The sequence below is a fragment of the Taudactylus pleione genome, unplaced genomic scaffold (genome assembly GCF_031769625.1).
Source record: "Taudactylus pleione unplaced genomic scaffold, aTauple2 ptg000149l, whole genome shotgun sequence".
Lineage (NCBI taxonomy): Eukaryota > Metazoa > Chordata > Amphibia > Anura > Myobatrachidae > Taudactylus > Taudactylus pleione.
In genome coordinates, this window is record NW_028284551.1 from 2,054,913 (window position 1) to 3,201,873 (window position 1,146,961).

Consider the following 1,146,961-nt stretch of genomic DNA (forward strand, 5'->3'; position numbering starts at 1 on the left):
TTTGCAAGGGCACTCTTATGACAGATAATTGTTTATATATGGATGATGATGATGGAATGATTAGTGTGAATAAAACTTAACGTTTAATATACACCTTTAAAAGGAAGTTCTCCCCAGAGAGTGATGTGTAGATATAATATAGAAATCTACTAAGGACAGAAAAGAACAATATAAACGTCATTTGAAGTGTAAATGAGTATTATTTATTATTGATAAAATTCAATGAGTAATCAGCTCCTGTTAAGGGTAATGAATATTCTAATTAACTCTAATTCAATCTAAAGGGAGGCACATATAATTACTTCATACAGTACATATCTGGCGAACTATAGTAGTTTTTAATTAGATCTCTGTTGTGATCGACATATACATAAATGATAGTCGGTCAGAAACAATTGTATATTGTAAGAAACCACACTATGATAACTAAGAAAAATGATTTATTAGGATAATCCAGCAGCTTTGAAATCTGTGTCCCCTGTAGATGAGTGAGGGATATATATTGTAATTAAATATCAGGACACATACATAGACATTGCTGATAGTGATAAAGTCTGTGTCCCCATATAACTAAGAGGATTGTGTTTGGGAGGACTTTTATCCCAAGTATGTTAACTCATATTGGTTTTAGAAGATATGCTAGGTAAAGAATAGTACACCTTGGAGTAGTGATAAATGCATATATTAAATTGCCATATAATATCAGCAGTTTGCACTGTGAAAATATGTATGAAAAATAAAAATAAAAACAAAAGAAAAAAATCCAAACAATAATGGTAAGTACACAATGACAGTGTTACATGTACTGAATAATGACACTGTCTTCAGTGCAATAAAGAAAAATAATAACAGAAAAATTATACTTGTACTGAATATCAACCTAAACCATGGACAAATACAACATATTTGTGTACATATGTAATAAGGATGTGCCCTGAAAAAAACAGGGTTATGTGTCACAACACAAGGGTAAGTCAATGCATAAGGTGAATTACAATATATAAAGAAAAAATAATTGATAATAATTCAAAAAATGTTCATGAACAAAAAGTAGTGACACTCGTCAGTAAAAAGAAAAAAATATTTTTTTGCACATGCATTAAATGAAAACATAGAATTTGACATTTATATAGCATAAATATATATATATATATATATATATATATATATATATGAAAGGGTTTAAGCTGAAGGAAGTTAGTCCTGAAATAAAGTAACGTGGAGTCACTTCTACTTTCCCCTGTCTACATCAAACAGGGGATGAGAGAGTGACTACAGCGTTTATTCCAGGGGAAACAACAGACAGCGCTTCTGCTGTCTGAGAATAGAACTAAGTCTCACCCCTGTTACTCTCAGGCATTGCAGGGGGAGTCACAGACTAGGACTCAGATGAGAGAGCGCAGGAGAGCAATAGAAAGATACCTCACAGGGAAAGTCCGTGGGTCAGAGCTGCTGGTGTGGTTATTCAGAGATCAGCATGCTAAATGAGCATAGACAGAGACAGGACACATGTTTCGCCGGGAGGCTTGTTCACCTGATCACCAGACTTTGCTCTTGCTTCCTGCCTTTTACAGAAAATCTGCCCAATCAAAGGGCTGTGTTGCCGAGTGGCTGTACATCCGACCAATGGCCAGGGCATGTCAAACAGCCCATCATGTTACTGTTAGGAAAGGAAGGGGTGTATCCAAAGAACAAAATTACCATATGTAAACAAACTGAGAGATTATGTGTGTCTGACAGCACACAAACGCTGGATAATGCACTATCATAGTGCAAATGAACAAATAACGATAATCTTATGAAATTCATGCATAAACTGTTCATAAAACATAAGTATCAAATAAAAGTAAGTGAGAAAATATTTTTAAAGAGGATATATTAATTATAGTAAAAATATAAACTTATAAATGAAAATAATACGTACAGCACCTGGTATTCCCAGGTGGTCTCCCAACCAAGTACTAACCAGGCCCAATACTGCATAGCTTCCAAGATCAGACAAGATTGGGCATGTCCAGTGTGGTGTGGCTGTAGGTTATATTAATGATAATATATCAATATAATAAAAGTGTGAAGTGATGTGAGTGACTATAATGTAAATATATAAAAGGATGAAGTGATGGACAGATAAATATTAAAGAAGTTAATAAATTTAACATAATATACAGTGTAAAAGATAAACGATGAAAAAATAATAATGTGAGTGCTGGGGTAGTTGGAGAATAAATCATATAGAAAAGTGATATAGGAGTACAGAAGAAGCTCTAAAAAATAAATAGCGCTAATGAAATGGTGTAATTGTAAAAAAAAGGGGGGTGCTTGGTTATGATGGGTGTATTAACCCAAATTATTAATGAATATGTGTAAAAGACAAAAGATATATTGGAAAAATAGAAGTGATTAATTGTATATTATCTGTAGAATCGGTTGGTAAGAATAGGAGTAGATAACATTGCTATAATAAATAAATTAATATTAAAATGTAAACTTCAATGAAAGAAAGTGAAAAAAAAATTATAATATATAAAGGAATAAAAAATATGATGATGAAGACTTATTGAAATATATATCATTAGATATAAACTCTTTTATATATAAAGAAATTATACTAGTATGGACAGTGGGAAAATGTTTGTAGAGATATAACAAGTTAGAAATATTGAGAAAGTAGAGTGATTAGTCAGTCAGGAACACACTATAGTTTATATTTGCATTGAGACCACCAGGTATCAATGTTCCTAAACGAAAGATCCATTCGCTTTCTTTTTTCTGGAGGGCTTTATTCAAATCTCCTCCTCTAAGACCTAGTTTGACTTTTTCTAAACAGAAAACCTTTAGATCTTGTGTCCTTCCAGAGTGTACATGATGAAAGTGCTTCGCCACTGTAGTAAGTTGTTTCATTTTTCTAGTGTCTGCATCAGTGTTCCGCACATTTCCTATATGTTCCAGGATTCTGATTTTATTCATTCTTGATGTCATACCGACATATTTCATATCACATGTACAGGTGATACAGTAAATTACATTCATTGTTCTACAATTGTAGAAATCTCTAATTTTTATTATTTGCCCAAATTTATCTTTTATCATGTTGATATTTTGTATGTGTGGGCATACTTTACAGCCTCCATAGGAATAACTACCTATTTTGGAAGGGTTTTTTTTTTAGGGTTCAGAGTAAAATGACTTCTCACTAGTCAATCTTTAAGATTTGGTGCCCTCCTCCAACTCATGTTAACTCTAGTATCCAAACTTTTGGCTAAATCGGCATCTGATAGTAAAATATGCCAGTGCTTTTGTAGTGTGTTTTGGGCCTCTTTCCAACTATTACAGAAATCCCCTATAAACCTGATGATGTTGGTATTTTCTCTTTGAGATTTATCACTGAAGATGAGGGATTCTCTTTTGGTTTTTGATACTTTATTTTTAGCTCTCTTTATCAATCTTTTACTGTATCCCCTTTCTTGCAATCTTGTGGTGAGGTCTTTGCTCTGGGTCTCAAATGCATTTTCATTTGAGCAGTTCCGTCGCAGTCTCAAAAATTCTCCTTAAGGGATGTTTTTGATAGTGGGGGGGAAGTGAGAACTATCATTGTGGAGTACACTACTGGTAGAGGTCTCTTTCCTATAGATTTCTGTATTGATTTTATTATTTTCTCCTCTAAAGATTCTAAGGTCCAAGAATGCAATACTGGTATTACTGCTTTCACATGTGAGTTTTAGATTGATATCATTGTCATTAAGATTGACAATTAAATTGTCCAGTTCAATCTTTGATCCATCCCAGATCATCAGGATGTCATCGATGTAATGCATCCAAATAATAATATGTTTAGTATGAGACTCATTGTAATCTTGGAACACATGTTCCCTCTCCCACCAGCCTAAAAAAAGGTAGGCGTATGTCAGTGCACAAGCTGCCCCCATCACTGTACCTCTAGTTTGGATATAAAAACAATTATTAAAGGTGAAATAATTATGATGTAGGACAAAATCCATGAGTTCTACAAGGAACTCCTGGAAGTCTCCCAATCCTTCCATTGTAAGAAAGTATTTGACTGCTTGAATCCCTAAATCATGAATAATGGAGGTATAAAGGGATTCCACATCAAGACTAACAAGAAGATGATTGTCATCAAGAATGATGTTGTGTATTTTTCACAGGACATCAGTGGTGTCCTTAGTGTAAGATGGAAGACTAAGGACATGTTGTCTCAGATGGATATCTGAAAAGCAACTGGCTCTCTCTAAGAGTCCTCCATTTCCTGACATTATTGGTCTTCCTGGTGGGTCCACCAGGTTTTTATGGACCTTTGGTAGAAGGTAAAATGTCAGGGTTCTTGGGTGTGATACCCATAGGTAATCGTACTCCATTCTAGTTATAGTGTCTATATAGAAAGCTTTATCTATGATTCTGGAATACCGAGTTTTAAAATTCTCAGTAGGATCGAACAAAGTTGTTTGATTACATGACGCATCCTGTAGCTGTTTGTTAGCTTCCTTTAGTAGAAGTGACTCCACGTTACTTTATTCCAGGTCTTACTTCCTTCAACTTAAACCCTTTCATATATATCTATTTATGCTATATAAATGTCAAATTCTATGTTTTCATTTAGTACATGTGCAAAAATTTTTTATTTTTTTTATTTTTACTGACGAGAGTGTCACTACTCAGTATATATACTATTGCTTCTCTTTGTTCATGAACATTTTTTCAATTATTATCAATGATTTTTTTCTTTATATATTGTAATTCACCTTATGCATTGACTTACCCTTGTGTTGTGACACATAACCCTGTTTTTTTCAGGGCACATCCTTATTACATATGTACACAAATATGTTGTATTTGTCCATGGTTTAGGTTGATATTCAGTACAAGTATAATTTTTCTGTTATTATTTTTCTTTATTGCACTGAAGTACAAGTATAATTTTTCTGTTATTATTTTTCTTTATTGCACTGAAGACAGTGTCATTATTCAGTACATGTAACACTGTCATTGTGTACTTACCATTATTGTTTGGATTTTTTTCTTTTTTTTTCTTTTTCATACATATTTTCTGTTTTGTGATATCACTTTGTTTCTCACAGTGCAAACTGCTGATATTATATGGCAATTTAATATATGCATTTATCACTACTCCAAGGTGTACTATTCTTTACATAGCATATCTGATAAAACCAATATGAGTTAACATACTTGGGATAAAAGTCCTCCCAAACACAATCCTCAGTTATATGGGGACACAGACTTTATCACTATCAGCAATGTCTATGTATGTGTACTGATATTTAATTACAATATATATCCCTCACTCATCTACAGGGGACACAGATTTCAAAACTGCTGGATTGTCCTAATAAATCATCTTTCTTAGTTATCATAGTGTGGTTTCTTACAATATACAATTGTTTCTGACCGACTATCATTTATGTATATGTCGATCACAACAGAGATCTAATTAAAAACTACTATAGTTCGCCAGATATGTACTGTATGAAGTAATCATATGTGCCTCCCTGTAGATTGAATTAGGGTTAATTTGAATATTCATTACACTTAACAGGAGCTGATTACTCATTGAATTTTATCAATAATAAATAATAATACTCATTTACACTTCAAAGGACTTTTTTATTGCTCTTTTCTGTCCTTAGTAGATTTCTATGTTATATCTACACATCACTCTGTGGGAAGAACTTCCTTTTAAAGGTGTATATTAAACGTTAAGTTTTATTCACACTAATCATTCCATCATCGTCCATATATAAACAATTATCTGTCATAAGAGTGCCCCTACAAAGGCATATTTGTCCATTTCCTCTGCTTCTTGCAGAAAGTACTTTTATATATCTTCCAGCATGCCTGGCAGATACTTTAATAATATTGGCAACTCTGAATTCCCTTTTACAACCTTTTGCTCAATGATTGGTGCAGACAATACAAATCAATGTATATTTAATGCTACATACATGCTGAAATAATGCCCCCAACTTTCATTGTTCAAAACTTCAGAAAAGGTTAGCACAGGTTTCATAGGAGGACACAATATAATTAAGATTACAGTATACACATTTTATGATAAAATCCTGTTTTCATTATGAGGGCTTATAAGATCTTAAAATTACTGCAATTAAATCAGGTGATGGATTTTCTTTGTACTTTACCCAAAGGTTCATGAAGCCATTCATATAACCACTTGTATAGAGATAAGGAAATTAATCATTGTTTTCCTGATGTTTTTATGATGTGTGATTCTTATTTAAATGACAGTTTTGGTCTCATCTGTATATTACATGTTGTAAGCAAATAATGGATAAACATAAAAAGTGTGCTTTCAAACATATGGGTATTGTCCTCTGACACTTTATTGTTAATGTAGATTTTAAAATAATTCCATTGATAATATTGTAACACAACATAAACTAGTAAAACGTTTCTGCTTTATGTAGTTTGGAAACTTTTAGTTTCAAATTACCATATGCCCATCTGCTTCATTATAGATATAGTATCATAGGATAACATACAAATGTGTCTGTTGATTGAGTCTATGGATAATTCTTTTTATTGTAATATTTCATATTACCTTGTTAATTATGTAATAATGTTGTTTAAGATGGGCAGTTATATCATGAGTGAAACAGTACCAGAAAATACAATGTGTGTCTGTTTTTGACTTGACTAGGGTCAGGGCACCTTTTTTGTTGTCCATCTTCATGTCCTGCTTATCTGTTTGACCCCTGATTTCAGGAATAGAACAACTAGTAGCCCAAAAGCCTCAAAGTTCACTGTTATAACTTATTTTAACTTATTTAAACTATAGCACTATCGTGATAATAACTTGTATGATGTAAACATTTTGGGACTGATTACCATATGGCTATTTTTATATGTGTGTATGTATATTAGTGTTATACTAAACTAAATCTTAGTACATAACTTTTATAGTGGTCTGCACTTTTTTCAAAAATAGGTATCTTGGGACAGCATATAAAATGAGGAGACCTAGAAACTAGATACAGTCACAGTTCCTCTTTTAAAAGTATCACATTACCTTCACAAGTTAAAGTATCTGGTTATGCCTAAAATCGTGAAATCACTTTTGAAACTGCCAAACCCTGGCAGGGGTGTGGACATGATGATGTATGTTGTACACATCTGCCATTTAGGAAACAGAAATTGTATCAAAAATATTCTATCTTAGGCCCTCATTCAGAGCCACTCGTTAACAGCAGTATGCTCGTTGCGTTCCGATGTTGAGAAACCGCGCATGCGTCGGTGTAACACTGCGCATGTGCGTACGGCAGATTGCGAGCTTTTTGTCACTCGTTTGGCAAATTGCGAACAGGAAGTGACATGTCAAATGTGATTGACAGAACAGGCTGTTTCTGGGCGTTGACGGGGGTAGAGATGGGAAAACGCAGGCGTGGTGAGGCGTTTTTGGGGCGTACATAAATTAGCTCATGCGAACGTCAAATGTGTTCGTACCAAGTCATACGTCACTGGCTGATCCTCTTTCCGTTCAAACTGCTCGCACAGCTTGGGGTCTGGATTACTCGACCACAATGGCGATGGCCTTGTCCTCTGGCCCGAGCCTCCTCGATGTTTCATCGATTTATCACGGCTTGTCAGAAAAGCAATCAACTTTGGATTGCAAACCAGCTTGTAATGTGTTTTTTTTTTTCTTTGGGATAGCACAAAACCATACGCAGCTGAAAATCTCTGCTGCTAATTTCAGGATTACACAATCAATTAGCGTATTTTTGTAGGAATGTATTTTACAATTTTGTTAGTGTTTTTTGATATTGTAACAATATTGTCATCATGTTTGTGTGTATTGTAACCTTTTGCATTGGGCTGGAGTTTTTGGTTTATTTTTAACAAAGTGTTCCTTAAAGTAACATTTTTTTTAACCCTTTATTTTTTGGAAATCAAAAGCTAAGATTTTCGTTTTTTCCTTGTGGTACAGGATTAATTAGAAACCAAATTTCAATTAATGTCACAATAAAGTTGAGAACAATTTGTAGGTTTTATTTTCAACACACATTTTTAAACAAATCATGTGCATTTTGACGTACAAGTTTGGGGTCATTGTTACCCACTAATATTTGGTACATTTGTCTTTTATAAATTATAATTTTTGTTCAGAAAATACAAAAAAAAAAAAACCAATTCACAAGAAAGGAGAGGGAAGTTTTGGCCCTTAAGGAATATGGGGCAAGCACAGAAGGAGTGTGGGAAAAGTAGCCAGTGCTGTCATCGTTTCTTGCCCCGTTTGGCTGGGGTAGGGTGGGCGCCAGACCGGGTCCGGGATGTCCTCTGGCTGGCCTGTCCAGAGACAGATGTTGTGGCCTCTGGACTAGGCACAGGGCTAGGCACATTTGGAGGAATGGCTGTTGTTGTGCCAGAGGTGGAGGATCCTGATGTTCCGGCAGGAAGGGAGGTCGGCTCCACCATGTGCTGGCGAACGAGCTGCTCCAGGGCATTGGCGATTCGGATGTTGGCCCTGGTATTTTCAGCCAGGTCCTGACCAATGGTCACGTTGGCCACAGCAATTTGCTCCAGGGCCTCAGCCTCCCGTAGCAGACTGGCGTCCATCCTCTGCAGAATCTCTGTATGGGAATTCGATTTAAAATTGAGTTCTGTGAGGAGTGCCACTGCCTGCGAGGGGGATCGCCCAGGACTGGCTTTTGCAGGGTCCTCAGCCAGATGTACTGGTTCCTCCCCTGCAGAGCCAGCAGAAATTCTGCGGCCAAGGCTCCCCTCTGGAGCAGACTCATCCGCCTGTGTCTCTGTGAGAAAAAAAGAGAAAAGAGGAACATTACAATCTACATATTGTCACAATAACATTTCTGAGTTGGTTACATCACAACATTTACCTGGGACAACATGAGGAGCCGCAAAGTCTGGCATGTCCGTATCCATGTTGGACACGCCAAACACCTCCACATCCTGCACACACCCCTGTGCCAGCTCTTCCAAATCATTAAACTCCAATGACACAGGGGTGGGACCCCCACCTGTCCCCCTTGCATGCCTAGCCCTGTCAGCCATTTTTGCTTCAGGCGAAATTTGAAGTCTTGCCATCTGTGGGTGAAAAAGTAGGCATTATTCCTGCATTATTTGTACCATTTTTTTTTGGGTGGTCAAGTTTTTACTTACCGCCGTTTGACATCCTGGGCTAGACGGACATAATCACCCACCCTATTGACAGCACTGGCTATCTCCTCCCACATTCTCCACTTCTGGCTTACACCCATATTCCTGTCTGCCTGTGGCAGGATGTCCACACACTTCTGAACCAAAACCTCCATCTCCTTTCTTGTGAATTGTGGCTGCCTTTTCTTTTTCCCAGCTTTGGCCGGAATACTGGGCCCAGCAGCCTCTTCCATGTCATCCACAACACCTATTTACATTAAAATTGTTAAATTGTAGCTGTCAAACTTTCACTATATTCTGGCTCAAAATAATCCTTGAATAGAAATGCGAGAAATACTTACCGGCCGCCTCTTGCCCATTGTTTGGCTGGTCTGTAGCCATTTTTCTGGTCAAAACAAGAAATACACCAGACCGTTTTTTTTTGGTCGTGACGTATTTATACATGCGTCCTTATTATTCGGCCGCATCATTGATTGTGCATTCCTATGATCCATCCTTAATTTGAGCGGGAAAAGAAACACTATTTATGGCTTTGGCCGACTCGAGTCTAGGTGGCGGGTGTTGTTTGTTGGAGGTTACGTTGGTCGGAGTGGATTGTTGGCGGGAGTTGTATTTGGCGGTGTTTTGTGATTTGTTCCCTGCGTTTTTTTTGGTTTAACTTTCCGTTCGCATTTTTTAGTTGTGGTGTATTTTTTGGGTAAGTTTTTTACCGTCATCCTTTTGTAAAATTTGGCTCTCCTTTTTTGTTTTTTGGGTACCAACAATTTTTATTTTTTATCCTTTTGTAGGTTTATTTTGGCTCTGCCCCAACGACCTTTTTGTTCTGTGACTTCTATATCGTGTATTGGTAAGTTTGGATTTTCACTTGTTTGTTAAATGTTCTGGACTTTTTTTACGCATCTTTTGTTGACATTACTGTTTTTTTCTGTTTTTTTGTGGATCATAAATATTTAGCGCATTTTTGTAGGCTTGATTTCTCTAGTTAAATTGCGAACTATTTTGTGCATTTTTGTAGGCTTGATTTCTCTAGTTAAATTGCAAACTATTTAGCGCATTTTTGTAGGCTTGATTTCTCTAGTTAAATTGCAAACTATTTAGCGCATTTTTGTAGGCTTGATTTCTCTAGTTAAATTGCGAACTATTTAGCGCATTTTTGTAGGCTTGATTTCTCTAGTTAAATTGCGAGATATTTACCGTTCACAATCTGGGTTGTTGTTTGGGGCCCAAATTGAGGAAGTCGGCGCAATGTCGGTTTGCTCTTTGTAGAAATGTGTGTATATTCCCTTTTATTTTTTGTCTTTTACAAAATCAAGCTTACAAAATGGACAACCCAAATTTTGTCCTTTTTATGGTCTGTTGAATTTTAGGTTTGGGAAATCATGACAATACCCCGGCATGTAAGCATCTTTCAATTGTATCGTAAAGATAAGTATTTTTCTGTCTTTTTTGGGGGAAACAAACCTTAACTTCAATTCTTGCCATTTCAGGTTGATCTTGGTCGGATTGTTGTGGCCATGCTCCCGGAAGCCGACCAACCTCAATCTCGTCCCAGGCGTAGGCATCGTAGGCGTGCAAGGCCCCAGATATATAGAACACATGTCACCCTTTTTGGAATGCCCGATGATGAGGTGTTAAGGCGATACCGTCTTCCACCCCAAATCATCATAGACACTCTCTCATTAATAGAGAGTTATCTGGAGCGGCAAATTGACAGTCCTACAGCAATATCACCACTTACGCAATTTATGGCAGTGTTACATTTCTGTGCCTCAGGATCCTTTCAAACCACGGTGGGAATAGTTGCGGGAATCTCCCAATCCTCCTTTTCAAGGATCCTGAGGGCAGTGATGAGGCCCTTTTCAAGCACCTCCATCATTTTATTAAAATGCCTATGGATATGGGTTCCCTTAGTGTGGCCAAGGCCAATTTTTACCAAATAGCTGGCTTCCCACACATCATAGGGGTTGTGGATGGTACTCACATACCACTTCAGCCTCCAGCACGGCTGGAGGCCATTTTTAGGAACCGAAAACACTATCACTCACTGAATGTAATGGTGGTATGTGATGCCTCTCTCCAGATCCTGTCCCTGAATGCAAAATTACCCGGGAGTGCACATGACTCATTCGTCATCCGGCAATCAGGGATTTGGCAAAAATTAAACAACCTACAAGCTGGTGATGCATGGCTTCTGGGTAAGTGGAGACCTTTAGTAGATACCAATGCAAAGCTTGATACACAGTGATCCTGATGTTGTCACTTCTTTTTCACAGGAGACAGTGGCTACCCTTGCACGCCCTGGCTGCTCACTCCTTATTTGGCTCCCACACCAGGCCCACAAAGTGATTTTAATTCCACAGTTACAGCCACCAGGCAAGTGGTGGAGTGCTGTATCGGCCTTTTAAAAGGCCGATTCAGATGCCTCCACCGCTCTGGTGGCGAGCTCATGTATTTGCCGGATATGGTTTCGAAAATTGTGGTCCTGTGTGGGATATTTCACAACATCGCCATAAGGAGTGGTGTCCCAATGCAGCCAGAGGATGCCTTGCCTGAGGATGGCCCCCCCGAGGTTGGTCGGAGGTCAATATGTGGGGGGGCCATACGCGATGATATGGTGGCCAGATTCTTTAGGTAATTATTGACACCAAATAAGTTATTTGACACAATGTAGAAAGGAAATTATTTTTCAATCAAATTGATCGTTGTTTTATTTCCCATCTTGTGTTTTATTTCATAATATTTTGGAATGAAACGATGACTACTTCCTGCTCCCAAAAAATGACTTCATGGGGCCACATTGGATATATATTCTGGACCCAATTTGGAAACGCAACATTTGTGGAATCATGTTGGCATTCTCATTTGTCAACCAGTTCTTGATTTTTAGCTTAATTTTTATTATGGTGTTTGCTGGTTTTTTCAGTTTGTTATCACTGTGTGTATTGTTTGTGACCCAACACTTTGTGTTTTTAATTTTTGGTGAATACATTTTTGGTTATTTGAAACAAAACATTTCTTTTCGACATTACAAGCAAGTGTAAGCAGGTTCAACCAAGGAAAAGTTGCTTAATGGCTAATCCTGTAATGTGTCAATTTGCTCATTTTTTAACTATGCTTTGTGGGTAAAAAACAACACCAAAAAGGTATTATGTAGAATCAGTATATTTTTGAATCTTGGCCTAAGCAGGTTTACCTAAAAATTTACAAATTTAAATTAAAACAAAAACCAAAAAAAAAATCTGGTAACTCTCCAAACCTATTGTTAGTGTTAGGTGTTTCATGTGCCTGCTTTTAAAAATCAGCATAACACAATCTTAGTTACATTAGTTTCAAATACTTGCTGCAATAGTCTACTTATGTAAGTTTAAACAATCTAAGATTTTGTCGAAGCTGAATAATTGAGTGAGACAAGTTCAGTTTAAAATTTAATCGCAGCGACGCCATCTTACGAATGGCCGCAAGACTCCATTTTGGAAATGAGATCGCAAGACACCATTTTTGTGGTCAGCATCAATTCAAGTTATAACTCAGGAGCTAAGAACAGATGGCAATATTTTTGTTAACCTACCAAGGGCAACGGGAAAAACCAGCTTTCTGAGTAAAAGTAAATAAGAAGAGACAATGGGTATTTTTACATACAAATTGGGAATCCCTGGATGCAGATAAAGTATAGTTGTGGCAATTGTAATATAATATCTACACAATTGGATTTGCCTGAATCCTAGACAGGATGGCCCCAAATCCCACAGGTTGAGGTGATAATACATTTGCATTTCACACAAGAGTCTGTGAGAACAAAAGAGGTTTTGTTTTTCTTTGAACACACAACAGGTGGGGGCCTGCCGACAGAGGGCATATAGAACTACAACCCTCAGCCATCCACACTGCTGGATGTTCACTTCGTGTATGAGAGATTATGCACTTAAATCTCACCCATTAATAACTAGCGTCCTTATACCAAACCCCGAAAACCCACACACTACATATTCGCACATAAGGTTCCATAAGCATCAAAATGTATGATTCAAGAAGGTTCAGTTAGTTTAAATGCTAAGAAATAAAGATATTTGTTAACTAAGGAGTTATACAAGATAAACATGTCATTCTTGGAGTTGTTCTGATGCATACTCTTTCCACAGTTTCCCGGTGCTATCGGTGAGGAGATCGCATTATGCATTCTCGAGTTATGGACCGCAGAACCTTCAAGCAACCAAAATGTATATTTTAGATTCAACTGTTAGGATGCTAAAGGAGGCACTACCAGAAAGACTCCAGCTGTTAGAGGCAGGGAAAGTCTATTTGAAAAAACCTGTTAAATGTGTCGTTACATATGCTTCTCCTCTGGGAACCAATGAGATCAGCAGGAAGTTCTCCCTTTGTCCTGTTTCAGTCTGGGGGGGAATAAATACATGTGTCCGAACACTGGTCTGCGAGTTCATGCTGAATTTTGGGTGAACTGAGGATATCTAGTCAGAAGTCTATCTTTGGGTCCAGAGGCGCAGCGTATGTATAACCGTACTTGGGTCTGTATTATTTCGCCTAACTTGTGTATGTATAGATTGCATGTAACTGACTGTACTTTTACCTGAATAATACTTGTGCATTGGAAACACAGATTCCACTCCTGTCTTTATTTGCGGTTAAACTGCGTATGCAATTAGCGTTCTGTTTAGAGGTTTTAGGCAGGGTTTTGTCTTAGAGGTTCTAGGCAGGTGAATCTTAGAGGTTTATAGGAAGGAATGTATTAAAAGGTTTATTTACAAATTCAACAGTGGGGGCTCATCGGTTTATCACACTATCTGATACACGATAACACTCGGTCAGTCCTCTCTCAGCAAAAGGGGGCGCCTTTTGAGAGACGCATTAGTCTTTCATTACCACAGTGTTGCTGATAGCGTACTGCCGGTTATTGTGTAGAGGAAGCGCTGATCAGAATCCAGGGACAAGAGAGAAAAAAAAATATTTTTTTTTTCTCTGTTGATAGAACCTTACGTTTAGAGGGGTGCCGCAGTATTGAGTAAGCGGCTGAGATGCATTTTTGCGTATGCAGTTAAAAAGTCATTATACGCTTGTGTGGTAGTCGCATAATTGTGTATGCGGCCGGTCGCACAATAAGCGTATACGCACTTCCGGTTCTGCTGCCACGTGTTTGAACAAAGCCATTAAGGTTTACATTTTTTTTCTATCTACCAATATCTGGGTTAAACGTTTATTTTCTGCGCAGAGAAAAAGTGTATAACAGTGAGTATGTGTTGGACAGTTAAGGGTATCATATGATCCTTAAGGGCTAGGTGCAAGGGTTAGCCTAGCCGCTCGGTAAGCAGCTTACCATTCAGTACACAGAGCAGGTGTATGGTTTGTTATTTTTGTTAGGGACCGGCTCTCAGTGTGACTGCAGTGTTCAATAAAATTTGAGCATTGTAGTTGAGCCGCACTAGGTGTGATTGTGAGCTGAGAGATAATAGGTGAGCGGGCGCATCTAGAAATTTTGTCCGTAGGTGAGCGGGGCGCATCTAGAAATTTCGTCCATAGGTGAGCGGGGCGCATCTAGAAATTTCGTCCGTAGGTAAGTGAAAGTATCTTGATTGTCTTTCACCAGTTAACATTTTTATTGAAAAGCGTAGGAGTTGTCTCAGAATGGGAGCCACGCAAACAGTAGAAATGTTAGGCAATGATGTGCTGCTAATGGAGACTCCGATTGGATCAGCCCGTCGTATTATGCATACTAAGTACGGTACTTATGCAATAAGGTATTGTGATTTATGGTTTAATATGACGAGGAAGAGTGTTAGACCGTTTCCCAGAATTGGTAGTTTTGATAAAAATGTGTTAGATAATGTCCAGGATCACATCAGTATGGTGCGATCCCGAGAGAAAAAGATTAAGTATTTTGAATGTTTAAAAATATGGCAGCATGAAGGGGATGCTTGGCTTAAAAATGTGCAAACGACGCAAACTAGCATTGCGAACGCATTGCCAGAAAATACATCCACGACACTGAGATGCAATACGGGCGAGCCGCAAATTGGCATGCACGTGCGACAATGTAGCGTCGTGGAGAGTATTGCCAGCAGTTCACGCTCACCTCCCCCACCTTATGTGGATGGAGGTGCAAGTACGGTTACCAAAAATACCAATAAAAATGTAACAAGTAATTTGTACCCCCTCTTAAGTAACCATAAAGAAAATGTTTATGATGTAGAAGATGAGCCTATTGTAATGTCTGCCATTTCCCATGCTGTGCAAATGATAGATGCTGCATCACCACAATCACGGGTGGTGCCGCCATCTCCATCGGTAACAGCAAGGGAAGTGTTAATACACTCTGCACCCATTGAGGAAGTTGTTAATATCATACATAGCAGCAGCAGATTAAACCCCCAGCCAGGTAACCAGGTCAGAGGTAGCAACGATGCCGGTCTGCATCCCATTCGGACAATAACTGTTCTGAATGGAAATGCGGATGCAAACGGTGTAGTGCCCACTAGGGAAGTAGTAATGCATTGTCCATGGACAAGAGCAGAACTAAATTCCATCATAAATGATTTCCCCAATCCCAAAAAGGAACTAGCCAAATGTCAAAGATTTTTGAGAAATTTGGGTAGTTCTCATGAGCCCACTAATAAAGATTGGCGTGTGGTGTTAAGGGCCTGTCTACCACGCAATACTGACGTGACAAAATTTATCACAGACTGTGTATTGGATGGCGATGTTCCCTTAACAGACCAAGTAAACCAAGGTAACATTTCCCGCATTGTAACTCAATTGGGTGTATATTTTCGAGTAGTAGTTAACTGGAACAAAATTTTTACAATTAAGCAAAAAGAGAGTGAAACTGCAGAAGAATATTGCGACCGGGCTCTGCAGGCTATCACCCAGTACACTGGGATAGAAGATATTAAAGATAGCACTCACCACAGGGGAATGATAGTCACGGTACTCATGGACGGTCTGAAAGATGATTTAAAGACTCGGGTTCAGACCTCACAGCCTGGCTGGCGGGGACTTACAATAGATAACCTCATAGAGTCTGCCATAGAACATGACAAAAACATCTCAAAAAAGAGGGAGACCCAGAGCGAAAAATTAATGGCTGTCAGTATACAAGCTCTGGAGAGAATGACGTTAACATCACAGCCAACTGACACACCTGCACCCACACACACACCTGCACCTGAACAATTACACGTCCTCACCAATCCCACAACACAGCAAACACATCCTTACCCCACATATCATACACAACCACAGGTCCCATACTCATATCCCCCACAATATCCTTACCCTCCCTATCCTTACCCATACCCACCACCTTTCCCTCTTGCTCAAATCCCACAACAATCTTTTCATCCACCCCGTTCAAAATTATGTTTTAACTGTCACCAAGTGGGACACATAAGTAAGTACTGCAAAGTGAAGAACTCCACACAGGAACACGAGTTTCCCATGGGTTCATAGGTAACCCCAGTATCTTCTCCCAGGCCTTATATGACTGTTTATAATCTTTTCAACCTATCAATGGATCTGTTCTAATGTAAAATGTGGATGATTTATTGTTGTATTTTGGGTCATGTTTAAATGATATTAAACTGTTGTGCTTTATCTCCCACTCATATGACACAAGGTTGCTAAGGATAAACGGCAGCCATGCCAGGCTGAGGTCAACTACTCGGAAAACTATCCAACCCAGCGGCACAGGCATTATTTAGAGCAGTAGCTATTAATAACAAGATTTAATTGCAGGAACCTGCATGCAGATACTATATCCCTAGAATTATTAAAAATGATAGGGGGACTTATTTTATAGGTGACGTTTCCAAGAACATGTGTAAGATGATGGGTAACAACACTGAGATTATCCCAGATTGTCTTTTCCTTTATTTGCCCCCCATTTGAGATACTGTCCAAACAGGCAGCCTCATGTGAAAATATGATAATGAGGTTACTGTGCAGGGTCTCATGAAGATGAATGAGAATAACCGAAATTGGAAGTGTTATTAACTAACATGTCTAATGCAAACTGTCATGATGTCAAATCTGGAAGAATTTGTTATGATCCAAAATTTTTTTTAGCTCAGGTTGTTTGACTGATCGGTGGAAAGGTCCGTATCTGACGATACAGCATCCTCAAAGGGTGGCCAGGGAAGATACGTGGGTCCATTCCGCTCACTATAGGGAGGTTAACCAACCGGTGGAGATAAAAGGCAGAGACAAGGCCGATAACGTGGACCTGTCGATTGCGTGCTTGTGCCGGAAGGATTAAAAAGGTGACGGTGAGATATCTGAGCTAAAAAAATGTGTAGATCAGTGCTTCAAGCAATGGAGTGGTCTGCTGTGGTCATCCTAGTTCTTTTTTTTTTCCAGAGTTTTATTTTTTTTGTCATGATGATCTGTTTGGGGATGCTCGGTGTCTGTGATGGGGGACCGATAAAGGAGATGTGAGCTGATGGTGGAGCTGATGGAGTGGAGTCAGGAGGAGGAGTGCTATACCAAATCAGGGGAGTGCCGGTCCAATTTCAGTACAGTAAATTGTTGTGAAAATGTGAATAACAATAATAAGGAAGAACTGTAATTCAATCCTGAGTTATGACGTAGTGTATAACAATGTAGCCTGAGTTTGAGTGGTCGTGCATGGATATAACATTTATGTTGTTTTAAGTCATCTTAGGTAATGAAGTCCCAACCACTTCCAAGGCTCTCCTTATAGGATAGGTGCATCCCCACATCTTTCCCATGATCCCTTAAGGATCCGCGGTGTGCATATAAGGGCAGTTTTATGTCCCTCCCGGAGATGCATTATCTGAATGGTTCAAATGACCATACTGTGTCATACCATAATAACATTGAACGGTATATTCTCATGCATGGCTAAACAGATTCAAATTAGGTTGTGATAGCATGTTGTTTGCTATCAAAGGGTGGACTGTCGAAGCTGAATAATTGAGTGAGACAAGTTCAGTTTAAAATTTAATCGCAGCGACGCCATCTTGCGAATGGCCGCAAGACTCCATTTTGGAAATGAGATCGCAAGACACCATTTTTGTGGTCAGCATCAATTCAAGTTATAACTCAGGAGCTAAGAACAGATGGCAATGTTTTTGTTAACCTACCAAGGGCAACGGGAAAAACCAGCTTTCTGAGTAAAAGTAAATAAGAAGAGACAATGGGTATTTTTACATACAAATTGGGAATCCCTGGATGCAGATAAAGTATAGTTGTGGCAATTGTAATATAATATCTACACAATTGGATTTGCCTGAATCCTAGACAGGATGGCCCCAAATCCCACAGGTTGAGGTGATAATACATTTGCATTTCACACAAGAGTCTGTGAGAACAAAAGAGGTTTTGTTTTCCTTTGAACACACAACAGGTGGGGGCCTGCTGACAGAGGGCATATAGAACTACAACCCTCAGCCATCCACACTGCTGGATGTTCACTTCGTGTATGAGAGATTATGCACTTAAATCTCACCCATTAATAACTAGCGTCCTTATACCAAACCCCGAAAACCCACACACTACATATTCGCACATAAGGTTCCATAAGCATCAAAATGTATGATTCAAGAAGGTTCAGTTAGTTTAAATGCTAAGAAATAAAGATATTTGTTAACTAAGGAGTTATACAAGATAAACATGTCATTCTTGGAGTTGTTCTGATGCATACTCTTTCCACAGTTTCCCGGTGCTATCGGTCTATTTGAAACAACCTGTTAAATGTGTCGTTACATATGCTTCTCCTCTGGGAACCAATGAGATCAGCAGGAAGTTCTCCCTTTGTCCTGTTTCAGTCTGGGGGGGAATAAATACATGTGTCCGAACACTGGTTTGCGAGTTCATGCTGAATTTTGGGTGAACTGAGGATATCTAGTCAGAAGTCTATCTCTGGGTCCAGAGGCGCAGCGTATGTATAACCGTACTTGGGTCTGTATTTTATCCTTTTACGCCTAACTTGTGTATGTATAGATTGCATGTAACTGACTGTACTTTTACCTGAATAATACTTGTGCGTTGGAAACACAGATTCCACTCCTGTCTTTATTTGCGGTTAAACTGCGTATGCAATTAGCATTCTGTTTAGAGGTTTTAGGCAGGGTTTTGTCTTAGAGGTTCTAGGCAGGTGAATCTTAGAGGTTTATAGGAAGGTTTATTTACAAATTCAACAATTTTCAGACAAGGAATGAGACTGTATTCAAAATTAAAATTTTTATTTTGGAAAAATAATTCTGGTGAAAACAAAAAAAATTAGTGGCGCAGGATCCCCGACATCCTATCCAGGACCACCAGCAGGCCGATCACATGCCCCCGCATCATTTGGACACACCCGGCTAGGTCCGCCAAACGCCTCTGGTCCTCTGTGGGTTATAAAATTGTGGTGCTTACTAAAATGAATCCATAATTTATGAATCTAAAAAACTACTCAAGCAAAATAGACTTAGCAAAAAGTGACAATAGTGTTTCAAAAACCACAATAAAAAAAAACCTTGAACAATATAAAAAAATAAACGAAAAAAAAACCGTAAAAATCTGGCTACCGTAAACAAGAGATACAAGTTTGATTGTTTTGACATGTGGGATATGTGTATGGGGAAATAAGCTGTGAAATGTAAATACAAACAGATATATAACCAACCTTTTAAATTAATAAAAAAAGGAAGAGGCACAGACAAAGGATTACATCAACACATTTTCCTTTTAAAAAAAGGATAAAAGGGAAACATACCGTTGAGAATGACGGCTGGCCCCGAAACCACTCCATCGTCCTCCTCGGAGGTGGGCAAATTTCCATAGGAGGTAGGTGGGTGTAATGACAGACTCGGGAGATGGGGTGGTCAACAGAGGGGTGGGTTGAGGGGAGGAGGAATTTGGATGGAGGGGAAATCTCCAAGAGGGATGGGCGACAGGGTCTGGGCAGGCTGGGGTGGAGGGGGAATTTTGGGAATTTGGGGGAGAGGAGGTTTGGCTGGGGGTTGGGGAGAGGGGACGAGGGCGACGTCTGCGCCGGCGATGACGCCGTAGTCTTCACTCGGCCCCTAAATGATGGGAAACGAATTGAGGTTAGTTTAGAACATCACCTTGCTAAACGCTAATTGTTTAACAAACAAAAGGAAAACATGCACACGCAGATATGAGTGAAAAAAAGAAACAGGCCAAACAAGAAAACATGCACACGCAGATATGAGTGAAAAAAAGAAACAGGCCAAACAAGAAAACATGCACACACAGATATGACTGAAAAAAAGAAACAGGCCAAACAAGAAAACATGCACACGCAGATATGAGTGAAAAAAAGAAACAGGCCAAACAAGAAAACATGCACACGCAGATATGACTGAAAAAAAGAAACAGGCCAAACAAGAAAACATGCACACGCAGATATGAGTGAAAAAAAGAAACAGGCCAAACAAGAAAACATGCACATGCAGATAGGGCCACAAAGATAAACATGAAAAACAAAGAAAACATAACTTACTTTCCGCTATATGCTGGCGAAAACATGCCAGCAAGCGGGGCGTCCGCCGTTGAAGGTCGGACCACCTGCGCTCCAGCTGGCCGATCTGTCGGCGTGAGCCGAAGGAACGCAGGCGGCCGCGAACCTCCGCATTGGCGGCACGCTTCTCCCGATTGCTGATGGGGAGAGGCTGGCTGGTGATACGCCTGTCCATCACCTCTGTAAGAACCAGAAGCTCTCGCTTGGTGAATTGAGAGGCTCTCATGATGGCAATGGTGTATTTTTAATAAATCAGTTTTAATAAAGACCAGAAAATAATTTTGATTGGCTAATGTAGTTGGTAAATTAACAGGAAACATTCTATTGGTTAGTGTATGAGTCATGTGTTCTACAGGCCAAAAAATCAATTGTGAGTTATGATAGGCTTGATGCAGTGACATGCGTAAGCTAATTTAAATAAAGAAATGAACCCAGTAAAATATGCGTGGGTAAAAACACAGAAAACAAATGGATAATTGCCTCAAACATATATTTTGGCAAAAGAAAACCATTGTTTAAACCGTACATATTCTACGGGTAAACAAAAACACGGACAAGAGTAAAGTTTATTGAAAAAAAAAAAAAGGAAAACATGTGAAGAGCAATTAAGCTAATTGATATATTGATTGGCATGATACGATTGAAGGAGGTAGGCAGAATGAACGAGCAGGTAATCGGAATCTGACAGGCCCACTTCCGGTTTGTACTTGTGCGTGCGTTCCCTGCAAGCCACATTGGGGATGTACGCTCGCTATTTGGCTCGCTCGTTAGCTAGAGGAGGGGTCGGTAGACTTTGGGGAGGAAGTTTAGCTGCGTTCGAAATTACGTGCGAGCGCTTAAATTAACATATTTCGGCACGTACGCCGAACGTACGAACGGCCACTTGCGTCCGGGTCTGAATCAGGGCCTTAGTTTCTGCACAGTTAATATTCTAAAACTGAAAACTGTCATGCAAACGTGACAATTTCATACAGCTGATCCCAGCTGATCTGACACAGGAGTGCCAGACTTGTATGTTTACAATTGAACAACCCTAACTGGTCCAGCAGGACTAATAATGGTTTATTCACTCGTCTGTATAGCCATGAGTGTATTATATATTGTTCTTAAATGAAATGTGTCGTACAATGTCTTCTTAATATCTGTCTTACAATTTATGTACATAATTCTATTCTATATTACACTGCCTGGTGCCGTAAGATTAACAGTTCCCAAAAGACACAAGTGTATGAGTTTCTACGCACAGGCAATCCTAAAATGCCCACTTTTTATCTTCTTCCAAAGCTTCATAAAAAATGTTGGAACCTCCTTGAAGACCTGTTGTTTCTGGGATTGGTGGATTATCAGGAAATGTCAGTATCTTTGTAAATGTACATTTAAAATCTTATGCATTCGAACTACCATCTTATGTAACAATCTCTCTTAAACCAGTATTGGACATAATTTGGGACTCACAGTTGTGAAATATGTCTTAAAAATGGAAGTCCTGGGTGACTTTCAAAATTTCATCCTGAAACTTCTGCAATTCATACTTCAAAATAACTACTTCATAGTTGATGATTAATTTTACCTACAACCTCCAAGCAAGAGGCACAGCTAGAGGGGCAGTTTGTGCCACTACATATGCCAACCTCTTCTTGGGGGGTTTGGGAGAGGGAACGTGTTTAAGGTAGAGGCTCTCCATCATATGTTGCAACACATTGTAACATGGCTATGCTATATTGATGATGTTTTCATCATATATGATTTCAAAGATGATGAGCTCATCAATTTCATGGAGAACCTCAATCATAATGAAATTAGGGCATGATTCAGCAAGGATCGCTATTCTACTAATACGCACGCAACGCAGTTGGTAATATCAGTGGTGATATGCAAATTATTGCATTTGCATTGCGATCACAGCCTAAAATAAGGACGCCCACTTCCCCTTACTCACATCAGTATACTTTAGCAACATAGCTAAATAATCGGTAACATCGAGTAACATCAGACCCATATGCGCACTTGCACAAGCCCACACCTTACTAAGAAATTGCTAACTTCCACGCAAGCTACAGGACCTCACACTGAGTATGGCATTGCAGTGGTTAATTTATGCATGACTCTGCAGCAATATTCAGTTCACATGCTGGTCTCCTGTGTCCAAGTATTCAGTTCATATGCTGATCTCCTGTGTTTAAGTATTCAGTTCACGCTGATCTCCTGTGTTCAATTATTCAGCTCATACGCTGATCTCCTGTGTTCAAGTACTCAGTTCATACGCTGATCTCCTGTGGTCAAGTATTCAGCTCACTAGCTGATCCCTTGTGTCCTAGTAATTTAGTTCTTACGCTGGCCTCTAGTGTTATACATTTATTGTCTCTGTGCTGGTTACCTGTGAATTAACTCTCGTAAATATAGTCAAAGGTCTTCCTGCCACTCCCAGGTACCTATCCAGATGGCCGCTACCTGCTCACTTGGTGCAGTGACCTCTCCCAACTGGAGGGGTCACTAGTGAAGACCACCAAGTGAGTTAGACTCTGCGACTCTGGGCAGGTCTAGCCAAACCTGGGTCTGGCCGCAATAGGAAGACCTAGTCACTGTCACTCTCCTAGTTGTTCCCTAGCCACCCCTGGCTTTTTGTCCTCATCTGAAGAACTTCCCATACGGATAGTGACACTCACTTTCCCCCTACCATAAAATATCGAAAGGGGAATTTCTGAGAGTAAAATATACTTGTTCCAATCATCAAACATATAAAGTGAAGGGCATTAATCTTTCTAATTGGAAGAGAGAATGTGGTTACAGCAACAGATTGATTAATAAAGCAAATCAAGAGATATACTACCATGATCTGAGAGAATTGCAAAAAGGAGGATTTCAAGGACATAATATTTGTGGGAGATTTTTGCATTGAATGGAGGGATTTGAAGAGGGCAATACAGAAGCATTGACCCATACTGTTATCTGATGCAGACTTTGCTAAAAGGCTCAATACTCAAGTATCCATGAGCTGGAGAATATCCCCAAATTACCAGACCATTTGGTACATAGCTGTTTCCTTAAAACACCACCCAAATTACCACCCGTCATTAATAATGAAATGTGGGAAATGTCTCCTTCCAATAAAACTGAATTCCCCAAAGGTGATGTGAGGTGTCAAAATCTGAGGCAGTATGTCTATGTAAGACAAAAAGGTCTAATGTAACTGTAGCACCGGCCACATGGGGGCATAACTACCAGAGGTGCAACGGGGCAGCTGCTATGAGGCCCAGAACTTAGGGGGCCCATTTTCCTTATCAAAGTTACATGTATTATATACATTTTTACCATTGGGTGGTACATAGGGGCCCTCACAAATTTTTGCTATGGGGCCTTCAAATACCTACTGTAGGTATGCTCCTGACTGGCCAAATGGTTAGTGAATTGAATTGTTTCACAATACACTCCTCTGTGGTATTGTGAAATACATTTGTTAGGAAACAACTCAAATATATAGGATCGTGTCTTGCAAGGTAATCCTCAGACAAAAAGGCCTAAAGATGGGTACACACAACACAGTGGTGTAAATTCATCCCAGACGCCCGGAGGCAAGTTATAATTTGGTGCCCCCCCGTCACAGCCGCTGACACTGTAATGTAGCAATTTGCATACAGACAGGCTATAGATAGACGAAGGCCGCAGCTGATGGTCTGACATGGAGCTCTCCACTTGTGTAATGGTGGATTCTCAGGTACCGGGAAAGGGTGCCATGTATTGGGCGGCCGTGACAATACACTCAGGGTACATAGTTACAGCCCTAAGTGGGGTGAATATGTTGTGGACAATGAAGGAGGTGCCCCTTCAGAGCTGGAGCCCGGCGGGAGGCACCTCCATTGTCTCCCATAGCTCTACCCCTGATGTGTACTCAGCGCGACATCGCCCGTGACGAGACCCTGCATGTGCCAATTGCATACACACTTGCCAATGCCAGTTCCAAGGGGGGGGGGGGAGCTGCTTGTCATGCTGCATTTGCAGTTGCATTCCATAGTGAATAAGGCCCTCAGTGATAGTTTAAATTAGATCGACCTTCTGATATTCTGGTGTTTTTTTATTTTGAATTTTAGAACCGATTTTTAAATCAAAATGTGTCAGGTTTAATCCTCACTAGGGGGTATATTTACTAAAGTGCAGGTTTTCAGTAATGGAGATGTTGTCTATAGCAACCAATCAGATTCTAGCTATTATCTTCTACAAGGTGCTAGATAAATGTTAAGTAGAATCTGATTGGTTGCTATGGGCAACATCTCCACTTCTAAAATCTTGCATTTTAATAAATTACGGCTAGCACTCAAGAGGTGACGGCAAACAGGAGATATCCTGTGTTTTCAGAGCTTTCAAATTATGGTTGTTACTGCTTCCATTGTGTTTTTTTGCAAATGAGGCTGCAATCCCACATACAGTCAGGTCCATAAATATTGGGACATTGACAGAATTTTCATATTTTGGCCTCTATTCACCACCACAATGGCTTTGAAATTAAACAAACAAGATGTGATTTAACTGCAGACTTTCAGATTTAATTTGAGGGTAATTACATCCAAATCAGGTGAACGGTGTAGGAATTACAGCGGTTTCTGTATGTGCCTCCCACTTTTTAAGGGGCCAAAAGTAATGGGACAAACTAAACAATCCTAAATCTAACTTTCACGTTTTAATACTTTATTGCAAATCCTTTGCAAGCAATTACAGCCTGAAGTCTGGAACGCATAGACATCACCAGACGCTGGGTTTCATCCCTGGTGATGCTCTGCCAGGCCTCTACTGCAAATGTCTTCAGTTCACGCTTGTTCTTGGGGCATTTTCCATTCAGTTTTGTCTTCATCAAGTGAAATGCATGCTCAATCGGATTCAGGTCAGGGGATTGACTTGGCCATTGCATAACATTCCACTTTTTAGCCTTAAAAAACTCTTTGGTTGCTTTTGCAGTATGCTTTGGGTCATTGTCCATCTGCATTGTGAAGCGCCGTCCAATGAGTTCTGAAGCATTTGACTGAATATGAGCATATAATATTGCCCGAAACACTTCAGAATTCATTCTGCTGCTTTTGTCAGCAGTCACGTCATCAATAAATACAAGGGAACCAGTTCCATTGGCAGCCATACAAGCCCACGCCATGATACTACCACCACCATGCTTCACTGATGAGGTGGTATGTTTTGGATCATGAGCAGTTCCTTTCCTTCTCCGTACTCTTCTCTTCCCATCACTCTGGTACAAGTTGATCTTTGTCTCATCTGTCCATAGGATGTTGTTCCAGAACTGTAATGGCTTTTTTAGATTTTGTTTGGCAAACTCTAATCTGGTCTTCCTGTTTTTGTGGCTCACCAATGGTTTGCATCTTGTGGTGAACCCTCTATATTCAGTCTTGTGAAGTCGTCTCTTGATTGTTGACTTTGACACATATACATCTACCTCCTGGAGAGTGTTCTTGATTTGGCCAACTGTTGTGAAGGGGTTTTTCTTCACCAGGGAAATAATTCTTCTGTCATCCACCACAGTTGTTTTCCGTGGTCTTCCGGGTCTTTTGGTGTTGCTGAGCTCTCCGGTGCGTTCTTTCTTTTTAAGAATGTTCCAAACAGTTGATTTGGCCACACCTAATGTTTTTGCTATCTCTCTGATTGGTTTGTTTTGATTTTTCAGCCTAATGATGGCTTGCTTCACTGATAGTGACAGCTGTTTGGATCTCATATTGAGAGTCGACATCAACTGATTCCAAAAGCAAATGTCACACCTAGAATCAACTCCAGACCTTTTACCTGCTTAATTGATAATGAAATAACGAGGGAATAGCCCACACCTATCCATGAAATAGCTTTTGAGTTGATAGTCCCATTACTTTTGGCCCCTTAAAAAGTGGGAGGCGCATATTGAAACCGTTGTAATTCCTACACCGTTCACCCAATTTGGATGTAATTACCCTCAAATTAAATCTGAAAGTCTGCAGTTAAAGCACATCATGTTTATTTAATTTCAAAACCATTGTGGTGGTGAATAGAGGCCAAAATCTGAAAATTCTGTCAATGCCCCAATATTTATGGACCTGACTGTAACTGATTTTGAGAAGCAGTTCCAAATAAAGAATGGGGTATGCAGCTATGAAACTGCCAGACAGACAATTCATCATCATCAATGGTTATTTATATGTACCAACGTTCCACAGCACTGCACAGGCAAGGTAACAAATAAATGTATAACAAATAAATCAAAAGCGACATTGAACATACAAATCATGTGAGAACAGCTGCCCATCAGGACCGGACGTGTTTAAATTCTCACATTCTGTATAATTATTATAGAGCATGTGCAAATCATACAATTCATGTAACAATCATACTGTTAGAGATAGGCGAAACAGGGGCGTATTCATAATGGGTGCAGGATGTGCGGTGCACGCAGGCCTCTGGGTCCAGGGGTGGCCTGCACCGCACACCCTGCACCCATACTTTTTTTTTTATACTTACCTCTCCGATGTAGCGCTATAGAAAACGGCTCGAAAATGGCCACGGCGGCAATATTCCCGGCATTTTGCACATGCGCAGTAGGAACTCACTTGGAAAATGGCTGCCATGCCATTTACCCGGTGATCTGCGCATGCGCAGTAGACTCCGGGCACACTCTAGTACCTGGAGTCTACTGCTGCTGTCGGTTTGCTGACGGCAGACGGGAAGAGAGGAAGGGGCCCCGGACAGTGAGTGAACACGTACCCCCTCCTCTCTTAATACGCCCCTGAGCAGAAAGGATGGACAATGAGAAAAAAAGTAGGGGGAATGATGTGAGACATAAGGGTTAGAGGGAACTGCTTGTGAGAGCTTACATCTTGGAAGGAGGGGGCAGAGGGAGATAGGAGACAATGGTAAAAAAGGGAGTTTTGAGGGACCTCTTGTAGCAAAGAAGGTTGGAGAAGATCTAACACTACATCCTGCCTACTGCTATTACTGCAGCTACCGCCGTTAACTATGTGTACATTGCTGTTACCGAATAAACCCACCGTCCTGGTTAAGAACATCTTTGTGGACTAACATCCAATTCACATTCCGCTGATACCTATTGTAAACACACAGAAACAGAATATATGTATTAAAAGTAGGGATGTGCAGGCTCGGTTCTAGTCGGTTCCGTTCGGTTTTTTTTACCGAATCTTATTGGCTATCCAAAACTCGTGACAGCTGAAACCCAATAAGATTCGGGGAAAAAAAACGAACGGAACCGAGTAGAACCGAGGCTGCACATCCCTAATTAAAAGTCTCAGTAGGTAGCACTTCTCATTACAGTCTAGGGCCCCTTCCCTATATAACCTATTGTAACTAGAGATGTGCACCGACCCCCGTGTTTTGGTTTTGGTTTTGGATCTGGATCTCCCCTGGTTTTGGATCTGGATTGGTTTTGCCAAAACCTCATCTCTGTGTTTTGTTTTCTTGTTTTGGTTTTGGATCTGGATTTTTTCTTAAAACTTAAAAAAACAGCTAAAATCAGATAAAATTGGCCTTTTTTTGTTCCTACAGTATTAATAACCTCAATAACATTTATTTCTACTTGTTTCCAGTCAATTTTGACCACCTCACAGCTCATAATATTGATTTGTTCATCTTGTTTAGGCCCAAAATTTGCACCAAGATAGCTGGCTGACTAAGCTAAGCTGCAGCAGTGGGCGGCACAAACACATGGCAGTTCAACTTCAAACATGGCACATCAGGAAACACTTTTATTATTCAAGAGAGGCCTGAGGGAGTTGGAGTATGTATATAGTTGAAGGTAGGGCAGGGACAGGAAGGGTTGATTGGTAGTAAATTTAATTTCATTTTTTGATTCAAAAGAAAATTTATGAGGAGAAGGGAAGGGGAGGAGGCATTTACAATAAAATGTGATACAGTACATTTACATCAGTCCTTGCCACAGAAGAATCCTTGAGCATGGCTGCTGCTGCTAGGAGTTGATTTTTTCATCCCAGAAGGGGACCAGAAGAGTGCTTTCCAAAAAAAATAAACAATTGATTTAAATAATGCTTTGCAAATCTTCTATAAATCATTTCCCAATCTGTACAGTGACATAAAAAAAACATAGTTAGTGGCCTCAAAGTGCCACTTAACCAGCACAGATATGTGGACAAGTATAAGATCTATGATTTAAGGGCAGGGGTAGCCAACCCTGGTTGTCGAGAGCTACCAACAGTGCATGTTTTCCATGTCTCCTCACAGAATCAAAACTATAATAATTAACTTCACCTGTGGATCTTTCTAAATGTTTTGGTGAGTAATGAATATACCTGTGCATCAGCTAGGTCATCTAGAAAACGTGAGCTCACAAGGACCAAGGTTGTCTACCCCTGATTTAAGGCCTTACTGTTATGTTCTGGGTTGTTTGTGGACCCAGGGTGGTAGCAGGAGCGATCACAGAAGCGGATTTGAATAAGAAACTAGGTTTTTTAATAAGTGCTTGAGAAGACATAAAATATGGCAGTAAATAAAAGTCCAGGAATATATAAATGTGCACAAGAGTTCTGTGGTGGAAGTAATGGGTTAATGTCCAAGTAGAAACAATTAGAGCTGTCCAGGTGTGCAGGTAGTGAGACTGAAAATTATCAACCAGGTATGCAGGTAGTGATGCAGGAAAATAATAGCCAGGTATGTAAGTAGTGAAGGCAATGAGCAGGATGTCAGCAGGCTCAGGCACTCAGGTATGGGCAAGGGTGATGGAGGAAGCGGGGTAGTCCAGCGGGAGCTAGGAGCTGACAGGCAGACTGGCAGACAGCGAATTCACAGGAACAGGATAAGCACAGAGAACTCCCTCTCAGCTAGGCTGAGATACACATTGCACTGGCAAAGAAGGAAGGCACTGACCCTTCCTAAATACCCCATGCCGTGCTGTTACTGGCCGGAGGGAACATGTGACTCACCAGGATTGGCCAGCCGCATCACATGGCCAGAAGGCAAGATGGCGGTGCCCATGCCAAACGGAACGGAGACGCCACCAGGCCTTACCAGCGCAGAGTGACAACAGGCCCGCACAACAACGCGCGCAGCCAAAGCTCTCTGCCAGACACTAGCTCAGCCACCAGACAGCCCACGCCACAATGACCTCACAGGTAACACCCGCCTAGAGTCATGCTGAAATACCCTGGCCGTGACACTTACGTTGTGTCTTTCTTGAAAATCCTGTGCCTGCTTCTGCATGTAGGAGTGGATTTTCATCCCAGAAGGGGACCATGAAGAGTGGTTCCAAAAAACAATTGACTTAAAATATTCTTTGCAAACCTTCTGTTCTGTAAAGGCATTTTCCAACCTGTGCAGGGGCATTAAAAAAAAACAGATTTAGTTAGTGGCCTTTAAACTGCTGTTGTTCCCACTGTCCACTTAACCATATGAGATATGTGAACAAGTGGAACAGAGCAGCAAATGCAACTTTTCAGATTTAAGGTTTAAGTCTTACGTTGTGTCTGTCTTGGGAATTCTTTCTTGAGCACCATGCCTGCTTGCTGGGAGTGGATTATTTTCATCCCAGAAGGGGACCAGGAAGCGTGCTTTCCAAAAATAAATAAACAATTGACTTAAATAATCCTTTGCAAACCTTCTGTTCTGTAACAGAATTTCCCAACCTGTACAGGGACATTAAAAAAACAGAGTTAGTTAATGGCCTTAAAAATGCCATTGTTCCCACTGTCCACTTCTTAGATATGTGAATATGTTAGAATGTAGAAGGCCAAAAATTGGGTTGACCACACATGGCTGATTGATCAACCATGGCGACTGGATTATTGTCATTAGGAAGAGGAGGCTGCAAACTGGGTGTCATGTTATGAGTTTACCATATGGGGTTTGTTGCTGTTAAGGGATCAGGCTGGTTATCAGTGGACACATTATTATAGTCATTGTTATTTTGGGTTGCCATCTCCTGAAGGGTGTTTACGAACAGACAGAAACTACCTACCTATCAGCTCAGGCATAGACACTTCCTGAGGAACAGAGCTCTGTTCTCTGTAGGGAAGCCAAATAGGTAGGAGCCCCTGTTCCAACATCTGAAGCTCTTATCTCTTGACATCATCTATTATAGATGAAAAAAAAATGTAATTGGGGACATCTGGCTCCTCTTTCTGTACCCTGCTCACCCTTTTTGGAAATGAAGTCCAGGATGGATGGTTTGGAAGAAGAAGGCCTAGCAACAGATGGGGATGGTCATTATCAAGACCTGGTCCACCCAGTGGGTGTAGTCTGGGAGGTATTGTTTGGCATGCAGGCAGCGGAATAACAAAGGTCTCCATGTTGTCTGTGCTTACTATTCTGTATTTCAGCTTGCAATTCAGGTAGAAATAAAGTTGGCTACAGAACACAGTGGCAGAATCACTGGATGTCTTAGTGCATTCAGGCCAAATACGATCCATGAATTCCCAGACAGATTCCAGACTAATGAATCCTTTGCTTGTAATAATCTTTGGTAATTCCTGGCAAAGGTGGGTGTTATAGCCAGACACTTTGAAGGCTGTAACTTTGAACTGATTTATAGAAAACATGTGAATGAAACCTTTCCACACTGCAGAACATGATGGAGAAATCCCTTGAAGTTCAGCACCTAGAGCATCTTTTTTCATGTTCTCTGAGGCCTCTCCTGACTTTTGTTTATGTTTTTGAATAGAACAGTTTTAGAATTTAGGATGTCTACTCTATATAGGTTTGTAAATAAATATAGGCTTTAGTTTTTTAGAGCATGTAACTTTATAAGCTGTTAGGATAACATTTCTGCTATGTTTAAGATTAAAATGAAAAACTTTTTGTAACCCAATAACTTAAAAAAAAAGTTTTCATTGTAATATTCATGCAGCCCCTTGACAGACAGTAGCACAGCACCCCTGTGCAGCTACGCTGATGACAGGTGTGGCTAACATGCACACAATAAAAATTGTTTATTTATTATTTTGGGCAGCAGCCCCTCGACAGACAGGAGCACAGCACCCCTGCACACCTACGCCGATGACAGTGACAGCCAGGTGTGGCTGACACGCACACAAATAAAATTTGGCAAAAATAAGATATATTTCTATTTTTTTTCAGCTCCAGAACTTAAGCCCAGAGCACAGATTAATCACGACTGGAGTTGGGCAGCATTAGGTTGCAGGTTGCATTGCTGGCTAGATACACGCACACACACACACACACACACACACACACACACACACACACACACACACACACACACACACACAGTTAAAGTTAAAGAAAAAAAAAACACAATTTATTTTTCTTTTCTTTATGCTCCAGAGCACTGATTAATCACGACTGGAGTCCTACAGCACAAGTTTGCAATTTGCGTTGCTGGCTGGAAACATGCACACACAGACAGTAAAGTTATAGATAAAAATAGACAATTTAAAAAAAAATAATTTATGCTCCAGAACTTGGGCCCAGAGCACCGATTGATCACGACTGGAGTTGGGCAGCACTAGGTTGCAACTTGCGTTGCTGGCTGGATCTTGTGTGGTTATGCCTAACACGCGCGCACACACACAGAAAAATATTACACTAAAAGACAATTTTTTGTTTTTTTATATTTACAATATATATGTACATTTTTTTGGGGGGGGGAGTCCAGAACTTGGGCTCAGATCAGTTGTAAACACAGGATTTCCAGAGCGGGGTTTCCAAATGCTTAATTTTAAAGTGAGTGTGGCCTGTCAATGAAGAGGGCAGAATTAGTACTTAACCAGCTTTAATAAGTGTCATACAAAGGGGCATATTCAATTGTGTGCGAGAATTGCAAAAAAACAGCACCTGCGTGGTTTTTCCTGCAGGTGCGGGTTTTTTGCTATCCTATTAGGTGCATGGTTTTTTAAAAAACACGCACGGGGAGGTTTTTCATCACGCACCTCCTGAGCAAGCGTGATTTTTCCTAAAATCTATGATTTTAGGAAAAATCACCGGGTCTTGCTCTGACCCCTGCGGCACCCCCCTGAGGTCTAATTAAACATTTGGAAGTATCCAATTAGCTTAATTAGTCCTTAATTACTCACCTCCCGAAGCACTGTCTTCTTCATCTTCTACTGCATCCAGCGTCGGGAGACGGCTCTTCAGCAGTAGGGGTGAGTATGTGAGTGTGTGTGCTGTATGCAAGTGTGTATGAGTGAGTGTGTGTGTATGAGTATGTGTGTGAGTGTGTGTGACCCCTGGTGCGGTGTGTGTGGCCCCCCCGGAATGGGTGCTGGGAGAACTACATCTCCCAGCAACCCTTGCTCCTCCTATCAGCCCCCGGGACTCCCAGCAGCCCCCTCTCCAGTAAGAAGAGAGAGGGGAAGCCACTGGGAGCCACAGAGACCCGGGCAGGTAAGTGACTTTTTATTTTTTTTTAATTTACGCGGTGCTGGGTTTTCATTGATGAAAACCCCGCGTCCACTGTTTCTTTAATTGAATCCCGCTGGTATCGGGAGCGCACACCCAGGGGATTCCGAAATTGACTGCGAGGGGCGCGAGGTTTTAGCCTCGCTAAACCTCGTGCCCAATTGAATATACCCCAAAGTGTATTGTGTGTATTAATTCCAGCATATACAGGACCAGTGATCACAATAAGCCACTAGATGCGCCAGTAGGCCATCCTGCCTGAGCTGAATGAATTTATTTTAGATGTGGGCACCATTCCAGACTATTGGAGCAAGTCCGGGAGCCTGGAGTAGCAGCAGAAGAACCTAGCACTGCCCTGGTCATACTGTATATGTACATATTGGGCTCTATAGCAGTGCATCTCTAACAGTGCATGTTTTCCAAATCTTCTAGTTAGTGCACAGGTTATTTATTACTGGCTGATAGATGTTAAAAGGTCCACAGGTGGTGCTAATTATTTCATTTGTGATTCTGAGAAGAACATGCAGCACTAGTAATAATCTATTATATTACTATTTCTATTGTGGTCATGGTGTGGGATAGGGAGGGGTGTTTCCAGGCAGACGGAAACCCCCCCTGCGTTTGCCTATGCAGATGGATGCAGCACCAGCCTAGATGTATTCTGCACCAGCCCAGATGGACACAGCAGACAGAAGAGCACCAGCCCAGAATGGATCAGCACCAGTCGGGGCTGGATCAGCAATGCACCAGCCCAGGATACAGGACACAGCACCACTTTCCCAGCCCTACACTACCCACCCTCCCTGTTCAGTCTCCACAGCCAGAGTGAAATGGCGTCCGCTGCGTGAACCGCGAGATTTCTGACTTTGGTTTTGCCTTGGTTTCGAGATCAGAGTCAGGTGGGAAACTCCAAACCTGCTTGGATCCGACTCGGATCTGCAAAATTCGGGTGGGCTCGGTTCTCTGAGAACCGAACCCGCTCATCTCTAATTGTAACCAAACAGGATCTACCAATAGGTTATACCAATATTTCCTGGTCCAAGATTTATTGATATTCAGAAGTGCAAACGTGTCTGAAAAGCATTTGACAATTTTTTTCTGCTGAGCAAACATGTTAGCGGATTGGCCGACACGTGTATAACAAGTAAACACAGCAAATTAACGTGTTTATCACTTGTACCATAATATGCATCTTTCACTCTAAACATTAGGATAATCTAATGTTCTATTTTCACAGAACACAGAAGAATATTAAATGTCACACCCTATTAATTTAACAATTAATGTAAAATAATAAATCATGACATGAGAGGCATGACAATACAAATAGCCTAAATTTTCTTCTTAGCACAGAACATTTTATTTAAGTGATTTTCAATATGAAATCTTTTGATAAAGGAGCTGCTGTTTCCTAACTATTTTGCTCAAAACAATATAATAAGTAATTTCAGGTCAGTGTAGTCTAACCATTTATATAAAGAGTGACAAATACATTGCAATTAAACATGATGCCACATAATATTCTATGGAGAATAGGATGCAACAAAAAAAAAGCCATGGAGGGTTGCCCCTAAACCATGGGGCGCTGATTGCTACCCCAATCCTCCTTAGAATCACCTCTAATGAGGCATAGGCCCTGATTCAGACCTGCTCGCTACCAGAGGCAGCTCGCAGGTCTGAAGGGCGTTTTTTTTTTGTTTTGTCCGGTCTTCTGGCCGCTCGCTAAGCTGTGGGTGACAACCCACAGCTTTTGCGAGCAGCAAGGTGATGGTTGTTGTAGGGTCTCGTCTGCCGCAAGCCTCGGTGAGCTTCCTGCTCTAATAGAGCAGGAAGCTCTCTACTGACATCACGAGAACATGATGTCAGTAGGGCCGCCCCCAAATGGCAGGCATTCCTTCGTGGGTGGTAACAGGGGAAGGTGCTTGAAAACGGGCTTGTGGATGTGCGAACACAGGCATGCCCGACCGTCCGAACGGCGTTTAATGGATGTGCATAATTAGCAATGTAGCATAATTACACACATGACTAGGTTGTATTTTAGCCTGAACTGCTCGCTATGTTGTGGTGGGAAAAGGATACCACAAGCGCTGCGAGCAGTTCTGATGGCTCTCGATGTTCCCGATTAATCCTACAACTGCTTTAGATGACGTGTGTTGCGAGTGGCAAAGGGGCGTCTTTATACAGGTGCGAGCACATAGTGTGGCCACTCGCTATTACTAAGTGGGCGGCTTTACGCGACGCAGTGCGAGAACATGATTTAAATAGCTGGCCCCTTTTAGCCAGCAAGCGGACGCAAATAGCATCCGGGTCTGAATCAGGCCCTGAGTCCTAGTGATTATTTACAAAGTGCCATATCCTTGTGCAGCAGTGTGATAGAACATCTTTGCCTGTTTGCTATATACATGTCCTTGTACAGCAGTGCGACAGAACACCTTGTCTGTGTGTGCTAATTCATTGGCTGGCGGCCGCCCAGTGCGTGGTGGTGGTGCTTCTAGTGCTGCCAGGACCCGGTAATTTGTCCCGGCTACATGCCAGCGCCTCCGCTACCCCGATCGAGATGTGTCCCCTGCGGGACACATCTCTACACATAGCCGCCGCTGTTCCAGCGCTGGGATACCATACTGGAACCCAGTGCTGGTACATTCTCATCTGCATTTAAAATGAAGTGAGGCCGGGAAGTGGCGGTATGTCATACCGCCGTATACCGCCCCACTTCGACCACTGCTTTGGAATATACATATACTTGTTTTTATAAGGTTGTTGGAAACAAGCATTATTTTAACTTAAAACCCTCCACATATAGCAATAGCAACATTTATGATGCATACACATGGTCAAATTTGTCAGATGACCAATATCGTTTAACGATTTTTCATAAACCATGAACGATGAACGATTTGGTTAATGATTTGAACAATTTTTCATGAACGATGAATGATGAATGATATTGACAAATCTGACAGTATTTAAATGAAGCAGAATTCCAATGACAATGATTGGTCCAAACAATTCTTGAGGGGTGTATACTGGGCAGATGAATGTGATATGGTGGGAGGGGCTTCCAATAAGGGAATAATAAAGGTGGGGGCCATTTTAAAACTTTGCATTTCTTGTTCTGTGGCTAGTTTGGTTTTATTTATACCTGCTAAACGTCGTTACATTGCTAATTTGCTCCGCTTTGTTTTTGGCTTGCCTTTTACAAAGTGTGTCTATTGTGCTATTCTGACATGGAATCCATTCGTCAGCGAATCATGTTGGCGTATGCAGGAGACGCAATATTGTCTGAGAGGGAGAGGGCCGAGCATGGGCGTCGAGTGGGGGGGAGCGAGTACAATTTACCCGGGCTTGCTAGAGGGCCCCCCCATCCCTCACAGCAGCTCAGCACACAGCTTGTGCTGGGCTGCAGTGTGAAACTGCTCACGGCTGCTGCAGCAGCTGGAGCAGTCTCCTATGGCTGTGGGGGGCGGGCGATCACACTGATCGCGCCCCCCACTGCTTAGCACCGGGCTGGGGGGCTTGCAGCGCCACCCTCCCCTGCGCGCAAAAGTGAGATTTTCTTCTTTTTTTTTTCAAGGGGGCGTGGCCACGCCTCCCATGATTAGGCCAAGCCCCCTCCTTTACCTGGGCCCGGCCAGGCTCTCTACAGCCCTGGGGCCGACAGGAGGAGAAGGCCTCGCTCTTGTTGGACAAAGGAGTGGCTGCTGCGGAGGGATACCATGTCCCATATGCCTTTGTTGATGGAAATTTATGAGAATAATGTGGACGACTACTGGTATTTCTTGCAGATGGACGAGGTGATGTTTCAGGAGTTGCTGCGGCTTGTGACCCCTGTTATCCAGAGACAGGATACCAATATGAGGAGGGCGATATCGGCTGGGGAGAGGCCGGTGGCTACCTTACGGTTTTTGGCTACCGGAAGATCCTTGGCAGACCTTAAGTTCGGTTCCCTCATTCACCACAGGCTTTGGGCGTCATCATAACCGAGACGTGTAAGGCCATGTATCAAGTCTGAGTACTTAAATGTAAGATAAATTTGCACTTTATACACTCAGATAAATGCATGCATTGACACACTGTGGGGCATATTTCCAATCAGCTCTGAAAAGTCCATTTTTGTTGAAAACTTTCCCCGGTGACGTTATTTGTCCCAGCGAAAACTTATCCCCGTATTCAATTCTAAAGAGTATTTGCTGGTGTGGAAAATCAATGCATTTAAATTGACCAAATAGATTTGCCTCTGAATGGAGGTTGCAAAAAGTGCAGATTTTGTGTTTTGGGGTGCAAAGTAGTGGGAACCCCCGTGCAGCCTTAGGACAGTCCCCCAAAAGTAAACTGTGCTAATAAAAGTTTATAAAAAAGCTATGAAGACCCCTAAAAATTACTTTGAAATAGGGGGTGGGTGTAAAAGTACAAAGTTGGAGGTCAAACTGAAAAACTTGCAAAATTGACTCCAGGGGGCCCCCAAGTATGCCTCAGGTGTTTTTTAAGTTTGCATGTGCTTTCCGCAGGTTTATTTTCCACGTTTTTTAAAACTTCGCTTCATCAACTTAAAAATTATTATACCACCTATTTGTGTGTAGCCCAAATTTGTTTGGAGTACTTTTTTTTTACTCCAAAAATGCCTAAATGCTATTCTTCACCACTTATTCTAAGATGCTAATTAGTAGCTATTGCCAGCATTTATGTACCCAAAATACCTTCAGCAGGGCTATTTGGGGGAATCAATACTGATCCCCCATGTCAGTACATCTTATGGGGGGTGTCAGCCACCTAATCTGACAGTATTTGTGGCAAATTCCAAATTTGCCAGATTTCGTTTTCGCTGTAAGTGGAGACGAGTGCAATACTATTTAACATGGAAAACCAGCGATGCGAACAAAAAGGACGTGACTTTTCAGAGCTAAGGGGTCTATTTACTAAGCAGTGTTTAGAAGACAGAGTAAAAAGTTATAAGGTGGCAGGCAGCCAATCAGCTCCCAACTGTCATTATTCAAACAGAGCCTGTGTTTTGGCAGTTAGGAGTGGTTTGGCTGGCACTTAATAACTTTTCACTCTGTCTCCTAACACTGTTTAGTAAATAGACCCTTTAATCACTATGTACCTGTTTGTGATATTTGTTTTGATGTACGAACGGCAGAGGCTTTATCAGTGTACGTTAAGTGCACTGACACTATACAATATAGGGGCACTATGCACATTGCATTATCGGCGCTGCTACCTACAAGATAGCATTGGCAATAGTCTGTTGTATGTACTGTCCAGTCGCTGTTGCTATGGCCTTGCAATGCTGTATCTTCAGAGCATGGGACACCTACACTGATGCGGTGAGGTCTATAGCAGGTAGCACCGTAGGGGTCAGTGCTTTTGCAAATTTTAAACACAAACACAAATCATACATGGTGGTGAACCCATATCAGCGCATATAACGTTTGCTGATGCGGCGTCATCTAAAAATACATATACACCTTTGTATAGGATCAGTATCTGACCACCCAGTTTAATTAAATAGACCTTATATGTGATGATGTTTTTATAACTATAAAATGTGGAATTAATTTTTGTAACACTTAATTTATTTTACTAATTTCAGTTTCCTTCTACTGTTGCTGATTGGCAGAGCATTGCTGCTGATTTCGAAAGTAAATGGAACTTTCCGAACTGCGGTGGTGCCATTGATGGCAGGTATATCAGGATAACCCAACCCAGCAACAGTGGCTCCTTGTACCTGAACTACAAGGGCTATTTCAGCATTGTCCTTATGGCGATTGTTTTGGCTAAGTATGAGTTCGTATTTATAGATGTTGGAAAGAACGGTCGAGCTTCTGATGGTGGTTCCTTCAAAAATACCACATTTTACGACAGGATGGTGAAGACCTTAAATATTCCAACAGCTGATGACTGTTCTTATGGCTTGTCATATGTTTTTGTTTCGGATGAGGCATTCGCCTTATAGGAACATGTACTAAAACCATATGCCCAGTGGACACTGACGCCAGAAAGGCGTATATTTAATTACCACTTGTCCAAAGCACGAAGAACAGTGGAGAATGCTTTTGGGATTCTCAGCAATCGGTTTAGAGTGTTCCATACGCCAATCAACCTTTAGATCGATAAGATCAATTGGGTCATCCTGGCATCTTGTGTCCTACATAATTTATTGCTGCACAACAGCCAAGGACAATTGAGTTTGTCCTAGGGAAATTCAACAGAACCTGGGGTTCAAAACTGGCCCGCAGTAAATCGCCCTTCGCTTCCCCAAGGTGGCACAGCAGGGGCAAGGAAATCAGGGAGCGGTACCTTGCAAATTTCAATGCTTAAGGTGCCATTCCTTGGCAGGCAGAGCGTTCCTAATGTTTAAGGTTCTTATAAGCTAAAATGTACAGTTCCTAAAATTAAAAGGAAGTGTTAATTAAAGACATCTTTGGAACATGTTTTCTAGTCTCGGTCTTTAATAAGTGTCTGTAGGTATTTTGTTTTAACCAATTAAATATAGTAAATAACTGTTTAAACAATTGAAATATAAATATGAGCAATACTCTAACCTTAACCTTATGTTAAACTACATGTTCCAGCATGCCTTGCAACAGCTTTATCATGTGCAAATAACAATGCTGTTGAAGGCCATGTTGGTATGTGAGGTTACATAAATAACAGCTGTGGGCTGCTTATTGGACACCACTGCTGTAGGCGTAGCGACAAAACTGGAACAATGCAGAGTCTGACTTCAAGTGGTATGTACCCCTAAACCACCCAAAGCCTACTTCAATGTTGGTCAAATACCCACTCTCAGTGTTTTCCTTTTTCAATAAAGTACACGTAGGTTTGTGATGTTTCACTGCCTCCCCTCCCCCCAACCAAATATTTTCCTAAACCATAATATACCCTGGCGATTGCGGCCTACTATATTGAGTATGTTAATGACAAATACACAGAGATGGCAAAAATACACTATAGTGTGTTTTTTACTAAGGTTTGCAGACAAGGTACTCAGTTTTATAAAGGCCCTGTGGCCCCGGGGACGCGCTGTGTTGTGTACAAATCATTACAAAGTGTGAGGGATTACCTAGAGCACAGGGTGTCACAGCGCTGCAGAGAACCCAAAACACGACACAGTTTAATCGGTGCGCAGCAGAGCAGCAGGGATGATACTGGCTGCAGTGACTGGCTGCTGCAGCGTGCACACAGCAGCCAATCACTGGCGCCGGGTGCACTACAAAATACAGCTGCCTGTGGGTTCCACATCAATTGTGTTCAATTTAGATGTGCGCCATGCAGTTATTGATTCTCTGTGTGTCCTGAGAGAGGTGTGTTGCTGTCTTCCACTGTACTCCTCAAATGCTCAGGGGGAGGGAGACAGGTGCACAGGGCACTTGCACCTACTTTGTGTCTGGGTGTTCAAGTACACAGCAATGTCCTGTTAACAATGGCACATAACCAGTCTCAATTTTTCACAGGGTGTTATTACCGGGAAGGCATCGCAGAACATAAAGCTGATAACAGATGAAAAATACTCAGTAACAAACAAACACTAGGGGTCTATTTATCAAGCAGTGAAAAGTGTGAAGAAGTGGACCAGTGTGGAAGTTGCCCATAGCAACCAATCAGCTACTAACTATTATTTTATAGACTGCACTTGATAAATGCTACCTCAAAGCTGATTGGTTGCTATGGGCAACTTCTCCTGGTTGCTATGGGCAACTTCTCCACACTTTTCACTGCTTTATAAATAGACCCCTTAATATTTAGTTTTCGATAGTGTACCTTTAATTGAGAAAGTAAGGTATGTTTTAGGGTATAAGTTTGGTTTGCCATACAAACCTTATGCTATTAAAACATCTGCTCCTCTGTGTAGTGTCCCTTTTCACCTCTATGCTCCCTTCCTCTCTCCCAATGTTTGGTCCACTTTGCCTCTGCAGTGCCCCCTCTTACCATCTCTCCATCTCTGTAGCCCTTCTGCTCCCCTGTGTATACTCCCCTTTCACCACTGTGCCTTTCTCCCTGTTTAATTGTCTTTTCACATTATGCCTTAGAGCATGTATTAATAAACTACACAGGTAGTGGCCCATATTTTTTTGGTAAACATAAAGAAAAGTTGAAATGGCCAACACATTTTTAGAAACCAGGGGCCCATGGGACTCGCATTGAAAAAACTTCTTCCAGATTACTGATTACAACCATGTAATCGTACAATTGCTCCTCAGTATCTGTACTCCCTACACTATACAATATTATGTACAGATAGAGGGTCATGTTGTGTTGATGAGTGATGTGGTAAATAACCAGCAGGGAGTGTAGATCACCGGTATTTTTGCACATTTCATTTTGTAAATAATGCTTGATTTTAGTGAGCAATTGAATCATTTATAATGATGTTGCTATATGTTTCAATGGGAAGCAGTCGAGAAGCCGACGGACGGAATCCCGAATGTCGGCTTCCCGCCTGTCTAATACCAGCAAGGGGTTAAATGACAGGCATTGAAATCCCGATGCCTGTAATTTTACCTACGCCGGGAGCCCGACATCCGGCTTACCGATCGAAGGTAAGCCGGGTGCTGGGCGCGGACAGCCGCGGGGGGGGAGGGTTAGGCTTAGGGTTCCCAGGGGGGACATAGGGTTAGGCATCCCTCCGGGAGGTTAGGTTTAGGCTAGGGGAAGGGAGGGTTAGGGTTAGGCACCCCCCTGGGGGACTTAGGTTTAAGCGGCAGGGAAGGGGGGGTTAGGTTTAGGCACTTAGAGGGGGGAGTAGGGTTAGGCACTTGTGGGGGAGGTTAGGGTTAGGTACCCCTAAGGGAGGGTTAGGGTGTAGAATAGGGTAGGAAATACTTACCTTAGGATGATCTGGATTTTCACTGTTGCCGGGATGCCGCTGTCGGGATTTGATGGCTGGCTGTCAATCATACTGAATCCGTTTCAATTGCTTATTAATATTGTCAAGGGGTTTCTTGTGATATGGTTTACCTTTTTTTGGGCAAAATTTGAAATTTGAAATAAAAGTTTTGTAAAAAACATTTATAGAAAATATGTACAAAATAAACAGAGACACCCATTTTTGAATGAATAGAATTTTTATACGAATAATGGTTAAGAAATATCAGGGGAATACTGGACAGGATCTTCTGTTTTGTGCCAAGCCAATGAGTGTTTTCAAAATAAAGAGTACTCAGATCGGGGCAACAAGGCACATCAGCTTCTCATGAAGTATTGCAGGGGCCCATATAAAAATGCACACATAACTGCGTAAAGTAGAAGATACAACAGATTTCTGAATACTGGCTGCGGAAGACACAACAAAATATGCCAAACATTCAAAAACAAGGGCAAATGAGGTGAAGAAAGTCCAACTTTATGATACTATTCTCAAGTGAGCCACATCCTGATGAAAGAGCAGGGGAAATTGGGCAAAAACCATTTTGAAAAACATGCTACAAAAAGCGAGTCTAAAAAAAATTAGGTCTCAAAAAATCATCATGGGCAAGGGTGGACAATACACTCCCCAAAGCTGAGTGAATGCCAATCGTAGAAGGCCCAGGGAGGTTGGCTGGTGACGCAGGGGTTCCCGACACAGAAGGTAGATAACATTGCTGAGGAGGATTTTGGGGATTCGGCGCATGGTGGTGACAAGTACTTTTCATGGGTATGTGTGGGGTTAACTTCATGGTTTCGTCCACCTCATCTGCCATACCACGACAGACAACCTCATACATAAGCCTTCTGCAAAGATGCTGGGTTCTGGACTTCATTTTCCTCAATTCATTGCCCATGTTGAGACCAAAAACGGTTAAATCATCCGAATTTGTGTGAAGAACCTCCTCGGCACGTTTTAAAAATGTATCTGCCCGACCCGGTCCGGAACTTGAGGCTTGAGACGCCTTGCCTGCCGACCTCCGCTTCTTGGCAGCTGGCTGGGAAGGTGGTGGTGCCGCCTCGATGATGCTCTCCTCAAGTTCCAATAGCTCACTGGCCGGAGGGCAAGGATCCACTTCCTCCGTCAGAAGAAACTAGGAGAGAAACAAATGTTAATTATTCAATAAAATACAAAAATAAAATGGCCAATCATTACTCCCATGCAGGCAAATAAACTTTAGGAAAGCAATGATCTACATTTCAACTGGTGGCTACATGACTACATCCCATATATAAACTCAAAAGTTAGAAAAAAAATTTCTTTTATAAAATGGTCAATGGGCCTGATTCAGAGCCGGTCGCTATTTGCGGTCGTTCGTTCAGAAAAAGGGGGTGGCTACTCAAATGAACCGTTCGCTCCTTGCGGTCTGTTGCCGCCTCCATGTCTGAACGAGCGATCAAAACATGCGTTCGTTTATTTTAAAAAAACGCCCCCTGGCCGCTCGCATCATACGTCATGTCCGCTATTTAATAGATTAATCGAGTACATCGAACAGCGTATGAACTGCTCGCTATTCTTGTGGTTGGTTTTTCCAACCACTATATTGCGAGCAGTTCTGACTATAAAACAACCAAGTGACGTGGTCAATTACGCTGCTGTATTAATTATGCACTCCCTTAAAACGCCCATTTTGACCTTTAAGCACGCCTGTGTTCTGAATTCCACTCCCCGTTTTCAAGCACCTTCCCCTGTTACCACCCACATACGCCTCCTCCTGTCACTCAAAATAGCAGGCATTCGCTATTTAGCGAACAAACGATTTTCGGCCGCACTGTCTAGTTCGCGCATGCGTATTACAATCCGTACGCATGCGTAGATGTGCGAACATCGGTCAGAACGAACGAGCGGCCGCTTACGAGCGGCTCTGAATCAGGCCCAATGTTCTTACAGAATCCTGACTCTCCGGTACTTCCACATCTCTTCCTCTTCCACGTCCTCATCAAGTGAGCTAAGAAACCATTTTCTATAACAAGCCAGGTTCTTTACAACATGCCAGGTTTTCTATAACAAGCCAGGTTCTCTATAATATCCCAGGTTTTCTATAAAATGCTAGGTTTGCAACACATGCCAGGTTTTCTATAACAAGCTAGGTTCTCTATAACATGCCAGGTTCTCTATAACAAGTCAGGTTTTCTATAACATGCCAGGTTTTCTATAACAAGCCAGGCTCTCTATAACATGCCAGGTTTTCTATAACAAGCCAGGTTTTCTTTAACAAGCCAGGTTCTCTATAACATGCCAGGTTTTCTATAACATGACAGGTTCTCTATAACATGCCAGGTTTTCTATAACATGCTAGGTTTTCTATAAAATGCTAGGTTTGCAACACATGCCAGGTTCTCTATAACATGCCAGGTTCTCTATAACATGTCAGGTTTTCTATAACAAGCCAGGTTCTCTATAACATTCCAGGTTTTCTAAAACAAGCCAGGTTCTCTATAACATGCCAGGTTTTCTATAACATGCCAGGCTTTCTATAACATGCCAGTTTTGATATAACATGCCAGGTTTGCAACACATGCTAGGTGTTTGCTGATTTTTTAGGGCTCCCGTTGGTGCCCCCCCCACTGGTGGCCCCAACACAACAGATGGCCATTTGATTTTTTAAGCCTCCCGCTGTTGACCCCCCACACCCCTGATTAGCCCCGTTTGGACTCGGTGGCTAAAAAAAAAACGTACCTTTTGGGAAGTGTTAACTGGTGCCTGCTGAGCTGCAACTCTTGAAGCTGTGGTCTCAACGTCGCGTCCTTCGCAAAATGGAAGCTGGGGAGTGGACTGGGAGTGGCTACCTATACAAAATCGTTCATCATTGAAATCGTTCAATGTGAACGATTTCAATGATTTGAATGATGAACGATGAATGAAATCTGACAAATCTGACTGCAAACACATCAGATGTCAGATCTCATTATTTGACATACACGAACGCAATGCGTTCATCGTTGCCCACATGTCAGATTTTTCTTTCAGATATGAACGATTGAACGATTTTTAAAATCGTTATCTTCAGATCTGAAGAAAAATCTGACTGTGTATATGCACCATAACTACTGCAAGATATGTGAATGCATTTGACTGCCAAAAAAAAGTTTAAATATTTATTTAAACTTTTTGAATGATGCATCTTTGTAGATTGAATATCCTTAATTAAAATCAGTACAAGTGGCTTACAAATTACAATACATATCATTATTTTTGTAAAGTGATAATTCCTCTGTAAAATATTCATATTTCTTTGCGCAGTCTCTGATATTGGCCCTGATTCACTATGGATCGCTATAGTGATCGTGACTGCGATTATGCACAGGTCTGCTGCGAAAATATGCTAATGAATGCAACCACAAAGCCGTCGCACAGCCAGCATAGAGACGCCCACAACCGCTATCTCACATCCATTATACTTTGCAGTCCTGCGTATACATCGGGAACATCGAGTAACATCGGTCCCTCACGCACAGTTACAACAGGTCTGACCTTACTCAGAAATTGCTAACATCGTCGCACGCAGTGAGTACATAAGCTGTGTATGCCGTCACAGTGGCTAATTTATGCACACCCAAGCAACGGCGTTCAAACAGACAGGCAAAACTGCGTTTCTCCGACCACTCCCGTCACCACCCCCAAACGCTGGCACCCTGTCCCTCGGTCTGCGATGGCTTTGTATCTGCATAGGTGATTGCAGTGCGATCGCAATGGTAACTCACACACGCGCACTGCAATGCATAGGCATGCGCAGTACATACCATCGGCCAATCTGCGTATGCTGTTGCAATTGCGATCCGTAATGAATCAGGCCCATTGTCCCTACCTGCTTTCAGATGGAGAAAGTACATTTCATCAGAAGTTTCATGTCCTGCTGGTGTAGAAGGAATTAAGCTCAGCAGTTTGGTAATCTCATTCAGTAAGTGTGAAATTTTTTTTGGTTATCTGCAGGGCAGTCACGGTCATCTGTTTCTTGATTTTAATACTGGAAAACAGAAAAATTGTTATGTGATACATTTCTTCCTGGAACGATGACCATAGGACGCCTACAGAATAAATATCATTGCTTTTTTAAACTCAAACAAAGTGCACATGTGGGGATCTTTCATATTCATTTTAGTTGCAAACTTATTTAAACTTTAAAATAGAAGTGAGTACACATATACTAAAACACTTTAAACTCTAGGCTAAAAGCCTGTTTCCAGGTCTTTGAAAGAGCTGAACTGATAATACCAACTGAATGCCTCATGTATTAAAAAAACAGAGCGATTCATGAGAAAACTATCTACAATTAGCTATTTAAAAAAAGGGGGCCTATGGGCTAATTGTAATAGGTCTTGAGATTCTCATGCGAGACAAACTGTCACTTCCTTGCAGAGCGTTTGAGTGCAAGTTGAGGGTGTTAGTCTGTCAGAGATGCAAGTCCATGCGAGTGTTTCTGCAGGTAAACTCGCAACTAGTAATATGAGCCTCATTACAAACTGCGAGTTTAACAGAAGCCTTCACAGATCAGTGAGATCCTTGCAGACTTCTGTGTTAATAGTAAAAAAAAGTGTAAAAAAAAAAATGACTCGGGGTCCCCCCTCAAAAGCACAACCAGCACCGGGCTTTTTGAGCCAGTCATGGTTGTAAAAATACAGGGGGAAAAAGATGTAAGGGTCCCCCATATTTTACACAACCAGCACTGAGCTCCTGAGCCAGTCCTGATTGTGAAAAAACGGGGAAAAAGACGTAGGGGTCTCCAGTATTTTACACAGCAAGCACTGGGCTCTTTCTAGCATGAGTATAATGCCACAGCCGGGGGACACGCTTCACTGGGTCCCCCGGCTAAAGCATTCATCACCTCACACTAGTCAGCCGAGGCACCAAATCGCTACAGGGAGTGAACGTAAGTATTTACTGTGAGTGTGTGTGTGAATGTATAATAAAAGCAAACTATGGGCCTGATTCAGACCCACTCGCGAGTGGCTGTCCGCTCGCAAGTGGGTCGATGTTATGCACTGAGCATGCGCACGACGGAGGGAGCTCCGTCGTGCGCATGCGCCAGACGCGACGAGCGAAGGAAAGTCCTTCGCTCGTTGTGTCCGATCAAAGGGGGCGTGCTGTCAATGTTGATTGACAGCACGCCCCCTTTGGTGGGCGTGCCGGGGGCGTGCCTCCCTGACGGGGGCGTTCCCACGGGAACGCCTCCCGTCAGAAGCTGGCCCACTGACATCACTAGTGATGTCAGTGGGAGTGATTTTGGCTCTGATAGAGCCAAAATCACTCCGGAGCTTGCGGTTGAAAACCTCAACCGCAGGCTCCGGCTCGCAATTTCGATGGTCGCGATGGTCTCGACCATCGCGGCCATCACAAAGCACGCTCGTATAGCCTGTGGGTGGTGACCCACAGCTATACGAGCGCCCAGGAGGACGCTCCATGAAAATGGAGCCCGGCCCTCATTCAGAGCGTGCGCTCTGCTCAGAGCGTACGGCTCTGAATGAGGGCCTATATTTGGTGTCTGTGGGGTGTTTTTTTATGACTATTTCTTTTACAGGAGGACTAGAGTTACCAGCAGGCCCTTAATGCCCAAGATTGCCAGTACTTATGGTTCTCCAAGTACTCACAAGCGGAGCAGGCTTGCTGTCCATCTGTAAAATGCTATTTTCATATTTTTTACCTATTATTAACCCCACCACCACCAGGGGAGTGGGGAATAGACCCGGGCTATCAGCCTGGGCCAACGGTGTTCCCAGGGAGGGGGGACCCCTTTATTGGGCGTATCTCCACTTCCCGAGGAATCCCCGGCCTTGGCTTATTAGTGTGGGGTGATGAATGCTTTGGCCGGGTGACACAGTGAAGTACATCCCCCTTCTGTGGCATTACACCCCCGCTAGAAAGAGCCCGGCGTTGGTTGTGTAAAATATGAGGGACCCCTATGTCTTTATTCCCTCATATTTTCACAACCAGAACCGGCTCGGGAGCCCTGTTTTATATGTAAAATAAGGGGGACCTCTACATCTTTTTTCCCCTCATATTTTCACAACCAAGATCGGTTCAAAAAAGCCCGGTGCTGGTTGTGCTTTTTTTATTTTCATTACACTTTTTTTTATTATTAACACACAGATGCCTGCATGGATCTCACTGATCTGTGAAGTTTTTTTTAGACTTTGGTGACAGTTCAGCACTAGCAGGCTATTACATTCTGCGAGTTGAACGTTTTTAACATCCAAACATCTAGATGCAAGTTTGGACGAGGCAAGTAGTGGAAATGCGAGATACATGCGAGTTTGCATGTTCTCACAGCCTATTACATGTGCAATCTCTGAAAATGTGCTAGATTAGTGCTAAATTTGATCATATTTAGAGCTTGCACCTTATTACTGAGAGTATATTGAGCCATATATCCGGACGTTTTCACAAGATTATGGCAATATTAAGTATTGTGGCCTATTTATTACCACTATTATGCCGAAGATATCACAGATATTTCCAGTGGTTACTAAAGTACTCTGTAGACTCAGCAAAAGGGCCCCATCAGCTAACACCATCTAAGGAACCAGGCAGCATAGTAATAATAAACATACTGTAACTATCACAATTACTGTCAAGTTTGTCACAGGGACAGTCTCTGCGGATGTACTGTTCAAGTGTCAGTTTATTATACTTTCAGAACCTCATCTATTATCACTGCAAATAAATGATAATCACCTGTCCAAAACCGGAGTTAATATAACAAGGCCCCTTAGTCTGCTAGTTAAGCTAAAGCCATCCTGAGATGGCTTAGCTTTCTGCCAGTAGATAAATTGAAGCCTATGGAGACGATGGTAAACAGTGAACGTCTCTTCAAAAATGGTGCGAAGAGCTGACAGAGCCATTAAGTTTAGGTTTATCACCCCTTGATAAATAGACCCCTGAACTTTTCTACAGTAACTAGCTGTTTCTACCATGGAGTGGCCCAAGGCTTAGGTTATAGCAATGGTACACTCTTTTAATGAGAGGCCAGTTTACTTTGAACATGGAAGTTACAGAGTTTGCAATCTATATTCCTTACCACATGTACACCTTACTTCCCTACTCTCCCAGAATATACAAGAGACTCTCCTGGAAGAGTAAGCAGCCCTCCCACATCTCCTCCACGAGGTCAATATGATGTGGCTTTGTGAGATTCACATCATTTTAGCCCCACTCCCTCTTCAAAGACCTGCAAATTGTGGCATTACACCACAAAGGGGCATGGTCTATCACTGTGAATTGCCCCATCCCCTCATCAGTCAGCTGCATCTCCCCTCTGGGCTTCTCCTGGAGATGAGAAATTCAAAGTATATGTAAGATGTACACACATATACACACTGGGGTTAATTCTTAAAGCCAGTTATGCTACCAGTAAGTTTTTGAAGTGTGGGAGGAAAGCTGACTACCTGGAGGAACCCAGAAAAAAATGGCAAGAATATACAGTCTCCACATAGAGCCCTGGCTGAAATCGAGCACATCACTGTAGAATCTAAGCATTGTACCACCGTGCAACCCACACACCAATCAATGTTTCCCTGAACTAAAAAGAACTCTACTGAACAGAATCATACGAACCAACAATCCGTCACTTTTTATTCTACTTTCTGCAGGCAGAAGGGGTGGTGTTTATTTATTTGTGGGAATGACCATCCCTAATGACCTGCCATGGGATAATAAGGGCATGCAATATATAAATTGGAGGTGTGACCACTTTATCCCGAGTTTTGGGCTTATGTAAAGTTGGGCATACTGTATGTGTGATTTTTGTGCATAATATTTGCATTAACGTACTGCACATGTGGACAAAACAAACCTTACTTTTTCAAATTCATATACATTTTAAACCTATGACTCCCTATGCTTAGAGAAACTTGTTCACCCAAATGTGACAGAGTTAGACCTGGACACAGATATATATGCACCTGTCATGAGGAATATCTCTTGTGGGTTCTCGACCTTGTGTGCCTACATATATGCTTTACTCCATGCTTTTAAGACCTTACGTTGTATTTACAACAGGGTTCATACATTCATTTGGTGTAATTCCTTGGGACACATAGCTAGCCCATATTCCTATATTTGGAAACAGAAGTCATCACTCATCTGCTGTTCACTGTACCCTGCACACAGCAAGAAACGGCTTTGACCCCCTGATTACACACAGGGCCAGATTAACAATGGGGCGGATGGAGCTACAGCTCCAGGCCTCCACATAAAAATTGGCCCATTGTCATGACAACATGATGTTGACTGGCCATCTGGTCTCCACACAGTCGGCCATAAATCATAAGTATAAAAATTGTATTTCTATTTACCTCACAAATTAAGCATTTTTTTCTTTTACATATTTAGGGAGACATTGGGTCTGAGAGTATAGGGGTGTACACGCCCACATGGCACTGGTCACACCTCCTCTCTTCTCATAATAGGCCCTTGGTCATTTTCAGCTCCAGGCCCATGTGGCCCTCAATCCGGCCCTGATTACACACAGTGATAACTATAAGATTGCCTATTATATAGCCTCATCTGGGGGTCAATACATTTTAGCACATGCATTTTAAAGATGCTCTCATTGGATACCATATTTTATATGTGATTATGCACTGATTCTAACAGGGTCAACCTCACACACTATTCACTGCATATTCAGCACAAAGGCCCTCATTCAGAGCCGTACGCTCTGAGCAGAGTGCACGCTCTGAATGAGGGCCGGCCTCCATGAAAATGGAGCGTCCTTCTGGACGCTCGTATAGCTGTGGGTCACCACCCACAGGCTATACGAGCGTGCATTTTGATGGCCGCGATGGTCGAGACCATCGCGACCATCGAATTTGCGAGCCGGAGCCTGCGGTTGAGGTTTTCAACCGCAAGCTCCGGAGTGATTTTGGCTCTATCAGAGCCAAAATCACTCCCACTGACATCACTAGTGATGTCAGTGGGCCAGCTTCTGACGGGAGGCGTTCCCATGGGAACTCCCCCGTCAGGGAGGCACGCCCCCGGCACGCCTACCAAAGGGGGCGTGCTGTCAATCAACATTGACAGCACGCCCCCTTTGATCGGACACAACGAGCGAAGGACTTTCCTTCGCTCGTCGCGTCTGGCACATGCGCACGACGGAGCTCCCTCCGTCGTGCGCATGCTCAGTCCAGAACATCGACCCACTTGCGAGCGGACAGCCGCTCGCGAGTGGGTCTGAATCAGGCCCAAAGTGTACAGCAGCTGCCCACCCTCTACATAATAAAGGCTTCTTATAGATGACTCTATTGCATGTGGCCAAATATAAGGAATACATTATTTAAAGACTACATCAAAATGTCCGGCAGTTAAGGTAATCGTACAGTGGTAGTGTACTAGCCACAGGACCAGATAAGGTAATGTACATTAATCCAGTAAAACTTAGCAAAGTAACTACATCAAATATAAAAGAGTGCTAGATAAATAAAGCACAGTCATCACTATGTCTGGGTAAACTGTGTAAACAATTAAGATAATACTGGATCAGGGACGGAACTAGCGGCGGTGCAGCTGGTGCATTGCACCAGGGCCCGCTGTGGTGCAGGGGCCCATAGCCACTCCTGCACGCTGCTAGTCCCCCGGGCCCCACAAGTGTAGGGCAGACCGCAGTGAGAGCGTTCCGCCCTACACAGTTTACAAACACACAGCTGCTAGCGGCGGCTGTGTGTTTGTAATAGCAGCCGATGAGAGTCAGATAGACTCTCATTGGCTGCTGTGGGAGCCGGCTGGAGCTCACTCATGAGCTCCGTCTTCCTGCTCCCTCTGCAGTAGGTGATGGGAGAGATGTCACATCATGACGTCTCTCTCATCCCATGGTGCAGAGCGAGAGCGGGCCTGGGAGGAGAGTCCGGACAGCGGCGGTCGTCAGCAGGAGAGGGGATCAGGTAAGTTGTGTTTTTTTTTTTTTTGTTTAACGGGACACTTGCACAGCATAAGGGGAGGGGGTGCTACTATGGGGGCATTGGCACAGCATATGAGCTCCTGGGGGCACTTTATAGGGTGGGGGGGCACTACTATGGCCACTGTATAGGGGGGACTACTACTGGGGGCACTACATAGGGGGCTACTACTGGGGGCTCTGCATAGGGGGCTTACAACTGGGGGCACTGCATAGTGGGGCTACTACTGGGGGCACTGCATAGGGGGGCTACTACTGGGGGCACATCATAGAGGAGACTACTACTGGGGGTACTGCATAGGGGGGACTACTACTGGGGGCACTGCATAGGGGGGACTACTACTGGGGGAACTGCATGGGGGGATTGCTACTGGGGCACTGCATAGAGGGACTACTACTGGGGGCACTGCATAGAGGGGACTACTACTAGGGGCATTGCATATGGGGGACTACTGGAGCACTGCATAGGGGGGATTACTACTGGGGGCACTGCATATGGAGGACTACAACTGGGGGCACTGCATAGGGGGGACTACTACTAGGGGCACTGCATAGGGAGGACTACAACTGGGGGCACTGCATAGGGGGGACTACTACTGGGGGCACTGCATAGGGGGATTACTACTGGGGGCACTGCATAAGGGGGACCACTTCTGGGGACACTGCATACGGGGGACTACTGGAGCACTGCATAGGGGGGATTACTACTGGGGGCACTGCATAGGGGGGACTACAACTGGGGGCACTGCATAGGGGGGACTACTACTAGGGGCACTGCATAGGGGGGACTACAACTGGGGGCACTGCATAGGTGGGACTACTACTGGGGGCACTGCATAGGGGGACTACAACTGGGGGCACTGCATAGGGGGGACTACTACTGGGGTCACTGCATAGGGGGATTACTACTGGGGGCACTGCATAAGGGGGACCACTTCTGGGGACACTGCATGGGGGGCCACTACTGGGAGCACTGCATAGGGGGGGCCCAAAGCATATTCTTGCACCTGGGCCCACCACTCTCTAGGTCCGCCACTGTACTGGATAACTTGAATTCAACAGTGTAGTCATACCTTGATACATTGATAATTAAAGTAAAGCATATTGTAGTTAATTTAAGCAAAACATAATAACAGCATCAATCTAATGTATATCTCTACATCCAGTACATATGATGATAGTCAAAAAGACATATAATAATACCATACAGGAGTAAGATCTACCGGTCAAGAATACTAACTAGTCTAGACCCCTCGGCATCAGACCTCTATTCCCTCACAGCACAGACCCCCCCCTCCCCTCCCCTCCCATCACAGCACAGACCCCCTCCCCTCACAGCACAGACCCCCCTCCCCTCATAGCATAGACCCCTCAGCATCAGACCCCTATTCCCTCACAGCACAGACCCCCCTCCCCTCACAGCACAGACCTCCCTCCCATCTCCTCACAGTACATCTGCTGGCATTAGCAGCACATAGATAGGCAGCATGAGTAGAGGGATGCAGATGAGAAAAGGACAGTAGCTCCCAGATACACACTGAAAATACGTTTAGTAGAAGAGGAAATGCAGGTTATTGGCATAATTTTCAAGGGGGAAATTTTTGGAAACAGCCCTAATTGGGGAGAGTCTGTTGAGGGGGTTGCAGGATACTGCCTTCTCATAGGGCCTGATTTTGAGTAGGAGGCAGCAAAGACCTTCCTTGCATCTTTTGTTGCAGTTGCGTCCAACTTTATGCTAACGCAGCTGCAAAACTGGCATATCAGGGAATGGGTTTGAAACATGCATAAGCTTCCTACCATCGGGGATGTATACAAACCACTGGGTTTGCATACATTTCTGAATGACCCCCAAGTACTTTGCTATTCTCTAGATACCTCCTAACTTTCCAACCCACAGTACAGAGCTGATAGGGACAGGACAGAGGTGAAAGGGACAGGACACTGGGAATAGGGACATGACAGTGGGGACAGGACAGAGGTGAAAGGGCCAGGACACTGGGAATAGGGACATGACAGTGGGGACAGGACAGAGGTGAAAGGGACAGGACACTGGGAATAGGGACATGACAGTGGGGACAGGACAGAGGTGACGGACAGGACAGTGGGAAGAGGACAAAGGTGACAGGAACTGGACAGTGGGGACAGGGGAGACAGGACCAGGATAGAACAGAGGGACAGGAGAGAGGGGTGCAGGTACAGGACAGAGGTGACAGGGCCAGGAGAGAGGGGTGCAGGTACAGGACAGAGGTGATAGGACCAGGACAGAGGGACAGGAGAGAGGGGTGCAGGTACAGGACAGAGGTGAGAGGGACATGAAAGAGGTGACAGGGCCAGGACAGAGGTGACAGGGCTAGGACAGAGGAGATAGGACCAGGACAGAGGGGCAAGACAGATGTGACAGGTCCAGGACAGCATTGACAGGGACAGCATGGGCATAACTACCATAGGGGTACAGCTGCTATGGGGCCCAAAGCTGAGGGGGGCTCATCTTCCTTCTCAAAATTACAGGTGTTATATACATTTTTCACTATTGGGTGGTACATAGGGTCCTCTACAAACTATTGCTATGGGGCCTTTAAATACCTAGTTACGCCCCTAAGGGACAGGATAGAGGTGACAGGGACAGGACAAAGGTGACAGGACCAGGACATAGATGTCAGATCTAGGACAGAGGGGACATGGAAAGGACGGGGGTGACAGGGCCACGATAGAATAGAGGGGACAGGAGATAGTGGTGATTGTTGTACTGTATGTGATTCCTGCACAGAGGGTATGCCTGAGCCTTTGAGACACCCCACACAGGGCACACAGACACTTCCGTGCCAGCTAGTTTTCTGGTTAAGTGCCCTTACCTGTGGTGAACCTAGTGGGACAGTTTAGCATCCAAATTTGGGGTGTGGAGTGACCCAGCGGTGCTTTTTCCTATCAGCTTGTCTGTCTCTCCGGTCTTGTGACCCCGCCGGAGCTTCCCTCAGCTGCTACTGGCTGCAGTCAAATGGCGGGTGGCCCCTGCAACACCCGCTAGTGCTGGGAGGAAAGTGGCTGCCTCTCAGTCCTTCTTCAGGCTGGGTGATGACTCACTGCCATTATTGCTTCTCCGGCCTGGGACTGTGCTCCTCCATGCTCCCTTCACTTCCTGTCTGCCTGACTCCCTATATTCCCCTTCTATTTAACACTGCAGCTCCTGTTCCACCCCGTGCAGCAGCAGCAGCCTCACTTACCATACTCAGGGTCTTCCTGATGCTCCTCTTCCGCGGCTCCTCTTTCCAGGGAAATGTCTAAATCCCCTTCACGGAGAGGACCCTGACGTCATCAGCCAGTGCCCAGCGTCAGTCCCTGCCATCCAAGTGGGCATAGAGGGGGAATATAACCATGCGGCGAGCGTGGCGAGTGCGGCGAGCCCGCAAGGGGGCAACAAACTTGTTTAAGTGGGGACAAAGTACGACAAAGTACTTCATTAGCTGGATGTCATGGGCAGGAACTGCACTTCCACCCTCACTCACGTCACTTCCAGGTCCCTAGCACGAAGGGGAAATACAGCCAACCCTATCTCCAGCAGTTTCTGCAAGGCATCACGGAGTGTGACGTCATGACGTCACACGCGCTGTTCCAATATATATATTTTTTTAAAACAGACCTTTATTAATAGATGTCACAGTGGGCTCCCGCTCCTCTGAACACAGAATGCTTGCCTGTTCGGAGCTAAGCTCCGATCACGGCACCCGGCCCCGCCACAATAGTGTGAGTCCAATTTACTCATACCCTGCCCTGTCCACGAGCCTGTCCACGGCCCCTTGGCACCCGGCCCCGCCACAATAGTGTGAGTCCAATTTACTCATACCCTGCCCTGTCCACGAGCCTGTCCACGGGCCCCTTGAGACCCGCCGGGCCCTAGGCAGCCGCTTAGGTTGCCTAGCGGTAAATACGCCCCTGGCATGACATGTAAATACAGTATCTACCACTCAATGCTATTGTTACATCTAATGTAAAGCAAGAGCATGTGCATAAACCTCAAGATGCATCTGCCCCAGTATACACCCCTAATTCTTTTTTTTTTTTTAAACACAATTTCAACTGCGTTTTTTTTTCCGTGTGTGTTGAGCTATATACACTTGTAATGATTTTTTTAACGATTTAACTATAACTACGTCGTTATCGTTCAATCGTTGAAAAAATCGTTCAGTTTCTGAGTAATAATGATGAACAATTATCGTTCATGCACGTTCCCGTTTGTAGTTTGTAGTTCATTCTGACTGACCAATTGAACGATTTTCATTAAGGGAAGTTACAAAAATCGTTTGTAGTTCAAAAAATCGTTCATTACACTTTAAAAAATCTGACAGATAATCTGATAGAAAATCGTTTATAAAATCGTTGGTAACAAAATCGTTGTGTTTGTATGCAGCTTCTTGGGCTGAAGTCAACAAGAGACCGTTTGTGCTCTCTATGTTGGTCGCAGGTGTGAAAAAGTTATACATTCCAGGAGATAATGACCACAAACATATCATTTACTGCGAATGTAGATTTCTCTTAAAATTTTATTTTGAGCACAGAAATATAAATTTTGGTTGTCAATAGCAGTTAAAGATTAAAATGAAAACATTGTGTTTCTATGTTCAGATGTTTGAAATATACTCTTTTACATAGTAATACACTTTTTGTGACCTACCTACCCATCTAATATTGCTTTAGAGTCATCACTGAACTGTTGACATTAAAAAGTATTGCCATCATTCATTATGTGCTGTATAGGAGGAAAGAAGGTTTATTGAGTTAAGATGAAATTGCTAGGACCAATACCAATTTTGTATATTAACTCTTCTCTCTTACATTCATCTTGCATTATGAGATGTCATATTTTCGCTTTGTTTGCTTCCACTTGAAAGTTTTGTCTTCATACTTCAGATAACAGGCCTAAAAAAGTTAGCTCTTTCTTTTCTTACAAAGTCTATATAGGTTCAAAGAAGATGATTTATATTAAGAATTATTTCTGATATACCAGAGGTATTTTTACTGCAATATTACACTTTCCACTGTTTCACAAATAAATGTATTAAGAACATTGCAACATTTTTGAATAAAAATAAATGTATTTATAAAAAAGGTTTAAACATAAAAGGGGCCCACAAAGTTCATAAACCACCCATTTCTAATGCAGCAAAACTTGTAACCAGCACTATCATGTAAACCAGTGCTGTGCAGTGAAGTCAATGGCTGGGAAGGCACACATGGAGATGGGTCTGAGTGCAGAGAGCCTGACTCACCCCCTACTCACTGTAACTCTCCCCTCACTACATTAAGCTTCAGTGTCCATTGATTCTCCTACCTACATCACTGTGTCTTCTTTTGCTGCTGCAGCTGCTGACTGAATTCCAATCTCTAAACACTGCAGTGCACTTCCTGGTAACATGACACATCCAAGGTGTCCATCGGTGCTCAAGGCACACCACCCATACTCAGAGGCATGCCACTATTAGCTCTCTTTCTATGCAGCTTACTGCCCGTGGTGTGGCCCTGCCTCCAGCGCTGCAAGCAGTGTCTGACTATACAGAAGCGAGGCCGAGCTGTTCCTGCCTCATCTCTCATCTCCCTGCAGTCCCAGGGAGCTCCACAAAGCTGGTGAGTGTTAACTATAAAAATGATTGCAATAAACTAAGAAGATGCTTATAAGTTAAAATATCTTCTTTGTATTATTCAATTTTTATATCAAATCTCAGGAGCTCTGCTTCCACTGACTGCACATCCCTAGTGTAAACCAAGGGTGGCCAGACTTTTGGACTCTGTGATCTACTTTTAAAGCTAACAATCTTCCGTGATCTAGCAAGGATCTACATTTGCTCCAAAAAATGGCGTGTTACATGCTTAAAAGGGCCATGGACTCACAGCAAGGGGAGTGGGAACTGTCCTGGCGAAACCACACATTGGCTTCCACAGTAAAAAATTAAACACATTGGCCCCAAACCTTTTTGGAGCAATCAAGCCTGGCCTGCCCTACAATATACTGAACCCTGTACCTGCTTTAATTAATACACAGGCAACAAAGGCTTAATGTTGCACGACAGACTCATTATAGGTCCAGATATAAAGTGGGAGATGGGCATCTGCATATTACAATGAAAGGGAGGTTATTGACTGTAAATGAGCGATATTAAGGTGGTCCAGTTTTTTTTTTTATAAAAGAAAATAGAAAATGATGGTCAATTAAATTAAAAATTTATTTTTACTGAAATAAACACAAATGTGTTTAACACACTGTTGTGGCCTCAGTTCCAGCATTCAATGATTAATCTTTTAATGATTCTATGCAATTATCAATGCAGTTTATTAATTTTTAATTATTTATTTTTTGTTTCTTCTATAGATAATATTTAATTAATACTCTTGTTTCAATGTCTTTGCTATATACCCTTACCAGACAACATACTAATTATTCTCATATATAAATATGTATAATGTTATAATTAGGGTTGAGCGGGTTCGGATTTCTGAAATCCGAACCCCCCCCAGCCCCCCCCGATCCGAGGCCGATCCGAGTCAGGCTCGACTTTTCCCGCCTGACTCGGATCTGAAATCGAGGCAAAACGTCATCATCCCGCCTTCCGGGTCTCGCGGGTTTTGGATCCTATATAAGGTACCCGCGTCGGCGCCATTTTCTCACTCGGCTGTGGACAGTGAAGAGGGAGGGTGGGAGTTAGGGCTGTCTGGGCTGTGTAGTGTAGTGTACAGGGTAGTGTTGTGCTGTGCTGTGCTGCGCTGTGCTGCTGTTGTCCATAGGGGCTGTGTCCACTACTTCAAAGTCCATAGGGGCTGGCTGGACTGTGTTGTGCAGTCAGTTGTCCATAGGGGCTGTGTCCACTCCAAAGTCCTGTGCAGTGTCCCAGTCCTAAAGGGGTGCTGTAGTGTTGTCCAGGGGGTGCTCTGTCCATCAGGGGTGCTCCCCCCAAGTGCTAAAAAAATAATATTTTTTCTGTGTTTGTGAATTGTGTGCACTGTGGCTGCACGTGCATCAACAAAGGAGCAGCGCCAAGCGTGCGCCTGTGTCCCATAAGTAAAAGGCCGGCTGGATTGACCGCTAAAGGGTGCTGTAACCCCCAAAGGGCACTCCAAACAAAATAAAAAAATATATTTTTTTGTGTTTGTGAATTGTGTGCGCAGTAGCCGCATATGCATCAACAAAGTACTGCCAAGCGTGCGCCTGTGTCCCATAAGTAAAAGGCCGGCTGGCTAGTCCGTTAAAGGGTGCTGTAACCCCCAAAGGGCACTCCAAACAAAATAAAAAAATATATTTTTTTGTGTTTGTGAATTGTGTGCGCTGTAGCCGCATATGCATCAACAAAGTAGTGCCAAGCGTGCGCCTGTGTCATAAGTAAAGGGCCGGCTGGCTTGACCGTTAAAGGGTGCTGTAACCCCCAAAGTACACTCCAAACAAAATAAAAAAATATTTTCTGTGTTTGTGAATTGTGTGCGCAGTAGCCGCACGTGCATCAACAAAGTAGTGCCAAGCGTGCGCCTGTGTCATAAGTAAAGGGCCGGCTGGCTTGACCGTTAAAGGGTGCTGTAACCCCCAAAGTACACTCCAAACCAAATAAAAAAATATTTTCTGTGTTTGTGAATTGTGTGCACAGTAGCCGCACGTGCATCAACAAAGTAGTGCCAAGCGTGCGCCTGTGTCATAAGTAAAGGGCCGGCTGGCTTGACCGTTAAAGGGTGCTGTAACCCCCAAAGTACACTCCAAACAAAATAAAAAAATATTTTCTGTGTTTGTGAATTGTGTGCACTGTGGCTGCACGTGTATCAACAAAGGAGCAGCGCCAAGCATACGCCTGTGTCCCATAAGTAAAGAGCCGGCTGGCTCATTTCTTAAAGGGTGGTGTAACCCACAAAGTACCCTCCTAGTGCTGAAGCTGCTGCCACTAGTCATGACATAGACGATACCATGCCATCAACGTCGTCTGCCAAGGCCGATGCCCAATGTCATAGTAGAGGGCACATTCAATCCCAAATGACAAAGTTCAGGAAAATGACCTTGAAAAAAACATTTAAATCATCTGAAGAGAAACGTAAACTTGCCAATATGCCATTTACGACACGGAGTGGCAAGGAACGGCTAAGGTCTTTCCCTATGTTCATGACTAGTGGTTCAGCTTCACATAACGATGGAAGCCCTCCTCCCGCTAAAAAAATGAAACGAGTTAAGCTGGCAAAAGCACAGCGAAGAACTGTGCGTTCTAAGAAGATATCACAAATCCCCAAGGAGAGTCCAAGTGTGGTGGTGGTTGCGATGCCTGACCTTCCCAGCACTGGACGGGAAGAGGTGGCTCTTTCCACCATTTGCACGCCCCCTGCAAGTGCTGAAAGGAGCACCCACAGTCCACTTGCTGATATGCAAATTGAAGATGTCACTGTTGAAGTACAACAGGATGAGGATACTGGTGTAGCTGGCACTGAGGAGGAAGTTGGCGAGGAGGATTCTGATGGTGATGTGGTTTGTTTAAATCAGGCTCCGGGGGAGACAGTTGTTGTCCGTGGGATGAAAAAGCCCATCACGGTCATGCCAGGGCAGAAGACCAAACATTCCACCTCTTTGGTCTGGCAATATTTCTATCCAAATCCGGACAACAACTGTCTTGCCATATGTACCATATGTAAAGGTGAAATAAGTAGGGGTAGGGACGTTAACCACCTAGGAACATCCTCCCTTATACGGCACCTGCAGCGCGTTCATAAAAAGTTACTGTCAAGTTCAGAAACTTTGGCTAAGGCCGTAAGCAGTCCAGGGACACCTAAATCCCTTTTTCCTGTTTTATCCAAGGAATCGGTGGATGAGGAGGATGAGGACGACATCTTGCCTCCGTAGAGCCAGTTTGTGCAGGGACACATTAATTGCCAGCTTGTTTTGTGGGGGCCCAAACGAACCAATCATTTCAGCCACAGTCATGTGGCAGACCCTGGCGCTGAAATTATTGGTTTGTTAAAGTGTGCATGTCCTATTTATACAACATAAGGGTGGGTGGGAGGGCCCAAGGACAATTCCATCTTGCACCTCTTTTTTTTCTTTGCAGTATGTACTGTTTGGGGCCTAGTTTTTCAAACTGCCATCCTGTCTGCCACTGCAGTGTCACTCCTAGATGGGCCACGTGTTTGTGCCGCCCACTCGTGTATCTTAGCATAGTCATCCAGCTACCTTGGTGCAATCTTTTGGCCATAAAAACAATATTTTGAGGTGTGAGGTGTTCAGAATAGACTGGAAATGAGTGGAAATGAAGGTTATTGAGGTTAATAATTGCATAGGAGCAGAAAAACCCACAAATTCTGTGATTTAAGCTGTTTTCATGCTTTTTTTCAAAAAAATACAGATCCAAAACACAAAACCCAGAACCCAAAACACGGAAGGGTGGTTTTGGCAAAACCAATCCAGATCCAAAACACGAAGAAAGATCCAGATCCAAAACCAAAACACAAAACACGAAAAGTGGCCGGTGCACACCCCTAGTTATAATACCATTTTCCAAATTAATTCTTTGTTAAACAAATGTCTTTATGTTGTTTGTTTATTTGTTTATCTGTGTGTGACTGACAGATTCCAGCATAGGACCGTATTCAATTTGAGGTGAAAAGCCGGAATCGGCGAAAAAGTTTCGCCGATGACGTCATTTCGCCAGGCGGAAAAGTATCGCCGTATTCAATTTGAAAGACTTTCCGGCTAGAATTGGGGTTTTGGGGTGCAACATTGCGGGAACCCCCGTGCAGCCTTCAGTCCCCCAAAGGTAAACTGTGTCAAAAATCTTTAAAAACACTTAAAAACACCCCCAAAAAATCACTTTGAAATTGGGGGGTTAAAAAAAAAATGTTGGGGACAAAGTTAAAAACTAGCAAACCTGACTTTGTGGGGGTCCCCAAGTATGCCCCAGATGTTTTCTTCATTGCAGGAGCTTATGGCAGGTGGATTTTTAAAAAATGTTTAAACTTAACTTTAGCAACTTTAAAATATGCTGGCCCCCATTTTCATGTACCTCAAATTTGCTGGGATAAGTTATTTCTGCCAAAAAAATTTCACAATACTATTCTGCACCACTTATACAAAAACGCTATTTAGCAGCTATTGTGCCCTTTTAAAAACATCAAATACCTTCAGCAAGCCAAATCGGGGGGTACCATAGGGAACCCCCATGTCAGAGCATCTTTTGGGGGGTGTTAGGCTGATTTCCCCAAATCTGACAGTACTTTCCGCTTGTTTAAGTTTCGCCGGGTCCCGTTTTCGCCTACTTTCAAATTGAATACGGGGATACGCGGGCACGTGCGTGATACTTTTCCACCTACAAAACACGCGATGTAGGCAAAAAGTCTGGGAGGCGGAAAAGTATCGCGGGTCCGCTTGAATTGAATACGACTCATAGTCTGTATACTGCTTTGAATATTGATTCATTCTTCACCTGTGTATTCAATTATCGATTAAATATCAATCAACTGCCTATACAGGGATACTTAGTGCAGTCAAGAATTATCCTAACCACAGCCTGATGAAGCCTGCTATGGCAGGTGAAACTCGTTGCATTGTGGGAACCTTAGGACACGGACACTTTCGGATACACCGCATAGTGCAAATCTGCCGGCAGACCACTTTGTCCTACACTTTTACCTCCTGCACTGGCTGCGTCCGAGACGAGTGAACAGCCCACCCTTATTCCGGAGAACAGCAAAGACACAGACGGTCCTCCGCGTTCCCGACAGGAATATCTCCTGCAAGCAGCAGATTTGAATATTTGTATCAGACCTAACAAAGCCTTTCTCCGATACGGAAGATAGCCTCTCGCTCTCAGCCTGGACGGGTGAGTAAAACGCCAATCAGGCGTATCACCTGTTATTACATCTCAGACTGTTGTAATTGTGCCCCATCTTGGCAATACGGATTTACTATCAAGACAGCCTTAAATGACTTTTTGAAGAAATGTCACCCCAAATAGAAGGGGTTACAATTCTATCTCCCATTCTTGTAACCGAAGTTTAAAGAATCTATGTTATATTTAATGTGTATGTTTTGTCCTCTGTGTCCAATTAATGTTGTATATTGGTATTAGGCAATCTATTTACATCACCATCATATACATCTGCCTGCTAGCACTAGTACACCTGAAAGGTGTTATATAATCTAGCTAAGTTGTTACTTCAAATGTCATTATAGCCATAATTTTTTACCATGTATGTCCACTCCTAACCAATTGGTTATAAGCTCTATGTTTAAATTTAAACTTTTTATGAATACAGTATCTTTTATTGAATAAGTACTTTCATATTTACTTCAGTCAGATGATTATTGACTTTGTAATATTGTCAAATTTTATTGTGTCACATTTGGGTGAGCACTGAATAAAGTTATCTTTGTCTCCGCAACCTAACCAAGCAGGTGGGGTGGCCTGCACCTTATTTAGCAGCCCTTTCTCTTAATGTATTTTGATTAAGTTGCAGCGCAGCCTCTTCCCTTTCTATAAATTCTATTGTAAGGTGAAGTGCCAAAAAGTAATGGTATAAATGCCTAGTATCGTGTAGGATCCCCTCTATTCCAGCAAAGTGCAGCAACTCGACATGGCATCGATTCCACAAGTTGACCCATGCCATCTGGATAGCTTCCCACAGCTCCTTGATATTTGTAGGTGCAGGATCTTGGGTGCAAATAGACCTCTCCACCATGTCCCATAAATACTCGATTGGGTTCATGTCGGGGAAAATGCGCTTGCCACACCAATCGTTGGAATGCTCCAAAATGCTCCTCGAACCAATTCTGGACAACTTGGGACCAATGACACGGTGCATTATCCAGCTGGAATATTCCATCTTTGTGGAGTTACATGAAGCCCATGAAGGGGTACAAACAGGGCCATAGCTAGGGTAGTGCAATGGCACAGGGCACCGCAGGGCAGGGGGCACTGTTTGGGTCTGTCAATTATCCTGTTTATTTTCATTCTCACTTGTAGCTTCCTCTTCTTTTATCCTCAGCATCTCCTGGACTCCCCTATCTCTTCCCTGGCCTTTCCCCATGAGGCCATGGCCCTTCTTCAGATGCACTATCTTATGTCCCTATTTAAAAAAAATGGGGGGATGCCAATGCTCTCTCCGGCACAGGGTACCAAAAAGTCTAGCTACGACTCTGGGTACAAATGGTCATCAAGCAATGCAACGTAATGGTTACTGGTCAATGATGTGTTCAGGTGGACCAGTGGACCCAACCCATGTAATGTGAATACACTACACTATTATGGAATCACAACAAGCCTGCATGGTGCCTTGTTGATAACTGGGTCCATGGCCTCATGGGGTTTGTGCCACACACAAACCCTACCATCAGCCCAAAACAAATGGAACATTGACTCATCAGACAGTACCACATGTTGCCATGCCTCCAGGGTTCAGTTAGCAACGTCACAAGCCCAGGTAAGGCGCTGTGTCTGGTGCCGTAGTGTTAACAGGGGCAATCTGGTGGGTCTTCTGCTCCCATATCCCATGGAAGCTAAAGAACGCTGCACTGGCCAGCTGGATATGCATCTAGTACCTCCTGCATTGAATGTGGATATGATTTGAGCCAGTGTCGCTTGTCTGTTTCCACGGACAATTCTGGTCAGAAGCCGCTGGTCATTATATTAAGCATCCCATGGTCAGTCACTGTGCTGTCCATAGTGGGTGGTAATGAGGTATTCTGGTACACATGTGATACTGTAGATCGAGAAATGTTGAATGTTCTCACAAATTCGTTTGAACTCCGATAATTCACGTCGCCTTTGCTGAGCAGCCTAGCCAGTGTTCAAACTGACTCATGAGATGTCAGAATATAACTGATGCAGGTTTGGGCATTTCCAAGATGTCACAGTACGCTGACGCCACCTACCATTAATTACCTTTATATACTGCTATCCCATGACTTTTGGCACTTCAGTGTATAGCCAGCTCCTTGACACTGTAATGTGACTGTCTCTTTTTTGCAGGAGCCATACGTGGTTCCAGAGTCGACACACGGCTTGGTCCAGGAATCTCATAGTCTGTTCCACCGTAGCGCTGAGATGATGCTGAAGGTGCATCGTAAGGAATGGGTGCTGGAGGAGCATTGCGAGCTGTTGCAGCATCAGCATGCTCAAACACAGCGCAGATCTAAGCTTGCTGAGACATTCTGGCACATGGGATGTGCGGCCTGTGAGCATGCAAAGGTTGGCTGTGCAGAAGGAGGAGCCAATGCATTTATAATGAGCCTCTGCTCTAGTCCCTGCCATCATTTGCTAATGCCAATTTTTTAATTTAAGATTACCATATTTCCTTAATTTATTTTATTGAAATTCCAACATCATTAACTTGATTTGTATTTAGAATAAGAAACGTGTTGTCTTTGTACATTGTGTGTTGTATTGGTTATCACAGTGTAGGTTGACCATGTTTTCACATCATTATGATTCCTTTGTACCTTGGTTGTTTGAATTATCTGTTTACACTTTTTTTCAGTTCTATTGTGGTCACTTTAACTTTGCTGATTATTTAAAAAGTATGCGTGCTTTCTTTGTTTTTTTGTTTTGTTTTTTTATATGCCAGTTACAAAAAAAATTACATTTGTTTTACTTATTTGCCAGAGTTGCAATATGCTGCTTAGCATTTATCAGACAATTAGATGGATAAATGTTTGGCTTAAGCATTTCTGTGTATAACCGTGTTCAGCTTGTTTACACTATTTTTAATTTATTTATTTTTTTAACATACAGTATGTAGAATTGGTTGGTCATATTTATATGCTTCGTGAACCATCCTATCCGCCGCCAGCCTAGGGAGTGCATCTACATTACCACCCATGTATTTCGCTCTTTGGAATGCCTGATGATGAAATGGTGCATAAATTTAAACTTTCACCTGATGTCATCTTGGAAACTCTCCACATACTGGAGAGTGACCTTGAGCCATTATTAATTGACATTTCAACAGCAATTCCACCACTGACATAGTCATTGTCAGTGTTAAACTTCTGCGTTTCAGAATCATTCCAAACCATGGTTGCCGTGGCAGCAGTGATTTCCCAGTCTGCGTCCAACAAGATTCTGAAGCACATTTCAAGGACCTTCCTGGTGTGCCTCAGTCAGATATTACATATGCCTTCTGAGGAGGAGTCCCTAGTTGTGCCAAAGTAGCAGTTTTGAACAATTGCTGGCTTTCCACATGTCATAGGATGTTGTGGATGCCCTAGTGCCACCTTATCAGATGAAGCATATATTTTAAAATAGGAAACAATATCAATCCATTAATTTAATTGCTGTATGTAGTGCCTCCCTCCAACTGGAACTAGAGTGGGACTGAATTAAGCAACTGGAGCCGGAGTGGGACCGGACTTTACAACTGGAGCCGAAGTGGACTCAGACTTAGCAACTGGAGCCAGAATGTAATCAGACTTAACAACTGGAGCCGAATTGGGACTGGATTTAACTGGAGCCGGAGTTGAATCAGACTTATTAACTGGAGCCGGTTTGGGACCAATGTTGGCAACTGGAGCCGGAGTGGAATCAGAGTTAGTAACTGGAGCCGGATTGGGACCAGATTTAACATCTGGAGCCGGAGTGGAATCAGACTTAGTAACTGGAGTTGGATTGGGACCGAACTTGGCAACTGGAGCCGAAGTGGAATCAGAGTTAGTTACTGGAGACGGATTGGTATCGAACTTGGCAACTGGAGCTGTAGCGGAATCGGAGTTAGTAACTGGAGCCGGATTGGGACCAGTCTTTAGCAACTAGAGCCAGAGTGGAATCAGGAGTAGGCAAGGAGACTATAGCTAAAAGCCAGGGAGCTGGAGTCTTGGATGTCTAAGCGATGAAGCTCAGGCACTGAGTGCTGTCTGTGGAAGATCTTTATACCCTGGGTCTCATGGGGATTGGCTGGTGCAGTCAGGTGGACACCAGTCTGACTGCAATTGGAGATTACTGGCTAGGCTGCTCAGCAAACATGGATGCACCCAATGTTCAGAGCCAGCGGGAACGCCGCCAGAAACTCCGGGTCCCTGAGAACACTACCACACTGGGAGCTCGACAGCAAGACACTGAGCTGGCTGAGACTGATATGGTGGCGCCCAGTGTCCAGATCTGGTAGGAATGCAATTGGAGATTTAGACCCCTGAGACCACCATGCTGAGAACCCATCAGCAGCGCACTCTGGGAGCCTCTAGGCCGGGACCCCTGCCAGGACAGAGCAGTGCGACTCTGAAGATAAGGATGATTCCTGACAGTAACATCCCCACCTCACCTCTGTAGTAACACATTCCCCCTATTATTTTGGTAATAATACAATGTACCTCATCTCCTCTGCAGTAACACATTCCTCCATCACCTATGTAGTAAAATAACACATACTCCCATCACCTAGGCAGTAACACATTGCACCCATCACCACTGTAGTAAAATATTCACCCATCACCCCTGGAGTAACACATCTCTCATCACCTCTGTAGTAACAAATTCTCCATCACCTCTGTAGTAACACATCCCCATCACCTCTGTAGTAACAAATCCTCCATCACCTTTGTAACACAGTACTCCTATCACTTCTGTAGTAACACATCCTCCATTACCTCTGTAGTAACACATCTCCCATCACCTCTGTAGTAACAAATACTCCATAAAACTGTAGTAACACATCTCCCATCACCTCTGTAGTAACAAATACTCCATAAAACTGTAGTAACACATCTCCCATCACCTCTGTAGTAACAAATACTCCATAACCTCTGTAGTAACACACCCCCATGACCTCTGTAGTAACGAATCCTCCATCACCTCTGTAACACAGTACTCCTATCACTTCTGTAGTAACACATCCTCCATTGCCTCTGTAGTAACACATCTCCCATCACCTCTGTAGTAACAAATACTCCATAACCTCTGTAGTAACACATCTCCCATCACCTCTGTAGTAACAAATACTCCATAACCTCTGTAGTAACACATCTCCCATCACCTCTGCAGTAACACATACTCCATAACCTCTGTAGTAACACATCTCCCATCACCTCTGTAGTAACACATACTCCATAACCTCTGTAGTAACACATCTCCCATCACCTCTGTAGTAACACATACTCCATAACCTCTGTAGTAACACATCTCCCATCACCTCTGTAGTAACACATACTCCATAACCTCTGTAGTAACACATCTCCCATCACCTCTGTAGTAACACATACTCCATAACCTCTGTAGTAACACATCTCCCATCACCTCTGTAGTAACAAATACTCCATAACCTCTGTAGTAACACATCTCCCATCACCTCTGTAGTAACACATACTCCATAACCTCTGTAGTAACACATCTCCCATCACCTCTGTAGTAACAAATCCTCCACCACCTCTGTAACACAGTACTCCTATCACTTCTGTAGTGACATATCCTCCATTACTTCTGTAGTAAAATATTCCCCATCACCTCTCTAGTAACACATTGCCCCCCATCACCATTGTAGTAAAATATTCCCCCATCACCGCTGGAGTAATAAATCTGTTGAACAAATTGGTTGTTAAATAGCTAACATACCAAACTTAATAATCATTTATATAATTTGTTCTTCCAATACAATCATAATTTTGTTTATATTTGAATAGGTGATATCATATTGGTCATACTTAGGGATCAGTAGAGTAGTGTCAGCTACGTTTAAACAATGATAAACTGCCTGCATTACTTTCCCAAGGATCACACAGATGGAAGTACGCTATATAAACTCAGCAAGGAGATATATCTATTGTTATCATAATAAGTTCCTCTGTGTATATTTGTACAAATAATTATGACTGTAGAAAAAATATATGGTTTATTTCTTTTCAGATGAAACACGTGCATTATTGTAATGCTCTAAGTGTAGTTATTCCAAAAACTATTGTGTTATCACAGTAAGATAGACACAGCCAATTGTATTATAGCTTAGGTCCCTTGTGTACGCTCTATGATGCATCAGCAGAAGTTATGGAAATGCCTCTCGATCTCAGGCAGGTGCACTGAAACATGTGAAACAAACCTAGAGACGGTCATCCCTCATTGCAGTCATTTGCATGTCAAGGACTTGAAATTCTCCTCACTGTACATCTGTACGACAGTGTTCATGATCCAGTTTGAGATTACAAATGGCTGCAGATTGTTCCAAAGGTCAATATTATGATTATTTGGTGTTGGAATGTATATCTTGCTTTCTTAGCTGTCCAAAGTTACCATCCACATGCCGTGAACCTTGTCGAGGTAAGTCTCCAACCTCAGTTTTCTTTTTCTAGATTTAACTCAAGCAACAAATGGGGCTGGAGTTGTATTTTCTCAAAGGCTATTAAAAGCTTTTCTTTCTGGTTTATCAAAATTATAAATAATATTCTTAACTATGATTGCATCATGCAGGGCAAACCAGTCTGTAATTATACAATCATGGTCCTTTATCTTCTCTGGGACTTTTATATATTGCTTTGTAATTGGACTTATCTATTAAGGGTCTAAGAGGGCTATTTACTAAGCAGTGTTAAGCTGGCCACACACTAGACCAACTTGCATCCAACCAGCCAACTAGTTGATTGGTTGGAATGAAAATCTGGTAACGCATGGGAGTAACTGATAATCAGCAATTTGCTCCTAAATGCCAGAAAATAGATGAAAATGGACGTTCAGACAAGTTTGTTAAATGTTTGATCTAAACTATTTGTTCAAACAACAGTTTTTGTCCATTTTCCGGCGTTTGGGAGCAAATTGCTGATTGTCATTTGCTTTCATACCTTACCAGATTTTCATTCCAACCAATCAACTAGTTGGCTGGTTGAACAGATAATCTTTAGATGTGTGGCCAGCTTTAGGAGACAGAGTGAAAAGTGATAAGGTGCCAGCCAATCAGCTCCTAACTGTCATCTCACAGGCTGTGTTTGAAAAATGACAGTTGGAGCTGATTGGCTGGCACCTTATCACTTTTCACTCTGTCTCCTAACACTGCTTAGTAAATAGACCCCTAATTCAGAGATGTACGATATTCCAAAGTTTACACAGTTGAGTGATTATGGGCAGTCTGCGCATGCGTCTAAGTCACATGGCACATGCGTCATGGTACATTACTGTAGTCACCTGCAGCGACTATTTACTCACAGAGTGATAGGGAGTGGGGGTAACGGGGAGTGACATCAAAGAACACAGGCGTGTGGCGACCATTTTCAGGGTGTGTCACAGCCTGCAACTGCGCAGTGAAAGTGGCTTCGGCGTCTTAGTACAAGCGCCCATCATGTGCAACCATATGACTACTTCTGATTATCATGGAATCTGCAATCGATGCTGCGTCTTTGTACGCAGATGCCTGGATTTAAGCTGCAAGTGGGCATCTCAACAACTGTGTAAATTGGGTGGAATACCAGCATGGTCTCCGGAGTAGTGTCGTCGTCCACACTACATTGCCAGGCATCTCAGAAGCACATATAATATTTACTTTTGATTCTGTCTATTTTCTTTCAAAATAAAATCAATTAAATTCCATTAAAATACTGATATAAGATAACTAAGTTTATCAGAAGTGAATCAATATTAAATGATGTGCCCACAATGGATATGGTCCTCTGTGCTACTTGCTTTATGCCATCATATAACTGGAATTGGATGGCATTAGATCTACAAGATTTCTTTGTGCTTCATTCACTGAATCTATGTCAGCAATGTTAAATTGACTACTTAGGGCCGTATTCAGTTAGGTGCGAAAAGTCGCGTTTGACGAAAAGTGTTTGCCGATGCAAAGTTTTCACACATATGTGCGTATCGCGTTATCCAATTGTCGGTGTTTGCATGTGTGAAATCTCCATAGCCAGAAACCGGCAAAAAGTTTTCCCCATCTCAGAGCAGGTGATAAAATGTGCAAAATCTATACTTTTGGATAAAAATGTGGGGACTTGGGGCCTGCTACAGCGCTCGCAAGCAGGTCGATGGTACCACACTGCGCATGCCGGAGCCGGCCCCAGCGTGAGCATGCGCGAGACCCGACCAGCGACGGGCGCTCCGTCGCTACGGGTCTCGCACCAAAATAGGGCGGCTGACAATTGCGATTGACAGCTTGCCCCATTTTGGAGGCGGGCAGGGGGGTGGCTGGCCAAACGGAGGCGTTCCCGAAGGAATGCCTGCCATTTGTGGGCGGCCTCAGTAGTGAGCGACCATCCCAACCATCACCTGGCCGCTCACAGAAGCTGTGGGTGGTCACCCACAGCTTAGCGAGCGGCCAAGAGGCCAACACAAAAAAAAATAATGCCGCCGTGATTCTGAAAGAGCGTCCAGCTCTGAATCAGGGCCTTGGTTCAGAACCCTTTGGACAACCCCCCTCCTAATGACTAATCAGGCAAAAAAAAAAATTGCTTAATTCCCCATAATAATGACATGTCATTTTTGGGTTGAAAATGTAAAAAGTGTTGAAAAATGGGTATAAAGTACTGGGTCATGTATTTTGGGGGGGGGGGCTGTATGGATGGGACAGGTGTTTTTAGGATTGCAGGTGCTGCAGCAGGTGTATTTTAAAAAAAAAATTTAAACTGCACTTTATAGACACAAAAATATACTAGCACCCATTTTAACTACAACAATAATTTTTTCCAAAAGAAATTGCTTTATATAATTTTTCCACACTTATGCATATAACAGCCATTTCACTCACTTTAAGAACCCAAAATACTTTTATTAGGGCTATTAATACTCTTCTATATTGATTTCCAGTGTCAGTTAGGCTTTTTATGGGGTACAGACTGATTTCCCCAATATACGCTGTACTTTTCGCTTGTTTCTTCATGCGCAGTTTTCGCAAGTATGCGTTTTCGCATGTTTTGCAACTGGATAGGGCGGAAAGCGGGAGCGCACATTGAGAAAGTACGCGAAAAGAAAACATCAAAACTGGTGAATGCAGCGATAGCTTCGCCTAGCGAACGATTTTCGCCAAACGCAACTTTTCGCACCTAATTGAATATGGCCCTTAGTGGGAGATGTAACAAGCTTTCTAAAATGTGGAGAAGTGGACTACTGGAGAAGTTGCTCATAGCAACCAATCAGCTTCTCCCTATCATTTTATAGAATGTACTTGATAAATGCTACCTCAAAGCTGATTGGTAGCTATGGGCAACTTCTCTACTTGTCCACTTCTTCACTCTTTAGAACAGTGATGGGCGACATGTGGCCCCGGGTATCATGCGGCCATCCGGGCCTTTGCAGGCAACCCATGGCTCCTTCCTGGTTTGTTGTGATATTGTTTGTTATAACTTATAGGCTAGGCCTGTTATTATTATATTATTTCAGTTAGGTGTCACTTTCCTTGATTACATATATGAACTTAATTTGCTATTGAGATTAAGCATAATGTGCTGCCCTTTTGAAGGTTAGAGGGCCACCCATTGCGGACACAGGGCCTGATTCAGAGATGGACGGTAATGTGATCATAGCCGCAATTTGTGCGGAACGCAGCATCGACAATATGCTAATGGTCTCAAAAATCACCCGAGGATAGGGATGCCCACTGCTGCCTTCTTATCTGCGTACAAAGGCCCTCATTCAGAGCCGCTCGCTATTTGCGGTCGTTCGTTCTAAAACAAGGGGTGGCTATTCAAATGAACCGTTCGCTAATTGCGGTCTGTTCACGCCTCTAAGTCTGAACGAGCGAGCAAAACTTGCAGTTGTAATTTTGAAAATACGCCCCCTTGCCGCTCGCACCATACGTCATGTCCGCTATTTATTAGATTAATCGAGTACATCGAACAGTGCATGAACTGCTCGCTATTCTTGTGGCTGGTTTTTTCAACTGCTATTTTGCGAGCAGTTCTGAGTAAAAAAAAAACAAGTGACGTGGTCAACGACGCTGCTGTATTAATTATGCACTCCCTTAAAACGCCCGTTTTGACCTTTAAGCACGCCTGCGTTCGAATTCCACACCCCTGTTTTCAAGCACCTTCCCCTGTTACCACCCACATACGCCTCCTCCTGTCACTCAAAATAGCAGGCATTCGCTATATAGCGAACAAACGATTTTCGGCCGCACTGACTGGTTCGCGCATGCGTATTAAAATCCGTACGCATGCGCAGATGTGCGAACATCGGTCAGAATGAACGAGCGGCCGCTTACGAGGGGCTCTGAATCAGGGCCAAAGTCACTTACCTGCATAAATATCAATAACATCAATGCACATCAAGCGGCTACTGTGCCCTTGCGACAGGTCTGACCAGCTGCAGACTCGGCAGCTCTCCTGACACACAGAGGTCTCTCATGCTGTATATGCAATCGTAGTGGCTAATTTATCTACGCCCATAAAACGGCGTTCAAACAGACAGACACGCCTGCGTTATTCTGCCCACCCCCCTGTTACCATCCCCAACTCTGACAACCTGTCACTCACTTTGCGATGGATTACTCCGTAATCGCAATGCGATCACTGCGCTCGTGCAATGCGGCTTATACGCATGCAGAATTGCATACAATCGCTTGATCGGCGTAAATATCAGCATTGCGTATATCTCTGAATCAGGCCCACAATTTACCCTACACAAACTGGCATAGTACTTACTCTACATTAGGCCCTAAACCAGCTCATTTGATATTGTAATATTTTATATTTGTTATATATATATATTATGTTGTTTAAACTATACTAGAACTTTTTAAACAGAAGGACCATTTTTTTCACTAAAAATATTAATTGTTTAACAAACGTGTTCTGCTGGATCATACCTTACTCTTCAGGTTTAAAATACTTATTAACAGTTGAGAAGTGATTGTCACCAGTCACTTCTAAACTTTTTACTATCATACTTATTTTTAAATTCATCAATATTTTTTTTTACATTTTGTATAGTTTTGTTCTGAAGGTAGAACACAATGAACCTCTTTCAGGAACAGGAGTTGAAAATAAAAACAAAAGCAAAAGTTGAGAACTTAAAAAGCACAAAATATATACGTTTCAGTGGACACTAAGCAGCATCAACCTTTTTCTGGCCACAATTTACACATTTATGTCCACAGTGGATTTAGGGCCTTATTCAGCCTGGAACGCACGGCTGCGTTTGCATGCAGCCGGTAGATGTTTGTGCTCTGCGCATGCATAAGGATCGCAGTGCGCGTGCGTGAACCGGCTGCTGCAATCGGCAAGCGATCGCAGTCAAATAGCATAATGATTGACATGAAGTGACCATTTAGGTGTGGAGAGGGAGGGTGGTCGGTGAAACGCAGTCGTGCCTGTGCGTTTGAATGCCGTTACAGGGGCGTACATATTTAAGCCCCTGTGATTGTATACGTTGGCAGAGGTCTAGATGGTGACATGAAGTTTAGCAGTTTGTGAGGTAGGGTCAGGTCAACCACAACTGTGCGAATGGTTCCGATGTTACTCAATGTTACTGATGTTTTCGCTGACTTGCGGATGCATGTCATGGGAAGTGGGTGGCTTTATACAGTGATGGGCATCTTGGTTTAGTGCTGCGGTTGGCATGCGATTGCATTCATTAGCATATTTTCGCAGCTAGCAGATGCGTGCTAATGCAGCCTTGCGATCCTAGGACCTCATTCAGAGGCGGTCATTAGTTGCAAGCGGTCGCCCTGAATCAGGGCGGCCGCTTGCATCCGGAATGGCCACCTCCTTGTCGATCGTTAAGCTGTGGGTTATCACCAGGTTGATGGTCACGATGGTGATCACCATCGCGACCATCGGGGCTTACGACCAGACCCTAAGGTTGGGTCTGGGCACTCGTAAGCCCCAGGGAGCTTTCTGCTCTGATGGAGTAGGAAGCTCCCCACTGACAACACTGATGATGTCAGTGCGGCCACCCACAAAATGGTAGGCGCTTGTAAAGGAACACCTCCGTTTTGGAAACCACCCCCCCCGGCCCGCCTACCAAACGGGGTCAGCTGTCGATCAACATCGGCAGCCGCCCCTTTGGTAACGAGCTCCGATCGACAGAGTTTCTCTGTCACTCCGGGGCTTGCGCACGCGCAGTGCGGCCGCTTCGCGTGCGCAGGCCAAACCATCGAGTCGGTTACGAGCGCATCGGCACTCGCGACCGACTCTGAATGAGGTCCCTACTTCCAACCAGTGTAGTAATTTTGGCTGCTTACTTTACAATGGTCGTGTGCTGCAAGGCATGACCCCATTCTCAGCTAGCAACCTGAGGTTGCACTAAGTGGTTACATTACCTATAGGCATAAACATGCACATTGAAATTGTTTTCTTTTTGTGTCTGTATATTATGTTTAAAATAAAATCATATTTATTTCATTATACTACGAAAAAAAAATAAATCCAGTTGGTCAGTGTTGAATTTCCCATTAGGCACATGAAGTACGTGACTAGGGGCGCCATTGCTGGGGGTCAGAACTTGATTTATGACTGTCAGTACGAAACGTACCAGCAACAACGAAAAATAGTCACTGTACTGTAACATATGCCATCTTGTGTGAGGTGCAGACAAGTACGACATGTAAAAAATATAGAGACCAATATATCTGGCACTAGTGTATATTCACAGCAACTTGCTGCTGTGCTTATACAGCAGAGCCTAGACCCCTGTAAATGATACCAGAAATATACAGAAAAATATAAGTGCGCTGCCTACTAAGCTGTGTATATTTAAACTAAGGATGTGCAGGCTCGGATTAGTTCCGATTTCCCGCCAAATTCGGGGTTTTCCCACCAAATTAGTTTTTTTTCCCCGCCAAAAATCAGATCTCAGAAAGAGGCAAAACGTCATCTTTCATGGACAAACATCATAGTTCCTGGACAAAAGTCCATGAAAGATGATGTTTGTCCATGAAAGATGACGTTTTGCCCCTTTCTGAGACCCGATTTTTTGTGGGAAAAATCCGAATTTGGTGGGAAAATCCGAACTAATCCGAGCCTGCGCATCCCTAATTTAAACCATGAATTCATTATTACAATAAACAACAAAGAATCAGTAAAATATTAAGTATAAAAGACCAATAAAAGAAAAAAGCCGGGTATCACACATACATCATAAAGCAATATGGTATGTATTATACTTGAAACCTGTGGCCACAGGATATTAATATTCTCAGCATGCTTTATAGATCTCTTCAGCTTATAATGATGTTTTGTAGGGAAAGCACTGGGACTAAAAATATTGTCCTTTTCAGAAAAGAATTTTCATGCAAATTAGCAACAATTTTTGCAGCAATTCAGAGTGCTTATTATGTCAGTGCTTGAATATTGTATGAAAAGTCTTGGTTAGAATCGTTTATCAAAAGCACCAGCAGTCAGGGTATGCATCAGCCAAGCAATATTATTAATGGTATTAATAAACAGTCATTTCTCAGTTGCAAAGATAGTCAAATATAGCCATAACAATATTGCATTCCTATTCTCTTGTGGAACCAGGATATAGGTAGTTATTCACCACTTAACTTCTGTCACCTGTATGTGGAATAGGTTACCTTAACTAGTGGTTGCTGTGTAAGGATATCGGTGCTCCTATATTTGGATTGATTAACCACTGCTGTAACTGTTTCTGTGTCCTCTCCAGAATAGAAAACTGACCGCAACTCTCTATAGTGTCACTTGCGTCCCCACCTCTGTGACCGCGGTGGAGCTGCTTGGTTGCTGCACACATGCACTAAGTCTCTGGTAGCACAGTTTACCAGGGTGTGCTGTGCTGCTGCTCTGAATTCCATGTACTGCTGATAGGCTGCTCTATCTCCCACGTGCTGCCACCAGTGTGTCCTCCAGAATGCGTGTCACTAGGGAATGGGTCTACTGATGCGTTTCTCCACCCCTTAGGTGGCGGTTTCGTCATAGGATATTTTCCCATTTCACCTAGTGAGATATTTATTATTTGCAGAGCCAATCGGGATTTTATGGGGGTTCCCAGTTAAGGTGGGCTACATTTCCTAATTTTTAACAGAATCGTATGTAATGCCAGCTGTCGGGATGTCTCCTGTCAAAATACTGACAGCAACATCCCGATGGTTGGTATCCCGACAGGGGTCGGGTAACTATACTTGGCCTCCCCCCTTCTCCCCCTAACCCTCACGTCTCGTAGCCTAACCCTAACCCTCCCCACCTGGCACCCTAACCCTCCCTGTTAGTGCCTAAACCTAAATCTTCCCCCTTCATTCCTAAACCTAACCCTCCCCCCTTAGTGCCTAACTGTAAACCCACCCCCCAGTGGTGCCTAACCCTCCCCCCTAGTGGTGCCTAACCCTAACATACCCCCCAAAACCTAACCCCCACTACACTGCCTAAACCTATCACCCCCCCCACGCGTGGCTAACACTAGGGCACCCTGGACTTACCTCATTCGGGGTGCTGTCCTTCTGGATTCCAGTGTCGGGATTAAGATAGGCATCAGTATTTCAACGCCTATTTTAAGTCCTGTGTCGGACTTTAAGTGTCGGAATTCAGACTGGCGGCATGCCGTCTTCCGGTCTAATAACTACATCCCTTTTTAATCTCTCATCTGAAGCTTTCCCACCGATATTTTATTTCCAGTGTATGCATTAAAAAATTTTATTTCCATAATAAGAATTAAAATACAAAATACTCTAAAAAATAAATATAATTCATGTTATACCACATATATTTCATATATACACAGTATATATCATATATATATATTTATATATATATATATATATATTAACAATACTGGATCAGAACCTCTATATACCCCTGCCTGTACCTTCTAAAACCCTTCCTATAAACCTCTAAGGATGACGCTAATTTGCGTACGCAGTCATACCATAAATAAAGACTTAGACGTGGAATCTGTGGTTCCAAAGACAAGTGTTATTCAGGTAAAAGTTCAGACAGTTACACGCAATTGATCAAGACACAATTTAGGCGCAAAAGGAAAATTATACAGACCCAAGTACAGTATACATACGCAGGCGCTTCCGGACCCGGAGATAGGCATCAGCAAGAGACCCCTAGCCATACAGCGTCCAGCACGAAGACTGAGAACCAGCATTCGTGCACACATATTTATACCCCCCCAGAATAAACAGGACAATAGTGAAGTTTGTTGCTGGTGTCATTGGTTCCCAGGGGAGAAGCATCTGTTACAGCACATTTAACAGGCTAGTTCAAATAGACTCTCCCTGCCTCTAACAGCTGGGGATCTTCCTCTTCACGCCCCCTGCAACATCCTAACAGTTGTTCCTAAAATATACATTTTGTTGCTTGTAGGCTCTGCGATCCATAACTCGAGAATGCATGATGCGATCTCCCCACCGATAACACCGGAATACTGTAAAAAGAGTACGCATCAGTACAACTCCAAACACGACTTGTTTAGCATGTATAATACCTTAGTTATCAAATATCTTTATTTCTCAGCATTTAAACTAACTGAACCAACTTAAATCATACACTTTAAAGCGTATTGAATCTTATGTGTGAATATGTAATGTGTGGGTATTCAGGGTTTGATATAAGGTCGCTAGTTAACTTGGGGCAGATGCGTGCGCATAAAGCTAATAAAACAGCGGTTTCATACAAAGTCCTATGCATTCGCTAATATGCGACTAGTTAACAGCTCAATTGTGTGTATTAATGTGTGTATGAGAAATGGTGAAATATGCAAACGCATGGTGCTATTAGTATTATCGCCACATGTACTAAAATGTGAGTTTATCTAAAATGGCGCTTAGGCGGCTATTCGCAAAATGGCGTCTTGCGATCTCATTTTCAGGATGGCGTCTTGTGGCCATTCGCAAGATTCGCAAGATTCAATTTTAAACTGAACTTGTCTCAGCCAATTATTCAGCTTTGACAGTCCACCCTTTGATAGCAAACAACATGCTATCGCAATCTGCTATTAGAATTTAATTTAGTCTTACATTTACATATTATTTGGTGTTATTATGGGATGGCACAAGGTGGTTCTTAATCCATCAATAATGTGTCTCTGAGTGGGGACATAAAACTACTATTATACGCACAGCGTGGATCTTGGAAGATCATGTGAAAGGTGTGGGAATGCACCAGTCTTATAATAGCAGTCTTGAAGGGGAGTTGGGAACACACCGGACGCATATGCCAATTATTATGATGACAATCAGTATAAGGATTAAGAATTTGCCTATGCTGGCGATCACTTCCTGGACCCATTCCCCTAGACCTGAGAGCCATTTCACTGGGTTCAGCCATGAAACCCATCCTTCTATCTTCTCCCCTATTTCAGCCACAGAAGTGTAATGGTTTTTGTGAAATTCCCACTTTAGCTGCAGAATTTCATCCATCTTCCGGTCTATCACCTCCTTAGGGTCGCTGGTATCATTGGTGACATAGGTGCAACATTTTACTCCAAATTGGGTGGCCAATGTTATGCAATACCCTCCAGTAACAGCAGTTAAATAATTCAACACTAGCCTGTGTTGCACCAGTTCTTTCTTGTACACTTGCAATTCTCTCCCTGTATACCTGAATGTGTCATCGTACATCTCGGTGATATTATCTATCAATTTGGCAAGTTCCTGGATATATCTAAAACTTAATGTGCCCCGAGCGATCCTGGTGGGGTCCAATGCGACCAGAACTTGAAAGCCAGTTGTCTCACTGATTAACTGAGTGGCTTTATGTATATTACCAGGTACCATATTTCTTTTGTCTCTGTGTTCATATTGTGTGTGAAGATATGGTGACGGTGTGTTTTTATGTATACCCAGCATTTCAACGTGTGTGAGGGTCATAACTTCTGGGACTACTCTTCCCAGGTAACACAAACCTTTGGAACTCGGGGAGAGCCATTTATCCGCTTTCTTCCACAGATGAAATATACATTATCAGGGAGAACATAAGTAATGGTATGCATTATTATCATTAAGCACATTTCCCTTGCAAACAATCCTATTTCTGGTTCTTCCATCTGGTACATGCAAGTCTCTGGCTGTATTATTTAGCACTATAACCATATGGCACCTTACCAATAATTTCTTTGGTGGAACTCAATGTATACCGATACCTAAAATGTTTCCCACCAGACTTAATGGAGCGCAGCAGATCATGGTTTATGGACTCATTATCAGATCTTTGTGAAAAGGTCATCGTCTGATTATTCCCCATCACTTCCCAACTCCCGGGTTTATTGGGGTTGGTTATGTTTAAACACAAAAGTGATCTATCTACTTGGAATTGATAGAGTTTGAAATTAGGTGGTTTGGATGAGAGACATTTTCCATCCAATGTTTTCCCTTTTTGCAATTCTAAAATTTCCATGATATTCAGCGGAAATGGCACCAATCCTACGTTATGCTGTCCCTGTGGCACATGTGAACACACCCAGCAATCAGTTTGATTTAACACTTTGCCCACCATGCTATGATAATCCTCTAGAGGATACCCACCCCAGTACGGATTATATTTAGGTTGGCACCGTTGGATACAGTTCTCATCAACTAGGGACCCACTAAGCTCACAAATACAGGAATCTTCAGACGATAAACCTCCACACCTTCCCCGAGTATCCGGAATGACAGCTCTCTTAACAATAACAGTACTAAGATTGGTCAGACACTCCCCTGATTGGCATTGCACTCCTCCTGATTCCACTCCATCAGCACTGCCATCAGCTCCCGTTTCCTCAATCGGTCCCCCATCACAGACACTGGATATCCCCGGACTGACCAGGATGGTGAACACTCTAAAAGAGAATATGAAAATGAACACAGCAGGCCCGTCCATTGTCACAACAAGACCTGCAAATTTCTCTCAGTTCAGGTATCTTACTACGACCTTATCAATCCTCCCGGAACAAGCTCGCGAGCGACAGGTCCACGCTATCAGCTTTGTCTCCGACTTGTTTCTCCACCGGTTGATTGACCTTTTAGCAGTGAGTGGAATGGACCCAGGTATCTCTCTCGGCCACCTTCAAAGATGTAGTACTCGTCAGCAGCACCTGGTACGGACCTTCCCACCGATCAGTCAAACAACCTGAACGCAAGAAATTTCTGATCATTACATATTCTCCTGGTTCAACATCATGACAGTTCGTTTCAGGCATATCATTAGATAACAATTTCAGTTTCTGCTGCTGTTGCTTTAACTGCTTACTCATTGATATAAGATACTTCACAGTTATCTCGTTGTTACCCTTTAGATATTGCTGTGGACTTATAATCAAATGAGGTTGTCTACCGAACAATATTTCAAATTGGGACAGATTCAGAGGAGGTCTAGGAGTGGTCCTTATGCTATGTAGGACCAAAGGTAATGCTTCTGGCCATCCTAGTCCAGTCTCAGTCATGATTTTAGTTAGCTTATTTTTAATAGTCCCGTTCATCCTCTCTACCTTTGCACTGACTTGCGGTCGGTAGGGGGTGTGAAGTCGGCTATTAATACCCATCAGCTTACACATATTTTGAAAAACATCACCTGTGAAATGGGTACCCCTATCACTCTCGATGATTTTAGGGATACCGTACCTGCATACAAATTCCTGAACTATTTTCTTGGCAGTAAACGCAGCAGTATTAGTGGCCACTGGGTAGGCCTCAACCCAGTTAGAAAATACGTCTGTGCACACTAATACATACTTAAGGTTCCTGCAGGGTGGTAATTGGATGAAATCAATTTGTATCACCTGGAAAGGTCCATCAGTCGGTGGAATGTGGGACGGTTTGGTAGGGATCGCTTTCCCTATGTTCTTTCTCAAGCAGGTCAGACAGGACATTGCTATCTTTTCTGCTTGTGAAGAAAAACCTGGTGCGCATCAGTATGCCCTCACCAACTTGCACATACCCTGTTTACCCAGATGAGTTAGACCATGTGCTGCCTCAGCCAGGCTGGGGTAATACGCCTTGGGGGCTACTGGCTTACCATGTCCGTCCCTCCAGAGCCCAGAGGACTCTTGCCCACATCCCTTGGACTTCCAAATGGATTTTTCCTGAATTGAACACAAATTTTGCATTTCAATTAATTTCAGCATATCAATAGTTTGAAATGACATAACTGTTTCAGTTGGAGGAAACATTTTTAACCCTGCTGCCCATTTTGCAGCTTCATCAGCTCTGTTGTTGCCCAGTGACACCGGATCATCCTCACATGTGTGGGCCTTGCATTTAATTACTGCCACTGACTTGGGTTGGATTGCTTCTAAAAGATGTTTTATGTGTCGGGAATGTGCAACTGGTGTGCCTGCTGCTGTCAAAAAATTTCTCAGACGCCATAGAGCCCCAAAATCGTGCACCACCCCGAACGCGTACCTCGAGTCAGTGTAAATGTTAGCAGATTTGCCTGCTGCCAGTTCACATGCTCTAGTCAGTGCTACTAACTCAGATATGTCATACAATCATGCATATCATTATGTCTGCCGAACTCACCTCCCGCCAGCAACTCCTCTCCTTCCACCCTTTGTACATCATGTTGTACATATGGTAGGTATGTTGCTGGATTCAGCGTACTGCAACGTTTAACAGTAATATTTGCAGGAGCGATTAGAGCTAGTTCCCATTTGGTGAACCTAGCCGAGGAGACGTGTCTGGTTTGAGCTGAGTTCAACAGAGCAGATACAGCATGGGAAGTGTAGACAATCATATCATGGCCCAATACCACGTCCTCACTTTTACTCACCAATAGAGCGGTAGCTGCTACACTTCTCAAACAGGTGGGGAGTGATCTTGCTACCGTGTCCAATTGGGCACTGTAGTATGCTACGGGCCTACTGGCATCACCATGTTTTTGTGTAAGGACACCTGCAGCACAACCATCGGCTTCCGTACAATACAAATCAAAAGGTTTTTCATAATCAGGTATTCCCAATGCAGGAGCTCTTGTCAGACTAGCCTTAAGATTAAGGAAAGCCTGTTCTGATTCCTCTGTGTGTATGACACAATCGGGTTTTGAGGAAGAGACTAATTCCTGCAAAGGTAAGGCCAAAAAAGAAAAACCTGGTATCCACATTCTACAGTATCCACACATTCCCAAGAAGGTACGAATTTGCTGTTGATTCTGCGGCAGTGTCATGTTTTGTATGGCCTGGATTCTATCTGTTGTAAGGTGTCGTAACCCCTGGGTTAGGCAGTGTCCCAAATATTTTACTCTGGATTGGCATGGCTGTAGTTTGTCTTTAGCCACCTTGTGTCCTGTTTGTCAGAGATGAAGTAACAAAAGTTTAGTATCATTCAAACATGACATAAACGAGTCAGAACATAGCAATAAATCGTCCACATATTGAATTAGAACAGATCCATTGGCAGGTTCAAAAGATTGTAAACAGTCATGCAATGCCTGGGAGAAGATACTGGGGCTGTCTATGAAACCTTGGGGTCATCGTGTCCATCTGTATGTAAATGCGAATAGATACTGACAATCAGGATGGAGAGGCACAGAGAAGAAAGCTGAACAGAGGTCAATGACAGTGAAATGGGTTGCATTTGGTGGGATTTGCATCAAAATGACAGCTGGATTCGGCACTATGGGGAATTGGCTCTCTAATACCTTATTAACACCTCTAAGGTCTTGTACCAGCCTATAACCCCTCCCACCACTCTTCTTCACTGGAAAGATGGGACTGTTGGCTACACTAGCTGTACGAACTAAAATTCCCTGTTGCAATAATCGCTCAATTATTGGAAAAACCCCTAATTCTACCTCCTGTTTTAGTGGGTACTGGGGAATTTTTGGAGCTTGCCTTCTGCTTTTTAAATTTACCATTACTGGGCTTACATTTGCCATTAATCCAGTGTCCTGTCCATCTTTAGTCCAAAGGGAATCTGGAATTCGGGACAACATTTCATCTACCTGTGATGGAGTTTCATTTAAAACGGTAGAGTGATACACTATCCTTTGAGGAGTGTCTAACATATCCCGCACCTCGTATACCATTCTCTCTGGGATATCTAAAAATACACCATCAGGGGTGCAATATATAACACATCCCATCTTACATAACAAGTCTCTGCCCAGTAGGTTAGTAGGAGCCGCAGCAGCCAGGAGAAAAGAATGCCTGGTATGCAACGGCCCAATAGTAACCTCTGTGGACTTTGTTAAAGGATAATGTTCCACTTTACCTGTTACACCCATTGTTGGTACTGTCTCGTTGGTCACCTGCAAATTAACGGGAGATTTTATCACCGACCTGGTCGCCCCTGTGTCTACAAGAAAAGGATATTCAGTTCCAGCTACATCAACCATCATGACCGGTTCTTCCCTAGTACTTCCCATTAACCTGACCATCTGTAGACTACAGGTATGACCTGACCCCTAGCGTTGGCTACCATTCTCCAATAAAGCATTTACGGCTACAATTGGAGCTGGTGCCTGCTGAACATTTGCTGGCCTCTGTGCATATCCCTTATGGGGATATCTAGGTCTTCCCTGATGTGGGATCCCTACTCCTTTTACTGTACAGTTTCTACTTAAGTGTCCTGTTTGTTTACAGTTAAAACAGGTTCGTGTTCCGGGTGAAGACATGTGGTGTTGTGAGGTTTGCGCAGAGGGTAAAGGTGGTGGATATTGGTAAGGATAGGGAGGGTAAGGGTATTGTGGGGGATAAGAAGTTGGTGGATAGCCTGGGACCTGTGGTTGCATCGGGTTATTGAGATAGAGTTGTGTTTGTTGTTGAGTGGGGTTAGTGAGAGCACATACTTGTTCAGACGTGAGTTTGTGTGCAAGTGCAAGTGTATCTGTTGGCTGTGATGTTACCGTCATTCCCTCCAGAGCTTGTATACTGACAGCCATTAGTTTTTTGCTCTGGGCTTCTCTCTTTTTGGAGATGTTTTTATCATGTTCAATGGCGGTTTCTATGAGGGTATCTATTGGGAGTCCCTGCCAGCCAGGCTGTGAGGTCTGAACCCGAGTTTTTAAACTCTCTTTCAGACTGTCCACAAGTACTGTGACTATCATCCCCCGGTGGTGAGTGCTATCTTTAATATCCTCTATCCCAGTCTACTGGGTGATAGCCTGCAGAGCCCGATCGCAATAATCTTCTGCAGTCTCACTCTCTTTCTGCTTAATGGTGAAAATTATGTTCCAGTTAACTACTACTGGAAAATATATACCCAATTGAGTTACAATGCAGGAAATGTTACCTTGGTTTACTTGGTCTGTTAAGGGAACGTCACCATCCAATACACAATCCGTGATAAATTTTGTCACGTCGGTATTGCGTGGCAGACAGGCCCTTAACACCACACGCCAATCTTTATTAGTGGGCTCATGTGAACTAACCAAATTTCTCAAAAATCTTTGACATTTGGCTAATTCCTTTTTGGGATCGGGGAAATCATTTATGATGGAATTTAGTTCTGCTCTTGTCCAAGGACAATGCATTACTACTTCCCTCGTGGGCACTATACCATTCGCGTCTGCATTTCCATTTGGAACAGTTATTGTCCGAATGGGATGCAGACCGGTAGCGCTGCTACCTTTGACCTGATTACCTGGCTGGGGGTTTAGTCTGCTGCTGCTACGTATGGTATGAACAACTTCCTCTACGGGTGCAGAGGGCATTAACACTTCCCTTGCTGTTACCGATGGAGATGGCGGCACCACTCGTGATTGTGGTGATGCAGTATCTATCATCTGCACAGCATGGGAAATGGCAGACATTACAATAGGCTCATTATCCGCATCATGAACATTTTCTTTATAGTTGTTTAAGAGAGGGTACAAGTTGCTTGTTACATTTTAATGGGTATTTTTGGTAACTGTACTTGCACCTCCATCCACATAAGGTGGGGGAGGTGAGCGTGAACTACTGGCAATACTCTCCATGACACTACCTTGCCGCACGTGCGCGCCATTTTGCGGCTCGCCCGTATTGCAATTCAGCGTCGCGGATGTATTTTCTGGCAATGTGCTCACGACGCTAGTTTGCGTAGTTTGCACATTGTTAAGCCACGCATCCCCTTCATGCTGCCACAGTTTTAAACATTCAAAATATTTAACCTTTTTCTCTCGGGAGCGCATCAAACTGATGTGATCCTGGACATTGTCTAACACATTTTTATCAAAACTACCAATTCTGGGAAACGGTCTAACACTCTTCCTCGTCATATTATACCATAAATCACAATACCTTATTGCATGAGTACCGTACTTGGTATGCATGATACGACGGGCCGATCCGATTGGCACCTCCATTAGCAGCACATCATTGCATAACATCTCTACTGTTTGCGTGGCTCCCATTCTGAGACAACTCCTACGCTTTTCAATAAAGATTTAAACCGGTGAAAGACAATCAAGACACTTTCACTTACCTGTGGACGATTTAAGTCGGCGGCGCCCACACACCTGCATAAGATTTAATAAGGCAACTTCCACACCTGGATAAGATTTGAAAAAGGCAACTTCCACACCCGGATGAGATTTAGTAAGGCAACTTCCACACCTATGAGAGTTTATATGTCGGCTACTCTCACGCACCTCTCTACAACAAAGACAACATGTACACCTGCTACTGTGTATAGAACCGTAAAGCTGCTTACCGAGTGGCTAGACTAACCCTTGCACCTAGCCCTTAAGGATCATACGATACCCTTAACTTTGTTCAACAAATATTCACTGTTACACACTTTTTCCTGCGCAGAAAAATACACGTTAACCCAGATATTGGTAATAGAAAAAAATGTAAACCTCAATGGCTTTGTTCAAACACGTGGCAGCACAACCGGAAGTACGTATACGCTAATGTGCGACCTGTCGCATACACAATAATGCGACTACCACACAACCGTATAATGGCTTTTTAACTGCGTACGCAAAAGTGCATCTTTGCTATACTCAGTACTGCGACACCCCTTTAAACGTAAGGTTCTATCAACAGAGGAAAACAATCTTTTTCCTCTCTTGTCCCTGGATTCTAGTCAGCTTCCTTGATTCACACGGAGACGGATAGCGATCTTTCAGCACAAAGCGGTTGCAGGCAAACCCTGCATGTGGCCACTCCACCCTTTGCTGAAATATCGATAGACGTATGTACCGTGTGAGCAGGTAAGTGACTTCACTACGAGCCCCCAACTAACGATACTGGATCAGAACCTCTATATACCCTGCCTGTACCTTCTAAAACCCTTCCTATAAACCTCTAAGGATGACGCTAATTTGCATACACAGTCATACCATAAATAAAGACTTAGACGTGGAATCTGTGGTTCCAAAGCACGTGTTATTCAGGTAAAAGTTCAGACAGTTACACGCAATTGATCAAGACACAATTTAGGCGCAAAAGGAAAATAATACAGACCCAAGTACAGTATACATACGCAGGCGCTTCCGGACCCGGAGATAGGCATCAGCAAGAGACCCCTAGTCATACAGCGTTCAGCACGAAGACTGAGAACCAGCATTCATGCACACATATTTATACCCCCCCAGAATAAACAGGACAATAGGGAAGTTTGTTGCTGGTGTCATTGGTTCCCAGGGGAGAAGCATCTGTTACAGCACATTTAACAGGCTAGTTCAAATAGACTCTCCCTGCCTCTAACAGCCGGGGATCTTCCTCTTCCTAACAGTTGTTACTAAAATATACATTTTGTTGCTTGTAGGCTCTGCGATCCATAACTCGAGAATGCATGATGCGATCTCCCCACCGATAACACCGGAATACTGTAAAAAGAGTACGCATCAGTACAACTCCAAACACGACTTGTTTAGCATGTATAATACCTTAGTTATCAAATATCTTTATTTCTCAGCATTTAAACTAACTGAACCAACTTAAATCATACACTTTAAAGCGTATTGAACCTTATGTGTGAATATGTAATGTGTGGGTATTCAGGGTTTGATATAAGGTCGCTAGTTAACTTGGGGCAGATGTGTGCGCATAAAGCTAATAAAACAGCGGTTTCATACAAAGTCCTATGCATTCGCTAATATGCGACGAGTTAACAGAGCAATTGTGTGTATTAATGTGTGTATGAGAAATGGTGAAAGATGCAAATGCATGGTGCTATTAGTATTATCGCCACATGTACTAAAATGTGAGTTTATCTAAAATGGCGCTTAGGCAGCTATTCGCAAAATGGTGTCTTGCGATCTCATTTTCAGGATGGCGTCTTTCGACCATTCGCAAGATGACGTCGCCGCGATTCAATTTTAAACTGAACTTGTCTCAGCCAATTATTCAGCTTCGACAATATATATATTTATTAATAACATCCCAGTTTGCACTTGGTACTTTAAAGAAGCACAGAGCTAAATATCCCCTTTTGAAAGCTTTTTAATGCTATTGCTGCATTACCATAATTGCTGCCTGTGTGCAGCTTTGCAATTCCGTCCTAGGATAAATCAGGCCCCTAGACTGTCAAATCTAATATTAGTCTCTTTATGTAACATAATGATATGCACCAAACAATTTTTAAAAAGTAAAAAATATACAGATCCTATATAAAAAATTAGCCATATAAATCTAATATCGTCAGAATAAATTAATAGTGCCAATAGCTTTGCAAGATTCTCTTATGTGAGTTACAACATTGTTCCATAGATACTGTTTTGCAACAATGTAAAACTTTTTAGATGTGGCAATATGTATTCAAATACTTTATCAAAAAGATACAGCAGCAAGTTAAATCTTAAACAGTATTACGTATTCTCAGTGCTGGAACAGGTCATGAAAGTGCTACAATGCAGCGGCCGCAACTTTTTCTCACAATATGCAATAAACAATTTTGGCACTGGATCAAATAGTAAAAACATTTCCAAAGCAAGATCCATAGTTTATTTAGCTTCATAAAGTCCACAGCAGTACTTGGGTTTTGAATTTGCTACTCTTTCCGGGAGCTCAGGGCCTTATCCCCAGATATCTGGTACAGGCACAGCCACTGCATCTTAGTACATAGCCATTGTATTAAAAAGTGGAAAATTCGCAGGAGACGTCTTAAGTAAAAAGACACCCACTGCTGGCTTCTCTGATCCACTGGTGCATCCAAGAACGCAACAATTGAGTACACCATTATCTTGCACTGGTTTAATTTTATGTCCCCGTGGCCAGTAGGAACTATGAGCTGTGGGCATGCGGGGGGCGGGAAGGTGATTGCCTCTGTCTGGCTCTCACTGCGCATGTCAGGGATAGACATTTTAGTTCATTATAAAATAGATAATACATTACATCCATTCGAAAGCTGCTGTGTTTGGGTATATGAATTAAATATTATCAATTTGTTGCTCCTAGCACCTGATTAACTGTTTCTTCCTTTAAAATAAAAACAATGCTTGACATGTAACATTACTCTTCTGTACTGTTGATGGACACAGACAGTGGGCCTGATTTAGAAATGTACGTTATTCAGATGTTTTTGCAGTTGAGCGATTATCGGCCATCTGCACATGCGTCTATTTAGCACTACGTATGCGTCAAGCTACGTTACCATAGTCGCTCGCAGCAAGTATTCATTTGCTGTGTAATTGACAGTCAGGGAGCATTTGGAGGTGGTAACGGGGAGTGTCGGCAAAAATGCAGGCATGTCACAATTGTTTTGGGGGTATGTCACATCCATACTCCAGAGATTCCCAAACTTGCCCTTTAATGCACCCTGACAGTACAGGTTTTAAGGATACCCTTGCTTGACCACAGGTGACATAATTAGCTCCTCAGTTAATTTGATTAAACACCTGTGCTCAACCATGGATAATTTGACCTTTTGGGGTGCCTTGAGGAACGCGTTTAGAAACCTCTGGCATACACATGGCTCTGGCGTTTCAGTTCCTGCGGCTATGCCACGCAACCATAGACTCACTCAGGACTACTCAATACATATCCTGGCGGCAGTGACATGCATATTTTCGCATAGCAGCTGCATACGGGATTGCAGCTGTGGTGGCATTAGCGTACCTCTCTGAATTAGGCCCAGTGACACAGACAGTGTGCCTTTCTGTGTCTACAGTGATTATTATAGAGATTATAGTATGCACATTACATACATCTCCATTTCTGTACAATTCTATAGGATGTGGGAACTTTTATATATAAATTGATCATTCACACTTCTAGATGACAACTTGGATGTTAGATTTTGAAGTCATTTGTTTTATAAAATAGAAGTTGAAAGCTAATGGCTATAATATTTTTGTTTTTTAAACACTCCTAGCGTAGGGTACAAACGGTATTTAAAAGCTCCTGTTGACATATAGCAAAAAAAGTGCCGCATAATACAGTAGTGCATGTTAGATTTTTACTTTACTATTATTATTTCATATTTTAGAGACACCAAAATACTCACAGGTCCTGCCAACAAGTGTTTTGACTACATATGAAACCAAAGGTAATTAGAAAGATTGAAGCATTTTGGATAGTTCCAAAATGTCTTAGATTGTGGATTTAGATTAGTTGGTTGATGAATAATAAAAAGGGGTGAGGTAATTATAACTGTATTTGAAATTCCCTTAGCTGTGCAGAAGATATAGACATTTGCTTGTAGAGCTGATATTTTCAGTATAATCAATTGCAAACAGAAAAATGTTCTTCTCCCAAGAGTAATTCAAACTTGTGACAGGTTCTCTTTACTGTAATAAGGAGCCCCTAATAAAGGGCAACATCTAACATCCCAATGGTGTCTTCTTAATCCAGTATATAACACTATTGTCCCAGTCAGAGGCAAATGGGAGTATAGTGGATCGTGTCTGCCTCTAGCTTGTAGCTACCAGCAAGCACTCCCAGAAAATCCAATTCTTACTATATAGCAAATTCCTGGACCACCTACTCAAGCTCCCTAGTATGTTCTCTCTGATTACCACCCCTCCACACCAGGGGCTTATTAAGGCCCAAGGCGGCCTGTGTACAGTAGGCTCTCTCCTTTGAGCAGCGGCCCACCCAGCTCCTATACCTTGTGATGACAAGTGGCTCCTACCTCCTCCATGGTGCCATCTTCCCAGTGATATTCGGGTATATGGTACATGTACAGTGCCAGAGTCTTTATTTTCACTGCGCGGCACAATCTTTCTTAAGATGTCACTGGGAAAATGGTGCCACAGAGGAGAAGGGACCTACTTGCCAGCACAAGGTAAGTATACTTTGGGTGCAGGGTGTGCAGTGAGGGACTACCCTGGAACCACAATATGGTGCACCATACACCCTACACTCATAATAATACACTTATACTCTCCAACAAAGGTTCCCAAACTTGGTCCTCAAGGCACCTTAACGGTCCAGGTTTTTAAGGATAACCATGCATGGGCACAGGTTACTTAATTATTACCTCAGTCAATTCGATTTAACCATCTGTGCTCAACCATGGGTATCCTTAAAACCTGGACTGTTAGGGAGCCTTGAGGTCCGAGTTTGTGAACCTCTGGTCTACACCATTCAGTCAAGCTTACATTTATTTTCTTTGTACACGCACACAACCTACTAACCCCCGCCCCTCCAAGAACATTGCTGTGTGATTGGATCATATAGCTCAACTACCCACTTTCTCTATTTCTATCTTGCTTGACAACTACTGTATGCAGTATATGGTACTAGATAAATATAAACATATATAATGTAATACAATAGTAACTGACTCATGTCAATGTATAATAAGGATTTTCTCTCTTTCAGATACTAGCAGCCCAGTGATTGCAAATGACACAACTTACATTTATTGGATGCTGTTGGCTTTGTCTGTTGTGATAATACCAACTATATTAGTTATAACAATTGTGCTGAGAAGAAAACAGAAGATTCATAGAGGTAATGTGTATATAATATAAGGATATGTTTTAAAGAATAAGCTTCTAGCAGTGGTGTCAAACTAGGGCATGCTAAAACTGTGGCAGGGCATGCTGGGATATGTAGCCCCACAGTAGCTGGATGGTCACGAGTTTGACACCCCTGTGAATCAGAATCTGAGTTGTCCACTAGTCTGCTCTGTGGATGCATCTAACCATTTTTAGTCTATGTACTAAACCTTGGATGGAGATAATGTGAACAGAGATAAAGTCCCAGCCAATCAGTTCCTAACTGTCACAGCCTGTAATGTCAGTTAGGAGCTGATTGGCTGGGACTTTATTTCCATTTTCTTTATCTCCATCCAAGGATTAGTAAATAGAGCCCCTAATCATTGTGTCATTTCAAAGTGTAATAATTTCAGCTGCACGGAGCATAGGGCTGACACAACTGTATGATGATAGTGATGACCGCTAATTTCAGATAGATGGGATGGAGCAGCCGAATAGATGCAGCCAACTCTGAATATGGGCAAATATTCCTATTTATTTTCATGCATGCTGTTAGGGGGTTCTTTCTTTTCATCCTTCCTTCTTTATGCTTTGTTTTGTACACTAAGCCAATTGCCAGTTTAAACCTAATATATCTGAAGAAAATATTCTATTATTCATTAAATAACCTCAGGTTATACGTAATATATATATATATATATATATATATATATATATATATGAACTCGCAAAGTGTTTATCCAGAATTATATACCCTTTAAATCATTTGGCTCATTTGGATAATAACATTGCACACAAGATGTGATAAAGTTAAGTGTTTTTATATTCATCAAGTAAATTCTCATATAACAGTATTTAAACTTAACAATACTAGTTAAAATACAATATAAATGATACAGAGATGATAAGAGAGGGAGATTGAGAGAGAGAGTGAGAGAGAAACCAAGAGAAAGGGAGAGAGAAAAGTGTATGGGAATGTGGATGCATGGGGGTGGGATGGTGCTATTGTCCAAACATCATGGCACAAGGATAACCTCCATTTTGAAAACTCCCATAATACACTCAATTTTGAATGTCAGAAAACTCATATAATGTTGTAACTCTGTAAATCATATATCCATTAATGATCATAATTATAATAACTATAACAAACCTATATGTACTATACAACACCAAAACTGGGTAGAATTATAACTATGATCACAAGACTAGTAATTCACAACTTCCATTGAAGCACATGGTTCAATGGGGGGAGGGAAAGCACATGGAGCTCCTTTGTTTACAAGCCTCATGGACCATAGACAAACTCCATTTTGAAAACTCACATTGAAGACTCCCATAATGCCATTGTCTAACTCACATGGTGGCAGCCATATTTAACTAAAACTGCAGACTCCATCTTGGTATGTGGGGGTCATCCTTATCCCATTCAAAGCTGTTATTAATTCAACTTCCATGATATATTACTGATACCAGACTATGATTACATCCATGATACTATACAAACTTATTCAGATTCTATAACATTGTATAATACTAATGACTTGATTCCTCTGCTCTCTATTATGTTCAACCATTCCATTTCTATCAAATCTCTCTAGTAAGCACCATATAATAGCTAAAATACCAGCATACAACACATAGTGCACAATTCTATCATAATACTGAAATAACACCAAAACTATCATAGTATTATAACTATGATCACAATACTAGTAATTCACAACTCCATTGAATCAAGCACATGGTTCAAGGCCCTAACACAGCTCACCATCTGGTATTAAACTGAAATATATATCACAGCCAGCCACAAAACACATGATTTCAACATCTTCTATGTAAGCCATGTGTGGTTAGAGAGATAGATACTTATCCATCAGGTAGGTAAGCGGCTAGCTTCTCCATACCTCCAGGAGATTGAAGTTGCATCTTGGCAGCCATCTGGGGGAAAGCCTGCTCTGCAAGTGTTCCTGCTCCAAGTGTGTCTGCTCTGCAAGTATCTGTGTGTGAATGCCAACCTGTGTCTCTGTAGAACCCATCCTCCCTTACCTGCAAGGCGTCGTGCCCATACAAGGGCATTTCAAACCTTATTGTGTTACAGGAACTAGGCCTTTTGTGTTGAGGCTGGCTATATCTATTCATATGCTAATGTGGACCCTGATAAATTTGTTTCTAAGCTCTCTCTGGTATGACTGATTACATTTAGATATTTTTGATTCTAGTTGTATAAGGATGTAATATTAATTTATATATATTTATTTTAATACTATATGTTGAATTTAATATACACAATCTAACACATGCATAGGCCGAAACCGTGACCACATTAAGTACGACTCTGAATCCGGCCCTTAATCTTCAGGGTTTTTTGCTTTTTTATGAAAGGCTATCATCGGTGGCGGCTATTGCAGATAGCAGTGCTAGCATCCCCATGCTTTATATATATATATATATATATATATATATATATATATATATATATATATATATATATATAGCACATTTACAGGTGCAGCAGTCATAGAATAAAGTAATAAACACTGGCAGCAGAGAAACTTTCCAACATTTCAATGTATTAAAACATTTTAATACATTGAAATGTTAAAGTTTTTCTGCTGCCAGCGTTAATTACTTCATAACATGAGTGCCGCACTTGAAAAATTGGTATAATATCCTGTACTGTGAAGGCACTGAGCTAAGTATATTTTATGGTCTGTGAGTGCCCTACATATATATATATATATATATATATATATATATCACTAATCCACAGCTCTCACCATTTTCATAGATTTAGGGTGTAACAAGGTATGTGACCACATTGTTTAAATAGAAATCACAGGGTCTCTGCACTCACCATTATAACTAACCATAATACATAAATAATGGGATCTTGGTTATTTGGTTCATGAATTGATTGATCAATGCATTAAGCTTGCAGCCCCTATCAAGGGACCCCATTTTACCGCAAGTCCCTACTCTATTGCTCAGAATTATAATATGGAAATAGCTATCACTTTAGTGCTAAACTCAGGGGGGCGATTTAATTGTTTTTTTGGGCGTGATAATTAATGAGCGCCCAGTTTGCTAGTCAATTGTTCAGGGTGCTCATTAATTATAGCCCTCTTTGCCAGCTAAAAGACGAGGTTTAGCCATCTAAAATGGCTAACCCCGTCTTAATTCCTGGTTAGGGAGCGCTATCTGCGGTTAGCATGCCCTAATCAGGGTGTTTCAGAAACATTTCTGCTCGCGCACTCCTGAGTGTGTGCAGAAATGCCGGCACCGGCAGCTATCGCGCCCTGACAGAGCAACAATTTAATTACTATGTCGGGCGTCGTAAAAAAAAAAACGCCAGCAGAACAATTGAATTCACCCCAGGGTATGCTATCTGGTTTAAAGCTCACAGCAACTTTGCTGTTAAAGGTGAGTCAGTCACCAAGCACACCTGTGGGAAAGCACCTAGGAAAACAGCTGACACAAGCTAGATTAAACAGGTTAAAAGGGGTGCATGAGAAAATGTGATCACAAAATGATTGATTAAAAAAAATGACAAAAAGCACTAATACACGGCACTCACCATTCCTAGATTTGGGGTGCAACATGGTATGAGACCACATTGTTTAAATAGAAATCACAGGGGCTCTGCACTCACCTTAATAACTAACAATACTTATAAACAGTGGGGTTTTGGTTCATGAATTGATCAATGCAACGAAGCTTGCAGCCACTATGCTGGTGGCTAAGTCACCAATTTGGCTGAGATTGTTGTTTTAATCTTTGATGTACATAAGCATATATTGAAGTAAAAGTTATCTCTATCTCTATCTCTCTCTCTCTCTCTCTCTCTCTCTCTCTATATATATATATACACATACAATCTGTTTCCTGTGGCCTCGCCCACAAAGAAATCACTTCTGACAAAAAAATTTTGTATTTGAGGTGTCCTAGCTGTATTGCTTTGCATAGGGGCCATGTCGTGGGAGTGGCCCATGTAACCAGCAGCGCCTTCACCCACCACTCACGCCAATGTCACTGTGTGCCCTGTACACAGATTGCTATGTAGCATATCCTATTCAAGAGAACATGGGCCCAAAGCACCTCTCCCCCACCCCTTACCGGCCGCAGGCACGGTACCACACCTATATCTTGCATTGATGATGTCAATAGAAATGGTTTTTGCTCAGTTCTAACTTGACAGATGGAGATGAAACAAAGTGCAGGTTATTTCTAGGAGTTTCCATTACACAATGATGCAGTTTTCCTGAAAATCAGTTCAGTAGTTTTTGCACCAACTTGGAACAAAGAAACAGACACAACGTTCCTGTAATATTAGTATAGATATGTTACAGGCGAAGTGGAAAACCCGGGGATTGTGGACAGTACATGAAGCTAATAGGCAAAGTAGGAAATGTTGCTGTGTACAATACCTAAATGCATTAAGGCAAAGTGGTAAATACTTTCTCCTTCTTCACTTCCTACAATTCGAAAGAATACAATGAGTATGTTATAGTTTTAAACAACTCTCCAAAATACTAAATTACAAGTTTGAGATCTAACAGATTGAAGTTAATCATACTTTGAATAAGATTAATGGCAATGCTACACCCTGACATAACACAATTACACTATTTTCTGTTTCAAACACCCCAAAATAACAAAATTACAATTAAAAAATTAATAATTTTGTTGCCATTGGGGCCAAGAAGGGAAAAGTGGGTAGTAATTACCCGGGTCCTGGGTCTCTGTAAGGGACTGGGATAGCAGGGAGGAGTAATGACATTCTGGTGCTTCGACCCAATAGGTAACGCCATCTTTAGATGGCGTTACCAGGATGTAGTCAAAATACCGACAGCCGAGAAGCCGTCTGACTAAATCTTGACGTCTAGATCCCGACTTGGGACTAAAGATAGGCGTCTAGTAAGTTAGTATGCAATGATTATGGTAGCAGAGCACAGTTAATTCAGATAGTTCATCCGTAAGCAGAAGATTTTAGTGGCAGCAGCATAGTTGTTAATTATGCAGAATGATTTCCAATAGCACAGTTCAGCAGTTTATTAGTAAGCCAATATGTTAATAAGCCTACAGGTGGTAAATAGAAGTTAGGTTCATTGGACAAGTTGATAAGTATGCATGCAAATTGGTAAATTCCTCTACCTGATGTGAGGGAGGATGTATCCATGAGTCCGTATCTTGGCTTTCACATGTATTGTACCGATGCTGTGGCATCTGGGTGCTCGAGCGCCAAACTCTGCGCTGCTCAAATTGGCTGTAATCTGGGCTGTGCACTGCTGGCTAGACTCACTGACTGCTCACCCAGCCACTGGTGGCACCGAGTCTCAGCGCAAAGGGACCTCTGCTCCCGTGGCACGGTCCCTCCACGTCCTGGGCGAGGGGATGCGGGTGATACTCCACCGCTAACCACATGCTGCTAGCCACCGGATGTTGGTACATTCTTCCTGTTTCCACATTCCACCTGCGTGTCACTGACAGCCGACCAACTGACGCATTTCTCTGCCCACAAACACGGCGGTTTCTTCAGAGGGATCTGATGTTACATAAGAGCCAAACGTTTCCCATGAAAGCCATTCTTGTGTTCAAAATAGTTAAAACTGTTAAAACAGTCTGTCCCACCAAACCTTGTTTACATGTAACAGGAGTCTATTGTTGCTTTAAGGAAGATCTTCTTATAAGTCAGTAATGCATCCAGGTTCCAAGTTACATGGGGATTCACAAAACCAAAAAGGACCTGACCAGTAGACACATTAGACACATGGAAAATATAACAACTATAAAATCTATAGGGTCTATTTACTAAGCAATGTTAGAAGACAGAGTGAAAAGTGATAAGGTGCCAGCCAATCAGCTCCCAACTGTCATTTTTCAAACACAGCCTGTGAGATGTCAGTTAGGAGCAGATTGGCTGGCACCTTATCACTTTTCACTCTGTCTCCTAACACTGCTTAGTAAATAGACCCCTTTATAACAAAAGCAAATATGTCCATGTTGTATGTACATTAAAAAAGAATGTCATGGTTTGTGTCCTTATGTTTGCAATAAACTCCTTCCCTAGTCAAACTGTGACTACGGGCACTGGCAATGTACTGTTGCAGCCAAATAAACATACATGGGATACCCACTATTTGGCTAGATGGTAGAATAGAGGGTAACGGTTATTACATAAAAAATGTATAGAGTTATGTATCTATGGCCCCTAAATGGACTTTAATCATCCCTGACCTCATAGGAAGAAAATAGTTTACATCAGCCTCTTTGATAGCCTTTCAAACCAGCAGTCAGGTGTCAGTGAGCATAAAATGCAAACACATGTATGTCATTTTACAGGGCAAAATCAATGTGATTCTTATTAGCAAATATCATAGGTTTACTTGCTCTTGTCTGAGGTAATCCACAGAATTGGTCAGAATATTTTGCAAGCAAAGAAAACAGTCCTGGGTATATTGAGGGAACTCAAAACGAAAGTACTGGGATTTTCTCATATGATAAATCTGTCAATATTTGCATAACCATTACTTCTGTTCTGCAGACAAAGAACCCAAGAGACTACCTTTCACAGTCCACCGATTATGTGATGTATAATTATACTTCCATACCATGATAACATACTGAGGTGTAAATTCCAAAGTTGCCATGCCAGGGACATTTTATATCTATTACTTCTGAGGCTATCATAAGTATGGTTAATATTTGCTCAAGCTGAATATTATTTTACAAATTACAGCATGTTGAATATACTGTATTAATGAGTTTTTGTTTAACTTAAGAAGACTTTTGTCAACTGTCTGTGGTTTGCTGGAAAAGTAAAAAAAATGTAAGGATGTCTCATGAGAATTTTTATCCCTGAACTCCTAGATCACCGGTAATGTCATTATAATGTACTTTTCATTTTAATGGTTTTAAATAAATAAAAAACTATCCAATTTTACAATGCTGTAGCAGACTTTCTCTAGACCTTCAACAGTCTATAAGGAGCATTGCTACTATTTTCAAATGTGAAACGCCATATTTTGTGGTAAATGTAATAGCCTGCGACTTTCAGGTAACTGCGAGTTCCCGGAGAGCCTGCCGAATATTTTAAATAAGAAATTACTTAAAAAGCAAAACCAGGTGGTTTTGCATTTTAAATTATTGCCCCTTTAAAACATCAGGCAGACTCGCCGGAAACTCGCTGATGCCTGCAAGTCGCACATTTACCCCCTTATGTTAGAATACACGTCTGAGAAACAAACATTGAGCACCTCTGTTTTTGCATGAAGGGTTATGCATTACAAAATGTATTTTAGTTTTTACCTGCTTTTATACTATTGATTTTATCTTCTCTAGTTACCTATACCTATTTCTACTTTCTCAATAAGTCCATCCAATCCAAGGACTTGTACACACAAGTGTTATATTCAAGAATATTTATTATTAATTAAGTGGAGAAAAGCACTTTCTCCACCATAGCACCTATTTATGGTTGTTGCCAGTGCCATGTGGGCATATACACTCCCTGCCAGGGGTGGATTAAGAGAGGAGAGGGCCCGTGTACAAACTCCATGTGAGCCCCTTCCTCTCTGACAGCGCAGGAGACTCTGGCTTAGTGCCAAAATCTACTGCGCACAGGGCTCTGGTAAAATGGTGCCTGCGCCTTACTCCCGGGGACACGTCTACTATGCATTTGCTAATCCTCGGGAAATGGCAGCTGCACCATTTTTCCTGATATATTTGTGCTCAGCAGCACCGGGTTACTGGCAGATGCAAGACTCTGGAGAGGTAAGTATAACTATATATGTGTGCAGGGTGTGGGCCCCCCAGGACCCAAGGGCCCGTATGCACCGCACACCCTGCACCCATTATAGACATGCCATTGATCCTTACACTATCTGACGCAATGTCTCCCTTAACATGTTAATTATATGAATACAATTTTAATACTTATGATTAGAGATGTGCAGTTTAGTGTTCCTGAAATGCGAACACACCCAAAGTTAGGAGTTCCAAGTCGAATCGAGTCCCGGTTTAAAATCACTGTGGGGTTCCGAGCCGAACTGAGTCCCGGTTTGGTTCTGTAGTCACATCAGAGCTCGGATTTAAAAGCTGAACTCTGGTTTTAGATTGCATGTAAAGAGGTCTAAATTACATTATTTTAGCTGTTTTATCAATTTATCAATTTTTATTGATTGTTTAATGATTACTAAGGAATCCAAAACCAACCAAAACCAAATCCGAATCAAAACACTTGAGGGTGGTTTTGCCAAAACCAAAACACAATGATGAATTAGAACCAAAACCAACATACTAGAGTCTGGGCACATCTCTAATTATGGTTCATGGCCAGCTTGGTCGCTGGTCATGATGATGGGCTGCTATCATAATGATGGGCCTTTTTATTATATATATGTTAAGTCCCAGAGTTGTAGCTCCATTTGTCCCATTGTTAATCTGGCTCTGCAATATGTTACTGTTACTGTTTGATAAGTGGAGAAAATCATGAACTAAACATTACAATATACAGTACACTGTGGAAATGGGCAGTGGGTCATTTGTAGAGAGCATTTCACCAATTTCTCATGTTTCCTTTTAACTGAAACTCAAATCTAAAAAAAAACAAACAAAAAAAAACACCAGAATCTAAGGGGTGAGACTTTTTAGAAATGGAGATGTTGCCCATAGCAACCAATCAGATTCTACTTAACATTTAACTAGCACCTTCTAGAAGATAATAGCTGGAATCTGATTGGTTGCTATGGGCAACATCTCCACTTCTAAAAACTCACCTTAGTAAATTTATCGTTTCTGTTCAGTGAAAAGTAAAGGTTTGGCAACCTTATATATAACAACACAATTTAATAAAATACACATAAAAAAGTACATATATAAAAAAATTAAATACGAACAATAGTATCAAATGAATATATCCTGGTACAAATTCTGGGCCTGATTCAGACCCGGTCGCAAGCGCTGAGCACTCACAACCGGGTCGATGGTGGTCCACAGCGCATGCGCACGACGGAGCCGGCTGTCAATTTTGAGTAACAGCTCACCCCCTTTGGTGGGCGGGCCGGGGGGGGTGGCTGCTCAAACGGAGGTGTTCCCATGAGAACGCCTGCCATTTGGGGGCGGCCCCACTGACATCACGAGTGATGTCAGTGGAGAAATTCCGGCTCTGTTAGAGCCGAAATCTCTCTGAGGCTTGCGGCCACGAGACCCTACCACAAGGGTCTCGTCGCAAACCCGATGGTTGCTATGGTCTTGACCATTGCGACCATCATCATGGCCACTCGCAATAGCTGTGGGTGGTCACCCACAGCTATGCGAGCGGCCAAGAGGCTGATCCAAAAAAAAAAAGCCCGGTCCTGATACAGAGCGAGCACTCTGTCAGAGCAACCGGGTCTGAATCAGGCCCATTGCACCTACAGTATATCACCATATATATATGTATAGTTATTACACCTGGTGCACCAACTGCATATGATAAGTATTCGGGATGTATTAAAATGTGTAGGGATCCTCTGCTCACACAACCAGGATATTAAATCCTAGAATATGCAACAAAGTATACTTATGATGATTATTTTGAGTTCCTTCAATTGGTTGCAGCTTATTTAGTATATTTAAAAAGCTCTATTGGAAACAACAAATGTTGCAATCACATAAAAAAACGAGCATCAGCAAGTCTTTGTGGGGAAATCCTCAGACAATCATTATTACAGTGTCGCATGTTAGAACTTTATACTTGTTATCAGCTGTATCAAATCAGCTGTATGTTAGAAATAAGGAGCAGAGGGGATTCACATATAGCCAGTAGTATTTGTTGTTTTTCACTCACCCGTCAGTCTGTTTCATAGAGGGCTCCTAGTAATAACTGTCCTTGTAGAATTGCAGCGAGTGCTGGGACTCTCAGCAGCTTATAGCGATCAATGCCCGGGCAGCGGCTGCACAAGATTCACAACGGCCGTTTGTGATCGCAGCAAACGGGCTTACCTCAGGCTAGGACTATGGCCCTCATTCAGAGGCGGTCGCAAGAAGCAAGTGCTCGCTCTGAATGAGGACGGCCGCTTGACTTTTCAAGTGCGGCCTCCTGGTCACTAGCTAAGCTGTGGGTAACCACCCACAGCTTTAGCGACCGACCAGGTTGATGGTCGTGATGGTCAAGACCATCGCGACCATCGCGACCATCGGGGCTTGCGACGAGACGGTAAGGTTGGGTCTCGGCAACCGCAAGCCCCAGGGAGCTTCCTGCTCTGATCGAGCAGGAAGCTCCCCATTGACATCACTGCTGATGTCAGTGCAGTCGCCCACAAAATGGCAGGTGTTCCTTAAGGAATGCCTCAGTTTGTGAAACCACCCCCCCGCCACACCTACAAAACGGGTCGAGCTGTCAATCAACATCGACAGCCGCCCCTTTTGTAGTGAGCTCCGGAGCGAGAGAATTTCTCTCTCGCTCCGGGGCTTGCGCACGCACAGTGCGTCGCTGCGCGTGCACCAGGCCTAAACATCGGCCCGGTTACGAGCGCTCAGTGCTTGTGACCGGGTCTGAATGAGGTCCTATATTCCAAGGTAGGAAGGATTGATTGCAATAGGAGAGTTGCTCTCATCGGCGGGGAGTGCCTTTCCACATAAAGCTGCGGGATACTCCAACGTGCTGCGGCTGCAGAGATGTCAAGTTTTTTTTGCTCTGATGCCGCAACCATATAGCAGTAGATTTCACGGGATACCACTGGACTTCTTTAGACTTTCTAACGCGTTTCTTCGCACCTGCCGATTTCATCAGAGGTGAGTCCTAATTACTCTTCTATGGGATGTGTCATATCCCAGTGAGTGTGGATTTTGAAAGGACAATTACAGCTGGGTATGATAATTGGTTTGTAATCCATGTGTTGGAATAGAAAACTCCTTTTTCTTTTATATTGAGAAGTTGGTTACTCACCAAAGTACTGCATATAGCATACAGATAAATGCATAAATATGTTAGTATAAAAACAATCTTTCATAGCCACTACATTATAATTCTTATGACATTATCAGGTGTAATAACTATACATACATATGATTATATAGGTGCAGAATTTGTACCAGGATATATTCCTTTGATACCATTGTTCGTATTTAATTTTGTTATATATGTACTAGTTTATGTGTATTTTATTAAATTGTGTTTTGATATAATGTTTTATATACCTGTGGTTATCAGTCACATCATTTCTCCATTTGTGGGTAATCATTGTATACTAAGTGCTGCTGTGTTTTTTATTGAGTATCTTTCTTGTTATAGATGGTGGCAACCATCTGATAGTAGCTGATGTTTAATTATCTGTATTTGGTCCGCTGCGCTCTATTTTTCTCAGCGCCAAGGGTAATCCCATATATATTTTCCTATATATAACAACAAAACCACTTGCTGATGTTTGGGAATAGGTTTGAGCGATTATTCTTTTTAGAATAAAAATTTTTTTGAACCTTATGTGATACTGTGATTACAGATTCCTTTTGTGAAGCCGGTGACAAGATTAAGAACAACTCTGTAAACATTTTAAAAGGTGAAGATTTAGAGTCTGCTTCGTGTGATGAAATAAAAATACCAGTGGCGGAAAATGAAGAACATGTAGTTCCAATGTACAGCAATATCTGTGACCAGGCTTTATCTGAGTACTTGTTTCCTTTGCCGGCTGTAGAGGAAGGAGCTGCGATTCTTGTGACCACAAAAACATCTGCTTATTTGAACCTTGGTCCGATGTGAGCGGCAATGCTCTTGTGGAAATATAACATCTGTACAGTATGTGCTTTCTTGGGGGGATCGAGAAACCTACCAAGGACATGGAAAATAAATGCTTGTGTATATGCTACATGTGTTCATGTGACAGTGTGTTGAAATCATGACACAGGGGGAGATGTATCAAACCTTTGAGAGAGATAAAGGGATCTATTTACTAAGCAGTGTTAGGAGACAGAGTGAAAAGTGATAAGGTGCCAGCCAATCAGCTCCCAACTGTCATATTTCAAACAAAGCCTGTGAGATGACAGTTAGGAGCTGATTGGCTGCCACCTTATCACTTTTCACTCTGTCTCCTAACACCGCTTAGTAAATAGACCCCAAAGAGTTGAATTTGCCCATAGTAACCAATCAACGTATAACTGTAATTTTATAGACAAATGATAGCTTGAATCTGATTGGGTGCTGTGGGAATCTTCAACACTTTATCTCTCTTGAAGATTTGATCTATCTCCCCTACAGTCTTTATCAAGGCTGCCATGATGCAGTTCCTGCAATATATTTCCTCAAATTGTGATTAACTGTGTTACTAAATTGTAAGCATTGAAAGCTATAAATTCTCAAAGTAGAAAGTAGAATATTTGGGCTGTAATGCCACCAAGCAAGATGGTTATTATTATTGGATATCTTTCAGCTAAAAACATTTATGAAATGTGATGTGCAATGTATAGATCAGTCATTTGTCCTGGTATATATGTTCTTTATTACCCAGTCTGTTCAACGCAAAAATAACAGCTAACTTTCATCAATGTCCTTTTCAAATTGAATCGTGTAAAGTAATCAATTTAGCTTTTTGTAATTAAAAGGAATCTTATATATAAAAATATTTGATAGTGCAGTTGGAGCAGAATATATTGCAGCAATTTTTTGCAGTCTTTGAAAAGGGTTTAGATTGCACAAAAAAAGTACTGTTTGTCATGACATATTATTCACTGCAATACACTTTTCTCTGTGGGGGAGATGTATCAAACCCTTTACAGAGATAAAATTGAGCACTTGCCCACAGCAACCAATCAGCTTGTAGCTATAAATTATTTAGCACAGTCTATGAAACAACAGTTAGAAGCTGAATGATTTGGGCAAATTATCTCTCTCAAAGGCTTAAAACATCTCTCCTCTATTTATATATGAAAGACAGACATATAGATAGGCACTGTATATGTTCAAACTGCACAGATTCGACCATTTATTCTGGCCATTCAAGTGCATGTCACACTTGCCTACCCTCCCGCATTCCGTGGGAGCCTCCCGCTATAAGCTGGGAGCTCCTGCTACCTCGGAAAGTGAGAGTACTCCATAGTGCCCTTTCAAAACGCTGCACTGCGCATTCGCAAGTCGAATGTGAAGGGGACGGGACACAGGATTTTCATCCACGTGTCAGACTACTGGCTTTTATGATTTGATATCAGTTGATGTATATAGCAGAGTTGTGGTTGGAATCTATTGCATACACAGATACACATTCTCTTTTATGCTTACGACATTAATATTCCTGATGTATAAATTCCATGTTTTCATATATCCTTAGATACTACCCATACACAAATCTGCTCTAGCAACATGCTGCTCATACTACTATAGTTTTCAACTTCCACTGCAGGACAAACCCGAGTAACAAAAGATACACCCACATGTGGAACTAGACACGCTCTTTGGGCAGAGCTGGTCACGCCCCTTCGGTGGCGCTCCTACCACAATCTACAATCTCCCTGAAACTAGATTTCAAAAGCAGACAAGTATGGTGCATGTTCTACTCTAAACTTAGTGAGTCAGTGTTTTGGTTGATCTATTTTACCAAATCAAAAAGAATTATAACAGATTTTTAAATATTTAAAATCATTCTGTTGGGAGCTGCTCAAAAATGAGTCACATGCAAAAGCGCACGCAGCAGCAAGTATTGGAGGTTGCCCGTCTGCAGGTTTATGCATATGGCCTATAAACGCCTTCCTTTGTGTACATTTGTATGGCTGAATGTACAAGGACTGAGTCGCCCACTTTTAGCACCCATGCACGCTGTAATATCAATTGGCCCATCCTCATACGCCACCATCGGCCGCATCATCACAAACTATACCGACTCTATGACAGGTGCAGTTTCTCCACCTGACCATGTTTGCGGCCGTGCGTTTTGGACCCCAGAAGCTTGCATTGACACACCCACAACACTCCAATAATACGCCCACTGACGGATAATTTTTGTCTGCACTAGTAGACACCTCCCAGTCACCACCCAGGAACGCTCAACACTTTTCCTCCATCCTTCTTATACCATCTGAATCGGACACAACAGCACCTTTGTGCGCACACTCTGTGTAAAGCATGTGCCATGGGGGTTATCACAACCTTTTTGCGCATGCACAGTTGCAAATAATCGCTTGACTACATGAACATCGACATTGCATGCAAATTGCGTGCAGCTCTAAATCAGGCCCCTAGTCTAATGTTTGAGTGGTGAATAATATGGCCATAAACATGTAGGACAACTTGCTAAAATCTAGTCATTTGGATGTCAGGAAGATCACTAACGTCACAAAGAGCACCTTCTACAGTTAGGTCAAAGAATGGTGGTCTTTACAAACATGCCAGTGGGAGTCATTGGCCAACCCAATGTTCTGTTCTGTCAGTCAAATTAAATTCAACAACATTTCATTTGTTTGTTTAGTAGGACTGCTTTGTACAACATTGGGACATTTTGAATGAAAATTACAAAAATTACAAACAACTTCTACACATCTATAGCTCAAAAGTACAGCAAGCTTAAGTGCATTAAATTTGTTTTGTTAAAGATCCCTAATTTATCTAAAAAAAATGCAAATGAATTGATGTAATTTGCTTTGTTGCTTTTCAGAGGTAGAAATAGAGAAGTACACAGACCCCAGTGTTTTCAATATGGTTTTAAATCTTTGACATATTTTGGTTTTGGTAAAACCATAATATTAATTTCCAGTCAGTTTTAAATGCCTCACAGCTCACAATATTGTTTTCACCAATATTGGTCAAAGGCTGCAGCGAGCTGACCGGCTATACTAAGCAACAGAGTAGCAGCACAAACACATGCCAGTTTAAAAGAATATAGCACATCTATGAAACATAGTGGCACTGCAGTGGTAGACAGGATGGCAGTTTTATAAACAATATGACCCGATAGAATGTTTTCATTAATCAAGAACTAATAGCATAAAAGAAAAGCCCAGTACAATACAAAATATAATCACAGGCCTCAAGCCAATAGTTGCTAATTGAAGAAAGTAGAAAATGATAATTAATTAATAAGTTAATAACAACCTTATCCAACCAGCAAATCACAGGCACAATTAAACCATTCAGATAGAAGACACGTGATATAGAACATCAACGCCGGTGACAAGTGGCTGTCCAGAAAGAGATGTATGCTACTTGGAAATGAAAAAATAGGACAACAGACCTGGCGCAAAAATAGGGATTCTAAGCTACCAGTTTCTAGTCGAGGTTAACACCTTTTAACCTAAAACACTATTATATGACAAATACCAGGGGTGACAAGAATTCCGGCGCTAATCCCTTCTCAGTCTATAGAACATATAGTATACACAAAAAGAACACTCACTTCTCTGTTTATGATGATCTTCTCTTCCTCGCCCTCTATAGGAAGTTTTCAAGGTTTATATGTTGAAGTGGTTCATATATGCAAAATATAAAATATAAAACGGCAACATAGTGCAATAAAACAATTTACTATAAGCAATGATATATAAAATCGATGAATTTTCAAGCAAATATCAAGCAAATTCCTGACAAACTGAATGGAGATTTTTACCAAAAATTGGTGATATTCAGGCATCTGAGCTGGAGGTTCCGGAGCCTACAACTCTCTTTTTGAATCTATATATGCCTGAATATCACCAATTTCTGATCATCATAAACAGGGAAATGTGTTTTCTTTTTGTGTATACTATATGTTCTGAGAATGGATTAGTGCCAAGATGTATACTATATGTTCTATAGACTGAGAATGGATTAGCGCCAAGATGTATGCTACTGCTATGACCTTTAGAAAAGAGTTGAGAAGCTGGAACAGATATTTCAGCATCTACTAAAAGAGGAAAAGCTGAAATAAGCAACTCAGACAATCTGTACTCATCATAGTTAATTAGGAGCAATAGAAAAGAAAGTGTCATTACCAAAGTATTTCCATAAATTCGATTTGGTAATTCACTGACTTCTTTATTTTCCATAATAGTTTACATGTATTTATACTGTCGCCATAACTATTCACATTCATTATATAGGAACATAGTGGTGATAATCATGTGGAGACTTGTAACCTTATTCTCATGAGGTCAGCATTTTGCTTTCTTTTAATATAATTTAATTTTGGGGCCAAAATCTCCAGTAAATTAAAATAATAATAATGCTTGTCAAACACACATAATCTTTGCAAAGCCCATAATTAAAAGTTGTGCATGATGGAATTGTCTTTGGGCCCTCCCACCCATACTTATGTTGTATACTAAAAAGGTCATGCACTCTCAGGTTAAAGCATTAGTAGATAACACATCTCATCCACCTCTTCAGATACAAGTATTGGCAGATAAATATACCTTACCCAAATCACACACTCTAGATATGTATCAAGCTCAGCATTACGCTAGCTCGATTGTGAGACATCTCTATGCAAATGATTGGTCCAACCCTCTCGACATTGGTCCAACCCTCTCACAATGCCCTGCCTCCTTAGTGATTTGCCTTATTCATCAGAATGGGCAGTTCTGGCATATATACCCCCTACAACCAAAATGGTGCAGAGAAGTAAGAGGTTGATGCTTATAATATCTGCAGTGGCCCGTAAGAGTATTTTGCACCAGTGGATTCACGGGAACCCCCATCCATACAATTGTTCAAAGCAAAAATGTTCCACGTATGTCATATGGACTGGTTAGAGGCCTCAATACACAAGGAAGAGCGTACTGAAATTTTTTTTGACATGTGGGAGGGGTTCATTGATTCTCTATCAGGGGACCTAAAAAATCAATTACATAAATGTTTTCACTCCACAAGTTGGTACAAAACCAGATTGTTATTGGGAGATGTACCAATTACTATGAAAATAACTGTTCTTTAGATTTTATTTGGTTGATGTGCCGGCCGCGCCTATTGACTTTGATTTCGATCTCTGATTTTATTATGTTGCTCTCATTCCTTTTCTGTTTTGAGAAGTACTGTTGGTCTTGATTATATACATTATCTACTTTTTTCTCAATTATATAATGTTAATTGTGACACTGTTGAAGAAAGCATAAAATTTTTGAGTAATTTTCAAATGTTCCTTTCTGAAATAAAAAGAAATAAAACAAAGACATGCACAGTTTAACAATATATGCACTTCAGTAAAAGGGACTGTCACTTTGTGGCTGAAGTGCTTGGGTTGTTTGGACCCCACAAAAGAAAACATCTTGGTGGTTTGGTTAAACCAAGCTACCAATGGGCTTAAGGCTAACAGTGATAATCACCCTCACAGCTGACAATGTCACAATCTTCATCATCACCCTTATCATTGTTATTAATATCATCATCACACAATATTAGCTCATCCCCACTGGAATCCATCATCACACTCTATTTTTGTTGTGATTGGCAGCAAAGGTCTTCTTCATAGAATTTGTAGGTAATATTTATGAACATCAGTTTGACAGAGTGGGTCTCTCCCACATTCTGAGGAAAGGGTTAACCTCCCTGTAGCCAGGGAGGAACCACACCCTTACCTCAATTAAAACCAGCTAAGCTATAAAAACTGGTAAGTTTAGTTAGTCAATGGAAATGTGAGAGAGTGATTGCACTTTCAGCAGCTCTCTCTATGCTGGACAATCTGAACCATGACTGCTGTGAATACCCTGCTCGTTTGAACTGCTGTCTCATGTAAGTTGATTTATTGTTCCTGAACTGTGTTTGCCTTAGGTAAGAAGCCATTGCACTGGTTCTGCCTTTTCAACTCTGGAATAAAAAGCTTACTTGTTTGCAACACCTCAGTCTCCCATTGGTCGTCTGAACTTACCAGCTACAATCAGTTTTTCCACATTTTTTGGAAGTAGCCTCCTATGCCAATCACTTGCAAGGTTTCTCGCTGTACTAAACACTCTTTCCAAGTACACACTGGGCAACTTAAGTAAACTAAAGCTAGTTTGTACATGGGCTCCAAATTGACTTTTTTTGCCTCCCAGTATTCAAAGGAACTATGTGAGATGCTAATTTGTACATTATCATTAAAGTAATCCTCCACCATTCTATTGATGCTTGCTGTATCTGATACAATTTACAGTAGAGGTGTCAATATATGTGGGCAATTCTTATAAGCCTAACCAGATGTTATAATGTTTCACTCTTGTACACTAAGTTGACTCTTTATCATCACCAGTGGGTCTCTTGGAAAAGGTAATATTTTTCCTGGCAGCAGCATTTGCAGGAGAAACTGAAGTAGGAGACATTGTGTCATGCCACTTTAGCTGCCAACTTGCTCGCAAGGAGCTCTTTCTTTCTATTAAGATCTGTGTCAGTTGGAAAGAAAAACATTATATAGGACTTAAACATAGGATCAAGCATGATTGCCAAAATGTACTGATCCAATTGCAAAATGTTACAACCCCTTTGGTCTTGGCAGAGCGAACATAGAACTTGATCTACAAGTCCAAAATGCTTAGCGGAATTGATTAATTTTATTTCCTCCTTCAGCTTCTCTAGCTGCTTTTCTAGTAGTTTAATTAAGTGTATGACATGACTCAGGTTGTCAGTGTCTGAACTCACTTCATTGGTTACAATTTCAAATGGTTTCAGTAGCTTGCATAAAACCCAAGTAGTCTCCAGTGTGCTGCAGTAAGGTCTCCTTATGTCATGGCTTGATGTGTGCGTTTGGATGGCTTATTGCTGTTCATTAAGTAATTAAAGCATATAAAGGATGGAATTCCACCTAGTTGCTACCACTTGCTTCAGCTGGTGGCATGAAAATGTATACTGTTCTTGCAGCTGCTGCAATCTTCTACAGAGCTCTTATGACATGCAAAGCTGCAAAAGCAATCACAGTGGCAAATTTATAGATGCCCTGAAACGGAGTTCAAATGGACAGACCATCCTGCATTTTTCAGACCACCCCCGTCACCACCCCCAAACTCTGACAATCTGTCACTCATTCTGTGATGGATTTTTATGTGTGTCCATAGTCACAATGCAATCACTGCACATGCGCAGTGTGACTTACTTTATATGCATGCGGGATGGCAAACAATCACTTGATCTGTGTGTGTAATTGCTTTTGCGCCCAGCTCTAAATCAGGCACATAGTGCGTAAATACTGTGCAATTCTTCAAATAACCGAACAATATATTTTTATTGTCTAGTGTGTACACAGCCTAATGCTACTGTAGTTAAACTGAACTGTCACACCAAGTGAATGTCAAATTTAGATTGGAAAATGAGGGACTGTTACTTTCAACATGTAGTTTTCTTAAAAGACTTGAGATGGTTTTTGAAACCAGAAAAAAAAACTATTTTCCACTTTAATTATTTTGGGGTGCAGCTGATGGGGACACAACCACACCCAGTAAGTACAGTAATATCTGCTGCCTCTCAAAAATACACAATATTAGCTTGAAATATGTTTTCAATTGAATTATGAAAGGACTTACCTTTTTTTTTAAACACGAAAAGATGTCTTCTTTGGGGTGCAGATCACTCAGTATTTTTTGTACAGAGAAACTTGAAATCACACACTCTCTGCCCTCATGCACAAATTACAATATATACTGCAGTGGAGATAGATGTCTTTGTAGAAAAACAATTCTTAGTTAGTGCAGCTCACTTCAGGATCACTTCTAACATAAATACACAAGAGCTTATTTGCACTGGATTGCAAATGCTACTAGTGTCTGACAAATAAACACACAGTGACTGTGACAGTAGCCTGTTTACATGCAGATTGCAGTTGCTCTTAGCTGGTAATATACAGTGACAAAGATGTCTGCAGTCTAATACACCTGCCCACCCACTCCATCTATAGTACCTACAACTATCTCTAATGGCATCCTAATGGTGTCTATTTGAAGCAGAACTACACTGCATACTGACTATGATGCACCTGACTATGAGGGAGAGACTCTTATATGCAATCCTAGACATGCTAGATCAGAGATTTCTGGGAAAATTATGTTTTGCCTCGTTTTGAGATCCGAACAAGGCAAGTGTTCGGTTTTCTGCAAAACTGATCCGCTCATCCATACATACATACATACACACTATGTAGACAAAAGTGATTGGACACCCCTGCGCAAGGGAAATGCATACCATGCATACCATTGCACATGAGTATGGCCACTAATGCAAAAGGTTTCAACATAAAACACTTTGTAGGGAGGCCCATGCACTTGCAGTTCTATGGAATCAACAAATATTTTTATCAGGATGATAATGCCACATGTCATGTTTCCAGGGTGACGCTGGACTGGTATACAGAAAATTTGGTAACCTTGATGGACTGGCCAGCGCAGAGTCCAGATCTTAACCCCATTGAGAACATTTGGGATGAATTGGAGCTATGGGCACGTTCTAGGCTGACTCAACCTTCTTCAGTGTCACAGTTGGTCACTGTACTAAATGCTGAATGGCAAAACATACCACCTGCTGTTGTCCAGGAACTTGTGGACAGTTTGTCAAGAAGGGTGTCTGCAGTAATCATTGCAGGTGGTGGACCTACAAAGTACTGACGTCAATAAAATCTCATTGATATATTTGCTGAAAGTGTAGAAATTACTTGTATCTACATAGTGAACATAGACCAAATTTTGAATCCATCTGGACCATTTGCCCAGGGTGTGGCATATTTTGTCAACATTATGCAGCATGTCAACAAGCTTGGCAACAATCATTGTCATGTACCAGAAGTTCATATTTAATTTTGAATTTGATTTTCTAAAGGTATTTAGAATGTGTTCAAGCAACTATTAATATAAAGCTGATAGAGCTTTAAAATAATTAAGAGACTTTATTTCTCCTCTGTATCTAGTAAAGGTTAGACCAGATATTATAATTGTCAAAAGTGTTGAATGCATAATCCTGATATTGTTTCATACATTTACATTTGTGGGACAATTAGTTTTTGAATGAAAATATAGGGATGACATACTGTAGTATACTGACTTGGTCAATACACTTTGTTCTCCTAGGCACTATCAGACAGCAGCCCCCTAAGTTCTTCTCCTCTACGTGTCGCTTCTGTACCATCATTCATAGCTCTCCCTATTAGAATGCACGTTCTCATGAGCAAGGCCCTCCTCCTGCTTGTCCCTCCTTGTCCCCATTTGTTTCCTCCCCCAGCCTGTTTTCCGACCTGCCTTCGGCTGTACTTGATATCCTTGTAATTGTTTTTGTAATTCTGCCTGCATTATATTATCCTCTTTGTATTACATATTGTTATACTGCTATTGTCATTTGTATTCCTACTTGTACAGGGAGTTCAGAAAGTCCCTCCGCAGTGACTGTATGCTAAGTGTGTGACAGTCCAAAATTCAAATAGGGGAGTCACACCAACTGCCAGTGAGTCCTGGCCGGCGACGTTTGGCAGCATTTGGGGTGGCAGTGTGTACGACTTCCCTATTTGAATTTTGGACTGTGCTGCAGCCCCACCTCTAGAGCCACCGCTGTCTGTCACACACTTAGCACACAGTCACTGCGCATGGACTTTACAAACTCCCTGTATTATGTTATATTTTATTGAATCATGTATAACCTAGTTTACTACTGTTTTGTAGGACACTGCAGAATATTGTGGTGCCATTATAAATAAACGCTAATAAGTGTAAAATTGGCTTTGACTAGCTTTAATTGAGACCATTATTTTAATTATGTCTCTTAATTTGATCAGTGGCAGAATGTTATCTTTATTGTGTTGTCTTTTTGTATGAGAATTACAAATGTCATCTACTACATTCATTTCTATCCCATAAATAGGGAAAAATGGAAGTGCTTGAAGTGTAAACATGCAACACATAAAAATGTGTGTAAAATGGCGAATGTGTGATGAAGTCCTTAATAAGAAACAGGTAATAATAAACAACAAACATGCGACAATGAATATAACTCTTGAGTTAGAGAAATTGCGTGGAAGCCTCAGTATAATTGGATCGATGGATTCTTACTCTAATCCTGTCATTGTAGCATCTGAGGCTGTGTGTGCGGGCTGTGGTCTCCCTAGCAAAGCTCTTCTCTTTCTTTCTGTTCAGTGACCTTGTCCCTGAGCACTGAACGCAGAAGTGGAGTACTGGGCTTGTGGACAAGAGCCGGCTGTAGTCAAAAGGCGTTTCGTCTTCAGAAAGACTTTGTAAAGAATCCTTCTTAAACACACCAACTAAGAAACCTTTTCAAAGTTTCCACTGCATGAAAGCTCTTCGCACCTCTGTCCACAGCTGTCATTTTCATGCCAATTATAATTTTGCAGCTTGGCTTATAGCTGGGGTAAATGCTAGATAGTATAGAACAATTCTCCTCATATGTGAATTTCATATTGTGGCTAGGTTTCGTCTTGCCAGATGGGGTAACCTGACTCCCTAACTGGGCCCTCCCCCATATCTTCTACCTGCTGTGTTAAGGCAATGAATCCCTCCTCCTCACTACTATGCATGTCTTCACCTCCTTTTCTCCTATTAACCATCCTGCCAAATATAAAAAAAAATAGACGAGACAGAAAACACACGCAAATAAAAAAAAAAACAGTAAACAGACAATATAATGCAGTGGACAAAACACAGGTTCAAGACAAATCATTCACTGTTAAATAGTCAATTTACAACACTGTACTAATTATTACCAATTTAGGGGCCTCTGGGAAGAAATATTAGGGCAGGAGGGGGCTCTGGGCAGGCATATTGGGGATGAAGGAGCTCCAGGTACATTTACAGGGCATGAGGGGGTTCTGGGCATATATACTGGGGCATAATGCTGCTCTGGATAGACATATTGGGATATGAGGGGGCTCTGGGCAGACATATTTGGGCATAAGGGGCTTTTGGGCAGACATACAAGGGCAGGAGGGAGCTCTGGCATGTAAAGGGGCATGAGAAGGCTCTGAGGTATATAAAGGGTCATGAAGGCACTCTGGGCTTTTACATTTGGCATGAGGGGGCTCTGAGGGATATATAGGGGAAAGAAGAGGCTTTGGGCTGGCATATAAAGGGGCACAATGAGACTATTAGAGTGGTAAGAAAATGGCTTAAAATCTGACAAACAAAATGGCTGTAATCCTACTGCAGTTTTAACCACTCGCCTGGCTATACCTCCTGGTCATGCGCCCAATCTGGGAATCTGAAATTGAAAAGATTGTCAATTGTCTTGGTAGCCAGAACAGAAGTAGACTATCTTTAGTGTGGTTCTTTCAACACAAGAACATCCAAATGCAGTATTTGTCTTTTTAAGGAGCCAGTGGCGGAACTCCCGGAGACAATGGAGCCATTTGCCGTGGGGCGCCAGCCCTGAAGGGGGCACCTGGCTCCATTGTCACCCGGAGCTGCATGGAGAAGGAGCGCCGCTGAGCGGCACTCCACCTCCAGTGGCGTAACTACGGAGGGTGCAGGAGGTGCTGTCACACCCCCTGCACCCTGCATTTGCCAGGCGCCCACTGAGTGTGTTACCAGTGGGTGCCCGGCTCCTTCTCTCCCCCCAGCGGTAGCCGGAGGACGGAGCTCACTCCTGAGCTCCGCCTTCTGGGTCCCGCATCATGACGTCACTATCATAATTCCGAGGAGCAGGCGCCGGGGACGGACAGCAGCAGGCACTGGAGCGGGGTTTAAGGTAAGTTTTTTTTTAATGTGTGTGTGCGTGCGCATGCGAGGGGGGGGCACTACAGGGGGCTTATTACATAGGGCTTACTACTGGGGGCATTACAGGGGGCTTACTACTGGGGGAACTTCAGGGGGCTTACTATTTGGGACTTATTACAGGGGGCATTACAGGGGGCTTACTACAGGGGGCATTACAGGGGGCTTACTACTGGGGGCACTTCAGGGGGCTTATTACAGGGGGCTTATTACAGGGGGCATCATATGGGGGCACTACAGCAGTATTACTACTGGGAGCATCATATGGGGGTACTACAGGGGCCTTACTATTGGGGGCACTGCATGGGCCTTACTATTGGGGGCACTACAGGGGCCTTACTACTGGGGGCACTTCAGGGGGCTTATTACAGGGGGCTTACTACTGGGGCACTACAGGGGGCTTATTACAGGGGGCTTACTACTGGGGGCACTACAGGGGGCTTATTACAGGGGGCTTACTACTGGGGACACTACAGGGGGCATTACAGGGAGCTTACTACTGGGGGCACTACAGGGGGCATTACAGGGGCCTTACTACTGGGGGCATCATATGGGGGCACTACAGGGGCCTTACTATTGGGGGCACTACATGGGCCTTACTATTGGGGGCACTACATGGGCCTTACTATTGGGGGCACTACAGGGGCCTTACTACTGGGGGCACTGCATAGGTGGACCACTACTGGGGGCACTGCATAGGGGGACCACTACTGGGGGCATTGCATAGGTGGACCACTACTGGAGGCACTGCATAGGGGAACCATTACTGGGGGGCACTACATAGGCAGGCACTGCATAGGGGGACCCCTACTGAGGGCACTGCATAGGGGGACCACTACTGGGGGCATTGTATAAAAGGAACTGCATAGGGGGGCGGCAGCAGCTGGAGCTGGCATAGGTGCTCGGGGGTGGTATATTTTAATTTGGGGGGGTGGGGGCACCAACATTTATCTTGCTTCCGGGCACTTGGGATGAAGTTACGCCACTGTAAGGAGCATAAACTTATACAATAAAACAAAATTTGCTGCTTAACATAGATAACATTTTTGTGCTTCCATACACTTTCAGTCACGACAAAGTTACAGTATTTATATTTTAATTATTTAACAATGTGATACATTACAACATTTATCTAACATATAAATAAAATAACGTTTGTTTTAACAGACTCTACTTTATGACGTACTAAAGACACATACTTGGAAACTTCTACATTTAAAAAAAATAAATGAAACAGCAGAATTTCCATTAGTAACATTGCTGTTCTGCAGCTAGTGCATTCATACAGCCCCTGCCAAGTTTCACACTCTTTGCATATATTTTCGCTTCAGCAAGTTCTTGGTTTTGCTCAGATTTTGTTTAACACAGAAACAAAAGCGATTTCATTATTCACGTGTGCCAGTTAATGTAGCAGATCTAACTTTGCTAATTTCATTTTGTGCTGGCTATTTTAAGTGTTGCTATATTATTCAATAGACTAGTGATGGCCAATCTGCTACATTTTGGTGGCCTCACATGTAGCCCTTTACTTCTTCAAAGGGCTCTGCACTACATTTTTGCATTTTGTTCCTAAAAGATATACAACAAAAACAAATATTAGTAATATTTTATCTAATCTGAGATCTCATGTGGGGTACTGTACAATGGGTATTCTGTTACTGAGAGGCACTAGCACTGAGGTTTTTAATGGTTAACCATCAGATAGTATAATTTTCACTAATTATGACTATAAATCAGCAGTATTTATTAAAATAGTTTTATTTATATACCACTCTTCTCCAATAGGACTCCGGGAGCTTTACAGAAACCAAGACAAAAAAAAAATTAGAGTTTTAGATTTAGAGAAAATACAGAGACCATGAATACAGTACAATAATAAGTTCAGGCAGCCATTTTGCAATTACATCAATTCTAAGGATTATTAATTTTACCAACTAAGATAACATTTGAGGCAGCAGTTTGGGGAACACTACCGAGGTCACATTGGGTGGATAAGGCAATATCTGGAAAAAAGACACCTAATGGGGAAGCTATAGGATAATAAAGTAAGATATGAGATACACCATCTTTCACAGCATGCCGGAGCACGGTTCACACTAGTCCCACGGGGTTGCAGTACTCCAGTCACGGGCAGCAGGGCCATCTCTTCCATTGGGATTGTTGGGCAGTTTCCCAAGAGCCTGAAGCTTGTAGCGGCCAGTAAACCCACCCCCCCTGCAGCTGCGGGCAGTTGGTAAATTTGTGATATTTTTATAAACCGGCCGGCGGTGCACTGTATTCTGAGCTAACCTCCCCTACCCCATCCCCCCCGGTGATGAGTACTCACCTCAGTCCCAGTTTCACTTCATCCGCTGGCTTCAGACCAGTCAGACAGAGTCTCTCTGCATGTGTGGGAGGTCTGATGGGTATGCAGGAGGGTTTAATTTTATTGACCATTTACATTTTTTTCCCGTGAATGGGTGGGTAGGGGCCCCAGTGCATTGCTTTGCCCAGGGCCCACACTGCTGTTAAGACAACCCTGATGGGCAGGTGCCTACCCTCACTGATGGTGCTCTCTCTCCAAGCCACTGCGGGACCATTGGCATCACCTCTTTTCACGGCATCTGTGGACGGCTTTGATTACACTCTGATTAAAATTTAAAGGGTAAGGCATTCCAAATGTGATGTTACTTTTGGTGCCAAGATTCAAACCTCCTAACTATTAAAGAAAGACTCTAGGCACTATATAGTTCCAGAGTATTAAGCTCACTACCTGATCTACAGCAGCAGATCCTGTTGAACTCCCTGCATACTTACCTGTGTTCTGATCCAGTCCATCAGATGATTCTTCTTGCCTGCTCCCTTGGTACTGCTTCTAGGTTCTTCTTCTTTGAAAGCCTGATTTCATTTCACTTACTACTCCTGACCACTTTGGTTCATTAACAGGAACTCCTGGTATCTCCCCACCATGTTGTATGGGTATTTTACTTGCATTAACGGTGGGGGAGAAGGAGGTGGCCAAACAGTTCAGAGGGCTGTGGTACAGGAAAGCACCTGGCCTGTATGGTATGTTGCCATCTAGCCTGAAGAGCTATGCTGAACAGTTGGCTCCTGTTTTTACAATGATCTTTAATAGATCTTTGTAATTGTGTGACATTCAATCTTGTTTTAAGTGTCCTAAAATTATCCTCTATCATGGGTCTAAATGATTACAGACCAGTTGCTTTGACGTCTGTGATCATGAAAGCTTTGAACTACTGTATTGGTGTTGATCCATCTGAAGAATGCTGCACGCTCCCGTTTGGACCCTATGCAGTTTGCTTATGGACAAATAGCTTGGTGGATGATGCAGTCAACCTGGGGCTGCATTATATCCTACAACATCTTGACTTGCCGGGTACATATGCGAGGGTCCTGTTTGTTGACTCCAGTTCGGCATTCAACACAATTGTTCCAGGACAACCCTACCCTAAACTTGAGGATTCCAGTTCCTACTTGTTACTGGATCATTAATAATCAGAAGAATAGGAATCAGTAGGTGAGGTTGGGGAGGTTTACATCTAGTGGCCGGACAATTAGTATGGGGACTCCTGACAGATGTGTCCTTTCTCCTACACTTTTTTCTTTAGTGCAAATAAATTTTATTAGTTTATAATAAACAAATACAAAAATTTTGGCTGTATATATTAAAGTCTACAGACACATAAAAAATAGAGACATCTAAAGATAAAATATATAGAAAAAATAACAAAATCATACGGTATAGTCTCAAAGTAAATCAAAACAAAACCATAGCAAAAACTCTTAATAATACTAAGAGAGCTAGAAAAGGTACAAAAAACTTGTCAAATTAAAGGAAAGAAAGAGGGACAAATACAGAAAAAAGGAAGAGAAAAGAAAAGAAAACAAGAGGGGAGGGAAGGAAAGAGAGCAGCTTCAAATCCAACAAAAAAAAAAAAAAAGAAAAATGAAATCCGCTAAGTACAAGAGAACCAAATCAGTGCCGAAACCAGGGGGCCAAGGATCCAGAAGGACCCGCAGTCTGTAAGGAGGGATTAGGAGGGCTAAAATGCAATAATATCCCTATAGGTCGTTGTGTCCTTGAAATCCATCCAGCAGAACCAAGTATCCATGAAAACTGCATAGTTCCCTTCCGCAGTAGATAAAATATCTTCCATGTCTATGTAGAAGTCAATTTTAGTAAACCAGTCCCTCATCATTGGAGGAGGGAACATGGAAATGGGGATATTTAATGCCTGTTCTTTTATCTGAACCCATTGCTTTGGTATATCAGTTCTAGACCATTCCAGAATTCTAGTTAGGAAACATGCGTGATAGTACCCCTGAATATTGGGGAGCCGGAGACCACATCTATGCTTTGTCCTTTAGAGCAGATCTAGTTTCAAATGAGGTCTCCACCCTCCCCACACAAAATCCCTAATAAGGGCCAAAATATCCATAAACCATCGCTGGGGTATCCTAATAGGTAAAGTTTGCAGAAGATACAGAATCAGAATCTTTGGGATATAATTCATTTTAAAATACCTAACCTCCCAAACCATAAAAAAGGTCTAGTTCTCCAAGATCGCAAATCTGAACGTATTTTGGCCAAAAGGGGAGTAAAATTAGCTTCGAACAAATGGCCAAGGTCTCTAGTTATGACAACTCTGAGGTATTTCAATTGAGAGGCATGCCAAGCAAAGGGAAAAGCAAATGTAAGTCTTGCTAACATTTGTGGCAGAGCAGTAATATTTAGAACAACCGATTTTGTATACTTAACCTTAAAGTTAGAAAGTTCAGCAAATAACCTAAACTATTCTAGGAGATTGGGCAGGGAAGTAACAAGGAAGTGATAGTGGACAATAAATCATCGGTGAAGAGGGCGAGTTTATATTCCTGATCTTGTAGAACAAAGCCAGAAATATTATGGTTTAGTCTAATAGACCGCGCCAAGGCCTCCATACAGAGGGTAAAGATCAAGGGTGACAACGGTCAGCCCTGTCTAATACCGTTGTTAATAACAAAGGATCCAGAAAGGGAACCATTGACTCTAATCTTGGCTGATGGGGAAAGGGAAAGGATACGTTGAAAGAAGACAGGACCCAGTCCCATATGTCTCAACACTCTGGCCATAAAACCCCAGGCAATATGATCAAACGCCTTCTCGGTATCAGTGGACAGTAAAATCCCTGGGACCTTTGATGTGGAGATATGATGAATAAAGGCCATGATCTTAGATGTGTTGTCCAACCTAGTCACTATGTATGATAGATGGGAAGAAACCTTTTAGTCTATTCACAAGAAGTTTTGCAAAGAGTTTGATATCAACATTGAAAAGGGAAATGGGTCAGTAGCTGGGACAAAGGGAGGGGTCCTTACCTTCTTTAGGGATCACTGTAATATGGGTTTCTAGGGACTGGCTAGAGAATGGGGACTGTAATGAGACCATGTTAAAGGCCTCCAAAAGTAACAGGAGTAGCATATCCTTAAAGGCCTTGTAGTAGTTTATAGTAAAACTATCGGGACTTGGGCTCTTTCCTGAGGGGTAGATTTGATAGCCTCCTCTATTTCAAGCATGGTGAAAGGCCTCTCCAACTCCTCACAATCAAGCTCAGCAAGCCGTGGGAACCCTACTCTAACAAGTTAGTCGTTAATGATCCGCTGTCTCACCAAAGCATCGGGGTAGGATACTGAAGTAGGGAGATTGTAATGGGAAGAGTAAAAGGAACTGAATGCTGCTGCAATCTTCTTGATATTGTGAAGAGCTAGACCCCTCTCATATTTAATAGAGGGTATAAAAGAGAGAGCCCTCTGCGCACGGAGCACTCAAGCTAACATTTTCATGGGTTTGTTGCCCCATTTATAATATCTGCTGCAACATTTCCTGAAAGAATATTTAACTTTATCGAGAAGGAGCTTGTTCAATGCTGAGCGTGCAGCAACCAGCTCCACATAGATATCAGAAGAAAGGGAAGTCTTATGGGAAGACTCCAAATTCTGTATCTTCTGCAACAAATTATCCACCTGGTAAACCCTTTACTTTTTCAAATAGGAGCCCAACTGAATGCACTTCATCCTAATAACACATTTATGTGCTTCCCAGATAGTAAGCCCCGAAACATCAGAGGTTACATAACACTCAATGTACACATCAATAGCCTCTGCAAGTTGGGATTTACAATATGGATCTCTCAGTATGGATTCATTAAAACACCAAGATCTAAAAAACGGATCAGTAACCCCTAGAGAAAGATCCATCAGGACTGGAGCATGGTCTGACCAAGTCATCAGACCTATGGAGGCATTTTGCACCAAATGGAGAGACCTATGGCCTAACAATATATAATCTATCCTGGAATAGGACTGATGTGGGTGTGAGAAGTGAGTAAAGTCTCTATCCATGAAATGAAGGATACGCCAAATATTGGACAGTTGGTGAGTGTGGAGAAGACGTCTTACCTTACGAGACATACGAATTGGGAAGGCAGAAGAACCAGAATACACATCTATTTGGTGATCAAGGGCCCAGTTTAAGTCCCCTCCGACCACCAGGATACCTTCTTGAAGAGTGGCGACCCTATCAAATAACTTTTTGAGGAATGCTGGCTGACCCTGGTTAGGAGCATAGATATTGACAATGGTAAAAGCTTGGGTAAATACAGTGTATTTAACTAGCAAACACCTCCCCTCCTCCAATCCATGGCCCACCACATTAAACACAGGCAGATGTTTAGTGAACAATATCGCCACACCCTTAGATTTAGATTGTGTGTAGTTGCAATAATAAACTATAGGGAAGAATTGGTTGCTAAGGCAAGGGGCTGAGTCAGAGTGGCAGAAATGGGTCTACCAGAATGATATCTGCCCCTTCGGCATGAAAGGAGCGCAGGGCCTGAGCCCGTTTTTCAGGGACATTTAGCTCTCTAGCATTAAGAGAGATTATTCATACATACAAAAAAGGAAGAGAGCAAAAAAAAGCTGTAGGGGATCGGAGCTAAAAAAATAAATGAAACAATAAAAAAATAGAAAGAAAATTCAGATACAAGAAAAAAATAAAAAAGGACAAAAAAAATAGGAGAACAAATCAGAAGAAAAAATATAATTTGAGATACACATAAAAACAGCAGAAACATAGAAAAACCACATCCAGACAAGGAGGGGACCACTGGGGTAGCAATGTCACGGAAAAAAAATTATTTGGTGGGGGCACACTAGGGGGCAATGACTTAATCATTCTAGACAATAAAACAATAACAAATTAACAAAAAGTAAAAACAGTGCTAACTGCTAAATATCTTGAACTAAAAGTAACTCCAGGAGGGGATTATCCTCCACTAGGGAGAGATCATCCTAAAGGGTGAACAAAGGGGCAGCAAGGGCAAAAGGGAAGCTCGGCCGAAACACCGGCGTAGATAGGTGAAAACCCATATGAGGAAACTAGGGAGCAAGGAAATGCAGGACCAAGAAGAGCTGCTATCAGATGTTAATATGGGTAACAGATAGTGGCTCTAACAGCTAGTCCTGGAGATGAACCCACTAGAAAACATATTGACTCACAAAATTTACAGTAAAATATACAAAAATACAAAAATAATTGTAAAGCTATAGAGTGAAAATATAAGGCAAACCATCAGTAGTTGTACAAACTACTGGCAATGGCCAGTGTGGACAACAAATAACTAACTTAATAGCTATACCTAGTAATGATAGACTCAAAGAGAAACATAATGACTCTCAGTGACAACAGAAAGATACATTGAAATAGAAAAAATATATGTATACATATATAATAGAGTCATAAAATGGAGATGTTATAAAGACCAGTTGTAGTTCATGTGGGGTCAGCCACACGAGGGGAATCATCATAGATTTCTTCTTGGGGTTTTGTCTTGTTCCCAGCGGGGTCTCCTCAGAATACTAGGAGGTAATGTGTTTGGGAGAGATAGAGCCTGCCAATCAGGAAGCTTATGGCATCCAGTCCCAATGTTGAGCAGAAATCAGAGAGATCTGTGGGAGCCTGGAGAGTGAGGAATCTGCCGCCATGAGAAACCTGAAGGGACAATGGAAACCCCCATCTGTATTTGATTTCCTTTCTGTGAAGCACTTCTGTAGGGGGCTTCAACAGCCTTCGCTGCTGGAGTGTACGCCACAAAAAGTCCTGGAAAATCTGTAAATGGGCACTGTTAAACTCCATGCCCTCCAAGTTGCGGGCCTTGTGTAGAATAACTTCTTTTTGTGAGAAGTAATAAATCGCCGGAGGGCTCAGTGAGCTCGATCGAATTCAATGGAATCATTTGGGTCCAGAGCCAGAATCTCCCCCAATATTTTTTTAAGAACATCCATAAGGCCCGAAGGAGGGATATCCTCCGGAAGGCCGTGAATTTGAATGTTGTTTCAACGTCCTCTATTGTCCAAATCATCCAACCTATTTTGCATGGCTCTCATATCCAGAGATTGTTGAGTGATGGTCTCATGAATATGGGATAGCTGGGAATGTACAGTACATTGTCTCTGTCCTTCTCCAAAGTAACTACGTGAGACCCCAGGTGGTGACCTCGGTCTGTACCAGGGAAATCTGAGTTTGTAGAGATTCATGAAGTCAAGATTCCAATGCCTGCATATCTTGTTTGGAAGGGAGAGACTTGACATAGGACAAAATCTCTGCAATTTCACCTCTCAGCTGCAATATGAAATCATGAGCACCACTGAAAGGAGGAGCAGCGGCCATAGTAGGAGGGGAGTTGGTAATCACCCCGAGTGGCACCTCAGAAGAGTCTGTAGATTGTGAAATGGACAAATAGGAGTGCAAGCTCTGTTGGGAGGCACTATCACTCGATTTTCAGGGAGTCTTACTCTGAGACCTTTTCCCTGATTTGCCCATTTAGAAAAATAAAATGGTGGAAGTTACATAGAAAATGAACACTGTGAACAAAAAGGGATGATGAAGGTCACATTTCCCTGTTAGTGGAATGGCATAGTCCTCGAACGTTGTCAAGTTGAGGTCACATTGACCTCCCCTCTCTTCAAGAATTATACTTGATAAGCATTAGTAGGCAGGCAAGTAAGGCAGACAAGTAATATTGCTGCAAACACATCCAGGTTATGACCTGTTTCAATTGCTTCCCTCTGGCAGGATTTATAGATTGCAGCTTGTTAAAGCTTTTAGACACTTGAATACTTTTTTCCACAGGGCGTTATTTTGTTAAATAAATTAGATGGGGTTTGGGGTATGGGAGGTATTTGGAACAGTGTTGTAAATTTTTTTTTAAATCTAGGAGGTACTGTGCTGTGGCTATTTATTATTCCCATGTCCAGGTAAATAACATTCTTGATAAAGAATGAAATAGTTTATTCAAAAATCATTAATCAGCAGAGCAGTAACTGTTATGAGTTCTCTATCATACTATACAAATGTAATAGAACATAGAAGGTAAAAAGCACTACATAAAAATATATACTGTACCATTGTCGGGCATCTTCAACCGAATGGGTACATTCCAATAGTTTGCAGCTGCTTGTCTCTTGACTGCCAGAAAAGCAGTGATCTAGAGTTTGGGTAAGCTGGAAATAATGTGCTGTCTAAAAATGGATCCCAGCAGTCCCTGATCTTAAACACAGCCAGTACACAGCCAATATTGATCCCTGTGAATCCCTTTTTATGCCCCTGTGGCATTGAAGAACTCTAGGAGATGGGAAAGTGATGTGAATATCTTTGCAAAGTTGAAGCACTAGTCATTGGCAAAGCGAAGAGTGCAGGAGGGAATGTGGAGTGATATTAGGTCAGTCTTCTCTTTTACAGGACCCATGACCAACAAATAACACACATTATGTTGTGCTATGGCAATATTTCCATCCTACAAATTAATCACGACTGGAACTACAGAACATTCTGTTTCGGTAAAACAACCCACTAATAAAATAGGTAAAGTCAAAACCACTCAGCGGGGACCCAGTGTGGTGAATAACACAGCTGGTAAGCAGACGCTGAGGGCTGGGAGAGAAAATCATTCCTTCCAGTGGTATTGAGGAGTTGCTGAAGTGAAAATAGATGGGTGAGAGGGACAGGAGGAGGTTGCAGTAGTCGAGAGTTAATGAATGTGGATAAAAGTTTTGGCAGGGTTGAGGAAGGATATATCCTTGGCAATCAGTGGGCTAACTAGGGCAAAGCCGCCGGTGCTCGTGCCCTGGGCACCATGGGACTGGCGGCGCGGGGGGCGCCGCCGGCCATGGTACCACCCCATTCTAGTTAGCCTGTGTGGTGCATACCGCAGTGAGGGGCTGATTCAGACCCGCTCGCAAGCGATATGCGCTTGCAAGCGGGTTGATGTTTACCACCTGCGCATGCGCCACCTCCTGCGTGCTCATGCACGAGACCCAGCCAGCGGCGAATGCTCCGCCGCTACGGGTCTTGCACCAAAACGGAGCGGCTGTCAATTGTGATTGACAGCTCGCCCTTTTTGGAGGTGGGCAGGTGGGGTGGCTTGACAAAAAGAGGCATTCCCGAGGGAACACTTTCCATTTGTGGACGGCCCTACTGACATCACTAATGATGTCACTAGTGATGTCAGTAGGTGCATAGGGGTGACCACTACTGGGGCACTGCATAGGGGTGACCGCTACTGGGGGCAATATATAAGGGGCACTGCATAGGGGTGACCACTACTGGGGCACTGCATAGAGGGGACTACTACTGGGGGGCACTACATTAGGGGCTTATTACTGGGGGCACAAGGGGCACTGCACTGGACCACTACTGGGGGCACTAAATAGGGAGGACCACTACAGGGGGCACTGTATAAGGGGCACTGGATAGGGGGGATCACTAAAGGGGGCACTGTATAAGGGGCACTACTGGGAGCACTGCATAGGGGGGACCACTACATGGGGCACTGCATAAGGGGGATCACTACTGGGGACCTGCATAGGGAGGACCAGTACCGGGGGCACTTTATAATGGGCACTACTGGGGGCACTGCATAGGGAGGACCATTACATGGGGTACTGCATAGGGGTGACTACTACTGGGGGCACTATATAAGGGGCTTACTACTGGGGGCACAAGAGGCACTGCACTGGACCACTACTGGGAGCACTGAATAATGAAGACCACTACAGGGGGCACTGTATAAGGGGCACCGGATAAGGGGGTTCACTACTGGGGAACTTCATAGGGGTGGCACTGTATAAGGGGCACTACTGGGGGCACTGCATAGGGGGGACAGCTACATGGGGCACTGCATAAGGGGGATCACAACTGGGGGTCTGCATAAGGGGGACCATTACCGGGGGCACTGTTTAAGGGGAACTAATGGGGGGCTGCATAATGGGGACCACTACTGGTTTACTGTATAAGGGGCACTACTGGGGGCACTGCATAGGGGGGACGACTACATGGGGCACTGCATAAGGGGGATCACAACTGGGGGCCTGAATAAGGGGGACCACTACCTGGGGCACTGTATAAGGGGAACTAATGGGCGGCTTCATAAGGGGGACCACTACTGGTGGTACTGTATAAGGGGCACTACAGGGGGCCTGCATAAGAGGGATCACTACTGGGGACATTGCATACTGGGGGTACTGTATAAGGGGCACTACTGGGTGCCTGCATAAGGGGGACCACTACTGGGGGCACTGTGTAAGGGGCACTGCATTTAGGTGCATATGGAATGGAAAGGAATGTTCAGAGTGACAAGAAAGGGGTGTGTGCCATGTTGACAAGCCCTATTTTTCACAGCGCGTGCTTCCATTTTTCGATTTGCCCTGGGCTCCAAATACCCTAGTTATGCCACTGTTGGCAATGCCTTCAAGGTATTAGCATCAGGCTTGGGAGAAGGACTGGATGAGCAGAGTGAAGGAGAGGGTAGAGTTAAGTATGGCACCCAGGGAGCGGACATGAGCAAAAAAGGAGAGTGTAGTTTTTTTCCATTGCGCCAGTGCACTACATTTTGACAGTTTATTTGTACTCCGAACAATTACTAATAAACCTGTGCACAATACCAAAACCAAACATGGTAACATTTAAGAAACAGCAGAAGTGTCACTGGCATTCACCCTGATGATATTGGGGCTAATGCATGCCTTACACTTATTGAAAAGAAAACACAAAAAAATTACATGTTTACACAATAGTAGCAGTGTGTGCAACTCCACCTGATAGCATGTAAGAATGGTACATAAAATACATACTGTATATACATGGTTAACACAATACAATGCAAGAATTACACTGACAAATACACCTAATGGCTGCATATCCTACAAGAACAGACTATTGGCTGATCTCCTCTGTTATACTTTACAGTGTCAAAGTCGGGCATAGAAAATATCATATGCGGGGTAGCGGCAGCAGCGTTGGTGCAGAGCAGAAGCAGCGGTGCAGAGCAAAGGGGGCATCAGTGGGCGACAAAAGGCTCACTGGTAGTGCGCATGCACCTGAGAAAAAAAACATCGATAAGTCACAGATGCACGAACGCAGCAGTGAGATCCATCTACGCATCTATGTTAAAAATTGAATGTGTAAAATAAAAAAAGGTACCCCACCCCCCAAAACACAACCAGCACAGGGATTTTAACAGCCAGTCCTGGTAGTGTTTAAATACAGGGGGAAAATTACATAGGTGTCCCCTGTACTTAAGAACAACCAGCACAGGGCTGGTCAGAACTAGCCCTGGTTGCCAAAATACAGGGGTCAAATGATGTAGGGGTCCCCCGTACTCAGCACAACCAGCACTGGGCTCTGAGCCAGCCCTGGCTCTGGAAATACAGGGGAGAAAAATGCGTAGGGTCCCCCTGTATTTACGAGAACCAGAACCAGACCCTTTCAAGCAGGGGGGCAATGCCACAGCCAGGGGAGCCCTTTCACTGGGCCTCCCCAGCCAAAGCATCACCCCTGGCCACTAGTCAGACCAGGTCAGGGATCCCTAGGGAGCTGGGGACCTCCCCTCCAAAAAAAGGGGTCCCCCTCTCCAGGGCTTCTCAGGGCCAGGCTGATGCCCGGGGCTATCCCCGTCACTCCTGGGTGGTCTGTGCAGAGTTCATTATGTAAAGTGTGGTGCAAGTAAAGTTTGTATATTGGTATTTCCTGTGGAACTCCAGTTCCCAGCAAGCCTCCACCGCATGCTGGTACTTGGAGAACCACAAGTATCAGCATGCAGGGCATTACGGACCAGCTGGTACCTGTATTTCCACAGAAAAAGCAATATTAAAAAAATACAACACACACCGTAGAAAAGTAACATTTTATCAAAACATACATGCACACACGTGTACTCGCACATGCACACACTATCTCACATACTCACCTATGTATCCCTGTAGCCAATCTGTCCAATGCAGCACCTGTAAATATGAAAAAATCATGCCCCGCTCCCCCCAAAAAAGCAACCAGCACCGGGCTTTGAAGACCCAGTACTGGTTGTGTTAAATACAGGTGACAAATGACATAGGGGTCCCCCGTATGAAGCGCAACCAGCACCAGGCTTTTCAGAACCAGTCCTGGTTGCCAAAATATGAGGGACAAATGACATAGAGGTCCCCCGTATTCAGCGCAACCAGCACTGGGCTCTAAGCAGGCCCTGGTTCTGGAAATCCAGGGTGAAAAAATGTGTAGTGTACCCCTGTATTTACCAGAACCAGAACCGGACTCTTTCTAGCTGGGGGGGTGATGCCACAGCCAGGAAAGCCCTTTCACCAGGCCCCCCAGCCGAAGCATCACCCCTGACTGCTAGTCAGCCCAGGATGGGGATCCCAGGGGAGTTGGGGACCCCACCAATAAAGGGGTCCCCCTCTCCAGGACACCCCAGGCCCAGGCTGATAGCCCGGGGCTATCCCCAGCAGCACTGGGTGGTGGGTGCTGGGTTGATTGTGTTGTGTGGTGCATATGAAAATATAAGTACTGTCTTTTGCAGTAGTACTACCGGTACCAGCAGGCATCCCTGCATACTGGCACTTGGAGAACCACAAGTACCAGCAGGCGGGGCATTAAGGGCCTGCTGGTACCGGTAGTATTTTCAAAATAAATATTGAAATAAAAAAAAAACACAATTTTTATTTTATTTTGCCCCACCTTCACCTGGTGGAGGCAGCCTTAAGCTCTTTTCCATGGCTGCCGCTTCCCCCAGGACTTCTCGGCATCTTCACCTGGAGGGCGGCGGCCTTTAAGCTCTTTTTCCCGGCCCCCGTCCATCCAGGGCTTCTGTGGCGTCATCTGTCTCCGGCAGCTCTTCTCCGCTGCCTCCCGGGCCAATGGACTGTGAGTGGATGGTGCCTCGCACTGGCGGTATATAACATCGCGAGCCGTGATTGGCACAGGGTGGCCGTCTTTGAATTTGAAAAATGGCGCTGAGGCGCCATTTTTGAAAAGGGCATGCTCCGTTCTCACCATTGAAGTCAATGGTGAGAACAGCTCATTGACTGAGAGGCAGAAGGAGATTTATGAACTGAAATACCGTGTGGAGCTGTCATTCAGGTAGTAGTGTCTTTAGAGGACACTACTAATGTCCGTGGGTCCGCGTAATTGTGTTTTGTTTTTTTGCCAAGACCCTGGATTGCCTGAACTGGAAAGATCCACGCATAGGAGGAGGTGAGCATGGAATTTTATTACAGGTACTCTATTGGATTATCTACTGGAGAAGAGGACAGATTAGCTTCAGGGATACTAGGTGAGTATGTGAGATAGTGTGTATGCATGTGTGAGTACATGTGTGTGTGCACGTATGTTTTAAAAAAATTTACTTTTCTACGGTGTGTGTGTTCTGTGGTTTTTTAATATTGCTTTTGCTGTGGAACTACAAGTACCAGCAGACCCGTAATGCCCCGCATGCTGATACTTGTGGTTCTCCAAGTACCAGCATGCGGGGGAGGCTTGCTGGGAACTGTAGTTCCACAGCAAAAGGCAATTTTTTTAACTCTTTACTTGCACCACAATCAACCCAGCACCTACCGCCCAGGGGTGCAGGGGATAGCCCTGGGATATCAGCCTGGGCCTGGTGTGCCCTGGAGAGGGGACCCCTTTATTGGGGGGTCCCCAGCGATCCCTGGCCTGGTCTGACTAGTGGTCAGGGGTGATGCTGCGGCTGGAGGGGCCTCGTGAAAGGTCTTCCCTGGCTGTGGCATCACCGCCCAGCTATAAAGAGTCCTGTGCTAGTTATTGTAAATACAGGGGGACCCTACACATTTTTCCACCTGTATTTCCAGTACCAGGCCTGGCTCAGAGCCCAGTGCTGGTTGCGCTGAATATGGGGGACCAATTCGTAATTTGTCCCCCATATTTTGGCAACCAGGACTGGTTCTGAAAAGCCTGGTGCTGGTTGTGCTTAATATGGGGGCCCCCTATGTCATTTGTCCCCTGTGTTTATCACAACCAGTACTGGGTCTCCAAAGCTCGCTGCTGTTTGTTTTTTGAGGGGTGGGGCCACGCAAATTTTTTTTTTTTTTAAACAGAAGCAGGTATCACAGACTTTTCAGATCTGAGCCGGCATTCTGTGTGCTGCTACTTCCCCCGGTTCCTAATGCCCACCCCACTGCTGACCGCACTGCCGCCGCTAAGGCCCACTACCGTCCCCGGGTTCTGGCCGCAGCTAATGCCGGCTACCCCCCCGTGCCTTTACCCTGGGTCCCGCTGCAGCTAATGGCCGCTTCTTTCCCCCAAACCCACCATCACTAAAGCCCGCAAGGGACGGCCATCTTTGTGCACCCGAGTGAAGCTACAGTGAGTGGAGGAGGCTCCTACTGTGGCTGCACAACAAGTTGAAATTTCCTATCTATTCTATGGCGCATTCTTGAGGTAATAGTTTAAAAACTGTAACTTTCTAATTTACTTGAACCCCAAAAGCACGTACCCTGGCACAATAGCTATTTAATAAAACAAACCACAAGTCTAAATTCGTCCCCTACCCTGAGTTACGCCTTCCCAAAAATCCCCCATAGAGAACAGCAGAAAAGTGGTCCTAATTGAGAAAGTCACAAAAAAGTGACAGTTGGAGGTTTAGATTACTCCCAAATCCTAATTTTTTATGTTTATGCCCTGAAATTTGGCAGGCAGCACAAAGCGACAGTTTTACCCAGCCGTGGCAAATTTCAGCTTGGTACCTCTAACAGCTTTTGAGGTGTAGCCCCTTAAACACCATGCCCCCCCAACGGAATTCGCTACAGAGATATCTGTTTTTTTAGATGCAGCCTTAATATAAGGGCACGACTGTGACCTTATAAAATATTATAAGGGCACAGTCATGCCCTTATATTAAGGCTGCATCTAACAAAACAGATTTGTCCATAGAGAATTCCGGAGGGGGGGCAGGGTGTTCAAGGGGCTACACCTCAAAAGTTATTAGAGGTACGGAACTGAAATCTGGCATGGCCGGGTAGAACTGTCACTGGGTGCTGCTTGCCAAATTTCAGAGCAAAAACATAAAAAATTAGGACATGGGAGTAATCTGAAGCTCACTGTCACTTTTTTCTGACATTCTCAATTATGAAACCTTTTCTGCTATAGACTATGGGGGATTTTTGGGAAGGCATAACTCAGGGTAGGGGTGGAATTTAGACTTGTGGTTTGTTTTATTAGGTAGCTATTGTGTCAGGGTACGTTATTTTGGTGTTCAGGGAAATTAGAAAGTTAGTTTTAAACTATTACCTCAAGAATGCACCATTGTAGAGATAGGACTTTTCAACTTGTTGCGCAGCCTCAGTAGGAGCCTCCAGCAGGTGTAGTCATAGTGGCTTCACTTGGGTGCAGAAAAATGGCTGTCGTTTGCGGGTGGTAGCTGGAAGCTGGCATTTGCTGCGGCCCGGATGTGGGGGAGAGGGAGTAGGGGCTAGCGGGCATAAGCTGCGGCCGGGAACCGGGGATGATAGCGGGCATTAGCGGCAGCGGTGCAGGCGGTGGTGGTGCAGGTGTTAGGACCCAGGGAGGTAGCGGCACACAGATGCAGGCTCGGATCTGAAAATTCCATGATACAGTACCTGCATCTGTGTTTAAAAAAAACAAACACAGAAGCACAACGGGTCAGTGAGACCCGTCTGTGCTTCTGTGTTTAAAAATAAAAACAGTGTAAAAAAAAATTGGCGTGGCCCCCTCCCCAAAAAAACAACCAGCCCCGGGCTATGGAGCCCCAGTACTGGTTGTGCTAAATACAGGGGACAAATTACGTAGGGGTCCCCCGTATGAAGCACAACCAGCACCAGGCTTTTCAGAACCAGTCCTGGTTGCCAAAATACGGGGGACAAATGATGTAGGGGTCCCCTGTAATTAGCGCAACCAGCACTGGGCTCTGAGCCAGTCCTGGTTCCGGAAATATAGGGGCAAAAATGCATAGGGCCCCCCTGTATTTCCCAGAACTAGCACCGGACTCTTTCTAGCGGGGGGGGTGATGCCACAGCTAGGGGAGCCCTTTCACCGGGCTCCCCAGCCGCAGTATCACCCCTGACCACTAGTCAGCCCAGGCCGGGGATCCCAGGGGAGTTGGGGACCCCCCCAATAAAGGGGTCCCCTCTCCAGGGAACCCCAGGCCCAGGCTGGTAGTCCGGGGCTATCCCCGGCACCCCTGGGCAGTGGGTGCCGGGTTGATTATGTAAAGTGTGGTGTTATTACATTTAAAATATTGTCTTTTGCTGTGGAACTACAGTTCCCAGTAAGCCTCCCCGCATGCTGGTACTTGGATAGCCACAAGTATCAGTATGCGGGGCATTACGGGCGTGCTGGTAGCTGTAATTCTACAACAAAAGCAATATTAAAAAAACACACAACACACACATCGTAGAAAAGTATAATTTTATTAATACATACATGCACACACACATGTACTCACACATGCATACACACTATCTCACATACTCACCTATGTATCCCTGCAGCTAATCTGTTCTCTTCTCCAGTAGGTAATCTAATGGTTTACCTGTAATAAAAAATTGCATACTCACCTCCTCCTATGCGTGGATCTGTCCTCTTTGTTCCAAAGTAGGCAAATCCTGGGTCTTGGCAAAAAAAAACCATGAATTACCCGAGCCCACGGACATTAGTAGTGTCCTCTAAGGACACTACTGCCCGAATGACAGCTCTGCCCGGGATTTCAGTACAGAAATCCTGGTGCGGAGCGCTCATTGGCTGAGAGAGGCGAGCCTTCCGCCTATCAGCCAATGATCGGTTCTCACCATGGAATTCAATGGTGAGAACCGAGCGTGTCCTTTTCAAAAATGGTGCCTTAGCGCCATTTTTGAAATTCAAAGATGGCCACCGCAAGCCAATCACGGCTCGCGACATCATCTCCCCGCCCCCTCGGCTGGCTTAAACACTACCAGCGTGAGTTGCCGTGCACTCTGTTGGCGGCGGGAAGGCAGCAGAGAAGAGCTGCTGAAGACAGAAGATAGAAGATGCCGCGGATGCCATGGATGGGCGTCGGCCAGGAAAAAGAGCTTAAAGGCCGTCGCCCTCCAGGTGAAGGCGCCATAGAAGCCCTGGGGGAGCAGCAGCCATGTAAAAGAGCTTAAGGCTGCCGCCCCCCAGGTGAAGGTCCCGCTAAATCAAATATTTAAAAAAACAGTGTCTGTCTGTTTTATTTGAATATTTATTTTGCAGGGGTACTATAGGTACCAGCAGGCCCTTAGTGCCCCGCCTGCTGGTACTTGTGGTTTTCCAAGTGCCAGTATGCGGGAGATGCCTGCTGGGGCCTGTAGTACTACTGCAAAAGACAATATTTAGATATTCATATGCACCACACAACACAATCAACCCAGCACCCACCACCCAGAGGTGCTGGGGATAGCCCCGGGCTATCAGCCTGGGCCTGGGGTGCCCTGGAGAGGGGGTCCCCTTTAATGGGGGGGGACCCCAACTCATTTCGGATCCCTGGTCTAGGCTGATTAGCAGTCAGGGGTGATGCTTTGACTGGTAGGCCCGTTGAAAGGGCTCCCCTGGCTGTAGCATCACTCCCCTGCTAGAACGGGTCTGGTGCTGGTTCTGGGAAATACAGGAGGGCCCTATGAATTCCCCCCCCTGTATTTCCAGAACCAGGACCAACTCAGAACCCAGTGCTGGTTGCACCAAATACGGGGGACCCCTACGTCATTTGCCATCCGTATTTTGGCAACCAGGACTGGTTCTCAAAGCCTGTTGCTGGTTATGCTTCATACGGGGAACACTGACGTCGTTTGTCCCCTGTATGTAGCACAACCAGTACTGAGGCTCCAAAGCCCGATGCTGGTTGTCTTCTAGGGGGTGGGGCTATGCTTTTTTTTTTACACATTCAATTTTTAACATAGATGCATAGATGGATCTCACTGCTGCATTCGTGCATCTGTGATTTATTGATTTGATTTTCTCAGGTGTATACGCACTACCAGTGAGCCTTCTGTCACCCACTGATGCCCCCTTTGCACTGCACTGCTGCCACTGCTCTGCACCACTGCTGCCGCCACTACCCCACATGCCTACAGCCGTCTCGCACTCTGCACCTCCCAAACCAACCTCCTGTTTGCTGTCCCCTCTTCCACCTGCGCTAGTGTACCATTTTGTTGCCCTTCTCCCCTGCAGGTGGCCTGGTTTGCTCATCCAAACCCTGATAGTTAATACATTTTTAAAAAGCTATGAAATTCCATAGACAAAAACCTTACGGTTTCACATGTCCCATTAAGGCTGCTTAGATATGATCTGAAAATTCACAAAACCTATTGATTTTCTGCCACTCAAACTTCAAAAAGCAATGACATTATGATCATTAAGGCTGACACCTTAATGGACGTGTTCCTTGCGCAATACAGATTTGGTATGCCATCACACCCTGTGGTTAACTGCAAATTCAGCACTCTCACAGAATGAGATGATGCAGCACAGCGGAGAAACTGTAGTAATATAACTAAGTTTGATGAACAAGCAGGAGTTTATGAGAGGAGGTTTAGGGAAAGAGGGTACCCTAAAGAAGTAATTGAAACATCAAAATTGAGAGCAAGGGAAAAAATGAAGGTAAGATCTACTGGTGTACAAGGAGAAGTATACAGCAGGTCAGGATTTGAATAAATATGCATGCCCCTTTGTCACCAGCTACAGTGGAGAAGCCAATATCATACAAAATATGTTGAAAAAAAAATTGGCATATTCTAAAGTTAGACCCCATTTTGGAGGGTAAAATACTGAATAATCCCAATGTAGTTCTTAAAAAAGCAAGAAACCTTAAATCTTTCGTATCGAAAAGTAGATTGGAAACGATAATACCAAATAAACCTGGGACTAAAAACTTCTTGACTGAAGTAACAGGATTTTTTGCATGTGGATGCTGCAAGGTCTGTAAACTAGCTGAGAAAGGGGTAAAATCAATTTTTAAAAGGTAGGAACACTGCTAAAAATATTCAGATTAGAAGTTTTATTAATTGCAATTCAACCTGTGTAGTCTATATGATCACATGTCCATGTGGATATAGATACAGTACATAGGGAAAACGAAGAGGATCCTTGAGCACATGAGAAATGTAAAAAACAAGGTAATGAATCACAGTCTGCCTAGCCATTTCAATAAATGCCATAATAGTGATCCAATGGATATGCGCTTCAAAGCGATAGAAACAATAGACAATAACGGTAGAGGGTGAGTTAGAGATAATGAAGTCATTAAAAGATTCTGAATATAGGAAAATTACCCCTGATGGTTTAAACGAAGGATTTGAAATAACACCTTTTATGAATGAGTGGTAACCAATAGTAACCAACTTAGAATCTTGTCTGAATTCTCCCTGATTTTTGAGGACATATTAATCGGGCATATTTTATATGTATAGAACTCAATTGAATGGTTAAAACAGTCTGAAAGGCAACAACTCTTTCTTAAGAAACAACTCTATTAGCAATCCAGGCTAATAGATAATTAAATAGTATAATGGTCTGAATATGCAGCAACCAAATTTTTTTCATTAATGATATGCTTACATTTTGTAACAACCCTCTAGAGAATATCTCGGCTTAAGCATCTTTAATGAATCTATTGCCATATCTTGATTGTTCGCTTTCTCCTTGAATCCAACATGGAGAAAAGATTGTGTTTTTAAGAAAGATTAAGTGATTTCAATGAGCGCTAATGAGAAGCGGTATGTGAGTGAAAATAACAACTGATAATTGTATAAAGAAATACCAAGTAACTTTATGAGGTACAAATGTTGCTTATCTAATTATAATGTATCCATTTTCTGAACATCCAGATAAGTGGAACTGCTTATGTAAATGTGTTTGTATATCATTGATTATAATAGCGGTTAAAACCAGATAATAGACTGAATACCCAGGACAGATTTGAATATTGTAATTTTTAATCAGGTGCATAATGAATGTTTAAAGGACATGTAGCATTGTAAGAAATGAAGGTAACATAATTTCTTTTATATTGTTACATAGGAAAAAAAGGAGAGACCAGATGCCATACAACCATTAATAATTATACATAATATGCAAAGTTTTGGCATAAATTTGGGCAAAATTCTGAGTTTACCCACCAGTGTCAAGGTAATCCTAGCTCTTTATAATGGGATGTGCAGCAGTCATGTGCTGCCTAGCTGAGACAATACTACAACACAGTAAAAAAAAGGGTGTGCAGTCCAGGCCTCCCTCCCCCCGAAAATATATTTTATATTGTTAAAAAGGTTCTTTACAGCACAACTATGTTTTAAATATGATTGGTGGATTGGTACATGTCACGAAAGCCAGCCCTCTGACGAAGTCTCTGACAAAACGCATTAGGCAGGGCTTCGTGACTTGTCTACCCCTTGAAGTCCCCAGTGCTTCATTTGGACTGGTGTGATCCGACCTGAGACAGCTTCCACTGGCGGCTGGGCACTAGAGTCTGAATCATGTGGTAACCAGTCCACACCATTTTTATTTAGGTATAAGCATTGAAATATTATACTTGATGCACGCTGAATACAATTTTATGCAATAAATATGTTTAATGCACTATAGAACACCCTCTTGTCCATTGGATATTTTCAGATCTAAACCCCGCAGGACTATGGGGTTAAAGTGGTGCAGAGGTCCTAATATCACAGAAAGGACACTAGTGTGGAAAACAGATTTTTTAAATCGGGAATGTGTTCCAGAGGAGTGTGAGGCAATTAAAGAACTTATATACACATCAAGGAACAAGCGCTTCACCTGTCTTTTCATCTAATATATATATATATATATATATATATATATATATATATGCTGGGACACTGTGATTTCAACTTCAAGATGATTTGTCCAAAAATGACTGTGCTATGTCTGGGTGAGCTGCACCCAAAACAAAGAAGACCTATCTATTTATTGCCGGTGTTGAAGACATTATTTCAAATCTTTTATTATAATTCAATTAAAATGTTATTTTTTCAAGAGTGCGTGTTTTGAAGAGGCAGCGCATATTACTGTATTTAGTGGGTGTAGATGATTCCCTGTCACCTGCACCCCAAAATAAACTGGAAATTTGTTTATTTTTTGCAGATATTAAAAAAAAACATTTCAAGTGTTTTATTATAATTCAATCAAAATTGTATATTTTTAAGAGTGTGTGTTTTGTAAAGCACATATTACTGTACTTAGTGGGTGTAGACATGTCCCTGTCAGCTGTACTCGGAAAATAGAGTGTAGAAAAAAAAGGCATTTTCAACAATAATCTCCAGTATTGTAATAAAATAGCATGGTCCCTCATTTCCCTATCTCATTGTAGGTTCACTTGGTGTGGGGGCAGTTAAATTCAATTACAGTAGCTTTACTCCTGTCCTGGTGTAAAATATAAAATCAATAATCAATTAGTCGATAGAAGGGTAGGAGCAACCCAGTCACAGTTTTTGTTAACATCAACTAAAGGAGGTCATGGTCACAAACTTAAAGAAAACATATTACTGTATTTTACTGGGGGCATTCATGTTCTTTTGTATCTTGCAAGCCAGCCATCACCACCTTTAATCCAGTCGTATAGGCCTCATTTCCGTCAGCTTTTCCACACATACTACAGAGTAGTATCATCCTCCTTATCATTCTTATTGTGTGTGTTTGACAAACAGCGTATATTACTGTATTTTACTGGGGCATTGATCTTCTTCTGTTTCTTGCAATATATCACCAGCTTCTCATCCAGATGTACAGTATAGGCCTAATTTCCAGCAGCATCTCCACAGATAATATAGAGTAGCATCATCTGCCTTATCATCTTTTATTGTGTGTGTTTGACAGGCAGCATATATTATGTGACAAGAATCACATATACCGGGTAAAATCCAACAGATGTTTATTTTCTCACCAAAAGCAGGAATACAGGACAGTGCAGTGTCCATTGGCAAGATGTTACAGGATGGTTCACAGAATCTTCCAAACAACAACACAGTTCTTTAGTGGACTCACAGGTCCAGGATCCGTAACACTAGTCAACCCTGAGCCTATAACCTGGATGACTACTTCACCGTCAGGAACATCATCCCTGTGCACAAACAAAATATTTAAAGCTAGCTAACAGGTGCTACTAATCAGCCTAGCTGCAGATCATCACTGACCTTACTGGAAAACCTGGACTGGATTGATGTTCAATTGCTGTTCCACATTTAAACCAGTGAAATCCTGCTGTCCCTGCCACACTCCTCTCCCCTTAGCTTCAACCACCTTGGAGAAGCTAAGAATTTCCAGGCAAGCTACTTGCCTCTCCTACATCTATTGGTACCATCCACCCGGAAAGACACCTGTCCACCACCCTCCAGAGTTCCCCTTCTTCCCCCTCCTCTAGCTTCACCACAGAGTTTTGAGGAAGATCGGGACCCACAAACTTTCTGGACAGACATTGGCGATTAGGTGTTGTCTCCCAGGGTGATGCTGCACAACAAATTTAAATGGCTGTAAAGACAAAAACCAACAGGTCACACAAGCATTCACTTCCTTGTTCGTGTGCATCCAATATAATGGTTCATGGTCTGTGACTAGCCGTAATTCTCTCCCCAACAGATAGTATTTCAGTGACACCACTGCCCACTTAATTGCAAAGCACTCCTGTTCCACAGTTGAGTACTTGCGTTCTCTGGGCAGTAATTTCAGGCTAAGATACTGTATGGGTTTCTCCTCCCCGTCTACCTCCTGGGAAAGGATGGCTCCTAAGCCTGTCCCAGAGGCACCAGTCTGCAACACAAACTGATTCTTAAAATCAGGAGCTTGCAAAATAGGCTCTACACACAAAGCTCATCTTAAATCCTGCCAAGCAGCCTCTGCTGGCCTAAACCACATTATCTGATCTGGAGATTGTTTCTGAAGGCACTCAGGGCCTGATTCAGAGCCGGATGCAATTAGCGCTCTCTCATCCTGAAAATAGGGGTGGCTATTCAAATGAACCGTTCGCTGTTTGCGGTCTGTTCACGCCTCTAGGTCTGAATGAGCGTACAAAACTTGCGGTCGCTTTTTGAGAAACTACGCCCCCTGGCCGCTCGCATCCTACATCATGTACGCTATTTATTAGATTAATCGAGTACATCGAACAGGGTATGAACTGCTCGCTATTCTTGTGGTCGGTTTTTGCTACCACAACTTTGCGAGCAGTTCTGGCTATAAAATAACCCAGTGACGTGGTCAATGACGCTGCTGTTTTAATTATGCACACCCATAAAATGCCCGTTTTGACCTTTCAGCACGCCTGCGTTCTGATTTCCACTCCCTGTTTTCAAGCACCTTCCCCTGTTACCACCCACATACGCCTCATTCTGTCACTCAAATTGTCAGGCATTCGCTATTTTGCGAGCACATGAATTTCGGCCGCACTGACTGGTTCGCGCATGCATATAACAATCCGTACGCATGCGCAGTTGACCAAACATCGCTCGGAGCGAACGAGCTGCCGCTTACGAGTGGCTCTGAATCAGGCCCTCAGTCAGTAGAGCCAGCCTAGTGGCAAAATCACGTATGAATCTGCGGTAATAACCCACCAGACCAAGGAATGCTCTGAGTTGTGATTTACATTTAGGTTTAGGCTATGTGTGGATTGCTTCCACCTTACTGGGCTGAGGTTTAACCTTCCCTCTGCCTACGATATATCCCAAGTATTTTGCCTCCATCATTCCAATGGCACATTTCTCAGTGTTAGTGGTAAACCCATGTGCACGTAAAGACTGTAACACTGCCTTTACCCTTAGAAAGTGTGACTCCCAGTCAGAGCAAAATATGCAGCTGCATACTCCATGTGGGGCTGAAGCAACTTATGCATAGTCCTCTGGAAAGTTGTTTGGGCTCCATGCAAACCAAAAGGCAGCATTTTGTACTGGGACAAACCCTCTGGGGTAGAGAAGGCTGTTTTTTGCTTTAGCAGCATCAGTCAAAGGAATATGCCAATACCCTTTTATCAAATTGAGAGTGGTGAGATACTGGCTTTTTGCTAGATTCTGCACCAGCTCGTCAACCCAGGGCATAGGGTATGAGTCAAACTGAGAAACTTTATTTAACTTGCAAAAATCATTACAGAATCTTAAATCCCCCAAAGGCTTAGGCACTATGAGAATGGGGTTATTCCATTCACTCCTCTATGACCCCTAAGTGCAGCATCTCCTCCACCTCTCATTTTACCGCTGCCCGTTTTGCCTCGGGTATGCGATAAGGTCTCTGCTTTATTATAACCCCGGGAGGAGTAACAATATCATGCTGTATGATTTGAGTTTTTCCTGGAATAGCAGAGAATATATCTTGGTTTTGTGCCACTAAACTCACCACTTCCTGTTTTTGGCTAAGACTGAGGGTGACCTCCATGGGTACCTGACAGTCTGGGGATTTCTTTGCTACTAAAGAGGGCTGGCTGGCACTTTCTTTCCAAGTTTTTAATAGATTTACATGATAAATTTATTCCTCCTTCCTTCTACCCTCCTGTCGTACACTGTAGTCACAGGTCCCACCCTAACCCCCCCTTCCCCGCAGCCTGTCTCCTGAGGGGGTGCCTAACCCTAACCTCCCCCCGGGGGTGACTAACCCTAACACCCCCTTCCCCTAGCCTAACCATAACCCTCCCCCTCCCAGGGGAGTTCCCTAACTCTAATTCCCCCTGGGAACCCCTAACCTAACCCCCCCACCGCAGCTGTCTGCGCCCGGCACCCAGCTTACCTTCGATCGGGATTTCAACGCCTGTCATTAGTACCTTGCTAGGTCAGGTACTAATCAGTCAGGAAGTCAGGAAGCTGGCAGTCAGGATTTCATACGTTGGCTTCCAGACTGATTCCCGTCCATATGTTGGTTCAGCAGTGGAGCAATCTGCCTTAACCGTCCATACAATTGGAACACAAACTGAACGATATTAGGATCTTGGCATGGCTGTTGCTCCCTCCCTTCCTTTAACAAATCTAAAATCCCTCTAGGTTGCCTCCCATAGAGGAGTTCAAAGGGACTTAACCCTGTGGAGGATTGGGGCACCTCACGAACTGCCAACATCAAAAAAGGCAGGAGTAGAATCCAATCTCGCTTTTCTTGTGACACTGCAGTCTTTATCATCTTTTTAAGGGTCTGGTTAAAGCATTCCACTAGGCCATCCATTTTTGGGTGATAAACTGAGGTGGTAATCCTATCTACCCTTAACAGCTGGCACAAATTTTTCATCAATTTACACACAAAAGGGGTACCTTGATCTGTCAGAACCTCTTTTGGTATTCCCAGATGGGTATATAGCATCAATAACTCCTGAGCAATAGTGCTAGATTTCGTGTTACATAGCGGGATGGCTTCCGGGTACCTTGCGGCATAATCTACTACCACTAATATGTATTGATGCCCACAAGCAGATTTTTTCACTGGCCCTTTAAGATCCATACCGATTTTCTCAAAAGGTACAGAAATGACAGGGAGGGGAACCAAGGGTGCCCGAAACCCTTGCCAGGATGCTGTCTTCTGACTGAACATTCCTGACAATACTTTTTTACTGCTGCATGAATGTCGAACCAGAAGAATCTTAACTGAATATGCTGGAGATTTTTCTCCTCCCCCAAACGGCCACCCCACAATTGTGTTTGAGCTGCCCTCAACACCAATTTCTCCTGTTTCCGGTGAACCAACAATATGTCCACTCTCTAACCCTGAAAATATGTTACATTATATAACAAATAATTTTTCAATGCAAAGTAGTATGGTACACCTTCTGCTAGTAAAGCCGTGATTACTCTAACATTTATCTCTACAACATTTTCAAATGCAGGTATCAAGTTCCCATCATTCTGCTGGTCTTGGCCAAAGTCCTTCAAAGACACTTCCTTGCCAATGGGACCCCACTGTGCCTCAGTCTCACTCCCCTCCTGCTGCTCACTGGTCAAGGAGGGTGTTACAGCCACCAAACTTTAGGACACAGCAGAGCTTGGTTCTTGGGATACCTCTGACATGGACCATCTGCTGTCATCATACCAAGTAACCACCTTTTGTAATAATGGAAAGTCCTGACCTAGGATCAATGGGTAGGGTGGTCTGGTGTCTACTGCGGCAACCACCTTCAGAGATCGCCCTTTTATAACTATCGGGAGGTGCACTAGGGGGCATTCTTCTACATCCCCATGTACACATATAATATTTACTGGGGGTAGCACCTGATCAGCCTCAGGTGGAACCAGGTTGGCAGAGATGATGGTTAATTCACTGCCAGAATCCATTAAGGCCCACACCTCCCCGGCCACTCGCACCATCAAATAAAACAAGGTGGTTTGTGCCGGAAAAGTGCTTCCAGCAGCCATGCTGACCACTGGTAGAGTTGTTTTTTCAGCACTGCAGTCCATTGGCTCGCAATACTTTGAGCAGACCCGGCGCAAATGATCGGGCTCGCCACAGTCAAAACACACAGCTGTAGGTGGGTTGTTGGCTTTAACGACTGAGACCTGGGTTTTAGGCTTGGGTACTGGCTGTAAACTCTGCTTGGCTTTATTCAACTTCCCAAGAGTCAGGTACTGTTCAATCACCACTGCTAACTCCTCAAACATTTGAGGATCAGTCTGTAGGGCCCACTGTTGCACCAAATGGTCTAGTACTCGCACAGCATGGTCCAAAGCCACCACCTCTACTATACGCTGAGCATAGTTTTATCCGGCTGCAACCATGCCTTACTCAGCCTGGCTAATTTGACCAGCTGGACCCTTGGAGGCTCAGACGAGTTCAGCCACCATTCCTGAAACTCCTGAGCTTTGCTAGGGCCAGTCACTCCAACCCTTCTGAATATGGCCTTTTTCAGGCACAGATAGGATTTTGACTCAGTCAAATTTAAATCAACATATGCTCTCTGAGGCTCCCCATGAGACAGAGAGCAAGTCTAGCAGCCCACTCCTCAGGCCAATTCAAATGTGCAGTAGCATGCTCAAAGGTGCGCAGAAAAGCTTCAATGTCATCAGATGGGGCAAGCTTCTGTAACACCTCTCGCTCATGCCCACCTTTCCTCATTTCTGTTAACTCTGCATGTAATAACTGAATTTCAGTTTGTTGCCAGGCAGCCAGAGCCTGCTGCCCTGCAACCAATTCAGCAAACACTTTCATCATTTCCTCCATATTACTCTGCTTTTCCACTTTGTGGACAGAAATAGCAGGCTTAATTAACTCTCTCTTGCAAGCCAGATTCCCAGCAATCTCTATGAGTTGGCTTCCCTTAAAACTGCAATACATTCCCTGGGCTCCCAGCCTCATAGACAGGAATTAAGCAGTTTTATATTGTGCACAATTTGCATATACACCTGGACAGATTATCACTGTGAACAACTGCCATTTTATGGCTGGCCTGCCACAGTCACCTACCCAGATGCTTGTAATGTGACTCAGACTCACCAAGCTGCTGGGCAGTGGAAAGCATCCTGCAATGCATCTCACTGCTGCTGTGGGTGGATCTTGTCACTGTATCTGGGCTCTTGCTGTGTAGTAGTATCCAGCAAGGTCCCTTTTCTGGAGCCATATGTGACAAGCATCACATAGACTGGGTAAAATCCAACAGATGTTTATTTTCTCACCACAGGCAGGAATACAGGATAGTGCAGTATTCACTGGCAAGTTGTTACAGGATGGTTCACAGAATCTTCCAAACAGCAACACAGTTCTTTGGTGGACTCACAGGTCCAGGATCCATAACACTAGTCACCCCCTGGGCTATAACCTGGGTGACTACTTCACCATCAGGATCATCACCTCTATGCACAAACAACATTTTTAAAGCTAGCTAACAGGTGCTACTAATCATCCTAGCTGCAGAGCATCACTGACCTTATAGAAAACCTGAACTGGATCAATGTTCAACTGCTGTTCCACATTTAAACCAGTGAAATCCTGCTGTCCCTGCCACAATTACTGTACTTTACTGGGGCATTGATGTTCTTCTGTATATTGCAAAAGCTTCCATCACCAGCTTCTTATCATCAAATCATATAATCTACATATAATCTTAAAATCATATAATCAAATCATCATATAATTATCAACTTTGACTAGGCTGTGCTTTGAAGCACCTGTATTGGCCTGAAGCCTGTAATTTAATGTTTGGAATGGATTCAGTTTCCTTTCCATTTTCAAAATGTCATTGGGATTTCAGAAGCTTGTTTCGTAATAATTTCTTCCATGTCTCTAATTTACTTTTCTTTACAGTTATTACTGTTAGTAATCAATCAATGCTTTATATGGCTTCCACTAAATAAATACTACACCTCTATTTACCTGTACTGGTCTTGGGCCTCTGATCTAGATATTGATTGATGAAAAAATTATATAGTATCGTACAATTTATTAAACTCCATCCTACCTGCCACAGCAGTGCCACTATCTTTCATAGATGTGCTATATGTTTTTCTCTGTTCCTTAGTTTAGCCAGGCAGCTCACTGCACCCTTTGGCCAATATTGGTGAAAACAATATTGCGAGCTATGAAGTGGTCAAAATTGATTGAAAAAGCAATGTTAATGATGTTAATAATATTGTCAGAGTGCAGCACCGGCACCGCCAATGGTCCGCTCGCTTTCCCATCCAGGGAGTAGGATGTTGGGGATGGTTGCAGGTCAGCTCAGGAAGATCCTGCATACAGCTGGCAGCCCTTGTCTTGGCTGCGTCCCTGATCGTGGCAGTGCCACTGTTTCTCCTATAGACGCTGCCATATTGGACTGAGTCAGATGACCCAGTTCAGCCAGTCACGGACCCAATTCAGTGCTCCACCAATCCTGAGCCAGCAGGGGGGATAAAAAGGGCCTGGGTGCATGCACCTGGTGCCTGAACAATTAGTTACTTCCTGCTGTGTGACAGGTTATTCTGTTGCATTCTCCTAGTGTGCGAGCTTACTGTTCTAGGCTCCTGCAGTTCCAAGCCTGGTTCTGCAAGTTCTCCTGCTGGTCCCAGTCTGGTTCTGCAAGTTACTCCTGCCAATTCCAGTCCAGTTAAGCAAGTTCTCCTGCCGGTCCCAGTCTGGTTCTGCAAGTTACTCCTGTTGGTCCCAGTCTGGTTCTGCAAGTTCTCCTGCCGGGCCCAGCCCAGTTCTGCAAGTTGCTCCTGCTGATCCCAGTCCAGTTCTGCAAGTTCTCCTGCTGGTCCCAGCCCAGATCTGCAAGTTACTCCTGACGGTCCCAGTCTAGTTCTGCAAGTTCTCCTGCTGGTCCAAGTCTGGTTCTGCAAGTACTCCTGCCAGTCCAGTCCTGTCTAGCAGCATCTATACATCCATTGTTGCTATCCATCACCAAAAGCAGTTACACTATTAAGCTACCTCTGCCGGTCCAAGTCCGGTTCTGCAAGTCACTCCTGCCAGTTCCAGTCCAGTTCTGCAAGTTACTCCAGGCGGACAAGTTAGTTTCCTCCTGGCTGCATCTAATCTATCCATTGCTGCTACCCATCACCAAAGGTAGTTCTCACTACTACCAAAATCTACATGAGAAAGAGCTATATCTTGCCTCCACGGTTTCTGTTGCGCTCATCTGCTGCTGATCCTACACCAACGCCTGAGACAGGTAACTCTGTAACACCAGCCATAAAAAATACTGTAGCAACAAAGCAGGACCAAAATACATGATTTAGCTATTTTTAACAATTTTAAAAGAAATCCAGATCCAAAACCAAAACATCTGTGGGTGGTTTTGCCAAAAACAAAACACAATGTAGATTTAGAACCAGAAGCAAGACCAAAGCACGGGAGTATGCACACATCCCTAATTTTGTTTGTGGACCCTGATTGTGCATCTAGACACTGCAACACTGACCCCTCTACTAAGCTAAAATATGCCAGATCGTCACTATATAACATTTTTGGGTGTGCGGTCGTGCTCTGATATACACACACCTTGGTGTGTGTTGTGAATCACAAGACCAAAGTCTAAGTGCTTTCAACCCCCCCATGATGTGCGGATATCAGAGTGCGACCGCACACAGTAGCGCATGCAGGGGGGGTTTCTGAATACCCCCCTAACAGATGAGAGAGCAGACACTGTGTTTATCAAGCCTCACCCCCATGCTGCAAAATGCAGCAATTCACAGGTCAATGGGGAGGAGGCGGAGTCAGTATTACATGATTCCATTAGATTTGTGTCTTTTTGGCCTTGCCCCTCACAATACCTGGTTGGCCCCTTCTGCTACCTGCAGTTGCTCTAATGTGAGAGAGAGAGAGAGAGTGTACTTGTTTTTGTGCTGTATGTGTAACATATATATGTGTGTGTATAAAAAATGTATGTGTTTGTGCAGTGCCGTCACAACCCTGGCTAGTTTTTACCTTTTGCCTTGAGACTTACCTGTGCCAGCTGCTCCATGGATCTGTGTGTGCAATTCGCCTGGGAGATCTGCTCTAGATCATGCTGGCTGTGACACTTCTGTGATTGCATTTGGACTGGGCTCCTTTCCACATTGATTATTCACCTGGGCTCTCCTCTGTCTGTGAACACTGCTAGGCCTGATTGGAATTGCAGGTGTAGTTCTGACTTTCAGTGCAGCAGATATGTTTGCCCTCCACTACTCTGAATGCTACTGCCAGACCACCTGACTGTTTCCACCAATTCCTGCTAGACCCAGAGTATAAAGATCCTCCTCTGATAGCACTCAGTGCCTGAACATCTCGTTACTTCCAGTGGTGTATAGTTCATGCTACTTCTGAGTACAAGGGTATCCCAGGCTCCTGCTGGTTCCTACACCAGTTAATCCAGAAATCCTGCTTACAGCAATACCTGGTATATCCAGAAATCCTGCTTACAGCAATACTTGGTATATCCAGAAATCCTGCTTACAGCAATACCTGGTAAATCCAGAAATCCTGCTAATTGCAATACTTGGTATATCCAGATATCCTGCTTACAGCAATTCTTGGCATATTCGGAAATCCTGCTAACAGCAATACCGGGCATATCCAGAGGTCCTGCTGCAGCATGACCTGTGTTCCTGAGTTCCTAATGTGAAACCTTTGCTTCTAAGTTACACGTTCATTCCACGCTACTCCAGTGTGGAGTCAGGGCCTGATTCAGAGCCGCTCGTAAGCGGCCGCTCATTCGCTATAAGTGATGTTCGCACAACTGCGCACGTGTATGGGTCGTAATGCACATGCGCAAACCAGTCATTGCGGTTGGAAATCGTGCGCTCGCAAAACAGCGAGGGGCTGCTAATTTGATTGACAGAATGTAACGTTTGTGGGTGGTAACAGGGGAAGGTGCTTGAAAACGGGGGAGTGGAGATCCGAATGCAGGCGTGCCTAATGGTAAAAAGGGTGTTTAATGGGAGTGTATAATTAGTAAAGGAGTGTCATCGACCACATCACTTGGTTGTCTTTTAGCCTGAACTGCTCGCAGTGATAGCGGTAAGAAAAACCTACCACAAGCACTGTGAGCAGTTCAGATGCCTTTTTGATGTACCCGATTAATCCAATAAATACCGGAGATGACGTGTGATGCGAATGGCAAAGGGGCGTCTTTACAAAATAGCGAGTGCATTTTTCATTCTCTCGCTCAGACATAGAGGCGTCAACAAACAGCAAAGCGCGAGCGCTCAATTTAAATAGCCGGCCCCTTTTTTGGAACGACTGTCCACAAATAGCGTCCGGCTCTGAATCAGGCCCTCAGTTCCAAGTTATAAGTTCATTCCACGCTACTCCAGTCCGGAGTCAGTTCCCACTTACAAGTTACAAGTTATCCATTCCACTCTACTCCAGTCCAGAGTCAGATCCAAGTTCCAAATTATCCATTCCACTCTACTCCAGTCCGGAGTCAGATCCAAGTTCCAAGTTACCTATTCTGCTCTACTCCAGTCCGGAGTCAGATCCATGTTTCAAAGTTCCAAGTTATCCATTCCACTTCACTCCAGTCCGGAGTCAGATTCAACTCAAAGTTCCAAGTTCATTCCATATTGCTCCAGTCTGGAGCCAACTCCAAGTTCCAAGTTAATTCCACGATACTCCAGTCCGGAGTGATATTCCAAGTCAATTCACACTACTCCAGTCTGGAGTCAAGTTCCAAGTTCATCAGTTCAATTCACATTACTCCAGTCCGGAGTCAAAGCCCAAGTTCTTCAGTTCAATCCACGTTATTCCAGTCCAGAGTCAAGTTCCAAGATCACCAGTTCAATTCAGCAAGTCTTCCTGCCGGTCCCAGTCCGATTCCCCCAAGTTTTCCACTGGTTCCAAGTTCCTGTCATTTATCATCAAAGGCAGTTCTTACTGCCACATAAGTCTTATGCAATAGAGCTATTTACCTCATCTATGGTTCCAGTCATGCCGGTCTCCGCTGAATCCAGTTCATCACCTGAGTCAGGTAACTCTCAGACACCAACCGTGACAGCAGTAGCTAGCACTCCTGGCGCAGGCCACGCCATCTCCATTTGATGTTCCATGAAGGGGACGTGGTCTGAACCAGACACCGGGAGCGGGTGATTACAGTAATGCCCGCATCATCCTTAATATGCTCCAGCGTGCTGTAAGGGCAGCGCATAATAGTATTTTTTTTTACAAATATCAAGGTCTTTTGGGATAACTATAGGCCCGATTCAGTTGTTTGTTTTTGTAAAACTGCAGCTACTGTGCAAAATATTCTATTGTCTGCTGGAGGCGCCTGGATTGGATCAGCATCGGTCATTTGAGTAAGCCTAAGCTTACTCAGAATGGCGACCACCTGCCCACTTGCGAGGCCAGTAAATCTATTGTACATTGAAAAACGCAGAGACTAGCCTCTGCACTTGCAGGACCCGTTCTGCACATATGCAGGCCTTCCGCCAGTGGAGATGTACGCAAACCATCGGTTTAGCATATTTTCGCCCAGCCACTGCTTCGCAGCTGCAATTGCAGTAGAGTACATATCTGAAGCAGGCCAATGGTCCGACGAATCAAGGTCTGTTTGATGGGGTGTGTATTACATATAGTTACACTTATAAAAACCTTTACTGGTTACTGTTACAGATACCTGTTCCAGACACCTTGAGGAAGACTCTAAGAAGTTGATACATGTTGGTGGACAAAATAACTCGTAGACTGATTCCTATTTGACAACTGGGGGAAGGATTGCACACCAGGAGCATTTGAGTAGTTCCAGGTAGCTTATCCCGGGAGGTATTTGGAGCGTTAGCTCAATGCGAGACAAGGTGTGCATTATGCACTACCCAATCCAGTACGCTGCTTTTAATTTGTTGGTGGAGGATTGTTTTTAGTTTTCTTTGTATTTGTGTGTATTCCGTTGGAACAAATAAACTGTATTACACTATTTTCTGATCCTGTCTTCTCTCTCCTATATATGAGAAATGGAGTGAACTAATGAAGAGACAAGGAAATACATGAAGGAGCTTAGGCCCTGATTCAGAGCCGGACGCTCTGACAGAGCATTCGCTCTGAATCAGGGCAGTGCTAATTTTTATTTTTAGAGCGGCCTCCATCGCGACCATCGGGCTTGCAACGAGACCCTTGTGGTAGGGTCTTGTTGCCGCAAGCCCCAGACAGATTTCGGCTCTAACAGAGCCGAAATCTCTCCCACTGACATCACTCGTGATGTCAGTGGGGCCGGCCCCAAACGGAGGCGTTCACATGGGAACGCCTCCGTTTGGGCAGCCACTCCCCTGGCCTGCCCACCAAAGGGGGCGTGCTGTCACTCAAAATCGACAGCACGCCCCCTTCAGTACGAGACCCGGAGCGACGGCTTGCCCGTCGCTATCTGGGTCTCGCGCATGCACACGACGGAGCCGGCTCCGTCGTGCACATGTGCTCTGGGCCACCATCGACCCGGTTGCGAGTGCTCAGAGCTTGTGACCGGCTCTGAATCAGGCCCTTAATTCATTGGAGGAAGTCTACTTCAGAAAACTGTTATAGAAAAAGAACACTACTTGACTATTTTTTGGGACATACAGTATAAGCCACTTTCCAGGTTATACAGTCAGGTGCATAAATATTGGGACATTGACAGAATTTTCATATTTTGGCCTCTATTCACCACCACAATGGCTTTGAAATGAAACAAACAAGATGTGATTTAACTGCAGACTTTCAGATTTAATTTGAGGTAATTACATCCAAATCAGGTGAACGGTGTAGGAATTACAACGGTTTCTATATGTGCCTCCCACTTTTTAAGGGGCCAAAAGTAATGGGACAAACTAAACAATCCTAAATCTAACTTTCACTTTTTAATATTTTGTTGCAAATCCTTTGCAGGCAATTACAGCCTGAAGTCTGGAACGCATAGACATCACCAGACGCTGGGTTTCATCCCTGGTGATGCTCTGCTAGGCCTCTACTTCAGTTCCTGCTTGTTCTTGGGGCATTTTCCCTTCAGTTTTGTCTTCATCAAGTGAAATGCATGCTCAATCGGATTCAGGTCAGGGGATTGACTTGGCCATTGCATAACATTCCACTTTTTAGCCTTAAAAAACTCTTTGGTTGCTTTTGCAGTATGCTTTGGGTCATTGTCCATCTGCATTGTGAAGCGCCGTCCAATGAGTTCTGAAGCATTTGACTGAATATGAGCATATAATATTGCCCGAAACACTTCAGAATTCATTCTGCTGCTTTTGTCAGCAGTCATATCATCAATAAATACAAGAGAACCAGTTCCATTGGTAGCCATACATGCCCACGCCATAACACTACCACCACCATGCTTCACTTATGAGGTGGTATGTTTTGTATCATGAGCAGTTCCTTTCCTTCTCTTCTCTTCCAATAACTCTGGTACAAGTTGATCTTTGTCTCATCTGTCAATAGGATGTTGTTCCAGAACTGTAGTGGCTTTTTTAGATGTTGTTTGGCAAACTGTAATCTGGTCTTCCTGTTTTTGTGGCTCACCAATGGTTTGCATCTTGTGGTGAAACCTCTATATTCACTCTTGTGAAGTCTTCTCTTGATTGTTGACTTTGACACATCTACCTCCTGGAGAGTGTTCTTGATTTGGCCAACTGTTGTGAAGGGGTTTTTCTTCACCAGGGAAATAATTATTTTGTCATCCTCCACAGTTGTGTTCCGTGGTCTTCTGGCTCTTTTGGTGTTGCTGAGCTCTCCGGTGCATTCTTTCTTTTTAAGAATGTTCCAAACAGTTGATTTGGCCACACCTAATGTTTTTGCTATCTCTCTGATGGGTTTGTTTTGATTTTTCAGCCTAATGATGGCTTGCTTCACTGATAGTGACAGCTTTTTGGATCTCATATTGAGAGTTGACAGCAACTGATTCCAAATGCAAATGTCACACCTAGAATCAACTCCAGACCTTTTACCTGCTTAATTGATAATGAAATAATGAGGGAATAGCCCACACCTGTCCATGAAATAGCTTTTGAGTTGATAGTCCCATTACTTTTGGCCCCTTAAAAAGTGGAAGGCACATATTGAAACTGTTGTAATTCCTACACCGTTCACCCGATTTGGATGTAATTACCCTCAAATTAAATCTATAAGTCTGCAGTTAAATCACATCTTGTTTGTTTCATTTCAAAACCATTGTGGTGGTGAATAGAGGCCAAAATATGAAAATTCTGTCAATGTCCCAATATTTATGGACCTGACTGTATACTGTACTTAAGAAAGTGTATAGAATTCCTAGGAGTCTGCGCCAGGACCCTTGTATATATTTTTTGACCTGTTCCAGCATGCTTGGAGCTAAAAAAAATGTAACATTTCTATCTGGTAGAATATTATTTAAAATTAGATCAATTTGGTAAAGTCCCCAATGTTTATGCAAAATCCTCTATATTTCTCCATTATTCTCATTAAAAGCGATAATAAAATGAATGTCTACACTTCTTTTACTTTTATCTTAAGATTGTATTGTTTTATGTTCCATGTTATTGGTTGTGGTAATGGCCTGCTGTATTAACTCATCAAGGTATTTTCTCTCTAATCTTTCTGCATATATTTGTTCTATGAAAAGTTCTTCTCGACTACAGTTCCGACCGCTTGACTCTATACAACTGAGACAGTGGAATTATTGTCTTCTATTTTTCTGCGTGTCCACTTTTAAAATGCGCGTAACTATAACTATTAGTATCAGCAGATTTAATAAAACTTTTGTTACTTACCATACTGTTTTCACTGAATAAATCCAAATCAAGATATTCTATCTAATTTTTATTAACAAATGATGTGAATGATAAATTATACTCATTGGTTCCAAATTAATATTAGCCATGAACTAATATTAGCCATGATCACATCTCCAAATGCCAGCTCAGCACGTGATGGGGGCGACCCAGCTGAGAGCCCTTTCAGACTGGAGTCCTGGTCGGAATGCCAGTATGAAAGGAGTCTAAGCCTGGTTGCATCCGAGATGGACCCGTGTACGAAATCCCGGGTTCAACACGGCATTGCAATGTGAAAGAGTTAATACTGTACACTGGGCCTGATTCAGAGCCACTCGTAAGCGGCCGCTCGTTTGCTCCGAGCGATGTTCGCACATCTGCGCATGCGTATGGGTCGTAATGCGCATGCGCCAACCAGTCAGTGCGGTCGGAAATCGTGTGTTCACAAAATAGCGAGTGCCTGCTAATTTGAGTGACAGGATGAGGCGTTTGTAGGTAGTAACAGGGGAAGGTGCTTGAAAACGGGGAGTGGAGACCGAACGCAGGCGTGCCAAACGGTCAAAACAGGTGTTTTAAGGGTGTGCATAATTAACAAAGCAGCGTCATCGGCCACGTCACTTGGTTGTCTCTTAGCCTGAACTGTTCGCATGATTGCGGTAGGAAAATCCAACCACAAGCACTGCGAGCAGTTCAGACGCCTTTCGATGTACTCGATTAATCTAAGAAGTAGCGGAGATGACGTATGATGCGAACGGCCAGGGGGCGTCTTTACAAAATAGCGAGCGCATGTTTCATTCGCTCGCTCAGACATAGAGGCGTCAACAGACCGCAAAGAGCGAGCGCTCAATTTAAATAGCCGGCCCTTTTTCTGAACGAGCGAGCGCAAATAGCGTCCGGCTCTGAATCAGGCCCACTGTTCATTATAAACTACATGTTTATGCAATTATAAACTACATACTAATGTAAGATGTATTGGTAACGGGAAATGAACCCACATTATACAATTTACAGTCATTTATATTATTATAGGGTCTAATTTCCTACAAAAGTGTTAAAACACCTAGGGTGGTAATAAATAACTTTTAGATGATCTTGGAATAGTCGTTGGACCGCAACTGAAAAATAAAGAACATAAATGTGAAGAAAGTGACTTTATATGCTGATAGTTTAACCTTCATGTGGATCCTGGGGAAAATAATACTCTTCCAGGCGTACAGTAACAAGATGTTTTCATGCCTCACATGCTGGTTGTCATGGTAGATTTGTAGTGGTCTGCTGGCTGCAAAAACTATTATCACTGACACTTAGAAGTCAGAATGATTTCCCAAACTGTAAAATATATTGGATTTTTGCAGCCACGCATTGCTTTTCTGACAGCTTATCTGGGTGAGGAGTTTTGGGCAGCAACAGTGATTATTCTTTCTCAGAATTATACAATTCACAGACTGACAATTACATAGTTACATAGTTAGTGAAGTTGAAAAAGACCATCATATTCAATCTATTCTAAATGACAGCTGTGTTGATCCAGAGGAAAGGAAACAAAACCACCAGAAAGGCAGCTGCACACAGCCTCTCAGAGGGGAACATCATTTATTCCATATACCGTACAAAGTAAATTAATTCACTGGATCAATCTTATTCCTCCTTTATCCCATGAATTGCAAAATAATTAATTTACCGTACGACTGATGCACTTTGATATGTACTAGCTATAGCTACAGATGTCGTTCTCTGTGAGAACAGCATCGAATTAGAAAAATTACGTATATTGGTGGGAATCCAATTAGCTGCAGGGTTTATCCCACGGCCAATTCAATTAATGGGGTTTACCCTGCTAATTAAACCACAGAGATGCACTTTTCATTGCAGCTTCAAGAGCTTGAGGAAAAGTCTGCAAGGAAAGGCACCCACTGGGATTAAATGATCAGGCAATACCCATTGATTCTGCACTTTACACGGAAAAAATAGGTTAGCGCTCGTTAACTCGGTTTACTGCGCAAGGAAAATGCTATTTCATTGAATAGAATTTCCCCTCTTAGCGTAATCAATTAGCTGGAGGGCATTTCCCACGGCTAACTGAATCCTCCCCATGTTTATATATAGTGTTTGTTTATAGATATTGTGATAACGTGGGGCAATTAGCTCGGTAGATTGGGGTCAGTGGTGCAGTGATTAAGTGCAGAATTAGTGTTCACACATGGCATTCCAGTAAAATAGAGGAAATGGTGCTTTACTTCAGCATGGACATCAGGAAACAAAAATAGAAAATAACAAACAACCTAGCCCTCTCTTAGGGCACTAGCTCACTTCTTGAACCCTCTCTATCAAGGTGCAGGTAGTCTGCCAATAAAGTCTCTGCCTGCTTCTCTGCAGGTCTATTGCCGGCTCCAGCCTGGCTTGGCTTGCACAGCTATACAAATATCATCAGCCTTTGTGGCCTTCCCTGTATCCTCCAGGCAGGGCTGCCATCAGAAATCGTGGGGCCCGGTACAAATGAAAAAGGCAGGGCCCCCCACCCCCTTTGTTCTTCCCCCCAAAGGTCTGGTGGACGCAAAGGGGTGGGGTTGAGCTCTGGTATCTGGAATATATATATATATATATATATTTTTTTTTTTTCTTTCCTTTAAATATTAAAAAAGAATAAACAGATTTTTTGTTTCTTAAATTGAGAAAAGCCTAATGATTTACAACAGAACTGTACTAACCTGCCATCCAGAGGTTCAATTACTGTATGTGGTATGGAACACTGGACTTCATTCAGACCCGCTCTCAAGATGCGCTCGCTCATTGCAAAAAAAAGGGGCGGATATTTAAATTATGTGACCGCACTGCATCGCGTAAGGACGCCCTTTATGTCTTAGCGAGCTACGGCACTGAGCGCTCGCAAGTGTGTTAAGACGCCCCCTTTCCCCTTGCAACACACGTCATCTCCTGGGATTGTTGGATGAATCGGTAACATCAAGAGCCATCGGAGCTGATCGCAGCCCTTGAGGTAGACTTACCCCACCGCAAGCACTGCGATCAGTGCTGGCTGAAATACATGGAGGTGACCTGTACAATGATGCTACTTTGCTAATTATGCACACCCTTTAAACTGCGTTTTGTTGGCCTGACACGCCTGCGTTCGCAACAACACTCCCCGATACAAGCACCGTCCCCTGTTACCACCCACAAATGGCACTGTCACTCAAAGCAGTGGGCAGTCTGTGTGCTACGAGTGCACAATTTCCCATTGCAGAGACTGGCTTGCACACGCGCACTGCGAATTAGACGCATGCGCATTGAGCAACAATCGCCCGGCAGTGAGTGATCGCTCCTTAGCGACAGGGTCTGAATCAGGCCCAGCACGGACATGGCAAGGGGGCAGAGGTGCAAATAGAGAGAGGCACACTTAAGTAAAGGACACAGATGGGATAGGAGCAGAGTCAAAAATGGGAAGCGGGCAGAGGCAGAGATGGAGAGGGGGCAAAGGCACAGCTATGAGAGAACTGGGGCACAGATATGGGCACATATGGGGAGAGTACAGAGATAGAAATTTGGGTAGTGGGGAGACAGAAGCGGGATTCATGAATATTACAGGGGACAGTGGGGCAGATTGTATAGGAGGGGGACAGAGCAGGATTCAGCAATAGTACAGGGGACAGATTGTATAGGTGGGGGAGGGGAGGGCAGAGGCAGGATTTAGGCATAGTACAGGGGACAATGGGGCAGATTGTATAGGAGGGAGGGATGGGGCAGAGGTACCTCTGTGTGTGCACCGCAGTTGCTCTCTCACATTTCCTTCCTCAGTGCAGTGCACACATTATCTGGCCAATGAGAGCAGGGGGAGGAGAGGAGGAGAGCTGAGGGTGGAGCAACTATGGAGGCAGAGGTGATTGAAGTAACTAATTTGATAGGGTCCTGAGAGGGGAACCTGTCTGTGAGGGGGCCCAGTGCTCCTACCTTTATTATATAAGCTGGTCCTCCTGCAGCTGCTCCTGATCACAGTAACAGAAGCAGGACACTGATCATGCAGCGCTGCCCGGAGAGTTCATTAATGAATGAGTCATCACACACTGCTGAGCTGTGAGTGATGACTCATTCATAGAACTCTCCGGCCAGCACTTAGCAGCCTCAGCTGTCCTGTATGAGGGCAATAAATTAGCAATTAACTCTGCCTGCCGACGTCCGGGCCCCTCAGCTGTCCGGGCCCGGTACAGGAGTGCTGGCTGTCCCCCCCTGATGGCGGCCCTGCCTCCAGGTATACAGAAGGCCCTGGCTTCCTCAGCCTGCAGCCCAGCTGCTTTAATGTCACACAGTCTGAGAGGTTTATGGTCCCCCCTTGCCTCCTGAAAAGTCCAGACACAGGCCTCCTGGCCCCCAATGGCTTGCTCAGCTTCTCTGGGCTCTCTGGCTGCCACAGTCCCACATAGACTGTCTCCAACAGCAGCCTGACTGGTCTGCCTCCTTATTAGCCCACACAGTATAAATATATATAGTCACAAATTCAAACCCTTTTCCTGCACAATATAATAACAGCAGGTCTCAGCTACTCCTAAGAGGGCGGTTATCAGGGGCGCAGCAATGGTCCCCGCAGACCCTGCAGTGGCCTGGGGGAGCCTTAAGGAGGGGGAGAAGGACGTTGCTACACCACTGATTTGGGCACCACCAGCTCAGACTCCACCAAGGGTAATAAAATCAGGACTGCTACTAGTAGCAGCAGCAGCAGCGCCTGACAGTCCGCCCACTACCCTCACTCAATTCCATAGCGGCTTTCCAGCCCTGCTCAGTCTCCTCTATCAGTGACTCACCAGAATGGGTGACGTTGGACGATAAAGATGGCCGTGGGGAACAGTAACTACTGGGAGGGTGAGAAACGGGTCATGCCATTGGCTGTCCAGGGGATGGGTGCAGTACAGGCGTCCAGATGCTGTCGGTGTGCTCCCTGTGCTCGGTGGTCCCATTAATAGTGACAGCAAGCATCACTGTAATGAGATGGAAATATATATACAGATGTAGCCACTCTCATCTATCCCGCATGGATGGCACGACTACTGTGCTCGCGTCTATAGCCATACCGTTCATTGGAGTGCACGCCTGTTGCACCTAGTCACAGCCTGGGCGAGAGCTGTGCTATGCCGCGATGCATGTGCCCATGCGCACACATCGGGGCAATGATGTAGATGGCTACATCTGTATCGGGGGGCAGCAAGCATCACTGTAATGAGATAGAAATATATATACAGTATGGGGGGCAGCAAGCATCACTGTAATCATGTAATGAGACAGAAATATATATATATGGAGGGGGGGGCAAAAACTTTTTTGGCGGGGGGAGCAAAATGTACAGTTACGCCACTGGCGCTTATAGCATAATATGTTTGGGAATTATATAATTGAGATAAGATACTCAAGTATTAAGCATACATCAAATATTCTTGCTGTATAGTTTATCTGGATGGTCTTTGTATTATATTTCTCTCATTTGGGGTCTTTCTTCATGTATGAATCCTCAAACTACTGAAGGTATAATTAAATTGAAATTTGTCTCCACAACTCATGATCTCGGCATATAATGATGATGGATATAAATAGAACATCTTCCTTATTAATTAGACAATTACAGTTGAAATAAATTTGAATGTCCACAACAACTGGAGAAAATAACCTATGGCCCGAATTCAATTCAGTGAGATGTTAAATAGCTGCGGGAGGGAGCTCCCGCAGCTATTCAATTCAATGCACTGTTAGCGCTGTCTGGAATGGGTTAAGTCGGAGAATGCTGGTTCTCGCAACTTAACCTGGGCGTTAAAACGTGGTAACCGGCATACTCTGACTAAAGTCCCGGGCGTGTGACTGTTAGCGACCAGGGGCGTATCTACCCATTGGCCAGTATGGCACTCGCCAGGGGCACCGATCAAATGGGGGCGCCATCCGGCAGTGCCACCAGCAGCCAAGTTGTGGACTAACCCTGCTAGTCCCCCGGCTCCACAAGTGTAGGGCAGACCGCAGTGAGAGCGGTCTGCCCTACACAGTTTACAAACACACAGCCGCCAGCGGTGATTTTGTGTTTGTTATAGCAGCCAGCCAATGAGAATCAGCTGCGTCGTCCATGGAGGGAGCCGGCTGGAGCTCACTCATGAGCTCCGTCTTCTGGCTCCCCACAGAAGATGATGGGAGAGATGTCATGATGTCTCTCCCATAGTGCAAGAAGAGCCGGAACTCGGAGCGGACAGCGGCGGTCGCATCAGAAGCGGGGATCAGGTATATTGTATTTTTTTTTCTTCTGTGTGTGTGTGTAAGCCTGGTATAGCAGGGGGGGTGACTGTGTAGGAGGTGGCTGCTACTGGGGGCACTTTATGGGGGGGTGCCCACTACTGGGGGCACTGTATAGGGGGGGACATTTGCTACTGGGGGCACTGTATTAGAGGGGCACTATCGGGGGTACTTTAGGGGGGTGGCCGCTACAGGCACTGTATAGGGAGGACTACTAATGGGGCAATGCAGCATAGGGGGAACTACTACTGGGGGCATTGCAGCATAGGGGGATTATTACTGGGGGCACTGCATAGGGGGAGGAGGGGGACGGCAGTCCATTACATTGCCAGGGGCGCTTGGATCCCTAGATACACCCCTTTTAGTGACTCGCTAAGCCGGAAAACAGCTGCGCTCCCAGCACTTTTGTTGGATTTCTCCTTGCATCCCCAGGGGGGGTGCGAGAAGAAATCCTTTAGCCCGCCCAAAAAGCGCGGTGTATTGAATAGCTGCAGGAGCTCCTACCCGCAGCTATTCATCACCACATTGAATTGAGGGCCTGATTCACAAGCGGGTTGATGGTGGCCCAGTGGGCAAACGAGTGCCTAACCTTAACCTCCCACCCCACAGCCTAACTCTAACCCTAACGCCCACAGTCTAACCCAAATGTTGACATTCTGACAAGGTAGGCATGTCACAGGTTGACATTCTGAGAATGTCGGCAGGTTGCATGTCGACATTTTAACAATGTCGACATAACTATCGACATTGGTGTATCAATATTATGAATGTCATCATTGTAAATGTCGGCCTATTGACTACATCCCCTATAATAAATATACCCCATAGTGTATTATCTTTTCTTACAATCACATAGGCCCCCTGCAGGACTAGAAAAGAATACAGACTGGCTACACACAACCCTAAAAACTGAGAAGTCTCAATTTTCTCTGCTCTTTTACTTTCAAAATAAAAGATTTCTTTATAATGTAGCTTATTATTTTTATCCGTTCCTGGAAAATAAAGTATATACAGATGGGAAAGTCTGTTCAAATATAGGACCGAATTCAGGGCCTGATTCAGAGCCGGACGCTCTGACAGAGCGCTCGCTCTGAATCAGGCCGGCCCTCTGGTTTTTCAGAATGGCCACCTGGCTGCTCGCAAAAGCTGTGGGTGACCACCCACAGCTATAGCGAGCGGCCATGATGATGGTCGCGATGGTCAAGACCGTCGCGACCATCGGGTTTGTGACAAGACCCTTGTGGTAGGGTCTCATTGCAGCAAGCCCCAGAGTGCTTTCGGCTCTAACAGAGCCGAAAGCACTCCCATTGACATCACTTGTGATTTCAGTGTGGCCGGCCCCAGACGGTAGGCGTTCCCATGGGAACGCCTCCGTCTGGGCAGCCACGCCCCCGGCCCGCCCACCAAAGGGGGCGTGCTGTCACTCAACATCGACAGCACTCCCCCTTTGGTACGAGACCCGGAGCGACGGTTTGCCCGTCGCTATCCGGGTCTCGCGCATGCGCACGATGGAGCTGGCTCCGTCGTGCGCATGCGCACTGGGCCACCATCGACCAACTTACGAGCGTTGAGCGCTCACGAGCCGGTCTGAATCAGGCCCTAAGTTTGCAGATCACACATTCCTGCAAACTACAGTTTGCTCTGCAGGAAAGTACCACCTAGCAGGGTCGGACTGGCCCAAAGGGGTACATGGCCCCACCTATACCTCTAAGGGTCAGGTTCCAGACCATGCACTTAAGGTATACATTGTAACTATACTATTAGTGGTTCAGTGGCTTGGTCGAGCAGGATCATGGATGAACTTGGGTGATTGGTTTGTTTCTGTGGCAACAACACCAAGATTCACCCTCCTGTCAATCAAAGTGGGTGGTTCTTATAACAGTCTTGTACCCTCCTTTATAAAGGGGCCTTACTCTTTGCATGTCCTCCCTAATGGCTAGCCTAGTCCATTTATGGCGGCTGTCCACACCTCCTCTGGTGACTGGCCACTCCCCTTCAATTTGGGCCCTGTCCACTACATTCCCTGGTGGGCCCTTCATGCCAGAGTTCGACACTGCCACCTAGCAACAGCTGGTGGTTGCTTTTCCGTATAATGAGCATAATGAGCCTTGAGCATAAATGTTTGCAGGGGAAGAGCTTCTGAGTACCTTCGTTTTGGCGTCTCCACACAAAAAGTGGAATTTAATTGAGTGATATTAAAACTAGAGATGGGCGGGTCCGGTTCTCAGAGAACTGGACCCACCCGAACTTGTTTTTCCACCTGACTCAGGGCCTAATTCAGACCCGCTCGCGAGCGCTGAGCGCTCGCAAGCGGGTCGATGTTAGTCCAGTGCGCATGCGCACGATGGAGGCGGCTCCGTCGTGCGCATGCGCGAGACCCGGATAGCAACGGGCAAGCCATCACTATGGGTCTCACTACAAAGGGGGCGTGCTGTTGATGGTGAGTGACAGCACACCCCCCTTGGTGGGCATGCCGGGGGCGTGGCTGGCCAGACGGAGGCATTCCCATGGGAACGCCTACCGTCTGGGGCCGGCCCCACTGACATCACAAGTGATGTCGGTGGGAGTGCTTTCAGCTCTGATAGAGCCAAAAGCACTCCGGGGCTTCCGGCAACGAGACCCTACCACAAGGGTCTCGTCGCAAACCCGATGGTCGCAATGGTCTTGACCATCTCGACCATCTTCTTGGCCGCTCGCTATAGCTGTGGGTGGTCACCCACAGCTATACGAGTGGCCAGGAGGCCGCTCTAAAAATTCAGAGGGACGGCCCTGATTCAGAGTGAGCGCTCTGTCAGAGCGTCCGGCTCTGTATCAGGGCCTCAGATCTTAAAGCGAGGCAAAACGTCATCATCCCACTGTGTTGATTCTTGCAGGTTTTGGATTGTATAAAAGTCCCTCCCCCAAAGTGATCGGCGCCATTTGCTTGCTGAGTCCCGGGCTGTCAGGGCTGTGCTTCATCCAAGAGGGGCTGCTGTGTCCATCCAGGGGTTGCTGTGTCCATCAAGGGCAGGAGCTTCTGTGTCTATCCAGGGTCTGCTGAGTCCACCTCTGCTGTGTCCATCCAGGGGTTGCTGTTGCGGTGTCCATCCAGGGGCAGTGGCTGCTGTGTACATCCAGTGGCTGCTATGTCCATCCAGGGGTTGCTGTGTCCATATAGGGCAGGGGCTGCTGTGTCTTTCTAGGGTCTGCTGTGTCCATCTCTTCTGTGTCCATCCAGGGGTTGCTGTTGCTGTGCCCATGTGTCCATCCAGGGGCAGTGGCTGCTGTGTACATCAAGGGGCTGCTGTGTCCACCCAGAGGTTGTTGTGTCCATCTAGGGCAGGGGCTGCTGTGTCTATCCAGGGGCAGGGGCTGCAGGGGTGTATTCTTAAAAAATATTGACACTGTTATTGGAAACGCAGTGTATTCGTAAAAAATATTGTCACACTGTAAGTGGAAAATTCAGTGTACCGGTATTCGTAAAAAATATTGACACTGTTAGTGGAAACGCAGTGCATTCATAATAAATATTGTCACACTGTAAATGAAAAACGCAGTGTATTCATAAAAAATATTGTCACACTGTAAGTGGAAAACGCACTGTAATCGTAAAAAATATTGTCACACTGTAAGTGGAATAATGCAGTATATTTGTAAAAAATATTGATGCTGTAAGTGGAAAACGCAGTGTATTTGTAAAAAATATTGTCACACTGTAAGTGGAAAATGCAGTGTATTCATAAAAATATTGTTACACTGTAAGTGGAAAACACAGTATATTCGTAAAAAATATTGTCACACTGTAAGTGGAAAACGCAGTGTATTCATAAAAAATATTGACAGTGGAATCACAGTGTATTCGTTAAAAAATATTGTCACACTGTAAGATGAAAACACAGTATAGTCGTAAAAAATATTGTCACACTGTAAGTGGAAAATGCAGTGTATTTGTTAAAATTATTGACACGGTTAGTGGAAACAGTGTATACATAATAAATATTGTCACACTGTAAATGGAAAACACACTGTATCCATAACAAATATTGTCACACTGTAAGTGAAAAACACAGTGTATTCATAAAAAATATTGTAACACTGTAAGTGGAAAACGCAGTGTATTCGTAAAAAAATATTGTCACACTGTAAGTGGAAAACACAGTGTATTTGTAAAAAATATTGACACTATTAGTAGAAACGCAGTGTATTTGTAAAAAATATTGTCACACTGTAAGTGGAAAACGCAGTGTATTCATAAAAATACTGTTACACTGTAAGTGGAAAACGCAGTATATTCATAAGAAATATTGTCACACTGTAAGTGGAAAACAGTGTATTCATGTAAAATATTGACAGTTAGTGGAAACGCAGTGTATTCGTAAAAAAATATTGTCACACTGTAAGTGGAAAATGCAGTGTATTTGTAAAAAATATTGATACGGTTAGTGGAAACGCAGTGTATTCATAATAAATATTGTCATACTGTAAGTGGAAAATGCAGTGTATTCATAAAAAATATTGTAACACTGTAAGTGGAAAATGCAGTGTATTCGTAAAAAAATATTGTCACACTGTAAGTGGAAAACACAGTGTATTTGTAAAAAATATTGACACTGTCAGTGGAAATGCAGTGTATTCGTAAAAAATATTGTTACACTGTAAGTGGAAAACACAGTATATTCATAAGAAATATTATCACACTGTAAGTGGAAAATAGTGTATTCATGAAAAATATTGACAGTTATTGGAAAGGCAGTGTATTCGTAAAACAATATTGTCACACTGTAAGTGGAAAATGCAGTGTATTTGTAAAAAATATTGACATGGTTAGTGGAAAAGCAGTGTATTCATAATAAATATTGTCACACTGTAAGTGGAAAATGCAGTGTATTCATATAAAATATTGTCACACTATAAGTGTATTCATAAAAAAATATTGTCACACTGTAAGTGGAAAACGCAATGTATTTGTAAAAAATATTGACACTGTTAGTGGAAAATACAGTGTATTCGTAAAAAATATTGACACTGTTAGTTGAAACGCAGTGTATTCATAAAAAATATTGTCACACTGTAAGAGTAAAACGCAGTGTATTCGTAAAAAAATATTGTCACACTGTAAGTGGAAAACACAGTGTATTTGTAAAAAATATTGACACTGTCAGTGGAAATGCAGTGTATTCGTAAAAAATATTGTTACACTGTAAGTGGAAAACACAGTATATTCATAAGAAATATTATCACACTGTAAGTGGAAAATAGTGTATTCATGAAAAATATTGACAGTTAGTGGAAAGGCAGTGTATTCGTAAAACAATATTGTCACACTGTAAGTGGAAAATGCAGTGTATTTGTAAAAAATATTGACATGGTTAGTGGAAAAGCAGTGTATTCATAATAAATATTGTCACACTGTAAATGGAAAATGCAGTGTATTCATATAAAATATTGTCACACTATAAGTGTATTCATAAAAAAATATTGTCACACTGTAAGTGGAAAACGCAATGTATTTGTAAAAAATATTGACACTGTTAGTGGAAAATACAGTGTATTCGTAAAAAATATTGACACTGTTAGTTGAAACGCAGTGTATTCATAAAAAATATTGTCACACTGTAAGTGGAAAATTCAGTGTACCGGTATTCGTAAAAAATATTGACACTGTTAGTGGAAACGCAGTGCATTCATAATAAATATTGTCACACTGTAAATGAAAAACGCAGTGTATTCATAAAAAATATTGTCACACTGTAAGTGGAAAACGCACTGTAATCGTAAAAAATATTGTCACACTGTAAGTGGAATAATGCAGTATATTTGTAAAAAATATTGATGCTGTAAGTGGAAAACGCAGTGTATTTGTAAAAAATATTGTCACACTGTAAGTGGAAAATGCAGTGTATTCATAAAAATAATGTTACACTGTAAGTGGAAAACACAGTATATTCGTAAAAAATATTGTCACACTGTAAGTGGAAAACGCAGTGTATTCATAAAAAATATTGACAGTGGAATCACAGTGTATTCGTTAAAAAATATTGTCACACTGTAAGATGAAAACACAGTATAGTCGTAAAAAATATTGTCACACTGTAAGTGGAAAATGCAGTGTATTTGTTAAAATTATTGACACGGTTAGTGGAAACAGTGTCTACATAATAAATATTGTCACACTGTAAATGGAAAACACACTGTATCCATAACAAATATTGTCACACTGTAAGTGAAAAACACAGTGTATTCATAAAAAATATTGTAACACTGTAAGTGGAAAACGCAGTGTATTCGTAAAAAAATATTGTCACACTGTAAGTGGAAAACACAGTGTATATGTAAAAAATATTGACACTATTAGTAGAAACGCAGTGTATTTGTAAAAAAGATTGTCACACTGTAAGTGGAAAACGCAGTGTATTCATAAAAATACTGTTACACTGTAAGTGGAAAACGCAGTATATTCATAAGAAATATTGTCACACTGTAAGTGGAAAACAGTGTATTCATGTAAAATATTGACAGTTAGTGGAAACGCAGTGTATTCGTAAAAAAATATTGTCACACTGTAAGTGGAAAATGCAGTGTATTTGTAAAAAATATTGATACGGTTAGTGGAAACGCAGTGTATTCATAATAAATATTGTCATACTGTAAGTGGAAAATGCAGTGTATTCATAAAAAATATTGTAACACTGTAAGTGGAAAATGCAGTGTATTCGTAAAAAAATATTGTCACACTGTAAGTGGAAAACACAGTGTATTTGTAAAAAATATTGACACTGTCAGTGGAAATGCAGTGTATTCGTAAAAAATATTGTTACACTGTAAGTGGAAAACACAGTATATTCATAAGAAATATTATCACACTGTAAGTGGAAAATAGTGTATTCATGAAAAATATTGACAGTTAGTGGAAAGGCAGTGTATTCGTAAAACAATATTGTCACACTGTAAGTGGAAAATGCAGTGTATTTGTAAAAAATATTGACATGGTTAGTGGAAAAGCAGTGTATTCATAATAAATATTGTCACACTGTAAGTGGAAAATGCAGTGTATTCATATAAAATATTGTCACACTATAAGTGTATTCATAAAAAAATATTGTCACACTGTAAGTGGAAAACGCAATGTATTTGTAAAAAATATTGACACTGTTAGTGGAAAATACAGTGTATTCGTAAAAAATATTGACACTGTTAGTTGAAACGCAGTGTATTCATAAAAAATATTGTCACACTGTAAGAGTAAAACGCAGTGTATTCGTAAAAAAATATTGTCACACTGTAACTGGAAAACACAGTGTATTTGTAAAAAATATTGACACTGTCAGTGGAAATGCAGTGTATTCGTAAAAAATATTGTTACACTGTAAGTGGAAAACACAGTATATTCATAAGAAATATTATCACACTGTAAGTGGAAAATAGTGTATTCATGAAAAATATTGACAGTTAGTGGAAAGGCAGTGTATTCGTAAAACAATATTGTCACACTGTAAGTGGAAAATGCAGTGTATTTGTAAAAAATATTGACATGGTTAGTGGAAAAGCAGTGTATTCATAATAAATATTGTCACACTGTAAATGGAAAATGCAGTGTATTCATATAAAATATTGTCACACTATAAGTGTATTCATAAAAAAATATTGTCACACTGTAAGTGGAAAACGCAATGTATTTGTAAAAAATATTGACACTGTTAGTGGAAAATACAGTGTATTCGAAAAAATATTGACACTGTTAGTTGAAACGCAGTGTATTCGTAAAAAATATTGTCACACTGTAAGTGGAAAATTCAGTGTACCGGTATTCGTAAAAAATATTGACACTGTTAGTGGAAACGCAGTGCATTCATAATAAATATTGTTACACTGTAAGTGGAAAACACAGTATATTCATAAGAAATATTATCACACTGTAAGTGGAAAATAGTGTATTCATAAAAAATATTGACACTGTTAGTGGAAATGCAGTGCATTCATAATAAATATTGTCACACTGTAAATGAAAAACGCAGTGTATTCATAAAAAATATTGTCACACTGTAAGTGGAAAACGCACTGTAATCGTAAAAAATATTGTCACACTGTAAGTGGAATAAAGCAGTATATTTGTAAAAAATATTGATGCTGTAAGTGGAAAACGCAGTGTATTTGTAAAAAATATTGTCACACTGTAAGTGGAAAATGCAGTGTATTCATAAAAATATTGTTACACTGTAAGTGGAAAACACAGTATATTCGTAAAAAATATTGTCACACTGTAAGTGGAAAACGCAGTGTATTCATAAAAAATATTGACAGTGGAATCACAGTGTATTCGTTAAAAAATATTGTCACACTGTAAGATGAAAACACAGTATAGTCGTAAAAAATATTGTCACACTGTAAGTGGAAAATGCAGTGTATTTGTTAAAATTATTGACACGGTTAGTGGAAACAGTGTATTCATAATAAATATTGTCACACTGTAAATGGAAAACACACTGTATCCATAACAAATATTGTCACACTGTAAGTGAAAAACACAGTGTATTCATAAAAAATATTGTAACACTGTAAGTGGAAAACGCAGTGTATTCGTAAAAAAATATTGTCACACTGTAAGTGGAAAACACAGTGTATTTGTAAAAAATATTGACACTATTAGTAGAAACGCAGTGTATTTGTTAAAAATATTGTCACACTGTAAGTGGAAAACGCAGTGTATTCATAAAAATACTGTTACACTGTAAGTGGAAAACGCAGTATATTCATAAGAAATATTGTCATACTGTAAGTGGAAAATGCAGTGTATTCATAAAAAATATTGTAACACTGTAAGTGGAAAATGCAGTGTATTCGTAAAAAAATATTGTCACACTGTAAGTGGGAAACACAGTGTATTTGTAAAAAATATTGACACTGTCAGTGGAAATGCAGTGTATTCGTAAAAAATATTGTTACACTGTAAGTGGAAAACACAGTATATTCATAAGAAATATTATCACACTGTAAGTGGAAAATAGTGTATTCATGTAAAATATTGACAGTTAGTGGAAACGCAGTGTATTCGTAAAAAAATATTGTCACACTGTAAGTGGAAAATGCAGTGTATTTGTAAAAAATATTGATACGGTTAGTGGAAACGCAGTGTATTCATAATAAATATTGTCATACTGTAAGTGGAAAATGCAGTGTATTCATAAAAAATATTGTAACACTGTAAGTGGAAAATGCAGTGTATTCGTAAAAAAATATTGTCACACTGTAAGTGGGAAACACAGTGTATTTGTAAAAAATATTGACACTGTCAGTGGAAATGCAGTGTATTCGTAAAAAATATTGTTACACTGTAAGTGGAAAGCACAGTATATTCATAAGAAATATTATCACACTGTAAGTGGAAAATAGTGTATTCATGAAAAATATTGACAGTTAGTGGAAAGGCAGTGTATTCGTAAAACAATATTGTCACACTGTAAGTGGAAAATGCAGTGTATTTGTAAAAAAATATTGACATGGTTAGTGGAAAAGCAGTGTATTCATAATAAATATTGTCACACTGTAAGTGGAAAATGCAGTGTATTCATATAAAATATTGTCACACTATAAGTGTATTCATAAAAAAAATATTGTCACACTGTAAGTGGAAAACGCAATGTATTTGTAAAAAATATTGACACTGTTAGTGGAAAATACAGTGTATTCGTAAAAAATATTGACACTGTTAGTTGAAACGCAGTGTATTCATAAAAAAATATTGTCATACTGTAAGAGTAAAACGCAGTGTATTCGTAAAAAAATATTGTCACACTGTAAGTGGAAAACACAGTGTATTTGTAAAAAATATTGACACTGTCAGTGGAAATGCAGTGTATTCGTAAAAAATATTGTTACACTGTAAGTGGAAAACACAGTATATTCATAAGAAATATTATCACACTGTAAGTGGAAAATAGTGTATTCATGAAAAATATTGACAGTTAGTGGAAAGGCAGTGTATTCGTAAAACAATATTGTCACACTGTAAGTGGAAAATGCAGTGTATTTGTAAAAAATATTGACATGGTTAGTGGAAAAGCAGTGTATTCATAATAAATATTGTCACACTGTAAATGGAAAATGCAGTGTATTCATATAAAATATTGTCACACTATAAGTGTATTCATAAAAAAATATTGTCACACTGTAAGTGGAAAACGCAATGTATTTGTAAAAAATATTGACACTGTTAGTGGAAAATACAGTGTATTCGTAAAAAATATTGACACTGTTAGTTGAAACGCAGTGTATTCATAAAAAATATTGTCACACTGTAAGAGTAAAACGCAGTGTATTCGTAAAAAAAATATTGTCACACTGTAAGTGGAAAACACAGTGTATTTGTAAAAAAATATTGACACTGTCAGTGGAAATGCAGTGTATTCGTAAAAAATATTGTTACACTGTAAGTGGAAAACACAGTATATTCATAAGAAATATTATCACACTGTAAGTGGAAAATAGTGTATTCATGAAAAATATTGACAGTTAGTGGAAAGGCAGTGTATTCGTAAAACAATATTGTCACACTGTAAGTGGAAAATGCAGTGTATTTGTAAAAAATATTGACATGGTTAGTGGAAAAGCAGTGTATTCATAATAAATATTGTCACACTGTAAATGGAAAATGCAGTGTATTCATATAAAATATTGTCACACTATAAGTGTATTCATAAAAAAATATTGTCACACTGTAAGTGGAAAACGCAATGTATTTGTAAAAAATATTGACACTGTTAGTGGAAAATACAGTGTATTCGTAAAAAATATTGACACTGTTAGTTGAAACGCAGTGTATTCATAAAAAATATTGTCACACTGTAAGAGTAAAACGCAGTGTATTCGTAAAAAAATATTGTCACACTGTAAGTGGAAAACACAGTGTATTTGTAAAAAATATTGACACTGTCAGTGGAAATGCAGTGTATTCGTAAAAAATATTGTTACACTGTAAGTGGAATACACAGTATATTCATAAGAAATATTATCACACTGTAAGTGGAAAATAGTGTATTCATGAAAAATATTGACAGTTAGTGGAAAGGCAGTGTATTCGTAAAACAATATTGTCACACTGTAAGTGGAAATTGCAGTGTATTTGTAAAAAATATTGACATGGTTAGTGGAAAAGCAGTGTATTCATAATAAATATTGTCACACTGTAAATGGAAAATGCAGTGTATTCATATAAAATATTGTCACACTATAAGTGTATTCATAAAAAAATATTGTCACACTGTAAGTGGAAAACGCAATGTATTTGTAAAAAATATTGACACTGTTAGTGGAAAATACAGTGTATTCGTAAAAAATATTGACACTGTTAGTTGAAACGCAGTGTATTCATAAAAAATATTGTCACACTGTAAGTGGAAAATTCAGTGTACCGGTATTCGTAAAAAATATTGACACTGTTAGTGGAAACGCAGTGCATTCATAATAAATATTGTTACACTGTAAGTGGAAAACACAGTATATTCATAAGAAATATTATCACACTGTAAGTGGAAAATAGTGTATTCATAAAAAATATTGACACTGTTAGTGGAAACGCTGTGCATTCATAATAAATATTGTCACACTGTAAATGAAAAACGCAGTGTATTCATAAAAAATATTGTCACACTGTAAGTGGAAAACGCACTGTAATCGTAAAAAATATTGTCACACTGTAAGTGGAATAAAGCAGTATATTTGTAAAAAATATTGATGCTCTAAGTGGAAAACGCAGTGTATTTGTAAAAAATATTGTCACACTGTAAGTGGAAAATGCAGTGTATTCATAAAAATATTGTTACACTGTAAGTGGAAAACACAGTATATTCGTAAAAAATATTGTCACACTGTAAGTGGAAAACGCAGTGTATTCATAAAAAATATTGACAGTGGAATCACAGTGTATTCGTTAAAAAATATTGTCACACTGTAAGATGAAAACACAGTATAGTCGTAAAAAATATTGTCACACTGTAAGTGGAAAATGCAGTGTATTTGTTAAAATTATTGACACGGTTAGTGGAAACAGTGTATTCATAATAAATATTGTCACACTGTAAATGGAAAACACACTGTATCCATAACAAATATTGTCACACTGTAAGTGAAAAACACAGTGTATTCATAAAAAATATTGTAACACTGTAAGTGGAAAACGCAGTGTATTCGTAAAAAAATATTGTCACACTGTAAGTGGAAAACACAGTGTATTTGTAAAAAATATTGACACTATTAGTAGAAACGCAGTGTATTTGTAAAAAATATTGTCACACTGTAAGTGGAAAACGCAGTGTATTCATAAAAATACTGTTACACTGTAAGTGGAAAACGCAGTATATTCATAAGAAATATTGTCATACTGTAAGTGGGAAAATGCAGTGTATTCATAAAAAATATTGTAACACTGTAAGTGGAAAATGCAGTGTATTCGTAAAAAAATATTGTCACACTGTAAGTGGGAAACACAGTGTATTTGTAAAAAATATTGACACTGTCAGTGGAAATGCAGTGTATTCGTAAAAAATATTGTTACACTGTAAGTGGAAAACACAGTATATTCATAAGAAATATTATCACACTGTAAGTGGAAAATAGTGTATTCATGAAAAATATTGACAGTTAGTGGAAAGGCAGTGTATTCGTAAAACAATATTGTCACACTGTAAGTGGAAAATGCAGTGTATTTGTAAAAAATATTGACATGGTTAGTGGAAAAGCAGTGTATTCATAATAAATATTGTCACACTGTAAATGGAAAATGCAGTGTATTCATATAAAATATTGTCACACTATAAGTGTATTCATAAAAAAATATTGTCACACTGTAAGTGGAAAACGCAATGTATTTGTAAAAAATATTGACACTGTTAGTGGAAAATACAGTGTATTCGTAAAAAATATTGACACTGTTAGTTGAAACGCAGTGTATTCATAAAAAATATTGTCACACTGTAAGTGGAAAATTCAGTGTACCGGTATTCGTAAAAAATATTGACACTGTTAGTGGAAACGCAGTGCATTCATAATAAATATTGTCACACTGTAAATGAAAAACGCAGTGTATTCATAAAAAATATTGTCACACTGTAAGTGGAAAACGCACTGTAATCGTAAAAAATATTGTCACACTGTAAGTGGAATAATGCAGTATATTTGTAAAAAATATTGATGCTGTAAGTGGAAAACGCAGTGTATTTGTAAAAAATATTGTCACACTGTAAGTGGAAAATGCAGTGTATTCATAAAAATAATGTTACACTGTAAGTGGAAAACACAGTATATTCGTAAAAAATATTGTCACACTGTAAGTGGAAAACGCAGTGTATTCATAAAAAATATTGACAGTGGAATCACAGTGTATTCGTTAAAAAATATTGTCACACTGTAAGATGAAAACACAGTATAGTCGTAAAAAATATTGTCACACTGTAAGTGGAAAATGCAGTGTATTTGTTAAAATTATTGACACGGTTAGTGGAAACAGTGTATACATAATAAATATTGTCACACTGTAAATGGAAAACACACTGTATCCATAACAAATATTGTCACACTGTAAGTGAAAAACACAGTGTATTCATAAAAAATATTGTAACACTGTAAGTGGAAAACGCAGTGTATTCGTAAAAAAATATTGTCACACTGTAAGTGGAAAACACAGTGTATTTGTAAAAAATATTGACACTATTAGTAGAAACGCAGTGTATTTGTAAAAAAGATTGTCACACTGTAAGTGGAAAACGCAGTGTATTCATAAAAATACTGTTACACTGTAAGTGGAAAACGCAGTATATTCATAAGAAATATTGTCACACTGTAAGTGGAAAACAGTGTATTCATGTAAAATATTGACAGTTAGTGGAAACGCAGTGTATTCGTAAAAAAATATTGTCACACTGTAAGTGGAAAATGCAGTGTATTTGTAAAAAATATTGATACGGTTAGTGGAAACGCAGTGTATTCATAATAAATATTGTCATACTGTAAGTGGAAAATGCAGTGTATTCATAAAAAATATTGTAACACTGTAAGTGGAAAATGCAGTGTATTCGTAAAAAAATATTGTCACACTGTAAGTGGAAAACACAGTGTATTTGTAAAAAATATTGACACTGTCAGTGGAAATGCAGTGTATTCGTAAAAAATATTGTTACACTGTAAGTGGAAAACACAGTATATTCATAAGAAATATTATCACACTGTAAGTGGAAAATAGTGTATTCATGAAAAATATTGACAGTTAGTGGAAAGGCAGTGTATTCGTAAAACAATATTGTCACACTGTAAGTGGAAAATGCAGTGTATTTGTAAAAAATATTGACATGGTTAGTGGAAAAGCAGTGTATTCATAATAAATATTGTCACACTGTAAGTGGAAAATGCAGTGTATTCATATAAAATATTGTCACACTATAAGTGTATTCATAAAAAAATATTGTCACACTGTAAGTGGAAAACGCAATGTATTTGTAAAAAATATTGACACTGTTAGTGGAAAATACAGTGTATTCGTAAAAAATATTGACACTGTTAGTTGAAACGCAGTGTATTCATAAAAAATATTGTCACACTGTAAGAGTAAAACGCAGTGTATTCGTAAAAAAATATTGTCACACTGTAACTGGAAAACACAGTGTATTTGTAAAAAATATTGACACTGTCAGTGGAAATGCAGTGTATTCGTAAAAAATATTGTTACACTGTAAGTGGAAAACACAGTATATTCATAAGAAATATTATCACACTGTAAGTGGAAAATAGTGTATTCATAAAAAATATTGACACTGTTAGTGGAAATGCAGTGCATTCATAATAAATATTGTCACACTGTAAATGAAAAACGCAGTGTATTCATAAAAAATATTGTCACACTGTAAGTGGAAAACGCACTGTAATCGTAAAAAATATTGTCACACTGTAAGTGGAATAAAGCAGTATATTTGTAAAAAATATTGATGCTGTAAGTGGAAAACGCAGTGTATTTGTAAAAAATATTGTCACACTGTAAGTGGAAAATGCAGTGTATTCATAAAAATATTGTTACACTGTAAGTGGAAAACACAGTATATTCGTAAAAAATATTGTCACACTGTAAGTGGAAAACGCAGTGTATTCATAAAAAATATTGACAGTGGAATCACAGTGTATTCGTTAAAAAATATTGTCACACTGTAAGATGAAAACACAGTATAGTCGTAAAAAATATTGTCACACTGTAAGTGGAAAATGCAGTGTATTTGTTAAAATTATTGACACGGTTAGTGGAAACAGTGTATTCATAATAAATATTGTCACACTGTAAATGGAAAACACACTGTATCCATAACAAATATTGTCACACTGTAAGTGAAAAACACAGTGTATTCATAAAAAATATTGTAACACTGTAAGTGGAAAACGCAGTGTATTCGTAAAAAAATATTGTCACACTGTAAGTGGAAAACACAGTGTATTTGTAAAAAATATTGACACTATTAGTAGAAACGCAGTGTATTTGTAAAAAATATTGTCACACTGTAAGTGGAAAACGCAGTGTATTCATAAAAATACTGTTACACTGTAAGTGGAAAACGCAGTATATTCATAAGAAATATTGTCATACTGTAAGTGGAAAATGCAGTGTATTCATAAAAAATATTGTAACACTGTAAGTGGAAAATGCAGTGTATTCGTAAAAAAATATTGTCACACTGTAAGTGGGAAACACAGTGTATTTGTAAAAAATATTGACACTGTCAGTGGAAATGCAGTGTATTCGTAAAAAATATTGTTACACTGTAAGTGGAAAACACAGTATATTCATAAGAAATATTATCACACTGTAAGTGGAAAATAGTGTATTCATGTAAAATATTGACAGTTAGTGGAAACGCAGTGTATTCGTAAAAAAATATTGTCACACTGTAAGTGGAAAATGCAGTGTATTTGTAAAAAATATTGATACGGTTAGTGGAAACGCAGTGTATTCATAATAAATAATGTCATACTGTAAGTGGAAAATGCAGTGTATTCATAAAAAATATTGTAACACTGTAAGTGGAAAATGCAGTGTATTCGTAAAAAAATATTGTCACACTGTAAGTGGGAAACACAGTGTATTTGTAAAAAATATTGACACTGTCAGTGGAAATGCAGTGTATTCGTAAAAAATATTGTTACACTGTAAGTGGAAAGCACAGTATATTCATAAGAAATATTATCACACTGTAAGTGGAAAATAGTGTATTCATGAAAAATATTGACAGTTAGTGGAAAGGCAGTGTATTCGTAAAACAATATTGTCACACTGTAAGTGGAAAATGCAGTGTATTTGTAAAAAATATTGACATGGTTAGTGGAAAAGCAGTGTATTCATAATAAATATTGTCACACTGTAAGTGGAAAATGCAGTGTATTCATATAAAATATTGTCACACTATAAGTGTATTCATAAAAAAATATTGTCACACTGTAAGTGGAAAACGCAATGTATTTGTAAAAAATATTGACACTGTTAGTGGAAAATACAGTGTATTCGTAAAAAATATTGACACTGTTAGTTGAAACGCAGTGTATTCATAAAAAATATTGTCATACTGTAAGAGTAAAACGCAGTGTATTCGTAAAAAAATATTGTCACACTGTAAGTGGAAAACACAGTGTATTTGTAAAAAATATTGACACTGTCAGTGGAAATGCAGTGTATTCGTAAAAAATATTGTTACACTGTAAGTGGAAAACACAGTATATTCATAAGAAATATTATCACACTGTAAGTGGAAAATAGTGTATTCATGAAAAATATTGACAGTTAGTGGAAAGGCAGTGTATTCGTAAAACAATATTGTCACACTGTAAGTGGAAAATGCAGTGTATTTGTAAAAAATATTGACATGGTTAGTGGAAAAGCAGTGTATTCATAATAAATATTGTCACACTGTAAATGGAAAATGCAGTGTATTCATATAAAATATTGTCACACTATAAGTGTATTCATAAAAAAATATTGTCACACTGTAAGTGGAAAACGCAATGTATTTCTAAAAAATATTGACACTGTTAGTGGAAAATACAGTGTATTCGTAAAAAATATTGACACTGTTAGTTGAAACGCAGTGTATTCATAAAAAATATTGTCACACTGTAAGAGTAAAACGCAGTGTATTCGTAAAAAAATATTGTCACACTGTAAGTGGAAAACACAGTGTATTTGTAAAAAATATTGACACTGTCAGTGGAAATGCAGTGTATTCGTAAAAAATATTGTTACACTGTAAGTGGAATACACAGTATATTCATAAGAAATATTATCACACTGTAAGTGGAAAATAGTGTATTCATGAAAAATATTGACAGTTAGTGGAAAGGCAGTGTATTCGTAAAACAATATTGTCACACTGTAAGTGGAAATTGCAGTGTATTTGTAAAAAATATTGACATGGTTAGTGGAAAAGCAGTGTATTCATAATAAATATTGTCACACTGTAAATGGAAAATGCAGTGTATTCATATAAAATATTGTCACACTATAAGTGTATTCATAAAAAAATATTGTCACACTGTAAGTGGAAAACGCAATGTATTTGTAAAAAATATTGACACTGTTAGTGGAAAATACAGTGTATTCGTAAAAAATATTGACACTGTTAGTTGAAACGCAGTGTATTCATAAAAAATATTGTCACACTGTAAGTGGAAAATTCAGTGTACCGGTATTCGTAAAAAATATTGACACTGTTAGTGGAAACGCAGTGCATTCATAATAAATATTGTTACACTGTAAGTGGAAAACACAGTATATTCATAAGAAATATTATCACACTGTAAGTGGAAAATAGTGTATTCATAAAAAATATTGACACTGTTAGTGGAAACGCTGTGCATTCATAATAAATATTGTCACACTGTAAATGAAAAACGCAGTGTATTCATAAAAAATATTGTCACACTGTAAGTGGAAAACGCACTGTAATCGTAAAAAATATTGTCACACTGTAAGTGGAATAAAGCAGTATATTTGTAAAAAATATTGATGCTCTAAGTGGAAAACGCAGTGTATTTGTAAAAAATATTGTCACACTGTAAGTGGAAAATGCAGTGTATTCATAAAAATATTGTTACACTGTAAGTGGAAAACACAGTATATTCGTAAAAAATATTGTCACACTGTAAGTGGAAAACGCAGTGTATTCATAAAAAATATTGACAGTGGAATCACAGTGTATTCGTTAAAAAATATTGTCACACTGTAAGATGAAAACACAGTATAGTCGTAAAAAATATTGTCACACTGTAAGTGGAAAATGCAGTGTATTTGTTAAAATTATTGACACGGTTAGTGGAAACAGTGTATTCATAATAAATATTGTCACACTGTAAATGGAAAACACACTGTATCCATAACAAATATTGTCACACTGTAAGTGAAAAACACAGTGTATTCATAAAAAATATTGTAACACTGTAAGTGGAAAACGCAGTGTATTCGTAAAAAAATATTGTCACACTGTAAGTGGAAAACACAGTGTATTTGTAAAAAATATTGACACTATTAGTAGAAACGCAGTGTATTTGTAAAAAATATTGTCACACTGTAAGTGGAAAACGCAGTGTATTCATAAAAATACTGTTACACTGTAAGTGGAAAACGCAGTATATTCATAAGAAATATTGTCATACTGTAAGTGGAAAATGCAGTGTATTCATAAAAAATATTGTAACACTGTAAGTGGAAAATGCAGTGTATTCGTAAAAAAATATTGTCACACTGTAAGTGGGAAACACAGTGTATTTGTAAAAAATATTGACACTGTCAGTGGAAATGCAGTGTATTCGTAAAAAATATTGTTACACTGTAAGTGGAAAACACAGTATATTCATAAGAAATATTATCACACTGTAAGTGGAAAATAGTGTATTCATGTAAAATATTGACAGTTAGTGGAAACGCAGTGTATTCGTAAAAAAATATTGTCACACTGTAAGTGGAAAATGCAGTTTATTTGTAAAAAATATTGATACGGTTAGTGGAAACGCAGTGTATTCATAATAAATATTGTCATACTGTAAGTGGAAAATGCAGTGTATTCATAAAAAATATTGTAACACTGTAAGTGGAAAATGCAGTGTATTCGTAAAAAAATATTGTCACACTGTAAGTGGGAAACACAGTGTATTTGTAAAAAATATTGACACTGTCAGTGGAAATGCAGTGTATTCGTAAAAAATATTGTTACACTGTAAGTGGAAAACACAGTATATTCATAAGAAATATTATCACACTGTAAGTGGAAAATAGTGTATTCATGAAAAATATTGACAGTTAGTGGAAAGGCAGTATATTCGTAAAACAATATTGTCACACTGTAAGTGGAAAATGCAGTGTATTTGTAAAAAATATTGACATGGTTAGTGGAAAAGCAGTGTATTCATAATAAATATTGTCACACTGTAAGTGGAAAATGCAGTGTATTCATATAAAATATTGTCACACTATAAGTGTATTCATAAAAAAATATTGTCACACTGTAAGTGGAAAACGCAATGTATTTGTAAAAAATATTGACACTGTTAGTGGAAAATACAGTGTATTCGTAAAAAATATTGACACTGTTAGTTGAAACGCAGTGTATTCATAAAAAATATTGTCATACTGTAAGAGTAAAACGCAGTGTATTCGTAAAAAAATATTGTCACACTGTAAGTGGAAAACACAGTGTATTTGTAAAAAATATTGACACTGTCAGTGGAAATGCAGTGTATTCGTAAAAAATATTGTTACACTGTAAGTGGAAAACACAGTATATTCATAAGAAATATTATCACACTGTAAGTGGAAAATAGTGTATTCATGAAAAATATTGACAGTTAGTGGAAAGGCAGTGTATTCGTAAAACAATATTGTCACACTGTAAGTGGAAAATGCAGTGTATTTGTAAAAAATATTGACATGGTTAGTGGAAAAGCAGTGTATTCATAATAAATATTGTCACACTGTAAATGGAAAATGCAGTGTATTCATATAAAATATTGTCACACAATAAGTGTATTCATAAAAAAATATTGTCACACTGTAAGTGGAAAACGCAATGTATTTGTAAAAAATATTGACACTGTTAGTGGAAAATACAGTGTATTCGTAAAAAATATTGACACTGTTAGTTGAAACGCAGTGTATTCATAAAAAATATTGTCACACTGTAAGTGGAAAATTCAGTGTACCGGTATTCGTAAAAAATATTGACACTGTTAGTGGAAACGCAGTGCATTCATAATAAATATTGTCACACTGTAAATGAAAAACGCAGTGTATTCATAAAAAATATTGTCACACTGTAAGTGGAAAACGCACTGTAATCGTAAAAAATATTGTCACACTGTAAGTGGAATAATGCAGTATATTTGTAAAAAATATTGATGCTGTAAGTGGAAAACGCAGTGTATTTGTAAAAAATATTGTCACACTGCAAGTGGAAAATGCAGTGTATTCATAATAAATATTGTCACACTGTAAATGGAAAATGCAGTGTATTCATATAAAATATTGTCACACTATAAGTGTATTCATAAAAAAATATTGTCACACTGTAAGTGGAAAACGCAATGTATTTGTAAAGATTATTGACACAGTTAGTGGAAACAGTGTATTCATAATAAATATTGTCACACTGTAAATGGAAAACACACTGTATCCATAACAAATATTGTCACACTGTAAGTGAAAAACACAGTGTATTCATAAAAAATATTGTAACACTGTAAGTGGAAAACGCAGTGTATTCGTAAAAAAATATTGTCACACTGTAAGTGGAAAACACAGTGTATTTGTAAAAAATATTGACACTATTAGTAGAAACGCAGTGTATTTGTAAAAAATATTGTCACACTGTAAGTGGAAAACGCAGTGTATTCATAAAAATACTGTTACACTGTAAGTGGAAAACGCAGTATATTCATAAGAAATATTGTCATACTGTAAGTGGAAAATGCAGTGTATTCATAAAAAATATTGTAACACTGTAAGTGGAAAATGCAGTGTATTCGTAAAAAAATATTGTCACACTGTAAGTGGGAAACACAGTGTATTTGTAAAAAATATTGACACTGTCAGTGGAAATGCAGTGTATTCGTAAAAAATATTGTGACAATGTAAGTGGAAAACACAGTATATTCATAAGAAATATTATCACACTGTAAGTGGAAAATAGTGTATTCATGTAAAATATTGACAGTTAGTGGAAACGCAGTGTATTCGTAAAAAAATATTGTCACACTGTAAGTGGAAAATGCAGTTTATTTGTAAAAAATATTGATACGGTTAGTGGAAACGCAGTGTATTCATAATAAATATTGTCATACTGTAAGTGGAAAATGCAGTGTATTCATAAAAAATATTGTAACACTGTAAGTGGAAAATGCAGTGTATTCGTAAAAAAATATTGTCACACTGTAAGTGGGAAACACAGTGTATTTGTAAAAAATATTGACACTGTCAGTGGAAATGCAGTGTATTCGTAAAAAATATTGTTACACTGTAAGTGGAAAACACAGTATATTCATAAGAAATATTATCACACTGTAAGTGGAAAATAGTGTATTCATGAAAAATATTGACAGTTAGTGGAAAGGCAGTGTATTCGTAAAACAATATTGTCACACTGTAAGTGGAAAATGCAGTGTGTTTGTAAAAAATATTGACATGGTTAGTGGAAAAGCAGTGTATTCATAATAAATATTGTCACACTGTAAATGGAAAATGCAGTGTATTCATATAAAATATTGTCACACTATAAGTGTATTCATAAAAAAATATTGTCACACTGTAAGTGGAAAACGCAATGTATTTGTAAAAAATATTGACACTGTTAGTGGAAAATACAGTGTATTCGTAAAAAATATTGACACTGTTAGTTGAAACGCAGTGTATTCATAAAAAATATTGTCACACTGTAAGTGGAAAATTCAGTGTACCGGTATTCGTAAAAAATATTGACACTGTTAGTGGAAACGCAGTGCATTCATAATAAATATTGTCACACTGTAAATGAAAAACGCAGTGTATTCATAAAAAATATTGTCACACTGTAAGTGGAAAACGCACTGTAATCGTAAAAAATATTGTCACACTGTAAGTGGAATAATGCAGTATTTTTGTAAAAAATATTGATGCTGTAAGTGGAAAACGCAGTGTATTTGTAAAAAATATTGTCACACTGCAAGTGGAAAATGCAGTGTATTCATAATAAATATTGTCACACTGTAAATGGAAAATGCAGTGTATTCATATAAAATATTGTCACACTATAAGTGTATTCATAAAAAAATATTGTCACACTGTAAGTGGAAAACGCAATGTATTTGTAAAGATTATTGACACAGTTAGTGGAAACAGTGTATTCATAATAAATATTGTCACACTGTAAATGGAAAACACACTGTATCCATAACAAATATTGTCACACTGTAAGTGAAAAACACAGTGTATTCATAAAAAATATTGTAACACTGTAAGTGGAAAACGCAGTGTATTCGTAAAAAAATATTGTCACACTGTAAGTGGAAAACACAGTGTATTTGTAAAAAATATTGACACTATTAGTAGAAACGCAGTGTATTTGTAAAAAATATTGTCACACTGTAAGTGGAAAACGCAGTGTATTCATAAAAATACTGTTACACTGTAAGTGGAAAACGCAGTATATTCATAAGAAATATTGTCATACTGTAAGTGGAAAATGCAGTGTATTCATAAAAAATATTGTAACACTGTAAGTGGAAAATGCAGTGTATTCGTAAAAAAATAGTGTCACACTGTAAGTGGGAAACACAGTGTATTTGTAAAAAATATTGACACTGTCAGTGGAAATGCAGTGTATTCGTAAAAAATATTGTTACACTGTAAGTGGAAAACACAGTATATTCATAAGAAATATTATCACACTGTAAGTGGAAAATAGTGTATTCATGTAAAATATTGACAGTTAGTGGAAACGCAGTGTATTCGTAAAAAAATATTGTCACACTGTAAGTGGAAAATGCAGTTTATTTGTAAAAAATATTGATACGGTTAGTGGAAACGCAGTGTATTCATAATAAATATTGTCATACTGTAAGTGGAAAATGCAGTGTATTCATAAAAAATATTGTAACACTGTAAGTGGAAAATGCAGTGTATTCGTAAAAAAATATTGTCACACTGTAAGTGGGAAACACAGTGTATTTGTAAAAAATATTGACACTGTCAGTGGAAATGCAGTGTATTCGTAAAAAATATTGTTACACTGTAAGTGGAAAACACAGTATATTCATAAGAAATATTATCACACTGTAAGTGGAAAATAGTGTATTCATGAAAAATATTGACAGTTAGTGGAAAGGCAGTATATTCGTAAAACAATATTGTCACACTGTAAGTGGAAAATGCAGTGTATTTGTAAAAAATATTGACATGGTTAGTGGAAAAGCAGTGTATTCATAATAAATATTGTCACACTGTAAGTGGAAAATGCAGTGTATTCATATAAAATATTGTCACACTATAAGTGTATTCATAAAAAAATATTGTCACACTGTAAGTGGAAAACGCAATGTATTTGTAAAAAATATTGACACTGTTAGTGGAAAATACAGTGTATTCGTAAAAAATATTGACACTGTTAGTTGAAACGCAGTGTATTCATAAAAAATATTGTCATACTGTAAGAGTAAAACGCAGTGTATTCGTAAAAAAATATTGTCACACTGTAAGTGGAAAACACAGTGTATTTGTAAAAAATATTGACACTGTCAGTGGAAATGCAGTGTATTCGTAAAAAATATTGTTACACTGTAAGTGGAAAACACAGTATATTCATAAGAAATATTATCACACTGTAAGTGGAAAATAGTGTATTCATGAAAAATATTGACAGTTAGTGGAAAGGCAGTGTATTCGTAAAACAATATTGTCACACTGTAAGTGGAAAATGCAGTGTATTTGTAAAAAATATTGACATGGTTAGTGGAAAAGCAGTGTATTCATAATAAATATTGTCACACTGTAAATGGAAAATGCAGTGTATTCATATAAAATATTGTCACACTATAAGTGTATTCATAAAAAAATATTGTCACACTGTAAGTGGAAAACGCAATGTATTTGTAAAAAATATTGACACTGTTAGTGGAAAATACAGTGTATTCGTAAAAAATATTGACACTGTTAGTTGAAACGCAGTGTATTCATAAAAAATATTGTCACACTGTAAGTGGAAAATTCAGTGTACCGGTATTCGTAAAAAATATTGACACTGTTAGTGGAAACGCAGTGCATTCATAATAAATATTGTCACACTGTAAATGAAAAACGCAGTGTATTCGTAAAAAAATATTGTCACACTGTAAGTGGAAAACACAGTGTATTTGTAAAAAATATTGACACTATTAGTAGAAACGCAGTGTATTTGTAAAAAATATTGTCACACTGTAAGTGGAAAACGCAGTGTATTCATAAAAATACTGTTACACTGTAAGTGGAAAACGCAGTATATTCATAAGAAATATTGTCATACTGTAAGTGGAAAATGCAGTGTATTCATAAAAAATATTGTAACACTGTAAGTGGAAAATGCAGTGTATTCGTAAAAAAATAGTGTCACACTGTAAGTGGGAAACACAGTGTATTTGTAAAAAATATTGACACTGTCAGTGGAAATGCAGTGTATTCGTAAAAAATATTGTTACACTGTAAGTGGAAAACACAGTATATTCATAAGAAATATTATCACACTGTAAGTGGAAAATAGTGTATTCATGTAAAATATTGACAGTTAGTGGAAACGCAGTGTATTCGTAAAAAAATATTGTCACACTGTAAGTGGAAAATGCAGTTTATTTGTAAAAAATATTGATACGGTTAGTGGAAACGCAGTGTATTCATAATAAATATTGTCATACTGTAAGTGGAAAATGCAGTGTATTCATAAAAAATATTGTAACACTGTAAGTGGAAAATGCAGTGTATTCGTAAAAAAATATTGTCACACTGTAAGTGGGAAACACAGTGTATTTGTAAAAAATATTGACACTGTCAGTGGAAATGCAGTGTATTCGTAAAAAATATTGTTACACTGTAAGTGGAAAACACAGTATATTCATAAGAAATATTATCACACTGTAAGTGGAAAATAGTGTATTCATGAAAAATATTGACAGTTAGTGGAAAGGCAGTATATTCGTAAAACAATATTGTCACACTGTAAGTGGAAAATGCAGTGTATTTGTAAAAAATATTGACATGGTTAGTGGAAAAGCAGTGTATTCATAATAAATATTGTCACACTGTAAGTGGAAAATGCAGTGTATTCATATAAAATATTGTCACACTATAAGTGTATTCATAAAAAAATATTGTCACACTGTAAGTGGAAAACGCAATGTATTTGTAAAAAATATTGACACTGTTAGTGGAAAATACAGTGTATTCGTAAAAAATATTGACACTGTTAGTTGAAACGCAGTGTATTCATAAAAAATATTGTCATACTGTAAGAGTAAAACGCAGTGTATTCGTAAAAAAATATTGTCACACTGTAAGTGGAAAACACAGTGTATTTGTAAAAAATATTGACACTGTCAGTGGAAATGCAGTGTATTCGTAAAAAATATTGTTACACTGTAAGTGGAAAACACAGTATATTCATAAGAAATATTATCACACTGTAAGTGGAAAATAGTGTATTCATGAAAAATATTGACAGTTAGTGGAAAGGCAGTGTATTCGTAAAACAATATTGTCACACTGTAAGTGGAAAATGCAGTGTATTTGTAAAAAATATTGACATGGTTAGTGGAAAAGCAGTGTATTCATAATAAATATTGTCACACTGTAAATGGAAAATGCAGTGTATTCATATAAAATATTGTCACACTATAAGTGTATTCATAAAAAAATATTGTCACACTGTAAGTGGAAAACGCAATGTATTTGTAAAAAATATTGACACTGTTAGTGGAAAATACAGTGTATTCGTAAAAAATATTGACACTGTTAGTTGAAACGCAGTGTATTCATAAAAAATATTGTCACACTGTAAGTGGAAAATTCAGTGTACCGGTATTCGTAAAAAATATTGACACTGTTAGTGGAAACGCAGTGCATTCATAATAAATATTGTCACACTCTAAATGAAAAACGCAGTGTATTCATAAAAAATATTGTCACACTGTAAGTGGAAAACGCACTGTAATCGTAAAAAATATTGTCACACTGTAAGTGGAATAATGCAGTATATTTGTAAAAAATATTGATGCTGTAAGTGGAAAACGCAGTGTATTTGTAAAAAATATTGTCACACTGTAAGTGGAAAATGCAGTGTATTCATAATAAATATTGTCACACTGTAAATGGAAAATGCAGTGTATTCATATAAAATATTGTCACACTATAAGTGTATTCATAAAAAAATATTGTCACACTGTAAGTGGAAAACGCAATGTATTTGTAAAGATTATTGACACAGTTAGTGGAAACAGTGTATTCATAATAAATATTGTCACACTGTAAATGGAAAACACACTGTATCCATAACAAATATTGTCACACTGTAAGTGAAAAACACAGTGTATTCATAAAAAATATTGTAACACTGTAAGTGGAAAACGCAGTGTATTCATAAAAAAATATTGTCACACTGTAAGTGGAAAACACAGTGTATTTGTAAAAAATATTGACACTATTAGTAGAAACGCAGTGTATTTGTAAAAAATATTGTCACACTGTAAGTGGAAAACGCAGTGTATTCATAAAAATACTGTTACACTGTAAGTGGAAAACGCAGTATATTCATAAGAAATATTATCATACTGTAAGTGGAAAACAGTGTATTCATGTAAAATATTGACAGTTAGTGGAAACGCAGTGTATTCGTAAAAAAATATTGTCACACTGTAAGTGGAAAATGCAGTGTATTTGTAAAAAATATTGACATGGTTAGTGGAAAAGCAGTGTATTCATAATAAATATTGTCACACTGTAAGTGGAAAATGCAGTGTATTCACATAAAATATTGTCACACTATAAGTGTATTCATAAAAAAATATTGTCACACTGTAAGTGGAAAACGCAATGTATTTGTAAAAAATATTGACACTGTTAGTGGAAAATACAGTGTATTCGTAAAAAATATTGACACTGTTAGTTGAAACGCAGTGTATTCATAAAAAATATTGTCACACTGTAAGAGTAAAACGCAGTGTATTCGTAAAAAAATATTGTCACACTGTAAGTGGAAAACACAGTGTATTTGTAAAAAATATTGACACTGTCAGTGGAAATGCAGTGTATTCGTAAAAAATATTGTTACACTGTAAGTGGAATACACAGTATATTCATAAGAAATATTATCACACTGTAAGTGGAAAATAGTGTATTCATGAAAAATATTGACAGTTAGTGGAAAGGCAGTGTATTCGTAAAACAATATTGTCACACTGTAAGTGGAAATTGCAGTGTATTTGTAAAAAATATTGACATGGTTAGTGGAAAAGCAGTGTATTCATAATAAATATTGTCACACTGTAAATGGAAAATGCAGTGTATTCATATAAAATATTGTCACACTATAAGTGTATTCATAAAAAAATATTGTCACACTGTAAGTGGAAAACGCAATGTATTTGTAAAAAATATTGACACTGTTAGTGGAAAATACAGTGTATTCGTAAAAAATATTGACACTGTTAGTTGAAACGCAGTGTATTCATAAAAAATATTGTCACACTGTAAGTGGAAAATTCAGTGTACCGGTATTCGTAAAAAATATTGACACTGTTAGTGGAAACGCAGTGCATTCATAATAAATATTGTTACACTGTAAGTGGAAAACACAGTATATTCATAAGAAATATTATCACACTGTAAGTGGAAAATAGTGTATTCATAAAAAATATTGACACTGTTAGTGGAAACGCTGTGCATTCATAATAAATATTGTCACACTGTAAATGAAAAACGCAGTGTATTCATAAAAAATATTGTCACACTGTAAGTGGAAAACACACTGTAATCGTAAAAAATATTGTCACACTGTAAGTGGAATAAAGCAGTATATTTGTAAAAAATATTGATGCTCTAAGTGGAAAACGCAGTGTATTTGTAAAAAATATTGTCACACTGTAAGTGGAAAATGCAGTGTATTCATAAAAATATTGTTACACTGTAAGTGGAAAACACAGTATATTCGTAAAAAATATTGTCACACTGTAAGTGGAAAACGCAGTGTATTCATAAAAAATATTGACAGTGGAATCACAGTGTATTCGTTAAAAAATATTGTCACACTGTAAGATGAAAACACAGTATAGTCGTAAAAAATATTGTCACACTGTAAGTGGAAAATGCAGTGTATTTGTTAAAATTATTGACACGGTTAGTGGAAACAGTGTATTCATAATAAATATTGTCACACTGTAAATGGAAAACACACTGTATCCATAACAAATATTGTCACACTGTAAGTGAAAAACACAGTGTATTCATAAAAAATATTGTAACACTGTAAGTGGAAAACGCAGTGTATTCGTAAAAAAATATTGTCACACTGTAAGTGGAAAACACAGTGTATTTGTAAAAAATATTGACACTATTAGTAGAAACGCAGTGTATTTGTAAAAAATATTGTCACACTGTAAGTGGAAAACGCAGTGTATTCATAAAAATACTGTTACACTGTAAGTGGAAAACGCAGTATATTCATAAGAAATATTGTCATACTGTAAGTGGAAAATGCAGTGTATTCATAAAAAATATTGTAACACTGTAAGTGGAAAATGCAGTGTATTCGTAAAAAAATAGTGTCACACTGTAAGTGGGAAACACAGTGTATTTGTAAAAAATATTGACACTGTCAGTGGAAATGCAGTGTATTCGTAAAAAATATTGTTACACTGTAAGTGGAAAACACAGTATATTCATAAGAAATATTATCACACTGTAAGTGGAAAATAGTGTATTCATGTAAAATATTGACAGTTAGTGGAAACGCAGTGTATTCGTAAAAAAATATTGTCACACTGTAAGTGGAAAATGCAGTTTATTTGTAAAAAATATTGATACGGTTAGTGGAAACGCAGTGTATTCATAATAAATATTGTCATACTGTAAGTGGAAAATGCAGTGTATTCATAAAAAATATTGTAACACTGTAAGTGGAAAATGCAGTGTATTCGTAAAAAAATATTGTCACACTGTAAGTGGGAAACACAGTGTATTTGTAAAAAATATTGACACTGTCAGTGGAAATGCAGTGTATTCGTAAAAAATATTGTTACACTGTAAGTGGAAAACACAGTATATTCATAAGAAATATTATCACACTGTAAGTGGAAAATAGTGTATTCATGAAAAATATTGACAGTTAGTGGAAAGGCAGTATATTCGTAAAACAATATTGTCACACTGTAAGTGGAAAATGCAGTGTATTTGTAAAAAATATTGACATGGTTAGTGGAAAAGCAGTGTATTCATAATAAATATTGTCACACTGTAAGTGGAAAATGCAGTGTATTCATATAAAATATTGTCACACTATAAGTGTATTCATAAAAAAATATTGTCACACTGTAAGTGGAAAACGCAATGTATTTGTAAAAAATATTGACACTGTTAGTGGAAAATACAGTGTATTCGTAAAAAATATTGACACTGTTAGTTGAAACGCAGTGTATTCATAAAAAATATTGTCATACTGTAAGAGTAAAACGCAGTGTATTCGTAAAAAAATATTGTCACACTGTAAGTGGAAAACACAGTGTATTTGTAAAAAATATTGACACTGTCAGTGGAAATGCAGTGTATTCGTAAAAAATATTGTTACACTGTAAGTGGAAAACACAGTATATTCATAAGAAATATTATCACACTGTAAGTGGAAAATAGTGTATTCATGAAAAATATTGACAGTTAGTGGAAAGGCAGTGTATTCGTAAAACAATATTGTCACACTGTAAGTGGAAAATGCAGTGTATTTGTAAAAAATATTGACATGGTTAGTGGAAAAGCAGTGTATTCATAATAAATATTGTCACACTGTAAATGGAAAATGCAGTGTATTCATATAAAATATTGTCACACAATAAGTGTATTCATAAAAAAATATTGTCACACTGTAAGTGGAAAACGCAATGTATTTGTAAAAAATATTGACACTGTTAGTGGAAAATACAGTGTATTCGTAAAAAATATTGACACTGTTAGTTGAAACGCAGTGTATTCATAAAAAATATTGTCACACTGTAAGTGGAAAATTCAGTGTACCGGTATTCGTAAAAAATATTGACACTGTTAGTGGAAACGCAGTGCATTCATAATAAATATTGTCACACTGTAAATGAAAAACGCAGTGTATTCATAAAAAATATTGTCACACTGTAAGTGGAAAACGCACTGTAATCGTAAAAAATATTGTCACACTGTAAGTGGAATAATGCAGTATATTTGTAAAAAATATTGATGCTGTAAGTGGAAAACGCAGTGTATTTGTAAAAAATATTGTCACACTGCAAGTGGAAAATGCAGTGTATTCATAATAAATATTGTCACACTGTAAATGGAAAATGCAGTGTATTCATATAAAATATTGTCACACTATAAGTGTATTCATAAAAAAATATTGTCACACTGTAAGTGGAAAACGCAATGTATTTGTAAAGATTATTGACACAGTTAGTGGAAACAGTGTATTCATAATAAATATTGTCACACTGTAAATGGAAAACACACTGTATCCATAACAAATATTGTCACACTGTAAGTGAAAAACACAGTGTATTCATAAAAAATATTGTAACACTGTAAGTGGAAAACGCAGTGTATTCGTAAAAAAATATTGTCACACTGTAAGTGGAAAACACAGTGTATTTGTAAAAAATATTGACACTATTAGTAGAAACGCAGTGTATTTGTAAAAAATATTGTCACACTGTAAGTGGAAAACGCAGTGTATTCATAAAAATACTGTTACACTGTAAGTGGAAAACGCAGTATATTCATAAGAAATATTGTCATACTGTAAGTGGAAAATGCAGTGTATTCATAAAAAATATTGTAACACTGTAAGTGGAAAATGCAGTGTATTCGTAAAAAAATATTGTCACACTGTAAGTGGGAAACACAGTGTATTTGTAAAAAATATTGACACTGTCAGTGGAAATGCAGTGTATTCGTAAAAAATATTGTTACACTGTAAGTGGAAAACACAGTATATTCATAAGAAATATTATCACACTGTAAGTGGAAAATAGTGTATTCATGTAAAATATTGACAGTTAGTGGAAACGCAGTGTATTCGTAAAAAAATATTGTCACACTGTAAGTGGAAAATGCAGTTTATTTGTAAAAAATATTGATACGGTTAGTGGAAACGCAGTGTATTCATAATAAATATTGTCATACTGTAAGTGGAAAATGCAGTGTATTCATAAAAAATATTGTAACACTGTAAGTGGAAAATGCAGTGTATTCGTAAAAAAATATTGTCACACTGTAAGTGGGAAACACAGTGTATTTGTAAAAAATATTGACACTGTCAGTGGAAATGCAGTGTATTCGTAAAAAATATTGTTACACTGTAAGTGGAAAACACAGTATATTCATAAGAAATATTATCACACTGTAAGTGGAAAATAGTGTATTCATGAAAAATATTGACAGTTAGTGGAAAGGCAGTGTATTCGTAAAACAATATTGTCACACTGTAAGTGGAAAATGCAGTGTATTTGTAAAAAATATTGACATGGTTAGTGGAAAAGCAGTGTATTCATAATAAATATTGTCACACTGTAAATGGAAAATGCAGTGTATTCATATAAAATATTGTCACTCTATAAGTGTATTCATAAAAAAATATTGTCACACTGTAAGTGGAAAACGCAATGTATTTGTAAAAAATATTGACACTGTTAGTGGAAAATACAGTGTATTCGTAAAAAATATTGACACTGTTAGTTGAAACGCAGTGTATTCATAAAAAATATTGTCACACTGTAAGTGGAAAATTCAGTGTACCGGTATTCGTAAAAAATATTGACACTGTTAGTGGAAACGCAGTGCATTCATAATAAATATTGTCACACTGTAAATGAAAAACGCAGTGTATTCATAAAAAATATTGTCACACTGTAAGTGGAAAACGCACTGTAATCGTAAAAAATATTGTCACACTGTAAGTGGAATAATGCAGTATATTTGTAAAAAATATTGATGCTGTAAGTGGAAAACGCAGTGTATTTGTAAAAAATATTGTCACACTGCAAGTGGAAAATGCAGTGTATTCATAATAAATATTGTCACACTGTAAATGGAAAATGCAGTGTATTCATATAAAATATTGTCACACTATAAGTGTATTCATAAAAAAATATTGTCACACTGTAAGTGGAAAACGCAATGTATTTGTAAAGATTATTGACACAGTTAGTGGAAACAGTGTATTCATAATAAATATTGTCACACTGTAAATGGAAAACACACTGTATCCATAACAAATATTGTCACACTGTAAGTGAAAAACACAGTGTATTCATAAAAAATATTGTAACACTGTAAGTGGAAAACGCAGTGTATTCGTAAAAAAATATTGTCACACTGTAAGTGGAAAACACAGTGTATTTGTAAAAAATATTGACACTATTAGTAGAAACGCAGTGTATTTGTAAAAAATATTGTCACACTGTAAGTGGAAAACGCAGTGTATTCATAAAAATACTGTTACACTGTAAGTGGAAAACGCAGTATATTCATAAGAAATATTGTCATACTGTAAGTGGAAAATGCAGTGTATTCATAAAAAATATTGTAACACTGTAAGTGGAAAATGCAGTGTATTCGTAAAAAAATAGTGTCACACTGTAAGTGGGAAACACAGTGTATTTGTAAAAAATATTGACACTGTCAGTGGAAATGCAGTGTATTCGTAAAAAATATTGTTACACTGTAAGTGGAAAACACAGTATATTCATAAGAAATATTATCACACTGTAAGTGGAAAATAGTGTATTCATGTAAAATATTGACAGTTAGTGGAAACGCAGTGTATTCGTAAAAAAATATTGTCACACTGTAAGTGGAAAATGCAGTTTATTTGTAAAAAATATTGATACGGTTAGTGGAAACGCAGTGTATTCATAATAAATATTGTCATACTGTAAGTGGAAAATGCAGTGTATTCATAAAAAATATTGTAACACTGTAAGTGGAAAATGCAGTGTATTCGTAAAAAAATATTGTCACACTGTAAGTGGGAAACACAGTGTATTTGTAAAAAATATTGACACTGTCAGTGGAAATGCAGTGTATTCGTAAAAAATATTGTTACACTGTAAGTGGAAAACGCAGTGTATTCATAAAAAATATTGACAGTGGAATCACAGTGTATTCGTTAAAAAATATTGTCACACTGTAAGATGAAAACACAGTATAGTCGTAAAAAATATTGTCACACTGTAAGTGGAAAATGCAGTGTATTTGTTAAAATTATTGACACGGTTAGTGGAAACAGTGTATACATAATAAATATTGTCACACTGTAAATGGAAAACACACTGTATCCATAACAAATATTGTCACACTGTAAGTGAAAAACACAGTGTATTCATAAAAAATATTGTAACACTGTAAGTGGAAAACGCAGTGTATTCGTAAAAAAATATTGTCACACTGTAAGTGGAAAACACAGTGTATTTGTAAAAAATATTGACACTATTAGTAGAAACGCAGTGTATTTGTAAAAAAGATTGTCACACTGTAAGTGGAAAACGCAGTGTATTCATAAAAATACTGTTACACTGTAAGTGGAAAACGCAGTATATTCATAAGAAATATTGTCACACTGTAAGTGGAAAACAGTGTATTCATGTAAAATATTGACAGTTAGTGGAAACGCAGTGTATTCGTAAAAAAATATTGTCACACTGTAAGTGGAAAATGCAGTGTATTTGTAAAAAATATTGATACGGTTAGTGGAAAACACAGTATATTCATAAGAAATATTATCACACTGTAAGTGGAAAATAGTGTATTCATGAAAAATATTGACAGTTAGTGGAAAGGCAGTGTATTCGTAAAACAATATTGTCACACTGTAAGTGGAAAGTGCAGTGTATTTGTAAAAAATATTGACATGGTTAGTGGAAAAGCAGTGTATTCATAATAAATATTGTCACACTGTAAGTGGAAAATGCAGTGTATTCATATAAAATATTGTCACACTATAAGTGTATTCATAAAAAAATATTGTCACACTGTAAGTGGAAAACGCAATGTATTTGTAAAAAATATTGACACTGTTAGTGGAAAATACAGTGTATTCGTAAAAAATATTGACACTGTTAGTTGAAACGCAGTGTATTCATAAAAAATATTGTCACACTGTAAGAGTAAAACGCAGTGTATTCGTAAAAAAATATTGTCACACTGTAACTGGAAAACACAGTGTATTTGTAAAAAATATTGACACTGTCAGTGGAAATGCAGTGTATTCGTAAAAAATATTGTTACACTGTAAGTGGAAAACACAGTATATTCATAAGAAATATTATCACACTGTAAGTGGAAAATAGTGTATTCATGAAAAATATTGACAGTTAGTGGAAAGGCAGTGTATTCGTAAAACAATATTGTCACACTGTAAGTGGAAAATGCAGTGTATTTGTAAAAAATATTGACATGGTTAGTGGAAAAGCAGTGTATTCATAATAAATATTGTCACACTGTAAATGGAAAATGCAGTGTATTCATATAAAATATTGTCACACTATAAGTGTATTCATAAAAAAATATTGTCACACTGTAAGTGGAAAACGCAATGTATTTGTAAAAAATATTGACACTGTTAGTGGAAAATACAGTGTATTCGAAAAAATATTGACACTGTTAGTTGAAACGCAGTGTATTCGTAAAAAATATTGTCACACTGTAAGTGGAAAATTCAGTGTACCGGTATCCGTAAAAAATATTGACACTGTTAGTGGAAACGCAGTGCATTCATAATAAATATTGTTACACTGTAAGTGGAAAACACAGTATATTCATAAGAAATATTATCACACTGTAAGTGGAAAATAGTGTATTCATAAAAAATATTGACACTGTTAGTGGAAATGCAGTGCATTCATAATAAATATTGTCACACTGTAAATGAAAAACGCAGTGTATTCATAAAAAATATTGTCACACTGTAAGTGGAAAACGCACTGTAATCGTAAAAAATATTGTCACACTGTAAGTGGAATAAAGCAGTATATTTGTAAAAAATATTGATGCTGTAAGTGGAAAACGCAGTGTATTTGTAAAAAATATTGTCACACTGTAAGTGGAAAATGCAGTGTATTCATAAAAATATTGTTACACTGTAAGTGGAAAACACAGTATATTCGTAAAAAATATTGTCACACTGTAAGTGGAAAACGCAGTGTATTCATAAAAAATATTGACAGTGGAATCACAGTGTATTCGTTAAAAAATATTGTCACACTGTAAGATGAAAACACAGTATAGTCGTAAAAAATATTGTCACACTGTAAGTGGAAAATGCAGTGTATTTGTTGAAATTATTGACACGGTTAGTGGAAACAGTGTATTCATAATAAATATTGTCACACTGTAAATGGAAAACACACTGTATCCATAACAAATATTGTCACACTGTAAGTGAAAAACACAGTGTATTCATAAAAAATATTGTAACACTGTAAGTGGAAAACGCAGTGTATTCGTAAAAAAATATTGTCACACTGTAAGTGGAAAACACAGTGTATTTGTAAAAAATATTGACACTATTAGTAGAAACGCAGTGTATTTGTAAAAAATATTGTCACACTGTAAGTGGAAAACGCAGTGTATTCATAAAAATACTGTTACACTGTAAGTGGAAAACGCAGTATATTCATAAGAAATATTGTCATACTGTAAGTGGAAAATGCAGTGTATTCATAAAAAATATTGTAACACTGTAAGTGGAAAATGCAGTGTATTCGTAAAAAAATATTGTCACACTGTAAGTGGGAAACACAGTGTATTTGTAAAAAATATTGACACTGTCAGTGGAAATGCAGTGTATTCGTAAAAAATATTGTTACACTGTAAGTGGAAAACACAGTATATTCATAAGAAATATTATCACACTGTAAGTGGAAAATAGTGTATTCATGTAAAATATTGACAGTTAGTGGAAACGCAGTGTATTCGTAAAAAAATATTGTCACACTGTAAGTGGAAAATGCAGTGTATTTGTAAAAAATATTGATACGGTTAGTGGAAACGCAGTGTATTCATAATAAATAATGTCATACTGTAAGTGGAAAATGCAGTGTATTCATAAAAAATATTGTAACACTGTAAGTGGAAAATGCAGTGTATTCGTAAAAAAATATTGTCACACTGTAAGTGGGAAACACAGTGTATTTGTAAAAAATATTGACACTGTCAGTGGAAATGCAGTGTATTCGTAAAAAATATTGTTACACTGTAAGTGGAAAGCACAGTATATTCATAAGAAATATTATCACACTGTAAGTGGAAAATAGTGTATTCATGAAAAATATTGACAGTTAGTGGAAAGGCAGTGTATTCGTAAAACAATATTGTCACACTGTAAGTGGAAAATGCAGTGTATTTGTAAAAAATATTGACATGGTTAGTGGAAAAGCAGTGTATTCATAATAAATATTGTCACACTGTAAGTGGAAAATGCAGTGTATTCATATAAAATATTGTCACACTATAAGTGTATTCATAAAAAAATATTGTCACACTGTAAGTGGAAAACGCAATGTATTTGTAAAAAATATTGACACTGTTAGTGGAAAATACAGTGTATTCGTAAAAAATATTGACACTGTTAGTTGAAACGCAGTGTATTCATAAAAAATATTGTCATACTGTAAGAGTAAAACGCAGTGTATTCGTAAAAAAATATTGTCACACTGTAAGTGGAAAACACAGTGTATTTGTAAAAAATATTGACACTGTCAGTGGAAATGCAGTGTATTCGTAAAAAATATTGTTACACTGTAAGTGGAAAACACAGTATATTCATAAGAAATATTATCACACTGTAAGTGGAAAATAGTGTATTCATGAAAAATATTGACAGTTAGTGGAAAGGCAGTGTATTCGTAAAACAATATTGTCACACTGTAAGTGGAAAATGCAGTGTATTTGTAAAAAATATTGACATGGTTAGTGGAAAAGCAGTGTATTCATAATAAATATTGTCACACTGTAAATGGAAAATGCAGTGTATTCATATAAAATATTGTCACACTATAAGTGTATTCATAAAAAAATATTGTCACACTGTAAGTGGAAAACGCAATGTATTTGTAAAAAATATTGACACTGTTAGTGGAAAATACAGTGTATTCGTAAAAAATATTGACACTGTTAGTTGAAACGCAGTGTATTCATAAAAAATATTGTCACACTGTAAGAGTAAAACGCAGTGTATTCGTAAAAAAATATTGTCACACTGTAAGTGGAAAACACAGTGTATTTGTAAAAAATATTGACACTGTCAGTGGAAATGCAGTGTATTCGTAAAAAATATTGTTACACTGTAAGTGGAATACACAGTATATTCATAAGAAATATTATCACACTGTAAGTGGAAAATAGTGTATTCATGAAAAATATTGACAGTTAGTGGAAAGGCAGTGTATTCGTAAAACAATATTGTCACACTGTAAGTGGAAATTGCAGTGTATTTGTAAAAAATATTGACATGGTTAGTGGAAAAGCAGTGTATTCATAATAAATATTGTCACACTGTAAATGGAAAATGCAGTGTATTCATATAAAATATTGTCACACTATAAGTGTATTCATAAAAAAATATTGTCACACTGTAAGTGGAAAACGCAATGTATTTGTAAAAAATATTGACACTGTTAGTGGAAAATACAGTGTATTCGTAAAAAATATTGACACTGTTAGTTGAAACGCAGTGTATTCATAAAAAATATTGTCACACTGTAAGTGGAAAATTCAGTGTACCGGTATTCGTAAAAAATATTGACACTGTTAGTGGAAACGCAGTGCATTCATAATAAATATTGTTACACTGTAAGTGGAAAACACAGTATATTCATAAGAAATATTATCACACTGTAAGTGGAAAATAGTGTATTCATAAAAAATATTGACACTGTTAGTGGAAACGCTGTGCATTCATAATAAATATTGTCACACTGTAAATGAAAAACGCAGTGTATTCATAAAAAATATTGTCACACTGTAAGTGGAAAACGCACTGTAATCGTAAAAAATATTGTCACACTGTAAGTGGAATAAAGCAGTATATTTGTAAAAAATATTGATGCTCTAAGTGGAAAACGCAGTGTATTTGTAAAAAATATTGTCACACTGTAAGTGGAAAATGCAGTGTATTCATAAAAATATTGTTACACTGTAAGTGGAAAACACAGTATATTCGTAAAAAATATTGTCACACTGTAAGTGGAAAACGCAGTGTATTCATAAAAAATATTGACAGTGGAATCACAGTGTATTCGTTAAAAAATATTGTCACACTGTAAGATGAAAACACAGTATAGTCGTAAAAAATATTGTCACACTGTAAGTGGAAAATGCAGTGTATTTGTTAAAATTATTGACACGGTTAGTGGAAACAGTGTATTCATAATAAATATTGTCACACTGTAAATGGAAAACACACTGTATCCATAACAAATATTGTCACACTGTAAGTGAAAAACACAGTGTATTCATAAAAAATATTGTAACACTGTAAGTGGAAAACGCAGTGTATTCGTAAAAAAATATTGTCACACTGTAAGTGGAAAACACAGTGTATTTGTAAAAAATATTGACACTATTAGTAGAAACGCAGTGTATTTGTAAAAAATATTGTCACACTGTAAGTGGAAAACGCAGTGTATTCATAAAAATACTGTTACACTGTAAGTGGAAAACGCAGTATATTCATAAGAAATATTGTCATACTGTAAGTGGAAAATGCAGTGTATTCATAAAAAATATTGTAACACTGTAAGTGGAAAATGCAGTGTATTCGTAAAAAAATATTGTCACACTGTAAGTGGGAAACACAGTGTATTTGTAAAAAATATTGACACTGTCAGTGGAAATGCAGTGTATTCGTAAAAAATATTGTTACACTGTAAGTGGAAAACACAGTATATTCATAAGAAATATTATCACACTGTAAGTGGAAAATAGTGTATTCATGTAAAATATTGACAGTTAGTGGAAACGCAGTGTATTCGTAAAAAAATATTGTCACACTGTAAGTGGAAAATGCAGTTTATTTGTAAAAAATATTGATACGGTTAGTGGAAACGCAGTGTATTCATAATAAATATTGTCATACTGTAAGTGGAAAATGCAGTGTATTCATAAAAAATATTGTAACACTGTAAGTGGAAAATGCAGTGTATTCGTAAAAAAATATTGTCACACTGTAAGTGGGAAACACAGTGTATTTGTAAAAAATATTGACACTGTCAGTGGAAATGCAGTGTATTCGTAAAAAATATTGTTACACTGTAAGTGGAAAACACAGTATATTCATAAGAAATATTATCACACTGTAAGTGGAAAATAGTGTATTCATGAAAAATATTGACAGTTAGTGGAAAGGCAGTATATTCGTAAAACAATATTGTCACACTGTAAGTGGAAAATGCAGTGTATTTGTAAAAAATATTGACATGGTTAGTGGAAAAGCAGTGTATTCATAATAAATATTGTCACACTGTAAGTGGAAAATGCAGTGTATTCATATAAAATATTGTCACACTATAAGTGTATTCATAAAAAAATATTGTCACACTGTAAGTGGAAAACGCAATGTATTTGTAAAAAATATTGACACTGTTAGTGGAAAATACAGTGTATTCGTAAAAAATATTGACACTGTTAGTTGAAACGCAGTGTATTCATAAAAAATATTGTCATACTGTAAGAGTAAAACGCAGTGTATTCGTAAAAAAATATTGTCACACTGTAAGTGGAAAACACAGTGTATTTGTAAAAAATATTGACACTGTCAGTGGAAATGCAGTGTATTCGTAAAAAATATTGTTACACTGTAAGTGGAAAACACAGTATATTCATAAGAAATATTATCACACTGTAAGTGGAAAATAGTGTATTCATGAAAAATATTGACAGTTAGTGGAAAGGCAGTGTATTCGTAAAACAATATTGTCACACTGTAAGTGGAAAATGCAGTGTATTTGTAAAAAATATTGACATGGTTAGTGGAAAAGCAGTGTATTCATAATAAATATTGTCACACTGTAAATGGAAAATGCAGTGTATTCATATAAAATATTGTCACACAATAAGTGTATTCATAAAAAAATATTGTCACACTGTAAGTGGAAAACGCAATGTATTTGTAAAAAATATTGACACTGTTAGTGGAAAATACAGTGTATTCGTAAAAAATATTGACACTGTTAGTTGAAACGCAGTGTATTCATAAAAAATATTGTCACACTGTAAGTGGAAAATTCAGTGTACCGGTATTCGTAAAAAATATTGACACTGTTAGTGGAAACGCAGTGCATTCATAATAAATATTGTCACACTGTAAATGAAAAACGCAGTGTATTCATAAAAAATATTGTCACACTGTAAGTGGAAAACGCACTGTAATCGTAAAAAATATTGTCACACTGTAAGTGGAATAATGCAGTATATTTGTAAAAAATATTGATGCTGTAAGTGGAAAACGCAGTGTATTTGTAAAAAATATTGTCACACTGCAAGTGGAAAATGCAGTGTATTCATAATAAATATTGTCACACTGTAAATGGAAAATGCAATGTATTCATATAAAATATTGTCACACTATAAGTGTATTCATAAAAAAATATTGTCACACTGTAAGTGGAAAACGCAATGTATTTGTAAAGATTATTGACACAGTTAGTGGAAACAGTGTATTCATAATAAATATTGTCACACTGTAAATGGAAAACACACTGTATCCATAACAAATATTGTCACACTGTAAGTGAAAAACACAGTGTATTCATAAAAAATATTGTAACACTGTAAGTGGAAAACGCAGTGTATTCGTAAAAAAATATTGTCACACTGTAAGTGGAAAACACAGTGTATTTGTAAAAAATATTGACACTATTAGTAGAAACGCAGTGTATTTGTAAAAAATATTGTCACACTGTAAGTGGAAAACGCAGTGTATTCATAAAAATACTGTTACACTGTAAGTGGAAAACGCAGTATATTCATAAGAAATATTGTCATACTGTAAGTGGAAAATGCAGTGTATTCATAAAAAATATTGTAACACTGTAAGTGGAAAATGCAGTGTATTCGTAAAAAAATATTGTCACACTGTAAGTGGGAAACACAGTGTATTTGTAAAAAATATTGACACTGTCAGTGGAAATGCAGTGTATTCGTAAAAAATATTGTTACACTGTAAGTGGAAAACACAGTATATTCATAAGAAATATTATCACACTGTAAGTGGAAAATAGTGTATTCATGTAAAATATTGACAGTTAGTGGAAACGCAGTGTATTCGTAAAAAAATATTGTCACACTGTAAGTGGAAAATGCAGTTTATTTGTAAAAAATATTGATACGGTTAGTGGAAACGCAGTGTATTCATAATAAATATTGTCATACTGTAAGTGGAAAATGCAGTGTATTCATAAAAAATATTGTAACACTGTAAGTGGAAAATGCAGTGTATTCGTAAAAAAATATTGTCACACTGTAAGTGGGAAACACAGTGTATTTGTAAAAAATATTGACACTGTCAGTGGAAATGCAGTGTATTCGTAAAAAATATTGTTACACTGTAAGTGGAAAACACAGTATATTCATAAGAAATATTATCACACTGTAAGTGGAAAATAGTGTATTCATGAAAAATATTGACAGTTAGTGGAAAGGCAGTGTATTCGTAAAACAATATTGTCACACTGTAAGTGGAAAATGCAGTGTATTTGTAAAAAATATTGACATGGTTAGTGGAAAAGCAGTGTATTCATAATAAATATTGTCACACTGTAAATGGAAAATGCAGTGTATTCATATAAAATATTGTCACACTATAAGTGTATTCATAAAAAAATATTGTCACACTGTAAGTGGAAAACGCAATGTATTTGTAAAAAATATTGACACTGTTAGTGGAAAATACAGTGTATTCGTAAAAAATATTGACACTGTTAGTTGAAACGCAGTGTATTCATAAAAAATATTGTCACACTGTAAGTGGAAAATTCAGTGTACCGGTATTCGTAAAAAATATTGACACTGTTAGTGGAAACGCAGTGCATTCATAATAAATATTGTCACACTGTAAATGAAAAACGCAGTGTATTCATAAAAAATATTGTCACACTGTAAGTGGAAAACGCACTGTAATCGTAAAAAATATTGTCACACTGTAAGTGGAATAATGCAGTATATTTGTAAAAAATATTGATGCTGTAAGTGGAAAACGCAGTGTATTTGTAAAAAATATTGTCACACTGCAAGTGGAAAATGCAGTGTATTCATAATAAATATTGTCACACTGTAAATGGAAAATGCAGTGTATTCATATAAAATATTGTCACACTATAAGTGTATTCATAAAAAAATATTGTCACACTGTAAGTGGAAAACGCAATGTATTTGTAAAGATTATTGACACAGTTAGTGGAAACAGTGTATTCATAATAAATATTGTCACACTGTAAATGGAAAACACACTGTATCCATAACAAATATTGTCACACTGTAAGTGAAAAACACAGTGTATTCATAAAAAATATTGTAACACTGTAAGTGGAAAACGCAGTGTATTCGTAAAAAAATATTGTCACACTGTAAGTGGAAAACACAGTGTATTTGTAAAAAATATTGACACTATTAGTAGAAACGCAGTGTATTTGTAAAAAATATTGTCACACTGTAAGTGGAAAACGCAGTGTATTCATAAAAATACTGTTACACTGTAAGTGGAAAACGCAGTATATTCATAAGAAATATTGTCATACTGTAAGTGGAAAATGCAGTGTATTCATAAAAAATATTGTAACACTGTAAGTGGAAAATGCAGTGTATTCGTAAAAAAATAGTGTCACACTGTAAGTGGGAAACACAGTGTATTTGTAAAAAATATTGACACTGTCAGTGGAAATGCAGTGTATTCGTAAAAAATATTGTTACACTGTAAGTGGAAAACACAGTATATTCATAAGAAATATTATCACACTGTAAGTGGAAAATAGTGTATTCATGTAAAATATTGACAGTTAGTGGAAACGCAGTGTATTCGTAAAAAAATATTGTCACACTGTAAGTGGAAAATGCAGTTTATTTGTAAAAAATATTGATACGGTTAGTGGAAACGCAGTGTATTCATAATAAATATTGTCATACTGTAAGTGGAAAATGCAGTGTATTCATAAAAAATATTGTAACACTGTAAGTGGAAAATGCAGTGTATTCGTAAAAAAATATTGTCACACTGTAAGTGGGAAACACAGTGTATTTGTAAAAAATATTGACACTGTCAGTGGAAATGCAGTGTATTCGTAAAAAATATTGTTACACTGTAAGTGGAAAACACAGTATATTCATAAGAAATATTATCACACTGTAAGTGGAAAATAGTGTATTCATGAAAAATATTGACAGTTAGTGGAAAGGCAGTATATTCGTAAAACAATATTGTCACACTGTAAGTGGAAAATGCAGTGTATTTGTAAAAAATATTGACATGGTTAGTGGAAAAGCAGTGTATTCATAATAAATATTGTCACACTGTAAGTGGAAAATGCAGTGTATTCATATAAAATATTGTCACACTATAAGTGTATTCATAAAAAAATATTGTCACACTGTAAGTGGAAAACGCAATGTATTTGTAAAAAATATTGACACTGTTAGTGGAAAATACAGTGTATTCGTAAAAAATATTGACACTGTTAGTTGAAACGCAGTGTATTCATAAAAAATATTGTCATACTGTAAGAGTAAAACGCAGTGTATTCGTAAAAAAATATTGTCACACTGTAAGTGGAAAACACAGTGTATTTGTAAAAAATATTGACACTGTCAGTGGAAATGCAGTGTATTCGTAAAAAATATTGTTACACTGTAAGTGGAAAACACAGTATATTCATAAGAAATATTATCACACTGTAAGTGGAAAATAGTGTATTCATGAAAAATATTGACAGTTAGTGGAAAGGCAGTGTATTCGTAAAACAATATTGTCACACTGTAAGTGGAAAATGCAGTGTATTTGTAAAAAATATTGACATGGTTAGTGGAAAAGCAGTGTATTCATAATAAATATTGTCACACTGTAAATGGAAAATGCAGTGTATTCATATAAAATATTGTCACACTATAAGTGTATTCATAAAAAAATATTGTCACACTGTAAGTGGAAAACGCAATGTATTTGTAAAAAATATTGACACTGTTAGTGGAAAATACAGTGTATTCGTAAAAAATATTGACACTGTTAGTTGAAACGCAGTGTATTCATAAAAAATATTGTCATACTGTAAGAGTAAAACGCAGTGTATTCGTAAAAAAATATTGTCACACTGTAAGTGGAAAACACAGTGTATTTGTAAAAAATATTGACACTGTCAGTGGAAATGCAGTGTATTCGTAAAAAATATTGTTACACTGTAAGTGGAAAACACAGTATATTCATAAGAAATATTATCACACTGTAAGTGGAAAATAGTGTATTCATGAAAAATATTGACAGTTAGTGGAAAGGCAGTGTATTCGTAAAACAATATTGTCACACTGTAAGTGGAAAATGCAGTGTATTTGTAAAAAATATTGACATGGTTAGTGGAAAAGCAGTGTATTCATAATAAATATTGTCACACTGTAAATGGAAAATGCAGTGTATTCATATAAAATATTGTCACACTATAAGTGTATTCATAAAAAAATATTGTCACACTGTAAGTGGAAAACGCAATGTATTTGTAAAAAATATTGACACTGTTAGTTGAAACGCAGTGTATTCATAAAAAATATTGTCACACTGTAAGTGGAAAATTCAGTGTACCGGTATTCGTAAAAAATATTGACACTGTTAGTGGAAACGCAGTGCATTCATAATAAATATTGTCACACTGTAAATGAAAAACGCAGTGTATTCATAAAAAATATTGTCACACTGTAAGTGGAAAACGCACTGTAATCGTAAAAAATATTGTCACACTGTAAGTGGAATAATGCTGTATATTTGTAAAAAATATTGATGCTGTAAGTGGAAAACGCAGTGTATTTGTAAAAAATATTGTCACACTGTAAATGGAAAATGCAGTGTATTCATAAAAATATTGTTACACTGTAAGTGGAAAACACAGTATATTCGTAAAAAATATTGTCACACTGTAAGTGGAAAATGCAGTGTATTCATAAAAAATATTGACAGTGGAATCACAGTGTATTCTTTAAAAAATATTGTCACACTGTAAGATGAAAACACAGTATAGTCGTAAAAAATATTGTCACACAGTAAGTGGAAAATGCAGTGTATTTGTTAAAATTATTGACACGGTTAGTGGAAACAGTGTATTCATAATAAATATTGTCACACTGTAAATGGAAAACACACTGTATCCATAACAAATATTGTCACACTGTAAGTGAAAAACACAGTGTATTCATAAAAAATATTGTAACACTGTAAGTGGAAAACGCAGTGTATTCGTAAAAAAATATTGTCACACTGTAAGTGGAAAACACAGTGTATTTGTAAAAAATATTGACACTATTAGTAGAAACGCAGTGTATTTGTAAAAAATATTGTCACACTGTAAGTGGAAAACGCAGTGTATTCATAAAAATACTGTTACACTGTAAGTGGAAAACGCAGTATATTCATAAGAAATATTGTCATACTGTAAGTGGAAAATGCAGTGTATTCATAAAAAATATTGTAACACTGTAAGTGGAAAATGCAGTGTATTCGTAAAAAAATATTGTCACACTGTAAGTGGGAAACACAGTGTATTTGTAAAAAATATTGACACTGTCAGTGGAAATGCAGTGTATTCGTAAAAAATATTGTTACACTGTAAGTGGAAAACACAGTATATTCATAAGAAATATTATCACACTATAAGTGGAAAATAGTGTATTCATGAAAAATATTGACAGTTAGTGGAAAGGCAGTGTATTCGTAAAACAATATTGTCACACTGTAAGTGGAAAATGCAGTGTATTTGTAAAAAATATTGACATGGTTAGTGGAAAAGCAGTGTATTCATAATAAATATTGTCACACTGTAAGTGGAAAATGCAGTGTATTCATATAAAATATTGTCACACTATAAGTGTATTCATAAAAAAATATTGTCACACTGTAAGTGGAAAACGCAATGTATTTGTAAAAAATATTGACACTGTTAGTGGAAAATACAGTGTATTCGTAAAAAATATTGACACTGTTAGTTGAAACGCAGTGTATTCATAAAAAATATTGTCATACTGTAAGAGTAAAACGCAGTGTATTCGTAAAAAAATATTGTCACACTGTAAGTGGAAAACACAGTGTATTTGTAAAAAATATTGACACTGTCAGTGGAAATGCAGTGTATTCGTAAAAAATATTGTTACACTGTAAGTGGAAAACACAGTATATTCATAAGAAATATTATCACACTGTAAGTGGAAAATAGTGTATTCATGAAAAATATTGACAGTTAGTGGAAAGGCAGTGTATTCGTAAAACAATATTGTCACACTGTAAGTGGAAAATGCAGTGTATTTGTAAAAAATATTGACATGGTTAGTGGAAAAGCAGTGTATTCATAATAAATATTGTCACACTGTAAATGGAAAATGCAGTGTATTCATATAAAATATTGTCACACTATAAGTGTATTCATAAAAAAATATTGTCACACTGTAAGTGGAAAACGCAATGTATTTGTAAAAAATATTGACACTGTTAGTGGAAAATACAGTGTATTTGTAATAAATATTGACACTGTTAGTTGAAACGCAGTGTATTCATAAAAAATATTGTCACACTGTAAGTGTAAAACGCAGTGTATTTGTAAAAAATATTGTCACACTGTAAGTGGAAAACACAGTGTATTCATAAAAAATATTGACACTGTAAGTGGAAACGCATTGAATTCGTAAAAAATATTGTCATACTGTAAGTGTAAAATGCAGTGTATTCGTAAAAATTTTTGTCACACTGCAAGTGGAAAACGCAGTGTATTTGTAAAATATATTGTCACACAAGTGGAAAACAGTGTATTCGTAAAAAATATTTACACTGTAAATGGAAACGCAGTGTATTCGTAAAAATATTGACACTGTTAGTGGAAACGTAGTGTATTCATAATAAATATTGTCACACTGTAAATAGAAAACGCAGTGTATTCATAAAAAATATTGTCAGACTGTAAGTGGAAAATGCAGTATATTCATAAAAAATATTGTAACACTGTAAGTGGAAAACGCAGTGTATTTGTAAAACATATTGTCACACTGTAAGTGGAAAATGCAGTGTATTCGTAAAAAATATTGTCATACTGTAAGAGGAAAACGCAGTGTATTCGTAAAAAATATTGTCACACTGTAAGTCTAAAATGCAGTGTATTTGTAAGAAATATTGACACTGTTAGTGGAAATGCAATGTATTTATAAAAATTATTGTCACACTGTAAGTGGAAAATGCAGTGTATTCGTAAATAATATTGTCATGATGTAAGTGGAAAACGTAGTGTATTCATAAAAAATATTGTCAGACTGTGTGGAAAACGCAGTATATTCATATAAAATATTGTCACACTGTAAGTGGAAAACGCAGTGTATTCATAAAAAAATATTGTCACACTGTAAGTGGAAAACGCAATGTATTTGTAAAAAATATTGACACTGTTACTGGAAAATACAGTGTATTCGTAAAAAATATTGACACTGTAAGTGGAAACGCATTGAATTCGTAAAAAATATTGTCAAACTGTAAGTGTAAAATGCAGTGTATTCGTAAAATTTTTTGTCACACTGTAAATGGAAATGCAGTGTATTCGTAAAAAATATTGACACTGTTAGTGGAAATGCAGTGTATTCATAATAAATATGGTCACACTGTAAGTGGAAAACGCAGTGTATTTGTAAAAAATATTGTCACATTGTAAGTGGAAAATGCAGTGTATTCGTAAAAAATATTGTCACACTGTAAGTGGAAAACGCAGTGTATTCGTAAAAAACATTGTCACACTGTAAGTCTAAAATGCAGTGTATTTGTAAGAAATATTGACACTGTTAGTGGAAATGCAATGTATTCGTAAAAATTATTGTCACACTGTAAGTGGAAAATGCAGTGTATCCGTAAATAATATTGTCATGATGTAAGTGGAAAACGTAGTGTATTCGTAAAAAATATTGTCACACTGTGTGGAAAACACAGTGTATTCGTAAAAAATATTGTAACACTGTAAGTGGAAAATGCAGTGTATTTGTAAGAAATATTGACACTGTTAGTGGAAATGCAGTGTATTCGTAAAAATTATTGTCACACTGTAAGTGGCAAACGCAGTGTATTCGTAAAAAGTATTGTCACACAGTAAATGGATAATGCAGTGTATTTGTAAGAAATATTGTCAAACTGTAAGTGGAAAACGCAGTGTATTCATAAAAAATATTGACACTATTAGTGGAAACGCACTGTATTCGTAAAAAATATTGTCCCACTGTAGGTCATTGATACTGCAGTGTAATATTTAAAATTGGTACAAAGTGAGGTGTGTGCTCTACCCCACTTCGTTCGTGTTTGTTAATAATATGGAGAATGATCAATTGAGAGGAGAGCAGGAACCACATACTAGTGGTGGAGCTACTGCCCGTGCCACCAGTCATGACGATATTAGACCATCTACATCATCTATTAAAACCAATGCCCAAGGGCATACAGGGCTTAAGTCAAGGCATCTAAAATCAAGTAATCAATGTTTTACAGTGTTAAAGAAAAAAAAATTAAAAGCTAAGTTAGCTGCAGAGAAACAAAAAATTGGCAATATGCCATTTACTACACAAAGTGGCAAGGAGAGGGTAAGGCCTTGGCCTTTATTTATGACTGGTGGTTCTGCATCTTATGATGATGTAAGCCCTTCTCCCTGTAGAAGTGTCAAAAAAAATGAAAATCACTGCTTAGAAAAGTCACCGATCCCCTAGGAGAGTCCAAGTGTGTCCATGTGTGAGCCTGACCTTTCTAATACTGTACTTGAAGAGGATCCTCCTTCCACCATTTGTGTGCCCTTTGCAAATGTGGGACGAGCAGCACACGTCAACATGCTGACATAAAATTCGGGGACGCTTCTGTGGAATTGCACCAGGAGGATGAGCAGGATATTTCTGTAGTTGGCATTAACATGGATGATGAGGATGTTGATGTCGAGGATGTTTGTGTAAAAACTAAATCAGGCAAAAGTTGTTGCCCATGGTGGGAAAAATCCCATTGTTGTCATGCCTGGGTAAAGCACCCAAAACTTCTCATGTGTGGAATAATTTCCACCTAAATCCGGACAACAGCTGTCAAGTCATCTGTAACCATTGCCAAGTAACAGTGAGTAGAGGTAAGGACCTTAACCATCTAGGAACCTCCTCCCTGTTATGTCACTTGCAGCGTATTCATCAAATTGAAAAGTGTTTTCAAATTTAGAAACTTTGGCTAAATACAACATAAAACAACAATCAGTCCAGTGTCACCTAGCTGTTCCCTTTTCTCTGGATCCAAGCACCTGCAATCTCCACCACCAACACCTGCATCATCATCCTCAATCTTGATCGGAAGTAGTCCTGCATCCAATTTCATAAGAATGACTGACTCCTCTCCTATCTGTGGTTCCTCAGAAGGATCCTTGAGTGCTACACCTGATGCTGCTGCAGATGCTGCTGCTGTGAGTGGATTTTCATCCCAGAAGGGGACCAGGAAGAAGACTACTTTTAGCTTAACCAAACAATGGACTGTCAAACAATCCTTTGCAATGGGGAACAAGTATGGCAGCAGACACCCAGTTGCATAGCAGACTACTGACGCCATAACAGCTATGCTGATATTAGATGTTCATTCAGTATCCGCCATTAATGCAGTGGGTTTACAACAGTTAATTGAGGTCCTGTGTCCCTGCTACCATGTCCCTTCTAGATTCCACTTCTCTAGAATAGCAATTAACAATTTGTACAAGGACATTAAAAAAAACCTTATTAATGTCCTCCAAAATGCCGTTGTGCCCACTGTCAACTTAACCACAGATATGTGGGACAGGGCAAACTAAAGATTACATGACTGTGACAGCCCACTGGGTAGGCCAACAGTGCAAACAGCAGCAGCATACCGCTGAGAACCTCTTAGAAAAACTCACGGAAAACATTGCAAAATGGCTTACCCCACTTGGACTCTTTGGGATTTGTGATTTCGGACAATGCCACCAATATTGTGCGAGCATTACATGTGGGTGAATTCGAACACATCCCATGTTTTGCTCACACGATGAATTTGGTGGTGCAACATTTTTTTAAAATGACAGGGGATGCTCTCGGTTTCCCAAAAGATTCCGGGACATTTTCGACATTCAGAAACTGCATGTCAAAGATTGCAGCACCAGCAAGTACTGTTGAATTTGCCCTGCCATCAGCTGAGGCAACAGGTAGTAACTAGGTGGAATTCTACCTTTTATATTCATCTGCTTCAGCAGATGGAGGAGCAGAAAAAGGCCATCCAAGGCTACACTACAGCCGATGACATAGGGAAAGGAGTGGGAATGCACCTTAGTCAAGTGCAGTAGAGAATAATGTCCATGTTGTGCAAGATTCTCAAACCCATTGAACTTGCTACATGTGAAGTTAGGGCCTGATTCAGATCCACTCACAAGCGCATAGTGCTCGCAAGCGGGTCGATGGTAGCCCAGTGCGCACATGTGGCGTGTGCACTGCGTGTGCGCAAGCCCCGGAGCGAGCACAAAAAGCACTCGCTCCGTGGCTCACTACAAAAGGGGTGGCTGTCAATGTTGATTGACAGCTTGCCCCATTTTGTAAGTGTGCCCGGGGAGTGGCTTCACAAACGGAGGCGTTCCCAAGCGAATGCCTATCATTTGTGGGCGGCCCCACTGACATCACCAGTGATTCTATTAGAGCCAGAAGCTCTCTGGGGTTTGTGGCCATGAGACCCTACCACAGCTATGCGAGTTGCCAGGAGGCCGCAACTAAAGAAAACAGCGCCCACCCTAATTCAGAGCGAGCGCTCTCTTTTTGCGAGCGCCTCTGAATCAGACCCTTAGTTCAGACACTGCCAGCTTGAGTCAGGTCATTTCCCTAATCAGACCTTTGCAAAAGTAGCTGGAGAAACTGAAGGAGGAGCTGAAATGGAGTGATTCCACTAAGTATGTCAGACTTGTAGATCAAGCCCTTCATTCGCTTCGCCAGGATCCAAGGGTCATCAATTTCTTGAAATCATATCACTATATTTTGGTGGCCATACTTGATCCTAGGTTTAAGTCATACCTTGTGTCTTTCTTTCCAATGGACATAAATCTGAAAATATGCAAAGAGCTGTTGGTGAAAAAAAATGTCAGCTCAAGTGACACGTGACACAGCAGCATCTCCTCCTTCAGTTTCTGCGGCTGCCATGAAAAAACTAAATTTTCCTAAGAAACCCACTGCTGGTGGTGATGCAGAACATGGCATCTGGTTGGGTCTGAAAGAACTGCTACAATGAGTGATATGTCTACCATGACTTTGTCTGATACAGTCACCATTCAGAGAATGGTGGATGATTATTTTAGGGATAGCATCCAAATAGGCATGTCACACAGTCCATTTCACTACTGGCAGGAAAAAGAGGCAATTTGGAGTCCCTTACACAAACTGTCTTTGCTTTACTTCAGTTGTCCACCCTCCAGTGTGTACTCTAAAATAGTTTTCAGTGCAGCCAGGAACCTTGTCAGTGATCAGTGTAGGAGGTCACTTCCCCAAAACGTGGAAAAGATTATGTTCATCAAAATGAATTACAAATACCATGAGGAAGACCTTTACCAGCACTTAAGTCCAAAAAAAACAGAAGCCTCTGTAATGGTAGATTCCAGCGGGGACAAATTCATATTGTGTGAAGAAGAGGAGGATGCACACACTGATGGGGATGATGATGACAACATCTAATGTAATGTATTGTAAAGCCAGTTTGTGTTTGGGATCACTGCCACCAATGTCCACTGCTCATTGGCAGCTTGTTTTGTGGGAGGTCCAAACAAATCAATCATTTCAGCCGTAAGTGGCAGTTCATGTCGCTGATAGTGATTGGTTTGTTAAACTGTGAATGTCCTGTTTCATATATACAACACAAGGGTGGGTTGGAGGGCCCAAGGACAATTCCATCTTGCACCTCTTTTCTTTGCATTATGTGCTGTTTGGGACATTGCTGCCTGACATTTTTAATTTTATGGTTTACGAATGTCCAGAAATTGTAATGGCCGCAGACAGCATCTCCTGCATGCTCCTTTCATTTTTTTAAAGAAAATTCTGAACCACCAAATTGATGGGGTGGGCAAATATGAGCAGCAGCACAGAGCAACTTCCTGCCATGTTGTGTGCAATAAAGTGCACTGCAAATATGTTTAATACAAAAATTAGTTGTGTATATTGGTCACATACAAATATATTTACATGGTACATACAGTGCGTAAAGCAGGCTGAGGTAACCTGAAGCACGCCACCTGTTGTTGACAAATAACTTCCAGTAGGCCCAGCAAACATCACAGATGCTGGGAGTTCTAATTCAGCCAGAGAACTACAGGCTGCTTTCCTCTGATGTCAACAGCAAGTTTTGGTCCCATTATCCCTAACAACCTCCCAGAGTACAAACTTTTAAATGTCTGTTAACAGTATGTTCTAACAGCACCTCCACAAGGAAGGCCACCTCAATTTTTTATTAGATCGTGATGCATGAAAAATGTAATAACCTTCTCCAGATCAAAGATGTCTTTTAGGAACTGAAGAACTTGATCCTATATGGACCTTCCCTCATATTTTTTTTAAAGATTTAAAACATTAAATTAAATAAATTAAAAAACTAATCAATCCTTCCGTCCTTTCCCTGTCTTCAGTCCGTAAACAGTCCAACTCCATCGGGCTTCTGACCTAGTTAAGGAAAACGTTCTTGGTTTTTAAAATTCCTAGGGGTCGAATAGTTGATTAAACTGCCATCCTGTCTACCCCTGCAATGCCACTCTGTGCCATGTTCGAAGCTGAACTGCCACATGTTAGTGCCGCCCACTGCTGTCGGTTAGCTTAGTCAGCCAGCTAGCTGGATGAAAGCTTTTGGCCCTAAACTAGATGAAAAAAAATCAATATTGTGAACTGTGAGGTAGTCAAAATTGACTGGAAATGACTGGAAATAAATGTTACTGAGGTTAATACTGTAGGAACAAAAACAGGCCCAAATTATGTGATTTTAGCTGTTCTTATGATTTTTTTAGAAAAAATACAGATCCAAAACCAAAAAACAAAACACGGAAGGTCAGTTTTGGCAAAACTAATCCAGATCCAAAACATGAGGAAATATAGATCCAAAACCAAAACCAATACACGGGGGCCGATGCACATCTGTAATTAAAACCTGAATCGCAGTTATCAATTCTCTGAAAGTTGAGAGTACAGTATATCAGAGTGTAAAGTTAAATTCCCTTACAGCTAATTGAAAAGTATAGGAGGTAAGTACAATTATAGTATAATTGCTGTATATCCTCACTAGTGGGGTAAGTGCAAGGTAGGTAGATAAACAGGAGACAATGTAAAGGTTTGGTTCTCATATATTTTACTATGTCTAATTCTACTAAAGAATTCTCAATGAGAAATGTTTTGGTTTGGTCCTAATTTGGTACCGTTTGGGGTTTGACAAACCACGGGAATTCTGTGTAAAACTTTGTGTATGTGCCTGAGCTGGATTTCCTGTTAGGAATTATTTTTAGTAAGAACATCTGTCTCGAACATGTCTATTAGCAGAGTGTAGGGTGACATCAGATAGTAATAGCAGAGTGTACTGTCACAAACATGCGTAGCGGATTGTGCTTGGTGCAGTAGTCCTCCAGATATGGAGTTAAACCCAGATACACTTGTATTGGTCAATATGCTGATGGTCAGGTCCACCATCAGGGGGGGACTGCCGGGACTTGAGTCTCAGGCCCGGACCCTGGCAGAACAGGGGTTGGCCTGCCGTTTTCCTACCACTTGGGCATAGCCAGCAACAGCCCCGCACTAACCCTTGAACAAAAGAAGGAGGCCCAGCAGCTGCTACAGGCTGCCATCGCAGACCTGGTCCTTATTAAGTAAATGGTGGAGCGCCCGCTCAGGCCGCTCCTCCAACCTACAGCTGGACACACAGAGACCAGTTCTGGCCCCTATGTACAATAAAATTTGTTTTGGACTGTAGTCGGTGCTTGTGATGTCATGACATCATGCTGCGCCGCTGAGGTGAGAGGTCGAAGGAGCCGCGGTGAGTGAGGAGCAGCGTCTGCCAGGGGATGCGAAGAGAAGAAGTCAGAAGGAAGTACTCAGAGCCTTCTTCAAGAAAAAAGGTAAGCAAGTCAGAAAATGCTGGGCAGGGCAGAAGGCAGAGCACTGATTTGGTCTGGTCCAGTCATATTTATTAAACCAGGGGAGAAAGAGAATTTAGAAAATGCTGGGCAGGGCTGGTCCGGTTACAGTCCTATTTAATAAACCAGGGGGAAAATATATATACATATGTGTGTGTGTCTTTTTATATATATATATATATATATATATATTTATATTTATATATATATATATATATATATATAAAAAGAAAAAAATACCCTTATCTTGTGCTACAATACAAATGCTGCACCTTACAGTAGATTCCCTGTTAGTAAGAATCAAAAACAAAACATACAAAAAATACTTCAAGGGCGCAATTTCATATGAAACCCTAGAAGGGTCAATGTTGAAGGAAACCTTATCAGTCCGGGCAATTTATGCCAATGTTTAAAGCCAATAGAGCCAGAGTCCTTAATATTACTCCTGTAGCGAACTTGATATTTTTCTCTCCGGATCCTTTGTTCGTTTTGATGTTAATACTGGATTGTTCCAAATAATACTAAAAAAGACCCTCTCACCAAAGATAACACCCAAAAGGGGCCCAAAGGCCAATCATTAGATATATTTTCTTTTGTAGATTTCTTTTTATTAAAAAATATCTATAAATGCTACTTAGCACATAATTTTCAAAAAGAACATTTTTTTTTCTTACAACAATTTCATTCCACATTCCATTGTCACAGATTGGGGGCAAGATGGCTGTACCCTGTTGTTCACTCTTCAGGGTATACAAGTTGTTCAGCAGGTGCCTCCCTGTTAACACATGGATCTTTTAACCAAACTCTAATACCCAACACGTTTCATCCCTATGGACTTCATCAGGGGTGCAAATTCTTTAAAATAAGAACACATACACATAAACATAATAATGGGTGAATAAAAAGGTGAGAGGTCAACACATATATACATATATATGTACATATGTATACAATATTATCGATAGGGTGGTACATACCAGAATTATGTTGTAATAAATCAAAACTAGGTAAGGTGTAATGTAATCGATTATGACCTAAAAAGTCAAATATATTTCTCCTAAATTACCATATAATACAATGTTACACAAAAATTATTTATACTAAGATTGTGCAGAACAAATTTCAAGTGAAAATAGTGCTTCAAGTCTATAACATACTTTAAGTGCATATAGGCTAATACTGCAAAAATCACATAGATCTCAATAAACCATTTGGCTAGTCCTAATTTGCAATCTCATTTATATCAAATTTTAAATATATATATATATATATTTTTAAAAATTTAAATTTTTTTAAAACCACATTCAAATAATATATAAAAACTTTATCTAATAAATTTATTCAGTGCTAACAATAGTCACAGTATAAGACTATTAACAAAAAATATAGTAAAAGATTCCAAAGTACTTACAATAGCACAAACATGTGAACCACCAGCATCCCAGTCTGAAGCTTGAATGAAGGCTCTATCCCTTCATCCATTCTTATACCCATCCACCTATGACATCACTTCCTTTGCTGGATTTTAGCTATCCTAATAAAATTCCACTTTCCAGGCATCTTTAGTATATGACTGACAATCTATGTATAATTAATCCTAATTAGTTTTATCCTTACAGATATATGTATGAAACTACATTGTTGCTAGTTTAAAACACCTTAATTGAAGCCAATAACCACCCTAATTGAATAAAACACCTTAATTGAAGCCAATAAGCTAACAATCAGTGGGAGAGTTTCCTTTGCAGTGTTCTATTAACTCTTCCCTTGCGTTCCATTCCCCTGTGTTCCAAGCCTCTATATGATGTAATAAACCTTCCTCCTTATAGTAAGATATTAATTCTATGTAGCACTCCAAAATATTAAAGGGCATTAAATGATCGTTTGTATAACTTTTATTCTTAAAAACCAATACCAGATTTTGCAAAATATATCGCACCTAGGGATTGTAGCTTATTTCCCACCTTAAGGAATCTTTTAGTATATTTTATTGTTTTTACAAAAACAGGAAGAAAAAAACAAAATGAATTGCCAATAAGATATATTAGTGGAAATCAAAAATATATAAAATAATAAATCCCTTTTGTACTTAATCGTTAAGACCACGGAGGAAAGTTATTGACCTAAAGGAAAGATACCATATCTATATTTTCATTCAAGCCATTTGGAACAAGAGTGTTAAGTGTGTAAATCCAATAAGTTTCTTTTTTGGACAACATCAATTCTCTATTACCACCCCTAGGGTCGTTTTTCACATGTTCTATAATTGTGAATGAGAAATCTTTTACATTGGAATTATGAAACTCTGCAAAATGACGGGGTAAATTATGGGTTTTAATCTGATTTTTAATATTCAGCAAATGCTCTTGAATGCTGATTTTTGCACTCCTTTTAGTTTTCCCAATATAGCTTAGTTTACAACCGCAAGTGATCTTATACACTACAAGCTCGGTGTAGCAAGTAACAATCTCTTATAGAGCATAGGTCGTATTATCCTCTTTTTTTATGCTAAAGGTTCTTTTGTCCACAAACTTGCAACATATACACTGATTACAGGGATAACAACCAGATATTTTACTTAAAAATCCATCTCTAGTTGTTTCATTAGTATTTGCAATTTGACTCGGTTTAAATCTACTGGGCGCCAGTAAATTTTTCAGATTGGTGGCCCTTCTAAACACAAGATTTGGTTTAGTTGAAAGATGTGGCCCTAGAATTGGGTCCTTCCGCAGTATTCCCCAGTGGCATTCTAAAGTCTTTCTAATTAGATGGCTCTCTTTATTAAATTGAGTAATAAAGGGCCTGCTTGGCCACTTGTTGTTATCAGTCGGCTGTTGTTTACATTTGTCCACAAATAACTCCTCCCTGTTTTTAACTGATGCTTTATATCTGGCATCTTCAATTCTTGAGGGGTCATATCCCCTATCTTTAAACCGATCTCTAAGGACAAGGGATTGTTTCCAATATTAATCAATTGTGCTACAGTTTTTGCTTAACCTAAGGAACTGTGCAAATGGTACATTGTTAATCCATAATGGATGATGGCAGCTACCAGAAGGAATGAAACTGCTTGCATCCACTTCTTTAAAAAGCATATAGGTCTTCACAACTTCATTATTATTACCTTCCAGTATCAGATCTAAATAATTGATAGAGTCATTATCAGATTTATGGGTAAATTTAAGATTATAATCATTATTGTGGATAAATCTAATAAATTCTTTAATGCTTGAAACATCCCCCCTCCATATAAAAATCAGATCATCAATATATCACCCATAAAATTTGACTATTATACATTCAAAATCTGTATTAAACACAAAATTCTCAATCCATTCCGTCATCAGCAGGTTGGCATACGATGGGGCAAATTTAGTCCCCATCACAGTTCCCTGCTTCTGGAGGAAGAAAGTGCCATTAAATTCAAAAAAGTTGTGTTCTAAAATGAACTTAATACTCTTAATTATGAAAACTGTCTCTGTTAGTGTCTTATCAGGGTCTGATGTAAGAACTTTTCTAACAGGACTCTAGACCTTTATGGTGGGGAATGGATGAATAAAGAGCCAGAACATCGACAGTTAACCATTTACCCTCAGGAGACCATATATAATCTTTAATGTTTCTAAGAAGATTGGTGGAATCTTTTAAATGAGATTTTTATAATTTCACATAAGGTTGCAACTTTAGGTCAAAAAAGTGAGACAAATTGGCAGTTAGCAACTTTATTCCAGAGATGATTGGTCTCCCTGCAGGACTTTTTTTGTCCTTATGGACTTTAGGGATATGGTAGAAAATTGTTAATACTGGGAACTTAATATACAAATAATTAAATTCCTCACTACAGATTATATTATCCCTCTTTGCTTCATTTAATAAATGAAATAGCTCTTCCTGATATAACATGGTAGGGTTACCAGTTAATTTAACATCCGTAGAATAGTCCTCAAGGATTTTATATGCCTCAAGCAGATAGATTTCCCTATCTTGTAACACAACAGACCCCCCCTTTGTCAGATGTTTTAATGATTATATTTTCATCCTTCCTTAGTTGGTTAATCACTTGTTTCTCACCATTATTAAGATTACAATTGTATTTATCACTTTTGATTTTAATTTCTCTAAAGTAATCCTTGATTGACTGATAAAAATATCTAAATGGCTCCCCCAATATTCAACTGGATAGAATTTGAAGGGTGGTGACACCAATAGTTTTATTTGAAGTGTATAAGCTAATTTCTGTATTGGATTTTTTAAGAAATGTCTCTTGCGGATATATTTATTAAGATCGATAAAGAGATTAAATTTGTCCAAATGTTGGTCTGGCACAAATTTTAGACCTTTCTCTAAAATTGTGACCTGTGCTGTGGATAGTTCCTTCTGTGAATTATTGATGATCCCTGTCTGTAATTCTCTTGTGGCTATAATAGAGGTTTCCTTTTTTGGGGGGATTTTTCTCCCTCCTCTTTTTCCTCTTCTCCTAAATGTAACCCTCTTTTTTATATATGTATGTATATATATATATATATATATATATATATATATATAGAGAGAGAGAGAGAGAGAGAGAGCGAGAGAGAGATGTGTGTAAATATATATATATATAAATATATATACACAAATTTTATGGTTTGGCACTCACAGTTACCACGGGATCAACTTCTGCCGGAGCCCTCAAAAGTGAGTAGGTGTAGGAAGGAGAAGTTGTGGCACTCAAGGCATATATAAACAAAAACTCCAAGTACAGGCTCCGTGTGTCAGTGTGTTATAACAGTACCGATGTTCCTATTAAATTTACCTATAATTTACATAATACAGAAATTAACTTCCTGGATGTAAAAATAATAATTGCAGAAAATAAGATCACTACCACCTTCTTTTCAAAACCTACAGACAGGAATTTATTATTGCAAGCCAACAGTTGTCACCCAAGAAGCCTCATTCGAGGCCTCCCTTACTCACAGATGATTAGGGTGTTACGGATCAATAGTGATAGAGACAAGGCTATATTGCAAATTGATGACTTATTTAATAATTTTCTTTACAGGGGGTATTCCCGTAAGATACTGGAGGAAACATAAATGAAAGTTTTGGCACTTGATAGGAACACTCTTCTTAATAAAAATAAAAATGACAGTGTATAGCTAAGTCCAAGTTCCCTTGGGTTAGCAAATACAATATTGCTTCCCCTGTAATTAATCGAATAACTAAACAATATTGGCCTATTGTGGAATCAGATTCCAGTCTACATTTATCTGATAAACAATTAATGCCATGTTACAAACGGGGACGCAATCTGAGAGATCATTTGGTCAAAACGGATTTATCAAAGTTTAACCAATCTAGTACAGGCACTAGTATGTTCCCTAAAAAGCTAGGCTGCATTAAGTGTTCATGCGTGACCTGCCAATACATAATCACAGGTAACTCTTTCCCCCATCCACATAGTGGTAAAACAATTTATATCAAACACTTACTAACTTGTAATTCAAGTTATGTGATTTACCAGATTATTTGCCCTTGTGGTTGGAGCTATATTGGCAAGACGGAAAGAAAGTTTAAGGAGCGAATGGCGGCTCATAAGTCAGCAATCTGCAATGCACTTAACACAGGTACAAGTGAACAACCTATAGCGTGACATTTCGCGGAATTGAGTCATCCTATGTCCAGTATTCATTACAGAATGATAGACCACATCCCTCCACCGACGAGGGGTGGTAATAGGGGTAAAATACTTCTCCAATGTGAGACGCGCTGGATAATGCACCTCAATACTTTATACCCTAAAGGGTTAAATGAAACTAGTTAATTTTCATGTTTTACATAAATGGGATATTTTAAATTTTTGATAAATTTTAACAATTGTTTTACAATTATTAGTATATTAATGTGGAGGTAAAGTTTTGTCCTAATCTTTAATCTTTAAACATCATCTAAGTATATTCTTATAACATCTAGTATGACATATATATTTTTAATTAACATCCAGTATGATATTTCTTTAATAGTATTTGATATATGAATAAGAGGGGCCATTATTTCGTTTTGACAAGCTTAATACCTGACTATATTATGATACCCTAGTATCTGAGTATATTATGGTAAATTACATTGTGGGGGGTGTGATGTAATGTTTTAACAATTGTTTACTAAGTGCTTAATAACTTTATTGCTAAGACGCTACAATGCTCTTTTTAACAGCGATTGCTGTTTACACATGTTTCTATGGTGATGGGAGTGACGGAGGCACACAAACAGTGTGATGACGGAGGCACGCAAATAGCGCGATGACATCATCAAAACTGGCCGGCGGCCAGGGAGGGCTGTCCCGAGCTCCGGGGAATGGGTCACTTACGGTGAGATGTATATAAGGTATATCACATGTATTTTCTCTGTATCCTGATGGCAGTTTATAAAAACTGAAACCTTGACACACGGAGCCTGTACTTGGAGTTTTTTTTCAGATATGCCTTGAGCGCCGCATCTTCTCCTTCACAATAAATATATATATATATATATATATATAGATATATAGTATTAGTATATATATATATATATATATATATTAGTATGTAAGCCCTCCTCTGGCTCATGGTTTCTGTACTAAAGAAGGAAGGGAAGGGGTGGCCTGCCTATTTTCTAAGTCCCGGGCCCCACAATTTCTGATGGCAGCCCTGTTATTGTATTGCTTGCGTAATGCAGTTAGGGCATGATTCAGCAGTGCACACTAGTTGGGAATCTGCGCATGTTCCAGATCTGTTCTGTGCATGTGCTGAACGGGTCTGCGATCCTGCACGCAGACTGGCAGCAAACTGTCATTGATTGACATGTAATGTAATATGCGGGAGGCGCTTAGTGAAGAAGTTATGTAATGTAGTGAATAATTACATTGGTATGTGTGTTTTGATGCTAAATGGTTGTATATAGTGACTGTAATATATGTGTTCTATGTGTGTAGTAGAATGAAATTAAGACATTCAAACTAAGACCACTAAAACTTAAAATAATAATAAATAATGATTAAGATAAAGCAACAATGAAATGAAAAAATAATAATAAATAATAATGAAAAATAATAATAGCAAATAATGAAATAATAAAAACAAATGAATCAGCAGTGAAATGGTGCACTGTTAAATGTTTAAGCTCTTGTTGTTGGGGTGCCCGCTGCATGGTGCAATGCTGCGGGTGGCTGGCCCTATCTTACACTAATCCTTTGTGGAACTTTAAAGAGCCTTGCCTGGACCTCCGTCAGGTGCCGGTAAATGTAACAATCTTTTGCCGGCGTGCTGTAGATGGAGGACACTTTAGCGCTGTGTTCTGTCCTCTGCACAGGGGTTGCGGTGTGGTTCTAATCTGTTTGCGTTTCCCTTTGGCTGTCTCTTTGGCTTGTAGCTCTGTGAGGTAAGAGCCGTCGATAGATTGTAGTTTGGGCTCCAACACATTTTATCCATATGCTGGACTTTTTTAAGGAAGCCGTGTGGTACCGCAGAATCTGGGAGTACCTTATGTTGTGTATCCTTATATATGTGTTGCTGGACATTTGAATGTATTCATTGGTGACAGTGGACAATATAGCCAGCTTCAGGAGCTGGCGTGCGGCCGGAGAGAATGGACCTCCAATGCAATAGAGAAACAGTGCCCCGTGACCAGAGGGGCTTGTGCTGACAGTTGGGCGGCAGTTGGTGTGTGCAGTTGGTAGGTGAGCTGTGAAGGGGAAGCTGCGCTGTGGAGGACAGGCTGATGGAGCTGCTAGAGAGTGCCGGGAGCTCAGTGAACTGAGTGCTGGCAGCCATTAGAGCCTTCTGAGCCGCCTCCCTTAGTGAGGAGCAGCAGCCTGAGGTGTTCCTGGGTGAAGCCACAGTTTGCTGACAGTGACTGGAGGCTGTACCAGACCCTGCAGGCACAGAAAGGAGTCGTGGTTATCGCGGGGGGTAAGAGGCACACACTCTTCTACAACTACCCACTAACAGTGGCCCGCAGCTAGCTGGCAGCTACAGCCCTATGTATAGTGCCCAGCAATAACCTCCCCAGACACCAGTGCAGAAAAGGAGTTATAATTAATAAGTGTCTACAGCTTGAAACTTTATTACCCGCATAAGCCGCACAGAGCCTTAGACTTGGTCCTTGGGACTTGTGGGCAGGAGAGTCCCTGTAAGGAGCTGCAGGAGTTGCATATAATAAATCCCATCCGAGCAGCTCTGTGTGTAGTAGGAGAGGCAGAGCCATCTAACAAGCTGTCACAGTAGTCTGTTTGTAGCAACAAGGTTGCAGCACTATTGACATTAACATTGTTGCAGAGTCTGTTATTCAGGATTAAAAAGAGAGACAATTGCACTTAGGAGCAACACAGCTTTATATTAACCCACAGTGGAGCTATTTCTGCTTAAGCAGGATACAGAGACCTTCCAGCTAATAACCCGGGCAACGCAGTGTACACCAGCAGGACTTTAAGAGTATAATTATTCCTGAATTATTAGTTTTCTGGCCAGAAAAGCTTGGGAATCGTTAACATATCGATAGAGAATTGAAAGACTGTTGTTTATTGCCATTGTTCTTTGGTTATAGTGTTTAAGGTAAACTGTATTCACCTTGTATTGCATGCAATAATCTTTGAATTAGCAGGAGCAGCGTTATACTGATCAATAGTAAGGAGGCTGTGTTCCGGAATAATAAAACTTAACCATTGTTTATATTTCTTTGTGCATTGTAAATGTAAATAATATTATAATTGTAATTGAACTTGTAATCCTCACTACAAAAGTGCAGTTTCCATAATTTAATTACTTTCACTGCAATAAAATACATAATTTGTTTCCTATAAACTGTTGTATACTTACCTCTTTACCTCTCTGTAAATAGAAATCCAAAGAACCTAGGAACCTAACTCTTATAGTAGGTGTAACTAGTCTTAGGGTGTTACAGCCGTATCATTGGCAGTTGTTCATTCTTTCTTAATAGCCATGAAACTGATCTAATTGGCTGACAGGGTTAGTTTCCCAGCTGATCATTAATTAATTAGTCATTTTGTTCATTTTATTGAAAATAGTTTTTTTTTTTAAAAAAAGAGGTTTTAAAAGGAGTTTTAAAAGGCTCTGCCATTCGGTGTCCATTTGCTTGTGGTGTACCGTGTGTGTCCCAATGGGGGGTGTAAATAAATGATAATAAATATATAGAATGAAAAAATATATATATATTATGAAAAATGTATAAAGATTTGTAAAATGGACAAAATAATATAATGAAAACTCCTTTTAAAACCTCTTTTTTTAAAAAAAACAAAACATTTTTTTCAATAAAATGAACAAAATGACTAATTAATTAATGACCAGCTGGGAAACTATGGGCTATTAAGAGGAACAACTTCTAATGATCCAGCTTCCTTGAAAAATCCAGCATATGGATGAAACGCGTTGGAGGCCACACTACAATCTACCGATGGCTCTTACCTCACAGAGCTACAAGCCAAAGAGACAGCCAAAGGTAAAAGCAAACGGATTAGAACCACGCTGCAACCCCCGTGCAGAGGACGGAACACAGCGGTAAAGTGTCCTCCATCCGCAGCACGCCGGCAAAAGATTGTTACATTTACCGGCACCTGAGGGAGGTCCAAGCAAGGCTCTTTAAAATTCCACAAAGGATTATGGTAAGATAGAATCAGCCACCCACATCATTGCACCATAGCAGCGGGCACCCCAACAACCCGTAAAAGAGCTTAAACATTTAACAGTGCACCATTTCACTGTTGATTCATTTGTTTTTATTATTTCATTATTTGCTATTATTATTTTTCATTATTATTTATTATTATTTTTTGTTTCATTGTTGCTTTATCTTAATCATTATTTATTATTATTTTAAGTTTTAGTGGTCTTATGCTGGGCATACACAGCCAGATAAAATGCCTGTCAGACCGACAGACATTTTATCTGGCCGGCTGCCAGCCGCAGATGTCGCCGGCATACACTGTGAGATTTCTCTCACAGTGTATTAGCCTGATATCTGCGCTCCGCCCCCGGGGGAGGAGACATTTCCCTGTTCCTTCCGTACGAAGGAACAAAGGAAATGTCTGTCTGTCGGCCGCGGCTGGGCATACACTGCCCGATGTGGCCGACAGTTTAACGGGAAATATTGCATCGGACGGGCATGCTTGACAATCCAGCATGCCCGACGGAGCAATATTTAACCCTTGGTCACCCCCCACATGCTACAATGATCGGGACGATCCGCCGATATCAGGCGGATCGCCCCGATAATTGTAGCGTGTATGGCCAGCATTAGTTAGAACGTTTTAATTTCATTCTACTACACACATAGAACACATATATTACAGTCACCATATACAACCATTTAGCATCAAATGCACATGCCAATGTAATTATTCACTACATCACATAACTCCTTCACTAAGCGCTTACCGCATATTACACATCATTCTTCCTATTTGTTAATAAGAATTCATGGAAGCAGCTCCAATAGGTACGTTTACATTATTATTTTATTTGTCATTTATTGACAGTCTGCTGCTGTTTGTGGGTGGGGAGGTGTCGCCTCCGTTGAGGGGGGGGGGGGGAGGCCAGGATCTCCATCGGCTGACGGAGATTTCCTGGCCTCTGTCACTCATCTGTAGCAGCTGGCTTGCATGTCCCCATGGGTCTTTTAGCTGGCTGACAACGCAGGTCATATAAGTAATGCATGCAGGAAGCGTGAGGCCTCCTGCTGTATTACCATAATTGCAAGGATGAAATTGCAAAGCTGCTTGCATGCAGATTTGCAATTCCATCCTAAGCTAAATCAGGCCCTTAGTTGACACGTGGTATGCTGAACCTGTTTAGATTTATTGTAATATGGCAGAAAAGCAAGTAACCTAAGACACAAGGATATCACAGGTGTAGCAGCGGTAGCAATCTGTGTGGAATATAGCAGTCTGGAGTTTAGGGTAATGCTGGGCATTTCAGTGCGCCAGGCAGGGGCTGGCTGGCAAATTTAAGACCGGGGGGCAAGCCCACAGCACTGGACCATGAGCAGCAGCCCGTACAAAGGTGGTTTAACATATCAAGCACATGGGCTTTCTCCGCCAATAAGGACAGTTCTTTTTATTTCCAATTACAGTATTGCAGCAATAAAAAAAAAATATTGGATATTTGCGTGAACATCGAAGTTCTGTAAATTGTTGAATCAGACCCTAAGGTACTATATACCAGCTTCAGGCAGAACTGTTCTGTCAGCTATGTACAGGATATACTTCCATGCTACATGAAGTTCCAGTGAATGATATTATACATTTGCCTTAACAGATGGCCCTGTGAGAAATCCATATTATTTTTATTTATCTATTTTTAATACCAACAAACTTAGGGCCTGATTCAGGTCCGCTCGCAAGTGGGTCGATGTTGTGCACTGCGCATGCGCATGATGGCGGGAGCTCCGTCGTGCGCATGCGCCAGACGCGACTAGCGAAGGAAAGTACTTCGCTCGTTGTGTCTGATCAAAGGGGGCGTGCTGTCGATATTGATTGACAGCACGCCCCCTTTGGTGGGCGTGCCGGGGGCGTGCCTCCCTGACGGGGGCGTTCCCAAGGGAACGCCTACCGTCAGAAGCCGGCCCACTGACATCACTAGTGATGTCAGTGGGAGTGATTTTGGCTCTGATAGAGCCAAAATCACTCCAGGCCTTGCAGTTGAAAACCTCAACCGCAGGCTCCGGCTCGCAGTTTCGATGGTCGCGATGGTCACGACTATCACGGCCATCAAACTGCACGCTCGTATAGGAGGATGCTCCAGAATTATGGAGGGCGGCCCTCATTCAGAGCGTGCGCTCTGCTCAGAGCGTACGGCTCTGAATGAGGGCCTTAATTTTACCTCAGAATCTGATGTAAATTGGTCATCAAGTATTATGGCTGAAGGATTTCTCATTCCCTCAGAAAATTATTTTAAGCCGCCCATACATGGTGCGATATGCACCGTGCGACGCGACGGGGGATCCGGCATCCAACATATCGGGCGGTCCCCACACACGGTGTGATCGGGTGGCCAACCACCCGATATGCCGGCTCCCCCCTCCCCCACCCACATAGCGCTGCATGGGATCACACACCGCATCCCCAAATCGACTGAACCTGCAGCAAGATCTGGGGGTGCGATGTACGACCCCATGGGTGCGCGCACTAGATGATATCATGCCCATACATGGTACGATATAGCAGCGATATCATACCAATCCATAAGATCAGCTGCTTTATCGCACCGTGTATGGGCACCTTTATATAGCTTTTGCAAGGTTATTTTATGTCCATTTTAACAATATATGAAGAACAGTGTGTCAGTCAGAAATATTAAAACTGAAGAAAATGCACCTCTGAATGAGGCCCTCAGTGTCAAACTGCAGCATGAAGAGCATAACAAGAAGCCTTTCTACAGTATACATACCAACCAGTGAGACAGAAATCATATATTACATATAGGAAACATACTGTATGTTTAATGGTTTGACTAGCATGCATACATTTATTCTAGAATTAAAGAAAGGATTTCATGTTAATATTATAGGAATGGGTTTTAAAGATGGTAAAATCCTCTGAAACGTTCTAGTTAATATTGGCCTTAATTACCAGAAGATAACACATCCAGACAAATGGGCGTAACTACCATAGAGGCAAGGTGTGTAGCTGGTATGGGGCCCAGAGCCGAGGGGGCCATCTTCCTCGTCAAAGTCAAATATGTTCTATATATATATCACCATTAAAAGGGGCCCTTACAAACTTTTGCTATGGAAACTTCAACTACCTAGTTACGCCCCTGTCCAGACATCTAGTGTTTTTGCTTTTATTTTAAAAATTTTATTAATTAATTAAATTAATTTGTTTCTGTTGACCTTGTATTGAATAAGGAAGCCATGTCACTTATTAGTTTGGCTCTATAATTAATTTTATGATCTTTTTGTTCATTTAAAATACGTTTTGCCAGGGTGGGTATTTTTTCCAACAATAACTTGGCGTGAGAAGTGGGATGCAAATGGATACATCAAGCAAGAATCCCATTGTGAATGAAACTCAGCATGCATTAAGTATAAGTAACAGAAATGATGTGTGACTCAGGGACCCCCCCTTGTCTCCCTTTTGTTGTCTGACTAATACCGCTTTCATACAGAATGTGTGAAATAACCCGGCATTCAAATGCCGGGTGGGTTTCCCGATTAAAGACTTACCCCCTTTCCCACCGAAAATGAAATTACCAGGTAAAGCACTTATACCCGGTAATTTGCAGAACAACATGGGTTTTGTTTTACTGTGTGAAACGGTCAACCCAGGTCGATAATGCCGGGACTCCGACCCTGCTCTTTACCAGGGTCAGGGACCCAGCATTTTCGACCCGGGTTGACCCTTTCACACAGAAAAAAAACCCATGTTGTTCTGCAAATTATCGGGTAAAAGTGATTTACCTGGTAATTTCATTTTCTGTGTGAAAGGGGTATTAGAGACAGAAGACGCTTTGCTTGTAATAGTGAAGAATTGATAGCTAAAATGTAACTTTTATTGTGAATATTAAACTAGGTAAGATAATTTTAAACAAGCAAACAAACAGTAGGGACTTCAAATGGGAGAAAAATAAGAGACTCTTAATAAAAAAGGGAGTTTACAGTATAAATACCCCTTTAGTGTTTAATATATGATCGTATTGTCATTTTTATATCTAACAATAAAAACACTATCTAGTTTTGTTACTTTAATATTGTCACAAGGATTATGGTCTTGCTATAGTGATTCATCACCATTAAATATTTATACCATGATCAGATTATGGGATAGAGGTCATACACATTAACACAATGTGAAGTATAAAATATATTTCTTAAGCGAAAATACAAAAATGCATCATCTGAAAAAGAGAATTAACATACTAAATTGCATATTATAGAAGTGATGCTAATATGGTTACTAGGTGGAGATCTTGCTAAATTTATGGAAGTTAGGAAACTGCACTTCTAAATCCTATTAGAGAAAACCTGATAAACACCTCTGGTTAAATACCAATGTGACAAAAAAATTCTTAAGATCTATATGATCTACAATAATTGTCCAGACACTAGTATATGCTTCCTCCTTAATTATGAGTTAAGTTTTAGCAACACACAGACATAAACATAGATAGCTCCTAGACAGCAAATGCACATGAGCAGCTGTAAATAAAATACCTATAATGATAATGACACAAATGATCCTCTATCAAGAATTACATAATGGATGATAATTATAGCATGAATAACAGATGCATTTTAGTTTCCAAATAGCATGAGAATATTATCTCATTTAAGCAGCATGCATAACAGTTAACAAGTACATATGTATTCAAACATCTTGGGGCTTATGTAATAGGATGCGAGCTGCATCTGTGGCGGGAACTCCTGCGAGTCTTCCAGTGTTTTTAAAACGGCAATCAATTTAAAGGCAAAACCAAGCTGGTTTTGCTGTTAAAATGATTGCCGCTTTAAAAAAAACTTGCAGTAGTTCCTGCAGCGGCTGCAGCTCACAACCTATTACATAAGACCCTTTGTGTGACAGATGGTTGCACTGAGCGTATGCACAGAGGCATAGAGTGTAGCAGTTGTGCTACTTCTGCTGCCTTATTGTGTGCGACGCAGTGAACAGTGAGGTGAGAGAGCAGACGCAGCTCACCCTATGGAGGAAGGTAGATAGTGTCACCTCTACTGTCAGGCGACAGTCCCAGCTGTGCCCTGATGCAAAAACATTGCAGAGTCACTGAGGGTGGTTGCCCTGATGATAGTGTGACAGAAGAAAGATGTTACCTGTGTGTGGAGTTAGTACTATGGACCTGATTCAGCAAGGAACGCAGTTGCTGACACGTAAGCAATCGGCCGATTGTGGCATACTGTACATGCATCGCAGTGCGCCTGTGCAAACCAGCCACTGCGATATGCAGAACCATCGCAGAGTGATTGACAGGAAGTGCCACTTGTGGGTGATAATGGGGTGGGGGTCAGCTAAATGCAGGCGTGCCAGTGCCTTTTGAACGCCGTAGCAGGTGCGTGCATAAATTATCCACTGCGATGCCCTACGCAGCCTGAGGCCTGATAGTGTGCATGGAAGTTAGCAATTTCTGAGTAAGGTCAGAGCCTGTACAAGTGTGCGTGAGGCTGCGATGGTACTTGATTGTACCAATGGTTTCGCAGTCTTGCTAAACATTACGGATGTGTGTAAGGTAAAGTGGGCGTCCTTATGTAGTACAGCGGCGGCATTGCGATTGCAATGAATTTACATATTATCGCAGTTGAACTGGTGTGTAATCGATATTGCATTCACAATTGCGTTCCGTAGTGAATCAGGCCCTATGTCTGTGCAGCGTGCAGTCTGCTAATTCTCCTGAGTTTTACAGTCCCGTTCTGTGCACTGAGTAGGACCATGTGACCCCCTGCTGACACATGGCATAAGTGGTACAGTGACAAACAGTGTTAATCTTAGTTTACCACTAATAGGAGGACATAACCCCTTTAGCGAGTGCTAATGGGGTTATGTCTTGTTGTTAAATGGGGCCTATAGTGTGGTGAAGGCAGAGCTGTGATGAACAGCCTTAAGTGGATCTCTGTGACTAGCCCTTTCTGAAAAGAAGTTTCACTTAGAATGAAACTGCTTGGCATACACAACTTTTTTTTATTGCATTTCCAGTTTGAGACACTGCTACAATGTAATGGTAATGTGTAAAAATAGGCTATATGGTCTTCATGGCTAGGCTGATTGCTCGGGACACTGCTGTGGCAGGTGAGGTTCAGAAGACAGTTTGTGTGATAGGCAGAGAGTGGGGTGCGAGCTCTGGTTCTCCACACTGGTGTGCCTGTGTCCTGGCATTGCGATTACAGCAGCAACAAAGCTACGGCAACCGAAGTGTGGTTCCAGAGACCACAAAGGGTGTCAAACTAGTTGCAGATAGACAGCAAAGTTCAGTGTCAGATGGAAGCTCCTTTTATAGGGACATAACCCTAATATTCAGCATGGCCACACTCCATGTACAGCACCATGTCTTATTCCCTGGTGTGGTGGCCGGCACACTGTGCAGCTTTGTGTAGGTTAGCATAATGGATATTGCTGTTGCTTGGTTTTATGTTATTGGTTAGATCAGTGACTTGCAACCAGGGCCGTAACTAGGGTTGTGCGACCTGTGCCAGTGCCACCTCACAGGGCGCCCCACAGTCCTTGCTTCTGGCTAGCTGGTTGCATTTGTGCCCTGTTACGACCCTGCTTGCAACTTGCTATAATTTGGATCTAAACAAATATCCTACATCTTCCTAAGTCACCCATTGTTTGAATCTTACATTATGCTAATTAACTAGCTTAACTACTAACTAGAAATAACCACTCAGAAACCTATGTGGAATTAAAGGAGGACACACCCAAATTTTACTGATCAAATTGTAATTAGAAAGATGGTGGCAGTAAGAAAGCAGTTCTCCGAGGCGACGGCCAAACAAATATATTTGCCTAAATAAGAAGAGGCGGATCCCCACCCAGCACAAACTGGCCTGAGGCAGAACCATTCCCCCTTAATTGGCACAGCCTTGACCCCTCCCTAAGATGAAGGCCAGGTCCACCCCCTAAGGAGAATGACCAACTTGCTGCTATCAAAAGGAAAATGCTACCCAGTCACTCTTACGCTATATAATAGGCCACCTAGGAGCTCTGCTTCCCACCAGGCTGCACCTGTACCTGTTTGAAGGAAAACATGAAAATTGCACAGTCCAATGAAAATAAATAAGAATTGCATACAAAACTGCTTCATCGGGTAGGTGGGTGGGGTTCCAAAACTGGAAAAGAGGAAGATGGCTCCTCTTCCAGACTATTTATAAGAATAGTAGTGGCCTTCCCCCTTATTACTGCCATAGGCTATTATTTTTGATGGACAGAATCCTGGCTACGCCCCCTTCTCTCCCTTAACCCCTAGTGAACTAGCAATATTCCATCACTAAACAGAGTGCTTATCTTTCCTCAAACTTATTCAAGTATTTGGATCTATTTATGACAAATGAGACTGATCATCTCAATCTCCAATTTTGATTGGAGTGCTCCCCCTGCTGGTCATTCCTATATAACTGCACTTCAGTGATGCTATTTGGTTATACTTCCAGTATAAGTTAGTGCCACAAAAGAAGTTACACTTCAATGAAGCAGTCATAATTCAAATTACTTACAATGCTTTAAGTTAAAGCCATATCCTAAGAGAAGATGCATGTTATTGAGATTACAAATCTGCATTAACAATGACTAGTCTTCCTATAGAAAATTAACTTTTCGTACCGTGATTCCTGTCAATAAGCTGCATCTGTGACTCTGAACATTAGTTTTATTTTCTGCAAATTTAAAACAAGAAAAAAAATACTTTTACATTGCATTCATTGTGCATTCCATTTATTACAAGCCTGGTTATCCAGCAGAGATGTGTGCAGACCATACTTGCCTACTCTTCCGACTGGGAGGCTCCCAAAAATCAGGTGGTGCTCCCGGGCCACCCGGCAAGTCTTCTGGCTGTTCACCTACCCCCAATCCCCCACATACACACACCGCAGCAAAGTGGGGGAGATGACGCAATTCATGGCAAATCACGTCATCATGGCCCCGCCCCCTGCTTCACAATGTCTGTAATCTCGTGCCCCCCCCTTGCTCCACCCCTAATGCAGGGTAATTTCTCCAGCCACCCCTTATGCCACGCCACGCCCAGCCAGAATGTCGCCAAATATGGTTTAGTCCTTCTTGCATTGGCTTTGGTTTTCTTTCAAATTGATAAAAACAGCTAATATCATGTAATTTGGACCTGTTTGCATGCAATACAAAACCTGAGATTCGTTTTTTCAAATACGAAATCCTAATTTACGGGTAGACCCGAGCCAGGACTCGGTTCTACACACCCAAAATGTGTGTATACTGTGCATTACAACATTTGAAAATATATCCTTATATACTGTATTTAAACTTTATTTTTCCTTTGTAACCTGTTCCATTTGCAATATTTTAGTTGGTCTTTATTGAATGTTATACAGGTTAAAATAAAGGATATTCGCTCAAGCACACTACAGCAATATCAACAAAAATACTTGAATCCTACATCATAATAGAAATTCAGAGGTATTGGTTGCATACATTTGGAAATATATGATTAAGCGCCGGGCCAACGTCAAGGCTCCTCTATACTGGCATCCCTAACATTAAGGGGTTCACGTCCAAGGCGCAAGTCACCCCAAAATAATCCAGCCAATGACCATCCCCTGGGTATCACACGAAAAGGGAAAAAAGGTGATAGTGAAGTATAAGGTATAGATGTGTAAAGATAATCAATAAGTGTTAACAAAATGGGAAAGAATTAAATTACATAAATAATGAACAAACAAAATAGAAAGGTGATGAAAAAGTATCTATGTGAATTAAGTGGTGATGCCCTGAAAAAGGCCCAGACAGAGCAACTCCGGGGGCCCCGCGCCCAAACGCTCACTCCAAAATAATTATTGCTACCTAATAATAGCACCCACTCTGGTTCATATAATTACAAATGAATGTACTGCATAATAACAGCACATGTATAAGCCGAGAGCTGACTCACATAGGAGGTACCCCAGAAACCTCCAAATGGCACTATATGGACCAGCACATCCTCCCAATGCTGGCTCCCTTCATGCCTCTCAGAAATGCAAATAAAAAGTATGGTGGTCGCTCACATCAACTTAATGATATAGCACAGTTGCTTGTAAAGGGATGCCTTGCGCCTCGGACGTGAACCCCTTAATGTTAGGGACGCCAGTATAGAGGAACCTTGACGTTGGCCTGGCGCTTAATCATATATTTGCAAATGTATGCTACTAATACCTCTGAATTTCTATTATCATGTAGGATTCAAGTATTTTTGTTGATATTGCTGCAGTGTGCTGGAGGGAATATCGTTTTTTTCTGTGTTTCAGTGTAAACCCCGCCCTTTACAAGCACCTGTTGTCACAGCTTCCGACACTTGAGACTCCTGGAGGGAGGCAGGCCTACTAGGCACAATAAACTGGGGTGGTCTTAGGAATGACCTTTCCATGAAACTCAGTAGCACAGGATAAAAGTAAAATAGAATTTATTCACAAAAGAATTATAATCAGCAAGGTCTCATTTAAAGTCTCAAACAGCACAGAGGTTCACATATGCAATAATAAGTATAGGAGAGAATCCCCAAAAATATATGCAGTCTTTAACATATAAGAACTAATGCGGTAAAGAACCCAGAGTCCAGTATGAGGCTAACATCTCAGGATGGCATTGAGGACCTTAACCAGGGTAGAACCCTGTAGTAGTGGAAATCCGGAGCAGAGCGAGCCCTGCAGAATAATATAGTTCCGGGACAGGTCCGAGACCTGGAGTGCACTGAGAGATGAAGCAAACTTGAGCCTTGTGGTATAATGAAGACGGAGCAGGGTTAAACCCTGTAAGGCGCTGAAATTCCAGAACAGGGTTGAGCCCTGCAACGTGGCTAGAGTACAGAGCGGGGTTGAGCCCTGTCATGCGGAGAAGATTGTAGCAGGGTTGAGCCCTCTAATGTAGCTAGGGTTCGGAGCGGGGTTGAGCCCCGTGATGCGGAGAAGATTGTAGCATGGTTGAGCCCCGTGGTGCGGCTAGGGTTCAAAGCGAGGTTGAGCTCCGTAATGCAGAGAAGATTGTAGCAGGGTTGGGCCCTGTAGTGTGGCTAGGATTCGGAGTGGGGTTGAGCCCCGTGATGCAGAGATGACACTGTAACGGTGCAGTTGACAACTGTAACAAGGATGAGTTCAATATCCACAGGAACGGAAAAACAACAGGCAAAGTAAATAGTGCAGCAAAATGGTGAAACTGCAGTGATGGAGCAATAAGCAATACTTAGGCAATAGGAATGCTGGGCCCTGTAGTGCAGCGGGTGACTGACATTAGAAGTTCATCTGGAATACAACAAAGTCCACAGCAATCCACAGGCACAGCGGGGATCTGGCAGGAGTCCAAGAAAAGACCTGAAAGCAACGTTGCACAGACACTGAAACACAGTTAGTAACAGGCTTAATACTAGAGGTCTGTGATCCATAGGAAGTTCCAGAACATGTGACCCAAATGGAATCAGGTTTGAAATAATGAGCAATCTAGGAATCCCACAACCTGACACCTGGGAAACAGATGATCACTTTAACACTCTATCCCCTGAATGAGAAGAACGCCAGCAAGCAGGATAGCTTCTCCAATTACCACAATGGAACTTTGGCAAAAGTAGTCTATCTTTATCTACTGAAATAGTCGCAGTCCTGACACCTGTGCTATATCATTAAGCTGATGTGAGCAACCACCGTACTTTTTATTTGCAGTTCTGACAGGCATGAAGGGAGCTAGCAATGGGAGGATGTGCTGGTCCATATAGTGCCATTTGGAGGTTTCTGGGTTACCTCCTAGGTGAGTCAGCTCTCGGCTTATACATGTACTGTTATTATGCAGTACATTCATTTGTAATTATATGACCCAGAGTGGGTGCTTCTATTAGGTAGCAATAATTATTTTGGGATGAGCCTTTGGGCGTGGGGCACCCAGAGTTGTTCTGGCTGGGCCTTTTTCAGGGCATCACCACTTAATTCACATAGATACTTTTTCATCACCTTTCTATTTTGTTTGTTCATTATTTATGTAATTTTAATTCTTTCCCATTATATTAACACTTAATGATTATCTTTACACATCTATACCTTACACTTCACTATCACCTTTTTTCCCTTTTTGTGTGATGCCCTGGGGATGGTCCTTGGCTGGATTATTTTGGGGTGCCTTGCGCCTCGGACGTGAACCCCTTAATGTTAGGGACGCCGGTGTAGAGGAGCCTTGACGTTGGCCCGGCGCTTAATCATATATTGCAAATGTATGCTGCTAATACCTCTGAATTTCTATTATCATGTAGGATTCAAGTATTTTTGTTGATATTGCTGCAGTGTGCTGTAGGGAATATCCTTTTTTTTCTGTGGTTCAGTGTAAACCCCGCCCTTTACAAGCACCTGTGCCATATCATTAAGCTGATGTGAGCGACCACCATACTTTTTATTTGCATGTTATACAGGTTGTAACTGGAGTTTTCATGTAAACCTCCAGGATATTCACCGCTAGTAAAAAAGTAATTTAAGCCTACATGATGTTAGCTAAATTTTAATCTTTCAAATGATCAATTATTGTTACTGAAGTGCCATTTTATTTAAACAATGCAACACCATGGAGTTAACTAAATTATATAAGAAAGAGATTGGACCCCATAGAGATTTTATCAACTACATTTGTTTTTAATTAAATAATTGCTTAATGAATGAACTTAATTTTAATTACCAGGTGTTACAAATCTCGGTGTACAAGGTAGAAACATTTAGGCTGAATAGAAATCACATATTTAAAGCACAATTGGAATGTTCTGTGTATGTTTCTGATGCTTGACAAAGTAGTATTGTACTACTAGTCACATGTTGCATATTTGGATACAGGATCAGGCACACACTTAAGGGAGTTTCCAGCTGCCAGTTGCCCATTAACACCCTTTAGCCCGGGAAAATGATGACAGACTAATACCTCTTTAAATCTGCCAGAAATAACTCGGGTGTCTGCACATGAACGCCCAGCAACTCGGGTTACTGTGCAGTGTGATACCTCTTTCACACTACAAGCAATAACCTGGGTTATTGCAAGTGAACACACAGCAACCTGGGTTACTGTGCAGTGTGAAATAAGCCATGTCAAGAGACCCAGCTTTTCAACCCTGATTACGAGAAAGGTTGAACATGTTTTCAACTCGGCTCGCAGGGCAGTGTGAACAGGTAACCTGGGTCGATGTGACCCAGGTCCCATTCACTGCACAGGGAGAGCTGGCGCTTGAAGATGAGATCACTTCCAAGTGCCGGCTCACCACGTGATGGCGGTGACATCATCGAACCGGCATTGGTGACAGGTCCGGCTGCCAGTCTAAAAGGGGTCTCAGCCGGGTCTCACCTGGGATGGGCGCTTGAACAAAATCCCGGGTGCTACCCGGCATACAGATGTGAAAAGGGTATGAAAGAGCCAGGTTGAAATAACCCAGGTCGAGCAACCTGGCATTTCAACCCTGTTAACACGCAGCATTGAACACAGGTTGGTTCAGCCTGGCTCGCGATGCAGTGTGAATGGGTAACCCGGGTCGATGTAACCCAGATCCTATTCACAGCATAGAAAGAGCCGGCGCTTGGAGAAGATCTCATATCATAAAGATATAGCATAAAGTATGTTCAATATAGGATTTATTTGCCCCTGTGTGTCTGATTTCTCTTTGCACTCATTATCAAAGGTCTCATAACACTGTCAGAGCAAATGAGTTAACTGAAGCTTCTCTGATTGGCTAGCTGGCCCGGCATCATGCTGAGTAGTACGGAGACAGCAACAGATTGTTGGATATGTCAAGTGACCAGTATCATTGGACCTAACATGCACGTTATCCCAGTGTGCAAGAGAGGTAGACAGAAGAGTATGACAGAGAAGCTCCTAGAGGAATTGCGTACTGGATTTTTCTTTAAATTTTGAATCTTAGTCACATTGAAGAAGCAGTGAAAAGCCACTTATACTCCTTTCAGAGAGACTGTGAAATTTTGGTAATTTCCCGGCACAGCAGAAACGTCCCGGGTGTAGCGGTAGTTTGAAAGCTACCAACCCAGGTAGGAAGCCCGGGTCCCCGACCCTGCAATTTACCTGGGTTATTTCCGGGTCTGAGCAGGATGGTCCAGGGATTTATCTAGTGTGAACATGCTGGACCCTGTATTTTAGTTCCGGGTCTGGCCAAAACTGCTCTGACTGGCTGGGTCCGTCGACAGCAGTAGCTCTGCCTCCCACAGTATGTGTGTGCCAGACGCTTGCATGCACACTGCAGTTGTCTGGAGGCAGGCTGGGAGAGTGTCAGGGCAGACAACACTCACTATGTACAGGGCACTTCTGTGAGGTATTAAGGGACACTACTGTGTGGCATATTCTACAGGGGCAGTACTACTGTGCCTATCACTGTCTACTGGGGCACTACTGTGTGTCATAATATACAGCAGCACTACTGTGTGTCATAATATACAGGGGAACTACTGTGTGGCATAATGTACAGGGGTCCTACTGTGTGGCATAATGTACAGGGGTCCTACTGTGTGGCGTTATTTGTAAGGGGTACTACTATGTGGCGTTACATGTATAAACCGCTGTACTGTGTGGCGTGACATGAATAAGTGTCACTACTTTCTTATATGAGAATAAGTTTGTAGAACTGTGTGGCATAATTATATGGAATCTGAGGCTGAGCAAGGACCGTTCGGCACATGTGCATAATGGGCCTTGCAATGTCGCATCAATATATCTTATATTTATAGGACCATCATGGAAACATGCCATCGCCATACCTACAGAGGGAGATGAGGACACCATCTTTAGGGAGGGTACATATGTCATCTGATCCCGCAGATTTCAGCAACATATCATATACATCATCTGATGTGTACGCATTACCACATGCTCCTGCCTGCTGACATCAGGGTAGTGAGACGACCCGGCGGCCGACAGCATACAGCTGAATGCAGCCATGAATGATATAGCGTGAGATCGTGTGCTATATCATTCACTGTGTACAGCTGACCAACATCTCGTCCCGTCGGTGGTGCCTTCGGCCGAGATACACATCATTCTGATGGGAAGCAGTAAATTTACCAGCATCCGGAATGCCGGACGTCAGAATCCCGACGCTGGAAGCCCGACTCTGTACTAAAGATAGACGTCTAAATACAGACGCTTGTCGTTAGCCAGATGCCAAAATCCCGACATCTGGCATCCCGAACGAAGGTAAGCGGGGACTGTTAGCTGCAGGGAGGGGGGGGGGGGGTTAGTTTTAGGCACCCCCCCGGGGAGGGTTAGGCTAGGGGAAGGGGGGGTTAGGTGCCACTAGGGGTAGGTTAGGCACCCTGCCTGGGAGGGTTAGTTTTAGGGTGTGGGAAGGGGGGGTTAGCCATCACCGGGGGGGAGGTTAGGCACCACTCAGGGGCGTTTCTAGAGAGGAGGGGGCCCGTGTGCAGTGTCCGACACGGGCCCCCTCCTCTCCACCCGGCAGCCAGCAGCGCACTGAGCTGTGCGCGGCCAGCGCCGGAGTTATAGACTCTGGGCACTAGAGTGTGCCCAGAGTTTATAGTATATGCACAGGTCACCGAAAAAATGGCCGTAGCAGCCATTTTCCCTGTACTGCGCATACGATGAGAGAATGGCCGCCGTGGCCATTTTCCAGTCGTTTTACAGCGCCGGACCCCCGCGCCGACGTGGGACTCCGGAGAGGTAAGTATTATTATGGGTGCAGGGTGAGCGGTGCGGGGCCCCCCTGGACCCATGTTCCCCGCACCCATTATAGATACGCCCCTGGCACCACTAAGGGAGGGTTAGGGTTGGGGGGGGGTTTGGGTACTTACAAGCCGCGGCCGGGATACTAACTGTTCGGGCCTCCAGCATCGGTATTTAGTCCGCCGGTAATACATACCGATGTGTACCCGACCTTACATTACACTCCATGTTGTCGACATTAATTGAATTCTGCACCACCTGCTGCTGTCGAAAGTCAGACAATCGGCAAGTTCCCCCTGCAGCCACTCATCATAATGGGGCTGCAAACAAGTCTGTGAGAATGGAGGTACCTTAATTATATGCCGAATGAATTGACCCCTTAGTGACCAGGTAATAGAAAATGATCCAAGTCTAACTAACTTTTCCCACTGACAGCATGAGAATTAGCATGTAACGTCCACTTTTTAAAGCGCCTCTGCGTCCTGTTGTTGCATTGATTCAGTATTTCCTGTTTTGGATTTCTTTCCTGGTCAGACAGAATCACCTTTATAGTTTTCAGATTTTTTTTATTTACTGTAGTTTTTATCAGTTCTCTTTTTAAGAAAATAAAAATGTGCCAAGGAATCTTTTACTGGAAAACCAGGACAAAAACTGGTGGAGACCAGGAAATCTGAACATCTGACAGTGGAAACACTGTGCTCATTGCAGCTTGTTGCGGAAACACATTAACCAATCAGGCCCCGCCCACACAGACACAGCACACCTGGCCAGAGAGGCGATTGGCTAAGCCGTCCCCAGGACAACCCGGGGCTTCCCTGACTGTTGTCACATGGCCGGTGTGTCACGTGACACGCCCAGCTCCATCTCTGTCTGTTATGGAAGGTACTATTCTGTCAGGCGGCGTCACGTTATCTCATGTTCATAGTGTATGCGTTTATTTACATAATTACTTTCACCTTGACAGGGATAGGATTATTCTGTGAGATCACATTAATCTGGTTGGGGAAACAAGTGTTTGAAAAGATCTTACTGTTACTAGTTTAGCAGCTTGTTTGTGTAGAACACCCCTATTTGCAGTTGGACTGTTCTGACGGTGCTGTAACCCTGTGCCTGTGTATGGGGTTTACTATCCGGGGCGGAGTTGTACAGTGGAGTCTCCTATTACTGCTGTTTATTTACCTGCGAGTGTCAGGAGCCGGGGACAATGAGCGGTGAGTAGCAGTGAGTGGGCAGGTAGTAGTAGTAGTCACAGCTGCACAGGCTCCTGTCACCTGGGTGTAGGTGCTGGTGGAACTATGTCACTGTACTGCTGGCAGGTGTTGCTAGGCTGACCAGGCTGGCTGTACCCAGTGTGCTGTCATTGGCCCCCACAGTTTGCTGCTTCCTGGGTTCATGGCACTTGATCAGTATTTAGAGGTTAATGTAGATGATTTCACTGCTGACCCACCAGTCATTCTTGGGGGTTAACTGCCTCCTATATTTCCCAAACTCCTTGTGGAAAATGCTCTGCTCCCGATTTTCACACTTCAATTCCTGATTTAGTTACCTTGGCTGAATGAATTCATGTTGAAAACCCTGTCTCAATATCTAGTTCATTCATCTTATGCAAATTATGGAATAGATTTGGAAGTGTGAAGGCAGAGCTATTTAAGGGGTCCTATTGGGTGAGGGATAAACGCAGGGCCGCAATGGCCATCTGGCACTTCTGGTAAATGCCAGAAGGGCTGATGGGCCGGTCCGGATTGAAACCCTGGGCGAGCAGCTCCACCTCCCAGCGCACTGCTCGGCCGGGATACCGAGTGACGTGGGAAAGTGACGAGGCCATGCCCCCATGCAGCCAAACCAAACCGCCTTCCAACCAGCCAACGTTGCCTTTTGCAAGCGCAGGTACTTATGCCTGGGCTGTTTTGCAGTCCTAGTCCATCACTGGATAAACGTGTCAGGTGTGCCTCTTAAAACAGACACCCATGCAGTAGAAATTTGTCAGGTCGCTTATGCGGCTTGGATTTGCAGGTATGCATGTGGATGGTCCATCACACTTTGAGAAGCGTGGTTGGTTACCCTTGGCTCTCAGGGGCTGCCTCTGCCACATAGAAGTGCATCTTGTAGGTTACAGAGAGCTGGAAAGTTCTGAAGTGCTATAAACATCTCAAAGTCCAACTATGTAAATACCATTAGTTTAGTAAATAAACTTTTCCACTTCTTCCTCCTAAAATATGGGTTGGTTTAGCCCTATTTATGGTGTGTAGAGACTGTCTTTATTGTATAGTAAGCATGTGATAGATTTTATTACATTGCTTGGAGTGTATCTAGAAATGTGGTTCTCTTTTGAAGTCCCTTTACAGCGTGGAAATTGTAGGGTTCCCCTCACACCTCCTGTCATTTTAATTGTCTAGTTTCTGCACAGATTCATAAAGAAGGATAGTGCACCTAGGGCCTAATTCAGAGTTGTACGCAAACCCAATTGACAGGCTGCGGCCGATTGGGGGCGGATCGCGTCAGCAGTGTCCCAGAAAACGGGGCAGTCCTGAGTAAGCTGAAGCCTACTCTGAGTCCGATGATTGATGGTCATGCAGAGTTATCCAAATCTGCGTGCTCGGACATAGCAGCAGATCACAGAAGCCGGCAGAAGGCATATATTTACACAAGACTCCTCCTGCGGCATTAGCATATTTTAGCATCACTGCTGCGTCCACAGATGCAGCAGCAATTCTATAAGCTTACAATTCTGAATAAGTACCCTAATCCATATTTTATTAGATATTCATTCTTTCCATCCAACCCTTCCCCTTGGTATGTGCAAATTGCCTTCCCTTATAGCAGAAGATATGGAATGAGATTGAAATGCCAGCGGCTGTTTAGCTGTTCAAATCCCAACAGCAGATTCCCGACAGGATCAAGATCCCGACAGGGGCAGGTTCCCCCCCCCCCCCAACCCTCCCTCCCTAACCCTAACCCCCCCCTTTGTGCCTAACCCTAACTTACCCCCGGGGGTGCCTAACCCTAGCCCCCGCTTACCGCTCCCTAAACCTAACCCTCCCTGGGGGGGTGCTAACCCTAACCTCTCCTTAGGGATGCCTAACCATAACCTTTCCAGGGGGGTGCCTAACCCTAATCTCCCCCCCCCCCCAAACCTAACCCTGCTAGACTCCCTAATCCTAACCCTCCACCCCGCAGCTAACGCTAAAGGCGCCCCGGACTTACCTTCGTTCGGGATGGCGTTTTTGCAGGAGATTTTCCAATGACCACAAAGCATGCATGCTAACAATTCTTGTCCTACCCTCCTAGGAGTATCTGGGAGACAATGGAGTCAGAGTTGTATGCAAATCAGCTATAATCCTGGCCACAGAAATAAATACGGCTCTACACCTGTATTCAGAGTCGACCTACTCTATATGACCACACTGCCTCCATCCATCCACTGGCGAAAGCAGGCGTCATCATCATTAGCACACATATGCTCCAGCCCTATCCCTGGAGCTGGAGATCTGTCTTACGGATCTGTGCAAAAGCTCACCTCTGAACAGCCCTTGATACCGTTGACATGCCCACAGAACACTTATCCTACTTGCCATCAAGTTAAACCCTCTCAATAGCAGGTTGCATACTGTATATAGATCCTGATGCATACACAGTCTGCTAAAAATCTCAAAAGTTGTTTGCAAACGGACTTCCATATAACTCTAAATCAGGAGCAATGAATGAGAGTAGCCCTGCTATTCTGAAAACCAGTCCCAGGCCAGTCAGTGTGAGGTTGGTGCCTCCTAACAGCCTCTTTGCCTTCTGAGTGGAAACGCATGATACTTAGGGTAATTAGCTTAGTAGACTAGTGTCAGTGGTGCAGTGATTAGGTGCAGAATTAGACTCCACACATGGCATTCCAGTAAAACAAATGAAAGTGGTGCTTTACTTCCAGCATAATCAGGAAACAGAAAATAATAAACGCCTAGCCCTTTCTTAGGGCACTAGCTCACTTCTTAAACCCTCTCTACAGAATCAGCTACTCTGCAGGAAAGTCTCTCACAGTCTCTGAGAGTGGTGGTCTTTCCTGCCATATGCAGGACTGGACACTGGCCTGGTATAGCTTCCTTAGCTTGTTGGCTGCCACCTCTCACAGTCTGGCCTGCTTCCTTGCAGGTACCATAGCTCAGTCCCAGAGTTGGATAGCCTTCCCTGTATGTTACAGGTCTAGGCTCAGACCTCCTGGCCCTCACTGGCTTGCTAGCACAGTGAGCTCTGGGGGTCATTCAGACCCGCTCGCGAGCGCAGGACGCTCGCAAGCGGGTCGATGTTCCCCCACTGCGCATGCACACGACGGAGGGAGCCCCGTCGTGCGCATGCGTGAGCGACGGGCTCTCCATCGCTCTGGGTCTCGCACCAAAGGGGGTGTGCTGTCGATGTTGATTGACAGCATGCCCCCTTTGGTGGGCGTGCCGGGGGCGTGCCTGCCAGACGGAGGCGTTCCCATGGGAACACCTACCGTTTGAAGCCGGCCCCACTGACATCACTAGTGATGTCAGTGGGAGTGATTTTGGCTCTGATAGAGCCAAAATCACTCCAGGGCTTGTGGCAGTGAGACCCTACCGCAGGGTCTCCGTCGCAAGCCCGATGGTCAAGACCATCACGACCATCATCATGGACGCTCGCATATGCTGTGGGTGGTCACCCACAGCTATGCGAGCGGCCAGGAGGCCGCTCCATTTTCATGGAGGAGGGCACTGATTCAGAGCGAGCGCTCTGGTCAGAGCGTTCGGCTCTGAATCAGGCCGTCTGTCTGACTGGTCTGCCTCAGTCCTCCCTGGACTGAGTTCACTCGGCAACCCTTACACTTTTTCCCAGAATCCTTTTCTTCTCTGTATGGGCGGATCTCTCCTGCCCCACACAGAATCTGCTACTCACCAGCGCCACCTCTGGTAATACTGCCACACATGCTGGTGCATATTTCAATCACCCTAAACTGTAGGCACCATGGTAAGTAAAAACGTTGGGACCCTGGAGTATACCCAGTTTAATAAACATAGACACCTGCTGTAGCTTCCCTACCCACTATACAAAAAGGGTAAAAAAAAAAAAAACAAACCCCACACCATTTTCAAATAAACACTTACAGAATAAAACTGATATATAAACTGCTGCTGATTAATTCTTTTAAGTGGGTCTTGTTCTTTCCATGCGGCATGTTTTCTTAAAGCAGCAGCAAGGGGAGTAACTAAATTAGTCAAATTGCATCTCATCTTCAAAGTTTATTTTGTTCTTGTAGTATAAAGCCCCTACAATACTGTAATACCTCACAAACAGGTTTATGCAGCAGTTGGCGTAGAATATCTTTGGTGAATTTACACAGCCAATGCCCAGAACAGCGGGTACACAAGCATGCGTCCATGGAGAGTTACCTGATTTTGCTCCTTGCACCTGTCTGTGCATGGATGGGAAATATAGGGGTGTTCTAATATAAGTCTAATACAGCAAGGGCATATTCGCTCAAATGCTAACAGAATCATACAGTACTGGGTAAAAGCCACATATGTGCCTGGGAAGCTGTATTATTTACGGTAGTCGTGTCCAGATTCTAGCCCTGGATGATGATGATGATGCTTACTTTGTTGACTAGCCTATGCTTTTGTTAGCGTAATGAAACCATTTTTATTAAAGATTCAGTAGAATCAGGTATTGTGCACATTATAAACAAACAGTCTTGCAAATTACAGCATCAGCTTCAAGCAAAAAAAAAAGGGGATCTCTTCTTTCAAACAAAGGTGTCACTTTGTTTCCAGGTGCTGGGCTGGGGTGATATGTTCCCCCCTCCATCCCTGCGCTACAGATTTTTTTCGGTATTGAATAACTTGCCTTCTCTTGACAGCGTCACTGTCCGCAGCAATGACATGTCACCTGCGTCCTCCTCCCCAGCTTTCCACTGGTACAGATTACCAGGGGATTCCTTTTCACTTTATTTTACTGCTTGAGTGCCACTTAAGTCCCACTTGTGCACACTGAAGGGGTTATAGAGCCTTTTTAGCACTGCTTTTCTGTGACAAAGCACATTGTTATATGAATAACTACTGCAGACAGTTACATTTTAACAGTAGTGAGTGTATCATTAAAGGTATGCTCTGTTACTTTGCACTATAGACATTTTGTCCCTCCCACTCTTCTCCCCAGTGGTTTCCTCTTACATTTGTTTTCAGGGACAGTATTGTATTGTGGTGTTACATGGTTTTTGTATAATTGTTTTGTCATAATTTCTAGGTTCTAGTTTCCCCACTGTGACTGGAATATGTAAACTGTTATTATGCGCTGATCCTTATTGCTAACTGTTCTGACACCAGTGCAACAATATAGCTCAACCTGTGTACTAGTCCACTGTTTCATCATAGGAACCCTGCTGTATATTGGATCCTACGGAACCTATGCATTAATCATACTTTAATCCCAAAGACTACTGGATTTACCTCTTGAATACAGATCCTGTATAATCTGGTACTTGTCAGGTATAGGTGAATGTCATAACCGTGATATTGCAAAGGAACACTGCATATTGGCATCACTTTGTTGCAGTTCCATAGGATTTCACAATTTGCAAGTCAGGCAAATTAGACAAAAGGATGCCAGACCATAGGCAAGGCTGACAAAGCTGGTGCTAGACCACAGACAAAGAGCCCCCAGCAACGTAGTACCAGCAGCCAGTGATGGAGAAACACATCAGAGTTGATGTCTGTGTTTGGTTTATTAGGTAGACTTTATTAGGAGCAGGCATGGTGGGGGGCAGATTTTGCTCTAGGGACTATAACTAAACACTGCTGTTTTTGTCATCGTGCAAACACTGCTGTTGTTGTCATCGGTGTATAGTAGTTGTAAGATAAGTAGTTATATCCTACAAATACCCAATGTAATCCAGGAAAGGGTGTGGGATAAAAAAATATATAGGTGGACATAGGGGCATAAGTTCATACCAGGTGCCAAGAGGTGAAATAGGTGGTGGTGCCGCCCCTCCCTGGTGGCTCTGGCTTGCACATGTGCCAATGTCTGACGGTGCATGTACAATAGCACAGTTGAGAATGCAAAGTAGTAATGTGATTGCAATGCTATGACATTACTTCTCAGTGTTTACCTGGTTGGGCTCCTGTTGGAGCCTCTGTCCTGGAAACTCACCATTGGTACATCTGGATAAATAAAAATTCCTTATATTCGCAAATTGCGGCAATAAGGAATCTTTATTTTCGGGGGCTGGCCTATAAGTTTTATTTTACACAATTTGTGCACCACCTTAAAACAGCTACTGCTCTCTTTCTTTTATTATGTAAGATATAAATAATAGATAATAATAATAATAATATAATATAATCTAGCATGATTCCTTCTTCCCTGCAGCTGAACGCTGTGGATGCAAAAGCAGCCAGCCCTGCCAGAGATCCACCAAGTGACTGTAGCAAATCACTTATGAAATGTGCAGAGAGAGATAAGTCATTGCTGTTGTTGCTCAGCACTCCCTTAGTGATCTGCCACTACTCTTTCCTCATTCTTCGGAGCCCCCCTGGCAGCTGGTGCCCGGAGGACAATGCTTCCATTGCCTCCAAGGGTTACGCCATTGGGTAGAGAACTACTTAAAACAAATATGTCAGTAGGGTAAGAAGTCTGACCTGCACTCAATAGGACACTTTCGTAGTAATGCTTTTTTTTTTATAAGGAAGTGAAACATGTAAATTAAAAACATATAAGTAAAACAAATAACTGTCTCTCATATTATTATAATAGTATATTACTATGTGCAGACCGTGGATAATAAATCAATCGCAATACATTACCCAGGAGCGTCACATAAGATGCCCAGCTAGTCGGTTACCTTCCCCACATTAAATGGCACTATTGCCCTCACAGTTTACCAATTAGTGACCCTCCCACACTACTAGCCACTGTCAGTGTTCTACTTAGTATTGCAGCTGTTGTCCTTTTGCCCACCACAGTATAGTAGATAAGGTACCACTTTGTTACTATGAACTATGCGTAGCACAAAAGGTATCTGCATGCGGTGTCCTCCATACGCTATCAGTCAGCTGATACATGGATACCATTTTTCATAGCCACAGCCGTCACTTGGCAGCTTTGGTGGGTTACATAGTGACTTTGTCAATGTGACCTGCTGGTGCTGACTAGACAAAGCAAACGTGGTCCCAATTTTGTAAAATGTAACCCTCAGCCCATATTATGTTTTTTGTTTTTTTTGTAGTTTACTGGTTCTTTTGTTTGAATAAAAGAAATAATTAAAGTATTTGCCTTTTTAGGCTTTGCTGACAATAAATTGTGGGGCTTTCGGCACATTATATAAATGGTGACATTATTATGTAATGGATTATACAGTAAAGCTGGCTACACACCTAGGCAATCGCCGGCCCGTTCTTTCGATTTCGAGACGTTCGTTCGATATCGAAAGAGTGTGTAAGCACGTTCCATCCTGTTTTGTCGGATGAAAACTGGTGGAATCGGAGGATCGCATCTTCTGTGCAGTATAACTTTTCATCTGATTTGCCAGGGCCTGCAAGGCTTGGGTTGCTGGGGTGTGTAGTTCCACAACTCGCTGGAGAGCGTAGTAATACAATAGATAGTGGACACAAGCATACGTCCTTTACCTTATAACCTTTACCCCTCCACCTATACTGCAAGGCTTGGGTTGCTGGGGTGTGTAGTTCCACAACTTGCTGGAGTGTGTAGTAATGCAATTGATAGTGGACACAAGCATACGTCCTTTACCTTATAACCTTTACCCCACCACCTATACTGCAAGGCTTGGCTTGCTGGAGTGTGTAGTTCTACAACTTGTTGGGCTGTGTAGTAATGCAATTGATAGTGGACACAAGCATACGTCCTTTACCTTTTAACCTTTACCCCTCCACCTATACTGCAAGGCTTGGGTTGCTGGGGTGTGTAGTTCCACAACTTGCTGGAGTGTGTAGTAATGCAATTGATAGTGGACACAAGCATACGTCCTTTACCTTATAACCTTTACCCCTCCACCTATACTGCAAGGCTTGGGTTGCTGGGGTGTGTAGTTCCACAACTTGCTGGAGTGTGTAGTAATGCAATTGATAGTGGACACAAGCATACGTCCTTTACCTTATAACCTTTACCCCACCACCTATACTGCAAGGCTTGGCTTGCTGGAGTGTGTAGTTCTACAACTTGTTGGGCTGTGTAGTAATGCAATTGATAGTGGACACAAGCATACGTCCTTTACCTTTTAACCTTTACCCCTCCACCTATACTGCAAGGCTTGGGTTGCTGGGGTGTGTAGTTCCACAACTTGCTGGAGTGTGTAGTAATGCAATTGATAGTGGACACAAGCATACGTCCTTTACCTTATAACCTTTACCCCTCCACCTATACTGCAAGGCTTGGGTTGCTGGGGTGTGTAGTTCCACAACTTGCTGGAGTGTGTAGTAATGCAATTGATAGTGGACACAAGCATACGTCCTTTACCTTATAACCTTTACCCCACCACCTATACTGCAAGGCTTGGCTTGCTGGAGTGTGTAGTTCTACAACTTGTTGGGCTGTGTAGTAATGCAATTGATAGTGGACACAAGCATACGTCCTTTACCTTTTAACCTTTACCCCTCCACCTATACTGCAAGGCTTGGGTTGCTGGGGTGTGTAGTTCTACAACTTGCTGGAGAGCGTAGTAATGCAATTGATAGTGGACACAAGCATACGTCCTTTACCTTATAACCTTTACCCCACCACCTATACTGCAAGGCTTGGGTTGCTGGGGTGTGTAGTTCCACAACTTGCTGGAGAGCGTAGTAATGCAATTGATAGTGGACACAAGCATACGTCCTTTACCTTATAACCTTTACCCCACCACCTATACTGCAAGGCTTGGGTTGCTGGGGTGTGTAGTTCCACAACTTGTTGGGCTGTGTAGTAATGCAATTGATAGTGGACACAAGCATTCGTCCTTTACCTTATAACCTTTACCCCACCACCTATACTGCAAGGCTTGGCTTGCTGGAGTGTGTAGTTCTACAACTTGCTGTGCTGGTAGTGGACACAAGCAAACGTCCTTTACCTTAAAACCTCATAATCTCACCCCCTCCCTGCCCATTATGTTAATTTTAGGTACACCCACTGTGAGCGGAGCCTGCAATCGGGAAAATATGTTCGCTGGTACAATCATTTCCTTGCAATATTTCGGCAGTGCAGGATTGAAGGCCGCACATTGGATTGTATATGTGTGTACACGCGTATCAGGACTGTGATCGGCACTTCCGAACGGGAACGTTGTCGTTCGAACAGTCGCCACGAATATGTGACTGTATAGGTGTGTACCCAGCTTAACATAGCCTTTATATTTATGGTAATTATTAGTGTATAATGTTTCTGATGCCGCCGCAATCAGTATTTAGGGAAAACTAAACATTGAGTTCTGATAACAAGCTCCTATCTGTACCTGTGCTTACAGTGGTGTCATCTTACCTTGTTTTCAGCCAATGGTAAAAAAATAACAAAATGTAGCTGTTGGAGCATTCCCTATTTTGAGATATAATGCTGTATCTAGCCCTAGGAGGCATAATTAGCAAGAAATATAACTGACAAGCATAATCCATAACGAGGTGAGAAGTGTATACAGGGAGAATGTTTGCACCTAAAATGACAGTTATATATATTTATAGCCCATCATTGCCATATGATGGTGAGCTGTTAAAGCCATATTTATTTTCCCACATAATTAAAAGTTACAATAAATAGAAACTACTCATTACCATGTTTTTTGAGGGACTGTATAATACCAGGTGCATCACTCGGCTTCCTGAGGGCTGTCTATTACTTTGCTCTTGCAATGAGAATAAGGGGATGGGAGCAGGTCACGTCTGCTGCAACACAATTTATTTGTATTCATATTAGGGGTGAGCGGGTTCGGATTTCTGAAATCCGAACCCCCCCCCCAGCCCCCCCGATCCGAGTCAGGCTCGACTTTTCCCGCCTGACTCGGATCTGAAATCGAGGCAAAACGTCATCATCCCGCCTTCCGGGTCTTGCGGGTTTTGGATCCTATATAAGGTACCCGCGTCGGCGCCATTTTCTCACTCGGCTGTGGACAGTGAAGAGGGAGGGTGGGAGTTAGGGCTGGCTGGGCTGTGTAGTGTAGTGTAGTGCAGAGTAGTGTTGTGCTGTGCTGTGCTGCGCTGTGCTGCTGTTGTCCATAGGGGCTGTGTCCACTACTTCAAAGTCCATAGGGGCTGGCTGTGTTGTGCTGTGCTGCTGTTGTTAATAGGGGCTGTGTCCACTACTTCAAAGTCCATAGGGGCTGGCTGGACTGTGTTGTGCAGTAAGTTGTCCATAGGGGCTGTGTCCACTCCAAAGTCCTGTGCAGTGTCCCAGTCCTAAAGGGGTGCTGTAGTGTTGTCCAGGGGGTGCTCTGTCCGTCAGGGGTGCTCCCCCCAAGTGCTATAAAAAAAAATATTTTTTCTGTGTTTGTGAATTGTGTGCGCAGTAGCCGCACGTGCATCAACAAAGTAGTGCCAAGCGTGCGCCTGTGTCATAAGTAAAGGGCCGGCTGGCTTGACCGTTAAAGGGTGCTGTAACCCCCAAAGTACACTCCAAACCAAATAAAAAAATATTTTCTGTGTTTGTGAATTGTGTGCACTGTGGCTGCACGTGCATCAACAAAGGAGCAGTGCCAAGCATGCGCCTGTGTCCCATAAGTAAAGAGCCAGCTGGCTCATTTCTTAAAGGGTGGTGTAACCCACAAAGTGCACTACTCTCCAGCAAAAATAAAAAAATATTTTCTGTGTTTGTGTGCGCCTTAGCCGCACGTATATATCAATATAACATAAATGGAGGACCAAACTTTCTCCGATAAAAATAAAATAGGGAAAGATCAAGAACCACTTCCTCCTAGTGCTGTTGCTGCTGCTGCTGCTGCTGGGAGTTGTTCACCATCCCAGAGAGGAAGTAGGAACACCACTACTTTTACTAAACAATTGACCCTCCAACAGTCCCTAGCGATGAGGATGAAGTACGGCAGCAGTCATCCTGAAGCAAAACGTATAACTGAGGCCTTGACTGCTATGTTGGTGTTAGACGTGCGTCCGGTATCCTCCATTAGTGCAGTGGGATTTAGACAATTGATGGAGGTAGTGTGTCCCCGGTTCCAAATCCTGTCTAGATTCCACCTGCATCCTCAAAGCAGCAGCGACAAGCGTGCGTCTGTCTGTTAAAGGGTGGTGTAACCCTCAAAGTGCGCTCCACAAACAATAAAAAAATTCTTCTTTTTTTTTCTCTTTGTGAAATGTGTGGGCTGTAGCCGCACCTGCATCCTTAAAGCAGCAGCGACAAGCATGCGTCTGTCTGTTAAAGGGTGGTGTAACCCTCAAAGTGTGCTCCACAAACAATAAAAATATTCTTCTTTTTTTTTCTGTCTTTGTGAAATGTGTGGGCTGTAGCCGCACCTGCATCCTTAAAGCAGCAGCGACAAGCGTGCGTCTGTCTGTTAAAGGGTGGTGTAACCCTCAAAGTGTGCTCCACAAACAATAAAAATATTCTTCTTTTTTTTTCTGTCTTTGTGAATTGTGTGGGCTGTAGCCGCACTTGCATCCTCAAAGCAGCAGCGACAAGCGTGCTTCTGTCTGTTAAAGGGTGGTGTAACCCTCAAAGTGCTCCAAAAAATAAAAAACAATTTTTTTTATGTGTTTGTGACTTGTGTGCGATGTAGCCGCACGTGCATCCTTAAAGCAGCAGTGACAAGCGTGCGTCTGTCTGTTAAAGGATTACATCGGTGACAGCATCCAAGTAGGCATGTCAGACAGTCCGTACCTGTACTGGCAGGAAAAAGAAGCAATTTGGAGGTCCCTGTACAAACTGGCTCTATTTTATCTGAGTTGCCCCCCCCTCCAGTGTGTACTCCGAAAGAGTGTTTAGTGCAGCCGGGAACCTTGTCAGCGAAAGGCGTAGGAGGTTGCTTCCACAAAATGTGGAGAAGATGATGTTCATAAAATGAATTATCAACTCTTCCAGGGAGACCAGCCTCCAGAATGTACAGAGGGACCTGTGGTTGTGGATTCCAGCAGGGACGAATTAATACTCTGTGAGGATGAGGATGTACACAACACTGAAGAGGGTGAGGAATCGGTGGATGAGGACGACATCTTGCCTCCGTAGAGCCAGTTTGTGCAGGGACAGATTAATTGTCAGCTTGTTTTGTGGGGGCCCAAACGAACCAATCATTTCAGCCACAGTCGTGTGGCAGACCCTGGCGCTGAAATGTTTGGTTTGTTAAAGTGTGCATGTCCTGTTTATACAACATAAGGGTGGGTGGGAGGGCCCAAGGACAATTCCATCTTGCACCTCTTTTTTTTCTTTGAATTATGTACTGTTTGGGGCCTAGTTTTTCAAACTGCCATCCTGTCTGCCACTGCAGTGTCACTCCTAGATGGACCACGTGTTTGTGCCGCCCACTCGTATCTCTTAGCATAGTCATCCAGCTACCTCGGTGCAACCTTTTGGATATAAAAACACTATTGTGAGGTGTGAGGTGTTCAGAATAGACTGGAAATGAGTGTAAATTAAGGTTATTGAGGTTAATAATAGCATAGGAGCAGAAAAACACACAAATTCTGTGATTTTCGCTGTTTTTATGCTTTTTTAAAAAAAAATACAGATCCAAAACACAAAACCCAGAACCCAAAACACGGAAGGGTGGTTTTGGCAAAACCAATCGAGATCCAAAACACGAAGAAAGATCCAGATCCAAAACCAAAACACAAAACACGAAAAGTGGCCGGTGCACACCCCTAATTCATATTATATCGAAAGCCTCATAGATTGCAACAGCTTGGAGTAGATGGAGGTTCTACACATGAGCAGCAGTTTTGCCTACGTGGATACTACCTGGAGGAATAGTAGGGGGATAGTCTACACAAGCTAATGGTTATACGAGTATTTGTAGGATTCTTATGCTTTGGGGAAACCTAAAACTTTTATTCTGAGTTTGCTGACAGGCCAGCCAGACAGTGAAACTGAAGGTACTTCTGTGTAGAAAATGACCGCAGACATCCTGTAAAATGAGGTACTGTCACATTCCACTGGGGAAAACTTTTTACCCTACACGGCCTGCTTACACTCAGGAGCGCCCAGTTTCACATATACACCACATTTTTAATGTCATAGTGTGTACCTAGCTTACACATTTACTATACCCTGAGAAAGATGTGTGCACCCATGTAAAAACATCCTATGCTGCTGCAGAATGTGCAGCCTCCCATATGGTGCCGCTAACATTCCGGATTGTAGAAACCAGGATATATTAAGCCACACTCGTGCTCCACCTAAACAAAATGACTCAATCTGTCTAAAATAAATCCTGGCCAATCCACTCAATTTATAACTATTTAATTTGTTTCCATTTGGCTTGTGGTCACACTGCTTTTAGCTGCCAAAAGCTGTGACTGTGTTATGGACACTGGAACTGTGGACAGCTATGCTAAATGGGATGTAGATGCCGCCGGTCTCCATACCTATAGGGGAATCCCGACAAGGGACTTAAGATAGGCGTCGAAATTCCCGCGCCTGTCTTAAACCCGATGCTGGAACGCCGAAGGATGCCAAGCTGAACGAGGTAAGTCTGAGGCGCCGTTAGCCGCGCGCGGGTAGGGGTGTAAGGGTTAGGTTTAGGAAGCGTAGCAGGGTTAGGTTTTGGGGGGGAGGTGAGGGTTAGGCACCACTGGGGGGGGGGGGGCGGTTAGGTTTAGGCAAGAAGGGGGTAGACTTAGGTTTAGGCACTAACGGGGAGGGTTAGGGTGCTGCTACAATGCTACAATAAGAGAGGGTTAGGGGCAGAAGGGGGGAGGGTAAGTATACTTACCCGACACCTGTCGGGTTACCAACCATCAGGATGCCCGCTGTCAATATTCTGACAGGAGGCATCCTGACAGCCGGCGTTACATACGCATTCCACTCTCTGCTGTCTGTTTTAATAATGATTTGTCTGTAATAGCCTGTATCAGTCCTTCTCACTTAGTTTCCCTCTCGGCTAAAACCAGGCCACTATAATCTTAATTTTGAAAATTACATGCCCTAATTACATTGTACTTCTCCTATGCGTGCACACATAAATAAAGGGTGCTGAGCTGGGCTTTGGCACACTTATTCTTCTGGAGGAAACCACTAAATAGGAACTTTCTTTGCAGCCATAAAGGAAAAGAGTTGCTGACTATAAATCTTTTGCACAGCCAGCATTACAGCATTCCTTGCTGCTATTGAAGTGGAACAAAACTATTTTTTTAGAGTGTGCTTTAGGATACCAGAATGACTGCTCAATATAATGTATCAGACTTTACTGGCTACCACTATTTAAATTGGAACATACACTATGTGCTACCTATTGTTATTCCTCTGTACGGAAATAATACAAGCTCTTAGCTGATTACAATGTGTTCCAGTTTCAGGGTTACAGAACAATGACTTGAAAAGACAGTGTCTCATGGAGCGACTATTGGATGCAGTAAAGCAGGTACTATATGCTTTCTGTTCTTTTGAAAGGTGGCAATATACCAATATACATCAAACATATTTTGAAATCTGTATTCCCTCTGTTCTGTGCAATGCTGTATTTCATTAAATATGCACTTAGTACGGGGCTCGACAAATCCCAGGGGCCAGGTCGCCATGGCTACCAGATTTTGCTGCCTGGCTACTAAATTTTGCAATGAGGGAGGAAGCAGATCTTCATCCGCTCCGGTGAAGATAGTACTGCGGTGTTGAGATCATGCACAGAAGTGCATGTGCCAAGTGTTGCCTGCCGTGCCTCTGTCCGTCCCGGCCTGCACTGACGACTCCTCTCCATCCTGGCCTGCTCTGATCCCTGCTGTCTGTCCCAGTCTATGCTGATCCTCCTGTACGTCCCGGCTGTCTCCTATCTTCGGCTGCATAGAGCTCTCCGGTAGTAGGGTCTATGCATGGCCAGGGATTGCGGAGCAGCTTCAGAGGGCTAGTGGTGTGACCACGAGGGGGGTGGGGGGGTTTGTTGTACCTTCTGGCACCATTAATTTATGTGGAATGTGGTCCTTTATTACTGGAGGGTGGGGGGTGGAGCGGGGTAGCTGTGCAGAGCAGGGGAGGGGCCTCCATTTTTACTGTATCAATTCAACTGTGACCATTTTGTGGACTAGTATTGTGTGTAACAGTTGCATAACACACAGAGCTGTGCTCCTCACTCACTCCCAGTGGGGGCTGGACCGGGGGGCAGGGTGCCATGTGCCCCCCGGGCCGCAGTGTCATGCGGGCCGCGGGCATTCTGTGTCACTGTGACACAGGCTGCACCGCTGACCGGACAGAGTTTGGTCAGCGCTACACAGCACAAACACACAGCCGCCGGAGCCGGCAGCTGTGTGTTTGCTTTAGCAGCTGATGAGAGTCAGACAGACTCTCATCGGCTGCTGCTCCCACTGCCAGAGCCGGACATCTTCCGGCTCCCGCAGTGGGTAATGGGAGTGACGCGTCACTCCCATGACGTGTCACTCCCATAATGCAAAGCGGCGGATGGAGGAGCTGATCTCGGCAGCCGGAGCGGGTGTCAGGTAAGTGTTTTTATATTATGTGTGTCTACTGCGGAAGGTCTGGCACTATAAGACCACTACTGGGGGCACTACAAAGGGGGGACTACTACTACTGGGGGTGCTACAAGGGGGGGACTACTACTACTGGGGGAGCTACAAGGGGGGGACTACTACTACTGGGGGCACTACAAGGGGGGGGACTACTTTTGGGGGCACTACAAGGGGGGGACTACTACTACTGGGGGCACTACAAGGGGGGGACTACCACTACTGGGGGCACTACAAGGGGGGGGGACTACTACTACTGGGGCACTACAATGGGGGGACTACTACTACTGGGGGCACTACAAGGGGGGGACTACTACTGGGGGCACTACAAGGAGGTACTACTACTTGGGGGGACTACTACTAGGGGCACTACAAGGGGACTACTACTAGGGGCATTGCATAGGGGGGAGGGGACTACTACTTGGGGCACTACATAGGGGGGAGGGGACTACCACTGGGGGCACTGCATCGAAGGACCACTGCTGGGGGCTCTATATAAAGGGCAATAGTGGGGGTACTGCATAGGGGGAAGACTACAACTGGGGCCACTATTTAAGGGGCACTGCATAAGGGTTACCACTACTGGGGGCACTATATAAGGGGCTTACTACTGGGGGGCACAAGGGGCACTGCATAGGGGGGATCACTACTGGGGACACTACTCGAGGCCTGCATAAGGGTGTCCTCTCCAGAGGGGGGGGGCGCCGTAGCACGCACGTTCTTTCGGGCACCCTGGCTACACGCTACTCCTCTGCCTGGGCCGCCTGCATGCATTTGCCCCCAGGCTAAAAGTTGCCAGCCAGCCCCTGCTCACTCCTGTCATTTTTTGGAGGCACGATGGTCTGGCTCCGAGATTTTAGAATAATTTGTCAAGTCCTGACTTAGTACACCCATAATCAGAATGATCCGTCACTGTTATTAAGCTAGAAATAGCATCAGATGCTAAGAGAAGGTTGGAGATATACATTGGGGTCGGGATCACACACGCACCTCTCTTCTGGCTCCTATTGTTAGCAATTATATTATTTGTTTATGTCACCAAACATGGAAAACACCCAGCATTCCCGATACAGGAGCCTTGCCTTATGCTAAGCTGTGGGGATCTCATTATAGGTAGAGACTGACCTGGCTGTTTATGGCTGCCATATTCCGTAGCTTAGATTAATATTTATCCATTCTGTATATTTGCAATGTATATTTACAATGTGAAATAAAAAAAAAAATGTTAAATCCGCATATTCGGCACTGTTTTTTTTTTTTATTTGCCACCTTCATCTTTTACTTACATTGAATTCATATTAAACTCAATGCAACACTTTTGAACTGTTGCAAAGCAAGTCTTTACTATCACCTCCCACATAATTATTTTCTTTTGATTATAGCACATTGTAAAGTGGTTAATATACTCCACTTATAAATACAGTTTAAATCTCTGTATTGTTTTTTTTTATGATCAATCAGCAACATAGTTACATGTTTGTAATTAATAAGCCAAACAAAATTTGTCTTATGTATTAAGCCAATGACTATAACTAGGGTTCCCATGCCTGAGACCCCTGCTGTACTCTCCTTTGCCTTGTTCAGCAAAGTACATTTTTTGAGAGATCAACACTCTGGAGAACATTTGAGTAAAGCTGGCCATCCACTATACAATTTTCTGTCAGATATCTGTCCAATCTGGCTGGTTGGAATAAAAACCTGGTAATGTATGGGAGCAACTGACAATCGACTTTCATTTGCTCCCATACATTACCAGGTTTCATTCCAACCAGCCAGATTGGACAGATATCTGACAGAAAATTGTATAGTGGATGCCCAGCTTTAGTGTATCAAGAATGCTAATTGGTAGGCCACTTGTCATCCAATCAGCTTTGTGGATACACTTTTTTTCTGCATTCTGTAGTCTAATAAAGGTGCTCTGCTGTGTTGGTCCCCGACCATCACCAATTGATGTAGGGGTGACTAGCAGTGGCGTAACTAGGGCAGGGCGAGCGGGGTTCGTGCCCTGGGCGCCGTTGGACCGGCGGCGCGGGGGGGCGCCGCCGGCCACGGTACCCGCCCACCCTAGATAGCCAGTGTAGCGCCGACCGCAATGAGTGCGGTCAGCACTACACATTTGCACAGGACCGGCGCTAGGCTTCCAGACAGGAGCAGCGTGGAATCAGGTAAGTATATTTTTATATATATTTATTTATTTTTAAACCTATCTGCACAACGGGGGAGGGGTTGGCTACTACTGGGGGGGGACATCTACTGGGGTGGACATCTACTGAGGGTGCCATTGGGATGACCTCTACTGGGGGGGGCTACTCTACTGGGGACTACTACTTGGGGGGGGGACTACCACTGGGGGAATTCTAAAAGGGGCCTAGTATTACTAGAGGCACTGCACTCGGGGGACCACTAATGGGGGCAATAATAGGAAGGGCCACTACAGGGACCACTGGATAGGGTCACTACTGGGAGCCTGCATCAGGGGGACCACTACTGGGGGCACTGCATGGGAGGGGGGGACACTACTGCTGGGGGCACTATATAAGGGGCTTACTGCTAGGGGCACTGCGGGGACCACTACAGGGGGCACTAGATAGGGGGGATCACTACAGGGTGCCTGCATAATGGGACCACTACTGGGAAAACTGCATGAGGGGGGACTACTGTTGGGGGCACTATATAAAAGGGCACTGCATAAGGGGATACCGCTACTGGGCGCACTGCATTGTGGGGACTGCTACTGGGGGCACTGCATAAGGGGGAACACTATGTGGGGCACTGCATTTGGGGGGGCCACTACTGGGGGTACTGAGTAAGGGGAACTAATTGGGGGCTGTATAAGAGGGACCACTACTGGGGATACTGTATAAGGGGCACTACTATGGGCCTGCATGAGAGGGACCGCAACTGCATACTGGGGGTACTACTGTGGTTAAGGTGCATATGGATAGGAATGTTCAGTTTGAAAATAAAGGGGTGTGTCATGTTGACATGCCCCATTTTTAAGTGACCACGCCCATTTTTTGGCGCGCGCGCACATGGGGGGGAGGGGGGCTCCCTTTTCAAATTTGCCCTGGGCTCCAAATACCCTAGTTACGCCACTGGTGACTAGACTAAAATTTGTGGGTCCAGGGCTAGGAAAGCTGGTGCTTTTGGCATTCAGGAGAAATATTGGGCTTGTTTTGCTTTATAAAAACAAACAAACAAAAAATTGTCTTTTGGTGTTTTTCTTTACATGTCAGATATATTTAAATGTCCCCTAATGAACAACCATCATAATTATATTATGTTCTCATTCTGCAAGAAAAGACTGATTATACTCAAATTTAGGTTTGAGGGCATTTATAAAAATAAAAAGGTGCACATGAGAAAGGTGCTGTAGTCCTAGTTGCTTTAATTTCCTAAATGCTAATACAAAAACAACAAGCAGTTTTTGTTACAGTACCTTATTATCTTACACATTTTTATAAATGTCAGCTACTGTTTATACAGTAATTTAATGTTTGCAAATAACTTTTTCCTTATGCTTGTATTGCAGTGTCAGATTAGATTTGGAGGACGCAAGGAAATTGCTTCAGATTCCGATAGCCGGTATTTTCTTTTATTTTCAAGTGTTTGAAATGATTAGAGAAATATTTATCTAAGTAATATTAATCCAAATAAAATAATCATATCTAGGTTTCTGATACTAATAATAATTTCAGTACTGAAGTAAAGGTGCCCACACACATAGCGATCTGCACACGATCAGCCGATGTGTACGATTTACCTTGAAACTCTCCCCGGCAGCTCTGCACACGATCTGCACATGATTTGGTGTCCAATCTTCATACGATCTCTCCTGCATCCAGACTTTGACAGTGCATCGTATCCTAGATTGTCAGATCTGCCCTACTGCACAGCAGATCTGACGATGCGATGTGCGACCAGCGGCATCATGATCGTAGAGTGGGGACTCATGAATTACTCAGGATTTGGCCATATTTTACACGATCTGTCGTTCCAATGTGTCGGAATCGGCCAGATTGGGTAAAATATCGCTATGTCTGTGGGCAGCTTAACACTTTCAATGTTGAAGTTCCACATCCCAAGCATACAAGAATACAATGTATAAACTGTGCATAATGGGCCTGATTCTGAATGGCACACAAAAGTGCATGCAGCAGTGTATATTTGTGTTCTCCTATCTATGAATTTATTCAAATGGCCTGCAAAGTCCTTCTCTTGTGTACATCTGTGAGGGCCAAGACGACCACTTTTTGCACCCATGCATGCTGTAATACAGATTGGTACATTCTTATTAATGTTCATTCTAGCACCTTTCACAATCAGTGCAGTTCCTCTTTCCTGTCTGGGGTGTCTCTCTCTGCTCTGGTGCTTCTAGCACACTCAGCTGATGCAACAAACTCTGAGATACAGACCAGACTTTTGCTAGAAGCACCAGACCAGAGAGCGACACCCGAGGCAGGAAATAGGAACTGCACAGGTTGTGACAGGTGCAGGGTGCTAGAATGAACACCACTTATACACCAGCATCAGTTAGACAATCTAAACTTGCGCTAACCCTATGGCAGGTGCATCTTCTCCATCTGGCTATAGCCTCCTATGCTTGCTCCTAGGAACCTAGCCGCTTGCATGGACACCCCGGCGACACTTCCATAATACGCCCACTGAACAGACCGTTTTTGCGTGCACTACTAGCTACCACCCATCACTTTTCCACCACCTTTCTGATACCTGAATCGATCGCAACAGCACCTTTGTGCGATCACTGTGTAACACATGCGTCATAGGGGTTTTCTGAAAAGTTTGCGCATGAGTAAATAATCGCTCAGCCACATGAACATTGGCATTGTGAGTGGCTCTGAATCGGGCCCAATATGTGGTACTGATATCCACTGTGAGCTCCTACCCACAGTGTCTTCAACACCACTTTAAGGGGTATAATTACTGAAGTGCAGGTTTATAGAAGTGGAGATGTTGCCCATAGCAACCACTCAGATTCTACTTAACATTTATCTAGCACCTTCTAGAAGATAATATCTAGAATCATATATGGGCAACATCACTTCTATAAACCCACACTTTAGTAAATATACCCCTAAGTGCCTAAGACATTTTGAATTCTCCATGATGTGCGGCCGGACATTGTGATAGAATACAGTAGCAAACACTGCCAATTTACCTGTATACCTTTTGGAGTAGGGATGGGAATCATTTGATGGTTCAAATGTTCGATGTTTAACCCTACAATGTTGAGGATCAATGTTTCCTCACCATCGCTAGATTTCTCCACCGATATTTCCCAGATGGTTTCCAATGTTTTTTTTTTGTTGTCGTCGTTGTTGTTTTTTTTGTTTTTTTTACCCTGTGTGGCTGCTGGCAGCTGCAGTTACTGTGTGTGTGATGCTGACATTTCAATACACAGTTTACACACACTGCTGCATTCGTGCATGCTGCTGGGGGCTGTGGCCGACAGAGTGAAAGACACTCTGGACAGCCAATCGGCACTAGCTCATAGAACAGCCCCATCCCCGGCTCACTGCCACTGGTGGCTGCAGGGCTGGGCTAGCTGCATATGTGCTGCTGGGGGCAGTGGCTGACAGTGAAAGACACTCTTGTCAGCCGATCAGCAGCTATTGGTAATTAAGCAATGACTGACAGTGTCATATACGTATGTGTGTGTGTGTGTGTATATGTGTGTATATAATATAATATATATTTTCTATGAATTCGGCGCCAGTACCTATAACTGTAAATTAATCACTAAAGTCTAATGTGATTTCAAATTTGTGAAACACAATGCAAGTAATCCCACAAGATGTTGATCTACATGGGTGTCAGCTCCATGTCATTAGTCTGTAGTATTGGTGAGAGTACTACTTTGTCAATAGAAAAGGGGGTTTATTGACTGTGGGCGACAACACTGCTATTGGTACGGTGGGTAAATAAATTATGAAAAATGCTAAGTGCAAAATGTGCCTATTGATCAAACAATAACTTAAAACAAAAAATTGGTTTAACCAATTGAAAAGTGCTTAGTGCAAGGATAGACCAATAACGTGATAGGCAATTGCCAACATAGTTTAAAAGATACCAATTTAATCTGAACAAGATAAAAACAAGTACAAATAGACACTGTGGTTCTTCAGTGAGGCAATACCACAAAGAATACAATGTTAAAAAAATAATAAATAAAGATCAAACAGTTCGTTTGCAAGATAGAATAAAAGAGGTTAGCTTATCTGAATGTCAGTGTAAGAGAGTCTGCATTTAGATCTCATGGGCAAGCAATTGTATCACAACGCGTTTCGTCTGCTGACTTCTTCCTGGGGATGAAGGTTAGGGAATGGTGATCACCTATTTATACCCCTTTACACCTTCCATTAGGGCCTGATTCAAGCGCTCGCAAGCGGGTCGATGGTGGCCCAGTGCGCATGCGCATGACGGAGCCGGCTCCGTCATGTGCATGCGCAAAACCCGGATAGCGATGGGCAAACCGTCGCTCCGGGTCTCGTACCAAAGGGGGCGTGCTGTCGATGTCAATCGGGCGTTCAGTACCAGACTTCTATATCACGTGTTCTCAGTAATTCCGCCCGAGCTGAAAAATATGTGGTTAACTTCCGCCCTCAGTTTCCAGCCCTTGTTGTATATCGGATTGCAACGCCTTCTAAATAGATTTGGCCAGATCTAAAAATAAACAAAATCAGTCATCAATATTGGTTCTGAAATTATAAACATAAAGTTAGCCACCAGTGGGTAATGATTTCGCTATTCAACTAAACATGATCATAAAGAATGTTGTATATGCAAGTATGAAAGGAATGTTGAATAATCGTTCTCTGTGAACAATGTAAATATAACTAATAAAAACGATTCCTAGTACAGAAGTCGGTATAGCACAGTTCCAGATTATACAAGTTGTTGATTCTGTCCATTCTTCCTTTAGTTAGGATTGGAGAAGAAACTAATGGTGATGAAGTTCCAATTCCAAATGTAAAAGGTTGTTAGTTTTATCCATTAGTCCTATAAGTGAAAGGAGGGACTGATGATAATTAAATTCCAATTGGAATTCTTAGGATTTTAGGATACATTGAACTTTTTGAGCATTTTCATTAGAGGAATGTTCTTTTCCAAGAAGTTCGTTAGGAGAGATTTCTGAGAACTTGTTACTTAATAGGCTTTCTTCATAAGACTGGATATCAATCTTCAGGTGATGCCCTCCTGGGCTAGTGTGAAGAAGACCTGGATTCTGATTAACTACAATACCCGGTATTCCCGGGAGGTCCCCCATCCCAGTACTAACCAGGCCCAGTTGTGTATAGCTTCCAAGATCAGACGAGTTTGGGCACATGCACACTGGTATGATAGTAGATATTCCCAAGGCCCTTCACAATCTCATCACCACTTTAATTTTGATAGTGGTCGTTGGAAGAAAGGCAGATCTACTATACCTGGTATTCTTTGGGGGTCTCCCTCCCAAATACTAGCCAGGCACAACCCAAAATTACCCCAATAGGGCACCCATCAAGAGATGGGAAATTGTTATAATAGTAGAATAACCCATCCTTTTCGTCTCTTCTCTCCTTTTAGAGGAACAGTGCAATTTCATAGTGGTCATTAAATTTTTTGGGGACCATTGTATTGAGTGTAAAGATCCAGTACATTTCACGTTTGGATAGGAGGTTTCCTAGGTCACCCCCTCTTTTGCTCAACATTACGTGTTCAATAGCCTTAAATGTAAGGTCTTCAGGGTTGGACTTGTGTTTCTCAAAGAAGTGTTTAGACGCTGCATGGCCCTCTACTTTATTCTTAATGTTCCTGATGTGCTCTTGAATACGTATTTTTAGAGTTCTTTTGGTTTTTCCAACATACTTTGTTCCGCAGGTGCATTCCAACAGATAGATAACTGACGTAGAATTACAGTTCATGAAGCTTTTAATAGGAAATTCTTTTGAGCCTGCTGAGTTCATAAAAGTTTTTCGTGCGGGATGCAGGTATTTGCATATATTGCACCGTCCACACTTATAGCTACCTTTGCAGCTTAAGATGCCGCCTCCAGTTTCTTTAGTATCTTTTCACATAAGGCTAGGTGTTAAAATGTCTTTTAAATTTCTTGTTTTCCTAAAAACAATCTGTGGTTTAGAGGGTAATACATACGGGATCCATTAAAAGAATGTTCCAATTTTTACTTAAGGATTTTTTAATTTTGTTCTCATGACCATTAAATGTAGTAATAAATGGAACCATGTCTGTCTTTAGATTCTTGTCTTTATATTCCAACAGTTTGTCTGTACCCAGAGATTTAGTTTTGTTCAAAGCTTTTTCCAAGATCCCTTCCGGATATTCCTTTTCCCTGAATCTGTCTGCATATTGTTCATTGCATATTCTTTGGTCACTCCAATTGCATTTTATTATGTAGAATTGAGAATAAGGAATGTTCTTTTTCCATCTACTTAGATGACAACTTTTAAAGTGCAAATAACTATTGGCATCAACATGTTGAATAAAATTCTTTGTAGAGATTTTACCACTATCTCCAATTAAAACCAGGTCTAAAAATTCGACAGACTTATTATTATAATTAGACGTAAATTTTAAATTCATGTTATTATTTGAAACCAAAGATAAAAACTGGTTAAAAACTTCCTCTTACCCATGCCAAATAATTAAAATGTCATCTATCTATCTTTTGTAAAAGATGATATTCGCTTTAAAAGGATTGTTATTATAAATGTAATTTTTTTCCCAGCATCCCATGAACAAATTTGCAAAACTGGGAGCAAAAGTGGTTCCCATTGCTGTACCACAGATTTGTTTATAAAATTGGTCTGAAAAATGTTAATAATTGTGATTTAATATAAAAGACATAATATCGCATAAAATCTCCTTGTGTAGAGGATCCAAATTTACATCCATCTCCAGGAACTCTCTTGTGGCATTAATTCCTTTTGTGTGTTCGATGCAGGTATATAAAGATTGTACATCAATTGTAGCCCAGTTAAATTCTTCTCTCCATTGGATTTCCTTTAAAGACTGTAAAACATTAGTAGTGTCTTTCAAATAAGAGTCCAACTCCTTCACATACTTCTGTAGAAAAATATCAACATATTTTTAAAGGTGTGATGTGAGTGACTCAATCCCGGCTATAATAGGTCTTCCCGGTGGTTTATCCAAAGATTTATGTTAACGATACTGGCTTTGAACCTTATAAATACCCCTGCCTATACCTTCTAATATCCTTCCTATAAACCTCTAAGGATGACGCTATTTTGCGTACACAGTCATACAGTAAATTAAGACTCCAGACCTAGAACCTGTGGTTCCAAAGCACAAAGTATTATTCAAGTAAAAGTACAGCAGTTACACGCTATGATCCTCATATAGTCTTAGCTCAAAGAAATTATACAGACCCAAGTACAGTTATACATACGCAGCACTCTCTGGTCCAGATGTAGGCATCAGCAGGAAACACCGGTCAATCAGCATTCAGCATGAAGACTAGGAACCCAGTGTCAGAGCACACATATTTATACCCCCAGAGATAAACAACACAATAGAGAAGTTTGTTGCTAATACCATTGGTCCTAAAGGAGAGGGCATATGTTACAAGGTTGGTTCAAATAGACACAGTCCAGCCTCTAACAACTGGTGGTCTCTGGTTTCCCGCCTCATGCAAATCCTAACAATTGGTCATATAATGTACATTTTGTTGCTTGAAGTCTCTGCAGTCCATAAGTTGAGAATGCATTTTGCGATCTCTCCATCGATATTACCGGAATACTGTTGAGAGAGTACGCATCAGTACAATACCAAACATGGCTTACTTATCACGTATAAAACCTTAGTTACGAAATAATCTTTATTTCCTAGCAATTATAATAAATGTGCATACTTGAATCTTGCGATCTCATTTCCAAGATGGCGTCTTACGGCCAGTTGCAAGATGGCGTCGCTGCGATCCAATTTTAAACTGATCTTGTCTCAGCCAATTATCCAGCTTCGACAATGTATTTTGGGTAGAAAGTAAAAAATGGGGGTAATGGGGTTATTTTTCATTAAAAACTTTAACTCCTCCTTGTAATGATTTTGTTGTGTAGCCCGTATACCGGGAGTACTCTTAATTCATCCATATATTCCTCTACGGGGTCACTCTCCAGTTTCTCATATGAGTCTACATTATTGAGGAGTCTGCTAGCTTCCTCAATATAATATGATTGGTCCATAATCACTAACCCCCCCCTTTGTCAGCTGATTTTATTACAATATTTCAGTTGTTCTTCTTCAAATCCTTCAGAGCTTTTTTCTCTAGACAGTTCTGGTTTTCTCTACCTCTTGCTCACATAAGTCTTTCTTCATCATCTCATGAAACACGTTTATATGGCTTCCCTTAGATTTTAAGGGATAGTATGTTGATTTTCCCTTTAGCCCGGATTTTGATGCATTCTCATTCCAATTTCTCATTGGTGCATCCTCTTTCCTTAAAAAATTTCTCTTAAGAGTTAAATTCCGAACAGATTTATTGAGGTCAATGAAGACATCAAATTTCTTCATAGTAGTGTTGGGTGCAAAAGTCAATCCTTTACTGAGTAGAGATATTTCAGGCTTCTGTAATATGTGTTGCGAAATGTTAAAAATGCCTTTATCCTTTGGGTCTATTGGAAGGTCCTCCTTTTTAAGCTCCTTCCTCCTGTTGCCCCACTTTCCTCTTCGTACCTTCTTTTGAGCGGAGATGCTGGTTGAGTTGTTTCTCTCAGTATAGTTTTTCTGTTGCTGAAGGTGTTGTCCTGTCCCGGTGATAAAAAAAAAGATCACCATCACTGTTGGAATCTGTGCGTTGGAGTGCAGAAAATCTGTTTTTCATATGGGTAGTTCCTACTGTGGGATGAGTCTTCTCCTCCTGTTCTTTCCTATAACTGTTTCTCCTTCTAGGGGGTACGGTTCTCCAGCAGGGTCCTTCCCGGGAGTCTATTCTTTGTCCATTCCTTTCAATTCTTTCAATTCATCGCATAATCTCTCTTGTCCCTAATGAATTTCTTTTCTTTGCCCTTTTGCCTCTTTTTAATGAGTACTTTTTAATTTTCCTTATACTCCTCTTTATCCTTGACATCTTCCATTTTGATCTCCATTTCTCTTATTTCCTGTTCTAGGGTGTTAAGTGTAGTTTTTTTCTCTTCAATAATGAGTCGCATCAGATCTAGATCTATGTAGAATGTCGTCCCAATTTCTCATAAATTCTGGTTTGTCTAAACCAAAGGTGGGGTTCTTCAATAATCTAAGCCCTCTAGGGATTCTGTTTACTGTAATGTAATGTTCAAGTCCCTTTATATCCCACCATGCCTTAATTTTCTTTGTGATCAGTTTTTCAATGTCCCAAAACATGTTGTCAATATTTTTGGTAGGGATATTCTCACTGGGAGCTACATTTTCATTAGGCACCCTTTGACAGAAATCACTTCTTTTGTTCAATCGATCTCTGTTTCTATACATGTTAGTAAATAAGTAGGTATATTGTGTACGTGTATAGAGATATGTTTCATATATATATATATATATATATATATATATATATATAAAAACAAATATGTAGTATATAAATATACATTGTGTGATAGTACTGTCAGCCGCAATTCAAAACACCAAAACAAGAAATGCAAAATAATCTATGAATTCGGCGCCAGTACCTATAACTGTAAATTAATCACTAATGTGATTTAAAATTTGTGAAACACAATGCAAGTAATCCCACAAGATGTTGATCTACATGGGTTTCAGCTCCATGTCAATAGTCTGTAGTATTGGTGAGAGTACTACTTTGTAAATAGAAAAGGGGGTTTATTGACTGTTGGCGACAATACTGATATTGGTACAGTGGGTAAATAAATTATGCTAAGTGCAAAATCTGCCTATTGATCAAACAATAACTTAAAACAAAAAATTGCATTAACCAATTGAAAAGTGCTCAGTGCAGGGATAGCCCAATAAAGTGATAGGCAATTGCCAACAAAGTTTAAAAGATACCAATTTAATCTAAACAAGATAAAAACAAGTACAAATAGACACTGTGGTTCCTCAGTGAGACAATACCACAAAGAATACAATGTTAAAAAAATAATAAATAAAGATAAAACAGTTCGTTTGCAAGATAGGATAAAAGAGGTTAGCTTATCTGAATGTCAGTGTAAGAGAGTCTGCATTTAGATCTCATGGGCAAGCAATTGTTGTTAATGTTCCAGAATCCAGTCGCCAGATATTATGATCAAATATGGCCAAATAAACGTACTGGATCTTCATTAACAACATTATTATTTATTATCCCATTACTTTTTCACTGCATGCAGTTTTTGGTGTCCCATTTTTGAAGACCTATTGATTTATTCATTACCAGACCTCATATTCACCGGGATACTCTTTTTTTTTTTTTTTTTTCTTTTTTAGGACTATATGCGCATTCATAGTTTTTACCAATTTTGATTATATCTTAATTATTCTATATGCTATTTGATGTTCATTTTACATTTTCTGTCTATGAATAGATTCTATTCTGTCTTTTATATGTTTATTTGCAAGTATTAAATGTGAATTTACAACTAATTAATCCTTATATATATATATATATATATATATATATATTTAATATGTTTTATTAACAAATTGTTAGCGCTCCCACACTTGTGTTTTTTCTTCTCTAACTAGTATTTTGAGGGGTTTTGCCTATCCCTTTAGTGGTGTGCTGCAATTCCATTTGTATTCCTCAGTTTCTCTTTTCTGGAGCGCCCGATTTTTTTCTACGTCACAGTAGTGACTGACAGCATACACACATACCTGATAACTAGGAGGGCAAACACATAACACGCCTCTCCGCTAGCCAGAGTCCCGCTGCGTCCATAGCAACCGGCCAAACAGCACGTGTGGTTCAGCGGAGCCACTTCCGTGTACAAGACCAAACTGGAAGTGTCCGCGCGTGCCGGAACTGAGTCACTGCAGTAGCTAGGCAGCCTGTCTAGCTTGCGGGTCAGGAAGCGGGCATATCCGGGGATATTTTAATTAATGCAGAGCCGTCCCACCGGTCAAGGGAACATTACAAACGAAGTGACTATGTGCCACAGAACCAAAACCACGGACCGCTGTATGAAATTACAATCACAATAGTGTTGATCCCATTAGGGCAAAACAAAGGGGCTCATATAGTGTGTACTTCATATTAACAATATATAATATATTAGCAGAATATATATATAAAAAGGACATGAATATGACATATACAATATTAACAATAAACAAAAAAGAATAGAAAACCAATAAAGACTAGGATAATAAAATAAAAACTAGAAAATAATAATAAACAAAAATATCAATTACCACCAAAGGCATACAAAATATTAATAATAAAATCAACTTAGCAATATTAGCTACGAATACATTATGTTCCATACTAACACTTAGTATATGTTAATAGGGTGAATGACAGTATTGTGGACATTAGGAACAAAAAATCATTGCAGGAATATTTTCAACGGGTTATTCTCATTCAAACCGCAGGGAACTGTCGTATTTAAATTGTAAATCCAGGGGTCGAAACATCGACTACAACTATGGTGATATACAATTGTTCCATTAAATCCCATAGATTTACTATTTGATAATTGCGGCGAGTGCCCTCTTTGGCTATTGGATATTTACATGGAGTACATATATGATTTTTCTCCCTAGTGGAGCACCCTGCTGAATTACAATATCAAGGGATGTGAGTGCTGTATCTTCCTTGCTATATATATATATATATTTATATATATATATATACATATATATATATATATGTGTGTGTGTGTGTGTGTATATATATATATATATATATATATATATATACATACACAGTGCCTTGCAAAAGTATTCACCCCCTTTGCATTTTTCATGTTTTGTTGCCTCACAACCTGGAATTAAAATGGATTGTTTGAAGGTGTGCATCATTTCATTAACAGTACATGCCTACAACTGTTAAGTTGTGTTTTTTTTTATATTGTGAATCAAACAACATTTTGGACAACATAACAGAAAACTTCAGCATGCATAACTATTCACCCCCCTAAAGTCAGTACTTTGTCGAGCCACCTTTTGCTGCAATTACAGCCGCAAGTCACTTTGGATAAGTCTCTATGAGCTTGCCACATCTTGCCCCTGGGATTTTTGCCCATTCCTCAAGGCAAACCTGCTCCAGCTCCTTCATGTTGGATGTTTTCTGCTTGTGAACAGCAATCTTCAAGTCTGACAACAGATTCTCAGTTGGATTGAGATCTGGGCTTTGACTAGGCCATTCCAACACATTTAAATGTTTACCCTTAAACCACTCGAGTGTTGCTTTAGCAGTATGCTTTGGGTCATTGTCCTGCTGGAAGGTGAACCTCCGTCCCAGTCTCAAATCACAGGCAGACTGAAACAGGTTTTGCTCAAGAATATCCCTGTATTTAGCACCATCCATCTTTCCCTCGACTCGAATGAGTTTCCCAGTCCCTGCTGCTGAAAAACATCCCCACAGCATTTTGCTGCCACCATCATGTTTCACTGTGGAGATGGTGTTCTTGGGGTGATGGGATGTGTTAGGTTTGCGCCAGACATAGCATTTTCCTTGGTGGCCGAAAAGTTAAATTTTAGTCTCATCTGACCATACATTTGGGGAGTCGCCCACATGCCTTTTGGCAAACTCAAATCGTGTCTTCTTATTTTTATCACTAAGTAATGGCTTTTTTTTGTCCACTCTTCCATAAACGCCAGCTCTATGGAGTGTACGGCTTATTGTGGTCACATGCACAGATACACCAGTCTCTGCTGTGGAACTCTGCAGCTCCTCAGGGTTACCTTTGGTCTCTGTGCTGCCTCTCTGATTAATGCCCTCCTGGCCCAGTGTGTGAGTTTTGGTGGGCGGCTCTCTCTTGGCAGGTTTGTTGTGGTACCATGTTCTTTCCATTTGATGATGATGGATTTGATAGTGCTCTGGGGGATCATCAAAGATTTGGATATTTTTTATAACCCAACCCAGAATTGTACTTCTCAACAACTTTGTCCCTGACTTGTTTGGAGAGCTCCTTGGTCTTCATGGTGTGATGCCTCTTGCTTAGTGGTGTTGCAGCCTCGGGGGCCTTTCAGAAAAGGTGTGTTTATACTGACAGATCATGTGACATCTAAAGATTCTGTTTTATATATATTTTTCTCATTTCACTTCACCAAATTAGACTATTTTGTGCAGATCCATCACATAAAATTCAGATAAAAAAAATAAAAATAAATTACAGGTTGTAATGTAACAAAAAAGGTAAAAAGCCAAGGGGGGGGAATACTTTTGCAAGGCACTGTGTATCTGTATGTATATATATGTGTGTGTCTGTGTGTGTGTGCGTGTGTATATATATATATATATATAGTGTGTGTGTGTATTTATATATATATATATCTATATATCAATATTACACTATTCTTGTTTTTTTTATTTATTTATTCATATATGAATAACACGGGAGAAGAAGATTCGTAAAGATCCCTGCAGATACAGGGGAAACCCGTAAAGTGTATTGGACTTACTAACTAAGGCTTTGCATATTTGAAAGACAATTTGTACTGAAGGCGTTCACTTTTTTTTTATCACTATCCAATGTTGTTGATTTTTGAATATATCATCGTTGTGGAAGACGGAAGCAGCCACCACGAAGACCAGAGGGAGTGCAACACATTTGACTTCTATGTTTTGATCTAATCGTATGGTTTTTGCGCCATTTACACTTTTGTACATATATATGTGGCGCACACACACACACACGTACAGCACTCCAATAAGTAAGTGTATTTAAACCACCATTAATACATACAGACAGTAGTGTTTTGGTGTATATATAAAGAACGTCCTAAGGACAATAATGTAGCTAAATAAAAAATATGCAGCCACAAATAGATGCTACTTACCCCACTCTAAATAGAGAAGATATTAACCCAGTGAGTGACCGCTGGGACCACGAGGCGCAGACAGCGAGTCGCTAAAAAATTACTTTCTCCAGCAACACTAGCTGTGGCAAGCGCGCTGACACTGCCGTGGTGCTAGATGCCTGCATCCCGGCAGCACATATACCCCATTATGCTGACTAAGAAGTACCAGGTCTTTACAGATCTTATAAAGGAGTTTTGTGCTTTTTAAATCCTCCGAGTGTTGCTGTTTTTTTTAACCACTGGACTGTGTATACTGTAATGGTGCAAACACACGTAGCGATCAGCCAGCAATACGATATCGCTGGCTGGTCGTCAAGCACCCTCCCTGCTGTGCTGGATGATCTATATTGATCACCCAGCACACCATATACTTAGCGACGACTATAGCGATCGCGGGTCCCTATAGTAACCTGGATGGATGATATCGCTATCGTCAATACGTGGCCGGGCATCGCTGGTCGATGATAAGTTGGTTGGGACAATTTAAATGACCGATTTGAACGATAACTGTAACAATATCGTTATCATTCAAATCGATCATTTAAATCGCTACGTGTGTACGCACCATAAGCCTCCATCAAATAAACATAAGTATGATTTCAGAAGTTTATTAGTGTATTATGTTTAAGTAGGCAAGGTACTTATAAAAATAGAAACATTGGATAACATCGATGTTCCAGAAAAAAAAATGTTTAGGACTAAACAATGTTTTGTATCTAATGTTAAAAACATCGGTGCTTCCAGTGTTTTCTTTCAATGTCCCATCCATACTTGGGAGTACGATGGAAAATTGTTTATTTTGGTGGTTCCCAAGTGCCACTGTTACAATGGCATTTCTTTTTCATTGCCTCTAATTAAAGTGGCCCATTTACATTTTATTTTTAGAGTGAAAGATGAGTAGAATACAACTGTTTTAATGCTTTGTCTTTATAACCTAGCTATTGCAGGACTATTCTGTGTGAGTGTAGTGCTACTTGCCTGATTCATATGGTAAGGTGGACCTTAGATACCCCATAACAGAACAGCCAGTAGGAAACAAAAGAGCTTGGCTTTAGTTTTTGTTTACGATAATATGGTTCAGTACAAGAAGGCACAATCTCCATAGCTCAGAAGAGGATCTGCCTGTTACCTATTATTGATAGGATCATTTCAGTACTTGAGGGCAGATGCAATTACCTGCAGGTTGTGTTACACAGTCTCGAAGTGCCTGGAGCTATTCAATTAGATACAGGCAATCATTACACGAGCAGTCCAGAGGCAGCAGTTAATACTGACTGCAAACCCACAAGGAAGTGACAGCTTGTAATAGCCACCACTTCAGAAACTTGCCCCTGGGGAGTTGGAAGTAAATTGGCGTACATTGCTCCAAAGAAGTGTGCAAAGGAAAAAATGCCTATATATACCTATATGCAGAGCACTTTCTCAGTGAACTTTACCTTTGTGGGAACACCCCATTACAACCAATGCCCACCATTCCTGGGGCATGCAAAGTGGTCTCAGAAAAATACATTTGTCCGTCACACAGTTACACTATGGCTCTCATAGTAAAGGGAATACTTTATTTTCTGAGAATTCACTCCTTCCAATTGGGTAAATATGTTCTCTCCCTTCATCACAAATGGTTAAACATAAGTTTGCGTAAACTCTGTTATCATATTTTTATGTGCAGTTTATTCCAGAAATTAGAAAATGATGCATTCTGTACCAAAATGAACATCTAAATAACTATTCATAAGGGTGTGTGTTCCGGCACACTGAGATAATCTTGCTCCTTCCACCTTAGTCATCTGAGGTGAAGACGTGTGTGGGGTTCTCTCTGTGAAGCCTTCTAATTATGCATTTGTTTTGTTGCAGAGTTATTTGTCTGTGCGCTCAGTTTGAAGCTGTGCTTCAGCATGGCTTGAAAAGAAGCAGAGGATTAGCATTAACAGCAGCAGCAATCAAACAGGCAGCAGGATTCTCAAGTAAAACAGAGACAGGTAACCCACTATTATAACCAGTCTGCCTAATTATGTTTTGACAGTTCCTTAGTGTGCACTTTGCAAGGCTTGTTGCAGAAGCATTTTATTTACTTATTTGGCTAACGTATGAATCTGTGGTGGATTAACCTGTTACATAGTCTTGAGTTATACTTAAAGATCAAGGAAATGTTGTTCCTCATTTGGCAGCGAGGATGGCGCACATTGGTGGAAACTGGTCTTCGTGTTCCCAATCATATCCCAACCATACCACACAGCAGGGTATACTATCCATCATTGTTGGACTATAAATTATATGAAACGCTAAGTAACAAAGATCATGTGAAATTGCAACTCAATGGTGAATGTTTAAGTTATTAGAACGTCGCACCTCTCTGAAACTTGCTGCATGGGAAAATGCACCACTGCTTCACTTATCTCTATTAATACTTTAAGTCCTTATTATATTCACTGTTAACTATCTTAAGTTAACCATCATAACTTTTTCAGTATGTAGGTTTATTTTCGAAATAGGGACTGTTGGAAAGTATCTCTCTCTCTCTCTATAACAAAGTCCCTGGTTTATTGGTCTGCCTGGTCGTTCGGGCTAATCTCTTGAACCACTGGATGGACTTTGATGGTGTTTTCACTATTCTATACAGCATGGGGTCAAAAAAGGTTTAGGTGTATGAACCATTCATCTGTGACAAAAGGGAGCCGAGCAGTAATGATTTTAGTGAAACAAGTGACAGAAAATAATTTTGTACCAAGCTGCTGTATAGGAGTTGGCCATGGTGCTGAAACAGCAAGAGAGCATCTGAAACTGATCCAGTTAGAGATAGCAATGTGGAATCGGACTGAGCATGGTCTCTTCTGAGGCAGCCAGAGACAGCCTCCATCGATCCCATGAAGATGCTCTGATGCAGACAAGTAGCCTGGAAGGAAACAGGGGCGGCATAGCTATCAGGAATTTAATAGAAACAAACAACCATTGGAACACCATAAAATGATTTCCATTTGATGATGGCAAACATTGGACCTCCCCCATCAAATGGTAAAAACACTACCATCGGAATAAAAACATCTGATGGTTAGTAACCATCGAATCCCGATGTCCAACCCTACACTGAACCTGCAGGCAGACTCCGACCACCACTCCTCCACTGTGAAGTGCTCCTTGCCGCTCAGCCACACACCCTTGGTGGCATCTCCCATGGAAGTCAGTGCTGTTCTCAGACAGGAGCACAACGGTTAGGAAGCCCAGGAAATACAGGGTACATTATGCAGAGAGGACATTGCTCATCGCCATGTTCGGCAGCTTGGGATGGGTGCGGATGGAGGCTGCACAAGTGCCCCAGCCCCGGGGGCATGCTGCCGATAATGCTTATGGTAGCTGCGATACAAATCTCTCATCCATCATCCTCCTGCCCCGCCCAGCACATCCCAGTGGCCGGGCCCCAGCCAGCTGCAGGGCAGCAGCAGGGGGGGTTGTGGTGACACTGGTGAGATGCAGGGGGCAGGAGTGAGAAGCAGAGGGTTGTGGTGAGATGCACGGGGCTGTGGTAAGAAGCAGGTGTGAGAAGCAGAGGCTTGTAGTGAAATATAGGAGGCTTTTGTGAGATGCAGGGGGCAGTAGTGGGAATCAGGAGACTGTGGTGAGATGCAGGGGTTTGTGGTGAGATGCAGGGGGCTGTGGTGAGATGCAGGGGTTTGTGGTGAGATGCAGGGGGCTGTGGTGAGATGCAGGGGGCTGTGGTGAGATGCAGGGGACTGTGGTGACATGACGTAGGTTGTTAGAAGATTCAGGGGGCTGTGGCAAGATGAATTGCTCCCGTGGGGCAGGTCGCTAGCTTATGATGATGCAGCCTATCAGTTCACTGGGAAACAGCGACATCACAGAGTCACTGGTTGCTAGTAAATAATAGGTGGAGCTTTCTGGACATTTGTTAAGCCCACAGACGTGTGTGTGGGTGTGTGTGTGTTATAAAACTACAAATAGAGACAAAACTTTTCTAGCTCTTTTTTTCTTCTTCTTCCCAAATCTATAGACGTGGTTGCCAATGCCTTACTTAGATTGGCCGACGGAACTGCTCAGCCGGGGCCAGGAAGTCCCTGGCCACATCTACAAAACGGGTGCGACGCCCTCGTTTTGTAGAACTGTACTGGCCACCACCCCCCCAAACACGGCAGCATGTCAATCATGCTCGGCTTGGGGGAACTGCGAGCAGTATCGCAGAGGGAGACCTGAACATGCGCAAGTCTCTCACAATCGGTGTAGTTACGCAAACCATTAGGGTTTGCGTACAATCAAAGGATATATAGGCGCTGGTCAGTATAAAGAAGATTTAATAAAGATATACGAAAGAGACAATGAAAAGAAAAAAGTCTATATACACATTGTATGTATACTGTTTAAAATGTGGTTCTTACTTATATCATCTTTATACAAAGCAATCGTGAAACACAAAAATGTTACTGTATACAGATCTTGGTTATTTTAAAAAAAAAGTGCAAAAATTAAAATGTGCTGTAACCCATAGCAACCAATGGGCTATTAGCGTATGGTTAGTTTTGTACATGTTAGACAATAAAACATCTGGTTGCTAAGGTGCTGGCACTTCTGCCCTCTGTTCGCAAATAGTCCCCTTAGCTTCAGTGGAACAGTTGTCACCAGAGGCTGGTTACCAGGAAATGGGGTAAAAACAATAACTCTAAGGCAATGTATTTTTGATAGATGATATTGGTATATTTCCACCCTACAAACTGAGCTATTCTGTATACATATATTCATATATATTGCCATCTTTATAAGAATTTTAAAACATCTTTGCAAGTGGGGACACTTTATGAAAGTAATGTATATTTTCTTTTTTTATTTTCTCCTAGATCCTGTATTTTGGGTGTATGTGAAAGAAATTCTCAACAAACATGAACTTCAGAGATTCTATTCTTTGAAGAACATCATGACCGATATCGGGAGGGGTCGTGCATGGCTGCGCTGTGCTTTGAATGAACATTCCCTCGAGCGTTATGTACATATGCTGCTTGGAGATCCAAACAGGCTTAGGTAACTTGTGTGTTTTTTTTTTTTTAAATAGACCCATTGTTTGAGATCAAATGAATCAAACAATGCATGTCATAATGTAGTAGTAAAAGGGCACTCTGCTCTATTGAAAGAATCGTATTCACCTAATTACAGACTGTTATTAATTTCAAATCCTAGCATATTAGGAAGTAGCAGACCTTCAGTTGCTTACTTGTCCCCATACACACAATGAGTGTACAGCCATGGCCAAAAGTTTTGAGAATGACACAAGTATTGGTTTTCACAAAGTTTGCTGCTTCAGTGTTTTTAGACCTTTTTGTCAGATGTTACTATGGTATACTGAAGTAAAATTGCAAGCATTTCGTAAGTGTGAAAGGCTTTTATTGACCATTACATTAAGTTTATGCAAAGAGTCAGAATTTGCAGTGTTGACCCTTCTTTTTCAAGACCTCTGCAATTCACCCTGGCATGCTGTCAATCAACTTCTGGGCCACATACTGGGTGATGGCCACCCATTCTTGCCTGATCAATGCTTGGAGTTTGTCAGAATTTGTGGGTTTTTGTTTGTCCATCCGCCTCTTGAGGATTGACCACAAGTTCTCAATGGGATAAAGGTCTGGGGAGTTTCCTGGCCATGGACCCAAAATTTGAATGTTTTGTTCCCCGAGCCACTTTTGCCTTATGGTAGGGTCAGGGCCGAAACTAGGATTTTTGTCACCTGGGGCAAGACAGTAATTTGGCGGCCCCCTGGTAATTCCCCCATAGTAATGCGCCCTTCAGCAGTGCCCCTATAGTAAAGCCCCCTTCAGCAGTGCACCTATAGTAATACCCCCTGAGGTAATGCCCCTGTAGTAGTTCCCATATGGTTTTGCCCCTGTAGTAGTGCCCATAAAGTAATGCCCCTGTAGTGCCTATATGGTAATGCCCATATAGGAATGCCCCTGTAGTAGTGCCCATATGGTAATGCCTTTGTAGTAGTGCCCATATGGTGATGCCCCTTTAGTGCCACTTACAGGAAAAAAAAAAAAAAACATTACTTGCCTTAAACCCCGCTCCAATGTCCGCCGACGTCTGGACTGCCCGGCTGCTCCTCGGAACTATGGGAGAGATGTCATGACGTCTCTCCCATAATGCCTGTGGGGAGAGCCGGAAGCTGGAGTTCAGGAGAGAACTCCGGCTACCGCGGCATTGCAGGGAAGGAGCCAGACGCCCGCTGGTAATAAAATCTCAGCGGGCGTTCGGCAGGCTGGAGGACACTGGCGGCGGGTGCAATGGTGCAAGTGCACCTCCAGCCCCCCTTAGTTGCGGCCCTGGCAAGGTGCTCCATTATGCTGGAAAAGGCATTGTTTATCACCAAACTGTTCTTGGATCGTTGGGAGAATTTGCTCTTGGAGGATGTTTTGGTACCATTCTTTATTCATGGCTGTGTTCTTAGGCAAAATTGTGAGTGAGCCCACTCCGTTGGTTGAGAAGCAACCCCACACATGAATGGTCTCAGGATGCTTTGCTGTTGGCATGACACAGGATGAAGACCTTTCGAGGATGGCCTGGTGTCAAGAAGGGAAGCAAAGAAGCCACTTCTCTCCAGGAAAAACATCAGGGACAGACTTATTTTCTTCAAATGGTACAGGGATTACACTGCTGAGGACTGGGGTAAAGTTATTTTCTCTGATGAATCCCCTTTCAGAATGTTTGGGGTATCTGGAAAAACGCTTGTCTGGAGAAGGAAAGGTGAGCACTACCATCAGTTCTGTGTCATGCCAACAGCAAAGCATCCTGAGACCATTCATGTGTGAGGTTGCTTCTCAGCCATGGGAGTGGGCTCACACACAATTCTACCTAAGAACACAGGCATGAATAAAAAATGGTACCAAAACATCCTCCAAGAGCAATTCCTCACAACTATCCAAGAACAGTTTGCTGACAAACAATGCCTTTTCCAGCATGATGGAGCACCTTGCCATAAGGCAAAAGTGATAACTAAGTGGCTTGGGGAACAAAACATCAAAATTTTGGATCCATGGCCAAGGAACTCCCCAGAACTTAATCCCATTGAGAATCTGTGGTCAATCCTCAAGAGGCGGGTGGACAAACAAAAACACACAAATTCTGACAAACTCCAAGCATTGATTAGGCAAGAATGGGTGGCCATCAGTCAGTATGTGGCCTAGAAGTTGATTGACAGCATGCCAGGGCAAATTGCAGAGGTGTTGATAGGAAGGGTCAACACTGCAAATATTGACTCTTTGCATAAACTTAATGTAATTGTCAATAAAAGCCTTTGCCACTTATGAAATGCTTGTAATGTTACTTCAGTAGTAACATCTGACAAAAAGGTCTAAAAACACTGAAGCAGCAAACTTTGTGAAAACCAATACTTGTCATTCTCAAAACTTTTGGCCAAGGCGGTAATTGATGGTTCAAGAGAGGACAACCTGAAGATACTGCACACAGCAACTCCCATTATTCTCTGCAAGTTACCAACGTTCTTCATTTTCCTGTCATAAAAAGAATATTTATATCAAGTCTACTTTTCTCATAGGAGGTAAAAGAGACAATATTCTTTGTTCTTATCATTATTATTTAGTTATTCATCACACGATTCGCCTCATAAAATAACTATCACTTTTTTTTCTAACAAGGAATAAGAACATTTGAAATTGTCTCATAAACCTGTTAAATTAAATTGCACGCCAAGACGATCATCTGTCTAATTTTACTGTTGTTGCACAGCAGAATCCTTTTTATTGATATAATATCCATGGCAACATCACTTTGGCCCTCATTCAGAGCCGCTCGTTAGCGGCAGTACGCTCGTTCCGAGCGATGTTTGCACATCTGCGCATGCGTACGCTTTTTAGTACGCATGCGCGAACCAGTCAGTGCGGCCGAAAATCCTTTGTACGCTATATAGCGAGTGCCTGCTATTTTGAGTGACAGAAGGAGGCGTATGTGGGTGGTAACAGGGGAAGGTGCTTGAAAATGGGGAGTGGAGATCCGAACGCAGGCGTGCTTAAAGGTCAAAACGGGCGTTTTATGGGTGTGTATATTTAAAACAGCAGCGTCATTGACCACGTCACTGGGTTATTTTATAGCCAGAACTGCACGCAAATTTGTGGTAGCAAACACCAACCACAAGAATAGCGAGCAGTTCATACGCTGGTCGATGTACTCGATTAATCTAATAAATAGCGGACATGACGTAGGATGCGTGCGGCCAGGGGGCGTTTTTAACAAATAAACGAGCGTATGTTTTGCTCGTTCGTTCAGACTTAGAGGTGTGAACACTGCAATGTGCGTACGGATCATTTAAATAGCCACCCCTTGTTTTTAAACGAACGACCGCAAATAGCGTCCGGCTCTGAATGAGGGCCTTTGTTTTCTTTAGAACGTGTCTCTTCTTCGTTCTATTATAGTGGGGATAAAGTGAGCCGGTCATGACTGACTTATGCCTGGCCTCACATCCCCAAACCTACTTCCAGTACGGACACTGATGCTGTTCGTGTGTAACCAATCAAGAAAGATGTATTCTGATGTACAGGAGAGTAAACTTTGTTGTCTTTGCCCTGAATATCAGGGGATGGGGTTAATAGGAGAATTATACAAATGTTGCTAGCTGCATGGTGCTGAGTGCTGGCAGACTTCTGTGAAAGTCAGTGCCATCTCTTAAGTTGCCGTCTATATAATTGAATAGTCAGTCATGGGATCATCAATATTAACTGCAGAAACCTTTGTCTGATTACATATCATACATTTGCAAGAATGGATAGTCTGTCTTTGTTCCCAGTATAGCTATAATAGTCTCATCTACTTTTATAGAGCTCACCGCAGTCATATGAAGCTGAGATTGCAAAACTTATGTAATGCAAACCAGTACAAGTACCTATATATCACCTTAACATGCATGACCACATATAGGGCCAAATGTAATAGGGTGAGAGTTTAGAAAATGTGAGAGTTTAGCAGTAACCTCTCACATTGGTTGAGTTTTATCTTCAAAATGGGAAAACATGTGAAAGATTTTAAATCGTGAGAGTTTTTTAAGTCTAAAAAAACATGCAAGTTCGCTCCGTTACTTTGTTTTTGGACTTTATTACATTGGCAAAGTTTAAAAAGTGTCAGAAACTCTCACTTTTCTAAACTCTCACCCTATTACATTTGGCCCATAGTATCTTATAAATGTGGTCTTTTGTTTTTAGTTTATATCCATATTAAATCCATGATGGTCATAGTATTTCCAAATAATTCCTGCTGATAGATCATGTCACATGCTTTAGTACAAAGTATTTCTGAGCTGTTCTATATACTGCTCATAACTATGTTGCCCACACTCAGATTATTATTATACATTATTATCCGGTAGTAACATCTCAAAAATGCTGGGATATCAGCATTCCTGCCTGGAAATTACGGACCCAGAGCTTTCAGCAATGTATTACACCTGCCAAACAGAGGTGGGAATTGTCATCAAAGTAATTAACAGCATCCAGTGTGGAGATGGGCTTTCTCCTGACAGGTGTGAGATATTTAGTACATCTCACAATAATCTCTTACTCCCATTGGGTGCTGATAATAATCACTGTCACTGTTTGGCAAGTGAAACATATTGCAGAATTTTTCAGGTCAGAAGCTCCAATCTTTGTCAACACCATCATCCTGGTTTTATGAAACACTTTATGAACGCACGGCCTTTGGCATTTCTGATTTATTTTATCACTTTTAGAATGTGCTTTAAATCTTGTTTTATAACACAAGTTGGAACGTGCTGTGAGTTGTGCTTTGATTCTTCTTTTTACCTTTTTGTTGTTTTCTAGTTTCTTCTATGAAGACTGGTCATTCCTATTAGATGAAGAACGCTCCAGCATGCTTCCTACCATGGCCGCTGGTAAGCTTAGCTTCCAAGTGTACGTTTCTGATGGGGGGAGAGAGGCTCTGCAGTATAAATCAGGACTCTCCTGGCTTGTTGCTGGACACGCATCGGCAAACAGACATCTTGGCAGATATCTGGATATAACATAAATTACAGCTTACACTGTTAAACCTTAAATAACTAGAATGGATAGACGTACATAGAATTTAGGAGCCATATGTGCCTGAATCACTTCCATAAAGCCTATCAGAGCATTTGGTAATTATAATAAATCAGCCAGACCATAGAGACGACCATTCTTTTCATCCTTGGCACCTAATGGGGGACAGGAAACTTTGCAGAAGCAGCAAAGTGAAAATTAGGTGCTCCTGTCTCTTTGTATAATAAGTGTCATATCACCATGCATGTGGATACTTCTAATACCATCTCTGATACAAAATGCTTCTGTCTTTTAGACCTGGCAAATATCTGATAAGTATGACTGCCTTTTACATGTAATTAACAGTGTTGCTGAATTTCATCATAAGATGACCATATTGATATGATCAAGCCTTCTGTCAGTTTTTTATGCACTTTAATATTGTGCCAAATCATCCCTTAGGGATGGGATCCTTTTGCCAGGGCCCTCACTATTTATTGTAGTTAGTCGGGACACTCAGATCTGGCCAGTACTTCTGCCGATCATCTTCAGTGCTGCTTGTGTCTTTCTGGTACAGGAGAGATCTATCTCAGAGCGGCCTGTGAGTGAATTGTATAAGGGATCTAGAAGCAGTGTACAAATGTAGTACAGTATGTGTCTTTTTGCGGGAACACATTACATCAGGTCAAGTGTGTTTACCATAGTGTAATATTTAAATTCCTGCAATACATATCTCACCAAATTACACTTTCAGGGAATCATCCTATGCATGTAAGATGAATGAAAAGTGTGTAGCGTATGCATACTGTGCTTTGTAAATCTTGGCTTAAATTAATAAATCAGCAGCATCTGTGAGTGATGGGAACACACACGAAACTGCAAGTAATAGACCGTTACCTCCATTAATACTATAGTTTAGTGTTCCCGCCAGGCTATTACAGCGGGGCGCAGTGTCCTGCCCAAATTGTAATCACTGAAATGTGCCCTACCCTGATGGCGGCGGCCCGCTGAAACAGCCGTCCCCACCTGTGGGCCGCAGTGTCCCGCAGGGCGGAAAAGTTCCGGTGAAATAATCGCCAGCGAATGAATAGATGCCTTGTGTGTGCCCACGCCATCTATTCACACTGCGGGGAGAGCTTGGGGGCAGCCCAGCATCTCCATGAGTACTGAGCACACCCTTTACAGTGACGAAAAGGGGGTGCGTCTCAAGGACATGCCTCCTATTCTAGTGACCCCACCCCTTGACTAGAATTAACACTATAGTTAGTTATTTTGCGCATTTAAAACTAAAAATATTTTACTTATTATCAGCAGCATTTGTCATTCTATGTAAGTTCACCATGACTTACATACCTACATACATACAGACTTACTGTACGTACAATGATTCAACCGGAACCCGTGCAACTAGCCATTTTATTGCGAGTAATACCAATGTTCCCTCATACACTGTAGCTTCAGTCGCGCAAACAAGCCCTTCTCATGCGACAAGTCCCAGACGACTTGGCCGAGAATCTTGTTTGCTCATAATGCACGTCTTGTTCACACTAATACAACAACTGGAAGCGACAAAACTATTTTGTACCGATCATTTTGATGTGTGACATTTGGACAGCTGTGTGCGAATGAGTCTGAATCTGTATACAAAGGGCTACAATGCAGCAGCCAAGTTCCGTTGTGTTTCATCTGCGACTTTGTATGTGTTTAAAACTAATCCCTGTGTGGTTAAAAGTCGCTGCCCAGCATTTCTAGTTCACTTTGAGCGGTGTTTTGCTGCATCTGAGATGCGAAATAAGATGCAAAATTGAAAGAAAAAAGTTGCTACGCTTACACCACTTGGAGCGACCATGATGCTTATTAAGGCTAGGTGTATGGGGACACATCTAATGTAAAAATACCATATTGGGAAATCGTACTGCTGGGCTGCAGCAGAGTCACTCACTGTTAAGGCAGTTTCACATATGCTCTGTCTGTATTTTGAGGGGAAAAAAGTTGCCACATGAAAAGATACTTACATATGTACGATGCTGCAGCAGGGTTTTGTTTCCTAACTGACTGAATTATTCTAGTATTTGTGTATTTTTAACATTGGTTTTCTGCATACAGTTTTGATATTGGGGTGTGTGTATGGATAAATGTCCGTGTTGTGTTATGCTTTTGTACCCAAAGGTCTGAACTCCATCCTTTTTGCAATCAACATTGATAACAAAGACCTGAATGGACAAGCAAAATCAGGTCCTACGGTTTCTCATCTTCTAAAGGAGTCTACACAGAATGTCACCTCTTTACTTAAGGAATCTACGCAAGGCGTCAGCAGTCTCCTTCGAGAGATCACTTCATCCTCTGCTGTCTCTATTTTAATCAAACCAGAGCAGGACTCTGACCCCCTTCCTGTGCTGTCTAGAAGTCTTGCTTCAGGTGGGCCATCTAACAACTACTAAATGTTATTACCAGGGCCACCAGCAGATCTTTAAGGCCAAGTACTAGGAGGGAGACAGGTATACTGTGTGTTGGTGTGGCCACACCCCATTGTGAGCGCTGGGTCCCTCCTTACATGCAGCTTGCTGCTGAAGGAGGTGTGGCCACACCATCTTTGGGGTTTGGCTGTGCCTTCCCATTAAGCCCAGTCACGACTAGGTACATTGTACCCCCTCCCTCCTTGATCAAAATGTATGTATTCTCTTAGTTAATGCAAAATATCTAATTACTTTAGGAGGCATTACAATCCTCCACCTAACAGTTTATAGCAGGGGTTCTCATCTACAACCCTCAAGCTTTCCCAGCAGGTCATGTTTTCAGGATTTTTGTCTGTGGAAGCAGGTGGGATCATTTCTGACCCAGCAAAATAGATGAACTCACCTGTGCATGATTAAAGACCTCCACAAAACATGACCAGTTAGTGGTATTTGAGGACTGGAGTTGAGAACCACTGGTTTAGAGATATTCTTTCTGTCCAGGGACGTAATTATAAGTTGTCACTCTCGTAACAAAGCAATTTTTCTGGGTATGAGCTGTGGCCGGCTGCTGTTCAGGGGAACTACATTTAGGTTTTTAGTAGAGGAGCATTCGGTTTTATTCTTTTCTTTCACCAAATTAGCGCAAGTTTGGGTTTATCTTATTGGCTATCCAAAACACATTATAGCGGGATATCCAATAAGATTCTGTTTTCAGATCTGAACTTAACTCCCAATCATATACAGATTAGGAATGTTTCCTAAATTGTTAATTGTGTTAGTACAGTTTTTTCTTATTAATGTAGTTTGTGGCCTATTTTTTCTGCATTGCATTGTTGTTTTTTTTCGAATGTAAATATAAAATTAGATAAATGCAATAATTACATAAATATAGCTTCTATAGCACAGCATTTAGGGCCTGATTCAGACCCACTCGCGAGCGGCTGTCCGCTCGCAAGTGGGTCGATGTTGTGCACTGCGCATGCGCACGACGGCGGGAGCTACGTCGTGGGCATGCGCCAGACGCGACGAGCGAAGGACTTTCCTTCGCTCGTTGTGTCTGATCAAAGGGGACGTGCTGTCGATGTTGATTGACATCACGCCCCCTTTGGTGGGCGTGCCGGGGGCATGCCTCCCTGACGGGGGCGTTCCCAAGGGAACGCCTACTGTCAGAAGCCGGCCCACTGACATCACTAGTGATGTCAGTGGGAGTGATTTTGGCTCTGATAGAGCCAAAATCACTCCGGGCCTTGCGGTTGAAAACCTCAACCGCAGGCTCCGGCTCGCAGTGGCGATGGTCACGACCATCGCGGCCATCAAACTGCACGCTCGTATAGGCTGTGGGTGGTGACCCACAGCTATACGAGCATCCAGTAGGACGCTCCATAATTATGGAGGGCGGCCCTCATTCAGAGCGTGCGCTCTGCTCAGAGCGTACGGCTCTGAATGAGGGCCTTAGTCCTGTATGCGGATTAACACAGCGGCAATTCTGATCATTCTGTTATTATCGGTGTCGTTTCAAACAAACTCTTTGCTGAAACTGAAATATAAGCCGCTTATCTATCTATCTATCTATCTATCTATCTATCTATCTATCTACAGTATGTGCTTGACGTACAGTATGTGATTTCTGAAAATATGCCAGGAAAAATATTCAGTTTTTTTTTTTTTCTTTCCCTGTAGACGGCAAATCTAAAAGAGATCGAAAAAAGAAGAAAAAAGTGTCGACTATCATCTCGTTTGATGATGATGGGAATGTGGAAGAGCCACATCTGGTGGAGATTTCAAAGTTCCCGAAGAGTGGTGTTGAGAGTTCACAAGAGCAGTCTGACATGTCCTCTGCAGAACTGCCTCTCTTTGAAGCGCAGTTTGAATTAAACTTGCATGACAAGGAAAACACAGACTGCTCTTGGAAAAATGATTCTCCATGTGTTAATGGGGATTTCGGCTATCGAAAGCTGGACGTAAAAAGCATTGATGATGAAGAACTAGATGACTATGACACATACCAGCCAGAACCTGTCAGCAAGTCGGAAGTTAGAGCTGAGAATGCTTCTACTGAACAGTAAGTTTATCATAATCACACAGCGTCTTTTTCTGGGTGTCACGTTTCTAGAGCGGTGTCACATCTTTGGAAATCTTGGTTGAGCTAAGCTTACAGTCAAATATTCTTTCGTCTGCATCTTTGACAGTGAGGCATCACTCTCAGTACCCCAAGAATGTTTTTAGGTCTAGGACTGAGATATTTTATTATTTATAATACATGAGGGTAACCTATAGCTATGCAAGCAGAAAAAGAGAAATAATGCAAGTGCACACTCTAACCATGCTAAACCTAATAATAATACTGCTATATTGCATCAAAGAGGTTCTTAGCATAATAATGGCCATAATTATGGGCCTGCCCACCGTATCCGGGTGACCTCTATCACTCCTCTAACACTCCTATGGCACAAATACAGGGCACAGGACCCCCCAGGCCAACCCAGCAGAACCACCCTACGGCATCACACTAGTGCGAGATTACAAGTGATGGTTAAAGAATTATAAAGAAACTCCTATGTGTTAAGTCTTACATTAGTAAGAAGTTATAATTAAAAGTGTATGAAGTGCTACATACTGTATATAGAAAACAAACTAAATAAGTGAAAAAGTGTACATTATGATGCCATGAAACAGTCCAGCCACACCAGCCCAGAGAGCCCCGCGCCCCAATACCAGTTCCAAAACTAACACACAGCATACTGTGTGTGTGTGTGTGTGTGTGTGTGTGTGTGTATATGTATATATATATATATATATATATATATATATATATATTTATTAAATCTTACCCTCACTGTGCCTTATTAAATGTGCAGTCTTGGAGTGCAAGGACTCCTTGCTAATTAAAAACACCCGGGAACAGGTGGGAGGGGTGGTAATCAAGGTAGAAGGAGTCTCGTCCTTCCAGTGTACATACATACACATAGTACAGAATGCATAGGGCGAGGGGCCCTAGATTGCACACGCTAAGCACAATGTGAGGTGCTACCTGTTGAGACTAGTAGTGCTGCAAGCAGAAAAAGAGAAAAAATGCAAGTGCACACTCTAACCATGCTAAACCTAATAATAATACTGCTATATTGCATCAAAGAGGTTCTTAGCTTAATAATGGCCATAATTATGGGCCTGCCCATCGTGGGACGGTTCTGCTGGCTTGGCCTGGGGGGTCCCGTGCCCTGTATTTGTTCCATAGGAGGTTTAGGGACCTGCCTGATGGGCCTGCCCACCGCATCCAGGTGACCTATCAGGCAGGTCCCTAAACCTCCTATGGATCAAATACAGGGCACGGGACCCCCCAGGCCAAGCCAGCAGAACCGTCCCACGATGGGCAGGCCCATAATTATGGCCATTATTATGCTAAGAACCTTGATTAACACCCCTCCCACCTGTCGGTATTTCAACGCCTATCTTAAGTCTCTTGTCGGGATTCCCCTGTCAGTATTGGGACCGGCGGTGTCATAACTACATCCCAACTATCACAAAGAGATTGCTAGCCAAACTTTGGGGGAAACAAAGAGGAAGAGAAGGAAAACAGTAGAGTTGTACAAAATTTTTTTTTTTTCTTACAAAGGTCCATCATAGCAACTATGTGAAGTACTAAAACAAGAATATATTTATTTTTATTCATTTATCTTTTAACATTCAAAGATTATTTTATTTTTACCTCTTGAGGAATTAAGTATTTCTTCTTCGGGGTCCATGGGGTCCACAGCCATTACGTTGGGGTATGAATCCCGGTCACCAAACAGTTAATAAAAACGAGCTCTCTGCTCCCAGGATGCACCGGGTTTCCTCCTCATATACCCCACCTCCTGCCTCAGGTAGCCAGTTCTTCCTGTTTGGTGTGTTCACCACATAGACAGTGGGACTGCTGGAGCAGTCCTGCAGACGAGTACAAAAAAAAAAAAAAAAAAGAGTTTTACTCTCTATCTCAGCGGGTGGTCTGAGCTGTCCTGGAAGCAGCCTCGTGCCTGATTGGAGGCGCACCGGCCACGCGCTGCAACTACCTCCTCCGGCGCCGCACCGCTAGCCTCGGCAGGTCCTTGGCAGGGGATTCGGCAGGGGCTTTCTGGCCCTGGACCGCAACCGGATCAAGGGGATGGCAGGTAAGCAGGTGGTCGCGGCGACCGCTGACGCCGGGACCACGTGGCGGTCCGGCCTTCGGAGGTGAGACTGGCCGGAGGCGCGCTGCAGTCAGGAGGCATACGGCTTGTTCTCCTAGCCTAGACCGCCGGGATTTGATGTTCCTGACCAGCCGGGGCTTGTGGCGGCGGCCAGGTCAGTTTACCGGGCAGGTCCAAGCAGCATAGGGGAGGTACGCTTCCCCGGCGGCCCCTCCCCCAATCCACACGCTAGTTCAGTCCTCTGGCACAGCCAGAGTGTATGTCAGTTGCTCTCTGAACGCTGCTCCTACAAGAGGGACGCTGGGCAGTCTCCCTGTATACCTTGCCTACTGCTGGGCTAGGTTTTTACAGGGCTCTATCCTACCTAAGCTGAGGCTGATTATGGTAGTGAGAGCTTATATGCATATGGCTCGCAGAGTATTTATGCATGACATGTGATTGTTGTTTATGGATACTGTAATTCCTGTATACTGTCACTGTATCTCCCCTTCCCTTGCTACAGGTGTGTGGGTTGAGAGTAGAAAGCAGCACATATACGCTCAGAACCTGTGGCATAGTGTTATGTCTAAGGAGTCTGAGGGTCAGGTGGCGGGAGCCCCGTTGCTGATATCCTGTGTAGCCTGCAAGGCAGGTTTGTCTCCACAGGACTTTCTACAAAATGGGCTATGTGGGAACTGTTTCAGACAGCCACTACACCAATTAAGTTTGCCTGTTTCAGGCCCTGAGCCTCCTTGGGCATCATTCTCTCAGGTTATGGCTCAGGTGGTGGAACGGCTGGCTGCCCCGGTACCACCGGTTTGGGGTTTGCCTCAGCAGATGCATCCTATGCCCATGATGTGGCCGCCTTGGATGGACCCTGGTGCTGGTAAGGTTATGGCATCATCCTCAGGGGTTTTTCAGCCTCAGGCTGTCAAGCCAAAGCAGCCTAAATCTTGGCGCCATGTACCGCCTTACATGGGTGAGTACTCGAGTGCCTCCTCCGAGGAGGAACAGGCACAGGACTTTTTGCAGGAGTCTAGCTCCGAGGAGGGGGATGATCATTTCCCAGTAGCCGATGTCCCTTTTCTGATAAGGGCTGTAAAATCAGTGTTAAATATCGAGGAAGGGGATCTTCCGCTTAGGAAAGCCCCCCTGTTCAAGCGCCAAAAAGTGGTTAAGGCAGAATTTCCAAAGTCTGAACATTTATCAGAACTTATGGAGGAAGCCTGGGTCCGTCCGGATAAGATAAGCCATTCTTCTAAAAGAATGGCGCTTCTATATCCTTTTCCAGCAGAGGACTGTGTCAAGTGGGAGAATCCACCATCATGTGGCACAGCTGATTAAACGTACCACTTTGCTAATCCCAGCAGTTTCGCTGAAGGAAACCACGGATAGGAGACTGGAGTCTTGTCTCAAATCAATTTTATCGCTGGCAGGAACGGCCACCCGCCCAGCTATGGCCACTGCCTGGGTAGCAAGAGCTATTGAGGAGTGGGCCAAAACTCTAACGGAGTCTTTACCAGATGCCTCTAAGGAGCAACTGGATATGATCTCCTTTTTTAGAGAAGGGGCCTCTTTTTTGGGTGATGCCGCCTTGGATGCAGGGATCCTTTCCTCTAAAGTTTCAGCTGAGTCCGTGATGGCACTTAGGATCCTCTCGTTGAAAGATTGGAGGGCAGATGTCGGGTCCAAAAGGCCCTAGAATTCCTTCCATTCACAGGAGGTGTGCTCTTTGGTCCAGAACTGGACAAAATTGTATCCTCCATGGCAGCCTCAAAGACGGCAGGTTTTCCATCAGCAACCTTGTCTAAATTGAGGAGGGCGTCCTTTCGGGGGTTTCGGCCGCAGGGCAAGGCCAAAGGTCAGCCCTCAGCGAGATTTCCATCAAGAAAGGCAGGACCCAGGAAGCCCTGGCAGAACAAACGTCCAGGAGCTAGGGTCCAGGATAAACCAGTGGCCTGATGGGACGGGCCTCCCCCTGGGGGATCCCAGGGTGGGGGGCTGACTGCTTCGGTTCTCAGAGCCCTGGCACCTCACGACGGAGGATGCCTGGGTTCGGGGAGTTGTTTCCCGAGGGTACGCCCTGACGTTTTGGAGGACTCCTCCTCAAAGGTTCTTTTGTGTAAATCCGCAGGTGGTTTCAGAAAGAGCTTTGGCCTTTCAGAAGGCTATTCTTGCCTTACTAGCATCAGAAGTAGTGATTCCGGTGCCAGAGAACCAGTTCCGAGAGGGGTTTTACTCCAATCTGTTCTTGGTTCTGAAACCGAATGGGTCATACCGGCCTTTTCTAAAACTGAGAGCTCAACAAATTTGTTCGAGCCCCCGGGTTCAGGATGGAAACATTGCGATCGATTGTGTTGGCAATGGAACAGGGGGACTATATGGTGTCCCTAGACATGCAAGATGCCTACCTTCACATCCCAATCACACAGGCTCATCAAAAATTTCGTCGTTTTGCAGTAGGGGAGGAACATTTTCAGTTCCAGGCCCTGCCGTTTGGCCTGTCCACAGCCCCTCGGGTATTCACCAAGGTGATGGCAGTGATGATGGCATGCCTCAGGCGCCAAGGCGTCAGGATTTTGCCTTACTTGGACGACCTCCTGTTGCTGGGGCAGTCCCCACAGCAGTTACAGGATCATTTGAGGCTGACAGTATCATGTCTGTACAGTCACGGCTGGATCATAAACTGGCAAAAGTCGTCACCCTGTCCGGTACAACAGATGTGTCATTTGGGAGCGAGATTGGACTCCGTGGTGCAGAGAATATATCTGCTGGAGGAGAAGATCCTTGCTCTACAATCACGAATACGCAGGTTGCTTCGCAACAGGCAAATATCCATTCTAGTAGCCATGCAGGTCCTGGGGTCGATGGTGGCAGACGGTTCTGCTTCAGTTCTGTTGGAGTTTAGTCTGTGTAGTTGTGTGACTGTTTATGTTACTGCAGCCTGTTTGTGTTCCTGCAGTGTGTTGGTCCGATTGGACTGAGTGTTCTTATTCCTATTCTCCTTCTCTGTCGTTCTGTCTTTCCTCCGTCTCTTCTCGGGCTCAGTTCTTAAAACTGGGGCTGATGGGGCATAGAGGGGGAGGAGCCAGTCACACTTTTCGATACTTAGAGGTCTATTTATCAAGCAGTGAAAAGTGTGGAGAAGTTGCCCATAGAAACCAATCATCTCCTACTTATTATTTTATAGACTGTACTTGATAAATGCTACTTCAAAGCTGATTGGTTGCAATGGGCAACTTCTCCACTGGTCCACTTCTCCACACTTTTCACTTCTTGATAAATAGACCCCTTAAAGTGCCAGGCTCTACTCAACCCACCGTCTATACCCCACTGTTAGAAGCTCCAGTGTCCCCTGTGGAATCGGAAAAATGGATTTAACGGTAAGTACCAAAATCCTGTTATCTCCCTCTGCCCCCTTGTTACTAGTTGAAACTTTTGCATTGATGAATATTTAATACTGATAACACGATGTGTTCTAGATTACTTATAAACCTTACCCGTCACAAAGAGAAATTAAATAATTCACACAAATACAAATTCTAAAATAAATTCTTTTACTTAAAGACAGCTTAATTATACATGTATTTTGCCAATGCAGAGTTACAACAAAGACACTTAGGTTTTATCAGCAGCAGTAGGGAATACTTGGAAAATAAATTTGTGACACTCAGTGCAGAAATACCAGTCAGCCAATTTCATACATACATACGGCAGCACCCCCACACCCTCGTTGTGTGCTCTCTTTCCTTTTTCTCCGACTGCTCCCCCTCCCTCTCTCTCTGCTAAGTTTTATACTATCATTTTGGCTATACCTCCAGTTAACCCAATGGGGAATATTAATTTATTTAATATTCGTACGTGCTAGGCCTTAATTGGTTATGGGTATCTTAACCATAATATTGACACTATTCAGTGTTATCTTTCTGTTCCCATGTAGAATTCTAACATAATTGCTCATCTAGCATTCATCTCTGAATTGCATTGCAGACAAATACTATCTTGATTGAACTTTTTGTTTATAGAAACTGAGACTTGCTGTGTGCCATTCTGCACGTTAAAACCAATACACGTTAAATCCATAATTCCTATTGCTAAAAAACAGTTTTTAACCTATACATATCTCCACAGTTAATCATAACTGCATGGAAATAAACACTAATCTCTATATACTTATTAATACATAATTTAATATACCTTTAGCTAAAATATTAAACAACATGGCTGCTGCATCAGAGACACACTTGTTTACTTTAGAAAGGAGAGAGAAGGCCTTATCCTCTCTAGGCCTGAGGCCATTCGACAAATGCGGCCCTCTGCAACTCACACAACTATACTGATACTGAATATAATCTCAAACATTTCTATACAATCTTAATTGCAATAAAAGTAATAGTGAAATACATAAGCATGCATATATTCGTGAGTTGCTGAAGGAATGTGTACAGTCCACATATTCCTGTGTTATCAATACTGTATATCATGCTATTAATTAGTAATTAGTTTGTAGCTACTAGGGGTGTAGGGAAGTAAGAGTTAAGCTGCATACACACACAACGATTTTGTTACCAACGATTTTCTGAACGATTATCTGTCAGATTTTTTAAAGTGTAATGAACGATTATTTTGAACTACAAACTATTTTTGCATATTAACTTAATGAAAATCGTTGAGTTGGCCAGTCTGACTGAACTACAAACGTGAACGCGCATGAACGATAATCGTTAATCATTTTAGCTCAGAAAGTGAATGATTTTTTCAACGATTGAACGATAAACGATATCGTTAATCGTTCAAAAAATCGTTGTGTGTGTATGCACCTTTAGTCCTATTATTGGGTACTCCAATTTTGATCATATTGTTTCTGTTTGACATTTTATACTGATTCAGTCTGATATTTGCTCAGCCATCTATAGCCACTACTCCCACCAACCATCTTACCTGCTCCTCTAAGACCAAACATCGCTCATTATCAACATACAAAGTTACATTCTTAGATCTGTCCACATCTCAATAGAGCGCTGAGTGATTTTCCAAAGCTTGGGTCATCACACCTCTGACTAAGGTTGTGGTTTCCTTGAGCAGAGGTATACACCTCTATATCATGTGTAGCTACTGTAGAGTTGTAGGACACCAAGCTTCCCCTTCTGATCATTTAGAAATTGGGTGTAGGACGTTGGCTGTGCTAATAAATTACTTTATTTATCTATTTATTACCAGTTATTTATATAGTGCACACAGAGGGCCTGTTTCAGACCCGCTCGCGAGTGCTATGCGCTAGCAAGCGGGTCGATGGTGGCCCAGTGCACATGCGTGAGACCCGGATAGCGACGGGCAAACCGTCGCTCCGGGTCTCTTACCAAAGGGGGCGTGCTGTCGATGTTGAGTGATGTCAGTGGGAGTGCTTTCGGCTCTGTTTGAGCCGAAAGCACTCTGGGGCTTGCGGCAACGAGACCCTACCACAAGGGTCTCGTCGCAAGCCCGATGGTCGCGATTGTCTTGACCATCGCAACCACCTTCCTGGCCACATGCTATAGCTGTGGGTGGTCACCTACAGCTATGCGAGCGGCCAGGAGGCCGCTCTAACAAAAACAGAAGGCCGGCCCTGATTCAGAGCGAGCGCTCTGTCAGAGCGTCCGGCTCTAAATCAGGCCCATATTCCGCAGTGCCTTACAGAGAATATTTGTCCATTCACATCAGTCCCTGCCGCAGTGGAGCTTACATTCTATGGGCCTGATTCAGAGCCGGACGCTATTTGCGCTCGCTCATTCAGAGAAAAGGGGTGGCTCTTCAAATGAACCGTTCGCTCTTTGCGGTTCTGTTCACGCCTCTAGGTCTGAACGAGCGAACAAAACTTGCGGTCGTTTTTTGGGAAACTACGCCCCCTGGCCGCTCGCATCCTACGTCATGTCCGCTATTTATTAGATTAATCGAGTACATCGACCAGCGTATGAACTGCTCGCTGTTCTTGTGATTGGTTTTTCCTACCGCAATCTTGCGAGCAGTTCTGACTATAAAATAACCCAGTGACGTGGTCAATGACGCTGCTGTATTAATTATGCACACCCATAAAACGCCCGTTTTGACCTTTAAGCATGTCTGCGTTCGGATCTCCACTCCCCGTTTTCAAGCACCTTCCCCTGTTACCACCCACATACGCCTCCTCCTGTCACTCAAAATAGCAGGCATTCGCTATTTAGCGAACAAACGATTTTTGGCCGCACTGACTGGTTCACGCATGCGTATTACGATCCATACGCATGCGCAGTTGTGCAAACATCGCTCGGAACGAACGAGAGGCCGCTTACGAGCGGCTCTGAATCAGGCCCTATGTTCCCTACACATTAGGGTTATTTTTTGTTGGGAGCCAATTAACCTACCAGTATATTTTTAGAGTGTGGGAGGAGACGGAGTACCTAGAGGAAACCCTCGCAAGCACAGGGAGAGTATACAAACTCCACACAGGTAGGGCCGTGTATAAATATATGCCCCTACTGTATCTCCCTTTCTTACTACAAGAAGGACATCCTTTTTACCAATGGCATTAGTAAACTCTCAGGGTGAACTTGCCTTTATTGCGTTGTAATCATTAGTTTAGTCTGACTTGGTCCTAAAATAACGCAGTATAAAAGACTAGGTTGTCCATGTTTATATTACTTTTTATGTATTCAAGTGAAACATTCCTTGTTACATGTGGAAGTTTCATTCATTAGGTTTCTTTGTATTTGCTGTTCTTTAAGCTGTGTTTGTAACGTTTAAGGTTGAAAGTCTGTGTCTTTGCATTGCTCTACATGTTTCACTTTCTGAACCATCATTAGCTGCTTATGTTTTGCGATCAGTTATCTGTTACAGTCCAGTGCAGAAGCAGTGTGAGTGAGGAAAGCGGGTCGTCAAGGGTCACTGAAGGGCTCTAGACTATTATGAGTTTAATGTATAACAGAGAATGTCAGACATAAGCAGCAGATAAACCTGGACTCACAATTTATTATGTAAAACATTTTCTAATTTCCTCAAATGCAGCTATGTATCCTCTTACCATGCAAAACATTTTATACCTTCCAGGTGCACATTGGCAGAGAAACATGTTTCTTAACACCTTTTGCAAATGTAAACACAAAGTTAAAGTTCGTTAAATTTACAGTTAACAGGGAATTACTTTCAGGGTGACATGAGCAATTCAGCTCCAAAACTGATTAATGTTGGAAAAGCATGGCATATACAACCAAAAGGGACTGTACACCGATGCATTAGGGGATTATTTTGTAACTTTCCATGAAACCATTTTATTTTGTTATCCTCCTGCTGATTGGTCCTGATGCATTTAAAATGATATATTATAGGTGTCTGATTGGAACTCAGATCTGTCACATTTTATGAATACTACATATCACTGATAATGCAGGGTATGGTCATTCTGACAGAAGTAAATAGGTCTTCTGTAAATGTAGAGGCACTCTAGCAATAATTACTTATCTGTTTACTTAAAATTTTTGAAAGACGCTGGCAAAAGTACGGGATCCAACCCCTGCAGTTTTCTCAGCCCCCCATGCACTTACTCAGGAATTTAGGATAGAGGTGAGTATTGCATGCAGCAGGTGCCGCATACAGTGAGTAGCTAAAGATCCATTTGCCTGCCAAGCAGGACTGACCGCTTTCTCTCTGCAAGTAAAACAACAGGCAGTAGATTGCAGGAGTTTTCCAAAAGTAGATAGCCCCTTTTACTGATTACTTAATATCTGCTTCACATTTGACAGTTCTCTTCCTGAGCACAAGAGGGGGGTACAAAGTATCTGTCTGGAAGCCCGAACTGCTGAGGAAGGTCAGCCACACCCTATAATGGCATGACTACACACCCTTTTGCAAGAGAACCCTGGTATTCACAATGTGGTGGTCACATTGTTCTCCTCACGGCCCTGGTTATATTTAAGAATTCTGTAAGGGATGTCACATTGTCTGTTTTTTGATTGGAAAATATATACTGTACTTGCATAAAGTACACAAAAAACAGACCTAACCCAGTTCTTGTAAGGTAAAGTCTAAAAATGTAAAGAGATGAAGTCGGTCTGTCAGAACAATGTATGCCTAGCATAAGTCATAGATGATCTGTGCCATGCGACTGTTCATGATTTTATGGATGGGGTATAACTAATGTCTGTTTTCTAGTAATTGCAGGACACCTGTAGGAGGCTCAGAAAACCCACAGGTCTGCTGCTGGACATCATTACAGGTGCTAAACAATGAAGCTGAGGTCTTGTTTCCTGTCAGTGCTGCTGGTTCCTATTCCCACTTAGGTAATTTAATGCAATTGTTCACGTATTATGGAAAGAAGTGCTTTAAATCAGTCATTGCCGTTCAGGACAGCACTACACATGTTTCTCATGGGCCAGGATGCAGATCTTTATGAGAACAAGATTGTGGGCTAGACAATATTCTAACACATTTTCATAATAATGGCTAATGGGGTTCAATTAGTGATTCGCAGTATAGATGTTTTTTTTTATATATTCACTGGTTGTGTCACATAGGTATAAGAGGTGATACTGCTGTTTGTGTTTGCTGGTTTCACCCAATTATCCTTTAGGTAAATCAATATTTTGGGGAGGTTAAGGGTCTACTAACCACCAAATTAAAAACAGCATTACATATAGGGAGTAATAAAATAATATTAACCAATAAACAGGCAAAAAAAAGTCAAATTCATTTTAGGGATCTACATTATCTGTCCTATATGGTAATACAACCCTATAAACAACATAGCAGGGAAAGATCGTCCACTTATCTGGGAAAGTGGGTGCATCCGACAGCCTGGTCTACCCTTTTGGGAGTCCAAAAGAGCTCCCCGAAATTTGTGAGTCTTCCGGATAGTCTAGGAGAGTGTGCAATTTGCTATGCACTTGTTCTGTATCAGGTCTGACCTGGCATTATGAAGTGCCTTAATAAAGCTGTTTTTCCTCTCAGTTACTGTTGAGCAGTTATAAAGGTTGTACCGCAGTCCAAACGAGAAGTTTTGCACATACTTGTCAAAGCTCTGCCCACTTATAAATCAAGAGGGTCAATAACATTGCGGGCAGTGCCCACGATGTGCCATTGCAACATCGATGCAGCACCAGCAACTGTACACCAAATTGCCCCAATTTCACCCCAAAGGGGTGCGTATTAAAATACGTGATCTCAGGTAAGTGCGACACGTGCTTACTAAATCGCAGGCATCGAAAACTCTGACTGCGCTTGACTTGATCCCAAGCACTGAGTACATGATTTAAAATCTTATAGCTACTTTATTATTCACTTGGTAAGTGTGTTTCTGAAAAACTGATCTAGTGATCTAATTAATGGTACAAATTGTTAACGTGAATGATTGCAAACTTCAAATTAATTTTCATATGATGTTCAAAACGACCATGACTTTCCAGTACACACTCCCTCCTTAACAGGCTGCTGAAGCTGCATACCCACATCTTTGCCCTATCCTAAAAGGATCTTGCTTAGAACAAGAAATTAAAACTACAAATTTACCATTCTGTAGCCTGCACAGAGCCTTTTATATAGCAGTTGGACATGTCTGTGAGCAGTTCCAAAAATCTCCTAATGCAAGACTATAAATAAACATACTTCTTTTGTTTGGGGTATTATTGTGTGCTTGATCATTTAAGTAATTATTATTTTTGTTTTGCGAAAAACATGTAATTTTAAATGTGATTTACTGTAGTTTACAATTATATTATTATACGTGACTTTTAGTTAAATCATTATTAACGATCTGTGACTGCCCAGTTATTAGGTGAACTACAATAGGTGATTTAATTAATTTATACCTTAAGAGTCACAGACCTTCTAAGCCTGCCATTGATAGTGCTGTTGTGTATACTTTAGACATACATTTTGTGCAATGCACGTACTGGATGGCTTATGCTAATTTGTCATTTATTACCTGCATGTTGGTTTTAATTCAAATTGATTGGATAACCTTTACTTCATAATTAATTGTTGTTGTAAAGGGGAAAACACGCTTCCTAATCATGACATATTACATCCATAGTACTTCTCGGCACATATTCACCATATGATATGTATGTAAGCAGTAAGGAAAACTCTGATGAAGTCTGGTACTATGTTAGGTAACCTTGAACAGTTGGCATAAATTGTGTACAGAGTATTTATTTAGTTATCTATATAGCTAGTAAATAAAAGTGATTATGTATACGTGTGTGATTACTGTCAACAAAAATGATAACTGACTAGACTTTAAAGGGATTGTTACCCCCTGGCCACAGTGCTACCTTTTCTATCTTTTTACTATCAGGCTTTGCTTTCTTTTTTTGGGAGCCGACCCAAAGGTATACAAGAATTATATCTCACCCCCTCTGCAATTGTTTAGGCAAACGGCACCACACTGGACATTCCAAATACCAGAAGTGACACCAAGCAAGCGTGCCCAATTTCCCCTCTGATTTTTGTCATTGGTTATTTACTGTAGCTCCTAGCACTGTAGATCAGACTGTCTGCTGTTCTCTAAGGAGTAGCAATAGGTACAACACACATAAAATGTTCCTGTTTACCAAGGAGGTTTTGTTGTCACTGAAAATGTATGCAAAATATCTAGGCATGAATCAAACCCCCCTCCCCCAACTCAGTAGTCTCTTAAGAGACCGCTATAATTTTTCTTCGAAGGCCAACAAGTTGATATAAATCTCTGTATATTTGGAACTTTATTAAGGGTAATCATCTTCCAAACCTTGCCAAAATGTGTGCCAAACCCAATGTACCACTTAATTATCAATTAGTTGTAAAGTTTTTATGGTTGAGCAATCTTCTTATACAGGATTCCCATCCCTTCTATGCCTGTCCACCAATAGGGGAGAGGTTTCTGTGTATTAAATGCAATTACTGGATATCACATTTGAGCTAGTTTTGGTATTCCCTGCAAAACTTTCTGAGATGAATGGGGCTAGAATCATCACTTTGTTTAGTAACCTCTAATTCCTCTGACCCTGGCATATAATGGAAAGCCTGAGGAGTAGGCACTAAAAAGGTTATCCAGCTGACACTTCTCACTCCCTTATATACCATCCCCTTCCCCTAGATCCTCCGTTAATTTACTAACAAAGCCAAAGGAGGAAAATAGAGAAGAAGAAAAACAACCTATTAATCACATCACACATTAGGGAGGTAACTCAGTGTTCCCCAGAATGGACTCAGAGGAGTTGATTTTACTGAAAGAAAATACTCTTTAATCCAAATCTGGGGGGACACTGGCACTGGGACTTACCAAAGCATTTCTCAAGAGGAAGGGGCTCATGCACAGGCCCGGCTGTACGCAAAATCTTACAAGCAAAACTCGCATCCTTGGCCACAAAATTGTGGAACCAATAACATTTAGTAACGTGTGCACTGAGGACCAGGTGGCCGCCCTGCACAGTTCAACTGAGGCACCCTGCCGAACCTCTCAAGAAGCACTCACAGCTGGAGTTAAGTGCCCGAATGGGAACCGCAAAAGACTCGTCCACATCTATATAAAGCCTGCTTGATGGTTTCAGTAATCCAACGAGCAATGGAATGCTTTGACGCTGGCCAGCCTCTTATGAGCGTTATAAAGCACTAAGAAACAGTCCGTCTTACACAAAGCAGCAGTCCTATTCACATATATACTGGGTGCTCGTACCACATCCAGAAATCGGAGGGGATTCTCTAGATCAGATGGATGCAGGACTGGAACAACAATTTCCTGATTCAGCTGAATATGTAAAACCAGGACAGCTGAGTACGGAGAACCGTCCGGTCCACATGAAAAATCAAAAGGAGGAGCTAGCTGCTAACTCTGAAACCCTGCGAGCTGTGGAAATTGGCAAAAGAAAAAGCTACCTTCCAAGGTAACCAGCTTAATTCCACCGTCTCTAGTGGCTAAAAACACCCGCTGAAGAGCAACCAAAAAAAAATTAGGGTCCCATGGTGGGACGGGTGAAACATAAGGTGGCTGGACATGCAATACCGCTTGCATGAAATTTCTAACTTCTGGTGAAGATGCCTCTGAAAAGTATAGACAAAGCCGAAATCTGACCCCTCAAGGAAGAGAGGTGAAGGCCATTGGACAATCCGTCCCGTAAAAAAGAAAGTAGACGTGGTAAACGGAACCTAGAAGCAGAAACTCTTAGCTGTGCACCACACTCTATGATAAATAATTTAAGTGAATGAGCTACAGTGCATCTGGAAAGTATTCACAGCGCTTCATTTTTTCCACATTTTATTATGTTACAGCCTTATTCCAAAATGGAATAAATTCATTTTTGGCCTCAAAATTCTACACGCAATACCCCATAATGACAACGTGTAAACATTTTGAGCTTCATGGCAAAGGCTGTGAATACTTATGTACATGTGATTTCTTAGGTTTTGTTTTTTAATTAAATTTGCAAAAATCTCAAAAAAACTTTTTACACGTTGTCATTATGGGGTATTGTGTTTAGAATTTTGAGGACAAAAATGAATTTATTCCATTTTGGAATAAGGCTGTAACATAACAGAATGTGGAAAAAATGAAGCGCTGTGAATACTTTCCGGATGCACTGTACATGCGTTTAACATCTTGTCGCACTTCTTCGCATGTGCGACAAATGTGTACACAAATTATACAAAATAAGCTGCTCACAGGCTACATCTGGATCCAATTCAGAGATTACAGTATTGTATTCTAGAGCAACAGAAATAAATCTGCCTACTTATATAAATGTATGGCTGAAAATCACAGAGACAGTCAGAAAAAAGTAATGCATTTAATAAAGCTGCCGACTTATTTTATATGAAACCATGAAAATGAAATACAATTATCAAAGCACCCCTAAACTGTTCTGTTTTAAGCATATCTCAGTTAGCCCATAACCCTGTATAGTACATCTCTCTTGTCTACAGGCCATGTAATACATTTCAGCGTTGTGATAACCATAACTTAAATTATATAGTTTATTGGTATTGATTTTAAGCCTTTCTTGCCGTAGATTCCGCCATGGATAATTTACAGTATGCTGATGAGAATGAGAGTGCTGCTCTTGCTGTAGAGTTGGCCCAGAGAGGATCAGACACCCAGTTCTGGTACATAACAGAGCAATGTGTATATGCATTTTTATTTCATGTAATTTATTACAGTGTTTCTCCAATATGATCATTTGCTGCTGTGACCTTTTTGTTAGCTCTTATTGGTTGTGCAGTTATGGTTGTGTTTGCAAAAACCGCAAATGCCAATGACAACCAATCATAAATGTGGTTCTTTAGCCTAACAAATGAAACCAATCCAAGTTTTGGGAAGCCGTGTCAGATTCCAGTGCTTAATCCTAGGTCTAAAGGTGATGCAAATGCAGCTATCAGATATATGGAAGGATGTGCAATTCCCCATAAAAAATATATTAAATGGGAATATTGCTTGACTGCGCATATGCACACCATAAATCAGTCTCAAATATTCAGTTTATTATATTTACTATAACGAAAACATTTAAATAACTATATTACAATATATTCACATCAATTAGAGATTTATGCTGATTGATGTATATGGTATTTGGATTTTTGTACTATGTTAGTAAATCACTACAAAGTATCTTGCTAAACACCAGTGTTTTATGAATTACCAAATTTCCATTATTACACATTGTTGTACCCCACTTTTGAGTCATTTTAGATAGATATCATTCTGTGTAACTTCATATGTTTGCAAGTGCTTTAAACGCATTCAGTGCTAAGGACGAGTGGGACTCATCATCAGCACTTGCAATGGAAGTAATTGAGAGGGAAACTTACATTAACCCCCCTCCCCCCATAATAGTTGCTCACTGAAATCCGTAATTGGGCAAAGTTTGGTGACGAAATCATGCTGGGGACATTGATATTTATAAGTTTCATCCCCTCCAGGCACTACACTACATATTTTCAAAATGCCGGGAATGAGGAGAGCGCATTAAGGGTCTCTCTCTCCCCTATTCTGGCACCCATCAAATGACTTATTCACAGAGAAGTTATTCTCTGATGATCATTTGTGCTCACCAGAGCATTGCAGAAGTCGTTATGAAGTCCAAGGATAGATTAATATTTCCCCCATCCTCTCATCATTAATTGCCAACTCTATTGAAATAAAGGAGTCCTCTTTTTCAAATGATGTAGCCCCTTAGTGATTATGAATTGTGATCACAAGGCCAGAAATACTAGTAGATGGAGTGTAATAGGGCACTAGTACACTAAATTAATGGTAAGGGTACAACGATCTCCCTCATCCTGTACCCTACACACTCGGGGGCGCCCTCTCTTTAAAGAGAGGAGAATTACTGTATGAAAACTTTTATACTTATATTATCTGAACATTTAGAGTCCTCTGAAGAATAAAAATAAGGTATAATTTGATTTGGTACTGCATAAATAATTACTGGTGGCAAAATAATCATATCATCAAAGCAGTTAAGGGTTAAACATAGCTTAATAATTATCTATATATATAGATATATATATATATATAATTATCTATATCTGTTCCTCTCAAGCAGAACACAACTTATAAAATCAACTGTGTAGTGTGCCTAATAGGAAACCATGTAATGACCTGGAAAAAATGGTTGTATATACACTAGGGGGTATATTTACTAAAGTGCTGGATTTTAGAAGTGGAGATGTTACCCATAGCAATTAATCAGATTCTAGCTATCGTTTTCTAGAAGGTGCCAGATAAATGTTACGTAAAATCTGATTGGTAGCAATCTCCACTTCTAAAAACTCTCACTTCAGTAAATATATTCCCTAGGCACGTACATTGGAGCACAATGTATTACTCTTTTTATCCAAAATACTGTATGGTGGAAACTTCAGATTATCTTTTAAAAATGCTACTAATGCAACATCAGGTTGGGTTTATTATCAATTTATACTTGTTATGGCATTGTCACGGTCAAATGCAACTAGGTAGCACAAAAGTAGTTGCAAAAATACAAATTCTGTGTGTAAAAGTCCACTCATTCTGAGCAACTAATAAGGTCCTATTGTAAAGAGGGAGCTCTTACAGAAATGAAAAATCTCGCCTGTTAAAATTTGTAAGAATATCTCACACTGCAAAATTAAGTCTAGTTTTTAAGTGCATTTGACTATGGTGAAAGCATTTTTGAACCAAGCCAGACTGGGCTTTCCCTAACATGCTTTGCATCCTTGTATCCTCTGATGGTGTCTGCTGTGCAGTCGATCACTGCTGATCGGGCAGCCCGCGCCCCCCCCACCCAGCGGCTGCAGAGGGGATCAACTGCCGGGGAAATGTAAATCAAGCATACCCTCAGCACCCAAGTCTATACCCGGTGGCTGCAGAGAGGAGTAGTCGCCAGGGAAATGTAAAGTCGCGATGCCGTGATGTTATGCTTATCGATGTCTTGATATATTTGTTACTCAGTGTTTTGTTTTTTTAAATATTGATTATATTAAGGTTATGTGTTAATTATAAAAATAATAATTTTCTTTTTTATAGTGTTGCATATGTTTTAAATAGATGTTTTTTTTACCAAACTCAATCATAAAAAAACCTGATAATTTCTGAGTGGTTTTTGGAAAAATATTACCCAGTTAAGGCCTGTATTCAATCTGAAGCTTCAAGTCCAGATCCGTGTTAAGTTTCCGCCAATGACGTCATTATCACCTGTTTTGGTTTTACTCCGTATTCAATTTGAAGCACTTTCTGCCTAGGCGGAAAGTCAATGCAATGTAATAGGCAGTAAAGTATCGCCTATGAATGGCAGGCGGAAAAAAGTGCAGAATTGTGGTTTTGGGGTGCAACGTTGCGGGAACCCCCGTGCAGCAAGGACACCCCAAAAATGTACTTTGAAAAAGGGGGCGAAAAAGAAAAATGTTGGGGTACAAACTTAAAAACTGGCGAACTTGACTCTGGGGGGGTCCCCAAGTATGCCCCAGGTGTTTTTTTGATTGCAGGTGTTTGCGGCAGGTGGAATTTTCAAGTTTTTTTCAAATTCACTTTTTCACTTTTGCTGACCCCCATTTTCAAGTACCCCAAATTTTCTGGGATAACTTATTTTCTGGAAAAAATACTCCTAAATACTATTCTTCATCAGGTATAGAAACACGCTATTTAGCAGCTATTAAGCCCATTTAAAAACACCAAATACCTTCAGCAAGCCAAATCGATGGGTACCATAGAGGACCCCCATGTCAGAGCATCATCTGGGGGGGTGTCAGGCTGATTTACCCAAAACTGACAGTACTTTCCGCTTGTTAAAGTATTGCCGGGTGCCGTTTACGCGTACTTTCAAATTGAATACGGGGTAAAGCGTGCACGCGCTCAATACTTTTCCGCCTCCAAAACAGGCAAAGTCGGCGTTAAGTCCAGGCCGCGTTAACTTAACGCAGCTCGGCTCAAATTGAATATGGCTCTAAGTCGTTTATTTAGAACAACGTGTAGCCAATTGGAGATTGAATTTGGTAGATGCACGTGCAGATATGTACCTCCTCGTTTTTCATCCCTGTGTTATGAGTCACGTTACACAGGGTACGAGAGAGCTGCGATTTGGCTGTGCCGTGCATCTTTTTTGCCGCAACTGTGTCTTATTCGCAATGCAATGTGATGCGAATAAATGCATAAGCAGACCTTGCTAATTAAAATATGCGATGTGCATGTTCTGTGTGCGGCCCGGTCTGTAACATCATCCCGAAACGTGGTGCGGAAAAGAGCCGCTGACACTGTAACGTAGCAATTTCCTATACAGATACAGCTGCAGTCACACACAGAACATACACATGCCGCATATCATATTATTAATCAGCAAAGTCTGCGTGTGCTTAGAATTTACATCGCATTGCAATAAGATGAATAAGAAATATTTGTGGCGATAAAGACGCACGAAAAGACGCGTGAGTAAACTCGCACAGGACTATGCACGACTAGAAGGGCTGTATAACGTGACTGCAGTCAGTCTGAGGTTCTATAGTACATTAACAGCAATGCAGCACAGGGCCTGATTCAGATGTAGACACTACTTCGATGTTCACGCAGTTGTGCGATTATCGTTGGACTGTGCATGCGTCTTAGCCTCAATACATACGCACAGTGATTGAATTGCGATCAAATGGGACTGCTGTTGTGGTGAGGATTTATTCGCAAGTGATTGACAGATGGGAAGTTTTGTGGGACGTAACGGAGTGGCGGCAAACACGCGGGTGTGTCGTGACCATTATAGGGATGTATATCTGCCTACATGTGCGATCCCGTACACAGAAAATATGTCGCGACCGTCTCAGCCCTTTGGTCATTCTGCACGACCATAGGGTTACTCAGATGGTCGATTATCGAAGGATCTGCGACCAACGCTGCATATTTGTACTCAGTTACTTGGACCTGCGACGCCACCGGTGGGCGACTCAATACATTCCCAGGATGTAGCATTAACGTAATTTCACACAGCAGGTGCGTACAAAATCGCAGCTACCATTGTATTAGCTTGCACATCTCAATCAGGCCCACAGTCACTACATTGATAAGAATTGAGAAGTGTTTTTCATCATGAGAACACTGTGATGTTATAACAATGGCTATGTCAGCTTTCATGTATTCTACATTGAAACTCCATCTTTCCCATACAGCATGGAAGCCAGCCCTCCCGCTCCTGTAACTCCGATGAGTAGCACACTGCCTGCAGCACAAGAGCCAGACTCCATGACAGTTAGTAAGTATTGGGGATCTTTGTCCCATCTCCCCCCACCCACCACCACCTCTCCCCCTTTTTAATGTCTCTTGTTAGCATGAATTAAATTATGTACTTCAAATCAGTTCTGTTCAATTGCTATTTTAAAGGGAAATATTGAATTCTAAATTGTTACTTTTCTGATTGAAGAAAATAAAGTATTTGTAACACACACAAATAATTCCCAGGGGGTAAATTTACTAAAGTGAGAGCTTTTAGAAGTGGAGATGTTGCCCATAGCAACCAATCAAATTCTAGCTATTATCTCGTAGAAGGTGCTAGTTAAGTGTTAAGTAGAATCTGAATGGTTGCTATGGGCAACATCTCTACTTTTAAAAACTCTCACCTTAGTAAATTTACCCCCCAGTCTCTCTGTAGTGGGAAGATTCAAATAGATAAACCTTGTTTTGTCTTCATTATAGACCAAGTTTAATGTAATAGGCTGCAGTTTTGGGACATCGGCAAGTCACATGCGAGACTGCCTGATGTTTTAAAGTAGTAGTTTTTTAGTAGGCAAAATCTGTTTTACCTTCTATTAGACTGCTACTTTAAAAAAAAACAGGCAATCTCGCACAAGACTCGCTGAAGCCTCAAAGCCGCAGCCTATTACATTTACCCCCTGGTTAGGGGACTAATACAAAGATACTTACAGCTACATCTCTTTATTTTTTTTCACAAAAGATTTACTATGACAACTTAATTTGACATTAAAGATAAAAAAGAGAAACAGGTAGGGGTAATATCCAGTGAAAGTGCATAGTAAAAAGTAGGTGCTGCAACCACTTTGGGTATACTGCAATAATCCCAGTAATAAAGCAAAACAAGGAAGAAATTAGCAGTGCTTGCACAGAATGATGACAAATAAGTTTGGGTCTTAAGAAATAGTAACAGAGGCCCTGATTCAGAGCCGGACGCTCTGACAGAGCGCTCGCTCTGAATCAGGGCCGTCCCTGCTCCTTTTTGAAGCGGCCTCCTGGCCGCTCGCATAGCTGTGGGTGACCACCCACAGCAGTAGCGAGCGGCCATCGGGCTTGCGACGAGACCCTGCGGTAGGGTCTCGCTGCCTCAAGCCCAGGAGTGCTTTTGGCTCTACAAAAAATGCCTGGCGCTAAAAGAGTCTCACAGGACCTGGCGCGCCAAGGTGGCTTTTTAGCGCGACTGCGGCAAAGATGTGTAAGGACACATCTGTACTTCTACAGCCTCGATGCCCTGTTCGTTGATGATAGGTGATCCTCTGGTGGATCAGGAAAAAAATCCACGATTCGCTGACTCCAACCATTTTTGGGTCGGGATTGGGGAATTATATCAATAAAGAAATTAGCAGTGTTTGCACAGAATAATGACAAATAAGCTTGAGTCTTAGAAATAAGTGCAACAATATAACTTTTTTTGAAATGTTGACTATTGTTAATAACGGAGATATAGAGTTACCATGTGGTTCAAAATCTCAGTTTTTTTAAATTTGCCAATAAACAAGCCAAAGGATCGGGCAAAAGTGAGATAGATAATATAGTTTTTATATAATTTAGAATTTTGTTCCAAAATCTTCGGATTTTTCCACAAGACCAAAGACAGTGGAAGAATGTTGCATATGATTGGTGACATTTGGGACATTGTCCCAAACAGATAGGATCCATGTGCTTATACTGGGTTGGGGAAATGTACGCCCTCTGGATTGTGCGCGCGTGCACCTCCTGTAAGTAGGCTGAACCTAAAGCCTTAATGGTTGTATCATAGTGCTTCGTCAAGTCTGTCAGAGAGGTAATGTCAGGAATATCTTTTTGCCACAGCTGGGTCAGGTTTTCCCAGTGGGATGTATTGGAGGATTGAATTATGTCTGAATAGATGAGTTTAGTTTTGTATGGAAGCTGACTGCATAAAGTTAAAGCTTTCAAAAGAGGATCTGGAGTAGATGAGAGTTTAATGTCTGGTAATAAAGAGGAGATATAGTGACGAGTCTGAAGGAACATAAAAAAGTGGTGTTGTGGTAAGCTATATTTATCTCGCAAAGTTGTAAATTGTGTAATGTTGCCTCCTGGGTCAAACACTTTCGAGGCAACTTTTAATCCTTTATCCTTCCATGCGTAGAAAAGTTTGTTAGAGAGTGAAGGTGTAAAGGATGGGTTTCCCCACAGGGGTACATATGGGGAAGCGTGTGGATTTCTTTTAAATTTCTTATTAAGTGAAATCCATGTTTGATAAGTGTCATGGAAAATGATATGATTGAGGATGTGATTGGGGATATATTTTGATTTAGCATGAAGGAGGGCACCGGGAGAAAAGGGGGCAAATTAGGCTTTATCAAGAGGGTAGTCCACATAGCACGATTTTTCGAGAAGCCAGTCTGCAATATATCTTAAAAAAACGGACAAGGAGTATGCCGTAAAGTCGGGTACTCCAAGTCCCCCCCATGGGGCGAGTAGATTGTAATCTGCTTAATGCAATTTTTTTTTTTTTTTTTTACTGCCACATAAAGCGTGTCATCACTTTGTTAATACGTTTAAGATCTGTAGGCTTTAAGCTGATGGGTAGGATTTGCATCAGGTAAAATATTTTTGGAAAAATTATACTTTTCAAGATTGCTATGGGACCCAAGAGAGAGAGGGGGAGAAAACTCCAATTGTCTAACATCGTAGTGATTTTGGAAATGATGGGAGTGAAGTTTAAATTGTAGAGATTGGTGGGGTTATAGGGGATATTAACCCCAAGATAGGTTATCTTTGTTGTGTTTACATGGAAGGGAGAATTTGTTTGGGTGTGAGAAAGATAGGATTGAGAGTCTCCCAGAGGCATCAATTCCGATTTGGAGATATTGATTTTGTAACCGGAAACTGTGCCGAAAGAAGAAATAATTTCCATCACTGCAGGGATGGAGGAGGAGGGATCCAAGATGAAAAGGAGCATGTTGTCTGCAAACACTACCTTTAATTCAACATCTCCAATCTGAATGCCCCTAAAAATTGATGAGGATCTCAATGCTATTGCCAATGGTTCTAGTGCGATGGCGAATAGTAGAGGGGATAAAGGGCAACCCTGTCTGGTGCCCTTTGAATAATGAATGGGGGTGAGAGGTGGCCGTTACATGATACTTGTGTTTGGGGGTGGTGATATAGGAATTTTAGTATTTGAATAAATGGGGCTGGATAACTGAATTTGCATAGGGTGTTAAATAGATGATGCCAGGATATAAGGTCGAAAGCCTTCTCTGCGTCTAGGGAGAGGATAAGACTGTTAGAGGTTGTAGAGGCATTTGTAGAAGCAGAGATAGCTGTTAACACTTTTCTGACATTAACCACTGAATGCCTTCCCCATATGAAAGCGGTTTGGTCCGGGTGAATGATGTGTGGAAGAGTTAATTTTAAGCGATCTGCTAATATTTTTGCTAAATGTTTGTAATCCAGGTTTAGTAAGGAAATAGGTCGGTATGAGCTTGGGGATGAAAGGTCTTTAACTGGTTTTGGGATTAGTTTTAGAATAGCGGAATTAAAGTGGGGTGGGGGAGCTTTTTCAGCGAGCATTGCATTAAATACCTTTAGTAAAGTATCATCTATTTGTGGGAGCAAAATTTTATAGAACTCACTACTATACCCATCAGGGCCTGGGGCTTTGTTAGGTTGTAAGTGTTGAATGGTTTTACGTATTTCATCTAATGTTATTGGGGTAATTAACGATTGTGCCATTTCTGTCGTGATGACTGGAACAGACTGAGAATCCCAATAATTGGGGTTGGAGAGTAGGGGGAGGGATAGAAAGGAAGGTCAGTTGTTGGGGGGGACATAGGAGTTTGCAGGGAGGAATATAGGTTGTTAAAGAATAATCTCATTACTTCGGCAATTTCTTTATTGGAAGTGGTTAGTGACCCAGATGAGGTCTGCAAAGGATGAATGATCATTGGTGGTCTAGTACCACTGAGCAAGTTAGATAGGAGTCGGCCTGAGTTGTTGCCGAATTTATGTTGTAGTGAAAATAGGTTTGTCTCTCCCATTGTTCGCATAAACTCCTCAAAATGAGTCTTTGCCAATAAGTATAGTTCTCTGTTTTGAGGTGTTTGTGTAAGCTTATATTGCTGAAAGGCTTCAGTAAGTGATTCATGAAGAGAAAGGTATTGAGCTGCGTATTTTTTGTTGTATTCTGAGGTAAAAGAAATGATTTCTCCTCGAATTACAACTTTGGCTGCTTGCCAGAATAAAATAGGGTTATTGTCAAGATGTGTGGAGTTATCTTTTTTGTAATTTTCCCAGGCTAATAACAAGCGATCTCGGAATTTGGGGGATTGGAAAAGATAAGAAGGGAATTTCCAGAGTCTAACCAGGCCAGGTTCATCTGAAAAATGAAGGGTAGCCGCTACTAGTGCATGATCGGATAGGGAAATCGGACCTATTGTGGCTTCTGTGACTTTCGGGAATAAACTATGCGAGAAGAGAATGTAGTCAATTCTTGATAGAGTGCCATGTGCGGCAGAGAGGCATGTGAAGTCCTTCTCAATAGGGTGAAAGGCTCTTCAAATATCTATTAGTCGTAGTCTTTTTGCAAATAATGGAATACCAAGTTTAGGGGGGTGGATGAGCCGTGTGGGTTGTGGAGAACAGTCTAATATATGGGATGAGACTAAATTAAAATCACTGCATATTATGAGAGGTTCATTGGATAGTGGGGACAGTAATGATGTGAGAGATTGGAAAAAACGTTTTGAATAGTTGTTCGGTGCATAAACACTACAAAGGATGTATCTCACATCTGAGAGTAGAATTGTCGTAAGGACATATCTACCCTCTGGGTCTGATGTGGAAGATACTACTTTGATTGGGAGTTGCTTTCTTGCTAAAATTACAACGCCACGGGCCTTTGAGGTAAATGGTGCCGAAGCTAGAACTGACCAACCCAAAATATTTAGTTTTAGGACTCTGAATTAGGGCTACATCAATTTTTTGTTTGTTTAAAGAGATTAATATTTTTCTCCTCTTTACTGGGGAGTTGAAGCCCCCAACGTTGCAGGAACCTATTTTGATGTCAGGCATTTATTAGTCTTGACTAAGCGTTTTGAACATCTTATTTGAGGGCGGTCAGAGGTACACCATTTTTGCCAATTTGCCAGATTATGTATAATGGAGGGAGTAGGGAGAAGACAGGATAGACAGGAAGGGGAAATCAAAATAAAAAAATCATATGCTAGCAATTTAAGGAGTATCCTCCAAAGTACGGTATTGAATTTTTTACTTATTACAAGTTTGTTAAGAACATTTAACTTCCAGGAGGTGCAAGTGTAATACTTGTATGCCATAAACATAATGAATCGTTTGAACTACCGGGAGTTAATGGAAAACTCTGCACCTTGTCCCAGCAAGATATCTTCTTAAAGTTAATAATTATAATTATTATTATTATACACCCCTGTATATTATTGCTGAGCTAATGAGGTAGGGATTAATGAAGATGATGATAAGTTTTAATACAAATGGAACAAACTGCAGTTAAAGAAAACTTATTACCGTAACCGGCACATGAGAAAAGAAAAGTAACCATAACATATTGAGTTATTGTAATTATAACTGCCGTTTAAAGGAATAGTAACCAACAGCTAGAAAAGAAGATAACATGGTGAGAATTGCCTTGCAGGTAACTAATGGAGTAGTTAGGAATGAATCACTGAGTAGGTAAATAGTAGGTCTGTCTTGTTTTACCCGTCACCCTGGGTTAGAGGAGGGGGTTTCCATATCATGTACGGAGGCCAGCGAAAGTTCCCGTAAGTATTCGGAGGCATCGTCTGGCGTGGAAAAGTCTTTGAATTCTTTGCCATCGTAGATACGAAGCCTAGCGGGGTATAGCAACCCAAACTTACGGCCTTCCGATATTAGGCGAGAGCAGAGTGGGGAAAAGGCTTTTCGCGCCCTAGTCAGCTCTGCGGAATAGTCTTGGAATATATAAAGGTTGTTATTTTCCCACTTTAGTCCTTTTATTTTCCTGGATGCTGACCAGATGATCATCTTATGTAGGTAATTGAGGCACTTGAATAGGACCACCCGGGGGCGAGGTTTGGTTTGTGTGGGAATGTGTCCAATTCTATGGATTCGTTCGATAACTATGTCCCTGCACTCAGTCTCAATTGCCAGGAGAGAAGGTAGTGTGTTGCGGACAAAGTGATCTAGTGCTGCTCCTTTAACAGATTCAGGCACCCCCACCAGTCTAATATTGTTTCTTCTAGATCTGTTCTCAAGGTCGTCGACCTTATTCCATAATTGATAGTTTTCCTTATGGAGGGAAGAGATAGAATCCTGCAAGTTACCTATCTCATGCTGTGCTGCGACCAATTGTTGTTCTGAGTCTGACACCCTCTGAGTGAGTCTGCTGAGCTGATCTGTGATGTCTGCTACCGCTTGTGTGAGCAGTGGGGTCATTGTACTTTTTATCGACTCCACTATGTCTCCGTAAGTAGCTGGGGCATCCGGTGCTCGACATACCTTGTAGGGAGAGGAGCCCTTACCATCTGCGGCCGCTTTCTTAGATGCCGGGGAAAGCGCCTCTGTCTCCAAGTCCGCGCCATATTGGGTGTGGCGCGGCGTTTCTCCTGCCGTGGTAGCTGCACTGCCGGGTGTATTTGAGGCTAAAATAGCCTTGTAAAAGGGTCTCGTTGGGATGCGTTACGGGAGCTCAGATTTGGAGCTGCCTCACTCCATCAACCCGGAACCGGAAGTCCGGTTACTTATTTTGTTATCTTATGGCAGATGTTTATCTCGATACAAAAATACGGACTGAAGCTAAGCATCTAATAATGTAATAATTAGATTTAGGTCAAGGATTGAAGCAAATAAGCTTTTTCGTGGCATATTTATTAAAGGGTACCCTAAGTAATGGTGAAGCTAGAATCACCCTATTGTCTGTAAAATGGTTATTTTCTGAGAAATAGCTCCCCATATTTTTAAAAGTCAGAAATAGTTGACAGTGGTCATGCCCACCAGATCTGTATATACACTATACTGTATATTCAGTGAAATTCAAATTTACAAATGCAATGTGTAATGGCAGAGAAAATGTGGATCTCAATGATTGAATCTCTGGAATTTCACACCATTGATTTGTAGTACAGTAAATACACCCCTACTGTTAAATATAAGGATATTAGAAGTCAACACAGAGCAAAGTACAAGCTACATATAGGGATATGGCATGACTGTATTAACCTTTACAATGTACACTGTAGCAAAACATATAGTAGTCATTGTCACTAGCAATGTCATAAGATGGAAGAGGAGGAATAAGCAGTTTGTAAATTTAATTCTGTCATATATTCATATTTTGGAGACAGACTTATGCAAAGGGGCTCTCTACCACAGTTCCAGCTCCCCCTCTTCCAATATGGTAATGTGCAAAGGAAAGCACACAGTGTTGTTTTACTGGAACTTTTGGTTACAGTATCATTTTCAATATATAAAAGAACCCCTTTAGGACATTAATGTGTTTTGGCAAATATTTCAGTAGTAGGATTTTCTACACAAGCAGTAACTTCTATATCCCAAATCTACAGTATACAAAGATTTATTGCTGCACCCATACTGTGCAAAACATTCCCTTTTCTCACTGGTATAAATTATGCAGCACAACACTTGTTAATTTGAGTTGAAAAGTTATTTGAGGTGATTGGTCAATCTAATGCTTTAGAAGCAATAAGCACACCCTTCATTTTGATGTGACAACATAATTTCTGCTTTCTACATCATTTGAACAGAGCAAAGTTGGGAAGTATGTTGCCAGGATAGGCACTGGGAACTTTCCAGCCATATTTGTGTGCAGGGCACCCATATGTGTACATTTGTTGCCACCATCATGAGAGCCTTATATACTAAGGGTGGCCTTGTTTAGACTTGAAAATTATACTTGTTTTCATCTATCAAATAGGCAGTTCTGTACAAAATAAAATGAAAGCCAGGGTAATAATTATATTATTAGTTGGCAGTGCAGAAAAGGAGATTTTCATTTTTCAAGATCTGACCCACAAGTGAAGATCCTCAGCTGTCAAGTGCACAACGAAAATGTAAACGATGGTCTGATATCACCCTGTTCATCATAAAAAGTTAGTGCTCGTTCGGAATGAAAGGATAAGCCAATTAATATTTTAATTGCTCAGCCTAAAGTATTTCAGTGTAACAAGTAACTGCATGCATATTTTGGATGTGGTCCTGATTTTCTGTATGTAATTATTCCATCAGGCCGGCATGTAAATTTGAAATGAAAGTCATCACCCTCATTAACATAGAAAGAACCTGTGAATAATTGTCATTTTTCAGAATATTTAAATGATAAAGGGATGCTTAAACCTCTGAAAGTGTACATGCACATCTGACATCAATACAATAAGCTGTATTGAGATTTTATTTCTATGGGCCATATTCAATATGGGGCAAAAAGTCAGTTATCGGATATAATTTATCGCCGATGACATCATTTTCGCCAGTTTCACTTATCCCCATGTTCAATTTCAAAGGTGCGAAAAGTCTTTGTTAAAAAAACGGGGATAAGTTTTCACCACTGAAAAGAGTGCAGAATTGGAGTTTAAGGGTGCAGAATAAAAGAAATAAATAGCCTGTAGCCTTTGGAATGTACCCTTAATGAAATGTATGACAAAAAGTAAAAATAAAAATTCTTGGGACACCCCAAAAAATATACCTTCATTTTGGGGGCGAAAAAAAAAATTGTGGGGGGGAGGGGCAAACTTTCAAACTAGCAAAATTGACTCGGGTGGGGGTCCCCAAGTATGCGGTAGGTGTTTTCTAGAATGCGGGTGGTAGTAGCAGGTGGATTTTTTGAAGAATTGTAAAAAAAAATGACTTTAGGGGCTTAAAAATATGCTTGCACCCATTTTCATGTACCCCAAATTTGATGGGACAAGTTATTTAAAAAAAAAAAAAAACACCTAAGTGCTATTCTTTACCACTTCTTCTAAAGCCGCATTTATGCACCTGCCGCGGCTATTTAAAAACCCAGACTACCTTCAGCAGGCCAAATCGGGGGTACCCATAGTGATCCCCCACATCTTTTGGGGAGTGACAGCATGAGTTCCCCAAAAACTGACAGGACTTTTCGATAATTACCTTTCCGCCGGGTCCTGTTTTCGCCAGATCCTAATTGAATACGGGAATAAGCGGGCACGCGCCCGATACTTTATCCCTGAAAAAAACGTTGATGATGACGAAAAGTCCAAACTCTGACTTTTCGCCTCAAATTAAATATGGCCCTAAATGTTTTAAGCACAACCAAGAAGGAGAGATTTAACATGAGAGTAATTTGAAGCTGCCTAGTCCTAACTGAATCTTGTGTTGCAGTATTCGTTATTCTGACAATAGGGGAAATGTTAGTAATATGGACTGTGTACTGAGTCAGAACGGTCTCACTCTTACAAAGCATGTACTCCAACAGCAAATGTACAGGCAGGGCAGCATAGTTCATGTTTCATAATTCTTAAAACAATGGCTAATTGTAGTCTTTAACAGCATGACATAAATTAATTATACCCCTTTATGGGCCTAATCAGAGATGTACGTAAATTTGATCATTATGTACATCTTCGATGTTGGCAGATCTGTGCTTGCGCAGGAGCCGCACTGCACATCTGTTTCTGCGGTATCGACTGCAGTGCGCCAGATTTTCAGCATGACTGCCATGCTGCTGGCATTTGGGGGTGGTGATAGAGAGTGTTCCAGAAAACGGGGGCATGTCGGCCCTGTTCACTGATGAAGCCAATGTCTGCGTCCTTGGACACAGCTTCACTGTCCCCGGCTGCATGATTTAACCAGACATCCTGAGTAACCTGAGGGTTATTCAGATGTCCGATATGCACACAGTTGATCCGATGCCGCGTCTTTGGATGCTGCAGCAGATCACAGTAGCCGGCAGTGGGCGTTGTTTTTATGCCTAAGACGCCTCCTGCGGCTTTTGCATATTTTAGCACAGCCACTATGTAGAAAGCTGCACTGGCTGTGCTACAGTGTCCATCTCTGAATCAGGCCCTATGGCTGTAGACATTGCAGTCTGAGATCCACAGTGGACAGTATAAGAGATAGAGGTGGAATCTGATTTGCCATGTTTGGAAGGGGTCTTCATAACTTAGATGTAAAATCAACCTTAAGGGTTACTTATAATGTTATATATATAGTACATGAATGGTGTGAAGAACTGTATTAACAGACAGGAAACACACCCTTTGTCAATTCCTAACATTACTAGTCATCAAAAATAATAAAATCATTTTCTACAGCGACCATGTTCGAGTATGTGTCATGCTGGAGATTGGGAAACCTAATATCTTTCACATTGGTTCATGCAATGGGCTTGTAATTGCGGTTGGCCCTGGAAGCATCATTTTCTACCTTATTCTTATGCGAGGATCTGTAGAGCTAATGTAGGGTATCATGCGTCTGTAAACGGAAACCCGCGCCGCCCATTGATGTTACACCAGCCACTGCAATTGTCATCATCAGCCCCATGCTAGGTGCAGGAGATCCGGCATCATTAGTATCTGTGTATGCACCAGCTCCATGCTAGGTGCAGGAGATCCGTCTTCATTAGTATCTGCACTTGCATCAGCCCCATGCTAGGTGCAGGAGATCCGTCATCATTAGTATCTGCTCTTGCATCAGCCCCATGCTAGGTGCAGGAGATCCGTCATCCTTAGTATCTGCACTTGCATCAGCCCCATGCTAGGTGCAGGAGATCCGGCATCATTAGTATCTGTGTATGCACCAGCTCCATGCTAGGTGCAGGAGATCCGTCTTCATTAGTATCTGCACTTGCATCAGCCCCATGCTAGGTGCAGGAGATCCGTCATCATTAGTACCTGCACTTGCATCAGCCCCATGCTAGGTGCAGGAGATCCGTCATCCTTAGTATCTGCACTTACATCAGCCCCATGCTAGGTGCAGGAGATATGTCATCATTAGTATCTGTGTATGCACCAGCTCCATGCTAGGTGCAGGAGATCCGTCATCATTAGTATCTGTGTATGCACCAGCCCCATGCTAGGTGCAGGAGATATGTCATCATTAGTATCTGTGTATGCACCAGCTCCATGCTAGGTGCAGGAGATCCGTCATCATTAATATCTGCTCTTGCATCAGCCCCATGCTAGGTGCAGGAGATCCGTCATCATTAGTACCTGCACTTGCATCAGCCCCATGCTAGGTGCAGGAGATCCGGCATCATTAGTATCTGTGTATGCATCAGCCCCATGCTAGGTGCAGGAGATATGTCATCATTAGTATCTGTGTATGCACCAGCTCCATGCTAGGTGCAGGAGATCCGTCATCATTAGTATCTGTGTATGCACCAGCCCCATGCTAGGTGCAGGAGATATGTCATCATTAGTATCTGTGTATGTACCAGCTCCATGCTAGGTGCAGGAGATCCGTCATCATTAGTATCTGCACTTGCATCAGTCCCATGCTAGGTGCAGGAGATATGTCATCATTAGTATCTGTGTATGCACCAGCTCCATGCTAGGTGCAGGAGATCCGTCATCATTAGTACCTGCACTTGCATCAGCCCCATGCTAGGTGCAGGAGATCCGTCATCCTTAGTATCTGCACTTGCATCAGCCCCATGCTAGGTGCAGGAGATATGTCATCATTAGTATCTGTGTATGCACCAGCTCCATGCTAGGTGCATGAGATCCGTCATCATTAGTATCTGCACTTGCATCAGCCCCATGCTAGGTGCAGGAGACATGTCATCATTCGTATCTGTGTATGCACCAGCCCCATGCTAGGTGCAGGAGATCCATCATCCTTAGTATCTGCACTTGCATCAGCCCAATGCTAGGTGCAGGAGACCTGTCAGAGACAGGCTTCCATTTCCGTATGCACAACTTAGGGCCATATCCAATTAGCCCCGAACACTGTTCGGGCGCTAATTGATCCCCGCGATCGGCGAAAAACGAGTATTTTTCGCCGATAATCCCTGATCTTTGCCGATATTTTTTCCCTCCCTATCCTATTAATTCGGGCGAATTAATAGGATAGTTCGCCCGCTAACGCATAGGAGCCGCGATAAGCTCGCGGCCCTATGTGTTCTCGCCTTATTTTGGGCGAACAAACGGCACTTATCGTAGATTATTTTTTGAGACACATCAGGTCCCGAAAAAAAGACCCTGTTAAGTGCCATTGTCAGGCCGACTTCGGGGCTAATTGGATAGCCCCAAGCGAGCAGTGGGCGAGCTAATTAGCCGCTGTAATTTACAGCGGCTAATTGAATATAGCCCATAGAATAAAAATCCAATTTTCCCACCCTGTAATGCCTTATTCCACGTAAAGACAGATCTGGTTAGTTTGTCTGTCTCTGAATAGGCTGGAGAGATGCGAAATTATGTAAATTAGCATCTGTGCATGTGCTGTATGCAAAAACTCACTGTTTGCGTCTGTGCACAGAGATCCATCTGATTCACGCCCATTGTGTGTGACCATTACTCTGATTCAGACCTACAGTACAATACATTTACCTGATCCAGACATTCCTCTGGTCACAATGCACTCAGTATCACGATCAGACTTGCCCCAGTTTAACACCATGCAGCAATTTGTCACTGAATCTTTGCAGCTATAGGATATGCAGACAGCTTCTAATTTTTTTTAAAAAGTACATAATAAAAATAAGACACATAATGAAAATACTAAAGTATTATATATTCATTGTCAAAAACCACTGCTGTTAAAATGATTAATACATGACCTACTTTAAAATATAAGACTGTAAGTAATTGGCTTTCTGTTATGTGTATAATTTAATATATATAATGATGACAACACTAATAATCTCTCCACGTTTCCATTGTTTAAATCAAAGAAGCAGCAACAATTGGGCATTCTTGTTAAGACTAAACTATTACTCTCATTAACATTCATGGGTCTAGTTTTGTGAGTGTGGATGATGACACACGTAATCTATCCGTATATAGCTGGAGTGTTGAAAGCTTCCCGTTGCTATTTAACACCCTTGCTGAGAAATCTTGTGTCCTTTTCAAAATGCTATTTAACATTGCAACCACCAGGGGGAGAAATTGATCTTTTCTTTATTTCTCCCTTGTATTGTTTCTTATTTATCATGCAACTAGCTAAATCCCTGCATCCACATTTCCGATTCCCCAGAGAAGTAAACAAAAAGTAATGTTTGTAAGTGAAATGCTGTCCATGGTGAATGTATAAAAACATTTTAAGAGATTCATAGGAAAAAATAACAAAAAAAAAAAACCCTCATATACTTGTCTGGAAACCTTCCCTATAAAAATGTGACTAATGAAATGAATCTGCCGTGTACAGTAATATTCCGATGACCTGCTCTGCATGAGTGTGTGTGTGTGTCCAGCTTATTTTGTGTATTTATGCTGTCTGATTGCTAGGGAAATCTTGTGTGTAAAATGGCTATCCCTTGGCCATTAGTGTGGATTCTAAATAACAGAGAGGCTTCTTGCTTGTTGCATAGCAACCACATTTTAAATGGATGGCAGGTATAAAATATGGAACAGGATCGTACAATAACAAAAGCATAGAATAAAAGAAGTACACCATCATTTTTTGTCTATATTGATGGCATAAAGGAAACTATTGAAAATGTCAAATTTTTTTTTACATTTTATTTCAGTGTGTCACCTAGCACTGTATTAAGAAAAGTTCAGATTGCAGAGAGCTTATTTGCAGTATGCCCAGAAAACTATTGCAGTTGTATTGCCAGTAAGCCACTTTTACTCTTGTAGGTAGAAAAATGTTGTGTAACCTACAAATGCCAACACTTGCTGAAGCCAACAGTGACCATGTAGTTCCACAGCTGGAGAACCATTCATTGCCTAAACCTGCTCTACACAATACAGTACAAGTAAAACATAGGCAAGATGAGATTGCTTGCCATGTTTGTATTTGTAGTACTATAGAAGGCACAAGTTGTCTGGTTAGTGGTAAGACCCTACTTAATGGGAAGCATGTGTTAACATGCTTTACATGCACATACGGAATCTGAGAATATATGTTAATAATTATTTCCACATATCTGTCATGTTCGGTATTTCCAACATAGCTAATTATTCTGCTGATTTCTCTCACCTGCTCAGCCTTGGATACATTGTAATTATGCCCAGCAGACCCTAACAGCTGAAGATCAGCATCTAATTGATGCCAAGATCAGTCAGGCATAGCAACAGTGCCACCAGGGTGATGAGAAATTGTCAGATTATCGAGCTTTATCTTAAAACAGTAGCTGGATAATAAATGGATTTAGCCTGATACAGGGATGGACCCAATGCCGATATTTACATAGTTGAGTGATTATCGGTGATCCACGTCGGAGTCACACTGTGCATGCGTCAAATTTCATTATCGTTGATGCTCGCAGTGAGGAGTTATTCGCAAAGTGGTTGGCAGGCAGGGACCATTTGTGGGCGGTAACGGAGAGGTTGTCAGCCTAACGCAGGCATGTGTCAGCCTGAAATGCCATCCCATACTCTGTAAACATGGCTCCGGAGTACCAATAGGGTTGCTCAGAACACTGATAACAGCCTAATCTACAACGGTTGCTGGTCTTTGTATGCAGTCACTTGGATTTGGGAAGCCACCTGTGGGCATTTATATACAAATCCCAGTGGCTGCTACATTTGTATATGTTTAAAGGCTGCTACGTACCAGTTTGCAGCAGTGGTGGCATTAGCGGCCATCTCGGAATCAGGCCCTAAGTCACAAAGGGGAGAATTCAATTCAGTGTCATGTAGAATACTCCTGCAGCTATTCAATTCAATGCGCTGTTTGGGTGGGCAAAGGATTTCTTCTCGCACCTCCCTGTGGATGCGAGGAGAAATCCGACAAAAGTGCCGGGCACACAGCTGTGTCCCCGGCACTTTAGTTGGAGAATGCCAGTTACCGCGAGTTAACACCCAGGTTAAGTCGCAAGAACCGGCATTCTCACTTACCTGCTTCCCGACAAGGCACACAGCGCATTTAATTAATTAGCTGCGGGAGCTCCCTCCCGCGGCTATTCATCATCGCGCTGAATTGAAATCCCTGCAAAGCTGCTTTAAATCATGAAAACGTTTTTGTTTTTTTAAGCAGAAATGAATTTATAAAGTGCAGCCACAGCCTCTGGTGTTCTAAACTAATACTAAGCAAGGTTGCACCACTTTGTCCATAATGTGCTGCACTGTTTATAAAAGCCCTACTTCCACCATGTATGTAAAGCAGGGAAATCATAAGGAGGTGCACTGTGTAACTGTGATATCAACACTCATCTCCCTCTCCTTTCAATGAGATGACAATGCTCAGTTAGGGCATTATTTATTGCTTTAAGAAATTTAGTGCTGGTCGTTAGGTAGACAGTTGAAATGTTGCTAGGTTACAGGTTGGGTTAGTGTGGTGTCGACATTTGAATGTCAGCATTCCCACTGTCAATCTATATTGAACCATACACAAGAAATCCTGAGCGTGTGTGGGAGGTGGGGGACGACATTGGAGCTATTTTCATTACATGTCATTCTTGTGTCTGTGTAGTTTTTGCTTACATTGGGGCATGTAACGCCCTCAAATCCTTACTCAGCACCAATACTAGACAGCTTATGTGTATGTCTGGTATACTACTGGTCATCATCATCAGCAGCAGCATGTACTTGCATCTGCTCTATATTAGGTGCAAAAGTGACACACTGTTTCGCTTACATCAATACACCTCATTACAGCACAGTTCCGCCTCTTGGGTTGTACAGTAATGTGTGCGACTCTGCATTGCTTGTACTCGTACTTATGTGCACCCTTTTTGAAACATGCACATTGTGAATTGCGAGACTGCCCGTTGTTTTAAAGTAGCGATCATTATAAGGGCAACATCAACCTGGTTTTGCCTTTTAAATGACTGCTTCTTTAAAACATGGTGCAGTCTCGCATGGGACTCGCTGATGTCTGCAATCCGCAGGTTCTTACATTTATCTCCTGGTTTGCAAACAGGAACACATTCAGCTCTACATCTGCACCGAAAGGTTCATTTCTTACAAAATTATGCATGTTCATTAACCCGTGTATTTGGTAAGATACCAGCAAATCAATAAATTGCATAGAATAGTTACATTTATGTGATATTGGGGGAGTTGTAAGAAGAAGTGTTAAGTGCCAAATGTGCTATAGCCAGCACTATTTACTAAAGTGCAGGTTTTTAGAAGTGGAGATGTTGCCCTTAGCAACCAATCAGATTCTACTTATCATTGATCTAACACCTTCTAAAAGATAATAGCTAGAATCTGATTGGTTGCCATGGGCAACATCTCCACTTCTAAAAACCCACACGTAGTAAATATAACCCTTACATTGAATCTTAGTATGTATGAAAGCAGGTAACGTAGAGATTAATCACTTTTCTCTACGTAATATGCAAACATCGAACGATTTCGCCGTTGCCATATTATTGTATGGCCACAGAATATCATTCAGATTTAGTAAAAAATAAGAGCACTTTTGTGGCTGTTATGTGTACAATCCTGCAACGGCAAGATATTGTACTGCTACATACCATACTCAAGAGTGAAACAGTGCTGAGAAATATTTTTTTTATTTCATATATGATTTTTATTTATTTTTCAACCTGGTTCCGTCCACCTTACTACCTCCTATTGTCATTGTTGTACAGTGATGTGCCTACAACACTGCATGTGTATTTCTGTGTCACCAAGCCACAGGTGTTACATTGCTTCAAATATTACAGAGGCACTGTTAGCCTATTAGCTATCCTCATAACTGTACAAAGTAATGAATTATGTTAAATTATAGCTGCCACTTAGTTGACGTCACCACGAGTTATATATGGCAGGGGTGCTGGAATAAATAAAGTTACGTGTCTTTAAATGACACTATTTAGAAAGAAGGCTTCCTGTTATTTTATTATACAGATGAGCACACTGTTCCATTTTGAGAGATCGATGACAGGCAAGCAAGGGAGAAACAGGTTTGTTTTAGCATAACTGCACATAGCACAGGCTGGCAGCCAGACAAAAAATGAGTGCAATGTGAACTGATTATTTTTAACTTTTCAGTGAAATCAAAGCCAGAAATAGGATTTTCATGTTATGACATATGATATTAGAAATGAAGCCTATATTTGGAAATGGGATTATTTAGTGACGCTGATGAAGATTTACATATGAACGAGGATAGAATTCATTTATTCATGCAAGCCAGAAACATTGCCTTAACAGAACTTTATTTTCCCTTGTATCTATCATAAAACATAAAGGGCCTAATTTATAGATTGAAGTAAATTCAGCTCAAAGGTGCCATTTTGAACCATGGTTAAATGCTGCAAGAAGGGTTGGTGGATGAACTTAAAATGTTTGGAAGGACTTAAGCTGGCCACACACTAGACCAACTTTCATCCAACCAGCCAACTAGTTGAATGGGAGCAAATTGCTGATTGTCATTTGCTTTCATACCTTACCAAGTTTTCATTCCAACCAAACGCCGGAAAATGGACAAAAACTGTTGTTTGAACAAATCGTTTAGATCAAACATTTAACAAACTTGTTTGGCGCCCATTTTCATCTGTGTTCTGGCAGTTAGGAGCAAATTGCTGATCATCATTTGCTCCCATTCCTTACCAGATTTTCATTCCAACCAATCAACTAGTTGGATGGTTGGATGAAAGTTGCACTAGTGTGTGGCCAGCTTTAGAGTTGGGAGGTATGAGACCTAGCTCAACTCTAATGTGCAGTGTAAAATGAAGCAGTTCAGTATTTGGGATCTATTTGCATAAGCAGCCAGTATTTTTCCTGCATTAAAAAATAAAATGCATTACACCCCTTACATCGCAACATGATTTTCTAGGTGCAAAATTGCAGCTTTTAACTACAGTATTTCTGATGGGGCGATTCAATTGTTTTGCGCGCGCCCTGCTGGGCGTCTATACGAATAGATGCCCAACAGAGCATTTCAATTATTTATCCGTTCAGGCGCCCATTACTATATAACATGCCTGAAAGCACCGGCTTTAGCCATGAAAGGTGACTAAACCCAGCTAAAGAAATTGGTTAGGGCGCCTGTGACCGGATGACCTTGCTCCCTCCAAGCGGACACAGATTAGTTTTTGATCCCACTGGATCTTGGGGTATTAGGGATTCCCTCTTTTTGTTGGTAACCGCCTGTTGCTGACTCCGCCCACTGCACCATGGGTGTGTAACATCACTGCCACCACCAAGCTCCTACACCGGCACTTGGAACTGCTTATTTCCACCCAGGCTCCTACCACCGGCACCTGGAACCACTACTGCTGTGTATGCGTAAACAAGCTGCGGCCACACCTTCCTTATAAGTGTATAGGCTGTACATGTAAAAATTCATCTCCACAACTGTGCATAGTGCATTAAATATAACATGTTAAAACACATTCTTACAAATACATCTACAGTACATGGCGCCCTAAATATGTCACTGCCAAACGAAGGTTAACCTTTTCAGTGCCACAGCAGCCATTTTAGCCACATTCAATCGGCTCCGGCCACAGTGCCCAAACAACGGATTTGCATGCAAACCTCTCTTCTTGCTCCTCAGGAGGCTGCAAGAAGAAATGTGTCCCCCTGCGGCTTTAGGTGTCCAAATGGAGCAACCATTGAATTGACTTACATTGCTCCGATGGGCACCCAATCGTATAGATGCTCAGCGGGAGGGGGCACCCAAAATAATGTAACCTTTCAATAAATGAGGCTGAACATTTGTGTACGTTTCTTGCTGGTCAGTGATTTATATTATGCTACTTTTTAATCGTAGATGTATAAGATATTTATTTTGTTCTACGTTTTTATCTCTTTAGGTGAACTTCATCAAGCTTGTGTGCTCATGATGAATAGAAAAGACGAACTTGAACAGCAGAATACGTAAGTTTTTAGTACCATTGCTAATTGGCCTAGACCAGAGGTTCCCAAATGCAGTCCTCAAGGCTCCCCAACAGTTCAAGTTTTAGAAATATCCATGGTTGAGCACAGATGGTTAAATCAAATTCACTGAGGTACTAATTTAGTCACCTGTGCTCAACCAAGGATTATCTCTAAAACTGAACTGTTGGGGGAGCCTTGAAGACCGCGTTTGGGAACCTCTGCCCTAGACCATTTGAAAGGAAACCTTTAATGCTTTTACCTGTACTAATTGTTGATTCACTGATGCATGGAGCAGAACCTCACAGTGGCGGCTGTTGCATGTACCTGTTCCATGTACCTGTCGCATGGAACGCATGGTTATGAACGGTGTTGGGGACGGGAGCATGGGACAACCTAGCAGTTTGAAAAGGCACCAGGCATGCCTCCGTCGTGATGTAAACACACAATCGGCGTGTGAGCATGTTCCCTGGTGAAGTGTAGAGACACATCCAGTCCCCATTCACGTAACAGAAATTTACAGCAATATGCCTAATTCCATTTTTAATTGCTATTTATGGGTAATGTTTCAAAATATATGATTGCAAGTGAGAAATGATCTCTGTTTACCTATGAATAGGTCCTTTAAATAGAAATTATATTTCTCACTGTTCTAACAGAAATGTTATCTAATATATACATTATTTTATAGCTTCTTCACATACTTGAAATAATAGCTTTTAATTTGGCTTCAAAGTCCTTGCATCACAAAAATCTGTGTGTCACCAGTGATGTCAGAACTAAAAATGAAAAGCAATCGCAATATTATGCTTTTTAACAAGTGATTTGTAGCTGACAGGCATGGAATTGAGGGCTATCCAAATTTGTATTAATTATTACACTGAATAGTTGACAGAATATAATAATTTTATCAGTTGTACCAATACTCTCGAGGGTGAAGCCTTTCAATTCAAAAGGAACCAGCGAAAGCAATGAGACACATGGGCAGACTCGCTCCAAAGCTGGGTACACATTATACGAATCTGATCAGAAATATTTATCGAACACAACGTGTGTACGCCCGATCCGTCGTTTCCCTACGGTTGTTCATTGATCCGTCCCCCCTGCTGTCCTGCACAGCAGATGTAATAATGCAATAAATGACGTGGTGCAGTTACATGTAGCATGTAACAATACATTGCACCGTCATATGCCAGATTGTGCAGTATGTACAGCGTGTGCAGTGTATCGTTACATCACATCGCTAGGTTGCATCATTGTATGGTGTGTATCCAGCTTGATGCTCATCGTTTTTCTTGGCAATTGGGTTGCCGTTAGAGTTATGATTCTCTCTGTTTATAATAATCAACGTTAATATGGTTTAAGGAGCGTGCACTTTTTAAGGTAAGAGTATAGCACTCAGCCGATATGTTTTTTTTTATTGGACTTGGAAGGTATGAAATGTTTACAATGAATCTCCAGTAAAGAGGGCTCCAAGCATGGTGGTGTTTTGGTGTATTTTGATGAGATTCAGACCCTGACATAAAAAAATAAATACATTTTATTACTTGTCTACATACAGTACATACATTTAGTTAACGGGTGTGTAATGTGATGCTCACACACATAATATTACACATGCATATACAGGTTGAGTCTCCCATATCCAAAATGCATGGGACCAGGGGTATATTGCATATCGGAATAGTCCGTATTATGGAATATTTGTATTACCATATTGAAATGTCTTAGGAATAGGGACCAAATCTAAACACAGAATGCATTTATGATTCATATACACCTTATACACAGCCTGAAAGTAATTGTATACAAAATTTTCAATCATTTTGTGGTTCAAACAAAGTTTGTGTACATATAAGAAATTAATTTGTTTCATATACACATTATGCACAAAGCCTATAGGTCATGTTATACTTTATTTTTAATAATGTTGTGCCTTAAACAAAGTTTGTGTTCATACATGAAATTTATTTATGTTTCATATACACATTATGCACAAAGCCTATAGGTCATGTTATACTTTATTTTTAATAATGTTGTGCCTTAAACAAAGTTTGTGTACATACATGAAATTTATTTATGTTTCATATACACATTATGCACAAAGCCTATAGGTCATGTTATACTTTATTTTTAATAATGTTGTGCCTTAAACAAAGTTTGTGTACATTGAACCATCAAAAAGCAAAGATTTCACTATCTCAGTCATGCTGAAAATATTCCGTATTTCGGAATATTCGTATTTCAGAATATTTGAATATGGGAGACTCAACCTGTATATGTTTTACACCCACACATATATATCACACAGACATCCACATATATTACACAGATATGTGTACATACACTTTAAATACACACAGACACACACCTCCCCCCCACACACACACACATATTTATTACACCCTGTTTGAGACCTGAATTACACTCAACCATTTTTTGATCTCTCTAATTTAAACATTTTGGAAGAAGGCAGTGTTTGAGGGACGTGGCAGATGGTTTTCTCTCGTTTTTTCCAGATCACTGAGAAACCTGCTTGATTCGGAGATGGAACATTCTTCAGCACTCAGGCTGGAAATTGACAACCTGAGGAGGAAAGTGGCAGAACAGGAGGAGCGACATGCAGCGAAAATCCAGGCTTTGGCAAGGTAAGAGACTTCAGCCAGGGAACTGTTCCAGCACATTTCAAAAGTATTTTAGGCCCTTGAGTTAATGACTGATCTGCTGAGAGCAACTTCATTCGCTTAATTGCAGAAAGATTTAAACTTTGTTATACTGGGGCAATAATCCCTGAAGAAATGTTATTGCTTGGCTTAAAGCATAGTTTCTTAGATAGTTTGCTGAGGTAGAATGATCCTCAGAGGTCATATGTCTCCCAAGTATTTCCATTTATGCCATGCAGTTCTTTTGAAATCCCATAGATGGCAAGTTTGCTATTGTTTTTTTGGATAGGCCTAAAATTGCATATTGACTCTACCCACACTTTGTAAGTAAATGGATTAGGATGTGCGGTAAATTGGCAAAATGCAATTCTTTTGCATTTCCGTATTTCTAGAGCACAAATGACGGTACTCACAATATAAAGCACGGCAGTCTGTTTTCTTGGGTGTGTTGCAGCACTTCACACACTTTGTGTATTGATATATTTATAAATAGTCATTTTTTTTCCTAATGTGTCTTTTAATTGGGGCACGTCGCATTCTATGGGCCTGATTCAGAGCCGCTCGTAAGCGGCCGCTCGTTCGCTCCGAGCGATGTTTGCCCAACTGCGCATGCGTACGGATCGTAATACGCATGCGCGAACCAGTCAATGCGGCCGAAAATCGTGTGCTCGCAAAATAGCGAATGCCTGCTATTTTGAGTGACAGAATGAGGCGTATGTGGGTGGTAACAGGGGAAGGTGCTTGAAAACGGGGAGTGGAGATCCGAACGCAGGCGTGCTTAAAGGTCAAAACGGGCGTTTTAAGGGTATGCAGAATTAATACAGCAGCGTCATTGACCACGTCACTGGGTTATTTTATAGCCAGAACTGCTCGCAAAATTGTGGTAGCAAAAACCAACCACAAGAATAGCGAGCAGTTCATACCCTGGTCGATGTACTCGATTAATCTAATAAATAGCGGACATGACGTAGGATGCGAGACATAGAGGTGTGAACAGACCGCAAAGAGCGAACGGTTCATTTGAATAGCCACCCCTATTTTCTGAATGAGCGAGCGCAAATAGCGTCCGGCTCTGAATCAGGCCCAATGTCTTTTCATATTTGCATTTCTTTTGATGCTTAGTCAGTGCCGAGCCATTTAAATCTATGGACAAGTAGCACAAAGGAGGTTTTTGCATGCAGGGTGCACAACTGCAAAGTGCTTCATAATTAAGTCAAACAGCCCAGGTTTTAGTCCACTACATGTCGTAGCTTAATAATCGGGTACTTTTCTTTTATTCCAACTCTTTTTAAACTTTTTTGGCAGGTTAGAGCTAAAAATTTAAAAGTCATGAACTTTAAGTATAAATGTTACAAAATTCAGGATAGAGCCGCAAAGGAATGGTTCCAGTCTTAGCATGCAACTGTTCAGGTCAGCTGCTGGATGGGAAAGGTTAGAGTTTTGACATCTACTAGTTCCATTCACTAGGTGAATATATCATGTATTTTTTCATGGATAATGTACATAGGGCCTGATTCAGAGCCGGTCGCTATTTGCGCTCGCTCGTCCCGAAAATAGGGGTGGCTATTCAAATGACCTTTAAGCACGCCTGCGATCGGATCTCCACTCCCCGTTTTCAAGCACCTTCCCCTGTTACCACCCACATACGCCTCATTCTGTCACTCAAATTAGCAGGCATTCGCTATTTTGCGAGCACATGAATTTCGGCCGCACTGACTGGTTCGCGCATGCGTATTACGATCCGTACGCATGCGCAGTTGGGCAAACATCGCTCGGAGCGAACGAGCAGCCACTTGCGTCCGGCTCTGAATCAGGCCCATAGTCCACAGTACAGAGCACTTCGTATAGAATTCCAAGAATTTGTTACTTTGCATTGGGAGATATTTTAATTTATTAAGTTTACACAACATAATGTATTTAAAGTCAAGATAGTGTTACCCCTGAATAAATAATAAATGGTAACTCCAATTAAAGGCTGGATTTATACCTGGCCCATTGCCTGTTATATAATTGTCTTCACACAGTATGATTATCTATCCGCCATTTTCAGTGTAAGACATGATGTATAAGAACAATGGACAATACTGGACTTGATGCTGTCATGTATATAATAACAATATGACATAGAATGTCCCAGATAGGGTTTTTTGTGAATCTGGACGTGACAGGGACTCTGTGGATTCTGTAATAAAGGTTGCTGGGCGGATGTAACTTTTGCTCATGTGTGGGACTGGGTTCTGAAACTAATACTGAGTATTGGCAGAGACCCAGACCAGAGGCGTGGAATCTAACCCGCCGGGGTGTTCACCAGGGACCCCTGCAAGGAGATATGGACTTTGCGGCATCCGACGGGCAGGTCACGGCCCCCTGTTTGGGTCACTCAGTACTAGCACTGGAACTGGGAAAATGGACAGGATCTGTGGTTATCAGTAGGAACCGATGGTTTGAGGTTATCGGTAGGAACCTATGTTCTGTGGTTGTCGGTAGGAACCGATGGTCCGTGGTTATCAATGAGAATCGATAAGTTGTAGTTTTTAGGAAGAGCCGTTGAGTTGTACTTATCGGTGAGAACCGATGTGTGGTGACTGTCGGTATGGACCGATGAGCTGTAGTTATCGGTAAGGACTGATGAGCGATGGTTGTTGACAAAGACCAATGAACTGTGGTTATCTGATAAGAACCGATAAGCTGCGGTTTTTGGTACGAATTGATGAACTGTGGTTACTGGTAAGAACCGAGGCACTATGAGTATCAGCTGGGACCAATTGGACTGTGAGCATCAGCTGGTACTGATAGACTGCGGGTATCAGCAGCGTCAGTGGAGCCAGACGTACTAGGTGAAGATACAGTAGCACAGGAATCACTCTGAAGAATAACACAGTAGCGCTCTCTCCTCATGCAGCAAGAGCTGTGAATACAGTGGCAACTTGAGACTTCCTGGGCTGCTCCTTTTATCCCCGCCAGATGGGATTGGATGCAGCAATCAGCTGACAGTGGGCCTGATTCAGACCCACTCGCGAGCGGCTGTACGCTCGCAAGTGGGTCGATGGTCTGCACTGAGCATGCGCACGACGGAGGGAGCTCCGTCGTGCGCATGCGCCAGACACGACGAGCGAAGGACTTTCCTTCGCTCGTTGTGTCCGATCAAAGGGGGCGTGCTGTCAATGTTGATTGACAGCACGCCCCCTTTGGTGGGCGTGCCGGGGGCGTGCCTCCCTGACGGGGGCGTTCCCACGGGAACGCCTCCCGTCAGAAGCCGGCCCACTGACATCACTAGTGATGTCAGTGGGAGTGATTTTGGCTCTGATAGAGCCAAAATCACTCCGGAGCTTGCGGTTGAAAACCTCAACCGCAGGCTCCGGCTCGCAATTTCGATGGTCGCGATGGTCACGACCATCGCGGCCATCAAAATGCACGCTCGTATAGCCTGTGGGTGGTGACCCACAGCTATACGAGCGTCCAGGAGGACGCTCCATGAAAAAGGAGCCCGGCCCTCATGCAGAGCGTGCGCTCTGCTCAGAGCGTACGGCTCTGAATGAGGGCCTGTGTTCCGATCAACTGATCCTGGGGAAGATAGTGGCTCCCTGTCTCTTGTACACATGTAGAATGCCAGCCACCGGCTTTTCAGAGAAGGCCCTGTTTCCTGCAGTAACGCTGCACACTGGACCCTAGGCAGAGCCGCTGACCTGCGGGAGGCTGCAGGCCTGTTAAAGAGACCGAGGCGAAGTGCACGGTGTGGCCCCGCTTGATTCGACCGTGGTTTGTGGCATGGAATAGCACACTATAGTATAATACAGTATGTAAGTCTCCAGATGCATCTAAATGGTTGGGTACGGGATCCCGGCGGTCAGGATGCCGACATTCAGAATACCAACAGCAGCATCCTTACAGTCTGAATCCTGAAGTAACCCTTACCCTAACCTTCCCCCTAGCCCACCTTTCCCGCAGCCAAACCCTAACCCTCCCCTCCCACAGCTTAACCCTAATCCTCCCCTTCCGCAGTCTAACACTAACCCTCCCCCTAGTGCCTAACCCTAAACCTAACCCTAATACTCACCGACAGGATGTCAGCGTTCGGGATTCTGGAGCCGACATTCAGACTGCTTACGGGAAACCATGTTGCACACATTTTGGAATCTCACAATCCACTATGAGGCATAAATACATATCAATCTAAACAATAAGTGTTTTAATTATTATTCTCTTGAGTTATGGTTTTAACTAGAAGTAACTGAAGCTGGTTTGACCTGACCTTACATTATAGCCAACAAGACTGCAACACATTACAGTACCTTGAAAATGTATTCACCCCCTTGGCTTTTTACCTTTTTTGTTACATTACAACCTGTAATTTTTTTTTTTTATCTGAATTTTATGTGATGGATCTGCACAAAATAGTCTAATTTGGTGAAGTGAAATGAGAAAAATATATATAAAGAAAGAATCTTTATAAATAAAATTCTGAAAATTTGCATGTGCATATTTAATCACCCCCTTTGCTATGAAGCCCCCTCAAAAGTTCTAGTGCAACCAATTATCTTCAGAAGACACATAATTAGTGAAATGAAGTCCACCTGTGTGAAATCTAAGTGTCACATGATCTGTCAGTATAAATACACCTTGTCTGAAATGCCCCAGAGGCTGCAACACCACTAAGCAAGAGGCATCACACCATGAAGACCAAGGAGCTCTCCAAACAAGTCAGGGACAAAGTTGTTGAGAAGTACAATTCTGGGTTGGGTTATAAAAACATATTCAAATCTTTGAGGATCCCCTGGAGCACCATCAAATCCATCATCATCAAATGGAAAAAACATGGTACCACAACAACCCTGCCAAGAGAGGGACGCCCACCAAAACTCACAGACCGGGCAAGGAGGGCATTAATCAGAGAGCTAGCACAGAGACCAAAGGTAACCCTGAAGAAGCTGCAGAGTTCCACAGTAGAGACTGGTATATCTGTGCATGTGGCCACAATAAGCCATACACTCCATAGAGCTGGGCTTAGTGATAAAAATAAGAAGACACGACTTGAGTTTGCCAAAAAGCATATGGGTGACTCCCCAAAGTATGGAGGAAGGTGCTCTGGTCAGATGAGACTAAAATTTAACTTTTCGGCCACCAAGGAAAATGCTATGTCTGGCGCAAACCCAACACATCTTATCACCCCAAGAACACCATCCCCACAGTGAAACATGGTGGTGGCAGCATCATGCTGTGGGGATGTTTTTCAGCAGCAGGGACTGGGAAACTGATTTGAGTCAAGGGAAAGATGGATGGTGTGAAATACAGGGATATTCTTGAGCAAAACCTGTTTTAGTCTGCCTGTGATTTGAAACTGGGATGGAGGTTCACCTCCAATGACCCGAAGCATACTGCTAAAGCAACACTCGAGTGGTTTAAGGGGAAACATTTAAATGTGTTGGAATGGCCTAGTCAAAGCTCAGATCTCAATCCAATTGAGAATCTGTGGTCAGTCCTGAAGATTGCTGTTCACAAGCGGAAACCATCCAACATCAAGGAACTGGAGCAGTTTTGCCTTGAGGAATGGGCAAAAATCCCAGGGGCAAGATGTGGCAAGCTCATCGAGACTTATCCAAAGCGACTTGCAGCTGTAATTGCCTCAAAAGGTGGCTCGACAAAGTACTGACTTTAGGGGGCGAATAGTTATGCATGCTGAAGTTTTCTGTTATGTTGTCCTAAATGTTGTTTGATTCACAATATAAGAAAAAACACAACTTCACAGTTGTAGGCATGTTCTGTGAAATTAAATGATGCACACCTTCAAACAATCCATTTTTATTCCAGGTTGTGAGGCAATATAACATGAAAAATGCAAAGGGGTGTGAATACTTTTGCAAGGCACTGTAATTACATCACTCACAGTTACATATATGTAACACATTCTTCTTCGCTTTTAGTCTACAATTACTGATTATTTTTCTTCAATGTTGTAGACACTTCAGTAGTATCAGCACGTCTCTGATACAAACTTGTCCCATTTAGTTCTAATGCTAGATATGTGACTGTCAGTGCACTGTAGCCAATCAGGAAAGGTAGATAATTGCATGCATTGTGTTTATTGATTATCTTTAGCAACCTGTCACACTTTAGCATTTCTGATTGGATGACATTTTTGCTGTTTTCATCACGTTATTGGATAGGGGTTGTGACTTTAATCCACACAAAGTAACATGCTCCAAAACCATTATACCATCTCATCATTATTTATTACTTATTATTTATTTTATTGTCATTGACTTATCTGTCTTGGAAGAAAGGTGTATTTGCCCCAAATGGAGTCTGTACAGAGAGGTCAGACAGCAGTCACCCATGTTTTTATGTTACGGCATGGCTCTTTCCTGACGGAATAGTGATTAATGTCGAAAATTTTCTTCTGCTTTTTCATTGCCCCATTTCTAAGACTTGTATTAAATTCAATAAAAGTAATCCTAACGCAGAATTTTTGTACAGAGTAAGGTATAGGTGGTTCATTGCTAATCTCCCAGTGACATTCCCTGTAATTGTTTTCCTGCAACCTGACCATGCCATGGAGATAGTCTGCTCATTGAAAAACATTGCTTGGCTTGCTCACACAAAACCAGCAGTCACCACAACGGAGCTTCACTTAATGAATCCGGATTCCATTTCCTCTGGATGCCTGGTGCATTTGTAAATAGAGAGTTACTGTGACAATTTTGCACTGATCTTGGTGATTAAAAATGTACATGTCAGTGCTGCATATCTTGTAGTAATGATGCCGCTATATATACAGAGTCAGGATTTTCAAGCAGTAGGTATAGGCACATCCAAAGTATGTTAACCATGACAACATTATTTTTCTACTTTTATAGTCTATAATTACTTAAGCCCAAGTGGCAAAGTATGTCAGTGCCTGTTCCTATAAAAGTTAAAGGAGAATCTAGAAGTTCTGGAAGTCATTTATGAAGCTTTGATGTTACATTGCTGCACCCCAGCATACCCCAAGGTTCAGACTTCCTCTGCACTCTTTTGATCCACCTCCACAAACTAAAAACTGCACATTAATCTGAAGAGGCACATTTTGCAGAACCGTAAATCTCATACAAAGTTACTACCACTAACTGTGTTTGTTTTATTTATTTATTACCAGATATTTATATAGCGCATACATATTCCGCAGCGCTTTACAGAGAATATTTTACCATTCACATCAGTCCCTGCCCCAGTGGAGCTTACACTCTATATTCCCTATGATATCAAATTTAAAATTTTATTTAAAAACATTCAGTGTCTGCTGATAAATTTGAGCAAATATAATAGGATGCCCCCAAAAATGTTAATAAATAAATAAAGTAAAATAAAATAAAAAATAAAAAATAAATAAGCCATAAAAATAATGATAATAATAGAAATGGACTAAAAATAGAAGGAAAAAAATGTGTGTGTGGCCTTCAAGGTTGGTAAAATTAGAAAAAGTACATTAAATTGTAATGGATAAAAAGAACACAGACTGGACCCCGTTGATGTGTGATTAAGACATGGGTAATAGATGTAGGTGCTCCTCTTGTTGGTAAACAAGTGATATATGTTAATGTTAAGTCTTTTTAAAAAAATAATTCAATTCAAAGTCTAAATTCAGACCACCAGGATGTAGAGTTTTCATCTCATAGATCCACTTGGTTTCTTTTCTGGATATCAATTGTATGTAATCTCCACCTCTCCAGTCTTGTTGTATTTTTTGTATGGCCATGAATTTTAGTCCCTTGGGGTTGTTCCTGTGATGTACATGAAAATGATCTGAGATGCTATGGGTTCTCAGTCCCTTTTTGATGTTATTGATATGTTCATATATACGAATTTTTAGTTTCCTCTTGGTCCTCCCCACATATTGTATTTATTTTATTTTACTTTATTTATTTATTCACATTTTTGGGGGCATCCTATTATATTTGCTCAAATTTATCAGCAGACACTGAATGTTTTTAAATAAAATTTTAAATATATTTCCTTTTAATTGATTCGTTTAAAGTGACAGGTTCACCTAATTAATTAACTATCAGCTGAGGTCCAGCCCAATTAACCAATTGAGAGGAGATCTAAGGGTTCAAATATGGAGAACCAACAGCAACTCGGTTTCCTTGACAAACTTCAGAACGGATGAAACGCGTTGGCGCCTACCTTTTGTTTTTCCCCGACGGCTCTCAAAAATTGAAGCAACAAGCCAGAGAAGCCGCCGGAGGCATCTGCTAATATAACAACAGCGCGCCATCACCTGCACACAGAAGACGGGACGGAGCGCTAGTCTCCCTGCAAGGCAAAGCCGGCAAGCGACCAGTAAAGTCACCGGAGCCTGAGGGTGAAATAAGCAGATTTCTTCAACACCCAACATCCTGAAAGGACTAGGGTAAGACAGGGACAGCTACCCGTAGCATTGCACACCCGCAGCGGGCACTCAATATCCCGTCAAAGAGAGCTATAAACAGTCCATGTGTTCCCTATAGATTGTAAGCTTGCAAGCAGGGCCCTCTTACCTCTATGTCTGTCTATTACCCTGTTTTGTTCTATAAATGTTTCCAATTGTAAAGCGCAACGGAATATGCTGCGCTATATAGGCAACTGCTAATAATACTGCTGATTTAATTTGATTTATTTTACACATCTCACTTTATTTTATTTTTACTTATTTCACTTATATTTTTTCATTTCTATTTTCTCATTTTGTTTTTTCCCAACCCATTCTTTTTACCTCATTGCGTCCTAAAACCTGGACTCCAAACACTTTATACATACTTATACAATTTCATTTATCACAACATACTTTTGTAAAGTTCTCATCCATTCCAAGCGCTTCCTTTTTTCATACAGGGAGAATATACAAACTCCGCACAGGTAGGGCCGTGGTGGGAATCGAACCCACGACCTCAGTGCTATGAGGCAGTAATGCTAACCATTACACCATTTGTGCTGCCCTATATGCAGTATATTAAATATAAGTGTGTGAGGTCATTATGACAGGTGGCAGTTTGTGTATATAAAATGTTTTATTACATTGCATGAATTGCACCTTGAAATATACTTTGACTCTGAATTGCAAAATGGGATCCCATTAAAAGAACAGAATGAGATCCATAGGCCAAGAACCCTGAGCTTGAAATTTAATTGATTTTATACAGTGGAGATGGCCATGTGCCTCTTCACATTAGGGGTGAGCGGGTTCGGTTTTACTCGGATCTTTAAACGGCATTTTATTGGCTATCGCCTATCATGTGTTTTGGATAGCCAATATAATAAATCCGAATTTGCGGTAAAGTGGCGATAAGAACCGAATAAATCAGAGTAAAACTGAGCCTGCACATCCCTACTTCACATGGCTGCAAAGGCGCTTGAAAATGCACCCTCCTTTATAGCTCTCTATCACAGTTCAGTAATATCACTCCACAAGCTGATATCTTTAAGTTAATATTGGTGGGTTACTCCTGTGATTTCAGTCCACCCCTCCATCTCTCCATGCACCTATGGTCCAGCTGAAATCTAGGCACACTTGCGCAAATCAGGTGTACATGTCACAAGCTGCATCTTGTTGGACAACAGTTCTCCGAGCAGCTCTCTTAGGACCGTTGCTAGGAGACGTGGACGACGCGCTACTATTCTGTGAAGTCCTCCTAACTGGCTGCTCCGTCATCTCTGCCTCGACCGGATTGGTTCATTCTCCTTTTTCTTTCCCGCTTGCTGGTTGCTCAGATGCCAGTGATAGCGTTCAGTACAGTTTGCGCTTTCCAGTTCCTGGGTGTGGAATTCTTGCTCCTGTGTGTTCCAGCTTCTCAGGTCCAGCGTGCATTACAGTCTCAGTTGCATTCCAGCATCTGAGTGGACAATCTGCGTCAAACATTACAGCAGTCTCAGCCGCATTGCGGCGTCTGAGTGGACTCTTGTTATTGGACATTGTTGCAACTTGGCCCCAAGGCCGCACCTCAGCCAAGTTCACAACAGCCCCCAAGTTTGCAACTTGGCACCAAGGCCGCATCTCAGCCAAGTTCACAACAGCCCCCAAGGCCGCACCTCAGCCAAGTTCACAACATCCCCCAAGGCTGCAGCTTGGCCAAGTTCACAACAGCCCCCAAGGCTGCAACTTGGCCCCAATGCCGTACCTCAGCCAAGTTCACATCAGCCCGCAAGGCTGCGACGTGATCACCAGACCATCACCCCGCGCCAAGTATCAATCAGCCCTCAAGGCTGCAACTTGGTTGCCAGATCACAACCTTACCAAAGATCAATCAGCCCTCAAGGCTGCAACTGGGCTACCAGCTTCACTCCTGACAAGGACTATCTTCTCCATTGTCCCCATCGCTTCATATAATCCTCAGCACTATTGCCTTAAGTCAAAGGTGAATCTTCTCCTAGATTCATAACATTATCACCGGCCCTAAATATTTCCACTATTGTGTTTGAGGATCCTCGGACCATATCATGGAGCCCACTCAAAATCCGGACCAAGTCCTTGCTGCACAGTTTCAGGCTCTCACCCAAAAGGTCCAGGAACTTTCTCTTCGGGTCGAGGATTCATGAGCTACGTCTGCTCAGGCTGCTATTTGTGAACCAAATTGAATTTGCCTGATCGTTTCTCTGGTAAACGCAAAGACTTTTTGAACTTTAAGGAAAGCTGAGGTTCTGAAGCCCAACGAGTGGGTATTGTTATATCTCCACTCATGTTGTGCTTCAATCTGTGGATTCTTTCTTCTCTGCACTTGGAGTTCTTTATGACGATCCTGACAAGGCAGCTATCGTTGAAGCTAGTCTTCGATCCTTAACACAGGAGCAGAGAGCAGCAGAAGACTATTGCACAGAGTTCCGCAAATGGTCAGTTGACTATGGGTGGAACGATCCCGCACTCCGGAGTCAATTTCGTTTGGGTCTCTCTGACCAAATACAGGACATTCTTGTTCAGTACCCTGCTCCTGAGACTCTGGATGATCTTATGCACCTGGCCATTTGTATTGACCGACGACTTTGGGAGTGAAGATTTGAGAAAGAACTGCCTATGTCCACTCCACGATCGCCAGTCTTGGTGACACCTCCTGATCAAGAGGAGCCCATGCAGCTAGGGGCTTTTCATCTCTCCTCTGAGGAGAAACGCAGAAGACTGTCACAAGGCTTATGTTTGTACTGTGGAGGGAAAGGACATACCGCCTTAGTTTGTCCAGTCAACGTCTAGATGTTTAGGGAGAGCTACATCTAGGCCTTGCATCAGTATCTCCCAATAATTCAGTCCTTATTCCCACAGTAATCCAGGTTCATGATGAACTATTTCCCAAGTCTGCCTTCTTGGACAGTGGTGCAGCAGATAATTTCATCGACATTTATTTTATTAACACGTTAGGGTTAGTTTCTTACTTCAACTGCCATGGCTCAGGAAACATAACCCTGTTATCAACTGGCAGACAGGTTAAGTTCTTCAATGGGGGTCCACCTGCTATTCACGATGTCTTATCCTTCCAGTTCGACTTGCTGCCACCATTCAGCCTGATTCGTCACCTGCTATTCCTGCTCCCTATCGTGACTTAGCTGAAGTATTTTCTAAGAAGAAAGCGGATTCTCTTCCTCCACATAGCTCCTATGACACTGTGGTTGACTTGCTACCCGGATCAAGACATCCCAAAGACGGTTGTACGCCTTGTCCATTCCCGAGAACAAGACTATGCAGGAATATATTCAAGATGCTTTGGGAAAGGGTTTTATTCGACCATCCAAATCACCAGTTGGAGCTGGTTTCTTTTTCGTGCAGAAGTATGGATCGCAGCTGAGCAGAGTCCGCCAAAATTCGATGTCAGAGTAAAGAAGTTTTTTTTTGCTTATTAATTAAAGCCTTTGCCCTAACTTCTTTTGGGGGATGCTGCGTTACCACCATTCATGGATTTATATTTACTTAAGTGTTACGGTGCATACACACACAACGATTTTTTTAACTATTATCGATAACGATATAATTTATCGCTCACTTGTTGAAAAAAATCGTCACTTTCTGAGTTAAAACGATGAACGATTATCGTTCATGCGTGTTCACATTTGTAGTTCAGTTAGACTGACCAACTCAACGATTTTCAGTAAGGGAATATGCAAAAATCGTTTGTAGTTCAAAAAAATCGTTCATTACATTTAGTAAATGAACGTTTTTAGTAAATGATTTTCGTTCATTTTTCCCTTTACTGTTTGATTCTTTCCTTCAGTCCTTTCCTGAGTTTTTTAGCTACTTTACATGGTGGTGCTGTAGAGGGGGAGGAGCTTAATTACTAGTTAAATAGTTAAAGTGCCAATTCCTACGCAGCTTACTCTATACCCCAAGGTGAGCAATGCTCCACAAATAGGTTTAAAGAAAAGGATTTAATGGTAAGTACAAAAATCTTATTTTCTCTCCTGGTTTACTCTGCTGCTGTGATAAAGTGCTCACATGTTCCTCATCAAGGTGATGTACAGTAATTATTTCTTGAGGGCTATATGTAAGGCTTTTGGAAAATATTATTGGTCACCACTGATATAAAATACTCTGAACTTACTGCTCACCACTAACACACTGGGAGTCCTTAGGGAACACATGCCTGAAAACATGCCATGTATATATCATCAATCCTGTTCTCTTTCTGTGACACAAGTCTAAAGACATGACAAGAGTCTGTACTTTTAGTAAGAGATCTATTTGGTTAGAACAACTAAATGATGCCATCTAAGATGACATTTATTGCGAGACAGCAATTTTCCAAGCTTTTGTTTTTCAAAGGCAATATAACAGGTGTTTCTGTCTGCAGAACTGACAGTATTGATGTCACCGGGTAAAATTTATAGACAAAGTAATCTTGTAAGACTTAAAGGCATATATATTCAAAATAGTCACTTACTGTAAGTACTGGAACTATTTATCTCTCTGTGTTTGTGTGTGTGTGTGTGTATATATATATATATATATATATATACATATATATATATATATTGTGTGTGTGTGTGCATGTGACAGGGCAGGGACATATGTGAATGGCCAAGTATGCTTTGTAAAGCGCTGCGGAATATGTGTGTGTTATATAAATAACTGGTAATAATAATGTGTCTGTATATGTGTGTATGTATATACAGCGGGTAAAATAAGTATTGAACTTTTCTCAGTAAATATATTTGTAAAGGGGCTACTGTAATGGAATTTTCACCAAATGTCAGCAACAACCCATTCAATTCACACATGCAAAGAAATCAAACCATAGATGTCCAGAAATTAAGTTATGTGTAATAATGTGAAATGACACAGGGAAAAAGTATTGAACACACTTACTGAAACTTATTTAATACTTCGTACTAATGCCCTTGTTGGTAATGACAGCTTCAAGATGCCTCCTGTATGGAGAACTAGTCGCATGCATTGCTCAGGTGTGATTTTGGCCCATTCTTCCACACAGTCTTCAAGTCTTGAAGGTTCCATGGGCCTCTTCTATGAACTCTTAATATTTAGCTCTTTCCATTGATTTTCAATTGGATTCAAGTCAGGTGATTGGCAGGGCCATTCTAGCAGCTTTATTTTCATTCTCTGAAACAAATTGAGAGTGTCCTTGGCTGTGTGTTTGGGATCATTATTTTGCTGAATTGTCCACCCTCGTTTCATCTTCAGCATCCTGGTAGATGACAGCAGATTTTTATCAAGAATGTCTTGGTACCGTATGCTGAAAAACAGCCCCACACCATGCTGTTCCCACCTCCAAACTTCACTCTTGGTATGGTGTTTTTGGGGTGATGTGCAGTGCCATTTCTCCTCCAAAGAGGAGAGTATTATGACATCCAAAGACTTCAATTTTGGTCTCATCTAACCAAACTATATTCTCACAGTTGAAAAAAAGGGGGAGTTAGGGGAGATACTAGGGCGCTGTACTCTAAAAGGCTTCAGCCCGTCCACTCTAAAATTTACCTTACCCTCTAGGTCTACTAAGTATATATACGACAGAAAGTGAGGTGTGGAGAACCGGCGATGTCTTTCGTATAGCAAGGGAAGTACAAAGAATAATACTTATCTTAGATGGTAATAAATCGTATTTTTCTTTGTGCCATGAATGTTCTGAAAAGTGCTTCTCTTTGTATTCAATGGACCAAGATTTTACATACATACATGAAGATACAAATAACATGCAAAGTGTAGTATTTTCTGCAATAGAAACTCTGAACATATGAATCAAAAGATAAGAAAATCCTATGTTTGAATTCAATGGGTATTTCACAGGCTTGTCCAAATGTTGTGCAGCAAACTTTAAGCAAGCTTCAGCATGCTTTTTATTCAGCAATGGAGTCTTGCGTGGTGAGCGTGCATACAAGCCATGGCGGTTGAGTGCATTACTTATTGTTTTCTTTGAAACAATTGTACCTGCTAATTCCAGGTCTTTCAAAGGCTCTGCTTGGCTCTTGAACAACTCTTCTGATAATTATTTTCACTTCTCTGTCAGAAATCTTGCGAGAAGCACCTGGTTGTGGCTGGTTTATGGTGAAATTATGTTCTTTCCACTTTCGGATTATGGCGCCAACAGTGCTCACTGGAACATTCAGAAGTTTAGAAATCCTTCTGTAACCAATGCTATCAGTATGTTTTGCAACAATAAGGTGAAGGTCTTGAGAGAGCTCTTTTACCCATCATGAGATGTTTCTTGTGTGACACCTTGGTAATGAGCCAACTTTTTATAGGCCATCAGTTGGGACTGAACCAGCTTCTATTAATTTGCACTGACAAGGGGCAGTGTTGCTTTCTAATTACTGATAGATTTCAGCTGGTGTCTTGGCTTTCCATGCCTTTTTTCCCTGTGTCATTTCACATTATTGCACACAACTTAATTTATGGACATCTATGGTTTGATTTCATTGCATGTGTGGAATGCATGGGTTGTTGCTGACATTTGGTGAAAATTACCTTACAGTAGCCCCATTACAAATATATTTACTGAGAAAAATGTTGATGTGTTCAATACTTATTTTACCCGCTGTATATATATGTGTGTGTGTGTATATATATATATATATATATATATATATGTATATGTGTGTATGTGTATATATATATATATATATATATATATATATATATATATATATGTATGTATGTGTATGTTCATATATATATATATATATATATATATATATATATAAGAGATGAGCGGTTTGGGTTTACTCAGGTTTTTTTCACCAAATTCAGATTTATTTTATTGTACAGATGTGTCCTGCTACATCTTTGCTCCATATGCCAAGTAGCGCGTCATGCTAGTCACACCCTGCCATGGAGATGTATCTTGCAGCATGTTGCAGTAAGGCGCAACGTAATGTACTGAAGCGCTGGAAAAGCCGGAGTGTGTAATACTGTTTTCTCTCCACCAGAAGTTGCTCTTCCTAAACTGCACAGCGTATGCGTGAAATGGCTTATAAAGCTTTTGTAGCGTCGTCTGCTGATTGGCTGGCGGAACCTGTCATTCATTCTGTACAGTAGAAGTGGACTGTGTTTTGTCATGAATGGATATCAGTATTTTTGTTTTTCCTTTTAAATCTTCATTACAGGATTAAAAATAAATCATTTGGTGTGTGAGTTATGTCATTTATAAAAATACATATCTGTGTTGACCAGATGACGCACAACCAGCCTTAAATAAAGTTAGAGTGATTGAGGTTCAGTATTCTTAAGGAACTCTACTGAACGCAATACATTGCTCCCAACTTTCCACCACCTGGAACTTGTATGCTACTGTATGCCACCCAACTGCACTTTACGCTAAACTATTATACAGTATTGTACACTTTACCTGTAAAGTTGTGCACGTCACATTACATACACGACAGGTCTGGGTCTCGATATGGTTGTCGTGTGTGGGTGATTAAGGTGAGCACCTTACAGAGTGGGAGCCTCTGGTTCGAGACCCGAAAAGGGACAATGTAATTTTGGACATCAGTATTTTCTTTATTTTTTGTATTATAAATCTTCACTACAGGATTAAATATAAATCACTTGGTTTGTGAGTTCTATCATTTATAAAAATACATATCTGCGTTGGCCAGAACAGTTCATCCAGCAGTAAATAAAGACGTGTGTGTATGTATGTACATATATATAGAACATGAAATCGCGGCACTCAGGGTACTTGAAAAAAGGCAAATTTAATGCGACATCATTAAAAGCAGCAACGTTTCTGTGCCCACAACCGGCACTGTCCTCAGGCACTGTGCCGGTTGTGGGCACAGAAACGTTGCTGCTTTTAATGATGTCGCATTAAATTTGCCTTTTTTCAAGTACCCTGAGTGCCGCGATTTCATGTTCAATACCTACATCCTCCTCGCGGGCACCGGGCCAAGTTACCTAACACCAGGGAGAGCCGGACTTATGGTGTTTACATATATATATATATATATATATATATATATATATATATACACATATGTGTGTATGAGAGATTATAGCACCAGTGAGAAACGAGATCCCTTCACGGTTTAAAATTAACCTGTACTTCAGGTAATCAATATATTAAATCATTAAAACAAAGCACTCCTGATTGGTATGGGTATCAGCTTATCAGTAGATTATTAACAATGGTGATTTGTTAAAAGAAAAAATGTGTGAATAGCGGAACTGATATGAAGCGCACTGTGCTATGTGAATACAAATTTTGTAAAAGTGCAAGCAGTAAACTGGATGGTAATATATAATTATATATATATATATATATATATATATACGTGAGTTCAGAATTTATATAAATGTGCAAATTTCACAATGTAAAGGGTATAGCGTGCATGTGCAACAAGTACAGTTATGGTAAAATATTCAAAATAAGTTGAATACTCCTGATTCCACCTTCCATGAACTTACCTTTTAAAACACTCCCTTTTTATTCCTCTTTTTTTTTTATGCTAACTGTTTTTTAACATCTGTTAGTGGCATATTTGTTTTATGCATTATATGTTGTTGCCCTGTATGTTCAGGGTATTTTTGTAATTAAATTTATATATTTTTTATGAACTCACTATTTATTTTGAATATTTTACCATAACTGTACTTGTTACACATGCACGTTATACACTCTACATTGTGAAATTTGCACATTTATCTAAATTCTGAAATCACGTGTGTATGTATATATATATATATATATATATATATATATAATTATATATTACCATCCAGTTTACTGCTTGTACTTTTACGAAGTTTGTATTCACGTAGCACAGTGCGCTTCATATCCGTTCTGCTATTCTCATATATATATATATATATATATATATATATATATATATATATATATTACTACAATGACCTAAACATATATAGACAATTTTTTTGACAAGCACTCAACGACTGTACAACACTGATTGGTGATGACATTGTTAAATAGACCTTACATCCTCATTAAATAACTAAATGCAAAAGCAGCATCAAGTGTGTCAATTAAACGAATTACACACAAAGTAATATTCTGCACATAGACATCAGAATTAAACCACAATAAAGGTAAATGATAGGAAGTTACTGAATTTAAATTCCATTTCTGTTCCACTTTTGATCCTTTTTCAACCAATTAGCCAACTCTGTGACACTGTTGTCTAATATTCCCTCTTAGCAATCTAGAACAGGAAATGTCAAGTGGTTAAATTAATGACGACTCTACCCAGAAAGGTTCCAGTCACAGTCATCAGGAGTTTTCTAGCAAGTTCACTTTTTAACACTATCATTTCCAAGTTGCTCAGTTTAGGTGGAACATTGGTGATGACTGTAGGAGTGAGACAATACACGTCTGTTTCTTTTTCACACTCTAATCTTACAAGGCTGGACTATGAATCACTCAAATCTCTTATAAAATAAGACAATATATAATCCACCCACCAATAAGGTAGTTGCATTTCTCATACGGAAATGTATAGCTTACAGACAATATATTGTCCCAACTCAATGGCTATAGCACTTATTGTCAATATGTTTTCAAAAACAATTTAAATTATTTCTGGAGATTGCAATTTCTACCTTGGGTTTATGGGCTGATATTGCCAAGTTTCTTCGTATCACTTATCCTATTATTCTTGTTGAGTACAGCTTGATAAATAGTTTTTATTTTCAACAAAGAAAACAGTAAAATAGTACAATTATGTTCTAGCAATAACAATGATAGTGTAGAAGTGGAATAAGCACCATAATCAGTCCATCACAGTCCACATAGTAGATGGGTAACTTAACCAAACAAAATATGAATTGCATCTATTATTCTGTTAAGTATCAGTGGATTAAATATTTGTTTGGTATGTGCACTTGAATAATCTTGAAGGGTAACAAAACAAGGGTTCCAATGAAAGTGATCAGGAATAACACTGCACCAGTTATCAGATCCAACTTTTATTAAGACAGCTAGCAAGGGTGATAAACATGACTATTTTTTTTTTTTTTTTCAGACATAAAGACTGGTCCAAAAACATCACATAATACCAATTATTGTACTACTACTTACTCTAAAGGCAATCATTTTTGGCCATCATTAGTATGAAAACATTGGAAATCGGATTAATCAGTTTACACACTGTTGTAAAAAAACAGGGGGTGCAAGTAATGAGCAGTGATATAAATATATATAGATGGTTTAGATAAATAATTATATATTGATTAGAGATGAGCGGTTTGGATTCTGTGGAATCCGAACATAGGGGATCCGAGTCCACCCGAACCCTGTTCGGGTGTTCCCCGCCTGACTCGGATCCACGTTCGGGGCTGAACGGCGGCCTCCTGATGTCAGATTCTCGCGAGAGAATCTGACGTCCGGGCTCCTCTAGTGTAGGCCAGACCGCAGTGATAGCGGTCTGCCCTACACAGAACAAACACACAGCTGCCAGCGGCAGCTGTGTGTTTGTAATAGCAGCCAATGAGAGTCAGGCAGACTCTCATTGGCTGCTGCACGGAGGGAGCCGGTTGGAGCTCACTCATTAGCTCCGTCTTCCGGCTCCCTCCACGCGTAATAGAGCAGCAGAGCAGGACGGAAGGTGGCCGTTGCGGGGATTCAGGTAAGTTTTTCTTTTTTATTTGTGTGTTTTTAAGGGGGCGCTACTGGGGGGCATGCTACTGGGGGCACTGCTACTGGGGGGCATACTTCTGGGGGGCATGCTAATGGGGGCACTGCTACTGGGGGGCATACTACTGGCTGCATGCTAATGGGGGCACTGCTACTGGGGGCATACTACTGGGCACATGTTACTGGGGGGCATACTAATGGGGGCACTACTACTGGGGGGCACTGCAACTGAGGGGCATGCTAATGGAGGCACTACTACTGGGGGCACTGCTAATGGGGGGTATACTACTGGGGGGCATGCTAATGGGGGCACTGCTACTGGGGGAACTTCTGGGGGCATACTACTGGGGGGCATACTACTACTGGGGCCACTGCATAGGGGGCCCTACTACTAAGGGTACTGCATAGGGGGCACCACTACTGGGGGCATTGTGTAAGGGACACCACTGCTGGGGGCATTGTATAAGTGGCACTACTACTGTGGGCATTGTTTAAGGGGCCTTACTACTGTGGGCTTTGTGTATAAGGGTCACTACTGTGGGCATTGTGTAAAAGGGGCACTACTGTGTGTCGTAACATAAATAAGAGACACTACTTTATGGTGTAATGTGAATCAGGGACACTATGGAGCTCATTCAGAGCCACTCGTAAGCGGCCGTACGCTCGTTCCAAGCGATGTTCGCCCATCTGCGCATGCGTATGGTTTGTAATACGCATGCGCGAACCAGTCAGTGCGGCCGAAAATCGTTTGTTCGCTATATAGCGAATGCCTGCTATTTTGAGTGACAGGAGGAGGCGTATGTGGGTGGTAACAGGGGAAGGTGCTTGAAAACAGGGAGTGGAAATCAGAACGCAGGCGTGCTTAAAGGTCAAAATGGGCGTTTTGTGGGTGTGCATAATTAATACAGCAGCGTCATTGACCACGTCACTTGGTTGTTTTATAGTCAGAACTGCTCGCAATATAGCGGTAGGAAAAACCAGCCACAAGAATAGCGAGCAGTTCATACGCTGGTCGATGTACTCGATTAATCTATTAAATAGCGGACATGATGTATGATGCGAGCGGCCAGGGGGCGTATTTTTCAAATAATTGACCGCATGTTTTGTTCGCTCGTTCAGACATAGAGGCGTGAACAGACCACAAAGAACGAACGGTTCATTTGAATAGCCACCCCCTTTTTCTATGGCCCTGATTCAGAGCCGGACGCTATTAGCGCTCGCTCGTTCAGAAAAAGGGGGTGGGTATTCAAATGAACCGTTCGCTCTTTGCGGTCTGTTCACGCCTCTATGTCTGAACGAGCGAACAAAACATGCGGTCGTTTATTTGAAAAATAAGCCCCCTGGCCGCTCGCATCATACGTCATGTCCGCTATTTAATAGATTAATCGAGTACATAGACCAGCGTATGAACTGCTCGCTATTCTTGTGGCTGGTTTTTCCTACCGCTATATTGCGAGCAGTTCTGACCATAAAACAACCAAGTGACGCGGTCAATGACGCTGCTGTATTAATTATGCACACCCATAAAATGCCCGTTTTGACCTTTAAGCACGCCTGCGTTCTGATTTCCACTCCCCGCTTTCAAGCACCTTCCCCTGTGTCACGGCCAGGGTATTTCAGCATGGCGCTAGGCGGGTGTTACCTGTGAGGTCGTTGTGGCGCGGGCTGTCTGGTGGCGGAGCTGGTGTCTGGCGGGGGGATTTGGCTGCGCGCGTTGTTGTGCGACCCTGTTGTCACTCTGCGCTGGTGAGGCCTGGCAGCGTCTCCGTTCCGTTTGGCATGGGCGCCGCCATCTTGCCTTCTGGCCATGTGATGCGGCTGGCCAATCCTGGTGAGTCACATGTTCCCTCCGGCCAGTAACAGCACGGCATGGGGTATTTAGGAAGGGTCAGTGCCGTCCTTCTTTGCCAGTGCAACGTGTATCTCAGCCTAGCTGAGAGGGAGTTCTCTGTGCTTTCCTGTTCCTGTGAATTCGCTGTCTGTCAGTCTGCCTGTCAGCTCCTAGTTCCCACTGGACTACCCTGCTACCTCCACCACCCTTGCCCATACCTGAGTGCCTGAGCCTGCTGACATCCTGCGCTTCAGTTCACTACCTGCAAACCTGGCTTGATTATTTTCAGTTTCACTACCTGCACACCTGGACAGTTCTAATTGTTTCTACCTGGACATTAACCCTTTTGCTCCCACCACAGAACTCTTGTGCACATTTATATTTTCCTGGACTTTTATTTACTGCCACATTATATGTCTACTCAAGCACTTATTAAAAATCCTAGTTTTATTTTCAAATCTACTTCTGTGATCGCTCCTGCTACCACCCCGGGTCCACAAGCAACCCAGAACATAACAGTTTGCACTGGCCAAATGGAGCCGGCCACGGATCAGGAGTCAGGAGTGGATTTGTTCAGGTGCATTTCTGGTCGTTTAGAAAATCTGGAAAACATGCAGCATCAGATGGCTAAATTTCTCCAAGAGATGTCCAAGCGATAGGATAGTTTGCAAACTTCCTTTTCAACCCCTGAAGTACCAGCATTTACATCCGCATCAGCGTCTGGGAATACAGGAGGCAGATCATCTCCCCGCTTACGTCTTCCTTTACCAAATAAATTTGATGGCAATCCTAAACTCTGCCGAGGATTCCTAAATCAGTGTGACATACATTTTACCCTGCAGCCTGACAACTTTCTAACTGCAAGAACTAAAGTGGCTTATATAATCTCTCTGTTATCCGGCCAGGCCTTGGAATGGGCTTCCCCACTCTGGGAGCGCTCAGATCCGCTGCTGGATATTTACGCAGGCTTTGTGTCATCCTTCAGGAGGATTTTCGATGAACCTGGGCATACTGTATCAGCATCATCAAACATCATGACACTGAGACAAGGGGTCCGTCCTGTCAGTCAATATGCCGTGCACTTTCAAATTTTAGCATCAGAGCTCAAATGGAATGAGGAAGCCCTCACCTCGACCTTCTGGCATGGGTTGTCAGACCGACTAAAGGATTATCTAGTCACTCGAGAGCTTCCTACTAATCTGAACGACATGATTTTGTTGTGTATCAAAGTTGACCTACGCTTCAGGGAACGTCAGGCTGAAAAAAACAGAACTGACCGGCAAAGGTCATTTACCCCCTCCATTTCTACCCATCCCATTCCTTCCCCTACTGAAGAGGAGCCTATGCAGGTGAATCATACAAACCTCTCTAAAGAAGAACGTCAGAGAAGAATGCAAAAGAACCTCTGTCTGTACTGCGGAGAGTCCGGTCACCTGCTGATCTCCTGCCCCCGTAAACCGGGAAATGCCAAATCCTAACTGACCCTGGAGACATCAAGTTAGGAGTTATGAACCCGTCTCCAAAAATTAAAGATTTCACGATTACCCTAGCCTTGGATCTTAAACCCAAACCTGTCTTTGCTACTGCTCTACTCGACTCGGGAGCAGCCGGAAATTTCATAACGTCTAGTTTCATAGATAAATTTCAGATTCCTTGTTTGTTTCTCAACCATGCCATCTCTCTGACCTCTATAGACGAACGCCCTCTAACTAACGGGATAGTCTCCAAAGAGACTTAACCAGTATTGGTCCGAATTGGGGCACTTCATTCTGAGTCCTTAAAATTCCTGGTGATATCAGAGGCCTCTCAAGAAATTGTTCTTGGTCTACCCTGGTTACGTCAACATAATCCCAGGATTGATTGGAGTTCTATGCAGATTCTGTCATGGGGTATGGACTGTCAGAAATCCTATCTTCCAAAAATTCGACCTGTGAGAAAGACAGTTCCATTAGTTTCTTCTGCCATTCCCAAGGAATATCAGATGTTCGCCGACGTTTTCTCTGAACAACAAGCAAATATCTTACCCCCTCATAGGGAATGGGACTGTCCAATTGAATTGATACCTGATATGATACCACCTCGTGGTCGTACCTATCCGCTGTCCTTGCCTGAGACTCAAGCCATGACCGAATACATCCGGGACAACCTGGCAAAGGGGTTCATTCGCCCCTCTACTTCACCTGCCAGAGCTGGGTTTTTCTTCGTTGGCAAGAAGGACGGTGGTCTAAGACCATGTATCGATTATCGAGGCCTTAATGACATTACTGTAAAGAATCGATACCCTCTTCCCCTGATTACTGAGTTGTTTGATAGGGTCAAGGGCTCTGTCATTTTTTCGAAATTAGATCTAAGAGGGGCTTACAACCTCATTTGTATATGAGCTGGCGATGAATGGAAGACCGCTTTTAATACCAGAGATGGACATTTCGAGTATTTAGTAATGCCTTTTGGATTGTGTAACGCCCCTGCTGTCTTTCAAAGTTTCGTTAATGAGATTTTCCGGGATCTGTTATATGTTTCGGTTGTTGTCTATCTGGATGACATACTGATTTTTTCACCCTCTGTGGCTAAACATCAAGAACATGTTAAAGAAGTTTTGACCCGTTTGAGAGAAAACCACCTTTACTGCAAACTGGAGAAGTGCGTCTTTGGAGTGCCCAGTGTACCTTTTCTCGGCTATGTAATATCTGGCTCCAGTTTAGAAATCGACCCCAAGAAGGTACAGGCAATTCTGGATTGGACCCGACCTCAGACACTGAAGGCCATCCAGAGATTGTTGGGCTTCGCAAATTATTATAGACGCTTCTTTAAGGGATTTTCTACACTGCTGGCTCCCATTACAGCCTTGACCCGCAAAGGTGCTAATCCTGCCCAATGGTCACCTGAGGCAGAGTCTGACTTTCATCTTCTAAAACAGGCATTTATCTCAGCACCAGTTCTTCGACAACCCGATCTGGACAGGCCTTTTTTGTTGGAAGTAGACGCATCATCTGAAGCTGTGGGAGCAGTCTTGTCTCAACGTTATGAGGACAACCGAGTCCATCCGTGTGGGTTCTTTTCTAAAAATTCTCTCCTGCCGAAAGGAACTACGCCATAGGTGAGCAAGAACTACTAGCTGTAAAGTTGGCGTTGAAGGAATGGAGATATTTGCTAGAAGGCGCCAAGTTTCCATTTACTGTATTTACGGACCATAGAAATCTCCTATTTCTCAAAAACCTCCAATGTGTGAGTCCTCGTTTGGCCCGCTGGGCAATATTCTTTGCCAGGTTTCAGTTCACCCTGACCTTCCGGTCTGGAGCACTTAATCAGAAGGCTGATGCCCTATCGAGATCTCTCCTCTGTGACGATCAATCTGAAAATCAAAGCAATACCCCTGTCTTGGAATCAAGAGTTTTTCGCCGCATTACAACTTCAGCCTCCTACGGGAAAATCATTTGTGGCCCCGGAATTAAGGAAGCAGCTTCTCACTTGGGCACATTCCTCTCGCTTCGCAGGGCACTCAGGCACTCGGAAGACCTTGGAGTTCCTGAAAAGACACTATTGGTGGCCTTCTATGAAGGCAGATATAATGGCGTTTATCTCTTCCTGCTCCTCCTGTGCCCAGCATAAATCATCACGACAAGCTCCAGCTGGGGAATTGCTTCCATTACCTACTCCATCACGTCCATGGACGCATCTCTCCATGGATTTCGTCACAGACCTGCCAGTCTCTCAAGGTTTCAACACTATCTGGGTTGTAATAGACCGATTTTCTAAGATGGTCCACTATATACCGTTGAAGAAGTTACCTTCTGCCCCTGACCTGGCTCAGTTGTTTGTCCAACACATATTTCGTTTACATGGCCTTCCTGCTGAAATTGTCTCTGACCGTGGTGTGCAGTTTACTGCAAAATTCTGGAGGGCTTTGTGTTCTGTTCTTCAGGTGAAGTTAAACTTTTCCACGGCCTACCATCCGCAAAGCAACGGCTCCACCGAGAGAGTTAATCAAGATTTAGAGACTTTCTTAAGAATTTTTATGTCATCTTCCCAGGACAATTGGGCTGCCTTGCTGTCGTGGGCTGAGTTTGCACATAATGCTTCCTACCACTTGTCAACTAACCAAACGCCATTTCAGGTTGTATATGGCCTTCATCCTCGTGTTCCCGAATTCCGAAGCCTTCCTGTTTTCGATGTTCCGGCCGTGGAGGACACGGTGCGGAATTTTGCTGCCATCTGGACTCAAGTACGGTCTGATTTGTTGAAGGCATCCTCTCGCTATAAGACCCAGGCCGATAAGAAGCGTAGAATAGTTCCACGCATGCAAGTAGGAAACCAGGTCTGGTTGTCTACTCGGAACCTTCGTCTAAGAGTTCCGTCTATGAAATTCGCACCCCGCTTCATCGGTCCCTTCACCATAACAGAAGTCATTAATCCAGTGGCCTACCATTTACAGTTACCCCCATACCTAAAAATTCCCAATTCCTTCCATGTTTCCTTATTAAAGCCCCTAGTCCTGAATAAGTTCCATAATGCTCTACCTGCTTCTCCTCGAGTCCAGACGGAGAGAGGAGTTGAGTTTGAAGTCGCCCAGATCTTGGACTCTCGTCTGCGCAGAGGTCATCTTCAGTATTTGTTGGACTGGAAAGGTTACGGTCCAGAGGAACATTGCTGGACCGATGCTCGTGATGTCCACGCTCCCACGCTCATCAGGAGATTCCATTCTGCCCATCCGGAGAAGCCTGGTGAGTGTCCTGAGGCCACCCCAAAAGGGGGGGGGTACTGTCACGGCCAGGGTATTTCAGCATGGCGCTAGGCGGGTGTTACCTGTGAGGTCATTGTGGTGCGGGCTGTCTGGTGGCGGAGCTGGTGTCTGGCGGGGGGCTTTGGCTGTGCGCGTTGTTGTGCGGCCCTGTTGTCACTCTGCGCTGGTGAGGCCTGGCAGCGTCTCCGTTCCGTTTGGCATGGGCGCCGCCATCTTGCCTTCTGGCCATGTGATGCGGCTGGCCAATCCTGGTGAGTCACATGTTCCCTCCGGCCATTAACAGCACGGCATGAGGTATTTAGGAAGGGTCAGTGCCTTCCTTCTTTGCCAGTGCAACGTGTATCTCAGCCTAGCTGAGAGGGAGTTCTCTGTGCTTTCCTGTTCCTGTGAATTCGCTGTCTGCCAGTCTGCCTGTCAGCTCCTAGTTCCCACTGGACTACCCCGCTACCTCCACCACCCTTGCCCATACCTGAGTGCCTGAGCCTGCTGACATCCTGCGCTTCAGTTCACTACCTGCAAACCTGGCTTGATTATTTTCAGTTCACTACCTGCTAACCTGGCTTGATTATTTTCAGTTTCACTACCTGCACACCTGGACAGTTCTAATTGTTTCTACCTGGACATTAACCCTTTTGCTCCCACCACAGAACTCTTGTGCACATTTATATTTTCCTGGACTTTTATTTACTGCCACATTATATGTCTACTCAAGCACTTATTAAAAATCCTAGTTTTATTTTCAAATCTGCTTCTGTGATCGCTCCTGCTACCACCCCGGGTCCACAAGCAACCCAGAACATAACACCCTGTTACCACCCACATACGCCTCCTCCTGTCACTCAAAATAGCAGGCATTCGCTATATAGCGAACAAACGATTTTCGGCCGCACTGACTGGTTCGCGCATGCGTATTACAAACCGTACGCATGCGCAGATGGGCGAACATCGCTCGGAACGAGCGTACGGCCGCTTACGAGCGGCTCTGAATGAGCTCCTATGTGCGGTGTAATGTGAATAAGATTGTGCACTGTGACTCCTAGGGCGGTAGCCCACTTTGTAAACAAGTACTGTGATTCTGCTGGCCGTACCCCACTAGGTAGGTGCACTACTTTTTAATTTCTGCCACTGCTGTGTGGCAATGTGTCATTGATGTGCTTTAAACTGTGGTGTCTGTGCCGCTGCTCTGTCGCTTGGTAACCAGTCAGCTCACTCCAACCTTTGGCCAATAATGGTGAAAACTATAATTTAAACTGTGAGGTGGTCTATATTGACTGTAAATGACTGGAAATTAAGGTTATTGGTGTTAATAATACTCTAGGAAGAATAAAAAAGCCCAATTTATGTGATTTTAGCTTTTTTTTGTTAATTTTTGTAAAAAAATCCAAATCCAAAACCAGTCACCGCAGTTTGGCAAATCCAAAGCCGGACGACGACTTAGATCCAAATCCGGCAAAAATGGTTCGGCGCACATCCCTAATATTGAAATTAGTCATTAAGGTGCTTTGTTTTTCTGATTTATAGTTGATTCAAGCGATCAATATTGAGTAAAACTTTTTTTGTAAGTCTTTTTCTTAAAGTTTTCATCAAGTATCACCCCTTTATGCGGTTGTGCACACTCTGATTTGAAGGGCTTCATCCATTATAATACATTTTGTCCTAATGAACAGTGTATGAAGCGATGACATCAGAACTCAATATTTATAAATGTGATTTAAACATTCTATTGATCTATATATATTATAATCTTCTACTGGGTCAGTCTAGCACAGAAGCCGTAAGAGCTAGAGGGAGGCCCTGCCCCTCCCTTGCCTCAAAGCTCTCACTGGCTGCCTGTCCCGTGGACACAGCCCTGTACAGATGAATTGTTTCCACCTTCCAGCGCCCGGAGTTCAACCCCCCTCATCTGCACACACCCCCTCCTCCGGAGCACTCCCCCCTCACACTCTAAAGCTGGTTACATACCATATGATGTTGCGGCGACCAATGTTATGATACATAGCACGCGCCTTACACACTGCATGACCCGGGGGAAGACCGCATGATGTATCGTTACATGCTGCATGTAACTATACCTCGACATTCATGTAATTATCCCATCAGCCATGCAGGACAGAAAATGGGACTATGCAATGAAAGACAGATCGGGTGTACACATTATACGATGGGTACGCTATACCATTCCAATCCACATTGGAACGATTTATCCTAAAATACATCGTATAGTGGGTACTCAGGGCCTAATTCAGACCCGGTCGCGAGCGCTGAGTGCTCGCAAGCGGGTCTATGGTGCCCTAATGCGCATGCGCACAACGGAGGGAGCTCCGTCGTGCGCATGCGCGAGACCCGCATAGCGACAGCCAAGCTGTCGCTCCGGGTCTCACACCAAAGGGGGCGTGCTGTCGATGGTGAGTGACAGCACGCCCCCTTTGGTGGGCGTGCCGTGGGCGTGGCTGCCACACGGAGGCGTTCCCATGGGAACGCCTACCGTCTGGATTTGGCCCCACTGACATCACTAGTGATGTCAGTGGGAGTGATTTTGGCTCTGATAGAGCCAAAATCACTCCAGGGCTTGCGGCCACGAGACCCTACCGCAGGGTCTCGTCGCAAGCCCGATGGTCGCGATGGTCTTGACCATCGCGACCATCATAATGGACACTCGCATAAGCTGTGGGTGGTAACCCACAGCTATGCGAGCGTCCAAGAGGCCGCTCCATTTTTAGGTAGGAGGGCCCTGATTCAAAGCGAGCGCTCTGGTCAGAGCATCCGGCTTTGAATCAGGCCCTCAGTTTTAGAAATGGAAGCCTATTGGATTTTTTTTATAAATTCTTCAAAGTCTCAACTTCTGCTAGTGGATATCTATAGTAGGCATTAATCATTTACTAAAATCCTGAAAGTAACCTCTAGAAAGAGACTGCTAAAGGATGAGATGGTGAAATACTTTTAGTAATTGAATGCTTTATGATGAAAATAAGTCTGCTAGGGTCAGAGTAAATTTAAGATGTTCAGTTGCATTGGGAAAAAAGAACATTGTTTCTATAAAGTTTCTGTAAAAGAAAAACCTCCCTTGCTAGGTTTTTCCAATGAAACATTGATTGTTAAGTGCCATATGGCATGAGAAGCAAATCTAACAAGACAGACTGGATATTGTTTGTAAAATAATCACAAGACGTGACCTCTGCCATTTCATGATTTTCATCTGTCTTTTATTTGCGCAGAATGAAATTACACAATAGATTGATGATTCTGTACAGACTCAAGCAAATTAGTTTGTACCAAACAACATTATAAGTAGGTTCCTCTCTTATTGCATTGCCAATACCTGTGTGTGATGCATCTGCTTATATGAAGACGAAGACTAAAGCTCAAGGGAAATACACAGTAGAACAAGAAGAATCAAAATAAACCTTATTTTAGATCTGTTAGGTCCATAAAATTGATAATATCATTCGCATAAGTATTATTGTTTTGCAATGTTTGTGGCTGTGTATACAGTAAGCAGTGCGGTTATAATTTCTACTTAGACGAATTTTTGAAGGAAGTGTCCATTATTATTAGTTTACATTATGCCCACATATCAGACCGCAATGTACTTTCAGATCAGGCTTACTTATTCACATTGGCCCTTACAATTTTATTTCCTGCACCGACACAGAAAGCTAAACATACTCTAGGACTAATTATTTTTAAATCAAATATTTGTATTGCTTTTTACATAAAAGAAAAATAAACCCCAAACGAGAAACCGTGATAAGATACAATATAGTCCATGCCTTTACAGTCGAGGGTAATACAGAAATGTATTGCCCATAGGGGCAATTCTGGATCCAAACCCCCACCCCCAACCAAGACAAAAGCCTGTGTCCGGAGTGTAAGAGTCTGTGTGACCAACGGTATTCTCCTCCTGAGGCAGCCACTGTCTAGTAAAAATTGCAATGGGCAATGTACTTTGGATATACTGCATACCAGTAACTCATGCAGTTACCAGCCTCTGCCGCCCTCCAACCCCAAAAACAAGATGAAATAATCCACTCCCTGACATGCACTCTTATCTGCCCAAATGAAGAAGGAGAGGTAGCTATCAATCAAGCAAAAAATACAAGGTTTAATATAAACGGGCCTGCTTAAAGGCCCAGAAATTTAGGAAGAACCATTTTGATCAAATTGACCCAATAAGTAATTATCAAAGTCAGCTTGTTGCAAATGTGTATCTTAGATTTGAGGTAAGCAATCTGAGGCTGGACAGTAATCGGGACAAAATTTGAAATAGAAGTTGTAATCCAAATATCCATATATTTAAATTTAGCAGAGGAGGGGTAGGACCATGTACAGGAAGAATACAAGATTTATTCCAATGAATGCGCTGCCTTTAGAATCTGTCAAAGGAGTACAATACAGAGAGAAGGGTGGCAAGGGACTTCAACGCATCAGACACCCTCTGCTGAATTTCGATCACTCGTATTCCCGAATGGTTCCAAATGATGCATGCTAAAGGCTCCATAGTGAGGACAAAAGGACTCGAGAAGAGAGGAGAGTTCTGTCTTGTACCTCTAAAGAGGTGAACAGGATGAGAGATATAGCCAGTAAATACAGACCCTCCCCAAGTGACAATAATATAATAGCTTGTCCCTGGAGTTAAATTTAGTGTCCATTCAAAATATAAACAAAACACCCATCGATAAAGCCACTCTGACACACAAAGGGGTATTTTATCCTTAATTATCCTATCTGGCAGAATTATATTTCCTGCAATTCTACCGGCCACCAGCAGCATACCTGAGCATCAGCATCTCCTTTGTTTGCAAACTTTTTAAGTGCCTGGGCACAGCCATATTGGATTCCGTCAAGCGAACACTCCTTTCAAGTCATCTCTCAGAAGTTGCACTCATATGATTTTTTGCTACCAATTGAGGGAGAGGGCACCCTATTTAAACCAGCCTCTGTGAGTTACCCATTGCCAGAACAACTCGCTTCTTAGGAAGGGGATTCTCCGTGGCTTCGGGCTTCAGCTGCATATGTTCTGTTCCTGTATTCACATGCAAGAGCTCCCGTTTACCTACAAATTACTCTTTTGTCCTGCGACTGCTCCTGTCACATGCAAGTACTTGTGTGCACCCGGAAGAGCTTCCGTTAACCTACAAATACGTTTGTGTTCCTGCAAGCACTCCTTACACCTGCAAGTGCCCTTGCCTACTTGCAAGCGTATCCTGCACTCCTGTCATCTGTAATTTCTCCTGGGACTCCACTGGTGCTTCAACAAATCCACCTGCTGCTGCTGCAAAGGATTCCTCATTCTGTTCTGGTATTCTTCTCCAGCGAGGACTTTGCTTAACCATCCAGCATCTGTTCCCAGCAGTACTCTTCCTCAATCTAGCCAGTCTCTCTACTTACCTTCATATCAGTCCACCTGTTAACACACCATAGGTGTAGGTGTTTGGCTTCTGGTAATCTGGCAGCTGGGGTTAGTGCTGAGTCTCAAGTTCCAGTTCTGTGCTATTGTTTGGGTTCCGGATCTGGGTATCTTCGGATGCACAGGTCTGAGCTCTCATCTCTAATTTTAGTTCTGAGTTCTTGTTTCCAGTCTATTTCTGTTTGGTTCTGAGTCTAAATTTGTATGTTTCCTGAGTTCCCAGTAGTGGGTGGCAGCCTTTAGTTCCTGTGGTTCAGGTGCTGAGGCTGAGTTCACCACAATCTGTTCCAGCGCCTCATTCTGGTAGATTCCAGTCCCTGTTTCCAGACCAGTATCATTCTCTATGCCAGCTGCTACTCTGGCCTCCAGGTCCTTGCGGTAGGAGTACCCTCAATCAGATACTGCTGCTCAAGCATCTTACACTGATTTTTCAGGTCATCCTCCTTTTGTTTATGGAAAGCTTTGATATTTATAACCCTCCTGATCAAGGAGCCATGTAGGACAGACTTAAAAGGCATTCCACAAATCATTGAGAGACTGAATCTGTATTTTTGAAGAAGATATCCTCATATTGGGCTTCCAATTCTGAGCCAGAACCAATTAGAGTGAGCCAGAAAGGATTTCGCTTTCAAAGGAGGCATGGTCCTACATCCACAACCCTGCACACACTCCACATACACTCCACTCCCACAACCATAGATGCCAACCTTTTGGATATTAAAACAAGGTGACCGGCTGAGAAGCATTAGTACTGCGCCAAGTTAGGATTGCACACTCACCACACAACCACCGGCCACGTTCCTCTACTAACTTAACAAAGGTGTGAGGTGAATGACCACAGACAGCAGGTGTCTTGCCACCTATCCAGTGTGTGTTGTAACACATTACTGATATCACTTACACATATTACAGGGGTATCAGGAGACAGGGACACAAATTCACTACATATTTTCAGGACCTCTCTAGTCTATGGATGGAGAATATAAACTCAAGAATCCTAAATGGCAAGGAATAAAGAGACTCACATACAAATACATAGCGCCCCAGGGGATTGATCTGAGCTTCCTCCAGGACACAACTAAGGGACCTACAAATTAAGTCCGATACTCCCCTGAAATATGAAGAATATGTGGAGTGATAGGCTTAGCTCACCCAGCGTTTATGCATGGCCAATACATTCCCTCCCACTAAATACTTTTCAAACAGGCAAATTATATCAGCATTAGACTTTTTCACCTGATTCAAAACCAGGGAAAACTTCACCCTATCATTGGGTCTCCGGACATTTTAAGAGACTGAATGGGGGCATCAGGACTATTTAACCTTGCAGGGGTAGCACAATACCAGGAGCAACAGTTGGTGAGTTGCCAAATATAGCATAATGGAGGCACCTAACAAGTACCTTACAGAGCATCAAGAATAGGGTACAGTAAACAATAGCAGTTTAAAGACAAAGGCATGAAAACTCTCAGTAATACTGCGCAAATGGCATACATAGTATAACAGAAAAACCACCCGCAAAACATTTCCAGAAACACCCCCATCTCCCACCTTGTGTACACATCCCAAACTGGTATACCTGAATCCTAAACTTATGAACAACAGTACAAACCCCAGATAACTATCTAACAATCAAATTCTATAGGGATAAGAGGGGGAGCAGGTCTTACTTTTAGACATGTCTAATGTCCCTCTAGCCCCAGGTAAAAGTGCCCATCTCGGGACGCTGGATGATGTCCCAGAAGACCATTATAAATATACACCTCAAAATATAGGAAAATAGTATATAACGTTAAACAGAAGACAGTTATAGGGCAATGATGAAAAACACACTAAAACTCTACAAACCAGAAAAGATGCATGATAATAAATACAAACCGTGTTAATAAGAACGCTAGAATTGCAAGACATCACCCTGAGATCAGCACAGTCCACCTATAAGCAACCCAAATCAGTCAGTAGTAGTGTCTCTGCCAGAGCCGCTAAGCTCCAGCCACGAGGTAGCTTCCCTAGGTGAGTCAAAGAAATTAGATAGACCATCCTCCACTACACACAGTCAGGCAGGGAATAACATGACGTAAATGAGGCCCAGTTCACGGAGATGCCTTTTCATTTGTACATTTTCGGACCGGTATGTAGTTATGTCACAATCCCGACCACAGAATGCTGGCTAGGGATTAATGATAGGCGTCGAGATACCGACGTCTATCATAATCCTGACGCTGGAATCCAGGATGTGGTAAGTCCGGGGCACCACTCCTCTTAGCCATGTGGGGATACTTAGGTTTAGGGCACCCAGGGAGGACTTGGGGATAGGCATCCCCCGGGGAGGCTTAGGGTTAGGCTTGGGGAAGGGGGAGGTTAGGGCTAGGCACCCCCGCAGGAGGGTTAGGTTTAGGGTACAGGTTAGGCCGGTATTTCAATCCCATTCCATTGGGACCTGGCCTTCTGGACATCCATACAGGAATACGGATATACAGCCATCCTATTTCCATTGTACTCTAGAAGACCATGCAGAAGGGCTAAACAGAGGATAGCATCCCTGTCTTTAAATGCAAATTATTTGCTATGAAAGTACAAGGAGGGAGAACCCTAGTAGCAATACAACATGCCCTATCCACCTGCAAATTGGACAGTGAAGCCATCATGGACAAAGGAGTCGACCTGACTCTTTTCCAGAAACTCCTCCGGAGGGGAACCTTCTACCTTCTTGGACAGATCAACAAAATGGATATTTTGTTAATAGATATTGTCCCTCAATATCTAAGATTTTGGAACGGCAGGCCTCCATCTGAGATTCCAAAACAGAAAGCATCCGGCAATAGAAGCAGAAGCATCCAACAGCATGGCCAGGAGACCCCATGACCGCAGTAACATCTCAACCTGCCAGCATTCTCAATACTGCTAATTTCACTATATATAATGTGTGTGTATGTATATATATATATATATATATATATATATATATATATATATATATATTAGGGATGTGCAGGCTCGGATAGGTTCGAGTTTGCATGTGGTGTTTGGATTTTTCCCTCCAAAAAAACGAAACTTAGAAAGAGGCAAAACGTCATCTTGCATGGACGAACATCATCATTCCTGGACTTTTGTCCAGGAATGATGATGTTCGTCCGTGCAAGATGACGTTTTGCCTCTTTCTGAGTTCCGTTTTTTTGGAGGGAAAATCCGAACTCCACGTGCAAACTCGAACCTATCCGAGCCTATATATATATATTTATACACTGCAAGTAATCCGGCACTCATCCAAACCATTGTTATTGTGTACCCAGGTGCCCTCAGGTGTAAGGAGGCATAGGAGAAAAAATACTGTGGCACTCCGGGTTTTAGAAGTATTAACTTAGTTTATATTTCAAATCCTGTAAATAAAGACCAATGTTTTGGGGTCACTAGGCCCCTTTGTCAAGGTGTACAACAATGTATAAACCGTAGGGCTTACCTTAAATAGGTGAGAGATCCCGCGAAAGTCATGAAGGAGGAAGGTACCTGGAAAGAGATCTGACACGCAGAGCTGACCTAACGGCGCCGACGGTCAACCGGAGTCCATGGTAACCAGGGAAGCCTAGCGGCGTTGCAAGTGATCACTGCAAGGCAAAGCATAGGCAGAATAGTACCCGAAATGAATAATAATTCCGTGACCTCACCAAGAACTAGCTAGAGAGAAACAAAACATGTGAATAGAAGACCCAAACATCCCTAAGTAAAAGTGATGATTAAACATTCATGTAGCATATGACGTAAAAGTGTAAAGCAAAACGCTAAACAAATCACATCTGTAAATTGACAATAAGAAACTAATTCATATGGGAAACCTGCAAAGGAAAATTAACACAAAAGTAGTGTCGGCCTATCTTGAAACAGTAGATAAACCAAGACGGGTCATAGAGGAGACTATGGCCCTCATTCAGAGCCGTACGCTCTGAGCAGAGCACACGCTCTGAATGAGGGCCGCCCTCCATAATTATGGAGCGTCCTCCTGGACGCTCGTATAGCTGTGGGTCACCACCCACAGCCTATACGAACGTGCAGTTTGATGGCCGCGATGGCCGTGACCATCGCGACCATCGCCACTGCGAGCCGGAGCCTGCGGTTGAGGTTTTCAACCGCAAGGCCCGGAGTGATTTTGGCTCTATCAGAGCCAAAATCACTCCCACTGACATCACTAGTGATGTCAGTGGGCCGGCTTCTGACGGTAGGCGTTCCCTTGGGAACGCCCCCGTCAGGGAGGCACGCCCCCGGCACTCCCACCAAAGGGGGCGTGCTGTCAATCAACATCGACAGCACGCCCCCTTTGATCAGACACAACGAGCGAAGGAAAGTCCTTCGCTCGTCGCGTCTGGCGCATGCGCACGACGGAGCTCCCGCCGTCGTGCGCATGCTCAGTGCAGACCATCGACCCACTTGCGAGCGGACAGCCGCTCGCGAGTGGGTCTGAATCAGGGCCTATATGTACTGAAAGGCTATGGTTACATAGTGAATGCCAGGGAGTCAATGATCCTAATGTATAACGCTAGATCACGGAAATAACAATAATAAGGGGTCTAATTGAACATGCTCCAGACGATTTATTCATTAAGACCATCCGGATTGATGGCTTTTAGCCTGTAGGTCCATCTTGCCTCTAGTTGTAACAAACTGTTGCCCCTGTCACCTCCTCTAAGGGATTTAGAAATGTGATCGATGGCAATATGTTTGAGGGTGGATAATTCCTGTTCTTTCTCCGCAAAGTGACTGGCCACTGGTTGTTCCGAGGTCTTGCCGGACAGTGCGGCTCTAATGGCTGACCGATGGAGTGCCATCCTTTCCCTCATTGTATGCGTGGTCTTCCCCACATAATAGAGTCCGCAAGGACAAATGATTATATATTTAATATTTGAGGAAGTGCAAGACAAAACATATCTTATTTGGAATATCTGGTCTGAATGGGGGTGTTTAAAGGATGTGCCTGTTTGCATGTTGCCGCAGGTGGTGCAGCAAAGGCATTTATAGCAGCCTGGTGCTTTGGTTAAAAAGTTAGGAATAGAGGCTGAAGGACCCGTGAAGTTGGTAATGCCCGTGTGCACTACGATGTCTTTGGTGTTCCTGCCTCTGGTGAAGCATGTCATAGGGTGTTTATTTCTAAAGCACTTGTGATCTTGATCAGTGGAAACAATTGGCCATAAGGCTCTGGTGGCTCTAGATAATACCGGACTGGACGTGTTGAACTTGCTGACCCACGGAATCAGTTGGTCCTGGGTTTTAGTAAATGGGACCTGGGAATGTCCAACACCTCCTGTTTTTGTTTCATCAAAGGTTGAGATCGTAACCTCTGACAATGAATTTTTGAACTACTTTATTCAATTCTGTGTTCAGTTTAGAGTGATCACTTGTAATGCGAGCCACTCAAATCATCTGTGACTTTGGAAATCCAGATTTCAACGAACAAGGGTGGTGGCTGCTTGCGCAGAGTAAGGTTTTTTTGTCAGTAGGTTTCGCATACACTCCCCTAAAATCCCAGTCCACCAGGACTGGGATTTACTTTGCACCCGAGGCACCAGGACTGGGATTTACTTTGCACCCGAGGCACCAGGACTGGGATTTACTTTGCACTCCAGCCACCAGGACTGGTATTTACTTTGCATCTGATCCACCAGGACTGGGATTTATTTTGCACCCCAGCCACCGGGACTGGGATTTACTTTGCATCCGAGTTGCGATTTGCTTTGCACCCTAGCCACTAGGACTGGGATTTACTTTGCACCCAAGCCACCAGGACTGGATTTACTTTGCATCCCAGGAACCAGTACTGGTATTTGCTTACCTCACCAGCCACTAGGACTAGGGTTTACTTTCCACACAAGCCACTAGGACTAGGATTTACTGTTTTAACAAGCCTTCTGGATTGGCATTGATTTTTTTTTTTCAGTAACCGCAAGGACTGAGATCTACTTTCTACCTAACCAACATGAGAGGGGTCATTGTTTTATAGTAGGCAGTAGAAATAAATTTTTACATTGGGGTACTGCACATAAAAATATTGCCTAGAAACATATATGTAGTCATATTGTAAAGGATTGGGTACAATATCCCGGCGGTCACCATCCTGATGATCACAATACCGGCAGTGGAATCCCAAAGGTCAAATTCCCAATGGATTTTAGCTAGTATTCTAACCTTAACTGACCCATACCTACAGCATAACCTGGGGACGAGCTGTCGCAAAGTATCTGGCGTTGCAGGGAAACATCACAGACCCTATACCAGCCATGACAAAATTCCATTTAGGAAGAAGGAATAAGTGAGGGATAAGGAGAAGAAGGGGAAACTATAATGACTTAAAAGAAACCTTTATGTACATGTTGCTGCACGGCTAATTGTGATTAAGGTACGCTTTGCTATATTCTATACACGGGTGTGATTGTACCTTCCCCATAGTGTGATCAGAGGACTGTAGTTAATGATACCTTAATGTGAGGATAACTCTGTGATTCAGAGTAAGTATGGTACGATAATTCTTGCTTTTTCAAGGTGACGGGGATAGCTATTCATCTTTATCAGAGTCTTTTGAAGACATTAGTTTAGACATACTACACTATTGGGTTCCTCCCAATTTTCTTGTAGCCCTTTCTGAGGAACTGAATGAAAGGAAATCATTTTTTTCTTGGAATTACCAATTGGAATAGACATCAGACTACATTAAGAATAGATTGTGAAACTGCAGGAATCAAGAACAGTTGTAACTACTTTTGGACTGGTTTGTTTACTGATTATACATTGGGAATCCTATTAGTTTTTATGGTGTGATATGTGGTAGAGCGCAATAAGAGGATATCTCCCTTTTTTTCTAACCATCCCCTTTGGCAGCCTAACTCTAACTGACACCGATCTGCATCATAACCGTCACCTACCGCTGTCTGTGTCTAACCCTAATACCATCAGGATTCATCTGTATTTTGACAGTCAGGATTCTGTTGCCAGTATTGTGACCGTTGGGATGGTCACTGCCGGAATCCTGACTACATCTTGTAGTGTGTGCGCAGAGTGAGTTGCTAAGAAATGATAGCCATACATGCATTTTTTCCCCGCATTTTGTAAGTCTCTTTGCATTTCTGTTGATTTAATTGTCAGTTTGCTTTGTCCTTGGCTTCTGATTTTCTGCTGGTTGACTGTTATATTTTTCTTGACTTGGCTTCTACATTTGTTCAGGTTATTATGCTGATTTTGACCTGTCCTGACTGACTATTTTATTTAATCTACCAGAGCTCTGGCTGTCCACATGTCCCCTATTCACCTGGAGTGGTTCTGTAATTAGCTTGCCATCTTCCACTTCCTTAAATTGTACAGTCAGGTCCTGGTGGCTGCAGAATAGCCCAAGGTATTTTCTGAGGAGGAGCAGGGGTTACTATAAGTGTAATGTACCTGAGATATGCTTAGCATTACTGTGGTCACGCGGTCACTATGGAGCTTAAGGCCTTATACGGCCTCAGTGCATTGAGGGCAGAATGTCATTCTTTTGTGAGATATTGCTGCTCTGTGGCTCAATACATTTTATATATCCATGAATGTACATATGTACAGTATATATGTTTTTAGTTACTGCTATTATTCATCTGAATTATTGTGGCTGTCTGTACTTCTTTTTTGACATAAATAATTTTGACTGTCTTAAATATATTAATATAGTTTAGTAGTACTAATAAGGTGTGATCTAATTGCTTAACTGAAAGGCGAATACAAAATTAGGTTTTAGGATGAATTCCATAGGTGTGACTTTAATGCAGAATAAATCTTATTTAGGACTGGCTTTTCAACCTGTTTGGTTCTTCCCCCAACACCTACCATGGCCACTGCTGTATTGATAAAAGCCGCAGTATATACAGTATATCTAATAAGGTACGCTATCAACAGAAGCTAGTAAGATTGTTGACAATCCACTAATCAGAAAAACGTATTAAATATGAATACTAGCAAACATCTATGCTTGGGGATTTTACTACAATGCCTGGTAAACCTTGCTGCTAATATTACCTAGAGAAGGTCCTTATTCACCAAGAGATTTGGGAGCCTAAAAAAGTGGCCTATATTATATTAATTTATTATTATTGTGCACATAGATGTTTGATTTTATGATTAACAGTTTTTTTTATACATGAACAAATAAATGTTATATAGTAAATTTTTATAAACAACCGTCCTGCTTATATATTATTATACATTTATATTTCCTAATTTACAGCTAGCGCTGGTATTCCTATTTAATAAATTGATAAAAGCCAGCCTGAGGAAGAGCTACAACCACAGGCTATGGTAGACATTGGGTGTTATACTGGTAACCTATGGAACTCAACTTAAAACTACAGTTTTGAGTGGAATTATCTTTTGACTTGACAAATATAACCTTTCTGGGATCTAAGTTTGATACATCATAAGACAGATTTGCATTAATACTCAACCTTGACATACACAACACACATGATATGTCCAGCTCTTTTAATGTATATACAGGTTGAGTCTCCCATATCCAAATATTCTGAAATACGCAAGTTTTTGAGCGCGACTGAAATAGTGACACCTTTGCTTTCTGATGGTTCCATGTACACAAGCTGTTTAATGCACAAAAAAATTTACTTTATTGTATTTAATTTTGTGTATGTAAACAAACTTTTTGTGTGATGAACAAAATAATAAAAAAATATTGAATAAAATTACCTTTAGGCTGTGTATAAGATGTATATACAGGTTGAGTCTCCCATATCCAAATATTCAGAAATACGGACTATTTTTAGCATGACTGAGATAGTGAAAACTTTGATTTTTGATGGTTCAATGCACACAAACTTTGCTTAAGGCACACAATTATTAAAAATAAAGTATAAAATGACCTATAGGCTGTGTGTATAAGGTGTTTATGACACATAAATGAATTTCATGTTTGTACACAAACTTTGAGCCACAAAATTATTGAAAATATTGTATAAAATTACCTTCAGGCTGTGTGTATAAGGTGTATATAAATCATAAATACATTCTGTGTTTAGATTTGGGCCCTATTTCTAAGACATTTTAATATGGTTTGCAAATATTCGAAAAAACGGAATATTCCGATATCCAAAATACCCCTGATCCCAAGCATTTTGGATATGGGAGACTCAACCTGTATAACATAAATGCATTCTGTGTTTTAGATTTCGGTCCTATCCCCAAAATGCCTCATTATGGTATGCATATATTCCAAAATACGGAAAATTCCGTTATCCAAAATACTTCTTGTCCCAAGTATTTTGAATATGGGAGACTCAACCTGTACTGCAATTCTGAATCACAAACACTATTTTTAACATTAAATGTCCTGTCATCTAGCATTTGTGGAGGCAGCCATAATTCGAATGGTCATGACAATGCAGCCTATCAATTCAATAGCAGCAGAATCCTTGCTGAAGCCTTTAGTAATTAATAGGCTCCATTGCTTTAAATATTGGTACAGTTAATAAAGTGCCTACCTCTCTGTGTGTACAGAATGGCTTTAAAAAGTGGAATCTTCCCTTAAACATTTCAGAAATGTTAGTGGAACATACTTGTCTAATCTCCCTGAATGTCTGGCAGACTCACATATTTTGAGGACTTCTCCTGGGCCCCAAAAGAGTCTTCCTGAGAAGACGCCATCACTACATGATGGTGGCATTACACAGCGGGGGGTGAAGCCATGATGATGCTCATTACAACATCACCCTCCCCTTACTTGCTGCTTGGATCTACCCACTGGGGAGGTCCATAAAGTGTCAAGTATAGATATTATGAAGAAAACATTGTTTCGAAAGCATTAAATAATTTTGTACACTTGGGTGACCCATCTTTCTATTTTGTTTGGATAGGGAAAATGAAGTGCTCAAAGTTCAGCTGAAGAAATATGTTGGTGCAGTGCAGATGCTGAAGAGGGAGGGGCACAATGACAGTAAGTACAATTGTACTTTAATGTACATTTATAAATAGAATATACCATATTTTATTTTGCAGACACTGAAGCGTTTACATGTTTAAAAAGTATTTGTAAAAAAAAAAAAAAAAAGCAGGAGTCTCCTCTTCTCTGTGCTTCTGCTTTCCTGCTCCCCCTGTACCTTCTTACAGTGACCTCTGCCCTGTGTTCCTGCTCCCCCTGTACCTTCTTACAGTGACCTCTGCCCTGTGTTCCTGCTCCCCCTGTACCTTCTTACAGTGACCTCTGCCCTGTGTTCCTGCTCCCCCTGTACCTTCTTACAGTGACCTCTGCCCTGTGTACCTGCTCCCCCTGTACCTTCTTACAGTGACCTCTGCCCTGTGTTCCTGCTCCCCCTGTACCTTCTTACAGTGACCTCTGCCCTGTGTTCCTGCTCCCCCTGTACCTTCTTACAGTGACCTCTGCCCTGTGTTCCTGCTCCCCCTGTACCTTCTTACAGTGACCTCTGCCCTGTGTTCCTGCTCCCCCTGTACCTTCTTACAGTGACCTCTGCCCTGTGTTCCTTCTCCCCCTGTACCTTCTTACAGTGACCTCTGCCCTGTGTTCCTGCTCCCCCTGTACCTTCTTACAGTGACCTCTGCCCTGTGTTCCTGCTCCCCCTGTACCTTCTTACAGTGACCTCTGCCCTGTGTTCCTGCTCCCCCTGTACCTTCTTACAGTGACCTCTGCCCTGTGTTCCTGCTCCCCCTGTACCTTCTTACAGTGACCTCTGCCCTGTGTTCCTGCTCCCCCTGTACCTTCTTACAGTGACCTCTGCCCTGTGTTCCTGCTCCCCCTGTACCTTCTTACAGTGACCTCTGCCCTGTGTTCCTGCTCCCCCTGTACCTTCTTACAGTGACCTCTGCCCTGTGTTCCTGCTCCCCCTGTACCCGCTAACAATAACCTCTGCCTTGTTCTCCTGCATTCCTTCTCCGTGTGTTCAAGCTCACAGTGGCATTTATGGAGCTGCATGTTTAGGGGTATGGCGTTTACGATGGGTGTGGCGCTTCTAGTAATGTGTTATTTTTTTTTTTGCTCTATATTTTGGTGGCTTTTCTTGAGTCATTTAAGCTAGAAAATATGGTACTTGTCAAAATATTCTACAAACTTTTCTTAGTACTTTAGGAAAAAGCATAAACAATTTTGTCACTTTACTGTACTGGTAACTTATTGATATAATTTCTGTGAATGTATACGTTGTACATTCCTATGCTCAAAACACACCATATACTTGTCTCAAATTCTAACAAAGTAGATTCTATAGTCAAATTTCATAACTGAGACAGCTCGGAATGAGTGCTCTTTATATAATCTGCTTAGTCAGAAATCTTAATATACTGAAGGTTTCTATATTATAACTCTGTGATTTATATTGTTTATCTTCCATTTGTGATATTAAATGATCACAGAATTAAAAAAAAGTGTTCTAAGAATTCTGTTATTATGGTTTTATCCTTTAATTCCAGGAAAGTTCCCCTTTAAAAAGGAAACTGTGATAAACAATTAGTTTTTTTGTTTACTTTCCTTCATTTTATAACAGTGAGCTCTGTTGCGGCAGACAATTTTGCAATGTTTTCACCTACTGTAGGTTTTTTTGGATTACCATGATTAGATTTGTTGACGTGGTAGACGGCAAATTGGTCAGATGAAGGCAAATTATGCTTTTGAAATGTTAATGCTTTATTAGCAACTTTATAAGACTCATTTCATAGGAAACTAGTATGACTAAGTGCTATGTATTAAGGTGTACCTGATTTCTCTTTTCTTCTTACTGGGTTTGTTCATGTATCTGAATGTCATATGTTGGGTGGCTGGGATGCTGCTGTGAGTAGTGTTGCCAAAATGCAAAGCTCCTATGTTGCCATTTATCATGCCTGCTGACATTGGAATCTTTCTGTTGTATAAGAAAGTATTTGGTTGCTAGTAATGGTTTAAAACCATGAACTACTCAATGCATTTAGTTTTGTGTGAAATATTTGGTGCCTTGTATAAAGTGACATCTTTATAGACCCCTGAACTTGCACATTGTTCTGCTGGCCTTTTTCTGCCTAAAGGGGCCCATGCATCAGCAATCACGAAAAAAATATTCACTGATTTTGTGATTTCCCCCCCAATTTAAAGATTACCCAATCCACATCCACCAATCGGTGCCCATACATTACAGATATTTTTTCAGTGATTTGCAGGAAAGACAGATCTGATAATCTTGAAAGGTTCATCAATTTAATGGCCCGCAATCCACCAATTCCTTGACCCGATCGGATCCGCCGGTCAGAAGTGCTGTCGGGGAATCTGTGAAAATCAACATGTCAGAAAAACTCAGTTTGCTGATCACGATCATAGTTTGATTGTGTTTGGCAAATTAATGAAATCCAAAATATTGGATTTCACTGAAGCCCCAGTCCCAACATATGTGGATCGAGGTATTGCGGAAATCTGTCGCTAGTGTATTGCGGGCCTTTACTGGTAACGGTCTGCAAATCGGCTGATTGTTACCAAACACTAGCAATCTACAGCCCCAATTGGTCTGTGAAATCCAACATGTACCAATTTCAATCACTTTTTGGTCGGAATCTGTGATCTGTAAACCCCATACATGGAAGATTTGTTTCTTTTTCACAATCATCTGCAAAATGCAGAGTTGCCCCAATTGATTGCTGGTGTATGGTTGCCTTTGGTTGTTATTATTGCAGTTTGCAGAGTATTTTAATAACTGACTTATGTGTCAGGGTTATTCTCACCGAAGAAGAAAATTCATAGTTTTTGCTTAACATAAACTGTCTCTATGTTCAGTAGTTGTATTGTTTGTTTTTTATTGAGAGAGGGGGTAGTAATCCCATATTTATTAAGATATATTGATATATATTCTTGAAGAGAACATTTGGTGAATAGTGAACACAAGTTCCACACAGTCGTTAAAGTGCCACTGGTTCCGATACCACGTTTCAGCACTTAATGAAGGTGAGACTCTGTATGTGAAGACTAAGGTCAGCTCTGTCAGAATGGTAACATATAGTTAAAGGATTGTACATTGTAAATAAATTGTGTTCCCTAGCTGCTGCTCAATTAATTACATTGTGGTGCTGTGTTAGTCTTATCTTGAAAAATGGTAATAGCAAGATAGTGGTCTTAATTATTAATGGCTACAAGTTCAGGAGCTTATTTTTTCTCTAGGTAATTGGAAACTGTTATAAATAAGACCTTGTACAACTAAAGTCAGCAATTTGGCTTTAATTTTTCATTTTCACCGTGTTACTCATTGTACTGTAGCCCAGCCATTCAATTTAGAGCTTGAAAACATTATTTGTTAAAGTATCAAAAAAGACAGTGTACTTCATCCACCTTCTAAAAGTAATTTAAACAGATTACCCAGACTGTCTGAACTTTTCATTTTGTGTCATTTGTATATAAAAAATAAGCAAAACAAAATAAGAACATTACTATAAGCATCCTTATTTTATTTTACAGTATCAGCGGCTTAAAATGACCTTTTCAGCCTATCATTTTTTCAGTTTAAATGTGAAATATGTAAAACACAAGTCATATTAGAGCCTGGCGAGATGAACACCTCACCTTTTCAGAGGGGAATTAAGGAGAATTCCAGAATTAGAACATCTTTGTGCATGTCAATTATTGTACTGTGGTTGCCTTTAGAATATAATAGAAATGTTGCAGTAGATAATGATGAATGTTGTTAATGTGTTCTCTAAGCCAGGGTTTCTCAACTCTTTTTGACATGTACAATGAGCGAAGCTAAATGTTTACCATGCAACCTTTAAAGTGTCTTTATTTATAATGTAACCCCTTATCCACACTTGCGTACTCTATTCCCGAAATTCTCCACTACTCTTGGGAGAATGGACTAGCCTCCTGTGTCCTGACCACTTATCCAATGAAGGGTCCAAGCCCCCCGCTGCACGATGCCACACATTGGCAGCATTACACAATGGGGGAACAAATGGGGCTGGAGTGAAGTGATTTGCAGCACCAAGCTTCCTGCACCTTCCACTTCTCCCATGTTATAAGTAGGCAAGTATGTTCATATCTGAGTAAAGGTATAGCATCCATTCCTTTTACATTCAAATGTAAAAATATCTACCCTGATTTTGTTTTTATATGTTTTATTATATACTAACATCCTTAATGTGCTCTGGAGCCTTGAATCTGACTGAAGTACCCCAGATTACAGCAGTGTGACATTCCATCTCTGGGCCCCATTTCAAATTTTTAGGGGCCCAAATGGTGCTCCAGTGCCTATGTGCTGGCCTTGGCATAGCAAGGGCATCCACAGTGGTGTCAGACTCCACTAACTGTTGTGCCCCATAGCCGTTACATGAATTACTCTGGTGGTACAGGTTGAGTCTCCCATATCCAAATATTCCGAAATACGGAATATTTTTAGCATGACTGAGAAAGTAAAACATTTGCTTTCTGATGGTTAAATGTACACAAACTTTGTTTAAAGCACAAATTATTAAAATATATAGTATATAATAACCTTCAGGCTGTGTGTATAAGGTATGTATGAAACATAAATGAATTTCATGTATGTACACAAACTTTTTTTGATGCACAAAATTATAAAAAATATAGTATAAAATGACCTGCAGGCTGTATGTTAAGGTGTATATAGAACATAAATGCATTCAGTGTTTAGATTTGGGTCCCATTCCCAAGATATTTCATTATAGTATGCAAATATTCCAAAATACAGAATATTCCTTATCCAAAATACCCCTGGTCCCAAGCATTTTGGATATGGGAGACTCAACCTGTAGTTCTATAAGTGCCAGGCTCTAAAGCAGCCATTCAGCCAGGTCACCAAGCAGATACTGTATTAGTAGAATATTGCCACATCGCAAGCAGCAACAACAATACTTTTGTATAGTAATGTTTATTGTGATTTCACTATTGTTGCAGTCGTGCCAAACTGCCCTTCTCGGCGTGCAGTGTCCCAAGCAACGTGGCTTTTGCATTTTTTTTGCCCGGAATTTCGTCTTAGTCACAATTGGATGCGATAAACACCAAACTTCACTGATTAATTTGTATATCTGTGTTCTACTGAGTCTGTATACGATGTGCTACATTGCAGCGGCTGCAGCTTTCTTCCGCGTTAAGTTCCATTGTGCTTTTTATACAGACTGAGTCGCTAACAGATATACAAGTGTTGCATATCAAATTAATTAATGCAATCTCTCATTTGTCGCATCCAATTACAACGAAGATGCATTTTGGGGGGAAAAAAGTAGTGAAAAAGATGCTTGGCCGAATCGCAAGGGACTCGCGCCAGGTGTCTTGCGCCGCATGGTGTACTGAGGTATGTAAGCACACATCTGTAGGTGACAGGTGCACAAGAAAGTGTGCAGGAGACCTAGTTTTACAGTTTAATCAGAGTTTAAATGACGTCACCATGTAGCAGAACTCAGAATTATCTGCGTTTCTATGACTACTAATATTATTATTTTTTTATTTATAAATCTCCAATATATTACTCTGCACTGTACATTGAATGGATCGTCAGACAAACAAATAACTGACAAATACAGGAAACAGGTGGTAAAGATGGTGTGACTATAAAGCAATCTCATGAAATATAAATGCAACTATTAGACAATCCTCAAAACAGTTCAATTCAGCAAAAAGAAAAAAAAATCTACCAAGACATAGCTACTTCAGTTCAAACCATCAGTATGTGTTAGAATGCAAAATTAACCAAGTTCATATAACAATAGAACATCACTATGTGACTTGAAAAATAGTCCAGGTGCAAGTTTCCATAGATGGGGACTAATTACTGTGAATGCAAGTACAGGTAGAGACTGTGGCCCTCATTCAGAGGCGCTCACAATAAGCGAGCGCTCGTTCTGAATGAGGGCGGCAGCTTCATTTTTGAAGTGCAGCCTCCTGGCCGTTGGGTAAGCTGTGGGTTACCACCCACAGCTTAACAACCGACCAGGTTGATGGTCGCGATGGTGAACACCATCGCGACCATCGGGGCTTGCGACGAGCCCCTAAGGTTGGGTCTCGGCAGTCGCAAGCCCCAGGGTGCTTCCTGCTCTGCCTACAAAACGGGGCGATCTGTCGATCAACATCGACAGCCGCCCCTTTTGTAGAGAGCTCCGGAGCGAGAGAGTTTCTCTCTCGCTCCGGGGCTTGCACAAGCGCTGTGCGGCCGCTGCACGTGCGCAGGGCTAACTATCGACCCCGGTTGTGAGCACATCGGTGCTTGCGACCGGGTCTGAATGAGACCCTGTGTGTACTCCTGTATACTGTAGGTTAAAATAACAATGACTAGGAACCAGTCATTCAAATGTAGGTAGAATCTGTACCCATTGATCAGTGGCTATGGCTTCTGGAGATAACACACCAGAAGCAAATTTAAAAGCTGTAATGTTATGCCAACATGTGCAAAAAATGATATATCTACCTATCTAGGACATAGGATAATCCCGTGTTTCTTCCTATCCGTCTAAAGAATTACTAAGGCGGGTACACACTATATGATGGAACAATATATTGCGCTAGCCGTACACACTGCACGATCCGGTGTACGGCCATCGCGATATATCATTCCATCTGCATGTAGCAGTATGGCGTCGTTCACCACATCATCCCATCTGCTGTAAGCCGATGCCATGCAATATATCGTTCCAATTCGCATCGGAATGATATATTGCAGGATATATCTTATAGTGTGTACCCAGCTTTAGGGACATTGCTGCTTTAAAGATTTTATTTATCTTTTTCTTTCCCTAGTTTAAGCTCATTAATAAATCGTACATGAAGACTTATTTTTAGTTGGAATTCTTGTATACATTGCAGTCAGATGTTCAGTTATATTAGGATAGCAGGTGGTGAGCTTTGCATTGCACAATCAGAGTGCTATTCAGCGCTATGTCTTGGCACGTTTTGTGATACGTATATGTCGTAGAAAATAGAAACTCAGGCAGCTGTCCGAATCCTCATCACGTCTCATATCCTACAGTATATTACTTTAAAACCATAATGATATATTTTTTATATAAAGCAGAATTTGTGGGAATGGTTACTAGAAAATAAATCACAATCATTTTTCTAACTGCCTAGTGGGATTTGGATTCTGTGCATTAGCAATACATTAAATTCTAATCTGTAAATAAAAAATATTTCCTGCCGTAATAATGTTTTAATTTAACTACCACTTTACTCAGTATGTTACTGTTTTTCATCCTATATATTTTGAGTATTACCACATGGATAAAGAATATGTTCTTATGGTATGCCAGTAGTTTATCAGAACACAGAGAGTGGCAACTGGTATATTCTGCATGGTAACGATAAAAAAAATATCCTGAATGAAAATATACTTTATTCATGTTCTATATAATAATGCCAGTATTGGGGGTGATTCAGTTGATATAGACACCCCCTGCTATACAAATAGGTGCCCGAAGGAGAAATTCAGTTGTTGCCTAAAGCTGTGAGGAGACACATTTCTTCTCGCAGCCTTCTGAGGTGCAAGAAGAAATGTGTCCACAGCCCAGTTTTTTGGGTGCCATGACGGTGGTTTGGGCGCCCTAGCCACTAGACTGTGTGTGCGGCTAAACCCGGCACTTGCGGCCGTGATAACTGCCAATGGGCGCCCGAACGTAGAAACAATTGAATTGCTCGGTCAGGCGCCTATTAGTATAGACGCCTAGCAGGGGACGTCTGTAACATTTGAATCGCGACCTTAGAGCTAAGAGTAAATCCAATGAGAAGGTGCAGTTTCATCTATGTGGAAGGGGCAAACTTAAAATGTGTGGAATATTTTAAAGCTAGGAGACGTCATACATGTAGTAATCTCTGTGTTGCAGAGTGAAAGTAATACTGACCAGTACAGATGAATCCTCTCCTCATACACTATTGCTGTAGTCAGGCCAAACAGCCCCTCTTGGCACGCCAGGTCTCGCACGACTCTGCTTGCTTCAAGCCTCTTTTTGTTTTAGTATTTTTCGCCTGAAAGTGCCTCTTAGGTGCAATGAATATGTGACACATGTGTATCTGTGTGCAACTGAGTCTGTATCTGTATATGAAGTGCTACGATGTACAATTCCATTGTGCTTAGTTTACAGACTCAGTAGCACACAGACATGGGCGCCGAGAGGGGGGGGGCGGGTACAGTTTGCCTGGGCTTGCTAGAGGGGCCCGGCGAGGCCTGGGTCCGGCGTCGCCCACCCCCTCCCTCACAGCAGCTCAGCACACAGCTTGTGCGTCTTGCACCGCACGGCATATTGCGGCTAGCTGTATGAGGATACATCTGTATTCCTATACTACATGCACAAGCAGGCATTATTTTCCCCTGCATGCAAAAAGCAAAATTGCATTTGCAACCCTTGCATTGCAGCAGTTTTTCCAGCTGCTACATTTTTATCTTTATCTGGTCTTACTCCTTACTGTAAATGAGGCCAAATATGTCATTTGTCATTATTCAAAAAGGATCTTTGTCAAGAAATAAAATTTGCTTATATCTTCAAGATTAGGGGCTTACAATGGAATTGGGTAGTCCATGTAATTCTTTTACCTTGTCCAGAAATCCTAGTCCTCCTGGATCAGATTTCAGAGACACAATCCCCTGCGATCCGGAAGGGAAGGATCAATGTCAGCCACATGTCCTGGCTGCGCTGAGGCTGCCCGCTGCATTACAGAAAAAAGGAGAGAGCAACTGGACTAGAGAAAAGTGACAGAAGGAACTGAGAGTAAATTAAGTAATAGAGTGGGGATCAAGAGATACGGGAGTGGGAGAAATGGGCTAAAAGAGGAGGCTAATAGAATAGAACAGGGATGGGGAACCTCAGGCCCAGGGGCCGTATAAGGCCCCCAGAATCATTTGGTCTGGCCCTCAGAGCTTTTTTCTGCTAGCCTCATCTGGCTAGTACAGAATCTATGCAGCAGTGCTGCCTGGAGCGTCCTTAGGATGCTTCAGATGGTCACACTGCTGCCTTACAGCTCACCAGAGCATCCCCAGGATGCCCCGCGCATTGCTGTAATCACCGGTGATTCTAGCCCTGCCCCCGTGTGACATCATACGGAGGGGCATGTCCTGCACCAGGCCCGCAAATAATATATATATCAAAATGGCTCTCAGCAGAAAAAAGGTTCCCCACCCCTGCAATAGAAGATGGAAGGGAGAAATTAGAGAAAAGGACAGCCCCCTTTCTCTGCAACATGGGCCATGCATTGCCTCTTACCTTAGAGACAGCCAGGCCCGGTTAACATGGGGTGTGGCCTAATCGCAGAAGGCATAGCCATGCCCCCTTCGGGGAAAAACAAAACAAAAGATTATCAGCGCCGCTGGCGAGGGGAGCGCTCTGAGCCCCCTCAGCCCGGTGCAAAACCAGGGGGGGCGCGATCAGTGTGATCGCTCCCCCCCACAGGCATAGGAGACTGTTGTGGCTGCTGCTCAGCAACCATGAGCAGTCTTCCACTGCAGCTCAGCACAAGCTGTGTGCTGGGCTGCTGTGAGGGAGGGGGGCGGCGTCGGACCCGGGCCCCCGCCGGGCCTCCCAGGAAGCCCGGACCCGGGTAATTTGTACCCACTCCCCCCCCTCTCCCTGGAGACAGCAGCATGACGTAATTTAGTTTGAATAGCTTTTCTCTACCTTCATTCATTGAAAATTGCTTTTTTCAAAGAAGTAGCATTTTTCAAGAGACAGCAATTTGATATTGCTATCGTGAGATGACAACTACAGTACAGATATTATAGCCATTATACTTGTTAAATCGGTTTCCCAGTGCATACATTTGAAATGCCCCTGCATCCTGTAAATTGTCTACAGATAACACAGCCTGCTTCATTTTGTATTTATAGCCTTTTCGCTGGTAACTGGATGGTTAATATTGAGGCAAAGCTGTCATGGAAGTATTAGGACATAGGAGGTAACACTGATACATTGTCCCCGTCTGAGAGACTAATATTGCGTTTGATCATTTTTATGGCCATTATTTATTAAACATTTTTACCTATTTATAGCTGAAATTTTCTATATTTGGCAGGCTGAAATATTTTCATTGACAACTGCTGAGTTAAAGTTGCCTTGGCAAATGAAATTGACTGAGCTAATAAGCCATAATTAAAGTTTAACCCTTATTAAAATTTTAAGTCTTATCGCCTTGAAGTAGCAGGCACAAGAATGGGGAATTAGGAGACAGAAGATATGTTAGGATTTTCCTGTGCCATCCTGTCAGTCTGAGAGGCTTCGCAATAATAATAATGTTATCAAGTTTAACTTGGACATTTAAAACCATTTTATGTTTTATAGCATCCTATAAAACGTAATTTTAATGGGTTAATTAAGAGGCGCTATCCTGAAAATCCAGATTACCAATAAAGTTTAGCTATCCACTGAAAATTTAAATTTTATTGCATATTAAAAAAACCCATTCATAGATTTTATTGAGAAATAAATATTTAACCTCTATGTGAAACTCATGCAGGTAATTGCTCATTCCATCATGGAATAGTATAAAAGACCCCACCTTTTCTCTATATTTTTATAGCGCTGAATGTATAATTCTAATGCTGAGGCAGATATGCTAATTTGACCAGTTAATAACTAATCATAAATGAATAACTAATATTATAATAAACTTCTTATTACTAAATCTTTGGTAACCAACTTGCAAAGTTCTAAACAAAACCAGGCATGGACTGGGGCTAAATACTGAGATTGTTTTCATGTGTGCGCACAAGGGAAAGGGGGCGTGGTCACCATTTAAACATACTGTATCGTCCAAGAATGGATTTGCCAATCAGGACATCGACCCTTCTGGCATTTGCCAGAATTGCCAGATGGCCGATCCACCTATGCCCAGGACACATACTGTAACTGTCAAATGTCGTAAGGATTAATTACATTAATATATAGACAGATTGCGCACAAGAATTAATTTTGATTAAAAGTTAAGTGTGTAGTTTTGTAACAATCAATATTCAACAATGTTTACATATATAATACATGATATTTAAATATGGGATTATCACATCATCAAATACAATGCAATAATATAACATAAATATGTCTGTATGTTTTATAAAGCTATATATGTGTGTAGCGTGTGATGGGGTGACAGGGACAGGAATGGACAACATGATTTCTATTGTCTAACCAGATCGCCATTCTGTGCCATGTATAAATTTCATCTAAATTAATATAGTATCCGTATGGTCCAATAACAACCTCTAACTTGCTAATCATTCAGTTATTAGACCCAATATCGCCACTCCATTACTTATATAATGCTAACTCCCTTATTATCACAATCTATTAATTACTCATTAACCAGCCAATAACATGCATACAACTTCCTATCAATGCATATCTATAAACATTAATGCTTCCTAATCTAAATGCAAACACAAAGGGGGTCATTCAGACCCGGTCGCGAGCGCAGGACGCTCGCAAGCGGGTCGATGTTCCCCCACTGTGCATGCGCACGACGGAGGGAGCTCCGTAGTGCGCTTGCACGAGACCCGGCGAGCGACGGGCTCTCCATCGCTCCGGGTCTTGCACCAAAGGGGGCGTTGACAGCACGCCCCCTTTGGTGGGCGTGCCGGGGGCGTGCCTGCCAGACGGAGGCGTTCCCATGGGAATGCATACCGTCTGAAGCCGGCCCCACTGACATCACTAGTGATGTCAGTGGGAGTGATTTTGGCTCTGATAAAGCCAAAATCACTCCAGGCCTTGCGGCAGCGAGACCCTACTGCAGGGTCTCCATCGCAAGCCCGATGGTCGCAATGGTCAAGACCATCGCGACCATCATAATGGACGCTCGCAGATGCTGTGGGTGGTCACCCACAGCTATGCGAGCGGCCAGGAGGCTGCTCCATTTTCATGGAGGAGGGCCCTGATTCAGAGCGAGCGCTCTGGTCAGAGCGTTCGGCTCTGAATCAGGCCCAAAGTCCCCTTTAATCCTTCATATGTGAGCATTGCTCTGTCTATTATTGTAGTATCCTATTCAGAACCGTAACATAGAAAGCACAATGTATATGGTCAGACTAGTCCAGTGGTTCCCAAACTGCCTCAGGACACTTGCAGGGCTGCTTTAGGTTGGTGGACCAGCACCAATTCAAATTATTTAATGTCAATGTAATGTAAATATGTGGACAAATAGAAGTGCAAACCTGTCCACCACCACATAACTGAACCTAAGGATGACACGTAAGCACAGTTTACTTCACTTTACTACATTTTATTTTTTTAATTTCTCAATAACAAACTTTTGGCTTAGGGGTGCTGTAAAAACAATGCTGACACTCTAGGGCGCCATGATTCAAAAATGTTTGGGGACCACTGGACTAGTCACTAAGTGGTGGTAGAAGGGCAGGGCCCCTATTGTCCTGCCAGCATTGCCGCAACCATTTTGGGTTTATACACTGTAGCCAGATTTGTATCTATTGCCATCTGGTGTTATGAAATATACCTTTGCAAATGATACAGTATATAACTTTGTGATATATTTCAGGCAGAAAAACTATGCAGTTTATTCTTCCATGATAGCACAGTATATTCGTACTTGCCTTCTTTGGGAGTCAAGGATCGTGTCATTGTGGCCCTAGACCCCACGACTTTTTACCATGAGGGCGCAGCCGCAATGATGCAATTCAAAGCGAATTGCATCATCAGACCCCCTACCCACTTTACCTGAGAAGAGACAGCACTGGCGCAATAAGGGAAAATTACTAAATTTCCTGGGAGCCAGGAAACTCTTCCACCAAATCCGAGTGAGTGGACAAGTACTGTATATCTATACTCTCTCTCATATACAACAAATCTATCTAATCCAGGCATTAATCTCTAACTATAGTTCGCTAATTTATTAACCAAAAAGACAACTTAAAGCCTAATAAACACCGTAAAAGTAATAGATTACATTATCACAGACTGGGGACTACAAAACAACATAAATACTTTAGGTTATCATGTTCACTATCCGGCATTGTGTTTAACACCATGTCTTCCCCCCCATTGGGAGTAGAACCAAGTAAATCCATGATAAGATAGAGAGGTAGAGATATAGGGGGTCATTCAGACCCACTCGCGAGCGGCAGTACGCTCGCAAGTGGATCGATGTTCCCCACTGCGCATGCGCACAACGGAGGGAGCTCCGTCGTGCACATGCGCGAGACCCGGCGAGCGACGGGCTTCCCATCGCTCCGGGTCTCGCACCAAAGGGGGCGTGCTGTCGATGTTGATTGACAGCACGCCCCCTTTGGTGGGCGTGCCGGGGGCGTGCCTGCCAGACGGAGGCGTTCCCATGGGAAAGCCTACAGTCTGAAGCCGGCCCCACTGACATCACTAGTGATGTCAGTGGGAGTGATTTTGGCTCTGATAGAGCCAAAATCACTCCAGGGCTTGTGGCTGGGAAACCCGACCGCAGGGTTTCCTTCGCAAGTCCGATGGTCGCGATGGTCAAGACCATCGCGACCATCTTGTTGGACGCTCGTATATGCTGTGGGTGGTGACCCACAGCTATACGAGCATCCAGGAGGACGCTCCATTTTAATGGAGGAGGGCCCTGATTCAGAGCGAGCGCTCTGGTCAGACCGTCCAGCTCTGAATCAGGCCCATACTTCCTTTATGGTTGACTGCTACAAGTGTAGCAAATGGATTTCCTTTGTGCAAATTGATTTTTATCCTTAGAGATTTGGGGTGGGATTTAGATCACAGGAAGTGGTCAGTGTGTGAACTAACGAGCAAAACTGTTTTTAGCAGTGTATCTGTATGGCTATTCAGACTCAGCTATGTGATTCAGCTCATGTGCATTGTTAACTAGTCTAAATGTTGTGATCCTGTTATAAAAACATATAGTCTATTAGAGATTCCAGAAGTAGGCTGCCATAGTCAGAGACTCGAGTAGAGGGCTCAGTTCGTCAGTGGATAGGGATGGAGGAAGAGCTCTCAAAGAATGAAGTAACCACAACTAATAAGCGAAGAAGTGCCGTGGGCAAGACAGAAGAAAGTATGTCATGAATAAAAGACAATAAAGTCCTGGCGGCAAGGGAGCATTTTGCAAAAGTGTTCACACTTGCCCCCTTGCTGACCAGGTAAAGACCAGAGAGAGGCAAGATCAACAAGAGGAGGAAGCCCTTGGCTAGAAGTGGACTCTTTGCTAAAAGAGCTCACTTTGTCCTGGACTGCCTAGGAGAAGACGTAGAGACTCGAGGACAAGCAGACTTAACTTAAGAAGAAGACAACTCCAGCATCGGGAACAGGTAGGGTCACTATGGTGCTCCTGTATTATCTTCTGGGCTCCTCTGCCACCAATTTCTCCAGGTCTCTTCCACTGCCATCCTGTGGCGGGTAAATGCTAGGTCTACCTCCCCACCTTCAGTGCCCACTATAAAGTTAGACATTAGGCATAACTACATTGCCCCCAATCTTTGGGTATTAGGCCTTGATCTTTGTACCACCTATTCATACACCCTCTACAGTGCCTCATTACCAGGCCCATGCCCCATCATTTTTGGCAGAAGGCCCATGCCTCACATTACTGTGATACTAATGATTTGACTGTGTAGCCACCACAGGAGTAAGTCAGAGCCACTACTCTACTAAAGATTTTGTGTACAGTTAGGAGGTTGACTTTCATTTTTTGGTTGCAACAGGCATTAGGTCCAAGTGCCCCACTAGCCACCAGAGCCTTAGAGCCCATATGCAATGCCTGTTGTCCCACCAAAATGCCAGATTTTTTTGCCAAAACCGGTATCTGTAAGAATTCATAGAGGTTTAAAGGAATTGTTCCCTTTCAAGTTTGTGAGTCAGAATCGCTGTGCAGAATTTTGCTGTACATGAACTTAAGAATCTTCTCTGCACATGTACATCTCCCCCCATTCCTGTGCTTGATGCCATGCAGAGTGGGGGGCTCAGAATTTGAAGCAGCAGCCGTCAACCTGCACTCACTGGATAAAAAAAAAATGTATGCTTGTGTGGCGCCCTGGAGGTAGAGCAACCTCCTACCAGGCATGTTCTGACAGCAATGCTGTAAAGGAAGAAGAAAGGGTATGTGGCCATTTGGTTAACATTGAAACCAGAGTGAGATCATGTAAAGTGAACAAACCATACGTACACAGGACTGTGATGTATAATTACCTAGAGGGACATAAAATACATTAAGACCAGGGTTGCTGTCTGGTTAGCCAGGAAGGCAGGTAGTGTGAGTTGATTGGTTTATAATGCGTGTAGCGGCTGTTATTAACTGTGGCATCTATTTTGGGTCCAGTCACTTTCTTTCTAATAAAGTTTTGAAAAACACTTTTATTGCTGTATTTTACTGTCTATACTGACACAGGCTAACAGTGTAGCATTTGACTTCCAGGCCTGATTCAGCAAGGAACCCAACTGCGAATGCAATAGCGATTACCTACACAGTTCAACTGCGATAGTATGCTAATCCATTGCGATCGCAATGCCGCCGCTGCACTACACAAGGACGCCCACTTTACTTAGCACACATTCGTAATGTTTAGCAAGACTGCAAAACCATCGGTACAATCGAGTACCATTGCAGCCTCATGCACACTTGCACAAGCCTTGACCTTACTTAGATCTAGCTAACCTCCACGAATGCTATGAGTCCTCAGGCTGCGTAGGGCATTGCAGTGACTAATTTACGCACGCAACTGCAACACGCACACATTTGTAATGTTTAGCAGTACAATCGAGTACCATCGCAGCCTCATGCACACTTGCACAAGCCTTGACCTTACTTAGATCTAGCTAACCTCCACGAATGCTATGAGTCCTCAGGCTGCGTAGGGTATAGCAGTGGCTAATTTATGCACGCCCCTGCAACGCCGTTGAAACGCACTGGTACGCCTGCGTTTCCCCGACCACCCCCCTGTCACCACCCACAAACTACACTTCCTGTCTATCACTCTGCGATGGGTCTGTGTAGACACTGCAATCACAGTCCCGACCACAGTAGCTAGTCCACGCATGCGCACTTTGTTGCATGCGCAGTACACAACAATAGGCCGATTGCGTATTAGTAACTGTGTTCCTTGCTGAATCAGGTCCTCTGTCCCTGAGAAGAGGACAAGGTAGCACCCACAAAAGTGGGTGAATGCTTTAGCATCTCGTAACTCATTGAAATGTCAAATATATATTCTTCAGCGTGCTCTGTTTTGTGACTAGAACAGCTGTTCCAAATATCAAACATTTTGATAACCATTTTAATATTTAATGTGTATGAATCATAATCATATGCTTAGGTTGAGTGATCCTGTTTCTTGGTGAATACATATTTATGTATGATGCCTTTTAATAATACTGTTTTGTGCCATGGTGAGTAAAGTAATATCAATCTTTATATTCTGGCACCTAGCTCAGCAGCTTTTGAAGTGTTCACCAGTACGGGCTTAATCTACTATGTATATTATTGCTTAAATATATACAAATATGTGGCTTTCAATTTTCTATTCGACTGTGATTTTTTTTTTTCTCATAAAATAATTATGAAAAAAAACCCTGTATATTTTCCATGTAAAATATGAAGATTACGCTCTGGAAATTACTGCTAACATACAGCACTACAATAAAGATACATCATAATAACTTCTGGCGACTACATTAGAACAGTGAGCCAGGCAAACATACTGTCTGAAAAAAGTGGATTGGTGTGTAGAGCATGTCACGTTAATAAAAGTGTTTGCTATTTTTTTACTTGGCGCTAATACATAAAATAAATTCAGCTAGCAAAAAAAAAATGCTACAGTGCATGATGATGTCACGCCTAGGTGGCGGGGCTGCCGGATCCAGTAAGAAGAGCACTTACCACCATACTTACCTACCCTCCCGGAATGGCTGGGAGGCTCCCAAAAATCGTGTGGCACTCCTGGCCGCCTGGAAAAGAGGGCAAGTTTCCCGCACCCCCCTCTCTAGCTGCTCGCAGTCCCCTCCGCCAGCTGCTCACAATGCCCCGCCAGCTGCCTACTTACAGAACACAAGTGGGCGGTTCGGGGGGGGGGAGATGACGCAATACGTGCTGAATTGCATCATCGTAGCCCAGCCCTTGGCTATACAATGCCTGTGATCTTGGTACTGTATAGCGGAGGGCGGGGCCATGGTGACGCATCACCACATCCCCTGCACAGCCCACCTATGCAGCCGCCGACCTGGCCGACCCCTCCTAGAGGTGGGTGTAGAGAAGTCGGCTAGTATGCTTACCACTCTGTGTGCTGGCATAAGATGGATCCCTGCATACGCACAACTCTGATTAGCCCACAAGTCTGCCTACACATCCATGGCACATTTACACTATGCCGAGTTACTGACCAGTTACACTCACTCAGCCCCAAATGGTGCTGTGACTGAGATGCGTACCCCTCTGGATCATCCGTAATTGGTCAAAGTTGCGTTTGCAGGCTCCGAGCCATGCATAATTACTACTACTTACAAGATCCAACTGCAGGCGAACTTGCGTGCAAGTCTGAATCCGACACTGTGTCCCTACATCACCATGACCATCTTAGTACATTAGTAGGGAACGAGTACAATAACACCACACAATGCTGCAGCTGACAATGTTTTCTTTAAAGCAGGGCTTGGAGGCTAAGGGGCTGATTCTGAGTTGCATGCAAATTGGCTGTATTTGTGTGCAGCCGCTTAAGCCTGATTTACAACCTTATGTGAATGCAGGATTCCGTTCAGCCGTCCCTCGCTTTCATTTAACCCCAGCCGCCGCAACCATTATCATTATTGTTTGCACTCTCACCAGCCCCATGCTAGGTACAAGAGATCTGTCAGAAACAGGCTTCCCTTCCCTGTACAAACATCTTGACACTCCCAAAAGTCAGGGTTGTTCCATGCAATTGCATTGTCATCGCCCAATTCCCAGACAGAAATATCCATTTTAACATAAAGACCGTCCTGGCCAGGAATACCTCTGATTAGGTCGGCCGTGTGTAAAAATGTGTAAATTCAGCCAATCAGCCATTAAAGGAGACTGCTTTGGAGACCTGACTAGCCCACTAATTTTCTAAGGCAAACCAGCTTGCCAGTATAAATTTTCATGTCATGTAGAAGACAGAAGGATCTAATGTATAACGATACCTATACAATTACATCTGTTTCTTCACCGGCTGCATACAAGTGCAGTCAGCATTTGCCAAAGTGTAAAGCTGGGTACACACTAGACGATTTTTTGGAGCGATTTGCCCGATTCCAACGGATCGGAACGACAAATTCTCAAAAACATCTAGTGTATACCCACTATGTCAGGCTGTGCGCTCCCATGGGGTCGTCAGACGCATGGTCAGGTTAGCCTTACATGCAGCCCAATCCGACGATGCGGCTGGCGACCCCATTTAGCGGGATGCAGTAGGAGCCAACATATCGGGCGGTCGGGCACCGAATCGTCTGTGTGCCGCACCCCCAATATTTTGGTCCGTTGGCGGGGGGGTCGTTCGTCGGATCACTGTGTACACACGTCGTTTAGTGTGTACCCAGCTTTAGTCTATACTGACACTGCGTTTACCAGACAGATCAGTGTTCCCTGTTTTTACATCCATACAAGGATCCTTTACCAAGTGATGAGCATCCAGAGGAGAACCTTAGAAATGATGCCACTGTGCACATTACCTGTACATATCTAGTTTATATGTTTTGTTTTGCTTTATTTGATTTCATTAGAAGATGTCCAAAACAACAAATGTAAAAAGTGCTAACAGTTTAATAGAAGTGTATCTGTTGTGTAAATTCATTGAACACAACCATTACTTGGTATGAAGCTATCATCATGTTTATACAGTCTATCAAGTCACTATCTAGTTGTCTATCTAACCTTTTTGTAGGAAAGACAATTCCCAAACCAAATAGTGTAATGATGATCAAAAGCTTTTTACTCCATTTATGAGCCATATAACCATGAAAAAAATGTCCAATTAGTGGTATTTCAGGTTTGAAATTAGAAAATGTATTTATGATTTACTATATACTCCTATTCAGTACTGCCTGATAAAGTACTAGTCGTGAAACATGTTGCAAATCTATGTGAGACACTCTTAATTTAATTTTATATTTTATTTTACTGGGGGTTTTTTTACACTTTTTTTTTTTTTAATCTGAAAAAAGTAATTCATTGTCAATTTCAAAATAGTTATTAATTTTCCAGAATAGGAGTATAGTCCAGAAAACTCCAGGACATTTGTAACAGTGTGTTTCTTTACAAGGGTAGAAACCAGGAATACATTTGTTTTTGTTTTAAACCTGGCAAAACCATTGATTGGACAATCCATCATTGTTTATATAGCTCAGAAATTGAGTAAGATTTTTTTTGACCATCCAGACATTATTTTTATATATATATATATATATATATATATATATATATATATTGTGATAGGATCACTGATAAAGTGGTCTGTGCCAGGTACATTTGTCCCAGATTCCTGTCTTTTGTGTTTTAAATCCCCAGGATTTGGGACCTGGGGGTTGTGGGTGAGAGGAGAGGGAGGGCTCCACCCACGGCCACTCCAGGTTTTGGTTCTCGCAGCCTGGTAACAGGCTTGATTGGGTTCCTACCTGAGGGTGGCCAATATAAGCCTAGTGTGTTGAGGGCTGATTGTCTCACCTGGGAGAGCAGACAGGGAGTTTGCTCAGAGACACTTGGATACCTAACTGTGAGTGTTGTGCTGTGCTTTTGTTGCTGGCGAGGGCATTAGGCCCTGCCAGGTTCTGGTAGTGAGGGAACTACCTGTGAAGTTAGTGCCCCGACAGGGCTAGGATTTATATTTATGTTTTCTTTATGTTTCTGACATTGTACAATAAAGACTGGCGCCGACCAGCTTGTACTTGCATCCAGACTGGTGTGCTGCTTCCCTGCTGCTGTGTGTGTGTGTAAGGAAGGAGCCCTCTACCCAGGAGAGGGACCCCCTAACCTAACTGTGTCACAATATATATATATATATATATATATATATATATATATATATATATATATACTGTATTGGTCCTAGATGGAACAAAAGATCTGTTTTGTATATACTGTACACTACAATACTATACAGTGCACATACCTAAGCCTATCCAATATAAACATAATATTCTGAGGATGGACTGCCCCTTTCAGCTTCAGACCTATCCATCGCTTCCCCATTGGTGACAGAACCAGATTTCTGTCCTGCATTTGGGAGCCATCCTTATGTAAAACATTTTGCTACCTCCCATTGTGATGCTTACTCAGAAGCATACCGTCACTCTCCTTCTCATCTTTAAAATGTGCTGATAAGTATAAATTTGGAATCATCATTCTGATTTAATCTCTTCAGTCAGTCACTGCCATTCTTTCATGTAAAGGATTCCTTTATCTTTTAAAAATAGGACTTTATTCATTGTGAAAAGCTGAAAATTCTTTTTCTGAAGCCATTTCTATTCCCAGTAGACCTTAACATAATGAATAACACTTCTAAATTTTCCGGTGGTGACAGCACCCATATGAGACGCCAAATAGTCTGTTCTTTTTTTCTACTGAGTGTTGAATTGATTCCCCGATATGTGTAGTTTTGCAATATAACACTTTTTTGACCTTGGATCTAGTGACATCATCTGCTGAGAAGAAACCATTCACACAAACCTTAGGAATCAGCAGGACAGTGCTAGATTTATTTTCTACCAGAGCAGCAGTTTAGGGAGAGCTTTCAGCTTCCACATGCCTTGATTTAAGAGGGAAAGCAAGGGTAGAACATGCAGACAGGACAGTTTTATTGGAAGTTTACCAAGTATAGATGTAGTTTTCCTTCATTTCAGTTGTTTTGGTACTGGCTGCTTCATGTAGTCTTACTTCCTTACATATACTTCATTTTTATTCTGGATTAGCCTTTTTGTGTGTGTGCTTTTTTTTGTAAGTATGTATAGATAATGTACCTAGCACTGTAAGCAGGGGTTTCTCCAGTTGTTTATAGCTCCCTACATATATACACTGTAATTTTTGGACGATAGTGAAAGACTGCTTTAGACTTAATTAGTCACATATGACTGTGTATATGGTCATCATTGGGCAGCTGTTCGAATTGGTTATACAGAACTCTTGTACGTCAAATTACTTATGTGTATGTAGATGTAGGTCCATGTCTCACATGTATTGGTACCTTTATTTTGGGTACATGTCTTAAAGTGAGATGCACATTGTTACAAACTTTCACTGAGATTTTAACTAAGGTCTTAATCAGGTTTCTTTGTGCAATTAATTAACAATTGTTTTAAAGTACTGTAGTACTGTTACACATTTATAATATGCTGTTAATAATAGTAGCTGCTCCAGCATGGGTGATCATACTCTGAGTAGCAACAGATACAGATTAAGCAGTACCTATTGGCATTGCAGTTCCTCTAACACAAAAATAAATAAAGGACCAAGAAAAAAATTTGCTTAATATGTTAATGATCACACTGAAAGAAAAAATGTGGGTCCCACAAAAATTGGGTACTACACTGTTTCAGGGTCCCATCACAATTTATTTTTTCAAGTGTCCCATATACCATCAGACCACCCCACACACCAAGCTCATACTGTACACTATGGGAAGTCACTCTGACATTTTCAGTACTTATAATACTTATACATTGCCTTGATCTCACCTGGCCAACAGGTGCAGTGCTGGGCTGAGAGGGGGGTAAGGGCAGGCAGCAGTTAGGACAATGCTGGGGATGGGATAGGTGGCAGATTGGGAAGTGCTGGGGGCAGGCAGCAGTAGATATAAAGTGGGGGGTAGAGGCAGGCAGCAGTTGGGGGTAGAGTTGGTGATTGAGGCAGGGAGTAGTTGAGGCAGAGAGGGAATAGAGAGGGGAAAGGGCAGGCAGCAGTTGGGACAATGCTGTGGATCGGGCAGGTGGCAGATTGGGCAATGCTGGGGGTTGAGGCAGGCAACAGTTCTGGTAGAGCTGGTGGTTGAGGCAGGTGGCAGTTTTGGCAGGGAGGGGAATGAGGGGGATAATGGCAAACAGTGCTGGGGCAGGAGGGGAATGAGTGGGATAATAGCAAACAGTGCTGGGGTAGGGTGGTGGGTAAAGGCAGGCAGAAATTGGGACAGGCAATATTTTGAACAGTGCTGTGGGTAGGCAGCAGTTTGGGTAGAGGGTGAATATAAGGGTATGTGACAGTTGGGATAGGGAAGGAGTAAGGGTAGATAGTATCTGTCACAGACATAGGGATTTGAGGCTGTTTTCCCAGGCTGGGTCCTGGGTCTGGATTTATAGAAACAGCTCTACGCTGGAAACTACTAGGTTGAATGTAGTTTCTGCGCATAGATTTGGGTACTAGGTAAAGATATGGCAAGGAGACGAAGCACAAACAAGTAGATGTTTAAACTTATACAGGAGGATGACTGGACTCCTGGTATTTTGCAGAAAGATTGGGTGACGGGATTGGTCCGGTGAGTAACTGGACTCCAAGGGTACATTGGAGGACGGCTGGGCACCGCATAGGACCGGAGGGTAACTGGACTCCAAGGGTATATTGGAGGACGGCTGGGCACCGGATAGGACCGGAGGGTAACTGGACTCCAAGGGTATATTGGAGGATGGCTGGGCACCGCATAGGACCGGAGGGTAACTGGACTCCAAGGGTATATTGGAGGACGCTGGTCACCGGATAGGACCGGAGGGTAACTGGACTCCAAGGGTATATTGGAGGACGGCTGGTCACCGGATAGGACCGGAAGTTAACTGGACTCCAAGGGTATATTGGAGGATGGCTGGACACTCACAGCAGCAGCTCACTGAAGAAACAGCAGATACACTTTGAGGGAGCACAGTAAGGAAGCTCACTGACTAGGCTATGAGTACTGTTGCACTGGCAACTTGATACTGCAGCAGGAATCCCTTTATAGAGGCTGCAGGATGCTGATTGGTTGAGAACTGTGAAGGAGCTATTCCATTGGTGGATGAGGCATCACATGAGTAAATCCAAGATAGCTGCACCCATCTACCCGGAAAGCGGTAGTCTAATGATGTGGAATGCCAAAGCAGTTGCACAGAGAAGACTGGGGGTGCCTGAGAGGAGAGAGAATGCTGAAGTGCCAGCCGGAGAGGACAGAGCCGCTGCAGCATCACATGAGAGCTGGAAGACGCCGCGGGTCAGCGCCCGCAATGGTAAGTAACAGATTCTGATTCTGGGGTCTCTATGGAGGGTTGTGACAGTTTCTAGGGCAGTACTGGGGGCAAGGTGGGGGTGAGTGAAATGCGGTACTGGGGGTAGGGAGGGGGTAAGGGTAGATATCAGTTAGGGCAGTACTGCGGGCACAAAGGGGGTTAGGGGCAGGCTGTACTGCTGGGAGGCTCCTGCTGGGAGCCCCCAGCTGTATCACCAGAGCTCATCCAGTACCACCACTATGTCCTCCAGAAAAGCGGCATCTGGGATACTGTTGTCCACATGTAGTTTGATGAACTACAGCCCCAACTTGTCCCTCAGCACCCAGGTGTAGAGCTCCACATCCCTCCTGGCCCAAGCTGTGTCCACCTCCCCGTCATCCTGCTGCAGCCGGGAGAGTCACAGGGTGGCTGCCGGGGAAGGTGTGCAGACCCTTGTGAGAGCATGATCTGGATTCCGAACTCGGGAAGGAGGATGTAGAGACTGGTGAGCTGGATTGAATTTGCAGAGCAGCGCACTGGGCGCTGGTGGGCAGGGAGGTCTCGGGTCGCAATTGGATGGGGAAACCCTGCAGGCGGCGATTTAATGGGGAGACACTGCAGGATTGCTATTGGCTGCGGCACACACAGATCGTATACATCATCAGTCACAGCGTGTCCTGCAGGGCCCACTCATTATTCAAAACTTAGTCCCTCACTGCCTGTAGCGCACACAATACGCGCTATAGTGCAAAAGTGCGATCCCTGCATTATTTGTTCAATATGGACTTTGGTGTTTTACTTGCTGGACAGGAAATTACATCATATTTATAAAATATATTATTTTTTGGTCATTAGCTGTTTTCTGCATTGTTCATCTAAATTTATTTATACCCCTTTCACATCGCAAACCTGGCTCTGACCCGGGATTTTTTACACGGGTCCAACCTGGCTGCAACCCTGATCAGACCCCTTTCACACTGCACCTTCGACCAGGGTTATTCCCGGGTTGGCCCTGTTCACACTGAACCCGGGTCAGCCCTGTAAAGCCCTATGGATGTCATTACAAATTGACTTTTTCAGGCTCACAAAGATAAGATCACAAAAGGAAACACAGGGGAGGGGTGGGGACTGCTCACAGCATTGCAGGAATCACTGTGTAGTCTTGAGTTCATGAGTGTTTGTGCATTACTGCTATTTGATTCAGCCAGAAAAAGCATGATGCAGCTTCTGGCAGCATAGTGTACAGTTCACTTCTTCATCACTCCAAATAGCCATCACTGTAATGACAGTAGTAGTATTAACCCCCTTCAGGCTCCCGGAATGCTGCCTCTGCTGTGTGCTGCCTGTGTGTCTGGCTGCTGACATCATCAAGTGAGACACAGGAACATCCAATCAGTAGTGTTTGCTGAGTCCTGGGTTGGATAACCCTGGTTGGACCCATTCACACTACACTTCAACCCGGCTTGGTCCCAAGTTCAACTCTGGTCGATTGCAGGGTTGAAATGCAGAGTCGCCAGACCTGGCAATTTTTCTCTTGGCGCATTCACTGCACCTCGACCCAGGTCGACCTGGCAATATACCGGGTTACTTTTGGGAAAGGGGTATTTATTTTCCTGTATTATTACACAAAACCCCTTTAATAAATCCCTCTAATAACCAGTCTGGACTGTCAAAATGTCCCTATCAGAACACAAATTATTACATTGTGAATACCTTTGGTAGTGTCTACTATGAAATGTCCTTGCAGTCAGTCTCTAGGGTGTAATGGTGTTTTTCATTGTGTAAGACTTAAATGGGTGCTTAAAATCATTTTCCTTGTTACAGGAGAGCTGTTGATACCTCATATCTTATTAAATCTAGTGTGACATCTAAAGACCAAAACTGTCTCTGACTAACATGACAACTATGTTTAAAAACTGAAAGAAGTCAGTGTAGCACAAAGCTCAAGGGAGAGAACACGATGAAGTTTGTACGCATACATCCTGGCATCGCTTTCAGAGAATGACTAGTACTGTGGAACATGGCGCTAGTGAATACTGATAGTATAGACCTGTGACTCATTTTTAACCTTCATGATTCAAAAATATGCGATGACATAACCTGCATCAGAGATGCTAATCTTTTATATCCTTGTTTAATCGCATTTTGTCTTATTTCCTTTTTTATGGTCTTTGTAACCTGTATAGAAGAAGTCTTAAGGCGGGTATCCACTTGCCGATTAAAATGAGCGATATCGTTATCGTTCAATCACTCATTAATCGGGCACAAATCGGGCATTAAAATGTCAAAAACGACCAGCAATGTGCGCTCCCGCTGGTCGTTTTTGACATCTATCATCACCTGAACATGCCGGTCAATCTGCTGATAACGACAGAATGACCATGGTCAGGGATGAGGGAGGGTGCCTACACTGAACTTCATATCATTCAGTGTAGGCACTGCAGGGGAAGAGCAACGACTGTACGATGACAATGTTGTAATCGTACTGTCGTTCCACTATCTGCAAGTGGATACGCACCTTTAGACAAATTGAATCGTATATCTGCACAGAATACCATGGAAGTGATAATGCAGTTAGTGGAAGTAGTCCTTAATAGCAAGACCTTTGTGGATTAAAGGGGTTTCGGCACCTGCAATGATAACATTGGTACATGTTGCTGTAGAAAACTTGATTGTTGCCTAAGGGTTTATACTTAATTAGATATGTGATTGTATGTTTAAAATATAAAGCAAAACATATTTGTATTGAGCAAACATTTTATGCTAATGTCAAATGATCATGTTGAAAAGAGCCTACATTACATATAAGAGATGTGGCGATACCCATGATTGATAAGCTAGAGCAGCATTAAGTGTGGAACTGTGGGTGGAAGTGGCTAGTTTTGGTAGAGTGGGGTTAAACAGATTTAAAGAAAAGTGGGAAAGTTAATAGACTTATTTTAAGAATGGGTCTTATAGGGGATATTTACAGATTGCGAATGTTGTGGGGAGTCTAAAATGGGTTAGATATTTCCTTGAATGGGGAGCTGGTGGCGAGAAGTCTTGCAGCCTTGCAAGGGGAAAGGTTATTGCATAGGGTGACATTAGAAGGTCACTAGAGGAGCACAAAGGTGATTGGGGGAGTGTTTATGGATTAGCCTTTTTAACCTAATTATTGGGCTAAACATATAGGTTAAGTAGTTGTGTACAAATTTGTATGCAACGGTGAACACTTATAACTTTATTGTAGAAGTTACAATGATTGATTGAGAAGAGTAACAGGTGTTGAATGGCAGATGTTTAAGTCAGTCTTCCAGCACCATGATCAATTGGAAAGGTGATAGTCTTGCCATTGGGAATTATAATAGAAGTAAATTAAAATAATCAAGATGAGAAATGATATAGGCAAGGCTCAGGAGCTTGGTAGTATCTGGTCTAAGGAAGAGATGTATTCTGGAAATGTTATGCAAGTGGAAACTGCATGAATTGGAGATTGAATATGTAGACTTAAGGAGTGTGGAATCATAGGTAAACCAGAGTCAATCTGCTTGAGAAGTGAGAATAGTGATACCTAAGCCTGTTAGAGATACATTGGTTGAAGCTTTGAAGATAGTGGTGGAAATAGTATTCAGTTGTATCTATGTATTATGTTTGGTGCCTTTATGATATTCAAGAGTGGATGCCTGAAGTACAGAGATTTTGACTAATACAGGTGGAGTAGTGATGTCCATCGAAGACTGTACAGTTGATGGCTTCAAACCATCGGTTGAAAACCATAGATTGTTTAGCCAGTGCCGTGGCATTGATGGAAAAAAAAAGACCATCAGTGGTTGCAAAACCATTGATGGTCCACGATCATCCCCAAGGTAGAGTGAGTTTAAAAGTAGTGCTTACAAGTAATTTTGGAGCTTTTCTGACAATATAGCTTACCAAATGTTATATAGGCAGAGAAGAAACGAAGTATGAGCCTTGAAGTACACCATATAGAGACAGTCTGTGAAGATAACATTCTTTTTCATGAAACCCTGAATGTGTGGCTAGACAATTATGCAGTTACCCAGGAGGAGGGTATCTCTGAGAAGGTGATAACCATTGCTTAGCCGCAATTTGCTCCTTAGCTACTATTGTAGTTTTACTGCCTTGTGTGGATGTTAATTATATTGAAGAGTACCCAGTGGGGAGTTATAGGTGAAAAAGCGCAATTAGCCAGTAGCAGGATAGGATGTGTCACGTGTCACGTGTGGAATTCTTGAGAAAAGAGATGAGTACTGCACATTTAAAGGCAGAAAAGAAGTTCTGGCAAGACAAAGGGGGTCATTCAGACCCGTTCGCGAGCAAAGGACACTCGCAAACGGGTCGATGTTCCCCCACTGCGCATGCGCACGACGGAGGGAGCTCCGTCGTACGCGTGCGCGAGACCCGGACTGCGACAGCCAAGCTGCGACAGCCGGGTCTCGCACCAAAGGGGGCGTGCTGTCGATGTTGATTGACAGCACGCCCCCTATGGTGGGCGTGCCGGGGGCGTGCCTGCCAGATGGAAGCGTTCCCATGGGAACGCCTACCGTCTGGAGCCGGCCCCACTGACATCACTAGTGATGTCAGTGGGAGTGATTTTGGCTCTGACAGAGCGAAAATCGCTCCTGGGCTTGCGGCAGCGAGACCCTACCACAGGGTCTCCGTCGGAAGCCCGATGGTCGTGATGGTCAAGACCATCGCGACCATCATCATGGACGCTCGCATATGCTGTGGGTGGTCACCCACAGCTGTGCGGGCGTCCAAGAGGACGCTCCATTTTCAGGGAGGAGGGCCCTGATTCAGAGCGAACGCTCTGGTCAGAGCGTTCAGCTCTGAATCAGGCCCAAAGGTAGAATATTTAATTCTAGACTTTGCTATGGACGTGTATCAGAAAAGATGTGTGTCAAAAATGTAGGTTTTTTTTGTTGCTTCCTTGCCTCAAAATTTAGAAATTGCTAGTTTTTATACTTGTTGCATTTCTGGCATTATCTGCTTGGAGCATTCTGACATTGTGTGATTGCCACTTCTTGTCTAGAGGTGTGATGGCACAGCTGGCATAATGTGAAGAGACATGGTATAATGTGTGGAGGTAATCAGTGGGTGTTGCATATGGGATAATACTGTCACAAATTTATTCTGGCACTGCAATAAGCAGGTAAATAATAGACATATGGAGTTTTAAGGAGTGTTGGAAGTTTGTAATTTATGCACTCTGATTCAGCACGGATCGCAACTGCAACAGCGTACGCAGATCGGCCGATGGTGTGTATGCACTGAAGTGCTTGTGCGCCAGCCAGTATTGCAATCACATACACAGGTACAAAGCCACTGCAGAGTGAATGACGGGACGTCAGCATTTGGGGGTGGTGACGGGGGAGTGGTTGGAGAAACGCAGGTGTGCCTGTCCGTTTGAACACCCTTTCCTGGGCGTGCATACATTAGCCACTGTGACGGCATATGCAGCTTGTGTACTCACTGTGTGTGACGAGAGTTGCAATTTCTAAGACAGGTCAGACCTGCTGTAATTCCGATGTTACTCGATGTTACCATTGGTATACGCAGGATTGCAAGGTCTTACGGATGTGTGAAAGTGGTAGTGGGCATCTCTATGCTGGCTGAGCAGTTGCAGACATTAGCATTTTTCGCAGCAGAACTGCGTGCGTAATCACAGCTGCGATCGCAATAGTGATCTGTAGTGAATCAGGCCCTCTCTCCTATCTGCATCCAGCACTGGAAAGACATGGACACCACTGCTTTATTCCAGAACATTATAAGATGCATTTATTCATCCAAAGATCAGTGTAGCCAACCAGTCTTTTTCTGATTGGCGCTGGTGTTTCTAGACAAAATAATATAAAGCTGTGTTTTGTATTTGATATTTGGATCATATACTGTGATATAATTACAGTAGTATTCATTCCTGTATTGTAGTTTTTTGTAGCCTTGCATACTCATTTAGCCTTTTTATGACATCTTTAATTGCAAGTGAAAATTTTGAATTTAATAAAGTATTCTAGAAATCTTGTAAAAATCAAGTTGCAATTATAGCCGTAATCTAGAAATAGTTAGTAGGATCATAGATGGCATAATCAAAGCAGATAATAACATATTTTGCCTTACAATGCGGGAAAGGCATTTAATGTGTTTGTCAGTGTTGATGCTTTAATGATCTATTATTATGATTTGTGGTAAGTACATAATGTATGATTTCTGTTCAGCTGGAGGTCACACTTTAGCGCATAAATAAATGAATCAAAGTATTGATTAAAATGGAGATTTACATGTTGCAGAGTCGTTTCTATTCATTTTCAACACACAAACACCAGACTCCTGCTGTTCCTGCTGTTCTCTCCAGCAGAAGTTTTCACTATATTAATGAAAAGAAATATTTGAAAGTTTACTCACATTTTCTGTCGCCTGTCAGGCATATAAGGTTTATTATTCAGGCTGCAGTAATCAAGAAAATTGTAGATTAAGTAAATACAAGAATAAACATAAAATCAGTTAGGATTTATGGATGTGACCAGATAAATTAAGTATATACAGGTCCAACTCTATAAATGCACTTATCCAGGTACACCTCGTAAATGTTCTTATACATGTAGGATTATATAATTGCACCTGCCTGGGAAAGCACTGTTGCTTGTGAAGTAGGAGAAGTTGGGAAACCCAGACTGGGGTGTAACTCCTCCTCCTTCTAATACGGTTTAAGGGGGGACACATGTTTAAAGGTTGTCTAGCTGTACTAGTTTAGGTGATGAGGTTTTAATAGCACTGTTTGGGATGCAGTTATTATGCCGGCGGACGGGTTGCCAGCAGTCAAAATACCGACGCCGCAATCCTGCTGCGCGGGCATAATGCCGATATCCAGATGGACATAAGGATATCGGCGTCGGCATCCTGACCACTGAAATCCTGAACGTCCAGACGGCGGGTAAGTATGAAGGTAAGCCGGGATGGGCGTGGTTAGGATTAGGCACCCCCGGGGGGGCTTAGGGTTAGACACCCCCCCAGGAGACTTAGGTTTAGGGTGCTGGAAGGGTACTTAGGGTTAGGCAACCCCCGGGAAGGTTAGGTTTAGGCACCACTAAGGGTGGGTTAGGGGGCAGAGTGTGTTTAGATTACTTATCTAGTCTCGTCGGGATCTCCTGCTATCGGGGTTCCGGAGGTGGTATTTGAACTGGCGGCTAAAGAGCCATCGGTATTTCAATACCATTCCCACTGTTTTTGTTTTTCTTTTCAATTTTACTCCATAATATACATTAAAAGGCTGATTCTGAATTGGGAGCAAATCAAAAAAAGCAAGTAACTTTGCACCTACTGTAGACAAACCATGTAGCAATACAAAATGTGCAACTACATTTTTTTTCATGCAGGGTAAATACTGGTTGTTTTTGCATGTAGCCTACAAATACCGGACAGCATTATTTGTACACTGCAATTTAGAATAGTTTGGACACGCCCCTCTGCTCCATCTGTAGTGCAACATAAATTTGCCAATCTGCAAAGTGCAGAGTTGAGTCTGTTGTTATTGCTCCCGCATTGTGTGCACAGACTGGGTTGTACGCATCTCCACGGTTGTATCATCCCCATCTTACATTTTGTTTGTTGTCCGCCACAATCTGCAAATAAGAGACATGAATATCATTAAAATAGATAATGTGGGGCCTATTCATCAACACTAAAATAACGTTTTTAAGGACGTTTTCCTTAGTTAACGTTATTTTTGTATTCATGAACACACTTAGCACAGGAGATATCACTGATATCTCCTTGCTAAGTCCCCCTGCGTTAATTTCCACACTCCCCATACATTCATACTATTCATCAAATTCCGAATACTATATATTTTCGGAATTTGATGGAGTTACTATTCGCCACTGTGATGTGGCGAATAGCAGGTGACACTTACGTGCTTCCAGCTGGTGAGGTCCCCCAGCGTCTTCCTCCGGCACTCTGGTCCGTCCTCTGGCTCCTGGGGCTGTGCAGACGCGTGTTCTCCCAGCAGAACACAATAAAGTTTAGAAAAATTTTTTTTTCTTTTTTCTAAACTGTATTGATGGCTGCTGGGAGAACACGTGACAGCACAGCCGCCGGAAGCGCTGCAGCGGGCAGGTAAGCGCGGGTACGGGGGGGAGGTGAGCGGGGGAGGGGGTGGGGGGGACACAAACTTACCGCCGCTGTAGGCAGTGCTGCGCATGCGCTGGCTTTACGAATGTAACAGCGCATGCGCAGCACTGATTCCAGCTGCGGTAAGTTAGAGTAGATAGAGATAACTATCTATTTCCCGAAAAGCTGTCATCGCAAAAATGACAGCTTTTTGAAATAGATAGTTATGGGGAGGAGGAATGATGAATTCCTGTGGTAATTAGGTAGAACTCCATGCGAGTTCTAAACCTATTTACCTCCAGAGAGTTTTAAGGTATGATGAATAGGCCCCTGTATCATGTAATCTACAGTCTCTGTTCTAGTTGGCATCTACGTGTTCAAAGCACCACCAGCAGGTGGTAGTAAAAGTGCCTAAAATAAGTTTTATTGGTCAATTTATTGGCAAAACAGGTTAAAATATAGGAAGCCTGTATTAATAATTTGGCATTAAGTAATAGCAGTGAATACATTACTTTTGTGTATATTTTCAGACTTGGCAATATAATATAAATACATTTGTTGTGACAAAAATATGTATATCAGGATTTTTATATTTGAAAAATATATCTTCTAAGGTCCAATTGTTCATGATACGTACATGTAATATTGATACTATTGGAGGAGAGTATCATAACTGATAGATAAACCAGCCGGCCACCGCAGTTTAGACGGAGATCCTGGCTTCTTCCCTTCCCCGCAACGGCGGCGACACGCCTCCGTTTCGGGGAACTGAGGGCATTGCCTCCCCGCCCACAAATGGCAGCAGACTGGCAATCACTGCCAGTCAGCGAGCGTTAAAATGAATTATCTTGCACTCCCAGTTAGGTTTTAAGCAGCTGTCTATTATTTTATTAGGTCAGAAAAACTGGCTAATCTGTAATATTTAAGGGCTGATGGACGCGCTTGTTATTATGAAGTTGCAGTATGTTATATAATGTTGCCTCTGAAAAAAACAATGGCCCTCATTCAGAGCCGTACGCTCTGAGCAGAGCGCACGCTCTGAATGAGGGCCGCCCTCCATAATTATGGAGCGTCCTCCTGGACGCTCGTATAGCTGTGGGTCACCACCCACAGCCTATACGAGCGTGCAGTTTGATGGCCGCGATGGTCTTGACCATCGCGACCATCGCCACTGCGAGCCGGAGCCTGCGGTTGAGGTTTTCAACCGCAAGGCCCGGAGTGATTTTGGCTCTATCAGAGCCAAAATCACTCCCACTGACATCACCAGTGGGCCGGCTCCTGACGGGAGGCGTTCCCTTGGGAACGCCCCCGTCAGGGAGGCACGCCCCCGGCACGCCCACCAAAGGGGGCGTGCTGTCAATCAACATCGACAGCACGCCCCCTTTGATCAGACACAACGAGCGAAGGAAAGTCCTTCGCTCGTCGCGTCTGGCGCATGCGCACGACGGAGCTCCCGCCGTCGTGCGCATGCGCAGTGCACAACATCGACCCACTTGCGAGCGGACAGCCGCTCGCGAGTGGGTCTGAATCAGGCCCAATGTTATCTATATGGACCGATTTTATTTGAAATACAACGCACTCAATACATAAACACAAAGACAAAATGTTTATAGCGCTTTCTGTGACAATTTTATGGCTTGTGTTAAAAAGGTACCCAATCACTGATAGTGTGTAAAGTTCAATAGTAACAGCGTATGAATACTTGCCCTACCTTTCCCTAGAGGCGGTGTTCTCCTTTAGAAGTTTTCCGTCCTGTAGAGCAGCTGTTGCTGGATTTGTTAGCTGTGATATGGCCGGCTGGTACCGGATCTGTCAGCTGTGGGAGGCTTCCATCCGTCTGACAACTGCTTGTATTGTTACCGAAACAGCGTCCTTTCCTCGGCTCTTAGCAGAGAGCCGCTGTGTGTCTCACACTCCGGTGGTTGCTGTCTCGCGCTTCTTCGGTGACGTCAGTGGGGGGTCCGTATGCACCAACGCGTTTTGTCGCAACTTACTTTTTCAATGTGCCTGAGACATGAGCACTGTCTCCTTTTATTCTTAAGGAGATGGTTTAATTGGCTGATACATTCAATCGGTTTTAATTGCTTCTCTATCCCACTTAGCTTGTATGCCGCTTGGTTAGAAGCATCAGAACTAAAAATAAATGGTTTATAAAAATCGGGTATGTTTAATTTTAATAAGGAGGCAAAAATAAAAATTCAAATTTAAAAATAGCAATAAAAAGATGAGCAATAAAGTTAATCGGTGTAATAACTTTTAATGAAAGCGCTCCATCTGTTATGTTATGTGTACACAGATTGCTACAAACTCGCAGAATGGGTCCTGCGCCTGAGCAGATTCCTGAACATCGGCAATCTGCGTGCACTACTGAATCAGGCCCTTAGTTCATTATCTTGCTTACTATCCTGCCAGTACTCTAAGCATTTCTCTGGGATAAGTTTTTCAGTTGATGATTACCAGCAATTGCTCTCTAAGTGCAAAACATCATTAAAATTATCAACTTCCGTCCTTGTGACGTGTTGAATAAAAGTGCAAGGTGAAAGATTAAAAACCAATAATTATATGATGGCACTGTGACAGATTCATCATTCATTGTTTGCACCTTCTTATGTCCATTTATGTCTTTCCCCTCTGGTGTAATAATACATGCTTTTACTAACTTTTTTTTTTTTTTTTCAAAGGTAATTAAAGTATGTAAAACAGTGGTTCCCAGCCTGTGCGCCGTGGCTCCCTGGGGTGTCGCGACGGCCGGTGTTCTAAAGAGGCCGGCCAGTGCATTGTTTCTTGTTTTTTTTGTGGGGGGTAGAGCTGTCACTTAAAGCAACAGACAGGAAATCTTGAGGCTGCTTGTTGCTAAAAGAGGTCCTACAACGCAGTGTGTTGTAGGAGATCAGACAAGAAGTATCCTGAGCTAAGGAGCGAAAAAACAGACTGCTTGGTAATTATTTTGGCTTAGGGGTGACTTCAAAAAATTATGGAGACCCTAAGGGGGCCTCCAACTGAGAAAGTTTGGGAACCACTGAGGTAAAGTGATATGGGACTGGAACCCATTGGTTTTAATGACCATACCTACCAGTTTTAGCACTTGCTGCATTTTTGTTTGTCACCAATCTCTCCTATCCCTTCAACCACAAGTCACCCAATGTCGTTTCACATGAGACGTTTTATTAACAACAATCGACCTTAAAAGCATTAATCCATTCTTTAGGGGGGCTGTGTCAAGCCTTGGAGAGAGATAAGGTGGCCAATTTGCCAAAAGCAACCAACTAGCTTCTAACTGTCATTCAAAGATTGTGCTAAATTAATGACAGGGCAGTATTCAATTGTTCCACCCCCCCTATGTGCCCGGCAGGAGCTATTCAATTGTTGCTCCTGTTGGGCGCGATCAGCTGCCGGCGCGCAATTTCAGCTCGCTCCTCCCAGGGGGTGCCAGCTGAAATGGGCGAAAAGTAGACATGTGCAGGCTCGGATTAGTTTGGATTTTCCCGCCAAATTCAGATTTTTCCCGCCAAGAATACGGTCTCGGAAAGAGGCAAAATGTCATCTTTCATGGTCAAACATCATCTTTCATGGACTTTTGTCTAGGAATGATGATGTTTGTCCATGAAAGATGACGTTTTGTTCCCAACCTGGAGGCTAAGTGGCCTTGTACGGTACATAATGTGGGTATAAAATAAACATCGGAAGCATTGGCATTTCACCTTTCCCCTTCAGCTTCCAAATTATTGGAACTTAATTTTGGGTACCTCTTACTTATCTTGGTATCCAGATAACAAATCTGTATGATCAGTTGTTTGCAGCTAACTATACCCCTCTTTTGCAATCTATTAAAACGGACTTGACCAGATGGGCTCCCCTCTGTATTTCCTGGACTGGACATATCAGTTCTATCAAAATGAATATTTTGCCCAGACTACTTTATTTGTTTCAAACGATCCCAATTGCTATCCCGATTATGTTTTTGCGCACTATTCAGTCGCTATGTGGTACTTTCATATGGCAGGGTAAAAGACCTCGAACTAGCAGAAATTGTTTAGCTAAATCCTCTATTAACTGTGGTTTAGGCCTCCCTATCTTTGAACATTATTATTTTGTTGCGCTGCTTAACCACATTATGTCTTGGCATTTAAACCCTGGACTTAAAAAATGGGTGGATATTGAAAGCGATTTGATTGGGGATCAGAGGGTGGGTTTTCTCCCATGGCTCCCTCCACATTTGAGACCAGCCTCGGTACATACGGTTCCATGTGTTAAGGCCACTTTAGGTATTTGGGATAAAGTGGATAAACGTTTAGACTTAGCCTCGTACCCATCCCCCTTGATACCCCTTTGGAGGCACTCTTGTTTCCCTTTGGAGTGTGTGGGTTCTTACTCGCGTCCCTGGGTAGCGGTGGGTAACACTAGGGTCTCACATGTTGTTGGGGATTTTGCCCCTCGAACCTTTGAGGAGTTGTGCGAAAACTATGGTCTGCAACCGAAATACCATTTTGTATATTTACAAATAACTAATTTTATCAATTCCCTCAGTAAGTCACGACCCCTCAGGGAACTCCGCTCCTTTGAGCTCCTTTGTACTTATAACCCTGGTCGTAAAGGTGCTATTTCCATTCTATATTCCCTATTAGCTGGGTCCCCCCCTGAACTCAAAGAGCCATTTGAACTTGCATGGGAGAATGACCTTGGTAGGAATCTAGATGAAGAAGAATGGTCGGACATTCGTCAGTTGGTCTCTAAGACATCTATTAACAACAACCTTAAAGAGACTGCTTACAAACTTTATACCAGATGGTATATGGTTCCTGAAAAACTTCATTCCATCTACCCACTGACATCAGATTTTTGTTGTGGTCAATGTGGACATAGAGGCTCCTACTTCCACATATGGTGGGAATGTCCACTGATTTCAACGTACTGGGATGAAGTCTTATCGCTGTTAGGCAATATCTTGAACTCTGCACCTATTAAGGATCCATTACATGTCTTGCTATGTAAACCAATTCCAGACACCTCCAAACCCTATAATAGACTATGTGGTCATGTATTTAACGCTGCTAAAATCTTGATTGCTATTAACTGGAAAAAAACATATTCAACCGACATTCCTGCATTAATCAATAGAATCTGGTACACTGCTTCAATGGACTATATCACTGCCCTCCTCCATGACAAAATGCAGAAATTTCATGAAGTATCGACCCTCTGGTATTCTTACTATAATAGAACCCCCCCAGGTCTGGTTTGACATCCATTTTGAACTTTTTGTACTATGTAATTTATTTATTATTATAATTTTTTTTTTTTTTTTCATTTTATTTATTTTTTTTCTCTTTCTTTTTTCGACTCTGCTGCCTGGTGTCCCCCCTCCTCCTCCTCCTTTTTATCAGTTTTTTATTATTTTAAATGAAATATTTTTGTGTGTATTTTCTAGATGTTATTTTTTTTTTTTTCTTCTCTCAATGCGAGAATGGAAGAGAGAAAGAGAAAAAGAAAGAAAAACAAGGTAGTATGAGGTCTCTGATTGCTTTGTTCTTTTTTATTTTTTTCTTGTTGTTGCATATTACTTTTCTCTTTTTAATGACCTGTTAACTATCTTTAATAAATAAAGAGATTTGAAAGATGACTTTTTGCCTCTTTGTGATACCCGATTTTTGGCGAGAAAATCCGAACTAATCCGAGCCTGCACATCCATAGCAAAAAGTGACCGTTTTGGGTACCCAAACGGTACTTTTTTCGCGATCCCGCCCCGGCACTTTGGTTGCTTTGGCCAACTTCACTTTCCAAGGCTTGACGCAGCTCCCTCTTTCCAGCACTGTTATTTCTCTATTGCTCCCAAGCTGTACTCTTAAAATTGATTTACCAACTACAGAATCTCATAAAAGCAAAATGCATGTAATTGGTTTCCAATATTTACCTTTTACAATTGTTCCATAAGAATTATTCATGAAAATTATACTGTACACTTATTATAATAGCAGAAATTATTTAAATAATTTTCATTATCTGCTGACAGTTGTGTGTGTGATGAGTATAATTATGGGTTGGCTATATTCGGCAGCAGTTTAACTACACAAATTAAGCCCAGATAAGAATAGAAATGAGTAGGAGGGTCAGATTTATGCAAGTGGTGGGAGTGAGGCTAAAAAAAACAAAACAAGGAAACTGGCAATATTTGTGTTGTTGAAAAATGTATGTGCTCAGCTGGAAACGGATAATTGTTGAATGTCTTTATTTTTTTAACCATTTAATGCACAGTTGCTGCTTGTAGGCAAAATAAAATAGATTAAAAACTATAATTGTGAGTGCTATTGGGTTGAATGATTTATGATGGAAGCAGGTAGCATCGCGATGTACTACATACCACAATCTGCTTATAGTTATCATGCCTGCAGAGCGTAGAACATTTAGTTACATGTTTCTTTCTGCTGACCAGCAAGCTCTTATTTTATCCACAGTTTTTTAAATATATTATTTTTTTATATATTTCTGTTCTCCATGTCTATGTATAAGTTAAACTTGCTCTCATCCATTTTCAAAGGATTATTGCATTTTATAGAATCGCGGCAATTTAACTGTCCCTCTATTTTTTTCCGCTAAAGTCGTCCCCACAATGGTCACATTTACTAAAATCTGAAACGATTGGCCCCCATTAGCCATTAATGACTATAGGCTAAATATTTTCCCTCCTGTAGCCCACACTTGCATATGCGCAGCCCAATGGTTGGAACTTCTTGCCAGCAATGTTAGGTTGCCGATGACACTGAGAGAACCATGACAGAAATAGTTTTGTACTTTTAATGACACAAACACATACACGCACGCACAAGCACACACACACACACCGTCCTTGCCGACCCTCCCAATTCGACTGGGAGACTCCCGAAATCGGGTACCACTCCCGGCCCCCCGGAAAGGCAGAGGCAAGCCCAGCCCCCCCGCAGTAACCCGAGTCCCCCTAGTGGGGAAGAGGGGGGAATCAGTGATGCAATTCATGCTGAATTGTGTAATTTTGGCCCCGCCCCCTGCTTCACAATGCCTGTAATATTGGCGTTGTGTAGCGGGGGCAGGGCCAATATGACGCAATTGGGTAGCCTCGCCCCCCTCCGCATAAAAATGACAGTAAGCTGTCTGGCCCTGCCCCCTTGTGCCGGCTACGCCCTCCTGCCATGCCGATCTGGCTGCTCCCTCCTGGAAAGGGCAGCCAGAATATCGGCAACCAAGACACACGCACATTATATTATAGATCACACTATCTAGGTAAGTACATTTTCACTTACCTAAACTGTATCAATAGTGTCCTTATAAGTTCCTTATTCTGTGCATAATATTACATTTGAGGTGGAGAGGAGAGGTGAAGAGGGCTGAGACTTAATAAGGACACCCATCCAACAGAACTTGTGAACCAAAGACAAAAGTTACATCAGTTTGTTCTGGGATTTATATGAACACCCTACCTACAGATATTTGAGGACATTTAAGGATTGATCGCTCAGTGTAGGCACCATCAATCATCCCCGAACATGGTCAGTCTGTCATTATTGGCAGATTGACCAGCATGTTCGGGCGATGATTGATGTTGGAAACCACCAGCGGGAGCGCGCATCGCTGGTCGTTTCCGACATTTACATCCCCGATGTGTGCCCGATTACTGAACGATTGCATGAATACGATGTCGTAATTGTGCAATCGTTCTGTGTAATCATTTAGTGGATACCCGGCATAAGGCCCAGAACAGGCTTCCCGGGTTAAAGTTCTACCCACCATCCTTCTGCCAAGCGTACACCAACGGGAGGTCCGACCGGGACCTCAACCCCCTAGTATGTCTTCTGGGATTCAATTTTACCACTCTGAAGTTTTTGTCCAAATCCATCCAGTGGAATGTTCAGAACAGTGTCCCCAGGACAATATTCTGAGGTCTGACCTGGACCCCAACCCCCCCCCCCCCCTAAAACCTGGCCAGAATCCAACTGACTGGACCACCTCGCATTGGTTTTACTCAAATCGCTGCAGGGGTGTCAGAAAGCATATATATATATATATTATATATAAATATAGCCCTATGTTCAGTCCACTCTGCCGGGTCTGGCTCTCCTTAGTGACGCTGGGAGGAGGCGTGGTCTCTGCAAGCCAGACGCATCGGAACGTCCTATCTTTCAAATCATCCAGTGTGTACGCACTATGGGCCTGATTCTGTAAGGAACGTCATTGCAAAGCTGCACTCAGGCAGCTTTGCAATTGCGATCCTTTGCATATATGCTAATGCACAGGAGGCATCACAGCTGCATTGTTCAATGCAGCATCGGTTAATATGCGTACCATTGGCCGGTTGCGGTGACCCATAGGGGTCCCACAGCCAGCCGCCGCAGTTTACAGGAAGAGGCCAGGAAATCTCTGTCACCTGATCCCCCAACGGCGGTGACGGAATGTAACGGAGGCTGTCGCCGCCCCCTCCCCACCCCCAAACGGCAGCAGACTGTCAATCACTGACAGTCTGCTGGCAGTTTGCAAGCAGACTCGCAGAACAGGTCTGGCACCTGCGCATATTCCCAAACATCGGGGATCTGCATTCAACAGTGCACTGCTGAATCATACCCTATGAGTGCTCCAGCCGCGTCCTTCGTCGCATCTTCAGCTTTTTTCGTACATGCAGGAAGATCTGTCAATCTCATTAGTGCCGCAGATTGTGCAGTGTGTATGGTCTACCAAAGGACCAGGCGATATGGTTACATTATATAGTTAACGATCTAACCACCAAACGATGCAAGATATATCGTTTGGTCTTTTGTTAGACTGCACAGTGGCCCTGATTCAGAGCCGGATGCTCTGACAGAGCGCTCGCTCTGAATAAGGGTGTCTTTTTTTTTTTTTTCAATGGAGCGGCCTCTTGGCCACTCGCATTGCTGTGGTTTACCACCTACAGCTAATGTGAGCGGCCAGGATGATGGTCAAGACCATCGCGACCATCGGCCTTGCGACTAGACCCTTGTGGTAGGGTCTTGTGGCCGCAAGCCCCAGAGAGCTTTCGGCTCAAACAGAGCCTAAAGCTCTCCGGGGCCGCCCCCAGACGGTAGGCGTTCTCATGGGAACGCCTCCGTCTGGGCAGCCACCCCCCCGGCCCGCCCACCAAAGGGGGCGTGCTGTCACTCAACATCAACAGCACGCCCCCTTTGGTGCGAGACCCGGAGCGACGGATTGCCCGTCGCTATCCGGGTCTCGTGCATGCGCATGACGGAGCCGGCTCCGTCGTGCGCATGCGCTCTGGGCCACCATCGACCCGGTTGCGAGCGCTCAGTGCTTGCGACCGGGTCTGAATCAGGCCCTGTGTGTATGCACTAGATAGTTTCCTGGGAGTTCAGAGGAAATCGTTGACATCGCATCATTGGCAAGTCATCTAATATGTACCTAGGCAGGCAGCACAGGACAGGTTTGGCCCTGCATTAAAGCCTGCACCCTCTGCACCTACGATAGCCGGCCGGGCAGTAAGCAGAGAATATAGCCTGGACACTCTAGCAGTGCACCAGAGCTGAGTCGGAGCTGCTCCGGCTGGGGGGGCCCACAAGAGAGGGGCCCAGGGGTACTCGCCCCCTGCACCCCTCCCCTTTAATCCGGACCTGAGCAGTGGCTTACCTTTGGAAGAGCTCCCTGCTAATCACAGCCGGACAGGCAGTCTCAGTAGAAGGTGTTTTATCCCCCTGGGACTGCCAGTCCTGGCTTCAATTAGCAGAGAGAGCGCTTCCAGTGGGAAGTCACTCCCCTGCTATAAGGTCAACCGTTGCAGTCCCTAGAAGTCTGGGCTGCCTGTCGATGTGTGGGTATGTGCTGGACCGTGATTATGTGCCTGCGCACAAGCCGGCTGCACAGACTGGCAGAGCCGCCACTGAAAATGAATGACCTGCATTGAAAAACAAAGCCACTACAGGCGTGAAATGACAGATGTGTCCTTGCACATCTTTGCTACTGTCGCGCCAAAAAGCCCCTCTCAGTGCGGCAGGTCCAGTGAGTGTGCGCCGGGCGTCTTTTTTGCACGTATTTTGACAAACATGCATCTAAGTCGCAAGGTGTTGCAACTAGGACGTACCAGCAGACCGTGCTGATTAATTTGATATGCGACCGTTGAATATCTGTGTGTGACTGAGGGCCTGATTCAGCTTTGGGCATAGAGTGAGAATTAGCACTTAACTGTGTACCTGGACAAACCATGTTGCAATGTAAGGGGTGTAAATACATACATTTTTTTTGCATGTTGTGTAAATACTGGCTGCTTTTGTATGTAGCCCACAAATACTACACAGCTTTATTATTACACTGCAGTCAGTTTGGACACCTGCCTCCCAAATCTAAATCTCTCTGCACATTGTAAATCTGCCCCACCTGCAGTGCAACATGGTTTCACCAAGATGATCAGTTAAGTGCTTAATCTCACTCTATTTCCAAAGCTGAATCAGTCACTGAGTCTCTGTATACGAAGTGCTACAATGTAGCGCTTGCAGCTTTCTTCATTTCAAGTTCCATTGTGCTTCATATACAGGCTCAGATGCACACAGATATACAAGTGTCACCTATCAAATTAATCAGCAAAGTCTGCTGGTGTATTCTAGTCGTATTGCGACTTAGTCACATTTTGGCCAAATAAAAATTCCCCCGACGTTAGCAGTTGCACGGAAACGTGGCCACACCCAACTGTGCTAGACTACTACTTACTGCAAACACCTGTTCAATCTTGTCACTGGTTCATCTCCTGACTGTCCCTGTGCTAAACAAAGTTGTTTTGTTTGGGAAGGCTGAACATATATAAAAAATCAGGGTTGTCCTGCATAATCATGACAGTTGGGAGGTATGATTTAGCAGGAGGAAGATCATGGGAGACTTATCCATCATATCTAGAGTAATTTTGTTGCTTGGTTATCGGCAGAGTTGCCATCATTTTTCCAGGAAAATTAAAAATATTGCTTTAATTTCCTGCCATGCTATACAGCCTGTGGTGGCATGCTACATACATTATTATAGGTTCCACCTGGTCCCGGCATTAGAACGACCATGGGTAGAGCTAGACTCGTCCACTGGGCTGAGGAACACACGCCTCCTTCAGCAGATCTTAGCTGTACTTGTGCAATCTCACTGAAATTAATGTTCAAAAGTAGTCAAGTATGGGACACTGTGTTATTCAGTTCATAGGCCTAAAGAAGTGTCCGTGTCTATCTGCTATTTCCACAGGTACGCCATTACTACGTAAAGCTCAACAGTCAGGGCCAACACTACCTTCGGAGTGCCCTAAGTAGTGGCCCTTCTCACTGGAAGTAGTCCCCCATAGCTGGTGTATCCCTACCTGCTGATTCTTACCTTGGCATGGCGGAAGTGGCATCTGCTCAGACTGTGGGCAGGATGTACTTATGATAATATGCGGTCAAAACTCGGAGACTGCAGTTTTCGGAGGTGTGGCCCAATTCCTCATTTATTTAAAGCTCCGGAGAGCAACATTTTATGGAGCATGTACCCAATAGGCATCACCATCTATAGATGGTAAGCCTATTAAAACCTATTGGCTTCTTTTCGCAGTATTCCTCTGACCCTCTGCGCATGGGTATAGCTAAATTGGGTGCAGAGAGTGCCATTGCCCTTAGGGGGCCCATCTCTGGGGCTGGACTCAACAGCACACAAGTCAGAAAAATATCTACCAGGTCCTGGATTCGCCCACTAAGCACTGTATGGCATAATGTGAACTGAGGGCACTGTGTGACATGTGTACTGGTAGTAGTACAATATGGCTATTGTACACTTGGGACACTACAATGTGACCTAATATGAGCTGGGGGCACTGTGTAGTATAATGTGAACTAGGGCACTACTATTGGGTATAACATTACCTAGGGCACCACTATAGTTCATAAAATGAACTAGGGCACTACTATGGAGAAAAAAATTAAAAACTGATATGGAGAGAGTTATCTCTCTAGAGGGGTGAAGGGGCTCCTTCAAAATGTCATTATGGGGCCCACAAAGTTCTGGCTGTGCTCCTGCGTCTTGCACATGTGCAGTCTGACGGTTGCGCATGCACAGTAAGACTCCGGGTCATAAACCCAGAAGTCCTCACAACACAAAGTACAGCTCTTACAGGATGTATCGCATGCAATATGAGATACATGATACATCCACCCTGAGAGGAGCGCAGCATTGGCTGTGACATTAGAGCCAAGCCCATCACTCCCAGTCCATCAGACAAGTTTTACAAAACGGCACAATCTACTTCTCATGGGTTATAGCACACTGTGGCTTGATTGTAATGGTAATATGCCATGATTGTAATGGTAATATCCCAATGCAAGAAAAACATGCGTTAAGAATTATTATAATGCATCCAAAGTGCTGAACATTTGAAATGCAAAGGACTTTTGGTCTTGTATGCAAATGACCCTCCACTACATGAGATTGAGGGATTAGCACCTTGCATCGTATGGTCCAATAAATCCTGCGCTATCTTCTACCGTGGTTTATAATAACCCTATATATTTCTCATTTTAGTCAGTTTGTACAAATGTAACAAGGGCTCTCCTCAGATTTGGTCTAGATGCTGTAATATTGTTCAATTCTAAAACCAACACTGTAAACACATTGAGCGTTTCCCATCACAGCATCAAGTTTAAAACTTCTAATAACTGTAGTCATGAATGTTTTCGAATTATATTGAGTATTGATTTTTATTTTTTAATTCCTAATCAAATGTACTTTTTATCTGAATAAGGTAATTTGATTAAAATTCTGCTTCAATATTTTGGAAAAATAATAATTACCTCTTCTTCGTAGTTTTTCTGTGAGTTAATTTCCTACAGAATAGAAATGTAAAAACATCTGTGTCGGTGAGTTAGGCATTTAAGAACAACGTTTGTTACAGTTCTGCATGAACTGTTTCTTTGATATTCATTTTAACACACGCCAGTACAACTGTCAAGACAAAATATACTTTTTCAACTAACATGCGTTACTGAACACAGCTCATAGAAAAACCTAAGATACCAGCAAAACCAGGTTATGGCATTTTGTTAATATCTTGAATGTTAAATTACCAATTGATTTAATACAATAATGTAGTTAATGGTCTTTTGTTAGCATGGTATAGCTAATTTCCTTTCCAATATTTCCTATCCAATGTGGAATTTGCAATGTGGTGCAAAGGAAAAAATGTGGTGTTGCCAGTATCAGCCAATCAACTTATAAGGTCATTTTTCTAGTTCAGTTTAGGTAGTAAATGTAACACTGTACAACAAATGAATACTTTTAATTTGTTTCCTTTCTAAAAAATAGTCATACATTACTAATTTGAGGTCAAGAAAAACTAAAATGATTTCAGAATGTTTTTACTAGCTCTATTTTTTGAGCTACACTACTTGCACTATACTGTATGTACATTAGTAATATAGTCATAGTGAAAAGCTTTTGTAAAATAATCTGATATTTTCTTGATAGAAAGTAAATAACAGTTGTTTTAATTCAATCAATCATAAATAAGAACACAAAACGAAACAAACATACAGTATAGCATACGAAACAAACATACAGCATACGAAAGTACTATCTAATATAGTGGCCTATTCATGGGGGTGCTTTCTCTTTGCTTGTAGCTTGTACTCCTCTTCTGGGGCATCTCTTGTCACTGTCCAACAGTAGTGATTCACCTGCCCTGATATCTTTGTTCCATTGCTGAAATGTCTTGGTGGAATCGCTCACTATGCTTGTCACTCAGTGCACCACAGTTATCTTGTGTGGGTAATCCCGTGAAACGCATATATTTGAATAGGGGAGGGGACAAATAACTGATTATGCCCCGCCCCCTCTGCGCGGAGCGCAGATTGCTGGTAAGATTCTCACCATGCTGCCCACTTCACTAGGAATACCCCTACATCGTCATAAATGGGTTATATCTCGGAACTCAGAGCTAACAGAGAGTTTTAAATGTCATATTCATTCTTTGCATGCTGAAATCAATTAGAAGTAACTATTTTCACATCGGAAACATTTTCATTCTTGTGCAGTGTAATCAGCTGATCAGTTGCCCAAGTTGTATTAAATGCAGTGGCAGTTCCTACCTTTACCAGTCTGGGGGGGGCTGCAGCTTAGGTCATCGCTGACCTGGACTCCAGAGTCCCTAGTATTGCGCATGCGCAGAAGCTGTGCTCGGGGAAGAAATAGAGGAGAATTAAAAAAGCTGGAGTATAGCAGCTTCAAGGGCGGCACAGTGTGCAGCCCCTAGAAGCATATTACAGCCAGCGATTAGCACAGTGCAGGCTTCCTGCTGGAAGCTCTTACTGTGCTATCACACTCCGGACTGGCTGTCCCACAGTTTCCTCCCCTGAGACTGCCAGCCCTGTGTGAGATTAGCAGGTAGGGCTTCCAATAGGAAGCCACTACACTGCCAACACATGCAGGGCAGGTCTACACAGGGAGACTGTCTCCAGCTCCCTGCTGTGCGTGCCCTGCTAAGGATGATTGCACTAATGCCTGTGAGTGCCTGAGTGGGGGGTTCCAGAGCCAGTGCAGTCCCCAGGACCGGAGCTCACTGGGGACTCAAAGTGGCAGAGTTTTGCTTGGGAGGGCTGCAGTTCCTAGGTAGAATCCACCACTGATTAATCCCAGGGCAGCAGTCAGAATCCCGGGTCCAGAATCTCGGTGGCTGCGATTCTGAGGGTGAGTATTAGGTTAGGTTGTGGGAGGAGACAGTTAGGCTGCGCAGGGGGGGAGGGTAAGGCTTTTGGAGGGAAGCAGGGGCATATCTATAATGGGTGCAGGGTGTGCGAGCATACTTGTCCAGGGGGCCCACACCGCACACCCTGCACCCATATTTTTAATACTTACCTCTCCAGGAACCCACATCAGGGCTATAAGCGCTGCAAAAATTGCCTGGAAAATAGACGCCATGGCCATTTTCTCGGTGTTTTGCGCATGCGCAGTAGGAAAATCGCCAGGAAAATGGCTCCAGTGCCACCTGTGCATGCTAGACTGTGGGCATAGATTAGTGCTGCGGCGCTGCTGGCCACCGAAGAGAGAGGAGGGAGCTCCGGACGGAGAGTGCACAAGGGTCCCTTCCTCTCTTAATATGCCCCTGAGAGGACGGTTAGGGTTAGGCTGTGGGAAAGATGTGTTAGGGGTAGAGTTAGGGTTAGAATACTTTTTTGCATGCATAGGGATTTCCACTGTCATCAGTGCCGGGATATTGTACCCAACCCAATCCCTCTGAGGAAGGCTTGGCACTTTGGGCTTGATTCAGACCCACTTGCTAGATGCGTTCGCACGCAGAGAAAGTATGCCAATCCGCGATTGCAAGGCATTAGCACGCCCACTATGTCTTGGCGTGCGATCGCTCTGTGTTTGCAGATGCCCACCAGCCTCTCTTAAGATGCCCACTATTGCACGTCATCTTCAGGAAGTGTATGCAACCATCGGTAACATCGAGTACCATCGGATACATACGCAGCACTTGTAGTTGACCCTACCCTACCGCAAGCACTGCGAGCACTTCAGTGTAAAATTCAGCCAAGTGACGTGTACTATGACGCTGCGTCTTAATTATGCACAGCTCTGGAACGGCGTTAAGACACTCGGGCACGCCCATGTTCGCACCACCACTCCCCCGTTTTCATTGACCAACTCCTATCACCACTCACAAATGGCTTGTCATGTCACTCATTCAGCTGGGCTGTCTATGCGCAGCGAGCGAACGCTTCCCGATAGCAAGGACTGGTTCGCGCACGAGCACTGTGATGCATGCGCCCGTGCACAATGCAAACATCGGCAGTCTGCGTGCGAATGCTTCCTAGCGAGCGGGTCTGAATCAAGCCCTTTGTACCTGCACCATTTTTCTCTTGATGCCTTTGGTTGGGATGCAGTCAGGAAGCCGACGGTCGAAATGCTGACCGCCGGCTTCCCGACTGTCTAATCCGGTAGAGGTCTAATGACAGGCGTCGAGTTCCCGACGCCTGTCATCTTACCTACTCAGGGAGCCCGATGTCCGGGATACCGCGAGGGAGAGGAGGGTTAGGTTAGGGGCTCCAGGGGGGTACTTAGGGTTAGGCACCCCCTCACCCCCCCGGAGGGTTCGGATTAGGCTCGGGGAAGGGGGGGTTAGGGTTAGGCACCCCCGGGGGGGGGAGGTGTTAGGGTTAGGCACCCCCCCCCGGGAGACTTAGGTTTAGGCTGCGGGGAAGGGGGGGTTAGGTTTTAGGCACTTACAGGGGCGGTTAGGGTTAGGCACTTGAGGGAGGGTTAGGGTTGGGGGGGAGGTTAATAAATAGAGAAAATACTTACCTGTCAGGATCTTCACTGCCGGTGTTCCAGCGTCTGGAATCGAACCGCCGGACGCATTTCGTACCAATGCCCTTTGGTTTATGTACATTGGGGGTGATGTAAGATGGTAAGTGTCTAATTGTAGTGCAATTTGACACTTACGACGACCATTGCTATGCATGAAAGCAGATACCATAACAATCTAAATTCATTCAGATGTTATTAAAAAACGATAAGCGCACTCTTGTGGCTTATCATTTTTTTCACATATCAGCAGGGTGTCTTAAGGAAGCCAAGTTTGATACCCCCTGCACTAGGTTAAAAAAAAAACAACAGTTGTTGGACCTCTGCCATTGTTGATGAAGAACCCTCTGATCTCCATTATCGATAGCTAAAGCATCGACTTTCGGTGGCAAACCATTGATGGTCAGTGGCCATCCCTAATGCTGAACATGCACTGTCAGACCAAGAGACATTTTATCTGACAGCCTGAAACCCTGCAGATATTGTTGCCATATACTGTGAGATATTTCGCCAATGATCGGATCAGTCTGGCATGTTGGATGATTTTTCATGCCTGACTTTCTGATTGTCTCTGATCGGTCGCAGCAATACACTATACAATTATCTGCCCAATCTGCCGATAATCAGTGGATCGGGACAATAATTGCTTAATGTATACCCGGATTTACTTACATCTGGCTCAATGCTGCTCAAATAGGAAGCACACTCTTCCTATCTGACCATGTACTGTATGACTCACATGCTAGAATGACAGTGCATGCACACTGCATCCTGGGGCATCAGTTTAACTGTAATCATAAACCACTTTCTGCTGCTCATCACAACAACATTGTGTAATATTTCTTCAAAGCGCTGAGCGCACTGTTGCCAGTTAGCCTCACAGTTTTTATATTCTCTCTCAGAACAGTCTATGGCAGAGGTTCCCAAACTCAGTCCTCAAGGCACTCTAACGGTCCAGGTTTTAAGGATAACCATGCTTGGGCACAGGTGACTTAAGTAGTACCTCCGTCTTTTGATTAAACCATCTGTGCTCAACCATGGATATCTTTAAAACCTGGACCGTTAGGGTGCCTTGAGGATCGAGTCCTTTATATGCTCATTGTTATATTTGTGGACTTTTTAGACCTACCATGTCCACAACTGTCATACCCAATCACCAGCCAGCCTTTGTCACTGTACTACATTACAAGCTATTATATCATTAGGAGATGTTGGCATAAGATGATGGAATTATTGGGTGTCTTTTGAGCGCAGTATACTTGATCATTTGGGAGTATGTACAATACATAGATATATAGGGATATATTTGGCGATTTGTCAAAGATGCCAATGACTGGCGGCTTATCGGTGGTAGTAAATAAGTTGCATACCCTAAATGGATCACACTCAGCAGGGAATATGTGAGTAGCATTGACAGTACATGCTTGCTGACGTGGATTGGAACTGTCAGTCTCTCATGTCTTTATGAATTTTGGGGGTTTATTTACTAAGCGGCTGCTTGCTTCTCAGCGTGATTAACATGGAAACCCAACATGGCAAAGATATTAAAAGTTAATAATATCATTACCATTTTACATTTACAGGTTAAACACGCCGAGAAGTGATGACTTACAAGAGCCGCAGCCAAGTATATTTACCCATTTGCAAAGAGTTTTGCAGTAAATGTTTTGTGGACTTTTATGATATAGCAAAAAGTTAATTATAACAGTAAGTTGCTAATGATTTTATTGTATAAGGACAAAAGCTGGAAAATCCCCGACCTTTCTAGAAAATACCAATTCTTTATGTTAGTAACACACTGATGCAGTAGAAATCTGATCTATGTAATTATGACCAGTAATATTGACTTCTATGCATTCTGCAACTGTATAGCAGGAATGTCTCATACAGTAAATCACTTATTACGTTACTCCTTAGTAATCAGTGCTTAAATGAGAATACCAAATATAAATCCTGCCCCGGCGGCCTTATCCATTGCACTGGATGGGAATTTCATCCGACAAAGCAATAGGATGTTGATTGTCAGCACTCCGGGTTGAAATATTGCCATAGATATTGAACATTGCATTAAAGATTGCTGTAGCTAAGGTTCCTCAGACAAGATTTTTTTTCTTGGAAGCTTTATAATACGGCTTTATTGTTCTATGATATATTTTCACGGATTAATGGTTTTGTTCTTTACTTGGATAATGCATGTGTCTATCCTTGTCATGCTTGAAGTCACCGTTACATGTTGAATATACTGTACAGTCTTCACATAGCCTGCATTGTCAGTTGTTAGCTGAACTAACAGTTGGTCCTCTCTGTATTTTATTGACAAATCAATGATATTTCTTATTATAAATTGATTAAAAGTTCCTGGCTAGTGGGCAGCAGTTTATAAGGCAAATAAAAAGTTCTGACTCTCTTTTTGGCTATGAATACACTGGCATTTGCAATATGCATTTTATTGCATACAAACTGCATTTTGTAGGGTTAGGTACAGGATCCCGACGGTAAGAATACCAACAGCTGCATCCCGATGGTCAAAATCCTGACGGATTTTGGTAAGTATTTTATCCCAAATCTTACTCAAACCCTAACCCACCGTTCGGACAGCCTAACCGTAACTTTCCCATCCGGCAGCCTAACCGTAACCATCCCATCCCGCAGCCTAACTGTCCCATCCCGCAACCTTACCCTAACCCTGGTTCTTTCTGCTATTGCCTAAGGAGGTATTCTATAGGAACAGGCATTTACTTATTTTTTTCTACATGTGTGGACTCAATGTTGGTGAAGTAATTTGCTTGTTTTTTATGAAGATATGTTAAATTGTGCTATTTATTATATATTAAAATGTATTGTTCTTTCATTCCATCTATAGCTATATGTAATTGTTTTTCAAATTTGCTACATGCACTTTATTTAATAGCACTACTATTTTTATTGTTTTATTTTGTATATTATTTTAGGGACTGACTATCCCTTTTTAAAGTAGCTGCTTGGTTCAACGGAACATAGCGCCTGTACACAGCCTTTATTGGTATCTATACCTTATAACCCTAACCATCCCCCTAGTGCTTAACACTAACCCTTCCCCTAGTGCAGACGTGGCCAACCAGTCAGAGGCAAAGAACCCAAAAAGAGCCAAGATCATGCACTCGCTGAAGGTGTGCATGCACAAGAGTAATATAGAAAACAGATCTGCATAAAATGCACTGAAAAAGCCACATCCACAAAGATACACTGAAAAAGCCACATCCACAAATATACATTGAAAAATAATAAAAAAACATTTTCACATAATACAATCCAGCCCCTGATGTGTCACTCCAGTTCCCCTGATGTGTCACTCCAGTCCCCTGATGTGTCACTCCAGTTCCCCTGATGTGTCACTCCAGTTCCCCTGATGTGTCACTCCAGTTCCCCTCATGTGTCACTCCAGTTCCCCTCATGTGTCACTCCAGTTCCCCTCATGTGTCACTCCAGTTCCCCTCATGTGTCACTCCAGTTCCCCTCATGTGTCACTCCAGTTCCCCTCATGTGTCACTCCAGTTCCCCTCATGTGTCACTCCAGTTCCCCTCATGTGTCACTCCAGTTCCCCTCATGTGTCACTCCAGTTCCCCTCATGTGTCACTCCAGTTCCCCTCATGTGTCACTCCAGTTCCCCTCATGTGTCACTCCAGTTCCCCTCATGTGTCACTCCAGTTCCCCTCATGTGTCACTCCAGTTCCCCTCATGTGTCACTCCAGTTCCCCTCATGTGTCACTCCAGTTCCCCTCATGTGTCACTCCAGTTCCCCTCATGTGTCACTCCAGTTCCCCTCATGTGTCACTCCAGTTCCCCTCATGTGTCACTCCAGTTCCCCTCATGTCACTCCAGCAGCCCCCCATTTGTCACTCCAGCAGCCCCTCCATATGTCACTTCAGCAACCCCCCATGTGTGACTTCCGCAGACCTTTATGTGTCATTCCGGCCCCCAATTTGTTACTCCAGCAGACCCTCATGTGCCACTCCAGCCCCCACTCTCTCTCTCTTCCCAGACCACTCCAGTTCAGCAACCCTTCCCCACACTCCCTCCCATTCCACGGGCCACTCCAGACCCCCCATATGTCACAAATAAAAAAAATAAAAAAAACCCACAGCTCTTACCTTGCTGTGCATCACGTAGGTAGGCTCTGGCGTCTGCGCCCGCGTCCTCCTTGTAGCTGCAGGTTTAGTTACAAATTGAGCTCTGCCTCCTGTTTGCGGCGTGATGTCATAACATAGCCCACTAATTCCTTCGGAGCAGAGCAGACTTACTGTCTTAATACTTACTGTCAGAATCTGTTGGGATTGTGACTGTTGGGATGCCGTTGTCGAGATTGTGACCATCTGCATTCTGACGGTCGGGATCATGAATACATCCCATTGTGTCTGAATGCATTAATTCATGTGCTTTATTAGTAAATATTTCATGTGCTTTTTTTTTTTTTAAACATGCAAACACAAAATAGGATACAGAAAAGAAAAGAGAGTCGTGGAAAAAAATATAACCAAAGATGAGCGGCTCCGTTCTACTTGTTTTTTTATTACCAAATTAGTGCAATTTCAGATTTATCTAATTGGCTATCTAAAACCATACAAACTCCCGGGAGTCGCTGGAGGCTCCCGATTTTTTGGGTAGTCCCCCGCACCTAAGAAACGTAGGCAGATCTCCCGCATTCTGCTCACTTCCTAGTGAAGTGGGCAGGAAGGGGGGATGTTATGGGGAATCTGCTGGTCTGTAGGGAAAGGGGCAGATGGCACATGCGTGGTCACACTCTCAGGGTATCTTTTGCAAAAATGACCTCCCTCACAGGGACAGAGCTTTCTCACGAGCTCTGTCCCTGCATGCAATATTTGATACATCCTTGCGATGTATTCAAATATTGCATTGCGTTTTGGGCAAATTTATCCCATCTGCACCTGAGATGTGAATAGTGATAAACATGCCCCTTAGTGTGAAAACCCTTTATAGGACCCTGGCCCTGTACATGGTAAGCAGTATTCTCTGGGATATTTGTTCAGCCGGGATGCAGTCAGGAAGCCGACGGTCGCAATGCTGACCGCCGGCTTCCCGAATGTCAAATCCCGGCAAGGTACTAATGACAGGCGTCGAAATCCTGACCCCTGTCATTTTAACTACGTCGGGAGCCCGACGTCCGGCATCCCGAACGAAGGTAAGCTGGGCGCCGACAGCCGCGGTGGGGGATGGTTAGGTTAGGGTTAAGCTAGGGGAAGGGGGTTTAGGGTTAGGCACCCCCAGGGGGGAGGTTAGGATTAGGCACCCCCCCAGGAGACTTAGGTTTAGGCTGCGGGGAAAGGAGGGGCTAGGTTTAGGCACTTGGGGGGAGGTTAGGGTTAGGCACTTGGTAGGAGGTTAGGGTTAGGCACCCCTAAAGGAGGGTTAGGGTTAGGGGGTAGAATAGGGTTAGTTGTACTTCCTTTTTTTTTAGCTTCGGGATCTTCACCCCTGCCTGGCTTCCGCTGTCGGGATTTGAACCGCCAGCCAGCATATTTCCTGCATTCATTGTTTGTGGGCTTAAAAAAATATATGGCACAGAGGCTATAGAAAAACAAAGAAATATGTGTAATATTATGTGAAATTAAATTACATATTACACATCCAATTCTCCTTTTTATTGTCATACCCCGTATATGAGTATATGGGCACATTGCTGTGTTTTCACAGTGCTTTGATAGCAAATGTTTTAATTTATTTTATTGTAAAATGATCTGTAATACAATAAAATATGCCTATCAGAATTTAATTACAGCGATCTGTCATATTGCTTTTTCCAGACTCTTTAAAAATGATTAATTACCTAGTGCGTTCTTGGAAGCTGCATTTGCAGGTAGATTAAATAATACACAAAAAGATAACAAGCATAAAAGTCGATATATTTTTGACAGATGGACAGAATTTCATTGAATCAGAAATAGACAATGCTCATTGCACCTGTGCTTCTTACCTCTATCCACAGTGCACACAATAACTCGCAGTTTCCAACTGGCTCCAACAATTGCAGCAGTGGTTAGAAAGAATCGTGTTATGTGTGGGTAGAAGATCGAGGGTTGAATACAGAGTTGCTTCCATTAGAATTGGCTTGAACTCACATGACTGGGGAGCAATTCTGTAGAGTCACAATTAAGCCTTGAAAACAAGATTGAATCTTTAAGCAGTTTGATCTCCAGAGTGCTCACATGTTGCCTTGAATGTGAAATAAACAACATTGGCTGTAGGAAAATACGATGTACTCACAATACTTGCGGCTATTATTTTATTTGTACGAGCCGGGTGTGTAAGGTCCTGTAAACTAAATTTAATATTTTGCTCACATTAAATTTTGAACCCTGCATATTTACAAAAACCATGCAGGTGAGCAGGGGCGGATTGGGATGGAAAACCAGCCCAGGTAATTTTTGGAAGCAGCCCTAATGGAGGAGGGGTCTGTAGAGAGGGCAGGGTTTGTCGATGGGTAGGTGGAGGGATACTCCCTCTTCAGATGGATGTTTTCTGTGTTGGATGCAGTGGTGGCTTTCCTGGCATCTTTTGCTGCAGTTGCGTAGGCGACTTAGGGCCTGATTCACTACGGATCGCAACTGTGATCACGGCTACAATTACGCACGCAGTCTGACTGCGATGATATGCTAATCCATTGCGATCGCTATGCCGTTGCAGCACTACATAGGGATGCCCCTCTTACCTTGCACACATCCGTAATGTTTAGCAAGACTGTAAAACCATTGGGAACATCGAGTACAATCGCAACCTCACGCACACTGGCACAAGGTCTGACCTTACTCCGGAATTCCTTACCTCAGCGCACGAGTACTTGAGCTGCATACAGCATTGCAGTGGATAATTTTTACACGCCCCTGCAACAGCGTTCGAATGCACTGATTCGCCTGCATTTTGACATCCAACCCCCATCACCTCCTACAAACGGCACTTCCTGTCAATCACTCTGCGATGGGTCTGTGTAATCTCTGTGATTGCAGTCTGAATCGCAGTGGCTGGTTTGCGCACACGCAATGCAATGCTTACGCATGCGTAGAACACAACAATCGGCAAATTGTATGCGTAATTGCAGTTGCGATCCTTGCTGAATCAGGCCCTTAATGCTTAATGCGTCTGAATGTGAAATACTGAGACGACCACTTTTAATGTCTACAGATGCTGCAATCATGCTTTGTGTGTCTTAAGACCCCACCATCAGTCGCACTGTTGACGTATGTTACTGCGTCATTCATGTCTCTGTACACAACCACTATCAACAACATGCCTGTGTCACTCTAATAACATCCTCATTCTATGTTACATCTGCATCTGATTAGCCAGCCCCCTGTAACCACCCAGGTACAGATGGGCCCAGCTAGTTTGTTGCTCCATATGCTATGTAGCGCGTCATGCATCTCGCGCCACACAGTGCGCTTTGTGTCACGCCACACAGAATGTTCCGTAAGGGAACGTAGCGTGTGCGAGTCCTGTACTTTTTTATAAAAATATTTTGCACGTACGCACAGCTTTTAATGAGGTGGGATAAATATTCACTAATGCTCCCCAACCATCATTCGCTTCTATTCAATGCCGCCGAACTCAGTACATTGTCCACAACTTCATACCAACTGGCATTTCTACGCTGCTTTATGCCACTGTACTGCTGATGCACTGTTGCTCAAGAGAGTGGTGTGCGGCACTCCATACAGTACACTACGTAGCGCCCTGCTAGTCGCACTATGCTGTGGTGTATGGAGTCTCATACTGTAGTACTGAGCATGCCCATTGGAGCCTGTAGGGAGTCACAGTGCATCCAAGACTTACAGTAGATACTATGGTGATTTCATGACTTAGAAACTAGTAGTGGGCTCTGTTTGAAAGAGGGGTCTCTGTATTGCGTCACTGTCTGCATTGTCGGCGCTGTCCCAGACTTAGATACTGGATTACAAACTAACTGTGCGTTTTAAGCCGCACACTTGCAGCACTGTCGGCACATCAGCGCTGTGGTGGCTACTAGCTCCGGGAGTTGCACATGGGATCTCCGGCGCATGCCCAGTGGAGCCGCACCATACGCCATTTAGCGCCCTGCTAGTAGTGCTAAGCTGTGGCATATGGAGTCTCATAGTACTGCGCATGCCTAGTGGAGCCGTTCGGGAGTCACCCACAGTGCCTCAGCTGTACACGACAGGTTCGGCTTTCTACATGGCTGGCGTGTGTAGGCTAGAGGTTTGGGTGAGCTCCTTACCCAGAGTGGGCATCCCGGGTTTAAGACCTGGTAAGGGACATTTTTTTTTATTTTTTTTTTAATCTTCATCTACAGGATTAAAAAGAAATCATTTGGTGGTGTGTGAGTTCTGTCATTTATACAGGAATCTGTGTTGACCAAAAAGAGGCACTCCCAGCATTGCATGAAGACCGAGCAATTGAAGTTCAGTATTCTTATCATACCCTACTGAACTCAATACATTGTCCACAGCTTCCCACCACCTGGCATTTCTCTACTACTTTATGCCACTGTACTGTTGATGCACTGTGTCAAGAAAGTGGTGTGCGGCGCTGCATACGTCATGTAGCGCCCTGCTAGTTGCGCTATGCTGTGGTGTATGGAGTCTCCATGCCCAGTGGAGCCGGTCGAGAGTCACACACAGTGCATCCCAGACTTAGATACTATAGTAATTTCATGACTTAGAAACTAGTAGTGGGCTCTGTTTGAAAGAGGGGTCTCTGTATAACAAACTGTGCATTTTAAGGCGCACAATGGCGGCTCTGTTGGCACTGTGGTGGCTGCCAGCTCAAGGAGTTGCACATGAAGTGCAACATCTCTTCTAAAACACTTCTAAAAACTCTCACTTTAGTAAATTTACCCCTAAGGCTCAGGAATACCTGCCACAGTGGTAACTGTGTTAGACGTTGCACTGGCAATTTGCTAGAACCAGTGGATGGAACTTATACCCCTGGGTTAGCTGTGAGAGGCTGAGCAGAATCAGGTGGTTCAGGGAGGTACAGTCTGGTATAGGATTGGATGGACCGTGGTCAGGTGATTGGGACCTATCACAGCAGTACTCCAGCCTAGGCTCTGTTTCCAGCCTGCGGCCTAGCAGGCTGGAAACAAATTAAGCCTGCATCTCACAGGCATCATCTGCAAGCCTGCATCTCATCTTATAACTGTGGATGCACAAACAAGTCCAGGGAGTGAGCCGGCTGGCCACAGGAGCAGTAAGTCACCCAGCGGCACAGAAAAAATGACCAGACCGTGACAGTACCCCCTCCTTGAGGAGTGGCCACTGGACACTCTTATACTATTGGGGTATCTGGAGTGAAAATTCTTCAAAGGAAATAACAAGATCTTCGTTGATTCTTCTTTTTCTTGCGAGAATGTCTTGAACCAACTAAAGGACACGGAATCTCCTGTAAGGAAAAAACTTTGTCAGGAAACATGGGACCTCCAAGGAAGGGAGTAGCATCATGATCAGGATCATAATCAGAGTCAGAGTTAAAGTCTAGCATCCAAATTTAATCCTTCTTCGTGTTGGAACAGAGAATCACTATAATAACATGAAGCAGAGGATCCTACACATATTGTAAGACTCGAAGGACCAGATGGCTTATATGATGAATCTAGAAGTCGGTGCTTTGAGAGAAACTGCTGCAAGGAGGAGACCGGGAAATGTACTCAATTCTCATGTCCATGGATGCAGATTCTGTAGTGCTGCTCTTCTTGGAGGCTTGGAAGTCAGAAAGCTGGTCCTTAATGCTTGATTTTGCTTAAATTTCAGAAGAGTGGAGGACTGAGCAATAGTTGGATTCTTGGCAGATCATGTAGATTGCTTGAAGGAAGGCACAGAACTGGAAACTTCCTTAGAGAATGTGTTTTTAGATGATTTTGATCTCAAATTCTTTGAACAAAATTTTTTGATTACGGCATCACTGAAAGACAGTACATTTTGGCGCATAGGATCATTAGGCTGTATGAGCGGATTAGCCCATTCTAAAGCTTTACCTCTGAAGGACAGGAAAAGGTGTCTAACAACGTTGGTAGGAGTAATACTAGATGACACATCAGACTCCATGATGGTAAGGTATTGATTAACTAATGCATTATATTGTGCCAAGTCTCCATCAAAGTAAATGGGCACTGGAGCACCAGACGAGTTCTGGAAGATTGAAGCTTGTGAAGCACACTCAGGAACAGGATTGAAGTTGACCTGTGGAACTTCAGACTGGTGAGAAATTATCATGACTGGAACTGACTGGTGTCCTTTACTTGAACCAACATATGGGACCGGATAAAGTCCAAAGGAACTGAAGTCAGCTATAATCAAAGAAGCCCTTGAACAGCCTGACAGAGCCGGATTGAGTTTAGGAACATTTAAATCTGTAGCAGTCGAACAGGACTGAACAAAATTGGAATCAGAGTTTCTTTGACTGGCTAGAAGCAGAGGTGACCCCGTACTGAGGTATGGAACTGAATATAATCCAGAGAAACTTGGATCAGTAGAACCCGAAGGAGGCTGATCTGGACATATGGATGGAACCGGATTGGGTCTGGAGGAACTTGAGTCAGTTGGAACCGATTGGAGACTGTACCGAACATACGGGAGGAACCGGATTGAGTCCAGATAAACTTGAATCGGCTGGAACCAAAGGAAGCAGAATCTTGCTAGAACCGTAATAGGCAGAATCCAGATGTTCAGATGGCCCTTCTTGGACCTGAACCATGCTGGTATTAAATATGGTGGCACTCTCAGGAAGTGTCTGACAGGAGTCCATAACTGCCTCCATGGCACTATGAATCCCACTTGGAATATTGGCACTGAGCACCCCTTGCTGGGGCTGATAACTCAGATACCCCTCCTGGGGTTGGCAACACAGACACCCCTCCTGGGGTTGGCAGATCAGATTTTTCTCCTGAAGCTAAAGGCTTGAGTGCTTCTTCTGGAGCTAGAACATTGGATAACCCACCTGGGGTAACAACATAAGATTCCTCTTCCAAGGTTAACAAAATTGATGCCCTTCCTGGGGCTGCAGACTAGTGTCCTTTACTGGGACAAGCCGGCAGAAGTCCTTTACTGGGACAAGCCGGCAGAAGTCCTTTACTGGGACAAGCAGGCAGAAGTCCTTTACTGGGACTAGCAGAATCCGGGCTGGGACCGGAACATACAGAATCCGGGCTGGGACCGGAACAGGCAGCATCCAGGCTGGGACCGGAACAGGCACCGAAAACCCCTCTTGAGGCTGGAAAAATAGATTTTTTTTTCGACCTACTGTAAATAATCTTCTTTGGTCCCCAAACCTGGCATAGGGACTTCTTGTCACAGGGCCCCAATCAAGAATTGGTGTCTTTCTAGGTACCCTTTTTGACACCCCTATCAAGAGTAGCAGGATTGGAGATTTCAGAAGGCACACAGGATAGCTTGGAGACACGAATACTATGACACTGACCATCTCTTGGCTTACGAAGGGTACAATCTTTAATGAAGTGATCAGAACTTCCACAGTAAAGGCAATGGTGCAACTCTTTGCGTCGCTGGCGATCGGCTTTGGAAAGCTTGGGCCGTGAATAGCTCCAATGTATAATTTTTCTCTGCATAGTAAAAGAGACTTTGGCCCTCATTCAGAGCCGTTCGCTATTTGCGGTCGTTCGTTTAAAAACAAGGGGTGGCTATTCAAATGATCCGTACGCACATTGCAGTCTGTTCACACCTCTAAGTCTGAACGAGCGAGCAAAACATACGCTCGTTTATTTGTTAAAAACGCCCCCTGGCCGCTCACACCATACGTCATGTCCGCTATTTATTTGATTAATCGAGTACATCGACCAGCGTATGAACTGCTCGCTATTCTTGTGGTTGGTGTTTGCTACCACAAATTTGCGAGCAGTTCTGGCTATAAAATAACCCAGTGACGTGGACAATGACGCTGCTGTTTTAAATATACACACCCATAAAACGCCCGTTTTGACCTTTAAGCACGCCTGCGTTCGGATCTCCACTCCCCATTTTCAAGCACCTTCCCCTGTTACCACCCACATACGCCTCATTCTGTCACTCAAAATAGCAGGCACTCGCTATATAGCGTACAAACGATTTTCGGCCGCACTGACTGGTTCGCGCATGCGTACTAAAAACCGTACGCATGCGCAGATGTGCAAACATCGCTCGGAACGAGCGTACTGCCGCTAACGAGCGGCTCTGAATGAGGGCCTTTGGTTCCAAAGGAGCCTAAATCAGAGAACTTTTTAGTCACTGGTATATAGCGGCAGTCTTTACTGTGTCTGAAGTATCTCCCAAGGAATTCAGATATTACAGGGATAATACTGATCAGAAGGCTTTGTAGCTGTGCTAGCATTTGATAAAGAATCCTCAGTTGATCAGGATTTTACTGCACTGGGAGTCTGAGAACACCCAAGGCAGGAGTTTAACCATTCAGGGGGTGTGACCTTAGCAGATTTGTCAAAAAATTCCTCAGAAGGAAGCCAATGTAAATAGAGGTTAATTTGTTTTGAAACAGCTTGTAGAGGCTGAGAAGCCAGAGTTCCATTAACAGATTGTCAGGATGGGATGGAGCCCCAGGTTGTCAGAGTAACTTGGAAGTTATCTTGTCTGGCAGAAATTTCTTGTAAGCACTGGGCCAGCTGACTGACATTCCCAGATGACTTGCCAATTCCTGCAGGTGCCAGTCCACATTGGCCGGATCCATGTGGCCAGTCAGGGCCGGCTCGAATCATGATTGACCAGTGTGGTCGAACAGGGATGCCACTCCCTAGAGGGTGCACCCTTCCCAGCCATTCCAGATTTCAGCGGGACAGTCCCATTTTTCGGGCACTGCCGCGCTGTTCCACACGCGGGATGAAGTGTCCCGCAGGCGGTCGGGATGTTGGGCACCACTATATCGTTGCAAAATATAGTGGTGGCAGTTCTCAGTGTAAACTGAGTGGTGCCCTAGCTGAGGAAGGGAAATAAGGGCTGAGAGTCAGCAGAGTTTATATGCAATACCTTACACCAAGATTGTTGACCTATACAGAAATTAACAGCACCCAAAATAAATGTCAACCATAAGAAATTTTCTTATGGTTGACATTTATTTTGGGTGCTGTTAATAGTGGTGGCACTGAGAAGTGCCACCACTATATTTTGCACAGTCTTCTTTCCTGGGTATGGTGAGAATAACATATTCTGTTAGATCCACAAAGATCTTTGGCACCACATGAATGCAGAGATTGTTTTGTATATATAGGCGTTAGGTAATACGGTCTCCCTTCCTTTACGTTTTTGACAGATAAGTAGAGGTGAGAGAATCTCACATGGGCTCCATTGATCTCTGTGAAGCGGTGATGAATACTGTGCATAAGGCTGTTTTAACAAAGGAACATGACAGTGCAAGGTGCAAGGACCAGGGAAAGTAGAGGGAACTAATATATTTTATTCCTAGGTTTTGAATCACAGTTGGATTCAAAATGCGGTATATCCTAGTGGTTGCAATGCAAGGGGATTTTACAATCCAGAACTTAAGGTGCTTATACACGGTGCAATAAAGCAGCCAATCCGACGGATGGGTACGATATCGCTACTATATCGTACCGTGTATGGGCATGATATCGGACAGAGCGCGCTCCTGTGAGGTCGTACATCGCACCTCCATATCTTACTGCAGGTTCATTTGATCTGGGGATGCGATGTGCGATCCCGTGCAGCGCTATGCGGATGGGGGAGGGGGCAGATGGCATATCGGGCGATCGGCCACCCGATCGCACCGTGTGTGGGGACCGCCTGATATGTCGGCCGTCGAATCCCTCGTCGCGTTGCAAGGTGCATATTGCACCTTGTATGGGCGGCTTAAAAATGGTTTGTAATCTTAAAGATTCCTGGAATTATATATTTTGGGTAACGTATTTCAACACCACTGCCAGAAAAAATACTATTTAAAGTTATACAGCTTGCAGCATTTTAAGTTACTAAACACGGCAATGTTTAAGTAAGACAACCTAAATTTGTCTCCATTTGCTTAGGTATCAACACATATAATCCTGCCCCTATTTTGGCTGTTGTATTGCAGTAATTTCAAAGCAGATAAAGAAAATTCGCCCCAGGTTTTCAGCTGAAGAACAGGGAAACAAGCTTTTTCTTAGAAGAGCATCTGGCACTTTGGCAGCACAGGCAGTTGCGTTGGCAGCTTTGGAAGATCTCCCAGCTCAGTGCAGTTTGCAAGGGCTGTCTGGTCTTCTTGGATACTGTTACCACTTAACACCTTCACTCCCAAGATTCAATTCTGTACTGAGATTTCCCTATGATATGATTAATGTGGGCATCACATACAGACACATCCTTTTTGACAGTTAAACTGTATGGCACATACATACTTCAGTTACTACCAGCTTGATCCTTCTGGTTGGTAGCAGTGCCATTTCTATGCTGGCTAAGAGAGGCCTTTTTTTTCTGCCCACCCTGTGTCAATGAAAAGTTATTCTCATTAAGAAATATTTCATAAATTATGTTTAAAAAAGAAAACTTGCCTACTTGTTTATTTTCAGAAATGTTGAAGATAGCCAGGGCTAGTCAGAAAAAAGCAAGCCTTGCTTTCAGAACTGCCATCAGGTATTGAGGCCCAGTACTAGGAATGGCCATCAACCATCGATGGCTTTGAAACCATCAACGGTCTATGGCCGATGGCAAGATGGCCATTGATGGCGGCGCCCGATATTGAGAAAACATCAGCGGCTCGGTCCAGTGGCAGAGGTCTCCGCTTGCGCAACATTCAGCCATTGATGGCTAAGTCACCGATGGTTTTGTATTGATGATTTAAAACCATCGGCCATCCATGGTAGAGCCATCGATGGCCATCACTACCCAGTACAAATAACATGCAGAGCCCTCTAATTTTCTGTGTTCCCAGCTTCTCCCACAAACAATCATGGAATACAGACATAAACACTGATATGCAGAAACACATAGAACAGAGACTAAAAATGCAGTAAAATCCAGTATCCAGGTATATCAGTAAAGTGGCATATATGTAGGTACAGTAGAACTCCAGGCTTGCTCAGTCTGCTGAGGGGTAGTTGCTAAATAAAGTTTTAAGCACACCAGAGTCGGGTACTTCCACCTTACAATGTGTCTCTATTACTGACTGAGTTATACAAGCAACAGACTTGCACTGAGATGTATGTAAATAACTCGGTACCTATGGCTTCAGTATAGGAGACAAACTGATGGTAAAATTAATTCCCAAGTGGTGAGCGAGGGAAAAAACTTTGTAAAAATTTCAAAGGGATCATCGATGGCGGGCCCCACGGGGCCACTTACAAGTGTATCCCCTGATGGTGGCGCTACAATGGTACAGTTTACATGCACATCTACAAATAGGTACATATTCACCTAATGATTGTTCATGACTTCATACAGTATCATTTAACAGATGATCCATCTCATAGTTTTTTCCAAAGTATTTAGCTGTTTAACAAATGCTTCAGTAGGACTGAAACCTTAATGATACTTGCATACTAATTTTTTGATCTTGCTTCCTGAAGAATGAATGTAAATAGGGCAGAAGGAAAGTGCTGGTGTTTACGTGATGCCGTGGAAGCCAGATTTATTATCTTATGCTGATGCGAGTATCCGTGCGGCTTCAAGCAGGATGCTACTCCGCCCACTATTTATTAATCCACAGCCGCAACGCCATCATCCGTATTGGCACTTTCACCTGCCCAATGCTAGATGCGAGAGATTGATCAGAAACAGGTTTCCCTTCTCCGTATGCACAACTTAGTATAGCTACACGCACAAGAAACTCCCTTGACACTCCTACAAGACAGAACAGTTCAGTGCGATCACATTATATCTGCCCAGTTCCCATCCCAAATGCCCATTTCATGTAAAATGAAATCCTGCAAAGATCCAACCATATCTGCTGAAGATTTGCAAAAATGTGCAAATTCCATTCTGCTCTGTAAAACTCGCTTTTTGAGTCCATGAAAGTTGATGCGTCCGACTCACAGTCAGCACCAAAGCGGCAGGGCCATAATGATGTAATTTATCTTATCCACGACCCTGCCACTTGGTGTATAGTGAGGTGGGTGGGCTTCAATGAGGCAATTTCCATCATGTCTTTGCTCCTACTGGGAGACTTGATTACTCTCTCTGAATTCCAGGAGATCTCTCTGTGTGCACTGCTGTTCATAAATCTCCTTCAGAATATTTTATTGCACATCTTTTAATCATACATTTTGGCTTGAGAATTTGGGACAACAGTGACATGAACACTATAAGAGGGCTTGACCAGTGCTTCTGACCCTTCTCTTGAGTGTTGCGCACACTATGGTAGGTGCGCCTGGCAACTGTCCACCGATCTGCTATGCATAACAGCGTTTTTATAGCCATTTTAGACTAAAATATGTGTTCATCTACTCACTGCAAAATTTATGCTATGTAAAGAAAATCCTTTTCCCAGCACAGTGTGGTCAAATACTACTCTGTATGCATGGTAAACAAACTACAAAAGAGATGAGTTATACTAAGAGACTGAGGGGTCTATTTACTAAGCAGTGCTAGGAGACAGAGTGAAAAGTGATAAGGTGCCAGCCATTCAGCTCCCAACTGCCATCTCACAAGCTGTTTGAAAAATGACAGTTGGGAGCTGATTGGCTGACACCTTATCACTTTCTTATCACTTTTCACTCTGTCTCCTAACACTGCTTAGTAAATAGACCCCTGAGGCAGTACTGTAAATGTTTCCTGCAGTGAAACATCTCTCTCGAGAATATGTCATCACACTGTGCTGTGTTACGCTTGCAACGCTTGTTCAGTCCACAAACAGCAGTCCTGGGTTTCCATTCCCGACAACAGAACACGCTTGAGACCGAAACCTGCAAATCACAAAATTTTTGTTGTTGGCTGTTTTGGAAGGAAGTCAAGTACAAAGGACTGTGTCATTCAGCTGGAGTCTGATGGTCCTTGCATTCATTTACCGTCACTTTTGGTACGACATTTAAATACATGCAATCATTTAATTAAGCAATGGTGTCTAAACATATTTTGTGATTTTGTAAAAATACAGGAGACTTTAATGCTTACAATACTTTCTGGAATTGTAATTCTGTTCCCATTGGGATGTAGCCTTATAGCGTGAATGTTGATTGTTAGAGTTGTTTTCATTTGAACTGTAAAGTTTCTGAGTGTCTTTGAGTGTACTAGGATTAATTACTTGCTATATTTCACAAAATGACTCCTCCTACCTTCCTAATGATGATTGATGCTATTGCAGTGACATCTGCACATGGTGCATGATATTTAGGGGTGTGATGGTCAGGTGTCAACGGTAACCTCAACATTAAGCCTTCCATGTCTCAACTAGAGTAAAGGTGCGTATACACTAGGCGACAAAATGAGCGATTGAATGATAATGACATCACAAATCATTCACTAAAATGTCGAAAACAACCAGCGATGCGCGCTCCCGCTGGTCGTTTTTGACATCAATCATCGCCTGAACATGCTGGTCAATCTGCCGATAATGACAGATTGTGGATGTAGGGATGAGGGACGGTGCCTGCAATGAACAACATACAGTATCATTCAGTGTAGGCACTATACAGGATGAGGAACGACTGTTACGATTACAATATTGTAATCGTACTGTCGTTCCTCTGTCAGCAAGTGGATATGCACCTTTAGAGGAGAGATACCCAGGGGTATATTTACTAAAGTGTGTTTAGAACTGGAGTTGCCCATAGCAACCAATCAGATTCTATTAGCTATTATCTTCTAGAACAGGGGGAGATGGGGAACCTCAGGCCTGGGGGCCGTATCGGAAACATCATTTGGTCTGGCCCTCGGAGCTTTTTTCTGCTAGCCTCATCTGGATAGCAGGGTGCCTAGAATGGCACCCTGCAGCCAAAATCTATGCAGCAGTGCCACCTGGTCCGGGGCACCCTTAGGATGCTTCAGACGGTCACACAGCTGCCCTTACAGCTCCCCGGAGCATCCTCAGGATGCCCTGGACATTGCTGTACTCACCGGCGATTGTGGCCCGCCCCATGTGACATTACAAGAAGGGGGCGTGGCCTGCACCAGGCCCGCGAATAATATATATATCAAAATTGCCTTTGGCAGAAAAAAGTTTCCCCACCCCTGTTCTAGAAGGTGCTAGATAAATAAGTAGAATCTCCACTTTGAAAAACGCGCACTTTAGTAAATATACCACACAGTAGAAGCAAGGGAAAGGTGATTCATCATCCATGTCAGGCATCACTATTTGACTCATAAAAGATTGTATTTTATTTTTTTTATAAGTAATTGGCTTGTCGGATCAGGTACGCATTACATCTGTTATTGCTAGTATTACATATACACTTCTGCGAGGTCTCCAATTCTTTTTTTTTTTTTAAAGTAAAAATATTAAGTAAAATAAAGTGGGGTAAAAAAGTATAAGGAAGAGGGTGGCATGCTCATAAAGAAAGTTGCAGGGAATTTGAAAGATGCCCACCATCAAAATTTGCATTGTGGCCCTTGGGTCTCTGATTACACCACTGTAAATATTAACACTTGCATCATTAAAATCTCTTGCATGCTGACTGTTATTACCTAACAGCAGTGCAGGTCCTATTAATATTACAATAATGCATCATTATAAAACATGCAAGATGACAGTCTGGCTTAATTACAGAAAGGACAAAAAAATGTGACCTGAAAATCAGTATAGAATATAGTTCTGTTGAATATAGTGAATGGTTTATCTAATTAATATTGATTTCAGCCTTACAAAAATGAGCAGTTGCTCTCCACTTATTACTGGAATTCTTTGTTGCAGAAAACCTACTATTTCTACTCCAGGACTTTATTTTCATCTTCTGCAGGAGTCACCCCTGTCGCCAGTTTACTCTTGAACCACTTACTATACCAACACAGTTTATCGATCGCTTTTTGATTCTTTCATTGTTAAGATGCACTTCTGTGATTATTGCGAGCTCCAGCTGTAACTTGCTACAGGACATCATCTAAATACATGTAAAGGCCCCCATACATCAGCTGATTGCAGCAATCGTACAATTTGCAATCGATTGTGTTTAAAAATCTTTCCCTTTTTCAATCAATTGTGGCAATTCTGCAATCGATTGTGTATAAAAATCTTTCCCTTTTTCAATCAATTGTGGCAATTCTGCAATCGATTGTGTATAAAAATCTTTCCCTTTTTCAATCGATTGCAAATTGCATGATTGCTGCAATCAATTGCTGATGTACGGAGGCCTTAAGCTTCAGGCTTCCATACTAAACAAATATAATTTGTGCAATCACTTTAATCTCCCAATTATGCTCAGAATTTAAACCATAGAACCGAAACTGCAAACTATGTAGAAAATTAGTTTTTCAGATATTATTATATTATTTTATTATCATCATCCTTTATTTATAGGGTGATCAGCACTCTTTATAATAAACGATAAAGCATGTCTGTCTGTTTCTCTTTATGCACGGCCAGAGTTTTGGACCCAGCTCCATCAAATTTGGCATGGTGGTGTAGTTCACCCAGAATTATGTTTTTTCCTAGGTTTGAACTTTGTCAGGGCCACACACTGTCACACAATCCCTAAAAATGAGGTCACTCTTAAATTACACAGGTTTCTGGGCTGGCGCCAGTGGAAATTGGCACTCTGCCAAAAACTTGTGTGAAAGCTACAAAAGTATCCTTTTAACCTCACAGTCTGAGCAAGTGCCAAACTTTATGACTTATACCCCTTTCAGACATAAGACCCGGGAAATTTCCTGCTCAGACCCGGGAATTTATCCTGTACAAAATCCTGGGTATTTGGTTGAGACCCCCCTTTCACACTACAGCGTCTACCCGGGAAATTCCAAGGTAGACCCCTTTCAGACATAAACCGGGATTTTTAGATTACCTACCCCTCCTCTGCCGTCTGCCCCTCTTAACCTATCCACTCTCTGGCTGCTGCTGATGAGGTAATCAAAATGCAGCAGGCATCAAGGGGCTCTATTAGGAGAGGAGGACCATTTTCCAATTTTAGGGCGGTCAAAACTGTGTTAAACATAGATAGTGAGGAGCCAGAGCTTAGGAGGGCTCCGGTGTTTAAACACCAGAAGGTTGTGAAGGCTGAGTTTCCCAAATCTGAGAGGTCTCCTATCCATAAACATCCTGGAACGGTATACAATCGGGAAGCCGGCTGCCTTAATACCGGCGAGGTATGAAATGCCGGGCGTCTAGATGTAGACGCCTGACATTTCCCAGACGTCGGGACACCGGCGCCCGGCATCCCGATCAAAGGGTTGCCAGGCGCCGTGAACGGACAGCCGGGGGGGGGAGGGTTAGGTTAAGGGCACCCGGGGGGGACTTAGGGTTAGGCACCCCCTCGGGTTGGTTAGGGTTAGGCTAGGGGGTGGGAGGGCACCCCCAGGGGGGACTTAGGGTTAGGCAGCGGGGAAGGGGGGGTTAGGGTTAGGCACTTGGGGGGGAGATTAGGGTTCGGCACCCCTAAGGAGGGTTAGGGGGTTAGGTTAGTTAGTACCTACCTTTCCATGATCGGGATTTCCAGCGCTGTTGGGCTTCCGCTGCCGGGAACTCTGCTCATGTCGGCCAGGCTTCCGCTGCCGGGAATCGAACCGCCGGCGGTATTTCATACCGATTCCCCTGGAACTGCGCACTCGTTCAGGCACAGGATATACTGAAGGGCAGGCCTGTCCAGGTACAGTCCGACAACGCCACCGTAGTAGCCTACCTCAACCATCAGGGAGGCACGCGAAGTCGGGCTGCCAAGTGTCAAACATTTTGGTCTGGGCAGAATGTAATTTTCCAGCAATCTCGTCAGTATTCATACCAGGAGTCTTCAATTGAGAAGCAGACTTCCTAAGTCGGCAGGATATACACGCCGGGGAGTGGGCTCTTCATCCACAGGTATTTCAAAGCCTAATGGACGCTCTAGCAGTAAAGTGAAACTTCAAGCTAGTGTATCTGTTTCCTCCGCTTTCCCTTCTCCCAAGGGTCATCAGGAAATTCAAGCAGGAGGACGGAACAGTAATACTGATAGCCCTTGCTTGGCCCAAACGTCATTGGTTCACTGACCTTCAGAGTCTCTCCATAGACACTCCATGGCCTCTTCCTCTAAGGCCAAACCTGTTAACGCAGGGTCCCTGCCTGTATCTGGACCTTCCCCATCTGTCTTTAACTGCATGGATCTTGAATCTTCCATCTTAAGAGCCAAGGGTTTTACCACATTTTTTTTTTTTTGTTAATGCAATTTTTATTGATTTTGAAATTAATTAAAACATAATACAATAATATAAAATTACATGGATCACACAGCAGATTTGAATAAACAGACACAATACACTGTATAAAGTAGCGTAAGACATGTTACACAAGCGACTGGCATTATATACATAAAAAACAGGATATACATCATAGTCTTCACCATATATGTACAAAAAACTATGAAGAGCCTGAAGGCGCTTTTCGGGCTCATATATCCGGATATATACATATAGAGAAATTAGCCACTACTATATATATTCATTGCACATATAACATTGTAAAGTGTCAAATATAAGAGAAAAAAAAGGGGGGATGGACTCCCAGATCTGCCCGGATATCAAAACTAAACACAATAAAATAAATTTAAATAAAACTACCACAACAACCCATCCCATAATCCCCCACCCTGTATAACCTACCCACAACCTAGGTATACCTGGATCCCTTTTTCCCTTCCCCATCCCTATACTAACTACCTAAACCCCCCTCCATCCACAGAAATACAGGATAACAGAAACCCTCGTATCTGATGAGAGCAATAGACTAATGACCCTAAAATTGGTTCGGCCCAGCTCTCCCACATTTTAAAGAAATGGTGTTTCTTCTATGTAAAGTACATAACATTATTCTTGTATATATGAAAACCAAATAAGCAAAGTAATTAAAGTATTCAAACAACTGGATAAATAATAACAAAAATAAAATATCCAAAGACATTACAACAAAATATTAGGTTTCAAAATATTAATCTTAATCTGGCCAGGCCTCAGCCTCTTGTAAGATTATAGAAATAGTCCCGTCTCCATCTCCCCAAGCACACACTATGGAAGCAATAAATACTGTAAACTTTCTGCCATCTGAGAGTAAATAAAAAGGGTCATGGAGTACTTTAAGAATAAATCCCAGGACTTTAACTTGTCTGTTGGAAGTGAAGAACGGATCTCTGTAAGAACCTCTTCCATCAACTGAGAGGGTATCAGAATCAGAGGTAAACTCAGACCTCGGATAGGATACATTCAAATGTTGCACTGTTGAAGGAGACATGTGGTCAGCAGCTGCAGAACTCACAGACATGATCATCACAACCTCAAGCTTGGTAAGCAGCCCTAAAGCAAGGGCATTAATAGCCTGGATAATTTGCTGCATAGAGCTAGCCATCTTTGAGGTATGTAGCCACCGGTATAATAGTCACAGCAAGACAGGTTAATCTGAGCAGCAGCCAGGAGGGAAATCGATGGCAAGATGTTGGTGGCTAGCACACCACCAGAGTTTACCAGCACACAGCCACAATGAGATTGACAGCTGGGAGGTAGCAGGTATATAGGAGAAATCCCAGGAGAAATCCTCAGATGACCGCTGAACCCGGGAACAACAGGACAGATAAACCGCAGCAGCAGAGATGTTGGTGCGCAGGAGGACTCACAGCCACCTCCAAGACGACAAGATGGCTGACGTCCGCATCCAATACTCCCCAACCGATACAAATAAGAACCGGCAGGAGACACACATCGGATCCTGCAGGACGCAGTCAGGCACCAGGATAGAGTTCACAGGTAAGTATAATGACAGGAGTCAGCCCCGGGAGCCGGAGACAGGAAAAACAGACCCCAGTAAGAGAGGACCTGACCGCTGCAGACTCCTGTAAATAAACTGGGAGACACTGAGTGCAAACTTCCACCTTGGAGTCCAGTTACTCTGGAAAGGGTAGCGCACTGGAATATCCAGTTTGGAGAAGAAACAACTAGGAAAAACAGGATAATTGAAGGATATATGCAGGAGAGCTGGCAAACTGCTTCCTTCTCCTAGCTACTCCAGGCCACGCCCACATGGGTTTTACCAGTTCTGTAATTCAGACAATGCTTAGGGCGCGGAAACATAGAAAATATTATCCTGAAGTTTTTCTTGCTTACCTTCAGGCTGGGTTAGACCGGGGTCTCCACCTGGCCACCCTGAGAGTTCAGGTAACTGCACTCTCAGTTTGGTTTCAGCGAAGGATCGCCCCACTGCCTGATGTTAGGAAATTTTTTCAGGGTGTACCGAGTGTTCAGCCTCCCTTTGTCCCTCTGGTAGCTCTGTGGGATTTGTCTTTGGTTCTCAGGGCTCTACAGGCTTCCCCATTCGAACACCTGACATCAGTAGACCTTAAGTGGTTGACAGCAAAGACAGTTTTTCTTCTTGCTATCTCCTCTGTCCGTAGGGTCTCTGATTTGGCAGCCCTTTCTTGCCGCTCTCCTTTTTTGATTTTTCATCAGGATAGAGCTGTTCTTCTTACCAGGGCGGGTTACCTTCCTAAGGTAGTATCCCGTTTTCATATAAATTTAAGAAAGTGTGGTTCCGGCCTTCCAGTCTTCAGGCCTCTCTGTAGGGGAGGCTTAGCTGGATGTGGTGCGCGCCCTACGTATTTATGTGGATCGCACCAACCCCATTAGGAAATCGGATTCTCTTTTTGTGTTGTATGGCTGCCATAAGCAAGGCTGGCCAGCTAACAAATAGACTCTGGCTAGGTGGCTCCGTATGACAATTTCTCAAGCTTACTCACAAGCTGATCTCTCTGTTCCAAACACAGTGACAGCACATTCTACTCGATCCGTGAGACCATCGTGGGCGTTTCGGCGTGGTGCCTCTGCTGAACAATTGTACAAAGCAGCCATGTGGTCTTCCATCCACACTTTTGTCAAAATTTACGCATTTGATACATTTGCCTCTCAGGATGCTTCCTTTGGGCGTCAGATTCTCCTTTCTACGAAACAGGATCGTCCCCACCCTTAAGGGAACTGCTTTGGGACTTCCCCAAGGTAATTCCTGTGCACCCTATGGACCCTGGACACCGCACACTGATTCCATATTCTTAAATTCTGAGGTGGCCATCTCAGAAGAAACCTCCAGCGCTCTTATTCTATAAATATGCGCAGTTGAAGAATTGCAGTGAAAATGGTGCGACCAGAGTCTGCACTGCACCTGCGAGAGAGGGGGGGGGGGGGTGCTTACACAAAGCACACAGGCCAACTTTCATCATAAGATGCCTCTGTATCCAAGTCATATCACTGAGGCATGAGCAGACCCGTCCAAGTCACATGATTCGACACATCACTGAGACAAGAATAAACCTGTCCACGTCACATGATGCTGCACATTACTGAGGCATGAGCAGACCTGTCCAAGACGCATGATTCCACGCATCACTTAGGCATGAGCTGAACTGTCCAAATCACATGATTTCATACATCGCTGAGGCATGAGCAGTCCTGTCTAGTCCCATTATTCAGACGTGAGGCATGGGCAGACCACTGTGTAACACACAGTTTTTATAACTGTGTAATGCTCTGAACTTTGTCGGCAACATATTTATATTATAATTATAAGTTTATTAAAGTACATTGTGCATTTTTAGAAAAAAAATTGGAATTCGGGATGTCTCAGACTAATCTCCCTAATGCATTTTACTGATTTTCAAGTAATGGTTTACATTTGCTTAATTTCACGTTTTTTACTTGCTACATTTTTTTTTTTAAAACTGGCGTTGAGTGCCGTGCCAGCAAGTTCTGGTTCTTGTAATTGAGCAAACTACAAAGTTGCCTTGGGGCTAACTCTTAGCTAGGGATCCTCCGTTTCTCTATTTTGAATGTTATATAACATATTTTTCCCACCACGCTAACAATGAGACATGCATGAGTATTTAGCATAAAGGTGAGAGTTTGGTGAGGAGAACCACTGATAGCGTATAAGGCACTTGTGTATTAGTACAGGGTGATGATCGCTTTTCTTCGGTTGTCTACATGCTGATTAATGAGATACGATAAATTAGTATCCACAGAGAAATAGGTAAATTTTACTGATGCGTGTGTAATCCCAGGTGTAAAATGTCACAGGAATCCTACTGTATATATCTGCTGAACTGTTTTCTGCTCCACACTTAGCTTTCTGAGCCTTATTTCTCAGATAAATGTGAAAGATGCCATTAGCATGAAAGGTTACTTCGAACAGTTTTATTACTTTCTTTGTGACCTTTCAATTTTTTATGCACCCATCTTTTCACACGTCTGGGTGTTCATACGGTCATCTGTAGAGAATGTGGAATCTGCACTTTTATTATTCCTATTATTTATGGATTGTTGTAGCAACAGGATTGTCTGAAAACAGTGGTGATGTTCTCTCTATGTGCAGAAGTTATTGTCAGGTGTCCTTGGAAATGCAGTTATAAAGTTACAATTCCTGAGACTTTTCTTATATTTTCTAAAACTACTCTATAAAGTGACAGTTGGAAAGTTTGGTTGCTTAGGGCAACAACACATATTTTTTTTCATTTGTACGAGTTGTAATCCAGTATTGTGGGTTTTTTTTTAATGATTATTTTATGTTACAGGTGAAACAATCACTAAAATAAAAATACAGATAGTCAGGATAAACATAAGTTATTTAATTTTAACTACATAGATTGTGTGTGGAAATTATATCATACTTTATTATGCCTTATTATTATTACCAGTTATTTATATAGCGCACACACATTTGGCGCTTTACAGAGAATATTTGACCATTCACATCAGTCCCTGCCCCAGTGAAGCTTACAATATATATTCCCTACCACATGCTCACACACATACACACTAGGGTTAATTTTTGTCCGGGGCCAATTAACCTACCAGTATATTTTTTATATAATCTATATACCCTACCACATGCTCACACACATACACACTAAGGTAAATTGGCCCCCAACAAAAATTAACCAATCAGTATATTTTTGGAGTACTCAGAGGAAACCCACGGAAGCACAGGGCAAACAATCCCTGCCTCCCACAATGTCCATGAGACTCCTGAATTTCAGTGCTTTCTCCTGCACTTCCCAGATAATAGACCATCCTCCTAGATTCTGCCCATTCAGTGATTAAAAAGGCCTATCCATTTAACAACATGAAAGTCTGAACGTCCAGCGTTCAGACTTTCATGTCATTGAGGTGCGGGCACCGCACTGAAAGACATTCCCTGAACGTCTTCAGTGCAGGAGCCCAACCTCCCTATCTATTAAGATGCCGAACCTGACGACCGTTGTCAGGTTGACCAGCATGTTTGATAGTCGGGGTTGGCAAGGACCCAGCGTGCACACGCATCGCTGGTCCTTGCCGGCTATCCACTTGCAGACTTTCTGCATGTTCCGACCAAAACCTCCTTGTTTTGGTCGCATCGTGCAGAAAGTCGGCAAATGGATAGGCCCTTTAACGCTATTATGGCCTTGTCTCCCCACTATCTGATGCAGCATTGCATATTAATGTGATTTGTGGTGCCACGTCCCCTGCACCTTCCACCTCTACCTCCCCTCTCCAGAGGGCAGGTTTACAAATTAGGCACGTATGCATACAATGCATGGCTAAACAGAAATTGCTAGCTAGCTAAATTGCTAAAGGAGTTGGAGGAGCCTAAAAAGCATTAATCTAGCAAATTAACATCAGTCAGCCTGGTACATGTCCACATACCTCTACAGTTACACACAGGTGTGTGTGCATTTCACCCTAAGCTGGGCACATCACCTCAGTCTGAATGAAGCTTTCAGTATAAAATGTGACAACTGTGAAAAGCAATCCCTTGTGCCAGTTGGTTTTGGATTACTGAAACATACAAAAAGCTATAGCTGATCCTTACATAATTGTATCATTCCAGTGTAGAGGATGGTACTGATAAGGAACCTGACTGATGTATGCCATTATATGTCAAGGAAACTGCCAGTTTGTAAGACATGTGGTTGTATAAATATTCACTTTTTTTTTTTTTTTTTGCCTCCAGTGTCTTCAACAAATTGTCAAATTCTATAGAGACTTTACAGCATCGTCATATTTTCATCCACTTGTCTTGAATGTGGCTTCTGTAATTTGTGAAATACAAAATTCTCTGAGATTCTTTCCCTTAAGCTCCACATTAATTGAAACAACTGTAGAGCTAAAATATAACCTAGCCTCAAGTCAAATACAAGATAGTAGTTCATTTACCCTACCAGTTGCTATTACAGTTTAGATATATGGGTTTTTTTCTGGGAATTCTAGCTATAATTTGAATCCTGTTGAATAAGAGTAAAAGCTATAAATAATGATAGGCACGTGCAGATGGTACATCAACTTTTCAATAGAAGGGAGATTGTACTGTCTATAATTGGCAATGATGGGAATATACGGTCAGGGCCACCATTTCTCAGTAAAAGAGAGGTTTTACAGGATACAGAGAACATTTAACTGTCATTAAGTAATCATTTAATTCCCCTTGTAAAAATAAAAATGTAATATATATACAATATACATAAATGTGAGGTTCGGTATTAGTCTGTTGTGTTTGTATCTCAAAAACGGCATCTTGTTGGCCATATTATTGACAGCCAGTAACATAAATCTGGACTTATGCCAATTCAGCTAAAAGAACAGAGTCAAATCCGAATCGATCATCTCCCGCCGGTCTAAATCTCGACGCAGGAAACCCGACACGGGACTTAAGATAGGCGTTGAAATTCTGTATATGTGTGTGTGTATATATATATATATATATATATTATACACTAGTAGCAAGCAACCCATCCCAGCTTCGCTGGAGAGCAGTTGGGGGTATACATGATTATACAGGGTGTATATAAAACCCAAAAGCACATCCTAACATAGTAACAATAATGATGATGAGGGTGGTGGGGGATGCTTCAGCACTTGCACCGGGTCACCAACCGGAGGGCAGGGTGAGAAGTAGCAGCAGGAGAGAGAGAGGGGCCGCCATGTCTTGGGGGTGGCAATGAGTACAAAAAATATGGAGTAAGGATGAGGCATCATGCACACGTTGACACAGCCCCCAGGACACAGCGGGCGCCGTTTGGCCTATCCTTCCAGTCACTTGCCCCAGGGAGGGAGCTCAGTGTCCGCACTGTGGGGCTGATTCAGAGCAGGACTCTCTGACAAGAGCGCTCGCTCTGAATCAGGGCCCTCCTACCTAAAATTGGAGCGGCCTCCTGGCCGCTCGCATAGCTGTGGTTGACCGTGCGATTGTTTTTGTTTTCTCGCCTCATCCACCACGACTACAGGCAGGATGGGGCCAGGCGGTACGGTGCTAGCGGTGATCGACAGGAGCAGCAGCCAATTGGAATCAAGCTGGGCTGGGCTGTAAGCGAAGAACTTGGGATGGAAGTGAACAGGAGAAGGGTTCACTGGGAGGGCGGTGAAGTGACGTGGTATAAGGGCGTTTTATCTCTGATAGGGAGGAGGAGAGAGAGAGCAGTAATGTGTGTGAGAGGGAGATAGGCATACATCGGGAATGGGTATGAAATGCGGCCGGCGGTTCGATTCCCGTCAGCGGCAGCCCGACATGAGCATAGTTCGAAGCAGCAGAAGCCTGACAGCGCTGGAAATCCCAATCGTGGATAGGTGAGTATCTACTAACCTAACCCCCCTAACCCTCCTTAGGGGTGCCTAGCCCTAACTTCCCCCCCAAGTGCCTAACCCTAATCCCCCCCTCTAAGTGCCTAACCCTAACCACCCCCTTCCCTGCTGCCTAAACCTAAGTCCCTCGGGGGGGTGCCTACCCCTAAGTCCCCCCCGGGGGTGCCTAACCCTAACCCTCCCTCCCCTAGCCTAACCCTAACCCTCCCGGGGGGGTGCCTAACCCTCCCCCCCGCGGGTGTCCGCTCATGGCGCCCGGCATCACTACGATCGGGATGCCGGGCGCCGGTCTCCCGGCGTCGGGGAAATGCGGTCGTCTACATCTAGACGGGATATGACAGTCGGGAAGCCGGCTGCCGGTATTTAGGCAGTCGGCTTCCCGATTGCATACCATACATCGATATCTATAAATCGTGTGTGTGTTTAGCCTGTTACTCGGAGGATCTCAAGGAACATTTCAGTGAAAACCCTATCAAAATCTGTTCACTAGTTCTCAAGTTTATGGGGAACATACATACAAAAAATTATTTATATATATATATATACTGTGTGTGTGTGTGTTTGTGTATATATATATACACACATATACATATATAATATAGATGTGTGTATATTTGTGGTGTTTATATATATATATATATATATGTGTGCTGTGTAGGTATATGTATGTAGCCAATAGCGAGATGATTTATAGCCTTTGTTACTTGGAGAATCTCAAGGAACATTTCAGTGAAAACCCAATCAAAATCGGCGAGTTTATCGGGAAAATACATACACATTAACAATTATATATATATATATATATATATATATATACATGCCGACTATCTGGCTGCTCCTTCCGGGAGGGAGCAGCCAGATCGGCAGAACAGGGGGCGTGGCCGGCAAAAGGGGCGTGGCTGGGCGGGCTGAAGGTCGTTTTCGGGTGTGACGGGGCGGGGCCACGCGGTCGCGTCATTTTGGCCCCGCCCCCGCTACACAATGCCGAAATACAGGCATTGTGAAGCAGGGGGCGGGGCCAAAATGACGCGAATCGCGTCAGCGGCCCCCCGCTGAAGGGGGTTTATCAGGTACTGATGGGGGGGAGACGGGGGATCGGCGGCATGTGGGAGGCTTGCCTGCCTTTCCGGGGGGGCGGGAGCTGCACCCGTTTATCGGGAGGCTCCCGTCCGAATCGGGAGGGTAGGCAACCCTGTATATATATATATAGTATGCATTTATTGACATGTCCATTTTAAATGTCACATAAATCTATTTTATTTCACATTTTATTCACAGTCAAGTCACATTATTATGACCACCAGCAAATAGCCAGAGTAGCCGTCGTGTGCAGCACGGACAGCAGCTCGATGAGCTGGGAGTGACTCAATAAGATGCCAATAGGTTGGCACAGGTATCTGGAGCCATGCTGACTGCAGTGCATCCCACAGCTGCTGGAGGGTGTGTGGTGGAGTATCCCCCATACGCAGCAGGGTTTGCTGAACTGTCATTTTAGACACACTTCTGGGGGCCCCCAGGTTCATTTTGACGGTGAGCTGCTCCACTGTAGCGTGTCAGTCGGCCCTCGTGCACCTTCGTAGTCGATGTTCACCTCTCATTTCAGTGGCTCCGCAGCTTCCACGTTATTCGCAGTGGTGCCATTTGTCCAGTCACGATACACTTTCACCACAGGAGCGTGCAAACAGTTCACAAACTGCGCAGTTTCAGACCTACTGCCAATAATCATTCCTTTTTGCAATTCGGATAAATCGCCCCTTTTACCCATGACCGCAATGAGTGATATGTGTGCAGATATCCTATCGCACACCTTATATATTATATTTTATATATCCACCAAGCCAGCACACAGCACGTGACGAACTTCATGGTCTACGCCCTACCGATGTCAAACGTAGGAGAGGGTCATAATGTGGCTCGACTGTGTATTAAACCAATACTCTGTCTATCCATCTGTACATCAATCTGTCCAACCAAGTTTATGAACCCTCACCTGTATTCAATCTGATCTAAATAATGTTATCTGAGTCTTTAAATATTAGGAAACATATATAATTGAATAAATATCACTTGGTATTTATAACGAGCATGTATGTGGTCTCATACTAATCTGATGAATACTTGTTTGTTTGTAATTAAACAGTATAAAAAAACTTACCTGTGTATTTATATAGTCCTAAATTAGAATGTAAGCTCTCACGAGCAGGGCCCTCTTCCCTCATGTGCTTCTCCTTCCCTTACTCATCATCTACTCCTAACTCCCCACTAGGGCAACCAACATTAGGTTGCTTACACACTGCTGCTTGTTAAGTGTTATGATCGCTAATGCAGCAATCTTTATAAACCATGTCCTTGTCCTACATTGTTTCGTACTGTATGTCATTTAATGTTTTCTTTTTCGCTCACTTGTTCATGTACTTTGTAAGGTGCTGCGGAACGCTTGTGGAACCATATAGATAAGGATAATAATAATAAATGCTGTTAGTTGGACATCTTCTTTATACATATTCTCGTCTCTTTAATAGCAATCCCAAACCTTCGCAATATTGATGGAGAAATTATCCCGGAAGTAAAACCAATGGTGGATCATGACGAATTAGCCAGTTCATACGAACGAAAACTAATAGAGGTAACTCCTAACAGCATGTTTTTAGGTATACCATATATTATATATATGCATGTCCCATATTGTTCCTTAAGATTTCATGTATGTATCATATCATATGCTGTAGAACAGTTGCACACAGTTCAACTTACGTACAGATGTGTCCTCATACATTGTTGCTGCAGTCGCGCCAAACAGTCCTTCATGGCGTGTCAGGTCCCGTATCACTCTTCTGCGTCTTTTGCTCGAAAATGCATCTTAGTAGCAATGCAGTGCGGCTAAAACGGGCCAGGAGACTTCATTGATTAAATTTATATGCAACACTTTTTTGTCTGTCGCATACAAGTGTCGCTTCAAATTAATCAATGTGGTATACTTATGTGTTTTAGTCGCATCGGATTGCGACTAAGATGCATTTTCAGGAAAAAGAAGCTTGGCGATAGCATAGGTGAACGTAAACTGGTGGCTCTCTCATGCCATGGGCATGGCGTATTCAGGCCCGCTGAGATCTGCGGCGGGCCCGGGTAATAGGGGGTGTGGCCTAATCGCTGGAGGCGTGACCACGCCCCCTTCCCGGGGGGAACAAAAAGATATGCAGCTGCGCGCTGGGGAGAGGGGGCGCTCTGAGTCCCCTTAGCCCGGCGCAAAGCCAGGGGGGCGCGATCAGTGTGATCGCTCCCCCCACAGGCTTAGGAGACTGCTGTGGCTGCTGCTCAGCAACCACGAGCAGTCTCCACTGCAGCTCAGCACACGCTGTATGCTGGGCTGCTGTGAGGGAGGGGGAGCGGCGCCGGACCCGGGCCCCCGCCGGGCCCCTCAGGAATCCCGGGCCCGGGTAATCTGTACCCGCTGCCCCCCCTCTCGGCGCCCCTGGGCGTATTGAGGCTTGATGTATGAGGACACATCTGTATATGAAAGTTTTCAGAATTGCCCAAGCACAATAATTTTACCTGAATCCACTGAATTTAAGCACATTGTGTTGTGTTGTGATGTCACTGGTTCCTAGTGAATTTTTCACACATGAATATTAACCCAAAAATGGCTGCCTCCACTGGCTATTACCAAGACAGATATTTTTATATATTGTATTATTTCCAATGTATTCAGACTTTGTGATGTATTTCATTGTGGAAAGTGTTTATATTATTGTCTTTCATATGGGTTGAGCAATATATTTTTGTAGTCTGTAGGTATGCTACGGGGTCAATCCAATTAGGTGCGAAGTGCGAGTAGTGAGTTTGTGTCCTGAAACTCGCAGACCGCATCAAAGCACGCTCCGGAGAATTCTCCAATCCAATTAAAAATGCCTATTCGCACTACTCGCAACGGAGGGTGCAAATTGACTGCCAAATGAGATTTGATAGAAGTGCATGAAAAAGTAGGGAGACCATCCTGGACCCCCCAAAATGGATAATTTCGCTAGCAGGACAGCATAGAAGGCTGTTTATGGACATTAGGAAGGTACTGTAGGTGTCCAAGGGTTCAGCACAGTGTCCTGACATTTTAACTTTCAAATAAAGATTTTCCTTCCCATCTCTCACCCTCAGGGAGGTGCGAATGGAAAGATGCGAATTCAGTCTGACTGATTCAGTGTGAGTTGCTAATTGGATTGCAAAATGGTTTCGCTATGCGAATTCAAAGATAAAATAGCAACTCGCACCTCACCATTCACACCTAATTGGATTGACTCCTATTACTGTTGTTTTTTCAAAGATTTTTTTTTTTTTCATTAGCAAAACTTTATCCAAGACAGATCTTAAATTGCATTGCATAGCCAGGCAACATTAACACAACTGCTATATTTCATAGCAGTCAACAGAGGAGACTCTTCAAAGTGGGTGATGATAAGCAAGTGAAAATTAGTCTTCTCTACACTTTGTGTCAATGAACAGCTTTCTTCTTACAAAGTGGTCACACACAGATGAGTACAGTCGATGTCCTGCCGGAATCGGTATGAAATACCGCTGGCAGCGCCTGGCCGACCACAGCAGAGTTCCCAGCAGCGGAAGGCCGACAGCGCTGGAAATCCCGATCGTCGATAGGTAAGTATGTTCTAACCTAACCTAACACCCTAACCTTCCTTAGGGGTGCCTAACCCTAACCTCCCCCCCAAGAGCCTAACCCTAATCCCCCCTCTAAGTGCCTAACCCTAACCTAACCCTAACCCCCCCTTCCCCGCTGCCTACACCTAAGTCCCCCGGGGGGGTGCCTAACCCTAAGTCTCCTCCAGGGGTGCCTAACCCTAACCCTCCCTCCCCCCACCCTAACCCTTACCTTCACGGGGGGGTGCCTAACACTAAGTCCCCCTGGTTGCCCAACATCTAATGTAGCTGTTTGAGGAGTGACCCTGGGTTTGTAGGCGTGTGTGTGCTATAGGTGGGAGGCCTTATGCATCACACATAGCTAGAACACAATTTTCTGCATGTATATAGTAATGTTTGTTTATATTTCTGCAGCACTGTTGAATGTGTAAACTGTATTCATATTTTATATTTTTCAAGAGAATAAAATTGTTTAACAGCCTAAAGGGGCCCATATATGTACGACAACATCGGGGTCGGGGAATCAGGGATATTCAACATGTTGCAAAAAAACCTTTTTGAAAGTCCTGGTGTTGATGTTTATATTCAACTTTCTTAGATCTAGAATAATGCTAACATTTATGTTGTTTTTCTGCACAGTTATTTAGTCTTGTTCTTTGAAATGTTGGCAATTTACATATTACTAATTGATTCTAGCATATTTTCAATAGGGGTGTGCACCGGCCACTTTTCGTGTTTTGTGTTTTGGTTTTGGATCTGGATCTTTCTTCGTGTTTTGGATCTGGATTGGTTTTGCCAAAACCACCCTTCCGTGTTTTGGGTTCTGGGTTTTGTGTTTTGGATCTGTATTTTTTTGAAAAAAAGCATAAAAACAGCTAAAATCACAGAATTTGTAGGTTTTTCTGCTCCTATGCTATTATTAACCTCAATAACCTTAATTTCCACTCATTTCCAGTCTATTCTGAACACCTCACAATAGTGTTTTTATGTCCAAAAGGTTGCACCGAGGTAGCTGGATGACTATGCTAAGCGACACGAGTGGGCGGCACAAACACGTGACCCATCTAGGCGTGAAACTGCAGCGGCAGACAGGATGGCAGTTTGAAAAACTAGGCCCCAAACTGTACATAATGCAAAGAAAAAAAAGAGGTGCAAGATGGAATTGTCCTTGGGCCCTCCCACCCACCCTTATGTTGTATAAACAGGACATGCACACTTTAACAAACCAATCATTTCAGCGCCAGGGTCTGCCACACAACTGTGGCTGAAATGATTGGTTCGTTTGGGCCCTCACAAAACAAGCTGGCAATTAATGTGTCCCTGCACAAACTGGCTCTACGGAGGCAAGATGTCATCCTCATCCTCCTCATCCACCGATTCCTCACCCTCTTCAGTGTGTACATCCTCATCCTCACAAAGTATTAACTCGTCCCCACTTGAATCCACCACCACAGGTCCCTCTGTACCTTCTGGAGGCTGGTCTCCCTGGAAGAGCTGATAATTCATTTTGATGAACATCATCTTCTCCACATTCTGTGGAAGCAACCTCCTACGCCTTTCGCTGACAAGGTTCCCGGCTGCACTAAACACTCTTTCGGAGTACACACTGGAGGGGGGGCAACTCAGGTAAAATAGAGCCAGTTTGTACAGGGGCCTCCAAATTGCCTCTTTTTCCTGCCAGTACAGGTATGGACTGTCTGACATGCCTACTTGGATGCTGTCACCGATGTAATCCTCCACCATTCTGTCAATGGTGACAGTATCATATGCAGTGACAGTAGACATGTCAGAAATTGTTGCCAGGTCCTTCAGTCCGGACCAGATGTCCAAACTTGGTCCTGCCTGCCCTGCATCACCGCCAGCGGGTTGCTTAGGATACCTAAGTTTTTTCCTGGCAGCCCCAGTTGCGGGAGAAAATGAAGAAGGAGCCATTGACGTGTCACGTTCCGCTTCAGCTGACAGTGTGTTCACCAGCAGGTCTTTGCACCTCTGCAGGCTTGTGTCGGCCGGAAAGAGAGACACCACATAGGCTTTAAACCTAGGATCGAGCACGGTGGCCAAAATGTATTGTTCTGATTTCAACAGATTGACCACCCTGGAATCCTGGCAAAGCGAATGAAGGGCTTCATCCACAAGTCCCACATGCCGAGCGGAATCGCTCCGTCTTAGCTCCTCCTTCACTTTCTCCAGCTGCTTCTGCAAAAGCCTGATGAGGGGAATGACCTGACTCAAGCTGGCAGTGTCTGAACTGACTTCACGTGTGGCAAGTTCGAAGGGCTGAAGAACCTTGCACAACACGGAAATCATTCTCCACTGCGCTTGAGTCAGGTGCATACCCCCTCCTTTGCCTATGTCATAGGTGGATGTATAGGCTTGTATGGCCTTTTGCTGCTCCTCCATCCTCTGAAGCATATAGAGGGTTGAGTTCCACTGCGTCACAACCTCTTGCTTCAGGTGATGGCGGGGCAGGTTCAAGAGTGTTTGCTGGCGCTCCAGTCTTCGGCATGCAGTCGCTGAATGGCGAAAGTGGCCAGAAATTTTTCGGGCCACCCAAAGCGTCTCCTGCACGCCCCTGTCGCTTTTCAGAAAATTCTGCACCACCAAGTTTATTGTGTGAGCAAAACATGGGACGTGCTGGAATTTGCCCAGATGTAATGCCCGCACAATATTGGTGGCGTTGTCAGATATCACAAATCCCCAGGAGAGTCTAAGTGGGGTAAGCCACTGGGCGATGATTTCCCTCAGTTTCTCTAAGAGGTTGTCGGCGGTGTGCCTCTTACTGAAACCGGTGATACACAGCGTAGCCTGCCTTGTAACGAGCTGGCGTTTCTGAGATGCTGCTACTGGTGACGCTGCTGCTGTTGCTGCGTAAGGTGATACATCTACCCAGTGGGCTGTCACAGTCATATAGTCCTTAGTCTGCCCTGTTCCACTTGTCCACATGTCCGTGGTTAAGTGGACATTGTGTACAACGGCATTTTTCAGGACACTGAGGACACTTTTTCTGACGTTTCTGTACAGTCTCGGTATCGCCTGCCTATTGAAGTGGAATCTAGACGGGATTTGGAACCGGGGACACACTACCTCCATCAATTGTCTAAATCCCACTGCACAAATGGCGGATACCGGACGCACGTCTATCACCAACATAGCAGTCAAGGCCTCAGTTATACGTTTTGCTTCAGGATGACTGCTGTCGTACTTCATCCTCCTCGCTAAGGACTGTTGGAGGGTCAATTGTTTAGTAAAAGTAGTGGTGTTCCTACTTCCTCTCTGGGATGATGAACGACTCCCAGCAGCAGCAACAGCAGCAGCAGCAGCGGCAGCAGTAGGCGTAGCAATGCAGGATCCTCCGGAGGAATCCCGGATAGGAGAGTCAGTCATGCCAGTGACATGGCCTGCAGGACTACTTCCGATCCTGACTAAGGAGGAAATTGACGAGGAGGGAGTTGACGGTGTGGTTTGCAGGCGCTTGGATACAACAGGATTTAGGTGTCCCTGGACTGCTTACGGTCTTAGCCAAAGTTTCTGAACTTGACAGTAACTTTTTATGAACGTGCTGCAGGTGCCGTATAAGGGAGGATGTTCCTAGGTGGTTGACGTCCCTACCCCTACTTATTTCACCTTTACATATGGTACATATGGCAAGACAGTTGTTGTCCGGATTTGGATAGAAATATTGCCAGACCAAAGAGGTGGAATGTTTGGTCTTCTGCCCAGGCATGACCGTGATGGGCTTTTTCATCCCACGGACAACAACTGTCTCCCCCGGAGCCTGATTTAAACAAACCACATCACCATCAGAATCCTCCTCGCCAACTTCCTCCTCAGCGCCAGCTACACCAGTATCCTCATCCTGTTGTACTTCAACAGTGACATCTTCAATTTGCATATCAGCAAGTGGACTGTGGGTGCTCCTTTCAGCACTTGCAGGGGGCGTGCAAATGGTGGAAAGAGCTACCTCTTCCCGTCCAGTGCTGGGAAGGTCAGGCATCGCAACCACCACCACACTTGGACTCTCCTTGGGGATTTGTGATATCTTCTTAGAAAGCACAGTTCTTCGCTGTGCTTTTGCCAGCTTAACTCTTTTGATTTTTTTAGTGGGAGGAGGGCTTCCATCGTCATGTGAAGCTGAACCACTAGTCATGAACATACTAGGGATTGACCTTAGCCGTTCCTTGCCACTCCGTGTCGTAAATGGCATATTGGCAAGTTTACGTTTCTCTTCAGCTGATTTAAATGTCTTTTTCAAGGTCATTTTCCTGAACTTTGCCATTTGGGATTGTATGTGCCCTCTACTATGACATTGGGCATCGGCCTTGGCAGACGACGTTGATGGCATGTTATTGTCTATGTCATAACTAGTGGCAGCAGCTTCAGCACTAGGAGGAAGTGGTTCTTGATCTTTCTCTATTTTATTTTTATCGGAGAAAGTTTGGTCCTCCATTTATGTTATATCAATTTGATATATACGTGCGGCTAAACACAGAAAATAATTTTTTTTTTGGTCTGGAGTGTACTTTCGGGGGTTACAGCACCCTTAACGGTCAAGCCAGCCGGCCCTTTACTTATGACACAGGCGCACGCTTGGCACTACTTTGTTGATGCACGTGCGGCTACTGCGCACACAATTCACAAACACAGAAAATAATTTTTTTTTTGGTTTGGACTGGAGTGTACTTTCGGGGGTTACAGCACCCTTAACGGTCAAGCCAGCCGGCCCTTTACTTATGACACAGGCGCACGCTTGGCACTACTTTGTTGATGCACGTGCGGCTACTGCGCACACAATTCACAAACACAGAAAATTATTTTTTTTTTGGTTTGGACTGGAGTGTACTTTGGGGGTTACAGCACCCTTTAACGGTCAAGCCAGCCGGCCCTTTACTTATGACACAGGCGCACGCTTGGCACTACTTTGTTGATGCACGTGCGGCTACTGCGCACACAATTCACAAACACAGAAAATATTTTTTTTTTGGTTTGGACTGGAGTGTACTTTGGGGGTTACAGCACCCTTTAATGGTCAAGCCAGCCGGCCCTTTACTTATGACACAGGCGCACGCTTGGCACTACTTTGTTGATGCACGTGCGGCTACTGCGCACACAATTCACAAACACAGAAAATATATTATTTTTTTAGCACTTGGGGGGAGCACCCCTGATGGACAGAGCAACCCCTGGACAACACTACAGCACCCCTTTAGGACTGGGACACTGCACAGGACTTTGGAGTGGACACAGCCCCTATGGAGAACTGACTGCACAACACAGTCCAGCCAGCCCCTATGGACTTTGAAGTAGTGGACACAGCCCCTATTAACAACAGCAGCACAGCACAACACAGCCAGCCCCTATGGACTTTGAAGTAGTGATCAACAGCAGCACTACACTACACTACACAGCCCTAACTCCCACCCTCCCTCTTCACTGTCCACAGCCGAGTGAGAAAATGGCGCCGACGCGGGTACCTTATATAGGATCCAAAACCCGCGAGACTCGGAAGGCGGGATGATGACGTTTTGCCTCGATTTCAGATCCGAGTCAGGCGGGAAAAGTCGAGCCTGACTCGGATCGGACTCGGATCGGGGGGGTTCGGATTTCAGAAATCCGAACCGCTCACCCCTAATTTTCAAGTATTCTTTCATGGCTGCTACCCCTTTCTTGGATCCAGCATATATATTTTTCTTATTAGTGCTAATATTCATTTGTCGGAAGTAGTTGAGGACTATTCTAGGAATTTTGAAAGTCAAGTTTACAGTATTCCTAGATTGGGTGTCCACAATCCAGTGGCATAACCATAATTCTCTTCAGAATGTGCTATGACGATTCTGAAGGAAAGTGTGATTGTATCCAAAGAAGCCTCACAACTATATTCTATAGAAACTTGCATATCTTGCACAATCTTGAGAAGCTCACTTATTTTAATTCCATTGTGAATACATCTTTCTAGATTATTACACTATATCCTCAGGGCTCTTGCAGTCGCCTCTACATGCCTCAAATCTGCTCCAGCAGCTGAATATAAGTATATTGTTCCTATTAAAAGAATTTGCAGGGGAATAAACTGGATAGTTTAGTTATTGCTGTATTCACTTTTGTCCCCGTACCCCAGATATTGGTCTACACAGATGAGGGGTACATACAGTTTAGCATGTTCATGCTGCAGAAGCATTTGTCAGGGCTTGTTTTCAATAATGTCAATAATTTTCTTTTGAAAAAAATGGTGGGAGTTATTCATTGTGCAGTGCTTCCTGCATAGACTGTGTTACTTTAGATTTATCAATATCCATTACTTTACATATACTGTATATCTCCGAATCGTTTTTATATTAAATCCATATTACAATTAGCCCCTTTTTAGCAGAAACATATAAGAACTGGGGGGGGGGGCTCTTGTACAGCAACCCTCTCCATGAAGCTCACTGCCTGTACCTGATGAAATGTGCCTCCCGTGCGGTACGCCGGCTCCATATTCTTTTCCAGCGGCATCATATTTCTGGTCATAAATTCAGAAAGAAGGCGCATGCACAGAAGAGAGCAAAGGCTCTTTGCTTGCTCCTGTTCGGCGCCATCTTTCTGAATACATCACTGACAAGATGGCGCCATGTGAGAAACAAAGTGAACTGGAGGCAAGGTGGTCGGTCCTGGGTGCAGGGTGTGCAGTTGGGGGCTCCCCTGTGCACTGAACACCCTGCATCCATGATAGATATGCCACTGCTTCTTAGGCTGAAACCATTTCATAATGTCTACCATGTGGCTGCTTCCTATCTCCCTCAGGGTTTGGCATATACCACACTCTATATCCTACCATCTCCCTCTGGGGGCCAGTCAGTTGATTCAGAGTCCATATTGCTGTGGCAAATGTGAGTATGTATGCATTGTATGTGACTATAAACGCTACCTGCTATGTGTACACTGCCTGTTTGCCAAACTGTCAGGTATATTATCACTGTGTTTCTCCTCATCACTTTGAAGGTGTGTGGGGTGTTTCATGAACGTCACATTGCATTTATACTGTATGCATTATACCATTTATACATTTATAGATGTATAAAGGTACAGGTAAGAAGGAGCATGTAAGTCCTGTGCTGCAGGATTGTCTGAGCAGGTTGTTAACTAGGATGGATTGTGTAGTACTGTTGTAACAGCTACTTAATGTCTCCGGTACACCTGCATTGGCACTAGAGCCACCTAAGTGGCTGCAGGGTCTTAGATTTTGTTGCACTTAGTCTACAAAAGCCGCAGAAAGCACAGGCTCTGGCTGCAATACCTCATGCTGCGAGGTGTTCACAGCATGTGTCCTATGTATATGCTCCACATGAATTCCTGTTGTGTTTATTCTACTGCTCACTCTAGTCAGAGTATGCCGTTGTCTACAGCCTCTCAGCAGGCAGTTAGATCGGTAGCGGCGGGCCTCCTCCTGAATGGAAGCCGACTTTTGCAGTTCACGCAGGCCTGGTGCCACAGATGCCTGGGTATAAGAGCTGGCTATCTGGGTTATACCATCTAGTTCCGGAGGCTTCTTCCTCAGAGGTCGTGTGTACTTCCAAGATAATGGCAGTCATGACAGTTCATTTAAGAAGAGTCAGAATACTGCCATATCTAGATGACCTCCTGATATTGGCACAATCTCAGGAGAGGCTACAATGGCATCTACGGATGACCATTGCCTGTTTACAGGAGCACGGCTGGGTAGTCAATTGGGAAAATAAGTTGTCACTTTTTCCAACTCAGCAGATGGTGCACTTGGAGGCACTGCTGGACTCTCTGGGACAGAGGATTCATCTACCAGAGGACAAGATTATAGCGCTGTGGTGGTGAACCCTGGCACTCCAGCTGCTGTTGGACTACATATCCCAGCATGCCCTGCCACAGTTTTAGCATTTCCTAATAGCAAAACTCTGGCAGTGCATGCTGGAATATGTAGTCCCACAGCAGCTGGAGTGCCAGGGTTCGCCACCACTGTTATAGCACTACAGACTCATGTGCACAATCTACTTTGCAAGCAAACCGTGTCAGTTCACTTGGCTATGCAGATGCTGGGCTCTATGGTAACCACATTCGACATGGTGACTTATACCCAGTCCCTCTCCAGGTCCCTGCAGCTGTTGATCCTGGACCAGTGGGGTGGTCAGTATCATCGGATAAAATCCCAGATGGGTTGCATCTCACCAGAGATTCGCCTCTCCCTAGCCTGGTGGCTGGAGATGACTCATTTGAACAAGGGTCGTCCACTATGGATACCGGAGTGGATACTCTTCACCACAGACGCAGGTCTGCGAGCTTGGGGAGCAGTGACAGGTCATCGCACCTTCTAAGGCGATACAGGAAAGTCTCCATCCAATAAATATATTGCAACTTCGGGCAGTGCTCAAGGCACTCATACTGGACAGGGGCAGGACTGTCCAGGTTCAGTCCCACAGTGTGACAGCAGTGGCCTATATGATCATGGAGACACAAGAAGTCCGGCAGCCATGGAAGAAGTGGCAAGGATTCTGCTGTGGGCAGAATACAATCTTTCAGCATTCTCTGCAATATTCTTCCGAGGGGTTCTCAGCTGGGAAGCGGACTTCCTAGGTCGCCAGGACATACACGCTGGAGAATGGGCTCTTCATCCAGAGGTGTGTCAACTCCTGGTGAACAGGTGGAGACGTAGACCTCATGGCATCACGTCTCAACCACAGGGTCCCCAGGTATGGGTCCAGGACAAGGGACCCCTCAGCCCCCTTCGTGGACGCTCTGGTGGAGATATAGAACTTCAGGTTGGCATACCTGATTCCTCCAAATATTTCTCCTCTCAACAGTCAGAAAATTCAAGCAGGATGGCGGCAGGATCATACTAAATGCCCCTGCCTGGGCCAGGTGGCATTGGTTCTCAGATCCGACTTGTCTGTCCGTAGACAGTCCATTTCCACTGCCTCTACGGCAGCTTCTGCTAATACAGGGTCCCTGCCTATACCAGAGTTTACCTCGGCTGGCTTTGATGGCATGGCTTTTGAGTCTTCCATCTTAAAAGCCAAGGGGTTTTCTCCTCCAGTGATCAAGATGATGCTGAGGGCAAGGAAGCCTGCTTCTGATCGCATCTATCACAGGGTTTGTCAGTTATTTTTTCTTTGGTGTTCCCATAGGAAATATGACCCTAAGATGTTCAAGGTATCAAGGGTACTTGGTTTTTCCAGGCTGAATTGAACTTATGTCTTCGCCTGGCTACCTTGAGAATCCAAGTTTCGGCTTTGACTGTTTTGGTTTCAGCGCAAGATGCTCCTCTGCCGGATGTTAGAACATTCTTACAGGGGGTTCTGCGACTGCAACCTCCATTTCTCCCACCGGTGGCACCGTGGGATTTGTCTTTGGTTCTCAGGGCACTGCAGTCGCATCCCTTTTAACCGTTGGTGGACTTGGGATGGCTGACGTCGAAGGTGTGTTTTCTCCTGGCCATCTCTTCAGCTCGCAGAGTGTCTGACTCGGCAGCATTGTCATGTTGCTCTCCAGATTTGGTGTTTCATCAAAATAGAACTGTCCTCCGTACCAAGGCGGGCTACCTCCCAAGGGTTGTTTCCCGTTTTCATATAAATGAGGAAATTGAAGCTTCCCTGGATAAAGCACAACATACAGAGTAACAATTTTAATTCATTTATCATATGTTTCATTTATCAGAATAAAATACAATCCATATAACCCACGTATTCCTCTCTTATTAAACTCCCTTAACATACCCAACATCTAGAGTATATTGGCTTATTTTTATATCCGTATAGAAGCACATTATATATTTGCGCCACCAAAATTACAAACCTTTCTCTATAAGTAATAGAACTAGTTGAAACATCGGAAACCATCGGTGTTCCCCAACCAATGTTTAGGACTTAATAATATTTTATGACTAATGTTAAAAACAGTGGTACCTCCAATGTCTTTTTCGATGTCCCATGCCTAAATAAAAAAAAAAAGAGACAGATGTGGCCCTATATATCCTATAGATGTCTCTTCTTACATATCCTGGCTCTAGAGGAAGGATGGATTGACCCCATAGTGTATACTGCCATGCAGGAGGAAGTGGAAATGTTAATTTTTATGTAGTATAAGCTTTGTAATCATGGTTTCTATACTGTACATAGTGCTGAAGGTCAGTAGCTTAAGCAGATGTCGGATAATGATATTCTTGAGATATAAATTGAATGTGTTAAGTTGCCTCAGGAAATGATAATTTGCTATTTCATTTAAATATAAATATAGAATATATAGAAGAGGTACATCATTTGTATTGTATGGCACTGTCGGCATTATAGTATTTCAAAGGAGAATTCAAAGTTAAAAAAATATATGTTGAGCTTTTTTTCATTAAATTGTTTAAATAATAAGTAATATTTTCATACAAATATGCTGATTTGTTAATAAAATTTTACTGAATGAAGTTTAAATAGCTAATGTTTATGCAATTAGTTTTACAAAAAAAATATTTTGAGCACATTTAAAAAAAAAAAAAAAAACCTTTGTGCGCACTTGTATGTGTATGTATTTATATAAAATCCACAAACCCTCAATGTGCTTGTTAAGAATTACAATTAATAACGCAACAAATGATAAATGAAAAACAGCAGCTCCTTCTGTAAAGTTCTAGCCAGCCGTGGATCTATAAAATGAACACAAGACAACAAAACAGGAAGGTGCTTATAGTGTAGTAGTTATAATTCCAATTCATGGTAAACGTGAGGTAAAAATACAGTCAGGTGCATAAATATTGGGGCATTGACAGAATTTTTATATTTTGGCCTCTATTCACCACCACAATGGCTTTGAAATGAAACAAACAAGATGTGCATTAACTGCAGACTTTCAGATTTAATTTGAGGGTAATTACATCCAAATCAGGTGAATGGTGTAGGAATTACAACGGTTTCTATATGTGCCTCAGTTTGGGTTTTTGCGTTGATCAGTTTGAGTTCTGTGGAGGGGGGGCCTTCCGCCGCTGCACTGAGCTCCTAATGCTCAGGCTGCAGAAGATTGCTGCCTGGGAGAGGAGGGAGGCATGGCTGTGCGGCAGAGCCCTGGCCTGCAGACTGTCACTGTTGGCGCCAATCAGTCTGGGTAGCAGTGGACGGAGCTGCACTGAGCTACAAGATTGCCTTTCTGCAGCTGTAGGTAACGTGGCCGGCTAGGAAGAGGTTGCTGCGGCAACCGAAGGGCCAGCTGGTTTTGGCTGAACCCAGCAACTGCTGAAAGATCAGCTTCCAGTTAGTTAAAACGTACATGACTAAAAACTTTTTAAGGGGCTGGTTCAACAATTGAGAGCCGTCTTCTATCATTGATGAAGGGTTACTAGACTACAAAAAGACCTACATTCAACAAATACTGTAGTAGCAAACATTCAAAATATTAATATAAGAAAAGCAAGCCATTAATGACATCTAACACATTTATACACATATAAACACACGTTCTTATCATATAAATAGGAGAAACATAATACACTCCACTGTTGAGAATCAGTAAATGGAGCAGTCCAGTGTTGCCCAAACTACAAATGTACCATTGCCACAATTGCAAAATACCATTCAGCTCTTGCATGCTGCCAAGCAGTCCTACTTCTATAGTTGGCAACATTTTAACATAACTTCCAGGAATACTTAATGTTTGGAAGGTGCATCTAAGCACACCTTTTGTGTAATGTTTAGGTGGACATTGCTGTGCTATAATCCTCATTATAACTTGGTTTGTGAATCTAGGCACCCCTTTTGTGTAATGTTTAGGTGGTCGTTGGAAATGGCGTAACTAGACTTTTTGGTATCCTGGGCCAGAAAGAGCATTGGCGCGCCTCCCCACCATTTTTCAAACAAGGACATAAGACGCATGCCAGAAAAAGAGGTGTGGCCTCATGGGGAAGGGCCATCGCAAATCTGATTTGTCCTGTATGATGATGAAGGGGTACCGATCCCACTGTAACACTGTTATCCAGGTATCACGGCCAAATACAGTGTGAATTCAATGGCTGATCACGACTGACGGTATAGAAAAAGTGCTACTAGTGAATGTGTAGCAAATTTTAGAGACGGGAATATATGTGTAAGTACCCTGCAGTGGCAGCTGAACTCACCAGGTATGCTAGTAACCAGGGGCGCCAAGAGGGGGGTTCGGGTACAAACTACCCTGGCCCGGGCTTCCTGAGGGGCCCAGCGGGGCCCGGGTCCCACGCCACCGCCCCCTCCCTCACAGCAGCCCAGCACACAGCGGGCTTGATTTAGATGTGGACTGGGTGAACATAGCTGCTGTATATCTGGATGCGGCAGCGATGCTAACATATTTAAAAGCAGTAGTAGAAAGAAGCCTTCTGCATGCTTCAGTGATCCGCAGCTACGTCCAAGGATGCAGCCATCGGATCACTTGAACACTGGCCGTTTGTGTAACCCTAAGGTTATGCAGGACGGCCGTGGTCTTGCACTGCTGGAGCTAGGAAATCTGCGTTGGAAGACGCAAACTCTAGCCTCGGCACTCCCAAAAAAAGGGGGCGAGACACCTCTGTTTTGTTGAATGGGACCCGGTTGCTGCCCTCGCCCCGTCCCCAAAATGCTGCAGCCTGTCAACTGACAGGCTGAGGCTTAAGGGGCACTGCATGCAATCACGCAGGACCCATTTTGCACAGACACAAAATGAGTCTTGCACATTCGCAGACACCCCACCATCGGGTTTGCGTAAAAAACTGAATCAGGCCCTACATATGTTATTACAGCAAGAGATTTAGAATAAACAGTGAGAATTGCATAAAAATCACTATAAACAATAGGAATTGTACTGTGCGGGATGCGGTCAAAATGCAGACGGCCGGTAAGCCGCCTGACTAAATCCCGGCGTCTAAATCCCGACGCGGGACTAAAGACAGGCGTCGAAATCCTGACGCCCGTCTAGATCCCGATGTCTAAATCTAGACAGACTGCTTTCCGAATGAAGGTAAGCCTGGCAGTGTTAGTGCTTAGCCGCAGTGGGGGGGATGGATAGGTTAGGAAAGTTAGGGTTTAGGGTGCGGGGAGGGGGGTGGTTAGGTTTAGGCATCACCAGGGGGAGGTTAGGGGGGAGATGGGAGAGTTACCATCCTGGCAGTTCGAGCTTCTAGCTACTGTATTTAGTCCGCTGGCATGACACACCGATTCCGTCCTGTGCATTGGCCATACCCCATTACATAGAGACATTTCCATCAACATAACTTTAGACCTGGTACTTTCTCTGGATCTAAGTGATAACTGGCAATAATGTCCCTGTCAAACAAGTCATCTATTCAGAGTGAATTATGCCAGTTTCTCAGACTAATATAGCTTTTTCAATTTGGCGTAAAGATTTTTATATACATTATCACTAAACAATCTTATTATATTGCTATTTTGAAAGACAACTTTGCTTTCAAATGAAGTCTGTATCAATATGAGAGCAGAACAAGGGCAGAAATTTGTTTTTCTATTTTTTTTTTGTTTATTTTGTTTGTGTAGGATCTTTTTTTTTTTTTTACCTTTCAGAATTAATTTACTTTGACTTTTTTCAGGCAAATGTTTATACAGGTGTTTTGCAGTGAAAAAATACTCATAAAGAAGTTTGCCTAGAGCTGCTGCCACCGGCTCCTTAGCATTTAATTTCACTCAAACATTTGAAGCAAATTTGTTGTCAGTTGCGGTGAAAAGTAATAACAGGCAACAAACTAAATCAACTTTCCTGCAATGAATCCAGATGGTGCTGTGTGGGTAAATGGATTTTTTTCCCTGTTAAAAATAGATGAAGTCAGTAGATTATAGTGTATGAAGCTGGGGCAGAATAATACGCTGGGGTGTAAACTGATCCTCACAGATGTGAACATGCATTGGCTTCATATTGCCAGTCACAGTGCGAAATGCTACCAATGTAAAGTATACAAATGTAAAAGCTTTGTTAGACATATATAAAAATGTATACACAATGTTGAAGTTTTTGCCAGGTTTAGTGTTTGTTGTAAGTGATGCGTTGTGCTTTCTTAAAGTGACCTACATGATCAGACCTTAACCACTGCCGCAAATGGGCAAATTAGTCTCCACATTTTCATAACACACACTAAACACAATTACGCATGCTTGCCAACATTCTGGCTGCCAGATTGGCATAGCAGGGGTAGGGTCGCGGATGGAACATATATGCTTTATTGGGAGCGTGACCCCATCATCGAGACTCCGCCCCTGCTACAAAATACTGAGATTACTGGCATTGTGAAGCAGGAGGGCGGGGCCATGATGATGTGATTCAGCGCGAATCACGTTGTCAGCCCCCCCGGTGCTACTATCTTTGTGTGATGATTGGGGGGGGGGGGCTGGGACAAGGCAGCTGTCCGTGAGACTTGTCCACCTTTCCGGGGGGCCGGGAGTGCCACATGATTTTGAGGAGCCTCCCGGCCTGGGTGTTGGGAATTAAGGCTCCAGACTTGCACATTTCACACCTAGTTATAGGGCTCTTAAAAAGACCTAATGCTATATGCCTTATGAGGACATAAACATTTTCATAAGTATTAACAATAGGGGGCAGCATTGCCTCAAATATGGTTATTGGCAACGTATTATAACAAGTGACATTGACATTTATATATTAAAGGCTCGTTACTAAAAGCAGACACTGGCACAAAATCTTAGATGCAATTAGTCAAACTATGTAACAAAAGCACATACCTTTGAGAATCAGATCAAAGGACACACTCTAATAAAATAGTAAAATATTTGGTTAACACATAGCTGAATATTAGTATCAAACAGCGTAGCTAATCTAGTAGAAAAACATTCTAATAATATTAATACACTCACTAATATATACATTAAAACTACTCTGAACAGTTTAACATCAAAATGGCGCAGCAGCTATTTTGTTTTATATCACCTGTCACAAATGCCCATCACAACTTTTTCGTACTGCACATGCGCTGCCTTGTTCGGAAACTATGTCCTGGCGTCTGTGTATGTGGTAATACAGAATGTTACTTTTCAGGAACATATGGAAAGTCTAAAAATAATAAATATGCCCCTGAAGGAGAAATGCAGTAATAAGACAGCCACACCAATCCAGCTTCAGTCTCAACATCTCATAAATCCTGAGCAAAGGTTGTGCTGGATACCCGGCGTGCAGGATACCGAGTGTCTGTATACCGGCACCGAAATCATGACAGGTCGGGATCCCGACACCAGTATCCTGACCATTGGCATCCCGAAGGTAAGTATAGGGGTGTTAGGGGAAGGTTGGGGTTAGGTAGCGGGGTTAGGGCTAGGCATTAGGGGGAGGGTTAGGGTTAGGCATCGGGGAGGGGGTGTTAGGATTAAGGTACGGGGAAGGGGAGGTTAGGTTTAGGCACTAGGGGGGTGGTTAGGTTTAGGCACAGGGGAAGGGGGTCTTAGGTTTAGGGTACAGGGAGGGGGAGGTTAGGCTTAGGCACTGGGGGGAGGTTAGGGTTAGGCACCAGGGAGGGAGGGTTAGGGTAGGGATTAGCAAAATATTTACGTACGTTCCTATGGGTGTCGGGATTCTGGCTGTCTGGCTGTCAGGATATCACTGTCGGTATTCAGCCGGGATTCCATACCTAACCCATGCTGGATTGTTGTTGGCTGTTCAAATAGTGTGAATGGTCAACTTAAACTATTTAAGTTGGCTGTTTGAACCAAATATTTATTTTATTCTGTTCAAGTTCCAGATGAATTTACTGAACAATACAATACATTTAACTTTATTACTGACAGTAACAGGATACTTTGAGGGTTGATTTCAATTTCTGATATCTGCTTTAAGCTAAGCATAAAAACAACACTTTACACGTTAAAAGTATCACAATTCAGACACTTTACACAGTCCTAATAATGCAGGATACAAACCACAACAGCAAATGCAGTATTGTAAATATACAATGTGCAGTCATTTACCATAATTGATGTAGAACAAACTTTATATGAAAACTAATAGTACAGCCTTTGTGGAAGCCTAATTGTGCAATTTAGTCATTAATATATAAATTAATTTAGGAAAAAATCATCATTAAACTGTGACACTTTCTGTGTTTTGTATTTTCTGCTTTATAGCCAGAGACATTATCTAAATTGGCAAACTTCATTCCAGCCTGTAAGGAGGGACTATATAAGGTTTTCTTTTTTTCTCTCATGTGTTCTATTTAGATATTTGTTTATTGTATAATTGTATTAATGGTTGTCTTGATTACAGTTTTTTAAGTGAATGGAAGGGCAGTATAATAAGTGTAATAATACTGTGTGTTTGTGGCTTGTGTATGTGCGCTGTCATCTTGGCTCATGTGTACCTTCATCTATTATTTGGTGACCACCTGTAGCAGTGTCTGGTGCTGCACAAGAGCATATATAGGTTCCAGCTGCCTCTAATTCCCACCTATGTGAACAATATTTTTTTTTATTGACAAGACCAGCATTTGTACACAGAAACAGAGAATAGAGGAATATATATTAACTGGACAGAATGATGAAAGCAAAGCAGCCAACACGTGTGGGAGCTTCGGCAACAGTGTTTGGAAGAACTCTCCAAACAATATTTGATTTCCACTGTGGAAAGTATGCCATGAGTGTTCATCGTTATATCTGCAAAAGGTGGATACTTTGATCTGTCAAAAATTTAGTTTCAATTTTTGTAGAAAAAAAATATAAATTATTTAAATTCTTAATTTTACTTTGTTGAGTCTATTTTGAAACGTAAGAAAAAGTGACTTTGTATGTTGGAATAACAGGAGACCGAAAGCCTTATACATTACATACCTATAGTAGAGTACAATAAAAAGACAAATAATTAAATGCATTTTGACATGCTTTTACCTATTCATACGACACAAACTGTCTTCTGACATAAACAAAGCAAAAAAGCCAGAGCAGTAATGTTTCTTTAATTTTCCCCTTTGGAGTTTGCACTCCTGCTTCAAATCATATCTTTAAAATTGTACCCCTGGTTTTCCTAGGTCACCAGATTCATCTTCATATTTCTGTTGTTGAAATTTGCAAAAGTAAACTAATCAAGATACATTTTTTGTTTGGTTAAAATAATTAAGTTTAATTGAACTTCGGAAGTTTTTCAATGATGTTTTTTTTTTTAACTTGATAAAAATGATCTCCACGTTCAACTATTTTTGGACAGTTTATTTTTTACCGCTAAACATTTGGTATTGTTTGAAATTACTTGCTTTATTTAAAAAGTGGCTGAAAACACTCTGTTCTCCTATGCTAGTTCTGAAGGCACACTGTAAAACCGTTTGTTAGTTTGAACTGCAAGAATCTAGAGCAGTGATTCCCAACCATGGTCCTCAAGGCACACTAACAGTCCTGATTTTAGTGATATCCATGCTTAAGCACAGCTGGTTAAATCAAAATAACTGAGGTACTAATTAAGTCACCTGTGCCCAGCTTTGGCTAGCCTTAAAACCTGGACTGTTAGTGTGCCTTGAGGACCGTGGTTGGGAACCCCTGATCTAGAGGAATATGGAGAGACCTTGTAGGCAGGCTTGGACTGGGCTGCCGGGAATTCGGGGTATTCCCCGGTGGGACCCAGTGATTTATAGCCAAGCCCACTATTGCGGGAGGGCGTGGCTTAACCCCTGTAATCAGCACTGTGTTTATTTTTTTTGTCAGCGTGGGAGGTGATCGGTGGGTGGTCAGGGGCCCGCGGGTGATGTGCTTCGGCGGGCTATGTGCAGCAGGCGGTGGGCAGTGCATTGTAAACTGGGGCCAGCCTCTAACACCACTGACTCCTTCATCCGGAATCAGTGGTGATGTCACGGGGGCGGAGCTTAAGCTCCGCTGTTACTGTCTCTGGATGCGGTGGCGGCGGCTGGAGGAGGGGAGGGTAGAGGGAGGGGGCGGGCCGCGGGCATCTCTCGATGGCTTACCTTCCACTAGCTGCTGCTGCTAAGGCTCAGCTACATGATGCCAGCGGTGGTGACATCAGGGGGAGGGGCGAGGAGAAGCGGGCTGAACCTTCAGTGATTGACAGCAGCTGAACACTGCTTCAAGTGATTACATCAGCAGGGGGAGGAGCACAGGCAGAGGAGCCTGGGACACAGCACTGACCACAGTCACACCCAAGCTCAGCAGACTGGAAGGCATACTAAACTAAGCCAATAAGGTAATTATTGGAATTACTGGAAATATTTGATTTTATATTTACAGTACTTGGCTGGTTATGAATAATGCAAGCAGCCAGTGCCACATACAGGCAACATCAGATCACACTCTGGGCCTGATTCAGAGCCGGACGCTCTTTGAGAGCGCTCGCTCTGAATCAGGGCGTCCCTTTTTTTTTTTTTCGCATAGCTGTTTATGCGAGCGACCAGGTAATGGTCTCGATGGTCAAGACCATCGTGACCAACGGGCTCCGGCATGCGCAGTGGGGGACCATCGACCCGCTTGCGAGTGCTGTGCGCTCGCGAGCGGGTCTGAATCAGGCCCTCTTATCACACTTTGTCTATGCTTGCTGACATGCACTTTCAATGTGTCTCCCTAAATTATAATAAGATAAAAAGAATTAACAAAACAGTAATGTAAAAGTTTGTGTCAGCAAGCATAGACAGGGCCTAGTTAGGGCTTGTGTGGGCCCTGGGGCAACTTGGTTGTGGGGGCCCCCACCAACAAAATTGATTATGCAATCTTATTTTATAGCTTTATTACTTATAAATACAAGTGGACCAATTGGTGTATTATTAAGTTGTGCACAGGGTATTGCAAACAGTCAATGTGTCAGCAATAATATCTATTTATTATTTACATACTGCACACATAGAGCCTGATTCAGCAAGGATCGCTATTCTGCTAATACGCACGCTGCGCAGTTGCTAATATCATCGGGGATATGTAAATGTTTGCAATCACATTGTGATCACAGCTCAACATAAGGACGCCCACTTCCCCTTACTCACATCCGTATACTTGACCTACATAGCAAAACAATCAGTAACATCGAGTAACATCGGACCCAAACATACAGTTAAGGCAGGTCAGACCTCACTCAGGAATTGCTAATTCAGCGTACGCTATCAGGCCTCAGGCTGCATATGGTATTGTAGTGGATAATTTATGCGCGCCCCTGCTACGGTGTTGCAACGCACTGGCACACCTGCATTCGTCCGACCACCCTCCCTGTCACCACCCACAAACGACACTTCCTGTCAATCACTCTGCTCTGGGTCTGCGTAGCCTCTGCAGACGCAGTTCCCATTGCAATTGCTAGTTCGCGCGCTGCGATGCATATGCAGTGTGGAAACATTGGCAGAGTGCGTGCGTTCTCTCCTTTGCATTCCTTGCTGAATCAGGCCCATATGCCACAGCGCTTTACAGAGAATATTTGGCCTTTCACGTCAGTCCCTGTCCCAGTGGATCTTAAAATCTATATTCCCTACCACATGTACATGCACACTAGGGTTAATTGTTTGGATTGCAGGAGGAAATCGGAGGACACACACACAAGCAAGGGGACAACATGCAAATTCCACCAGTTAGGGCCATGGAGGGGATTAAACCCAGAGGTGTAGCGTGTAGTGTCCGGAGCATGCCTATGTAACAGCCCCCCCCACCTCCTTTGAACTGTATTTCACCAAAGAGGGCATGGCTAGCATGTTAGGCTAATTTGAGGTGTAAGAATAAACTATAGTCTACCCTCTTCTGCTATATAATACACAAACATAATATTGTTTAATCAGATTATAATTTATACATGTTATGAGTGAGACAAATCCATATGTTATGATATTATGATAAATGCACTTTTACATAGGACATTGCAAAATAAAGAAAAGTTCTAAGGATGGTTGTTGCCAGATCCAAGTTGGAGAAAAGACCATTCTGTAGTATTCTCTGTGCCTCCCCATTTTGTATTATGTAGCATTTTGCCCTTGTCTCCATTTTGTTTTATGTAGTACCCCCTCCCCTCTCATTTAGTATTATGTATTGAACTGTATTTACCCCCTTCTACCCACCCATATATATTTTCCAAACAGGTTAAGGGTCTCATTCAGACCCGGTCGCAAGCGCCAATGCGCTCGCAACCGGGTCGATGGTCCCCACAGAGCATGCGCACGACGGAGCCAGCTCCGTCGTGCGCATGCGTGAGACCCGGCTAGCGACGGGCACTCCGTCGCTAGGGGTCTTGTTGCAGACGGGGCGAGCTGTCAATGTTGAGTGACAGCTCGCCCCGTTTACTGGGAGGGCCGGGGCATGCCTGGCCAAACGGAGGCATTCCAGTCGGAACGCTTGCCGTTTGGGGGCGGGCCCACTGACATCATTGATGATGTCAGTGGGGAACTTCCTGCTCAATCAGAGCAGGAAGTTCCCTGGGGCTTACGAGAGCCCAGACCCAACCTTAGGTTCTGGTCATAAGCCCCGATGGTCGCGATGGTGATGACCATCACAACCATCACCCTGGTCGGTCGCTAGAGCTGTGGGCGGTAACCCACAGCCTAGCGATCGACCAGAAGGCGGCACTTAAAAAAGTAAGTGTCCGCCCTCATTCAGAGCGATCGCTTGCAGCAAGCGATCGACTCTGAATGAGGTCCTAAGTCCACTTATATCTATATCTATATTTGGGATGCACGCACCAAGCCCTATATGCATCACTGTCCACTCCTATGGGTGGGCAGGTAGTACACACTGCTTTCATCATGAAGGTCCAGAGCAGATGCTACCTCTCTTCCAACTCTGCCTCCCAGTCCTCCTCAGCTCACTGTGACAGGCGCTGCTCCCTCTGTCCTTCCTCGACTCATCTCATTGTGACATTCGGCTGCTCCCTCTGTCCAAGCTCCGCCTCCTCACTGTGACAGATGGCTCCCCCCATCCAAGCTCTGCCTCGATGGCTCTCTGTAAATGGCGGTGGTGTCATTACAATACGCCCACATTACTTGAATGACAGCTGCAGGGGCAGCGTGTAGGAAAGGTGCCGGGGCCGAGCACTGCAACCATCCTTTGCGGCTCCCTCTGTACCTGCGGGTGCCTGGAGCTCACGCTCCACTCGAACCGCCCTCGCTACGCCCCTGATTAAACCCAGTGCTGTGAGGCAGTAATGCTAACCATTACACTGACCATGCTGCCCCTATCCATACTTGCTTACCCTCCCGATTTGGTCGGGAGCCTCCCGAAAATCGGGTGCTGCTCTCGGCCTCCTGGGAAGGCAGGCAAGTCTCCCGCACACTGCCGACCCCTCCTGTCCCAACCTGCGATCAGTGAGAATCCCCAGGAAGCAGGTGGCCTGTGAAGCGATTTATGCCGAATCGCGTCATTTTGTCCCTGCCCCCTGCTTCACAATGCCGGGCCATGCCCCCCACCCACAACACCTGGCCATGCCCTCCGATTTTGCCGATCTGCCTGCCCTCCTCCCGGAAGGGGCAGCCAGAATGTCGGCATGTCTGCCCCTATCTGATAGATGGCAAAAAATAAAGTCACATAAAAGTGTGATTGGAGTGGTGAGATGTTGCAGCGGGCGGCATCTTGCAACTGTGCTGCACACTGTTGTTACCTGATGATATTTTAAATCAGGAGTATCTATGATAAGCTTTCAGGGTAGCAGCATTATTTCTCACCCAGACTCCATGAGTGCAGTTACAGTCATCTGGCTTGTTGGAGACTAGACTAGGCCCTGGTTCCTTGTCTTCTTCACGGTATTTGCATTCCGGTGTGTGTGGACTACACAGACTGGGATGGTGTTGTAATGACTGCTGGTTGTCTGTGAGGCTTGTGGGTCCTTAGTCTCGTGAGACAACATATTATATTATTGTGTGTACTAAATTTCCAGATAAGTAGTACTGGCACATGTAGTTTAGTCCGAGACACATGTGGGCCGATTAAGTTACCCACGAAAGCGGCGTCCTAACTTCTGAAGGCAGATTCTGCCTGCACCATATGGAGGTGCGAGCAGAATCTACCTATCATTATGTGTGGAAAAAATGTGCAACACGAGCTGCCAATGGCTAATTAAATCGGCCCTATGGTGTTAATATTCCAATAAACACACATGGGCGTAGCTAAAGTGGGTGCAGGGAGTGCCATTGATAAAGGCTTAGGGGCCCACATCTGGGGCTCAACTAAACTGCACCCAGGTCATAAAGTTATCTACCACATTCCCAGTAATTCCCACTAAGCACTGTGTGGCATAATGTGAAATGAGGGTACTGTGGGCCTAATTTACTACGGATCACTATTTTGATCATGTGCATTGCGATCACAGCCTCACATAAGGACGCCCACTTTTCCTTGTCTCATATCTGTAATACTTAGCAATATAGCGAAACAATTGGTAACACGAGTAACATCGGACCCATACACACAATTGCACAAGCCCTGACCTTACTCAAGAATTGCTAACAGCCAAGCACACTCTCAGTGCTATGGCTGCGTATGGCCATGCAGTGGATAATTTATGCATGCTGGGGTTTACTAGTGTAAAAGGTTACACTAGTAAACCCCAGCAACATAATACCCTTAAAATGGAATTTCCATCATTGAAAGGAATACCATGTTGGCAGTGATATAATGTGTATTATTAATGTTTTATAGGATGGTTTTCTTTTATGAGCTATGATTGTGTGGTCATTATAATAGTTTCTCTGTGGTCATCATATGGGATGGCTGCATTATATGGAGGTATATGCTGTTTCATTTTCTGTTATTTATATTTTTCTAGTCATTCATGCATAAGTTTATCAGTATAAATAAAGTTTTTTATGGTGATTGATACACATTTTATCTCTGTAGTTCTTTTAAATACAGTAGAATAAGTGATACTGGACTTATTTAAAAGGTAATTTTTTTTTCTTTATATACTATAAAATGCCGCTCCTATAATGACTCCTCTCTTGTTGGGTGGCCACACCCCTTCCAGCAACTGGCCATGCCTCTTGGTGGGTCTCTGAGATTGTATTTCCCTGGTGGGCCCTTTATGCCCCAGTCCGACACTGCTTGTAGGGTTATCAAACACTGTCTGGTAGACAATGGCATCCCTCCACCTGGTGACACCCAGTTCGGTAGAGGATTGCAGTGGCCTCGTGTGCAGGGGTGGGTTGGCGTGGCCTCGCAGGCAGGGGCGTGGCCTCACAGGACGAACCCCCGTTTTAGTCACTCCAGGGGTCCCGGAGGTGCGGACTGCCCCCAGGGACCACTCTGTGTGCAATGCTGGCTCCCTTACAGTCAGCGATTTCTGTCATATGTGAGATCAGTCGTCTTGCCCCGTTTACAGTAAACTCTGATGACAAATCAAATCAAAGCAAATATTCGTGGACAGTCCATGTTCAGTATGATCTGTGCAGGCTTTGGTGTTTAAAGGATTAAATAAAGGTTCATTTGTTTAATAATAAATTGTGTGGGGTCACCCCCAAAAAGCATAACCAGCCCCGGACCTCTGAAGCCGGTCTGGTACTGGAAAATCGGGGGGAAAACCGGCATGGGGTCCCCCTGCCATAATGTAATTCCAGCCCCAAACTGGTCAGTCCAGGTCTGGATGCCTCGGTAAGTGGGGACCCCAAACAAAAATGGGGTTCCCCCTCCCGAGGATCAGCCAGCCCTGGTGGAGTTGGATGCAGGGTTATTTGTGTAAAATATAGATTTAATATTGTTTTTTACAGTGGAACTACAGGTCCCAGCAAACCTGCCCCGGCATACAAGGCACTTGGAAAACCACAAGTACCAGCATGCCTGGACATTAAGGATCCACTTGCACCTATGTTCCACTGTAAAAACAACAGGACACAAACAGCGAATGTTGTAACACTTTTACATATACTCACACTTCATATTTATCTCGTCTTTGGATGTGCTCTGTCCCCTTGTCCATGTAGAAGTCCAGGGTCTTGGAAAACAAAAAAATGTAAACATTTAAACACCCGGGCCAACAGACACGCTGTACATGCCTCATGTTCCTTCCTGTCAGTTCTGCCGGTGGAGCATAGGTACGGCGATCTTGTATTTGTATTACTATCTTCTAACCGGATTCCAGCAGCTGCGCTCACGTGACCTGCTCAGCCAATAGGCGCTGGGAGTGCCCTATTTTAAGGCGTCTTCTGTGTCAAGCTCATTCTGAGAACAACTCTATTCTCCCTGAGAACAGGCTCCTCGCTGCAGTGGCCCCCTGCTATGTACCAGTATCTGCAACTCCCCGTATCCTGTGCTTACAAAGTACAATTACATCTGTCAGTGTCCTGCATTATAGTACATACTAGGGCAGTGCGACCTGTGACAGGGCACCACAGGACAAGGGGCGCTGTTCGGGCCTGTTAATTTTCTGTTATCATTCTCACTTGTAGCTTCCTCTTACTTTATCTCCAGCATCTCTTGGCCTCCCCTATCTCTTCACTGACCCTTCCTCATGAGGCCATGCCCCTTTTTCAGGTGCATTATGTCTCTATTTGAAAAATAGAGGGGGCACCAAGCTCTTTCTGGCACAGGGCACCAAAAAGTCTAGTTTTGGCTCTACTTACTCTAGCATCATCTACCTGTGTGTAAGTGTCTCCTGCATCCATCCATTCATTTAAAGCATCTACCATCTGAGCAGTTCGGCACTTTGCACCCAATCCAGCAGGTGTCCCACTACAGGCTGGTGTATCCATCTATCAGTATTGTGCTGCACTCCAGTATCACCATCACCTGCAGGCTGATACCAGTACTAAATACCTCCCAACTGTCCCGCATTTAGCGGGACAGTCACTTTTTTCTGTCCCGCTGTCCCACCCGTGGGCTGCAGTGTCCCGTTGGGGGGAGCACACACCAATGCACAGCATAGAGCAGAGGGTAAGCAGAGGGAGAATACATCTTTTCACAGTGTAGGGGGATCCTGGGGGCAGCCCGGCATCTCAGAGAGTGCTGGGCACACCCCCACAGTGAGGTAAACAAGGGCTGCCACGAGGCTCCGTTCTCTTTCATTGAGACTCCATCCCCGTTTCAGGCGCACGAGCAACGTCACTCCTCCAAGATCTTCAAAGTTAAGAGGTATGGGACTACAGGCACTTTGTTGTGGTCATCTGCTGCTTGTTGTTGCTCACAACAGTATCTTCAAGAGACTGTACATGTCGTGCTTTGGCAATCTATCTAATATTGTCCCAAAGACTGTATTATATCTGTTTGTTCAAGCATCCATTCAAAGCCTCCTAGTAGTGGTCTGATGAGAAGGAGTATTATCAAGGTCTCAAGCCTCCACTACTCTCTTACATAAAAACTTCTCCCAAGGGTCCTGATCCCATTCTACGAAACCCCAGTGATGTGACACTGGCATAGTGCTCACTCTGCATCATCCCCTAATACGCCAACCTTTTGTACCCACTGTATGTAGTACACTGGTCATTAGATTATATATACCAGATATGGAATCTAAAAATTGTGTTTTGTATTTGGCTCCTGTATTATGATACACACTGTACATTTGCTATGATAAAATAGATTGTGACAGCAGGATTAAAACCGTTTATGCCTTTAGGGAGTCTGGAGTAGTGTGTTGTATGCGTCCGGTCACATATTACATGTGGACTTCCCAGAACCCATGGAGCTTATGCACTTCTCCCTCTTATAGATCCTGCACTGTACAAATAAAAAAAAACACTATATAAAGCAGGAGATGCATGTCCCAATATAACTCTTTAAATCAAAATTGTGTTTTTCTAATAATATAAATAATATTTCTCAATTATTTTCCAGGTATAACATATATTATTGTATATTGATGATCATTGACATTAGACTTTGCACTGCCAATGATAGTCTGTCCTACATGTATTGAGCACATAATGTATGTTACATGGTGTATACACCCATGGGTCATAGCAGGGCCGAAACTAGGATATCTGTCACCTGGATTTTGTCCTTGCTCCACCATAAGGCAGTGCACTAGTCAAATGTCCCTGGTATAGTGACTTACATTATTCCACACACATTATGCCACACACTGTAATGCCTATTACCAAAGTGTCACTTACATATTTGCCGACACCATTTTATGCCCCACAGTAAGGCTTCTAATTAATTTAAAATTACCTGCTTATTATCAGGGGCTTTATGCTCATTACCAGGAGTTCCATGCTCGTTTCCAGGGGGTTTCACTTCCCCGCACAGTTCAAGAGGCCTCCACTCTAGAATCCTTCAAAAATAGACTGAAGACTTACCTCTTCACCCAAGCATTTCACTAATGTCCCTTGTTTAAGCTTATTTTGTGTTTTGTAGTGTAAAGGCAAATGTAAAGCACTTTGAGTCCTTTAGAAGAAAAGCGCTATATAAATAAAATTATTATTATTATTATTTCATGCTCGTTGCCAGGAGGTTTCATGCTCATTGCTATGGGGTTTATGCACGTTGCCAGGGGTTACATGCTCGTTGTCATGGGGTATATGCTCGTTGCCAGGGGGTTTCATGCTCCTTGCCTGGGCTTTCATGCTCCTTGCCAGAGGGTTTCATGCTCCTTGCCTGGGCCTTCATGCTCATTGCCAGGGGGTTTCATGTTCATTGCCAGGGGATTTCATGCTCTTTGCTAGGGGGTTTCATGCTCATTGCTATGGGGTTTATGCTCGTTGCCTGGGGGTTTCACCGGAGAAGATGCAGCTTTCAGCATCTTCTCCCGGCACTTACGCTGGCCTAACAGACACTAGAGGTCCAGTAGGACCTCTAGTGTCTGTCTCCTCCTCAGCGGCGGTCATTTTTGGATGGCCATTTTCAGCAAAGTCCTTGTGGGCGGCTAGTCCGCATGGAATCTGCTGAAAATGGTCATCCAAAAATGGCCGCCACCAAGGAGGACACTAGAGGTCCAGTAAGGACCTCTAGCATCTGTCTCCTCCTTGGCGGCGGCGGCCATTTTTGGCTGCCCGTTTTCTGAATCTGCAGCCCTTTTTCACCCCCTGCATTCCGGCACCTGGTGCACGTGCACCTCTAGCCCCCCCCTAGTTGCGGCCCTGGTCATAGTGTGGTTTGTATACTCTGAGGCACTTGCATTAAATGTTATTTTCAGAGCATATAATGCATGTTTTTGGAACTGGGCATGTTCCTCAATCAAGCATATGCAAGTACGATGCAGGGTCCTACTCATTTTAGTTGCATATCCACTTGTGCTGTAGTTCAGGGAGGGTGTCAACGGAAGTGCGGATTCCGCAAGTTATCTGGAAGCATGAATATTCTGGCTTAATATTTTGCACCAAAAATAAGGCTGATTATGATAGCAAATCAAGCATATAGATAGGGGCAGTCTGCTTGCAGAGATACCTACAACTCTGATTATCGGCAAATTATATGCATTAGTTCTGTGGACGCAATGAAGGAGCAATTGCACCCAGTTTGTTTTCAACTCTCCTATTTATACAGAAAGGACCTGATTCAGAAATGGACGCAATGCCGATGATTGCTGGGTTAAGCACTTTTTTTGTAGTACGCATGTGCCCCGATTGAATTCCGACGGCGATCACAGTGAAAATTTGTACACAGAATGAGTGACAGTCAGTGAGTGTTTATGGGAGGTAATGGGGGGGTGTCGCTAGTCAAATGCAGGCATGTCACGAGCGTTTCATGGGCGTGTCTTGGCCAGCGACTGCGTCAGTTGCAATGACGGCTTACAAATCCCAGCGGCATTTGCATATTTTCGTAGTCCCCCTCAGTACGGATAGACAGTCACAACGGGATTAGCGTCCGCCTCTGAATCAGGCCCCCAAACACAGATTGAAGCAATTGAGAAAATATGCTCCTAGGGATTGTCCCAAATCCAATAATGTACACACAAACTTTGCAGAAAAATATAATCTGTAACTATAAATATTATGGGTTGAACTACAAAGTAGCCTACGGGAAGCATCATGGAAGCTTTCTTTTAATACTTTATTTACTATTTTCTCAGCTGTCATTGTAAAAGCATCAAAACATTAATTTGACCATGTTGCACAAAAAATGTCCTATGTGTCTTAAAACACAATATCATATTCAAGTAGAAAAAAAGTTATCTGGCAAAGCCAACTTAGGGCTGTATTCAATTAGTTTCGCACCCGCGACAAAGTTTCGCCTACCGGACTTTTTGCCTACATCGCATATTTTGGCAGCGGAAATGTATCGTGCACGTACCCGCTATTTGCCCTATTCGCTTCCAAAAGAGTGTGAAAACGGCGACACACAAAGTCAGAACAGGCGGAAAGTGGTGTCAGAATCAGGAAATCAGACTGAACCCCCCCAAAAAGATGCAGAAACGTTGGGGATCAATGTAGTAGTGCCCGATTAGCCCTAATAAAACTGTTTGGGGTAAATAAGTTCGCACCATTGCCTCTAATTCGCGTCTTTTGCATAAGTGGTGAAGAATGGCATCAAGCAGTATTTTTTGGTGAAAATAAATAGTCCTGACAAATTTGGGGTACCTGAAAATGGGTACAAACATATTTAATGTCTCTAAAGTGCAGTTTTAATAAAAGTGAAATTCCTCCCTCATAAAAGCACCTGCAATCCCAAAAACACTTGACCCCTTCTTAGAGCACCCCCAGAACCTTATTTAGCTAGTTTGCAAACTTGTACTCCCCACTTTGTGCTTTTTCGCCCCCAGATTCAAAGTACTTTTTTGGGGTGTGCTTTGCTTTTTTTCCTGAAATTTTTTGGCGCAGTTGTCCTTTGGGGGGGCTGTCCCAAGGTTATTGAGTGTTTTCCCCAAAATAAAAATGTTGCACTTCTTTTCTCCTGCTACTCAGAGGCGAATCTTTTTCGCCTATTACATTGCATTGACATTCCGCGTACACGAAAAGCGGATGGACTTGAATACGGAGATAAGTTTTCGACAGGCAAAAAGACGCAATTGGCGATACTTTTTCGCGGATTAGGCTTTTCGCTTCTAATTGAATACGGCCCTTAGTGCAGGATAGTATATAACTCTATGCAGACACTCATGTGAAGTGTAATCTATAATGCCCATCCTGCCTCAAGTCAGATACGGCCGAGATGCGCACTACTCAGAGTCACTCCTAAGTACTGTAAGTTGCATATACAGCCCACAACGCATTAAAAAAAAAACTCTTGATGCGCCCGCATTCAGCATTGCAAATCTGGCATGGACCCTGGCAGTGTAAGGGTTAAATGGTGTTCTCTCTGGTGTACGTAGCTCTCTGTATCCCTACCAATTAACCACCATGTATAATAAATGACTGATTTGCAATAGAGCAATTGCAAGAAAATAGTTTTTTAAATGTTTGCAAACTTTGGTTTTATAACTTTCTCAGTAGTCTGCAAAGAAATATAAATCTACTTTAAAGGTTTATTTTCTCAAGCATAATAAGAAAGAACAGATAAAATATGCAGTCCTAAATAATTCAGCATGCATTGGGAAAATGATGAATTCTAAATACCTTCTCAGAAATCTTTATGACCTGAGTCACAGCTAAAGTAGAAAGTCGTAGGATTCATATCACTTTCTTGTGTGCATAAATGCCCTGGGGTTAAAATTAAAGATTTTTTTTTTTTTATTTGCAGTCTAATGCTGAAGACTGTTTGATATTCTTCAGCTGATAATGACATAATGGCAAGTGAAACATTTTGCCAACAGGGATTGAGCCACTAATTTTGATTTCATCTATATGACAGTTTTTTTGTCTTCTTATTTGACAGCAAAGGGCGAATGATGGCGAAATAAATTAAAAATGCTCCATTAATTTAATTTTATTTTTGTTGAGTCAAAATATCTGGCCTCTTTTTTTTTTTTTTTATTCAGAGCCTCACTCTTATTTTTTCTAGTTTGGTAGAATATTATTTATGAATAGATTATCTACAGAGATTAGATATTATAACAAGTTCTCAAGCTCATTTATTTCCCTTACAATAGAATTCTAAAACACGTCACAATCTACAACCATTGCCGTTCAGTGGTAAAGATGTGATAATCTAGTTGGTGAACACTGCTCACTAAATCCTACAGGAAGGACTGATCCATCTGTAACATTACTGAAGTTATTAATTTTTCATGTATTTGTTGGGGGTAGGCACTTGCAGTCCATCCTTGTTGAGAATATGTTGTGAATGTGGTAGAGTTATTTCTATATCATTTTACATAGGTGGCTCCAATATGTTCTGTAGTGCAGAAGAACAGTATTAAACAGATGCAGTGGCTGCTGTTAAATACATTTTTCAATTTAAATATGTCTTTATTGAAGCACAACAAAAAACAACAAAAAATATAAGAGATACACAGACACAGTCACAATTAATATTAATAATTATATCTCGAGATTAACACATTAATTTATCAGTAAATATCTTCATCAATATTCGATTACTGCGATCCGTTGACGAAGGACTATTAACAGTACCTAGAATCTCACGGAATTCGTCTGGGGGTCGAGCTTTCAGTTTTGTGGCTCCAACCTTATGGAACTCACTTCCCCGCACAGTTCGAGAGGCCTCCACTCTAGAATCCTTCAAAAATAGACTCAAGACTCACCTATTCACCCAAGCATTTCACTAATGTCCCTTGTTTAAGCTTGTTTTCTATTTTGTACTGTAAATGTAAAGCACTTTGAGTCCTTTAGGAGAAAAGCGCTATATAAATAAAATTATTATTATTATTATTATAATATATCACTGTGATACAGTAAATAAAACAATATAATATTGACAAACATACAAAAGAAAAAATACAAAAGAAAATTTACAATGTAATACAGTTTGATATAGTATAAAATAGCTTGAGCCCGGGTTCTTGATATCCCCTCACAATTCTTATTAGAATAATCAGATACATTAAGACAGGGTTTCCCAACCATGGTCCTCAAGGCACACTAACAGTCCAGGTATTTAGTATAGCTATACTTGAGCACATGTGACTTAATTAGTACCTCAGTTGTTTTGATTTAACCAACTGTCTGTAAGCATGGATATCACTAAAACCAGGACTGTTAGTGTGCCTTGAGGACCGAGGTTGGGAATCACTGCATTAAGACAAACAAATCGGGGCGTCATTCCCACAAATACATGTTTCGTACCACAGTGTGGTCCTAAAACATTTTGTTAATTGTTCTTTCAATGATTGGGACAATGTTGCAATGTAACTTTCCCAAGTGGAGAAAAATTGTTCTGTAAACTTTTCTTGCTGTAGTGTGGCTTCCGGCCACTCCATTCAAAAGATGTGAAAAAGTTTTCCCTGAAACATTGTTAGTGAGGGTGCAGTAGTTTGTAACCACACTTGCAAAATGCATTTCTTTACTACCGTTGAAACGATAATTAGCAATTTTTTAACCCCTCTAGGTACTTTAGTCTCCTTAGGTGTGATGCCAAATATGGCCCATTCGGGCGTTAACGGCAAACAATCCACCAGATATCTATTCACATAATTTCTCACCATAATCCAAAATCCCCATATAATTGGGCAGCTCCATAAGTAATGCATCAATTCTGCATCTTGCGCTCCACAACGGAGGCACCTCGAATTCTCCAACAACCCCATTATATGTCTACGGTGGGGAGGGGGTAAGTTCTGTGTAATATGTTTAAAAAAAGTTCTGTGTAAGACATCGCCGGTACCAGTTTAACCGATAGTTCAAATGAATGTAATAAATGGTCTACAGATAAGGATGGAAAATATATTTTCCTCTGTGCCAAACCTGTATGTTGGGTACCATAATCTAAAGAGTCATGTAAGAACAAATAATGTTGTGGTATTGCTTTATTTTGGGGATTCTCTGTCATGAGTAAGGTATCTAGTTTGTTAATATGATCATTTGGTGCTAACTTTCTAGAGAGTTGAGCTATGTAATGTTGTGCTTGAAGGTAAAATAGGGGTGATGTACTTACAATTGGGTGCATGTCTATAGCTTTATTTAATGTTAAGGGTTTTCTTGAGTTGCTATCCATAAAATGCCGGATAACAGTGATTCCGCTTCTATGCTATAAAGTGAAGGGGTGTCCAGCATTTCCATGTAGGAAATAAGTATTATGTATAAATGGGAGATGTAAAGAGAAATATGGATATAGTGTATATCTGCGGCATAAAACATGCCATAATTTTCTAGTTGTCCTCAAAAGGGGATTGGTTTGGATTGATTCTGGTATTTCTTCATCATGTAAGTGCAGAAAGGATATGATATTAATATTCCCCAGAAATGCTGCTTCTAATGTTGTATGAGCATATTGATTCACATTGTGAATCCAATCCCTTAAGTAGCAAAGATGTTCAGCATAAGTATACATAGTGGTATTCGGCATATTGATACCCCCATTTAATTTCTGTTGTTGGGGTGTCACAATACCAGTTCAGGCCTTTCCACCCTTTCATATGAAGTTATATACATTTTGTATCTTTATTTTGTATTTTGCTGTTTAATTACAAAGTTTACTTTCCACCATTGTTACTTTCACAAAACTAGATCTTATTCTCATTTGTTGGCAGAACGCAAAATATGATATATATGTGTGTGTGTGTGTGTGTGTGTGTTCAGGTGTAGTGAGACATCAGCGCCATCAAGTGTAAACTCTTCAGTAGTGACTTATAATATTTAGTCCAATCAGGAGAGCTCTATCCACAGCTCCCAGAATCGTGTATCATAGCATTAAATGAAAGAAAAAAAAAATTATATATTAATTCCGTGATAAATGTACAATGTGTCAAAACAAGACTGTAAGTGCCACTGGACAATCTAATTGCACCATATATCCAAAAAAAAAGTGCAAATTAGCAAGCGGTATCCAAAAGATTACAAAAGTGCTTCACCACAATTATAAATACAAAGTGCTCAGTGCAACTCTTGGCAAAAAGTACCAATAACCAACAATCAAAATAAAGTGCATGTATGCATACCAGAGGACTTTCAAAGCTTTGTCCTGTTAATCGCCATGTCACTCATATGGATTTGTGGGTATAATTGAAAACAGAAGTACCAATGAGTAATAAAATCTGAGATCACATTTAATAAAAAATCAAAATAACATACATCTAAGAACAGTTTATCTGGTTGAGACCATCGATAAGAAGGTATGGACCACCAACACCAGAGATATTTCAACGCATTTCATCAAGACGCCAAATGGCCAGACTTCTTCAGGAGGATGTCTAAATGCCACCTGTAGCCCCCTTATATACCTGTCAATTACCTTAATTGGAGAGAATATTGTCAATTACCTTAATTGGAGAGAATCCAGCGTCTTCTCCACTCCATTGCGCATGTGCCACAGAATCAAGGATCATGGGAAGAAGGTCATTCTATTACTAAAATAAACTATAGCGCTTGCGCCCATCTAAAGGGTCACAGGGATCTGTGACTTCTGTGCAGGCGCAGCGTGTGGGAATGCAGTGGAAGCACGTAGGCCTCCACACTGGCTCTCAGGGTTCATAACGGTACCATTCACTTCCGGGGAAAACAGCTCTTTCCGACGGCCGTGCATCTCTGACGTTACCGTCATATTTAGCTCTAGCGCCCGTCTCATGGTCTGCTAGGAAAAATACACAAGTAACGCGATCTCATACTGATTGCGGAATCCAAGAATGAGAACTTTATATAGCGGGGAATATTCCCGTCTCTTACCTAAAAGTCTCAAAAGGCAAAATAAATTTATCTATATTAACTAAATATAGGAAAGAAGGATCTCAGCCATTTAATAGGAGTCCTATATAGTGTATGGAAGTGGGCATTTTGCGTGCGATTACTTTTCATATTCATTGGCTGTAGTTCCTATATCATAGCAGACCTGTTATTTGGCACACATACTGTATATAATGGGCTAAAAAGGCATCTAGTTACAATAAATACATAATGATAACATAATATATAAAAACATATATAAATTAACAGCCTAAAAAGAGATATATAATTCTAACCCCCCGATACAGATAAAATAACAAGTTTTTATAAAAATGGAGTAATTTCATAATGTTCATTTAAACCATTGGGGATCAGAGTGTTCAAATTGTAGATCCAGAACATTTCCCTTCTGGATAACTTATTATCCAGGTCCCCACCTCTATTCCCCATTTTCACATGTTCAATTGCACAGAACCTCAGGCTACTAGGATCTGCATTGTGATTATTCAAAAAATTCCTGGGCACCGCATGATTATCCTGTTTATTCCTAATGCTCCTAACATGCTCTTGAATGCGGACGCTTAGTTTTTCCCACATATTTTTGTCCGCAACCGCATTCTAGAAGATATATAACATATGTGGTATTGCAATTCATAAAATCTTGAATTTTAAACATTTTCGAATTGCCTGAACTAGAAAAAGTGATTGAAGACAAATGTGCAAATGTACAAATAATGCAATGGCCACATTTATGAAAACTTCAAATTTTTGCACCACAAATTCCTTTATTATCTATACTTCTCACAGGTAAGTAGCTAGGTGCTAAAATGTCTTTAAGGTTGCAAGCCCTTCTAAAAGCCACCTGAGGTTTATCTGTTATGACCCCTGAAAGGATGGGATCATCCTTCAGAAGGCCCCAATGTTTATGAATAACCTTTTCTCCTGGTCATTAAAATCTTTATAAAGAGAACCTGATCCTTGTTGGATTCATTTCTATTTTTATATTCTAACAATGTCTCTCTTTTCAAATTCTGAGTTTTTTTCCATGGCCCGCTTAGTAATTTCTTCAGGGTAACCTCTATCTGAAAATCTATTTTTATAAATATCCAACTGACTAGTACACATATCTTCATTATTGCAGTTACGCTTTACACTACATGGCTGAAATTTTTCTTTCCTATATTTAGTTAATATTGTGTTAAACTTATTTTACCTTTTGAGACTTTTGGATAAGAGAGGGGGATATCCCCCGCTATATAAAGTTCTCATTGTTGGATTCCGCGATCAGTATGGGATCGCGTTACTTGTGTATTTTTCCGAGCAGACCATGAGACGGGCGCTAGAGCTTAATATGACGGTGACGTCAGAGACGCACGGCCGTTGGAGAGAGCTGTTCTCCCTGGAAGTGAGTGGTGTCCCGTTATGAACCCTGACCACCAGTAGGGAAGGCTACGTGCTTCCACTCCATTCCCACATGCAGCACCCGCATGGAAGTCACAGATTCAATGTGAGAATTTAGATGGGCACACGCACTATAGTTTATTTTAGTAGTAGAATGACCTTCTTCCCATGATCCTTGATTCTGTGGCACATGCGCAATGGAGTGGAGAAGACGCTGGATTCTCTCCAATTAAGGTAATTGACACTATTTGGACAGGTATATAAGGGGTAAGCAGGCTACAGTTGGCATTTAGACATCCTCCTGAAGAAGTCTGGCCATTTGGCGTCTTGACAAAACGTGTTGAAATATCTCTGGTGTTGGTGGTCCATACCTTCTTATTTGATGGTCTCAACCAGATAAGCTGTTCTTAGATGTATGTTATTTTGATTTTTTATTAAATGTGATCTCAGATTGGTACTCATTGGTACTTCCGTTTTCAATTATACCCGCAAATCCATATGAGTGACATGGCGATTAACAGGACAAAGCTTTGAAAGTCCTCTGGTATGCATACATGCACTTTATTTTGATTGTTGGTTATTGGTACTTTTTGCCAAGAGTTGCACTGAGCACTTTGTATTTATAATTGTGGTGAAGCACTTTTGTACTCTTTTGGATGCCGCTTGCTAATTTGCACTTTTTTGGATATATGGTGCAATTAGATTGTTCAGTGGCACTTACAGTCTTGTTTTGACACATTGTACATTTATCACGGAATTGATATATAATTTTTTTTTCTTTCATTTAATGCCACGATACACGATTCTGAGAGCTGTGGATAGAGCTCTCCTGATTGGACTAAATATTATAAGTCACTCCTGAAGAGTTTACACTTGATGGTGCTCATGTCTCGCTACACCTGAACATTAATTTATTGTAAATTATTTATGCAACGGTCCTACTTTGGAGACCTTAATAGCAGCCACTCTAAGAAAAGAGGAGTGTAACCTTATCTCCCACTCATTTGTGTGGGTTTAAGGCAAGGACAGTGGCCCTCATTCAGAGCCGCTCGCAAAAAGCGAGCGCTCGCTCTGAATTAGGGCGGCCACTTTTGTTTTAAAAGCCGGCCTCCTGGCCGCTCGCTAAGCTCTGGGTGACCACCCACAGCTTTAGCGAGTGACCAGTTGATGGTTGCAATGGTCGAGACCATCGGGGCTTGCGATGAGGCCCTTGCGGTAGGGTCTCGTCTACCGCAAGCCCCAGGTAGCTTCCTGCTCTAACAGAGCAGGAAGCTCCCTACTGACATCACTGGTGATGTCAGTAGGGCCGCCTACAGATGGCAGGTGTTCCTTCAGGAATGCCTCCGTTTGTCCGGCCATCCCCTCACCCCGCCTACAAAACGGGGCGAGCTGTCGATCAACATCGACAGCCGCCAGGTTTGTAGTTTGTGAGTAATGAATTTGTCACTCGCTCCGGGGCTTGCGCACGACCCGCTTGTGAGCGCAAGGGCCCATATCCAGTCGTATCTGTTTACATATACCTATTTAGCGCCGGACACCACTATTTTTTGTGATATATATATATAATACACTTGAGTGCCAAAACTCATGGGATAGCTGCCTAGTATAGTGTAGGACCCCCTCTAGCCCAGCGAAGTGCAGCAATTCATCTTGGCATAAGTGGATGGAAGACCTTTGAAGAGATGTTGACCCATGGATAGTTTTCCACAGCTCCCTGATATTTGTAGGTGCAGGATATTGGGTGTGAATAGTACTCTCCATCACATCCCATATATGCTCGACTGGGTTCATGTTGGGTGAACGTGATGGCCACACCATTCCTTTCGAAACTCTCCAGAATACACATAAAACTAATTCTGGACAACTTGGGACCAATGACGCAGTGCATTATCCTGCTGAAATGTTCCATCATTATGGGGGTACATGAAGTCCATGAAGGTCTGCAAATTGTCATCAAGCTATACAACATAACTGTTACTGGTCAATGACGTGTTCAGACGCACTAACAGACTTAACCCATGCCAAGTGAACACATTCCGCACCATTATGGAACCATCACCAACCTGCACGGTGCCTTGTTGACAACTGAGGTCCATGACCTCATGGGGTCTGTGCCACACCCGAACCCTACCATAAGCCAGAAACAACTGGAACTGTGACTCATCGGACCAAGCCACATGTTACGAGTCCTCCAAGGTCTAATTAGCGGCATCACGATCCCAGGTCGGGCGCTGTGTCTGGTGTCATAGTATTTACAGGGGCACTCTGGTGGGTCTTCTGCTCCCCTATCCCATGGAAGCTAAAGAACGTTGAACTGACTTGCTGGATATGCATCTAGTACCTCCTGCATTGAATGTGGATGTGATTTTAGCCAGTGTCGCTTGTCTGTTACAACAGACAATTCTGTCCAGACACCTCTGCAGGGGCATTTCAAGAGAGGAGGGGGCGCGTGTGCAGTCTCCATCACGGGCCCCCTCCTCTCATTCTGGCGGCTGGCAGCGCACTGAGCATAGCATGGCCAGTGCCGTACTGATAGATTCTGGGCATTAGAGTGTGCCCGGAGTCTATTGCGCATGCGCAGGTCACCGAGTAAATAGCTGCAGCTGCCATTTTTCCTGTACTGCGCATGTGCACAACTACCGGAAAATGGCTGTGGCGGCCGTTTTCCAGGCGTTTTTACTGCGCTGAAACCGGCGCAGTCGTGGAACTTGCACCGCACACCCTTTACCCATTATATGAGCACCTCTGGTCACGATCTTTAAGCACCGGTGATCGACCATTGTGCTGTCCATGGTGTGCGGTAATGCCTACTATGAGGTATTTACAGTACACGTGACACCGTAGATCGAGGAACATTGACTTATGAGGTGTCAGATTACAACTGATGCAGGTGTGAGCATTTCCAAGATGTCACAGAATGGTGACACCATCTACCATTACCTTTGCATACTACTATCCTATGACTTTATTTAAATAATATTTATTAAAGGCCCATATTTTTATTAATATTACTTTTCTATTATTAGCCCCATGCCGAAATCCTGATGCCTGGCATACCGAATTTAGGTAAGCCGGGCGTCGGGAACTCATAGCAGTGGGGGGGGGGGAGGGAGGATTAGGTTTAGGGACTCCAAGGGGGATTTAGGGTTAGGCATCCCTAGGGGGAGATTGGGGCTAGGCAACCCCCAGGGAGGGCAGCAAAAAACATTGAATAATAAAAAAAACACATAACAACTTAAGATATGTAGCTGTAATCAGTAAAGTCGTAATAGTGTGCGGACGATGCAGCCTATATTGATAGAGGAACAGTCATTTAAAAGGTCCTGGATATGAATCACTGACAACCGGACAGTATTAAAATGTTCCTTATTGGGAAACAAACTCCAACTGGAAATGGTTGAATAGCTGTACACAAATTGATCAGCAGTGTTTCATTATGACGCGCACATGATGAACAATTGATAGCGGTGTAAATTTTACCTGTAGCCTGGGTAGAATAGTCCAATTGTATACTGGAAAAATGCAGTGATGGCAGACCGCGTCCACGGATGGCTGGCTTTGGTGCTCAATCCGACCAGCGGGGAGCATGCTGATAAAAATGTAAGGAGCCGCTCTAGGAGTTCCGTGCAGTTGGATGGATCCTGGAAAGTCTCTTGATTTTTTGTAGCTTACAGATGTATTGTAGAGCTGATATGGGCTATGAGTAGCACCGTATAGGGCCGTGCAGGTATCAAGGTGCTCGGAACAAAACAAGTCCTTCCCAATCTCTTTAGTGAAGAATGCCGCTTGCAGTGAATGTCAAGGTGGAGGGTTAGGTTTAGGGTGCAGGGAGGGGGGTTAGGTATAGGCATCCCTGGGGGGAGGTTAGTGTTAGGCACTAGGGGGGGAGGTTAGGGTTAGGCACCCCCAAGGGCGGGTTAGGGGGGAAAGGGGTGGGTTAAGGGACTTACTCACCTTAGTCGGGATCTTCATCTGCCGGCCTTCCGGCGCCTGGATTTCATCCACCGGGTGGCTCTTTAGGATGAATAATCACCCATAAATATGCTTCACTTCACCTTCTATTTTAGGGGAAAAAAGGCACTCTCCAGACTGTTTTCAAAGTTTATAAATTTTTCTTTTATTCACGACTTATATGCCATAAGTGCTTGCGCCAATGTTTCGATTAATTTTTAATCTTTGTCAAGGCATTAGCAACTGCGTCACTGCTTACTATAATTAACAAATACAGTATTGTGAACAAACAATGTCTGTCAGGTCCCTCCGATATAATCAATTAAGAAGTATAATAATCATTAATAGGCAAAGCCTAATAGCGAACAGCATATCATATAAACTATACAGAATTATTGTTGTCATAATCCCATTAGTGAACGACGATAATAATAGATACTGGCTTCAACAGTTAAATTGATGGCATACAGTCATATTAATATATACTCGCCAACTGTCCCTGATTGTCAAGGAGACTCCCTGAAACAGTAGCAATCTCCCTGACTCCCTGAAGAGCCTAGCAGTCTCCCTGATTCTACCTTCAGGGCTGTAACTAGGGTGGTACCACCTGTGCCATGGCACAGGGCACCGCAGGACAGGGGGTGCAGTTTGGACCTGTCAATTTTCTGTTTATTATCATTCTCACTGGTAGCTGCCTCTTTTTTTTATCCCAGGCATATTCTGGCCTCCCTTATATCTTCCCTGGCCCTTCCCCATAAGGCCATGGCCCTTTTTTTGGGTGCATTATGTCCCTATTTAAAATATAAGGGGGCTGCCAATGCTCTTTCTGGCACAGGGCACCAAAATGTCTAGTTACGGCTCTGTCTACCTTACCCCCATTATGAAGCTGTTATATATAAAAATAAACAGATATTTACATTCAAATGGGGTCATTAGTATCATTTCCCTGCTTTGATTCTAAGGCACAATGATCCCTATGGCTGCATGCATTTTCTTTAATGTATCAGTGTGTTTTCATCAACAAATAGATCTTACTAACTGCTTTTGGGCTCGTTTACATGTAAGTCAGGTTTATGACACGCCTCTCTGATGTAGCAGTACATGCCCACTATAACTCGAGCTCGTAGCTGTTGCTTTCACAATCTCCTTGAAATGCTTTATCAAAAGTAGGCAAGTATGTATTAATACATATTTATACAGTATTTGCGAAACATCTGATTAATCCGATACATAAACATATTTAAAACGATCATGTCTCATGACTAAATATTAATGAACAACATAATAATGTTATATTCATGTATCAGATCTTACCTAGCCATCAGCTGTATGTCTCACTGGCACCATAATCTCAGCTAAGAATCTATAAAAGAAGAACACGAAAATGTGTTTAATTAGTTTGTCGACAGTCAAAAATTAATCAGAAAATTATGTTTGAAATGTTTTTTTGCAAGAGATCCGATAACCAGAATAGCAAAAGGACCACTATTAAAATATCAACATACCCCTTACAAGCCTAATTCTACATTCTATCCGACACACATCAAGGGTTCACATATTGATACATTTCAAAAATTAATGGAAAAGGAAATTGAAAACCTACCAAATGAAATGAAACCAAAATGTAATCTCACAACATCAGAGAAAAAAGCCTTGCAAGAACTAAAAGAAGATAAATCCATTGTAATAAAACCGTCCGATAAGGGGCGGGGGCTAGTGATCATGGATAAAGAAAAGTATACTGAAGAACTAGACAGACTCCTATCAGACACCACCACATAAAACAAATTAATAGGTGACCCCAGAAAAAAGTACCAGAATGAACAGTTAGAAGAATGCCTAGAATTGGAAATATTAACAAAAAAAGAATTTGACTTTCTTAATGAAAACACCCCAAGAATTCTGGTGTTCTACCACCTACCAAAATTGCATAAGGACAAAAATAACCCATGTGGTAGACCCTTAGTATCTGGGATTGGATCTCTAACTTCCAAATTATCCACCTATATAGATTTTTTTCCTGCAAAAAATAGTACATCAACAAAACAGCTACCTGTAGTATTAAAATTTTTAGAATAATTAGAGTGGAAAGAAGGCTATACGTTTTGTACAAGCGATGTTAAATCGCTGTACAACATGTATCGAACATGAACTAGAAAGCAACAATACTAGGCATTACTTAACAAAAAGCAGGTCAATTTTATTATGAGTAGCACTGAGTTTATACTCCATCATAACTATTTTTGGTACTACAGAGATTATTACAGACAAATTAAAGGCACAGCAATGGGCACGACCTTTGCACCAAGCTACGCCAATTTGTTTGTAGCAAAATGGGAAAATGACAACATTTGGAATGAAAACATATACACAGACCATCTAATATGTTGGAAACATATTATTGATAATGTCCTTTTCATTTGGAATGGACCAAAAGAGAAATTGAAAGAATTCATCAGCTATATAAATTCAAATCAAATCGGTCTAGAATTCACCACGAAGTATAGCAAGGAGGGAATTACCTTTCTAGACTTGGAAATCTATGTGAAAAAGAACACACTCCAAATGAGAACATATATAAAAGAAGTTGATCGAAATAATATCTTTGGAACAACAATTAACCACCACAAGAAATGGATTAAAAACATACCAGGAGGTCAAATAAAAAGATTCTTCAGGAACTGTACAGAAAAGGAAGAATTTCTGAAACAAAGTGAGACATTAAAAAATAAATTTGTGGAGAAAGAATATAAAGACCAAGACCTACAGAGAGAAATCAAACAAAAACTGAATCTAGATAGAAAAGATGCCATCCAGTACAAACAGAAAACAAAAGAGAATCCCGAACTCGCATTAATAATACGATATAACAGCAACTATAAAACAATTGAAGACATATATCAATGGCATTGGCAGATTCTACATCTCGATGAAGATCTCAAATCCGTAATTGGAGAAAGACCAAAGATTATACAAAAGTGAAGAACTATATACCATTAGAGGAGAAAAAAGAAACAAAAAATATTTTTTTTCCGATGTCTAACATGCACTGATGCAAAAATCATGCTCAACATTCTACAAAGAGAGTAGAAGATTTCCAAGCCAACCAAAATTTGAAGAAGTTTAAAATACAAGAACAAATAACCTGCAAAACAGAGGGGGTTATACATTTATTAGAGTGCCCCTGTGGCCAACAATACAATGGGCAAACTAAAAGAAGATTAAAGGTCAGAATAGCCGAGCATGTATATAAAATTTTAAAATGACTCACTACGCATTGTGTATCACAGCACTTTTTAGACAAACATAATAAAAACCCCAGTGGATTGAGATTCATAGGGATTCAAAAAGTTATTCCCCATTGGAGAGAATGAGACATAGTGACCGCTCTCAAAAATGTGAAACAAAATGGATGCACACCCTGAGGACTTTAACCCCTAAGGGATTAAATATCGACTTCGATCTTAATTTTTTTTTAAGTAGGATATCAGTTTTTGAGAGCTATGTTTCAACTTGCTCTCTCCACATCTCCTTCTGTCCACTTTCCTTCCTTTAATATTAAGAATATAAATTTTATAATACTTTTTAAAGTATCCCATATAAATTAATAATAATCTCGTATAATATAATTTTTAATCTAGAAATAATTTTCTATAGTTTTTATATATATATACTGTATATTCCTAATATTCTCCTAAAATCTTTATGTGCATCTTTTCTCCTTAATAAAATACATTTTAGACATACAGTATATACTTTCATAACTTCTAAACAAATTTCTCATATATACAGATATAAATAATTTAAGCTCCTGAGAACATGTTATTTTTATAACATTTATATCTTTATTCACTCACATCACAAAGCAATGCATGCAACTATAAGTATAACCATGAGGTTACCACCATTGTTAATTCAATTTCCGGACCTGGGTGTCCATTTTTTTATCAAGGACAATAAAGTTTTTTGTCATTTGATTTTAAATAAATATGGCCTCCTTTGATCATTACAACATCCTTGAAAAAGTATCCAGTGTGATATGAAACGCGTTTGAAACTGGAGTGCTTCCCCATGCCTCTGAAAAGATCCCACAGTGACGTCATCCATAGCCGCGAGTGAACAACATCAGCCGGGCTCATGTCGGGAAGATCGCAGCGGCAGTGCTATTGAGAAGACCCGCTACACAGCTTCGGATGCCAGGAGGTAAGATAGGGCCAGCTTACTAGGGATAGTTAGAGGGATAGTAGAAGTACCATCATTCCAATATCCTGTACAAACACAAATATGCCGTATAAACACAAATATGAAACTTGTGCAGTTTCTTTGGAAAAAAAAATATTTGCTTTGAAGTTTTTATTCTATTTATCCTTTATTTTTATTTATATTTTGTGTTTAATCATATATTTTTTTTTCTTTTAAGTGCATGCATTGCGATCACTAAACATACCTACACATATCAATTAGCACTCGTTCATATACAAAATCTAACAACTATCCTAACTGAGCTGCTATACGCATACAACGAGTGCGGATAATTTAATTAATTTTGTATCTATATACCATGTGGAGTGTGTCTGCGAATGTTGGTGTCCGGCTTCAAATAGCCCGAAACTGGAAGTGCATCGTCACCCGCAGCCGGTAGTGGCCGCTCTACTCGTGGAACCGCTTTTAAAACACTGTTTTTGCTAAATAGAGAAATCTCACACATTAGTGTCGGTGGCTCTTCCTCATAGGTCCAGTTTGGGAGATCGGTTTATATCATAAAGGTCTAGAACAATATTTAGTTAAATCATTATATCCTGGGCCGGAAGTAACCTCACCAAGCTGGAAAAATGGGGCACATTCGGACACGTGGAACTATAGAGAGGACCAAAAGTGTGGGCATGTGTTACATTTAGCCTACCAACAGCTCTAAGGTTATATGGAGCTGTCTATATACAGAGAAAACGTATGTAGCTAGAGAAAAAAAGACATATATATATATATATATATATATATATATTGTCTGTGTCCTAACATTTCAGGTATCTGTGCCCTTATAATTGTACACATAGATGTTTCCATCTAGCCCAAATTTATTGAACATCTGGGGGGACCAAGCGGACATTGGGCAACAACAGCCTTCCAAAAGCATATTTAGAAAACTATTAATTTATTATTAATAAATACCACTTGTTTCAAGATTAAGGCATAAAAAAGAGAAGAAAAGAGATCATGGGTACAATAACCAAAGAGGTATTATCGACCAGAAAACTGGTTTGGATGATTGTATGCCATCAGTTTAATTGTTTGAAGCCAAACAATGTTCTTTCATAGATTTGATGTCTTCAGTATTAATCTACTATGTTGAAAATAATTTAAATCAACAAAAACCATGGAATGAGAAGGTGTGTCCAAACTTTTGACTGGGATGTGCAGGCTCGGATAGGTTCGAGTTTGCACGTTGAGTTCGGATTTTTCCCTCCAAAAAAACTGAACTCAGAAAGAGGCAAAACGTCATCTTGCATGGACGAACATCATCATTCCTGGTCACGTGTCAGCGCTTACCTTTTTCAAAATAAAATAACACCGTAGACCTCAATTTTACTGCCCTTCATTGGTAGCTTTAGCATTTGGAGCTTGTTCTTCAGCCACTTTTTATTTTCAAAATGTGTTGTCCAAGGTGTGGAAAATGAAAAAATAAATGTGGCACTACGGTTCTCCGTATTCAGCAAACTCAGGCCCTGATTCAGAGCCGGACGCTCTGACCAGAGCGCTCGCTCTGAATCAGGGCCCACCTCCATTAATATGGAGCGTCCTCCTGGACGCTCGTATAGCTGTGGGTCACCACCCACAGCATATACGAGCGTGCAGGATGATGGTCGCGATGGTCTTGACCATCGCCACTGCGAGCAAAAGCCTGCGGTTGAGTTTTTCAACCGCAAGGCCAGGAGTGATTTTGGCTCTATCAGAGCCAAAATCACTCCCACTGACATCACTAGTGATGTCAGTGGGGCCGGCTTCAAACAATAGGCGTTCCCATGGGAACGCCTCCGTCTGGCAGGCACGCCCCCGGCACGCCCACCAAAGGGGGCGTGCTGTCAGTCAACATCGACAGCACGCCCCCTTTGATGAGACACTACGAGCGAAGGAAAGTCCTTCGCTCGTCGCGTCTCGCGCATGCGCACGACGGAGCTCCCTCCGTTGTGCGCATGCGCAGTGCAGACCATCGACCCACTTGCGAGCGGACAGCCGCTCGCGAGTGGGTCTGAATGAGGGCCTCAGTGTTTAGTGGAAATGTTGTGGGTATTCACTTGTCTTATTTCAGATGTTTATCCACATTAGACATTCATTTCTAAAGTCTATCGGTCTTCAATACCAGGTATTGCCATCCAGAATACTTAGTACGCGTATATAAGACAGACAGACACTGAGCTTTAGAAATGTCTAATGCAGATAAACATAATAAGGTTAGTGAATACCCGCTAGTTTTTCACAAAACACTGAATTTGCTGAAATGGAGAACACTGTTGCCACCTTTATATTTTCATATTCCACTGTGGATGACATCATGGACACTAAATTGAGAAGCAAAAGCTGCTGGAGAACGAGCACCAGTTTTGCTAAGCAACCACTGAAGGATAGCGATGAGATACTGTCCACTGCATCATTTTCTTTTGAATAAGGTGAGCGCAAACACATGAGCACTACATCTTAGCAGTTACGTTTAAGGCAGATCACCTAACTAAAACTTTGGAATCCGTTAAATGTGACCTGCTTGGTTCCACATGTGTAGCCATATAGTCCAACTGCTGGATGTGGATTTGGGTAGTATTAATTAAAGACAACTTTTTCTGATGCAAGTCTTTACAACAATTCCTGCTGTGGGTACCTGAGAACACATTTGAGAAGACTATTTAGCATTTGTTTGGATAGTGTTATTGGGATCTATTTACTAAGCCTTGGATGGAGGTACAGTCCCAGACAATCAGCTCCCAACTGCCATGTCGCAGGCTGTGTTTGAAAAATGACAGTTAGGAGCTGGTTGGTTGGTACTTTATCTCCGTACACTTTAGCTCTGTCCAAGGCTTAGTAAATAGACCCCATAGTAAGGGACCTTACTTGAATCGATCCAGTGGGCAATCTCTATCACACACAAGTCATTTATCAAGCATTTATCTGGGTGTAGGGTTTCCCAAACTCGATCCTCAAGGCACTCGAACAGTCCAAGTTTTAAGAATATCAATACTAGTGTACAGATGGTACAGTATAATCAGATTGACGAAGATACTAATTAAGCATGGATATACAGCACCTAAAACCCAGACCGTTAGGGTGCATTGAGGACAGAGCTTGGGAACCACTGATCTAGTGAGTCGTGACCACTTGGTAATGAGGAATTATTGGCAAACTACCAGCAGGTTTGTCAAAGAACTTATAATGACATTTGTGTTACTGCTGTAGGGAGCATAAAGAGTTCTTGACTATGGCTTGTATCACACAGATAATCTAAGTTTGAATACAGTATAGTCAGTCAAGATCTGAAAATGTTTTAATATATTTTTAGATGTTCACATTATGGGTATAATAGCTCATCTCTTGAGCCCTTTTGTCCAGAAACTTCTGAAACCCTTAATTACTACTGATCAGCGATACTGTCGGACATGTACATGATTACCCACTAGTTCTCTTACTATGTGAAGGCCTGCTCTACACATTAATTAGATTAATTAGAGGGGAGGCAGAGGTAGTGTGGGGGAAAGTAGGGTTATAGTTTAGTATATTTTAAGTATGGTGCTCCTTGTTACAGAAAATACTGAGTGCCTGTCGCGGAGTTAAAAGTATGCCTGTGTAAGGAGCACTGCACTGCTCATGTTCCGTAACCATGCGTGTGCATGCATACAGGCATATAGTCATATGCATTTCAGTTGCATCTACTTAAGACCGGAGAGGTCTAACTGAGCTGCAGCAGGGTGTTCTCATGTCCTCAAAATAATAATTAATTTACAATTTAATAATGATTTGAGGGAGACTAAAATAAAAAACAACTTCACTCTTATTCCAAGGCGAATCACATTATACATATTTAGCACTGTTTTAATTCCGTATAGCAAGCATTATTAAACTAGGTTGAGAGAGTACTTAATGTTGCAATATTATTTTATGTTCAGCAATGTTTGATTACTTTTGAATATTTAATAAAGGAACGCTAAAAAAAGTAAAATCAGGGCAAACCGCTCAGGTGATAATTTAAATCAAATTGGATTCTTAATTTGCAGGAAATTGCCAAATTAAACTTCATTCCTATTTGTGTTTTTGCTATTTTTAGTTCATTAAGTGATTTAGACTAGCAGTTTATTTTGCCTACCAATGACAGAGTATTTGTAAGGGCAATCAAGGACATTGCATATCTTTTATATAAAAGGAATATTATTCATAAAAATGTATATTCCTTGTTTTTGTTGCCATGCAAACAAAGGATTGTAATTAGTTACACTCTTTTGTTTTTCAAACAATTTTGAAGGCAAGAAAAATGGAAGTGCACATTAAGAGGAATACACACCTAGGAGGCAGCAGCCATCTTGTGTCCTGAGAAAACAGCCTATCAGGCCAGTAAGAACCATTGACAGACAGTGACTGCATGAAAGGGAAAATATTATTCTTATTATTATTAAATATGTACAAAGTCACAGAAGCACAATGGAAAAAACGTGGCAGCTGCATTGTAGCACTTCATATACAGATTCAGACTCATTTGCACTGAGATGTAATAAATGTTAAGCAGTTTTGTTGCATAGAAACTAAGACGCATTTTCAGACAAAAAATACGCTTGATGCATATCGATTCGCATGAGACCTGCCTTGCCGAGAAGGACTGAGTGGCGCAACTGTGACAATGGTGTAGGATGACACATATGTAGTCTGTACTAAATTAATAATGGCCATTCAATTAAGACTTGGGGATAACACTCAGACACACCCAATGACCAATGTCAGCCCTGAAGTTCATGAACAGCAGGAATATGAGCATGGCCGTAGCTAGGGTAGTGCGGCCGGTGCCATCACACAGGGCACCACAGGTCAGGGGGCACTGTCAAATTTCTGTTTATTATCATTCTTGCTTGTAGCTTCCTCTCATGTCATCCCCAGCATCTCCTGGCCTCTCCTATTTCTTCCCTGGCCCTTCCCCATGAAGCCATGGCAGTTTTTTGGGTGCATTATGTTCATTTGAAAAATGAGGGTGCGCCAATGCTCTTTCTGGCACAGGGCACCAAAAAGTCTAGTTACAGCTCTGAATATGAGTATGACTAGTGCTACACCATCATCCCTGTCTGACTTTCTAAGCATTTTACCAAATGGGAACAACGTCATTTGACTATAGGGGTCATTGTATTTCTTAAGACTGGTAAATTTCAAAAAAATACATCCAAGTCCAAGACAAATGCAACAACATATATTCTGACATATACATTTTTAAAATCAGAACATGGTGAGAAGGTGGTGTGGCCACATTATGATGAGGCGTGCATAGTGCTAGTCCGCTGTCATCCCTACGCCTTATCATTTTAAATTGGCAATGCTGCGCGCGCGCCTATGTCTTTGAGCAGGGCACCTTCCAACATTGCAGACTGCTTTTTATCATCTGTTAAAGAGTATTCCAATCTTTCTGTGCATGAATGGTCTGACTGTAGAGACTGAAGAGGATGAAAGCTTAGGGTTGTGATATCCATCTTATATGTTATGTTCATACTTCCTTAGGGTGTGTGGGATGCAAATTACATACTGTACTGTATCAATGAATGTATCTACTTACTGTAGCAAAGTATCTAACTACCTGCACACCTGAACCAAAGCATACCTCCCAACATTCACGTTTTCAGAAGCTGGAGTTTCTAAGGAAAGAAGCTCCCCAGGAGGATACTTTTACTTTGCTTAACCTAACACATACTCTGCAGGCAATATTAGTCAATATGCATGTCTGCCTTCTGAAGAAACAGATGTCCTATTCAGAAAAATGCATCAAGGGTTTCTCAGCTACCAATCACAATTATGTTTCACAGCCTTTTTTGTCTTCATCAATGCATTCGGACTGAGGAACATCATATTTGGGTGCTCCTCCTCTATTCCTCATCCTCATCTATTGGCCAAATGGTGTAATACATTACTACACAAATACAAAACAAATGCTGCTCGACTAGTTTTGGCACAAGAAAGGTGCCAAGAGAAAACTGGCACTGGGAGTTAAGCTAGGTACACACTATTCGATCTGTCTTACGATATATTGTTCCGATGCGGATCAGGACGATATATCTTGCAGATCATATAATATGTACGCCTGATTGCGCGTGCCCTCGGGTCGTTTATCACAAAGTCATGTAACGACAACTCGCGCCATCAAACACTACATCATGCAGTATGTGGATGGCGTGAGGTATTGTGTCATAGTGTCTTACCATCTGCTGGGTACACAATCGTATAATGTGTACCCAGCATTACTTACCCACAAACAATATATTTAACGTAAGGTGGAGAAACCTATTTAGATAGTGTTAGCAATATAGCCGTTGCAGGGAGTGCAGCATCTATTGAACCCAGAGGTGAGGGGGGCCCTGTAGCCACTGCACACGTTGCAATGGTACTAGCTGTACCCATTATCATCTCAGAGCATGTACCGTGACTCACATTCTCCTGCACTTGCCTCAGTTCTGAGTATCTCTCTCAGAGCCCTCTCTGCCCTCTGGAAGACAGCGGCTGCTAAAAGTGAAGAGCACAAGAAGCCTCATTTTTGGGGGGGCATTTATTTATTCTAGGTTATTGTTTTTTTTTTTTAAATCATATTTTATTGCAAGACTGCAATAAACGTTACAAAATAATATCGCGGTCAAAAATGACAAAAAAAATTAGACAGAAATAACCTAAAACAAAAAAGCCATGGAGAACGTAGACTTACAAAATCACAAACGAGGCACGGAGGTTATTGTGTTTTGACATCACACCATCCCCACATTTTTATGTGCATGTATAATCATTGTAATAAATATTATGAGGAGGCATGCTTTTTTTTTTCATCTTTGTACAAGCAATCCATACAAAAATGACAGAACTCTGTAAAATAAATTTGTTTATGGAGGCAGAAACCATTATTATCACTGTACATGGTTTTCTTTAGAAACACGCGCAGATATTGTACATTATTAATTATTAGTTTGAAACTAGTGAAGACAACCACACCTTTGTTCCAAAATATATTTTACTATTTTTTGGTTTTGTTTATTTTCTAATAAAAGACATCAGCATTTAGTTTCCCCCACAATGCGTTTTAAATGAACATAATACAAGTACAGTACACTATAATTGAGTCTGTAAGATGCCAGCGGGGTCTGTAGTGCAATTGAAAGCAGTGCGTGACTGGTTTAGCTTCATAATAATACCTTGACATTTGCACAGAAATAAATATTCATTTCATAATATCTATTGGAACTTGCGTTTTTGAAATATAAAAGTGCATATAGATAGTCATTAGCATAAAATATTTGCAGTGTTAACTATATTATTAATATAATCTACCTTTATTATATTTCATATATAATAGAATCCACTATTATTTGAGAACAATGAAAAGCAAAACAGGAGCTGTTCTGCCGTAGTGTGGGACTGCCTGAATTTAATAAAGAGATTATAATATGGAATAACAAATGCTGAAGGCAGTGTAGAATAGGCCACACAGAGGTTGTGTTCCAGTACATCAGCATGCAGGTTTGCACTGTTTAGTAAGTAGTGAACCTGTTTACTGAATTATATACCTAGGCCAAGAAATTTTAGAGGTGATCTCATAGATATTGAGAGAGAGCCAACAGACCAATTGAAGTCTTGCAAAACTCGTATATTGGCTCTGTGAACTTTTTGGCTTTGAACTGCCATGTAAGGTGATATAGGGGTTTGTTATATATGTGTGTGTGTGTGTTCTTTTGTAATCTGGGTGCATGTATCTCCTTTTCTGAAACGTCTAGAGACTCTTGAATATCTAGAACTATAACACATACAGGGGCGTTTTAAAATATGAGGTGGCCATGTGCCCCTCCCCCATATAAATATTGCACATGTGCCAGAGTCTTAGCTACATTTTGCGCATGCGACATATTTCTGGTCAATCACTGGAAACATGGCATAGGTGGCACTGGGGGAAACAATACAACGGGTGCAGGTTCGGTGTTGCGACCCCCCCCCCATGTGAACTGCATACCTTGCACCCATTATAGATACATCCATGTACTGCTTTAATGGCAACATAGGAATTATTTGATGGTATTTGAAGGGATATTTGCATCTGATATGGTATATCTGTTACTATATTCTGCAACCCATTAAATATTTATATTTACACTTGATATAATTTTTGCCTTAGTTTCATGTTAAATATTAATTTCCATGCTGCATGAAGTATACATGACGTTCTATTTGTGACACAATATCTTTACCTCTTACTCTGAGGACCTGCAGCATTGTTCTTAAATACCTCACTGTAAAATGTTATTTAATTCCTCTGAAACTTGCTCTCTAAGGTTCCTCCCGTCTGTGACCACATTGTAATGTGACACTCCATAGAACCGCCTTTTATAGTATGAGATTCAGAGCTGTTAGTCCTGATCAGCCCATTACATAACAGACATCAGGTTTACTGATTACATAAAATAATAACTTTATATTATCAATATTGGACCTTTCTTAGGTGAATTTACTAACCATACTTCTGTTTGAGGAAGAAATAATCCTACATCACAAGCTTAGACGTAAAGTCCTAAATATGTGGAACCAATTTATTAGTTAAAAGGGATCTATACAATTAATTTGCGAGTAATACCCTACCCAACCCTAAATTAATAGTTTCTTAAATAATTTGCCAATGCTTAGGGAGATGACTAAAGTAAAGGTTTTCTTTCCTGTACACTGTGCATTTTATATCCCACGTAAATTTGGCTGACATCCCAAAACAGTTTCTGCTTTATTTCACCCCAGAGAATAAAGAGTCATACTAGTAATGTAATGAAATTTCTGCAGTGACCTAGTTTGGTATGATTCCCATAGCAAAATAGATTTTTTTTGTTGACTTTTGCAGAGTGTGTTACCTCAGTAAATTGTTGTTCTCATTTTGAGAATTTAGGCTGATTTACTAATTTAATAGTGGTTTAACTTTCTAAAAGTGATGTGATTGTAAATAAAGTATACTTGATGCCTATAGTACAGATTAGCATTTTGAGGACTGTACCACTGGCTACATGTGATTTCCAGAACTATTTTTTTATTTATTTATTCATGTATATGGATGTTCTTTTCTACAATAAATGTTTTTGAATGAAAAGAGGATTCGTCAATAAAGATCGTTTGGTTTCCTACTGTGCAAAACTTCTGATTGAAGGATTGAGGGACATAAAGAAACCTTTTGGGGAATATCAATACCTGATCCCAGGTGAGTTAAACCCCTAAGGGGAGGATTTGTATGCCATACAGCGGAGTGTTTGCTGGTGGTAGGGGAGAAAAGAAAGTTTTACATGAATATAGGGCACCTGTAATAGGTGAGTCCCTGTATAATTTTTCTGATATATGACAATATTTCATCAATTTGAAGCTTAATTATATTTTCCATTTTCTTCCTGTTTGAGAAATAATACATCAAGAAAATGACAGTGGAGTTTGAATATTGTGACAGCGCCTGTGGAACGCTTATTATTCTTTTATCTGAAAATGAGAGATGTTCCTCCCTACTCTAGGAGACAACAGGAGCAGATGAGTCAGGGGGATGTAGTCAGCATCAGCGAATGCATCCTGATTGTTACCGCATGGAGACATAGCAAAGATTTGGATGCAGGGTCTGTGGATTTTAGTGATGATGATTTAAGCAGACGTAGGTGTGTTGCTGTAAGCTACTGCATCCAAAGACGCACAGCCGCTCATACAGGAAGCCATACTCAGACAGAGAAACCGCAGCTGCTGTAGGGCTGGCTGCAAGATTCCATTTGTATTCTAAAGACGCACCGTGACTGAAATGCGCCCCAATGCACGATGCTGCAAGTGGGCATCTCAGTAATAAGAAAATGGGCTGCGCCATTAGCATAAGGAGATGCATATGCAGCGACGGCAAGAGACGTAGCCGAGGCCGCGTCTGTGTGTGACTCTGAGTCAGGTCCGTTATCTGATGAGCACTGAATAATATATTGGTGTCTATATAAAATAAAGGTCATTCAATGTATTTTAGATGTAACCCACTGGATGAAATTGCAACAATCTATTCCTATGCAAGTTACAAAATAACACACAATAAATATTTGTTACTAGCTTGAATCAGATAAGTTGTTTTCATGTTTTTTACTGTAGAAGCAAAGTGATATTTATTAGGTATCAGTGACTGGGTTATGTTATTTATATCCTGAGACAAAACTTCTGAGTTGATAACAGGTTTTGTCACACAGTATTCTTTATCACACAGCAGCTTCTATTCTAAACTCAAAGATCTGTATCTCAGAACATTAATAAAGTCAGTGTGTCTGTAGAGCTGACGTTCTCTTTTACAGCGTGCAAACTGTCTGGGGTACACTGCGTCCTAAATAAAATGTTGCATTATTAAATTCTAGATATAGAACATTTATGTCTGTCATCCCAGACAGATCAGGCTTCACTGGTCAAGATTGGTCGTTTACCTTTCCAAATGAAGAAAAACTGCTTATGTACCATTAAGGAAAAAAAAGAATTCTTCATCCTAAAAAAAAAAAAAATTCAAAACTTTGACGCATAAGGGTCTCTTTATATGGTAGAAAGCAGTGCTGTACACATAGTAAATCATACAAGTGTCGTTGGCACAAGGTCAGAACCATTAAGCCTATATCAGTTCTCCCCTTCCAGTCAGATTCGTACAGAGATGCCCACCAGTCGCGGCACTAATCCGCCACAGTGCTCAATAAGACGCACCGTCATTGCCCTATGGAGGTGCAGAATCTCCATCTGAACATGGGCGACGATGTCCGTGCAACTGCAGCATATGAGGCCATCGCTGACTGCGACATGCTCATATCTGGCTAGCATCCCACTCTTAACTCCAAGGAAGTCCCACTGAAATTGCCTCTATCTGCATGCAAATTCTTTCTGCAGCTCCCGAGGGTAAACAACAGAATGCATGCACAGTGCGGTACAGACGCGTGTGCAGACTGAAAACATTGTCCGCTTGCGTGCGGTATTGACCCTGCGTCCACCACTGAATCAGACCCTGAGTCTCTTAGTCCCTTTACCCAATGACGCTAAAAATCATATTTGTACTGTTTATTTATATAGCAGCCACATGCTGCCAGAAGTTTTTCAGATATTCACATCACTCCCTGCCCTAGTGGGCATCTGTATTCCCTATCACATGGACGCACATACAGTACACATTTAGGTTGATTATTTTTTTCTGAGAAGCTTATTAATCTACCGCTTTGTTTTGGAGAGTGGAAGAAACCCATGCAAACATGGGAGAACATACAAACTCCACACATATAGATAGTGCCTTGGTCGGCAATTTATCTCATAACCTATGGGCTGTGATGTAATAATGTTACTAAACCACGTCATTCATGCTGCCAAGTTTTTACTAGTGTTTTTTTCTAATTAATGCTGGTTAAAGCATTTGAATACTGTAGGTTTGGGAATGGAACCTATTGAATCCATACCCACTTTCGCCTGTGGCCATGGCCGGGACAGGGTGGAAGTATATTTTGGAAACTACCTGCTCAAATTACACTGTGTACTGCATGTAAGTCAGAGGTCAAAGGAGTATGCTCCACAGCATGTCAGGCACCATCACAGTTTTCAGACTTTCCGCATCCTGTTAGTATTAAAGTTTAAATTCGGAAAGTTTGATAATTTTTACATTTCTGTATTACCTGCCAGCTACTGAGCTGTAATTTCTATGGAGACGTGATCTATTTCCATATTAAATGCTCCTGTACGGAAGTTTGGGGATTGCTAGTTTTCTTAGGTTTTTCTTTAAAAAATAAATAAAATTATTTGGTTACAGATTTAATGGGAAAGATATACTGTATGTATATATATATATATATATAATCACAAACCCTTAATGCGCTAATAATAATACAGATATTTATACATATCAATCAAGCACAATTCACCCAAGCCCGGGGTCCAGAGTATTCAAGCTGAATGGTACCGAATTCAGGAAATCTCCGTAGTGTCGCCTCAGGGGTGTAGATTTGAAAGGTAGTGGACCGGAACCTACAACGCGTTTAGTTTGTAGCCAAACTTCCTCGTTCCTGGATTCCGGGCTTGGGTGAATTGTGTTTGATTGATATGCTATAAACCTAGTTATTATCTTGTACGTGTTCTTAATCTCATGTTTTAATCATAAAGTTTGGATATCAGCTGCCAGGATGATGAACATATACCTCTTCTCACAATCGGTCATCTTTCCACACATCCACATACTCTATGATTACTCTCGATAAAGTCAATGTGTTCATAGAGAACTGTAACCCCCCAGTTGTCTCAAATTATTTTAATGCCTTTTAATTGCAGTACAATTCTGCCACTAGGTATAATGCATTCTATTGTAAAACTTGTATAGCCTAGTTTCTGAAGCTATTCATGTAATCATGTTTTTTGCTAAAATGAGAACACAAGGACCATCAGGGTCTTCAGATCCACAGCTGTTAGCTTATGTACATACAAATTGGCAACACGTGTTTTTATGTTGACAGTAGTTAGATTTGGACAGGAGCCATTGCATATATTCCAAACTGCATAGAAATTAATATTTCAGGAAACATGGTACAGTAGAACACTGATTATCCAAACTAATTGGGACCAAGGGTAGTTCGGACAATGAGTTTTTCGGATAATGTGATGTATACTGTATTAAACTTAATATCTATTATAGGTTTTTTGTGAATTTTGCGATACAATTAAATTTTTATGGGTGAACATACCATCAAATATCATATTGGTTTACGTAGATTGTGTTTGGATAATTGGCGTATCAGAAACTTGATGTTCAGATAATAGGTTTTCTACTGTATTAATAAAACATCGACATATCCTACCATATGTAATATGACAGTAAAGAACAGTTTTGGGTACAACAACATATCTATGTATGGTTCAGAGAAGGAATCGGTATGTAATCCCGACAGTCGGGATGCCTCCTGTCAAAATACTGACAGCTGCATCCCAATGGTATACTCCCATACTCCCTACTCACCCTAACCCTCCCTTCTTGTAGCCTAACCCTAAACCTCCCCGTTAGTGCCTAAATCTAAGTCTCCTGCCTTTGTGCCTAAACCTAACCCTCTCCCCTTAGTGCCTAACCCTAACCCCCAAGTGGTGCCTAACCCTCCCCCCTAGGGGTACCTAACCCCACTAGGCTGCCTAAACCTAACACTCCCAACCCGTGGATAACAGCTAAAACACCCCAGATTTGCCTTGTTTGGGGTGGTGTCATGTTGGATTCCAGCACCAGGATTAAGATAGGCATCGGTATTTCAACCCCTTATCTTAAGTCCTGTGTCGGGCTTCCCCCGACGGAATTTAGTCCGACGGTATATGTCTCCTTACTACATCCCTCAGAGAATACTAGTTTATAAACCATGTTCAAAGATGCGGACACGTGGAGCACAGCTACATTTAGATCTTGTGAGGATCCCCCTGCACCTATGGTGCCAGGCCAGCCGTGGTCACGTTCTCCAGCAGTGTGCTGCGCAAGACTGGCACGTCTGCTGTCCCTGTCGGCTCCGCCTCCAGCTCTCCTCATTGACTGATACTGAGAGGAGGCAGTCAAATAGTGTTACTACACATGTGCGACCTTAGGTCAGGCATGCGCACTTTAAGGGCTGGAAGAGGCCCTCTGGACCCACTTCCTATAGGTCAGTGCAAGTTATCTCTGCAAATGTGTGGTGTGCAGAACTTTATTAATAGCACGATCTAGAGGCCGCCATACAGTACATGGGGAGCACAGCATGTTCCATTACTCATGGGAATGCAAGAGACATCTGTAAAATCTCCTACATTAGAAGCTTAAAAAATAACCTTGAACAGTAGCTGACGCATTATTAACGGGGCATTTAGGTTTGGCACATAGGTCCCTTTATTTGATATACTGTTTCCTCCTATTTAACAAGAGGGCTACCACAGTGAAGTCACTATCTATTTTTGTCGATTACCGTGTCCCTATAGCATACAATGGAGACTGTAGTGTCTGACAATTTATCAAACATTTCCTCCAGAGAGGCTTAGCAAGATCATGAATTAAATGTACAAAAGTTGGCCGCACAAGTACATATTGCTCACAATTTTAGATGGCTGGTGAAGGAGAGAAAACCCTGGATTAATAAATTGTTCCTAAAATGTGTTACATATCACTGCGCAATGCAGCAATACGGAACAAACTCACTGCCGTCTGCTGCACCAAAGTTAAATAGACCCCTTGGTTTTGTAACTAGCACGGATGAATAAAATGGACTAGTAGTATATCATCATTTTCCTGTTGCAGTGTTTGCAGATTATTATAGCAACACATATTCTATCTTGCTGGAAGACACTAGTGTGCTGTGAACAATGATGACTTCACTGTTTTGTTTTTCATATAAACATGTTTCATAAATATTGTTGACCAACATTTAGATGAGATTTGAGACATTGGGCTGGCTGCCTAGAAGCTGCACTAGCCAACAATAAGAATTCCAGGTTTGGTCTTCACTACAGTTAAATCAAAAGGTCAACATTTTTCTAGGGAGCCTATCGTTCTCATTATATTTGTAGTGTGCATTTTGCCATCTGTTCCTTATTAAGTCTATCAAGTAAAATAATTTACATTAAAATTATTGGTGCTTGATTGATTAGCTAAAAAGAAATACTTGAATACACAAATGTTTGTGTGTGTTTTTATCTAATAAAAAAAAAATAGAAATATATAATTTACCTTCACAAGTTACTAAAGATAAATCAAATTACTGTATACCAGCACACAAATCATGTATGTCTATAGGGTTATTATGGAAAGGCAACTGTATGTAACTGACACATCATGTTAAGAGATGTGACACCAGCTGCTTGTCTCATCAGGACTCTGAGAACAGGTGCAGTATGAAGTGTGCGCTGACTATATAGCATACTTATCTACTCTCCCAGAATGCTTAAGAGACTCCCAAATTTGGGTCACTTCTCTTGTGCTCCTGAGAAAGTAGACAACTATCCCCAGATTCCACCCACTTTCCCAGTGCAGTGGGTAGTGTGGCATCATACCATGTTAACATGGCCAATCTCTGTGCTGTTATGCTGCAAATAACAGCATATTCCACACTCTTCATACCTCCCATTTAGAGCTCACACTCTCCAAATTTCTCCTAGGTCATAATAAAAATCATAGGTAAGAATGGTTTGCAAAGTCTGACAACTTTGCAGCTGCCAGCTGGTGTTCTAAGTTTTTGTTGGTGCTTGGAAAGTTTGAGCTTGTCTGGAAAAGTTACAGGTAATAAATAATTGCATTTTAATAGCGCCAATTAGTTTGATTCCCTGTGTCCGTCACCCCCCCTTCTTTCCCAGCCCCTGTGTCTGTCACACACCCCCTTCTTTCCCAGCCCCTGTGTCTCACTCCCCCCTCTTCCCCAGTCCGTGTCTGACACACACCCCCTCTCCCTCAGCATCTGACAGAAACACCCCCTGTGTCTGTCACCCCCCCCTTCCTTCATCTGAAGCTCCTCACCACCTGCCCCGTGTTTCTCTAGCCTAGCCCAGCCCCAGACAACACTTGCTCTGCCTATTTTACTGCTCTTCCCTGGTGGCTCAGACTCGGCTGGCAGCTCCTCCCTGATTCAGCGGCGCAACGTCATGATGTCACACACACTGCGACATCTGCTGTCCTCTTGACAGCACCGCGGTAGTGGATAGATGTACCCCTGCGCCGCCCCCAGTGGATCTAGCCGGGTGCCTCTGCCATCTGCTGTGTAAGCTTACACAGCAGGTGGCAGAGGCAAGGGGGACACATGGACTGGGCTCCCAAAATTCCTGAGGGACGGGGCCCCTTGGAATCTCAGGGCCCGGTACAAGTGTCCCCTTTGTAGCCCCCTGTCGCCGGGCCTGCCTGAATCTGCAACTACCAGCCAACATAAAGCATTAACATTTCTGGGTTTCTCTCATTGCTCCCTCCCTCAATATTTCTCACTGCCCTTTTATATGTTTCTCACTTACCCATATTTATTTGATTGCCCCCTCCATAACTCTCACTGCAGTCCCCCTCCATTGACTACCCCTCCATAGCTGTCTTATCTCCTTTTAATTGCATAGCCTTCTGATTACCCTCTCCATAGCTCTTTCACTGCCAGTTCCTTTCATATCACACTGATCTCCTTACAGCACTCACTGACCCCCCTCACAGCTCACTCACTGACCCCATCACTGTACACACTGCTTTCCTCACAGTTCACTCACTGATCCCCTCATTGCCTCCTCACAGCACACAATGACCCCCTCATTGTTCACCTCACAGCACTCACTGCCCCCCCCCCCTCCTGGCACACACACAGACCCCCATTCTACCCCCCGCCCCGCTCATGGCACTCACAAGCACACACTGCTCCCTTACTAGCTGTCTCACAGTTCCCCTCCCAACATTGGCTGACCCCTCACAGCACAAACAGCACACACTGAACCCCTCAATGTCCACCTGATAGTACTCACAGCTCTCTCACAGCACACGCTGACCCCCTTACAGCACTCATTGACTCCTCACAGCACACACTGTTCCCTTCACAACACTTACCGCCCAGCTCACTAACTGTCCCCTCACAGCACACACGCTGACCCCCTTACAGCACTCCCTGACTACTCACAGCACACACACTGACCCCCTTACAGCACTCACTGACTACTCACAGCACACACACTGACCCCCTTACAGCACTCACTGTCTCCCACACAGCACACACGCTGACATCCTTTCACTGACTCCTCACAGCACACACTCACAACACTTACCGCCCAGCTCCCTAATTGTCCCCTCACAGCACACACAGACTTCAATGCATTCCTTTGCTCTCTTCACCTGTCACTCTGATTTATTGAAAGGCTGCTGGCTCCCCTGCAGTGGCCTTTCAAAGCCTGTCGATAGGAGCAGTAAGTGAGCTGGTCGGCCTCCGGAACATACAGTGGTCAGAAAAAAAAATTCAAAAAAATCCAGTGGGGGTTGGGGGGCTAAGGGGCACGTTCCCCGAAGGACCTCCTCCCTTGAATCTGCCACTGGTAATACAAGTGGTAAGGCTGTAATAGAAATGAATCCATGTTAACTGGAATGGAAGCACCTTACATAGTCCATGTTAAAACATGGAACTTATTAGGTAAACAAAATTCATTTTATGTAGAAAAAATATAATAGCAGACATCTTATCTGTGAGCTTCCAGAGGATATTGCTGCTGTCTATATCCTAGCATTTCTATGAGATTGTCCTGCTGTAATAGCTATTAATGCAATGTTTACATCTTGTCTAATACAGAATATAGGAAGGCTTTTTTTTTTTTGTCCCAGGTACCACGCGATTTTTGTGTCCTGACTTGAAAGTTTTTTAGTTAAAAGTAAAAGCATATATTTTGTTCATGGCCTACAAGTGATTTTGATCCTAGATACATTTACATATAGAAAAAGGGTCAGCTTCTGAAATTTTAGAGGTATAACCCACCCGAGAAAATGGGCTGATCATTAACTCTCTTCGTATTTTTTGGAGTAGCTGCTAACAATTCCCTACTGTAACCATGACCTGTCCATCTACTAGACAGGTTGGTCTGGTAATCACAGTGTTAGCAGTGAATGCCGAAAGTGGCGAGTAGTAAAAAAAATCAATAAGCATTCCGAAAAAAAAACCACAACAATCAATGAAAGGTATAATTTTTTATTTTTTTTATGGTCTGAACTGGTAATAAAAAAATAGATTTTTCCCAAAAGCTCCCAATCCAGACATTCATTAAATGTGATTTTTGCTGTAATGTGACAGTGTTACGTTCTTTGATTTGAAATACTGGAGTAACGCATCCTGTAATTGATCTCCACTTTCAGGGCTGATGTTCATTTCTGGAGACTGTTGTCACATAAAAGCTCAGAGAAAACCAACAAATAATAGAGTACATGTTTTTTTAACAAGTGCTGTTTAGTCAATATGCTTCCAGAAACTGGTTTGACTATTTCAGTGTATATTTTGCTTAAAAGAGACAAGAATAAACATCAGGTTCTTTTGCTTTGTATCTTGCTTCCCCTTTTCATTGAAATAATTATTGCAGCAATAGTTTGTGCACAAATATATTGTAATAAAAGTTATTTTTTTTTCATTTCTAGGTTGCTGAAATGCATGGAGAGTTGATGGAGTTCAACGAAAGGCTTCACCGTACTCTAATTGCAAAAGAAGCACTTGTGTCTCAGATGAGACAAGAACTTATTGATCTGAGAGGGCCGGTAAGCATTCTTTATATTGTGCTTCTGTATGTACAGATGTAAAAATTTTAATTGAAACATTGAGATGCAATGTTAATGATATGGCAGGGAGTCCTCCACTCAGACATGCTGAGTACACAGTATACTTGCCAACTGTCCCTGAAATGGGGGTGATTTCTGACTCCCGGGAGAATGTCCAGCAATCGCCCTGAGTTGGCACAGCACAGACCTGATGTCATCACTCTCAGTCCACCATGGAGGAAAACACTGTTGAGTAGAATAAGAAGGATGTGTACTACAAGAAAATGGCCGCTGCTCTCCAGCATGCTGATGGCTTCATAACATTCTTGCCTACGGTACTTTTGAAAAAGCATTTCAGGAAGATTATGAAAACAACACCTATGAGTGCACGTTACAGTGGACGTGTTCTGCCACATCTGAGAGGCACATCATAAAATTGATTTATGGTGGGTACACACTATACAGATATATCTGCAGATGATGGTTTTTCCTACAGACTGAACAACCTTCATCTGTGTCTGCCCGCAGGTCCCAGTGACCAGGGGGCGTGTCCCGGCGGGCGGGGGCATGTCCCGCCCCCTCCTCATGGCTGCCGCTGTGTGTCTGCAGACATATCTGTCCATCGGCTGTGCAGCACAGCCAATGCGATATGTCGGTGAACACCGACGTTCACCGACATATCGGGGGTACACACTGCCCGACAGGCAGCAGATACTTTGGCCGATCAATTGATCGGCCAATGTATCTGTCAGTGTGTACCCAGCTTTACAGTATATCCAAATGGTAAACAAGCCCAAAAGCAGTCAGTAAGATCTATTTGTTAATGAAAACACACTGATACTTTTCCGAAAATATATGTAGCCATAGGGATCATTGTGCCTTATATCCAATGCAGGAAAATTATACTAATTATCCCATTTGAATGCTTATATCTCTGGGATTTTTTTTATATAACAGCTTCATAAGGAGGGTAAGGCACAATCAGGGAGATTGCTAGACTCTTCAGGGAGTCTAGATGAAAACCTCAGCGCCTGTTTTAGCTACTGGCTGAGCCCACTCTAAGTACACCAGCTGCAGAGTAATAAGAGGTGTTGCCCACCTCACAAACAATAAGCAAAAACATACACACTCTGCGCTGGAGTACTTAGATCAATTCGCAAAATGTATTAATCATACCAAAAAATAAAATAAACAAAGGGTAAAAATCATAAATACACAATAAATAAAGATACATTTACAAAACACTAAGTTCACATGGATACATACACAGATCCCTCAATCAAAAGCAACAATGTATAAACTTAATATTTTTATCAGCTGGTACCCGGACCCAGAGTAAACAGGCGCCTACAGCGATTCAGCGCCTTCTGTGAATTGTCGGGGTTTGGCAGCGGTGGTGTATTGGCATAATACCCGCCTACCAAGCCATCCAAAACCAGTTATACATCAGTGAGCATAGAGGCAGGTAACGGGACCTGTGGGGAGGATGCTCCCATCCGCCGATAGAGACCTGTGGACAGACTACCTAGGGTCTCTCGGCACTCTTGCTCTGGACACTCAGCCAACACCGGAGGTAACAGAACGGCAAAATGGCCTAAATTGAAGCACTTCTATTAATAATAATATTATTATTAGTGTATAGTACCTTCTTCAGCACTTAAGATAACTTGAATATTCTTTAGTGTTAGAGTATACGGGAGTGTATTGTACAAGCTGATAATATTTATTCTGCTATGTAGCTTTTTAAGTTTATACATTGTTGCTCTTGATTGAGGACTCTTCAGGGAGACAGGGAGATTGCTACTATTACAGGGAGTCTCCATGACAATGAGGGAGAGTTGGCAAGTATGCTACATAAGTGCCTGTGTGTCCAAAGATGTGTGCAGAATTAGAGATGATTTATGCCCAAGGAAGTAAACTGATTTACTGGAAGTGTTTGCGCCATTACAGAGCATGCGTTTTGCATTACTGTGCGCATGTGCTTCACTACAGGCCGGGATGTGTGATGAAATTATAAATATATATATATATATGCACAGAACTATGTAACTGCTTTGTTTCTCATTTAATAAATAAATCAATTTACAGTTGGACGTAAGTACATTTTTTGACACGCCTCTCAAACAGAGCAGTTTTTTATTTTATTTACTGTGTACCATCTTCTTATGCATACATTCAGCTAGTGCCCCACCTTAAAATGCTGATCACTAGTGCCCTACCTTAAAATGCTTACTGGCAGATTAATCAAATGGGCGAAGTAATTATTCGTGACTGTTCGGTCCAAAACAATGGCCCTCATTCAGAGCCGTTCGCTATTTGCGGTCGTTCGTTCAAAAACAAGGGGTGGCTATTCAAATGATCCGTTCGCAAATTGCAGTCTGTTCACACCTCTAAGTCTGAACGAGCGAGCAAAACATACGCTCGTTTATTTGTTAAAAACGCCCCCTGGCCGCTCGCACCATACGTCATGTCCGCTATTTATTAGATTAATCGAGTACATCGACCAGCGTATGAACTGCTCGCTATTCTTGTGGTTGGTGTTTGCTACCACAAATTTGCGAGCAGTTCTGGCTATAAAATAACCCAGTGACGTGGTCAATGACGCTGCTGTATTAATTATGCACACCCATAATACGCCCGTTTTGACCTTTAAGCACGCCTGCGTTCGGATCTCCACTCCCCATTTTCAAGCACCTTCCCCTGTTACCACCCACATACGCCTCATTCTGTCACTCAAAATAGCAGGCACTCGCTATATAGCGTACAAACGATTTTTGGCCGCACTGACTGGTTCGCGCATGCGTACTAAAAACCGTACGCATGCGCAGATGTGCAAACATCGCTCGGAACGAGCGTACTGCCGCTAACGAGCGGCTCTGAATGAGGGACAATACTCCTGAGTCTGGTGGTACTCCCCAGAGTGTATAATCATAGTAACTAAAAGGGGAGAGAAAGTAACTCTGCTGTGGGAGCACTCTTATGTAAATAATATTAATATATACCTTTAATTTATCATTCATTAAAAGCAATGCTCACAAAAAAATCAATGACAAACAGATCTAACACAAATTTTGCACCAAAATATTCTTATTAATTCATTAACAGTTCACGTGTTTTTTTTTTTTTTTTTAAATAAATTCGAAGTCTCCATTCTGGTTCATTAATATAGCCATTTTTGCAAAATGTTTTAATTCTTTTTTTATCTGCTAATTCTTAATATACATGTAGAAAGCACAAAGACATTAGAAGAATATTGAATATTAAACAGATTGGTAACACCCGGTTACAGATAGGGTGGTGTGTGAGTCATATCTCTGTAAAAGCTGGACAGTATGTCCTATGATAAAATCAGTACATCTTATGTGGCTTGCTGCTGGTCTTGTTACTAATAACTTTTTTTTTTTTGGTATCTTATAGTGGAGCAAAAAAAAAGTGTTTGTGTGCAATTTTTTTTTCTCTTTATAATTCTTTATTTTAAATGGTCAACCACAATGCAAATGAATACAGAAAAAAGGGGGGCAACAAGAGACCAATACAGACCAGATTTTAAGAACAGTAATGAACAGAGAAAAAAATGGTCAAATGCTTGATAGAAGGGAGAGGGGCAAGCAGTGGGTAGGTGGGGGAACACGACACATCATCATAAGGGCATCTAAAAATAACAAGGTATAGCAACCTAGAGGGAAAACATCAGATGTCGCCCATGGGTCCATGCATAGAATTAGCGGAAGGGAGAGGGGGACTGCGCTCAGCAATCAACCAGGGAGCCCAAACTTGAGTGAAAACATGCCCTCAGTCATGGAGGTAGGAAGTTAGCTCATGGTCGCAATATGCCAAATCTGGCTCTTGAGTACAGAGAGAAGTGGTGGGGAGGTTTTTTCCCATTTGGAGCGATAAGGCATTTCACCGCTGCCAGGATGTCTGCAGCTAGTTTCTTAGAATATTTGCCAATGTCCAGGAGTGGGTAGCACAATAAGAATGTCCAGGGATCTTTTGAGATGGAGAAGGGAATTCAGGAGGCCATGAACTGAGTCCCAGAAGGGAACAATAATTGGACAGGTCCACCAAATATGGATCATAGTACCCCTGCAGCCACAACCCCGCTAATAATCGGGTGAAAAACACGGGAACATAATTCCCTCAGGGATATAATACCACCAATAATACATTTTGTATGCAGTCTCTTTTATTTTGGTTACAATAGAACTTTTGGCTATCCCCAGTCTCATGTCGTCCCAGGCCTCCTCAACCAGAGGATCTCGTTCCCACAATTTTTTTTTATTGTTAGTATGATGTCCCTGTATATACTACTGCACTAAAAGTGTATGAACATAAATGTGATGTTTGGACTGTGTTTTTGCATTTTTGTACTTTAAATCTTTCCTTCATTTAAATTCAGCACAGATTCTGCACGCCTTTCCCTGCCTGATCTATATAGTAACATTTAAATATTCTGCATTTTGAGTCATAAAAATTGAACGTGTTCTCTGTAGATTACAAATAAATCCATGTAGATTTGTAGCATGTGAGAGTTATTCCGCATTTCCTGACATCGATTTCCTACCAGAGTACAGTTAATGCTTGCTTACTTTTTTAGGAAGAGCATTATTCATCATCCTTATGGGCAGATTGCAGAGTTTTGCATATAACTGCGAGATAAACACATAGTACTCTTGCATTTTTTAAAAGTGCGATTGTTTCACAGTGAAGAAAATGAGAGCGAACAGCCGTGGAGATGTGCACTTGTTACACCATGGGAACATATTATACAGTGGGAACAACAGTTCAGGAACTGACGATGTAGTTTTTAGAATATTTTATGTAGAGAACAATTTCAAACTCAGTTTAGTGCAGCACGATTTAATAGTAGTTGACATAATGGCTACCATTACATCCAGCTCACACAACCTCTAGATGATGGGATTGCTCGGGATTAGGCTCTCCATTGCATATCAATCCTAGTGTAGCCTGGATGTCTTCTGCTAATAGTTGCTAATAGTTGCTTTGCACTGAATCTGTTTTATTACATTTATACATTTAATTTACGCAAGACAGCGAAATAAGTAAATATAATAAAAACACAAGTCACAGTAGTTATAATTTATAACTCATCTTCCATGATAGGAAAAACAGAAATTTAAACAAGGTACTGCGTATTTGTTTTAAATGAACTACAGAGGATCATGTAAAGCCTAATAGACAACACGCATACTGTAGGTCCACAAATAAAGTGGAGGGAATGTAACAAAAATCAAAGATTGAATGAAAAAGGGAAGAAAGGAAATGGACAAATCAAAAAAAGGGGAGACAAAAAGTTGTTCATTATGTCCTTTCTCAACTGTTGGGATCATATTTAATTAGAGAAGTCGCATATGGAGTTGAGTGTTTCAGTCTCTAAGCAGGATCACGAGAGGAACTTTTTTGCTAGAATTGTGTTGACCCTTAGGAGTCAATTTAGTTATGTCCTGCAAGGTGTTGTCACTAGAGCTCGCATTGTGAATTACATTTGCAATCCCATTTCCAAACTCGCATTAATTTTTCAGAGATTTGCATCTTTTCTTTTTTAACAGCCCCCTGAGCAGGAGAAAAGGTAGGAAAATCTTTATTTTATGGGAAAAATGTCAGGATAAAGTACAGAATCTCTGACACACCTCCCAAATGAATAATCATGCACTTAGAGGAGTTTAAACAAAATATTTTGGCCAATAAAGACATTTCCATTTTCTGGTGAATTTTCTAAAAGCTCAATAATGGGTTAAATTATGGGGGACATGTATGTGGAGATGTAAATGATGTGGGATAGGTATGTGGAGGTGTAAATGATGTGGGAGAGGTATGTGGAGGTGTAAATGATGGAAGACAGGTATGTGGAGTTGTAAATGATGGAAGACAGATATGTGGAGGTGTAAATGATGTGGGACAGGTATGTGGAGGTGTAAATGATGTGGGACAGGTGTGTAGAGGTGTAAATGATGTGTGACAGGTAAGTGGAGGTGTAAATGATGTGGGACAGGTATGTATAGGTGTAAATGATGTGGGGCAGGTATATGGAGGTGTAAATGATGTAGGACAGGTAAGTGGAGGTGTAAATGATGTGGGACAGGTACGTGGAGGTGTAAATGATGTGGGACAGGCAAGTGGAGGTGTAAATGATGTGGGACAGTTACGTGGAGGTGTAAATGATATAGGACAGGTTAGTGGATGTGTAAATGATGTGGGACAGGTATGTGGAGGTGTAAATGATGTGGGAACAGGTATGTGGAGGTCTAAATGATGTGGGACAGGTATATGGAGGTATGAAGATGGGCGGTAGAACTGCGCTCTCGTTGACCAGGGGGTGGTGTGTTGTGGTTTCGGGGTGCTGCACCTTTGTGTGGGGGTACCTTTCCCGCAGTGAAAACGTATGGGGGTAGGGGGGGTAAGGTGCGCTCTTCCTGCTAGTAATGGTGATGGTGATGACTTGTGTGTGTTTGTTAGTGGTGTTAATTAGAATGTTTCTTCTGGTGGTGGTGATGTTTTGGGAGTGAGGAGGGTGTTATTGAATATGGAGTGTAGTTTGGAGCAATGTGAAAAGGGGAATGGAATAGGATCAAAATGAGGCCAACGAGACACAGTAATTTTGGGCAAAATCTTTTATTGAGTAGACGCAATGCTGCTCTGTTAAGATCCCGGGCAGGTGGGTGGGGTTCAGTGATGAGTGGTGATGAGACTGGGGAGGTAGGTGGACCCTTTTAGAGGGCTCCTTCCCGTGCGGTTCAGTGACCTTGCACGTCACCCCTGCTGGACCTATGGTCGACAGTCTAGGAAGTCTCGGGGGTGTGGGGGGATTTGCAGAGTGGGTTGGAACACCTGTGCGGCGTCCCGCGTGTTGGTGTGAGTCTTGGCAGTACTTATGTGGAGGTGTAAATGATGTGGGATAGGTGTGTAGAGGTGTAAATGATGTGGGACAGGTATGTGGAGGTGTAAATGATGTGGGACAGGTATGTAGAGGTGTAAATGATGTGGGGCAGGTATATGGAGGTGTAAATGATGTGGGACAGTTACGTGGAGGTGTAAATGATATGGGACAGTTACGTGGAGGTGTAAATGATATAGGACAGGTTAGTGGATGTGTAAATTATGTGGGACAGGTATGTGGAGGTGTAAATGATGGGGGAACAGGTATGTGGAGGTGTAAATGATGTAGGACAGGTATATGGAGGTGTAAATGATGTAGGACAGGTAAGTGGAGGTGTAAATGATGTAGGACAGGTAAGTGGAGGTGTAAATGATGTGGGACAGGTATGTAGAGGTGTAAATGAATGTGGGGCAGGTATGTGGAGGTGTAAATGATGTGGGGCACGCATGTGGAGGTGTTATTGATGTATGGCAGCAGGTATATTGGGTATTGTATTGATGAGAGAGGTGTATTTGAATTTGCAGATGAGTGGTAAAAGTGTTTGTTCCAACTTTGTAAAAACTGGTATGAAAATACAGAAAAATTATTATACAGATATTTTTCTGTACCCCAACATGCTGGAAAGACTATAATTTGCAGAAAAACACTGGCTCGCTATCATTTTTCAACCATTAATAAAAAGTGCAAAAATCAGCCATTTGACACCATTTAAGATCTTTGTTAATATGGTCCCACTGTCTCAGTTGCCACTTTTTTTTGGGGGGGGGGGGGTGGGGGGCAGGATGATTTCCCCATTTTTTCATGCACTTCTCACAGATCACTTTTTGTAGAAAAGTCATGCAACCTTGCCACGAGCTCTGCGAGTAGGCATTTGTAATGGAATCTAACATTTCTCGGTTGTGATGTGTGCGAGTTTCATAAAACAAACTTGCTCCAAATTGAATTGACCCCTTGGAATGAAGTTACCGGTTAAATTGTTGAATTAGGAATTTACACAGGAGTTTGTTTTTATTTATCACTATTATTATTTAACAGATTACAAATAGCTTGGGTAAAAGAGGTAAAACCAGGGGTATTCAACATACCCCTGTCCACACATCCCACCATGCCCTGCCACAGTTTTAGAATGCCCTAATCGCAAAATTGTGACAGAGCATGCTGGGATGTGTTGTTGCACAGCAGCTGCGGGGCCACATGTTAAAAAAGATGCACGAAAGAGAAAGGGGGTCATATGAGGAGTGGGAAAAGAGATATGAGTCTATACACATAGGCCCAAATGAGCAAGTGCAGGCTTACTTTACTATGTATGCAAATGTGTGCTAATGTATCAAAGCATATTTATATATTACCAGTTATTTATATAGTGCACACATGTTCCGAGGCACTTTTACAGAGAATATTTGGCAATGCACATCAGTCCCTGCACCACTGGAGCTTACAATATTTATTCCCTACCACATGTACTTGGAGGAGACCCATGTAAGTACGGTGAGAATATACAAACTCCACACAGTTAGGGCCATGGTAGGAATCGAACCCAAGGCCTCAGTGCTGTGAGGTGTAATGCTAACCATTATACCATCCATGCTGCATAAACATTTACTGATACAATGACATCTATATCTGTACAATTGTTTTATAACTCCACGTTAGCTTTACAGGTCCAGCATTCTCTGAAGAGTGCAAGAGTGAAGGCCTCCTGCCATCAGTATGAAGGATTAGGAGTTTGTGAGAACAGTTATTTGGATTTAGGGTATATGTATCAAAGCTTGATGTGAGATAAAATTATGATATATATATATATATATATATATATATATATATATATATCACCAACCAATTAACTCCAAACTATCTTTTCTTAAACACAGTCTGCAAAATGTAAGTTAGAAGCTGATTGGGTGCTGATATATATCTCGCAATTTTATTTCAATCAAGCTTTGATACATATGCCCCTTAAATTGTAAAGGTGGGTGGAAATGCCCTTTAAAGTATTCATATTTGGGTGATCTAATGACAATCACAGATGAAGCAAGTAGAGCCCAAGGATGTTTACATTTCTATGTGCTTAAACCATTTGTTTCCATATCGCTGAAGCTGGAAATGCAACAAAATAGGTCACCCATGGACAAGAGGTGGCTTGGAAAGAAGCAGAAACTTTATGGAGTATACACGTAATAGACTCCATTAAATTCACATGCTGTATACATTTTACATGTTTCGTAACTGCTGTGAATTGGGGCGGTGTCTTTCCATGCGGACGCCAAATGACAATAGCAGAATTCATTCCTTCCTTCCTTTTTCTGAATGATGTTCTCTCATTATCTCATAGATTTAATTACTGTTTTTCTCAAAGTTCTTTCATGTTTTAACATCTTTTTGTGTATTTGGTTCTCTTAATTGTTGAACTGGTTTCTGAGGATTTACACATTGTTCTAAAACAGGGTGACATCCATGAATCATTCTGCCATTTGTTATATGTTATATGATGCACAGTAACATGTTTTCCTCCCTTGTCATTCCAGGTCCCTGGAGATTTAAGTCAAACATCTGAGGACCAGAGTTTGTCAGATTTTGAAATGTACGTCTATAACGTATGACATTGTGACTTTCCTGGGACTTAGCTGCTAAACAACATACCTGGTTGTCTTTAGACCTAATAAAAGATATACAAATAGTGTTACTAGTTAGAAACATAAAAAGCTGTGCTTTGTTCACACATGGATATATTAATCTTCTTATTCTAAAATAAATACAAGTATGAAGTTTAGCATTCTTACGCATTTTATGTTGGTTTCCACTTGGTCTGTCCATTAATCCTTTCACTTTTATGGTCCCTAAAAGAGTAACCCAATTAGAACAGTATGGGTTTTTTTTTTGCCTCATATGACCAAACTGATTTTCACGATTTCCACATATGACGGCAATAATAAATGTAAATGCTTTGAATCAATAATAAATGTAATTATTGATGCAAAGCATTAAAGAAAACACATGCAGGGACACAGGTTTTGATAAGAGCCCATCCCTCCGAAGGATGTAAGTTAAAGTTACCTCTTACATGATCACCTTAATTCCAGAATCGGACCCCACATTCTTACTGCTCTTGTGCGGCCATCGGACCTTGCATGTGCAACCAGCCATTGACAGAGAGGAATCGAAACATCATGTGCAAAGCTGTAGCCCATCTAAAGATGGCTTAAGCTATTGGGCCGAGCTCCTGTAAGTGTTGTTTTTGGAGCTTGGTACTGTACATTTCATAATTTAGCAGTCAAACCTCTGGGGACTGCTTTTGCAATTAAAAATGGAGGGGCTGCGGCCACCTCTTCAAACATTGTGGGAATACTTCATTTTTGCTGGAACCTTCCAAAAACATGTTTTGGAGGATTTCCCACAAAAAAGTGTTCACACAATTTTTGTTTGGTTTTTAAAAATTGTATTTTAGTATTTATTACATTTAGAGTAATGCTAGAAATATATTGTCAAATTTGGGGTCTGACTAGTGTTCTTAGGGATACCTAGTATATGTAGATTATTAGAAGTTGTGTTATTTTTTTTAGGTTTTACTTTACATTTCCACGTTTTAATTCTCTAACCTCTGAAGAGGATTCTTTCTAATTAGAATTGTATGTGTTTACGTGCAATAACATAAGCCCATATGTTCAAGACCTGTAAGCTAATAATTGATGATAATATATAAGCTATCAGTATGGGCAGGCTCTTTCAAAGTCGTTCTCTCCTCGGCCCCCATACATCTGCGATGTAGTGATGGGATCGGAAACGCCAGTCGGAAATGCCGATCGGCAGCCATTGATGTTCCGCGATCCATCTCAGGATCGGTGAAATTCTACATGTTAAATTTCACCGACCTGCCAATCACGATAATTTTTTGATCATGATCGGCATATCTGTGAAATCCAACGTGTTGGATTTCGGTGTTCCTGCAATGCCGGGTTGAAGGATCGCTACATCGCGACGATCCATCACAGATATATGGGGGCCTTTTGAAAACACTGGTATTGGCGAGAAGGAAGAATTTGAGCTACCACCTGGCCCTGATACACAGGAACAAGGGACTGGTACTGATAACTTGGCTCCTGTGTGGGTGATAATCTGAGCTGTGTGACATCCATTGTAGCAAAGCTCAGCTTGATGTACAGTTATGTCCCAATGGGTTATACAAATGTGTCCTCTTGCATCCTTACCGTTCGCGCTGCAAATGTGCGCACACATCGTGCCATGCGTTTTGCCGTGGCTGCGTGCGCCTCGTGAAGGCGCGTATTGCCGCACAAGCTGCAAAGATGCAAGTGGACATATCTGTATATGTTGCTTATAATAACATAGACAAAACAAAGAATTTCTGTGTAGTTTTAAATAGTAATTGTTCCATCTGTTCTTTTAATGCACTGGTTTAATGAACACAATGGAGCTTTACAGGAAAAACCTGGTTCAAATTAATGATTGTAATACCGATGGTAAAAACAGAGTAAACAGCAGACTGATATCTTTGATATCAAACAACAGTATAATCTCTGTATCTTTTCCACCTGTCCGGTTCACCTGAACATTAAGGTTTTGTGATTACCTGTTGACCTTTCCGGACACAGTTTAGATTTCAGTGATGATGATAAATGGACAAACAGTTAAGCTGGCCACACACTAGACCAACTTACATCCAACCAGCCAACTTGTTGATTGGTTGGAATGAAAATCTGGTAACGTATGGGAGTAAACGATTATCAGCAATTTGCTCCTAAATGCCAGAAAACAGATGAAGATGGTCGTTCAGACATTTTTTTTTAAATGTTTGATCTAAACTATTTGTTCAAACAACAGAGTTGGTCCATTTTCCAGCGTTTGTGAGCAAATTGCTGATTATATACCATACCAGATTTTCATTCCAACCAATCAACTAGTTGGCTGGTTGGACAGATAATCTTTAGATGTGTGACCAGCTTAAGAGTAAATGTAAGCTCTTTTGAGCTGTAGATTGTGTCTGGGAGCATGGGCAGCATTTATGAGCTTCTGCAAGTAAAATCTTGTGGGAATGCTTTGGAATTGTCACTCTAGTGTTGTCAGCTGAGAATTCCATTTTCTTCCACCTGGTACTTACACACACACACACACTTCAGTGTTATTTACTTCTGGAGGAATCGAAGAGGGTAAAGTGTTTTTTAAACATGAAATTGTGCTTCAAGTATTTTTCACTTGATTGTCAAACGTAGTTGAAAAGTAGTCATGTTCCGGAATAAAAAACTATTTCAGCAGAGAAAGAAACACTTCACATTGGAAGAGGCCACTGAGAACATAATAACCAGCACTTCCTGTGTCACTTAATGAGAGTACGGAATTATTACTCCTCTTTAGCTGGCCTCCTCCTAACCTTTAATTGACTAATATCTGCATAATACATAGTTTAGTGGTACCACTTGCGTTTATTTTCAGTAGAGAAAATATCAATAGTTTTGAACTCTCCTGTTTTCTGAAAATGTCAGCGAGCTTTACATCTTTGTCTCTTTTACAGATCACACTGTGCCCTTATAAATGTTTGGATACCCTCCGTTTTCCTGCGAGGTAAATCTAGCCACGCCTTTCATGTCTACCAGGTAAGATCTTGTCCATTAGATACAATGTAACAGGTCATCTGTCAGCACTGATATGCTATTGAGTTAATATTTTAAATGTCATATACTTTCTCTGAAGATCAGATCTTAAATGTATTTTTAGTAGGAAACTTTTTAAACAAACTGGTCCTGATTTGCTGGTTCTGGTGCACTTCCTACAATGCAAATGTCACAGCTAATCCTTATTCACATAATGGAAAAGGTGAGATCAACCAATGTAACTTGTGCTTAGTGCTTCAATATTCACTACAGTACTGCATGCAATATTTTATATCCATCTATCTGCAAATTTTTTCTTTGATTCAAAAACAGTGATAAAGTACCTTCAGTGTAAGTACAGTATTACGCACATCAGGAACAAATATCCAATATGCAGCAAAATTAAATAAGCAGTATGTTCCAAAATGGTGTTGGATAAAAAATAAGTGATAAATATGGTGTTGTCACAAACCGATTTGTTTGTGAATCTGGACTTGGGTTGTGAACTGGACTGGGGTCTGAGTGAGTGAAGTTGGCTGACTTGAGCTGTGATCTGCACAAGTGCAAGAGTCTCTGGGAACAGAGCAACAGGGAGAAAGGATATGCTGGTGTGCTCAGTGTATACTGGTTGCTGGTAGGTAGAGGGCACTGGAGATGCAACCAGGATGGAAGTCTGACCTTAATGAATGATGATGAGCTTGTCAGTGGATTGTAACCTGGCTGGAAAGTGGAGAGCACTGAGACCTAACCCGAAGGACCCGTAGAAGCTTTGGCAACTGGAAGCTGAAGACCTGGCTAGTACCGGCAGTGTTGGACGCTGTAGTGACAGTGGTACTGTGGTTGAACACCGGGTTGTAACCGGCTGTGCAGTCAAGTGGAGGATTCGCAAAGGGTATGGTGCAGAATAAAGTTCAATGTTGAGTTCAGATAGCATGACTCAGTAGGAACTGAGCTATACACACTACAGGTGGTAAGACTGTGTTGCTGGATGCTGATACCTTGGCAGTAAGCAGAAGTAAAGTTTACACTGAAACTATGCAGGGAATTCAGAGGTTAATAGCACTGCAGTAATCCAGGATCTCTGTAGTGCCTTGGAGAGCACAGGTGAGCCACATGGATGAATGATTAGGCTCTATGCAGACAAACATCAAGGTGCGTACACATGGCACAATATCTATGAACGATAACATTATCGTTCAACGATGTATTGTTCATTTTTATGCAGTGAACAACCAACGTTGCGCCTTCCCACATGAACGATAATGATATCTATGATCGTTCGTGCATGCAAGCCAATCTGGACGATATTGTCAACTTTGCCCTTTTCTGAGATGTGGCAGGATGACTTCACTGAAAGATATCTTTGAAAGAGATCTTTCAAGTCGTTGGCGCTACAGATCGTACCGTGTATATGTAGTTTAAGTCTCTTTGCAAATACTGGAATCCTGCAGATGTGTAACCAATTAGTTCTGAAAGTTACTGGACTCAAAACAGGACTGCATTGATACAGGGAATGCAGAGGCTAATAGACAGGATACAAGTAACACTCTGAGGTCTTCTATATTTAGAAATTGTAATGACAAAGATAACAGCAACCTGGATACTGGATTCAGTAGGGCAGTCAGATGGTACTGCTGCACTGATGATCAGGAAAAGCTGTAGCAGGAAACTAGATATTAAACTTCAGGAATACCTGCCACAGTGGTAACTGTGTTAGATGTTGCACTGGCCATTTGCTAGAGCCAGTGGATGGAACTTATACCAGTGGCAAACGCTGGATTTCTAGAGGGGGGTTTCCAATTACTTGATTTTAAAGCACTTAACCAGATACATAATATACATCATACAACGGTACGTAATAATTCTGACATATACAGGACCAGCAAACACAGTATCCCATTATATGCGGAAGTAGCGCCATTCTGCCTGAGTTGAATTTTTTAAATCCAGATGTGGGCTCCATTCCAGATCCTTCGAGCAAGTTTGGGAATCTGTGTTGTATTGGGGGGGGGGGTAGGTGACTCAAAAGAGAACCTTGCCCTGCCCTGGACAGATACAGTATGTAAAGATTGGACTCCTTATGTACTGGATAGTGTAGTATTATATAGTATTAATAATTGAACCTATAGATGGTATATTTCCGTGTAGTCCTAACAGTGCATGTTTACCTGATCTCCTAGTTGGTGCACAAGTATATTCATTACTGGCTGGCACATTTTAAAAGTTCAACAGGAGGTGCTAATTATTTTATTTGTGACACTGAGGAGATCTTAAAAACTTGCAAATTTAGTATTATATGCTATTTCTATTGTGGTCATCATGGTGTGGGCTAGGGAGGGGGGTTTCCAGGCAACCGGAAACCCCCTCTGCGTTTGCCTATGTATACCCCTGGGTTAGCTGAGAGAGGCTGAGCATAATCAGGTGGTTCAGGGAAGCGCAGTCTGGCATAGGATTGGATAGACAGTGGTTAGGTGATCAGAACATGTCACAGCAGTACTCCAGGCTAGTCTCTGAATTATGGCCTAGCAGGCCGAGAAAACTGAAGCCTATGCATTCCAGAATGGACAAAGGACGCTGGCACCTTGCCATGAGACTGGATCACAGCGTGACACGAGCGGTAAGTGACCCAGCGGCACAGAAAACATGACCATGCCGTGACAGGTGTGAACCTGGCTTCATGTCAACTACTTTCCCTTCATCCATGTTTAAGCAAAAAAAAAGTTTGCCAAGGCATAGATCAACCATGACATAGTCATCAGTGAGAGAAATGGGGGGGTCTTGAGAACATACTCTCGTACCATAGCGTATTCCTAAAACTCTTCCAAATCTGCTCCTTACAGTGAATCCGGAAAGTATTCACAGCGCTTCACATTTTCCACATTTTGTTAAGTTACAGCCTTATTCCAAAATGGAATAAATTCATTTTTGTCCTCAAAATTCTACACACAATACCCAGTAATGACAACGTGTAAAAAGTTTTTTTGAGATTTTTGATCATTTTATTAAAAAAAAAAAAGAAAAGAAATCACATGTACATAAGTATTCACAGCCTTTGCCATGAAGCACAAAATTGAGCTCAGGTGCATCCTGTTTCCACTGATCGTCCTTGAGATGTTCCTGCAGCTTAATTGGAGTCTACCTGTGGTAAATTCAGTTGTTTGGATATGATTTTGAAGTGCATGCACCTGTCTATATAAGGTCCTACACTTGACAGTGCATGTCAGAGCACAAACCAAGCATGAAGTCAAAGGAATTGTCTGTAGACCTCCGAGACAGGATTGTCTCGAGGCACAAATCTGGGGAAGGGTACAGAAAAATATCTGCTGCTTTGAAGGTCACAATGAGCACAGTGGCCTCCATCATCCGTAAATAGAAGAAGTTCGGAACTACCAGGACTCTTCCTAGAGTTGGCCGGCCATCTAAACTGAGCAATTGTGGGAGAGTCACGGAGTTGACCAAGAACCCGATGGTCACTCTGTCAGAGCTACAGCATTCCTCTGTGGAGAGAGGAGAACCTTCCAGAAGGACAACCATCTCTGCAGCAATCCACCAATCAGACCTGTATGGTAGAGTGGCCAGATGGAAGCCACTCCTTAGTAAAAAGCACATGGCAGCCCACCTGGAGTTTGCCAAAATGCACCTGAAGGACTCTCAGGCCACGAGAAACAACAGATTGAATTGTTTTGCGTCAATGCTAGGCGTTATGTTTGGAGGAAACCAGGTACCACTCATCACCAGGCCAATACTGTGGGGATGTTTTTCAGTGGCAGGAACTGGGAGACTAGTCAGGATATAGGGAAATATGAATGCAGCAATGTACAGAGACATCCTGGATGAAAACCTGCTCCAGAGCACTCTTGACCTCAGACTGGGACGACGGTTCATCTTTCAGCAGGACAACGACCCTAAACACACAGCCAAGATATCAAATGAGTGGACAAAAATGAATTTATTCCATTTTGGAATAAGGCTTTAACATAACAAAATGTGGAAAAAGTGAAGCGCTGTGAATACTTTCCGGATGAACTGTAAGTGAGTGGAAGAGGGTATCTTTATAACTCTCCCATGTTTCAAAAATTCTTTCAGTAAACCTTTCCTTATGTAGTGAGGTCTCCAACTATTCCATTCTAAAAACATGGAAAAGTTTTTCTAAAAAGAGGGAAAATGTAAGGGGGGTAGATTGTATCCACATTTGCAGAATACACTTTTTATCTGTAATTGAGATGGTGGCTACCAATAATTTCTGTGCTATTCAAGTGGCTTCGGACAAGATGAAACAAAGTGCCCATTCAGAAGTTAACGGGAGTCCATTAACTAAATGACGATTGACATAACCTCATACTTGACTCCAAATTCTCTGTATTACTGGACACTCCCATAAACTGTGCATTAGTTCAACCCTGTCGCAGTCTAGCCGTACCCTTTGCTCTTTCACCGGGTCCTGCAGCACTGGGGTCCAGGCTGGCGAATGACAGCAGGCAGGAGATCACCGGTGCCCGCTATCAGCTGCTCTCTCTCCTCCGGCGGCCGTGGCCCCCATAGGGACACGCGCGCCGCTCTATTAAAGACTTAAAGATATGTATACGTGGGATTAGGAAATAGCTGATTGGGCCTGGTTTGAACCCTGACCTATATAAGGAATTTCCTGGGAGCACTCCAGTGCCAGAGTATAGGCTCCATTAGCTTACTCCAGCGTTCCTGTGTATATCTCGTTACTTGTAACTGACCTTGGCTTGTTTATGACTACGATTTCGTCTGACCCCTGGTACTGCATTGAATATCTGGTTTCGACCTTTGCTATCCTCCATGATCTGCATATGTTTGCTCCCTGGTACCGTCCTGTCCGTTTGCTTCTGACCTGGCCTATTGACTATGTTGAAAGTATTTACCGCTCCATCCAGAGTTCACCAGCACCTGTATAGGGAACCTATACTGAGGGCCGCGACCTGTGTGTCGGACGCAGCCAAGTCCATACCTTCTTGCGAGGGTCCCTGGTGAATACCGCCGACACATTAGACTCCGCGCCTCAGAAATCGGTCTCGCCAATTCCAAAATACGGGTTGCATCCATAACCATCCGTGAGTTGTGATAAACCCATTGAGAGACGCATCTAGGGTATGAATGATCTTCCTTCATCCCCATGAGGTGTGTACCATAAGGGCAAAGATATGTCCTATGACATATGTTCAAGAATAATTCTACATAGGATGCTGCAGGGTTTAGTTTAATTGATGTCTCAAGTGTTCACAGCAGCTTATCTGTAGTTAGAGATGGGAATTGGTCTCTCCATTGTGCCAACCTAGTTTTCTGTGTATCATACTGTAAAGTAGTATTAAGAAGAGAATAATGTAGGAAGATTGCTTTATAGGAGGGGTTCTCCATTATTAACAAGTCATCTAAAGAGATGTTGCAATCATCCGGTGAGAACACCCTGGGCAGATCAGCCATATAATGGTGGGCCTGTAAGTAAGTTAGAAGAAAAAACCTAACCATCGCATATTGTTCCACCACCTGTTCAAACAATTCATAAGTTGTCGAACACAAGTAATACCCTGCCTGTCCCATAAAGTAAAAGAATAACCTGCATTCCCTTTTTGAAAATTTGGATTATGTATTAGTGAAAGAAATGGGGATACATATGGGTTCAAGAAGCGCTTGTGCCGCAATATATGCCATGCTTTACGCACACGCGCACGCAGGGGGGGTTCCGAGTACCTAGAAACCCCCCCTGCCCGTTGCTCCATTCGCCGCTGGCCCGAGCAGCTGAGCAATTTTTTTTTATTGTTTTTTTTCAAGAGTCCCGACTGCCTGGGCTGGCTGTAGGGGGAGCTCAGCGCGCAAGCCCCTCCCAGTCAGTTCCCGCATAGGGGCACCATCGTGACCGGCATCTGAGGATGAGCGCGCCTGCTGCCGGGTGACACAGTGTAATCCACTGGTGCCAGCGATGTCGAGTCCCGTAGCCGCACGCCGTGGGTGGAGGTGCGTGGGGAGGGGGGGTTGAGTGGGCGGGCGGGGGTGGTGCCAGACAGTATTTATTTGGCTAAGTCTGTATTCATGTTCTTAGGTAAGCGCACAGGCTGCGCTGCAGTGTGTGTCTGTGTTAGTGTATGTGTTTATGAGTGTGTCTGTCAGTGTGTGTATGTGTGTGAGTGTGTGTGTAGGCTAAGGGAGGGGAGTGAGAAAAGCATGGCAAGAGATTCAGATCAGGACTTGTAGGAGTATGTACACTGTAGAGCAATTTATTATAAAAGTGTTAGTATTAGGGACTACTACTACATTATATAAGGGGCACTACTGGGGGCACTGCATAGGGGGGACTATATAAGGGGCACTGCATAGGGGCATGACTATTGCGGGAACTACATAGAGGGGTACTATATAAGGGGCACTACTGGAGGGCACTGTATAAGGGGCACTACTGGGAGCACTGCATAGGCGGGGCTACTACTGGAGGCACTGTATAAGGGGCACTACTGGGGCACTGCATAGGGGCATCACTACTGTGGGCACTACATAGAGGGCACTGTATAAGGGGCATTACTGGGGGCATCTATATATTTATTGTGGCTAGATGTTTTTCAGTAACCAAGAATTTGGAAACCCCCCTTTCAAAATCCTGCGTTTGCCACTGTTACGGGTAGACATTAATGATGGGTGAGCTTGAACCAATATGGGTATCTCACTGTCAATTAGGTGCAAAAACAAGGTTAAGCTAATGCCATTCAAGAAATCAGCATCTAATGTAGTATTGGTATACATATCTTTGTCATTAAGCCAATCTCTCAAATGGCCAAGAAGGGTTGCGTGACTGTAAGCACTAATTTTAGGTAAATTAATACCACCATTGGATCTACTTTGTTGAAGCTTAACAAAGCCAATCCTAGCTCTCTTACCATTCCAAATAAAAGTGCATATTATTCTTTCAATCTCTAGTGTCACGTCTAGACTATATAATAGGAAGAGACTGAAGAGGGTAAAGGATTCTTAGGAATAAAATCATCTTCACCAAGTTAGCTCGGCCTGTGGGCCTGATTCAGAGCCGAACGCTCTGACCAGAGCGCTCACTCTGAATCAGGGCCCTCCTCCCTCAACTTGGAGCGGCCTCATGGACGCTCACATAGCTGTGGATTACCACCCACAGCTATAGCGAGCATCCATGATGATGGTCAAGACCATCGTGACCATCGGGCTTGCGACAGAGACCCTGCGGTAGGGTCCCTGGAGTGATTTTGGCTCTATCAGAGCCAAAATCACTCCCACTGACATCACTACTGATGTCAGTGGGGCCGGCTTCATGGGAACGCCTCCGTCTGGCAGCCACGACCCCGGCACGCCCACCAAAGGGGGCGTGCTGTCAATCAACATCGACAGCACGCCCCCTTTGGTGCGGCGAGACCCGGAGTGACGGCTATCCTGTCGCTAGCCGGGTCTCGCGCATGCGCACGATGGAGCTCCCTCCGTTGTGCGCATGCGCAGTAGGGCACCATCGACCCGCTTGCGAGCGTCCTGCGCTCGCGAGCGGGTCTGAATGACCCCCTAAGTACGAGAGGTTAAGATGTCATAATTTCTCTGAATCTTCCTTATCACTACGCACAATAGAGTTCAAATAGATTAGTGAGTTTTTGGGAATTTGCACCCCTAAATATGTAATGGATTTGGTGGCCCATTCGATGGCAATTTTCCTAAATCATGCCAGACGTGCATGACCCGGCCTTAGGTATAATGCGTTAGACTTTTCAAAATTAACCTCAAATCCTGACACTGATCCAAATTCTTAGATTCGCTACATCAACGGTCAAAGGGCCCCCTCTGGTCCGAAACAAATAAAAGAACATCGTCCACAAAGGCCAATATCTTCACAACCTCTTGTTCCACTGGACATCACAAGGCCTTCTCCCACCGTTCCATTAACTAACAATAAAGTGATAGGAGGCATGTAAAAAGGTAATTAAAGCTTAAAAACTAGGCCCAAATAACCGTCTAAATTTCATAAAGATTGGGCCACAATACAATATCATATGCCTTTGTGGCGACTCAAAAGAATAGTCCGATTGGAGACTATCCGGCATCACCGCCACAATGGTTGTACAGCAATATTATATTTTCTTGAACTTGTGGTTCTAAAATAAGAATTATAGTATGCAATCATTAAAATTATTGAATAAAATGACATTGACATACAATTTGTGTTTTTGTTTTATGTACTAAAACCAACAGCTGCCCATTATTGTAAAACATAAAATAAGTAAAGGCCCCCATGCATCAGCAATTGATTGCCGCAGTAGTGCAATTTGCAATTGATTGTGTATAAAAATCTTTCCCTTTTTCAGTCGATTGTAGCAATTCTGCAATCTGCAATCGATTGAAAATGGGAAAGATTTTTATACACAATCGATTGCAAATTGCACGATTGCTGGAATCAATTGCTGATGTATGGGGGCCTTAACACTATGGTCTTATTCCCAATGAGGTTTGTAATATCTTTATCAGTGGGAATCTGCCACAGCTTGTGAACTACCTGAAAACCGCAACTGAACATCATCTCAATTATCAGTGATCCCTGTGTCAACTGCTCCTGCACCTTTACAATAAAGGAGTCTATTTACTAAGCAGTGTTAGGAGACAGAGTGAAAAGTGATAAGGTGCCAGCCAATCAGCTCCCAACTGTCATTTTTCAAACACAGCCTGTGAGATGCAGTTATCACTTTTCACTCTGTTTCCTAACACTGCTTAGTAAATAGACCCCAAAGTATTGTGATCCTGACACTCAGGGCCTGATTCAGACTCGGTCGCAAGCGCTGAGCGCTCGCAACCAGGTGAATGGTGGCCCACAGCGCATGCGCACGATGGAGCCGGCTCCATCGTGCGCATGTGCGAGACCCGGCTAGCGACGGGCACTCCGTCGCTCTGGGTGTCGCACCAAAGGGGGCGAGCTGTCGATGTTGAGTGACAGCTCTCCCCGTTTGGTGGGGTGGCTGCCCAAACGGAGGCATTCCCATGAGAACGCCTGTCGTTTGGGGGCGGCCCCACTGACATCACAAGTGATGTCAGTTGAGAGCTTCCGGCTCTGTTAGAGCCGAAAGTTCTCTGGGGCTTGCGATGAACGAGACCCTACCACAAGGGTCTCGTCACAAGCCCGATGGTCGCAATGGTCTTGACCATCGAGACCATCATCATGGCCGCTCGCTATAGCTGTGGGTGGTCACCCACAGCTATGCGAGCGGCTAAGAGGCCGCTCCGAAAAAAAAAAGCCCGGCCCTGATTCAGAGCGAGCTCTCTGTCAGAGCGAGCGACTCTGAATCAGGCCCTCAGTCCAATGCCATCTGTAAGCTACATGGGTGGTGAACTTGGATAAGATCTGGAAATAAAGACTAATGGTAGTTATAGGGGTGTTTTAAGAGAGGAGGGGGCCCGTATGCAGACTGGCCCCCTCCTCTCACCGGTGGTACCGTGGCGGCCGCGGGTGCAGTCGATTCTGGCTAAGTGCCCGAATCTATTGCCCATGCGCGGGTCTCTAAGAAAATGGCACCCCCACCGTTTTCCCGGGGACAGCAGTACTGCGCATGCGCGAGTCACCGAGATAATGGATGCCAAAATTTTTCTCAGCACCCTGGAGACAATGGCCAGGTATGGGTGCAGGGTGCGCGATGTGAGACCACCTGGACCCAGGGGCCCGTGTGCACCACATACCTTGCACCCATTATTGATACGTCCCTGGGTAGTTACATACGAATGCATAGTTATCTGGCGTTTCCAGTTTCTTAATATATGGGGACATGTATGATACGTTGAATGATAGGGGGAGAATTGCCCATAGCACCCAAGTAGCTTCTAGCTATTATTTTATTTTTTATTTTTATAGTTTATTTTAGTATATTTATGTACTTGATAAATGATAGCTAGAAGCTTTGGGTAACTTCTTTATTTGTCATCTGGAGACTGTTTGATACATCTCCTCTTTAATCTGTGACATTGCAGTATTTGTGGGCAGCGATAGCCAACGTTAGATTCTCTAAGATAACAAAACCTACATGCAGGACCGTAACTAGGGTACTGCGCCCAGTGCCGTGGCACAGGGCACCGTAGGGCAGGGGGTGCTGTTCGGGCCTGTCAATTTTCCTGTTTATTATCATTCTCACTTGTAGCTTCCTCTCCTTTTATCCCCAGCATCTCCTGGCCTCCCCTATCTCTTCCCTGTCCCTTCCCCATGAGACCATGGCCCTTTTTCTGGTGCACTATCTTATGTCCTTATTAAAAAAAATGGGGGGGAGGGGCCAATGCTCTCTCTGGCACATGGCGCCACAAAGTCTAGTTACGGCTCTGCCTACATGCACACGTGCCAGCTTATACATAACAACGTACAACATGTTGCATTTTGGTATTTTGTTTTATTATGAAATTACAGCCCTCTCCACAGTGCTCAGTTGGTGTGTTCTTAATCTTGCTCTCCCCATTGACACTCAGTACTCACCAATAAGGACTCAAAAGCAATTTGAACTCTCCTCAGAGGCTTTCACATAAGCATTGAAGGCTATGGGCCACCCATTGTTCCATGCTGGTGTTGTAACGGTTTTAAACCTCTGGTACAATCCTTCCTATACCTTCTAAAACCTGCCTAAACCTTCTAAAATTTACGCTATTTACGTACGCAGTCGTACAGTAAAATAAAAGCCTTCAGACCTTGAAAATGTGTTTCCAAAGCACAAAGTATATTATTTAACATAAAAACAATAGGTTACATGCTGTGATCTAAAGACAATTTAGCGCAAAGAAATTATACAGACCCAAGGTACAGTTATACATACGCACACGCACTGGGACCAGTTACCGGCATCCATAAGAAACCTCCATCAACAGCATCAGCATGAAGACTCCAGATTGGAGTCTGTAAGCACATTTATACCCTTACAGGGATAAGCAATACAATAGAAAAGTTTGGCATGGTTTCATTGGTTCCCAGTGCGGGTGCATCTGTTACAGGATATTTAACAGGTTGATTCAAATGGACACAGGTCAGCCTCCGACAGCCTATTGTCTCCTTATTCCCCCTGCATGCAACTGCTAACATTACAAAGTACATTTTGGTGTTTTAACTCTCTACAGTCCATAAGTTGAGAATGCATGTTGCGATCTTCTGACCGATGACACCGGAAAGCTGTTGAGACAGAGTAGATCAGTACGCTACCAAACATGGTTGGCTTATCATGTGCTAAACCTTAGATATCAAATAATCTTTATTTCACAACATTAATAATCACTGAGTAAATCTTGAATATTACACTTTAATATTAGGGAATCTTTCATGTAATTTGTGTAAGTGTAACAGAATATTGCGTAAAGTTGCTAATATGCGTGGTGCGTTTATTTGTAGAGTGAAACAGCGCAACTGTGCTTAATGTGCAGTGTTTATGCATGTGAGTCTATTTATGATGGAGTTAATCTCTCTCTCTCTATATATATATATATATATATATATGTGTGTGTATATATATATATATATATATATATATACACACATACATCATCCCTTACTAAAATTTTTAAACTGCAATGCAATGTGTTATTAGTAATGCGTTTCACACCCAAACAGGGTGGAGACCCCCAGCTGTTTGCTGGTGCCAGCCTGTCTGACAGTGAAACTAAAGGTTTTTTTCTGCCTATTTAAAAATTCAATTGTGCAGATCATTGTCTGGGTTATATTTCAATTGCCATAGCTATACCTGCCTACATGTAAGGTTTATTAATTTACATGCAAAAACACCCACAGTTACTGGTGTATTGTTTTTTTCTAATTACTTTTCTCAGGAAGCTGTTTTTCTAGTTACTAACTGATACTGTGTTTGTTATGGTATTTTTCTACACAAGGTTGTCCCCAGAATGGGCTTGTCATTGCTTCTAAACAGATTACCAAAAACATTGCCATCTGTACTTAGCTTGTGAGTTGTAACTTAAAATGGCGCTGGGAGATCAGTCGCAAAATGGCTTCTTGCAGATTCCGATTGTAAACAGATTCAGCCTCAGCCAATCATCCAGCTTCGACACTGGAATAAGGCACATACCACTCACTGGCCCCTTAGCAGTGAAATTATAAGTACATACTGTACATTCTTGCTTCTCTGAAATATTTCTATCTATACTAGATACTGCTCTGTTATGTCAGACAGGAGAAATATGATGCCTATTTAAATGTTTCCTTTGGTAATAGTCAGGGCCGCAACTAGGGGGGGGCCCAGAGGTGCACGTGCACCGGGTGCTGGAATGCAGGGGGTGAAAAAGGGATGACTCACGGTGGCTTGGGGGCTGGAGAGTCAAAAAACGGCCATCCAATAATGGAGGAGACAGATGCTAGAGGTCCTTACTGGACCTCTAGTGTCTATTAGACCAGCGCAAGTGCCGGGAGAAGATGCTGAAAGCTGCATCTTCCGTGAAACCCCCTGGCAACGAGCATAAACCCCGTGGCAACGAGCATGTAACCCCTGGCAACGAGCATAAACCCATGGCAAAGAGCATGTAACCCCTGGCAACGAGCATAAACTCCATAGCAATGAGCATAAACCCCATAGCAATGAACATGTAACCCCTGGCAATGAGCATGAAACCCCCTGGCAACGAGCATGAAACCCCCTGGCAATGAGCATAAAACCCCTGACAACGAGCAGGTAATTTTAAATTAATTAGAAGCCTTACTGTGGGGCATAAAATGGTGTCGGGCAAATATGTAAGTGGCACTTTGGTAATAGGCATTACAGTGTGTGGCATAATGTGTAATGGGCATTATTGTGTGTGGAATAATGTAAGTCACTATACCAGGGAAGTTTGACTAGTGCACTGCCTTATGGAGGAGCAAGGATAAAAGCCAGGTACGGGAAGGGAGGGGGCGCAAAATTGCTACCTTGCACCGGGTGACAAATATCCTAGTTTCGGCCCTGTAATAGCCCAGTACTCATGTTAAATGTCCGCTTTAGCTGAAATACTGTATATACTCGTACGCTGTGGGGAAACAACATGTTTTACACTACAGTATGTAGAAATACAGGATGAAATCTCACCAAGTGGGCGACCTTTAGAAGACAGGAGAAGGTGCTATGTACTCACTACACATTTCACATTATGGGGGTCTATTCAGCAACAGTGACGATGTTGCCCAGAATATTTATCGAGCAACATCGTCACGATTTTATTTATCAATTATTACATTTTCTGTAAGCTATTCAGCATTTTTTAGTACAGGAACAAACAGCGGTTGCGATGGTGCAGAAGGTATTGTTTTCGGGATTCCGAAAACAATACCTTCTGTTTCTGCTTCTGCGCATGTTCAGTCATGTGCTCGGGAACAGTCTCCATCCCTGCTTTGTGTTGACCACCGACGTGTAAGTCACTGTAGAGCCTGTCAAAACTGTCCAAATTGATTTATGTGCTGTCCAAATTTATTTATGTGCTATTTCTATTTAAAATTTATATATAAATTATAAATATAATAGCACATACAGATATATGTATACAGGCTAATATAAAGCCGTGTACACATGTCAATCAATTTAGGCAGTTTTGACAGGCTGAAGATGTTCTTACCCTCGGCGGTCACCGCAAAGCAGGGACGGAGACTGGGCGGAGTTCAAGATGCTGCAGGGACTTACGGGAAAATTTCCCTCTGCAGTTTTCGGGAAATTACATGTTTCTTCATATAATGCCATTCTGAGATGGCGTTATATCAAGTAAATATGTTTAGAGTAATTTAACACTTTTTGCTATGCTGAATATCAAAAAGCGTTAAAGCACTGTACAGATCAATGGCTGATCCCTCCAGTGCGGTACTCTGCGAGATGGGAATTAATGGAGAAGATAATTGCGTTATCTTCTCCATTAACCCATTGCTGAATAGTGGATTTACTTAAAAAAGTGGAAATGATAATTTCCCCATTTTTAATGTACAAAAAACTTTGCTGAGTAGACCCCTATGTCATCATTGCAGTGAAGCAGATGTAAATATATTCTGCTGATGAAACTATGTAAAGGCTGACTACGTATATGAGAGAATAAAAAACTATGGAGAAAAAACAAACGCTTGTCCTGGGCAGAAGCTGTGCCCACACTACATGCCATCAAATGTTTGCTATGTTGCTCTTAACTTTGCAGTTGTTTAGAGCCAGCTGCAGATTTATTTAGCTGTTGGACCTTGGGATTGTGCTGTTGAATGGCATCCAGCTGTGACTTGTGTCCTGCCATGATAAAATGCATTTAAGAAGAATATTTAGTTATGCCGTTTATCTCCGTACACAAGGGCATTAGATCTGGTAATGCTAAAAGTCTCTTGTAGACTGTGGTATCTTCCCCAGAAGGGAATAAAACAATTTTATTATAAAGTGGCACAGCAATTCATGGAAATCTCTCTGATGTTTACTTGGATTATGTTTTACGTTGTTTACTTTCCACTTGTGTTTTTATATAGCATATTACAATGTCACATATGTTTTCAGCCTGATAGAATAGTAGCAGCACATCAATTGCAGGCAGAAATCTCCGACAGAGCTAAGATAGACAGAGCACAAATAATGTTCCAGACAGCTATACGATATTACGTTCTAGACAGCCACACTAGCACTTATCTAGACTTTCCATGCTGCTCCCTCTCTCATGAAAGAGACAGAGCATCTAAGATCCTAAACTCACCTAGACTGAGTGACGTTAACAAGATACCCATGTGTCACTTGAATAGACATATTTGAAAAGCATCACTGATCCATGGGGAGGATGACGTTGTAAAAAGTAATGTTTGAGGGAAGAGCAAACAGCAGATAAGAGGATCCTATTCTTTGGGTGACATGGTTGTTCCAATAGGAAGCATGATTTTATTGGGGTGGTTGTTTGCACCTCACCCCCATTATGTAGCTGTTATATTAAAAAAACAACAACAGAGATATATACAATCAAATGGGATCATTAGTATAATTTCCCTGCATTGGGTATAAGGCACAATGATCCCTATGGCTACATGCATTTTCTGAAAAGTATCAGTGTGTTTTCATCAACTAATAGATCTTACTAACTGCTTTGGGGCTCATTTACATGTGGATGTCAGTCAGTATTATGACACGCCTCTAAGATGTAGCAGTACACGCCCACTTTACCTCCGCGTTCTTAGGTGCTGCTTTCACAATCTCCCTGAAATGCTTTTTCAAAAGTAGGCAAGTATGAATATTATTGATAATGAAGTTGGAATGTGATGAACCCAAAATGAGCAAATGCCAGATTTCGTGAAGATGATTTCCAAATGCTTGATTTTAGAGCAAGTGTGGTCAGCCCATGAAGAGGGCATAGCTAGCATCATACAGAGTGCAGTGTATGTAATACATCAGACATTTACAGGGCCAGCGATCACAGTAATCTATTGGATGCAGCAGTAGGGCCAGCCGATCCAAGCTGAATTTTATAGTATTTATTCTAGAGATTGGCACTATTCCGCAATCCAGGTTCCCTGCTTTGCAGAGCATTGGACTCACAATGGAGCATTGGGAGTCTTGGAGAGGAAGAACCTAGCATAGGCCTTGGACATACAGTATATAATACATTGTTCTCTAGGTGCCATGTTGATGAGCCTATTTGTATGTGGAGGCCTGGAGCTCAATCCGCCCCATTGTTGATCTGGCCCTGGATTGATCACTCAGAATAACACAAAAAACAGGTTTAGTAGGAGAAGCTATTGCCACTAGGGGCCATATCCAATTAGCCGATTTAAATTACCGCAGCTAATTAGCTGGCCCGGGGCTCGCTCGTGGCTATCCAATTAGCCCCGAAGTTGGCCTGACAACGGCACTTATTAGGGTTGTTTGTTTGGGACCTGATGTGTCATGAAAAATAATCTGAGATAAGTGCTGTTTTTTTGCCCAAAAAAGGGCTGCGAGCTTATCGCGGCTCCTATCTGTTAATGGGCGAACTATCCTATTATTTCGCCCAAAATAATAGGATAGGGAGAAAAAAAAAATCTGCAAAAAACTGGGCATTTTCGCCGATCGCGGGGATCAATTAGCGCCCAAACAGTGTTCGAGGCTAATTGGATATGGCCCTAGGGATGCACAGCAGCTCTGTTTTGTACCTTATACTGCATGTTGTGACCATAGCAATAGCAAAAACATATCATATACTATTGCTATTGTGACCATGCTTTGATCCATTGAAGAGTTGTATCCGAGCAACTGGAACCCCACCATGCATTTGCCTTGCAAAAGTAACAAAATATGCTCAACCAGTTAAGGGGACAAAAAGCCTTTGCAGCAAAGGGGTTAAATTAAATTCCTGTTTTTATCATAAATGCTAAAACATAGAAATACTACTGCTATGTGCATTTCCACATAGCAGCAGTATTTCTACTCTGAAATATTCAGGTTCAGAAGCAATACATTACTTGGAAAAAGAACTTGGTAGTATAAAAATGTAATTCCCTTTACTCTGCTATTTAGTATGGGTACATTGAAAACTGTATTTCTCTGGTAAACATTTTAAAAATGTAATGCTAGAACAAGAGAATATGTCCTGAATTGGGAGAGTTGCAATCCCAGGCAAAAGTATATAATTTCTTATTTAATGGCTGCAATACAAGGTAAAAGCACGGGTAGAACTTCCAGCTTGCAATATATGTGTGCTAGGTAAAGCAATAATTTTTAAAAATCTGCTATATATATATATATATATATATATATATACAAATGTCTACTTTTTGCATAATATACACATATATATACTGTGTGTGTGCGTATATATATATATATATATATATATATATATGTGTATATATATATATATATAAATTTATTTTTTTCTTTTAAACTTAAGTTCTAGATGTGTTTATATTGCAGATTTAAGCATTTTCTCAACAAACTCTATGGTAGATTGTTGCAAGTTGAAATCGAACCAGCATGCTGTTAAGTGGAACAATGGTAAGTATCGGGTAAAACTCATTTGTCATTTCTCTTTCCTTGTATTTTTTTTATTTTATTATCTGTTGAAACAAGATTTTAAATTAGTCAGCTGACTATAGAATTCTGACTGCAAATGACCAAAGTTCTGTCAGCGCTCAAATATAACCTTCTGTTTTCTTCTCTCAGTTATTGTAGCCAGAACTTAATTTTACAGCAGTTCCTGCCTCTCCCATAGGGACACGAAGAGTGACAGACAGCCTGAAAGATTTATCTCTGACATGTGTAGTTCCTGGGGCAGTAGTACAATAATTGGATGTTGTTTCATCTGCATGTTTGCCTTTTTTTATATAGAGCAGCACAACTTTCAGCTTGCATTAAATATGAAAGGAACATTTTATAAATCTGTCTTATCTATATGGCCACTTTATAAGGTACACCTTTCTTGTACTGGGAAAGCCACCCCTTTGCCCCCAGTACAGCCCCTATGCCCCGAAAACAACCTGAATTCTTAATGGCGCATGGATTCCGCAAGGTGCTAGAAACATTCCTTAGAGATTCTGGTCCATGTTGCCATGATGGCAATGGCATCACACAGTTGTTGCACATTCATGCGGCAAATCTCCTGTTCACTATTGATTTTTCCCTCGTCTACTCCCTGACCATAGATATCTGTGACCCAGACCTAAACCCTGTATCATCTGTAGTAAAGGAATACAATATAGAATATAATGTTTTCTACCAGTAATCTTAAATGATAATAGCAGGTGGTCAGGATGTGGACAATACAAGGAATGCTATTAGCATGATCTGCGCAGCAAAGAATGTGGATACACCTGCGTGGGTAGTGAGCTTGGACACTGAGAAGACCTTCAACAGAGTATTTTGTTCTTTCATATTACAAAGACTGTGCAAAATGGCTTTTGGAGGACCGTTCCTCCATGGTATCACAGCTTTATGTTACAATCCTTAAGCAGTGTTCTTGGCAAATGGCTTTGATCCATCACCTTTTCAAATTAAGAGCAATACTCACCAGGGTAGCCAGGGCCGGATTAACGATGGGGCGGGTGGAGCTACAGCTCCAGGCCCCCTATTCAAAATAGGCCCACGGCAATTGTTTAAACAGGATTTTTTCTCCTTGCCACCCCACTGACAGCGGGCGCCGTCTGAAGCCCCGCCTATTGAAACCCTGGCGGGCCGCTCTCATCCCCTCTCCGGCCACCCGCAGCCAGTTCAGAAAACACCAGACAAATGGCAGCTTGCGCAACTTCCGGCTTTTACTTTTCCTCCCTGCCTGCACTGAATAGTGGTGCTTCGGCGCATCCTACGCGCCGCGTAATGATGATGTCACATATGTCCTACCCCACAAGCTGCTGCAGGAGATCGGCTCCGTGAAGGCTGGTTAGCTCGCCTGGTGAGTTGTGCTGGCTGCTGCTCATGATCACTGAGACTAAGGTAGCCCTCCTGTAAAGCACTGTCAGAACTGATTTTTTTTTTAGTTATATTTGACAATATTGTGGTTTGCAAAAGCAGTGTTTAGATAGAGAGACAGACATTTATGTATGTGTGTGTATGTATGTATATATATATATATATATCTAGCGTAACAGACGAGCTAGCTCAGTTTCCACCTGGATCTGCCCCTTCTCTGGCTGCCCCCATTCTTTCGGCTGTCCTCCTACCCGCATCACGGCTCTGCCCTGCCCCCATCCCATCACAGCTCTGCTCCTATACTTACCCTGGCGGCCGGTCCTCTCCTCCGAAAGCTATCCTGTCTCCCTTGCCTTGGGACCCGTCTGGACTTATGCATTGAGGAGACGTGACAGCATTACACAAAATTTTATTTGTGAGTAATATATGTGTATATGTGTGTGTATGTATATATATATATATATTGTACACATCAGTCCAGATGTGCAGCACTCCCTTTGAAAGGAACTGTATAATAAAGTCCCGGTGCCCTCCTGGATATCCTGAAACTCAGGATCCAAAATACACCAAACAGATAGGCAGTACTCGTAAATATAGTTCCACCATAGCATGTATTATATGCTATATATGGAGGTACGGACTTTTTTTTTCAAAATGAGCAGGTCCTATAGGAAGCGCTGCAGCCAATAAGATCTGGCTGTGTCAGTCACCCCAAACCTTGGCTGTCTCCTCCCAGCTTCAGCATCCCCCAGCTTCCTCCGCCCCCAACAGTAATCGCACTGTAAGCACTCCCAGAAATGATGGTGCTCTGCTAGCAGTGTGACTCCCAATAAGCCCCACTGACACAGAGCAGGAGTAAGCCTGTTGGACGAATAGTTGCCTATCCCTGCCATATTCAGTAGGGGTGGAAGACTCTCAAATCCCCGCCGCTTGCTTTGTCCCCCTTTTTTGCTCCTCACTTGCTCCCCAGTGGTAAACGTTCTTGGGCACTCAAAGTAAGTACAAGGAGTGTAGTACCCTCAGGGGCACATATTTGTATCCTCCATAACCCCCCCTGCCTCCCCACACAAATACACACAGCTGTCAGTGACTGAGATGTGTTACACATGCTAGAGGTTCTAACTTGGACTGAAAAAGCAAATACCCTGATAAAGTTGCAATGCGTATCACAGGCACTACAAAGTGGCATAATGTGTATTGGGGGTACTATAATGTGACATAATGTGTATTGGGGCACTATAATGGGGCATAAAGTGTATTGGCGTCACTACAATGTGGCATAATGTGTATCGGGACTATAATGTGGCATAATGTGTCAGGGAGCACTACGATGTGGTATAGTGTGTTCCATGGGCACTACAATATGGCAAACTGTTCAGGGGCACTACAAAGTGGCATAATGTGATTGGGGGAACTACAAAGTGGCATAATGTGCGTCTATTAACAGTTGCCCATCTGGGACTTTATGCAAATGCAGCTACAAACATCTTCCCATGTGTACATCAGTGCGGCCAAAAGTGCAAGGACTGAGACGTCCACTTTCAGTGTCCGTACACACTGTTATACCGATTTATTGCATTTTTATATGCCACTATCGGTTGCACCATCGAAACTTGCCAGCTCTATGGCAGGTACAGTGTCTCCTGCTGGCTATGGCCTCCCTATGTCTGCACCTGTGCGTCTCTGTATGTACTGGCTTTCATTGACAGGCCCCCGGCACTCCTGCTTAACAGACCATGGTCCTCATTCATACCCGGTCACAAGCGCTGAGCGCTCGCAACCGGGTCGATGTTTAGGCTGCACTGCGCGTGCGCAAGCCCCGGAGCGAGAGCGAAACTCTCTCGCTCCGGAGCTCACTACAAAAGGGCCGGCTGTCGATGTTGATCGACAGCTCGGCCCGTTTTGTAGGCGGGGCGGTGGGGTTGTTCCACAAACGGAGGCGTTCCTTAAGGAACGCATGCCGTTTTGTGAGCGGCCGCACTGACATCAGCAGTGATGTCAGTGGGGAGCTTCCTGCTCGATCAGAGCAGGAAGCTCCCTGGGGCTTGCGGCTGCCGAGACCCAACCATAGGGTCTTGTCGCAAGCTCCGATGGTCGCGATGGTCTTGACCATCGCGACCATCAACCTGGTCGGTCGCTAAAGCTGTGGGTGGTAACCCAGAGTTTAGCTAGCGACAAGGACGCCGCACTTAAAATTAGAAGTGGCCGCCCTCATTCAGAACGAGCGCTCGCTTCTTGCGAGTGCCTCTGAATGAGGTCCCATGGCTGCACCTGGCCTCCCTATGTCTACACCTGTGCGTCTCTGTATGTACTGGCTTTCATTGACAGGCCTCCCATAACATGCCTGCTTAACAGACCATTTTTGCATGCCTTATAGCCACCTCCCAATCATCACCCAGGAACGCCCATCACTACGTGAACATTGGCATTGCCTGTGGCTCTAATTCAGGTCCATGATGTGTACTGGGGGCTCTATGATGTGGCACAGTGTGTATTGGGGGCACTACTATGTGGCATAATATGCATCAGCACTATTATTAAAAAAACTGATGGTGATCATTTTAGCATCTTCAGTGTGTTGCGAGTTGAATGGGGAAAAGTGAGTTTTGGTGGAGGCTGGACCGTTGTATGTATATAGATTTGGAGCTTCTGTTTTGCCTTTAGAAGGTTATATAGACAGAAATTTAAGCTCGTATGTCTTAACTCCCAGTCAGGGCCATTTAATCTCCCCCCTAACTGTCCTATGCCCTCCAACTATGATGCAGGCAGTCTGTGTATATAATATTCTACTCCCCTTGTGTCCTAAGATACAGTACACTGCAAATATTTAGGGTTATAGCTCCGGAATGTTTGTATAAAGTTTGTGTACTAATTAAATAAAGCTTAAGCTTTGTGCCCTACAGAAATGTTGGTTACACTGTTTCGTTATTTCTCTCAAACTGTTTTTAATTATAATGGGACCCTGAAACCGTGAGGTATGGCCTCAAATTGTATACATTATGGGTCCCTGGGACTCACATACTGTCATTTTTGTGGAGGATCGATCACTGTATAGATAGAATGAATGAATGTGTTAGTATTGTGACTAACCATTAATGTTAATAATATATCTTTTATATAAAATTATGTAAATTACTTTATTTAAAAATGAGATTGAGGTGGTAGATGGTAGGCATAGCTATGGCCTCAATGGTGCTAGCCACACCTCACTGCACAGACCACACCCTCTGTGTAGACCAAACCCCCAACAACAGTAGCCAGATCCCTGCCGTGCCGGGTACACCCCCTGCGCAGGCCCACAATAGGCCCTTCATAAATGTCAGCTCCAGGCCCTTGTGGAGCTTAATCTGGCACTGAGGGTAGCCCATTGTAACCTTCCTTTTTTGCCCTACTTATGGGGAGCCTCTGGCAAGACTGACGTATCTCTAATCTGTGTGGGCACCTAAAAGCATAAATCGATTTTGTATGTTGCTGGGGTGATGTTGAAGCTCCTCACCATGCCTCACACTACTAATCCCTTGCTCTTTAGAGAGCTGCATTTATATGGGCTCTATTAACCACATAACTAGCTAATATTTTTCCCAAAATTCACTCAGAAATTGTTTCATTTTTTATTATTTAATTTAACTTAAAAAAATATATATTTAAATATTTTAGTGAATGATTAGTGATATCTAGCACTCACCAGACTCCATATACGCACAATATTACATTATCCCCATCCCTTTTTGGACTAAGTGGTGCAGCGATGGGATGTCCGGTATGTGCGGTCTGGATCGAGGATGCTCCTCCCTGGCGGGAGTGAGGATATCCCTAACTGACCCTACCTGTGGATGCCACTCCTCTTCTTGCCGCGATTCCCGGCGGTGTGCGGCAGAGACCCGGTCGGTATGGCCGCGGCGGTGTGTGTTGATGTCAGATGCCGGCTTTGTTCCTAATGGGGTTTTCCCTCCTCTAGCTAGTACTCACTCGACGCTTCTCTTTTAACCCAATGCGTTTCACATCAAACAATGTGTATTTGTCTTTATTCACTTTTTAAAATAGGGAATCTTTATTGAGGTAATGGCAACCGCATGTTCCTTTAAGCCACTATTAAAAACTATATGTTTCTGTGCTTAGATTGAAAAAAATCTAAAAAGATATATATTAGAAAAATAATAATAATAATAATAATAATAATAATAATAATAATAAATAGAAGTAAAATAATAAAAGAAATAAGAATAAGTAAAAAATTTAAATAAAATAGAATAATTAAAATATATAAAATATTTAAAATATATATATATATATATATATATATATATAATAATTACAAATTCAGGGAGGTGTTCATGTTATGATTTGAGCTTCATGTTAGAAAGGCTTTAAGTTCAATGTCTATAGTGAGTCCTTTAGGTTTGTAAGTTTGTAACTGGTATATACATTTAGTTTCGTTATTCTTTAATGTATTAACTAAATCTCCTCCTCACCAGTGGGGTTTTACTTTCTGTATACCGACAAACTTCAGCCCTCTTGGATCTTTATTATCTTTCTCATCAAAGTGTGCTGAAAGGCTATGGGTTTTCAGACCTCTTCGTATATTATACAGATGTTCAGCTATTTATTTATTTTTTTGTCTGTCCCACATATTGGACAAAAATAAAAATAAAAACCAGAGAAGCTGAACATCTGTGCCACTGGGGTGCGATACAACCCAGTGGCACACCCAAATGGTATCCTCTGACCTTCATCCAGTCCCCAAATGCAGAGTGCGGCAAAGTGGGTCACAGGGGGGACTTAACATGATCATTTATTGTCATTGTAATACTTTGTCATTAACAGCACAGGTGATGTCAACGAAAAACTAAGCAGCACTATACCGCATAATAAGACAGGCAGCAATTACACTACTATTAAAATAATAAAAGAAAGAAAAGAAACATAATAATAGCAGTAATCGATCAGAATTATTAGAGTCATTTAATATACGCACTGTAGTAGGAAAAAACTGTTGTGCCACCGTTTTGTACGAGGACGCACAGCTCTAAACGCCTATTTGATGGCAATTTCTCAAAGAGAGCATGGTTATGATGGTTGGGATCCACTAAAATAGATCTAGATTTCTTCAGGAGCCTCTTTTCATATATCTCCTGAGTGCGTGGTATCACAACACCAATATTCTACTAGCTGTCTCAACTACCAGATCCAACGCCCTACGTTCAGCCGCAGTACAGTTCCCGTACCAAACGACAATCCCATAAGTCAGGATACTTTCCACAATACTGCAATAAAAATTTAAAAGGGTCCCCTTACTCACACATGCTGATCTTAAGACTTTGATGTGCCTTCTTAGCCAAAAAGGCTGATTTCAAGGACCATGTCAGAGTATCTGAAATTAAAAAAAAAAAACAATTTAAAAGAAGACACTAACTCGATAGTCAGGTCACCCAAGGAAACAGGGGCCTTTATAGGAACACTATGTTTCCTGAATACAACAATCATTTCCTGTGTTTTTATCGTGTTTAAGAGTAGGCAATTTTCATTGCTCCACTCATTCTAGCAACCTCAGCTCTATAATACCACTTTCAGACAGAAAATGGCAAAAAACCTAGCTTTTACCCGGCATTTGCATGCCAGGTTTTTCCATTTTGTCTGATACCCCTTTCACACTGAAAATTAAATTACCGGGTAATTCACTTTTACACAGTAATTTGCTAAACAATCAGGGATTTTTCCCTATGTGAAAGGGTCACCCCGGGACTAAATTCCCGGGTCTCCGGCCTTGCAAAAAACCAGGGACAGAGTTCCGGGAATTTAGTCCCGGTTTTACCGGTAAAAGTGAATTACCCAGTAATTTCATCTTCAGTGTGAAAGAGGAATAAGCAAGTTCATTCTCTGTAGTTATCATACCAACGATGGTGATATCATCTGCGAATTTAACAATCTTAACAGACCGAGATTCATACGCACAGTCATGGGGGAACATTGTATATAGAGCTGGGCTCAGGGCACACCCCTGCGGAACTCCTACAATCAGCACCATCTCTGGAACTAAATTTCCACAGCTTGACCACCTGAGGTCTATCAGATAAAATGTTTAACAGCCATCTACAAGTAAAGCCATTTAAACCCAGCCCAAAAAGCTTAGCAATCAGAGCACTAGGTACAATAGTGTTAAATGCTGAGCTAAAGTATACAAATAAAATTCTTGCATAGGTATCCCTAGCTTCTAGAATTAGAGGGTTTAAGTGCTGCGCACAACCTATATCTATTTGACAACTGGGAGGGCTAAAGATATAATAAATGTATACGTAGCCAAAAGTTCTACCCAACCTTTATGATACTCATACACAATGTGTAGATTAATTAGGAAGTGATGCTAGACACAATAAATATAGATATGATGTTTTACTTAAACTCTGAAAATACATGCAATATTGTGGAACAATATATATAAAAATTTCAATAGCAACTGTGAAACATCACAATATGGTAGGTGCACAATCCACCGTGTACCTGACTGTACACCCTGTGGTGGTCTGTGCAGTACTAATATGAGAGATCACCAGTTGATCTTATGATACAGTAGGAATTGAAGGGGTTAATCCTATTGTGCCAACCTGATACCTGTAACACACCTCTGAGTATATAGATGTATAAGCGTCTATGGAATATGAGGATGAGAAACAGCGGCGCCCCGCTATTCTCAATGGGAGATACCTCAATAGAGCGTCCAAACGTCCTGTGTGTTGATGGTGTGCATTGCCCGGGGTGATGCTGTGATGGTGCGGCGGTGGCTGGCTTCGGCTGCCAGCGGGGATCACTCTGTGCTGCGGTGCTCTGGACAATGCAAACACGGACACTATCCCTGTTTCCAGAGTTAGGTCCGTGCGCGTGTCTGAGTGTGCCGGCAGGCAGTGAGAGGAGGTGAACAGCGGTCCTAGCTCTGGAGAGCCGGGGGCCGCGGACACTCCTCTCAACAGAGGATACTTACCCGGATGTGCTCTCAGCTCTCTGCCTTGTTGATCTTCCTGTCGGCTGCGTGGGTGCGTTGGCGCGCTTGCTGCGGTCTCCTTTCAGCTGCGTTCTCGCGATGAAATATTCAATTTAACAGGTGGATACAGGTCCCGGGGCACTTTCAGTAAATTGATAAGTTCTGGGTGTTCTGTCTCCAACGCGTTTCGACCTAGTTGGTCTTCCTCTGGGAGTATAAGATATCACTAGCATGTCACTGTTGGATCTTTTATACGGTCCCACTCCTTGTGATTGGCAAGTCTGATGACGTCATCGTCTTACTTGATAGGTCTGTGGTTGTCATGGTGATTGTTACCATGGCTGTGTTTACAAACAAGTTCTGCTTTGTCCTTACTAATAAAAGGCGTGTATTGCAACCTTATATATTTTTATGAAAAAAATAAATATATAGAACCACCATAATTGTTAATAGATGTTTTGATATACATAGGGATCCATATTGTAGATTGATGATACAAAAAATATAATATATATTATTAGATGATCATATTAAAGAAGTATTCTGATCAGATCCAGATTTACTTGAAACTGTATAGCTAATGTTTGTACATCTCATAAAGACTCATTATGAAGAGCTAGTGTCTAGACCTCATCTTCATTGTTTTCGGTTAATAGCTAGGAGGGTATTTATTATGTGATCAAAATTAAAAATAATGATAATAATCATAATAAAAAAAATAAAAAAAAAGAACTTGAAATGAGGTATGATCATGGCATACACTATGTTGAGATATTAATAAAGATATAATTCTAGTGGTTTCTCTAGTGATGAGATCGTTGGTTTGCCAGAATCCGATTGTGGTATTGTTTTGTCAAACTAACTGAACTAAAATGGGCCTTGATTCATTCTTTGCAAATTATGGATTTCATTTCATTATCTCTGTTCAGACCTTTAGGGTGGAATGTTTGTAACTTGTACATCCATTCCAGTTCATGTTTATTGATGTAGTAGTCGAAATCTCCCCCCCCTCCAATTAGGTTTCACAGTTTGAATTGCCATAAAACTAAGATCTTTGGGGTTGCTATTATGATGATCACAGAAATATTTGGATAGATTGTGGCTATCCAATGTCTTTCTAATATTTCTGATATGTTCTGCAATCCTAGTTTTCAAAGGTCTCGTGGTTCTCCCCACATATTGTTTTGGGCAAGTACATTGTAATAGATATCTTCACAGCTGATTATAGTAGAACCAACAGATTTTCTCAAACAAAGTGAAGAATTATCCAAACAATTCATGGAGAAAAACTATGCACCAACGTTATGGGGGGCATCCACTAGACGATTTTATCCCTGTCCAACCTCTTAACGATTTTCCCTTGAAGTTTCCCTTGAAATATGATCTTCCACTCTGAACAATTTGCAAAGGATTTGCAAAAGATTTGCAAAGGATTTGCAAAAGATCTAACAATAAACTATGTTGTTTTAATCTGTAATTGAGAGCTTTCAGCTATAGTGGGCAGACAGTGGTTCATCGTTTGATCGTTCAGCATGAACGATGTGTAAACGATGTGTAAACGATGTGTAAACGATTTGTAAGCAATCAAGTGAAATTGACCTGCATGTTCAGTCGATGGAGGAGACGATCAAACGACCAGCGGGAGCGTGCATCGTACATCGTTAGAAACAATTACTGCACGATTTGCAAACGATGTTCAAACGATGTTTGAACGATTATCGAACGATTTTGTTATTATCGTTCAATCGTTCAACTTTATCGTCTAGTGGATACCCCCCTTTAGTTAAACAATCATTGGAACAGCACATATCTGCAACAGAGAGGATATATTGGTAAACAAAGAGGAGAAATCAAATACAAATGATAAAGTCGCTTTAATCACACAGTATTCTAAACTAAGTAAACAATTAGAGAAAATTCTGAGAAGACATTGCAAGAAGATGACGCTTTGGTTAATTCTTTACCCACTAAACCAAGAGTGATATATGGGAAGGCACCAGACAGCAGGTCTAAATTGGTAAAAAACCATATCCCTCCGAGTAAAGTGCAACAAACCACGCTAAGTACATTATCCAAGGGTTTTTACCACTGCAATTCATGTTCTGGATGCACTGGTACTAGGACCATCAGCACAAAGCCCAATAATACATTTAGATCGTGCAGTACAGGGGAGACATACAAGATTAAAGAAACACTCACATGTAACCACAATAATGTCATATATCTATTACAATGTACTTGCCCAAAACAATATGTGGGGAGAACCAAGGGACCTTTGAAAACTAGGATTGCAGAACATATCAGAAATATTAGAAAGAAATTGGATAGCCACAATCTATCCAAACATTTCTGTGATCATCATAATAGCAACCCCAAAGATCTTAGTTTTATGGCAATTCAAACTGTGAAACCTAATTGGAGGGGGGGAGATTTCGACTACTACATCAATAAACATGAACTGGAATGGATGTACAAGTTACAAACATTCCACCCTAAAGGTCTGAACAGAGATAATGAAATGAAATCCATAATTTGCAAAAAATTAATCAAGGCCCATTTTAGTTCAGTTAGTTTGACAAAACAATACCACAATCGGATGCTGGCAAACCAACGATCCCAACACTAGAGAAACCACTAGAATTATATCTTTATTAATATCTCAACATAGTGTATGCCATGATCATACCTCATTTCAAGTTCTTTTTTATTTTATTTTTTTTATTATCATTATTTTTAATTTTGATCACATAATAAATACCCTCCTAGCTATTAACCGAAAACAATGAAGATGAGGTCTAGACACTAGCTCTTCATAATGAGTCTTTATAAGATGTACAAACATTAGCTATACAGTTTCAAGTAAATCTGGATCTGATCAGAATACTTCTTTAATATGATCATATAATATATATTATATTTTTTGTATCATCAATCTACAATATGGATCCCTATGTATATCAATACATCTATTAACAATTATGGTGGTTCTATATATATATTTTTTCCATAAAAATATATAAGGTTGCAATACACGCCTTTTATTAGTAAGGACAAAGCAGAACTTGTTTGTAAACACATCCATGGTAACAATCACCATGACAACCACAGACCTATCAAGTAAGACGATGACGTCATCAGACTTGCCAATCACAAGGAGCGGGACCGTATAAAAGATCCAACAGTGACATGCTAGTGATATCTTATACTCCCAGAGGAAGACCAACTAGGTCGAAACGCGTTGGTGACAGAACACCCAGAACTTATCCATTTACTGAAAGTGCCCCGGGACCTGTATCCACCTGTTAAATTGAATATTTCATCGCGAGAGAACGCAGCTGAAAGGAGACCGCAGCAAGCGCGCCAACGCACCCACGCAGCCGACAGGAAGATCAACAAGGCAGAGAGCTGAGAGCACATCCGGGTAAGTATCCTCTGTTGAGAGGAGTGTCCGCGGCCCCCGGCTCTCCAGAGCTAGGACCGCTGTTCACCTCCTCTCACTGCCTGCCGGCACACTCAGACATGCGCACGGACCTAACTCTGGAAACAGGGATAGTGTCCGTGTTTGCATTGTCCAGAGCACCACAGCACAGAGTGATCCCCGCTGCCAGCCGAAGCCACCATCACAGCATCACCCCGCAACGCACACCATCAACACACAGGACGTTTGGACGCTCTATTGAGGTATCTCCTATTGAGAATAGCGGGACGCCACTGTTTCTCATCCTCATATTCCATAGATGCTTATACATCTATATACTCAGAGGTGTGTTACGGGTATCAGGTTGGCACATGGGATTAACCCCTTCAATTCCTACTGTATCATAAGATCAACTGGTGATCTCTCATATTGGGACTGCACAGACCACCACAGGGTGTACAGTCAGGTACACGGTGGATTGTGCACCTACCATATTGTGATGTTTCACAGTTACTATTGAAATTTTTATATATATTGTTGCACAATATTGCATGTATTTTCAGAGTTTAAGTAAAACATCATATCTATATTTATTGTGTCTAGCATCACTTCCTAATTAATCTACACATTGTGTATGAGTATCATAAAGGTTGGGTAGAACTTTTGGCTACGTATACATTTATTATATCTTTAGCCCTCCCAGTTGTCAAATAGATATAGGTTGTGCGCAGCACTTAAACCCTCTAATTCTATACACACAACGGATGAAGTCAGACATCCATAAGTGCAGCAGCACACCAATTAGTAGCCCTTACCATTTACACTGAGTGCGCAGGTCCACTGCAAAACTATTATCCCTAGCTTCTAGATGAGACTGCACCTGGTGAAAAACAGTTAAGACTGCATCCTTGGTCGATTGGTTAGCCCTAAATCAAGGAGGGGGGAACCTTTTTTCTGCCAAGGGCCATTTTGATATATATAACATTAGTCGCGGGCCTGGTGCAGGCCACGTCCCCTCCGTGTGATGTCACATGGAAACAATGCCAAAATCGCCAGTGATTACAGCAATGTCCGGAGCATCCTGAGGATGTTCTAGGGAGCTGTAAGGGCAACTGTGTGACCGTATGAAGCGTCCTAAGGATACTCCAGGCGGCACTGCAGCATAAATTCTGGCTGCAGTGTGCAATTCTAGGAACCCTGCTAGCCAGATGAGGTTAGCAGAAAAAATCTCCAAGGGCCAGACCAAATGATTCCGAGGGCCTTATACGGCCCATGGGCCTGAGGTTCCCTATCCCTGCCCTAAAGGCTTGCCTCGGGTAGCCATGCACAGATCCTCAGAAAGTGGCCGCTATTATTGATCAGGGTGGGAGCACCACATGTGGCTAATCATGCTGCTGCATATGTCAGTACAATTAAGGACTTTACATTTATGCCAGTTGATTATATTCCTATTCTCCATAGGGGTGGAGATAGGCACAACTTACTTTTACAATGTGAGTTTTAACGGATTTATAAATTAAATAATATCTATCCTCATGGGTAGAATGAGGAATTCATCTTGGGCCTGATTCAGCAAGGATCGCAACTGCGATCTCCGCTGCGATTACACAAGTAGTCTCACTGCGATGATATGCTAATCTATTGCGATCGCTATGCTGTCGCAGCACAACATAAGGACGCTAACCTTAGCTTACACACATCCGTAATACTTAGCAAGACTACGAAACCATCGGTAACATCGAGTACCACCATCGCAGCCTCACGCACACTTGCACAAGCTCTGACCTTATTCATGAATTGTTAACCTCGTCGCACACTGTGAGTACACAAGCTGCGTATGGCATTGCAGTGGATATTTTATGCACGCCCCTGTAACAGCGTTCAAATGCACTGGCACGTCTGTGTTTCGCCGACCGCCCCCCACAAACGGCACTTCCTGTCATTCATCCTGCGATGGGTCCACGTAGTATCTGAGATCACAGTCCCGATCGCAGTTACTAGTTTATGCATGCGCTCTGCGATACATACGCAGAATGCAACAATCAGCCGATTGCGTGCGCAATCGCAGTTGCGATCCTTGCTGAATCAGGCCCCTTGTCCCATTTTCTTTTTATGAAATTGTGTTTAAAGGGCTGCCTGCAAGCTGATATAGTATGTTGGATGCATTGTTCAAAAAAATTACCATTTTTTTTTTTGCTACAAATCTGTTATGTCTTTCTACTATGTGGATCCATTCTCTTGCCCAGGGCTGAATCCATCTAATATGTGTTATCTTTAAGTGTTTGATCAAGCTTTATATATAATACGTTTTATGTTATTGTTTTTGTATAACTAGGTTACTATGTCCAGGCTGGGTCCAGGCAGTTGGGATGCTAGTGGTCAGAATACGGACAGTGACACCCAGACAGTCAGAATCCCGACACCTGAACATAAGTACCCTAACCCCTAACCCTACCCCACCTTTCCCACATCCTAACCCTTCCCCATGCAGCCTTACCCTCCCCCCACAGCCTAACCCTCCCCCCCGCAGCCTAACCCTCCCCTAGTGCCTAACCCCCAAATCTAATGCTTACTGTCGGAATGCCGGCAGTCGGGATTCTGGAGCCAGGTTTCTGACTGCTGTCGGGATTCCGGCGCTGGTATTCTGAGCACTGGCATCTCACCCGCCGGGATAGTAACTACATCCCACTAAAGCTACATTGGCTTATTTTTACAATAAGTGTGTATGATTGGTATCAGATCTGCTCTGCACATTTGACTGTCTAAAGGCCATCATACATCAGAGATTGATTGCAGCAATCGTGCAATTTGCAATCGATTGTGTATAAAAATCTTTCCCTTTTTCAATCAATTGTGGCATCTCTGCTATCAGCAATCGATTGAAAAAGGGAAAGATTTTTATACACAATCGATTGCAAATTGCACGATTGCTGCAATCAGTCTCTGATGTATGGGGGCCTTTAGATGTATGGGGGCCTTTAGTTGCACATGGATTACAGTCATCATTTTATCTAATATGATTAGATTTTGTTGTGGAGGGTTATATTACGGAATTGGATAAAAGGGAATTCAACGTAAGAATTTTAAATGAATCACTGGGGCAATAGCTAGATAAGGATTTATCTAGGAATAACATACGCAGCAGAAGCAAATTAGGAAAATGTTTGAGAGAAACACTTTATTCTTGTTGTTTCACAATGTACCCATAGCCATGGTCTCCAGATGCAACTAACCACAATCCACCATTTTGCTGTTTACTTATAAAATGAATGTAGAACTGTTGAGTAAGCACCTGGCTGTTATGTTCTGGGTTGTTTGTGGACCCGGGGTGGTAGCAGGAGCGATCACAGAAGCAGATTTTTAAATAAAACTAGGATTTTTAATAAGTGCTGGAGTAGACATATAATGTGGCAGTAAATAAAAGTCCAGGAAAATATAAATGTGCACAAGAGTTCTGTGGTGGGAGCAAAAGGGTTAATGTCCAGGTAGAAACAATTAGAGCTGTCCAGGTGTGCAGGTAGTGAAACTGAAAATAATCAAGCCAGGTTTGCAGGTAGTGAACTGAAGCGCAGGATGTCAGCAGGCTTAGGCACTCAGGTATGGGCAAGGGTGGTGGAGGTAGCGGGGTAGTCCAGTGGGAACTAGGAGCTGACAGGCAGACTGGCAGACAGCGAATTCACAGGAACAGGAAACACAGAGAACTCCCTCTCAGCTAGGCTGAGATACACGTTGCACTGGCAAAGAAGGAAGGCACTGACCCTTTCTAAATACCCCATGCCGTGCTGTTACTGGCCGGAGGGAACATGTGACTCACCAGGATTGGCCAGCCGCATCACATGGCCAGAAGGCAAGATGGCGGCGCCCATGCCTAATGGAACGGAGATGCCGCCAGGCCTCACCAGCGCAGAGTGACAACAGGGCCGCACAACAACGCGCGCAGCCAAAGCCCCCTGCCAGGCACCAGCTCAGCCACCAGACAGCCCGCGCCACAATGACCTCACAGGTAACACCCGCCTAGCGCCATGCTGAAATACCCTGGCCATGACACTGGCATAGTCAAGAACATTGTGATAATTATGGACGTAAATAATATATATTCACTAATATGGTATCAAAGTGACAAAAGTATAATCATATGATTTATTCTACGTAAGTTGGACTATATAATATATGGAGCCCATGTTGGGGACAGGCATTTCTGCGCTGAAGATGCCCCACATGCATATGTATGTAATCAAGGTAAGTTTGAAATAAATAACTTGCTTTGCACTGACTTCTCGTGAGTGGACATTCAAGAATTTCCTTATCGATTTTATATAGGTTAAGGTGGCTTTTCACATTATCTGTGTTTAGCGACGTCCCTTCTGGTATTAAATTTCCTTTAATACGCTAGCCATTTATTATGTGTTTTTTAATGCTATATATACTGTATATTTTGCTAATTGATTTAAGAACTTTTATTTTCCAATGTATACACCTAGTTGGATTATATAAAGTGCCACAACTCAGGGCTGTCAGCTGTGGGGCCCTCTGTTACCCCTGGCTTCTTCTGTGCTAACAAGCCCTGCTTTCCATCCACCCTGCTGCTTAGGGTGGCAATGGTTAGAGGCACCTTAATGCTCCAGCTATGCCCTCACACAGACCACCGGCCACACAGATTAACCGGTGAAGCTGCTAGCTGCTTCTTCTCCATATATATAACTGCTGGGAGTGTGTTATTAGACTATCATGTCACAACCAAGCAGCACATGCCCAGCCACAGCTGTCATTCTTGATTACCAAGTTATGAAGCGTTGGGGGTTTGCATCTTCTAAGAAGGAAGGGTGGTGGGTGTTGCCACCTACAAAATCCTTAGGACTTCTATCTGGCCCCAACAACAGCCAATTGATATGGACAAAAACATACGACTGATAAAATAATAAGCACATGATGACATGTGCCGCTGCCTACAATAATTGCCCTGTTTATTACTGTAGTAAAGATATACAGTATATATATATATATATAAATAAACACAATACAGGAAACAATGATGGGTAATATTTCAAGTAAACAAACACTAAGCATACTTGCCTACTTTTGAAAAAGCATGTCAGGGAGATTATGAAAGCAACACCTATGAGCGTGATGGTAAAGTGGGCGTGTCCTGCTACATCTGAGAGGCGTGTCATAAAATTTACTTACATCCACATGTAAATGAGCCTCAAAGCAGTTAGTAAGATATACTTGTTGATGAAAACACACTGATACTTTTTAGAAAACGTATGTAGCCTTAGGGATCATTGTGCCTTATTTCCAATGCAGGGAAATTATACTAATGATCCCATTTGAATGTATATATCTCTGTTTTTTCTTTTATATAACAGCTACATAATGGGTTAAGGTGCAATCAGAGCGATTGGTAGACTCTTCAGGGAGATTGCTACTATTGCAGGGAGTCTCCCTGACAATGAAGGAGAGTTGGCAAGTATGTATTGTAGTAATGCTGATAGTTATTTTTTGAGCCAAAAGTTTTCTCCTTTTGATTTTCAGTATAAGGATTAACAAATATTCTCTGCAAGGGTTTGAAAGTTTGGTCACGATTGAGTTTTGATATTAGGGGAAGTTAGTGTTGTGTTGTGTGTTTTGGCTTCTCTATTAGACAGCAGATCAGCTTTGATGTTTGAAGCTTCCATATAGCTAGAGGGTTTCGATATATTATTAATTATTTTCCAGAATGTAGAAGCATTTGATCTTGTTATATGATGATGATGTTGTACTTGTTGTGGTAGTAGATTTTGTATTTTTTGGATATTTGATCTTATAGTCCTATTCATGCAACGTTTAAGAGACTATTAAAATTGGGAAGAATACCAAGTCAGAACTAGAGGACATGCAGTTCCAACAATATAATTTTACAGTTTTGCTTTTGTTCCACCTTTCAATGAAATACCATCCTGCAATTTGTAAATTATTTTTTTGTATATTTTATAATCTATGACGACGGCATTTAATTCTGCTATGTGTTGAGGTTGGGGCAGAAAACTAACAACTGAATTCTCCAGATAAAATGTGTAGATACAAAATAAAGTACAGTATTAAAAGTTCCAGTCTAGCCTTAGTTTTATGAGGGTGGGGAGGTTCTGGATGTTTCTTTTCACATTTCATTTTTTTAACTTTTATTGGCATAACCATTGTAGTTTTATTTCAATATATTTTTCAAAGTTTTAGGAGATAACAAAAGAAAAAAGGCAGACTATTATTTATTAGTTTTAAATGAGCAAAGAAAATCTAAAATGCATTGGACAGAGATATATGTAATTAGGGTGTGGGATTCTGAAAAATCCTGAGATTTTGGCAAATTAGCAGATTAATTTAAAGTGGCAATGTTTAGTAAGACAAATCAACTAAACAATCAAAGAAAGGAAAAGTTAAGAAACTGAAATATTCATCAGCCCTAATGAAAGAATTGTAATAAATTCTGAAACGTTGGTAAAAACTTTCTGCTAGTTCTAATTTTACTTGAACTTGAGTGCCGTTACCCAATGCTTGTGTTAAAAATTTCTTTTGGAGAGCATCGGCCAAAGTAACTGCATAGAAACATGAGTTGCAATCACAGTTTTTTTTTTTTTTTTTTTAGTACCATAGGCTGTATCAGCAGTTTTCAACCACTGCGCCATGGAACACCAGTTGTGAGGCGTGCCTTGGCACAGTCAGGAGCGGCAGTCAGAGCCGCCGGTCAAATTACAGAACTGCAGACGGGGCAGAGCTGCCGCTAAGCTCCTCTGGGAGGCTTAGGCGCGCCCAGGCCATGACCTGCCTAGACACAGGTCACGCACGCCGCATTGCCGGCCAGCCTGCCCGCCCACCATGCCCGCTCCGCAAGACAGCCATACTGTTCTCCAGCCCGCCCGCCTGCATGCCCGCACGCTCACACACTGCTGACAGCTCTGCACTGTCTGTGAGGGACAAGTAGGTTTGTGGGAATCAATATGGTTGATATTTTTCTGTGAGGGCAGACAATAGTTTTATATATTTGTGGGAGGCAATATGGTTTATATTTTTCTGTGGGGGCTATCCAATGTTTTTTTTGTTTGTTTGTTTTTTGTGGGGAGCAATTTGGTTTATATTTATTTTGTGTGGCCAGCCAATGTGATTGTTTTTCGTGATGGGAGCAATGTGTTTTTTATTGTTTTATTTTTTTTCTGTGGAGGCCAGCCAATGTTATTTTTTTCTGTAGGAGCCAATGTATGTGCACTTTATTTTTGTGGGGGCCAATGTATGTGCATGTTATACCTGTGGGGGCCAATGTAGTGTGTTATATTCCTGTGGGGGCCAATGTAGTGTGTTTTATACCTGTGGAGGCCAATGTATGTGTGTTTTATTCCTGTGGAGGCCAATGTATGTGTGTTTTATTCCTGTGGGGGCCAATGTATGTGTGTTTTATTCATGTGGGGGCCAATGTAGTGTGTTTTATTCTTGTGGAGGTTAATGTAGTGCGTTTTATTCCTGTGGAGGTCCATGTGTGTGTTTTTTTTTTATGTGGGAGCCAATGTGTATGTTTTTTCATAGATCGCACACGCTGCATTACCAAAAGGCGTGCCTTGGCAATTTTAAAATCTTGCGCAGTGTGCCTCGAGTTGAAAAAGGTTGAAAATCACTGGGCTATATATACATACCGTATTTACTGTATATAAAAAATAAAATTAAGAATGTATTGCTTATCTTGTTTGAGTATTATAACATTTGCTTTTATAGCTTTTTGTTATATTATTTTTTGCTCTCATATGCATCTCAGAATGGAGCCTACATTCTGGCAGGCTTTGGCTAGCATAGACTGAGATTGCAGAACTGCAAAGTCAGTATACAAATTATCAGATTAAAAGGCACAAAATGCTTTCCACTTTTTGGGGTCCAGTGGTATATCTATAATGGGTGCAGTTTATGCAGTGCACACAGGTCCTTCGGTCAGATGGTAGCTACACAACACACACCTTGCACCATACTTGCCAACTCTCCCTGATTGCTGCTATTTCAGGGAGTCTTCCTGACTCCCTTAATAGTCTACCAATCTCACTGATCGCTCATTGTCCCCACTATGTAGATGTTATATACTTGGGGAAGAAAATTAATCAGAGATATAGACATTCAAATAGGATCTTCAGTGCCATTTCCCTACATTGTTTATAAGCAGTGGCGGATCCTACCTAGGGGCTGCGAGGCTGCAGGCTCCTCAGTAAAATCCACCACTTCAGTGAGCCAGTGCAGTCCGTGACTGCACTGGCTTCACTGTGACTGGAGGTGGCTTCCCATTGAAGTGCCAGCTGCCAGTCACGCTGAAGGCAGACAGCCAGGGGGAGGTGTCTCCTCCCCCTGGGACTGCCAGTCCGGGCTGCGATTAGCAGAGAGCGGCTTCCAGTGGAAGCCGCTGCTCTGCCTTTCGGGCAGCCCTACGGAGAAGCTGGTTTTAAGCGTGTGAATGCGCCGATCCCGACGCCTGCCATATTCTTTGAGCAGGTGCCGGAACCCAAAGCGGTAGCAGCAGCAGACCCCTCAGGTAAAAGGGCAGGAGCTGCTGCTGGTTTTAAGGCTACATGCATTTTCTGAGTTTTCATCAACAAGTAGGTCTTACTTACTGCTTTGGGGCTAATTTATATGTGGATGAAAGCAAATTTTATGACACGCCTCTTAGATGTAGCAGTACACGCCCACTTTATCGCCGCGCTAATAGGCATTGCTTTCACAATCTCCCTGAAAAGCTTTTTCAAAAGTAGGCAAGCATGCCTTGCACCCAAAACATACATCACTGGTGCGTTGCTGTGGGTGTCCCCCTGCCCTTCCTTGTGATCCATATTTCGGGTGATGTATTCTGGAAATATGGCACCAGCACAGGTGATAGCAGAGACTCTAGTACTGTGCCAGAACACTTGCTATCTTCTGCTCTTGCAACGTATTACCAAAAATATAACTGGAAGAGGCACAGAAGGTAGGACGGCTGCTCGTGGCTTCCCCAGACAGTAATATGCTCCAATGTAAGCAGGACTGTCCTGATCTGAGGGCTTTCCTCAGGTCAGAAAGTGGTGTCTACTCTCCCGTTTACTTTTGCAATGCATAGCGGTCAAGCGGTATATGGGTGTCGCTAAAACCTGCCACTGGTGCATAGTGAAATAGGTCTAATGCTGCATAAACACGGTGCAACCTGCACAACCAAAGATATCGCTGGTAGATTTCCCTCTACCTTTCTGTACTGCAGGGCAAACGATTTTGGGTGTACACACTGACAGATATCTATGATAGATATTTCAGTGAAGTCATGTCTTTACAGGCAAATCTTTAGAAAATCATTCAAGTTGGCCTGCATGTACGGTCGACCATAGATATCGTTATCGTTTATGCGGGAACTCGCATCGTTGGTCGATCGTTCACTGCATAAAAATTAACAATATGAACGATTTATCATTGAACGATATCGTTATCGTTCAGGAAAATCGTCCCGTGTGTATGAAGCATTAGGGGAGTGAACAGATAAGAAATTGGAAGGCATGCATTAGTTAGCATTGTTTTATTGATAATGTTCTAATGGATAATTTATCCTAATCAGAGTAATCAATAAAGAGATATTAATCAAAAATATGTACTGGAAAGTAAAATAATCTCTGTGCAAAATAAGTTTTACCAAGCATTGTTACATATGGAAGATTAAAGCCAAGTCTACTTTTAATTAGAGAATATTTTACATTTAAAACAGCCATTTGGGTAAAGTAATTCAGGAATGGCAGCAAGCCAGAAGTGTTGCTGGAAATACATTTTAGAAATGTCTATTTTGAGCTCCATTGTTGTCTCTTAAACACCATAGAACAATTCTTTGAATATTAATAGACTATTAATCTTTTCAGAAATACTTTTACTGCTTTTTGTTCAATTACTGATGTATGAATATGTTGTGTTATAATTATTATTTATTTTGTTCCACTGTTAAATTATGAAACATTGATGGAATAATGAGCATCAAGAAAGACTATAACATGTAAACCTACTTACCCCATGTATGAACGAACCACGGGTGCTCTATATGCTGTGTTTTTTAATATATATATAATAGTTTTTTTGGAAATTTCCACAAAAATTCAGCAGTTAATTTTTGGCACACACCATGGACTAGAGATGTGCGCCGACCCTAAGTGTTTTGGTTTTGGATTTAGATTCATGTTCGTGTTTTTGTTTTGCAAAACCACCCTCACGTGTTTTGGTTTTGGATCTGTATTTAAAAAAATAAAATAAAAAAACAGCTAAAATGATGTCATTTTGACCCGTTAGCAGACCATCCAAAACCCAAGTTCGTTTTTTAAATCCGAGTTCCGAACCGTGGAAAGATCCGAATCGGGACTCTGTTCAACTCGGTACCCCAGCGTGATTCTGAACTCGGACTCAGAATCCCTGAATTTGATCGTTGTTGGTTCTCTGAGAACCAGACCCGCACATCTCTACCATGGACAATTGCACAATCCATTTCTCCTGTATTACATATATCCTCTTGTAATGTATTCCCTATTGAAATCAGGCACTCCCAAGTTTTCCATCCGTGGTATTCTAAAAATGGCTTATATTTATTGTTTTGTTCTTGCATTAAAAAATATATATATTTACCATTACTGTACAGATATCTGCTCTGGCATTCCAAAGTGAGACATTTATAATGGATAGATCATGGCAAAATATGTTTTACAACTTCTAATCGCTCATTTTATTAGAGGCTTTTGACTATATTGTATGATGGTAAAATAAAGAGAATGTGAAATACTGATGCTTGGTGCAAAACTTGTATTTAGTGAAAGCAGTTTATTTAGCTTTTTTTTTTTTTTAATACAACAATTGGTTAAGATAGATACTCTTAGCAAAATATTGAAGGTGAATGTGGTAGGCTTGGTAGTGCTACCGAAGTAGCTGCATTACTTACCTCCTCTCCGTCGGCACAGCTACCCTAGGTCACGCATGCGCACAGCTGCCGGGGAGGTAGTGAGAAGGCCGATCCCTCTACACATCTCTGGACTCCTTCCCATAGGAAGGAGCGGGCGATCAGAGAACAAGCGCCGTCTGAAGATGGCGCTTGTTCTCACAAGCTTCGTAGTTTGCTGAATATCAGCAAACTAGCGTTTTCCACATGGTTACCGGCCCTTCCGCATGGTTACCGGCCATTCCGCATGGTTACCGGGCCATTTAGTGTTGATGAATAGGCCCCTGAGTATTATCATTGGTTTAGCCACTGCTGGTGGCATATTGACCCCTATCTTTAGCTTATTTCTGTCCGTTTCAACCATAGCTTTATATCTTCAGACAAGGTTGTTTGTTTGGTTGCCCTGGGCTGTACCGAAAAGTTGCTTTCTAGAGGCAACTTCCTGCAGAATAAAGAAATAGCTCTAAAGCACTGATAGGAGCCAGGAAGACAAAGCTCTATACTTGGTACAAGTAACTACAGGACATGCCAGTAGTTCTAAGACATCTGCCATCTCTAGCATTTAGTTATTTCTATCAACGGGCTATGTGTTAAGGGGGAGGTAGTTGGAATCCCGACAGTAGGGATGCAGGCGCTCCCGGCGCCAGCATCCCGCCTGGTTATTGGGAGGGTTAGGGTTAGGCACTAGGGGGAGGGTTAAGGTTAGGCATGAGGGACTGGGGTTACGGTTAGGCACTTGGGGGGAGGTTAGGTTTAGGGTGCGGGGAGGGAGGGGTAGTGTTAGGGTACTTATCGACAGGTGTCTGTGTCCTAACCCTGTCTAGATGCCGGCATTGGGGTTCCGACCGTCGGGATACTGAGCACCAGCATCCCGTACCCAACCTGTTTTGAGGGTTCCCTTAATGATACCATGTGATTTACAATGTTTTACTGGGTCAGTGATTATTTCACCCACGAAGGGTACTCCTGCCAGGGAACTTTAGAACTGTAAACCCCGAGCAGAGCTATTCACTGCAAAGTGTTAATGGTACAGTATTAAGGGGCTTATTTATCAAAGAGTTTTACCATACGAGTTTTAAAACGTCGTCTGTTTGATAATGACGGTTGGGAGCTGATTGGCTTGAGCACCATTTATCATACGCAGCAAGTTTTAAAACTCATTGCGTATGATAAATCTTGTTGATAACTGGGCCCCTAAGAGAGCTTTTAGCACCAAGGGCTTTATTCTAAGGAATGTTGCCATATTTGCTTTGGCCCTTTAATGCCAATGCCATGTCGGATTTTCAAACAACTCAAATGCCCACTTACAGCGTCTGATGAAAGTGCATTTCCATCACTGTGTGTATCTAGAAGCACCAACAGTCGCTCCATCAATACTTGCAGCAGCCCTATGGCAGGTGAAGTTTCTCTGTCCAGTATGGCGTCCAGTGTGAGCATTTGTGTGTCTTTGAATGCAGCAGCTTACAGCAACAGACACACGCCAGCTTTGCCCAGCCCCTGTTACTTCCCAGGAACTCCCACTAAAATTCTCAGACCGTGCATCCGATTCCGTGCTGCGTCTATGCGCAGACAGTCGAGACACATGTACTGTGCAACTAAGAAGCATGTGCAGACTTAATAGATTGGCTGTTTGTGTGCATCATTGACACTGCATTCACCTCTGAATCAGACCCCAAATGTACAGCATAGAACTTTATGAAAGTTAGTGTAAAGTGCAATTAGGTTACATGCTGCCTGGTCATTACATTTTTATTATCATGTACTTTACATGTGTTTCTCTACATATATGACAAAGCATGCCAGCACTCCACTCGTGTTCTTGATAAAAGTAATTTGGACTGAAACGTCAAACAAAAGACAGACACAGTTGTCAGTTTGATTCTTTCTCGACAAGACCCATGAGTGCCGCCGTTTATTATATATATATATATATATATGTGTGTGTGTGTATATATATATATATATATATTTATATATACGCGCACACACACACACACACACACTGTGGTTGGGCCAGAGAGAGGGGGAGATGGAGATAGAGAATGGGCCTATTCATCATGTTAGTTATCTGGGGCCCCCGATAATTAAGTATCCAACTTGCTGCAAGTAGCAGCGGTTGATATAACATCACTGTAGCAATTCACCGATGCCTATCACCGCTACTTTGATAGTGGTGAAACGTAGCACTGCCTAGTCTGACTCAGCATTGCTTGTGCACATGCATGAACAGGGGTACACAAACGTGCACAAGAACCCTGTGTCCAACAGAAGGAACTGAACAGAGGTGGATCATATCCCTCGCAACCTCGGACTTTCTTCCCATATGATGGAGTGGGGTTGTGGGACAAATGCCATCTGAAGATGGCGAAGGTTGCCACTGTCAAGCCCCAAAAATGTTGTATTTTCACAGCTTGATCAATTAAGGTTCCCATATGATTGTATGGGGATATCGGGATTGAAAGGTAAGCAAGAGATGTATCCGTGATATCTCCTGCGTTTCCTTTATAGTGACTGGCCCCATTACTTAATTTCTATAAAAGCAGGTGAAAATTTTCATTTTCACCTACTTTTGTAGAAATGAAAAGATGATGAATAGACCCCAGAGATAGAAGGTTAATAGATTGGGAAAGACAGAGGGAACGCAAGTAGAGATAGAGAATGGGGAGACAATTAGAGAAGAAAGAGAAAATAAGAGGGGTTAGAGAAAGAGAAGGGGAGATGAGAGAAGGGGGGCAGAGAGAGAATAGAAGGAGACAGGGGGCGACAGGGAGACAGAATGAGGAAGAGACGGGGTGAGAAACAGAATAGGTGGAGACAGAATGAGAGATGATAGTGGGAAAGACAGAGGGAAGGCAGGTAGAGATAGAGAATGGGGAGACAAGGAGAGAAGAGAGATATAGGGGTTAGAGAGAAAGAAGGGGAGAAGGGGGCAGAGAGAATAGAAGGAGGTGGGGGCGACGGAGAGAGAATTAGGAAGAGATGGGGTGAGAAACCTAATAGGTGAGACAGAAAGAGAGATAATAGGGGGAAGGCAGGTAGAGATATGGGAGAGAAAGTGAATAGAAGGAGGCTGGGGGAGACAGGGAGAGAGAAAACACATGTAGTCTGAAGAGAGACAATAGGGGGAGATGGTGAGAGAGCAAAATAATAGGGGGAGATGGTGAGAGAGCAAAATAATAGGGGGAGATGGGGGAGAGAATTGGGGAAGGTGGAGGGAAAAAAGGCCCTGCACAATAGCTAGGTAGAATGACGGGTCCAAAATACTAGCCAAATTCTGTGAAACTGAATTGACAAAAAAAATTACAGACTTATGGGAATAGTTTCTAATTAATGATGCTTCAAGTTTTTACTGTATTTATTTACTTATTTTATAGAAAAGCTGGGTGTTTGATCTAAATGGATTCATAAAAAATTATTCATTTAAAATCAAAGGTGATTAGTCCTGAATATGTAAATATGAAACATGAAAATATCAAACAAGTTCTCGTTTCCTTTTAGAAAATTTATAATTTAATTAACTTGATGAACAGGGCTACTTTGATGATGGCTTTGTAAATGTGTTTCTGCTTGGTTTTTTTTTAGATTGGAAACAGAAATAATTGAAAATCTTTATTCATGATAACGTTATAGTTCTTACAGTAATCTTACTTGCACATGGCACCGTTTCTGAAAATGCTTTATATTTTTCTTTATCTCCTTTCAACATACAGTCTGCTATGTGTATTGAGTTCAAAGATTTATAATACCATATTGGGGTGTCAGTGGTACAGTAAATAAGTGCAATTCATTTTATACTGTAGGTTTGTTTGATCTACACCATACTTGCCTAATTCTGAAAAGCATTTCAGGGAGATTGTGAAAGCAACACCTATGAGCGAGGCGCTGAAGAGGACATGTCCTGCGCAGCCTAAGAGGCTTGTAATAAAATTTACTTACCTCCAAGACAGCTGATTTTGTTATTTTCCAAGTTCTATAACAGCTAGATAATTGGGGGTATGTGGTGCAGTGGGGTTGAGTACGGGATGCCGGTGTTTGGGATTCCGGCGGTTAGACTCTTGATGCCAGCATTTCAACAGGGTTAACTTACCAACATGTGTTGGTCGGTATCCCAACGCTCCCCCTCTCCCTACCCTAACCCTACTCCTCCCGGTACCTAACCCTAACTTCCCCCTAGTGCCTAAAACTAACCTCTCCCTTCCTGCACCCTAAACCTAACCCTCTCCCCTTAGTTCCTAAAGCTAACCCCTCGCTTCCTGCACCTTAAACCTAACCATCCCCCTTAGCGCCTAACCCTCCCCCCTTAGTGCCTAACCCTCCCCCTAGTGCCTAACCTTAAGTTTTGGAAACCATGCCCAGTTGTCACTCTGAAAAAAATAAAAAATTCTGAAATGGTCACAGAAATAATTAGCTGTTTAGCCTATTAACCCACTATTGCAAGATGTCTTACCACAGGAGTGACTTTGCATTAAATATATGCTGCACTCTACAACTGACTAGCATCTTAAATTACCCCATCTACAATTTGTCACACCTCCTTGGACGCAGGTCCCCTGTGATGCAATACACATGCGCTTTAATGGAGCACACAGTTGAAAGTGCATGTGTAGTTTACACATTATCGCAATATGAACTCTGGAGGCAGAGACCCATTATTACAGGCTAATGTGAGCGATAGATATTATGTCACCCTGGTTGGGTACATATTGCCGGCGCTCGGGATCCCGGTGGTCAGACTACCCTAACCCTCCCTCCACCCTAAAACTAACCCTTCTCCCTTAGTGCCTAACCCTATCCATCCCCCTAGTGCCTAACCCTAACCAATAACCATCCCCATAACAGCAGTACTTACCGCCGGCGCTGGGATTCTGCCAGGTGTCGGGAACTCTGCGTCGGCATTCTATGCTATATATGACTGAATCCCTGTTAGTCACCTGTCAGAAGATGAGTAAAAGATCTCATAGTCAGACAGTTATGCTGGGTACACACTGACAGATATATCGCCCATTCCATTGGACATGAGATATATCTGTAGTGCATCGACGGGTGAGTTCCAAAGATAGTCTGTGAACAACGTCATCCATAGACCTATTGCATCTGCCCTGCAGCACAGCTGACGCCGATATATCTTTCAGATATGTAGATACATCTGGCTATGTGTACGTGTGACCCGCCTACCACCCGTACCACTAACTGACATCTCAACAGGATGGACAAATTTAAATGCCCGCCCAGTTGTGATGTCAGAGCAGACAAACTGAGCGCGAGATTGGTAAGTGTGTATTGTCTTACCAATCAGCCGCTTGTTCTGCAGATCCCTGGGTTGGCGGAGAAGTTGCCCAGGTGTGTAGCCAGCATTTTTTTAAAGGAGCGTGGCAGTGCCGGATACCATGTTCAGATTGTGACATACAAGTACAGTAAGTCAGTGCACTTCTATAATGCATCACACATCTTTGGGCACACAGTCACTGACGTAGCCATCAGTGTGCTGGAGAGCGGTGGCCATTTTGTTTTTGTCACACCCATCCTCCTTATTCCCCCTAAATGTTTTCTCAGTGTTGGGAGGAGATTGATGACATCATCACTGTGATGTGTACACCCAGCTCAACCTCAGAGAGATTTCTAGACTCTTCAGGGAGTCAAGGGTATCACCACTATGTCAGAGAGTCTCTTTGACATTATTATTATTATCCTTTATTTATATGGCGCAACAAAGGTTCTGCAGTGCTTTACAAAGTACATAAATGAGCACACAAGAAAAGCAGTTATTAGCCGTACAATACAATGCAGGACAAGGACATGGTTTATAAACATAGCTGCATAACACAAGAAGCAGGGTGTCAGCAACCAAGTGTTAGGTGCCAATTGCTGAGTTAATGATAGTATAAGTAGGGGAAGGAGAAGTACGCGAGGGATGAGGGCCCTGCTCGTGAGAGCTTACATTATAAAGGGAAGGGGCAGACAGACAGGGGCGACACAGAGGGGGTAGATATTGAGGAAGGAGCATGAAGCAGTGGGTTAGGATATATGCTATGGAATGTGTCTGTTTTAAGATGACCTTAAGTTATGTCAAAATTAAGTTCTTTGTTCATCTATCTCTATAACAAAAAATAGATTTTATTTATGTGTTATGGTGACAGAGTGGGTCTCTCCCACATTCTGAGGAAAGGGTTAACCTCCCTGTAGCCAAGGAGGAACGACACCATTACCTCAATTAAGGCCAGCTAAGGTATAAAAACCTGGTAAGTTTAGTTAATCAGTGGAAGTGTGAGAGAGAGGCTCTCCCTATGCTGGACAATCTGAACCATGACTGTGCTGGGACTACTCTGCATGTTTGAACTGCTGTCCCATGTAAGCTGTATAATTGTTACCGAACTGTGTTTGCCTTATGCAATAAGTCATTAAACTGGCTCTGCCTTTTCAAGCCTGGAATAGAAAGCTTACCTGTTTGCATTATCTCAGTCTCCCAATGATCGTCTGAATTTACCCACTACATTGTGGTGTCAAAAGTGGGATAATGTGCCAAGGATCATGAAGAGACCACTATGGAAGCAGTTTTCAACAAATGTTGGGCCTCTTTAAACAGCAGCAAGCAGTGGTGTCACGGCCAGGGTATTTCAGCATGGCACTAGGCGGGTGTTACCTGTGAGGTTGTTGTGGCGCGGGCTGTCTGGTGGCGGAGCTGGTGTCTGGTGGGGGGCTTTGGCTGCGCACGTTGTTGTGCGGCCCTGTTGTCACTCTGCGCTGGTGAGGCCTGGCGGCGTCTCCGTTCTGTTTGGCATGGGCGCCGCCATCTTGCCTTCTGGCCATGTGATGCGGCTTGCCAATCCTGGTGAGTCACATGTTCCCTCCGGCCAGTAACAGCACGGCATGGGGTATTTAGGAAGGGCCTTCCTTCTTTGCCAGTGCAACATGTATCTCAGCCTAGCTGAGAGGGAGTTCTCTGTGCTTTCCTGTTCCTGTGAATTCGCTGTCTGCCAGTCAGCCTGTCAGCTCCTAGTTCCCACTGGAGTACACCGCTACCTCCACCACCCTTGCCCATACCTGAGTGCCTGAGCCTGCTGACATCCTGCGCTTCAGTTCACTACCTGTAAACCTGGCTTGATTATTTTCAGTTCACTACCTGCAAACCTGGCTTGATTATTTTCAGTTTCACTACCTGCACACCTGGATAGCTCTAATTGTTTCTACCTGGACATTAACCCTTTTGCTCCCACCACAGAACTCTTGTGCACATTTATATTTTCCTGGACTTTTATTTACTGCCACATTATATGTCTACTCAAGCACTTATTAAAAATCCTAGTTTTTTTTCACAAATCTGCTTCTGTGATTGCTCCTGCTACCACCCCGGGTCCACAAACAACCCAGAATATAACAAGTGGTAACTGCTCAAGTACTTCTCAAAATGCAGGCCTCAGATGCTGTGGAAGCCTTTCTTACCACTTTTGGAAGGGTTGCTACCTTGCAAGCATGGCCCAAAGATCCCTGGGCCATATGGATTGCCCCTCTGCTAACAGGGGAGGACCAAGCTGCATATGCCGCCCTCTCCCTGGGAGATGCAAAACTATATGACCGAATGAAGGCTGCCATAGCGGATCGGTTTGGCCTCTATCCAGAAGTGTACCAGAGGAAATTCGGGTCTGTGTCCTATGATCCTGATGGAAGCCCACGCGTCCTGGCCCAGAATGTGTCTGACCTTGCAGTTAAATGGCTGCAGCTTGACCTACATAATTCCGCCTGGTGGAGTCGGTCACTCTCGAATAGTTTGTTGTACTTCTCCCTGAACAGAAGGCGTTATATCGACTACACAAGCAGAAACAAACGGGGGAATTGATACAACAGTTGGTGGTCCCGGGCCCTTTCAGAAAGCAGGTTCTGGTTTTGGCCCATGCAGTTCCTTGGGCTGGTCATTTGGGACGGCATAAGATGGTAGAGAGAATAACCTATTGGCCAGTTGTTTATGCTGAGGTCTCAAAGTTCTGTTCTGCTTGTTCAGAGTGTCAAAAGACAACAGTAAACCGACCATCTCCTGCCCCACTGATCCCTCTCCCAATTGTAGGGGTTCCCTTTGAAAAAATAGGGTTTGATTTAGTGGGTCCGATTGAACCACTGTCTAAAGGCCATAAACTCATTTTAGTTGTGGTTGACTATGTCACCCATTATCTGGAGGTGTCGCTACAGCCAAACAGGTAGCTGTTTTCGAGGGTTGGATTACTTAAAGAAATTCTTACCGACCAAGGGACAACCTTTATGTCTAAGTTAATGCAGGGAGTGTTAAAGTTGTTAAAACTTAAATCTGTCAGAACCTCAGTACATTATCCCCAAACGGATGGCTTAGTCGAAAGATTCAACCGTACACTAAAGTCTATGCTAAAGAAGTTTATAGAGACAGAAAAAAGGTGGAATGAGCTTCTACCCTATTTGTTGTTTGCAATCAGAGAAGTGCCCCAGGCTTCTACTGGCTTTGCCCCTTTTGAGCTTCTTTATGGGAGGAAGCCATGGGGTGTTCTCGACCTTCTGCTGGAAGCATGGGAAGAACAACCAATAGAGGGCTGAAGCATCCTTCAATATGTGGTCCAGATGCTTAATCGCATAGACCTACTAGGTCAATTGGCCAGGTAAAATTTGGTAAATGCCCAGGAGGCTCAAAACTTCTCTATAACCGTAATGCCTGAACTCAAGTTTTTTCACCTGGGGATAAAGTCCTTTTGTTGTTACCTACTCAGGGAAGTAGATTACTAGCAAAGTGGAAAAACACCATTGGAAGTAATTAGAAATGTTTTCACAGTAAATTATGAAGCCTCTCAACCTGACTCCCGTAGAGGTAGGCAGATTTACCATGTTAACCTGTTGAAAGCATGGAAGGATCAAGAGGTGTTTTTTGACCCTGGTAATGGCCATAATGACCTTGGTCCACAGATTCCTCTCTCCACCCCTCGAACCTTTGAATTCAGACAAGCTGAAGCCTCTCTTGGGGAACCTTGTTAATTAATTATCAGATGTTTTTTTTCTGATAAATCAGGGAGGACCAATTTAGTCTTAAATTACATTGTAACCCCAATTGGAGTAGTAGTTCGACAAAGACCCTATAGGTTTCCAAGGGAGAAACAAGCGCAGGTAATCAAGGAAATACAAGAAATGTTGAAGTTAGGGGTAATTGAAGAGTCATCTAGCGACTGGTGTAGCCCCATTGTCTTAGTCCCCAAACCAGATGGTTCTACAAGATTCTGCATAGACTTCCACAAAGTTACTACAGTTCCAAATTTGATGCCTACCCAATGCCAAGGGTCGATGACCTGCTTGATAGGTTAGGTTTGGCCAGATACATTTCTACACTTGATCTTATGAAGGGATATTGACAAATTGAGCTGACAGAGGTAGCTAGGAAGAAAACTGCTTTTTCTACTCCATTGGGTCTCTTACAGTGGAAAACAATGCCTTTTGGCTTGCATGGTGCCCCGGCCTCTTTTCAGAGGCTGATGGACCGGGTACTTCATCCTCATCAGAATTATGTTGCAGCATACTTGGACGATATTGTCATATATAGTCAGCATTGGAATGCTCATGTTAATAGGCTTAGGGCTGTTCTTCAGTCTTTGAGAGAGGCAGGTTTAACTGCTAATTTGAAGAAATGTATTCTAGGTAAAAATTAAACCAAGTACTTAGGGTATGTGGTGGGCAGTGGGTGTCTGAAGCCCCTTGTGAGTAAGGTACAGGCACTAGCTAATGCCCCAGTTCTAACTACCAAGAAAGAGTTAAGGTCCTTCTTGGGTTTAGTAGGCTATTACAGGAGGTTTTTGCCTCAATTTTCTATCTTAGCGACTCCTTTAACAGATCGTTTGAAAATTCTACTCCAAATAAACTTGAGGGGTCTAGGGACTGTCAGTCTGCGTTCACCAAAATTGAACATCTTTTGTGTAAAAGCACGGTTTTAAAGTCTCCAGATTTTACCAAGCCTTTTGTCGTACAGACAGACGCCTCATATATGGGCTTGTGGGCAGGGTTTGATGGCATTGAACACCCTATTCTATATCTTAGTAGAAAATTGTTCCCACGAGAGACTAGGTATTCTGTAATAGAAAAATAATGCCTCACTATAAAATGGGCTCTTGTGTAATTGAAATATTATCTTTGTGGGGCCAGGTTTACTATGGTTACTGATCGTGCACCGTTAAAATGGTTACAGTCTATGAAAAATTCTAACACACGACTGACAAGCTGGTGCCTCGCTCTCCAGCCAGTTTCTTTGAAGTCCGGCACAAACCGGGATGTTTACATATGAATGCAGATTTTTTATCCCGAACTGGCCTGGAGAGACGAGCTTCCGCCTCAGGCGATTTAGGTTTGCCCTTTAACCGGGGAGGTATGTGACATAGTGGGTCTCTCCCACATTCTGAGGAAAGGGTTAACCTCCCTGTAGCCAAGGAGGAACCACACCCTTTCCTCAATTAAGACCAGCTAAGTGATAAAAACCTGGTAAGTTTAGTTAGTCAGTGGTAATGTGAGGGAGAGGTTGCACCTTTAGCAGCTCTCCCTATGCTGGACAATCTGAACCATGACTGTGCTGGAAATACTCTGCTTGTTTGAACTGCTTTCCCATGTAAGCTGTGTACTTGTTCCTGAACTGTGTTTGTTTTATGTAAGAAGTCATTACACTGTCTCTGCCTTTTCAAGCCTGTAATAAAAAGCTTACCTGTTTGCAGTCTTCCATTGGTCGTCTGAACTTACTCGCTACAGTTATTTACATGAGAAATGTACTAAATAAAGTTGTTGCACTTTAATTTTTTGTCACTTTCATTATAGCATCTAAATACATCCAGCTAAAAACGCAGATATTACGGGACTGTCCCACCATCCTAATAGTGAATACTTTTGTCCCAGCTGCTGGGTGCTATGCCATGCTCCTGTGAGTGGGTGCTTCTTACATGCTAGACACACCCACAAAGAGGTGCAGCCATGCCCAACATGCTGTGGCCATACCCCCATCAGGAGAGTTGGCAAATTTGGTCTAAAGTACCTGCATAGAGTGAAATATATTTTTTATTTTTTATAATTTATATCCCATTATTTTACAAATATTGTTGCTACAATCTTTCAAGGTTTGTTTGTATTACACTCAGCAGCCAGAATTCATCTTGAATGTATTGATGACATCTATTACACACCTTCTAGCATTTTCATTATACAAATTATTCAGGATAGATCTTTACAACCAAAAAGGTACTGTCAGGTTGCGGCATATGATCGGCCATTACTCACCTCAGCGCCGGCTTCCCCTGATCTCTAGAGCGGTCAGACACCAGGAGTGGCGGCAAGTGACACGCTGAGGATTATACCTGGGGTCTGCTAGGACATCCATGTGCTCGCTCCATGATGTGGTTTCTGCGGTTACCATCATGAATGCAGCCATGACCGTCTGTTTTTACAATGGTAGCGTTGGTTGCTGTCAGCTGACAGTGTCCTCCAATGGACTGCTACCTTAGGGTATATAACCGGGCTCTGGACAACATGAAGTTGCCTGTACAACACTGTTACTTCCAGTGTTAACTTGCTGTTACAGCGTTCCAGGTTCCAAGCTCCGTTCCTTCTAGTGACTGTTTCCTAGTGTTTTCCACAGTGTGTGTAGTCAGAACGTCTCCTGAGTACAATTTATTAAGTCATCCTCTGTGCTAGCTCCACGGCTGAATCCTCAGCGTGTGTACTGAGTTCATCATTCAAGTACCATCTCGTGATACCATTCTCCTGTGCTTCGTCTGAGGCCACAGTGTGTGTACTTAGTACATCATTCAAGTACCATCTCGTGATACCATTCTCCTGTGTCAGTGTTGCGTCTAAAGCCACAGTGTGTGTACTTAGTACATCATCCAAGTGCCCGCTCATTATACCATTTCCTGTGCCAGCATTGCGATTGAAACCACTAAGTGTGTTCTCTGTCCATCACTTCAGTACAATCCTCCAATATATTTATCCTGTGCTTGCCCTGTGGTGTTCTTCCATTTTTTCCAACTTGTGCTGGCTAACTGACCAAAGGGCCGCAACCTGCCTACTGGGTGCAATTTAAGCCCAAATCCCGCTTGGAGGGGTCACTGGTGAACACCTCCCAGTAGGTTAGACTCCGCGCCTTTGGTCAGGTCTCACCAACATCCGTTACTAGTAGATGAGGAAGACACTAATCCAGGGCCCTCGCCTCCTGAGCCCTCCTCAACCTGGGTCCACGTCTTCTAATCTCGTGGAGGAGAATCATCTTAGCCAGAGCGTGACAGGTACAAGGTGCATCCCAGAGAGGAATGTATAGATCTTCTGCAGTTCCTTTCCTTACACCTAAACCCTGTATCTCTGAGCACACCAATAGCACACAGTGAGATTGAGAACTATTGATCTCCAAGTGGTTGCTCCTGGAAATCTGTTGGGAAACTTCTAGTAAGCAGTGTCTGTAAAAAGGATCATTAATTACTGTTACATCCACTTTTGCCAGTTCATACCGTATAGATGTCAAAATAGCTATAACACTGCTATAGCAGTTACAAAGGCATTTAAATTTTCCACGATGTGCCTCCTGAAAAGTCGTAAAAGCACCTTGTGGTGCCCCCATTGGATTTTATTCCTGATACTGTATATTCAGTGTAGCCTAATTTATGGCTTACAAGTATAAGGGGACATCGGACCAACCTTTAATAAACGTGGTATTTGTGAGTATGAAACTTCCGCTTTCTTTTTTTTCTTCTTTAAATATCCACTGAAGTGCAACAGAAAGTTGTAACGTACAGTACACTCGATTACATTGTAAGACAAGACCCAGTGTCCACTCACTGAGGTCTGGTCACAATTCAGGTGTTCTTACATAATGAAATAGGCTGTGCAGCTATCTGCAAAGCAAGGAACCACCACTTTATTGCATTTCAATATATTCACTCCTCCAATTAAATTTGTGTTTTTTCACTGGTCTTCTTAATAAGACAGGAACAGAGGGCCTGTATACCATACTGAGTAAGGAATTCCCTCAAGCCGCCCAACTCCTTGATGCAAACTACTTCTGTTCCGCTCACACCACCATCTTGGTCCTTTCACCAGTGCACTATGGCTGAAATCTAGGCACATGTTACCAAAGATGACAACGTCATCAGGCTCCTACTATGTGTTGGCTACAATCCAATTTAAAATATAATCTCTATTTATTGTTTTCTATATGCTCAAAAGTGTAAGTGTTATGTTGTATTAAGTGGAGCCAAAAGGTGATGACATTTAGCAAAGACTTGAGATAGTTTGTGTTGTGTTTTGCATCCTAAAGCTGTTTCTATAGCATTTCTCTTTTGGGATTCTAAAATAGCAATTGCGTATTATCAATATGCTGTTATTGTTTTATCTTTTCAATAAAATGGGAAATTCACCAACTTCTTTAAGAGATTTGCTAAAAATGTATATATATGTTAATGTTAGCACCCTTATCTCTGGCTTGCAGCAGTAAGGATTAGTGTCTAATGGGCCTCCCTATACAGATGTGATGATGGTTCTTTGGGTTTAGAAATCCCAGACCATTTAGCAGAATGATTTATAGCTTTTTAAGTGTCTAAGCAGCATGTCCTTACTAATAAGAGACAGGGTACCCAAATGGTTGTCCAGTCTCCATAAATGAATTGATTCAATAGCCAAAAGAAAAAAAAAAAAAAAAATTGTTGCAAGTTATTTGTTTAAATAGGTTTTGTTCATTTGTTTTCTCAATTTACTATAAATATACTTTCCATGTTTCTGAGTTTGGGTCTGCCTTACACCCAGTGGCTTCCCCATAATAACTTAGTAAGGGGGGACTGTGCTTCAGTAGAGAAGCGTATCATGCTCTCTCAAGAGGGAAGATCTATTTTTTTTTATTTAGTGTATGCTACAGATTACACTGTAAGGGTTTCGAACACATTTAGAACATCTGACTCTTAAAATTTGGGAATATTTTTAAACTTCAGTTAGACTTAAGCTGCATACTGCACACATGTAAAGATGTTCTGTCCAACCATCCAACTAGTTTAGTGGTTGGAATGAAAATCTGGTAAGGTATGAAAGCAAATGACAATCAGCAATTTGCTCCCAAACCCCGGAAAATAGACAAAAACTCTTGTTTGAACAAATTGTTCAGATCAGACATTTAACAAACTTGTCTGACGACCATTTTCATATGTTTTCTGGCATTTAGGAGCAAATTGTTGATCATCATTTACTCCCATACGTAACCACATTTTCATTCCAACCAATCAACTAGTTGGATGGTTGGATAAAAAATCTTTACGGGTGTATGCACCTTAACAGTTCTATGTAGGCATGGTAAACAGTAAAACAATTAAATTTTTATTAAAATCAGTATGTTTTGTGATTTAATGTTTTAGTCAAACATTCACTTCAAAGAATCACCCTCTCTTGGCTTACTAAGACCGCAGGGAGCTGGGGTACATGAACATTTCATAACTTTCCTATACATACTACATTATAGATAAATCTAATGCAGTGTCAGATAAACAATGAGACAGATGGGATACAGCCTCAGGCCTCCGTATAATAATAACTGGTCCATTGTTATAACTGCATGAAGAATGACCAGTTGGCCACGTGGTCGGCTTTGAATCATAATTATTAAAATTGTATTTCTATTTTCCGCAAAAAATTATGTAAGTTTCTACTTTTCTGTATTTATGGAGACATTGCACTGGTGCACACATCTCTATATTTAAGCTACAGTACTTCCGGTTTTCATTCCAGCCTTGGGTGCATATACCAGAATGCCCATAAGTAGCTATATCCGCTTGTTGTGCTACAACCAAACCTCCATCCAGTGTTCGCTCCAACAGGGAACACACCACCAGATGTGAGTGATATAACAAGGGACAGTGAACAGGCACCATTCTTAAAGTTATAAGCACCCATTAGGAGGTGGCTAACTAAAGTCCCACATTTAATAGAAAACCAGCATGATGAGTTATTAACACAACAAATGTAATGCCATCTTAAAGGTACAGGTGCCCATTTCCATGGAAAATATCCGAATAATACTCTAAAATCTACACATTACATAACCCTTTATGTAGCAGTGCCACTAGATAGATATATATATATATCTAACAACAACCGCCATCATAAACTTGGCCACTACACTAGCAGAATGTTGTGAGCAAAAAGAAGGTACAACCTTATAGATCTTAAGTGCTGCCATTGCCAACACATAATGAACAAATGTCACAAATAAAAAAGAAAACAAGTGAGATATAATCTGCTAAAAAAAGTGAAACCACAAGCCTAAAAAGTCAAATATATTTTCCTTAACAAGAGCATCATGTCACAGAAATCAATCTATAAATCTGGAGAGTATCATTAAATAGAGTTCACCACACACAACTGGAGAGAGTGGGAAAAAAAAAAATATATATATATATAAAAGTTATTGTAAAAAAATGTTCAACTTGTTATACTCATTCAGTGTGTGTGTGTGTATGTATGTATGTATATATATATATATATATATATATATATATATATACTCAGTAGGACCTGATTGCCACCTCTTCTCTGTGGCAGTATCCAGCCTATTATCATGTATATTAATGTTGTAATCATGTTTTTCGGCAAAACAGTAAGTGGCCACTGGTTTATCAGTTTCTCCCATTGCTTTATGCTAGGCGTATCGACTACCGATGCTGGGCCATTCACTCTCTGAAGGTTTGTATGGTCTTGCCAGCATACATAAGCCCAAATGGGCATATTAGGAAATATATCACATGATCAAGTTTGCATGTGAGCTAATCTACTGTTAAATAGCTCATCATTCCGGTTTTCTATTAACTGTGGGACTTTAGTTAGGCATCCCCTATTGGGTGCTTGTGAATGGTGCCTGGTCACTGCTACTTGTTATATCACTCGCATTTGGTGGTGCATTCCAACTTAGTGCACACACTGGGTGATGGTTTGGCTCTAGCACAATGAGAGGATATACAGTAGCTGCTCATGGGCACTCTGGTTTTTGCGTTCCAGATTGGAACGCATACTTGAAGTAGCTTAACATAGCGGTCCCGTGGGCAGTAGGACACTAGTACTTTTGCTGAAGTGTTCTTAAGTAATAGTGAGCCTTGTCTCTGGTAGTGTATCCCACGTTGAAGTGCACACCGGAGGGTACTTTGGCCTCATTCTTCTTTGGAATTGGTGGAGATGGCTATTCACTGACTCTTCCGGTTTTGTGTTCCAGGCTGGAACGCAAATCGGAAGCAGTCCAGTGCAGAGATACCATGTTTATTTATGAGCATTCTTTGTGTGTTGGACTTAATGGGGTTGTTTCTAGAGGGCAGTGAGTCTAGCTTTGGTTATAGTCGTAGTTTGTTGATATGACCTCCATCAATGTAGGAGAGTTTTGAAATTGCTTAATACCGGAAATGCGTCCAATTACATTAATTCCAGTGGCGTTACACGTGATGTGAGTTGGGTACTTGTATGTTTATAGATTCACAATGGTTGGGTTTTGTACATTTCAGCTGGAGTTCCAATATTGACAAAGATTTCTGAGCAGGCAGGGAACAAATTGTTGATTGTCATTTGATCCCATGCATTACCAGATTTTCATTCCAACCAACCAACTAGTTGGACGTTTGGAGGAAAGTTGGACTGGTGTATGGCCAGCCTTACTGATAGCTTTTTATCCTGGATGTCCTGAATTATAGGTGAAACTACTTACCTGTGTGTGTGTATATGTATATATATATAATATATATATATATATATATTATATATATATTATACAGATTGAGTCTCCCATATCCAAAATGCTTGGGACCAGGGTTATTTTGGATATCGGAATATTCCGTATTTTGGAATATTTGCATACCATAATGAAATATCTTGGGAATGGAACCCAAATCTAAACACAGAATGCATGTATGTGTTATATCCTCCTTATACACATGGCCTGCAGGTAACTTTATACAATATTTTCAATAATTTTGTGGCTCAAACAAAGTTTGTGTACATACATATAATTCATCTATGTTTCATATACACCTTATACACAGAGCCTGAAGGTAATTTTATACAATATTCTTAATAGTTTTGTGCCTTAAATGAAGTTTGTGTACATTTAACCATCAAAAATCAGAGGTTTCATTATCTCAGTCATGCAAAAAAATTCTGTATTTCATATATATGTAATGGTTGTAGGTGTTTGGTGAGATGTGTATGCTGCTCATCAGTGAGGCCGAAAACGTTTGAGGAAAATACAGCACTCTGTTATGTGACATGCAACAAGTAAGATATAAATGTCAGCTTTTTACGTGTCTGGTGAGTGCCCTATTTTTCTGAACTTTCTATATATGGCATCCGCTTGGTTGGATGTGGGAGACACCCCTGTTGATAATCCGATTTAGATGTGAGTGCGACCTATTTACGCATGTGTGTGTGTGTGTGTATATATATATATATATATATAGATAGATATGTGTGTGTATGTATGTGTGTATATATATATATATATATATATATATATATATATATATATGTAGTCTGCATAGAACAAAAGTCTAGCGCATAGGTAAGATCACCTATAAATCAGGACATTCAGCATAAGTAGCTATTAGTAACACTCCTCACTTTATAGGTGAGTTGCAGCTCTTCACAATAATTATGTGATGGTAAGTCACACATAAGGGAATACACACATTATATATATATATATGGAATGGGTATGATATACCACCGGCTGCATACCCGTCAGCGGCAGCCCAACAGGAGCAGAGTGCGATGCAGCGGAAGCCCGACAGCACTGGAAATCCCGAACGTGGATAGGTAAGTATCCACTAACCTAACCTAGCCCCCCTAACCCTCCTTAGGGGTGCCTAACCCTAACTTCCCCCCCAAGTGCCAAACCCTAATCCCCCCTCTAAGTGCCTAACCCTAACCACCCCCTTCCCCGCTACCTAAACCTAAGTCCCCCAGGGGGTGCCTAACCCTAAGTCCCCCCCGGGGGTGCCTAACCCTAACCCTCCCTCCCCCTAGCCTAACCCTCCCGGGAGGGTGCCTAACCCTAAGTCCCCCCCGGGAGCCCTAAACCTAACCCTCCCCCCCGTGGCTGTCCGCTCGCGGCGCCCGGCATCACTACGATCGTCTACATCTAGATGATAAGTCGGGAAGCCGGCAGCCGGTATATAGGCAGTCGGCTTCCCGATTGCTTCCCATATATATATATATATATATATATATAATGGTTCAGTGTCTCACCCCAATAATGAATCACAACAAAGTCTCTCCAGAAGTTGAGGTTGGTGATAATAGGCTGCAACTTATTGCTCAACCCAGCACCAAACAGAAGTACAGATTCTTTAGGAAAGAGGACATGTTGGCACACATAGAGTGATACCATATACAACTTTATACTGACTCCTATCTCATAGATAATGCACCTACTTCAATTATATAATAAACAAGCAAATCAGTTTACTCATATCTCCTATGTAGGGTCAAACGGTCTTTCACTGTATTGTAGTCATCTCCATAGGACCTTGTATCCTCCTTTTTCACACCCATGGTCAGTGACTGCTATATTAGCCATACTTGCCTACTTTTGAAAACTAGTTTCAGGGAGATTTTAGATGGTGGTTGGAGCGCCATCAAGGGCTACACCTATGGGCGTATCTATTGCCACTCAGGGATTTGTCCTGCAGTGGAAGTTGAAAACTATAGTACTATGAGCAGCTTGCTGCCAGAGCAAGTCTGTGTATGGGTAGTAATTAAGGACATATGAAATAATGGAATTTATACATCAAAAATATTAAAATCATAAGCATAAAAAAATGTGTATCTGTGTATGCAATAGATTCAACCACAACTCTGCTATATCCATCAACTATATCAAATCATATAAGCCTATATTCTGACATTTACATGAAAAGCCTGTGTCGCCAATTGCAAATTCCTATAGACAAATTCTCCCATTGACTACACCAAAATGTCTGTTTAGCTTGGCTCCTATATAATTATCAGCACCGAATCTACTTAATCCAGAGTTCCACTCCCTACCAAGGGCTGTCTGGCAAGTTTTAGCCTTGTGGAAAAATGCAAGCAAGTGGCCCTGGTTTTCTACAAGTGCTCAACAGTAAAAAAACACCTGCAAGCTAACAGCAGCCTATACAGCCAGGAACTCGGGTGTACTGTATACATAACCAAAGTCAGCAGGATAGCAGCATATGAAAAAGGGGTTCTAGAAAATGGAAGCCCCCCTAAATCACTGAAAGTGTAGTAATCTCAAGTCTGACAAACGCCCCTCCCCTCATTAAAAATTATTTTACAGGTCTGATAACACCCTTCCTCCATAGTTTAAAATCTGACCCCACATCAGTCTCTTTCAATTCTGATCATATGGTACCCCACACTTGACAAACCCTGTCCCTCAATTGGAAACATACCCCAGTCCTGATTATCTTTCCGTCCTTTCTCAATGTACTCTATAATCAGTCTCAATCCTGACAACTCCCTCAATTAAAATCACATCCCAGAACTGCCCCCCAGACCTAACAACCTATCCCCCCTTAATAACATATTTTAGAAGTGTTCCTACTCATACCTGACAACCCCCCTTATCCCTCAATTAACAGCATGTTCCAGAAGTGCCCCCCCCATACCTGACAACCCCCCCTTCTCCTTTAATAGCATGCCCAAAACTGTTCTTCCCTTCCCTGCCACCCCTCCCCCTTCACCTTCAATAAAAATAATTTACCAACTGCCTTAAATCTGATAAAAGAAAATGCATTTTAAAAATAAGACCTCAAAACAATGGGGGAAGCCCAATACTCACCATTCTCCTGCTGCTGTTGTCCGTCCTATCGCCGGCTCTCTCTCAAAGTCTGCATGGCCGTTTGCAGCCTTCCACTGCACTTTCCGCTAATTGGTGGATAGCTCTAGCCATCCGCCAATCAGCGTTCAGATACTCCTATCACTGTGATTGGTGGATGGCCAGCGCCATCCACCAATGAGGCTGCAGACAATGCTACTTGGCTTCTGCGATCGCGGCTGTGGACTCAAATCCTTTACAGTGTACCGGGCCGGCCCGGGGGAAGATGCCTTCCTGCACAGCTAACCCTCTCCTTATATTTTTTTTTACTAACGAGGTGAGCAGACTTGGGACAGCAGCCGGGGAGGAGAAGAGGATGATGCAGCAGCCGCCGCCAGTCCCGCTCCCTACCATCAGAGAGCAGATAGACTCGGGAGGCAGTGACACCTAGGCGGCCAACGTTACTCACAACGCCGCAGTAGCTGGCCTATCATATTACACTAAATTACGTTACGTGAAGTCCTCAAACTAGGCCCCTCCCCTTTCACATCCGACTCGCGCATGCGCAGTGCGGCGCTTTGACAGGGCCGTGGGGAATACCGGGAGATTCTCTATACTTTCCGGGTTATAGCGGGAGGCTCCCGCAGAATGCAGGAGGGTAGGCAAGTCTGATATTAGCACAGCTGTACATGGGAGTATGACTCACCCCTTCCATATATTTTACCCCGACCTGTCTACCCTGCATTCAAAACCACTTAATGTGATTTCCTGTTTGCCGGGGTCTTCTCTTGTGATTTATTGTTATCAGAAAAAAAGGTTATAACCGCACAGAGCAACACTGATCAAAAATGACCAACCTAAATATACTCAATAACATTAAATATAAAAATAATGCCTGGACAAAATGGTCAGGAGGTGCTCCTGGAATAGTATATGACCCACAGATAGTTGGAGTGTAAAGAGTTCCAAACTAAAAGAAAGAAATTTCCCTATCGGACATTCTCTGGCAGAATTAATATATAAGTAGATGTTGATTGGTTAAAAATATGCTTTATGGGGTATACTTTAAAACTGATAAACTCTTGTCACTGACATTAAATACAAACAATAAAACAAAGGCGAAATATAAAGAAGAAAGAATGGTAATGGTAATAAATACCACCAAAGGGCACATAAAACAATTAACAATGTTAAAATAAATTTCAAAATGTATTTATTCACTAAATCATAGAAACCTCACAATAATAAAAATCACAATTGGCAATTGGGGAGAGGACAACAAGCTGCTGTTAAACAATAAGAAAACTAAAGAGATGGTAGATTTTAGGAGGTCCAGGAAAAGTGATCCCCGTCCCTTATTCTTGAATGGTTGAAAGGGTTGGAGGTTTTAAGTTTCTTGGTATTAATTTTTCTGAGGATTTGTCATGGTCTTCGCATATCTCTTCAGTGGTGGGAAAGGCTCAGCAACGCCTCTATTTTCTTAGGAAATTAAAAGCAAGTGGATTATCTAGGCCATTTTTGTAAATTTTTTATTGTGGTATAATTGAGAGCCTTTTGACTTATTCTATCACTGTTTGGTATGGGAACTCCAAGTGTTTGGATCATAGATCATTGGATAGGGTGATTAAAGCAGCTGAGAGAATTATTGGTCAATCTTTACCTAGACTTGAAGATATTTATATTAAAAGGTGTGCTTCGAAACCAAATAAGATTGTCGCCGATTACAGCCACCCATGCCATTCTCTGTTCTCTCTTTTGCCTTCTGGTAAACGTTTAAGATGTCTTAGGTGTCGCACTAGCAGGATGTGGAATAGTTTCTTCCCCGCTGCAATTATTAGTTTACATTTTTAATTGTTTTATGTAATTTATTGACTGTGACTATTTTGCATTACATTTTCGCTGACGCATTGTATGTGGATGTGACAATAAATTGATTTGATTTAAACCTAAACGACATAGGTAAAAACGAGAGGGAAATATCCCATAAAAAAATTCTGCTCCAATAATAACCAGTGTTTGTAGTAATAATTATTCCTTGGTTGATAAACAGATTAATTATGCAGAATATCTCTCTCTTCTGGATCCTTATTAACAGTCCCTTTAGAATGGCTGTTGTAACTGAAATGCCAGAGCAATTTTTACTGCGTATGGGATCGCAGGCGCAGGCTGATATGCACCGAAAACGGTCTGACATGCCTGCATTTTAGTCTCCACTCCCCCATTGCCACCCACAAACGTAGTAGTGGCGACACTTCCTCACTGGCGAATTAAATCAACTGCATATAATAATCTATTTATTGTGTATTAGTAATTTTTTTGTTGTGGAATTGATTGATTTTTATGGTATAACTGATAACCGACTTATAAAAGTATGCAGGAAATCTACAGTCCTTCTATAGCAGTGATTTTCAACCTTTTTCAACTCGAGGCACACTAAACAACATTTTAAAATTGCCAAGGCACACTATCTGGCGATGCGGTGTGCGCGGACTATGAAAAAACACACTACGTTGGTTCCCACAGGAACAAAACACACGCATTTGCCCCCACAAGAATAAAACATTCCCATTGGCCCCCACAAGAATAAAACATTCCCATTGGCTGGCTTCCACAAAAAAAAACCCACATTGTTCCCCACAAAAAAAACAAGCATACCACTTTGCACCCCACAGAAATAAAACAACCATACCACATTGCGCCCCACAGAATTGCTCCCCACAGAAAACAACTGCCACATTGCTCCCCGCAGAAAAAGAAACCCATGGCTGGCCCCACAGAAACAAAAAAAAAAACAAAACACATTGTTCCCCACTAAATAGGCAAATATATGGCTGGATAACTTATGGCTGGTCCTCACTAAAAAAAATGACATGACTGGTCCCCACTAAAAAATAAACTATGGCTGGTACCCACAAAGAAGAAAAAAATATGTCTGGGCCCCAACTTAGAGAAAAAAATATGGCTGGTCCCCACCGACACAAACAAAACCCACATTTCTTCCCCCCTTGTCACACTGCAGCAGGATTGCGTGCGGGCGGGCTCCCAGTCAGGCTGCCGGGCAGGAGATAAAGAGAGAGTATGGGCTGGCTGATTGGCGTCGGACAGAAGGTAATGAGAGACAGAGTGCGGGCTTGCTGATTGGTGCAGGGCGTTGGCTGGCGGAGCGGGCTGGAGGGCAGTGAACAACGCGGCGTGCGTGACCTGTGATGTCACGCCGCCGTGTCTTTGCAGGTCACTGCCCGGGCGCACCTGATTCTCCCAGAGGAGCTCAGTGGCCCGGGATGCTGAAGTACGGTAAAATGTGCCCGGTGGCTCTGACAGCCCCGCGGCACACTTCACAACTGGCACACCGGTTGAAAACTGCTGTTCTATAGTCATATGTTTAGCCTTTTAAACATGGAGCATTGATTTAAAATGTGTCCTTAAAAATCATCCGTCATTTGCGATAACAAAGTGGTTGTTGCTTTTAAACTCAATTTTTAGCTTATTATAATGTATTTTGTGCCAGCAGCAACTGTTATGCCTAAAATATCACTATTAAGCTCCACATTCTAAAAACATAAATGATTGCAGAGTGGGAGATTGTTTCCAGAGATATATTTGGGGAAAACGTGATGAGTGAGTCATGTGCATAATTTTGTTCCTCTTTGATATTCAGACGAATGTACTTCACAATATTCAACTATTTATGAAAGCATAGCAGCTTTTGACATAGTTGGAATGTTTTGTATATAGTAAAATGTAAAGAGGATAATGGCTACTATTTGTTTCAGAACACCTATTTTCTAATATCATCTGACAGAAACTACTAACAATAATTATGTTCCTAGAGATTCATAAATACAGTACATGAATAACATTTGAAAGGTGTTACATTTCCATAATTATAGGTATATAGAACAGAGCTGCTTATGTACTTACATGTTGTGGGAGGAACGATTCAGTTAAGTGTGAGACTCCACGGGTATTCCAGGCTACTGTAGGCAGTGGCAGGCTGGGCCGGGGGGCAGGGTGCCATGTGCCCCACGGGCCGCAGCGTCATGCGGACCGCGGGCCGGGACAGTCTGTGTCACTGTGACACAGACTGCTCCGCGTGTGTAGCGCTGACCGGACGGAGTTCAGTCAGCGCTACACTGACAAACACACAGCCGCCGGCTCCGGCAGCTGTGTGTTTGATCAGCAGCCAATGAGAGTCTGTCAGACTCTCATTAGCTGCTGCTGCGCCCACTGCGGGAGCCGCTCCATCTTCCGGCTCCCGCAGTGGGCAATGGGAGAAACGTCATGATGTCATATGACGTCTCTCCCATAATGCAGAGCGGCCCGGCCTGGGAGGACAGACGGAGGAGCAGATGGCGGCTTCGGGAGCGGGATTCAGGTGTTTTCTTTTTATTTTGTTTTTTATATTACGTGTGTCTGATGGGGGGGGTGTCTGGCACTACTGGGGGCACTACAAAGGGGGGACTACTACTGGGGGCATTACAAGGGGGGTGGGGGACTACAATTACTGGGGGCACTACAAGGGGGGGACTACTACTACTGGCGGCACTACAAGTGGGGACTACTGTTGGGGGCACTACAAGGGGGAGGGGACTACTATACTGGGGACTACTACTACTGGGGGCACTATAAGGGGACTACTACTACCACTACTGAGGGCACTACAAGGGGGTTGGGGGACTACTACTACTGGGGACACTACAAGGGGGAGGGGACTACTACTACTGGGGACTACTACTACTGGGGCACTATAAGGGGGCTACTACTACTACTACTGGGGGCACTACAAGGGGGGTGGGGGAGAACTACTACTGGGGACTACTACTACTGGGGACACTACAAGGGGGGGACTACTACTACTGGGGACACTACAAGGGGGGGACTACTACTACTGGGGGCACTACAAGGGGGGGACTACTACTAATGGGGGCACTACAAAGGGGTGGACTACTACTACTGGGGGCACTGCAAATGGGGGGACTACTACTACTGGGGGCACTACAAAGGGGGGGGACTACTACTACTGGGGGCACTACAAGGGGGGGACTACTATTGGGGGCACTACTGGAGGTCTGCATAAGGGTGTTCTCTCCTGTGGCACACGTGGGCACTGCATATGGGCACTACGACAGGGGGCTGCCCTAATCTTTATTTTTACCTTACATTAATTCCTTATGGACCCGCCTCCTCCCTGGAACACTGGAGGGGGGGGGCACCGTAGCACGCATATTCTTCGGACACACACGCTACTCCCCTGCCAGGGCCGCCTGCATGAATTTGCCCCCCAGGCTAAAATATGCCAGCCAGCCCCTGACTGTAGGAACACTACTTATTTTTGCTCACGCTCCATAGGGTCCAGGCAAATCTAAGAGATGTTTTACTTACCGTAATATTGTGTGAGAGATTGTGGCTAATAGAATCTGCCCTGCTAAATTATTAGCCAAATACATTAGAAGTACAGCAGGATTATTTGTGTTTGTAATGGGTGTAAATTACTTTCCTTTGCTCCCCACCAACCTTTTAGTGTATATGCTTCTCAAATAGACAAAATGTAAATAAAAATAAATGTGTAATTTAATAATAGTATTCCTATCAATAAATTTATATTTAGATAGAAGCTGTGGATTGAACACACACACACACACACACACACACACACATATATATATATATATATATATATAATTTTTTTATCAATAAAGTCACTTAACAGTATGTAGAGAGGCCGGCTCACATATAGGGCTCTATTCAGCCAGAGTGATGATGTTGCCCCGAATATTATCGGGCAAAATCGTCACGATTTTTAATCAATTAGTAAATCTTATGGCTGCTATTCAGCATTTTGTAGAGACAGCGGTTGCGATGTTGCAGAAGGCAAGACTGGGTCTGAGACTGCGGCGGACTTCAAGATCCTGCAGGGACTTATGGGAAAATGTCCCTCTGCCCCTGCAGTTTTCGGGATATTTAAGCATTTGCTTCATATAACGTCATTCTGAGAATTAGATAACTACTTTAATGATAAAAAATATAAACAAAAGTGAATCATAATAATATAATCTCTTAAAAATGTTAAATCTCTTGATATTGTAATTGTTTGTAATTTATAGTCGTGGATGTCTTCGGAGGTCATGATAATATGGGAGGGTGTATTTCACGGCTATGAATATCCACAGAAGTGTATAATTATTGTCTCAAATATCCTGCTGAAATATAGCAGGAACTGAAAGTTTATGATTGTAAAGTTCCACTCAGATGGTCTTATGGCCAAGATGTAGATTCCACAGCTACAGGTATTAGTGGTCAGCGGATTTAAACAGCACAATAAATCCTCTCCACTGGACCTTACCTCACAGGCAAGTCAGTATAATCCAGGACTCTGGGAGGCTTCTAGTTTCCTGCTGTAATAACAAGTCGAGACTGTTGTTTGTCCAGCTTCAATATACAGGTTGAGTCTCCCATATCCAAAATGCTTGGGACCAGGGGTATTTTGGATATCGGAATATTCCGTATTTTGGAATATTTGCATACCATAATGAAATGTCTTAGGAATAGGGCCCAAATCTAAACACATAATGCATTTATGTTTCATATACACCTTATACACACATCCTATAAATCATTTTATACTTTATTTTTAATAATTTTGTGCCTTAGACAAAGTTTGTGTACATTGAACCATCAAAAAGCAAAGGTTTCACTATCCCGGTCATGCTAAAAATATTCTGTATTTCGGAATATTCCGCATTTTGGAATATTTGGATATGGGAGACTAATCTGTATACCATAATTGTTGCGATGTTTAAAAACACTTGTAAATAGTGACTGAAAAGATCCGGCTCTTATAATGCTGTATCTCTGTTAAATACACTCTCCCATATTATCGTGACCTCCGGACACACACGCAACATAAATTACAGACATGTACATGTCATAGCTGCATAAGGGAGATGTATAGTACTCTGGACTTTATTCACTGTGCTTAGGGGAGGATTTGATTATCCTACAAATTTACAGCTACAGTCTCTCTCCGTTTGGATCATAGATCTAAACAGATTTCTAATAGCATTACAGCTCCTTACATTTCACATGGAAAGAAGGTCTTGATTGTGCTGCTAGTGTGTAGCCGCCTTTTTGATTGAATCAAATCACTGATATCGGGCCTCAGGAGCCGCTCTGCGCACTATGCAGCAGCACTGACTGTGCTGCTGCATTCACAACACAGAACCAGAAGGTAAGTAATCAGGGGGGTGGCGGTGGGGGTATGTTCTGTGTGGCGGGGCGGTAGGCCCCCACAACATAGTTGCCCCAGGGCCCCAACAAGCCTTAATCTCGTCCTTTTTATACACACCAGGACGATATCGGCACGATTTGACCAAATCGGAACAACAAATCGGACATATCGTGCAGTGTGTATGCCCGTGGTTGCATGCAATATCGTGTGATTGGCCGTGCTGCACTGCCAATCACACGATTTCGCTTGTGAGGCTGTACATATTAATGAAGGACGGAACAGTGGTCATTCCATCTTTCATTACATCTTTTAAGTGTGTACCGGCAATTATGCGATGTCCAGGGTGAAGGCAAATCGCCATGAACATCGGCACAATTGCCGGTCGTTTAGGTGTGTACCCAGCCTGAGGCTCTGGTTCCCCTAAGTATTGACGACATACATGAGCTCAATTTGACTATAATGATCAGGAGAGGATACCTACTGTGGCATTTGAGCAAATTATGTTTTTTTTTTTTTACTATAATGTTTTATGATTTAAGGGCCTGATTCAGACCCACTCGCGAGCGGCTGTCCGCTCGCAAGTGGGTCGATGTTATGGACTGAGCATGCGCACGACGGAGGGAGCTCCGTCGTGCGCATGCGCCAGACGCGACGAGCGAAGGACAGTCCTTCGCTCGTTGTGTCCGATCAAAGGGGGCGTGCTGTCAATGTTGATTGACAGCACGCCCCCTTTGGTGGGCGTGCCGGGGGCGTGCCTCCCTGACGGGGGCGTTCCCACGGGAACGCCTCCCGTCAGAAGCCGGCCTACTGACATCACTAGTGATGTCAGTGAGAGTGATTTTGGCTCTGATAGAGCCAAAATCACTCCGGAGCTTGCGGTTGAAAACCTCAACCGCAGGCTCCGGCTCGCAATTTCGATGGTCGCGATGGTCTCGACCATCGCGGCCATCACAAAGCACGCTCGTATAGCCTGTGGGTGGTGACCCACAGCTATACGAGCGTCCAGGAGGACGCTCCATGAAAATGGAGCCCGGCCCTCATTCAGAGCGTGCGCTCTGCTCAGAGCGTACGGCTCTGAATGAGGGCCTAAGTTTTCTATTTCTAACATTAAACATAGTTATTTTATACTATATGTGAGTTTGCCATTCTCTCTGCTGAGTGACTTTATTGCTAAAAAGTTATTAGCGCTGCTCAAACTGTGTATGGGAATGTTTTTCAAATTCAGTCTGTTGTATTTGTTTCTCTGTTTGAAGTTTACTACAATTAATATATAATTCCTTAAATAAAAATGACTATAAATTTATACCATCATTAATACCAAATGTTCAGCAGAAAGTTATTCCCTGGAAAAGGCTGTGATGGAGTGGATTGTCACTGTATCACCGTAAAACCTGTTTGTCTGTCGTAATGATATGCAATGTTTGCAGGGTAGCACTGTTGCCATACTCTATAGGACATCCCCTCTTACTAAGCATGCTATGACTAGTGTCACTATCTGTCGTAATGATATGCAATGTTTGCAGGGTAGCACTGTTGCCATACTCTATAGGACATCCCCTCTTACTAAGCATGCTATGACTAGTGTCACTATCTGTCGTAATGATATGCAATGTTTGCAGGGTAGCACTGTTGCCATACTCTATAGGACATCCCCTCTTACTAAGCATGCTATGACTAGTGTCACTATCTGTCGTAATGATATGCAATGTTTGCAGGGTAGCACTGTTGCCATACTCTATAGGACATCCCCTCTTACTAAGCATGCTATGACTAGTGTCACTATCTGTCGTAATGATATGCAATGTTTGCAGGGTAGCACTGTTGCCATACTCTATAGGACATCCCCTCTTACTAAGCATGCTATGACTAGTGTCACTATCTGTCGTAATGATATGCAATGTTTGCAGGGTAGCACTGTTGCCATACTCTATAGGACATCCCCTCTTACTAAGCATGCTATGACTAGTGTCACTATCTGTCGTAATGATATGCAATGTTTGCAGGGTAGCACTGTTGCCATACTCTATAGGACATCCCCTCTTACTAAGCATGCTATGACTAGTGTCACTATCTGTCGTAATGATATGCAATGTTTGCAGGGTAGCACTGTTGCCATACTCTATAGGACATCCCCTCTTACTAAGCATGCTATGACTAGTGTCACTATCTGTCGTAATGATATGCAATGTTTGCAGGGTAGCACTGTTGCCATACTCTATAGGACATCCCCTCTTACTAAGCATGCTATGACTAGTGTCACTATCTGTCGTAATGATATGCAATGTTTGCAGGGTAGCACTGTTGCCATACTCTATAGGACATCCCCTCTTACTAAGCATGCTATGACTAGTGTCACTATATGTCATAATGATATGCAATGTTTGCAGGGTAGCACTGTTGCCATACTCTATAGGACATCCCCTCTTACTAAGCATGCTATGACTAGTGTCACTATCTGTCGTAATGATATGCAATGTTTGCAGGGTAGCACTGTTGCCATACTCTATAGGACATCCCCTCTTACTAAGCATGCTATGACTAGTGTCACTATCTGTCGTAATGATATGCAATGTTTGCAGGGTAGCACTGTTGCCATACTCTATAGGACATCCCCTCTTACTAAGCATGCTATGACTAGTGTCACTATCTGTCGTAATGATATGCAATGTTTGCAGGGTAGCACTGTTGCCATACTCTATAGGACATCCCCTCTTACTAAGCATGCTATGACTAGTGTCACTATCTGTCGTAATGATATGCAATGTTTGCAGGGTAGCACTGTTGCCATACTCTATAGGACATCCCCTCTTACTAAGCATGCTATGACTAGTGTCACTATCTGTCGTAATGATATGCAATGTTTGCAGGGTAGCACTGTTGCCATACTCTATAGGACATCCCCTCTTACTAAGCATGCTATGACTAGTGTCACTATCTGTCGTAATGATATGCAATGTTTGCAGGGTAGCACTGTTGCCATACTCTATAGGACATCCCCTCTTACTAAGCATGCTATGACTAGTGTCACTATCTATCGTAATGATATGCAATGTTTGCAGGGTAGCACTGTTGCCATACTCTATAGGACATCCCCTCTTACTAAGCATGCTATGACTAGTGTCACTATCTGTCGTAATGATATGCAATGTTTGCAGGGTAGCACTGTTGCCATACTCTATAGGACATCCCCTCTTACTAAGCATGCTATGACTAGTGTCACTATCTGTCGTAATGATATGCAATGTTTGCAGGGTAGCACTGTTGCCATACTCTATAGGACATCCCCTCTTACTAAGCATGCTATGACTAGTGTCACTATCTGTCGTAATGATATGCAATGTTTGCAGGGTAGCACTGTTGCCATACTCTATAGGACATCCCCTCTTACTAAGCATGCTATGACTAGTGTCACTATCTGTCATAATGATATGCAATGTTTGCAGGGTAGCACTGTTGCCATACTCTATAGGACATCCCCTCTTACTAAGCATGCTATGACTAGTGTCACTATCTGTCATAATGATATGCAATGTTTGCAGGGTAGCACTGTTGCCATACTCTATAGGACATCCCCTCTTACTAAGCATGCTATGACTAGTGTCACTATCTGTCGTAATGATATGCAATGTTTGCAGGGTAGCACTGTTGCCATACTCTATAGGACATCCCCTCTTACTAAGCATGCTATGACTAGTGTCACTATCTGTCGTAATGATATGCAATGTTTGCAGGGTAGCACTGTTGCCATACTCTATAGGACATCCCCTCTTACTAAGCATGCTATGACTAGTGTCACTATCTGTCGTAATGATATGCAATGTTTGCAGGGTAGCACTGTTGCCATACTCTATAGGACATCCCCTCTTACTAAGCATGCTATGACTAGTGTCAGTATCTGTCGTAATGATATGCAATGTTTGCAGGGTAGCACTGTTGCCATACTCTATAGGACATCCCCTCTTACTAAGCATGCTATGACTAGTGTCAGTATCTGTCGTAATGATATGCAATGTTTGCAGGGTAGCACTGTTGCCATACTCTATAGGACATCCCCTCTTACTAAGCATGCTATGACTAGTGTCACGTAATGATATGCAATGTTTGCAGGGTAGCACTGTTGCCATACTCTATAGGACATCCCCTCTTACTAAGCATGCTATGACTAGTGTCACTATCTGTCGTAATGATATGCAATGTTTGCAGGGTAGCACTGTTGCCATACTCTATAGGACATCCCTTCTTACTAAGCATGCTATGACTAGTGTCACTATCTGTCGTAATGATATGCAATGTTTGCAGGGTAGCACTGTTGCCATACTCTATAGGACATCCCTTCTTACTAAGCATGCTATGACTAGTGTCACTATCTGTCGTAATGATATGCAATGTTTGCAGGGTAGCACTGTTGCCATACTCTATAGGACATCCCCTCTTACTAAGCATGCTATGACTAGTGTCACTATCTGTCGTAATGATATGCAATGTTTGCAGGGTAGCACTGTTGCCATACTCTATAGGACATCCCCTCTTACTAAGCATGCTATGACTAGTGTCAGTATCTGTCGCTAAAACACAGCAGCTTCATATCACTGAATAAACCTTGCCATTTCTTAGATGACAAGTGTCATTATTTCTAATGAGAAAGTAGGGATATCTTCAGTAATGATGCTTTACAGGGGATGTGAGAAGGACCCCAGAGAGCTCTGCCTTCTTCAAGGTTTATAATTATGTGCCTACCGTACACCAGTATGGGGGCAGATAAGATTCCCAAGATAATTTGGGGTGGTGTATTATCCCCTATCTCAGAGTATTTGGAGGGGGGTGTTTGCTATTACCATGGTTCATACAATAGCAGTTGAGAGGACTCTGTATTTCTTCATTCAGGTATACGACCCAGTAAAGGGCCAAAATAACCCCCCCCCATACGATATACAGCGCAAGACGCCTAACACGACTGAGCCACTCCGAGACTAGTAGCGTACCATAGTTTTTCTTTTTTTGCTCCTTATTCGCAGTCGCAGCGAAACTTCACTTACCGAGTACTAGAGATGCCGGGATGTAATTTAAATTACACAGAGATTAGGTTTAAACACGTACAAAGTCGCAGATGAAGCACAACAGAACTTGGTGAAAGAATAAGCCACGGACGCTGCATCATAGCACTTTGTATACAGATTCATCCTCACTAGCACACAGATATACAAATGGCGCACATAAAATTAATTGGTGTAATCTAGCAAAGTAGTTTTGTCGCCTCCAGTTAATTTATTTGTGCAAATATATTCACTGATACAATACAAAGAATATAAACAATCGCGATCCACGTTAAATAGGGCTGCTTAAGAGTAAGGGTAACTTTCACAGGTTACCAAGGTCAATACAATAAATGAAAAAAGATACTCTCCAGCGCACCTAATGGGAAATAGCAATAATCAGTTCTCTGCGGACAATGTAGCTTCTATGTGTGGTAGTATAACACCACTAGAAACAAATAGTCCGGTATAGTATGTCAGTATAACTCTGTCCCGAAAACAATGTAGCTTCTATGTGTGGTTGTATAACACCACTAGAAACAAATAATCCAGTGTAGTATATCAGTATAACTCTGTCCCGAAAATGAAGTTTATATATACTCAATAGTTCATCATGGCTCCGGTAATATTAGGTCCTCACTCCACAATAAAATTAATGTCCTTCTTCTGCGCTCAGACTCCTCTATGCCAGTTTTCCAAATATGTGCATATGTAAGACAAAAGAGGGTTGCCGCAATAGTATAAAATCCTTAACAATTTATTTAGAATATAAAACATGAATAATAAAATGCGTACCACAAAGGACCTTTCAAGCAAGGCCAACTGTTCTGCATATAGGGGTATTAGTCTGCTCCCCCTACAGAGCGTTACCTTCCTTATCTGGGTACTTCCAGTGTGGTTACCACAAAACCAATGCGTTTCTACCTCTCACTTAGGTCTTTATCAAGGTGTATGGTAACATGGTGAAATAGCCTAATATATGTAGCCATGTGGGCAGAGTTAGCCCGTTAATTGATTGTAAATTGCACACACTTACTTACAAGAAAGAAGTATAGGTGCTGTCTCCGTGTCCTAGGTTCTGAAGCGCCCACAATACCATGTGAGCGCTACTCGGGACCCGGAAGTGCGGCGCTTCATTTTGCTGTCACGTGATGCGGTTCAATTCACAGAGCACATCACGTGGTACGCTTTACTCCCGCGCCGTCTTTCCCTGCGGTTCTTTTGGCTACCACGTGATGCGGTTCAGCCAACAGGGCGTATCACATGGTACGCTCACCTCCTACGCTGTGTTCCACTGCTTGGAACGCAGCGTCCATGTATTTACTACTGTGGGCGCTGATTGTAGTCTCTAGCATCTCGTGTTAGGTAGCATGTGACCGGCTGTAATATGGATGGGAAATATCTGAAGTGCCCGATATTCTTATTAATTAACATCTCAGACATGGTGTAGAAGTAAACTCAACTATACCATATTCTCATTATGTATGTATAATGAAACATCCAGGGTGTATGATGTGCATTATCCTGCATACTTATAAAGTGCGATGTGACTGTAATATACAATGGGTACACTGTTATATAAGTGAAACAACATAAATTATAGCAGCAGAATATAAAATACACATCTAAAAATGTCACAATAAAAAGTACAGAAATATTGTATACCCTAAATCTCCAACCAGAATATATATCTTAAAATAGATAAGACATATAAAACAATAAAAGCAATAAAATTAATCATAAAAACCATTTCAATTCAAAATCAGCGTTCAATCCATGTGGTTCCAACGTTTTAACATCATAAATATACTTCATTTCTGCTTTGGCTAAAAAAGTGTCAATACCCTTAGTACGCCAATTGCCTTCCACTTTTTTCACACCTACAATGTATTTAATACCATTGGTTGAACTTTGATGTTTCTCCTTGAAGTGTTTAGCCAGTACATGATTAATTATTCCTCTTTTGATATTACGTAGGTGCTCTGCCCATCTAATTTTAAGTTTTCTGGAGGTTTTACCTATGTACTGTAACCCACATGTACATGCGATCATATAGATGCAATAATTGCTATTACATGTCATGAATTCCTTTATGGCGAATTCTTTTAAATTTGATTTTGAATCGAAAGTTTCTCTTTTAGAAACTTGATTAGTGTGTGTAGTACATACTAAACATGATCCACAACGGTGAAAACCTTTTGTTTTTATCCTACCAGTTCTTTTCTCAGGTACAGCGCTTTTCACCAGTCTATTATTGATATTAGGGGCCCTTCTATACGTAAATGTAGGTTTATGTGGGATAATTTCCCTTAGAATAGGATCCTGTTGTAGAAGAAACCAATTACTTTTAATGATTTTTTCCACTTTTCTATACTTCCCATTGCAGTCCCTTTTCTCTGTATATAGTATTGGCCATTAAACCAGAAATAATTATTATTCAAAATGAAACCTAGGGACTCTTTGATAAAATTAATTTTGTAGACTTAATCATTTACACTATGGATGAAGGCATTGCCACCAGAAACTATACCAAACCTACAGATAGCAACTCATATGTGAATATTAAAAGTCATCACCATCCAAGATGGTTTAAAAACATCCCGAGAGGCCAAATTCAAAGAATACGTAGAAATTGTACTAAGGATGAGAATTTCACAGAACAAGTTGAAGGATTACGTCAGAAATTCGCAGCCAAAGGGTATGACAATGACAATATGCAGAAAATAATTGCTGATATGAGTAATATTCCACAAAATGACCTTTTAGTATATAAGGATAGAAGTAGACAGGACAGCAAACCGAAAATGGCATTTATTACCACATTTCATAACCAGTATAGAAAAGTGGAAAAAATCATTAAAAGTAATTGGTTTCTTCTACAACAGGATCCTATTCTAAGGGAAATTATCCCACATAAACCTACATTTACATATAGAAGGGCCAATAATATCAATAATAGACTGGTGAAAAGCGCTGTACCTGAGAAAAGAACTGGTAGGATAAAAACAAAAGGTTTTCACCGTTGTGGATCATGTTTAGTATGTACTACACACACTAATCAAGTTTCTAAAATAGAAACTTTCGATTCAAAATCAAATTTTAAAGAATTCGCCATAAAGGAATTCATGACATGTAACAGCAATTATTGCATCTATATGATCGAATGTACATGTGGGTTACAGTACATAGGTAAAACCTCCAGAAAACTTAAAATTAGATGGGCAGAGCACCTACGTAATATCAAAAGAGGAATAATTAATCATGTACTGGCTAAACACTTCAAGGAGAAACATCAAAGTTCAACCAATGGTATTAAATACATTGTAGGTGTGAAAAAAGTGGAAGGCAATTGGCGTACTAAGGGTATTGACACTTTTTTAGCCAAAGCAGAAATGAAGTATATTTATGATGTTAAAACGTTGGAACCACATGGATTGAACGCTGATTTTGAATTGAAATGGTTTTTATGATTAATTTTATTGCTTTTATTGTTTTATATGTCTTATCTATTTTAAGATATATATTCTGGTTGGAGATTTAGGGTATACAATATTTCTGTACTTTTTATTGTGACATTTTTAGATGTGTATTTTATATTCTGCTGCTATAATTTATGTTGTTTCACTTATATAACAGTGTACCCATTGTATATTACAGTCACATCGCACTTTATAAGTATGCAGGATAATGCACATCATACACCCTGGATGTTTCATTATACATACATAATGAGAATATGGTATAGTTGAGTTTACTTCTACACCATGTCTGAGATGTTAATTAATAAGAATATCGGGCACTTCAGATATTTCCCATCCATATTACAGCCGGTCACATGCTACCTAACACGAGATGCTAGAGACTACAATCAGCGCCCACAGTAGTAAATACATGGACGCTGCGTTCCAAGCAGTGGAACACAGCGTAGGAGGTGAGCGTACCATGTGATACGCCCTGTTGGCTGAACCGCATCACGTGGTAGCCAAAAGAACCGCAGGGAAAGACGGCGCGGGAGTAAAGCGTACCACGTGATGTGCTGTGAATTGAACCGCATCACGTGACAGCAAAATGAAGCGCCGCACTTCCGGGTCCCGAGTAGCGCTCACATGGTATTGTGGGCGCTTCAGAACCTAGGACACGGAGACAGCACCTATACTTCTTTCTTGTAAGTAAGTGTGTGCAATTTACAATCAATTAACGGGCTAACTCTGCCCACATGGCTACATATATTAGGCTATTTCACCATGTTACCATACACCTTGATAAAGACCTAAGTGAGAGGTAGAAACGCATTGGTTTTGTGGTAACCACACTGGAAGTACCCAGATAAGGAAGGTAACGCTCTGTAGGGGGAGCAGACTAATACCCCTATATGCAGAACAGTTGGCCTTGCTTGAAAGGTCCTTTGTGGTACGCATTTTATTATTCATGTTTTATATTCTAAATAAATTGTTAAGGATTTTATACTATTGCGGCAACCCTCTTTTGTCTTACATATGCACATATTTGGAAAACTGGCATAGAGGAGTCTGAGCGCAGAAGAAGGACATTAATTTTATTGTGGAGTGAGGACCTAATATTACCGGAGCCATGATGAACTATTGAGTATATATAAACTTCATTTTCGGGACAGAGTTATACTGATATACTACACTGGATTATTTGTTTCTAGTGGTGTTATACAACCACACATAGAAGCTACATTGTTTTCGGGACAGAGTTATACTGACATACTATACGCTGAGTTGTATATAACACTGCACCGGACTGTCCCTATCCGTACACTTGGTTTCACCATGATTAGTGTGCACTGGCACTAGCCTTATGGCTGGTGCAAAAGATCAGTCTGAAAACGGGCTACGAGTGGGGATGCAATTGAGCTACTTACATCTCTACATTACCCGTACATGCGTGCGCTCCACATTGGAGCTTGCACAGTAGGAAAACACACAGGACATGTCCGCAAAACTGACTTGCGTTCACCTCTGCATTGACCCCACAGTGTGTATATTTTTACATAGACCTACACTTGTAGGTAGGGCATTAACAAAGCTTTACTGCAGTCTGTGCCGGCCACGTCCCTCAACCACGTGACATCATGCCAGGGAGCGTGGCCGTGAGTGGCAAGAAGAACAGCAGCACTGAGGGAGCATCCTCAGGATGCTCCGGGGTGCTGTACAGGCTGCGCACGCATGTACGGGGTGTATGTCTAGAGTGTCTAAAGAATGCTCCGGAGGAACTGCAACAGTGACACTGGCTGCAGGATGCCATTCCTGGTACCCTGCTAGTCAGGTGCAGGGACCGTGGGACAGTGATCAGGCCTCCCATAGAGCCCTGCGCTCTGTACGGCACCATTGCTCGCGCACCTGTCTTTACGGCATTAATGTAAGTCAATACCCACTGTATGTATTGCTGAGCTGTACTTGAACCACCAAAAGTATATTTATATTTTTCCTGTTTCTTTCAGTAATAGTATGTAATAATTTACAGCTATTTATGTCATTTGTCTGATTTGTTGTGTGTGTAGACTTTTTTTATATACAGGACAGTCATTTAACTAGTCTTATATGAATAACAAATAGAAGATTGCAGTGTTTGGCAAATATAAGGCATTTATAGTGCTAACATCAGTGGAAAACGCAGAATTTCTAGAGGGGGGTTTCCAAATGCTTGATTTTAGAGTGAGTGTGGCCAGTCCATGAAGAGGTAGAATACCAGCTTTAATATGCATCATACAAAGTGTATTGTGTGTCATAATTCCAGCATACACAGGACCAGTGATCACAGTAAGCTATTAAATGCGGCAGTAGGGCCATCCTGCCTGAGCTGAATGGTTTTTTTTAGATGTGGCCACCATTCCAGAGTATTAGAGCAAGTCCGGGATTCTGGGGGAGCAGCAGAATAACCTAGCACTGCCCTGGATATATATGTACATATTGGGCTCTATAGCAGCACATTCTTAACAGTGAATGTTTTCCAGATCGCCTAGTTGGTGCACAGGTTATTTATTACTGACTGATACATGTTAAAAGATCCACAAGTGGTGCTAATTATTTCATTTGTGATACTGAGAAGAACATGCAGCGCTAGTAAAATTCTATTACATTGCTATTGCTATTGTGGTCATGGTGTGGGCTGGAGAGGGGGGTTTCCAGGCAGACGGAACCCCCCCCTGCGTTTGCCTATGAACATAGCGTATAATGTTTACATCTTCATGGGGCCCTGATAATTTATTCTGTTCATAAAGGTTTTATGTAATTTATTAGTAATACCCTACTGAAGACAAGATATAATTGTATTTCAACAATGTAAATGTGAGAGACAAATGCATTTATATTTCACATTTCACTGACTTTCCAAATAATCAGCCAGTTTTGGTAATGAACCATTTGAACTCCCTTGAAGATTCATTAACATTAAATATATGATTTTGCTACAATTTAAAATAAATAATGTAGCATGACATATATTACAATTGTAGGAAAGAAACACTCAGTATATTTGCTGCATAAAGATGTCAGCCTTAGTTTGAAGATCAGTGCAATGTCTGTAAGATGAAATTGTCATTCATGCATCATTTGCCAACAGAAATGTTCAGTAGTGTAACACTTAAGTTACAAATCTTTAATTGGCAAAGATTTTGATTTAAAAACATGAATGTCCAAAGCAAATTATTTATATTTCGGGCCTCGGACAAAGACCTCAGAGCTTTATTAACAAGGTAAGGACCTTAATATGAGGCGCTACCAGGCTATATACTGTATTATATATGTACTATGTATAGACATACAGTAAGAAGAGCTCAGATTAGTTTAGTCCTTGCTAAGGAGAAGTGCTAATGTATGTGAAGTATATAGAGAAATATAGAAACACATAGAATATGCGTAACATCCACTTTCTGCTATACGTCTTTACTTTCACATAAAGGATGGATATAGATAATTTTGTTGAGCAGAACATTATGTATGTGACTTGCTTTTAGAAGAACTGATTTAAAGACCATTTTCCTATATTAAGAGACTCGTTCATTCCCAGGAATGGGTAGAAAATTACATAAATGCTATGCTATTTTTCCGTAAATGATCCACTGATGTACTAAGCTAGGCTGACAGCTATGAGCGAGCCTTCCGCCTGCCATTTCAGAACGTGGGATATGTTTTGTGCTTGCTGAAGTGTATACCGAGACTTTGGCACCTTGTCCCATTCTCTCTTTTTAGTGAAAGTTCTTCTGTCACATCTTATTATATGCTGATGACTCAACTTTATAAAACTCGTACAATCTTTAGTTTTAGATATTCTATTGCAGCAAATCGAGTATTTACCTCTATGGTATATTATTCTGTGAAGCTAACATTGGCTAATCGCCTGCCTGGCAGGTTTTCCAATAGGCTGTGTTTTTAATTCAGTAAGTTTTCATCAGATTTTTCAAAATTTTTAGATAACACAATAAATGAACACCTTGAATAACTACACAAATAGCTGATGCAGAATGGGAATAAATTACTTTAGGAAAAAAAGGGCACAGAAAAATAACAGAGGTGAAGCAAAAACATAAAAGAGAATAGAAAAAGGAAATAAAAAGGGCAAATGGGATGACGAACTGAAGTTGGGAGACATTGAAGACCTAAGGCTACTATAGGTTTAACACCATCTTCAGATTCAGCTTTGCAATTCAGAGCTTGGTAAATCTGAATTGTGATTGCTGCTTAGTTTGCAAAACATCCTCAGCAATTATATCGTGCTGGTGAATTACACCTACTTTAACTTGTAATGTTTACTATGATATTTTCAGTACTTGGTTTTGACGTGCCCATAATGTTTGTCACTGCTCTATTTACAACTTTATTGCGACTTTTTGCAAAAGTGCTATTCGTTACATTTGAAAGTCTGTATTACAGCACTATTTGCAATTTACAAACACAAAATAAATGCAGAGGATTGCTCCTAATGCTGGGTACACACTGCAGCGACAGATCAGCTAGCAGACCGATCTGCCGTCCAAGCAGCCGGTTGGTAACCTATACACATTTACCCCAATCTGCTGCTCAATATGTCTGGCCTGACATCACAACTGGTAGAGACATTTAAATTTGTTAGTGTCAGCGGTCCCTGCAGCAAGTGTACAGGCGGTCGTCTAGTTGCCCGTACATGCATCAGCTGTATCATTGGAACTTCTGGGGATACATTACACCTGTGTGGTACTTTTCATCAATAGACTTTCACCCATCTTACTGTATTCCAATAAGGAGCGGGTGTCCTTTGTGTTTATTTTATGTTCTATTTTAGGTATTGGTGATACAATTTGGACGATTGCTGCTTCTGTATATTGTGCAAAGGAGACACCTCTTTCTGTTATAGTTGACATAATGGCTTTTCCACTTAAACTAAACTTGACATCAAATGATAGTCCCGAAATAGCGTATACAAAGGACATTTATGTAATCATTTATTGATCATTTTACAAGATTGCTGGTCTGACTTTAACAGAACTGATATTAAAAGTATTGGTCAAATTTAAGAGCTACATAGAATGCTTTCTGATTTTTATAGAGGTCATCAGAATTCTCTCTTTATTGTATGTTGTTGACTAGAAAGATTTTTATATTATATAATGGTCAATGGGATGGTCTCTTTTTATTGTATTTTGGACAGTAGTGTACTATGTGTTCATACCACCCAACATTCATACATATTATAAGTTAAAACCCTGCTCCTGATCTGCAAAGGGTTGCCCACTTTAAGCAGCATCCTGCTCGTTTTCTAAGAAGTCTTCCCCCTTTTGAGTTCTGGGACTGTCCACCTGAAATCTGTATTGTATATAATTTATTATTATACTCTGTATTGTATTTTATTAAAGCTCCCTAGAGTGCTCCCTGTATTCTTTGTGTATCACAGGATGTGGTCTGTGTTTTATGAAGTCTAAAATGTTCTCTGTATTTGAAATATGTCACTAAAATGCTCTGTGTATTGTAAATCAATCAATACAATACTGTATGTTGTATCTTGAGACATTGGGCGTGCACTGCTGATTGCAGATTCCCGATTATCGGGAATCTGCGCGTGCGCAGGACCCATTCTGCGAGTGTGCAGAAAGGGTCCTGCGTAGTCGCACGCAGACCCTTGAATGCCTCTCCTGATTGACAGGCAGAAGCATTTAGTGTCCGCACCATTTTCCGGGAGTGGCCAGTCCAGGATCCCTGCGTTGATCAACTCAGTGTCCTGGGCTCGCAAGCCAGTCAGCTGGCCGGAGGCCCGGCACCGTCCACCATAGTGACCATTGACCACCGATGGTCGCGATGGTGATCTCAGCCTGCGACCGCAAATGCAGCAGGGGGTGTAATACACCTAATCAGGCTTGCCTACCCTCCCGATTTTCGGGTGCCGCTCCCGGCCCCCCGGAAAGGCAGACAAGCCTCCCGGAAGTCTCACACCCTCCCCACCTCCCCCCTGAAAAAAACAGAAATCCCTGCAGCGGGGTGCCCGGTGACGCGATTCGCGCAGAATCGCGTCATCGTGGCCCCGCCCCCTGCTTCACAATACCGAATATCACGGCATTGTGAAGAGGGGGCGGAGTCACGATGACCCGATCGTGCGGCACCGCCCCCTGTGTGACCCAAAATGGTTGCCCCGCCCCCCGCTATTAGCCGATAATCGGCTCCCTCCCGGAAGGCTGGAGCTGATTGTCGGCAAGTATGCACCTAATACTTCATTTGCATAATAGCAAGGATGGAATTGCAAAGCTGAATCAGGCCCATTGTTACTAGAATGCTCCCTGTTTTGCTTATTGGCCACTAGAATGCTGTGTGTGTTGTATATAGATCATTAAAATTATCTTGTGTAAACTTCATTAGGGGAGTGTTAGGTTTACCATAAAAATGACAGTTTTCATTATATAATAAATATAGCACAGATGAATCTGTAATATCAATATTCAGAATGGATAGATGTCACTGCATCTAACAACAATGAATTTAGGCCCTCATTCAGAGGCGGTCGCAAGAAGCGAGCGCTTGCTCCGAATGAGGGCGGCCGCTTGACTGTTCATGTGCGGCCTCCTGGTCGCTAGTTAAGCTGTGGGTTACCACCCACAGCTATAGCGGCCGACCAGGCTGATGGACGCGATGGTCAAGACCATCGCGACCATCGGGGCTTGCGACGAGACCCTAAGGTTGGGTCTCGGCAACCACGAGCCCCAGGGAGCTTCCTGCTCTGATCGAGCAGGAAGCTCCCCACTGACATCACTGCTGATGTCAGTGTTGCCCGCCACAAAATGGCAACACGTTTGTGAAACCACCCCCCTGCCACGCCTACAAAACGGGTCGAGCTGTCGATCAAAATCGACAGCCGCACCTTTTGTAGTGAGCTCCGGAGCGAGAGAATTTCTCTCTCTCTCTGGGGCTTGCGCACACGCAGTGCGGCCGCTGCGCGTGCGCAGGGCCAAAACATCGACCCGGTTGCGAGCGCTCAGCACTTGCAACCGGGTCTGAATGAGGGTCATCGTCCAGTAATAATCAGATAGCTGAGACGTAACCAGATTTACCTCAGCAGCATACCGTATTAATACATTACTGTTTAGGCAAACATAGAAAAGGGTCAATGTTTAGTCACGGCATGTACACAGCAATGAACAGAGTCCAGAATACATCGGTAATGGAGACGGATCCAGAGCTCCTTACCATAACCGGCAAATGACTGTAACACCTGGTAAAGTAAGCACAAGTTCTTCCCACACTTGGTGGATTGCATGGAGCTGAGATGTATGCAGATGGTGGTCATGATGAAGCAAGACTGGATGTGAATTTGCCTGAATACCGAAAGTCAGGTACTGCAGGATATCCCACCAGAAGTCAGGCAATGGAGTGAGTAGCAAGGGAGTTGATCAATCTGTAGACAAGGCAATACGGACTGGTTGCAGGAACACGAATGGCCGGCCTGGAGCTGGACTGAAATCCCGGCTACACCCTGTCAGGGATCAGAACCAGAGTTTGTAGTAGCATGAAGCCAGGAACTGAGTCAGGAATAGTAGCATACAGGGGGCAAAAAAGTATTTGGACAGCCACCGATGAAAAAATGAGAGAGGTCTTTAGTTTCCATCATAGGTACACTTTAACTGTGAGAGACAGAATCAGAACAAAAAATTCTGGAAATCACATTGTATGATTTTTAAACAATTTATTTGTATATTCTTGCGGAAAATAAATATGGGGTAACGACAGTACGATTACAACATTGTAATTGTACAGTCGTTCAGTGCAGGCACCCTCCCTCATCCCTGATCATGGCCAATCTGATCGGCAGATTGACCGGCATGTTCAGGCGATGATTGATGTCGGAAACGGCCTGTGGGAGCTTGCATCGCTGGTCGTTTCCGATATTTTACTGCACGATTAATGAACGACTGAACGATAATGATGTCATTATCGTTCAGTTGTCGATTAATATTGGCATGTGGTTATGTGCCTTTACTGTATGTTGTTCCCCAGGCCTCCCCCCAGGTGAGGACCAATATCCTTGTAATAAGGCGTTTCTGAACCTTCTAGTGTAGTGTCTCTAATTTCATGGAACAGTCGCATGTTTTTAAAATTTGGAGGTCCTAAGCAGGGTGCAATAATATTGGCAAACAACCAGTTATTGGCTGTGTGGTCCCATTATTGCACAGTGTGTACACAGGATTCGGGACGGATGGTCATTACAAAACCAGTCGGAACTGCTCCCGACATCTGGACGTGAAGTTTGTCTATCCCGATAAGCCGATATAATGCAGAAAATGTAGTGTGTACAGAGATTGTCCAACATATTGCATTTCAAACCTAACCCCCATGATCTTTAGGGAAATTGGAAATCAAATGTTCATAGGATTGCTTCAGCTCTCAGAATAAAAATAATCATGGAGTGTTACTGTACTTTAATCTGTTAGGTGTGTATCTAGCATTAGTCTCTGGAAATGTAAATATTTTTCAGTATTGACCAACTGCACAATGCAATATACAAATACTTACCATCAGTTCCATAAGGCCTTATAAGGTAATACATATTGTAATGAAGCAATAAAATTCATGCTATGATGGGATTTGTAGCGCCCCATGATCTGCTAAAACATTGCATGTTACGTGCTGAGTGTCTCAGGAAGTAAGCAGCTGTGCTCTAGCAAGCATGAGGTTAAGCGAATTTCCGATTCTAAGCATGAAACCAGCTGTAGCATGTATGAGATAATCCATATCTACTCTGCAAACATCATATACTGTACATCAATAATGGAGGAGAAAAAGAAAAGCCAAGGGCTGGAAGAAACAAAACCCATGCTGGATATTCAGCCAGACACTGAACTTCATACAGAGAGAGACCAGGGAGAGCGTCACACTGCAGGGACTTTCTGGTTGTTGGCTGAATTACGCTCTTACATTTGCTTTTGTTCAGTAGAAAACATAAATTGCAGTGTGAAGTGTAGTGTTCCTCCTGCACAATATTAAATTATTTACACTATAAAGAAAAACGTGGGCCATTGTTCTGAACAACTCCTAGTGATACACTTGGGAACCAATGCATAATGGAGCATACGTCTGTTTGGACAGTGGGCCTGATTCAGACCCGGTCACTAAGCTGCGCTCGCTGCTAAAAGGGGCCATGTATGCAAATCCCGAGATCGCACTGTCTGGCTTAAGGACGCCCTCTATGTCTTAGAGGGCGACGGCAGTGAGCGTACGCAGGAGTATAAAGCCGCCCACCTTTCTCTCTTAGCACACATCATCTCCAGGAAGTGTCTGATTAGTCGGGAACATCGAGACCCATCGGAGCTGCACGCAGCACTTGAGGTAGCCCCTACCCCACCGCAAGCACTGCGATCGGTTAGGGCTAAAAAACAACCAAGTGACGTGTACAATGACTCTACTTTGCTAATTATATACACCCATAAAACTCCATTTTGAAGCTCAGACACGCCTGCATTCGCACATCCACTCCCCCCGTTCACAAGCACCTTCCCCTGTCACCACCCACAAACGGCGCAATCTGTCACTCAAAGTAGTGTCCAGTCTGTGTACTATGAGCGCACGATGCCCGGCCGCAGTAACTGGTTCGCGTATGTGTACTTTGACACATACGCATGCGCAGATGAGCGATAATCGCCTCTAGCGAGCGTCCGCAGCTTAACGACCAGGTCTGAATCAGGCCCTGTATATTTGGCATGGTGCATAATTTGGAACCAAGCATACGCAAGTACGGGTGATGCAAAATCATATGTATTTCAGTCGTATATCAACTTGCAACTGAAGGTGCTTAAATGGGCCGTTAAGGGACATTGGGGGAGATGTATCAAAGAGAGAGGTAAAATGGGTTACAGGCTGTGTTTGAAAAAAATTACAGCTAGGAGCTGATTGGTTGATATTTATCTCTCTCCACTGTCGTGATGGTGATCCCAGTCTGCGACCTCGCAGATGCTGACAGGAGGCGTCACTTCTTTTCAGACGCCTCGTGCAGCATTAGTATTTTAGTTGGGTGGTATTGTACAGCTGCTTGTGTGAATCAGGCACCGAGTCCACTGGCGACCTCGACTTCTAGCAGGAGGAGCTGTGGATAAATCCACTATTCATTTGCTAATTACTAAGTGTGAAAAGGTTGATATTAAAGGGCGGCGTTTGTGCTTTCGGAGAAGAGGTTAGGAGGGCTGTTTGTTATGTAAGAGAGACTGAGAGTATACCTGCTTTTTCCATTGTTAGGCTGCGGAACTACAAGCATCATAATGATCTGTGATTGCTGATTGATAACGGTCATCTGCACTTTGAGGACTTTGAAGATTAATAACGCTCCAACTTATACCCAGAGACTGGGGGATTTCTGATGTTTAGTTCATGTCTATAGATTGTAAGCTTGCGAGCAGGGCCTTCCTACCTATATATCTGTCTGTTATTACCCAGTTTTGTTCTATTAATGTTTACAATTGTAAACCGCAACGGAATATGCTGCGCTATATAAGAAACTGTTAATAAATAAATAAATAAATGTTGGTTTGGAGTGTGATACTGAGAAGCCATGGCACATTTGTGTTTTTATCATATTGTTTGAGGTTAGAGATACCTCAAGTAATTTGATGACTTATTGAGGGTAAAATCAAAGGATGTTGAGTACTACTTATATTGCCAATTGTGTTGGTAGGTAAATTGCAATTACTGCATAAGAAAATATGCTAGCGTACATATACATTTAATTACTTGGCTGTATTCGCTATATGACGAGTACACACTTGAACAATGTCGGCCCGATATGTCATTTCCGGCCATATGTGAACGGCATCTCTGCCTGATCGTCCAGTGTGCATGGACTATTTGCGCGCTCCCGCGGTCACATGCAATATCGCCTGGTCGGCCATGCTGCACAGCCCACCGGACGATACCGCGTGCGGCGCCGTTGCAGGTAATGAAGGACGGAACGAGGGATCATTTTGTCCTTCATTACATTGCTCAATGTGTACCCGCGGTACGTTATGTCGGCCCATCGTAAGTGTGTACCCAGCTTTAGTCTCTTTATTATACATGGTCACATTTCTGTTCTTTAATTCTGTTTTCTTACAGTTAAAGCATTTATTTATACAAAGTTAACATATAAAAAGTCCTGCAGTCCACTTTGTCCAGGGTGGTTTCTGCAACTAATACTTGTCATAGCTAATGTGTGTGTGGTCCAGTTACGTAGTGGGCAAGGGTTTCCTTGTATCTCTTGCTGAGGATCTTGATTTCGAACTCTTCCCCAGAAGCATTTCAACTTGTTGAGATTTGGGTGGAGGCATTCTCTAATATTCCTTCTTATATCACACCTTTCTTCTTCATACCGCTATTCCTATTGAAGGAGTGTTACATGCATATGGGCAAATTTATACTATTTTTTTCAGTGCGTACGATGTGGAAGCATCTGCAGCACATTTTGCACATACAGGACCTCATTCAGAGTCGGTCGTTGCGGCTGCATGGTTGTACGCCACCGATGTTCGCTAAACTGTGCATGCGTAAAGTTCGCAATGCGCGTGCGCAAACTAGCTGCTACGATCAGAAATTTCTCTCTACTTGAACACAGCCAGGTCGGTAGTTTGAGTGACAGAATGAGGCGTTTGTGGGTGGTAACAGGGGAAGGTGCTTGAAAACGGGGGAGTGGAGATCCGAACGCAGGCGTGCCTAATTATGCGAACGGCGTTTTATGGGAGTGCATAATTAACAAAGTAGTGTCATGGCACACGTGACATGGGTGGTTTGTACACTGACCTGATCGTAGTGCTTAAGAGAGGGTATGGTCAACCTTAAGCTCTATGACCAGTTCCCATGATCTCGATTAATCCTTATATGGCCGGCGATGACGTGTAATGCGTACGAGAAGGGGGCGTATTTTTTGTCTTACGGCCGCATCCTCCCCTTGGTCGGTCAGCTAACGATCCCATCTTAAGGACGCAACTTGCGAGTGGATCATTTGCATATCCGGCCCCTTTTCCCTTACGACCATGCTGCCGCAACGACCGACTCTGAATGAGGTCCACAGAGTGGGAAGGCAAAGATGGAACTAATATCCGGAACTTTGTAAGACTTGTTCCCACCGTCAAAATTGGCTTTGTGTAACATTCGCTGCAAATTTGCTCATCTGTACTAAGCTACTATTGGAATCCATCTGAGAAGTCAGATGTGAAATGAATGCACTGCCATTTGGACATACATTTAAGATTAATTTGCTTTTGAGCATTCTGTTTTGTATACAATCCGAAATATAAATAGACACAACGTAGTCTCAATAATCATAATTGGGCCAAAATTACTAGGAGTAATTGGCCTTACTCTTCAGAGACATCATTATGTGCTGTAGATCTGTGTATAAGGCAAGAAAGTACGGCATTGTACAAGCATGCACTGGAATACAGAAAGGGAATAGAAATCATATTGATCGTGGATAGTCTACAGTCAAATCAAGATGTGTTTTCATCTCTAAAATTCCTCTGGTGACAAAGGGAGATACTGAATTTTTCTCTTTGCGGAATATTAGCTGAAATATTGAGTAGATGAAGAACATGAATAAAATATTAAATAAGATCAATGTTGTTCCATATCAGGGATTCACCATTTATAAACATATAACAATGCTAAGAAAAACATAAAAAATCTATGTCACTGTTCTCTCGTCACGTGATTAATCCCTGGGGAGTAGGGGGGAGCTGTACTGGTATTCCCCTCGGGAGGTGCACCTCACTGAGTGACCACCTAATCAAGATGAGCTGCTAGAATACATAAATACATAGTAATAATACGCAGGGACTGATTATGCTCGTCTGTAGCCTCCACCGCTATCAGCACCTCTCCAAGTAGCAGTGTGACAGCTGGGTCAGAACTGTTGATTTTTATAGCCTGTTGGGATGGCGGTCACAATAGGGTGCACAGCGTATGTGAAAGTGACTGTTAGGCAACACTGAGCGTTCTTAACCTGGGTACTGGGTTTATCCAGTAAACAACAAGTACAGGGTTAATGCAGGAACACAGTAATGGTAATGTACGGGTCAACACATTAGTAACTGCAGTACAGATTAAAAATCTATGTCACTGTTCTCTGGGGAGTTGGGGGGAGCTGTACTGGTATTCCCCACGGGAGGTGTATCTCACCGAGTGACCACCTAATCAAGATGAACTGCTAGCACCAGATTTATCCATCTTCTCAAAGCTTCCCCGTTAAATATAATTTCTTTCGCTGTATATGGCGGCAGTGAGATACTGTAGGTCTTAAATTTACAAATTATTAAAATTGTCTTGCCAGGACAGTGGGACAGATAGGAGCATGTCCCAGTGAAGAGTAAATGGTAAAGTAATAATATCCTTCTGGCCAGACATACACATGGCTTGATGATACATTATTAGATGTCTAGCATATCACATGCTGCGCAATAGAGTTCTATAGAACAAAAGCTAGTGACACCTTTATAATCAGTTCTATCATTTCACCCCTCTCTGACTAAGTTATATCCAGCTAGTAGGATAATTAAGTGAGGCCATCAGCCACACATGTGCAAGCATAGGCTGCCTGAGAGAGATCCAAAAAAAAAGTTAAGCTTTTTGGAGCTGGTAAATGGGGCATTTCCACAGTCACCATAACAAGCTACGGGCACTGCTTTTGTGAATGAAAACAGCGGGACTGCAGCAGATATCTCTGATAATATCTCTGATACTTGCTGCATCACCCCCTTACTACAAAATGTTTTTTTCTTTTTAATTCTTCATTTTGAATGGTCAGTCAGAATTGAAGTAAACACAAAAAAGGGGCAACAAAACCCCAAATCAGTCCACATTTTAAATACAATAGTAAGCAAAATGAAAATAACAAAAGTCAGGTAACTAAAGGAAGGGAGAGGGGAATACAGGGGGGGGGGGGGCAAGAGAAGGAGATGAGGGGGGCAGGACACCATATCGTTAGAGTAAATACACAAAAAGCATCCACAAATAAGAGAAAACAACAGTATTTGGGGGTGGAAATGAAGAAGTAAAAAAGGACACGTAATTTGCTGCCCATGAGACCTACCTTGAGGATAACACTGAAAAGAAAGGGGATGTGTGTCTACGTTCAGCATGCAGCCATGGAGCCGAAACTTGGGTAAAAACATGTCCTCGATCATGAAGGTAATAAGTTGTCTTCTCCATGGCCGCAACATGCCAAATCTGGGTCTTAAGTGCAGAGAGAGTCGGGGGAGAGGTATATTTCCAATTTAAAGTAATCAAGGATTTTACTGCCGCCAAAATGTGCGCTGCTAAGTTTTTGGAAAATGTGCTGAGGTTTTTTTTTATTTGGAGGTGGGGGGCAGGTCCACCACATATGGATTGGATCTTAGTACCCCTGCAAGCACAAACCCACCAACAATTGGGTGAGGAGAGCAGGAACATTTTATGAAGTCTCTCGATAGAGCTTTAGGCTATCCCCTATCTTATGTCATCCCAGGCCTCATTGTATGAAGGAGGGCAAAGGTCTCGCTCCCAAGTAATTTCATGTGACCTCAAAGGGGGGAGGAGTCAGGATTCAGCTTGGGATCTGCTGTTACTTACCGCAGCGCCGGCTTCCCCTGACTAGCAAGTGCGGTTAGACATCAGGTGCGGCGGTGGGTGACATGCTGAGTATTCGCCCCGGGTGACTTCCACGCGATCCTCCATATCGGAGTTCCCGTGGCGGTGGTCATGGGTGCAGCCATGTTGTCTGTATCACCTGACTGGTCTCTCATCCAGTGGTAGCCTGGTCAGATCTCAGTTGACTCTCTCCTCCAATGGACAGCTACCTAAGGGTATAAAGCAGGACTCCAGGAAGCAGGAATTGGCCTGAACAACTCTTCACTATTCTAGTGACTGTTGGCTGTAACATAATTCCAGGCTCCAAGCTGTGTACCTTTCCAGTGACATTCTTCAGTGTATCCTCTACGTGATACTTCCAGTGTATTCTCTACGTGTTACTTTCTAGTGCGTTCTCTACGAGTTATTCTCCAGTGTATCCTCTACGTGACACTTCCAGTGTATTCTCCAGTGCAAGTAGTTATTCTTTTCAACCCTGCCACCTTGTCAGTTGCTAATTCCTGGGTCCCTGGCCAGGGGACCTCGACCTGCTGGTTGGGCGCAGCTAAGATCACATTCTGTTTGGAGGGGCCACTGGTGAAAACTACCAACCAGTTAGACTCCGCGCCCTTAGTCTGGTCTCGCCAACACCCGGGGTTTAGCCGAGGAGGAGATCTATTTTACTTCCTCCTCGTCAACTGCTGTCTCCCTGTCTAGTCCCTCCGGCTCCCCATCTTTGGACTAAAAACCTCTACAGCCAGGTCGTGACAGGAGGGTGATGTCTTGGAAGAGATCATAAAGCTGGGAGATCAAACCCTTGGACAAAGGGCAGTTTTTACACAGACTCTACAAAAGGAGTAAGGGCTCGGAGAACAGAGAGTGAGGGTAGGGAGTGTAAAAAATTGCAAATTTGAATTAATTGAATTAAGTATATGGGATGGGGTTTTCTGTTGTAGTTCAGGCAGAGATAACCATTCACTCTGGTCGGAAAAATCAGCAGGGAATTTAATTCCTACTCCAGACCAATTATGAAACCTCGTGGTATTGTACATTACTGTAGTGTCTAGAATTCTCTCTGTATTGAGAACTAGTCAGATGAGCCATGTAAGTGTTGTATTTGATTATAGATCCTTGACATAAGGATGTTTCATATTTAATTTGCTGTAAAGCCACACCCACATTACTCTTAACCACATATGCACGGTTTTTATCATGCTCGTTTTTTCATTGCTAGCACATTGATAGAAGAGCCCCAGCCATTTGCTTCTCTCCAGTTATGCTTTGCCAGTCAACCAGCAACCACAGATATTCTCTGTAAACTTATACAGAATGTAATAAATGTATATTTTATTAAAAACTGTGTATTATATATTGTGGTATGGGGTATTTATGGTCTGATTTTATATTGTGTGCAATGAGCAGTATTAGGCAACCTGATAAATACCTCTCAATATTGGGGAGGTTGGGAACGGTTTTGTCACACTGTGGGCTTCCCCCTATCCCTATCCATAGTGTATGGATGATTGCACACTGCATCCATTCACCACTGCAGGTTGGACAGTGACTGAAAAGCGGGATTGTTTCACCAAAATCTGCACGTTGGGAGGTATGCCTGATGGACTCCTTGGGGCACCCAATAATTATCCTTAATTTCATGAATAACTTTAAACTAATAATAAAAAAAATAAAAAATAAAACCTTTTACAAGGTATAACAAACAAATATGGCAATAAAGCAGGAGGGGTTGAGTCAGGGCTAGATTAAGCCTTTGGGGGGGGCCAGGGCACTTAAGACAGGGGGACCTTCTCCCCTCTTGTCATCTCCGCCCCCTGGCTATACCTACTGTGTGTGCGCGCCTACTCATAAGGCAGCAGTGCAGGTCCTACCTGCACTCCTGCACTGCAGCGGGGCAAACTCCAGAGCCAGTTACCACAGGGACTGATTATGCTCGTCTGTAGCCTCCTCCACCGCCAGCAGCACCTCTCCAAGCAGCAGTGTGGCAGCTGGGTCAGAACTGTTGATTTTTATAGCCTGTTGGGATGGCGGTCACAATAGGGTGCACAGCGTATGTGAAAGTGACTGTTAGGCAACACAGAGCGTCATTAACCTGGGTACTGGGTTTATTCGGTAAACAATAAGTACAGGGTTAATGCAGGAACACAGTAATAGTAATGTACGGGTTAACACAATAGTTACAGCAGTAGCCACACAGCAGTATTTGAAGTATCTCACCCGCAGTATTGCAGTGACAGTCTGGAGCATACAGGGGTTGCTGTCATTGCAGTGCGCCTGCTGCGGAATGCACCAACAAGCTCTGTAGTTGGTGTGGAGCCAGCGGGGTACTTGTGCACCTAAGCAGTGGTGGTATAGTGCAGTTCGACAGCCCTTTGGGCTGCAACAGATTCTGGGGAGCCTGGCGTGCGTCCATACATGTGGGGGTGCCGAATGCATGCAACAGCGCATTTCGGAGGAGAGACCTCCAGAAGGAGCCATCGAGGGTTCTAGTGCCCGCCTGCTCCAGGCTAGCTGATAGTGCAGAGTGGCACTGATCTCTCAACTGGAGAGGCTTCGACAGGGGGGCCCCCTAAGAGATGGGGGCCTGGGAGTACTCATCCCCTGTGCCCCCCCCCCATTTCTGTCTGTAGGTTAAGGCTCATGTGGCTCTTAGACCACCTGTTGACCAACTCTGATATAGAGTGTGTCACTGATATAGAGTGTGATAGCTATTATATACTTTTTAACTTCTATTTCATAAGAGGTAATACTTCTATAGGCACAAATGCATTTGCATCAATTTTCTAAAGTGCACTATGTGGATTCAGCATGTGTACTTACATTGCACCAGGGCCGGACTGGCCTTATGGCACTTCTGGCAAAATGCCAGAAGGGCTGGTCCAGTGTTAAACCCTGGCCGAGCAGCTCTGCCTCCCGGCTCTCTGCTCGGCCGGGCTACTGAAAGATGGGGACCGTGCCTCGAGACACGCCCCCATGAGATGTAACCATGCCCCTTTTGTGTCAAGGACACACCCCATAGGACTTCCAGGGCTGATCTGGAGTCCCAGTCCATCCCTGCATTGCACAATGTTAAATAATGTCACATATTTTGTATACAGTATGCATTAAGTCACAATACACAGGTTTCCTTGCTATTCACAACTGTGATGCAACCTACAGAACAAACAAAAATTCACAAATTACTCAGTGTTTCTTTATGCTTTGTCTGCTTTTTCAGTGTCAGATCCAGATCTTACTATGGCTGGTGAAATAAGCATGTACAACTGTATAATTATCTTAGCTTGTTACATAGGAGTATTTTTGTTTTATTTTCAGAAATAAATGATTTATTTCATTGTTGAGACTATTTTTTTTACAGGTGGTTCAGCACAGTTCTATTTAAAACTGTGTTGTTTTTTTTTCTTTGAAAGCCATTCTTACCACTGTATTATGTATAGAGGGCATTGGTCGGAATCAGTGGCTTATCCATAATGGGTGCAGGATGTGCCTTGCACACGAGCCCTGGGGTACAAGGGAGCCCACACTGCACACACCCTGAACCCATATTTATACTTACTGTACCTCTCCAAAGTTCCACATCAGCATTGCAGAAATCGTCAGGAAAACGGCTTGACAGACATCTTCCCAGAGATTTGCGCATGTGCAGTACATTCTGGCACAGTGCCAGAGTCAACTTACTGGCACCACCCGCGAGAGGTGAGGGTGGGGATGCATAGAGACTGCACAATCCCCCTCCTCTCTTAAGCCATGCCACTCTGGGACAACCTGAGGCGGGCACCTTCAGTGTGATTTGATTTTGAAACTGCTAGGGATAATTACGTTCTTGGTAGGTAAGCTAGTAAATGGACTACAGTAAAAGGTCTCCATGTACATAGGCTATTTGGATGGTGGGGGTAAGGGCACTTTTTAGGGGGGGTGGGGTTTGATGGGGTACACACTTACCCCCCCCTCGGTCCCCCTGGGCATGCCCATTATCATGGACCACGCTGAAGTTATGGATACTAGGCAATGCAATGTGATTTACATTTTTATATCATGCATACTTGCCTACTTTTGAAATAGCCAGGGAGATTGTAAAAACTACACCTATGAGCACAGTGTTAAAATGGATGTGTACTGCTACATCTTATGATGCATACACACTAGACGATATGAGTAACGATATCGTTATTGTTCATTGCGTTCAATATCGTCCATTGTGTATGCAAGACATCGTTAACAACGCATGCTCCCGTGGATTGTTAACGATGGGCACTCCTGTACTTGCAGGGCAACCTGACGATATCATCAGGTTCTGCAAGTACGGGTATGAGGGAGGGTGCCGTCACTGAATGATATCGTTAATTACATTGAGCCCGGCAGTGCAGGGGAAACACTTAACGGTATCGCTCATGGAGCATATAGGTGTGTATGAGCCTTTAGAGGTTTGTCATAAAGTTGACTTACATCCAAATGTAAACGAGCCCCAAAGCAGCACTTGTTGCTCAGTAAGATCTACTTTTTGATGAAAACACACTGATACATCATTGTATCTTATAAGCAACGCAGGAAAATGGCACGGATGTTCCCATTTGAGTCTAAAGTGTGTGTGTGTGTGTGTGTGTGTGTGTGTATATATATATATATATATATATATATACATACACATATGTGTATATATATATATATATATGGATGCAGTCAGGAAGCCGACGGCCGCAAAGCTCGACACCCGGCATATCGATCAAAGGTAAGCCGGGTGCGGACAGATGCGGGGGGGGGGTTAGGTTATGGGCTCCTGGGGGGACTTAGGGTTAGGCAGCCCCCCGGGAGGGTTAGGTTTAGGCTAGGGGAAGGGGGGGGTGTGTTAGGCACTTTTTTGGGGGGGTTTAGGGTTAGGCACTTGGGGGGGAGGTTAGGCACCCCTAAAGGAGGGTTAGTGTTAGGGGGTAGAATAGGGTTAGTGCAGCCGGCGGTATATCATACTGATTCCTATATATTTACAGGGTCGCAACTAGGGGGTAGGCTAGAGGTGCACGTGCACCGGGCGCCGGATTTGAGTGGGTGCTAAAGGGCTGACTCAGCCCCTGCAGACCCCGCGGTGGCTTGGGGGTGCGGTGGCTGCATATTGGAATCTGCTGAAAACGGTCCTCCAAAAATGGCCGCCGCCAAGGACGAGACAGATGCTAGAGGTCCTACTGGATAGCACATAGTGGTGGCGCTGCAGGGAGAAGATGCAGGAAGCTGCATCTTCTAACGTGAAACCCCTGGCAACGAGCGTGAAACCCCTGGCAACGAGCATGTAATACCTGACAAGCATGAAACCCCTGGCAACGAGCATGAAACCCCTGGCAACGAGCACGTAATACCTGACAAGCATGAAACCCATGGCAATGAATATGAAATCCCTGGCAACGAGCATTAAACCCAAAGCATGAGACCCCTGACAATGAGCATGACACACCTGACAATGAACATGAGACACCTGGCAACGAGCATGAGACCCCTGGCAACTAGCATGAAACCCATGACAACGAGCAGGTAATTTAAAAGTAATTAGAAGCCTTACTGTGGGGCATAAAATGGTGTCAGGGGCAAATATGTAAGTGGCACTTTGATAATATGTATTACAGTGTGTGGAATAATATGTAATGGGCATTATGGTGTGTGGAATAATGTAAGTCATTATATCAGGGACGTCTGACTACTGTACTGCCTTATGGAGGAGGAAGGACAAAATCCAGGTATGGGAAGGGAGGGGGCGCAAAATTACTGCCTTGCCCCAGGTGACAGATATCCTAGTTTCGGCCCTGATATATATATACATGTTATTTATTTTTTTCCAAGTATATAACAGCTACATAATGGGGGTAAGGTGCAATCAGGGAGATTGCCAGGCTCTTCAGGGAGTCCGCTACTATTTCAGGGAGTCTCCCTGACAATCAGGGAGAGATGGCAGGTATGCTTTTATGTGGATATAGTGGAACATTGATAGTAGATGAGACCCCAGTAAGAATTATGTATTTTACATTCTGGACTTCATGCAGCAGCAAGGAATTCCGAGACTCATATAGTATCTCTGAAACACTCGGGGGGAATGTACTGTAATGGCTTGAAAATTGTACAGTGAGTTCTAATTCATTGCAAAATACAGCAAATTAAAGGCTGTTTTGCCTTTCAAATCGATGGATGTTATAATCAGTGATTAGGAGAGTGAAATCCCAAACTACCAGCAATGTGCGGGAGGTTTAAAATCCACACGTTACCTACAGATTGGGCTGTGTCATTGTGATGAAGAAAATAAAGATTAGCACAAACCCTTCTATAATAGGCCCGTTGTATTCAGTATTGGGTCTGGTCCTCCGAGGGGTAGGACTGAATGAATGTACCACTTCCCTAGCTAGAGATAACTTTTTATTTATATATATATATATATATATATATATATAAAAATATTATTATTATATGGAAGCACATCGGCCTGTCAATTACAGAAGGCTCTGACCTGTCTCATAAATTGCAAGTCTTGTCGCATGCAGTGTGAACACAAGCTGCTTATGCCGTCGCAGTGTCTAATTTATGCACTCCCACGCAACGGCGTTCAAAAGGACTGGCTCACCTGCGTTTCTCCCACCGCACCCCCGTCACCACCCCCAAATGCTGACGTCCCGTCACTCACTCTGCGATGGCTTTCTGTGTGCGTGCATGATCGCAATGCTGTCGCTGCATACGCGCGCTGTGGTGCATGCGCAGTACGCACCACCGGCCGATCTGCGTACGCTGTTGCAATTGCAATCCATGCTGAATCAGGCCCGCAGTCTGATAGAATATGAGATTATGATGACACTGTGACTGCCTGCCTAAACGTTATAAGAGGCAGAGATTATACAGAAATTCCATCAACGGGCCGTATTCAATTAGACGTGAAAAGCCGTTTTCCGTGAAAAAATATCGCCGGTGTTGTCATTTCGCCAGGCGGAAACTTTTTGCCGTATTCCATTCCAAATAGTTTTCGTGTACGCGAAAATGCAATGTAATAGGCGAAAAAGATTCACCTATGAATAGGTGGTGAAAAAAGTGCAGCATTGCGGTTTTGGGGTGCAAACATCGGGAAACTCAGCACCCTTCGGACAGCCCCCCAAAGCATAACTGCGTAAAAAAAAACCTTAAAAAAAAGAGGAACACCCCAAAAAATAACTTTGAAAAAGGGGGCGAAAAAATACAAAGTTGGGGTACAAATTTAAAAACTAAAAAATATAAGCTTTTGGGGGGTCTGCAAGTATGGGGGAGGTGTTTTTTTTGATCGCAGGTGCTTGCTGAAGGTGCATTTTTCACGTATTTTAAACCGTCACTTTTGCGTTTTTTAACCATCCTAGCACCCGTTTTCATGTACCCCAAATTTGCTGGGACTACTTATTTTCTCAAAAAAAAATACTAAATGCTATTCTTCACCACTTGTGCAAAGACGCTAATTAGCAGCTATTGAGAGCATTTAAGTACCCCAAATAGCTTCAGTAGGGCTATGTGGGGGCAACTACATTGATCCCTGATGTTAGTGCATCTTTTGGGGGGTGTCAGGCTGATTTCCCCCAATCTGACAGCACTTTTTGCCTGTTTGCGTTTCGCTGGGTCCCGTTTTCTCGTCCTTTGGAATTGAATAGGGCGAATAGTGGGGGGCTCGCCCGATACGTTTCAGTGTCCAAAACACGCGATGTAGGCGTAAAGTAGATTCAGCCGATGGTGGCGACATTATCGCGGCTAATTGAATACGACCATTAGGGTAAAAATAAATTTCCATTTGAGAATACTAAATCGTTATGTCATACTCTGCAGCTGAGTAAAGATACCTGTGACTAGGCAGCCTAATTGTCATTGGATGTGGCTGCTGGAAATCATAGGTTTGTATAACATACTTGTATAGTGACTATTTGGAACTGTATATGGAGAATAGGTGAATAAGCAAACACCTGACTACCGCTGAAACATTTATATCACACTATTGTAATCAAAGTGAATATTTACCATATATATATTTGACCTGCAGTAAAAGAAACATTATTAAAACACATTTTGTCAATTCTTACACATCTATTCTACAATCTACTATTTATTTTTCAATATTTATTTTGCCCTATTTTAAGAATCCCTGAACAGTTTGGTTTTTTTTCAACAAAGGTTTATGAATTTTTAACAATATACAGTATACTTTGTAACATTTACAAGTGAAACTTATGGTCTCATAAGTGCACCACACATTACACTCTTTTTGTTCTTCCTGTTGTATATTCTAATAGCGTATGTGGTAGCACCTTAGTAGAATATAAGATATTGTGCAATAATCACAATCAAGTATTAAATCGTATATATACTGGGCGAGGGCCATTGAATATTACTATAGCCAACACTTGGAAATGAATATATTATAATACTGGTGTGGGGTTACAATGAGTTAAGAAGCGGTGCAGTGCTTAGTCTACCGGTGTGTTATGGTTCACACTATACGATTTGTGTACCCAGTGATGGCAAATCCTGATGGAATTATATAATTATATATTGTGCCACCATTTGGTGTACGGCAGATGATGCTAAACGACCACACTGTATGATCCGCGCGATATATCATTCCGATCCCCATCGGAACAATATATCATAAGACAGATGCTATAATGTGTACCCAGCTTTAGTCTGCATACTTCCACAGACTTCACCAGCTGTTGCTGTAACTCTGTCTACCATTGCATGATGTACTGGCCCTGTGTACCAATGGTGTGCTAATTCTACTTTTGTCTCAGCCTCACCTAAAGTTGATTTGTCCCGGTCTACATGAGGCCACATTTTATATTTTTTCTAGGGGAACGTGACTTTTCCAATCTGTCCCTGATTACAGTTGTTTGTTATGTGTATATAAATGTTGGAGTGACATTTGTGAAACTATGGAATAGGGACCTCATTCAGAGCTGCTCGCTATTTGCGGTCGTTCGTTCAAAAAAAAGGGGTGGCTATTCAAATGAACCATTCGCTCTTTGCGGTCTGTTTATGCCTCTATGTCTGAACGAGCGAGCAAAACTTGCTATCAAAATTTTAAAAAATACGCCCCCTTGCCGCTCGCACCATACGTCATGTCCGCTATTTATTTGATTAATCGAGTACATCGAACAGCGTATGAACTGCTCGCTATTCTTGTGGTTGGTTTTTCCTACCACTATATTGCGAGCAGTTCTGACTATAAAACAACCAGGTGACGTGGTCGAAGACGCTGCTGTATTAATTATGCACACCCTTAAAACGCCCGTTTTGACCTTTAAGCACGCCTGCGTTCTGAATTCCACTCCCCGTTTTCAAGCACCTTCCCCTGTTACCACCCACATACGCCTTATCCTGTCTCTCAAAATAGCAGGCATTCGCTATTTAGCGAACTAACGATTTTCGGCCGCACTGACTGGTTCGCGCATGCGTATTACAAACCGTACGCATGCGCAGATGTGCGAACATCGCTCGGAAGAACGAGCGGCCGCTTACGAGCGGCTCTGAATCAGGCCCTAAAAGTAGATTAGCACCCCTGAACATCCTGTGATTGCACTTGTGATACTTTCTGTTCAAGTATTTCTTCACATTCAAAATTCCTTTGCAAAATCATTCACATGCCATTGCTGATGATTCAATAGCTAAAGACTGCAACCAAACTTATCAACGTTCAGCTGTAACCATAGAATGAATTTTTAAGGTCACCAGTGAGCATTCTCTAATTGTTTTACTCATAATTACACTACAAAATCTATTATTTAAAGTATGTCCTTTCCCTTTTAAATTTCAAGCAACTCCACAGACTGTAGATCCCTACTGCTTGGCCGACTTAATTCCACGATCACTGCACAGTGAGCCAAATTGGATGTGACAGCATTAACTACAGCTGAATTTGGTGGCAATGCTTGTGTTTGCCACAAAATGCCTCTTGCCATTAGAGAAAGGCTCAATACATGTTGCTCATTGCAGAAGAGCACATCAATAAATCAATTTCCCACTTTGATGCCAATTCTATTCAAGTAAAAAGAATTAGATTGCCTTTTCTAGTCACAGACAGGAGGCAAACTGGAATCCGTAAGCAAAAGAAAGAGAGAACACTCTATGGAGATGAGTACTGCATGTTTCTGAATTCCAAGGTCAAACCTTTGACCTTGAGATGTTAGACATAGACAGTAAATCATTTTTGTTTTGTTTTTAATTCTGTTTTTTTTATGGTCAATTAAAAAGAAAACTGTGTGTTTTCATTAGAAAGAGAAAGAAATGGTTTGGCAACACAACTGCAGATGGTCTTGCATATCTTATCTGATTTTTAGGTATACATGCATTGTAATGTTTTGCTTCCTGTAAGACTGCATGTTTTATATGTTATTTTGTCTTAAGTTTTATTGAGGGGTGATAAAAGTTTGTAGATAACCCTGACAATGCCACAGAGCAATGAGTGTCCAAAACCCATGTGTGCACCCATGTCAAGCAACTGTATGTAGTGATTTGTAAGTAATATTGTTTTTATCTTTAATCAAATATTTTACTTTAAGCCGTATGGTATGGACAGAAATCTACATCTTAATATTATAAAGGTGACCACAAAGTCGAACTGTCATTTTCAATATTAATTTGAAAGTGTCAGTTTACTATTCATACTTAAAACAAAACTTCTTAATGTGAAGGGTCCATGTATGTCTTATTACAAAATAGTCTTTTGTATCTGTAGTTGCTGATATATATTCCAAAACTCCCACCTTGGTGATGTCCATAATATGTCACAGATGGTGTGTAGTATGATATATGACAGCCATAATGTCGACATGAGCACATTTATCATGTAGACTCTGATGAAATTTCGACATATTAAAATGTTGACATATAGGGCCTCATTCAGAGGCAGTCGGAGGATGCAAGCGGTCACTCAGAAACTGGGCGGCCGCTTGCATCCTGACCGCCCGCCTCTGTTTCGGTCGTTAGGCTGTGGGTTTACACCCACAGCTCTAATGACCGCTAGGGTGATGGTCGCGATGGTCAGAGACCATCACGACCATCGGGGTTTACGACGAGACCCTAGGGTAGGGTCTCCCTTGTCGTAAGCCCCGGAGAGCTTCTGGCTCTGTCAGAGCCGGAAGCTCTCCACTGACATCACTAGTGATGTCAGTGGGGCCTCCCCCAAACTTTAGGCGTTCCCATGGGAACGCCTCAGTTTGGGCTGCCACCCCCCCGGCCCGCCTTCCAAACGGGGCGAGCTGTCAATCAACATCGACAACTCGCCCCCTTTGGAAAGAGACCCGCTACGACCGGCGCTGTCGGTCGTAGCGGGTCTCATGCATGCGCACGAAGGAGCCGGCTCCCTCGTGCGCATGCGCACTTGACAAACATCGAGGCGGCTGTGCGGTCGTAGACCATACGGCCGCCTCTGAATGAAGGCCATAGTCCCTGGTGGCCCGGCTGCTGCTGCTCCAGCACAGGTTCTGGGTCATGGCGGTCATGTAATCCTTCAGCTTACTTATTCTTCTGATGTTACCAACCCTAATCCCTACCCCTAACCCTTCCTCTAGTGCCTAAACTCCCAAACGTGCAGCCTAGCTCTAACCCTCCCGATCGCAGCCCTTCCCTAATGTCGACATATTGTCAATGTCGATGTTTCAAATGGTGACATGTTGCCTGTCAACATTTTAACAATGTCGACATAAATGTTAAGATGGTGGTGTCCACATTATGAATGTTGACCTAATGATTACTTCCCACAGATAAACATGCAGGGCCGGATTAAGGTCTGTGGGGGCCCCTGTGCAGGGCCGCAACTAGGGGGGGGCTGGAGGTGCACGTGCACCGGGTGAGCCGCTGTACCTGGTGCCAGTGACCTCCAGCCCGGCGCTGCAGAGAGGCTCCAAGCCGGACGTCCGCTGGTAATATTTATTACCAGCGGGCGCCCGGCTCCTTCTCTGCAGCGACGCGGTGTAGCCGGAGCCGGAGGCTGGAGTTCTCACCCGAACTCCAGCTTCCGGCTCTCCCCACGGGCACTATGGGGGAGACGTCATGACATCTCCCCCATAGTTCCAAGGAGCAGCCGGCGGACCGGACGCGACGCTGGATGCAGGAGCGGGGTTCAAGGTAAGTATTTTTTTTTTTTAATAAGTTGCACTACAGGGGCATTATTATGGGGACAGGGGCATTACCACAGGGGCATTACTATGGGGGCATAGGCAATAAGGGGCATTACTAATGGGGCATGAGCACTACAGGGGCATTACTATTGGGGCATGGGCACTACAGGGGCATTACCACAGGGGCATTACTGTGGGGGCATGAGCACTACAGGGGCATTACTGTAAGGGCACTACAGGGATATTACTATGGGGCATGGGCAATACAGGGGCATTACTATGAAAGCATGGGCACTACAGGGGCATTAATATGGGAGCATGGGCACTACAGGGGCATTACTGTATGGTGGGCACTACAGGTGCATTACTATGGGGGTATTAACATATGGGCATTACTATGGGGGCATTACAATATGGGCACTACTGCAGGGGGAATTACATGGGGGGCGCCAAATTACTGTCTTGCCCCTGGTGACAAAAATCCTAGTTTCGGCCCTGCCCTGTGCAACAAACTTGTGGGGGCCCCTATACACCACAGTTTCTCATCACCCTAGGAACATTTTTTTTTTATTCACCTCCGTAGTACTGCCCCTCTTGCAATGCCCACTGTAGTAGTTTATGCAATGTCCCCATATGCAGTGCCCCCAGTAATGTTCCCCCATATGCAGTGCCCACTGTAGTAGTCCCCCATATGCAGTGCCATCTGTAGTAATGCCCCTTATGCAGTGCAGCCAGTAGTAGTCCCCCTATGCAGTGCCCCTTATGTAATGCCCCCAGTAGTGGTCCCCCTATAGAGTCCCCCAGTATTGTCCCTTATATAGTGGTCCCCCAATGTAGTGCCCCTTATATAATGCCCCCAGTAGTGGTTCCCCTATACAGTCCCCCAGTGGTGTCCCTTATATAGTACCCCCAGACCCAGTAGTGGTCCCCCGCCAATGCAGTGTCCCTTATGTAGTGCCCCCAGTAGTAGTTCCCCCCTATGCATTGCCCCCAGTAGTAGTCCCCCTATGCACTGACCCTAGTAGCGCTCCCCCCCCAGCGCCCCCATGAAGTGCCCCCCCCATGCAGTGTCCTCTGTAGCGGCCCCCTCTATGCAGTGCCCTCTGCAGCGGCCCCCCTATACAGTGCCCTCTGTAGTGGCCCCCTTACTCGCACACACAAAAAAAAAAAATCACAACTTACCTGAATCGCCGCTCCTGAAGCGACCGCCACAGTCAGCTCATCAAGTTTGCGTACAATGCTGAATTAGGCCCAAAGTTCATAACTGTCACCCAGTTCTGTTTTTTAAAGGCCATAACCATAAATAGAGAGAGACTAGACCTCAGAGAGTACAACAGTGAGGGGAATGGGGGTAGGGTGCAAATGAGGAAATAAGACAAGGGTAAAACCCAGGGTCCCTAGATTTTATTGTTACCACTAAGGGCCTGATTCACAATTATCACGCAGATCAAGCTATTATTTGCCATGCACATGTGTATAAGCCGCACTGCGCACACACAGCAATCGCATCGCGATTGCGAACGCACAATGGATCCCATCACAAAGTTACTGTCACGTTGTCATAGTTTAGGGGTGGTATTGCGGAGTGGTCAGAAAAACGCAGGCGTGCCTGTCCGTGTAAACGCTGTTACATGGGCTGCAAAAATTAGCCACTGCTATTACATATACGCAGCTCTGCATATCAGAAGAGCTCCCAAGGCTGCCGCAGGTCAGACCTGCTGCAAAGGTAAAATGCTGCTGATGTGCGTCGATGTTACAGATATTTACGTAGGTATGCGTTGTCGCACGGAGGTAGAAAGGCAGCAAAGGGCGTCTTTATGCTCGGGCGATCTTTGCCAACATTTACGTATTTTCACTGCTGCGTTGCTTATGTAATCACAACTGCGATCGCATTAGCGTCCATCTCTGAATCCGTCCCTCAGCACGGTTACCAGATCTCGCATTCCCTAATAATTTGAAAACAAAAATAGAAAGCCGGATATAAAACAATTTCCATATTCATGGTCTCAGAGCATGTTAGTATGAGATGTGTTCTCTGTAACCAGAATGTCTCCTATAATTATGATACCTCTGCTGAAAAGAGACTCTGAAACATAATTGTATTATAGTTACATACTTTCATGGTCATGTTTTCTTTTCACTACAGTGGAATTACTACTGGATATTTTTTTAATTTGGCTATTTTCAAATGGCAAAACTAAAGAGCTGTGACTAATATAGCAAGGACATTATTATATGGGTTATTACAGAAGATGTTCTCACACAATGTCAGTTAGCTAATTAAGTGCTCAACACAGCTAATGTCCACTGTTCATCTAAATACAGTAACTCCAATTTATTTCTCCATTATTTATACGAAACAACTTTCAATTTTAGGCAAAACTACTGCTGTCCATCTAGTTAGTTGCCATTGAATATTGTGGAAGTAAGAACATTATAACTAAGGGCGTAGCTAAAGTAGTTCCAGCGAGTGCAGCTGCTACAGGACCCAGGCTGCCTCTGGGGCACCAGCCCTCTCCCTGCACCGAATTACACTGCCATCTTCTGAATCCCAGCTTTTCTATTCTCACCAGAGTGCTGCATCAGGGCATCTGGGCCCAGCTCTGAGCTAAGCTACAGCCATCTCCAGCTGCTGCCTGCATGCATTGTGATGTCACAATGCAGGTCACAGCCCTATATAAGGGATGCCCAGCTACTGGTAGCCATTTTGTGGTGACATTTTGGCCTACAAACTATCTTTCTGAGTAGTTCAGGCTTTATTTAAGCGACTTTGGATAATGACTACTGATATGGATTTTGGATTACATCTTCTAATAGGTCCTGAACAGCAACATCTTCAGAAAAATTATCTGAATTAGCATCTTCAGGTAAGGACTATATAGCAACGTTTGGCCTGTCATCCTTTCCTTTTCAGACACCTCCTTCCATTTTATTTGCAGTTTTTTGATTTAGAAACAATGGATAAAGCAAATTACACACTTGTCCAATCCCTTGATACAACGGCAGACCTGAGTGTTGACACAATCCTACTAGAGATGTGGACACAGACTCAACACCCAATATATGCCTACACACCTGTCCAATTTTGCAGATTTCAGACAGTAGGTACAAAGAATGGGGCTGCTAAGGTGCCCAAGCCACCTCTAAGTTCTGCTGCAGGTCATCTGCAGTCACTGGCCCAGCTGGCTCCACCTCAGTCTCCCCTCATTAACTGATTTATTAGTGAATCATAGCCTTCTTATATATCACTTTGGGGTCTATTTACTAAGCAGTGTTAGGAGACAGAGTGAAAAGTGATAAGGTGCCAGCCAATCAGCTCCCAACTGTCATCTCACTGGCTGTGTTTGAAAAATGACAGTTGGGAGCTGATTGGCTGGCAATTTATCACTTTCGTATCACTTTTCACTCTGTCTCCTAACACTGCTTAGTAAATAGACCCCTTTATATCACAAACATTTATGATTAAGGAGACATATATATATATATATATATTTTTTTTTAGAATACCATATATTAATTACCATTCATTTAATACTGCATGTCAGCTAAGTAGGCATATTGTAAATGGTCCAATATATGCACTATCAATATGGATAAACTGCAAAATAATTTGCACAGAGGGGGGACCCTGTGGAAATTTTACTATGGTGCACCCATAGGTCTTGCTACACCCCTAATTATAACAGTACAAAAAGTGCAAAAAAATAATTACGACTGATGGATGGACCTTGTTTTATAGAATAACTATCAGCTCAATGAAAGTAGAGAATTGTGGGTGTGACTCATTTTTATCTCTATGGTAGTCACAACAGTTTTGCTATTACAGTTGTATGAGGAGATCACAGGTTACCAGTTGTTAAATTGGGTGGCAAATAAACGCTGTGAGCATGTTTTAAATATCTTTTAATAGCTAGACACATCCACATGGTATATATGCTATCTCTAAAGAGCCAGAGGATCCAGACCTGTCCAAACATATTGTGAAGATAATACAGATGGAGCTGTGTCCATCATTGCTGCGATGCGCGCGCACAGCGTCGCGGCATAGCGGAGCTCTCACTAGGCCACAACTAGGGACTACTACTGGGGGCACATAGCCCCTGCAGCCAACAGCGCCACTGCACCCACTGCCAGTGTCCCCCAGGCCCCACAATGTAGTGCCGGCCGCAGTGAGTGCGGTCTGCACTACACAACAAACACCGCCGCCGTCCGTAGGTAGTACACTCGTACTACCCTGCAGAGTTGTGTTTGTTTTGGCATCCAAAGAGAGTCAGACAGACTCTCATTGGCTGCTGCTTCTACAGAGGGAGCCATGCTGGAGCTCACTCACTGGCTCCCGCAGTGGGTGATGGGAGAGACGTCATGACGTCTCTTCCATAGTGTCGAACGAGAGCAGGTCGGGAGGATGGAGGAGCAGACAGCGGCAGGCGCAAGAGCAGGGATTCAAGCAAGTGTTTTTTTGTGTGTGTGTTTATTCAATAGGCGGACTACCACTGGGGGCACTATATAAGGGGCATTGCATATGGGTACCACTACGTGGGGCACTGCATAGGGTGGCCCAAAGCATTCTCTTGCACTTGGGCCCACGACTGTCTAGTTCCGCCACTGTAGTCACACCTATTGTTTACAGGTGCATATAGCCATGCAATCTCCGTAGTAAAACATTACCAATAGAATAGGTCATATAGAACGGTATACAATCGGGTAACCGGCTGCCTTAATACCGACAGCCGGCTTCCCGACTGTCATATCCCGGCGAGGGTGAAATGCCGGGCGTCTAGATGTAGACGCCTGACATTTCCCAGGGACGGGAGACTGGCAACCGGCATCCCGATCAAAGGGATGCCGGGCGCCGCGAGCGGACAGCCACGGGGGGGGACTTAGGGTTAGGCACCCCCCGGAGAGGGTTAGGCTAGGGGGAGGGAGGGTTAGGGTTAGGCACCCCCGGGGGGGGGGGACTTAGGCACCCCCACGGGTGACAGGTTTAGGCAGCGGGGAAAGGGGGGGTTAATGTTAGGCACTTAGAGGGGGGATTAGGTTAGGCACTTGGGGGGAGGTTAAGGTTAGGCACCCCTAAGGAGGGTTAGGGGGTTAGGTTAGGTTAGTTTACACTTACCTTTGCGACGATCGGGATTTCCAGCGCTGTCGGGCTTCTGCTGCCGGGCTCTGCTCATCTGTTGGCCAGGTGCTGCCGGGAATCGAACCGCGGCCGGCGGTGTTTCATACCGATTCCTATAGAACAGCTCAGTGACTTTCAGCTTGGCATTGTCCTAGGATGCCAACATTACAACAACTCTGTTTCTCAAATTTTTCCCTTCTAGAGCTGCCCTGGTCAGTTGTAAGTGCTGTCTTTTTTCTAGTGGAAACACTTAAGAGCTGCAACAGCTCACCCATGAAGTAGTAAGCCACACACAGGGGTGTTTCTAGAGAGGAGGGGGCCCGTGTGCAGTCTCCGTCATGGGCCCCCTCCTCTCAGTCTGGCGGCCGGCAGCGCACTCAGTGCAGCGCTGCCAGCGCCACACTGATAGACTCTGGGCACTAGTGTACCCATAGTCTATAGCGTATGCGCAGGTCACCAGGACCGCGGCCATTTTCCCTGTACTGCACATGTGCACAAATACCACGGTGGCCATTTTCCAGACGTTTTACAGCGCTGACACCAGTGCCGACGTGGGCCTACGGAGAGGTAAGTATAATATGGGTGCAAGGTGTGGACCCAGGAGCCTGTGTGCACTGCACACCCTGCACCCTTTATGAATAAGCCCCATACAGTTGTGCATCTTGACACATCTTAGCTGCAGTCACACTAAAAAGCCCTTCTCGGAGCACCAGGTCCCTTGAGAATCTGCTAGCGACAGGTGTCTCTTTTGCATATTTTTTGCCGGAAATGTGTCTAAGTCGTAATGTGATTCGACTAGGACACACCAGCAGACTGTGCTGATTAATTTGATATGGGACAATTGTATCTGTGTGCAACTGAGTCTCTGAATCTGTATACAAAGTGCTACAATGTAGTGGCCGCAGCTTTTCTTGTCCCAAGTTCCGCTGTGGGTCGTATACAGACTCAGGTGCACACAGATTTAGAATTGTTGTATATTAAATTAATTAGCACAGTCTACTAGAGCGTCCAAGTTGCATCGTATTGCGACTAAGACGTATTTTCGGCAAATAAACGCCCTACGCTAGTAGCACAGGACCTGGCGGCTCACTCACTCATGCCAGGCTAGTTGCGCTGCATGATGTATTGAGGCTGGATATATGAGGACACATCTGTATAATGGGACCATCGAGTGCAGAAGCATGGAAAACAAATGTAACCAATTTTACCATCAGAAAATATATTGATGATTACAAACTGATTTAGAGCATATGACAGTGGCCTGAATTTACATACTAGTCAGACTGTTTAGCATTTAAATTGCTATTATTATTTACGGATAAGTACATCGTTTTAGTAAATATATATTGTATGCTGTTACAGTTTTCATGATAATACCTTCATTATAATATCTGTTTTGGCCTGCAGGTACTGGCTGTATGAGAATAGAGACCTATATATTGTATATATACTCATACATATATTTAAGCTACAAAGTGTTTTTTTTGACACAACATTATAATTCACAACAATCTGTTTCCCAAAAAGTTTAACGTTTACTTCAAAAACTTTTAAGTAAATTTAAAGTTTTTACAATTATATTGTAGCCAGGATTAGGTTGATTAAGTATGGATTTAGTTGTACATCTGTTACTGACACATTTACCAGATTTTAAAAGAATTCAGATATTTTTGTATCATTGCAGAATAAGAACTGATATAGATGCAGTGGTTCTAATTTATATTAAACTACAAGGACATTCTATGTTCTGGCATTTACAAAGGCAAAAAAGCAGTTCCTTGATTTGCCAATTTATTATTATTTATTAATTATTATTATTTATTATTATTATTATTTAAAAGTAAGACTTGCATGGCTGTTGCATTACCATGTCTAGTCAGTTGGTGGCACTTTTGCTCAGGGCACTGTGCTGCTATGTGTACTAATACAGGGCAGGATTAATATACAGGGAGTATACTGTATATTAATCCTGACCTGTATTAGTACACATGTATATTTTCTGTTTGTGAATAAATCATATGTACAGAAATCAATATATAACAAATACTCATTGGCATAGTAGATGTCTCATTTTTTTAGGTATTTTTTTCCATATATTAAATGGAGTTGGCAGTTTATTTAACTGTGTTACTGCTTAAGAGAATACACTTTTCTTTACAGTACGATTAGTGCAATTCTATCACTGTTCACCATGCTATATAATTGATCGTTTTCAAATGGGGTTATAGCAAATAAAAGTACAATTGTTTTGCTCTTTTGTACTGGTCTTGTCACATTAGAATGTGTATTGTACCATGCCTTATGCAATTATGTAAGTGTAGTCAGTGGTAATCTTTGAAATATTTTAAAAGTATTCCAAGACTTTATGGTATATTTGTCAATTGGAAATAGGGCTCTTTTTTGTTTTTTAAAATCACCACTCATCGTGGCTATAAAAAAAGAATTTATCTCTGCAATTTATCAATAAGGTATCATTGGGGCAGCTGATTTACACGTAGCAGACTGGCGATACTGGCCTGGAGTGGTAAGGGTTAACTTACAGCTTTGTTGCCACATATCTGCTCATGCACTGTGAAACTGAAAGCTGGGATATGGGTTTTTAGTTACACTAATCAAAATAATTAAATAAAAGTTAATATGCTAATAAATTACTGTATATGGGATTTAACACGGGTTGGATTCAGGAGGTCAACACTTACTATGTGTATAGTGAGTATGTGGACATCACAAAGCCAGCGCTGGGCTCCCATCGTGGGTGTAATGCAGCATTTTACCTGTGTGGGTGTCATTATAACTTTAAACATTCTGCTTACTGGCGTATTTCCAGTTACAACACCAGCATGGTTTTGTATGTCAACCTCATGACCACATAATTGTTAACACTAGTAATAGTAGTGCTAACAATGGAGACTTCGCCTGTCTATAGGGCGAAGTGAGAAAAGGCTCTTTCGTTGGCAAAAACACCCATTTTCAGTAACAAATGGGATTTTCCCCTAAATTAATTTCATATCTTTCTTCTCCTCTTTGTAAATCCTTGTCAGCACTCGTCACAGTTCTTTTTTCATATGATGATCCCATATGTATTGTCTTCATTTCAGTGGTTTCTGACTGTCATTGTCTCCTGCTGTCTTACCCATAACTACTGGACAAGCTACACTTATCTATGCAATTACTGAAACAAACAGCTGGACTCATTTTAAAAGCCAGGTAGCTACGGCCATTGCTGTTTCTAGGGTCTGAGGCTCCCAGTGCGAATGGTCAAAATACGCCCCCCCCCACAAGAAGCAGTAATATCGGAAGGGGCGTGGCCTCATCGTGAGGGGTGTGGTCTCACAGTAAGGGGGCGTGGTCTCAAAATACCACAGAATGTCAGCCGCTGTGACTGCTGAGCCCAGGGGTGGCTAACCAGTCAGAGGCAAAGAGCCCAAAAATATTTGTAGTTAAAGTAAAGAGCTGACAGCATGCGCGGCAGAGGCGCGTACTCAAAAAAGGGGTGTGGTCTAGCTGTCACAAGGCCACGCTGCATATTTGTGTGCACGCCTTTGGTATGACATTTGCAGGAGCATGACCTTATGTCACACCCCTGTTTTTAGTGACGCTGGAGGCGAGCCCAGCACATTGAAAATACAAGCCAGGTCCACATAAAATACACTGAAACAAGCCACTTCCACATAAAATATATTGAAAAAGCCAGAGCCACATAAAATTTGTTTTAAAAACCACATCCATATAAAATACATTTTGAAATCTAGAACCACATAAAATACATTGAAAACACAAGATTCACTTAATAGACACTTCAGCTCCTCCATGTGTCATTCAAGCCCCCTCCCTTACCATTGCAGCCCGACAGGTCTCAGGCTGCTGCCCCAATGGCTCTCAGGCAAAAGTGCCCATTATGCAGTGCCCCCTGTATTTGTGCCTGTTATGCAGTGCCCCATGTAGTTGTCCCCATATGCAGTGCCCACTGTATTTGTGCCTGTTATGCAGTGCCCCCTGAAGTTTTGTTGGGGGTGAGAGCAGGGACACTGAGGTGAAGTTACAGGGAGGGTGAGGGCTGGGACACTGAGGGGGAGTTACAGGGAGGGTGAGGGCAGGGACACTGAGGGGGAGTTACAGGGAGGTCCGGCACTCCCAACAACCATAAATCCAAAACGCCCGGTGCCCTCACATTCTAGTAGTAGATATGCATCCAGAGCAGGTGCGGCACTCGTAGCAGAAGAAAACTCTTTTACACAATTAGAGCATGCTCTAATTGTGTAAAGGAGTGTTCTTCTGCTACGAATGCAGCACCTGCTGTGGATGAATATCTATCTATCTAGATATAAAAAGAGGAAGGGTTGTTCCACTGGGACCTTACCTGCTCTTCCGACCTTGGTGGGCACAGAAGGGTACCCTCTCTGCACCAGCCCTTCCCTGCAGGGGTCAGTGCCACTACTCAGCTTGCCAAGCGCTGGATCCTCAACTTGCCTCTCGATGGTAGCTTGACTGCGCCGGCTACTTGACTCCCGACAGACTTAACTTGAACAACAAAGAAGCCATTATAAGATCTCTCTCTCTCTCTCTATCTATACACACAGTATCTATACACACAGTATATATATATATATATATATATATATATATATATATATATATATGCACACACATAGTTATACACATGTAAAAATAATATATTATGATTGCATTAGTATGTTAGTATAATGTATATCAATCACCATTTTTCTTCTCAATAAGATATTTTGAGGTTTATATATATATCCTTTATACATTACTATTGCCATCATAAAATATATTATTTTTTCATTGTTTCCCTTTTTTTTTTTTTGCTTGTCCTGTCCTTTCATATATCTGTATGTATGTGCCTCCCCCTATGTTCTGCATTGCCCCCTATCTGTTCTCTATTCTTCCTCGCTTCTCTGTATCTCCACATCATGCAATATGCTTCTTTCCCTGTCCCACACTGTGCTCCCCAGCCCTCATCTCGCCCACACCATGCCCTCCTTCCCTCATCACACCCACACCATGCCCTCCTTCCCTCATCACACCCATACCATGCCCTCCTTCCCTCATCACACCCACACTGTGCCCTCCTTCCCTCATCACGACCACACTGTGGTCATCTCATCCACACTTGCTCCCCCTTCTCTCATCTCACCCATACTGTGCTCCCCCCTTTCCTCATCCCACCCACACTGTGCCCCCTTCCCTCATCACCCCCACACTATGCCCTCTCCAACACTTACTGTACCAGGCTGTAACAACACTCCACAAAGGCAAAATCGTCTAGGTCCAACTTCATTCTTGTTAGTCCTGCTCTTCTGAGCCTGCTGCAGCTTCCTGCCTGACGCTGGCTGCCAGGTTCCTCCATGGAGAGGGCTGAAGATCGCACTGACTGGGACGGGGGCGGAGCTTCCTGATGACTCATCTCCCTCAGCCAGTGGTCAGAGGAGTCTGAAGCAGACAGCTCAGCTTATTTCAGACTCCTCAGGACACTGGCTTAAATATCCGATGTGTCATCAGGCAGCTAGGCCCTGCCCCCACCCCAGTGATGCTCTGCTCAGCACTCCAGGCCACACGAGATGCTGCTGACACTAACGGGGCCAGCCTCTAGGGGTAGTAGTGGGCGGGCGCAGGACCCCCGAGTGTCCGGCCACCAGTGTAGGTAGGAGAGCGGGAGGGCGTCCCCTCAAGTGTCTGGCTCGGGACTCCAGTCCTGGAAGTCACCCCCCCATGACGGCTCTGAGTGGCTAAGAGATCGCGCACTGCCTGACGTCATGACGTCACTGCGTGCTTATGCATCAGCAGGAACAGATGACTGATCCTATTGGTGCTGATGCAGGGGAGGCGAAGCTGCTGCTGGAAAAGGTCCTCCAGGCTCCCAGTCTGGCGCGGAGATAACGCAATCCTGACTGGACGCCCAGTAATTATATACTCTAAATAAAAATGTAAAATCGGTGACAGCAGGGATCGGAGGCGGAGCGCCCCGTGCGATTGCACGGGTCGCCCGCCCCTAGAAACGGCCCTGGCTACGGCAACCACACATTTTCTGCTGGCACCTAAAGTTTTGGAGATAACTTCTATAAATTTCAGCGGTTGTACAGTTTCACTGTCTCGTTAAGCAGTCCAGCTAACACCTAGGCTATTCTAATTAATAGCTTCTGTGCCATTTTGTCCACAGCTGTTAGTAAATAGGTCAGTAGGTAAGCATGTCACTTAAGAATTCATGGGTGGATCAGTGCAATAGTGGCTACTTCAGGGGAGGCTGGAAAGGAAAGGTCACTATGTGTAGCATCATTAAACATGTGCATATCTAATGAAAATTTTATTTCCTTAACTCCTACTAACATTCCTGTTTAAGCTTTCAGTTTACTTCAAATAACAATATTGCTATATGATAATTCAAATAAATGTAAAGTACAATAATCTATTACAGTTTTCTATCCTTAATGGAGCCAAATGTTTTTTGGCTGAACATTGTTGACGTTTGAGTGGTGTCTTCTGGGAAAGCCCAGAGCGGATCGGGGCAAACACAGGATTTGTGAGGATTTTTTTTCCAGATCCAGTATGTGGTTTATATATATATATATATATATATGTATACACGTGTATATTTGGAGTGTACTGTAGTTCAGCCAACTGGCCGCTGGTCCTGCTGCTGCCAAGTGCCAGCAGCTCCCCTCGGCCATCTCCTGAGACTCCTGTGCATTGCAAAGCACGACAGCTCCGATTGTGGCTGCAGCAGTCACTGTAGAGACTAATACAGAGCTGTGTCTGTCAAAAAAAAAAAAGCCCATCAGGGGGATTTTACGCTACACCCAAACTCTCCCTAAGTGCACCACTGGGAATGGACCTGTTGGGAGATGTGTGGAGTGTGGCGCAGTGAACTGCAAGATTGCAGCACTGCACTGTGCCATAATTCACAGCATTGTGCAACAGGATTCAGGGCCATAATTACCACGGATTGTGAATCAAGCACCAGTACCGCCCACCAGGCCGGGGAAGTTGAGTGTATTCGGGGGCTGGTCTACACTCCAAAAAGACTTGGAGAGCAGCCCGAAATTTGTGAGTCTCACAGACATTCTTGAAGTGTAGACAAGTATGATATTCATATGAATGTAAATTTAGTAGAGAAGTGACATCACTGAGACAACATCAGTATCATTACTAGATCCCATCCCATTGAATTGATAGATTGAATATTAGGTCATCCCACAAAATGTCTGCATCCACTCTATAGAGGCTACAGGTGCACTTTCAACAAATATTTAATCTACTAGAATTCTATGAGACAATCGTGTTGCTTGTTTTCATTTTTATAAAACCAGCATTTTACTACTGTTTTTATAGGAAAGAAGTATTACTGCACTGGAATAAAAATTCTAATCTTCCTGTAATTGTTTCTGAGATGCAAGCCATCAGATACCATGATCATTGTTGCTCCATATGTAGGTCGATCATTTTAGAGAATCTCATTTCAAGTCTAGGCACATGAAGCACTGACATATCAGAGCCAAATGAATACGGACTGGTGGCCAATTGCAATTAGCGATTAACATCCATCATTACAGTTTATTTTGAGAACTTTTTCCATTCATGGTTAATTTCCTGCTAGTTGAGAAGCGGAGTGACAGAGAAATGTGCAGTTACTCTCAAGAATACAGCTGCAACTGTATCATTACAGTGCTCTGAACTCTAATTCAGAAAGTGATTGTGGGCAGTCTTCCAGAAAAACATCTAATGCAGCTTCAAAGGGAAATTGTTTATTTAAATAGTGAAACTATGTCATTGGAATATACTGTACACTGGGAAATGCATTATGTGTAGAGACTTTTTAATATATTAATTACTGAATATTTTGATATTGTACCACCCTTTGGGGTCTATTTAAAGTGAGAAAACTAATTTCTTCGGGAAACTGTGTGACACTGTACAGGTCTCTCTAGGAAAGGCATGCCTATTTAATAGTGTGAATTCCTATAGCTGAACCTCAGTACAGGAAAATAATGCTTTATCATTTATTTCCCTGTTTTCTTTGTAGAAAGTGTACCTGGAAGCACAAATCTGGGTCACACATGTGCAAAGACTTCCAGGATTGGCTGGCGAAACAGGAAGGGGACTCTGCTTAAATACCGAGAGCTGAGTATCTCCCAGCTGCCTTGGTTAATACACCTTTCAGACCAACGACCCAGAAATAACATGGGTTTATCAACCTGTGAATTTCCCGGGTCTCAATCCCCGACCTTGGTACAGAGCAGGGTTGTGGACCCAGGACTTCCCTTTCACACACAGGGGGGTATTCAATCACAGGCGAAAAGTCAGAGGTCTGACTTTTCGCCATTATCTCTGCTTTTCCTGGGATAAAGTATCGGACGCGTGCCTGCTTTATCCCAGTATTCAATTAGGATCCGGCGAAAACGGGAAAGGTAAGTATCGAAAAGTCCAATCAATTTTCGGGAAATCTTCCTGTCACCCCCTAAAGATGTCCTGACATGGGGGATCACTATGGGTACCCCCGATTTGGGCTGATGAAGGTAGTCAGGATTTTTAATAGCCGCGGCAGGTGCATAAATGCGGCTTTAGAAGAAGGGGTGAAGAATAGCACTTGTTTTTTTTGTTTTTTTGTAAATAACTAGTCCCATCAAATTTGGGATACATGAAAATGGGTGCAAGCATATTTTCCTCTTCGGGGTCCATGGGGTCCACAGCCATTACGTTGGGTATGAATCCCGGTCACCAAACAGTTAACACAAATGAGCTCTCTACTTCCAGGATGCACCGGGTTTCCTCCTCATATACCCCGCCCCCTGCCTCAGGTTGCCAGTTCTTCCTGTTTGGTGTGTTCACCACATAGACAGTGGGACTGCGGGAGCAGTCCTGCAGACGAGTAACAAAAAAAAAAAAGAGTTTTACTCTCTATCTCAGCGGGTGGTCTGAGCTGTCCTGGAAGCAGCCTCGCGCCTAATTGGAGGCGCACCGGCCACGCGCTGCAACTACCTCCTCCGGCGCCGCACCGCTAGCCTTGGCAGGTCCATGGCTGTGGATTCGGCAGGGGCTCTCATGCCCTGGACCGCAACCGGATCAAGGGGATGGCAGGTAAGCAGGTGGTTGCGGCGGCTGCTGACGCCGGGACCACGTGGCGGTCCGGCCTCCGGCGGTGAGACTGCCCGGAGGCGCGCTGCAGTCAGGAGGCATACAGCTTGTTCTCCTAGCCTAGACCGCTGGGATTTGATGTTCCTGACCAGCCGGGGCTTGTGGCGGCGGCCAGGTCAGTTTACCGGGCAGATCCAAGCAGCATAGGGGCAGGTTCCGGGTGGCCCTTCCCCCAATCCACACGCTAGTTCAGTCCTCTGGCACAGTTGATTGTGGATTGTTCCTCCCAGCCTCCATATAGGGCAGCCAGCGTGTATGTCAGTTGCTCTCTGAACGCTGCTCCTACAAGAGAGGACGCCGGGCAGTCTCTCTGTATACCTTGCCTACTGCTGGTCTAGGTTTTTACAGGGCTCTATCCTACCTAAGCTTGGGCTGATTGTGGTAGTGAGAGCCTATATGCATATGGCTTGCAGAGTATTTATGCATGACATGTGATTGTTGTTTATGGATACTGTTTCTTCTGTAAAAGAACTGTAATTCCAGTATACTGTCACTGTCTCTCCCCTTCCCTTGCTACAGGTGTGTGGGTTGAGAGTAGAAAGCGGCACATATACGCTCAGAACCAGTGGCATAATTGATATGTCTAAGGAGTCTGAGGGTCAGGTGGCGGGAGCCTCGTTGCTGATATCCTGTGTAGCCTGCAAGGCAGGTTTGTCCCCACAGGACTTTCTACAAAATGGGCTTTGTGGGAACTGTTTCAGACAGCCACCACACCAATTAAGTTTGCCTGTTTCAGGCCCTGAGCCTCCTTGGGCATCATTTTCTCAGGTTATGGCTCAGGTGGCGGAATGGCTGGCTGCCCCAATACCACTGAGTTGGGGTTTGCCTCAGCAGATGCATCCTATGCCCATGATGTGGCAGCCTTGGATGGACCCTGCTGCTGGTAAGGTTATGGCATCATCCTCGGGGGGTTTTCAGCCTCAGGCTGTCAAGCCAAAGCAGCCTAAATCTAGGCGCCATGTACTGCCTTACATGGGTGAGTACTCCAGTGCCTCCACAGAGGAGGAACAAGCGCAGGACTATTCGCAGGAGTCTAGCTCCGAGGGGGGTGATGATCATTTCCCAGTAGCCGATGTCCCTTTTCTGATAAGGGCTGTAAAATCGGTGTTAAATATTGAGGAAGGGGATCTTCCGCTTAGGAAAGCCACCCTGTTCAAGTGCCAGAAGGTGGTTAAGGCAGAATTACCAAAGTCTGAACATTTATCAGAACTTATGGAGGAAGCCTGGATCCGTCCGGATAAGATAAGCCATTCTTCTAAAAGAATGGCGCTTCTATATCCTTTTCCAGCAGAGGACTGTGCCAAGTGGGAGAATCCACCATCAGTTGATGCACATGTGGCACCGCTGATTAAACGTACCACTTTGCTAATCCCAGCATTTTCGCTGAAGGAAACCACGGATAGGAGACTGGAGACTTGTCTCAAATCTATTTTTTGCTGGCAGGAATGGCCACCCGCCCACCTATGGCCACTGCCTGGGTAGCAAGAGCTATTGAGGAGTGGGCCAAAACTCTAACGGAGTCTTTACCAGATGCCTCTAAGGAGCAACTGGATATGATATCCTTTATTAGAGAAGGGGCCTCTTATTTGGGGGACGCCGCCTTGGATGCAGGGATCCTTTCCTCTAAAGTTTCAACTGAGTCCGTGGTGGCACTTAGGATCCTCTGGTTGAAAGATTGGAGGGCAGATGCCGGGTCCAAAAAGGCCCTAGAATTCCTTCCATTCACAGGAGGTGTTCTCTTTGGTCCAGAACTGGACAAAATTGTATCTTCCATGGCAGCCTCAAAGACGGCAGGTTTGCCATCAGCAACCTCGTCCAAATTGAGGAGGGCATCCTTTCGGGGGTTTCGGCCGCAGGGCAAGGCCAAAGGTCAGCCCTCAGCGAGATTTCCACCAAGAAAGGTAGGACCCAGGAAGCCCTGGCAGAACAAACGTCCAGGAGCTAGGGTCCATGCTAAACCAGTGGCCTGATGGGACGGGCCTCCCCCTGGGGGATCCCAGGGTGGGGGGCCGACTGCTTCGGTTCTCAGAGCTCTGGCACCTCACGACGGAGGATGCCTGGGTTCGGGGAGTTATTTCCCGAGGGTACGCTCTGACGTTTTGGAGGACTCCTCCTCAAAGGTTCTTTTGTGTAAACCCACGAGTGGGTTCAGAAAGAGCTTTGGCCCTTCAGAAGGCTATTCTTGCCTTACCAGCATCAGAAGTAGTGATTCCGGTGCCAGAGAACCAGTTCCGAGAGGGGTTTTACTCCAATCTGTTCCTGGTTCAGAAACCGAATGGGTCATACCGGCCTATTCTGAATCTGAGAGAGCTCAACAAATTCTTTCGAGCCCCCGGGTTCAGGATGGAAACATTGCGATCGATTGTGTTGGCAATGGAGCAGGGGGACTATATGGTGTCCTTAGATATACAGGATGCCTACCTTCACATCCCAATCACACAGGCTCATCAAAAATGTCTTCGTTTTGCGGTAGGGGAGGAACATTTTCAGTTCCAGGCCCTGCCGTTTGGCCTGTCCACAGTCCCTCGGGTATTCACCAAGGTGATGGCAGTGATGATGGCATGCCTCAGACACCAATGCATCAGGATTTTGCCTTACTTGGATGACCTCCTGTTGCTGGGGCAGTCCCCACAGCAGTTACAGGATCATTTGAGGCTGACAGTATCATGTCTGTACAGTCACGGCTGGATCATAAACTGGCAAAAGTCGTCATCCTGTCTGGTACAACAGATGTGCCATTTGGGAGCGAGATTGGACTCCGTGGTGCAGAAAATATATCTGCCGGAGGAGAAGATCCTTGCCTTACAATCACGAATACGCAGGTTGCTTCGCAACAGGCAGATATCTGTTCTAGTAGCCATGCAGGTCCTGCGTTCGATGGTGGCCACCTTCAGGATGGTGGAATACGCTCAATTCCACTCCAGACCACTGCAGCAATTCATTCTGTCTCACTGGAACAAGGATCATCGCACGATCAGGTCTCAGCTGCTGCGTCTCTCTCCAGAGGTTTGGTTGTCCCTCACCTGGTGGTTGTAGACAAAGCATCTCAGGCAGGGTCGCCCCTTTTGGGTGTTGGATTGGACATTGGTCTAAACCGACGCCAGTCTTCAAGGTTGGGGGGCGATGACAGGGTCACACACTTTCCAAGGAAAGTGGTCAGTGACGGAAAGCTGGCTACCGATAAACATCCTGGAATTAAGAGCTATATTCAAAGCTTTAGTGCAGGCTCAGGAAATCTTAAAGGGCAGGTCGGTGCAGATACAGTCGGACAATCACACCGCGGTCACCTACTTAAATCATCAAGGGGGCACGAGGAGTCGGGCCACCTTGGCAGAGGTATCAAGAATCGTGGTATGGGCAGAGACTCATCTGCCCACGATATCTGTCGTGTTCATTCCAGGAATCCTGAATTGGGAAGCCGATTTTCTCAGTCGGCAAGAGATAAATGCAGGGGAATGGGCCCTACATCCACAGGTTTTTCGGAACCTTGTGGACTGGTGGGGTCTACCAGAAATAGATCTGATGATATCAAGAAGGAACAACAAGGTTCCCAGGTACGGATCCTGGACAAGAGATCCGAGGGCCGAGTTTGTAGATGCACTGACAGTAAAGTGGCGTTACAAACTGGTATACCTGTTTCCCCCATTTGCTCTTCTGCCCAGAGTGGTCAGAAAGATCAAACAAGAGGGCAGCACCGTCATATTAATAGCTCCGGCATGGCCGAGACGGCACTGGTTCACAGATCTACGGTCTCTCTCCATAGACACTCCATGGCCTCTCCCATTGAGACCGGATCTGTTACTACAGGGTCCCTGCTGGTACCCGGATCTTCATCGGCTATCTTTGATGGCATGGCTCTTGAGGCCTCCGTCTTGAGGAAAAAGGGGTTTTCCGAGTCTGTTATACGGACGATTCTGAAGGCACGGAAACCATCCTCAGCCCGTTTATATTATAGGGTTTGGCATACTTTCTTTCAGTGGTGTGAACTGAAAGGGTATGATCCACATAAATTCCTGATTTCCAGAGTGCTTGATTTTCTTCAAAGCGGTCTGGAAAAAGGGCTCCGCCTGGCTTCTTTAAGGGTACAGGTGTCAGCTCTGTCAATCTGGTTCCAACATAAAATTGCTCTGAGACCGGATATAAAGACCTTTTTTCAGGGGGCGTTGAGGATTCAACCTCCCTTCATTTCCCCGGGTGTTCCGTGGGACCTGACTCTAGTTCTGAAGGTTTTACAGGCTGCTCCGTAGAGCCTTTAAATTCAATAGACATTCCTATTAATAGGTATTCCTCCTTGCTATGGCACCTGCACGTAGAGTGTCGGATTTGGCTGCGCTTTCCTTCCGGGAGCCGTTCTTGATATTTCAACAAGATAGAGCAGTACTACGTACTAGGGAGGGTTATCTTCCGAAAGTGGTGTCTAAATTTCATATTAATGAAGAAATAGTAGTTCCAGCTTTTCAGGGCACAAGTCTCTCATAAGGTGAGGCTTCCCTGGATGTGGTCCGTGCGTTGAGAATTTATGTTAAACGCACAAGCAAATGGAGGAAGTCCGATTCACTTTTTGTGCTTTCTGGTCGTCATAAGCGTGGCTGGCCAGCCAATAAACAGACACTGGCCAGGTGGATTCGCATGGCAATTTCATTGGCTTATACACAGGCTGGATTCAGTGACGGCACATTTTACTAGGGCGGTAGGTCCATCATGGGCGGCCCGCCGGGGTGCTTCTGCTGAGCAATTATGTAAAGCAGCCACATGGTCTTCCATCCATACCTTTGTCAAATTTTATGCCTTTGACACTTTTGCCTCTCAGGATGCCTCCTGCGGGCGTAAGATTTTGCCTAAGAACACAGCCATGAATAAAGCATGGTACCAAAACTTCCTCCAGGAGCTACTTCTCCAACCATCCAGCAACAGTTTGGTGACAAACAATGCCTTTTCCAGCACGATGGAGCACCTTGCCATAAGGCAAAAGTCATAAGTAAATGGCTTGGGGAACAAAATATCGAAATTTTAAGTCCATAGCCAGGAAACTCCCCAGACCTTAATCCCATTGAGAACTTGTGGTCAATCCTCAAGAGGCGGGGGTGGACAAACAAAAACCCACAAATTCTGACAAACTCCAAGCATTGATTAGGCAAGAATGGCGGCCATCAGTCAGTATGTGGCCCAGAATTTGATTGACAGCATACCAGGGCGAATTGAAGAGGTCTTGAAAAAGAAGGGTCAATACTGCAAAATATTGACTCTTTGCATAAACTTAATGTAATTCTCAATAAAAGCCTTTGACACTTATGAAATTCTTGTAATTTTACTTCAGTATTCCATAGTAACATCTGACAAAAAGGTCTAAAAACACTGAAGCAGCAAACTTTGTGAAAACCAATACTTGTTCTAATCTAAAAACTTTTGGCCATGGCTGTACATAAATGAGCACACAAGAAAAACAGTTGATAGCAGAACAAAACAATGCAGGACATGGTTTAACGACAAAGCTGCTTAACACTAGCAGCAGGGCATCAGAAACCAGGTGTTAGGTGCCAATTGGGGAGTTAGGAGTACACGATAGTAGAAGTAGGGGAAGGAGAAGCACATGAGGGACGAGGGCCATGCTCATGAGAGCTTACATTCTAAAGGGGAGGGGCAGATAGACAGGGGTGACACAGATCGAGTAGATAGTGAGGAAGGAGCATGGAGCAGTGGGTGAGGATATAAGCAGCGGAATGTGTGTGTTTTAAGATGACCTTCTGTTATGTCAAACTTAAGTTCTTCGTTCATGTATCTCTATAACTAAAAATAGATTTTATGTGTGTGTTATTTACTTGAGAAATGTACAAAAAAAAGTTGTTGCACTTTAATTTTTGAGGTTACATTTTAGCATCTAAATACATCCAGCTAAAAACGCAGCTATTATGGGACTGTCCCTCCATCCTAATAGTGACTATTTAGTCCCAGCTGCTGGGTGCTATGCCATGCTCCTGTGATTGGGTGCTTCTCACATGCTAGACCCACCAAAGAAGAGGTTATTTTTGCCAACACCCTTTATTTTGGGCACAGTGGCGACACATAAATAAAGCGGTTTTGTCTAATTCACAATGGGTGTGTCTTGGGGAGATCTAACCTAATATCACAGGTTCTCACACTCGGGCCTCAGGACCCCAAACAGTGCATGTTTTCTAGGTCTCATCACAGAATCACAAGTGAAATAATTAGCTCCACCTGTGGATCTTATTAAATGTGTCAGTGAGTAATGAGTACACCTGTGCATCTGCTGGGTGACCTGGAAAACACGACCTGTGTGGGGTCCCGAGAACTGTGTTTGAGAACGACTACCTTATATCTTCAGAATCTGTTGTTTCTCTTAAGCTGGGCACACACTGAGCAATGTAATGAGTGATTGAAACGATCATTCGCAACGTCCTTCATCACACTGCATGGCGCCGCATGCGATATCGTCAGGTTTGATGTGCCGCACATCAAACCTGACCATGTTGCATGCGACTGCGGGAGCGTGCATATATCGTGTATACACACTGCAGATTACTCTAAAATAATTATTTACATTTGAAGGTGGTAATTATATGGTAGCATTGACCAGACTTAATTTTTAGTTTGTCGTATGTTACGCAAATAGAATTATTTCAGTCTCAAAAGATTTGAATTTCTCATGTGTAAAATGACAGGGTTACTAAACAGGAAACCAAGTCGTAAATATGCTTTAAAAACAAATATTAGATTTCTTTTTATCATACTGTAGCTGTGGCTGCTGAGCTCCTGCCATTAATACAATTGGGTTTTTCCCTGTCTGATTTCAGTGGAGGGCAGAAATCATATCAGTCTTTACATTTCAATTGTACATTTCCCAAAGCTCTCTTATATTGATAACCCAGTGTTACTGTAACTAATAGATACTGCCAGTTGGCAATAAATGCCTCTTATAGAAATGAGGGAAGTGACGGCAACATTTAGGTCAAATTTAATTTGTCTGTTATTTCACAAAGTTAATATTATTTAGAAAGCGCAGACATATTATGCAGCGCTGCATTGAAGGGATCATGGTGTAGCACGGCTGGTGTTGTGGTTAGCATTACTGCCTCACAGCACTGAGGCTCTGAGTTCAGTTTTCACAAGGCTCTATCTGTGTGGTGTTTGCACATTCTCCAAGTGTTTGTGAGGATTTCCTCCAGGTGCTCTAATAACATACTGGTAGGTTAATTGAATTCTGACTAAACAATAACCTAAGTGTGTATGTGTGTGTGTACATGTGCTAGAGAATATATACATACTTTCCTACTCTACTGGAACGGCCGGGAGGCTCCCGAAAATCGAGTGGCGCTCCCAGCCGCCTTGAAGAGTGGGCAAGTCTCCCGGCCAATATAAATATAGGTGGGGTTAGCAAACCATTAGCCCTAGCCACAATACAATACATACAGTAGAGCATTGTCATGGCCAGGGTATTTCAGCATTGCGCTAGGCGGGTGTTACCTGTGAGGTCGTTTTGGCGCCGGCTGTCTGGTGGCGGAGCTGGTGTCTGGCGGGGGGCTTTGGCTGCGCGCATTGTTGTGCAGGCCTGTTGTCACTCTGCGCTGGTAAGGCCTGGCGGCTTCTCCGTTCCGTTTGGCATGGGCGCCGCCATTTTGCCTTCTGGCCATGTGATGCGGCTGGCCAATCCTGGTGAGTCACATGTTCCCTCCGGCCAGTAACAGCACGGCATGGAGTATTTAGGAAGGTTCAGTGCCTTCCTTCATTGCCAGTGCAACGTGTATCTCAGCCTAGCTGAGAGGGAGTTCCCTGTGCTTATCCTGTTCCTGTGAATTCACTGTCTGCCTGTCAGCTCCTAGCTTCTGCTGGACTACCCCGCTTCCTCCACCACCCTTGCCCATAGCTGAGTGCCTGAGCCTGCTGACATCCTGCTCATTTGCCTTAGTTCACTACCTGCATACCTGGCTTATTATTTTCCTGCATCACTACCTGCATACCTGGTTGATTATTCCAGTCTCACTACCTGCACACCTGGACAGTTCTAATTGTTTCTACTTGGACATTAACCCATTACTCCCACCACAGAACTCTAGTGCACGTTTATATATACCTGGACTTTTATTTACTGCCATATTTTATGTCTACTCAAGCACCTATTAAAAAACCTAGTTTTATATTCAAACCCGCTTCTGTGATCGGTCCTGCTACCACCCCGGGTCCACAAACAACCCAGAACATAACAAGCATTCTACTTCTAGCTGTATGAACAGCCATACAATGCATTTATGTTACCACCGTAAAATGCATAGAGCCCCTGGGCCATTGACCAACCTGGAAAACAATCGGTAAAGCCTGTGGCCAATCTGCCTCTGTCTTTGCTTTGTGAAAATTTACTATCATTAAAGATGATTAAGTTGGATGTAGTGCATTGAGCTCATCTTACGCACAACCATTGCTAACTGCCGTCCACATGGCACAGTGTTCAGGCTAACCAATCCGCTTTTACTTCACGTTTCATAATGTGTTTGTGAGTTCTGCATTATTAATAGTCTATATAGAGACGGCAAGAAACAATTATTACATTTCGAGGGAGAAACATATAAGATATTCCATTAAATAATTTTGAAAACTTTGGTCATCCCTAGTGCCTGGGGAAGCAATTCAGTTTCCGATGTGGAGCGGCTGTGCACATCTCGTATAGTTGCTGGAGAGCAACATCACTGATTTTACTGCAAACCCCTATTTGGTGAGAGGTAAAATGAGCGATGATGTACCGCAATTCCCAGTGTTCCCACACTATTCCAACTACACATTGCTACATACTTGCCTACTAATTGGGTGGCACTCTCGGCTGCCTGGAAGAGTCGGCAAGTCTCCCGGCTGATGCCACCCGCACACACATTGCCCACTTTCCACCGGTGTCCCCTATGCCCGTGCAGCTGTCTTATCTTATACAAGTCAGCGGTCCAGGGGAGATGTTGACGCGATTTACGCTGAATCGCGTCATCGTGGCCCAGCCCCTGCTGCACAATGTTGGTAATCTCTGCATTGTGTAGCCGGGGCCGCGATGACGTGATCGCACAGTGACACTCCCTGCTCCACCCCCAATCTCGCATCATGCGCCTCACTTTGGCCCCCACTGTGCCGTCCTGACTGTCTCCTCCCGGAGGAGGCAGCCTGATTGTCGGCAAGTATGCATTACTTGCATCACAATCAGCTGAATTGCCCCCTTAGTGTGTAGACACTGGATTGTACAGAACCTAGATGTGTGATAGCAGGACTTATGACAACAGGAGACATGGGTATATAGTGACAACAGTTTAGGGTAGGAGAAAGCAAGGAGCTTATAAAAACATATTAATGCTGCATCCTTCTGGCAGAATGTACACTTCATCACAATATTATTTCCAGACATGTGAGTGGGATTTTATTTAATCTCTCTGGTTGTAAAGAGGAAACACAGCCACTTTGGGGGAAGGAATGAAAATGTATCTACAAAAAGTCCATTTCATTTTTAAAGTCCCTTCCTGTCAGACTAGACAAATCCTTACATCAATGCAGTTTTATGTGGTGGTGATGATGGAGTCACTTTGGGCAATCAATATTGTACAAAGCACTGGTATTTTGTGTTTTATATTTTTTTCATCACTGTTGATACTGTACAAAGTGTACCCTTTTTAGGAGTCACCGTGTAACACATTATGTAGGTATGTTATTGAGGTTCAAAAATGTTATATTTTTAACCTATTTAAGATCAGAAACAGCTTTAACCTCTCACTCATTAGTATTTGATGTGCTGAATGAGGGGTACAAAGCACATGGTATTTATGTGAGAAGAACTCTGCTGACACACTGGCATTGCAATTTGAAGTATTACTAAGTAACAGCTATATTGGGAACAGCTACCTATGACAGTCATTTTGCATTTATTAGTCTGTGGCCTATTACAGATCATCACTGTTAATGTTCTATATAAAGACTTTTCACCATATGTTAATGTTACCTCTGTTTTATTTCATGGATCATATGCCTGTCAGTAAAAAAGGGTTGTCGGGGATACTTTTTGCAGCGCAAATGAAGGAGAGCAGCTCTTTCTCCGATTTTTTGTCTACCCAAGACTTGAAAACAATGAGATAAAAATATGTAAAATCTGGTAAGAGCGCTGCCTTCAATGATGGTGATGAATCATAATGCCGATAACAGAAATATGACCAATAGGTGAATGTTTGAATGTGATGATATCTATGTTAGTATGTCTGGTATCTTAAACATGGATTTTCAATCGTTCAAGTATACACTATTCAATAGACATATAACATATAGATACAATTAAACACATAACACATATGAAAAAGCATACAAAAAAGCATGTAGAAAATTCATCTCGGTGACTATGGTGTCAGATGGCTATATTACCAGAAGGCTGAAGATAATGGGCAAAGATGTCAACGACAGAGAGGTAATCTGGATCCCTCAGATCTGTGAGTCCATTCCCATCAGCAAACTGGTTCCACAGCAATGATCCACCCTCCTGCCAACGCGTTGCGGAACCCTGTGTTCCTTTATCAAGGCATGGAGATATGAGTGGTATGGGCTTCCTTAAATATCCTTATTGGCGGCAACTTCCGGTTCCGGTCATTCGCAGACCGGAAGTGACCGTACATCCTCAAAATGTGTCCCCCCTTTAAAATGTTTCCCACATCCTCTCAGGGTTAGTATACCCGTTGGCAGTTCTCCTGCCGCTTCGGAGCCTCCCGTGAGCCACACAGTGAAGCTGTGAGCTTCTTGCGCCAAACCAGAAGTCGAACTCCGTCCAACCGGAAGTGACATCCCGCGGTGTTCTGGGGAAATTTAGTACATCTCATCTCGTTCCACGTAGTTTTCTCTGGGGGGCTGATCTTTGAAATTAAGTAATGTGCCAATGAGTAGCATTTGTAAAGCATTTGTTGAATTTAAAGGATAGTGATTACTGTCCGAACAATAAACACATTATGGCGTGTGTAACGTATAAAATATGGATATATGTTTCTATAAATGTTGGATATGGATCAAAAGTCCATAGCAGCCAACATATAGACATTTATAAAACACTTAGTAAATTCAAAGATAAAACATCAATTCTTAATAAAAAACAGTAAAATACAACATATAATGTAAAGTGTATATATGATTAAAGATGAGAATGTTAGATATAGACCAGTGAGGTCTATAGCAGCTAACATATAAGCCAAAAACAGTAATATGATGACAACTGGCACCCAGGTATGAGGAAAGAACACTATGGAAAAACTGCATTTAACAATAAAGAAAGAATCCTACATCAGTCAAGAAGATCACGTTTTCCTACTAACAGTGAAAAGTGGAATAGAACTCCGTTATTCAGTAGAGAAGGAACTCCTCATCATGTAAGAAGACAATATCAATACAATAACAGAAGAGATCAATATATTTCCAACCCTTTTTTAGGAAAAAGAATAGGTGGAAAAAACATCTGGCATACTCCCCCAAGAGAACAACGAGGTTTTTGGCATACACCAGAAGTAGAAAAACAAAGACATTTCCGATAGACAAGGACATTGAGGGGCAACTCAATGAAGAGACACAACATCTGCCCCTCCAAATCCCAAAATTAAGAAAAAGGGGTTGCCAAGGGGGGAATAAAAAGAGTGAAATCAGACGATTGAAGAGAAAAGAAAACAACAAAAAGAAAAAAGCACAGAGATCAGAGCAAAGGAACGAACTGGCTCCACCGGATAAAATGTTCAATCTAAGTAAAAGGAATCTTACGGAGGTTGAACTTAACATACTATGAAAAGGACTAAAATTTGCCCCGACGTCATTGGCTGATGATTTCGGAAAGTTCATAGACACACATAAATTCACCCAAAAAATAGCCCTTAAAAAATTCTTTAAGCTAAAACAAAAAGAAGGTACAGAAGAAAATACGGAATTAACATCATCCATTCCAAAATTTTGAAAAAAATCACAATTCTATCCGGTCCATGTCAAAGGGAACTATATAGACACCTTCAATAAACTTGTTCTAAGTGATTTGGAAGATATGGAAGAAAGAAGAAACAGATCAAGCATAATCTTACCAGAAAAGAAAAGGAGGCTCTTAAATTCCTAAATCAGGATCAAGATGATAAAGCTGTGCGATAAAGGTGGAGGTGTGGCCATACTCAATAAGGAGGATAATAAAAAGAAGTTTATCGGCAACTGGCCGATCAGTCCACCTACAAGAAATTAAGGACAGACCCGACATTGAAGATCAGAGAAAATTATGAGAAACTTCTAAAGAAACATCTGGACACAGGGGGAATGACCAAAGAGGAATTTGACTATGCAACACCAAATAACACCATGGTCCCCGCAATATATATCCTCCCAAAAGGTACACAAGGATCCAATTAACCCTCCAGGAAGACCAATAATTGCGGGTACCAACAGCCTCACATCCAATTTATTGACAATTATTGACAAATTATTACAGCAATAGTTAAGAAAAATCCCTCCTATTTGAAAGATACGGGGGATACTCTGGAGAAATTGAAGGATATTGCTTGGAAATCAAATATGATCTTTACAACAGGTGACATCACGTCAGTATATACATGCATTAAGCATGAAATAGGACTAACAGCAGTGGAGTGGTTCTTAGGGATGACAGATTTCTCCTCAGCCCGAAAGAATTTTATTATTGAGGCCATTCATTTTATATTGCATAATAATAATTTTTATTTCGAAGGAGAATACTTCATACAACAATCCGGTACTGCAATGGGAACCAAATTTGCCCCAAGCTACGCTAACTTATTTATGGTGTATTGGGAACTACAGAACATCTATAGTAGCGTAGCTTGGGGTGAAAAATTAGAAGATAAATTATTATTTTGGTTCCGTTACATTGATGAAATTGTTTGGTTCCGTTACATTGTTATATTCATTTGGAAAGGCCCGGAGGAGGGACTAAAGAATTTTTAAGTAGATTAAATGAGAACAACATGAATATAGCCTTCACATTTGAAAGCAGCAAAGAATGAATTAATTTCCTCACAATTTACATCACTGAGAATAGTGAATGGGCATTCATCACTAACTATGATGCGGAGTATAAGACAATTGAACGCATAGTCTCGAACCACTGGCACCTACTATGCAGTGATCCAGTACTGAGGAACACTATACCTACAAAACCAAAGTTCATATACCGCAAGGCAAAAAATATAAAAGACCATCTAGTAAAAAGTGCACTCCCTTCAACTTCCAAAAATTTAGTATGAACGAAGTGCTTCCACAGATGTGGTTTGTGTTTGGGATGTAAGCAAATTAAGGCTGAATCCTCTAAATATACGGATATTCAAGTTAATGGCATAACATTTAAAATAGAAGATTTCATAACATGCCACACAGCTAATGTTCTATATTTAGTAGAATGCAAGTGCGGGTTGGTTTACATTGGCAGAACTTCAAGATCCCTAAAGATTGCGGAACATTTGAGGACTATAAAAAATGGTCTTCAAAGCCACCACCTCTCAGAACATTTCCACACAACACATAACTGCTCGGTGGAACACACAAAATATTTCACAGGATTGAAACATGTGAAATATAATTGGAAAGACAGGAATGTGGAAAAAAATCTGGCAATGGCCGAAATGAAATTAATTTATAAATTAAAAACCCTAACTCCACTGGGCCTGAACCATGATTTTGAACTAAAATGGTTCCTTTAGACTTGAACTGCAGGAATATCTATTTTTGATCATTGATTCTTTACTGGTTTTGGCTTATATGTTATCTGCTATAGACCTCATTGCCCCCCCCAGAGAAAACTACGTGGAACAAAATGAGATGTACTAAGTTACCCCAGAACACCGCGGGATGTCACGTCCGGTTGGACGGAGTTCGACTTACGGTTTGGCGCAAGAAGCTCACAGCTTCACTGTGTGACTCGCGGGAGGCTCCGGAGCGGCAGGAGAACTGCCAAGGGGTATACTAACCCTGAGAGGATGTGGGAAACATTTAAAAGGGGGGACACATTTTGAGGATGTACGGTCACTTCTGGTCCGCGAATGACCGGAACCGAAAGTTGCCGCCAATAAGGATATTTAAGGAAGCCCATACCACTCATATCTCCATGCCTTGATAAAGGAACACAGGGTTCCGCAACGCGTTGGCAGGAGGGTGTATCATTGCTGTGGAACCAGTTTGCTGATGGGAATGGACTCACAGATCTGAGGGATCCGGATTACCTTTCTGTCATTGACATCTTTGCCCATTATCTTCAGCCTTCTGGTAATATAGCCATCTGACACCATAGTCACCGAGCTGAATTTTCTACATGCTTTTTTGTATGCTTTTTCATATGTGTTATGTGTTTAATTGTATCTATATGTTATATGTCTATTGAATAGTGTATACTTGAACGTCACATTCAAACATTCACCTATTGGTCATATTTCTGTTGTTATTATGATTCATCACCATTATTGAAGGCAGCGCTCTTACCAGATTTTACATATTTTTATCTCATATAGTATACCTGTCAGAGTCTGGTAATTCATACCCAAAATGGTTAATACATTCAAAATATTTAAAGGTGTTTGAGTACTGTAAGAAACCATCCATAACCAGGCCCGGCGACAGGGGGGTACAAAGGGGACACTTGTACAGGGCCCCGAAACCCTGAGAGGCCCTGTTCACATGTCCCCCCATCCCTTGCCTCTGCCGCTGGCCAACTGCTGTAGGCGGGCACATGTAGAATTAAGCCGGGGCCAGCAGCCCGACGCAGAGTTGAGAAGCCGGGGCCGACTGGCAGGGCAGCCCGGCGCACGTGACATCATAACCTCACGCCGCTGGAACAGAGAGGAGCCGGGTCTGAGCTGAATGCTGAGAAGAACAGCACAGCAGGTAAATGTGGGCTGGGCTGGGCTAGAGAAACACCAGTGGGCGGTGGAGGCCTGCAGATGAAGGGGGCAGATGGAGCTGAGGCTAAGACACACAGGGACTGGGGTAACACACAGGTTGGGGAATAGGCCTGGGGAGACACACAGGGACTGAGATGATTCAACTGAGAGACAGAGGAGGCTGGGGGTTGATTAAACTGAGAGACGGGGCTGGGGGATGATCACACTGAGAGACAGAAGGGGCTGAGTTGATGATTACACTGAGAGATGGGCTGGGGGATGAGAGACAGAGGGGGCTGGGGAATGATTAAACTGAGAGACAGGGCTGGGGGATGGATACACTGAGAGACCGGGGCTGGGGCATGATTACACTGAGAGACAGAGGGGGCGGGGGGATGATTACACTGAGAGACAGGGGGCGGGGGGATGATTACACTGAGAGACAGAGGGGCTGGGAGATGATTAAGCTGAGAGGTGGAGGTGCTGGGGGATGATTAAGCTGAGCGAGAGAGGGGAGATGAGTGTATGACTGGAGATGGAGAGACATAGGGTTGAGGCTGGAGACATGGATGGTGCTGTAGCAACACCAGCTAGGATGAGGCTAAGAGACACTGGGGATGAGCCAATGACCGATCTGCATATATGTACTGGGAGGAGATAGGGGGCCACCAAAAAATGAGTCTGCCTTGCCCCAGGATTTATGTTGCCGGCCCTGTTCATAACTATAAACATTATAGAATGTCAAACAAGTGGCTCATCCCGTCCTGTAGTCCTGGTTGTTGCTAGGCGACCGAGACGTCATTACTAATCCAGCCAGTGGCTTCCCTTCGGTCGCTAGGTAGCGGGGACACCTTGCGGCCGCAGTGGGTTCTGAGCTGGCAGGTACTGTACGTGCAGCGCTCCAGCTGCAGGAGATTTTCATCAAAGGGGGCTTGTCTGATTAGCTGGCCTCGGATTGGTGCCTCTTCCTTTTATCTGGCAATCAGTACTGCCGGTTATAGCTCTTGCTTGCTGCGTGAGCCCTGGTCCTTGTTTCTGGTACCTCTGTTCCTCTGCTTGCCAGTAGTCCTGTTGGTTCCTGTGCCTGCATCCTGAGTATCTGGCCTGCTACAGTTCCGATTCATATCCTGCTTTGCTGGTTCTGCCATCCACCAGCTAGAATCCTGAGTAGCTGGCCTGCTACTATCCTGATTCATATCTTGTGATGTCAGTGGGGCCTCCCCCAAACGGTAGGCGTTCCCATGGGAACGCCTCCGTTTGGGCTGCCACCCCCCCGGCCCGCCTTCCAAACGGGGCGAGCTGTCAATCAACATCGACAGCTCGCCCCCTTTGGAAAGAGACCCGCTACGACCGGCGCTGTCGGTCGTAGCGGGTCTCACGCATGCGCACGAGGGAGCCGGCTCCCTCGTGCGCATGCGCACTGGCCAAACATCGAGGTGGCCGTGCGGTCGTAGACCGTACGGCCGCCTCTTAATAAGGTCCATAGTGCCTGATTCTGAGTCAGATGCAGCCATGTTTGTGTCTCTTGTTTTGCCGCGGTTGCGTCTGCGACTTTAAGCGAATGCTGCTACAGAGCCCTTACCTGGTGTACATCCATGGGTTCCAATGTGCAAGGACTGAGACGCCCACTGTAGCACCCATAGATGCTAAAATCCCGCTCTGCGTGTCTCACCATCAAAACTTGCACCAGAACTTTGGTATTTGCAGATTATCCATCTGATTGTGACCTCCTATGTGAGTGGCTCTGCGTCTGGAATGCAACCACTATCAGCGACACACCAGCAACACTTCCATAAGACACAACATCTCTGTGCGTCTTCTTAGCCCACCACGCTGTTACCTCCCAGTCACCGCCCAGGAACGCCCCAAACATATCTGCTACTGAGCGTCTAAATTTGTACTGCAACTCTGTATGAATAAAATCGGGGGTGCATGTGCAGACAAAATACATCGCTCCACTGCATCCTCTTGTATGTGTGGGGGTGTTCGTCCCCCTTTTTATTGCGCTGATGATAGCGTAACACTTGGTGTTTACATACTGTACAATAATGCTGGTGGTAGCTCTGTCACCAGCTTTCAGAGAAAACACATTCATTTCAGACAGGTTACGAGACCAAGCTGCCTCTTAATCCATATTACATCTGCTGGGTGGTCAATAGCACTGGTTAGATGCAGTGGCACAACCAGGGGTGTATCGAGGGTGGCTGCGGTGGAGCATGAGCTCCAGGTGCCAGAATGGACAGGGGGCGCCGTCTTGGATACCGGAATTCATTACCTCCCCTCTGTAAACCTCCACTATACTGGCTGATTACATTCACTACTTTGATTCCCTCCCCTCTCTACCCTGTGATTGACTATTTGCCCCTCCCCTCTCCTTTCTTATTGGCTTCTGTGACCACACCTCTCTGATCGGCTCTCTGCCCCTATCCTTTCTTATTGGCTTCTGTCACCTCCCCTCTCTGATGGCACTTTCCTCTCCCCTCTCCTCTTTGATCCCCTCCCTCCTTCTCCCCTCATTCATTCATTGTGCGTCAATGGACTTAGAAGTGACATATTTGAGGTAAAGTCCTAAACTATATGAAAACTTCAATTATAATTATTATTTTATTATTATTATTATTATTATTATCATCCTTTATTTATATGGTGCCACAAGGGTTCCGCAGAACGTCACAAAGTACATAAACAAATGAGCAAACACAAAAACAGCGACTTACATTACAAAACAATGTAGACAAGGACATAGTTTATAAACATAGTTTATAAACATTGCTGCAATAGCGATCATAACACCCAGAAAAAGCAGCAGGGCGTCAGCTACCAAGTGTTAGCTGCCCTTATGGGGAGTTTGGAGCAGATGATCGTATGAGTAAGGGAAGGAAAAGCACATGAGGGAAGAGGGCCCTGCTCGTGAGAGCTTACATTCTAAAAGGGAGCGGATATTATAAGTAGGGATGTGCAGGCTCGGATAGGTTCGAGTTTGCACGTTGAGTTCGGATTTTTCCCTCAAAAAAAAGGAACTCAGAAAGAGGCTAAACGTCTTCTTACATGGACGAACATCATCATTCCTGGACAAAAGTCCAGGAATGATGATGTTCGTCCATGTAAGATGACGTTTAGCCTCTTTCTGAGTTCCTTTTTTTTGGAGGGAAAAATCCGAACTCAACGTGCAAACTCGAACCTATCCGAGCCTGCACATCCCTACTTATAAGGTATGAGATTTAAAGAAAAGTCACTGCTTTGCTATTTAAAGTAATGAGGTGCTCCCAGGCTTGACCACAATGTGTTATTTGAAAGGTCTTTTACATAAATATTAGGAGACCTGAAATAATAATAATGGTGGTAGACAGAACATGATTAGTAGTACTCACATTAATATAGGTGCAATGTATATTTGCAAAGTAGAAGGAAGCTTCCCATAGGTGTTCACACTCCAGTGAAAGCTGCTTGGGGCAGTAATTACAGTAATAAGCTGTACACCCTGTGGCATTTCACTCTTGCACATTTATTCTGTCAATTTCAGCAAAATGATTAGAATATATATTACAATCTGCTCTATTGACTAATAACAATGATTCAAAGGAGCAAAAGTCAGAAAATAAATAAATAAAGTAGTGCCAAAGGAGCTACCCCTTATTGTCAGTTCATCAATGAAGCATTCCATTCCCCCAAAAGGACCTCCATGCCCCAGTATAATATTGTTTGCTGTGTATTCTCATCCCTTCAATATTCCCCCACAGCTGCCATACCCCACTAGAATAGTTCAGTACAGGGAGCATGTAGGGGGGGTGGGGGGCATGGTTCCACACTACTCCTCTCGGCGAAATTATAAATTTTGCTCCCTCCTGCCAAAAAATTTCTGGTGCCCCCCATTTGAGGGAATGGAATGAGTGGCAACAGGGACCAGTCCCCAAAACCGAGGCGTGTTGCCTCCATTTTGTTGGAGTGCCGAGACCAGGGTATGCGTCATCTGACGCAGTTTTCCTAGCCCCCAGCAGAGGAGTTCCTTGGCCCATTCTCTTCTCTGCTGCCTCTACGGATGCAATGGCGAGAGAAGGCTCCTTTTTTCTTCAGATGTCTTCTGAGATATTAGCATATGTTAGCATCGCTGATGCGTCCAAAGACACAGCAGCGATGCTATTAGCAGCATGCAGCTCTGAATAAGGCCCATAGATTAATGCACTGTACTATTAATTGAGGCACTGGTGCCTTTTACACAGGACTGGATTAAGTTTACTTGGGCCTGGGGCTGAAAATTATGAAAGGCTTATATTGAGAATGGGAGGAGTTGTGACCAGTGCTGTGTGGGTGCGGCCAGTGCCACGTGTGCATGTGCACCACCCAGGGCCGGATTATAGGGAGGGCGACAGGGGCGGTCATCCCTGGCCCCCACATATAGGGGGCCCCCACATCCTGTCCCCAGCCGGCCTGCCCCTTCCCCATGATTAACCTTTTGTTTTTCTTTTATCGGAGCCGCCTGTCGTGGCCCGCAATTAAACTCGGCCCCCTCCCAGTATTTGGCCCCGCCCCATTCTGCTGCTGCTGCTTTTGAAGTAAGCAATGTTTATGTGTATCTGTGTCTGTCTATACGTATATATGTGTGTGTCATACTGTGTGTGTGTATCATATATATATATATATATATATATATATCTATATCCTGTGTGCGTTTATATATATATATAGATACACACACACACACACATCAGACAGGCAGCTCGATGTATGTGTGTTTTATATATATATATATATATATATATATATACAGTCAGGTCCATAAATATCGGGACATTGACAGAATTTTCAGATTTTGGCCTCTATTCACCACCACAATGGTTTTGAAATGAAACAAACAAGATGTGATTTAACTGCAGACTTTCAGATTTAATTTGAGGGTAATTACATCCAAATCAGGTGAATGGTGTAGGAATTACAACGGTTTCTATATGTGTCTCCCACTTTTTAAGGGGCCAAAAGTAATGGGACAAACTAAACAATCCTAAATCTAACTTTCACTTTTTAATAATTTGTTGCAGGCAATTACAGCCTGAAGTCTGGAACGCATAGACATCACCAAACGATGGGTTTCATCCCTGGTGATGCTCTGCCAGGCCTCTACTGCAAATGTCTTCAGTTCCTGCTTGTTTTTGGGGCATTTTCCCTGCAGTTTTGTCTTCATCAAGTGAAATGCATGCTCAATCGGATTCAGGTCAGGGGATTGACTTGGCCATTGCATAACATTCCACTTTTTAGCCTTAAAAAACTCTTTGGTTGCTTTTGCAGTATGCTTCGGGTCATTGTCCATCTGCACTGTGAAGCGCCGTCCAATGAGTTCTGAAGCATTTGACTGAATATGAGCATATAATATTGCCCGAAACACTTCAGAATTCATTCTGCTGCTTTTGTCAGCAGTCACATCATCAATAAATACAAGGGAACTAGTTCCATTGGCAGCCATACATGCTCACGCCATGAGGTGGTACTGTATGTTTTGGATCATGAGCAGTTCCTTCCCTTCTCTTCTCTTCCCATCACTCTGGTACAAGTTGATCTTTGTCTCATCTGTCCATAGTATGTTGTTCCAGAACTGTAATGGCTTTTTTAGATGTTGTTTGGCAAACTCTAATCTGGTCTTCCTGTTTTTGTGGCTCACCAATGGTTTACATCTTGTGGTGCACCCCCTATATTCACTCTTGTGAAGTCTTCTCTTGATTGTTGACTCTGACACATATACACCTACCTCCTGGAGAGTGTTCTTGATTTGGCCAACTGTTGTGAAGGGGTTTTTCTTCACCAGGGAAATAATTCTTTTGTCATCCACCAAAGTTGTTTTCCGTGGTCTTCCGGGTCTTTTGGTGTTGCTGAGCTCTACGGTGCGTTCTTTCTTTTTAAGAATGTTCCAGTTGATTTGGCCATACCTAATGTTTTTGCTATCTCTCTGATGGGTTTGTTTTGATTTTTCAGCCTAATGATGGCTTGCTTCACTTATAGTGACAGCTCTTTGGATCTCATATTGAGAGTTGACAGCAACTGATTCCAAAAGCAAATGTCACACCTAGAATCAACTCCAGACCTTTTACCTGCTTAATTGACAATGAAATAACGAGGGAATAGCCCACACCTGTCCATGAAATAGCTTTTGAGTTGATAGTCCCGTTACTTTTGGCCCCTTAAAAAGTGGGAGGCGCATATTGAAACTGTTGTAATTCCTATACCGTTCACCCGATTTGGATGTAATTACCCTCAAATTAAATGTGAAAGTCTGCAGTTAAAGCACATCTTGTTTGTTTAATTTCACAACCATTGTGGTGGTGAATAGAGGCCAAAATCTGAAAATGTTGTCAATGTCCCAATATTTATGGACCTGACTGTGTATATATATATATATATATATATAGCGTCCAAAGGGAGAGATCGGCACTCACAGGATCAAATCATCCAAAAAGCAAAATTTATTGCATATACATGCGGTCTACGTCACGTTTCAGGGCCCTAGCCTCTTCGTCAGGACCCACTTGCAATAAGACAAACACAGACTAAACTTACCCACCATAAATACCCGCTTCCAGCCTGACTGCTCACGCTGCTCACTTCCGGCCGCGGGTGCACCAGCGTCTTCAGTCGCCTTACTTCCGGGACCAACAAGCCTCTGTTGCCTAGCAACCACATGGCTTGCGTCACAGATAGATCGGGCAGCCAACAGACGCCCCCACACCACATCAGCACGGGCGAACAGAGAGCACAGTCAGAACAAATATATGGAACAAAACAATCCCCACACATATTACATAAGAATTATACATCAATACAAAAAATGGAAAAGAAACAAAAACATAATTAAGAAAAAAATTGTTTATTTGTATTTTTTTCTTAATTATGTTTTGTGACTACGCAATATCAATTAGAACTCAAGACTATTTTGGATCAAGCGGTCTCTCAACATAAATTGTCACCAAAGTTGATGAAAGCAATCTTTAATGAACATCCCAAGGTGCCGGTGCTGTATACGCTGCCTAAATTACACAAGGATAGTATTAAACCGCCTGGTAGACCGATCATATCGGCCAGAGACTCACTGTTACAACCTGTGGCGAAATTTCTGGATTTTTTATTTCAACCTTTATTACCTCTACAAGCCTCTTTTCTTAAAGATACCACTAGCTTTTTGAAGCTCTTGTTGGAGATCAAAGAAGTCCCTGATGGTACTTTATTATGTTGCCTGGATATTTGTAGTCTCTATACTTCCATTCCGCATGCAGAGGGCTTGGATGCCATGAATAAATTTTTGATACAGTGGCTAGATCCTAACTTATTGGACATAGAGTTATTTATGTCCTTGCTTGAACTTATTCTGTTTAAAAATTATTTTCTTTACGATGGTGACTATTATTTGCAATTGAGCGGATGCGCTATGGGGTCATCGGTGGCCCCCTCATATGCGAACATCTTCATGTTCGATCAGGAGAATAAGATGTTTTTGGATAGACCGGATGTGAAATGTTACATTCCTGTTTATACTAGATATATAGATGATGTGTTTTTGTTGTGGACGGGTGGTGTTGAACGATTTGTCTCACTGCTTAATGAGATTAATGGCCTGGATTCCCCTATAAAATTCACATATGTCTATAGTACTGATATAGCATCTTTTTTAGATGTGCAACTTAAGATTGTTAACGGTACTATTATTACGTATGTTTTTTTGTAAGGATGGTGATCGTAACACCTTTCTTATAGCCGGGAGTCACCATCCACCTGCTCTTAAGAAAGGCCTTCCACTCTCTCAGATGATGAGAATATCTAGGATTGTAAGTGATAGATCTAAGATTCATCTAAACTAGATGAGTTGATTGCTAAATTAATAGCGAGGGGTTATGACTATGACACATTGCAAGAACAGAAAAAGAAGGTGTTATCTATCCCTATAGATGAATTGTTACAGCCTAAAATTAGGGATAGTGATAGGATTATCCCGTGGTCTAGTGACTTTTCTGTGGCTAGTCCGATCATCAGACATGCCACTAAAGCACTTTGGCCTATAGTGTCTTCTGACCCTGAGCTACCTGTGTTCAAGAATGCGAGACCAGTGGCTGCCTTTCGTAGAGGATGTAATCTTAAGGATCGACTTATGTTTACAGACATAACAGGTAGAGGAGTTCCCTCCCCCCCTAATATTTATGTGAAACCTCCTGGATGCTATTCTTGTTATAACTGCACGACTTGCAGGTATCTGGTGACAGCTCGAAGTTTTAAGCATCCTCATCTTGACAAGTACTTTGACATTCGTTATGTGCTAACGTGTATGTCAGCTTTTGTTGTGTATATTATTTGGTGTCCATGTGGCTTATACTATGTGGGCCAGACGTCACGGAAATTCCGTGACAGGATGGCGTTACATAGATCAGCCATTAGTCTGGCTACGACAGGAAGAGATATTGATCAGCCTGTAGCAAAACACTTTAAGAATAGTCATCATCCGTTGTCTGATCTTAAGTATCAAATTATTGATCACATTCCTGAGTCATGCAGAGGGGGTGACAGAATAAAAAAATTGCTTATTTTAGAAGCTCGCTGGATCTTTCGGCTTGATACTGTGTGGCCCAGGGGGCTAAATGAAAAAATTAATTGGAACAGTTTGATGTAATTTGTTGTTGATCTATAGCCAGATACTGTCTGCTAGGTATTGCTGGTAATATTGGCTGTCTCTTGTTATTTTGGTTAATTGTTTATTTGTATTTTTTTCTTAATTATGTTTTTGTTTCTTTTCCATTTTTTGTATTGATGTATAATTCTTATGTAATATGTGTGGGGATTGTTTTGTTCCATATATTTGTTCTGACTGTGCTCTCTGTCCGCCCGTGCTGATGTGGTGTGGGGGCGTCTGTTGCCTGCCCGATCTATCTGTGACGCAAGCCATGTGGTTGCTAGGCAACAGAGGCTTGTTGGTCCCGGAAGTAAGGCGACTGAAGACGCTGGTGCACCCGCGGCCGGAAGTGAGCAGTCAGGCTGGAAGCGGGTATTTATGGTGGGTAAGTTTAGTCTGTGTTTGTTTGTCTTATTGCAAGTGGGTCCTGACGAAGGGGCTAAGGCCCTGAAACGTGACGTAGACCGCATGTATATGCAATAAATTTTGCTTTTTGGATGATTTGATCCTGTGAGTGCCGATCTCTCCCTTTGGACGCTATTTGTTATATGCTGATATGGCACCTGGATAAGTTGGACTATTTGTACTATTTTTGAGTGCCGGCAGTTTTGGACATATATACATATATATATATACACATATATATATATATATATATATATGTGTGTGTGTTAATATACATACATACACACATGCGTATATATATATATATATATATGTGTGTATATATATATATTTTATTGATAGGGACCCCAACACAGTTGTTGCCCAGGGGCCTCCACAGACCTTAATCCGGTATACAATCGGTAAGCCGGCTGCCTTAATACCGACAGCCGGCTTCCCGACTGTCATTTCCTGGCGAGGGTGAAATGCCGGGCATCTAGATGTAGGCGCCTGATCTTTCCCCGATGCCGGGAGACAGGCGCCTGGCATCCCGATCGAAGGGATGCCGGGCGCCGCGAGCGGACAGCCACGAGGAGGGGGGACTTAGGGTTAGGCACCCCCCTGGGAGAGTTAGGCTAGGGGGAGGGCGGGTTAGGGTTAGGCACCCCCGGGGGGGACTTAGGGTTAGGCACCCCCCCAGGGGACTTAGGCTTAGGCAGCGGGGAAGGGGGGGGTTAGGGTTAGGCACTTAGAGGGGGAATTAGGGTTAGGCACAGGGGTGGAGGTTAGGGTTGGCACCCCTAAGGAGGGTTAGGGTTAGGGGGTTAGGTTAGTAAGTACTTACCTATTGACGATCGGGATTTCCAGCGCTCTTGGGCTTCCGCTGCTGGGAACTCTGCTTTTGTTGGCCAGGCGCTGCCGGGAATCGAACCGGCCGGCGGTATTTCATACCGATTCCTTCAATCCAGCCCTGGCACCACCTACACTATCAGTCCCAATGTCTACCTATACATAAACATAGAAAAATTGCATAATTTTGTGAGGAAACCAGAAATACTAGTTTAATATGTGTGATTTATGGCTGACCGTGTGGCCAACTAGGCGGCTAGTCATCATTATCCTGTCATGATGACAAGCCTATTTTTATATGGAGGCATATGGAGCTGTAGCTCCATGTCCCTGGCCCTGATTTTACAGTAAATTGATTTAATGTATTCATTCAGCTATATATATAAGATTAAAAAGTGTGAGAAAGAAGGAAACATGGACAAATGTATTTTAGTCCAAAATATGTATATGCAATATATTGTATTTGCTTCTGATCTATATATGGAATATGCAATTATGTCCTTTATATTATTAAATATTAAATTATGCAGCTGTGCGTGTTCTGATGTGTATCTAATTTCCCTATGAGCACAGATCTATCTACAGTGCTACATTTACTTGTTAGAGCAGTTGAAATGTTTTAACAATCATTCGGTATAAAACCCTCTCATTTATGTATTTACAGTGAAACTTACCTGTATTAATGAGAGAATTGCAGTGCATGTTTATGCAAAACTTTATTTTTTAGAGTATTGAATTGTGTCACATTGGTTTGTATAAAGAGCACTTAGTAAGTCCAATTGGGTGCTAATAGAAGTAAGTCATCTGATATTCTGCTGGAGGGACCTACGATGCATTGCATGGAAAGCCCAAGGCTGTAGAGAGATTATTGACAGCACTGTGCTATGACAGCTTAAGTAGGTATCCCAAAATAATACAATTGTGTGCTGACTAGCGTTAATAAGGTAATTTATTTATAGAATCAAAGGCAGTTATACAGCTTATCTGTCTTAGATGAAAAGTTGATTACAACTCTGCATTCTTGATAAATATGCATATACATTGTTATAAATTATATCCTTTTTCTTAGTACAGTATATATGTCTTATAATAATTACCATAGCAGTGGCTGCTACAAAAATGTCTGCTTTACATCCTTTAAGTAGATCTCTTCCACACTTCTGAATGTTCCTCTATGGGTAAAGCTGCCTAATGGTATTGTACAGTATAAAAATAACCAGAATGGCACCCATAATAACTATTCAATAAGTGGAATAGGTAGATGCAGGAGGCCTCTTTATTCTTTGTGCAAAAAGGATACAAAATACTTTAGCATTTAGCAGTAGAACTCCCAATTGAAGACCCTAAATAGGAATGTGTCTAACATAATAGTGGGAAGAGTTTTGTATTACAGGATGCAAGATGGGGCTTATTTACACCCAATTTTGATAGTCTAAATGTTGGGGGTTATGCACCAGGAAAAGCAAATGCATAATGACCAACTTTTAAGGGTTGATCTCCAGGAGGTACGGGGAGAGGGTGGTTCAACTTGGCAGCGTGAGGCGTGGTGCAGTGAATTGTATCATTATGGCTCCAAACCCTGCACTGGTTTGCCGCAGTACCAAAATGATGATATAGAGGACAGGGCACTATGACGAGATTCATAGTTAATCGCATCATCATGGCCTGCCGCCCATCTCACCTGTGAACTGGCGGTATGCTGGTGGGTTGTCTACACTCCCTGGAGCCAGGAGGTAATTCTAGGAGAGTTTACAAGTATGGGCAAATGTTTCCATCATTAGCTCTACCATCAAAGTAGAAAACAATGTTAGGTATTTGAAAACAGAAAATTATCTCTTTTTTTTTATTTTTCTCTGTCTTGCGATCATATATGATTGCAAGACTGCAAACATACTGCTTTGCATGCCATACTGTAGTCATCAAGTGAAAAAAGTGTCACAATATTGATAAAAAACAAAACAAAATTAAATTACATTGAATCAATATTGTGTCCATGCTGCTATAAATTCTTCTAAAATCATGTGCTAATAATACCAATTCTTCTGTGACAACTGATCCTCATGAATTCATTATAATTGTCATATAACTATAAGTTGATACATAACATTGAAACTCCTTCTTAGTCAAAAAAGGGTAAAGTTGTTGAAGAATTGTCAACAGGGCCGGATTAAGGTCTGCGGGGGCCCCTGGGCAACAAACCTGTGGGGGCCCCTATCAATAGAAGTTGAATATATACTCAGCGTCTTCATAGAAAAGTTATAATTTTATATCCTACGTTTCGGGTCTCCACTCGTTATCAAGAATAACTTTTCTATGAAGACGCTCAGTGCCTCCAGTTGGTGCTGATATATTGTCTATATACTGTGCATATATATATATACACACACACACGTGTTTGTATGTAAATACATACTTTAACACATATATATGTATATTCTACATATATGTATATATATATATATATATATATACACACACACATATATATAGATGTATATATATATGTGTGTTTGTGTATATAGAGTAAATATGTATAATTAAATATATATATATAATAAAAAGTAATACATATCATATGATTATATATATATATATATATATATATATTATATGTATATATTATATGTATGAGGTATCTGAGTATAGGGAGGGAGAAGGGGAGAGAGGGGGCTCACAGAACTCACCGGTGGACGCTGGCAGCCTTGCACTGTGCTGCATCTGCTGACTGGTTGAACTTGTGACGTCGGAGGAGGCTGGGGACTGGCTGCGGAGAAACTGCAGGCGGAGCCGTCAGTGGTGACGGCTCCGGGCTCTGCAAAGGCTCACGGGAGGAGCTGATGCGGCAGCTCCCCCGTCGGCCAGTTTTTTTTCTGTGTAAGCTGCCCGATCGGAGCTTAAAGTTCCGATCGCGGCAGCAGAAGCCTGGGGAGGGGGGTGAGTGAAGGGCTGGCTGTGCGGTCGCCGACCTCCAAAGGCACCAGCCCAGTGGGACCTTGCCCGGAGTCCTGGCGGCAGCTGGCCGGGGTTCAATAGGAGAATGTGGCTGGGGATAGTGTGTGGGGGCCCTTTATGCGTGGGGCCCCGCTTATAATCCGGCCCTGATTGTCAATAACTCAGACACATTTATTTATTGAATTTTGATTTATTGAAATCTGTGTTCTTGTGACACTTGATTGATACGTTGCCCAAGATCCGGATGAAAGGTCGACAATGAATAGGTCGACAATTGGTTGAAGGTGCAAAAGGTAAAAAGGGTTAAAAGGTCGACAGGTTCAAATGGTCGACAAAATGGTTGACACATTTTTTTATGTTATTTTCTCAACATTTTTAAGCTTAATGTGATGGTTAGGCACTTAGGGGAGGGTTAAGGTTAGGCTGCTGGAGGGGACGGTTTGGGTTAGGCACTAGGGGGAGGGTTAGGGTTAGACTACTGTTAGGTTTATGCACTAGAGGAACGTTTAGGGTTAGGCACCAGGGAGAGGGTTAGGGTTAGGTACTACTGGGAAAGTGGCAAACGCAGGATTTCTAGAGGGGGGTTTCCAAATTCTTGATTTTAGAGCGAGTGTGGCTAGTCTATGAAGAGGGCATAATTAGCACTTATCCAGCTTTAATATGCTACATACAAAGTATGTGTTGCATATTTCCAGTATATACAGGACCAGCGATCACAGTAAGCCATTAGATGTGGCAGTAGGTCCATCCTGTCTGAGCTGAAGGTTTTATTTCAGATGTGGGCATCATTCCAGAGCATTGGAGCAAGTCCAGGGGTCTGTGGGAGCATCAGAAAAACCTAGCACTGCCCTGGACATATATGTACATATTGTCTCCTTGTATACACTGGATAGTGTATTATTATACAGTATTAATAATTAACCCTATTGATGGTCTATAGCAGTGCACCCCTAACAGTGCTTGTTTTCCGCAAATCCTAGTTGGTGCACAGGTGTATTTATTACTGGCTGACACAGTTTAAAAGATCCACAGGTGGTGCTAATAATTTCATTTGTGATACTGAGTAGAACATGCAGCACTAGTAACATTGTATTATATTACTATTTCTATTGTGGTCATGTTGTGTGCTGGTAAGGGGAGTTTCCAGGCAGATGGAAACCTCCCCTGCGTTTGCCTATGGGGGAGGGTTAGTGTTAGGGTTAAAATATAAATAAAAGCATGTGTCAACCATTGGCCAACGCTTTGCACTGTCGACCTTTTGACTGTCAACGCTTAGTACCTGTTGACCTATTGTGTGTCGACCCATTGACTGTCGGCCTTTTATACAGTGCCACACCCACATTGCCAACTGTATTACAATTAATTAGGGGCACCATTGTCTATTTCATTTATAATATTTGTATTTTTAAATATTTGGAGAAACATGGAAACCTAGGGATAGGCAGGCAACATCCACTTAGGAGTTCTAAGGGAGTACATTATAATGGTGTTGTCCATATATCCCATGGAATGTGCTTACATATACAAATGTAATTGTTATCTTTTCCAAAACTGAATTAATACTTGAATAATTTTCAGATCCTTCTTCTATTACTTTTAGCCAAGATACCTGGTAATATAAGGTTAATGTAGCTGTACTAGCCTAAGCAAAAACTGTAAAGACTAGCTGTATTAAAAGAAAACCAGACCCCAAACTTTCTGATATAAACCATGCTGGTTATATACTGTACATTGTTGAACGTTAAGCTGACATTCCACTGTAGCTCTGTTGAACATTAATGTGTTGCCTTTTCACTCCATTAGCAACAGCTGAAGACCCACCTACCTCTTTAGGGTAGGGTACTCACTGGACTATTTATTAATATGCAGCGATAATACATCATTTCTATCACTGCTTATCGCTGCGTTAGATAATCAAATCATTTATCACACCAATTCATTGTTAAAATCAGGCATCTGAAAGTTAGTTTACCTCTTTCCCGGGTCACTCTCATGGGATAGGTTCATGTGTGACCCCAGGCCCAGCGACAGGGGGGGGGAGCAAAGGGGGACACTTGTACCGGAACCCGAGATTCTGAGGGGCCCCAAACCCTCAGGAATTCGGGAGTCCAGATCATGCGTCCCCTTTGCCTATGCAGACAGCTACCTGCTGTGTAAGCAGGGCACCCGGCACGATGATTGCGGCTAGATAACTCCCGACTAGTCCCAGGCCTCGGCAAACACAGGAAGCATAGCCCGGCGCAGTGTGCGTGATGATGTCGTGCTGCTGAATCAGAACGAGGAGCCACCGGGTGTGAGAGCCGCCAGAGAAGACAGAAAAATACAGGCAAGCGCAGCAGGTAAGTGTTGGTCAAGGCCGGGCTGGGCTAGAGAGTCACGGGTCGGGTGGTGGGGAGCTACAGATGAAGGGCATGGCAGACACAGGGGCTGGGGAAGAAGGGGACATGTGATGGGCTGGGGAAGAGGGGCACATGTGCCAGGGGCTGGGGAATAGGGGGACATGTGACGGGCTGGGGCTGTGTGTGACACGGGCTTTGGGAAGAGGGGTGTGTGACACGGGCTGGGGAAGAGGGGTGTGTGACACGGGCTGGGGAAGAGGGGTGTGTGACACGGGCTGGGGAATAGAGGTGTGTGACACGGGCTGGGGAAGAGTGGTGTGTGACACGGGCTGGGGAAGAGGGTGTGTGTGACTGACACAGGGGTTGGGGAAACAGGGGTTTGTGACAGACACAGGGGCTGAGAAGAGGGGTGTGTGTGATGGGCTTGGATAAAGACTAGGAGAGGGTATAGTGGGGCCCAAAAACATGAGTGTACCAGGGCCCAAGATTTCCGTTGCCGGCCCTGTGTGACCCAGCTAGCTGGATCACATAAGAGCTGTGGAACTGGTGGACATGACTAGACCAGTGATTTTCAACTCGAGGCACACTACACAAGAATTTAAAATTGCCAAGGCACAATATTAGGTGATGCGGTGTAAAAACCAAAAACATTGGCTCCCACATAAAAAAATACACAAACTATGGCCTCCACAGGAATAAAACACACTACATTGGCCTCCACAGGCAGGGCTGCCATCGTAAATTGTGGTGCCCGGGACTGACAAAATAGACAGGCCCCCATTATATAGAGAACCTCTAGAAAATGGAGGCATATAAAAAATAGCTGGAGCCAGTGGACCATGTTACAGTAATCACATCATGGCACCCCCTCTTCAGTAATCAGCTCAAAGAAATTCCTCCCCCATCATTGTTCACCTCACAGCTCCCCCTCTTTAGTAATCACCTTATAGCACCCCCTCCTTCAGTAATTACCTCACAGAAAGTCCTCCCCCATCAATAATAACCTCACAGCTCCCCCTCTTTAGTAATCACCTCATAGCATCCTCCTTCTCCAGAAATCACCTCATAGCACCCTCCTCCTTCAGTAATCACCTCATAGCATCCTCCTCCTTCAGTAACTACCTCACAGAAAGTCCTATTATTTAATAATCACCTTACAGAACCCCCCCCCTCAGTAATCTCACAGCAAGTCCCCTCTTTAAAAATCACACTAGAGCTCCCTCCTTTAATAATCACCAGTATCAAATCCCCCTTCTCTTTACCCAGCAAACTTACCACCTTTTCTTTGGTCTCTGCTCTACCATTTTTTACTTAGCTGGCTCTCATGCTTTAATGGAGGCTTTCTCCAATGCAGCGGCCGGCGCGCAGCAGAGCAGCCTGCCCTGATGTGTCACGATGCATGCGCACCTGCCGATAGTGCTAAGTCGAGCAGCCGGACAGCTCAGCTACTCTGAGCAACTCTAGCACTGCTAAGAGGTGCTCAGAGAAGTGAAGCTGTCCGGCTGCTCGACTGTGTTAAAGACAGAGCAGCCGGGGAGCATCCTGAACACGGTGGTGGTGGGGGTTTATGGATGGGAGGAGAGATAGGGGACAGTGACCGCAGCGAGCTGGTAGGAGCGGGCCCCAGCCGGACCTGTAAGTGACAGTTACTTACTTTTATTGTGGCAGAGGGGGAAGGGAAGTAGCAGACGGGCCCCTCAAATGTCCGGGCCCGGGATTCCAGTCCTGGCATTCCCCCCCTGATGGCGGCCGTGACCACAGAAATAAAACACACTACAGTACAAGTGCGCTGAGCTGACCGGTGCGGCACACTTGACAACCGCTCAGTGGTTGAAAAACGCTGCACTAGACGATAAGTTGGACAATTTGAACAATAACAATATCGTTATTGTTCATCGCGTCCAATATCGTCCAGTGTTTACACGGAGAACGACCAACGATGCGTGCTATGCAGGCCAACCTGACGATTTTGTCAGGTTGTGCATGTTCAGGGATGAGGGAGGGTCCTAGCACTGAACCATATCGTTAACGATATCGTTCAGTGTGTGCGCTCAATGTCGTTAACGACATTGAGCCAGGCACTGCAGGGGATAAACTTGGCGATATCGTCTAATGTGTACACGGTATTAGGCTTCTACTTCCACTTGGAAGAAATAACAAATAAATGAAATAATAGTGCAAATAGATTTAAAATGTATTAATAAAAAAGAAATAAACTCAATTAAAAAACTGCTTATTTAAATAATGAAGTGGCAATAACAGCTCCTTAATCCTGCTATTCCTCTTGACTAATTTTAAAGCAACAGGACTTGTACAGGACCTTCTGTTTTCTGAGCTATAACTTTCTGTATTATTGTGTAATGACCCCGTATGTTTTGTCCACTTTTAGCGGTTTTCCATTTAATTTAATAATATTTAATAAATTATTTGGTTTAATTTATGTATAGGTGTAGCTTCTGTTTTTGAATGATTAACATACTACTATGCATTTTATTTATCCTGTCATTGATGCTAACACTACTGACAAAAATAAATACCAAAATACTGAACACAAACTTTCACCCAGTACACATGGGTTATGCATAATCCAGCATTGAGTTACTAAACTGCTTCTGCTGCTGAATTTTACTTTTTATTATGCTACAAATCTCTACTTGAAGGGGTTTATGTATTCATAGCAACAAATCTTTCTTCCCATAAAAGCACCATTTTTAGGACTGTTGTTTTGGAAAATATTGATTTCAGCATTGTATTGTCATTGTAAAGAAAGAAGACTGATTCTAAAGCCCTGAGGCGTACTGCTCTTATTGACATACATATAATAGAGTTTAAAAGGGCATGTTATGTACCTTACATTAGCACTAACATAAAATGTGTTGTTAACTTGGTATAAACGGTGCGGCTAGTAAGCATTAAGGTTGGATGGCAATAACATAAATCAATTAGTACATAAAATAATGGGTATTGACTAACCTGATCAATAGTTTAACAGCCTCAGCTATCGCAGACTTTAGTTTAGGAAAAAAACATCATATGAGCTATCTGTAAATTGTATTTTAATCGGGTGCACTTTCCATTTGAGTCATGTGGTTTTAATTAGCTTGTTTAAAGGGGAGGCAGTTATTAGACCGGCGGAATAAATGCCTCTGGTCTAAATACCGACGCCTAAAGCCCGACAAGAGACTTAATATAGGCGTCGACTACCGAAGCCTATCTTAATCCCAACGCTGGAAGACAGACAGACGCCGTTCTGATCGAGGTAAGCCCGGCGCATCTCAACTGTTAGCCACTGGGCGGATGGGGTTGGATTTAGGTACCCCTGGGGGACAGAGTTAGGAGCCCACGGGGAGGGTTAGGCTAGGGGAAGGGGTTAGGGTTAGGCGCCACTGGGGGGAGGTTAGGGTATGGCATCCCCCCCCCCCTGGGAGGGTTAGGCTAGGGGAAGGAGCTAGGGTTAGGCGCCACTGGGGGGAGGTTAGGGTATGAAGGGTTAGGTTTAGGGTGCAGGAAAGGCGGGTTAGGATTAGGCACCACTAGGGGGATTTAGGGTTAGGCACTCAGGGAGTTTTAGGGTTTTGGCACCACCAAGGGAGGGTTAGAATACTTACCAGCGCCAATTGGGATATCTTCCTGACGGGCTTGTGCAGTTGGGATTTGAACCGGCGGCTAAACAGCCACCGGTATTTCAGTCCCATTCCATTTGACATACACTAACAAAATAGAGCACTGATCGGCAACCTGCTATAGTTCAAGGGCCGCATGTGGGGCCTTCCAATTTCCAAAAGGGTTGCACATTATCATTAATGTGAAGCATAAAACTACTGCCCCAAAACAACCTTGGAACCCCTGCATCATTATAACAAGATGCACCCACATTCCTTTTGCTCTCTCCAAACTTCCACTACATGACTCTAAGGCCTGCCATTTTCTCCACAGTAACCCAATATGCCCTCAGACCTCACATCTCCTTAGAATCCCACATGTACTCCAAAACACCCTAAATGCACCTCAGACCTCTCTCACATGTCCCTCACAGCTCCCCTTCATGCCACACATTCCTCCAAACATCTGAGAACACCTCACAGACAGACCGCAGGGGAACGAGGGAGACACATTGTGCAGAATGCACTGCATTCCCTCCTCCTCCTCCTCCTCCTCCTCTAACCCTGCTTCTGTTTAGTTTCATCCCCTGCTCTATAAAACAGCAGAGAATAAATCAGAACGGGGGCACAGAGCTGGGGACTGTATGTAAAGGATCGGCAGGCCGCTGGCTTTTGCCCACCACCATTCTGACAGAAAGATGGCAATGTGTTTCTGGAGCATTCATCCCTATGGGAGAAGTTCAGGATGGAGGTATGGAACTCATGACACCATGAATTGTACTATCACAGCCACACCCCTGCTACAGTGCCATGATTTACAGTCTCTGGTAGTGTGGTGCAGGACCATGATGACGTGGTTTGCTGCATATCCAGTCTCTGGAGCGGGAGGATAGCCTAATGTCCCGGGAGTGTTAGAGAATGCCTTTTGTCAGTCTCCAAGATATTTCAGGAGAGTAGGCAAGTATGCTATAGTACAGCATCGGAGACACATGGAAATACATTCACTTGTTCTAGGTCTCAAGAATTTTGAATTTATTTATTTTGAAACATTATTTCATTAACAAAAATGCTTTATTCTTAGAATAAACATTTTTTTAGATAGCTTTAACAGAATGCTTGCCTACCTTTCATTTTGGAAAAGTAGATTGATGACGATAAAGGCGGGGCCTGACGGTTTGTGTCCTTAAGCCCCGCTACCTCTGTGTAAGTTGATGTGAATGGCGCATATTTAAATAGGAGGTGGGGCCAAATGCTACAAATCTTGTAGATTTGCATCATTAAGCCCCACCCCCTACTCGGCAACTCCTGATTTCTGTGAAAATTCTCCCCATTCTGCCCAATTCACTAGGATTGCGGGAGAAGTGCTGACTCTACCGTTGGTGCGGGGAGTTACCTGAAAAATTGGGAGCCTCCCGCGACTTCCGGGAGAGTAGGCATATATGACTTAACCCTGGCACGAAAATTCAGCTGTGGTATTTGTGACATTACAAGGCGTGCCATTGCTATTTCATGTTACTGCCCTGGTCATCACAATTGGTAACATCACTAATGATATTCCAGAGAGTGATCTCACAGGCATCAGCTGGAAACATGCAAACATGACAGACAATCCAGTAACAGGAAGGGCTTGTCATCTATCACACTCAGGAACACAAATGCTGACATCACATTATCATGTATACTAATATTATAAGAACGTTGTGTCTGTTTGTTTGTTCCAAGTTGGTGCAAACACTACTGAACCGATTTTCATGAAAACTGCATCATTGTGTAGTGGAATCTCATAGAAATAACCTGCACTTTGTTTCATCTCCATCCGTCAAGTTAAAGATGAGCAATAACCAAAACATAATTTATTGACATTATCAATGAATGAGATAGGTGTGGCACCATACGCGCGCCTGGTAAGGGGTGAGGGTTTTTGGGCCAACCTTCATTTGAATAGGATATACTACATAGCAGTCTGTGCACAGGGCACACAGTGACATTGGGGTGAGTGGTGGGTGAATAAGGATATGCTACATAGCAGTCTGTGCACAGGGCACACAGTGACACTGGGGTGTGTGGTGGGTGAATAGGATAGGTTACATAGCAGTCTGTGCACAGAGCACACAGTGACATTGGGGTGAGTGGTGGATGAATAGGATAGGCTACATAGCAGTCTGTGCACAGGGCACACAGTGACACTGGGGTGTGTGGTGGGTGAATAGGATAGGCTACATAGCAGTCTGTGCACAGGGCACACAGTGACATTGGTGTGAGTGGTGGATAAATAGGATAGGCTACATATCAGTCTGTGCACAGAGCACACAGTGACATTGGTGTGAGTGGTGGATGAATAGGATAGGCTTCATAGCAGTCTGTGCACATTGCACACAGTGACACTGGGGTGTGTGGTGGGTGAATAGGATAGGCTACATAGCAGTCTATGCACAGGGCACACAGTGACACTGGGGTGTGTGGTGGGTGAATAGGATAGGCTACATAACAGTCTGTGCACAGGGCACACAGTGACAATGGTGTGAGTGAATAGGATAGGCTACATAGCAGTCTGTGCACAGAGCACACAGTGACATTGGTGTGAGTGATGGGTGAAGGGCTGCTGCTACCAGTCAGTATAGCGCTGCTGGCGCCACTCCTGTAATATGGCCTCTATGCAAAGCAATACAGCTAGAACACCTCAAATAAAAAAAATGTTGGCAGTAGCAATTTCAACATGGGCGAAGCTGTAGGCAACAGCTAGTCACATATTTGACCGGTGCAAAGTTTTGTAGCTGTTTTTTCTCAATAACAGTCGTGCCGCAGTCCTGCTATCGGGATCAGATCCAACTGGTTTTGGACTGACTGCTGGCGCCGGGTCCTCCGTACACACAATTCTCGGGCGAATGGTCATAATTCGGCTTTTTGCCCAAATTATTGCATATTGTGTACCCAGCTTTAGGCTCTCACTCTGGCTGTACAAAATAGGTTACATTTTTCAACAACTGATAAGCAATTCGCTTTGATCAATTTACGTTGTTTGACTACAAAAGGCAGAATGTGATAATTTTATCATGTCACAGCAATTTCAGATTTACAGGAAGTATCATTTTCTATATAGTGGACTCACAAATACTGAGAGACTTGTTCATACCTAGGCATTATCACAGGATTCATAGTGATGATTGGGAATACCATGGATGTTGTTATTACTTTTTCCTGGCAAGAGTAAAATTGGTTGTGAATTTTCTTTTTAATTTGTGCCTGTTATTACAAAGGGTCCATCAGACTCACATTACATCCAATTTGATGTGATTATTGCAAAGGTTGAAGTCCTTTTTTTTCTTGAGCGTGCACGATACTATACTCAGGTAATAACACAGATGATGAAATGGATAAAAGCACTCCTATATATGTGTTCTGTACACAATATCCATGCACCTTTTTTACTTTTTGAAATAAATATATCAAACAGCATTCTAACATGTCCAACATATTTATTAATTATATGGTATATCAAATGTATCATTAAAATTTTCATTGTTTAGGATTTTGTATAGGTACTACTGTTCTCCATACTAAATCTGAACAGTGGAGACTGAGCTTGGATGGAGGACACAATGATAGCAAGTCCTTACCAGTTAGATGTAATTACAGGCTGATGACACTAACTAAAGATAGTAAATACTGCCGTTTTCTTTTAATTAGTTCAGAAGAAGTTAAACTATATTTAGTTTTATACAATATACTGAATCCACTTTGAAGCCACAGTGTTTGCCTTAAATTTGCTTCCATGAAGAAACCCTTTGCATACTGTATGTACTCTGTACTTAGGGCCTGATTCAGAGCCGGATGCTATTTGCGCTCGCTCGTTCAGAAAAAGGGGCCGGCTATTTAAATTGAGCGCTCGCTCTTTGCGGTCTGTTGACGCCTCTATGTCTGAGCGAGCGAACGAAACATGCGCTCGCTATTTTGTAAATACGCCCCCTGGCCGCTCGCATCCTACGTCATCTCCGCTATTTATTTGATTAATCGAGAACATCGATAGGCATCTGAACTGCTCGCAGTGCTTGTGGTAGGATTTTCCTACCGCAATCATGCGAACAGTTCAGGCTAAGAAACAACCAAGTGACGTGGTCGATGACGCTGCTTTGTTAATTATGCACACCCTTAAAACGCCCGTTTTGACCTTTTGGCACTCCTGCGTTCGGATCACCACTCCCCGTTTTCAAGCACCTTCCCCTGTTACCACCCACAAACGCCTCATCCTGTCACTCAAATTAGCAGGCACTCGCTATTTTGCGAGCGCTCGATTTCTGACCGCAATGACTGGTTGGCGCATGCGCATTATGACACATACGCAGATGTGCGAACATCGCTCGGAGCGAACGATCGCCCGCTTACGAGCGGCTCTGAATCAGGCCCTTAATTCATTCTTCTATAAAATGTGATGACTATAAAAGTTGCTCTGCTTCTTCTTCTTTAAGGTTTACATCAGGATTAAAGATGAGGAATGGAACATTTATCGGAGATATGCAGAGTTCCGCAGTTTACATCACAAGTTGCAAAGCAAATATCCTCATATTAGGACCTTCCACTTTCCACCTAAAAAGGCTATTGGGAACAAGGTATTTACTAAAATTGAAAGGATACATGCAACCAAAATAATACCATTGTAACACGAACCTACTTCACAGCTCTTATGTATATTGCTTTATTTGATTGTAGAGTTCATTGGATAGAACAGTTTTTATCCACATAATCCTTGCAGAAAGTTATCTATAAGATGTCTCCTTATCTCACTATAAACACTTTCTAGCGTTCTTCACCAGAGGTCACTTAGGAGCACTGCTGTAAGTCAGACAATTCATATACCACTTCCCTTTCTTGAGCTTTTAGCTCTGCTGGATATGACATCTAATGGCAATAAGTAGCTGGTCAGAGTGAAGAAAAGCTTGCTAAACCAGTGAAATAATAAAAGCAGTGGGCAGCAATGATTAGCTTGCTGTCTCACAGCATTGAGAACTTGGGCTCAACTCACACGGTGGCCCTATCTGTGTGGAGTTTGTGTGTTTCCCTTTGCTTTTGTGGGTTTCCTCCAGATGCTCTGGGTTTCCTTCCCCAATCCAAAACCATACAGTTAGGTTAATTGGCTTCTGACAATATGGAGGGTAAGCCTCACTGGGACAGGGACTGACTAAGCGTTTTCTGTAAAAGATTGCGGAATATATTAATAACTGTTAATAAATAAGGATAACCCCCCCCATCCCCAAAGTTTTGCATACATACAAAACCTAGGCCCACAAATGTTGCTTGTTGTATGTAGAACTGGATAGACAGGTACTGGACATGAAAAAAATAACAACACAGAACAGGGGTGTAACTAGGCATTTGAAGGCCATATAGCAGTAGTATGTAAGGGCCACTATGTAACACCCAAAGGTGAAAAATGTATATAACACATGTAACTTTGACAAGGAAGATGGGCCCCTCTCATCTCTGGGCCCCAGAGCAGCTGCAGCCTTTGCACCTATGGTAGTTACACCCATGACACAGAATATTATTCAAAAGTAATGGAATCTTTTAGAATTTCCATAGTTTTACCAGATTAAACAATACATCCATCATTTCCAATGTAGAGGGCCCATACTTATCCAGAATCAATAATTAGAGATGTGCTGTTTTTTAAACAAAATACCTCAATTGTCTATTACATTTAAATATATAAAATAACAATATTAGGAAGGACATATCCTTAAAATACTACATACAGAACAAAAGCAACAAAACAAAATTAGAGGTACAGTGTCACTTGCAGAGCTACAGGGCACCATGTACCTTGTTTAATTGTACATTCGTACAGGAATTTTAAAATATTATGCTTTTAGCCTCTATGCAGCAAATCATATTATGTAATGTAATAAATTACTGTATTACTTATTGCCCTGAATTTTTAGCTTCATACTGTAGATCTGTTTTTCCCTAAATAGTGATAAAGTAGCAAGTTTGCTCCTGTTCTCCTATGATGTATTACTATTATGTCAGGATCTGAGTAAGGAATTCAGATTTCACAATTATTCTACAATTAATGGGAGCTAACAATTAAGTGCTAAAGTAATTGTTATACTTGTACAATAGGATAAAATAGACACAGACACTCACAAATACTTACGCACACTCGCACATACTACACACACTCGCAAATACTTACACACACACACTCACACAACATACTTACACACACCGCTGCTGCAGAAGACCGGATCCCAACTCTGGAGGAAGAAGAAACCGCTTTGTGTGTGTAATTACTGACTAATTAATTAAGCTAGTTCAAAACTTCTAATTGCTTAATTAGTCATTGGGAGGGAGGGCACGCAGGAGTCCCAGAGCACTCTCTGACCATTTTTCCTAAAAATATGGATTTTAGGAAAAATTGGTCGTTTTCAGGGGGAAAAAAAACCTCGGACCAGCTGGTGTGGGATTTTTGCTATTCTCGCACCTAATTGAATATTCCCCATTGAGTGCAGTTTTCCAAAGTTTTTTGAATTGCGCATGCGTCCAGTGGCGTCTTTACCTAAGATCGCACCCGGTGCGGGCCGGGACCGGGATCCTTCACTGCGGAAAATAAGGGGGCGTGGCTTTGTGGGTGGGGGACGTGGCCCCGCGGGCCGAACACCCGTTTTTTGTAAAACCGGGGGTGCTGGAGATGCAGGCCGCCCCCGGGAACCAGCCTGTTTGAAGTGCCGGCTCCCTCTCTGTGCTAGGAGCCAAGTGCTACACGTAATGCAGCACACGGCTCCTGTCACTGAGGGGGAGCCCGCACTTTGGTGTCACCCCTCGGCTGATGACACCTGGTGTGGCCCGCACCCCCCTTGTGATGCCAGTGCATGCGTCCCAATGTTTACTGCTGGTGCAGGCTGAATGAATTTGGACGCACAGTGAGACCATTTCAGTGGGCGTTTTTGGGTAGTAATAGGGGGGTGTCTAGCTATATGTGAGCACGTCACTGTCAACGACTACATCTTTTTTCACATTTGCACTGGTACAGCGGCCATGTTCCGTTTTTAACAACCACAGGCTTGCTCTTATGTCCGATGGTGCGACCCATGTGCCTCCAGTGGTGCTACTTTTTATGCAAAGCAGCGGATTAGCAATGCTGCAGGTTGGCATCTTTATATGAATCCCATTGGCTGCAAAATTAGCATAAAGACGCAGTTGCTCATTAGCGTTCACCTCAGATTCAGGCCCAGTATGGTCTGCAAAATAAGTTTTTGGGAGCTTTTTGTACACTTGCATAATAGAACTTTGTTTCTACTTATAAATCATAACTGAATAATTTTTATGTAACTGAAATTCTTTTACGCACATACAAGTAACATACCTCCCAAAATGAATGAGATAGGCAGTGGGACTCTGCATGCGCGTGAAACGGAGTGTGGTCACCCATTATGGGGATGTGGTTGCGCATTACTCCTTTTTCCATCACACTGGGGGCATGACCAGCACTTCCCGAACTGAAAACCTCTGCGACACAGAGCTGGATTAACGTAGGGGCACAGAGGGGCATATGTTTCAGGCCTCCCTCTCTCATATGACCCCCCAGACCAGTAAGCTTAGCCAACTGCACTACCACACATCATGATAGCCCCCTCACACAGCACAAGCCGACCGTCTCTCCACTGCTGTAACCCACCCGCCACTTGGCAAAATTCTGTGTAGTACTTGACCTGGGCCATGAGAGGCAAGACAGACAGTGTACTGCACATTGTGTGCTCCTTCATTGATGGCCACGTTCTGCATGGGTCTTCTTGATGGAGATCATGAGCATTCCATGCTAGAGAACCATGGTAGCATAATATGATCTAGGGGCACTGGCATGTTATGAACCGTGGACACTTCAATGTGTAATAATGTGAACTGGCGGGCACTACAATGTGACATAATATAAACAGGAGACATTATGTGGCATAATGTGAACTGGGGGCACCACATTAAGGCATATTATAACTCAGAGCACTGTGTGGCATAATGTGAACTGGAAGGACTACAATATATTTATGTGAATTAGGGAGCACTACAATGTGACAGAATGTAAACTGACGGTACTGTGTTGCATAATGTGAACTGGAGCTTTACAATATGGCATAATGTGAACTGGATTCAGAAAATTAACAACTGCTTCAGAGAGAGGTGTCTCTATAAGCATTGGAGCGGGTGTCTCTTCAAAATTTTGCTATGGGCACCTCAAAGTTTTAGTTACAACCCTCAATGTGAAATATTATGGAACCTGGTATTATGGAAATGAAGCTATCAGCTTCAGACATGCAAACATAATAGACAATCATCTAAGTCATGCACCCACAGCTCTAACCCAGATGGCATAATAATACAATTGATGGTTGAAGTGAGATCTGATATTTGCAGCTTGTCCCTTATGCCATACAGAAAAGAATTTGATTGACAGCTTAGGTTTTTCTGAGGCCTGTAATTGCCAACTCTGCCCAGTTTTCATGACTGCATCTTACCTATGGTATAAACACAAGTGTAAAGGTGCATACACACGTAAAGATTTTCTGTCCAACCATCCAACTAGTTGATTGGTTGGAATGAAAATCTGGTAATGTATGGAAGTAACTGATGATCAGCAATTTGCTCCTAAATGCCAGAAAACAGATGAAAATGGTTGTCAGACAAGTTTGATAAATGTTGCTCTAAACAGTTTGTTCAAACAACAGTTTTTGTCCATTTTCCGGCATTTGGGAGCAAATTGCTGATTGTCATTTGCTTTCATACCTTACCAGATTTTCATTCCAACCAATCAACTGGTTGGATGGTTGGACAGAAAATCTTTACGTGTGTATGCAGCTTAAGACTTATTCTTTGTTGGCCAGTTTTATCAAACTACAGGATTCCGTTATCAAAATTGGTAGAGAAGTGTGGAACGATCAGCTACTATTTACTTAAGAGCACATTTAGCTTGAGTACTCACTGAGGCTTTCCTGAGTAACCATTCTCAGGCTCAGTTCTATTAACTAATGGAAGTCTATGGGCCAGGAGGATGTTTGTTAAAAAATGGATTTAGTTGCACAATGCCAACCAACAAAATGTATGAAAACAGAGCAATTTATTGAAAACAATTTACTTACTGGCACACTTGATCCAAAAATACTTGAGCAAAGTTGTGAGTGCTGTTTTTTTTATTGTTTTTGTTGGGAAGTGTAGACACTTGTAGCTGGGACCTATCTTAATGTTTCCACTCCAGACCAGTTCACTGTCTTTAGTTTATCTATTGGATTGCTATACATTCCATTGAGATGCAGCCTATCTGGAAACATAGCTACTATACAAACTAGTGCATATCAAACCAACGGCTATGGTATTGCAAGCTATGGAGAGACAGGTCACACACAGCTCTTAAAGCTGGAGGTATGATATAACAGTAACAAGTAGGGGAAGGCGGGGCTAGTTACAAAAAAAACAGACAATTAAAATATCTAAAAAAATCTTAATTATAACCAAACAGACAAATTTACTAACAAAACAGTATTCTTTCTTCTATTTATATTGGGTGTAAGTTACTTCCAATAATTATTATTAACAATGAAAAACATCGACCGTGGTAAGTAGTTACAGAGTTGGGGAAAATTGTTACCAATAAAATAATTATACAAAATCTTAATATAAAAAGTGTTCCTTAGAAAACTTTGTACATTTATCACAAAATCACATTTGGCATATAATTGGTATATAGGGCCTGATTCAGCAAGGAACACAGCTGCTAATATGCACGCAATCGGCCGATTAATTTGCACTGCGCATGCGCGAACTACCAATTGCGATTCAAACTGCGATTGCAGAGGGTACGCAGACCCATGGCAGAGTGATTGACAGGAAGTGCCGTTTGTGGGTGGTAATTGGGGGTGCTTGGGCGAACGAAGGCGTGCCAGTGTGTCTCAAAGCCGTTGCAGAGGCGTGTATAAATTAGCCACTGCGATACCAGATCCAGCCTGAGGTCTCATAGCGTGCGCAGAAGTTAGCAATTTCTGAGTGAGGTCTGACCTGTCTTAACTGTGCGTATGGGTCCGATGTTACCGATTATTTTGCTATGTTGCCCAAGTACACGGATGTGTGTAAGGGGAAGTGGGCGTCCTTATGTTAGGCTGTGATCGCAATGCAGTTGCAAACATTTGCATTTCACTGCTGATATTAGCAACTACGTTGCGTGCGTATTAGCAGAATAGCAATCCATGCTGGATCAGGCCCATAGTCTGATGACAATGACAGACATCACTCATCGTCTTCATTGACGATTTCTGAATTGCAATTGGAAATGCTACTGCATCGCTGCTTACACAAACAATATGAACCCACCCTTTACATGCAATACACTTGGCCCACTCCTGCCCAGGTTTCCACAGATTGTGGAGTCTATTTATCAAGCAGTGAAAAGTGTGGAGAAGTGGACCAGTGGAGAAGTTGCTCATAGCAACAAATCAGCTCCTACCTATTATTTTATAGACTGTACTTGATAAATACTACTTGAAAGCTGATTGGTTGCTATGGGCAACTTCTCCACTGGTTCACTTCTCCACACTTTTCACTGCTTGATAAATAGAACCCACAAACTCTTAGCACACATTATACAGAAACACTTATCTTCAGAACTCAAAGTTTCTTTGTAACAACTTGCCTCCGATATTGTGTAACAACTTGCCCCAAATAACGGCAGATAACCAAGATGGCTATAGTTCTATTTCCTTGCTTCAATTCACAATTATAACAATAATAAATACACTAATGGTCTGTGATTCGAACAAAATGAATGATAAACCTCTTCCCTTTACCAGTCCAGCCAAGATACGACTTCAAGTCTAGGTGAGAAATATTACTTTGGAACAAGTTTGTTTAGGTACCTATTACATAAACACGTCTGCGCTAGCGTTGTTTGGTTGAGTACTGACGGTAACATGTTCAAACGTGTTCCCAATTGCATGAGCTGCGACGTGGGTGTGGTTTAAGATACATTGTAACAACTTGCCTCTGTAACTACTAGCCCCGCCTTCCCATACAATACAGTTATTAAGTTATTAAACAGATACACCATACATTACAATTACATATGTTTGTTTTAAGGGAGAGGAACCCTTTAAGAGTTGTAAACTTTAATTTATTAAGTAATGCAGATTACAGCTGTACAGCGACCTGATCGCTAGGAAACCGTTTTGGAAAGGCTGCTGTAGATTGAGCTGTCACTATGACCCTTATAGTATTCTGCTGGATGAGTAAGAGATAATTACTCCTTTATAGCCTCACTTTGGCTGCTGCCCATAGTACACAGAGAAATGGTGCCCACTTTGCATCATCATTAAAGAAGTAACGAAAATAAGAGGCTAAAGGGTAAGGAATAATGATTTTCTGAATGCTCAGATGAAGGCAGACTGGTTTTATAGTTTATTATGTCTCTGTTATGAAGTGTGCATAGATGCAGTGGTAAATATTGATGCATGTATGCCATCTCCGAGTGTGACAATATATTTCAGGTTCTGTGTGTCTTAAGGTGCCCACACACATACCGATTTTTTATCCCGATCTGGCCGATTCCGACACATTGGAACGTCAGATCGGGTAAAAAAATGCCCAAATCGTGAGAACCTGTCTATTGTAAAGTTAGGTTTTTGGTCGTTTTGCAAAACCGACGAAAAAATGACCAAAAACCCCAAATCGACCTTTAGTACATGTACCCCTTAGAGCAAGGGTTCCCAACCACGATCCTCAAGGCACATTAACCGTCCAGGTTTTAAGGATAGCCATACTTGAGCACAGGTGTGTTAATTAGTAACTAAGTTATTTTGATTTATCCATCTGTGCTCAAGCATAGCTATTACTAAAACCTGGACTGTTAGTGTGCCTTGAGGACAGATGTTGGGAAACATTGCCTTAGAGGTTAATTAATAAGTATGAGACATATAAACTAAAAATCAAATCAGACTTTTGTCCTACATGGTACAAAGGTCCCTTTATTTTCATTTACTTTGGAAGACAATGGGGGTACTGTCAGGCCCTGGTGTTGATTGACCTCGGTTGCGGGTGCAGTGGCCAGTGGGCTTGGGTGAGTTGATAGTATATAGTTGAGGAGGAGGCAATATGGAAGTCTTCCTCATAGGCTACTCTCAGATGTTGACGAGACCTACTCTGAGACGTGGAGTCTAATCCACTTGATAGTATTCACCAGTGACCCTCCAAGCGGGATATTGGTTTCTCTACACCAAGTGAACAGGTCGTGGCCCCCAGAGTAGGTATCTGAAAGAAGTGAGAAGACATGGGCAGAACTAGGAATGTACTGGAGGAGTATCTGCTACGATGAATCAGACACTAATTAACGATGGGGACAACTCCAGAGATCCAGATACTGTTTGTCATGAGTAGTTGTACTGGGAATCTAGACGCTGAATAGCCATGGGTAACAGCTCTGCTGATCCTGACGCTGTATAGCTAAGCATAAATGACCAGGGAAGGGGGGAATAGGGGGATATAGTTTGAGCACAGGATATAATATATTGGATATAATTAGTCAAAAGAATAATGAAAATCCACAATTATAAATATCAAACCCTAGTATAGGTGTCAAGCAAAAATATTGTAAAGTGTGGAGGTGCTCCCCATGAGAGTATAGATAAACGTAGTATGGGGAAGAAGAAGAAAACTCTCTTGTTGGGGGCACTCGAATGTAAAGGTTATAATAATAAGAATAATATATAAAAAATAACTTTTATTAGATATATTTTAAAATACCAAAAACAAGTCTGAGCCTGTTACTTATTGGCATTACTGTTGGAATAACAGCTATAAATTATCACAAGCAGAACACGAACATACATAGAACATAAGACAACATATAATACAATACTTATCACAATTATGTGAAGCTAAGTGAAATATTACAAATAGGTCTATAATTCTCTGTCTCATACAATATTGAGACCTATATAAAACATATACTAGTTCAATGACCTCATAATGTCGTCATAGCACAATGGCTAATCAGAATTACGGCAGAAGCATACAAGCAAATCTTCTAGAAAAGAATGTGATAATAACCATACAATATTCAATATAGGTTACGTGAGATATCACAGCACAATAACACTGAACAGTAATCAGAGAAATACAATGATAAGGGGGTCAGATGAAATAATAGCTGACCCTGCAAATATCAAAATGAATATAAGTAAATCACAGGTTGTAATGAGAGGCAGTTCACACGTAGGTTGCCTGTGATGCCACCCAGGTACTTGTAGACAGTAAGGTTATAGGAAAAAGTAAAGCTACTCCTTTATGTGGAGTTTACAAAATATCCGCTGCTGCATGCCATTGTATAATCATTGAATGGCATGTGAGCGTACTATAAAGGTACTCCCAGGGTAGGGAATAAGTACAATGAGTATCTGCTGTTGGACTGCGTTAAAAAGAAGGTCCTGGTGTAAACATTGCAGGAACCTCTAATAGGCGCACCCCAATGAGAGTACTCAGAGACAATAGTTATCGTAATGAAATAACACAGCATAGGTTTGCGATCTGTGCTGCTGCCAGTCATATACCAAAGGTAGTGGTGAGTGGTGGGAAACCCAGATTGCATATGCAGTGATAGGAAGAAAGAGTATGAGGGTAGCTGCACTATGGCTAGTACAGGACAAGTGGAGCTCTGTTGCCCTAAAGGTATTGCAGGGTCACAAACTTGTCTCTGTTAAATAAAGCCACTCAGTGCGCTAAAGAAAGTGTAGTATGAAAAGTACCTGAGCGCTCACCTCCAGGGAGCCGGTGTGTAGTATAGAAAATCTGCCACTAGAAGAGCCTGTCAGTATGCTGCCATGACGAATCCCGCCTGTACACAGCCGGATTCGCGGGTCTGAGACACGCGTTTCACTGTCGCTTCCTCAGTCAGATGCATGTGGACTGTGATACACAGGTGATCTTTAACCTGCGTTGTGACCAATGGGAGAGCAGGTGCTGTGTGTTGCAGATGCAATACCCTTGTCAATAGGTCCAAGTGTTAACTCCCTCTATTGGTCCACAGCAACAGGAGGGAGTGAGTCATAGGAGGGGGGAGTGTTTGGGTTAGATGAAGCTCATAACGATCAGGCTAACAGGCTAAGGTGGAAAACCTGACTAGTAGCTAAAGTGTCTGTCTTGCAGCAAAAATAGTTATGCAAAAATGCTAATACCAACCATACAGATATATAAATAGTAGATATAAATAAGTGTGTATAAAGTGATTAGAATAAAGAAAATGTCACTTCCTCAGTCAGATGCATGTGGACTGTGATACACAGGTGATCTTTAACCTGCGTTATGACCAATGGGAGAGCAGCTGCTGTGTGTTGCAGATGCAATACCCTTGTCAATAGGTCCAAGTGTTAACTCCCTCTATTGGTCCACAGCAACAGGAGGGAGTGAGTCATAGGAGGGGGGAGTGTTTGGGTTAGATGAAGCTCATAACGATCAGGCTAACAGGCTAAGGTGGAAAACCTGACTAGTAGCTAAAGTGTCTGTCTTGCAGCAAAAATAGTTATGCAAAAATGCTAATACCAAACATACAGATATATAAATAGTAGATATAAATAAGTGTGTATAAAGTGATTAGAATAAAGAGAATGATACCAAAATAAAAAAAAAAATATAAAAAATAAAAAATTTTTAAAAATATTAAAGATAAAAATAAAAATAAATATAAAGATAATAAAAAAATATATAAAAATATTAACAATAATAATAATAATAACAATAATAATAATAATGAGTAGATAATAAATAATTAATAAATATATGAATATGAATGGTGATGTGACGACAGTGATATATTCTAGAAAAGTGTATACAAATGTGAATACAGATTGTGTGCAGAAATACCTTGACATAAGTTGACATGAAGTATAAGGTAAATACCAAAAGGATATGTTGGATGTATAGAGTGATCAGGAATTAAGGTTATAAAATTGATGAAACATCAAAGTGATGAGAACATGGCTAAGATAAACAAATGAGAAGCCAAATGAAAACAGTGTGGGGTAATGAGTATTCAATAATAATGCTGAGATATGTATTTATGCATAGAGAATAAGTGTATGTGGAGATGGTGGGAGAGAAAAAAGTGTAAAAAAATGTAAAAAAATATATATTAAGAAATATGTGAAATATCAAGTTTAAGAATTGGTCACTAAAATACTAAAATGATGTCTGTGTTGGAGTTAAGCTTCCAATGATCGTCCATTGCTGCTTGCTATAAAAATTAGTCAGACATGACATAAGTTTTAATGAAAAAAGACCTCTCAGAGAAAGATACTGTAGTTGATCATTTCATTGAGTCTATTAGGGCTCACAGTATTGAGTCTAAAGGTCCAGTTGCTTTCCCTCTGTAGTAATATTTTTGTCAGGTTGCCACCTCTTATGCCCAATCTAATATGTTCTAGCCCAAAGGCTTTCAGATCTTGTGTTGTTCCATTGTGGTATTTGCAACCTTAGGTACATAGGCATGACAAGTCGCATCTTTAAACAGAGAATCTTAGAACACGTGGGGAATATCAAAAATGCAAGAAGCGACCTCACTAAAATGAAGAAACTGACATCTGTCGCCAGACACTTCTTAAAATACCACAATGGAACAACACAAGATCTGAAAGCCTTTGGGCTAGAACATATTAGATTGGGCATAAGAGGTGGCAACCTGACAAAAATATTACTACAGAGGGAAAGCAACTGGACCTTTAGACTCAATACTGTATAATGGACTCAAAGAAATGATCAACTACAGTATCTTTCTCTGAGAGGTCTTTTTTCATTAAAACTTATGTCATGTCTGACTAATTTTTATATGCAAGCAGCAATGGACGATCATTGGAAGCTTAACTCCAACACAGACATCATTTAGTATTCTTAAACTTGATATTTCACATATTTCTTAATATATATTTTTTTACATTTTTTTACACTTTTTTCTCTCCCACCATCTCCACATACACTTATTCTCTATGTATAAATACATATCTCAGCATGATTATTGAATACTCATTACCCCACACTGTTTTCATTTGGCTTCTCATTTGTTTATCTTAGCCATGTTCTCATCACTTTGATGTTTCATCAATTTTATAACCTTAATTCCTGATCACTCTATACATCCAACATATCCTTTTGGTATTTACCTTATACTTCATGTCAACTTATGTCAAGGTATTTCTGCACACAATCTGTATTCACATTTGTATACACTTTTCTAGAATATATCACTGTCGTCACATCACCATTCATATTCATATATTTATTAATTATTTATTATCTACTCATTATTATTATTATTGTTATTATTGTTGTTACTATTATTATTATTATTGTTAATATTTTTATATCTTTTTTTATTATCTTTATATTTAGATTTATTTTTATATTTAATATTTTTAATTTTTTTTTTTTTTTTTATATTTTTATTTTTATTTTGGTATCATTCTCTTTATTCTAATCACTTTATACACACTTATTTATATCTACTATTTATATATCTGTATGTTTGGTATTAGCATTTTTGCATAACTATTTTTGCTGCAAGACAGACACTTCAGCTACTAGTCAGGTTTTCCACCTTAGCCTGTTAGCCTGATCGTTATGAGCTTCATCTAACCCAAACACTCCCCCCTCCTATGACTCACTCCCTCCTGTTGCTGTAGACCAATAGAGGGAGTTAACACTTGGACCTATTGACAAGGGTATTGCATCTGCAACACACAGCACCTGCTCTCCCATTGGTCATAACGCAGGTTAAAGATCACCTGTGTATCACAGTCCACATGCATCTGACTGAGGAAGTGACATTTTCTTTATTCTAATCACTTTATACACACTTATTTATATCTACTATTTATATATCTGTATGGTTGGTATTAGCATTTTTGCATAACTATTTTTGCTGCAAGACAGACACTTTAGCTACTAGTCAGGTTTTCCACCTTAGCCTGTTAGCCTTATCGTTATGAGCTTCATCTAACCCAAACACTCCCCCCTCCTATGACTCACTCCCTCCTGTTGCTGTGGACCAATAGAGGGAGTTAACACTTGGACCTATTGACAAGGGTATTGCATCTGCAACACACAGCACCTGCTCTCCCATTGGTCACAACGCAGGTTAAAGATCACCTGTGTATCACAGTCCACATGCATCTGACTGAGGAAGCGACAGTGAAACGCGCGTCTCAGACCCGCGAATCCGGCTGTGTACAGGCGGGATTCGTCATGGCAGCATACTGACAGGCTCTTCTAGTGGCAGATTTTCTATACTACACACCGGCTCCCTGGAGGTGAGCGCTCAGGTACTTTTCATACTACACTTTCTTTAGCGCACTGAGTGGCTTTATTTAACAGAGACAAGTTTGTGACCCTGCAATACCTTTAGGGCAACAGAGCTCCACTTGTCCTGTACTAGCCATAGTGCAGCTACCCTCATACTCTTTCTTCCTATCACTGCATATGCGATCTGGGTTTCCCACCACTCACCACTACCTTTGGTATATGACTGGCAGCAGCACAGATCGCAAACCTATGCTGTGTTATTTCATTACGATAACTATTGTCTCTGAGTACTCTCATTGGGGTGCGCCTATTAGAGGTTCCTGCAATGTTTACACCAGGACCTTCTTTTTAACGCAGTCCAACAGCAGATACTCATTGTACTTATTCCCTACCCTGGGAGTACCTTTATAGTACGCTCACATGCCATTCAATGATTATACAATGGCATGCAGCAGCTGCTATTTTGTAAACTCCACATAAAGGAGTAGCTTTACTTTTTCCTATAACCTTACTGTCTACAAGTACCTGGGTGGCATCACAGGCGACCTACGTGTGATCTGCCTCTCATTACAACCTGTGATTTACTTATATTCATTTTGATATTTGCAGGGTCAGCTATTATTTCATCTGACCCCCTTATCATTGTATTTCTCTGATTACTGTTCAGTGTTATTGTGCTGTGATATCTCACGTAACCTATATTGAATATTGTATGGTTATTATCACATTCTTTTCTAGAAGATTTGCTTGTATGCTTCTGCCGTAATTCTGATTAGCCATTGTGCTATGACGACATTATGAGGTCATTGAACTAGTATATGTTTTATATAGGTCTCAATATTGTATGAGACAGAGAATTATAGACCTATTTGTAATATTTCACTTAGCTTCACATAATTGTGATAAGTATTGTATTATATGTTGTCTTATGTTCTATGTATGTTCGTGTTCTGCTTGTGATAATTTATAGCTGTATAGCTAAGGACAGGTAACTGGGTATCCAGACACTGAATAGTGATGGGTAACAGCTTCGGTTATCCTGACGGTGTGTAGCAAAGGATAAGTAACTGGTTATCCAGACACTGAATAGTGATGGGTAACCGCTTCGGTGATCCTGACGCTGTATAGCAAAGGATAAGTAACTGGTTATCCAGACACTGAATAGTGATGGGTAACAGCTTCGGTGATCCTGAGGCTGTATAGCAAAGGATAGGTAACTTGGTATCCAGATGCTGAATAGCGATGGGTAGCAGCTCCAGTGATCCTAATGCTGTATAGCAAAGGATAGGTAACTGGGTATCCAGATGCTGAATGGCGATGTGTAACACAAGGAATGATTTCTTGATAGAGGACACTAGAAATATACTAGAGAACACTAGAGAATAGTGTGGAGCCTTGGACACAGTCTCAGCAAATAGTCACTAAAGAAGCAAGGTTGTACAGGCAATTTCCTGTTCACGAAGCCGGACTTAAATACCTTTAGGTAGCTGGTCATTGGATGTAGAGATCAGCTGAGTGACCGCAAGACTACCATTGGAGGGGTCAGATCAGATGGCACAGACCAACATGGCTGCGCCCATGAATGCTGTCGCGACACGGAGACGCAGCATGGAAGTCCTAGCAGACCCTGGGAAGTAAACTCAGTCCATTACTCACGCACGCACATGGCGCCTGACCACCTCAGAGATCGAAGACGCTGGTACATAGGTGAGAGGCGGCCAATCCCAGGCCGCAACCTGACAGGTACTTCATAACATTGTGTACTTGTAATCACACCAAAGTAATTATAAAAAGGAACTAAATTACATTAGATCACAGGTTCTCAAACTCGGTCCTCAGGACCCCAAACAGTGCATGTTTTCCAGGTCTCCTCACAGAATTGCAAGTGAAATCATAATCTCCACCTGTGGTTCTTTTAAAATGTGTCAGCGAGTAATGACTACACCTGTGCACCTGCTGGGTGACCTGCAAAACGTGACCTGTGTGGTGTCCTGAGGACCGAGTTTGAGAACCACTCCATTAGAAAACTTAGCTTAATACTCAAAAGTGGTGCAAGAAAGTTTGTGAACCCTTTAGAATTTTCTGACTCTCTAGAGAAATGTGACCTTAAATGTATTGAGATTTTCATTTAAGGAATAAAAATAATATTTAAATAACACATGGAAGGATTCTCTTTTTCTTTCAACTTATTCTTTTTAACTCATTTATTAATCAAAATGGTCCAATATTACATTTCTTTGTATAGGAAAGTATGTAAACTCTAGGCTTCGGTTACTGGCGAGAAGTCTTTGAGCAGCAATAACATCACTTAAATGTTTACTGTAATTGTTGGTCAGTCCCACAAATAAGCTACAGCTGGCTACACACTGGAGCGTGCATATTGTGCAGTGTGTGCTCCCGCATTCGCATGTGACATCGTCAGGTTTGATGTGTTGCATATCAAACCTGACGATATCGCATGCGGCGCCATGCATGTTAGTGAGGGATGGAACGAGCACTCATTTCGTCCTTCATTAATCGCTGCAGTGTGTATCAGCAATCATGCTATGTCCAGGGTGTCCCTGGAAATCGTCATGGTTGCCAGTCGCACAATGTGTACCCGCCATTAGAGGAAGTTTGGCCCATTCCTCCTCACAGAACTGCGTGAACTCGTGGATGTTGTTGGGTTTTTTTGCGCTTCAGACCATGCCATAACATTTCTATTGGCTTTAGGTTGAAGACTGACTAATCCATTCCTCAATTCAGAATTTCTTCTGCTTCAGCCATATTTTTGAGCACTGTCTTGTATGTTCAAAGTTGTCTTGCTGCAAGACTGCTTCTGCCTATAAAAAAATCTCAGCTCTAAATCCTACAGTAAAATCATCACATAATCAGCACTTTTGGTAATTTGGAACCTACAGTATTACATTCTGGCTTTAGACGCTGCCATTTTTTCCTTCCTTGTATTCTATTTGTTCACAGCACTTGGGCTTTGCTGCTGGGATGGGGAAACATTGTAATATACTATTGATGTTATACAGATACTTTTATATTCTTTGCATCCTAATACACTTGGTTTAAATATTAGACTGATTTAGAGTGCCTAGTTTTTCCAGTGTCTTCTCAATAAAACTCCTGTTTACTAGTAATTATTATTTTTATATATATATATATATATATATATATAAATTATCCTCCCTCTCTTGCTTGAAAATATTAACTAATATTTGCCAATGTCAGGGAGGAGACAATAGTAGCAGCCGTTTTAACAGTTTACTGAAATGTCCCCCTGCTGCTGTTACCTGAATAAAACTTTGTAATGTTAGATGATACAATTTGTATAATCGTGCACACATAATAATGCAAAGGGCACTTTTATTTAATAGTGAGTCTATTTATACACAGATCCAAGACATGCGTGTATTAACAGATGCGCACATTAGAATTTGTAAACATTGAAAGGGATACTCTTTGCTGCCTTTCAGGCCAATTTAACAGTAAGATGAAAAATCCAAAGTTGAAATAAAAGCAGTTTAAGGGCCGTATTCAATTGCCAGCAAAAAAAAATTCTTGCCGGTGATGACATTTCGCCAGGCGAGAACTTTTTCCCGTATTCAGTTCCATCGACTTTCCGCCAGTGCGAAAAGTCTGCGCCTTGTAACCAGCGGGAAAGATTTGTCTCTCACAGGAGGCGGAAAATAGTGCAGAATTGGGGGTTTGGGTGCAAAGTTGCGGCAACACCCCTGCAGCCTTGGGACAGCCCCCCAAAGGTAATCTGCATCAAAAAATTTAAAAAATACTTTAGGTCACCCCAAAAAAGTATTTTCGTTTTGGGGCGAAAAAAAAACAAAGTTGGGTGACAAACTTAAAAACTAGCAAAATCGACTCCAGGGTGTCCCCCAAGTATGCCCATGCTTTGTTTTGGATTGCAGGTGTTTGCTGAAGCTGCGTTTTGTACGTTTTTAAAAACCCACTTTAGCGATATTTAATCATGCTTGCACCCATTTTCATGTACCCCAAATTTGCTGGGACTACTTATTTTAGCCCCCAAAAACTCCTAAATGCTATTCTTCAACACTTGTGCAAAGACGCTAATTAGCAGCAATTGAGCATTTCAGCACCCCAAATACCTTGCCAGCATGCCTATTCGGGGGTATACATAGTGATCCCCCATGTCAGTGCATCTTTTGGGGGGTGTCAGGCTGATTTCCCCAAATCTGACAACACTTTTCGTCTATTTGAGGTTCGCTGGGACTCATTTTGGCGTCCTTTGCAATTGAATAGGGTGAGTAGCGGTGACTAGCGCGATACTTTTCCGGAGGCAAAACTAGCAATGACGGAGGAAAGTCCGGCAGGCGAAAAAAGTCCGGGACTTTTCGCCGGCAATTGAATACGGCTCTATATTGTAAGACTTCTGACGCGAAAGGTTTTACCTATTGCTTATTTTTCTCTCTGCATCTGTTTTTTTCTCCTTGTACATGCCTATGTTAAGTATGTATCTTTTCTTCGCTATGGTATACTTCAGAGCACTATGGTGCTTTACAAATCAACAACAGTAATAATCAGTGGTGGATTTTACCTAGGGGCTGCAGGGCTCCAGTAAAATCCACCACCGCAGTGTGACTACACTGGCTAAATTGTGACTGGCAGTGGCTTCATGGCTACTAGGGGCTGCAGCGCCCCTAGTGATATGCGCATGCGCGGCACCCCGCCGCTAGTGCAGATGCGCAGGTCCAGGCGCCTGTCCAATCTATTACGCAGGCGCCGGCGACCCAACTGGGAGGTGAGTATCTCCCCAGTCCCCCTCTCACAGCAGTGGCAGCCCCCTCGTCCAAGAGGGTAGGAGCCGCCGCTGGTAATAATAATGGACATACTCAATGTGAGCTGCTGCCTATTTAAATATCTACAGAAGGACAGTACATTGCCAGAGCAAAGTTTTCTTTTTTTGGTCCACAGGCTTCAGTCATTTCCTCTTTATTTCTCACCCTCTAAATCTTCTCGCTATCACCAAAACTTGGCTTTCCTCTTCTGACACCGCCTCCCCTGCTGCCCTCTCCTATGGGGGCCTCTCCTTCACCCTCTCTGTCAGATCTGACAACCACTAAGGCGGAGGAGTGGGCATGCTCTTATCCCCCAACTGCACCTTTCGCATCATCCCACCTGAGCCCTCCCCTTCTTTCTTCATCTTTGAGGTCCACTCTATCTGTCTCTTCTTCCATATTCATCTCTTTGTTGCGGTTATCTACTGTCCTTCAGGCTCCCCCACCCAATTCCTTGACAACTTCGCTGCCTGGGTTCCCCACTTCCTCTCTGCTGACCTCCCTTCTATCATCCTTGGCGACTTTAACATTCCTACTGACATCACTAATCCCTAATCCACCAATCTTCTTGCCCTCTCCTTCTCTTTAGGACTTTCTCAATGGACCGCCATCGCCACCCACTGTCTTGACCTCTTCCTTGACCTTGTCTTTAGCCAGCTGTGTGCTTTCTCTGACTTCTTCAACGCTTCCTTCTCCCTCTCTGACCACCATCTACTCTCCTTCACTCTCTCAACTCCTTCACTCCTTCCCTCACCCAAAGCCACCGTCACCAGGCGCAACCTTGAGACTCTTGACCCTGCTGTCCTGTCCTCCTCACTTGATACTCTCCTCTATCAACCATAGCCTGCCCCAACCAGGTGGCCTAATTCTACAACATCACCCTCACCTCTGCATTTGACTCTGTTGCCCCCATTTTCTCTGTCCCTGTCTGTCGTTCCAAACCCCAACCCTGGCACTCCAAGCTGACCCAGTTTTTCTAAAAATGCTTGCGCACCGCCGAGCGCCTCTGGAGGAAATCTCACCCTCTGGTGGAATCCCTCCACTTCAAGTTTGTTCTCTCTTCCTACAGCTCAGCCCTCTCCCTCGCCAAGCAATCCTTCTTCCAGTCGCTCATCTCGTCTCAGTCCTCCAATCCATGCCACCTGTTTGGTAGTTTCAACACTCTCCTTCGCCCTCCCCTCCCATCCTCCGTCACTGCAACTGACTTTGCCTCAAATTTGGAAGAGAAGAAGGAGGCAATCTGTCACAAAATCTCCTCTGGTCTCCCTGCTGCAGCCCCACCTTCCCCACCTTGTGCTCCTTCTGCCCCACCACAGGTGATGATGTCTTGTCCTCTCCCCCTCCACCTGCCCCCTTGACCCCATCCCTTCTCACCTTCTCCACTCCCTCTCCGCCTCTGCCTGCTCCCACCTTGCTCACCTCTTCAAGTTATCTCTCTCCACCAGCATCTTTCCCTCACCATTCAAACATGCTCTTGTCACACCTATTCTTAAAATACAAACCTCGACCTGTCCTCATACACTAACTACTTCCCCTTTTCTCTCCTCCTTTTTGCCTCCAAATTGCTTGAGCGGCTTGTCTACAGCCGCCTCACCAGCTACCTTTCTGACAACTCCATCCTTGATCCTTTCCAATCTGACTTTCTCCTACTTCACTCCACTGAAACTGCCCTGGTCAAAGTCACCAATGACCTGCTTGCAGCCAAATCCAGGGGCCACTTCTCCCTGCTCATCCTCCTGGGCCTCTCTGCAGCCTTTGACACAGTGGATCATCCTCTTGTCCTCCGCACCCTTCAGATCTTTGGCTTCTCTAACACCATCCATGCCTGGTTCACCTCTTACCTCACCAATTGCTCCTTTTCTGTGTCTGCCTCCGGCTCCACCCCCCCCTTCAATCCTTTCCATTTGTGTCCCACAGGGTTCTGTCCTGGGCCCCCTGCTCTTCTCGCTGTAAACCTCTTCACTAGGAGAACTCATCAGATCCTTTGGCCTCCAATACCACCTCTATTTCGATGACACACAACTGTACCTCTCCTCTCCTGAGCTCTCCCCTTCTGTCCTCCCTCGGTATTCAGTTGCTTATCCGCCATCTCTTCCTGGATGTCCGAGCGCTCTCTGAAGCTCAACATTGACAAAACTAACTCATCATCTTCCCCCCTAATAGAGTCTCCACCCCCACCAATCTCTATATCACTGTTGACAACACCATCATCTCCCCTGTTCCCCATCTTTGCTGTTTGGGTATCACCCTTGACTCCACCCTCTCCTTCGCCCCCCCATATTCTATCTCTGGCTCAATCCTGTCGGTTCCAGCTACAGAACATCTTTTGCATTAGGCCATTCCTCTCCCAGAATGCTACCAATCTGAATATTCATTCACTAATCATTTCTCGGCTTGACTACTGCAACCTTCTCCTCACTGGCCTCCCACGTTGCCATCTTGCTTCCCTGCAATCTGTTCTCAATGTTGCAGCTAGACTTAGCTTCCTTCCCCGCCGTTCCACCACCGCTCCCCTCCTGCGAAACCTGCATTGGCTCCCTTTCCTCTACAGAATCCTCTTCAAATTACTCACCTTCACATGCAAGGCCTTCTCTTACTCCACTGCTCCCTACATATTCAACCTCATCTCCTTACAAACTCCCTCCCGCCCACTCCAGTCTGCCAATGACTATTGCCTCTCCTTTACCTTGGTTACTTCATCTCATGCTCGTATCCAAGATTTTGGCCGTGCAGACCCCCTTCACTGGAATGAGCTCCCTTGCTTGATCAGGCTCTCCCCAAACTTGCAGAGCTTCAAACGTGCACTGAAAACCCACCTGTTCATCAAAGCATACCCTTCCACCATATAACCATGTCACCCACCCTTCTGCCTCAGCCATCTCTGCTTTGCCTACTTCCTGCCCTCAGGTCCCCATCTACATACTCATGCCTCATGTCACCTGTCTGTCTCCCCTAGATTGTAAGCTTCTAGGAGCAGGATCCTCCTCCCTACTGTCTCACAGCCCTCTTTTCTAGCACAGCTGTATTGTGTACTGAGAATTGTGGTACTAATTGTTACTTGTACTCTGTTTATTTTCTGGTTACTGTATTGTAATGTAATGTGTACCCTGTACTGTCCTACTGTTGACGTATGTTCGGTGCTGCGGACCACTTGTGGCGCTCTATAAATAAAATGTAATAATAATAATAATTTCTGTGCTGTTCCTAATTGCTATAGTGCTTCTGTGTCTGACCATCTACAGTTTTTCCACCTCTGATCTGTATCCTGCTAAGTGGACTCCTGTTATCTACCAGCAATGCTGTGTTTGCAGTCATCAGCAGTCTATTGCTATCCTGTCTTCCTGGTCTACACCTGCTGTTACCATCTGTTGCGTTTTTTTGAGGAGGTTCCTTAAACATCAGTATATCTGGACTCTCACTCCATCCCTCTGGCTTCTAACCATAGATTGGTACTGGGGTTTGGTTTCTCCTGTTTTGAGTTTCTGGGGCTGTTCGGGAGTGTCGCGGTCTGGCTCCAGAGCTGAGGTGAGCTGCGGCTTCCACGTTCGTCCGGCTGGTTCAGTCGGGGGTCTGGGGTGCTGTATCTCCACTTAATAGTTTTTTTATTTCTGGATTCTGATTCCAGGCTCAGGCCTGTGAATCGGAGTGTGTGTTCCAGGGCATTTCGACCCTTGTGGTTGTTCAATTTGAGGGCCTGATTCAACATGGGTCGCTATTGCGTTCGCAGCTCCGTAAACTCACGGAGGTCTTCTGCGGAAAAACATATTAAATGCAATCGCAAAGCTGTTGCACAGCCAGCATAGAAACGCCCACTACCGCTATCTCACATCCGTAATACCTCTCAGTCCTGCGTATACATCGGTAACATTGAGTAACATCGGCCTCTCACGCAGAATTACAGCAGGACTGACCTGCCGCAGAAAATTCAAGTCTTGTTGAACCAGAGAAATACTGCAATGGCACTATACCAACTAGAGCAAAATATCAGACCAAATTGAAAAGTAGTAATACAATATTTATTAAAATAAAAAAGTTTCATAAGTATATAACAATTACTCCCCGGAGCAAGAAAGTGCATATAATACATGAAAACAGCGCTGTGCAAAATAGGCATAAATGAATAAAATAAAGTCTAAATAAAAAGTCAAAAAAATTCCAATCCATGTAGCGAACGGTGGAAGAAGAGATCACAATTGCAATAAAGTGTCCAATGTTTGTTGGAATAAAAATAGGACTCCACAGTGGTATATAGAGATCCGCAAGTAAGATGTAATAGTGAGTGATGATAGGTGAGCAATGTGCTCTAAATACTCACTCCGCTAGTGTCCACTACCAGACTCCAGTCTGTAGCAGGTAAGGAGACTGTGGGGTAATCCTCAGTGTTTAAGCTCCAAGGTAAGGTAGGGATAGCGCGGGTCCTGCGGCTCCTGTAGTAATGAGCTGGCTCAGCTGCAAATGTGTTGCCCCTGGAAGTCGGCTCCACGCTGTGGTGCTCCCCTGACTGCTGTGGGTGAGTCCGCTCACAAACTGTGTTCACCGGATGGATGCGTGGATAAAGACTTGCTCCAGCAAGATGTTAAGTGTGCGGAAAATGATGAATAGCCTCCGAATGGAGAAACACCTAGCACTCCGATGCATTTCCCCGTGCTGCACGGCTTCATCAAGAAGCAGGTGTAAGTCTTGTTGAACGCAATGAGTACTCAAGCTGCGTATGCCGTCTCAGTCGCTAATTTATGCACGCCCAGGAAACAGCGTTCAAACGGACAGACTGTGTTTCTCTTACCTGTCAGCCGCTCAGCACACTGAGCAGCAGCAGCAGTCTCCTCTCCTCTGCCTGTGCAGGGGTAGGGGGGGGAGCGATTTACCCCTGGCTGAGAGGTTCACAGCAGCCCCCCACCTCAGCGTGCAGCACTGCAAATAGTTATTTTTTTCCCCGTCTAATGGGGGCAGTGTTAAGTCTGTGACTTATACTTCAATAAGGGTTTCTTAATAACTTGGACACAGTGAGTGAGCATGGTTCTTTACTATAAAACAGCAGGAAAACCAAAGATGCAGAATAGAGATTCATACGCCAACTAATACAAACAAATCATAAGATCTGTTGTAACCTTCCACCAGAATACATACAAAGCAATGAGAACTATATACACCACAGGCATGACCATGCCTTCCACAATTAGGCCACACCCCTTAAGAGTAACTGTGCCATGGTCGGCTCTCTACGGCCCTGCCCATGTGAGCAGGTACATACAAATTCAGTTTACATCATTTTTGATATTTATACTTTTATAGGTGTTGTTGCTGTAGAGTGAAAAATGTAAGTTAATATGTCTCTAAACTGGCAAATGTGTGTATTGTGACTACAGTATGTACATAATTGCAAAAAAAAAAAAAAGACCACGTGTATTTCTTATCAAAATTGTATTTGTCCCACTTTAAAGTAATGAAATATTGAGAAAAATGCTGCTGGGTGCCCATCTTGATGGATTATTAGGACACCTACGCTTAAGTCTGCTAGGAAAATTATTTGTATTTCCGTAATATAACCTGCAGTTTTTAAAGCAGAACAGGCAAGGTTGAGTGTGGGAGTGCAATAAGCATGAATTGTGTTACAATGCGTTCAGTACTAGGTTGGGCAATTTTGGCTCGGGGGCAACTTAACAAGTTTTAGTAAACACTTGAGAGCCGCACAGAAGATGCTGTATTTTGTATTTATAATGCCTAGCAATCAAATTATGTGTATTTATTATAAGATCAATTCCTGTATATTAAACACATACGCTGGTAAATAAATTAAAAACAAATTATTTAATTTAGTTAAACTACTAATAAAAGAAAAATATAAAAAAAATATAGCTCTTAATCCTTTGGTAATTAAACTAAATATATATGTCAGACATATACTGATGGACTACAGTCTATTAAAAAGTGACAATAAGGTATGGTGCGCAAAACCTGCTGCCCCCAGTTCAACACAACAAATGGAGGCTCACCCGACTCCAATACATATAATCCAACAAGGCAAAATTATTGTGTCATCCAGTGGCGCTGGATATAAAATGTTGCAAAACACAAAGTATTGGGATAGTACTTAATTCTTATCAGAAATTTGAAATCCTGCTGGTCATCCTTTTGTATCTGGAGTTCTCAAAATCTTCATACTTTGTCCATATGATACATGTAACAAAAATAGTAAAGGAATGTCTTAATAGTCTGATGTAATTTTCCTATTAATGTTCATATGCAGAATGACGTTGTTCTTATCAAATGGGCACGTATGGTTGATGCGTACCCCACTCACATTAGAAAGTGTGGTTTAACTCCTAAAAAGGTTTCTTTACTCTTCCTTCCTAATTGTTATTCCAAACAAGTCTTTTTATATCGTGACACACAAATGTTTGAGGGGTGAAGTGATGCGTACCCTACTCACATGGTGTAAATGCTGTAACCTGCATATAATGGTTTTTTTTCGGATATCCTCCTGGAGTATCCTCGGGGTTAATTCCCATATGATGTTTCCTCATAAAGAAGGAAATGGTATATGTTTGCTAAAAGCTTTTAATAACATATAAAATAAACTCAAACATACATAAAAGTGAAAAATAAAAAATAAGTATATGTTGACCTGATAGTAGCAAAATAATCCTCCATCTCGTCAGAGAGGAAACAGCCAAAGTTGTCCAATAGTTAAAAAATCCCTGTAGCCAACGCGTTTCGACCTGTCCCTGCAGGTCTTTTTCAAGGTATAGGGATTCATGTATACACTAGTGTCTTAAATACCCTGTGTAATCAATTAGTCTCAATTGTCACTTAATTGGTGTATAGACTACACGTTTCTGTAGAGATCTACCTTCTAGAGGTGGAAATACATATTCCGGGGTTGGTGGTTACTTAATGTCTCCCAACCAGATTTCCTCCGGAAATGGTTAAGCACGTTCGTCTCCTATTGAGTTCCCCCAAGGCTCGCTACCCACGTGTATGAGCGTTGAACTTCCTCCACGTGGGTAGCGTGCGCCCGTGCTCCTAAGTCCACAGCACATAACGTTGAAGCCGGCCCCGGCGTCCGACCGGAAGCCGCGTCATTGGGCCATGACGCACGTCCGGCGACAGACATGCTGGGGCACAGCATACGGAGGGAATGTCTCACATTAGCGGCGGCCATATTGTAGCCTCATGGTTTCAAAGGGGGTGTTTAAATACATAAACTTGGTGTAAAGCACAATAAATAAATAAATAAAAACATGTAAATATGTGACATATAAAAAAATATTATACAAAAGGAATATAAAAGATTTCTCATCCCATATGTGACCAGAATATATATACAATACGCATGAATTCATTACATAAATAAGAATGAGTGGGGATACAAGAGAAGATAACAGCAAATAATCTTATTAAAAATATATTAAAAACTGAATCTAATATGTCCTAATAAAAATAGCTATTAGAGGAACCATTTTATCTCAAAGTCTTGATTTAGACCGCAGGGGACCAGTGTCTTAAATTTATAGATCAATCTCATCTCTTCCCTTGCGATGGCCCTCATATTATCTTTATTGCGTACGGACCCTTTAATGATCTTAAGTCCCCAGAAATTTTTTATTCCATCTGTGGAACATTGATGTATGTTCTTGAAATGGGCCGATAATGAGTGCGTTTCCAAGCCTTTTTTAATATTTCGGAGGTGTTCCCCTATACGAGTTTTAAGATTTCTCGTTGTCCTCCCAATATAAAACAGACCACACTTACATTCAATGGCGTATATGACATTTTTGGAGTTACATGTTATAAACTCTAATATATTCATATCTTGGCCATTTATGTTAACAGATGTGAACTTTCTTTCATTTCCGTTTTTTTTTATATTTCTACACCCTAAACATAGGCCACATCTATGGAAACCAATAGTTCTGTTCGTACTCAGGGTATCATGGGATAGGTGTGCACTCTTTACCAATTTTGTGGCAAGATTCGCTGCCTTTCTGTATATGTGCACTGGTCTTCGAGGGATAACTCTACCCAGGATGGGATCCCTTTCTAGTATGGACTAGTGTTTCTTAAATACCCTTTCTATTTCCCTATGTTGGGAATTAAAATCTGAAATAAAAGCCCACTGGAATTTTTCCTCCCTCATTTTTTTGGGTTTAGTAACCAATAGGTCCTTCCGGTCCAACTCCATTACTGTTTTCATTTTCTCTGTTATGGAATCTTCTTTGTATCCACTGGCTACAAACGCTTCTTTCATTCTGTTTGCTTGTTCCTTAAAATCCTCTGTTTTTGAACAATTCCTTTTTAACCTCTTGAGTTGTCCTCCTGGTATGGAGGTAAGCCATTGATGATGATGGCAACTATTCATTTGTATATATGTTGAAGAGTCCGTTGGTTTCTGGTAGGATTTCGTCTGGATCTTTCCATCTTCCAAAAAGACTGTCACATCCAAAAAATTAATGTGTTCCACCTGGATGTCAAACGTTAGTTTGATGTTTCGATCATTAAAATTTAATTTAACACAGAAATCATCTAAAAGGCTTCTCTCCCCTTTCCAGATAAAAAATATATCGTCTATATATCGGCATCAGAGTACCAGGTTCGCACTATATGGGTTGTGGTTCCAGATATTTAAATCTTCCCATACTCCCATAAAGATATTTGCATAACTCGGTGCGAACCTGGTACCCATTGCGGTGCCGACTTCTTGCAGATAAAAAGTGTCTTTGAAAAGGTAATAGTTGTGCCTTAAAATAAAATGAATCCCCTGAATTAAAAATTCTTGCAGATTTCTATCAATGTCCGATCCTTGTAGTGTTAATCTCACATCTTCAATTCCTTGATCATGTTTAATAATAGTATACAGGGAGCTGACGTCTGCACTCACCATCGTATAGTCTGATTCCCATTCAACATTTGATAGTTTGTTGAGGAAATCACGTGTGTCTTTTAGATGAGATTTATTGAGGAGAACCAACGGTTGTAAATGAAAGTCTATATATTCTGATAAATTTGTTGTTATTGAGTCAATTCCTGACACAATGGGTCTGCCTGGGGGATGTATTGGATCCTTATGTATTTTTGGTAATACATATATTACTGGTATGACCGGCTTTTCTTTAGTCAGGAATTTAGATTCCATATCTGTCAGAATGCCCATATTCATATACCTGGCTATCATGTATTTTAGTTCCTCCTGGAATGCCTCCGTGGGGTCTCTTCTTAATTTCTTGTATGTATTAATATCGTTAAGTTGCCTCAAAACCTCTTCCTCATAGTCTGAGGTGTTCATCACAACAATAGCCCCCCCCTTATCGGCAGGTTTTATAATCAAATCCTTCTTCTTAGCTAACTCTTTTAATGCGTTCCTCTCCCCATATGTTAAATTATATTTAATTTTCTTCGATGTTATTTCTTTTAAGTCCTCCAATACTTGGGCTGCAAAGGTGTCGATAAAGCTGCCCTTTAAATGGGAAGGGAAAAATGTTGATTTTGGCCGAAAAGTAGACTTAATTTCTGGTTCTACTTCAGTTCGTGTATTTGGATCTGTATTCTCTTTCATTAAGAAGAACTTTTTTACTGTGAGTTTTCTCACATATTTTTGCACATCAATATATAAGGCGAAATCATTAATTTTAGTCGAAGGGGCATATTTGAGTCCTTTGCTCAACACAGCTTCCTCATTGTGATTTAGAATATAGGTACTCAAGTTGAAAATCTTAACTTTTCCACTTGTAGTAGTCCTAAAGTTCGTATTATGCTCAAGGTTGTTTGGTCCTTGACCTTTTGTTATTCTTCTGTGGACTTTTCTTTTCCTTTTCTTATATTTCTTGCCCCCTCGTTTCCCTCTTTTATTTTTATTTTTATTTATGTCCTGTGGTCCCTCCTTCCCCGTCTCTCCCCTAAAAAATGTCTCCTCCGAGTAGAGCTGGGTGCTTCCAATATTGGGTCGGACCTTTGGTGATTAATGGGGGTGAAACTCTGGTCTCTATGGGCCTGTTCCTCCCATTTATTCCTCCACCAGTTGTCTTTGTTATAACTCATTTGGTGGGTCTTCCTATATCCTAAATCGTGAGGCCTCACTTGGTTCCAATTATACCCCCTATTATATTTCTGTGGCATTTTATGATGGTCTCCTAAGTCCTTGTCCCTATAATTTCGATATTCCCTTGGTCTATACTTTCGACTCGTGCCAGGGGAATGTGTATTCCTCTGTGGTACCTCATCTTCTAAACCCTCTCTCTCTGTTTCATTTTCTAGGGGATTTTCCACATTCACTTGATTCTTATCCCTATTGAATTTTTTGAATTTTTTTAGTCTAAGATCTTTCTCAATTTTCATTACTCTCTGCTCCGTTCTTTCTATTAATCTTTTACATTCATGTGAGTTAATGAATGGTTGTACAAGAGATTTATTCGTTTCAATTGAGTTTTTCAATTCCTCAAATTCAATTTGACGTTCTTCTATAATTAAGTTAATTAACGAGAAAGAGCATTTGTTAATGATAGAGTCCCATTTATTTTTAAAAGCTTCTGATGTTGTGGAAAAAGAAGCCTTTTTGTCTATTTTCAAACCCTTTGGTATAATCTGGTGGGCTACATATTTTTCTAGGGTAGCTATTTCCCACCAGATCCTACTTTCCTTAATGAGATCCTTTTCTAAATCACTCATAATAGTTTCAAGATCATCGTCTCGGATTTCTACATCATCCGAGTTTTCCTCAAACAGGCTGTCGAATCTATCGATCCTCGTTTCTCTAAATGAGAACATTTTACCCAAACAAAAACAAACAATTGCAGCAACCCTTAATAGTCTGGAGTGAAGATAAAGGAATACAGTCTATTAAAAAGTGACTATAAGGTATGGTGCGCAAAACCTGCTGCCCCCAGTTCAACACAACAAATGGAGGCTCACCCGACTCCAATACATATAATCCAACAAGGCAAAATTATTGTGTCATCCAGTGGCGCTGGATATAAAATGTTGCAAAACACAAAGTATTGGGATAGTACTTAATCCTTATCAGAAATTTGAAATCCTGCTGGTCATCCTTTTGTATCTGGAGTTCTCAAAATCTTCATACTTTGTCCATATGATACATGTAACAAAAATAGTAAAGGAATGTCTTAATAGTCTGATGTAATTTTCCTATTAAGCAAACAGAATGAAAGAAGCGTTTATAGCCAGTGGATACAAAGAAGATTCCATAACAGAGAAAATGAAAACAGTAATGGAGTTGGACCGGAAGGACCTATTGGTTACTAAACCCAAAAAAATGAGGGAGGAAAAATTCCAGTGGGCTTTTATTTCAGATTTTAATTCCCAACATAGGGAAATAGAAAGGGTATTTAAGAAACACTGGTCCATACTAGAAAGGGATCCCATCCTGGGTAGAGTTATCCCTCGAAGACCAGTGCACATATACAGAAAGAGCGAATCTTGCCACAAAATTGGTAAAGAGTGCACACCTATCCGATAATACCCTGAGTACGAACAGAACTATTGGTTTCCATAGATGTGGCCTATGTTTAGGGTGTAGAAATATAAAAAAAACCGGAAATGAAAGAAAGTTCACATCTGTTAACATAAATGGCCAAGATCTGAATATATTAGAGTTTATAACATGTATATAACATGTAACATGTTGCGCCACTGGATGACACAATAAATTTGCCTTGTTGGAATATACTGATGGACCCCTAACAGTAACCAAATTATTAGTTATTATTTTCAGGGAGTTGCTGTTTGTAAACTCACAGAACCTCTATTATGATTATTAATGACCATGAATGGCAAGGCTTTTACTATCCTGTTTAAATAAATGGTGTGATTTTTTTTTTACTAATATGTAAGTGACCTCATTCAAAAACTGATATTTTTCTCCTCCTAAGGCTATACAGGCTGTGTAAGCACTTTTATGCACTTCTATGCACACTATACAGTATAAACACCTGTTAACTTAAAAGTTTACCTACAGTATTGCTGGGAATTTATAGGTCCTCTAAGCAATTTATCTGTTACATGCACTTTTTTGTGTTATTTTCACACACTGCAGGAAATCCAATTGCGGGCGGGCTATACAATTAACAAAACAATGTATAGAAACACTTCAATGCGTTTTGTGATAGAATGAAATAAAAAGCATGTATACTCTCCTTATGGTTTAGAGTTTTCAGTAAGATAGATGTCCTTCCAATCACATCTATCTCACTGAAAACATCTAAAGGCCCCCATACACGGTGCGATTCAAAGTTGGTAAGATGAGTTGTACGACTGCCCTTTAAATTCTTCCTTTGAAACTTTTCATAAGATGTGGTCAAATGGTGTACGATTGATTGTTACGATCATAGGATAAGATGCATAGAAGTGTATCACATTGTACTCAAAAGATCGTAGATCTCTCTGCAAAACCATCTGATCTGCGATCCAACTAGAGCACAGGTTCTCAAACTCAGTCCTCAGGACCCCAAACAGTGCATATTTTCCAGGTCTCCTCACAGAATCACAAGTGAAATAATTACTCCACCTGTGGATCTTTTAAAATGTGTCAGTGAGTAATGAATACACCTGTGCAGCTGCTGAGTGACTTGAAAAATGTGACCTGTGTGGGGTCCTGAGAACCGAGTTTGAGAACCTCTGAACTAGAGGACGGCTGGGACGCGCATCGGGGTCGCAGAACACACAAAATACACCTATTTTCACACGATTGGTCTGTCCAACCTGTCGTAACTGGCCATATCGTGTAAAAAATCGTCCCGTGTATGGGCACCTTTCCTGAAAGCTCTAAACCATACGGAGAGTATACATGCTTTTTATTTCATTCTATAACAAAGCTCATTGAAGTGTTTCTATACATTGTTTATTGGTACAGTATCTACTGTTGGTTATTAGGGTGTAACCTTTTAGCAACATTTTAGTGCTGCATTGTGTTTTTGTAGCACCTATTTGTCTCCAGAAACTACTTTTATCTGGGCTATACAATTAGGTGACTGAAAATGGGGCGCAGTGATTTATATAGAAATCACTGCATCTTTTTTCTCGCACCTCGTGATGTCTGATTTTTCCGAAAATCCAAAATTTTTGGAAAAATCAGCAGGACTTGCTCTGGGACCCCAGTGACACCCCCTGAGGACTAATTAAGCATTTGGAAGTTTCCAATTAGCCCTCTGAAGCCGTGTCTCCTGCATCCAGTGTAGGGAGCCGGGTCTTCTGCAGCAGGGTGAGTGTTTGTGAGTGTGTATGAGTGAGTGTGTGTGTGACCCCCCCGCCACCTTGTGAGTGTATACCCCCCCATTGCTGGCGCTGGGAGAACTACATCTCCCAGCAGCCCCCGGACTCCGAGCAGCCTCCTCCCCAGTGACAAGATGGAGGGGAGGTCACTGGGAGCCGCGGAGACCACGAGTATTATTTTTATTCACACGCTGCAGGGTTTTCAGCTCTAAAAAAACCCTACAACCACTTTCTTTTCAATTGGATACCACGGGTATCAGGACCACGCATGCCCGCAGTAACCCAAAATTGAGCACAAGGGGTGCAAGTTTTTTTACCTCGCTAACCTCACACCCAGTTGAATATGCCCCAGTGTGTATACTTGAAACAGCACTATCAATTGTTTATTCATATTGTGACAAGGATCACATAGTCAGGGTAAAATCCATCAGTAGCTTCTATTGCTCACCACAGGCAGGTACACAGGATATGGCAGTTCACAGGCAAGATGTCAAAGTCTTCCAATACAGCAATATTCTTCAGTGGACTCACAGGTCCAGGACCCCTAATACTAGTCACCCCCAGGCCTATAAGCTGGGCAACTATTTCACCGTCAGGCTCCGTTTCCCCTGTGTCTCTGCAGTTCTTAAACCAGCTTCTCACAGGTGTCTGTAATCAGCTGCCTTTCCAGGCTCTGATTGATGCAACACCTGAACTGGACATTTACACAATCCTAATGCCTTTGCTCTGCCAAACCTGGGATATCTGGATATTCCACATTTACTTCATGTGGAATTATGCTGACCCTGTCACAATATATATACACTGAAGTTCCAAAAGTCATGGGATAGCAGTATGTAAAGGTAATGGAAGGTGGCATCACTGTACTGTGACATCTTGCAAATGCCCAGACCTGCATCAGTTGCAATCTGGCATCTCTTGAGTCAGTTTGAACACTGGCTAGGCTGCTCATGGCAAGGCAAAGTGAATTATCAGAGGTTGAATGGGGCATGATAGTGGGTGTCTGATGGACGAGACATTCCATTTCTGACGTTGTGCGGACATTCAATGTTCCTCGATCTATGGTGTCACATGTGTACCGGGAATACCTCATAGAAGGCATTACCACCCACCCTGGACAGCACACTGGCGCTGACACTGCCTCTTTGGGTCTCCTCCTCATACACAGAGGGCAGCTGAACATCCAGCTCTGGGTATTCTGTGAAATGTAGTAGATAGCTTTATTTGAATCTCCCCACAGGAAGCTCAGCTTGGGACTTACTACAAGTGGTTGGACGTCCGCTCCATCCCTTGCTGTAGCCAGATTAACCCTTCATGTCCAGAGGTTCCTGCAGTGACTCAATGCTGATAATCATTGAAAGACTGACAATGGGGTAGATGTATTAAGCCTTGGAGAAAGATAAAGTACCAACCCATCAGCTCCTGTCTATTTTTAAACACAGCCTGTAAACTGACATTTAGGAGCTGATGGGTTGGTACTTTATCTCTCTCCACTTTTTCTCTCTCCAATGCTTAGTACATCTACCCCAATGTCACTAGAACTGCTGGTGGTGGTGTGGCAGATGTGCAGGGAAGGAATTAGGTAGACAGCTCTATTGGAAGAGACTAGCTGCTCAGTAAAAGACCAGTCCATGAAGTGCGGTCCAGCCCCAATCACCATAACTAACAGTCTAGTTTACCCCTCCTGGAGCCGCATAGATAGGAGGCGGAACTAATCACATTGTTCTCTTGCAGTCGAACTCATTGTTGCCAATCAGCAACAGAGCGATGTTCCATAGAACACTATTGCTCTGTATAGAATTCTAAAGCGGCATTCAAACAGTGAACACTAACTAAGAAAGCAGAATGGAGTACTCATAGAAACCACCACTGTCCAATATAGACCGAGTGGTGTTCTTACAGTGAACACCACTGCTGCCACTAAATATATATATATGTAACTGGTGCTGAGCTGTGAGCCCATCTATATGAGTGGAGTTGTCAGCCCCCAGTCCAGCAGCTCTGAGGCGAGGCAGTCTAGCCGGAAAAGGGCCACAGTCAGATTATGGAGAGGCAGGCCGGAGACAATAGGCAGACGGGCTGCATACACTATAGTAGATAACTGCTGTTTATGACTAATGCATATTAAGCGGGAGGTGTATTATTTGAGCACATACAGTGGTGTAGCTGGGGTGGTGATCGCTGTGTGGGAGCACACCCTACCTTAAAAGGTGTATGAATCCCAGCAGCATCGTGGATGTGATGTAATGACATTGCGACGCTGCTGGTCAGTGACTGGAAGTGTATCAGTACTGAAGAGGGCTGGAGGGAGCTGTGGAGCAGAGGCAGATTGGACTGGAGGAGCATGAGAAGTTGGCATGCATGAGGTAAGCTAGCATTTGTGTGTGTGTGGGGGTGGGGGGCTGGTGATGAGAGCACAGTACACACTATTGATCCTGGAGAAATGATTCCTACAACTATTGTTGTCTACAATAGTAAATCCGATTTTGATTATCCATGACAATAGCGAGCTGTATTGTGATGCCATTAATCTAGCTAATAACTTATTTGTTTATCTCTCTTTTGTTGGGTCATCCCTTATTTGCCAATTTCAGCCCCTTTTTCATGTTTGGGTAAGAGGGTGTTTGACCACTTATATGTTAACTGCTGACACTACGTGTAACAGTCCGATGTTGCTTGCTCCCATTTATGGAGATTAAGGGACTAGGTTTGCATAGCGGAAGTGTCACAATGAAGTTTTGATCTATAAATTATTACCCGTCTCAGCACCAGGGATACTCTCCTGTTTTCAATTCTATTCTCTTTGGGTTAAATTGGGAAACCCACTAGTTCTCCTTAGGTCGCAGAATTGGGCACCCGTTGGCGTGCCCCTACATTCATTTTAACACTATGGAACAACCTCTTCAGGAGCAAGCACTGGATCAGAGAAGGGCAGCCGTCAAGAGGCATGTGCAGTCACCGTAATCCAGGAGAGCAGGATCTTTCCTCCAGCAGGTGAGCATTGCGCCGCAGACTCTGGGCTGAAGACAGGAGCAGTCATCCCCACAGCCGGGTGTCCCGGTGGGGTATGGAAGAGTCCATGGAGTTCAGGGGTACAGCAGACAATCCCCGATGCAGTGGTCGGCCAGATGATATAAGTGTAGAAAAGCTGACCACCTCTGCTCCATTGGCATGCTGGGCCCGGATGTCAGCGGCCATAGCAGTGTTTAGACCTGTCTGAGAGCTCAGTTAGAACCCCAAAGGAGGCGATTTTTAACGAGTCTCCAATGGTGCGGCACTAGGAGATATCCACCATCTTTAGCTGACAAGCCACTCCCCCAAAAACATAATTTTATTATCTGTAGTCGATTTTATTGTATGAATTGAACAAAGTATTCATGATAAAAAAATGATTACAATTTGACAATTTGTGTTACTATCCAGATCTACAGTAAGTGATTTTGGACTAAAATCTCGTAATACCCTTTAGACTGCATTATTTAAATTAATGGTTTTATAGCTTATGATCTAATGTCCACTAGATGACAGGGTGGAGGTGACCTTTGGAAGTAAATGTTATAGTGAAAGATTAGTTTATTCCAATAAATACAGCAAGGAATTACATCCATAATTGATTTAAACTTGTGTCACATAACTTTGTTCTAATTACTGTGAACAATATTTAAGGTAATGAGTTTTAAGGTAATGAGCATTCATAGAAATATGCTTCTTAATTAAGTAAAACATTCATAAAAACTGTAGAAAGTAGAAGTCCTCGTGTATTAGTTGAAATACTATTGTAATCAATAGGCATCTAAACACACACATTCACTTTTTAAATATTTCCTTTGCACCTTTAGATTAGCTGGTGCTTTGGTAATAATTATAAGAAATATTTTATAAGGTTCTCCTTCCAATGTTTGACAGAGTCAGGGGTGTATCTATAACATACATGCCTACCCTCCCGGAATTTGCGGGAGGCTCTGATTTTTCGGGTAACCCCTGGAAGGGGAAGCAATCGGGAAGCCGGCTGCCTAAATACCGGCAGCCGGCTTCCCGACTGTCATATCCCGGCAAGGGTGAAATGCCGGGCGTCTAGATGTAGACGCCCGCATTTCCCCGACGCTGGGAGACCGGCGCCCGGCATCCCGATCGTAGTGATGCCGGGCGCCCGCGAGTGGACAGCCGCGGGGGGGGGAAGGGTTAGGTTTAGGGCTCCCGGGTGGGATTTAGGATTAGGCACCCCCCCGGGAGGGTTAGGGTTAGGCTAGGGGGAGGGAGGGTTAGGGTTAGGCACCCCCGGGGGGGATTTAGGGTTAGGCACCCCCCCCGGGGGACAGGTTTAGGCAGCGGGGAAGGGGGTGGTTAGGGTTAGGCACTTAGAGGGGGGATTAGGGTTAGGCACTTGGGGGGAAGTTAGGGTTAGGCACCCCTAAGGAGGGTTAGGGGGGTTAGGTTAGTAGATACTCACCTATCCACGATCGGGATTTCCAGCGCTGTCGGGCTTCCGCTGCTCGGAACTCTGCTGATGTCGGCCTGCAGCTGCCGGGAATCGAACCCGTTCCCCCGGAACGGTAGGCACTTCTCCCGCATTCTGCCCCAGTGAAGTGGGCAGAATGGGGAGAATTTCAGCGGCGATCGCGGGTCCCCATGTAGGGGGCGGGGCTTAGTGACGCGATTCTCCATAAATTGTGTAATTTAGCCACGCCCCCTATTAATATTATCGCCAATCATGGTAATTTACCATGGATGAGGCGGGGCTTAATGACGCGACACGTCGGGCCCCGTCCCTGTCGCAACCCACCTGCCTCTCCTCCCCAGGCATCTCCCGGGGAAGAGACAACAAAGGTAGGCAAGTATGCTCTATAATGGGTGCAGGCTGTGTGGTGCACATGGGCCCCTGGGTACAGGAGGGGCCCACACCATATGCACAGTGCACCCATTTATTTAATACTTACCTCTCCAGAGTCCTGCGTCAGTGGTAGAATGGCTGTACAAATCACCTGGAAAATCATAGGGAAACGCAGGAGGGGTTTCCGTCTTCCTGGAAACCCCCCTCCCCAAGCCACACCATGACCACAATAGAAATAGTAATATAATAGAATGTTACTAGTGCTGCATGTTCTTCTCAATATCACAAATGAAATAATTAGCACCACCTCTGGAACTTTTAACATGTATTAGCCAGTAACAAATAACCTGTGCACCAACTGAGAGATCTGGAAGACATTCACTGTTAGAGCCCAATATGCACCTAATTGTCCAGGGCAGTGCTAGGTTATTCTGAGGCTCCCCCAGACTCCCGGACTTGCTCTAATACTCAAGAATAGTGCCCACATCTAAAATAAAAACATTCAGCAGGTTGGCCCTACTGCCGCATTTAATGGCTTACTGTGATCACTGGTCTAATATATATGCTGGAATTATGACACACAATATACTTTGTATGACGCATATTGAAGCTGGTTAAGTGCTAATTCTACCCTCCTTATGGACTGGCCACACTCACTCTAATATCAAGCATTTGGAAACCCCCCTCTAGAAATCCTGCGTTTGCCACTGAAAATGGCCACCACAACCATTTTTTCCGGCGCAGTAGGGAAATCACCGTGAAAATGGCTGCCGTGCCATTTCACTGGTGACATGTGCAGTAGACTCTGGCACAAACTAGTGCCCAGAGACTACTGCTGCAGTCAGTGCACTGCTGGCCGACGGGGAGAGAGGAGGGGACCTCGGATGGTGACTGCACATGGCCCCCCTCTCTTAATATGCCCTTGGACAAAGTAATAATGTAATTTGCTTGTTTCTAATGCACTTTATAATTAGGTGCTAAAAGACTATGTGGAAGCGTCCTAATGTATAGGAAAAGACAAGTATAGCTACACTTGTCTATTATGTTGTTCTCTATAGCCACATGTTGATCTATTGTATGCTGGGGTGCAACGAGAACTTTGTGGGCCCCATAGCAAAATTTTGCAAGCCTCTCCCCATTTTTTAAACTTTTGACACACTAAACTAAATTTTTAAATGGACAATGCACACCATCAGTTTTTTAATCAAATATATAGTAACAAATATCAACATATATTTATTATGAGTGTGTGTGAGGACAGCGAACAAAATGGTTTCCCTCAAAATACTTAATGCTATATACAATAAATATATAATAAAGATCTACACAGATATGTAAATAATAAAGTGGAATATAGTAATTTGATAAATAAAGTCACTAATCCTTAAAGTGAAAGGCAGCAGCAGTCTTTTCTAGGTTCCGTTGGACGAGCGGATGAGGTAGTTTTATGAAAATAGATTAAAAAGACATGCGCCTAATAGTTAAGTAGTGTTAATAAAAAGGCCAAAAGGTGCACAAATCAAATGTGCGTACCAAAGGTAAATTCTCTAATGCTTATCTGAATTCCATTTGAGGGTTTCTCACTAGATGGAGTAGGATCTGGATCCTGTCAGCTGGAGAACCTTAGAAGGGCTCACAAGGGCCTATGAGAGGAGAAAGTAATATGGTGTAGTACTGTTCACGGAGGTATTGTGGCAATAGAAAAAATAGAAAACACAGGATAAAGATCACACGCACATACCATTATCGACACTGATGACCAAATCTGCACATGCACATTTTAGCGCTACCAGGCTGCGGCTGATGTCACAAGATGGCCACCGCCATTACCTAGTAGGACTATTTAGGTTCAGAAACTGTGGGTAGAGCTACTGGGGATGGAGCTATAGAAAAACAATTCTATATATAATCATATAAACATTTATATTAAATATACATATATTGTATTTTGAAAAGAAGGCACTCAAAAGGGACTTTAAATTCAAACTTATCTTATGGAAAATACATTTTGACCCAGGACATTACGTCATAAATAATGAGAGGTTCAGGAACTTAGTTCCTGTTTGTTCCTGCTGAAAAAACCCCACTGGTGCCTACAGTCAGTAATTGTGAAGGCGCTCGATTTTCCTCTCGCTCTCTGAGGAGCGCAATTTTATGCAGCAGGAGTCTGTCTCTCTCTGTCATGGCGCAGGTAGCAGCACTGGGCGGGCAGGTGGGAAGGTGACCTGGGAGTCATAGGTCACAGGCCAGGCCGTGCCTTGGCCACCCCGAAGAGCCCAGCGCTGCCCGATATTGCGATGATGATCTGTGGGCATCTCTGGCGGCATATTTCAGACCCGCTTACAGCACACTAGTGTGCCGTGGCACAGCGTTTGAAAAAGTTGCGCTAGGGTCATGCTTGGGCAGTGTCCGGGCCACCTGGAAGTGCAGAGTGTTGCCCGGGCAACAGCTGATCATGGTGGGTATTCTAAAGCCGTGGCCGTGCCCCCTCCCTACGACACTCCCCTCCATCCTTAGTACAGTCACCGCGGCTAGTGTTAGACACTGAGCCTGTGTGAGGCAAATCTGAGCTGGCCCAGCGTGTCCCTTATTCCTTGCGGTCCAATCCATGTGTGACTGGGTGCAGGAGGAGAGACGGGGCCCTGGAGGCAGCCCAGCCCCATAGCAGCTAAACCCCTTGCACCTATGGTAATTACGCCTCTGATTGTATGCCATAAGTAGAACATATGGCTAGTATTCTTTGTTTGGTCCTTACATGAGAAAATGAGGATGTTAATATTAACCAAATGGTATGTTGTTTGGTCATCTTGCTTATGTTAACTACATTTACTCTTTTGTTAAACTTTTTTTTCCATCTATGTGACAAAGTACGGAATACATAGTAATTAGGGGTGTGCACCGGCCACTTTTCGTGTTTTGGATCTGGATCTTTCTTCGTGTTTTGGATCTGGATTGGTTTTGCCAAAACCACCCTTCCGTGTTTTGGGTTCTGGGTTTTGTGTTTTGGATCTGTATTTCTTTGAAAAAAAACATAAAAACAGCTAAAATCACAGAATTTGTAGGTTTTTCTGCTCCTATGCTATTATTAACCTCAATAACCTTAATTTCCACTCATTTCCAGTCTATTCTGAACACCTCACACCTCACAATAGTGTTTTTATGTCCAAAAGGTTGCACCAAGGTAGCTGGATGACTATGCTAAGCGACACGAGTGGGCGGCACAAACACGTGACCCATCTAGGCGTGAAACTGCAGTGGCAGACAGGATGGCAGTTTGAAAAACTAGGCCCCAAACTGTACATAATGCAAAGAAAAAAAAGAGGTGCAAGATGGAATTGTCCTTGGGCCCTCCCACCCACCCTTATGTTGTATAAACAGGACATGCACACTTTAACAAACCAATCATTTCAGCGCCAGGGTCTGCCACACAACTGTGGCTGAAATGATTGGTTCATTTGGGCCCCCACAAAACAAGCTGGCAATTAATCTGTCCCTGCACAAACTGGCTCTACGGAGGCAAGATGTCATCCTCATCCTCCTCATCCACCGATTCCTCACCCTCTTCAGTGTGTACATCCTCATCCTCACAGAGTATTAATTCGTCCCTGCTGGAACCACAGGTCCCTCTGTACGTTCTGGAGGCTGGTCTCCCTGGAAGAGTTGATAATTCATTTTATGAACATCATCTTCTCCACATTTTGTGGAAGCAACCTCCTACGCCTTTCGCTGACAAGGTTCCCGGCTGCACTAAACACTCTTTCGGAGTACACACTGGAGGGGGGGCAACTCAGGTAAAATAGAGCCAGTTTGTACAGGGACCTCCAAATTGCTTCTTTTTCCTGCCAGTACAGGTACGGACTGTCTGACATGCCTACTTGGATGCTGTCACCGATGTAATCCTTTAACATACAGATGCACGCTTGTCGCTGCTGCTTTGAGGATGCAAGTGCGGCTACAGCCCACACAATTCACAAAGACAGAAAAAAGAAGAAGAATATTTTTATTGTTTGTGTAGCACACTTTGAGGGTGTCACCACCCTTTAACAGACAGACGCACGCTTGTCGCTGCTGCTTTAAGGATGCAAGTGCGGCTACAGCCCACACAATTCACAAAGACAGAAAAAAGAAGAAGAATATTTTTATTGTTTGTGTAGCACACTTTGAGGGTGTCACCACCCTTTAACAGACAGACGCACGCTTGTTGCTGCTGCTTTAAGGATGCAAGTGCGGCTACATCGCACACAAGTCACAAACACATTAAAAAAATAGTTTTTTATTTTTTGGAGCACTTTGAGAGTTACACCACCCTTTAACAGACAGACGCACGCTTGTCGCTGCTGTTTTAAGGATGCAGGTGCGGCTACAGCCCACACATTTCACAAAGACCGAAAAAAAAAGAACAATATTTTAATTGTTTGTGTAGCACACTTTGAGGGTGTCACCACCCTTTAACAGACAGACGCACAATTGTCGCTGCTGCTTTAAGGATGCAAGTGCGGCTACATCGCACACAAGTCACAAACACATTAAAAATTTTTTTTTATTTTTTGGAGCACTTGGAGAGTTACAACACCCTTTAACAGACAGACGCACGCTTGTCGCTGCTGCTTTGAGGATGCAAGTGCGGCTACAGCCCACACAATTCACAAAGACCGAAAAAAAAGAACAATATTTTAATTGTTTGTGTAGCACACTTTGAGGGTGTCACCACCCTTTAACAGACAGACGCACGCTTGTCGCTGCTGCTTTGAGGATGCAGGTGGAATCTAGACGGGATTTGGAACCGAGGACACACTACCTCCATCAATTGTCTAAATCCCACTGCACTAATGGCGGATACCGAACGCACGTCTAACACCAATATAGCAGTCAAGGCCTCAGTTATACGTTTTGCTTCAGGATGACTGCTGTCGTACTTCATCCTCATCGCTAGGGACTGTTGGAGGGTCAATTGTTTAGTAAAAGTAGTGATGTTCCTACTTCCTCTCTGGGATGATGAACAACTCCCAGCAGCAGCAACAGCACTAGGAGGAAGTGGTTCTTGTTCTTTCCCTATTTTATTTTTATCGGAGAAAGTTTGGTCCTCCATTTGTTATATTGATATATACGTGCGGCTAAAGCGCACACAAACACAGAAAATATTTTTTTATTTTTGCTGGAGAGTAGTGCACTTTGTGGGTTACACCACCCTTTAAGAAATGAGCCTGCCGGCTCTTTACTTATGGGACACAGGCGCACGCTTGGCGCTGCTCCTTTGTTGATGCACGTGCAGCCACAGTGCACACAAGTCACAAACACAGAAAATATATATTTTTTTGGTTTGGAGTGTACTTTGGGGGTTACAGAACCCTTTAACGGTCAAGCCAGCCGGCCCTTTACTTATGACACAGGCGCACGCTTGGCACTACTTTGTTGATGCACGTGCGGCTACTGCGCACACAATTCACAAACACAGAAAATAATTTTTTTTTTGGTTTGGACTGGAGTGTACTTTGGGGGTTACAGCACCCTTTAACGGTCAAGCCAGCTGGCCCTTTACTTATGACACAGGTGCACGCTTGGCACTACTTTGTTGATGCACGTGCGGCTACTGCGCACACAATTCACAAACACAGAAAATAATTATTTTTTTGGTTTGGACTGGAGTGTACTTTCGGGGGTTACAGCACCCTTTAACGGTCAAGCCAGCCGGCCCTTTACTTATGACACAGGCGCACGCTTGGCACTACTTTGTTGATGCACGTGCGGCTACTGCGCACACAATTCACAAACACAGAAAATAATTTTTTTTTGGGTTTGGACTGGAGTGTACTTTCGGGGGTTACAGCTCCCTTTAACGGTCAAGCCAGCCGGCCCTTTACTTATGACACAGGCGCACGCTTGGCACTACTTTGTTGATGCACGTGCGGCTACTGCGCACACAATTCACAAACACAGAAAATAATTTTTTTTTTGGTTTGGACTGGAGTGTACTTTCGGGGGTTACAGCACCCTTTAACGGTCAAGCCAGCCGGCCCTTTACTTATGACACAGGTGCACGCTTGGCACTACTTTGTTGATGCACGTGCGGCTACTGCGCACACAATTCACAAACACAGAAAATAATTTTTTTTTTGGTTTGGACTGGAGTGTACTTTCGGGGGTTACAGCACCCTTTAACGGTCAAGCCAGCCGGCCCTTTACTTATGACACAGGCGCACGCTTGGCACTACTTTGTTGATGCACGTGCGGCTACTGCGCACACAATTCACAAACACAGAAAATATTTTTTTTTTTTGGTTTGGACTGGAGTGTACTTTCGGGGGTTACAGCACCCTTTAACGGTCAAGCCAGCCGGCCCTTTACTTATGACACAGGCGCACGCTTAGCACTACTTTGTTGATGCACGTGCGGCTACTGCGCACACAATTCACAAACACAGAAAATAATTATTTTTTTGGTTTGGACTGGAGTGTACTTTCGGGGGTTACAGCACCCTTTAACGGTCAAGCCAGCCGGCCCTTTACTTATGACACAGGCGCACGCTTGGCACTACTTTGTTGATGCACGTGCGGCTACTGCGCACACAATTCACAAACACAGAAAATATATTAATTTTTTAGCACTTGGGGGGAGCACCCCCTGGACAACACTACAGCACCCCTTTAGGACTGGGACACTGCACAGGACTTTGGAGTGGACACAGCCCCTATGGAGAACTGACTGCACAACACAGTCCAGCCAGCCCCTATGGACTTTGAAGTAGTGGACAACAGCAGCACTACACTACACTACACAGCCCTAACTCCCACCCTCCCTCTTCACTGTCCACAGCCGAGTGAGAAAATGGCGCCGATGCGGGTACCTTATATAGGATCCAAAACCCGCGAGACTCGGAAGGCGGGATGATGACGTTTTGCCTCGATTTCAGATCCGAGTCAGGCGGGAAAAGTCGAGCCTGACTCGGATCGGACTCGGATCGGGGGGGCTCGGGGGGGGTTCGGATTTCAGAAATCCGAACCCGCTCACCCCTAATAGTAATGCTTATTTTTCTATCTTTAAGTATATGTATGCTCCTGGACCTTAATCTCTGAAGGAACGTGCTGCAAGTATAAATGAGAGCAATTTGAATCTGCATGAAGCAAGACTGAAATTGTTGTGTAAAGGCATAGAAAGTGTAGCAGAGCTTTAATCGTGACTGCAATTTTATTTCTATAAACAATGTGATTTTAGGGTAGTCCTGTATATGATATATTAAAAAGTCTAAATCTATATGTGTGTGTATGTATGTGTGTATGTATATATATATATATATATATATATACAGACAGGGCGCACTCAAAGACTCATCATAGATCTGAATAAGTATTGTTTAATTTACATCAACTGTATATCATCAGGTCTCCCCGTCGTTATATATATACAGTGTCGGATTGGGGCATGAAGGGCCCACAAGGGGATTACTATAGTAGGGGCCTGCTGAAGGGGTGTACTCAGTGAATATTAAGGCATGGAATTAATATGTGCAAATAGATGAAGGAGACGTTAATTAGCGATAGACCTCTAAAAAGCCAGAGAAAGGTTTGTCCTGTGGGAGCGTGACCAGTGCTGTGTGGGTGTGGTCAGCACAGGGTGTGTGGTTTGTGCCATGAGGTGCATAGCTAGCACCTACCTTCAACTACTTTAATTTACTGGGGCAGATTCAATTACACACAATCTGAGATGCAGATTGTAGTAAATATGCCCATTGTAGTCTTATACTATGGTTGTACCAAACCTTGGACATTGACACTGACATAGAATCAGCATATGATGCAGGCAGCCACGCCCCTCGTCCTGCCCTCTAAATCACGTTACGTCCCCCTTTCCCCACACCGCTGTGCCGAGCTGGCTGCCTCCATCCGGAAGAAGCAGCCAGATTATCAGCAAGCCTGAGCTGAAGACCGCAGACAGAGCAGAAGTCAAAGTCAAGGGGTTTCAGGACACTAAGCTTAAAGCACAGCACAGATATTAACCCCTTAACAGGCGACGTTGCATGTAATGCGACTGCAGCCAGCAGTGCTTCAGCTGGCAAGCTTGCATCTCATCTAAAGCTGACTGCTGGTCCTTTTTCACTTTTTTCATTGCTGGGAAAGTGAGTGTGCATATATATATATATATATATATATATAATATATATAAAATATATAAATATATTGTTAAAAATGATATTAAACATTTAAACTTTATTAAATAATGGGAAAACTTTATTAAAAAATAGCAAATTGTCAGATAAGTGGTTAGGGGGCCTATTTATCAAATAGTATTTGTGGAATATGCCCTGAAAACACACACTATCAGCCGTATGTAAAAAGGTGGGACAGCAGCAGATATTTCAAGAACCCGCAGCCCCCATAGGTTTCTATGGGGGCTGCAAAACTGACAGGTTTACCAATCCAGAGTTTGGTCCCGGCAGCTAAGTCTATTTGTTACGATGGCATTAGCTGCTGTAATCTTTGGGCTACAATTTGTAAAATTAACTGGGAGAGGATACCTCACCGCGCATGTGCAGTAGCGTGCCGGGGGTCCCAATATAGTAGTGAGTTGACCGCTAATCACTAACCTAACCTGAGCCCCGCTACGCTCCCTAAACCTAACCTTCCCCCCCCACAGCTAACTAAAAGGGTGCCCTGGACTTACCTCGTTCGGGCTGGCATCCTTCACATCGGGATTAAGATAGGTGTCGGTATTTCGATGCCTATCTTAAGTCCCTTGTCGGTTTCTTTTTTTTTTTATACATTCAGGCGGTAAATAATTTCTTATTACCACAAATAGCAATGATAGTAAATTTAAATCAGGTCTAAAACCCAATAATTGATAAATATGTCCCTAAATATTCAAAAGTGCTAATGTAGGTGTTAAAATATGTTATTTGAATAAAGTAAAGCAATTTGTAATAAAAATATATATTGTCAATATTAAAATGAATCTAATACAAATCAGTATTTCTCAGCATATGTTCCAAATAGATGTACATAATAATAATAATAATAATAATAATAATAATAAATACAGCAGAATTGCACACCATGGCATTAAAATGCCGGCAACGGCACGGCATCTTGCACCCCTGGTGGCCCGCTCAAGCCCGAATTTGCATAAATTTGCTAAGAGCCCTGAGGGGCTGCGAGCACTTTTATGCAAATCCAGGATGCCGTCAAGTGCGGCAATTGTCACGATGACACACACCAGCGAGTACATCGCGTATAATTGGATTAACCCTATAGACTTCTGAACTGCCACCTTGGAATCACAAGGAAAGAGTTTCTATACGTAATAAATTGCAAAATAGCCCAAAATGATACATTGTGTTGTCAATTCTTATTTTAATAATAATAACAATGAGGAAATTTGAAAGTGGAATATTTGTATGTGCCAGGCAGTCTTAAAAATATCCTCAGTCCCCAACTCTAATTAAACTTCTGCTAAACCATCGCAGCCTCTCGCACACTTGCACAAGGTCAGACCTTACTTAGAAATTACTAACCTCATCGCACACAGTGATACTGTAGATCAAGATGCATATGCCATCACAATGACTAATTTATGCACGCCCCTGTAACGGCGTTCAAACGCACTGATAAGCCTGCGTTTTACCGACTACCCCTCCTGTCAACACCCCCAAACGCTCACTTCCTGTATATCACTGCGCGATAGGTCTGCGTGGTCTCTGCGATCGCAGTGATTCTTTCACGCACGTACACTGTGATGCATACGCATGCACAGTACACAACAATCGGCCGTCTGTATGCATAATCGCAGTTGTGATCTGTAATGAATCAGGTCCTCTACCCACAAGCGTCCCATGATGCTGCTGTGTGGAATCATTTATTGAAAATATGCACTGTAGTAAGACACAAGTCATGAACTTTCAGCAGTTCAGAGGCAGCGCTTGCTGCCACTGGTTCTGTGCTTGGTGTAGCACAAATTCATACTTTGTGTACAGTGGACAGGTGGTCAGTGTTGGTGCCCTGTGCTCTGAAATAGCGTGGCCCACATCAGCCACCAACTGTGCCCATCTGACCCTGTATGTGTGTCTGAACATGTGTGTATATACACATACATATAGACAGATATACATATATATTAGGGGTGAGCGGGTTCGGATTTCTGAAATCCGAACCCCCCCGATCCGAGGCCGATCCGAGTCAGGCTCGACTTTTCCCGCCTGACTCGGATCTGAAATCGAGGCAAAACGTCATCATCCTGCCTTCCGGGTCTCGCGGATTTTGGATTCTATATAAGGTACCCGCGTCGGCGCCATTTTCTCACTCGGCTGTGGACAGTGAAGAGGGAGGGTGGGAGTTAGGGCTGGCTGGGCTGTGTAGTGTAGTGCAGTGTAGTGCTGCGCTGTGCTGTGCTGCTGTTGTCCATAGGGGCTGTGTCCACTCCTCCAAAGTCCATAGGGGCTGGCTGTGTTGTGCTGTGCTGCTGTTGTCCATAGGGGCTGTCTACACTCCTCCAAAGTCCATAGGGGCTGGCTGTGTTGTGATGTGCTGGTATTGTCCATAGGGGCTGTGTCCACTCCTCCAAAGTCCATAGGGACTGGCTGGACTGTGTTGTGCAGTCAGTTGTCCATAAGGGCTGTGTCCACTCCAAAGTCCTGTGCAGTGTTCCAGTCCTAAAGGGGTGCTGTAGTGTTGTCCAGGGGGTGCTCTGTTCATCAGGGGTGCTCCCCCCAAGTGCAAAAAAATAAATATTTTTTCTGTGTTTGTGAATTGTGTGCGCAGTAGCCGCACGTGCATCAACAAAGTAGCGCCAAGTGTGCGCCTGTGTCATAAGTAAAGGGCCGGCTGGCTTGACTGTTAAAGGGTGCTGTAATCTCCAGGGTCTCGTCGCAAGCCCGATGGTCGCGATGGTCTTGACCATCGCGACCATCTTTTTGGCCGCTCGCATATGCTGTGGGTGGTCACCCACAGCTATGCGAGCGGCTAGGAGGCCACTTCATTTTTAGGTAGGAGGGCATTGATTCAGAGCGAGCGCTCTGGTCAGAGCGTCCGGCTCTGAATCAGGCCCTGTGTGCACTGTGGCTGCACGTGCATCAACAAAGGAGCAGCGCCAAGCATGCGCCTGTGTCATAAGTAAAGGGCTGGCTGGCTTGACCGTTAAAGGGTGCTGTAACCCCCAAAGTGCACTCCAAACCAAATAAAAAAATATTTTCTGTGTTTGTGAATTGTGTGCACTGTGGCTGCACGTGCATCAACAAAGGAGCAGCGCCAAGCGTGCGCCTGTGTCCCATAAGTAAAGGGCCAGCTGGCTTGTCCATTAAAGGGTGCTGTAACCCCCAAATTGCACTCCAAAAAAAAAAATATATATTTTTGTGTTTGTGAATTGTGTGCGCAGTAGCCGCACGTGCATCAACAAAGTAGCGCCAAGCGTGCGCCTGTGTCATAAGTAAAGGGCCGGCTGGCTTGACCGTTAAAGCGTGCTGTAACCCCCAAAGTGCACTCCAAACCAAATAAAAAATATTTTCTGTGTTTGTGACTTGTGTGTGATGTAGCCGCACGTGCATCAACACAGTAGCAGCGCCAAGCGTGCGCCTATGTCATAAGTCAAGGGCCGGTTTGGACATCTGGTCCGGACTGAAGGACGTGCCAACAATTTCTGACAAGTCTACTGTTACTGCATATGATACTGTCCTCAAAGCAGCAGCGACAAGCGTGCGTCTGTCTGTTAAAGGGTGGTGTTACCCCCAAAGTGCGCTCCACAAACAATAAAAAAATTCTTCTTTTTTTTCTGTCTTTGTGAATTGTGTGGGCTGTAGCCGCACCTGCATCCTCAAAGCAGCAGCGACAAGCATGCATCTGTCTGTTAAAGGATTACATCGGTGACAGCATCCAAGTAGGCATGTCAGACAGTCCGTACCTGTACTGGCAGGAAAAAGATGCAATTTGGAGGCCCCTGTACAAAGTGGCTCTATTTTACTTGAGTTGCCCCCCCTCCTGTGTGTACTCCGAAAGAGTGTTTAGTGCAGCCGGGAACCTTGTCAGCAAAAGGCGTAGGAGGTTGCTTCCACAAAATGTGGAGAAGATGATGTTCATAAATCTGAATTATCAACTCTTCCAGGGAGACCAGCCTCCAGAACGTACAGAGGGACCTGTGGTTGTGGATTCCAGCGGGGAAGAATTAATACTCTGTGAGGATGAGGATGTACACAACACTGAAGAGGGTGAGGAATCGGTGGATGAGGAGGATGAGGACGACATCTTGCCTCCGTAGAGCCAGTTTGTGCAGGGACAGATTAATTGCAAGCTTGGTTTGTGGGGGCCCAAACGAACCAATCATTTCAGCCACAGTCGTGTGGCAGACCCTGGCGCTGAAATGATTGGTTTGTTAAAGTGTGCATGTCCTGTTTATACAACATAAGGGTGGGTGGGAGGGCCCAAGGACAATTCCATCTTGCACCTCTTTTTTTTCTTTGCATTATGTACTGTTTTGGGGCCTAGTTTTTCAAACTGCCATCCTGTCTGCCACTGCAGTATCACTCCTAGATGGACCACGTGTTTGTGCCGCCCACTCGTGTCGCTTAGCATAGTCATGCAGCTACCTCGGTGCAACCTTTTGGACATAAAAACACTATTGTGAGGTGTGAGGTGTTCAGAATAGACTGGAAATGAGTGGAAATTAAGGTTATTGAGGTTAATAATAGCACAGGAGCAGAAAAACCCACAAATTCTGTGATTTTAGCTGTTTTTATGCTTTTAAAAAAAAAATACAGATCCAAAACACAAAACCCAGAACCCAAAACACGGAAGGGTGGTTTTGGCAAAACCAATCCAGATCCAAAACACGAAGAAAGATCCAGATCCAAAACCAAAACACAAAACACGAAAGTGGCCGGTGCACAGCCCTAATATATATTCACATGAATATACACATAAACACACACTTGTGTGTGTGTGTATATATATATATACTAAAACATACACACACAGCCAGGCCCAGAGAAAGCTCACAAAGAGGAGGCAGAGCAGCACCAGATATTACACATACCTGTGGGGATGCATGTGGAATTCCTCTGCTCGGTATGTCCCTTGTCCATACTTCTGTAGGCAGCTTAGTCTCTGCTGCTCCACTTTTTTTTAATAATTTTAGTGTCCACTGCAGTCTCAAACTGTCAGCTCATTTGCTGATGGATTACTGTGGGGGGTAAATGGAGCTTCGGGCTACCGCGAGTTTACAGAGCTTTGTGCGCTTGCGAGTGGGCGGGGATTCATGTCTCCGCGAGTGGGCAAGACTTTATGCCTCCGCGAGTGGGCGGAGCTTCATTGGCCATGAGCGTCGCTTTAGACGGCCAGGGGCTGATGTGGCAGGGGTCTGGTGTAGTGGAGCTCCAGCTTCATTGTTGTTAATCCGACAGCAGTATACACCCCCGTTCGCGGCCCGCTAAGCCTAGCCCCCTCACAGAAAGGGGCATGGTCACAAGATAGTGGGGCCCACCGAGGAAATACCCGATTCCCCAGCAGCCCAGTCTGAGCATATATATATATGTGTGTGTGTGTGTGTGTGTGTGCGTGTGTGTGTGTGTGTGTGTGTATATATATATATATATATATATATATATATATGACAAAAACACTGGACAAATTGTCAAGGGGAGATATATATACTCCCCAGACAGAAGGCTGATTATCAGTCTTGATTTGCCAGACCCACCTATGAGAGTGAGAGGCTGGTAAAGGGTGTGTCAGTTTCATTAGTCAGTCTCTCACTGCACTACATACTGTAAATAATAAAATAACATACTGTAATATGTAAATGCACTCTCCAGGTGGAGCTGTAACACAGTGTAATAACACTTGGTCAAAAAGCCCTGTTGTTATATATATATTTAACTTGTAGTACTTTAAAATCATATAGTGGCTCAATAATAAAAATGGACTTATCTTAGAGATTTCACTATTTCCTATTGAACATCCTATTATATATATCATGCAAGATGGCTGCTATTATACAGTTACAAGTGTATATGATATATGATGCAGGACTGTATATGTTAACCAGAGGAACAGAACAAGCATATTACCATAACTACAGTACAGTAGAGTCACAGAACAACTGCATGACCTATAAATGTGTAGTATGCAGTGATGTCACCTCTGTGAAAGAATAGGAAGAAATGCAGCACTCGGTACAATGAATCTAGAATATTAATGTAGTTTGTCAGGTTTTGGGTAATTTAGCACAGACATTACATTTTATGAACAATTGCTGTTTTAAAGAGAAAGATAAAGCACAGCACAGCTCATGTGATAATAACTAATATACAATGCAAAACCTCATCTGGTGACCAGAACAATATGCAGAGCTTTATGTAATGACCAGTATATAATGCAAAACCTGATGACCAGATTACAATTCAGAGCCTAATCTGAGGACAAGCCTTGCAGAAACCTGCCAGGTGATCACTATGAAATGCAGAGCCTCTTGTGTGTACCAGTATGCCAAGCAAAGCTCTCTATCCAAGAAGCAATGTATAATAAATCCAGAGCTTCACAGTCACATAAAAATCACTGTGACTACAATGTGTCTGCCTATTGCTCCACTAAATAAACTCCCCATCCTACTTCATGTGGCCCCTGCTAGACTCCACTGCATAATTCTGTACTGTGCACTAAAGTGGTAGGCAGATGAAAGCCTGGTCAGTACACAGGATGAGCAGATGGAGAATAGTCAGAGACACGCTGGGCAGAAGAAGACTGGTTATATATGTTAATTCTGTTGAGCTGGTTAGCATTGGTGCTGAGCATATGAACAGAGCTTATGAATGGGCAAACAAGAGATTTAACTTGGGCCCACCAGTGCTAAGAGGCCCATCATTTCATTTCCTTTCTATGTAAATTGCTGATTGTCTTTGTAATCCTGTGTCAAATGGGCCTATTCATCAACACTAAAATAAAGTTTTTAAGAACATTTTTCTTGATTACCGTTATTTTAGTATTCATGGAGACACTTAACACAGGAGATATCACTGATATCTCCTTGCTAAGTCCCCTTGCATTAATTTCCACACTCCCCATACATTAGTATGGGGATATGGAAATTAGGCTATTCATCAAATTCCGAAATTTATGTATTTTCAGAATTTGATGGAGTTACTATACGCCACTGTGAGGTGGCGAATAGCAGGTAACGCTTACCTGTGTCAGCGTGGACAGGTCCCCCGGCGTCTCCCTCCGTCGCTTAGGTCTCTACTCTGGCTCCAGTGGCTGCTCTGACACATGTTCTCCAGGCAGAACACAGTAAAGTTTAGAAAAAAAAAATGGACGGGGGGAGGTGAGAAGAGGGACACACACAAAATTACCGCAGCTGTAGGCAGTGCTGCGCATGCGCTGGTTTTATGGATGTAACAGCGCATGCGCAGCACTGATTACAGCTGCGATAAGTTAGTGTAGACAGAGATAACTATCTATTTCCCGAAAACTGTCATTGCAAAAATGACAGCTTTTCAGAATAGATAGTTATGGAGAGGAGGAATGATGAATTCCTGCTGTAATTAGGTAGAACTCCTTGCGAGTTCTAAACCTAATTACCTCCAGAGAAAGTTAAGTTATGATGAATAGGCCCCAAAAGCTGTTACATTTCACCTATATCAGTCACATTTCTAACAGGCCTAGTAGTTATTAAATGAATAAAAGTCATATGTATGAAAATGGTGGGTGCCGAAGAAAAGATTTGCCGCGTCTTACTCGCAAAAGTTTACCCATGCTTAACGTGAATGGCCTATTTAACAAGAATCACTTTGGTTTCAGTATTACTGTAATCCTCGTTTGGCTATCACACAGCTGAAAAATGAATGTAAAATGCTTTAATATCTAAACAAACACTTTTTTTAAACACTCTCTGTCTGCGACTGAGTCTGTACATGGAATATAACAGAACTTGGCATGAGAAAAGCCACGGCCTCTGCTTTGTAACGCTTTGTATTCGTAAACACAAAAAAGACGTTTGCTAATTGTTTGAATGTTGAAGTTTATTTAGCAAGTATCACAGCAGTAATTACCACAATACCTACTCTGTTATATACAGTCAGGTGCATAAATATTGGGACATTGACAGAATTTTCATATTTTGGCCTCTATTCACCAAGATGAGCTTTAACTGCAGACTTTCAGATTTAATTTGAGGGTAATTACATCCAAATCAGGTGAACGGTGTAGGAATTACAACGGTTTCTATATTCTGTCAATGTCCCAATATTTATGCACCTGACTGTATTTATATCATGGCTGTAAATATATATCCAAGATATGGGGCCTATTCATCATCACTTTAGTAAAAAATAAGTGTCAAGGCTATTTGTCAAGTTCCATAAAAGCATTTTTTTTGGAACTTGAAGGTGTTACTGAACGCCACCCTAAGATGGCGTTCAGCACCCGATAATCTTCACAGACTGCTGTTTACACGGAAGCTTGTGAAGATTAACATGGCAGCCACAGCAGAGGGATCTATTCAGGTCTCACTGCCGAGCTCTGGAGCTGAGAGCACCGGTACATTGCAGGCGTGGCCCGGCTTACCAATAGAAGACAGGTGAGCCGGGGGGAGGGAAGGGGATGTGGCAGCGGGGCTGACCAGACACCCGCGGGGGGGGGGGGGTTGTGAATTGGACACTTGCGGGTGGTGGTGGGGGTTCACTCTGGACTGGCTGCCGGTAGTTGAGTACAGGGAGATTGAACACCGGGGGCGAGGATAAAGGCACTGTGGGCTGGGAGCTGCAGCTCCCTCCCTCCTCCCCTCCACAGCATTGTCACTGCTCCTGCCTCCATCTACAACACTGCCAGCAGCTCTCCACTGACTCCGGAAACAGGCTCCAGTGATGGCAGGGGAGCACAGGGAGAGGGGGACACGGGACAGGCAGCGGGCAGGAGAGCGCAGGAATAGAACAAAACAGAGGAGAGGATAGAGGCAGAGGCTGTGGGTAGGGAGCGGGTACACACGGGGCAGAGGATGCCGGCTAGGAGGGAGACAGCATAGATAAAGGTGAAAAGTATCACAATTCCGAAAAGCTGCTCCGCAAAAAGAGCAGCTTTTCAGAAGTGATACTTGTAGTTAATGAGACATGATGAATGCCTCCTAACGGGACTTTGAACTAGCAGCAAGTTCAAAACATAATTATCACTAATGATAATTATGTAATGATGAATGGGCCCCATATTAAAATCTGCCTCTCCTATGTCCACTTATGTCTCTCGTGTCCCTATTCTTCTCCCTGTTTTTCTGTGCTATTTCATCTCCCTTAGGGCTCTATTTACTACAATCCGCATATTGAATGCGGATTGTAGTGTGATATTACCGAGTGAATTCGCATTGCGAATTCAGGCAATATCACAGGGATTTACTATAAATCCCTTGCAGGGACAGAGCTTGCGATAAAGCTCTGTCCCTGCGGATCCCATCCGCACTGTAGTCGCGGTATTTTCGGAAAAAATACCGCGACTAAGAGCCCGCGCATGCGCCGACCCACTGTCGCTGCTACCCCCACCGACGTTAAGCCCCTCCCCCGCGATCACGGACCCCTGCAACCCCCCCCCCTCCTCCTCCCGCGACCCCCCCCTCCCTTCATTACACCTACCTGCATCCTCCTGGCCTCCGGTAATCTTCTCCGGGCTTAACGATTAGGTGATCTCCCATACTGCACTGGGGCCCGATCACCTGATGACCGGGCCCCAGTGCACTGTGGGAGACCAGCTGACCGGAGAGGAGCCATCACCGGAGGCCCGATCACCGGTCCCTGGATTCAGGTAAGGAAAATTTAAAATATTTACATTTTTTTTTTCTTTTTTTTACAGCAATCAACTTGCGGTCTGTTTAGACTACATAGCTGATTACTGGTACCGGCTCCCGCCTCTGCTCTCCCCGTTAGAGCAGAGTGGGAGCCCGGTAACCGGGGGAGACCCTGGATAACGCCACCTCCAGGTGGCGTTATTATCACAGGGCTTCCCCCGGTATTTTTTTACAATTTATTTTTAGTAACTATGGTCGGATCACATTTCCCATTACAATTATGGGAAATGCGATCTGCTTTACTAAAAATAAGTGATAATTAGGGGTTGGAGTAGAATTTTACTAATTCTATTCCAATTGCCCTGTAATAACTACAGGTGAAACTAAAATAATGTGAAAAGGGTGTGAAAACACCCTTTTTCACTTTATTTTAGTAAAAATAATGTTAATAAATAGAGCCCTTAGGGGCTTATTTATCAAATAATATGTGCAAAATACTGTATCCCCCGCAAGTGTCTTAAAAAAATAAAAATTAATTTGGTCTGGGGGGTTTCTGGGTACTCAGACACATCCCGAGTGCGCCACTGAGAAATACACAAATAGATGTGATCCTGAGTCCTATGCTGATTGTTTTGATCATTCTATCGGAACTACTGAAATTAAGGGATATCTACCAACTTTAGGCTAGGAGAGCGAGTGATGGGAAAAGGTCCTTCAAATGGCAGATCAGTATTATATGCTAACCACATACATGTTGATCAGGATCGGTTTCCAGAGTGACAACATAATTTTTGTAATTAAATTGAGCCTATTAGTTTTGACATAAGACAAATGTACACACAGGCAATCATCTGCTTACTGTATTTAGAGCTACAGTATCTGATTTTGATTGTTTTGGAGCCATTACTTTTATTTTGGCATTGATATTTACTCAATAAACTATGAAAGTGATAAATTAAGACCTAGATAACTTCGCATATCCCCCACCTAACTAGATTTAAAAGACATAAAATATCTTATATTAAGATAAGATACAATCCTTAATACAACCCAATAGAGACAATTTTATATGCATATAGAATGGGAACAGATCATGAGATTTGCAGAGCAAGTGATGTTACACATTGCTCTTACAGAGCAAGAAGTCAACCCAGTGGGGGTCAGTGGGGCGTTCCCATGGGAACGCCTCAGTCTGGGCAGCCACGACCCTGACACGCCCACCAAAGGGGGCGTGCTGTCACTCAAAATCGACAGCACGCCCCCTTTGTAGCGAGACTCGGAGCGACGGCTTGCGCATGCACACGACGGAGCCGCCTCCGTCGTGCGCATGCGCACTGGGCCAACATCGACCCGCATGCGAGCGCTCAGCTCGCCCCCAGATCACAGTACGCCAGACAGTGCCCCAGATTACAGAACGCTTCACAGTGCCCCTAGATTATAGTATGCTACACAGTGCCCCCAGATTACACTATGCCACACAGTGCCCCCAGATTACAGGACACCACACACTGCCCCCATATTACAGGATGCCACACAGTACCCCCAGATTACAGTACGCCACACAATGGCTCCAGGACACAGTATGCCAAACAGTGCCCCCAGATCACAGTACGCCAGACAGTGCCCCAGATTACAGTACGCTTCACAGTGCCCCTAGATTATAGTATGCTACACAGTGCCCCCAGATTATAGTATGCCACACAGTGCCACCAGATTACAGTATGCCACACAATGTCCCCAGATCGCAGTATGCCACACAGTGCCCCAAGATGTCAGTATGACACAGTGTCCCCAGATCACAGTATGCCACAGTGTCCCCAGATCACAATATACCACACAGTGCTGCCACATCACAGTATACCACACAGTGCCCCCACATCACAGTATACCACACAGTGCCCCAACATCACAGTATGCCATACAGTGCTCCGAGATTACACTATGCTACACAGTGTTACTGCTGCTGTTCTCCTCAGAATGTGTTTAGCTCCTTGATATCATGCATGCTGCATAAGATCCACTGCAAGGTAGGGATGGATATCAGAAACAGAAACAATTGGCCGGCAACATTGATGTTCCCGGCTCAATAGAAATGTTTTTTTACATTCAATGCTGGGACTGCGATGGTTGGCACCATGACATGCTTGTTTTACGATGCTTTTCAGAGAATCTGTCCCAGCACCAGAGCATTAGTAAATTGCTCCGGTAGTTAATTATCCACTGCCGCAACTTGCGACCAGTTGGATACTGGGCCCCCGATAATGAATAGGCCCCTATATATTTTTAGTTCATATACTGTATACAAGGGGGAGTCAAAAATGATCCGCATTCTGGCTTTAGAACTTATTTTAATCAACTTTCAGAAAAGACAAATTCATTATTTTTCGATATAATCTCCCTGCTTTTCAATACACTTTGTCCATCTGTCAACAAGCTTTCGTATTCCCGCATTAATAAATGTTTTAAGCCGAGCGGCAAGCCACACATATACTGCTGTCTTCACCTCATAATCAGACGTGAATCTTCGTCATCTTAGGGCTTCTTTTCAGGGGGCCAAACAGGTGATAGTCCAATGGGGCAAGATCAGGACTATAGGGAGAACGCTTTAACACCTCCAAACGAAGTCATGGACAGGCTAACACTTGTGCGACCTTCTTTGAACGTCTCTATCCATTCATACACACTTCTTCGTGACAAAACACTTTCTCCACACTGTGCACAAAGTCTTCGATAAATATCGGCACCAGACACACCCTCAGACCACAAAAAACTAATCTCTGCACGCTGCTCTTCACGTGCAAATCACAAGTGGGGCCGCCATTTTTTCATGCACTGCAGTCACAAATTAACTGACGTAACACAATCAAACCTGCACAGCAGTGACTGGGGAGACAGCGACCTAGTACGGAAAAACGTTGATAAGACAGTGCGGCCAACAGAAGTTTTAATATAACTGGAGTGCGGATAATTTTTGACTCATGCTCGTTGTATGCCATTGGTTAATTAAATACAATACAGTCTACTTTGTGTCATTTGCTGCAGTAACATTTTTATCTCCTCGTAGACCTAACTACTTCACACCGCACATGTATGGACGGGTCCGAACACAGACTTAAGTAATCATTTTAATTTCTCTTTGCCAGGACACCCCTATATCATATATCCCAGCGTCAGCCCCATGGTAACTATGCCCCCCCAAAAATGTTCCTTATCGCTGTGCTATGTGCCGATAAAGAATGTTGATTTTCGGGAGTGTAGTACATTTTTACGTAAATAAGCCCCTTAGTTTTTTTGCTTCCTCTGCAATCCTTATTAAATAAGCAAAACACAGAAAATCTTTTCTCTGCCAGATGTTATCTCAGATAATAGATTAGATAGAGCCTAAAGTCCTGACAATGGGGCCTATTCATGATTTTAATTATCGAAGGTCCAAACGGACCAACATTCTAACTCGTTGCGGAATCCGGAGCAATTAATCATGCAAAATCAGCTGTCCCTGCAAGCACCTTCACTGCTCCTTTTCAGAGCAGTGACGGGACTGCGCATGCGTTACCTTTCGGATCCCTGAGCCTCCGGCGGAAGGACCCAGACAGGGACGAAGGGATCAGAAAGGATCTCTCTTCGCAACCCGGACCTCCTTACGAAATATATTTTCATGTCTTGATGAATTCTGTCCCCATCAGTGGCGGAACTAGAGACTGGTGGGCCCAGGTGCAAGAATAGGCTTTGGGACCCCATATGCAGTGCCCCACATAGTGGTACCCCTATGCAGTGCCCCCAGTAGTGCCCCTTATATAGTGCCCCCAGTAGTAGTTCCCCATTATGCAGTGACCACAGTAGTAGTCCCCCCTATGTGCAGTGCCCCCAGTAGTAGTCCCTCATATGTGCAGTGCCCCTGTAGTAGTTCCCGCTATGTGCAGTGTCCCCAGTAGTATTCCCCTAGGTGCAGTGCCCCCAGTAGTAGTCCCCGCTATATGCACTGCCCCAGTAGTAGTCCCCACTATGTGCAGTGCCCCCAGTAGTAGTCCTCCCCCTTTGTGCAGTGCCCCCAGTAAGTAGCCCCCCCCTTTGTGCAGGTCCCCCAGTAGTAGTCCGCCTATCAAACAAAGACACAAAAAAAACTCCACTTAATTGAATCCCCGCTCCTGCGCCCGCAGCTGTCTGCTTCTCCATCCTCCCGACCCGCTCTCGCTTTGCACTATGGGAGAGACGTTATGGCGTCTCTCCCATCACCCACATCGGAAGCCCGGAAGGCAGGGCTCATGAGTGAGCTCCAGCCTGGCTCCCTCCATGGACGCAGCAGCCAATGAGAGTCTGTCTGACTCTCATTGGCTGCCAAAACAAACACAACGCCGCCGGGTAGTACGAGTGTACTACCCGGGGCCGGCAGCGGTGTTTGTTGTGTAGTGGACAGCACTCACTGCAGTCCGCACTACACTGTGGGGCCTGGGGGACCCTGGTGGCGGGTGCAGCAGCACCACAGCCGGGCCCCGGTGCAAGCCACTGGCTGCCCCGCTGTTAGTTCCTCCACTGGTCCCCATACTAGTGTATGGGGACAGCTGGCCATTCCATAACTGAAGGTAAGCAGGAGATATCACAGATATCTCCTGCTTTACCTTCTTGATGAATGGCCCGAAAACTTAATTTTTACAATTGCAGGTGAAAATGTGCAAATTCTCCTGCTTTGGTAAAAATTAAGTGATGATGAATAGGCCCCCAAGGATCTACGTACACCGTTTAACATTGATATCTAAATTCTGAAACATGATTAAGGGCCTGATTTGCGTGCACTGCTGAACGCAGATTCCCGATGTTTGGGAATCTGCGCAGGCGCAGGTCCCACTCTGCGAGTGTGCAGAATGGGTCCTGCTAACGCGCTCGCAGACTGTCAGTGATTGTCAGTCTGCTTCCGTTTGTGGGGGGGGAGAGGGCAGGGATGTCCTCCATTTCCCGAAATGGAGGCGTGTCTCCACTGTTGCGAGGGAGGGAAAAAGCCAGGATCTCCGTCGGCTGACGGAGATTTCCTGGCCTCTTCCTCTAAACTGCATGGGTCACCGCAGCCAGCCGATGTTACGCAGGATATCCGATGCTGTGTTGGACGATGCTCGGGTCAGTCAGGCAGACAGCATATTGCAAGATAACACTGTATACTTAGTCTGCTTTAGATTTCCTTCTACATATCGCAGCTGCTCCTGGACATGGGCAATTATTAATTAACAGATCCATTGAAGAGATACAAGTCTGCTTGATCATTTGTGGAGGATTAGACCATTTTAGGGCCGTATCTTCTACTCTTGTGTATAATAACCAGAGACCAAAATGGTATCTCCTGAAGTGTCTTTGCAATATTTTGATAGTGCCATTTACCGAATTCAGCCTGTGAGCACGAAGATAACTCTAAATCTCTCTTGCTGTCTAGACAGACTTCTTTCTGCTGAAAACAAGTCTAATGAAATTCCACTACCAAATCAATAAAATGCTCTCTCATTTTTTCTTTTTCTATTTCCCTGGCTCAGTCAGAAACCAAAGTTACAAATGTGGCATAGAGAGACTGTGCATTGATTTTTCTGTACAGGTAATGCTGCCATAAAGTATTGGTTCAAAAATTGTTGTTTGGTACGGTTAGGGATGGCATCAGTAATCTAGTGGTTATAAACTACATTGTATTGATTTAGAAGAGACATGCAATTGTGTTCCATGTAGGAAATGAGCAACTATAGGTTAATTGAGCAGTCTTTCTGCTTCCGAAGCAAGCTAGGGAATAGTATTATTTGTAGTCGTCAGATGATTTTGTACTATACATATATTGCTTCTGAAACAAGGCATCCGGTGTTGTGAAATATGTTTTTCTCTCTTAGATGAAGCAATTTATTTCTGAGTGCGCCAGGAGGAGGAAATGGCCTCTAAGAAGTGCGACCAGGTCACTGAAAGACAATATTCTTAATAGCTTGATAATAAAACATAGCTATTTCTGAAAGGGTTTGCTATCAGCTATTAAATTCCCTCTGGATTTTATTCATTAGAGAACCAGTGCAAAAACTGTACAAAAACCTTTCAACATCACTATTTTAACTAAAAAAGCTTTTCCACCCTACAAAACATGCCTAATTCTATGAGAACTGCAGGTAACCATATTTTTCCCGCCAACAATCTCCCTTTCCTCTCACTAGTTAGAACATGGAGTCATGTAAATATTAAGTGTTCCCTGAATGTTCCATTGAGGGACCGCAGCAAATATCGGAGATATCTGCTGCGGTCCCTCCATTTATGACAGCAGCCACAGCCTCCATAGGTTTTTATGAGGGCTGTGAAGCTGTCAGATATACCAAGATGGCATTATCCTATAGTAGGGTATAGGCTACATTTGCAAAACTTACCAGGCTAGGGTTCCTCTGGGACCCTCCCTGGCAATGGGCAATAGAGGAGTGAAGAGCCTGCTGGTGTGGTCACTTCATTCTGAACTGATCGCAGGGACGGGCTCATTTCTGATCCTTGTCCCTCCAGGTGTATATTGATACATTATGTGGTATTGGGATCGGCAGCCCGACATGGGTGGAAATCCGGAACAGTGATTGAGGTAAGTAACCTTAATCTCATCCCCCTAACCCTAACCCTCCCTTAGGGGTGCTTAACCATAACCTACCCCCAGTACCTAACCCTAATCCCCCCTCTAAGTGCCTAAACCTAACCCCCCCCTTCCCCGCTGCCTAAACCTAAGTCTCCCGGGGGGGTGCCTAACCCTAACCTCCCCCGGGGGTGCCTAACCCTAACCCCCCCTTCCCCTAGCCTAACCCTAACCTCCCAGAGGGGTGCCTAACCAACCCTAAGTCTCCCCCGGGAGCCCCTAACCTAACCCTCCCCCCCCCGGCTGTCCGCACCTGGCACCCGGCTTACCTTCAATCGGAATGCCAGGCGTCGGGCTCCCGACGTAGGTAAAATGACAGGCGTCGGGATTTCGATGCCTGTCATTTTACCCTTGCCGGGATTAGACAGTCGGGAAGCCAGCGGTCGGGATTCCGTCTGTTGGCTTCCCAACTGCTTCCCGTGGTATTTAGATTCTTATTGCTGGGAATAGCGGCAATTATCATGTTTTAGACCTGATAATTGATAAATTTACCCCTATGGGAGAATAGGCAAGTATTCTGCAAGAAATCATTGTTGCAGCTGAGCAGACAAGTGATAGTATAAGTGTAATTAGCTTAATTAACTGTGTTCATTTCAAATGCATGTGCATATTTCACACTTACTGTAATTGTCCTGGTCGTTCAAGACTTAAAAAAAGAAAACAACTGAAATACGAAAAAAGAGAAAGGAGAAACATTTGAATGTTTGATAATAGAGATATTTTCGTAAACTTATTCTGTCTTTTTGGAAAGTCTGTAATAAAAATGGTGTTAATTACTTCTTCCCATTAGTAGTCTGTGGGTCACTTCATCAGTATCGGACTCTGACACTTAACATTTACTGAGCGGACAGCATGTTCTCACTGTGACAGCTGTGTGTAGAATATCAAGGACGCTGTTAGTTCATTTGGTTTCCATATCCCTTAATACCAGAAAATGTTTTATTTTCAGCACGTCTTTTGTATATTGTTTTCTTTTGAAGAGCCCTGTTTTTTAACTTTGTCAAACTTTACAACTTTATGCTGGTATTGGACCTTTTATGCAAAATGTTTGGGGCTTTGAGTTGTCTGGATGTTGAGCTATTCTACTGTGCAGTGCAATATAATGCCTAAAGTCAGCTAAAATATGGAATACAAACTATCATTATTAACATATTAATTGCAAAACAGCACTGCAGTTTCTGCTAATATCAAAAATATAAATAAACCTAAGAAAGTTAATTATACAGTGCAGTACCAGGACAATTCAGCTCCTCAGGCAGGGCCCCGTCGCCCCATCCACTCCAATGCACGTAAGTAATATCACATATGCTGCAATAAATATTACGGAAACAGCAGGATTGACATTTGGACGCACCTCTGTCTGTCACCGCCCAAGACACTACACAAGTGCCACTAGGAAAGCAACTGTGCTGCTCCCCTGACTTTGTGCCCTATTCGCAGTGGCATACTAACGGACGAGGAAAGGGGGGTCCGCACCAGATACCACTACTGAGGAGGTACCATGCAGTCAAGTCTGTCTGACCATCTGTGTCACTACAAGACAGTCACGGGCTCTCTGTCTGGATTGCGGAGGTTGTCACTGAGTGAGATTGGTGGGAGATTGGTAGTCCCTCTCACAGTGCTAAGCGGCCGCTGCATCACGTCATGACGGGACTGAGTGAGATTGGTGGGAGATTGGTAGTCCCTCTCACAGTGCTAAGCGGCCGCTGCATCACGTCATGACGGGACTGAGTGAGATTGGTGGGAGATTGGTAGTCCCTCTCACAGTGCTAAGCGGCCGCTGCATCACGTCATGACATCGACACTGCAGCCACTCAGCACTGTGGGAGTGACTCGTGACTGAGTGTGTTGTTGTGGGAGCCGCTGCCTCCGGCGACACAGTTGTGAGGCCACGCCCTTTTCCCCACAAGGCCACGCACCTTTTTTGGGCACACAAGTATTCCATATGTTAAAATCCCATAAGGGATGGTGTGTAAGTGCAGTGGCGTAAATTCATCTGAGACGCCCGGAGGCAAGTTATAATTTGGTGCCCCTCCCGTCACAGCCGCTGACATTGTAATGTAGCAATTTGCGTGCAGACAGGCTATAGATGAAGGCAGCAGCTGATGGTCTGACATGGAGCTCTCTACTAGTGTATGGTGGCTTCTCAGGTGCCGGGAAGTGGTGCCATGTATTGTGCGGCAGTGACGGTACACACTGGGTACATAGTTACAGCCCTAAGTGGGATGAATATGTTGTGGACAATGGAGGAGGTGCCCCTTCAGTGCTAGAGCCTGGTAGCAGGCGCCTCCATTGTCTCCCGTAGTTCTGCCCCTGTGTAGGTGCCAAATGAAGGACCCGTCCCAGGTGCAAAATATGTAAGGTACGCCACTGCTAGACAGTGCTAAATTTAATGGCTCACACCGTTTCCTTCCCTTTCCAAGGATTTTAAAGTCATATTTGATCATACATGTTTGGTGGGGAAAATTGTTCCTGGGAATGTTGTCTCACTGACCACACGCTTTTCCAGTGCACCTCCCGTGGGCCAGGCAGGTGAATCAGTACTATTTAGTCTATGATATTCTACATTTACATAGATTGCATTCAGCGCTGTTTTACTGATCAATCTACCTTCACTTTGCACTGGACATTGATTAATGGGTGTAGACATTTATATGGAATTCTTGACATCCAAATAAAAAGTTACAAGTTATTGATTGTGTCTAGGGAATCTAATAAAAAATAAAGCACGTGCACAAATGATAAATGTTCCACAGTAGACTGCAGCAGCACCGTCTTTTTATTTTCTGCCTAAATAAATTTACATTTATATTCAGTGCAAATAAGATATTTAACATGGTGTGTTCCTTACATTGGGGCTGAGACAGTAGTGGGTAGCAAAATGGACAGAAATTATTGAAAGACAAGACAAGAACAAATCAGTATACGCAAAACTTGTGCATGTGCATGTCCGCACATATCCAGAGCCATACACATCATGAGGTGTCTCCGGATCTGCACGGTCATTATTATCAGAGTGTATTTACATCTGCACTTTAGCAAAGGACACACCTCCTAGCAGGTATATACAGATGTCTTCATACACTATGCTCTGTACTGCAGTTGCGCCATACAGATCCTCTCTGTGCGCCAGGTTTGGCGCGCCAAGTGTTTTTATCGCATCTTTTTTGCCTGAAAATCTACCTAATGCACAATGTGATGCAAGGAAGACGCACCAGGAGACTACACTGATTCATTTGATATGTGACACTTGTATATCTGTGTGCGACTGAGTCTGAATCTGTATGCAGAGTGCTACATTGCAGCGGCTGTTTTCCACGCTAAGTTCCGTTGTGCTTCGTAATATACAAATTCATTCTCCACAGATATATAAGTGTCACATATCAAATTAATCAGTGCAGTCTCCTGGTGTGTCTTATTTGGATCACATTGCGACTAAGATGCATATACTGGTGGAAAAGCTTGGTGCAAGCAGAGTTGAACGGGAACTGGCGGCTCACTCAAGCCAGAAATCTTGCGCCGCATGGTGCATTGAGGCTAAGTGTATGAGGACACATCATTATGCGCATAATTGCATGTCAGAAATATACGCATTTGTGGGAAAACAGCCTTCCTGAACTTTGGCTGTGAGAATACCCTTACCATCCTGTTCTGCCTCTCTGTTCATCAGACTTAATGCGTCTACAGTGCGTCCCAATCTGCAATTGTGCTTTTGCTGCTTTTACTTTCTGGCATCAACCCCTTTAGTTTATTTTTTTTGCTGCATTTTCTTTTGAGTTATACAGTAGTCTTTATTTTATTTGGAACAGTGGCCCTGATTCAGATCTGGACGCTCTGAATCAAGGCCGTCCTTCTTAATTTTTAGAGTGGCCTCCTGGTCGCTCGTATAGCTGTGGGTGACCACCCACAGCTATAGCGAGCGGCCAGGAAGATGGTCGCGATGGTCAAGACCATCGCGACCATCAGGCTTGTGACGAGACCCTTGTGGTAGGGTCTCGTTGCCGCAAGCCCTGGAGTGCTTTCGGCTCTATTAGAGCCTAAATCACTCCCACTGACATCACTTGTGACATCACTTGTGATGTCAGTGGGGTCGGCCCCAGACGGTAGGCGTTCCCGTGGGAATGCCTTCGTCTGGGCAGCCACGCCCCCGGTACGCCCACCAAAGGGGGCATGCTATCACTCACCATCGACAGCACGCCCCCTTTGGAACGAGACCCGGATCGACGGCTTGCCTGTCACTATCCGGGTCTCGCGCATGCGCACGACGGAGCCTGCTCCGTCGTGCGCATGCGCACTGGGCCAACATCGACCCGCTTGCGAGCACTCAGCGCTCGCGAGCGGGTCTGAATCAGGCCCAGTGTTGCAGACAGATCTTAAGATATCCATTGTTCTTATCTATAACTTTTTCTCATATACTGTAGGTTGGATTTTGGATCATTTAAATGAAGGCATTTTAGTGTTCCATGCAAAAAAAAAAAAAAAAAAGTTCATTATTTGTCAGAGACACAAGTAAGGTGCCTGTATATTGTGATCAAAGTTAATCTTTTTAGCTTCAATTTTCTTTGAAGGAGTAATTTCTATTTGAATTAATTTGATTTTATCATGTAACGTTAGAGAGAGATACAAGCAGCATACTCAACTCTGCACACGTTTCTATTATAGTCATGCTTGAATTCAACTATTTAGCAATGTTTTCAAGTCTTCAGATTGCACAAAAATGACTAGCTTTTCATTTTATGTTGATGCTTCCTTTGAGAGCATTAAAGTGTCAATAAAAAGAGAGCCAATTTTCTGTTCGCAATTAGCAATTACACACAAGTCTTTCTAGAGACAAATGGAAAAATGGCATGTTCCTCTTTCAACTTGATGTACAATTGACACTGAACAGCTGCAATATTTTTTTTCCTTTGTGGATAAAAAAAAAAAGATAATAGGGGGTGTAATATACTGTATATATTTTTTTAAAATGTCAGTATTAAGGCGATAAGCACACTCATTAAATTACCCATGTGCCTTCTTTGGAAGCTGACAGGCTATCCATGTGTTTGACTCCACTAACCATCACATTTCTGTAGAGCAAGTCTGTCACTCCTACTCTGCTGGCTCAGGTATAGAGGTACCTCACTCCATTGCAATCTGCTGTAGAGGGGTGATAGGGGGCCTGCTGGTTATATTTAATCTCTCTCTCTCTCTCTCTCTCTCTCTCTCTCTGTATATACTGTGTAAATATATATATATGTATATATATATATATATATATATATATATATATATATTATAAAATAAAGTCACCAGTTTAAGGGTCGGTCTGTTCATTTAAGCTAATCTCTTGAAACACTGGACGGATTTTTGAGGGGTTTTCATTATTCTATACAAAACCATTCATCTGTGACAAAAAGGAGCCAAGCAGTGATGATTTTAGTGGTGCAAGTGACAAAAAAAAATCTTGCACCAAGCTGCTGTATCGGAGCTGGCCAGTATGCTGAAACAGCAAGAGAGCATCTGAAACTGAGGCTTGGAGCAAGTCACAGAAAAAACTGTTGTGCTGTGTAACTGACTGCTGCTGCAGGGCCGAGGGCTGCGCTCTGATTGGCTCTCTAAAACAGTGAGAGCCAATCAGAGATAGCAATGTGCCCTGTTACTTAGGAGCAGCCTAGAGATGGGAGGAAGTCAGGAACTGAGCAAGGTCACGTCTGAGGCAGACAGAGTGAGAGAGCCTCTAACGAACACATGAAGATGCCCTGATGCAGACACAGTAGCCAGGAAGGAGCCAGAGGGGGCATAGCTATCAGGAATGTAAAAACAAGCAAACATCAGGCCACCACCATCAAATGGTAAAAACACTACCAACTAAACAAATACATAGATGGTTAATAACCATCAGATCTTGATGTCCACCCCTGCAGGTGGACTCTGGCCACCACTCCTCCACTGTGAAGTGATCCCTCTCCAATGTGATGTTCCCGCTCAGCCACACATCCTTGGAGAACAGGAGGCACCTCCCATGGAAGTCAGTGCTGTTCTCAGACAGGGGCACCACAGCGAAGAAGCTCATCAGGAAGACCAGGAATTACAGGGTACATTGTGCAAAGAGGACATTACTCATTGTTATGTTCGGCAGCCAGGGAGGGGTGCGCATGGAGGCTGCATAATTATGTACAGGTGCCCCAGCCCCAGGTACATGCTGCTGATAATGCTTACAGTAGCTTCAATACAAATCTACTCATCCATGTTCCTCCTGCCTTTCCCAATACATCCCAGTGGCCGGTCTCCAGCCAGTTGCAGGGCAGCAGTAGGGGGGGTTGTGGTGACACTGGTGAGATGCAGGGGGCAGGAGTGAGAAGAAGGGGGTTGTGCTGAGATGCAGAGGTCTGTGGTGTGATGTAGGGGGCTATGATGAAATATAGGATGCTGTTGTGAAAAGCAAGTGGCAGTAGTGAGATGCAGGAAGCTGTGGTGAGATGCAGGGGACTGGTGACTTGGAGTAGGTTGTTATGAGATGCAGGGGGCTGTGGCGAGATGAAATTGCTTCAGTGCAAAGCCAGGATGGGTCACTAGTTGAGTATAAACCTTTGAGTTGTTTTATGTACATTCTTCAGTACAGCAAATCACAGCTTATCATATACAACCATGGCCAAAAGTTTTGAGAATGACACAAGTATTGGTTTTCACAAAGTTTGCTGCTTCAGTGTTTTTAGACCTTTTTGTCAGATGTTACTATGGTATACTGAAATAACATTACAAGCATTTCATAAGTGTCAAAGGCTTTTATTGACAATTACATTACTTTTATGCAAAGAGTCAATATTTGCAGTGTTGACCCTTCCTTTTCAAGACCTCTGCAATTCACCCTGGCATGCTGTCAATCAAATTCTGGGTCAGATACTGACTGATGGCTGCCTGTTCTTGACTAATCAATGCTCAGAGTTTATCAGAATTTGTGGGTTTCTGTTTGTCCACCCGCCTATTGAGGATTAACCACAAGTTCTCAATGGGATTAAGGTCTGGGGAGTTTCCTGGCCATGAACCCAAAATTTCAAAGTTTTGTTCCCCGAGCCACTTAGTTATCACTTTTGCCTTATGGCAAGGTGCTCCATCATGCTGGAAAAAGCATTGATTGTCACCAAACTGTTCTTGGATGGTTGGGAGAAGTTGCTCTTGGAGGATGTTTTGGTAACATTCTTTATTCAAGGCTGTGTTCTTAGGCAAAATTGGGAGTGATCCTACTCCCTTGGCTGAGAAGTAACCCCACACATGAATGGTCTTAGGATGCTTTACTGTTGGCTGCCAGGGCATGCTAGCAGTGCATCTGTAAAAAAATATTAAAACACAGAATATTGTAGTACTTTATTGAAATAGACTCCCCCAGACTATCCACTTTTACCCATTTGTTACATAAATCCACTGGGAAGGTCCTGTTCGGTCCATGTAGTATCCATATTCTGGCTTGGCAAAAAAATAATAAATACCCATGCAGAAGTTGTCCTTAAAGGATGCCACACAAATTACGGGCATAGGGCCTGTTGTTCCCGTGAGAGCAGCCATTATGATTGGTTAATACTAAAACGCCAGTGTAGCCTACTAACCAATCAGAAAAATATATTTTCTGACACTATATATGAGACAGCTCATGGATGTTGGGAAGAGCCCTAGTGCAATGCACATGAGCCTGGTTTCTCCAGGGTGAGGGTGGGGATTATTTTTTGGCTGTCGTGATTCCCTAGATCTCCATGCAGAATAGCCTACGGCTGGTTGGCCTTATGGTGAAGGACCCATGTTGTGTGTCCCTCTGCTGTAATGGCTGGTAATGCCTATTGCTGGTAGTGGAAAATTTGGGAGACCCCATACCTGACGTTTCCACTACCAGCCTAGGCTGAAGTGCTAAATGTGGTTTAAATTTTTTTTCCACATGTTTAACCTCCAGATTACAGGGCTGCACAAATTCAGGGGATCTGTGCAGCAATAAAAAAAAAACTGATTTTGCAGCAGGAGCAGTCACTTGGTTTTGATCTGGAATCCGCCAATGATCTGCAGCTGATTACAGTGGGTTATTTCATTTTGTACTTAGTCTCATCTACCTGTCTACCTCCCTGCCTCACTAATTGCATTCAGACAGTTGCTTACAGCCATTGGCCAAGCTGCTAACAGCCTTCTTCTTTGAGCCCAATGCATGGTTGCATCTGTAAAGCATCTACAGGTCTGGGTGACTCTGACAAAATTAAAGACTTGACTAACTAAAATTAAACTCAGCTGCATTGCGATGTGATGACCTTGCACTTGCTGAATTTCTGGGCATGACATCATGGAGCCAGGATCTCAGCTCAAAGATACAGCAGGTCAGTGTGTACGGGGTACACACTAGTCATATAATTATTCTGAGGATCGGAGCTTTTATCTCATCTGCAGAGTGATCTCCACAGTATGTACCCAGCTTTACTTTAAAAGCCCTCTTCAAGCTTTTAAAGCTTCCTTCCTCCGAAACCACCAGCTACCTCATGTACATCTTTTAGCCTGCAGTTGCCTGCCTAACAACCACAGCTGCTCAAGCTATCTCTCTACATCATTATGCTATAATTGTTTCCACAATTTGTCCCACATTACAGTGCATCCGGATGGTATTCACAACGCTTCACTTTTTCCACATTTTGTTATGTTACAGCCTTATTCCAAAATGGAATAAATTCATTTTTGTCCTCAAAATTCTACACACAATACCCCATGACAATGTGTAAAAAGTTTTTTTGAGGTTTTTGCAAATTTAATAAAAAAAAACACTAAGAAATCACATGTACATAAGTATTCACGCCCTTTGCCATGAAGATCAAAATTAAGCTCAGGTGCATCCTGTTTCCACTGATCATCCTTGAGATGTTCCTACAGCTTAATTGGAGTCCACCTGTGGTAAATTCAATTGATTGGACATGATTTTGAAAGGCATACACCTGTCTATCTAAGGTCCCACACTTGACAGTGCATTTCAGAGCACAAACAAGCATGAAGTCCAATGAAATGTCTATAGCCCACCAAGACAGGATTGTCTTGAGGCACAAATCTGGGTAAGGGTACAGAAAAAATCTGCTGCTTTGAAGGTCCCAATGAGCACAGTGGCCTCCATCATCCGTAAATGGAAGAAGTTCGGAACCACCAAGACACTTCCTAGAGATGGCCGGCCGTCTAAACTGAGCAATCAGGGGAGAAGAGCCCTAGTCAGGGAGGTGACCAAGAACCCGATAGTCACTCTGTCAGAGCTACAGCATTCCTCTGTGGAGAGAGGAGAACCTTCCAGAAGGACAACCATCTCTGCAGCAATCCACCAATTAGGCCTGTATGGTAGAGTGGCCAGACGGAAGCCACTCCTTAGTAAAAAGAGACTCATGGCAGCCCGCCAATATGCTCCTGAAGGACTCTCAGACCATGATGAGAAATAGATTGAACTCTTTGGCATGAATGCCAGGCGTTATGTTTGGAGGAAACCAGGCACCGCTAATCACCAGCCCAATACCATCCCTACAATGAAGCATGGTGGTGACAGCATCATGCTGTGGGGATGTTTTTCAGTGGTAGGAACTGGGAAACTAGTCAGAATAGAGGGAAAGATGAATGCAGCAATGTACAGAGACATCCTGGATAAAAACCTGCTCCAGACCGCTCTTGACCTCAGACAGGACAACGACCGTAAGCACACAGCCAATATATCAAAGGAGTGGCTTCAGGACAACTCTGTGAATGTCCTTGAGTGGCCCAGCCAGAGCCCAGACTTGAATCCAATTGAACATCTCTGGAGAGATCTGAAAATGGCTGTACACCGACACTTCCCATCCAACCTGATGGAGCTTGAGAGGTGCTGCAAAGAGGAATGGGCGAAACTGCCCAAAGATAGATGTGCCAAGCTTGTGGCATCATATACAAAAAGACTTGAGGCTGTAATTGCTGCCAAAGGTGCATCAACAAAGTATTGAGCAAATGTTGTGAATACTTATGTACATGTGATTTCTTCGTTTTTTTTTTATTTATTACATTTGCAAAAATCTCAAAAAAACTTTTTACACGTTGTCATTATGGGGTATTGTGTGTAGAATTTTGAGGACAAAAATGAATTTATTCCATTTTGGAATAAGGCTGTAACATAACAAAATGTGGAAAAAGTGAAGCGTTGTGAATACTTTCCGGATGCACTGTATATATGCTTGGCACTCTTAAAGCAGATGGTTTTAAAATATGTTATCGTTGTAATGCAGTCAGCTTAGTGTTTGAACAACTGTTGTACACTTGCTACATTATAGCTCCTTAGCATCAACCTTTATTTGCAAGTAAGAGATTTAACAACCGATGAGCCATATCATTAAACCAACCTGCCTAATATTGTGTAGGGCCCCACTGTGCCGCTAAAATAGCTCTGACCCATTGAGGGATAAACTCCACAACTCATCTAAAGGTGTCCTGTGGCATCTGGCACCAAGACGTCAGCAGCATGTACTTTTAGTCCTGTAAGTTGCGAGGTGGAGCCTACTTGTTTTTCCAACACGTGCCTCATTGGATTGTGATTTAGGGAATTTGGAGGCCAAGTCAACACCTAAAACTCCTGGTCATATTCATCAAACCATTCTTGAACAATATTTGCAGTGTGGCAGGATGCATAAACTTGCTGAAAGAGGCCACTGCCATCAGGGAATACCGTTGCCTTGAAGGGGTGTACTGTTATGATATCCAATGCTTACTCCATGTGAAAAGTCTAGAACCCGGCTAGCGAGATCTTCTGCCAATAACAACCGCCCGTTGTTCCCTTAGAACTGGGATACGTTCACCGGTACTTAGGCGGCCGCCTAAACTTATAGCTCGAGGTAGTAGCAATTTACATGGAGGAGGATTTAATGGTGAGAGCAACAGTAGGAATGGAGTATGGTTATAAGAGTAGAAAAGGTGGCCTGAGGCCCGTGCTGAAGAGTTAATTGATTTGGCTTTGAGAGCCGTTGTTGTGGCTTGGAGCCCGTACTGAGGAGAGGTAAATATTTGAGTTGGCTTTGATAGCCGATGGTGTGGCTTGGAGCCAGTGCTGAAGAGTTTGACAATTGATTTGGCTTTGAGAGCTGATCTTGTGGCCTGGGCAGTGAACCAGATACAATGTCCTGATAATTAGTACACAGATTTGAGTACTGGTTTGTGTACAAATTGGCATCCAAGTCCTGACGGACAGTACATACAGTAGATTTGAGTGCAAGTTTGTGTACAGGTTTGTGTACAAAGTAGCATCCACAGTTCTGACGGAATATACATAGGTTTGAGTACAGGTTTGTGTAGAGGTTGGTACAAATTAGCATCCAAAGTCCTGATGGACAATACATAAGTTAGAGTACCGGTTTGTGTACAAGTTGCACAAGTTTGTGTACAAATTAGCGTCCACTGACCTGCCGAGAATGCCAATTCGGCGTGGAGGAAGCCACAGGTGGGATAAGGAAGCTGGTGCACAGTACAGAAGTTGATGGTTCGGCTAGGGAGCCGTAGGAGAGGCCACAAGAGCCGGAAGCAGCTGGGTGACAGAACTGAGGAGACTGAGATCCTTCCAACAGAGTCGACAGGATACTGGTCGTGCCGCTGAGCAAGTGAACCCTCAGGAACGCTATAGTCGGTGAGGTGGCAACAGTCCAGTGTGTACAAATGGGAGGACGGACCAATCATGCTGCACTGAGGATGATACATCACTTCCTGAAGCGTGCCGATTGCCTAGCAAGAGAAGAAACTGGAGTAACCCCGTCCTGACTGGGTAATCTGTTTGAAGGAGACAAGTCGTGACAGCGACTTGTAGCATGTACTTCGTCTGCAACAACATTTAAGTAGGTGGTAAGTGTCAAAGTAACATCCACATGAATGGCAGGACCCAAGGTTTTCCAGAATAACATTGCCATTCTTACCATAGTGCATCCTTGTGCCATCTCTTCCCCAGGTAAATGACACACATGCAGCCGGCCATTCACATGATGAAAAAGAAAACGTTATGCTTCAGACCAGGCCACCTTCTTTCATTACTCCATGGTTCAGCTCTGATGCTGACGTATCTATTGTAGGCGTTTGTGGTGGTGGACAGGGGTCAGCATAGGCACTCAGCCCCATATGCAGTAAGCTGTGATACACTGTGTTCTCACACTTTTCTATCAAAGCCAGCATTAACTTTTTCAGCAATTTGTGCTACATTAGATCTTCTGTGGGATTGGACTAGACAGATTAGCCTTCGCTCCCCACACGCATCAATGAGCCTTGGGCACCCATGACCCTGTTGCCTGTACACCGATTGTTCTTCCATGGACCACTTTTGGTTGGTAATAACCACTGCATACCGGGAACACCCCATAATACCTGATGTTTTGGAGACGTTCTGACCCAGTCGTCTAGCCATCACAATTTGACCCCTGCCAAAGTGGCTCAGATCCTTACGCTTGCCTATTTTTCCTGCTTCCAACACATCAAATTCAAGAACTGAGTGTTCACTTGTTGCTTAATATTTCCCACCCCTTGGCAGATGCAATTGTAATGAGATGATCAATGTTATTCACTTCACCTGTCAGTGGTTTTAATGTTATGGGTAATTGCTGTATGGTTCTAATGTATTCAGTTCACAACAATTTTAAATGTATATTTAAAACAACGCTGATCATTCTAATGAACTTGAATGTTCTTTTTTAACAAGGTAATAACTCTTATTGTATTTAATGATTTATACATTTATGGCAACTGTGGTATGATAGAATGCTGTAGCTGAGAAACAGTGCTATCACAAGCTGTTGGATCTCATTAAAGTGAGTAGCAAAGCATTTTTGGCAGCTTTTCCAGACTGGGCTCCAATCCAGACTTGTAACTTCTCATTCTGTGGTTGACTGGGGGCCCTGAGAGCTAAGCTAAAGACTTCCAAATAAGTTACGCTTGCTTAGTGTTCTGCTACTTGCACAGAGAAACACTGTGCTTATTTGGGTGACTACATTTATACAAAGATAAAGAGAAGCCAGTCCAACTCAATTTAGTGAAAACCGAACCATGAAGACACACACATTGTGTATGGTTATGTTCATTTGCATGACTTTGTATGCTACACAGTTTCATAGTATTGCAAATTACAGTGCACTAACCAATGGGGATTGAGTCACATAAGCAAACACTGGTTATTTGTGGGTTGGATAGCCACCAGAGCCATTACCATAAGCATCTCACAGGTTAATTGCCTGGCCAAATTTTAATGTTATACTAGATACATCAGAGGGTCTCTTAAGGGTAAATTGTAATAAATGTGATTTAATGTATATATAGTATTTTGGGAAGATTTACTAAAGCTTCTAAAACAGAGAAGTGGTGATGTTGCCCATCGCAACCAATCAGATCCTAGCTATAATCTCTATTATATTCTGTAAAACAATGTGTCTAACAAACCGTAATGCGTGGACATATAATTTGTTATGTAGCCAATCCCAATAAGGAAAACAAAGAGAAATATAACTTTTTTCATAGGGCTATGCAGACTTGCTTTCTAACCCCACTGATGAGCATAGGCGAAACTGGGGGGTGGTCCGGGGGTGCACAGGCCCACCCATTAGCCCAGGTCGCCGAACCACCACTGTCCATCCACCGCCGTCCAGGGGAGTGGCCGGCAGCCGCCCTACATCACACCCGCTGCTACAATCGGAGCTGAGCTACGATAGGGCAGCTCTAGTCTACAGCTTCTGCGCATGCGCAGAAGCTTACCTAAAAAATGAAAAAATGGCCGTCGGGGGAGCTGCTACGCATGCCCAGCAGCAGCTCTTCCCACAAACAGCAGAGCAGCCAAACGACAGAGCAGCACGGAGCAGGTAAGTGCTAGCGGCGGCGACTGCAGGGAGGTGGGAGGGGGGGGGGAACTGGAGCTGACTGCACAGGGGGCTTTGGCGGGGGGTAAGGTTGGTGCTGACTGCACAGATGGCTGGGGGGTGATTAGAGGAGACTGCACAGGGGCCTGGGAGGGGGAAGGTTAGGGGCTGACTGCACAGGGGACTGGGTTGGAGCTGACCGCACAGGGGGCTGGGGGGGAAGGTTGTAGCTGACTGCCCAGGGCTGGGGTGACATGGGCTGGGGAATGACGATGACGCATACTGGGGCAGGGGGAATGGGGCTGAGAGACGTACACTGGGGCTGGGGGAATGAGGCTGAGAGACGCACATGGGGGCCGGGGGAATTTACCTGAGAGATGCACACTGGGGCAGGGGGAACGGGGCTGAGAGCCACAGGTGGGCCTGAGGATGGAAAGATGCAGGGGGTCCTGGGGATGGAGAGGCCCAGCGGGTCCTGGTGAGAGACATGGAGGCCTGGAGAACCACAGGGGGGCCTAGGGATGGAGACATTGGGGGTCTGGAGTAACACAGGGGAGCCTGGAGAGACACAGAAGTTTGATCAGGGAAATTCACATTTTCCCTGCACAAAAGTTTCTGTTACTACAGTATATATTATCTGGTTATGATGGTGACATGGGTTATATTTCGATGTAAACAGGCAACTTCCAGACAATGTGATCTCCTACATGAATATTGAATACCGGCTGAAGACGCTGCCCAGTGAGGCTCAAATTCCTCAGAGGTTCCCCATTGCATAGAAACCACCATATAGGTAAGAAAAGACTTTCAAACTGACTGGGGCCCCAAAAACCCGCTGAGGGGTGACACCAGAATGACAGGAGCCGGGTGCTGTACTGTAGCATTAAGTGCAGCACTCGGCTCCTTACAGTGTGAGGGAGCCGGCACTGCACAGTGCTCACTCGTACTAATGGCACCCCCCACCACACCGGATCACTGTGGTTCGGGCGGCAAGGCCATACCCCTTCCCAAGTGACCATTCCCCCTGTCCATAAGGGCATGCCCCCTTTTCGGCTGCGCTGCTCACACAACGTTCCTCCCCACACAGGGTAACACCGTAGGATGGACGCCACTGGTGTGTATGTGATACAATTTTTTTTTTCAAGAAACGCTAACACAATATCCGATGTGCTAAAACTGGGACCACCCATTACCAGATCTCGCCTATGCTGATGAGTCCTTTATCATTTACAATTACTCATAATAGTTATTAGACAACTGTTTACTGGCCCAGGACTAACCACGATTAGATTACAATAAAAATTGATTTTATAGATGGGGCAATCTTGCTTCTCGTTTATTAGCTTTCTTGACTAAAACTTACTGTCGTAGAAATCATATAGTGGGCCTGATTCAGTAAGGATTGCACTAGCGATTACACACTCAGTCTCACTGGGACAATATGCTAATCCATTGCGATCGCTATGCTGTCTCAGCATAACATAAGGATGCACACTTTACCATGCACACATCCGCGAACATTGAGTCGCAGCCTCAGGTACACTTGCACAAGCTCTGACCCTACTCAGGAATTGCTAACTTCATCGCACACTATGAGTACTCAAGCTGCGTATGGCATCGCAGTGGATAATTTATACATGCCCCTGTAACGGCGTTCAAACGCGCTGGTGCGCCTGTGTTTCGCCGACCCCCCTCATCACCTCCTACAAATGGCATTTCCTGTCAATCATTCTGTGATGGGTCTGCGCAGTACTGATCGCAGTAGCCGGTTCGTGCACTGTGATGCATACACATCCATAGGACGCAAAAATCGTCCGATTGCGATCGGTGATGAATCAGGGCCAGTATCTATTAAAATGAGCAATGACACCCTTCCTTTGACTAAGACCTCGGATATTTCCAAGGCTTCTCATGAGTACTATTGTACCCTTTACTCAGCTGTGCCCATGCAGCCAGTCCAACTGCAAACTTTGATGAGAAATGCTAAACTTCCTTGCCTGTCTTCAGACCAGATTGAGTACTTGAATTCAGAGATCAAGGCTGAGGAAATAACTGTTGCAATCTCTTCTCTCCACACTTGTAAAACGTCTGGACCTGATGGATTCTTGGAAGAATGCTTTAAAATCCTCCAACCAGACCTCTATCCTACTTTGTTAGAATTATACCATACAATACATACCGTAAAACATGCCCTCCATATCCTTCTTATAATGAAGCCTTTACTACCCTGATCTGATCCTGCCTTTTTAGATTCCTATCGTCTAATCACACTATTGATTGTGGATTTTAAGATACTCTCTAAAATTAACCAGGTTTCAATCCTTTATTTTCCTCTATAATTTATTCACACCAGTTAGGATTTGTAAGTAGAAAACATTCCGTCAAGGGTATACGCATGGCGATAGCATCAATAGTGACTGCGAATCTTAAGCTGGGCATCCGCTATACAATTATCTGTCAGATATCTGTCGAATCTGGCTCGTTGGAATGAAAACCTGGTAATGTATGGGAGCAAATGACAAACACTGGAAAATAGCCAAAAATGGTTGTTCAGACAAATTGGTTAAAACACACAAACTTAACTAATTTGAATGATTTTTTTTGTCCTTTTTTCAGTGTTTAAAACCATATGATCGACTGTCATTTGCTCCAATACATTTCTAGGTTTTCATTCCAACCAGCCAGATTGGACAGATATCTGACAGAAAATTGTATAGTAGATACCCAGCTTTAGGCCTTCTACCCCTCTCATGCTTTTAATTCTAAATGCCCATAAGGTCTTCGATATGGTCTCCTGCCCTTTTTGACGTCTTATCTACTCATGCTTTTGGGCCAATCTTTTTTAATTTGCTAAAATTCTTTTACACAACCCCCTCCACTTCTCTTTCAATAAATGACACCAGAAGGAACTCTATAGTTATGACACAATGTACTCGTCAAGGGTGCCCTCTTTAATTGACTCTTGGCCCACATTACAGGGTATTTGTATTTGCAACATTGAAACAAAAATTACTGCGTTTGCAGATGATGTACTTATTTATCTATGAAACCCTAGATTATCATTAAGGCCCTTCCTGGATATATTAGGCAGTTTTGGGTCAATTTCGGGATTTTTTTATCAATTGTGAGAAATCGGTAGCCTTATATCTAAAACGTGGGTTTATTCGCCCCACTTGGGCAGTACAATTACCACTTAAATGGTCAAAAGGGCAAATTTTATACTTGGGTATTGTATTTCTCAAAAATATTCACAGTCTCTACAGACACAATATTGGGAAGATGTCAACTACACTCAATACTGAATTGTGGGAATTGAGCCATCTCTTGCAATATTTTTTGTATAGGACAAATCTTTGAAGAATGGTGTATTTCCCAAAGCTCTTATACCCCCTTAAAGTACTCCCACTTTTTTAACCCAAAAAGATTATCTCTCCATTACTCGTCTATTTCGCAATTTCATTTGGAACAATAAACGTGCAAGGATATTGATGGTCAAGTTATGCCAACCTAAACATAATGGTGGTATTAATTTTCCTGATATATTGACACATAATTATGCTGCTTATGACTACAGGTAAAATTTGGTTGATATTAAGACAGAAATCTGAACTAAACACTAACTATCCTGTTAACTTATCCTTCATACTACCCTTCTTATAGAACCCACATTTTTCAAAATGGTGAGGCTTCACATAATGTTTTATTTTGCGCAGAGAGAGGGCTTAGTACAGTGGGTCAACTCATTGATCCTTGGTCTCGCAAACCATTGTCACACTCTGAAGCTCTAACTAAATATCCTTTTATAGGTACCTTTGGCTTTTCCTACCTTCAGGCTCAATATAACATGAGCAAAATATCTAAACTAATTCCGATTGGGCACTGGGACACCTTTCTGGACACTTTATTATTGCCGCCCCTCTTAGTTAAGGGAGCTATTTCTTAATATTATGGATTCCACAGAACCTCTTTGGAACACTACATTTTAAGAAAGGGAATGGCCCAATGGTTGGGACATTTTCCTCATTGACTACTTAATAACCTCCTTGCCATGTTATTATATTCAATTAATACTTTTCCGGAAGATCATGAAATGTATTTTAATATCTTTCGTCGGTCCTATATTTCTCCTCACTGGGATTTTTAATGGGTATATTTGACAGCTCTATTTGTCCCAAATGTAGTCAACACTTTGCTGACCTTTATCATTGTTTGTGGGCCTGCCCCTTAGTTAGGCTGTGTTAGTTAAGGGTATGGCATTCTACTACTAATCATTCAGTTAATTACTTACCTCGGAATGGGTGATTTTTGGTCTTCTACTACCAGATATTATAGTTCCTAGATATGTTAGGAAATTACTATTAGCAATTTAATTGGCTGCTCAGATAACTATTCAGCATTTATGGATTCAGAACTCTCCACCAACCATTGAGTAAATTAAGGAGAAACTCTTTTTTTATCTTCCACATGGATTGGATGGAGGCGTCTCTCCAGAAAGAAGCCCTTGTTAAAAACACTTTTCCTGCTTGGGAGAGTTTCATAGAGGTTCTTCCCCTTTCCACTAAAATGGCTGTATCTCAATGTTTTTGTAATATCCTGTGGTACGAAGCCCATATTTATTTAGGTGACCCTCCTCTAATGATTATGTGTTGTTCGGCTCGGTTCCAAACAATGTATGTATTATCTGATAATGTGAATTTGTCATTACTCTTGTATCAAATGTTTGCTATTGTTACGGACACTGACATTTCTGTTTACATTTTGTCTTGTCAATAGTTGGATAAGGGCAGGCTATTGTATTGTGCTTCAATAAAGGAAATTATTAAAGAAAAAAGACACATTTGACAACTGTTTAGGCCATTGTTGCATACCACAATTATTGTTTGTGTGTGTGCTCGACAGCACTTTTTATGTGCCAGTAGTCAATCAGGGTAAAGTGGAAGTGGCATGGACCGCTTCTGTATGCCTGCTTGAATCAGGCAGGTGGATTTTACGGAAACATGGTTGCAGCCAATACAAACTTGGACGTGGTGTTGGACACAACCCAACAAACAGCGCACTCATGCCCTGTAGGGAGTCACCACAGAGTCCAGCGCTCTGTACATACAGAAGTGTCCAAATACATCTAGCCTCCTTAATGCTGTACAGGTTGAGTCTCCAATATCCGTTATTCCAAAAACCGGAATATTTTGGTGCATATCTGATGTCACGACGTGACCTGACGTCACTAGTATCAGCGGCCAATGACTAGCCAACCCCCGCATCACCTGCCGGACCCCCAGCGGTAGCTGCAGCACCCGCCAGACCCCTCGTGACAGCCGCAGCACCCGCCGGACCCTTCCGCCTCAGTCGCCGGACCCCTCACGACACCCGCCGGACACCTGTAGCACCCGCTGGACCACCACGACACCCCCGCCGGACACCTGTAGCACACGCGCGACACCTTCCGGACCCATCCGCAGCACACGCCGGGGCCTCCCGTAACACCCGCCAGACCCCCCCCTAGGTATTCCAAAAACCGGAATAATCCAAAATCCAAAATGCTGATTCCGAGCATTTCGGATAAGAGAGACTCAACCTGTATCTGCATAGGAAATGCTACACAGCCAGTGACACTGTAACGTAGCATTTCAATTCACATGCAGATAAGCCGCAGATGCACACAGAATATAGACATGCCACATATAATTTTAATTAGCATAAGCTGCATGTGCGTCTTATTTACATCACTTTGCACATATTCATGCTCAGTCGCACACAGATATACAAGTGTTGCACATCAAATTAATCAATGCAGTCTCGTGAAGTGGTTTTGTCGTATAGGATTGTGAAAATTACACATTTGAGCAAAAAAGATGCTACAACACTCGGGGAGGCTTACATGCGCCAGGTTTCTCACGCTGCATGGCATATTGAGACTAGGGGCTATATTTTCTAAAGTTAGAGTTTAGAGTGGATATGTTGATCATAGCAACCAATCATATTCAACTTAACATTTATCTAGCACCTTCTACAAGTTAATAGCATACTTGCCTACTTTTGAAAAAGCATTTCAGGGAGATTGTGAAAGCAACACCTATGATCGCGGTGGTAAAGTAGGCGTGTACTGCTATATCTGAGAGGCGTGTCATAAAATTAATTTACATCCACATGTAAATGAGCCCCAAAGCAGTTAGTAAGATCTACTTGTTGATGAAAACACACTGATACTTCTCAGAAAGTACATGTAGCCATAGGGATCCTTGTGCCTTATACCCAATGCAGGGAAATTGTACTAATGATCCCATTTGAATGTATATATCTCTGTTTTTTCTTTTATATAACAGTGTCATAATGGGGGTAAGGTGAAATGAGGGAGATTGGTAGACTCTTCAGGGAGACAGGGAGATTGCTGCTATTTCAGGGAGTCTCCCTGACAATGAGGGAGAGTTGGCAAGTATGGTTAATAGCTAGAATCTGATTGGTTCTCACATCCTTTTCACATAATTGTAGTATCACAGTAATGTGTGAATGGGCAATTAGAGCAGTTTTTATTAAAAAAAACTCCTCCAAGCCCTTAATATCGCATTTTTTTTTGTAGGCAGATGACATCTCCCATACATGTAATGGGAAATGTGATTTGCTCAAATGTACTAAAGTAAAATAATGCGGGGAGAAAAGGAGACACCGATCACAGAATTTTTTTTTTCCTAAAAATACCCTGAGAAGTGCTTGGAGAGGATTCATGTGATATTTGATACTTCTCTGCAAAGTATTCAAATATCGCATTGCAAATTTGGGTGAATTTATCACATCCCACCTGCATCTGAGGTGTGGATTGTTATAAATATGCTAATCATATGTGCTCAGCAACCAAAAAGTGAATTATAGAATTCTCAATCAAATGGATCAGATCCCAAGGTATGTACACAAAATGTGGCCTTCCACCAACAATATAATCTGCGTAACAGAATTATATTTGGTTATGTGCCCATAAATAATAACTGCCACTGGTCTCCCTCAAATCATTTCCAAAGCTCCAAATATAAGGAAACATATAATAAAAGCATATACTGTAGTATGTTAAAAAATTACATACAATCACAACAATAAATATGCTTACATTTTAGAAAAAATAAAACCGCTTATCTGATGGGAAATCTCCTGAGAGGACAGAGGAGAATAAGTCCCATATAGAACAGCCCCAATGCATTTCATCCTGAGCTTCAGCTAGAAAATACACAGTATGTTGCTAAGGACCATTAAGGAAAGTTTCCTCTTGACATGCTACATGGGTGTATTAAGAGAGTAGGGGGCCCGTGTTCACTCCCTGTCCAGGGTCTCATCTCTCCCCAGCTGCCGTCAGTGAACAGACAGCAGCAGTAGACTCCGGGCACTAGTCTGTGCCCGGAGTCAACTGCGCATGTGCAGGTCACAGAAAAAATGGCACGGCAGCCATTTTCCCGGTGATTTCCTACTGCACATGCGCAAAACAGCAGGAAAATGGGCGCGGTACACCTATCAAACCGTAATGCAGGTGTCCTAAGGCGAGCTCAGGGAGCACAGAAACCTCCAGCGGAGCAGAAGGGCGCGGCTGCCATTTTCCAGGCATTTTGTGTAGTGCTACTCTGTGAGACTTCGGAGAGGTAAGTATGCACAAAAAAAGAGATGGGTGCAGGGTGTGTGGTGCAGACCTCCCCTGGACCCAGGGGCCCGTGTACATCGCACACCCTGCACCCATTATAAATAACGCCCCTGACATGTTAAGATCCAGGAGTGCCACCTGCTGTTTGTGATGTTGCATGTTGTTTCCACAAGTGGATACAGAGATTGCACCCGTGAAGTTGCATTTTAATTGGAGTTGCGGCTGTATGAACTATATATAAGTATGTGTATGTATATATATTTTTATATATTGGAGATGTGCGGTTCGGATTCTGTGGAATCCGAACTGCTCCGAACGGCGGGGATCAGAGTCCACCTGAGTCGCGGCTCAGGTGTTCCCGTCTGACTCGGACGAGGCCGAACGTCTTCCTCCTGACGTCGGATTCTCGTGAAAGTTCGCCTCCACATAAGGCGCAGAGACAGGGACTTGGAGCCATTTCACTCCCACGCTCCGCACGCTGCACATTTCTCTGCTGATAGTGATACTGGCTGTGTACAGGGACTCCTTGGGCACTAGCCCTCTGTGTATAAAAGCACCGTGATTTCTTGTGCCTTAGCCCTATATGTATACAAGCACCGTGACTCCTTGGACCTTAGCCCTTTGTGAATAAAAGCACCGTGACTCCTTGGGCGGTAGCCCTCAGTGTGTGTACGCACCGTGAATTGGGCAGTAGCCCTCAGTGTGTGTAAGCACCGTGAATTGGGCAGAAGCCCTCAGTGTGTGTAAGCACTGTGAATAATTGGGCAGTAGCCCTCATTGTGTGTAAGCACCGTGAATTGGGCAGAAGCCCTCAGTGTGTGTAAGCACCATGCATTGTGCAGAAGCCCTCAGTGTGTGTAAGCACTGTTAATAATTGGCCAGATGCCCTCAGTGTGTGTAAGCACTGTGAATAATTGGGCAGTAGCCCTCAGTGTGTGTAAGCACCGTGAATTGGGCAGTAGCCCTCAGTGTGTGTAAGCACCGTGAATTGGGCAGAAGCCCTCAGTGTGTGTAAGCTGCTGGAACCACTCATGATGACGATACTAGTCATTCACTATCATCTAAAGTTGATGCTCCAGGGCATAGAGGCTTTAAAAATTAGGGTATCTGAAATAAAAAAATCGAGATTTCACATGGGTAAACACAAAAACCCTCTAAAGGTTAGTGCGGAAAAACAGAAAATTAGCAATATGCCATTCACCACACGCAGTGGCTAGGAAAGGCTCAGGCCTTGGCCTTTATTACTTAGTGGTGGTTTTGCACCTGTCAGTGAGACATCTTCTGCCTGTCATGATGACAATGAAAAACCTTTTAGATGAAGTATAAAAAAATGAAAACCACTAAGGCAGTAGTTCGAACTGTGTGTTCAGAAACACAAATGTCAGAAATCCCTGAGGAGAGTCTGTCCATGAGTGCTATGTGTGAGCCTGACCTTTCAGAGGAGCCGCCTTCCACAGTTCCACAGTTTCTGCTCCCTCTGTATTTGTGGGGATGAGCAGCATAAGTATTGCTGATGACATAGAAATTGAGGATGCCATCGTGGATTGCAAGAGGATGAGGGGGATATTTCTATAGCTGACGCTGGCACTAATGAGGATATTGAGGATGAGGATGTTGTTTGTGTAAGTCAGACACCGGTGGAAGCAGCTCTTAGTCATGCTAAGAGGAAGGCCATTGTCATGCCTGGGCATAGACACCAACAAATCCACCTCTTATGTCTGGAATTATTTTTACCCAAATCCTGTCAACATTTGTGAACCATTTGTAGCCATTGTTGAACCACAGTAAGTAGAGGTAGGGACTTTAAGCATCTAGGAACCTCCACGCTATTACGTCATCTGCAGCGAGCTCATGACAAGTATTTTAGAACATCAGAGACTGGTGCTAAAAAAATAACAATAAGCAGTCCAGCATCAGCTAGCTCCCTGCTCTCTACTAGATCCAAGCAACTGCAATTTCCAACGCCCACACCCTCATCCACAATATCCTCAGTAATGATCAGAGGTAGTCCAGCATCTAATTTGCTAGGTGACTCATCCCCTTTCCAGGACTCCTCAGAAGAATCCTTGAGCGCTAGGCCTGCTGCTGCTTGGGGTGGATCTTCATCCCAGAAGTGGACCAAGAAGACTACTAGTAGTAGTTTAAAAAAACAATTGACTGTTAAGAATCTCTTGCAAGGGGAAGCAAGTATGACAGCTCTCACCCAGTCGCACAGCGGATCACTGACGCCATGACAGCTATGCTGGTATTAGATCTGCATCCAATATCCGCAATTAATGCAGTGGGTTTTAGAAAGTTAATTGAGGTCCTGTGTCCCTGGTACCAAATTCCATCTCCGTTTCATTTTACCCGAAAGCTATTCCTCGGCTGTCCCAGGACATTAAAAAGAACCTAATTATTGCCCTACAAAATGCCATTGTAACAACTGTCCACTTAACCACATATATGTGGACAAGCGGTAGTGGGCAAACTAAAGATTACATGACTGTGACAACCCACTGGGTGAGTGAATCGCCTTCAGCAGAAGCAGTATCTAACAAACAACGCCAGCTCATTCTGAAGCAGGCTACTCTGTGTATCACCGGATTCAATAAAAGGCATACCACTGACAACCTCTTAGAAAATCTAAGAGATGTCATAGAAATATGGTTTACCCCACTTGGACTCTCCTCAGGATTTGTGATTTCTGATAATGCCACAAATATTGTGAAAGCATTACAGCTGGGTGAATTTCAACACATCTCCTGTTTTGCTCACACAATCAACTTCGTGGTGCAGGGTTTTTTAAAAAGTGACGGGCTTGCAGGAGATGTTGACTGTGGCTTGAAAAATGTTGGGACATTTTTGCCATTCATCAACAGTATGCAGGAGATTGCAGCACCTGCAAGAACAGTTTCATTTACCCTGCCATCAGCTGAAGCAAGAGGTGGTAACAAGGTGGAACTCCACCCTTTATATGCTTCAGCAGATGGAGGAACAGCAGAAAGCAATCCATAGCTATACAACAAGCCATGACATTGGGAGAGGAGGGGGAATGTACCTTAGCCCAACACAGTGGAGAGTACTTTCTGTCTTGTGCAAGGTGCTCAAACCATTTGAAGTAGCCACATGTGAAGTGATTGCTGACCCTGCTAGCTTGAGTAAGGTGATTCCACTAATTAGGCTTTTGGAAAATCAGCTGGAGAAATTGAAGGAGGAGATTAAACAAAGTCAATCCGCAAAGTATGCCGGACTTGTAAATCATGATCTTGAAATCAGATCACTACATTTTAGCAACCGTGCTTGATCCTAGTTTCAATTCGTATGCTGTGTCTTTCTTTCCAACTGACCCAGATCTTAAAAGATGCAAAAAGTTACTGGTGAGCAAGTTGGCAAGTGCCATAAGCACTACGACATCTCCTCCTTCAATTTCTTCATCAGCAGCCAGAAAAAAAAAATTACTTTCCCAAAAGACTCAGTGGTGATGCAGATAAGTCAACCCATCATTTTGACATCTGGTCGGGTCTAAAAGAATTGCCCAACATTAGTAACACCTCTGCCGTAACTCCATCTGATACGATCACCATCCAAAGAATGGTGGAGGATTATTTTCATGACACCATAAAAATAGGCATGTCACAGAGTCCCTTCGAGTAATGTAAGGAAAAAAAAGGCAATTTGGAGGCCCTTGCATGAACTGGCTTTGCATTACTTAAGCTGCCCACCCTACAGTGTGTACTCAGAGAGAGTTTTCAGCACAGCAGGGAACCTTGTGAGCGAACGTCATAGGAGGCTACTTCCTCAAAATGTGGAAAAGATGATGTTCATCAAAATGAACTGGAAATTCCATGAGGAAGACCTTTCTCTGCAATTATGTCACAGTACAAAGTATTCTGTAATGGTGGATTCCAGCAGGGATGAATTAATATTGTGTTAGGATGATGTGCACACTGATGAGGGTGAGGATGGCAATGACTATGACATCTTGCCACTGTAGAGCTGTTGCCTTAAGCCGTTTGTGGGGTCCCAAACAAATCAAGCACTTCAGCCACAAAAGTGGCAGTCCATGTCGCTGAAGTGGTTGGTTTGTTAAAGTGTGCATGTCCTTTTTAATATCCAACATAAGGGTGGGTGGGAGGGCCCAATGACAATTCCATCTTGCACTACCTTTCATTTCTGCCACTGCTGTGTGACAATGTTTCATAGATGTGCTTTAAACTGTGGTGTCTGTGCCGCTGCTCTGTCGCTTAGTAACCAGTCAGCTCATTGCAACCTTTGTCCAATAATGGTGAAAACAATATTATAAGCTGTGAGGTGGTCTAAATTGACTGTAAATGACTGGAAATTAAAGTTATTGAGGTTAATAATACTCTAGGAACAAAAAAAACACCTAAATTATGTGATTTTAGCTTTTTTTGTAAATCTTTGTATAAAATCAAAATCCAAAGACAAAGCCAGTCACGGCAGGTTTGGCAAATCCAAAGTCGGACGACGAATCGGAGCCAAATACAAATCCAGCAAAAATGGTCCGGTGCAGCGTAAGTTGATGATACACACAGATGTTGCATAGCCCAACAAGCAAAGTTTGTTATCTTGTATTAACTGTAATTGAGTCCCACTGCAAATTGAGGCCCTGATTCAGAGCCGGACGCTCTGACCAGAGTGCTCGCTCTGAATCAGGGCCGTCTTAGTAAAATTTGGAGCGTCCTCCTGCACGCTCGCATAGCTGTGGGTTACCACCCACAGCTTATGCGAGCGTCCATGATGATGGTCGCGATGATCAAGACCATCGCGACCATCGGGCTTGCGACGGAGACCCTGCGGTAGAGTCTTGCTGCCGCAAGCCCTGGAGTGATTTTGGCTCTATCAGAGCCAAAATCACTCCCACTGACATCACTAGCGATGTCAGTGGGGCCGGCTTCAGACGGTAGGCGTTCCCATGGGAACGCCTCCGTCTGGCAGCCACGCCCCCGGCATGCCCACCAAAGGGGGCGTACTGTCAGTCACCATCGACAGCACGCACCCTTTGGTGAGAGACCCGGAGCGACAGCTTGGCTGTCGTTGTCCGGGTCTCGCGCATGCGCAGTGGGGGAACATCGACCCGCTTGTGAGCGTCCTGCGCTCGCGAGCGGGTCTGAATGACCCCCTGACTGCATAAAAAAATTAACACTATATGAAAGGGTTTACTGTTTTAATATGTTGGTCATATTTCAGGCAAAAATAAACCCCTACAAGAGCATCAATAAAAGTTATTGTAGCCTGGGGCTACTCAAGTCATAGTGACACATGACTGAGGACCCTAAACAATTATATTTATATTTTTGATGTCCAGTTTTGTAGGCAATCGATCAAATCACCAGGGAATGTGTTAAAAATCCATTATATATTTCCTCAGGCGCTGCATTCATTTACCACCCTCCTGTTACAGCTGTACATTACAGCATTTTGAAATAAGATTTTATTGTTTTTTTTTTCTTTAAAAAGATTGCAAATTAGCACACTTGTGAGTTACTGACAGTTTTCCACCATAGGCATCACCTAGTAAAGCTCAATAAAGATCAGATTAAGTCCTTGCTCTTATGGAACTCTGTAAATATTTAATATATTTGTATATATTTAAATTGCCAAGTACTGTAATGATCCTTCATAGGCACAATAGTTTTTTTTTTGTTTGCTGACATACATCACAGATACTTTTCAGAAAATGTATACAGCCATAGGGAATATAGTGCTTTATAACCAATGCAGAAAAATTATACTAATGATATATATACTGTACTGTGTATATGTGTGTGTATATATATATATATACATATATATATATGTATATATATAAGCTTCATAGTGGGGGTAAAGTGCAATCAGGGAGATTGCTAAGGGTATATTTACTAAAGTGCAGGTTTTTAGAAATGGAGATGTAGATGTTGCTCATATCTCAGAGATCCGAACCCACACGAATTTCCGGGATCCATCAGTGACCATCACACTGCCGACACTCCCACAATGAGGACAGCACCAGCACCCCTTCACTGTCGGCACACATGCACTGAGGACACAGCTGGCACCCCCGCTCTGCCGAGACCGCTGGCACCCCCACTCGGCCGACACTGCTGGCACCCTGCATTGAGAACACCCCTGCACTGCCGACACAGTCAGCAAACCTGCACTGAGGACACCGCTGGCACCCCCGCTCTGCCGACACCTCTGGCACACCCACTCTGCCGACACCGCTCGCACCCTGCATTGAGAACACCCCTGCACTGCTGACACAGTCAGCAAACCTGCACTGAGGACACCGCTGGCACCCCCACTCTGCCGACACAGCCAGCAAACCTGCACTAAAGGCACCGCTGGCACCCCTGCACTGCCGTCATCACCGGTACCCTTCACTGAGGACACTGCCAGCACCACAGCACTGCCATTCCATGTACTGAGGACACCGTCAGCAACCCCGCTCTGCCGACACTGCTGTCACAGTGAATGCACTATTGGTGTATCCAACCCACACCGTATAACACACTGTATCCGTGTTGGAAATTAGAAGCTGAACTGCCACATGTTAGTGCTGCCCACTGTGTCACTTAGCTTAGTCAGCCAGCTAGCTGGATGCAACCTTTTGGCCTTAACTAGATGATGCAAATAATATTGTGAGGTGGTCAAAATTGATTGGAAATTACTGGAAATAAATGTTATTGAGGTTAATTATACTGTAGGAACAAAAACAGGCCCAAATTATGTGATTTTAGCTGTTTTTATGGTTTTTTAAGAAAAAAATCCAGATGCAAAACAAAAACACGAAAACAAAACACGGAGGTGAGGTTTTGGCAAAACCAATCCAGAGCCAAAACCAGGGGGGATCCAGATCCAAAACCAAAACACGAGGGTCGGTGCACATCTCTATAAATAATATCAGCTAATACTAATATCAGCCAGTATTTCTAATAGAAGTGACTTTTTGGTATACACATACTTAATGATGGTGTATGTCAGATACACACAAATCAGTGATTAAATTATAACTTCTGTATGAGTGAAGCTAGATATTTGAGATCTACCAGTCTGTCAACCTGGTACTGTTTTTGAATGATTAATGTAGAATTCAGATTTGTTCTATTTTTCTTGTATTTCCTACATTCATTACTATAACGTGCTTGCTAATTGCCATTTTTAATGTGTTCAGTTTTTCATTTGTATTTGTATATGTGTATTTTTTAAAATATATGTCCATGACATAGTGGGTTGCTAGGCAACCACACACAGCCGCCTCACGGCCACTCAGATTGGAGACGCCGAGTGGTGACGTTACTGCAATGCGGTGCATGTTCCCAGCGCGCACCGGAGGGCATCAGGCACCGGCGTTGTTCAGGTGTGTGTTATCATGCACTAATGAGCTTGAACTGTGATGCTATATATATATGTTTGTTGTCACATTGGGGGCGATTCAATTCAGTCCCTCCCGTCACTATTCAATTGCGCATTGAATTGAATCCCCCCCCATTGTATGTATCTTGTCTCTGATGACGGGGTGACTCCCGAAACGTCGGCACACTTTTATTAGTATTTTAAATACATACTCCAGAGTGCCGCCTATATTGGCAGGGCCGGAATATAGGGAGGGCGACAGGGACGGTCGTACCGGGGCCCCCACCCAGTGTCCCCGGCCCCAATCCCCAAGATGAACTGTTTTTTTTTCCCTTTAATCTGAGCCGCCTGCCGGTGCCCGCGATTAAGCCCGCCCTGATATTTGGCTCCGCCTCCTGCTACTGCTGGCCAATATGCCTTTCCCTGCATCTGCAGCAGTAAGTAATGCATATATGTATATGTGTACTGTGTCTGTCTCTGTGTGTGTCTATATATATATATATATATATATACACGTGTGAGTGTCTATATATATATATATATATATATGCATGTGTGTCTATATATATATATGTATATATATATATAGGCCCCCACACGTTTGTTGCCCAGGGGCCGCCACAGACCTTAATCCAGCCCTGTATATTGGTATCATGTGGATGGGCTAATTAACCCTAGGAGGGCACCGGAGCATATACACCTTCTCAAAGAGTGTCGGGTACAGTTTACCATATATATATATATATATATATATATATAATATATATATACTGGTTGAGTCTCCCATATCCAAATATTCCGAAATATGGAATATTCCGAAATATGGAATATTCCGAAATATGGAATTTTTTTGCCATGACTGAGATAATGAAACTTTTTAGATTTTTGATGGTTCAATGTACACAAATTATTAAAAATATTGTATAAAATTAAAAGGCTGTATGTATCAGGTGTATATGAAGCATAAATTAATTTCATTTCTGTACACAAACTTTCTTTGAGAAACAAAATTATTGATAATATTGTATAAAATGACCTGCAGGCTGTGTGTATAAGGTGAATATAACACATAAATGCATTCTGTGTGTATATTTGGGTCCTATTCCCAAGATATTTCATTATGGTATGCAATTATTCCAAAATACAGAATATTCCGTTATCCAGAATACCCCTAGTCCCAAGCATTTTGGATATGGGAGACTCAACCTGTGTGTATATATATATATCAGCTTCATAAGGGGGGTAAGGTGCAATCAGGGAGATTGCTAGGGGTATATTTACTAAATTTCAGGTTTTTAGAAGTGGAGAGTTGCCCATAGCGACCAATCAGATTCTAGCTGTTATCTTTTAGAAGGTGCTAGAAAAATGTGAAGTTGAAGGTGATTGGTTGCTTTGGGCAATATCTCCACTTCTAAAAACCTGCACTTTAGTAAATATACCCCCTAGACTAGTCAGGGAGATTCCTACTATTTCAGGGAGTCTCCCTGACAATCATGGAGAGTCAGCAAGTATGTTCCACTGTTCGAACAAACTGGGAACAGACATTTATTGATATAATGCAGAGCATCTCATATGCATTGCATTTATATTTTTCTTGCACTATTGTGTATACAGTGTAAGTGGTTTGCAGCCACTTTGTCAGAACAGACTTTGATGAGAACTTAAATATAGTGTCTTTGGGGCCTATTCATCATCACAGGCCGTATGGCCCCAGATGATTAAGTAATGAATGATCTCGCTGCGAGGGATACTTAAATATTGAACTCGCAGCGGGAGAAACTTTGCACCGGAGCAATTCATCACTGATCCGCTGCGGGGACAGCAGCTCCGAAAAGCAGCTGTCCCCTAGGTTAGTATTGCGGCTACAGAAGTAGCGTTAACTATCTAATCCCTGTCGGCGTGGCCATGCATGCGTGACCCGAGGTCACGCGTGTTTAAAGCTGCCGGGGAGGTACTGAGAAGGCGGTGGAGGGATCCACATAGGAAGGAGTGGGGATCAGAGACCAAGCGCCACTTGAAGATGAATATCAGGTGGTCCATTTGGGACCCGTGATGATGAATGGACTGATAACTAAAATATGTGGAAACTAACATTCCCATATGGTTACCGGGCCATTTATCAATGATGAATAGTCCCCTCTGTCCGGTTTGTACTAAAAACAGGATGCAGATTAAGATCTATCTTGAAAAATCAATCACAGCGACTGTATGTTACACTGATCTAAGGCTGTGAATAAAAACTGGGACCATCTAGGAGAACAGGTCCTACAGGCATAAAGCAACAAGGAACTGTCAGCAACCTGTTACCAGTTACTGGTGTATAATTATTGATACCCTATACCTGGTAAATTATTTAAAATGCTGTATACTGTAGATATCTTTACCCTCTACTCTTAAATGAATCAAAACAGCTGAGCTGTCTATGTATTTTTCTGCTGTTAGAAATCCCTGAGAACTTGTAAGAAACTTGTTCACGCAACACTTGAACCATACTTGCCACCTCTCACTTAGGGGGGCTTTATCAAATCTTGGAGATAGATAAATTGGAGAGAGATAAAGTACCAACAAGTCAGCTTTTAACTGGCTGTTTTACAGGCTGTACTAGAAAAATGCTAGTTAGAACTTGAAGCTGATTGGTTGGAATTGTCTCACTCCACTTTATTTCAATCCAAGATTTGATAAATCTCCCCATTATTGTCTGAGACTCATGAGTTTTGGGGATTTCTTCCTGATTACAGGGTGAGAAGCCTGCTCCCCTCTCTCCTGCCTTTTTCAATTGTGAAATGGATGGACTGAGCTTTTATGGCATAATTTGCTGCACAGTTTAAAGGGAGCATGGGAATACATATACAGATGTGTCCTCATACACCTATCCATATGGCTTGACCCACGGGTAGTGTTTCCCATGCTGTGTACTGTTGCCTCAATTTTGTTACTTTTTCATCAATTGTGTGTCTTAGGGACTGATTAAGATATGTACATAAACCCAATTGCTTACATACATATTACATACATACATATTTGATGGTTCTGGGTCTGCGCAGACGAGCATGTGCAGAACAAGTCCTGCATGATCCCTCGCAGCCCCCCTGTAGTTGCAGCATGGTTGATATGCTGTGGAATTTCAGGATGGAGCGGGGTGGTGACTAACATGTTGCCCACGTTTTGCAGGCGTGCCGAGCCCAGGGTCTGCATCAGCAGATGCAGACTTCCTTGGCCCTGCAAAGGGCTTCCAACGGCCAGGATGAGTAAGCTTCAGCTTATGTAGACTGGCCGAGGGCAGCGATGGTCGCCATGGTGATCTAAAGCAGCGTCTATGGATGCATGCAGAAGGTGTCTATTTCCTAGATACTCCTCCTGCTGCATTTGCATTTTACTTGTACTTCTCTGCAGGAATCAGGCCCTCAGTATGCATATAGTGTACTACGTAATTAGGATTGCAAATTAAGTGGGAGTGTGGGATTTGTTGCAAATTAATTGGTATAAAGTCGCTGATGAAGCATATCGTTGCATGGCACGTGTCACATCCTTCTTTTGAGCTAGATTTACGATTCTCAGTTTTGCTACCTTTTCCTGCATTGTGCTACTTTTAAAATTAATATTATTATTTATTACCAGTTATTTATATAGCACGCAGATATTCCGCAGCGCTTTACAGAGAATATTTGTCCATTCACATCAGTCCCTGCCCCAGTAGAGCTTACAATCTATATTCCTTACCACATGTACACCCACATACGTACACACTAGGGTTCATTTTTGTTGGGAGCCAATTAACCTATTAGTATATTTTTGGATTGTGGAGGACACCCACGCTAGCACAGGGAGAATATACAAACTCCTCACAGTTAGGGCCGTAGTGGGAATCGAATCCACGATCTCAGTGCTGTGAGGCAGTAACGCTAACCATTACACCATCTGTGCTGTTTTCACTCGCTTATAGTGTACTAGGTACTTAGGATTACTGGTTTGGCGCAACTAAGTTGCAAAATTCATGGCACACTAATTGGGGCTATTTGGCATGATTTCAGAATAGGTGTATGTGGACATATATGTATATGCTATTTCCACCTCTTATAAAATATCTATTGTGTGAGTGATAATCATGTTCATAGAGACAATGTACTTATTTCGTATCTGTGAGTAATAGTTTCTTTCTACCTAGGGATTGCTTACTTGTTTAAAGCCCAATTGTCATGTACAGTATATATCCTCTCCTCCCAATCTTTCCCCTTTTTTCCCACACGCTTACTCTACCCCCTCTTATAGATTGTAAGCTCTCTCAAGCAGGACCCTCCTCCCCTGTATATGCTTTTTTTCCTTACCTTCACCCCCATCTCCTACCCCATTGTATCCTTTTTGCTATCAGTAGCAATGACCCTGTCCACTGCATCCATTAACTTGGGTAGTGATTCAGCCAGATCTTCTTTTCGAACAGCTACCATGTATATGGTGTTCTTTTGGTACTACTATGCCTGTATTGTACTTTTGTATGGTTGGGTACGTTATCCTGGTGGTGACTATCCCAACAGTCACAACAGTGACAGCAGAATTCCGATGGTCAAAATCCCAACAGTTTTTGTGAGCATTACCCAAACCATAACCCACCCCTCCTGCAGCCTAACCCTAACCATCCCCTTTGGCACCTGAACTCTCCCCTTTGGCAGCCTAACCCTAACCGTCCCCTACCACAGCCTAACCCTAATCCTCCCCGTAGTGCTTAACCCTCCCCGTAGTGCCTAACCCTAAACCTAACACTAATACTAATCTTTGGGATTCGCCTGTATTTTCATCCCTCGAGATTCCACTGACGGTATTGTGACTGTCGTGATAGTCACCGCCGGGATCCTGACTACATCTCCTTCTGTATGCACGTTATGTCCTGCAATGCTTGTTTTGTACTTTTGTATGCACTGTGGACCCCTTGGATAATATCTGGCTGCTGCTAAATTACATTATGACAAATTTTATCCATAGTGCCAAGCATAGTGTGACAAAACAGAGGATACTTCATTTGAGTGGTGAGATAAAAAAAAAAGCCACATACATAATTCTCCAAAAAACGAAATGCTTAGCATGACTGGTATAGTAAAATAAAAATATTCTGCATAGCAAACCCAGTTGTTCAAAAGTTGGCTTCACTTTTCCAAATAAAAAAATATAATAATAATATAGAAAAAAAGGTGAATAGCTATGTCCTCAGCCATGCACAGGAAATGGTGCCTATATTGAACTTCTGTAACCCTATATTGCTTTTATTGAGGGGATTTATCATTTATTGCTTAAGATTTACTATCATTTTATATATAGAACATAAATAATGGACATGTGATTAGCTGCTGACTGTTTCTTATTAGCTATAACAGTATATCCTTATCGCATGCTTCCAAGTTCTTCCCCCACGTGTGTGAGTGGTCCACTAGAAAACTTCTGTATGTGGGTTTTAAAACGAGCGCTAAAATTGGCCAGGCATCAGCTAAAATTCACGTATTCAAAGCCAAACCTATTTTACTAAAGCTGTAATGCCTAAGGGCCCCATCCAGTAAAATACAGATTACTTTCCTTTTATGTGGGAAGTTGTGGGAATTATAGTATATGAAAAAGAGTATCGTGTGCCAAAACATTCTCCTCTGTATTAGCCTTATTTTCTCAACAGGAGCAACTGTGTCACGCAGCATTACATCGTGCACAAGAGTGTCTGTGTGTAACTCACAGACAACAATGACTATCAGATTTTCTCCCTTCTGTATGCATTTAAAGAGCTTACTTAGATAAGCTGATATTTTGTATTTTCCTTGCATGAGATTTTATTCTTTAAGTCTGTTGCTAATTGTTCATTTACTTGTGAAGTTTGCCACCTAGCAACAGTCTTCTGAATGTCGTTACATCTTCCACAGAACAATACAGTACTGTTGCATCCAAATATTCTTAAAAGTTACTGTAGAATGGATTGATTCACACAAGCTAGATCAGAATAAGATTAGTTGATACAGAAGTGTTAATGTAACCCCACACTGTTTTGCACACTTGTTTCCTGTATTGCATTAGTAAAAAAAAACCTCCCACAATCCTTATGTGGCGACATGGCAGTACTCCCATTTGCTAGGTTACACCAGTTATTTCCTTATTTCTAAATTTTAGCCATGCACACACATTATTGCGGTCTCCATTCCACACATTGTTTTATGGAACCTGTTCATCTTACACAAACCCTTACTTGGCAAAGTTGGCACCAATGTGAGACACCCACAGGGGCCTATTCATTAAACCTAAAAATTCTCTAGAGATAATTAGGTTTAGAACTCGCATGGAGTTCTACCTAATTATAGGTGGAATTCATCATTCCACCTCTCCATAAGTATCTATTCCGAAAAGCTGTCATTTTTGCGATGACAGCTTTTCGGGAAATAGATACTTTTCCCTGCCTACACTACCTTATCGCATCTGGAAACAGTGCTGCGCATGCGCTGTTACATCTGTAAAACCAGCGCATGCGCAGCACTGCCTACAGATGCGTTAAGTTTGTGTACCCCCCCCCCCCCCCCCCCGACTTACCTGTCCGCGCAGCAGCCTCCGGCTCCGTCCTGCTGGTCTGTCATGTGGTTTCCCAGCAGACCACATGACAGATTAGAAAAAAAAATAAAAAAATTTATTTTTTCTAAACTTTCTTGTGCTCTGCTGGGGAGCACACATGTCCGACCAGCCTCCGGAGCCTGAGGACGGAGCAGAGCGCCGGAGGGACTCGTCGGGGGACCAGCACACGCGGATACAGGTAAGTCGATTCTGCTATTCGCCACCTCACAGTGGCGAATAGTAACTGCATCAAATTCCGAAAATTCATAATTTTCGGAACTTGATGAATACCACAATTTCCACATCCCCATACTAATGTATGGGGAGTGTGGAAATTAACGCAGGGGAACTTAGCAAGGAGATATCTGTGATATCTCCTGTGCTAAGTCTGTTCATGAATACCAAAATAACGTTATTTAAGGAAAATGTCCTTAAAAACGTTATTTTAGTGTTGATGAATAGGCCCCAAAATCATTTAATCAACACTCCCAGAAGCCTTTTATGGCATGTGATAAACACCTCTCACATCATTACTGTTTGTGGCACTAGTTAGAGTAGACACTCCTCACACCAATGTGTGCTATTGGTTCAGCTGTGTTCACAATGTTTTGTAGCGCAAGGTTTGGCATTTTCTCTTGTTGCACCAGTTCAGTACCCTATATTTAATGTAATCATGTTGTTCCAGTTCAGTTTTTATTTTTCCATCTTTGTGGCATTGAGTGGCCCCTATGCCCAGTCCAGTATGATGGAGGAACAAAATCTAGTAGTCTGTTTAAGACCCTTAATTTTTCCCAGGTAATGAATATCTCTTATTGCCGTTATTCACAGCCACAAGATTTCTCATGCAGGGACAGCTGCTTCAAAAAGAAACTACCATGCGAATGGTAAAAAATACTTTGGCATTGATTGCAGCAGCGAAAGATTACTCTTACGGTGTTCTTACTTGGCCAGCCATGTGTGCAGAATAGGCTGCAGGAGAGGGATCTGAAAATGTCTGTTTACATTGTAGGCTGCAATGCCTAATAACATCTTAAGATGGCGTAAAGTCCGGTACACACTAGACATCGTCAGCGACGGGACCTGGTGGTGGTGCCGGCAAGTGTGTATGCACTTACAGGCAGCAACGGTGGGGGACATGCTGCATTCAGCAGTATGGCCCCCGCTAATGATATCTCCTGTCGGACCTGCATGCAGGGCCGACGGAGGATGAGGCTGATGACGTGCGGCAGCGTGCATCGTCAGCGACATAGTGGGCACACACTAGACAATGTGCCCGATATGTCGGTCCATTCTGCTGGATCGGACGAGATATCATCTAGTGCAGGGGTTCCCAACCACGGTCCTCAAGGCACACTAACAGTCCAGGTTTTGAGGATATCCATACTGGAGCACAGGTGACTTAATTAGTACCTCAGTTATTTTGATTTAACCATCTGTGCTCAAGCATGGATATCACCAAAACCAGGACGACTGTTAGTGTGCCTTGAGGACCGAGGTTGGGAATCACTGATCTAGTGTTTACCCAGCATTAGCTATCAGGGCCATGTTCCAATAAGATCCGTTTTTCAGAGCTTGATAAATTGGCCATTACCATAGTCCCCATTGTGAATAATGGAGATTGGGGTCTGCAGTGTTAGTTTGTCTAATGCAGATTAGATCTCTGATCTCTCCTAAGGGTATGCAGTCAGGAAGCCGACGGTCGAAATGCAGACTGCCAGCTTCCTGACTGTGCAATCCTGACAGGACTAATAATTGGCGTCGAAATCCCGACGCCTATCATTATCCCTACGCTGGTAGCCCGAAGCCCAGCATACCGAACAAAGGTAAGCCGGGCAGCGGGCGTGGACAGCCGCGGGGGGGTGAGGTTTAGGTTAGGGCAGAGGTTCCCAAACGCGGTCCTCAAGGCTCCCCAACAGTTCAGGTTTTAGAGATATCCACAATTGACCACAGGTGGCTTAATTAGTACCTCAGTCAATTTGATTTAAACCACCTGTGCTCAACCATGGATGTCTCTAAAACCTAAACTGTTAGGGAGCCTTAAGGACCGTGTTTGGGAACCTCTGGGTTAGGGGCACCCCCCCGGGAGGGTTAGGGTTAGGCTACGGGAAGGGGGGTTAGGTTTAGGCACCCCCCGGGGGGAGGTTAGGGCTAGGGACCCCCCGGGAGGGTTAGGTTTAGGCTGCGGAAACTGGGGGGTTAGGTTTAGGCACCTACAGGGCAGGGTTAGGGTTAGGCACTAGGGGGGGAGGCTAGGGTTAGGCACCCCTAAGGAAGGTTAGGGGGGAGAGAGGGTTAGTTATACTTACCTTAATTACTTGTCAGGATCTTCACTGTTGCCGGTCTTCCGGCATCGGGTTTTGAAGTGCCGGACATAGGTCCAGGGGTCATTTATACCGATCCCCTCCTAAGATAGGCATTTCTTGAATAGCAGGGATTCTTAAAATTGTCTAAATCTTATTTTTAGGCTTCATAGGTAGTTCCGCTGTCCTGTCAAGAGGACATCACTTAGTGACAATAACAGTTGAAACTTATTGGGGAAAATGGCATTTAGTCAGAAATAGACCCCAAATTACTTTATAATGAAGCATTTTTTCCCACAAGCTTGCAATATATGTTGTGGGCTTTCACTGCTTTCTACAATAAAACTCCTTCTGCATATATCCATTTTACCTTACTGTTTTGTATATGTAGGGTACATAACATTTTCATAAGCAAGCGATCTGGTTCAGCGATCATATTGTTTTGTTTTGTTGTGTATGTGAATTTTTATAGTATGTCTGTTCTTTAGTGTGCAGTTTCTTATTACCTCTCAAGCTTTGGTTGCTCAGGTTATTAGGTGCAAAACCTGTGCACCGAACCTGGTTAGAGAACAAAGAAATGGTGATCATAGCATGATATCATGTAAGGAGACACATTTTACCACTGAGTCTCTGGATGATGTACTATAGAAGGATGAAAGGACAGCCCACCACCTGGGTATTCCTTTTTTGATTCTTCATACAGGAAGAAAAATGCAATCTCTGTGCTAATTTCTCTATGCATACGTTGTTCTTTGGGAGAACCTAGTAACAGCTATAGAATCCTGTATCTCCGCTAGAAGGGGAGTGAAATCACTAATCTGCTGACAATAACAGTGAACCTGCACCTGCCCAGCGCGCCAGGTTGTGCACAGGTCACATGCACACTAGCAGCTGGGTGGTTGTATTGCTCACTGAATCACATTCTTCTTTGGCACTGAAATAGGGCGGAAGGTGTAATCTCGAATTTGGGTAAATTTGCAAGCAGCATCTTTTTCATGAAAGTACTTCCGAGTTTGCTCAACGGTGTATTTGATTCGAGTTTGCGATCTCACCCGAGTTTTACAAATGAGATTAAAGAACTCTCTCCCAAACTCAGCAGAGTTTGCCTTTATTAAATTTGCGAGATGAAAAACACGCCTAAACTCACCCGAGATTGCAATCTCGACCAAACTCAATTCTTATTAAATTTACCTGATAGACTTGGAATCTTCAACCTGAGACAAGTCTTAGAAGGGAGTGGTTACCGCGCTCAACCCCTGGATGGTGTATTTGATGCTTGTGTGTCTATAGATCAAACTGGTATGTGGGTTATAATGTAATTTATTAATAGAATACGATATGGACTTTTATGTGTCAAAGAATAAAGTCACAGTATTACACACAAATATACAAACATACAAGTGAATACATTCTGAATGGTACAGTTGCAGTAGGTCAGAATAAAGTATTAACACAAGAATATAAATGCCTGACCGGCAGTAGACGGCAGAGTGCGGCGTCCCGCAGTGCTGTTATAGTTAGTTGGCATGCGTATAGAATAATGAAGTCGGTGGTTAGTGGTGTGGATCAAGTACCTTTGCAGATAGCCTCAGTTCCGGTATGCCTTATTCGGATGGGGCGCTGGATGGTTGTCAGCTGGGGTGGTATGCCGGCTTCCCTGCAGTGTGGGCTGCAAACGACGTGCCTGATGCGGCTGGATCGTTGGGCACACTGGAGGAAGGCCAACCCGGCCGAAACGCGTTGGAACACACCCACAATCTCCGAACATACGAGCAGGATACGACTAGTACCATCCAGCAGCCCCAGCTCCCGGCGTCACGTGACCGGGATTTCCGGACGCCTACCCGGAAGCGAAGGAGGAACGCAGACCAGCGGTCCCCAGCATCACCAGCTAGGAGGAAGGAACGGTCCCCCCCCCGCGACTAACCCACAGAAGGAAAGCTGTGGCCAGACTGAACCAGCCGACATCCAGGCATCCCAGTGTGCCCAACGATCCAGCCGCATCAGGCACGTCGTTTGCAGCCCACACTGCAGGGAAGCCGGCATACCACCCCAGCTGACAACCATCCAGCGCCCCATCCGAATAAGGCATACCGGAACTGAGGCTATCTGCAAAGGTACTTGATCCACTTCTGCCGAGACTGATTCACACTCTGTCCTCCCCCCTGTTCTGTTTCTACCTCACTCTCCAAGCTATCCAAATAATTGTGCATTAACAGCCACTACCATCATCTACAGTAACTCTTCCTGGCCACGTTTCTTCAACCTTTTAACAATTTTTTTCTATATCCGATCTGTGCACCTTATTGGACCGTGCATATCCCTTGTTTTTCACCACTAACCACCGACTTCATTATTCTATACGCATGCCAACTAACTATAACAGCACTGCGGGACGCCGCACTCTGCCGTCTACTGCCGGTCAGGCATTTATATTCTTGTGTTAATACTTTATTCTGACCTACTGCAACTGTACCATTCAGAATGTATTCACTTGTATGTTTGTATATTTGTGTGTAATACTGTGACTTTATTCTTTGACACATAAAAGTCCATATCGTATTCTATTAATAAATTACATTATAACCCACATACCAGTTTGATCTATAGACACACAAGCATCAAATACACCATCCAGGGGTTGAGCGCGGTAACCACTCCCTTCTATTTGCAAACCTAAGAGGACGAGGCACCTCTGTTCTACTCGCAGCACTCCCCGCAACAACTAGTGTCAGTTATCCAGTGCGCAAGGGACCCATTACTCGTTGAGCCAAATCTTAAACTGGCAGGAAAAGTCATGGCATACAGAAGTTGTACTGTACATCCCGCAAGCATTTTTTGACTTGGACAAACATTGCTGTGGACTTTTGCACTCCGGGGGGGAAATCCTGAAATATGACAATCCCTTGCCCAGTCAATTCCAGAGGGCCTCTTGTCCTGGCAAGACGAAGAACAGTGTCCCAGTCTTTATAATGCAGAATTTTTGCCTCGGTGGTGCCCCTGGAGAAATGCCCTTGTAGGGATCAGGTGGGCTCTTGCAAAAGCAAATTGAGGAGTGAATGCAAACTGTCCAAAGGTGGTTATTAACCATGATTCTAAGAAGTGCTCCAGCTCAGAGCCCTCTGTCTGCTACAGCAAACCAAACAGACAAATATTATTACCGCGGAGTTGTCCTTAATTGTCCACTAGCTTTTGCTGACAGGCCGCCATTTGAAACTCCAAGGTCTTTACATACCTTGGGACAGGAGAAATAGTATCCTCTAATGTGGAAATCTTGTTTTCGGTTTCTTCTATATGATACCTCATATTTTGCAAATCTTGTCTCATCAGTGATATATTAATATGGACCTTGGCAGTACAGTCCATCATCCACTTCTAAGAATCTGTAATGGGCCGCAACAGCTGCTACATTTGTATTTCAGGAGACTCTGGGCCTGATTCAGCCAGGATCGCTGATGCAATCGTGGCAGCAAGCGCGTACGCAGTTCTGCTGCGAAATGATGCAATTGACTGTGATCGCAATGCCACCGCAGCACAACCTAAAGACGCCCGCTTCCCTTTACTCACATCCGTAATACCTTGCAAGTCTGCAAAAACATTGGTACCATCGAGTACCATTGGAGCCTCACGCACAACTAAGGCAGGTCAGACCTTACCCAGAAACTGCTAAACTTCCTGTACGCAGCTAGAGCTCATGCTGTGTATGCCGACGCTGTGGCTAATTTATGAACGCCCCTGTAACTGCGTTGAAACGCACTGGAACACCTGTGTTTCTCAGACCACTCCCCCATCACCATCCCCAAACAGTACTTCCTGTCAATCACTCTGAAATAGGTCTGCATAGTCCCTGGTTCGCACAGGCGCACTGCGATGCATACGTATGAGCAGAAGGCAACAATCGACCGGGGTGCATGCGTTTTTGCACTTGCAATCCTTGCTGAATCAGGCCCTCAGACTCAGGGCCTGATTCAGAGCCGGACGCTATTTGCGGACGGTCGTTCCAAAAAAGGGGCCGGCTATTTAAAGTGAGCGCTCGCTCTTTGCGGTTTGTTGACGCCTCTGAGCGAGCGAACGAAAAATGCGCTCGCTATTTTGTAAAGACGCCCCTTTGCCGTTCGCATCACACGTCATCTCCGGTATTTATTAGATTAATCGGGTACATCGAAAGGCATCTGAACTGCTCGCAGTGCTTGTGATAGGTTTTTCTTACCACTATCACTGCGAGCAGTTCAGGCTAAAAGACAACCAAGTGACGTGGTCGATGACGCTCCTTTACTAATTATGCACTCCCATTAAACGCCCTTTTGACCATTAGGCACGCCTGCGTTCGGATCTCCACTCCCCCGTTTTCAAGCACCTTCCCCTGTGCACCCACAAACGGTACATTCTGTCAATCAAATTAGCAGCCCCTCGCTGTTCATAAAGACAACAGGTAGAGAGTACAAATAGTAACACTGCTGCCTCTATGCCTGGTAACTACCCCACAGTGAAAAAGAGATAGTAGGGAGTACTGAGAGTAGCCGAATAGATATGAGATGCACTCCAAAATGTCAGCTGACAAAAGCCCCAGGAGATGCTGATGCAAAATGGCGGCCTATGCTGTTGCAAAGATGGATGCCCACAATGCTAGATCACCCAAAGGAGACTGCATTGGGGCAAACAGAGGAAGAAGAGGAAAACAGAGAGGCCAATGGAGTGTGCTGTCCCAAGGCAATGTCTTCAGATGTGTTGGGTACAGGATCCCGGCAGGCCGGGATGCCGGCGGTCACAATACTGACAGCGGTATCCTGACAGCCAGAATCCTGACCCAACTAGGTAAGTACCCTATCCCCCCACAGCCTAACCCTCCCCCTAGTGCCAGACCCTAACCATAATACTTACCGTCGGAATGCCGGTGCTGGGATTCAGACTGGTGATTGGGATTCCGGCACCGGTATTCTTAGCGCCGCCATCCCGGCTGCCAGGATCATAACTACAACCCCTTCAAATAGGTAAACAGGATACATAGAGTGGAGAGCACAGGGACTTGTGTCCTACTCCATACCTGCCCAGCCCATGCCCCAGAATGGGGGAAATCTTTTAATGTTCCTTTGCATGGTGGAAGCTTTGGACATTTGGCCGTAGACCATGGAAAGAAACAAAATTCTAAAAGCAATAAACCTGCCAGGAAATATTTACTGGCAGATTCTGCAGCAAACCGAACACTATGTTCACATAGCTAAGTGATTATTTGCTACTGCGCATAACATTTTGAAAACTCTGACGGAGCATACGGTACCCTAAGTGTACGCACAAAGGTGCTATTGCGATCGGCTCAGGCAGTATCAGAAATTGAGCTGCAAACTGATGGGCGTTCTTGGGCGGTGACCAGCCATATGGCTGGTACAAGTGTCATTGGTCAGACCGATGGTGCGGCTGATGGTGGCATGACAAGTGGGTGTCTCAGTGCTTGCACATTCAGACGTGCACCAGTACACAAGGGGAAGGCATATTATCACTCCTGCGACTCCACCAATAATGTTAGACTATATTATTCATTATCTGTAGAAACCCTTACTAAACAGCTAAACCCTTTACCTTTAGAGGATGCATTGTTTGCTGCATTATAGAGGGGGTTTTCATATTCATAAATTAAGGACCTGTCTTTACTGGGTGACACTGCATCTAAAGCATCCTCAAAGTCTTACCTCTTCATATTGTAAAACATGCATCAAGCTGGTCATCTGCAAGTACTTATGGAGTTTGGTAATCAGGAGCCTTATTGCCTATACCCTCCAATTATCTGGAACATAATTTTTACTGACATTATTATTATTATTATCCTTTATTTATATGGTGCCACAAGAGGTCCGCAGCTCCTTACATAGTACATAAATGAGCACACAAGAAAAACAGTTAATAGTAATACAAAACAATGCAGGACAAGGACATGGTTTATAAAAATTGCTGCATAACACAAGCAGCAGGGCGGGGATGTAGTCAGGAAGCCGACGGTAAATGCCGACCGCTGGCTTCCCGACTGTTTAATCCCGGCAAGGTACTACTGACAGCTGGGAGCCCGACCCCCGGCATACCAAACGAAGGTAAGCCGGGCGTGGACAGCGGGGTTAGGCACCCCCGGGGGGAGGTTAGGGTTAGGCACCACCCCGGTAGACTTAGGTTTAGGCTGCGGGGAAGGGGGGGTTAGGTTTAGGCACTTGGGGGGGAGGTTAGGGTTAGGCACCCCTAAAGGAGGGTTAGGATAGGGAATTAGGTTAGCAGTACTTACCTTAATTAGCTATTGGGATCTTCACCCCTGCCGGACTTCCGCTGTCTGGATTTGAACTACACGCGCAGGGCGTCAGCAACCAAGTGTTAGGTGCCAATTGGGGAGTTATTGAAATTATAGTATAAGTAGGGGGAGGAAAAGCATGTGAAGGACGAGGGCCCTGCTCGTGAGAGCTTACACAATTTTTTTGGGGGGGCAATTTATCATTAGGCCAAAAATAGTGATTTTGCTTTTTTTCTCGCCTGGTCTGGAATGGAGAAAACTTTTCTCCAGTTTTTTTTCGCCAATTGCATTTTTGCTTGTTTTTTGGCAAAAATATCGCAGTTTTTTGGCAAAAATATTGCCGTTTTTGGCAAAAACACTCCCGTTTTCGCCGCTAATTGAATACGGCCCATAGTGACTGAAGTACAGGTTTTGACACTAGTGTGGATATTATTTGCTCATTTTCCAAGAAACACAATGTTTACCGTATGGAGTTCTAGTTATTAGTTTTGCTACAGGTTAACTTCTGAAAATCTGATTCAGGCACATATGCTACCCTTACCGAGTCGGTAAGGACTGCCATTATAGGGAGAGGGGGGGTCATTTTGCTTAGTTTGCACATATGGCCTTATCACAAGAAGGTGCAGCTTCTTGTGATAAAGGCCATTTGTGCAAACTAAGCAAAATGCCCCCCCTCCCCCTATCATGGCAGTCCTTACCGACTTCTAAGGGCAGTCCCTAGAAGTCACCCGCTTGTTAATTGGTGCGCATGTGCAGGATCACAATCCTGTGCCTGTTAACATTTACAGGCAGGGCCGGTGCTACCATTAGGCAGCTGCCTAAGGGTGCCGCCCACTGGAGGGCACCACTGAGCCATCTATACAAGAAATATCCTTGATATTACATGGTGCAGGCGGCGGCTGCGGCCCGCTGGACTTTTTATCTCTGGCCCGCCCCTCTAGACCACCTGACCTCCCTCGCACCCTGGCAGTGTCGGAAGGACGAACTGGGGTGGATTGGGCTGCTGCCGGGACATCGGGCAGTTCCCGCTGTGCCGCCCTAGATGTGTCTCGCCCCCTTCTCTCCCAGGGCAAGGGGGTCCCAGTGCCTCCTCTGAGTGAAAGCCAGCACAGGCTCAGTGTCTAACACTGGCCACGCTAGCTGTTGGGATGGAGGGGAGCACTTCTGCGGACTGTGGAGGGCAGCTGTCATTAACGAGGATGCCGGCAGGGGAGGAGACAACACACACACACGCGCCACCGGTCCTATGGCACCCAGGGCACGTGCCCCGCTTGCCCTGCCCTAGTTACGCCACTGGGGAGCAGTGAGATGTGAGTGGAGGCATTGTGAGGGGCGTTAGTGTGGGCTTTGAGGGTGGACATTCATAGCAATGAGTGGGGATAGAATAAAGGGGCTGTGAGCTCTGAGGGGGGCACTTTGTTCTGGAGGGGGCAGTGACGTTTGAGGGGGAGGCAGTTTGATCTAGAGGGGGCATTAATCCGGGGAGGGGGGGCAGTGTATGGAGGGCAGTAAGCTGTGATGGGTCCGGTAGGAACGTCTGGATCTAGGAACGTGGGGGGAGTAGGCTGACATTTTGCCTAGGCTGCCAGGCACCCTTGCACCGGCCCTGTTTACAGGCCCCCTGGCTGTCAAAGGCAGGAGCCACGGCTGGTTATATTAATTTCTCCAAGAGTAAAAGATCAGTTATTGTGGTTTGACAAACCTACAAATACAGTACACTATTTGGGCTGGACTGTTAAGCAATTGTTTGTCCCACCATCTGTCATTGGATTGATCTTATGTGACTAATTAATTGATGACAATCTAATTACTTACCACACATAGCAAACTCAGCCAAATCCCCAACACTTTTTTCTTTAGACACCCAATTAAACTACACTTTAGACTATTAGTATAGTAAGAACAATATGTTATTTTCTCTGGCAATTAACTCGTTGACCTGTTTATTTTCTTTTTCTTTTTTTTTCTTTTTCTTTTATGTTTTCTTCAATATCACTTCTAGCAGGAATATAGTAAATGTAACAATGTTACATCATTAGAACCTTTCTAATATTGATCTATCCAAACTCACAGATCACTGGATATATAAATCTTACAGGCTCCACGACAGCACTGCAAAGGCTTTATTCTAAAGATATTGCCAGTGGCAGTGCTTAGACTATTCAGGAAACTCTTATTTTATATGATTGTTCATATAAATCCACATAAATAACAATTAGGTGAGGTATCATTGCTTAAGAATGGAATGGATAATGTAATCAGTGAAGATGATAAATACCAGATTACAAAGTAATAATTCATTGTCCATCTTTTTATTACTACCTGTATAGATGTCAGTAGACTGTGTATAGTAAATGGCTAAAGAACAATGCCATCACATACATGAATTCTTGGTACAGGGATGGAAGATCTACAGAGTCTAGATACAGTCAATAGGACGACACCAGATGGTCAACAGATAAAAGGCCAACATGAACTTAGATCTATGGGGTCAACTGGTCGACATGGTCAAACGGTCGTCACACAAATGGTCAACACGTGGTTTTTCATTATATTTAGGATGAGGGTTAGGCACTGAGCAGATGGTTAGGCTGCGCAAGTGGACGGTTAGATACTACAGGAAAGGTTGGGGAAGATTAGGGTTGAAATATCAAAAAAGCATGTGTCAACCTTTTGACCATTTGACCCTGTCGACCACATAACAGTCGACCATTTAAACCTGTGGACCTTTTGGCCCTTTGGTGTCGACCTATTGACTGTCCATCTAAATACTGTAGATCTTTCAGTCCACACCCTGAATTCCTCATTCTATCTGGTTAAATTAATTATAAAGACTTTTTTTTTCCATCTCTACTACAGCAGATATCAGAGTGAAGTCTGCAAAAAAAAAATCCTACAGTTATTTGTATTATTTGCAAAATGTTTGTACATTAACTGGTCCTTTATTGCTGAGAGACACTTAAAATTATCAACATGCAGTATTAAGGATTAACAGTTTTGCAGAGAGCAATATAAACGTGAAACTCAATTGATACTGTATGTTGGCTGAAGTCTACATCTCAAGTATATATGTTAAGAACTATCTTAAATAAATGCTTATTTTTATATTATAAGGTACAGTAGCATAACAATTAGAGCAACATCCCAATGTAAAAATGAGTTGTTACATATAACATATTATAGTGTCCAACTGTTCTTTGTACTTCCCTTTTTTGATCACGCACCTAAATTTAAAACCGAATATAACCTTTGTATTTTTGAGAGCTATGGTGCTTGTAACTGTGTATAGATGGCTGTGTTTTTGAATTGAGAATTTCTGGTATATAGTATGAGGTACTGTATTGTTGCTACCTGTGGTATTCATTATGCTACCTGTAATTTTGTATCTGATTGGTAAGGTTTGGCAAGTCTTGTTCATTCAAGTGGCTTCACATTTTCCTAAACAGGAAAATGCAGTGTATACCTGCCCAAACCATTCTTAGTGTTCATTCTAGGGCAGGGCACTGGTCACTAGAGAGGCCACATCTGTGTGCACAAGAAAGTGGAGGAGCATGGTCTTGTGTCATGCCCCCATTTCCATCCTGCATGCTTTACCAGCTGATCTGTGGGAGAGTATGCTGGAACTTGTAGTTTCATAACAGCTGGAGAGCCACAGGTTGGCCAAGCCTGCTCTTTGGGGTGTGCCCAGCACTCATGGAGATGTTGGGCTACCCCCAAACCCTTCCTGCACCGTGAACAGATGCCGTGTGCATGGCATCTATTCACCCGACATGAGAGTGTTCAGCCACAACTCCCCCCTCCCCGATGAAACACTTCGGCCCATGAGGAAGACAGCAGGACAGGGAGAGGTGCACCAAACCCCGCATCCCAGGCACATGCAGCAACAGTACAGCAAGAGGCAAGGCGCCTTGAGCCTGCCGAGCTTAGCGGGAAGCCTCCATAAGGGCAGGGTGCATTTTAGTACTTAAAAATCATTCAGGCCATGGCATCCCACTGAAACAGGCTAGCATGAATGATATGCTACATTCTCACAAATATTGGGATTTTGTCTACCAATTTATACTAAAATCACAGTACCTGTGAGCCAAGACCATTTTTGTTCAAAAATATTCTGATTGTGATATGATATCAAACAGTAATTGTCTTGAATCATTTCAGTGCTAAGAATGAGGGTGACTCATCCTCAGCATGTACATCAAAAGTGCTAAGCTCGAGTCACATTCATCCTCAGCACTGCAGGAGATCAAGTTGGGGAGAAGCATATTTATATGTCAGTATGGTAGTAATTGTCGGTGGGACAAGGAAAACACTGGAGACCATTTAAAAGGCAGGGAGTGTGTTAGAGCTTTAAATTTGCTCTATGCCCCTAATCCTGGCACCTAGAGACTTGGGGGCACACACTTTCAAACTATGTGCCCCCTAAGTAGTGTTATAAATAGATTAGAAAACAGAAATCAATATGAAGCCCAGTAATGGGTGAGCACATCCTTCAACCTGGCTTTAATAAACTCATGGGCGCCATAATTGGAATCATGTTGGCCCTTAGTGCTTATGACTGGACAATATCACACAGCTTTGTGGAAACTCTAGTAAATCGACAGGATGTGGAAGGCACTAAATGTACCAGATCTCTCCCATCCTAGTATCTACATGCTCGGTGACACCCTCATTTGAAAGAATTGAGTGCCTTCTTTTAAGAAATGTGTCCCCTTAGTAGTTATTGTATTGTGATAACACTGTATGCTACAGTAACCATTGATGGGAGCGTTCTAATTGCCCAACATTGCCCATCTTGGCTTCAGTAAATGTGAGTGCACCCTCATATTATGCAGTTGTTTGAGTAGATTTTCTTTACCTTGTGAAGAACTATAAACAAGCTATTTTTTATTCTCTGAAAATTCATATTCTTCTGTAAAGAAAAAAAACAAAGTATAATGTTTGTAGGTACATTAAATTACTGCTATTTATGTTGGTAAGTGACTAGCCTGAAATAGTTATATACGTATCTATAAAATTATTACTTAAATTACATCTAGGCTTTTATTTGCAAAACTAGAAAGATTGGCCACAGTGACATAAAAGGATCACAACAGGTTTCAAGTTCAAAGACATCTCTTGACCATTTGGAAAAAAATTGTCAGTTTGCTCTGTGCTTGCACTAAAGCAGAGATTCGCTCAGTAACTGCATTTTTTAGTTCATTTAAATACGGTATCACAGACTTGCCGTTTGGAGTTGAATGTTTGTGCAGCATTATGCAGAACAATCGAAGAGCATGACCTAGCCAAGCCCAGTGACCCCTTTCAGATGCATTCAAACTGTACTGTACGTGGCAATCTTGAGTGCAACTGACCTCATCTTCAGGTTCAGTTAGTAAATGTACTGTTTTTAGGCATGGGTAATCACTGTACTTTTCACGGCTACACATGACTAGCATGTATTTGAAACTAACTTTAAAATATACTAGCTGGAGTACCCGGCGTTGCCCGTGATTTTAAGAATGTTTGTTTACACATCATCCTCCAACAAACCTCTCCTTAGGCAGGCCTCACGAAAAGTGTGACAAACTTCCCCATCCACAGTCCTAAGGTCTTTGAAGGAAGTAGGACCTGTAACGGTGTAAAGCAAACTTCGGAGATAGAAGCATTCAAAATTGTCGGATGTACAGTGTAAACACGGCCAAGAGCTTCTGTTGCTCTGATACCAGGATGACTGTGTACTTCCTGGTTGCTGGATCGCACTATGAAATGCACTGCAACTACTTCCAGTTCCTTGTGCAGCTGTTTCCGGCATTCAGGGTCTCCACGGTGTATAATATTCATCCAGTCGGTTTTACCCTTCAGGGGCTGACAAAGGAATGAACCGGAAGTAGCCTCTTTGCGTTCCATAGTGCGGTACAGCAACCAAGGAGGTAGACAAAAACGTTTGGTCACCACTGTTGACACCATCTAGTTGTGTAAGCTGATGCATGAGCAAGTATAAATAAAAATTTGTGCTGCAGAGCTGCGTTTTTGCATCCCAGTATAGTTGCCATCTTTATGGGCCTTACTGTAAATCAGATGGATATATTCTCATGGATGCAGATATGAATTTTGACCATATTCAGACTCATAATAAGCCTGGCTTAATATCAATAGTGCAGGTTTGCTGACTGTGTCGGCAGTGCAGGGGTGTTCTCAATGCAGGATGTCGGGGGTGCCAGCGGTGCCCTCAGTGCAGGTTTGCTGACTGTTGGCAGTGCAAGGGTGTTCTCAATGCAGGGTGCTGGCGGTGTCGGCAGAGCGGGGGTGCCAGCGGTGTCCTCAGTGCATGTGTGCTGACACTGTCGGCAGTGCAGGGGTGCTAGTGGTGTCCTCAGTGTGGGAGTGTTGGCAGTGTGGTGGTCGCTAAGGGTGTCCTGAGTATGTGGGGCAGCATTGCAGGGGTGCCGTCAGTGTCGGCAGCGGTGGTGTCGGCAGCGGGGGATGCTGCCGGTGGAGGTGCCGGCGGTGTCAGCAGTGAGGGATGGCGGGCGCCATCTTATATTGCTTCCTATGTGCATAATAAATGGCCTTAACGCTGACTGACTGAGAGCCGTGACAGACGGTTCTCTCAGCCAATCAGCATTATGCCCACTTAATACAAATCCTCGCGACCCGACAGCGGCATCACAACATTTTGCCTCTGGTGAGGGATCCGGGGCAGGCAGGGAGATCCGAGCTTGGTGGGTTCGGTTCTCTGAGAACCGAACCCGCTCATCTCTAATAAATTCATACAGCATTTAAAAGGTACTGTAAACTCCATGTGAGAGCCATAGTAAATGATGTTCAGAGACTTAGATTATATGCTACAGAATAACATTCCATAATTCCTTAGTACCGTATATACTGGAGTATAAATCGACCCGAATATAAGCCGAGGTACCTACTTTTACCACAAAAAACTGGGAAAACTTATTGACTCGAGTATAAGCCTAGGGTGGGAAATGGCAGCAGCTGGTAGGGCCCCCAGTAGTAATTCCCCCTGGTTGTGCCCCCAGTAGTAATCCCTCCTGGTAGTGCTCCCAGTGGTAATCCCCCCTTTCAGTGCCTCCAGTAGTAATCCCCCCCTGGTAGTGCCCCCAGTGGTAATCCCTCCCTTTTAGTGCCCCCAGTAGTGATCCCCCCTGGTAGTACCCCCAGTGGTAATCCCCCCTTCTAGTGCCCCCTGGTAGTACCCCAGTGGTAATCCCCCCTTTTAGTGCCCCCTGTAGTAATCCCCCCCTGGTAGTGCCCCCTGTAGTAATCCCCCCCTGGTAGTTCCCCCAGTGGTAATCCCCCCTTTTAGTGCCCCCTGTAGTAATCGCCCCCTGGTAGTGCCCCCTGTAGTAATCGCCCTCCGGTAGTGCCCCCAGTAGTCCCCCCCCCCAGTAGAGAGAGACGTAATAAGAATTTAAAAAAAAAATCACTTACCTGAAACTCCCGCTCCTGGTCCCGCCGCTAACAGCTCCTCCGGCCGCTTTGCATGGGAGAGACGTCTCTCCCATTACCCACTGTGGGAGCCGGAAGATGGCTCCCGCAGTGGGAGCAGCAGCAGCCGCTGAGAGTCTGACAGACTCTCAGCGGCTGCTGATTACAGCAAACACACAGCTGCCGGCTCCGGCGGCTGTGTGTTTGTGCTGTGTAGCGCTGACCGAACTCCGTCCGGTCAGCGCTACACTTCACTCGAGTATAAACCGAGGGGGTACTTTTTCAGCACAAAAAATGTGCTGAAAAACTCGGCTTATACTCGAGTATATACGGTATGCAGCAAAATGCATGTTATAAAATCAAATTATGAAATTAAACAAATAAAATTTTTATATTTTTATTATTGACCTTGCAGATGGCCCAAGAAGAATGGTGTCCAAATCTGCATCTAACAATAAACCAAACGGGACAATGCATTTATTCTTCTTTGGTGTTTTAGGTGTAGAACCATGAGAGATCTTGGCTTGTAAACTGTGGGCTAAATCCTTTTCTAATTCCTGACTTGACCTGTAGAGGGCGAATGCTATGCAAAAATTTTGTTTTTTAATTAATTAAAAATTAACAGTAATTAATTTCAATTTAAAAAAATTTTAGTTGCCTCTGCAGTGTTTTAATACACTCATATGTAAAATTTCACGATATTGGCTTGTAAACTGTGGGTTTGTATAGAAAGACAGAATGACAGAAGGACAAATTTCCATGTTTATGTAGTAGATATGCAGTATATACATATATATATTTTTTTATTCTCCAGGATGCAAAGTTTGTTGAGGAGCGACGGAAACAACTTCAGAATTACTTAAGAAATGTCATGAACAAAGTCATACAGATGGTGCCAGATTTTGCTGCCAAACCTAACAAAGAAGGCTTAACACAGCTAATGCCGTTTTTTATGTAAGTTGCTTCAGTTTTTTTTCCTATTGCCTTTAAAGTTCACTTGTCGCTAATACACATTGAAAGCAGCCATTTTGTTAGGGGTTATAATATTTATGACCGTGCTCCTTATCAATGATGTCACTCACTGATATTGATTAAGCTCACAAAATGGCTGCAATACTGCATACTGTGTATAAATGACAGGCACACTTTAAGATGGTAATTTTCTCTCGGTGACGCAGAGGTTTTAGAAATACTGTAGATTTCTAACATGCGATGTTATTACCACAAATACTTGATATGCATTAGCTTACAGTAGATAGCATCTTTGACTTATGAATTATTACTTGCAGCATGATTATATGCTCTTTGCAGTGTTTCATGTCCTTAATGTAATGTATGTATTTGTTATCTTTGGGTAACAAAAAGTTACAGGATCTATTTTCAAAACGAGTAACCATTACCTGCTAATGTATGACATACTGTAAGGGTTCATATACTTATAGTCCATTTAGGGTCACAGTTTGTACTAAACCATAGTAAACAATTAGGGCCGGATTCAATTTTCCCCCGTACTTACAAACCCTTTTTCTCTTCTGGTAAGCCCACGGCTAACGGCTAATAAATTCCAGGTTGAGTGCCTGGTGCGAACAGAAATCCGCAGTAAGTGCATTTATAATGATTGCTCAACATAATAATGCAGAATTTAATGTGTACTGGTTGTTAAATGAAGGTGTAAATTATGAATGCCATACTTTAAATATAACCTGTAGCAACCAATCAGATCCTCACTGGTTTTTATTTTCAAGTAGAGATTAGACAATTAAAACTAGTTGCTAAAGTTTGCAACACGTGTACATAGCACTGTGCGAGCATTATCTTATTGATGTACATACGTGTATATATATATATATATATATATATATATACTGTATGTAAACAGTACATTACTTCTTTGTTTTGGGTTTTCTTTTTTACATTGTACCAAACCTGATTATCAATTGTCTCTTAACAGATGTACATTGATAGTAATTTCAATATAACGACCACAAAGCTAAGTCAGAGTTGCCGACATTCTGGCTGCCCCTCTCGGGAGGGGGCAGCCAGATCAGCAATAGCAGGGGGCGTCGCCGGCATTGAGGTGTGGCACAGGGACGTGGCCACGCGATTATGTCATTTAGGCCCCACCCCCGCTACACAATACCGAGATTGCCGGCATTGTGAAGCAGGGGACGGGACCAAAATGCCGCGATTCAGCGTAAATTACGTCACCGGAGGGGTCTGCGGCCACCGGGAGGCTTGCATAACTTTCCAGGGGGCCAGGAGCGGCACCCGATTTTCGGGAGGCTCCCAGCCGAATCGGGAAGGTAGGCAAGTATGAGCCTAGTTGTAGCTTGAAATGTCACATTTTTCATTTCTGTTGAACTTACCCTGAAGTCTATGGGAAACAGCAGATGAGACACAATTTTTGATCACTGTTTGTTAGTTTCAGCCTGAAACGTACAATACTGTACATATGTCCATTTCAGCTCGAAGTGGATTTATTTACGTAAAGCACTGTGTAGCATTAGATGAAAATACAGCGTAAGAAATACAGTAGTTACACTCACAGCTAAATTAAGACTTTGAGGGGCACGTAAGACAGGGCCCTGATATGGTCTAAAATTAAGGGCATTGAGTCATCAAGCATGAGAGAAAGAGAATTAAAAAGTAGGCAGGCAATATTGCAGTTAGACAAATTCCATCATATACAGAATATTTATCTAGTATTTACCTAAATGCAATAGTGCAAAATATTGTAATTTTGCAGAGCTTGTAGCATATAACATAACATTCACCTGCTCCCACAAGATGGAAACATATCAGTATCCTAAGGTCAAACTGCATTGCAGTCCATATCAAATTAAGATAACCTATACAGACCATTCCTACCCTGATTCCATTCCCCCAAGGTGACACTGATTTCTTTCCACAATCCCCCCATTCTGCAGTTGCAATATGTCTAAACCCAGGAAGTGTACTGTAGCCCTTATTCACACCAATACAAAAAGGTGCTGTTTTACATAAAGTCACAGGGGCAGAAAAGTATTTTTCTGTCTATACTAGCGACCTGCCCCAGCTTTGTACAGGAGCAATTTAATCTTGCCACAGCCCCTCCATCTCATTACAACCTATGCCATATCCTGACAGTCCCCTGCATCTCATAACAACCTATGCCATATCACCACAGCCCCCTGCATCTCATAACAGCCTCCTGCTTCTCACTCCTGCCCCCTGCATTTCACCACAGCATCCTATATTTCACAACAACTCCTTGCATCTTTCCACAACCCCCTGCTTCTCATACCTGCCCTCTACATTTTACCAGTGTCACCACAACCCCTCCTGCTGCTGGCTGGGGCCTGGCCACTGAGATGTTCTGGAAAGGTCAGAAGGATCATGGATGAGAGACTTGTAATGCAGCTATCGTAAGCATTATTAGCAGCATCGACCCTGGGCTGGAGCACCTGTGCATATTTCCTCAGCCTCCATGCACACCCCTCCCCGGCTGCGAACATGGTGATGAGCAATGTCCTCTTTGCACAATGTACCCTGTATTTCCTGCTCTTCCTGTTGAGCTTCTTCACTGTGATACCCCTGATCGAGAACAGTGCTGAGTTCCATGGACGGTGCCTCCTGTTCATCGAGGGCTTATGGCTGAGAAGGAACATCAGGCTAAAGAGGGAGCACTTCACGGTGGAGGAGTGGTGGACGGAGTCCACCTGCAGGTTCCATGTAGAGATGGACATCAGAATCTGATGGTTAGATTACTAACCATCAATGTTTTTGTTTCGATGGTAGTGCTTTTACCATTCCATGGTGGTGGTCCAATGTTTGCCACCATTGAATGATAATCATTCAATGGTTTTCTGATGGTTGTTTGTTTCTTAAAATCCTGATAGCTATGCCTCCCCTGGCACCTTCCTGGCTACTGGGTCTGCATCAGGGCATCTTCATGAGTTCATTGGAGGCTGTTTCTAACTCTCTGTCTGCCTCAGACATGACCCTGCTCATTCCCGGACTCACTCCCCTCTAGGCTGCTGCTAAGCAACAGGGCACATTGCTAGCTCTGATTGTCTCTCACTGTCTCAGACAGCCAATCAGAGCGCAGCCCTCGCCCCTCCAGCAGCAGCCAGTCACTCACACAGCCCAACAATTTTTTCTGTGACTTGCTTCAGAAAAATTGTCACTGCTCGGATGAATGGTTCATAAACTGAAACCTTCCATGCCTAATACTGTGTAGATTACTGAAAACCCCATCAAAATCTGTCCAGCGGTTCAAGAGATTAGCCCAAATGAACAGACAGACCCCTGAACGGGGACTTTATTATATATATATATATATATATATATATATAGTAAAAAGGAAATGTCAAGCACCCAATAGTGTGGTATCTCGTGATACAATAGGATAATGTAGAGAACAATTGGCTGTTGCCTGTACCCTATTTACGCTTGTTATATAATGGCTACTGCCATTATATTCATATATGTCTCCTTTACAATCAGCGCCATTTTGTTGGTTAGATAAGGGGGACTATACATACTATGAATATTTATATGTAAATATATAGGGGGATATTACTTTAAATCCACATTGAGACTATCTGCAGCATAAATCTATATTCTATTAATGTCCATTTGTGGAAATCAACAAGAAGATGCTTGTCTAATATACAATTAGATCAGGGCTAATAATTGTGTTTCACATTTATATGAATAACACTGGATGCTAATTACATCACGTTGTGGACACCATTCACTCATAAGGCTGCTGTCCAAGGGTACATGTGGGGCGTTCTGGAGTCTGAGGGTTCCCCGAGGCCGCTTCATCACTCTGAACTGTGTTTGGATGATGGTATTCTGCATTATACACTTCTATAACAAGCGTACATAGGGTACGGGCAATAGCCGATTGTTCTTTATCCTTTCTTTTTTACTGTATCCCTAGATGATACCGCCTAACCTAACGGTGACTAGGACTGAGCTGCCACTTCTGATAAGAAGGATTCTAGTGTGAAATACTAATTGTATTGGAATATGAAACCGGAATTAGGATCAAGCGCCACAGTTCAGTCTTCTATCAAAATATATATATATATATATATATATTATATATATATATATATATATATATATATTATATATATATATATACACACACACATACAGTATATGGAGATGATCACCTTAATGTAAATGTTGTTATACTTAATGTAGCATGACATAATGTGGGAGACAAGATGTAAAGATTAATAATAAGAATAATAGTAATATTACACCTTTCATTGTTTTTCTGTCCCTTCTTGTCTAGTGAGATTTATTTCCTTGTTACAGCCACTCACCTCAAGGCTCTCCTCATTTCATGTATGTGATGTATGTGATGCTGGCTCTACTTGTCTGTCACATTTACACTTTTCTTCAAGTTCAGACTAAGCTGTAGTCTACACGATCAGAATTTATATTTTTTTGTTGGAGGGGGAAGAGATGAGCTGCTGATGTGAGGAGGCAGGTAAGGTACAAGCGGCTAATTATTGGGTCTTGCTGATCACCCACCAAGCAGTGCGACCCGGCTACTCAACTGGTGATGGTCCTGACAGTGACATTTTGTTCCTGGGTTTGGGGGGCCCCCTGTGAGAGTGGGGCCTAGGGCACCTGTCCCTTGTGCCTGCACCTTAATCCCACTGTGGTTGCACTTAGTAATGAGAATCCCATGGGCTAAATCATTTGTGGTCATTAGACAATGTAAAACTGTCTATTTTGTAAAAGGATTGTTGAGGTATAGGAAATGTATTTTGTTGTATATACTCTATCAAACACAAGGGGGTAAAAGCAATACTGTCATGCAACCTTGGTGTGTCTCAGGAGAAACACAACAGCAGGAGTCTTCTTGAAGAAACAAACATGCTGCAGAAAAGCATTATGTATAAAAGTATAATTTCTCTTTATTACACCATGCAAAAGAAAACAATTATAGAAACTGCTTTTGTGATTCATCACCACTGTCTGAAATTCGGCATATGCTAAAACCTGCCATCATCGAAAAATATATTTATTTATTTTACATGGCTTAATAAAACCATCCTATTTTTATACATATATTTTTCAACATGGTGGTTGTTTTTTTTTTTTTTTTTAACAAGTCTGCAACATGTGTAGGTGTTTCTCAGGCACAAGTTGTCTGCCCTGACTCCTGTGTGTGTAGTGCGGCAGCAGTCTGAATGAGAGATCCTTTTGTGATTTTTAAGTATGAAAATACTTTGAAGAAAGCAGTGCAAAAAAACAAACAATACGTACATACTGGGGTAATTTCTCTACATGCATACTGAGGTAATTTCTCTACGTGCATACTGAGGTAATATCTCTACGTGCATACTGAGGTAATTTCTCTACGTGCATACTGAGGTAATTTCTCTACGTGCATACTGAGGTAATTTCTCTACGTTCATACTGAGGTCATTTCTCTACGTGCATACTGAGGTAATTGCTCTACGTGCTGTATTTCCCAGACACTTGCACTCAGAGCCGCATAAACCTTATCACTCATTCGGGCATGTTGTTGAGAGATTCATTGGCTTTTCCCATTTGCCTTTGCATGTGGATGCCTGTTTTGCAGCGGTACATGTTCTTTAAGTGACCTCTCAGGACGGCTAGAACAGAAGAAAATGATTGAAATTATGCTTTATTTCTTCTTCGGATTCCATAGGGTCCACAGGAATTACCTTGGGATATATAGTTGTACGACGTCCATTGCACCAAACAGCAAAGCTTTGGAGCTCCCAGCATGCACTGGTCCTCCTCCCTATATCCCCCAGCCACAGGCATTCAGTTGTTTCGTTTGGTACGCGGCAAGACGCACCTGTTATACAGTGGGAGTGCTATCCTAAGCTTTTTTATTTTTTCTTACCTTAAAGTTATGAAACTTTATGAGTTTAGCGGTACTGGCGCCAGGATGGACGCTCTACTGAGATTCCATCTACCTCCGTCGACGGCCGATACACCAGATCGCTGTGTGCCCTGGGTGTTTTCGGCCGGCCTCAGCATGGCTTAGCTGGCAGCTGGAAGACGCTGAGGTCCGGGACTGTGGTCAGGGAAATGGAGATGTCAGGTAAGGATTCCCTTCGGGGAATCATGCGCAAGCAGTCCCCAGCCTCTGGTGTTGAGATGCATTAGAGGCTGCTGCGTGTGAAAGACGTTCTAAAATAAGATTCCTCACTACGGTGGTCGGGGCCTTATCGTCTGTTGCCGGGGATGGGTGGCAAGAAGCACTAGTGCGCACTGGTCGACGTCTTGCCACTTTGTAGTGCAGCGTACCCGGCCGTCAATAGACGCAGCTTAGGGGAGACGCTAACTTCCAGCTAGGATTCCAGCGTCTGGTATAAAGGACCTCCTCGTGCATGAGAAGTGCACAGTTTAGCGTTTTCCCGGCAACTGTAGCGGAGTTCTCAGAGGTTTGGGTCAGTCTCTCTGTATACCCTCTCCCTTGGGTTTGGTATATAGCATACTCTATATCCTCATATATTGTTAAACCTCCGTGCTTCCTCAATGTGTTGGGCAGCAACTCAATCCAAGGATACCCAAATCCTTAACAGACATAGACTAAAATACAGTAAGTTGACGAGTTGCGCCTGACATTAGTTAGCGCAATTGGGTTAAATATGTTAACTCACAAATATGTTAATCCACTCTAACTTAAATGCAATATTGTGACATATAAACCATGAGGAGATAGTAATAATAATATCTTTTTACTGGTATAAGATGCAAAACTGAATAGGGTAACAATACAACAAACAACAGATATACTGCGTACAAGACAAATTACATATATTGTGTGCCTTTAAAAATAATTGTATTATCCTTAATAATCGATATATGAAAAAGATGTAAAAGTCTGTAGAGGTGTGGCATCCCACACTTCTGACCTGATGATGGAAGAAATTCCTATATATGAATAAATGATCTTAGTCCAGATAAATCTTCTAATCAGTGATCAAATAGTGTTGCCGTTGGCATGCATACGTCTTCACACTGGTGTTGACAGTATGGTACCTATGCGTGTATGATAGAGATCTGGGATTGCGGAAAAATGGGGAAAGGAAAAAATAGACTCCGGACTGTGCTGCCCAAACTAGCTGGACGTACGGCTGTTCACCTCTTCCAAGGATCTGTCCGTGGTCCTGCCAATGTTGCAGCTATAGTCTGGGAGGAGACAACCTCGCCTAAGGACTCCTAAAGGAATAACTCAGCCGGGTGCCCCCTCCTCTCACGGAGTATTACCTTACTCCTCTGAATTCACGCATCCCGTACTCGCATCTAGCTGCGTCGTCTCCTCACTGTGCAGGCGTCTCTAGGTTGCTGGTTCTCCTTACCCCTCCGTCCGTCCTTCTCCATCCTGTCCGGGGGTATAGCAGCCCGATGGTCCTCGCTCCTATCTGGTTTGTCCTCCACGCGTGCTTCGGACCATGTGCGTCCTCCGCCTTCCGGGTCCCATGTCAGTCTCGTAACAGCCGGCAAAGATAGTTGCACTGCGAAAGTGAAGTTGATATACTGTGCTGCTAGCTCCTACGCGTATCGACCCTCCTGGGTCTTCGTCAGGGAGTATATGGATTAATATTGCAGTAGATTAACAATCTGTGTAAACACTAATCATTTTTATGTAGAAGTTTGTAAATGTTTGTGCATACAATTTATTATGGAATACTGTTAAATTATCTTAATTAGTTAACATCTTCAATTGGACAAGCCTGATTGAGGATTCTCTTTTGCCACTATTGTATTCAATTATGATGTGATAGAGACAAGGTATTTAAGAGACAACACATTAAGAGATCCATATACTCTCTGACGAAGACCCAGGAGGGTCGATACGTGTAGGAGCTAGCAGCACAGTATATCCACTTCACTTTCGCAGTGCAACTATCTTTGCCGGCTGTTACGAGACTGACACGGGACCCAGAAGGCAGAGGACGTACATGGTCCGGAGCGCGCGTGGAGGACAAACCGGATAGGAGCGAGGACCACCGGGCTGCTATACCCCCGGACGGGACAGAGAAGGACGGACGGAGGGGTAAAGAGAACCAGCAACCTAGAGACGTCTGCACGGTGAGGAGACGACGCGGCTAGATGCGAGTACGGGATGCGTGAATTCAGAGGAGTAAGCTAAGACTCCGTGAGAGGAGGGGGCACCCGGCTGAGTTATTCCTTTAGGAGTCCTTAGGTGAGGAGGTCTCCTCCCCAGGCTATAGCTGCAACATTGGCAGCACCACGGTCAGATCCTTGGAAGAGGTGAACAGCCGTACGTCCAGCTAGTTTGGGCAGCACAGTCCGGAGTCTATTTTTTCCTTTCCCCATTTTTCCGCAATCCCAGATCTCTATCATGCCTGCACAGGTACCATACTGTCACCACTAGTGTGAAGACGTATGCATGCCAACGGCAACACTATTTTATCACTGATTAGAAGATTGATCTGGACTAAGATAATTTATTCATATAGGAATTTCTTCCATCATCAGGTCAGAAGTGTGGGATGCCACACCTCTACAGACTTTAACATCTTTTTCATATATCGATTATTAAGGATAATACAATTATTTTTAAAGGCACACAATATATGTAATTTGTCTTGTATGCATTATATCTGTTATTTGTTGTATTGTTACCCTATTCAGTTTTGCATCTTATACCAGTAAAAAGATATTATTATTACTATTTCCTCATGGTTTATATGTCACAATATTGCATTTAAGTTAGAGTGGATTAACATATTTAACCCAATTGCACTAACTAATGTCAGGCGCGACTCGTCAACTTACTGTATTTTATACTGGTTTAGTTGACTGAGTACACATTGCGTATGCAGTTGCGTGTCTTTATGCATTAATTGTGTGCCAGGTGCTGTATGTACACTGCCTATATTTCACAAACTGTCAGGTATTATTCCTGTGTTTCCCCTTGTCCTTTTGAAGGTAGGGTGTGTCACTGATAGTAAAAAGTCACATTACTTTGTATTGCAATTATGTCAGTTGATAAAGAACTAAGTTCATCACTACTGGTGTTTTGTAAGTCCTGTGCTACAGGCTTATCAGAACAGGATGTGAATCTGGAAGGGTTCTGTAAAAATTGCAGTAAACAGGTGGCGTGTCTGTTACTACTGCGAATCCTGTATGAGCTACGGGCCTTCTTGGGTGGCTGTCACTCCAGAGGTACTGTCTTTCCTAATAAACAAGGTCACAGAGGGGCGGACTCCAGCTATGGAGTTACCTCAGGCTATGGCATTCCCACGGTGGGCTCTCCCTATGGGGGTACCCCCTATGAATGTTGGTTGGCCTGGGGTGGGCGGCCCAAGTCAAGGGGTTTGGTCCTCTCCTAAGGGGCCTAGGATAAGAGGGCATAAGAGTCGTCATATGTCTCCTCCAGAGTCAGACCCGGTTGATTCATCAGAAGAGGAGTCTCAGGTTTCTGAGTCAGGCTCGTTGAACGATAATTACCAATCCCTGGTGGATGTTCAAGCCTTGGTAAGGGCAGTGAGGTCTGTCCTCAATATCCAGGAGGAGGAGGTCCTACCGGCCTCTAAGGAAGTGGTCTTTAGACGTCAGGCTGTGGCGAAAGATTATTTTCCGCACTCAGAGCAATTAACAAATCTTTTTTCTGAGGCATGGGAGACCCCTTGCAAGTCTTTTTCGTCTACTAAAAAGATTGCAGCTAGTTACCCATTTACGCAGAGAGCGTGTAGCAAATGGGAGGTTTCCCCCACAATAGACGCTCATATTACTGGAATGGTCAGGAGTGCTACATTGCCTATCCCAATGGCATCTTCCTTAAAGGACAGTGTGGATAGGAGGCTGGACAATTATCTGAAGACAATTTTTTCCTTATCAGGGGCAATTACCAGACCAGCCACGGCGATAGCCTGGGTGGCTAAGGCAATGGAAGATGGGACCAAATCTGTGGCTGAAACGATTGTAGACCCAACAAGAGAACAGAAGTTTTTGCTGGGTCAGATACAGGAACTTCTGTATACTTGGGTGTAGCAGGCATCGTTGCAGGTATAATGGCATCGAGGGTGTCTGCTAACTCAGTGGCAGCCCATAGGACCATATGGTTGAAACCCTGGAGAGCGGATCCAGGGTCTAAAAAAGCGCTAGAGTCCTTGCCATTCACAGGTAACTTGCTCTTTGGTCCAGGATTAGATGAGATTATGACATCACTGGCTACACCAAGATCGGCAGAATTACCGACTACCTCTACGTCCAGAAGACAGTGGCCGTCCTGGTCCTTTCGGTCACAAGAGACAAAGAAACAGTCCTCAGCTAAGAGACAGCAGTTTCAGAGAAAGGGACCGCCCAGAAAGTCCTGGGCAAGCAAGCATCCAACATCTAAACCAGCTGGTAAGTCTGCTGGCTGATGGGGCGGGCCTCCACCTGGAGGATGTCAGGGATGGAGGCCAACTGCTACGGTTCTCCCGGGCCTGGCATCGGACGACCCTGGGGAAGTTCATGGTTGCTGATTTACTGGACGACCCAGTCTGAGTTCGGGCCTACCAGGATTCGGTGGAGGCCCTTCTGAAGGAAGGGGTTGTCGTCCCAGTCCCTGTGATGGAACAGGGAATGGGTTACTATTCAACCTTATTTTAGATCCAAAAGCCTAATGGGTCGTATAGACCTTTTCTAAATCTGAAAACTTTCAACAAGTTTGTCAGGACACCAGAATTTTGCATGGAGACTTTACGGTCAATCATGCTGGCAATGTAACCAGGGGACCTCATGGTTTCATTGGATATTCAGGATGCATACCTGCATGTACCAATCACAAAACCACACCAGAGGTTTCTCAGGTTTGCAGTAAATCAACAGCATTTGCAGTTCCACGCTCTACCTTTCGGGCTGGCCACAGCTCCAAGAGTGTTCCGAAACTAATGTCGGTCATGATGGCCTGTCTCAGGTGTCAGGGAATCGGAATCCTGCCATACCTGGGCGACCTTCTGATACTTGCTCAGTCGCAGGAGACATTACTGAGTCATCTACGAAAGGCAGTAGCTTGCCTACAAGAGCACGGATGGGTGATCAACTGAAAGAAATCTTCTCTATCACCAACCCAGCGGATGGTGCACCTGGGGGCGATACTGGACTCTCGGCAACAAAGGGTCTTTCTGCCGGAGGACAAAATTGTGATGCTACAGGCACAAGTACTCGGTCTACTGAGCAACCAGTTAGTATCTGTTAGTATCTGTCTACCTGGCCATGCACTTGCTGGGCTCCATAGTAGCCACGTTCGACATGGTGGCTTATGCTCAGTTCCACTCCCGAGTACTACAACGGTGGATCTTGGCACAGTGGGATGGTCAGCATCATCAGATAAAACGACAGATGATTCTGATCTTGCCAGAGATTTGTCTCTCCTTAGCCTGGTGGCAGGAAGTGACTCATTTAAACAGGGGTCGTCCATTGTGGATCCCGGATTGGGTACTCCTCACCACAAATGCAAGTCTCAGAGGGTGGGGAGAAGTCATAGGTCAGCACACTTTCCAGGGAAGGTGGACAGACCTAGAAAGCCATCTGCCAATAAATGTATTAGAGCTCTGGGCGGTGCACAGGGCACTTCTTCAGGTGCAGGACCTTCTTTGGAGCAGACATGTCCAGATTCAGTCCGACAACGCGACGACAGTGGCCTATATAAACCATCAGGGAGGCACACGAAGTCCAGCGGCTATGAGAGGGGTGGCAGGGATTCTGCTGTGGGCAGAGTCATCTTCCAGCGATAACAGCTGTGTTCCTCCCAGGAATACTCAACTGGGAAGCAGACTTCCTAAGTCGCCAGGATATACACGCCGGAGAATGGACTCTTCATCTGGAGGTGTTTCAAACCCTGGTGGACAAATGGGGTCTACCAGAGGTAGACCTGATGGCGTCAAGTCACAATTACAAGGTCTTCCGTGAGTACCGTATTGATATATATGAAATTATTCATTGAAGGGACAAGTGTTCAAAAAGCCATGTGACTGAATACCTATGAAAGACCAATATATTGAAAGCACAGGCATGTAGACTGGACATTAGCCAAGAACCAGTTTATAAAGTTCTATGCTTTTGATACGTACACCTCCCAGGATGCTTCCTTTGGGTGGCGGATTCTCCTATCCTCTCAGGAGCGTCCCCACCCCTAAGGACTGCTTTAAGATGTCCCAAGGTAATTCCTGTGGACCCTATGGAACCCGAAGAAGAAATACAGAATTATGGTATGAACATACCTGTTGATAATTCTTTTTCTTTGAGGTCCATAGGATCCACAGCGCACCCTCCCTGACACACCTGGCCTCAGAGGGACACTATTCTTAACACTATATATCATAAGATTCCCTCTTCATATGTAGAGTGTTTCTGGTGAAATGTTTCTTCCTTCTCCATTCTCTGTCTCCTTGCCGAAAGGCTTAGTCACGAACTGAATGCCTGTGGCCGGGGGCGGGGATATAGGGAGGAGGACCAGTGCATGCTGGGAGCTCCAAAGCTTTGCTGTTTGGTGCAATGGATGTCATCCTACTATATATCCCAAGGTAATTCCTGTGGACCCTATAGACCTCGAAGAAGAAGTATCAACAGCTATGTTCATACCATAATTCTGTATTTTTGTATAAAGCATATTTTTAATGTGTAATTGTTTTAAAACAATTTTATGTATTCTGTACAACTTTTTTTTAATTGTTTGTTTTGTACTTTTATCAAGAATCCCAAATCTTGTTTTTCAGTTCTGCTACCCATACACAAGTCAACATGCTGACCGTTAACACTTTACCGCTTCAGGACAGTATTGCCATTGGTGCTATGTATCTTGAAGATGTCCCAGCATGTTCAGTATATACAATATGTTTAATATTCACAATGTTAACATTCATGATGTCGACATGAGAATGTCATCATGGTTGTAATGTCAACATTGAACGTGTGAACATGTTTAGAATGTCAATATTGACCGTGTTGGCAATGATAATATGTCGACTTTGTTAGAATGATGACATACAATGTTTCCTGTCATTCTGGCCCTAACCCTAAGCTTCATGGGAGTGTTGACAATTACAGTGTTGACATTCTGTCAAGGTTGATGTTTTGAAAGTGTCTACATCGACATTTTTATTTTTACCATGTTGACAAACAATGCCGACCTTCTGATGTCGACATCGTCAATGGCGCATGGTGACTGCATACTGCCCCAGTGATACTTAAAGTAAGTGCTACTTCCAAATAGGCCCATTGTCTCCCAGGTACTCGCACTCACCTCACATAAACACTTCCTCATTCTTATTTACTCAATGCCATGCAAACACTCAGAGGCACTATTATATAGAATACAATGGCAGATATCAGTTCAATAATAATTAGGGGTGAGCGGGTTCGGATTTCTGAAATCCGAACCCCCCCGAGCCCCCCCGATCCGAGTCCGATCCGAGTCAGGCTCGACTTTTCCCGCCTGACTCGGATCTGAAATCGAGGCAAAACGTCATCTTCCCGCCTTCCGAGTCTCGCGGGTTTTGGATCCTATATAAGGTACACACGTCGGCGCCATTTTCTCACTCGGCTGTGGACAGTGAAGAGGGAGGGTGGGAGTTAGGGCTGTGTAGTGTAGTGTAGTGTAGTGCTGCTGTTGTCCACTACTTCAAAGTCCATAGGGGCTGGCTGTGTTGTGCTGTGCTGCTGTTGTTAATAGGGGCTGTGTCCACTACTTCAAAGTCCATAGGGGCTGGCTGGACTGTGTTGTGCAGTCAGTTCTCCATAGGGGCTGTGTCCACTCCAAAGTCCTGTGCAGTGTCCCAGTCCTAAAGGAGTGCTGTAGTGTTGTCCAGGGGGTGCTCTGTCCATCAGGGGTGCTCCCCCCAAGTGCTAAAAAAATAATATATTTTCTGTGTTTGTGAATTGTGTGCGCAGTAGCCGCACGTGCATCAACAAAGTAGTGCCAAGCGTGCGCCTGTGTCATAAGTAAAGGGCCGGCTGGCTTGACCGTTAAGGGTGCTGTAACCCCCGAAAGTACACTCCAGTCCAAACCAAAAAAAAATTATTTTCTGTGTTTGTGAATTGTGTGCGCAGTAGCCGCACGTGCATCAACAAAGTAGTGCCAAGCGTGCGCCTGTGTCATAAGTAAAGGGCCGGCTGGCTTGACCGTTAAGGGTGCTGTAACCCCCGAAAGTACACTCCAGTCCAAACCAAAAAAAAAATTATTTTCTGTGTTTGTGAATTGTGTGCGCAGTAGCCGCACGTGCATCAACAAAGTAGTGCCAAGCGTGCGCCTGTGTCATAAGTAAAGGGCCGGCTGGCTTGACCGTTAAGGGTGCTGTAACCCCCGAAAGTACACTCCAGTCCAAACCTAAAAAAAAATTATTTTCTGTGTTTGTGAATTGTGTGCGCAGTAGCCGCACGTGCATCAACAAAGTAGTGCCAAGCGTGCGCCTGTGTCATAAGTAAAGGGCCGGCTGGCTTGACCGTTAAGGGTGCTGTAACCCCCGAAAGTACACTCCAGTCCAAACCAAAAAAAATATTATTTTCTGTGTTTGTGAATTGTGTGCGCAGTAGTCGCACGTGCATCAACAAAGTAGTGCCAAGCGTGCGCCTGTGTCATAAGTAAAGGGCCGGCTGGCTTGACCGTTAAAGGGTGCTGTAACCCCCGAAAGTACACTCCAGTCCTAACCAAAAAAAAATTATTTTCTGTGTTTGTGAATTGTGTGCGCAGTAGCCGCACGTGCATCAACAAAGTAGTGCCAAGAGTGCGCCTGTGTCATAAGTAAAGGGCCGGCTGGCTTGACCGTTAAGGGTGCTGTAACCCCCGAAAGTACACTCCAGTCCAAACCAAAAAAAAAATTATTTTCTGTGTTTGTGAATTGTGTGCGCAGTAGCCGCACGTGCATCAACAAAGTAGTGCCAAGCGTGCGCCTGTGTCATAAGTAAAGGGCCGGCTGGCTTGACCGTTAAGGGTGCTGTAACCCCCGAAAGTACACTCCAGTCCAAACCAAAAAAAAAATTATTTTCTGTGTTTGTGAATTGTGTGCGCAGTAGCCGCACGTGCATCAACAAAGTAGTGCCAAGCGTGCGCCTGTGTCATAAGTAAAGGGCCGGCTGGCTTGACCGTTAAGGGTGCTGTAACCCCCGAAAGTACACTCCAGTCCAAACCAAAAAAAAAATTATTTTCTGTGTTTGTGAATTGTGTGCGCAGTAGCCGCACGTGCATCAACAAAGTAGTGCCAAGCGTGCGCCTGTGTCATAAGTAAAGGGCCGGCTGGCTTGACCGTTAAGGGTGCTGTAACCCCCGAAAGTACACTCCAGTCCAAACCTAAAAAAAAATTATTTTCTGTGTTTGTGAATTGTGTGCGCAGTAGCCGCACGTGCATCAACAAAGTAGTGCCAAGCGTGCGCCTGTGTCATAAGTAAAGGGCCGGCTGGCTTGACCGTTAAAGGGTGCTGTAACCCCCGAAAGTACACTCCAGTCCAAACCAAAAAAAAATTATTTTCTGTGTTTGTGAATTGTGTGCGCAGTAGCCGCACGTGCATCAACAAAGTAGTGCCAAGCGTGCGCCTGTGTCATAAGTAAAGGGCCGGCTGGCTTGACCGTTAAGGGTGCTGTAACCCCCGAAAGTACACTCCAGTCCAAACCAAAAAAAAATTATTTTCTGTGTTTGTGAATTGTGTGCGCAGTAGCCGCACGTGCATCAACAAAGTAGTGCCAAGAGTGCGCCTGTGTCATAAGTAAAGGGCCGGCTGGCTTGACCGTTAAAGGGTGCTGTAACCCCCGAAAGTACACTCCAGTCCAAAGCCAAACCAAAAAAAAATTATTTTCTGTGTTTGTGAATTGTGTGCGCAGTAGCCGCACGTGCATCAACAAAGTAGTGCCAAGAGTGCGCCTGTGTCATAAGTAAAGGGCCGGCTGGCTTGACCGTTAAAGGGTGCTGTAACCCACAAAGTACACTCCAGTCCGAACCAAAAAAAAATTTATTTTCTGTGTTTAGCCGCACGTATATATCAAATCGATATAACATAAATGGAGGACCAAACTTTCTCCGATAAAAATAAAATAGAGAAAGATCAAGAACCACTTCCTCCTAGTGCTGAAGCTGCTGCCACTAGTCATGACATAGACGATAACATGCCATCAACGTCGTCTGCCAAGGCCGATGCCCAATGTCATAGTAGAGGGCACATACAATCCCAAATGGCAAAGTTCAGGAAAATGACCTTGAAAAAGACATTTAAATCAGCTGAAGAGAAACGTAAACTTGCCAATATGCCATTTACGACACGGAGTGGCAAGGAACGGCTAAGGTCGATCCCTAGTATGTTCATGACTAGTGGTTCAGCTTCACATGACGATGGAAGCCCTCCTCCCACTAAAAAAATCAAAAGAGTTAAGCTGGCAAAAGCACAGCGAAGAACTGTGCTTTCTAAGAAGATATCACAAATCCCCAAAGAGAGTCCAAGTGTGGTGGTGGTTGCGATGCCTGACCTTCCCAGCACTGGACGGGAAGAGGTGGCTCTTTCCACCATTTGCACGCCCCCTGCAAGTGCTGAAAGGAGCACCCACAGTCCACTTGCTGATATGCAAATTGAAGATGTCACTGTTGAAGTACAACAGGATGAGGATACTGGTGTAGCTGGCGCTGAGGAGGAAGTTGGCGAGGAGGATTCTGATGGTGATGTGGTTTGTTTAAATCAGGCTCCGGGGGAGACAGTTGTTGTCCGTGGGATGAAAAAGCCCATCACGGTCATGCCTGGGCAGAAGACCAAACATTCCACCTCTTTGGTCTGGCAATATTTCTATCCAAATCCGGACAACAACTGTCTTGCCATATGTACCATATGTAAAGGTGAAATAAGTAGGGGTAGGGACGTCAACCACCTAGGAACATCCTCCCTTATACGGCACCTGCAGCGCGTTCATAAAAAGTTACTGTCAAGTTCAGAAACTTTGGCTCAGACCGTAAGCAGTCCAGGGACACCTAAATCCCGTTGTCCTGTTGTATCCAAGCGCCTGCAAACCACACCGTCAACTCCCTCCTCGTCAATTTCCTCCTTAGTCAGGATCGGAAGTAGTCCTGCAGGCCATATCACTGGCATGACTGACTCTCCTATCCGGGATTCCTCCGGAGGATCCTGCATTGCTACGCCTACTGCTGCCGCTGCTGCTGTTGCTGCTGCTGCTGGTAGTCGTTCATCATCCCAGAGAGGAAGTAGGAACACCACTACTTTTACTAAACAATTGACCCTCCAACAGTCCTTAGCGAGGAGGATGAAGTACGACAGCAGTCATCCTGAAGCAAAACGTATAACTGAGGCCTTGACTGCTATGTTGGTGTTAGACGTGCGTCCGGTATCCGCCATTAGTGCAGTGGGATTTAGACAATTGATGGAGGTAGTGTGTCCCCGGTTCCAAATCCCGTCTAGATTCCACTTCACTAGGCAGGCGATACCGAGACTGTACAGAAACGTCAGAAAAAGTGTCCTCAGTGTCCTGAAAAATGCTGTTGTACACAATGTCCACTTAACCACGGACATGTGGACAAGTGGAACAGGGCAGACTAAGGACTATATGACTGTGACAGCCCACTGGGTAGATGTATCACCTTACGCAGCAACAGCAGCAGCGTCACCAGTAGCAGCATCTCAGAAACGCCAGCTCGTTACAAGGCAGGCTACGCTGTGTATCACCGGTTTCAGTAAGAGGCACACCGCCGACAACCTCTTAGAGAAACTGAGGGAAATCATCGCCCAGTGGCTTACCCCACTTAGACTCTCCTGGGGATTTGTGATATCTGACAACGCCACCAATATTGTGCGGGCATTACATCTGGGCAAATTCCAGCACGTCCCATGTTTTGCTCACACAATAAACTTGGTGGTGCAGAATTTTCTGAAAAGCGACAGGGGCGTGCAGGAGACGCTTTGGGTGGCCCGAAAAATTTCTGGCCACTTTCGCCATTCAGCGACTGCGTGCCGAAGACTGGAGCGCCAGCAAACACTCTTGAACCTGCCCCGCCATCACCTGAAGCAAGAGGTTGTGACGCGGTGGAACTCAACCCTCTATATGCTTCAGAGGATGGAGGAGCAGCAAAAGGCCATACAAGCCTATACATCCACCTATGACATAGGCAAAGGAGGGGGTATGCACCTGACTCAAGCGCAGTGGAGAATGATTTCCGTGTTGTGCAAGGTTCTTCAGCCCTTCGAACTTGCCACACGTGAAGTCAGTTCAGACACTGCCAGCTTGAGTCAGGTCATTCCCCTCATCAGGCTTTTGCAGAAGCAGCTGGAGAAAGTGAAGGAGGAGCTAAGACGGAGCGATTCCGCTCGGCATGTGGGACTTGTGGATGAAGCCCTTCATTCGCTTTGCCAGGATTCCAGGGTGGTCAATCTGTTGAAATCAGACCACTACATTTTGGCCACCGTGCTCGATCCTAGGTTTAAAGCCTATGTGGTGTCTCTCTTTCCGGCCGACACAAGCCTGCAGAGGTGCAAAGACCTGCTGGTGAACACACTGTCAGCTGAAGCGGAACGTGACACGTCAACGGCTCCTTCTTCATTTTCTCCCGCAACTGGGGCTGCCAGGAAAAAACTTAGGTATCCTAAGCAACCCGCTGGCGGTGATGCAGGGCAGGCAGGACCAAGTTTGGACATCTGGTCCGGACTGAAGGACCTGGCAACAATTTCTGACATGTCTACTGTCACTGCATATGATACTGTCACCATTGACAGAATGGTGGAGGATTACATCGGTGACAGCATCCAAGTAGGCATGTCAGACAGTCCATACCTGTACTGGCAGGAAAAAGAGGCAATTTGGAGGCCCCTGTACAAACTGGCTCTATTTTACCTGAGTTGCCCCCCCTCCAGTGTGTACTCCGAAAGAGTGTTTAGTGCAGCCGGGAACCTTGTCAGCGAAAGGCGTAGGAGGTTGCTTCCACAGAATGTGGAGAAGATGATGTTCATCAAAATGAATTATCAGCTCTTCCAGGGAGACCAGCCTCCAGAAGGTACAGAGGGACCTGTGGTGGTGGATTCAAGTGGGGACGAGTTAATACTTTGTGAGGATGAGGATGTACACACTGAAGAGGGTGAGGAATCGGTGGATGAGGAGGATGAGGATGACATCTTGCCTCCGTAGAGCCAGTTTGTGCAGGGACACATTAATTGCCAGCTTGTTTTGTGGGGGCCCAAACGAACCAATCATTTCAGCCACAGTTGTGTGGCAGACCCTGGCGCTGAAATGATTGATTTGTTAAAGTGTGCATGTCCTGTTTATACAACATAAGGGTGGGTGGGAGGGCCCAAGGACAATTCCATCTTGCACCTCTTTTTTTCTTTGCATTATGTACAGTTTGGGGCCTAGTTTTTCTAACTGCCATCCTGCCTGCCACTGCAGTGTCACTCCTAGATGGGTCACGTGTTTGTGCCGCCCACTCGTGTCGCTTAGCATAGTCATCCAGCTACCTCGGTGCAACCTTTTGGACATAAAAACACTATTGTGAGGTGTGAGGTGTTCAGAATAGACTGGAAATGAGTGGAAATTAAGGTTATTGAGGTTAATAATAGCATAGGAGCAGAAAAACCTACAAATTCTGTGATTTTAGCTGTTTTTATGCTTTTTTTCAAAAAAATACAGATCCAAAACACAAAACCCAGAACCCAAAACACGGAAGGGTGGTTTTGGCAAAACCAATCCAGATCCAAAACACGAAGAAAGATCCAGATCCAAAACCAAAACACGAAAAGTGGCCGGTGCACACCCCTAATAATAATACAAATTTACAACCAGTGTAGATGTAAAAGTCCAATCAGTAAATCCCATAGGCAAGATGGGTATTCACCGCCATGTAGTTCTACAGTATATCCTTATCATAACATCTTCCAGGCTGTGTAGAACATAAGGGGTTAGAAAAAGGATGCAAAACAATGGGCCTGATTCAGATGCGGACACAATGCCGTTGTTTGTGCAGCTGAGCGATAATCGGCAATCTGTGTATGCGCCTGAGTCGCATGGCGCATGCAGTGTGATTGATGGTCAGGGAGTGTTTGTATGAGGTAACGGGGAGTGATGGTAAAGAACAGAGGGGTGTCGCAGCCATTTTCGGTAAGTGTTACAATGGGCCTGTTTCAGAGATGGACGCAATGCGTCTGTGTTTCCGTACGCAGTGAAATTGACTGCGACTTCTCAGTACATGAGGCCATACTGCACGACCATAGAGCCACTCAGAGCTTCTGATCTGTGACCGATGCTGCGTCTTTGTACACAGATGCTTGGATTTGCAAAGCCGCAGATGGGTGTCTCAATGCAAATCCCAACGGCTGAGACGTTTGCATGTTTTCGCATAGCAGCTCTGTACACAGACGCAGCAGCAGTGGCATTAGTGTACAAATAATTATAATGAGTCTGCGCTTAGCGTAAGTGTTAGCCCCTTGTTGAATGCTAATGCTAAGCGCAGACTCATTCATTTATAGATACTATAAGAGATCTGGATCATCTCTGGTGTCAGCAGCTAGCAAGCACATACTCAAGAGGAAGCGCAGGTTCTCACTCAAGCTAGCATTAGTGTACAAGTCTGCATCAGGCCCTTAGTGCAAACCGTTGGCATGTTTAGGCCAAAATGGATGGAGCTTGCAGGTGAAGCAAAGGTGGGTGCTAAGAAAGTGGTGAGTAGTTTTCTAAAAGTCTCCCAGACTTCCCATATAGCCCCATGGATGATCACCAGATAATGACACCTGCACTACAGAAAGTGCTAAGAGGAGGTCCACAGATGGTATGGTTGTAATGCCCAGATCTCCCCCAATTAAACTCATGGGTAACCTCATTTGATGTGGTATTTTGCCTGGCTGGTATATGTTTAATTAAAACTAGTAGAAAAAATGTACAGTATAATCATTTTTCAAGTGCAGATTTTTGAAGACCTATATGTAAAATCCTGGCTCTTGCTTTGGAATGGTGGATTAATTGCCTAAACAAGAACCACAAGGTATTTTTTGGTAGAGTTTATACTTTGCACTAGTGGGGGGGAGGGGGGGATGTAAATTCGACTATAGTAACTAAAGTAAAATTTACACAAGCCCCCCCCCCAGTGTTATTAAGTAAAATCTACCTCAAATGGACAAAAAATATATTTTATAATGAACTATTTTGCTGTTTCAGTAGAAATATATATTTTTTTCAGTTTGAGGTAGGTTTTATTTATCATGTCAGGAATGAGCAAACTAATGCTATTCTCAGAAGTCTTTGGAAAATAACAAGGTACAGTATAATGTGTGTTGGTATTTCATAGACAAATGACTAATATTGAGGTTGGAATGTAAACAGCCCGAAAAGATCCAAACTAGTCTCAGCATAGGGATGAGAAAATCCACAGTGGCGAAGGGGTTAAATACCTGTCCTTTAGTCAGCAAAGCAGCATAAAGGGCAGATCTTTCAAAAGAAGAGCCAGGGTAATTAGTAATGAATATTAATGTAACTTTGCTATCTTGTGTCAGATGTGTGAGCATGAATCAAAGATGCCTTATTTTTCAGTTGGAAAATGCTTTATAGGGCTTAGCACAGGGAGATTTGGCATTCCCACTGGGACTACTTTTAAACTATAATTAAACTGTATGAAAAGTTCAAGGCAAAGATTTTATTGAAACATAAATCAATATCATCTTGTTGAGGTGAGCTGGTTAAAAATAACATGTATGGCATATATTCAGATGATCGTCTATTAAATGCACTGGTGTATCTATAAGTAGTGCAGGGTGTACAATGCACATGGGTCCATGAGCCAAGGCTGTGCACCCAGAACCATGACAGCTGGCACATTAATTACTGACTCTCTTCAGTGGCGGTAATGGGAGCTCCCGCATCGTAAAAGATCACCGTAAATATGTCACTGGTGTCTGCACATCTCTGCTATCATCTGCATAGAAAACCTTGAACATGGGTCCATTAATTCTTAATACACTTAAGGTTATTAGTACCTGCTAGGGAAACCAATGCTGTGATACGCTAATAGCTTTTTACAGATTGTGTTTGATATGTTACAGCTTTTTACAATGGAAACACTACATAAAACATGTATGAACATTGACAATATGAGAGAGACGTTGCATCCACAAAGAGCAGATAACATAGTCTTAATGATATGCGGATGTGTAATTAGCAGTGGCTGGATCACATAGCATTGGGTGGGTAGGTTCACCCACTCTACTTTTGTGAGCATGGGAATGGGAAGCGCAAGTAGGGACCCACTGTGCAGACATCTCCTACTGTACGTGATCATAATAGCAGAGCTGGTGCTTGGTACATCACGGCCTCATCACCACCAGCCACTGGATGGGCTGTCATGTGCAGACACCACCTGTTGTACATGATCACAAGAGCAGAGCTGATGCTCGGTACATCACGGCCTCATCACCACCAGCCACTGGATGGGCTGTCATGTGCAGACATTGCCCACTGGTTATATGGATTAATGACCTTAAGTGAAACTGCTTTAATCCATTCTTTACCTTGATGGGATTTCTAAGACTTCATTATTTGAGCAGACATGCAGTCCCCATAACAGACTATTATACTGAAGAGTGAGTGACAACTAGATGAATCGAAGACATTTAACTAGTGTTTTTTTATTTGCCTTGTTATGTTTTTGCAGTTAAGCGGCCCAGGTAATTTATGTTAACAATTATTTTATGGCTTCTAACGCTTAGAAGCTTCTACATGTGAATGCCTTATAGAGATGCTAGATACCTAGTTATTTCATTTTCTATGGAGTTGAGTGAACCACCTCATGTTTTGCTTTTCACTCCAAACCTATTCTTGCAGTTTTGTGTTGGTTTTTGTTTTAGTAAATCCATGCCAGTGTTTTGTTTTTGGTTTAACATAACATAACATTTAATTTTAAATATGTTTTTGGTTCTAAATTATTATTTATTTTATTTGCAGTTTATTTTACAATAACACCTCAAAATTAGAAACTTTAACATCTGAAATTTAGTAACACATCATACTTGCTGACTAAAATTATTAGCTAAACCACATTTTAAATGTATTGATGGAATTGTTTTCTCCATTTCACATATTGATCTGTACAATGTATTTCTCTTACTAGGAGATGTCATTCTGTGCAAAGAAAAGACTGGTAGAGTAGGTAGGTAGTAGGATAATGATTTACTAAAGCGATCATGAAGGGGTGTAACTACCATAGGTGCAAGGGGTTCAGCTGCTATGGGGTTGAGAGTTTAGGGGGGCCCATCCTCCTTGTCAATGTTACACGTGTTATAGACATCTTTCACCATTGGGTAGTACTGTACATAGGGGTCCTTACAAACTTTTGCTATGGGGCCTTCAAATACCTAGTTACGCCCCTGTGATCATGTCTGTAAAGTCATTGCCTAACAGTAGCACAAGAAGGTGGCATTAGATGCAAATAAAACAGACAGAACAAGCAGCCTCAGGTAATGTAGATAGAAAGATGACAGCTAAATAATATATACAGGCATGCAATGCCCAACTTTTCATGATAGTACAAGAAGATGTAATTTGATATAAATGAAACAGACAGGCAGAGCAGCCCCAACTAGATAGTAGGATGGCAGTTTAAGAAAAGATACATTTAGTCAAAGCCCATCATGTCCTACTAATAGTAAAAGATGAGAGCATTGTCCTTGGTGTCTCCCATCCTTTCTTTGTAAATTAAACAGGGTATGTACTTAGTTTTACATACCAGGCATTTCAGGGACAAGGAATATTACTTTTGTGCTTTGTTGCCTTAAACCCCCACAAAACAATATGTTATGTATTCTGGGCTATGAATTAGGGGACTACTTAGGGAAGATATCTTTCTCAATTTGCTCACCATCCTTCTGCTTATCTGTGCTAGCACGGATGTCAAAACGATCTTCACCCACTAAGTAAAAATGGGTGTTTCACCTGTGCACTAATGATGCTATTGTATGAGCGAGCTGCTGCACTACTAGGTGACCCCATTTATATATAATGCAAGACAAGTATAAAAGTGCTGTGCTCAGCCTCTTGGGTGATGTTGTGTCATGAATTGTCGGTAATGTGAAGAGATCCAAAAATCATAATATATAACTATCTAGGTATGATATGAATATAAATTTGAATAAAAATGCAATTCTGGATAACCCCTGTAAGTCAGCAGCTATGTAAACGTAACAAAAAACTTTACTTATCAAGGGTTAAAACAATGCTTGGCATACAATGTATCAGAATAGTAATATGGTAATGAATTACAGACACAATACATGACACACAGGTATGTGTGTCTGAGGATAGTCACTGTATATCGCTATGTGTAAACAACTGCCGTTGTTGGTAATACGGTGATGCACTGGTACCAAATGGTGGAACCCATACTGATGTGCAGTGGTTGTCCGGTGATTGATGCCAATAAAAAGTGTCAATAAGGATCCTAAATGGTTGCAGACAGCAGCGTCCAATTATTCTACAAAGAACTGCAGAAATTCCCAGGCACCTGCATTGCAGCTGGGATTACCTGTCTTCACAGTCTTCTTACCGGGACTGGTGACAGGAGCTGGGCTGCTGGGTGACAACAGGGACTCCGGACTGACTGTCCTCTCTTCCGTGCTAGCAACCAGTGATGTGTCCATGAACAGACGTCTCCTGGAGTGCGGGTACCGCAGAGTCTCTACCATGATCTGGGGAGGTGATGTTGCCAGCTTTGGCTCTTGAGAAACAACCCCCGAACACCCCCTCCACTACAGAGACTCACCTGTTGATCTGCCTTTCGCCACTTGCTCTGTCTCCATACCGGCTTCCTTCGGCAACGTTTGTACCCCGACAATTCTGGTTTGTTTTCCAAACTACAGGGTTGGTGTGACCACTGATGCCATGCATTGTTTTAACACTTCATAAGTAAATGTTTTTACATTTACATAGCTGCTGACTTTTCATTGACTTAAAAGGGTTATCCAGAATTGCATAACTTTCACATCATGTCTAGATAGTTATATATTGTGATTTTTGTATTTCTTCACATTACTGTCAATTCATGACACAACATCACCCAAGAGGCTGAGCGCAGCACTTTTCTACTCATCTTCACCCACTAGAATAGCGTTAGACTAAAATGTCAACACTATGGACACCCTTACTCTCTCCTCTGGATTGCATGAAGGCCCAGTCAGTTCATCCTAAGGGGCATATCTATTTAAACCCCACAGCTAGTTGTAAGCCTGGACCTATTCAGTTATGTCCTGCATTCCCGTGCGTAATGTTGATTTTTTATCCTCGCAGCCTGAGGAGCTGCAAAGAAAAAATTGCTTTAAATGCAGCCTATGGAGTTTCGTGCACAAGAAAACCCATAGATTCCAGCATTTTACGTGGAATTTATGGGTTATCACGCGTTACCACAGGGTTTATCGCACTGGGAAAATGCAGAATAATTGAATAGCTCTGGGCGTGAAACCCAGAGTAAGGGATACATTTACTAAGCTGAGAGTCTGGGAGAGTTTGCAAACTCTGGAGAGTTTGGGCATTATTTCCCACTCTCAAATTTACTAATGTCAAACTCAGGAGAGAGATCTCCTTTGCTATGGGAAAATACTGGAGAGTTAGCGTACTCTCTTCAATTCACTGTCAGCTAAACTCGAGAACCTTTTCACTAGTGAAGATAGGATTCTGGAATTTACCAAGCAGAGAGTTTCTAAACTCTCATGAGATGGGAAAACTGTCCTGTAAAAACTTGTGAAAAGAATACACCTGTCTGTGATCTGAGAGTTTGGCAGAAACATACACAGATCGCTGTGATCCATGTATGTTTCTGCCTGTAAATATAGGAAAGAAAATTTAAATATCTGAAAAAAATCACATAGGGTTCCCCCCCCCAAAAAAAAGCCTAACCAGCCCCAGGCTTGCCAGCCATTCCTGGCTTCTAAAACTTTGGGGAACAAAATGTGTAGGGTTCCACTATAATTTAGAAACCAACACCAGGCTGCAGGGCCAGTCCTGGTTTTAAATATAGGGGGAAAAATTTGCGTAGGGTCCCCCCTATATTTAAAACCAGCTCCAGATCCAAAACGGCCGGGCTGTAATGCCACAGCCCAGAGACCCTTTCCCTGGGGCTCCGGGACCAAAGCATTATCAGCCCAAGCCGGGGGTCCCCCCCCCGAAAACCCCAGGCTTGGACTGAAGCCCGGGGCTCTTCCACCCACACCCCTGGAGTGTTGGGTACGGGGGTAATAAGGTGGAGAAATAGAAGTAAACTATTGTATTTTACAGTGGGACTACAGGTGCCAGCATGCCTGCCCTTTGGCACTTGTGGAACTACAAGTACCAGCAGATGGGAAGCACCTGTACCCCCAGTGTAAAATACACCTACCCATTCACACATACTTATCTATACCAGATGTTTCTGTCCCCTTCTCCAGTAGAATCCTTAATAACTGGCCCTGCAAAAAAGATTTCATAGTCACCTATATCCTGGCGCTGGTCTTCGCAGCATCCCCGGGACTTGACAAAACAATAAACGACTTAGCCGACCAGACGGACCCACTATCTGTATGGGCCGCTAACTGTAGAGCAGCCACTGATTGGCTCCGGCTACTGACAGTTCCCACGTGGGAACTGTCAGTATCTGGAGCCAATCAGTGGTGGCTTAACATTAGCGGCCACTCATTGGCTGGGACCCACATGGAGGGGCCGCTCATTGGCTAAGTCCACGTGAGTCCCAGTCAATGAGCAACCGCTAATGTTAAGCCGCCGCTGATTGGCTCACGCCTCAGCACTAATGATAGCTCAAAGCCTGAGCTGTCATTAGCGTTACTGAAACAGCAGGCTGGAGCGTGTTGTTGTTACAGTGTATCCGGGGCCCTATTTGGATTACTGCGGAGAACATTGTGGGACAAAAGGTGAGTATTGGATCTTTTTTTCAGGTACTTCCAATGGATACTTTATGTTGAGAAGGGGACGTGAACATCTGGCAGCAGTTAAGTTTGTGTGAGTATGTATGGATGTAATAAATCTTTATTTTCACGGTGTGTGTCTTTTTTTTTTTACACATTTCTTTACAGGTGAACTACACATACCAACAGACCCTTAATGCCTTGCATGCTGGTACTTGTGGTTCTCCAAGTACCAGCATGTGGGGGAGGCTTGCTGGGACCTGTAGTTCAACTGTAAAGACAATGTGAATTATTCTAATTTTTACACACTACACCTACACTATCAACCCGCCACCCACCGCCCAGGGGTGGCAGGCATAGCCCTGGGCTATCAGCCTAGGCCAGGGGTGCCCTGGAGAGGGGGCCCCCTTTATTGAGGGGGTCCCCAACTCCCCAGGGATCCCTGGCCTGGGCTGACTAGCGGTCAGGGCTGATGCTGCCGCTGGGGGGCCCGGTGAAAGGGCTCCCCTGGCTGTGGCATCAGCCCACAGCTAGAAAGGGCCCAGAGCTGGTTTTAAATATAAAAAAAATGTTATCCCTATATTTAAAACCAGCTCTGTTGCTGCTGCCTGGTGCTGGTTCTTAAATTACAGTGGAACCATACACATTTTGTTCCCTGTAATTTTAAGAACCAGTACTGGCTGGCAAGTCCAGGGCTGGTTAGTCTTTTTTTTGGGGGGGGGCAAATGTCATTTTATATTTTAAACTTTTAGCCCATTTTTTACAGGCTAGTATACAAGCAGCTTACACATATCTCACTGATATGTGCAGGCGGCTTGCTCGGGAGAGTTTTGCAGAGAAAAGACACTGCAATCTTTGGTGAGTCATCTCCTGCAAAATCTGCTACTCGGGAGAGAAATCTCGTTCTGCTTCACCATCGGCCATCTCACTCTCAGCTAAACTCACTTCTTTGTAAATTTGCGAGTCTCAGGAGCTTCAAATCACCCGAGTTTAGGTGAAGCTAATTGAGTTGAAAAAAAAGCAAACTCTCCCAGACTCAATTCTTAGTAAATTTACTCCTAAGTGTTGTTCCTATGATTATTTTATGTTGCTTTTTTGGGGCTAGCAGACTTCTTAGATCTAGAATGTGATGCATGACCACAGTGGCCACTTTCTGCACTGTACTTTCTAGTACAACCAGCAGTAGGACCAGATGGTGACCTTCATCTGAGTCTTGTTTTGCCACTGTATGTGATATTAGGTTTTTCTTTCATCATTTTATTAATTTTTTTTTCCTTTGCTTCGTAAAAGAGCATTTGTTTTGGGCGAGATCACCAGGCATTTTCTGGAAGGCCCTGTCTGAGACTTCCTTCTTATATGCTCTTTAGTAGTAGTAAGTAGTATTTCTCCCAGTGGTAGTACAGAGATGCTCCTGTTAATCCCTGCCAGCCACAGTAAAGCTATCTAATTAGGTGTCACTGGAAAATAGATCAAATGATAAAATTCTCTTGTTTTAGCTGCCCCTGATAATTAAGAATCCAACTCGCTGTGAGTAGCAGCAGTGGATACTAAAACACTGGAGCAATTCAACATTCGTTCCAGTCAGAGATTGTCCTAACGTTGCACAAAGAACTCATTGTCTAGTGGAAGGAGCCAAACAGAAGCAGAGGGATCCAATCGGATCCCTCTTTGCAACACTGGACCTTCTTCCCACAGATGAAGACTGTGAAGGTTCCTGCTGTCAAGCTCCAAAAATGTATTTTCGGAGCTTGATGAATTTGGTCCTCATACTATTATATTGGGCAGTGGGCCAGATCGGGACTGAAAGGTAAGCAGGAGATATCTGCAATAAAGAGTGGCCCCGATATTGATTTAATTTTCACCTACTTTTGTAAAAATTAAGGGTAATGAATAGACCCCTAATTAAAAACAATTACACATTATTTACACTGCAGCTAAAACCAGGGTTATTGCCGGGTTAACCAGAGTTGCTGCTTGGTGTAAAAGGGGCCAGGGTTGAATTCACAGGTCGTGTGACCCGGCAATCCAACCCAGGTATCATGCAGAGTTTAACACTGGAACGACCAGTGTAACCCTGCAGTGTAAATGGGTAACCCGGGTCGTCCAGCCCAGGTCCAGTTTACAGCATGGGGAGATCCGGATTTCCCGGCACTTGGAGATGATGTCATCTCCAAGCACTGACAGAAGTGTTCCAGTGCACACGGGTGCAGTGTGAACGGCATCGATCCGGGAATAACCTGGGTTGGCGCCACAATGTGAAAGAGGTCTGACCCAGTTTGGAACCATGTTCAAAATCCCAGGTCAGACCCAGGACTTAGGTGTAAATATGGTATAACTCAGGCAGCCCATGAAAAGGGCTCAATGTATACTGGATACCATCATCTATAGTTGCCACTGTTCTGTTCTTCGGGTGTGGTATAAAAGATTGACAGGAATTAGAAAAACAATGTCTAGATAGACAGCAGATGTTAAACAGGCAACATGTCGACATGGGTGAAAGGTCAACAGGGTCAAAAGGTTGACACTAAAAATGATTGACACAAAAATGGTCAACGCATGTTTTTATTTTTCCTAACCCTCCCCTTGGTGCCTAACCCTAATCGTCCCTTCATGTGTCCTAACCCTACCCTCTGATAACTGCCTAACCCTAAAAAATAAAATAAAAAATGTGTCAACCATTTTTGTATCGACCTTTGACCCTGTCAAACTTTTGTACCTGTCTGCCTTCACCCATGTCGACCTTTTCTGTGTCGACCTTTTGTCCCTGTCGACCTATTGCTTGTCTAACATATGTTATCTATCTAGACGTTGTCAACCTTTTTGCTGTCTATCTATTGACTGGAACCCCTGTTCTTCTAGGCATGTTTTGACTATGTGCTGTTTCCTATAGAATATATAACACTTATCACAAACCTGCATTGTTCGCTGTATATAAATGATTGGAAGTACGTCATTAGGGGAAAATGGCATAAACGTTATTGTGGAGAATACCCTTTAGACAGACTTAGAATCCTGAAGGTTGTGGGCTGTATGTTTTACTGGGGAGATAAGTAGCAATGTTTAATAGCTCAATTTCATTTATTTCTGGCATTCTTTTAAGTGTTTTTCTGATAAACCAGCTGTAAAACTGCCAAGATCTTTGTCTGTCTGATTGCTAAATGAAAAGTACTTAAAACCTTGAAAAGAACTTTGAACATGTGGAGATACCATTCAGTAGTGTTACAGGAAATAACCTTGCAGTTCTACTAGATTTGATGGTATGGGGTATAACAATTACTTTTGCCCCACACTATTGTAGGAATGCCTCCATAAGTGCACTCCACCACCCCTAAAGGCTCATTATTAGAGAAGAGCGGGTTCGGATTCCAGAGTTCCGAACCCACCCAAATTTAGCATAACCGAGTCGGATCCAAGTAGGCTCGGAGTTTCCCGCCTTACTCGGATCTCGAAACCGAGGCAAAATGATAGAGTCTGAAATCTTGCGCTTCGCGAGCTTTCATCTCTATGATCAATGTAGTAAGGGACCACGCGACAGACGCCATTTCTCTTCGGCTGTGGAGACTGAACAGGGAGGGTGGGTAGTGTAGGGCTGGGAGAGGTGCTAGTGCTATCTGCTGTGTCCTGGGCTGGTGCTGATCCATTCTGGTCTCTGGTCATGGTACTGTCACTGTGCTGTCTGCTGATCCATTCTGGTCTCTGGTCACGGTGCTGTCACTGTGCTGTCTGCTGATCCATTCTGGTCTCTGGTCATGGTGCTGTCACTGTGCTGTCTGCTGATCCATCTGGGCAGTCTGGTGTGTCCTGGGCTTGTGCTGTGTCCATCTCTGGGCCCAAGTTCTGGACTCCAAAAAAAAAATCAAAATGTCTTTTATATTTTTCTGTGTTAGGCTTAACCGCAGTGGCGCACAAGAGCCAGCCAGCAATGCACGTTGTAACAACCTTGTGCTGCCCGACTACAGTCGTGGTCCAAAAAAAATAACAATAAAAGTGCCTTATATTTATTTCTTCTGTGCGTGCGTGTTAGGCTTAACCGCAGTAGCGCACAAGAGCCAGCCAGCAATGCAAGTTGCAACCTTGTGCTGCCCGACTCCAGTCGTGATCAATCGGTGCTCTGGGCCCAAGTTCTTCTGGTGCTGACAAAAAATAAAAATCATCATTTGTCTTTTTTTCTAATATTTTTGTGTGTGCGCACGACTGCACGTGTGTGAATTTTGTAACCGCACCTTGGCTACACTATTGGTGATTGTGACACTGCTTCAAGACTGCAGAAAATATGGAGGGCTGTCACATGACAGGAGAGCAAGGCCAAGAACCACATATTGTAGCTGCCGCCAGCAGTGCAAGGCCGTCAACTTCCGTGTCCTCTATGAAGGCCTATGCCCCAGGGCTTAAGTCACGCCTTCGATATGGTAAAGCAAGTTTTACTGAAGTTAAGAAAAAAAAATTGAAAGGATATTTGTCTTTAGATAAACAAAAAATTGGCAATATGCCATTCACTACACGAAGTGGCAAGGAAAGGATAAGGCCTTGGCCTTTCTTTATGAAGACTGCTGATAGCCCTTCTGCTTGTAGTAGTAGTGGTGGTGGACCAATTAAAATGTGAAAGTTGTTAAGATAGCTCCGGGAAAACCAATTGTGTGCCCTGAGAAATCGAAATCGCAAATCCCCGAGGAGAGTGCAAGTGTGTCCGCGGCTGCCATGTGTGAACCCGACCTAAATACTAGTGTACTGGAGGGTCCTCCAAGTTCCAACATTTGTGTGCCCTCTGTAAATATGGGGAAAGGCAGTCAACATCTTGCACACGTAGTCATTGAGGATGCTGCCCATTGCCATACAAGAGTGAGTAGAGGGAGGGACCTAAACCACCTAGGAACCTCCTCCTTGTTACGTCACTTGGAGCGCATTCATCAAATATCAAAGTGTACGTTGCCAAGTTCCAAAACTCAAAACGTAGCAAGTCCAATGTCACCTACCTGCTCCTTCTTTGTGAGATCCAAGTGCCTTCGATCTCCAACACCTGCATCATCATCTACATCCTCATTTGTAATCGGAAGTAATTTAAAAATACAATTCACTATTAAACAGTCCTTTGATAGAGGAAGTAAGTATAACAGCTGTCACCCAGTTTCACAGGGGATCACTGACACCATGACAGCTGTGCTAGTATTAGATGGTGAAATAATAAAAAATGAGGATGATAGTGTGGAGGAAGTGCAAAAGGAGGATGAGGGGGAAATTTGTGTCCTATCTGACGCTAATGTGGATGTTGATGATAAGGATGTGGTTTGCGTAAATCAGCCACCAGTGGCAGCGCTAATGATAAAAAGAAAGCCAGAAAAGCAACAACTTGGGTGTGTAATTATTTTAATCTAAATTCTGATAACAGTTGTGAAGGCATCTGTTCCATTTGTAAAGCCAAAGTTAGCAGAGGGGACCTAGGCACTTCCTCCCTGTTACGTCATTTGCAGCAAGTTCATGCAATTTGTTTAACAAAATTATAATTTGTAAATTAATAACAAGCAGTCCAGTATCAGCTACCAGCAGTTTGGACCATAACATGCAATCTCCACCACCAACACCCTCATCATCAACGTCCTCCTTAATAATTGAAGGTCCTTCCAAAAAATGTTTTGTGGGGCCCAAACAAACCAAAGAGTTCAGCCACAAAAGTGTCAGTCGTAGTCGCTAAAGTGCATTGTTATTAAGGTTAATAATACTGTAGGAACAAAAACAGGCCCAAATTATGTGGTTTTAGCTGTTTTTATGATTTTTTAAGAAAAAATCCAGATCCAAAACCAATAACCGAAATCAAAACACGGAGGAAAAAAATCCAAAACCAGATTCAGATCCAAAACCAGCGGAGATCCAGATCCAAAACCGAAACCATAACATGGGGGTCGGCGCACATCTCTACTCATTATACACTATGTAGACAAAAGTGATTTGACACCCCCGTGCAAGCGAAATGGTGTGCTCCTGCAGCAGAGACGTGTTCGTGAAGGTGTAAAACGAGAAGTATAGAGATGTTCTCGATAACACTGTGTATCCTACATTGTGGCAGTTTTACAGAAACAACAAATGTATTTATCAGGACGACAGTGCCACCAGTCATGTTTCCAGGGCGACGCTGCACTGGTATACAAAAAATTTGGTAGCCCGGATGAACTGGCCAGCTCAGAGTCCAGCTCTTAAACCCATTGAGAACCTCTGGGATGAATTAAATCAATGGGTGCGTTCAAGGCCGTCTCGACTTCTTCATTGTCACAGTTCGTCACTGTATTTAAGGCAGAATGGCAAAACATACCACCTGCCGTTTTCAATGAACTTGTGGACAGTTTGCCAAGAAGAATGTCTGCAGTAATCATTGCACGTAGTGGTAGAGTTGCCTACCCTCCCGAATTTCACGGGAGTCTCCCGAATAAAGGTGGGAGCTCCCGCTACCCCCTAAAGTAGGTTGAATCCCCCGCATTCCCTGCGTGAGTCCGGAGGTAAAGGGGGCGAGGCCTGAGCTTAAGACGCAGGGTCGTACTCACTGGGTGCAGGGAGACAGGAGTGTGGCTGCTGCTGGCCCGGAGGTCTCTTGTGCACGCCTTCCCCTGCTCACACACTGCTGCTGGTAGAGACTGATGCTCCCAGCATTCCCTTGCCAGCCTGTGATAACAGAGGACGGAGGGGGGAGGAGCCAACGCCGGAGGACACCGAAGACAGAGGAGCTCACTGCAGCTCCTGCCAAATGTATAACTCATGTCAGTGCCGTGGGGGAGGGAGATCTATTACTGTGTGTTTGTATGCATGTGTGTAGTAATGTGATGTATATGTGTGTGTGTATTAATGTGATGTATGACTGTGTGTGTGGGGGGGTGAAATCTTCATATGATGTGTGTTACTGACTGGGTGTCTGTGTGTGAGAGACTGTGTGTGTGAATCTATTCATGGGATGTGTGTGAGACTGTCTGTGTGTATGAGACTGTGTGTGTGACTGTGTGTGAATCTATTCATAGGATGTGTGTGTGAGACTGTATGTGTGTGTGAATCTATTCATGGGATGTGTGTGAGACTGTGTGTGTGACTGTGTGTATGAATCTATTCATGGGATGTGTGTGCGACTGTGTGTGTGTATGAATCTATTCATGTGATGTGTGTGTGTGAATCTATTCATATAAATGACTGTGTGTGTGTGACTGTGTGTATGAATCTATTCATGGGATGTGTGTGCGACTGTGTGTGTGTATGAATCTATTCATGTGATGTGTGTGTGTGAATCTATTCATATAAATGACTGTGTGTGTGTGACTGTGTGTATGAATCTATTCATGGGATGTGTGTGTGTGCGACTGTGTGTGTGTGTGAATCTATTCATGGGATGTGTGTGTACGACTGTGTGTGTATGAATCTATTCATGTGATGTGTGTGTGTGAATCTATTCATATAAATGAATGTGTGTGTCTGGGGGGGGAATCTATGAATGTCAATATGGCAGGGTAGAGATGTATTAATGTCAGTGGGGGAGCTAGGGCGTCAGCTTATAGGAATATATACGCCCATAGGTGGAGTTAGACACGCCCTTTGGGTGGAGCAGACCACGCTCCCACAACGGCGCGTCGCATTCTGCAGCCATCTACAATCTCCCTCAAAGTCATTTTCAAAAGTAGGCAAGTATGCATAGTGGACGTACAAAGTACTTACGTCAATAAAATCTTGTTGATCTATTTGCTGTCAGTGACATGCACTGCTTGGGGCCCTGAGGACCAAGTTTGAGAGCCTGTGCAATAAACCAGTGATAAATAATCAGGGGTTACCCTTTAAAAAATACTGTCCTAAACTGAACTTTCTGATTGTATTAAACAGAGATTGCACACAGCACCCATATCACCATATTAGAACATTTATTGAATATTGTTCATTATGACCTTTTGACCTTTCTCTGTAGGAGTTTTCTTTCTATATTCCACAAAGACAAATCTGCAATTTCTTTAATCAATGGATTAATTAAATACATTTATAAATATCCTATATACAGTTCAGAAAGGTTAATAACAACATAGTTTAACTACCAAAATGCAAAATTACAACAGTATTGACAGAATGAAATATGGGTTATTGAAACGCACTTTCTAACAATCAATAGCTACTGATGAATAGTGGAGGTTGTGTAGTATTTCTACTGAATAGATTATGACAAATAAGTTACTTACTCTCATCCATCTTAAAAAGCATGAAATGATTGCAAAGATAACCTGTTCAGGCCGCAGAATGTTATTTCTTTCCGTTTCTCTATATGATGAGTAATATGCTTGATATTGCAATTTTTTTCCCAAAAATTCTTGTTCATCTAAATAAAATAATATAAATATAATTGTACAAGTAAATTGTCAATTATTTTAACAACTGTAGTATGCTTGTTATAAGCAGAAATCACGGCACTCACTACATAGCCAAAAAAAAATAATATTTAGTTACCAAGGATATTTGAACAAATTTAGGGTATTTTGGAGTTGCTGAATTCAAAAATTAAAGTAGTTTTGTTTTTCGTAATTGGCTATAGTTCTCGAGATAATGTATACTCTCAAGTAATAGGAAACTTCGCTATAACCGGGGCGGATTTCCCGCTAGGCATCAAAGGCACCTGCCTAGGGCTCGGCGGGTCCCAGGGGGCCCATGGCTAGGGTTGTACGGAGACTATTGCCAGCGGATTGCTAACTCCGCCAAATGTGTAAGACGCACAGCGTGCTGCGCTGGCTGGAGACTATGGCAGGTGACATCTGTCTAATCGCTGCACTAACAGCAGCCTGCCGGGTGCCGGCTCCAGGACCAGGGGCTCATTCTAGTTCTGCTGTGTTTTGTTGTGCATGTTATGTATAGGCGGCGTGACATTATACGACACGCTGCCCCACCCACTCACATAGTGCAAATGCAGCTACTGACTAATCACTGAAGCTGCTGCTGCATGCCGGTGCCATAGCAGGCTGACTATAAAGGCAAATGAGGGACCGGATCACTGGTCACTATGGAGCTCCTCCTGCAACCTTCCCTGCAATCCTGTAAGGTGAGGTGAGGTCACTCAGTTTTCAGGGAGGGGTGGGGTGCAATTAATATATGTTTTTTATATTTTTCCTGTGGGGGTAATGAACTAAAGTATGTTTTATATATTTTTTCTGTGGCGGACAATGGGCCTGATTCAGAGCCGGACGCAATTTGCGGACGGTCGTTCAGGAAAGGGGGGTGGCTATTCAAATGAACCGTTCGCTCTTTGCGGTCTGTTCACGCCTCTATGTCTTAACGAGCGAACACAAAACTTGCTGTCGTTTTATGGATAACTATGCCCCCTGGCCGCTCGCATCCTACGTCATGTCTGCTATTTATTAGATTAATCGAGTACATCGACCAGCGTATGAACTGCTCGCTATTCTTGTGGTTGGTTTTTCCTACCACAATCTTGCGAGCAGTTCTGACTATAAAATAACCCAGTGACGTGGTCAATGACGCTGCTGTATTAATTATGCACACCCATAAAACGCCCGTTTTGACCTTTAAGCATGCCTGCGTTCGGATCTCCACTCTCCGTTTACAAGCACCTTCCCCTGTTACCACCCACATACGCCTCCTCCTGTCACTCATATTAGCAGGCATTCGCTATTTAGCGAACAAACGATTTTCGGCCACACTGACTGGTTCGCGCATACGTATTATGATCCGTACGCATGCGCAGTTGGCCAAACATCACTCGGAACGAACGAGCGGCCGCTTACGAGCGGCTCTGAATCAGGCCCAATCGTCCTTATTCAGCAGTGCATGTAAGGCGCCGGACCCGTACTGCGCATGTGCCAGGGTCCTGCATTTTCGCACGCAATCCGGCAACGGACTGTCAGTGATTGACAGTCTGCTGCCATTTGTCGGCGGGAGGAGGTGACGACAGCCTCCGTTTCTCCACGGGTCACTTAGCCGGCTGGTGTTGTCGCAGATTATCTGACTGTATTGTGAAGTGGTTCCGGCGCTTCCTGTGATCTAATGAAAGTCTTTTCCTTTTGGTATTTTTCGGCAAAAAATATATGAAAAAGAAAGAACATATATAGTGTAAAACCGTAACAATGTTTTATAAATCGTGAAAGATTGATATACACTCACCCTTTAGAAGTGAGTTGTAGACGTTGGACCCAATTTTCACCGTGGTCCTGCGGTGGTTGCAAAATGCAATGCTGGCCTTTAAGGTGAGGTCTTCATTTCCTCCCATATGTAATGTTGTAAATGGGGAAATAAATACAACAAGCCTCCGTGGTACAGATCAATTTACCCAATCCAAGATTTTACACAATATGCAGTGTACTCACCTTGAATGGGATATATTATACGCCTTGGACATTCATTTGCTCATCCCGATGTCCGTCGGTATATTACTGTGGGTCCTTATACCCAGTCCAAAAATAATTTTGGATGTACAGTAGACTAATTTCTTTATAAAACAGTAATTTTATGTCTTAATCTGTATATGATAAAAAAAAAGGTCTTAGTGGTATGTTGTTAATTTCACCAGACCTCAAAAAACATACAATTTCTGTTTAAAAAATTAAAAATATATAAGATGCAAAAATCAAAAAATAAAGATAATTCCAAATCTTCCTCAAGCAGACATAGGATCTGAGAAACATGTTGCTAGGTATTCATTATTAGAATCCTCAACTCATTCATTTCTCCTTTTTCTGCTTTTAAGATTTGGAATTATCTTTGCTTTATTTATTTCTTTTTTGATTTTTGCATTTTATATATTTACATTTTTTTAAATAGAAATTGTATGTTTTTTTAGGTCAATGTGATCTGTGCATGCTTCTGAGTGTAAAACCGGTATTAATTGGTTAAAATTAAAAGAAATTGACATGCCCGCCCACCCTCCAAAAGCATAACCAGCATCGGGCTATTTGAGCCAGCCCTGGTCCTAAAAACATGGGGAAAATTTGCATAGGGGTTTCCCATATTTAAAGAACCAGCATCTGTCACTTTGAGCCTGCACTGGTCCTAAAAATATGAGGAAAACATTTTGATAGGGGTCCGCATAATGCCACAGCCTGAGGACATACTTGACAGGGTTCCCCCGGCCAAAGCATACATGACAGGGTCCCCCCTCCACCCAACTAGTCAGCCTAGGCAGAAGAGTCCTCTGAAAGTGTTGGAGACACTCCAATAAAGGGCTCCCCTCTCCCGAATATACCCCTGGTCTGGGCTGAAGCCAGGGGCTATCCCCTGCACCCCTGATGGGGTCAACAATAGATTTAAACTAATATTGTCCTTTACAGTAGGACTACAGGTTCCAGCAAGGCTGTCCCACTTGCTAGTACTTGGAGAACCACAAGTGCAAGCAAGCCCGGTCTTTAAGGGCACCGTTGGTACCTATAGTCCAACTGTAAATTAAATAAGGACCCTAGTCATTTTTTTTATTTTAACCCATTAATGCCTGATTTGCACTCAGAAACATGCACAGATCACACTGATCTGTGCATGCTTCTGTTAAACACGCTGCTGACTTTCTATTGTGTTTGGTCCAAATACGACTGAACACACACACTTGCAAACACGATTTAATCAAACACGATTCTTAGTAAATTTGTGAGTTCATTTTAAACAAACTCACTTGTGTCCCTGCGATGCCTAGCGTGCTTAATACTTGGATAGACACGATTCTTAGTAAATTTACCCATATGTCTCTCCGGTCTATAGAAGCAACCTATCAGCATTAGAAGTGATTTAACTTTACTGAGGGACAGGGGAGATATTAATCAAATCCCTCTTCCATCTCTGTGATCCACAGGGCAAAAAAAAGTTTAAAAGTATAAAAAATAAAAATAATTATAATAGATGTCATTATAATTTAAGTACATTTTTAAGTTAATTTTGAAAAACATAAATGTGAAAAAAATAAATTCCTGTTATCCATCCTTTGCCAGCCTATCAAAATTCATCTTGCGATTTGGGGTGCATTTCTCATAGGTGTCATTCAGATGGGGATGTAGTTATGATGCGGCCGCCAGTCTCAATCCCAACAAAGAAATCCTGACAAGGGATTTAACATAGGCATCGAAATACCGACGCCTATGTTAATCCCGACGCCGGAACCCCGAGAGGATGCAGGACCGATCGTCCTCAGCTGGGGTAAATATACACTTAGCCGGGGATGGAGGGATTATGTTTAGGGACCCCCGGGGGGACGTAGGGTTAGGCACCCCCAGGGCCAGTGCAAGGTGTCTGGGTGTCCTAGGAAACATTTCATCCACCGCCCCTGCTCCCTCCAATACTATGCCACACAGTGGTGTCCTAAATTCATAATATACTATATAGAAATGCCTCAACTTATATGCCACACAGCAGAGCCCCAAAATCATATTGTGTCTCATAACACTGCATCCACATCACAATATTCCATACATATGTGCCATAAATTCATTATATGCTACACAGCTGTATCCTCAGTTCATAATTTTACTATACATCAATGCCTACAATACATATGCTACACAGCTGTGCACAAAATATATTGTATGCCAAATAGCTGTGAATTATGCTATACAGTGCCCCTAATACATATGCCTAACATGTGCCCCAAATTCTTTATCTGTCATACAGCTGTGCCCCCAAAACATTATGCCACACATCCATGCCCCAATATACTGTATATTTATGCCACACATCTGTGCCCATTTATATGTTAGCACCCATTAACCCCCCTCACACACACACCTCACCCTGCCTAAACCTACACACACATACTGTACACTAACCCTGTCAGCACTCAATGAAACCACCTCCATCCCTACACGCACACTAAGTCTGTCTGCACTCATTAACACAGACACCTGCATCAGCCTTGGTCATCAGTAGGTCACCCAGCCTGGACTGAAAGAGGTGTTTTTCTTTTTTTTGTGGACTCAGTGGCGCCCTCCAGTGGCTGGCACCCCTAGGCAGCCGCCTAGACCTGCCTAATGGTAGCACCGACCCTGGGCACCCTCCGGGGAATGTTAGGGTTAGGCTAGGGGAAGGGGGAGTTAGGTTTAGGCACTAGGGGGGAGGTCAGGGTTAGGCACCCCCCCCTGGGAGGGTTAGGTTTAGGGTGCGGGGAGGGGGGATTAGGTTTAGTCACTAACTTTGGGAGGGTAGGGTTAGGCAGTAGGGGGGAAGGTTAGGGTTAGGCACCTCTAATGGAGGGTTAGGGTTAAGGGGGGGAGAGGGGTAGGGATAGTGGACACCTTCGCTGTCTGGATTTCAAACCATCGGGCTGCGGCAGTCGGGATTTGAACCGCCAGGCTACAGTCCGGTGGTCATTCATACTGATTCCTTCAGGTGCATGCAGAAATGTATAAATGTCAAACTGAATCACAATCAATTCTCAGTCCTTTCTGCCATTACTATTCCTCTTACTTTTTTTTTCATTAACACCTTTAATTTTCCTTTTGCTCTGTTTGTTTTTGTTATGTACATGCTTTTTATGCCACCTACATATTTTAATCAAAAGTTTGTTTCATTAGTGAAACTTGCATTCATAGTTTTATCTCTCCTGTAGTATTTAATTAGAAGTTCTTGGATATTGCAGATTCTCACCTTACGAGATTGTGTCAGCTGCCATGTGTTAAAAACAGTGTCTATCTCAGGAAAGCAGCTCACCATAGAGATGTGACCAAATGTACTACATAATTAATGTAATTACATTAGCATCACTTTTGTATGGCGCTTTGTGCATTATCTCCTTCTAACTTCAGCTGACAACACCGAGGTGTGTTATACAGTTCTGAAAGTCGTGGATAAAAGAAAAATATTTAAACTTGAATTTGCATGTGTAATTGTGTACCCAAGTGCAAATTTGTTAATAAGTCACCTCATTAATTTTATGTATGTGTGTGTGTATATATATAAAACAAATTGTTGCCTTTAACTTGCGCTTCACAGTAAGCCAAATTCCAACCTAGAAGCCTCAATTTTTTACATAAGCTGCTCCTCTCTTCAAAACTCCCTGTTAGAAGAGTTACCTCAAAACACCAACAAATTTGAGAGCGGGCACTAGCAATATCTATAAAACCTTAATTTAATATACATATCTTAATTCATTCAATAAATGACATTCAGTCCTTTTCAAAAAGAAGGCTAAAGTTCTATCTGGAACTGAATTGATGACATGTATTGGTATCTTCTCAATTTCTTCTTTATAGCAAAGCTTGGAACAACCTTCACAAAACTATTTTCTTATGAAGAAGACCCTCTGGATCCAAGAGCACGTTCAATTCGTAAAATACTGGAGATTCAATGGTATCAGATACAGTGCATCCGGAAAGTATTCACAACGCTTCATTTTTTCCACATTTTGTTATGTCACAGCCTTATTCCACAATGGAATAAATTCATTTTTTTCCTCAAATTTCTACATACAATACCCCATAATGACAACGTGTAAAAAGTTTTTTTGCGTTTTTGCAAATTTAATAAGAAAAAAAATAAGAAATCACACGTACATAAGTATTCACAACTTTTGCTCAATACTTTGTTGATGCACCTTTGGCAGTACTTACAGCCTCAAGTCTTTTTGAATATGATGCCACAAGCTTGGCACACCTATCTTTGGGCAATTTCGCCCATTCCTCTTTGCAGCTCCTCTCAAGCTCCATCAGGTTGGATGGGAAGCGTCGGTGCACAGCCATATTAAGATCTCTCCAGAGATGTTCAATAGGATTCAAGTCTGGGCTCTGGCTGGGCCACTCAAGGACATTCACAGAGTTGTCCTGAAGCCACTCCTTTGATATCTTGGCTGTGTGCTGAAAGATGAACCGTCGCCCCAGTCTGAGGTCAAGAGCACTCTGGAGCAGGTTTTCATCCAGGATATCTCTGTACATTGCTGCATTCATCTTTCCCCCTATCCTGACTAGTCTCCCAGTTCCTGCCGCTGAAAAACATCCCCACAGCATTATGCTGTCACCACCATGCTTCACTGTAGGGATGGTATTGGCCTGATGATGAGCGGTGCCTGGTTTGCTCCAAATATAATGCCTGACATTCACGCCAAAGAGTTCAATCTTTGTCTCATCAGACCAGAGAGTCCTTCAGGTGCATTTTGGCAAACTCCAGGTGGGCTGCCATGTGCTTTTTACTAAGGAGTGGCTTCCATCTGTCCACTCTAATATACAGGCCTGATTGGTGGATTGCTGCAGAGATGGTTGTCCTTCTGGAAGGTTCTCCTCTCTCCACAGAGGAATGCTGTAGCTCTGACAGAGTGACTATTGGGTTCTTGGTCACCTCCCTGACTAGAGCCCTTCTCCTCCAATTGATCAGTTTAGACGGTCTGCCAACTTTAGGAAGAGTCCTGGTGGTTCCGAACTTCTTCCATTTACGGATGATGGTGGCCACTGTGCTCATTGGGACCTTCAAAGCAGCAGATATTTTTCTGTACCCTTCCCCAGATTTGTGCCTCGAGACAATCCTGTCTCGGAAGTCTACAGACAATTTCTTGCACTTCATCCTTGTTTTGTGCTCTGACATGCACTGTCAAGTGTGGGACCTTATATAGACAGGTGTATGCCTTTCATAATCATGTCCAATCAACTGAATTTACCACAGGTGGACTCAAATTAAGCTGTAGAACATCTCAAGGATGATCAGTGGAAACAGGATGCATCGGAGCTCAACTTTGAGCTTCATGGCAAAGGCCATGAATACTTATGTATATGTGATTTCTTAGTGTTTTTTTTTTTTTTTCAAATTAAATTTGCAAAAATCTCAAAAAACTTTTTACACTTTGTCATTATGGGGTACTATGTGTAGAAGTTTGAGGACAAAAAATAATTTATTCCATTTTGGAATAAGGCTGTAACATAACAAAATGTGGAAAAAGTGAAGCGTTGTGAATACTTTCCGGATGCACTGTATGTAGATCAATAGGATATTCCTTCTATTTTAATGGTTTTCCTTTTGGATTTTCACTGTGAACAAACCCTCACACCAAGAGTCACCTGAAAAAAAAACAAATCAATATACCATTACTTGTATTAATATTTTATTATGACATAAATTCCATAAAATATATTAAAAAAAAGTAGGTATATACCATACATTTACAATGATGAAGTTACAGAGATGAGCAACGTTTGTGAGTAAGAAACAAATAATGCCCCACCTTACACTTCAGTGGTTCACATCAGTGGGGACCCCAACAAACGTGTTTAATTTAAGTAACCCAACATGTTTTGTCCTGATAAGGACTTCTTCAGGGGTAACACTTGAAATTGCACCACACCGAGCAAATGGTAAGGATTCACTGAAATCCACACAACTTTTCTCTCTAAAACCATAAAATCAGTCCTCCAGATCACACTTGATGAAGCTGGAGGACTGAATTTATGGTCCAGTTATTGGTTTTAGAGAGAAAAGTTGTGTGGATTTTAGTGAATTCTTACCATTTGCTCGGTGTGGTGCAATTTCAAGTGTTACCCCTGAAGAAGTCCTTATCAGGACGAAACGTGTTGTTATTGAATGAATTAATATATGTTTAATTAAATTAAGGTTTTATAGATATTGCTAGCGTCCTCTCTCAAATTTGTTGATATATATATATATATATATCTGTATTAGCATTTGCCCACAGCTTCACTTGCGTGTATGTCTGTTATTGCTCAGTGGAACTAATTTAACAAGACAGTAGTGGCATCTAATCTTGTAATGTATATTTTATATTGTAGACATTCATCACAAAATGTCTTTGTAAACAATATTTGCAGGTTTTCTTGCAAGTAACATGAGTAGCAACTCTATATATGTAGTATTTGTCTTAGTGCGCCATCTACTGGATTGACATGTGAACTGCAACTTCATGAGTCAAGATAAGCCGTCTCATTAGTGCTTAATATATAGTTGGTTTTCCTGCGAAATAGATCTTGAGATATACACAGTTGAGTCACATTATTATGACCACCTCCTACATTTGACATCGGCAGTGCGTAGCCCATGAAGTATGTCACGTGCCGTATGCTGGCTTGGTGGATATACAAGGTGTGCGATAGGCCGTCTGCTCACATAACCCTCATTGCTGTCATGGGTAAAAGGGGCGATTTATCTAAGTTGCAAAAAGGGATGATTATTGGCTCTTGGGCCAAGGGTGGCAGTATTTCTAAAACAGCGCAGTTTGTGAACTGTTCATGTGCTGCTGTGGTGAAGGTGTATCGTGACTGGACAAATGGCACCATTGTGAATAACCGATGTGGAAACTGCAGAGCACCATGTGCCATTGATGGGAGAGGTGAACATTGGCTACGAAGGTGCATGAGGGCCGACCGACACACTACAGTGGAGCAGCTCACCGTCATAATGAAGCTGGGGGCCACCAAATGTGTGTCTAAAATAACAGGTCAGCGAACCCTGCTGTGTATGGGGCTCTGAAGCAAACTGATGGTCACTGCACCTATGCTAACGAAGGTGCATAGGTGGAAATGGCTTACATTTTCACTAGGAGAAGATGTTAGTATGGGCCTGCTATAATCCACCCTAAGGTCCACCCCCTCTGGCCAATTGCTGCTAAAAAAAAGTTGACGCTCTACAGCAGGCATGTAAAACGCGGCCCAAATAAACATTTTATGCGGCCCGACTGTGTGTACCCAAATACAAATATCATGCGGACCAAACCTCTTTCGAGATCGGAGCTCCGCTCCGATCGGGCAGTGTATACTGTATTTAAAACTGGGAATGCTGGTCTCAGAAGCTATCAGAGACTAAAGAAGCCTCTGATCACTTCAGAGGCCAGCGTTTTCAGTGATGCAGTTCGCAGGTGCGCGTGTGACGTCATGACGTCACTCTCAATAAGCGGAGCCTGCGCCTGCTGGATCTAGTTAGATCCAGTCAGCGGCAGCGATGCCCAGCGGCCAGCGTGAAGAGAGGTAAGTAAAAGAGAGGTAAGTACTGCAGTGGGGCCTGTTCTACACTGGGAGGAGACACAGCATAAGCGGCACTATTATGGGCAATACTGGGGGCACAACATAAGGGTCTCTAATACAGGGGACATTGCATAATGGGCACAACTACAGTGGCATTGCATATGAAGCTCTTATACAGGGGCATTCCATAATGGGCACAACTACAGTGGCATTGCATAGGAAGCTCTTATACAGGGGCATTCCATAATGGTCACAACTACAGTGGCATTGCATAATTTACTCTAATACAGGGGGCATTGCATAATGGGCATAACTTCAGGGGGCATTGCATAAGGGGCTCTAATAAAGGGGGACTTTGCACATGGGGCACTATTACAGTGGGCACTGCATTCGTTTTTATTAATAATAAACCTTTCAAAATTGCATGTAAGACTTTTTTTTTTTCTTGCGGTCCACACACTCTGAAGGGGCATATACACTAGACGATTTGCTCCATGAGCGACATTGTTTAGGGGTGTGCTCAATGTCGTTAAATGACTTTGAGCACACACACTGAACGATATCATGAATGATATCGTTCAGTGCCAGGACCCTCCCTCATCCCCGAACATGCAACAACCTGACTATATCGTCAGGTTGTTCTGCATGTTAGGGAGATGAACGACAAAGACCATCGACCTGCTGGAGCGCGCATCATTGGTCGTTATCGTTCATTGTTTTTGCGTACACACTGGCCGATATAGTGATCGACTGAACGATATCGTTATCGTTCAGTCGTCCAAAATATCGGCAAGAGTGTACGCACCTTTAGACCTTGAATATTCGGCCCGGTTGGTATTTTGAGTTTTACATGCCTGCTCTACAGGCTCCACAAAGAGAAAGATATAAATATGCAAAATATTTCAGTACACACTAAGGACCTGATTCAGACCCGTTCGCTAGCAAGTGGCCGTTCGTTGCAGACGATGTTCGCTAATGTGCGCATGCATATAGTTCGCAGTGCCCAAACTAGTATGAGCGATCGGAATGTGCTTGCTTGCCTTGCCAGGACAACCCAGTGGAATGAGTGACAGGAGAGGCGGGTGGTAACAGGGGCAGGGCAGTAGTAATGGGGGAGTGGAGTTGCTGATGCAGGCATGCCAGAGTGTTTCAACGCCGTTTCAGAGGCGTGCATAATTTACAGGCAGCGTTATAGTACATGTCACCTGAACTGCTCGCAGTGCTTGTGGTAGGGTACAGTCAACCGCAAGCGCTGCTGTCTGAGCCGATGGTTCCCGATGTACCAATGGTTGTATATACTTCCTGGAGATGACATATGCTAGGTGGCGACTAAAGACAGGCTGGTGGGCGTCTATAAACACAAAGTGATCGCTCGCCAAGACATAGTGGGCGTGATTATGTCTTGCTGTGATGCCTTGATGTCACTTAGCTGAATTTCCATATGCTGGGAGCAAGCGGCCGTAACTAGCGAACAGGTCTGAATCAGGGCCTAAGTCAGAGATCATTGGGTGTATAATTAGTACATAATACAGATATACAGTATATGAATAAAAACTTGATTTATTAATAATAATGGAGTTACGTATACTCAATTAATTTTAAGGTATAAGAAGGACTTAATCATATGATGTTACAATCTAATACTGGTATACAACAATTAATTAAAAAAAGTCCCTTCACCACATGAAACAATACAACACATCAAAATGTAAATATCCAAAGAGACGATAGGGGTAGTAGTAAATAAAAGATCCTGTTAGGATAAGCTCCCTTTGCTTAAGTCTCTGGCCCTCATTCAGAGGCTCTCGCAAGAAGCAAGCGCTCGTTCTGAATGAGGGCGGCCGCTTAATTTTTGAAGTGCGGCCTCCTGGTCATTAGGTAAGCAGTGGGTTACCACCCACAGCTTAACGACTGACCAGGTTATCGCGACCATTGGGGCTTGCGACGAGACTCTAAGGTTGGGTCTCGGCAGCCGCAAGCCCCAGGGAGCTTCCTGCTCTGAAAGAGCAGGAAACTCCCCACTGACATCACTGATGATATCAGTGCGGCCGCCGCCCACAAAACGCCTCCGTTTTGGAAACCACCCCCCCGGCCCGCCTACAAAATGGGGCGAGCTGTCGATCAACATCGACAGCCGCCCCTTTTGTAGAGAGCTCCAGAGCGAAAGAGTTTATCTCTTGCTCCGGGGCTTGCGCACGCGCAGTGCGGCCGCTGCGCGTGTGCAGGGTTAACTATCGACCCGGTTGTGAGAACATCGGTGCTTGCGACCGGGTCTGAATGAGACCCTCTGTGTGGTCAAACATCGGCCGGAGGTATAAGGAAATTCATACCTCTTATCACAATTCCAATTGGGCAAATAAATAAATCACAAGTTCCAAGATTTCATATGACTGTTCCGTCTCTATAACAGATGACGTAGTATATTGGTAGGATTAGCAGTGTGAGTATCCCCAAATGACAGCTAATTGGTTTCTATTAAGGGAATAGTATACCTCTTTCTCCACCGCGGAGTGTAAGATATCACGTATCAATCTCTTACCTTCCTCCGGTGGCTTTGGTGGGTGGGTATCCTAATAGTCCAGGCACTCTGTCTGTGGTCACTGTGCTGTGACGGTGAGAAGAGGGTCTGCCAGCTGACTACCATTCGGTCCGCATGCACTTGCTGTGCAATGTTCTGCGGGCACTGATGGGATCGATACTCTCCACGCACTTCAATTTTCACTCCTCCTGTATTGGAATTGGACCTCCATTGATTGGCAAAGGGTTGCCTTTTCTGATGAGCCCCATGTTTTGCTTCATCGAACGGATGGACTTTGGCCTGTCAGACGAGAAACATCGGAGAACAAACATCATGCAACCTGTACTGGGAGAACACTAGCTGGTGGTGGCAGCGTTATGGTCTGGGGAATGTTTTCATGGCATTCTCTGGGCCTTTTCATCCATGTTGAATGCACCCTCAACCGATATGGTTATGAATCCATCCTTGCAGAACACGAACCTCCATACATGCTGATTGTCTTCCCTGAGGCGGATGGGATCTTCCAGCAAGACAATGCATCATGTCACACGGCTAGAAATATTCGACAGTGGTTGGATGAGCACGACCAAGACTTTCAAGTAGTTGCCTGGCCCCATAATTCCCTGGACTTGAACCCAATTAAGCATCTGTGGGACCACCTCGATTGTTGTGGCTACTCTACCACACACCCTCCAGCAGCTGTGGGATGAACTGTAATCAGCATGGCTCCAGATACCTGTGCCAACCTACCAGCACTTTATTGAGTTACTCCCAGCCCGTCTGTCCGTGCTGTACACGTTGGTTACTCTGGCTATTAGCTGGTGGTCATAATAATGTGGCTTGACTGTGTATGTATGTATAATATATGTATTATTGAGATATACTTCCAACAGGAGGCACTCCGGGACTTGAACAATAAATCACAGCAACAGGGGGTCTGCAATGTTTTGGTTTAATCTACAAAACCATCATCAGGCCTGATGACTGTTTTGTAGATTAAACTGAAATGTTGCAGACCCCCTGTTGCTGTGATTTATGGAAGTATATATACTTATCGTTTTTGGTTGTTGCACCTGGGCAACTTCGTTGTTTCTGGAGTGGGTGCCGGGAGCTTGGTGGAAGTATATATACATATATATATATATATATATATATATATGCAAACAGTTATATATGTATGCATATATAAATACATATATATTTATATATGCATACATATATAACTGTTTGCGTTCGGGGTGTGCAATATATGTATATATATATGTATATATTGAGTCATTTTGGACTTGAGGAGCCTGTGCAAATTCTGCTAAAAAATTTTTTGTCTTTATAGTTCATAAACTTTCACTAAAAGTATATTTGTCCCACAAAAATTATATTTATGTACATCTAGTAATTTTTGGCTGGAGAAGCCTGCACACTTCACGTGTCAAGCTTCTGTGTTTTTTCTTTATTGCTCCTCTCCCTGATGTCACATTGAGATACTGTAATACAGAACATACCTTAGTTTCTTTCTAGGTGCCTAAGCTATACAATATTGAAAACGCAATTCAAATTAATCTCGTAGTTTTTACGTGGAGCCGAAACAGACAGACAAACATTCAGAAAAAAATTGTTTTTGTCTCCATAGTTCATACATAGTCCCAAGGAGTACATTTCTCAAAAGAAATTCTGTGTACAGACAGAACCATGTTTGGCTCTTTGCCCCTGTCCACACCTTTCTCATTGGTTTCTGTCACCACCCCTCTCCTTTTCTTATTGGCTTCTGTTACCTCCCCTCTCTGATCTGCATTTTCATCTCCCCCTTCTCCTATTTCCTCTCCTCCTTCTCTCCTCATTCATTCATTGTGCTTCAATGGACTTAAAAGTGACACATCTGAGGTAAAGTCCTAAACTTCAATTATAAGGTATTAGATTAAGAAAAGTCACTGCTTTGTTATTTAAAGTAATGAGGTGTTCCCATGCATAACCACAAAGTATTATTTGAAAGGTCTTTTAAAAAATAATAGGAGACCTGAAATAATAATAATGGTGGTAGACAGAAAATGATTAGTAGTACTCACATTAATATAGGTGCAATGTATATTTGTGAAGTAGGAGCATAGCTGAGAAGGGAGCTTCCCATAGGTGTTCCCACTCCAGTGACAGCTGCTTGGGGCAGTAATTGCAGTAATTCACTCTTGCACATATATTTTGTAAATTTAAGTTAAATGGTCAGTATATATAATACAATCTCCTCTATTGACTAATAACAATGATTAAAAGGAGATAATAGTCAGATCCTAGGAGCTATACATAAATAAAGCAGTGCCAAAGGTCAGACAGTGTCAGACAGTGCCTCACCGAAGCATTCCATTCCCCCAATGGCACCTCAGTGCCAAGTGTCATCCTTTCACTGTTTGCTGTTTTTCTCTTCACTTCAGTATTCCCCCGCAGGCTGGCGAAAACCCACTGGCACAGTTTACTACAGGGAGGGGGGACGGGATGGGGCGGTATGACATTCACTTTATCTGGGCGCCATGGTTCCTCGTTACTCCTCTGATTGTGATGTCTATATTATGAATGTCGATATTGTCAATGTCAACCTTTTGACTACATTTCTTTAAAATTACATCTAGAAAGTAAAAACAACATGAAAGTCAAACTATTGATTACCTAACAAGCAACATTTATAGAAGGGCTTACCTAGAACATGTGTTCTTATGCTTCTTGGGGGGCAGGGTTTGCCTCCATACTGCAGGTTGTAGTAATACCCAGCTATGGATTAAGATCAACCTTTCTCCAGCTTCGCTCACTTGTGCATTACACATGCTCCACACTGCCGGTACCATGTTTACTATCTTTGGTAATAGAGAACGGTCCCTGGGAGCCACCTCTTTTTCCGATATGCAAGTGGTTGTCAAATTTTACTCCTCATCAGGGCAGACAGAAGGAAAGTGTGTTTTCAGATGTCTTCAATTTGTCTCCTTCAACATATCCACACTGTTCAGTTTTTAGGTTTTTAGCTTTACTATTTGTCCCTATTTTTTCACTAATACATTTTTTGTCTGTAATTTTTTTCACTTTAATATTTTCTTCTGTTTGTGCTCTAGCACATTTTATTGTGTGATTGGGTCTTATGTGTTTTATGAAGATAAAGGAACAGCAGTATTATCGCTGGGTATATTAAACACTTGGGAAATGTTTCTTCATGTTAACAATGCTTTAGTCACGTAATTCCATAGCTGAGTGTGAAGCTGGGCTGACAGGTTGACCGGCTGCCAACTTGTTTCATACTGGTTAAAGTACTCCATCAGAGGGTTGTCTATTTAACCCTACAAGATTTGTGACTTATATACAATTGTTTTCACTAAAGTTTGAAAACAATAGTTGTTGCTCCCAAAAAAATGGGTAGAATAATCAAGTGAAAGGTATTCTATGTAGCCAAACAGCAGTTTTAAATAAGCATTAATATATTTATTTATTTGGATGTTATTAAAATATAAATGTGTTAAAATGAATATAATTAAGTATAATCAAATAAATGAATATGTATAAATTTAAGGGAAAAAGTTAATCATTTTATTATCAACAAGGTAAGTAACCAATAATCATCTAAATAATGTAATTCAAAATCTAGATTAATTGTAATACATATAGCAATAGCTTCCTTATTTCACACAATTTTAAATGTTTTTGTTAAATCAGAAGAGGAATACTATTGTAATTCTGACTTAAATCAGTAGGGAATGTATATAATTTATAAAATATACATCATCAATCAATAAAAATAAGCATATTTTTATAAGAAAAAGAGGAACAATTTGATCCTGAAACCATCCTGTGAGAAAGGAGATTTCATAAATTGTTTCACAAAGAGGGGTTTTCTATTGTGAATTGTTTTCCGGTTGGATAGCAATTATGTATACATTTATAATGTTTAAATATCAGATTGTTCTTATCAACTTTTTGATTAACCCAAAAGTGTACTCTAACAGTTTTGTGTTGTTTGTCCCAAATAACTTTTTTTTTACATGGGCAAGAAAAAAGATTCATCCTATTCTGGCTATCAAAAGTCTTACAAAGACTTACTGTTTCACATAGGCACAACACATACAACACTTTGGCAAGTAACACTAGTCCCATTTTATTAATTTTTTTAATAACTGTAAGTTATAAGGTCAGTTGATCTTACCATCATAAGCATGTTTCCAGAATGAGTCAAAGTAGACACTTTCAGAGAATCTGGCCCAAAGTTTCTTTGTCAGAGAGTTTGGAGCAGTATGTCTCACTGCATTTTAGTTATTTTAATATGGGAACTATGGATGAACAACAGTAAAACTTAATTACAATCATGACATTTGTCAACCCTGAATTGTTAAACTGGTAGACCCAGAGCTAAACTACTTGGATGCCAACTTTCAGTTCTTAATAAAGAGTTGCCTGTGTTCATTTGTTTTGAAAATATCTGAATGAATCAAACTGAAACTGTATCTGGAAGTTGATGTGCGTTTCGCAGTGGGGCTTGCTCACAAGTCCTGAGCCAGACCCATGGCAAAACGCGTGTCAACTTCAAGCTGAGGATCCTGCTGTGCACAGCGGGTAATCTCCAGTTGATTATCAAATAGTGTTATATTTATTTCTTACTCTTCTCTCATAGAATTTCTAGCCCACATAATATAACATTATATATATATATATATATATATATGATATAGGTATTATTACTGCCTTAGCCAGCAATAATAGCAGCAGAAGCAGCATTATTTGTATCAATTCAAATTGCAGAAACAGTCCTCACTCTCTCATTGCTTGTCAAATGATACTGCAAACAAGTGACCGCAGTAGTGAGACTTCTTTCTCACTGTAATGTATTACTATTTGACCTCACAGCAATATATAATACTTACCATTGCATCTTGCAACTATTTGAATCCTCAGGAATTTGCTTGTATTTTGCCTTTGCCTCTCTATTATTTGAAGCTGTATTTGATTTTTACTGTATTTATAGCATACTTGCCTACTTTAAGAAACTCCTCTCCGGGAGAAGCCCGATGAGGAAATGTAGGTGTCAATTGTGTGAGTGATACCAGACTAGTTGTGTCATTAGGCCCCACCGCACTGCTGTTAAAAGCATAGCGGCTCTATGAAGATAGGGAGGGGCCAAACTGACGAGATTAGCATAAAATCTTGTCATTCATGGCCCGCTTCCTCCCCCACGGACAGTGATTCCCACAATTATCCTTCCCATCTTGCACACTTCACTAGGAAGTGGGCAGTATGCAGGAGGACTGCCTACTCTTCTGGGAGCCCGGTGGACTCCACAAACAATCGGGAGTCTCCTGTAGGTTCCAGGAAATTTAGTAAGCATGATTCACAGTTGATAAGCAGTTACACCCAAGACCCGCTGTTTTCTATCTATGCCAAATTTTGCATGCAGTTTGAGCAACCTTGTCAGTGTGGTGTTTTGGCGATTTGTGAGCTCTCAGCTTATTACATCCAGCCATTTACACTCAGAACACTTAAATATGGGAATGGTGAGTTGCCATGAGTTGTGCTTGTAAATCACAATCTTCTGGATATTTTCCATTAATACATTTATCGTCCAGAAAACAAGCCATTTGAACAAATCGCACTCCATTACATTTCTGCCTATGTCTTCATTTTTGGGAACTAGGACTGCTTCCTTGTGTGTTGGTTCTATAACTAATTGCATGAGAGCCCCATGCAGGCAATGCTTAATGTCACTTCTGATGGCTAATTTAGCAATTGGCAGATTCTGGTCTCCAACAGGTATATTGATATCTACCATAATTTTCACTTAACCTTTTGTTAATTAAAAGAGAAATGTATGGAGTCATTATAATTCCAAAATAATGCTTTAGCAGTGTTCACTCCAGAACTGTATGTGGCCATAATATAATCAGATGTGACCATTACTTTTAGGGGCCAATTCAATTAGATTCAAGCTCTGCTAATGCAGGTTACCGTGGGTAAAAAATACACATGACTGCAACTTTTTGCTGATCAGTTAGCAATCTGCCTTAAGTTCACTCTGGTCTCCATGACAGTTAATGCAGCTTATAGTTCTCAGCCCCCTGAGGTGAAAAGTAGGGGAATTTTAAGGTAAAAATATTGGGACAGTGCAGAACTTCTGACACACCCCTCCCAAATAAATAATCATGCACTTGTCTTGCAGGCATTTAAGTAGCATAATTTATGTAAAAAGCTGTAAACTGGGTTCAATTATGTGGGATATGTATTTTGGGGTCTAGATGGTAGTTACATGTGTTTTTTCCCCAATATTTTAAAACTTGCTTAAAAACCACAGTATGGACATTTTAGATGTTAATTTGATGAACAAAAAAAAAACATTTTTACTATCATTATTCCACTGATAATAAAAAAGGTACAAATCTATAATTTTACATCTTTTAAGAACATCAAATGCTCTTCTTATGGCCACTAATAGCTTTCTTTACAGTTATCCAATGTTACTTCAGTGGTTCAGGGCGCCTTCCCCATTTTTTCATGCACTTCTCCCCCAGATCGCTCACTGTAGAATTACCACATGGGTGCAGCAATAAGCACTTTCTATTTCAATGGCGCGGGTTGTTGGAGTGCACATGCTGAAAATAGCCCACAAAGTGTGCATTAAGTTTACCCATAGAAAAAGCTCAACGCCACTGGTGTCACAAAGGGGGTGTGGGCCGCACCTGGGTGTCACCTGCTGCACTGTACCATTATGTGCAGCACTAGGCTCCGGACAGAGTGAAGGGCCGATACAGCACATAGAGTGGTCCCCGGGGATAGTCCACACCTCCGGCACCACCTCAGTGATTAAAATGGGGGTTCAGCCCATGAGGCCAAAACCTTTTCCCGCCGCCCGCTTCACCGCGCGCACTACAAACCTAACCAGGTGACACAGCGGGAAGGGACGCTACTGCTCAACGCTAATTGAATTGGTCCTTAGTATTTATCAGGAATAGCTAACTTCATAGTACTCCACGGCAACTTGTAATATTATTATAATGCACTGTGACGGGAGAAGTAGCTTCTTTCTTGCAAACATTTCTATAAGGCGATGTGCTAAGTAACTAAGGGCATGCAATATCATGGCCGCAACTAGGGGGGGGGGCTGGAGGTGTGCGTGCACCTGATGCTGGATTAGGGGCCCATAGCCCCTGCATCCGACAGTGCCGCTGCACCCGTCACCAGTGTTCCCCAGGCCACCTCGGCCCGGCGCAGCAGGGAGGCTCCATTTCCAGGGGGCATTACTATAGGGGCACTGCTGCAGGGGGCATTACTATAGGGGCACTGCTGCAGGGGGCATTACTATAGGGGCACTGCTGCAGGGGGCATTACTATAGGGACACTACTACAGGGGGCATTACTATAGGGGGACTGCTGCAGGGGGGCATTATGTGTAAATGCCATTATTTGTAAAGGGCATTACAATATGTGGCGTTATGTGCAAAGGACATTACAATATGTGGCACATGTAAAGCATAGTTGCCTACCCTCCCGATTTTAGCGGGAGGCTCCCGGTTTTTAATGAAGCCTCCCGCTCCCCCGCAAAGTGTACTTCAACTCCCAGTTTGGGGGCGGGGCCTGCGAGGGGACATCATGATGGCACGTCATTTTACTTAAAAGACGGCCACTGCGGGGTTGTGGGTAGCGGTGGCCGGCGCTAGTGAGCAGTGCGCACACAGAGTGTGCTTGGGTGCGACAGCGGTGGCAGGCGGAGCCTGGTAGCGCAGGTGTCGGGCATCTGTGAGCAGCCGCATGGAGACTCAGACCACACACCAGTGTCTGGCTCCAGTGGCAGTGGCGTAGCAGCGGATCCCTCCCACTCTCCTAGTCCTACCTGCACATGGGAGCCGCCGCAACTGAGACATGGTGGAGGAGTCCTGTTGGAGCTGCAGAGAGGAGCTCTGGTCTGGCGGAGACAGTGCTGTGCTGTTCGGTGGAGAGGCTGGAGAAGTGCCCGGTCCTAAGGTGAGTGCACTAACCTGTGTGTGAGTGTGTTTGTGTGTGTGTGTGTGTGTATGTATGTGTGTGAATGTTTGTGTGTTTGGAATGTATGTGTGTGAATGTATGTGTGTGTGTGAATGTATGTATGTATATGTGAATATGTGTAGGGCATCTAGTAATATGAATGTGGTAGGGCAGAGCTATATTAATGTCTGTGGGGGAGCTAGGGTCTCAGTTTATAGGACTATATACCCCCATAGGTTGAGCTAGACACACCCTTTGGGGCAGGCCACACCCCTGAATGGCGCGTCGCATTCTGCTGCAATCTCCCTGAAAGTATATTTCAAAAGTAGGCAAGTATGGTGTACAGGGCAGTACAATATGTGGCATTATGTGTAAAGGGTATTACAATATGTAGCATTATGTGTAAAGGGCATTACTATATGTGGCATTGGGGCAGATGTATGAAGATCTGGGAGGTGATAAAGTGCAGAGTGATAAACAACCTACCAATCAGCTCCCAACTGTCATGTTTTAAACACAGCCTGTAACATGATAGTTGGGAGCTGATTGGTTGGTCGTTTATCACTCTGTACTTTATCACTTTCCAGAGCTTCATATATCTGCCCCATTATGTGTAAAGGGCATTACAATATGTGGCATTATGTGTAATATGTTTGTTCTGTCGATATTTGTAATTTTAATAAAATAATTTGGACATTTGATGGTTTTATTTAAAAAACCGTAACCAACATTTTTAAGGGATGGATATTAAATTTGTCAGTAAAAGCGATCTTATGATGGTCGGGGGGGGCGCCAAATTACTGTCTTACACCGGGTGACAAAAATCCTAGTTTCGATCCTGGCAAAATAGCCTAATATTTCATTACCGTTTAAGAAGTATTCATATAAATATAATGAAGAAAACCAATTTCAAACATAGGAGGAAAGTTGAAATGTGGTTATGTAGGCTGCGTTGCTTATAAAGAGCAGCTCTTATAGATTTTGATAATTGTGAGTATATAAAAAAAGAGCGCTTGTGTAATGGGTAAAATGTACAAATATGGATCTGAATTAAATGTTTTTTATTCAGATCCATATTTGTACATTTTACCAATTACGTAAGCGCTCTTTTTTTATATACGTACAATAGGAGGAAAGTTGACTGTGTCCTTTAATGTCCGATTATAACTGAACTGAGAATTTGCTTTACTAAACAAAATGCAAAATTAGAATACAATGTGAACCATGTCATGGTCATTTGCCTAAGCCTCTAGGAAACAATTACCCTTCTTGCACACCTATACACACGGTGCCCTCCCTCTAATGTTCTTCTGTTTTGAAGTACTTGCAGCTTTACTGAGTTTACCTAACATTTTTTATATTTTGCTTATAAAATGATATACACATCAATTTTGGTAATTACTTTATTAACAAATCATGTTAAGAAACTAAAAATAAAGAGCACAACCCTAGAGAATAGATCATTTAATCATGGAACAGCTTTATTGGAGACTGACAAATCTTCAGGAAACAATTACAGAATAAAGAAGCGCTACCATACAGTATAAGATTGTTACCCAAAAAAGGTTCAAAACACCAGTAATAGTAAAATACACACAATGTATTGTACTTGAAAACAAACTAAAATCATGGAGGGAATTGTATTATTATAGCGAGATGGCAAATTCATTTAAAATGCCTATTAGTAATACAGTCACATATATCAAATATACAGACAGCAAGTGATATAATAAGCAATGGTCCAAAGGATCATCCACTTAGAATTACACAGGGGGTGGAATGAGTACCTCAAATAATATTGTAAAGGTTTTTTATCTTTTAAACAGGGCAATCCATTCAAGATTCATAACCTTTGGAAGAGTCCATATGGATATAAATAACTGTGAGGGGATTCTCCATAAATAGATGAAAACAAATAAAGAAAAAATTAAAGAATATTAAAAAAAAGTACTCCCATAAGAAAACTTCCTAGTTTTCTTTCATTAAACTTATCATTATTATTTTGCCACTACGATATCTACAAATTTATGTCCAGCAAACTAGGACATTTGCTGGCGTTGATCAAATGTAACTATGCCTGAACAAAATAGTTTCAGTATTATGAACTATACTTGTAAGTTTTCTGAGAATGCCAGCACAACGCTGCTCAGTCATCACATCATTCAGAAATTGCTTTATACATTCGGACACATGCGGCACTGTCCCAGACTTAGACACTGTAGTGGATTCTGTTTAAAAGTGAGGTCTCTGTATTACAAACTGTGCATTTTAAAACGCAAACTTGCAGCACTGTCAGCACTTTGGTGGCTGTCATCTCCGGGGGGTTACAATGGGATCTCTGGCACATGCCCAGTGTTGCCGCTCCATACACCAGTCACTCTATGCCATGGTGTATGGAGGATCATAGCACTGCGCATGCCCAGTGGGTCAGTAGTCACACACAGTGCATCCCAGACTTAGACACTATAGTGATTTCATGACTTTAGAAACTAATAGTGGGCTCTGTTTGAAAGTGGGGTCTCAGTATTACAAACTGTGCATTTTAAAGCTCACAATTGCGGCACGGTCATCACATCTGCACTGTGGTGACTGACAGCTCCGGGCCTTGCACATGGGATCTCCAGCGCATGCCCAGTAGAGCCGCTCCATATGCCATGTAGCTCCATGCTAGTCGTGCTATGCTGTTATGTATTGAGTCTCATAGTACTGCGCATGCCTAGTGGAGCTGATCTGGAATGACACAGTGCAATCAGCACTACACTGATGTACTGCTAGCTGTATACAACAGGTGCGACTGTGGGTTAGTGGTTTGGTGATCGGCTTGCAAGAGTGGCCGTCACGGGTTTGAGACCTGGTAAGGGACATTTTTATTTTTTTTAATAAATCTTCACTACAGGACTTAGTGGCGCGCTATTCCATGGTGTATGGAGGATCATAGTACTGTGCATGGCCAGTGTGTCGGGACTCGCACACAGTGCATCCCAGACTTAAAGTAAACACTATAGTGATTTCATGACTTTAGGAACTACTGTAGTAGCGGGCTGTTTGAAAGAGGGATCTCTGTATTACAAACTGACTGTGCGGTTGAAGTTGCAATGTTGGCGCTGTCCCAAACTTAGACACTATAGCAGAAACTGGTAGTGGGCTCTGTTTGAAAGAGGGGTCTCTGTATTACAAACGCACAATCAGTTTGTAATACAGAGACCTCACTTTTAAACAGAGCCCACTACTAGTTTCTAAAGTCATGACATCACTACAGTGTCTAAGTCTGGGACAGCGCCGCAAGTATGCAACTTCAACTGCACCGTCAGTTTCTAATACCCACTTTCACTGTGTGTGACTCCCAACCCACTGGGCATGCGCAATGCTATGATCCTCCATACGCCATGCTCCACTGGGCATGTGCCAGAGATCCCATTGTAACCTCCCAGACCTGACAGCCACCACAGCGCCGACATTTCCGCAAGTGTGTGCCTTAAAATACACACTCAGTTTGTAATACAGAGACCCCTCTTTTAAACAGAGCCCGCTACTAAAGTCATGAAATCAGTAGTATGAGACAGTGCCGACATTGACGCAAGTGTGCAGCTTCAAACACACAGTCAGTGTGTAATACAGATGCATGTGCTGTGTAGTTGAGGAAAAGTGACACCTGGTGGACAGAAATTGTATTCCGTTATGAAACTTTGTGTGGCGCGACTCATGGCGTAGTGTATGGCGCGAGATGCATGGCGCGCTACATGGCGTATGGAGCAACAAACTAGCTGGGCACATCTGTACACATCTGAGAAAATCAACAAAACTATTTTTTTCCCAGTTCTCTTCATTAGAGGAATGCACGTTAAACTTCAGGTGTGTTTTTTGGATGAGATTCTACAGACGGCGCCTACTCTAACTCCAGCCACCTGCAGCTGATGCCGGGACAATGAAAACAGCCGTGACGACTAAGCACCTGCACTACATCCTGCACTCTGATTAAGCAACCAGCACTGTCACCATAGTCCCATAGCTGTCTATGATAACAAATGGTGGCTCGCCTTTATTCTGAAGAAAGATGAAACATTGATGAAGTGTAAGTGACATACCTCCATACGTGCTGAGATGGCTATAACAGAAGAAGGACTGAGGTAGTTGTAACAGAAGAAGGACTGTGGCAGTACTTGCTGTGACTATAATGAAAGAAGGATTGTGACAAAAGATGCTAAGATGGCTGTAACAGAAGAAGGATTGTGGCAGTACTTGCTGGGGTGGCTATAATAGAACTGAAGGACTGTGGCAGTACTTGCTGAGGTGGCTATAATAGAACAGAAGGATTGTGGCAGTACTTGCTGAGGTGGCTATAATAGTACTGAAGGACTGTGGCAGTACTTGCTGAGGTGGCTAAAATAGAACAGAAGGACTGTGGCAGTATTTGCTGAGGTGGCTATAATAGAACTGAAGGATTGTGGCAGTACTTGCTGAGGTGGCTATAATAGAACAGAAGGATTGTGGCAGTACTTGCTGGGGTGGCTATAATAGAACTGAAGGACTGTGGCAGTACTTGCTGAGGTGGCTATAATAGAACAGAAGGACTGTGGCAGTACTTGCTGAGGTGGCTATAACAGAAAAAAGACTCTGGCAGTACTTGTTGATGCAGCTATAACAAGAAGGATTGTGGCAATAGCTGCTGAGATGGTTATAACAGAAGAAGGATTGTGCCAATAGTTGCTGAGATGGTTGTAACAGAAGAAGGACTGTGGCAGTACTTGCTATGATGGCTATAACAGAAGAAGGATTGTGCCAATACTTGCTGATATGGCATTAACAGAAAAAGGATTGTGGCAGTACTTGCTGATATTGTATTAACAGAAGAAGGATTGTGGCAGTACTTGCTAAGATGGCTATAACAGAAGAAATACTGTGGAGATACCTGCTGAGAGGACAAATACTGAAGAAGGATTGTGGCAGTCTTTGTTGAGGTTGCTATAGCAAAAGAAGGATTCTGGTAGTACATGTTGAGATGGCTATAACAGAAGAAAGATTGTGGCAGCACTTGCTGAGACGGTGATAGCAGAAAAAAGGTTGAGACGGCATATGTACCACTGCAGTTCTTGGTAAATTGCCAATATCCAGTGAACATTTCCTCCAATGGAGTTACAACAATTACTTTTTGATGGGTAGGGAAAAGCATTCTTGATAAATAGAGCAGCCGCACCAATATGACTCACTGCGAATTTCTGCATTGGATGCCATATTACCGGAGCTAATCAATATGGGATACGTTCAGCGGTTGGGATGCTGATGCTTACCTTACGATGACGGTATCCTGACTTCCGGGATACCGAAGGTAAGTAGCGGGGTTGGGGGGAGGGTTAGAGTTAGGCCCTAGGGAGAGGGGATGGTTAGGTTTAGGCACTAGACAGCGAGGTTAGGATTAGGCACTGGGGAGGGACCGTTAGGGTAGGGAGAGTGTGGGTTAGTATACTGACCAACCACTTGAGAGATATCTATAGGCACTTGGGAGTTAATTCTACAAAAGGGATTATTGCCTGGGGGCGGGGATTCCACTGGCTGAGGCAGTTTTCTGCCACTGGGATAGAAGCTCTTCAATGCAGACCTATGGATATGAGGGGAGGGATAGTGCATCTTTTGTATCAGGTACCACTGGGTATGTGGGGGTAATGGGGACATGCCGCAGGTGTGGGTGGTACCAAGGGCTATTTTCTTTCACTATAATATTAAAGATTGTTTTTAAAAATATAAATACTAAAATAAGTTTTAAAGAAATTTACAAATTTTGAGGTCACTTTTGAAAAAATAATTATCACTGTGCATGTTGAATCACTACAAACTAAACAGAATGTTATTTGCGCCCTAATATTCTGTATGATAAAATATACTTAATGCTTAATTCATTGTTTAATGGAGTTTTAATATCCTTAAAAGCTCCTACTAAAAAAAGAAAAAAAAAAGATCAGTACACTATATCACAGACTACTCTGACACTGGAATGGTTTAACTATAATTTCCACAACCCTGGACTGGTGCAGAGACCTATGAATTCCATGGAGTTTTTACAGTCATTACATCCGTAAAAACCTATTTATGTTTAAAAGGAATCTGTTGCTCAGCATGTGGCACATATATTCCATGGTTATTCTGAAGGGTTTGCCTGTGTGATTACAGTGCCTTTAAAGAAATTGCATTTTTTGTTATCACATTGTGGGGAAAAAAAAATCATTCCCTGCTTAAGATGATTAATAATCTTTCGTATTGCTTCATCCAACAAAAAAATTGGTTCAAGTTCAACAATGCTACTGTTCAGATTTTCTTTCAGGCTGAAAATAAGAATCCATGATGACTTAGACTTGAAATGACATTTGTCTTCACGTGTGAGAAAACTGATAATTCTCAAAGTGTTCCACTAGCAGTTTGTTGTCAGGTATCATCTTATTGATTGAAATTAAATTGCCTTAGATTAGGCCCAACTGTAGAAACACTGTTCCAATGTTAATAAAATAAATGTTTATAGCTGGGATTAAAGATGGTGTTATATTAATGGCGACATGTATTAAATTAGTTTTTGAAGCATGTATAATAACCATTATAAAACATAATTTGCAGAAAAACATTATTAACTTGCATTTTTAGAATGTAGCAATTGTGTTTTTTTGTTTTCATGTCTATATAACGGAATCAATAGTTGCCAATGTTTCATATGATTTTCCGAGAAACTTTGCTGATGCGACATCCTGGAGGACTTCGGAGCACTACAATCCCCATTGTATCGTGTTTACTGATTTTGATTATAACACTTTCAGTACTTGTCAACTTTTAACCACTTAACTGGCTAATATTTTTTTTTTCAAAAATGTCACCAAAATTGTCGAGTTTTTTAATTATCAAATTATGTAAATGATAGTTATTTTAAAATGATTCAATATAATTTTTTTTAAATGCAAAATCAAGTTTTTAAATAGCTATTGTTTTCATGATTTTGGGGACATTGTTGGAAAAAACAGAGCAGTGGGCGTGGCCAGAGAGAACAGATGACAAGGACAGAGACTCAGGTGTGTGTGTGTGTGTATACAGTCAGGTCCATAAATATTGGGACATTAACAGAATTTTCAGATTTTGGCCTCTATTCACCACCACAATGGTTTTGAAATGAAACAAACAAGATGTGCTTTAACTGCAGACTTTCAGATTTAATTTGAGGGTAATTACATCCAAATCGGGTGAACGGTGTAGGAATTACAACAGATTAAATATGTGCCTCCCACTTTTTAAGGTGCCAAAAGTAATGGGACTATCAACTCAAAAGCTATTTCATGGACAGGTGTGGGCTATTCCCTCGTTATTTCATTATCAATTAAGCAGGTAAAAGGTCTGGAGTTGATTCTAGGTGTGACATTTGCATTTGGAATCAGTTGCTGTCAACTCTCAATATGAAATCCAAAGAGCTGTCACTATCAGTGAAGCAAGCCATCATTAGGCTGAAAAATCAAAACAAACCCATCAGAGAGATAGCAACAACATAAGGTGTGGCCAAATCAACTGTTTGGAACATTCTTAAAAAGAAAGAACGCACCAGAGAGCTCAGCAACACCAAAAGACCCGGAAGACCACGGAAAACTACTGTGGTGGATGACAAAAGAAATATTTCCCTGGTGAAGAAAAACCCCTTCACAACAGTTGGCCAAATCAAGAACACTCTCCAGGAGGTAGATGTATATGTGTCAAAGTCAACAATCAAGAGAAGACTTCACAAGAGTGAATATAGAGGGTTCACCACAAGATGCAAACCATTGGTGAGCCACAAAAACAGGAAGACCAGATTACAGTTTGCCAAACAACATCCAAAAAAGCCATTACAGTTCTGGAACAACATCCAATGGACAGATGAGACAAAGATCAACTTGAACCAGAGTGATGAGAAGAGAAGGAAAGGAACTGCTCATGATCCAAAACATACCACCTCATCAGTGAAGCATGGTCGTGGTAGTGTCATGGCGTGGGCATGTATGGCTGCCAATGGAACTGGTTCCCTTGTATTTATTGATGATGTGACTGCTGACAAAAGCAGCAGAATGAATTCTGAAGTGTTTCGGGCAATATTATATGCTCATATTCAGTCAAATGCTTCAGAACTCATTGGACGGCGCTTCACAGTGCAGATGGACAATGACCCGAAGCATACTGCAAAAGCAACAAAAGAGTTTTTTAAGGCTAAAAAGTGGAATGTTATGCAATGACCAAGTCAATCCCCTGACCTGAATCCGATTGAGCATGCATTTCACTTGATGAAGACAAAACTTAAGGGAAAATGCCGCAAGAACAAGCAGGAACTGAAGACATTTGCAGTAGAGGCCTGGCAGAGCATCACCAGGGATGAAACCCAGCATCTGGTGATGTCTGTGCATTCCAGACTTCAGGCTGTAATTGCCTGCAAAGGATTTGCAACAAAGTATTAAAAAGTGAAAGTTAGATTTAGGATTGTTTAGTTTGTCCCATTACTTTTGGCCCCTTAAAAAGTGGCAGGCACATGTAGAAACCGTTGTAATTCCTACACCATTCACCTGATTTGGATGTAATTACCCTCAAATTAAATCTGAAAGTCTGCAGTTAAATCACATCTTGTTTGTTTCATTTCAAAGCCATTGTGGTGGTGAATAGAGACCAAAATATGAAAATTCTGTCAATGTCCCAATATTTATGGACCTGACCAGTGCTCGAAGTGTGCCGGTATACAACGGTATGGTATAGTGCACTTCAAGCACTAAGCAAATTTTTTTTTTCCAAGCTGCAGGGACAGGGCGCGTGCCTCCGCCCGCTACTATCAGTCACTGACACACTGCTCACAGGATGTCACAGACAGGAGGACAGCCCCTAAAGCCAGCCGCACATACACACAACTGTGGCTGGCTTTAGGGGCTGTCCTCCTGTGAAAGCCCTGTGAGCAGTGTCAGTCACTGTAAATGCTGGAGTCCGGCAGTGTACTGCCGCCCGCCCACCCGCTCCTGTACTCCTGCACATACGCCGGTTCACATCCCCCGCACAGACCATCTGTATGACGGGCGCCATCCCCCTACCTTGTTGCTGCGGCCGGTAATAGCCGTCACTCTCCGGCCCTTGTAACGTGCACTGCAGCCACGGCCGGAAACAGCCACAACCCCCTGTCGCTGGCCAGCCGCTACCTTTCCCGGACCCCCAGAGCGTGCTTTGCGGCTGCTGGTTGATGACAGATGCCACCTCCCCCACGGGCCACTACACCATGCACTGCAGCCAGTGGCGGATCCAGGGTGGGGGCGATCAGGGGGATCGCAAACCCGAAACACACCACTAAATAGCTGCTGCAGGTCAGAGCACTGGAGGTAATGCTCGTCCTGCAGCGCAACTTGTGTTATGTGCGGCGCCAAATAAAGGTGGAGGAGTCACGTGTCCCCGGTCCTCCACCCCGCAAGCGCACATTTATTATCCCAGCCGCATAATTGGGGCAGGCGGCGGGCCAGAGGCGCAGTGGTGTCGGGCCAGTTGTGGTTGGCCAAAGCCACTCTATGTACATTAAGTGAGAATTTAGAAATCAGTTTGAGGGTAGACAGGGACTGCAGGGGGGAGGGGCAGGTGAGGAGGGAGCATTAGACAGAACAGAGAGGGTGTTAGAGGTGGGAGGAGAGGGGAAATATAACAATAAGAGGGAAAATGAGGGAAAGCTAGGAGAGAACAGACAGCTAAGGAAAGAGCAGGAGATAAAGCTGAAGCATGGAGGAGAGAGCACATGGGATATAGGAGAGTGGGGGGTATTTCTGTTTGGTTCGGGGCTCTGGAATGAGAGTCCTGGATGAATATACATGCAGCCGCTGGCGTAATAATACCGAGTTCAGCAAAAGACGGAATTGGATCAGCCAACAGCACCGAAACCCCTGCAGCCAACTGTTTTGAAGTTAGTGTTTGTATGAGTGTATTCAGTTAGTTGACATTTTTTATTTGATTTCACAGTGTATGTGTGTATGTTTGTGTGTATATGAGAGAAGTCAGGATTCATTCGTAAACCGCCACCCCAAAAAGAAAAGTCTAGATACGCCCCTGACTGCAGCCGAAGCCTCCTCGCGCGCAATTACGCCCGGCAGGGTGATGTGCTGCTCTTCCCCATCAGTACTGACTCCTGATAGAAGCAGCGGTAAGGTGGCACTTGCCGCAGCCTGATATTATGTATTATTGCTTTATACCGGATAATGTGTACAGTGGGCCTGATTCAGCACGACTCGCAACAGCGCACGCACACAGCCGATTTTTGCATACTGTGCATGCACCTTCGGAAAAGGAATCACAGAGTGAGTGACAGGTAGTCAGCGTTTGGGGGTGGCGACAGGGTGGTGGGCATTGCTAGTCCGTTTAAAAACCGTTGCACGGGCATTCATAGTATAGCAACTGCGACAGCATACGTAGCTAGAGTACTTACTGTGTGCAACGAGGTTAGCAATTCTGAGTAAGGTCAGACCTGCTGTAATTGTGCGTGAGGGGCCAATGTTCCTGATGTATAGGCAGGACTGCAAGGTATTACGGATGTGAGATAGCGGTAGTGGGTGTCTCTATGCTGGCTGTGCGACGGCTTTGCGATTGCAATAACAATCCGTAATGATTCAGGCCCAGTGCAGGTGCAAACGGTGAGAGACGAAAGGAAGGAATGAGAGATGGATGCATCACACACCCCCATTTTGAGTTGTCACACCCCTCATGACACATAGCCACACCCCTCATTATGCGTGGCCATACCCATTTCTGCTGCGCCCGCACAGAGTGCATCCCCATACCCCCACTTCAAATTTCCCACTTCTACCACTGGACCTGACTGTATATACACTATATACAAAAGTGATTGGACACTGATAGGAAATAGATCAACAGGATTTTATTGACGTCATTACTCTGTAGGTTCACCAAGTGCAGTGATTACTGCAGACACCACAAGTTCCTGGACAACAGCAGGCGGTATATTTTGCCATTCTGCCTTAAGTACAGTGACCAACTGTGATACTGAAGAAGGTCGGGTCGGCCTAGAACGCATCCGTTGCTCCAATTCATCCCAGAGGTTCTCAGTGGAGTTCAGATGTGGACTCTGAGCTGGCCAGTCCATCCAGGTTACCAAATTTTCTGTATACCAGTCCACTGTTGCCCTGGAAACATGACAGGTGGCATTGTCATCCTTGATAAAAACATTTGTTAACTACAAGTGCATAGGCCTCCCTACAAAGTGTTCTTTTCAAAACCACTACAATAGTGTTCATTTGAAACTTGTGTACAGTGGTATGCAGGGCATGCATCTTGCTTGTGGGGCGTCCAATCACTTTTGTCTACATAGTGTGTGTATGTATGTGTGTGTATATATATATATAGAAATAAGGACTCATGACAGGCAGGTACTCAGTAAAGCAGTGTCTTTAATGGCAGCAGACACTGCACTTTAGCATACATAGGCTTAGGCCTGGACACACAGGCACATAATGTAAATAAACAAGTGAAAGCAAATGTCCCAGCACTCCCAGCGCTTAATGGTCAGTCTGCTGAAATGGCTTGCAGCCACAATCTGCCATGCTCTAGCACAGCCGATCTCATCAGTCCCTGGCACTAAGGAAACTTTGGCCTTCTAAACTGGATGCTAGCCAGCGTCAGTGTGTGGAAGACTAGGTGAATGAGTGTTTTAAACTCTTCTTCTGCTGCTGATTTCCTGCTGGCTCTGGGCAACCTGGAAAACCTGAAATTACATATTTCCACTTTGAGCTGTGCAGCCAAGAAAAGCCGGAGTTCCTAACTTCTACTGCAGCTGCATAATGTGCCGGTCTTGTTTTCCTCTACCTTGGAGAAAGCTAATCCCACCAGAATGTGAGCAATTCAGGTGAGAGCACCCCTCTCACCACACATCCCCCCCCCCCTTTTGCTTTTACAGGCTTGGGGAAGCGCACTTTTCACTTCGCGAAAGCTGAGACCATTCAGCTGGTTTCAAACTGTCGGGACAACGCATCCGCATTTTTATGCTGAATCTCAGGCCAATGCTGTACAAAAAACTTGTATTGTTGGATGGTCAAGAACCAACGTGTAACCCTGGGATTGACCTCTTTGTTAAGGTGCATCCATCTCAATGGTGCGTGATCTGTCACTAGGATAAACTCCCTGCCCAGGAGATAATACATCAGGGCTTCGACTGTCCACTTTATCGCCAAACATTCCAGCTCGACTATAGCATACTTTGTTTCATGTGGCAACATTTTTCTACTTAAGTAGAGGATCGGCTTTTCTTCTCCCGTGATGGACTGTAACAAACCATTCCCAAGCCTGTCGTGGATGCGTCGATTTATAGGACAAAGGGTATTTTTAAATCAGGTGCCTGCAGAACCGGTTTGGAACTCAGAGCCGTCCTCAATTCTTTCTCTCCGGTTGAGCCTTCTTAAGGATCTCTGTCAGGGGTAATGCTCTGGATGCAAAATTTTAAATGAATCGGTGGTAATAGCCTTTCAACCCAAGGAAAGCTCTCATTTGTTTCTTGGTGGAGGGTCTTGGCTTGAATGGCTTCCACTTTCCGTAGTTCGGGCTTCACTTGTCCATTGCCAGTCACATACTCTAAATAATTGGCCTCTGAAAGTGCAATGGTACATTGGCTGGATTAGTTGTAAACCCGTGCTGTCTTAAGCTGTTTAGCACTTCTTGGACTTTGGGCAAGTGTTCTTCCCAATTTTCTGTATAGATGAAAAGATAGGCTATAGCGTACCCCTGGTGTGGCCTCAGCAGGCAATCTATGACATGCTGAAATGTTGCTGGTGCCCCATGAAGGCCAAAGGGGGCATTTTATATTGATACAGGCCATCAGGCATCGAGAAGGCAGTCTTCTCCTTTGCGGTCTCACTTAGGGGAATTTTCCAATATCACTTTGTGAGGTCCAGGTTCATAAAATACTGGCTACTCGACAAATTTTTTACTAATTCATCCACCCATGGTAGCGGGTATGCGTCAAACCTGGAAACTTGATTCATTTGCCTAAAGTCGTTGCAAAAACATATGGTTCCTGATGGCTTGGGGACCAGCACAATAGGACTTGACCAGTTACTTCTGGACTCCTCAGTGACCCTAAGTTGGAGCATCTCTTTCACCTCTTGCTGGACTGCTTGCTGCCGCGCCTCAGGGATGCGATACAGTTGCTGCATTACAATTACTCCTTCAGGTGTATTTATCTCGTGTTCTACTAAGGCAGTGCACCCTGGCAGGGAAGAAAATACATCCTGATTATTGCGAACCATAGCTCCGCTTCTTTTCGCTGTTCTGCTGACAAGGTGTCCGCCAGTGGAAACTCTGTAGGGCCAGGCGAACTACAGCAGCCCCCATGGGTGGCGATTTCCAGCACACCCATGGTAACATCTGTATTGGGTATAACATCTTTACAAATATTTTTGTATGGTTGTAACCGGGCAGAGTGTTGCAGATTTCTTTCCTCTGATATTAATTGCACAGGGGTTCCCTCTCCAAAGAGGACTGGCCATGCTTTTCCACTGTTCTCCCTTTTACAAGGTATGGCCTTGGAGACTATACAGCGGCTTGGTGTCTGTGGTTCCTTTAAGACCTCAACAAATCTAGAGAAATTGCATCCCAATAAGAGAGGATAGGGGAGCTTAGGACCAACCACAGCGACCACATCATAAGTGCACCCCTCTATGCTGAGGCTCACTCTCACCCGAGAGAAGTTTTCTGTGGATCCGTGAACACAGAGTACTTCAACTAACCCTGGCACCTTTTCCACTGGCCTGGTCAGAACAATCTCTGAGATCAGGGTTAGCTCGCTCCCTGAGTCTATAATAGCTGGGAGTTCTCAGCCATTCAGTAACACAGTTTCCCACATTAATGGGGGTCTGGAATCCAGGGGTACCATAGTGCAAAAAGTGTGGTACTTAGCACCCATACTAGCAACCCCACACTCCATATGCTCTGTTTTTTTGGGACAGTCCCGCCTTACATGACCTGACTCTCCGCGCTCATATCAAACGACCCTGGCATCTCCAGCTGTGTTTTCATGGTCTTATCCCATTCCAATAATGTAATTAATTCCTCTAAATTTTAAGGATCAGCGTTGCATATTCCACCCTAGGGTTCTTATACACTGGTCAATAACCACCGTCTCTACAATCTGAGTGGCAGTGCAGTCTTCTGGCTGGAGCCAACTTTGCTCCTGTCTGGCGAGTTCTGCCAGCTGCTTCTGAATTGGGACCCCTGGTAATAGGGCCCATTCGTGGAAGCACTGCGCTTTCCCAGAAGGAGTGAGACCTGACTGGGCCAGAATAGCACTTTTAACTAAGTCATATTTCTCTGCATCAGCATTTGTTTTCTGAGCCTCACCAGTAAGATAGGGGGCAAGCCTATCAACCCAAGTACAATATCAACATTTTAAGCACTGTGCCACCCTCTCAAATTTTGACAAATATGCCTCTGGGTCATCTGAAGCTGACATTTTCTTTAGATGCCCTGCAGCAGTTGTTGTGCCCATTGATTGGGTCACTAGTTATAACATTTGCTCCTCTGTCTTTTGATGGGACTCTAGCAATATGGAAAACTTCCTCCATTTTTACAGTGAGAGGTGTATGTAACAACTTAGGGGCTTTTAAATAAGAAGCTAGTTTATACAGGTAAATATATAATTAGCAATGCACAGTCCACTAAGCACAACAGAGGCATGTCTTAAGCACCTCAGTAGAAAAAAAAGAAAGTAACTTTTTTTGTTTTCTCTCAGTACACACACAAGTTACACAGTGTCCTTAATATAACTGCGTTTTTTCTGGGTCGCCACCCATACTCAGTATACCTAACGTTCTGCCTTATAGCTTCCTTTGCCACGCCTGGAGGAGTCTGGTATTTGCGCTGCAACACACCAGTGCAGTTGCCCGTATGGGCCACCAAATGTAACACGGGCTGTAGAAATAAGAACTCACGACAGGCAGGTACTCGGTACAGCAGTTTCTTTAATGGCAGCAGACACTTTAGCATACATAGACTTAGGCCTGGACACACAGGCACATAACATAAATAAATTAAAGTTAACGTCCCAGCACTCCCAGTGCTGCCTAAAGCCACAATCTGCCATGCTCCTCTAGCACAGCCAATCTTATCAGTCCCTGGCACTAAGGAAATTTGGCTTACTAAACTGGACGCTAGCCAGCATCAGTTCATAGAAGACTAGGTGAATGAGTGTTTTAAACTCTTCCTCTGCTGCTGATTTCCTGCTGGCTCTGGGCGACCTGCAAAACTTGGAATTCCATATTTCCACTTTGACCTGTGCAGCCCAGAAAACACGGAGTTCCAAGCTTTTACTGCAGCTGCAGAAAGTGCCGGTCTTGTTTTCCTCTCCCTTGAAGAGAGCTGATCCCACCAGAATGTGGGCAATTCAGGTGAGAGACCACCCCCTATTACAACTATATATATATATATATATATATATATATAGAATAATAATAATAATAATAATAATAATTTTATTTATATAGCGCTTTTCTCCTAAAGGACTCAAAGTGCTTTACATTTACAGTACAAAATACAAAACAAGCTTAAACAAGGGACATTAGTGAAATGCTTGGGTGAATAGGTGAGTCTTGAGTCTATTTTTGAAGGATTCTAGAGTGGAGGCCTCTCGAACTGTGCGGGGAAGTGAGTTCCATAAGGTTGGAGCCACAAAACTGAAAGCTCGACCCCCAGACGAATTCCGTGAGATTCTAGGTACTGTTAATAGTCCTTCGTCAACGGATCGCAGTAATCGAGTGGGACAGTAGGGAATCAGAAGCTGCTTCAGGTACCCTGGGCCATGGTCATGAAGGGCTTTGTAAGTTATTAATCCAATCTTGAAAGCAATTCACCATCTGACAGGCAGCCAGTGAAGGGAGTAGAGAATGGGTGTTATGTGGCTGGAACGGGGCTGGTTGGTTAATAGCCTGGCAGCTGCGTTTTGTACCATCTGCAAGCGGTGTAATTCTTTTGCTGGGAGACCGAGGTAGAGGGCGTTGCAGTAGTCTAGGCGTGATGATATAAATGCATGTCTGACTTTAGGCAGATCTTCTGAGGGAATTAAGTGCTTGATTCTGGCTATGTTCCTCAGATGAAAGAATGAGGATTTGATTGTGGCTGATACCTGATGTTTAAGTGTCAAGCCACTATCCAGGACAACACCAAGATTCCGCACGTTTAGTGTTTTGTAATTCTGAACCCCCAAGCGTAAGTCCTGTTGGTTGGCTATGCTGTAGCCCTGTCCAGGGACCTATCATTAGAACCTCTGTTTTATCAGGGTTCATTCGCAGCCAACTGGCACTCATCCACTCCTGAAGCTCAGCTAGGCAGCCATTTAGGGTTGTTATTGGGTCATTTGTACCTGGAGCAAAGGACAGGTACAGCTGTGTATCATCTGCATAGCAGTGGTACACCAGGCCATGATGTCTGATTATTTCACCCAGTGGCAGCATGTATACTGCAAAAAGCATGGGAGATAGTATAGAACCCTGGGGGACACCACATGGAAGTGACACTGGTGATGAAGAGTTTACTCCAGAAGAAACTCTCTGTGACCTGCCAGTGAGAAATGATTTGAACCATCTAAGGACTGTGCCATCCAGTCCACAGAAATTTTTCAGGCACTCAATTAGAATCCCATGGTCCACAGTATCAAATGCTGCTGAGAGATCCAGAAGGATTAAGATTGAACAATCACCTCTGTCTCTTGCCATCAGAAGATCATTAAGCACACATACCAGGGCTGTTTCAGTGCTATGTCTTCTCCTGAATCCTGACTGGAATGGATCATAAATATCATGGGTAGACAGGTGGGTTTCCAGTTGCATTGCCACCATTTTCTCAATGACCTTTCCTAGAAAAGGAAGGTTTGATACTGGTCTATAGTTGGTCATGCAGTCGGGGTCTAAATTATATATATATACTTGCATCGGTCCGGCACTCTCCAATCCACGCTGCAACTTGCCTCCGTGCCCTCCTTAGTAAGATACCATATTAGAAATTCGAGGCGGCACTGAAGGTCTTTTTCTGCTTTTATTCCATAAACGATACCAACGTTTCAGGGCATGAGCCCTTTTGTCAAGGTTATATATAGATAGAGGGTGGGAGAGAGGAAAAAGTGTAATATTTTACGTAATTTACGGTAGATACACAACAGGTATCCCTCTTGTATGCATACCAGATGGTTTCTTGATAAAGACAGGTAAGTATAATCCAAATTGTCAGTGTTCTGGTGTCATTCGAAAAAATATATAGAAAATATATAAAAGATATAAAAAATATCCAGTGATGTGTCTATAGTGATAAAAACTAATTCAACAGGGGATTTAACAGTCGCCTCCTCTTATAAAAAGTGTTTAGATAATAGGCTAAAAAACATTCTCATATATTTTTGAAAAAGTATTGGGGTACATTTATTTATTTAAAAATACAGGAGGATAAAGGGGGTAGACAAAAATTCACTTAATAATCCAAACACAAAAACTTAAAAAGCAAAAAATGGATAGAAATTCATAAAAAAGGAATATACTATATATGAATAAATATATCTAAAGAATAAAAATTAATGTGACTTAGCTGAGTATATTAATAGTCCTATGGAGGTGCACGTGTGAAGGCAGTGTGCGTATCTGCTCGCGTGCGCACACCTCGCGCTATGCATAGCATGATTTGCTGCGTACTCAGCAAAGTGTAGCAGGACACATCTGTATGTTGTTTTTATGATACAAAGTGACAATCTAGTATTGTTTACAGTTAATTTTAGGAAATATATACATTTGGAAACCTTTTTTATTTTTATATAAAACTTCCATGTGCTATTTTGTGATTGAGCAAAGTCATTTTGGTGTAATTCTGTTTTTTTTGGGTGCATCCTTTATTATACTTTTTGGGCTATGTCCTTACAATTAGCATCGTCTTACAGCAGGATATGTTCGGTTTCATTATACAGTTTCCTGCTAATGTGCTGTCAATTAACAACATCTCTATCGATCCACATGTACAAATATTGACATTTGAGGACACTAAATAGCACACAATATTTAGTGGTACTTCAGTTTAATGAAGTCTTATATTGATTCTAAACTCTGAATTACTGTGCTGATCCTGTGTAACTCCCATGGTACTGTGTGTGCGTATATAACGTGTATATAGAGAAAAAAGAGAAAGGTAAATACAGGTAGAAATCCATGTTTCAAGACCAAAGCTCTTATATAGAATAATTCAGAATAAAAAAGAAAGCTTCACAATTACTTGACCAGTCTAAGAATCCTGGTATAAAGCTGGCCAATCACTCCATAGTTATAATAGTACCACTGATTTGACTATTTTGAAAATGTTTGAAGAAAAATAAGTGACTAAAGCTGGTGACATGCCTTCACTGATCCTTACCTACATGACAATGTCCCATAACAGCCCAGTTTCGTCTCCTCAGTCGTAAATAGAGATGCAACTGAAATGCGTAAGGCTCTGTATCACCCGTACTTGTGGACAGAGGGCCTGATTTAGAGCCGCTCGTAAGCGGCCGCAAGTTCGCTCTGAGCGATGTTCGCACAACTGCGCATGCGTATGGGCCGTAATGCGCATGCGCAAAACAGTCTTGTGGTCGGAAATCGTGCGCTCGTAAAACAGCTTGGGGCTGCTAATTTGATTGACAGAATGTACCCTTTGTGGGTGGTAACAGGGGAAGGTGCTTGAAAACGGGGGAGTGGAGGTCCGAACGCAGGCGTGCCTAACGGTCAAAAGGGCGTTTAATGGCAGTGCATAATTAGTAAAGGAGCGTCATCGACCACGTCACTTGGTTGTCTTTTATCCTGAACTGCTCGCAGTGATAGCGGGAAGAAAATCCTACCACAAGCACTGCGAGCAGTTCAGATGCCTTTCGATGTTCCCTATTAATCTAATAAATACCGGAGATTACGTGTGATGCGAACGGCAAAGGGGCGTCTTTACAAGATAGCGAGTGCATTTTTCGGACGCTCGCTCAGACATAGAGGCGTCAACAAACCGCAAAGAGCGAGCGCTCAATTTAAATAGCTGGCCCCTTTTTAGAACGAGCGTCCGCAAACAGCGTCCGGCTCTGAATCAGGCCCTGAATGTTTTGTGCAGGATGGAAACTAGGATTTGAGATTGAAGATGGTAAAACTATTTAAAAGTTAGTCTCTACCTCATCTCACTGCATCGTGAATGTTTTTATATACAGTACTGTATAGCACTTGAGCCCATGCACACTAAATCATCTTTATCACTGTTCTAACAATCGTTCTCCCAGGACCCATCAGCCACTCATTAGATTCGCTAAGACTCTTGTCTTCACCTCATAGCAGACTGTGAATTCTCAGTAATGGCTGTGACATCTTCACCTCGATGTCGTCAGCTCTAGAGAGATTTCTAGCTTCACTTTATAATTACACCTACATGGACAATTAAACAATTGCTTTGCACATGAGCAGATTTGAAATGTAACTTCTTGGAATTTAAGTATGTAAAACAGGGTGATTCCGCTCAAGATCTCAAATAAATTCTGATGGAATTAGTTCTGCATTTAGGAGAAACCAACAATTTGTGGGTAGTAGGTCCTTTAGAATAGGAACAAAACACATTCCTAGCTTTGGCAGTGCACCCAGGGACAAATGTAATGTACAAGTAAGTCCTAGAGGGAAAAAAGAAAGACTCTTGTAATATAAATAATACTTATAATTACAATTAACAATATCCCAAAGTGTCAAACATGATTGAATCCCATTTATTGTCCATTTATCCACACATTCATATGGACAGGGAACGGTCCTATAATCTATATGGTTGTAGCCAAGTAGTGGGATTCTAAATAATATACAGTATAAACAACATTCTAGATGGAACAAAAGCTAGTGCTTCCATTTTTTTAGTCCATTTTAAGCTGGGTACACAGTTAACAACGTGTGTACCCAGCAATGTGGCACATGGCCCGGCTGCCGATCGGCCGACATACCGGGCGATCCGGTACCCGACCGCCCGATACGCTGCCCCCGCATATCACTGCATGTGATCGTCAGCCGCATTGCCTGATCTTACTGCATGTACATACGATCAGGCGATGAGGCGGATGACCCCATGAGAGCGCGCACTACACGATGTAGTGCATACACACTACACATTTGTAACGATTTGTCCTTCTGGTGTGTCGGAATCGGCCAAATCATTAAAAATATTGTGTAGTGTTAAGGGGCTTTTAGTGTTTAAAATAAGAAAAGGCAAAATATTTACTTTATTACACAGCAATCTTAGATGTAAATATAAAATTGGCGATAGCTAGTTACGCGCCTTATATGTATTGTGCCTGCTTTAATTTTACCCTGGAAAGGTAAAAGGCAGGGAGACTAAGCCCCCCTGCCTTATACTGTACCTTCCCAGGGACCAATCAGGCTGCACATTGGAACAAGCCCCCTAGTTAGGAAGATGGTGGCAGCTGCTGCGGCAGTAGTGCCGGTGACAAGCGTCCAAGCTGTCGTTGCAACCACTGGGACCATAACACCTAGTAAATAGTAATAGTAAATACTATTGTAAACAGACAACGTATATAGTAATAGTAAATACTATTGCAAACGGACAACATAAATAGTAGTAGTAAATAGTAATAATAAATCTTACTGTAAACAGGCTACATAAATAGTAATAGTAAATACTATTGTAAATAGAGATGTGGACGCTCAGATCGGTTCGGATATTCCCACCAAATCCGCATTTTTCCTGCCAAATTTCGGGTCTCAGAAAGAGGCAAAACTAGTGGCGTAACTACCGTAGGTGCAGGGGGTGCGGCTCCTATGGGGCCCGGACCGACCTGGGGCCCAGCCCTCCCCTTGCAACAGTGCCAGGCCTCGGTCCGCAGCCCCCCTCCGCACATTCCTCACTCCCCTCACCTCGACTTGCCTGCTCCGTGGTCGCACCCCCCCTCCGTGGTTGCGCCCTTCCCTCTTAGGGCGCACCCCCATTCCCTCCGTGGTCGTGTCCTCCTCCTCCGTGGTCGTGTCCTCCTCCTCCGTGGTTATGTCCTCCCCCTCCGTGGTCACGTCCTCCCCCTAAGCTATGCCTCCTGATATTGTGAGGAGTCGTGTACGCATCCCCCAAGCATCAATCAGTGAGGAGAGATGGAGCTGACACTGGGAGAGGTGGTGTGTCTGCTCTGCGCAGCACGACCATGGAGCAGGCAAATCGAGGAATGGGGAGTTAGGAGGGTGTGGGGGTGCGGGGGGCAGTGCAAAGGAAGGGCCGGGGTCCTAGGGGGGCCCATGAAAATTTTGCTATGGGGTCTCCTTAGGTCTAGTTATGCCCCTGGGCAAAACGTCATCTTTCATGGACTTTTGGAATAAATACTACTGAAAACGGACAACGTAGATAGTAATAGTAAATACAATTATAAACAGGCAACTAGCAAAATTTGTGATACACCTTCAGTGCTAAGGTGCGCATCCACTAGCAGATAGTGCAACGACAGTACAATTACAACATTGTAATCGTACAGTCGTTCCTCATCCCCTGTAGTGTCTACACTGAACGATATGTCGTTCAGTGCAGACATCCTCCTCATCCCCAAACATGCTCAATCTGTCGTCATCGGCAGCTTGCCCGGCATGTTCAGGTGATGATTGATGTCGAAAACGACATCGCTGGTCGTTTTCGACATTTTCATGCCCGATTTGTGAACGTTTAATGAGCGATTGAACGATAACGATGTCGTTATCGCTCAATTTATTCGCCTAGTGGATATGCGTCATTACACTATTTTGATAAGGGGAAGCACACTATGCAGATGTTACTCTTATATTTACAAAGAGAGAGAGATCTCAGCTAGGAAAGGCACAAAGATGAGTTCTCTAAATAATAATTTGTTCGGTATATTAGACGATTTAAAAAGCAAATGTACGTTTACTACATACCACAGATAGCCTAGGATCTTATTATAGATTTGTCTTCCTACAAATCCAATTACAACAGGCACAATACAAAAAAGGGGGTCAATGCCATTAGCCACGACAGCTGCACTTTACGGCAGCCCGAACTTGCTCAGAAGTGCAAAATTGAGCAAATTCGAGGTGAGGGAGAGCCGTGAGGGGTGCAAGATGAGGTACCATTGCCGGCGGTTTAGTGCCATGGCAACGGCAACTCGCACCCATCGCAGCTAATTGGATTGGCCCTAAGGTGCGTTAGAAGCGATCTCCAATTTTGGTTTATATTTACATATATGACTGGTTTTATAAGATAAATATTTTGCCTTTTCTTATTTTGAATACTAAGATGGACTAAAGAAGTAAAGTACGATCTTTCTATCCATCTATAATGTTGTTTATATATTAGAATTTCACTACTTGGTGACAACCTTATATAATGTAGATCCTAGGACGGTTCCCTGTCCATATGAATGTGTGGATAAATGGCCAATAAATAGGATTCAATCATGTTTGACACTTTGGGACATTGTTAATATATTTTAACAAATGAAATATAAAAGTTACATTTTGAAAGTTTTTCATATTGTAAGAGTGCCCCAAAAAGGTGTCTTTCTTTCTTTTCTCTTGGACATTCTTGGAATTACATGAAATATAATTTAAATATTTTCAGTAATTGGCATATAATATTAACTGCTATATTATTTGCACAGTGGTGCAATGATTAGTTTGCTTCCTCACAGCACTGAGGCCTTGGGTACAATTCCCACCAAGGCCTTAACTGTGTGGAGTTAGTATGTTCTCCCTGTGCTCACGTGAGTTTGCTCCGGCTTTTCCGTTTTTCCTTCCACAATCCAAAAACATACTGTAGGTTGATTGGCTATAAATTATCGCTAGTGTGTATGTGTGTGTTGTGTATAGGATGTAGGGAATACAGATTGTAAGCTCCACTGGGACAGGGACTGGTGTGAATGATGAAATATTCTCTGCACAATATGTATGCACTATAAATAACAATAAATAAGTAATATTTCTTTAATCTTACACTGACACTTTAAGCTGTTATGATTTCATAAGTATTAGCTTCCACTCTTAGCATATACACCAGTAAGAGAGGAGCAAGCAAAACAAAACTGACTTTCCATGAGAACGTTTTTGCCTGTAACATCCATAAAAAAGTAAAAACGCTTTTTAATAATGATTCTATTTTATCGTAGTTTTTTTACTATACAGGTGAGTCTCCCATATCCAAAATGCTTGGGACCAAGGATAGTTTGGATATCGGAATATTCCGTATTTTGGAATAATTGCATACCATATTGAAATGTCTTAAGAATAGGGCCCAAATCTAAACACAGAATGCATTTATGAATCACATACACCTTATATACACAGCCTGAAGGTAATTTTATACAATATTTTTAATCATTTTGTGGCTCAAACAAAGTTTGTGTACATACATGAAATTCATTTATGTTTCATATACACCTTATACACACAGCCTATAAGTAATTTTATACTTTATTTTTAATAATTGTGTGCCTTAATAAAGTTTGTGTACATTGATCCATCAAAAATCAAAAGTTTCACTATCTCAGTCATGCTAAAAATATTCCGTATTTCGGAATATTCCGTATTTCGGAATATTTGGATATAGGAGACTCAACCTGTACTATATATCAATATGCATTTGGAAGTAGATTATTGAAACTAGTCACTGATTATTAAAATGAATGTTCAGTATGCTAGGAACTATGAAGTTCTTGATATTACAAATGTAAAGGCACTTAATAAGAGAAATGTATTTAAAACGTCAAAACATCCTAGATTTTTATACTTGCTGTATTTTTAAAAATTATATCTTTGTTTAAATAACTCCAATATTGTTTTACAGTATATAAAAAGTAAGCTGAGCTAGCTTTATTTGTGTATAAAATCTGATTACGCTAAAGAATCCAATGGATTGAGTTTAGACTACAAAGGAACTACTGTAACATTTATGTACACCACATAAGCAGTACTTTCGGCGGTGTTAATGAAGTTTAATTGTAGCATTAGGGGGAGATGTACTAAGCTCTGGAAAGTGATAAATTGGAGAGTGATAAACTACCAGCCACTCAGATCCTAACTGTCATTTTTCAAACTCAGCCTGTAAGATGACAGTTAGGAGCTGAATGGCTGGTAGTTTATCAGTCATCTTACAGGCTGTGTTTGAAAAATGTCTGTTAGGAGCTGAGTGGTTGGTAGTTTGTCACTTTCCAATTTATCACTTTCCAGATCTTAGTAATCACATAATGTTTGGGCAGGCCTCTAAATATGGTCGCCAATGACCATAGTCTACTTATGTTCCATCAGGTTTCTCAACCTGATCACTGATCAGCCAGATCTGTCTGACTTAACCATGGACATATGTAGATAGTTTGTAAACAGTCTAGCCTGTAATTAGGCCAGATTTAGGCGTTTTATGCTAGGGTTAAAATTATTAATTTATTTTACTTCTTTGCTACAAACACTGGACAGCAAATATTATTTGAATGCGTATTCAACCTTGTTATCTTGTTAATGTTTTTTTAATACATATATTGCTAGAGTCCCTGGTCACTAATGACAACCTAATGTGGTCATTGCAGAGACAGATTAGGACAGCAATAATCTTTAAATTCATGTTTATAGTTTTCTTTGGGCAAAAGCTTGCTAGGGATGTAAGTGTGTTACATCATTACGTCTGTGCCAGATTCGCTCGTTCCAGCCCATGCCCCACTATGGCTCTCTGAGTTCCCTGCAGTAAAGTCGCTTATGTCCAAATCAGGCTGCTTACTTTCCCACTGCGCATTTCTATCCAGAAACACTTCCAAGAGCCTGGGGCGGTGGATAATGAGATAGCATCATTGTCCCTGCTTATAATTTACATTATAAATTATGCCAGTAATCCTTTGCTTGGCCTTCATTGGATAAATGAGTGCATTAGCGGTAAAGGATGTGGCTGGAATACAAATGATGGAAATGTTTGTGCACTAGCAGAAATCAATTTGAAAATGGTAAATACTGTACTTTTCCTGCTTGATTTCTGGCATTTAAAGGACAGAATATTAGAGTTTGGTTGATTAAAAGGTTTAAAACAGATCTTGGGTTTTAGTATAGCATGGAACAAATAATACTGTTTTATATGTATTTATGAAATCTTTATTTCAGTTGGTACAAAGTTTCATGTAATGTACGTGTGTCCATTTTAATTTTTACTAAAGTAAATTATAACTAATATATGATTTTTTTCTGTTATGTTAGATAGCACTTTGTAAGTCACATAACGAATTTAAAGTGGTCTTTTATCTCAGCCTATATAACTTCATTGTTCTTTTCTTTTTTTACAATCAATAAAATATGTAATTACTTTTTTATTCCGTCCCCAAAGCTACAGTGGCAAGCAAAAGTTTTATTTTTGACCTGCCAGAATACCTGCTTATTCTGTCGTGTACAATGATATATTCATGTTTTTTGTACCACTCACTGTAACTTGGTGTCAGAGACGCCAATCTCTTATTTTGAAAGGTGCTATAGCAAAATGAAGGGAATTATCAGAAAATTGTGGGTGTGATTTTGCACAGATAGTGAAAGGTATAGAAAGTGAATATGTCAAAGAACTATAATCAGGTTCAATACAGCACCATCTGACCAGTAGACCAGTCTAGATTCTAGTGTCCATTATACAATGCAAATGACTGTCTAGGAATTAGTATACAATACAGAAGCATTCTAGTGACTAGTATAGAAAGCATCTGCCATTTTGGTGACTACTAATCAATTCAGAATTGAGCATTTGATAGCAACTATATTTGTACACAGTGAAATGTCCAGACCATTTGTATCCTGAAGAGTAGGTGAGAGCCAGATTAAGGTTGTGTGTGTGTAGAGTGGGGAAAGGGGTGTGTGGGGCAGAGGGGGACACATGCCCCAGGCCCTCCTCTCTCAGGGGGCCCCAGCCTTTCGATACAGCTGTAGAAATTGAAAAGGAGAGTGAGAGAGTCAGAGCAGGGGTACAGGGCTACACGGCTCTGTACAGTAGGGATGGCCATCGGTGGGTTAAACATTGATGGTACAATAGGTCGTTAACCTTGATGGTATAAAATCATCAATGGTTTTGCCCACCAATAGTTATCCCTTCTCTATTACTCACAATCAGAGGTGGGGGGGGGCATCATGGGTTGTGTCAGTGGGGGATGGATCTAGGACCTGTAACGTTGTGCCAGGGAGATTTAAAAAAAAAAACAGTGGTCAAATTGTGTAGACACAGCGTGTCCCAATTTTTTTTTTAAATGTAGCATGGGACTTAATGCAGGAATTTCACAGGTTTGGACACCTCTCAATTATGGCAAGTCCACTGCCCTTAATATCTCTGCTATTGCAGGGGTCATCTCTGCTCTCAGTTCAGCATTCCCTTTTCAATTGCATCCATCTCATATTAAATATTTGGGAATTCTTCTCCCCAGGTGCCTTAGCGATATGTTCTCTCTAAACCATGCTCCTCTACTCCGTATGCTTCGCAAAGTTTAAGATAAGTGGCTATTGCAGCGTTTTTCTTGGTTGGGGCGCATTAAGATTGTAAAAATGAATGTCCTTCCCGGCTTTTGTACCTGTTGCAAATACCCCCGATAGGGCTCCCCCCTAGTTTTTTTTCTGAAGTCTACGCCCTTATATATATAATTTTGCTTGGGGGGGACGAGGCCCCGGTTTAAACATGAGGTGCTTTGTAGACGAAGTGGTCGGGGAGATAAACAATTACTCATGATATCTACATATTATCAGGCTATCACCTTGACCAGAATTTTGGAATGGACATGTAAATCTGGGGGGAAGCAATGGGTGGAATAGAGTCCCTGTCATCTAATCTTCAATTAACCACACTTCCTTGGTGCTCTAAAATAGTTCGCTCCTCTCACCCGACTGTTGGCCCTACACTGGAGATATGAAAACGTTTGCGCACTAGAAGCGAGGTGTCCTCTGTGATTTCTCCACTTACACCCATCTTGTAAAATCCTCTTTTCCCTCCTGGGATATTGAAGAGGGTGGCTTCAATTTTGTCATTGGCTGGGATCACGAGAGTAGGCCAACTATTTTTGGATGGTTGACTCATGTCCTTCCAAGAACTTAGTGTTAATGCTCCCATCATGAATCAACATTTATGGTCACTTGTACAAGTTATAAATTTTGTTTTGTCTCTCAGGAGGACCCTCGTTATTTACTAGAAACTTGACCCTCTTTGAGCATGTGTACTCATCAAGCTGCTCCTATACATACTGGCTCTGGGATCTTTCAAATTTTGTTACATGGCATGTTTACTGCTGATCCGCTATTTGTAGTAACCTGGGTTAAGGATTTCTTAGCCAGAGGTCTTCGAGTTAACTGGGAAAAAGTTTTTCAGGTCACTAGTGCTTGCTCTTCTAGTCTAGAGATAATGGAGACTTAATATAAAGTACTCCCCAGATGGTATCGATGCCCGGTAATGCTCCATATACGTATTTCCCCCTTGTGTCCCCTCTCTGCTGAAGATATCATAGTGAAATAGGTACGATAGTTCATATCTGGTGGGATTGCACTCTGATCACTCCATTTTGGTGTAATATAATAGCCTTGGCCTCAGAGATTTTGGGTTACTCTGTTCCTCATAGCCCTGATTTTTGGTTGCTTTCTCACACATCTATCCCAATTTCTAAATACAAAAAATCCCTATTAAAACATTTAAACAATGCTGCTAGGGCAGTTTTGCCTGTCCGCTGGCGCTCACAGATACCCCCTTTAACATGGAATTGGTGCCAACGCCTGGACTTTTATATGGCCATGGACGATATATTTTATTCTACCCCTGAGAATCATTCAGAGTTTGTGGACATGTGGTTTAGTTGGATAGATTTTAAATCCTCTGACTCATATAAGGCCCTAATTTATGATTTTTCGATTCTGTTTGTTAAGAGGGTACTCTGTACTTTCTTATTGGAAGTTGATAGAAGCTCACTCCCCTTTTTTGACCTGGTATCTGCACAATTTCTCTTCATACTTTCTCTCCCCCCTTCCGTGTTTCTGATTCTTTTTCTTTGTTTATCTTTTTGTGTTTGTGTTTTTTCTTTTTTCTTTCTCTGTTTGTAGATTTGGGTTATATGATTGTATAGATAAATATAGGTACGACATTCTTAACTGGATTCAAATTGGCGGTTTCTATATATTTGGTGGACACTGTTTTCCAGTTCTGGGCCATTATCTGTGATTTATTTGTGCTCAGTTTACTGTGTTCAGTTTATTGTAGGTCTTCTTTGTACTCTTTACTGTACAATTTGTTATATGTGACAACTAAATATTTTTCTGTACAAATAAAGAATCTATTAAAAAAAATGTAGCAGGGGAAAGGGGTCTGATTTGTCTCCCTTGACTGGGGGGCAGATCAGTGCGATCATCCCTCCCCTGTAACTTACAGTGTGATCATCCCTCCCCTGTAACTTGCAGAAAGCAGCAGTCTCCCTGGACCCTCCACAGCCCATCACATAGCAGCGTGTGTTTGGCTGGGGAGAGGGACCGATTCCACTGGGCAGCAGCTGTCTCCTCTCTCTCCATGCCCAATGTGCTACTGACACAGGCACCTGCTGGACCGCTGCAGCCAGCCCAGGTAAGTAGTACCCCCCCCCCCTCTTGGGGCCACTGTATGTATGTGTGTATATATATATATATATATATATATATATATATGTGACTGTGTTCCCACTCTGCCGGCCATCTAAAGCGCAGAGATAGTCTCATTGCCAGTTATGTCTTATACATTGAAAATCCCCTTGCCAGTTATATTTTACACAAGTATAACTCCGTTACCAAATTGCTATTCATAAATTACATAGTGATCCTCTCTGCCAGTCATACAGTATATCACCCAATTGCTAGTCATATGTTGTACAGGTACTCCCTTCTTGCCATAGCCACAATTTGATGTCCACCTGAAGCACCCGACTATTGGAAGGTTTTGGAGATCCTCATGCATATGAGTACATGAATTACACATTTTCTGTAAAAAAAATTAATTTAAACCTAAAAGCAAATGTGTTTTTTTCATCATCGAAATAAATGTTATAAAGAAACTTGTGCTCATGACCTGGCTGAGTGTAAACAAGTTGGTGTTGGCATGTGGGTGTACATACGGGTTGGGTATGAAATGCCGACGGACGGGAATCCGTCTGACTCAATCCCGACGCCACAAGCCCGAACGCTGAAGATCCCGACTGGGGCTGGTAAGTACCCTGACCCTCCCCTCTCCCTGCTAATACTAATCCTCCCTTAGTGGTGCCTAACCCTAAACTCCCTCCGGTGGTGCCTAACCCTAACCTCACTCCCCGCACCCTAAACCTAACACTCCCGGAGTGGTGCCTAACCCTAACCTCCCCCAAGGGGTGCCTAAACCTAACCCCCCTCCCCGCACCCTAAACCTAACCCTCCCGGGGTGGTGCCTAATCCTAAGTCCCCCCGCGGGTCCCTAAACCTAACCCTTTCCCCCCGCTAACACTGCCCGGCTTACCATCGTTTGGGAAGCCGTCTGTCTAGATTCTGGCATCGGGATATAGACGGGCATCGGGATTTAGTTCCGTGTCAGTATTTAGACGCTGGGATTTAGTCAGACAGCTTCCCGAACGTCAGCATTTTGGCCGTATCTTTACGTGCTGCTTTTTAAACTTTACTTTTTTGGATGAATATGTGTCCAACTTAGCAAGTGGCCCCTTTATGTCTTTTTGCTGCAATACATATACCAATAAATACATTTTGCAAAGATATGTTACTATCTTTTCCCTGAGTGTATATCCAAATGGCAACAAAGCATCCATTCTGTACTATGAAGCACATTACTCATAATAACATTGGCAGAAGAATTACAGCAATGGTGCAGAAGCAACTCTGATATTTGATTGAAATACATTAATACATTTACAGTTTGTTTTCTAAATCCAAATTGCCACTAGAATGTCATCACCAATATACTCATTTTACATAAAGTGCAATAACTGTGGATAAAGTGAGAGTATAAAGCAATACATCAGTCCACATTGATTAGTTTTGTCTCATGTGCATTATTAGTTATTTTCGGATTACCAATAAAAGCAACTTACTTATCTGCTTATATAACCATTTATATTAATTTATTTCCTTATCCCAGACTCCTAATTTAATTCTACAATATCCATAGTATTACAAATCTCATCTGTCAGAGGGATTTATAACCTGTGTGTGTGGATGTGTATATATATATATGTTATGTCTCCTTGAGAGTGTAGTAAAAGGACACAAGTTGAAATGGGTACTCCAGAACAGTACTTGCTCTAATCGCTCAGAGTTTTAGGTCATTACATCCTGCAATAGAAAGCTGACATGCAATCTCTACTTTCATATAGAAATCCTGGCCAGTCATTCATTCTTTGCTTCAGCAGGAGTTTGGATCACTTGAATTACCTTTGGAACCACAATCTTTTTTTATTGCCTTAAAAAGAAGGTGCAATTTCCAGCAGAGAAGTAAAGAGCAGCCTTTATTTTTCAATAATGAGACAATAACAAAATGTTGGATGTTCAGCAACTGTACAGACTTTGGTATTGTAAGGCTGGCAGTAATTGGCAATATCTTCCCTCTGTACTATGTGTATGGGTGGCAAGGTCTTTTGAGGGTCACAGGGTATTTCATTAAACTGCAGAAGTACTGTGCGTATTTTTGTTGACTTCACGTTCTTACACATAGCACATTAAAAGCAATTTCTATTGTGCACTTTGTGTGTTTCTATTGGAGTCGTGTTATCTTGTGTATATACTGTATAGCATATTTTTCATGCTTATTCACTTTTAATGCATTAAAGGAAATCTTCCACCATGCCCATTATATACGTCACAAGCACTGCTCTCATGTCTACAGCAGTTTTAATATATTACTTAATTATTTCATGTTTAACCAAGGTAAGACCTTGAAGAACCATATTAAACTGTAATAGGTCTTCAGTGCATACTGGACCTGTTAGTAATTGATGAGCCAGCTCCTGCTTGATTCAGGTTACATCAGAATCAGCTCTTCCTTGTTTCTCTCTTGTTGTCCTTTCTAATAGTGTATGCCAGGATGAACATGCAATATCACAGAATTCTCCCAAGCATCATCCAGCCCACAGCGTTCAGTGGGCGGGGGCCTGATTCAGCTTTGGAAATAGAGATATTGCAAGTAAATGAGCATCTTGGTAAAACCATGCTACACTGCAGGTGGGGCAGATTTAAAATGTGCAGAGAGATTTAGATTTTGGAGGGGTGTGTCCAAACTGACATCTAAATTGCAGTTTAACAATAAAGCTGTCCAGCATTTGTGGGCTACATGAAAAGGGAGCCAGTATTTACCCCACATGCAAATTTTTATTTATGTATTTGCACCATACTTGCCGACATTCAGCTCCCTTCTTCTGGGAGGGAGCTGAATGTCTGCGCACAGTGGCAGACAGTGGCAGTGCGATTGTGGCATTGTAAAGCAGGAGGCGGGGGTTTCGATTTGTAGTCTGGGAGGAGCAGGTGGCAGCCGGGAGGCTTGCCTGCCTCTCCGGGGGTCTGGGAGCGGAACCCGATATTCGGGAGGCTCCCGGCCAGTTCAGGAGGGTAGGCAAGCCTGTTTTGCTCCCCTTGCATTGCAACATGGTTTGTCCAGAAGCACAGATATTTGCTATATTTTACTCTATTCCCAGAGCTAAATCAGGTCCAGTATGCAGATAATCCAGTGAGAGCATACCTCCCAAAATGCTAAACTAAAGAGAGATAACACACCTTCCCTGGCCCATTCTGACCATTTAGCTGTGGTCCCATTCTGCTCTGTCTCACTCACCTTTAGCTAGTAGAAACACTGGTTTGTTAAGATTAGCAGGGGGTTGTCTATCATTGTTTATCTTTAAAGCACCACAGAGCTCCACAGCATAGAACACTCAAAAGGACAAATTATACAGAATACAAAAATATAAATAAAAACAGAACAAGTACATTGAGATTGATGTAGGAGGTGTAAATATTAGACAGAGGTTATAGAGGAAATACAGTTTTGAGCAGTGTTTTATAAATCAAGTCCTCAGGACACCCTAACACAGGGCTGGATTAAATGGGGGGGGGGGGGGGCAACAGGGCGGTTGTCCTGGGGCCCCCACACAGGTGCGATGTGACCCCGCCCAGAATAGGTGTCCAGCGGCACCTGTTTTCGGATGGTGCCGGGCTCAGAACCCGCGGCTGTTCTATTGCATGCAGCAAAGACTCGGGGCGGCTCCCGAGTCCCCTCAACAGCGTCATGTGACACATGTCCGTGACGCTGATAAGGGAACCAAGAAGCAGCTCTGCCGGCTGGGATAGATCAGGTAAGAGAGGCTCCGTATGGTGCTAGAGGGGGAACAGGACGTGGGCACAGGCCTCTTTGCGGGGGGGGGGGGGGTAGGCACAGGCGCCGTGTGTACTTAATCCGGCTTTGTCCTATCAGTACATGTTGCTACTCCAGGGTCCTTAGGGATCCACAGGGATACCTTGGGGTATAGGCATGGACACCACACAGTTAAAGCTGTCATCAAAGGATGCACCCGGCTCCCTCCTATACCCCGCCCCCAGGCCAAGGCACCTCAGGTTCAGTAGCTACCCGGCCGGAGTCGGGTCACACCGCACAGGTGGGCTGTGTTTCACAGCCCCTGAAGAGCTTTAAGAACATTAAGAGCGGCAGCACGGACAGTCCAGTGGACGTCCATGCTACCTCTCCAACACCCCTGCCGGCGCCGACCACCGGTAGTGATCCGATACTCGGCAGGCTCTTGGGGGTTCCAGGTGGGAGGCCGACTTCTGCAATACGCTCAGTGCTGGTACCAGACCACAACAGACACTTGGGTAAGGGAGGTGGTATCTCAGGGATATACTCTCTCCTTCCGCAGACGGCCTCCTCATCAGTTCTTTGCAGCAGGCCTTCCTTCAGATCCAGCGAAGGCTCTAGCGATCCAGGAGGTGGTGCACTCTATGCTCTATACGGGAGTCATAGTGCCTGTTCCGTTACCCCTAAGGGGGACAGGTTATTACGCCAACCTCTTTCTGGTTCAAAAACCAAATCGATCATACCGACCTATCCTCAAACTCAAGTTCCTGAACAAGTTTTTAAGGGTCCCTGGGTTCCGAATGGAGACTCTGCATTCTATTATTTTAGCTATGGAACTTGGGGATTTTATGGTGTCTCTGGATATTCAGGATGCCTGAATTTGCAATGTTGGATCACCATTACCAGTTTCAAGCTCTGCCGTTTGGCCTTTCCACAGCCCCTCGGGTGTTCACAAAGGTAATGGCGGTCATGGCAGAACACCTGCGGTTGCAGGGGCTTTGCCTGTTACCTTACTTGGACGACCTTCTGTTGTTGGCGGGGTCGCTGCAAGTCCTTTGCAACCATCTGCAACTGACAATATTGGTGTTGCAGGCTCACGGCTGGCTAGTGAACTGGAAGAAATCCTCTCTAATTCCTTTTCAGAGGATGGTCCATCTGGCAGCATTGTTGGACTCTCAGCAGCAGCAGAGGATCTTCTTGATGGAAGAAAAGATAGCCATGTTGCAGTCCAGGATATGCAATTGTCTACAGAGTTGCCAAGTGTCTCTTCACTCGGCAATGAGGTTACTGGGTTCCATGGTGTCGACGTTCAACATGGTGGAGTATGCCCAGTTCTATTCCAGGCCACTGCAGCTGTTGATCTTCTCCAGATGGGACGGAATTCCACATCGGATAAAGACACAGCTGATCATACTCTCTCCGGAGGTATGCCTGTCCCTGACTTGGTGGTTACAGAAGTCTCATCTCAACAGGGGACATCTGTTTTGGATTTCGGATTGGGTCATTCTAGCAACGGATGCCTGCCTTCATGGCTGGGGAGCTGTGATGGGCCCACGCGTCTTCCAGGGGCGGTAGATGTCAGAGGAATCGGTCCTGCCGATCAGTGTATTGGAACTTCGACAAGTGTTCAGAGCACTGCAACAAGCAAGACTCATCCTGCAGGGGAAACCTGAGCAAATTCAGTCAGACAACACCACCACGGTGGCTTACATAAACCGTCAAGGAGGTACTCGAAGTCAGGCTTCTCTAAAGGAAGTATCCCGCATTCTGACTTGGGCGGAAGGCAATTTCCCAGCCATCTCAGCAGTGTTCGTTCCGAGAGTACTCAACTGGTAAGCGGACTTCCTCAGCCGTCACGATGTACATCTGGGGGAATCGTCTCTTCACCAGGAGGTATTTCAACTGCTAGTGGAGAAGTGGGGCCTTCCCGGAATAGATCTCATGGCCTCCAGACATAACCGCAAGCTGCGGGTGTACGGATCCCGAACAAGAGATGCAGAGGCTCTCTTGGTAGATGCTCTGTCAGTACGGTGGACCTTCCAGTTTGCATACCTGTTTCCTCCGTTCTCCCTTCTTCCTCGAGTACATCGGAAGTTCAAGCTAGAAGGAGGCAAGATCCTGCTAGTGGCTCTTGCGTGGCCCAGAAGGCATTGGTACTCAGATCTTCAGTGTCTCCTCATTGACACTCCGTTGCTGTTGCCTCAACGTCCGGACCTGTTGTCTCAGGGTCCTTGCCTTTACTCGGACCTGAGTCATCTGTCTTTGACAGCATGGCTCTTAAGGTTTAAAGGTTTCTCCAGATCTGTGGTGAATACAATGCTCCGAGCTCGGAAGCCTGCTTCGGCTAGAATTTACCACAGGGTGTGACATACTTATTTTGAGTGGTGTCGCCCTAGAGGGTACGATCCTCAGGTGTTTCGGATATCCAGAGTTCTGGCTTTCCTACAGGCGGGCTTGGATCTAGGTCTGCGCCTCGCCTCACTAAAGGTGATGTGTCTGCCCTGTCAGTGTGGTTTCAGCGTAGGAGTGCTCCTCCTCCTGTTTTCCGCACCTTTATGCAGGGTGTCCTTTGCATCCAGCCTTTTTTTGTCTTTCCGGTGGCTCCTTGGGATTTGGCTGTGGTTCTGAGGGTGCTCCAAGGTCCTCCATTTGAACCTTTGAGTTCTGTGGATTTGAAAGACAGAGTTTTACTTCTGGCTATTGCTTCAGCCAGAAGAGTGTCAGATTTGGGGGCTCTCTCCTGTCGCGCCCCCCCCCTTTATGATTTTTCATTCGGACAGGGCGGTACTTTGGACCCGCCCTGGTTTCCTTCCTAAGGTGGTGTCTAGTTTCCACATTAATGAGGAATTTGTGGTCCCGGCCTTTAATTCATCGGATCTCTCGGCTGGTGAGGCCTCTTTGGATGTGGTACGGGCTCTGCTGATTTATGTGGACCGTACCAGTTCTTTACGAATATCAGACTCTTTGTTTGTTCTGTATGGATTTCACAAGAGGGGTTGGCCTGCCAATAAGCAGACTTTGGCCTGGTGGATTTGCCTGGCAATTTCTGAGGCTTACGCTCATGAGGGTCTTCCGGTCCACCCTCTGTGAAGGCTCATTCTACGAGGTCTGTGGGTCCTTCGGGTGGCGGGTTCTCCTTTCTGCACAGGAGCGTCCCCTCCCTTGAAGGATACTGCTTTGGGACATCCCCGAGGTATCCCTGTGGATCCCTAAGGACCCTGGAGTAGAAAACAAGAGATATGGTAAGAACTTACCTTTGTTATCTCTGTTTTTACAAAGTCCTTAGAGTCCACAGGGCGCCCTTCCTGACCTCCTGTGCTTCTGTAGGTTGTTGTTCTGGTCGCCAGTTTCTGTCTCCTCTTCTGGGAGAATGTAAATCTTGTGTGTTCCAGACTTTCTTCTTCCTTTTTCTCCTCCTCCGGCCTATGGCTTGCTACTAAAACTGAGGTGCCTTAACCCGGGGGCGGGGTATAGGAGGGGGCCCGGTGCATCCTGGGATGACAGCTTTAACTATGTGGTGCCCATGGACAAGCCCATGCCTATACCCCAAGGTATCCCTGTGGACCCTAAGGACTTCGTAGAAACAGATATAACAAAGGTAAGTTCTTGTTTTTTTTTAATAAATCCTGACTGGAGCATACGTAAATTCATTACTGACTGACACATTTTAAAAAGACCCACAAGTGGCTCTAATTATTTAACTTGTGGTTCTATTAGGATTCCTGGAAAACATGCACTATTAGTGTGTCCCAAGCATTTGAGAAGTACTGGTTTAGAGCACAGGTTCTCAAACTCTGTCCTTGTGATCCCAAACAGTGCATGTTTTCCTTGTCTCCTCACAGAATCACAAGTGAAATAATTAGCTCCACGTGTTGATTTTTTTAAACTGTGTCAGTGAGTGATGAATACACCTGTGCACCTGCTGGGTGACCTGGAAAATGTGACCTGTGTGGGGTCCTGAGGACCGAGTTTTAGAACCACTAGTTTAGAGGTAGATTGCAATGCTGAGACAATGATGCTCATTTATTAATCATCTGGTCCTATTCATGGCAATAAGAAGTTCTGTGCCACAGTGATGTATTATGAAATACATTCAGAGACAGAAGCTCTGATATTAGCCTATCCTTGCAGTACGTAAAGTGATTCCATCAGTTGCCGCTGAAACGCAGAGAGTAGACACAGGAGAACCACACTGTTCACTGGCAACCAGGGCCAGATTAACAATGGGGCGGATGGAGCTCCAGCTCCAGGCCTCCACATAAAAATAGGCCCATCAACATGACAGCATGATTACTAGCTGCCTAACTAGCCATAAATAGTTTTTCTAGTTATCCCCCTAAAAAAAATTATGCAAGTTTTGTATTTCTATGTAGTTAGGGAGACATTGTACCTCATAGTGTAGGGGTATACACACCAAGGTGACTTGAACAACACCCACACAGCACCGATCACAGCTCTTCCCCTTCTCAGTATAGGCCCTTGAACATTTTCAGCTCCAGTCCCATGTGGGCCTTAAACCGGCCCTGCTGGCAACTACGCCCTTTCTTGTTATGCAAGTGTAGAGATCTACTCTGCCCCCCAGTCTGACGCTGCCTGGCACCGTGACGCAGCTGAAAGTCACACTGTGCTGACATTTCCATATAAACATCAGTGCAATATGACTTTTGCCCACGTCACAGTACAGGGGCGTCGGGTCAGTGCAGCACGACATTTGGCCACATCACAGTGCTTGGCGGGTAGGGGATTTTTTCCAGGTGGACCACCCAGCAAATAAAGTGTTGGAAGAATACTGTTTCTATTTATTGGTAGGTTTATGGGTAATTCTAGGCTCTACATCAGTGATTCCCAACCTCAGTCCTCAAGGCACACTAACAGTCCTGGTTTTGGTGATATCCGTGCTAAAGCACAGATGGTTTAATTAAAATAACTGAGGTACTAATTAAGTTGCCTGTGCTCAAGTATGGCTATCCTTAAAACCTGGACTGTTAGTGTGCCTTGAGGACCGTGGTTGGGAACCCCTGCTCTACATGTTTAGATGGCCGCACATGTGGAGTAAACATGTTGCCATCACTGACTGTAATTTTAGATGCATATCCATTTTATTCTTGTTTCTTGCAATATTTTTGTTTGTTTTATGATTAATGGCAATATCCAAAGAAACATTTTAACATTCTGGCAAATTGATTACTGATGCATTAGGCATATAAAATACAAAATATACAGTATATGCTACTAGAAACTTAAAAGTTTAAATGTTTTCTGGGCCTATTCATCATAACTAAAAATTATCTGGAGGTAATTAGGTTTAGAACTAGCATGGAGTACTACCTAATTACCGCAGGAATTCATCATTCCTCCTCCCCATAACTATCTATTTAGAAAAGCTGTCATTTTTGCGATGACAGCTTTTCGGGAAATAGATACTTCTCCCTCTCTACACTAACTTACCGCAGCTGTAACACGTGTTACATCCGTAAAAGCAGCACATGCGCAGCACTGCCTACAGCTGCGGTAATTTTAAGGACACTGCATTCCTCATATTATTAACCTTTATTTATATAGCACTTATAAAGGTCAGCTTTGTATGTTTTGTGTTCCATCATCTTCCTTATAAAGCACAAACTCCTGTCTGAAGGAGCCTAAAAAAAGCCTATTGATTAACCACAATTTCCACTACCACCAGCATAATATGAGACAAGTGCAGAAGGTTAATGTCTATAGCAAGACGCTAAAAATGACTACACAAGTACTTCATATATTATATTATTGTGATAATTGATTTTCTCATCATTATATAGTTGTCTGGCGGTGATGTACTGGAATTTCATGTAAGCAGCACCTGTGTTACACTCAGGGTCAGAACTACTATGGTAGCAGGGGGTGCAACTTCTGACGGCCTACCCCCCTTGTCAAAGCCCCATGTCACAGCAGCCCTCAAATACTCCAAGCTCCAAATCATTGAAGCCCCTCTCTCTTTATTTGGCAAAAGTGTCCTGGCAAGGAGTTGGCCATGTTCCTTGTGGACAGTCCCTCCTGGATTCACTGAGGGCCGCCTAAGTCTTAAAATAATAGGAATTTACATTCCTGCTTAAAAACCTCATACATTACCTTATTTTCAACAAGTGATCTGCTGCAGTTCTCTTAGGAGTCTATTCATTATGTTAATTATCGGCGTCTGATCGTACCCCGATGATTAACATACTAACTCGCCGCGAGCACTGGAGCAATCCACTATTTCTCCGGTACAGAGACAGCTGATACGAAAACAGCTGTCTCTGCGAGCGGCTTCACTGCTTTTTTTGGAGCAATGAGACAAGTGGGCATGCATGACCTACAAGGTCATGCATGCGCACAAGAGCCCCGACTTCCGATGGAAGGAGCCGGACTGGGATGGAGGGATCCCTTTTCACAACCCGTGATTCCTTTCCATAGGGAAGAACGGGTAGCTGGTGCACTCGCCATCTGAAAATGGCGAATGCTCCTGCAATCAAGCTCTGGAAATATTGTATTTTCGGAGCTTGATGAATTCTGTTCCCATACTAGAGTACTAGTGTTTGGGGAGAGCAGACCATTCCGCAAGAGAAAGGTAAGCAGGAGATATGTATGATATTTCCTGCTTGACTTTCTTGATGAATGGCCCGATAGCTTAATTTCTACAATGGCAGGTGAAAATGTTAATTTTCATGAGATAAGCCAGGATCAGTTGCAACCACCACATGCCAACCAATTCAAGGTGTGAATTTACATGCCCGCTCTGGCTTCATAGAGTAAGCTAGCTTCTGAAAAGTGATTATTTTTTGGCTACTGGGGTAAGTGCAGCTGAAAACATAACAAGGACTAGACTAAAGGTGCCTACACACTAAGCGATGTGCTCACGATGCAATTTCGTGAGCAATGTCCCTTGAGCTCTCTGCTGGCAGCTCCCAGGCTCTCAAGGACACAATATGGTGCTAAAAAGTGTCCACTCTGACACAAAATCTATCTATTGCACCAAATCGTGTATGAGATTGACAAATTTTACCTGCAGCAGGCAAGATCTGAAGATGCGATGTATGACCAGTGGGTACGAGCATCGACATCGTGATCGTGCGTGGACACTCACAATTTGGACATATTTTACACGATTTGTTGTTCCGATGCATTGAAAATTGGGCGAATCGTGTAAAATATCATCTAGTGTGTAGGCACCTTAAGGGAGCCACGATGGCGGCTGCTGGGGGGAGTGGAATGTAAAGCGTACAATGTCCCCAACCGACCTAATGGCCATACTGTACCCATCAGCAAAATACACTACTGAATTGTAATTGACATCACTTTCATTAACTTAAAATTTATTTTTTTTTAAAAATCACAGATTGGACATTACAGTATATTGTAGCTAAGTTCAACAAACTGCACTTTTCCTTTTCTAACAAAACAAAAAATCTCAGAAATAGAAAAAAATGCAAAGCTCTTTACATGCTTTAATTGATAGAAGACACCGCAGCTGAATAACCTCTCACCTGCATTAGGCAAAATTATGCAAAAATACTGCAGTCCTCATAATTCTCAATGGACATTGGGCAATGCTGCGACCTTTATCTGACAAGGGTGTTAGCAGTTCTAGCCTTCTGTATGGCTACAGTATCACCAGAGAGGTATAGTCAGACTCTTTCTGAGAAAGCTGGATTAGAAACACCAGGTCAGAACCAAGAAGTTAATTTTTCGCAGCAACGATGCTGGAACTTTGATGTCACTGAGGCAACCTCTTATCAGATGAGCTATCCTGACATGATGTTAATGATAGATTGGTCCCTTAATTCATCTCTTATCGCTGTGAATAGACAAACTGCAGCTAACGATAAATAGGCCTCTGAGACTTGATCCTGGAACACAGAATTTAGAATGTGTTTATCTGCAATAGAACATTGGGAGTTTTTGTATGTTTGGTTACACTAGCCGTGTTCTCAGGGACACGCATTGTGTCAAGACTTCTTTGAAATCCCTTAACCTATGTATGTTGTACAGCTCAGACCCTGGACAATGTCTTGTTGGTTTTTTTGTTTGCTTTTTTTGTTTGTTCTCGTACATTTCCTAACTGTTTGATAAAAAAAGGACATCTGTTTCTTATCCCTTCACAAAGCCTTCATGAGATTCTTCTTGGCAGCAGTCAGTTTTCCTTAACAAAACTATAGGCATTTACCTGCAGGCGGCCAATTACAATCAAAACACTGCAGCACAAGGAAGCCCACTGGCCTTTTTAATGTAATTGTTTTAGACTGAAACCTGTGAATGTTAGTTTCACTAGATTTGTAAGGAACAACATTAGAGTCTGATCTTTTAGCCTTAGCTGAAGCAAATATACATAATCTAGCCACATATATTTGTGCAGATTCACCTAATTACTATGTTGCAGTTGTGTAGATTGTGCCTGTAATGAAGAATGATGAATGCACACATTTCTTAGAAGAACTTGGATGTCCTATAAGACTGCAATCGGTAGAAATGAGCATTTGTTTTTATACTTTAGTACAGCCTTGATCACTTTTCTAATGTCCCAAGTGATCCTGTTCATCATGGTGTTGACATCCCAAGGCATGATATATAGGCACCTATTTACTACAATACTAGGCGGATTGTAGTGTGATAATTTCACCTAAATTTGCTTTGCGAATTTAGGATTTATCACTAGAATGTATCAACATTCTCAAGCAGGGACAGAGCTTGCAAGTAAGCTCTGACCCTGCGAATCATCAGCGCACAATTTTCACTGTATTTCTCGCAAAAAATACAGTGCGCCTTCATGCATGTGCCGCCACCGGCTAGCGCTACCCCAGTGCAGGAGCCCCAGCTGACCAGAGGAGAGAGCTCACCGATCAGCGGACCCTGGTGTGCAGGTGTTTGCTTTTTTTTTCTATTTAGACCACAAAGCTGACCACAGGGGACCAGCTCCCAGCTCTGCTCTGCCAAAGCACAACAGGAGCCGGGGAACCCTTAATGCCATCTCCCGATGTCATTGTTATAGCCCATTGTGAGCTGTGAAATGCTAGTGTGCTGTAATAAGGGGCATACAGCAAGTCTAATTCTTTCAGTAGTTTGATCACTGGGCTGCTGTGCAGATGATCTGCATAGGACCATTTGTAGCCATCAATTCTTTCTACTGTCACTTTTGAGCCACCCTTTCCAGTGATTTAAACTTTTTAATTTTAATCTAAACTACAGCTTACTTGTTTTTAATGTGTTTATTGCATTGGTAAAAACACACTTATAAATCCTCTCTCTATCCATCTCATATAATCAGGCATCACATTGACGGCTGACACCTTTTATTTTGCAATCCCGAGGAGAAGATCAGGTATATTTTTGGGAAGGCTCTTCTGCCACCTGCCAAACTTATCTGACCCATCAACATGCGCTGATCTTCTCAACCATGACATGCTTAAGCTGGGTACACCTTGATCGGTACATCGGCTATTCAATCGAATGGCCGATATATCGTGGGGTGCGTAACCCCAATATGTCTGTTCTTTTGTATGCAATTGGTTCAAATAGTGTAATATTATCTGTTAATCCAGGTATTACAGGGGATAAAATATGTTTGTACCAGAAGTACATTCTTTATCGCTTAAATTTTGGATGATTATCAATCACCAGGTGTTTGCATCCAACCAGGACTCACAAATGGATCATGTAAATATAAAGAGACACCTCCATAGTGCAGTATGTACGTTTAAAAATGGTAACATTTATTAATCACCACACATTAAGATGTACACAGATCTAGCTCATCTGTTCCAAAAGGATGTGGATGCAGTTTCAGAGTCCAAGCACTGAATGTAATATAGAGTGAGCTGGCGCCTCTGCGGGAATACATGCGAGTATTGCCGTTTTTCTAAAACAACAAGCATGTTATAGGCAAAACCAAGCTGCTTTACCGGAATACTCGCATGTATTCCACAGCGGGGCCAGCTCGCACTCCATTACATTTATCCCCAAGAGGGGATAATTCCTCTGGAAATGCCTCATTGATAAATAATTATTATAATTATGATAAGTTGTTCATTAAGCCAACATATAAAGGTAGTGGAGTGATCCTTATGGATTATGAAAATGATCTATTTGAGGATTTTTATGGGGCGATGAAAATATAAAAAGGACATTTAGGGTAAAAAATCCTTTATTCCAATATCAATACAGTTTTCGAATAATCTGAGACGGCGATAACAGAACAGGTTTTGGGGCTGTACAACTATTGCCCCAATACTTGTTATATAAGCTTTCCCATGAAAATGTCTAAGAAGAATGACAGTGATTAATTAGACTGGCTATGACTATCTTTACATATTACTAGGATTATTACACTAGTATGCACCCCCTATTCCTCTTTACAGAGACAGTCACCCATTGAGGATGGGCTATTTTAAAGTGAGCATAAGAGTGTAATTAACATAACTATTACATTTCAGCTCTAGGATTTGAATTCTGCTAAAGAGTATTAACACTAGAAATTAATGTCTTACTTTTAATATAAGGAGTTAAATGTATGATGTCATCTTGTCTGAATTTGCATGTTGTTATCCTAAATGTTGAAACGCAGTTAGCGGCTCTATATTCTTAGACACTAGTTTCCAGCAGTGTACTGTACATTACTCTGTGCAATATCATCTCCATGGGATTTGCAGAAAATGGCCTCTTTTTTTTTTTTCTTAACCAGCAAAGAGTGAACATCTGAAAGTATCAGATAAACAATCTGTGTGATTGGATTAGAAGGAATTACATGTCCAAACGTAGCCAATTGACAAATTTTATTGTTTATTCTATAAGTGCTGGAGAGGTATATCTGATATGAGCTATCGGGCAAATTCATATTTTAGGCTCTCTACATTCTGCAATTGCTAATGTGATAATATTAGAGCAGCAATCCCATGACAATTATTGTTGTTTTTTTGCTTTGTTGTATTTGAACATCACTGGCAGGGGACAAGAAGAATCTTTGTAATTACCATTTTTCCTTGGTTTGTTTTTTTTCAGGCTGCTACTAAAGATTTATAAGTCTGCAGGGTTTTCAAAGTGTCACGTGACTAGCATGGCAACCACAGCCGCATGGCACATGATGTAGTGAGCAGAGAAGCTTGGGAATGCCACTCTTAGCTCAGTGAAAGAAAAAAGGCCCTATGGGGTTGCTGCTTTAAGATGGTTTATTCCTAATTCTATGAATAGTTACGTGGATTCAGATAGACAGTTCATGCTATAAGTCTTTGCAAATTAACAAATGTATAGTGTCACCTATAGTGTCAGCGGTACCAATGTAAGATCAAACCCAGGGCCTCAGCATTATAACATTTTCTACACACACACATCTATCCACCTTTCTAGGTGCTGTTCAAACCTCCGTTCTTGTCTGTTGTCAGTGCTCTTCATGTATTCCCTCCTTTGTCTCCTATCTGTCCCATCTTGGTGGTTCTTATTGGATTACATTTTGTAAAATGTTCGACAAAAATAGAATATGTCATTAAAGGCAGAACACTATGGAGTCTATTTACTAAGTCTTGGATGTAGATAAAGTGAACGGAGATAAGGGGCCAGCCAACCAATCTCTGACTGCCATTTTTCAAACACAGCCTGTGACATGGCAGTTAGGAGCTGATTGGTTGGTACCTTATCTCCTTCACTTTATCTCCATCCAAGGCTTAGTAAATAGACCCCTTTAAGACATAAGTATAATCATTTGGATGCTTCCATCTATCTCATTTATGAATACTTGCATAAAACCCCGGTAAGTATAGTTATTGCCCCATATCTCTGCAAAAGGAAATTAATTATCAGTGCAATGTATGAAGAAATTCCTGAATGGACACGGACTGCCAAGTACAAAAAGTAAAGTCGGCCATTACTGGGGAGGGATCTGAGTTTTACATCTCAAAAAAATAAAATGGAAAGTTGTAGCCTATAAGCTCCAGTGGCTAACACCATCAAAACATGGCATCTAACGATACTGCCTTTGAACCTTATAAATACCCCTGCCTATACCTTCTAATATCCTTCCTATAAACCTCTAAGGATGACGCTATTTTGCGTACGCAGTCATACAGTAAATAAAGACTCCAGACCTAGAACCTGTGGTTCCAAAGCACAAAGTATTATTCAAGTAAAATGTACAGCAGTTACACGCTATGATCCTCATATAATCTTAGCGCAAAGAAATTATACAGAACCAAGTACAGTTATACATACGCAGCGCTCTCTGGTCCAGATGTAGGCATCAGCAAGAAACCCCTCGTCAATCAGCATTCAGCACGAAGACTAGGAACCCAGGATCAGAGCACACATATTTATATCCTCCAGGAATAAACAACACAATAAAGAAGTTTGTTGCTAATACCATTGGTCCTAAAGGAGAGGGCATATGTTACAAGGCATTTAACAGGTTGGTTCAAATAGACACAATCCAGCCTCTAACAACTGGTGGTCTCTGGTTTCCCACCTCATGCAAATCCTAACAGTTGTTCACATAATGTACATTTTGTTGCTTGAAGTCTCTGCGGTCCATAAGTTGAGAATGCATGTTGCGATCTCTCCATCGATATTACCGGAATACTGTTGAGAGAGTACGCATCAGTACAATACCAAACATGGCTTACTTATCACGTATAAAACCTTAGTTACGAAATAACCTTTATTTCCTAGCAATGATAATAAATGTGCGTATACTCGAATCTTATACCTTAAAGCTTATGGAACCTTGTATGTGAATATGTAATGTGTGAGTATGTGGGGTTTGATGTAAAGACGCTAGTTAACTTGGGGCAGATGCGTGTGCATGGAGCTAATATTCAGCGTTTTCATACAAGGTCTTATGCATTCGCTAATATGTTAACAGCGCAATTGTGCGTATTAATGTGTGTATGAGAAATGGTGAAAGGTGCAATCGCATGATGCTAATAGTAATATCGCCACATGTACTAAAGTGTGAGTTTATCTAAAATGGCGCTTAGGCGGCCATTCGCAAAATGGCATCTTGCGATCTAATTTCCAAGATGTCGTCTTGCGGCCAGTCGCAAGATGGCGTTGCTGCAATCCAATTTTAAACTGATCTTGTCTCAGCCAATTATCCAGCTTCGACAAATCAAAAGATGGTGTTAGCCATTGGGAAACCAGGTCTGAAAAGCTCGGCTTCTCTGAGTTTGAATCATTTGGCAGTATTGCAATCCCAAGAAGCCTATGGGGACTACTCCAGAGAAAGAAAATAGAGGGACCACAGTAGATATCTGAGGTATCTGCTGCGGTACCCTGTTAATCAGGGGCGTAGCCAGAACTTTGCGGACCTCATAGCAAATTTTGATGGTGCCCGCATTCTAATGGTTCTAGTCTGTATCAGTTGTTCATTTTATTCCCCATAGTAATGTCCTAATTCATTGTATACCCTATAGTACTATCCTAGTTAATGGTATGCACCATAGTAGATCCCTAGTTCACAATATGCCACATTGTAGTGCTATCATACAGTGTCCCCAGTTGATATTATGCCACAATGTAGTGGCCCCAGTTCATTTTATGCCACATTGTAGTTCCCCATTTCATATTATGCCACACTGTAGTGCCCACAGTTCATACAGTTCAGTGCCTGCAATTTAGATTATGCCACATCAGTGCCCCCAGTTCATATTATGCCATACTATATTGCCTCCAGTTCATATTGTGCCATAGTTCATATTATGTAACATTACAGTACCCTCCAGTTCATATTATACCATATTACACTAGGGCCTGATTCAGACTTGGGAATAGAGAGAGATATCTCTCTCAACTGATCATCTTGCTGAAACCATGCTGCACTGCAGGTGTGGCAGATTTAAAATGTGCAGAGAGATTTAGATTTGGGAGGGAGGTGTCCAAACTGACATCTAAATTGTAGAGTAATAGTAAAGTTGTGCATTATTTGTGGGCTACATGCAAAAGCAGCCAGTATTTACCCCACATGCAAAAAAATTTATGTATTTACACCCCTTGCATTGCAACATGGTTTGTCCAGGTTCACAGTTAAGTGCTATCTCTCTCTCTCTATTCCCAACTCTGAATCAGGCCCCTAGTTCAGATTATACAACCTTACCTGGCCCCTTTTACCATTATAACATCCACTACACACATCATTCATTGAAATGGAATGTCACCCCATTTAGGCCTGGCAACAGTTAAAGACCCAGTTGCTGCTCAGGCAATTCTGGGAACTTGGTGGACAACTATACTGTATGACCAGTATCTGGGGCCCCCTAAGCCTCTGGGCCCCAATGCAGTGGCACTCCCTGCAACCACTATAGCTACGGCCATGCTTTTAATACATAAAGGGGATATCTAATTAAATTGGAAATTTTTGAAAACAGCTATGTTCTGAGAATTTTTCTGAAAAAGACCTTAAGAAATATGCCCCTAAGGAACATCACTTGTATCTCATTAACACAATGTAAAATCTGCATGCAGTTTCACAGTCTCCATAGTCACTACTGACATATTATGTTAATTGTTCTCAACTCTACAGTAAATTTAATTTGTATTCTGGCTCATTCACAGACTTCAAGTGCAAACCTATGCCAAATCATATGCTTGCTTTCTACATTACTTCTGTCCAGACAAATGTATTATACTGTAGGTTATCGCAACCTGTGTTTGGCAATTAGGTTACTATCTTTTACAGTATATTTCAGGCTGTAATTAGCTCAACACAGTTATTGGCACTTGGAGTTTTCTAGTCGTCATAGATGAATGCTTGTTAGTAACTCATCTTTAATATCCTTAAAATAGGATAAGTAGGATGTCTCATTACACACAGATTGGGATTAGCATGGTTTGTTCTTTAGCATTTGTAGATATTTCTATATTACGATTATTAATTTAATGGTAAACATACAGTACATCTTTTGTACACAGTATTACCTGTTGGCTATATCGGCTGATTTTAGTATGCTTGAAACTCAATGAGAAGTGGAGAGAAATATGTACTTTATACAAGCTGGAATTACACTTTGCCAAGTGCATACTCTGAGCACAGAACTTGAGTGTGACTCCATTGTGTCATACTGCCAACTCTCCCTCATTGTCAGGGAGACTCCCTGAAATAGTAGCAATCTCCCTGAAGAGTATATCAATCTGAAATGGGATTGTATAGCCGCCGGTTCAAACCCCGTCAGCGGAGATAAGTACAGCTAACCCTCTGCTCTCCTCTCCTAACCCTAACCTTCCTTTAGGGGTGCCCAACCCTAACCTCCCCCCCTAGTACCTAACCATAACCTCCCCCCGTTAGTGCCTAAACTTAACCCTCCTCTCCCCGCACCCTAAACCTAACCTCCCCCCGGGGGTGCCTAACCCCTCCTTCCCCTAGCCTAACCCTTCCCGGGGGGTGCCTAACCCCAATGCCCCCCCCACAGTGCCCTAAACCTACCCCCCCCCACCCGGCGGATAAGAGGACGGGCACCCGTATTACCTCGGTCAGGCCCGCGTTGTTCTACTTTTCGGCGTTGGGATTATGACAGGCGACAGTATCTTGACGCCTGTCATAAATCCCTAGCCGGCATTCCGGCATCGGGATTGTGACCGGCGGCCGCAATAACTACATCCCTATCAATCTCCCTGATTGCACCTTACCCCCATTATGTAGCTGTTATATTAATAAAAACAGAGATATATACATTCAAATGGTATCATTAGTATAATTTCCCTGCATCGGTTATAAGGTACAATGATCCCTATGGCTACATGTATAGTCTAAAAAGTATCAGTGTGTTTTCAATAACAAACAGATCTTTCTGACTGCTTTGGGTCTCGTTTACATTTGAATATAAATCACTTTTATAACACGCCTCTCGTATGTAGAAGTACACGTCCACTTTATCGTGAACTCATAGGTGTTGTTTTCACAATCTCCCTGAAATGCTTTTTCAAAAGTAGGCAAGTATGCTTTGTGTTGATCACCACTCAGCTTAATACTCTCTAATTACCCTGTCTTAGAAAACTAGTCAAATCTCACAACCAAACTGTTTATAATTACTTGTCACTGCCAGCACAAAGGGGTTCATTTAAGCCTTAAATATGCCTCCTAATGGCAAACTCTGCTTTAAAAAAGAAAAATAGTATTGAATGCAGATATGCAACCTAGCACACTGTTATGCAGAAGTCAAGAGGTTAGCACTTTGGTGTCTGGCAACACAAGGGTTGAAGGAACCAAGCACTAGTTCTTTGGTAGACAAAGGCTTATAATATAGAAAATCCTCACGGAGATAACTACATGCATGCAGAGTATTTTTGTTTACTTTATGGAAGTAAGATTTCATACGTGTGCAGTTGAATGACATACATTGCTTTCATTTCATGGGATGTATTCGAATATGTGTATGTACCTTTGTAACAGGAATATACTGTATGTGAATGTTGATATATCCATTAGGGTCAGCTTATCCCCATAAAATAACCCATTACACCCTGTACCCAAATAATAATCTGTCTCTACCTCTGTGTTCTGGCTGAAATGGACAAGTTTAAAATTTGAATTTATGCTATTAAGTATTCCAACACTGAAGGTTGTTTACATAGATTGGAGAAATGCTGCTTTAAATAGACTTGAGGCGAGCTTGTGCCAGGTAATGGTATGAAAGAATGCAGGTCCTTCCCCACTCATGCATAACAAACAAGACACAGCACGATGGGCTGCAATAAGATTGCTAATTCGCATGAATTGTACAGATTTATCTCTGCTACCAAAATACCTAAATCAGGCCCATAAAGTAGTAATAGCAGGGGTGTATTTATAATGGGTGCAGGGTGTGCTGGGCCCAGGGGGGGCCCGCACCGCACATAAAACTTACCTCTCCGGTTCTCACGTCGGCTCTGGTGTCTGCGCCTCTAAAAAAAAATGGCTGTCCACCATGGCCATTTTCCCGACGTTTGCGCATTCGCAGTACAGGGTAAATAGCCGTCGCGGCCGTTTTCCCGGTGACCTGTGTATGTGCTATAGACTCTGGGCACACTCTAGTGCCCAGAGTCTATAAGTGCAGCGCTGGGCGCGCACCACTCAGTATGCAGCCGGCCGCTGGACGGAGAGGAAGGGGCTCGTGTCGGAGTCTGAGTCAGACATATAGGTGGACCAGTAGGTAGGAGCATACTTTGCCATGTTACGCAGGACGTGCGAGAATGCAGCCTACATTCTGTGGCTGGAGCCATGTCTATGCATTGAATTTACAATTATGGAAGGCGAGGAACCACATGGTGATTTTATCATTTCTCTGTGTTGTATGAGACACACTGTATCATGAGGCAGATAGTTTAAATGAAACAAATAGCAGCATACAGATAAACAGATCTTTGTGCTGCCCGACTTCCCTGGTGGTTTTCTCAAGTTACATTACTTTTACAATGAGAAACAAAATCTTTTGTGGATGACTCCATAACTGTGACTGGGTAAGGAAAATAGGAAACTCATAGAATAAAACAAAGGCTCCAGTTTTCAGCATTCATTTACTACAGCCTTCAAATGATTATCTAATGGTACCTGTATAATACATAATAGATAGTCAGTGGAACCATATTGAGCCATATTACTTACAGATGGAGCCAAAACTATCCCTAAAGGTAATTATTTTATCTTCAGCCATCATACTCTAATTACATCTAGGATGCAGCTAAGCAAATGGTTGCAGAGCTAATTATAGGGGTAAGCCTTGCATACTACTTTGGCATAACACTGGCAACATCTGTGTGAGTGTTAATTACATGAAAATAAATATGTATTCAACTACCAAAAGAAAGCCTTATCTGCTTAAATTATTTTTTTTGTAAGATGGTTCAAGAAACAAGACAACTGACCTATTTTTTAGGTTTAAATTTTGTAAAAAAAAATATGATTGACCATCTTTGCCTTACAAATGTCGCTTGCACTGGCACTTACAGCACAGGTATAACAACACATATATAGTGTTTGAGAAGTACATTTACTGACATACATGTTATGCATTGCTCTAATACTGACTTCTGAGCCCCAGCACTCCACATCCCATTAATGTTACAAAAATGCTTATATTTCAAGGAGACTATTGTAGTAAAATGAGTAGCATGTATGTCCTGCTCCACCCAAGGATCATCTATGGGGCGTGTCTAGCACGTCAGGCAACTATGGACTAGAGATGGCCATCAAATGGATTAACCTTTGATGGTGCCTTGGTTAACATTAATGGAATAAAAGCATTGATGGAGAGCCACCAATGGTTTGCACTATTGACGGTCATCCCTGCTGTGGGATAAGGTGGGCCAATCAGGTGCAGGGGGAGGGGTTTGGTGAGTGGAATTGATCTTAACCCTCAATATCCTCATACACAACTGAAAATAACCCTCAATATCCTCATACATAGGACTGATAATAACCCTCATTATCATTATACACAGGACTGATCATAACCCTCATTATTCTCATACACAGCACTGATAATAACCCTCATTATCCTCATGCACAGGATTGATTGTAACCCTCATTCAGGGCCGGCGCTTCCATTAGGCAGCTAAAGCAATTCTGTGAATTAGTAGCTCCACCATTTTGTGAGTGACAGCAATCTCATTCTGTGAGAGTGCTGAAACTGCAGTTAACCACAGGGTGTGATGGCATACCATATCTGTATTGCGCAAGGAACATGTCCATTAAGGCATCAGCCTTAATGATCGTAATTTCATTGCTTATTTTAGTTTGAGTGGCACAAATTCAGTAGGTTTTGTGAAATTTCAGATCATGGCTAAGAAGCCTTAATGGGACTTGTAAAACCGTAAGGTTTTTTGTCTATGGAATTTCACTTCTTTTTTATAATTTATTAACCATCATGGTTTTGACGAGCAAACCGGGCCACCTGCAGGGCAGAAGGACAACAAATAGGTACACTAACACGGGTGGCGTGGCAGACCTGTGGACAGGGCTGGACTGGTCACCTGGCCGTTCTGGCAATTGCCAGTAGGGCTGATGTAAAGTTGGGCCGGGTCAGCCGAGCAGCAGCATTTTTGTTTTGAAGGAAAAGCGGTGATATGTGTTAAGCCATGCCCCTTTTGTGACGTCATCGGCCCAGTTCTCTACCAGCTCGGCCCACCTCACAGTGAAATGGATACTTCTGCATGAGCTTTTCCACCCCCACGCAGCCCTACACTCAAAGCAGACACCTCTGCCAGCAACTTTTGATTGGAGCACAGCATGTGAGGTGACTTCCATCTGAGCACAGAGAGAGATAACAAGACTGGAGGTAATAAAACACACACTTGCAGAGTGTTGTTATGTTAACTCCTGCAGTACCTTTCAACTGTGTACTTTAGCTGTCTATCTTTGAGCTCTTAAAGGAACTTACAAATATCATTGCTTGATAGGAGACAGGGAGGTTTAATTTGCGAGTCCTAACCTTCTCCATTTGTATTCCATGTAATAAGGGGCAATACTATTGTGTGGCATACTATGAATGGGGGGGGTCTATTGTGTGGCATACTATGAATGGGGGGGTCTATTGTGTGGCATACTATGAATGGGGGGGCCTAATGTGTCTCATACTATGAATGGGGGGCCTAATGTGTGGCATACTATGAATGGGGGGCCTAATGTGTGGCATACTATGAATGGGGCGCCCTAATGTATGGCATACTATGAATGGGGGGCCCTCCTCTTTGTCTTACTTTGAATTGGAAGCCCTGCTGTGTGCTATGCTTTGAATTGGGAACCCTGCTGTGTGCCATACTTTGAATCGGGAGCCCTGCTGTGTGCCATGCCTTGAATTGGGAGCTCTGCTGTGTGCCATACTTTGAATCGGGAGCCCTGCTGTGTGCCATGCTTTGAATCGGGACCCTGCTGTGTGCCATGCTTTGAATCAGTGGCCCTGTTTGCCATGCTTTGAATAGGTGGCCCTGCTGTGTGCCATGCTTTGAATCGGTGGCCCTGCTGTGTGCCATGCTTTGAATCGGGGGCCCTGCTGTGTAGTATAGTCTTGTTTGGGGGAGAGGTGGGCAGTGATATCGCTTCAGTATCAGGCAGGCTGTCACTATGAGAAACCAGGCTCAGTGTCGATTGCCGCAGCCCCCCTCACATAAGTGCAGGTGTGACTGTCATGTCTGGGTGAGGAGGAAACTGCGGTACCTTCCTACATGTCGCTGATCAGACAATATGTTCCCTGTGAAGTCTAACGATAGACCCAGAATGCAGCCAGGAACAGCAGGAACTTTCAACAAGGCCCTCATAAGGATAATTGTATTGTGAAGTGGTTCTGGCGCTTCCTGTGATCTAATGAAAATCCTTTCTTTTTGGTATTTTTCTCCAAAAAATATTTGAAAAAGAAAATATATATAGTGTAAAACCGTAACAATGTTTTACAAATCGTGAAAGGTTGATATACACTCACCCTTTAGAAGTAAGTTGTAGACGTTGGACCCAATTTTCACCGTGGTCCTGTGGTGGTTGCAAAATGCAATGCCGGCCTTTAAGGTGAGGTCTTCAATTCCTCCTTGGAATAGAAGCCTGGCAGGTCCCAAGGGGTCAGTGACCAGGCCCCACAAAATCTGGCCCATCCATCACAAGGGCTGGCTTCTAGTTGTACAGGTAAATGTTTTACAGAGGCTCAGTAATGGGGCTTAGAACAGTATTTATATCGCTAATACTGACTCTGGGCACCGTTACTGTAAATCTGCAAAACTTATTGCACGACCATCATGACGTCACGCAGGTGCGCCCCAAGCTCCTGCACTCCCAGAGACCCACTGTCTGTACTGCACTAGTGAGGGCCGCTGCCCAACCACAGCCCACCCCAGCCCTGTAGCTGCGTGCTGGCAGTAAGTGAAGTGAGAGGAGCAGAGGGATGGAGAGAGGCTCACAGAGAGGTGATCAGAGGACTGGTGAGGTGACAAGGAAGGCAGCAGAAGTACTGTAGCAAGGTAAACTATATATATATTTATTACAATATAATGATGAATAATTTAACAATTATTTTTTTATGTTATTGTAGTCATCCCCAGATACTTGTAATATACTTGTAATACAAGGCAGTCCTGTCCACTCTCCACCTGCCATAGAAAAAAATCCTATAGTGTACCTTTAAAAAAAACTAACTAAGGGTTTGTTTATTGGGTTTAGTTTAAGAGTTTGGGTAAGGGTATTATGGATAGGCTACTAGGTGGTTTGGGTTAGGGTCACTTTATGGGTTTCAGTTAGGGTGATAGGGTTGGTGTAGTGCAGTGGTTCCCAATCTGTGTGCCGTGGCTCCCTGGGGGCTGCAGCGCTGTAAGAGGGGTGCCATGGCTGGTGGCTGCCCAGAAGCTTACTTTTTTTTTTTTTGTAATGCATGGCTGGAGAGGGCCATGATTTGTGAGCGAAGCGGAAATGGGGTGGGGAGCTAGCTGCGATCACACGGGAGTTGTCAGCGCCTGGTATGCAACAGGCTGTGGGCTGGGCACCCTGATAATGCAACCGACTGTGGCACTGGAAGACCTGATCTGAGGAGCTGAGGGAACGGCCGCAATCTCTAGTAAAGGTAAGTAAGGGGCGCGGCACTGGAAACTATAGGAAGGAGCGGATAGCTATGAGTGGTATACATATACTATAGGGAGGGGGCCCACATAGAGAACTATAGGGGGGGTAGCTGCAATGAGAAACATTGAGGAGTGGGCTGCATTGTGGAGACACATGTGCATAGGGAAACACAAGGGTCTCGATTAAATTAAAAAAACAATGCTGAATAGCCCCAGGAGGGAGCTGCCAGAGTTATTCAATTCAGTGCGATGTTTGGTCCGACTAAAGGATTTCTTCTTGCACCCTCCTGAGGGTGCGAGGAGAAATCCGACTAAAGTGTCGGCTGTGTATCCATTTGCCAGCTCAGCAAACAGCCTGGCTGCTGGCAATTTAGTTAGAGAATGCCGGTTCTCGCGATTAAACACCCAGGTTAAGTTGCAAGAACCTGCATTCTCGGATTTAAAAGCTTCCTTGATTGAATAGCTTCAGGAGCTCCCTCCCAGAGCTATTCAGCATCGCTTTGAATTGCGGCTATGGAGGGGGCTTGTATAAAGAGAATGGGAGACATGCAGGGGCTGCAAAGGAAACATGGAGGGGGCTTGTAAAGGGAGACACATTTAGGAAGCTGCAAAGGGAGACACATTTAGGAGGCTGCAAAGGAAGACACATTTAGGAGGCTGCTGCAAAGGGAGACGATTGGAGGGGGCTGCAAAGGGAGACGCTTGGAGGGGGCTGCAGAGGGAGACGCTTGGAGGGGGCTGCAGAGGGAGACGCTTGGAGGGGGCTGCAGAGGGAGACGCTTGGAGGGGGCTGCAGAGGGAGATGCATGGAGGGGGCTGCAGAGGGAGACGCTTGGAGGGGGCTGCAGACGGAGAGAGGGAGACACAAAAATATTATTTTTCCTTGGATTTATGTGTATTATTTTTACAAACAAGTTAATTAGTATTTCTGTCCTGACCTAAATATTTATTATGTAATTTTGAACCAACTGCTTGGATCAAAAAGGGACCGCTTGGTAATTAATTTAGATTAGGGGTGCCTTGACAAAAATCAATGAGACCCTCAAGCTGGCCACACATCTAAAGATTATCTGTCCAACCAGCCAACTAGTTGATTGGTTGGAATGAAAATCTGGTAAGGTATGTAAGCAAATGAAAATCAGCAATTTGCTCCCAAACGCCGGAAAATGGACAAAAACTGTTGTTTGAACAAGTTATTTATATCAAACATTTAGCAAACTTGTCTGATGACCATTTTTATCTGTTTTCTGGCATTTAGGAGCAAATTGCTGATCATCAGTTACTCCCATACCTTACCAGATTTTCATTCCAACCAATCAACTAGTTGGCTGGTTGGATGTAAGTTGGTCTAGTGTGTGGCCAGCTTAAGGGTGCTTTGAGCGAATAAAGTTTGGGAACCACTGGTTTGGGATACTAGGGTTAGTTTACGGGTTTGGTTTGGGGTATTAGCGGTAGGATATTAGGGTTGGTAAAGTGTTATTACATTATTGTACATGCGTTACGGTGACTACATTGCTACTTGCATTTATTAGACTGTGCTATTTGTTTAACTATTATTTGTGACAGTTTTTTATCTTATACTCTCCGTGTACTGCATTCTAGATTGATTTTTCACACCAGATGCAGAAACTCTGTACAGATTGAGTCTCCCATATCCAAATATTCCGAAATACAGAATTTTATTAGCATGACTGAGATAGTGAAACCTTTGTTTTTTGATGGTTCAATGTACACAAACTTTGTTTAAGTCACAAAATGATTAAAAATATTGTATAAAATTACCCTCAGGCTTTGTGTATAAGGTGTATATGAAACATAAATGAATTTCATGTATGTACACAAACTTTGTTTGAGTCACAAAATTATTGAAAATATTGTATAAAATGACCTGCAGGCTGTGTGATAAGGTGAATATGAAACATAAATGTATTCTGTGTTTAGATTTGTGTCCCATTCCCAAGATTTCTCATGATGGTGTGCATTTATTCCAAAATACGGAATATTCCGATAACCAAAATACCCCTGGTCCCAAGCATTTTGGATATGGGAGACTCAACCTGTAATATGTCTACACTGTCACTTTGTTGATTTTTTCAAACTTGTGGTTCATTGTTTATGTGAGCTTCTCCAGTCTTATGGCGGGATGCACGATGCATTGCATTGGGGATGCGATTTATCCCGCCACACCTTTGCATTAATGCTGGCATTAGTAACGCTGGTATGCATGCTGAACACTACAAAGGACCGCTCTCTCTGTAAGAGTGGCCCTTTGGGATGGAGAAACTTTCGGGTCTATGACCCAGAAGCCCCTCTGGCGTCAATCTGTGCATGTTGAGGTTGAGGGGTGTGTTGGAATACTTATGCAATGGGGGGCTGTAGTTATTTTTATCTTGGCGGGGAGGGGGGTGTTTTAATACTGTCGGTGCTGGAGGTGATGTAATAATGTGTGTGAATGTGGGGGGGTATTATTATTGTGTGTGAGGGCTACTGTATATTCATAATACCTGTGTTATATGTGGGTCACTGATGATTACTGCGTTATTTGGCAGCCATTACAACGCTCCCTGATCAAGTAGTCACTGTGAACCTCTCTGCATTATATGGCAGGCACTACGACGCTCCTTGATCTGATGGTTACTGCAAACCTCTCTGCATTATATGGCACATCACTGCGACTCTCCCTGATCTGACGTTACTGCAAACCTCTCTGCATTATATGGCACATGACTGCGACCTCTCTGCATTATAATGTCACTGCGACACTCCCTGATCTGTTGGTACCTGCGACCCTCTCTGCATTATATGACACATCACTGCGACTCTCCCTGATCTGACGCTCACTGCGACACTCCCTGATCTGATGGTTCCTGCGACCCTCTCTGCATTATATGGCAGTCACTGCGATGCTCCCTAATCTGGCTGTAACTGCAAACCTCTCTACATTATTTAAAGCACACCCACATTAGGCACACCTTACTTACAGAGGCTATTATCATGTGTCTTTTCTCCATTGCAAGGCGCTGGTGGAGAAATCGGACCACTTACTTATGTCTGCCCCCCAGGCCAAAAGTTGCCAGTCAGCCCCTGGATACAGCCACTTGAGACTCAGGTGTCTCCCGAACGTTCATGGAGAGTAGGCAAGTATGGCATTACTCCTCAACAGAATTCCTATAACAAAGAGCTGTGGAATAGAGAAAGTAGAAACCCAAACACTAAACTGCTAACCCTGTAATGCAGCCATTTCATCTGGAAAATGAGTCACATGACGTGTAATGAGATGGCTGACTCTTACTGCCAGCTGAGTGTAGCCGGAAGTATGTCGTAGAGATTAGAGAGTGCACAGGGTCCACACCAAATCTCCCACATTGCTTGCCGGCAGAAGGTAAGCATAGTATGGGTGCAGTGCACCCTGCACTCATTATAGATCCAGCTATGATACACACATGTATAAAGAGATCCTTGGGCCATACGGTCTCATCCTCCTTTGAGTAAATAGGTAACATATGATATCAACTAGCAACTGCAATATACCATCACCACATATGCTCTTTTTTGGGGGGAACACCTAAATCTTTATTTGTGCTGTCATTTTTAATTCACTGATGTCCACTAAATGAAGCAGAAAATGGAAGTTAGCCCCTGTGTTAGGATCTTCTTACTGGTTTTTGTGGCTTGTATATATTTGCTACAGTTACTGGTACACATCTGTACCTGCAAATAGAATGGTTAGTAGACAGAGGTTGTATTAAAGAGAATATTATAGTTATAGGAATAACATTGGAACATTTTACAACTAGGGGTAGGAGTAACTACTCATTACATAGAAACACAAGGCCAATCAAAATGAATTTGATATATTTTTCATGCAGTTTTGCTACAAAATACTTAAAGACCAAAAGGTAGTGTTTTTGTAATTTTAAAAGGTCAGTAGAAAGTATAATTTGATTTTAAGGGAAGGGGTAGAAGGAGAAGGCTTTCAAGTGTAATATTTTAATATCTTCATTCTATGGGTATTATCTAGGATACAAAAAAAAAAGAGATTTGCCCCCCAGCACACTGCAGCAAAAACAATACTTAAATCCTACATGATAATAGAGATTTAGAGGTATCAGTTACATACATTTGCAAATATATGAATAAGCGCCAGGCCAATCGTCAAGGCTCCTCTATACTGGTGTCCCTAACATTAAAGGGTTCACGTCCGAGAAGCAAGGCACCCCAAAAAAATTCCAGCCCAGGGCATCACACGAAAAAAGGAAAAAGGTGATAGTGAAGTGTAAAGAAAAGATGTGTAAGGATAAATCAATAAGTGTTAAGGAAATGAGAAAGAATTAAAATTACATAAATAATATACAAACAAATAGAGAAGGGATAAAAGTATTCTATGTGAATGTGAGCATTTGGGAGTGGGGCCCCCGGGGGTGTTCTGACTGGACCTTTCTCATGGCATCACCACTTAATTCACATAGAATACTTTTATCACTTCTCTATTTGTTTGTATATTATTTATGTCATTTTAATTTTTTCTCATTTCATTAACACTTATTGATTTATACTTACACATCTTTTCTTTACACTTCACTATCACCTTTTTCCTTTTTTCGTGTGATGCCCTGGGGATGGCCCTTGGCTGGAATTTTTTTGGGGTGCCTTGCTTCTCGGACGTGAACCCCTTAATGTTAGGGACGCCAATATAGAGGAGCCTGGATGATTGGCCTGGCGCTTATTCATATATTTGCAAATGTATGTAACTGATACCTCTAAATCTCTATTATCATGTAGGATTTAAGTATTGTTTTTGCTGCAGTGTGCTGGGGGCAAATCTCTTTTTTTCTATTATCTAGGATAATAAGATGTTTCCATGTGCTATTTCTACACCACTAAACCAATGTAAAACATAGGGCCTGATTCAGACAAGTACGCTAATGCCGTCGCTGCAGTGTATGCAGCGGCTGTGTGAAATGTTGCAGATGTCGCTGCCGCCGGGATTTGTATTGATATGCCCATCGGCGCCGTCACAAATCCAAGCGAACGAGTACAAAGACAGCTGTGGTCACAGATCTTACGATATTCGGATTCTTGAGTAAACCTCATGGTCATGCAGATTGGCCATGAGAACTGAGATACCAGAGCCATACTATCTATGTATGGGATCGCAGACGCAGGCTATAATACACCCCAAAAACTGTCACAAAATGCCTGCGTTTATTGCTGCCACTTCCCCATTGCCAACCTCAAATGGTGCCCAACTGTTAATCACACTGTGCAATAAAAGTCGCTGCTAATGACTACGGTAGTGGACCTTGTACAGTCTGACTCAGGCGCATACGCGTATAGCCGATAATCCCTCTCCTGCTTAAACATTGGCATAGTGTGCTTCTTTATATCAGGCGCATACAGATGGGTCCACATACATCTAGTCTCCTTGCACGTTAAATAACCCTTCTAGTCGCGCCATTCTGTGGCGTGACTCAGTAGCTTCGAGCGTCTTTTTGTGCAACTTTTTATCTTCAAATACATCTTATTCACAAAGTGTTGTGAATAGAACGCACAAGCAGCATCTGTGTGCAACTGCGGGTGTATCTGCATGCAAAATGCTACAGTACACTATAACAGCCACTGACATTGTTACGTAGCATTTCGCATACACATGCACCTGCAGTCACACACAGATCATAGGAATGCTGCATATCATTTTAATCAGCAGAAGCTGATTGTGCAAATAGGACGCATGTTAAGGTAAAATGTCGCACGAAAAGACGCTCTGCGCTACCAAGTCACACGGCACTCGCGTTATTGTGTAATGCGACTTGTAGCGACACGGAGAATAGATGTTTGTGGACACATCTGTAGATCCTGTATGGATTTGATCATTTTTATAGGGATACCAAGTATATGTATTTTGCTAAAGGTTTGGTCTAGATATTGATAATAATTACTGCTTGCACTGCCCAGCTGTATCCCTGAGCTAAGTATCATTTGATACATGACTACTGTAGTCTTTAGTGAGTTGGAAGTACATGTGACTGCACATATACACATTTAAATGTACTTCTGTGTAGGACACTTAAAGGAAGTATGATTTGTTACACCTCCAACATTTTTAATGGTTCACACATGTGCAGTGCGCTGGGTGCCCAGACTTGGGTTTCTTCATTAAAAGATGAAAATAGAAATAAAGGTATAAAAATATATTAATTTATTTAAATGTAAAAAAAAAATCGGATTTTGAACATCTGATTGGGAAGCATCGGCATCCGCGCGTGCATCTTTTGCTGGTCTAAAACTTTATATTAATACCGCTGCAAGCATCTGTGCATATGAATGTGCAAGGACTGAGATGCCTACTGTGAGCATTATTAGATGCTGAAAAGGTGCTTGGTGCGTGTTTAGACGCCACCATTGTCCGCACCATGGAAAAAACCTACATCAGCCCAATGCTAGGTACAGAATATCCAGCTGAGTATGGCCTCATCACACAACTATGTCTGACATAGCATGCGACTCAGTATCAGGCCCTAGGACTTATAAGCTTATTTATAATGGGCTCAGGGTTTGCAGTGCACACAGGTCCCTGAGTCCAGGGGGGCGCACACCACATTTATACCTACATCTCCATTGGCACTGAAGATATCGCTGGGAAAGTGGCGCAGGTTCCCTGAGACCTACATATGCACAGTAGACTTTGGTATAGTGCCAGAGTCTACTTGCCATCTGCGCCAGCGAGAGAGGGGAGGACCAGCATGGAGGCTGCACATGGGCCACTTCCTCTCTTGAGCCGCCCGTTTCTAGGTCTACAGGAAGTACTTGAACTGCCACGATTTTGTTTAATAGTCTTTCCCATGCTGTGCACAGCCTTGGCCTAGGAACCTCTGCAAAACCTCCCAGGGGACTTTTAAATATGGAGAAGCCCTATCTCTAACAAAACACCTGTCACAAGAGAAAAGGTTTTTCTCCCTTTCATAAATAGGGCCCTTGGACTGCAGTGACTGATATGAGAGAACAACAATGTAGATTGAACTCGGCTTCACAACAAATGTAAATAGTGTCAGACATCAGTAGTTCTGCCAAGGCATGGTGGCAGTAATACATATAATATATTTGTTATCTCTTTGCTTGACAGAACAGTGTCTCCAATGGTAGAACACCTACACAACATTACCACACAGTGGCATCTCCCCATTATGTTGTGTTCTTGTCGTCCTGCTAGAAAGAGACACACACACTATATGGTTTTCAATTTTTATTTATCTTCACAATGGATTCATGAAACACTGCACTCCAACACTGTACGAAAATGTATTACTCTAATTGCTATTATGGGAGCTTGTTTAATTCCCGTTTGCAGCTGTACTGATTTTATCATATTAAACCCTGGTTCTGTAATATGATAAATTCATTTCAAATACAAGCACTTGAATGATAAATCATTTGCCCTCATTCATTCACCCTTTAATGAATCGGCTGCCTGACTGTATAGCTGGTAGCAAGTTGAAAGGATTTAGAGGTGTATGTTATACGGAGAATGCTGCCAGAACTGTAGCCTTAGGTTAAAAATTCTCCTTTCTGGCCATTTCCATTTCAAGCCGTCAGTGCGGCTAGCTTAGAGCACAGAGTGTACACCCCTCAGGAATTCTGCACTCACAGCTACTGATGTGAAAAGACATTCCTATACCCGCATGTGGACAGGAGTGACTCCCAGTCAGCGTGACATGTATCATTGTTTGCTTATTGCATTCGTAGAATAGGGTTTCCCAGCTGTCACATCTAGAAAATCAGAGAATGTGAGTTAACTATGTACTGTGTATATGTATAACTAAGCAATTGTAGCAATAAAAAATATGTTTCTGTAGTTTAGTATATTTTCATATGTTCATATTGCCATACTATACCTAGCAAGCAGTAATAAATTGATTGTATACTACTGCTTACTAGGTAAGGGGAGACATTATAGTAGGTAATAAGAATAAATGAAATGATACAAAATTACAGAAACATAATTTTTTTTATTGTTGTGTATTCTGTAATAGTACGCTATTATACGATTGTTGTGTATTCTGTAATAGTACGCTATTATACGATTGTAGTGTATTCTGTAATAGTACACTATTATACGATTGTTGTGTATTCTGTAATAGTACGCTATTATACGATTGTTGTGTATTCTGTAATAGTACGCTATTATACGATTGTTGTGTATTCTGTAATAGTACGCTATTATACGATTGTTGTGTATTCTGTAATAGTACGCTATTATACGATTGTTGTGTATTCTGTAATAGTACGCTATTATACGATTGTTGTGTATTCTGTAATAGTACGCTATTATACGATTGTTGTGTATTCTGTAATAGTACGCTATTATACGATTGTTGTGTATTCTGTAATAGGGCCTGATTCACCATGGATTGTTATTGCAACCGCGTATGCAGGTCTGCTGATGGTGCGTACTGCACATGCGTATGTACCACAGTGCGGAGGACAGCATTGCGATCGCACTACACTATTCTGTAATAGTATAGCTATAATACAATTGCTGTGTATTCTGTAATAGTATAGCTATAATACAATTGCTGTGTATTCTGTAATAGTATAGCTATAATACAACTGCTGTGTATTTTGTAATAGTATAGATATAATACAATTGCTGATTATTCTGTAATAGTATAGCTATAATACAATTGCTGATTATTCTGTAATAGTATAGATATAATACAATTGCTGTGTATTCTGTAATAGTATAGCTATAATACAATTGCTGTGTATTCTGTAATAGTATAGCTATAATACAATTGCTGATTATTCTGTAATAGTATAGCTATAATACAATTGCTGTGTATTCTGTAATAGTATAGCTATAATACAACTGCTGTGTATTCTGTAATAGTATAGCTATAATACAATTGCGGTGTATTCTGTAATAGTATAGCTATAATACTATTGCTGTGTATTCTGTAATAGTATAGCTATAATACAATTGCTGTGTATTCTGTAATAGTATAGCTATAATACAATTGCGGTGTATTCTGTAATAGTATAGCTATAATACAATTGCTGTGTATTCTGTAATAGTATAGCTATAATACAATTGCTGTGTATTCTGTAATAGTATAGCTATAATATAACTGCTGTGTATTCTGTAATAGTATAGCTATAATACAATTGCTGTGTATTCTGTAATAGTATAGCTATAATACAATTGCGGTGTATTCTGTAATAGTATAGCTATAATACAATTGCTGTGTATTCTGTAATAGTATAGCTATAATACAATTGCTGTGTATTCTGTAATAGTATAGCTATAATACAATTGCTGTGTATTCTGTAATAGTATAGCTATAATATAACTGCTGTGTATTCTGTAATAGTATAGCTATAATACAATTGCTGTGTATTCTGTAATAGTATAGCTATAATACAATTGCTGTGTATTTTGTAATAGTATAGCTATAATACAATTGCTGATTATTCTGTAATAGTATAGCTATAATACAATTGCGGTGTATTCTGTAATAGTATAGCTATAATACAATTGCGGTGTATTCTGTAATAGTATAGCTACAGGCAGTGGCGTAACTTCATCCCAGATGCCCGGAGGCAAGTTATAATTTGGTGCCTCCCCCATCACAGCTACTTATACTGTAATGTAGCAATTTGCATGCAGACAGGCTACAGATAGACGAAGGTGGCAGCTGATGGTCTGACATGGAGCTCTCCTCTAATGTATGGTGGCTTCTCAGACGCTGGGAATGGGTGCCATGTATTGGGCGGCCGTGACAGTACACTCCGGGTACATAGTTACAGCCCTAAGTGGGGTGAATATGTTGTGGACAATGGAGGAGGTGCCCCTTCAGAGCTGGAGCCCGGTGGCAGGCGCCTCCATTGTCTCCCACAGTTCTGCCCCTGGCTACAGGAGAATACAATTTCTCTCTCTTCCTTTCATGCATGTCCTGCTTAGCAAAGTAGATTTCTGTATTGTGGTCTGAAATATTGCGAGAATTTAAAAACATTTAGTAAATGTCTTGAATGTATCAACAGGAACAAATGTATTTATTATAATGTGAAAATGAAATACAATTCTATAATATAATTTTTTGTAGGTAGGGTGCTGGTCTGCTCTATGACAGTCCAAGCCTTCTGTTACCGGCACCCGAGTAGAAGGAAAACTTGTCTAATCTTCTGGAAGCTCTGCAAGTTCTCTGGGGCTTCCAGGATAATAGACGATCCTCCTATATCCTGCCCTCTTCACTACAGGGGCTGTGATGGCGCAATTAGCTGTAAACTGCATCATCGAATCCCCCGCTGTGTAAGGCCGTGATAATGAGAATCCCATTGCCGTGTCCCACGTCCTACCTCCCACATAAACATACCCATTCCCATCACTCTCCCCCAGAGGACAACATAAGGCAATTTGTAAGTATGCTGAAGGAACACTCCTAACATCAGTACATTGATTTAATAGTGCAACTTGTTTGTAGGGTAGAAGTCAAACAACAAAAATAACCCAACCCCTTCTGACTTTCCCATAACAACCCAATTTCAGCCATTGCATGTATTTTGGAGGAAATTTTTGCTTATCTCAGTGCCTCACTGGCTGATTGGTTGTGTGACATGAAATCATTGTCCCCCATATGATTTGCCTAGAAGTTTTACTAGTCTTATTTTTATTTATTTTTTTATTTCACATTGTTCTTCTATACCAGGGATGGGGAACCTCAGGCCTGGGGGCCGTATAAGGCCCCCGGAATCATTTTGTCTGGCCATCTGAGCTTTTATCTGCTAGCCTCATTTGGCTAGCAGGGTGCCTGGAATAGCATCCTGCAGCCAAAATCTATGCAGCAGTGCCGCCTGGAGTGTGCTTAGGATGCTGCAGATGGTCACACCGCTGCCCTTACAGCTCATGGAGCATCCTGAGGATGCTCCGGGCGTTGCTGTAATCACCGAGTGATTGTGGCCCAGCCCCTATGTGACATCACACGGAGAGGGTGTGGCCTGCACCAGGCCCGCAAATAATGTTATATATATCAAAATGGTCCTCGGCATAAAAAAAGATTCCCCACCCCTGATCTATAGCAGTATATTCTGTATTCAACTTCCTCAATGATATTTGTATTCTTACTGTAATTGAAATAAATAAATATGAGATGAATCTCTTCATCTTTCACTCTGGATTTTCGTAATTCCAAAACCAATAATTCTAATAAAGAAATGAGCAGCTACAATTAGTAACCTCCCACACTGATCTCCGACACTTTCCTCATTGTTAGAAATCTGCCGTATAAATTGGTCATGCACCAGACATACTCCTATATTGCCGGCTATCTATACAGTGCAGAGTCTTTGTATCCAAGCTATGTATTTGTAACATCCATGAAATGACACAAAATGAGTACTGTCTGCACAGACACGATAGAATATTTTTTAATGCCTGCAACTACAGATGTAATTATACAGACACAGCTTTAAAAAGTGCAATAAACATCATTTGGGAAGTCAACAGTGAAAGGGAGGGAAACTGTATTCTAAAGATTAACTACAAAAAACACACATTATGGGGAAATCAATTTACATGAATCTGTATTCAGAATAGTACATCCGGACAGAGATTCCTGGAAATCAAAATAACAATTACTCTGAGAGAAGCTATCTCACAGCATGGACTCTACGTCTGCCTGGCATGCATGAGAAATACAGTTTGCTGGTTAAGAGCTCTCTTTCATGTCTAGAGAAAGACGAGGCCGAGGTTAATCATCTGAGTTCAAGTGGATTCATCATTATTAACATATTTGCAACTGGAGAAGCAATACATATTTACATACTGTAGGTGATATCTGAAAGGACAGTGTAATTCCCCAACTTTTGTAATAAAAAACATAAATATTTCACATATATTCAATATATAAGAAACAACATACTGTACTGTATTTGCTGCAGCTTTGAGTTTATCAATATCTATAATTGTGCAGATAGTATATAGCCCTGTTCTTCCAATAGAAAGTCACTGATGCCCGATTGACGGTATTGGAAACCTCTCAGATGTCATGGCTGAGTATCCCATAAATCCTCAATGGGGTTCACTCATCCTGAATTTTTAATTTTCCCTGTGGCGCTCTCTACAGGATGTCAGCCACTTTCATCAAAGAGAAGCAGCCAGTAACTTTCTATATGTAAAGCTGCGGTTAGCTACTGCTTCACCAGGCTGAAGGTGAGGCGCATGGCTGTGATGTCATAGTGACGCGGCACACTCCTAATCCAAGGAGGAGAGAATGTTGCATTGGACTTGCTGGCTTTATCATCTCAGGAGACACCCCTCCTCAGCATTTCTCCATTGAAGTGAGAAATGCTGCAACATGGGAGTAAAGATCACTCAGTGCCAAATAATAGTTAGCAATAGCATTGATCTTGCCTTCTAAGTGAATGACATTTCACTAATCATGCCAGGAGAATGCACCCTACAAAATTACAGAACCACCCATAGAGACTTGTACTCAGGACTGTAGTGCTCCTTAGACTGACTACAGGCGTACAGTCATCAGTTTATCAAAAACATGATAAAAGATAAATATTCTGATCCTATCATCTTTCTCCACTTTCAGCAAACCATTGCCTGTGCACTTCACCATGGAACTGAACTTTTAAATAATACATGTGTAGTATTAGCAGGCAGAATTATGCTCTTCTGCTACTGTAGCTATTTGCTAATTATGTTTTCTGCTGGTGTTCTGTGATCTCACCTTAGACACCTCTGCTTATGAAACAATAGCAAGTTGGTCCCTGAAGCTTATGTAAAACACTCCCCATATTTCCCTCTTTAACACTGGCTGTAGTCTCCTCTTGCAGTCATTCTTTGTACATGACTGACCATGCTTGAATACTATTAGCCTAATTAGCGCTACAGCAAAAGAAGCTAGGCACTACCGATTTGTGCCACGCCATGGCGCAACCAGGGCTGGCAACAGAAATCATGGGGCCCGGTACGCCAATTATTTTAGGGGCCCCCATTCCAGGGTCCCTGGCAGAAACAGGCCAGTTGCTTGAGTCTGCCCTCCCTGCACAGTGAAGAGATGCCATGCACATGGCATCTATTCACCCACTACTCTGCGCAGCGGTGAAATTGATTTCGCCCAACTTCTCCCACCACAGGACTCTGCGACCTGTAGGTGGGACAGTACCTGAATAGCAGGACTGTCCCGCCAGAAGCGGGACAGTTGGGGGGTATGCCTATATGTGGTTTTTATGGGGAACCTCTGAGCCCCCACAGTTTTCCTTCATGCCCCACACTTACCTTATTCTATATATGCCTGCCGCAGTGACTCTGCTTGTGATGCTTTTCCTCAGCTCGCCATGCGCCGGATTCTCTCATCTCTCGGTGCTTGCTTGACTCTGCCGGCTACTTGATTCTCGAAGGACTTAAGCTAAGCAGCATGGGGGCTGGTAAAGTCCAAATATATTTATATGATATATTAATTTTTTTTTACACATAAGCTCCCCATCCCACACTGTGCTTTAATATCGCACTGTGCTCCCCCATCTGACACTATACTCTCTCATACCTCATCCCACAATGTGCTCTCCTATTCACCATTGTGATCCCCATCCCACACTGTGCCCTCCCATCTCTCACTATGCTATCCCATACTGTGGTCTCCCATCCCCCACTATGTGACCTCCCACCTCACACTGTGCTATCCCATACTGTGCTCTCCCATCCCCCACTATGTGCCCTCCCACCCCACACTGTGCTATCCCATACTGTGCCCTCCCATCCCCACTGTGTGCTCTCCCATCCCTCACTGTGCTATCCCATACTGTGCCCTCCAATCCTACCCTGTGCTCTCCCATCTCCCATCCCACACTGTGCTCTCCCATCCCCCTCTGTGCTTTCCCATTCCCTCTCACACTGTGCTCTCCCATCCCCCACTGTGCTCTCCCATCCCCCTCTCACACTGTGCACTCCTATCCCACACTGTGCACTCCCATCCCCCATCCCACACTGTGCTCTCCCATCTCACACTGTGCTCTCATCCCATTCCCCACTGTGTGCTCTCCCATCCCCCACTGTGTGCTCTCCCATCCCCCACTGTGTGCTCTCCCATCCCCATCACACACTTTGCTCTCTCATTCCCCCTTTCACACTGCTCACCCATCCCCCCACACACTGCTCTCCCATCCACTACTGTGCTTCCCAATCCTATCCCTAATTTTGTATCCTTCCCTCTCCCAGGCTGCACTTACCTCTCCTGCTTGAGCTTTCTGGGCAGCTTCTTCTGGAGTCCTCCTTCTCTGTCCAGCTGCTGCTGGGTGGGACCAGAGAGAGGCAGAGCACTGGGGTGGGGGTGGTGCTACTGTATAATGACTCCTATCTCTCAGCCAGTGATCTGAGAGGACAGTTCCACTTACATCAGACTCCTCGGATCACTGGCTGAGACATCGAGGAGTCATCAGGCAACAGATCCACCCCCACCCCAGTGCTGAGCTTCTGCAAGAGCCCCAGCAGCAGACAGTAGTAAGTGTCAGGACCTTGCCCCCCCCACCACCACCACCACTGGACTTGCTGCTGCGGTGATCAGCAGGGGCCCCGTACATGCCTGCACCCTGCTGATTACTGTAGCAGCACAGGCAGCAGTACACTCCAGGGCCCCCCTAGGACCTTGAGGCCTGGTACAGTTGTACCCCTGTCGCTGGGCCTGGGCGAGACTAGAAGGGCTGTTTAACATGCAAAGAGGCTAGATGTATGTGGATTAACAGTGTTATGGCCGCTACTTGCATGAGCCTACAGCAGCAAAGTCTTCCTATAAGGTTCTCTATTTTCATTACAGAATGTTTCATCCACTCCACTTTTTACACACCTAGGGCTGATCCTAACTTGAATTTTAAAGTCTTTCATTTGACTGTATGTATACATGGAATACACATACGTGTGTGTGTGTGTTACATGTGATGGATTCATATTACTCATATTATTACGTCACACACGTAATTGTTGGCAACTGAATGTTTTCATGAAGCCATATAACTGTATGTACTGAGCAATCATTCTAATGTTCCACAAAACTGTATATTATTTTGCCAGAATGAATGATGATATTTTTTTCCAGCAGACATAGAGGGAAATCATTCATTCATGTAGGATCAGAGCACGTGAAGAGTGCCCAGCAGGGATGGATTGCTAATGTACTTCATTTAATGAAACGCCCTTAATTAGGAGACAGCTAACTAGAGCATCATTGCAGAGCTCTCTCTATGCTACTAGTACAAAACAAAGCCCCCACATAGGCTGCACTGCCATTTGTGTCCTTCTCCTTGAAGCTACATAGGACAATGTTATTTACCCCTATGTGTGTGCTGCAGCAAAGCCTGTGAGTCTGATTCATACAGTAGGTGGACACAATGCCGATGTTTGCGGTGTTGTACAATTATCTTCATACTGCGCATGTGTATGAGTCGCACTGCGCATGAATAATTACCAATGCCGGTCACAGTGAGGACTTAGACCAAGAGTGATTGACAGCTGGAGCGTCTGCGACTGCAATTTGTATGCAGTGGTTAATGCTCTGGCGGCTTACTTCCAGCAGACCATAGGGTTCCTCAGAACACCGATGCTGTGACCTATGAGCACCCGAGGGTGCGTCTATATTAGGGATGTGCAGGCTCGGATAGGTTCGAGTTTGCACGTGGAGTTCGGATTTTTCCCTCCAAAAAAACGGAACTCAGAACGAGGCAAAACGTCATCTTACATGGACGAACATCATCATTCCTGGTCTTTTGTCCAGGAATGATGATGTTCGTCCATGTAAGATGACGTTTTGCCTCGTTCTGAGTTCCGTTTTTTTGGAGGGAAAAATCCGAACTCCACGTGCAAACTCGAACCTATCCGAGCCTGCACATCCCTAGTCTATATGTGCTAGCAGTGTACTTGAGACACAGCTGTGTATGGCATCGCAGCTGCAACGGGATTTGCGTCCACCTCTGATTCAGGCCCTGTGTCTCTTTGTGTTCCTTTAAAGGACCACCAAGTCTTTAACGTATCATACTTTATATAAAAAAGTAGGGGCTTAGCTAGGACTGTGTGGACCCCATTGCAAATTGCTGCAGCATCACATACCTTATTAGAGGCAGGAAGTCTGAAATGCACCAAATAAAGTTCCAGCAGTTTCAATTTCAGGACTTCTGCTGCCAGTCAGTTGGGTTGTATTTCCCTGGTGCATGTGGCAGTGAAAGGATGGAAGGCAGACACTGGACAGGCATACAGCAAACCTGGTGCTTCTCAGTGCTAGACACGCCTCCGGGGTTGTGACCCTGCCTCCTTGCAAGGAGAAATAAGCTTTAACTGCATCCTCAGGCCTGCTAGCGGGTTGATTGCAGGTCTCTAATTGAATAGCTCTGGTCACTTTACCTGGGAGAAGAGACCACGTGACACAACCCCGGGGTAAATAAATCTGCCCCCCAGTCTGCTCCATCAACAGTTAGTCAGATTACTACTGTAATTGCATTTGTAGAAATGTGGTTTGTTAAAGCTTGGTTTAAAGTAGTATTAAGTTTATAATGTATCGTTATGCCAGGGATCGGGTTAAAGCATACTTGCTGATATTTTACTAAAGTCCCTCTAGATCCAGGTGGGCAGGCATAATGGGAGGTGTAGTGCAGTGAATCACATTATGCTGGCCTTGTCCCGGGGCCATCTCTTCCATTGGGCTTGTTGGGCAGTTGCCCAAGGGCCCGAAGCTTGTAGGACCCCACCAACCCACTCCCCTGCAGCCACGGCCAGATGGTAAATTTGTGATATTTTTATAAGCCAGCCGCCGGTGCACTGTATTCACCGGAGTAAGGGCATGTATTTGGTGTAGCCAGACATGCAGAGAGGCAGTGAGGGCATGTATTTGGTGTAGTCAGACATGCAGAGAAGCAGTGAGGGCATGTATTTGGTGTAGTCAGACATGCAAAGAGTGAGTGAGGGCATGTATTTGGTGTAGTCAGACATGCAGAGAGGGAGTGAGGGCATGTATTTGGTGCAGTCAGACATGCAGAGAGGGAGTGAGGGCATGTATTTGGTGTATAGACATGCAGGGAGTGAGTGAGGGCATGTATTTGGTGTAGTCAGACATGCAGAGAGGGAGTGAGGGCATGTATTTGGTGTAGTCAGACATGCAGAGAGGCAGTGAGGGCATGTACTTGGTGTAGTCAGACATGCAGAGAGGGAGTGAGGGCATGTATTTGGTGTAGTCAGACATGCAGAGAGGTAGTGAGGGCATGTATTTGGTGTATAGACATGCAGAGAGGGAGTGAGGGCATGTATTAGGTGTATAGACATGCAGAGAGGGAGTGAGGGCATGTATTTGGTGTAGTCAGACATGCAGAGAGGGAGTGAGGGCATGTATTTGGTGTATAGACATGCAGAGAGGGAGTGAGGGCATGTATTTGGTGTAGTCAGACATGCAGAGAGGGAGTGAGGGCATGTATTTGTTGTACAGACATGCAGAGAGGGAGTGAGGGTATGTATTTGGTGTATAGACATGCAGAGAGGGAGTGAGGGCATGTATTTGGTGTATAGACATGCAGAGAGGGAGTGAGGGCATGTATTTGGTGTATAGACATGCAGAGAGGGAGTGAGGGCATGTATTTGGTGTAGTCAGACATGCAGAGAGGGAGTGAGAACATGTATTTGGTGTAGTCAGACATGCAGAGAGGGAGTGAGGGCATGTATTTGGTGTAGTCAGACATGCAGAGAGTGAGTGAGGACATGTATTTGCTGTAGTCAGACACGCAGAGAGGGAGTGAGGGCATGTATTTGGTGAAGTCAGACATGCAGAGTGGGAGTGAGGGCATGTATTTGGTGAAGTCAGACATGCAGAGAGGGAGTGAGGGCATTTATTTGGTGTATAGACATGCAGAGCGGGAGTGAGGGCATGTATTTGGTGAAGTCAGACATGCAGAGAGGGAGTGAGGGCATGTATTTGGTGTATAGACATGCAGAGCGGGAGTGAGGGCATGTATTTGGTGAAGTCAGACATGCAGAGAGGGAGTGAGGGCATGTATTTGGTGTAGTCAGACATGCAGAGCGGGAGTGAGGGCATGTATTTGGTGAAGTCAGACATGCAGAGTGGGAGTGAGGGCATGATTTGGTGTAGTCAGACATGCAGAGAGGGAGTGAGGGCATGTATTTGGTGTAGTCAGACATGCAGAGCGGGAGTGAGGGCATGTATTTGGTGAAGTCAGACATGCAGAGCGGGAGTGAGGGCATGATTTGGTGTAGTCAGACATGCAGAGCGGGAGTGAGGGCATGTATTTGGTGTAGTCAGACATGCAGAGCGGGAGTGAGGGTATGTATTTGGTGAAGTCAAACATGCAGAGAGGGAGTGAGGGCATGTATTTGGTGTATAGACATGCAGAGAGGGAGTGAGGGTATGTATTTGGTGTAGTCAGACATGCAGAGAGGGAGTGAGGGCATGTATTTGGTATATAGACATGCAGAGAGGGAGTGAGGGCATGTATTTGGTGTATAGACATGCAGAGAGGGAGTGAGGGCATGTATTTGGTGTAGTCAGACATGCAGAGAGGGAGTGAGGACATATATTTGGTGTAGTCAGACATGCAGAGAGGGAGTGAGGGCAAGTATTAGGTGTATAGACATGCAGAGAGGGAGTGAGGGCATGTATTTGGTGTAGTCAGACATGCAGAGAGGGAGTGAGGGCATGTATTTGGTGTATAGACATGCAGAGAGGGAGTGAGGGCATGCATTTGGTGTAGTCAGACATGCAGAGAGGGAGTGAGGGCATGTATTTGGTGTATAGACATGCAGAGAGGGAGTGAGGGCATGTATTTGGTGTATAGACATGCAGAGAGGGAGTGAGGGCATGTATTTGGTGTAGTCAGACATGCAGAGAGGTAGTGAGGGCATGTATTTGGTGTATACAGACATGCAGAGAGGGAGTGAGGGTATGTATTTGGTGTAGTCAGACATGCAGAGAGGGAGTGAGGGCATGTATTTGGTGTAGTCAGACATGCAGAGAGGGAGTGAGGGCATGTATTTGGTATATAGACATGCAGAGAGGGAGTGAGGGCATGTATTGGTGTATAGACATGCAGAGAGGGAGTGAGGGTATGTATTTGGTGTAGACAGACATGCAGAGAGGGAGTGAGGGCATGAATTTGGTGTATAGACATGCAGAGAGGGAGTGAGGGCATGTATTTGGTGTATAGACATGCAGAGAGGGAGTGAGGGCATGTATTTGTTGTAGTCAGACATGCAGAGAGGGAGTGAGGGCATGTATTTGGTGTAGTCAGACATGCAGAGAGGGAGTGAGGGCATGTATTTGGTGTAGTCAGACATGCAGAGAGGGTGTGAGGGCATGTATTTGGTGTAGTCAGACATGCATAGAGGGAGTGAGGGCATGTATTTGGTGTAGTAAAACATGCAGAGAGGGAGTGAGGGCATGTATTTGCTGTAGTCAGACATGCAGAGAGGGAGTGAGGGCATGTATTTGCTGTAGTCAGACATGCAGAGAGGGAGTGAGGGTATGTATTTGGTGTAGTCAGACATGCAGAGAGGGAGTGAGGGCATGTATTTGGTATATAGACATGCAGAGAGGGAGTGAGGGCATGTATTTGGTGTAGTCAGACATGCAGAGCGGGAGTGAGGGTATGTATTTGGTGTAGTCAGAGATGCAGAGAGGGAGTGAGGGCATGTATTTGGTGTATAGACATGCAGAGAGGGAGTGAGGGCATGTATTTGGTGTATAGACATGCAGAGAGGGAGTGAGGGCATGTATTTGGTGTAGTCAGACATGCAGAGAGGGAGTGAGGGCATGTATTTGGTGTAGTCAGACATGCAGAGGGGGAGTGAGGGCATGTATTTGGTGTAGTCAGACATGCAGAGAGGGAGTGAGGGCATGTCTTTGGTGTAGTCAGACATGCAGAGATGGAGTGAGGGCATGTATTTGGTATATAGACATGCAGAGAGGGAGTGAGGGCATGTCTTTGGTGTAGTCAGACATGCAGAGTGGGAGTGAGGGCATGTATTTGGTATATAGACATGCAGAGAGGGAGTGAGGGCATGTATTTGGTGTATGCAGACATGCAGAGAGGGAGTGAGGGCTTGTCTTTGGTGTAGTCAGACATGCAGAGAGGAAGTGAGGGCATGTATTTGGTGTAGTCAGACATGCAGAGAGGGAGTGAGGGCATGTTTTAGGTGTATAGACATGCAGAGACGGAGTGAGGGCATGTATTTGGTGTATAGACATGCAGAGAGGGAGTGAGGGCATGTGTTAGGTGTATAGACATGCAGAGAGGGAGTGAGGGCATGTATTTGGTGTAGTCAGACATGCAGAGAGTGAGTGAGGACATGTATTTGCTGTAGTCAGACATGCAGAGAGGGAGTGAGGGCATGTATTAGGTGTATAGACATGCAGAGAGGGAGTGAGGGCATGTATTTGGTGTATAGACATGCAGAGAGGGAGTGAGGGCATGTATTTGGTGTAGTCAGACATGCAGAGAGGGAGTGAGGGCATGTATTTGGTGTAGTCAGACATGCAGAGAGGGAGTGAGGGCATGTATTAGGTGTATAGACATGCAGAGAGGGAGTGAGGGCATGTATTTGGTGTATAGACATGCAGAGAGAGAGTGAGGGCATGTATTAGGTGTATAGACATGCAGAGAGGGAGTGAGGGCATGTATTTGGTGTATAGACATGCAGAGAGGGAGTGAGGGCATGTATTTGGTGTAGTCAGACATGCAGAGAGCGAGTGAGGGCATGTATTTGGTGTAGTCAGACATGCAGAGAGGGAGTGAGGGCATGTATTTGGTGTAGTCAAAACATGCAGAGAGGGAGTGAGGGCATGTATTTGCTGTAGTCAGACATGCAGAGAGGGAGTGAGGGCATGTATTTGCTGTAGTCAGACATGCAGAGAGGGAGTGAGGGTATGTATTTGGTGTAGTCAGACATGCAGAGAGGGAGTGAGGGCATGTATTTGGTATATAGACATGCAGAGAGGGAGTGAGGGCATGTATTTGGTGTAGTCAGACATGCAGAGCGTGAGTGAGGGTATGTATTTGGTGTAGTCAGACATGCAGAGAGGGAGTGAGAGCATGTATTTGGTGTATAGACATGCAGAGAGGGAGTGAGGGCATGTATTTGGTGTATAGACATGCAGAGAGGGAGTGAGGGCATGTATTTGGTGTAGTCAGACATGCAGAGAGGGAGTGAGGGCATGTATTTGGTGTAGTCAGACATGCAGAGAGGGAGTTAGGGCATGTATTTGGTGTAGTCAGACATGCAGAGAAGGGGTGAGGGCATGTATTTGCTGTAGTCAGACATGCAGAGAGGGAGTGGGGGCATGTATTTGGTGTAGTCAAACATGCAGAGAGGGAGTGAGGGCATGTATTTGGTGTAGTCAGACATGCAGAGAGGCAGTGAGGGCATATATTTGGTGTATTGACATGCAGAGAGGGAGTGGGGGCATGTATTTGGTGTAGTCAAACATGCAGAGAGGGAGTGAGGGCATGTATTTGGTGTATAGACATGCAGAGAGGGAGTGAGGGTATTTATTTGGTGTAGTCAGACATGCAGAGAGGGAGTGAGGGCATTTATTTGGTGTAGTCAGACATGCAGAGAGGGAGTGAGGGCATGTATTTTGTGTAGTCAAACATGCAGAGAGGGAGTGAGGGCATGTATTTGGTGTATAGACATGCAGAGAGGGAGTGAGGGCATGTATTTGGTGTATAGACATGCAGAGAGGGAGTGAGGGCATGTATTTGGTGTATAGACATGCAGAGAGGGAGTGAGGGCATGTATTTGGTGTAGAGACATGCAGAGTGGGAGTGTGGGCATGTATTTGGTGTATAGACATGCAGAGAGGGAGTGAGGGCATGTATTTGGTGTATAGACATGCAGAGAGGGAGTGAGGGTATTTATTTGGTGTATAGACATGCAGAGAGGGAGTGAGGGTATTTATTTGGTGTATTCAGACTTCATGCTAATAATGAGATACAAAACAAGCACTGCACAAAATGTGGAAAACCAGCCACGCCACCAGAGGGACAAAGTGGGCAGAAGACTTTACCTTTCGTGTATAGGGATTTTTACATACTTGTACGTACATTTGTAAATTGCACATTTTTATTTCAGATCACCTTGTATTTTAAGTTTTGTAGCTCTTATTTAAGTTATACATGAATAGGGTTTATATCCATCTTCCACTGACAGTCAGATTGATATAATTGCTGGAAATAGCATGTTCTAGGGTCAGTGATGGTGAAATACAGCTGACATATTTGTGTGGGACAATTTCTTGCCTATGTCATAGTTATTTTGTGAATAATATGTAGCTATTATGTGTTTATGTGTCATCTATTCTGTCTTTCAGTGACATCCAAGGCTATCCAGAGCAAGGCAGCAAAAGCAGCCGGTCAAAAGTGGCATCCCGCTTTCCGAAATTGTCTCGCAGTCACCAGAGAGAGTCACGGAACCCTGAGCCTCAGAGCGGGGACCTCTGACCCGTTATTCTGTAATAACATTATATTAGTAATATCACTAGTTGGACATAGAAAACTGCTCTCAGCAAAATGACTGTCCTGAAATAGGTCACCTCTCTGCTTATGGATCCTGGTTCTAGAGGAAGACAGTGGCCACCTCTGAACATTTTTTTTGTCTCCTCCACCATATTTTTTAGGCTTTTCTTTAATGTCCACAATAATCACTAACATCACGGGGTCACTTGGAGAATGGGGATTTAAAATCCTTTTCATATTAGGCATAATAATCATGGTGGGATACAGATCTATAAAATGTTCTCCGTCTTCTTTACTATTATTTTTCTAGGAACCAGTATTATTCTAGTTCCATTGAGTATTAGGAACTCTGTTGCATTACAATAGCAGCCTATGGATAAAGGCTACACACTGCCCATAGTAGAGTGATGACTGTAGAGTGTTACAGCCCTTTACATTTAATTTAATCTGCTTATTTTAGTACAATACAGTAGGTGAAAAATATAAAGTATTTTCCAATGACTGAGCTTTACTTGAGCTTACATAACAAATGTATATATATTATATATACAGGTTAAGTATGGAACAGCCTGAAATAATTACTTGGGTCTCCTAGCTATTATATGGATTATATTGCGGAAGTTGGTTAATATATTTCACTATTTAAAAAAAAAAATTGTTATGAAGATATTGATTGTAAAGGCCAAATTCACTAAAGGACATTCATTCAAAAAGATTGATTTTGCAGATATATATTCAATTTACCACTAAGATCAATATTTACTAAGTAGCACTTACTATAAAGCACTTTATGCCTTTGAAATGGGTCTCATATTGCAAAGAATCACTTTTAACATGGCCAAAATTAAATTAATTAAAGGACTAATAATATGTATACAGTAACATTGATCTGTAAAAATGGTCTGTGTATGTAAAATGTCTGAGTTTTTTATGGTTTATTTTTTGCACATTGGTGTGGCTTTATAGCATACAAGGAAAGTGTGATTGCACTGCATACAGTGAATTTTGCTGTATTGCATATACAGTATATATTGAGTGTAGTTTTCCCACATACGGGCAGTGTTGTTGTACTGCCTATGATGAGTGCGTGGTTGCACTGCATGCAATGAGTGTGTGGCTCTACTACATACGACAAGTGTGTGAATCTACTGCATGCGACCAGTGTGTGGCTACTGCATGCTACGAGTGTGCAGACCTACTGCATGTGATGAGTTGCAGCTATTATGCATGTAACGAGTATGTGGCTATACTGCATACGATGAGTGTGAGACTTTACTGCATGCGGCAAGTGTGTGACTATACTGCATACGATGAGTGTGAGACTTTACTGCATGCAACGAGTGTGGGACTGTACTGCAGACGAGTGTGAGACTATACTGCATGCAAGGAGCATGAGACTGTAGGGTTCCGGACTGTAGATAGACAGTAATTAGATAGACAATGTCTAGATAGACACCAGATGTTAGACAGTCAATAGTTCGACAGGAACAAAAGGTCGACATGTAAGAAGGTCAACTGGGTCAAAAGGTCGACCTGAAAATGGCTGACACAAAAATAATCGACATGTTTTTTTTTTTTTTAGGGTTAGGCACTTACTGGAGGGTTAGGTACTTACCCAGACGGTTAGGGTTAGGCACTTACCGGAGGGCTAACATTAGGCACTAGAAGGGATGGTTACAGTAGGTTCAGGCACCTACCCCAACGGTTTTAGAGTTAGGCACCAGGAGGAAGGGTTAGGGTGAAGATTAGGGATAATTTGTTTTTTTAAATCAGGTGTCGACCATTTTCATGTCGACCTTTTGACCACGTCGACCACTTGTACCTCTCGACCTTTAGTGTGTCGACCTTTTGTCCCTGTCGACCTATTGTCTGTCTAACATCTGGTGTCTACCTTGACATTGTCTATCTAATTACTGTCTATCTCTTATACCACACCCGAGACACTACTGCAGACGAGTGTGAGACTACTACATATAAGGAGTGTGAGACTATACTGAATGCAAGAAGTGTGAGACTATACTGCATGCAAGAAGAAGGAGACTGTACTGCATGCGACGAGTGTGAGACTATACACTGATTACAATGAGTGTGAGACTACCACATACAATGAGTGTGATACTACACTGATTACAATGAGTGTGAGACTGACACTCATTGTATGTGGTAAATAGTATACCGATTACAATGAGTGTGAGGCTGTACTGCATACAATGAGTGTGATACTATACTGATTATAACGAGTGAGAGTGTACTGCATACAGCGAGTGTGAGACTGTACTGCATGCAAGGAATGTGAGACTGTACTGCATGTGTTGAGAGTGAGACTGTACCACATGCGACGAGTGCGAGACTGTACCGCATGCAATGAGTGTGAGACTGTTCTGATTACAATGAGTGTGAGACTGTACTGATTACAATGAGCGTGAGACTGTACTGATTACAATGAGTGTGAGACTGTACCGCATACAATGAGTGTGACACACTGATTACAATGAGTGTGAGACTGTACCGCATACAATGAGTGTGATACTATACCGATTACAACGAGTGTGAGACTATACTGCATACAACGAGTGTGCGACTGTACTGCATATGACAAGCATATAGCTGTACTTCATATGACAAGAGCGGTTGTCCTGCAGTGACTTTGTAGCTGTACTGTGTCCAGTCTACGGCTATACATTACAGTGTGTCAGCATGCTCCAAGCAGTGTAACATGTCACTATCAAAGTATAAAGGTAAGTGGTGATACCATAGACCTAAGTTACAAGAAAATAATAAGTATTTATAAATAGGCTTACAAAGAATGAGAGCTAGTTTAACTCTTTTAATATTAAGTACATAATTGTGCTCCTGTTTTTTCAAAGCATAATTTAATTTTAGCACAATAATAAGATTGATTAAATATGGTTTATACTTTTTTAAATATATCTTTTAACTTGATTTCACTTATGTAACAAGATGCATTATGCTTGTGATCCCACTTACTGTATTATATGTCAATTATGAAGTTTAATTTGTACCAGTGGCACCAATCATTCATTTTGTAGCAAATCATTGTAAAAGAAGCAAATGCATAACCTCTTTATATAGAGGTACATTATTTTATCATAATTGGATTTATAAGCAGTGACCGGAGGGAAGGAACTGGAAATTACAAATGTCAGCTGCTTTACTTTTTGAATCTTACACACAATTGTGTACAGTATAACGGTTATGAAGACTACCCACAAATTATCTGATATAAAATGTAAATTTGTGTTTCATCTAAAAAAGAAAAACCTAAGCATTGTGACCTACTTACTGCAGCAGGATGGACAACAAATAGATGGAATGATAGAATGATTATCTTTACACACCGGGCATTTCTGGGTTTGTACAGTACATACAGGCATACAAACATAATGCATTTACACAGACCTGCAACTTGTATCCATCATGGTGTCTTACATTTAATACGTTTACCAATTGCATATCAAACAGATACAAATAGACTAGCAACAATAACTGTAAATGTGCCTGCAAATGCCTGCATGTATCCCAAGGGGGCACTGTGTTCTATAATTCAGTTTGAGATAAAGAGCTTGATCTAAAAATCCTTTATTATGATGTAATGTGCAAAGATGTAAAACTAAAAATATAGGTTTCCCATGCTGTGCAGAGCAATATTTAATTCATTTTTCTTTAGAACGACCAATATTTTTTACACAGTTATTCAACTACTTAGTAACTCTTTTGTTACGTTTCAGTATTACCTAAAGTTATTAGCAAAACTGATACCCAGATCTAAATCCAGAGTTAAGTTTGTCGGAAAAATAAAGTAAAATATCACTAAGTAATCACTCGCAAAAACAAAGCATCTTAATTACAGTCGCCAACCATGTACAAGCCAGTTTAGTGATCATATAAAGTCACATACTAAAGTATTACAATTGTTTATGATTAGTAACCTGACTTTTCCTGATACTAGCAATGTCTGCTGTGTGCTCTTTATTATCCAAAACCTCATCTTATTTTTATGCCCTACAGTCTTACTGCATTTTTTACTGTCCCAAAGGGAACCCCACTACACACTACACACTACACACTACACACTACACACTACACACTACACACGTACTGTTTGGCTATGAAAGCAAAACATTTGAACAAAAATAAAAAAATACAGTGTACCACAAAAATGTCATTTTTTAAATTGTGCATAAAGTAATCCAGTTTGAGTTACAGAAATGGTTTTCTAACACACTTAGGGAAGTTTTGAACTTGTATATATACAGAATGTAATGAAATTCTGAAATAAAGACATTGCAAGAAAGAGACATCTAAATGATGTAGGTGCTTGTAAAATAATACTGATGTAATGTATTGTTTAATGTGCCTATCACTTGCTAATGTCAAAAATACATGTAATTTGCCATACATATTCTCTGAGTGATGTTTTAGAAATTTATGTTATCTATTTTCTATAATTCTGCAGCTACTTATGAAAAAGAAAATCTTACATTGTTCTGAAGTCATACTGTACCAAGGGGTGTCATATTCAGTGGGGTGTAATTAACATCTAAATTCCAAGCCAAAACGTGTCCTGGAAAATGTCACATTAGCTTAGGTAACAGAGCCGTAACTAGGGGTGTGAGAGGTGCTGCTGCCCAGACCACAGGGCTCCGAGGGTCAGGGCCGTAACTAGGTGCACTGTCTTATGACCTTATTTAAAAAAAGGTGTGTGGGGGGGGTGCCAATGCTCTCTCTGGCACAGGGCACCAAAAAGTCTGGTTACGGCACTGCTGAGGGTGCAACTGTCACTTCCCCACAGCACCTGCTGCAGAGCTGCCCCCACTGTGCCCTGCTCTGCGCAGTGCTCCTCTTCCTGCTGCCGGCAGCCCGCCCACTCAGCGTGGCATCATAGCATCACATGTTCCAGAGGCAGGGCCGTAGTGAGCCTTGTTATTCCCTGGTAATTCTACCCCAGAACACAGAGGTGTGTGCTGGACAGGGGAGACACAGGCTGCTGCAGCTGACAGGTAAGAGAGGAGGGGTGGACCATCAAGCCCAGGCTATACTCCTCCTCTCAGCGCCCCTGGTGAGTGGTGAAAGTGGTGGATAAAGGCACTACTTCAGAGCTACATATTCACTTCTCTTTTTTCTTTACTCCTGGGGAGAACAGTATTATATCTGCCTGTTTACGCCAGGAGGTGTGGCTTCACAGGTGTAGCACTAAATGCTGAAACTACAGTACACAATATAGTACATGGCTGGACGGTGTTATTAATAGCTATTAGAATAAGATGCAAGACAAAATAAAATTTAAGTAAGTTCAAATCAATACACATCCTTGCATTTACCATTTTAAAGAGCAAATTTGAATTTGCTTTATTGCTGCAGACAAATTGCAGATATCACTGCAAATAGTAGCAGCCAAATTACTGTAGCATTTGCATAAGTGGGAAGGATTCAATCTCATTCAACCAATCAGAAATGGGCCCTGGTTGTCATCACCATCACAAGTGATCTGCCTCCTAATAGATGCATATGCGTCTTTCTTGTGATTAACATGGGGTGCATTTTGCATTAGCATGCCCATACTGTACTGCACTTTGGCCACACTTACACAGCCCGTCCAATGCCTATTCCGCCTTACTAAGTGCTTGGGAAAGGATGCATAATATGTATTACTGTACAGGCACAGTTGAAGAAAAGCCAATCTGCAGGGGGAAAAACACTACGTGTCAAAATTCTATATGAGCCCCTTGAAACTCCTTTACCTATTAGGGGGCCTATTTATCAAATCGGATTTGTGTTTTCGGAGGGTACCCACAAATATTAAGTATCCATTGAATGACCACAGAAGATATCGAAGTTCTCTATGGGGGCTGCTTAAATATTGAATTTGGGATGGTATTAGCCACTGTAGCCTATGTTCTACTCATCACAAGTTTCTTAGAGAGAGGAATCAGGAAGATCCTGTCCCGGTGGCTCAGTGATGGTACTTTCCAGCGATCAACTATTTGCAACATGTAAAAAAATATATATTTTTGCCAATTGAAACTTATGTATATTTACAGTCCTGGCAAAAACGTCCTATATCACTTCACGGGAACACGTTTTTTGTGTTTGAATACAATTTTGTTAATGTTGTCATGCCACTAAAAGGTGTTATCTATCATTTTGTTCAGATTTTAAATGCCTCATTTTTTAATAATGTTAATCAGTTAAAACGTTACAGTATACTTCAAAACCTCCCCTGAAAGAAGCATAATGTCAATGCAATTTGAGCATGGCTAATGGATCAGATGTTGCTGTTTGTTGACCAAATAGCATTCAGCATTTGATATTAATAACTTGAGTGTGCTGTTCTTTGACATTTGAAAGTAACTTTATCATGTATGCATCAAAAATGAAGCCATCTCTCAAGTCTGACAAGGAAAATCGCCTTCACAACATTTTCTAGGCATGCCTCACAGGAATATAGCAACGAAAGTGAACTGTGATCAATCTGCAGTGTCAAGAATGATCACAAAACACAAATAAACACTTTCTACCAGCGATCTTCCGTGATCAGACAATGGAACATCAAGATCGAGTTCTTCTGCTTTCTGTCTTGCAGATAGGCACCTCATGTCTCCTGAACTTTTGTCACAATGAACAGCAATGTCTGCATGAATACTGTCCAAAGCTATTTGCAAGCAGTTGGTCTGAGAGGCTGTAAAGAAAAAACAAAACCCTACTGCTAAAATCCCAAACAATGCTCCCACTCACCTGGGCTAATGAGCTTTAGTTGTGGACCATTACAAAGTGGTGAAGTTATTTTCTCTTATAGAAGTAATTTTTGTTTATTTGGAAACCAAGTAAGCCCTTAAATTAGACCTTTTTAACTTGAAGAATATCACCTTGAGTGCCTCAATCTGACTGTCATACATTTTGTGAAAATTATGGTTCAGGGCTGCATGTCAGCAGCTGGTGTCGGTCTTCTTTCATTTTTTTGACAGAATGATGAAAGGGCAAAAATATTGGGAAGTTCTTGGTCACAGGATCTTAAAGAAATGTTTCTGGAAGGAGAATTAATTTTCAAGACAACAATGCCCCGTCATTGTGCAAATATTGCGGAAAATTGGTTTGAGAACCATCATATTAAGCAAATTCAATGGCCAGGGCAATCACCAGACCCCAATCAGACTGAGAACTTGTGTCATGATATTGGCTAAGAGATCTCTAAAATCAAACCAGTACCCAAAAGAAAGCTGTTTGAAGCTCTTATAGTTTCATGGAATCAGATCAAATCAAATCTGCACCACATGTTACCAGTTCTGCAGGGTCTAATTAGCGATGTCATGAGCTCAGGTGAGGAGCTGTGTCCTCTGTCTTAGTGTTAACAGGGGCAGTCTGGTGGGTCTTTTGCTCCCATATCCCATGGAAGCTAAATAATGCTGCACTGACCTGCCGGATATGCGTCTGGTACCTCCAGCATTGAATGTGGATGTGATTTGAGCCAGTGTCGCTTATCTGTTACCATGGACAATTCTGCCCAAATGCCGCTGGTCACAATCATTAAGCACTTGCAGTCGGCCACTGCCCTGTCCACAGTGGGTGGTAATGCCTTTCATGAGGTATTCCAAGTACAAACATGATACCATAGATTGAGGAATGTTGAATGTCTACACAACTTTAGAAATGTAATGTCCCATCCATCGGGCACACACGATCATGTCCTGTTTAAACTCCAATAATTCACATCACCTTGCTGTGAGTAGACTAGCTGGTGTTCATACTGACTCACAAGATGTCAGATTACAACTGATGCAGGTTTATTTATTTTCAAGGCGTCACAGTATGGTGACGCTACCAACCATCACCTTTACATACTGCTATTCTTTTGGCACTTCAGTGTATATATATATATATATATATATTGTGATAAGATCAAGTTAGGGGTGCCCTTTCCTGGGGAGATGAGCACTTCCATACACACAGCATCCAGGAAATAGCACATCAGTCCAGAGTTTCAGTGAAAGTAGCTGAAGCTAGTTTATTGTGCAGAAAAAGAAAAACATACAATAACATCCTAACCTGTCTGAGCTCTAACTAAACATAAGAGGTAGGACCTAATGCCCCTACCACAAACATACACATATGCACAGTACTCACGGTCATTAAATCACAATGTCTCTTAGCAGGCCTGCTGCCTCTTTTCCCAGGTAGTTAGACACTAAGTAAAACCCCTGACACAGTTTTATCAGCCTCTTACAGATTCAAGTATTAATTAGCCTGTTCTCAGGTTAAGACCTGAAGACCCGAAATGGGCCTAATGGATGGAGCCTGCCCTCCAGTGGCGTAACTAAGGGGGGTTGAGCAGGGCTTGTGCCCTGGGCACCATCGTACTGGCGGTGCGGTGGCGCCACCGGCCGCGGTCCAGGACACTGGTCAGTGTAGTGCTGACCGGGCAGAGTTCGGTCAGCAATACACAGTAACAAACACACAGCTGGCAGCTGTGTGTTTGTTTTAATTAGCAGCCAATGAGAGTCAGATAGACTCATTGATTGCTGCACCCACTGCCGGAGCCCGGCTGGAGCTCACTCATGAGCTCCATCTTCCGGGTCCCGCAGTGGATGATGAATGGGAGAGACGTCACGACATCTCTCCTATAATACAGAGTGGGCTGGCCCGGGAGGACGGAGGAATGGACGGCGGTGCGAGCAGTAGCCAGAATGGGGATTCAGGTTAGTGTGGTTTTTTTTTTACGTGTGTGTCTTTGTCTGCACTGCTGGGGGGGGATCACTACTGGAGGCACTGCTTTGGGGGGGACTACTACTGGGGGCACTATATAAGGGGCACTGCATTGGGGGACTACTACTGGGGGCACTGTATCGGGGGGACTACTACTGAGGGCAGGACCACTACAGGGGGCACTGCATCGGGGGGACAACTACTGGGGGCACTGTATTGGGGGGGACAACTATTGGGGCACTATATAAAGGGCACTACTGGGGACACTGCATGGGGGGACCACTACTGGGAGAACTGCATAGGGGGGGACTACTACTGGGGGCACTGTATCGGGGGGACCACTACTGGGGGTGGGACCATTACTGGTGGCACTGCATTGGGGGACCACTACTGGGGGCACTGCATAGGGGGGGACTACTACTGGGGGCACTATATAAGGGGCACTGCATAGGGGGGACCACTACTGGGGGAACTGCATAGAGGGGGACTACTACTGGGGGCACTATTTAAGGGGCACTGCATAGAGGGGGGCCACTACTGGGGGCACTGCATGGGGGAGTACTACTGGGGCACTATATAATGGGCTTACTACTGGGGGTACAAGGGGCACTGCAGAGGGGAGACCACTACTGGGGACACTGCATAAGGGGGACCACTACTGGGGGCCTGCATAAGGGGGACCACTCCTGGGGGCACTGTATAGGGGGCACTGCATAGGAGGGATCACTACTGAGGGCCTGCATAAGGGGGACCACTACTGGGGGCACTGTATAAGGGGGACCACTACAGGGGGCACTGCAAAGGGGGGATCACTACTGGGGGTCCCTTTATAAGGGGCACTACTACTGGGAGCACTGCATAGGGGGGACTGTATAAGGGGCACTGCATTAAGGTGCATATGGAATGGAAAGGAATGTTCCCAGAGTGACAGGAAAAGAGGTGTGTGTCATGTTCACATGCCCCATTTTTCAGTGGCCACACCCCTTGTGGTCACGCCCATATTTTGGCACGCATGCCTGCAGTGCGTGCACATGGGGGGGGCCTCCATTTTTCAATTTGGTGTTCAAGCTCTTTTGAAGAAGCATACAGAAACGGGACTGTAGACGCAGTGGTCGGCCACGGATACTTGCATCAGATGAAAAACACATCATGATTAGTTCCCTTCTAAATCGGAAGCTGCCCAGCAGTGCCATCAGCTCAGAACTGGCAAAAACCAGTGGGACTCAGGTACACCCATCTACTGTTAGGAGTAGTCTGGCCAAAAGTGGTCTTCATGGAAGAATTGCGACAAAAATGCCATACCTTAGACATGGAAACAATGTATAGCGACTCAACTATGCACAAAAACATAGGAATTGGGGTGCAGAAAAATGGCAGCAGATGCTCTGTACTGATTAGTCAAAATTTTAAATATTTGACTGTGACAGAAGGCAGTTCAGTATCTGCTGAAGGGCTGTAGAGCGGTACAATAATGAGTGTTTGCAGGCAACAGTAAAGAATGGTGGAGGTTCCTTGCAAGTTTGGGGCTGCATTTCAGCAAATAGAGTTGGGGATTTGGTCAGGATTAATGGTGTCCTCAATGCAGAGAAATACAGTACAGGCAGGTACTTATCCATCACAAAATATCATGAGGGAGGCGTCTGATTGGCTCTATGCGGCCGGCGGTATTTCATACCGATTCCGTCACACCAAATATTGCTTTGATTTAAATTTATCTTCTGTTCATTCACTTTGCATTTTGTTAGCTGATAAAAATAAACTAACACTTCTATTTTTGAAAGCATTCTTACGTTGCAGCATTTTTTCCACACCTGCCTAAAACTTTTGCACAGTACTGTATTTGTTAACATGTGCATATAGATGTGCCCTCATCAGGGCCGTAGTGAGACTTGCCGAGCCCAGTTGTTGTTTTTTTTAGGAGTGTGGCCTAATATCAGTAGGTTTGGCCACACTCTCTTTAAAAAAGTAAAAAGTTTAACAAATTAGTTTTTGCTGCGCCGTAGAGGGCTCCACAGGGGCAAACCCAGGGAGGGGAACGATCAGCGTGATCTCTCCCACCCCTTACCCCCGCCTGCCCCACAGATCTGTGGCGGTAGTCTCCCTAGTCCAATGCAGCTCAGCATACAGGGTTTTTAGTACCCGCTTCTTTCTTGGTGCCCTAGCTCCTCATACACCTAGCCTCAATACGCCATGCAGTGCGAGATGCCTGGTTCAAATGAGCCCTGTGCAACTCGGATTCCACTGTGCATCTTTCTCACCCAAAAATACATCTTACTCGGATTTGTGACAAACCGCTTCACAAGACGCACTGATTAATTAGACATGGGACACTTGTATATCTGTGTGCAACTGAATCTCTATATGAAGCACAACAGAACTTGGCATGGAAAAAAGCTGCGTCTGCGGCATCGTAGCACTACGTATACAGATTCGGAAACGGTTTGTCGCTTCTGATTGCAACTAAGTCACATTTTCAGATTTAAAAACGCATGAAAGATGCTCTGGGCAAACAGAGTTACATGGGACTTGGCACACCGAGAAGGGCATGACTGCAGCAATAGTGTATGAGAGGACACATCTGAGATTGTTTAGTTTTAGGAAGAAAGACAGAACCTCATCTAACACTTTATATACACTTTTATGTGACAGGGAGTTATAATAAAGGAAATGCTATTGTCATAAACTTGATCTTATTGCTAATACATGCAGCAGTTAGGGAATTTTAGCAGAATACACTGAATTCACAGCCTAAACATAGACTGTCTCATTTACATGTGAATACCAAGATGTTCTAATCTGGGTTAATAGCTGATATGATTAAACAGATGTAGAAGATGAGCGAGATTTAATGCATTTTATAAAAATATTAAAGTTTCAGCTATTATTGGAAATCTATTGGAACAAATACTTTGTCTTACAAAGTGCAGTCATCTGAACAGCGCATGATTGGCCTGAACTTTGCGCAGGCCTAGGAATGGAAATAGGCCGAGTGAAGGTGTTTCATATTGCAGGGAGATAGATGGGCATTAGATAAAGGAATGGAGAGGATCAGCGGCAGCTCCTTCCCTCTTGGATGAGGGGGGCTGCCTCTGCTGAGAGGGATAGGGGGACTGGGGAGATACTCACCTCCCAGTCGGGAACCCGGCGTCTGCGTAATAGATCGGATAGGCACGTGCACTAGTGGCGGGGAGCCGCACTTCCACATATCACCAGTTAGTAGGGGCTGCATCTGCTGCAGCCCCTAGTAGCCAGGTAGGGTTGGCTAAAATGCAGAGGAGCGGAAGCTGCTCTCTGCTAATAGCAGCCGGAAGGGGAGTAGCGAGGGAGGTTCCAGTGGAGCACCTGGTCTGGCCAGGGTGCCAGAGATCAGCATCTGACGAAGAGCAGAGAACCTGCTGAGCTGAGCCTGAAGCACATAAATAGATCAGTACCTCCAGACATGGGGCACGGTATGGGCAGAGCGGTGCGCCCATACCACATCCCCAGTATGGATGGAAAGATCTCCTTATGTGCTTCAGGCTCAGCTCATCAGCAGGGGAGGCTGAATGAGGGTGGAGCGCTGTGTAAGGGGAGGTGAGCTGTGCTTGGGTCTGAATGATGGTGGATTGGGGGGAACACTGAGTGTGTGAGGGGAGGCTGAGTGGGGGGAACGCTGAGTGTGTGAGGGGAGGCTGAGTGAGGGAGGAATGCTGTGTAAGGGGCGGTGAGCTGTGTAAGGGGGTGAGCTGTGGTTGGGTCTGAATGAAAGTGGATTGTTGTGTGTGAGGGGAGAAGATATGTGTGTGAGAAGGGGGAAGATCTGAGTGAGGGGGGAGCGCTGTGTGTGTGAGGGGAGGCTGAGTGAGGGTGGAGCGCTGTGTGTGTGAGGGGAGACTTAGTGGGGGGAACGCTGTGTGTGTGTGAGGGGAGGAGATCTGAGTGAGGGGGGAGCGCTGTGTGTGAAGGGAGGCTAAGTGAGGGTGGAGCGCTGTGTGTGTGAGGGGAGGCTGAGTGGGGGGAACGCTGAGTGTGTGAGGGGAGGCTGAGTGAGGGAGGAATGCTGTGTAAGGGGAGGTGAGCTGTGTAAGGGGGAGAGCTGTGGTTGGGTCTGAATGAAAGTGGATTGTTGTGTGTGAGGGGAGAAGATATGTGTGTGAGAAGGGGGAAGATCTGAGTGAGGGGGGAGCGCTGTGTGTGAAGGGAGGCTAAGTGAGGGTGGAGCGCTGTGTGTGTGAGGGGAGGCTGAGTGGGGGGAACGCTGAGTGTGTGAGGGGAGGCTGAGTGAGGGAGGAATGCTGTGTAAGGGGGAGGTGAGCTGTGTAAGGGGGAGAGCTGTGGTTGGGTCTGAATGAAGGTGGATTGTTGTGTGTGAGGGGAGAAGATACAGTCAGGTGCATAAATATTGGGACATTGACAGAATTTTCATATTTTGGCCTCTATTCACCACCACAATGGCTTTGAAATGAAACAAACAAAATGTACTTTAACTGCAGACTTTCAGATTTAATTTGAGTGTAATTACATCCAAATCAGGTGAATGGTGTAGGAATTACAACGGTTTCTATATGTGCCTCCCACTTTTTAAGGGGCCAAAAGTAATGGGACTATCAAACTCAAAAACTATTTCATGGACAGGTGTGGGCTATTCCCTCGTTATTTCATTATCAATTAAGCAGGTGAAAGGTCTGGAGTTGATTCTAGGTGTGACATTTGCATTTGGAATCAGTTGCTGTCGACTCTCAATATGAGATCCAAAGAGCTGTCACTATCAGTGAAGCAAGCCATCATTAGGCTGAAAAATCAAAACAAACCCATCAGAGAGATAGCAAAAACATTAGGTGTGGCCAAATCAACTGTTTGGAACATTCTTAAAAAGAAAGAATGCATCGGAGAGCTCAGCAACACCAAAAGACCCGAAAGACCACGGAAAACAACTGTGGTGGATGACAGAAGAATTATTTCCCGGGTGAAGAAAAACCCCTTCACAACAGTTGGCCAAATCAAGAACACTCTCAAGGAGGTAGGTGTATATGTGTCAAAGTCAACAATCAAGAGAGGACTTCACAAGAGTGAATATAGAGGGTTCACCATAAGATGTAAACCATTGGTGAGCCACAAAAACAGGAAGACCAGATTAGAGTTTGTCAAACAACATCTAAAAAAGCCATTACAGTTCTGGAACAACATCCTATGGACAGATGAGACAAAGATCAACTTGTACCAGAGAGATGGGAAGAGAAGAGTATGGAGAAGGAAAGGAACTGCTCATGATCCAAAACATACCACCTCATCAGTGAAACATGGTGGTGGTAGTGTCATGGCGTGGGCATGTATGGCTGCCAATGGAACTGGTTCCCTTGTATTTATTGATGATGTGACTGCTGACAAAAGCAGCAGAATGAATTCTGAAGTGTTTTGGGCAATATTATATGGTCATCTTCAGAACTCATTGGACGGCGCTTCACAGTGCAGATGGACAATGACCCGAAGCATACTGCAAAAGCAACCAAAGAGTATTAAAAAGTGAAAGTTAGATTTAGGATTGTTTAGTTTGTCCCATTACTTTTGGCCCCTTAAAAAGTGTGAGGCACATATAGAAACCGTTGTAATTCCTACACCGTTTACCTGATTTGGATGTAATTACCCTCAAATAAAATCTGAAAGTCTGCAGTTAAAGCACATCTTGTTTGTTTAATTTCAAAGCCATTGTGGTGGTGAATAGAGGCCAAAATATGAAAATTCTGTCAATGTCCCAATATTTATGCACCTGACTGTATGTGTGTGAGAAGGGGAAAGATCTGAGCGAGGGGAGGCTGAGTGAGGGTGGAGCGCTGTGTGTGTGAGGGGAGGCTGAGTGAGGGGGAATGCTGTGTGTGAGGGGAGGAGATCTGAGTGAGGGGGGAGCGCTGTGTGTGTGAAGGGAGGCTATGTGAGGGTGGAGCGCTGTGTGTGTGAGGGGAGGCTGAGTGGGGGGAACGCTGAGTGTGTGAGGGGAGGCTGAGTGAAGGGGGAATGCTGTGTAAGGGGAGGTGAGCTGTGCTTGGGTCTGAATGAAGGTGGATTGTTGTGTATGAGGGGAGAAGATATGTGTGTGAGAAGGGGGAAGATCTGAGTGAGGGGGGAGCGCTGTGTGTGAGGGGAGGCTGAGTGAGGGTGGAGCGCTGTGTGTGTGAGGGGAGGCTGAGTGAGGGGGAACGCTGTGTGTGTGTGAGGGGAGGCTGAGTGAGGGGGGAATGCTGTGTGTGTGAGGGGAGGCTGTGTAAAGGGAAGTGAGCTGTGTAAGGGGGAGAGCTGTGGAAGGGTCTAAATGAGGTGGGATTGTTGTATGTGTGTGAGGGGAAAAGATATGGGTTAGAAGGGGGAAGATCTAAGTGAGTGGGGAGAGCTGAGTGAGAAATTTATACACTGTATGTATTTATATATACATTAATATGTAGCCCCAATGTGGAGATTTGCATAGGGCACTGTGTGATCTTAATCCGGCTCTGGGACGGAACGGAAGGGAGGAAGGGTGGAGCCACAGGCAATAATGAATAGGGAAGAGGGGGCGGTCACCTCCCATCATCACCCCCGGCTTCTCCTCTTTTCCACTTCTGAGGTGGGTACACTAACCACCCTGGCCCTGATGTCAGCCGGCCTGGTTTGCTTGGAGGAGAGAACATGTCTCTGCTGCTGAGGGGAGGCCTATTCTAGGGGTTTTCCGGCAGCTAAGAGCCAGGGTTGCAGCACCCGTGACTTTAATGGACACTAATGTGTGGCATAACATGCATTGTGGCCATATTGTGCAACATAATGTGAATAAGGGGAACTACTGTGGCGTATCATGAATAAAAGACACTACTGTGTGGCGTAATGTGAATAAAGGGCACTACTGTGTGGCAAAATGTGAATTGTGGGCACTACTGTGTGGCATAATGTGAATTGTAGGCACTACTGTGTGGCTTATTTTAAATTGGAGGAATTTTTTTAGTGGGTTAGAATATATTTAGCCCTTCATGTTCCAGTTTGATACTGCCCTTAATATTTATTTATATTTCCCTTTAATTTGCCCCTACATGCTGGACATGCTCTATACCTGGCATACTTGGGCGGTGGGGGCACGGTAGGACACACATGCTCCGGGCACCATGGCTACACGCTACACCCCTGGAAGCCCGGACTGGCTCATCCCCCTGAGACTGCCTGTTGTGTATGTGACTGGCAGGCAGAGCTTCCAATGGGAATCTGCTGCCAGTTACAGTGTAGCCAGTGCAGTCATGGACAATGAGGTGGTGAATTTTACTGGGGGGGCTGCAGCCCGGCAGCCCCTTGGTAAAATCCGCCACTAGAGTGGACACATTTTTAGGGGAACTCCTTGCTACTGTATGTGGAGATGTAGAAGGCTATTTACACTCCACAAAAGGACTTTGCACAATGCACCCCAATACATTTTCTGTACACCGAGGAACAGCTTTAGTTTTCTATAGAGTCTCCATGAAGCAGAGAAGAGATGTGCACCGTGTGTACTGGGCAGCCATAAAAATGTACTGGTGCAAGACCAGTGTGTTAATTTACTCCATTGTAAGCATTCTCCATTGTAAGAACTTTCTTCAGTATTTCTTTATTTAACAATACACTGTGGCTTCAATTTGCCTCTATAGTTACTGTATGTCGTTTTTTGGACCTCCTTTAGCTTTCATGGCATTTTGCACCTAGACAATCTATGTTGTCATGCATGGGGCACATGTAACATGTTCTGCATTTCCTGAAATTACTACCTGCTGTTGCAGGAAGCACTCTAGTACTGGGATGTGGGTGCATCTGCAGATATGTCTTGTGAGTGCTTTGGGACGGCATATTAATAGATCTAAAATGACATCTAAAATTCTAAAATTATTAACCTATCAAGTATCTTAAAGTTTCTGGGGCTAGGTCTGAAAGGGATGTAGTCAAAAGGTCGACAGTTATTATGTCGACATTATTAAAATGTAAATAGGCAACATGTCAACATTCCAAGGATGTCGACAGATGAAATGTCAACATTGTCATAATGGCAACAGAGTTAGACTGCAGGCAGCAGGGTTAGGGATAGGTTGTGGGGGGAGATAGGGTTAGGCACTTTAGAGAGAGGTTATGGGAGAAATAATTACCTGAACGCTGGAGGTTCAGAGGTCTGACCCAGATGTCTTGTGAGTGCTTTGGGACGGCATATTAATAGATCTAAAATGACATCTAAAATTCTAAAATTATTAACCTATCAAGTATCTTAAAGTTTCTGGGGCTAGGTCTGAAAAGGATGTAGTCAAAAGGTCGACAGTTATTATGTCGACATTATTAAAATGTAAATAGGCAACATGTCAACATTCCAAGGATGTCGACAGATGAAATGTCAACATTGTCATAATGGCAACAGAGTTAGACTGCAGGCAGCAGGGTTAGGGATAGGTTGTGGGGCGAGATAGGGTTAGGCACTTTAGAGAGAGGTTATGGGAGAAATAATTACCTGAACGCTGGAGGTTCAGAGGTCTGACCCAGAAGTCTCTGTATTACCAATAAAACTGCAGTCCTGGTTAAGTACTCTTTGTGTGGGCTAACTTCCATTTCACATTCCCATGTTACCCTGTTAACTTAAAACTACCCATGTTTCACCAATCATTTACATGGTATCAATAAGTATTCGCATCGTGAAAATTAATATTTTACCAAACAGTTTGTGTCTCCTACAAAACTCTGGACCTCATTCAGAGTCAGTCGTAAGCAGCTGCTCGGTCGTACGCATCCGATGTTTCCAAACCACGCATGCGTACGGTTAGTTGTGCGCATGTGCGTACGAGACCTTGCGATCCAAAATGCTGTAGATCGTACGGCTTATGAGCAGGAAGTGGCTTCCGAGAGTTAATTGACATGAAAGGCCGTTTGTGGGTGTTGAAGGGGGTGGTGGTCTAAAAACGCAGGCGTTCCTCACTGTTTTCAGGGCATATCAGGGGCGTACATAAATTTACTGCTGCGACCGACATAGAAGGCCGGAAGCAGCAAAACGACACTCTGCGAGCAGGTTAGAGGCCTGGCTGATCATACAGCTTGAGATTGGGTATGTGCTCTCTCAAGCCCCAGAGTACAATCGATACTATCGAATGTGACTGATGTTATGTTTGATATTTCTATTTTGTGCCACACAATGCAAGCAGCTAATAATCGATTGTTGAAGCTAATAACACTGCTAATTGGCTTGTAATTGATTCAGTTGCGTTAACATTAGCGAATAATAAGAATAAATAAATTTCATGGGGATGGCTTATTCTATGTGTTTTTTTGTAAATTTTTGGTGTAATTTGCACACAACACAAGCGGCCACAACCATAAGAAGACAATTAACATACAGCGACTGACAACGATTGACTCGATCGCTAACTGCTATCACTCACTAGCTAGAGGAGGTGCTTTGTTCATGTATGGGCATCACTTTGGTTGCGATCGCCCGGCCGTGCGATTGTTTTTTTTCTGATTCTCGATCGTTAGGTGTACGATTGAGCGGCCGCTTACGACCGACTCTGACTGAGGTCCTCTGTCCTATTTGATTACTATAGGCACAGAGACAGTTTAGGGAATCTATTTGGAGAGAGAGAACGTCTCTCCGGAAGTCATGCACGCGGGACGGGACGCGACCGATGGGACCCGACGCGAGTCTAAGGAGGACAACGGGTATTTAAGGTAAGAATGTGCACTTATTTGGTTTATGTATGTGCAGCCTGATGACAGGCAATAAAGCCCGAAACGTTGCAGCAATGACTTCGTGATTTGATTATTTATTTTTGAGACCGTCGAGTGCAGCACCTGGTTGAATATATATATATATATATATATATATATATATATATAGTACAAAGTCAAAAATCCACTGCACTCGCCACTCCCAGATTTGGGGTGCAAACCTGCACTCGCCATTCCCAGGCATTGGGTGCACGTGGATTGTGACCACATTGCTTAAATAAATAAAAACAGAAAACTCAGCACTCACCATTTTTAAATCACTCACAATAATACATAAATAATAGGGTTTTGGTTCATGGATTGATCGATGCATTTAAGCCTGCAGCCCACATCACGGGACCCCTATTTATACAGTATATATGCCTTAAGTAATATATATTTGTACTGCAAGTCAACAACATTCAAAAAGCCTAAAGTTCTTAGGAATCAATATAAACATGTTTAGTAACTGATTCTCCTAGGGTATCTACTCTAGAAAACATATAGAAGATAGACACCAAAAAAAAGAAGGTGCTGATAGCATAGAGGCAGCCTATATGCAGTGCTGTGCAAAATGATGCAAATGTCGCAGCCGCCGGCATTAGTACTGAAACGCCCACCAGATGCTTCGCAAATCCAAGTGACTGCATACAAGAGCGCAGCTCGGTCGCCGATCAGTTGATTATTGGATTTCTGAGTAACCCTATGGTCACATAGAATGGGCGCCAAAACTGAGATGCTGGAGCCATTTTTACTGTGCCCAGAATTATAGTCGCAAGCCCCACAAACTGTTAGAGTCATGCCTGCGTTTGTGTCGCTATCCCCCGTTGCCACCCACAAACGGTCCCTGCCACTCAGTCACTTTGCACACAAATCCTCACTGCGAGCATCATTGTTAATGAAAGTTGATGCAGACACAGTGTGACTCATACTGTACGCAGATTACCGATAATCGCTGAACTGCGCAAACATCAGCACTGCGGCCATCTCTGTGTCAGACCTTGAATCCTGTTGACTTGGTGATTGATGATCTGTTGGAACTCCAAAGTGAAAAATGATGGAACTTGGTGATCACATTGAAATCCATTGCAATGACATGCTGTCTCTAGCACTTTATTCAATAATAACCAAATTCATACTTTCTTTTTAAGTTGTATGAATCATTAAATCCATCAAGTAGGAAATATCATTTATTCCTACATTTTGCATAAATAAAATAGACAATATTTAAATTAATTTATCTAATTTTATTGTCCACAAAACATGTTATCCAAGGCCACAGCTCCAAGTTGCTCAATATAGTCCTATACCAAACAGATCTACATTATGGGGCTGATTTAGTCTATTTTGAGGACGGATCTTGTGATTTTGGCACAGCGTATGCTCCTCTGCCAAGCATGTGCAACTTCCAGCGACTGTGGGCGGTTCAGAGTAGTGAACATCTCAGCTGCATACGCAGGGCCGTTTCTAGGGGCGGGCGACCCGTGCAATCGCACGGGGCGCTCCACCCTGTCACTGATCTCAACATACGCGGCCAACGTCCAATCACCGCCTCCCTACTCTCGTCATGGGTGGCACTGTCACATGACAGGAAGCCGCTCTTCCCGCTCGGCGTTCACAGCAGCCGCACTGACACTCTGGGCGCTGGCTAAGAGGGAGAGACCTCCGTCCTCCGCTCCACCACTCCCCCCGGGTCGCAGCCGGACTCTGAGTCCTGAAGGAGGGTCCGCTTCCCTGCCCTGTCTGGCTTCTGCCTCCGCTCCGTCTGCTGCCACCTGCCGCTTCAGATTGACTCCCGCGGCGGGCGCGGCCGCCGCCTCATTCAGGTCTCAGCGCCCTACACAGTGACTGAGTCACATGGTGGTAGCAGGGGCCCCGGCTGTCCGACCGCTCCCATCTGCCGCAGTGCCGCACTCCGGAGTCCGGACTGGCTGGCCTGGGACAAGCAGCTACACCAGGTAAGGTAACCTCCGCGAAGGGGGAGGGGGTGTAGGCTGCTTGTGTGTGCGCACTGCGCAATATCAGTGGGGGGGGGGTGCAGGCTGTCTGCAAAATCACACAACAGAGGTTTTAGTGAAAATATTATAATGGGGGGGGGTGCATTTTGAATGCTCGCACTGGGAGCCAAATGGGCCAGAAACTGCCCTGTGCATACGCCACTAGTGGCTGAATTGCTGTAGCTGGGCGACAACAGTGTTCAGACATAGGATGTGTCCTGGGGCCACGTCCTGAGTGTGAGTTGTAGGCTATGCCGTGTTCAGTGTATGCAGAGATCCATCTGATTTCAGGCAGATCTCTTGCACCTATGAAAGGGCTGGTGTAAATGCGCACTGGCTACTTTGACAAGAGAATGGATAGGAGCGGTGCAGCCACCTACTGCACATATGGCCAACTGTGAATACACATGTGTATTTCCAAGCACACAATGCGGCCACATCTGCGATTGAACCAGAACCTATACGTTCAGCTACTGAGCTATTTATAGTTTTTGGTTTGCAGAATTACCCATTTATTTTCTGACCCCATTCTTATTAAGTAACAGATCTAAGTTAATTTAAGTTAAATCATTTGAAGCCAAATCCACAATGTTATTGGAAAGAAGTACTAAAAGATGGCATGGAACGAGGGCAGTGTAAATAACCTAATGTGCTTGTCCCCCATGTCTTGGCACCAGTTTAGAAGAGATAATCTTTGTCGTTGCAGTGTGAGTTGACGACCAAAACATATGTTGATCTCTGTCACAACATCTGGTACTTTATCTGCTGTTGTCAATGGGTTTGCTAGTAAAACTGAATACTGAGCTCCTGCAGTGGTTACATAAGCAGAATGGGTCAGACACTTGTGGTATGGCTACCAATTAATTATGTGTGGAGGATCCCTTAGGGGTCCTTCAATATGCTGTAATCAAAGAAGCTGGAGCAGAAACAAAAATACAAATGAAATAGACTGTTTGGACCAGAGCATAGTCTATTGGATGACACTCACTGTATACAGGATTTTATAGTATTTACAAATACATTCAGCCTAAGTTAACCCCTTAACTTCATTTAATATAATCCAAAAGTTATATTAAATGACCTGTCAGATGCTCTGAGGTTACACAGATTGTCCGCTACATAACAATAATAATAAATGTAAAAAATGCCTATGAGTTTGTAGAATGTTGTGTTCAGTCTTTTGGTTGCTATATAATATGCAACTATTTAGAATAACTAGTATAAAGTACATGCCCAGTATCTTATCTTACATTCATTGGTGGCTATTATACGATACAGTGCCCAATCTCTACTGGCTACTGTGTGATAAAGATACAACTTTCTGGTTCCTTGTATGCAAAGTATGTGTGTCCCATTTTCTCATGCCTAGTGTATAGTAAAGACCGTAATCTGTAGTGGCTATTGCATAATTCAGACTCAACTTTGTGGGGGCTATAAACAATGGAGACCCTTTTTTCAGTGATTAGTATTTAATACAGATTTCATGGAGGCTAGTAAGCAATGCATACCACATTCTCTGTTGGCTAATATATAAAAATAGTATATACTGTAGCAAAAATGCAAACCTCAATGCCCATTACTGGCAGTCTTTCCTCAGCCCAGTGCAGAGTCTCTTGCAACCTTTGTGATCATTGGTGAAAAAAAAAACACCCACACACATTGGCCCACACATGAAAACACGCCCACACATGGAAAAAAACAAAAAACACACACATTGACCCCAACATACAAAAAACACACCCACAGGATAAAAATAAAACACATTTGATTCAATAATTTACCCTACAGGACAAAAAATAAGACACAGTGATTCATTGAGCTTACCTGCTGGACTGTCACAAACAGCTGGAGAGCTACAGTAGTTGCAGGAGACCAGTCTCCAGACCAGTGAGTGCCTCCAGTTGCTCCAGAAAGTCCACACCAATGAGTGCCTACCTCCAGAGAATCCAGACCAGTGAGTGCCTCTCTACAGAGAGTCCAATCCAGTGAGTGTCTTCCCTCCTGATAGTGCAGACCAGACGGGTGGGTTGGAATGGTATGCAGTCGGGATGCCGACGGTCTAAATGCTGACAAGGGTCTAATGACAGGCGTAGAAATCCCGACACCTGTCATTTTACCTGCGCCGGGAGCCCGACGCCCTGCATCCCGATCGAAGGTAAGCCGAGCGCAGACAGCTGCGAGGGACGGGGAGGGTTAGGTTAGGGGCTCCTGGGGGGGACTTAGGGTTAGGCACCCCAAAGGAGGGTTAGGCTAGAGGAAGGGGGGATTAGGGTTAGGCCCCCCTCTGGTAGACTTAGGTTTAGGCTGTGGGGAAGGGGGGGTTAGGGTTAGCCACTTGGGGGAGAGGTTAGGGTTAGGCACCCCTAAGGTAGGGTTAGGGTGGGTTAGGTTAGTTAGTACTTACCTTAGCTGCTGTCAGGATCTTCACTGGTGCCGGTCTACCGGCGTCGGGATTTGAACCGCCGGAACTCGGTTCCACTCCGGTTTCGCCCCTCAGCACCGCAGCCGCATTGACGTCTGTATGGCCGTAACTGGGCCGCATCTGAGCCAGCTGGAAGAGCCCAGCGCTGCCTGGGCCAGGTTACAATTACGTGGATGAGTTATTCATCACTATCACAAGTGATAATAAAGTTTGAAAGTGTAAACCTCATACACACCTGTCACTGACAGCACATCTGTACAGAGTAGTTGAAGGGTTGTAATAGCAACCAATAATCATTGAAGGGGAAAGGAAGCTAAACACAATTGTGTGTGCAGCCATTGCTATATGCTGATGAGTCAGGTCACTGTAAGAGGAGGAGGAATGAGGCAAGTGCATGAGTACTGTCACTCTTACTAGCACCTGACTAAACATTAATGATTAATCTGATCATTATTATTTGATACCCATAAGAACCTAACAATGCACTTCTGCCCCATATGTGCACTTGAGTGGGCATTACTGGTGCTTATGTGCAACCTAGTAGGCATTACTGCTACTAATGGTGCATGTTATTGGGCATAAATAATGGGCATGTTATTGAACATTACTATGTACAACTTGGCATTATCAATGGCATAATTAATCTTACTGGTTTGAAATTAAGTGGCATATCATTATCATACCTTAAAGTATCTTGTCACTGGAATATTACACCATGCTAGATATTAAATTTAGCATATAAGAATTTGGTGTGGATTATCACTAGTGTATTAGATTTTACTTTTGACCTATAAAGTCATTACAATTAACGACCTATCTCACACTACATATATATATATATTTTGTAATCGTTTATTGGATAAATTTGAGAGTACATTGAAACAATGCAATAAGCAGTAATATAAAATCATTATAAAACAATTCAAATTAGCGAAAGAGCTATAAACAGTTGTATACAATAGAGTTAGAATTGGCTTATAGAATTAACCGGAGTGGGTAAAATTTAAAATAGGGGTGAGGAAGGTGAAAGGGAAAAAAGGTAAAGGGGAAATAAAAGATGAGAGAGCTAAAGTAGAATAAAGGAAAAAGTGAGGGGGGAGCGAGTCGGGGGGGAATTTGGAATTAAGGAATTGCAGTGAAAGTGATCACCACGGCACTAACCAAGACTGGGGAGGGGTACATTTTGATAAGAATACCAAGGGCTCCATGTGGATTGGAACTTCTGGACACTATTGTTCCGCAAACTAGTAATGTATTCCATTTTTGCTACGAACCAAATTCTCTTCACAAGTTACACTACATATATATTTTATAACAGAATATAATAATGAATTGACAACCTCAAACCTACTATTCTATTAATACTAGCATATATTACATATTGTAAATTCACTTATTCAATATAATACTCAATCATATTAAATATGTAGAAACAAACATGAGGTAAATTCTAATTACCCTTAGAACTTAACCTTGCTCACATTAGAAACCAATGTATAAGACACACTAACTATATATATATATATATTGGACTCATATATATATATATATATATATATATATATTTATATACAAAGGACCGCAAATTTGGTGATCAATGTTTCAATGCTCATCAGAATGAAAATGCTGTGAGCATTGAAACGTCGCTAACCAAATTTGCGTTCCGTGTGTTTATTTACAAGTCGTCCTGAGTGCCGCCTGATGTTATATGACATATTTTCTCTCCCTCTGTTTGGGAGTCAAAACAGAGGGCACCGGACGCAAAGTTCCTTTTAGTAGGACGGGAGTGCCGACTTCCTGGAAAATATATATATAGGGATTTGGATGGTTTAATGCTGTTATATTAAGGACACTGTCTTGACAAAGGACCTCAGGGACCGAGACATCAATTTTGTATGATGTTCTGTAAGTCAGTAAACCTTTTGTTGGCTTTATGAAGAAGTTTTGGCGAGTACCCATTCTGGTGATTTTTATACATTGGACTTTTGGTTTTTAGTGGTGCACCCCACATGAATAAGTACTGGAGCAGTGAGTGCAGTCTTGACAATATATATATATATATATATATATATATTATAGCCATGGATTTACTCGGCACTCAGTTGTTTAGCTTAGTAATAATACAGGGTGCCTTCCGAAAAATATATACAGCAAACTCAGTCCAACCGGCGGCACATTCTTCACGAAGGTTGGATAAACCAAAATTTGGATATATATGAGGTCTCAGTGATTCTTCTTTATTGTCCGTGAGTGCCGGCGGTTGGACCACATACAGTGAAATCCACAGACCAAGCGGCTTCTACTACATAATATTGTTTTTTTTTTTTAATAGTTTATTTTTTTTTATTAAAATTCATAAGACATACATAACATAAGCCTTCAGATGAAAAAAAGGGAAAACATTGTGAGTCAAAATAGACAGCCAAAGGATATATTAATCATAGAAGATTGTATATGATATAACAAAATATTGTAATCAATTGTATATCATTATCTGCAAAGGAGAAGAAAAAAGACACAAGAGAGAAGAGAAGAAAAGAGGGAGAAGGGGTGGAGGGTGGGATCTTATCTGCTCCAAGAGATCTTGAATGCGCTTAGTCCTGGCTTTGGTAGCATGGGTGGATGCTCTAATTAGGTAACCTCGCATAACCGCCTTATGAGCGTCCCAAAGGATCATAGGGGTAATAGTTGGTCTTATTGCAGTCACAGTAATGTGTTAATTCCTCTGCTAGTTGGGCCCTGAGCAAGGGGTTAAGAAGGAGTTTATCATTCAAGCTCCATGAGGGCTGGTGGTTGAGCATTTGGGGACAAGGGGACGTCTACTGTAACGGGCCCATGGTCAGACCATATACTGGGATGGATGGTAGTGCCCAAAATACATTGGGCCGGTTCAGTGCTCAAAAAAATCATGTCCAATCTTGTATATACATCATGCATGGTAGAGTAATATGTATAGTCTCAGGCAGTGGGTTCTTTTACTCTCCAAGCATCAAAAAGTAGATGCTGTGATAAGAGGGTATTTAGGGCGGCAGAGTTACGAGTGTGAGATTGTTGAAGGGACGTAGGGAGGGGTTTGGACCTGTCCAGGTGGCAATTAAGGGTCACATTGAAGTCCTCACCCATAACCAATTTGCCCCATCTATGAAGAGCCAGTAAGCTATTGAGGGAGTTGAAAAAGGGAGCTTGAGATTGGTTGGGTGCGTATACATTCACAAATGTGTATGGGTTCCCATTCAAAGTCCCAACTAAAATCAGGTATCAGCCTTCGGGGTCTTTAATTATTTCCGAGGGCGTAAAGGTAAGGTGTCTCGCAAATAGAATAGACACCCCTTTCTTTCTGTGAGTGGGATCACAAGCATAAAAAGTGTTAGGGAATTGTTTAGAGCTGAGTTCAGGGTGGTGCTTACCAGTGAAGTGAGTTTCCTGCAGTAGTATCACGTCACCCCTCAGTTGCTGGAGAGTGCGGAACAGGATAGAACATTTGTGGGTGCTATTTAGACCCTTTGTGTTCATAGAAAAAATCCTAAGTACCATCTATAGATATAAAGAAATCAGACACATACAGTGAAATACCAGCAGGGCCTCCAGGTGAGAAGAGAGGACATAAAGGGGTGAACAAGAAAAAGAAGAAGAAAAAAGGGGAGGAGAAAGTAGTGAAAGAGCAGATTAGTAATCGAAGTCTGCCCATCAAATTGGACCCAGGGAGAAAGTAGGCCAAGAGGCCAAATATGTCCGATGCCGGCCATGCAGACCGCATGGGGGGAGTGGTCATAGCCATCTGGAGAAAGGACGAAAGTAAAGAAAATAGAGTTTAAATACCATGTGCAGATGGAGTTAAGCAATAGAAAAAACAACCTTGATATATAAACATAATAACAAAATGGGGATGTTGGAGGGGGAGATAGGGAGACGTCCCAGGAAGGGCACAAAAAAAAACATTCAGCATTGATACAAATAAAATGTAACATGTCAATTAAGGCAGAGCATCAACAGGGTGAATAATAAACAGGAGACTGAAAGGTATAGGGCATATAAGGAAACAGCGTGTCCTAAGCCGTATACCGCATATATGTAAGTAAACACCCTGCAAAGAACTGATAATAACCATATTAGAGGACAATAGATATGCAACAAAAATAATGATTACGAACTTTGTAGAGGTGCACAAAAACCTTGTGTCCCACAAAATCCAGGTTCTTCTACAGGAACCCCTGCGTTGACAACGAAGTAATGAGCCACCTCAATATCAATGGGGAAACTGCAAATGATATTCCACATGTAAATAGAACATTCAAAGGAGGGAGTGAGATCAAGTCTCATGAAGGGTGCCCGGGGATACCCCAACTGTGTGCCATTCCTGGGATGGGGCTCTTCGTGGTGGGGAGGTGTTGACAGGTGGAGAGCATTGCAGAGGAGTTGAAGAGCTCAAGATGTTTAAGCGTCAAAGCAATTGTAGGGCTTCATCGGGTGTTTTGGCAGGAAGAAGCTTACCATCCGACCATACTTGGAGGGCAAAGGGGAAACTCCAACGATATTTGATGTTATTGTCTCTCAGTGTCTTGGTAATATCCTTCATCTCACGATGTCTTGCCAGAGTAATGGAGGAGCGATCTTGAAAGATAAGGTGCGTGGATCTCATAAAAGAGATAGCAATGATAATCTGGCTTTTGTATAGATCTGATACTTCGCCGAATAGTAATGCAGCCTCAGAATTACATCTCTCGGGGTGTTTGGAGAAAGGGACCTATGGCGAAGAGCTCAATGGGCCCTGTCCAAGAGCAACATATCATCCGAGATAGTGGGGGCAAGGACCCAGAAGAGGCGGAGAAGTTAGTCAATTAGATGAGCCGATTCCACAGTTTCAGGAATGTTGCGAATCCGGAGATTGTTACGGTGGCCTCTATTGTCTAAAGCTTCTTGTTTATCAGCTAAGAGCATCACATCTGTGCGTATTTGTGCTACTTCCTGTTCGGACTCTTGTTGAAAGGCAATAAGTTCTTGCTTTCTCACAATTGCGTCAACTCTAGAACCCAAAGAGGCCACTTCTGTTTTAATACCAGCCAGGGCATCCTGGACTTCCTTGCGAATTGTCTTCTTAATAGTTTTCATTTCAGTGAGGAGCATCGCGATGTCAGCTTTAGTAGCTGGATTTGAAGAGGAATCCTCATCAGAGTCCTTTTCGGAAATCTTGTCGGTAGGTGAGGCGGCAACAGATCTCTGCAAAGATTATAGTGTAGAGTTCTTGAAGTAGCCAACAAGATTGTGGGATCCTGACTTTTTCCCTCCTTTAGGCATGGTGACGAAGGAAGGGGAGAATGTGTGGCTGTCAACACCAATTGGGGAAGAGGGATATCTTTAAAGCAACATTAGTATGCACAGGACTAGACTCTTAATATAGTGGTATCACATATCCAGTTGTAGCAAGGCTGTGTACAAAGGATTTTGTGTCACATACTGTATGAGTAATGTAATTATAAGAAAACACCACTAGGTGGAGCTGTAGCTCCAGGAAGGGGTTATCCCCTTATATGGATGGCAAGAATCCCCACAGAAAGGAAAGTGAGTAGCGAACATGTGCAGGGGGAATCAGTTGGTGTAAGTAGGTCCAGGGGTGCCAAACAGGGGGCACATCCAAGAGGGGCTGCACTAGGAGACCCACAAAGTGCTGTGAGAAACCCCACTAGTGCCTGTTATCTTTATCCCCCTGGAGCAGTGCACTGCTGTGAGACAGCATCAGGAGGGGGCGACAGGGCACTAGGAGGGACCGACAGCGAACCCCCGGGGGTGGGAAGCAGCCACATCAGCACCGGAGGCCACAGCGTTCATCTCCATGACAGTCAGAGCGGACGCGGGAGAAGAGAGAACAGCCGGCTGGGTAGATTGCGGGCAGCATAGGCAGCCAGATGACAGCATCCATGTAAGTGCAGCCGCATCAGACACGAGGAGACCAGTCGGTCAACGGCCCCTGGAGTTCTGGGTTAAGTCAGTGGCCGGGGGCTGTAGGTGTGCCGGTGGAGCCGGGACAGATGGCTCAGTCGGGTGTGTAGGTAGCCGCAAATCAGGCGCGGAGTAGACCGCAGACAGCTCCCGCGTGTTTTACACTCACCAGGTGTAGAGAGGTGGTGAAAAAAGGATTCCCGGGCACTCCATGGATTAAGTAGGAGGCTGTGCTGGGTTTGGCAGACAGGGGTAACTCCAATATCGTCGTCCCAAGTTCACACAACGCAGGAGCAGGAGAGCATGTCTGCTGCGTTAGGCAGTCAAGCCACTCCCCCCTGTTTTGTTATTTTTAATTATTTTATATAAAACTATTTTTCCCATAAATATTAAATTTTATCTACTAATATCTAATTATTTCCAGAGCTAATAGTTAAGACTACGTACTAATTATTAAACATTAAAATCACTAGAAAATGGACTGATGGACTTAAAGGGGCATAAGCATTCGTGTCCAAATTGGAGATCAAGCAGTAAACTCCCCTACTGGTCCTAAATGTTACTCTTAGGTATTATCCTCCAAGTCATTTTGATAAGTTTATTTCAAAGGGGTTATATTTATTTAATCCTCTTGGTGCCATGGTATCTAATTTATTTATCCAGTGGCTCTCCCTTTCGAGTACATGCAGAAATCTAAGTTGGATCTACTGCACTCTGATTGGATGGATAGATAGTTTGATATGTGGCAGCACTTCAAAATTTAAAGAGGGGTCCGTCTTTCATGTCAATAATACTTTAAAGAGAGAAGTGCGCTCAACTGATCAGCCTTGTTGTGTATGTATTTAATAAAAATGACCTTCACCTTGATACTGCGATTTAAAACGAATATCAGTATTTACTGATAAAAATTGTCAATCAAGTTAAACTTCTTATTTTAATGATGACCTCTGTCCCTATTCCACTGCAGGGGGTCAGCTTCTCCTTCAGGGATAGCTCTCTGTATGATTTGTGCTCTTGGCACTTATCATACGTTCCCCAGGAGACTGCTGTGCAGCCGTCAGTGATGGATGGGTAAATTATAAGAGGTGAGTAGTACACTTTTAGGGGGGCATCCTGCACGTGTATACTCACCAGAATCTTCTGATGGATCACTAATTTCTGTTTAATAACGCACCGGAGAGCTCAGCAACACCAAAAGACTCGGAAGACCACGGAAAATAACTGTGGTGGATGACAAAAGAATTATTTCCCTGGTGAAGAAAAACTCCTTCACAACAGTTGGCCAAATCAAGAACAATCTCCAGGAGGTAGATGTATATGTGTCAAAGTCAACAATCAAGAGAAGACTTCACAAGAGTGAATATAGAGGGTTCACCACAAGATGTAAACAATTGGTGAGCCACAAAAACAAGAAGACCAGATTAGAGTTTGCCAAACAACATCTAAAAAAGCCATTACAGTTCTGGAACAACATCCTATGGACAGATGAGACAAAGATCAACTTGTACCAGAGTGATGGGAAGAGAAGAGAAGGAAAGGAACTGCATATGATCCTAAACATACCACCTCATCAGTGAAGCATGGTGGTGGTAGTGTCATGGCGTGGGCATGTATGGCTGCCAATGGAACTGGTTCCCTTGTATTTATTGATGATGTGACTGCTGACAAAAGCAGCAGAATGAATTCTGAAGTGTTGCGGGCAATATTATATGCTCATATTCAGTCAAATGCTTCAGAACTCATTAGACGGCACTTCACAGTGCAGATGGACAATGACCCGAAGCATACTGCAAAAGCAACCAAAGAGTTTTTTAAGGCTAGAAAGTGGAATGTTATGCAATGGCCAAGTCAATCCCCTGACCTGAATCCGATTGAGCATGCATTTCACTTGATGAAGACAAAACTGAAGGGGAAATGCCCCAAGAACAAGTAGGAACTTAAGACATTTGCAGTAGAGGCCTGGCAGAGCATCACCAGGGATGAAACCCAGCGTCTGGTGATGTCTATGCGTTCCAGACTTCAGGCTGTAATTGCCTGCAAAGGATTTGCAACAAAGTATTAAAAAGTGAAAGTTAGATTTAGGATTGTTTAGTTTGTCCCATTACTTTTGGCCCCTTAAAAAGTGGGAGGCACATATAGAAACCGTTGTAATTCCTACACCGTTCACCTGATTTGGATGTAATTACCCTCAAATAAAATCTGAAAGTCTGCAGTTAAAGCACATCCTGTTTGTTTCATTTCAAAACCATTGTGGTGGTGAATAGAGGCCAAAATATGAAAATTCTGTCAATGTCCCAATATTTATGCACCTGACTGTATATCAGCCATACAGGAAGGCTTAATGTTCGCCCCAAAGAGGTCACTGAACAAAGTTGACACTTCCTTAGACCTTCACAAATTCATATGAAATTTAACACTTAAAAAATGTAGCTAACAACCACCTGTGGGGATCTGATATCCAAGTCCCCTGCTCCACTCAGCTGTTGTCGGCAGTCTGTGGTCACGTGGTCCCGCTTCCTGTTGTGGTCATGTACTGCTGCGGCCTTGTTGGTATAGCGGGGACTCAAGGGCTCTAATAGAATACGGCTGTGGTGAAGTCCTACGGAAGACCACACAGCCTTCTGCAGGGGTAACATGTTCTGGGCTCCGTCTGTGAGTAAGCCACTCTTGGCACGTGCAGCCGGCGCTCGCTGTTACATCTCGTACAGAAACTTCCAGATTTGTCAGTTGTGGGAGGTGCGGGATTCCCAACCTGTATCGACCTCTGATTGGTCTCTCTTGGGGGTGGGAGGGGGGTAGGGTGTATTCATGGGTCGGTGGTCTGTCTATCTGTATATGCTGAAGTCTGTGTCCCTATTGGTTAATAGGGGACATTGTGTATGCGGAGGCTAATAATACCCTATTGTAATGTTCATATGAACAAGAGTGTCAGACACTTGAAAAAGTGGGTAATACTAAACTCTGTGGGAAGTTCATCTGTTGACTAAAATTCTACAACGTTATGTCCCTCCCTGACCGTTGTCTTGATGTCCATAGTCATATTGGACTAGGTTGCTGTGGTGATGATATGTAAACAAATCAATAATGTAATGGGTGTTCATTCCCTAGATAGATGCATTTAATGTTAATGTGAACCTATTCAATATAGCTGAGAGTATTTTACTGTTTTAATAACTGCATAGCTATATTGGCATGGAAACTATGTGTAATCAATATTTAGTAAAGCCCTTGTTGTGAGTCTAAATAAGATTACACAGTAGCCATGATTGTTATTAAGTTTTGTAAATGTCTATATATGGTTTCCCAATTGTTATCTCAGTACTCTCTATTTTTGTGTAGATCTAACTAATGTTTAATCTGGTTGACTTTTGATGTGAGCCAAGTTTTTGTTTTCCACTAATGTTAGTACTTTGTTTTAGCCTCATAGCCTGGGTGTTTATAGGGTATTAGGCTGTAATAACAGAGTTGATTTTGCTGTCAATATTTAACAATCATGGTGTCATAGATTTTATGGTATAAACCCATTTAAATTCTTCTCTATTAATTTTGCTGATGAAATTGCCTCCTCGCCAGTTTCTTTGTACTAGTTGGATGTTTCCTGAGCTGTTTTTGATATATGTCTGTGGGGTCAACTGTGAGGGTTTCATAGGTGTTCTGATCATTTAGTATATTCAGCACTTCCCTGTTATAATCGATCATGGTCAGTATTACGAACCCTCCTTCCTTGTCAGCTGTTTTCTCTATAATAGTATCATTCTCCCTGAGTTCTATAAGGGCCCGTACTTCTGCTTTACTGATGTTGTTATGTTTTGTAGTCTGTAGTTCAAGTTTCTGAAAATCATTGGTCACTAGTGTTTCAAACGTGGGAATGAAATTGTCTTTCATATGATTCGGATACAATTGTGATTCTGACTCTAGTGTTGTATGTTTAAACTCTTTGTTGTCTATTTCTGGTTTGTACTGTGGAAGGTGGTTGTTAGCTAAATATTTTTTAAGTGTTAAATTTCGTGTAAGGCCTAAGTAAGTGTCAAATTTCCTCAGTGACCTCATTGGGATGAACATTAAGCCTTTCTGTAGGGCTGATATATGTTTACCTGTAAGATGAATGTCACTTAGATTGAAGACTGTAGCTTTTTCGACAGTGTTTATTGTTCTATCCTCGCTATTTTGTGTGTTTCTGGTTTTTCCTCTCTTACATCCTCCTCTGCATCCTCTTCTAGTCTGTGTAGTTTTCTTTTATTTGAGGTCTGGTGTTTCACGTGACTGCAGACAGCTTACAACAACTGAGCGGAGCAGGAGACTTAGATATCAGATCCCCACATACTGTGAGAGAACCTGAACAAATAACAAGGTGATTAAAAATTGTGAAAGTACCCTAAGGACAAGCAAGCCACAGGAGGATTGCAGTGTACGGACTACAAACTGCACATGACAACTAGCATCAATAGGACTGAAAGTCAGGATCTGGCCTGGGATAGGCCTTTACTCACTGCTGAACTGGTGTCTTTAGGCTCCAAGGTGTTCAGACATCAGTGGTAGCAGTGGGTTATGACTGAGGAATTTCCCCGGGGTCCGTTTGGACTTCCATGCATGCATCCTGACTCCTGTGTTAGCAGGCATGGGCACAGCCATTTTGTTTCATCTCACCTGATCAGTCTCTTCCAATGGCAGCACTGCTAGTATCCCAACTGATTTCATGATCCAGCTGCCTAGGGGTATTTAGGTCCGACTCCTGCAACAGGAAGTTGCTGTTCAACATCGCTGTATGACTGCACATAGTCTTTCCCTGTGACAACCATCTCATGTTCCAGAGGCCGTATTTCTTTCCTCAGTGTTCCTTGTTTCCTGTGTGTCTTCAATCACAACTCTGTGTATCCAGTCCCTGTGTTTCGTACAAGTTCCCGGCTTTCTGTGTGTCTCCAGTCCCATCTCTGTGTTTTCAGTTCCTGCATTCTGTACAAGTCTATTCTGTGTGTCTCAAGTCACCCCACTGTGTATGCTTTCCAGTCCTGTGCTGGTGTTTCCAGAGTTGCACCTTTGGGTACAAAATACACACCACTGTTTACACTTTCAAGTCATCTGCTGGTGCGTACCATAGTGTACAAAGTACGCACCATTTTATACTTTTTCCCTGTGCTTCAGTACGAGTTCATCCAGTGTCTCAAGTCACACATTTGTGTACTAAATACACACCATAATGTACAAAGTACGCACCATCATGTACTTTATCCCTGTGCTTCAGTACGAGTTCATCCCAAGTGTCTCAAGTCGCACCTCTGCGTATTCAGTCTCCAACTTCAATACAAGTTCACCCTGAGTGTCTCCAGCTACACCTCCAGTAGCCCCCAAGTGGCATCTTCGTGTACCTTGTTCCTGTCTCAGTATAATTTCATCACCGCACATTCAGTACGTCTCTGGAACATCTTAGAGTATCCAGTCCCAGTGTTTCAGTACTAGCCATTCCTCTGTGTGACAGTATTCTTAGTGTTCTAGTTATATATATATATATATATATATATATATATCAGTCTTCTGTCGGTCCCAAGTACCTGTCCAGAGGGCCGTGACCTGCTCACTTGTTACAGCGTAAAACCAAATCCCAATTGGAGGGGTCACTAGGGAAAACCACCAAGTGAGTTAGGCTACGCCTCTGGGCATGTTGAGTCAAACCTGGGTTTGACCGCAACTAGGAGAATGATGGTGCGTACACACATAACGATTTTTTTAATGATTTAACTATAACGACATCATTATCGTTAAATCGTTTAAAAATCTTTCATTTTTTTAGGGTGACTGATGAATGATAATCGTCGAAGCTCGCTCCCGTTTGTATTTTGTAGTTTGTAGTTCATTGTCCGTTCTGACTGTCCAACATAACTATTTTCGTTCAGTAAATCGTTCATGTTGTACAAAATGAACGATGAACGATGTCCATTCACTCTATGCAAGTTTAAAAAATCGCTCATGAAAATCGTTGACAAAATCGTTCATTAATTTAGCAACCAACGATTTTTGTAAACGATTTTCGTTCACTTTTTCAAGGGAAAATCTGAATGAAAATCGTTAATGAAAATCGTTGGTTACTAAAGTCGTTACCTGTGTATGCAGCTTTAGCCTGTCATCCCCATCTTTTCCCACAACTATCCTAAACCCCCCAGTCCCCTCATCAGAGGTTTTCCCAGAGCCCGGTTGTGACAGTTTGATCAGCCCAACATACATGCAAGCCGCTGGGTTTCAGGATCGAGCAAGTTGTCAGGAATTACTTTCTTGAATTAAAGCTCATGAGATCAGTCTGCAACTCATGAGTCAGCAACTGCAAAAAAATTTTGCCCAATGAAATATTTTTTTTTCCGTTCTCACTACATTATCTCCAGTTGATGTACAATTTAATTCAGTGAAGTCTCCTGTGCCTGGTTCTTTCAAGTCTCAAGTTTCATCTACACCTATGGCAGAAAATTCTTCTAAATACTCTAATCCACCTTCACAGTGTCTTCCGACCTTGCAGTTGCCTGATGCTGGTGTTACCAAACATTTCACAAGTTTCCTCTATCTGTTAGAACAACTACAATTTCTTCGCCCTGAAATTTTCCAAGGTCTTTCTAAAGTTTCTAGTGCCACTGCTGGTTCTGTTACTATCTCTACTACCCAAGATAGAGTGAAGCATCAAAGTTTCCTGCGTCCTAGACTTACTGAGCTTGAATGCCAGCAATGCAGAGAATTACACTTTTGCCTATATTGTGGTCATGAAGATCATTTTATTAGAGATTGTATTCTTTGTCCACGAAGAAATGGTGAAAAAAGAAAGAGCACTCATGCCTGTACTCATGCCTGTACTTTTGGTTCTGGCCATCTGCCATTGGAGTGTTCAGTATCCCTCAGTCCAGGCAAGGAAGGAAAGTCCACCCAAGATGAGAAAATTTAAATTTTCAATTGGGGTCCAGCTACAAGATATTGCTGTTCATGTGTGGGAAATTTGGGGAGAATAGCTTTCTCTATGAAGCTCACAGAGACACGAGTTTCTGGTAGATCCGGTCTTGAACCAAATGAACCCTACACTAGGAACTCTTGTGATCTAGTAGGTTCTGGAGGGGCAACTATGTCGCTACCGACTGAGAGAGTCTGAAGTCACCATGCCAGAAGCGGGTGTATAACCACCTTCAGAGGAGCAATTTGCCTCACCAAAAACCAGTGCCTCACCTGAGTTTTCAGTACCAACAAGGGTACACTGTATTAAAATTTCTAGGAGAGCTTTCGATAATCCAAAATTAGTTCCGAGTATGGTTCAGGAGGGTCTTCAGAACAACCTATTCCTATTTCTTCAAGTCGCGCACCCCAGGAGGGGGTTTCAAGTCTCATACCAAAGGAGGAGGGGTTTACAGGTGCTTCTCCCCAGGAGGGGTTTCTGTTTTGAGTTTTAAACCCGAGGGGAGGGGTTCAAATTTCATTCCCCAGGAGGGGTCTTCTGGTGCTATACCCCAGGAGGGGTTTTTGAGTATTATACCCCAAAAAGGGGCTTGGGTCTCTCACCCCAGGAGGGAGTGTCTGGTCCTGTATCTCAAGGGAAGGTTTCATGTTCCGTACCCCAAGAGGAAAAGTCAAGTCAGCTTCACCAGGAGGGGGTTTTAAGTACCATACTCCAGCAGGGGATTACAAGTCCTGCACCCCAGGAGGGGCCTTTTTGTGTTACACCTCAGGAGGGGTTTTTGAGTATCGTACCCCAGGAGGGGGTTTCAAGTTTCTCACCCCAGTAGGGGGTTTCAAGTCTCGCACCCCAGGAGGGGGTTTCAAGTTTCTCACCCCAGTAGGGGGTTTCAAGTCTCGCACCCCAAGAGGGGGTTTCAAGTCTTGCACCCCAGGAGGGTTCAAGTCTCATACCCCAGGAGGGTATTTCAAGTCTCATACCCCAGGAAGTTGTTTCAAGTCTCTCACCACACAAGGGTTTTTTAAGTTGAATCCATCCAGAGGGGGCTTCCAATTTTCACCCCAGGATGGGGTCTCAAATATCTCATTCCAAGAGCGGATTCCAAGTTCGGTATCCCACGAGCGGGTCTCCGATTCTAGTTTCACACCTCAGGCAGAGCCTTCGAGAGTGGTTTCTGAGGAGAGGTCTTCAAGTGTCTTTCCCCAGGAAAAGAGTTCTAAATTAAAAACCAAGAACATTTTTTGTTCTTTGTCAGATCTTTCTCCCGAAAACAAAATTAATTCTACAGCATTCAACACCAAGCAGAGTTCCCTAGTACAAATAAATGCCTGGAAGGTCTCACTTTCGTGTTTTCAGGAGTTTTAGAGTCCATAACTATATATGGGGTGAAGACATTAATAGAAGGATATGGAGGCAAAGTCTTCGAGAATATTAGTATTAAGATCAATTACCTAAACATGGGACGTGATGGAGGAGTGTCCAAGCAAAAGAAAGCAAAGGGCTTAGGGACTAAAATGATTGATGAAGGCGGCCTTTTTGAATTAATAAATATCAACTCCAATTCTCCTGAATTCCTTTCTGGTTCTTCTGTTGATTTGAGTGAGGAGCTCCAATCAGGTTTAGTTGAATCTCCAAGTGATATTGTCTCCAAGGAAACTTCTGTTTCTCAGGACTCGTCTGATGCATTGGTGCCTATAGTCATTGATGGAGAAGTGTCCCAATACTCCGCGCTGCTTAAATATTATGACACACTAATGAGAACCGATCCATCTTGTGGTATCACTTCCACCAATCTCGTCAAATTTCTCTTCATGAACTTCAGAGGAAGAGCTTTGGAGTAGGCTAACTTAATTATCGAGTCCAAGGATCCAATCCTACAAGATGTGATGGCTTTCAGTATGGCCCTAATTAAGGAATTTACTCCTGTGGATCCATCTTCGATTACCTTTTCTGATAAAGGTTTTAGTTTCATTTCACCACCTTCAGATATCAAACTCAGATGTACCACGTTACTCCCGTTTCAAGACAATATGGTACAGGAATTATCAGTCCGGAAGAAGAGAACATCATTCCATACTAAATATCAGCTCAAAATTGGTAAATCTACAAAGTCCTCATATTGAGTTGTTGATTTGTTTTTCATAGTTGTGGAAGTCTAATTTTTTCTTATGTCTTTAAACAAGATTTTTTCCAAGTCAAATTTTTTGATTTTCCTGTGTTTCCTGTGTCAGGATCCGGCATGGGTTCGGCCTTTACTCACTGCTGAACTGGTACCTTTAGGCTCCAAGGCATTCAGACGTCAGTGGTAGTGGTGGGTTATGGCTGAGTATTTTCCCCAAGGTCCATTTGGACTTCCATGCATGCGTCCAGACTCCTGGGTTAGCAGGCATAGGTGCTGCCATGTTGGTTTATCTCACCTGATCAGTCTCTTCCAATGGCAGCGCTGCTAGTCTCCCAGCAGATCTCATGATCCAATGACCAGCTGCCTAGGGTACTAATTATCACTAACATTTTATATTTGAACGGTACACACATGTTGAGGAGTATGTTATTTTTCCCTCCTTGTGCTTATTCTGTTTTGTTCTGCCTACAGGCAATTGCCAATTTAAACCCAATATATCTGAAGCACATATTCTATTATTCATTAAATAACTAAAATCAGGTTATAAGTAAAGATGAGCGGGTTCGGATTTCAGAGATCCAATCCCACCAGAATTTAGCGGATCCAAGCAGGCTCGATTTTTCCCGCCTGACTCGGATATCAAACCGAGGCAAAACTATAGAGTCTGAAATCTTGCGGTTCACGAGCTTTCGTCTCTATGATCAATGTAGTATATAAGATACCACGCGACAGATGCCATTTCACTCTGGCTGTGGAGACTGAACAGGGAGGGTGATTAGTGTAGGACTGGGAGAGGTGCTGGTGCTGTCTGTCTGCTGTGTCCAGGGCTGGTGCTGATCCACTCTGGGCCAGTGCTGTCACTGTGCTGTCTGCTGTGTCCATCTGGGCCCAAGTTCTGGATTAAAAAATAAATAAATAAAATAATAGAGTAAAAAAAAAATCAATCAAAGTGCCTTTTATATTTTTGTGTGTGTGTGTGAGTGCATGTTAGGCTTAACTGAAGTACCGCACAAGATCCATCCAGCAAGGCAAGTTGCAACCTAGTGCTGCCCGACTCCAGTCGTGCTAAAAATAAATCAATAGTTTCTTTTATATTTTTCTGTGTGTATGTGCGTGTGTGTTAGGCTTAACTGCAGTAAATTTTCTATTCAAAAATGTAAACAAAAGTCAGGAGAGGCCTCAGAGAACATGGAAATAGATGCTCTAGGTCAGTGTTGGCTAACCTTGACACTCCAGTTGTTATGGAACTACATAACCCAGCATGCACTGCTACAGTTTTGCTATTAGGGCATGCTAAAACTGTGGCAGGGCATGCTGGGATATATAGTTCCACAACAGCTGGAGTGTCAAGGTTAGCCAACACTGCTCTAGGTGCTGAACTTCAAGGGATTTCTCCATCATGTTCTGCAGTGTGGAAAGGTTTCATTCACATGTTTTCTATAAAGCAGTTCAAAGTTACAGCCTTCAAAGTGTCTGGCTATAACACCCACGTTTGCCAGGAATTACCAAAGATTATTACAAGCAAAGGATTCATCTTTCTGGAATCTGTCTGGGAATTCATGGATCGTATTTAACCTGAATGCACTAAGACATCCAGTGATTCTGTCACTGTGTTCTGAAGCCGACTTTATTCCTACCTGAATCGCAAACTGAAATACGGAATAGTAAGCACAGACAGCATGGAGGCCTTTGTTATTCTGCTGCCTGCATGCCAAATAATACCTCCCAGACTACACCCACTGGGGGAACCAAGTCTTTATAATGACCATCCCATCTGTTGCTAGGCCTTCTTCTTCCAAACCATCCATCCTGGACTTCCTGCCCAAAAAGGGTGAGCAGGGTACAGAAAGAGGAGCTAGATGTCCCCGATGACATTTTTTTTCATCTATAATAGATGATGTGGAGAGATAAGAGCTTCAGATGTTGGAACAGGGGCTCTACCTATTTGTTTTCCTTCCAGAGAACAGAGCTCTGTTCCTCAGGAAGTGTCTATGCCTGAGCTGATAGGTAGGTAGTCTCTATCTGTTGGTAAACACCCTTCAGGAGATGGCAACCCAGAATAACAACAACTATATTAATAATGAGTCCACTGATAACCAGCCTGATCCCTTAACAGCAACATACCCCATATGGCCAGCTCATAACATAACACCCAGTTTGCAGCCTCCTCTTCCTTATGACACTAATCCAGTCGCCATGGTTGATCAATCAGCCATGTGTGGTCCTCCCAATTTTTGGCCTTCTACATTAATTTCTAATATATTCACATATCTAAGAAGTGGACAGTGGGAACAATGGCAATTTGAAGGCCACTAACTAACTGTTTTATTTATGTCCCTGTACAGTTTGGGAAATTCAGTTACAGAACAGAAGGTTTGCAAAGGATTATTTAAGTCAATTGTTTATTTTTTTTGGAAAGCACTCTTCCTGGTCCCCTTTTGGGATGAGGAAATCAACTCCCAGCAGCAGCAGCCATGCTCAAGGATTTTTCTGTGGCAAGGACCGATGTAAGTGTACTGTATCACTTTTTTTGTAAATCTCTCCTCCCCTCCCCTTCTCCCTCATAAATTTTCTTTTGAATCAAAAAACAAAATTAATTTTACTACCCTTCTTGTCCCTGCCCTACCTTCAACTACTTACATTCTCCAACTCCCTCAGGCCTCTCTTGAATAATAGAAGTGTTTCCTGATGTGCCATGTTTGAAGTTGAACTGCCATGTGTTTGTGCCACCCTCTGCTTAGCTTAGTCAGCCAGCTATCTTGGTGCAAATTTTGGGCCTAAACAAGATGAACAAATCAATATTGTGAGGTGGTCAAAATTCACTGGAAACGAGAGGAAATAAATGTTATTGAGGTTATTAATACTGTAGGAACAAAAAAAAGGCACATTTTATGTGATTTTAGCTGTTTTTTTATTTTTTAGAAAAAATCCAGATACAAAACCAAAACGCGAAAACAAAACACAGAGGTGAGGTTTTGGCAAAAACAATCCAGATCCAAAACCAAAACCAAAACACGGGGGTTGGCGCACATCTCTAGTTATAAGTAATATATATATATATATATATATATATATATATGAACTCGCAAAGTGTTAACCAGAATTATATAGCTTTTAAATCATTTGGATCATTAGAATAATAACATTGCACACAAAATGTAGTAAAGCAAAAATGTATTTATATAATCACAGTATTTAAACTTCACAATGCTAGTTAAAATACAATCAGCGATGAGAGAGAGAATGAGAGAGAATTGAAGATGGTTTCTAAGAAAGAATGGTGAGAGTTATGTACGTTGTGCTTTGATTATGCGTGTTTATAGGGGATAAGAATTGTTCTTGCAATATGCAGATACTATACCTATTAGTGAGATGCAGAGCTCATTGCACCTAAATAATACTTAAGGGTGTGTGTGTGTAGATATGCAGAGAAATGTAAGGGGGATTGTAAGGCTGCATGGATCCTATTGTTTACTGACCTCATGGTGGCAGCCATATTTAACAAAACTGCAGACTCCATCTTGGTATGTGGGGGTCATCCTTATCCCATTCAAAGCTGTTATTATTTCAACTTCCATGATATAACACTGATACCAGCCTATGATTATATCCATGATACTATACAAACTTATTCAGATACTATAACATTGTAAAATACATATGAGCTGATTCATCTATCCTCTATTATGTTTAACTATTCCATTTCCATCAAATCTCTCTAGTAAGCACCATATAATAGCTAAAATACCAGCATACAACACATACCAAACCTATCTCTCCCAGGCATTGCTATTGTTCAAGCACATGGGAAGGGGAAGCACATGGATCACATGTTTCAAGGCCCATATCACAAAAGGGAACAACACATGAAACCGAACCTATTGTTTAAATCACATGGTGGCTGCTATAATAATAAACTACAGCAGACAGTATATATGTATATCCCAGCCAGTCATCCATATAATAGACAAATTAGATCACACTATATCATCCATTGTATGCTAACACCAATCATTACAAATACTATGGTCCTGTTTCACAGAATATTACAAAAACTCCATTACAAATCTTTCCTGCATGTTGCCCAAAAAACAATACTTTCTTTACCAAATACAACAAATATAGACAGACTAAATCACACTACAGCATAGTGCATGCTACATCACAGACTTACCCCTAAGCTCACTACTGTTACAAATCACTACATTAATACATGTTAACACAGACTTACACCTATTTAACCAAAGCTTAATTAACCATAACCCTTAAAACACGATTTCAACATCTTCCGTGTAAGCCATGTGTGGTTGGAAAGACAGTTACTTATCCACCAGGTAGGTAAGAGGCCAGCTTCTCCATTGAGGAGTGTTGGAATTTCATCCTCCTCGTCTGGTTTCCACAGTCTGAATGAACATGTCCTTCAGTTAGTATCATTGAGCTCTGGGCTCTGTTTGTGAAGCCAACCCCTCCTTGTTCCCACCTGATAGGTCTGTTCAAAAGGGAATATCTTATTGGGGGGATAGTTCTGTGAACATCTTATTGTGTTACTATAGGAACCAGGCCTTTTGTGTTCAGGCTGGCTATGTCTATTCATATGCTAATGTGGACCCTGATAAACAGGTTATGGGACAAGCAATTCATATTATCTATATAGCTGTAATAAGAATGTAATATTAATTTATATATATTGATTTTAATACATACACTGTTACAACACACTATATACAGTTGATTGCAGTATTTGCATCCCTAAAAGTAAACTAATCTTTTTGTATTACAAATGACACACAGATTGTCCCAGGCAGTATTTGTATTGCAAACCAGTAAATTCTTAAAATAAATGTTGAAACTTAAAATTCATTATTAGTGTAATTTTGTCTCATCTGTCTACAAAACCTTATTCCACTTGTTAGTTGGGTCACTCTGATGTGTTCTGTCTATCTCCAGATGTGATTTTTCTTCACTGATCACCTCTTTCTAGGCACCCTCCCATACAGGCCATTTGTACCGAGCTTTTTATGTGACTAGTGCACTTTCACTCCAGTGTCAGCTACTGAACGCTGATTTCTTCAGTGTAAACTCTTTTATAAATGTCCCAAAACAGCAAAAAGCCTATTTTATGGTTGTTTCTCCAGAAAATTTTTTTGTTCCTTCATAGTTAGAGAGCATAGTGATTAAATCACAATTGCATCCACCCCTAGCAGTAGCATTCCCCTACATTGTCTTTAATAAGATGGTGTAATGGTTATTAGAGGTCATGGGTTCGATTCCCACTATGGCCCTAATTGTGTGATAGGGAATATAGATTGTAAGCTCTACTGGGGCAGGGACTGATGTGAATGGACATATATTCTCTGTAAAGCGCTGCAGAATATGTGTGTATAAATAACTGGTAATAAATAAATAATTACTGAAACCAGGCCAACATGTTTGCAAAACCACATTTCCCACAACTAAGGTGTCTCTGTAATTTATTTTCCCATTGTTGGCAAATATGGTGGATGTACATAAAAGTGTATTATACAATTGGGAGAAAAGCTTTTAATTGATTACTTTTAATGGAAATATATGAATCGTAGGTGTAAACATAATGTCACAAGTCGCTGCACTGCGAATGCAGGACGATATGAACACCGGGCTAGCGTTCACTGAAACTCCTCCTATCTCCTGTCCTTCATTCCGAGATCTGGATTGGCTCCTGCATCTATTTCCTTCTGGTGTGAACGTTGCTCCGATGCCAGTGATACCGTTTCACGTGTTTCCAGTTTTGGTGTTGTCTCCTGTAATCCAGTCGAGTACCCAGTCCTCCTGTTTGCATCTGTAACCTGCCGTTTGTGTCATCCAGGCGGCACGGTCAGCATATCTACCTGCCGCTTGTGTCATCTAGGCGGCACGGTCTGCAAATCCACTCTCTGACGTTTGTGTCATCCAGGCGGCACAGACTGCACTCAGTGCGCAGTTCAACATCCAGCTGCTCGTGTCAACCCGGCTGCACAGGCCACACTCCAGCATCTTAAGTACACAATCCAGCGTACCACTGCTTGTGTCACCCCGGCAGCACAGGCGGCACAGGCCACACTCCAGCATCCAAAGTACACAATCAAGAGTACCACCGCTTGTGTCAACCCTGCGGCATAGGCCGCAATCCAGCATCCAAAGTACGCAATCCAGCGTAACACCGCTTGTGTCAACCCAGTGGCACAGGCCACAATCCAGCGCCCAAAGTACACAATCCAGCATACCACCGCTTGTGTCAACTCGGCGGCACAGGTCCATCTTCAGACCACCACAGCCTGCCAAGGCTGCTACATGGTCCAAGGCCGCATCTTGTTCTACGGCCCACTGGCCACAGCCTGCCAAGGCTGCTACATGGCCTAAAGGCCGCATCTTGTTCTACGGCCCACAGGCCACAGCCTGCCAAGACTGCTACACATCCCAAAGGCTGCATCTTGTTCTATGGCCCACTGGCCACAGCCTGCCAAGGCTGCTACATGGCTCAAAGGCCGCATCTTGAACTACGGCCCCCTGGCCACAACAAGACAAGGCTTACCAGCCCTCAAGGCTTCTGCACAGCCCACAGGCCACATCTTACCTCACAACCCTCAGGTCCTGTCTAAACAAAGACTTTCCAGCTCTCAAGGCTGCTCCATGGACGCAGCTAGCCAAGCATACAAGCCCCCAAGGCTGTTGCGGGACTAACTATTCTCATTAAATACCTCAGTTCCTAACACATAACCAACAATGCACTGCTCTGTCTGTCCTCTTCCTGTCCACTTTTTCATCTGGGGCACACTTGTGAGTACTACTCCTGTATGGGTATTGGCCATTAATTTTCACAGTGAGTTGTATATGTGCTTCGCGTAGGTGCTGATCGTGAGAATGGCCTACGCAACCAGCAGCATTACAGATTACTTCAACCATCACACACCCAAGGTCATACAGCCCTGCGCACACAGATTGTGGCCAGCCACACCTTCCCCAGCCACTTTCCTTGAGGCCACATAGCCTAGTGCACAATTTGTTTTTTGTTTACTACTTACCCCCCTTGAGTATAGACGCAATGACATATAGCCTATACTATTCCCTGATGTATACAAAGTAGAATAGAATTTTTTTTAATCAAAATAAGTTCAGTAGTTTTTTGAGTTAACTTGGAACAAACAAACCGACCGAAATGGCGAATTTAGTCTAGGTACCCTATAAACTACATATAAGTTGAAATCTCCTAAAAATTGTACAATTATAGACCAAATTACACTTTTATTTATATGTTTTGATATAAATATACAAATACAGAATAAACATACTGTGGTCAGGCAAGCACACAATTACTTTTTATAACCATAGGTATGGATAAGGACAGACCTTCCACAAAAGTGTGTTCATCTCCACCTATGGGTGAATATACTGTACACATTTTTTTCATACATGCAAATTGTGACACTATGGGGCATATTCAATTATAAGTGAAAAGCCATTTTTGGCGGAAAAGTATCGCTGATGACGTAATTTTGCTAGGCGAAAAACTTATCCCCGTATTCAATTCCAAAGACTTTTCGCATACGCGTACGCGGAAAGTCAATGCAATGGCATAGGTGAAAAAGAATTACCTATGAAAGCAGGCGGAAAAAAGTGCCAAATTGCAGTTTTGGGGAGCAAAGGTGGGGAAACCACCCTGCACCCTTGGTACAGGTGCCCAAAGGTTAACTGAGACAAAAAAATCCTTAAAAAAATTAAAGAACACCCCAAAAAATGATTTTGAAAAAGGGGGTTAAAAAGTACAAAGTTGGGGTACAAACTTAAAAACTAGCAAAATAAGCTTATGGGGGGTCTGCAAGTATGGGGGAGGTGTTTTTTTGATTGCAGGTGCTTGCTTTACATTTTATAATACTTCACTTTTGTGATTTTCAACCACGCTTGCACCCATTTTCATGTACCCCAAATTTGCGGGCATTAGTTATTTTCTCCAAAAAAACCCTGCTAAATGCTATTCTTCACCACTTGTGCAAAGACGCGAATTAGCAGCTTTGAGAGCATTTAAGTACCCCCAAATAGCTTCAGCAGGGCTATTCGGGGGCATCTACATTAATACCCTATGTAAGTGTATCTTTTGGGGGGTGTCAGGCTGATTTTCCCAAATCTGACAGCACTTTTTCGCCTGTTTGCGTTTTGCCGGGTACCGTTTTCGCGTCCTTTGGCATTGAATAGGGCAAAAAAGTTTTCGCCACCAAAACACGCAGAGTCGGCGAAAAGTACGGCAGGCGAAACCTTTCTGACTTTTTGCTTCTAATTGAATATGCCCCTATATGTCCGATTTGCGTTAGACTCTATATTGTTTTCTTAGTTTTAAAAAAAAAAAGCGAAGCGTGTTAGAGAGGGAGCTATGACCTTGTCTAGTACCCAGTTACTGCTTCACTTAGCTGCAAATACGGAGCTACACATATTTCTCTCTTTCTATCTCTCTCTATATATATTATATATGTATATATATTATATACATATATTTTAAGGGCAGGGTCGTGCCCTTATATTAAGGCTGAATCGGGAAAAAAATTGGAATTCTCCCATAGAGAATTTTTGAGAGGGGGGCATGGTGTTTAAGGGGCTACACCTCAAAATCTATTGGATGTACCAAGCTGAAATTTGGCATGGATGGGCAGACCTGTCGCTCGGTGCTGCATGCTAAATTTCAGGGCAAAACAAATTAAAAAGTAGGATTTCAGAACAATCTAAAGTTCCAATGGTCAGTTTTTTTGGCCACTTTCAGTTAGGACCACTTTTCTGCAGTAGTCTATGGGATATTTGGGAAGGCATAACTCAGTGAAGAGGGCAAATTTAGACTTAGGGTTTGTTTTATTAGGTAGCTCTTGTTCCAGTGTAGGGCCTTTTGGGGTTCAAGTAATTGAGAAAGTTATCGTTTTTAAACTATTATCTCAAAATGCCCCATTATATAGATAGGGAGCTTCAACTTGTTACGCAGCCTCAGTAGGTGGACTCCAGCAGGGGGTGTACTCTGGCTTCACAAAGATGGCTGTCTTTTGCAGGCGTTAGTGGCAGCTGGGACCCGGGAGAAGGTAGCAGGCATTAGCAGTGGCTGGGACCTAGGGAGGGTAGCGGGCATCTGCGGCAGCAGAGACCCATCTTAGGTGCTGGCATTAGCGGCGGCAGTGTGGGCCTTAGTGGCAGTAGGACACGGCAGCAGTGCAGGCTGTTGGCTGCAGGACTCAGCGGTGGTGCTGTGTTGGTGGCAGGCCTGGATTTGAAAGGATCCGATCCTGCCAGCCATTCTGCAGAGTTCGGCAATGGTGCCCATTTCAAAAATGGTGAATCAGCGCCATTTTTTTAAATTCACAAATGGCTGCCATGAGCCAATCACGGCTCGCTCGCGATGTCATTGCAGAGTTCGACAGCGGTGCCCATTTCAAAAATGGCACCTAAGCGCCATTTTTGAAATTCAAAGATGGCCACCATGAGCCAATCACAGCTCATGATGTCACTGCCCCGCTCCTTCGGCTGGCTTATATAAGCCAGCTCGAGGCAGCGGCATGGCAGTCCGGTGGGGAGGGAGTGTGCAGAGCTCTTGAGGAAAGAAGATGACCGAAGTCCTAGTGGGCAGCGGCAATACAAAAGAGCTCAAAGGCTGCTGCCCACTAAGTGAAGAGGACACTAGAAGCCGTGGGGAGGTGGCAGCCATGCAAAAGAGCTAACTGGCTGCCACCCATCAGGGATAAGAGTGGGGTGGGTGGGGAGGAGTCAGACCGGTGTGGATGGGGGAGATAGAAAAGCATGGAGAGGGGAGAAGATTAAGCAGTACAGATGGGGGTAGCCAAAGTGATGCAGATGGGTGGAAAACAGTGGTGCAGATGGGGGGGAACAAAGTTATGCAGATGGGTGGAAAACATTGGTGCGAATGGGGGGGAGACAGCAGTGTGAATGCGGAGGAGACAGAGTGGCACGGTTTGGGGGGACAGAGCATCGTGGATGGGGATACAGAGTGGCATGGGTACGGGAAGACAGAGGAGCACAGATGGGTAAAGTCATTTTGGGGCAGATGAGGGAATACAGACTTTCACAAATGGGAGAACACAACAGTAGGGATTGGGGAAGACAGATTGGTAAAGAAACTGACAGAGTATGATAGTTTTAGCAATTAGGGAGCTAAATGTGTATTCTGAATGAGATGGATGTATGGAGTGACAAATATGTTGGAACTCAGTGGGATTGTTGAGGTGACCGAATGGGAAGATTGTGGACACTGAGTGGGATGTGTGTGCCACATAACTGCACAGACCTCAGTTGCATAGACTGCATGTGTGTATTCTAATGAGCACACAATTCTGTGAATTAGCAACTCCACCATTTTATGAGTGACAGCAATCTCACTCTGTGAGAGTTCTGAATCTGCAGTTAACCACAGGGTGTGATAGCATACCATATCTGGAACACGTCCATTAAGGCGTCAGCCTTAATGAACGGAATTTCATTGCTTTTTTTAGTTTGAGAGGCAGAAATTCAGAAGGTTTTGTGAAATTTCAGATCATGGCTAAGAAGCCCTAATGGGATATGTGAAACCGTAAGGTTTTTTGTCTATGGAAAATCTTGATATATGCAAAATGTGTATAATTTAATATATATATATATATATATATATATCTATAAAATATATCTACCACAGACAAAAGGCGGCACTCCAAGGCTTTAAATAGTGAACAAAGATGTCTCTTTATTGCATCAACGTTTCGGGGACCACTACCCCGTCATCAGGACAGATATAAGTGAACTATGTGATAAACAACATGCTTATATACTTACATATCAGACTGCTCACCCTCCTCTGGTCAGGCGCCATCCCACACCTGAGAACTTCATTACGGAAGACACTCAGGCAATTCTAAGTGAATAACGTATATCCTGGGGGCCGTATCTGAGTTGAGACAGAAAACTACAGTGAAGCATGGTAGTGGCAGCATCATGCTGTGGGGATGTTTTTCAGTGGCAAGAACTGGGAGACTAGACAGGATAGAGGGAAAGATGAATGCAGCAATGTACAGAGACATCCTGGATGAAAACCTGCTCCAGAGTGCTCTTGACCTCAGACTGGGGCGACGGTTCATCTTTCAACAGGACAATGACCCTAAGCACACAGCCAAGATATCAAAGGAGTGGCTTCAGGACAACTTTGTGAATGTCCTTGAGTGGCCCAGCCAGAGCCCAGACTTGAATTTGATTGAACATCTCTGGAGAGATCTGCAAATGGCTGTGCACCGATGCTTCCCATCCAACCTGATGGAGCTTGAGAGGTGCTGCAAAGAGGAATGGACGAAAGTGCCCAAAGATAGGTGTGCCAAGCTTGTGGCATCATATTCAAAAAGACTTGAGGTTGTAATTGCTGCCAAAGGTGCATCAACAAAGTATTGAGCAAAGTTTGTGAATACTTATGTATATGTGATTTCTTTTTTTTTTTTATTAAATTTGCAAAAATCCCCAAAAACCTTTTTACACATTGTCATTATGGGGTATTGTGTGTAGAATTTTGAGGACAAAAATGAATTTATTCCATTTTGGAATAAGGCTGTAATATAACAAAATGTGGAAAAAGTGAAGCGCTGTGAATACTTTCTGGATGCACTGTATACTATAAATGATACAAAGAAAATTATACCACAATAGCCTGCGCTCCTGGACTGAGCCCTAGTCCACACTCAATCGCACTACCTCTTAACACATACAGAAAAAAATTATGAATGGTCCAATGGGCACTGTCCTTGTGTTCTGTCACCTGTATTAGGTGAGTTAATCACAAATTAATTTTGAACATCATCCACAATACATTGGATTAATCCATAGACTTTGTTCTTGTTTCTCTTTCTTTTCCGAGAGGGAGAAATCCTATTATATCTTGGATTAAAACACAAGGACAGCGCCCATTGAACCATTCATAAATTTTTTTCTGCACTGTATACTATATAGTATTTTATTATTGTTTATTGAGTATTGTTTATTGTCCTATTGTGGTGACAATTCCTTTTTATTTTATTATTAGTCTTATATATATTTCATTATGATTTTATATTTGTTGCACAGCAGCGCATGTCACTGTATCAATATTTGTACACGTTATTTATCGCAGTGGAGTGCTTTATTTTGCATTTTACACCATTATGCATGTTTTATTGGATTAAGTCTGAGCCTGCATGATTTATATTCCCACAGTGTATGTATCCGTCATATTTGTAATGTCCTTTGTATAGTTGTTTACTGTTTGCTTTAGCAACGGCTGTGTGGTTTCCTGTCTCCAATCAAACGCGGCCCCCAGGATATATGTCATTCACTTAGCTTTGCCTGTGTGTCTTCCGTAATGAAATTCTCAGCTGTGGGACGGCGCCTGACCAGAGGAGGGTGAGCAGTCTGATATGTAAGTTTATAAGCATGTTGTTTATCACATAGTTCACTTATGTCTGTCCTGATGATGGGGTAGTAGTCTCCGAAACGTTGATGCAATAAAGAGACATCTTTGTTCACTATTTAAAGCCTTGGAGTGCCGCCTTTTGTCTGTGGTATATGGAGGGTTTAAGCACCCGTTCGGAAGGCACCCAAGCAATTTAACATGAGGCTTACAGCAGCCTAGAGTGCTGGATTTGCTGGTATATATGTATATATATATATATATATATATATATATATATATATATATATTTTTTTTTTTTTATTAATTATAGTATAACATACCATGGAAGAGGTGGCACTCCATGGGCTTGCTGTAGTCAAATAAGTGTATTAAACACAATTACTCTAAATGACTCTATTAGAGCCATAAGCTGACCTTTCCAGACCCTAATGTCTTTTCACCAGGGTGTGTAAGACATATATATATAGCATATCATGGCCATGTGAAGCAGTGATTCATTGGACATTCTATTTTAGACTCCCAATTCATTTTATTTATTTTTATAGTCTTTTATTTATCATCAACAATTAACACATGCTGTAGCTTTATTCCAAAAGTTTTGATGACACTGCTCAATTGACTTTCCTCATCTTGTTCGCCAAACTGCTGCACAGTCTGCTAGCTCATTTGCATATTCAGCCAATCAAAGTCACAGCCCAGATTTACAGCTACTCTAGAATTATCCATATGTTTTCTGGTCTACCAGTCTATCCGTCAGATATATGTGTCACTGTAACATTTATCTCATGTAGATCAGTTAGCTTGATGCATAGAAATCCCAGTTTATTCCTAGTCCTTTCCATAATGCTGAATATCAGTGCTTATATTCCTAGCACTGGATCAGTTATTTTTATTATATCAAACAATCATCCTCCTTTCCACCATCTGCCTTATAGGTACAGTAACACCGATCACAGAATATCACCCATGGTTAGGCATCTCTATGGGCCGTAAGCTTATGAGCAGGGCTCTCTCACCATATTGTCTTTTTCTTAAAACACTCTCTCTTTATTACAGGTTTTGTCCCCAATGATATGCCTGTACTAGCACTTAAAGGAATAAGTACAATATAAACATTTTAAAGGAGCCCTTTAACCTCCATTAATAAGTTCTTTAAACCATTTATATAACAACAATCATACATTTTTAACATTTACTTATATAGCCCATGTTATTTAAGCAACTATTTGAGCAACCACAGTAATAAAACAAGATTAAATAAAACTGGGAAATAACAAGCATACAATGAAGAGAGCACTGCTTGCAATGTAATTTATATTAAAATAGGAGTTGGATAGAGGTCGAGATTGCTTGTGGCTACAACAAAGTCTTGTTGTATGAGGGAATTCCACAGAGTTTGTGCAGCATGAAAAAAAGTAAAAATAATAAAAAATCAGAACAAACATCAATCTAATCATTATCCATAGTGATGATTCACTGATAACCCAGGTCTGCTATGAAAAAGCTTTATTAATTAATTTATGTGATACTTATAGAGTTTTGGCTTCTGAACACGAAAATGACTCCCGATTTTGCATATCACATCACATTTTTCTGCAAAATGTGTATTTATGAATTAGTCATTTTGTTTCATATTCTTTAAATTATAATATGTATTCTGCCTACATTTATTATAAAACATTGACTTAAATTAATTCAGTCGGTAGTATAGAATGTGGCAATTCAGTTCTCATCATAAAACTTTCCCCCGCCCAGTGCCAGATTAAGGTCCACATGGGCCTGGAGCTGAAATTTACAAAAGGCCTAAACCCCATACTGTCTAAAGCAGTGTTTCCCAACCTCAGTCCTCAAGGCACACTAATAGTCCCGGTTTTAGTGATATCCAGGGTTGAGCACAGATGGTTAAATCAAAATAACTGAGGTACTATTTAAGAAACCTATGCTTAAGTATGGCTATCCTTAAAACCTGGACTGTTAGTGTGCCTTTAGGACCGTGGCGGGGAACCCCTGGTCTAAAGGAACATTGCACACAAACAACAACTACAACTACAAGGTGAGCTGGCGAAGGTGGAACCAAATACAACAGATGCAACACAGTTTTGACCTGTGCCAGCTGATTTTAACCCCTGACTACCACTACATACATAAGTCTAGAAATTGGAAAAATAATGTCATCAAATCCAGTTTAGTAGATGCAAATAAAGTTTTACTTCCACATCTACATAGAAAATTAGGACTGATGAAACAATTTGTAAAAGCACTGCCTAAAGATGGAGAAATTTTCAAATATCTTTGCACCAAATTCCCTAACCTATCCGATGCTAAACTAAAGGAAGGCATTTTTACAGGCCTTGACAGTAGAAAGTTAATAAAAGATTAACATTTTGGGAATGTAATGAATATTGTGGAACTTTGGGCTTGGACTTCATTCAAACAAGCGATTTCAAAATTTTTAGGCAATGTTAAGGATCCAAACTACAAAGAAATTGTCAGGGAAATGCTTAATAGTTACAGTAACCTTGGCTGCAGTACATTTTTTTGAATTCCAATATTGAACATTTCCTGAATAATCTCGGAGACTACAGTGAAGAACAGAGTGAACTGTTCCACCAAGATGTTAAAGATGTAGAAAGAAGATACCAGGGTCGTTGGGACATCACCATGATGGCTGACTACTGCTGGATGATACACAGAGATGACACAGAAAAAGCTTATAAACGAAAAGCGAAAAAACAAGGTTTGAAGACAAACCAAGATATTAATGATTTTTTCAATAATTATGGTTTTGTTTCTATTATTGTTCGATTTTATTGTTATTTTATTATGTAATTAAGACAAAAACACAGTGATATCATTTACACTTCTTCGTATTTCACAATAAATATGTAAAAAACTATTAAACTTCTTGTTTTTTCTTAAAAATGTATGTAACCCCCCTCATAGGTAAATGTCATGTGGTAATTTTTTTAATATGCTATTTCTTGATGTACACAGGAGTATAATTAAGAATATAAAAGTATTATTAAAAAGGCTTTCAATACCTTAAATTTCGCCTTCTATGCATATGCTTATCTCCAACCAAGCTTCAAAGACTCATCTACCATGAGATGACTGGTACTAAAGCTGTTTATTTCCAGAGGATAAAAACTGGTTTATAGTTCTGCATTTTTATAAATTACCTTCTTTTAAAGTTTATTAGTACTTTAGTGTATTAAATATATAATTTTTCTGTCACTTTTAATACAATTGGAGTTATTAGATGAGAATGACACACTAACTTAAAGTATTAGTGACTTTTAAAAGTGACTTTAGCTGTTAAAATGGACAGTAATGAGTTAAACTTGGATTTTTTTTATAGAGTTGCCAACCTTTTAAATAAAAAAGTGAAACTTCAAATGAACAAAAGATTTTATTTGTCCAGTTTCTTTTACTATTTTGTGTGGGGAAATTCTTCAAAAAGATTTAAAAAAATAATTTTAAAACTATTCCCCGCTTTTTAAAATGCCAGTATATTTTTACATACTACAATACATATTAAGAACAACTAACTTTGATAAAAATAAGGTTTAAATCTTACTTCCTGAAAGTGTACACCTTGTTTTAGCTCATTTATTTTAAATATAAAATAACCCCATGGACTTTAAAGACCATGTTAAGATTATCCATTTAACGCATTTTTGTTTCACAATAGATGAATTTTCAGTGCAGTAGATTGTTTCACTGCATAATTACCCAGCTTCTACCTTATACTTTTAAAATGTAAGTTGAACTTTAATGTATTCAGCTATAATATATCTTTTCTTTAGGTCTGATAGCAATGATGACACCAAGAACATCAGTGTCACTAATGTATCAAGACTAGTTTGCTTCAAAATATGTGGCTCACATTTCAATCTAGGTCATTTTGAAAAAAGCTGGGAATCTATGAATATAACAAGCCACAATCTTTGCTCTTTACATTATTTGGAATATAAAGACCAAAAAATGTGCTTTACACAGGCCAAAAATACAGTAAGCTTTGGATACGCGCATGAATATTTAATACAGACCTAAATTCACCAGTGGGAGATACAGATGTCAGGCATTTTTTAGTTTTATCTCATGCTATAAAATACACTCTATTTTATTATATCTTCAACATAAAACAGCAGCCATGAAGTATAATTCTGTGAAGTATAATGCTCTTATTCCGTTATAAAACGTTTAATTTTACATGCAGCATAAAATATTGAAGAAAATGATCTGTTTTATAATACACAAGTGACGTTACTCTTGTACAAGTTGTAAATGCCTTTAAATAAAATCTGCATAAATGGTGAGTGCTGATGTCATTGCTTATAATCAGTGACTTTGCTCTCAGTGTTAGGAATAGTGCACCCCATACTGTTACCAATATTGTATCTTGTTACCCCATATTGTAACCGGTTACCGATATTGGTCACAGAACTTATCAGTTAATTAAGTGGGAACATATGAGTAACACCTTAGTATATTAAACTCAATGTATTATCTATAAAAAAGATATTAAAATAATGATAGGACACACATATAAATTACATATGAACACATAATAATCACATAAAATCAGCTAAGGAAGCTGTATAGATTGTGAACAATAAAGGATAATTAAGATTGTGAATACAGATAAAGGACATGATCAGGCTCCAATATTAGTAACTCAATCCTTAACTAATTGCTATAGATATATTATGACAATCTGTGCCAGAAGGTAAAGCTGCAGCTAAATAGCCAAATTCAGGTGTAATCAGCAATGCATGTAAAATGAGAACATTGACACAGTCTAGCTAGTGGTAGCTCTCCCCTTTAGAAAAAACAGAAGCCTTTGGTATTATGTCCAACACATGTATCAAAGTCCTGGATACAGTGGGTTATCCCCAATAAATTGTAAACATGAAGAACCACAAGTAAGTCTGTATCAGGAAATAATTATAAATTCCTGAAATGTGTTGCAGGACACAAATGTAGGTACCTGAGAGTTTATACAATGATGGAGGCCAAAGGTTTACCTGTGAAGACTGCTATCACAATCTCTGAGTGTTAAAAACACAGGACCTAGTGTGGCTTAGCGTGGATCAGCACCGCCAGCCAGAGAGTGACGACGGCAGAGGTAGATGTACTGCAGTGCACTGCGTGTTGTTGGATAATACCAATCTCCGTCTGTGTGCTGACGTCCACCGGGACCTTCAACTGGCAGAGATAGCGTCTTGGGTGCCTGTGCTCTGATAGCACAGTGTGGTCAGTGGACAAGGATCCGGTGTGCACCCGCACTGTCTCAGGAGAAATTGTGGATTACCGCTTCTGGTACAGCCGCACTTAGGTAGTGGTAACAAGTCTCATGAAAAAATGTGTGAGCGGCTGGCAGACATTAACTGCAGGTATCTTGATCAGGGAGCAGCTACAATTAGCTAAATAGAGAACACAGCAACGCGTTTTGGCTACCACTGTAGCCTTTTTCAAGCTGCACACCAGATCCTTGTCCACTGACCACACTGTGCTATCAGAGCACAGGCACCCAAGACGCTATCTCTGCCAGTTGAAGGTCCCGGTGGACGTCAGCACACAGACGGAGATTGAGTAGAAGGAGTGTATATCTGCAAATCTTGTAATTCCTTCCCTGTCAGTGTATATAGCAGGAGAGTTTTTAAGAGGTTATTAGGAGCGATATTCTTCCTTATGGAAGCATGATGTTGCCACTATGCAGGTGTAAAAGTCTGAGGGGTCTATGTATCAAGCAGAGAAAAGCATGGAGAAGTGGACCAGTGTAGAAGTTGCCCATAGCAACCCATCAGCTACTACCTATTATTTTATAGACTACTTGATAAATGCTACTTCAAAGTTAATAGTTGCTATGGGCAACTTCTCCACTGGTCCACTTCTCCATGCTTTTCACTGCTTGATACATAAACCGCTGAGTGCAGATAATTACAGGGAAGTTCCTCAGTCTTTCGATACATTCACAAATGTCTCTCCAGCATGGGTGCATACAATTCATCAGAGAAAACATTGACGCGTTTCTTCACTCTAAGGAGACTTTTTCAAAAATCTCGGACACACAGGGGCAGATGTATGAAGCTCTGGAAAGTGATAAAGTGCAGAGTGATAAACAACCAACCAATCAGCTCCTAACTGTCATGTTACAGGCTGTGTTTGAAAAATGACAGTTGGGAGCTGATTAGTTGGTCGTTTATCACTCTGCACTTTATCACTTTCCAGAGCTTCATAAATCTATACAAATTATCTTCCAAACTAAATCTTTTTTGTTGTAAGTTTATTTTTAGTTTTAAATTGTTTTGTGTAGGTGTGTTGTTCTTTTATCTATGCATCCTAACTGCTTAAAAGGTGCAGTACTAGTTGGACCTCAGTTAACCACAAATTACTCACCAAAAACTGGGTAGTATTTTATACAATTATAGTATTCAGGGGCGTTTTAAGAGAGGAGGGGGTCCGAGTGCATTCCCCATCAGGGCCCCCCTCCTCTCTCTCTGGCAGCTAACAGCAGGTTGATGGCTGACTGCAGTAGCAGTAGACTCTGGGCACTAGTCTGTGCCCAGTGTCTACTGTGCATGCGCAGGTTCCCGTGAAAAGGCACGCTGCCATTTCCCCAGCAATTTCCTCAATACGCATGTGCAGAACGCTGGGAAAATGGCCACTGTGGCCATTTTCCGGGCGTTTTGTGCATGTCTGAAACACCATACGCGGGACCTCGGAGAGGTAAGTATTAGAGAATATGGGTGCAGGGTGTGGCCCCCCCTGGACCCAGGGACCCATCTGCACCGCACACCCTGCACCCATTATAGATACGGCCCTGACAGTATTATTAGTACAGGGCAGACATGCAATGATATTACACCACTGCTAGCTGAGCCACCCCCCCACTTGTCTACTAGCTGCAGGCAAATGATGTAACACACTTTTTGGCTTCCAGGCAGGTCTGTGAAGATTTGTGGAAAATACAATTTCACTTTCAGGCCCATATGTAATAGGCTGCGTGTAGCAGGAACTGGCGTGAGTTTGGCAGTAAAATAAAATGGCCGTGAAGCCCATGTGTGATCTTGCAGTCCATTACATATGGGCAATCACTGGTCTTTCAGCTGTTTATCTAGTGTTCATGTACACTTCAGCATCATCTCACCTCTTTTCACTCCCCCTGGGACAGGAAGCTGAAAGTAATGGGAATATGACGAGGTGAGAGATATCGTTTTGCACTGTCAGTAATCAGTGTTACGGATACAGCTGTTCAGGGAATATTGGGTAGTATCAATCTGCATTTGCCTTTTTTGCATACTAGCTGTTGTATTTGCTTAGTATTGATGTTGCATTTATTCAGTAAATATTATATATGCTCTGAAGTGATGCCAACCACATTTCTTTGAATGGGTGCCCCCCTATTGCTTTAATGTACTGGTTAGTCCTCAGAATTATGGAAATTACTTCAGAGTTTGAGGAGAATATTGAAAAAAGTGTGCTTTTAACATTGGAGGTATTAAAGTAAATGGAATGGATCCTGCAATAAGTATAATAAGTAGGGGTGTGCACCGGCCACTTTTCGTGTTTTGTGTTTTGGTTTTGGATCTGGATCTTTCTTCGTGTTTTGGATCTGGATTGGTTTTGCCAAAACCACCCTTCCGTGTTTTGGGTTCTGGGTTTTGTGTTTTGGATCTGTATTTTTTTGAAAAAAAGCATAAAAACAGCAAAAATCACAGAATTTGTGGGGTTTTCTGCTCCTATGCAATTATTAACCTCAATAACCTTAATTTCCACTCATTTCCAGTCTATTCTGAACACCTCACACCTCACAATATTGTTTTTATGGCCAAAAGATTGCTCCGAGGTAGCTGGATGACTATGCTAAGCGACACGAGTGGGCGGCACAAACACGTGGCCCATCTAGGAGTGACACTGCAGTGGCAGACAGGATGGCAGTTTGAAAAACTAGGCCCCAAACAGTACATACTGCAAAGAAAAAAAAGAGCTGCAAGATGGAATTGTCCTTGATCCCTCCCACCCACCCTTATGTTGTATAACTAGGACATGCACACTTTAACAAACCAATCATTTCAGCGCCAGGGTCTGCCACATGACTGTGGCTGAAATGATTGGTTCGTTTGGGCCCCCACAAAACAAGCTGGCAATTAATGTGTCCCTGCACAAACTGGCTCTACGGAGGCAAGATGTCGTCCTCATCCTCCTCATCCACCGATTCCTTGGAAAAAACAGGAAAATGGGATTTAGGTGTCCCTGGACTGCTTACGGTCTTAGCCAAAGTTTCTGAACTTGACAGTAACTTTTTATGAACGCGCTGCAGGTGCCGTATAAGGGAGGATGTTCCTAGGTGGTTAACGTCCCTACCCCTACTTATTTCACCTTTACATATGGTACATATGGCAAGACAGTTGTTGTCCGGATTTGGATAGAAATATTGCCAGACCAAAGAGGTGGAATGTTTGGTCTTCTGCCCAGGCATGACCGTGATGGGCTTTTTCATCCCACGGACAACAACTGTCTCACCCGGAGCCTGATTTAAACAAACCACATCACCATCAGAATCCTCCTCGCCAACTTCCTCCTCAGTGCCAGCTACACCAGTATCCTCATCCTGTTGTACTTCAACAGTGACATCTTCAATTTGCATATCAGCAAGTGGACTGTGGGTGCTCCTTTCAGCACTTGCAGGGGGCGTGCAAATGGTGGAAAGAGCCACCTCTTCCCATCCAGTGCTGGGAAGGTCAGGCATCGCAACCGCCACCACACTTGGACTCTCCTTGGGGATTTGTGATATCTTCTTAGAACGCACAGTTCTTTGCTGTGCTTTTGCCAGCTTAACTCGTTTGATTTTTTTAGCGGGAGGAGGGCTTCCATCATCATGTGAAGCTGAACCACTAGTCATGAACATAGGGAAAGACCTTAGCCGTTCCTTGCCACTCCGTGTCGTAAATGGCATATTGGCAAGTTTACGTTTCTCTTCAGATGATTTAAATGTTTTTTTCAAGGTCATTTTCCTGAACTTTGTCATTTGGGATTGTATGTGGCCTCTACTATGACATTGGGCATCGGCCTTGGCAGACGACGTTGATGGCATGTTATCGTCTATGTCATGACTAGTGGCAGCAGCTTCAGCACTAGGAGGAAGTGGTTCTTGATCTTTCCCTATTTTATTTTTATCGGAGAAAGTTTGGTCCTCCATTTATGTTATATTGATATATACGTGCGGCTAAGGCGCACACGAACACAGAAAATAATTTTTTATTTTTGTTGGAGACTAGTGCACTTTGTGGGTTACACCACCCTTTAAGAAATGAGCCAGCCGGCCCTTTACTTATGGGACACAGGCGCACGCTTGGCGCTGCTCTTTTGTTGATGCACGTGCAGCTACAGCCCACACAATTCACAAACACAGAAAATATTTTTTTATTTTGTTTGGAGTGCCCTTTGGGGGTCACAGCACCCTTTAACGGACAAGCCAGCTGGCCTTTTACTTATGGGACACAGTCGCACGCGTGCCGCTGCTCCTTTGTTGATGCACGTGCAGCCACAGTGCACACAATTCACAAACACAGAATTTTTTTTTTTATTTTGTTTGGAGTGCCCTTTGGGGGTTACAGCACCCTTTAGCGGTCAATCCAGCCGGCCCTTTATTTATGGGACACAGGCGCACACTTGGCACTACTTTGTTGATGCACGTGCGGCTACTGCGCACACAATTCACAAACACAGAAAATCTTTTTTTATTTTGTTTGGAGTGTACTTTGGGGGTTACAGCACCCTTTAACGGACAAGCCAGCTGGCCCTTTACTTATGACACAGGCGCACGCTTGGCGCTGCTCCTTTGTTGATGCACGTGCAGCCACAGTGCACACAATTCACAAACACAGAAAAAATATTTTTGTTTTAGCACTTGGGAGGAGCACCCCTGACGGACAGAGCACCCCCTGGACAACACTAAAGCACACCTTTAGGACTGGGACACTGCACAGGACTTTGGAGTGGACACAGCCCCTATGGAGAACTGACTGCACAACACAGTCCAGCCAGCCCCTATGGACTTTGAAGTAGTGGACACAGCCCCTATGGACAACAGCAGCACAGCACAACACTACACTGCACTACACTACAACACTACACTACACTACACAGCCCAGCCAGCCCTAACTCCCACCCTCCCTCTTCACTGTCCACAGCCGAGTGAGAAAATGGCGCTGACGCAGGTACCTTATATAGGATCCAAAACCCGCGAGACCCTGAAGGCGGGATGATGACGTTTTGCCTCGATTTCAGATCCGAGTCAGGCGGGAAAAGTCGAGCCTGACTCGGATCGGCCTCGGATCGGGGGGGCTCGGGTTTCAGAAATCCGAACCCGCTCACCCCTAATAATAAGCTGTGGGTATTGGGCATCACTATCCTAGTTTAATTGTGTGTTTTTTTATTGCTTAATATGTTTACATTCTAAGTGACATTTCTTAGCTCATTGTTAAAATAATTTTTGATCGTTCATGACTGTGGTAGTTAAATACAGCACTTAAGCCATCCAAAATGTAAAATGACTCCTCAGTGGCAACTGGAGACCAGAGCTAATTTCACTTCAGAATACATTTGGCTGTTGTACACTGGTATGTGAATGACATAATTATGCTTCTGTTTTATTCCCGCTGGAGAAACTTTTGTACTTACATATAAAATATTTATCCTTTTAAGACTCTGACATGGAAAAAAAATCTGACTAGACTCAAAACTTAAAAGGTCGCTGTGATTGTTTTCTTGCCTAGGCTGTGCCAGCAATACAAGACCGTGCAATTAGCAAAGAGGACTCTTTTATTCACACGGGGGAAGATGTGAAGCATTGTTGACTATTACTGTCATTAGGCAAGTTTGATGCATCGTTAATTGTGACATATTGAGGTAAAATAGAAGAAAAGTCTTAAAGCCGCTTTACTTTCAGACTGTGTATCTCTTACCCCATACTGCTAGACATAAAATATACACAATGTAATGGTATGGAATTAAGGCCCTCATTCAGAGCCATTCGCTATTTGCGTTCGTTCGTTCAAAAACAAGGGGTGGCTATGCAAATGATCCGTTCGCACATTGCAGTCTGTTTACACCTCTAAGTCTGAACGAGCGAGCAAAACATACGCTCGTTTATTTGATAAAAACGCCCCCTGGCCGCTCGCACCATACGTCATGTCCGCTATTTATTAGATTAATCGAGTACATCGAACAGGATATGAACTGCTCGCTATTCTTGTGGTTGGTTTTTTCAACTGCTATTTTGCGAGCAGTTCTGAGTTAAAAAAAACCAAGTGACGTTGTCAATGACGCTGCTGTATTAATTATGCACACCCATAAAACGCCCGTTTTGACCTTTAAGCACGCCTGCAATCGGATCTCCACTCCCCGTTTTCAAGCACCTTCCCCTGTTACCACCCACATACGCCTCATTCTGTCACTCAAAATAGCAGGCACTCGCTATATTGCGTACAAATGATTTTCGGACGCACTGACTGGTTCGCGCATGCGTACTAAAAACCGTACGCATGCGCAGATGTGCGAACATCGCTCGGAACGAGCGTACTGCCGCTAGCGAGTGGCTCTGAATGAGGGCTTAAATCTCCCCACATTCAAGACTCTGTGAAAGGTTTGCATGACTTTTGATTTAACTATCAGATAAGTACTGATTTGAAGTTGTTTAATATCAGAAGCAACAGTTTAATAAAACAAGAAGTGAATTAGAAAATAATGCTACTTATCAGTACAAGGTAAGACCATGCCTGCAGCTTCTGTACTCTGGTGAGAAACTGCTAAGGGTGTACAACCTGAAGAAGTGGAGTGATAATCCCGGAGAGGTCTACAGCGCGTTTGTTGCAATACCTTTTATACTCACTTACCCCCTAATTAGTACATCTAATCACTTACCTACAGCCGCTAAATGCAAGTGTTATATATTTTATTGCTAAGAATGCAAGAAGCTAAGTCCTCCATTTAGTGTAAATATCAACACCACATGGGTAATATGGCATACTCAATTTAATTCATATTTTGTTTAGCTGGTTGAAATATGTGACCATAAGTATACTAAAGAGTAACTATAAAACAGGTGCATTAATACATAGTACTCATTTTACCGGACTGAAGTAAAACTTAACTTAAACATGTAAAATATGTGTGCCACCAGAGTGGGTCTGGCGACAGTGGGTTTGGTCACATCCAATATGGAGCAAGTCATAGCTCTCCCTTGTAACACAATTGTCCTCCCTCACTTCTGTAGTAACATATTGCTAACCACTCAACTCTGCAGTGACACATTGCTAACCACTCAACTCTGTAGTAACACATTGCTAACCACTCACCTCTGTAGTAACACATTGCTAACCACTCACCTCTGTAGTAACACATTGCTAACCACTAACCTCTGTAGTATCACTTTGCTAACCACATAACCTCTGTAGTAACATATTGCTAACCCCTCAACTCTGCAGTGACACATTGCTAACCACTCACCTCTGTAGTATCACATTGCTAAACACTCACCTCTGTAGTAACAAATTGCTAACCACTCACCTCTGTAGTAACACATTGCTAACCACTCAACTCTGTAGTAACACATTGCTAACCACTCACCTCTGTAGTAACACATTGCTAAACACTCACCTCTGCAGTAACACATTGCTAACCACTCACCTCTGTAGTAACACATTGCTAACCACTCACCTCTGTAGTAACACATTGTAACCGCTTACCTCTGTAGTAATGGGATGTAGTCAGGAAGCCGATGGTCGAAATGCCGACTGCCCGCTTCCCGACACTGAAAGCCCGGCATGGGACTAATGATAGGCGTCTAAATACTGATGCCTATCATTTAGGTAGGTAAGCCGGGCATCAGGAGCTCATAGCCGCAGAGGGGAGGGTAAGGTTTAGGGACTCTATGGGTTACTTAGGGTTAGGAACCCCCCGGGAGGTTTAGGCTAGGGGAATGGGGGGTTAGGATCAGGCACCACCGGGGGGAGGTTAGGTTTAGGGTGAGGGGAGGGGGAGTTAGGTTTAGGCAATCGCAATCCTGGGGGGAGGTTAGGGTTAGGCACCCCTAAGGGAGGGTTAGGGTAGTTACTCACCTCAGTTGGGATCTTCATCTGCAGGCCTTCTGGCATCGGGATTTCATCCGCCGGGCTTAGGTCCAGTGGTTATACACACTTCTCCCTGACCTCTGTAATAGCACATCCCCGAACCTGTAACAACACATTTCTCCTCATCCTTCCATTGCAACACAATTCTTACTCTTCTCCGTAAAACATTCCCACCATCATTTCTGTAATAACAGATCTCCCAAACAACTCTGTAGTTACACATTCCCCTCATCACATCTGTAGAAACAAATCCCCTCATCACTTCTGTAGTAACACATTCCCTCTATCACCTCTGTAGTAACACATTTACTCCATTACCTTTGTAATAGCACATCCCCATCACTTCTGTAGTAGTACATTCCCTCCATCACCTCTGTAGTAGCACATCCCCTCATCACCTCTGTTGTAACAAATTCCCCTCCATCACTTCTGTAGTAACACATTCCATCCATCATCTCTGTAGTAACACTTTCACGCCATCACTCAGGGCCGGCTCTAACATTAGGCAACTTAAAGCAGCTGCCAGGGTGCTGGGATCTGGGGGATCACAAAATGAAAGATGTCTCTGATAGAGACATTCCTCTATCACATCTGTAGTAACACATCCCCCCGTCACTTCTGTAGTAACACATTACCCCATCACTGATGTAGTAACACATCCCCCCAAGCTGTATGCAGTGACATTCAATATGCAGAAACTACTATACACAATAACACATTTTAGTTTGTACAAGTTACTTGAATCTTCTTCCAGCTAGCCCATGGCCTTTGGGCTACATAGAGATATACAGGACTGCCCATAAGAATGTTAGGTCTCCTGACAAATTTTGATCCGGTGCCCCCCTCTCCTTGAGAAAAAAGTTTGAAAAAATGTACACAGTATCGCACAACTATTTTGTACATATATGGTAATTAAATAATATTTTATAAATCAGAGCAATTTGTATGAGTCCCTCTTTGTTCCTGATTATCAAAACAACTTCAGAACTTATATTTTATGTAGAGTAAACTTACTGACTCACTCGAATAAGGCAAACTAAGTCTCAGTCGCTCCTTTTTGCTCTTTTCTGGAAACTGCAGGGGGCCAGGCCCATGATGATGTAATGAAGTAGTTCAACTGTGGTACCACAGCAGAGTAGACAGCACTCCCCAAGGCCTGGTGCCCACAACTGCAGTCTGATTAGCATAATGAGTGATCAGGTGCTGGTTGGGTGGCTTTGGGACCTGGGGCATTTGCCTGCTATGCCCCCTACCCCTACACACACTTTCTGGCTCTACAGTGTCCTCTAGGTCCTAGGTATGAGCCTTCTGTTGCTGAAAAGATGATCTGGCTCTGGGATGGATATAGAGAATGCCCATAAGTATAAATCTACCACAGGTGGGGGAGGAAAAATGGGAGAAACAATCTCACTGGGACAGATCTTCCAAGCAGTAGAGAAAAGAGGCCTGTAAATTGTGATTTAAAGTAAGTAGTCCATCTGATAGTAATGAGAGGCAAGTCGCTTTAGTTTTACATATATGGGTAGAATTACTAATTAGAAGGTTTAAAGCAATACATTTCATCATAACACTCATGCAAAATAAAGGGCCCAAAACTTAATTTCCTTTGTATACAAGCTAACTATACATTTTTTAACACCAGACCTTAAAACAAATGTTACAGAAGGACCAGACATGCTAATTTCATTATCGCAGGCCCTTCTCTTCTTAGGAGTAGAGTTTAAACATTTTTAATATAGCTCATTAATGAAATAAAGTTTAGATGACATCTCCAGAGTCCCACCTCTATAGCAGATTTAGATACACCCAGTAGCAACAAGCCTACACACAGGGCCTGATTCAGACGGGAATAGAGTGAGTGTCAGGGCTCTGCTGGGGATCAGCGCGGCCTTACCTCCTCGCCGGCTTCCTTTGATCTCCTGGGCGGTCGGGCAGCTGGCGCGGCGGCTGAGAGGACGCTGAGCATTCTCCCCGGGCGTAGGGGACTGCGGGCGGTCCGGTGTCTGGACTCGGGGTTCCCGGCATGGGCGCCGCCATGTCAGTCGGCCCATGTGACTGTACTTCTGGCCTGGGATAGGTGAGCGTCGGCTGATCGCTGTGCACCTATCAAAGGGTTCTGTGGGGTATATAGCCTGCTTCCACCTTTCTGCAAACTGCCTGAACAACGGTTGTCTCCTAGTCCCTAGTTGAGTTCCGGTCCAGGTCCCTGGCGTTCTATTTCCTCTACAGTGTGTTCCATCTCTGCCTGTGTGCCAAGACGTTACTGTGATCCCTGTGCAACAGTGAGTTACCATCTGCCTGTGTGCTAAAATGTGTCTCTAGTGAACCTTGTGCAACAGTGAATTACCATCTGCCTGTGTGCTAAACGTGTCTCTAGTGAACTTCATGCAACAGTGTATTACCATCTGCCTGTGTGCTAAACAAGTCTCTAGTGAACCAGGTGCAACAGTTAATTACCATCTGCCTGTGTGCTAAATGAGCCTCTAGTGAACTTCATACAACAGTGAATTACCATATCTGCCTGTGTGTTAAACGTGTCACTAGTGAACTTTGTGCTACAGTATTGCCAGACTTCTTTATGTTGTTTGTGGATCACTCCACAGTGCCTTAAACCTTAGGCATCTCTTATTAGGGCCACGGTTATTTGTGTCTCCAATTCCCACTGAGCTCGGGTACCTGGTCAAAGGACCACGACCTGCTCACAGGGTGCAGCTAAGCCCAAATCCCGATTGGAGGGGTCACTGGCGAACACCATCCTGTGGGTTAGACTCCGCACCATTGCCCAGGTCTCGTCAACACTCGAGAGCTGTGGATGAGGAGAACATATATCCAGGCCCCTCACCTTCGTTTCCTCCCGCAACCCGGACCCAGAGTTTCCACTCCCCCAGCGCCAAGCGTGACAGTTTGTTCAGGCCGCACAATGGAAGCCGCTGGGTCCCAACATACATGGTCCCTTCAGGACCTGGCCTTCTCGGATGGATAACCAGGAGGCAGCCCAACAGCAAGTGGCCCAGTACCCGCAGGAGCTCTCTAGACAGCTGGTCTCGATCCAAACTACATTGGCATCTATTCTCCCGGTTCCACCAGCTGCAGCCGCTGCACCCCCTCCACCTGTTTTGGCTCAAGGGGCTTCGGGATCCAAATTTCGTCTCCAGTTGGCAACCCCGGAAAGATTTGATGGTAATCCCAGGCGGTGCCGAGGGTTTATTAACCAATGCGAGATCCAATTTGAATGTCTCCCCCAGAATTTCCCCACCTCTCGAGCAAAAGTGGCATATGTTATTTCCCTGTTGACCGGGGCTGCTCTGGACTGGGTCTCTCCCCTGTGGGAACGAGCTGACCCCATTGTGTCAAATTATGAAGGATTTGTTTCAGCATTTAAAAGGATTTTTGACGAACCAGGCCACTCCGCTTCAGCCTCATCCGATTTGCTTCGTGTGCGCCAGGGGACCCGATCTGTTGGTTAGTATGTAGTTCAGTTTCAAACCCTGGCATCTGAGCTAAAGTGGAATGAGGAAGCTCTCAAGGCATCCTTCCTCCATGGACTATCAGAAAGGATGAAGGACGAGTTGGCCTCCAGAGATTTACCGGAGTCCTTTGCTGATATCATCTCCCTCTGCATCAAGATCGACCTTCGCCATCGGGAACACTGGGCTAGTAGAGGCAGGGGGGAACGCTTTGAGGTCCATACTCCTCCTGTGAACCAGTCTTCTCTCTCTCCTAGTAGTGAAGAAGAACCCATGCAGGTCAATAAGTCCAAGCTTACAGCTGTAGAACGCAACAGGCATTTCCAAAATAAATTATGTACTTATTGTGCTGCTCCCGACCACATTTTGAAGGATTGTTCTCTGCTTGCGGGAAATGCGAGACCCTGACTGAAGTAGGGAGCATTCAGTTAGGGGTTATGTCCAAGTCATCCCAAATAACAGACAGTCTTCTACCAGTGTCGCTTTCCCATGGGTCCAGGACAAAGAGGGTTAAAGCTCTAATTGATTCCGGAGCAGCAGGCAATTTCATTTCAGATACTCTCGTTCGGACTCTAGGTATTCCTGTCGTTCCATTGCCCAATAAACTAGTACTCTCCGGCTTAGATGGTAAAACAGTGCTAGGAGAATCTCTTTCTTCGCTCTCCCATCCAGTATCCATCAAGATTGGATGTCTTCATCAGGAATGGCTGGAATTATTTGTGTTACCTAAATCTGGTGAGCTGGTGTTGGGGCTACCCTGGTTAAAAAAGTACAACCCTGTGTTCAATTGGAATAAGATGCAAATTTTGTCCTGGGGATCAAGTTGTTTACAGAAGTGTTTGACCAAGGTGGTTCCTTTGCGTAAGTTAACCACAGTTACCTGTCCATCCAAGATGTTCTCTCCACCCTCTATCTCTGTGGGTCCCTCTCAGTCCAATTTACCAGAACCCTACCAGGATTTCGCTGATGTATTCTGCGAACAAGCGGGAGATAAACTCCCTCTGCATCGACCATGGGATTGTGCTATTGACCTGCTTCCGGGGAAGACCCCTCCTTGTGGCCGTGTTTATCCATTATCTGTTCCTGAGACTACCGCTATGGCAGAGTACATTAAGGACAACCTTGCTAAAGGATTTATCCGGCCGTCATCCTCTCCTGCTGGAGCAGGGTTCTTCTTCGTAGGAAAAAAGGTCGGAGGGCTCCGCCCTTGTATAGATTATCGGGGCCTAAACCAAATTACGATAAAGAATCGGTATCCACTACCCTTGATTTCCGAACTTTTCGACAAGGTCCGAGGAGCTCAGTTTTTCACCAAACTAGACTTACGCGGGGCCTACAATTTAATTCGAATAAAGGCAGGGGATGAGTGGAAAACTGCTTTTAATACTAGGGATGGACACTTCGAGTACCTGGTAATGCCTTTTGGACTCTGTAACGCGCCAGCTGTATTTCAAGGCTACGTCAACGAGATTTTTCGGGACATTTTCTATAAATTTGTGGTAGTTTATCTCGATGATATTTTAATTTTTTATACAAACTTACAAGACCATCATCGGCATGTACTAGAAGTGTTGTCTCGTCTCCGAAATCATCGTCTCTTTGGAAAGTTGTCAAAATGCCTCTTTAATCAGACCTCGGTACCCTTCCTGGGGCATATAATCTCTGGAAAAATTCTTCAAATGGACCCTGATAAGCAGAAAGCTATTGCCGATTGGCCTCAGCCTACTTCGTTGAAAGCTACTCAACGTTTCTTGGGTTTTGCAAATTATTATAGGAGGTTCATTCCACATTTCTCCACATTGGTCTCTCCTATCACTTCTCTCACAAGGAAGGGAGCCAGCCCATCCTCTTGGCCTGATCCAGCAATACAAGCTTTTAAAAAATTAAAAATTGCATTTTCCACAGCCCCAATTCTCCGCCAGCCTCAGCTGGATCAACCATTTACGGTAGAAGTGGACGCATCCTCTGTTGGAATTGGGGCCGTATTGTCTCAGATCGCTGAAGATGGGAAGATCCACCCCTGCGGATTCTTCTCCCGGAAATTCTCTCCCGCAGAGAAAAATGATATTATTGGAGATAAGGAACTATTAGCTATACGCTTGGCACTAGAGGAATGGCGTTATCTTCTGGAAGGAGCTAGATTTCCAGTTACGGTCATTACAGACCATAAGAACCTAACTTATCTACAAACTGCTCATAGATTGAATGCCAGGCAGGCCCGATGGTCTCTTTTTTTTTCCAGGTTCAATCTAAGGCTTCAATTTCGCCCAGGCATTTTAAACAAAAAGCGGATGCTCTCTCCCGTTCTTTTATGACTATGGTAGAGGAAGAGGACCATCCGCAGATACGTCCAATTCTTGATCCAATTGTTTTCGCTCCTACACAGATATCCTCTCCGCCTCCGGGAAAAATTTTTGTTATTCCCAGTTTACGTAAAAACTGTTGACATGGGCTCACGCTTCGTTATTTGCTGGTCATACAGGAATCATTAAAACTTACCAATTCCTACTACGTTCCTACTGGTGGCCCACCATGAAGGGAGATGTCAGAGAATTTGTCCTGTCCTGTATTAAATGTGCCCAGCATAAGACACCTCGCAGGAGGGTGATGGGTCCATTACGCCCATTACCGGTTCCAGTTGCCCCATGGACTCATATCTCTATGGACTTCATTTCCGAGCTACCTCGATGCAAGGGACACAATACGGTATGGGTGGTCGAGGATCGCTTCTCAAAAATGGCACATTTTGTTCCTCTGGTTGGTCTTCCATCGGCTCCTCAATTGGCTAAAATATTCATCCGGGATATCTTCAGATTACACGGTCTCCCTAAGGAGATAATCTCTGATCGTGGGGTCCAATTTGTGGCCAAATTTTGGAGAGCCCTGTGCAATACATGTGGAGTTAAATTAAAATTTTCTTCAGCATACCACCCTCAGACGAATGGTCAAACCGAAAGGGTTAATCAAGAACTTGAGACCTTCATCAGGCTTTTTGTATCATCTTCTCAGGATGCTTGGGTGGACCTTCTACCATGGGCAGAATTTTCTCACAATTTTAAGTATCATTCGTCATCCAAGTCCACACCCTTCTTCACTGTCTTCGGTAGACATCCCCGAGTCCCTGACTTCGAACATCTTCCAGCGGTAGAAGTTCCGGCAGCAGTCAAGGAGATTGAGTCATTTTCAACCCTGTGGAATAAGATTCACCATTCCTTGGTACAATCCTCAAAGAATTACAAGAGATTTGCCGATAGGAAACGTTTGGCTGTTCCCTTTTTAAAAGTTGGGGATAGGGTTTGGTTATCTTCCAAGAACATTCGTTTGAAGGTACCCACGATGAAACTTGCTCCACGCTTTATTGGCCCCTATCGCATCATTAAGATAATCAATCCAGTAGTGTATAAGTTGGAACTTCCTCCACAAATGAAAATCTGCAATACATTCCATATTTCTCTTTTACGTCCTCTGGTGCTCAATCGATTTCAAATTGTTCCTCCCAAATTGCCTCAAGTACAGACTTTACAGGGTACTGAGTTTGAAGTGGAGAAGATCTTGGATTCACGCCTTAAGTTTAATACTCTTCAATACCTCATCGATTGGAGGGGCTATGGTCCCGAAGAAAGGGCTTGGGTCAAGGCTTCCGATGTGCATGCTCCACGGTTGGTCCGAGACTTCCATAGGAAATTTCCAAATAGGCCTATGGGGTGTTCGGTGCCCACCCTGAAAGGGGGGGGTACTGTCAGGGCTCTGCCGGGGTTCAGCGCGGCCTTACCTCCTCGCCGGCTTCCTTTGATCTCCCGGGTGGTCGGGCAGCTGGCGCGGCAGCTGAGAGGACGCTGAGCAGTCTCCCCTGGCGTAGGGGACTGCGGGCGGTCCGGTGTCTGGACTCGGGGTTCCCGGCATGGGCGCCGCCATGTCAGTCGGCCCATGTGACTGTACTTCTGGCCTGGGATAGGTGAGCATCAGCTGATCGCTGTGCACCTATCAAAGGGTTCTGTGGGGTATATAGCCTGCTTCCACCTTTCTGCAAACTGCCTGAACAACGGTTGTCTCCTAGTCCCTAGTTGAGTTCCGGTCCAGGTTCCTGGCGTTCTATTTCCTCTACAGTGTGTTCCATCTCTGCCTGTGTGCCAAGACGTTACTGTGATCCCTGTGCAACAGTGAGTTACCATCTGCCTGTGTGCTAATCGTGTCTCTAGTGAACTTCTTGCAACAGTGTACTACCATCTGCCTGTGTGCTAAACGTGTCTCTATTGAACCTTGTGCAACAGTGAATTACCTTCTGCCTGTGTGCTAAAACGTGTCTCTAGTGAACCTTGTGCAACAGTGAATTACCATCTGCCTGTGTGCTAAACGTGTCTCTAGTGAACTTCATGCAACAGTGTATTACCATCTGCCTGTGTGCTAAACAAGTCTCTAGTGAACCAGGTGCAACAGTTAATTACCATCTGCCTGTGTGCTAAACGAGCCTCTAGTGAACTTCATACAACAGTGAATTACCATATCTGCCTGTGTGTTAAACGTGTCACTAGTGAACTTTGTGCTACAGTATTGCCAGACTTCTTTACGTTGTTTGTGGATCACTCCACAGTGCCTTAAACCTTAGGCATCTCTTATTAGGGCCACGGTTATTTGTGTCTCCAATTCCTACTGAGCTCGGGTACCTGGTCAAAGGACCGCGACCTGCTCACAGTGTGCAGCTAAGCCCAAATCCCGATTGGAGGGGTCACTGGCGAACACCATCCTGTGGGTTAGACTCCACACCATTGCCCAGGTCTCGTCAACACTCGAGAGCTGTGGATGAGGAGAACATATATCCAGGCCCCTCGCCTTCGTTTCCTCCCGCAACCCGGACCCAGAGTTTCCAGTCCCCCAGCGCCAAGCGTGACAGTGAGATATCTCTCTCATCTGATCATCTTGGTGAAACCATGCTGCACTGCAGGTGGGGCAGATTTAAAATGTGCAGAGAGATTTAGATTTGGGAGGAGTGTTTCCAAACTGACATCTAAATTGTAGAATAATAATAAAGCTGTGCAGTATTTGTGGGCTACATGCAAAATCAGACAGTATTTACCCCACATGTAAAAAATGCATGTATTTACACCCCTTGCATTGCAATATGGTTTGTTCAGGTTCACATTTGAGAGAGATATCTCACTCTATTCCCAACTCTGAATCAGACCCACAGTCCAGAGAGGAGATGGGTCCGTACATTACACTGTCTAATACTGAAGTAGTTATATCCTTACCATAGACACTGATGAGCTCCAATCATTCGATACTGTCCCATTCTGTGCCACCCCTCTGCAGTATGAGCCTTTGGAGTTGTGTTTTATATACAGTAGATGCTTGTCAGGAAGCTGGTGCTGGTGTCTTCATGCTGTGGATATCCTCCTGACCTGTAGGGCTTCCAGACATGTGTCCCACCCCTGTACAACCTTTGGGCAGTACTGGATATATGGATTGATATAAATATTGTTTCTAAAATTCTAATAATCAATCTTTGAATATTCATTGTTGCAGATTAAAGTGCTCATGGGAGACGTCAACAATTGTTGAACAATTTGTGTGAAATGTAATGTATGTGTGATAGGTGCATCCTATGACATTTGTAGTAGTGCACACAGTGGTTGTCCTAACTATGCATTGGCAATGGCCACACTTTAAATCAGTAGTTATTAAAAACAGCTGTAATAGTTTAACCCATAAGAGGAGGTTATTGGTCTCAGCAATGGATCTGGAATTTATTGCACATAAAAGAACAGTATTTGCCCATCCATCCCCCTTTATCAAAATTATGCAAGGTCTTACAGAATGGTCTGTAATGACACAGGCAAATATAGTATTCCAGCACAGCTTAAAGTAAGTAAGTACATTTGATCATTATTTCAAATGCAGAATGTGTGAGTGTTGCTTTTGGTGCAACATAAAAATTTAACTGTACTTTCTGTTTGCCTTTAATGATGTAATTTATCTTGGTTTTAGGGTTAACATCAATATTTAACAATGTTAATGAGTGCAATAAACACTGCTGTTTTATGTTTCAGAATAGTTAATGTTTGTATTTTATAACCACATTCATATTTATATTGTTAGCAGTCTTTCTCTACACTACATAATCTTTGTCTCTAAGCTGTAACCTTTCTATACATTACAGCACTAGGCAAAACTTTAAAATTTGACAGCTTGGAGGCATTTTAAAAGTGATTATAATTTAAAAATTTTCATACCTTTTGATTTTAGCAGGAAATCTGAAAACTCATCTTCCAAGTCAGCCCATACTGTGTGTTGGGCTCTAGGTAATAATATATCACAAAGAATAGCCTTGCTTTTTGGCGTAGCTTGAATTTTTCATCTATTAGTAAAAAATAAAGTTTAAGATAACAGATTATTGTTATGCTGCCAACGAATAGGAAAATATATTATACTCTGAGGAAGATGATACCGATTTAATCTTCTGGCTATCATAATTTTCCTTTAGAATGTTTACTAAAATATAAATATTTAAATGTACTGTAATATAACTATAGATCTTAAATAGGTATCACCCTACTTTAAAACTATTATTTTAGAGATGGTATGCAGTCATGATGTCAACATTCACTTCAGAATATAGAATGTTATGATGTTGACATGTTTGAAATGTCAACATCTAACATGTCTATAACCATTAGGGTTAATGGTAGTTGTTTTGTCACCCCTGTTCCACATTTATCTGCTGATGTAAACTTTGTGGATGGTTTTGTTTTTATACAAAGGCTATCCTGTTTGTAGATCATGTTGTTGTAAATATGTACTGATCAAGTAGTGACCTGTGCAGATGAGTTGTTATTGAGCTTAACAAAATCATAATAATAAACACTGTCCAGTGGCCTTGACATTTCATGTAGGTAAACATATCAAGGTAATATGTATTATTCATAATTAAGGCAATACTGCCCTCTGCTGCTAATAAAAATAGAGTATTAACATGTATTCTAGGGAAACACCTCCCCTAATTTCAAAGGGAGAAAAGGTGAAATTTATGCAACACATGTTACCCTAACTTAAGACCATGTTGATTGATGGGGCCCCATCTACTGGCATCTCGATCTGGGTAGAGCTACCCAGGCCAGGACTCTTTGCTGAATGAATACAATGGAGAGCTGTTATACATACATTTATATCTATTATACATTGTAAAATACCTATTGGTTATCAATAAACTGCTGTTTGTTTATTTAATCATATTAACCTGATTCTGTGTATCTTCATTCAATTACTTCTTATTTTTACTGATAAATGTAATAACCCAGGGTGAAAAACTCCCAACTGAGAACAATGTCAACATCTTAAAAATATTGCCACTGACAAAATTTTAACATATGACATATTGACAGTGAAAATATCGATATTACTGCAAGGGTTAACTGAAAAATGCCTTGTCAACATTGCGACCATGTCGACATAAAATCAGTATCAACATGCTGAATGTTGACATGGTGAAGGTCAATATAATATCCCAAACCATTAGAGATGAAACCCCCACTCCCTTTGTGACAAACCAATAAGTGGTTATCATGTGTGGGTCCCATTCTGGCATTGGTAATGGTCCATTCTCCAAGTTTAAATAAATACAACAATTAGAGGTGTGTGCTAACTATGCTAATTATATGGCCACTGTATCCAACCACAGGGATTGGGTTGTTATTGTCAGAGTTACATTTGGAACTACAGGGCATTCCTCAATTCTTGGTTCCTTGCTAGAATAATAGTTTTTAACTCTTTGATTAGTTTTCTTTTCAAAACATATCACATGCTCATATGTTGAATATCATGTTTCCTTATATTCTATAAATATTCACATATTTCCTTGGCAGCTACAAGTCATAAGTGGAACCTAGTGAAGTACAAAGCTGGAAGGGTGAGCTATTTCTTTATTAGTGTTGTATTTTAATGTTACTTCCATCTTCCCAATAAGAAATGTATGCTGTGAGAGGAACATGATGATATTGCTAACATTATATTCCATTATAGCATAACACAATTGACTGGAACAAGCTGTTTCATATAAGGTAGCATCTGTTATAGTACAATAGGAGAAAAGCATTTCACAAAGATTTATAATTAAGTGTAAAGCTGCAGAAAAAGTAAGATTCTCTCTTTAGAGTTTCATTTTTACTAATCTTTATCTTTTACAATAGTCCTACCACCTATCCCTGTACCTGTGAATATTGGGTAGATATTCGATAAGCCAAACAGCATTAATGTCTAGTCCTTTCTCATTTAAAGAACAGATGCAAGAAAGTAAAAACAAACATCAGCAAAAAGATACAAAAAAGTAATCTCTTCTAAGAGAAAGTTAATTGCTTCTCAAGTCTCTTTGACCAAGACAGCTTCATTTGTTTTCTGTATTTCTTTATAGACTGAGGAGCCTATTAATCAACACTAAAATGGCCTGCTACACACATGGAAAGGCTAGTGTCTGCATATTTAAGGTAACGGGCCATTCATCATCAGGGATTCGAAAGGACCACCTAATATTCAGCAAACTCTGAAAACTAAAAGTTTTTGAAGTTTGCCTGCAAGAACAAATGCCATCTTCAGATGGCGCTTGTTCTAGTAGCCCTGCTCTTTCCAGCAGGATGGCCATCAGGGGGGACAGCCAGTACTCCTGTACCGGGCACGGACAGCTGAGGGAGCTCGGCTCCCGGCAGAGCTAATTGATAAACTTTTGCACATGTTCGTGCTGGCCAGAGATTTATATGAATGACTCATCACACAGCTAAGCTGTGTGTGATGCGTCATTCATTAATTAACTCTCCAGTCAGCACTAGCAGCACAAGAGCTAGTGTTGTCACATGCTGGATTTTCCTGCAGACCTGTGATCAGCGCTGGAGCCTGGAGGTTAGGTGTTTTGTCAGGCCACACAGCCCAGGATGAATGCTCCAGACATAGCACAGTAAGTACAGGGATCTCACTTCTTGTGTCTGCAGCTCTATTCCCTCTCTACCACTTTGATGTCTGTCCCTGTCTCTCTCCCATCTGTACTTTATATTTTTCTCTACACTATGTAGCTTAGTATGTGTGCTTCTGCCTCCTTTCCCTCCTTCTCTCCCCACCAGAGCTGGTTAGAGGCACATTCGACCAGTGTGGTCAAACCGGAGAGAGTGCACTGCTCCCAACCATCCTGATTTTCAGTGGGACAGTCCCGTTTTTTGGGCACTACCCCGCTGTTCCACCGACGGGCCGAAGTGTCCCATTGGGAGGTTGGGAACACCCACCAGTGCAGCTGTGCTGCGGTGCCAGCCCTGGAGTAGAGGAATGGATGATGTGAGCGGCAACCATTCAATGTAGGGAGGGGACTGGGGGCAGCCCAGCTACTGAAGGAGTGCTGGGCACCCCCAGCCTGATGTTAAATGGGAGGTATGCCATATGGGTACACCCCCAATTTGCATAATTTAGGGGCATGATCTATGATAATTAGGCCACACCCCCTTTCTGGCATTGGAGTACCTCTCTGCACAGGGTGCGGTTCCTCCTGGAGCAGGCCCTGCTCCTCACCCCCTCACATCTCCTTGAGTGCCTCTACCCCCTCCACTCCCCATGAGTGCCACTGCCTCCCACTCCACATCCCATGTGTGCCATAGCCCCTTTTACCACTTCCCATGTGTGCCTCTGCCCCCTTCTACCCTCATGTGTGTCTCTGCCTCCTTCCACCCCATGTGTGTTTCTGCCCCCTTCTACCCTCATGTGTGTCTCTGCCCTCTTCTACCCTCATGTGTGTCTCTGCCCCTTCTACCCTCATATGTGTCTCTGCCTCCTTCTACCCTCATGTGTGTCTCTGCCCTCTTCTACCTTCATGTGTCTCTGCCTGAAACTTCACTCCCCATGTGTGCCTATTCACCTCCTTTCCTCCCTAAGAGTGCCTCTGCCCCTCATTCACTCCACTTATGTGCCTATGCACTCCTTCCATCCCTTCCCCTCATCCACTTCACTTGTGTGACTCTGACCCCTGTCACTTGCTTTCCTTATCTGTGTCACATTCCAGGCCTGGCCAATTTGTGGCTCTCCAGCTGTTGTAAAACTACAAGTCCCAGCATACCTTCCCATGGACCAGCTGGTAAAGCATGTAAGGTTATCCATGCCTACATTATCCCATCTTTCTCCCCATCCCATCTGTTCTCCCACCTTTTTCTATCTTCCCTCACTATTCACTTTCCTTTTATGTCTCACCTTTCTACCCCCTCATCTTCCACTTCCCCACTCTTTACGTGATTCCATTCTCATCTTCTGAATGTACTACATAGAACCATGGCCATTGGCTAGCGCTCAGAAGAGACATGGATGAAGAGAAGCGCAACCAAGTTCAATTAAAAAATATATAGAAAAAACACTAGCGCTTAAAAAATTATTCAGGCAGCAAGGAACTACATAGGAGAAGTCTCTATTCCTCCAAAAAATCACATACACATATAGAGATATAATTCTTGCACCACTAAATGGGGTCAACAAGTTTTCCTTTATATAATATCAAGAATAAGTCCGATAAAATCAGTCACCAATGTTCCTTATATAATTCTCATTGAGAATGAGAAGGTGGATTTTTTAATTGAAGGTATACAGTTTATACTTAATAATAATTTTTTCTGGCATGGTGGGAAATTTTATGAACAATGTAAAGGTACTGCCATGGGTACTTGGTTTGCCCCATCATATGCAAACCTTTTCATGGGGTACTAGGAGAACCAGAAAATTTGGAATAATAATAGTTCTGCCCCCAATATTGTGAGATGGTATCGTTATATAGACGATATTTTATTTATATGGAGAGGTAATGAGTCGGAGTTGGATGCCTTTTTTAGCTACCTGAATGATAATACTTTTAATATTGTTCTCACTTTTAATAGTAGTCCATCGAGTGTTAATTTTTTAGATCTAGTCCTATATGTAGAAGAAAAAGTCCTAAAAACGAAAACATTCAATAAACCAACAGATAGTAATTCTTACATTGACTGGAGTAGCAACCATCACCCTTTATGGTTGAAGAATATTCCGAGAGGACAAATAAGAAAGGTCCATCGGAATTGCACAGATTTACAAGTTTTTAAAGAACAATCGGAAACCTTAAAAAACAAATTCCTCTCTAAAGGTTATAAAAGTGCTGATATAGAAGGCCCTATCAAAGAGATGATAGAGGTCAATAGAGAAGATTTATTACCGATTAGGGAAAGAGATAAAAAGCCAGGAAAGAACAGTGATCTACCATTTATCACCACATTTAGTAGTCAGTACAAGGAAGTGGAGAAAATAATTAAGAGACATTGGCACCTTTTGGGGAAAGATGTCCTGTTAAGATCCATTATAACAGAGAAGCCAAAATTTGTGTATAGAAGGGCACCCACTATAAGAAACAAGTTGGTTAAGAGTGCGGTGCCACCCAAGAGAGAGGGTAGAATTAGAACAATAGGGTTCCACAGATGTGGACTGTGTCTGATGTGCAAAAATCATAGGGCACAACCTAGTAAAGTTGAAACCTTTATTTCTAATGTGACCATGATCAGGTATAAGATCAAAGATATCATTACATGTAACAGTAAGAACTGTGTATACCTTCTGGAGTGCCAGTGCGGACTCCAATATGTGGGCTGTACTTCAAGACCTCTAAGAGAACCTTGGGCAGAACATCTAAGAAATATAAAGAAAGGGTTTGAGAAACATTCGGTTTCTAACCACTTTAAAGAATCGCATGTATGTTCAGCCAAAAGTCTGAAATTGGTTATGGGTATTGGTCAGGTCACTAATCATTGGTGAAAGAAAGATATAGGTGACAATCTGGCCAAGGTTGAAATGAAATGGATCAATGACCTATGTACCCTGTCTCCTAATGGATTAAATACTGACTTTGAGCTTAAGTGGTTCCTTTAATATATTTTATTATTGTTTTTCTTTTTCAAGTATTATCTTTTTATCTACTCCACTGTAGGGATTTTATTTGTATTTTATTTGTATTTATGATTTTATATGTATTTATTATATATGCACTTTGGACCTATTATGCATTGTTAGTGAAGATCACCCTTTTGGTTAAGCTGCTGGGTCTCTTATGGGATTGTAATTGTTTTTAAATATTTTTAATAGTATTTTTATTTATTTATTTATTCTGTGTTTTGCACATTAAGGCTGCCCACAAGTGCATTGATCCTATTACCTACTCCGCTTGTGGAACGCAATTATTTGTATTTGCATTCCAAGGAAGTGGGTAGAGGTCAACAGTTAGTACATCCGGGATGCTGGATGGGCTGTATTACCACTGTGTAGAGGGTGCGACTAGCATCACGTGGAGGGCGCAACTAGCGCTATGGATAGTTACCTCTGACAGTTACAATAGGAGAGGAGGTGGGGCGGCGTCAGGATGTTGATGCCGCAACTATGGTTACCTGAAAGTGACTACACGTTATGATCTCACATGACGTCCGGACCGGAAGTCAGTGAACGATGGGGAATTAGGAAACAGGAAGTACGTGGAACGCAATTAGGCATATTTGCGGATTATACATCAAATGATGTGTTTTATCATGTTTAAATGAATACATATAGGTTTACTAATAAAGGATCTAGTGGATAAAGGAAAAGGATTGGCTTGATATATTGGATTTAGAGAGTAACTGAAATGTTATTGTCCTACCAATAAGAAGCCAGTAAGGGGGATATAAGGAGGGGACATACATTACACACATACCCTGAGGAAGACTCTTATCATTGGTGAGTTGAAACACGTTGGTGTGTGACTGGTACCGTGGTGGGACATCTCCAAGACTGAAGCAAGTCCACGAGTTATTCCCGGGAGACAAGTGGGGTTTTACCATCTTATGCTTGCTTGGGTGTTAGGAGACTACACCCCTACAACACGGTACACGGCTATTTTTTACCCTATCCTGTGGATTGTGTTTCTATATGTTTTTATATGTTGATGTTGTAATAAAGCTTTTTTGGAAGTACTTCACCATATAGAAATTCTATTTCTTCTCGTTCACATGGTCTTTGGAAATATTCATGAAAGTTGGTTCCTGGGGCTGAAGAAGATCTGAGAAAGTAGAATTATATAAGGAACATTGGTGACTGATTTTATCGGACTTATTCTTGATATTATATAAAGGAACACTCGTTGACCCCATTTAGCAACCAAGTTCAATGCCACATAGTTGAATCTAAGGATTGCAGGTAAGTACAATTCTAATTTATTAAATCACTCAGCACTCTACACCTTTGCACCCTCTGGACTTTGGGAGGGGGGTCCTGCATGATCCACTAGTACTGGGCCCCATGATTCCAGATGGTAGCCCTGCTTCCAGGGGATGTGAAGAGGAATCTGGGCAGATTCCTCTCCTGCCTCCTCACTGCCTACCTGGTGGTTTTGTGCATGTGTGACCTCAGGTCACACATTCACAGTAGCTGGTGACGGGGACAGGTAAGTAATGTTGCTACTTCTGTAGCAGTGCTACTAATGACAGGTACAGCCATTAGTAAATCCAGCCATAGGCATAGATCCTGCCCTAGGCATTATAGGCAAATGCTGCCTAGGGCATCTGGAATGCCTTAGGGGCATCTAGTTTCCCAAACCTAGGGGCCAGCGGGGCAGTAATGGCAGCAGCTACAGGCCACTGCGATAGCTCAGTTCCGATTTGGCAGCAGTCAGAATGAGCTTCTGCAGATAGCCAGCCACAGCCACTCATTCCATGGGCCTTTGTGGCACTCCTGAGTCACACCTCATGCCCAGCACCTGCCACCCACCAAGACCAAGGACAGTCCAGGTACTTGAGAAAACAAGCAGGGGAGGCCATGACTGCCTGTTTGGCTGGCCCTGATTTAAGTGTCTAAATACAGTGATGACTGAGCAATGCTGGGTGTTGACTCTGCTGGGAAAGGGGTGCATAGAGGCCCGTCTGGCCAGGGGGTGTGCTGGGAAAGGGGTGCATAATTATTGAGGCCAGGGGTGCTGTGCTGGTTGAGGGGTGCTAACTGTGCTGGGAAAGGGCTGCATAATTAATGAGACCAGTGGTGCTGTGCTGGATGAGGGGTGCTGACTGTGTTGGAAAGGGGTGCATAATGATGCCAGAGGTGCTGTGCTGAATGTGGGGTGCTGACTGTGCTGGGGAATTGGTGCATAATTATGCCAGAGGTGCTCTGCTGGATGACGGGTGCTGTTCTAAGAAAGGGGTGCTGGATGAGGCCCAGAGTTCTGTGCTGAATGAGGGGTGCAAGAGAGGGGTGCTGTCCTGAGAAAGGGTTGCTGGGTGAGGTGTGCAGTGCTGTGAGGAGGGTCAGTGAGTGCTGTGAGATGTGTACAGTATATATATAATTTATATATATATATATATATATATATATGTGTGTGTGTGTGTGTACATACTGTATGTAGCTACAGTATATACCTATATATGTCAATATTTATTTATATTTTATATGTGTGTGTGTAAAGAGAGAAATGTAATAGGGATTTTAAACTGGGGGCAAATAAATTCCAATTTTGTGTCCTGTGCCAGACTACTAAAAGAAGAAATAAGAGGAAGAAAGAAAATGGAGGAACGCCTAAGAGGTAAGTGAAAATTGAGTATCACATTTGAAGAGGTATAAGAAGCATATAAACACTAAGGGGTATATTTACTAAAGTGCAGGTTTTAGAATCAACATCTCCACATACCCCCAAAGGCCCTATTTATCAATGATAGATAACATACATAACCCGTTTAGCACTCGCTAAAGGGATTATGTCATCATTTCAATATTTAACAAACAATGGTAATCTAAGATTACCACTGTTTGTCACTGCATCGCACTCACCATCTTTAAATGGTGAGATGCAATGGGGACCCGGCAGCTGCCTTTCCAACTTCAGCAAAGCCTTCCAGGCACTGCCGGTTCCCCCACGGGTGAACAGTCATGCATTTGCACAGAATGATCATCGCGCCTGTTAGCAACAGAGCAGAAGATGGCACTGAAGAGGGAGATTGGCGCTTGACCTCGCTGGAGAGGTAAATAATGCTGAATACCAGTGGCATATTCATTAGTATCATTGCGATACTAAACAAAATTTGTCACTGGTAATAAATTACATTAATAAATGGAGCCCTAAACTTGGTGGTAGGATTATCTGCTAGGGGGCGTCAGCCAAAATCTTGCCTAGGGCACCAAATTGGTTAGGGCCAGCTCTGCCCGCAATGGAGCAATGATGAATTGCTCCAGTGATCAGTATCCCCCATGGCGATGTGGATACTTAAGTATCACCCGCGGTGAAGTGGATAATCAATCATCGGGGGCCGTATGATCTGTGCAGTGCTTCTATTTGGGCAGGTTTGCCATCATTTTTTAACTTCTATTTGCTGTCGGTTTTGAACTGACGGAGTTTAGAGCTGCAAAAAATGACTGACATTGGCGTCGAGTTTCAATTGAAACTGAAACCTGACAATTAATAAATAGTATTTTTTTTAGATAGCTAAACGCCATTGATGTCAGTTGGTCACCGTCGGGTTAGTATATTTAGCCCATGATTTTTTTGTATAAGCTTCCTCAACAATATAAATTTTCATGGCATACAAGGCAAAGCTTATGCATTTTAAAATTAGTGTAGATCAGGTTAGGCCCAGTCAAATTGTGACCTAGACTAAAAAGTACTGTTGAGAGGTAACTTAGATGACTTTCCAGAATTAAGAATAGCATTTATTCTAATACTGAGATGTCGCTAAAGATTAGATATGCTTACATTTTGAACCAGCTCACAAATCAATCAAATTTTATTGGTTCAAACATCCAGAAATTTTCAGCTCGCATTCGCTGTTTTTTGTTTGCTAGCATTCAAAGTTTCCTTTTCTCTGTTCATATTTGAGAATCACCATCCAAGTGGGGTTTATTTTCATGGTTTTATCTCACTGTTCGCATTGCAATTAGTATTTTAAAATATATATTTTTTTAAATATTTCAATATTATTGTTAAATATTTAAAATATTACTATAATTTCCTTTTTAAGCTCTAGTTAGTTCAAGTTCAAGGTTTTCTTGCACTGTCCATGTGTGAAATTCATTGCTTGTAAAAATCATTTTAAATATATGTCACTTAAAGCTTCATCGCATACTCGCTGTTTCCCACATGCTTGAACTGGCTCAGTCATCTGGAAGCTGGCTCGTACATGGTCAAACCTGTTTGACTTTTTCTAATCCTTTAATAATCTGGAATTATTTGTTTTATTGCATCAAAAAAGTTTTATAATCGACCCCCGGGTATTTAATCATATCCACTAAATACTGTAGATACAGAAGACATTTTGTCTAAAAGTGCATTGTTTAATTTTTATCCAGAAAGTCCTATGCAGTTATGCTTCTCTACTTGTTCAGTTGTACATTTGTAATTAAAACCTTCCTATACATGTCTTGTCTGATACACAAGATAGTGTCTATGAGATCTCCACCATAATATCCCTGAGTGGCACGCATGATTGTAATGCAGCTGAACTCATCTTAATTTAATCCATGCATAAATATATACAGAAAAACCAGAGCTTGTTGACGAAATTTTTATGAAAAGTGGTGCAAAGAAAAAAAGGCAGTGTTGAGCATAACAAACAGACGTTTGCTTTCATGTCCTAAAAATCAATCACAAATGTCATGGCGCTCGTTCCCAGATACTCCAGTCTGAAATCATTGTCCATAACTTTTGTCAAGTCAGCACTTGCTTGAGCATGCATGACATAGGTCTAATACAAAGTTAATCAAAAATAATCAGCTGGTCTGTTACACTCTCACAGTATATATCCCACTCACTATTAATTGATCAATATAAAATTTCCACCACTAAGGGTTTGTCAGGAGTGACCCACTCCAACTAGGAAGCTTTGAGTTCTCCCTATGATTACAGTTATGACCCAGTTACAATTACCCAAATAATAACCTATATCACATTTATGTATCATTTAATAGCCATCTATATGGGCACAATGGACTTGATTATAATCAACAGAAACCAATTTTACTAAATTAATTAAAATGTGAGAAACATTATCATAATGCCTAACATATACAATATTGAATAAATAAATTAAATACAGATAATCTTAGGCAAAATAAATTTTATAAAATAAAATGGTTGAAGAAAAGAACAGATTCACTTACATCAGGTATCAATATGAATTTGCTTTGTGGGCATGTAAGTTAGTTTCAGGAACAACCCTCCATGTAGCCAGGATTTAACAATGTATAGAACTTTCCATTGCATTGTATGCTTGTAAAGGGCTGTCACAGCTCCCTTTCCTCTTACGTGGCTTTTCTGTGTTAATGAAAATGACCCAATTCTGCTAGTTACACAAATTCCTCTTGTGCTAGGGAGAGGGTTTGAGGTTTCACATAGCTTCATGGTAGTTTTAGAGGTAACTTACCATGTCAGGAAGAGATCTGAAACACTCTTTAGACCTGCTCATACACTGTTTATCTGGATCTGCACCTTGATGTTTCTGTGGAGACTTTCTGGCTCCAAAAAGGTCACAGAACAGAGACCATAAACTTTTGAAGACAAATAATTAACTTGCATCTGGACAACAAGGTCACCAGGCTTGATAATTACAGTACATATACATAATATGCACAAGATTATAGGGAATTTAATAATTCGTAATTGATTCAGCACATACTGTAATAATAAACCTTTCAATAACCTTGATATTTGAAGGTGAAAGAGGTCGGGTCCTGTGGACAAATATGGGCTGATCCTGAGTTACATGCAGTTGTATTTGTGGATGGATTTTGGAATGTCTAGTACTGTGCATGCTCTGTGGCCAAGTATACATTAATATAATGAACTATGGATTCAGAGCCATATGCATCTCATTCACATTTACACATGTGGCTGAATGCGTTTAATGGGGTGACAACTAAGCATTGGCATGTAGGCTTGTTACAGTTCTCACACAGTTGTGTGAGACCTTTAGAGCCAACAAGAGGATCTTCAACCAATAACAGCTACTTGTTGCTCCCTTAGTGATTTATGCTCACAGTAGAAGCTTACACACCCCATGGGAAATCAAAGGATTGTTGACTACATACACTGCAGAACTGAGGAGTGGCAGTCCTTCCACTACTGGAACTAGCTGGAGTGAGGCTGCAGGTAGATGATTACTACTACAAATGTAAAGGACAATGTACACAAGCAGTGACAGATGGTGATGATCTCAGATACGTCTTGGGACCTTTGTGCAGCTAGGTCACCAGGCAAGGACCGGCTAGACAATGAATACAACCTGCAGAGCAGGAGTGACCTGGACTGTGATACTGCAGGAGTTACAATGACAGAACCAGTGGCAGATTTTACCTAGGGACTGAGAGCTGAGGTACAACAAGCCACTGAGCAGATAGGTGAACACAGGTGCAGCTGGAACACAGGTTGGAGGCAGCAAGGTAGAGAACACTGCTGACTTGAATCAGCTGGACACAGACTGACACAGCTAGACTGGACTGAGGTATGGAAATGCCATGGGCTGCAGAGAGATAGGTCATGGCTGCAGAAGTCACTGCTCCAGGAAGTCCCAACAGCGAAGATGTGAGCAGATGGAACCACAGCAGATGGCACACAGGCGACTTCTGATTAGACAGACAGGCACAGGAGAAATAATCTCAGCATGCAGGAACTGCAGAACAAGATGAGACTGGCTAGAACTCAGGCTTCTGAGCACAGGACAAACACATACTTTGGAAGTCAGACAATATCCATGGCAGGAAGTGTAGGGCTGGCTGTAATTTATCAGAAACAGGGACCAATGAGAGCAATCCCTGCAGAAAGCATCCCTAATCACAGAATAGTATGCAGCTGATCTCTCCACACAAACTGACAGGCAGGAATGCAGCAATAAGCTGCACACAGACACAGACAAAGGTCCAGCTACCTGCAAGAGCCAGATCTGGAATCAAGGCATGATGCAGTGTCCCAGTCGCCTAATATGGCTGGGACATGTCACCAAGATGATCTGCTGCTGTGGATCATAACAGTTCTGAGGGAGTTTTGTGGACATTTATGTGGAATTGTGAGTTGTTCAGAGCTGAGCGTACACAGTAATCCATCTGATTTGGGATGAATTTCATACAACCAGGGAAAGGACTGGTACAAATGTGCCCTGATAACGATGGTGGCTACTTCAGCAAGTGGATGGATGCAGGGAGGGATGGACTGGGGCTGTAGATCAGCCCTGGCAGTCCACCCTGTGCATGCACCTTAGGCACGCGTGCTTCAAAAGGGGCCATGGCTAAGTTTCAAGGGGGCGTGCTGCGAGTCACGGGGGTCTGGCCTCACGTCACATACCCACCTGTTGCCGGCTGAACAGAGCGCATCGGCCCATCACTGCCACCAGGCCACCCCTTCCGTCTGAGCTCACATAGTGAATCCGGCAGCGAGGGTGGATGTCGGGGACTCTTTTGCCCTCCTCGAGCTAGCCCTGAGGCCATTGGCCCTTCTGGCATTTGCCAGAAGTGCCATATGGTCAATCCATCCCTGGATGCAGGTGGTTGTTTCAGCTGCATAGATGCCTGCAAATCTGCATGTAGGTGAATACGGGCAGGTATTTGACTGCACACAATGCAGCCAGATTTGCAGCCGACTTGAGTGCCACTCCAAATCAGTCCCATAGTGATCTAACTGAAAATGGGTGGGGTGCTGGTTGATCAGAGCAGGATCAGTCAATGGTCAGACAATGGGCGTAAGCTGATGGGTCTTGTTTTTATGATTAGGAATGTTATGAAGTATGTAGTTAAAATGGATTGCCAGCTATTCAACCTTACCTTTTTCCTTTGTGCCAGTTTTATACTACAGTAAATATTTTATTTTCATATACAGAAAAGCTGTTCACCAAAGTGACACATCACTCATTATGTTAAATATGGTGATGAGCTTAGAACCTATTTGTCTTCCTTATGGAACAAGTTTGCAGACTAAAGCGGTTCCACAAGCATACAAGGAACAGAATACTATAAACCCCTCAAGGTCTAATATTGTGCTAACACATTACTCTGAATAGGGTTAGAAAAGGTTAATAAGAGAAAAAAAAGCGACCCTAATGACTGATCTGCTCCAGGTCTCTTAACAAAGTAAAATATCCTTGTTAGCTGTCAGACATTTGCATACCCCAGAGGGCATTTTAGAATCAGTATCTGCTAAAGCAGGTCAAGTGATTTTTTTATATTGTCTCTTATAAAATTCTCAGATGTGCAATGTCAAAGATTTACAAGATGAGGCACCAGTGCTTGTATTTATTACACTTTCACAAGTGATATATGAAGCAACAATCTATCACAGTTATGTAATAAGTGGTGTTTTCTTTTTTAAATGAGTTCTTGTAAAAATTTTAATGTATATTCTGTGATAATGTAAGTAAAGAATAGGAAATCTGTCTATTTTGTTCCATAACATGAATTTTATATAAAATCATGACGTGATTTTTTTTTAAAAGACAATAGTTTTTTTTTCTAAGTTGTTGCTTTATTTTTAATATGTGGTTTCACTATTATCTATAAAGTGATGTATATACAGGATAATCTACTAATGCCCATAAAAACCGTTATACCAAAAGTTAAAATGAGTTGTGGTAAATTAAGTGTAATTATCACATGAACAAGCTGGGTTTCTAAAAGAATAATCAAAATGACTGCTCCCTGCAGAGCTAATGCAGTGACTTTTTGAATAGATGCACAAATGTTGAAGCTTTCTAACACTATGACAAGGAAATGTGGAGTTGTGATTTAAAAGTCAAAGACCATTATTTAGTTTCTTGATAGCAGACGTTTAATGTTATAGGTACTGTAGATCCGGCAGGCCCAGGAGTAGTCTTCTAATACCACTCCACTCCGGCCCAGCTATGGATGTTCTCTGACTGTTACATATCTAGTTAACCAACATAAAAGAGAACTAGCAAAATATTTTTTATTACCTGAGGGTAGTTAAGCCATACTTGCCAACTCTCCCTGATTGTCAGGGAGACTCCGTGAAATAGTAGCAATCTCCCTGACTCCCTGAAGAGCCTAGCAATCTCCCTGACTCCCCTGAAAAATCTATCAATCTCCCTGATTGCATCCTACCCCTATTATGTAGCTGTTCTACAACCCCCCCCACCAGAGATATATACATTCAAATGGGATCATTAATATAAGTTCCCTGCAATGGTTATAAGGTACTGTACAATGATCCCTATAGCTACATGCATTTTCTGAAAAGTATTGGTGTGTTTTCATCAACAATTAGATTTTACCAACTGCTTTAGGGCTCGTTTACATTTGGATGTAAGTAAATTTTATGACACGCCTCTCAGATGTAGCAGTACATGCCCACTTTACCGATAGGCTCATAGGTGGTGCTTTTACAATCTCGCTGAAATTCTTTTTCAAAAGTAGGCAAGTATGAGTTAAGCATATTTGAATACTGACCAGCATTTACTAGACATGTAAGAAAAAAAGGGGTATAAGGTGTGCCAATCAACCAAAATTGCAATGCTTCCAAACTGGCAGTTCCTAACAAGCAGGATCTGCTACCTGCTAAAAATGAAACAGCAAAGAAAAAAAGAGATGTAGGAGCGCTTGTTTGTGAAGATAAACAATACAATGAATGATAAACAGATATTTAATATCAATAAATAAAATGTAAAACAACAATATGGAAAAATTACACATGGGCTCTGTGCAGTATACAGACTATCCTAGACTGGATGCTAGATAGCCAAGGTGAAAATAGATGTAAATTTCCTTTTCATAAGGTAACACTGTTCCAAAAGATAAAATGAAATCCTGACATGGGCATGAATAGAATAACAAAGTATCTTCCTAATATGAAAAAAAGTATCAAATTGTATCAGCACCAGTACTAATGGAGTGACTGCCGCAGGGAGCCACAGGCCAGACAGAAAACAAATGAACTGTCCCATGGATATGCAATCCAACTGTGATGAAAATTTCATCTCTTGTTGGCGGGAGTGTAACTAGCGTAAGGGTAATTATATTTCACCTGTGTCCAGAAGCCCACATGTAACAGTGCTGTAGTGGGATCTTCGGAGAGTGGTAGCTCTACCGCTCGTCAGTGGGAGCGTAGATGCTAAGTGGCTGGGAGCTGGAGGCTCTGTGTTCCGTAGCTGGCTGTGTGTGCTGTCTGTGATGTAGTATGGGACAACAGCGGGAACTCGTGGCAAGCTTCCTGCGGGAGATACGAACCCGACGGGTACTCCAGTGGATAAGGCAGTCAGATGAGAACAAGAACAGGATGTCCCTTGATGCATTTCTCCGGGCTAGAAGAATCCCGGTTTCCTCAGAAGGTGTAACATCCGCCATTCCACATGGGATTTAAATAGCTGTGCTCATTAGAAGATATTTCTCAACTGTTTTAATTTGATTCAGCTGTTTAATCCCTGTCTTAAAATTGCTGGATACTTATAGACATTGAAGAAAAGGTATTTCACAGAGCATCAGCCCATGATCATATACTTTATAGTCTGCACATTATTTATACATAAAAATCAAATAAAACTATTAAAAGGGAAAGTCTATGTGTCACTCAATTTAATATACCAATTTTAACACTTGTTTCTAATAGGCATAATATGGAATCAGAAAAATTATATAAATGTATCTATATATATATATATATATATATATATATATATATATATATAAATAAAAGAGAATGGGGAATCTGTAAAAATAAATGTAAAAGTAAAAGTAAATATACATAAAAATGAACAATAGAAATAAAAAATAAAAATAAAGATGAAAAATATAAAAGAAGAGATGATCATGAAATGGTAAATAATCAGAATATACAATACATATTATAGTATATTAATATACAGCAAAAAATTGAGGTTGATCCAAAGTTTAATTAAATTTCATGTAAAGAACATATGACATTGAACGCACAGAGAAGAATACCAACAATAGAGGCATTCTGGAATACACTTAACATATGTAACTAATCAAAGGGGTATAGATGCTTAATGCATAATAGTATACCCAACAAATGTGGACTCCAATTAGAGGGATGATATAAAACTGAACTCAAAAGGATCAGTCAGACCTGGATAAAAATATTTGTGATGTACTATTATATATGATAACGGAAAAATTCAATATGAATGCAATAGGCATAGTAATTTATAACCGTATGATGAGTGAATCTATGATCTCACCAATATACTCTTGTCCTTACAGATCGTGTCTCTCTTAACTGGTGGACACAATGGGGGACTAACCACACACAATACATAATATATATAGTTGATATGTGTCAGAAATCGGAAATAATCCAAAGTTTGACTAAGATTAGCATTCATATAAGCAACATGTGACATAAACACACAGAAAATCATACAAATAAAATTTAACACTCTAAGATTTACTTAAGGTCAAAACATTTTTTGGCAATGAAAGGTGATATTCCCAGAAAAATATGAACTTCAATCAAATGGATAATGAGACAAGCCTCAGAGACTAACAATCGATATAGATTGAGATATTATACACTGATGTGTATGATAACAAAATGTTCAGTTTGGAACATATAATGAAGGTAACTATTAACCTTGTGATGGATGAAACTATAATCACCTTAAATGAACTCTTATGCTCGCAGGACATGTCTCTCAAAACTGATTGATGGTTTGAGGAACCGGCCCAACAGTTTTCCCCTATGTAACCTATAAGATGTATAAGCCAAAAACTGATTCCTGGCAACGCAGTGGGACCACTAATCCTGACTGAAATCAAATTATGCCAATGGAGATGGGAAAACAACAGATTTGAAATCCGTAAAAGGGATTTTTAACCTCTCCAATAAACAACTTACTGAGGCACAAATAAATGTATTATCTAAAGGACTTAAATTTGCTCCTTCTTCTGGCCCCAACCTGTTCGATCTTTTTGTAGAATTAAATAGGTTCATTAGGAACCTTTGTTGTAAGCATTATTTTGCTATTAATGATCTAAAGAAACATAAAATAGAGGGATTCCCTATAATTATTGATGATGCCACGTCTCTCTCATTGTCATCTAACAGAAGATGACAATATCCCACTAAATGATCTGATTTTCTTCTTAGAAGAAAATGATGATCATGTTGAGAATCAGATCAACCCTTTTTATTCCAGTGTATGATGCCTCCAGTTCTAATCATAATCCTTAAATAAAAGACTGTAAATTCAAATCACAATTTTTTCCACTTCAATACAATAGTGCTCCAATTGAAACCTTTTATCAAAATTTTGAAGGAATTTGAATTCCTGTGTACTAAAGCACATACTGATCTGAAATATTGTCATAACGTGACACAACAACAAAGATGTGCCCTAAGGGAATTACAGAAAGATACATCAATAACTGTCAAACCAGCTAACAAGGGTGGAGGAATAGTGGTGCAGAAGACTCTAGATTATTAATCTGAGGCAAATAGACAACTTTCTGATATTAAATTCTACACCATGATTGAAAAAGATCCCACCACATATTTTCAATCTGAACTGTTTGATTTGTTGCAGAGTGCTCTAAGGAAAGGCATTATTACCAAAGATTTGTTTTCATTTCTTTATCCAGCACATCCCATCACTCCCACTTACTATCACCTCCCTAAGATACATAAGTCACAACACAATCCCCCTGGTCGTCCCATAAGTTCTGGTTTAGGTTCCCTCACTGCAAACCTTTCACATTACGTTGATCAATTTTTACAACCTTGTGCGAGTTCACTTGAGTCTCATCTCAGAGACACAACACATTTTTTGGAGAAAATATTAGAGATAAGATGGGAAGAAGATTACCATTTTATCACATGCGATGTATCATCACTATACACTAACATACCACACAGTCTAAAGGAAGTCGTAGGGATGTCAGTGGAACAACTTGAGTTAATTCTGCATGCTATTCACTTTGTTTTAAATCACAATTATTTTTATTTAATCACGTTTTTTATCTGCAAATAATTGGCATAGCAATGGGGACCAGGTTTGTGCCGAGTTATGCTAATATCTATATGGGTGCATTTGAAAAGGAATACATTTGGGGTGACCCCTTCGATGCGAACCTGGTCCTCTATACATGCTATATTTATGATTTAACCTTTATTTGGAAAGGGGATCCTTTGTCTATTTATTTTGTTCAACATCTTAATCACAATCACTTTAATCTCACTTTCACTAGCATTCATCACCATTCCACTATTAATTTTTTAGATATCACGTTAAATATTGTAGATAATCAAATTATCACATCAATTTTCCAAAAAGAGGTAGATTGCAATAATTATATCCGTTACAATAGTAACCACCAAAAAAGCTGGCTCAAAAATATTCCTAAATGGCAATTACGTAGATTTAGGAGAAATTGTTCAGAGAAAGACACGTGTATAGAACAAGCTACACCTCTAATCAATTCCTTCAAAGAAAAAGCATACCCTCAGGATTTACTCGATAAAGCCCTGAATGAAATCCTAACAATGGATAGGTCCTCCTTACTATCTAAAAAAGATAAGACATTAGAAAAGAAGGGAGAAGTGGATAAATCTCTTGTATTTGTGTCCATTCAGAACAGTTTGTCACACAGGATCAAGAATATCATAACCAGTAATTTTTCAATTTTGAAATTAGATCCCATCTTGAAAAATGGACTGGATAATAAACCTATTGTGATTTTTAAAAAGGCTGATAACCTTCATAGATAATTAGTGTCAAGCCATTTTAGTCTAGGGAATACACACACAAATTGCTCTAACACCTTAGCATGGGCCCCAAAACCCACTGGTTGCTTTAGGTGCAACCATGCCAGATGCATTATGTGCAAACATATCCAACTGAGAAAAAATCTTTTATTCAGCCACCACAAGACAACTGTTCACAATAGGTATGTTTGTGAACTGTGAGACCAAGTATGTCATCTATGTTTTGTCATGCCCTTGTACTAAACAATATGCGGTCGTACCACTCGAAAATTTTAAATCCATCTTTTAGAACATAGACGGAACATCATCAATCACATGACAAAACATGGTATAGGCCAAAATTTCGCACAAAAACATGAGGCAAACCCAGAGCTATTGAGAGCAGTTATCATAGAACAAGTACCCCCCACCCAAAGGGGAGGAGATTGCTATAAAAGGTTATGCATGAAAGAGGCTTTTTGGATCCATACACTCCACACACTACTTCCAGATGGACTCAATGAGTCCATCGAATTTGATTTTTGATCCCTCCTCATTATTCTGGGTTTGTTCCTTCATGATTCCTTTCTGACTCTCTATCACATAGGTTACATAGGGGAAAACTGTTGGGCCGGTTCCTCAAACCATCAATCAGTTTTGAGAGACACATCCTGCAAGGATAAGAGTTAATTTAAGGTGATTATAGATTCATCCATCACAAGGTTAATAGTTGCCTTCATTATATGTTCCAAACCGAACATTTTGTTATCATGCACGTCAGTGTATAATATCTCAATCTATATCGATTGTTAGTCTCTGAGGCTAGTCTCATTATCCTTTTGATTGAAGTTCATATTTTTCTGGGTATATCACCTTTCATTGCCAAAATTTTTTTTGACCTTAAGTAGATCTTAGAGTGTTAAATTTTATTTGTATGATTTTCTGTGTGTTTATGTCACATGTTGCTTATATGAATGTTAATCTTAGTCAAACTTTGGATTATTTCCGATTTCTGACACATATCAACTATATATATTATGTATTGTGTGAGGTTAGTCCTCCATTGTGTCCACCAGTTAAGAGAGACACGATCTGTAAGGACAAGAGTATATTGGTGAGATCATAGATTCACTCATCATACGGTTATAAATTACTATGCCTATTGCATTCATATTGAATTTTTCCGTTATCATATATAATAGTACATCACAAATATTTTTATCCAGGTCTGACTGATCCTTTTGAGTTCAGTTTTATATCATCCCTCTAATTGGAGTCCACATTTGTTGGGTATACTATTATGCATTAAGCATCTATACCCCTCCGATTAGTTACGTTAAGTGTATTCCAGAATGCCTTTATTGTTGGTATTCTTCTCTGTGCGTTCAATGTCATATGTTCTTTACATGAAATTTAGTTAAACTTTGGATCAACCTCAATTGACTGCTGTATATTAATATACTATAATATGTATTGTATATTCTGATTATTTACCATTTCTTGATCATCTCTTCTTTTATTTTTTTCATCTTTATTTTTATTTCTTATTTCTATTTTTCATTTTTATGTATATTTATATTTACTTTTACATTTATTTTTACCGATTCCCCATTCTCCTTTTTTCATATATATACATAATTATTCTATAAAACATATGCAGGGTTGAACATACGAGTTTATAGTTAGGTGTTCTAGCCTGTATGGGTATAATGTGTTACTATAGGTGTTTACACGAGGGGCTTTTGAATATGAGACGCCGTGGAGTAGCCATGGCAACATAGACAGTGTCGGGGATAGACTTTCTGGATGCACTTAGACGATCCTGCGGGTGTTTCACGACACCGGGGACATATATCTCTGGTGCACATTGATAACCCTGCTGGTGCTTTACGGCGCCGGGGTCACATATTCCGGATGTCCGCCGGAAGTACAACGGGTGCTTGTTGATGGAGTCCAGGTGATCCCGGCGTCTCATTATGTTTCTCTGGGGTATATAAGGTAAGACTAGGTTATGTTTTGTTATTCTTGACAAAGGGTTGAAATAAACCCGAAACGTTGAAAACACTTGCTGTATCCTCATTTTCCTTATGGTTTGGAAGTCTGACGAGTGCCGCTACCTTATGGATGTCTGTCTGAAATTTTCTATTGCTGGCACCCCGGTTGTCTTAGTATATGGAGAGAGTGCCAACCTTATGGACTATATATATATATATATATATATATATATATATATATATATATTTCTTCTTATTCCATATTATGCCTATTAGAAACAAGTATTAAAATTGGTATATTATATTGAGTGACACATAGACTTTCCTCTTTAATATTTTTATTTGATTTTTATGTATAAATAATGTGCAGACTATAAAGTATATGATCATGGGCTGATGCTCTGTGAAATACCTTTTCTTCCTTGTCTATAAGTATCCAGCAATTTTAAGACAAGGATTAAACAGCTGAATCAAATTAAAACAGCTGAGAAATAGCTTCTAATGAAAATTAATGAGCACAGCTATTTAAATCCCATGTGGAATGGCGGATGTTACACCTTCTGAGGAAACCGGGATTCTTCTAGCCCGGAGAAACACGTCAAGAGACATCCTGTTCTTGTTTTCATCAGACTGCCTTATCCACTGGAGTACCCACTGGATTCGTCCCTCCCTCAGGAAGCTTGCCGCGAGTTCCCGCTGCTGTCCCATACTACATCACAGACGGCCCGCACAGCCAGCTATGGCCAGCCAGCTATGGAACACAGCGCCTCCAGCTCCCAGTCACTTAGCATCTACGCTCCCACTGACGAGCGGTAGAGCTACCACTCTCCGAAGATCCCACTACAGCACCGTTACATGTGGACTTCTGGACACAGGAGAGTGAGACGGCAAATATAATTACCCTTATGCTAGTTACACTCTCGCCAACAAGCGGTGAAATTTTCATCACATTTGGATTGCATATCCACGGGACAGTTCATTTGTTTTCTGTCTGGCCAGTGGCTCCCTGTGACAGTAACTCCATTAGTACTGGTGCTAATACAATTTGATACTTTTTTCCATATTAGGAAGATACTTTGTTATTCCATTCATGTCCATGTCAGGATTTCATTTTATCTTTTGGAACAGTGTTACCTTATGAAAAGGAAATTTACATCTATTTTCACCTTGGCTATCTAGCATCCAGTCTAGGACAGTCTGTATACTGCACAGAGCCCATGCGCTCATTTTTCCATATTGTTGTTTTACATTTTATTGATATTAAATATCTGTTTATCATACATTGTATTTACTAGACATGATGATGGGAGCCCAGAACTGATAACTTTCTATCCTCAGAGACCAATTAGTTTTAATGTAGAAAAATATATATTTTATTTCAGAGTGCAAAATACTCAGCCGTATTGGAACTAGAATTTCAAATGAAACACCCAAACAAGTATCACTTTATATTTAAGTGCTTACCAGTGCAGCTAGGTGGAATCTTTCTATAAGGTCCCAATCCATGAAAAAATACAGCCGTGATTCAAGCTCCAAGCTCAATAATAATGGTTACATCATGCTCTTCACACTGCAACTGAAGCTGTTGTTACTCACAGCTCTGCATCACACGGCGAAGCGGCTTGTGCTACTTGCTTATATAACATATGCAAATTAGACCTGCGATTGATCTGGCAGAAAGTCTCCAATATGTATTGTAATTCATCATCTTTATGTCAGCAGAGATGCAGAAAGTTGATGGCAATGAGGAGTAATGAGAAGGATTTAACAACCAAGAACTCATTTTAAATAGGTTTTACACAAATTGAAATCTATCCTGTTCTTTGACCTAATTTTCAGCCTGATTTGCTTGACAAAAGTAGGAAAGTCAGATGCACACACATATTCTGTGCAATGACTACTCTAACACAAATTGGGTTATAAATCCATGAATCTGTACAACTTAAATCTCAAATATTAGAGAGATCAGTGGAAATTATTGATGAGAGAGAGGAGTCTTATATGGTAATATTTATCCTAATTTCTGTGTATATTTTTCCTGCATAAAAATATATCTTGTAATATTCAGGATGTTACAAGAATCTGTTTATAAAGTTAGTTATTTGTGCTTTTCTATAATACTGTACAAGAGTATACAACTTCACTTGCACAGTTAGGTGAATTTGTTGTACTTGCTTGGAACCAGTGGTGGCTCCAGGGGTGGGGCTGCAGCGCAGTCCAAAATTCAAATAGCAGAACAATACCAACTGCCACCCCAAACACTGCCAAACATCAATGGCCGGGACTCACTGGCAGTTGGTGTAGCTTCCCTATTTGAATCTTGGACTGTGCTGCAGCCCCACCTCTGGAGCCTTCACTGCTTGGAACTATTGACTGTGACTTGGGATATTGGATGGGTTGTTACAGAAATATTGCACATGGCAGATATTCAATGTAAGCATAGATTTTTTCCACAATATATCGATATGTCTTGTATTGTACTTTTACTTATGTACAGTTAAACCATCTGTCTAAAAAATGTGATATACTGTAATAGGTAAGATTACACTAGCGCCCAATGATGTAAACGGTCTGGAGCTATTTTATTTAGGTCTGCCTGGGTGATTATAAGCAGCAAGATACCAATCTGTGCAAACATTTTGTGGCAATTTTATAAACGGTAAAAACAAATGACTGAGAAGTGATTTAAATTACTCTTGAAACACATCGAAAAGTGAGAACATTATCATCTAGAGAAAAAAGGGGTTGTGGGACTGAAAATAGAGACCACATAAAAATAGTAAGACACATACCATTGTTGTGGTAAGGATCATATGTTATTAAGTACAACTTATAATATACTAACAGCTGGCAACCACTCAAAATATTGTTACTTAAGAAAGAGGAACAAACAATACTACTCCTCCATCTAACAAAACCACACCCAATTTGCATAAACCACTCCCATTTTGTATAAAGTCATGCTCAATGCCCTGTATGCCACACCACTTAACAGTGCTGAAAATACTATTGGCAGGCATGCTCTGTGGGCCTGATTCAGACCTGCTCGCAAGCGGGTAGATTGTGGACCAGTGCGCACGTGCGAGCCCCGGAGCGAGCACAAAAAGCACTCGCAGCTGTCGATGGTGCTCGACAGCTTGCCCCGTTTTGGAGGCGGGCAGGGGGGGTGGCTGGCCAAGTGGAGGCGTTCCTGAAGGAACGCCTGCCATTTGGGGGCGGACCCACTGACATCACGAGTGATGTCAGTGGGTGAGCTTCTGGCTCTGTTAGAGCTGAAAGCTCACTTGGGCTTGCGGGAACGAGACCCTACCACATGGGTCTTTTCGCAAGCCCGATGGTCGCGACCATCACCAGGCCACTCGCATAAACTGTGGATGGTCACCCATAGCTATGCGAGCGGCCAGAAGGCCGTATTTTAAAAAATAAGCTGATTCAGAGCGAGTGCACGCTTTTTGCGTGAGGCTCTGAATCAGGCCCAGTGTTCCATCCTCCCTTGGACAGGGATTACATATTATATTGTGGGTAAGAAAGGGAAAAACTCTTCTGCAAGTATAATCTTTGCTAAAGTCTTCACAGTCCAGATCAGTTTTATTTGAATTCAAGTAAACTACAAACATTTTTCATTGGTTAGGACATTTATTACTGATTTCCAGGAACTGACATTACATGATTTTGGGATTTTGTGCTTCTCTTGGATTGTGCATATGCCAGTGATGAGTTTACCACAGTAATACTTATTTTTTATTTGTTCAGGTCCCAAAGCCCTTATGTGAAATAATATATGTATATGCATCAGTTTTACTTATTGTGAAACTGCATCCACCTTTGCTTGCTCTAAAGCACGGAGCATAAAAATGAAGTTAGATGGCTGATACCTGGGGAAAGAAAAGGTGTATGGAGCTCACCCTTTTTGAGCCTCAATGACTATGGGACTTGGCTGTCAACAGATCTTTGAGGCCATTAATTAGACAATAAGAAACAAAGACTGCATCACTGGTTTTGAATCACTTCTTGCCATAGAAGTGTTAGAAGGTATGTCTGGGCAATTGGAAATCCCCCTATGTATCTGCCTGTCTTAGATTAAAAAAATAGTCTGCATATATAATTTCAGGGACAGTGGATTTACCATTGTTTCAGGGTAAGATGGACATATTTTTTTAGGAGTCTATTTGGAAAGACTGAACTGAAAACCGAATTTCAATAAAAGTAACTGAAAACTATTCCAGGTCCAAATGTTTTGAAGGTTTCTTTAAATTACTATTTTCAGATTGTGTTTGTGGGTGAATATATGCAGTTGGCATAATGTTTATATATATCTTCAAGGGCAATGGAAGGGTTTTATGTTATACTGTAATTTATTATGCTTTAGTTCACATTCAAATTTTTTATTTTTGAAAAACAATTTTATTTTGAGCAATACACAATATGTAAACATAAAGTAATATACATGGTTGTTTACAAAAATAAACAAGAAAGCAGAAATACAAAAATAGAAGAGCAACATAGTCAAACCGTGTCTGGCATTGTGAAATCAGTCAGGTGACTTTACAGTATGTCAAACAATGCGTGAGAAATAACAATGCAAAGTATTTAGTAAGAAAAGATAACAAAAATCAATGATTTAGTTGTGAATTAGAACTGCAAGTTTGGCATAATTAGTTTTTCATTTTCATGAGAAGTGATAGAGCCATAGTTAGAGTGGGGGTAGAATAGCAAAAGAGTACGGAAGAGGGGTGGGAGAATAATTGTGCTCAATGTTATCACAAAAAAGAAAGACAGGCTATCCTTAAAACCTGGACTGTTAGTGTGCCTTGAGGACCGTGGTTGGGATCCCCTGTCATAGAGTATAGATGCAGAAGGAAAGTATGGGTATAATATGACATTGGCTTCAGGTGAGATTGTGTAATAAAGATCAGGAAGTATTCTCAAAAACCTGCATTATTTGTTCAGAGGTGGTAGTGGGTAAATAGCCAAGATATATGCACCATTTCTGTGTAATCTGGCCACACCTTTCTCAATATCGAGTAGTGACTGAAAGTAATTCGGTCTTAACCATTTCCAGCAAAGGAGGATATGGTGAGGACGATTTCTGCAGTAGAACTTTCCTGGCTTAGGTAATTAATACAGTCAGGGAGGGTGAATAAGTAACAGGTAGAAGATTATGTGGCTATAAAGTGAGATCACATTCACATTTTCCTGCCTTTCTTGCTTGCTATGTAGTATAACATTATGCAAGAATGGAAAACTAATACCTTTAGAGTAAAATAGCTGGTACGTGTTACCCAAACATAGCTTATATACATGCCAAATCTTGCACATAAATACCTTTGTAATTAATGTGGGAAAGGGAAAACAGGGGAGAAATATTCTTGCACATAAGATAAAAAATCTCTAATAGTTTATAGTTTGGGTAAATGCATCCAAGTAGCATATCAGAAAATGAGGTGCACCCAGAGCCATACACATTTGAACAAAAAACAGACAGGAAAAGAAGTTCTGGATATACGATAGGTTATACTAAAATGTAACTTTGATTTAGGTAATTAAAAAAAGGATGCTATTAATTATCAAATACAGTCTGAACATGAGAAAAACCGAAAATATATATAGGGGCCTATTCATCATACTTAAGTTTTCGGACCATTCATCAAGAATCACAGATATCTCCTGCTTACCTTCCTCTGGCGGAATGGCCTTCTGTCCCCATACACTAGTATCACAGATACCTCCTGCTTACTTTCCTCTGGCGGAATGGCCCGCTGTCCCCATACACTAGTATCACAGTTATCTCCTGCTTACCTTCCTCTGGCGGAATGGCCTGCTGTCTCCATACACTAGTATCACAGATATCTCCTGCTTACCTTCCTCTGGCGGAATGGCCCGCTGTCCCCATACACTAGTATCACATATCTCCTGCTCACCTTCCTCTGGCGGAATGGCCTGCTGTCCCCATACACTAGAATCACAGATATCTCCTGCTCACCTTCCTCTGGCGGAATGGCCCGCTGTCCCCATACACTAGAATCACAGATATCTCCTGCTCACCTTCCTGTGGCGGAATGTGGCCCGCTGTCCCCGTACACTAGCATCACAGATATCTCCTGCTCACCTTCCTCTGGCAGAATGGCCCGCTGTCCCCATACACTAGCATCACAGATATCTCCTGCCCACCTTCCTCTGGCGGAATGACCCGCTGTCCCCGTACACTAGCTTGGTTACATAATTCATCAAGCTCTGAAAATAAAAAAATTTGGAGCTTGAGTGTGGGAGCACACCTTGATGCAAACTATTGCAGGGTGTCCTTGTGCGTGGATCCAGATGAGTGCTGCTGACAATAATGGTTATTAAAGACAGAAAAAGTGCCTGCTGCTATGTGCCCATGGTGCTCACAGTACATGGTGCAGGGGGATCCTTTGTGGACACAGAGGGATTCCCAGGGACTTGACATGTGTTTTGCCAGGGGTTTCACGTCATGAACAAGCCCCTGGTGAAAAACATGTCAAGTACTCTACAAAAACTAGGCATCTATCCCATGACTTTTGGCACACAAAACACAATTTCAACTCAATGGTGTGCCCAGCTTTTCCCAACTCCCCTGGCATGTACAGTAAGTGTCTGGGTAATTAGGAAGATTGGCTTCACCTCAGTGGTGCCAACTTTTTCTATCTAACAGTGACTATATGGGAGACATATTAATATATATATATATATATATATATATATATATTCCCTAATGCTCAATATGTTAAATAAAAATATGGGGAAGCAGATGGAGGCTTTGGGCCTGATTCAGACCCACTCGCGAGCGGCTGTCCGTTGGCTGCCTCACTGCCGCACTCTCAGGTCCCAGCGCTCTAGGCAGCTGCCTAAAGCTGCCTAATGGAAGCACAGAGCATGGCCTTATGCCACTGTATTATAAGCTTGACATCTCCAAAACTGATTTATTGTCTTCCCTCATTCTTTAATTTCACCTACTTTTGTAGATATTAAGTTACTGAGCCATTCATCATTCATGTAAAGCATAGCTCCTGTTTACAATTGTTCCATGATAATTTCCGCAGCCCCCATGCCTTAGTATGGGGATGTAGAAATTTTTTGTCACTCATAAACTTCAGAAAAAGCATTTTTTTGGAACTTGTGAGTGTTCCTGTTCCCGAGATGGCGTACAGCACCCGAATCTCTTCACAATCTGCCTTTTGCTGAATGATCTTTTCAAATCCCTACCTGCTGTGTCATTGGAGAACACATACTGGGAGGCTGCAGAAACTGTTGAGAAGCTAACACTGCCATTCGTACTTAAGCACCATAGACACTGGATCCCACACACTGACTTCACCCACCTCCTTCAGTTCCCATACATCTGGGAGCACAGAGACATGGCACACAGTGTGAAGAGGACACTGCAAGTGTGTTACAAATCCCAAAGACTTCTCCAAGTAATCCCCCTAGAACTCGGCCTGACGAGATCTTCCACTGCTAACAGCCACCCATTGTTCCCTTAGAACTATAGACGTTCACCGGTACTTAGGTGGCTGTCTGGACTTAAAACTCTGGGTATTAGTGGCTTACACAGGTGTCAGATGGGTCCAATGGTGAGGAGAGGAGTTATGAACAGGAAGTGTCAAATGAGGCAACTAGAGACTCGATGGTGTGGTTGGAGAGCCGGTGATGTGGCTTAGGAGCCAATGGTGCAGCTTTGAGCCAGTAGCAGAAATGAGTGAATTGATGGTGCAGCTTTGTGGGTCAATAGTGTGGCTAAAGTGCAGATAGAGCAGCTTTGAGCAGGTAGTAGGAGTAAAGGATTAAATGTTGTGGCTTTGGGAGCCGATGGTGTGACTGAGGTGCAGATGGTGCAGCTTGGGAGCTGGTAAACAAGTTGGTATACTTGAGATGTGGCTTTGTGAGCTGATGGTGCAGCTTGGGAGCCTGTAAACAAGTTGGTGTATTTTGAAATGTGGCTTTGAGAGCCAATGGTGCGGCTAGGGAGATGGTATACAAAATGGTGTACTTGAGATGTGGCTTTGAGAGCCAATGGTGTGGCTTGGGAGCCGGTAAACAAGTTGGTGTATTTTGAGATGCGGCTTTGAGAGCCGACGGTGTGGCTTGGGAGCCAGTACACAAGTTGGTGTACTTGAGATGCGGCTTTGAGAGCCAATGGTGTGGCTTGGGAACTGGTACACAAGATGGTGTACTTGAGATGCGGTGGTTGGTGAGTCAGTGGCAGCACGGAAGCCGCTGGTATGGCTGGGAAGCCGATGCAGTGGCTGGTGAGCCGGTGGAAGCACAGAAACTGCTGGAGCGGCTGGGAAGCTGATGTAGTGGTTGGTGAGCCAGTGGCAGCACGGAAGCTGATGCGGTTGTTACTGAGCCAGTGGCAGCATGGAAACTGCTGGTGCAGCTGGGAGGCCGATAACCGGTGGCTAGGCAATACTGCTGGAGAACCAGGACACAATGTATCAAGAAAGCACAGAATGCTGAAAATGCAGCAGAGCCGAGAGAACCAAAAGGAAGCTATAGTCGGCAAGGCAGCAAAAGGCCAGTGTGCACAAATAGGGGAAGGCACCAATCACACCATGCTGTGGAAAACACGTGACTTCCTGTGATGTGCAGATCGTTTAGCAACTGACGGAACAGGAACAACAGCGCCAGGAGAAGGTAAACTGCTAGGGGGAGACAAGTCGTGCCCACGACTTGTAACACAGTGCTTGTAAGAAAACCGGAGGAAAGTGACAGGAAGAGTGTAGGGTAAGAGAGATTGCCAGCATGTTACTTTTATTTACAGCACAAACTAAAACACATTTTAATTAAGATTTATGAGTGTATTTAGCTAGTGTGACCTGCAGTCACTGGTGGAGACAGCACATATAAAGGGGAAAAGTATCACAATTCTGAAAAGCTGACTCCGCAGAAAGAGCTGCCGTCCTTCTGGATTGTGGCTTCAGGATTAAGATACATGTCGGTATTTCGATGCCTGTCTTAAATCCCAGTTGCACCACTCTGCATATCCTTGCGGTGGCTACCCATATCCTCCACAATCTAATTAAATGTATTTATTCATATTTACAAAGCTCTCAACAATACCACCTCACCGTTCATCAAACTACCCCCCTTTCATAATGCTGCCTACTTATGGTAGTACCGTATTATGCCCGGTCAGACACTCCTGCAGCCATAAAATAGTCTGTCAGTCATTCACATCAGTCCCTATCCTAGTGGAGCTAACACTCTATATTCCCTATCACATTGACACTTACAGTACACACACTATGATTACAGTTTGTCAGAAGCCAATTAACTTGTATGTTTTTGAAGTGTTTGAGAAAACCAGAGCACCCAGAGGAAACCCATGCAAATACTTGGATAACTCCTCGCAATTTGTATGTTTCAAGTCAGTACCACACCTTCACAATTATCCCAATGTCGGCTCTTCTCCTTTTATTTCACATCTGCATTTATATATATATATATTCTTGCTTTAGGATACCATGTTTTCCCACTGTCTAGCAATGCAGAGCACTGTAGCACCTTACAAATCAGCAACAATCATAAAAATAATTTCCAGCATGCAGCTGATAGTCACCAAGCAATTTATCAGTTTTCACAGCCCTGGCTCCATGATCTGGCCTGTTCAGATCAAGGTGTACTGTACATCTCCTCTACAATCTAGGAAGCTGCTACTTCAAATTGAAAGAGTCATGAAATGCAGACAAGTAGAAAAACCTTTAGAGCTGCACTGTTTAAAAATGGAGACTTCACATCAAAATGCAATCTCTTAAATATTTAGTACCACCCCTTTCAATGCATTAAATGTAGGGTCTGTTGAACACTTTGCCATATGCTATTGATGTATCTCTCAGCAAATATCTATGAGGATGATAAATCACTCCAGACATTGCCAGATTCGCACCAACCCATAACTACATTAGTAAAGGATGGAGCAATACAAGCCCCCATGGCCATACAAGTCAGGAGGTAATGAGTCTCATCAAATAAAAATGTGTTTAAGAATAAAACACATGGGATCTAAAATATTTTCTTGTGATATTGAAACTAGTTACTAGGGTTAAGGTAGTGAGACATCACTTCCCATCCTACCTTGTGAGTGATTATAGTGTATAATGATTATACAATGTGTATAAGTGTCTATCATGAAGATTATTGTGTAACAAGTGGTTGTAATAATATATAACCTATATGGGATAATCATGTAAAGTGTGCCTGTTTGGTGGCTAGGGAAACCCTCCATACTTTTAAAATTTTTCAGTAAATGATAAAATATAGGAACCACTGCACACTACCCAATGCATATATATTGCGTATATAATTCATTTTAGCTTCAGATTGTCACAAGTCCATAGGGATGTAATGGTTCTGGTATGGTTAGTGTTGGTTTGCTGCTACTCACTGTGGAAGCATTTTATTTATTATTTATTTATTACCAGTTATTTATATAGCGCACACATATTCTGCAGCGCTTTACAGAGAATATTTGCCCATTCACATCAGTCCCTGCCCCAGTGGAGTTTGCAAGCTATGTTCCCTATCACATGTACACACACATAAACACTAGGGTTAATTTGTGTTGGGAGCCAATTAACCTACCAGTATATTTTTGGAGTGTGGGAGGAAACCGGAGTACCCGGAGGAAACCCACGCAAGCACAGGGAGAATATACAAACTCCACACAGGTAGGGCCGTGGTGGGAATCAAACCCATGACCTCAGTGCTGTGAGGCAGTAATGCTAACCATTACAACGTCTGTGCTGCCCACAGCATGGGGGCAGTTTCTGTGTTGGGAGCAAAGCAATAAAACTGGAGTAATGTTGTACTAGACAAACCATGTTGCAATGTAAGGGGCACAAATACGTGCATTCATATTTGCATGTGGGGTAAATAATGGCTACTTTAGCATGCAACCCACAAATGCGGGCCAGCTTTATTTTTACACTACAATTTATATTTGATTTTGAACACTCCCCTCCCAAATCTAAATCTCTCTACACATTTTAAATCTGCTCCACCTGCAGTGCCACATGGGTTTGCTTTATTTGCTTTACTCCCAACTCATAATCAGCCCCAAGGGGGGCTATTTAATAGTTTTTTTTGGGTGCCCAAAGTAACTGGCGCCCATTGAAGCAACGGGTTGAGTCGCACAAAGTGGCTGAACCTGCTTAGGGCGGCCAAAGTGAGTAATGCTTAGGGCGGCCAAAGTGCTGACTTATTGCACTTCATCTTGCTACCTTGAGAGGCTGCGAGCAGAACTTTGTGCAGCCGTGGCTATTTGCCCCCGCACAGAGGAACGATTGAATTGTTCCGTTGGGGACCCCAAAGAAATAGCCATGGTAAAAATAATTTAATCGCCCCCATGAAGTCTAGCTTAGTGCAAGAATTCTGCATGGACTATTACAAGGAAGTATGGACATTGCTGCAGAGACCAGGTCACGGCTCCCTTGAGTGAGAAACAGATGTGATAGGCAGGAATGGAATGACAGCGAAGAGGCACAGGCACTAAACTAATGGAAGCAAATTTGATCTTTAAGACACAAGACAAAGGAGATTTTGGAATCATGACTTATGGATGGCAGAGAGGTGCTAGGCACCAGAAGACGGTATTTACAAACATAAAAGTGATAGGGGTACTTCTACGCACAAAGCACTGCAGCTACCTGAAAAACAAATGTTGAATACTGTAACAGCAAAATATATACACACAATACATACAATATATACACACAATGCAAACATGGTATTACCATTGTATAAGTCATTATTGGGAAAACAGCTGTAAGAAGAACTAGAGAGAGTGCAGAGGTGAGCAATTCATTAATAAAGGGCATAGAAGGTTTAATTATGAACATAAATTAGAAAAACCTGGTCTGCTTACATATTACAGATGAACTTTGAGACTGATTCAGAGGCGCTCGCTCTGAATCAGGGCCGGGCTTTCTTTTTTGGAGCGGACTCCTGGCCACTCCAAAAAAAAAAAAAAGCTGTGGGTAACCACCCACAGCTATAGCAAGCGACCATGATGATGATCGCGATGGTCAAGACCATCACGACCATCGGCTTGCGATGAGACCCTTGTGGTAGGGTCTCGTGGCCGCAAGCCCCAGAGAGCTTCTGGCTCAAATCAAGCCGGAATCTCTCCCACTGACATCACTGGTGATGTCAGTGGGGCCGCCCCCAAACGGCAGGCGTTCTCATGGGAATGCCTCCTTTTGGGCAGCCACCCCCCCGGCCCGCCCACCAAACGGGGCGAGCTGTCACTCAACATCGACAGCTCGCCCCCTTTGGTGCGATACCCAGATCGACGGAGTGCCTGTTGTTTGCCGGGTCTCGCGCATGCGCACGACGGAGCCGGCCCCATCGTGCGCATGCACTGTGGGCCACCATCGACCCGGCTGCGAGCGCTCAGCGCTTGCGACCGGGTTCTGAATCAGGCCCTTTGTGTATAAATATACTACAGGTCAATACAAAGATTTTTTTAAAAACCTTTCACAATCACTTATCACTGCTTTGTACAATTTCATGCAGTCCTACAGCTACCGAAGCTTTCCACATGTCCATAGATAGTAAAAGGGGATCACAGAGAGACATCAGTTCAGGGATCTGTGATAAGCTAAGCTTATCTTTATGTTCCCTCCTCCACCAGGATGTCAGTACAGCTAGATGTCCAATGAGCGCACAGGATCACAGTGCTGCTATCTTAACACCTAACCACTGCGCATTCACACTGCTTCTTTACTAAGGCAATCTGGAAAAACTTACACAAACCCCAATGCCAGAGCATGACACTATCGGTGGGGGATTTAGCGAGCAGGCTCAGTTACCGCAGTAGCTCTATTATCCTTTTCTAAATTGCAGTGGTAACTCCTTTTATACTGTTGTACAAAACGTTAGTTACCACTGCACTTTGGTGATGTACATACATATACTCCCATGAACCATACAGCACAAGGGGTCATGATTACATGAAATACATTAGCGTAGTACTGGGTGAGATTTTTGCCTAGCAGAGAGAACCGATGATGACACATCTTACAAACAATACTTCTATATTACAGATGGCATTCATAACTTTTTAGGACTAGATTGTGTTGAGTCCCCTTTCTTGTATATGTTTTTCTGTAAATGCTACTTTAACGTTTAATACATTTAGAACTACTGTAAAATGTATTTAGATATACATAGTTTGGCAGCCTGTTAGCTAATGTTGATCTCAATGGTGCACCACTTACTTTGCTGAAGAAATATTGCAGATGAAGGTTTTGTTATAAATGTCTAAACTTCTCAAATCAATGGGGATAATTTAAAATTCAACCTCTTCAATAGCCAATTGACACACTGTGACTTCATAAAACATCTGTTCTGCCCAGTGTGACTGACTCCCTTTGTAACCTATTTACATTTTGAGTCTCTGTTTGCAGATATGTAATCTCAGCCGGGGGGAGGCTTTTAATCCATTCAGTAGGAGTGCTGCAAACTGATAGTTCATTGAGAACATTAAAGTAATTAGTGTATGTTCAAAGGAAAGTTCGAAACATTATTTTGTCTGTCCCCCACTGGGACACAAATGGTACCACAGTATGAAGTCAGTGAATTTTAACTCCATAATACCACTGAGAGGCCAAAATCTCATATACACCTTACTTGATACGCCTCTATAGTACGTATCATTTTACACTAACTACTGTATCCTACTGATGCTTTATTGTTTGTTTCTCAGCTTCAGGAAGCCTTGCAATTTGCTGTCTGGAGAACTGTACAGATCTTGACACTACAATCACCAGTTTTGCCCTTCAGTTTGCTGCCTTGATTGTGAAATTAGCATATGATAAGAACTACACTAGCTTTGGATGTGCCTTTCATAAGTTGTTCTTACAATGCCACTTTATGTTGTTAAAGAATGCTGAGTTCTAACAGCTAAACTACTGTATATAAATAATCAGACTGTCCAGTTAAGTAAATTAATCTATAAAAAAATCCTCCAGAAGAATAGTATTCACATAGAGAAATAAAATAAAATTATATTACAATTTTTATATGCAAAAGGAGATTTACGTTCAGTCACACTGATACAAAGCTAACATGTATGTATGTATGTATGATCTTCATTTCATTCTACAGTAGATGAGCAAATTTGGTCAGATTTCACAGATTCAATGATCACTGCTAAGGTGCATGGTGCGTAAAAGTCGCCAACACTCTGCTGATTCCATAGCTGAAGAGTTGCAAGCTTCCACTTTGTGTATGCAGAAAGACTGTGCGGAGGGAGGTTAATGGAATGGGTTTCCATGGCCGAGCAGCTGCATGCAAGCCTCACATCACCAAGTCCAATGCCAAGCACCGGATGGAGTGGTGTAAAGCACACCGACACTAAACTGTGGAACAGTGGAAATATGTTCTGTGGAGTGACGAATCAGGCTTCTCTGTTTGTCAGTCAGATGGGCAAATCTGGGTTTGGCAGATACCGGTAGAACGTTACCTGCCTGACTGCATTGTGCCAACTGTGAAGTTTAGTAGAGGAGAGATAATGGTATGGGGCTTTTTTTCAGGGTTTGGGCTAGGCCCCTTATCTCCAGTGAAGGGCAACGTTAATGCTTCAGCATACCAAGACATTTTGGACAATGCTATGCTTCCAACTTTGTGGCAACAGTTTTGGGAAATGCCTTTTTATTAATCCAACATGACTGTGCACAGTGCACACAGCAAGGACTATAAAGACATGGTTTGATGTGGAAGAACTTGACTGGCCCGCACAGAGCCCTGACCTCAACCCCATCAAGCACCTTTGGGATGAACTGGAATGGAGAATGCGAGCCAGGCCTTCTCATACAACATCAGTGCCTGACCTCATAAATGCTCTACAGAATGCATGGGCACAAATTCCCACAGAAACCCTCCAAAATCTTGTGGAAAACCTTCCAAGAAAAGCGGAAGCTGTTATAGCTACAAAAGGGGGACCAACTCCATATTAAAGTATTTGAATACAATGTCATTGCAGTCCCTGTTGGTGTAATGGTCAGGCGTCTGAATATTTTTATCCATATAGTGTTTATATATATATATATATATATATATATATATATATTTATTTTAGTTAATAGATGCAATAGCACTAATAGTATTGTAAGCTGTGTTCATTTCAAGCAGCAATCACCAGTGCAATGGACGTACACAATGTTTTTACATATGTAGCTCTAATTCTGGTGCTAAAGAGACCTGTCTCATTCTCCAGGGCCTGCAATTCTTCTTCTATAACATAAGACACAAACTAGTCAGGAGTGGGAGCTTCAGTAAGTTGGAGAAGGTGAAACATTGTCAGATTCATGTACATGGAGGAACCTTACAACCTTTTGCTTTGGGTTCATTAATGCCTATTTTAGTAGTTCTCTTTACACTAAAATAAATATACTGACTAATGATTCCTATGAAATTTGTTGCGATAAAAAAAAACAAAAATAGAAGTGTCGTAATAATATTCTGTATGCTGATGAAGTAAATAAATGTATCCCAGTGGTAAGATAAGTTAATTCAATGAAATCATCAAGTAATAGTAAACTGCTCAGGTTCTTTTTATTAAGATGGTTCACAAACAAATACAGGTGAATGCTGGATCAGCAGTACAGTGCAATTTCATGGATCCCCAGCCAGCAAAACTGCACAGTCCTTATTGCACAAGCCAACTGAAAGTCACATTGCACAGTCCTTATTGCACAAGCCAACTGAAAGTCACATTGCACAGAATTGCATTGCACAAACACCCTTGCTTAAACAACCCCAGCCTCAGACTTTCATCTTTTTAGGCTTCATTCAAAAAAAATGGTTAGAAACTACTACTGCTGAGCTGATCATAGCTGCAAGATTGCCTCAGTACCTGTCTTGATTTATGGTTACTAACACCAGGGCTAACTGGATATTTCTGCACAGTTGCTTCTGTTCAGCAAGTAGCTACAGTAGATAGGCTGTGATATGCACTTACAGTATGAGGGTGCTGGGATACAGCAATATGAAGTGCATTAAGGGAATAGAGGGTCAGCAATAGAATAGATTTTTTTTAATGGGAGTCTTTTCAATAAGTGCTGTAATGTTTAGTAAGTGATGTAATATTGTATTAGAGGCCCTGGGCAATGTTCCCATCAACCTGTGGAGAAATTAGAGGGGGTTTCCCAAGGCCCTTCCAACAGCCTCCAAATCACGTGATCTGCTGGTTGCTCATTCTATCATTCACATAATTTAATATTATTGGCTGTGACATATAATCATGTGATGCTCACAATAGCCAGTTATATACCATCTTATTCATGCAGGAATCACCTCTTCCCAGTATTGTCCTGCAAGCTGATGATACCAATATATGATATGTAACAACTTATAAGCTCCTAGTGTTCTTATAGATTTTAAGGTGCGTGATGCATCCTATATTACTGGACTATTACAAGAGAAAACATGATTTTTTTAAATAAAAACTGAGCTCCAGGTCCTCATAGAGTTTCCGGGAAATAGAGACTTCCTGGAGCTCAGGTATAAAACCACATTAGATGATAGGAAATATGTTATGAGGGAATTATGTTTGGAGCCAGGGGTGTATCTAGACCTAGGAGGGTCCATAGCAAAACTTTTCAAAATGTTTGTGGGTCCACTAGAGATCTCCTGTTAGTATAATGTGATCTGATGGCGACCAGTTGTGTAGGTCACACATCATATCACATATTATACATGATATATCCATGATATACACCTTGCACAAAAGATCACAGACATCTGCTATATCATTGATGCCAGTCTTCTTTCTAATGAATCCAGTGCTGCTATCTTCCCAGTTTGGTTACCTGAATTCTTTTGACAGGTTCATATTTCACACCATCTACCTGTCCAGTCTGGACTCCTGCCATCCTCTGGAAGTAATATACAACAGCCTCTGTGCCTGTTACATCTTGCAGTTCAGTACCTGTTACAAATGAGTGAACATCCTGACAGGTGCCGGTAAGTACCCTATTCCTCCCCTCTCCCCCTCTAACCCTAACCCTCACTCAGTGGTGCCTAACCCTAACCTCCCTGGGGGGTGCCTAACCCATACCCTCCCCCCTGGTGGCACCTAACCCTAACCCCCCCTTCCCGAACCCTAAACCTAACCCTCCTGGGGGGTGCCTATCCCTAACCTGCCCCCCGGTGGTGCCTAAGCCTAACCCCCCCTCCCTGCAGCCTAGCCCTAACCCTACCCAGGTGGGGGTGCCTAACCCTAATGTCACACTGGGGGTCCTTACACCTAAACCCCATCCCGGGCTAATGCTGATACTTACCTGGATCCTATGTTCGGGATTCCGGTATCCTGATCCTCTTCAGGATAGCAGTGTCAGCATTTTGCCGGGTGGCATGATTCTGGCATCGGTATATCAGCAGCCAGCATCCCATTCACCGGCATAGTAACTGCATCCCTTTACAAACATATCCTGTAATAAAATCTTATAGTCAGACTTGTACACAAACCCGATGGTTCCCGTACAAGTCCGATTGTTGCATATGTGCAGGTACCTATTTGCGTGTGCGCTCTAACCTGCAGTGTGATTGACATGCTGCAGCTGTTTGGGGCGGGGCCAGCCATTGTTCATGAAAATTGGTGTGTGCTGCTAATGTTTTCTGGGTGTGGCAAAGCCAGGCTCTGCATCTTCCGACACAGATTTCCTGGCCCCGGCTGACCAGTTCCGGTGCCCAGCCTGTGTAAGCTTAGGCTTACTCAAATGGCCACTGGCTACGACCATCGGACTGATGGCCGCGATAGTGATCCAATAATGTGCCTTCGGATGCAGTACTTGGATCTGCGATGCTGTCAGGGGAAGAATATTTTCTCATCGTTGCTGCGTCCATCAATGCAGCAGCAATGAGAATAGCCTACAATCCTGAATCAGGCTCATAGTGCCAGACTAGCTTTTTCCTTCTATATATGTATCCAATAAAGTGATTTTATTCTGCAGCAACAGCATTTCCCATCCCTATTCACTGTCATGGTCGGCAGTATAACCTATACTTCCACTTACACTATACAGTGGTAAGAAAGCATCCTAGAAATTGAATAAAATATTTTATAATTAAATATTAATACATTAATAGTTAAGCTAAAACAACCACAAGGGTAGTTATTATTAAAGCAAATAACACAAGGAAGGCTCGAGCCTTTGTATATGATCAACCCTCTATTTAGAAAGCAATTACAAATTACGCAACACTTTACTTTGATTGGATCATACAGTATAACTTAAATTACATACAATGGGCTCTATTTATTAACATTATTTTTACTAAAATAAAGTGAAAAGGGGTGTTTTCCACCCTTTTCACATTATTTTAGTATCACCTATAGTTATTACAGGGCAATTGGAGTAGAATTCGTAAAATTCTACTCCAACCCCTAAGTATCACTTATTTTTAGTAAAGCAGATCGCATTTCCAATAATTGTAATGGGAAATGTGATCCGACCAGAGTTACTAAAAATAAATTGTAAAAAAATATCGGGGAAAGCCCTGTGATAATAAAGTCACCAGGAGGTGGCGTTATCCAGGGTCTCCCCCAGTTACCGGACTCCTACTCTGCTCTAACGGTGAGAGCAGAGCCGGGAGTTGGTCCCAGTAATCAGCTGTGTAGTCTAAACAGACTGCAAGCTGATTACTGTAAAAAAAAGAAAAAAAATTGTCAAAAAATGTTTTTACTTACCTGACTCCAGGGACTGGTGATCGGGCCTCCGGTGATGTCTCCCCTCCGGTCAGCTGGTCTCCCATAGTGCACGGCGGCCCGGTCATCAGGTGATCTGGTCCCAGTGCTGTATGGGAGATCACCTGATCGGAGGCATTGAGAACATCACCAGAGGCCCGGAGCATGCAGGTAAGTGTAATTAAGGGAGAGGGGGGGTCGTGGGGGGAGGAGAGGGGGTCGCGGGGGGTCCGCGTTCATGGGGGGCGGGGCTCAGTGCCAGGGGGTGGAGCTTAGCGCCGGGGGGGGTAGCAGCGATGGTCGGTTGGTGCATGCGCGGGGCACTTTGTCACAGTATTTTTTGCGAAAATACAGTGACTAGTGCGTGGAGGGGATTCGCAGGGACAGAGGGCCTGATTCAGAGCCGGACGCTCTGACCAGTGCGCTCACTCTGAATCAGGGCCCTCCTCCATGAAAATGGAGCGTCCTCCTGGACGCTCGCATAGCTGTGGGTGACCACCCACAGCTTATGCGAGCATCCATGATGATGGTCGCGATGGTCAAGACCATCGCGACCATCGGGCTTGCGACAGAGCCAAAATCACTTCCAGTGACATCACTAGTGATGTCAGTGGGGCCGGCTTCAGACAGTAGGTGTTCCCATGGGAACGCCTCAGTCTGGCAGCCACGCCCCCGGGACGCCCACCAAAGGGGGCGTGCTGTCAATCAACATCGACAGCACTCCCCCTTTGGTGCGAGACCCAGAGCGACGAAGAGCCCGTCACTATCCGGGTCTCGCGCATGCACACGAAGGAGCTCCCTCCGTCGTGCGCATGCGCAGTGGGGCAACATCGGCCCGCTTGCGAGCGTCCTGTGCTCGCGAGCGGGTCTGAATGACCCCCAGAGCTTTATGCAAGCTCTGTCCCTGCAAGGGATTTGTAGTAAATCCCTGTGATATTGCCACACTACAATCTGCATTCAATATGCGGATTGTAGTAAATAGAGCCCAATGACACAAAACAGGAGGTAAAAATGGTCCTGCCCATATAAGTTTACAATCTAAGCGGTATGGAAAACATATGAAACAGAAAATAGTGGAATAATAATTGGTGGGGAAAATGCAGACGACTGTTGTTATCCAGCCTTTCGATTATTATTAATTATTATTATTATTATTGCATTCACCTTAATAAAGCAGGTACTGGCAATTGTCATTCTATGCAGCCACTGGTGAACTAGTATGGCTGGAAAGAGGAGACAAGGCAGATGGCTCAGATCCAAAATATGACCTAGTCAGAAAGTAGAAATCTAAACAGTATGTTCCTGGCAACCATAACTGTCCTATACTATTTATAATAATTGATAGCCTTTCCTCTGTTGCTCTTGTGGTTATCTGTCCGTTTGCATTACTTATGTGTGGCTTAGTGTTATTTTTTTGTATGATGCTGGCTTCTGGAAAAACAGCCAGGACAATTGTCTCTTATGATCAGCAGCAGGACAGTGGAGATCACCAAAGAAGGAACAGAGAATGACACTAGGGGGTCTATTTACTAAGCAGTGTTAGGAGACAGAGTGAAAAGTGATAAGGTGCCAGCCAATCAGCTTCCAACTGTCATTTTTCAAACACAGCCTGTGAGATGACAGTTGGGAGTTGATTGGCTGGTACCTTATTACTTTCTTATCACTTTTCACTTTGTCTCCTAACACTGCTTAGTAAATAGACCCCTGTATCCTGCAACTGAACAGAGATTGTATCCTGTAGATCCTCTAATCAATTTTGTCCTTGTTACCACCTTGGCACCAAAGTAATAATTTCTAATTGAATTCACAAATGTATAGCTGTTTCATAGTTGTGAGACGATGATTATGTGGCAGGTAGGGCACACAGCTGATCTATAGTGCAGCCACTACTAACTGTCACCTGCATGTCACACTCACATATGTATGTGTATGTAAATAGATGTCAATAGCCAGTCTTTCATTAATTAAAAAGATTCATATAACAGTGATGATGACATCACTTCTCTAAGGGCTAATGCATCTCGGATATGTTCATTTGTGTGTAAAAAATAGACTTGGCCTATTATATTCAGTATCGGCAAGTCCATACTTGCTGAATCTCCCTGAAATTGTGGTGATCTCCCATACTCCCTAAGAGTCTAGCAATCTCTGTAATCTCAAGATAGGTGACTGCACATAGTCATGGCATCAACACTCTATGTTCACCATTGAGAAAACTGTTACAGTGTATATATTAAAATCAATAATAATAATTCCTTATACAATTAGAATCAAATATATATATATATATATATATATATATATATGTGTAATTCACATATTCCAGAGATAGTCAGGTCCCAAACAAGTTTACACAGAACTGGTTATTCCAGCATATCAATAGAGATGGCTAAATGATACTACGATCTAATTAACATTTGTTAAGGAGTTCACACTCCACAGCATACCCCCGGCAAGAGGCTTTTTCCTCTTGAAGCTTCCTCACAGGTGATTGGACATGAGTTTCAAAGTAAAAGATTGAAACACCCCCTTTTTGAACACACCTATCAGGTAATAGGATTCTCACAGAGACACAGAAAGGGTCTATCACAGATGCAGGCACACACAGTTGGAGAAACACACATTCTGGCAAGGACACACCAGGGAGACACAGGCAGAGCAGACTCCCCCCCAGAAGGCCAAAATGCAGCTTCATTCCCCAGGAGGCCAGAAGATATCTACTCATAATGGCTAAGTAAACTGTACATTAGATAGCCTATATGGGTATTTGTAACAAGTTTGTATTAATCTGTTTATAGCTTATATAGTTTGTAGTGATTTATGTAGTAATCAATCTGTAGTAGACTATATGTGTAACACGTTTGATTTGTAGTTTCGGAAAAGGCTGAGTTAACATTCAATAGTGAAGTGAATTACTAATAGCAAGCTATATGGGTGACTCTGTAATGTAGAATATGTAGCAATGCATACAGTGGATGACATGGTGTAAGTCTTTGTCTAATCACATGTGTTTAATGGAGACTGTAGTTCGTTCATGTGATCCACCATGTGCTTTAACAATAGCATAGTCTGAGAAAGATAGGTTTAATGTGTGTTGTATTCTTGTGGGCAGACTGTATCATTGTGTAGTTAAGATTAAGATGGAAATTGGGTAAAATATTGCAATCTGTAGATATATAATTGTTTGATATCAGCTAGTGATTGTGGTCCCATGGGAGTTGCGGATTGCTAGCCATATTGTGATAGTATTGTGAAGTTATGTATTATCATAGTTTGGGGATTTAAAGATGGCTACCTCCATGTGGTGTGAACAAAGGAAGTTCCATGTGCTCCACGTTTCCCCATTGAATCATGTGCTTGATTCAATGGAAGTTGTGAATTACTAGTCTTGTGATCATAGTTATAATTCTACCCAGTTTTGGTGTTGTATAGTACAAATAGGTTGTTATAGATATTATAATTATGATCATTAATGGATATATGATTTACAGAAGTTACAACACTATGCAAGTTTTCTTACTTTCAAAATGCAGTTTGCCTAGGGATCATGAGGCTTGCAAACAAAGGAAGAGCATGTGCTTCGGCCCTTCCCCCTCCCCACGGTCTAGTGGGTACTGGATGAGGTCTTTTGTAGGATGGTATTGTTGTATATTGGAATCAGCTTGTGTTGTACATGTTGGAATATTAAATGGTGCAGTGTTTGCCTGATGTGTTGGCATATGATATTTAGCTTGCATATTTAATTAACTATGGCATTATGGGAGTCTTCAATAGGATATGAGCCCTAACAACCCCACACACACATTCTCACTCAGCAACCATTTCTCTTTCTCTCTCTCTCTCTCTCTCTCTCTCTCTCTCTCTCTCTCTCTCTCTCTCTCTCTCATCTTTGTATCGTCTATATTGTATTTTAACAAGCATTGATTTTATGAAGATTGATTTGAAGAATATAAAAAGATTTTACTTATAACATTTTGTGTGCATCGTTATCTTTATGAAAGGAAATTATCCAAATGATTTTAAAGGTATATAATTCTGGTTAACACTTTGCGAAGTTCATATATTTATGTTACTTATAACCTGATAGTTATTATATGAAAAATAGAATAATTTGCTTCAGATATATTGGGATTAAACAGGCTGGCAATGGCCTGTATGTACAAAAAGAAAGAAGGAAAACACACCCCTCAACAGAAACAATGGGGAGAAGATTAAAGAGGATGTGTGCTACAAGAAAATGGCTGCTGCTCTCCAGCACATTCCTGGCTATGGATGTGTGCTGATTTACATGTGATATGTGCCCAAGGACGTTATTTACTGGAGGTGTGTGCTCCATTGCAGGGCATGTGTGTCGCATTACTTGGCATGTGCTTCACTATAAGGGATGTGTGATGAAAAATATAAATATATGTGACTATCTATGGAACTGCTTTTGGGACCCATTTACAGTTGGACGTAATTTAATTTTATGACATTTCTGAGGCGCAGAACATGCCTAGGTGTCACTTTCACAATCTCCCTGAAATGCTTTTTTAAAAATAGGCAAGTATGATTAAGTTCAACCCTGATATACAAGAATTGTTAGCGTTCCATGAAGAAAGAATTTTGTACTGATAAGAGAATGGTTTTCTTATCAAATGTTATTTAGTACTTTTGTACCATATTTTTTATTATTTTTTTTCTTTCATTGGTTTAAGCTATAAATACAAGTGCAAATCCATATGGGGAGAGAGTTTCCTGTAAGTTGCATGGAGAATCTTTGCTAGTGTGAACAAGTATTCGATTTCTAAAAGAACATGGCTCTAGTCTAGACAATATCACTTTATTGAAGCCTTTTAGTCTTTATTTCTTACTTATGTTACATTGTTTTGTTATTGAATGTTTTTAATGTTAACTGTTTAAATTTGCTTTATAATAAGATACTGCAAGCAAAACAAGGATACAACACTATTAAAGGAGCACACATCCTGCTCATTTCCATTAAACTGAGAATAAATCTGAACCCTGCCTTTATAGTGGTTGTATTTATGGAGGGGTGCAGACCTATTAGATTTTCTCACTGGGAGAGAGGAGCTGGAGTCTTATATATTCCTTTTGGAAATCAGCATGTGTCTTAATAATGTTCCAGTCATTTACCCTGCAGCCTATTCATATCTGCGACTCTTTGAAACTAGGACAATTACAACCTACAGTAAAACTGCAAGATTTAACTTTCAAAATGGAATAAGTACAAAAAAGGCCTTTGAAACTGTGTATTTTTAACCTTACAGACTAAATGTCTCCATCAGTTGTAGCTCTGATTGTGTTTATATAAGCATATGTGGGTTGTTTACTGGCACACGGACATTAAAGCAACAGAGGTTGCATAGTAGCCAAATTCTTTGTTTAAAAGATAAACAGGGATATTTCTGAAAACTGATGTGATGAGAGAATAGCAGTGCAATGCACAGCAACCAATCAGTTATTTGCTTTTATGGCCCGTACACACGGGGCCATCAGATATCGTTGCCTGATCGTCCTGTATGTGCTGGATGTTCGATATCGAACATCCAGCAACATGCGGCAACAACCAAACGCCGATCGCGGGTCCCTATAGCAAACAGGCTAACAGTGGCATAACTAGGGCAGGGCGGGCGGGGTTCGTGCCTCGGGTGCCGTTGGACCGGCGGCGCGGGGGGCGCCGCCGGCCACGGTACCGGCCCGCCCACCCGCCCTAGTTAGCCAGTGTATCGCTGACCGCAGTGAGTGCGGTCAGCGCTACACATTTACACAGCGCCGGTCCTGTACTGCACGCCTGAGCCCGTTCCCTCCCCCTGAGCACTTGCCCAATAGCGCCAGGAGGCGCTGGCGGCAATGCGTGTGTTAAACAGCAGCCAATGAGAGTCAGATAGTCAGATAGACTCTCATTGACTGCTGCAGCACCCACTGCAAGAGCCGGACTTCCGTCCGGCTCCTGCAGTAGGTAATGGGACTGACGTCATGACGTCTGTCCCATAATGCTGAGTGCGCCCGCCCGGGCGGGAGCGGCGTCGAGAGCAGGAGCAGGACCAGGACCAGGAGCAGAGATTCAGGTAAGTATATTTTTATATATATATATATATATATATATATATATGATAAAAAAGTACTAGTCCCAGCGCTTAACCTATCAGACGTTTCTGTATGTACTTTTCAAAATAGTTCAAAGAAATATTCAGCTATGGTTCTGGTCTCCCAGTGGCAGCTCAAGTCCTCCAAAATGGATCCTCGTTGTGTGGTCCCGGAGTATTATGAAAAACAAAATGTGAAAGACAAGTGCCTCATAGCGTATTATGTTTTATCACGGAATACCCACACCATATGTGGCCAATATGCGTACCGTTAAGTGCTCATCCAATAGCTTATATGAGATCTTTACATCACGCCTGAACCTTTAGAATGGTGCTTTAGCTCCTCCAGCGTAGATATATGCCAGAAGGAAAATATTCACATAGTGTATTACCATAGATAATTTTATTCACATACAATAACACATATCCAAAAATTGCGTAATTACATTAAAGAACAACAAAAAAGGCTTATCTGAAAGAATCACTGGGTCAAACAACAGAGGTCCCCACTTCCTCAACGCGTTTCGTCGCTTACACCATTAAGGTTGGACTTCGTCAGGAGGATCACATTTAGAAGGAACATATACCACCTTATATACCCCACTTCATTATCCCATATGACCATAACAGTCCTCAACCGGATTTCCGATTACGGGCGCCATTTTGGGCATCATCGCGCATGCGCGGGATTCCCCACGCATCGCGAGTGTATACACTGATGTCTAATTTAGTAAGCGCCATTTTGGACGCTATCGCGCATGCGCAGGACTCTCCGCGCATCGCGAGTGCACAAGCAGGCACTGGACTGTGGGCGCCATACTCGTCACCCTCGCGCATGCGCAGAGGTCGGCGCACACCACAAATATTTTGACAGGGCTTAACTCTGTCGCCGCTAGATATTAGCATTAACAATACATAGTCCCTTGCCCTTCCCAATCACATAAGCCCTAACTTATTTACTATAGCTCCGATGTGATTCCTGTTACTAGGGGGAGAAAAATAACCGCGGCCATTTTGGTGTAGTCCATATTAGTAAGTGTATGGGTGCCATTTTGTCTGAGTATTTGTACTAACTCTATAGAATGGACACAAGGGACCCAAATTACGTGTGGTTACTCACAAATCCACCATAAATAAATACACAGAAAATAACAATACGATTAACTATAAAAGCTCTTATAATATATTAAATAAATTACTAACAATAGCCCTCGAAAAATTGTCAATAGACAATAAACCTGTTTGTGTCTTACAGATTCAATATATAAATAGTAATAATATTAAGGGATTAAAAATGTTTTTGTAAAAAATTTTTTAAAAGGTCTTTTATAAAAATCTTTTAAAAACAGAAGAGAGATGAAAAATTATTAATATGCGGTCATGTTAAAGGATTCACTATAAAAATGGTGCAATTTCATAAGACTCATTCAACCTGTATGGTATTAGGGTGTTCAAAGTAAATATCCAAAACATCTCCCTTTGCGATAATTTCTTCTCTCTATCGCCACCCCTATCAGATAGTGATACTAGTTCAATAGCTTTGAATTTCAGCCCTGATGGGTCAGCGTTATGATGCTTAGAAAAGTGCTTGGGTATGGAATGATTCTCAACTCTATTCCTAATGCCCCTAAGAGGAGCATATTTGAACACCCTAATACCATACGGGTTGAATGAGCTCTCATATAAGCTATTGGATGAGCACTTAACGGTACGCATATTGGCCACGTATGGTGTGGGTATTCCATGGTAAAACATAATACGCTATGAGGCGCTTGTCTTTCACATTTTGTTTTTCATATATATATATATATATTAACCTATCTGCACAACGGGGGAGGGGGTGGCTACTACTGGGGGGACCTCTACTGGGGGAGGGGTGGCTACTACTGGGGGGACCTCTACTGGGGGAGGGGTGGCTACTACTGGGGGGACCTCTACTGGGGGAGGGGTGGCTACTACTGGGGGGACCTCTACTGGGGGAGGGGTGGCTAATACTGGGGGCACCATTGGGAGGACCTACTCTACTGGGGACTACTACTTGGGAGGGAACGACCACTGGGGGCATTATAAAAGGGGCCTACTAGAGGCACTGCACTCGGGGGACCACTACTGGGGGAAATTATAGGAAGGGCCACTACAGGGGGCACTGGATAGGGGGGATCACTACAGGGTGCCTGCATAAGGGGACCACTACTGGGAAAACTGCATGGGGGGGACTACTGCTGGATCACTATATAAAGGGCACTGCATAGGGGGGGCCTACTACTGGGGGCACCATATAAAGGGCACTGCATAAGGGGATACTGCTACTGGGCGCACTGCATTGTGGGGACTGCTACTGGGGCACTGCATAAGGGGGAACACTACGTGGGGCACTGCATTTGGGGGGCCACTACTGGGGGTACTGAGTAAGGGGAACTAATTGGAGGCTGTATAAGCGGGACCAGTATGTTCCTGGCAACCATAACTGTCCTATACTATTTATAATAATTGATAGCCTTTCCTCTGTTGCTCTTGTGGTTATCTGTCCGTTTGCATTACTTATGTGTGGCTTAGTGTTATTTTTTTGTATGATGCTGGCTTCTGGAAAAACAGCCAGGACAATTGTCTCTTATGATCAGCAGCAGGACAGTGGAGATCACCAAAGAAGGAGCAGTGAGTGCGGTCAGCGCTACACATTTACACAGCGCCGGTCCTGTACTGCACGCCTGAGCCCGTTCCCTCCCCCTGAGCACTTGCCCAATAGCGCCAGGAGGCGCTGGCGGCAATGCGTGTGTTAAACAGCAGCCAATGAGAGTCAGATAGTCAGATAGACTCTCATTGACTGCTGCAGCACCCACTGCAAGAGCCGGACTTCCGTCCGGCTCCTGCAGTAGGTAATGGGACTGACGTCATGACGTCTGTCCCATAATGCTGAGTGCGCCCGCCCGGGCGGGAGCAGCGTCGAGAGCAGGAGCAGGACCAGGACCAGGAGCAGAGATTCAGGTAAGTATATTTTTATATATATATATATATATATATATATATATATATATGATAAAAAAGTACTAATCCCAGCGCTTAACCTATCAGACGTTTCTGTATGTACTTTTCAAAATAGTTCAAAGAAATATTCAGCTATGGTTCTGGTCTCCCAGTGGCAGCTCAAGTCCTCCAAAATGGATCCTCGTTGTGTGGTCCCGGAGTATTATGAAAAACAAAATGTGAAAGACAAGCGCCTCATAGCGTATTATGTTTTATCACGGAATACCCACACCATATGTGGCCAATATGCGTACCGTTAAGTGCTCATCCAATAGCTTATATGAGATCTTTACATCACGCCTGAACCTTTAGAATGGTGCTTTAGCTCCTCCAGCGTAGATATATGCCAGAAGGAAAATATTCACATAGTGTATTACCATAGATAATTTTATTCACATACAATAACACATATCCAAAAATTGCATAATTACATTAAAGAACAACAAAAAAGGCTTATCTGAAAGAATCACTGGGTCAAACAACAGAGGTCCCCACTTCCTCAACGCGTTTCGTCGCTTACACCATTAAGGTTGGACTTCGTCAGGAGGATCACATTTAGAAGGAACATATACCACCTTATATACCCCACTTCATTATCCCATATGACCATAACAGTCCTCAACCGGATTTCCGATTACGGGCGCCATTTTGGGCATCATCGCGCATGCGCGGGATTCCCCACGCATCGCGAGTGTATACACTGATGTCTAATTTAGTAAGCGCCATTTTGGATGCTATCGCGATGCGCAGGACTCTCCACGCATCGCGAGTGCACAAGCAGGCACTGGACTGTGGGCGCCATACTCGTCACCCTCGCGCATGCGCAGAGGTCGGCGCACACCACAAATATTTTGACAGGGCTTAACTCTGTCGCCGCTAGATATTAGCATTAACAATACATAGTCCCTTGCCCTTCCCAATCACATAAGCCCTAACTTATTTACTATAGCTCCGATGTGATTCCTGTTACTAGGGGGAGAAAAATAACCGCGGCCATTTTGGTGTAGTCCATATTAGTAAGTGTATGGGTGCCATTTTGTCTGAGTATTTGTACTAACTCTATAGAATGGACACAAGGGACCCAAATTACGTGTGGTTACTCACAAATCCACCATAAATAAATACACAGAAAATAACAATACGATTAACTATAAAAGCTCTTATAATATATTAAATAAATTACTAACAATAGCCCTCGAAAAATTGTCAATAGACAATAAACCTGTTTGTGTCTTACAGATTCAATATATAAATAGTAATAATATTAAGGGATTAAAAATGTTTTTGTAAAAAATTTTTTAAAAGGTCTTTTCTAAAAATCTTTTAAAAACAGAAGAGAGATGAAAAATTATTAATATGCGGTCATGTTAAAGGATTCACTATAAAAATGGTGCAATTTCATAAGACTCATTCAACCTGTATGGTATTAGGGTGTTCAAAGTAAATATCCAAAACATCTCCCTTTGCGATAATTTCTTCTCTCTATCGCCACCCCTATCAGATAGTGATACTAGTTCAATAGCTTTGAATTTCAGCCCTGATGGGTCAGCGTTATGATGCTTAGAAAAGTGCTTGGGTATGGAATGATTCTCAACTCTATTCCTAATGCCCCTAAGAGGAGCATATTTGAACACCCTAATACCATACGGGTTGAATGAGATCTCATATAAGCTATTGGATGAGCACTTAACGGTACGCATATTGGCCACGTATGGTGTGGGTATTCCATGGTAAAACATAATACGCTATGAGGCGCTTGTCTTTCACATTTTGTTTTTCATATATATATATATATATTAACCTATCTGCACAACGGGGGAGGGGGTGGCTACTACTGGGGGGACCTCTACTGGGGGAGGGGTGGCTACTACTGGGGGGACCTCTACTGGGGGAGGGGTGGCTACTACTGGGGGGACCTCTACTGGGGGAGGGGTGGCTACTACTGGGGGGACCTCTACTGGGGGAGGGGTGGCTACTACTGGGGGGACCTTTACTGGGGGAGGGGTGGCTACTACTGGGGGGACCTCTACTGGGGGAGGGGTGGCTACTACTGGGGGCACCATTGGGAGGACCTACTCTACTGGGGACTACTACTTGGGAGGGAACGACCACTGGGGGCATTATAAAAGGGGCCTACTAGAGGCACTGCACTCGGGGGACCACTACTGGGGGAAATTATAGGAAGGGCCACTACAGGGGGCACTGGATAGGGGGGATCACTACAGGGTGCCTGCATAAGGGGACCACTACTGGGAAAACTGCATGGGGGGGGACTACTGCTGGATCACTATATAAAGGGCACTGCATAGGGGGGCCTACTACTGGGGGCACCATATAAAGGGCACTGCATAAGGGGATACTGCTACTGGGCGCACTGCATTGTGGGGACTGCTACTGGGGCACTGCATAAGGGGGAACACTACGTGGGGCACTGCATTTGGGGGGCCACTACTGGGGGTACTGAGTAAGGGGAACTAATTGGAGGCTGTATAAGCGGGACCACTACTGGGGATACTGTATAAGGGGCACTACTATGGGCCTGCATAAGAGGGACCACAACTGCATACTGGGGGTACTGTATAAGGGGTACTACTGGGGTTAAGGTGCATATGGTGCATATGGATAGGAATGTTCAGCGTGAAAATAAAGGGGTGTGTCATGTTGACACGCCCCATTTTTAAGTGACCACGCACATTTTTTTCCGCCTTCGGCGCGCGCACATATCGGTATGTTAGTGGGGGGGGGGAGCTCCGTTTTCAAATTTGCCCTGGGCTCCTAATACCCTAGTTATGCCATTGCAGGCTAACCTGATCGATATCGACCAGGTTGGCCTGCATGCACGGGCGATTGTTGATATCGACCATCTGTGCCCGCGCATCGACCATCGTGTGGTCGTTTGAGGAGGTTAAAAAAACCCTGATATAAATGATCAAACGATAAACGATATCGTTATCATTCATATTGTTCTTTTTATCTGACCGTGTGTATACACCATTAGAGTGCAACCTGTACTAGAAAAATGACAGCATGTGATTGGTTGTTGTTACAGCTTATGACACATAGGGCTCTATTTATAAAACATTATTTTTACTAAAATAAAGTGAAAAAGGGTGTTTTCACACCCTTTTCATATTATTTTAGTTTCACTTACAGTTACTATAGGACAATTGGAGTAGAATTCGTAAAATTCTACTCCAACCTCTAAGTATCACTTATTTTTAGTAAGCAGATTGCATTTCCCATATTTGTAATGGGAAATGTGATTCGACCAAAGTTACTAAAATAAATTGTAAAAAAATATCGGGGAAAGCCCTGTGATAATAACGCCACCTGGAGGTGGCGTTATCCAGGGTCTCCCCCTGTTACCGGACACCTGCTCTGCTCTAAAAGGCAGAGCAGAGATGGGAGCTGGCCCCAGTGATCAGCTGTGTAGTCTAAGCAGACCACACGCTGATACACTGTAAAAAAAAGTAAAAAAAAAATTAACTTACTTGACTCCATGGACCGGTGGTCGGGGCTCCAGTGATGTCTCCCCTCCGGTCAGCTGGTCTCCCATGCTGCACTGTGGCTCGGTCATCAGGTGATCGGGTCCCAGTGCAGTATGGGATATCACCTGACCAGAGGACATGGAAGACATCACCGGAGCCCGGATCATGCAGGTAAGTGGGGGGCGGGGCTTGGTGACAGGGGCGGGGCTTTGTGCCGGGGGGGTAGCAGCGGCGGCCGGTCAGCGCATGCACGGGGCACTGGTCACGGTATATTTTTGCAAAAATACCATCACTAGTGTGCGGATGGGATTCGCAGGGACAGAGCTTTCTTGCAAGCTCTGTCTCTGCAATGGATTTGTAGTAAAGCCCTGTGATATTGCTTGAATTCACAATGCGAATTCAGTCGGTAATATCACACTACAATCTGCATTACCAATGCGGATTGTAGTAAATTGAGCCCATAAACATTAAATTAGAGTTGTCATAAATAATCATATTATTTTCTAATATCCTGAGAAGCAATCATCTTATTTGATAACTTAGCCATTGTGGACAAACTAGAACATTGGTAATACACATTAAATTATTACAAATAGAAAACAAAGGTGATGACCACATATATGACAAAAACCAAATACATTAAGTTTATTAGTATTTTTATAATTAGCAAGAGGTTCAAACATGGTACAGAACAAATCCTTAAGTAAAAGTCTCACAGAAATGAAAATACTACTGATGAAATAAAACCTTAATCATAAACAGATAGAAGAAACATGTTGATTTAAGTTTAGAAACACACTTAAAAGCCCAAAATGTATTGCATAGCTAATTCAAATAATTTGTAGTCTTGTCTGAAACTTAAAACACGAGGTTATTATATTCTCCAATGTACTTCATAACAATGCAAACACTGTACTCTCCATCTTGTTTATTTGATTTCTTTTGTTCAAATAAATGTTTATTAGCTATTTCCTGAGTAATCAGCTCTATGTTATGAAGTCCTAAATACATTCTTTTACGGCTTAGCAAAATTAAGTGATCATTTTATACAGACATATTTCCAGAGACACAATGGGCTTTATTTACAAAGCTGCTGGTTAGAGGTGAAAATGTATAAATGGCACTCACAGTCCGTGTAAAGCACGCCCACCATTACACTAACTGCAAGTGCCGTTTTACATTTTCATGTCGGAAAACAGAAGCTTACAAAAGCCGCCACTTTGTAATAAAGCTCAATGCATTTATTTAAGTGCAAATCCGCCTATTAGCTATCTTAGGAACGTGACCATGCAAACGTCAGTGCATACAACCATTAGTGGGACTAAAAAGAAGAAGTAATTTCAAAGTCCTTCTTATGATTATTTATGGCTCCTTTTTTTTTGTTCCCTAAAGTACTGCTTATTTGTTCTTCATTTGGGACTGATGTACATATAGAAAGGAAACATCTGGATATTTTGTATGTGTCATATTTGTACATATGATTGATTTTTATTGGTGCTGTGCTTTCCTGTATATTGTGACCCTGGTTGGTGCAAAAAGTGCACAATTTCTGCCACCTCCAAGGACATGTAAATATCAAGTCTTTATTGAAGGGGAGAGTTGCTCTATGGCTGTTCAGGAACACCTTATAAATCCCAACTCTCCATCTCAAAGATCAATTATTTATCTTAGCCCGCAAGGCAAAATGTCATTGCTGCATGTAGATGTAATGTGAGATGTCCAGATGCAACTAAAATTTCACTAGGCCAGGTGCTTTCAGCAAAAGGACTAATATTGTCCACCACCGCAGTCACTGTTATGTCCTACTTAGCCTGTATATATAGGGAAGTTACTATGTTAAAGGTTTAGAGGCACTTAAAGCTCCCGGCCCAGACGGATACTCGGGGGAATTCTTTAAAATCCTTTCCTCCCATGTATGCTCTCACTTGGTATCATTTTATAATGCTATTCTTTCTGAAGCCTCTATACCTTTACATTTTAACTCTGCTATACTTAGGGTTCTACCCAAGCCTGGTAGAGATTTCACACTGCCTGCTTCCTATAGGCCTATATCCTTGCTAGATGTGGATTATAAACTATTCATGAAAATTATCTCTAATAGGATGAAACTTTTATTACCTGATGTTATTGGTTCAGATCAGACCGGATTTATCTGAGGTTGCCACTCCACTGTAAATATTCGCAAAGTGGTTTCTGTCCTGCAGTCGACTGTGGTCTCATCTTGCCCACAGGTTATTTCCATGGATGCGGAGAAAGCATTTGACTTAGTCACCTGGGATCACCTGTACTATACTTTGATGAAATGTGGTTTCCCTACTAAATTTATTTCCTTAGTGAAAGCTTTATATTTTGCCCCTTCCAACCAGGTATCCAGCAATGGCTTCCTATCTGCTTCCTTCTATGTACACAGAGGCACTCGTCAGGGTTGTCCTAAGTCTCACCTTTTATTTGTGATAGCAGTGGAACCCCTGGCTGTAGCGCTACGTCAGTCACATAGCTTTACAGGTATAGGTATTGGTTCGGCCGAGCTTAAATTGTCACTATTTGCAGACGACATGCTCCTGTTTGTTTCCAACCCCGCTTAGTCTATACCAAGTATTATTTCTCTGTTAGCCCAGTTTGGATCATTTGCAGAGTATAAATCAATTTACACAAATCAGAATTGATGCCTCTTGAGAATATCACAGCAGCGGATTTGAGGGATCCTGCCTATCAAAATTTTTGTGTTACAGCCACCGATTTCAAATACTTACATATTAATATTCCTGTGGTTATCTCCTCCCTATATTGTCTTAATTATACTTCCATTTTCGCCCAAATGACTAAATTGCTGGATGCCTGGAAGATACTTCCCCTGTCCCTACTTGGTAGAATCACATTACTTAAAAGTGTAGCTTTTCCCAAATTATCTTACTCCATACAAATGCTCCCGATTAGCATGTCACTAGCAGACATAAAGACCTGCACCAAGCTCTTTACCAAATTTCTGTGGAGAGATGGCAGACCCCGGTTGGCAGTGAACAAGTTACTACTTCCTAGGTTTCATGGAGGGCTGGGGCTCTCCGATATTCTCACATTTACTAGGGCGGTGCATTTTAGATATATTGGTGATTGGTTGTTGAACAGGGAAACATATACCCATGCGCCTACTGAGGTAGCTATGTTTTCACCTTACTCAGCTGCTGCTTTGTTGCATACACCTAGAAAATCTATCCCAACTCACATATTTCATAATGTCTTATTTCATGATACCTATTTGGCCTGGAGAGCTATTTTCACCAAACTATCTAGACCCTATACCACCTCAAAGTATATCCCTTTTACTGGTAAGCCTATGTTCCCACCAGGACTAGATAACTCTGGCTTTTGCCAGTGGAAACAGAAGGGTGTTTAAAGACATTTTTGACCCAGGTGGAGTTATTCTCCCTTTCTCTACCCTCCATACTGATGCCCATATTCTAAACAGACAATTCTATATGTACCTTCAAACCACTCATTATGCTCGTTCTCTTAAATTCCCGGTTCATTCCAAATTCGCCTGATCCTCTGCACAGTCTCCTATCCCTTATCGTGCTACACCCCTATAAGACTAAGGGCTCTATTTATTATCATTATGTTTACTAAAATAAAGTGAAAAAGGGTGTTTTCACACCCTTTTCACATTATTTTAGTTTCACCTAAAGTTACTAAAGGGCAATTGGAGTAGGATCCGTAAAATTCTACTCCAAGCCCCAATTATCACTTATTTTTAGTAATTATATCGCATTTCCCATAATTGTAATGGGAAATGCAATCTGCCTGGTAGTTACTAAAAGTAATTGTGAAAAAAATACTGGGGGGAAGCCCTGTGATAATAACGCCACCTGGAGTTGGCATTATCCAGGGTCTCCCCCAGTTACTGGACTCCTGCTCCTCTCTAACAGGCAGAGCAGAGCCCGGAGCTGGTCCCAGTGATCAGCTGTGTGGTCTAAACAGACCACAAGATGATTGCTGCTAAAAAAAAAAAAAATAGTAAAAAAAAATAACTTACCTGAGTCCAGGGACCGGAGATCAGTGCTCTGGTGATGTCCTCCCTCCAGTCAGCTGGTCTTCCATCCTGCACTAGGCCCTGGTCATCAGGTGACTGGGTCCCATTGCAGGATGGGAGATCAGCTAACTAGAGCCATGGAAGACATCACCGGAGCCCGATCACTGGAGGTAAGTGCAATTAAGTGAGGTGGATCACGGGGAAGTGGTGGTCAGGGGGGTGCGATCATGGGGGCGGGGCTTCACGGCGGCCGGTCGGTGCATGCGCGGGTACTTGTCACTGTATTATTTGTGAAAATACCATGATAAGTGTGCGGAGGGGATTTGCAGGGACAGAGCTTTATCGCAAGCTCTGTCCCTGCAAGGGATTTTTAGTAAATCTCTGTGAAATTGGCTGAATTCGCAATGCGAATTCAGTCGGTAATATCAATATCACACTACAATCTGCATTCAAAATGTGGATTGTAGTAAATAGAGCCCTAAGTATTTTACCACAGATCTGGTGCGGAGTTCGCATGACAAGGTATGGAAACATACATTTTTATCATGGAGCAGAGACCTGACTACTGTCACTTCCATGGACTGCTTGTTGCATACTTATGATGCTACTCTTACATTTTTGTGCTGTTCCTGGCTACACGAGGTTCACATCAAATCTATTAATAAAGCATATAACTCGCAGGCTCGCAGGAGCTTTATGGTACAAGGGGAGATGGGTGATTGCTTAAAATGTAGATGCCCGAATGCTATGTTTGTTCATAATGCCCTAAGATCGCAAAGTTCTGGGGTAAGGTAATGATCTTTATTAACTCTATTTTTCACCTAAAACTTTATAGTGATCCACTGGCCTTCTTATGTGCTAATTTCACAAACTGGGATTTGGGCCCTGATAAATCTTACATAGTCCCATTACTGACTGTCATTGTCACCATAGCTAAAAAAAAGTCATTTTATGTGCTTGGACCTCCCCATCTCCTCCCTTTTAGGGAACGGTTAAGTCTATTATGCTCCAGACCCTGTATTATGATAGACAAGCAGTTTTCCCTGTGCTGGAAGCAGGGGTTACATCCTTTTATAAAAAATATATTGAATCAGTCGACTCCCCTACACAAGCTCAGATTTTGAAGGTGTTTTAGACTACCTCATGGTATTTACTTGATATGGAAATTCTTATGTATTGTATTTCCTTTTGATCAATTGTAAACCTGGATGTTCCTATATATAGTATGTATACTCAGGGGACATGCTCTGTACATCACCCTGATATTGACCACATATTCTCTCTTCATTGATTCTACTGCAACGCTGCCTTTCTTTCTTTCTTCCTCCAACCTCCTCTATTTTTCTAATATTTGTATTTTTTCCTTTTATCTTTGTGTTTTGATCCAGATATCCATATGTATTGTTTTACTTTTCTTTGGACATTATAATATTGTTCATGGGCTATTTTTGTAGTGTTATACAAGTTTTATTCGAACTGGGACTAATTTCTACTTCCCTAATGTATGTTTAGCGGCTAAATCTACTGTATACACCAGTTTTCTTTTTCCATGTTACCTTTGTATAACTATTGCACATTGTGATTTACTGTTATTGATATCTGCCTGTAACATTTTCTAATTTTTCTGTCACTTGATTTTTGAAAATCCAAAATAAACAGATCTTTAAAAAAGAAGTTACTATGTGCTCAGCACAGGGGGTGGCTCCAAGGGAGGGCACGGGGAGGACGATCAGTGCGAACGCTCCGCCAATTTCATTTCTACTCTGCCCACTACCACTGGCCACATCTGTATAGCAGCACATTGGGCAGTGAGATTAGACTGCTGTAGCGGCAGTCTTTGCTCTCTCACTGCACAATGTGCTACTACACAGATGTGGGCAGAGCAGTGGGGGCGAACGCTGACCCAGGCCCCTCTATCTGGTCCGGGCCAGAGTAAGTAGTACCGACAATACCCCACTCCTCTCAGCGCCCCTGCACATGACAGCATTTACTTAACATAGGTCTGCTTTATAATGACTCAAATAAATAGTGTTACTATAGGTGTAAAACTAATTATTCTCTTTTTCAGCTTGTCATCTACCAGACGTTTACAGGTTTGATCATCATAGTGGACAGTAAAAGAATGAAAATACTTCAGTAGGAGAAATTCAGGCAGTGTACAGTCAATCTCTCTCTCTGGGATGCGGAATGGTTTTGTGAAGCCTATTTATAGGCATAAATTGTGCTTTTTGTACTGCACATGAGCACAAACAATTCTTGTGCATCCATCTCTATATAGAATCAGGTGCACTGCATTTTGCACTTATACAAATGATTCCCATAGCACAACAAAGACGCATATGCTCCTGTCCGGAGGTATATCACTTCTGGGTGCTCGACCCCTAGTTCAAAATACACCAAGATGATAATGACAATTGGCAGAGCGCGTATTGGTACATTTCTCTGATACTATAGACAGGGTGGCTGCTGTGATCTAGTCATATTATTTATTGATATTTGCCATAGGTCTTTGCAAATCTTATTTGTATTTGAAAGCAGAAGACAATGGATTGTTGCATTTAATTGAAAGTAATTGGTACTTTAATGTTATATTTAAATATGTATTTAAATGTGATTTAGTATTTATTACCACTGTCCCATGTATAAGATACAGTACTTCATTGAAGTACTACAATGCATACCTTAACTTTAGAATTTACCACTATCAATGCCAAGCTGCTGTTACATCTCTTAGGGCTCTATCTATTAACATTATTTTTACTAATATAAAGTGAAAAAGGGTGTTTTCACACCCTTTTCACATTATTTTAGTATCACCTAAAGTTATTAAAGTACAATTGGAGTAGAATTCGTAAAATTCTACTCCAACCCCTAGGTATCACTTATTTTTAGTAAGCAGATCGCATTTCCCATAATTGTAATGGGAAATGTGATCTGGCCAAAGTTACTAAAAATAAATATATATTGAAAAAATACATGGGAAAGCCCTGTGATAATAACGCCACCTGGAGTTGGCGCTATCCTGGGTCTTCCCTGGTTAACAGACTCCTGCTCCGCTCTAATGGGCAGAGCAGAGCAGAGCCCAGAGCCGGCCTCAGTGATCAACTGTGTGGTCTAAACAGACCACAAGCTGATCACTGCTAAAAAAAAAAAAAAAAAAACTTACCTGAGTCAAGGGACCGGAGATCAGTGCTCTGGTGATGTCCTCCATCCGGTCAGCTGGTCTCCCAGCCTGCACAGGCTCATCAGGTGACTGGGTCCCATTGCAGGATGGGAGATCAGCTGACTGGAGCCATGGAGGACATCACCGAAGCCCGATCACCGAAGGTAAGTGCAATTAAGTATTGGGGGTCACGGGGGGAGGGGTGTGGTGGTCAGGAGGGGGGCGCAATCGCTGGGTCCCAGTGCAGGATGGGATGTCAGCTGACCGGAGCCACGCCGGACATCACCGGAGCACCGATCACTGCAGGTAAGTGTAATTTAGGAAGGAGGGGTCACAGAGGGTGGATAGGGGTGGGGCTTAGCGACGGTTGGTCGGTGCATGCATCGGCGCATGTCACAATATTTTTTGCGAAAATACAGTGATAAGGGTGCGGAGGGGATTCGCAGGGACAGAGTTTTATCGCAAGCTCTGTCCCGGCAAGGGATTTTTAGTAAATCCCTGTGATATTGCCTGAATTCGCAATGCGAATGTCTTTACTCTGTTTTGTTCAGTTATATATTTAGTCTATGACATAGGCCCTCATTCAGAGCCACCCGCTAGCGGCAGTACGCTCGTTCCGAGCGATGTTCGCACATCTGCGCATGCGTACGGATCGTTATACGCATGCGCGAACCAGTCAGTGCGGCCGAAATTCATGTGCTCGCAAAATAACGAATGCCTGATAATTTGAGTGACAGGATGAGGCGTATGTGGGTGGTAACAGGGGAAGGTGCTTGAAAACGGGGAGTGGAAATCAGAACGCAGGCGTGCTTAAAGGTCAAAACGGGCGTTTTATGGGTGTGCATATTTAAAACAGCAGCGTCATTGACCACGTCACTGGGTTTTTTTTAAGCCAGAACTGTTCGCAAAATTGTGGTAGCAAAAACCAACCACAAGAATAGCGAGCAGTTCATATGCTGGTCGATGTACTCGATTAATCTAATAAATAGCGGACATGACGTATGGTGCGAGCGGCCAGGGGGCGTTTTTAACAAATAAACGAGCGTATGTTTTGCTCGCTCGTTCAGACTTAGAGGTGTGAACAGACTGCAATTTGCGAACGGATCATTTGAATAGCCACCCCTTGTTTTTGAACGAACGACCGCAAATAGCGAACGGCTCTGAATCAGGCCCATAGTTGTAAACATTAGTTTTCTGAGAAATAGTAGCACCTTAGCACAGTTGTCGGGTTACCCTTGCATCCACAATATCTTTCTACATCATTTGGTGATGTACATTCCATTTACATGTTTTCAAATTTGTTATATATTTTTCACTTTTATTCCCTATATTCATTTTTTTTATCACATATTCACTTATTAGATATTGTCTGTACATGGACATTCTATAAAGTTTTAATATTTTATATAGATTAAAAAGGATGTTTTTTTATATGTTTTATGATATTATCTAAATAATGTATATTTTTTGCTATGTGTGTCACTTGTTATATCATGCAATACACTGGAGCTAACACATTTGCACGTTGCACTTTAATGCTTAGACGTCTTTTCAACACAGTTTGCTGCAATGTCTTTTTTTCATGGTATGTTAGGTTGCCATGGCACCGGGCCTCTGCCGGGTGACGTCACTTCCGGTTTCAGCTGAGCTGACGCGACCGGAAGTGGGGCTGCTAGACGGAGACCAGGTGGACATGGTCACCGAGGGGGGTAAGTGTTCTGTTATTACCTATTTATACACTGTTCATGTGCACTGTTTTCTCACATGTTGTCCTGAGGTAGGGGTACAATACCCCGAAACATTGACCACTGAATAAATTCCCTCTGGAGAGGGTTCTGTTTACACCAGCCTCCGAGTGCCACCTGATACTGTTTGCCTATATATATATATATATATATATATATATAAAAACACCCCAACCCAGAAATTTTTATATTTGCCCCTGCCCACACAGGGTCGGTGTGACCCTGCCAAGAACAGGTGTCCAGTGGCACATGTTCCCAGAAGGGGGCTGAGCTGCCGTGGTTCTGTGATCTGAATGAAGCAGCACAGACAGCTCTGCTGCATAGAGCTGGACAAGATATTTTATTATCCAGGACCACTGGAACAGTTGTAGATCCTCAAAACAGTTTACAATTAAATTAATTTCACTTAACAGGTGTTAGAATTCAGCAACGTAAGTACAACAGTAATATTTTACAAATACAAATACATTAAACCATTTACCACATAGAGGTTAAACTCAATTCACTTTTGATGAATTCCCCAAGGTACTAGCTGCATGCCTGCCAATGATTGTTTTACGCCCTCCAGTTGCGCTCTTTGAAGGTGGTGCACTTGCGGTAAATATATTCCCATTTCTGATCTGGAATTGCAGTTATTATATTTTTCGATACAATGCTTATAAATCGTTACCCAGGATAATAGTGGAAATTGCAGCTCCAGGAACACTGGCTCCTTGTCCGTTAAAGCTTGCTGCATCTGTGTAACAGGTTGTGTAACACTTTTTCATTTGGTTATATAAACAAGCAGTGTTAGAAGGGTATAAAAGTTGGCAACAAAATTGCTCTAATACTTCTTAAGAGTTCAATTGTTAGCCGTAGCTTTGTCTTCTTTCCTCTCTCCCTTGCAAATATTTAGCTACAGATGCGCCATAAATACTGTGGAAATTGTCCCTGCCTCTGAGGAGATTTTGCTGCAGTTATTTACAATGACTGACTGCAGTGATGAGAGCCCTGCCTGTTAGTCTCTGGCTATCTGAGGTTTAAAATGGCTATTACTTGCAAGGGCTTTCCTGAGGGAACTATAGTCTTTAGTTGCTTAACTGCTGAAGTGGGTTCTAGTCACTTAAACAATAGTTTCTTTTTTTATGTTTACTCCCTTCAGCTGAGGTTTGTGATGGCAGAATGTGCGACTGTGCCCCGAGTGAATTACGAACCTCTCCTGACATCTGCACTGGGTAATCTGCAGGGGCTGGTTGTGTCACTAGTTCTACTACCTTGTAGCTGCTCCCCTGGGACGAGCCTGCCTCTCTGGTCGCCACCCACTACCTCTAATGGGGTAGGAGTAAGTGCCCCCCTTACCCCCAGCCAGGGGAGTAACCAGAGGTATGGAGACCCCATAGCAAAATTTCCATGGGGGACCCCCCTAGCCCATAATATTTACCTCCTCCTGAGCCCGGCGTGCTATTCCATCTCTCTTCACTGAAGCTGGGAGGAGGTGTGGCCATGGTCCAGGGATGTCATCATAGCCACGCCTCCTCCCAGCTTCTAAGAGAGCTGATGTCACTTTGAATCAGGTGTCATTCACGAGCCAGTCGGAACTTGTGGTCCAGCAGCTGCTGATTGACTGCTGGTCCACGAGTTCCTATTGGCTTGTGACCAGCTGCTCAATAAAAAAAGACATCAGTGCTGGCTGTACTTGGCAGGGTGTTGCTTGCTGGGCAGACAGGTCCCCTAAACCCCTAAATATAACTATATATTTGTGATCTATTGACACAGATATAACTTGGGTTCCTGTGAAGGTTTACTTTCTCTAGTTATGGGCCTCCTAAACTGCCTGGACCCACAGCAAGTGCATACCCCATGCACCCTCTATAGTTACGCCAGTGCCCCAGCCTCTCAGGATGAGAGGCTGGGGCAGCCACCTCCAGCTGGTTCCAGCAGGTTCTGAGTCATATGTCTTGCTGCTGACTCACCAATGGCCTTGCAGCTGGGCTTTTTATAACCTTCCTCCAGTCCCTTGGTTCTTTTTCTTGGTGCATGGTATGTGCACACCTATGAAAAGTGTGAAATATTCAACCATCTCGCTAAAATACTATACATAGAAGGCACCATTTGTCTCCATTTCTCCTAGATTCTCCACCTGTTAAGACTAAAGAATCATTGACTATAAGGACTAAGGGCCTCATTTATCAATGCATTTTATCATTCCCTAGCAGTGATAAAACTTGTTGCATATGATAATGGTTCTCCAGCCAATCAGCTTCCAGCTGTCATCTGTTTGAAAAATTACAGTTGGGAGCTGATTGGCTTGAGCACCATTTATTAGTTGAGTTTTCAATTAGTTCTATCACTCGTTGTGAATGGTAAAACTCATTGATAAATGAGGCCCTAAATACTGAACCAACAGACACATTTAACTCCTGTGTTGTAATTATCTAGGTAATGAGCAGCCTTGATTGCCAGACCACGTGTGAGAGGCTGTTTAAAGATTTGTCAGTGTCTCTGGGTAGTCTTTCACTACCTGGGGAGCAGGCTGGCAGATTTGTTGAGAGATACTGTTATGGCTCAGGGCCTGATTCAGACCGGGACGCAAGTGGCCGTTCGTTCTTTCGGCGTATGAGCGAAAAAATGTAAATTCAAATGCTCGCTCGTATGTTCGCTCGCAGCTAATCTTCCGCCCCATAGTCTCCCAACCCCTCCTCTAGCTAGCGAACGTTCAAAATAGCGACCGTCCGTCTCCTCTTTGGTTGCAGGGAATGCTCGCACAAGTCAAATCCGGAAGTGGGCCTGTCAGTTTTCGATTGCCTGCTATTTCATTCTGGAAACATACTTGAATCGATTAATAGCAATCAGTATATTCATTAGCTTAATTGGTATTCACATCTTTGCAATCCGTTTTTTTTTACAATGTCAATAAACCTTATTATTGTTCGTGTGTTTCATTCCTTCCGCAGAATACGTACGTTTGTACCAAGGGGATGGTTTTTCAAATTTTAAAGTTTGTTTGAATGCTACTATTGTTTTGCGTTAGTTTATATGCAGATTTTTCATCTTTATTAATAATATTTAAATTAGCTTACGCATGTCACTGCATCAAGCCTATCATAACTCACATTATATTTGTGAGGGTGTAGGTCACATGACTCATACAATAACCAATAGAATGCTTTCTGTTAATTTAAAGTACATTAGCCAATCAAATTTTTTCTGGGACCTTTATTAAAACTGTTTTGTGTTGAAAAAATCATTGCCATCATGAGAGCCGCAGCATTTTGTCGTCGCGAACTCCTGGTCCTAACATATGTGATGGACCGGAGAATAACAGAGCATCGGCCCCCATCACTAACCGCCGCAAGCGGCAAGCCTATGAGGAGGTGCGGCGCCGGCTGCTTACGTTGGGCTACCGCCGCAATATCGGTCAGATCTACACCGCAGATCCCCACGCCTTTTGGCCAATTTGCGTCAGCAAATTCTGGAAAGTAAGTGTATTTTTTTTACATTTTAAATGTAAGCATACCTGCATGTGCATGTTTTCCATCTAGCCCTGTTTCTTTATTTTGGACATACCTGCGTGTGCATGTTTTCCATATAGACCTGTTTCTTTATTTTGGTCAGACCTGCGTGTGCATGTTTTCCGTATCGCGCTTTTTTTTTATTTTTTTTGGGGTGTAAATTTAGATTTAAAAATATTAAATATGTAATAATATAAATTTTTCAACCTCATTTAGGGGCTGAGCGCAGACTTTGACGTCAACAAACTCGACGACGTCGGGCTCGTCCCCTATCCCCCACTCCCTCCCAAACATCCTCTCCCCAACCTTCCGCAAATTCCCCCTCTACCCCAGTCCTGGCAGACAGTGATGCCCCTCCCTCTCATCACATTCCCATCCCTCCAAATTCAGACTCCCCTCCACCCCCCCTATCTTTTCATCACCCTCCCCTCCACCCACCCCTCTCTTTTCCTCACCCTCAACCTCCTCCCAAATCACCCCTCCTCCATCCGACCAGCACTGGCCCACCTCTGAGGAGGAAGATTTTGGGGCTCCTGGCCCAGTCAGCATAATGACCGGTATGTTTCCCTTTTAAACTATGGTTGCTTTTGAAATGTTTAGTATTTTGATGATGTTGTCCTTTTGCCTGTGCTGTTCAAAATTGTCAAGTTTTTCTAATGTTTTGGATATATATCTTTGTGAAACAATGTCTAGGATGTTTTACCCTTACACATATGACACATGTCCAAACACTCACACTTATGTCTTTCTTGTTTACGGTGCCAACAAATGTAGGATATTTGCGTAGTTGTCCCTATTTTTTTTTCTTTTGTTTTTGTATAGTCTGATTTTTAAGTTGTTTGGTAACATATAAATTAAGGTGTCATTTTAGTAATCCACACATTTTTTTAACCCACAGAGGACCAGAGGCGGATGCAAGAAATGTTTGCTGGCTTGCAGGGGTTGAGGGGCCATGTAGTAGGCATGCTAGTGGTCCTGGATCATATGTTGGTGCTCCTGCGCCACAAATTTTTTGTTTTTCCCCCAAAAAAGTGTTTACAAAAATAAAATATATTTTGATTTATTAAAGTCTCATTCCTTGTCTGGAAATATTAGATTGTTGAACCTTACATTAGTCGACTATTGTAGCATGAGTTTTTAAGTAATGTAAATAAGATTGTAGAAAGCTCAAGTAAGTATGTAAGCTGGCACATTAAACACCTAACAATATCAATAGGTTTGTAGAATTAACTGCAAATGTTTTTTGAATTTTTTTGTGGGTAATGTAAAAATTAAATAAAACCTGCTTAGGGCTAGATTAGAAAACATACTGATTCACCATAATACCTTTGGGGTTTGTTTTTAGCCACAAAGCAGGGTAAAATACTTTACAACTTAACACATTACAGGATTAGCCATTAAGCAAGTTTGCCTTTTTTAGACCAGGTTACACTTGCTTGTAATTTAACAAGGAAATGTTTGTTTAACGTTAAAAATAAATTTAATGCACACAAATAATAAACACAAAGTGAATTGACACAATCATTTCACACAGTGAAAACACACACAAAAATCCAAACAACACCAAAAAGAACAAAATAACAACAACAATCAAGAACTGTTTGAAGAAGTAGCATGCCAACATGAATCCACAAATGAGGCGAAGAAATCATTGTTCCCGAAGTTATGTCCAATGTGTCCACATGAAGTACATTTTTTGGATCAGGTAGTAGGCATCGTTTTTTAGGTTAATTTTATGGAATAAAAGACAAAAAAATATAAAACACAATTAAATTTGGCCATTAAAATCTTACATGTCTACATTGTGTCAATTAACTTAATTTTTGAAAATAATTACCTAAAAAATCTGGCCACAATGTCATCGCGTATGGCCCCTCCACATACTGACCTCCGACCAACCTCGGGGGGGCCATCCTCTGGCTGCATTGGGACACCACTCCTTATGGCGATGTTGTGAAATATCCCACACAGGACCACAATTTTAGAAACCATAGCCGGCAAATACATGAGCTCGCCACCAGAGCGGTGGCTGCATCTGAATCGGCCATTTAAAAGGCCGATACAGTGCTCCACCACCTGCCTGGTGGCTGTAAGTGTGGAATTATACTCACTTTGTGGCCCTGGTGTGGGAACCAAATAAGGACTGAGCAGCCAGGGCAACCACTGTCTCCTGTGAAAAAACGAAAACAAACATCAGGACCATTGTGTAACAAGCTTTGCATTGGTTGCAACAGAAGGTGTCAACTTACCCAGAAGTCACGCATCACCAGCTTGTAGGTTGTTTAATTTGTGATAAAATCCCTGATTGCCGGATGACGAAGGAATCATGTGCACTGCCGGGGAATTTGGCATTCAGGGACAGGATCTGGAGGGAGGATTCACATACCATCATTACATTCAGTGAATGAAAGTGCTTGCAATTCCTAAAAATAGCCTCCAGCCTTGCTAGAGGCTGAAGTGGTATGTGAGTGCCATCCACAACCCCTATGATGTGTGGGAAGCCAGCTATTTGGTAAAAATTGGCCTTCACCACATTAAGGGTACCCATATGCAATGGCATTTGAATAAAATGATGGAGGTGTTTGAAAAGGGCCTCCATCACTGCCCTCAGGATCCTTGAAAAGGAGGATTGGGATATTCCTGCAACTATTCCCACAGTGGTTTGAAAGGATCCTGAGGCACAAAAATGTAACACCGACATTAATTGAGTAAGTGGTGGTATTTCTGTAGGACTGTCAATTTGCCGTTCAAGATCACTCTCTATTAATGAGAGAGTGTCTATGATGATTTGGGGCGGCAGATGGTATCGCCTTAATACTTCATCAATGGTAAGCCAGGTAGTTATTGTTTTAGACAAATGTGTTAAGAAAAATATACTTATCTTTTCTAAGAAATCCAAAGATGCTTACAGGCCTGGGCCGTGTCATGTGCAGAACAACCTACATTTCCAAAGTAGAAAATATGTTTTAGATTAATTTTATAAAATAGGATTGTAAACAAATTATTTTTTCAAAAAAATAGAGAAGGGAGCACATATTAGTGAAGAAACTTGTACACTACATTTAGTGGTAAGAGATGATTTTACAAGGAAAAATTCAAAAATCATTCCTGCGCAAAATAGTACACAACTTTTACAGTTAAATCAAGACACATTAGTTCGCAAAATAGTACGCTACTTTTACAGTTAAATCAAGACACATTCCTGCGCAAAATAGTACGCTACTTTTACAGTTAAATCAAGACACATTAGTTCGCAAATTAGTACGCTACTTTTACAGTTAAATCAAGACACATTCCTGCGCAAAATAGTACGCTACTTTTACAGTTAAATCAAGACACATTAGTTCGCAAAATAGTACGCTACTTTTACATTTAAATCAAGACACATTCCTGCGCAAAATAGTACGCTACTTTTACAGTTAAATCAAGACACATTAGTTTGCAAAATAGTACGCTACTTTTACAGTTAAATCAAGACACATTAGTTCGCAAAATAGTACGCTACATTTACTGGTAAGACATGATTGTTCCCAGAAAAAAAACAACATTACTTTGCAAAACATATGCTAAGAACAACACATCTAATTTGTAAAATCCTGAAAACCAAAACACTTACCAAAAACAGACAAATATCCCAAAGTTCAAAAACTTCACTGGGGCAATGCCAAAATAACTGTAAACCAAAAAAAAAAATATTAAAAACATTTGTAAACTATTTACTATGAATTTTTACGGTGGTTTTTAAAAATACTTACTCAACAAAACACAAAAAAATAGCCAAACAATCCTAAAAATAACCAACGGGAAAGAAAGAAGCTAGAAAAAAAACAAAAAAGCGCTCCGAAAATGTCCTCCTTCTACTCACTAAACCTCAAAACCACTCCAACGCCAAACCTCCAACAAACAACATGCCACATCGACTCGTCACATCAAGCAATAAATAGTCTTTATTTTCCTGCTCAAATTAAGGACGGACAATAGGAGCGCACAGTCAATGATGCGGACGAATAATGCTGACGCATGTATAAAAACGTCACTGAAAACCCAAATCGGTCTGCTGTAGTGAGACCTGAAAGTCCAAAATGACTACAGTGCAGCAAAGCACTGGCCAAGAGGCGCCAGGTAAGTATTTCTCTTTTTTGGGCAAAAGGATTATGTTTAACAATAATTTTGGGAACATTTTACATTATAAATGTTAATCCCATTTTTAAAAAAGGTGTTGAGGATGCCATGGAAGAGGCTGCTGGGCCTAGTAGGCCAACTAAACCCCCCAAAAAAGGCATCCACAATTCACAAGAAAGGAGATGGAGGTTTTGGTGCAACTGTGCAATGACAACCTGCCACAGGCAGCAAGGAATATGGGTGCAAGACAGAAATGGAAAATGTGGGATGACGTAGCCAGTGGAGTCAATAAGGTGGGTGAGTTGGAACGTTCAACCCGGGAGGTCAAACGCCGGTACGTAAAAACTACATTTTAGTAAAAAGTGTTTACAGGTCCAAATACTGCAGGAATAATGCCAACTTTTTACCACACAGATGGAGCGACTTCAAATATCGTCTTAAGCAAAAAATGGCTGATAGGGCTAGGCATGCAGGGGGGACAGGTGGGGGTCCCACCACTGTGTCACTGGAGCTCTCAGATTTGGAGGAGATGGCCCAGGAGTGTGTGCAGGATGAGGAGGTTATTGGCGTGTCGAACATGGATACCGACATGCCAGACTTTGCGGCTCCTCATGTTGCCCCAGGTAAATGATGTAATGTTAACAACTCAGAAATGTGTTTGGGACAATATCTAGATTATAATGTTACTCTTTTCTCTTTTTTCTCACAGAGACACAGGCGGATAAGTCTGCTCCAGAGGGGAGCTTTGGCCGCAGAATTTCTGCTGGCTCTGCAGGGGAGGAAGCAGTAGATCCGGCTGGGGACCCTGTGGCAGACAGTCCAGGGAATTCCGCCTCGCAGGCAGTGGGCCTCCTCAGTGTTCTCAATATTAAAACGGATCAGCAGACCGAGATTCTGCTGAGGATGGACGCCAATCTGCTACGGGTGGCGGACGCCCTGGAGCAAAGTGCTGTGGCCAACGTGACCATTGCTAAGGCCCTGGCGGAAAATACTGGGGCCAACGTGCGAATAGCAAATGCCCTGGAGCAGCTCATTCGCCAGCACATGTTGGAGCCGGCCTCCCTTCCTGCCGGAACATCAGGACCCTCCACCTCTGGCACAACAACAGCCATCCCTCCAAATGTGCCTAGCCTTATGTCTAGTCCAGAGGCCACAACATCTGCCTCGGGCCAGGCCAGCAGAAGGACATCCCGGACCCGTTCAGGTTCCCTCCCTACCCCGGCCAAACGGGCCAAAAGGCGATGACAGCACTGGCTAATTTTCCCACAATCCTTCTCTGTGTTTGCCCCATATTCCTTAATGCCCAAAACCTCAATCTCCTTTCCTGTGAATTTTTTATTAATTGTGTTTGTTTGTGTATTTCAAATGCCACTTATTTTGTTTGCGTGTTTCTAAAATCATTTGTTATTTGTTTTTACGTTATCAAGTTTTTATTATTTCCCAAAATTTAAAAAAACAAAAAACAAAACACAAAATAAAATCATGTTGAAAATATACACAATTCTATTGTTAATTTAATCCAAAACTGGTTAAAAGGTAATCCCGCAAACAAAATTACAAGCAATACAACGGAAATGTAAACATTATTTTTGCAAAAAAAAACCAAGGGTTAAAAACAATGGCCCTCATTCAGAGCCGTACGCTCTGAGCAGAGCGCACGCTCTGAATGAGGGCCGGGCTCCATTTTCATGGAGCGTCCTCCTGGACGCTCGTATAGCTGTCGGTCACCACCCACAGGCTATACGAGCGTGCATTGTGATGGTCGCGATGGTCGAGACCATCGCGACCATCGAATTTGCGAGCCGGAGCCTGCAGTTGAGGTTTTCAACCGCAAGCTCCGGAGTGATTTTGGCTCTATCAGAGCCCAAATCACTCCCACTGACATCACTAGTGATGTCAGTGGGCCGGCTTCTGACGGGAGGCGTTCCCGTGGGAACGCCCCCGTCAGGGAGGCACGCCCCCAGCATGCCCACCAAAGGGTGCGTGCTGTCAATCAACATTGACAGCACGCCCCCTTTGATCGGACACAACGAGCGAAGGACTTTCCTTCGCTCGTCGCGTCTGGCGCATGCGCACGACGGAGCTCCCTCCATCGTGCGCATGCTCAGTCCATAACATCGATCCACTTGCGAGCGGACAGCCGCTCGCGAGTGGGTCTGAATCAGGCCCAATGTATGAGTTTTAATTAACACTTAGTAAAAAAACCAAAGGACGATTGTTTTCTTGGCCCCTAAAAAATGAAGAAAAACAACAAACATGCGTACAATATTTTTGCCCTACAAAAAGAAGAAAACAAATTTGGCAAAAACACGCAAATTGAAAAGAAATTTGTAAACTAATTGATTGTCTAACCCAGAAATTAGCAGCTGAGTAGTTCACCTGCGTACGGTGTTTTGCTACTAAAAAAAGCCTATTTGCTAAACACCTTACAAGCATTTTTGCAATTCAAAACTGATTGTTTTTGAGGCCTCATTGATAAATCGGGAAACCATCGATGAGCCACGGGAAGAACGAAGAGACCATCGTCATTGCGGTAGAGAATACCAGACCACAAGCTGAGCGAGCACTTTTAATGGAAAGTGGATCAGACAGTGACGTAACACTTTTTCTGTTCACATTGGCCGTTCGCACCAAAAAACGCCTCGACACGCCTGCGTTTTCCCATCTCCACCCCCGTCACCGCCCCAAAATGGACAGTTCTGTCAATCACATTTGACATGTCACTTCCTGTTCGCTATTCGACGAACGACTGAAAAATGATCGCAATCAGCCGTACGCACATGCGCACTGTTACACCGACGCATGCGTGGTTTAACAACATCGGATGACTACGAGCATACGGCCGCTTACGAGCGGCTCTGAATGAGGGCCTCAGTGCTGTATTTAAATGCTGTTTTGTGTGATTTGGACATTAGATCCTTCCACCATTAGGGGTAAATTTAGTAGAATTGTGTCTGGTCCGAGTTGAAACACTCACAGCATTGCTGAAACACGTGAGACTTTTGACTGCTGAAACACTCAAATTTACCAAGAATCGTGTTTTGCCGAATTGTGTTTTTTGATGGTGTACATGTTCGTGTTACTCCTCGAGTTCCCTGTGTCTGACTGCAGTCCAAACACACCCGAACATGCAGCCTGCATATATAAGTAAGATATGTGCAGGCTGCATGTGTGTATTCTGTTAAAATTAAAAAAAAAGAAAAAGAAAAAAATTACATGGGTTCCCCCCCAAAAGCATATCCAGCACCATGCTCTGTGAGCCAGTCATGGTTCTAAAAACAGAAGGGACAAAATGTGTCGGGGTCCCCTGTATTTTATGAACCAGCACTGGGCTCTGTGAGCCGGTCCTGGCTTTAAAAGAAAAAAAATTGTGTGAGGTTTCCCATATTTCTAAAACCAGCACTGGGCTCAAACTAGTTGGAGTGTAATGCCACAGCCAGGGGACCCTTTCACTGGGTCCCCTGGCAAAAGCATTAACACCCCAAACTAGTCAGCCTAGGCTGGGGATCCCAGGGGAGGAGATTCAATATAGGGGTCCCCCCTCTACTGAGCACCACAGACCTGGGCAGAAGACCGATATATACACCAGTGGCGTAACTAGGGCAGGGCGAGCGGGGTGCGTGCCCTGGGTGCCGTTGGACCGGCAGCGTGGGGGGGGCGCCGCCTGCCACGGTACCGGCCCGCCCGCCCTAGTTAGCCAGTGTAGCGCCGACTGCAATGAGTGCGGTCAGTGCTACACATTTACACAGGACCGGTGCTAGGCTTCCAGCGCCGGTCCTGTGCTGCACAGCTGAGCCAGTTCCCTCCCCTTGAGCGCTTGCCCAATATCACTAGGAGGCGGGCTCAGGCTGTGCATAACACACGCATCACCGCCAGCACTGGCGGCGATGCGTGTGTTAAACAGCAGCCAATAGGAGTCAGATAGACTCTTATTGACTGCTGCAGCACCCACTGCAAGAGCCGGGCTTCCGTCCAGCTCCTGCAGTGGGTAATGAGACATGAGACGTCTGTCCCATAATGCTGAGCACCCCAGCCCGGGAGGACTGGCGGGCGGCGGGAGCGGCGTCGCGGACCGGAGCAGCAGCAGCGTGGATTCAGGTAAGTATATTTATATATATATATGTATATTTTTAACCTATCTGCACTACTGGGGGGCACAATGGGGGAGGGGTGTGGCTACCACTGGGGGGTGGGGGCACAATGGGGGAGGGGGTGGCTACTACTGGGGGTGGTGGCACAATGGGGGAGGTGTGGCTACTATTGGGGGCACCATTATTGGGAGGACCTCTACTGGGGGGGCTACTACTGTGGGCACTTAATCGGGAGGGGGAACCTCTACTGGGGACCACTACTTGGGGGGGGACTACCACTGGGGGCATTATAAAAGGGGCCTACTACTAGAGGCACTGCACTCGGGGGACCACTACTGGGGGCAATAATAGGAAGGGCCACTACAGGGGGCACTGGATAGGGGGGACCACTACTGGGTGCCTGCATAAGGGGGCCACTACTGGGAAAACTGCATGGGGGGGACTACTGCTGGGGGCACTATATAAAGGGCACTGCATAGGGGGGGGACTACTACTGAGGGCACCATATAAAGGGCACTGCATAAGGGGATACCGCTACTGGGCGCCCTGCATTGTGGAGATTGCAACTGGGGGCACTGCATAAGGGGGAATACTACATGGGGCACTGCATTTGGGGGGCCACTACTGGGGGTACTGAATAAGGGGAACTAATTGGGGGCTGTATAAGGGGGACCACTACTGGGGATACTGTATAAGGGGCACTACTATGGGCCTGCATAAGAGGGACCACAACTGCATACTGGGGGTACTGTATAAGGGGTACTACTGGGGTTAAGATGCATATGGATAGGAATGTTCAGTGTGAAAATAAAGGGGTGTGTCATGTTGACACGCCCCATTTTTAAGTGACCACGCCCATCTTTTTTCCGCGCGCGCCTTGGGCGCGCGGGGGGGGGGGCTCCCTTTTCAAATGTGCCCTGGGCTCCAAATATCCTAGTTACGCCACTGATATACACACACACACACTCTTTAAATGCATAACACAGATAATTAATCCTATGTGATCCTATCCCTGCAGTTGTTTTATGTAAGTGGTTTTGGAGGAACATTTACAGCAAATCGCTTCCTAGATAATTCTCCCAATGTTGCTATGCGAGAAAAGCAATTCCTCAAAAGACTAAAGATGTGAGAACTTCTAAAACAAATGTTTGTTCTTTTTTATCTAGGTACAGTATAGCAGCAGAATACTTTACAGAGAAAGTCCTGTAATGCTGAGATAAAACTGAGATTCACACAGGAACCTTTGACACCTTCATACAAACATATCCAGATAGTTCCCTTTATACACAAAGATAAAATAAAGACACATTGAGAATTTGAGATGAATATTGCTTAAGAAATTAAATGTTAAATAGAGGATAATGTCACAATGCAATAAATCTGATTACGCCATTGGCGGCCGGGATAACTCAATAAAACATTTAATGGGGCAGAACATCAATGGTTCATTATAATATTAAAGTTTGCATATCTTTGAAAAGGTTAATAACTGATGCTTGTGTAAGTGTTAAAAACAGATTCAGGTGTAATTTATATGAGAAGAGCTTTATGTGAATCCTCCAGGCATGATTTAATGTTGTTAAAGTGGAAGTTATATCCATTTTTGACGGCATAAACTGTAGAATCAGATTAATATTAAATGAAGGGAGTGGTGAGATTCAAGTGTACTTTTAGGTGCACTTGGTAATTGCCCTTTAAATGATTCACATCAATACATTTTTGTATGGTTATAATTCTTAGTCAAGAGGTGGGAAAAATTGTGACAACACGCAAACATTTTTTTGATAATTCGTTTTTTTGTTTAGTTTCAATCCAAAAAAAAGGTGGATACAGAAGAAAGCAAACAACATTTTTGATTTATTTTTATTTACTTGTATTTACTACATCATTCTTACAAGCTTGTCAGTATTTGGTTCTCAACAATAACTAAATGGTAACTCCATTTAATAATGATAATAAATGGTATACACTCATTATATCCACAGTGCTACTCAAACATTTTAAAGATGATTAATTACGGCTTAGTCGTGGCAATATACCTCGGCCAGACCTGCAGACCTGCTGCTTATTGGCTGATCGGGCCGATAATTAGCTATACATTTAATAGGAACCAGTAATGTTCCTGTGGTACTTTGAAAGAAGCTGGAGTATCCAGCACTAATAAAAGAAGGCCAGAAAGACAAAAGCCCCCAAGGCTGGCCACAACCGCTTGTGAAATCGTTTCAGTGTGTGCTGGCTATGCTTAGTAGTAACTCCAGTATTATTCCAGCAACATTTGTCTGTTAGAAGAATCAGCAATAAGAATAGAGCAAGGAAATGTCAGGATGCCGATTAACCTGTCAGCTTACTATGGTTCCTGCTACACATTTATTACTATGACTGCAATGCGGCCGATTTGCTTGAAAATCTGAATCCGGCCCTAACTGACATTAGCAAATATTTTAATTGTATTTTTGAAAAACATTTCAATGAGCGTTGAAATACATGTACATGTACAAGCATGCTCTGCTAAAGAAGGCCTGATGAGACTTGTATTACCACTGCAGAACTGTAGCATATGCAGACATATACCATAACTGAGTTAGCTTAGCCACAGCCATGTTCCTTTTTTCATTTATAATACTCATGGCTTCAACAAAGTAAGTTTCATTTAATAATATTAAATTATATTTCATCAACTTAGTGAGAAAAGTGAGATGGGAATATGCTTGCTATTAAATCTGGCTGCATAGAAGTTGTATGTCCATATTCAGCGACATTGTAGAATGACTTGTTCTATAATGCAAGTTAGTTTGCAGAATTCCAGGTTAATGGGGCTCTAATGCTCATCTGGTCCCTTAAAGCACAGACAGTAATACACTACAGCACAATTGCTGAGGACGACATTGTAAATCAGTAGGGATGTTTTATTAACATAGATCATGTGAATTAACTTATGTGGTGAAAAGTACTGTTTAATGCAATTTCTTCACAATACTCTGCTATAAAGGCATATTGGGATCATATAGACACCAAATCCCTTTGCTGCTCATTTATTTCTGCAGGGTAGAAAAATATTTTATCCTGAGCAATACAATGTTTGTTTTGTGTCTCTCTAATTGGGAACCGAAAAACAGCATTGAATAACTAGTTCACCGTATTTAAAGACACATTTAACTTTCTAAGGGCTCTACTTACTACAATCCGCATTTTGAATGCAGATTGTAGTGTGATATTACCGACTGAATTCGCATTGAGAATTCAGGCAATATCACAGGGATTTAGTAAAAATCCCTTGCAGGGACAGAGCTTGCGATAAAGCTCTGTCCCTGCGAATCCCTCCGCACACTGCGAAAATACCGTGACAAGTGCCGACGTATGCGCCGACCGATTGTTGCTAAGCCACACCCTAGCAAACCCCCCACGACCCCCACTCCCTTAATTACACTTACCTGCAGTGATTGGTGCTCCGGTGATGTCCTCCGTGGCTCCGGTCAGCTGACATCCCATCCTGCACTGGTCAGTTTAGACCACACAGCTGATCACCGGGGCTGGCTCCGGGCTCTGCTCTGCCCATTAGAGCAGAGCAGGAGTCCGGTAACTGGGGAAGACCCTGGATAACGCCAACCTCCAGGTGGCGTTATTATCACAGGGCTTTCCCCCGCATTTTTTTTACAATTTATTTATTTTTAATTATGGGAAATGCGATCTGCTTACTAAAAATAAGTGATAATTAGGGCTTGGAATAGAATTTTACGAATTCTACTCCAATTGCCCTTTTAGTAACTTTAGGTGATACTAAATGAATGTAAAAAGGGTGTGAAAACACCCTTTTTCACTTTATTTTAGTAAAAATAATATTAATAAATAGAGCCCTAAAAGTGTAAACTTTGCTTTACTAGTTGGAACACAAATTGTGTTCTGGGAGGAACTGAAGGCATATAATAATCCTGGTTGTGACGCGTTTCTAACTGAGGTTTTTATAAGCCGGTTATCAGTTTATTTGTAGCGGTGCTACCACTAGGCGAACTTAGGCGAGCGATTGGGTGCTGTGCTATAACGATGGCCTAAAACACTAATAAAAGTCACAATGTCAATCATTCAGGGTTTTACCCATAGTTTCCTAAATCTGGATCCAGATTTTATTTTATAATTTATATTGGTTTCTTCCCTCAATTTCTACCGGCTGAATGGTTGAGAAGGAAGGGTGACCATAACTTTTTGCCACTGACTTCCAATTGACTACTGACTGTGTCAATTAAAGTTAGTGATGATGCATTTTAGATCAGCTCTGCCGTTCCTTCCACAAATGCAAAAGTAAAAAAATCTGTGAAGGCAATTAGAAAATACATGATAAGTCCAAGGAGTGTCATCACACCAGGGTTGTTTAGAGGATCTCATAGATACCATTTCACTTCGGTTGCCATATCCAGTAATGGAAGGAGGTTCAGTTAAAATAAAAGATGTTGGTCAGATGTTGGACTGCAGGTTACTATCTACTATTTCTGCAGTGGTTGCTTTATGTTTCATACTGTACCTCAAAATGGGATGTAGTGAATTTACCGACGGCCAGGATGCCCGACTCGGGATTAAAGATAGGCGTCAAAATACAGACGCCCATCTTTAGCCTGACACCAAAATCTCGACAGCTGGCATGCCGAACAAAGTTAAGCGGGGACATGTTAGCGTTAGCTGCGGGGGGGAGGGTTAGGTTAATGCACCCCTGTGGGGAAATTAGGGTTAGGTACCACCCTGGGAGGGTTAGGTTTAGGGCGCGGGCAGGGGGGGTTAGGGTTAGGCACCACTGGGGAGAGGGTTAGGGTAAGGAGAGGGTAGGGTTAATATACTTACGAGCACCTGTTGGGATGTTGAGCCTTCGGGATGCCACTGTCGGGATATGAACCAGCGGCTACTCAGCTGCCGGTATTTCATACCCATTCCCTCAAAATTCCACTGCCTCTCCTCATTCCAACTGTGCCGTCTCACAAGTAACTGGAGAAATACCAGTTGAGTATGACTGCCTTATTACTGGCAACTAACAATCTATGTCAAAGTATAGATGTGTCCCTGCACAGGCTAAAAATGATATCTGGAACCAGGGTTTATACAAACAAACTAATCCTATGGGTAGATGACCCTCAGTATGGGGTACAGATATTTTACTTCTATATTTTTTGTTTTGTTTAGTGTTTGTGGGTCAAGTTTTTAGCTACTATTGAATAAAAGTTAAGTTTTAAACTACAGAAGAGTACTCTCACAAAGTGTTTCTTTTTCTATCCCTTTGTTGCTAATTTCAAACCCTAGAGGAGCACCACCAGGAGATAAAATATACAAAAATAAATCATGCACCTGAGAAGTGGGCCTTTTCCAACATTATGTGAGGAGTACTGTACCTTTTCTGATTTATGTTGCTCTCTTACTGCTACTGTGTGTACGAAGTTCACAGACATATCAGGTCGGCCCTGCAACACAGCCGATGCAGATATATCTGAAAGAAACATTGGTGCATCTGGCTGTGTGTATGGGCGACTCGCCGACCGCCCGTACACTTGCTGCAGGAACCACTGACATCTCAACTTTGCAGGCAAATTTAAATGCCCAGCCAGTTGTGATGTCAGCCCAGACACATCGAGTAGCCAATTGATAAGTGTGTATAGCTTACCAATCTGCCATTTTGAGAGAAAGGATGTGCAAGTGGGAAGAGGTGAAATGGACCCCATGTTCATCACATTAGTCATAAAAAACTATAATGCCGCAGTCAATGTGCTACTTAACGTACTGAGGTGTTACTGACTCCTGCTCTAATACACTGTGGTGCGTTGAAAGTCACACCATCGGACATTAGAGCTGCCGGTGCCAGTAGAACTGCAGCACGCCCCTGAAATGCCCGTTGACAAAAGTCCGCACTCAGTCACATCTATCAAAACTGCATGGATCTCCATGCATTTCAGATATGAGTCTGCTGTCACATGCGCAGATTTAAAACATTGGGTGCTTTCACCCAATGTTCTAAATCCATCCATCTCTGAATCAGGCCCAGTATGCTGGTATCCCCTTTGTGGAGTCATCAACCAGAGTCTATATTAAGCACAGCATGTCTGTTCCAGTATATACATTTGCTAGGTTCTATATGCAACGTACACAGTAAATAGACTAAATCCCATTGCAGTAGTTATTTAACCCAATATATACACTTAAAAACTCCACAATACATTCATATCAACCCCATGCATACTCACTATTACTTACATTTGTATCACATACAATCATCATAATATTATTGCACTAACACCATATGCTTCGAGCTCAAATGCAGTCATTCAACACCAAATGTCAGGGATTCCCAAACTTGGTCCTCAAGGCACCCTAACAGTCCAGGTTTTAAGGATATACATCCTTGTGCATATATGGTATAATCTCACCTATGCTTAATTATGGATATCCTGAAAACCTGGAATTTCAGAATACTTTGATGACCGAGTTTTGGAACCACTACTATATGCAACTACACTTATGTACCAGAAAAACCGAGACACCTGTCTAGTAATGCATAGGTTCTCCTTTTGATCAGTTTACAACAGAAACACGATGGGGTATAGACTCTGCAACCTCTTTGAAGTATTATAATGGTTCACAATACCCTAATATTTGCTGGTGGCGGAATCCTCCATTGATGGCACGTTGAACTGCATTCCACATGTGTTCTATTGGGTTCAAATCCAGCAAATGAGGGGGTCAACTCATGATGCCAAACTCAGAGGAATGTATCTCCAACCATAATCTGGTGGCTACAGACCTGTGTGGTAACGAATTGTTGTTCTGAAAGAGCCGGTCCCGTTTGAGTGAATGCATGACATGAATGGGTGCAAGTGATCTGCAAGGATGGTTATGTATTGTCTGTTGGTGAGTGATGTCTGCAGATATATCAGAGGTCCTACTGCATGCCAGCTGAAAACACCCCATCCTGGACTGTCCCTTGTTGGCATGCCTGGTTTATTTCATGATTTTTTTTTTATCAACACCCGTAATTGTTTATCTGCCAGAAACAGTTGGAACCCCAACTTGTCGGACCAGACTACAAGTTTCCAGTCATCTTGTATACAGTGACAGTGTTCACAAGACCAGGTGATGCATAGAGCTCTGGGATCCGAGTGGGCTGTTGAAGGAAGGTCAGGTTGCACTGTTGATGTTACTTGTGGATCAAGTATTACATTTTACTGTTATCTGCGGCACTGACACATTTTAAAAGATCCACAGGTGGAGCTCATTAGTTCAGAAGACCTGGAAAACATGCACTGTTTGGGGTCCTGAGGGCAGAGTTTGAGTTTGTGCACTATTGCTATCTTGTTTCATTATAAACCTTAGTTGTTGGCACCAACTTTGTGTAAACTAGTACTACCTGTATAAGAGTTCTGCATTAAACTGAGCACACATCACTATATAGGAAAGTGACTGCTGTAGGTCAAAACTGGTTAATTGTCCCACAGCTTTATGCAGAAAACTGTAGTCATTATACTTGTTCTATGATTTTTTTTCAGGCAATAAATAAAATTAGGCTTTGTGGCATCTCAATCTATTGTTAGAAGCTCTAACGTCTGACCCCTTTGAGCCTTTCCAAGATGTTCTTCGCAGTTGGCTTGTAAGGTGTTCCTTTTAGCAATTACATCTTCCAATTTAGGGCCGTATTCAATTAGAGGCGAAAGTCCACGATTGGTGAAAAGCGTGCGCTGATGCAATGTTTTTGCTACATTCCAAAGTATTGCCCTATTCAATTCCAGCACATTTTCAATTGTGCGAAAAATCAATAGGCAAACACAGGCGAAAAAGTTTCTCCACCCAAAGGCAGGAGAAAAGATGTGTAAAATCCCTATTTTTGTCTACAAATGTGGGGACTTGGTTCAGAACCCTTTGGACACCCCCCCCCTAATGACTAATCAGCAAGGTCAATAATCACAACATAGGCAGGGGTTATGCCTATGTTGTGATTATTGACCTTGAGTGCCGCCGATCAAGTACATATGTTTGTGGCCGTGTTTGGCTACCCTCGGAGGGCACCATTTGACTGTGAGTGCCATCCTTAACGTGGTTGCTATATATATATATATATATATATATATATATTAGGGGTGAGCGGGTTCGGATTTCTGAAATCCGAACCCCCCCGAGCCCCCCCGATCCGACTCCGATACGAGTCAGGCTCGACTTTTCCCGCCTGACTCGGATCTGAAATCGAGGCAAAACGTCATCATCCCGCCTTCCGAGTCTCGCGGGTTTTGGATCCTACATAAGGTACCCGCGTCGGCGCCATTTTCTCACTCGGCTGTGGACAGTGAAGAGGGAGGGTGGGAGTTAGGGCTGTGTAGTGTAGTGTAGTGCTGCTGTTGTCCACTACTTCAAAGTCCATAGGGGCTGGCTGTGTTGTGCTGTGCTGCTGTTGTTAATAGGGGCTGTGTCCACTACTTCAAAGTCCATAGGGGCTGGCTGGACTGTGTTGTGCAGTCAGTTCTCCATAGGGGCTGTGTCCACTCCAAAGTCCTGTGCAGTGTCCCAGTCCTAAAGGGGTGCTGTAGTGTTGTCCAGGGGGTGCTCTGTCCATCAGGGGTGCTCCCCCCAAGTGCTAAAAAAATCATCTATTTTCTGTGTTTGTGAATTGTGTGCGCAGTAGCCGCACGTGCATCAACAAAGTAGTGCCAAGCGTGCGCCTGTGTCATAAGTAAAGGGCCGGCTGGCTTGACCGTTAAAGGGTGCTGTAACCCCCGAAAGTACACTCCAGTCCAAACCAAAAAAAAAATTATTTTCTGTGTTTGTGAATTGTGTGCGCAGTAGCCGCACGTGCATCAACAAAGTAGTGCCAAGCGTGCGCCTGTGTCATAAGTAAAGGGCCGGCTGGCTTGACCGTTAAAGGGTGCTGTAACCCCCGAAAGTACACTCCAGTCCAAACCAAAAAAAAAATTATTTTCTGTGTTTGTGAATTGTGTGCGCAGTAGCCGCACGTGCATCAACAAAGTAGTGCCAAGCGTGCGCCTGTGTCATAAGTAAAGGGCCGGCTGGCTTGACCGTTAAAGGGTGCTGTAACCCCCGAAAGTACACTCCAGTCCAAACCAAAAAAAAAATTATTTTCTGTGTTTGTGAATTGTGTGCGCAGTAGCCGCACGTGCATCAACAAAGTAGTGCCAAGCGTGCGCCTGTGTCATAAGTAAAGGGCCGGCTGGCTTGACCGTTAAAGGGTGCTGTAACCCCCGAAAGTACACTCCAGTCCAAACCAAAAAAAAAATTATTTTCTGTGTTTGTGAATTGTGTGCGCAGTAGCCGCACGTGCATCAACAAAGTAGTGCCAAGCGTGCGCCTGTGTCATAAGTAAAGGGCCGGCTGGCTTGACCGTTAAAGGGTGCTGTAACCCCCGAAAGTACACTCCAAACCAAAAAAATATATATTTTCTGTGTTTGTGACTTGTGTGCACTGTGGCTGCACGTGCATCAACAAAGGAGCAGCGCCAAGCGTGCGCCTGTGTCCCATAAGTAAAGAGCCGGCTGGCTCATTTCTTAAAGGGTGGTGTAACCCACAAAGTGCACTACTCTCCAGCAAAAATAAAAAAATATTTTCTGTGTTTGTGTGCGCTTTAGCCGCACGTATATATCAATATAACATAAATGGAGGACTAAACTTTCTCCGATAAAAATAAAATAGGGAAAGATCAAGAACCACTTCCTCCTAGTGCTGTTGCTGCTGCTGGGAGTTGTTCATCATCCCAGAGAGGAAGTAGGAACATCACTACTTTTACTAAACAATTGACCCTCCAACAGTCCCTAGCGATGAGGATGAAGTACGACAGCAGTCATCCTGAAGCAAAACGTATAACTGAGGCCTCTATGTTGGTGTTAGACGTGCATCCGGTATCCGCCATTAGTGCAGTGGGATTTAGACAATTGATGGAGGTAGTGTGTCCTCGGTTCCAAATCCCATCTAGATTCCACCTGCATCCTCAAAGCAGCAGCGACAAGCGTGCGTCTGTCTGTTAAAGGGTGTTGTAACTCTCAAAGTGCTCCAAAAAATAATTTTTTTTTTAAATGTGTTTGTGACTTGTGTGCGATGTAGCCGCACTTGCATCCTCAAAGCAGCAGCGACAAGCGTGCGTCTGTCTGTTAAAGGGTGGTGACACCCTCAAAGTGTGCTACACAAACAATAAAAATATTCTTCTTCTTTTTTCTGTCTTTGTGAATTGTGTGGGCTGTAGCCGCACCTGCATCCTTAAAGCAGCAGCGACAAGCGTGCGTCTGTCTGTTAAAGGGTGGTGACACCCTCAAAGTGTGCTACACAAACAATTAAAATATTGTTCTTTTTTTTTCGGTCTTTGTGAAATGTGTGGGCTGTAGCCGCACCTGCATCCTTAAAGCAGCAGTGACAAGCGTGCGTCTGTCTGTTAAAGGGTGGTGTAACTCTCAAAGTGCTCCAAAAAATAAAAAACTATTTTTTTAATGTGTTTGTGACTTGTGTGCGATGTAGCCGCACTTGCATCCTCAAAGCAGCAGCGACAAGCGTGCATCTGTCTGTTAAAGGGTGGTGACACCCTCAAAGTGTGCAATACAAACAATAAAAATATTCTTCTTTTTTCTGTCTTTGTGAATTGTGTGGGCTGTAGCCGCACCTGCATCCTTAAAGCAGCAGCGACAAGCGTGCGTCTGTCTGTTAAAGGGTGGTGACACCCTCAAAGTGTGCTACACAAACAATTAAAATATTGTTCTTTTTTTTTCGGTCTTTGTGAAATGTGTGGGCTGTAGCCGCACCTGCATCCTTAAAGCAGCAGTGACAAGCGTGCGTCTGTCTGTTAAAGGGTGGTGACACCCTCAAAGTGTGCTACACAAACAATAAAAATATTCTTCTTATTTTTTCTGTCTTTGTGAATTGTGTGGGCTGTAGCCGCACCTGCATCCTTAAAGCAGCAGCGACAAGCGTGCGTCTGTCTGTTAAAGGGTGGTGACACCCTCAAAGTGTGCTACACAAACAATTAAAATATTGTTCTTTTTTTTTCGGTCTTTGTGAAATGTGTGGGCTGTAGCCGCACCTGCATCCTTAAAGCAGCAGTGACAAGCGTGCGTCTGTCTGTTAAAGGGTGGTGACACCCTCAAAGTGTGCTACACAAACAATAAAAATATTCTTCTTATTTTTTCTGTCTTTGTGAATTGTGTGGGCTGTAGCCGCACTTGCATCCTCAAAGCAGCAGCGACAAGCGTGCGTCTGTCTGTTAAAGGGTGGTGTAACTCTCAAAGTGCTCCAAAAAATAAAAAACTATTTTTTTAATGTGTTTGTGACTTGTGTGCGATGTAGCCGCACTTGCATCCTCAAAGCAGCAGCGACAAGCGTGCATCTGTCTGTTAAAGGGTGGTGACACCCTCAAAGTGTGCAACACAAACAATAAAAATATTCTTCTTTTTTCTGTCTTTGTGAATTGTGTGGGCTGTAGCCGCACCTGCATCCTTAAAGCAGCAGCGACAAGCGTGCGTCTGTCTGTTAAAGGGTGGTGACACCCTCAAAGTGTGCTACACAAACAATTAAAATATTGTTCTTTTTTTTTCGGTCTTTGTGAAATGTGTGGGCTGTAGCCGCACCTGCATCCTTAAAGCAGCAGTGACAAGCGTGCGTCTGTCTGTTAAAGGGTGGTGACACCCTCAAAGTGTGCTACACAAACAATAAAAATATTCTTCTTATTTTTTCTGTCTTTGTGAATTGTGTGGGCTGTAGCCGCACTTGCATCCTCAAAGCAGCAGCGACAAGCGTGCGTCTGTCTGTTAAAGGGTGGTGTAACCCTCAAAGTGCGCTCCACAAACAATAAAAATATTCTTTTTTTTTTTCTGTCTTTGTGAATTGTGTGGGCTGTAGCCGCACTTGCATCCTCAAAGCAGCAGCGACAAGCGTGCGTCTGTCTGTTAAAGGATTACATCGGTGACAGCATCCAAGTAGGCATGTCAGACAGTCCGTACATGTACTGGCAGGAAAAAGAAGCAATTTGGAGGTCCCTGTACAAACTGTCTCTATTTTACCTGAGTTGCCCCCCCTCCAGTGTGTACTCCGAAAGAGTGTTTAGTGCAGCCGGGAACCTTGTCAGCGAAAGGCGTAGGAGGTTGCTTCCACAAAATGTGGAGAAGATGATATTCATAAAATGAATTATCAACTCTTCCAGGGAGACCAGCCTCCAGAACGTACAGAGGGACCTGTTGTTCCAGCAGGGACGAATTAATACTCTGTGAGGACGAGGATGTACACACTGAAGAGGGTGAGGAATCGGTGGATGAGGAGGATGAGGATGACATCTTGCCTCCGTAGAGCCAGTTTGTGCAGGGACAGATTAATTGCCAGCTTGTTTTGTGGGGGCCCAAACGAACCAATCATTTCAGCCACAGTTGTGTGGCAGACCCTGGCGCTGAAATGATTGGTTTGTTAAAGTGTGCATGTCCTGTTTATACAACATAAGGGTGGGTGGGAGGGCCCAAGGACAATTCCATCTTGCACCTCTTTTTTTTCTTTGCATTATGTACAGTTTGGGGCCTAGTTTTTCAAACTGCCATCCTGTCTGCCACTGCAGTTTCACGCCTAGATGGGTCACGTGTTTGTGCCGCCCACTCGTGTCGCTTAGCATAGTCATCCAGCTACCTCGGTGCAACCTTTTGGACATAAAAACACTATTGTGAGGTGTTCAGAATAGACTGGAAATGAGTGGAAATTAAGGTTATTGAGGTTAATAATAGTATAGGAGCAGAAAAACCTACAAATTCTGTGATTTTAGCTGTTTTTATGCTTTTTTTCAAAAAAATACAGATCCAAAACACAAAACCCAGAACCCAAAACACGGAAGGGTGGTTTTGGCAAAACCAATCCAGATCCAAAACACGAAGAAAGATCCAGATCCAAAACCAAAACACAAAACACAAAAAGTGGCCGGTGCACACCCCTAATATATATATATATATATATATATATATATATATATATATATATATATATATATATATATATATATATTCACCCTAAAAAAGTTATGTCATGTTTGGGGCAAAAAGGAAAAAGTGTTTGAAATTGGTATAAAGTACTGAGTCTTGTATTTTGGGGGCCTGTATGGATTTTTAAAACTTTTTTATACTGCACTTTATAGATACAAAAATATACTAGTACCTATTTAAATGAACCCCCAATCTAACTACAATTATTTTTCACAAAAGAAATAGCTTTTTATCATTTATCCACACTTATGGAAATAACAGCCCTTTGACTCAATTTAAGAAGCTAAAATATTTTTATTAGATCTATTAATACACTTCTATATTGATTTCCAGGGTCAGTTAGGTTTTTTTTTATGGGGTACTGACTGTTTTCCCCATTAAGCTGTCCTTTTTGCTACTTTCGCCATTCGTACCTCTCCGTTTTCACCTGTTTTGGAATTGAATAGGATGAAAAACGGGTAAGCGCATTGTGAAAGTACGCCTTAGCTTCGCGTACAAACAGGCGAACAAGGCAAAAAGATTTCAGCTGCAAATGCATTTCACCAGCCACGACTTTTACCTCTAATCGAATCTGGCCCTAAGTGTGAGATCTATATACTCTGTGGTGTAAAAAAGCTTCCTTAAACATTATAATTATATACTTATATATATCACAGTAGTTCCCAAACATTCTTTAATCACGGCACCCTAGAATATCAAATTTTTTTCACGGCACCCCTAAGCCAAAAGTTTGTTATTGAGACATTCAGAAAAAAATTTATTCAGTTGTGCTTACCATTCATTCTTAGGGTCAGTTATGCGGTGGTGGATAGGGTTGCGCTTCTGTTTGTCCACAAATTTTATGTTTTTGCCTCTTACACTGACAATAAATAGTTTGATTTGGTGCTGGACCACCAACCTGAGGCACCCCTTAGAGCAGGGGTCTTCATACTTGGCCCTCCAGCTGCTGTGGAACTACACATCCCAGCATGCACTGCCATAGTTTTAGCATGCTGTTATATCAAGAAGGTGGTAGTGCATGCTGGGATGTGTAGTTCCACAGCAGCTGGAGAGCCAAGTTTGAAGACCTATGCCGTAGAGTGTCTCGAGGCACCCCATGGTGCCATGAAACACAGTTTGGGAACCACTGATATAGTTCAATCATCGACCAAAGCACTGTGTGGCGTTTGTACATTCCCCTCATGTTTGCTTGGGTTGCCTCCAGATTCCTCCTGCACTACAAAAACATCCTGGCAGGTGTCTAGTGTGTACAGTATGTGTGTCCATGTGGTAGGAATATAGGGCCTGATTCAGAGCCGGACGCAAGTGGCTGCTCGTTCGCTCCGAGCGATGTTTGCCCAACTGCGCATGCATACGGAACGTAATATGCATGCGCGAACCAGTCAGTGCGGCTGAAAATCGTGTGCTCGCAAAATAGCGAATGCCTGCTATTTTGAGTGACAGAATGAGGCGTATGTGGGTGGTAACAGGGGAAGGTGCATGAAAACGGGGAGTGGAGATCCGATCGCAGGCGTGCTTAAAGGTCAAAACGGGCGTTTTATGGGTGTGCATAATTAAAACATCAGCGTCATTGACAACGTCACTGGGTCGTAGGATGCGAGCGGCCAGGGGGTGTTGTTTCCCAAAAAACAACCGCAAGTTTTGTTCGCTCGTTCAGACCTAGAGGCGTGAACAGACCGCAAACAGCGACCGGTTCATTTGAATAGCCACCCCTATTTTCTTGACGAGCGAGCGCAAATAGCGACCGGCTCTGAATCAGGCCCATAGATTGCAAGCTCCAGAGGGACTGATTAGAATGACTAAATATTCACTGTAAAGTGCTTTGTAATGTGTGTGCAATATAAATAACTTGTAATACGCAATGAAATAAAGAAGTGTTGAAAATGACAGGTTGAAAATGATTGCTTGCTATGGGCAACTTCTTCACTCTTCAGGAGGTTTGATACTAATGTGGATGGAAAAGGGGGCTCTATAAGGGAGTTGATAAAGGAATTTCTAGGAACATTCGTATGTATCATTTGATTAGCTTCTCAAGATTGGTAGAAAGCATTAGCACTATAAGGGGTAAACTTACTAAGATGGGAGTTCTATTAAGAAGCGATGTTGCCCATAGCAACCAATCAGATTCTACGTCTCATTTATGTAGCACCTTCTAGAAGATAATACCTGGAGTCTGATTGGTTGCTATGGGCAACATCACTTCTTAATAGAACTCCCGTCTTAGTAAATTTACACCTAACAGTTTGTCAGACATTGTAATGAAAGATAAATAAATGGGGTAAAGCAAAAGGGAATAATGAAAGGGAATACTGCTTCACAATGTACCCTGTGGCAATTTCCAAGAAGCTACTAACCACACCTACGCCCAATCCACTGTTTTGTTGTTTACTTATAATAACTAACCACTACGCAAGCACCTGGCATTCCCATATTGTATGTTGTGTTGTAATCTAATAACCTTTTAATAAACAACTTGCTTTGCACTGAAATATTAGAGTGAACATACATTTGTGGCTTAAAGAATATTTATACATCAGTTGGTGCCGTGACTCGTATATGCACACGTCAGCCAGTAACGGAGAAGGACAATTGTGCGTCTCCCGCCTTGGGGGTCTTCTAGTGGCCACAGGTAAGAATACTTTTACTTACCTTTGGTGGTGGAATATGTGTGATTGACTTTGTTTTTCGCTGTGGTGACGGGTATGCACAAAACCTGTTTTTCAGGTAATAATAAAAGGCAAGATATTATCTTGAGAAATGCATATTTGCATTCATTTAATGAAAAAGGTGAATATTGTTTCTGCACAGAACATGGCAAGGAACAGCCTCGATCCATCCAACCCCAATGCAAACTATTGTATGTACTCTCGCAGTCACTACAATCAAGGGCTGGCTGGCAACTTTTAGCCTGGGGGCAAATGCATGCAAGTGGCCCTGGCTTTTCTACCTGTGCACGACAATGGAAATTGGGAGATTTCACACTGGGCCGGTCCCCTCTCCCCTCTGATGGGCCATCTGACACTTACTGGTGGCTCTGACGGCCGCTCCGATCGGGCAATGCAAATGAGCTTCTACGCACATGCGCAGAAGCTCACCTAGAAGACAAATGGAAAATGGCTGTGGGAGGGATGCTGGGCATGCCCAGCCGCATCAGCTCCTCCCACCTCACAGCTCTGCCTCCCAGATTAAACAGTACTCGGCCGGGTGCCCGCACATAATAACTTACAAATGGCAGTGGAGGGTGCAGATCTCCTGGTTCTTCATAAACGACACGAATGCGGTATACAATGTAAAGCAACGTTTCAGTGCCCTTTTATTAAAGCACTGTCATCAGGCCTGATGACAGTGCTTTAATAAAAGGGCACTGAAACGTTGCTTTATGTTGAATACCGCATTTGTGTGGTTTATGAAGAACCAGGAGATCTGCACCCTCCACTGCCATTTATATATATATATATATATATATATACTGTGTATATATATATATATATATATAATTACAGGGGCTCTGCACTCACCATAATAACTAACAATAATAATAATAATACACATAATAAACAGTGGGGTTTTGGTTCATGAATTGATCAATGCTCCCAACATCTAGCCTGTGTGCAAACAAGCACCATCTCTCTTTGCAACAGTGCGCTCTATTCCCACGGTATCAGACACCAGTTCAAAGGACCGCGACCTGCCAGTTGGGTGCAGCTTAAACCCATATCCTGGTTGGTGGGGTCAGTGGAGAACACCTCCCAGCTGGTTAGACTCCGCACCTTTGGACTGGTCTCATCAACGTCCCCACGCCTTCGATTCCTCCCTCAACCCGTGTCCTCAGCTTTCACCCCATCAACAGGGGAATTCTCCATGGCGACCGTGACAGAAATGTTCACCAAATGTCAGCAACAACCCATGCAATGCACACATGCAAAGAATTCAAACCATAGATGTCCATAAATTAAGTTAAGTTATGTGTAATAATGTGAAATGACACAGGGAAAAAGTATCGAAGAAAGGGAGGTGCAAAAAGGCATGGAAAGCAAGACACCAGCTGAAATCTATCAGTAATTAGAAAGCAATCCTGCCCCTTGTCAGTGCAAATTAATATAAGCTGGTTCAGTCCCAACTAATGGCCTATAAAAAGGTGTCTCATTACCAAGAAACATCTCATGATGGGTAAAAGCAAAGAGCTCTCTCAAGACCTTCGCAACTTTATTGTTACAAAACATACTGATGGCATTGGTTACAGAAGGATTTCTAAACTTCTGAATGTTTCAATGAGCACTGTTGGGCCCATAATCCGGAAGTGGAAAGAACATCATTTCACCATAAACCGGCCACGACCAGGTGCTCCTCGCAAGATTTCTGACAGAGGAGTGAAAAGAATTATCAGAAGAGTTGTCCAAGAGCCAAGGGACACTTGTAGAGAGCTTCAGAAAGATGAGAGTTGTGGTCCCACAAGAGATGCAGATGAAAAAGATGCCTGAGCTCGGTTTCAATATGTAATTGAATATATACAGGGGTGGTTTGGGCCACCAATAAAGTGAGAAAATTCCTGCTGGGTCAGTCCCATGCTCCCCTCTGCCAGGCCGGCTCACATTGCTTGCTAGACCAGACGCCGGTTTCTGCAGAGTTTAGCTCAGATCGGACAGCAGTCTTAAAATGTTGCGCATTCGGGTTAATAGCTGGTGCCTGTGTGCTTAACTGTGTATGGCCTGGTGTAGGAGTCTGACATACAGTAAATTTGCAGGGCTCCTGGCTATGAATAGATTAAGAAGGCTGGTGTAATGATGCTGAGGTGGTCTGGCTACTCCCTGTATACTGTGTACTGCTATTTAGTCTCATGCTTTTTGCAGTGAAGAGGTTATTATTATTATTACTACTATTTTGGTTGTGAACAGAGATGCTGAATTGCTCACATTGGAGACCATACTGAGACGAATGATCTGCACCTAGCATAGGGCTGGTAAAAGTTTCAATGATGCGACCTATGGTGGCGTCTAAAGATGCACAAAGCATGATTGCATCCATTGTTGCCACTGACAATGGGCATCTTAGTCCTTGCACATTCTTACACATGATGGAAGGGCTTTGTAGCAGCATTAGCAAAAAGGTCGCAGGCGCAACTGGAGCAAAAGATGCAAGGAAGTCCACAACTGTGTCCAACTCAGAATCAAGCCCTATGAGGAGGGATCCCGCCCCCTCGATAGACTCCACCCCCTCAACAGACCCCGCCTTCATTTGGGCTGCTTCCAGAAATTTCCCTAGCTGGTTTTCCATCCCAATCCGCACCTGGCTTGAACCAAGTGTACTCAAATACAAGAGATGCAGAGTCGTGCACATTTCAGACACATCTCCATTTATGACTGAAGGGGAATAACTGGGCTGTAATTGCCAGTCTCATGTAGATAAAGTTCAGTGAGGGTGTGTTCACGGAACCTATATAGAACTCATTAGGTCCCTTCCAGAACGTTGTGCATAATTACATATATGTAGATGAAAACATGAGCGTGGACCAGGCAGTGACCTGCAAATACCCTTAAATGTAATAAATGATGGGCACTTAGGCGAAAGCGGCAGAACATGTATGTACTTACCTGTTTAGTTTGAGGGCAAATGCCCTCCTCTCTGCGCTGGACAATGAGTTCATGATGTGTCTGCAGGGAATAATGCAGCAAGGCTGGCCGGGCACCGAGCTCCCTCATGCCCTGACCACTGTTGCTGTCAGGTATCTGTCACTTCACACTTCCCCTCCCTGACCGCTGCCACTCTGCCTACTTGCTGCGACCAATGCTGTTCAACCAACTGCTCTTCCAATGCAGACTTTACATATTAATCTCCAGCTTTTGCCCAAGGTTGTCAACAGGATGAGCTCCATTCCAATTTTAAATTATACTTATTTTGCGATCATTACAGTAACAAATATCCAAAGGTCAGTTGTTCTCAGCAAACTTCATTCTCCAAATAATGTCCCAGAACTGACCCACGATAATCCCCCTGTAATAAAAGAGCCATTTAAAAGGAGACCTCAGATCTATGGGGCGGCCCAATTTATCTACTCACCCTCTTCCAGTGCTGCGGCACCCTGTTCCCTCCATCTCTGGCAGCGGCTCCCTGCAAGCGCACTTACAATATAGTCTAACCTGATTGGTGGATAACAGCCATCCACCAATCCGTGTTTAGATACTCCTATGACTGAGTTTTGTGGATGGCCAGCTCCATCCACCAATTAACAATTAAGTGCAGCCGTAGCGTCACTTTGGACACTGACACAGTTAGCACCTGGGCTGGCAGAAAAATGGATTATTGAACTATAGCTATCGGCCGGGAGGAAGGCAGAATTGCTGGCAAGCCACCGCGATTGTGGCCATAGAGCATCTTCTGAATGCCTCCTGGTTGCGACCCCTAATGCCTAAAAGTATACCAGCCTGCCTCCCCCGTCCCAGCCCGCCTCTGACTACAATCTTGTCCTGAAAATTCATAGGTTCCCAACTAAAACCAGGTGAAACTGCGCAAAAGTGAATGTGTCACAAGAAAGCATTTGCGCAGTGGTTTCACTCTTTTGTGGGTTCATAAATGACACTTTACTGACTGTCCCTAGAAATGAAGGATGTGCGTAAATCTTACTATACACCTTGGATGCCACCATTATGTGATCTGTATCATTATTTCTGAAAATACAGATGATCAATTTACTAGCAAAGTGTAGCATTAGTGCTGAATGAGGAACACATATAATGACATAAGGCAGAGGTGGACAAACCGGTCCTCAAAGGCCCCTAACAGTTCATGTTTTCCAGACCACCTGTGGATCTGTAGAATGTGTCAGTAGGAATGAAGACATTGCATCTTTTGTAATGACTACACCTGTGTACTAGCTAAGTGGTCTGGAAAATGTGAACTGTTAGGGGCTCTCGAGGAGGGTTGGCCACTCCTGACATAAGGAATATAAAATCAATGTTACCAATCATGCTATGATTCTTGAAATATTACAGAATCTACAGACTTTACGTTTCGTGTCTTACATTTGAGAGAGTACAATATGGTCTTTGTGTTGTATTTGCATAAAACACTACATAACAAAAGTGAATACATTTGCTCGTCACTATTGTATATAATAGTAAATAGTCTGGGGGCGATTCAATTGTTTTGTGGGCGGCGATAGTTAATAATTCAATTGTTCTGGGTGCCCAATAATTATCCCAGTCTTCATGCCCTATTAGACCGGGTTTAGCTTTGTAAAACGGCTAAACCCGTCTAAAGTCCTGGTTAGGGCACCCAAAATACTGTTTGGGTGCCCTAACCACGGGGTTATTGCACCTTTTTGCTCGCAGGTTTGAGCAGATATGCTGGCGCCAGTGGCTGTCACACCCAAATGGAATAACAATTGAATTGCTCCATAAGGCGCAAAAAACAGATAGCTGCCTTAAAAATAATTAAATCGCCCCTCTGTGCTTATACAAACTAAAACTAAGTTAAGTAATTTAAGTTTTCAAAAACATTCAGTTTATGCACACATTCAAAAGAAAAAGACCCAGCGACACTCACACAGACATATCTGTGTGGAATAGCACAGAATTGTTTCCATCACATCAAAGGAAAATTTTCCTAAGTAATGAGTGAATTTCACCTAGGGGTGCGTTGTTTAATAATCTAGCTCAGTAGGATATTTTTTGTTCGGCACATATAAGCAACATGAGACTTTGTGTCCGTAAGGAATAATACTGTGACTAATTGGAAAATGCATTTATATTAAGATTGTGGGTCAGCAAACTAATTTTAATTGAAATAGTATTGTGTGTTTTATTAGGTATCAGAAGATCTATTTAAAGATGAATTTCCTAATAGTTAAATGTTGCTAAGCTACTCATTCTCCTCCCTGGAGCCCCGTCGGCCACGTTACATGCTGTTGTTTTCTCCAGTGTTTCTCTGGTTCTGCATTAGAACTAATAGCATTTAATTTTGCTACTTTAATATGGCTGTGGAAGAGGAGATGTGAGTGAGAAGGACCAACCAGACGTCACAATCTCTGTTATTGTAGCAAATGATTGGTCCTCCCGCTCACAAGCTCACTCCATACAACTGAATACTTTGGCTGAGGCTGTGGGACAAATCATGGTTGCATGGAGCAGTCTAGGGTCCAAGGGAGGGTAAGGAGCAAATTACCATTAAAGATTATGTGGTCGTGCAGCTTTAAAGAACGTTGGCACAGATATAACAATTAGTGCTGCTGAAAGCCCCCTTACATCTGCTGGCCATTTCCACGAATCGGACTGGAAATCGATGTTCGCCGATTTGTTAGGGAATCAGTAATATTCTTCAAGTTAAAAATCCCCGATTAGCTGAACCCCATCATATTTTGCTTGGGATTGGCAAATTGGGGAAATCCAACATGTTGGATTTCACTAATGCCCCGACCTGGCGTCTGGGGGTCGGGGAATTGCCCTAATTCATTGCAGATGTTATGGGGATCTTAAGGAACATTATCAATTTACTGCAGTAGCGTGTACTCCCATATAATGAGCAGACCACAGCTATTCCAGAAGAACGGGGATATGTATCAATAAAATTTGAAATTGCACATATTCTCTACTAAAATATTTTTAGTACATCAGAGTTAAATCCATTTTATGAAATAAATTTCTACTGGCTCTCCCTGGCCACAGTACACTGTGAAACTGTAGCCATCACTATTATTTGAAGACTTATTTGATGTCAACATCAAAAGTGCATTTTTTTTTCTATATGCAAGACTACTGTCGGCTGCACCTCTCTCTAAGCAGAGAGACCTTTGTCTAAATTCCCAAAGACACTGAATGATAAAATACCATCACAATGTTTATCAAAGTGAATTCTGTATGTATCTGGTCATCTTTGAAGTTTTTTTTCCCCAAGCAAATCACAGAAAGGCAATGCATGATACAATCTGAGGCTGCTGCAATTTATAGCATGTAACAGCAAATAACCATATACATGAATCTAAAGCAACTATCTGCATAGATTTTGACCTGTAGTATGTGATATAAGCAAAATGTGTATGTAGCAATGGAGGGGATGCAATCAGGAAACCGGCTGTCTTAATCCCGACAGCCGGCTTCCCGACTGCTTTATCCCGGCGGGGGTTAAATGACAGGGGTCTATATCTAGACGCCTGTCATTTTCCCGATGCCGGGAGACAGGCGCCCGGCATCCCGATCGAAGGGATACCGGGCGACGTGAGCGGACAGCCGCGGGGGGGAGGGGTAGGTTTAGGGCACCGGGGGGGGGACTTAGGGTTAGGCACCCCCCCGGGAGGGTTAGGCTAGGGGGAGGGAGGGTTAGGCACCCCCGGGGGGGAATTAGGGTTAGGCACCCCCCCGGGGGACTTAGGTTTAGGCAGCGGGGAAGGGGGGGTTAGGGTTAGGCACTTACAGGGGGGATTAGATTTAGGCACTTGGGGGGGAGGTTAGGGTTAGGCACCCCTAAGGAGGTTAGTTTTTACTTATCTGCGGACAATCTGGATTTCCAGCGCTGTCGGGCTTCCGCTGCCGGGATCTCTGCTTCTGTCGGCCCGCCGCGGCCGGGATTTGAACTGCCGTCCAGAGGGACAGCGGTATTTCATACCAATTCCGATAGAGAATATAAAATGCTATAGACGACTAAATATGTAATGTGAGTATTAGGAAAGAACTATATAGTAATATTCATGTTGCAGGAGTGTTCTAACGTCTATAAATGCTATAATATGTATGACCAATATCAGTGACAGAACTGGCGCATACAAAGAGCCTGATTCTGAGTTGGAAGGAAATCCGAATGCGGATGTATCTAGCGATTTTTAACAAACTGCACATGTGCCACACCGAGCATATATATGCATCTTCACAGAGGCTCCATGTGCAGCTGGCTCACTCTGCCCCTGAAGTGGGCATCTTGGGGTGTGAACTGGTTGGCCACTTGCAAACTCAAGCAAGACATCATGGCAGTGTCATTGAGGTGTAGCCTGACTTCCGTGCTATTATGACGAAGTAACACCTGTTTCTGACATGGGGCTGGCGTAAGTACCGATACTGATGGCTGTGGACGCAATAACACTAGACAGTGCAACTATTCACAAGAAGCCGTACTGATAGTCACATTAGCATTAGGTAGTAAATCTGGCTGCCATGGCCGTCCACACTTTCTACCGCTTTGCGTACGACTCAGAATCAATCTCAGTATATCAGGGATACAACAGATAATCCAGATGATTGCCGGTTATTTTTATGATCCCTCTAAGGCCCGTATTCAATTTGAAGCAAAAATCCGTTTTTGCGTATTTTTGGAGAAAACTTTTCGGCGATCACGTCATTTTCGCCTGTTTGGATTTTACTCTGTATTCAATTTGAAAGACTTTCCACATAGGCGGAAAGTCAATGCAATGTAATAGGCGAAAAAGTTTTGCCTATGAATAGCAGGCGGAAAAAGTGCAGAATTGGGGTTTTGGGGTGCAACGTTTCGGGAACCCCAGTGCAGCCTTCAGACAGTCCTCCAAAGGTAAACTGTGTCAAAAATTAAGAAAAAACACTTATGGACACCCCAAAAAAATCACTTTGAATTTGGGGGCGAAAAAAAAAATGTTGGGGGACAAAGTTAAAAACTAGAGAACTTGACTCTGGGGAGGTCCCCAAGTATGCCCCAGGTGTTTTTTAGATTGCAGGTGCTTGCGGCAGGTGGATTTTTAACGATTTTTTCAACTTAACTTTAGCAATTTTTAAATATGCTGACCCCCATTTTCAAGTACCCCAAATTTGCTGGCATAACTTATTTTCTGGAAAAAATACTCCTGAATAATATTCTGCACCACGTATAGAGAAACGCTATTTTGCAGCTATTGAGCCCGTTTAAAAACACCAAATACCTTCAGCAAGCCAAATCGGGGGGTACCATAGCTAACCCCCATGTCAGAGCATCTTTTGGAGCGTGTCAGGCTCATTTCCCCAATTCTGACAGTACTTTCCGCCTGTTCAAGTTTTGCCAGGTCTCGTAGTTCCATATTGAATACGGGGTAATGCGGGCATGGGCGTGATAATTTTTCGCCTACAAAAGATGTGATGTAGGCGAAAAGTTTGGGAGGCGGAAAAGTTTTGTGGATCCGCTCTAATTGAATACGGCTCCAACTCTGATAAGCCATTCATAAGAGAATGTGCCAGCAGCAGAGCCCCCTTGTGGCTCTAAGTAATGCTGGGTACACACTGGCTGACATATCAGCTATCGATATATCATAGGCGTGTTGGCTGGGGTGTACCAGCGATATGTCTGTGAACAACATATCGTATTGGCTATGCTGCACAGCCGATACCCAATATATCTGCAGATATACAGTATTGGTGCATCGTGCTGTGTGTGTACGGGCAGTCAGCTGACTGTCCGTACACTTGCTGCAGAGGCCACTGGTGACTGACAGCTGAAACAGGGCAGGCACATGGAAATGCCTGCCCAGTTGTAACGTCAATCACAGTGCATCGGGCCGACAATTGGTAAGTGTGTATGCACTAACCAATCATCAGACAGGAAGGCAGATTGGCCACCCGACCTAGTGTGTACCCAGCTTAAAATATGCTTTGGCGTTCCTTCCCTCCTCTGATTGTAAAAAAGAAACAAACTCACATAAAAATTGGTTAGAGTAATACTGGTCTATTGGGTCCTAGGTGGAAGCTTAAGATGAATAATGACTAGCAGTCTACTAACTCATGCCTGCCTCTATTCGGGATACGTTTAGGAAGCCGGCGGCCGCAATCCCGACCGCCGGCTTCCCGAATCCTCTATCCCGCCTAGGGATAAATGACCGGCGTCTAAAATCTAGACGCCTGTCATTTTCCCGACGCCGGGAGACAGGCGCCCGGCATCCCGATCGAACGGATGCCTGGCGCCGCGAGCGGACAGCCGCGGGGGGGAGGGTTAGGTTTAGGGCACCCGGGGGGGAATTAGGGTTAGGCACCCCCCCGAGAGGGTTAGGGTTAGGCACCCCCGGGGGGAACTTAGGGTTAGGCACCCCCCCGGGGGACTGAGGTTTAGGCAGCGGGGAAGGGGGGGTTAGGCACTTAGAGGGGGGAGGTTAGGGTTAGGCACTTGGGGGGAGGTTAGGGTTAAGCACAACTAAGGAGGGTTAGGGTTAGGGGGGTTGGTTAGGTTAGTGAGTACTTACCTTAGGGACGATCGGGATTTCCAGCGCTGTCGGACTTCCTCTGCTGGGCTCTGCTGTTTTGTCGGGCTCCCGCAGCCGGGAATCGAACTGCCGGTCATGCGGCAGCTGGCTATTCATACCGAATGCCTCTATTTTACCTATCTACAGTCATTCTATACTATCTCCATTGTATGATACAGAAGTATATTGTATTCCTGCACTCAAATCTGCTAAAGCCTAAGGTTAGAGCAGCGGAGGTGCTCCCTAGAATTGTGCCTTAAATGAATCATCCAGCACAATAATAGAGCGTGGACATCTTAAGGATGTACTGTAGTTTTGTGGATTGTGAAATAGCTGTGAAAAACGTATGCGTAGGTCTGATTGGCTAATCTACTGGTTGCATCAGTAAGAGTATCAAATGGAAACAGTATTCCTGCTGTGGTAGGTTGTTTATACTAACTAAAGGCCCCATACATCTGCGATGGATTTGGACAATTCCCCGTTTTGCAGAAGATTGGGGAAAACGAAAATGTATGGGGTTCACCAATCGCCAATTCTAACCAAAAAGTGATCAGAATTGGTAAATCAGGTTGTTCAACATGTTGGATTTCACCAGCCTATCGGGGCAGTAGATTGCTAGTGTATGGAACTGGTCAGCAGATTTGCTAACCGTTACTAGTAAAATGAGGAGCCTACCACAATTGGCAGATCCGTCTTTCCTGAAAAAGATCTGCAAATCACTGAAACATATCTGTAATATATACGGGTACAGATTGGGGAAAAAAAAGAATCCTTTGATTGTTCTTTTGTGATGGTTGATGTATGGGCCCCATTAAACAGCATTTTATTATTGAATCACTGTCCTAGCCATTTTGGTGTGTCATTTCTTACTTTTACCTTTTTTCTTCTCATGTTCAATATTTACCCATTTTTGTTTTATCCTTTGTCATTTCATTCACCGCTGTTCTACTCGGCGCAACCCCCAGTGGCAGGGAGCATGCAATATTTTCATTAAATTGTCTGAGGTCTATCTTTGTATTTACTTTTACCATTTTTTTATTTTTCTCATCTCATTAAACTTAGCAAATATGCATAGTACATTTTAACTTTTGGCTGTATTTGTTCTGTGAGAAAGCAAATAGAAAAACAAACAAACAAACCCAGTTAGGTGTGATCTTCAGTGCTCTACTGCATATGACGCTGCCTCAGTTATTTCTACAACTTTGTTAGTGCAGCAGCCATAACTCAAGTCTTATGGTGCATACACACGGTCAGATTTGTTGTCAGATATGAACGATAACGATTTTAAAAATCGTTCCTATCTGGAAGAAAATCTGACATGTGGGCCTGAATGATGCGCTTTCCCGCATGTCAGATAACGATATCTGACATCTGATGTGTTTGCAGTCAGATTTTGACGATTTCATTCATTTCAATACTGTCTGAAATCGTTCAATCATTGGTAAAATCGTTCATCTTACAGATCTGACCGTGTGTATGCACCTTTATACCTAGTCTTGCCAGATCATCTCTTTAATTTGGGACACGTGAATTACAGTGGTTCTGTGGCTGATCAGAACCAGGTGAAATGGAGACTTAGGGGGTGATTCAGTAGTGGATGGAGTTGCAAAGCCGTACGCAAGCAGCTTTGTAATTCCGTCCTTGCAATTATGATTGTTAATGCAACAGTTAACTGCTACCGCTGTGCATGCGAATACACAGGTCTCGTACTGCACATGTACAGATCCGGCACCTGCACAGATTCCTGACCATCGGGAATCTGCATTTAGCACTAGCATCATACTTGCCTACTTTTGAAAAAGCATTTCAGGGAGATTGTGAAAGCAACATCTACAAGCGTGCGTTAAACTGGGCGTGTACTGCTACATCTGAGAGGCGTGTCATAAAATTGATTTTTACATCCACATGTAAATGAGCCCCAAAGCAGTTAGTAAGATCTACTTGTTGATGAAATCACACTGATACTTTTCAGAAACTGCATGTAGCCATAGGGATCATTGTGCCTTATAACCAATGCAGGGAAATGATACTAATTATCCCATTTGAATGTATATATCTCTGTTTTTTCTTTTATAGAATAGTATCATAATGGGGATAAGGTGAAATGAGGGAGATTGGTAGACTCTTCAGGGAGTCAGGGAGATTGCTGCTATTTCAGGGAGTCTCCCTGACAATGAGGGAGGGTTGGCAAGTATGACTAGCATGCACTGCTGAATAAGGCCCTTAAAATCAGCCGGCCACAGAATCTGACAAGCCTACTTGCACCCAATGCTTAGGACCAGAAGGTACTGTATATTTATCAGCATGGATCATTACTATGGTTGCATGTGCATTCTATCAACATGTACAGTATATCTTATCTGTAAAGTGTATAAATTGCTCTTCATTAAAATAAAAACACAACTGAAGGACAAAAGTTAGCCTAGATCAGGCCTGGTCATCTTGTAGCTCTTCAGCTAAAGTGAAACTACAAGTCCCAGCATGCTTTACCAACTGATTGATGGGAGGGTACTGTAGTTTCACAACAGCTGGAGAGACATAGGCCCTCATTCAGAGCCGCTCGTAAGCGGCAGTACGCTCGTTCGACGAACGAGCAAGAAAATGTAAATTCCAGCGCTCGCTCGAAAGTTCGCTCGTAGTTAATCTTCCGCCTCAAAGTCTCCCAACCGCTCCTATAGCTAACGAGCGAGCAAAATTGCGACCGTCCATCTCCCAATTTGGTTGCAGAGAACGCTCGCACAAGTCCAAACCGGAAGTGGGCCTGTCAGATTTCGATTACCTGCTCGTTCATTCTGCATACATACTTTAATCGTTTCATGCCAATCAATATATTAATTAGCTTAATTGCTCTTCACATGTTTGCAATCCGTTTTTTTTTTCATTTTCAATAAACTTTAATCTTGTCCGTGTGTCATTTTTCCCGCAGAATATGTACGGTTTCAACAGTGTTTAACTTTATAAAAAATACATGTTTGAACCAATGATCCTCTTGTTTTCATGTGTTTGTGATAGGCATATTTTAGTTTTTTCATTTCTTTATTTAAATTACCTTACGAATGTCACTGCATCAAGCCTATCATAACTCACATTATATTTTTTAGGCTGAAGGACACATGACTCATACAATAACCAATAGAATGGTTCCTGTTAATTTACCAACTAAATTAGCCAATCAAATTTTTTCGATGGCCTTTATTAAAACAGTTTTTTTTTTAAAAAACCATTGCCATCATGAGAGCCTCCGCCTTTACCAGGCGGGAGCTTTTGGTCCTAACGGAGGTGATGGACCGTCGGGTCACCAGCCAGCCTCCCCCCATCAGCAACCGCCAGAAGCGATCCGCCTATGCGGAGGTTCGACGCCGCCTGCGCTCCTTCGGCTCACGCCGACAGATCGGGCAGCTCGAGCGCAGGTGGTCGGATCTGCGCCGCCGCACGCCACGCTTGCTGGCCTGTTTTCGGCAGCAGATAGCTGAAAGTAAGTATTTGTTTGTTTTTTTTCCTTTCTCTTTTTGCGGCCCTATCTGCGTGTGCCTGTTTTCAGTCTAGCCCTGTTGTTATTTTTTGGACAGGCCTGCGTGTGCATGTTTTCAGTCTAGCCCTGTTTTTTTTTTTGGACAGGCCTGTGTGTGCATGTTTTCAGTCTAGCCCTGTTGTTATTTTTTGGACAGGCCTGCGTGTGCATGTTTTCAGTCTAGCCCTGTTGTTATTTTTTGGACAGGCCTGCGTGTGCATGTTTTCAGTCTAGCCCTGTTGTTTTTTTTTGGACAGGCCTGCATGTGCATGTTTTCAGTCTAGCCCTGTTGTTATTTTTTGGACAGGCCTGCGTGTACATGTTTTCTGCTAGCCCTGTTGTTATTTTTTGGACAGGCCTACGTGTGCATGTTTTCAAATTTTAAACTGTTCTAACATTTGTGTAGTTTTTAATTTGTGGCCCAACTCCCCCACCCCAAAAAATATTTAAAACATTTTTCTCTACTCATTTAGGGGCTGAACACAGAATCCGCCATCGCCGCAGGCACAGATGCCGGGCTCGGCCCCTGAGTCCAACGCCCAGCACAGCAGCCACTCCCCAACTTTCACCCAATTCCCCCTCCACCCCTGACCGGCCACTTCCTGAAGCCCCTCCCTCTGGAATTTGTAGCCCCCCACAAATTCCCGACTCCACTCCCCCCCTTCTCATTTCTTCACCCTCCCCTCCCCCCCCGGCGCTTGTCATCGCCATCAAGCTGCTCCCAGATCTCCCATCCATGGAGCCTACATCACTGCCCCACCTCCGAGGAGGAGGAGGATGTAGGGCCTACAAACCCCCAATTCCCGATGACCGGTAGGTTCCCCTGGTATAAATTTGAAAAATTGTCTTGTTTACCTTCTTATTTTGATAGACAATGTATTGGTTTTTTACCAATGATACATATCACACATGTCCAAACACTCATACTTGGGTAGTTATTGTTTACCCTAACAAGGGTACTTCTTATTGTTTGTGGTTGCCTTTTTGTGTGTTCATTTGTAATTTAGTATTTTTGCCATCTTTGCATTTGCCAGTACTTTGTTTTTTTCATCACAACTGGATCTTTGTTTACACTTTTTTTTTTGGGAGGAATTGTTTTTTTAAACTTCTAATGTAAGGTTTTTGTTTTTTTCACTTTGTTTTTTCCAACAGAGGACCAGAGGCGGATGCATTGTATCCAGGAAGGCTTGTCCGCCTTGCGTGGCCACATGATTGCCATGTTAGTGGTCCTTGACCACATGGCGGCGGCCCTTCGCCGCAAATTTTTTGTTTTCCATGTTTTTTTGGCCAAATTATTGTTTGTAAAATTAAATTTTGTTGTATTTTAACGAGTCTCATTCATTGTCTGAAACAATTACATTGTTTAACCTTCCATAAGTCCACTATTTGATTATGTTCTTTAAAGTAAGGTAAATTATATTGTACAAAGCGCTAGGAAGTATGTAAGCTGCCACATTAAACACCTCAACATACCAATAGGTTATTACCAAATCAAACATTTTCTTGTTTTTCTTTGGGTGGGTAATGTATTTTTTTATAAAAAACAGCTTAGGCCTAGTTTTTGAAACCTACTGATTCAACATAATACCTTTGAACATGCTTTTTGGCTTAACAAAAACATCAAACACGTAAACATTTCACACATTACAGGATTAGGCATTACGAAAGTCGTCCTTTTTTGTGCCAGGTTACACGTGACTAGAATTTAGTAAAAAAACAGTCTTTTCAACGTCAAACAAAAATTTAATACACAGCAAACACATACAGAAAGTGAATTGTGTCAAGCAATTCACACAGTGAAAAGACAATCCCCAAAAAACCCAACACCAAAAGCAAACAAAAAAAGAAACAATCAAGAACTGATGAAATAAGTAGCAGGACAACATAAAGCCACAAATGAGGCGATGAAATAATTGATTCCAAAGTAAGATCCAATGTGGCCACATGTACACAATTTAGTGGAGCAGGTAGTAGGCATCGTTTAGTCGAGGTGTGTAAAGGAAGACAAGAAAAGTTAAAATTAAAAAATTAATTTAAAAAAGGAACATTACAATGGTACATGTCGACATTGAGTCAATTAAGTAAATGTTTCACAATATTTACCTGAAAAAATGGGCCACCACATCATCGCGTATGGGCCCCCACATACTGTCCTCCGACCAACCTCGGGGGGGCCATCCTTAGGCAAGGCATCCTCTGGCTGCATTGGGACACCACTCCTTATGGCGATGTTGTGAAAGATCCCACACAGGACCACAATTTTAGAAACCATAGCCGGCAAATACATGAGTTTGCCACCAGAGTGGTGGAGGCATCTGAATCGGCCTTTTAAAAGGCCGATACAGTACTCCACCACCTGCCTGGTGGCTGTGAGTGCGGAATTATACTCACTTTGTGGCCCTGGTGTGGGAGAAAAATAAGGAGTGAGCAGCCAGGGCGTGCAAGGGTAGCCACTGTCTCCTGTGAAAAAACAAATACAACAATCAGGATCACTGTGTATCAAGTTTTGCATTGGTTTCAACTAAAGGGCTCCACTTACCCAGAAGCCACGCATCACCAGCTTGTAGGTTGTCTAATTTATGCCAAATCCCTGATTGCCGGATGACGAATGAGTCATGTGCACTCCCGGGTAATTTTGCATTCAGGGACAGGATCTGGAGGGAGGCATCACATACCACCATTACATTCAGTGAGTGATAGTGCTTGCGGTTCCTAAAATTGCCTCCAGCCGTGCTGGAGGCTGAAGTGGTATGTGAGTACCATCCACAACCCCTATGATGTGTGGGAAGCCAGCTATTTGGTAAAAATTGGCCTTCGCCACACTAAGGGAACCCATATCCAATGGCATGTTAATAAGATGATGGAGGTGCTTGAAAAGGGCCTCCATCACTGCCCTCAGGATACTTGAAAAGGAGGATTGGGAGATTCCGGCCACTATTCCCACCGTGGTTTGAAAGGATCCTGAGGCACAGAAATGTAACACCGCCATTAATTGCGTAAGTGGTGGTATTGCTGTAGGACTGTCAATTTGCCGCTCCAGATCACTCTCTATTAAGAGTGTCTATGATGATTTGTGGAGGAAGACGGTATCGTCTTAAAACCTCATCATCGGGCATTCCAAAAAGGGTGACATGTGCTCTATATATCTTGGGCCTTGCATGCCTACGATGCCTACACCTGGGACGAGGTTGAGGTTGGTCGGGTTCTGGAAGCATGGCCAAAATAAGACGACCAACATCAACCTGAAAAGGTAAGCCAATGATCTTTCAAAAAAATACTTATCTTTGCCGCAAAATCCAAAGATGCTTACATGCCGGGGTATTGTCATGAGTGCAACAACCTACATTTGAAAATTAGAAATTCAGGTTAGAATTTTGGGGGGACAGATTTGAATGTTTAAAATTTGGCAAAATGCATTCAAAGATAGGGTGGAGCACACATTATTTTGAAAATGCACCCTACATTGAGTGGACAAACAAGAATGCCCAAATTTATAATATAAAAATCATTCTTGCGCTAAATAGTTCGCATTTTTACATGGGGAATAAGGAAACATTCTTGCGCTAAATAGTTCACATTTTTACATGGGGAATAAGGAAACATTCTTGCGCTAAATAGTTTGCATTTTTACATGGGGAATAAGGAAACATTAGTGCGCTAAATAGTTCGCATTTTTACATGGGGAATAAGGAAACATTCTTGCGCTAAATAGTTCACATTTTTACATGGGGAATAAGGAAACATTCTTGCGCTAAATAGTTTGCATTTTTACATGGGGAATAAGGAAACATTAGTGCGCTAAATAGTTCGCATTTTTAAGGGATAAACAAAGGAAATATATTTGGCTAAACATTGCGCTATATTTAGTGTTAATACATGAATGTTTAACTTAGAAAAAAAACAGTAATGTACAACATATATGCGAAGACCAACACATCAAATTTTGACAATCATGAAAAAAGATAAACTTACAGAAATTCGACTAATAAGTCACAGTCCAAAAACTTCAATGGGGCCCAGCCAAAATAACTGTAAAAAAGTAAAAAATAAAAAATAAAATAAGAACATTTGGTTTGTAGATCCCTTATTTTTAAAAGGAGTGGTAAAAAATACAAGAACCAACTCCTACTCCAAAAACCTGCCTCAATCCACTAATCCCGCCAACAATCCACTACTACACACGAAACCTCCAACAATCATCACCCGCCACCTCGACTTGAGTCGCCAAAAGCCATAAATAGTCTTTATTTTCCCGCTCAAATTAAGGACGGATCACAGGAGCGCACAATCAATGATGCGGACGAATAATACGGACGCATGTATAAATACGTCACGGAAAATCCAAAAGGGTCTGCTGTAGTTCAAGTTGGTGTGCTCAAAATGGCTACAGAGCAGCAAAACAATGGCCAAGAGGCGCCCGGTAAGTTTTTGACTCTTTTGGCTTAAATGATTATTTTGAACCCGAATTTAGAGAAACTTGAACATCTAAATTTAAACAATTTTTTTGAAAAAAGGTGTTGAGGATGCCATGGAAGAGGCTGCTGGGCCGAGTAGGCCAACAAAAGAATCCCCAAAAAAAAGGCAGCCACAATTCACAAGAAAGGAGATGGAGGTTTTGGTACAAATGTGTGTTGACATCCTGCCACAGGCAGATCGGAATATGGGTGCAAGCCAGAAGTGGAAAATGTGGGCGGAGATAGCCAGTGCTGTCAATAGGGTGGGTGAGTTTGAACGTCTACCCCGGGATGTCAAACGCCGGTACGTAAAAACTACATTTAAAAAAAAAGTGGTTACAGGGCCAAATACTGCAGGAATAATGCCAACTTTTTCACCCACAGATGGACCGATTATAAATATCGGCTGAAACAAAAACTGGCAGAGAGGGCTAGGCATGCAAGGGGGACAGGTGGGGGTCCCACCCCTGTGTCATTGGAGCTGAATGACTTGGAAGAGCTGGCACAGGGGTGTGTGCAGTATGAGGAGGTGTTTGGCGTGTCCAACATGGATACGGACATGCCAGACTTTGCGGCTCCTCATGTTGTCCCAGGTAAATGTTGTTATGTTACCAACTCTGAAATGTGTTTGTGACAAAATGTAGATTCTAATGTTACTCTTTTCTCATTTTTCTCACAGAGACACAGGCGGATGAGTCTGCTCCAGAGGGGAGCCTTGGCCGCAGAATTTCTGCTGTCTCTGCAGGGGAGGAAGCAGTAGATCCAGCTGGGGACCCTGCAGAAGCCAGTCCAGGGCAATCCCCCTTGCAGGCAGTGGCCCTCCTCACGGATCTCAATTTTAAATCGGATCACCACACGGAGATTCTGCTGAGGATGGACGCCAGTCTGCTACGGGTGGCGGAGGCCATGGAGCAAAATGCTGCGGCCAACGTTACCATTGGTCAGGCCCTGGCAGAAAATACCAGGGCCAACATCCGAATTGCCAATGCCCTGGAGCAGCTTGTTCGCCAGCACATGGTGGAGCCACCCTCCCTTCCTTCCGGAACATCAGGATCCTCCACCTCTGGCACAACAACAGCCATCCCTCCAAATGTGCCTAGCCCTCTGCCTACTCCAGAGGCCCCAACATCTGCCTCTGGAGAGGCCAGCCAAAGGACATCCCGGACCCGATCAGGCTCCCACCCTACCCCAGCCAAATGGGGCAAAAAGCGATGACAGCACTGGCTAATTTTCCCACAATCCTTCTGTGCTTGCCCCATATTCCTTAAGGGCCAAAACTTCCCTCTCCTTTCTTGTGAATTGTTTTTAATGTGTGTTATTTTATTTATGCAAAATGCCACAATTTTTTTTTTTTTAATTTTTGTGTGAAACCTGCAAACCTGCAGTGTTTTCTCCAGCATGGAAGGGGTTAATGGCCAGGAGTTGGGACCCTGCTGATCCCCTGGAGATGGTTCTGCCAGCCTTAAGGAGGGAAACTAGAGAGAGGCTGTTGGGGGTGGAGCTAGAGAAGCCCAGTGAGTTCTGCACAAGACGGAGAGAGGAGCGTGGCAGGAGCCATGGTGTGTGCTGGAGAGTGCTGTGACTGAGGGTACAGAGAGCAGGGATCAGCAGCTGATCGGGGTGACTGTGAGGAGAAGACCCCTCTCATGTAAGGCAGCAGGACAAGAGAAGCTGACAGGACACATATCTATTAAAGCTGCTGCAGCCCAAAGGAGAGGAGAGAGTGTGTATGCTGTAAAGACAAGTGCTGGCATCTGGACAGGTAGCCCAAGCATTACAGCAGATGGCAAGTAAAAAGCACCCCAGTAAAGACTGAGATCAGTCAGCACATAGCAGTCTGTGATCTCAGGGCATCCAGCTTACTGCTGTACAGTGAGAGAAGCCTGCAGCAGGATATACAGCAGTAGTGCATAACACAGAACTGTGCAGGATATACAGCAGTAGTGCATAACACAGAACAGGCAGAGACAGTGACACCATTTTGGATATCAGTAATACAGTTCAGTATCATCTATAAAGTTTGTGCACCAACGAAAGGCTGTACAGTGAATTCTGAGTACTCACAGGGACATTGTGCTTTCTATCTATTGAATTTATAGTTGAACCATTTGAGATTCTGCCAACTACAACTGCAACTTGGTATATTTAGTTTAACTACCCCTAACACATAGAGGGAGCAGGTTGGCATTCATATGTTTAACATGAGGTTTTATTAGAAGTATACAGTATGTATAGAGTGAACCTAAGCTTATTAATGTGATATCCTGTATGTGTACCTTTTACATTGTAACAATATTGCATGTTCTAATGTTCATTTAGAATTGTCCTAGTAGAATAGTGATTCAGAGTAATAAACCCCCATTTCTTTATATTGGTCTGGTTTCTGCGCTGGGTTCTGGGGGTTCTCCTGTCTCTCTGCTGTGATAGGAGGAGCCTGAAAGAGGAACTGCACTGATCTACGCCCAAGCAGGTTCCAGAAGAAAAGCAGGTACGATCCACTCACTGACATCCCACCAAATTGGGGGTGTTACATTTGGATCAATTTTTGATGTAAGCCAGAACTGCAAACTGGCAAATCCAAATGAAAATATAAAAATGTGTGTAAAAAATAAAAACAATTCAAAATCTGCTCCATTGTAATGTGACATTATTTTCAAAATGGTTTTTAGGTAATCCCGGCCCCCCAAAAAAAACAGAAAAAAAAAAAAACAGATTACAAAGGGTTAAAAACCATTTAGGAGTTTAAAGGAACACTTTGCCCAAACAAAATGGATAAGAAATTTCCGGGACCATTAAAAATGTGGCTAAAACACAAACATGATGACAATATTGTTGCAATAACACAAAACCCCCCAAAAAAACAAAAAAAAAAACTAGCAAAATTGGTACGCTAATTGATTGTCTAAGCCAGAAATTAGCAGCTGAGTACTTCACCTGCGTACGGTTTTGTGCTAGTAAAAAAAAACTAGTTGCTATACACATTACAAGCTTGTTTTCAATTCTAAGTTGATTGCTTTTCTGGCCTGAAATGATAAATCGAAAAAACATCGAAGAGGCACGGGAAGCAGGACGAGACCATCGACATTGTGGTAGAGTATACCAGACCACAAGCTGTGCGAGCAGTTTCAACGGAAAGTGGATCAGACAGTGACGTATGACTTGTTCCGATCACATTTGCCGTTCGCATGAGATAATTTAGGGACGCCCACAAAATGCCTCGCCACGCCTGCGTTTTCCCATCTCCACCCCCCGTCACCGCCCAAAAACGGCCTGTTCTGTCAATCACATTTGACATGTCACTTCCTGTTCGCTATTCGACGAACGACTTAAAAAAAGCTCGCAATCAGGCGGTACGCACATGCGCAGTGTAACACCGGCACATGCGTGGTTTCACAACATCGGAACGCTACGAGCGTACTGCTGCTTACGACCGGCTCTGAATCAGGCCCATAGAGGGTCAGCTCCCTAGGCACTGTTTATCCAGGATGATTACAGTAAGAACCAGTAAAAAAAAAAAAAAAAATGTTGCAAAAGTGGTGATTCTCAAATATAGCATAATAACATAAAGCCAGTGAGGAGAAGAGTGCCCATAGAGAAGAACAGAAAGATGTTTATTTTGCTGTGGCAATGAAATAAAACAATAATCAAAGCCAGATAAGGGCAGCAGCTGCACCAGCTTACATACAAGGTCCGGATCGCTCTTTCCTTCAATATAATGACAAAGCAGACACATTTGCAGTTAACAGTCAGAAGAAAAGTCATACAAACTCTGGAAATATCTCTGTGACTGACATCAGTGTTCACCACTTCTCTAACTGTTAATTTTGTAAACATCCTGGTTTAGAATGGTTAGGAAATACTCCTTTAATGGAGAACATGGCATGTGCGAGCATGTAAACGCGTAACCTGTAGCTGTAAAATCTGTTCCTGCGTTCATTGATTACCTACAGTAGGATATAGGAAAATGTATTGTAAACATGGCAGTACATGAGTCTCTGTTATGATAGTGTGTCAGTGGAAACGTACATGAATATTGTGCATTCAATGCATGTTCTCAGATTCTGGTTAGTACACTTTGACATAGACAATTGTTAAGTGAATAGACCCACACTCACACGCTCTCTCTCTCTCACATTCGCTTTGTGCCAGTTTCATCCTTCAGCAAGCACTGGCATTATTGTTCAGCACAATAAAATGGAGTGTTATGGGAGAGCTCATTATGTACATTGTATAATATACTGTAAGCAACATTTAAGAACCAGATTCAAGTGCTCTGGTAAAAGCAAGGACAAGGTATAAGGATTTATCTACACTTATAACAGGCATAGATTTTCCGTGCTCACGTGTCTTGACTTTTTCAAACATCTCTAGAACCCTGCAGACATTGATGATCAGTGGCGTAACTAAGGGGGGGTCGAGCGGGGCTCGTACCTTGGGCGCCATCGGTCCAGGACACGGGTGGTCAGTGTAGTGCAGACTGCACGGAGTGCGATCCGCACAACACAGTAACAAACGCCACCTCTGGCTAGTACATTCGTACTACCCAGCTGCAGTGTTTGTTTTGACAGTCAATTAGAGTCAGACAGACTCTCATTGACTGCTGCACTGCGCCCACTGCCGGAGCCGGGCTGGAGCTCACTCATGAGCTCCTTCTTCCAGCTCCCCCACAGTGGGTGATGGGAGAGACGTCATGACGTCTCTCCCATAATGCAGAGCGGGTCGGCCCGGGAGGACAGAGGGCCGGACGCAGGAGTGGGGATTCAGGTAAGTGTTTTTTTTTATGAGTCTTTGGCACTGCTGGGGGGCACTAATGGAGGCACTGCATCGGGGGGACTTCTACTGGGGGCATTGTATAAGGGGCACTGCATAGGGGGACTACTACTGGAAGCAATGCATAGGGGGGACTGGGGGCACTATATAAGAGGCACTACTGAGGGCACTGAATAGGGAGGACTACTGCTGGGGGCACGATATAAGGGATACTGCATAGGGGGGACCACTACTGGGGGCACTGCATAGGGGGGACTACTGCTGGGGCACTTTATAAGGAGCATAGCATAGGGGGGATCACTACTGGGGGCCTTCATAAAGGGGACCACTACTGGAGGCACTGTATAAGGGGCACTACTGGGGGCCTTCATAAGGGGGACCACTACTGGGGGCACTGCATAAGGGGCACTACGGGGGGCCTGCATAAGGGGGACCACTATTGGGGTACTGTATAAGGGACACTACTGGGGGCCTGCATAAGGGGGACCACTATTGGGGGTACTGTATAAAGGGCACTACTGGGGACCTGCATAAGGGGGACCACTACTGGGGGGACTATATAAGGTGCACTACTGGGGGCACTGTATAAAGGGCACTGCTACTGGGGACATTGCATAAGGGACACTACTACAGTGGGCATTGCAAAAGGGGCACTACTACGAGGAGCATTAAGGTGCTTATGCAATGGAAAGGCATGTTCCCAGAGTGACGAGAAAGGGGTGTGTGTCATGTTGACACACCCCATTTTTCAGTGTTCACGCCCCTTGTGGCATGTGACCACGTCCATTTTTCCAGCGCGCACACATAGAGGGGGGGCTCCATTTTTTATTTTGCCCTGGGCTCCATATACCCCAGTTACGCCACTGTTGATGACAGCTTGCTTTATCCACCTTACAGTAAAGGCTGTGATGCAACTTAACCTTTGGCTCTTCCAATAAACTGAATCGGAAGTGGACACTCCTTCAGAACTATGACACTTGAATTAAACACCATTTTACATCCAGTCATTAAAATTCTGGATATGATTAGTATTCACAAAATGGAGGCAGAGAGAGCCATACAAAATGTGGATACTAGTTTAGGTAAAAAGGCTGGATCCAGTCTTAGGGGTCAATCCAATTAGGTGCGAATTGCGAGTAGCAAGTTTGTTTAATGAAACTCGACGACTTCACAGAAATGCGTGCACCCGAGAATTCTTCAATCCAATTAAAAATGCCTATTCTTGGTACTCGTAGTGGAGGGTTGCAAATTGACTGCCACATGCGATGTGAGAGATGTGCATGAAAAAATGGGGAGACCATCCTGGACCCCCCAAAATTGATAATTTTGTTAGGACAGTATAGAAGGCTGTTTGTTGGCTTTAAGAAAGTATTGAAGGTTTTTTAATGGTATCAAATGGCTAATTTGTGCATTTTTTATTAAAAAAATGCAAAAAAAGATAAAAAACACAAACTTTTTTTGTTTAATCGCAAATGAATAAAAGGAAAAATGCAAAAAAAAGTAGGAAAAAAGGTGATTTTGGGGTACTTTGAAAAATTTTATTTTTTTTATTAAAAGAAAAATACTGTACTTAAATTTGGGATGCATAAACTAACGAAAAAGTTGATTTTGGGGTAATTTGAGGCCATTTTTTAAACCCAAAAAATAACATAAAATTACAAATAATTATTTGTCTAATTAAGCTAATTGGAAACTTCTAATTGCCTAATTAGTCATTAGGGGAGTCTCTAAGGGGTTCAGCACGGTGTCCCGACATTTTAACCTTGAATAAAGATTTTCCTTTCCATTTCTCACACTCAGGGAGGTACGAATGGATAAAAGCGAATTCACTCTGACTGGTTCAGTGCGAGTTGCTAATTGGATTGCAAAATTAATTCATTATACGAATTTGAAGAGAAAACAGCAACTCGCACCTAATTGGATCAGGGATTGGATTTGCCTACCCCCTAGATCAGGGGTAGGCAAAGTGGGGCACTCCAGTTACAGTGGATCTACAATCCCAGCATGCCCTGCCAGTTTTAACATGCCCAGTGGCAGGGCATGCTGTGATGTGTAGTCCCACAGCAGCAGGAGCGTGGCACATTGCCTACCCCTGTCCTAGATTAACCTGGTTAAGTTAAAGTTGTCTAGCTGAAAAAGCTGGTTAATTTCCACTGCTCATCTGGCTCATGTAATGGTGAACAAGAAGATCAACATTATAGTAAGAAATCTCCTACTGCTTTTACACCTAAATCCCGGATCCGACTCGGGATTTTGAACATGGATCAATCCTGGTTCGGACCCGGCTTCAGAGACCGTTTTCACTGCGCTTCGCCCCGGGTTATTCCCGGGTCGGCAAAAGGGAGGGGTGGGGACTGGTCACAGCATTGCAGCAATGATGGCCAACGGAGTACCTGTTTGTATCCCCAATTTCCTGACTGTTTGCAGTTTTCTGCTGTATTATACAGCAACAAAGAGTATAATGCAGCTTCTGACTCTGTGCTATCTAGTGCAGAGTTGGAGTAGGAGGGTGTGATTCTTGGCTGAGAAAGCCAGATCTCGATGCCAATATTTGCGCAGGAAGAGAGTGCTGATATCATCCAGGGTCACATCCATTATGAGAATGAGCAACGTGAAAGAACGGACAATGTGGGTCAGAGACCGCCGACAGAGAAGCTTTCATGGTAACTGTGGAAGCTTTTCAGGAGGAGCAGTGGATGGCCCACTTCCGGATGTCACGTGCTACATTCTGTTATATATTGGATCTACTGGCCCATCGCCCCAAGCAAGAGTTTAGCGATTGCGATCTGGTGGTATGTTACCCCCGAAGAGTACAGCACACTCTCATGTTTATTTGGAATTGGGATTGGCACAGTCTGCAAGATCATCTTCCAGGTCACACAGGCATTTGTGGATATCCTGTACCAGTGCTTCATCTTCTTGCCGGAAGGACAGCGACCTAGATGGCACTATCCAGAGCTTCCTCAGGCGTGGGTATGCGCAGTGTGCTGGTGCCATCGATGGAACCCACATCCCCATCATCGCCCCCCGTGACAACCCCACGGACTACTATAATCAGAAGGGTGGCATTCGTGTATACTTCAGGCTGTAGTGGATCATAAATACTGGTAAGTACCTTTTTTTTGTTTCTTTTGGTTTCTGTGCTATAAAATCTGATAAACCTCTTTTTTTTTTAGTTTCACAGACGTCTTCATCGGGTGGCCTGGACGGGCACATGATGCCAGAGTCCTCGCCAACTCTGATCTATTTCAGATTGCGGAAGACAAGCATGGTTGATGGCTTTTCGCTGGTGAGGTCAGCATATATTGTCCTTTTTTCTCATTATCTCCCCTAATACTATATTTATGTGTTACTGCAGGTAATGTGTGCCTCTATAATATTTGCCAGATGTGTCAGCGCAGTGGTGTAATGAGTAGCATTACTTGCACTTGCCGGTGATACATGACCTCCGCTTCAGCATAATACTGCATTGGTGGCGTTGGTTTCCCTGCCCTAAAACTCCATTATGTTTATATTGTTTGCTCCCAAATAGATTGTTAGCTCTAGTGATGTAGAAGCTTTTGTAAATGAGCAAATTATTATATGTGAAGCGCTGCAGAATGTGTACACGACAGACCCAAGTATTGCAAGCATATACCTGTATATATTATGCAGCTATTTACACACGCATTCTGATCACTTACATGATGGCAATGTGAATACACTTATGCCATCTCTGCATCACTGTGACAATATTATATTTTTTACAGAAATGGGTGACCATAGATGGGGTGGAGATACCGGTCCACATCATCGGCGATGCGGCATACCCTTTACAGCATTGGCTGATGAAGGGTTACACTCAACATGTTGAGTTGTCCCCGGAAAAGGTCAACTACATCCACACCCTGCCTGGATGGCTTTAGAAAATGCTGGAGCTGTCTCATGAAGAGGAATGATGTGGACCTAAAAATCATGCCCCATGTAGTAGCAGCCTGCTGCATTCTGCATAACATTTGTGAGATCCAAAGTGACAACTTCCTTCCGGTATGGAATGTGCAGGACACTGAAGTGGGGGCACTCCAAGTGATGCAGCACGCTATGAGGGGGAGCATGACGTCAGCGCATCAGGGCCACCATTGCAGCTAACCTTCCCTCAATGATTTCATACACCAGACAATAGTTAGACTGGGAAAACAATGTTTTGGTTTATTTTGTTCAAAAATAAATGTTTCACACCTTATCATAATGTTATGTATTGCACATATTGCCTGATATAATGTAGAGTTCACGAAAAGCAGCAGATTCCTACACACAACAGAGCACACACTATACAAAAGTAAACACAACAGTACAAAACAAGTGCAAAGAATCTTTTGGCCAGACTTGGAGGAGATCTGTGACCACAATATAAAATGGTGCTTTACACTAAACATTAGAAAAGTGGCTTCACACTATAAAAACATTCAAAAAGTGCTTAGTATTAAAACTGGTTTTGTAGCACCCCTGGATATCATCGGCCAGTGCCCCAGAAGCTCCAATCACCATCTTTCGGTGTTACCCAGGTCAAATAACTTGTGACCATTTCCACTGCCTCATTACCCGGGACCCTGCACGATTCCTGTGTAATATTGCCGGGTCAACTGACAATATGGAAATAACACAATTTGATAATCCACTTTGTTCAAGGATAATTTGCCATTTAGGATCCAAGCAGTTCATTTTAATCAGCGTTTGTATTGTGTGTAAAATAGGTCCCTGGAAGATCTGGCCTGGAACATCTAACAGAATCTGTTTATTTGTGAGCCAGGATTGAGAACGACTGAAAACTAAGCCCAACTGAGTGCCCATTGGGGATTTAAAAAAATTACTTTTTTTTTTTTTAGTAATGAACTAAAAACACTCTTTACTACAGTTATAATGATGGTAAGACAGACGTTCCCAAATTCAGTCCTCATGGTTTAGCACAGATGGTTAAATCAAAAGATTGAGGTATTAATTACTTTAAATGCAGAGGAACCTTTTTATAAGATATTGTATGTGTAAGTGTGAGAATATTGCGTAAAGTCACTAGTATGCGTGGTGCGTTTATTTGTTTTGTGCTTTGATAAACAGCGCAACTGTGCGTTGTGCATCCTGTATATGTTATATGTATTATTTAATGTGCGTATAGGTTATGGTAGGACTTTCAACAATATGCGGTAGCAACGTAGATGCACAATGCTAATAATAGCATATAGCATTGCACACAATGGTTTCGTGCTGACGACGCAAGATAGCGTTGTCAGGGGCAACACAAAATGGCGTCGCCCGATATTAATTTAAGATTTGTTCTCAGCCAATCATCTGGCTTCGACAGTCCACCCTTTGATAGCGACCAAAACGCTATCAAACTCTGGTCTTAATTTATTCAGTCATACATTATGAAATATTATTTAATGTTATATTATAGGATGGCACAATTTGGTCATTAAACCATCAATAATGCGCCCCTGGGAGGGACATAAAACTACTCTTATAGGCACACCGCGGATCTCTGAAGAACATGGGAAAGATGTGGGGATGCACCTAACCTATAAAGGAAGTTTTGAAGGTGGTAGGGACTTCATTATTTAAAATGTTTAAAATAACATTTGATAATACATTTCATGCATGGCTAAATCTATATACATCATCTGATGGTACATTCTAGTTCAGGATCGTAATGCAGTTCTTCATTTACCTTGGTATTCATACTATTACTACTAAACACCATCATAAGTTCATTCTCCCGGTTTACCTCAGCATTACATTTTCCACACTTCAACACAGCAGGAACACATCTGGCACACAAGCCAATTACTAAGATGACAACCAAAATGAGGAACAGGAGCTTACTTACACTAGCAACCATTTCCTGAACCCACTCTCCTAGACTGGAGTACCATGTTACAGGGTTCAACAACGAGAACCACTCTTCTACCTTTTTCTCTACCTCAGTCAATGAGGCATTATGGTTCTTTTGAAATTCCAATTTTAGCTGCAGAATCTCATCCATCTTCCGGTCTATCACCTCTTTGGGACCACTAGTATTATTTGTGAGGTAAGTGCAACACTTGACACCAATTTGGGTGGCCCGCATCACAAAGCATTCCCATGGGAAAGCCTGCCGTCTGGGGCCGGCCCCACTGACATCACTAGTGATGTCAGTGGGAGTTCTTTTGGCTCTGATAGAGCCAAAAGCACTCCAGAGCTTGCGGCAGCGAGATCCTACCGCAAGTCAGAGCGTCAGGCTCTGAATCAGGGCTAGTATCCACCAGTAACAGCTGTTAAATAATTTAACACTAATCTATGTTGCACAAGTTCTTTCTTATAGGCCTGTAGCTCCTTACCAGTGTACCTGAACGTGTCATGATACATCTCTGTGATATTATCTATTAATTTAGCAAGGTCTTGGATGTATCTAAAATTTAAAGTACTCCGAGCGATCCTGGTGGGATCTAATGCTATCAAAATTTGGAAGCCAGTTGTTTCGCTAATCAACTGTGTGGCTGTATTTACATCACCAGGTATCATATTTCTTTTGTGTCTGTGTTCATACTGTGTCTGAAGATATGGTGATGGTGTGTTTTTATGAATACCAAGCATTTCACCATGTGTAAGGGTCATAACCTCTGGGAGTACCCTTCCCAGATAACATAAACCTTCAGAACTCTTGAGCCACTTGTACACTTTCCTTCCACATATAAAATACACATCGTCTGGGAGTACATAAGGGATAGAATGCATCATTATCATCAGGCACAATTCTCTGACAAATAATCCTACCCCAGATTTTCCCATTTGGCTGATACACGTTTTAGGTCGCACAATAACTGCACAGTACCCTTCTGGTACTCTGCCAAACATTACTTTGGTAGCACTAAGTGTATACTTATACCGGAAGTATCTTCCACTGGTAATGTTGCGTATAAGTCCACCTTCTACTGGTTCATTATCAGCCCTGTGTGAAAAGGTCATTGTCTGATTGTTCCTGGACACCTCCCAATTTCCTAGTTTATTGGAATTGGTGATGTTTAAACATAACAGGGATCTATCCACCTGGTACTGATGGAGCTTAAAATTTGGAGGCTTGGACTTAAGAGAAAAACACTGGACAGGAAATTGTTAAGTAATCCAAGAACCTCAGAGACATTTAATGGGAGTGGTACTAAACCTACATTATGTTGTCCCTGAGGCACATGAGTGCAAACCCAACACTCAGTCTGGTTTAAGACCTTACCAACTAAGGAATGATAATCCTCTAAAGGATGCCTGCCCAAATACAGGTTACTCTTGGACTGGCACCGCTGGATGCACTTTTCATCAATTAGGGATCCACAGTTTGCACACAGACAGTATTCCTCAGATAATAGACCTTCACACTGGCTCCGAGTTTCTAGGAAAACAGATCTCTTAGCAATTACTGTATTGAGTTTGGTCAGATACCGCCCTGGTGAATGTATTGCTCCTTCTCCCGACTCCACTCCATCGGTATCACCATCGACCTCTCCCTCCATCATCTGTCCACCGTTACAGAAACAAGGCATCCCAACAAAACAAGGATGAGAACTCTGGTAGAAAATAGGAACGCAACCCCAGCCCGCCACTCCAATGCTGGAATAGTGGGCTGCAAACTTCCCTAGCTCAGGTATCTCACTGCAGTCTTTAACTCTCCCGGAACAAGCTCGCAATTGACAGGTCTGCGTTAACTGCCTCGACTCCGCCTTGTATCTCCACCGGTTGGTTGACCTTTCTGCAGTGAGTGGAACGGACCCAGGCATCTCTCTCTGCCACTTTCAAGGATGTCATACTTGTCAGCAACAACTGATACGGACCTTCCCACCGATCTGTCAGACAACCTGGATGTAAGACATTTCTGATCATAACAAATTCTCCAGGTTCAACATCATGACAGTTTCTTTATGGCATATCAGGTGACAACAATTTAAATTTCAACTGTTTACTCATTGATATAAGATACTTCACAGTAACCTCATTGTTACTCTTCAAATCTTCCAGTGGACTTACAATCAGATGAGGTTGTCTCCCAAACAGTATCTCAAAAGGTGACAAATTAATATGGGGTCTAGGAGTTGTCCTGATGCTATGAAGGACTAGCGGTAAGGCTCCTGGCCATCCTAGTCCAGTTTCCGCCATGATCTTACTCAGTTTATTCTAAATAGTACCGTTCACTCCACCTTCGCACTGGCCTGTGGTCGATAGGGGGTGTGCAGTCTACTATTAATACCCATTAACTTACACATGTTCTGGAAGATGTCACCAGTGAAATGAGTACCCTTATCACTTTCTATAATTCTAGGGATACCGTACCTGCATACAAGTGAACAATACTTTTAGCAGTAAAAACAGCAGTATTAGTGGCAGCTGGATATGCCTCTACCCATCTGTACAAAGTAATACATACTTGAGATTCCTGCATGGTGGTAATTGGATGAAATCAATTTGTATTACCTGAAAAGGTCCGTCTGTCGGAGGGATGTGGGATGGCTCAGTCGGAATTGTTTTCCCAACATTCTTCCTCATGCAGGTCAGACAGGAAATTGCCCTTTTCTCAGTTTGAGAAGAAAAGCCTGGTGCACACCAATATGCTCTGACCAACTTGCACATACCTTGTTTACCTAGGTGAGTCAGGCAATGCGCTGCCTTAGCTAGGTAGTATGCCTTGGGAGCCACCGGCTTACCTTGTCCATCTCTTCAGAGTCCAGAGGACTCTTGCCCACATCCCTTTGATCTCCAGACTGCCTTATCCTGAATGGAACACAAATTTTGCATCTGAATTAATTTCTGCGTATCAATTGCCTGAAAAACCATCATTTGATTAACTGGTATGTTAACTCTTAACCCTGCTGGCCATTTGGCAGCTTCATCTGCTCTGATATTGCCCAGTGACACCGGGTCTTCTTCACATGTATGGGCTTTACATTTGTTGACAGCTACTGCCTTTGGTAGTTTGATTGCTGTCAAGAGTCCTTTTATGTGGTGTGAGTGTGCAACTGGTGTGCCTACTGCTGTCATAAAATTTCAAAGACGCCAAAGAGCACCAAAATCGTGGACTACCCCGAAGGCATACCTAGAGTCAGTGTAGATATTAGCTGACTTACCTTCTGCCAGTTCACACACTCTCCTTAATGCCACCAGTTCAGCCACCTGTGCTGAATGAGGTGGACCCAGTGGTTCAGCTTCTACAACATCCTCGTCATCTACAACAGCATAACCTGTGCAAAATTCGTCTGTGTCAGTTTGTCTATGACAACTCCCATACGTGTAAAATGTCACATCTACATTTTCTAATGGTGTATCACGTATGTCAGGTCTTGCAGTAAAGGTCTGATTCAAATATTCCATACAATCACGTGCATCAGTATACCTGCAAAACTCACCTTCCACCAGCGACTCACCTCTCTCCACCCTTTGTGCATCCTGAGGCACATATGGTAAATATGTTGCTGGGTTTAACGTACTGCACCGTTTAATGGTGATATTTGCAGGTGCCATTAGAGCTAGTTCCCATTTCGTGAACCTAGCTGAGGAAACATGTCTGGTTTGGGCAGAATTCAGCACAGCAGATACAGTGAATAAACAATCATATCATGGCCTAATACTACATCCTCACTCTTACTGACCAAAAGAATGGTTGCTGCTACACTTCTTAAACACATTGGAAGGGATCTTGTGCATTGTAGTATGCTACAGGTCTACCAGCATCATCATGTTTTTGTGTGAGGACACCTGCTGCACAGCCATCAGCCTCAGTACAATATAAATCAAAAGGTTTTTCGTAATCAGGTATTCCCAATGCAGGTGCTCTTGTCAGACTGTGCTTAAGGTTAAGGAAAGCCTGCTCTGTTTCCTCAGTGTGTGTGACACAGTCGGGTTTTGAGGACGACACCAATTCCTGCAAAGGTAAGGCCAAACTAGAAAAACCTGTGATCTGCGTCCTGCAGTATCCACACATGCCCAAGAAGGTATGGATTTGCTGTTGGTTCTGCAGCAGTGTCATGGTCTGTATGGCCTGTATTCTGTCGGTTGTCAAATGTTGTAGGCCCTGGGTTAGACAGTGTCCCAAGTGTTTAACCTTTGTCTGGCATGGCTGTAATTTGTCCATAGCAACTTTGTGTCCTGTCTGTGAGAGATGAAGCAACAGTAGTTTAGTATCATTTAAACATGAATCAGAGCACAACAATAAATCATCTCCATATTGGATTAGAACAGATCCATTGCCTGGTTGAAAAGATTACAAAAGAGTCGTGTAAGGCTTGAGAGAAAATACTGGGGCTATCTGTGAAACTCTGGAGCAGTCGTGTCCATGCATATTGTACCCCCCTGTCGGTGAATGCAAAGAGATACTGACAATCAGGGTGAAGAGGGACAGAGAAGAAAGCAGAACATAGGTCAAGGACAGTAAAATGGGTTGCAGATGGTGGAATATGCATGAGGATGACAGCTGGATTGGGTACTACAGGGGATTGGCTCTCGACTGCTAACTTATAACCCCTCCCCCTGTACTACCCTATAACCCCTCCCCCCAGCCTTCTTCACTGGAAATATCAGACTGTTGGCTACACTTGTTGTACGGACTAAAATCCCCTGTTGAAACAATCTCTCAATTATAGGATACACCCTTAGCTCCACCTCTGGCTTTAAAGGATACTGAGGGATTTTAGGAGCCTGTCTTCCACCTTTTAAGTTAACCATTACAGGATCTACATTTGCCATTAATCCAGTGTCCTGTCCATCTTTAGTCCAAAGGGAACCCGGTATTTGAGATAACATCTCTTTTTCCTGAGATGGACTTTGCTCTAAAATTGTAGAGTGAAGCATTAACCTTTGTCGAGTGTCCAACATATCCCTTACTTCATGCTCAACTCTCTCTGGGATATCTAGGAATATACCATCAAGGGTACAGTAAATGACACATCCCATTTTACATAACAAATCCCTTCCCAGCAGGTTAGCAAGAGCCGCCGCTGCCAAGAGAAAAGAATGCTTGGTATGCAGTGGCCCAATAGTAACCTCTGCAGATTTGGTTAAAGGATAATGCTGCACTTTACCCGATACTCCCATTGCTGGTACTGTCTTGTTGGTCACCTGTAAATTTGATGGAGAATTTAACACTGATCTGGTCACCCCTGTGTCTACAAGAAAAGAGTGTTTAGTACCACCTATATCTACAGTCATTGTAGGTTCTTCCCTAGTACTCTCAGTTAACCTGACTGGCTGTAGACTACAGGTGTGACCTAACCCCTAGCACTGACTATCATTCTCTAACAGAGCATTCACTGCCACAATGTGGGCAGGTGATTGCTGGAAATTCCCTGAATTATGGGGTTGTCCCCTCTTCTTTACTTTACAGAACCTACTTATGTGTCCTAATTGGTTACAATTAAAACACCTCCGTGATTGAAATGTGTTTTGTGGCTATGTGGTTTGGGGTGCGTGAAGAGATTGCGGCTGTGTATGGTATGGGTTTTGTGGCACAGCATGTTGATATGTGTTTTGTTGCTGAATGTTGTATGGGTGTTGTGGCTGAGTGTACATTCCCTCTAAAGCTTGAATGCTCACTACCATTAGCTTCTCATTTTGTGTTTCTCTCTTCCTGAGGATGTTTTTATCATGTTCTATAGCTGACTCCCTAAGAGCATCTACTGTAATTCCTCTCCAGTTAGGCTGAGAGGTTTGAACCCTGGTCTTCAGACTATCTCTGAGACCATCCATAAGTACTGTGACTGCTACTTCCCTGTGGTGTGTGTTATCTTTTATGTTCTCTATACCAGTATACTGAGTGATTGCCTGAGTGCTCGGGTGAAAAAATCTGCTGCAGACTCACTACCCTTTTGTCGGATAGTGAAGATTTTACTCCAGTTCACTACAACTGGAAAATATACCGCCAATTGTGTGACTATGCGTGTAATGTTTTCCTGATTATCCTTGTCAGTTAAAGGGTCGTCTCCATCCAATACACATGCCGTGATAAACTTTTTCACGTCGGTATTGGAGTGGAGACATGCCTGAAATACCACTCGCCAATCTTTATTCATTGGCTCGTGGGCAATAACCAAATCCTTAACAAACTTTTGACACTTAGCTAATTTTCTAGGATCGGGGAAATCTGACAATATGGAATGTAACTCTGCCCTCGTCCATGGACAATGCATAGTTACTTCCCTCATGGGAACTACACCATCTCTGTTCGGATTCCCATTGGGAACAGTTATTGTCCGGACAGGATGGACGCCTACCACTTTGCTATTATTAGAGTTAACTATGGGAACTTTGGCCTTGGTACTCGGGGGGTTCAATCTGCTACTGCTACGTACTGCACTGTTCTCACTGATCTCCACAGCCTTTACGGCAGGTGTGATCACTTCTGCTGATACAGGAAAGGGAAGTGACCTCACCAAGTGTATCAGTGCTGTCTCTAACAGATTAATTGCATGTGAAACGGCTGACACTACAACAGGATCATCATCTACATACACATTTTCCTTATGATTACTCAGGACAGGGTACAAATTACTTGTTACATTTTTATAAATTTTATTATTGGCTGTGCCATCACCGCCCACCGCATACGGCGGTGGTGGTGCGCATGTGCTATTCCCTTTGCTATCGGAAGCGCTACCTTGCGGTATGTGCACACTCCCATGAGGCGCGCACATGACACTGTTCTGCATTGCGTATGCGCTCCCTTGTGTAGCATGCACAATGCTGTTTTGCGGCGCGTTCACGCCACTGAGCTACGTTTCCCTTGTGCTGCCACAATTTTAAACAGTCATTGTACTTTATACGTGTCTTCAGGGATTTGACTACACATATCCTATCTCTTAAATTATTTAGCACCTCCAAATTGAAACTGCCGATTTTAGGGAAAGGCTTCACACATACCTCGGTCATCTTAACCTATACATCATAGTATGCAGTTGCATACGCACCATACTTAGTATACATTATATGCCTTGCCGATCCTGTCGGTCCTTCCATGAGCAGCCTATTGTAGACCATGACTAGTGATTTTTTAGCACCCATCTGGGAAAACGCAGAAACCTCGCTAAGAAAATGTCGACCGGTACACGATTTCACAAGCTACGTGTATGCACTCCTTCCCGTTATGCCTGCCGACCCACTAGCTGTTTCGGTCAACTTGCACAATGAGGAGCAAAATACCTGCCTATTGCAATCTACCCTGCTTGCGTCAAATTCAACCAAGCTTCACCGCTTGCTTGTACACGATTTCAATGAGCTACGTGTACGCACTCCTTCCCTTTTCGAGTTACTTTCCCCTGATAGCATGTTATTGTTCCAATAACGCTTACCCTTTCCAGTGATTTGACTCCACACACCCCCCGTCACAATCACGGTCTACCCAACCGTGCGGTTTAATCTCAATGCCCAGAGAACCTAACTGATAAATGGGTTTTGCGATCACTCTGAGGGGCCAATCAACAGCTAACTACCGTATTCCCGACACACGGGAAACTTATGGTTAACTACCAAATACCACAATGTACCTGCTCTGTACACTGGCTCAGTAGTTTTCTTGCCCCGTCGGGCACCTACAGAGTTTCTCTAGGCCCACCAGACAGTGACCTATTTACATCATACGCATACATTCACTTTCATACACCTTTTGTTTTCTGCGCAGAAAAACTTTTACTTAAATTTGGCAGTTGCAATTTAAAGGGGTTAACCAGTTAACCACGCTATGAATATAACAAGACTATTTATCAAAATTACTGTTTAAACCCATGGCAGTATTACCGGATACACGTGTACGCTATTGTGCAACTAGTCGCATACACAATAATGCGACTGATACACAAAAATGCGAAAATAAAAATTACGCTATTGTGCGAGCAGTTGCATACACAATAATGCGACTAACACAAAGCGCGAACAGACAATATAAGAAACAAACCTTTCTCTCTTGTCCCAGGTTCCTAATCAGCGCCCCTTCAAATCACACAATAAAGGACATCGATTCCACAACACTGAATGGTAGCAGGGTTTTGATCACAGTGCGTTCTTACCTGCATATGCCGCCTTCCACCCTGTGTTGCGGAATCGAGATCCGTTTGCTATTGCGCGACTTCTGGTGGCGTGAAATCAGCTGCGAGCCCCCGTCTATCAATTCCCCTTAATCTATATACCCTAAATGTCGCTGTTTAGCGATACAAGTTGCATAAGAAATAATTGCTACCAAGACTTAAATTGTGGTTCCAAAGCACAAAAGTTCTTATTGCAATAAAAGAAAGTTATACGCTTTGATCTAGCACAATTAGCACAAAAGACAATTAAATACAAAAGGTACAAGCCGATACATATGCGTGTGCACTGGTCCCAGTAAACAGTCGTCTTTACAGAAGCCTGTGGTCATCCAAGAAGAATGGCTGTATACTATAACCAGTAAGCAGGCTATATACCTTACAGAACAAAGGAACTAGTTAACAGGTTTCCATTGGGTCTTGCTCCTGGACATTCTGGTACGATGCAGGTCATTGGACAGTTCATACAGCATCCCTGGGGGCATGTCCCAGTTTCTCAGATGTTGCATTGTGTGGTTTTCCTGCCGAAGAACTGGTTTAAACTAGTGAAAAGACACTACATACAGCTTTGCATCCTAACCACTAATTTCATATAGTTCATAACTTGCAGACGCATGATGCGATCTACTTGTCGATAGAACTGGAAATCTGCAAATAAACAGTGATTTAGAATGGCACCAAACATGATATGTCTACTAGCTTATGTACCTTAAATATCGTATACATTACATTTCACAACATAAGTATTTGCTAATAAAACCTCTAATATTACTTTTAATGCATAGGAACCTTTTTATAAGATATTGTATGTGTAAGTGTGAGAATATTGCGTAAAGTCACTAGTATGCGTGGTGTTTGTGTTTTGTGCTTTGATAAACAGTGCAACTGTGCGTTCTGTATATTTTAAATGTATTATTTAATGTGCACATAGGTTATGGTAGGACTTTCAACAATATGCGGTAGCAACGCAGACGCACGACGCTAATAATCGTATATAGCATCACACACAATGGTTTCATGCTGACGACGCAAAATGGTGTCGTCAGTGGCTACGCCCGATATTACTTTAAGATTTATTCTCAGCCAATCATCCGGCTTCGACAATTTATTAAGTGTCTATAACAATATTTTTCATCACCACTTACTGCTGGTGACATAAATCTGTTATCTAGGCTAAGGCTAGGTTAGTTTACCACTTTGCCATGCCATTCTGTGCAATCTAGCGCAGTCAAACCACAGTAAGTGCAAATTTCGTATTTCAGTTCCACTTAATGAAAAAATAGTTAAATTAATAACTTTTTTTTAAAGAAATTTTTAATTGAAAAAAATGCATAATTTAAATAATAAAGCAATTTTTTTTCATTAATTTTCTTCTGTTATCAGCATACTGAGATGGCAATAACAGAACAAATATTCTGATGGTATATATACCAGCTTGACCCTCATTAAATAGGCTTTCCCAGCGAAAGTCTGCAAATCTTACAGCTGGGTGGCAGTAACTCCTTGATGTATATAAATAATTCCATTAGAGAAAAAAATCTTTTAGATGTCACTTTTATCTTGTAGCAAACAGATCAATCCTACATTTTCCCCATGCTTATGTGTATTCTGACTTTTTTCCCAGACAATCAGAATAATTTGATGATGGATATTTCAATCTTCACTATATTCTCTGGACTGACAAGTACTATAATGAGATTACCAGGCAAATGCAATGGTATCACTATCAATGTGGGTGGTGGATTGCACTATTAGATTTTTTTTTGTTTTTCCATCATTCCAGTCTTTTCTTTACATCCTAAAGCTGGGTACGCAACTATACAGTCGTTGGGACGGTCACCAGATAGTGAGTGACTCAACGATTGTATAGGTATGCATGCAGGAGTGGTATCCGGACTATAGATAGACAGTTAAAAGGTCGACAATGTTTAGATAAACACCAGATGTTAGAAAGGCACTAGGTCGACACACTAAAGGTTGACGGGTACAAATTGTCAACAGGGTCAAAAGGTCTTCACACAAATGGTCAACATTTTTTTCATGCTTTTTTTTAGGGTTAGGCACTTACCCTGACACTTACCTTGACGATTAGGGTTAGGCACTTGAAGAGATGGTTAGGGTCAGGCACCTACCCTGACAGGGGTAGGCGCCAGGAGGGAGGGTTAGAGTTAGGCACCAAGGGGAGGGTTAGGGTGAAGATAAGGGTTGAAAAAAAAACATGTCAACCATTTGTATCAACTTTTTGACCCTATCAACCTTCTCACATGTCGGCATTTAGTGTGTCGACCTTTTGCCTGTCTAACATCTGGGGCCAAATGTAATAGGTAGTCTGTTTTGGTAAATTGCGAGTTTGATGCTAAACTTGAATTTGCGAGTTTCAGTACAGGGTGTAATAGGGTGTCTGTTCATTAAAACTCGCATTTTTCAGAGTTACTAAAACTCTCCATTCTCAAACTCGCATCCAAATGTTTTCACATTGAAAACAATCAACTCGCCCAATGTAATAGGGTGTCTGTTTCAGACTCGCAAAAAAAAGATTACCAAAAGTCCCCAAATAATAGACCTGCTTCAGGCTAGCGAGTACATCCTGAGCAGGTCAGATTAACACAGAAACATGCACATATCTATGAGATATGTACATGTTTCTGTGTGTACTTATGTTAAATGTTATAAAATAAAAAAAAATGACGTGCACCCCCTCCCCAAAAGCATAACCAGCCCCGGGCTTTATAAAGCCTGTTCTGGTTCTAAAAATACAGGGGCCAAAATGCGTAGGGGGCCCCTGTATATTAAGAACCAGCACAGGGCTTTGTTGAGCTGGTCCTGGTTCTGGAAAATCAGAGGACAAAACGAGTAGGGGGTCCCCTGAAAATTCCAGAACCAGCACCGAACTCTTTCTAGCAGGGGGATAATGCCACAGCCAGGGAAAACCTTTCATCAGTTTCCCCGGCCAAAGCATTATCCCTGACTGCTAGTCAGTCCAGGCCGGGGATCCCTGGGGAGTTGGGTACCCCCCCAAAAAAGGGGTACCCCTCTCCAGGGCACCCCAGGCCTAGACTGATAGCCCGGGGCTATCCCCGGCACCCTAGGGCGTGTAAAGTGAAAGTGTAAAATTAAATTTACCATATTGTCTTTATTTGTAGAACCACAAGTACCAGCAAGCCTCCCCTGCATGCTGGTATTTGGAGAACCACAAATACCAGCATGCGGGGCATTACGGGCCCGCTGGCACTTGTAGTTCCACAACTAAAGAAATACGTAAATAAACAAACTTACTCCGTGAAAGTATAATTTTAATAAAACATACATGCACACTCACACTCACACATACTCACCTATTATCCGAAGTAATCCATAGGGGTGTACCTGAAAAAAAAATCCATACTCACCTCTCCTATGCGTAGATCACGTCCTCTTCTCCAAGTAGGCAATCCAGGGGTTAAAATAAAAAAACGAAAAAAAAACCGAACCATACGGACTGAGCAAAGGTATATGTGTACACATACCTTTGCTCCGCGTAAATGACCGGGGCACACGTGTGCCCCGTCAGTGCAGGGGCCGCCAGCCAATCAGGGAGGATCTCCGTCGGAGCAGCTCCCTGATTAGCTGAATGTGGCCAGCCTCTGTCTCCCATAGACGTCTATGGTGAGAAATCCCCATAGCCGTCTATGGTGGGAGCCGCTACATAGTAACCGCAAGATTAATTGATGTTAATCTTGTGGTTACATCAATGATACAATGTCGCGACATTGAGAGGTGAGTATGGATTTTTTTTTCAGGTACACCCCTATGGATTACTTCGGATACTAGGTGAGTATGTGTGAGTGTGAGTGTGCATGTATGTTTTATTAAAATTATACTTTCACTGTGTAAGTTTGTTTATTTACGTATTTCTTTAGTTGTGGAACTACAAGTGCCAGCGGGCCCGCAATGCCCCGCATGCTGGTATTTGTGGTTCTCCAAATACCAGCATGCAGGGGAGGCTTGCTGGTACTTGTGGTTCTACAAATAAAGACAATATGGTAAATTTAATTTTACACTTTCACTTTACACTATCAACCCGGTACCCACCGCCCTAGGGTGCTGGGGATAGCCCCGGGCTATCAGTCTAGGCCTGGGGTGCCCTGGAGAGGGGTAGCCCTTTATTGGGGGGGTACCCAACTCCCCAGGGATCCCCGGCCTGGACTGACTAGCAGTCCGGGGAAACCGGTGAAAGGTTTTCCCTGGCTGTGGCATTATCCCCCTGCTAGAAAGAGTTCGGTGCTGGTTCTGGAATTTTAAGGGGACCCCTACTCGTTTTGTCCCCTGATTTTCCAGAACCAGGACCAGCTCAACAAAGCCCTGTGCTGGTTCTTAATATACAGGGGCCCCCTACGCATTTTGGCCCCTGTATTTTTAGAACCAGAACAGGCTTTATAAAGCCCGGGGCTGGTTATGCTTTTGGGGAGGGGGTGCACGTTTTTTTTTTTTTAACACACACAGAAGCCATCACGGATCTCACTGATCTGTGATGGCTTCTCTAAAACTCGCACCTTTTAATGCTACTCGCATTAAAAGGTGTCAGTTTACATAGTCCTAAACTCGCCCGCACTCGCAAATGCAGTAGCCTCGAGCTGAAAAGTTCGCAGGCAATTGAATTTGCGAGTTTCAGTACAAACTCGCACTTTTTAAAAGTGCGAGTTTGTACTGTTACTAAAACTGACTACCTATTACATTTGGCCCCTGGTGTCTATCTAGATATTGTTGACCATTTAACGGTCTCTCTATTATACCATAACCGCAGGAGCAATGCATGAGCGGTAGCCGATAAAAGGCTTAAAACGCTCCTGTAACACTCCTGCAACTATCAGATTGGGAGGTCACATCTTATGTGCTATTTCATATTTTAATTGCCTACCTCCCGATCCCATACAGGACCATACACACTGAGCTATATATAGCTGAGTATGTATGGAGTCACAGGGTCCACACTACCCGGGTGATAGGGAGCGTTTAAGCGGGAGTGATCGCAAAGGTGTGTACCGGCTTTAATTTTCAAGTCTTATGCACTGCTTTGTCTTCCCCAGGTCTTTATCATGGTCATCTGAAGGTTCCTTCAATGAAAGAGAGCTAAAGGCAGAGCCGACCCTAGGCATAGGCATTCTAAGCAAATGCCTAGGGCAACTGGAATGCCTTGGGGCATTCCAGGGCTCTAATGTTGCCCCTCCACGACGCTGCCTCCCCCCCTTCACGATGCTGCCCTACGCGCAATAGATCACTTTTGCGGAATGGGTGGTGGGTCTGCGGGGATGCGCTCTATCGCGGCCAATCCCCTGGCTCCAGCCTGTGTGGCTTGGATGCAACAGCACCCGGCACTACAGGGACAGGCAAGGCTTCCCCAGCACCCGGCTTAAGGACAGGTTCGGCGGCACCCAGCAGTAGGACGGTTCTGGCACCCGGCAATAGGATAGCCCCAGCACCCGCTGGAGGGCAGGTCTGGCCCCCAGGCAGAAGGACTTCCCCGGCACCCGGCAGGAGGGCAGGCCCGGCACCCGGCGGGAGGACGGCGCCCGGCTGAAGGGCAGATCCGGCGGCACCCAGCAGGAGGATGTCCCCTGCACCTGGTGGGAAGGCAGATCCGGCTGGCAAGAGAGCAGCCTTGGTGGCACTTTCAAAACAGCAGTAAGGCATTAGCAATCACCTCATCTCATGATGTTTCAGTAATGCAAGGTCTGCAAGTAGTTAGTGTATATTTATACTAGTGTCTATCTGTTTACTATGAGTACTAGTGCTGGTTTGTTTCGGACAAGTAGTTTAGTGCTGCTCTGAAAATTGTTTTCATCTGTCTTTAGATTCCATAATTGTCAACTTCTGTTCTTGTCCTATTTGTCTGGTTTTGTTTGACATTTAAATACCTCACAATTGTACGTCATACAGCAGTGATCACAACCACCTCATCCTATGCTGTTTCAATGAAGCAAGGTCTGCAAGTAGATAATGTGTTTGTAAGGGGTGGGATGGTCCAGCTGCTACTACTACTTTAAGCTACCCTTCTATCTACCCTCACGTTCTATCTATCCCCAGCACTGCATGCCCCTTACCACCTCTTTGCCCCCCAGTACTGCCCAGCTGCTATCTACCCTTGCCCTCTCCCTACCCCAGTACTGTCTGCACCTAACCCCCTCCTTGCCCCCAGTACTGCACCAGCTGCCATCTATCCCCAAACACTGGCTGTTCCCATCATCCTCCTTGCCCCAGCTGCTATCTAAAAGATAGCACGAGCGATGCTTGACAAACAGCGGTAATCTTTGATTACCACTGTTTGTTATATCCAGAAAGGATGGCATAACCCCTTTAGTGAGCGCTAAAGGGGTTATGCTTCGTTGATAAATGGGGGCCTTAGATTGGTGGTGGGATTATCTGCTAGCGGACACCAGTCAAAATTTCGCCTAGGGCACTAAATTGGCTAGGGCCGCCTCTGGCTAAAGGTGCTGCCAAAATGCCATCAACCCCTGAAAGGAGATTGTCCTAATGGTAGATGTGATAGATTTTTCCTGTTGCAAAATGGTCTACTAAAAGATCACTTTTGTACAGTATGTGCTGGAAATAAATCTAACATTTTCAGTTTTTCAACCTGCCTAACTTTCAGAAGTTGTCCTTGGCTACCTCCAGATTCGGCAGAATATTACTGTTTTGAAAATATTATCAGGTTTGGGAATATATGGAAATTTCCTTTAAAAGGAACTTAACTTCTGACATTACTTTTTTTTAAAAAGTTCCTTGGAGGTCCCACCAGCAAATCTGTTTGCTGAAAATTATGGATTTTGTTTCAATATGTTACTGTTACTCTCTAAAAATGATGTCCCTGGTGGATTGGCAAGTGTAAGCATGGGTTTCAGCTAGTCTGTAGAAGAGAAAGTATTTCCATTTATAATTTCCAATAGTGAATTGACGTATGCAGAATCTTTAGGTTTACAATGATCCAGAACTTGCTGATTAGTTTCTGGAATAAAAATACAGGAGAGTCAAACCGCTGGCCTTTCTGGTTGTTGGGATGATTGTGTCTTCCAGTTCCATTGTACTGGGGTGACAAGAAGCCTAGATCCTTGGTATGAAGTGAAGCCAAACAAATCACCTTTCTGGATTTTAAATATTTTATTTTAGATCTTTTGCTGCTATTGATCTGCAAAAGATATCAGTGTCCTTCCTTTACATCTTCTGGTATTACAGTGATTCAGATGCAGTTAGACAATCCAACATGAATTCCATTTTTGTCTTGTCAGATTACCATCATCTGGCCAATTTGTGTATAGGTGTCTTTGTTGGGCATTTTAGTCCATGCAGGTGACTTTGCAATGCTACAGCAAAGTAATGTAAGTGTAAGTATTGTTGTCTGGATATCAATCACTGAGAGCTTTCCTATTCAAGTAAGTAGTTCAGAATATCAAATAGAGGGGCTACAACGTTACCTATTGCCCTCTTGTTGGCTGAGCTTGCTCTGGTCTCTACTTGAAATAGTTTGTATTAATATTCTCATGTTTAAATAGACTGTCTGCTTGTTAGGTATCAAGTTTAAAATAAATTAGCGCTGACATCACACCTGTGTTTTGTGCACCTGAGTTTTTCAGGTTTTTCTTCACTGCGTATTATGTACCAATAAATGAGCATGTAGTTGCCCCATATGTCTACCTTTAGCTTAATGGTGTGCTGAGAGACAATGCAGATGGGAGGAGATGGTGTGCTGAGATACGACACAGATGGGAAGAGATGGTGTGCTGAGATACGATGCAGGGGGGGAGACAATGGTGTGCTGAGAGACGACGCAGGGGGGGAGGCAATTGTGTGACTGAGAGACGAAGCAGGGGGGAGGCAATGGTGTGCTGAGAGAAAACGTGGGGGGGAGGCAATGGTGTGGCTGAGAGACAACGCAGGGAGGGAGGCGATGGTGTGCTGAGAGACGCAAGGGGGGGAAGGCAATGGTGTGGCTGAGAGACGATGCAGGGGGGATTGTCTGGCTGAGAGATGCAGGGAGAAGAAATTTGTTACACAGGGGCAATGAGTCTGGTTGAGCCCCTGTTGTATGATGACCTTCAAAATATTCCTACACAAACAGGCATCTTCCAGATGATGTGACCTACATAAATAGTGAATACCGACTGAATACGCCATCGTCACAGGGAAGATACATTCAGAGGTTCCACGCTTGAGAAACTACCATATAGGTAAGGTGCATATAGAATGGAAAGGAATGTTTCCAGAGGGACGAGAAATGGGTGGTGTGTCATGTTGGCATGCCCCATTTTCAGTGGCCACTCCCCTTCGGTATGTGACCTTTGGCATGCATTTTTCTATGTTTGTGTGTGGGGGGTGGGGGGGGCACCATTCTTCAACTTGCCCTGGGCTCCAAAGACCCTAGTTACGCCACTGCCTATGTCAGAGATTTCTAAACTCTGCCATCACAGTACAAGTTTTAAGGAAATTCATGCTCGAGTCCAGATGATTAAATCAAATTTAGTCCTCCCTCGTCATTGCTGCAGTTGTGAAAAATAGCCCCTCTTGGCGTGCCAGGTCCCCTGCTGCTCTGATAGTGCTGGACGTCTTTTTTCCCTCAAAAATGTGTTAGTTGCAATGTGATGCAACTAGGACTCACCAGGAGACTGTCCTGATTAATTTGATATGCAACACTTGTATATCTGTGTGCGACTGAGTCTCTGAACCTGGATATGATGTACAAAGTGCTATGAAGTAACGTTTGCGGCTTTTTTACATGCAAAGTTCCATTGTGCTTCGTATACAATATACAAGGGTCGCATATAAAATTATTCAGTAAAGTCTCCTTGTGCGTCCTAGTCGCATCGAGTTGAGACTAAGACACATTTTTGGAAAAACAAGACGCCTGACCCTAGAAGAGTTGCATTGGACCTAGCAGCTCACTGACCGCCAGGCGAATTTTGCGCCATGTGGCGTATTGAGGCAAGATGAGGTAGGTCACAGCTGTAATAATTAAGTTACCTTTGCTCAAGCATGGATAGCCTTAAAACCTGGACTGTAATAGTGGAGTTTGGAAAACTCTGCCCTACAAGAATAAAATACACTGAAATTAAACAAAACATACAAATTTGTCCTGATTTAATTGAAATTGTATAAGTATTATTACTTATTGTTGAGCTCAATACACTGGTTTATATAATCTATTAACCTTATTTAACTAAACTCCATGCTTCATAGGACTGCAACATTTTAAAATTGTGAGCAGTAAGATGTTACATTGGTAATTTCTACACAAAAGGCTGCCTAGGTCTGTGAATGTGTCATTATACACTCATGCTTTGTAAATATGGATGCTCTTTCAGGGGCAATGCTGTGATTCTCCTTTACGGTTTGCATAAGTTGGAGGCTGACAAGACAAATTAAGAAGCTCACTCCCTAAAGAATGCTGTGAGGTCAATTTAACTTGTACAATAATGCATTATGCACTAAAATATGATTAGTTACTGTATAGTAGATTACCTTAATGTTTACCATCATATTTTATATAGCACACCACCATTTCACATATTAAGTATGTACTGAACCATCTTTTGCATATCCTTTTAGAGAACAGGTCAGGGTTACATAATTTCCTCTCTATAATGAAGCTGACCTTGTGACGTCTTTAGAGGACCCACCCTCCTTTCTGATTATTACATGCATACACTATGTACATAGAGTCACAATCCTGCTTAGTGATGGCACTGAATAACTGACTACAAAGACCAATCATAACTATCTTTGCATGCCTCAGTGCCAATAGCAATGATTTTGCCCATCAGAGTAAAGCTCTGGTTGATTGACATTTATTAAGCTTATTCGTTTCGGCAGAGGAAAGAAGGCAAAAATAAAAGTGCTTGAGGAACAGAATGAAATGGGGACAGGCATACTGACAATGGTTTGCCTTGTGCTGGCCACACATGAAGTATGAGAATTTAATAAGACAGACAGTTGCTCAATTTTTCTTTAATTGAATTGAAGTTCATGGCTGACATACAGAACACATCCAGTAGAGCTACTGCAGAAGGGAATACACATGATTGTATTAATAACACATTACAGTTTAAGAATACACATTTGTTTTTTTCACTAAATATTTATTCCCTGATTTTGCCACATCTACCAAACTAATGTAAGCACACAGCTCAGGGTAAAGTCCTTCAAACAGGATTCTGCACCCATTGCTTTATCTTAGACTGCTGTAAAGAAGGAGTGATGTCAAGAAATAAAGTATATAAACAGCAATAACAACAGAACATAATCAGAAAAGATGTATTTAAATAATATAGTCAGCTATTCTGACAAAGCATGTTAAAAACAAAAATAAAACAAAAAGCAAACTAGGATATAGAATACATGACTTTCTGACTTCCCACTTCTTGCTCTTGGTGTCATGCATGGGCTGCACAATAATCTACTGCCTTCCAAAAAATCTGCCTTAGCCAGATACTAAGTGTCACATGGTGCCTTGTATGTGGAAATAACAAGACAAATGCTTTGGAGGCTGCAGACTCTGGCATGAACTAAACCCTGTGGTTGTGCACAAAGCTGTTTTCCTCTACAGACTTGTTTCATAGCAACTGCAAAAGAGCAATGGGACAAACATTCGTTCTGCACTTACTATAATCATGCAAATCTGCAGACTGTCCATTGTGACCCATTCCCCTCAGTGCTCTGTTACCATTCTTTCAACTTTGTGGTCCAAATGCAGTAACCTGGACTGAATTATTTCATTAATGTGAATTTGGCACAGATTATTCCTATTGGATAATAAATGAGAAAATCAGGACCAGTGTGTTATTTACCGGGTGAAATTGGCCATTTTAGGGGTTGGCATCTAAATAAATAGAAAAACAAAATTGCACAGGAACGATCATCGGATTCCAAACTATTATGTAGGATAGATTTACAGTGTCTCCAAACTAACTTCTGCAGGATTGAGTGTCATAACTAAACACAAAATAACTAAATCACATTTTGAATGTTTCCTAATCCCAGCAATTTCCCCATACAGTATGTTGAAAATACCCGTAGTGTAAAAACATGATAAGGACATGGAGTGATGCATGGTGTGGGCTGTTGATGTCATGGTAAGGGGCCCAAGTGGGCAAATTGGACAATGGATTGATAGGTGGTGATGTATCAGTATAGCGAATACAAGTGCAAAAGATTGAAAAACAGCAACTGATATTTTATCATCACATGAACAACAGAACACAAAACCAATTTTAAGAAGTGTCCCTTTTAATATCTTAATACAGTCATTAGCTCTGGAATTTTAAATACAGCTCATTGTACAAGTTTTTTCTGTATACAATGATATTTTGGTAACATGCCTAATACCGGACTATGACATACAATGCAACATGTACTTATACTGTAGTTGGAAAAAGTCTGTGATCTGTAAGTCACATACTTATAGTAGTTCTGCTGTGTGATGTTATTGAGGTAGGACTAGAAATCATCTATTTTATTTATAATTTATATAGTACCTACATATTACTGTATTTATTGCGCAGCGCTTTACAGAGAATATTTAATAATTTCCACCAGTCCTGTGGAGCTTACACTCTATATTCCCTACTACATGGAGACACACACACACAAAATAGAAGCGTTGCCGCTAGGCTGTTTTAGCGGGGCGCGGCGCCCTGCCCTCCTTCTGGAGAGCAAAAAGCACCCTGCCCTCCAGGAGGAGGGCAAAAAGCTCCCTGCCCTCACAGCCTGCGGGTGCTGTTCTCACCCGCGGGACGCAGTGTCCCGCGGGTGGAGAAACATGCGGTGTCCCGGTCACCGCCGGAGAATAGACGCCGGGCGCATGCGCCCGGCATCTATTCTCCCTTTCTGCAGCGCTTGGTGGCTGCCTGGCATGTCCGTAAGTGCCGGGCACGCCCCCAAGTATGACGAAAAGGGTGACGCGTCTTATAGACACGCCCCCCTTTCATGACCACGCCCCTTTTCGGGCGCGCGCATAAGGTTGCCCTCTCTAGCTCCGGCGCCCTTCCTGCTGCCGGAGCTAGAGTGAACACTAAAATAGGGTTCATTTCTTCAGAAGCCAATTAACGTACCAGTCTGTCTGTGTAGTGTGAGAAGAAAGCGGATCATCCAGACGAATCAGAAGGCAGCGATACCAACCATTGAGCTGCCCAAAATACTTAAGGCCAAATTCCACTGCCAAAATGCATTAAATTTCACGATCAAATGTGAATTATGGCAAATATCCCCATGGAATGGTTTAAAAAATTTTGCTCTCATGTAATTTACTAATAGCAATATACTTTTTATTTTTTACACTTTTCACAAAATCATCAAAATCTTAAGATGGATCTGCTGAGGACACAGAGGGAAGTTTCAACTCTGCCAAACAGTATTTATAGGCTATTGGTATGAAACAAGATCAAACAATAAAAAAACAAAAAATTACAAAAGGCGCTGCGCCTCTGTTCCTTAACACCACATTCTCCCAATAGCAGCCAATACGTTCTGGAATTCTTTGCTGTTCCATTTTGGCACAATTAAGTACTGAATGCAACATTCTAATTCTGAGAAAACCTTTTGTGGGATTTCCTTTCTAACCAAATGTCACATACATTTATGAGTGTGTGGCAGTAGCAGCTACGAACATTGGCCCTCATTCAGAGCCGTACGCTCTGAGCAGAGCGCACGCTCTGAATGAGGGCCGCCCTCCATGAAAATGGAGCGTCCTCCTGGACGCTCGTATAGCTGTGGGTCACCACCCACAGCCTATACGAGCGTGCATTTTGATGGCCGCAATGGTCGTGACCATCGCGACCATCGAAACTGCGAGCCGGAGCCTGCGGTTGAGGTTTTCAACGGCAAGTTCCGGAGTGATTTTGGCTCTATCAGAGCCAAAATCACTCCCACTGACATCACTAGTGATGTCAGTGGGCCGGCTTCTGACGGGAGGCGTTCCCGTGGGAACGCCCCCTTCAGGGAGGCACGCCCCCAGCACGCCCACCAAAGGGGGCGTGCTGTCAGTCAACATCGACAGCACGCCCCCTTTGATCAGACACAACGAGCGAAGGACTTTCCTTTGCTCGTCGCGTCTGGCGCATGCGCACGACGGAGCTCCCTCCGTCGTGCGCATGCTCAGTGCATAACATCGACCCACTTGCGAGCGGACAGCCGCTCGCGAGTGGGTCTGAATCAGGCCCATTGTCTTTTTTTTGTGTCTCTGAACCAGCTCAATGTTCATATTCCTGAAATACATACAAACAGGGCCGGATTAAGGTCTGTGGGGGCCCCTGGGCAACAAAGTTGTTGGGGCCCCTATCAATAAAATTATACAAGTGATATATTGCTGATGTTTAAAAAAATATAATGTACTGTGTGTGTATATATATATATATATATATATATGTATACACACACATATACACACTAATAGCAGGACCCAGCACTCTCTGTATCAAAACATGCCTCTGGTGCCCTTCCTATCAATAAACACAAGTCCAGGCCTAGGGGCAGCACTCTGCAAGACTCCACAAACAACAAATGATAGCAAAACACATTAAATATTTTTCTACAGTCTCCAAGTGCCGCCGATTTTTCTTGTTCATTAAATTACTCACGGAAGGCACGGAGGCACACTGTTGCTAGTATAGCAGAGTGCCGGTCCTCCAGAATCACTATATATATATATATATATATATATATATGCACATACACACAATTACCTACATATACACACACACACACAATTACCTACATATACACACACACACACACAATTACCTACATGCACACACACAATTACCTACATATACATACACACACAATTACCTACATACACACACACACAATTACCTACATATACACACACACACACACAATTACCTACATACACACACACACACACACACACAATTACCTACATATACACACACACACAATTACCTACATATACACACACACACAATTACCTACATGCACACACACAATTACCTACATATACACACACACACACAATTACCTACATGCACACACACAATTACCTACATATACATACACACACACACACAATTACCTACATATACACACACACACAATTACCTACATACACACACACACACAATTACCTACATATACACACACACAATTACCTACATATACACACACACACAATTACCTACATGCACACACACAATTACCTACATATACATACACACACAATTACCTACATACACACACACACAATTACCTACATACACACACAATTACCTCCATACACACACAATTACCTACATACACACACACAATTACCTACATATACACGCTCACACAATTACCTACATACACACAATTACCTACATACACACACAATTACCTATATATACACACACACACACTCACACACAATTACCTACTTGCACACAGGCTCTCTCCTCTTCTGCTCCATGGCTGGGTGACAGGCAGAAGCAGAGTAACATGACACCTTGGAGTCTGCTCTGCCTCACACTGTGGTCACACAGCCTGGTCCCTGGGTTGCTGCTTGGGCTCTGGTCTGATCGGCCACAGTCTCGCGAGATTTGGCATCATAATCTCACAAGACTGTGACTGTAATGAAGCTCCTCGGCGGCTGCTGAAAGGAAACAGCTGAGCTGCCGAGGAGTACTGCAGCGGAGACAGCTAAATCCTGTACTCCGGTTTGCAATAGAAGTAATGGCAGGAGGCAGGGGACAGTGTGTGGGGGCCCCTTATGTGTGGGCGCCCCAGGACAACAGCCCCTGTCTCCCTGCCGATAATCCGGCCCTGTATACAAATGACACTGACTTAGAGATTTTGAAAAATAGAACAAAATCACAAATTTGAAATAAGTAAAAATCCTTTGAGGTGAGATGACATCAAGAACAAACATTACATTTACAGAGCATCGATATTATTCTAATAACAAAAGACTCCAATCACACATGCTCACATTAGTGAGGTAAGAATTTCAGATCCACAGGTTTAATTGTAAGGAAAGGTAGACCAATAGAGATTTAACACTTACTTTAAAACATAGCTCTTAGCCTTTGCATAAGTTTGTTTTTAATTAACATGCATACTTTGCAAACTGCTTAGTCACTGTCATTTGTTTAATTAATCTCAATCCTGTGTTTAAATTTTGTGTGAAGTTACTGTAGGTGTGATTTTATTAAATAAGCTAAAAAAGAAAAGACCTAAAAGAACATATCACAATGATATGACAAGTATTAGGGGCTTTCTATTGGTACTATACATTTTTAGACTAATTAGAAAGTACAGTAGATGTCATCCTAATATAGTTTATTAATTTGGTCATTAATGTTTTGTTCAGAAATGGCATAGTTTACCTTTGTACAGAAGATTGAAGTAGCCCACTATTATTACTGACCAGTAACAAAGGTCCATAACAGATAGATGTGCCATTTTTCAGCTTAAACATTAATAGCAAATAAAATGACTAAGAATGTTTAATCATTTCACACATTAAATGTACAATCTGTGTCTAATGCTGTGTACACACTGGAAGATATACTGGTTGATCAATTGATCGGCCAATCGTATGCCCGTCGGACAATATGTACCAGCGATATGTCTGTGAACGATGTCATTCACAGACATATTGCGTCGGCTGTGCTGCAAAGCCAATGGCAGATATTCCTGTCCATCACGCTGTGTGTACGGGCGATCAGTCAACCACCCGTACACTTGCAGCGGGACTGACGGCCTGATGAAAGATGATGGTTGTTCAGTGTGTATCAACAACCATCATCTGCAGATATATCTGCTAGGTGTGTACCCAGCTTAAGGACAGATATTCAGTTCTGTATATTACAATATATTTTATGCTGGAAAATTTTGTTAAAGTATTTGTATAACATACAGTATTAATAGTCAGACTTTTATGAGTTAGGGTTTTCTTTACATGTGATGAGAACATTTGTATTTGTGTCTGTAAGAAATTGGTACTGCTTAAGGGCTTATGCTTAATTTATATGCAGAAAATAAAGAATAAGCCTGTTACATATATACAAGATGGTTCAGCTTACTTTAATTGATGATACTTTTGTAATTAAGAGAAAGTAATGTGTATTTAACTATTTTATAAGTTATATCTTGCTGTGCACTGTACATTTTTATATAAGTACATAACATTAAATCCACCTGACTAATACTGTGAACAGCTCAGACCCGTTGAGGTATGGACTTCACAAGACCTCTGAAGGTGTCCTGTGATATGTGGCACCAAGACGTTAGCGCTGCAGATCCTTCAAGTCCTGTAAATTGCGAGGTGGGGTCTCTATGGGTCAGACTTGTTTTTCCAACACATCCCACAAATGCTCGGAGATATGGGGAATTTAATGGCCATGTTAACACCTTTAATTCTTTGTCATGTTCCTCAAACCAATCCTGAACAATTTTTGCAGTTTGGCAGGGCGCTTTCTTTTGCTGAAATAAATCCACTGCCATCAGGGAATACCATTGCTATAAGGGATGTACTTGGTCTGCAACAATGTTTAGGGTAGGTGGTATGTGTCAAAGTAACATCCACATGAATGCCAGGACCCAAGGTTTCCCAGCAGAACATTGGCCAGAGCATCACAGTACCTCCACCTGACTGTCTTCTTCCCATAGTGCATCTTAGTGCCATCTTTTCCCCAGGTTAACGACACACATGTACCCAGCCGTCCACATGATGTAAAAGAAAATGTGATTCATCAGACCAGGCCACCATTTTCCATTGCTCCATGGTCCAGTTCTGACACTGCCTGCTTTTAGCTGTGGACAGGAGTCAGCATAGGCATTGACCCGTCTGTGGCTATGCAACCCCATAGGCAGCAAGCTGCGTTGCGCTGTGTGTTCTGACACCTTCCCTCAAAGGAAAGGGGAGCTAGAATGCACACCCCAACTGTAAACATAATTAGAGGTGCTACCATGCAGGAAAAAGAAAATACAGGTGCACGCACTACGAATACTGATCGACAAGACAATTATGATACTACAATTAAAAATGAGTACTGTATACTGTAAATTAGGTTCTTAGTATATTTTGCCAAAAAAGCGTGCCTAACCACCACGTCAAAAGTGAACCCCATCAGATGGGTTCCTAACATCCCTAATATTAACATATTATGTAGATTTATCAAGGACTTTCCATATTAGTGGCCATTCTAATAAGTAGACAGCAATACAGAAACCTGTGCAGATTAATATCACCTAAGGACAGATGGGAGGAATTCTAGTACCAGGCAGAAGGAGTCTCTACTTTATATACACAAATACAGAGAAAAGGGAAGGGGGGCTGGACTGCACACTCTAATTTTAAACATAATAAAAGAGGTGCTACCATGCTGAGACTTGGAGTACCATGCAGTATTAACTTTTTCAGCAATCTCTGCTACGGTAGCTCTTCTGTAAGTTCAGACCAGATGGGCTAGCCTTCGCTCCCCACTCACATCAATGAGCATTGGCGCCCATGACCCCGATTCAAGAGTTGTCATTTCTTAGACCACTTTTGGTAGGTAATAACCACAGCATACCAGGAACATCCCACAAGACCTGCCGTTTTGGAGATGCTCTGACCCAGCCGTCTAGCCATCACAATTTGGCCCTTGTCTAAGTCGCTCACTTCCTTACACAATTTTCCTGCTTCCAACCCATCAACTTCAAGAACGGAGTGTTTACTTGCTGCCTAATATATCCCACCTTTTGACAGGTGCCATTGTAACAAGGTAATTAATGTTAAACCCTTCATCTGTTAGTGGTTTTATGTTATGACTGATGGGTGTATGTGTAATCCCACAAGGGATGCAAGAGTGTCCTGCGTCATGCTTAGTGAATCCATGCTGGTGTGGGGGCTCTTCCTGCGGTGTACCAAATTTTAAGCAAAAGTGATGCTGGTCATTTTGACTTTATAGAACCTCTGAATCTTGATTTCCAGTGGCAAAAAGATGATACAGGAAGACGGAGAACAAAAGTCACTGTGCACCAACCATTCTCCATCCCTCCCCTCTAGCTGTCCTAGTTCTTCATTGCTGCTTTGAACGACTCACTCGCAAACTGTCTTACCCTGAAATGTGGTTTTATTGCTTGATGCTCAGGTGATTAGTAGAACAAGTGATAAGTAGTACTGTTTTCCGACACTGGTGTACCTTATTGCAATGCAATGTCGCGGATAAAGGATACATTTTGAACAACATGATCAGTGAAGGAAATATCATTACCTGTAAGCTGCAAGGACTGACAGGAGACAAAGCATGGGATATTTTGATGTCATTATGGCAAGGCCAAAATAGCAACCTCAACATTCATGTTCACGCACATCTTGGCTTTTGAAATGTCCCAAGTCTTTGCCAATATGATAAAAATGAGTGAATGTATGTCTACAAACACACAGAGACCATTTCCAACATCTCATAACAGGAAATAATGCAATTCAATGTTTTTGAATTGACTTTTGGCTCAACCTGTATGTAGCTCTTTCCCTTCAGACTCTTATTTGGTTACAAAACTTGGCTATAACTAGGGATGTGCAGGCTCGGTTCTACTCGGTTCCGTTCGGTTTTTTTTCCCGAATCTTATTGGGTTTCAGCTGTCACGAGTTTTGGATAGCCAATAAGATTCGGTAAAAAAAAACGAACGGAACCGAGCCTGCACATCCCTAGCTATAACGGATTAGGTTTACCAATGGTATTAGCAATAAGTGCTGATAGTGCAAAAAATAAAATAAAAAAGGATATCTGGAATTAATCTGGTGTGACAGCTATAGCCTCTTTGTGACAGACCTGGATGTCCCTTACATTAAACCAGTACTCATTTGTTAGATTTGCAATGGGTTTCTCAGTGTGTCCTTTCCATTTACTCCTGTAATTCAAAGACATACTTATAGGTAAATTGGCTTTTGAATAAAGCTGGCCTTATAGTGTGTATTTGTGTGCCTGCTGAATATGTTGACACAACATAAAGAATAATAATAATAATAATAATAATAATAATAATATATTAAGCTATGCAACAATTCTCAAACCATTAAGTACTTGCACTTGTGAAAGTATGCAAATACTAATCAGCTCAATTTTGCAGATTTGCAAAAAACTTCAAACTGGTACAAATCACATAAACACACAAAGAAGCATACAAGAAACCTGGTTACTGTAAATATCACATTTAAGGTGCCTACACACATGGCGAGATTTTACCTGATCTGGCCGATTCCGACACATCGGAACGACAGATCGTAAAAAATATACCCAAATCGTGAGTCCCCACTCACAATGCGATGTGCATCCCCACAGGTCGCACATCACATCTTCAAATCTGCCGTGCTGTAGGGCAGATCTGACAATCTCAAGGCACGATGCACTGGATAGTTTAGGAGGCACAGTAGATCGTGTGTCATATTGGAAGCTTTTTCAGACCAAATCGTGCCCATGACTGTCGGGGAACTCCCGGGGAGAGTTCATGGGGAAATCGTACACATCGTGGGATTGTGAGCACTTCGCTATGTGTGTAGGCACCTTTACAGTAGCTTGCTATAAAGAAAGCATTTTATATGAAACCTATATTATATTTAACATCTTTATTTAACTTTCACAAAGCATTCAGCAGAGTTTTACAGGGAAACAGATGGGACTATTTTGCAACAGATGGAGGCACACCATTTGATTTTGCCAAGCATCGCTAAGGTGCATCCAGCTAGGTCTTGAAAGTACAACCTGCTAGTCAATGAAATATAGACATGCTAAGCAGAGCTGCATAGAGTAATACTAATGAACAAACAATGCATTATTTCAACTAAGCTCTACTAATTGAACATTTCACAATTCACATTTTTGACTGCAACTTGAAACAAAATAACACAATTATTCCAAAAAGAACAGATCAAAAACAATGTACAACTAGTTGTTTTTTTTAAGTAAAGTAATAAATTGACAATTTATCTCCATTCATGAAACATTGGCCCTCATTCAGAGCCGTACGCTCTGAGCAGAGCGCACGCTCTGAATGAGGGCCGGCCTCCATGAAAATGGAGCGTCCTCCTGGACGCTCGTATAGCTGTGGGTCACCACCCACAGACTATACGAGCGTGCAGTTTGATGGCCGCGATGGTCTTGACAATCGCGACCATCGAAACTGCGAGCCGGAGCCTGCGGTTGAGGTTTTCAACCGCAAGCTCCGGAGTGATTTTGGCTCTTTCAGAGCCAAAATCACTCCCACTGACATCACTAGTGATGTCAGTGGGCCGGCTTCTGATGGGAGGCGTTCCCGTGGGAATGCCCCCGTCAGGGAGGCACGCCCCCGGCACGCCTACCAAAGGGGGCGTGCTGTCAATCAACATCGACAGCACGCCCCCTTTGATCAGACACAACGAGCGAAGGACTTTCCTTCGCTCGTCGCGTCTGGCGCATGCGCACGACGGAGCTCCCTCCGTCGTGCGCATGCTCAGTCCAGAACATCGACCCACTTGCGAGCGGACAGCCGCTCGCGAGTGGGTCTGAATCAGGCCCATTGTTTGTAAAGTGGATCCTTGATGATCTGTGAATTAAAATTCAAAAAGACTAATTTAAAATGGAAGTAAAAACAAAATGTCAATTGTTCTCAAAAACGGTCAGAACCTTCATAGCTAGTCACATGCATCCTTTTTGCATGATCTCCTCCACTTCTTTTGCCATAGTGTTACATATAGCCGGATTAAGGGGGGAGGGGCACATCACCCCAGTCCTCCCTCTCAGGGGGCCCTCCGGCCATTGACAGCTGCAGCCACAGTGCATCAGGAGTCAGACTGCAGTTCCAGGGAGGCTAACAGGGAGGTGGAGTCGGGACAGGGGGCGGAGCTACACTGCACTCAGTCGGTGCCAGGCCAGCAGCAGCATGAGAGAGAGTTGAGCAGCCACGGAGGAGCTACTTTTCTACAGAGTACAGACAGTCCCTGCCTGTAAGGTGTTAGAGGGGGGTGAGTCTGTGACACTGTATGTTTCTGCGTGTACTGTACCTGTATTTATGTGCATGTGTGTGTGACTGCGTATCTATGTCTGTATAAGTGTGTGTATGTATGTATGTGTGTGTGTGTATATATATATATATATATATATATATATACATACACACACACACACACACATATACATACACTACCGTTCAAATGTTTGGAGTCACTTAGAAACTTCCTTATTTTTGAAAGAAAAGCACTGTTTTTTTCAATGAAGATAACATTAAATTAATCAGAAATACACTCTATACATTGTTAATGTGGTAAATGACTATACTAGCTGCGAACGTCTGGTTTTTAAAGGAATATCTACATAGGTGTATAGAGGCCCATTTCCAGCAACCATCACTCCAATGCTCTAATGGTACATTGTGTTTGCTAAGCCCGTTAGAAGACTAATGGATGATTAGAAAATCCTTGAAAACACTTGTGCAATTATGTTACCACAGCTGAAAACGGGTTTGCTCATTAGAGAAGCTATAAAACTGGCCTTCCTTTGAGGTAGTTGAGTATCTGGAACATCACATTTGTGGGTTCGATTATACTCTCCAAATGGCCATAAAAAGAGAACTTTCATGTGAAACTCGACAGTCTATTCGTATTTTTAGAAATGAAGCCTATTCCATGCGAGAAGTTGCCAGGAAACTGAACATTTCCTACAACTGTGTGTACTACTCCCTTCAGAGAACAGCACAAAGAGGCTCTAGCCACAGTAGAAAGAGAAGTGGGAGGCCCCGATGCACAACTGTGCAAGCAGACAAGTACATTAGAGTTTCTAGTTTGAGAAATAGATGCCTCACAAGTCCTCAACTGGCAGCTTCATTAATGGTACCCGCAAAATGCCAGTGTCAGCGTCTACAGTGAAGAGGTGACTCCGGGATGCTGGCCTTCTAGGCAGAGTGTCAAAGAAAAAGCCACATCTGAGACTGGTCAATAAAAGGAAAAGATTAATATGGGCAAAAGAACACAGACATTGGACAGAGGAAGATTGGAAAAAAGTGTTATGGACAGACGAATCGAATTTTGAGGTGTTTGGATCACACAGAAGAACATTTGTGAGACGCCATCTGTCAAGCATGGTGGAGGTAATTTGATGGTCTGGGGCTACTTTGGTGCTGGTAAAGTGGTAGATTTGTACAAGGTAAAAGGGATTTTGAATAAGGAAGGCTATCACTCCATTTTGCAACACCGTGCCATACCCTGTGGACAGCGCTTGATTGGAGCAAATTTCCTCCTCCAATTGGACAATGACCCAAAGCACACCTCCAAACTATGCAAGAACTGTTTAGGGAAGAAGCAGGCAGCTGGTATTGTGGGCAGCCCCACTGACATCACCAGTGATGTCAGTGGGAGAGCTTCCGTCTCTATCAGAGCCAGAAGCTCTCTGGGGCTTGCGGCCACGATACCCTACCACAAGGGTCTCGTCGCAAGCCCAATGGTCGCGATGGTCTTGACCATCGTGACCATCAACCTGGCCGCTCGCTATAGCTGTGGGTGGTCACCCACAGCTATGCGAGCGGCCAGGAGGCTGCTCCATAAAATAAAAAAACTCCCTGATTCAGAGCGTCCGTCTCTGAATAAGGCCCTCTGTAATGGAGTGGCCAGCGCAGTCACCAGATCTCAACCCCATTGAGCTGTTGTGGGAGCAGCTTGACAATATGGTACGCAAGAAGTGCCCATCAAGCCAATCCAACTTGTGGGAGGTGCTTCAGGAAGCGTGGGGTGAAATTTCTTCAATTACCTCAACAAATTAACAGCTACAATGCCAAAGGTCTGCAATGCTGTAATTGATGCAAAAGGAGCATTCTTTGACAAAAGCAAAGTTTGAAGGACAAAATTATTATTACAAATAAAAATTATTATTTCTAACCTTGTCAATGTCTTGACTATATGTTTTATTCATTTTGCAACTAAATAAAAGTCAGTTTTCATGTAAAACACAAAATTGTCTGGGTGACCCCAAACTTTTGAACGGTAGTGTATGTCTGTGAATGTGTATAAGTGTGTGGACTGTATGTGTGTGTGTATTAAGGTGTGACTGTATGTGTATATTAGCGTGTGACTGTATGAATGTTTATTAGCGTAACTGTATGAATGTATGCGTATTGGTGTGTGACTATATGAATGTGTGTGTATTAGCGTGACTTTATGAATGTGTGTGTATTAGCGTGTGAAAAAATGTGTCTGTATGTATGCGTGTAACTGTATGTATGTGACTATATACAGTATGTGTGTTACTGTATATATGTGTGTAACCATGTATTTGTATATACTATGTGTGATTGTATGCATGTGTATAAGTATGTGCCTATGGGTGGGATGTACTCTCAGCAATTTTCAGATTTTTAACCACATTTCGCCATTGTCGGATCTTTAGCCACATTCCCTATGTATCGAGCTTGTACCCGATAGGCAATGCCTTCTATAGATGGTGTTGCTATAGAAGCCTATGGGCTTCATGCTGCATAACTCTACAAATTAGGATCCCTTCCAGTTTCCCCTGCACTATCCCCATGCCCCAAATGATGATCTTTAGGACCCCCCAGTATTAAGTGCCCCGGGCCCCCCAAAGCCCTAATCCAGCTCTGGTGTTACAGGCCACCACCATTTTCCTTATTCTTCTTCTCTCCCATCTTGAAAGCTGCTCCTGTTCTACGGGCTCACTACGCCCATTGTCATCTCTTCAATGGTTGTACTGTGTATTAAGAGATTGTCTTTGGCTTTGACCCATGCACATTTATATACACCAATGTAGCCAGATATCTCTGATTAAATAACGTTCTTAAAATGGTAGAGAACCCAAATATAGTTATATGTAGAGGGTGGTGTATTAAATTTATGCCTTTCCTTATACATAGTTGGAAAAACATTTTGTTGTTGACATTTTTCTCAAATTGTCCATCTCAATGGGGTTTTTCCATTTCATTTACATATCACAGATGAATAATCACAACAAAACTATTACTCATACTGCACACACACAGGACCATGTATTCACCAATGCTAATGTGAGGTGTATGCAAGCATGTTTACAGAGATTTACCAACATCTATGTATTAAGTACAATCATTGCGGGAGATGTATCAAGCATTGGACAGTGATAAAGTGAATGGGATATAGGGCCAAATGTAATAGGGTGAGAATTTTGACCAATGTGGGAGTTTACTGCTAAACTCTCACATTTTCTAGTTATATCTTCAAAATGGGAAAACATCTGGATGAGAGTTTAAATCGCGAGAGTTTTTTGAGTCTAAAAACATGCGAGTTTGTATGTTATCGGACTCTATTACATTGGCCGAGTTTAATAAGTGTGAGAGGTTACTGCTACTCTCACATTTTCTAATCTCTCACCCTATTACAATTGGCTCATAGTACCAACCAATAAGTTCCTAACTGTAACTTCACAAGTTGTGGGGTCTATGTACTAAGCCTTGGAGAGAGATAACGTGGACGGAGATAAAGTACCAATCAGCTCCTGTCACTTTACAAGCAGTGTTTGAAAAATGATAGTTAGGAGCTTATTGGTTGGTACTTTATCTCTGTCCACTTTATTTCTTTCCAAGGCTTAGTACATAGACCCCTGAGTTTTCAAAATTTATAGTTAGGAGCTGAATGGTTGGTACTTTATCACTCTCCAAGCAGGGGTGTCTTATGAGAGGGACACGTGTGCATTCCCCGTCCGGGGCCCCCCCTCTCTCCCCGGCAGGCTGTCCGGCCACCGCATCATCAGTAGACTCTGAGCACTAGAGTCTGGGCGATTTCCTCGCTGTGCATGCGCAAAACCTCGGAAAAATTGGCGCAGTGGAGGATGTGCGGTACGGGCCCCCCTGGACCCGGGGGCCCGTGTGCACAGCCCCCGGGTCCACCCTGCACCCATTATAGATACGCCCCTGTCTCCAAGACTTAGTTCCCCTCCCCCAGTATTCCCACGTTATATAAACCACATTTATAATGCACCCTGGTTTACCACAAGGTATATAATCAGTACATGGTACATGTTAATGTACATTTGTAATATCCTTAACGTTCAATGATATATCATTTCATGTGTATGCAATGAACAACCAACGATGCGTGCTCCCACTTGACGATAACGGTATCTTTGGTCGTCCGTACATACAGGCCAATTTGGACGATATCATCGATAATTGCCTGTTCAGAGATGTGGCAGGATGACTTCACTGACAAATATCTATCATAGCTATGTCAGTGTGTACAGCCAATATCACTTCACTACAGAAAGTTCAAGGGAAATCTTTCACCTATATCGTTCATACAGCACATCGGCCTGTGTGTATGCACATTTACTATAAATCCAGTTATTGCCCAAGTTTTCTAAATAAACTGTTTTTTTTTTAATAAAATAAACAAAACATTCATTATTTATATATATATATATATATATATATATATATATATATATATGTTTGGAATTTCAGCTACAAAATAGTCTTTCGTTTGTGTAAATTTTTAAACCAATGTACAGTACATTATTTAAAAAATCATACTCATTAACACAAATAAAGGGCAAACAATTTTATTTTTCAGTGGCTATAACAAAATGTACTAAGGATGGAAGCAGCCATTTTGTGATCGGCACCAATATTCATGAGCATACACCGTAGCGACAACGTAAAAACCAATATTTGGTTTGATCTCGATTGATTAGCGAATTTAAACATGAATCATTCAATTTGATGGACATGCGTCTATTTGAAAAGTCTCCATTTACACTTCATTGTTCGCTAAGAAGTACACTTCTGTACTACTGGGTTATAAAGCAAAAAAAAAACTGTACACACCAAGGTAACAATAAGAAAAAATATAAGTAGAATTATGGTGGATTTTTTTTACAACCGCTGTATTGAATAAAGTAGGAATATTGCTACTGTTTTGAGTAGTGCCATATATACAACCATATATATTTTTGAATGACGAGAAAGGGAAACTGCTGCAACATTCAATTATGGTTTATCACAATCCAGTTTGATAGGGAAGGTGCTCCGTATAAACACACATTATATTGGATTCCAAGTGTCATTCACTGTGGATACAATATTATTTTCTGACCATTTCAGCAAATTTTCACTTTTAACATTGTTTTCCTGTGGCCTTCTGCTGACTGGTAGTTTTGCTTGTCTATCAGTGTGTGCTGGCTTCTGCTTCCATTATATAGCTTATTTCATTTATTAATTCTTTTAGGTCACACATATGCACCTGGAAAATGGGTAAAAATATCTGAAAACTAAAGCAATTTTATCAATACAGTTTATTGTGCGGCTAGCTTGCATTATCGCATAAGAAATAGGATGTATTGCGTTTAATATTTTATAATGCAATGGTGGAAATGACCACAAAATAAATCATTCAATCTATTTTTAATGTGCTCTTCAGGCGTCAGCAGATGAAAAGTGCATTCACAACAGATAGGTGTGAACGAGACCTAACTGTTAACATGTATCTTACAGAATTTCTCAAATTGGAGCAAAAACTTAAAACAGGTCAAATAAAAATATAGTTACCTAATAGTTTTGAATAAAATAAAACTGTTCTCTATACTAAGCCAATTTGATGCCACACGGAGGTCAGACTGGCTCGGGAACCCGAAATCCATGGCTCTCACACACTTCTTTGCCAGCAAGCCTAATCTATAATAGGTAACTAGAAGAGACAGGGTGTGCATAGTGCAGCCAACATGCCAGGAAGGTGGCCTGGGACAGATAGTGCTTCTCTATGTCAGGATCTTTGCAAATCTGAAGGTGTAATGTAGTGTTCTGCTATAATCTCCAGATTTTATGTAAATAATCTACAAACACTTAAGTGTGTTTTTGTCTTATCAGAAGGCAAAAGAAAAGGTAATCACAACAATTGACTCACTATAAATTGATGTATATGGATATAAACATTGTGTAGTGTTTCTTTACAATATATTTATGCTACTTATGCTGCGTACACACTGGCCAACATAGCCGTTTAATTGATTGGCAAATATATCTTGTGTCGTCTGTTGGCCAGTGTGTTCCAGCGAAAATGTCTGTGAACGACGTCGTTCAGACATATCGTGTTGGATGTGCTGCACAGCCGATGCCCAATATATCTGCAGATATATTGGTGCATTGTGCTGTGTTTACAGGCAGTCAGCTGCACTGGCAGGCGGTGATTGACCGCTCAATTGGGCGGGCGCATGTATGACTGTATGCAGAACTTATGTTCTGCATAGGCTGCAGATATATCTATTAGGTGTGTACCTAACTTTAGTTTCACTTTATGGTCAGTTTTATAAATAAGCACAAACTGCACAAGCAGTTTGAAATATAGGACATTCTTGTGTTCGTTTTATAATTACCTGGATTAAAACATCATTGAATCAATTGGTACTCTGAATATGTGCAATGCTTTATTTTGCATAGATGATTCATCTTAGTATCATGTAAAACAGTGGGCCAGTAAAAACAAATTTGATACATAGAACATTATATAAAACACCGGTTTTTAAATCTAAACAAGTGTTTACTTAGCGATATATAAACGAGAGCACGATTGCGACATTGCAATCGTGCTGTCGTTTGTATAGCAAGTGATGTGCCTAGACTGATCGTTCACTCGTTCAGTCCCGGCACATCCCTCATCCCCGCACATGCAGAACCTGACGAGATCGTCAGGTTGACCTGCATGTACGGGCGATGTCGGAAACGACCCACGGGCACGCACATCGCGGGTCACTTCCGTCCAAAACATGCCCGATGCATGCACGATTTGCAAGCGATTGCACGATAACGACATCGTGCGGTCGCTTGTTTAAATCGCTAAGTGGATACCCCCCCATTACACACACACAAAAATCTAATAACACACATTTATATATGTAAATATTTTCATACAAACACAGGAATTGAGATATTTGATACTGATAACTTTGATGCTGATCTCATGACAAACTATTGTGATTTGTGCAACAGTTTTATGCTCAGTACTGGACTCTGCAGTTCCCACTAATAAGATCCATAGCAGGAAGTTTAGTTCTCTTTAGTTGTGCTCACTTACTGATTTTTCTTCTATACATTTGTAGCAATACATTTTTTTATTTAAAACAACTTTACCAGTTCAATGGCACAGTGGCGATTTGTTTCAATATTTTGGTACATTCAGAATGCCGGATTAGTGTTATTTAATTGCTACAGTTAATAAATTGAATACATCAATGATACATTCTATACAAATGTAGGAAATGATGAATGAGGATAAAAAAAAGTCAGTACAAAGAAATGAATTGTGTATGACACACACACACAATTTTAAGAATTGACTGCAGAAATTTAAATACAAAGTATCCAATTGTTTTTGACCTTATTTTAAGGATAAATCAGGGAGATTCTAAGGGCTCAATCCAATTAGGTGCGAGTAGCGAGTTTGTTTCTTGAAACGCGCACACTTCACAGCGAAGCGCGCTCCCGAGAATTCTCCAATCCAATTAAAAATGCCTACTCGCAGTGGTGGGAATTGACTGCCAAATGAGACTTGCGAGAAATGCATGAAAATGTGGGGAGAACATCCTGGACCCCCCAAATGGATAATTTTGTTAGCAGGCCGTATAGAAGGCTGTTTGTGGGTATTAGGAAGGTACTGGAAGTTTGTAAATGGTGTGAAATGGCTGATTTG

General features: G+C 42.5%; 2 protein-coding genes and 2 pseudogenes across 3 annotated transcripts; 2 read left to right on the forward strand and 2 right to left on the reverse strand.

The window, feature by feature from the left end:
* Positions 1-1,917: 1,917 nt before the first annotated feature.
* Positions 1,918-2,036, reverse strand: LOC148522240 (5S ribosomal RNA; annotated as a pseudogene).
* Positions 2,037-68,926: 66,890 nt separating this feature from the next.
* TNFRSF17 (TNF receptor superfamily member 17) lies at positions 68,927-103,165 on the forward strand. Its single transcript, XM_088474248.1, is given in 5 exon segments — positions 68,927-69,044; positions 89,944-90,003; positions 91,281-91,412; positions 102,883-103,131; positions 103,134-103,165. Coding segments are annotated over 5 exon segments (585 nt in total). The 5' UTR covers positions 68,927-68,932.
* A 135,589-nt stretch (positions 103,166-238,754) lies between these two features.
* SNX29 (sorting nexin 29) lies at positions 238,755-921,348 on the forward strand. Of its 2 annotated transcripts, none has more exons than XM_088474249.1 (21): positions 238,755-238,834; positions 253,055-253,125; positions 257,751-257,803; positions 272,042-272,166; positions 275,032-275,212; positions 280,006-280,076; positions 282,370-282,618; positions 284,337-284,718; positions 294,965-295,092; positions 299,794-299,887; positions 304,415-304,497; positions 323,326-323,389; positions 325,906-326,034; positions 366,935-367,014; positions 445,709-445,812; positions 509,012-509,128; positions 518,552-518,607; positions 521,551-521,632; positions 675,907-676,047; positions 788,149-788,288; positions 919,772-921,348. In XM_088474249.1, the coding sequence occupies exons 1-21, from the start codon at positions 238,828-238,830 to the stop codon at positions 919,899-919,901; spliced, it is 2,487 nt and encodes an 828-aa protein (XP_088330375.1). In that variant the 5' UTR covers positions 238,755-238,827; the 3' UTR covers positions 919,902-921,348. The 2 variants fall into 2 exon arrangements, with proteins under 2 accessions (XP_088330375.1, XP_088330376.1); XM_088474250.1 differs by lacking the exon at positions 919,772-921,348 and adding an exon at positions 792,262-792,325.
* LOC148522243 (5S ribosomal RNA) lies at positions 261,470-261,588 on the reverse strand (annotated as a pseudogene).
* Positions 921,349-1,146,961: the final 225,613 nt, after the last annotated feature.

Coding starts and splice junctions, on each gene's coding strand:
- SNX29 (XM_088474249.1), top strand. Junction 257,804..272,041: donor GCTTCAGATTCCGATAGCCG/GTATTTTCTTTT, acceptor GTTTTGTTGCAG/AGTTATTTGTCTGTGCGCTC. Junction 788,289..919,771: donor CAGCTAATGCCGTTTTTTAT/GTAAGTTGCTTC, acceptor TCTGTCTTTCAG/TGACATCCAAGGCTATCCAG.